The 836,455-nt window shown below is 37.8% G+C and overlaps 1 protein-coding gene, 6 long non-coding RNA genes and 2 other non-coding genes across 19 annotated transcripts; 4 read left to right on the top strand and 5 right to left on the bottom strand.

Annotated features, from left to right (window-relative positions):
• The first annotated feature begins 4,479 nt into the window (after positions 1–4,479).
• TRNAG-CCC (transfer RNA glycine (anticodon CCC)) lies at positions 4,480–4,552 on the top strand. The gene has a single exon. It is a non-coding gene; the product is annotated as a tRNA-Gly (tRNA).
• Positions 4,553–157,507: 152,955 nt separating this feature from the next.
• PPP3CA (protein phosphatase 3 catalytic subunit alpha) lies at positions 157,508–474,226 on the bottom strand. 7 transcript variants are annotated; one of them, XM_081597109.1, is made up of 14 exons: positions 473,383–474,226; positions 310,884–311,084; positions 233,130–233,254; positions 224,945–225,056; positions 221,480–221,625; positions 218,546–218,685; positions 209,024–209,101; positions 206,368–206,462; positions 189,060–189,185; positions 186,395–186,469; positions 168,228–168,309; positions 166,399–166,496; positions 163,301–163,330; positions 157,508–160,151 (listed from the first exon to the last, which is right to left on the bottom strand). In XM_081597109.1, exons 1-14 carry the CDS (start codon positions 473,438–473,440, stop codon positions 159,955–159,957), a joined length of 1,563 nt encoding a protein of 520 aa, XP_081453235.1. In that variant the 5' UTR covers positions 473,441–474,226; the 3' UTR covers positions 157,508–159,954. The 7 variants fall into 7 exon arrangements, with proteins under 7 accessions (XP_081453235.1, XP_081453224.1, XP_081453254.1 ...); XM_081597098.1 differs by having other exon boundaries at positions 168,228–168,312; XM_081597128.1 differs by lacking the exon at positions 163,301–163,330.
• Positions 178,552–178,623, top strand: TRNAC-GCA (transfer RNA cysteine (anticodon GCA)). Its single transcript has one exon. It is a non-coding gene; the product is annotated as a tRNA-Cys (tRNA).
• Positions 292,503–294,518, bottom strand: LOC145503480 (uncharacterized). The gene is made up of 3 exons (XR_014051495.1): positions 294,460–294,518; positions 293,983–294,317; positions 292,503–293,764 (listed from the first exon to the last, which is right to left on the bottom strand). It is a non-coding gene; the product is annotated as an uncharacterized LOC145503480 (long non-coding RNA).
• Positions 354,615–359,587, bottom strand: LOC145503486 (uncharacterized). Its single transcript, XR_014051502.1, has 2 exons — positions 356,924–359,587; positions 354,615–356,696 (listed from the first exon to the last, which is right to left on the bottom strand). It is a non-coding gene; the product is annotated as an uncharacterized LOC145503486 (long non-coding RNA).
• LOC145503476 (uncharacterized) lies at positions 372,775–434,515 on the bottom strand. The gene is made up of 2 exons (XR_014051485.1): positions 434,230–434,515; positions 372,775–376,226 (listed from the first exon to the last, which is right to left on the bottom strand). It is a non-coding gene; the product is annotated as an uncharacterized LOC145503476 (long non-coding RNA).
• Positions 474,227–475,166: 940 nt separating the features above from the next.
• Positions 475,167–530,226, bottom strand: LOC145503464 (uncharacterized). Of its 4 annotated transcripts, none has more exons than XR_014051471.1 (5): positions 529,597–530,226; positions 526,779–526,911; positions 480,547–480,614; positions 476,915–476,964; positions 475,167–476,135 (listed from the first exon to the last, which is right to left on the bottom strand). It is a non-coding gene; the product is annotated as an uncharacterized LOC145503464 (long non-coding RNA). The 4 variants fall into 4 exon arrangements; XR_014051473.1 differs by having other exon boundaries at positions 475,722–475,991; positions 476,911–476,964; XR_014051472.1 differs by having other exon boundaries at positions 475,723–475,991; positions 476,911–476,964; positions 526,739–526,911.
• LOC145503475 (uncharacterized) lies at positions 494,148–496,092 on the top strand. The gene is made up of 3 exons (XR_014051481.1): positions 494,148–494,468; positions 494,614–494,710; positions 494,899–496,092. It is a non-coding gene; the product is annotated as an uncharacterized LOC145503475 (long non-coding RNA).
• A 73-nt stretch (positions 530,227–530,299) lies between the features above and the next one.
• LOC145503465 (uncharacterized) lies at positions 530,300–807,238 on the top strand. Of its 2 annotated transcripts, XR_014051474.1 has the most exons (5): positions 530,300–530,631; positions 532,435–532,605; positions 532,705–532,785; positions 766,214–766,307; positions 807,173–807,238. It is a non-coding gene; the product is annotated as an uncharacterized LOC145503465 (long non-coding RNA). The 2 variants fall into 2 exon arrangements; XR_014051477.1 differs by lacking the exons at positions 530,300–530,631; positions 532,435–532,605; positions 532,705–532,785 and adding exons at positions 533,947–533,986; positions 586,124–586,255.
• The last annotated feature ends 29,217 nt before the right edge of the window (positions 807,239–836,455 follow it).

The following is an 836,455-nucleotide window of genomic DNA, read 5'->3' on the forward strand; positions in this document are numbered from 1 at the left end:
TTTGAAGTTTTCCTAAAGAATTCCACTGGCAATCCACTGAAGGTATAAATCTCAGTGACCTCATAACCCAGTTCTGAACAGAGTAAAAGAAGAGAAGAGGAAGGAAGGAAAGAGGGCGAGGGGATGAGAAGGACAAGGAGAAGCAGAAAGAGAAAAAGCAGCAAAGAAACCAATCATATTTCTGGTACTTTTTAATATTAATGGGGATGCTGTTTGTAATGAAACCAACACTTTCAAATATCCTCTTTCTCATTCCTATCTTAACTTCTATGCTTACTGTGCTTAGTTGTTAAGTCATGTCCCACTCTTTGTGACCCCATGAACTGTAGCCTGCCAGGCTACTCTGTCCATGGGATTCTCCAGGCAGGAATACCGGATTAGGTTGCCACAACTTCACAGTTTCTCCATATCCCAAATCTTTCACCTTCCGTTTCTTCACCAACTCACACAACACTTGTTATTTTCTTCCCCCCAACTTTCCTAGTTGCCCCTCCCACTTTCCTACTTTTCTTCTCCTTCTACCTTTTCCCATTTTCTTCATCCCTCCTCTATCAATCCATCATTTCTCCTTTATGAAGTCTTGAAGTTCCCCAGAAAAGACTGGACTCTCATTACAGCAGAGGCTTATAATGTTTTTTGTGCCATCTTGCCATCAGGTGGGCAGTCCGGTGAAGCCTGTGGACCTCTCTCAGAACAATGCTTCTAAATGCCTAAAACAATACACTAGACTATAAAGGAAATCAAATAGATTGAAATGTAGTGAATAAAACATGACATTAAATAATTATGTCATAGTATATGTCTTTTGGGCTTCGCAAGTGGTGCTAGTGGTAAAGAACCCACCTGCCAATGCAGGAGACGCAAGAGATGCAAGGTTGATCCGTGGGATAGGGAAGATCCCCTGAAGGAGGGCAGGGCAACCCACTCCAGTATTCTTGCCTGGAGAATCCCATGAATAGAGGAGCCTGGTGGGCTGCCGTCTATGGGGCCGCACAGAGTCGGACACAACTGAAGCGACTTGGCACATGGGCTTCCCTGGGGGCTCAGTGAAAAGAATCTGCCTGCCAATGCAGGAGATATGGGCTCAATCTCTGGGTCAGGAACTGCTGCTGCTATCGCTAAGTCGCTTCAGTTGTGTCCGACTCTGTGCGGCCCCATAGACGGCAGCCCACCAGGCTCTGCCACCCCTGGGATTCTCCAGGCAAGAATATTGGAGTGGGTTGCCATTTCCTTCTCCTCTGGGTCAGGAAGGTCCCCTGGAAAATGGAATGGCAGCCCACTCCAGTATTCCTGCCTGGGAAATCCCATGGACAGAGGAGCTTGGTGGGCTACAGTCCATGTAGTTACAAAAGTTTTGGACATGATTTAGCATTTCAACAACAACATATATGTTTTTTATCTAAACATTAAATAACAAGATCTGATGATACAATTAACAGTTGCTATAATTAAAAATAGTGAACAGTGTAAATGACATTTTGAGATATCTACAATTAAATATTATATAAATATATATAATACATGTGTATATATAAATATGTACTTATAGATGTAAATATATTTTTATTGTGGAAAAACTTCAGGTGTCACTAACATTACCTTCATTTGTTGCCACTTAAATTCATAATTGAAAATGTTTAATTTTATTTAGTGGTTAGTGAAAAGAAAGATGGAGTTTTTAGCACCCTCATTAGATAATCTCCTGAAATCTGATTTGAAAACTCCTTCCCTAGAGGATGAATGAGGAGGCACTAAACAAGCAAAGACAAAAGTCCTTTTAACAGGTAGGATAAATGGAAGAAAGCTAGGAAGTCTCACATGAGAACACTTTTTTTAACCACCAAATATTTTAAGTAAGAGGGAAAATTATAGCAATGGGGCTTTTATAAACATTCATTTGACAGCATTCAAAGTTGGGAAAAGGTGATTTAAATAAACTAGTCAGAATACTTTATAACAGTCAGTGCACAAGGTGAACAACATCACTTACATTATATTTGGAAACAATTGGAAAGATCTCACCTGAATTCCAAAAATATTTCATTTATTTAACTGCCACATTTCAATCAGGGATTGTGCTTAGTCGCTAAGTCATGTCCAACGCTTTTGCGACCCCATGGACCGCAGTCTGCCAGGTTCCTCTGTCCATGGGATTTCCCAGGCAAGAATATTGGAGTGTGTAGCCATTCCCTTCTCCAGGAGATCTTCCCAAAACAGGATCGAATTTAGGTCTCCTGAATTGTAGGCAGATTCTTTACAGTCTGAGCCACCAAGGAATCAGGGGTAGATGACAATTAAGCAAACATTTCCTCAAACTGAGTAGTTAGTTTCACAAAGTAGTTTATTCCCCAAATCAGCTACACTTATAAACACAGACACACATTCAGAGCATGTACAACTAGAGAAAGTAGCAAAGTTGTTGGAAATCCAGTGCATTCAAATTGTTCAACAGGAAATTGCTAAATTCTCCCAAAATACAGACATTTTGAACAATGATTTATCTGTATGTCACAGAATAAAAGTTAAGAGTTGTAGTTTAAATTCCCACTCTGCCACTTGTTAACTGTGGCAAATTCCTTTAAGCATCAGTGTTTTTCATCTTGAAAATTAGAACAACGCTAAAGCTCTCTAGCCAAGAGGGCTACAGAGACAATAATTACTCCGTACATGCAAAAGCACTAATCATGGTATTGGATGCACTGCAAGTACTCAATATATGTTGATTGTATTTCAAAATAAGATTGTACTACTAGATCCACAAATTAAGATACTATCATTTAAAATCATCTTCAAATGAAAGGTCTCCAATGCATCCCTTTCCTCTTGACTAAATCATGTGTTTGCTGTCCTAGAAAGAAAGCTATAATTTAGCTCTCCATAAAATTTCCTTGATCCTGAGGCAACACTGAGGCTATAACACTTAAGCATTCAGAGTATTAGAAAGTTGAGTATCTAAATAGGGTACTTTGAAAGAATTTTGATTACATTGTATACTCCCATCTTACTGCCTTGGTACAAAATAATTATACTCTTTTGAACACAAGGTTTCAGTGTACCAACCCAGATTTCTGAAGTTGTGCAGCATCTGGGCAGATGGAGAAAATGTTATGAAATTCAGCTTTGCCTTGTTCTCTTGATAACAAAAACAACAGTTAAAAAAATGGGAATTAAAATCCCATACCCTAGCTGGTAATGTGGCACAGAGGGGGACAGTGGGTATACCTGAACTCTGTAAGTCTACTTAAACCTCCATTAGGTTTTATCTAACAAAAAGCAAGCAAACAAATAGTAGCTTTTATGCTTGCTTTCTTGGAAACAAAGTTAAGTGCTCTCCCATGAGCACATAAAAGAGGATGTATATTTGTGTGTGCATGCTAAGTCACTTCAGTTGTGTCCAACTCTTTGTGAATCTACGGACTGTAGCTGGCCAGGCTTCTCTGTCCATGCGATTCTCCATGCAGGAATATTGGAATGGGTTGCCATGCCCTCAGAGATCTTCCTGACCCAGAAATCAAACCTGGGTCTCCTGCATTGCAAGTGAATTCTTTACCGCTGAGCCACCAGGGAAGCCCCAAGGATGGACATATTAGTATGCAAGATTCCTTCTAGTGAAGATGTATTTTAACAAAGTAATCCTTTTTAAAATGATATCTACATTTTGTCCTAAGAGAAAATGTTAGTATGGCTCCCTTGACTGGCCTGAAACATTTTAAGCCAATATCATGTTTACGTTGGTCTCTCTGTATCTTTCCTCAATCCGGCTAAGTGTCATTTAACCTTCCAGATTTTATAAGCCATCAGCACTTTTCCTGTCCATCACTTCAACTGCACAAGACTGGACCATAAAATTGAAAATTTAAGCCAGGCTGAGAGAAAAATTGTGATTCGTTCTGGCCCTCTCCTAGACATTAGGTTTATCCCCTGGCCTCTTACTCAGTTTGCCCGAGAGGCCTCCAAGCCATAGCTGGTTATTTATGTGACCCCTTTCTCACTAAAACCACAACAAATCTTCTCTGATTTTACCTTTTTTCTGTCCCTCTGTTTACTAAGGTAGATTAAAGGTTGCACTTGACTAAGACCTCATGACCAAAGATTCATCACTTTCTGCATCCTCCTTATGGCTTGCATTTTAAGAGAACCTTAATGTTCTGTCTGTAGCCCACACACTGACAGAGAAACATTATTTTTTCTTCTACTTCCAAAAGTTTGCATAATTTCAGGATCTATGTGTGGGAGCTGTGTAACTATGCTGCTACAAGATGAAAGGCGACGGCAATTTTTGCAGTTCTGCTATGATGTAGAAGCACAGCACTGTAAAACTAGAGAAACAGGATCTCAAAGAAGGTGTAATATAGAGGTCACAAATTCCAATGCATATGGGGTCCAGGTAGGTAAATTGCTATATTTTGTGACCACATATAAGAGTAGTGAATTGACTTCAGTCATTGAAAACAATTAAATACCGAGCTATGCAAAATTTCCCTGGTGGTCCAGTGGCTAAGACTCTGTGTTCCCAATGCAGAGGGCCCAGGTTCAATCCCTGGTCAAGGAACTAGATAGACCCATTTGAATGCAGAGTTCCAAAGAATAGCAAGGAGAGATAAGAAAGCCTTCCTAGTGATCAGTGCAAAGAAATAGAGGAAAACAATAGAATGGGAAAGACAAGAAAATTAGAGATACCAAGGGAACATTTCATGAAAAGATGGGCACAATAAAGGACAGAAATAGCATGGACTTAACAGAAGCAGCGGATATTAAGAAGAGGTGGCAAGAACACACAGAATAACTTTACAAATAAGATCTTAATGGCCCAGATAACCACGATGGTACGATCACTCACCTAGAGCCAGACATCCTGGAATGTGAAGTCAAGTGGGCCTTAGGAAGCATCACTATGAATAAAGCTAGTGGAAGTGATGGAATTCCAGTTGAGCCATCTCAAATCCTAAAAGATGATGCTGTGAAAGTGCTGCACTCAATATGCCAGCAAATTTGGGAAATTCAGCGGTGGCCACAGAACTGGAAAAGGTCAGTTTTCATCCCAATCCCAAAGAAAGGCAATGCCAAAGAATGTTCAAACTACCACACAATTGCACTCATCTCACATGCTAACAAAATAATGCTCAAAATTCTTCAAGCGAGGCTTCAACAGTATGAGAACCAAGAACTTCCAGATGTTCAAGGTAGATTTAGAAAAGGCAGAGAAACCAGAAATCAAATTCCCAACATCCACTGGATCATAGAAAAAGCAAGAGAATTTCAGAAAAACATCTATTTCTGCTTTATTGACGCTGCCAAAGCCTTTGACTGTATAGATCACAACAAGTTGTAGAAAATTCTTGAAGAGATGGGAATACCAGACCACCTGACCTGCCTCCTGACAAATCTGTATGCAGGTCAAGAAGCAACCGTTAGATACTGACAGGGAACAATAGACTGGTTCCAAATTGGGAAAGGAGTACGTCAAGGCTGTATATTGTCACCCTGCTTATTTAACTTATATGCAGAGTACATCATGAGAAATGCTGGGCTGGATGAAGCACAAGCTGAAATCAAGATTGCCAGGAGAAATATCAATAACCTCAGATATGCAGATGACACCACGCTTATGGCAGAAATCAAAGAAGAACTAAAGAGCCTCTTGATGAAAGTGAAAGAAGAGAGTGAAAAAGCTGGCTTAAAACTCAGCATTCAAAAAACTAAGATCTTGGCATCCAGTTCCATCACTTCATGGCAAATAGATGGGGAAACAATAGAAACAGTGACAGACTACTTTCTTGGGCTCCAAAATCACTGCAGCTGGTGACTTCAGCCATGAAATTAAAAGTTGCTTGCTCTTTGGAAGAAAAGTTATGACCAACCTAGACAGCATATTAAAAAGCAGAGACATTACTTTGCCAACAAAGTTCTGTCTAGCCAAAGCTATGGTATTTCCAATAGTCATGTATGTATGTGAGTGTTGGACCATAGTGAAAGCTAAGTGCCGAAGAATTGATGCTTTTGAACTGTGGTGTTGGAGAAGACTCTTGAGAGTCCCTTGGACTAAAATGAGATCCAACCAGTCCATCCTAAAGGAAATCAGTCCTGAATATTCATTAGAAGGACTGATGCTGAAGCTCCAATACTTTGGCCACCTGATGCGAAGAACTGACTCATTTGAAAAGACCCTGATGCTGGGAAAGATTGAAGGCAGGAGGAAAAGGGGATGACGGAGAATGAGATGGTTGGATGGCATCACCAACTCAATGGACATGAGGTTGAGCAAGCTCCAGGAGTTGGTGAAGGACAGGGAGGCCTGGCGTGCTGCAGTCCATGGGGTCACAAAGAGTCAGACACAACTGAGCAACTGAACTGAACTGAACTGTGCTATGCAAACAAATCCTTTAAGTGAGCCAGATTCTACCTTTAGCCTATACCAGTTTTATTATCCATAACTGCTCAAATGGCCCTGGTCTTACCCATTAAACGCTCACTAAAGAATATATTCTATTATTTTTTAAATAACAAAGTGCTGATATTACCTTTTCTGCTTCCCACACCTAGTATCCAGTTCAAGGAATATTTTGGTAGGTGTTTTTTTTTTTCCTATGACACATCTCTAACATAATTATTTCATTTTTAAAAACATAATTACAGTAAAAATTGTGATCACTTTGCATTTTGGTCTACCACCAAAACCTCCTATCTGATATCTCTACCTTTATCAATCTGTTGCGCACACCACCACAGAAACCACCTTCCTTAAATATATTCTAATAATATTGTTTCTCTGCCTAAAAGCCAGCAAGGGGTTCGATCACTCTAAATTCTTGATCACTGTAAGAACTGTAAGAAAACTCCTTATTAGCACATCCATCCTTTTTCCATTAAACTTCATCATCTCTTAGTCCCATTTGAACTCATCTTTTGTGTTAAACAAATTTACTTATTACCAATTGCTGCTATCCCAACCACTCAGTGGTAATTGTTGGTATGCCCACTGATGTTGTCATACCGGAAAATGTTCAAAGCATTTCCATTCCTAGTACAGCATGGAAAGTTTAATTTGCCTAGTCACTAATGTTGTTGCTGCAAGTACCTTATGCTTCCTTAGAAAGGGAGTCCTTGCACTTTTCAGAACTACTGGGTCATTGGTCTCTCCTTTGGAGCCATCTTTGTTGCTGCTCCAATCTTACACATGCAAGTGTGTTCAGTCATGTCTGACTCTTTGCGACCCCACGGACTGTAGCCTGCCAGACTCCTCTGTCCATGGAATTTCCCAGTCCAAGAATACTGTAATGGGTTGCCGTTTCCCCCACCAGAGGCTCTTCTCAACCTCCGGATTGAATCCTCCTCTCTAGCGTATGCTGCAACGGCAGGCAGATTCTTCACCACTGAGCTACCACTTCATCACTGGAGTTGGGAAGCCCAACTCCAATCTTACAGTCACGCTTTTAACCTAATCACATGAGTAAATGGTAAATGTTTCCTTTAAAATGCCAATGATTGGGTGTATGTGGCAAAATTAACCTTCCCTAAAGCAAGTGCAGCAGAATCTCCGGTGCAAAGTGTAGCATGACCGGAAACAAATGGAGCGGGAGTGAGGAAATCTGTCCCAGAAACACTGTTTACTGGCAATTCTGTCTAAATCTGATTTGTTTGAATCTGAATCATAAGAGATCTTGATAGCAAGTAATTACTTCCTTTGAGATCAAGGTAACTAAAGGAAATAGCCTTGGCTTTGAACTACAGAACAAAATTAAAAGCAAACTTGTTTTACAGATAAGTGGCCTAAAGGCAGAGGTAAGATAAGTAATTAATGGATCATTGATGGAGCAAGAAGGTTTACAATTGGCCCCCTTTAAGGCTCTTATGCCAAAGAGCCAACACCATCAGGCAGGAAAGGAACTCTTTATTTTGGGAACTAAAAACTGCCTGAATATAATTTGCACAGAGATTAAATGCTGTTTAAAAAAAAAAAAAAGCCCCTCCTAAACAATTTTAAGAGGACCTTAGGGATCATCCAACTCATTCCCTCTCTGACCCACTTGACTCAGTTTTCATTCACACCAACATGAAAGAACCTAATATTCTCTTATTTCCCACCAAAAAGTCTCAAAAAAATAAGCTCCAGGAAAAACATATTTCTCGGCTAGCAAGCTGGTAAGGCCATAATGCGAATCTTGGTCTGTTGAGCTTCAGAGCCAAGGCCCTGTTGTTGTTGTTAGTTCTGAATACATTAACTACTATGGTTTACAGACTGATGCACAAGTGTGAATGTAGGGGCCTTTTCCATCACCACCACCTCTCTGGGTATGCAGGGCTCTGTGAACTTTTGCTTGAATTCAAGATGGTCATCAGAGGATGTCCCAGTGGTGTTCATGGGGGATAAGTCAGATGTGGGTGGAGGAAAGGTTTCAGATTCTAATGGGCTTGACCTCTGTTAGATGTCACTATTCAAGGTGTAGGTTAGACAAAGGAAAGTGTGGACCAAAGGTGATGATAATTTGAACTACTGTTGGATTTGTTGGGTTTGCTCAGATGACGCTTCATGTCTGCAGAGGATGATTCCACTCACACACAACCCCCATGTGCTCAGTTCTGCCCACATGGCCCTTTCAGGTCCAGCCACTCTCTATGCCATTGTGATTCTAAGCATGCAGCTTTGGTATCACCTGGGTATTTAGTGGAAATGCAGAACTTCTGACTCCACGTCACACCTACTGAGTCAGAGTCTGCATTTTAACCAGATCTCCAGGGTATCTTTATGTCAGAGTTTGCATTACTCCAGTACGTTATTTCTATCCCAAGCTTAAGACAGAAGAAATCTTTGTGAGGCTGTCTGTGGTCTTGTCTGCCTCAGTTTTCCCACTTTCTAATTGCCTCCTTGGAAATCTTCCTGGTGAACAGAACCCAGGGTTCTGTTCCTTGGAAACTATCCACTCCTCTACACTCATCACCTGTTCGTCTGTCTCCTCTTCACAAGTCCCAGGGATTATTTTCCTAGGCTTCCTAGCCTTGGACCCTACCCTCCTCCAACTGTTTGTCCCAGTCATTTTATCTATCTTCACTTACGTCCATTAAGGGCTTAAGTGCTTTTGGAACAGAAGAAGCTGACAAACTAGGAACCTATTTCCGGCATCTACCCTGCCTGCCCTCATTCCTGAGCTGAGGCAATTAAATGGAACCAACTCGGCTGGAATTAGGTCAAATGAAAGGAGTAAATGGAGGTGCGGTGGGGAAGGTTAGGATATGGAGGAAGGTGTTGATTAATTTACAAAAAAAGTAATCTATCACACTTACATGTGATGCTTTTGTACGAAATGTATTCTCAATAATGTGTTTCTGTCCATGTCATTGGTGTTTGTAGATTCCTAGAAACAAAGCTCTATTTCTGCTTTCCACCTTGAATCCAAAGATGTTAGAAATATTTCCAAATAATTATGAGTATCTTCAAGCATCTCTGGCTTGAGATAATCCAGCCAGAAAATGAGCCCACGTCCTTAAATTCATGGGGAGGTCGTCCAGCCTAGCATTTAGTAAGTGGGTACTGATCTCTGACTCTACTACACACTAGCTGAGTGGTTCTGGGTAAGTCCCTTAATATCTCTGACCTTTAACTTCTTGTGAATGAGGATAATAAAATTATACTGACTTCAGAGAGTTTTTACAAGATTAAATAAGAAATTGCAGATAAATGTTAATACATTATCTGGTATATGGCATGCCTAATAAAATTCAGATTCTCTTATTATTTTGGAATTACTATCCATGAAATGTTAATATTCACTCATGGCAACGGAAAATGATGAAGGTTTGAATCTACATTCCTAGTCTTAAAAATTATTATATAAAATTTTTAGTTGGAACCAAGGTCATCATAATACTAATAATATATTTATTGAGCATTAACTACGTGCCACCTTCTCATATGTGGTCATGAAGAACCCTGATAACTCTTTTGAGGCAGTTACTATTTTCATCTTCCTTCCTCACAAATCTGTTTCCTCTTTTCCTGGCACACAGCTGAAGATTGGGTAAAGAGCCTAGATGTGGCCGTGTAACTGAGTAGAGTGGAATGTGTGAGACCAGGATTGTGCTACTTCCAGGCTTGGTCCACTAGGCCCACCTTGTTCCATCCCTCTGCTCTTTCCTCTTTTATGGCAACGATGAAAACTGCATGTTAAAGATGGAGGATCTACAAGAGGGAAGGATCCTGGCTTCTGTACCGCCTCTTAGAGAAAAGCCACCAGCTTATCAAGAAGAACCATTTTGGATTTTATGTAAGTGAGAAATACATTTCTATTATGTTTCATTTCTGGCATGTATTCGTAACAGCAGCTAATCTCATCTTAACTGATTTACTTAGTCTACCTAAAATCACAGAGCATATAATTAGGGATTGGAATTCTAGGCCAGTGGAACCCTAAAGCCTGCACTTTCATTCATTATACTACACTGGCATCAGGCTTCACTTGAGAGCCAAAGAGTGGTTCCATTTTAGCTGCCTACCAAATTATGCCAAATAGTAAATGCTAGAAGGAGACAAATCTGCAATCTAGAAACATCTCAACTGGGTTGTTTTCAGAAGCCAGTGCATGAATCTGCTGATTCATGAGCCCTGGAAATTTCCTACAGCTGTCATCAGATGGTTTCAGACAAGGCCAACTTATCAGGAAAACAATTTTGCCTCAAGAATCCATCACTGATATCTGAAATCTGTTGTCAGTTTTACTTCTCTCTCTATGGGGTACTGAACCAGTGACTTGTATGTCTGGAGCCTCTAATGAGGCTGGTAATGGTCTTATAAATTCCCCAGGGAGCTCTCACACCTCTGATCGAGAATCAGATATGAGACTGGCCAGAGGCCAGGGAATATTCTCAAAGTGCATGCTCATGGTTTACTCAGAAGGCAACTGTTTACTCAGAAGGCTCAAGGAAAAGTCTCCCTAGCAGGGCTCTAAAGAATTAGGGCAGGCACGGCTTGACTTGGTGGGACAAAAGCCCCACAGTGAAATAGAAAAACAGCACTTATGATAACAATAAACACGCAGGGCACATGCAGATAACAAGGTGCTTTCAAGTGTACAGTCTCAGTACCAATAGCCGTTGAGACAATCTCACTTCGTTGTGGAGACTAAATCAGTGAAGCTAAGAGACTTGCCAAGAACATAATAAAATAAGATATAAACATTGGCCTTCTAACTCCAAGTCCATCACGAAACTCTCCCAGCTCTCTGTATCTAAGTTCTCAAAGATCCTAGTAAGGTCACTGCGATGAAAATCAATGGGGCTGATTTTCACATTCTTTCAAATGAGGGAAGCTGACCCATAAGCCAAACAATATGGCCTGTGAGTGAAGGTCTGTTTCAGCACCATCCCTGCCCTCCTCCCTGTCCACACAGGGCCTGGCCTCTGCCTGACTCGAGGCCCTTCAGATCTGCAGGAGCTCCTTTGTCTTAACAATTCTGTGGCTTAGGCAGCAGACAATACAACTAGTGTAATGAATTTTTTGACCTCCAAAGTCAGGAAGCAGAACACTCTCACGAAGGCAGGGTCTGAGCTTCTCCTTTCTACTTAGGCTTCAGCTTGGTTAAAGCCAAGGGAAAGAACCTTAGTAGAAGGCAAGATGATTTGTTCTGCTTGGCAACCCTCTCCCAAGGCAGAGCTCAACAATATTTACACATGCAAAGGGGGAGCATCAGGTTTATTGTGTTCAAAAGGCTCGTTGCCATCAGGTCTGTCTCCTCAGTGCTGAGCTGCAAATCTGTGTTCCCACCTTACCACAGTATATAGTTTAAAAAAAAAAACAAAAAAACTGAAGATGAGCTAAAAATACCTGAGCCAAATTCAGCACTTCTGTAAGAAGGCTGAGCACACTGGTGACATCCATGGTAAAGACAGCGCCAACATTATACACAGCAAGTCACATCCTGATGCGTTAATTGCCCCAAATGAACGTTAAGTGCAGTGGAGGAAAAGGGTATGTTAATACATGAAACTTAACTTTTTCACACAGGAAATAAAACCCCAAATGGAGATTTAACATCTTATGAAAACTTGCGCAAAGATAACTTTTAAGGAGAAAAAGAGCTGTTCAGATTTGTAGATGAAGCTAGCTCATGAATAAAATATCCTCATACTTCATCAGTTTTCAAAGGAAAAATAAGACTATTTAGCACACTTCTGTGTCCTTCCCACTCAGCACATATCAGTGGAAAGAGCAGGTGCCCTAGAATTGAAGATCTGAATTTTAAGTCTCTCTGCCCCGCTCTAGCTGGTTATGCAGTGATGACCGAGTTGATTAACTTCTCCGTCTTGATTTCCATATATATACAACATTGGGGTGATGCCTATTTCTCCCAGACTGTTTTGAAAATTAAATGAAGTGACACAAACCCAAAGGCACAGTGCCTGCAGTACCACCTAGTACATAATAGATGTTCAGTAAGTATCAATTCTCCCTTTACTCTGCACTACAAAGGGCGGGATGAAGAAATGAGTAGAATAAGGAAAACAGCAAATGGAGACCCCAGAACATAGGATAGAAGGGCACTGTGAAATCTAGCCAAAGGTGGATCAGAAATATGCATTATGACATCCAAAATACTGACACAGAAAACAAGAGCAAACTAGATAAAATGTTTCTGTTCATCAAAGTTTCTTGTAAAAAAGGAAAATATTGTAGAATTCATTCTGTTTTTTCATGGGTTGAATTCTGCAGCCCCCTTGAGTGACCTCAAGTTACAGCGAAAGGCAGGAAAAACTAAGTAGCTATGAAACAGTTAGATACTAATTACCTTAACCAAATAAGTGCTTATGTCTCTGAAAAATTAGTAGATATATAATACCAACATTTAAATCATAAATCAGTGATAACAGAAACCCTGAAAACTCTTACTTCAACTGTCATTGCTTAGAAAAACACATCGTCGTTGGCTTTTTGGTCATGCACTAGTGTGTGGTCCTGCACCTCTGCAGGTACTAACACACACAGAGGAAACTCAAGTGCTGGGCATACTTAATGAAGAGACCGGACATAATCGGGGCATTGCTGAAGGCTAAAGGAGAACAGACGGAGAGACCACAATGAGGAGAAAAGGGGGAGATACCAAGTAATGGCTGTGGAGAGCCCAATGGTCAGAGAAAATCTTCTAGAGGTGATGTTGGCTGAGGGATTCTTACGATGTGGGATGTCTTATAATACATGTGAAGTCTTGTGCTGGTGTGCACAGTAATCCTCCTTGATCGTCTGCAACCTTTAGAAAAGGTCTGTTCCAACCCATTGGCTTCTGATAGTGGGTGCTATACAGAAATAATTAACAGAGCACAGAGCTCCATTTGACAATTGGATTTCCTTGGCAGGGGGTGGGCAGGGGTGGGCAGGAAAGGCAGTCCAAGCAGAAAGATGAAGAAATACAGGAAGGAAAACACATCTCTAGAGGAAGCTGGAACCTGGAGCAGGCAGCGACTAGGAGAAAAAGGTGTCCCCTGAGAACTGAATTTTTGCCAACTATGGGCTAGGAACCTATGTCAGGGTATCCAATGCCATCCCTAGGTTCAAGTCTGGCCAGAAGGGCTCACAGGACTCAGCAGCATCCAAGTTCCCAGATGCCAGGCAAGGGCCATCCTCATAAGCAGGCTTTTCTAAGGACAGCAATCGCAGGTCTGCTGTGTTAACTCTTTTCTGCACAGAGCTCAAGGCGGTTTTTAAAATCTCTTCAGAGAAGGATGACCCTCACATCCCGGAGGACTAGAGAAGCCAATTGTCTCGTATTTGAGTTACACTAACACTTTCATAGATGCTACCTGTAGGGTTACACTAACATTTTATAGCACTTTTTACTGTAATAGGCATTTTCATATGTACATTACTTTATTTCATCTTTGCAACAATGCTGGGGAGGAAGCAATATATGCTCACAGATGGGCAACCTGATGTTCATAGAGGTTTGGTAACTTGCTGACAGCCTCACATGCAGGGTGTCATGGAACTGTGCTTCAAACTCAGTTCTTTAGACTCTAAAGTCAGCACACTTTCACTCATTTACCACACCAGCACCACTTCTCAGCTTGTGACAGCAATTCCAGTCCTCACCTCTAATCCACTCCCTCAGGAGATTTGTTTCCACACCTGCCTAAATTCAGTAATGAGATTATGGCAGATTGTACCTCTCAAAAATGGTCACAACAATATTTCCAGCCCCAATTGCCCTTCTAGATGCTCACCACTCTCTCATGCAGATGTGAAGCCTACTTCCCCAACTCTGAACCTGAATAAGCCTTTACGAGAGACTCAGCAAGTAGAATGTGGCAAGTGATGCTGTCGGCTGGCGAGGCTAGACAGTGAAGGGTTATGCAGCCCCCTCCTGAAGCCTGCTCTCTTTCTTATCCTCTCTCCCTCTCCATCCTTCTGGAAACATGCATCTGGTAGCCCAAGGAGACGAGCAAGATGGGCAGCTACCCTGAAGTAATCACGCTAGAAAAACATTAATGCATATATATGGAGTTTAGAAAGACAGTAACAACGACCCATATGCAAGACAGCAAAAGAGACACAGATGTAAAGAACAGACTTTTGGACTCTGTGGGAGAAGGCGAGGGTGGGATGATCTGAGAGAATAGCATTGAAACATGTATATTATCATATGTGAAATAGATGACCAGTGCAAGCTCAGAGCATGAAGCAGGGTGCTCTGGGACAGCCCAGAGGGGTGGGGTGGGGAGAGAAGTGGAAGGGGGGTTCAGGATGGGGGGACACATGTACACCTGTGGCTGATTCATGTCTAAGTATGGCAAAAACCACCACAATGTTGTAAAGTAATTAGTCTCCAATTAAAATAAATAAATTTTTTTTAAAAACCACATGAAAAGACCATGTGCAGATAGATACCCTAGGAGGCCCGCCTCCAGTTGTTTGAAGCTTCCCAATCTGGGAACCTGAAATGCAGGTGAAAAGAACTTCAGCTGATCCCAACCCCCAGCCTTTGAGATACTCAGCTGATACCCAATGAGACAGAAACTAATGATCCCCACCAAGCCCCTGTCCAAAGAGCAGATTCTTGAACAAAGTAAATGTTGTTGGTGTTATGCATCAACAGGTAACTGAAACAGTGACAATGATAGACAGACACATATAGTACATATGTGTCTCATATATGTAAGAGAAAGTAGAAAATCAGATATTAGTTCTAAAAGAAGAAATTCAAGCTAATCTACATTAGCACACACAATGGTTGAGATATTTTATATTTACGTTGTCACTAATCTTTTCAACCTAAATTATCCCTAGTATAATGAACATTAATACCAACTGGCAACACAATAGCAAACCTCAATTTTTTAAAATATGTGTAAATCTTGAACTGTTTGCATTTAATAGGAAATCACTGACTATTTTCAGACAATGAAATTATACTTAAATAGAGTCTTATTAGCCCAGTAATAATGTCCTGTCACCACAAAATTGGGCATATGACCTCATTTAAAGAAGCAGCTTACACTATTCTTGGCAGACATTAGCCCCTATGTCTTCATCTGATATAACTTAAAGAGGTGGGCTTCTTGGGAGGTGAAGCATTCACACACTTTGGAAAGCTGAGTCTGACCCCTGGAGGTTGAGAAGTGCTAGGACCACACCTTTCATCGAGCAGGAAACATGAAACTGACACGCCAGGAATATGGGATTGGAGCCAGCACCGAGGAAAATAAACCCTCCTGACACCTAAGCTGGCAATACCTACCAGTTGGGCTAACTTGAGGGAAAATGGCGTAGAGGCAAATGCACATGAGGTGAGAGACTATGGAAATTATTCATTTGTCATTACAAGGGAGAGAAAATAAAACAGGAGCATGCCACACAACTCAAGATGATATAGCTGCTTCACCCATACCTACCAAGGTAGATTTCAGAGAGACCACACTGACAGGCTTAGATGTAGTTTACCACTACTCAACAGAGTGGTACTGAGGGTAGTTACACTAGGGGATAAAGCTCCAGAACACAGCCACGTACCTTGTCAGCTGCACACGTATAATTACAACTAGTCCTGGGAAACGGGGAGAATCTATTTTGTTTCATATTCACATACGAGACTGCCCTGCTATTTACTTGGACAGAAAGAATACAATCTCAAGACAACCTAGAAGCAGGTACCAGCAGAGAAGAGGCAAAGGGTGCTCTGAAAACAGTTCTCTGGCCACATCTGTACAGAAGAAGCCTTCAGGAGGCTTCTTACATCATGCCTTGCTCCATACTTCAGCCAAGTTGTTTACTAAAATTAAACTTTTAGAGAATTTCATTACCAGCAAAATTCAGGGTCAGACCTTGAATGGGAGATGCAAAGGAGGATGAAGGTTAGAACAGAAAAGGGAATTTTAAGTATGACAATTACAACTGCTCTTCACTTACCCTCTGCCACTAGCAAATCTCCAACCTCACCTCCCACAATAACTTACATCCTCTGAGAATTTATAATGCTTATACACAGAGAAATATTTTTGGTTTCTAGGGAGTTTTGAAAAAACACATCATGCTGTTTTACTAATCTGACCTTTTAATGAAATTTCAATATTTTTCCATACAAAGAATTTTAAGATGGCCCCAAATATTTCTACTATCTGGTATACACGTCCTATATAATAATCCCCTCCCCTGAAGTCTGAACAGAACCTGTGAACATGATGGCTAGTCACTCCCATGATCGTGCCACATTATACCAAGACTCAGTGAGAACAGGCTAGAGAGATTCTTCTACTGATTTTGAAAACGTAAGCTGTCATATTTTGTGAAGGTAACATGACTGGGACCTAAGGGCAACTCCTAGAAACTGAGAGCAACCTCTGGCCAAAAACTAGCAAGAAGGAGGAACCTTAGTCTTATAATCGCAAGGAACTGAATTCAGCGAACAACCTGGATGAGTTTGAAACAGACTCTGACCTCTAAACGAGAACATAGCCCTGCAGACACCTTGATTTCATCGTAGTGAGATCCTGACCAGAGGACCTCCAGCTATGTAGTGACAAAATTTCTGACCTACAGAAAATATGAGATAATAAACAGATATTATTTTGAGCCACTAATTTTGTGGTTATTGTTTTATAGCAATTAAAAAAAAAAAAACTCATACACCTCTCCCTCTGCTGCCTGCACCAAGCTGTGTTTTCAAAGCAGTATCACATAACACTTAGCACAATGGGCATATATTTTATTATTACTATTTTTAAAGTTACACAATTTCTGGAGGGTTGGCACAGCCTCTGAATATTTCATCCTGTTTTTAATCCACTCTGTGCTAGATGCCTATAAGCTGATTCAGTGTGTTTTCAGCTTCTCCCTGTTTCTACTTTGTGTGTCCATGGAAAGAAAATCAAGAACAAGAATGATATTTCTGTTCCTCAGAGCAGTAAAAAGTGTTGTTCATGCTTGACCAAGGGTGGACACCCTTCCTGCTCCATTTCCTGTGCCCTATAATTCTCCATTACACAAACTCATACCCCTTTCTTACTTCACAGCTGTTTGTGGCTGCAAGAATGGCCAAAACTCCTACTCATCCTGGCCCTGGAAGTATTACTAGGAGGAGGCACTCCATCTCCACCTCCATGTCTTCTCTCCAGGGCTTGGACTAGTTCAACTGCTAGCAAAAAAAAAAAAAAAAAAAGTATGATAAAGTCAGCTGTGGGTTAAATTTCCAGTAGCAGGAAAAATCTAAGATTATTGCCATTTGCAACCATGATTGATGTCGTAAAGCAACACAGAAGACAGTAAATTAAAATGGCCAAAAAAATTATTTAGAGCAAGTAAGACAACTCTTTATCTATCTATTTTAATTTATGATATATTCCCCCAGAATATCACAGAATGTGACCTTTTTGGAGACTGAATCACAGAGGTGATCTAGTTACAATGAAATCATTAGAGTGGGCTCCAATCTAAAATGACTGGCATCCTTAAAAAGTGAAAATTTAGTCAGAGAGACAGACATGCATAGAGAAGAGAAAATGTGAAGAGATGTAAAGAGGAGATAGCCATTTACAAGCCAGTTACAGACCTAGAACTCATCCTTCCCTCATAGGTTTCAGATGGAACCCGTCCTGCTGACATCTTGATATTGGACTTCTAGCTTATAGAACTGTGAGACAGTATATTTCCGGGGTTTAAGTCACTCAGTTTGTGGCTCTTGGTTAAGGTAGCCCTGGCAAGCTCATGCAGCCCCCAAACTTTGCTCTCCACTTTCTCTGTCTGACAAGTCACTGTATTCATTCCGCAGGTGAACACTTAGTCGCCATCTCCATTTCTCCCTCAAGTAGTGCACAAGTTTAGCCTTCACTGTACAAGAAATTTTATTCCTTCACTTTATGCTTTTTTAAAGTTCATTTCCTATCTATGCTATCAGTAATGGTTCTATAGCCCTATCACTGGACCTGCTCTAGAAACAACCCCTGAGAACCCTTCTGCACTGCTGGTGGGCGTGTAAATTGGTACAGCCACTATGGAGAATAGTAGAGAACTTCCTTAAAAAGCTAAAAATAGAACTGTCATATGATCCAGCAATCTCACTCCTGGGCATATAGCTGGAAAAAATCATAACCCTAAAAGATACACACATCCCTATGCTCATAGTAGCACTACTTACAATAGCCAAGACATGGTAGCAACCAAAGTGTCCAGGGACAGATGAATGGATAGAGAAGATGTGGTTAGTCTATTCCATGGAATATTAGTCAGTCATAAACAAGAATGAAATAATGCCAATTGCAGCAACATAGATGGACCTAGAAATTATCATACTAAGTGAAGTAAGCCAGACAGAGAAAGACAAATATCATATGATATTACTTATATGTGGAATCTAAAAAAATAATACAAATAAATTTGCTTACAAAATAGAAATAGACTCACATTCATAGAAACTAAACAGTGGTTACCAAAGGGGAAAGTGGTGATGGGGGAAATAAATGAGAAGTTTTGGATTAACAGATACACATTACTATATATAAAATAGATAACCAACAAGGACCTACTCTGTAGCCCAGGGATCTATACTCAATATTTTATACTAAGCTACAAGGGAAAAGAATATGAAAAATAATATAATGTGTATAACTGAAACACTTTGCTGTACACAAGAAACTAATGTAACATTAACACTAATATAACTAACACATAAATCAACTATACATCAATTAAAATATTTTTTTAACAGAAAAGACTCTAAAAATATCCTGATAACCATTTGATGAAGCTAGAGGAAAAGCAACAGGTAAAAATGTACAAATTTTGATGTCTTTTGATGTCTCCCAAAAGACAAATTGCGGAATCAGTAAGCAAATCTGTCTGGATTCATTAGAGAGTTCATGCCCAAAAGAGAAGTCTGAACTTTATCCTCCAGGCATGAGAAATCAATGAAAAGACTTAGTGGTTGTTTTGTTTGCCATGAGTCTTATAAATCTTTCAGGAAGATGCATTTGGTCACTATTTCAGAAGATAGATTAAGAAAAGGATCAGAGTCATGGAGATCAGATGGGAAGATATTAGAAGGTCATGGGTGGAAGAATAAAAAACCTAGATAATAGTAACACAGTAGAAAGGGAAAGAATACACGTGAAAAATCTTATGAAGAATCAACATGTCTTAGTAGAATGTAAAACTACCTTGAGTTCTCCAGTTTGGAAAAGCAAAACTGACAAGACTAAGAAAGGCTCAAAAATAATAAGTACTTAAACTGCATAAAATATGCTATTTGAGCAAATCTTAATAGTGACTAATAAAACAGTAATAGTCACTAAAAAGGCATTTTTGTTTTCCAGGTATATTTTAAAACACCTCTTCTCTAATACAACATTTAATGAGTCCAATAAAATTTGGAATGTTTAAATGTTGTGTTGTTGTTGGTTTTCTAAAATCATATGCAAAGCATTCAATCTCTCTTTTGGGGGACATTGGGGAGATGTTTATTCTTTCCTTCAGAAAATGAAGGACAATGTCATCTTTCTTTGATTCAAGAGAGGAACTTGATTATGTTACTTGGTTTTGACTGAGTAAGTACGCTTCTAGGCAATTCTGCCATGTGAGTGTGTTTTCACATGTACACACACTTCCACTCACATCCAGTTTCCTAGAACTGCATTCCAAATGGCTTCCTTCCTCAGTACTCTTCAGGAGTTGCCTGAGGCTTAGTGAGTGTTAATTTATAACACTAAATAATAGCCAAGAATCCATTCACCTCCATTATTTCTAAAAAAACAAATTTAGTATTAGCTAGACTTGCCTACGAACAAAGCTAGTGGAGGTGATGGAATTCCAATTGAGCTATTTCAAATCCTGAAAGATGATGCTGTGAAAGTGCTGCACGCAATACGCCAGCAAATTTGGAAAACTCAGCAGTGGCCACAGGACTGGAAAAGGTCAGTTTTCTTTCCAATCTCAAAGAAAGGCAATGCCAAAGAATGCTCAAACTACCGCATAATTGCACTCATCTCACATGCTAGTAAAGTAATGCTCAAAATTCTCCAAGCCAAGCTTCAGCAAATATGTGAACCGTGAAATTCCAGATGTTCAAGCTGGTTTTAGAAAAGGCAGAGGAATCAGAGATCAAATTGCCAACATCTGCTGGATCATCAAAAAAGCAAGAGAGTTCCAGAAAAACATCTATTTCTGCTTTATCGACTATGCCAAAGCCTTTGACTGTGTGGATCACAATAAACTGTGGACAATTCTGAAAGAGATGGGAATACCAGACCATCTGACCTGTCTCTTGAGAAACCTGTATGCAGGTCAGGAAGCAACAGTTAGAACTGGACATGGAACAACAGACTGATTCCAAATAGGAAAAGGAGCACATCAAGGCTGTATATTGTCACCCTGCTTATTTAACTTATATGCAGGGTACATCATGAGAAACGCTGGGCTGGAAGAAACACAAGCTGGAGTCAAGATTGCCAGGAAAAATATCGATAACCTCAGATATGCAGATGACACCACCCTTATGGCAGAAAGTGAAGAAGAACTAAAGAGCCTCTTGATGAAAGTGAAAGAGGAGAGTGAAAAAGCTGGCTTCAAACACAACATTCCAAAAACAAAGATCATGGCATCTGGTTCCATCACTTCATAGCAAATAGATGGGGAAACAATGGAAACAGTGACAGACTATTTTCTTGAGCTCTGAAATCACTGTAGATGGTGACTGCTGCCATGAAATTAAAAGACACTTGCTCCTTGGAAGAAAAGTTATAATGAACCTAGACAGCATATTAAAAAGCAGAGACATTACTTAGCCAGCAAAGGTCCATCTAGTCAAAGTTATGGTTTTTTCAGTAGTCGTGTATGATGTGAGAGTCGGACTGTAATTTCTGAGTGCTAAAGAATTGATGCTTTTGAACTGTGGTGTTGAATAAGACTCTTGAGAGCTCCTTGGACTACAAGGAGATCAAACCAATCAATCGTAAAGGAAATCAGTCCTGAATATTCATTGGAAAGACTGATGCTGAAGCTGAAACTCCAATACTTTGGCCACCTGATGCAAAGAACTGACTTGTTGGAAAAGACCCTGATGCTGGGAAAGATTGAAGGCAGGAGGAGAAGGGGATGACAGAGGATGAGACAGTTGGATGGCATCACCAACTCAATGGACATGAATTTGAACAAGCTCCAGGAGTTGGTGATGGACAGGGAAGCCTGGTGTGCTGCAGTCCATGGGGTCACAGAGTCAGACACGACTGAGCAAATGAACTGAACTGAACTGAAGATTGCCTTAATGCAGAATCAGATGAGCATCAGGATCAGTTTTTCAAGAAGACAGCCTTTCCTGATCCTCATATATTTAAATCAGTAACATTAATATCACTAAGGACTCTGTAAGTCTTTATTCATTTTCTCTCTACCACTCTACCTTTGGACTCATGAAGTGCAAATAAAATGCAGAAGACGATAACCAAAGAAAGCAAGAAAATGCTATACAAATATCAGGGGCAACTGACGATGTGGAAAAAAAGAGCAACTTATACCTGGAAAACATTTACTCAAGAAAATGGAAACATCAGGATTATGGACATATTTTGAAAGGTGTCACTACCTGAAGTATGAAAAAGCAGTGTAAACCCCCAAAGCCATAAAGTCATAATCTGTTATTATATGACATTCCTAAACCTCAGATCATTTGGATATTATTTGCCCAGGTAAAAAGTTCCAAGTTTTTTGCAAATGTTTTTGCGCAACTCCATGTTTCAACCTAGGCCAGGCCAGTAGAAAACTTATCACAGTCTAGAAATGAAATTCTTTTCTCTTTAAGGGAAAAAAATACAAAAAGAAACAACTTTGAAAAATGCTGATGAAATGTAACTTTTCTCCACAATAATTTTCTGGCATTTATGACAAAGATCTTCTGTTACTTACAACTTCCAGTGAATTTCATTCTTGGCTTAGTTGCAACCCAAAGAACTGACAGGGGAGAGATATTAATATATCTCTGAGTGGTGAAGGAGCTGTTTTTCAAGTAGATTGAGGCAATGAGTGTTTGGAACACCTCATACTTCAATGAAATCCAATTTTCTCCTACAGGTTTCACCCAGTAGCAAGAAGGCACTCTTATTGAAATGCTTAGATTCCAACAGCATCTATAAAAGAGAAAAGACATTCTGCAGTGATGTTTAGCAGTTTTTTGTTATTTGCAAATGTACTTTCATCTTGTCCAGCTCCAGTGAATTCTAACCACTGAGGCAAGACCTCAGACTTCTAATGATTTGTAGAGAATTATGTTACCAGTAATTTTACATATCTCTCATGCCTGAATCCTCTGGGCTTTGTGGAAGCACACTGCCAGGGATTTGCTGGCAGACTGGAATAATATTTTATAGTAAAGATTAGATGGTAAAGAAAGGATATTTCAAGGGGTTGATATGGTATGTAAGGTTGAAAATAAGTACACTTTCTGATAAGGAGACATTAAAAGATTCAAGAAGATTCACGGATCCAACAGTCCATGTTGTCAGGCCTTGAAATACCTTCTTTCTAATCACAAAGTCACCCCAGGCTATCTGCAGGAATGGGAGCTAGAAAATCTGTAAAAGATTTAACCTTTCTGCTAAATCTTTGAGGTACTGGGAAGAAAATCAAACATTAAGAAGATTTTCTGTAGTCAATGAGGTATTGTGGTGCTCCACTCTGAAAACTGCTACCATCAGCTAGAACCATTGTCAAGGGTTTTCAAATCAGAGAGAGAGTTCACAAAGTCTTCTTCAATTCCTTTGTCATATGTGACAGTTGTTATTGTTTTAGCAACTGACAGAAAGTCAAAACACATTTTAAATAAGAGAAGAGCTTGGGAGAACTTGAATCTCCTCAATAAAGAAAGATCTTCTCTTCAGAAAGAACAACTTTAGCTTTTAGTATGGAGATTAGGTCTCGTTTTAAACCTCAAGTCTAAGAAGGTTGTGAAAGTAGGTCTTAGAAGCAAACGATCCACTTTCCAGAAACTCCGCAGTTAACTATCCACATACATTAAGGTTCTACTGCAGATTTCAACATAACTAAGAGTTAATAAAATCTGAATTAACTTAAGCCCTAAGTAAGGTTTTAACTATTTCTGTATTGTAACCAAATCTTACTTACTCTGATAAGGGGTAAACCTAACATCATTTATTTGGCACTTAAAACTATGTTATACAAAGTTTGACCACTTTATGTATCCTCTGTAAAGTTTCATAATAATTCAGTGAAATACATATTATTAATGTTCCTTTTCTGAAGATACGAGGTCTAAGATCATGGTCAGATAGCTATTTGGTGGTAAGGCTTGAATTTAAACCTTAAGGCTATGTGTTGTCACCCTGCTTATTTAACTTACATGCACAGGACAAAACGTGAAATGCTGGGCTGGATGAAGCTCAAGTTGGAATCAAGATTGTCAGGAGAAGTATCAGTAACCTCAGATATACAGATGACACCACCCTAAGGATAGAAAGGGAAGAGGAACTAACGAGCCACTTGATGAAGTTAAAAGAAGAGAGTGAAAAACCTAGCTGAAAACTTAACGTTCAAAATACTAAGATCACAAATCACTGAACATGGTGACTGCAGCCATGAAATTAAAAGATATTTGCTCCTTGGAAGAATAGCTATGTCAAACGTAGGGAGCATATTAAAAAGCAGAGACAACACTTTTCTGGCAAAGGTCCATTCAGTCAAAGCTGTGGCATTTCCAGTAGTCAGGTACAGATGTGAGAGTTGAACCATAAAGAAGGCTGAGCGCCAAAGAATTGATGCTTTCGAACTGTGGTGCTGGAGAAGACTCATGAGACTGCCTTGGACAGCAAGGAGATCAAACCAGTCAATGCTACAGGAAATAAGTCATGAATATTCATTGGAGGAACTGATGCTGAAGCTAAAGCTCTAATACTTCGGCCACCTGATGCAAAGAGCCACCTCAATGGAAAAGACCCTGATGCTGGGAAAGACTGAAAGCAGGAGGCTGCTTCTGCTGCTAAGTCGTTTCAGTCGTGTCCAACTCTCTGCGACCCCATAGACGGCAGCCCACCAGGCACCCCTGTCCCTGGGATTCTCCAGGCAAGAACACTGGAGTGGGTTGCCATTTCCTTCTCCAATGCATGAAAGTGAAAAGTGAAAGTGAGGTTGCTCAGTTGTGTCCAACTCTTCGAGACCCCATGGACTGCAGCACACCAGGCTCCTCCATCCATGGGATTTTCCAGGCAAGAGTACTGGAGTGGGGTGCCATTGCCTTCTCCGAGAGCAGAAGGACAAGAGGGCAAAAGATGATGAGATGGTTGGATGGCATCATCGACTCAATGGACATGAGTTTGAGCAAACTCCAGGAGACAGTAAAGGACAGGGAAGCCTGTCTTGCTGCAGGGCATGGGGTCACAAACATTTGGCCATGAATGAGTGATTGATCAACAAGAAATGATTGGTTAACCCTTGATTTTCCTTTCCTGATAGAAGACACCTTGCTACTTTACCAGTAGTAGGTTCTTGAACAAATCAGCTACAGTCAAAAGGTAAATTATATAAAGACATTGAAGGCAAGATTACCAATGGCATCTTATTCTCGAAACCAAAGACCACTGAATCAATAGGAGAAGAAGCTTTTCAAGGAATTTGTGAATAACCACAGACCCTTGGCTGAATCAAAAATTACCATTTTTCACTAGCAGTAATCTTGATATTACTTAAAAATAGCTGAGAAAGGAAGAGAAGCTAAAGGCAAAGGAAAAAAGGAAAGACATACCCACTTGAATACAGAGTTCCAAAAAATAGCAAGGAGAGATAAGAAAGCCTTCCTCAGTGATCAGTGCAAAAATATAGAGGAAAACCATAGAATGGGAAAGACTAGAGATCTCTTCAAGAAAATTAGAGATACTAAGGGAACATTTCATGCAATGATGGGCACTATAAAGGACAGAAACGGTATGGACTTAACAGAAGCAGAAGATATTAAGAAGTGGCAAGAATACACAGAACTATACAAAAAAAAAATTTTAGAGACCCAGATAACCACGATGGTGTGATCACTCACCTAGAGCCAGACATCCTGGAATGTGAAGTCAAGTAGGTCTTAGGAAGCATCACTATGAGCAAAGCTAGTGGAGGTGATGGAATTCCAGGTGAGCTATCTCAAATCCTAAAAGATGATGCTGTGAAAGTGCTACACTCAATATGCCAGTAAATTAGGAAAACTCAGCAGTGGCCACAGGACTGGAAAAGGTCAGTTTTCATTCCAATTCCAAAGAAAGGTAATGCCAAAGAATGTTCAAACTACCACATAATTGCACTCATCTCACACGCTAGCGAAGTAATGCTCAAAATTCTCTAAGCCAGGCTTCAGCAATATCTGAACCGTGAACTTCCAGATGTTCAAGCTGGTTTTAGAAAAGGCAGAGGAACCAGAGATCAAATTGCCAACATTCTCTGGATCATCAAAAAAGAAAGAGAGTTCCAGAAAAACATCTACTTCTGCTTTATTGACTATGCCAAAGTCTTTGACTGTGTGGACCACAACAAACTGTGGAAAATTCTTAAAGAGATGGGAATACCACACCCCCTTACCTGCCTTCTGAGAAATCTGTATGCAGGTCAAGAAGCAACAGTTAGAACTGGACATGGAACAATAGACTGGTTCCAAATCAGGAAAGGAATACCTCAAGGCTGTATATTGTCACCCTGCTTATTTAAATTATATGCAGAATACATCATGTGAAATGCAGGGCTGGATGAAGCACAAGCTGGAATCAAGATTGTCGGGAGAAATATCAATAACCTCAGATATGCAGCTGACACCAACCTCATGGCAGAAAGTGAAGAACTGGAGAGCCTCTTGATGAAAGTGAAAGAGGAAAGTGAAAAGCTGGCGTAAAACTCAACATTCAGAAAACTAAAATCATGGCATCCAGTCTTATCACTTCATGGAAAATAGATGGGGAAACAACGAAAACAGTGACAGACTTTATTTTTTGGGGCTCCAAAATCACTGCAGATGGTTACTGCTACCATGAAATTGAAAGACGCTTGCTCCTTACAAGAAAAGCTATGACCAACCTAGACAGCATATTAAAAAGCAGAGATATTACTTTACAGACAAAGTTTGGTCTAGTCAAGGCTATGGTTTTTCCAGTAGTTATGTATGGATGTGAGAACTGGACCATAAAGAAGGCTGAGCACTGAAGAATTGATGCTTTTGAACTGTGGTGTTAGAGAAGACTCTTGAGAGTCCCTTGGTCTGCAAGGAGATAAACCCAGTCCATCCTAAAGGAAATCAGTCCTGAATATCCTTTGGAAGGACTGATGCTGAAGCAGAAACTGCAATACTTTGGCCACCTGATGCAAAGAACTGACTCATTTGAAAGACCCTGATGCTGGGAAAGATTGAAGGCAGGAGAAGGGGAAGACAGAGGATGAGATGGTTGGATGGCATCACTGAAGCGATGGACATGAGTTTGTGCAAGCTCTGGGAGTTGGTGATGGACAGAGAAGCCTGGCGTGATGCAGTCCATGGGGTCACAAAAAGTCGGACAGGACTGAGAGACTGAACTGAATCTTGATATACAGCAGATGATGAAGTAACAATCTCTTCACCCTGACTACTGAGCATCAGAAAAGAAATGAATGTCCGGGGTATAGTTTAGCCTGTATTACTCTATTCAGAGCAATAATAATTACTGTTTAATTTTGCAAAAAGATTTGTATATTCTTTGAGAGAGGATTTGACATTCTTTTTTTTGTTTGTTTTTGGTCTTTTTTGTTTGATTTTGGTTAAGAGAAGCAGATGATATTAGCAAAAATCTGAAGTTTAATCAATAGTAGGATGTGCAGCCCTGTGTGGGATGTGTTTTTTCTTTTTGGCATATCAGCATTTTGTCAGAGGAAACTAAACAGAACTTTCCTCTTCCTACAACTCACTCCAATTCCTTCCCTTCACTTCTTTCCCTCTGCAGCACCATCAAATTGCTGGAAGGAGTGACTGGGCCATTGGATCTACATATTATTCAGCTCTAATCATATTGCATCAGAAATTGTTAGTAAAACTGAGCTATAGCACATTAGAAACATCCAGAGATTTGGTTCTCAAGGAAATCATGTTTTCTCCCCTCTGAATCTCAAGATGCCTGAAGGAGAGTAAAAGAAAATCTGCAAGAGCAGAGACCTGAGGGACTCAATAGAAATGATAATGATTCTTTCTAATTCCTGGGGGAAGAAATATTCCTGAGTTTTCCACCTACAAAACAGAATAGTGTGGGATTCAGGCTGTTGGCTTCATTTTCCTTGACTTCTTCGAGAACTTTGAATTCCTACTAAAGTGTGTGTTACATAAAAGGGGGGTCAGTTGACCTGCCTATAATGGTTACAGAAGTTTGTAACTTTGCTTTACTAACTGGTGTGTGCACTCAGTTGAGGATTAGCAAAAACTGCTAGCTTTATTAGCACTGAAACTGATCTTTCACCATCACTAGGGAACAGCGCAAATCAATGATCACAAAGATGCCTTCATTCTTCCCTCCACATCTACCTCCTCCGGCTCACAAGATCCTCAACAGTTATCATCCTACTGGGAAATGGGAACAGGTGCCCTGGAAACATCTCTTTCTAGACACACACACACACACACCATTTTCTACAACAGCTATCCCACTCCAGAGACCAACAAGAGCTATCAGTTCATTTTTAAAAAGCCCCTTAGAGATGGGAGAGAATGGGAGGTTGTAACTGCTCCACAATTTCTAGAGGAGTCACTAAGAGATGCTATGCTCTTAGCCAATGAGTGAGTAGTCCCATGTTCCTTGTGGCAAGATTCATATTCCAAACTCTATGTCCTTTGTGCTTGACCATGGTAAAGCCAAGTATAGCACTGTTTACCACAGCTGGAAAGTCATTACATGTTTAAATGCTAGATGCAATGGGAGACTTCTTGCTAAAAATTGCATCGACATGGTGTCATCAAAAACTGGCTCTGGTCACTTGCTCTTCTTTTTCATGAATGCATAGAAAACTAGAGATCACACAGGAAACATGGAATGAGGAAAGAGATATGCTGAGGTCGCAATGATTTTGAAGAGAGTTGAGTAGTTGTTCAGCCTTAGCAAGATCTGACTGTTAGCTTGGAAACTCTGATGGGAACTTCACATATAGAGATTTCATCATCAAAGACCTAGTCTGGCAGCCATTCTCATACTCCACCCTCCCTCACATAGACCTCTTGTATTTTAATTGCAAACATTTTTTTGGATCAGTTTGCATTCTCATTTGTTGTAACCACATATTTGCATTTCAAATGCCACAAAATAAATAAATAAATAACATAGAGGTTCTTAGCTCATTCTAAATGAAATTTCTAGGTTTTTACAATGCAAATTTCTCTTGTGGTCTAGCATGCTGGTCAGGAAATGCCAATGTTTCAAAATGATTCCAACATTTTGTGGGGAGGGGGGGAAGTTCATCATATTCTGTTCTCTTTGGACTTGCTGCTGACTTTCTTATCCCCAAGGCTGAATTACATTCAGCTAAGAATGAGGAAATTTTAAAACCAAGCCCATTTGTAAATTGAGAGCTGCCTGCCAATGAAAGCCATATGTAATCTCAAATCCTGATTTCAATCAGTAGTTTCAACTTTTTCACTAAGTAAAGCTTTATGCCAGAATGCTCATGAGACAATCCTCAAGTGTCATTAGCATAATTGTGCAGCCTCAGGGATTAAGAGTAGGACAGATCTGGGCTGAAGTCCAGCTCTGCCACTAACTAGCCTTGTAACCTTGAGCCAGTTGCTTCATTTATATTAACCTCAGGTAGCAGCTCTCTCATTTGGCTTTTGTGAGGATTAAATAAACTAAGGCATGAAGAATACATTGTTTAAGGTCTGAAACATGATGAGTGCTCAGTATGTATTACCTAATGTTATTCTTTCCCCTAAAGCTTTCAAAGGACCTGAATATACATTTTACAAAGAAACAAAATCTAGACTGGCACCAGACTCCTCATCAGAAAGACTGAGGCTAGTAGACAGTAATACTTCCCAAGTTATGTGACAATGAGATATTTTAACCTAAAATTCCATATCCAGCCAAATTAGAAATAAGCTATGTCAATATTCAATAGTAAAAAAACAAACAAAAAAAACCCACCAGAAACATCCCTATAGTTGAATAAGATTGAATGCATTGATTCTGGCTGCAGTAAAGAAGGTTTCACCCCTGGGGAGGTATGGGCATCTGTAAGCAGGTGCTAAGGCAGTACTTATTATAAGATTTAGGCTTGTGCTTAGTGATTTTGGAAAGAATGCCAGGAAGTAGGGTTTCCTTTGATTTGGGTGCTGTCAGGTGGTGGGAAGGATCCTATGAAAAGGTATCTTAATAATTTTTATCTAGGAGTCCATAGAAATGGACCAGGTAGGTCTAAAGATTAAGGGGTACAGAAACAACAATCACTCATGCTAGCTAGGAGAGAGGATGCTGGACATTATTAAAGTTTGCTCTGTGTTCTCGTTGCTATCATATAGCAATGATATTACTAGGCAATCATTTAAAACCCCCTTAAAGAACAAAGAAGTAAATCACGCACAACTTATGGTAAATCAATCATCTCAAATAATAATTCACTAATCCAATCACAACTTACCACATTACACCAGTGGGTTTTAACACTTGAGTTCGAGAATTGCGACTTTAAATGAAGTAGGCAAATATTTAAAAATCATCACTTAAAGCTAATCCTATAGTAGGAAAAAATGAGAGGCAGAACTTAAGCTTTCCACAGCATCATTTGATCTGTAACTGTTTTCCAGTTGGGAGGCAAGACAGTGGTGACAAAATGAACAAGTAAAATAAGCAAACCAGAGGTGCGGGGAGGTACACAAGGCAAGAGTTGCAGAACTGAGAAACAGGTGCATAAAGAGAAAAAGAAATTTTAAATACATTACACAAGGGGAAAGAGTTTAAGATTGAAATTATAAGTGAAGAAAAAATGAAGAGTGACTAAAACCTCTAATGAGGAAATATGATGAAAACAGGAAAGAATGGAGGTGATATTAATAGCAACTTGGCTGGAGTATTTGAAGATGAGGGAGATAGCTAATATTTTCCAAACTATTGATATTTTTTAAAATTATATATCTATGATCTTGTACAATAAAAGGAACAGGAAACAGTGAACCTTAAGTTTAGATGTTATAAAATTTGAGCGGAAAGGTCAAAATTGGGAGAATTTGTTACAATTTATTTTTTTAAATGTTAAGAAGCAATGTTTTCTGAATAATGTAACTAACCAAAATAAATTCTAACCTCAAATAAAACAGACTTAATATAGAGTACAGAAATAAAAACACTATCACTTTTTACAATAGTGTGAATCTGATAAACAGTTTCAAGGATTCTTAAAGATTTGTGATCAACTCACTAAATTGGTTCTCTTTTTTAACTACAAGATGAATTCTGAATTTGGTGGGCAGGTGACAGACTCATAAAGTAACCTTTAAGATTTCATTCAATCTATTTAAATTGGCTTGAAAACTGGCTGGTAAGCTATCAAATGAATGACAACAAAGTGACATTTTGGGTGCCTGATCAGGTTCCCCAGAAACCAACATTAATTCAGAGTCTCACTGAATGTACCAATAGAATAGAACCCTCTGAGGCAATAACTGAATAAAATTCAATATTCTAAGTATTTACTAATCTAAGGCATCAACCTTATTATATGAAAATCAAATGGTTTTCGCATTTTGATAACAATTTATCATCAATTACGGTTAAAAACAAGCTTCAATAGGCAACACTCCAGCAAAAGAGAAGTTAAATTTAACAAGAGAAATTCCTTCTGCCTGACTTATTTTTTTCCATTTACAGGAGGAAAGGAGGAAGGAAAAGAGAAGGCCAAGAAACACCCCCTCCAGCTTCCAGCTTCCAAAGAATTCCCAGGAGGGGGACAATGGAATCCCAGGTGGAGGGCGAGGAGTGAGGGATGGATGCTCAACAGAAAGAAGTGCGCTCAGCCTCCTGGCTCCACTACCCCTTCTTGGGAATTGAAAATCCACTTCCTCTGGCAAATGATGCAGCTGATTAAACGTGAACATCCTTCACACTTGTTCCTGCTTCTAAGGCAATGAGATTTGACACAAGTGAGCAAGATGACCATATAAATCCTAAGTTGCATGGAGAAATTTATTATGTTTTTAGTAAAACCATACCCTAATCACTCAGTGCTTCAACTGCCTCATTTGCAAACACAGAAATCTTTATCTACAGGATCCTCGCACAGATGGCATAATTCATAAAGCTTAGAAAATATACTTTTCCTTAGAGAAAATGAATTGCATGAATCCTGGATGTTTCCTAACATATTAATAAAATTGTGACTTCCCCATAATAGTGTATGGGAATATTATGGTCATCCAGTACACCACCTGCATTCCAAATGAAAATATGATCATCTTATCAATGTTGAAATCACTTGTCTGAAGGAGATCTGGCAATTTTCCTCAATAACTCAGTCTAATATAATTACATATAATTTGTCATAATGTTCAGTATGACAACAAAATGAAAAACAGAGTGCTGAAAAACCACCAATAGAAGACAGGAGTGTAATCTTTTTATTTAGGTTTGGGGTCAGGGAGGGTTGTGGGTAGGGGGGAGGTGGGGCGGGAGAGTTTCGTTTTCTTTGAGGTGAGAGCTTCCTTTGCTTTCTTCTGCTGCCTCTGAGAGCTTTGGGTCTGGAGGGCTGACCCACCAGGCCATGGGCTGCCTGAGGCAGTGTAATATATGTCTCACTAATTGTGATGAAAGATAATTCACTACTTCAGTGATGAGTATTTAGTTGATACCCAGATGAGAAGCTTAAATATTTTAAAAATGAATCAAAGAAGTTCTACTCCCAGATGAGTAATGGTATCATAAAGGCCATATCTGTTTTGCTTTATTATTGACACATATTCAAAATTTTGGATTCAAACACAATGGCTTTTTTTGCAGTGTTGACCTTCCTATGTGAGAGGAAATTCTTTTGTCCTCTCTAACCCTAGCTATCTCCAGTGGCTTTCCTTCCCCCAGCGCTGAACACTGCAGGGAGTTTAGACAAAGAAAAGCAGGGTCAAAAGCCTACTTTCCTTTTTTCTCCTTTATTTGTTAATTTAGTCTGTATTTCTTGGAGAAGGCAATGGCACCCCACTCCAGTACTCTTGCCTGGAAAATCCCATGGACAGGGGAGCCTGGTAGGCTGCAGTCCATGGGGTCGCGAAGAGTCAGACACGACTGAGCGACTTCACTTTCACTTTTCACTTTCATGCATTGGAGAAGGAAATGGCAACCCACTCCAGTGTTCTTGCCTGGAGAATCCCGGGGATGGGGGAGCCTGGTGGGCTGCCATCTATGGGGTCGCACAGAGTCGTACACGACTGAAGTGACTTAGCAGCAGCAGTCTGTATTTCTATAACATTCTGTTTCATAGGAAGAGGAAAGTAAGCTTGAGGTGGTCTGTCTTGAAGAGAAACTTGAGGTATAAGTATGTAAACCTGCAAGAAAAGGGAAAGCTACGATTTAATTTTTTTTTCTTGTTCAGTAACTCATTTTGTTTTCTATTATCAGCAAGAAGCACTAGAACAAGGCAAAGCTATTCATATTTTAAGAGGCAGATCGACTTCTGTTCTCTATTCCCGAGATGAAACTAGTAGAAAAGGAAGAAGACTCCCCTTCCACCCTCCTATCATATGTCTCTTTCCCTGAAGCTGCTTCTGCTGAAACTGCTAAGTCGCTTCAGTCGTGTCCGACTCTGTGCGACCCCATAGACGGCAGCCCACCAGGCTCCCCCGTCCCTGGGATTCTCCAGGCAAGAACACTGGAGTGGGTTGCCATTTCCTTCTCCAATGCATGAAAGTGAAAAGTGAAAGTGAAGTCGCTCAATCTTGTCCGACTCTTAGCGACCCCATGGACTACAGCCTACCAGGCCCCTCTGTCCATGGGATTTTCCAGGCAAAAGTACTGGAGTGGGGTGCCGTTGCCTTCTCCTGAAGCTACTCCTGGATAAATGGGACAATGGCCCTATTGGAATCTATCATCACACACGTACACACACACACACACACGCGCGCGCGCGCACGCGCACACACACACCTTGCCATGTGTTTGTGTTAGTACCGTGTAATAGGTAAGTCAGTCATTCACAAATATCTATTCATTCTCTCTCCATGATGCTTCTACAAGACTGCAAGTCCCTGAGGATTCAGAAGAGAATCAAACAAAGGGCCACTACCCTCATGGAACTTTCACTCTGAACATGGTAGACTTCACCCAAATGATTAAATAATGGAAATGTGCAAAGTGTTATTTTTTTTTTTTATAAATTTATTTATTTTAGTTGGGGGCTAATTACTTTACAATATTGTAATAGTTTTTGCCATACATTGACATGAATCAGCCATGGGTTTACATGTGTTCCCCTTCCTGGACCCCCCACCCACCTCCCTCCCCATCCCATCCCTCTGGGTCATCCCATTGCCCTGGCCCTGAGCCCTTGTCACATGCATCGAACATGGAATGGTGTTCTGTTTCACATATGATAATATACATGTTTCAATGCTATTCTCCCAGAACGTCCCACCCTCACCTTCTCCCTCAGAGTCCATAAAATTGTTCCATGCATCTGTGTCTCTTATTCTGTCTCGCATATAGGGTTATCGTTACCATCTTTCAAATTCCATATATATGCATTAGTATACTGTATTGTTGTTTTTCTTTCTGGCTTACTTCACTCTGTATAATGGGCTCCAGTTTCATCCATCTCAGTAGAACCGATTCAAATGTATTTTTTTTAATGGCTGAGTAATATTCCATTGTGTATATGTACCAAAGCTTCCTTATCCATTCGTCTGCTGATGGACATCTAGGTTGCTTCCATGTCCTGGCTATTGTAAACAGTGCTGCGATGAACATTGGGGTACACGCGTCTCTTTCAATTCTGGTTTCCTCGGTGTATATGCCCAGCAGTGGGATTGCTGGGTCATATGGCAGTTCTATTCCCAGTTTTTTAAGGAATCTCCACACTGTTCTCCATAGTGGCTGTACTAGTTTGCATTCCCACCAAAGTGTTATTTAAGAAAAGCCCCACATGCAGGAAATCAACCCTGAATATTCAATGGAAGGACTAATGCTGAAGCTGAAGCTCCAATACTTTGGCCACCTGAAGTGAAGAGTCAACTCATTGGAAAAGACCTTGATGCTGGGAAAGATTGTAGGCAGAAGGAGAAGGGGACAACAGAGGATGAGATGGTTGGATGGCATCACCGACTCGATGGACATGAGTTTGAGCAAGCTCTGGGAGTTGGTGATGGACAGGGAAGCCTGGTGTACTGCAGTCCATGGGGTTGCAAAGAGTCAGACACGACTGAGCAACTAAACAACAACCACATGAAGGGGATACAATCCATTTCTTCCATTTATGTGTGAGTGACCACAGGCAAAGAGAACAGCACTGAACACAGATTTACTAAGCACTTGTTACGAATAATGTATTAAAGGCCCTTAGAGCAATGCTTGGTGCATACCAAGTATTCAGTAAGTGACAGGAACATGTAAATAGACCCTTGCTAAGGAATTATGTGTTTCTACTCAAATTTTTCTCATGTCACTCAAATTAGACTAGAAATATTTCACTCTTAACATTGTTGGTGTACCATCCCCAAAAGTTGGTGTGCAAAGCACCAAAGGTCTTAATTAGTGGCTGAAATCTCCTCCTTTTTTCCTTTACTACCTATTCTCTTGGGCTTCCCAGGTGGCGCTAGTGGTAACGAACCTGCCTGCCAATGCAGGTAGATGTAAGAGATGTAGGTTCAATCCTTGGGTTAGGAAGATGCCCTGGAGGGTGGCAAGGCAATTCACTTCACTATTCTTGCCTGGAGAATCCCATGGACAGAGGAGCCTGGTGGGCTACAGTACCTAGAATCACAAAGAGTCAGACACAACTGAAGTGACTCAACGCTCATCTACCCTATCCAAGGTCTCTATAGGTTCAATCCCTGGTTGACAACAGATGATGCAATAACAAAAGAATGGGATTTAGAGTTAACTAGACTTAGGTGCAGAGAAGGCAACGGCACCCTACTCCAGTACTCTTGCCTGGAAAATCCCATGGACGGAGGAGCCTGGTAGGCTGCAATCCATGCAGTCCCGAAGAGTCGGACACGACTGAGCGAAGTCACTTTCACTTTTCACTTTCATGCACTGGAGAAGGAAATGGTAACCCACTCCAGTGTTCTTGCCTGGAGAATCCCAGGGACGGCGGAGCCTGGTAGGCTGTCGTCTATGGGGTCACACAGAGTCAGACAGGACTGAAGCAGCTTAGCAGCAGCAGCAGCAGACTTAGGTGAAAGCTGTGCTCTACCCATGATTGGCCAAATAAACTTAAATCATCTGTGAAGTGGAAACTAATATTTGCCACATACAGCTTCTAAGAGCCTGAGATGCAGGCACCTCGAGAAGGACCTGTGATAAGCAGTAACGACTGTGATACCTGAGCTATTCTTTGAGGATTAATGAGATTCAATTCTATATTTAGAGGCCATAAGTGAAAAACCAGCCATGAACTGATATCTTCCAGGGATGATGAAAAGGCATTATTCCTATTTGTCCTAAGCACACACTAAACACTATTGCAAAGCAGTGATTAACTTTCTACTGGCAAAGTGGCTGAAGACTGAAGACTGGGGCCGCCTGTGATGGCACCAATGGAGTTAACGTTCCCACTTAGACCCCAAGTCAAACGCAAGGTCGACCTACTGTCCCTATTTCATCAACAGCCTAATGGCAGATCCCGTTGCTGCCTTACTTAGAGTTTCAGTGCAAACCCTCAACTTGGGCTTCCTTTATAATACCCTGCAGTCTCTAAATTGCTGTGTAGGATTTTCTGAGGACTCGTCTGTGAGAACACCGTGGGCTGTTGGTTGTATGCATGCACTCGCACAAATAAGTGGCAGAAAGCTGGCTCAGGAAGAAGGACTTACATATTTTTTCCTCAAATGACATATTTGAGCATTAAAAACAACGTATTCTGTTCTCCTGCTAGAAAGGAATAATGAAACCAGAGTGTTGCCTTCCCAGTAACTCTCACCTTTGAATCGTGCAAACAGCAATGATCCTCCATTTGTAGGCAGCAACAGCCTCCAGAAGCTACGGGAACATTGCCAAGATCCCTGAAAAACCTCCACAGCTAATTGGGAACCGGCTTATTAGTGACACTTTTGAGAGTCGGGTTGTCATTGAAGAGAAATGAAGGAGAACACGGTGGGCGCCGTAGCCGGAATTAGACTGTGGGAGGGAGGAAGGCTCCTCACAGGAACACAGCTCTGTAATTTTCTCAAATGCTGTGCTCAGCTGCCTTACAAAAGCTCTGGATGTCAGGAGGCTATAAGCAACACCTTACCCTCCGAATCCTCCTTGAAAGCTACCCCATAACCATCTACCTTGGGAGAGAGAGCTCTGTGGCCTTTCAACGTTACCCTGAATTAAAGACAACAGAAAAAAAAAAAAATATTCCCTCTCAGTAGCCTTCTGAACATGTGTCAACATTTTTATGTAGCTGAGTTTGTTTTCTCACAGTTACTAGACAATTTCAGTAACAAATAACCCCCAAGGTTTTGTGTACATAAAATTTCAGTAAAGAGGGAAATGAACTGAAAATTTAATCTTTTAAAAAAATAATATGTCAAAATACCAGTCAGGTCATATTTAGGAAACATCACAAGAAATGAACATGATTAGCGACTGAGATTAAGATTTTTTTTTCCAGGAAGGTGATTGCCAGTGTCAGGTCAACAAGATGCTATGTCCCAAGTGCTGCCTTTGAAGTTCATGGGAAATGCTGCTCTGATAACAAACTGGGTTTCTCAGCTCCCACCCCACTGGAAGGATAGTATGTAATGTGGATAACCTTCCTTGACTTTTGTGCGAAGATTCTGGCCCTCACCCAAGAGAAAAAAATACCAGCAGCATCTGTGTCACTGTGCATTAGCAACGGGAGCCACGCAAGCTGGGTGAGCCCACATCACTGCCACTGGCTATGTTCTCTGCCAGGTAAATTGAATCTCCATGCTACCCTGATAGAAAGAAAGAAGCCTCAGCCTTGGAGTCAACTCCTGGAGTTTTACACTGGGGTGGGAACAAGTGAGGGAACTTTTCTGAAGGTACCAGAAGCCCAACTGAGCATAGCGACTGGAACATGGAAAACAGCTCACAGCACCTGCTTGCTGCCTTCCTCCATTAACCGCCTCTCTCATCTGTTTCAGCAAATTCATTCTTCTCTCCTCATAATAATGATTAGCTTTTGCACATTCCATAATTCAACCCAATCTGTGATGATACATTTCCTGAATCTCAAGATAACTCAGTCTTTCCCTATTTTTTGCTTTTAACATCACACACACACACACACACACACACACACACACACACACACATGCAATTAGTACACAAAATTGGATTGGCTGTCTACCCGATAGTTCCCAATTTTCTCCTCTGTTCTCCTTTGCTAGGATAGTCTGCCTCCCACAAGAACCTAAAATGTCAGTCACCAGTCTTCCTAGCTTCCTTGCTGCTAGACACAGTGATGTGACATAGCTTTAGGGGTGGCAATGTGATGATGTGACATATCCAGAGTGGCCAAGTGAAAAAGTTCTTGGATGGTGAAGTGACACAGTTCTGAGATAGCCATGAGGATATAGTGCTTACGTAGCAATGTGACACAGGACTCTGGTGGCCATAGGACGCAGTCCTGGGTGGCCATGTGACACAGCTCATGAATGGCCATAGAAACATTCCTGGAACGGTCTCGTGACACAGCTCTGTGGTGGCGATGTGACATAGTTCTGGAGGGGTAATATCCCACAGGAGATAACCATGTAAAACGTTTCTAATCAATGAAGCCTAAATGATGTGTGCCCTCCAACAGGAGAGAATCCATAAGAACTTCTAGGAAAGCCTTCTCCTCCATAAAAGAAGGATTAGAAAAAGGCCTTTCTCACCACTAGGACTTTCCTTTGTATTCTCATCTTGGAACAGCTTTTTGTGTTAAGGCACCTCAGTTGTGTTCAACTCTTTGCGACCCCGTGGTCTGTAGTCCTCCACTCTCTTCTGTCCGTGGGATTTTCCAGGCAAAAATACTGGAGTGGAACAGCTTTTACAAGACCATATGATGCGATGATGACAGACATTTCATTGGCTAAGACCAGCAGACAAATGAAAAGTGCCCGGAACTCTGATGGCATTTTGAGCAAGCGCAACAGCCCCTGGCTGGTCTACCCCTCGGTTTCTTCTCAAGTGAGATAATGACTAAACTCCTGATATGTATGTCATACACACATGAGCACACACATGCACTATTTATTTTTATTGCATGTACATATTTTATTGTTGTTTAGTCTCTAAGTTGTGTCTGACTCTTTGCGACCCCATAGACTGTAGCTCACCAGGCTCCTTTGTCCATGGGATTTCTAGTTGTCATTTCCTTCTCCAGGGGATCTTCCTGACCCAGAAATTGAACTCCTGTCACCTACATTGGCAGGTGGGTTCTTTACCACTGACCCACCAGGGGAGACCACGTATTTTATTTCATGTTTACAATTCTGCTAACATAGGAAACTACAAGCATTTCCCCATAGACATTAAAATTATATTTGCAAGCAAAGAAATGAGTTGTTTTTTTTGTAAGAATTTAGAACCAAAAAATCCAATTGAAACTTTGTGAAGAGAAACATGAGTAATCAACTTTGGTTACATAAATATGAGGCAAACAGGCTTCCTGACTTGCAGTAAAGACACACAGGGCTTTTTGATTGACTGAGTTATGTGCTAAACACTCGGTGGTAAGAAGTTCCAGAGAGTGAGTGGTCATTTTGTGTAAGAAGCTCATGGCCTTATGTGAGATTAAAAGTCCCCCAATTCCTGCTACTCAAAGTTTAAAATAAAGGAAACCCATCAATTTTCACTAAGGTAGCCAGAGCTACCTACAGTAATATGACCTTGACCAGAGGGAGACTGAGCTTATGATCTAGAGTTCAGCGGACTTCAAGCTGAAAGCTCTACAGCTTCCATATCAGTGATTTCAATTTACAATAGCACAGTGTGAAATCTAGAAACCTCACTGACTATATGAAGGGATGTGAACAAGCAAGGACACACCAGAGCTAGCAGACAAATAATATCATCTGTCAAACATCCTCTGTACAGGACACAGAAGTGAGGGCAGCAGCGTGATTACTACAGGATAACTCCCAGCTTGTTTTCTGTGTATTTAAGTAGGCTGAATCTCCTACCCCCAACTCACTGTAGTAGTATGAGACAAAGACAAATATCATATGATACCACTTACACGTGGAATCTAAAAAAATTATACTTATTTACAAAACAGCAACAGACTCACAGACATAGAAAGTAAACTTATGATTACCAAAGGGGAAAGATGAGGGGGTGGACAAATTAGGAGTTTGGGGTTAACATATATATATATACTACTATATATAAAATACATAATCAACAAGGACCTATTGCATAGCACAGGGAATGCTACTCAATATTATGTAATAAACCATGATAGAAAAATATAAGAAAAGAATATATATAATTATATATGTGTGTTTAACTGAATCACTTTGCTGTACACCTGAAATGAACCTGATATTGTAAATCAACTATATTCCATTTTAAAATAGCTTCTAATTAAAATGAACAAACAAAAAAATAGTATGAGTTAATGTCTAGTTTCTTGGATAAAGTGGACTGGGGAGATGTGAAGAGAAAATTAACAAAATTACAACTAACAGAATTTATGGAAGTCAGAGTATTAACTAAAAATGAATGAATGAATCCATCAATATCCCCACACTGTTGATGCAGGGTATATAAATATTTGCCTATTTCACACATATGCCCACTTAATATCAAAGTTGAGAGCTAAACGAAAACTTCTGATTATCCCAAAACAAATGAGTAGTTAAGCATGGTAATTCTTCCCTAATGTAATCCTCTGTTCTTTGATAAAATGTGTATTTTTCAGACAGGATTTCCTAACATGTAGGGTTTTTCAAGAAAGTTTTCTAAGGTCAAATAAATGTGAAAAATACTCTTTACACAAATCTGAACCTGTTGCTTTGAGGCAACCTTTCTGAAGCCTTTACTATGCAGCAGGAATATCTGAGAGACTAGAGAGATAGCCCCTCTAAAAATTATGTAACCATTATGTAAGCCTTCCTCACGAAACATCTCGAGAGTAGTTTCTTGCAGAACATAATTTGAGAAACACTGATTTAGGGTTTAAAATCCAACCCAGAAATAATAAATATTTAATTTTTACATGTATTTCCTTTAAATTAAAATATTTAAATTTATTATAATTATTTAGAATTTAACCTTGTATTTGATTGCATTTTCACTCACCAGCAGTCTCTTTTATGATTTCATTACTCTGGAGATGTTAACATTAATGCATGGTTTGGTCTGATAGAGCAGTTTTTTAAATACATTTTCAAGGATGGGTCATGACTAATACATTTTCTGATCTCCCCTCCAAATATGTGAAAATATTTTTTTCTATATCGTCATTGTGTGACATTTATCTTGGCTATGTACAAAATTATTCAGTCCTGGAATCATGCCTCAAAATGGGGGGCAAAATTTGTTATATACTATTGCACAGACCTTAGGGGCAAGCCTGAATTGTTATTTTGTATATGTTTGTCTGGGGATAAGAGAAAGGGGATAAGCATGAAGTTAAACCTGGATACTCATAGGCTGCCTATTTGTTTTGATTCATACTATTGAAATGTTTGAAAGTATATGTAGAGTGTGAGTATACAAACCAATTTTGAATGAAATTTGCAAAACACTTTAAATCTATATGACTCATTTACTATGGAGTCTCAAATTGCTGGGGCATAAACATGAAAAGCATTCTTTTGATCCAGTAATTGGTACCTTCTATGTTCAAAGGTACCTCGTTTCCTACTGGGTACCCAGTTTCCTAATTGGCATCTCAGTTTGACTCAAAATCTCATTTTTCTGGAAGGTCTCATTTTAGTTATTAAAAGACAAACACATTCCTTTTAACTCACAATCTATTAAATTCAAAGTTTATTTCTACTCCTTAGAAGTTCACCCTATCCCCTTCCCTCAGGATATACTTGTGGTTCTAGGGTCTGAAGTGGAGAGGTCTGGAGTGAAGCAGAACTATTAGAAATCCATGTTCACTGTAGATCTTTAATATAATAAAGCAGTTAAAAAAGCAGGGGAAGACAAATTTCAGTTGCTAACACTTAATAGTAACTCATTTTCCCGCATGCTTCCTAAACTTGTTCATTTGACACACACACATACACACACATGTACACAACTGTGTTATTTGCACAGAACACTGGGAAAATGAGGAGGGGGCTGGGGTTTCTATATGACTTTGAGAGAAACGTTTATTATGAAAAACAAAAACCAAAATATTGATATGATATTAAATACTGAATTTGCATAACACTTCCAATAAAATTTTATTAGTCCTTTTTAGTCACTTGATCTTATTTCCAAGAGGAAAATTTTCTTTTAATTAGGTTTGTTTTACAGCTTTATCAAGGTGTAATGAACATTAAGTATTTTGCATTATTCAAAGTACACAATTTGATAAGTTGTTTTTATGATACACATTTCAGGTGTAGAGTATTATTATTCCACATCTATATAAATACAAAATGATCACCATCACATGTCCAGTTACCATCGATCACCACGCAGTTGATCCCCTTTATCTATTTCCCTCACCTCCAACCCCTTTTCCCTCTGGCAACCGCTAATCTGATCTCTCTATCTACGAGTTAATTTTATTTTGTTTGTTCATTTATTTTTGTAGGTTCCACATATGAGTGAAATTATACAGTATTTGTCTTTCTCCAGCTGACTTATTTCACTTACTATAATATATTCAGAGTCCATTCATGTTGTAATCACTTACTATAATATATTCAGAGTCCATTCATGTTGTAAATAGCAAGATTTCTTCCTTTTCTAAGGCTGGATAATATTTCCTCCTGTTGTGATGGGGCCATGGCTAAAGTTGCAGCATGCTAGTGGATGGGGCTTGCCCTCAGACCAGCTTCCATGTCTACCTTCCACTGCTGTCATGTTGGTGTGTGCGATCATTGCTTAGATGGCTGTGGGGGCCAGCCAAAATCAGGGGCGGGCAAGCTCTCAGCAGGGTGCACCCACTTGCATTAACAGGTTAGAAAGAGCATTTTAAAATGCTGCCTGCCAGCACCTGAATTAGCACGGTAGCCTAAAACTGCAAAAGTGGCTCCTGCTAGTGTCTCTGTACCTGGCTAGCATCCCAGACGGGTTTTGCCTCTCTAGCTGATGCTTCAAAGTTAATAAGTGGGTCCACTTCTCCTGTGGTCCAAGTGCTTTTCAATCTAGTGTTTTTGCACTGGTTTGTGGATTGTGTGAGTTTGACTACAGATGCATTAAGAGAGAGTTTTCCACTCCTTGTAGTTCTATAGTTCCCATTGGTTTTCAAAGCCAGGTATTTGGGGGTTCATCTCTCCTGTGCAGGATCTAGGGATTGGGATGCACAGCTCAAACCTCTTGTTCCTCAGGGAAAAGACTGGTACCTTTGTGATCCCTCCTGATGTAGAATATCACAGCTAGGGTGTGTGTGCTTTTTTTTTCCCTTTGGCAAGACCATCCCTCTGCCTCTCCTGTGTCTCAATACTGTCCTTTTAACCTTTGTTGTGGAAGCTCTGTTCATCCAGTTTTCATGTCTCTTTTCTGAGGGAATTATTCCACATATAGTTGTAGATTTATTGAATCAGGAGGAGGAATGAGTTCAGGATCTTCCTATGCCACCATCTTGCACTCTCTTACAATTTGGTGAGCTTTGCCATGTGTATATGACAATGAAACCATCACCTAATCAACATAATAATCATGCCCATTCTGCAAGGGTTTCCTAGAACAGTCCTGTAATCTTTTTTCCCATTCTTTCTTCATGCCATAGACAGGCAATCACTAATTTATTTTCTGTGATTAATATTTACTTGAACTTTCTGGAGTTTTATATAAGTGGAATCATAGGTGTATATTTTCTTTTGTTCAGAGTCTTTTACTCATCTTAATTACTTTAGATTCATCCATGCTGTTGTATGCATAAATATTTGATTTATTTATATTGCTGAGTAATATTTCATTATATGGCTATACCACAACTAATTTAGGCATTAAATTAGGTTGGAAGGTGTCCACTGTGCTACTGGGGAAGAGGGGCCTTTAAGGCCCTTAAAGAAGGCCTTCTTAAATGAACAGTACAAAGAAGTAGAGGAAAACAATAGAATGGGAAAGACTAGTGATACCTCCAAGAAAATTGAAGATATCAAGGGAATTTCATGAAAGGATGGGCACAATAAAGGACAAAAGTGATAAGGACCTAACAGAAGCAGAAGAGATTAAAAAGAGGAGGCAAGGATACACAGAAGAACTACACAAAAACAGTCTTAATAACCCAGATAACCATGATGATGTGGTCACTCACTTAAAGCCTGATATCCTGGAGTCTGAAGCCAAGTGGGCCTTAAGAAGCATTACTATGAACAAGGCTAGTGAAGGTGATAGAATTCCAGCTGCGCTATTTCAAATCCTAAAAGATGATGCTCTTAAAGTGTTGCAAATTCAGCAGTCGGTCACAGGACTGGAAAAGGTCGGTTTTCATTACAATCACAAAGAAGAGCCATGCCAAAGAATGCACAAACTACCATACAATTGACCTCATTTCACATGCTAGTAAGGTTATGCTCAAAATCCTTCAAGCTAGGTTTCAGCAGTACGTGAACTGAGAACTTCCAGATGTTCAAGCTGGGTTTAGAAAAGGCAGAGGAGCCAGAGATCAAATTTCCAACATTCATTGGATCACAGGGAAAGTAAGAGAATTCCAGAAAAATATCTACTTTTGCTTGATTGACTACACTAAAGCCTCAGACTGTGTGTATCACAACAAACTGTGGGAAATTCTTAAAGAGATGGGAGCAATAGACCACCTTATCTGTCTCCTGAGAAACCTGTATGTGGGTCGAGAAGCAACAGTCAGAATCTTACATGGAACAACAGACTGGTTCCAAATTGGGAAAGGAGTATGACGAGGCTGTATACTGTCATCCTGTTTATTTAACTTACATTCAGAGTACATCAGGAGAAGTAGCAGGGAAATGAATTGCAAGCTGGAAACAAGATTGCCAGGAGAAATATCAACAACCTCAGATATGCAGACGATATCACTCTAATGGCAGAAAGTGAAGAGGAACTAAAGAGCCTATTGATGAGAATGAAAGAGGAGAGTTACAAAGCTGGCTTAAAACTCAACATTCAAAAAATTAACATCATAGTTTCCTGTCCCATAACTTCATGGCAAATAGATGGGGAAAATGGGAACAATGACAGTTTTTATTTTCTGGGGCTCCATAATTACTGCAGACTGTGACTTCAGACATGAAATTAAAAGACGCTTGCCCCTTGTTAGAAAACCTATGACAAACCCAGACAGTGTATTAAAAAGCAGAGACATCACTTTGTCGGCAAAGGTCCGTTTAGTTAAAGCTATGGGTTCTCCAGTAGTCATGTATGAATGTGAGACCTGGACCATAAAGAAGGCTGAGCACCGAAGAATTGATGCTTCTGAATTGTGATGCTGGAGGACTCTTGAGAGTTCCTTAGAATGAAAGGAGACCAAAGCAGCCAGTCCTAAAGGAAATCACTCTTGAATATTCATTAGAAGGACTGATGCTGAAGCTGCAGCTCCAATACTTTGGCCACCTGATGCAAAGAGCCGACTCATTGGAAAAGACCCTGATGCTGGGAAAGATTGAAGGCAAAAGAAGGGGGTGGCAGAGGATGAGATGGTTAGATAGCATCACCAATTCCACTGACATGAATCTGAGCATGTCTTCTCAGTCTATCTCTTCACTCCAGGGGATAGTGAAGGACAGGGGAGCCTGACATGCTGCAATGCATGAGGTCACAAAGAGTTGAACATGGCTTATCAACTGAACAACAACAATGAATAATGATGAAAAAGAACTTTTCATGTACTTATTTGACATCTGTATATCCTCTGTGGTGAAGTGTGGGTTCAAATCTTTTGCCCATTTTATTAAGCTTTTTAAACTTACTATTGAGTTGTAAGAGTTTTTAATATTAAAGATTCAAATTTTTCATCATATACATATTTTACAAATATTTTCTGTCAATCTGTGTCTCTGTTTTTCTTTTTCTTTAGAGTGTCTTGAAGAGCAAAGGTTCTTAATTTCAATGAAGTTCAATTATTTAATTTTTATTTTATATATTTCTTGGTTTGTCTGCTGTACTTAAGAAATCTTTGCCAAACCAAAGGTCATGAACATTTTCTCCTAATAGTTTTATATTTTTAGCTCTTACACTAAAGTCTATGATCCATTTCAAGTTATTGTTTTTATATCACATGAGGAAAAGAACAAGCTGCAACTTTCCAAATCCAATTGTTCCAACACTTGTAGAAAACATTATCTTTTCTCTTCCTAGCAGTCTGGTAAAAATCAATTAATGATATATGCGTGGGTCTATTTCTGGACTGTATTCCATTGGTTTATTTTACCCTCTCCTTAACGCTAGTGTTACACTATCCTGTTTACTGTAGCTTTATAATAAGTCTTTAAATTATGTGGTGTAAGAACTCCAATTTTTTCTTCTTTGATAAAGTTGTTTTAAATACTCTTAATCCTATGCATTTTCATGTATTAGAATCAGCTTGTTATACATCAAAAGCCTGCTTTTCATTAGTAATACATTGAATTGATAGCTAAAATGGGGGAAATTTGTCATCTTAATAATATGAATGTTCTGATCCATCAATAGACATATCTCTTTAGTTATCTAGGTTTTTAAATTTCTCTCTGCAGCATTTTGTAGTTAAAATGCAGACACATACCATTTGTCAAATTTATCAACCCTACCTCAATCTAACACTCTCCTTCTAGAATCTAATTCTTTCTTGAAACTACCTTTGAAATTAGCTAATAACTGATGTCATCTTCTGTCCATATTAATCCTCTGCCACCAACTTTGTATCATAGAAGGAAGAATTTCCAGCTGTGCATTAAATATTTCATTAAGTTATTTAAGCATAATCCATTGGGTTTAAAGGTAAACTGTCATCTCAAGCTATCACCATGAACTGTCTACACTTTGTCTTCAGGAGAGCATTAGGGGAAAACATTATGCATAAAAATGATTTAAACAACATCTGTTTCAGTCACTGATTTAATCCTCTGAGACATCTGAAAGCATAATATTTTTGTCACACGAAAACACAGTTTTCTGTTCTAAATGGGTTAAGTTCATGTGATGGCAGAACATAGAGGAAAACCATAATAGGAAAATATGAATAGCAGAGGGTTTAGCTTTAGCCATACAGTCTTAGTTCACAAAAATAACAAATCAGTCACACAGAAACTTTTCTGGCAAGTTGTGTGTCAACCAAGAATGAATCTTAGAGTCAGTTTCCTGGGCTGCCAGACTTTAAAACCAGAAAACAAGTAATAAAAAGACAAGTATAAATCTTTCAATAATCAAGTTAATTGTCAATGGACTGAATGTTCTGATCAAAAGGCATAGGGTGTCTGACTGGATAAAAAATAAGACCCATCTACATAATGCTTATAAGAGACTTCAGAGCTAAAGACACACACAGACTAAAAGTGAAAAGCTGGAAAAATATTTCATGCAAATGAAGTGACAAGAAAACTAGGTTGTACTCATGTCAGACAAAATAAATTATAAAACACGCAAAAATGAAAGACAAAGAAAGGTGTTACATAATGATGAAGGGATCAATACAAAAAGAGGATACAACACTCAATATATATGGTCCTAATAAGCACAGAAATATATAAAACAAATATTACAGACATAAAGGGAGAAATTGACAATAAAACAATAATGGGGGGAACTTTATTTAACACTCCACTGACATCAATGGACAGATCACCCATACAGAAAATCAATAAGGAAAGAATCTTAAATGACACATTAGACCAGTTGGAATTAACAGATATCTAAAGGATATCCTAACCAAAACAACAGAATGCACATTCTTATAAAATGTACATGAAACATTCTCTAGGATGGATCACTACTAGGAAACAAAACAAATCTCAACAAATTTAAGAGGATAGAAACCATATCAAGACTTTCTTCTGATCACAATGGTATGAAACCAGAAATAAATTACAAGAAGAAAAATGGGAAAAACAAACATGTGGACACTAAAAAAAACATTAATGGGCCAATGAAGAAATCAAAATATTTTGAGAGAAATGAAAATAAAACCACAACATTTCAATATCTATGGGATGCAGCAAAAGTATTTAGTTCTAAGAAGGAAGTTTATTGCAATACAGACCTACCTCAAGGAATAAGAAAAATCTCAAAAACCCTAACCTATCATCTAAAAGAATTAGAAAAACAGTGAGATATCACCTAACACCTCTCAGAATAGCTATCATCAAAAAGACCATCAATAATAAATGTTGATGAGGATGTGTAGAAAAGGAAACGCTAGTACACTGTTGGTGGGAATGTAAATTGGTACAGCCACTATGGGAAACAGTTTGGAGGTTCTTCAAAAAACTAAAAATAGAATTACTTATATTCAGTGGAATAAGTAATTCCACTCTTGGGTATATATCTGAAAAAAAAAATGAAAGCTCTAATTTGAAAAGATACATCACCCCAATGTTTACAGCAGTATTATTTACAATAGTGAAGATATGGAACCAAACTAAATGCCCATCAACAGATAAACAAAGAAGATGTGGTATATATACACTACTATATATAAAATAGATATATAATAAAGGCCTACTGTATATCATAGGAACTCTACTCAGTACTCTATAATAACCTATATAGGAGATGAAAGTTGCTCAGTCATGTCTGACTCTTTTGAGACTCCATGGACTATCGACTCTTTGCAACTCCATGGACTATACAGTCCATGGAATTCTCCAGGCCAGAATACTGGAGTGGGTAGCCGTTCCCTTCTTCAGGGGATCTTCCCAACCCAGGGATCCAACCCAGGTCTCCCGCATTGCAGGCAGATTCTTTACCAACTGATCTATGAGGGAAGCCTAACCTATGTAGGAAAAGAATCTAAAAAAAGAGTGGATATATATATATGTATGTATAACTGATTCACTTTGCTATACAGCAAAAAGTAACACAACATTTTACATCAACTATACTCCAATAAAATTTTTTTAAAACCTTTTATCAGGTAAAGATTTGATAGTACCATTAATGCTAAAATATAGGTGACTAATAAATGTTATCTTCCACTGAGAAAAAGAAAAAAAAATTTGATGTGGTATACATACATACATATATTACTCATATGTGGAATGTTACTCATATGTGGAATATTACATAGGTGGAATATATGTATCACATATATGGAATATTACTCAGCCGTTAAAAAAAATTAAATTCTGCCAAATGCAACATCATAGATAAATCTAGAGGATATTATGCCTAGTGAAATAGGCCAGACAGAAGGAGACTAAAACAGCATATTATCTCCTATATGTAGACTCTAAAAAATAAAACAAACGAATGAATAGAACAAAAGAGAAACAGACCCACAAATACAGAGAACGAACTCATGGTTATCAGTGGGGAGAGGGAAGGTGAGAGGGACAAGATATGGGGAGCAGTTTAATAGGCACAAACTACAGTGTATAAAATAAAAGCTACAAGGATATATTGTACAGCACAGGGAATATGCCCAGCATTGTATAACAACTTTAAGTGGAGCATAATCTAAAAAAAAATTGGAATCACTATGCTGTATACCTGAAACTAAACAATATTGTAACTATACTTAAATAAAATAATAATAAATAGAGATGAGTATAGGCAACTTCTTTAAGGAGATTTATTTAACAGTAAGCAGAAAAATGGCTTTAATTGTGGACTGTTAGGGAAAGAAAAGGAAAAGATAAAAGTCTCTAATTTGTTGGATTAAGTGTGTGTTAACACTATTAACCAAGGTTAAAATTAGATATGGAATAATGACACTGGAGATTTGGAAGAGGTAAATGGTGGGTTTACATTGGAGCCTATTAGGTCTGAATACAGAATTACCTAATCAAGGCAAGCCAGAATCAGAGACCAGGGATCTCTGAACAAGGCTAATATCTCAATGGCTAAGATACGAGTAAGGGAAACTGGGGCTTTCCCAGAGCAGCCCGTGGGGTTTGAGGACTGGGAAAAGTTGTCCTTTCTTGAACTGAGTATATTTAGGGAGAAAAAAGAGAGTCCCCAAAGGCTTGGCACAAAAAAAGACAAATTAAGCAAACTGCATTCAGAAACAAAGTAAGAAGCTCCAGTTGATTTGGAAAGCAAAGCTGTGATTATCACTTATGCAGAATGACCCTCAGGAATGCCAGTGACTAGACTATGGAAAGGAATGCTGTTAAAAGCAGAGACTTGGAAATAAATCACATTTCATGCTACACAAAGAAACTATCATTGTCTTCACCTCCTATCAGCTTTTCATTCCTCTTATTAATTTTGGTTTGTTCCAAGTCCAACTTCGACAGCCCTTGGTTTCTTCCATCAGTCTGGTGAACCCAACTGTTCCTTAGAGGCAGAAATAAAATTGGAGTCAGGAGCAGACTGCAGACAACTTGTGGGCTGCTCCTCACATATCTTCTTTGAGGCTCTCAAGGAATGAAAATCTACACAGATCTATGGAAATATGATGAGTTCACTGGATACAATGAATTTGAATACTTGGCCAAATGGAAAGGCAGGCTTAAAACTCAAGAAATGTGTTCAACAGAAGTAGAAAGTACTAATACCTGAATATTCCCTATTTTACTCCTCCTCCCTTCCCTCCTTTAGCACTTGCTCAGTTCTCCTTTAAGTAGAGGAGCTTGGTAATATAATATAATTATATAAAACAGAAGTGAAGTTAACCTACATCACAATGAGCTTGAAGATGAAAAATCAGGTGGGCTGAATGTTGAAGCAAGTTTCTGAGGGTTTGGAGTCAAGAGTGGAAAATGAAGTGCTTCAGGGAGCAACTGCTTTCTACTGCAGGAGCCCCAAAAGATGCAAAAACACAGGTGACATTTTCACCTGAGTTGTGCATAAAAAGTGCTCTCAGTTTATGTATTTAATTGAGAGGCTATTTAAGGAACTGAATGATTTTAATTATCTTTGGGCTGAGTAATTTTTTTATATAAATGGCAATTACAATGCTCTAAAGAAACAGAAATTTTGAAGTGATTTGAAAAGAGAAAACTGGATGAGAAAATGAGTGAGCATACCTCCCACAGTAGAGTAACATCCAATTTAAAGGACTTAGCATCTTCACCATGTTATCATTCAAGCAGAGCTATAGCAGTGTCATCAAAACAATACAATCTACCACATTAAATCAATGCCTCTAATTTAAACATTATATATTTTAGAAGTTTGTTTTTAACTTGTGTGCTGTTTTTAATATACCCATTCATGTCTGAGTACGTTTAAGAAACATTTTCATTAAAATAATATACTTTAATGTGGAAAGAAAGAATTTTGCCTCTACATGTGGTTCACTTTTACTAAATTTGAAAAACGCTTGGAACACAACTTGCCTTATGCAAGGCTTGATGAAAACGTGCTCTGAGACAGGCACAGGCCACAGCGAGCAGCTGGCAAGAAGCAGAACAGATGCCCGAGCAGCTCCAGAGTAAAATACAGTGTTTAGGAACTTTTTATCAAATCTATAGAAATGTTTTCCTCTCAAGCTTTTAAAATTTTTGGATAATCATATCTCAGAGGTACTTTAATAATAGCCATTTATGTTTATGATATCTTTCACCATATTACACATTTATTTAGCTGCCTCAAATTGTAATTTTGTGTTTTCTATGAATGAGCCTTGCATTGACCAACTATAGGCAGCATCTTGGTATTCCTGGCGATCATAATTCAAAATAATGTAGTCATATTCTAAACAATGTCCTGAAAAGTGAGATAATAAAGGTATTATAATTGTTGATATAGCAAATAGACCATTTCAGTTTAAACACACAAGGATCCATAATTTTAAATCACACTTAAACAACCAAGACTGTATTGATAAGTGATCAATCCTTATTCATTCTTTTTCATCATTTCTTTTATCCTTATTCTGTCATTTCTATTCATTGTTGAATACTACTTGCCTCCCTTTAACTCTTAGTTCGACGCTTAACAATGTATATTTTTGAGTAATCACAACTTTCAGTATGGACAGAAGTATAATAAGATTTTGCCCCTTCTCATCCTAACGTTTCTTTTTACTATGCTTCCTCTTGCTCAAACTGAGTTCCAGTCAAATTGAAATTCTTCCATTTTTTGATCAGCATATAATCTCTGTAATCTTAAAAATGCCTCTCAAATGTTCACATTATTGAGTTCATCCAGCCCAGCAGCTTTTCCCCAAGATTGAGGGAAGATGCCAGGTGCAGCAAATAAAAACACAAAATGCCCACTTTAATCTGAATTGCAGATAAACTGTAAGTTTTTTTTTTTACCATAAGTATAGCACCTCTATTACCCAGTACATACTTACACTAAATAACTACTTATCTGAAATTCAAATTTTATCAGATGTGTGTGTGTGTATATGTGTGTGTATGCTCAGCTGTGTCTGACTGTCTGACTCTTCAGCTTTTAAAAATTTCAAATAATTTTGCAATCCATGGACTGTATTCTCCAGGATCCTCTGTCCATTGAATTTTCCGGGCAAGAATACTGGAGTGGGTTACCATTTTCTACTCTATTTTATCAGATACCTATATTTTTATCTGGCAACCCTTTGGCTAGGACTCTCAATTCTATAGCTTCTAATTTGTCACAAAGCATGCCTTCTCCCTCTGGCATGGCTGAAAAAAGTAGAGCCTACTGTACCAAAAAGTAAGATGATGGACCTAGGCCTGGCATGCCAGCCTTTGGTGTGACATCAAGCACTTCCTCTCAGCTGAATCTTGAGCCTCTTTTTCACATTAATTTCACAGCCTGCACTGCCATGTTGCTCTGTATTATTTTCTAGATTCCTTGTTTTTTAACCGGCTCAGGCTCTGATGGATGAGATGTAAATTACATCTGATACTCCTTCTGGGATGCACGTGGGGTAAGAGGGACCCATCTCAAACTCGGGTTCCTGGGGCCAGTACTAGATACAGTAACAAGTGGGGCTGGTTAGTATGGCACAGTGGGTAGCCATGGTCCAAGTCCTGTGTGACAAAGGGCCTTCAAATACACATATGAAGCATCATGTTCAAGAGATCAGGAAGCAAATAAGAACGGGAAAAAAATAAAACAATAAGCAACATAATCTGCAAGATGAGGCAACAGGAGAGAGCTGTTTCTATGGAATATTTACAATCAAACTAATTTTCAAGGAGAAAACTGTTAAGAAGGCCAAGTTTATTTGGACAATTCACTTTCCAGCTTTGGTTGCCCAAAGACAGAGAGGTCCTATCCTCAACCTTAGGAGTGAAAGACATTCTTCTCCTAGGTAGTTCCTTGATCTCAACCCTAATCCTACTAGGACTAATAAAATTCAAAGCCCAGACTTATCTTGAGATTCCTTCCTTATCCCCTACTTAGACGTTCTCATTTTGTATGACTTTCCCAGTGCTGTCTCCCTGCCCCATGTCCACATCTGCTCGGTTCTCACAGCCTAATGGTAAGAAAAGAGATTAGTCATGGTCTTATACTATGTTAAAGATCATCATATCTACTAGGTGACAGCTACCTATATTCAAATTATAGTGCCTAAGGAATCACAGCCGTATTCTAACATAGTATGCATTATAACCGTCATTTAATATCCCTGAACACAAATTTAAAAGCTGTTCACTCACTCCAACAGCCATGCCAGGGCTTCAGTCATGTCCACTCTTTGTGACCCTAGGGATGTAGCCCACCAGGCTTTTCTCCATGGGATTCTCCAGGCAACAATACAGCAGTGGGTGGCCATGCCCTCCTCCAGGGGATCTTCCTGACCCAGGGATTGGACCCGCACCTCTTATGTCTCCTGCATTGACAAGCAGGTTCTTCACCACCAGCGCCACGTGGAAGCCACACTCCCAAAAGCAAGGCATCAGAATAATGACACTGCCTTCTCCGAATCAAATAGGAAAAATGGGGGGGGCGGGGAGTGCAAAGAGTTGATCTAAGTGGTTTCTGTTTCTTGCAATCTCTGATTAAGAATAACAAGAAAACTTGGAAAAAATATAAAAATCATTGGCTTGAAAGCCTTAGGAAACTAGCAAAATATGGAAATTTTTCTAGAGCATGATGTGGTAGAATACAAACTCCAGAGATAAGTAGTAACATTTGGGCTACTTCTGCACATGTGGCACTTGCCAGTTCTGGAGAGATAGCTGAGAAGTCCTTTCGAGAGCTCAAATGGTGAGGGAGATAAAAACTGAAGTCAAAGACCCACCTGGAAAACATCCCCTATATTGGTTTAGGAAACCAAAGAGTTGTATCTGAGGATTAAGGGTAAACTGTAATTAATTAACCAACCTTCAAACAGACTGCAGCCCAATTATCACTTCATCTGCACAGCCCAGAAAATCTGTTTCAGAAATGACCCCAGGTTGCTTGCACCCATGTAAGCTGCAGATGTAAATAAAAATTCTCTCAAATAAAAGACAGAATCATCTATGGTAGAATATGAGTACTTTTCAGTCATATTTCCAATTTCCTTTCAGACAAAGGAAAAGACCGCACATCTTCACGCACTTGAATTTGGGAGCACATATGAGACTTGCCTAGGAAGTGAAATATTTAAAAATGAAGTACAAAATTCTTCAATAATGCTTGCTGGACTTACAGATATGGCCAAGAAAGATAAAGAAGCTCTCGGAGGGCACAGCCACGGATGACCAAAAAAAAAGGGATGGATTGAGGAAGCCTTCCTAGAAGCAGAACTAAGTCCTCAGGATAGGGGGCTGCTGAAATGTATTCTCAGGATACATTAGGTGTTACTACAGCCCAGGAATTTCTGTAGGTCCCTTTCCCTCACTCTTCCTCTTTCAGAATGAAAATGCTTGTCATAATTACTGTCCCTGTTTCACCACTATAAGTCTGTATGGAGCAGATCAACAGCTGCCACATCTGGACATGATATAAAGGCCACTGCACATCACACCTAGTGGAGAAATAATCACACAGCACCAAAAGATCTGGAATTTTCAGGTCAATGGTATTTTGGAGTCACTTTTGGGAAAGACTGGGTGTATTTGGCATGCAGCAGTGACAATGAACCTAACATTTGGTGATGAGAAGATCTGTGTGTGGTAGAAATGAATGCCCCTTCATAGTCCCAGTTTTCCTCTCTTTCTAGGCCCCCATGAGGATTCTATTTCCTTATCTCCTTTCTTCAGCCAACAAAATGTTAATAGAAGTGATATGTACATTTACAGGTAGAATTATTTAAAATATAATTCTCCAATTTTCCTCTATCTTGGCAAGTTTGGAAGCAGTTGTTAATAAGATGATGCAAAAGCAAAGCAAGCTGAAATACTAAATTGATACATGCGAGTAATTGTGACACCAAAGAGTTACAAGGTCTTCTTTAGATGAGAAAAAAACAACTTCTTTGTATTAATACACTGAGATTTTGCGGTTGTTATCATAGCCTAAGAAAGATTTTCCAATACTTTAATCTATACTCTGTAAATTATTTCCTTTGCAAAATATGTCTTAATTGCTATCATTTTTACCTTTTAATCCATGTTTTTTCACAGTTCACCAATTCAGTTTTTATTTTTTTAAAAATTATTTGTATACAGTTTTAAGTTACTTTTCATTTTCAGTTATTACAAAATATTGACTATGTCCCCCACTTTGTACAAAACGTCCTTGAGCCTGTCTTACACCTAAATAGTTTGTGTCTCCCACTTCCCCATCCCAATATTGCCCCTCCCACCTCTCTCTCCACGGAAACCACTAGTTTATTCTCTATACCTGTAAGCATGCTTCTTTTCTGTTATATTCACTGCTGCTGCTGCTGCTGCTGCTAAGTCGCTTCAGTCGTGTCCGACTCTGTGCGACCCCATAGACGGCAGCCCACCAGGCTCCCCCGTCCCTGGGATTCTCCAGGCAAGAACACTGGAGTGGGTTGCCATTTCCTTCTCCAATGCGTGAAAGTGAAGTCGCTCAGTCGTGTCAGACTCTTAGCGACCCCATGGACTGCAGCCTACCAGGCTCCTCTGTCCATGAGATTTTCCAGGCAAGAGTACTGGAGGGGGGTGCCATTGCCTTCTCCGGTTATATTCACTAGATTGTTATATTTTTTAGATTCCACATATAAATGGTATCATACAGTATATGTCATTCTCTGTTCAACATTTCACTTACAGTAATTCCCTTCGAGTCCATCCATGTTGCAATAAATGTCAAATATTTTTATAATAGTTACCTTTGATCTTGTTAGAATGGTAATGTTTGTCCACTGAAAAGAACTTGAGAAATACAAACAGGATAAAAGAGAAAAAAACCAAACAGGAAAAAAGAAAAATTTCCAACTACCGACAGTCATCACTAACAAGTATCTTGTTGATTATTTTAGTCTCATAGCCTAGAGTACCAATGAGTCAATGTTTACAGATGAACAGAAAGGAATAAAAAAAAACTCCGGGTTCAAGGAAGCATTATTGCTAATTAATGGCCACAGATACAAAATATAATCAATTGTAGTAATTAACCATTCCTTCACAAATTTAAATTATCATGAAGCTCAAGAACTACCCTTCAGCCTGCTTTTCTTCAGTGGCCACTCAAAGTTTATTTTTTGTTGTTGTTCAGTCACTAATTTGTGTCCAACTCTGCGACCCCATGGACTGCAGCACACAGGCTTCCCTGTCCTTCACTATCTTCCAGAGTTCAAGTGATTTTCATTTTACATTCATGATTTATGTTATCAGCATCTTCTCTCTCCCAGGCTGCTTTCCACATTAAATAATCAACCTTGACAATATATTAGAGTAGAACAAATGTGTGGTAGATTGACAGGACAAAATTCACTTGAGTTTTAGTTTTCCTAACAACTACAATAACAGTATCAAAAACAGATTAGAAATTTAGAAGGTGTATTGCAATCAGTCAATACTTCTAGACCCTCTCCAGTGACTTACCATTAGAAACTAATCCCTGGGGTTAAATATACAAATTGTATGTTGTAGTACAATGCTTTTAAGTTATATATTCTAAATATATGTATCTTTTGTGCTAAACCTATTTCAAGGGGCTTTACTTATTAACCTAAAGATGTGTGTGACTCCACTGGGGGATGCTTTTTGAGGAACCATGCCGTATCCACCCCTATGCAGTAAGATCTTCGGGGGAAAGGGTGAGTTGCTATGTTATGCTGGGAAGATTCTTAAAAGAAAGATGACACTGCAGACCACATGCTCTTTCAGCTATATCTTACAAGCAGCTGCTTGTACAGTTATTCTAGGGGAGAATGAACAATACATGCACTCTGATTTCCTGTCAGTCAGACTGACATATATGCCAGGCACAGACTGAGTCACGTAGATGTATATGACTGTTCCAAGGGTATTCTTGAACACTGCCCTGGACCTTACATATCTGATCTATCCTTAAACTCAGGGCATCCCCATTTGATCCTCAACTCTTGGCTCCATCGTCTGGGTCTGATCCCACCTCTGGCAGTTTTAATCTGGTGTCTGTAATTGGTCTCACTGGGATTAGTTTCTCCACTCTGCCGGGATTAGTTTCTCCACTCTGCCTAAGAGATTTTGGTCTAAATTCTGATTCTTTCCTTGGCAGGCTGACTCGGATATTATAGCGCATCCTAATCCCAGCCCCTCATGACTTGGTCGATTCTCTAGCCAAACTGGCCCTGGGACTGTAGTAGAACACCGTGCTGCTCTCAGAAATCCTGATTATTGCACAGTGTTCATTTCTCCTTCTGTTCTTCTTTGTGTTCCACACAGGTAAACAAAAGCCTCGTGTGGCTTAGGAAAATACAGTAAAAATAGTGTGCAATGGCTTTAATGAAAAGCTAGTTGGGAAAGTAAGATTCAGAGTTTATTTGGCTATTGAAAACACAGAGCTCATAAACAGCAATTGAGATGACAGCCTTCTGCTTCACATTGCACCGCATTCGCATCACAATACTGAGCAAAGTCTCACTCTTTTCAAACAAAGAAAATAACCAGGCTCTCTGCACTTGATATCAATTTAAATGAGCACATTCAGTGCCATTATTACTTGAAGTAAAGTGAGTTTACTGTTTTTGACAAGGAACTCACCCGTTCTTTAGGTTATATGAGCCTATTAAAGAGCCAGCAAATTGGCCAGCAATTATCAACCTGACTTTTTCTATCGAAATGCTTAGAATAAGACGTCAATTATGAACAGGAGAGTTAACGCATTTCTCAAATCTGTTATTAACCATATGCATTGTCACCAAATATGTAAAATGGGCATTTAGAAGTCATTTCTGTCCTCTCATTGCACTAATAGATTTTAGGCTGAAGAGCTTCTACCGTATTTCCTATAAGGGGTTTCCATGTGTATTGACTTCCATAATAGCCTGTAAAGCTAGTGGTTGGCCCCTTATATTCATCTAAAAATGAGAACACATCATGGATTGGAAGAATTAATATAGTGAAAATGAGTATACTACCCAAAGCAATCTATAGATTCAATGCAATCCCTATCAAGCTACCAATGGTATTTTTCACAGAACTAGAACAAATCATTTCAAAATTTGTATGGAAATATAAGAAACCTCGAATAGCCAAAGCAACCTTTAGAAAGAAGAATGGAACTGGAGGAATCAACCTGCTTGACTTCAGGCTCTACTACAAAGCCACAGTCATCAAGACAGTATGGTACTGGCACAAAGATAGAAATATAGATCAATGGAACAAAATAGAAAGCCCAGAGATAAATCCACACACCTATGGACACTTTATCTTTGACAAAGGAGGCAAGAAAATATAATGGAGAAAAGACAATCTCTTTAACAAGTGGTGCTGGGAAAACTGGTCAACTACTTGTAAAAGAATGAAACTAGAACACTTTCTAACACCATACACAAAAATAAACTCAAAATGGATTAAAGATCTAAACGTAAGACCAGAAACTATAAAACTCCTAGAGGAAAACATAGGCAAAATACTCTCCGATATAAATCACAGCAGGATCCTCCATGACCCACCTCCCAGAATATTGGAAATAAAAGCAAAAATAAACAAATGGGACCTAATTAAAATTAAAAGCTTTTGCACAACAAAGGAAACTATAAGTAAGGTGAAAAGACAGCCTTCAGAATGGGAGAAAATAATAGCAAAGGAGCAACAGACAAACAATTAATCTCAAAAATACACAAGCAACTCCTGCAGCTCAATTCCAGAAAAATAAACGACCCAGTCAAAAAATGGGCCAAAGAACTAAACAGACATCTCTCCAAAGAAGACATACAGATGGATAACAAACACATGAAAAGATGCTCAACATCACTCATTATTAGAGAAATGCAAATCAAAACCACAATGAGGTACCATTTCACACCAGTCAGAATGGCTGCTATCCAAAAGTCTACAAGCAATAAATGCTGGAGAGGGTGTGGAGAAAAGGGAACCCTCTTACACTGTTGGTGGGAATGCAAACTAGTACAGCCACTATGGAGAACAGTGTGGAGATTCCTTAAAAAACTGGGAATAGAACTGCCATATGACCCAGCAATCCCACTGCTGGGCATACACACTGAGGAAACCAGAATTGAAGGAGACATGTGTACCCCAATGTTCATCGCAGCACTGTTTACAATAGCCAGGACATGGAAGCAACCTAGATGTCCATCAGCAGACGAATGGATAAGGAAGCTGTGGTACATATACACAATGGAATATTACTCAGCCATTAAAAAGAATACATTTGAATCAGTTCTATTGAGATGGATGAAACTGGAGCCCATTATACAGAGTGAAGTAAGCCAGAAAGAAATACACCAATACAGTATACTAATGCATATATACGGAATTTGAAAGATGGTAATGATAACCCTATATGCGAGACAAAATAAGAGACACAGATGCATAGTACAGTCTTACGGACTCTGAGGGAGAAGGTGAGGGTGGGACGTTCTGAGAGAATAGCATTGAAACATGTATATTATCATATGTGAAACAGAACACCATTCCAGGTTCAATGCATGAGACAAATGCTCAGGGCTGGGGCAATGGGATGACCCAGAGGGATGGGATGTGGAGGGAGGTGGGAGGGGGGTTCAGGATGGGGAACACATGTAAACCCATGGCTGATTCATGTCAATGTATGGCAAAAACCACTACAATATGGTAAAGTAATTACCTCCAACTAAAATAAATAAATTTATTAAAAAATAAATAAGTAAAACTGAGGACACAGAGGCACAAGCGTATTCAGAAAGGAGGAGGTCACATATGAGAAGAAACAGACAGTTGATTTTGATCTGAACAGTTTATATGACACTGGATATCTAACTCAAACTCACTCAACCACAGTTTCATAAGTAAAATTGGATTTTAAAAACCTATATCATAATATTATTGAGAAATATTGAATAAAACCATGTGGTTAGTATATACTGAGTTATAAATGAATAGTCATTATTTCTGTTGAACTTTATTTTACTAAATTTGTTTAGAGTCAACTCTAGAAACATGAGTCCGTAGACCATTTCAGTAGACCTACTGAAGTGGAGAGAAGACCCTTCCACCAATCAGAGCCTGAGTAATTACAACACAGGAATTTAATGTCACTAGGGCTGTGTTTCAAGACTAAAATTTGGGAGTGGTGGCTGGAAGACTGTGAAGGACAGATGCAAAGATAAGTGCTAGTGGGAAATCTCTGAAAAATGACTTTGTGGTTGTCAGTGGAATCAAAGACACTTCTCTGGAAGAATGACTTATTCTATAAATGCTGCCAATGACTCAATCATCTGGCTCTGAGGAATTTATCAACTTTCTGCTGAGTGGTTCACATGCAGAAACTCATTTAATTTTATCACAATTCTGTGAGGCACTACCTCTTTTATATAGATAAAGGAAGTGAGGCTGTAGGGATTAGACACCCTGTTCATGATGTTATGATTCATAAGTCAGAGGCAACAAAACTCAGGTCCTCGAGTTCTCACCATTCTACTATGTTTCTTCCCAAAGAACCAGGATCTCACCAACAAAAATCATTATCTACATTCTGTTTAAGAAGAAAGTAAGATATTATAAAATGAGTATGTTTCTTCAGGAAATGATGGCCACGTACACACACACACACACAATCAGATATCATAAGATACCACAGTATTTATTCAGATCCTAACAAGAAGTTCTGAAGTGCAATGGAGTTATGTTTCTTGAATCAGTTCAGTTCAGTCACTCAGTCATGTCCGACTCTTTGCAACCCCATGAACCGCAGCACGCCAGGCCTCCCTGCCCATCACCAACTCTCGGAGTTTACCCAAACCCATGTCCATCGAGTCAGTGATGCCATCCAACCATCTCATCCTCTGTCGTCCCCTTCTCCTCCTGCCCCCAATCCTTCCCAGCATCAGGGTCTTTTCCAATGAGTCAACTCTTCACATGAGGTGGCCAAAGTATTAGAGTTTCAGCTTCAACATCAGTCCTTCCAATGAACACCCAGGACTGATCTCCTTTAGGATGGACTGGTTGGATCTCCTTGCAGTCCAAGGGTCTCTCAAGAGTCTTCTCCAACACCACAGTTCAAAAGCATCAATTCTTCGGCACTCAGCTTTCTTCACTGTCCAACTCTCACATCCATACATGACCACTGGAAAAACCATAGCCTTGACTAGACAGACCTTTGTTGGCAAAGTAATGTCTCTGCTTTTAAATATGCTATCTAGGTTGGTCATAACCTTCCTTCCAAGGAGTAAGCGTCTTTTAATTTCTTGAATACTTTTCTATTAACACATTTTCTAATAGCATCATTTATCATGCAATCATGAACTATATAAATATTAATAAAATTTATTCATATCTTCTTTTCCAGAACAAGTTTAAGGATTTAGATTCTCTCTGAGGGGAAAAAAAAGTGGATTATGCAGGTTTCTGTGTCTCTCTATGAAATTCTTTTACTTCTGTAGGGAGAAATGTAATTTATTATATAAGAAACATTTATTGAGCAGCTACTGTTTTCAAGCCACTTTGCTAAATGATAAATAGAAAAGAAAAGGGAGAAGATACATTTCTGGCCTTTACTAAATAGATAATCTTGTTCAAATGCCAATACAAAGGAATCATCTGACTACCAACACCATGGGGCAAACATGTTGCCTTTTCATCCACCAGTGTTTCTAATCCTCTGCCCAGGCTTTCCTTTTCCCACTATGCCTAACAAATGTGACAGAATGTCTTTACAGGATGGTGCAGGAACTTTCACATCTATTATCACATTTATTCGTATAGTGGCTTCATGTTTATACAGTCACTCCCATTTTAGGGTTTCCCTGGTGGCTCAAAGGGTAAAGCGTCTGCGTGCAATGTGGGAGACCCGGGTTTCATCCTCGCGTTGGGAAGATCCCCTGGAGAAAGAAATGGCAACCCAATCCAGTACTCTTGTCTGGAAAATTCCATAGCACAGAAACAACAAATAATAGAAAATTAAGGAAGAGATCTTAAAATAAGTATGCTAAAAGTGGTCAAATAGATAACAACAATAACAGAGATCTTTGATAAGAATAAGATAATATGAAAAATAACAGATTTATTTAAGTAGAACTAAAAGGAAATTCTTGAAATAAAAACATAGAAATCAAAATTAAGAACAGTTCAAATTTAGGCTAATTAGCTTACTAGATACAGTCAGAATTAATGAACTGGAAGACAGATTGGTAGAAATTATTTTGAATGAAATTATTTTGAATGCAGCACAGAATGGTAAAGAGGTAGAAATCATTAAAAAGAAGCTAACAGACAAGGAGAATTGGGACTTCCCCAGTGGTCCAGTAGTTAATACTTTGCCTTCCAGTGCAAGGGTTTAATCCCTGGTTGGGAAGCTAAGATCTCACATGCCTTATGGCCAAAAAACCAAAACATAAAACTGAAAAGCAATAGTGTAACAAATTCAATAAAGACTTTCAAAGTGGTCACATTAAAAAAAAGAAATCTTAAAAACAAAATAGACAAGGAGAATAGAAAAAGAAGTTCCAACTTACAACCAGCATTTTAGAGAAAGTAATAAGGAAGATGGGGGATAAACAATGTTCAAAAAGATAAGCTTTTTTAGATTGGAAGATTGACTCACCTACCAAGTTCCAAGCAGAATTTTTTTTTAAAATCCACATTTATATTTACTGTGGTGAAACTGTAAACCTAGTAAAGAATAGCAGGGATAGTGACGTACACGGAGGAAATGGCATTGCTAGCATGAACAATTGGCATCAGAAAAGTCCAACATAGGAAGAGAAAATGAACTTGTCTGTCACAGTATTTCAGACAAAACTATCTTCTTCTTAAAAAAAAATCAAACTATTCTTTACTCTTTCAAAAGCATGCTAATTTAGAGTCTCAGGAATGCAATGATGTTAGAATATGAATTTCTGGTCTCTATCCCATCACAGTGTCCTAGTCCACAAGTTAACCTCCTAATGGAGAACAACAGTATGTAGCTGCCTTGGGTTATCTGATCCCAATTTTTATTACATACGAGCTAAGGAGGGCCACCATACTGGCTTTCTAAGTTTTTGCTTTAAGGTTCTATTTTAAACAGATACCACTTAATACTAACCAAATCAAATTGATTCAGTGACAAGCAGTTGAAAGAAGAGGTGTAACCTCATATGCAGATTCTGCCATTTCATGATATATTCTGTATATGTCCAACATTTTAAAATTATATTGACCTTCTGGCATACAAACTGCAGTCAGTGAGAGGGAGCTGAATAATGTATTTGATAAAGTTATTCAAAGACCTCAATTTTTCAGCAGAAGTAAAACGGGAGATTGGTCCTCCTCGCAACCCAATCCATTATTATTGTATCCTTTATTAGACTCTTATCAAAACAATGTTAATATTCTTTTAAGGGGAGTAGCCTGACATTTTAAAGCAGTACTACTTTTTAATTATTGGTGTGTAAATATTCTTTAAATAAATAATTTTTCCCGGTACAGGTAATATATAAACAGCTCATCAATTATCCCAACTTTTCCTAAATCCTCTTTCCCTAAAGTTTTAATTCAATTATCTCAGAAATAAATCAATGAAGGTAAGTGAAAAACAGGCAGCTTCTAGAAGTTTTTATAATCCATTGTTTACTACAGTTACACAAATTGTTCTTCATTATCTCAACATTTTTCTTGTCAAGAGTGCAACATTTCTCTGTGCTTTAACATTTAAGCTGCAATCATTCATTTCGAAAGACAGAAATCCTGGCTCTTTAGTCTTACACACAAATTCCTGTAAGAATGGTCTCAAAAGTGATGAATGCAAAACCGATGTGGTACACAAAATGATGCTTGAAGTACAGAAAGAAAATATTAGGACTTTTATTTAAACACGTTTTCCCCAATATCTGAAAACAGAGCATACCTATGAAACCTATGTGAGTCAAACTGTCATAAAGCAAATAAGCAATTGCCTTAGAACACATCTTGCTACAGGATGCACAAAATTAATCGAGATAAAGCACAGATGCTCACACACATTGTTCTAAATTATGGCAGTTTGATGCTGAGATGCTGAGTGTACTTCCTGGGGAAGGAGCTTGGTGGTACTAACGCTGTTTGGGGTGTGCAGTACCTCTATAAAAACTCCCACAAAACCAAAGCCGAGTGCTCTTTTCACTGTTTGCCTCTTATCTTAAAACTGAAAATCCTCTTGGATTTCTTTCAGTTACTAATGCAGGTACTAACTTGGGTGTTTCATGAAAAGCTAAGTGGAGTAAAGCAAAATTTCAAAAAAGGGGAGACACTTGTGTTTAGTTTTATTTCTAAAATAAGGTGTTGTGCATATGTTACTGATGGCACAGCCCCCTCGCTCTGCCCAGAGGACATCTGGAGAAGAAGCAGCGTTAGGGGATAAGCATGACTATTATGCTCTCTTCTGTCAGGCAGTGAGTGCTCAGCAAACATATTTACAGATCTCACCTTTTTAAACTCACCTAACCCTCACACAGGCTTTCCTGGTAGCTCAGTGGTAAAGATTCCGCCTGCCAAAGCAGGAGACATAGGTTCTGTCCCTGATCCTGGAAGATCCTCTGGAGAAGGAAATGGGAACCCACTCCAGTATTCTTGCTTGGGAAATCCCATGGGCAGAGGAGCCTGGAGTCCATGGGGTCACAAAGAATCAGACACAACTGAGAACTAAACAACAAGATCCTCACACAGTAGAGGAATGTTTTAAAAAGATTCTTGCAAAGAAACAGTAGGTTGAATAGGATGCTAATATTACAAACTTCCCTGATGTGAACCATATCTCTACAATTTTTTAGCAGTGCAATACTCAAGCTAGTGATTTATAAATATCCATTAGCCATATGATAAATCTTAAGTACATCTTTTTGGAGTCTCATGCTGATTATCAAAGCATGAAAATCTCCATATTCTGCTGTGGAAGAAATGACCAAAACAATGTAAATAAATCAACATAATGATAAATTAACATTCATTCCACTGTTAGCAAATGATGTTCAAAGATACAGAGAAACATAAAGACCTTAAAAAAACAAGTATTAGAACCAGTTAAACAGTTGTTTAGACAGTTGGGTCCAACTACTGATGTTTCTACTATTCTAGGCTTATGGAATTTGCTAGATTCTCTTCCAGTGACAAAAGACACATAAAACTGCAATTTGTAAGCCATTAAAGGATAGAGGCGCTGCAAAAGATATTTTCTCAGTAGGAAGTGATTTAATTTTCTCTCATCATAATTTACAAGACAAAGAATACTGTATAAACTAACCCCTGAAACGGTGGCCACTCTGGGATTCTAAAAAGAATTCTGGAAGAAGGTCACAGAAATAGCTAAACATCTGTAATTCAGTCACTGCATCATTCATGAGCAACAGAGAAATGAAGCCAAAAATGTACAACACGCCACAGTCTCATTCATCAGGTTAAGTTTTTCCTTTTCAATGACAACTTTAAATTAAAAAGTATCTTTACAATAGATGTAATAAGATGTGTAATGATTACAAAAATCCTTTGTTTCACAGAGAGGTTTGCTTTATATCATGTGACAAAACAGAGTCACAGATGTTTAATACAACTTACAGATTTTTTTGTATCTAAAAAGGAAAAAAAGTGTTCCAAGTTTGCTTTCCTTTAGTGACACAACGCAGATAATCTAAAACAAACCTAAATAAACTGCCCTTTATAGGTAAAGGTGACATCTTTACAATGAATGTAAAAGTAATTGTTCTACGAAGAAAAACTGAGCTACAAAGAGAAAATTTGAAGTGGACATTTGAAATTATTTCCCTCATTATTTCTTTTGCTGAAAACAGAGTCACATAAAAAACCCACCTACATTCTTCAAAAACTTGTTAACAGAACCTTCCAAATGAAATTTGGAAAGATTTCGAACACATTTGTTAAAAAAAAAAGGTAAATGAAACACCTTTTCCAATTAACTAGAAAGAATAACTGATTTACATCTGGGAGATGGAAATTTACTGCAAGAATTTTTTGAAACAACAAAGTTTTGGAAAAACATACAACATTTTGAGTGGAAGCTACTGATTTAGTAAGCACAGCCAATATGCATTCCTTCCCTTTGCACTTATGGATTTTTTCCCCAGTAACATTTTTAGCTATGAAAATAATTTGAATAATTATTAAAATAAAGTAAAATTTATGTCAATAAATTTTAAGTAAACTGAAGCAAATAATCACTTTCATACATCACAATGGGTTAAACTGAGACTTTTTCAATAGTGAAGGATATTCACTCACATTGCTTTCAAAATATTGCTTTGGGCATCATTAATAAAATTAATTATTTTAAAATTAATGTTTATCTTTATATTTAAAATGCATTTTAATACATTTTATAATGTATAGGCTAGTGCTTATACATGATGTAAAAATATACATATAATACAGGTAAAAAGCTTAAACATTTTTGCTGATGAAGGTTTGAAGTCCAAAAACTGAGATGACTTCTGACTGTTCTTTCCATGGAGGGCTCTGCTTCATGTTCCATTTCTGGATGTTTGTGCTCTTGACCACCAGGTGTCAATATCTGGAAATATGGCTGCATTTTTTCCACAAGCATAAACAATGGAAATCTTACCTCCAACAGGAAAACTTCCCTGCTGGTTTAAGAAATATCAATGACCTGAGTCTGTTTCCTTGGTGAAAAGAGAGTAGGGCCTATTTTCATTGGGCAAGGATAGCAACCTGGCAGTGCCTTTGTTGTGTTTATATTTATTTGCTTTTGCTTAGTCGCTAAGTCATATCCAACTCTTGTGCGACCTCATGGACTGTTGCCCACCGGGCTCCTCTATCCATAGGATTTCACAGGCAAGAATACTGGAGTGGGTAGCCATTCCCTTCTCCAAGGGATCTTCCTGACCCACATATCAAATCCACATCTCATGCGCTGGCAGGCAGATTCTTTACCACTGAGCCACCAGGGAAGCCCTCATATTTATTAGATGGGTTGTAAGAAGAACAGAAGTCCTATTGGACTGCAAGAGATGTTCGGGAAAAGGGGACACCAAAACACATAGCCATGAAACTTTTCTGAGATTTGTTTTATGGTACAAATATGATCTATCTTGGTAAATATTCTCTGAACACTTGAAAAGGAATGCATATTCTGTCATTGTTGAGTGGAGTGTTCTGCAGATGTCAATTAGGTTAAGTAGGTTGACAGTGTTATTCAAGTCTCCTATATCTTTTCTGATTTTATCTCTACTTACTCTATAGATTATTGGGACAGGGATGTAGAAATATCCAGTTATCATTGGGATATGTCTATTATTTTTATTTACCATTCTACCAAATTATACTTAATGGATTTAAAAAACTTTTATTAGGCACATAAATGCATAAAATATTTAGGTATTTAGGTCTTCTTTATAAATTGACCCCTTTGTTGTTATGAAATGAGATTCCTTATCACTGGTTATGTCATTTTCTTTGAATCTACTTTGCTATTAACACACTGTGAATTCATTCAGCATTTTTATATCTAAAATGTTTTTATTTAAAGTTAATTTTTAAGAGTGATTCCCCTTGGGTATAGAATTCTAGGTTAGCAGTTCTTTTCTCTCATTACTTCAAAGATCTTACTTCACTATCTTCTTTGATTTGAATTGTTTCTGATGAGAAATTGGTTATGATACTTGTTTTTCTTCCTCTGCATATTAACAGTTTAATCCAATCCCCTACTCCTCTGACTGCTTTTAAGATTTTTGTCTTTATCATTATTTTTGAGCAATTTGATTATGATGTGTCTTGGTGACTTTTATACATATTTCCTTTCTTATTTGGGGATATTTTGGGGGGGGGTTGAGTATGTGTGGTTTTGTGCTTTTTGTTTTTTTAGCTTCATGTACTAGTAGGCTTACAGTTTTCATCAAATATGGACACTTGCAGCCATTATTTTCTCAAGTATTTTTTCTGCTCCCCACCATTAGGAATGTCCAATTACATGTGCATTATTCTACTTGAAGTTGTTCATCTTATTTTTTAGTGCTTTATTTTGGATGGTTTCTATTTCTTCAATTTAACTAATCTTTTCCCGGTGATACCTTGGTAATGCCTTGTGGTTGTTGTTCAGTTGCTAAGTTCTGTCCAACTCTTTGCAACCCCAAGGACTGCAGCACGCCAGGCTTACCTATCCTTCACCACCTCCCAGAGTTGGCTCAAACTCATGTCCATTGAGTCAGTGATGCCATCCAACTATCTCATTCTGTTGCTCCCTTCTCTTCCTGCCCTCAATTTTTCCCAGCATCAGGGTCGTTTCCAATGAGTCAGCTCTTCACATCAGGTGGCCAAAGTACTGGAGCTTCAACTTCAGCATCAGTTCTTCCAATAATATTCAGGGCTGATTTAGGATTAACTAGTTTGATCTCCTTGAGGAACTCTCAAGAGTCTTCTCCAGGACCACAATTCAAAAAATCAATTCTTCAATGCTCAGCCTTCTTTATGGTCCAACTCTCACATCTGTACATAACAACTGGAAAAACCATAGCTTTGACTATACAGACCTTTGTTGACAAAACGATTTCTCTGCTTTTTAATACCTAATGCCTAATCTATAGTAATGCCTAATCTACCATTATTGCCATCAGGGTACAGTCAATTCTCATTAGTAGTGGATTCTGTATTTGAAAACTCACCTACTTACTAATATTTACTTGTAACCTCAAAATCAATATGCACTTGGACATGTGCATAGCAGCAAAAAAAAAAAAAAATCTGTTTCCTGATACATATATTCCCAGCTGAGGTCAAATGAGGAAACATTCTGCTTTCTTATTTCAGCTCTCATATAGTAAATATGTGTCCTTTTTTCAGTATATTTAGTGTTGTATTTTTTTGCATATTTACACTTTTTGTTGGTGATTTCACTGCTCAAAAAGGCCCCCAAGCATAGTACTGAACTGCTCTCTGGCATATCTAAGCACAAAAAGGTTGTGACATTACTTACAAAGAAAATATATGTTAGATTAATTTTGTTCAGGCATGAGATATGGTGCTGTTGGCCTTGAGTTCAATGCCAATGGATCAACCATTGATATTAAATAGGGTGCCTTTGGGTTTCCCAGGTGGTGCGGTTGGTAAAGAATCCTCCTGCCAATGCAGGAGACACAAGAGATCCCTGGGTCAGAAAGATCTCCTAAAGTAGGAAATGGCAACCCATTCCAGTATTCTTGCCTGGAAAATTCCATGGATAGAGAAGCCTGGTGGGTTACAGTCCTTAGGCTCACATAGAGTCGGACACAACTGAGCATGAATAAGGAAGGAAGGGTGTCTTTAAACAGAAACACAAATAAAGTAAGATTATATTGTAATCACTGATGAAAATTTTATGATCAGAGGCTCACAGGGATTTAATGCTATGTTTCTCCCAGGAACAATTGTTCGGTATTCATGAATTCAGTGTTCATAACAACTTTTACAGATTCTAACTACCAAAACAACAAGAATCAACTACATTTTTCAACTCAGCCATAGTTTTATCTATCAGAAGTTTTCATCTCTAATATTTGATTAGGGAATGTTTTGTACCTTCCATTTTTTTATTTGACCTTTCTCCTAGTTTCTTGAACATACATAATCCAGTCATATTACAAGTTTTAATTTTTTTTCTACTAATTCCATCAACTGTGTCATTTCCGGGTCAGTTACTACTGGGTAACTTTTCTCTACATTATGAGTTGTATTTGCCTGCTTCTTCGTGTACCTGGAAAACTTTTATTAGATAACACATTACGAATTTTACTTTTTGGGGTGGTTGATATATTTGTATTTCTATAGATATCCTTGAGCTTCATGCTGGGATGCAGTTAAGTTACAAATGCACCAACCAGTTTTATCCTTCAGAGTCTTCCTTTAAAGCTTTACCTAAGACAGTTTAAAAGCAAAACTTGACAGGAGTAGGCTATTTCCAAGTAACTTAACAGCATCCCAGAACAAAGTTCAATATAACCTATGGGATACTGTAAACTAACAAAATTTCAGTTAATTTTATCTCACTACTAAAACAAATCTCCAGAGTTATCTTTCTGAGTAGCTCTTTTTTCTGGTATTCCTGCAAATTCTAGGTATTTTTGGTCTCCATGGTGTCAGGTTCTATCTCCTCAACTTAGGGAGACTGGGTGGCTCTGCCTGAAGTCTGCTTGCTGTGCTCTGACCCAGAAAGTCAATCAAATTAGTTGAGTGAAAAGAATCACAGCGCTCACTTCACTTGTTCTTTGTCACTCAGGAATCATTCTCCTTTTGTTGCTGACGTCCAGAGCCTATAAAATTGCTCTTTAGTACATCTTATTGAGTTTTTTAGTTGTATCTGGAGTAAGGGTAAATCAGGTCCCTGTTATTCTACCCTTGTCATCTTTTCTGTACACATATTTTCAGTTCTGAAGAAATGCAACTTAATTCCACTTTTCTCAATCAAACTTCTCACATAAAAGTCCACACGGGTTGTGCGTGCATGCCCAGTCACTCAGTTGTTTCCAACTCTGTGACTCCACGGCTCCTCTGTCCATGAAATTCTCCAGGCAAAAAAACTGGAGTAGGTTGCCATTCTCTTCTTCAGGGGATTTTCCTGAACCAGGAATTGAACTCGGGTCTCCTTCATTGCAGGCAGATTCTTTACTGTCTGAGCCACCAGTAAAGCCCACAGGGTTAAAGCAGGTGAAAAACTAAGGGCTTACTTTTTTCCAGACTTCAAACTCTAAGTAACAACATGTAAGCATGAACTAGGACACGTCAGCAAATGTGAACACTCAGAATAATAATATTCTTCATCAAGTGTTTAGTGTCCATGTAATTAAGGTTCAAACTAAATACTGTAAAGGGTATAATAATCCCACCTTTCCATTAAGTTAAATTTTTAAAAAATCCATTTTAACATCTCTATTCAAATTCACGTAACTGAAAATTGAACTAACTAGTCTAATACCATATTTTACATAAAAAGAAAGTGAAACTCATGAAAGTTAAATGACCAAAGTAACATAGCAGTTATTGCCAGAGCTGGGAAAGAATCCTGTTATTAATTTCCAATGTGAGTGGTTTCTCACTCTACAGAAATACTTTTTTCACTCTAATTATATTTATGCTATATACCAGAGTGCTGCACATCTACCTGGGTAAGATGCCGAGCACATATTCAGGGTCCCAAAAGGAAGCAGACAGACTAAAAGAGTTTGATTACAGATAGCCCAACAAAGAGGATATTTTCAGCTATGTAGATAAGGTTCTTGTTTGGAGAATTCTATGGACAGTGGAGAGTGATGAGCAACAGTCCATGGGGTCACAAAGAATCGGACAGGATTGAGTGACTAACACTTATTTTGGGCTTCCCTGGTAGCTCAGAGAGTAAAAAAAAGTCTGCCTGCAATGTCGGACACCTGGGTTCGATCCCTGGGTTGGGAAGATACCCTGGAGAAGGAATAGCTACCCACTTCAGTTTTCTTGCCTAGAGGATTCCATGGGTAGAGGAGCAAGCTACAGTCCATGGGGTAGCAAACAGTTAGACATGACTGAGCAACCAACACTTCACTTCAACCCTACATGTTCCATATTGACAAGGTTACATCTTATTTATTTATTATATAATTTAACTTACATGTACAGGACATCATGCAAAATGCCAGGCTGGATGAATCATATGCTAGAATTAAGACTGCTGGGAGAAATATCAATACCCTCAGACTCAGATATGTAGATGATAATACTCTATTGGCAGAAAGTGAAGTGGAACTAAAGAGCCTTTGATGAGAGTGAAAGAGGACAGTGAAAAAGCTGGGTTAACTCAACATTCAAAAAATTAAGATCATGGCATCCAGTCCCATCACTTCATGGCAGAGAGATGGGGGAAAAGTGGAAATAGTGAAATAGTGGAAATAGATTTTATTTTCTTGCACTCTAAAATCACTGCAGATGTAACCATACCCATGAAATTAAAAGACATTTACTCCTTGGAAGAAAAGCTATGACAAACCTAGACAGTGTATTAAAAAGCAGAGGCATTACTTTGCAAAAACGGTCTGTATAGACAAAACTATGGTTTTTTCAGTAGTCACATAGAGATGTGAGAGTTGGACCATAAAGAAGGCTGAGCACCAAAGAACTGATGCTGGAGAAGACTCTTGAGAGTCCTCTGGACAGCAAAGAGATCAGACCAGTCAATCTTAAAGGAAATAAACCCTGAATATTCATTGGAAGGACTGATGCTGAAGCTCCAATACTTTGGCCATCTGATGCCAAGAGTTGATTCATTGGAAAAGACCCTGATGCTGGGAAAGATTGAGAGCAGGAGGAGAAGGGGGCGACAGAATGAGATGTTTGGATGGCATCACTGACTCAATGGACATGAGTTTGAGCAAACTCTGGGAGATAGTGAATGACAGGCAAGCCTGGTGTGCTGCAGCCCATGGGGTCATCCATAGCACCCATAGGGCTATGAGGCTAAACACAAACAAAAATAAAAAAGAAACACAAATAAACACCAAAGTTCTGCAGCAAGAGTGATAGCCATAAAAGACACACAGTAGCATCTGTGGACGTGGAGGAACACAGTCACTTCCTGTCAAAGAGATAAGGAGAATACATACTCAACTTCTTTCCCCTCTGGATCTTCAATCTTGTCAGTGTTTCTACTGGCCAAACCCAAGGTAAAGGAGTCCAAACAGGCAGCCTCTTGGGGCACTGAATAGAGAAGAGAAAACCCAGACAGTTGATCTGCAGGAGCAAGACGAAGAAATAGTACACCAAATTTTCTATTACATACACATTTGAAAAGAATTTGTGGTCACAGAGATGTCAAGGAGACTGAAGGTACCAATCAATCACTTGGGGACAGTCAGAACTGTTTTAGAAACTATCCCTACTTTGAATATTTTCAAAAGTTCTTCACCTTAATTCTCCTTTTATAATTTTTTTTACTACAAAAGAAATGTCTATGTCAGTAATTTTTCATTAAGAAGATATAACTAATGAAGCAAAATGACAGCAAGAGTCAATATGTATTTGTATTCCTGAGAGACCTAACATTTTTTTACATTCACCAGAAATGACCTTTTATTTATTAAAGAGCATCTTTCTTGATGGAACTAAAAATCAATTCTGAGTGTCACGATTGAGCACTCACAACAACTTAAGGTTTGTCATTGAGATTTACAAATGCCACTGTCATATTGTCTTGAAATCATAGGTTGAGGAAATATAATCTGTACAAATGGCAAAGCAGACTTGTTTACTGTCTTCTCGATCCCAGGGGACTCACTTCATATCTCATAAACTAAGTGTTTTATTAAATCTTTGACTTGCTTTACTCTAATAAAAACCAATTTGTGGCATCAAGAAGGTTGTGGGGTGGGACCATTTACTTGTCCTACCTATTCTCGGGAACACATAAAACTTCATATAAATCTTTTATAGCTCCAGATTACAAAGTAGTACCCTCAGGTTTTTCAAAATACAGTTGTTGCAAAAATTTCACACAAACATCTTCTGTGTTAATTGCTTATTCCTTAGAGGCTTTTTAAAATGGCTGTATCGTGGTGAATTATGCTGGCAACAGAAAGACGGTTCATTTATAAAGTTCATATAAATGATGCATTGGGAAAAGGTTTTTTGTTCCGGTTGATAAAAGTTAATCAAATGCAAGATGGCATACAGCAATTCAGCATAAATCTTCCACAGAGAGCTGCTTATGCCTCCATCTCCCAGGTAGAGAGAACATTTATCTGACTATTTCTAAACTGTCCCAATAAATCTTTGATTAAGAGAACCATATCAAAGTAGCTGACTAATGGCTTGTTTTTCAGAACTCTTCTAGTAAATACATTATAAATGGCAACTCTTCAATAGTCTGAAAGCAGAGACATTTAAAACTTAAGTGAGAACCACAAATGAGTCAAAGGAAGAAGAGGGAAAGGATTGCGACTAATACAGAGATTGAACCTAGTTTTGTCTAAATTTGCAATCCATGTTCTTTCCATTGCTTCTTTCTTATTAAGTTACTAAAGGTTCTAGGTGTTAAGATTTCTGATTCTTCATGTAACAAAATACAGTAATTAAACGTTCTCACCTAGAAGACTGGAATTTAGGGAGCTCAATCAAATATATTTTTTAAAAACTTTAAAGTTTCACAAAGATTATAATATGCTATCAGATCATCTACTTTTTTCCTTAGATTTGATGAAGTAGATTATGTACAGTTACGAATCCCTAATATGGGGGTTTCAACAAGATGGTCCCGGTATATAATTCTCAATCGCACTAAGGTGTTCTTACCCAAGACACAGTTCCATCCAACCATGGCAATCATTTGTTTGTTTAATGTGAAAGTAGAAGTGAACAAAACATTAAATCCTCTTAGCACCTGCACTTCATTTTTTTAAAGCCATCTTTCTTTGCATGTAATTTACTCAATTTAAGAAATGGTGCTTGAGAGGACTAACTACCAAGGAAAGGGGCAAAATGATGATGATAATGAAAAGGAAACACACTTATGTTTGTATTGCATGGTTTTACTGCAGCATAACAAAGCAAATAATGTTACGTATCTATCGTATTTATAGTAGTTCTATGTATCTTTGAAAAGAAGGATAGCATTTTGCCACTTTTCTCTCTCTCACTGAGTTTAATTAAAATGTGATCTCTTCTAAACTGAGTCACTTGGCTCTCCTCTGTTTATTTCAGGCTCCATACATAAATGCTTACCAGATTTCCATTTGGAGAGGATTAACCATTTTGCAATCTAATTTTCTTCCAACAGAATGCTTTTGTTTCTTTATCAATATTCAGGGGGGAAAATGGAGATCTCCAAGAGTCTACTCTCTCCATACAAACAAGCTCTCAAGTTAATTTTCTTGATTATTTCTTCATCCCTCCACCTCCACCAAGAAAGTTTGCAAATGGACAATTTCTCCTCTGATGGCTAAGGACTGCATACTATAACCTCCCAAGAGTTCAGCCTTTGCCACACACGGCTTATTCCAGATTTCATCAGACAAACTCAAACTTCTAGGCCAGAGTTGTAGTCCAAAGGATTTTTCTCTTGGAAAGGTATGCGTTAATGATTTCAAACTTCAGTCTCATTGCTTTCAGATACCTTGGCTATTTGTGTTGGAAAACCTCTAGACGTCATTTAAGTCAATGCTCTCACTCTTCAAACAGTGACACTGAAATTCAGATAGGTAAAATAAAAATGTCATAAGTGATTTAATGGCAAAACCTGGACTACAACTCTTATAAAATATGTTCAGTGAGTTTTCTATAATACATAACTGTGTTGTTTCACACACGTAACTTTTGTCATTAAAATTTTTTGATATTCTCTTTTAATTCACTGAGATATGTGAACTGAACTAATACTCCTATATTTCAATTGCGATAAAAGACATATTTTCCACTTTTTAGCACTTCTAAAACGGGGATGAATCTTAAGAAGCAATGGTATCTTCTGCTGTTAGTCGGGTATCAGTAATGATGCAAGTGTCATTACCTATTCATGTGCAATCTTGGTTGATATTCTGATGGCATAACTGGACAACTACAGCCCCTTCAACATTTGGTTGAAAAGCTCTTTAAGAATTTTTGAGGAATTAATATAAGACTTAGCTGTAGAGTTTCATTGACTTTTTCTGGTAAGATTCAGAAAGATCCAATAAATGTGACTATGAACAGAACTACATCCAACTAAAAAGCTTTTGCATAGCAAAGGAAAAAATCCACAAAATGAAAAAGCAACATGCTGAAAGAAGGAAGATATCCTTCCTTCAGATATCAAATAAGCGGTTAATTCCCCAAATATATAAAGACCTTATACAACTTAATATTTTTTAAAAAAACTGAAAAATGGGCATGGAAGCTGAATAGGTTCCAAAGGAACCTGAGTATTTCCAAAGAAGCATACAGATGGCTAAGGGGCACAGGAAAAGATGCTCAACATCACTAATCATCAGGGATATGCAAAGCAAAACCATAATATCACCTCACACCTGTCAGAATGGTGATTATCAAAAAGATGAGAAAGAAAAAATGTAATATCTAATTCAGAAGATTATCATGAGATTTCCACAAAATAATATCTGTTTCTAAATGTGTAACACAGAACAGTCACATAGTTAGATCTCAATAAACAAATAACAGTGTTGTACTTATTGTCACTGTTGTTCCTATTGCTAAAGGGGAAAAGGCAAACATCCACAAAATTCATAAGAACACAGCAAAGGGAAAATAAAAGCAAAAGTACAGTTAGGAACATAAACAAGCAATATTTAAACAGAAGTGCTGAGAAGACAGTGAAATGATTGATAGGTGTTAAGCAGGATAGAGTCCACCTGGAAAGGTTCCAAGGAGATGAAGCAGATTGAACAGAATTCTGAGGGTGGGAGGAGATGTGATTTGCCAGCAAAGCATGGGAAGAGAATTTTAAAGGTAGGTTGGAATTGCTAAAGATCTAGTGATGCCAACATATCTAAGCCTATTTTCAGTTTCAGACCATGTCAGAGATGAAATGAAGAGACACAGCAAGCAGTGAGAGAGGGCATATATGGCCCTTCCAGGGGAAAAGCACAAGGAAGGTACAGAAATATGGATGCATTTCTAGAGGCTATCATTCTTTCCTAGGTGGCCTGTTAAGAACCAGGCCAGCACTGCGGGAGCTCAGCCAACAGGAGATGAGTGCCTCACCTGCTACAGTACCTTATACAAAATCCCTGGCACTGGGGCTTTAATTTGGAGGTCAAAATATTTCATCCAACTATTTCTCATTTCCATCCTCCTCCTGGGTAGCAACCTGGGCCATGCTGCCTTAAGCCACCTGCTCATCAGGGCTCCAAAAGTGCACCTGTGTGGCCTCACTGCCAGTTCTTTCTGCTTCCTCAGAAAGGCTATTTTGGGCAAGCCTATGTGCTATTATGGACTACATGTTTATATCCATTCAAAATACACATGTAGAAATCCTAACCCCCAATGGGATGGCAATAGGAGATGTGACCTTTGGGAGATAACTGGGTTACGTATTAGAGTTCTCTAAAGAGAAAAAAATGAATAAATTTATTAATTTACAGAGAGGGAAAGAGACTTGTAGGAATTGGTTCACGCAACTGGGGAGGCCATGAAGTTGTCTATAGGATCATGTGAGCCAGAGGTATAATTTAGTCTGAGTTCAAAGGCCCGAGAGTCAGAAGTATCAGTGTCTGAGAATAAAAGATGGATGTCGCAGCTCAGGCAGAGAGTGAAACTGCCCTTTCTCTGTCCTTTTCTATTCAGCCCTCAATGGACTGGATGGTGCCCACCCACACCGGTGATAGCTGTCTTCTTACTCATTCTATCAATTTAAACAATACTTTCTTCCAGAAACATCCTCACTGACAGGTCCAGACATGATCATTACCAGTTATCTAGGCATCCCTTAACCCAATCAAGTTGACACATAAAATCACCCTTCACAGGCCAGGAGGGTAGAACCCTCATGATGAGATTAGTGTTCTTATATGAAGAGGAACAAACCAGTTGTCTCTCTCTCTCCCTCTGCATCTCCCATGTGAGGACACAGTAAGAAACACCCAGTCCTCACCAGATACAGAGTTTGCCTGCTACTTGATGTCTGGACTTCCCTGCCTTCAGAACTGTTAGAAATAAATGTTTGCTATTTCAGCCACTCGGTCTATGGCAACCCGTTACAGCAGCCTGAGCAGACTAAGCCACTGTGGTTGGCATGGATTTCCCCTCCTGATTACCTACAGAGGTCTTTTAGTTTAGACCATCATTCTCAGGACCATGGACAGGGTTTTGGTGACCTATCGGTGACCTATCCCCTATGACAGGAGCTAAATCACTAACAAAGCCAAGGCTCTTGGTTCTCCTAAGCTTGCTCCAATGTACTGCTCCCTTTACTGATGATCAGATGTCCTGATAAGTATGGAGCTCAAGCAGCTTATTCACATTTACTCCCATGGAGCACAGCCTATGCCACAGCCTTCTTGTCCCCAGAATCTACCATCTTACCCTCATGACTTGCTGTTTTACAATTTACGGATCACTGGCAGCTTTTCCCCATTTCAGCACAGTGAGGTTCCTACACAAACTGCATCTCAGGGTTGCCTGTTCAGCCAAAGGATCCACATGGCAGTCACTCATTGCATAGTGCTGGTTATATTCAATACACTGAATTCTTCTGGGCCAACAGCAGGCTAGACTTTGGGAACCCATCCCAGGAGACTTCCCAGTGCTCTTTGAAGCCACACTTTGACTTTTTCTACTTTACTATACCAACTCCCATTGAGCCCTCATCTATGACTTGGAAGAAGATGAGAAGAAATGTGGAAAAACACCTGTGGGAGCAGGGATTCTGTGGTCTCAATCTTAGCTTAAGCAAACCAACGCTCACAGCACAACTCTGCAAAGCAGAGAGATGTCAATGTCAGAACACTCAACCCAGGTTAGTCAGAGCTTCTACAGAATAATAACACAGGGGTCACTGGATGTACCAAGGAGCAACTTACAGAGAAGCCTGGGGCATGAAATTGAGTCCCCATGGGCATAGCTTTGCTGAGAAGGAAAGGTGTTAGGCTTTGATATAATGGTTATGTAACTAATCCTAATTAACAAATTAACAATCAAATGAACATCCTAAATAACAAAAGTTAGTTCAGAAGTTCACTATTCAGCTAACGCAAGTCTGATGCTTAGGACTAAACCATGGGTCCTGTCTGAGTTTGCTCAGGTTGCCATAACAGAATACAACAGGCCAAATGGCTAAAACAACAGAAATTTACCTTCTTAAGTTCTGGAGGCAAGGAGATGGCAATATAACTTTTATTCTGAGGCTTCTGCCCTTCGCTTGTAAGCAGCCACCATTCAGCTATGTGAAACACTGGGCTTTGTTTGATCCATTCATGCAGAAAGAGGAAGAACATGAGGTCTCTGGTGTCTCTTTTAAAAAGGACACTAATTTGGGAATTCCCTGGCAGTGGTTGGGACTCAGCACTTTCACTGCCGGGCACAGGTTGAAATGCCAGTTAGGGGAATTAAAATCCCTCAAGCCATGTGATGCCTCAAAAAAAAAAAAAAAGACACTAATCTTGTTGGACCAGGGCCCCACCTTTATGACCTCACGTAACCTTAATTACTTTAAAGGCTCTGTCTCCAAATGCCACACTGGGAATTAGGGCTTCAACGACTATGAATATGAGGGGGCTGCTAACTGCTAAGTCACTTCAGTCATGTCCGACTCTGTGCAACCCCATAGATGGCAGCCCACCAGGCTCCACCGTCCCTGGGATTCTCCAGGCAAGAATACTGGAGTGGGTTGCCATTTCCTTCTCCAGTGCATGAAAGGGAAAAGTGAAAGTGAAGTCGCTCAGTCATATCCGACTCTTAGCAACCCCATGGACTGTAGCCTACCAGGCTCCTCCGTCCATGGGATTTTCCAGGCAAGAGTACTGGAGTGGGATGCCATTGCCTTCTCTGATGAGGGGGCTGGGACAGGTACAAATATCCAGTCTATAATAGGCTTATAAATAGAATGAGCTTTCTTAGGAACTTAAAGTAATAGTTGAGAATCCCCAAAGGAAATTTAGAACTATGACTTAATTAGTAGCATAATATGCAATACAGTTGACCACTGAACAGTACAGTAGTTAGGGACACAACACTGCACAGATGAAAATTTGCACACAACTTTGGACACCCCCCAAACTTAACTACAGATGACCCTTCAATGACATGGTTTTAACTGTATAGGTCCTTATACATGGGTTTTTTTCAATAAATATATTGACTATTTGGGGGAGACTTGTGATGATTTGAAAAAACTCATGAACTGTACATCTTAGAAATATCAAAAAAAATAAGAAAAAGGTATATCATAAAACTGTAAAATGTATGTAGATGTGAGTCTATTTTATCATTTACTACTAGAAAAGTTATACAAATCTGCTATAAAAAGTTAAAATTTATCAAATCTTATGCACACAAACATAGACTATACATGTCACAATTTGCAATGCAGAGAAATGTAAACAGATGTAAAGATTCAGTATTACATCTCAACTGTAGCATATACTGTGCTACTGTAATAACTCCACAGCCACCACCCATTGTTACTATTTTGTTGTTCAGTCATTCAGTTGTGTACAACTCTTTGCAGCCCCATGGACTGCAGCACACCAGGCTTCCCTATCTTTCATCATCTCCCGGAGCTTGCTCAAACTCATGTCCACTGAGTCCATGATGCCATCCAATCATCTCTTCCTCCGTAGTCCCCTTCTTCTCTTGGCTTCAATCTTTCCCAGCATCAGGGTCTTTTCTAATGAGTTGACTCTTCACATCAAGTGGCCAAAGTATTGGTGCTTCAGCTTCAGCATCAGTCCTTCAAATGAATATTCAGGGTTGATTTCCTTCAGGATTGACTGGTTTGATCGCTCTCTCAAGAGTCTTCTCCAACACCACAGTTCCAGTTCAAAAGCATCAATTCTTTGGCACTCAGCCTTCTTTATAGTCCAACTTTCACACACATACATGACTACCAGAAAAACCATAGCTTTGACTAGACAGACCTTTGTCAGCAAAGTAATGTCTCTGCTTTTAAATACGTTGTCTAGGTTTGTCATAGCTTTTCTTCCAAGGAGCAAGCATCTTTTAACTTCATGGCTGCAGACACCAGTGATTTTGGAGCCCAAGAAAATAAAGTCTGTCACTGTTTCCACTGTTTCCCCATCTATTTGCCATGAAATGATGGGATTAGATGCCATGATCTTAGTTTTTTGAATGTTGAGTTTTAAGCCAACTTTTTCGCTCTCCTCTTTCACTTTCATCAAGAGGCTCTTTAGTTCTTCTTCACTTTCTGCCATAAGGGTGGTGTCATCTGCCTATCTGAGGTTATTGATATTTCTCCCGGCATTCTTGATTCCAGCTTGTGCTTCATCCAGTCCGGCATTTCGCATGATGTCCTCTGCATGGAAGTTAAGAAAGCAAGATGACAATATACAGCCTTGATGTACTCCTTTCTCAAATGGAACCAGTCCATTGTTCCATGTCCAGTTCTAATGGTTGCTTCTTAACCTGCATACAGATTTCTCAGGAGGTGGGTAAAGTGGTCTGATATTCCTATTTCTTTAAGAATTTTCCAGTTTGTTGTGATCCACACAATCAAAGGCTTTAGCGTCGTCAATGAAGCAGAAGTAGATGTTCTTCACCAAATCGATGGACATGAGTTTGAGCAAGCTCCAGGAGTTGGTGATGGACAGGGAACCCTGGAATGTTGCAGTCCATGGGGTTGCAAAGAGTTGGACACAACTGAATGACTGAACTGAACTGAGCTGAACTGATAAGTTCTTCTGGAATTATCTTGCTTATTCTGTGATCAGCGGATGTCGGCAATTTGATCTCTGGTTCCTCTGCCTTTTCTAAATCCAGCTTGAACATCTGGGAGTTCTCAGTTCATGTACTGTAGAAACCTAGCTTGGAGAATTTTGAGCATTACTTTCCTAGCGTGTGAGATAAGTGCAGTTGTGTGGTAGGTGCTATTATGTGTTGCTCTAAAGCGCTGTAATGTGATTCTAATCATCTCCGTGTACATAGTTCATCTCTCCAGTAAGTTACATATTGCAATAAACAGTGATCACTCTTGATTCTCACATATTTTTCATTGTGTACAACACTACATTGTAAACCCTGAATAACACCATGAGACTCAAGAAAAGTGCCACCAGTGATGCTGAAAGTGCTCTCAAGAAGCAAAGAAAAGTTAACATGTTACAAGAAAAACCTGAACTGTTTGAAATACACCATAGTTTGAGGTCTGCAGGTGTGGGTGCCCACCATCTCAGGATAAATGAATACAGCATAAGGATCACTGAGAAAAAAGAAAAGGAAATTCGTGAAGCCATCACTGCAGGTACACCAGCATGCGTGAAACCTTCAACTTTCTGCAAAATATCTTTCCATCTTGTATTAAAAATGCAACTTTCGTGTAGATGCAGGATTGCTATAACAAAGGCATACCTATAGACTCTAATGAGTCAAGAAATGATGAAGTCTTTGTATGACAACTTAAAGTAAAAGGATTATGAAAGATTTAAAGCTGAAGCATTTAATGCCAGTAAAGTATGGTTTGATAATTTTAGAAAGAGCTTTGGATTTTTTTTTAAAAAAAGCTAAGATAATAGGAGAAGTGGTTTCTGCAGACCAAGAGTTCCCAGATGCCATTAAGAAAATCACTGAGAAGAATATCTGCCTGAACAATTTTTGTTGCAGACAAAAGTGTTGTATTCTGGAGGGAAAAAATGTCACAAAGGACATTTATTAGTAAGAAAGAAAAAAAAGCAAGCACCAAAATTTAAGGCAGTAAGGGATAAGCAAACTCTAACATTTTGTATAAATGCAGTTAGCTTTATGACCAGGACTGCCCTCATCTATAAGCTGTTAACACCCAAGACTTGAAGGGAAAAGATAAACACCAGCAGCCTGTCTTTTGGTTGTACAGCAAGAAGACCTGGACAGTGAGAAACCTTTTCAGGATTGGTTCTATCAGTGCATTCTCCCTAAAGTCAGGAAGTACCCTGCTAGTAAGGGACTGCCTTTTAAAGTTCTTTTGATATTGGACAATGCCCCTGCTAATGCAGAACTCTCTAAGTTCAACATTACTGAAGGCATCAGAATGGTCCAAGTGAAAGTGAAAGTTGCTCAGTCATGTCTGAATCTGTGACCCCAGGCACTATACAGTCCATGGAATTCTCCAGGCTGGAATACTGGAGTGGGTAGCCTTTTCCGACTCCAGAGGATCTTCCCAACCCAGGGATCGAACCCAGGTCTCCCGCACTGCAGGTGGAATTTTTACCAGCTGAGCCACCAGGGAAGCCCAAGAATACTGGAGTGGGTAGCCTATCCCTTCTCCAGTGGATCTTCCCAACCCAGGAATCAAACCGGGGTCTCCTGCATTACAAGCAGATTCTTTACCAACTGAGCCCACAACTGAGGCCACTTTGTGCGAAGCCCACAAAGTGGTCAGCTTGGCCCCAAAACCAATATTTCAAATTTAGCCTCTAGATCAGGACTTTTAAGGCTCATTATACATAGCACTTTATGGAGAGGACTGTCAACACTTTGGGCTTCCCAGGTGGCACTAGTAGGAATGCCTAGTGCCTGCCAATGCAGGAGATGTAAAAGACGCGGGTTTGATCTCTGGGTCGGGAAGATCCCTTGGAGGAGGAAATGGCAACCCACTCCAGTATTCTTGCCTGGAGAATCCCATGGGCAGAGAAGCCTCGCAGGCTACAGTCCATAGGGTCGTAAAGAATCAGACAGGACCAAAGTGACTTAGTGCTCACATCAACAGTATGGAAGAGAATCCTGATAGAAAGAACATCATGAAAGTCTGGAAGGATCACACCATTCAAAATGCCATCATTGCCATGACAGCCATCAGCCTAAAACAATAAATTCCTGCTTGAGAAAACTGTGTCTAGATGTGCACAAGTTCACAGGATTGACAACAGTGCCAATCAAAAATATCATGAGACTGTGGATATGACAACAAAGGTGGGGGTGGTGTGAAGAGTCAAAATATGGGTCAAGAAATTCAAGAGCTAATCCACACCAAATCAGAGGAATTAACAGAAGATGTCTTGCTGGAGATGAGTGTTTTCAACCAGTGCCAGAAAATGAGGAAGAAGAGTTAAAAGAAATAGTGCTAGAAAAACAAACTGACATGAGACAATCTGGCAGAAGGGATCTGGTTACTCAAGACTGCTTTTGACTTCTTTCCTGACATGGACCCTGCTATGATATGGGTGCTACAATTGAAGCAAACAGTGGAAGAATTGGAACTATACAAAAACATTGTAAATCAACACATTCCTTGTACTTTGGGGAAGTACATTAGAGATGACCAGGGTGATTCTTTCAGATTCCTATGACACCAGTTAAAAGTAACTTTTGGTAATATAAAGGTCTCCGATATTGGCATAACTCAGGGGTACACAGAAGACTACAAAGAAAAAAAAAACAAAACAGAAGGCAATTTATTGTGACAAAACTATGTGGTCATATATTCATTATGGATGAGGCTGTGTTTACTTTATCAACTAACAGTTCACACATCTACATTTTCCTGAAAGGACTGCTGGGTTAAATTAGCTGCCATGTTCCTGAAACACCAATGGGCTTTAGAGCTAAAGTCTTTCTCAAGGTAGAAAGTTTTCAACACACAGAGGTAGCCTGAAACTTGTTTCTCTACCAATCTGGCCTTCAACTGAATTGTAACTATGTTTTCCTCTAACCTTCAGGACATAGTCCATCTATTTAACAATGCTTGAGCCTGGCAGGCCATGGTCCATAGGGTCGTAGAGAGTCGGACACGACTGAAGTGACTGAGGTTAGCCTGAATAATATGGGTGGGTTGGATGACAAGAAAAGCCAGCAGTATGGTATTGCTGCTGTTTTCATCTTCACAAAGATTAAATATATAGGTCTCAACGTCCCAAATAATTTCAGTTCACAGTATGGAAAATCAATCCTTGCCCAGAGAGAAAATAACTGTGCTTTTTCTTTCTTTTCATGCACCACTGTTCACTTGAAGATTTGGAAAAAGTAACTGAACAGGGTTCTAGCATTGGCTCTGTGTTCACTGACTTCAAGAATGCTGATCAGCTTCTCAAAATCTATTCAGCTTATTAGAGATGCTGCCCTTCAGGGCCAGCTAATTCAGCATGTAGCTTCTAGACAAGGGATTTTTAGACATGTGGGATTACAGCTTCTGGCAACCAGAACTGCAGGCAGAAGAAAGGCTTGCTCCCTCTTTCTGCTTTGATTCCTTGTCGTTTCTGAACTTTCAAAAAGGAAGCCAGTGGAAGTCAAAGATATTTGCTATTTTATTGTACTATTTCCACATCATCTTACTGTTTAAATAAAATGCTCATGTTATGAAAGAGGAACATAAACACAAGTCAACTGCAGTTGTATAGCTACATTTAGAGTCTGAACTGATAACACAGAAGAGGTCCAAACTCAATACTTTCCCATTAAGCAAAAGGCATGATAATTATGTTAATGTCACATTCTCATTCTGGAACTCAAGAATTTTGCTCTTTTGGTCTTGGAATAATTCTTACTTACCCAAGTACCTCAAACACAACCATTAAACACCAGTGTACTTAAAATATGTAATCAGTCTAGGGTTACAAAACAGTAAGCAACCTTTACCATGATTAACATTTATCGAGAATTTACTGTCAGACACAATGTTAAGACACTTCAAATATACTAACTCATAAAATCTTCACAGCAACTCTGTAAGAATATTACTATCATTACCCTTCTTATTTTAAAAATAAGCTACATATGCAAAAGAGAGAACAGAAATTTTTCTCAAGTAACAAAGCTAGCAGGTAGGAGAACTGGTATTTGAACTAAGACTCTTATTTCAGAGTCTGCGCTGTTAACCAGAGTGATAATTTTTCTGGCTGCTTATATATACATATCACACATATAGAAAGAAATTATGAAGACTGTTATTGACATTTTATATCATTTTTCACACAGAATTTCACATGATTTTAATTGCATTTTTAAATTTTTTGAAAATTTTTAAACTTACAGAAATGTTGCCAAAAGACTACAAAGATTTCCCACACACCTTTCACCTTGCTTTCACTAATGTTAATATCCTACACGTTCAGAGTACAATTTTTGAACCAAAGTATTAATATAGGTACATACTACTATCAATTCAAATATAACTACATTCAAATTTCATCAGTTTTTCTCCTGATGTCCCTTTCTATTATAAAATCTAAACCAGGATACCACATTGCATTTAATTATCAGGTCTCCTTAATTTCCTCCAATCTGTGACAGTTACCCAGTCTTTCTTTGTCTTTCATGACCTTTCACAACACTCTTGGAAACAACTGTTCAGTGGTTTTGCAGAAGGGTTTTGCAGTTTTAACTGTTTCTGATCATTAGACTTAGGCTATACATTCTGGGCAAAAATATCACAGAAGTGGTGTCCTCTACATCATATATGGTATACCTGATGTTGATATAACTTAATTATGATGGATTTAACAGTTAAATTTTGTTAAGTTGTGTTTGCTAAGTTTTGCCACACTTTTCCCTTTATATTTAATATATTGTGTGAGATTCTTTGAAATACACACATCACCTCCCAATAAATGCAATAACTCATAAAAATAATGTTAAAATAATAGTCTTCTCTAAAGTTACTGGTAACTGATAACGGTAATTAAATTTCACAAGTCTAATCTGGATTTTCAAATAGGGAAGTCAGTAATACAGAGATATTATTTTCTATTAATCACTACTCACTTGCCTTCAAACCCAGTATGTATTTCTCCTGACATGCTCACTACATCTCCTGATGCCCTACTTCACAGAGACCCCAGCACCTACTCTGTCTACCATCAACTCACGGATGGCCCACATTACTACTTCTGGTGATAAACATGAAGTTTAATCTTTAGGAACTCCCTGAATCTAAATATAGTGACCTGTCTGCATTTCAATTCATCCCAATTTCATTTTCACTCATTTCCACTTCAACTTCATCCCAATGAATTCCTGGAAATCATATTAAAAATAAATCACATTTTGCCTTAGGTATCTGAGGCTTCACAGCTTATACAGAATCCAGATAAATCTTATATACATCCAACAGTACCTCAAAGAAGCAAAAATATAACAATAAACCTTATATCAAAATATACTTGTCAAATAACATTCTAAGTCCTAAAAATCTGTCTTAAGTATATGTTATACATGAGCTCCAACATAGTAAAAACATGCAAATAGAAAATAAAATTTCACTTGTACCATTAAAAAGAAAAAAAACCTAAAACTTGTACATTGATTTTAACACTGCTGCTGCTGCTGCTGCTAAGTCGCTTCAGTCGTGTCCGACTCTTGTGCGACCCCATAGACGGTAGCCCACCAGGCTCTGCCGTCCCTGGGATTCTCCAGGCAAGAACACTGAGTGGGTAATTTTAACACTAGTCACATTCATAATTCATATACTTTTAGTTGATTTAGAATTTTGAGGATGTGGCATAGGAAGGAAGTAGATAAGAAATTATTTAAATTACTCCCCTGTACAAAAAAATCTATTCAGAAAGTTTGAAGTTTCTCTTCTCTTCCTTCTTCTTCCTCACACATTTTTTCATATAAATTATATAGCAATAAGCAAGGTGAAAAGACAGCCTTCAGAATGGGAGAAAATAATAGCAAACGAAGCAACAAACAATTAATCTCAAAAATATACAAGCAACTCCTGCAGCTCAATTCCAGAAAAATAAATGACCCAGTCAAAAAATGGGCCAAAGAACTAAACAGACATCTCTCCAAAGAAGACATACAGATGGCTAACAAACATATGAAAAGATGCTCAACATCACTCATTATTAGAGAAATGCAAATCAAAACCACAATGAGTTACCATTTCACACCAGTCAGAATGGCTGCTATTCAAAAGTCTACAAGCAATAAATGCTGGAGAGGGTGTGGAGAAAAGGGAACCCTCTTACACTGTTGGTGGGAATGCAAACTAGTACAGCCACTATGGAGAACAGTGTGGAGATTCCTTAAAAAACTGGGAGTAGAACTGCCATACCACCCAGCAATCCCACTGCTGGGCATACACACCGAGGAAACCAGAATTGAAAGAGACACGTGTACCCCAATGTTCATCGCAGCACTGTTTACAATAGCCAGGACATGGAAGCAACCTAGATGTCCATCAGCAGACGAATGGATAAGGAAGCTGTGGTACATATACACAATGGAATATTACTCAGCCATTAAAAAGAATACATTTGAATCAGTTCTATTGAGATGGATGAAACTGGAGCCCATTATACAGAGTGAAGTAAGCCAGAAAGAAAAACACCAATACAGTATACTAATGCATATATATGGAATTTGAAAGATGGTAACGATAACCCTATATGCGAGACAGAATAAGAGACACAGATGCATAGAACAGTCTTATGGACTCTGAGGGAGAAGGTGAGGGTGGGACATTCTGAGAGAATAGCATTGAAACATGTATATTATCATATGTGAAACAGAACACCATTCCAGGTTCAATGCATGAGACAGATGCTCAGGGCTGGGGCAATGGGATGACCCATAGGGATGGGATGGGGAGGGGGGTGGGAGGGGGGTCCAGGAAGGGGAACACATGTAAACCCATGGTTGACTCATGTCAATGTATGGCAAAAACCACTACAATATTGTAAAGTAATTAGCCCCCAACTAAAATAAATAAGCTTATTAAAAAAAATTATATAGCAATCAAATTGCTGTTAAAATATTTCCTATTTATTACACAATTGTAGGATCATAATCTTTCAACAAAGAATAATTGAAAACTAATAGATTCCTGTTGAAATTTTGATCCATTAAATACTGACTTATCATTTTATATTGAGAAAACTAAAGCTTAAGAAGACTGAATAACTAACCTAAACTCATCTATTTCTAGTCAATAATAAGTGATACCAAAGTCCTAACTACAAAGACATTGCATAAAGGTTCTCTACTATAAACATATTCCATATTGCTTTTTCCCTAGGTTATTTTTTATTTATATAAGCGCATACCATACAATTATTATTTTAAAGTGTGCATTTCAGTGGGTTTTCATACATTCACAAAGTTAGGCAACCATTACCATTATTTAATTCCAAAACATTTTCATCACCCCAAAAAGAAATCATATATTCATTACAATCACTTTCCATTCTCCTCTGGCAAGCACTAATCTACTTTCTATCAACATAAATTTGCCTATTCCAGATATTTCACGTAAACGGAATTGTATAATATGTGGTCATTTGTGTCTTATTTCTTTCACTTAGCATGCTGTTTTCAAATTTCATCCATGTTATACCACATACCAGTACTTTTCCTTTTTATGGCATTCAGCCATATTACACTGCAAGGATATGCTACTTTTGTTTACCCATTCATCAATTTTTGGACATTTGTTTGTTTATACTTTTGGGCTATTATGAATAGTGCTACTATGACATCATGCATAAGTTTTTGCATGAACGTATCCTCAACTAACTTGTGCATAAATTAAATTTCTGGGCCTTGTGGAAACTTTATATTTAAATTTATGGTAACCGCCAAACTGTTTTCTAAAGCAGCTACACCATTTACATTCTCCTGAACAATATGTGAGTGTGTTCTCATTTCTCCACATCCTCACCAACACTTGCTGTTATCTGACCTTTGAATCCAAGCCATTCTAGGGGATGTGAGTTAGATTTCTTTATGGCTTTCTCTAATGAGTAATGATTATGATCATCTTTTCATGTGTTTATGGGCCATATGCATATCCTTTTTGGAAGTATGTCTATGCAAATCCTTCTTCTATTTTTTAAAATTTGGTAATTTATATCTTTGTTATCAAGTTGTAAAAATTCTTTTCATATTCTGGATACTATCTCCTTGTTAGATATATTTGCTTGAAATATTTTCTCCCATTCTGCAGGTTGTCTTTTACTTTTTTATAGAGTCTTTGAAATGCAAAAGGTTTTAATTTTGATAAAGTCCAATGTATCTATTTTTATTTTGGTTGCTTGTACTTTTTGTGTCAAATCTAAGAAACTATTGCCTCAGTCAAGCTTGCAGTTGTTTTTCTGTTTTATTCCAAGAGCTTTATAGTTTTAGCTCTTACCATTTAGCAATATGATAAATTCTGAGTTAACATTTGAATATGTTATGAAGTAGGTGTCCAAGTTCATTCTTTTGCATGTGGATACCCAGTTGTTCATATTTACTGAAAAGATTACTTTTCCCTCATTGAAATGTCTTGGTATTTATTAATTATATTACACTGCATAATATAATGCAGTGTAATTATATTACACTGCAGAGTTCCACATCTATATAACCCTACTTTGCCCTACTTCATTCTGTACTCCAAGGCCAAATTTGCCTGTTACTCCAGGTGTTTCCTAACTTCCTACTTTTGCATTCCAGTCCGCTATAATAAAAAGGACATCTTTTTTGGGTGTTAGTTCTAGAAGGTCTTGTAGGTCTTCATAGAACTGTTCAACTTCAGCTTCTTCGGTGTTACTGGTCAGGGCATAGACTTGAATTACTGTGATATTGAATGATTTGCCTTGGAAATGAACAGAGATCATTTTGTCGTTTTTGAGATTGCATCCAAGTACTGCATTTCAGACTCTTTTGTTGACTATGATGGCTACTCCATTTCTTCTAAGGGATTCCTGCCCACAGTAATAGATATAATGGTCATCTGAGTTAAATTCACCCATTCCAGTCCATCTTAGTTCGCTGATTCCTAGAATGTCGATGTCCACTCTTGTCACCTCCTGTTTGACCACTTCCAATTTGCCTTGATTCATGGACCTAACATTCCAGGTTCCTATGCAATATTGCTCTTCACAGCATCGAATCTTGCTTCTATCACCAGTCCCATTCACAACATGATGTTGTTTTTGCTTTGGCTCCATCCCTTCATTCTTTCTGTAGTTATTTCTCCACTGATCTCCAGTAGCATATTGGGCACCTACTGACCTGGGGAGTTCCTCTTTCAGTGTCCTATCTCTTTGCCTTTTCATACTGTTCATGGGGTTCTCAAGGCAAGAATACAGAAGTAGTTTGCCATTCCCTTATGGCAGAAAGTGAAGAAGAACTAAAGAGCCTCTTGAAGAAAGTGAAAGAGGAGAGTGAAAAAGTTGGCTTAAAGCTCAACATTCAGAAAACTAAGATCATGGCAAATGGTCCCATCACTTCATGGCAGATAGATGGGGAAACAGTGGAAACAGTGGCTGACTTTATTTTTCTGGTCTCCAAAATCACTGCAGATGGTGACTGCAGCCATGAAATTAAAAGACGCTTCCTCCTTGGAAGGAAAGTTATGACCAACCTAGACAGCATATTAAAAAGCAGAGACATTACTTTGCCAACAAAGATCCGTCTAGTCAAAGCTTTGGTTTTTCCAGTGGTTATGTATGGATGTGAGAGTTGGACTATAAAGAAAGCTGAGGGCCAAAGAATCGATGCTTTTGAACTGTGGTGTTGGAGAAGACTCTTGAGAGTCCCTTGGACTGCAAGGAGATCCAACCAGTCCATCCTAAAGGAGATCAGTCCTAGGTGTTCATTGGAAGGACTGATGTTGAAGCTGAAACTCCAATACTTTGGCCACCTGATGTGAAGAGCTGTCTCATTGTAAAAGACACTGATACTGGGAAACATTGAGGGCAGGAGGAGAAGGGGATGACAGAGGGTGAGATGGCTGGATGGCATTGCCGACTCGATGGACATGGGTTTCGGTGGACTCAGGGAGTTGGTGATGGACAGGGAAGTCTGGTGTGCTGCAGTTCTTGGGGTCGCAAAGAGTCGGACACGACTGAGCGACTGAACTGAACTGATTATCACATACTACTATAGCAGTTTTCTCCTTCTATATGCATTTTCTTTCTTCTCTGGCCTCTGTATTTGAGCTTAACCACAGAAGTCATTCTGGCAATTATTAAGGATGTTTTGAAAGCCACCTCAGAGCATTCAATTGCTCTTATATTTATTGTTCTGTTGCTCTTTCCTACTCACTATTTGTTGATCAAAAGTAGTTGTCAGAAGAGCTGAACAAAGAAAGTGCAGGATGCCTGAACTGAGATGTGATTACCTTCCTTCAAATCTTCCGTTTGCCTCTAAGCCTACATAGAAATCTTGATTTCAAACACCACTCTTTAAAAAATGAGACTGTAATGTCTCTGGACAAGTTGGCTCATACTCTAACACCCAGCAAAAAAGGTAAGTAGAAAAAATCTTAAAGAATCTCTTTAGAATAAGCAATAGCCTTTTCCTAAAAGAATTAAAACAGAAAAAATAAAAAAGGTTTTTAACTTTAACTTTTCCATTTTGATGCAAAGACACATTTTTCCAAATAAAATTACTTGAAAAATGCTAATGAACAAGAGTTTAAGTTGTATAATCATTTGGAATACTGGAATTATAAATTAGAGCTAACCACATGCCTATTCCATGGCTCAAGAATAATTAGTAACGTGATAACCAAAAAGTGTACAAAAATGTTGACAGCAACTTTAGCCATAATGGCTCAAACTGGAAACAACCCACGTGTCCAATAATAAAACAACAGTAAACAAATTGTCTGTGACCATGAAATGAAATACTAAACAGCAATAAAGAGATTATAATCCCAGACATGCAACCATACACTCTCCCAGACATTTCTGTGTGCAAAGAATCTAGATACACACAAAAAATACACACTGTATGATACTATATAACTGAAATTCAAGAGCATATAAAACTAATCCAAGGTATTAGAAATCCAAAAATCAATTCCTTTTGGGGGAAACAATGACTTGAAAATGAGAAACTTTCATGGTATAGGAATAGTCTATGTCGTGAGCTGGGTGTGACTATACAGGTGTATACATAATAAAAATAAATCAATCCATACATTTACAATTAGTGCACCTTATGCATTTTACTCATAGATCTGATAAGCTTCCATTTAAAAATTTTAAACAAGGTGGGGAAATTGATCCCAGGATAATAGACGAATTTTCAAACCTTTTCAACATGAAACAAAGAGCTATAGCTCATCCACCTTTTACACAAAGACAGAACGAAGACGAAGCTAAGTTGCTGGAGCAAAGACATGTAGTTGGACATGAAAAAGAGTTGATTAAAACAGGAAACATCATTAGCATTTTGCTACTGCTCATTTGAGTCCACAAATCCTACTATTTCAACATCAAGAAATAAGATGAAAAATAAGGATTGTCTTCTGCAGAGCCAGTGAGTTCTTAGTTGAAATCACGAACTCTTTAAAAAAAACAGATCCTAAAATCTGTAGTTCATTTCTTTTTCTCTCCCACAAACTCACTTCACATCCAAAAAATCCATCAATATTCAGGTTCAGCCACAATAAACCAAGTCATATGTTAATTCAATTCTACTTGAACGACTTTTACATAATCCCTAGGCAGGAACCTTGTCAAAATCTTTGCTCAGTACAATTCCTGGGACACTGCTGACATTCAGTTGATAGTGTATATTATAATTAATATCATAATAACAGTAACACACAAAGAAAATACAAAGGTCCTGTAGTTTGCAACAACAGTGGGGCTGCAGCTAACACAGAATTTTAACTCAGCATCAACAACAGAAAGAAAGATCAGAAGGCAGCAAGAATAATGGGATTCAATGAATTTGTGAAATTACTTTAAACTGCAGAAAAAACAATACTTATTAGGCAAGGTCTCCTATAGGAGACAACTAAATTAAGCAAGATAATTTCCTACTGCTTGTACTTGACCATAGGGAAGGCTGATGTCTTAGCAGTAACATGAACCCAAAATTCTTTCTGAAGATAAAAGGAATTGTGTGTGTGTGTGTGTACATCTATATGTGTATCTCTTTGTCTATATTTGATAATGTTCAAAAAATGGTGGGTAGGGTGAGAATGGAAAAAACAGTAACAAAATACTTATGTGAGTGAAAAAGATATTTGTCTAATTAATGAAATGAATTACACCTTTAGCTCCTTAGTCCCCCTACAGGAAGAACTGCTGGTATAAGGAGAATTAACAAACACTCCCTAAAGATGCAAAGCTGTAGGTTTTTTTTTTTTCCCCTTTGGAGAGCAGCCAACATCTACTCTCCAGCCCTCAAGCAAGGAGCACACACCTAACTTTGCCAGGAAAAGAAAGGGAAAACAAACAAAAAAAACCTGGCCTGCACTTCAAGGGAACACCTAACACCTGTCAAAAAGCCCCAGGGCAAGAAAGATGTTCCCCAAATCCAGGTTTTATCTGAAAGACTTTTTTTCCAGTCCCTAATCAGTGATGCTGTAAGTGTGGTCCCTGAGCAGTGACATCAGCATCCCAGGAGAAGTTGTTAGAAATGCAAATCCTGCCACTTCACCCAGATTCACTGAATCAGAAACTCGAGGGGTGGGACTAGGTCATCTCTGTCTTCAACAAGCACTGTACATGAGGCTGACACATGCTCAAGTTTAATCTGTTTCTCCTTCGTTCCACCCCCTCCAAAAAAATCCTCTTTCACCCCTCCAAAAAAAATAATATCTGGCCAAGGTGTTTTGAGTAGCTGCTGTGTTTCTCTTGCTGCTCCGTTATTTTTTTAGTTAATTATTCTTCACGGTGGAGTCATATTTCCCACTGGCCACTTTAAACAACCTTATTCAAACAGAATATACTCCCCGACTAGAGATCATTAAATACAGGAAAAGTTTTGTCTACCCAAAAGTCTTGCCAGTATCTATTAAATTGTATCAGGGCCACCGCGAAGCACAACAACTCTTCTACAACCCGATCTTATTCCAGAAATTTCCACCACAGTAACACCTTACCCCCAAAACACAATTCTAAATATTACGTGAATTTGCACTTAAAACTTCTACGGAAAAGACTCTCTGACCATGTTACTGATTTCTAGACAACAAAATGCAAAGGAAATCATACGTGTGTGACATTTTGGGTCCAGATTTTTAAGAAGGTGGTCCTTGTCCCCATCCTCCCGGTGAATGCAGACAACAGGGGCCTGTAGGCCTGGAGTAGTAGCTCTCAAATTTTCCGTGCACCTGGATCACATGGAGGGCTTTTTTACCTTCCCCCCCGCCACACACACACACACACACACACACACACACACTAACCTTTCTCCTCTGGGCTGTCGGCCCCCATTGCTCCCGCTTATTTCCGGGGCCGCCGCCGCCTCCGCTGCTTTGACTCAACTGGAGAGGGTGTGGGTGCAGCGGCGCAGGCGCCACAACGCCGGCCGCAGAAGCCTGGGCAGGCCGGCTAGTCCTTGTGCTGGGCTGCTAGGTTTACACTTAAGCCTGTACCACTCACCCTTCTAGGACACCCTAAGGGGGTTTTTAAAATGCTAATTGCTAGACCACACCCCTAGAGTTTCTAATTCAGTAGGACTTGGGCGGTATCTGAATAACTGCATTTCTAAAGAGAGGCTAGATAAGGCAGTATAACACCTTGGCAATATGGATAACAATTTAAAATTCCGCAGTGACCTTGAAGAAACAATTCTTATTCTTGAAGTTTATGCTACAGAAATACTCGTTCTAGTATGTATAATATGCACACAAAGAATTTTTTTGTAACATTGCTTATAACACTAAAAACAGAAATGACATTAAATGTTCAAAAATAGATTTGTTAAATAAATGACACCTTCAAATGATTGAATTTCATGCACCATTAAAGATACCTGACTTGTAAATACATCCACAATGTAGTATTAAATTTAAAATATGTAGCAAATATGGAGTAATCTATATATGGTCACATTTTTTAGGTATACAAATGTGTTACAGGGGCAAAAAGTTCTGGATAGCACTTAGCAGGTGTTTTTCCTCCCTTTCTTTTTGTATTCCCTCTATCTTCCTGCTCTTGTTGTGTTTTATTAAGATGGAGTGATCTTTGGTGAGATATAGTACAGAAAAAGACTAAACACCCATTGACAGATAAATGGATAAAGAAGATATGGTACATATTGAGATATACAGTGAAATATTTCTCATCCATAAAAAAGAATGAAGCAATGCCATTCACAGCAAAATGGACAGACCTAGAGATTATCATACTAAGTGAAGTAAGTCAACCAGGAAAAGAACAATGTCATGATATTGCTTAAATGCAGAATCTGAAAAAAAAAAAAAGAAAAGATACAGGTGAACTTATTCACAAAACAGAAGTAGACCATGAGACATAGAGATCAAAATTATGGATACCAAAGGGGAAAGGTTTGGTATCATTAAATACATATTTGTATATATAAAATAACCACAAGGACCTACAGTAAGTACAGGGAGCTATACTCAATATTTTGTAATAACCCTATAAAGGAGAAGAATCTTAAAAAGAACCCTATAAGGGGAAAGAATCTTAAAAAGAACATAAAGAACATATATACGTGTTCATATTATACATATATATGTATAATACATATTATATATATATAATAGAAATGACCAGAGGCTAATGGAAGAGGAGTATATCAGATGAGACTGACAGGATCTCTGTGGCTTCATGCAGAGTGGGATCTTTATGAACTGATGAGTGATATGAAGAAAAAGTGAAGAAATGATTTACACCTCCTGAGGACTCCAGAGGTAAATGTTTCAACAGTATTCCACAGTTCCAGGTACTCCTGATGCAACAAAGTGATAAGATCTATATGTTTACATATGTAATTTCATATGCCAAAAAATTTTAGAAATACAAACCAAGCTGTTAGCAGTGATCATTTTTGTGGGGTTTCACAGTGTTTGGAAAGGGGAATCATGGGATACAGATTTCAAAGAAATGATGATAGAGAAAGAGGGAAATTTGTAAACCTCTGCATTGATGCATAGTTTATAGCAATCATATTTCATAATTTCAAAATGAAGAGAGAATTTTTAAAAGAGCTCAGCCAGACTTTACCTTGCTTATACATTTACTAGCCCTGAGCAGGAGAAAGAGGCCCCAGTGTCAGTTTAAGTTTCTGAGGATGATGCATCTACCATTTAGAGTCACCCCCAAATCTGGGGTGAAATTGTTCTGAAATCTTATCACAAAAGCAATTGTTCAGTTTTCTTGGAAATGATCATTTAGCTGTGCAAACGGGTAAAATAGATTTTTTTTCATGATTACTTATACAAAGAGAAAAAGGAGATCACATAAAGTATACTTCCCATACCTATAGATTAACTCTGGTTACTGACACAGCACTAGAATTTATACTTTCTACTACCATCTAATTCGGACAGCTTGAGATCTTTCAAAATGAGAAGAAGACCTCCAGCTAGATAGTGAACAAATTACTCATTTTGCATAAATGATCTCTCAAGGATTTTGATCTTAAAGTCACAAAGATCAACACTTAGTAACTAGCTACAAGACTATATATTCCTATTTCTACACTAGATTGGAAGTTCATAGAAGGCCAGATAGAGTGTGTTTGCTTGTTTGTTTGTTTGTTTTGGCAGTGCCAGGGGGCATGCAGGATCTTAGTTCTCTATCCAGGGATGGAACCCATGCCCCCTGCAGAGGAAGCACAGAATCTTAATCACTAGGAAGTCCCAAGATAGAGATTTGGTTTTGTTTTGTAACTTCCTATAGTACTAAGAAGAGTGTGTTTCCATGAATAGACCCTTGGTTCAATTGGTGAAGACAAAATTCATCACACAGAAGTCACAGGCAACTGCTCTTCCTTGGGCTTTCTGGTCATAATTTTTCAGTTTGTCCACTGATGAAGTAGAATGTTCAGTTCTTCTATTTACCCAGCACCTGCTTTTTGGAAGCCTAATTTATTAGGGCACCTATTGCAATGCGAGAAAAAGGAAAAGACACAAGAACTCAGCCAATATATTTGGTTGTAAAAAACTATATAGGAAGCCTGGCTGGTGATTATGTGTTTAATTCATGACCCATGTGATTGCTGCTCATTAGACCGAGGATAAGCAAGATTCAGCTGTAGTCGGGCTCTTGCTAGCCCCCTTCAGTCCTCTTCCCTGTCTCATCTGAAAATGCCCCTGATGATGACCCAACAAGCAAACAAGTGCCCAGCCACCAAAATCACAGAACGAGCAGCTTATTATCATCTGTTCTTATAGCTATTGAAAAAGCTTTTATCAGATATTTAGCTTTTTACAGTACTTCTAGGAACTTCCCTGGCTGTCCAGTGGTTAAGACCCAGGGCTTCCTCTGCTGTGGGCACAGGTTCAATCTCTGGTCAGGGAATTAAGATCCTGGACACTGCAGTGTGCGGCAAATAAAAAAAATAACTTTTAATGAATTGAAATATATACATTCCTGTTCATTTTGGCATGTATTTGTGCTCCATTTTTTTCCCTATGAACCAGCCACTCCATACTTCAGCCAGAAAGCATGACTCTAAAATGAAAAATTCGTGACTGGGTGTGGGAGGAAAAAGACTAAAATTAGAGGGATCAACAAGCTCTAATATTAGGGATTTATTTTGAAAATGCCACTTCTAATGAGAACTAACAAAAAAATTTTCTGTAAATGAATTTACTTGTTTAGCATGTTGAACTTTTGTCCTATGCTAATAGGAGAAATAGCTGGCCTTTCTGTATTATTTTTGAAGATGTACAGTCAGATTCAGAAAAAAGCAATATTCATCTACTTAATCAGGTACTGAAGAAAAATTAATATTCTGTCTAAAGAGAGAAGAGACTGATCAGGACAGAGGTAGGGTGAAAATAAAGAAGCCTAGAGAGAGACATTTGATCAGTCTGTCTGTGCCTTCTAAGCCCCACCCACCCCCATTTTTCAGCTAAATAGTTAACACACAAACAGAATTAGATATCACATTCTGCATTTAGAAGTGGTTCTGTGTCACCATGGTAACTGGTTTTGCTTAAACATAGCTCTGCATGTACGTACAATCCAAATTAGCCACAGAGAAGAGACATACACACAATATTCCTGGAGCTTATATAAATCTGCCTATATGTTACATTTTTCTGAAATGGGGTATTTGAGTCCACATTTGTAAACACTCTTTCTTTAAAACTTCCCTCTCGAGATAGTGTATCTCTGATCATTTGATTGTTATGATCCTGGAAGCAATATTACAGATCAAATTTCAATTGATAATCAACATGGGAAACAAACAATTTGTCTGTGCTGGCTTTTGTCAATCAGTTCTCAGTGCTTGGAATAGAAATGGCGAAACTGACCCCTTTTGCTTCTTACCTTTCAAATGATCTTTTATTTGGCTCATCCATGTGGACTATTTTGGATCATTTTTCTGAAAGATTATCCCCAAATAGCATTCCACCCCCACTGACTCCTCCTTGTGATAAAATTGCCAAGAAAACAAGCCAATTGAAAGACCTTTTGAAAAGAAAGGAAGTTGCCACAACATGGTATCCAAGCCAAGAAATATCCCCAGCATTCTCCTGGTAATTTTTAGTTGAAGATTTATCTAAAACAAAAGAAAAATAATTTATGGATCGAACTCCATCACATGACAGTGTTTAAGATATGTTATTCTTTATGCTTGTCAAGTCTCTATTTCTTTCTGGGTTTTTTTTTTCTTTATTTTCTAAGAGAATTAAATATGATACACTTTTGGGGGAAATTACATCATTGGCTGTTTTACAGTTTTTAGCATTGATTTTTGTACTAAAATGGCATAATATCCTTCGTGTTAGTGAATATTTGTCTGAAAAGAGGGAAAATTAATCATGATACTTTCCCTACTAAGAACCAGTGAAATTATCCTTCTGCTTTTGACAGCAGGATGTATTTATAAAGTTTGTCCACTGTCTGTAGCTGTGTCCCTTCTATTCAAGGAAAAAAAGCTACCATTTAATTGAGCCCCAAATATGTGTTATGCACTTGACGGGAAATTTAGCATGCTGTGTCATTTAATTCTCACAGAATCTTGCAAGGGAAGTGTTTTCCACTTCAGAAAAAGAAACTAATTCTCAGAGGAATTTTATTTCCTCTATTTCAGACAGCTTACAATTTGGTAAAGCTGAGATACAATGCAGATCCTAAAATACACTTGCTCAGAGGATGCCCAGCCCATTTCTAGTGCTGTCTAAGTCCCAGCAGATAAGTGCTCATCCACATGGGACAAAGTTGCATTGAGTGTATTTTTACATAGAACTCTCATCCCTCTGTTGCTGATTATCACTGTGATCTCCCTGGAGGACCACTGGGAGGCAGTAGTACTCTGAACCCAACACCAGACCTTCAAGTCATCATCATAGCTTGCTTTGAGCTGGGGCCTCCATCTCTACCAGGAAGTGGATGTATAACACTTTCTTTCTTCCCCAAATCATCAAGACTAGATTGTGCTTAAATACTTCCTGGAAACTGTCTAATGACATGCAATGCCCTGGCTTTTATACTCAATGAGAAGAAAGAAGAGAGAAGTTCAGTGGAAGTGTCTTAGAGCAAGTCAGTGACAGCAGTGCCTGGGGAAATAGAGGCAGTAGGCCAGGCCCAGGCCCTGAGCTCCCTGGTGCAGTGGGTGGGAGTGGGAAAGAAGCTGTCATCAGCCATTCCTGGATGGTAGGACCATCGCATGAGTGCACTGGGAGAGATGTAGACCTACAGTCTGTTTCCCACTGAGAAAGGGGCAATAACATCCTTTCATAAAACTGATGTAGCAGAGATATGGTAGGGAGGGAGATCCAGGGTCCTTGAATGTCAGAGCTGGAGAGGATATTCAAGAAAATTTCATCCAGTTGTTGTCATGCTGTGTCTTGGAGAACTTTTTAAGCAGGTGCCCCAAAGGCAATGAAGGAGGTGGATCAGCAGAGATTCCCAGGTGAGGCTTCTCGTTCTCATCCCAACCCTGTTTTTCAACCACAGCATTTCCATTTTTATCAGTTTATATTTTGGAGTTTCTGCACAAGATTTTATTGTTGTAAAAGAGACCTATAGTTTTTAAAAGTTCAAAACTGCTTTATACATTAAGAAACTGAGACTTAAGAAGCAATCTTTTATATCTCCATCTTCAGCAACAAGCAAATTGTTGGAACATATTCCTTTCGCTAGTACAAGTATTTATGCCCATGATGTTTTGCAGTATCACGTCCCAGCTTTGAAAACCTGCTCAGAGGAATGGACATCAGAGGAGGCAACTATCAAAGCAGTAGCCCAAGGTCTATTCCCTGGTCCCATCAGTGTCCTGCTGTCACATGCCTTGAGACAAATCAATGACAAAAAGCCTGGCTTTATTTCCTCTTTCAAATAAAAACTGCAACATCAGCCTCCTTCATCGGAAACAGATTCAAAGGGCAGAGTCAGCTGGGTGCTCTGTGAAGAAAGGGCAAGGGATTAGGGCTCACAGAAACAAAACTATACATTACAGAGAGTAATTCTTTATACTATTAACTCAAAGTGAGTGAGTGTTAGTCCTTCAGTCGTGTCTGACTCTTTGCAACCCCATGGGCTGTTGCCCACCAGGCTCCTCTGTCCATGGGATTCTCCAAGCAAGAATACTGGAGTGGGTTGCCATTCCCTTCTCCAGGGGATCTTCCCGACCCAGGGACTGAACTCTGATCTCCTGCATTGCAGGCAGATTCTTTACCATCTGAGCCACCAGGGAAGCCCATTAACTCAAAGCAGGAAGCCTTAATTCAGCCTGGGGATTGAAAAGATACTTGACTGAGGCTTTAACCAACCTTGTAGTTCTTTATATGGACAGGGAATAAAGATAACCTCTCTTTTGCAAAGTTAGATGCAAAGGTTTCCTAAAAAGCATTCTGTAGAATTTGGAATGACAGAATAGTGTGGAAGAAAGAGCACTAGCTTTGGACCCAGACATTCCTGAGTGCAAATCCAGCTCTGCTCATCCCTAGTACTATGCCCTTGACCACACTGTTCATTCCTCGTGGGCCTCATGTTCCTCTTTGTAAATATCAGCAGGACTATGGTGAGGATTAGAGAGATGTGTGGAATACATCTGGCATGAGGCTAGCATTATTATTACTATTATGATGATGATTGTGCAGTGTTGTTTCCATTGTGATTGGACTTGAAAATGAAGACTCAGAGAGTGAGCTGACTGGAGTGATTTTTCCATAATAAGGATACTATTCTACTCCTATAGCCAGTTTCATCTCACAGGAAAACTCTAACTACCTGGATGTCTAGAGTGCTGTGGGCAGAATTCCGAAGCTTCTCAGTGGGAAAAACATATCACAAGGATAGGAATGCAGATACGACTAGAGTAACAGCACAGATGTCAGGTATAGACTGTCTCTGCTCTAGAGGCCAGGGAGGTTTAGGAAAAGAAAACTCAGGCCTTGAGTCCCAACTTTGTGCTCAATGTCTTCACCATCACAGATAGGAGAGAGTGGAGAAATATATGGTCCCCTTCTTTCCCTGCACATGTTTTACTGGACACAGAACTGGCTGTTTGCAGAGCCTCGTTAACTCATGGGATGAACTGCAGAAGGTGTCAGTTGGGAGGAAGAAAGAGGAGCGGAGAAAGTTCAGGGAAAGGTATGGGAAGAAACACTGTAGGCTGGATTTATTCTGTGTATCTTGACACATGCCTCTTGCCATCCCTTGTGCTAGTCAGCTGTGAAGATTTCATTTCACAGGTGGAGGGTTTTTTGGTGCCCTTGAGAACTCCTGGAATAACCAAAGTGTTGGGACAAAAGTCGATTTGGAATTAAGCTATCCAGAAGAATGTGAGGGGCCCACTTTTCTCAAGAAATCCCAGAGGTCTGGAGTCAGTGGATTTAGGGTAGCAAGAAGCCACAAGGTTCAGATGCTCGAGAAATATTGCTCTGTCATGGAAGCCAGTTACAAGCAGGCTCTTACAGAAAACAAAGGGACATGGTTTGGAAAAGCTTCCCTGAAGTGATCGGGGTCATAAGAGCATGGAATTAGAGGTTTTGCACACTTTGAGGTTTTTCTGGAGCAATGGGCAAAATACAGAAAAAGAGACCTAGTGTGGATGCAATTTTTTCTGTTGAGAATTAAAAATAATAATAATAATAATAATAGCTTTGTTCCCTCCTCCCCCATGTTTGAAATCTACCAGGCTGGCCATCCGTTTCTCATGGGGAAAAATCACAGTTTTCATGGGGGCCGTACTGGGAGCATGAGTTGGCATGGGCTGGCAGTGTGGCCCTCATAGACTAATGGTAGGTACAGTTGGTCCACTTGCTCAAAATATGTCAGCCAGGCCCGCAGGTTCTTCCAGGATGGGCTGCTAATGGAGTCTTTGATGGTTCTGTTCTAAAGCTTCACTTCCTAGGTGCTGCCTTTTCAACAATAATTGTTTGCTAAAGATGATGTTTTTCTTTTGCAAGTAAGTGGCCTAGGATGAGTATGTGAAACCTCCCATTTGAATGAGTGCATCAATTTAGTATCTCGAAGTAAACAAGGTTAATGAATTGATGCATTCTGTGTAGTCCCTGAATGTAATTAAATTCAAACATTACTCAGGAGGGAGTCATGTCGCTGACCGCTTTCCACAAGGACAGCACCAGGGAAAATAGCAGCCTACAGACTAATTATTAAATCTTACCTCTTCACGGGGAGAAAGAATGGATGAGCCATTTTAAATCATGTTGAAAGCTCAGGGCTGCTTTGCACTTCTGTCATAAATACTCATCCAGCACTCCTATTTTGCCATGTTCTTTAGAGTTAAGGTTCGTTTGTCCATGAAACCACACAGAGGAAACCTATTTTCTCTGTTTCTGTGTTTCTCCAGTCTACATTATTGTGACTGGAGATTTTTAAAAATTTTCTAAACAACATTTTTCTTATCCTGGGCTCCTGAGTCAGTTGTGAAATCTCCATTCCCTTTCCCATCTCTCAATCTTTGGAGTCTAATCAGTGTGTCATAAACATACCATTTTTAGCTATCAGACAGAACTCACCATTTTTCTACTCTTTCACTCTGCTTTTAGATTCCTATCTACGTATCGGCTACCAAGGCTATTAACATCTTGAAGGGCCCATGAAGAGAACTCACCTGCTGGCCTGGGCGCTATCTGCAGGCTCCGCACCCAAGTCATGCTGCTCCCGCAGTGCTACGAGCGGAAGCCCTTGTGCCCACTCATCCTCTAAGACCAGGGGTCTCAGATTTAGCAAATAAAATTACAGATAAGCAACCAATAAATGTTTCATGTAAGTATATCTTAAATATTTCATGTGTATACTTATACTAAAAGAATACTTTGTTGTTTATCTGAAATGCAAATTTAGCTGAGTGTTCTGTATTACATCTGGCACCCCTATATAAGAGACATAAACGGTCTCATCCTCACAACAGTACTGTAAACTGGTTATCATTATTGTTGTTGTCATTGTTGCTAGTGTCCCCATTTTATTGAAGAGGAAACTGAAGCTTAACAAGGTTTTCTAATTAGTTTAATGTCACTCCATTAGTATGGGGCTTCCCCTGTGGCTCAGTGGTAAAGATTTTGGAACCTCTATCCATTAGCGCTTTGGTCAATGTGACACAAATTCTACAGCCCGATACCATACTCTTCACCCACTGTCTCACTTGACTGGGAAATTTCCTATCCAAGAAAGCACCTCAAATGCTATTTCTGTCTACCTCTTGGCTGCCTGCTCTTTCTGCCCATTTGTTACGTGCTATCCAAAGATGGTTCTGCTGCTAATAACAGAATTTTCTACCTATCCCTTTCCATAACTAATGGACAGATGAGCTTGTCCTGACCAGCTACTGGTTGTAACCTTTTTTTCAATTAATTTTTATTGGAGTATAATTACTTTACCAGCTGAGCCACAAGGGAAGCAAAGCAATGTGTGTGTTAGTTTCTGCTGTACAACAAAATGAATCAGTATATGTACATAAATATCCCCTCTTTTTTGGATTTCCTTCCCGTTTTTAGGTTACCATAGAGCATTGTGGTTTATGGTCTTTTTGAATGAACCTAGAAGAGCAATGCTTCACACTAAAAAGAGTATTAAAATAATGTCACTCTTTTGAAATCATCCACTTAGAGAAGTTTATATGCCCCTCAGTGAACAGGGACCCATTTCTTCTCATCTGGTTGCATTCTGAGATAGATGCACACGTTAGACCTGCAATGGAACCTCTTCTAAGAAGGCTGGAGCTGAGAAGTCCCTTATCTGTATCTCTGCTATATTTGACACAGTCTTTGTTATTCTGAATCCCTTTGATTAAATCTTTTTTTTGAAAACCAGTGGTGTGCTGACCTGTGTTGCTGTTGTTGTTAAGTAAGTTACTGAGTTATGTGCAACTTTTTCACGATCTCATGGACTATAGGCTACCAGGCTCCTCCGTCTATGGAATTTTCCAGGCAGGAATACTGGAGTGGGTTGTCATTTCCTTCTCCAGGGGATCTTCTCAGCCCAGGGACTGAACCCACATCTCATGCATTGGCAGGCAGATTCCTTACCTCTGAGCCTCCAGGGGAGCCCCTGGTCTGTGTTAATACAAAATATGTCTACTTAGCAACTACAGGCTGAAACAAACTTGCAGTGCCTTAAGTGCTTCAAAATATAATCTGCACGAGTTATTTTAAATGGAGCCTTGGGCTCTGGAAAGACTCTTCCTCCTGCAAGGAATCCCCATTTGTAGATAACAACTACCTTAAACAGATCATCTGGCTAAATAGAGCTTGACTTGGGACATAACTTTTCTTTCGAACAAAGAACCTTATGTTCCCAGATGGCTGGAGCTTATCATATTTTTGTTCCAAAATATATTAGAACAGTGTTGCGAATTAGTTCCTAGTCACTTCCTGGAGCACTGAGTTGAGGAGATCAGTTAGATTACATTCGGGCTCTGGAAACAGTTTGATGATGGATCAGCCATGTTTCCCATGGTTCCATGTTTGGCAAGAAAGACACACACAACTTGTATTTAATATGTCTGTATTAGAAGCATAAACTGATCACTTGAGACTGGGAATCAGCTTCAGATTCCTGGGATGAGAGAGCTGTATTTATACCTAGCAAAGACAGCTTCCACCTAATTGACCAGGACACTTGCTAAGCAGAGGAGCACCCTGCTTCTCCCTATTAACTTACTATCTCCATCCAGATGGACTCGTTAAGCACTTAATTGTGCATGTGTTCGCCCAGAGTTGTGAAAGAACCGTAGCAATCTTCAAACCGCATGCAATCTTAGCTTATGTATATGTATAAGCTCAGTAGCTCAGTTGTGTTCGACTCTCTGTGACCCCATGGACTGCAGCCCGCTAGGCTCCTCTGTCCATGGGATTCTCCAGGCAAGAATACTGGAGTGGGTTGCCATTTCCTACTCCAGGGGAACTCCCTGACCCAGGGATTGAACCTGTGTCTCCTGTGTCTTTTGCATTGGCAGGCAGGTTCTATACCACTAACACCACCTGGGTATTAAAGTATGTGGGGGGCCCAATGTCTTGTCCCTTCCATATCATATTCTATCACAAGAGACCCATCTTTAAATTGCTTGAACCACCATCCCAAATTTATAAGGTTCTTAGTAGAATATTCTTTTAATTTTATTTATCACTCTCTTTTTGCCTGGGAATCAGACATTTTTCCAGGGGCCAGCCCAAGATAGATGTAACTAATACCCAGCAAATCAGACTCAGATCACCACCGCCATCCAGTGATAAGTTCTTCCTAATTTTTTTTTCAAATGGTTCCAAATCCTGCTTAAGATTTTGTTCCCCTCAAGATGAATTTTCCTCAGAAGCTCCTCTGTCCTTATGAACAGGTTTCTCATGAATTGTTCAGACAGGTGTTACTACAATTTAGACCTGTACTGGGATCCTGGGCCAGAATTTCCATAATTAACTGGGTGAGGCTCGAATGCATAATCAGTTGGCTATCTGTTATTCCCATAGTCATCCAGAAAATAGTAGCATTATTATATTAGCCAGGTGACTTCCAAGCAACTTCCCTTTTTGTTGTTGTTGTTGTTTTGTTTTATGGCCAAGATCTTGGTTCCCTAGCCAGGAATTGAACCAGGACCACAGCAGTAAAAGCCTGGAATCCTAACCCTAGGTCACCAGGAAACTCACCCAAGTAATTTCTTCAACATCCTTGAAGAGACCTAGAAATTGGCTTGGGTAATTTCTAGTTCATATGACTCCATGGATAAGACAATGCCAGCACTTCTTCAGTGTTGTGTAGGATGAAGAAAGTACTGTCTACTCTTGACTGACTCTTTGAGATCTAACGACACCAGGGTCTCAGGAAGCAACCTAGCTTAATAATAGGTGCACCTTTCTCCCCTTTGATGCTGCCAAAGGCAGGCTCAGTATTTCTGAGTTGGGCATATCCTGTACAATAGCACTGGGAGAGAGAGTGGGTTCGGGTTGAATGGCATCTCAGACCTCACTCACCAAGCTCTGTTTTCAACCCAAATCTGCCCTGGCCCAGAAGAACAAGAAAAGTGCCATTGGGACTAGAGGCAGCTTAAGTAAGTCATCAGTTCTGTGAATCTTTTTTGTAGTAAATATCTTGTGAGTAAACCCCAAGCCAGGTCAACAACCCTAGATTTTGAACAGTATTGCTTCACCACTTCAGAAACCAAAGGGAGATGAAATGAAAAATTAGGTAATATTTGAAAAACCTTGTATTTCTCCATTTCCAGTGCTTATATCAGAGTCCTTCAGAGTGACAAAAGAAGTCTGAATTTAAAGTACTATTTGCAAGGTTACGCTTTGTTAAGAGCTATTGTGGTACAAAGCAAAACCAACTCAGGACAAAAACACCTGGGCCAGCGTTCCACTCTGTTACCTATTAAGTTCTCTGAGCTTCAGTGTCTTTACCTACAAACCATTAAAATAGAGCCTGCTGTACATACTTTAAGAGATATCTTTAAATAACTTTTGTGTATCAATGTTTCATACATTGTAGTTTTTGATGTTTTGTTTTGTTTTGTGGCTGGGGTGGGTCTTCATTGCTGCGCACGGGCTTTTCTCTAATTGTGGCGAGTAGGAGCTACTCTCTAGCTGTGATGTGCAGGCTCCTCCTTGTAGTCATTGTAGTGGCTTCTCTTGCTGCAGAGCACAGGCTCTAGGCATGCAGGCTTCAGTAGTTGCCACTGTGGACTCAATAGTTGTGGCTCATGGACTCCAAAGCACTGGCTCAGTAGTTGTGGCACATGGGCTTTGTTGCCCCACGGCATGTGGAATCTTCTAGGCCAGGGACTGAACCCGTGTCCCTTGCATTGCAAGGCATATTCTTAACCCCTATACCACCAGGGAGCCCATGTAGCTTTCTAAAAATATAAAAGAGTATGATATACATCATATATCATATAAATCATAACATATCTTTAAGATATGTTAACATTTTTAATGTTTATTTTATTTCAAATAATTGACAACTTTTAAATAGTGCAAACTGTTTTCAAATTTGTTATTGTCAGATGACCCTGCAGCGAGAGGCACTGTCTCCCTCTGACTTCAGCAGACAAAATGGCTTGTTTTCTGTTTCTTAGGACGATTCAGTTAAAATATGTGCAGGATATCAGGTCATTCCAAAGTGAGATCCATTGAGTTCAAATCTAGAAAAACAAAAACTAAACCACAAAACAAAGGAAAATATGTTAAATTTATAGAATGAGAAAAGAATTTTTTCCTTAACTGTAGGCTATCATCAAAGCAAGAATTGAAATAGGATAAAGGTTCTCAAAAAACATCACATTCCAACAAAGTAAGGAAGCTCAACTAACTGTGACTGTCTCCAATAACAGTATTATTTCATGCTGTGTATTTCATTAGTAATAATATGTTCTAATTAATGACACAATATAAACAATTCCAATCCTGAGTGTCTTTCCTAAATAACACAAGCTGTAGCATCTCCCTGCAACCTCACTTTTGTTTGTTTTAGGCAGATGTTTGTATAATGAAACAAATTTTTTATTAATACAATTTACATTGATCTTAAGCTATCCATACCAAGAAGGTAACACCACAGATTAAGGGAGGGAGGGTTTCAAACATGAGAAGTTTTCATTTTCTTTTCAAAGTAATGAAAAGCTGTCCATGGGCTGTGATTTGCAGTAGCTTTAAGAGGATTTCATTGGAAATAGTGTGTAAAGGAGACTGAAGAAAGAGAAGTTGGAGACAGCTAATTATTGCAAAGTAATATATTGATGGGATAGAAAGTCAATAAACAAAAAAGATTATTACAGTGGTCCAAAGTGAAAGAAAGTGAAAGTTTTTCAGTCATGTCAGACTCTTTGTGACCCAATGAATTATACAGTTCAAATACTGGAGTGGTTAGCCTTTCCCTTTTCCAGGGGATCTTTCCAACCCGGGGATCGAACCCAAGTCTCCCATATTGTATCGGATTCTATACCAGCTGAGCCACAAGGGAAGCTCAAGAATACTGGAGTGGATAGCCTATCCCTTCTCCAGCGGATCTTCCCAACCCAGGAATTGAACCAGGGTCTCCTGCATTGCAGGCAGATTCTTTACCAACTGAGCTATCACAGAAGCCCACAATGGTCCAAGGCTCATCTATTCATTTGTAAAATATTTTGAGTTCTTGAAATGTCCCAGTTATGAGCTAGACACATAATGTTGAGCAAAAAACTAGCAGTTCAGTTCAATTCAGTTGCTCAGTCATGTCCAACTTTTTGCGACTCCATGGACTGCAGCATGTCAGGCTTCCCTGTCCATCACCAACTCCTGGAGCTTACTCAAACTTATGTCCATTGAGTCAGTGATGCCATCCAACCACTTCATCCTCTGGCATCCCCTTCTCCTCCCACCTTCGATCATTGCCAGCATCAGGGTCTTTTCAAATGAGTCAGTTCCTCACATCAGGTGGCCAAAGTATTGGAGTTTCAGCTTCAGCATCATTCCTTCCAATGAATATTCAGGACTGATTTCCTTTAGCATGGACTGGTTGGAAATCCTCGCTGTCTAAGGGACTCTCAAGAGTCTTCTCCAACACCACAGTCCAAAAGCATCAATTCTTTGGTGCTCAGCTTTCTTTATAGTCCAATTCTCACATCCGTACATGGCTACTGGAAAAACCAAAGCTTTGACTAGACTTTGTAGGCAAAGAAATATCTCTGCTTTTTATTTTTATTTTATTTATTTATTTATTTTTTAATAAATTTATTTATTTTAGTTGGGGGCTAATTACTTTACAATATTGTAGTGGTTTTTTGCCATACATTGACATGAATTAGCCATGGGTTTACATGTGCTCCCCATCCTGAACCCTCTCTGCTTTTTAATAAGCTGTCTAGGTTGGTCATAAACTTTTCTTCCAAGGAGCAAGCATTTTTTAATTCCATGGCTGCAGTCACCATCTGCAGTGATTTTAGAACCCAATAAATAAAGTCTGACACTGTTTCCACTGTTTCCCCATCTGTTTCCCATGAAGTGAGGGGACCAGATGCCATGATTTTAGTTTTCTGAATGTTGAGTTTTAAGCCAACATTTTCACTCTCCTCTTTCACTTTCATCAAGAGGCGCTTTAGTTCTTCTTCACTTTCTGCCATAAAGGTGGTGTCATCTGCGTATCTGAGGTTATTGATATTTCTCCTAGTAATCTTGATTCCAGCTTGTGTTTCATCCAGTCCAACATTTCTCATGATGTACTCTGCATATAAGTTAAATAAGCAGGGTGACAATATACAGCCTTGATGTACTCCTTTCCTGATTTGGAACCAGTCTGTTGTTCCATGTCCAGTTCTAACTGTTGCTTCTTGAGCTGCATACAGATTCCTCAGGAGGCAGGTAAGGTGGTCTGGTATTTCCATCTCTTTAAAAATTTTCCACAGTTTTGTGATCCACACAGTCAAAGGCTTTGGCATAGCAGGGTGATGGTCAAATAATCAGATATACAATTCAGTGTATAGTAACAGATATAGATGTGTTCTATAAACGTGAGGGAAAAATGTTTTTAGAAAGTCATAGAGAAATAGTTATGACAAGACTTATGAATCAGGCAAAGCATCTCTGATAAAGTAACATCCAAGCCAAAATAAAAATGGTTGAAGAAATTAAATAGATAAAATGGCAGGGAATGGGTGTAGAAAAGAGGTTGAAAAAACCATTTCAAGTAGTGCAAACATCATGTTGCAAGGGCCCTGTGGCAACAGCAAGTGATTAAAATAAGAAAGTATAGCTGACTTAGGAAACCAAAGGACAGAAAACAGATAATGCACATGAAACTTCAGGTGGTGGTGAAGTATTTGGAAGAACAATAAAGAATAAGAGGAAGAGAAAGAGACCAGACAATAAGGTAACATTTGAGCTGAACCCTGACAGGTGGAGATATGTAGATAGCTGTGCACAGAGCTTTCCAAGCAAAACAATCAACTAGTTACCTAAAATGAGAGCCTGCTGGGATATTCCAGGAAAAGGAAAGATATCACTCTAGCTGCTGTGGAGTGAGGAAGAGGGCAGAACACCGGAAATGAGGCCAGAGAAATAGTAGGGGACGTAGACTACTTTTCTGTGTGAAACTGAAAAGTATAGGAAGACTTTTTCAGAAGAATTTCATAATCTGGCTTATATATTTAAAATGCTATTGTGTGAGGAACCTACTGTGAGGGCAGAAGTGGACACAGTCATTGGCTTAAGTCGAGGGAGAGGTTAAGGATGACTCCTAAGCATCTGACCCATCACCTGGGAAGCAGAGATGCTCCTGCAGATGAGCAATACTGGAAGAGGACCAAACTTCCTGAACAGATAGCAGAGGAATCTCTGAAGGGGAGGAGAGCATGAGATAAATTGTGGACATTTGAGGTTAAGGTGCTTTGTGACATTCAAATAGAGATGCAACTTTGGGAGTCAAAAGTGAACAGAGTCGGACATGTGTTTGAGCAGGCTCCGGCAGTTGGTGATGGACAGGAAAGCTTGGTGTGCTGCAGTCCATAGAATCACAAAGAGTCGGACATGGCTGAGCAACTGAACTGAGTGAACAGAGCATAAGTGAAAATGTGTGTGTAGAACAGATCGCTTAAGGAGAAGCCACTGAGAAGACAGAGGGCCTAAGACCAGTCCTGAACAATACCAACGTCCAGTGGTGGAACAGAGGCAGATATAACCAGGGTAACAGGAATAAAACACATAGATGTAGGAAGAGAAGGAGGAAAATCCAAAGCTGTAGCAACTTTTATCAAATGCTTATTATATTTTAGGCACAGATCTTCATGCCTTGCATGTATTAATCTTCACAACAACTCTATCGGAGTTGTTTTTTTCCCTCCACAATTCTTATTTCAATAATTTCAATAATTTGACTAGGGTTTAAATTTCCATTGCCGGCTTGTCTCAATTTACCTCAGTCATCTGTGGTTCGAGTTGTTCTTTATTTCAGGAAATGCCTGCATGATGCATATTTTTAGGCCTTTGTGCTGTTATTCCGTACGTGCTGAGCTCCTCCACTCCCTGTATCTTCTGTCCCCCTTCATCATCTACAGCTATTTCTTTTTCTGAGATTACTGTTGTATCTTTGTGGATTTTTCACTTTCAAATTTGTACGATTCATTTCTTTAAGCCTACTGCAGATGTTCCCACCTACAGCTGCTTTTATTCTAATCGCTTAAATATGGCTTTCGTTTCTGTGACTTCTTTTCTCCTCAGTTTTCTTCTTGAAATTCTTCCTCCTTGAAGCAGGCTCTTCCCTTGACTCTCATGTTATCGCTCACTGTTTATTTTTTTCTTGCTGCATCATTATTCCTGCTCAGGGTTCTTTTCTAGCTCTTTCTCTTCTCCCTGAGCTCTAAATCTTAACCCATTCAGTCTTCTGGAGTTTATTTTCTTTCCCTATTGTCCTTTCCTTCAGCTCCATTGACTCAAAGAACATCTATACTCCTGTGATATCCAGAACTAAATTCTCAGCCCTCTTTCCCAAGGGCTTATCTTCATCCTTTTAACAAATCCATTTCAGTGTCCACTAGCCCCACAAACCCAGGAAGTTTAAAATACAGTTCTAGATTATTCTCTCTGAAATCTGTCTTTTTTCTCATATTTCTTAGTTCTGTAGATGGCACCTCTCTCCACCCAGCTGCTCAAACCAAAAACTTCTTATTGATTATAGGCGCCCACTCCCAAATCCAATCCACCGTTTGGAGGGCTTCGATTTGTCTCTTGTGATCATGAGAAAAATCACTCTGAATGTCAGCTGCTACAGGTCTCATTTCCTAGGCAAATTCTTTGCCCTTTCAAAAGGTAACACCAGTTTGCTTGGAATGAATAACGAATTGCTTGGGGGAAGGAAAAATCATCTAATTAGTGAGTAAAAATGTCTTTAACCTTGGGAAAATTGAGAATTTTTTTAAGGCTAGAAATGATAAAGTAAATTGAATCCATAGAATTAACACTTTTGCATTACACTAACAAATAACCTTCGTATATTTTTTATTTCATACTTTTGTCACATTTCATATAATTTGGCATATTAAAAATTGTGAGTACAACTTAAAATTGTTGTTGTTGTTCAGTCTCTCAGTAAGTGTTCAGTCTGCGACCCCATGGACTGCAGCACACAAGTCTTGCCTGTCCTTCACCATCTCCCAGAGCTTGCTCAAGCTCATGTCCTTTAGGTCAGTGATACCATCCAACTATCTCTTCCTCTGTCATCTGCATCTCCTCCTGTCTTCAATCTTTCCCATCATCAGGGTCTTTTCTAATGAGTCAGATATTTGCATCAGGTAGCCAATGTATTGGAGCTTCTGCTTCATCATGAGTCCTTCCAATGAATATTCAAGACTGATCTCCTTTAGGATTGACTGGTTTGATCTCCTTGCAGTCCAAGGGATTCTAATTTATGTTTATGATTTTAAAGTGAATAGTATAAAAATATTTTACCACAACTTATGATACACTATATTCATGAGTCTACAATATTAGAATTTTAATAAACAACTTCTCAAGGACTTTGTAAGTTTTGGTTAGTCATATAATTGAACTTGTTAAAAGAATTAAATATCTTAAATGTGGAAATTAAATTTAAAATATTAAAGCCTTAAAAATTCTTGCTTTAATTTGAATAGAAAAAAATGAAATTTTAATTTAAAAAAGGTTAGTATTTTCAATCCTATTAATTTAAAGAGGACACCAAAAATAAATACATAAACCCTTGGGCAATAATGATATGTACCTGCCACAAAGTAATTTGCAACAAATATCTACTGAATGAAAGAATGAGACCAGATCAATCTTAAGTGTATAATCCCTGAAGTTATAAGAACACAATAGACCATTTATTTATTGAAAATAGGACAAAGCTTTTGGGGAGGATCTGGTGTACTTTATATTTGATTTATATTTTTGAAAGATTTCTAAATTTAATAGAACTAATGACTTCCATTAGCAGTTCTTTTGAAAATTGTCTCACAAATAGCTTAAATTTAACCTCTATTTGAAAAATTAAATCACTTTTATAAGCATGTTTTTTTAAACAGTACGAGTCAGTTTTATGACAAATCAGTACATTATGAACTGACAGCTATAGTATGGAAATTTTCAAAAACTAAGGCCAAAAAATCACCCACAATTTGATGTACTTTATTAACCTTGTGTGTTCAACTGTCAGTCATATCTGACTCTTTGGAGACCCCAAGGACTATAGCCCGCCAGTCTCCTCTGTCCATGGAATTCTCCAGGCAAGAATATTGAAGTGGGCTGCCATGCCCTCCTCCAAGGGATCTTCCAGACCCAGAATTGAGCACGTCTCAGCACTCCTGCATTGCAGGTGGATTCTTTGCTGCTGAGCCACTGGGGAAGCCTTTATTAACCTTAACAACAACCGTTATTCATATTGATAATTACTACCTGATATTGCTAAAGCCAAAACATCCACCAGTCCCTCCTCACCTTCCCATGTGTGTGCTAAACTTCCCTCCCCTAAGAAGGCAAATGGGTAAAACGTTAGAGCAGTCATATACCTACTCTAAGGAAGCTGCATAACCACCTGGATACCTCAACCCATGAGCCAACACTCAGATCACATTTCTCTGCACTAAAGAGAGAAACTGTGGCCTGCTTAACAAATGTTAGACTCCAGAAACCTTTTTTTAAAGTTAATTTCCGTTTTAGTAACCAATTCAAATTACCGTATTGTTGATTTGATCAACTGCCAGAAAAATTTAACTTTTAAGCTTGATGTAATTTCAAATTAGACCATGCTACCATTATTCAGAAAATCTTACAGAAGCAACCTTTGACTTTTGTCCAATTCAATTTAAAAATAAACATGACTACACCTAAGATTGTAGACCTAAACGTGACATGGCCTGTAGTCAGATGCTCATCCTGTGCCATTTTACAGGAATCTACCCAAAACCCAACCATTGGATCCAAGTCCCTCACTCATACCAATTTTAAACACTGGAAATGTTTGAAGGGTAAAAATAACAAAATCTTCTCCAAGCCAGATCCTGATTCTTTTCCTTCAGTAATCTGTGTTTCTATGTGTAAACTTTGTAGATGCATCTGTTTTGTGTTACATAAATACACCAGAAACGTATTTTGTAGCAGGAAAATTTATGCATTCCATATTCTCACAGCTTAAAAGTGGCCAGATTTATTCTCCTGAATAAATTCTCTGGGTATGGAATCAAAAGAGCAAATCCAAAGCAATATTTTGAGCTTTTTGTCAGCAGCAGTGGAAAAAAAGGTACACAAAAATGGAAGCATGTATATAAGACATATAGTCAAGTATCTGCTATCTATGCTGGGAAAGGGAGCATACTATCAATAATTCCAAATGGTTTGGCCATTCAAAACTTCTTTATTGTTGGCTTGAAATACATTTTCATGCAAAGATTTCTATTTGAATATAGGTGTGTTTAATAATCTTATATTCAATTCAGAGCAAATAAGGGAGTCAAGAGGGTACTGGTTGAGGTCATTTAGAAGAAAGGATTTTATGTAGCATTTATATGAGTCCTGAAAGGTTATCGCATCAAGATCACATAGACATTGAAACTGCCACTTCCCAGAGCTGCAGGCAGAAAAGGCAGAATGAATCTCTATGCCAGCAACTTCCTTTACCTCCTTCCATAGGAAAATGTGTGTGTGGTGTGAAACCCCATCATCCATACTCTATTTTTGCACGCTACTGCAGACAACTGCAGCAGAAAAAGAATTCTAATCAAGATTCAAGAATTGGGAACTTCCTTGGTGGTCCAGTGGTTGAGAATCCACTTTTCAATGCAGGGGACACAGATTCGATCCCTGGTCAAGAAACCAAGATCCAACATACCAGCTAAGCAACTAAGCCCAAGGACAATAACTACTGAGCCCTCAAGCCACAATGAAAGATCCCATCCAGCAAGATGCAACCAAGACCTGACTCAACCAAATACATTAAAAAAAAAAAGATTCAAGAACCGGGACAGGTAGGTAGTGGGTATGAGAGATGAGCCCTTAGAAAGGGCAGCAGGAATGGTTGAATAAGTCCTTGATGCAGAACTTCAGGGACAAGCAATCTCTAACAATATCCCAACTCAAATCCATAATCTTAGCCATTAACTAGTTTCCACTTGTGTTTCATATTACTGGGTGCTCTCTCAGCTCCAACCACGTGATCATATACACTCTTATCTGTAACAGAGAGTCAACTTTGCCCACCCCTACCCCTGTCTCTACGGATATATCATTGACATGATATGATATACCTACAACAGAGGAGCTGGAAAGCTGTTCCATTTCCTGATTTTGTCTTTGTAGAGGGCAACCCTTTTCAAGTTAATAATTAATTTTGAGCTACTAAAGTTTTACGTCTTTAATTTAAAAAATAGTCCTGACTAGGGGAAGTTGTTTCAAAGATTTTCTCCTTGCATAACAAGTAGATAAAAATCTTAAAGTGTCAATGAAGAAGGAAAAAATACAAGCAACATCAATAAAGACATTTATTATCAAGCACTTGGGAAGAGAAGGTAAGGGTTATACATTTGAAAGCAAGGTTTTCCAAGAGTTGACTAAAATATAGATAATTTCTTTGAGACTAATAAAGAGAATTTTGTATAGATGACCATGGACTTTCTGGATTATAAGCATGAAATGTTCACATGAAGAGCTCCTTCTATTCTGTCTCCTTTTCTGGTAAGATTTTGCACTTTCTGGACTCTTGGCCCTATCTATATACATTCTCTCTTTCAGTCATCCCTTAGTAATTTCTTTTCAAAATCTATACTGATTTGTTATGCTGGTGACTTTTGGAAAAAATTACTTATTTTTCCTTTTATTTCTTTCCCATTAGGGAGCCAAGTATCAACTTAACCTTGGCTAGTAAACATGAGGCAGAATTGGATCTCAATCAAGAAGAAAAAAAGACCCAATAATTTTCCCACAAAATTGGAAATAGTAAAGAATTGATGCTCTCAGAATATAACAGTTCTAGAAGTTCCTTAATAAATTCCCACAAAGTATTGCATTACTGTTATTGCTTTTTATTTTTCTCAAGATCTATTTTAATAATAAAAATGAATTAAATTTTGATATTATTTTAAATTTGTTTAACTACTAAAGCAGTAATTATATTTTGTGTACTATCTTTCATAAATATGACTGTGTAAACTTTCAGTCATATTATCAATTAAACAGGTTTTGAGTGCTGATATGGAGCAAGCTGTATACAATATTATAAATATAAAAAGAATACTATAAATGACTAACGTCAAAAACACTTTTCAAACACCTTATATTTTAAGCTAGTTGTGCCTAAACAGATATTTGCAGAATACATAACCATCTATATGTCAAAATACCTTGATGTAATCCAAACTTGTTAAGTTTTCCCTTTTCTTATGTCAGTTGTGGAAACAATAAAAAATGCTGTGAACTCAGAAATTAGTATCGCACAGAAAGTCAAGTTGAGAGTATGAGTGGGGTCCAGTCAAGCTAACATATATGTACCAACTTTCTTGAACATGCAGAGTTCGAATCGAGTGCAAAGCAGCCAACTGTCCTGATTTCAGTACCTGAAAAGAAACCACCGTAAGCTTTGTTAGCCGAAAAAGCAATCCTTTCATTTGACTGAGTTTAAAAATTTCTTACAGCACCTCCTGGTAAAATACAATTTGACCCAGAGATTTTGTAATGAGAATCTACAATTACATATCTTGGTAGCTAATTTTTATGTGCATAAAAATATGTCCCAGAAGTTCTGCCAGTGATTTTTTTCATTGACTGAGCCGAGCTTGCTCCTTCAAATCCCTAGGGATTAAGTGTCCGTATATAGCCCCACAGCAACTGAGCTTTGCCTGCACAGTGTGAAGGTTTTACAGGGTTTAGGAACGGTATGAAGCAGACAGGGTGCTCTTTAATTTTCAACATTTTCAGAATATAGTTTTTATGGCTCATCACTCAAAAATTTAAACAAATTGTGTATTTGGACATCAACATAGTTTTCTTATGGCCTTATAGCAAACTGATTTTCCTCCAATTACCTATACACCAGTGATTTCATCCTTAATTAATATTGTTTCACAAAGAAGAATTTAGGTTTAAATTCCAGATAAATAATTCTGAAATGATTTCCTCCAACTTCAAGTCTCTAAATTCTTTCTTCCAAATTTGAGTTATTCTTTCGAAGTTGTTTATTAAAAACAAAAAACAACTCTCTCTTCATGTGCACATGCATGCTCAGTTGTGTCCGACTCTCTGTGACCCCAGGGACTGTAACCCTCCAGGTTCTACTGTTCATGGAATTTTCCAGGCAAGCATACTAGAGTGAGTTGCCATTTCCTCCTCTAGGGGATCTTCCTGACCCAGGGGTCGAACTCGCCTCTCTCTTGCATCTCTTGCATTGGCAGGCAGATTCTTTACTACTGGTGCCACCTGGGAGGCCCATTTCAGGTAAATTTTTACTCAGTAGTTAATATGATCCATCAACTGAACAAATTTCACCTGAATACCTATTCTTTTGTTCTCTTCCCTGGTGGCTCAGATGCTAAGGACTCTGCCTGCAATGCAGGAGACCAGGGTTCGATGCCCAGGTTGGGAGGATTCCCTGGAGAAGGGAATGGCAACCCACTCCAGTATTTTTGCCTGGAAAATTCCATGGACAGTGACACCTGGTGGGCTACAGTCCATGTGGTCGCAAAGAGTCGGACATGACTGAGTGACTAACACTTTCAATTTCACTATACCTGAATACCTATTTTTTGCCAGATATCTTGTCCAGATAAAGAAACTCACTTGTTACTGAGCCATTGGATTTGATAATATTGAAAACCCAACTCATTTAGCTAATAGAGACTGAATTTTTCTTATGTCCTAAGCACCATGTTGGTCATGGGCTCACAAAGAAATGATTTTAAAACTCTGCCTTTGAAAAGAACACATTCTTGCCAAGAAGACAGAAATAAACAAATAATTACAAAGAGATAAATGTCCCAATAGAGCTGCTGTGAAAATTATTATGAAAATAGAGAAGAGGAAGCATCTAATTTTAATGTGAGGTATAGATGGTTCAGGAAACCTTCCTAGAAGAGGCAGCACTTGAGCAGATTCAAAATGGTAACTAGGGATTTTCCAGAGAGAAATATACTCCTGACAAAAGTCACAATGTATGTGAGTATATGAAAAAGTGAGGAAGAAAGGCAAGTATTTTGGTGAAGCAGAGCATAGGATATATATTGGGGAGCAGTAAGATGTGAAGATTGTCTGGAAATCTGGATCTGCTAAGGATGCTATCCTTAATCTCAGAGTTAATACTTAGAATTGATTTGTAGTAATTTTTTTGTATTTCTTATTTGCAGCTGATGAACTGGCAGGTCCAGAGCTGGTGTACCTATGAGTCAGAGGTTGAGAGTAGGTCTTACTACAGATGAGTTCTAAGTATATATCCTATTCTCTGCTTCACCAGAGTACTTGCCTTTCTTCCTCACTTTTTCATATATTCACATATATTGTGACTGAAAAATAATTGAGAAAAACTAAGGAGGTTTTTTCACCAGAGATTGAGTCTTCACTCATCAGCATCAAAGTTCCACAGGCACTTTGGCAGACTTTAAAAGCCTGAACCAACCTCTAGGAGCATACTGGTTTATCTCCTATTTGTGCAATCATTTCATTCAGTTTTAATTCTCTGTCCATCACAGAAGTATTATAATTTTTAATTGTGTACTAGCGTCTATCTATTAATATTATAATGCCTGTACATCTCCTATAAAATTTGTATTATTATTTTATAGATGATATAAAATTTCAAGATAGGTTTAATTATGCAGAGTTATGCTTCACTCTGGAAGTATGGTTTAAGGAGAGTGAAACAAAGATTGAGACAGAGATATTTACTAGCTGGCCTTTGGTAATAATCTAGGAGTAAAAGATTAGAGCCTGAACTAAAAGTTATGGCACTCAGAATGGAAAGGAAAGGGGAGAGTTAAGAGATACGTAAGTTTCAAAACTTGGTAACTGAATTGATATACAGGATGGGAGAAAAAAAAAATGGTGTCTTCTGGGGACTTTACCTCCAATTAAAAAGATTAGCTAGCATCAAAACAAATTCACATCAAAAATAAGAAAAGCTAGATATTAAAAAAAAATGAAAATATTCATTTGAAAGCATAAGAGTTATCAAAGCAGCCAGGACTTGAGGTGATCAAGGTCCCAGAGGAAAAGAAAATGCATCAAAGTGAGTCAAGTATTCTGGTTAATTTCCCTCTAGATACATTTGCCAGGTATAAGTAGTTGCTGCTGCTGCTGCTAAGTCGCTTCAGTTGTGTCCGACTCTGTGCGACCCCATAGACAGCAGCCCACCAGGCTCCTCTGTCCCTGGGATTCTCCAGGCAAGAACACTGGAGTGGGTTGCCATTTCCTTCTCCAATGCATGAAAGTGAAAAGTGAAAGTGAAGTCGCTCAGTTGTGTCCGACTCTTAGCAACCCCATGGACTGCAGCCTACCAGGCTCCTCCGTCCATGGGATTTTCCAGGCAAGAGTACTGGAGTGGGGTGCCATTGCCTTCTAGGTATAAGTAGACTGGAGCCCAAAATCTCAGAAGCCAAACAGAAAGAGATAGAGAAGCTAAACAAAGTGAATGGCACTCATAAATACTAGAGAAACAAAGAGTTCAAGACCTGCCAAGAAGAAGCAGAACTAGTAAACATCATAAATTTTCTACTGGGACTCCTAAAATATTATGCAATAAAAGTAAAGATGAACTAGTAATAGATCAAAACCTATAGAATAAAATTTATCTTTATTCAGTTTAATCCCAGACTGACTGACAAAATATACCCCTTATCAAGGGCTTCTCCAGCGGCTCATCAGTAAAGAATGTGCCTGCAAGCAGGAGCCACAAGAGATGAGAGTTCAATCCCTGGGTCAGGAAGATCCCTGGAGGAGGGCATAGCAACCCACTCCAGCATTCTTATCTGGAGAATCCCATGGACAGAAGACCCTGGCAGGCTATACAGTCCACAGGGTATCAAAGAGTAGGACAGAACTGAAGAGATTTAGCATGCACACACGCACGCAACCCTTATTAACTACCTGTCAAAAGCAAAATTAAACTATTTGAAGGGAAAATGTTTCCAACTGTTTATACACAATATCTAGCAGTTCATAAAATGTTGCCATGCATACAGAACCAATTGATCAAAAATGAAAAACAGGCAATTAAAACAGATCCATAGGTGATACAGATATTTGCTTTATCAAACATAAACTTTAAAATAACTATGATTGATATATTAGAACTTTTCAGATAAAAAGAACCTGAGTCAGAAAAAATCAAATAAAAATTTAAGAACTATAAAAGAAAATAGCTAAAATAAAGTGTTCAGTACATAGTTTAAATAATATATTAGACAAAACTGAGAAGAAGATGAGTAAATTTTAAATTGTGTTATTAAAAAAGTTCACAAATAAAATGGAGACAAATTTTTAACAAATACAGAAATAATGATAATAAACACATAGGACATGGTGAAACATATGTGTGGTTAGAGTCTCAGAAAGAGAAGGACAGAACAGGGCAGAAGTAACAGTTGAAGAAATAATCCTGATCATTTCCCCAAGGTGATAAGATACATTAAACTACAGATTCAAAAAGTTCTGAATCCCAAGCTTAACAAATACAGACAAAATGGTATTGAGAGCAATCAAAATAAAGCTGCTTAGATCCAAGATAAAGAAAAAAAGCTTCAGAGCAATAAGAAAACAAAGGTTTATTACATTCATAGCAAACAAAAATATGACTGAGAGCTGACTTCTCCACAGAAACTGTAGAAGCCAGATGATAATAGAATATTCTTGAAAATGCTGAAAGAAAATAACTGCCAACCTAGAATTCCATGCCCAAGAAAAATGTCTTTCAAAAACAAAGACAAAATACATTTCAAATAGGTAAATGTTGTAATATCTGAAGTAGTAAAGAAGTAATATAGAGGGAAAAAGTGAAATAATAAAAAAAAATCAACTGACCAAAAAAAATAAGAAATGAGAGGTAAAGGAATATTGAAAACATTGAAAAATTAAAAAAAAATTGTAAGATTATGGAGTAAATACAAATGCATCAGTAATTACATTAAGCATAAAGGCACTAAGCATTCAAATTTAAAGTAAAAGTTATCAAACTCGTGGTAAAAAATAAAATCAAAATTTACATTGTTTATAAAAGAAACATTTTTGTATTAGGATGCAGAAATACTGAGGACAAAAGGATAAAAAAAGGTGTCAAAAAAAACCACTAACAAAATGTAACCAGTTATAACTACAAACACCAGATGAAGTACCCTTGAAGGCAAAAATTTGTAACAAAAGTAAAGAGGGATATTTTATAATGATAAAATATTCATTGCACCATAAGATAAAGCAATTCTAAATTAAAATATATAAAGTAAATCTAAAGTTTACAGGAGGAATCTATCAAAATTATGTATACAAGTTTTTTTTTGTATAGAAATATACACATTTACAATTCTGTGGAAATGTTTAACATACATGTCTTATTAACTGATAGTCTAATCAGACAAAAAAAATACTGGCATTGTTTTATATTTTTGCAAGTTCCTTTAAAGCTTTAAATCTCTTCAAAACTTTGTATAGTAGAAAACAGCTGGATTTGAAGATCTACTTTTGCATTCCATTTGGTATATCGTCACACATCAAGCATGTCTAGAAAATTCCACCATTTACTCATGAAAGAATATGTAAAAGAGGGTCATCTGAATGGAATTTTAGATTTTAGGATCCCGGGGCTCTTTGTATCACTCCTTGAAAATGACTACTTTAGATATTTAATTCTTTATGCTATTACAAATAGTACTTTTTCTAAAATTTCATTCTCTAATTATTTTCTACTTGTATATAAAAATATAATTGATTTGTGCATATTGATTTTTATTCTGTAATTTTGCTAAATTTACTTAATAATCTTAATACTTATAGATAATCTTGGACTTTTTTCTACATATTCAATAGTGTCAATATGAAAAACGACAGTTTTATTTCTTTCTTTCCAAATGTGTTTACCTTTTATTTCATATTCTTCCTTTATTGCAGGTGTGGGACATCTAGCTCAAACTTCTGAGGTTCTGGAAATGTTATATTTCTTTATCTGGTGTCATGTCCTTGTATCTTCATTTTGTGGTAATTCACCAAGCAGAAAACTTGGTGTGGAGTCACTAATTAGTTTTTTCTAGAAGCCAAAGAAAACTCAGCATTATGAAACAGTTCAGTATCATGTTTCCATGGTTCTTCGGTTTTCATACTGCGTTTGATTTTCCTTTGAGATTTCCCTAGCCAATCTGTGTCTTGAGATGCACTTTAATGGGTTAAAATTTGGATAATAATATAATCATTGCTTCTAGAGGAAGCATCAGGCATGCTCATGAATTATTTTGTTTCATAATTTCAGCTTCCTTTGCCTGCATATGTGTGCCAGAAAAAAATACCCATTTAGAATGACGCCGGTTAGATTTCTTTTTTTCAATTCTCACTTGAGAGTGTAGACTACTTTAGCAGGATTTGGATCAATTTACTTTGCAAGTAATTTGAGTGATCCTGCTGACTAGTCCCTTAACCTGGTCTAGGTGAGGTTAAAGATAGAGGAGAGTTGAGGTAACTGATAGATCTCCTTTTGCTGGGCTCCAGGGCTCTTTCATTATTCTTTCTTCCTAATCGCTTCTGATGACATACGAAGAATATCTGGATTCTCCCTGTTAAAATGGAGACTAGCAGGTTGTACATAGTTCCTCATCATCCAATTGAAAAAGTTAAAGTGATGTCATCAGAATAGTAAGAATACATTAAAAAAAAAAGTCATTCTGGAGATTAGCAGATACTGCTTATCATTATTTGGGATCAAAAATACTTCAAAATATATTCATTCAAAATTTATACTTGACACTGTTCTGTTCATGTAGCCCAAATTATCCATAGTAATTTACACACACACACAGGCTTCCCAGGTGGCGCAGTGGTAAAGATTCAGCCTGCCAGTGCAGGACATGCAAGAGAAATGTGTTCAATCCCTGGATCCGGACGATCTCCTGGAGAAGGAAGTAGCAAGCCACTCCAGTATTCTTGCCTTAAAGATTCCATGGACATTGGAACCTGGCAGGCAACAGTCCATGGGGTCATAAAGAGTTGAACACGACTGAGTGTGTGCTCAGCATATATATATATATAATATTTCCCTCAGCAATAAACTTACTTAGGGAAATAAGGGCAGGCCCGGAGCAGACATGCCTGACTCTACTTGGTGAGTTCCTCTTCTCACACTTCTCTTAAGAGCTCTCCTCATTGCCTTTCTCTCAATTTCACAGAGAAATTAAGATGAAGGAAGGCTTAATTTTCTCTCTGGGGAGCACAGTATTAGTGTTTTGTTTTGTCTTTATGTCTTTTTGTCTTTTGTCATGCCAGGCTGCTTGCAGGATCTTAGCTTCCCAATCAGGGATCAAACCTGTGTCCCCTGCAATGGAAGCACAGAGTCCTATCTACTAGACTGCCAGGGAATTCCCTGGTGCTTGTGATTTTTATAAGTGTTGCTGTTGTTGTTGATTAGTCACTCAGTCACGTCTGACTCTTTTGCCACCACATGGACTGTAATCTGCCAGGCTCTTCTGTCCATGGAATTCTCCAGACAAGAATACTGGAGTGGCAGCCATTCCCTTCTCCAAGAGATCTTCCCCATCCAGGAATTGAACCCATGTTCCCTACATTGCAGGCAGATTCTTTACCACTAAGCCACCAGGGAAGCTCTTTTTATAAGGGTACTTCTTACATAACATGCCTAGCGTTTTGCCCTTCAATATAAAGTGCATTTTAAAGAAAACTCCAGGGTCTGCTAAACGTAAGTAAGGAAGCTCTACTTTTTGTCCACAGTCAGTACTGGCAGGGGTGATGCAGGTAAAGAAGAGACACTGAATTCCAGAAAATTGACTCTCCTTTCCCCTTTCCACATTCTGTCTGGGCACCTCTTTTACAGCAGCTCCCTACGACCAGGTGATGAGTGGCATGACGACATAATGAATCCCAACCCCAGAAGCCCAGGTGCCTTCCTCCCTGCTGACAATCCTCAAATCCTCTTTCCAAATTGTAAAGTGTCTTCACAATGTGGGACATCTAACTCCCTCTCTACAGGTCCACCTGACACCTAGGATTAAGGTCAGCTATACCATGGGGCCTCTTGTGTCAAGATAAAATGACTCCTTGAACTGAAATAATGGATTTAAGGGACTGATGCAGAGCACAGCTCCATTGAAATCCCCAGTGACACATTTACAGAACCAGGTCTGGCTGGAAACAAGGTGAAAGAAACAGCAACTCCAATTGCAGCCAGCAAACTGAACAAGCTGATTGGCTGAATGCTGGCCAAACACTTACCATTAAAAATACCACAACACTGCTGCCAAAATGGGGTGTTGGGACCAACTGCCAGAGGTAACCGTTACATAAGCCAGAGCTCGCCCAGCCAATTAGCCAGAAGCCATGACTACATCTCTTCTGGCCATACTTCATCTGATAGGGTACTTGTAAACTCTTTAGCTGTTTAAGGACTGTACCAGAAGAAATAATTTATTCTGTGGGACAAGAGAACTCACCTCCAGGCCAAAGGAAATTATGGGGTTAGCTTCTTGGGATGGTGAATCGGTACATCAGTTGATAGTATAATAATTTCAGCAAGAAAGTAAGAGAATCTCAGAGAACTCAGGCAAATGACCTTTAAAAGATTGCTTCAGGTTATTCAGAAGAGCAAGAGTAGTAAAAGCAAAGAAATGTGCCTTGGCTTGCAAAAAGGAAAGGAAGGAAAGAAAGGCCCATCGAATTACCTCATTTTCTTTATTTAAAGATGCTTACTACTCCGATTAGTTGTGAGCTTAGCTGTGGTTCCCTGAGGACTGTCCTCCACGAGCAAAATGAAGAAAACCATTATCCAGGTAAATTAAAAAAGGCCTTTACTTTATAGTGAAGCCCTGGAAAATATGGATGTATGGATGTAATTACCCAGGTGAGAACTCCTGTGCTCATCACCTGTCACTGCTCAATCCAGCCATAATATTTATGGAGCTGTGACACCACCTTGGTGCTATCCTCATTTCCTTCCTGATTCCCAGCCACAGGCTCCCTCTAAGAAATCTATTTCCTTTCCCCAGGATCGTTGCCTTCCCCTCCACCCCCGCTCACACACATACACGCACAATGTTGCATCCATAATCTATTCAACAGCCACCTATCTAAGTTCTTCTAGTATACAAATTCAATCTTGCCATTCACCTGTACAAAGTTCTTGAGAACCACTCTGTTACCTTTGTTTGAAATCTGAGCTTGATACAGTGAACTCCATCTATTTTATAAGCCTTGCGTGTGTGCTCTATCGCTTCAGTCATGTCTGAGTCTTTGCAACTCTATGGACTGTAACCTGCCAGGCTCCTCTGTCCATGGGATTCTCCAGGCAAGAATCCTGAAGTGGGTTTCCATGCCCTCCTCCAGGGGATCTTCCCAACCCAAGGATCCAACCCATGTCTCCTGTGACCCCTGCATTGCAGGTGGATTATTTACTGCTGCATCTCCTGGGAAGCCCTTTATAAGTTTTATCGCTATTCATCAGCACAACCTCTATAGTCCAGAGAGAACGTAATCAATGACAGTGGTTTTCATCATGAGCAGCACATTCTAATGACAAAGGGAGCTTCTAAAAATCCCAGTGCCCAGATATTGGTAGAATACCATACCAATGAAATCTGTAAGAATGAAACTCAAGGATCATTAATATTTTTTCCTGCCATTACAAGTTTGAGAACCTGTGTATTACACAACTGTTATAGACTGAATGTTTGCATCTGTCTTCCCTCAAATTCATATGTTGAAATCCTAACTCCCCATATGATGGTTCTTAGGAGGTTGGCCTTTGGGAGGTGATTATGTCACGAGCAAGGGCAGAGTCCTCATGGATGGGTTTAGTACCTTATAAAAGAAACACCAGAGGGATCACCAGCTCTCTTTGTGTCAAGTAAGGACACATCAAGATGTCAGCAGTCTGCAAGCTGGGTGAGGGTTCTCACCAGACTCCAACCCTGCTGGCACCGTCTTCTGAGACTTCTAGCCTCCAGAACTGTGAGACATAAATTTCCTCTATAAGGTACTCCCCTATGGGATTTGTGACATAGCAGTCCCAACTAAAGCAACCACCAATTATGCTTTTGCACATGCTTTTTCTTAGGGGGAAGGTGCGCTATTTTACATCTTTGTTCTTTTTTTCCCTGCTGCTCTGGTAGGGCATAGGTAACTGATCTTCTCCTGTAGCTCTATAATAACCTCCTTTAGTTTTCCCATGGCAGCATATGCATGCCTTCATCTTGGTTCTGGAATTCTCTCTTTTCCTTGTGAACTAGATATGGAAATCCTTCCAGACAGGAACTGTGTTTCCTGGATCTTTGGATCTACAGTGTCTGTTGAATAAGGAGAACAGATGTTCATCTATGCCAAGCATGGACTTGGTCCTTCAAGCTCTTCTTCCTGCTTCTAGAAAGCTTACAAAAACCACACAGAGTTCCATATTTTAGGAGGTAATAAAGTGAACGGAGAAGGAAGACATCTGGAAGGTAAGGGGTCGCTGCTCCATCAGGACACTGGTGGCACTTAGGGTGGTTCACTCTCTGTTGTTTTTACAACTTCCTTGTTGAAAGATTTCAAAATGGTATTCTGAAGGATTTGATCCAGAACATGTAGGCTCATAAACAGTTTGATTTCATGGACTTTACTCAATTGGATTTTGCTTTTTAATGCATTTTGGCAAGGTATGCTCCACAATGCATGAGGCAGGAAGGACATTTAGATAAGTGCCAACTGAGGCTTTGGTTTCCATTAAGAGGAGATTCAGAACTCTTCCAAACAAAAAAGGGCTCCTGGACACAGCGCAAGAAGGACGTTGTGAGAAGAGATCCAGTGTTAGCAATAAGGATACAAACATGAAAGTAATTCTTTGCTGGAAAGACATTTTAAAATCCCAAGATCTGCAGGCCAGGGCCTGCCACTGGAATTGGCAAAAGAAGAAGAAACAACTGACTTTCCCTTTGGCTTTTGCCACAAGTACAATCGCTTTGTGATTCTTGCCTGAAGTCTGTAAATGGGATGCTTGGTGTGGATTCCAAAGCTCTTGCCTTCTGATGCTAGTGTGTAAGACCCAACTCACTCTTTTCCTTCTCTTTCCAGTGGAAAGAGTTTTAAAAAATAGGCTTCTTTGAACAATATGTTGAAAATCAAGTTTATTTTCCAACATAGGTGATGACTTGATCGTTCCTGCTTAAGAAAGCCACAGGGACATAGAAAGACCAAGCTTGAGGTACAAAAAGCCATTACAGAGCAATATTTTTCCTTTCTCTTTCCTTTGTCCTTTTTGGAATTCTCCTAATGATTCTTTTGAGAGAATTTTTATACTTTTTATGATATTGAGCTTTTTGATGTTAGATGGCTTCCCTGGTGGCTCAGACAGTGAAGAATTTGCCTACAATGCAGGATACCCAGCTTCTTTCCCTGGGTTGGGAAGATCCCCTAAAGAAAGGAATGGCAACCCATTCCTGTATTCTTGCCTGGAGAATTCCATGGACAGAGGAGCCTCGTGGGCTACAGTCCAGGAGGCCATATTTTTCAGGAGCAAATACAGCAAGGCACAAGATTTGTTCTTAAAGAACTTGTATTCTAATGCAGCCAGCTTTCAGTAATCACCTAGATCTCAAGACAGAGAAGAAAATTGAGAAAATATGTGTGAGTGTAGTAAATGTTTGGCACAGAATCGGCATCTTGTAAAATTCTTAATCATTTAGTTAATCCTTTGTCTCTACTAATTCTTTGGATATGATGATGTTAGATCATAAAGCTGTCATTTATATCAGCTGACAGCTGATATAAAGCTGTCATTTCTATAGGTTAAAACCTGTTAGATACCAGCAATTACATATAGTTCACTCTAATACTAAACCGATTCCAAAGTAATTAGAGAGATGGGGCATCTAATTAGAGAGATGGCACCTCTTTGAATTTCAACTTTAAATTTCAACCTCCGTCTTAACATTAAAAAACTATAGACAGTTAACCTTTAGAGAGTACTTCTTATGGGTTCAGCACTGTATTAAATGACTTGAATGAAGTCTCATTTCGTGCTTAGAACCATTCTGTTAGGTTAGTATTATGATTACCCCCAATTTACAGATAAAAAAAATGAGGCTTATAGAATTTAATTGTCCAAGTGCACCTATCTTGTAAATCACAAGATTTAAACTGGGGCTTAAAACAGTTCTGACACCCAGCTCCTGCTTCAAACCCTATGCAGGAGCCAATTGGACCATTTCCAAGGATCTATTCAGAACGAATACAAAAATGTAAGGAAATGAAATAAAATTATGATAGTTCATCTTGGGATGAGTGCTGTGGGGTTGAGAGAAACACTTTGATTGGCTGCATGGTTTGGGAGAGGGGTTGTGGTAAAAGGCGACAGCCCCCAGGAAATGTGAGTGCTCACAAGATAGCAGTCACTCATGTGGTGTGATGGTACCAGGACAGGATGAGTTTGTCACCGTGGCTACTGGTTCATATGGTCTGAAGTGAGTTATCATTGGGTTATTGTCCTCCAATTCTCAAGTTTTCACAAGTTTCTCCAAATGGATTCCTCAGTTCCCTGACTCACCAAAGGCTTTTGTTTGAACCAATATTAAACCTTGGGGTGTGACAAATGGCCTTGTCAATCCCTTGGTCAGTGTGTATATAGTTCATTATTTTGTGCTCTTTTTATACTGCACGCTCTTCAAATAGTTGGTCGAGTCAGATACTTTATGCAAATACTTCAGTGGGAAAAAAAAAAGGCACATTTTGGAAGGGGGCACATTTGGTGATCAAGTAACTAAAAGCATATTGTGGCAAAAGATCCAAAAGCATTAAAAACATCCCCAAACACTTCTCAGCCAGTTTTATTTTTCCACCACTTGTAAGCCACTAACTCTGCCTCTCGGTTGCATGAGGATTCAAGCAACTTTCTAACTCAGAAACTACCATGGCTTCCCAAAGCACAAACATCCAGACTTTTAACAGGAAGTTGCAGCAAGAGGCAGGCTTGTCTCCAAAACTGTCCGTTATGAACAAGCCTCAGAACCTTTGATCTTCATTAGCTAAACAAGCTCCTAGGGCTTTATTGGCAGTGCCAGCTCGGTTAATTTGACTTAGTCACATTTTTCCCATTTGGTACACAGTTTGGATCATAATATTAACTTAAGAAGATGACAAAGATATTGAAAGATATTTTATCAGGAAAAATAATACTAGAACATATAAACATCATTTCTTGTGACCTACAACTTGAAATGTCCAGTGTGCCTTACCTGGCAAGCTCCAACTCTTATAGCTCATTCGATTCTTATTTCTATGTATTTAACAAATGCGATAACCACACATGAGCACCACCAATCAGAACAGACTTTGTAGTAACTGGCTTCTGCCTACCTCTTTGTACCATTGGAATATGTGCCTTAATATTTAAAGTTGATTTATTGTTGAAGCAGAAGGTATAAACCCATAAGCAAGACAAGTTTAGAGTTTTCTTTTCACCTGTTATTAACTCCTAGAGATTCGATGGATAACAAAATGGATTGAATGCCCAGACATCTGCACACAGCTCTTCCTTTGGTTTCTTCCTTTGTTCAAATCCTGCATTTGCAAAGAAATCACTGTATAGGGCTGTGTGGATAGAACTCCATAAACTCTGTATTGGTTGATTTAGGGGGTTACAATGGTAACTGTTTCCATACTTTGTTTTCACTTTCTGTGTTGATTTTAGAGATCAATCCCCATGATTCCTCTGGAGAGAGGAGCTAATGGATCCTCAAAGGAATTAAAAAGCATTCAGTCTGAACCACAGTGCTAGGCCATAAGCAACTTTTCTTCATAATTAGTCTTTGTTTAGAATATGATGTTCTATCTCCAGATATTTATGTGACAGCCATTTAGACTATTTGTTCCTCTTGAATACAGTGAGGGAAATTCTTTTTTTTATAGCAACTCCTACTCACCCCAACTCCCTCTCATTTTGTGATAGCCTTTTACATGGCAGGCAGCAGAGAAGACTCCTAAGACTTCTCAGTCTGTCTTGGGTAAGGATGTCGAGGTGCTCTTCCTTTTATCTCTTACCTAAATGTGGATTAAAGTAAAGCCAAATGATCTCCAGGGACAGGACTGGCTAGCAACTTCCTCATTTTCTTTCTCCTCCTCATTTATGTACCTGGCCCAATGAAGGTAGGATGTGAAAATGCTATTAGACTGGTAGAAAGGATCCCCACCAGCTCCAAGGAGAAAACAGTACAGTGATGGACCGTGTGCTCTCAGAGAGAATGAACTGGCACCCCAGAGGTCCAGGAATGTCACATGCTATGCAGTATGCTGCAAGCTGGAAAGGTTTGGAATGTTCTAGATTTGATCATTAAAAATGCCATGATTACACTTGTGTTCTACTCCAATATATGTCTGTTTACCTACAAAAATATTTTCTGTTACTTGCATGGAAAAGCATTTATTTACCATGGAGCATAATGTAGTTCACATAAGAAAGGAATGAATGTTGGGAATGAATAAATGGAAAGATAAACCAAAAAAAAAAAAAAATCACTTGTAGGGGAAGGGAGGAAATGGGGTGGAGGATCAGGGATAGTCATAGATTTCTTTGAATGTACTTTGTAAATTTGACTTTTGAATTTTTGCATAATTACAAATAAAATATTGGTCTAAAAATCAAAAGCAATATTGAAACAAACAAATTTAAGCATTTATCAAGTTAATAGGATAACTGCATGGAAGGAGTTATTTCAATCAACTTCACAACAGAGTAAATTGATTGTAAGTTCCTAACAGAATATCATAAGACAAAAAGAATTACAAGAGACAAAATAATAAATCTTAAAATATTTTCAGTAACCACATTGTTGGAAATAGTATTGATATTTTTATTCTAAGATTTTTTGCACATGAGTTGTGTGTGGGATAAATCAAACAAGTAATTACATGTGTTCATCGGGAACCGGGATTTTCTGTGTGGGAGAAAAAAGAAACAGATGGAAGATAAAGCTTAGTGAAAACAGTGTAATCCTGAATTTAAATGAAAATTACCAGCAGAAACTTACAAATAGATTATCTTTGGAAAAGAAGCAACTTTCCTAACCACATACATTGAATAGGCCTGGAAAGAGCTTATCCCAAATCAATGTGCTCCCATATTGCCCATATTCTCAAAATCTCACTGAAGTAAAACAGGGCTTCCTAGATAAAAGGCATATTACAGGCCTATGGCAGGAAAAGTACTGATAAGCCTGGGATATCTTGTCATATAGGACAGCAAAGAAGCACTCAAAGGCCTCAATGATTGTACTAACAGGTCTCAGGCACAATGATGGGTTAGAACCAGGACATATAGGCTCATTAGATCTGATTGTTAAATATCCAGAATTTTCTGACTCTGTTGTTAAAGTGTTAGTTGTTTGAGATCAGCCATGTAGGGAGAATTTACATGAAGGAAATTGGCAGATATTACATATTACAACCTTTTATTCGCCCCTTTCCTTGAGAGCCTCTTTACCGGCAAAATACTATATGGAAGTCAGTTTGAGGAGGCTATGACAGACAAAGGGAAGACATTTTGAGAAGAATTAGTGCAATGGGCTGAAATAGATCAAATATAATTAAATCTATTTGTTCATAACGGTATCACCCCCCTCTCCACACACATATAATTTCATTGGTCACATATGAGGTAATCAAACTTCTAAATTAAAAACTGGTAGAGAAGGGGAAAGGATCAAGCCTTTATCTCATCTTTCCTATACAAAATGTCAGGGGAAACAGAACTGATAGGGAAGGCTTGATTTTCTAAATCTATGCCAGATGATAAATGATAAAAGATTGACAGATTATCACAATTTACAATCCCTAATTAATGAATGAATAATATCTGCTAACAAAGAACAATAATATCTGCTAACATGACCAAATGGAAGAGAATCAGATCTTTGCTTACCTGCAAAACACCGTCCATGAAATCTTCCCTTTCTCATTCCTGACTACTCCACCCCCAAAATAAACCTCTATAGCTAATTACCATTTAAAAGAAATACAAGGAAAAAAAGGAACAAGTTAATGAAAGCCATGCAATTGGCAAAATTAATACTATTAGGAACTGCAGGACACATCTGCAATTTCTTCAAAAAGTTAAAAAGAAATATAAAAGATAGGAAAGAGGATAGAGAGAAAGAATATATATATATGAAGAGACTTATGAAAAATCAGTCAATTGCAATGTATGAAATTTACTTCAATCTCGAGTCCAACAAACTGTGAGGGAGAAAAATAAAACATCTTCAAGTCGACAATCAAGGAAATTTGAACAATGACTGAACATTTAAAGTTATTGAGCAATCATTAAATTTTAAAGTAGAATAAAGGCTTTCCAGGTGGTGCTAGTGGTAACATGCCTGCCAGTGCTGAAGACATGGAGATAAGAGTTTGATCCCTGGCTAGGGAAGATCCCCTGCAGGAGGGCACAGTAACCCACTCCGGTATTCTTGCCTGGAGAATCCCATGGACAGAGGAGCCTGGAGGGCTACAGTCCACAGGGTCACAAAGAGTTGGATGCAACCGAAGCAACTTAGCATGCTTGCACACAATGTAAAATAATGTCATCACGGCTATGTTTTCAAAATGAACTCCTATTTTAGGGATACTTGCTGAAATATTTTATGGATGAAATGACATATCTGGAGTTTGTTGCAATATAACAAGTCTGTGCTTAATCGCTCAGTCGTGTCCTACTCTTCGGCCCTTTGGAATGTAGCCCACCGTGCTCTTCTGTCCATGGACTTTTCCAGGCAAGAATACTGGAATGGGCTGCCATTTCCTACTCCAGGGGATCTTTCTGACTCAGGGATCAAACCCAGGTATTCTGTGTCTCCTGCATTGCAGGTGATTCTTTACCCACTGAGCCATCTGGGAAGCCTCAGACTGACTGAGTGGGTGAGGATAGAGGTAGGTAGGGGTATAGAAGTCAGCTATTTTAAGAGTAATTCACCAGTCACAGAATCTATATCTTCTAGGAATTTATTAGAAATGGAAAATCTCAGACCCAAGCATAAACATTAAAAAAAAAAAAATACATTCGAATGTGCAGGTTGACTCTTATGCTCATTGTATTTTGAGAAGCTCAAGTTTCATGAAAAACAGCTAGTTGTTGTTTAAGATGGGTGAGTGCTACCTTTAAATACTATCCCCTATGTATGTGTATGTAATTGAAATGCATATATGTTATAAAATGTTTCCTGGGGGATAAAAGGCAAATGAGAGAGAAGGGTGATGAGAGTGCCAATAGCTCAAAAGTGGACCTTCTGTTTCCCTTGTCACCTCAGTTTCCCTAACTTAGCTCCCAGGCTGGTCCACACCATATTCCTAACTGGCCTTGAGGTGTCCTCATGGGGCATGCTTCAAACACTGTGAAGTTCAGAGCCCTTTCTATTGAGTTCCAGATACTAAACCCCAACATTTATAGATAGTCCTCATAGGAGGAAAGTTTCTCTGCTTCCAGACCCCAAATTCTTCTCTGCAGACTGCATTTGAGGCTCTCCAGGGGAGCTGAGTGGGTGGCAATACCCTCTGCCAGGTATGATTGGTACAACTCATGAGGAGAGTGAAGTTTTCCAACTGGTTCCTTGTCATGGCCCATTTGCACTTGTTACAAAGATTATGTTATTTCTTCGGTGGTTTTCAAAAATATTTTAGTACCATTATGAAAGCAATATAGGGGAGTGGAGAAGGAAGAACTCTGGACACATGAATGGAGTGTTGCATTTTCTGTTGGTCAAATACAAAATAAGAGTGAGATTTGGGGGATCAGCTGGACTAGAGGAGAGCCTAGGAAAGGATCATTTTGTCTGTGTTTTCCCTCTTCTACTAGGCAAGGTTCTTTTAACACACAGATGCATTTTCACCATGGTTGAAAAAAACCTACACAACTTGCTACGTTTATACATTTCCCCAACTCATTTTCAGTCTCCTTTTGTTTTTTTCTAACTTATACAAATAACAGCCAAGTAATTCAGAATGAAAGGCCTCTTGGGAATCACTCTGCCCCCAAATTTTATAACTAAAGCACTTAGTATTAGGTGAATTCTATTCTGTACTTGAAAATAGCAATAGTGTTCTTTTAAATATTTGGAACAAAGTAAATTTTAGTAGTAATCAAGTATGTGCAAAAGAAAATAATAATATGTCACCTTCACTTCTAGATTGATCAGATGAGGAAAAGCCAGCACACTCCAGTGGTTCTGTTAAGAAAGTAATGGGAGAATCTTACTAGATAAAAATTAGCATTATGGATCAGTAGTAGCTGTATAAGAATTCATGTTTTCAAACTGTGGTGCTGGAGAAGACTCTTGAGAGTCCCTTGAACTGCAAGGATATCAAGTCAGTCAATCCTAAAGGAAATCAACCCTGAATATTCACTGGAAGGACTGATGCTGAAGCTGAAGCTCCAATACTTTGGCCACCTGATGCAAAGAGCCAACTCATTGGAAAAGATCCTGATACTGGGAAAGAGTGAAGGCAGAAGGAGAAGGGGAAGACAGAGGATGAGATGGTTAGATAGCATCACCAATTCAATGGACATGAACTTGAGCAAACTCCAGGTGATAGTGGAGGACCGAAGAGCCTGGCTAGCTACAGTCCATGAGGGTTGTAAAGAAGCAGACCCGACTTAGCGGCTGAACAACAACAGCCATCAGTAGCCTTAAAAAAAACCAACAGATTTATTGAAGTGTAACTAACATAAAATAAACTGCTCATATTTTAAATATACCATTTGTGGCTCAGCTGGTAAAGAATCTGCCTGCAATGCAGGAGACCTGGGTTTGATCCCTGGGTTGGGAAGATCCCCTGGAGAAGGGAAAGGCTACCCACTCCAGTATTATGGCCTGGAGAATTGCACAGACTGTATAGTCCATGGGCTCGCAAAGAGTTGGACATGACTGAGCAACTTTCATATAACATATGTTTATATTGATACCACTGAAACCATCATCTTTCTCAAAATAATAAGCATATTCAGCATGCCTCAAAATCCCTCATACCCCTTAGTAATCTCACTTTGATGATCATCCCTGACACTCCCTATGTCCACAAACATGACTTAGTATATGATTGGAATGAAATTATACAGAATATATTCTTTTGCCTAGCCTCTTTCATTTAGCATGATTACTTTAGTATTTATCTATGTTGTAGCACTTATCTATAGTTCATTCTGTTTGAATGATTACTAACTGCTATGGACTAAGTGTTAAATGTCTCCCCTGTCTACCAATTCACATATTGAAGTCCTAATGTGACTGTGATGGTGTTTGGAGGTGAGGCATTTGGGAGGTAACTGCGCCATGATAGAGGAGCCTTCATGAGGGGATTAGCAGCCTTGTAGGAAGAGGAAGACCCCCAGCCCTCTCTCTCCACCCAGAGAGGATCCAGTGAGAAGACGGTTGTCTGAAAACCAGGGATTGTATCTTCAAGAAGAACACAGCTATGTGGGTGCACTGGCAGCCTCCAGATTTGTGTAAAATAAATATTTGTTAAAGCCCCACCCGTCCCATCTATGGTATTCTCTTATAGCAACCCTAACTAAGACACTAGGATTCCACTGTATGGACAGGCCACAGTGTGCTTATCTATGTGCCTGTAGATAGAAATTGGGTAGTTTCAGGTATTTGGCTATGACAAACACAGCTCTATGAATGTGTGTGTACTAGTCTTTGTGTGGACATATGCTTTTTTCCCCCCTGGGCAAATACCTAGGCTGGATGATATGATAGGAAAAACTTTTTAAGAAATATTGCCAAACTTTTCTGTGATAATTGTACTGTTTACATTCCCACCAACTCCATGTATGAGAATTCTGATTCTTCAACACCCTGGTCATAACTTAGTTTTAACAATCTTTTTATTTTCTGCCATTCTAGTGGATGTATAGTGGTGTTTTGTGGTTTTAGTTTGCATTTCTTTAAATATTTGTGATGTTGAGCCTCTTTCCTTTCATTTGCCATCTTTGTGTCTTTTACTGGTAAATAGACAATTCAAATCTTTTGTCCTCTTTTTAAAATTTTTTGGATTTTTTAATCATTAAGTTTTTACAGATTTTTATATATTCTTGGTATAAGTCCTTCTGTTATATGATTTGCAAATATTTTCTCACAGTCTGCAGCATGTCTTTCATACCTAATAATATCTTACAAAGAGTAGAAGCTTTTAATTTTTATGAAGTCCATTTAATCAATTTGTTCTTTTTTGAATCATTCTTTTTGGTATCTTATCAAAGAAAGAAATTTCAAAGTTTTAGGTATACATTTAAGTCTACAGTCCATTTTAAGTGTGTGTGTGTATGTGTGTGTTTCAAGGTATGGGTCAAGTTCACCTATTATAATAACCATTATATTAGGATAATCTGTGAAAATATTTTTTACCACTGAATTACATTGAGAAAAACAGTTGTTCATATAGCCGTGTATGTGTGGGTCTATTTAAGTACTCTCTCTTCTGTTTCATCATTTTGATTTCTGTAGCTATATGAGTCTTGAAATCAGGTAATGTTAATCCTCCCATTTTGTTCTTTCTCTTCAAAATTGTTTGAACTCTTTTAGGTACTTTGCATTTCCATATGAATTTCATATGAATCAGTTTTTCAATATCTATAGAGAATCAGCAGAAGTTTGATTGGGATTGCATTGAATCTATATGTAGTAATGTGGGGATAATTGGCATCTTATCGATACTGAATCTTCTCCCCATAAACATAGAATGGCTCATGCAGCTTGCTGTATTATGAGGAATAAAGTTCTTTGTCTCTGACTGAGGAATCTTGTATCTTCTGCCAGCAGCCATGAAACTGTGGAAGACTAACTTATTAACTTGCAAATAGAGTAAAAGCTCAAACCAGTCCTAATTCTTGACAACTGTTTCTGAGGCTCTTCATTCCTTTATGTAGATCCAGATTTTCATCTGGTATCATTTTCCTTCTGCCTGAAGGACTTCCTTTAAGATTTCTTGGAGTGTGGGACTATATGTGATAGATTCTTCCAGTGTCTGTATGTTCAAGAAATTATTTTTTTCTGCCTTCCTTTCTGAAGGTTATGTTTCCTGAGTATAGATTCTAGGTATGCAGTTTTCTTTTTTTTTTTAATTTCAGTACTTTAGAAGCATTCTTCCACTGTCCTCTTATCTGTATTGATTCTTATGAGGCATATATTACAGTATTTTTTCTATGTGTAATGTGAATGCTTTTAAGATTTTTCTCTTTATAATTGGTTATGAGCAATTTGATTATGATACTTCCTAATGTTCTTTTAATTATGATTTTTATGCTTTGGATTAAGCTTCTTGCATGCATGCATGCGTGCTCAATCGCTTCAGTAGTGTCCAACTCTGTGACGCTACAGACTGTAGTCTGCTTGTCCATGGGATTCTCCAGGCAAGAATACTGGAGTGGGTTGCCATGCCCTCCTCCAAGGGATCTTCCCAACCCAGAGATCAAACCCAGATTTCCTTCATTGGCAGGTGGGTTCTTTATCCACCAAGCCACTGGGGAAGCTCAGCTTCTTGCATATACAGGTTTATAATTTCCATCAAATTTGGAATTTTTGAATCATTATTTTTCATTTATTCTTACTTTCCTCCACTCCTCTTTCCCTTTCCTATGTGAACTCTAACTATGTATCAATAACCTCAGATATGCAGATGACACCACCCTCATGGCAGAAAGTGAAGAAGAACTAAAAAGCCTCTTGATGAAAGTGAAAGAGGAGAGTGAAAAAGTTGGCTTAAACCTCAATATTCAGAAAACTAAGACCATGGCATCTGGTCCCATCACTTCAAGGCAAATAGATGGGGAAACAGTGGCAGATTTTATTTTCTTGGGCTCCAAAATCACTGCAGATGGTGACTGCAGCCATGAAATTAAAAGATGTTTACTCCTTGGAAGGAAGGTTATGACCAACCTAGATAGCATATTTAAAAGCAGAGACATTACTTTGCCTACAAAGGTCCATCTAGTCAAGGCTATGGTTTTTTCAGTAGTCATGTATGGATGTGAGAGTTGGATGGTGAAGAAAGCTGAGTGCCGAAGAATTGATGCTTTTGAACTGTGGTATTGGAGAAGACTCTTGAGGGTCCCTTGGACTGCAAGAAGATCCAACCAGTCCATCGTAAAAGAGATCAGTCCTGGGTGTTCATTGGAAGGATTGATGTTGAAGCTGAAACTCCAATACTTTGGCCACCTAATGCAAAGAACTGACTCCTTGGAAAATATCCTGATGCTGGGAAAGATTGAAGGCGCGAGGAGAAGGGGACGACAGAGGATGAGATGGTTGGATGGCATCACCAACTCAATGGACATGAGTTTGAGTAAACTCTGGGAGTTGGTTATGGACAGGGAGGCCTGGCGTGCTGCAGTCCATGGGATCGCAAAGAGTTGGACATGACTGAGTGACTGAACTGAACTGAACTGAACTATGTATATATTAATCCTCTAGAGTTAACCCACAGCTCACAGCTTCTCTTTCTGTTTTTCTTTTTCAAATTATTTTATTTTTGTGAATTTCTATTATTATGCCTCCAAGGTAATTAATCTTTTCTTCTGTGGTGTGTAATCTGTCATTAATCTTATTCAGTATTCAGTGTATTTTTTCACCTTATACATTGTAGTTTCCATTTGCAGAGCTTTCAGTCTTTTTTTTTTTTTTAACATCTTCTATGTCTTGATTTAATTTTGGACATCTGGAATTAGGACCAGAACTAGGGTGAGAAGGAAGTGGCAACCCACTCCAGTACTCTTGCCTGGAAAATTCCATGGATGGAGGAACCTCATAGGCTACAGTCCATGGGGTCACAAAGAGTCGGACACGATTGAGCAACTTCACTTTCACTAGGGTGAGACATAAGACATGTCTGGGACACAATTTTAGGAAGGCACTCACCCTCAGGGATAGGCAAGTGTTAAACTCACTCTATTTGGAATACCATCATAATAATTATTTTAATGTCCTAATCTGTGGATTCCCCTATTTGTCTCAGCTCTGTGTCTGTTTTAATTGACTGATTGAATGATTAATCAATTACCTCTTTGTAGGTCATAAAAAAATCTGTAAGGATGTATATCAAAATCTATTTCTCTCTTTTGAGCAGTCACATTTCTTAATCTCATTTGTTTATACTTTCTACCCTTATTTCATCAGTCACATATTTCTTATGTAGTTATATATCATGCAATATTTGTTAAAATTTAATTTTGAAAAAAATGTCTTAAACTTATGGAGAAGTTATAAAAATAATACAATATACTCCAAAATAGCCTTCACTTTAATTTCCAATCCTTAAAATTTTTCCACAGACAGTAAGTTGCAAATGTAATTGTGAACTTATTTTAATCATACTGGCATGTATAAAAAAATTATATATCAAATGTCTATGAACATGGCCTTCAAAGCATGGACTACTGCCCTCATCTAATACCACTTATTAATACTACAAATTCTTGCTACTGACCAAAAAATGTCTAAGGTGAGGTGTGGAATGATGACAGTAACCTCATCACTATTATTCAGGGAAAAACAGCATTAAACTGTGCTGGGATAAGTTAGAGCACACTATTCAAATACAAATGAGAGCATAACTCTTGTAGATAAAAATAGTTCCTGTTTGTTCCTTTGGCAAGGTCTATGTGATCAATCTGTTTGCTTCCATCTGTAACTTCATGTGTTTCCTTTATCATAGTGTTAATTCCTCTTCAAACAACATACGGCCTTGGGGCCGTGGGGTTAAGACAGGGAGAAAAGGACCAAAGGGTCCATAAGGACCAAAATATTTAAACTGGATGTCGTCAGGTTATTTCACCAGTTGGAAATGACTAATGGAGAGAAAAGGTGTGGGGGCTGGAACTCCTCCCCAGTCCAATTTCATAAGAACAATTGAGCAGATTTAGAGTCTTCTGATATTTTTTCCTTGAAGCCTTGAGTCCTGAAGCTTTTGTTAGGCATCAGGAAAGGCAGTCTTGGAATGTCATTTGGAGCCTCTGTCATGTCCCCTCAGCCCTGCTCTTCTGCTTCAGTGCAGCCACAGTGGACAGTCCTCTTGGCTCATCGACTCACCTTAGTGTCAGGCCCCAAGCAAACAGACGTCTTCCTGCATTCTGACCTGTATCCTTCTTGGACACGGCAGGACATGAAAACAACATGAAACAGGACATGGCCAACATGAAAACATGCAGCAAGAATCTGGGAGAGTTCATGTTTCCGGGGAACAACCCTCCATGGGACTGGGAGGATTAACACTCCCATGGCTTAGCTTTCAAGGAGGCATTGTGCACATCAAGTGAGCCTGACCCATGTCAGCAGTCTTTCTGACTCATCTCTGTTCCCTCATTCCTGCTTCCTGGTATAAACTACCAGCATCCTAAGCTTTGTCTCTCACTCTGCTTTTGGAAATCTAAATTAAAACACCATTCACTCCTTTGATACAGTTAATGCCTAATTTACTAAAGGCAACTGGATTTAACTCTGCTTGTTTTACCAAATGCCCACAAGAGCAAGGATGATGGCTATTTCGTCTACCATTTTATCCCCAGAGCCCAGCGTAATCATTTGAACAAAGAAATCCCTGGCTAAAAAATTAAATTAGTTAAAATGAAGCAAAAGAAAATTCATTTTTATTCATAATTTTTAAAGATAACACTAATCCCTCTTAGAATGGCATAAATATCAGTCAAGAATCGAGCTTCTGCTTTGCTGTTGAATATGATCATGAAATAGAAAAAATTTCTGAGTTGAAGAAATGGTTCTTTAAACTGAACCAAGTAGTATCTTTAAGGGTAGGTGACTATATTTGTAAAGACATCTTAATGGACCCTTAATTGCCTCCTTACTTTCCCTACTGCCTGAATATTTAGCATGTAGAGTTAGCATGTTTACACAGACATCTCACATATATTTATAAATATATCTATAGGGATGTCGTTTGTTCTGTCTCCTTTTCACACCATAAAAATATAAAACAAAATGTTTCCACTTTGGTCAAGAGAACATAATTTTGCTAAAGCAATTAGGTAGCTGGTTCATTAGATACTTTTCAAACCTAACATGAAAATAACTATGAGCTAGTTAATGCCCAGCTCAGTTCAGTTCAGTCACTCAGTCGTGTCTAACTCTTCGCGACCCCATGAACCGCAGCACGCCAGGCCTCCCTGTCCATCATCAACTCCCAAAGTCTACCAAAACCCATGTCCATCCAGTCGGTGATGCCATCCAGCCATCTCATCCTCTGTCGTCCCCTTCTCCTCCTGCCCTCAATCCTTCCCAGCATTAGGGTCTTTTCCAATGAGTCAACTCTTCGCATGAGGTGGCCAAAGTATTGGAGTTTCAGCTTCAACATCAGTCCTTCCAATGAACACCCAGGACTGATCTCCTTTAGGATGGACTGGTTGGATCTTCTTGCAGTCCAAGGGACTCTCAAAATTCTTCTCCAACACCACAGTTCAAAAGCATCAATTCTTCGGCACTCAGCTTTCTTCATCGTCCAACTTTCACATCCATACATGACTACTGGAAAATCCATAGCCTTGACTAGATGGACTTTGTAGGCAAAGTAATGTCTCTGCTTTTAAATATGCTATCTAGGTTGGTCATAACCTTTTTTCCAAGGAGTAAGTGTCTTTTAATTTCATGGCTGCAATCACCATCTGCAGTGATTTTGGAGCCCCCCAAAATAAAGTCTGTCATCGTTTCCACTATTTCTCCATCTATTTGCCCTGAAGCAAAAGGACCAGATGACATGATCTTTGTTTTCTGAATATTGAGCTTTAAGCCAACATTTTCACTCTCCTCTTTCACTTTCATCAAGAGGCTCTTTAGTTCTTCTTCACTCTCTGCCATGAGGGTGGTGTCATCTGCATATCTGAGGTTATTGATATTTCTCCCAGCAATCTTGATTCCAGCTTGTGTTTCTTCCAGCCCAGTGTTTCTCATGATGTACTCTGCATATAAGTTAAATAAGCAGGGTGACAATATACAGCCTTGACGTACTCCTTTTCCTATTTGGAACCAGTCTGTTGTTCCATGTCCACGTCTAACTGTTGCTTCCTGATCTGCATATAGGTTTCTCAAGAGGCAGGTCAGGTAGTCTGGTATTCCCATCTCTTTCAGAATTTTCCATAGTTTATTGTGATCCACACAGTCAAAGGCTTTGGCATAGTCAATAAAGCAGAAATAGATGTTTTCCTGGAACTCTCTTGCTTTTTTGATGATCCAGTGGATGTTGGCAATTTGATCGCTGGTTCCTCTGCCTTTTCTAAAACCAGCTTGAACATCTGGAAGTTCACAGTTCATGTATTGCTGAAGCCTGGCTTGGAGAATTTTGAGCATTACTTTGCTGGCGTGTGAGATGAGTGCAATTGTGTGGTAGTTCGAGCATTCTTTGGCATTGCATTTCTTTGGGATTGGAATGAAAACTGACCTTTTCCAGTCCTGTGGCCACTGCTGAGTTTTCCAGATTTGCTGGCATATCGAGTGCAGCACTTTCACAGCATCATCTTTGAGGATTTGAAATAGCTCAACTGGAATTCCATCACCTCCACTAGCTTTGTTCGTAGTGATGCTTCCTAAGGCCCACTTGACTTCACATTCCAGGATGTCTGGAATGTGATGATCTGGGTCGTGAAGATCTTTTTTGTACAGTTCTTCTGTGTATTCTTGCCACCTCTTCTTAATATCTTCTGCTTCTGTTAGGTCCACACCATTTCTGTCCTTTATCGAGCCCATCTTTGCATGAAATGTTCCCTTGGTATCTCTAATTTTCTTGAAGAGATCTCTAGTCTTTCCCAATCTGTTGTTTTCCTCTGTTTCTTTGCATTGATCACTGAGGAAGGCTTTCTTATCTCTCCTTGCTATTCTTTGGAACTCTGCATTCAGATGGGAATATCTTTTAATAAATATCATTTATTTTAATAAATATCATTTATTCAACTTGTATGTATTGAGCGCCTCATTCCGGGAGTAGTCAGATAGTCTTTAAATAGCTTGGAAATTAATGTGCATATTGAACTCTGGCAGTCACCTCAGTTTTGTATGACATCAGCTTGATTAAAGTAAAATTGACTTGGTAGCACAAGGGTTCAATTTGAAAACTCTTAGATAGTGGCTAGATTTTTTAAATCACTTTAAAAAATACTCGGTGCCTATTGGAAAAAGGCACTTTGAGAGAATGATATTAAGAAATCATGAAAATGCCAGGGGAGGGCTGATGATGTAGGTCAGGGTGAGGCAAAATGGTGCAGGGCTTGTGTAGTGATGGTTGAGAGATTGTGAGCAGGATGGGACTGTGAGGCCATAGATACATGTTGGAGAGGAAGCCACGACAAATGCTCCAAAGTGTGTTTGGAATCTGCAATGACTTGTTCATTCAAGGTCCAGGTTAAACAGCATTTATCCAAGAAAAGGGACTGTAGCTTCTGATCATAGATTTTTTTTTGCTAGAAAATGCTAAGAATTCACCACTCTTTCGATCTCTATTTCTGAGGAGATATTCTATTTCCTGGAGAAGGAAATGGCAACCCACTCCAGTACTCTTGCCTGGAAAATCCTATGGACAGAGGAGCCTGGTAGGCCGCAGTCAGTCCATCGGGTCGCTAAGGGTCGGACACGACTGAGCCACGTCACTTTCACTTTTCACTTTCATGCATTGGAGAAGGAAATGGCAACCCACTCCAGTGTTCTTGCCTGGAGAATCCCAGGGACGGGGGAGCCTGGTGGGCTGCCGTCTATGGGGTCGCACAGAGTCGGACACGACTGAAGTGACTTAGCAGCAGCATTCTATTTCCCTGCCGAAATTTGCTTGCTCCAGTTTTTCCACTCGAGAAGTGAGGTTAAAAGGCAATGTCTTCAACCCAGAGTCCCATTTTCATATTGCTCTGAGTGTCTCCAGATACCCGAGATACCAAGCTTTTCTTGTAATTAGAATGGGCTCTGCTCGTACTTGGACATGTGAGCTATTCTGTCTTCTAAGTTATTTATATTTGCCGTTGTACCCAAAATGTTGTGCTATGTTTAATAACAAAAATGTGGGTATGAACATATAAATATTAAGAACAGAAAAACAGGAATGACAAAAGGACAGAATATTGTTTCAACTTAGTGCTATAAATAGGTGACCCATAGAAAGTCTGAGTCCGCAGTGTGAATGACCTGTAGGAACTGGATGGAACAGAGTTGTGGGATGGATGAACTTGGAGCAACTCAAGGAAGGTGACCTCAAAGACCCAAAAGACCATGAAAATGTTTGATTTGGGAGAAGCAATTAGGAGGGCGCATGTGTGTTCAGTTACATCCGACTCTGCAATTCCAGGACTATAATCTCCGGGCTCCTCTGTCCATGGGATTCTCCAAGCAAGGATACTGGAGCAGGTTGCCATGCCCTCCTCCAGGGGATCTTCCAAACCCAGGGATTGAACCTGAATCTCCTGTATTGGCAGGCAGATTCTTCACCACTGTGCCACCTGGAGCAAGAAAAATTAACTCAGTATTTTCAGTGACTTCCTAAATGCAGTAGAAAATTTTTGTTTTCTATTCCTTATTTTGAGAGTCAGCAAACTTGAGGAAATTAATCACTGTGGATGTAAAACAAGTGAGAAGTTAGACTTATGTGCTAAATTAAACAAGCCACATTCCATCATTTTTTTTTTTTTTTTTTAGTTACTGTTTCTTTTGACCTAAGTGGCTTAATTTGCACACAATATCAACTCCTTGCAAAAAGCCTTGGTGTAATAGGAGGTCAAAAACATTTGGTATGAAATTAATTAACTACCTTCTAAGCAAGTTCCCCAAAGCATCAGTTTTGCCTTAGGATAGGGTCTGAGAAGGTTTGAAGTGGAAATGTTCCTTACAAGAGAAAAAGAATATTGGAAAAGAAATTAAAACCAAGGGGGAGTGGAAAGAGTTTCAGCACAGATGGCCTGGTTTGTGATGGGAAAAGAGGTCAGGTGTAATGTAGCATTTCATTTCATTTCTAAAATGAAAATTGCCTACATATTGGCAAGAAAGTCTGGTGTTCTGATTCAGCCAAGGAGGTCATGTCAAAACTTTATCTTTTAAGGAAATAGATCATGTAATTGGTTGCTTGAGAGTAATTGAAAGTTGGCACAATTGGAGAGCCATTTCCCCTGAAGACTTGCTCCTCTTAAATTGAGCAAATGTCAGAAGCAGACATTAAAAGGGTAATGTTTGTCTTCTAATTCTCAAAGACTTTATTGTGTGTGTTTCCTGTGGACTTGTGTACATGAACTTTCCTAGGCTTGTGTAAACGGTTCATACCAGGCTGCCTCTGACCACTGATCCCTTAAATGGAAGCAGCATTTCAGAAATGATTAGTGGACTTGAAATAGAAGGAATGGTTAGAACAGTGATTCGTAACTCTTTCAGACCCAATGCCCTCTTTTCATAACAAGCATGTTTTGTTTATTAGTGTTGGATTTTTCATTAATTTTTTAAAAGCAGAAACATGAAATATAACACAAGTAAAGAACTTAATTGCTTTAAACCTCCCTTTTTCTTTGTGTAAGAAAATTATATGCATTTATAGGTGGCTGAAGTTATCCATTGCAATTCTTTTTTAAAAATAATATTTGCATTGATAGAATTTTGAGCTGTCTAGAAAAATGTCACTATGACTTAACAATGTTTTGGGGAAGGATAAAAGGATTGTTTGGTGATTTTTGGCTTCTGGATTTCTTTTTAAAATATTCAGTTAGAGACTTCTCTGGTGGTCCAGTGGCTAAGACTCTGCGCTTCCAATGCAGGGGCCTGGTTTGATCCTTGGTCCAGGAACTAGATTCCATTTGCCTTAACAAATAGTTGGCATGCTACCACGAAGATTGACAATCCTGGGTGCGGAAACTAAGACTTGGCCCAGGCGAGTAAATAAATAGAAACATTTTAAAAAGTTAAAAATCCAATTAAAACATGTGCAGGGTTTTAAACATTCAAGTACTGCTAAAAGGCTTTCCACATAAGCAAAATTCAGTTCAGTCGCTCAGTTGTGTCAGATTCTTTGCAACCCCATGGACTGCAGTGCACCAGGCCTCCCTGTCCATCACCAACTCCTGGAGCTTGCTCAAACTCATGTCCATTGAATTGGTGATGTCATCCAACCATCTCATCCTCTATCGTCCCCTTCTCCTGCTTTCATCTTTCCCAGCATCAAGGTCTTTTCCAATGAGTTAGTTCTTCACATCAGGTGGCCAAAGTATTGGAGTTTTAGCTTCAACATCAGTTCTTCCCATGAATATTCAGGACTGATTTCCTTTAGGATGGACTGGTTGAACCGCCTTGCTGTCCAAGGGACTCTCAAGAGTCTTCTCCAACACCACACCACAGTTCAAAAGTATCAATTCTTTGACACTCAGCTTTCTTTATAGTCCAACTCTCACATCCATACATGACTACTGGAAAAACCATAGCATTGACCAAATGGACCTTTGTTGGCAAAGTAATGTCTCAGCTTTTTAATATGCTGTCTAGGTTTGTCACAGGTTTTCTTCCAAGGAGCACGTGTCTTTTAATTTCATGGCTGCAGTCACCATCTGCAGTGATTTTGGAGCCCAAGGAAATAAAGTCTCTCACTGTTTCCATTGTTTCCCCATCTATTTGCCATACAGTGATAGGACTGGATGCCATGATCTTAGTTTTTTGAATGTTGAGTTTTAAGCCAACTTTTTCACTCTCCTCTTTCACTTTCATCAAGACGCTCTTTAGTTCCTCTTTGCTTTCTGCCATAAGGGTGGTGCATCTTGTGGTAAGCAGCATTGCCATACTGTATCTTCCAGCCCTCAATACCCGCTTCTTAGAGAGAACTCTCTTCAACTCTCAGCCTCTATAGGTTTAAATAACCAGTTTGCACTGCTTTTTCTTTTCTTAAGTTTTATTGAGATATAGTTGATAATAGCATTATAATAGGTTTAAAGCATACATCATAATGAATTGATATGCCTATATATCGTGAAAGGGTTCCCCCATCTAGTTAATTAACACATCCTTCCCCTCGCATTGGAGAAGAAAATGGCAACCTATTCCAGTATTCTTGCCTGGAAAACCCTGTGGCCAGAGGAGCCTGGGGGGCTACAATCCATGGGGTCACAAAGAGTTGGCCACGACTGAGTGACTAAGCATGCATGCATCCTTCACACAATTACTTTTGTGTGTGTGTGAGAACATTTACATTCTATACTCATAGTGCATTTCTATTATACAACACTGTATTATAGTTATGTAACTCTAGTCATCATATTATATATTAGATTTTCAGAACTTATTCATCTGAAAACCTTATTTATAAAAACATTGCAACTCTGTGTGATAATGGATGTTCATAAAACTTATCGTGGTGATCATTTTGTGATACAGGCACATATCAAATTCTTTTGCTTTATACCTAAAACTAATACAATGTTACATGTCAACTTCAGCCATGTCAATAAAAAAGATGAATAATGTTTTATTAATTTTTAAATATTTTAATTCCCATACAATAAAATTATTAACAGCTTCTGCTTTTGTGTACAGTTCTGACTTGTAATACATGTATTGATTCACAGAAACACATCACAATGAAGTCAAACAGAAGTTCCATCACACCAAAGAATTCCCTTGTCCTGACCAGACCTTAGACCCCAATCTAACCTAACCTAACCTAACCTATCCTAACCTAACCCCCACCCTAACCTAACCTATCTGTAACTTGTCACAACAGTTTTGCCTTTTCCAGAATGTCATATGAATGGGATATGGGACCATACAGCATGCAATCTTTATTGACTGGATTCTGTTGAGGCTCAATTCTCCCCTGCTTTTCCATGGGTCTTGTGACAAACTTTATTCCTGACTCTCTTTGTGAGACTCTGTTATGATAATTTCAAGTTTGTTTGGTAAGATAGAGACTGGGGGAAGATTTATTTTAGACCACTATTTTAAGGATTAAGTCTCTCTAGCAAAAGTTGGGCAGGATTACTTGGAGCCTCCTTTATAAGATTGGGGTTTTCTAAGGTGTCATTCCACAAGTATGACAAAAATCCACTATTTTTGTTTAAATATACATTTGTCTTGCATTTTGCCCATGGGTTAGGGGCTAGGGGAACTTTGTCCAACATGAAACTCATGCTGGCTGCTGCACTGTAAGAAATAAAGTCCTTTGTCTCTGATTCCTGTTTTCTGTCTCCATCTATGAAACTGATAGATTGTTAGCTTGCAAGTTGAGTAAGACCTCAGACCCTTTATGATTCTTGATGCTTCCTCCATTTAGCAAAATGCATTTTAATTTATTATGTTATTGTGTGTATCAGTAGTGTATTCATTTCTTGGGGCTGCAGCAACAAAGTATTGGTTTAAAACAATAGAAATCTATGGTCTTCTAGTTCTCCAGGCTAGAAGTCTGAAATCAAGACATCAACAGGGCCTTTCTCCCTCTGAAACTTGTAGAGGAATTCTTCTCCATTCCTTCCTAGTTTCTGGTAGTTTGCCAATCATCTTTAGTGTTTCTGGCTTGCAGCTTTATTACTGCAATCTCTGCCTTGGTTGTCATGTGGCATTCTCCTTGTGTTTCTCTGTTTTTACATGGTTATCCTGTTATATGGTCACCAATCATATTGGATTAATGGTCCATCCTATTTCAATTTGACCTTATCTTAATTAATTACATCTGCAACAATTCTATTCCCAAAATAGGGTCACATTCTTAGGTATTGAGGATGGAAACGTCAATATATATTTTGGGGGGTATACAATTCAACCCTATAACAAATAGTTTGTTTCCTTTTACTGCTAAGTAGTATTCCATTGGGGCTTCCCTAGTGGCTCAGTCATGAAAAAATCTGCCTGCAATGCAGGAGGCATGGGTTCGATCCCTAGATGGGGAAGATCTTCTGGAGAAGAGAATGGCGACCCACTCTAGTATTCTTGCCTGAAAATCCTATGGCCAGAGGAGCCTGGTGGGCTATAGTCCATGGGATTGCAGAGCTGGACATGACTGAGCGACTAACAAAACAAACCCTTTCACTTTCAGTCCATTGAACTGGATGTACCAGTTTGTTTATCCATTTATCTGTTGAAGGACATTTGGGTTATATAATTTGGGTGCTTATGTATGATGCTGCTATAAACATCTGTGTATAGAGTTTTGTGTGAATATTAATGTTCATTTCTCTAGAGTAAATACCTAGGAGTGGGATTGTTGGTTCATATGTTAACTTTATCTGAAACTGTTTAACTTTATAAGAAACTGTTTTCCTAGTGGCTGTACCAGTTTGGATTTCCACCAGCAATGTATGAGAGTTCCAGTTGCTCTGCATCCTCGCAAACGCTTGATATTGTAATTTAAAAATTTTGCTCTGTGTATGTGTTTTGCCAGTTCCAATAGATGTATAGTGCTTTCTCATTGTAATTTTATATTTCCCAGTGACTAATAATATTGAGCATCTTTTCATTTGCCACCTGTATAATTGTTTGATGTGTTTGTTCAAATCTTTTGCTCATCTTTAAATTGGTTAGTATGTTTGTTGTTGTTTTATTAGGAAAAATTTGTATATATTTTTTGTATATATGGCACTTGATAGGGATGTAAAAACATTTTTAAGTATGATGCAGTTCAATTTATCAATTTTTTTCTTATATAACTTGTGTTTTTGATATTGTGCATGTGAAATCTTTGCCTAATCCAAAGTCACAGAAATATTCTCCTATGCTTTCATCTAAAGATTTTATGCTTTGTGTTTTAAAATTTGAGTCTATGATCCATTTTGAGTTAATTTTTGTATAAGATGTGAGGTTGAATTCACTTTTTTTTTCTTTTCGCCAGTGAAACTCCAGTTGTTCCAGTATCACTTGCTGAAAAAGTTATTCTTTCTCCATTGAACTGCTTTTCACATTTCTCAATTGACCATTTGTGTGTGCTTATTTCTGGACTTTATTCTATTCAAAAGCTTGTAAGTTTGTAATCATGGATGCAAACTATTATATATACAGTGGATAAACAGCAAGGTCCTAGTGTATAGCACAGGGAACTATACTCAATACCTGATGATAAGCCATAATGGAAAAGAATATGAAAAAAATGTATATATATGTATAACTAAATCACTTTGCCGTACAGCAGAAATTAGCAAAACAGTGTAAGTCAGCTATACTTCAATTAGACACATTTTTAAAATAGATAAATCATTGGGAAAAAGTTACTTAAGAGACAAAAAAAATTTTATCCCAATTATTTATTGCTAACTCTTCAAAATTCACTTAGTAACTCTTCCCTTCTTGCTTCTACCAATTTTAAACTATTTTGTTAAATTTTGTCCAATTCTTGTCAGGTTCCTCCATGCAAAGATTCACCTCAGCCCACAAAACCCTCTTACATATTATGCTTTTATTTGCTCCTTCTAGATTTACTATGACCCTGCCAGGGTAGTATTTACATGACCATGGTAAGAAATAAATTAAAAAAATAGTTTAAATTTTGCTTTATTTTCTATTTATTTTTGTGGTGAAAGGAAGTAACACAGGAGCTGTAATAGAATTTTTTATAGCTTATCAATGTTTACTTTTAATTAATTGAAAATACTTCATGAGAATCAACTTTTTAACATTTTCAGGATTCTAGATTTATTTTTAACTTATTTTTCATTGGAGGATAATTACTTTACAATGTTGTGTTGATTTCTGCCATCCAATTCATATATGTGATAGTCTTTTGCAACTGTGAAGGCAGAAGCCAAGAGAAGGAGTGTGAGAAGAAGCATGGAAAGAGCCTAGGTCCTTGATAATATTGAGCCACCAAACTAACCCTGGAGCCATACAGTCCCTTCTGTCCATGTCACAGACTGTAAATGTGTTAACGGCTTGAGCACAGTAAATCAGGTATTTAGTCACTTGTAAGTGAAAAATCTCCTGATACAAATAACTGATTTGGTTCCCCTTTCACCTATCATTCTCCTTTTGTGACCGCCACTCTTATGTTTTAACTATAGAGGTTGCGTGTGTGTTTAGTCACTCAGTTATGTCAGACTCTTTGAGACCCCATGGATTGTAGCCTGCCAGGCTCCTCTATCCTTGGAATTCTCCAGGCGAGAATTCTGGAGTGGATAGCCACTCCCTTCTCCAGGGGGTCTTCCAGACCTAGGAATTGAACTCGGGTCTCCTGCATTGCAGGCAGATTCTTTGCCATCTGAGCCACCAGGGAGACCCTAACCATAGTGGTCGACATATCACTATTTTTCTGGAGCTTCTTATTTGCTCTTACTTTTTCTTCCAGGGCTGATTCCCTCCCCGATCATCCCTCACCTACCAACCCACCCTCATAGTAAAAGTCCCAACCAAATACCATTTCTTCTAGAAGGGTTTTCTGACTACATGAACCTTCCCAACTTCCAACACACTCACACATACCTGCAAGTGCACTCGTACACACACACACACACAAACACACACACACACAATCTTCATCTATAGAATATTTATCTTAAGGACCCATGTGACTCAGTATGCTGCTAAATACCACATCCACAGCTAAAGTTTACTGAGTGATTATTTTGTGCCAGTTACCATGCAAGTACTTTATTTGCACTATGCTTTTTAATCTTTAAGGAAAGTTTATGAATTAATTACTCTTATTGCCTTCATTTTACCAAGAATACAGTGAGGTTTAAAGAAGCTTAGGAAGTTTATCAAGGTCACGCAGGTAACTGGTAAGTAGCAGAGCTATAAAAATTCCAACTCAGGTCTAACTCCAGGCTGGAACTCATATAGAGTACATTGCACAGAAGTGAACATGTGTCGCACAAAATACAGATTTCTTTTCACTGCTATTGTATCTTGTGAGAGGAGAGATTGTGACTTGAACTTCATTGCATGTTCCTCTCTGCTCACACCTGCCTACCACAAAGAGCTATGCAATAAATGGATGGGTTGATCGTATAGGAATCCTTTTCTCTGAGAGCCAGAGTTCCTGCTGCTTATTCAAGTGACATGCTAGGCTCCAGGTGCAGCCTGACTCTTTCTATAAAAACATCTATCTATATTAGTCTTTGGTCAGTCCTGTCAGAACGGGGATGAGTTAATCTCTCTAAGGTGTTAGCAGCTGATAGTGGCTTGTAGTGTTCTTCTCTACTGTGAATCTTTTAATAAAGGACTTTTGGAGAAAGTACTGTTGAAGTCAAAGGAATGCCTTTCTCATGGTAAAACTTCAGGTACACTATGAGATTCTTAAAGATAAACCAGCTGGTGGTGATAGTGAGTGCGATTGTTATCATAGGAGGAGTGATGTGGAGGAAACAGTCATTTCAATATGAAAGCATTTCCTTCACTTTGAGACACATGAGGTTCTTTCATTGATTCTTCACAGAAGAGTATCCGGAGTTACCATCTTGTCTCTGTTTTTTGGTAAGTCTTACAAACTTGAAAAGGCCACCACATCCTCCCCATAACCTGCCTAGTAGTGGATGTTGAGATTTACATAAATACTTTAAGTTTCCATATTTTCATCTAAATTAATATTCATTAAACTGTAAGCAAAAATTAAATTCATTATGCATAATTCTGTGCAGTAGCAAGGCATGCATGCTAAGTTGCTTCATTTGTGTCCGACTTTTTGCAACTCTATGGACTGTGCCTTGCCAAGCTCCTCTGTCCATGGGGTACTCCAGGTAAGAATACTGGAGTGCATTGCCATTTCCTTCTCCAGGGGATCTTCCGGGCCCTGGGAGTGAACCCGCATCTTTTATGTCTCCTGCATTGGCAGGCAGGTTCTTTACCACAAGCATCAGCTGGGAGGCAGTAGCAATGGTGAACAGTAAAGTATTTGTCCATGCCAGATACTCTGTTGAGTTAGAGAGGACTGAACTTTAAATTTTCTATAGAAATAAAGTAGGACACGGTTTCTCAAACTTGTCTGATCATAAGAATTTTGGTGATGCTCATTAAAATATAGATTCCACTCCAGACCTTCAGGTCCAAGGAGAGACTTATATGAGCAAGAGTGGGAAAACTGAGGTAGGGTAAGTTTTTTCACTGTCCTTTAATAAGGGTTGCCACTCTGGGGTAACCCGTATCTTGAGATCATGCTGAAAACATTTTCATTCTCTTTCCCTCCCTGCTATTCTTCCAAGAAATACTATGCCAGGCACTGTTACATGCTGAGAAAACAAAGATAAGCAACAATTCTTGCTGAAGTGTCACACAAAGACAATGAACAAACAGTGTATTAATTGCTAAAATAGAGGCAATACAGGACACTATGCATTTAAGAGAGGAGGAAACGCCTGGTCCGAGTATTTAAGGTAAATTTGACATCCATAAAGGAGAGGTCATTCCACATAGAAGATGTATGAATAAAGACCTAGAGGCTTAAGGAAACCTGGTGTTTTCTGAGCTCTGTTAAATGTCTGGCATGGCTGAAGCTCAAGTTCCAGTTGGGGAAAGTGGGGGTAGAACAGGAAGAGTCAGATTGTGAACAGCCTCACGTGTCGCCTTGAAGATGTTGGACTTAGCGCTGTTGGTAATGTGGAACTGTTTGGGAAGAAACCTACATGTCCCTTGCACTTAATGTAAACTGATTTCCGAATATAACTTGGTAAGAACCTCTTAAGACTGGAGTTTAAGTCAACTTTGCTCTGCACTAACCTTATATAATAGTCTTTGAGCTTTCTAATCTAGTGGAGACTCTTCTCAGTGGACATCTTATATAGAACACAAGGTATAAAACAGATAAACAGGCTGTTTTAGCTGATGCAGAAAGCTCAGCCCCATGACATCCCTGTAAACACGAGGTTCCAAGGAACAGTCTGCAAACCAAAGTTCTGCGCTCCCCAGAGACTGGATAATTAGATGGAATTGGACTCTTCCTGTTGGAAGGTAGCTTCAATATTATCTCTGAAGAGAGTGCCTCTACTGTATCTAGCATGGCTCTTTCCATGAAGCATCATTCAGAAGATGCTTGTGGCACTGAATTGAGTCTGTCTAGGTTTTAATCCTTCCAGCGAAGGGGAGGCCTCCACTTTCTTCTGCAGTTTACTCTCTAGTTAAGCTGCCTCAATTACTAGCAACATCTACAATCAGTAGGCATCATTCTGATTTAAGCAAGGTCATTTGGAATAATCAACTCAATGTTAAGGCTATTATGTCTCTTTCCCTTCACCTTTTAAGTTTCTTTAATCATTCCTTAAAATAGCCCCTCTTCCTTCCTGGGTCCCCATTTTCCCACGATTCCAATTCGCCAGTATTGCCTCTTGAAAATGCCATCACCAGGAATACGACCATTTCTTTGGCCACTTCTTGTCTACCATTGGAGAAGGAAATGGCAACCCACTCCAGTATTCTTGCCTGGAGAATTCCATGGATAGAGGAGCCTGCCTAGCTACAGTTTATAGTGTCGCAGAGTTGGACATGACTGAGTGACTTTCACTTTTCACTTTTGCCTCCCATTACTAGATATGCATTTATAAAAAAAAATAAACTTATCATGAAAGGACCTCACCAGGGGCTTTTGTGGTTGGCATTACCTCAAAATTTATATAAAAGGAATAAAGGTGAAACAGCAAGTAAAAAATGGCATTATAAAGCAGCTCAGCCTTAAGCCAGACACTGTCTTACTGTTTTAGTAACATAGAATGCTAACATTTAACATTATAATGAAAATTGATAGGCTGTCAAGATTGTCTGGCTTCCCTGGTGGCTCAGTGGTACAGAATCCACCTGCCAATGCAGGAGATGTGGGTTCGACCCCTGGGTTGGGAAGATTCCCTGGAAAAGGGAATGGCAACCCATTCCAGTGTTTTTGCTTGGGAAAACAGTCCAAGGGGCTGCAAAAAGTTGGACATGACTTAGCGACTAAATAAAAAGACTGCCAGGCATTTGTGTGTGTGTGTATGTGTGCGGAAAAAATAAGAGCCTAGAACAATCAGAGGAACACAGCAGAGGCTGTTTTCTGTGGCCTGAATAAAATCGAAGGCTCCCTACAATAGGAAAAGGACATACGTTAGTCTGGGTATCGCAGATTTGCCCAGCTCAAGGGGCTTCCAGTCTTGAAACAAATGTAGGCAGGCAGGACAAGCTTCAGGGTCCCTGCTTCTCAGCAGACTGTGACAAGAGGGATCCAGTACACGGGAGACATTGAACTAGTCAAGGACAAGTGTGAGACATTTAAGTCATCCCCATGGTACGGTCCCTCCTGTGGCGCTGGCTTCAAGTTGGGGCCCTAGTTTCTAGGCAGAAAGATGGATGTGTCTTCAGGTTTATAATTTCACATAAATGTGGTGGGGGAGAGAAGGGAGGAAATGAATCAGGACAAGATCCTTCCAGGGAATTCAGCATCAGCACAACACTCTCTAGGCTGTTAGCATAAGATGCTTCCCCTCTGACATGCTGTCCTTGGGAACCCCACAGTCGACGTCCGGAGAGGTTCCTCTCTTCATCACTTTGCTCCTCATACAAGTTTAGTGTCTGAATATTTTTCTTTCTTTTCTTCAAAAAATATTTTAAAAGTCTATGAAAGTGAAGTGAAAGAAGGAGTGAAAGGTGCTCACTCTGACTCTTTGCGACCCCATGGAACATACAGTCCATGGAATTCTCCAGGCCAGAATACTGGAGTGGGTAGCCTTTCCCTTCTCCAGGGGATCTTCCCAGCCCAGTGATCGAACCCAGGTCTCCCACATTGCAGGTGGATTCTTTACCAGCTGAGCCACAAGGGAAGCCCAAGAAAACTGGAGTGGGTAGCCTACCCTTCTCCAGTGGATCTTCCCTACCCAGGAATCAAACCGGAGTCTCCTGCATTGCAGGCGGATTCTTTACTAACTGAGCTATCAGGCAATCCTTTTTAAAGACTGTAAGTAGAGGATATTTTAGGTAAGAAAACTTGCTGACCTAGGGTCAGTCAAATCTAGCTCTTAATCCTTGAAAAGCTAGATAAAAATTCTGCACTGGGTTTGAACCTCATGAGATGTAAAGTCACCTTGGGGGAGGGTGAAGAAGAGCAGAAGACAGGAGGCTGTGTGTGTGTGTTTAGCCAAAGAGTCACTGGAATAAGCAACTTAAGAAACCAACAGTTTCCCCAAAAGCAAAGGAGATAGAGCTAATAACTGATGATCAGGCATGTTATCTCTTTTAGAGAAATAACTTGAGCTCTACATTGATTTCTCTGATAGACTGAATTATTATGCAAAAATATACACTATTACTTTCCTAACTACTGAGCAGAAAGACCAGGCAATACTCACATCAACTGCTTATTTTAATGTCAAATGTTTATTTCTATGCCATAGTTGCCTCAGCACAATTTGTAAAAGAAAGGAATCCAAAGAAAAGATTTTTTTTTGGTTGGGATATTTTCTCTGCAGTTATAAGAAAGAAAATAAACACCTTGGTATCAGAATTACCATTTCTTTCATATCATTGTAATAAATATCGCATCTAAATATTTTCCTTGGGTGTCATTTTTTTAAAGGATGGAAAAATACCCACCGGGGGAAAAAGGCTTGAATTCATCAAAATAAATTTGGGATAGTCTTTGTCAGAGAATATATCTAGAACATCTTTGTTTTGGTACACTATATCACTAATTGCCATATTCTTATTATTTAATATAACAGGCATATTTTATTACATAAAACAAAGTGCACTGAAAATGAACAATGTTAGAAACAAACTAATATTTGGTGTATCTTAAATCTTCAGGTGATTAGATATTAGCTGAAGCGCCGGGATACAAATTTCACTATTGATACAAATGCAATTCTCTTCTGCGGTGAAAATGCACTTAAGTAGCTGAGTTCTTTTTGATTTAGCAGACAGGGCATTCAATACAACTGAAACAACCTGATAACAATTTTTTTTTTCAATAAAAAGGAATGCTCTGGTTCTTAACTGGCTCCCATCTTCAAGGCAGCCAGAAGACAGCATTTGCTCTTTCAATGTTTTTCTCTTGTCTGATTTGACACACAGAGCCACCAAGATTCTTACAGTGGAAGTGGGCACCACACTTGGGAGCACGAGGCTCTCAGACAAGCCAGTCAGAGTCAGTCTATGATGTGTGGGGTGGGCCCAGCACCTAGAGACAGCATGGTGGTTGTGCATGTAAATCCTCTCAGCAGACTCAGGGAAAGGAGGAGAGTTCTTTAAGTTCATGCACATTTTATTGAGTAGTAATATAAAATGCTTTTTTCTTTTTCATTGTTACAAGTGCATGCTTTGATTGCCAACATCTCAGAAGTCAAATTACAAAGGCAAGGCTTTAGGCTGTAGTGAATTACTTGGGCACTTATACAATTTTTAAAAAATATGAATGGACTTTTGTGGTGGTTGTTGTTTTCAGAATGAACCAGTTGTAACCCGTAACTGATATACAAAGGGAAAAAAGTGAAAAAAGTACATATTTTGTGGCACATGACAGAACAGAACAAAATAACTAAACCGTTATGACATTAACAGTTACCATGCATTTAGAGTTCCACATGTAACTACAAACTTATTTAAATTTCACAAGGTTTGCTAAACATGCTAACCATCTATATGTGCACTGACAAGCTTATGTTAAAAACTTTTAAGAATACTCTCCCCTTTAGATTTTTTCAAAGCTTTTTTTTGATTACAAAATTTCAAAGGCATGAAGCATTTTAGAGAATATAAAGTACGCCAGTATACATACATTTCCAGTATATGTCAGACCACTAAGCGCATTACAGTCTCATACAGGCCGATACAGCCATTTTGTTTCTTAAAAAAACATGCATAGGCAGATTTTTTTTTTTTTACAGAATATAGATGCTTTATCACTGTACTTAATATGGTGTCTTGTTTACTATACTTAAAAATGCACCACTCATAAATATTTAATTAAGCAAGCCACAACCAAGACTTGATTTATCAACAAAAACCCCTAAATATAAACAGCAAAAAAAAAAAAAAAAGATAGAAGTAATTATTCCAGTTTTTTAAAACTTAGAGAAAAGAAAAGGAAAGGTATTCATTGCTAAAGTAATGCGTGTTCTACGGAAAGAAAGGCATTCAAAGCACACTCAAGAAACCTGAGGTAAGCATAATCTGTACAAAATTAAACTGTCCTTTTTGGCATTTTAACAAATTTGCAACATTCTTTTTTTTTTTTTTTGCTTTTTCTGTTTTTTTTTTTTTTTTTAAGACTGCCTAATTCATTTTATAGCCATTGTCTGACAAGAGTAGCAAAACATTATCAATAAATAGTCCTTATTTAGTTTGTACATCATTTTGTTAAAAATGGTTGATGTCATCCATTTTTAGTGCTGCAACTGTAAACGTACAATAGAGTAAGAAATTAGACAACGTTTTTGTGTCCAGTAACATAATAAAAGACCTCTCGTTAACCTATCTAGAAGTCCCCCAATGCAGTAGGAAAACATACATTCCCCTAACATTGCAGTATATACTAGCATTAGCTTTCTCTTTAAATTTTTTTTCCCTATAAGCATTTTTTAAAAGGCATACCCAAAAGAGGTGTTTAATCACCACCCCCACCAAAATATAGTTTATTTTCCTCTCTCCCTCTTTTTTAATGATAGTGTAAACTGAATCCAACTCCTGGCCCCAGAGCAAATAAGCTACCATCAGAGGCAAGAACATCCAACTGCTGATATGCAGCCATACCCATCATGCCCTGCAGCTCAAAAAAAAAAAAAAAAAAGTGAACAGGAAGTGGTCACTGGATATTGCTGCTATTACTGCCATTGCTGTCCGTGCCGTTAGTCTCTGAGGCGAGAGCCTTGTTGATGGAGTTAAGGTTGGCGTCGGAGGGCATGGCATCTCTGCGAGGTGGCATCCTCTCGTTAATTCGGTCTAAGCCCTTGGCCTCCTCGAAGCTAGTGATCTTATGTTGTGGTGAAAATCCTTTGATAGCTAAATGGAAAATCATTAAGAAAAGAAAAATCGGGGTTAGCGAGAAGAATGCAAAGGGCACAGCTGTTGCATCAGGTGATGTTAGAAATTTCGCAGTGAGAGAGGGAGTCCTTTAGTAGAGAACAAAGTGACGGGACCTGAACACAACACAACAGACTCCTTACCATACCCGAAGATGACCGAGAGGTTTGGTAACAGCCAATGTCTCTTGCCAACCAAAATGTCCTCTTCAAGTTAGTAAGATGTAAAGGTTTTTCTTGTCTTCATGAATGGTTAGATCCATGAAGTGGTATATAAAAAGGAAGGTTGCTACCAGTAATAGGTCTCTAGGCCCAGCATCAACTGGCTACATCCTTGGCACAATTACTGTATTAAATGCCTTAACCTAGAGAGGCAGGACATGGCCCTACTTTTACTATTCCATTGTGCTAGTAATGGCAAATTCAGTAGAGTCACTGAAGCAGCTAGACCTAAAAATCTAGTAAAGAACTTACAGCATAAACTAAAAGGAGTTACAAAAAGAATGAACTTGGGGCATTTCCATGCCATCTCCGCATCCCAGAGAGATTTTCTTGGCAAACAATTTAACGGTGGCATGAAAAAAAAATGAAATTATCAACACCTGCTTCTCCACTCAACTTTGGAAATACGTGGAGTGGATGGCAAGGTAAAAGAAATTGAGAAAAATCAAGATCAGACCACTAAGCAGAAAAATTTGGTTTTTCCTTCAGCAGCAAACAGGCCAAACTGATGTTCATCTGGTCTACTGCATAAATTAAAGAAAAACCCTTTCCTAGTAGATCAATGTAGATGTAAAGTGATGGTTCACAAATAACAAAGGGAAAACACTATGCAACTTTAAGCAAAAATGAATGGGAATGGTTTGGGCCTTATCCAATGAAAACATGGAATTTTCAAAAGGGGAGCACTGATTCTTGATTTTTTTTCCAGTTATCCTACTATGCTCCAGAGATAGATAAAGCATTTGCACAAGAGACTTAAGGTTTTCTTCAATAGGTGCACCAACCAGTGAGCTGAAAATAAAGTACATAAATGGGGAACCATACATAAATGGAGAACACCAGATTGCTTTACTCCCTGTGAAAACGCAAGCCAGACACTGAAGGGCCAATCACCAGTGTTGAATTGGGCTGCATCTCCATGGCTGATGAAGGACAATTTCATTGTACCTTAAGCCTTCCTACCCTATTTGAGAAAAAAAGGAAAGCAGTTTCAAGCCGAAACTTTGCTAGCCACTCCCACACAAATGTACAGTGCTTTTCATTAGTATGGATGAGATTCTTAAAAGATAGACACAGTTGCTTCCAAACTCGTTAAACGATGAGAAACAGTTCGTTCCCCCTCTGCATTTTAAAGGTTAGCATCATGGTGATTAGTCAACTATGAGAGGAAGAAGATGGGGAAACGGGGAAAGACCAAGGCCCAAAGCAAAGCTTTTTAATTCTTCTCTAATTCAGTCAGAAATCACAAAAATAACAGAGCTGTCTAAGGAGCACCCACCCTGAAAATGAACTCAGTGATTTTCAGGGACAAAAGCAGCATCTACTGTTTTACTGAGCTACTGTGAATATCATTTCATCATAACAAATAAATATAAAAAGTTAGTCATCATAATTGATGATGCGATTTTATGAATTGAAATGGTAAAAGTGGAATCTCTTTTTTAGGTTGTGTAAGGTTTGAAAAGCCAATAGGGTGGGAGCATAGAATTTCAAAATCTAGTGAGAACAAGGGCTATGCCTGGAATAAGGCTCCGTTTCTAATCATTCTGTCTACCCTGGTCTGGAAGAATGTGTGCTCTGCTGTAGTTGCTGGTCAGACAATGGGTATTAGCAATTTACATTGGTAGTATACTTAACACAACACAGAGTCACAGAAACCACAGAAAACAGCCAAACTATCAACGAGAATGCACACTGCAGATTAGAATTTGCCAAGAGGAATAGAGAATTCCCACATAAATAGCAGTTTATTCACTGCTATTTAGGAACCAGTTGTATTTTCTCTTACAGTGCTATCATTTCCCCTACTGTATCCAAATCACATACAAATGAGAGAGTCTAAAGTGGCACATTTTACATCATATCAAAGGCACATATCACACAATTTTGGGAACAATAAAACATTATCTTGCAAGAACAAAATACAACTGAAGAATTTTGTTTTAAAGGGGAACTTCAAATTATTCTTTTTAAAATTTTCAGGGGATATGGTATGTATCAAATTAAAAACTATTTGGATAAGCAGTTCTTTCATAACTTGACATTTAAAGAGCCCAAAAGAAACTGCGAGAGGTCCACTCTGTTGTCTCTGAGCAGGGCTGGGACACAGTCAGTGATGTACATATCTCAATTTTCCTGAGGCTCACAGCACAGTGCATGGTACAAAGTAGACACTCAGTGGACATTAACCAGCTGAGTGATGACAATATTCACTATGCTTGTTACCAGTCACTTCCACAGCCACTAGCTATTTTTGAACTCTTTAGAATATCTTGGTGGTGCTAGCTGTCCTACAAATACCAGTAGGTTAAAATTTCATAAGACTAGCAGAACTGTTTATCTTGAATAAAGCTGTCTCTTGTTGGAATATATTTTAGAGACAAAAATTAACGTTGAACTACAACAAAGCACTATTCAAGTGAACTTTTGTTTTTTGCTAGAAATTTCTGAAGACTAGATTTCATAAAGCTATTTTTATCCTCTCCTTTTCAGTGCTGACTGAAAGTGATTTGAGGGAGGGACATGGTTCAGCTCAAAGAATATTGTTTTATCCATTGTTTATCAAAACGGCTGCCATAACCCCCACCCCACATGTTCAAGATCTGTTATCCTTTTGTTTTCTGTGATTATACTAGGATCATTATATACAAAGTCAAACATAGCTTTAAGGGAAAAAAACAAACAAACAAACCAGAAAAGGACATTTTCCCCTTTAAAGCAAGAACATTTTGGTTAATACTGAGCCACAACTGTTAGCCCAACACCCACACACTCTTTACAAGCTACAGCAAAAAAAAAAAAAAAAGGAAAAAAGGAAAAAAAAAAAGAAAGAAAGAAAGAAATGAATACACCCAGCAGAGCCCTTATCTGTTGCAGGTACAACAGAAAGGGGACTGGCCAATTTACCTTCATCAGCCTCAATAGCCTCAACAGTAGCTGAAGAGAAGAAAGGGGGTGCAAAATGAATGAGAAAAATGAGCAGAGGATTTTTAACTCTAAGAACAAATCAGTGACGATCAAGGGAGCTAAGATGATTAGTGTTCCTGTAAGTGCTGGATTCTGGCACAGACAACAAAACAGAAATGCTAAAAAGAAAGAAAAAAAAAAAAAACCACGAAAATGATGTGTTGTTTTTTTTTTTTAATGAGCTGGATACACATATCTGAGTGAACTGCTTTGGATTTTGCTCACTAAATAAATGACCACATGATTAACCCTTTAGGAAAACACTCAGGAAGGGTTTCTTTGAGTTAGGCTGAGTTTACAAGGGACTAGGTCAATAGAAAATGTGCATCTGACTCACGTGAAGTATGAAAAAATCCACTGCTATGACTGGTGATTTACAGTTTTAAAATGTCCCCCCAAATGGCAAAACTTGAAGCACTGCCATATTGTCAGTGGAATAATTCACACTATTTAATATTAAATAGCACAATTTCCTAGTGGAATGGAAAAGCAGGGGGGCATGCAAGTTAAGAGCTGCCTCCGAGCTGATGACACATGTGACTCGAAAGACAAACACTAAGCATGTTTCAAGTGTGAGGGAGAAAGGGAAAAGGAAGAGGAAGGGGATGGGATAGTCTGGGTGTCTTCCGCCAGGTAAACCAGGTTACAATCAGTTTTCCTCACTGGAATATCATTTTTTGAAACAAAACTCTTGAAATGTTACCATCAAGTGGTAACATTCCAGTAGCAGCAATAATTCCAATAGCATTTTAAAGAAAAGTCAGTCTAAATACTGAAACCTCAGCATATTTCAGAGGCAAAACTTTAAAAGCCCATTGCTTTATCAGCAATTTTTATAATAAGCTTAGGGTCTATATTCTCGTTATACAGGTGCCTGAGTTTTTCTATGTTATCAAGGTTAGAGGATATTTCCCTAATTAAGTGCTAAAATGCAAAACTTCTTTGTAATTCCAAAATGTTTAATATTAAAATTCTACCCCTTGACTTTAATTTGCATGTTTCTAATAATTTAAGGTTTTAAGACTAGAGCAACTGCCAAATGTGCACTATAATTTACTTACAGTGCATTCTAAATTCCTTATGATAAAAATGTATGATAGTTACCACCATGGAGAAAAACCAAACAGTAAAACTTTAGGTAGTTTCCCCCTTTCAGACAAATTTAAGCAAATCAGACAATGAATTTTGAAATTGTATTAGTGTACATCATTTAAAATATACACTGACTTTTCAAATTCTCAGGACTAACAAGGTTATAAAACCTTATGTCTGCTGTGGGTATGTGCTTGTGTGTGTGTAAGTTCAACACCAAATGGCAAACAAATGGATCTAAAATAAAACAACAGAGCAACTAAAAATTTCAGGTTAAAATACAGGTGAAAATCTAAAAACAAAACAAAGAATTGTAAGAACTTAAGTCACTTAAATTTAAAAGTAAAGCAAAAAAATCTGGAGTCGCACCAGCACCAACACATATTAGACATGTGTACTGTCCATTATTAAGTGTATTCTTCTAAAGCAACTGTGGCCCATAGTTTCTGATAATACACTTGCTGTACTGTAAAACTGTGCTTCTCAGAAACTATGCAGATTTTAGTTAATTAGGTAGTTGTGCATTTCGTGCATATAAATGATTATGCATATGATAAATAAATATGCCAGTGTTCTTAGAGAGCATGTTTACTTTGGTGGGAAAATTTTTGTTTTTTTCCTTCAAAGTTACTAAAATATTTTTTTTAGCTATAAATTAAATAGGGGATATATTTATTTATTTACTGTGATATTTTCCTACTTTCATTTAGAAATTTTTTTCTTTTGGTGGAAACTCAAATACATTGATGTTGGAATAAATTCACATGAAAATAAAGAAAATTTTAGTGACGCTGCCAGGAGGTTTAGCAGTACCGTATCCATGAAGCTGGGCGTCACTCTCTATGTAAAAGAACTGTACCTAAATAACATAACCATAGGAATATCAGGATCCTCCAGACTGAGGGACAGGAATAGAAAAGAAAACACACACACACAAAAAAAAGATGCAGGGAGAGATACAGGAAAATAAGCAAGAGGCTGAGACTGTTTTAAAACCTTAGAGCGTATTTTTGTTTTCATTTTTTTCTGTTAGGGTCTAATCTAAAAGCAAAATTTCCATAAAGTGTGCTGAAATGGTACTTTAATTAATGAGAATATTGGTAAAAATAGATAACAAAACTAACAAAAGTAAAAGAGCATATTGACTGGGCTGTCTAATACAGTAGCCACTAACCACATATGGCTATTTAAATCAAAGTAACGACAGCTAGGTAAAATACAGTTTCTCAGTTGTACAAGCTATATTTCAAACACTCAATAGCCAAACGTTGTCAGTGGCTCCTGTACAGATAGAGATATTTCCACCATCACAAAAAGTTCTACTGGATAGCACTTATCCAAAAAACTATAGATTTTAATACAAAAGCTATCTTCAAAGAAATGTTTTCATCCTTTTTAAAACATGAAATATGATTCTAATCACTCTCAAGTTTTGACGAGTAAGTCAGAGGAAAGACCCCTTTGACTTCAACTTCTATTCAAAACAAAATCATCCTTCTTTACTCTTCTTCCATTCTCCACTAAATCCTACACTTACATATGTATTTTTACGTGTGCATGTGTTTATTTCGTCACTCCAATAGATAACCAGCACATTTAATAAACATGTAATTAACAAGTTGTTTTTAGCAACTGCTTGGTTCCAAGTGGTCAAACCTATAGGGCATGTAGGTGAGCTAAATGAGCTGTCTTACAGTGAGGCCTGAAATCGTGGTTAGTGTGCAAATGAGGACATGGGGGTGGTGGGGTAAAGACCATAGTCCAGTGAATGAAGGAGCTACCATTTGGGGCATGACTGGTCAAACTGATGGGGGGAGGTTTCAGCCCTTCTTTCAGCTGAGAAGAACTGAAGACCAAGACTGAGCTTAAATGGATGAGTAAGTCAGGGCTCTAATGACAGAGCAGATTGAGGTGCCAGCACAGGTTGCACCAATGGGCCTGCTTACCGCTTTGCAGGGTTTGTTTCCCTCCAGAAAGCACGCCGCTGGGGAGCATGCCTGTGGGCGTCAGGCCTTTCAGCGTCAGCACACTCTCACTCTCCTCTCTGCAAAGGCACAATGTGGGGGAGGGGGGGACATTACCTTTTATTTTCTTTCAAGAAAGAGATCAGACGTATAGGGAAAAAATGTATATAACAACTCACATTGACCTCTTCCTTGGCTCCCTTGTTTTTTTTTCCCCCTTTTTTATTTAGAACACACTGTGTTTTCACACATTCATATAGAAGGCATGTTATGTAAATGACATGACTGATAAGATAAAGTTGGGAATTAAATAATTGTCAGGGGTTCACACTCTTCTGAATCCTGAAGATATGGAAAACAATTCTGATTTTGTAACCAGGTGTCACAATACAAAGTCTTGCTGGGTATCTTCCATGACACCATAAATAGGTTTCTCAAAAAAAAAAAAAAATGAGCCAGGGAAAGAGCTGTTATAAGTTTTACTGCTGCTGCTAAGGCTCAACAAAATAAGTAGGGCTGATTTGACTTGGGAGAGAAAACCAGACAGTAAAAGGGAGATTTAAAAAATCTGACCTATGGATTATCTTCTTAGTTGCTATGCTTTATTTATTTATTTTTCTTCATGATACATAACTGCCGCTTTAAGTTTTATTACATTGTTTTATTTAATTTTTTTCTTCACGATACATAATTGCTGCTTTAAGTTTTATTACATTTGTTTAGAAGGAATGAATGAGTCCCGCAAGTTCAGTTAGGAATGTAAAGCGTTAGAGCAAAGGTGGCCTCATTCATCAGGCCGCAGGGAGCAACTACGCTCTATTTTCAGCTTTAACATGACTTCAAGATTTGGCTGCTACTGCACAGTTATTACTGACTTTGATCTGGTGTCTTTGGGAAAGGATGATGGTGCTTTTCATCCTGCTCATGGCTCCCTGCTTCAGGTATCAAATCACTAAATTACTCGTTAGTGACTCTACCAGGAGTGAGATAGAAATACCAAGAGGAGAAATCAAAAGAGCCACTGTAGCTACTCCATGAAAAAAAGTTGAAAAAAATTTGGCAAAAATTAGAATATGATATTATACAATGTGGAAATGGCCTTTTCCCCAAGACGGTCCTATTTACCCTTGTTAATAATGTAATTGTGAACTGATTTTATACTCTTCACATATAATCATACTGCAGATTAAAGTAATCTCTTGAAGAGAAATATACTTTGTGTTATCCAAGAATAGATGACCGAATTTAAGTAAAGTGTAGTTAATCCTTTTTAAGAAAAGATTTGTTTTCTTAAGTCCATGCATAATAATAACATGATGCATGATCCATGTAAAAAATAACTAACATATGGGAAATGAAACTCTAAATAACCTTTTCATTCTCAATGATTTATTAGAATAATATAGATTCTCATAAACAAGCTTTATGGTTCATGTTCATTTCCTAGAAATCTAGTGAAATGCACCTGATGGATTCATCTTTTACTACCGGGAGTGAATGAAAAATAGGATTATAATAGCTGTTCTATTTCATAATATGTTGAATCTATTGTGAAATAAATGTTTTAAAGTCCTGCAGCACTCAGAGGGACAAAATGTGAGGCAGTCCACTTAGAGGCTTTCTCTACAGGAATAATTTAGTAGATTTCAATTCAACTAAAATAGTGAGGAACTAACAATTCCATTTAAAATATAATTAAAGAAAAGAAAATAGTTTCTAGTAACATATCTAAATGACCAGACTAAAGTATTAAGACACTATTCAGCGACATATAATCAAAGGCAAAACAGAGCAGAGGACCATGATCTTACCTGAGAACTGAGAACACTCTGGCCATCTTGCCGATGGCTCGGATCTTGTTTCTTATCACCTCCTTCCTGGCTGCAGCCGTTGCTCCTGCATTTTAAAAACATAGTTGAGAAGTCAGGTGACTTTTTATTTAACTCTAACTCGTTGACTAATTTACATATATAACAAACTGCTGTAAGGCAAATCAGGTTTGTTTTTTGTTCTCCTTGGGCTTCCCTGATGGCTCAGTCAGTAAAGAATCCGCCTGCAATGCAGGAGACCCAGGTGGACCCCTGGGTTGGGAAAATGCCCTGGAGAAGGAAATGGCAACCCACTCCAGTATTCTTGCCTGGGCAATCCCACGGACAAAGGAGCCTGGCAGGCTACAGTCCCTGGGGTTGCAAGAGTCAGATATGACTTAGCGATTAAACCAAGGATTTATCTGTGAATCAAATTTAAAAGCTTATGCTTCCAGGCATAAAGGCTTGCCTGTGATACTTTAGAGGTTCTCAAAATGCCAAAGAGCAACTTCTGAGATTTCCAAGGGGAGGGGTAAATGGGTAACTGAAAACTCAATGAGGAGATGAGGCAGGTTCCTGTCCTCTTCTGTTTATACAAAGAACCTGCACTGGCACGAAGAGGAAGTGAGTCACCAGGATCTTCTACTCATTTCTGGTCTCCATGCTTGGAGACTACTTTAGGAAACTTCTTTTGCAAAAGTTGTCCTTTGAAGTGATCAAACTAGGGAGTCTCTTCACCTCTTATGTTCCCTGGGGGCACCCTGGGGATAAATTTATAGTATTTATAATATTTATAGTATTAATGGCCATAGAACATTTGTTTTAGCACTTGATAGTTTTTCATCTACTGGTTACTGCACAAATTATAGAAGAAAAAGCAGAAAACTACTGAACTGGATTTAGTGAGAGAGGGTAGCACATATTTTGTATTTTAGCACTTACGTAGAAAAGTTACACATAAGTCTAAGTTTTACCACTGACTGCATTTTCCAAATTTAAAAAAGTCAATCTACATAGGTTATTGTTATTATAAACATTTTTGGTTTTTTAATATTTTATTTATATAGTTCTAGAATAATGCTATATGATCTTTAGTGAATCTATTTTATTTCTTTTTAAATTTTCAAGGTAATGTTTGAAGAAGTGCAAAACAGAAAATAAAAGTTCTCTTTTTAAGATTTTTTATGTCAAAGCAAAAGGGATGGCATGCATGCTCAATCAGTCATGTCTGACTGTCTGGGACCCTATGGACTGTAGCCTGTCAGGCTTCTCTGTCCATGGGATTTCCCAGGCAAGAATACTGAAGTAGGTTGCCATTTCCTCCTCCAGGGAATCTTCCCAACCTAGGGATCAAACTCGAATCTCCTGTGTCTCCTGCATTGCAGGCAGGCTCTTTACTGCTGAGCCACTGCGGAAGCCAAAAGGGATAAGATATCCTTTTTAAACATATGGGACTTTTTAGAAAGTGTTAACACAAGCAGATTTTCTTTCTAATTCTACTGCCACTAATAGGAATATAACAAAATATTCTTAGCAGACAATATCAGATAATATCAGAAATGTTTGTAATTCAACAGTTTAAGTCACACAGTTTGTTCAGAGACTGGTCTTTAGGTGATAATTGGTATACATTTTGGTCTTTTAATTCATAGTAAGTACAAGCTTTATGACCTTTTTTGGGAAGGAAATATTTTTGCTGTTTCCTATGACTTCTAAGAATTGGATTTGAAACCTTTTTCACTGTTTGATAAGGGTCAAACAATTAATCACTGACCTAACACTTTTATAAGAAAGAAAACTCACAGCAACACTCACACAATTTGGAAATGGCTAGAAAAAGGCCTCTGATTTTCTATTCACCTCAAGGAAGTGAAAATATAATGGGTCACTTTTTTCTTCTGGGTGGGTTAGTTTGTCAGAGGGATGCTAATGCATACCCTTCTGAGGATGTTCCTTAGAAGCTGTGTACCTGGGAGCTGGTTTCCTCTTTTCTCTGACCTAAAAGCCCTCATCCAGCCCCTATTTTTGTCTATTTCTTTTTCTCTAGTGACAATGACACCATAGAAGGTATCCCCCCAACACATCTAACTGGTTTGCATCTATTTTTCCCCAACACTTCCCCACTCCCAATCTGGGCATGGTCACATGTCTTGCTTTGGGTAAAGCAACATTAGCAAAAGTGATGCTAGCAGGATCTTGAAATGCACATAGGCTTGTTCCATCTCTTGCTCCATGGTATTTTTCCAAGAGAGTTGAAAACTTATGTCCACACAAACTCCTGTACACAGATGTCTATACTAATTTTGTTCATAATTGCCAAAATGGAAGCAAGCAAGATATCCTTCAGTAGGTGAATCTACTGTGGTCCATCCAGATAATGGGATTTTTTTTGGTGTTAAAAAATACTGATCTCTCAAATCAGAATTTATGGCTTTCTCCCTTATGGACTTAAACTTATTTCACTCATTTGCAGGCAGAATAGTTTGCAGTACTAAGTTACAATCCTGTATTTCTGATAACCAAGTGGAAGCATGGATTCTCATTTATAATTGGTTCTGTTAATTAAGTCTATTGGTCAAAATTTTGGAGGAGAAAATGGAGTGTGCCTAAAACTTTATTGGCCCTCCTTCAAAGTTTATTCTGAGTTTCTAATAATATTTAGTTATTATCTATGATGTGCAATTGTGATTCTTTATATAAAACCTGTCCTAGAGACCATTTGAAAGTTTAAAGTTTCTGTGCTTGAATTTTAGATGATTTATGATCTACTAAAGGACATTTAAGACTACTAAAGGACATTTGTTAAGGGGGAAAAAATGTGGGGTAGCAATTAGTTGCCTTATAGTGGTTTTCCTACATGTTTTTTTTAGTTGTTCAGTTAAATCCTGCATCAGTCTGACTAACTGGTGTGCTACTACCACTCTATGCTTAATATTCCCCAGTCCGACTGACCCAGTCTGTCAGAAGTCATGATGTGCTAAGTAAGGGGAAAGAGTCTGACCCTTTCCAAAAACAGTATGGCCAGATCATAAAATCAATCCAACAGACACAAGGAATGGAACATGTGGGAGGACTCCAAAACTGGTGACTATATTTAGAAGCACAACAAGAAAAGCAGCAAAGAGTAGTCTAGAGTGTAATTGGATATATTTAAGAGGAATGAGAAGGGGAAAAAAGTAAAGTCAAGTAAGTGAAAAATATCTAAGAAGGCTGATCTCTTAGAAAATTTTCATCAGAGGACTTGTAAAAACCATAACCAGAGCAACGAAAACAAAGAAACTAACAGGAAAGAAAGGGAAACAAATTATGTAGAGTCGTCCTTTTCAGTATGAGCCAGAACTCAGAAAAAATGCTCAAATAAATATGGAATTTTAAATGTAAAAGAACATTCTGACAGTCAGAGCCAGTTTAGTATTTCCTTATTTTTCAGACCTAGTGACTTTCTGTACAATAGAGAGTACAGGGCAGGTATCTTACTTTATGTATTCATAGCTGTGCTCCCAACAAATAGTAATTCACAGCATATGGTAATGATAAGTAATTCATCTTAATGAAGAAATGCTACCTCTCTTTAGAGTTCTCAATGAGCCTGGTAAGTAAGAGGTTGTAGTACATCTTTTGTAAAATTCAAATATATTTACTCAAAAAGTCAGTGAACTTAAGCAAAGAACAGTAAGAAGAGACCTTGAAAGTGAATATCTCAAAGCTTTATCCTGGGGAATTACCTTCACTATTTTCCACATAATCAAAATCAAAACGAATACCACACATTTACAACCCACAAAAATGTAAAATATTCAAATAAAATATCTGAATTAATATGTAATCAAACTTAGAGGAGCTGAACAATAGCAGGATAGAACTAAGTTCAGATATAAAGGTTCTTGCATATTTAGTATTGTTATTCATTGAAACTCTTATTTAAATACTTAGGTTCCATTGCAAACCCTCAACAGTCCATAATTCTATAGAAAGGTCAAGGAAAAATGTACATTTTTCACACTTTTTCTAGCTGTGACATGCAAATACAATGTCATGTTTAACATTCTTGGAACTTAACTCTATTTAGGTTGTGGAAATGTATCACAGTAGCTCAACTTAAAATTCAGAATACTGAATAATGAGAGCACAAAAAATACTTTCTACATTAAACATATGGCATGCCAGATCTTAGTTCCCCAGCCAGGGATCGAACCTGTGCTCCCTGCATTGGGAGCGTGGAGTCTCAACCAGTGGACCACTGTCTCCTGGACTGCAGGCAGATTCTTTATCAATCTGAGCCACCACGGAAGCCCAAGAAGCCCATACATTAAACAATTTTTAATAGGTAACTACTGTTAACAAATTTTCAGAGAAGAATATAATCACTTATTTTAACTCGAAAGTCCAAAACTGAGAGGCAATCTTTCATAAGGTTAAAAACAATTAGCAATTTTAAGTAAAATTTCATTTTGTGTCTCCATTCAAATAATTATCACTTTTTTTGGGGGCCTCTCTCTTGCTTTGCCTTTTAGGTTCTAATCTTCTTTTATGCCTTGGGTATTATGCTACTATTTTCAAAAGCTAGGCACTCTGGCACACTCCATTTTCCTCAAAGGTTAATGTACAGACCAAGGGAATCTTTAAAGATCTGCTTTTACCATGTGTCCTTCCTGACCTTAACTCAGTGCCCTGCTGACTTCTCATGAAGTTTGGAAGGTACCTATGCCAAATGGCCTGCTGAGTGAATGCTGACAGGCTCTGAAGGGAACTGGAAAACTGCAGCAGCATCACAGCGATGAGCGGTCAAGTGCCAGGGCAAAGACAGGTTCTAACACATGGGCAACCGGCCACACATTACAGACCGTAGCTCCCTGTGGCTCACCGTTCCCGTCCATCCATTGAGTGACTACTGTAATTCCTTAGTTTTAACTGAATCAGCAGTGTGTGGAAGGTACTCTATAGAATAGAATTTAGTACCCAAATCATTTATTCATTGTGTTCTTGTGAATCTTTTTTTATCCTATAGCCTGCCATGAGCTAACAGCTAGCAACAGAAATAGGAGTGAAGCATGGTCTCTGCTTTAGGAGACCACCTGATCACCAACAGCACACAGGGACAAGGGTGAGAGAGGAAGAGGCCGTGGGGTGGGGAGCACTGCTGTCAGCTGGAGAGAGTACCCTGAGCACATCTCTTCTTAAACTCAGTAACTAACTTCCTGTCGGTAGCTTGAAGCCAGCGGCAGGAAAGAGAATTTATACCAACAAAATCTGCAAGTCCTACAAACGAGGGCCATTTTCTTTCTGCAGTGATGGGTTGTTAAACATTTAGCACTGGAAGTAGGTGTTAATTGTCTGGAGAAAAATGTTCACCCAAATGGTGACAGTTGAAGGATCCTGAAAGATAAGTAAGAGTTAAAGAGGAGGGAAAAGTCTCCATAGAAGGAAGAGAATTTTCAAACACGTGGACGCTGCAAGAATGCATGTAATATTCAGATGATGGGTAAGAAGTCTGGCACACATCAAGTTTGGGTACACTGGGGTGTGGGTAGGGTGGGAAGAGAAGCAGGACATGCCTGGGGCTAAACTGTGAAGGCTTTAGCATAGTGCTAGGGACAAAGAAAACATTTAGATATAAGCCCCAGTGGCTCAGAAGGTAAAGAATTTGCTGCAGTGCAGGAGACCTGGGTTCAGTCCCTTGATCAGGAAGATCCCCTGGAGAAGGGCATGGCAACCCATTCCAGTATTCTTGCCTGAAGAATTCCATGGACCGAGGAGCCTGGTGGGCTACAGTTCAAGGTGTTCCAAAGAGTTGGACATGACTAAGCAACAAACACTTTCATTTCACTTTTCATACTAATCATAGAGGTATAGAGAACATACTTTGCACTTACCCACCCCTTTTCCAAAGGAAGAAAGAAAGAAAGAAAAAGATAGACTGATGGCTGGGTAGAGAGACAGTGATGTGACAAAGCAAATATACTCAAATGTTAATTGTAAAAAGTAAGTGATGGGGACAGAACTATACAATTCTTTCAACATTCCTTTATGTCTGAAACATTTCATAATAAAATGTGAAAAAAAACCCATGATTTTATATGGAAGAAGCTTGCTTTTGAAGGAAAAGGGAGATAGCAGTTTTAAGAACAGGAGTCTCTCCATCCCTCCCTTTCTTTGTGTCATATGAAGGATGCACGAGCTTGACAAAGGAGGTCAGGAAGACAAGTCCTCAGTGCAGTGACCTCCACCCCTGCTCTTCTCCAACCAGCTCCAGGTGGAATTTGGACTGGTAAGATTTTGTTGTATAAGCCCAATTCAACAGACTCTGATGCCTTTTTGAAACTGTAAGAAGTGAAAATGATGAGCTACATAAAAGTTTTACCCAATTCAACAGAATCTGATACCTTTTTGAAACTGTAAGAAGTGAAAATGATGAGCTACATAAAAGTTTTACACTTAAATATCTTATAAAATAGGAATACTTTCAAATTATTAGAAGGTAAAAAAGCTGTTTTCAAAAAATTGAGTGCTTAATATTTAATTGAGAAAGTACTGGGACAATTCCACTTCATTTTTACACTGGCCTCAAATGTTTTATTATTTAGGATTCTTTCTTTAAAGGACTTTTAACAAGTGTATCCATAGAACATCTTTAAATGAAATACATTATATTAAAAGGAGTGTATATATATTAACATCTCACACTTTTTCAGAAGAAAGATATATTTTAAGAACTATATTCTTGCTGATATGCTTCCAATATCTTAAATCTTTTAATTCAAAATCAGAAAATAATATAGAAAACTCACTTTCTCAAATTTGTTAAAGGATAATGAAGTCCCTCTCTGTAAGAAACGTATGCCACTGGAAAGTAAAATTTTATTATGATTCATTACTTTTAAGCAGAGTTTAGACATGTCTCCAGATTTTATTTTTTGACACATAGGGCAATTACTGAATTTGAATAAAGGTTATTGATGGAACAAACCCTAAGGTGCTGAGATAATAAGATCTTTTGTTGTGCTACATTTAAGACAAAAGATTTTCATCCCAAATCAGCAATTTAGAAATATGATACCATGCAAAGACAGAATATGTCTTCAGAAGCCTCTAAAACCTTTGCATAATTGGTCTTTATAGCTCTTGACAAATCATGATGAAATCATAAGCATATAGACCGTCTTTCATGGGAGAACACAATTTCCAAATCGGCCCCTATAAGGCTTGGAGCCAAACCATATGCCTAAAACTTATCTTCTTGTCTTTTCTTTCTCTGACCTAGTTTAACAATAACAAGTCTTGAGTTTCTATATTCAACAAAGTGATGCTGTACAGAAATTACTTAAAACATTTACTCAGTTTTGCCCTTGGCTGTGGTGAGCTTGACAGGCACTTCACTACATTTTTCTACACCACTGCGCACTTGAGTCCTGGGAGTTAGGGACAATATCATAAGCACTGAGAAACTGTGTCCACTCTGATGGACTGGCTATAATGATGCAGTCTTTACCTTTTTGTACTTATGCATCTACAAAAGACTATCCCCCAAAGAATATTATTCTCACCTCCAAGTGTAAATAATTATGTGGAATATATAATGTTGTAAACACTGCCATTTTAAAACGAACTGACAATACTACTTTTTAAAAAATCAGTGGTATATAAATAACATAGCAATTTCATCCTATCATCATCCTTTCAAAGAAAAAATTCTCATGTGGGTCCTTCTTTCTTTGAAATTGCATTTCCATTTCAATTTTCCTGATTCTACTTTAGTATATTATATACACTATTTTATCACATTATACTTTTCTTCCAAAAAATATGTTTAAAATTTTAAATTTATTTTTAGAAATTTTCTGAGACAATGAGGCCCTATATCTTACAACTTCTTTTGTAATCAAAATCACGATTATTAGTGGTACATAACTGAACCCAGTAGCACAAGTATATGATAAATGTTTATGAATATTTCAAAAAAACATAGAAATATAATTTGATTGAATGTATCCCTTAATGATAAGGATGAAAGGGCAGTATACTGCCTTGATTAAGGAGACTTCCTAGGCACTGAGTTTTCCCATTGTCTCTTTGTTTTAGTACTCTGGGCAGTGTTCACAGTGACTATATAGGGAGGCCCATGCCTTTCTGTTAAAATAAGAGAAAAGCAACTGAGAATGAATGAGGAGGTGGGAAAGGAAAGACTGCAGTGGGCCTTGCATCTGACGCGAGCTCAGATGAGGTCCCAGGCTGATCGTCTTAAGGAATGAAGACACATTTAGGCTGAGGATGTAAAAATGGATTCCCTTACTCCTCTTGAAATCCCTTTGGGTAGTCCCAGGAGTCCAAATACTCTAGCATGAAGATAACTGCTCTATCAAGAATTATATAACCCAATTTCTAGAGGCAATAGGTGTTGGAAGATCTTTGTGACCAGCCATAACTGGAGAATCCTGCATTGCTGATCCACTTAGGGTCAGTGCTGGTTAAACCTAGTTCAATGAGATTGGAGGTGTTGCCCCTCACATAATAGCTGTGTGTATGTTTATGTAGGTTATTCTATTGGAGAAAAACACTTTCAAGATAACAAATTTAAAAATCTCTGTAAAAATTGATCTTTTTGAGGACTACAATCTAAAATATTTGGAATATCTTTCTAATTTTGATTCTAACAATACTATATTACATATCTATAGGTGATAAAATTGGGACATAATGACTACTCATTCAAACCACTCCAAACCACATATTCTGAATTTCTTCCACATGCTTTTTAGCTCAACTAAAATCTCAGCATGTAATAGGCCCTACAATGGTGTGATATTTGGCATAGGGCTAGTCTGTCTTACATGTCATTTTGAAAGCGCCAGAGGATTCTTGAAAATATATATTTTTTACAATAAAAAGACTCTCCTGTGTAGTGGATTTTTAAAAAGGCTAGCACAGCCTAGACTATTTATTCTAATTTCTCTTGTCATAAAACATAACTGGATTCTTTGGATAGGAAGGCTTAAAAATGTACAGACTACTCCTAAGTGTCAAATAATGTCATTATTTGGTTATCTTAAATACATAGTTAAAAGCTACTTTTATTTCCAAGTGTTAATTTGATTCCACGGACTTTTGTTCTCTGAGACACTGTGTTCCATCTGTTCAATGATTCCTTGGTATAGCTGCAGAAATTGGCTATAAGTGTAATTATAATTTGGGTAAAAACTAGACTTGAGAGTAGATTAGGAAGCTTGGTTGATTTTTTGAGAAACTCTCAACATATTCAGCCTATGCCTTACAGAGGACATTTCAGTTTATCTATATTTGCCAAAGTAGAAACGAATAGCATGTGAAATGCCATTTTGGATTGAATTCTTTATCATAACAGACATGCATCAATTTTACAAACTGACAATGAAAATAAAAGCAAAATAAGATAAAATAACAAGTGTCAAGCTAATAATGGAGATATATTGTCTATAGAAGAAACACTCATAATGCCTAGATGTTTAACCTATAAAGGATTATTCTGAATATAGTTGAAAAATATATAACAGTTGAAAAGATATAACAGTTGAAAAATGTATTTATTAAGGACCTAATTGGGCATACATACTAAATGCTGGAAGAATGCATTTAGACTAGTGCCAGGTACCATGCTACATGCTGAAGCACTTAGCACAGATCTTTGATACATGATACTCAAAAATGTTTTCTCTTTATATTAAGAAGCAAATGCTTGTGTAGAGGTGAATAATTCAGTTCTTCTAATAGTTACATTTCTCACTGTAAATTAAAAGGCTGATTGTGTGATCTTCATTAATATCAAACTGCCTAGTTAGGGGCCTCAGTTGTGTTTTGTCCAACCAGGCTAAAGGCTGGACCATAGATGATGTTAGCTCACTAGGGAAGAATAGGAGAAGCCAGGATGCTACTGGCTTTGTTTTGAGTCAAAAAAAAAAAAAAAAAAAGACCATTCCACAAAGATGGGCAACAAAATAAAATCAAGATTTCTGTTTCTTTAAAATTCTGAGAAAAACTGGATGAAATGTCATGGCTTCTCATAAGCTAAGGGTAAAGATGAAGGGGAAAAAATTGATTTTTAGGAGAGCAAAAATAGACTACCCTGATAGAAAAATATTTTTAAACTTTAGATTTTTCTGAGCATTTATTAAACCTTTTCATACAGCCTTTAAACATGCCACTTGAGATCAAACAACTATAAAGAGAATGTTTTACAAACCTTGGACTTATAACAACTCTGCCACTTTTCAATCAAGTAGTAATTATTCTAAGTACAATCTTCAGATTAAGAAATTGGACCCATAAAATGCTTTAGTACAAAGAAAATGGTGCTTCCCTGGTGGCTCAGAGGTTAAAGCGTCTGCCTGCAATGCGGGAGACCCAGGTTCGATCCCTGGGTAGGGAAGATCCCCTGGAGAAGGAAATGGCAACCCACTCCAGTATTCTTGCCTGGAGAATCCCATGGACGGAGGAGCCTGGCAAGCTATATATAGTCTATGGGGTTGCAAAGAGTTGGACATGATCGAGCAACTAACACACTTATTATTAATATGGAGATAGCTGTAAATAATAATTTGTTCATTCTGCAAAGTCTCTACTTTTCTGTAATGTGAAAATTATGCCAACTAATAAACTCATTTGTGCAAAATCATGTAGTACTAAGAAGAGAAAAAAGTACCTTTAATATGTGTTATTATATCATTTAAGGTGGCAACTTAAAAAGATTTGCATTGTTGTAATCAAATATAAGTCCGACTTGATGATACTGACTACAGTATGATGGTTACCCAGGCATCTTGTTTGGTAGTCCAGGCCCCCAAATATTAATAGCCCTATATATGGATGGGAATTTATACCCTAGTATCTAGTAAATATCTGTGTACTTTTTTAGACATGTTTCAGTTTTAATAATACACTGGATATAAAATTTGTTTCCTTTTTATAGCATAATCATGATGAAAAAAGGCAGTTAACTGTACTATGCAGGGAACAAAGTACAAAGGATACATTTATAGTGACCAAAATGATTTAGCCTCTAATTACACACTGAAATATTAATTTAAAAAAATTAACAATAAACTGGAAAGTAATTAACAAAAGTATGACAAGCAACTACAAAGACTTTTACAAAATATTGACTAGTCTTTCTTTTTATTGATGTCTTCCTTTCAACAATTAGCTAGTGCAAATTCAGTTATTTTTAAAAAGATATGAGAACTTAAAACTGATAAGCTGATATCCATCTTTGACATGCAATTTTTTGGAAAAATTACATGGATTTCTCACATGGTCATACTTCTTAAAACAGTAAAATACACAAAGTGTTTTTCTTTTCTTTGTCAGAAGTAGAAAAGAACAAGAAAGATGTCTTTATGTTTCCTCCTTCAACTATCAAATATTTTATCCCAATTTACACTCCTTCCTCCAATCGTCTAAGTCCTCTGTGAAAGCAACCTATTTAAAATTGGTTTCTTATGGTACTACACTCTCAGCTCAATGAAGGCAGAGACCATGTGTTTATTTACCACTGAATATACAGAAAAAGGTATTCTATGAATATTTTATAAAGAAATTTAAAAATAATATAGAAAATAAAATAGAAATATACCATGATATAAAAATTGAGGTGCTTTGAGTTTTATTTTAGTATTTGGCCTTTTAAAAAATAATTTCAATTTTCTTTTCTAGCTATTATAAACATTAAACCAATTTTGCTATTTGCCTCATTCCAATAATCTTTTATCTGACAAAATGACACCCTAATATTTCATTTTCTGGTAAGATTTATATCTCATAGTAATTTTTATGCATTTGGTGCAAATATTTTTATTTTTTTTAGCCCCGCCCTTCTCCCCTGTGCAAATATTTTTAAACAGCTGCTGCTTGAACTGCTCCACAATCCTGGTTCTCATTGTCTTTCCCTCATCACTCTTTTCTCTATTTCATTTGTTTGTCTTTCTTCAGCTTCATAAAGAAGGGATAATTTTCCTGAGCAGTCTTCAATTTTCTGATGTTTCCTTCCCATCAGTAACTTTGGAGGCACATTTGACTCTTAGTAGATTCAATTGTGACTTTTAACACAAAGCCTCAGTCACCTGCTCCAATTTCATTACCAATTTCCAGGGCTCCATTTCAAATCCTGGTTGGATGTTTCCAGAGCCATGTCACTTTTACTCAAACTCATGTCTGTCACTAAACCAGGGGTTCCCAACTTTCAGGATCTAATTCCTGATGACCTGAGGTGGAGCTGATATAATAATAATGGAAATAAAGTGCACAATAAATGTAATGCGCTTGAACCATCCTTAAACCATCCTCTTCCCTCCCCCCCCACCTCCACCCCCTCCACACACATCCCTGGCCCATGGAAAAACTGTCTTCCATGAAACGGGTTTCTGGTGCCAAGAAGGTTGGGGATTGCTACACTAAACTCATCTTTCTCCTGAAATGGATAAAGTTTTTCCATAAATGTTCTCATCCTCCTAGGTACCAAGGTTTGAACCATCCAAACCTGCTTTTGTTTTCTTTGCTCACTGATTCCATAGTTGTAAGTCCTTGGCCAGCTCTTTGGAATAGCTACCTCTTCCTTTTATTATTAAGGCTCTCATTGTTCCAATCTAGTCACCTCAACCTTGAAATACTTTATTCAGTTTCTAAATTATAACCCAACTCATCCTTTGTTCTTTCTCCAAGCATTTTTCCAAGCTTGGAAAAAGTATTTGCTTTTTCTCAAACACAGCTTTTAAGGTGATGGCAGGTTATGCTAAGAGTTGATAGAACAAGAATCATAGGGCCACTGTGCCCTCAGAACTCTTGTTTGGTAGTATGTCTAAACATTTCTTTGAATTTTTTCATATTAAATGTAATACTTTCTCTCCCAAACTACCAATTATTATAGGACATAACTTTTTCTTTTTTTTTTTCAGATTGGGAACGTGAAATGTGAGATGCTGAAATGAGTTGCTCAGAAACGACAATGATTACAGCCACAGGAAGAGCTCTAAGCTAATGGCTCTCAGTATATGTGCTGCCAGACGCAAAAAGCAGACAGGAGTTTTTAAGATGACATTCATCTCAAACACTCATCACAGCAAACAAATACAGCTTCGGTAGAAAATGATTTACCCGCGTCCTTAAAGAGGTATTCCTCAAGGACCAGTAAAATGTCATGTAAGTCCTACTAATTTCCAACTTTGCACTTTAAAAAGTTCTGCATAATTTTTTAAAGTTAGACAAAAAGCAGTGGGGAGACACTCTGGAACCTGTGATATTAGATTTGAAGAATTATCTAATAATTCAAAGCAGATGATGGAAGATAATTTTCTTGTATACAATTTAGATGGTTTCGTAGAGGCATGCAAAAAACTGCTCTGATTCCATATTTGGTGACTTGCCTGTGGTTAACATTAGGATAAGGCAAAAATGTGGATAAAGGATAAGAGTTCCACCATGTGGTTTGCTCCTTTAGATGAAAGCAGAGACATAAATTCTAATTTAATCCTAAGTCTTTCCAGGGCAGCTTGAAACTATACTTGGCTTGAAATGTATTAGTTTTTATTATTTTTTCTTTCTTATTCTACAGGATTTCAGTTTTACCTCCACAGTTCTTTCCTGTTAGCCAGACTTATCACATATCACAGTCTCAAACATAATTTGCTTACATATATGTATATATACATATATATATATAAGATATAAGATATATATATAAGATAGTGATCTCAGAGTCTAAGATTTTAGACAAAAAGAAAGTTCCAAATAAATATTTCTAACTCATGAAACTGTCATTAGGCTTTTAATGCTACTCCAGACTTCCTTATTATAATACTGAACAGTAAAGAAAGCTTTGTGATGGAGATTGCTTGATTTCTGTCAGCTTCTCTGCCCCCCCACTCCACACACTTTGGGATCAGTTACTAATCCGTGCTCTGAAATTAGTCTTCTTCATTAATGAGAATTAACTACTAAATGAGACACATCTACTTGGATTTCGTTCTTCTCTGACATGTACTGGGGAATAACAAACCCAAATTAAAACCAGACTATCCTTTTATCATCCAAAATCAGAAGTGGAAACAGGAATCAAAGACCCCAATACATGTAAACCAGATCCTCAAAAGGCATTCAGTTGGCATTAAACTGCCTCAAAACTTTACAAGATAACAGAAGTTTTGTATTTTATTTTCAACAGAAAAGAACCACAGACCAATTTAAAACAGTGATCTTTTTCTTGACAGGCTATCAAATTCCTTTATTTGTAAGGCAGAAGCTGAGGAGCAGAAATTCACGACATGATTTCTACCCAACAGAAGCCTAGGCAAGCCAGGAGACTTTTTGTCTATTCAGATGCAATAAAATTTTTCTCATTATCAAACACATAACTTCTTGGAGTGAATTAAGGTTAAAGGAGTAAAATAAAACTATTTTATTTGCTCTGACTTTCATGGCCAAATGATTGTGCAAAAAATCTATTTCTTTATTTTACGGCTGTTTAACAGAACAAACTAGAGTATATTGTGTTTCGCTAATAGTGTTGTTTTGCAAAAAAAAAAAAAAAAAAACCCTCATCATGCTGTTAAAAAAAAAAAATTGAAGCACTATAACTATAGCTTGTGGAAAGTTCAAGAGTCTGAGAAACAGGCAGACGTTGGCATGAATTCAGGCTCCATTAGTTCACTAGCTCTCTGACCTTAGGTTTTAACCTCACTGCCCTGAGCTCTGTATGTAAAACTGGGATAATCATAGCACCTATATCAAATGGTTGTCTTGAGGATTAGGGACAATATAAATCACCTAGGAAATTTCCATAAAATAAATCATAGTTAATTGTAAGTTTTTGCTGGTCAAAAGGGTAAGAGTTAATACAGATAAACCACTTGGAATGATGCCTAACATCTAAGCGTTAGCTGTGGCCACCCTCACTGTCAAGTGGTAAAGGAGAGCTGACAGAACCCAAAGGAAAAGAAGCAAAATGAATCCCACACCTAGCACTCCTCAAGGACATGAGGAGAATTTCTATCCGTGACAGACTTTATAAACACTAACAAGTCCCCTTGATAAGGTACTCTGAGAGGCATGGTCTGTAAAGGCACCATTGTTGTTGTTTAGTCACTAGGTCATGTGTGACTCTTTGCAACTCCATGGAGTTGCTCCATGGAGGAGCCTGGTAGCCCACCAGGCTCCTCTGTCAATGGGGTTTCCCAGGCAAGAATACTGAAGTGGGTTGCCATTTTCTTCTCCAGGGAATCTTCCTGACCCAGAAATCAAACCTGCTCTCCTGCTTTGCAACAGGCAGATTCATTACCACTGAGCCACCAGGGGAAGTCACCATTACTACCCTGGATTTTATAGCTGATGTTGGATATTAAGCAAAATATTGAGAAAGGTTTGATAGAGACTCATCAAGAGATGCTTTCTCTTTAGAATAAGCAGCAAGTTAAGGAAGAGCTTTAATTAAGTCCTTTGATGTCTTCTGATTCCTGCTTTCACCTCTGGATCCAACAACAGTGGGAAGCCTGATAGAGCATAGGGCTAGCCCCCAGAGAGAGACACTGCAGGCTGCCTAAAGGAGGAACAGGGTGGGAGAGTGGAACCTTGACCCTCAGGTTGAAAATAACATCATACAAAAAAAAGAAGAAAAAAAAAAAACCTACAAGATATGGTCTCAATAAACTATTGTCCCCAAAAGAGTTAACTAGTTCTGGGAAGATCCTCAAGTTGTTCTCTGAGTAGCTTTGAGTAAACCCATAATTTCTGTGTTGTGTTAAATAAAGCACTAAAGAACATTTCTGATGATTTACTCTGAAATATATACTACCTTAAGTTAAACACATTTTTAATTAAAACTTTACTCCTGTTTTCCTTTTTCTTCCTTAGATGGCACATTTATGAGATATTTGCTAAAAAAAAAAAAAAGTCCCATTTAGAAGTCAGAGCTGTTTCTCTGCAGAAATGACCTAAGATTCAAACATGGTAGTAAGAGTTCACTGGTCTGCTTAGAAAGAAAAGAATTCTTCCAAGTGCCCTGAAAAGGACATGCACATCTATCATTGGCACGAACAGGTTCAAAAACAAGTGCTGATGAGCACAGCACATTGGTTAGAACTAATTATTCTTAAGCAGAGGAAGTTCCAAAATGCATCCTTTCATGTAAGTGACTGAGCAAGTGGGTAAAGACGCTCACTAAAGTGCAGTAAACACTGAGGCAGTCTTGGTGATGCTCAACAGTGCAGGAAACACCAGCACTGCTGAAATGTGCAGGTACTGTGGCTTTAGGATCTGGCAGCACAGAGTAGGTGCTTGATACATATTTACTGAATGAGTGAATTAACATATAATTACAATCATATGCAGGTCTACTTATTTTACACCATGTGCTATATATTTAATAATGATTGGTCGATAAACCTCACTAAAACAGAGATTTGTTAACAGAGGAACACCTCTGTATTAATGCTACTTAATCTTCTTTTTTGAGGAGTAACAGAAACATAGTGAAAGGCATCTATTACAAAATGCTTGTTGATTTTTAAGATTTAGATTCCATCAGGTTAGTATTCTTTCTTGAGGGAAAAAGAATATCTTTCTAATCTTCCATTAGGAAGATTTAATATCTCTTAGATGGTATTATAACTATCTAACTATATATAGATAGTTATATATGGTATATAACCATCTAACTATACCTGGAGAAGTTAACAACGGCAAACTGTGGCTTTAACATATGAAACAGCTAGAATCTGGATAAAGCACAGAACACCCACTGGTTTTCTGAATATTTTAAAATATATCAATATGTTTACTTAAGAATTAATATTTTACTTAATAGCTCTTACCAACTATTTTTTTTAGCTCATTCTCACCTAGCAAAAGTTAAAAAAAATTATTTTCTTCTCTGTATTGTACATTCCCTTGCAATGTGCTATATGACTAAAGAATAGCAACATGGAGACAAGTAATGAAGACAAGAGAAGTTACAGGAAAGCGAAAAACCTTGAGATGGTAGAAATAATTGTACACTTTAAATTTACCTAATTACATAGACTGTATGTATGTGAGTGAATGGACACTTTTATTTTACTTTTGCCTAAGGAGTTAGGTATTCTGCATTTATAGATGCAACTTGTATTAAGCTCAAATAAATATTAAATCATGCCGTTCAGACAGTAACTTTCAGAAAAGGCTACATTCTTCCTTCATTTTACACATGTACAGTTCCAAAAGGTAAAAAATTGTATCAATTTAAACTTGTTACAATATCTAGGTATTAGGCTCAAATAAACATTAAATCATGCCGTTCAGACAGTAACTTTCAGAAAAGGCTACATTCTTCCTTCATTTTACACATGTACAGTTCCAAAAGGTAAAAAATTGTATCAATTTAAACTTGTTACAATATCTAGTTTCCACTGCCACCATCCCCTTTTATTTGGTAATGTCTTATCTTATTCATATTTTATGTATACACATCAGTCTCGCTAATCAGACTGCAACTTCTTCTTAAGTCTTCAATGCATTTTGGAATCCTGAGTGCCCTGTGCAGAGTAGGCACATATCAAACGTTTATGGAAGTGAACTTTGCTCTTGCACTTTCCTCTTCCAACTACATTTTTGTACATTACCATCCCTTTTAGGGCCCTTTTGTAAGAGCCAGAGTAATTTTTCTCTCTATCCACATCAGGAATCTTTGTCTTTTATAGAAAGTGTTCTCTCTGAAGGTAACCGAATCCCAAATAGTATTTTGAAAAAACAATAATAAAAAAACCTAATAACTTATTTAATTATTACAGATATGAAAAGATATTAAGTTGACATAAATATCAATATGCCAATGTGTAAGTTATCTGTTATCATAGACATCAAAATTTGAATAACTGACAGGAACAACTTCACTAAAAGAGCCAAAAAAGTGACTTAGCAATGTGAGCTACTGAAAGATGGTTATTAAAGTACTTTACTGCTTTAACTATGTTTTCAAGGTGATGGGAAAATTCTCTCATGGACTTTGTTTCTTATATTTCTTCAAAGCAACTATAAAGTATCATAACATTGTTCATTCTCAACAGTATATTATTTACACATAATCTAAATCTTAGAAATTTATTCTTAGGGTTACCTGTAAGATGCCAAGTAATTACCTAGCAAACCGAGTTAGCACAAAGGGTCAAGGCTCTTACCATCAAATCCATCTTCTTCTGACCCTAGTTCATCGTCTGAGCAGATGTTGAGGACATTTACCAGCATCTCAGTCACTGAGGAGACAAAGGAAAGAAAGAAAAATAGTCTAAAAAATCTACTGTAATGTTAATTATTACTCTGGCACTGTTAATGAGCAGGCTTGGCAGTAACATCCTTACCTACACTGAAGATGGAATTTCCTGCATAGTAGTTTTTATAAAATTCAGATCATAAAAGATATCAGGCTTTGTGTTTCTATGTAGACTTTATATTATTAAAATTATCAGCTCATGCCTACGAAATCTAATGGAAACATTGACCAGGTATCAGTCAATAGACAGTGGACAAAAGAAAAATGTGCATGTGAATATAGTATATATCTATGAAGGAGAAAATGCTTTTTAATTTTTATTTATTTGTACAGTGATGCTGTTAGATTTAGACAAGATTACAAACATTAGACTCATAGGGACCAAGTGAATGTTGGATCTCTTTTTAAATTTTTTTAGTCCCCTAGAGAACTCAGTTTAGTGATAGAAATGTGGTTTGTGTTTAAGAAAAACTGATGATTGATGAACTAATGTATTTGAGATAGCTTTGAGAATATTGATTTAAAAAATTAATGTGTTGAGATATACGTATCATTAAATTTCATTTTCAAAAAGATTTTACAAATGAAGCTTAGATAAGTCTGATAAGAAATTTACTTGAGTAAATATAAAAGAGGGTTGTATAAAAGCATTATATACAGAAATTAGTACTGCAACACTTTATACTAAGTTACATGTTATTTGTGTTGAACAGTTTTAAAAGTTAGGTTGGGTTCTATCACGAGTGTGAAAAGAAGCTTGTCCAGTATTTCTTCAAGAGTTCATTTTTAAAATCAATGTTCTTCTAGCATTAAAGATATATGTTAAAGAGTGAAACTTCAGTGGGGCCAACATTAACCCAGAGCTTCAGTTTCATTATCAAAAGTAAGTTATGTACACATATATATTAATATATTCTTTTGTTACAGATGTTCAAAAAATCTGAATAATTAATGGAAACAACCTACATGAAGGGTGTTCAAGGGTAGTTGCCAGGATTCTCAGTGCTTTTCTGTCCATGCTGTGATCTGATGGGTGCAAGGAAGTGGTGACATGGAATAGTACTGGGAACATTTATCTATTAAAATTAAAATTTACTGACTCTTAAAATTTACTTTTGACTTGTTTCGGTGTTGAAGGGGAAGACTTCCTTGATGTCGATTCATAACTTCTTGGGTTTAATCATTAAAGGATATTTAAAGAAAACACAAGGATTGTAGGAAAATAAATATTATACATATTAATATTAATATATTACATATATGTATGAATATAAATACACAAATATTTCAGAAAAATGCACAGCTTTTCTCTAAAATCCTCCATAGGACATTATTTTTCTAAAACAAGTGCAAGCTCTTATGTTTATTACAATCCTCATTCCCTTTCTCTGTGATGCTCAAGACTTTGCTTGAGGAATGATCCAGACTATCACCATCATGCCTCCTGAATGGAAAACTCAAGTTCAGTGGGTGCAGGCTTTTCCTCAAAATTTTTGTTGCAGTTTAGGTCAAAATATAAAAAACAAATAAAGGGAGAGTGAAGGAAAGAAAGAAAAGACCAATTCTTCTGAAAAACTGGAGCATGCTAATAAACAACTTTTAAAATATAAATCTTTCTCATCTAATGGTCACAATATTTATCATTGCTCAGTTGTGTCCAACTCTTTGTCACCCATGGTGGCAGGCTCCTCTGTCCATTTTTCAGGCAAGAATACTGGAGTGGGTCACCATTTTCTCCTCCAGGGGATCTTCCCAACCCAGGGATCCAACCCATGTCTCCTAATTGCAGGTGGATTCTTTACTGTCAAGCCATCATTATAATGAACTATGTTTTTTTGTTACTGTACATGCTGTGTTTCAAAATATTGCAGACATTAATCACTTTCATACAATGATTATTATTAACACCAGAAATGTGAGGAAAGCATGGTTATCTCAACATTTTAATTTGACTGGTAGTTTGTAAAATAAAATAGAACTTTTGAATTATAATACAAAGGGGTAAGAAGAGAAGGTAGCCATATAGCTTGAAGCCAGTCAAAACTACGAATCTGTTAATTTTTTTAAGTTGGATTATTCTAATAAGATTATGTCAATTATCCTAATGGTCCTCATTTCTTTTATTTCCCCCTTAATTCTATGCATTACATGTTAATAATATGTACAATGACACACTTTCAAATCACTGCTCCTATGGTGCAGCTTGTGAGTTTTATTGGTTAGACCAAAGGGTTTCTCGTTCTGAATATTTCATGGTAAAGGAGGCCACAAGTTTTCTCCTTGCTTCTCATATCATTTTATGTAATATCAACATATATATACTACCAGGTGTAAGATGGATAGCTGGTGAGAAGTTGCTGTGTAGCAGAGAGAGCCCAGTCTAGTGCCCTGTGATGACCTGGAGGGATGGGATGAAGGGGGAGGAGGGAGGCTAGGAAGGGAGGGGACATATGCATAATAATGGCTGATTTGCATTGTTGTAACAGAAACCAATGCAACACTGAAAAAAAAAATTTTTTTAACATATCTAAAGAAAAAGAAAAAAAAGAACATCCCAGGATTCCACAACACACCTTTTTCCCCAACAAACGGCAGGGACCAGGTGAAAACATCCATGAAATTTGGAAGCCAGTATGGATGAGGAGAACAGTTGAATTGCCTGATATTCATGACATTGTTCTCATACTTCAATACTGCAGCTGAAAAAAACAAAAAGAAGGAAATTAGATTCACAAGCATATATTTCTGCTTCTACACATGGCTTGAGTTGATCAAGAAAATTCAACTGTTTGACTTAAGCTCCAAAATATCAAGGCAAATAGCTTCATCTGTCATGAATGTTTATACTAGTTATGGATTTAATCTTCACCCAGTGTGATATGTAACTGCAAAATATATGAATCCTATATATGAAAATTCATTATAATTTGGCAAATACATATAAAAAATAGTTAATCAAACACCAGGAATTGGATCAAGCTTTTTTGCAGCCAAGAATATTTTAGTCTTATTTAATATTTGATGAGACAAATAAAAGTGGCATAGGTAAGTTAGTGCAATATAATTTAATAATCTCAAATATTTGAACACACTTTATTCCTATTGCTTTTAAACCACACTTTTTTTCCCAGTAGAACTCACAACAGTTGTACAAACACTTTAAATTAGACTGCGATCTCAACTTAATAAAGTAAAATGTTTGGATTGAATTCTGTCTTAAATAATATGCTGGTATCTGACTCCACCCTTGACTTCTGAAAAGGATGCAGCATCCACAGAGAACAGGAAAATAAATCTGCTTGCTTTACTCTGGTTTGTCTGGTGTCTGTAGGCTGGATTGATACTCATATGGAATGTTATGGTTGAAGAAATGCTAAGAGCACAGCTGATCTCCCTTCTAACCAGGTTCAGAACTTCATCTATAGCAATCAGGACACAGCGTGGGCAGGTCTCTATGAATACTTTCAATGAAGCAAAAGCTTTACTACTTACTGATCTTAGTTCCCCCTTCTGAAAAAATACAGAACAAGTACACTTCTGTTTCTTTAAACATTAAGAACAAAACTCTCATATTGCAGACTTTCCACGATGGCATGATTAACATTTGTCATGATTAGCTAAGTCACTTCAGTTGTGTCCAAATCTTTGCAACGCTATGTACTGTAGCCCGCTAGGCTTCTCTGTCCATGGGATTCTTTAGGCATGAATTCTGGAGTGGGTTGCCATTCCCTCCTCCAGGGGATCTTCCTGACCCAGGATTTGAACCAGCGTCTCCTGCGGCTCCTGCATCGCAGGTGGATTCTTAACTGTAGAGCCACCTAGGAAGCCCATGATTAGCATTATCTTAGCAGAAATTACTGAACAGATGCTAGATGCTGTCAAATGAGTTTTTCATGGCTTTGTCTGGGGGTTTAAAATATAGAAAAATTAATCATTTCACTACTTAAAAATTTTTAGGCTGACTTTATATGTGAAAGATTAGTTATAGCATGTGATTCCTATGCATAAACAGTCCTTTAAAATCTCTTTTTTTTGAAAAATTACTGGAAGTTTACTAGGTTTGAGCTTTTGCATCAATGTCCGCACTAACCGTTTTTCTTCTTACTTGATGCTACCTTTAACATAACATTGCTTTCATAGCTCCACATTTTTCTTTCACTTGGAATGTTTTCTCAGAACCTCTGAATTTCCAAATTCTTCCCATACCTTGGTGCCCAGCTCAAACACTATCCCCTCTTTGAAATCTTTTCTGATGTCTTCTGATTAGTGTCTTTCCTCTGAATTCCAAAAGCCCTTGACTTATAGCTCTATTTGCATTTATTATTTAATTTAAATACAGTTATTCTATGTATATATGTATATGTGCAATGTCTCCCTATGTCTGTAAGGAAAAGTATCCTTCAGCAGACTTAATAGTGTTTATGTTTGAGTGTTGAAGAATTGATACTTTTGAATTGTGTTGCTGTAGAAGACTCTTGAGAGTCCCTTGGACTGCAAGGAGATCAAACCAGTCCATCCTAAAGGAAATCAACACTGAATATTCATTGGAAGGACTGATGCTGAAGCTGAAGCTCCAATACTTTGGCCACCTGATGCGAAAAGCCTATTCACTGGAAAAGACCCTGATGCTGGGAAAGATTGAAGGCAACAGGAGAAGGAGGCAGCAGAGAATGAGATGGTTAGATAGCACCACCAACTCAATGGACCTGAATGTAAAACAAGCTCTGGGAGACAGTGAAGGACAGAGAAGCCTGGCGTGCTACAGTCCATGGAGTCACAAACGGTCAGATATGACTTAGTGAATGAACAACAACAATGTTTCACATACTGTCTTCTTAGTATAGGTGCTCAAAAGCTAAGGACATACCTTGATATTTCCCCATAATCTTTTTCAAGAAAGTTCCTCCTAATCCCTTTGACCTTTCCTCACAAGAGACAGCTTTTAGAGCCTTTCCCTCAACCTGCACATCCTATTCTGGATGCTTGCTACATCAGCAATGCGACTGTTAAAGTGTAGCTCAGAACTAATACAATCTTGGTGGGGATGATCAGTGCACAGTATGGGAAGAATATATAGTTTTCTGTGATTTGCAAACTACATACATCATACTGCAGCTGAACAATAAGTGGATGGTTTCAGCAGCTTGCCATTAACAAAAATCATACTTGATAACAGTGAGGTTTATTTCTTTGAATCGTATTTTAGGCTGACCAACCCAATTCCAGAGAACAGAATCACAGATGGTTTGGGGACAAGAATTACAGATGGTACAATCAACAGTGAGTTACTGTCTCCTTCCTATAGAATACTGAATCCTCCATACACTTCTGTAAACCCATTCTTCTTTGCATTATCCTATCATTGATTCGATATGTCATTTGGCCTAAGGACACATTCACACAGTATTAAAAACATGCAAAAATGAAAAAATCATGGCAAATGACAACATCACGTTTGCTAGATGAGAAAGGTGAAGTCTTTTCAGCTTAGCTGCCTGGTCTCTGAGCACCAGCTTCATGGAAATGGTTATTTATACTATTTTTAAATACTGCATATTTGTAGCAGGAATGGATCCTCCTGTCTTCAAAAGAATCTTTTAATGTTCTAAGTTGTCTTTCTGAAGAGTAATTTCTTCTCTAAGTTTTCCCCATTTTTTATTAGCTTAGGGTGGTGCAGCAAGAAGAAATAAATAAGTGTTATAACTGAGAGTACCCAGGAGAAAAGGGAGGCTTTCGATAATATATCATTTAGTCCTTATTACAAATCTGAGAAACAGATGTGACTGCCCTCATGCTATAGACTAAGGATCTGAAGTTGAGAAGTAAAATAACGTTCTCAGGATCATGCAACAAGGAACTAGGAGATTTCACTCCCAATTCAAACTCAGCTTTTACTGACACCAAATCCATCCTCTTTCTAACATCCCTCTGTCTCTCCTAAGTGGTCAATGTTTGAATTCCAGTCCGAGCTATTATACTAATTTAACTTTGAATATGATGTTCATAATTAAAGACGTTTTAGCTTTTTGCCAAAATACATGTTTGAGAAAAATGAAATAGGATGCACATTCACTAGTGTGGATAAAGTTTGTTCAATAGATAAAGCAGAAGTTCTGTTTTGTCACTGGTAAGACAAAACATTTAGTCATTTGACACTGGCTCAACACAATTTATCTGTGTGCCTACTGATAATGCAGATACTGTTTACAGATTTTATTTTTGTTTATTAGCAACAGAAATAATACCATTTAATAGCAGCTACATTTTCTAAGCATCTGCTCTATGTGCTCCTTTGCTTTGGCTTGGTCATTTCAGTCTTGTCTGACTCGCTGTGACCCCATGGACTGTAGCCCACCAAGCTCCACTGTCCATGGGATTCTCTAGGCAAGAATACTGGCATGGGTTGCCATGCCCTCCTCCAGGGGATCTTCCTGACCCAGGGATTGAACCCGTGTCTCTTATGTCTCCTGCATTGGGTAGCAGGTTCTTTACCACTAATGCCACCTGGGAAGCCCATCTTCTCTATAGCAGGCACTATATTTGGGTTTTGATAATCATATACTTCACAATATCTCTCAAAAAAGTGGTTCTTATTTACATTTTCAAAATAAGCAGAGAGGTTATTTGCCCAAGGTCACACATGCAGCAAACCTCAGTTTGGGTTTGAATCTGAAGTCCCTCATCTTTCCAGTATTCCACAATATTCTCACCCTAACTGCATAAATCACTCCAGGTCTACCAAGTGTTGGACACAGATTCTCCTTCCACATTTATTCATTTTTTTAAAAAGGGAGCACTGGACTGGAAGGCCAGGCACCCAGACTGAAAGATGGATGCAGTCATGAATTACTCACAGAACCCAAGAACACTTAATGTCTCTGTGTCTCAGTTACCTCACTTTTTACTGTTGGGTTTATCCAGATAATTTACACAACCTCTTCCAGATCTGAATAATGTTAACAGACTTATGGAATGAAGATTTCATCATTAATGCAAAGATTGATGAATGCTCTCAATAATTCTATAAGCCACTAATAGAACCTTTTCCCTTAATTTTCAATATATTAAAAAAAGAGTAGCTTTCATTTAAAAATGCAAATGCAGCAATATGTATTCTCTTCTTCAGCCATATAAAATACTCATGCAAATACACTTCTCAAATTATCTTACATTAATAACTTACGAATTTTGACTTTTTTGCATAATATATATATCACAAAAATATATTAAAAAATTAAACCAGAACAGTCTCAAATATCCAGTCTCAAAATTCACAGTTAACGTTTCATTTTCCACCTCCCACATCCTCCACCCCTGCCGCCTGCCTCTGTCACTGGAATTACGAAGCTGAACTGGAGCCCTAACAGGATGCTCTCCTCTGAAGTACTTGAAAGACATTTATCTCCACCAGCCACATAAATAATACAAACGGCTGTACTTCAAGAATCACTTGAGACCACCTCCTGAGATCTTGTCTGAGAAATAGAGAGAGGAAAAAAGAATGAAGTCTACCATCAAGGGACTTCTTTATTCCGCTGGCAATTATACATGACCTCGTGTCCTTTAACAACTGTATTAGAGGCCAGGCGACAGAAGATGACACATATACGGGCCTTAGATTACTGACCATAATTCAGAACAAACCAGACAGCATGGCAACAAATGCTCTTCCGTTGCACATGTAGGTGTGAAGAATAGTCATAAGAAATCTGGTATAAGAGAAAGAGTATTAATCTGTTTGGATCTGGAGATCTGACTGCCAGTTCTTTTTCTGATACCAAAATTATGGCAGCAAAGCTAGCCAATTAACTGGTCCCATCTTGCTTATGCAGAAAATAGGTATAAAATCAGCAATAAAGAGACTGCTCCCACTGGGGAATAGGAAGGGGCACTGGAACTCTGTCATATCTAGTGATATAACAAGTCCCTCTAATATAGTGAAATCTGAGGAACAGGATCTAGATTTTAATTCAGTCTTCTCTCTATCAAACCATGCACTAACTTGCTAGACCAAATCCAAATCTGTAAATTAAAGGGGTCTCTCCTACTCGAAAATTGAAATTTTGATGAGACACAAAATCTAGTATTTCACAAAAACTTGGTAACATTTCTCAGCATCTTCTTTACAATTGCCTTCACCAGGGAGGCTGATGACAGGGCAGTAAATGACAAAAACATAAGGTCAAAAGAGAGTTTCTAGTTTAAGAGAAGTTATCTAAATATTTGACTGTGGTGATGAAGACGACACCTAGAGTCCCTTGGACTTCAAGATCAAAGTAGCCAATCCTAAAGGAAATCAACCCTGAATATTCATCGGAAGGACTGATGCTGAAGTTGAAGCTACTATACTTTAGCCACTAGAGGCGAAAAGCTGACTCACCAGAAAAGACCCTGATGATGCGAAAGACTGAAGGTAGGAGGAGAAGGGGGCAACAGAGGATGAGATGGTTGGATGGCATCACCGACTCAATGGACATGAGTTTGCTCCAGGAGAGTGCTGCAGTCCATGCGGTCTCAACGAGTGGGACACAACTGGACAACTGAACAACAACAAGCAAAATACTGCTAACAAGATGCATTTGAGTAGCTCACCAAATCATGGGCCCAACACATTCCAAATGGATTTCAAGAGAAACACAGAGCTCCTTTTCTGAAAGCCTTCAGATTAGTAACTGTAATACTCCCAACATACCTCAGGCATTCTCAACACTACTGCTGCTGCTGCTGCTGGTAAGTCGCTTCAGTCGTGTCCGACTCTGTGCGATCCCATAGACGGCAGCCCACCAGGCTCCGCCATCCCTGGGATTCTCCAGGCAAGAACACTGGAGTGGGTTGCCATTTCCTTCTCCAAGGCATGAAAGTGAAAAGTGAAAGTGAAGTCGCTCAGTCATGTCTGACTCTTCGAGACCCCATGGACTGCAGCCCACTAGGCTCCTCTGTCCATGGGATTTTCCAGGCAAGAGTACTGGAGTGGGGTGCCATTGCCTTCTCCTCTCAACACTACTAGGGCTGTTCAATAGCAGAGAAAGGAAGAGCCCACCAGAAGAGGAATGATTAAGTTTATTCTTTTGACCCTTCTGCTAACATTTTTCATCTCTTTAACTTTAATTGACCATGTGTTCCCCCCTCCAAAAGATAGGACAGAAGGACAGAAAAGAAACAAAGATGAGAGGAAAGCAAATGAGGGCACTTCAGAATCACTGTAAGACATCCAGAAATAGCAAGGAAAAAAGGCATAATAGTCCCAGGATGTTTTTTCCTTTCAATTCGCCTACCCACAGACGCCCTAGTAGAAAAACTAGCATCAGTGTGTTCTTTTGGCAAAGTCCTACCATCACAGAAGGAGGCATGATAGCTTGATGGATAGAATTCTTGAGGTAGGAGTATGTACTCAAAATGTGCTTTGGTGGTGTTTTAAGATTATGTTTGTATGCTTTTCCAAATATATATTTTCCCATAGAGATTACTTTTGGGTGGGGGACAATTTTAATTTAAAAATTTGGGAAGACACATATGTACATTTACCTAAATGCATAATTATCACCCTACATGTTATAGCATCTATGAACACAATCTCTCTGATTCCTTCCATTTAGAAATCTGATTTCTAACTCTTGTTCTCCTTTTTTTTTTCTTTCTCCATGTCCTGTACTTGCCTGATGGATTTTGTTTTAAAATGATTCCTTTTTTATTATTAGTAACCCAGGTAAAAGGCATGACTTAGGTCAAAGGAAATTTACCAGTTCATGAGGGTTGTTATATTTGGTGAGCAAGGGCTATTCTTATAACTCACTCTTACTCTATGGCTCATACGTTTAGGTAAAAGTAAGTATTCAAGTCATTTATTAAGATGGACTTCAAGTCTTCAATTTGTAGGTAATTTTGTCATAATAATAACCTTCAGTGTGTTTTTTGAGAAATTTAATGCTCAAATCACTCAATTCAATACTTAAGATAGGGTATCTCACAGGCAATGGTTAGTGACTTCCACATAATGACTGAATTTCACCAACTTGAAATATTTTAGTATTCCTGGATACAAAGAGTAGGCATATGTAATTATCTTGAAGCTAAGAGCTAATGATTTTGTACTTATTAAAATATACACACGTGTTTCTGTATATATAACTCTTTCATGTCTGCATCTAACCCTTATTCTTCCTCTTACCCTGTACATGCCTCTTTCGTGGCACCTATAACACCTTCTTTAGCTTTGTCACAAGTCTCCTACATAAAATGCAGATGATATCATCTTACACAAAGGAAGGTGACTGTACTAGATGTATTTGTGGAACTGTCTGAGCCAATCTTATGATTATGTCTGTGTGTCACTGAATGACTGTATGTGTGTTATGCATTTTCCTTCTTAACATTGCCTTAGTAAATTGTGAATCTAGTATTATTCAAATACAAAGTTTTGAGGAAAGTAAGTGGAAGGCAGATGATAGAAGGGATGAAGAGGGCACAGATCTCTTTTCTTTTATTGTGCTTTGTACCATACCTGGCACACAGTTAATGTTCAATAGTGTTGGTTGAAGTAAAAGTTTAAGGGAAGAGAGAGAAAAAAGAAGGACAATATTGAAAAAGAGAAGGAAAGAAAGAAGGAAGATAGGTGAAGAAAGAGAAAATAAAGAAAAATTTTAAAACACAAAACATGTAACTTGTCAGGATGTTAAAAATGTAAGCCACCACATATGAATGGAAGTCTGAAGGGTGCTTGAAAGAATTTTGGGAAAAAGTAATACGCCACTTCAGAGGCTGAATTCTGTTTCAAAACTGTAAGAGTGTAAAATAGATAAGAGTAGGAATAATACTGTCTCTATCATATAGTGACTATGTGAACGCGAGCAAATATTTCTCATTATTTATTTGAGTTGCACCATGCTGCATGCTAAGTTGCTCAGTCGTGTCCAACTCTCTGCGACCTCACGGACTGTAGCCCACCAGGCTCCTCTGTCCATGCGGATTCTCCAGGCAAGAATACTGGAGTGGGTTGCCATGTCCTTCTCCAGGGGATCATCCCAAACCAGGGATCAAACCCAGGTCTCCTGCACTGCAGGCAGATTCTATATCACCTGAGCCACCAGGAAAGCCCATAATTATGAGCTGTTCTGTCATATTTAGAGTGTGAAAATCAAATAAAAATATTAATAACATATATGTTAATATTCATAATATATACAATCAGATAAAATCTTTGGCACCTGAAAAATGTAAAGTATCACGACTCAGTTTTAAATTCCTGGAGGAGAGAATGGCTATCTATTTTTAATAATTTTGCCATTTTACAATTCTTACCTCATGTGTTACATCATTATATTAGGATCCAGAGAAATTGAGCCAAAAATTGATCCTTGGAATTAGCTCAAGTCCTGTCAAACACTGTGAATCATTTCTAACATTACAATTTCATCAAGAGAATTTGAATTGCTACCATTATACTTTTTGCTAAGTCAATAAGGAGTCACTGGCAGTTTTGATTTCCCTATCAGTTCGAACTGATAACAGTCCTTTAAGTTCTAATCTATACAATGCTAAAATATCACTTAACCAACCCTGTCTAAATGAGAGAGATTTAGCTGAAGCTTTACACTACTGAAGGAGATGGCATGGACATAGGAAACACTGTGTCCGTTGTTGTTATTTTTCAGTTGCTCAGTTGTGTCCGACTCCTTGCAACCCCATGGACTGTAGCACACCAGCCTTCCCTGTCCTTCACTATCTCCCGGATTTTGCTCAAACTCATGTCCATTGAATAGATGATGCCATCCAACCACCTCATCCTCTGACACCCCCTTCTCCTTGCTCTTATTGTTGATACCCACTATTAATGTATAACAAGGGTTTAAGTGTACCTTGGTACACTTGTACTTTGAAAACTAGTACCTGTGTCTTATCTGTATCTGTTTCTGTATGCGATTATAGAACACTCTTTCACCTTGTACTTGGTGTCAAGCCGTAAGCTGTAGCTTGCAATGGTTCTAGGTTGCTTGGCAATTAGTTAATATTAACTCCTTGGAACTGAGTTAATATTAAGCCCCTATACTTGATATCTACTTTTTTTTTTTGTCATCTACTTTATTCATGGAAGTAAGTCACTGAGTCTCTTGAAGGTCTAGAATCTCTAGATAATGAAAAGGAAGTGATAATCCATTGACTCATGTCTTTAACATGTTACATATCTATGGATCCTGTTTGTCTTTCTGTTAAATGCCTTATTGACAATTAGACTTCTAGAGAAGTTGGTTTTAGCTCAGGCTAAGAATCTTCGAACCATCTGTGAGAAAATGAAACGTAACACCTCAAGATGCAAGCCTTAATGGGTCCTGTACAAGGGACAGCAGAGCACTGACAGTGAGTCTGGAAGCTTCGCTGGAGGCCCTGTCTGCATCCCCAGATAAGGGTTCACGGAGCACTGCCACCTGATTCTACCGGTGGAACTTTGTGAAAAGTGAGGACTGTTGTTCAGTCACTAAGTCATGTCTGACTCTGTGACCCCCATGAACTGCAACACGCCAGGCTCCCCTGTCCTTCACTACTTCCTCCCAGAGTTTGCTCAAGTTCATGTCCATTGAATCCACTGGTGATGCTATTTAACCATCTTATCCTCTGCAGCCCTCTCCTCCTTTTGCCTTCAATATTTCCCAGCTTTCCAAGGTCTTTTCCAATGAGTCAGCTCTTCTCATCAGGTGGCCAAAAGTGAGGATTACCTCACCCACTGCCATATAACACTTTGTTGTGTGCGTGTTAGTTGCTCAGTCATGTCTGACTCTTTGTGACCTCATGGACTGTAGTCCGTCAGGCTCCTCTGTCCATGGGATTCTCCAGGCAAGAATACTGGAGTGGGTTGCCAGTTCCTTCTCCAAGGGATCTACCTGACCCAGGGATCTCCCATATTGCAGGCAGATTTTTTACCATCTGAGCCACCAGGGAAGCCTATACTTATTTTGTTGTAAACTGCTGAAATGAGTAATCCTGTAGTGGTGTTGGTTAAGAAATCCAGGTGGTTTGTTAGAGCAAAGATAGATAGATTATATGTAGCTTAATTTAATTAAAATATATAGTGAGAGTAATTCCTAAATTTTAAATCTTGATTTTCTATTTCACTCCATGGACAGAGGAGCCTGGCGGGCTACAGCCCAAGGGGTCGCAAAGAGTCAGACACAACTAACACCTTCACTTTCACTTCCCATTAATTAAATGTTTAAATGTAAGCAAGGTGACTACTGGACTAAAACTAATCTATTTAGAAAGTGGCCTCCGGCAATGACACTTTCACAGCAGAGTCAAACAAAAGCAAAAGCATGAGTGCTTTTTTTAAGGGGGGAGGGGAGGGTATCTTTTGAAGGGAGAAATTATTTCAGAATAGTATAAAGGATACTCTAACTTTATTCTTTTAATAATGTATATACTTGGATGTATAACACTCATGCAATTTTAAAGTGGTAACAAATGACTCTTCATTTCAAAAGCTTTTCCTTTCTTATTGAAGAATAGTCAGTCACCTAAACACAATAAGCTGAAAGCTGAATAGAGGATCTGTGCAAACACTGCCAGGAAAGCTTTCACATAACAAAGCTGATGCACAAGAGCACAGAAGGAGGTTAACTTGTGGGCGCTGGAGTCAGACGGCTGAATTTCAGTCTCAGTGCTAATCCCTGACCTGCTTGTAAGAACCTTGGCAAAAGTACGTAACTCCTCTGTGTCTCAGTTTCTCATCAATGAACTCAAAATTATAATGTAGTTCATAGAATCATTCAAAGATTAAGTGCATTTATTCATGGTAATGTAGATCACTGTCTGGCAATGGTATATGTTCAATAATATTAGTTATTATTATTGCTATAGGTATAGGAAATCACAACACAGATCAGTTCCACATATTGAAGTCTTGGTTGTATAAGGCAGTGTAAAGGGGCTATTCTATTGAAATCTTTCTGTGGTTAGTTTTATCCATTTATCTCAGAGAAGTGACTTCTCTGAAAACCAATCAAAATCTTCTAACTTCAAATTCTCTTGACCTTTAAATCTCTACCTAAATTTCTTTTTTACCATCTCATTCTGATAGTAAAAGAAGCTAATGCTAAGAGTTTTGTTCATGGTTTCTGCTTTGCTCCTTCATAGACTCTTATATTCCATACTATTTCTTGGTGGACTGTGCTAGGTTTAATAGCCATTATTAAGAAGTTATCTTCTTGGTGTGTGTAATTCTGCAAATACTCATATTTATCAAATAAACAAAGAAATGAATATTTTTGGTGGGAGTGTATCTTACTGTTTTGCTCTAGCATTTGTTAGCAAGTACCAAATAAGAAAATGCTACCATGAATATATATTTACATTTTCTATATTGAAATATGTGAACTGGTCAAACTTGGCCAGTTGCTCAAGGCCAATTAAGAAAATCTTTAGATTTGAGATGACAGCAGGAATAAAGTAAAGGTTATGAAAACTACTGCCATTGGACAAAGTCTCTAGATTAATTTTATCCAATTTGTAAGGCAACTAGGGGTCACAGTTATGGCTGTGGTTGCAAACACTTCAAAGTGTTTCAAAATGTTTAGTCGAGGCTAAAGGTCATGCCCATGCTTAAGGCAGGCCTCAGACTCTACAGAAATGGTCCCTTGTTATAAAATGTGGGGGGGTCTCGGCAGGGAACTAAGCTTTTAAACACGGTGTAGAGAAACAGCAGAGGTGCTACTCAGGTTGCCTGGACAATGACTCTACCACCTTCCAAAAACACCCCTGCGCACCTCCCTCTTCCACTCAGGGTAAGGATCGAATCTAGCTGGTTCTTATTTGACTCCTGAACCAGGCGGGTACCAGCTATCTCTGCTTGTGAAAATTACTCCTGAATGGTGAAAAAAGTTCCCAGTGTGAAAGGACTGTGGTGCAGCAGGGAAAGGCTTCTCAGGCCTGGCAAGGTCACCGTGTGATGCTGGTGGGTCCCTGAGGACTGAGAGCCCCTGCTGGGAGAGCTGCAAGGCAAGTTGCCATCAGATATGCTGCCTTTGCTCCTGGAATTCAAATCATGACTGCCAATCAGACGCCTACCTGGGTTCATTACATTAACAATTCAACCCTCTCTTACAATGATATCTTCCTGCCAAGTATACATTATCTTTTAATTTATAAATGCTTGTCTTCCTGAAGCCCCTGTCTACTTTTTGATTGGAAAATATTCAAGGATGTTGAAATTGCAAGCTCTGGTAAGACTACAATACTTTTCGTTAAGCAATTCTATCAAGCTGTCAAGTTTCAAGTTTCAAATATTATAATATGGTTTTTTTCTAAAAAGGGTAGACTTTTGTGAAAAAAAAAAAAAACCTTTCAAAATTCTAGTGAACAATTCTTTTCTTGTCCATCCTTCCTTCAGCTACTTTAACACTGAATTGACTTTTTTCCTAGTTGTCATTTTAATCTTTGGTCGGATACTACATTAGTTACGTAACCATTTAGATTTTCCTCTCAAATCCAAAATACATTTTATTTAATAAATCTTACTTAACTACCTCATTTTACCATCAGTAATTTTTCTTAGAACTGAGCTGTGTGCTCCTGGTCTATATATCCAAGGCTTCCCTGGTGGCTCCGATGGTAAAGAATCAGCCTGCTGTGCATGAGACCAAGGTTTGATACCTGGGTTAGGAAGATCCCCTGGAGAAGAGAATGGCTACCCACTCCAGTATTCTTGCTTGAAGAATTCCATGGACAGAGGAGCCTGGTGGGCTACAGTCCATGGGGTCATAGAAAGCCAGACATGACTGAGTGACTAACACTTTCATGGCATATATCCGCCCATCGAGCCACTTACTCACCCATATGAAAACTCATCTGAACTATGGAAAACTGGCATCACATGGGAATCTACTACAATTTTGATATTTTTGAAGCACAGGTATAATCACCAGAGACATCAAGGTTTAAAAGACACTTTTTAAAACAGGTTTATTATATTTTTCAGCTAAACTGAACCGTTTACAGCAGAATTCACATCTGCCATTGTACTTTTTAACACTGAGAGATTTCACTCTGAGATTGCTTATGTGTCACTTTCTCAGTTAAGCTTTTTTTTGGCTGCCACCAGCTAATTTCCACTCTCCTTGCATACCACTCTTTTCTTTGTAGGATTTTGTAAATATACTTACATAATTATTGGTGAAATTCTTTACTGAACATCTATCACACTACTAGATTATAAACCCCACTACAGAAAGGACCATGTCTGTCTTGTTTATTTTATATTCCTAGTACCAGGTATGGTAGTTGGTATACAGTTAGTTCTCAATAAAGGTTTGTTGCATGTGGATGAGGTTGAAGTCATTTTCATATGGTGGAAAATTATTTTGAAAAAGAAGAAAAAGAATGAGGAGGAGAAAGAGGGGGAGAAGAAGTAGCTACATGCCATTACTGCATTTTTCTTCTGTTGAGTGTACCTGGATAATTGTGAAATCGCTTTTCCCTTAGAGCAACATCTTCACAGGAGAAAAACAATCCAAAGGTGCTAAGTGCTCTGCACATGTTTAACTCCAACTGAGAAAGGATATCAGTTCAGCACTGGTTACAGCAGTAATTTAAAGAGAGCTAAAGCTCTGAGGGTCAATACTGATAGGATACTTTTGGGCACTATCTGCTATTAGTTCCCAGAAAGAAAATGTTTTGATCAATGCATATATTGGCTGTGTACCAAGCATAAGGCATGCTATTTGACTTTATAATGTGTATCAAAAAGCCTCTGATTCAAACTAATTATAATATGATTGGGAATTTACAGGAATGCATGGAAAAGCTAACAAGAAACACAAGTAAATGCTAAATACAAGGGCAAATGATTGGTACTGCAGGTGTTAAGAGAAGACCAACCAGCAGAAAGACTAGAGGGGGTCTAGTCCATTTTGATGGGAAGAGAAGAGCAAGACAAGTATTCTAGATAGATATGGAAAGAAGTGGGTGGGAAAAAATGTGAACAGGAAAGCCGAAAGTTGTTCAGGACAATGAGCAGAGTAATCTGGCTAAAGTAAAGGGTTCACACAGAGGGAAGCAGAGACATAGGTCACCAAGGCAGACTGACCCATAAAGTAAAATCATAACTATGAAGCTGAAGAGGAGGAGTATGCTGCCAGCTACGGGGAAATCCCACTCAGACACGTAACGTTGTTAGAGCAACATAAAATATTCAGTGATGATAATATCTTAATAGTGCACAACATTCTGTCTCAAAGTAATTTCATCTATTATTCACAAAAGAAATTTTTTTCTCCTTTTACAGAGATGTCACCATTTGTCAATAAATTTAGATGAGTTAGTTGTTTGATGGCAAAGCTGTAATTCAGAGCTACATCTTTGGCCCTGGCTTCTCACAGGAGTAAGCAGGGCTTGTCAGAATGAGGAAACCGAAGAAGGAAGATGGGCGAGCTGTTTGCCTGTGTTAGTGCAGACTGGAAAAGATAAGAGTGGAATGGATTGAAGTGGGCCATGGGATGAAGCAGGGGATGGGACATGTACAGTCCTCACTGAGTTCTAAAAGCCCTTTTTAATCGCAGGCAAGTGTGAACTACTAATCAGAACTATTGGACATTTAAACATAAGGCTGATCATAGGATTATTATCAGTTTTTAGACAGAACAGACTTACAGAGATAGAAAACAAACTTATGGTTACCAAAGAGGGCAGGAGGGGAGGGATAAATTAGGAGAATGGGATTAACAGATACACACTACCATATATAGGATAACCAACAAGGACCTACTGTATAGCACAGGGAACTCTATTCAGTATATTATAATAACCTATATGGGCAAAGAGTCTGAAAAAGAAAAAATATATATATGTATAACTGAATCATTTTGCTGTATACTTGAAACTAACATGACACTGTAAATCAACTATACTTCAATCAAAAAAGAGATGGCAGAATAAACTTAGTTTTTCTTATTCTTTCATTTTTCCAGAGAGCTATTACTGCTGCCTTAATTCACAAGAGTTTTAAAAATCAAACCAAAACTACGAGGTTATAATTCCAGAGGCCTTTATGGTCATCTGTTTCTAAGAATCAAATGGTTAACTCAGAAATTCTTCACCATTCTTTCTTTCCACTGATTGTGTTCTGAAGGTGCTTGCAGCCCAGTTTTACTGCACTGCCTTTTAAAATTCTCGTTAACATTTATTTTATTCAAATCCTCCCTTCAACAGTGAATAACTAACTCCCACTCCCACATACTGTACACAGTGTTAGCATAATAGCTTGAAAGTACTTTAGAGATTTTACACAAAAGTCTTTTGAAACTGTGCTCAAACTGAAGAATATATCTTTCTTCTTCCTATCAGTTTATCTTTTTCTCTCAGGAGACTTTCTTCTTTTATGAAAAGGTTCCCAAAATGAAATGCTTCTATCCCCTCCCTGGGAGATTGTGGTCTGCCCTAAAGGCAAAAGAGAAAGAACCACAGAACCTCAAAGAGAGCAAAGCCCTGATGTCTATTGTTTTTTAGGTTTCTACCTTGTTAAATCAGAACCATAGACAAAGAAGCAATGCATATCTTATTCGAGAAATCGCTATTGGTCTCAAGCAAAACTGCACTGCTTAGCATTTTGATGAATGGATAAAGGCTATGTCTGTTTCCATGGAGTAAAATCCCAGTTTTCTCTCTCTCTCTCTCCTTTTTTGATTTTTTTTTTTAAATTTAATTTTTAGAAAGCTTGTAAGTATAGTACATGCTACTTAGTAATCAATCTCTGTCAAGAAAATTATTCATTTGGGCACTGTCTTCACTAGATGTAACAGAAAAAAAAATGCTTAATGCTATAAAACAATATAAACATAAGTGTTCATATTTTATATACTTTTGGTAAATAATACGATCACAGTGGGTCATGAAGACAACCTACTGAGTTCTTGCATTTCTTATTTGTACCACAAGGGAATTTTTGGTAGAAGATGGAGAAGGCTTTTCCAATCGAAGGGAACTACTTCTTACTGATTTTACACAAGAGGCTTCAAGATTGAGATTTTGGTTTGGAAAACAAAGTGTTTGCTGCTGAAAAAGAAACAAGTTGCAAAAACAGTGGCTTTGACTTTATTTTCTCCTCTTTCTAATCAAACGCTAACCATTCTTCCACGTTCAGATGATATTTTATCTTAAACAAGGCCCTCCCTGATCATTCTAGAAAAATCATCCCTTGTTGAACGGACTTCAGTGTTTGACTGTTGTTGTTGCTCAGTCGTCGTCAGTCCTGTCTGACTCTTGCGATTCTATGGACTGTAGCCCTTCATGCTCCTTTGTCATCCTGTTAAGGTTCATCACTACCTGACTGAGTGACCTTGGGCAAGGCAATTACCATAGAGACTTACTCTGCGGGGGACATGATATTTAAAGTTTAATTCAAATTTTTAAAAAGAAATGACATTTAAGTATTTAAAAGTAATATACTTACCTAGCACAAGATCTGATTAGTGGTAGGGTCTCAATAGATGAAATTTGAATTTGGATTTCAAGCTATAGTTTCTGTTTGCTTATTTTTCTCAATCCTCTACATGTGGCATTCCCATCATTCTTATTTAAATCCCTGTCCTTCTTAAGAAGCATGATTTTGGATTACTTTTCAGTTGTTCTTTCTTTGAAAGCCTATACCTATCAGAACAGTAGCTTCAACCCTCCTATACCTTAGAGTCTCCTAGAGAACAATTAAAAAGTAACAGTGCCTGGGCCCCACTTCTGACCAACTGAATCTGGAGCTCTGAAGATAATCACAACATTTTCATCAGATAATAAATGAAGAAGTAAGGAGAAAAAGAATGACTAAAAATGCTTAATTAAAACCAAACCAAAAGAGAACTTAAGAGTTATAGCACATACTATACAGAGGGATTTGAAAACACTCACCCTTGTTATTGTATACATCTAAGTAATTTGGTGCTGAAAAAATTGTAATGAGAGAAGGGAAGCCTGTTGTTTGGCTTTTCCTGTACATGCGGTACCTAAAAACAATCAAAAGCAAGTCAAAACAAGGCTAAGTATGAAAAAAATATCACATTATAGATTTAGAAATAGAAAATTAAAGTTTTATTATTCAAGAGAATTCAATTATGTAACGTTAAACAAAATTTTCTCACTAAAGTCTGTTACACAGAGATTTCAACTCATTTCAGGGTGACAATGAAAACACACAGTCATATGTACAATTTCCAAATAGGTCTTTTCCAAGGTTAGTAGACCCAGGGAGGCTGGAATTCAGTGAAAAATCATACATTTCTAAATGTTCAATAGAGAGGATAGAGGTCACTTTTTGCACATAGATAACTGACCTACCATGCTTTTCATGCCAATATTTTTAACATAAAAAGACTAAATAAGCAGAATACTATATAAACTTTACCACTAATTACCAAACTGATTATTCTATTTATCTATAATATTCTATTATGGTTATATAAATCCATTATGCCTAGGCTGATTTGCTTTTTAAAAAAATCTGGTTAAACATATGGGTTTTACAAGCTGAAATTGCTTCTGTTTTAGAATTTTATTTATTACCAGTCTCCTCTGGTATCTATCTGTAGGTCAAAGATTATTATCTCAGCAGATAAACATTCAATCAGTAATGAAACATCTTCAAGATCTTTGGAAATAAATCAACAATCCAGTTGTTTTTCTCCCACTGAGACAAAAATAGGACTCTAGTCCTCAAATAATCAAAAAATACAGGAGATTTGGTTCTTTTCCATCAAGGTGAAAAGGTATCTCATGACTTCTACATGACAGATTTCAGGAATATCAATTTAGAAAAATTCCTAAAGTGCAAAACAAAATTTTATCATTCTTTGGTTGTTCTGTGTCAGTAATTTCTGGCAGCCTAATCATGCCTGATTTAGCTGAGTTCTAAATGGGCCTCAAACAGTACCTTTAGATAGATAAATATTTACCTTAAAATTCTAATTCTACAAATATTTTGATACTACTTTCCCCAGGAGACAAAACCCTCTTAAAAATCTTTCGGAATGGCTTCAAAGTATCTATTCTGCTTATGGAACTGAGCTTTGTTGGCAGAAAATCAGAATGTAAAAGATGGTGACACTCTTAATCCTAGTGTCCTGACTTTATAAATTGTGGCTGACTGTGCTTACTTAACAACAAATAAAAACAAAGAACCTGGATGATGCAACCTCAATTTTTCCTAATGAATCAATCAACTGCTCATTTGAAACAAATATATTTGTTGATTTTAACTGACACACTTAACCTATTTTCAAGTAAGCAGATGGATTTCAGGTCTATTGTGGGATTAAGATAAACATGCTATGAACATGTTCAATTGGGACAGTCAGCCAAAAAACAATGGTGACACCATTGCCCCCAAAGTGAAAAAGATTATTTGAGGACTTGATTGGCTGGGTATATCAATAGATTACTGCAAATATCAGCTACAAGAGCACTGAGTGTACAATATTGGATCAGTTCATACTTGTTGATTGATTGCTTGAGAAAAGCTAATTTTGAAAAAAATTTAGGATCTGCCTTGATTCAGAACCTTCACAGGCTTGGGTTTACTTCAGAATGCTGGCATCTAAATTTCTGATTTCAGTACACAGGTTATAAAAATAAATGTTCCTCCTTTTCAGAAAATTTAGAATGTGAAGGAATGAGTTTAAGCATTTAAGGCAAAACAGTGCCTTTCAGTGGAGCTTACTGGGAAGGGTATTGGACTTCAAATCCTAAAGTTAATTATGCTTATTTCCCCCATGCCTGTATCCCAAATGTAGATTTAATGTACCATCAGAATGCATATCTGATATTTTTAAAATTTCTATGTCTTTACAATCTGTTTACATTTTAAAAATTTACCAGCCGTTACAAAATCATGTTATGTACTTGTGAGTTAGAACACAGAAGTTTCCCCATCATTTGAATGTCTCTGTTTTTGCCCTTTAAAACTTAACAGGGATCAGGAATAATATTCTTTAAACAAGAGCATGACAATGCAATCTCTGTTAAATACTAATGTGTAATTCAAACCAACGTGGCTGACTGAAAAGTAGCTGGTAATTTACTCACAGGACAAAGGTAAGAGCAGAAACTGAAAGAAATAGGAAGAGGTGGCCTCACTGTGCTTAAAACACCCAGTTGAAAATTCTACCTGTTCATAAAGTGAAAGTGAAGTCGCTCAGTCGTGTCCGACTCTTCGCGACCCCATGTCCATGGGATTCTCCAGGCAAGAATACTGGAGTGGGTTGCCATTTCCTTCTCCAGAGGATCTTCCCGACACAGGGATCAAAACCAGGTCTCCCACATTGCAGGCAGACTCTTTTCTGTCTGAGCCATCAGGGGCTCCTAAAAAGCTAGCAGAGCACTTAAAAGGGGACTTTACAGCACACCTGCAACCACTTATTCCTCAGGATCCCGCCATACCTATGACACCAGAAGGCAATTTTTAGATCTAATCCTTCAAGGAGAGAGTTTGGCAAAGGGAACTTCCACAGCCAAACACATGAAGGAATGACAAAGCAATGCATGGTTTTCATAAACCCACAAGACCGCTCACCCTGCATCTTGGGCTTCATGAGCTCGGAGGATAGATAACAAGTTATTGTGCTGCAAGAATTCACATACAGCCGGGTAACTGCCAGAGAGAGAGAAAGAAAAGAGAAGCATCTGTTAGAAAATCATCAAGAGCACCTTTTCTATAACATCCAGATCTATGTGATCTGATCAAGCGTAATCAAACATGCAACATTTATGAGAAAAACTTCTTGGTTCTAAGGACAGGTGTTCCCCTGTGGCAGAAAAAATACCTATAGCTATACTTTCATTTTTTTTTTTTATTGAAGTATAGTTGATGTTTTAATTTCTGCTGTACAGCAAAGTGATTCAATTATATATATATATATGCATATATATATATACATTTTTATTTTCTTTTCCATTATGGTTTATAACAGTATATTAAATATAGTATCCTATGCCATACAGTGAGGCCTTGCTGCTCATCCATTCTGTATATAGTAGTTTACATCTGCCTATAGCTGTATTTCTATTTATTTATTTGTTTATTTAGGTTGTGCTAGGAGGCTTGCAGGATCTTAGTTCCCAGACCAACGATCGAACCTGGGCCCCCAGCAGTTGAAGCATGGAGTCCTAACCACCTGGACAGCCAGGGGAGTCCATACAGCTACACTTCTGAAGAGCTGGAGGTGTATAAATTGGAAAAAGTATCCACTCATAGACAAAATCAATATTATCAAGTCTATATCTAACCATAAAGTGAACAGAAGTATAAATATAACATGAGAGTGGAATTTAAAATATAAACCCCCATTTTCTCAAATACTCCCCTATATGTATTTGGGTGCCTGCTTGGGAGCCTGACAGAAAGGACTGAGCTAGGGAATGGCAGAGAGTAAGTCTTCTGAGAAGTCATATTGTCAACATCTTTATGGGTAAGTCAACTGAATATGTCATTCAAAATTTAAACAAAATTATGAAATTCACAAGATTTAAAAATGTGTACTTTAAATATGACCAACAGAATTTTATCTTAAGGCTTATTCTTGATTGTGACTCAATAAAAATATCAAATATACAATAAAGATGATTTTGTCTATTAAGAAAGTCTCAAAACCAAGATGGAAACATAATTAAAAATGAAATTGAAATTATAAACTAAACATGGAAAATCTTTTGCAATCACTTTATCTCTGCTCCAAGAATTTTTAATGAGAAAATGTATATCTTAAAAGAAATACATTTTAGATAATTCAAATCAAGGGATAGCAAACTGATGCTTGTTTAAATATAAACAACTACAGATATTCACTAGAATCTAAACTACTAGAACCTTTCTCAGAAGACAGAGGATGAGATGGTTGGATGGTATCAGTGACTCAATGGACATGAACTTGAGCAAGCTCTGGGACATGGTGAAGGACAGGGAAGCTGGGGTGTGCTGTTGTCTATGGGGTCTCAAATAGTCGGACACGACTGAGTGACTGAACAACAACATATACTATAGTAAACAATTCCCAATTATAAAAGAAGCTCTTTGGGGAAATAATATATGTCACTTAAATAATTTATTGTAAAATAAAAGATGAAAATAGCTTCTATGCTACAGATTTTCTAAGAATTCTCTGATGAATAGGAAAAAAATACCAATGGCATACCATTGCAGAGATACTAATGATAAACAGGATTCTGTTTTTTGACCTGAAATCAAAAACAGTCTTTGTGCCTGTGCACACATATTTGTGTGCATGTGTCTGAGTGTGCATATATGTGTTTTCAAGAATATTCTAGCAATTCACTAGGGAGAGATAAAGAGGAGACATCCATGAGGGCTTCACTTCCCAGTGTTCCAGGTCATCCCAATAAATTAATAAACCATCTAATTGATGAACATTAGCATGATTTACCAACTTGAGGAGATGGTTCCCCAAATGTCTACATGGAAATACATCCACAGGGTACCTAGATTATGAGTTGACCAACATATGTCTTCAAAGACAGCTCTACTTTGGGAGAAGGTGAGTATACCTACCACCTTTCCAGACCAGTGTGTCAACAAAAGACACCTTAATTTCAGAGACACTGGTTGGTCTTCAAAATATAGTACATTTGCTTGTTACATATTAAGCTATAAAATGCCCAGCCAAGGGCACTCAATACATGCTCCTTCCCTATCTCTTTAAGCAGTGTACTTACATCTCATGTGCCCTGACAATGGTTCTTTAGAAAGACACTTTATTGCCTTGTACCACTGTAAGACAAAGGTTGTCTGTCTAGGTTTGTTACTTATTTCCTTTGGGCAAATGGCTTGGCTGCTCTTTTTTTATCTCTTTTTTCCTTTTGGAAGAACTTACCTAGTCTTACGAAAATATAATTTTAATATATTTTCTTCATGCTAAAGTTTGATACCTTACATGTTTAATATAAGTTTCCTCCTATGGAACTATATGTCATTTTTAATGAAAATCTGAAGAAGATAAAATTAACATAGCAGTAATTTGCTAGGTTAATAGCTTTAAGTGAGGAACACTTGCATTATTACTTGGAACAAACTCGTTTTGAAGAAGATATTTCAAAATGCAAAAGCATGTATAATCTCATACTTGAACTTCCTCAGAATTACAAACATTTTTCTAAATAATAATTTCTTTAATCAGAGATAAAAATCTTCTACCATATTTTCATGGAAATATAAATGGGAATAAACCACAAAGTGTTTAGCTGAAAAGCATTTAAAAACATAAATGTAGAGTGGTAGGAAAAGCAGAGTTCAGAACACGTTAAACAACACAGAGAGAGTTGGAAAATCATTAATTCATCAATAATTTATCAAAGACTTATTGGTGATTTTTTCCCCCATTTGTTATGAGACACCAGGAGGGTGGCATGATAAGTGCAAGGAATGGTTTCTGTTCTGAAGATGTAATCCACTAGGTAGGAAAAGAAAACACATAATTTAAATTAAAAAGCTACATTAAAGATACAACAGTAAAGTTTTATAGAGACATTAAAAAGCCAGAAACAAAGCATGTGGGTCTGAGGAAATCTTTTTAGAAAAATCTTTCTCTGGTACGAGATCTTTTTTCTTGTCTTTCCTTCTCTTTTCATTACTAAGGTGATGCTTCTAAGCTCACCAAGAAAGAGTCTCTTCCTCCAGGCTGATGAGTCCAAAAAGGGGCCATGGCTGAGCCTTCTGAGCAGAAGGTGGGCTGGATCTCAGCCCCCCACCATGCACTTCCACACGGGCACATTTTCAGGAACAACCTATCTGCAAGAGTGATTTTGCTGGAAAGGTTTCATCTAACTGTGTCCTGAGCATGTCTTGCAACAACACTTGCTTCAAGGGTTGGTAAAGGCCAGGGATGCTTTCAGCTTTGTGATATTCATTTACCACAATGTGTACCTATATTTGGGAGAAGGAAACGGCAACACACTCCAGTATTCTTACCTGGAGAATCGTGTGGACAGAGGAGCGTGAAGGGCTGCTGTCCATAGAGTCGCACAGAGTCAGACACGACTGAAGCGACTTAGCATGCATGCATGCATTGGAGAAGGAAATGGCAACCCAGTACAGTGTTCTTGCCTGGAGAGTTCTGTGGACAGGGGAGCCTGGAGGGCTGCTGTCCATGGGGTCGCACAGAGTCAGACACGACTGCAGCAACTTAGCAGCAGCAGCAGTAGCTGTATTTGGGGGAAGAAGTTATTGTATTCTTTTATGCTTCTTATTTTTTTTTTTCTATTGGAATGTGAGTACTCCTTAAGCACTAGAAACTGCATCTTCTCTGAGTAGGAAACAAGGTGGAAATTTCCATGGAATAGTGAGGCTCATTCTTACGTTTAGGTTATTTTTCCACTTTTTTGAGCCTGAATTACCAAATGCAGACAGTATTACTTATTTCATAGAACTGAGATGAAGATTAAATGAGGTAGCAATATATGTAGACGTCCTAGACCAGAGCCTGGCCCATAGCAGTAGACATTCAGCAATGTCTCCTATTTGTCTCCCCACCACCATGGTGTGGAGGGAAGAATACACCACAGAATGAATGGTGAGTCAGCAACTCCAGATTCCAGCAGTAGCTGTTCCATTTATTAGTTGTGACTTGTGTTATATCTCAGAGACAATGACTTACAGGGATTAGTAAACAGGTTAAGGTGCTAGAATTCCACCCCAAAAAAAAGAGGAATAGGAAGGAGACTGAGCATGAGCAAAGGTGAAGTAGAAAAGACAAAATCATGAGAAATGATAGAAAAAACTGTTTTGGCATCAGAGCAAATAGCTCTTACTAGACTAGACTCATTCTGCTGATTCTCTTATTTTTGTTTCTGGTTATGTTAAAATATATTTTAGACCCTGAAATAAATCTTGTAGATTTCAGATGCTTTAACCATGCTAACATCCAGCAAGCATTATTAAAATGGCTATTTTATGCTCCTATGCCTTTGCATATCCTTTCCCTGTGCTTGTTTGTTTGTTTCTTCGTGAAGGAACACTTTTCTGTCAAGCCTGAGCTAAATTATCACTTGGGAAACCTTCCCTTCAAACCTACCTCACCCTGAGGTGTACAAAATTGCTGCATCCACCATGTTCCCATAACATATGAATCTAATATATCACTTGTCATGCTGCAGTGTAATTTATGTTTCTACATCTGCTCTCCAGTAACAGTGAATGAATGCCTTAAGAGACAGACACTTTTATTTGTCCTCATATCCTAAATGCTCAGCAGCAATTTGTCAGCTTACTGATGCTCATATGCAATTGTTGTAGTAGCCTCAATATGAACAGTTACATAAGTGAGAGATGCAAAGGGTTTCTCTCCCTCATTGGCTTCAGCAAAGCAGAGGCAGTCAGCCTGCAATCCCTTGCCAGTGGACCAAGAGAAAGCTTCCATTCACCTCCTTGGTGCCTCAGTCACTCTCAGCCCGGTAGGATGGAGGACTCACTCTCCTGCCCAGCTCCCTCTCTGCTCCTTGGGACCTGCCAATGGATTATTAGCCCTGGGATGTCCTGGTGCTGCCTGGATGATGTCAAGACTATCGTTTCCTAGGACATGCTGTGTTTTTCTCTCTGCCCAAGGGTGCTGTAACTAATTTCATTTTGCCCACTAAGGATCAAGTCTGGTAGGGTTCCAACTCTTCCTGCCAGAACTTCACCAGAGTTTAAGCCCTTTCTTGCTCCTGGCTGCCAGGTGCCTGAGGAGCAGTGAGCGAATTTTATTTAAGGCAAACTTTTATTGAAGTACAACACTTTAACAGAAAACTGCTCAAATGAGAAGATGACAAATTGATACACAAAACTGCACAAATCAGTCAATTACAACTGGACACCCTTGTAACTAGCATTCGTATCAAGACAAAGAACATTACCAGAACCCCAGCAACTTTTCACATCTTCTTTGAGTCACCATTACCTCCTCACTAAGGGTAACTACCATCCTGGTTTTTTATGTTATAGATCTGCTTTCTCTAATGCTGAACTCCTATTTCAATGAAATCACCAAGTATACCCCCTTTAGTATCCGGTTTCTTCAGCTCATCATTATACTTGTGACACTCATCCATGTTGTTCTGTGCAGTTTTGGTTAACTCATTCTCATTTGCTGTATTTAGCTGTATAAATATTCTACAATTTATTATTCATTTCAAATAGACATTTGGGTTGTTTCCATTTCTTGCCTATTGAATACTGCTGCTATGAACAATCGTGTATATGTCTTTAAGCGTTTCCAGTTGATAATATAAAAACAGGAGTAGAAGAGCTTAGCTATGAGGGTCCAGCTTTAGTGTATACCAAAGCAGCTACCTATAATTTGGGATTGGAGGTCCAGTGAGACCATTTGGGTAGTCATCTTTCTAGAATTCCCAGAGCATTATTTTCCTCATATTTTTCACCACTTTCCCTGCCTGCGAGAGCCTTCACCACTGATTCTGGTTGGATATATCCTACTCATCCTTTAAAGCTCAGGTCTAACAGTATTTCCACCATGAGGAGTCTCTTAAACACCATCCATCCTTGTTGGGTGTGTGCATATGTGTGTGTGTGTATATGAGAGAGAGAGATAACTTCCACATTTATCACAGAACTACTCATCTTGCAATGTATTTGTCAGTTTATTTTTGATACCCGTGAATCTGGAATAGTTGAATTGAGGTGAGGGGAGGAAAGGATGCTGTGAAAGCAGGTATGATTTCAACAGACTAAATATGGTCTTGAACTCAGAGTGGGAAGGAGGCAAGGCAGGATGGTTATATTTTAAAGAGAGGGCCATTAAGATATGATGACTGGTTGGTGGTGATTTCAATGCAAGAAGAAAAAGAAAAAATATTTGCTACTCTGTATAACTGGGAAAATAAACCGTTAATAGAAACAGAAAAAACCAGGAGAAATCCCCAGTGGAAAGGTAAATAATACACCTCTTCAAGCAAGGTGAGTTCAATAGAAGGTGACAAAGGAAGATCTAAGATGAAAAATTCCAGCAGAAAACTAGAAGTAGAGAATTCAAGCTCAGGAACGATAAACAGATAAATGGACCAGGCACAAATCCGGTAATCTAACCAGAGCTCACAGTTTACGGTGAAGCTAAGGACACAGCTGAGGTTCTTGGGTAAAGTGTGAAGAAAACACTGTCAAGAACAGGAGGAAGACAAAGAAAGACGCAGTGCAAGAGGCAGGGATCTGCCTGATAAGTTGGAGGGCAATCAGGATCTGTGAAAAAGGAGGGACCACAGGATTTCAAGGTGGAAAGGGCTGACAAGAGTGCCAATTGCAAAAGAGCAGTGGGGCAGCTTGGGAACAGAAGAAAGGCTGCTGATCTGTGATTAAGAAACCAACAGTGACTGGAGTGAGCTGCCATTTGCAGCTTCAAAAACACATTTTAAGTGACCCTCAAGACGTTTTTCAAATCTCAGTGCTTAGAGGAATGTAAGAATGCTTAGTTAAACTTACTCCTGGAGCAAGCTAAATCTAGAACACGAAGCTCACAGGATGCATCCAAGGCAAACAACCCAAAGCACCAAGTCTGCCCAACAGTTTCATTTGCTCTAATGAAGATGAAATTTTTACCTCTGACTTGTCACGATCTTCACAGATCTTTACAATCTAACTCGTGGCTGGTTCAAGTACTTCAGTTACTTCAACATTATAGTCATTGAGAGTGTAAACTCTGGTCTAAGGTTCTAAAGGTAACAGTAGCACTGGAGCAAAAAGAGATTCCTTCCTCTGTCACATAGACTGTCTTCTATAACTCGTGAGCAGCATCAGCAAATCCTTCTAGGTGTGTTTGTCCATGCAACTTCATTTTATTTAAACCATTGACCAGACAATACATTAGATCATGGACAGAGTGGAAGAGCAAATTAAATACACAAACTACAGACACATGTGACATAAAACTGGGAGCTGTGGATGAAAGTAACTGCCAATAACTCAAACAGGTAATAACTGCCAATAACTCTACCTGTTTTTATTGTTCTTCTATCAATTTTGTTGTTCCTTTGTACCTGCTCTAGACCAGTTTTATAAACCATGGCCATAGAAGGTGCCCTGACATCTTCAAGATGGCACGAAAGACAAAAGAATCCAAAAGTTCTAGAAGAATGCATGAGCCATTTTTCTCTTCTTCAGATAAGACATAATCCACACTGCTTTACCATTAGTCAGAGGACACAGGCTGTAGATTTTGACAGTCAGCATTTGTCATGGCGAATGATCATTATCTCTTAAGAACCTCTAATGAGATGAGTTTAATAATCATTTTGTTGAGAACAAAGGTGTGAAAGCACACATAATCCTCTAATTATCTAGTTGATGGACTTTATCTCTGATGTAAACACATCTAAGTCTACAGTCACAAAACAAAAATAGCTTTATACAAGTTCAGTACAGGACTTTATGTAGAAGATGACATATTTGAACAGCTAACTCAGCTAATAGAAGAATGTTATACTATGAATTAAAGAAAAATTAATGCTATATGTGTTAATATCAAAATCAAGAGGTTTATATTTTGTTTGATATTGTATTATTGAAGCGCAACTCAGTGGTATCAAGTAGGTAATTAAAACACTCTTGGTATAATTAAGGATTTAACACTAGATCTGAAAAATTGAACACTTGGCAAATACAGTTGTATTTCAACAAAACAATTTTTCACTAAAAGTTAGAAGTCTTTAATAAAAGATTACTCCTCAATTAACTAATTACTGAAAAGAAATCTTCAGGCTTTTCAGAAATACTATACCATGCCTCTATTTTAGCCAAAGTTTCCAAAACTTAGAAATGAATTGCAAACTTTCTGATAAAGAGGTTTGGAACAAAACTCTTAATATTTAAAACAAAGACTATTCTTTGAATGATGCTTTACAGTGAACAAGATTTTCTGTTCACAAACTTCAATTTCTCAATCACAACAACAGATAAGCAAAAGGAAACTTTTTTGCCCCATCAGGGAAACAATGTATGGAACAAAATGTTCAGAATAAACTCTGATCAGTGTTACGCAGGAGGATGATATCTGCTTACTCAAGAGATGAAAGATGTGTAGTTGGATGCAGTTCACAGAGTTCTTCCAGTCTGATCGTTAGCTTAGCTGCCAGGGCAGGAATTAAGTGTAAACTTCAATGACTATTGGGTATGATTTTTCAGTTAAGAGAAAAAAAAACAAAAGAACCACACCGTATTCTAGAACTTAAATTCTCAACTTCTCCATAATCTCTTTTGCATTTTCATTCTGGCCACTTTCATATCCAACTGTACGTCTGATAAGGGAACCTAGTGAAACTGTGGGTAATAAAATGCAGTCGGCTAAAACTGAGGTAAAATAAGATATCAGGAAGATCATGTGGACATCCAAAAATCCTAACTGAGTTGTTGACTTCTTTCTGAAGTGCTCTGAAATGTTACGGGTATGGGGAAATCTCCGTACATTTGCAAACAGAAACATTACTACAAAAATTTTGTCAACATGGCTTGTCAAGTGCTAAAGATAAATTTACGGTAGTACTTATATACTGAGTTGCTGCTAATTAATTAATTATTCAGGAAGTCTGATGAACTTAAGAAAATTTAAGGATAACCTGAAAATAATTTAGTTAACCAATTTAAAATTGTTTTTCTGGTTTAAGATATGAAAACTTGTAAAAAACATTTTTAAGTGATTACATAATTGAATGAAAAAAAAAAAATCGAGGCTGGCACTGGATTTTTTTCCCCATGGTTCTTGAAACAGAACCAACTTTCTCCTAAACTCTACTAACTTCTTCAGCTGCCTTGACGTCATGAAATTACTTGCCTCTTTTATGCTTTTTCTTTTCTTCACGGATAGTGTACCTATATGTCTATATCGATACATCCATTTATTTATCTATCAATTTATTTATTTATATTTTTATTTTTCAGGGGCTAAGAATCTATCTGAACCAGGCTTTCAAAGCGAACCTTCATTTATATTTGTTTGCTAGAAAAGTTACACACATAACAAATAAATCAAATACATGGACTGATCAATGACAACAGTTACGAATGCCACACGCTCCAGGAGGTGGAGCTCTCCGACCTCACCTGTAGAAGTATGAACACCCCCTGACTGTGTTGTGAGTGAAATGTTCCTGAGTCTTCTCATTTCCAAAATCCTCCAGCGGGTCTGACCACAGGATATCACACATAGGTCCATAAGCAGGTGGTTCTTTGAATCGGTCTAACTAAGAAAAATAGAAGACAGAGAGCAAAATACTAATCTTTGGAAAGTTGGAACTTAGAAAATAGAAGAAACCAGCATTTCACAAAAACCATCTTTGCTTCCCAGTCTCTGTGCAGAGTGACCTCCCCAACCTCTCTCCTGTTCTGAGGTCGTTCCTCCCCATTCTTCTCCTCACCTCTTTCTCCCATTTTCCTTCCTTCTTCTTCCTGATACTCATTTATTATCTGCCTTCATTTCACCTTATACCTCCCTCTCGCCTCTCTAGTTCCCACTCTGTTTTCCCTTTCTCCTGATTTCCTCTTTGTCTTTCTCTTCTTCTTCTTTTTTTTTAAATCTAGCCAAGTGTTTTAGTTGTTACCAACTGATGTTCTACCTGTGTTTCATTTCTTGAGAAGCTTTTACTCGATTTGATTTTGGGGGAAATTTTTGTTACTGCCTCCCACTGAAATGTGATTGAGATATCAGGATAGGGAACAACTTATGGTGTTTATATTTAACAATATAATTTTGGGAACCCACAGCTTTCATTTTGAGAGTAAGAAATTGCTGTATGACATTTTGGGTATTCACTCATTAGGGGTTAGGTTTCTAATTAAAACCAAGCTGATAAGAGTTACCTTACATACCAATCCTAACAATAATCAGTAAAATAAACTCCAATTTAGCAGGTCATTTTTCAGTTCACAGTCCTAATTTTCCTAGCTTTACCTGAAGTCCTCATATGAAATCAATTTTCCAATTTTCTAGCTATACATGTTTAGCAAAGCCATATTTCAATTTAAAATGGTGTATTTAGAAGCTATGAGCAATATAATAACTGTAAATGACATTTCACCAACAATTTTATAACATTGCCACTTTCCCATAGTTTATCCTGATTTAACTGCAATGAAAGGATTTAGGGTGAAGTTAGCAGATACTATGGAGTCTCTTGAAGAAAAGCATAACACAGCTATGAAAACTCATTAAGAACCAAAATTCTACATATTCAATACTACAATATTAAAAAAAAAAGCAAGCCATAGGACAGGTGAATATATAAGTCTGACAGCCCATGAAATTCTTTTTCTGAGACATACACGGTAATGTAAATAATGGTCTTGCTACATAGCATTTTATTTTACTAATATCTAAAAAGTACAAAGCAATATTTCACATTTTCAACACCCAATGAAAACCTTCAATAAGACAAGACCCTCTATATTTCAACCATTTTGCTATCCATAAAATATTCATTGCAAACTTAGACTTGTTTAAGAGACTTAAATAATTTATGCTTTGGAACAATTCATATAAGAAAAATAATGCTTGTCCATAAAAATACAGAATTTCTTTCTAAGAAACAAGAACTTATTATTAGGGCTAGAGCCATAAAGGAGGAGACACTTTCTGACAAATGTAGATTCCCAGCTAGAGCTTTGGCAAAGCAACCAGAGTACAGAATTTACTCTGGAAAAGTTATAAAATGCATTCTAAAATTAATATCATCTACAGGTAAACAACTATGAAATTAATTAAATAAAATAAGTGTGGTAGAAACGCTAACTGACATATGGAAAATGCAAACCAAAAATCACTCTACACAAAAGTCTGAAGCATAATGATAATAAGAGAATTGAACATAATATCTGAAACATGCTAGAAACAAAGACCTAGGGATAGCAAAGGCTATTTTAAAAATCCACATAATTTGTGATGAGAAGTGTAGTTACTGATTTCAGGAGTCCATCAGATTGCAGAAGAATAAATTGGTTTCATTCATGCATAAAGTGAACCACACTGTACTTGAACTCAATGACTACATTTCAGTATCCTGTCTCCATAGAACTTGAAATGTAAAGCAAATACTAATCCTCTGTGTGTTACAGAACACCAGAAGCAGATGTGTAATGGCATCTTATAAAAAAGGACACAAACACACAGAGCAGGCTTATTTAATGTACTTTCATTTAATTTTAAAAATAAAACCCATGCATTTCCTTTCTAACAGGAAAGTAAATAAAATCTTATTTTTTGCATTTCAAGACCTGAACTTTAATGATAGAGTATTCAGGTAGAATTCAAATGTTTTACTCATCTAAATATTATTTTCCTTTAAAATGCAATGACATTTTAAAAGGATACTGAGCATAATCAAAGAAATAAAAGATGTCTCTTCCATTAAATAAAAATATCCTATGCTACATTTTCTCATGAAAGAGGTATTTCCACACTCAACCTAACTCATCTTTTTTGCTGGCTAAAACAACACTAATAGCTGGTGTTAAGTTAAGTAGAAAAATATCTCTTGTAAAAAATGAACTCCTTTTCACCTCACCACTCAATACAATCAATAGAATAGCATCATTGCCTTTGTTAGGTTGTTACTTTAAAAGTTTACGCTGTAAAAATAGATTTTTTAAAGAATAATAATATGGACATATTTTAAAAATCCTGTTGTGATATTTCCCCAAGACAAAAACAATGTCTTTTAACTGTAATATATCATGAATATACAATGGGTTGTTTGAAACAAGCCAAAAGGAAATGAAAAGGCATATATGTATATCTTTTTAGTGATCAAATATTTTACATTTCTAATGTCAATTCACATGGCAAAATGAACCTTGAGGTTTTAAAGTATAAATATATCCTTCTTTCTAGATAAAAAATGAAATCAAAGAATACATTCATGACTACTTTAAATCATTTTCATTCAAAAGGATAAAGTTACTGTTAAAGGCAGGGAAATTAATGTCATGCATTTATTACTGAAGGACAAAAAATGGCTAGACCTGGAAAATAACAGAACTTACTTTTCTGATATCATCTAAAGTGTTTATCTCTGGAGACAAACCTCCGTGTACACACAGGAACTGCTGGTTCATAAGGGCAGCCAAGGGCAGGCAGTCAAAGGCATCCATGCAGGCATCATATACGCGTTCTGAATACTTTATTTTACCTTTAAAACATTATCAAAAACCAATTACTTACTCTTATGATTTCAGAAGTAGGATTGGTTCATAAAAATTAATTTTTTTGTCTTCTTGCTGGAATCATATTAGCATATAACTTACACATGCAAAGTTCCAAATATGATTAAAAACTTTTTAAAGTTATATATTAACGTTTATATCTACTGTTTTTTACTTTTGTGGTTCATCCATATTTGACCATTTTTAGTAATTTTTTGTATAATGGAGGAGAGAACTTTTGCATACATACATTTCTGCTATTTATATACAGTGTTAGTCGCTCAGTCGTGTCCACTCCATGTGACCCCATGGACTATAGCCTACCAGGCTCCCTATCCATGGAATTCTCCAGGCAAGAATACTGGAGTGGGTAGCCATTCCCCTCTCCAGGGGATCTTCCTGACCCAGGAATTGAACCTGGATCTCCTGCATTGCAGGCAGATTCTTTACCACGTGAGCCACCAGAGAAGTCCTATTTATCTACAAATGTATATTAAAAACAAAACAGAACACAAAAACTAGGAGATCAATGGAAGAAGATACAAAACTGGATGATTCTCCTGAACCTTCTTATAGAAAAGCAGATAGCAAGAAAGTTTCCAATGTTGCTTCTAATCACTGCACATTGCTTTTCTTTTATTAACTTATAGCAAATCTTGAGAAACGCTGGGCTGCATGAAGCACAAGCTGGAATCAAGATTGCCGGGAGAAATATCAATAACCTCAGATATGCAGATGACACCACCCTTATGGCAGAAAGTGAAGAAGAACTAAAAAGCGTCTTGATGAAAGTGAAAGAGGAGAGTGAAAAAGTTGGCTTAAAGCTCGACATTCAGAAAACTAAAATCATGGCATCCAGTCCCATCACTTCATGACAGATAGATGGGGACACAGTGAAAACAGTGGCTGACTTTATTTTGCTGGGCTCCAAAATCACTGCAGATGGTGATTGCAGCAACGAAATTAAAAGACGCTTCCTCCTTGGAAAGAAAGTTATGACCAACCTAGACAGCATATTAAAAAGCAGAGACATTACTTTGCCAACAAAGGTCCATCTAGTCAAGGCTATGGTTTTTCCAGTGGTCATGTATGGATGTGATAGTTGGGCTGTGAAGAAAGCTGAGTGCAGAAGAATTGATGCTTTTGAACTGTGGTGCTGGAGAAGACCTTTGAGAGTCCCTTGGACTGCAAGGAGATCCAACCAGTCCATCCTAAAGGAGATCAGTCCTGGGTGTTCATTGGAAGGACTGATGTTGAAGCTGAAACGCCAATACTTTGGCCACCTGATGCGAAGAGCTGACTCATTTGAAAAGACCCTAATGCTGGGAAAGATTGAAGGCAGGAGGAGAAGGGGATGACAGAGGATGAGATGGCTGGATGGCATCGCTGACTCGATGGACATGGGTTTGGGTGGACTCCGGGAGTTGGTGATGGACAGGGAGGCCTGGCGTGCTGCGGTTCATGGGGTTGCAGCGTCGGACAAGACTGAGCAACTGAACTGAACTGAATGTTTTTAGAGAAGTTTCGTATTCCATTGAAATAGGACTAAATGAATGACAGAGAGAAATTTAAGTTTCCAAAGACAATGAGGAAAATCAAGAGAGAGGAAAATGACATTTATATGAGGTACTCCTCACCCCTAGTGTTTATTTCTATAAGAAGTTGTCTTTAATTCTGTAAAATCCACTTGAGGCTGGTAAATCCTTTGTGTCTAGAAAGAGAAGCACAAGGTTGAATCTGTCTTCCATTTGATTTTATTGCGTGATTTGAGATTAAAAAGTAGGATTATCCTGAACAGCAGTATTCTGACTACTTTAAAAAATAACTTACTCGCTTGTTGCTTAGGCTTGTTGTTGTTGTTAAGTTGGTAAGTCATGTCCAATTCTTTGCAACCCCATGGACTGCAGCATGCCAGGCTTCCCTGTCCTTCATTATCTCCTGGAGTTTGCTCAAACTCATGTCCATTGAGTCAGTGATGCCATCCAACCATCTCATCTCTGTCACCCCCTTCTCCTCCTGCCTTCAATTTTTCCCAGCATCAAGGTCTTTTCCAATGACTTGGCTCTTTGCATCACGTGGCCAAAGTATTGGAGTTTCAGCTTCAGCATCAGTCCTTCCAATGAATATTAAGGATTGATTTCCTTTAGGATTGACTAGTTTGATCTCCTTGCAGTCCAAGGGACTCTCAAGGGTCTTCTCCAACACCACGGTTCAAAAACATCAATTCTTCAGCACTCAGCTTTCTTTATGGTCCAACTCACATCCATACATGACTACTAGAAAAACATAGCTTTAACCATATGGACCTTTGTCATCCAAGTGATGTCTCTGCTTTTTTAATATGCAGTCTAGGTTTTTCACAGTTTTTCTTCCTAAGAACAATTATCTTTTAACCTGCTGTCTAGGTTTGTCACAACTTTTCTTCCTAGCAGCAAGCATCTTTCAATTTCATAGCTGCAGTCACCATCTACAGTGATTTTGGAGCCCAAGAAAATAAAATCTGTCACTGCTTCTACTTTTCCCCCTTCTATTTGCCATGAAGTGATGGGACTAGATGCCATTATCTTCATTTTTTGAATGTTGAGTTTTAAGCCAGCTCTTTCACTTTCCTCTTTCACCCTCATCAAGAGGCTCTTGAGTGCCTCTTAGCTTTCTGCCATAAGGGTGGTGTCATCTGCATATATGAGATTGTTGATATATCTCCTGGCAATCTTGATTCCAGCTTGTGATTCATGCATTCACGCATCATTCACATGATGTACTCTGCATATAAGTTAAATAAGCAGGGTGACAATATACAGTCTTGATGTACACCTTTACCAATTTGGAATCAGTCAGTTGTTCCATGTCCAGTTCTAACTGTTGCTTCCTGACCTGCATACAGATTTCTCAGGAAGCAGGTAAAGTGATTTGGTATTCACATCTGTTTAAGAATTTTCCACAGTCTGTTGTGATCCACACAGCCAAAGGCTTTCGCTTAGATGTTTTTCTGGAAACCCCTTGCTTTTTCTATGATCCAACAAATGCTGACAATTTGATCTCCGGTTCCTGTGCCTTTTCCAAACCTTAGGCTAAATCACATCAAATGTTAATTCAAATTTTATATCATTTATAAAGAACTTATAAATTTAAAAGAAATTCTTAATTCTCTTAACTCATCATGCTCAGAAAGTAATATGAAATGATATAGACTCATTTTTTGAGCTTTTTACTTTTAAGCAGTGGATCATAATGTAAAACTCTGTATGGATTGAAATGACTATTTAGCATATACGATGTTAAAAGAGAAACCAGAAGTATACTTACATTCTTGTTTAAATGTGAAATACTCTGTTAGATGTCTACATTCATGATTTCCACGAAGTAAAAACAGTGTTTTGGGGTAAAGAATTTTCAAAGCCCACAAATACAGCACACACTGAGAAAAAAAAGAATAATACAAAAATAAATATTTTCCACTATAATTACACATACTTTGGCTCACATACCAGGAAGACATGAACAAAATGTGCTAGTATGGCCAAAAGTCTCCAAATGACTATGTCTTTTCAAAGGAAGATACTGAAAATCAAACAGAAACATTGCTTCGGTACCAAGCCAGATTCATCTATGTGTGCTCAGTTGCTCAATTGTGTCCAAATCTTTCACAAACCCATTGGCTATAGCGTGCCAGGCTCCTCTGTCCGTGGGATTCTCCAGGCAAGAATACTGGAGTGGGTTGCCATTTCCTTCTTCAAACGTTCATCTATACTAAAACATAAACATTGCATTGGGGATCTAGACAACACACTGCAAACAACGGACTATATAGAGTCTATTGGATAAAACTGAAATGAAAATATATTAAAAATGAAAATATACTAGTGTAAAAGTATGAGAAGAAATGTGATGAACAGTTAATAAATAAAACAAAGCCACTTCTCTTTGTAAAGCTAATTATTTTGAATAGAAATGGAAGAATTACCAAGGAAAGGCCTGACAAAATTTGGAAGCAAACATTGACAAGCTCAGGCTAACCTGGATTGTGTCTCTATTTCTGTTATGCTCTTCTCTGCTTCACTTCACTTCACTTCTCTCCCATTATCTTGTCTCTTATTTCAGTGCTTTTGGTATTTAAAGCCTTGAGCTTTCTGTTTTATATATAATTGTAATCAAAATGAAGGCCAAAGAATCTCACTGCACATGCTGTTGACAGCTAGGGGAAACTTTTCATATACCATAAAACTCACAAAATAATTAGTTGTGTATTTCAGTTTGTATAAAAATGAGGCTTGGAATCAACCTACACTGACACAGTCTTCCAGAAGGGTGAATTAAGATAACTAGGATACTCAAGTATTAACATCAATTTCATTATGCTCAAATAGCATTCATTAAAAATCCACAGGGAAGAGAAAATCACACTGAAAACAAGTGTGCTTTTTTATTCTCATGAACTTTATTCTTAAAGTGAAGCTAAAGAACCAGAAGAATATTGAGACAAGTCTGATTCCAGTTACTAAAATCTAAACCCCCAAATAAAGCAATATTTACACTTTAATAATGAGCTTTCTAATATATGGTAGGATGAGGGACAAGCTACTGGCGATTCATCTGTGGTGCTACCTGTGAACAATCATCAGTTCTGTCAGCCCATATGATTATTTATTAAGTCAATGGAAGTAAATGTTTGAATACACAGCCCTAGTTTTAAAGAAAGAAAAAATATGTATTATTGAGTTGTTCAAGCCAGATACTGTCCCCAACTATGTAATTGTAATTGAATAAACCAAAATGATGAGCTAACATCAAATTTTAAATATATATGTTACACTGAATTATTTTACAATGACTAGTTTGTGCTTATAATTATTACCTAAAGTTCATGCGAAAGATGATATTACTATTTCTGAGAAGTTGACCAATTGGCCAAATGGAAAGATTATGATCTTTTAATAAGTGTAAAAATCCCCCATTATCTCAGTGGGTAGTAGGTGGCTCAATGAGTCTCTCTTATGTATCAGGTTTAGAGGAGCACTTACAATGTTCTAGCGAAAGGAATGTGTATTATCAAGCTTGTCTCACATTTCAGAGAAGATATACACTGTTATTAACATCAATGTGAGAGCCATTCTGATTTTAAATTTATACAATTGTATCATACGTATATTTTATTTATATATTATGTATAAATAGTGTAATTTAAAATTATAAATTAAATTATAAATTATATATGTATATACTTTTCCCAAATATATTGTTAACATTGGATGTTTGATTTGGAATAGGAATGGGTATGTGAAATCTTTTAAAAATTACATTCACTTGTTGAAATTGTATTTAAGGCATATACTGGGGGAGAGACTATGTGCTTTGGCTATATTGTAGTTACTTTTTACAAAAATTTTGTTTTTTGTTTTCACTAAAGTATAATTTATATCCAGAGAAATGTACATATCTTAAATGTAGTGGTCAATGAATTTTTCCATATGTATATTCCCATGAAACCACCACCCAGATTCAGCTACATTTCAGCATCAAGATGTCTCCCTGTGCCCCCTCCAGGCAATATCCTTTGGAAAACGTTACCACAGTTCCGAACTCTGTGGATTAGTTTTACCTATAAAAATTTCTTTTAAAGCAAAGCTATAATCTCTCCAACAAAAATCTAAACTGCAATTTAACCCCACTCAGATACTACCAGAGGAATCACAATCTGGAGCCCATATACTCTTTTTCTGCCATCTGTTAAAGATCATGTTTTGACATCAGCACATGGCTTTGTCACCTCTAGTCTTAATTACTGTAGCTCTTTCATAACTGAAACCTCAAAGGTTCTATGGTTTCCTCATCATATCTATTTACCTTTTGAACGATTCAATACACATTTCATATCCCTTATTATGTAACGGACGTAAAGCTCCCTGCATGTAGTAGAAATTTAGGAAATAGTACTCCTTTCCTATAAATAAGAAGGCAGACAGCCAGAAAGGAGGGGGAGCAGAGAGAGAATGGGGGAGAGAAAAGAGAGATGACAGAGAGAAAAAGGAAGGGAGGGAGGAGGAGGGAAGGAGGAAAGAAAACACTAAAGAAAACTCAATTTCCAAATTCTTGGCTCGGAGGACCCTAAAAATAAGAGTCCTCTTTTCACATTTTATTTCCCTCTCCCCTGTGGCAAGAATAAAATATCTTCCCAAACACTGAACAAAACCACAAATGCAGCCAATATGGACTAAGTGGCATGGTAAATGACAGGGCAAGGGTGGATGGAGAGTGGAGCCCCGCCAGCCTTCGCCCTCAACATCTGGTGGGAGAGAGCTGCCAAGCACAACTCTGTCTTGCTCGTAACTATTTTGTCATCTAAAGTTCTAACATTCTGGAGATCTGAAGATCTTAAAATTACAACTTGATATTCTTTAAAAGAAAAAAAAAAAGAAAGAAAGAAACCTCATGTAAAACATTATCACAATTAATAAACAATGAAATAAAAATTAGTTAAATAGCTGGTTTTTGGTTCATGTGGTATCAGATGGCTAATCTGAATAAAATTTTCATTGGATTTACTGAGTAAGGTAGAAACAGAGAGGCAAGTTCAATTGGCTTTTTTTGCATGGTGATATGTAAATCAGTTGCAGTAATCATTTGCAACAAGACTTTGACTATTTTTTCCAGTCTAAGTAATTAAACAGATATTTATAATTTAACTTGGACTTTCCTGGTGGCTGAGATGGTAAAGCGTCTGCCTACAATGCAGGAGACCTGGGTTTGATCCCTGGGCTGGGAAGATCCCCTGGAGAAGGAAACGGCAGCCCACTCCAGTACTCTTGCCTGAAAAATCCCAAGGATGGAGAAGTCTGGTAGGCTACAGTCCATGGGGTTGCAAAGAGTCAGACACGACTGAGCAACTTCACTTTCACTTTACAATTTAAAATTAGCTTGGTTTTGTCAATACAAAAGATTGAGCATCCTCTAATCTTTTTATTAATTATTATCATAGACGTAGTTTTCTCTCATGTATCTATCTTCCTCAGTGAAGCAGCACTAAGGATATAATTTTCTTCATTAGTTTAATTGGCTCGACTACAGCAGTGCAATGATTTACTTTGTGATTTATTCTTAAAAACTTGTATAGGGGAGTCAAGAAGGATATAAAAGAAGAAGCCAGAAAGTAAACATATATGTGTATATATATATATTCAGCTTCAGAAATATATCAAGCAGCTCCCTAAAATAACTATACATACTATGAAACATTCCAATCAAAAATGCTGTCTCTCAGTCACAGGAAGATCAAGCGAGGGATGTGTACTGGCTGGGAAAAGATCCAGGTTTCTGAAACGTCAATGCTGCTCCTCTGAGCCGTCATTTGCCTGGTCTGACAAGCACGCAGAGAAGCAGCGCTGGGACTAGCACTGCACTATAAAGACCATCAGATTCAAGGAGACAGCCAAACAATTTCTTCCTCATGTCTGTGGCATCACTCTGTCACCTAACATCACCTGCTGTACTGTTTGCTTGTTATTCTCAGACAGAAGCACGGAACATCACCTGACGTACTGTGGTTCATTCTAGTCTATGGCTTCACAGCTAGTAAACACAATTCTTCCTACATAAAGGAGTTTGAGGCCCGGGATGAGATCTAGTTATTAGCACTGTGGGAGGGGCTCAAGGCAATGTCTTGCAGTGCAGAATGGCTAGAAAAGGAACCCGATGAAGTGAATAGAAGGAAACAGCTGTGTGTGCCTCTTCTTCCAATTCTGAGTTTTCCCTGCATTCTCAGAGAAACACACTCAGCCATGAACCTATATATACATAAGCTTATATGTGTGTATACACACACACACACACATAGACACAGAGATTAAACAGCATAATGCCATCATCAGAAAGAGGATGGTATTCAGTGTGAGACAAATTATGACCCCCAGGCAAAATTACCTCTCTTATCACTACTCAAAAGCTTGCTTGTTTTATTTGGGCTAACTTTGTGGGGAACAATTTCTAATTTTGGCAGAAGAAGAGTGGAGGAGAGGCAAGCAGGGAGTTCATAAAATGAGCTTCATGTACTGCCCAGAACACATTACCCAGTGCCTGTAAATACTGCCCAGCTGAGACTATATGAAATCTGAACCTACTCTTCAAAGCTAATTTGGTAAAAATTAAACTTAAGTGCTCTTCTTTGCCCAGAGAACAGCTGAAGGAGAAGACTTGCAGTGGAACTCTGAATTATTAAGATGAATCAGGACGTCTGTTAGGAGATACTACACTCTGGAAAACTGAGTTCTCATTTTAGGATTTGTCTTAAATCAACAGGTTTGCCCTTTAGATTATACTGGTGAGGGAGTGGACTATGTGTGCATGTTTGCACACCTGTAAATTAATAAAACAATATGTAACAGTGTCTGTATCACCTACGTGTACATTTTTTTGCGGCTCATTAGTGAATATATGGCCAAGGCATGGGATATTGGAAAGAGCACAGACTTGGAATCTCGGCACTGCCATTTACTGTGTGTGCGAGTCTCTCTGAGCCTTGGTTTCTGCAGACATTCAGATGCTCCTTGCAGAGCTATGAGGAATAAATGAGATCATTTATACTAGGCAAACAATACCATTTCTAACTTGCAAACAATGTCAGTTTCCTTAATCCACAATAAAAACCTCACAGTATCTTTACTAAGTATATTTTATATAAATGACTGTTCTGTTTTAAATAGGCTGATATCATTCAGCCATCCTCAAACCCCTCAAAGATCACAGTCTAATCAAAATGGATCAGTTTTACTTATGAGGCCATCACGTTTTTGTCATTTTGTGTGCATGTGGCAAGTCCCTGGGGCTGTACTCACAGATTTCTAAAGTTTAATTAAAGAGCTGTTTTTAAAGATGGGGACTCTGATACATGCATCTCAGAACTTTTAAATGTCCTCTGATATCCATATTTGGTATTTCCCCAACATTTGTTTTCAGATTTTTATTCTTTGCTTTAATTACATAAGATACTAATATATATTATATAAACTACCATAGTTCAAGTATCTAGATTAATTGTAGACTAAAATTAAAATCTACTGAAAAACCAGTTAGTGACTACTGCTTCTCAACTTCTTTACTTTAAAGAAACAGTTCTTTAAAAGCTCTAATTAGAGAAAGTTTATGAAGTTTCAAGAGGTAAATAGACTGGTAAGGTTAAGAGAAAAAATTCTAACACAACACTCCATCATTTGGCTGATAAAAATTATCAGTCCCTACAGGAGAGTCTTCATCATTCTTTGCTTAGAAGATGAGATTCAAGGAAAGCATATAGTACACCGATTGCATTTATTCTCAGAACCTTTCATAGGAACATATAAATGTCAAATGAATATGATCAACTTGAGTTCCTAAAATAGTTTTTAAAAATATTTACTTAGATTCCACATAACCTTAATTTAAGGGAACTAACAGAAACTCTTTACCTCCCATTGCTGTTTTCTATCTACTGCAGTCTTTCTCAAATCTCTCTGCACATGGAAATCACATTTAGCCATGTCAACAACCTCTGGCCCACAGGAAATAACTATGTCCCTTCTGGAAAACGTCCTCAAAGAGAGGGCATACTCTTTCTTTCTTCTTTTCTTTCAAGCTGCATGTAATGTGAGAACATGAGGGCTGAAGCTGGTGTGACCCAACCTCTTGGGTCATGAGGTTGACTTTGGAAGGAGGTCACACTCATCAGATCAGTAAGGCAGAGAGCCTAGGCCCTGGCGCCAGGCTGAGTCACACCAGCCATGATCCACCCATCTATGGGTTTTCACTTGAGAGAGAAATAAACTTCTGTTCAAAACCACCATTGTTTTTTTCTTTACTCTTGGCAGATAGTAGCCCTAAAGTGATACAAAGGTCTTACAAAATTTGTACTCCATCACACTTCTCTGCCATGTTGGTGAAGTTGGCACATGAATGAAGTTTTACAAGGTTTCTTAATTTCTTCCTCTGTGCTTTTCTCACTTCAGTTTTCCTCTGAGCTAAATCTTACTTGTTCTTTGTTTCTTACCCCAGCCATATACGCTCTCAAAATTCTCCCAAATTTCTATATTCCAGTGGTAATTATTTTCTGTACCTCTTTTATCCCAAGATTTTAATAACCAGTTCAAATAACAATTGAATCTTAGATGACTATCTGTTTTAGACTTCTGATTCTATAGAGCTTTTTATAGTTATCTTTTCCTGTATCAATTTAGGCTTCTAGAGAGCAAGGATGTATATTTCTTTAAATTCTCCCAATTACCATGCATACACATTTTATGTGCGTGATAAAACTTGCTTACTAAATGGTAGAAATACCTAAATGTATTTCCTTTTTTTGAACTTATACAACCCTCCCTCCCTTACCAGCATGAATAATTAAGAAACATGTGATCTTTAAATGTGATTAATATATTGATGGCTATACACATATGTGTATATATATATTATATTTTATATATGTATACATACTACAGACACACATACATATGGTCAATGACTGGAGGTGAACTGAATTGGAATACCACCCCCTTCAAAAGTTGGCATAACAGTATAAAAGTAAATGCTGTCTAAGAGTGATGTTTTTCAACATTAAATATTCCTATAATAAAATATTATGATGAAAATTTAAAAACCTAGAATTTATTTTATAAATGATTACTATGAATGTATTACATTGGTGTGGGTCTTCAGTAAATTTGATTTCTCTCTTTACTGAAGAATAATTGTTTTCCTTTTTAAAGTATTATTTCCAAGAGTACACATAATGTCATCTGCTATAGCGTGAGCTCTTTAAAACTTATTTATAATTATTTCTTTTAATAAGTATCTAGAAGTCATTTCTATGTATGAAACACCACATTAAGCACCAGGAAGAAGAGCAAAGGTGTGAATAAAACAAGACCCTTGCCTTCATTTTGAATGTAACTTCTACTTATATGAAACAGAAGCAGTTGGGAGGCTGAGGAAGAACCTCTACTCAAAGGTTATCTGTTTTGTTTTAATAAATGATTTTGACAAATAACTCTAGTTAGATGACAGGTGCCATATAAGACAAAACACAGCAGCTGTAAGTGTACTCACACATACTCACACATAAATGCAGATAGACATGCACTTGACTATCCAGTTACAAAAATAACTTAGTGCCTCATAAGATATAACCACACAAATCTGCTTATTTAATCAACTTTGATTAGTTCTCTCAACAGGAGATAGAATTATCTAATGTAAAATATGATGAAATTTTTGCAAAGTTGCAAATTTGTAAAAAGTACAAAAGGCAAAATCTTACTATTTGCCAATTCCTTGACATATCTATGCAATAAAAAGTATATGGGAATTAATGAAAAATAGGAATATATAACATCTCCCAAAGTATATGTATTAAAGTTTATTGTTAAAGACTAGGGATTTATTTAACACAATAATATTCACCACTTTTATTTTGCTAAAATAGTGTTACTCCATTACCGAGCAGCTAAAAGGAATCATGAAGACTTACTTCGATACTGAAGTACCCTCTGTCAACATAGTCCCCTAAGAAGAGGTAGCGAGTGTTGGCAGGAGATCCCCCCACTTCAAAGAGTTTCATCAAGTCAAAGAATTGTCCATGGATGTCCCCACAAACTGAAAGAAACAAAGAAAATTCATTTTACGGTTAAACTATACGGTTGCAATTCTGAATTAGATAATAAAATTACAAAATTTTAGAGCCAGAAGGAATTCAGCGGCCATCTTAGCCACAACATTCTTTTGCAAAACAGGAAAGTAAGACAGAGTTTCCAAAGTTAATTTGTGGCAAACCTCGCTTTTGCGTCCAGGTCTCTACCACTTCACAGATTAAATGGAAAAATAACAATAATAATAATAATGATAGCTATTATTGTTGTGGGTTTAACAATTCTGCACCAGACACTATGCTGAGAGTTTTATACACATTTTGTAATTTAATACTAACAATGTCATGGAATAGGTTTTCCTTTTGCAGATGAGTCAAAGAATTTGGCATAACCCGTAAACTGATATCTAAATATATATCTATTACATGTTATTGCCTCCTGAAGAAAGGGAAATGTTGATACGCATTATAAAAATTGTATTTAATTGACTCTAAAATATCAATTATAAAACATATCATTTTTTAGGTACCATTGAGAAAGAAAAAATCAATTAAATTTAAATTGATATCATAAATGAGCATTTTTATAGATGACCCTAGTATCAGATGTCAAACTTTTTTCAAATTTTGAAATGAAATCCTGTAAAACAGTATAAAAAAATCACTGGGAATTGCAATTTCTTAACTGTCTCATCTTCTCTTTCAAACAAAAATTCTTAAAAGCTATGTAGTCTCTCATTTTAAAAACCACTTATTCAGTACTTACTATTTCATTTGTTACTTTCAAATCTCTAGAAAATAAATATTATCTCCATTAGGGTTATGTGGCTGGGCAAGAGCATTGTTAAAAGTGAATGATACAGAGTTTCAATTCAGATTTGTCTAATTCAAAACTTCTGCTGTCAACCACCATGTTACAATATCTTTGACATTTTATAGGGTTTACATGTGTGTATATATTTAATATTTTAAGACAATTTTATGCTTGAATGATGAACATGATTTGGCTATTTCTTTCATGCTAAGAGGTTCAAAGAATGAATGTATCGGTGAATAGGAAATCAAGAGGTCAAAGGATGCTTGCTATCTTAACACATTCTATGCTGCAGTCAAAAGCAAGCTGCAATGTCTTAAACTTTATCCCTTTATCTGATGAAAGTTGATAGAAGGAAGAATAAATCAAAGGAATTCACTGATTTAAAAAAATACTGTAAAACAATGGATGAATAAAAATGTCATATAAATTCCTATTTTTGCCATGTAAAAGACCCTCAGGCTTCAATCCTGAGAGATTCTGGGTAAGTTACTCAACTTCTCTGAGCCTCAATGTATTCATGTATCAAATGGGATGATATTGGTACTTTAACTTACTTGGCTATTGCAAGAATTAAAGGCATCAATAATGCAATGAAATTAGAAGAGCTCCTGAAACCTGACATAAACTTGGAAACTGTGAGATCAAAGTGGCATTTCAAAATAGTTGTATCAAAAATATCAAGGTACCAGAAAGAATGGGATTCTGGTGCTCAGGGTAAAGGAGGAGAGAGGAATGAAAAGCATTCTGGAGCATCTTCTTCACTTTTCTCTTCCCTCCTATCCCCTCTTTCCCTTTCCATTCCTCCATTTCAATTCCTGGCCATGGCTCTAAATTCATGTATCATTATTTTTTATATCGTCATGTCAACAACAAATACTAAGACACTTATAATTCAGGTTGTGGACCATGAGCTTGGAATTACTGACATACAATTGCAGCATAATATGGCAACCAGAATCACACAATTTTATAAATACATGGGCTCTAGGTGATGTAGACATTAAGGACTACTTTTCTTTCATTGGAGTACAGAATTACATCATTGTGAATGCAATTTTATAAAAACTGGAAAGTAAGCTCTTCTTTTTGGCTTAGAGTAACTTCATGATAAGAGAGAGTCTCAATGATTTATCAATACAAGATCAGCACAATTACTGGATCTTGGCTTGATGATATAAAAGAGCAGGGAGCAATGGCTGTAAAGTTGGCATGGGAAACAAGATACCTTGAAATTCAGTTACTAATAGGATAGCCACATTATCACTGACTTTACCTTATACCAGCCACGCAATTCAAATCATGCTTTTACAGTAAGGACCATTTATGATAATCATCAGCAAAGAAAAGCAACTTGCATATACAATCATAAAAAATACTCAAAGCCCACTGAAAGAAAACAGTAGCTCAAATAAAATATACCTGAATAATTGAGATATTTTTACTAAGGTTTAAGGATTTCCCAGATCAGTTTAAGTGAAAACTATGTATCTTTTTTTTTTCAAAATCATTTTCATATCTATTTGGTCACCATCCTATTCCTTTTTCTTATTCAGTAGATGCCAGTCTTCTCTGTCTCAAATAAGCCACGTTTCTTTCCTGTACACCCACAGGCTGACCCCTTTCCGTTCAGTAAGTCTCAGCTATTTGTCAGTATACTTCTTTCCATTAACTTGTTTTACTTTCTTCATAGTACTTATTACTCTCAGGAATAATCTAGCTGATTAATTTGCATGTCTGTTTCTTCCCTGATTCTTCCCACTGGACTATAAGCTGTATAAGAACTATAACCTGTAAGAAGCTGTCAGCTCTTGTTCACTGTAACCTGGACATGGAGAACAGTGCCCATAGAAATGTGCTACCCTAGAATTCTTCACTGGGCCTGTGCTGTGCTGAATTTGGAAACGCATTCATTACAGAAGTCAAGCTTGTGAGTGGCCCCTCAGACCGACACAGATGGACAACAGTGGGAGTTTGCTCTGGTGGAAGCTGAAGGTCCTCAACTTGTCTGAGATGGTACTTGTTTTAGCCTTTTAAGTCACAGCTTTCAAAACAGTGCATGGCAAGACTGGGGGAGAATGCGGGACCTCCATGCAGGTTATGGTGGTTTCTTTACCTGGTTCTACACCAGAAACACTTGTGGAGCTTTTGAAACTACAGATTCCTGGGTCCTGAATCAGAATCTCAAGAGATGCAGACTGATAACAAGCTCTCCAGTGGTTCTTATCTAGCCAGTAAGATGAAAGACCAATGCTTTCCACCCTCTGTCTTAGCAGACTGAGCCCTCATTCTGCACACTTGTGTGGTTCCCTTCACAGAATGCACAGGTTGGAGAGACACACATTGGAAAGGGACTTTTGTTCAATGCTAATCTCAGGTTGGTGTGAGATCGGAAATTCTTTTTACCTGAAAGGATGATATTGAAGTGATTGTTTGATGGAATCTAGGACAGAGGGATGAATCTAAGACAAGTGATAACAAAGAGCACACTTATTCGTGCATTTGAATGTGGCTATTGCTCAGGCCTTGTGCATTTCAGATAAAGAATTCATCCCAAAGTCCTAATATTTGGGAACATTCACTATCTTGATTTCAAAAATCAAGAAGACAGTGACCACCATACTGAGGTATCCATGCTTCAGTACCCAAAAGGATGGAGGGTGGGGTCAGGACATCACACAGAGGGAAGGGTACCATGTCACGTTAAGTGAAAAGCACAGCCCAGTAACCTTCCGTCTATGCAATGCCATAGACCTCACCTTCCATCCTCTTGTGGGTACCTAAAACATTGAGAGAAATAAAGTCCAACAAATTTTAGCTAATGAGGCAAACCATCTGCACGGTTGCTCACAGCCTCTAACTCCCTATGAGGCCAGGTCCTTTCATCTTCAATGTCATTGGTTTTAACAGCACTTCTAGAACAAACAGGCTTTGACAAGTTCTATTATACCTTCAAGGCAAGCTCATTCTTCACCAAATACTCCTGCTTCCCATATTCCCCCAGCTTTCCATTATTTGCTTCTCATTTCCAATGGAACACTGCTGGCAGGCAGGAACTTGACTAGGGACCAGCTTTGAAAGCCCTACTATATTGAAAAAGCACCAAAAAATAGGAACAAAGGACATGTAATGAAAGCACTCCTAATCTCTATGAAATTATCCATCCATCTGAATGAACGTTCAAAAATACATATTATGTTTTCAATAGATTATGACCAGACTTGTACATATTTCCATAAGAAATGTATAGTTACGGTAGTTAATGAAATTAACACATCAAAGAAAAGAAACATATGAGTTTTTTCTGGACCGCTGCTACCCTAATCCATTCCTGATGTGCTACATCATGGTGGTTATTTTTCCTGTGAGATGCAATAAGTCCTCCACTTGTTTTTATACTGGACAAGTAAGAACTACCAGGAACACTGAGCAGTAGAATCCAGTTGTTGAGAAGGTTGTCATTATCTTCTTCTTGGTTCTTTTTCTAAGTCAGGTGACGAAGTGGTTTTGAATGTGGCTGTCCTAACATCCTCAGTACAACCAAATGGTGCAAGGAGGACCAACATCCTGCAATGCTTACATGTTTTTTTACTTTTCTCTCATCTACTATCAGAAAATACATAAATTATGCCTAAATAACCAACTAATAAATAATACCAAAGCAAACAATCACTTTTGAGTAATTGCCTTTTAATACTATTTCCATCCCCTAGTGACTCTTAGCCCACAGTAAATGAAAGTTTATTGAAAATGATCCTCACACAAGTGGGCTCAATAATTTTTGATCTAAGTTTTCTGAAGAAGAGCAAAGAATTTTGAAGGGAGAAACAAAATAACATACAGAAAAGATCTGTCTTTGTTTCTTGGGAAAGGAAACAGCTTTTATTTCTCGTATCATTGCTAGAGAGCTAGTTATTAAACTTTGAAATCACAAACTTAGGAGGTTAATGTATATGTAAACAGAAATATAAATGTGTGTGTGTGTGTGTGTGTGTGTGTGTGTGTGTGTATAAAGGCACCCAACAAAAAGGAGGAATTATTTGGAGATTAGTGGTCAGTGAACCAGTTACGAAGTCATTAAACAAGTTCAAGACATTTCTCACTGTAGATTACAGCAAAGTAGTGCTAAAGAGAAACAGCAATAAACAGCGGGGGCAGGAACAAGAGGCTCTTTGTAGTTAGCTGAGAAAGCTCTTGGGATCTACAAACTGGACAATGAATCAGTCACAGGGCAAGTCTAAGAGTCCCTTGAACTGGCACACTGCTAAGGAGAGAAGATAATGGCCAGCATATTGAGGACAAATGGCCTCTTGAGAAAATAAGCTCAGAGTATGGAGGACAAGTTGGAAAGATAACCAAAATGAAGACCAAGCCTATGCTTTGCATCTCCTGACTAGGAGAAATGCCACTCTCTATCGAAAAGCGATAGTTACTCAAAACAACTACGCATATATGATATGTGTAACCAAGAATCCATGCCTAAATTAATGATTCTTCAAGAAAGTATACCCATATCGTAATTTAACTATTCTTCAAAGAATTCTATTGTTTCTAAATTCACATTGGCAACTAAATAGCTATCTTGGAAAAATGCAAAAAGTAGACCATACGGAACATATGAGGACGAAGTCCCAGTATACTTACTACACAATTGAGTTTATAAAGAACTCTGATACAGATTTCATCCTGAGTGGGAGACATATTAACAGGTGTAAGATAAAATAAAATACATACTTTCTCCTAAAACTACTTTGAAAAACTTTGAATTCATGCTTTGATCCACACATTTGGCCCTGTTTACTTGCCTATATCCAAGGAAATCCTTCAAGGAACATCAATAGGGCAACTTTCTACTGACACTAAGCAAAAATTTTATAATGTCATAGAATTCTATGCTAAAGATTTCCTATAGAAATTAGGATGTCTAGAGACAGAGGAGTTTTTAAAAACAAAAAACAAAAACAGTCAAATAATACAGTGCAGGTGAAAATAGATTTTTCACGGACTGGGATTTCAAAATGGCATCAATATTATGACTTAGAAGTCAAGGGTTTTTAATTCTTGACTCACTATTTATTTTTCTATAAAGATCTTTTAGTTCCTCCAAAATACTGGCTTTTATCATCTTGGAAGATTGTATAAAGTAGAATAACTTCCTCTCCAAGTTTTTCCAGTTCTCACAAAACTTAACAGGTTGTAATTTTTCTTTTAGAGAAGACATTACTGAGTTGCTGAACAATTTCACTCTACTTTCAGCTTCATTTAATCCAACCCAATATTTTTTCCATAATAGCCACTTTTTCCAAGACAATACCCTTTTTAATGTTAAGGAACTAACATTATGTATAATTCTCAGCATGAGGAGATTATCCTATTGAATTTACTGGTTTGGTTTTTGAATCCTCTATCTGCTACAACTTTTTCTGTTCCAAAATCTGCAGTTTCGCAGAGAATGATATTACATTTAGATGCTAAACACAGCAGGTACCACAAGCACATATCTGCTTCCCCCTGTTGACAATCCAGGCTTATGTAACTTTAGTGGATGGTAAGTTCAAATACAAACCAGCCAGCCTGAATATGTGTGGTTCATTAGCAGAATGTGTAAACTTCTTAAATTAAGCAATTACTGAGATAAAAGTGAGTTTCATTAGGGCATTCACTATACATCTAGAAATCTTAACTATAAAATAAACTAAATAAGAAAAAATAACAAGGTTTTAATTCACCAAAGAGGTATACTTCAAAATAATATTTTTGCCATAATGAATACTATTTTTCAAATGTTACACATTTATTAGGTATTTTATAAAACACAAAATATGAATTCTTAACCAGGGCTTATAGTATAAAACAATAATGAAAAGCCTCTAAATCAAATTAAAATTCGCAAAATAGTGACATTTCAAGGATTTTAAAAGAAAAAAATAAAGTTACGAAGCTAAATACAAAACAATAATAGCCCTAGTGTAAATTAACAGCGATAATTTCAAGTATTTTCTTTATATTTTTGACACCATTTTACAAAGATAAACTGTCAGCCAGTGTTAATGAGAAATGTTACAGGACAACTGAAAAACAAGAGTGGGATATACTGTAGATTACAGTAGGTAATAAAATAAAAACAATACAGTACTAAATACGAATATTTCATGAATTCTCTCAATGTCAGTTTATAACTATAATTAGATGGAAAAAAACTAGATGAGTCTATATTTTTAAACTGTTTTACAGAAGAACTAAGCATACCCAGCACCATGGTATATCCACCCCGTATTCTAATCAGCAGAAAAGTTGATTACTGAAATGTATGTTTTGTTTTGTTTTTTTACCTTAAAGATGAGTCTTCTCACTATTGAGATTTTTTCAAATTTTGTTTACTGGAATAACTTAATCTAATGAATAAGAATGAATCTGTTCTATCTGTTATCACTATTTTTCTATTTCAGCCTAAATTTATATTTTAACAACATGCCTGTTATAGATCAATAACAACATTTTGGAATTATTTGAAGTCACAGTCATGGCTGTGGTACTAATAAATAGAAACAATAAGTAAAATGTACAATACTTACAGTGTTATTTAATTAAATTTGGTCATGACTCTGTTCATGTGTCCAAGTTTGATCAGTCCTGAAAACTATAGCTTATTTGATATGTGGATTTATCCACATCATGTAGTTCAATAAACCCTCGATTGTCATCACCAGATGATCAAGAGTACTGGATTATCTGTGAGATGATGTAATTTCATCCAAAAATAATTAAACTTGATAACATATATTTATATATTAATAAGTGAAAGATTGTTCTCTTCACTTTCTGAAATACTGATACTGGGTTTCAGATTCCATGAACTCTCTCCAGGATCCTGAAATATGGGCTCCCATCATAGTAACCAGACCTAGGATTAGGGGTCTATGCCTTAGCATTTCCATCCTGGCTCTTCTAAAGTGGTATATCTGGAAGGTTTTTTGCTTTTTTTAATTGTCTAGGAGCTGTGGCCACATTATACTTTGAATTCTGGCTTTTTCTTGGACATGTTATTTCTTCCTGGGTGAGAAGCAGTAGTGTGTAATGGTTGAAAACAGTCTGTGAAGCTCAGTTTCATAATTGCTGTTCATGAGTTTTGGTTTTGTGTGTATATTCCTTCTGATTAACCTTAATCAATAAGCTGTAACTTTTTTGTTAATCACTTTCTTATTAACTCTCTCTGAATCAGCTTTATCATCGCAAGAAAGCATGGGCTTTCCCAAATCTTCTTATGCAGTTGCACTCTACTCTTTTTTTAAGCTTTTGACTATTTCCCCCTGTAAATTGCTACTGGTGTAACTATTTGTAGGAGGCCTCAGATGCCTCATCTATGTTGTTGGTGGTGTTTAATTACTAAGCCATGTCCAACACTTTTGTGACCCCATGGACTGTGGCTCACTCCATTGTCTCCACTGTCCAGGGGATATCCCAGGCGAGAATATTGGAGTGGGTTGCCGTTTCCTTCTCCAGTGCTGCACCTGTAAGGGGATTCATAATAGACCTTCTTTTTTAAAATAAGTTTTTTTAAAAAATTAAATGATCCAGTATAAATGAATAAAAAAGCTCAGCATGCCGTAGCACATGCAATGTACTGACGCAAGGTGAATGGTAGATGTAGCCACTATTACAGAGGTTGTCTACTAAGAGACATCTCTGCCAGATTTAGACTGATGCAGAAGTACCTGTAGTCAATGCAGCCATAAATAAAACATACACAAAATTGTTCTATTTTCTTTCACTTTTTATCCAAATGTATGCTATCATATGTTGAAAGATGTTAAGGCTGAAATCAAATAGACGAGGTCTCATGTTCCACAATTTCCATTTTCTAAGAGGGGGAATATCTCCAAATGGCTTTAGTGATATTATCCATCTTTCAGCCAGCAACAGCACCATGTTTCCAGTTAGTCTCATGTTCTTTTGTTAGCAGAGCTCATTTACAAGACCACTCTGTTCCTTGGCTGTGTAATGGCAGTAATGTTTTAAAAGCTGAAAGTGACACAGTAAACAGAAAAAATGTAAGGCATTTCACCAAATGGATTTCTTTTTTTTAAAAAAAACTACTTTTCTTTGGTTTCTGGAAAACTCAGTTAAGAAAAACCTGAGTTATGGTATCTGTCAAATTTGGCAATGTAAAAGATTACTCTGTTTTTAATATTTTTAAAACTCAGGGAAAGCAAACTAATGATATTTAATTCTAAAGTCCATATTTTTATCACTAATTTGGCAATTTAGGCAATGGGAATATTCATATAAGGGTTTTTATCTATCACAGACTTTGAAGTAGTCAGCTCTACTTACGTCTACTAGTAAGTAAACAAAGCTAGTAAGTGTTCTTTCTAACAGATAATACTTAAATGACCTGATGGAAAGAAGGATTGATTATATTATATTGATTATACCATTTTGTCAGTAAAAATATGTTTATTTGTTATCTGAGGCATATTTGGAAATGGAACTTTTAAAATTCTTAATTCAGCAATTATTAAAAATATGTGAACCACACAGACATGTTAGAACGCATTCATTTGAAAATTAGTGAATAAAAAACATTACTGGGAAAGTAATTCTGACAAAGGCAATAAGCCTATCTTAATTCTACCTAGTTTTCCTTAATCTAGTTATCATTTCCTTGTTTACCTTTCATTAAGCAAATATTCTAGAATATCTGGGGGAAAATGACTAAAACATTAAAACATGAAACATTTCCTTAAAGTGCTGTATTAAAATGCTAAATAAACAAAATTAAAGGCTGAGTGCTTTTTATTTGTGCTGATTATACTGGAACAATGAAAAAATGCAAGGCATACAAGGAATGTTCTCAAGAAATTTAGAGTACACTTGAGGAGGCACACATATACAAATGGTATGAAAAAGCACTGTCTTCCTGACATCAGAGTATTTCTCTCTCCATCCTGAAACATCTGAGCACTGACTCATGGTCAAGAAATATGGGTTTAACATTTAAGTCTCTCATCTGGGCAAATCATTTCATTACCTGTTTATCATGTCAAATTTCTTAACAGAGGGAGGAACATATACAGTTTTTCTAAAAATAAATAGCCAATTACAAATACTTTCCATTTACTTTTAGTAATGATTTTTTTATTTTGAAATTTCAAATTCATTAAGAAAGGGGATGGGATTGCTTTATTTATTTTCAAAAAGGGCATCAACTGAAAGTTTTGAAAACTTGTACTAGGTTATTTCACATTTCTGTCGGACCTAATCTTCACTCATATTGAAGACTCCTCCTATAGGGTTGATTATATTCCAAAGATACAAGCTGTCAATTTTGTTAATCTTTATGAATATAAATAGAGGTCACAGTTACCTACATTGATGGAAATCATAGAATCCATAGAGCCTTTGCATTATTTTGTAGCTTTAAATATGTGATTGTCTCCAATCTAAGCATGAATTATACCTCATATTTCTCGTTTCTTCCGCATGTGACACGTATCTAATTAAATTATGCAAAAATCATGTCTTCATAACGTTATATATGGCATATAAACCGAGCAATTACCACAAACTAATGCAGGTGTTTGGAAAACAAAAAATAGCTGCTGTAACTCATCATAACTTGTGATTTATTAGTACTCATACTTTAAAATTTAGTTTAATTTTCATCAATTAGAAATGATAAATGTTTGTTATATATTTGAATTGCTAAAAGACCAGTCAGAATTATCAATCAACTCTTTTTCTTTCCTTTGGTAAAATATAAAAAACAAAAATGAAGAACATGTTCATAATGTGTTTGGTGAGTTACTAAACTAGGTGATTTTAACTAGGGAAAAGTTTGCTTTATAGAATCACATAATTTTAGGTTGCATTTCCTTATAGATCTATCTCATTAAATTTCCAGAACTCCTTCCATCTTTTATATACCTGTTTAATGTATTTTAAACAAAATCTTTAAGGTTCTTAACACTTAAGGCTATCTTTTAAAATATGAAATGTCTGTTATTAGTCACGTCACAAATTCAACTACATTTTACAAAAGAACACTTGATTTCTCCTAGGGTGTTTAGGTACTTTATACTGAGAGTTTACATGTCAGATAGGACAAAGTGTTTATAATCCTAAAGAGCAGCTAACTTCAGAAATGAGGATATTTTATTCAGGCCTAAATAGCAGGGAGTTAGTAAGTACCTTCTTTGTGATAGGTTGTTAATGGTGAATTAAAAAACAATCATTATTCTTTCACATTGGTAAGAAGACAAGCTTATATAAATGTAAAATATAAAAATAAAATATAACTTTATACTAAAGGAACATAAATACGATTAATTCCCTTAAGAAATATAAAATACACTTAGGATATAGGACTTACACACATGAGTAGAGACCAGATGGGGCTAAAAATCATATGGTACTCTCTATGTTCTACAGGTGTCTCCTGGGAAGTGGTTAGAAGCCAAAAACATTGGGTTTGAAAGATGTGCTGAGGCAGGTGTAGCATGTATGATCCTTTTCCTGTTTCGGGAATAAGTGATTTCCTTCTCAGCCACGCTGTCATCCAGACCACCTTCAACCTTTCCCTTGCTAGGAGTAAGACTGCACAAAGGCCAGGGTGGCTGAGGTCACATACTGGCTTCAAATGTGTTCTGCAGAGCTGAAGGGGACATGAGGAATGTTATGGGTCACTATTACAATAAGCTCTACTTTTATTGTTTTTATGTCTTGGAGTTTCAGGTAGTGTTTCTTTCTTTCTCACCCTCTTTCTCCCACTCTCTCCCTCCTTGTGTGTGTGTGTGTTGAAGCAGGAGATGGGGTAGATTCTGCTGCTTGAAACTTGTTTATGAGTACTACTAATATAGACAGAAGTCTTATAAAACATCAGAGATTATGGAAATGAAGATTGGCTGATATCATCAAAGAAGACTTAACTGAAGGGAAGTGAAAGAAGTGCTATAACATTTGTAATAAGTTGAGAATGAGAGAATAAGAGAAAGAGATCTTTAGGTAGGAAAGTGAAAATGAACCAGACTAAGTGGATTGCAAAAAAATTTGGATTGATTAGCAGGTATATGTGAAACAGCAGAAGTTAAATTCAAGTAGAAAGGCATCATGAGATTATGAAGGGGCTTGGATTTTCGCGTGTTGTTTGAAGAAGGAGAACAATTCCAGTAATATAAGAAGACAAATCTGGCAGATGTATGGAAAATTCAATGGTGTAGAAAAACTGAAAGAAGGTTGATTCCAATTAGAGGTTCACTGCAATAATACAGGCACAAGACAATGAGGTCTGCTATGATAATGGTGACAGTGTGAAAAGATAAAAGAGGCCAAATAGAAAGTTCTCGTTCTTCTATCAGAACCATTATAAACGACATAATAAGTAAAGTCATTCATCTGTGCCCTGATTTGATAAATATTCAAGCCGGCAACATTTCAACAATATTCCATTGTGTTAGACCCTAAGAGTGCAACAGAACAACTTAGATATAATCAAAGCTCTTGTGCAGCTAATGAATGATATTGAACTAAATAGGTTATTAATAATAACACTAGAGTAAAAGCCATAAAGGAAGAGACCTTTTCCTTCTTTGTTCCCTGTTATATTCCTAGTACCCAGGACAGTGCCTGGTACAAAGGGGATCCTCAAGAAATATCTGCTGAATGAGTTTATGAACAGCACTGAATAGGCACAGTAGACTTGGAGAAGTTTCCTGGAGGATGTGCTATGTTAGCTGAAACCTTAAGAATGAGGAGGACTTAGACACAGAATTGTAAGAACAGGAAGAGGGAATAGGACTCACAGAAGAAGAAACAACTTGTGACAAATTTTAGAAAGTGAAAGGTGGCCTGTAAACCTGGAGTCTAGGTAAGGAATGAAAAGAGATGAAGCTTTAAAGATGAAGGTTCGGAGAAGAAGGGTTTTGTCATCCAAGTCAAGAAGTTGGAACTTCATCCTTAGAGGAGTTACCGAAGGAATCTGGGCAAGAGATATTCTACCTTACCTCTGGTAAGGCACTCTACCTCTCTAAGCCTCAAGTTCCTAATGTGCAGGATAAGGATAATAGCAGCTACCTTGCACTGTGGTTGGGAAGATGAGATCTGATAATGTAGCAATTGATAAAGATTAGTAACTCAAAGAAAGGTAAGTTCTTTTTCTCTATGATAGCTGTTTTTAGCTTCGTTTGATTGAAGCTGCCTCATACCTCTATGACCCAGTGAATGACTACAATGATATTTCAAAGGTAAAATATCACTATCATCAGCCTGGATAAAGAGTTCTGGATATCCTATATTAAAATTTACCTTTTATTTAATGGTAGGTAATGAGTAGCTGGGCTTTCCAGGTGACACTACTGGTAAAGAAGCCACATGCAAATTCAGGGGACATAAGAGACTCAGGTTCAATCCTTAGGTTGGGAAGATACCCTAGAAGAGGGCATGACAACCCACTCCAGTATTCTTGCCTGGAGAATCCCATAGACAGAGGAGCGGGGCGGGCTACAGCCTATGGAGTTGCAAAGAGTCGGACACAACTGAAGTGACTTTGCACACACGCACAATGAGTAGCTGATGGTCCCAACTTTACATCTATAGATGCAAACTACAAGAAGAGGAGTTTGGGGTAGAATGGATACATGTATATGTATGGCTGATTCCCTTTACTGTTCACCTGAAACTATCCCAATACAAAATAAAAAGGTTTTAAAAAGTGCAAGCAGGGGCACATTGCTTTCTTATTCATCTTTTTTCCTACAACATGACTGAATCAAAAAAAAATTTAAAATAGAAATTTCATATATAGAAGTTATACAGAAATGACTACATTGGTGTTGAGTAGCATGTTTTTATTTCCATGCTTTTGAGTTTCCATCATTTATAAAGTCCCTTAACTGGCATTCATTATTCAAGCAAGTAAACATTCACAGGTTTCTGAATTATTAATTGATGCACACAGTGTTTTCCACAGTTTGTAAATACAATGTATTTGAAACAGAGTTTCTACAAGTCTTAAAAACACAGAAAATTAGAATACATCAAAGCTTTGAAGGTAACAATGAAGTCTCAATGCTTGTCAGCACACAGGTGGGAGGGCATGGGAACCTCAGAACCTTTAAGCCACATGAAAGATCTGCTCCCAAGTTCTTGGAAAATTATGCAATTCACAAATATTACTAAGCATATTACTCTCCCGTAAAATACAGTAAAAAATAATCACTGACTTCAGGCATAAATGAATCTGGGCTTAAACAAAGCTGTCCTTTCACTCTCGTATCAGTTTCTCTCTAAACATTAGTCTTAATATCTGCTATTGAAGTTAGGATTCCCTCAAAGCATCTTCCAAATCAGGTCCAGCCAGCATGCTGACTTAAGAGGCAGAGCCACCATTTCCAGCAAAACTGAGCCTTGGATTAACTGACTGGCCCTATTATCTCCTGAATCAAGTGCTCTGTGCAGGGAACGCTGACCGGCCATTCTTGGCTCATGTGACCCTTCTCACTTATTGATGGGAGGGGGGCAAAGTCTATCATCAAAAGGAATGAGAATGAGAGAAATATTCCAGGCAACCACAAACAAGGGGTTGTGCTCTAAAAAGAAAGAAAGAAAAAAAAGATTGAATTTCTTCTACTTTTGTTTAACTCAAAGATCATTTCAGTAGGCATTCTACTGCCATTGCTAGAGTTTTAAGTTCTCATTTAAGCAATGTTGGCAAGATCTGGGAAATTCATTGAAATAATTTAATGTTCACTTTAACTAGTATCTGTCAAGAACTTTTGATGGATTCATTTATAGTATAGACAGAAATCCCTAAAAAAACATGGCATTTTATTCTTTAGTTTATCTAAAGCTTTTCTTTCTGGCTATAAAAAGTCATCACCTCATCACTTCTCACTTCCAAAGGGACTGGCTATCTTTTTATGGAGATTATTTTTCATTGAAAATATACACACACACTAGACACACACACATAGATACACAGGTAAACACATACAGGATACTTAACGAAAGGAAAATGCCGAAATGAAATCAGATACTGAGAGGTCTGTCAGCCTAGTGCATAAGCTAAATTAAAACATGTAATGAACCACTGCAAAAGGTCAAGTCTTAGAATGTAAAAACTGTGCATGCCAAGACTCTCCTCTTCTCCTACTGTATCTTGTGATGCCTAAAATATGGTGAAAACATCTTAAGTACCATGACTCATGTCTCTGAAGATGGCAGCAGTCTTCATACAAAGATCAAATGTGAGAAAGGCATGGAAAACTGGAAACGAAACAGCTATATAAAATCCCACTTAGGGGATGATCTAATCTTCGTTGATTCAAATTCCTGTAAGGATTAGAAAATTCTACGTTAAGTAGACTTTCCATATTTCTCTTTCCACAGTTGTCATTAATATGATATTTACGAAAGACTTTTTGACTAAGATACAAAAAGAGATGAGTTTCTTAATATTTCGGCCATACTGCTTCTTACTTGCAAACAGAATCTTCTATTTGGGAAATCAAGACTGGTTATTCTGGAAATAATGATGGTACAGACACAGACAATCATAAGAAGCCTCTATTTATGATGCACCCTTTATTCACAGTATCATTAAACATTTTACAAATCTAACAAACTCATATTTATCCACCAGTAAAGCTCTCAAGAGCAGACAATACCTAATGGTTATAGTAATGGTTAAAGTAAATTCTTAGCTAAGAGTCTCAACCAGAAAACAAACACATTCTCCTTCCTAGGCGACTTTGGAAGCATCTTGAATAAACAAAATCTAACTGTGTAGGTTGGAAGTTGGCCAGGCAATCAAAATCTACAATGCTGCTTTTATGATGGCTATTAAAACTATATTAACACCATCAAGTTGTCAAGAAGTTATTTATTTCACATTGGAGGAAAGGCACTCCCATGAGTGAACTGGATCCTCAGTGCTAGCTTTGGGTTTACAGCTTATCTCTTGGCAACCCCAGTACTGCAGGCCCTCCAGGATATGGGACCAAATTTGCCCCCAGGAGGACCTGAAATCTTATTTTCCCTTATCTTAGCCCAGAGGTTTAATTTGGACTGCATTATTTATTTATTGAAACCTCTAGTACCTATTCACTGCTTAAATCTCAAAGCATCACCTGTTCTTAGATCACCCATCACACTCCTCTATTGCTATCTTCTACTTGCTTCTGGGACACCCAGGTTTTCTGTTTTGAACTCCTCTGCTACTAGGTATAATGAGGTGAATCGTGTCCCTCCAAAGGTACGTTGATGTTCTCACCCTTGGTACCTAGGAATGCAACTTTCTTTGGAAATAGGGTTTTTGCAGATGTCATGTTAATGTGATGCCATACTCCATTAGGATGAGCACTAATCCAACATGACTGGTGTCCTTATAAGGCGAGGAAAATCTGGTTGTTGCTGTTTAGTCACTCAGTTGTGTCCGACTCTTTGTGACCCCATGAACTGTAGCCCTCCAGACTCCTCTGTCCATGGAATTCTCCAGGAAAGAATACTGGAGTGGGTTGCCATTTCCTATTGCAGGGGATCTTCCTGACCCAGGGATCAAATCCTGCATTGGCAGGCGGATTCTTTACCACCGAGCCACCTGAAGAGTCCTTAAAATATGTCAAAAGTATCTTATATGCTTAAGTTCAATTAATCTTCAAATTATCACAGGAGGTGGGTTCAATTATTACTCTCCATTTTCCAGATAGGGATTGGAGAATGGTTAAGCAACCTGCCCAAGCTAATATGCAGCAGAGCTGAAATTTACACCCAGGCAGTCTCACTATGGGACCTGAGTTACTGAGAAAGGCTCTTCATGCCGGCCGCCACCTCTGCTGTGTCAACAGGACTTCCACCACCACAAGCATCTGAATCTTCATGGTGAACCACCTTCCACACACAGATGTCACAAACTTTCTCCTAGTAAGAGATGGGCTATGTGCCCTGAGAGATGACATGAAAATCCTTCTTAAAAAAACTCAGGAAAAGGGGAGCCTCAGTTTATATCCAAGATCTTGGAAAGGTCCTGGAAGTGTTAGTTGATTGCAGACTTAATGTGTGTCATGTCTATGATGAAACTCCTAATGAAACAGGTCACTCTGAACCCCATATATTAAAAAACACAGAAACAGAATATCTAAAGGGAATATGATAAACATTTATTTTGGGCCTTAAAAATATGTTTTATAAGAAACAGGAGTAATTTGGTCCACGAAGCAAAATAGATAGCAACCAAACTACCGCACAATTGCACTCATCTCACACGCTAGTAAAGTAATGCTCAAAATTCTCCAAGCCAGGCTTCAGCAATACGTGAACCGTGAACTTCCAGATGTTCAACCTGGATTTATAAAAGGCAGAGGAACCAGAGATCAAATTGCCAACATCCGCTGGATCATCAAAAAAGCAAGAGACTTCCAGAAAAACATCTATTTCTGCTTTAGTGACTACGCCAAAGCCTTTGACTGTGTGGATCACAATAAACTGTGGAAAATACTGAAAGAGATGGGAATACCAGACCACCTGACCTGCCTCTTGAGAAACTTGTATGCAGGTCAGGAAGCAATAGTTAGAACTGGACATGGAACAACAGACTGGTTCCAAACAGGAAAAGGAGTACGTCAAGGCTGTATATTGTCACTCTGCTTATTTAACTTATATGCAGAGTACATCATGAGAAACGCTGGATTGGAGGAAGCACAAGCTGGAATCAAGACTGCATGGAGAAATATCAATAACCTCAGATATACAGATGACACCACCCTTATGGAAGAAAGTGAAGAAGAACTAAAGAGCCTCTTGATGAAAGTGAGAGAGGAGAGTGAAAAAGTTGGCTTAAAGCTCAACATTCAGAAAACTAAGATCATGGCATCCAGTCCCATCACTTCACGACAGATAGATGGGGAAACAATGGTAACAGTGGCTGACTTTATTTTTCTGGGCTCCAAAATCACTGCAGATGGTGATTGCACCAATGAAATTAAAAGACGCTTACTCCTTGGAAGGAAAGTTATGAACAACCTAGACAGCATATTAAAAAGCAGAGACATTACTTTGCCAAAAAAGGTCCGTATAGTCAAAGCTTTGGTTTTTCCAGTGGTCATGTATGGATGTGAGAGTTGGGACTGTGAAGAAGCTGAGCGCCGAAGAATTGATGCTTTTGAACTGTGGTGTTGGAGAAGACTCTTGAGAGTCCCTTGGACAGCAAGGAGATCCAACCAGTCCATCCTAAAGGAGATCAGTCCTGGGTGTTCATTGGAAGGACTGATGTTGAAGCTGAAACTCCAATACTTTGGCCACCTGATGCGAAGAGCTAACTCATTGGAAAAGACCCTGATGCTGGGAAAGATTGAGGGCAGGAGGAGAAGGGGACGACAGAGGTTGAGATGGCTGGATGGCATCACTGACTCGATGGACATGGGTTTGGGTGGACTCAGGGAGTTGGTGATGGACAGGGAGGCCTGGCGTGCTGCGGTTCATGGGGTCACAAGGAGTCGGACACGACTGAGCAACTGAACTGAACTGATGAGTACTTTTACGAATGAGACAACTGGTTTATTTTTTCTCTTTTTGGAGGGCAAAATAAAGGTGGATGAGTGAAAGTTAAAAGGAAATGTATTTGTCCAATTAAAAATAAAAAGAAAAGATTCATTTCTAATAAGAAAACCATTTAGAATGGAGTTGCTGGTATTGTGATATACTGTGCTCACCCACTCTAGAAATATTTAAGCCAAGAGTGAAGCAACAAGTGGCTATTGTTTAAAATACTCTATTTTTTATTATTACTTCCTAACAAACCTCTGAGATCTGACTTTGAACACTAGATTTTATTTAATTTTCAATTAATTAATTTCGGCTATGTTGGTCTTAGTTGTAGCATGCAGGATCTTTAGTTGAGGCATGTGAACTCTTAGTTGTAGCAAGTGGGATCTAGTTCCCAGACCAGGGATTGAACCTGGGCCCCCTGCAATGGGTGTGCAGAGTCTTAGCCACTGGACCACCAGGGAAGTCCCCAAGTTGCTATTGTTAATTCTTCACATTCTTGTGTCCTGCCTTTATTCTCTTCTTCTTCTTTTTGGCCACTCTGTGCAGCATGTGAGACCTTAGTTCCTCAACAAAAGACCAAACCCATGGCCCCTATGTTGGAAGTGAGGAGTCTCAACCACTGGACCACAAGGGAAGTCCTTAATTTTCTTCATTTTTGATTAATGATTCTCTTCATTTAGGGTAACTTACTTTGGGTAGGGAGCTTAAACCCTGGTTCAAGTGGCAGCTACCATTAACCAACTATTAGTTTTTCAATCACTACAAATTCTCCTCATCTTATGCCAGGGTTAAGTCCTGATAAACCCATCAGAAGCTGAAAATAATGTCAGCTGAAAATGCATTTAATACACCTAATCTGCTGAACATCAGAGCTTAGCCTTACCTACCTTAAATGTGCTCAGAACACTAACAATAGCCTACAGTTGGGGAAATCATCTAACACAAAGTCTGTTGTGCAATAAACAACACATGAATATTGTGTTGAGTATCTCATGTAATTTACTGAATATCTCATGTAATTTACTGAGTATCTTACATAATTTAGTATCTGAGTATCTCATGTAATTTACTGAATACTGTATGAAAGTGGAAAAAAAAGGAATGGCTGCATTGCTGCAGAATGGTTGTTACTGGATCAACTGTCCACTCATGTGATCAGGTGGCTGACAGGGAATTGTGGTTCACTGCCTAGCATCAAGAGAAGAGTATCATAAACATCAATAATTCAAGAAAAGACCAAATTTCAAAATTGGAAGTATAGTTTCTACCAAACATGTATCACTTTCATTGTAAACAAAAAATTATCATTGTGAGTTGAGAATCGTCTGTATTAGTTTTCTAAGATATTGAGCTAGTCACCTCAATACTCTCATCTCTAAAATGGAAAGAATAAAATCTCACCTCGTAGGGCTGTCTGAAGATTAAAAAGCATACTGCACTGTGATTTCCAGACACTATGACACTTCAATGACCTTAAGATACCACTGATTATAAGAAATACTAGTGTTTTGTGTATTACTAAATGAAACAATTAAAAAATAAAATGTTTCCTTGTCACTTAAACTCTTTGTTCCATACTTTATAAGTGATTAACATATTCCTAAATCTTCCTCCTATTTAGACTGACTCATCAGAAACATTTTTCACATCAGAGTCATTGATGTTTTTCACCAAATATCATCATCTGTGTTTATCAAAAGTGTTCATAATACTGTGTCTCTAACGGAGTGCTCCAGGATTAAAGCCAGGATTGTGTTTCTGGACTGTCTTCCTGGGTGTGTGATGGGCAATCCTCATCTCCAGTGCTGGTAAGAAAATTGGGCTTCAGCGTGTTACGGTAAGCTTTCTTTCTGGGGTCTTATAAAGCATATGATTTGGCTTTGTGTGAAAACAGGAAAGTGCAGACAGTCCTCCAATAGTGAATATTTTCTTCTCTACTTGTTGTTGCTGTTCAGTCGCTCAGTCGTGTCCGACTCTTTGCGACCCCATGGACTGCAGCACACCAGGCCTCCCTGTCCCTCACCATCTCCCGGAGTTCACCAAAGTTTCATGTCCATTGAATTGGTGATGCTATCCAATTAATGGACCTCAATGTCCTGTTTCTGTGCCTTTCTACATGATAGCATTTAGTTTCGATGTCAAATAATATTTTTGAAGACGGTGTAAACAGCAATTCAACTCAACAGACACGGTTCCAACAATGTACGTAGTAACTCAGAGAAAACAATATGAACAGTTCTGACCGAGTCCATACCTGAACAGGTAATGACAACTCTATCATGACTATTGTTTGCCTAGTGATTGAGAGATGGGAGGTAAATTTCAGAGAAGTAAGAATATGAAAAGACTGTATTTTAGAATTGGTGAAATATGGTATTGTTTGATTACTGTACTGTAGTCTTCCTCACTGGTCAGGGAGTGTATGGCTTAACATGTACCCCTGTATTTACATAAAAGAAGGACTCAATAAATGTTTAATGGAGTAGAGGCTGGCAGGCACGTTACAGAAGGGATTTTCTAGTATTATCTAGGGCAGACTACTGCTAAATTACTTTTTGAACTTCCCATAGAAATTAAAAAGGCAAGATGTGAGAAGGGGTGCAGATGTGACTACCATGCCTTGAAACGCAACCAAAAGAACACCTTAAACAAGGAATCACAAAGCAGAGTGGCCCTGAGTCTGAGGAATGGTTTGCAGGCATCTTGGCCAGATGATGTGAGACACACTGAGACGTGTCTGCGATCTCCCGGGTGTGTCATCTCCACAGCTCTTGGTGGACTGACCACCTCAATGACAGCCTCCCTTCCCCACTGAGCCAAAGCAGAGATGAGGGCTCCCCAGAGCAGGGTAGGCAGAAGCCCAGGGGAAGAGCTGAGTCACACTATCTCTGGCTGAGATGCCTGCCTGGGTGCTATTTTTTTCTTTTCATCGTTGCTGATCTTTTTGGAGGCTCATCATCCCACATTAGTTTTAATTAGTTGATGCAGCTCCACACCCCTCTCCCTACTGCTTCTCCTGATCTAAATGTGTCATGAGAATGAGAGCAATTTACTACTCTCCATGGGCTGAGGGGAGGCATGGATAAATTTGGGAAGCTCATTATAACTCACAGCTGTCAGTCCTCAAAGAAAAATAAATAAATAAATAAATAACTCAAACCAGCAAGGACTTTGGCTTCATTATTCTGTGTTATGTAAAACAGATCATTAATAAATGAGCAATTATATTTCCACTTCTGTAAAGTTGAGATCTTAACAGCATTGCTTTCACTGGGTCACGTCTCTGGGCAGAAATAATCAATGGTTGCCTTTTGCCTAAATGACAAAATCCAAATTCCCTATCATGGCACCACCATATCCTCGCTTCTTAATACAATCTGGTTCTGTCTCTCCTCTCCAGCCTCGCCTCCACTCAATTGCATTGAGAAGAAGTTGGCATTATAGTCAAGCATGTGAGCTTTAGCACTGATTACACGATTGGAATCTTGTCTTTACTGCCATTACATTCATAATTTTTGGACAAGTAACCAAACCCCAGTGGATTTCAGAGTTCTCATCTCTAAAATGGGGATGAGACATCTATTCACTAGCTTATTGGATAATACTATATTTAATCACCCTGACCCTATCTGACATATAGTTAATGTATATAAATGGTAACTATTATTATAATAAAAGCATTCTACTCTACATTCTCACTTGTCTTGAGCCTTATCAGGCTTGTTCTTTCTACTACTCATTCTGTATTTGTAATAAATACGTATGTGTTTATATATAGCTACACAGAAGGTTTTGTGTATATATATATATATATATAACTTTATACATAGTTATAAGGTTGTATATCTAATAAGGTTACATATGTAACTTTATATGGTTAATAATTTCATATTATAATGACATAAAAGTAAAATTAAAAGGAATGATAATATGAATGATAGGAAAATGATATGAAAATCTGACCTATGAAAGACATTTTCAAAGAACAGTAAATATTTTTTATAAGTGGAAAGTAATTCTTTGGTTTAAATGACTAGCTAAAGGTGACCTGGATGGTTAGTGACAGAGTCAGGTCCAGGACTCTAAACTCCTAGTACAGTAATGCTCACATACCCAAATTTGATGAGGCAATTAGAGGACAAAGACAGCCTGTCTGAGTCCTCTACAGAATCCAATATTATGCCTTGTATTTGCCTACTGTGGGAGCTCAATAATATTTTGCTTGAACCCTACAAAGTACATGACAAATGTATAACTGCTTTAGGTGTAAACCAAAAAGAAGTGAACCTGAATAGAGTCCTGATGCAAAGTGAAATGGATTCTTACTCAAAGCAGAGCTTTGGAGTTTTGCTTGTATTTGTCTTATAAATACTGAACAAATAAAATAAGGGGCTTTGAGAAATTTCTGTTTTCTACTGCCTTTGAATTAAACTTTGTTTCAACTCCTACTACTTGAAAAGATACACTAACATAAATAGGACTATGCAATTAATTCTGTAGTCTTTAAATTTCCATTTTCTCTTATGGTACTTCCAAGCCTTCTGGCAAAAATGACACTACTACATAATCCTAGGCTTTTGTTACAAATTAATGTCTTCTGCATTGCTTTTCCAGTGAATTTTGTATCGTACTTTCATATTGTACTAACAGCTTTCTGACTAGAAGTGGAAGATGAAAGTAAGAATTCACCATTTCAAGCTGTTCATTTATTTATCTACATAACAGTTTTTAAAAAGGTAATAATTATCCAATACATTCTATCTCAGTTTGCTGAAGGAGATGCCTTATAAAAATGCTCATGTATCTTCAGTGATGTGGATCTCAGTGCTACATTTCTTCTTTGCAATTTAGCTTTCAAACTAGCTAACTTTGACTGCAGTGTATAGCCATGCTGAGTACTAAGTGCAGAATTCAGTACTAATGACTTGATAATATTCTCATTTGCAAAATACTACACTTTCAAGACATAGATCTGAGCAGACAAATACATGCTCCACGCAGACACCCAGTCACGTTAATGACACGTACATGTTGGCCGCTGGGACGAGTCTCCTCGCCGGTTCTTAGGACGTTAATCATGTTATTAGACACTGAGGACGCCTTTCTTTTCCCTCTTCTTCCCCTTTTCAGCACAATCTTCCCTGGATAAGATGCATTAACTACGTGCTTCAGAATAACATGGGAAAATGTGCTTTAATTTGTGCTTTTATTTGGGAAGAAAAAAATTCAAGTGACTTTTCTTTTAAAGTTACTTTGAGTAAAAGATGTACCTGTGACCAGCACATAAACACTTTATTATGGACAAAAAAAGACATGATGCCAGAATTATTATGTAGATGGTCTGCAATTTCCAGAGTGTCCTAGTTAAGAGTCAAGAGCACTGGAGTTATGGGTCTGGCTCTCTATTAACAGACATATTTCCTAAAACATGTGGTTAAATTTAACAGAAATAATATCATCTGTTTCTAGCATTGTACTCTCATGAAATGAATAGAAGTGGGTAGACAGGGATTTGACCTTAACCTATCTATGTCTGATATACCGTTTCCTAGTACAACATTTTCACAGAACAGTGAGCAAATTTTGATTAGTTGCTCATGATTCAGAAAAGAGGCTAAAACATAATGGGGACAGAAAATCTCAAGATGTCTTATAACCAATATTTTACTTCTCTGCTGAAAATCCCGTGGCATCCTATTTGAATTGAACAAAAGCCAAGGCCCTGAATGTTCTGGTCTCCCAGCTCCTCTAACCTCAGCTTCCCTTTCTCTTGGGTACCAACCTGCTTCAGCTATCCCTGCCTTGCTTTCCTAAGGACAGCAAGCCAACTCCCACCACAGGACCTCTGCACTTGCTGTTCTTCTACCTGGAGAATTCTTTCCTAAACAGATGCTCTTCTCTCTTATTTATATCCTGCTGATGTGTCACCTTTCCATAGAAACCTTTCCTTCATATTCCCCGCTGGACACATTCCTTCTTTAGTCTCCTGCACAGCACTTGTCACAACCTTGTATGTTATATATTCTTTAAACTGGTTTGACTAGGAAACAGTTTCTAGAGAACAGAGACTTGGTTTTGTTTACTACTGTATTTCAATATGTTGCTCAAAATGTTCTTGAATGAACAAAGGAATGTAGGAGATGAGTGATACAAAGGCTGGATTTGCAGTTATAATACAAAGTAGCAAATATAATCTCATAGATTTCATAAACTGTGGTACAATGATACTTAACGTTAGCATGCCAATGGAAGATGATATGAAAGAGCAATAAATGTTAATCATTTTAGATGGTGGGGGTGCGTAGGGGTAGGAGAGCCAAAAATTTTAAAAAATAGAAATTACTGGAGTTAGCTACAAATTATCTGGGAAGGTAAAGAAAATGGATATTACATTCAAGATACAAATCATAAAATTAACAGAGAAGCAAAATATACCAGAAATGGGAGGCCTCATCTACCTAATGAAGTACGGGCCTAAATTTGACTTGCTATAAATTTCACTGCAGAGAGTTTGAGGAAATAGTTCGAGTAACTATTACTCTCTAGCTGATATTCACTTACAGTATGGAGGTGGTCAGTGAATTAGAAATGATAGGGAAGAGTGATGTCATCTGAACATTTAAGACAATGAGAAAGGAGAAAACTAAGAATAGTCCGAACACATACGATAGACTTTTATAACGAGTAACAATAGCAATAATGGTAATTATACCTGTCACTCATTGAGCGTCCATCACAGAACCAGCACTGTACAGAGCCACGTACATTCATAACTTCCTTTAAACTTCACAATCCCTCCTTTTAGCCTCTACTTTTAAAAAACTAAGTAAAATACCTTTAAGGAATTGAAGTACAGTTGATTTACAATGTTTCAAGTAGACAGAAAATTGATTCAGTTAAATAGATATATATTTCAGATTGTTTCCATTATAGGTTGTTACAAGATATTGAATATAGCTCCCTATGCTATGCAGTAGATCCTTGCTATTTATCTATTTTATATATAGTAGAGTGTACCTGCTAATCCCAAACTCCTAATTTACACCTCCCCACTCCTTTCCCCTTTGGTAGCCATAGATTTGTGTTCTATGTCTGTGAGTCTGTTTATCTTTTGTAGATAAGTTCATTTGTATCATTTTTTAGATTCCACAGATAAGTGATATCATATGATATTTGTCCTTGTCTGACTTACTTCACTCAATATGATAATCTCTAGGTCCAACTATGTTGCTGCAAATGGCATTATTTTATTCCTTTTTATGAATGGGTAATATTCCATTGTATCAATACATAATATACTACATATTCTTTATACATTCATGTTTATGGACACTTCCATGCCTAGGCTATTGTAAACAGTGCTGCTATGAACACTGGGATGTATGTATCTTTGCAAATTAGTGTTTTCATTTTTTCTGGATATAAGCCCAGGAGTGGAATTACTGGATCATATGGCAACTCTATTTTTAGCTTTTTAAGGAACCTCCATACTGTTCTCCATAGTGTCTGTGCCAATTTATATTTCCACCAACAGTGTAGGGGTGTCCCCTTTTCTCCACACCCTCTTAGTATTTACTTTTTGTGGATTTTTGATGAAAAAACAAAAAAATGAAAACACCTTTAAGAAGAACTTTCATAACACAGTCAGATAAAGAAATTTACACTAGAAAAAACTTCAGTCAGGGTGGCCACAATACACGATTGAGGAGGCATGGAAACCCCTGGAACTGGGCTGTGCAAGATCCCTTTGGCTGCATGTCTTGACCCCAATACTGATCTTGCTGTCCTTTCTTATGTTGCCTCTGGTCACTTCTCTTTCACAGCTACTCCTTCAGGAGGTTTCCATACCATCCTTGAGGCCTAATGTCTCAAGGATCATGCTCTATCATCAATTATTTACTCTGTCTCATATCAGTGGAAAAGAATCTACCTGCCAAAGCAGGAGATGTGGGTTTGATCCCTGGGTTGAAAAGACCCCCCGGAGAAGGAAATGGCAACCCACTTCAATATTCTTGCCTGGGAAATCCCATGGACAGATGAGCCTGATGGGCTACAGTCCACGGGGTCACAACAGAGTAGGACACGACTTAGCGACTACAACAAGGACATATATTTCTGACTTTTCTACTGGTTTCTTCGCCTTTACTTAGAAACACCTGAGTATCTTCCATGATGAAAAACTCTTTGCTTGACTCTGTAATCTTCTCATGCTACTCACATGCTTTTCTTCTCATTCAAGCTACCTGCAAGAGTGATCGACCCTGGGTACCTTCTCTGCCTCTGCCCTCTATCCATCTCAACTCACATTATCAGGAATGTCTTTGTCCGCAGCCATTTTACTCCCTTTCCATGCACAGAAAGCACCAGTTACTTCCTAACTATCAAGCCCTGCAGGCATTCTTCAGTCCCTCTTTCCTCAGCTTCCACTAACACTACCCCCTCTTCTCGGTTTCTGTCTTAGCTCACTTGGGATGCTATAACAGAACACCAAAATCTGACCAACTTATCCAACAGCACTTTATTTCTCACAGTTCTGGAGGATGGCAAGTCCAAAGTCAAGGCACTAGAAGACTCAAGTCACTGCCAGATTTGGTGTCTTGTGAGGGATAAATCTGATAGGCTCCTCACATCTTCCTGCTGTTTCCTCACACAACAGTAGTAGCAAGTGGGCTCTCTGACATCTCTTTTATAAAGAAACTACATTCGTGAGGCCCCTACCTCCCAACAGCTCCACCTCCAAATACCATCACACTGAGGATTAGGTTTCAACTTATGAAATCTGGGCCAGGGGTGGGGGACCCAAACATTCAGTCTGTAGTAATTCTCCACTTACTTTTCTGGCTATAACTTCTCAGTCTTCTCTGTGGTCCTTCTTCCTTTGATTGTTCCTTAAATGGATGAATTTTTCCCAGCTTTGTCATTACCTCTCTACTAGCATTAATTTTCATTTTACCAATGCCAGGGCTTCCCAGGTGACTCCATGGTAAAGATCCACCTGCCAATGCAGGAGACACAGGTTCTATTCCTGGATGGGGAAGATCCCCTGGAGATGAACATGGCAACCCACTACAGTATTCTTGCCTGGAAAACTCCATGGACAGAGGAGACTCGTGTGCTGCAGTCTGTTGGATCACAAAAGAGTTGGACATGACTTAACGACTGAACAACCACAACGACATAATGATAACTCCAGAGCAGCAACTCTAATCTGGGTCTCTCAGCTGAACTCTTGAGAAATGCATACAGGGCAGCTTACTGGGTGAGTCTGCTTAGGTCTTTCAGAAGACACTCACATTCAACCTGTCTAAAATGAATCCACTGTCTCCTCACTGAAACCTGTTCTACAGAGATATTCAGTCTTGGATGGTGGCATCACCATCGATCCAGTCACATAAACCAGAAAGTTGAAAATCATCCTAGATTTCTCTTTCTACCCATAACTTCCTACCTTTAAAAAATATTTTGTTCTTCATGTATTTTTGGCTGCATTGGGTCTTAGTTGTGGCACAAGTCATCTTTCCTGGCCAGGTGTGGCCTTCTCTCTAGCTGTGGTGCATGGGCTTAGCTGCCCTGAGGCATGTGGGATGTTAGTTCCCCAATCAAGGATCAAACCCTTGTCCCCCACATTGGAAGGCAGATTCTTAACCACTGGGCCACCAGGAAGGTCCCTTCAATCACTTCCTTCTTGATATCAAGTCTTAGATATCTAATTAAATCTCATCCTTTCTACCACTGCTGTTGCTGCCTCTGTCTTGACTTAGTTTCTTGTCTGGACCATGTTAATGACATTTTAGTTGGTCTTTCTGCCTTCAACATTTCTCCCTCCAGTCGTAGCTTCAGAGTGATGTCCAGATGAATAAAACATAATAATAACACCACATAGAAGCAAATCTTTTCCTTACAAAACATGCTTTTGAGTGTCTGTACACAATGAAGTTTGAACTACTTATTTGTAGTGTATGAGATGTCTCCCTTCCAAACTCTTTAGTTTCTCTTGATAGCTGCCTTCAGCTCTAGTAGTTTTCCAAACATTCCAGGGTGAAACATGTCTCTGATCCTTGGACCACATTATTCCTATGTATAGAATGCCCTCTCTAAACCTATGTGCCAGATAAGCTATTTGTCTTTTAAAACATACATCAGAATCACTCTCTTGAACTATACCCAGAGTTACTCACTTGGCAGCCTCTAATCTTTGCAAATAGTTTTTATTTTACACTACCATATGTTTCATAATAGATTTATTTCAGTATCTGTAACATCTAGTAGACTATGATACTATTTAGGGCAGAGGCTATATATTTATCAATTCTGTGTCTGTGGATCCTAGAAATTTGAATGTTCAGTAAATATTTCCCGACTGAATAGAAGAATGAATATTCCATTTAGTCCACTTTAATTGACTTCTCTGAGGTTTACTATCATGCTTAAGGAAACCTCTTTCATGGTATTGCCTATGATATATCTCTCTGAATAATGGAAAGTCTGTACAAGATTTTGTGGTGTAGGCAGTGTTTTCAAAAATTCTTTGATCACAAGCCAAAGTTAGAAAATTTACATCATAAGGCATTATAAATATACATATACACAAATAAATAACAATTTTGTAGATATTTCTTATTTAGCATGACAAACTCTGATATGTTCTTTCCTATTCTAGGTTTTTGCATTAAACTTTAAAAATACTGTATTGATAACAATAAACTGCTTTCATGTCTTATGGATTGTGATACATATTTTGAAAAACACTGCTGTATATGCAGTATCTTAGAAAAAAAAATCTTATTTAAGGAATTCAAATTTCTGAATTAGTTAACTATTTCTCTTACCTTAACTGTAAATTAACAATAAATGTTATCAGAAAACATGTATCATTTATACATACTTTAGAAATGTCAATGTAGATAAGTGGAAAAATCATACATTTCAAAAGAAATATCATGCTACTTCTCTGAAATTCACACATTGCTGCAAACCATAAAAAATCTGTGAAGGTCCTGGCTTCAATGACTATACGAAAACACTTTGTTTGCAAGCTATTATGTTAAATATGTCATTCATCTCCTTTTGAACTATCTCACATTTTATTTAGTTGAATAAACACTTCATTCACAGACGTTTTCAAGGTAAATTTCAGCATAGTCCAGATCTAAGTGTCAAGGACCTAAATTTAGGAGAATTCAAATTCATGAAGTTTTTCTTCATTCATGTTTAAAGCTGGAATGTTCTCAACTACCTATATCTATTTCCTGTGTTTTTAGGCACTTGTTGTTTAGTCACTAAGTCATGTCTTCTGGGGCCCCACGGACTGTAGCTCGCCAGGCTTCTCTGTCCATGGGATTCTCCAGGCAAGAATACTGGAGTGAGTTGCAATTTCCATCTCCAAGGGACCCTCCTGACCCAGGGATTGAACCCACATCTCTTACATTACAGGCAGATTCTTTACCACGAAGCCACCTGAGAAGTCCTTTTAGTCAATACCACTCTACAAACTTCCTAAGGGCATAAAATCTGTTTTCTGTGATGTATCCAAAATCACTGCAAAGAGTAACTGAAATTGGGTGGGCGCTCTGCAGTAGTGCTGCCCTCGAGCACGTGTTTCTGCACGTTAGGCAATATGCTAGGTGATTTTTATATCATTCATAATTCTCACAACAATCCTAAAGGTCAGTGTTAACCCTGGTTTACAAAGGATGATCTAAGTAATGTGATTCCAAACATATAGTTAGGAGGTATAGGAATCTGTCAAAATCAGAGGAAAGCCCACAGTTTACAATGTATTTACTATCTACCAGGCACTGTTGCTTTTCATTGAGTATGTTATTTAATTTGGACAACATTCTTCTAAGAAAAAGGTACTATTTTTATGCCCACCTTTCAGATTAGGAGACTAAAGCAGAGAAAAGTTAAGTAATTGGTGCAGGGCACACAGTTCCTAAGTAGCAGAGCTGTGATATAACCCAGATTTCTCCCAAAGTTGAGGCTATTCCCAAGGGATTCTCTGCCTTTAAATAAATGCAGTGAATAGTCAAAAATTGATTTGCTGCTGGATTTAGAGTTTGTAGTTTTTCTGGCCAATAATTTCCCATTTCCTTAATTCTTCATCAGAGCATGCAATTAAATTCTGGCTTAATTTATAGTCTATAAAAAAGTCACAGTATTATTATAATTTAAAATGAATTTGAAGAATACAAGTACTTTTCAAAGATACCATGAGTGAGAGTTTGCTGGCGTGCTACAGTATATGATCAAAGAATTCAGAAGGATGCCTTTTATCTGAGAATATCAAAGGCCACTAACTAAAAAAAGACACAGAGTTCCTATTACACTGAGAAGAAAAAGCTGAGTCCATTGAAATACAATACAAGAATGTTGGCATACAGGTAATTCACAGATATTATTACCTTTGCTACTTGAAATTGGACCAATCTGGATTCTTTCCAAGAGCTTTTCTTTTAAAAGTGTAATACACTTAATTCATTTGTTACAATTGCCGCATTTTTCCCCTCAGTACTCTCCCCCATTTCATGCATACCTTACATAAACACACATATACCCACACAAAGCAATTTATGGGTTCAGATCATGTATCCATATATTATGCTGTTTTTCCACAGTGGTTAATAAAAGTCAATGCCATTAAATAGCTAGTATTTATCCATTTAAAAACTGTAAGATTAAAATTTAATGAATTATCTGTTCAAGCTGTGACAGGTCTCTAGTCACTGTGAAGGCAAAGGGATATTTTCAAAATCTAGTCAATTAAACAACTTGGTGTCTTCTACTATTTTACTAAGGTTTATGTTTCTGCCTGAAATAAACACAAGCAAGTAATTTCACTGCTTTGGGGCATATTGCAGACAATAACAATCCCTTCTTACAATGTTTATCGCAAATTCCTCATCCAAAATATAAATGAAAGAACAACTTTTTTCCCTAGGACACATCATAGGCAGTATTATTACTGAGTTAAATCTCATCATGATATAAAAAAAGAAAGCAGGTCTTAAAGAGTTTTTAAGATTTAACTGGAAAAAATATTCCCTTTGAGCTATATATGACAAAAATAAAGGCTAGGAAGAAAGAATATGTTTTCTGAATTATCTAACTTCAAAAATTAAATGCATACTTCTTAAATAACTATATCAAAGTAAGTATTCCCACGTACAATTTGACTTAGTTGGCATGGGTTTCCCTAACAAATACCATAGACAGAGTGGCTTAAACAACACGTTTATTTCTCACAGTTTCAGTGGCTGGAAGCCTAAGATCATAGTACTAGCTAATGTGTACCTGTCTCTTCTTCTTATAAGGTCACTAATCTCATCACAAGGGTCTCATCCTCATTACCTCCTCTAACCCTAATTATTCTCAAAAGGTACCATCTCCAAATACTGGGTTGGCCAAAAAATTTCCATATCATCATATGGAAAACCCCGAATGGACTTTTTTGCCAATCCAAAAACATTATCTTGGGCATTAGGACTTCAGTGTATAAATTACGGGAAGGGGACATGGGACATAAACATTCATTCTATAACATAATTTGTAAAACTATGTTCCTCAATATGATATTTTTTTCAGGTAGCTGCTGCTGCCGCTGCTGCTAAGTCATGTCAGTCGTGTCTGACTCTGTGCGACCACATAGATGGCAGCCCACCAGGCTCCCCCGTCCCCAGGATTCTCCAGGCAAGAACACCGGAGTGGGTTGCCATTTCCTTCTCCAATGCATTTCATGTAGAATTATTTCTAAATACTTAACTCGTCCTGGTTAGTTGTTGTTGTTGTTTAGTTGCTATATCTGATTTTTTGCAATCCCATGGACTGCAGCACACCAGGATTCTCTGTCCTTCAACATTTCCCAGAGGTTGCTCAATTAACAGACATCCTGGTTAGGCTGTCTATTAATTTATTAAATGTCTTGATTGTGAAAGCTAATTTATCTTTCTAAACACAAGAATTTCTGATATCATGGGAAAAAAACATTGCCATAAGTTATTTTTTATATTTACAAATAATGGATTTCTAATCTCTTGATAACCTGTTCATACAGTAGAATTAGTCACTTAGTTATGTTGACTGAATTCCCAATCAAATTACAACACACATTTTAAAGATAACATGTAAACTGTTTGGATCTTGATGGCACTTTATATGGTCCCGAGGAGCCTGGTGCTTGGGCCTGTCTTTTATCTCAGATAGTAAGAGCATCCATCATCAGACCCATGAAAGGATGAGGAGGAAAGTTCTCTATGACAGGCCAGGGTGGAAGGTTCTCCCAAAATTGTCACTATAACTATTTAAACTTTCTATATTTTATTGTTAAAAGGTGTAATAAAGCTGGTGACTCTTTCAGGATATCAAATTCTAAATCAGAAAAAAAAATTTTTTAGGCACAATAGCATTAGACTTTTAAAAAGAAAAAAACCTATCAAAGTAATGATTCTAATTTTGTTTTGCTAATACAATGCATTACAGATAAAGATACGTCTTAAAAATGTCTCTTGTTGAGGTTTCCTATTATATTTTTAAAAGGGACAGAAAAGTGGACTTTCAGAAATTGGCACTTTAAAAATATTTCTACTGAGAATGCTGTAATTTTATATCTTTGAAACCATGAGCACATATTAGAGAAATTGTTAAATTCTAAATAAGCTATTTAAGGCAAAAAATAGATGAACTTGAATTAGGAATAGGAAGGCATGGCAACCCACTCTAGTATTCTTGCCTGGAGAATCCCCAAGGACAGAGAAGCCTGGGGGGCTACAGTCCATGGGGTTGCAAAGAGTCGGACACTACTGAGTGACTAAGCAGACATATGGAGCAGGACTAAATAGATGTAAAAATGCAAGTAAATACTTGGAAAATACATGTAGTACATAAATGACATACATTAGTGGAGGTCTTTATGGGGCTTTATGAGAAATAGATAATAATTCAGAATTATCAGCATAATTGTTTAGAAGAAGTAAATAATATTTATAATGCTCTTAGCATGAAAAATATCATGAGTTATTGTTAAAAATTGCTCATTCAGACTGTCTAACATCATATTTTTATGTAGTAGGTGCTTGGATGAAGATATTTTATAATATCACAAACTGTTAGAAGGCTATCTACTTATCATTTAAAGTGAGAAAACAGTAATTGTTAACGCAGATTATGTAGCAGAAAATAAAATGCATTGATTTTGTTAGAAAAACAGGTTTCTCAAGCACACAGTAAGTATCTGTGTACTTTTTTCTCTTAATCAATTAACAGATATTTAAGGTAAGTGACCATGGGCCAAGCACAGTGTTACACATTGTGGAGAGAGACTAAGAGAAATTAGTACAGTCTTTTCCTTGCAAGAAATAAAGTTTAGAAGGGAACACAGACAATAGGCCGTGGAAATTTTGATGCAAAGTAAATTTAACTGCATTATTCTCATCAAAAGGAACAGTGTGAAGGCAGATCTCATGTTTCTGTGGATAAGAGAAAATGCCCCACAGGAATGACATTTACGATGAGACCTAAAGGGAAAATAAGACTTGTAGAGGTTAAAGGGGGTGTTTAACAAACTCCATGAAATATCAAGTATCCAGTAAAAGCTAGGGCATAGAGAGTGAAGTGGAAAGGGCTCAGAGGAGCCAGAGAAGAAAGAAGTCCTGTGAGCTATAAGAAATCTGGATTCTCTCCAAAGGGTGACGGGAAGCTATTGAAGGATTTGTGTAGGAGTGGGGACTGACGTGTGTGTGCAGAACTCTGTGCGTGGGTCTGAATGAGGCAGGCGTGACATGAAAGAAAGAACTCAGGCTTCTTCTCAACATGGAATCTAAACAAAGCGTGATATTGTACCAAATAAAGGAGCATCCCTTCATAAGTTCAACTATGAGCAAAGAAATAAAATAAAGACTATGTTTCTTTCTTTCTTTTTAATAACTTTCATGTCAACAGTACACATACCGCAAGAGATTTCTGAAGATATCATACATTAGTGGCAGAAGAGAATTGTACCTTGGGCACACGAAATATAAAATTCTAGTCATTACCCCACATTTGTTTATTTAGCTGCTAAAAGATATCTTGAACAAAGAGTCTGGTCAACAGAGAAGGTGTCAAAACATCAACAGAGAGAGATCTTGTCGGAGCTTAATTAGGGCTTCCAATTAGAAAACCAAACTAAGGATCTTATTAGCACTCAACTAGGCATTCTCCTTGATTTGGAAGAGCCAACCATCACCTACATCTAACTGAGCTAACAAAAAGGATTTTTTTACCTTTATGATGACCTCCTGATGGGCCTAAGTCCACAAAGACAAGCAGCATGCGAGTCTCAGAAGCACAGGGCATACTTCCTGCAGTTCTCCAAGTAACCACTACAACTCACTTTTTAAAAAATACTGGAACAATTTGGACAATATATGGCCTTGTCTACTGCTCTTTGATACAAATTATTACATAAAGACCATGGCTACTACTTTTTTAACTTTACAATATTGTATTTGTTTTGCCATACATTGACATGAATCCACCATGGGTGTACATGTTTTCCCCTTCCAGAACCCCCCTTCCACCTCCCTCCCCATCCCATCCCTCTGGGTCATCCCGGTGCACCAGCCCCAAGCACCCTGTATCATGCATTGAACCTGGACTAGCGATTCTTTCACATATGATAATTTCCATGCTTTCATGCCATTCTCCCATATCATCCCGCCCTCGCCCTCTCCCATAGAGTCCATAATACTGTTCTATTTATCTGTGTCTCTTTTGATGTCTTGCATACATGGTTATCTTTACCGATTGACTAAATACCATTATATATGTGTTAGTATACTGTATTGGTGTTTTTCTTTCTGGCTTACTTCACTTGGTATAATAGGCTCCAGTTTCATCCACCTCATTAGAACTGATTCGAATGTATTCTTTTTAATGGCTGAATAATATTCCATTGTGTATATGTACCACAGCTTCCTTATCCATTTGTCTGCTGATGGGCATCTAGGCTGCTTCCATGTCCTGGCTATTATAAACAGTGCGGCGATGAACATTGGGGTACACGTGTCTCTTTCAAGTCTGGTTTCCTCAGTGTGTATGCCAAGCAGTGGGATTCCTGGGTCATATGGCAGTTCTATTTCCAGTTTTTTGAGGAATCTCCACACTGTTCTCCATAGTGGCTGTACTTGTTTGCATTCCCACCAACAGTGTAAGAGGGTTCCCTTTTCTCCACACGCTCTCCAGCATTTTTGCTTGTAGTCTTTTGGAAAGCAGCCATTATGACGGGCGTGAAATGGTACCTCATTGTGGTTTTGATTTGCATTTCTCTGATAATGAGTGATGTTGAGCATCTTTTCATGTGTTTGTTAGCCATCTGTATGTCTTTTTTGGAGAAGTGTCTGTTTAGTTCTTTGGCCCACTTTTTGATTGGGTCGTTTATTTTTCTGGAATTGAGCTGCAGGAGTTGCTTGTATATTTTTGAGATTAATTGTTTGTTGCTTCCTTTGCTATTATTTTCTCCTATTCTGAGGGCTGTCTTTTCACCTTGCTTATAGTTTCCTTTGTTGTGCAAAAGCTTTTAAGTTTAATTAGGTCCCATTTGTTTATTTTTGCTTTTATTTCCAATATTCTGGGAGGTGGGTCATAGAGGATCCTGCTGTGGTTTATGTCGGAGAGTGTTTTGCCTATGTTTTCCTCTAGGAGTTTTATAGTTTCTGGTCTTACGTTTAGATCTTTAATCCATTTTGAGTTTATTTTTGTGTATGGTGTTAGAAAGTGTTCTAGCTTCATTCTTTTACAAGTGGTTGACCAGTTTTCCCAGCACCACTTGTTAAAGAGATTGTCTTTTCTCCATTGTATATTCTTGCCTCCTTTATCAAAGATAAGGTGTCCATAGGTGCATGGATTTATCTCTGGGCTTTCTATTTTGTTCCATTGATCTATATTTCTATCTTTGTGCCAGTACCATACTGTCTTGATGACTGTGGCTTTGTAGTAGAGCCTGAGGTCAGGCAGGTTGATTCCTCCAGTTCCATTCTTCTTTCTCAAGATTGCTTTGGCTATTTGAGATTTTTCGTATTTCCATACAAACTGTGAAATTATTTGTTCTAGTTCTCTGAAGAATACCGTTGGAAGCTTGATAGGGATTGCATTGAATCTATAGACTGCTTTGGGTAGTATACTCATTTTCACTATATTGATTCTTCTGATGCATGAACATGGTATATTTATCCATCTATTTGTGTCTTCTTTGATTTCTTTCACCAGTGTTTTATAGTTTTCTATGTATAGGTCTTTTGTATAGGTCTCAGAAATTTGCAAACAGTTCTTTTCCCAGGCTGGTGAAATGCTAGGAAAGATACTCTAAAGCTACACTATGGGACAATAAAAATACTTCCTACACATCTAAAAATCATACGGCCTAGTAGTAATTTTGAAACTCCAACATCTTATCACAGAAATATAGAGTGACTCTATCTTAGAAATCGCTGGTTAGATTTCTGGGAATTGATGTCCCAGAGTTACCTAGTCATCATGGGTCCAACTCTGGTTTTCTTCAAGAGATCTCAACAAGAATCTCAAGAGATTTCAACAAGAGATTCTCCAATTGCTTGAGTGCTCTCATTTTGTGATTTTTAAATATGCGTTACATTTGTTCCTCTTGGCATTGAGTTTAGCAAACATAAATCTGTTTCAAAGGTTTTCATTCCCAGGAGAAATGTTTTAATATTTAAATTGGCTTGCTATATGACTTAAATTGACTTGCACACAAACAAACAAACAAAAAAAACATCTCCCTACCTTCAAGGCAGAAAACTTACTCTCATTTTCTTCCACTGAATGTCTAATATCAAATAGTTGATGAATGGAAAAGATAATAAAAGAGTGGATGAATGAATGAGCAGATTCACACACTTAGAGCACCCTCCCTGGGCCTTTTGCTTGAAGAGCTCATGTAGGCATTTCTTCCTGCGTCTTAGGCCTCACACAGGCTTTGCGTGTGTGTGTGCTAAATCGCTTCAGTCGTGCCTGAGTCTTTGAGACCCTATGGACTGTAACCCGCCAAGCTCCTCTGTCTATGGGATTCTCCAGGCAAGAATACTGGAGTGGGTTTCCATGTCCTCCTCCAGGGAATCTTCCTGACTCAGGGATCGAACCTGAGTCTCCTGTGTTTCCTGCATTGCAGGGAAATTCTTTACTGCTGAGCCACCACGGAAGCACCAGACTGGCTTTAAGAAGGATAAAAAGGTCCTTCCTGTTCTTGCTGCCTCATCTACTCTCCTTTCTCAAGGGAGAGAAAGGCATTCTGAGATCAGGGAGGTAGCAATGGATCAGAGAGCAGATAGGCTTTATACTCCAATCTTTGTTCAGCCAGGAGAGAGAGTTTCTTTCTCCTGGGAACAGACCCATTTGGCCCCAGGCTTTCAAGAGAAGGGATAATTACATGACTAATATAAGGAATTGTTAAGCTTAAATGATTCCTTTGTTTTAAGTTCCCACTTTGGGAAACACAGAATCACTTCAGTGTGCTAAATGTCTCATTATTACTTAAAGGTATATTAGATGAATTTTTATCCTAACTGGAAATAGAATTTTTTCTCAAACAGGAAATATCTTTTCACTCAAAATTAAATGTGGTGAAGTAAATGCTGAAAGAAAAAAATACCAAATTCATCAGATAATAGATATAATAATATTCATACTGTTATTAATACTAATGGCAATAGCTAATATTTACCAAACTCTTATGTGCTGGGCACTGTTCTTATCCTCACAACTACACTACCAGGTAGATAGGTACCACTGTTATACTCATTTAGAGACATGGAAACTAGGCCCCATATCAAACAGCAAGGAGTCAGAATGAGGTTTTGTACTCAGACAATCTGCTTCCAGTACTCACTCTAAGCTTCAACTAGCTTTTCTCATGAATGTATGAAGCCTACTTTACTAAAAGCAAATAGAACTATCAAAATAAGCAATTATGGAATGGTCCCAACTATGGAATATTGAACGGTTCTTTTTCAGTGTGTGGTCAACCCTCAGTCGTAATTCAATTAACTTTTTACATCAATAAACATTAATAATTGATGTAATGACATTCACTTATGTCACAGACTTCTTCCACATTTCAACTAGTGTGGCCTTTTCTACCACACAGGTCCTAAGATGGCCTGAACACAGACACGGTGGAGATTAAAGAGAGGGAATCAGACTGGAAAGCTATTTTTAAAGAAAATTTATAATTTACAAAAAGGAAGAGATAGTAAAATGTATACTTCAGAGCCAAAAAAAAATTTTTTTTGGCTAAATTTGCAGGTTTATGAAGGAAAAATAGGAGACAGGTGGGTATGGGCCAAGCGGTGGGAAGCCTGGAACAGGCATCTCTACTAAGGCCTTCGAGTTGATTTCTAAAACTAATATTAGGTGAGTCACTTCAGGTTTTTAAACAGGAGATAAAGAATGCAAAATGGTATTTCAGAAAAATTAATCTAGCAAATAAAAAAAAAAAAAAAGAATTGGAAGAGAGAGAGACGAACTGCAGGCAAAATACCCAGGCAAAATACGCAGGAAATACCACAGCCCCTTAGCAATCAGAGATTGAACATTCATAATTTCAACTTGTCCCAAGTGATCTCCAAATGTTCTCATTTCTAATTTTTCTAGGGCACAGAGTTATGAGGCCAAATTTTGAAAGCAAGTGTTAGCTAGCACTTTTTGCTTCTCAGTGGGGTTTTATCTCCCCTCTACGCTGCAGCAGGGTCCCATACTCAGTCTGTTTCACTAAGTGGAGATGGATGTTCCTTTATGCAAAACGCTTCCAGGTAAACTTCAGCTACAGTGGCTTCTTTGATGGATCGGATGGTAAGGAGTCTGCCTGCAATTTAGGAGACATAAGAGACGCAGGTTTGATCCCTGGGTCAGGAAGATCCCCTGGAGGAAGGCATGGCAACCCACTACAGAATTCTTGCCTGGAGAATCCCATGGACAGAGGAGCCTGGTGGGCTAAGGTCCATAGGGTGGCAAAGCATAGGACACGACTGAAGCGACTTAGCATGCACGCAAATGCACCACGATACAGCAATGAGATTGGTGATGGAATCGTAAAAGTCCGACACATTCACCCCTTGGGAATGTTCAAGCATTCTGTACTTGCCACATTCCAGGTGTCCTGTCAGCAGGAAGGCAACAGACGTTAAGGAGAAAAGGGAAACAAGAAGACATCAGAAAGGACTGGCAAGACATACTGGCTGACTAGTGATGAGAGCAAAGAAATCCAGATGGGATGTCAAGTTTTCAAGCCTAGGAGGCAGGGGGCATGTTAGCGCATAATAAAATAAAACCTGGAGGGTACAGAGCACCTAAGCAAACATGACAGGTGTCTGTGAACACTAAATAAGGATCTTAAAGGCTGATTTAAGCGAACTCTTGTCTAGAGGAAGGGAATCAAATCGGGTAACTTTAGCGTTCTCTGAAATACATCCTACAGGATGTGGAGTTTATCTACCACTCTTTTCTTCTGCTCTTTCAACAATGCAGATTTGGGGCACTCTAATTTCTTGATTTTCCAAATCAAAACTGTACAGTTTTGTCTTTTCTTTCAGAAAACACTGTCTAAATCTTGAACTGTGCCTGACAGGGACCAAACTCCCAGTTTTCTTGACTGGTTTCCAGAGGGCTCTATTTTCAGTCAGGGACAAGTGATTATCTGAGAGGGACAAGTGATTAACTTTTGTGCATCTAAATAATGATACTGATTTCCATCATAATGGTGAGAGAAAAGCCAGGGGTGAAACACCTTTCCGCTGTTAATTTTTCGCCTTTGTTTTCCAGGAAAAGCTTCAGGGTGACAAACATCCTTCGGAATAATTAAAGTTAGATATAAACCAAGAAGGTAAAAAAACAAAAACAAAACAGTAATTGCCGAGAATTCAAACTGAGAGAATTAGTCACAATGACAAAGAATCTCTATCCCCCCTGCCCCCTGGCCAGCTCCTGGTGGATCACTCGCCTCATCTGTATTCCCTGGGGGAAACAGCAGCAGCTCCAGGGAAGATCAGCAGTGAACAGAGAGTGTGCTATTATGTGCAAATAGTTATTTCAGATGGATCACAAATGGAAGCCCGGTAGGAGAGAAAGGGGGGAACATTCTGCAGCAGGTTTACAAAGCAAAACTTAAGACGACAGGGATGTTTTTCAGTTTTAAGATAATGTTGGAGGTTCAGACACAGAATGGATATTGAGATCAACTGTGCTTTAAAGGGAGGGGGCTCTACACTTCCTATCAATATTTGGGGCTTTGGAGCCTCTGCACAATCGGGTCATTAAACAAGATGCCTGAGGACAAACTGTGAGAGTAGTTATGATTTCCCAGAGCAAGTGGTCAATAAATAAAGTCGAAGTGAACCAGGCAAGTGTAATGCTCAATAACTAAACACCCAAATCTGCCTGCCCCATGAATACACTGCAGTTTACTAAACACAGTAAAAGCTTTGTTATTCTTATGTTTGATGCACCTGAGAATGTAAGTTAGTTAAAGCCTTTTAATCAGCTAAAAGTTAATTCACAGCTCAGTAATATTTGCTAAGTAATTTTTACCAGTATTGTCCATTTCTTTTCATCTTCACACTACCCATGATACTTCATTTTATGAATGGAGAAAAATAAAGTGCAAAAATGGTTAAGAAATTTAAACCAGGACAGTCTTATCTGGTTTAGTTTACTCTAAGGATTGGCTCAGTTAATCCTCACAATTGCTTAAGGAAGGTACTATTATTATCTCTCTATGCTGATGAGGAAACTAAGGCTCAGAGTTTCATGTAACTGCTCCACATTCATAAGGCCAACAAGCCCAACAGTCACCAAAATGTGGACCAATCCTATCTATCTGGCCTCACGGTCCACAGAGAATTCATAAGGAGGGGAACGCTGGAACTAGAAAATAGGCATCCAGATTTGGAAGTCTTTGTGACTCAAATGGTAAAGAATCTGCCTGCAATGAGGGAGACCCAGGTTCAATTCCTGGGTTGGGAAGATCCCTTGGAGAAGGGAATGGCTACCCACTCCAGTACTCTTGCCTGGAGAATTCCATAGACAGAGGAGCCTGGCAGGCTACAGCCCATGTGGTTGCAGAGTCAGACATGACTGAGTGACGAACACTTCACTTTTTCACTTTCTTCCAGACATCAAGCTGACCTAAGCAGGTACACCAAGTTTTCCTCCCTCTCTTGCCCACTGACCTGCCTCTCCTGATCTAGGATAAGAACAATGGCCGCCCCAGATTTCATCTGGATTCACATGATCTCAGAGGAAGAGATCAGGGACTTTATAGTAATCCAACTCTTCTACTCCCAAACAGATTTAGTCTTCTGATAGGATTTTAAAAAGAAGTTTTGTTTGTTTGTTTGTTTGTTTTCCATGCAGAGGACTGGCTTTCTTTATAATGTCAATAAAAAGACAGCTTTGTTTACTAATGGTCAATAAAGGTCTAAATGGACACCTGTATTTTTATTGTGTAAAACAGATTCAGGAAACCCCACAACACCTCTAGACTTAAAATGATCCCTATACTATGTGATACTGTCACTATTGTAAAAAGTCACAGAACAAAATTTAGTCTTACTGCAGGATTGCATAATTCCAGAAATAAATCTTTCAAAAATATACATTTTGGGATGTAGGACTAATTCTAAAATAGGTATCAACCAGGACTGCCTTTTTTCTGCATTGCTGCAGATACCTGAAATATATACATCAAAACCATCTGTACACAGAAATGGGGCCACTGCTAGGGGCAGTAATCTTCTTAGAGTTACAAAAATTGTAGCTGTCTATCAAACAGTCTGTCTGGTTCTTGAAGACAGCCCAATAGAAAAAAAATGCATCTTTATAAAATAATCAAGATAGGCTAAGGTAACAGCTACTCTTGCAAAGTAGCAAAGGAAAAAGTAATACAGAAAGTAGAATAGAAAAGTATGACAACATCATAAAGCAACTACATGCCAATAAAAATTAATTAAAAAAAAAGAGAAAAGCATGATTGGTGTATGCCTGCCATATTCTACACTCTATTTGAACTGTTATGCGCCATTTAATTTAATAGTATGGTAACCATAAACCTGCATAGCAACTGCAGTGATTAAGTAGCTTATCAAATTCTGAAGTACCTGCACTTCTCCATGGAAAGCCCATTGGGAAAGATAAATACATCTAATTTTTAAAATAAGGTTTGGCTCACTTCAAAATAAGTTAGGCAAATAACTTACTCCTTCTGCCCCAAGCTTTCTGACTTTTGAGGTTTTTTTCCCCAGTTTTATTGAGGTGTAGTTGCCAAATAAAAATTGTCCAGCTTAAGACATACAAGATGATGTTACCCCAAGTCTTACATCTTAAGAAGCAGGGAGGTGGATGACATGATATATTTATTCTCTTCAAACTGTAATATTCATTAACTAGGTCAAAAACAGTATCTGCAAATTTCTGTGTAAATAAAATATGGGGAAGTCTAGTCATGTTAAACAGAAAAAAGAAAAGCTCACTATAAGTTAGTAATGGTAAATTATTGGGAAGCAAAGTGTATCTTGCAAGATGATTACTGTTCCTCCTTGTTAGTTTCTATGAAAACAGGTTTTTATTGGTTTGCTTAAAATAGGCACATCAACCCTCTCAAGTGGCACACAGCTTTACATGGTGCTGCTGCAGAAAGAGATTGTGGTACACTTTTGATTTGCATAAATCAACAGACATTTCTGTTTTTATATATCCAGAGTGTATTTGTTCTTTAAAACCTTCTTTTAAATCAGAGAAATGAAGGAGTTCTTTAGAATGTATGTCAGTGAAAGTTTCTAAATAGATAATAAGGGAAGAGGTTTTAGGAATATAGAGAAAATAAATTCTGGAAATTTAGATCTGCTACCATCAAGAGAAAATCTGAATCTTTGTCAAAGTTCAGAATAATGACTCCAATTCCAAGGGTTTGTTTTTCTCCCTTACAAAAAGAAATCGTAATATTTTTCTTGATTATTTGAATAAACCACTCAACAGCACCACCACAATGAATTCAATCACCCATGAGTGCTTTCACTAGGTGCTATGATATGGCATAATATTACATACTTTCTCGGGGTATACTTTTGGTAGTTAATGAAACTAAAACAGATTGCTTTAGTGTTGCTATGGGAACAATCAGATGGGATGGGATGGTAGCTATCTGCTGCCCTATGGGAAAGGATTCATTAGCTCTAGAAGACCTGCATTCCAAAGAATTATTTAAATATAGACATTAGGGAAAAATGCTCAATGGACAATTGGGTTACCCAGTTCTAAAATCTCTTTTAACACATAAAGGTGAGAGATATGGGGATCCTGCAATACTTGGTAAAGAATTCTGAACAGATTCAACTACAGTGGCAAATTTCTGAAGAAACTTGGAAAAGGAACAGATGGAGTTGAGATGTAAGAGAAAACTCATTTGCTCCCAAAAGAACAGGGAAGCTGGTGTCTCATCAGTACACCATAATAGGAGTTGCTCTGAAGCAGGCAAGCTGGTTTCTTTCTCACAGGCACAAGTCTGTACCCGACTTGGCTGTACATGCATTCTGCAGGAAGAGTCTACCTTTACAGTCCACATTTCTTTAAAAAGAAAAAGTGAAATATATCATTGAGCTCAACAATGAAAGTCTATTCCTTTGACACTGAAGAAAATACATAAATGGGAAGTCTAAGAATCTGGTATTTGCAAAGCAGACACAATGGCATATGACAATGGCTGTCACCACAGGAAACATGGGAAAACAGTCTGAGAAAAATACATTAAAGGAGTTTCAGAAGTTTCCCTGTTAAGCAGAGTAAGTTCTTTCCCATAGCTCTACTCCATGAAATAAGGAAAACTTAGAAGTCCACGGATATTGACAAACATTTCAAAAATTACTTTTAATTACAAATGTCAGTTAGGGATTACCATGTTTTTACATGCAAAGTGTGAAATAATGCCGGTAGAAGAAGTGATACAGAACTGACAATGAGAAATGGACTCCAAATCAACTACCCACCAGGGAAAAACAACACAAAACAAAAAACTGGAAGCTAGATGATTTTTCTGCTTTCTATACATTGAAACTAGAGGAAGCTGATAAACTTATGAACTTCTCAGCGCCTGACCATTAACTTTTTGCTCAGTCATTAGCCATGTGGCCTTGAGCAAACCATTTAGTCTCAATTTTCTTGCTGACAAAGTGAAGAGACTGAATTTCAGCACTTCCGAGACTGTGTGCAGCCTGTGAAAGAAGCACTGGGTGCAGGTCTGTGTGGGTTCTGATTTCCCAGGGATTTCAGGTCCACACAAAAGGTGCCCAAGGATTCTGCACTTTACTGGACTCTCAGTAGTTCTGAAGCAAGTGATTCTTGAAACCCACTTTTATTCATTCAACAAAAATTATCTGAATGCAAACTATAGGCCAGGCGTGGTGGAAAACACTAGAGCTACAACAAGTGAGTGAAATCAACAAGATCCTTGTCTTTGTCAAACATTCAGTGTTAGGGATCTAGCTCCCCAACATAATGGTTTTATAAATAAACAGGTTGCTTCAACTTAAGAAAGAAAGAAAGATAAATGGGACTTCCCTCCATAACCCTTGAAAATTAATTTCTTAGTTGATCCACTCAAATGATTAGCATTCCAAGGCATAGATGCATGATCATTATTATATGTACAGTTCACAATATCTTGTTCCTGGGATTAAAATTTCTCAGTAGCAAATTTGGTTCATCTTTTCCCTTTAAGAATTTCCACTTAGCTTTCACTTCTTCCTTTAAAATGAACATGCTCTTGACAAAATTTTAATGTCAGCACTCATTACTAATCCCTTCTGTGTGTGCTAAGTCACTTCAGTCAGGTCCAGCGCCTTGTGACCCCATGGACTGTAGCCCACCTGGCTCCTCTGTCCATGGGATTCTCCAGCCAAGAATACTGGAATGGGTTGCCATTCCTTTCTCCAGGGGATCTTCCTGACCCAGGAATCAAACCCAGGTCTCCTGCATTGCAGGCAGATTCTTTACCATCTGAGCCATCAGGGAAGACAATCCCTTCTGTACTCTCCCATACATGACAGGGCTAGAAACTTGAGAACTACATTTCCCAGATTTCCATGATGTTAGGGTTCTGGATAAACTTAGGTTTTGCTGATGAGATGTACTCAAATGATAGTCAAAAATGAAGGAATGTAGAAGTTAACCTTACACCAGCATCTGACAGAGCTGCTGCCTGTGGTTTTTGGTTAACAGCTTTTAGTGACTGGCAACCCCACATTTACTAGTTTAGGGGCTGTGGAGCAATTATAGCTCTGTCAGGATTTTCCTTCCTTTGTGGATGGCAGCAGGAGTTTCATGGACACTTGTTCATAGTTTGCAGTGCAATGAACAATGATAACAATTAAAAAAAAAACCCAAAGAACTCTGATACTCTACTTTTCCCAACCATTTTTGTAGGTACTTAATTCACTGTTTTTAATTCTGTTTCAATTTGAAATACCTAGTATTTTCATTTCCTGTCTTGAATCCTTTCTCCCAAGAAAAACCAGTGATTTAGATCTGTCAAATTTCAAGATGTTTATTTGTTCATGAGTCAAGGCTGTGGAATTTTCAGAGATCCCACAAAAAGGTGTAGCATAAGTTTAGGTGGTCTCAAAATTATCTGGTGGAGGCTTTAAAGAGGGCAGGTCACTACCCGCTTGTCCTTTCTTATTCCACCCTCCAAGGCTCACAGGACCTTCTGAATGGGGCATGTTCGCTCTCTTATTCTCCTTTCTTCTCTCTTGTTACTCCTCACACTTGTGACAGGCCTGGGTTGAGTTACAGAAACACATCTCTAGGTGTGGGAATACACATTTTCTTCCCCATTCTCTTCCATTTCCCAGTTTGTCTCTGAATGGGTTTATCACAGTGTAGAGGTCCTGGTTGAATTTAGGAGTGGAAATAGGTAAAGTAGATCTTACGTTGTTTTTGGTCCACTTCAAGGGACCAGAAAAGACTTCCATGTGGCTCAGCCTAGCTCTTCAAGCACTACCCTGAGGTTTAGGGCCAAAGGCGTAGCTAGCAGCTACTGATCATAAATGGACAGACTTCTCTCATGATCTGAGGTGAGAGCTGGTAGACGAGAGAAGATTGGTATTTACAATTCCACATCCAGGCCAGCAGTCTCTCTGCCGATGAACATCCACTGAAACTCACTTTGAGTTTCAGAAAATATTGATAAAAATGCTGCTTGTTTATATGTAGAACATTAAATAATTTAAACCAGGGTTAATGCATAGTCAAGTTTCCATTTTTACCAAAACAAATTAAAGCAAAGTAACTCAGGATTTCTTTAGGGTAGCAAAATGCTAAGGACAGTACTAGGAGAATCAGTGCTCAGATACACTACCCTCCAGTTCGCTCACTCTGTGGAAGTCATACTTGCCTCCATGCTGCTTCATGGGCACTCAGGCTCTGTCCTGTCTTAGAGGCATGCTCTAGCTGTTCACGGGAAGAAGAGCCCCTTTTCCATGGATCTCCTGGACGACCTCCTCTCTGATTTCAAATCTGCTCAAATCCCAACTCCTCCATGAGGCCTCTTCTGACCACCCTTTTAAACAGTGCCTCCAGCTCTTACCCTGACACTCCTTTATCCCACTTTACTTTCTCTATTTCTGTGCGCTTATCACCTTCAAACCTCCATTATAACTTGCTTATTTATACTTTAGTGTATCTACTGTTTATGTTTTGTCTCCACTAAGAAGGTAGAAAGGAATTTTATGTGGTTTACCGTCACATCCTCTTTTCTCATTCCATAGCCCTCTCTGCACCAGGGTGAAGTCCTTTTCCCAAACATTTCAGGTTTTGGATTCAACCACATTAAATAATGTCATTGGTTAATACAGAATAAATAATTTACCCTATAAAAACAAGAAAATATTTGTTGTGTCTCTTTTTGTCCATATCATCTTTCAGACGGCAGCAGAAACATGAATCCAGTATCAACCGTGTCGCATCCTCAGTGCAGTGCCTGACCCTTCTACCCAGTCAGGTTTAATTCTGAACTTTATAAAATTCGATATTAAACCCTTTTCTCCTATTGCTTTATCCCCAAATAAGAGAAAACACCCTTAAACACCTGAAACTGCTTTCCCAACATGACCCAGCACATTTTCATCAGTCTCAATGAGAAATTCAGTCGCAATACAGACATTCCATGTTTATTTCAGCCAATTTCTTTTGCTCCCTAAGGGTATTTTTTCTTGACTATTCTCTCTCCAGGAAACAGCAAAAGAAAAGAAAAAAGGAAAAAGAAAAGAAAAAAAGAGATTTTCCAAATTCAGCTTCTCATTGCCTAAGTGACACGCTGCATGGCATGCCATGTATTACATCCTAACACCATGAGTCCACATCATGCAGCTCATTTCTGTAGAGACTATCTTCCATTATTTTGGATTTTCATATCCTTTCTACCAAGTTCAATCATCCTTAGTTCCTTTCTACTTAAGTCAATCATCCAAAAGTACCCAGACTACCAAAGATGGATAAAAAGATCTTACCTCTAAGTTTCCTAAGCAATCTTAATAACACAAACACATTTATTGACAGTGTTACATTTTATATTTCCTTAGGCTTCATTAATACATTTTAGTGACTGCTACACTGTCTCGAAGCCAGATCGCTCACTTGACTTATTTACCTTGTACTGTTAATGTTAATAAGAACTAGATTATTAGAGAACAATAAGACAACTTTAAAAACTGAAATAATAACTCACGGACAGTCTCACTTTTTCCTGCCTCTCCTTGTTAATTATGCTTGCAACTGAACATTTTAACCCGAATTCAGGAGAAAATTAAGTGAAAAATTATTTGCCTGAAGTCAAACTTGAAAATTCCATGCTTTCAACTCGATCTGTTATTTAGAGTATCATTAACTGAAGGAAGTGGGACAAAACTAAAGCACATTTATGTAGGAGAGATCATTTGTTAGGCTCTGTGGATGGCTATTATTTAAATAGCCTGAGGAGCCACAGTCTCTACTGGGTAACAGAGATGATGATTCCTGCCAGCACAGCAAGGCCTCTTGGTTAAGGTAACTTAAGAGCAAACTGCTTTCAGATTCTCAGGGACAAGGAAGTCACTGGGGGTAAATCCCAGTCACATGGTTACCAGTCAATTTTGTTCAGCTGGACAGCTCTAGTATAAACCATCAAAAAGGAGCATGGTAAATATGCAAATCATCACTGACTAAACAAGTATTTACAAAGTACCACATATAGTCCAGATACTATTCTAGACACTGGGAACAGAGTCACGAAAAAAAATAAATATTCTTACTTTCCTTCAGGTTACATTTTAGGGAGAAAGAAAGATAATAAACAAAATAAAACAGCTACAAAGAATACCGGGCTTCCCTGATGGCTCAGCAGGTAAAGAACCTGCCTGCAATGCAGGAGACAGGAGAGGCAGGTTCAATTCCCTGGATCTGGAAGATCCCCTGGAGGAGGAAATAGCAATCCACTCCAGTATTCTTGCCTGGAGAATCCCATGGACAGAGAAGCCTGGAGGGCTATGGTCCAAAGGGTCATGAAGAATTGGACACAACTGAGTGACTAAGCACACAGCACAGACAGTATCACTGGAGGATAAATGCAATGGAGGAAAATAAGATTGAAGTGCATGACAGCAAGCACCTGAGAGGTGGTGGGTGGGTGTGGGGGGAAGAGGAGGCACCACGTTGCACAGAATAGTCAGGGAAGGCCTCACTGAGGAGGTGACTTTTGAGCAGGGACATGAAGGTGAGGAATGTATGGATACATGGACTAAGTGTTCTCTAGCAAAGACAGAGCTTATATGAGGAACAGAAAAGAGGCCAGCATGGCTGAGGTGAATGAATGAGGGTGAGGGGAGATGAAGATGTAATTAAAGAGAAATGTGAGCAGAAAAGGCATCCCAGGTGGTGCCAGAGGTAAAGAATCCACCTGTAGAGGCAGGACACAAAAGAGACACAGGTACGGTCCCTGGGTCAGGAAGATCCCCTGGAGTAGAAAATGGCAACCTGCTCCAGTGTTTCTGTCTGGAAAAATTCCATGGACAGAGGAGCCTGGTGGCCTATTGTTCATGGGATCGCAAACAATCAGACACAACTGAGTATGCATGCATGCACCTGGGCAGAAGAGAAGAGAGGTCAGAATCCATAAAACCTTAAAGATGAAGGCAAGCACCCAGGCTCTTAACTTCCACAGTGGAGAGGGACTGAGCAGGAGAGGAGTAGAATCCCACTAATATTTCATCAGGAAAACATGGGCAGATGGGTTGAGAATGTGAGCTAGGGAGAAGTTGGGGACCTTTAGACACGGGCCACTGCAACGATCCAGCCCAGCCCAGCGCAGAGCGGGAGGGGATAGGTCATGATCAAATCCTGGGTGTGTTTTAAAGACAGAGCCGTAAGAATCTTCAGATTCTATACCAGATGTGAAAGAGAGATGTTAAGAATACAGCTGTTGCGTACTAAGAAAAAGGACAGTAGGAAGAGCAAGCTTATAAAGGAAGCAGGCTTATAATGGGGTGTGGTTTGGGACATTTGAGATATCTCTTAACACAGGCAAATGGAGATACTGCTAAGTCGCTTCAGTCGTGTCCGACTCTGTGCGACTCCATAGACGGCAGCCCACCACGCTCCGCCATCCCTAGGATTCTCCAGGCAAGAATAATGGAGTGGGTTGCCATTTCCTTCTCCAGTGCATGAAAGGGAAAAGTGAAAGTGAAGTCGCTCAGTCGTGTCTGACTCTTAGCGACCCCATGGACTGTAGCCTACCAGGCTCCTCCGTCCATGGGATTTTCCAAGCAAGAGTACTGGAGTGGGGTGCCACTGCCTTCTCCAAAACAAGCAGTTAAAAGCATGAGGCTGGACATAGAGAAAAACACTGGATTGGAAACACAGATATTTAGGAATCAACAGACTGAGGATGGTTTTGAAAGCAAGAAAATGGACAGGATGACCAAAGGAAAGACATGCAGACAGAGCAGAGAAGCAATCTAAGGACTAAACTTTGGGATACTCTAAGAGGACACAGAACCATGAAGGGGATTAAGAAAACCTAGTGGCAAATTAAGGGACAAACAGGAGAGCTTTTCCCTTAATTTCCTGAGAAACAAGTGAAGAATGTATTGGAAGAAAGAGGGAGTGTCAACTTGCCAAGCAGTCCAATACAGGAAGGCCTAAAAATTGGCCCATGGCAAAAAAAAAAAAGTTCAAATACTATAAAACAGAATCTTATCTATTAAAAACACAGATACCATTCTTTGGAAACTATTTTTTTAGGAGCTGTATCATCCTATGCAGACAAAGTAAAATCTCAAAATATTCTATTTGACATTTACACTTCCAGGTGTTTTGTATTCACTACATCTGCTTATAAAGATACAATGATCCATCTGCCAAAGCCACCATCTCAGCCTGATAAAGCAGTGGCTAACTCTAGGAGCTAATTCTTGATAATTCTATCTTCTCCTTTACACTTATTTGCTGGGCAATCAATAATATGCATTAAATGAAACAATGATAAAGCTATTTCACAGACTTTAATAACAACTGCAAACAGGTAATTGAGATACTCACTTTTCCACAAGGGCAATTCATTACAATAAAGAACTACAGATAAGCAGCTAAGCAATTACATCTAGAGACAAGAGTCAACCACCAGGCTTGCCTGGTTCACTGAAGATCAAACTGAGTGTCCAGTGTGATAATAGTGTGTAGGCAACTTAGGAAACTGAATATCTGACCTAAATCCCAACGAAGCTGCTGGGTGCAATTCATCACTTGGACCGTCTACATGGATTTGGCACAGTGCCAAGTAAAGATGGTCAGTAAGCAGTGGAGACAAGAAAGAATGGTATGCACACTCAGGGTAGCTGCAAAGGACCATGTAGGTTGTACCCTGTACAGTGCAGAGGATGCTAGTCACCTAGATTGCCATATCATGACATGGGTAGTGCAAACCTGCCAGCCACAGGTGGCAGCACTGGGGAGCATCTACCAGCCTCTGACTTTTATCCTAAAGTTAAAAAGCAATCACAGTAATGGCACCTATATGCTAAATATCCGTAGAGATGGCTATAAACTGAAAACAGGCCTACAAAGATGTGTCATGCAAGAAAAGACAGTTACTAAATGCCTACGGATGGGTTTGACAAATTTTACCTTACTATATGTGAATGCAACATGTTTACAGCATTTGACGATAAACTGCCAGAAGGCAGGGATTGCTCAAGCAAATGCTAACGACCAGAAGCAGTTAACACCTTCTTAATGTTGCCTTTAGTATGTGATGGATGACCTTGCAACATTAAAGCAATCCATGACAAGCACCTTTAAGCAATGCTGATTCAGAAATCATTTAAAAGCTCTCTTTTCAAGATATGCTGGTGACTTTTTTATCCTCTTAAGTTTGGGGAATCAATGTTGATTCTGAAAAGACTGTTCAATTTACAGTGAGTGCCACACAGCAGCATATTTTGAGTAGAGGTACTGAACTACGCCAAAGCCTTTGACTCTGCGGATCACAATACACTGTGGAAAATTCTGGAAGAGATGGGAATACCAGACCACCTAACCTGCCTCCTGAGAAATCTGTATGCAGGTCAAGAAGCAACAGTTGGAACTGGACATGGAACAACAGACTGGTTCCAAATCGGGAAAGGAGTACATCAAGGCTGTATATTGTCACCCTGATTATTTAACTTATATGCAGAGTACATCATGAGAAACCCTGGGCTGGAAGAAACACAAGCTGGAATCAAGATTACTGGGAGAAATATTAATAACCTCAGATATGCAGATGATACCACGCTTATGGCAGAAAGCGAAGAAGAACTAAAGAGCCTCTTGATGAAAGTGAAAGAGGAGAGAGAAAAGGTTGGCTTAAAGCTCAACATCCAGAAAACTAAGATCATGGCATCTGGTCCTATCACTTCATGGCATATAGACAGGGAAACAATGGAAACAGTGACAGACTTTATTTTTTGGGGGCTCCAAAATCACTGCAGATGGTGACTGCAGCCATGAAATGAAAAGATACTTGCTCCTTGGAGAAAAAGCTATGACCAACCTAGACAGCATATTAAAAAGCAGACACATTATTTTACAAACAAGGTCCGTCTAGTCAAAGCTATGGTTTTTCCAGTAGTCATGTATGGATGTGAGAGTTGGACTATAAAGAAAGCTGAGCACCGAAGAATTGATGCTTTTGAACTATGGTGTTGGAGAAGACTCTTGAGAGTCCCTTGGACTTCAAGATCCAACCAGTCCATCCTAAAGGAAATCAATCCTGAATATTCATTGGAAGGACTGATGCTGAAGCTGAAACGCCAATACTCTGGCCACCTGATGTGAAGAACTGACTCATTGTAAAAGACCCTGAAAAAAAAAAAAAAGACCCTGATGCTGGGAAAGATTGAAGATGGGAGGAGAAGGGGACGATAGAGGATGAGATGGTTGCATGACATCACCAACGCAACGGACAGGAGTTTGAGTAGGCTCCGAGAGTTGGTGATGGACAGGGAAGCCTGGCATGAGTTCCATGCAGTCCATGAGTTCACAAAGAGTTGGATACGACTAAGCAACTGAACTGAACTGAACTATCAGGCAGGTCCAAGCTATTTGGCTCATTGTCCCTATTTCAGTAATTTTCCAAGGAAAATACCCTATTTATTTTCTAGCAGTTTCTGCTCTGCATTATCCTCATCTCAATTAAGAACCATAATACATGATACAATAACTTTGTCCCACATACAGTAATTTAAAATTTCTGGAATATCTACTGAAATCACAAAAGAACAGTGGCATTAAAAAATACATATCACTCAGAATTTTAGTTATTTAAGTCTCAAGACATGCTTTTCCCCATAATTACACAAAGCTCCATAGAAAACTGAAATATCCTTCTGTCTCTTACTGAAAATTACAGGAATCAAAAGCCAGAACACACTGCAAAGCACCTGGGCCGTTTGACTTGAATCCCTCTGATTCTCAAGAAGGTAATTCCTCATAATAATTCTCAAGCCACAGTTAACCACATAACAAACACAAACATCAGTCAGATTTGAAATACAAAAGCAATAAACATTTTATATGTTAGCTCAAGTGATTAAATATTAATAGAACTTAACTAGCTGACAAGGAGCTAAGAGCTGGGAAAAAGGACAAGGGGTTGAGGGGAAAGGTGGTGAAAAGATGAGACTTTCACATTTGCATTGTCCACCATGCTCCAATCAACTTCACACTTAATACATATACTCTATGTCTCTGTATCTTTCCTAGATATACCTACATCAGGATTTTACTCAGACATCTAATAGAATAATCAATATGTTTCATCTACCATCACGGGAAAATTCCTGCAGGTCGTAATTCATCCATCTTATCATTTCCAAAAGATCTGAAGGCTTTCAAAATTCACTCGATTCACTTCAACTCATGTTTACTGAGCACCTAATATATATCAATACATCAATGACACTGACAAAAAGCCCTGTTCTCCAAGCACTCATGTTCTAGGGTAGTAAAACTCATTTGGTCAATTAATAAATCATTTTGGAATTCTGAAAGAATTATCTAAACTATACAGAAATTCTTAGATATGCATTTGTTTGCTTACTGATTGCATTGTTCCAAGTACCTGTTAATAGTCACTCAGGGGCAGATACACAGAGCGAGGTCTTGGGATAATTGTCAATGGTTGACATTCCTGCTTTTCCATGTGTGTAACCTCCTCTGTGTGTCATTGTTAAAGTCATCAGTTTTTACCTTGGGGTATAAATTAGTGTTATTGATGATTCCCTAACTTACTGAACCTGCACTTACTGAAAAAGAATCTTCTACAATGGAGTCTGGAAACATGTACTCTTTAAAGCCCTATAGTCGGTCCTGAGGCATACTCCAGTTTAAGAAAACTCCTTTTAATAAACCCTAAGAAGAAGAAATAGCATAGGTGAAGGCTATGGATAAAAGAAAATTTCCTAAAACATAATAGTAGCATGAAAGTGAAAGTGTTAGTTGCTCAGTCACATCTGACTCTTTGCAACCCCGTGACCCCATACCTCCAGCCTCCTCTGTCCATGGCATTTCCCCAGAAAGAATACCAGAGTGGGCAGCCATTCCCTTCTTCAGGGGATCTTCCCAACCCAGGGATCAAACCTAGGTCTCCCGTAATGCAGGTTGATTCTTTACCGTCTGAGCCACCAGTGAAGCCCATGATAGTAGTATAATAACAGCTAAATCTTCTCCTGTACTCATGATATTTCTTGCAGTGTTGTAAACTGTTTTCTGATATTCTTTCACTCCACTATTACAATAACCAGTTTTCTTGTTTTGCAAAACTACATGGGAGGCTGAGAATCTTGCATCAAGTCCCAAAACTCAGTAAGCGGCAGAGCTCAGTTCCAAACCTTGACATGATGATGCTGAAGTCCCTGTGCTCTGTTGCCACTTTGCAGAGGAATTTATCCTAATCATCCATTACTTTTCTAATTTAATTGGAAAATAGGTACAGATATAAGAGAGACAGGTGTGTGTCTATTTTCCTCTGTAATACGTATTATTAATATAAACAATGTGTAATTTATTTAATACCCATCTCTGCTAGGAGGTAAGAATCACATGAAAATAAACAGATCTCTAGTATATGCTGGCACCCCTATATTTAGCCTGATGCATGGAAGCATTCAATAAATATTTGTTGATTGACTGAATGAACAAATGACAAGTTTGCAGACTGCAGACATGCATTTTTTACCAGAGGAGTCATACTTGTAAACAAACTTAGCCCATATGGTTAATGCTCTATCAAAGTGCTCATAGAGATCAGTGGGAGACATAAGAAAGAAACTGCTGCTACTGCTAGTATCAAATCCAAAACATTTCTTGATTCTCACAAGGAGCCAACAGCATAGGCAGCAGAGGTATTATTAACCATATTTTGTAGGCAGCTCAACATGAGTGTGCCTAGCAATTCATGCCTGGAGAAGGAAATGGCAACCCACTCCAGTGTTCTTGCCTGGAGAATCCCAGGGACGGGGGAGCCTGGTGGGCTGCCGTCAATGGGGTCACACAGAGTCGGACATGACTGAAGCGACTTAGCAGCAGCAGCAGCAGCAGCAATTCATGCCATAGACCCAAAACCTGGACTGTGGAACCAGAGACCTGTTTTCAAATATCTTTTCTGACACTCCTATCTTGGGCTTTAAGCAAGCTGCTTAGGATCCTTGAGTTTCAGCCATCTCATCTATAAAGAGAGGTATATATTGATCTTGCTTTTTATTCATGGATATATCCCAAGCACTTAGAATAGTGCTTGGCATCCCATTGGCACTAAGTTTATTACTGAATTGCAGTGCTGTTAAAGACTTTAAATATGAAAATATGTATACAAGCACCTAGCACTGTGACTGAGATGGACTGTTAGTCAGTGTTCCCTTGTGACTAAATGTCTCCAAAATGTTATTCCCACTTCCCCTTCCCTTGAAAATCTTGAATGGGACTCTCTGACTCCTTCCCTATTTCAGATTCCCTCTGAGCCATGTAGCTCCTTCTACAGTGAGTCTTAGTAGGTATAGACCTGTGTCTTCCCATGAAATCACCTGATTCACTTAATGCAAAGGGGGGCAGATTTAATTTTTAAATCAGGACAGACTCTAACTTACACCAGGAATTCATTTGCTTTCTCATTCCCATAAGACATACTAAACATAAATCTCTAAATTGTCCTTCTTTCTAAAAACCATGGTATCACTTTAACACATTCTACAGTGATCCTATTTTTTAAAAAGTTAACAAAATTGCAGCACTGCTTTATTACCACTATTCAGACTAATAAATATCAATTCACTACATAGCTACACCTGAGACTTCCTTGCACTGAGATAGTTACCTGGACACTTAAATTCGGCATCCCCAGACCTGTGGCAACCCACACACACACTGAGGCTCACACGCCTGCATCCTCCTCAGACTCCTCCACGCCGCCATCTTTACCTCTTAGTGTAGGAGCAGAGCCACAGGACCAGGGCAACAACACGGCTAAGAGGCTGAAGACAGATTCTGGGCACTGACAATGGCTTTTAAGAATTAATAGAACAAAGCTTCTGTTTGGCTAGTGGCTTTGTGGGTGTGTATGTATGTGGCTTTTTTGGGGGGCAGGGGGAAACTAAGGAGTTACATGAAAATGTCCTTTAAGCCCAGCAACATTGCTATGAGTAGTCATATTTAGATTCATGGTGGGCAGAGTGTTTATTTAGCCTGTGGTAGGAGGGAGAAGCCAGTGCCTGGATGTACTACAAGATTTTGCAAACCTGGTATACTGAGGGAAAAAAATCCAAACTTTAGTGGGCCTATTTTTTGCAACAGTAAAATAAAACTCTAGGTGATTTCCACACTCATATCCAGCTTTAGTGATCTGCATTTTTATTAACAGCTCAATATCAGTGTTGTTATATTTAAACCACAGGCTTATTCTTCTGCACCAGGAAAGGCAGTGATGTCGGGATTTATATAGATAGAGACACAGATATAAATACATGATGAAAATCTTCTGTGAGCCTAAGTTTTAAATAACAGTATGGCAGGGAGACTTTTTTCATCCAATTTAAAGTTAATTTTAATTTTTTAATCAAAATAATTTCTGATTTAATAGAACTAGCTAACTGGATATAATAATATTAACAATGACCATATCAATGCTAATAATAGATAGCACTTATTGATGTAATAGCATTACCAAAACCCACTGAGGTACATACCATTATTACTATCATACCTGCTTCATAGAAAGGAAAATCTTACCTGTAAGATAAGAAGCAGTGCAGTTAAGCAACAAAATAGGAAAATCCAGAATTTGAACCTAGATCAATCTAACCACATAAATCCAGCTGTGAAACACATGATTTTCCAAATGATTACAGATAACCATAGCAATAATTTCCTGGGACAAAAGTGGAATGGACTACGGAAATCATGCTCCAAGAGGAGTTAAAACAGCTGATATCTTCTCCCAGCTCAGCCATTAACTAGCTGAATATCCTTGGAATGAAACTAACCTCTGTTGAGCCTCAGTCTCTTCAGAGGTAGAAGGGGAAATTTAGCCAGATTTTTCCCACTCTGTCTCTGCATGGTCTTTGATCACAAGGGAGGAAAGCATCACAAATATAAAACAGAGACATAACCAGTCTCTGTTTTATGTTTGGAATTAGGCATAATAATGAAGTTTTACATAACATTACATTAAAAGACCTTGGTTCTGAACAAATAGTTTGGAAATCACTGAATTCAATGAGCTCTAGGGTTTTAAACTCTTTTGATATTCTACGGCTCTACTAAATACTTTAGATTGTCTCCTTTAGTATGACTTGTTGAATATTACCTCTTTTAAAATATGAACCCGAAAGATTTCTTTTCAAGGAAGCAAAACCACCAAACTACTTGGTGGATTAACTTTTTCCATTAAGATATCACAAAATTGGAATTGGGGAAAAAAATCACGAAATGGTAAAGTCTTTGGATGTGATTTATTTTGTTAAGAGACTTAATAAATCCTTTGCATTTATGTATTCTTGTAGTCTGGTTTAAATCTTTTCTAAAACGTTTTCTTAAAGTATGACATTTCTTCTCAACAACATGTGAAGGCCCTAAGTATTGTGAGAATGAGTTCTAGGATTAGAGAAACATAAAATGTTTGTGTTCAGCCGTAAATACGAGATTATACATGATTAGAAGTATTTAAGGGAAATCTGTAGGCATCAGTTTCTATGTACTTCCTGGTCCAAAATAACATAAAAGGATATGCAACCTAAGTCAGAGGAAGATGAGACCCTTGTTTGGCCAAGAATAATAGAGAGAGGGGTAGGGGAAGGATGCCGGTAGTAATACTAAAACAGCCAGCAATCACATACCATGTACCATGTGACAGATGGTGCTTTAAGAGCTTACAGATACCAATTCACTTAATTCCCACAACAATTCTGTGAGAAAGACATTGAACCACAGAGTGTAAGTAACTTGAAGAGTCACAAAGCTGGAGGGTGACAAAGCCGGGATTTGAATCAGACACCATGGGAAGGGGAGTGCTTTGTGAAACAGGGGTGGTAGGGGAGAATCAGAGGATCAGGGTAAGATTTAAAGTCCTGAAAAATCCTGGGAGACATGAAAAAGGTCTAGGAAATCTATAATGATGGAAGAAAAGGAGATGAGAATCCCTTGGAAGCAAATACTAAAACACAGAGACTAAAAGCAAGGAAATAAAGAATTGTTAGAAGCAGCTAGAAGGACACTACCCTTGTTTTTTGAAGCTACAGAAATCAACAGGGGGTGACAGAACAAGACATTTCTGAGAAATGACAGGGAGCTTTCAAGATCATACCTGAAATGGGGACTCAGGAGAGGAGCCATGGCAGATTCCTGGGCAAAGGAACCACCAGTACTAAGTGAATGAAACCAAAGAAATGTGGGGAGCGAGTCATTCTGGTACCAATGCTGTCTGGCTCCTTTTATCAATGAGAAAACTGAGGCCTGGTCAGTTGAAGTGACTTGTTCTAAGTTCATTCAAGCTAATTAGTGACAGTCCCTCACTCCCTTCACTCAATGACTTGAGCTGTTTTCCTCCTTAATGTTTCTCCCAGATGTTGTACTTTTTTTATGGTTCCATTTGAGTGTTTGCTAAAGAAGTATCTCAGGAGGCCAGAGGAAGTTAAAACTATGATATATACATATCAAATGTTCTAGATGAGAAAAAAGAACTGGTAACGTATGGTCTTTGATGTATGAAAAACCTTCTGTTTCCTTTTTTTTCTTCACAAGATTTTTTTTTGATGTGGACCATTTTTAAAGTCTTCATTGAACTTGTTACAACATTGCCTCTGTTTTCTTTCTTTCTTTCTTTTTTTTTTTTTTTGCCAAGAGGCATGTGGGATCCCAGCTCCCTAACCAGGCATCAAACCCACACCCCTGACACTGGAAGGCAAAGTCTCAACCACTGGACCATCAGGGAAGTCCCTACACCTTCTGTTTTCAAATGGAGAAATTTGATGGCCAGGAAGAAACCTCAGCAAGGAGTGGAGCAGAATATTGTTTGCTCTTTAGGCACAAATATCATGAATAAGGTTGACTCTACCACCCAGAGAGGTATGCTTGAGAAACTCAAAAACATTCTATTTTATTCCATTTTCCACAGGAAACAGAAAATGGAGATCTGTGGTAGACTCCCATTAGAATTCTGTGGTCTCCATAAAACCCTACTTTCTCAAGTCTGAAGACATTTAAAGGTAATTATGGGGGAAAATGAAGGAAACTTTCTCGGCAGTTAAATAGGGAGGGTCATGGAATGGACAAACATCACGTCTCACAGGTCATTACCTCTGCCCTGCTGCCAGATATGATGTAAGAAGCAGAAGAAAGCTCCAGATCAATGGCGAAATGAGAAGGACATTGAGAGCTTACTCTATTTAAAAGTTAGTGGGGAAAAGTGAGTTTATGCGAACTACAGTCTAGCGAAGAGTAGAAGGAATAACTTGTAATGCACAAAAAAGTACATAAATATACATTAAATTCCAAGACAGGCAATTAAAAAAAATTAAATTGTTAACGTTAACACTGACATGCTGCAGAAGTGAAATCATCCACGTTCTCCACTATTGTTGAGAAGAAAATAGATGACAGAACACACAAGGGCAGTGGGCCATGGCGGTGGGGACCGCAGTTCTAAATCTAACTCAGCATGAGCCAGCTGTGGGTGATGCTGCCATGCCCAAGCCCTCCCCCATGGAGTATTCTCATTGTGAGGCTAATAACTGGAGGTGGTCTCTAGGTCTCTTTCACAAATAAAATCAGGTGACTGTTACAGCAGGACAATAATCACAGGGAAAAAAATTGAAATATTTTAAAAAGTCAAGAATTTAATAACACTGATATGACCAGTGATCAGCTATATGAGAAATCATGAACCCTTAGAGTAACAATGAAAGTGTTCATTAAATCACAGCTAGTACCAATATACAACTATTATCAAAATCTGCCCCTGCCTGGTGAAAGTGAAGTCGCTCAGTCGTGTCCGACTCTTTGCAACCCCATGGACTGTAGCCTACCATGCTCCTCCATCTATGGGATTTTCCAGGCAAGAGTACTGGAGTGGGTTGCCATTTCCTTCTCCAGGGGATCTTCCCGACCCAGGAATCGAATCCAGGTCTCCCGCATTGTAGGCAGATGCTTTACCACCTGAGCCACCAGGGAAGTCCTGCCTGGTGAGTGCATGCTAAATCGCTTCAGTCATGTCTGACTCCTTGCGACCCTATGGACTGTAGCTTGCCAAGCTCCTCTATGGGATTCTCCAGGCAAGAATACTGGAGTGGGTTGCCGTGGCCTCCTCTAGGGGATCTTCCAGACCCAGGGATCAAACCTGCATCTCTTATGTTTCCTACATGGGCAGGTGAGTTCTTACCATACCCCCCCCAAAATAAAAAAGATTCAATAACATCTGTATGAGAAAAGAAAAACTGCTTCTCTATTCATAACAATTCTGATGCCACACGTGCGGATTTCTTTCCCCCTACCAACCAGTGTTTCAACTCTTCAGACATCAACTGAAAGTCCTGTAATTTAATTCAATTCTGACACTAACTGCCTGGAGTCACTGGAGCCCTTCAGGTACCAGTTGCAAATGACAGGTCCTCAGTGTACTGACACTTTTTTTTTTTTTTTAGGTTTTTTTTTTTTTTTATTATAAATTTATTTATTTTAGTTGGGGGCTAATTACTTTACAATATTGTAATAGTTTTTGCCATACATTGACATGAATCAGCCATGGGTTTACGTGTGTACTGACACTTTTATCAGCCTTGGTTATAAAGTCAAGGGTTCCCATAACTCCCTACCCCTGCTCCTCGTTCAAAAATTTGCTGGAATGACTCACAAAACTCAGAGAAACATTTATGTTTATTTACTGGTTTGTTATCATGGATATTCTAAGGGATACAGATGAACAGCCAGATGAAGAACTACATATGGTGAAGTCAGGAAGGATTCCAAGCACAAGAGCTTCCTTCCCCATGGAGCTGGGGCACATCGGCCTCCCAAGCATGGAGACATGTTCACTAATCTAGACGCTCTCCCAACTTTGTAGTTAAGGAATTTTTATGGAGGCTTCATCACAGAGACGTGATAGATTATTAACTCAGTCTCCGGCCCCTCTTCCCTCCATAGAAGATGAGGGATAAGATTGAAAGTTCCAAACTTCTATTCATGGCTTGGTCTTTCTAGTGACCAACTCACATCCCGGAGCTCTCCAGGAATCCACCAAGAGTCACCTCATTAGAACAAAGGACACTCCTATCATCCAGGAAATTCCAAGGAGTTTAGGAGTGCTATGTAAGATGCTTCTATCTGCCCCACCATTCAGGAAGTTATAAGAGTTTTAGGTACCTGGGGCAGGGACCAAAAATATATTGCTTCTTATATTATAGTGATATATCAGGATATTTTACTTAAAATTCACAAGTCCATCCCATTTTCATAATGCATCTTTTTCACAATAAAATTATTCAAAATAAAAGCAGTCAATTCACTTATATTAGAGGACTAAAAAGAGTATACACTTAAAGAAAAAATGTTTAGGGAAAACTGCCCTTCTCTATTAAAAAAAAAGAAGGAAACACGTGTGGGGAAGGGTGGGGAAGCTCCAGCTATAACAAAAAGGGTTATGCTGTTAATGACAGAGGTCATTCTAGTTATTGAAGAACGCATGGAAATATTTTATTTCAGAACTGGTGGTTCTGAAATGTTCAGGAAACCATCCTATGGGAGAAACGAACTCACACAATAACAAAAACAGGGGTTATCAGTTACTTTGACACAGAGGTGTTTTTAAAGGGTGGCAGGAGAAAATACTGATAAGGTTAATGAAGTATCTCATCAAAGTATTTGTTCTAAAGTCAGGTAATGGGTACTTTGAGTAAGAAACACATTTACAGAATCAAAACTGAAAAGAACATTGAGATCATCTAGAATAATCTTCTCATGAATGGATGATATTGTTGTCAGAATTGGCACTACTTCTCTGGATTCCTGATTCATACTCCTTTACTCTTTCCCTCTGCTGCTAGACAGTGGTTTTCACCAATATCATTATTTTCATTGTCCCTTTTTTGTTATGTTCAGAGAAAGACAATCTTTTAGCATAATAATGACAAGAAGATCCTCCATTAAAACAACTATACTTCCAACAGGAACTAAAACAAATATCAAGTAACTCATACGTGAGTCAGACAACAGGTGGAATTCAGGTGATAAGAAAGTAAACCAAGCAAGACAAGAAGAGAGTCTGTATAAATTCTATGAGTTGTATTTTTGAATTTGTGATCATAAATTACTTTAATGATTTTCAACTTGCAACAAAAGGGCAAATATGAAGTATGTGTTGAATAAATCAGCAAGTGTTTGATGTTTCTTACCAAGAAATGATTGTTAAATTTAGCAGACAAAATAACAAAATCCCTATGACCATGACTAATCATCACTTAGTGTAAGCCACTAGAGAGGGAGATTAATAATTTTTCTTTTCTTACTAAACAGTTACATAGTTATCCATCCCTGTACTTCAGAAGGTTCAGTGGTATGAGTGTGTAAGCACCAATATCAGTGGGAATAAAGGATCATTTTTATTCACTTAGTTCTTACTACGTCTCAGGAATTGTGTGAGGATTTTCTGAACATTGCCTCCTGTCTCGCAGCAGTGTAAGGTAGAAATTATTCCAATCCTCTTTGCTGCTGCTGCTGCTAAGTCATGTCAGTCGTATCCAACTCGGTGCGACCCCATAGAGGGCAGCCCACCAGGCTCCACCGTCCCCGGGATTCTCCAGGCAAGAACACTGGAGTGGGTTGCCATTTCCTTCTCCAATGCATGAAAGTGAAAAGTGAAAGTGAAGTCGCTCAGTCGTGTCCACCTCTTAGCGACCCCATGGACTGCAGCCTATCAGGCTCCTCTGTCCATGGGATTTTCCAGGCAAGAGTACTGGAGTGGGGTGCCATTGCCTTCTCCGCCAATCCTCTCTACGGATGAGTAAATGGAGAGGGATGTGTGAAGTAACCTGTCAGCAACAGGATTAAAACTTACATCTGTTTGATTCTAGAGCCAATGTTCTCTTCACCAGGAGACAGTACCTTACCTGACAACATTCTCATGACATACGGAAAGGAGATGTTACTTGTAAAAGTCTAGAACACAAGACTGAACACATTCATGCTCCATTTAAGTTTTACCTTCTCTAGAGATACTCATTTTATTATTTGCCAATAACACAGTGAATACTTAATGGATTTAGCATTAAGCCTTACTTCAACAGAAAATCAAAATCCTCTCCAAAAGAAACATTGTCTTTACTTTTAAAAAATTTAATTAAAATCATGACCATCGCTGACCCTTAAATAATGTAATCTGATAAATATAGTCACACTCCCATCAGCCTCTGGTAGACAGGCTTTTGGTACTTTGCTCCCTTTCCTAAGGGTTCATCTGACAGTTCCCAGATTCTTTGATCAATCATAACACCCCAAATCTATTCCAGTCTATCCTCGAAAGAGTCATGTCTGTTTCTGTTGTAATTTACCCCTAGTCTGTTTCTTGAAATGAGCATCTGTCATTATATTTACCTAGCCATCACTAAACTCAACATAAAACTCCCAAGCTACTGCAGGTTCCCTAAACATCCATCATATGAATGGAAATGTCCCCATTAGTCCTCCTGACCTAATTCCTCAGACTCAACCCAATCAATGACAATTTTAAAAATATTTGACTCATCTTAATGTGTCAATGCATCTTACGTATCTTATACATAGGACACATCACTGATTTTTTGGCACTACGGTGGCCAGTCAGGGGATGGAAGGAATTACTGGAAATTCCTGTCACATTTTTCTGATTTAAATGTCACTGAGTAATCTACAGTAGCACATTATTTGGGAATGTAAAAATCCAGATGATGGACATTTTGTTGGAAGTTCCATGAACTGTTATTTAAAAAGCCAATCACCCACGGCCACCATCAAAAAGTCTACAAAAAAATAAATGCTGGAAAGAGTGCAGAGAAAAAGGAACCATCCCACACTGTTGGTGGGAATGTAACTTGGTGCAATCACGGTGGGAAAACAGCATGGAGTTTCCTTAAAAAACTAAAAATAGAGCTACCACAGGATCCAGAAATCTCAAAACTGGACACTTATCTGGAAAAAAAAGAAAACTAATTTGACAAGATACACACAACCAAATGTTCAAAGAAGCATTATTTACAATAGTCAAGATATGAAAGCAATCTAAGTGTCCATTAACAGATGAATGAATAAAGAAGAAACAATATATATACACACACACATATATGTATTTATAATGAAATATATATATACACATATATGTATATATACAATGGATTACTACTCAGTCATATGAAAGAATGGAAAAACGCCATTTTGCAGCAACATGGATGGGCCTAGGGGTTATCATAGTGAGTGAAGTAAGTCAAACAAAGAAAGACAAATATTGTATGATATCACTTCTATGTGGAATTTTAAAAAAATAATACAAATGAACATATTTACAAAACAGAAGCAGACTCACAGACATAGAAAAAAAAAACTTATGGTTACCAAAGGGGAAAAGCAAGGGGAGGATAAATTAGGAATATGGGATTGACAGATACACACCACTATATATAAAATACATAAACAACCAGATTTGTTGTATAATACAGGGACCTATATTTTAAAAAGCTCAATCATCCAAATTTGAAATGAAAATGTACTTGCATCAGAATAATTCTAAGCCGTCAAATTCATAGTATTATTACTTTGAAGTGCGACTCTTGGGCAAGGGCCACCTTCCCATATTTGGTTAATTACTTCTAATTTTTAAAGACATCCCAGCCCATATTACACAGGTTTTAAAACATTTTTTTCATTGTCTATTTCTAATTGATATTCTGACAGCATGACCACGAAAACAAAATGTATTTCTCTTTAATTAAAATTAAAAATCACTTGCAATTTACAAAGGATTAGTGGAGAGTTATAGGCATAAGGACCTATCTGTTTCATCTGTCGTTCCACAGCCCTCTCAGTAATCACTTACATCCATCAAAGGTAATATACAGTGTCAGCTATAATATCCACACTGATACAGCTAACGGCTCTCTGCGCTCGTAATCACTGAACAATAGAACAGAACTGATAGTTGCAATATTAGCTGCATGACAGCAATAATAGCCGTGACAAAAATGGTTATAGCCAATGATAACAAAGCAGCTACTATTTGCTGCGCACTTACTCTAGCTAAGTGCTGCGCTGGTAGCATTCACCTTATCTGAGTGACAGGCATGGACTCACACTTCATCTCTTCAAAGATGAGAAAGTTGAGGATTATGGAGGTGAAATATCTTGCCCATTGGCAAACAGCTAGGAACTTGAAGATCCTGAATGCTAATCTAGGGTCCATGATTTTTAACCTGTATACCACACTACCTAGGATGAAAATAAAGTTGCTGTTGCACTGTCATTAGGAGACATACCTCAGCAGGTCATCTGGACAGCAGAGATGAAATCACTCTTCTTCTCACCTCTTTTCACACCATTCCTCTTTTTTTTTTCCCTTCAGATTAAAATGGCTGGACCGGAATTTTGGGTATAACCAGAGAATGTTGAACAGACCACAGAATCTATAAATTGGCCCACTGCCTCTATACCTTACTATACTAATTTAACCAGCCACAAATAATTTTGAAAGGACCTAAAAAAAAAAAAAAAACTCATGTACTTTTTAACATTTCTTTTATTCAGATTCTTAAGTGGAACGGATATTTAATATCAATAATGCAGACAATTTACTTTCTAATTTCTACCTAGCTTTGATATATATCTAATTAAGTATTACCAGCTTATCTCTTGAAGAAAGTGAAAAAAGCAGTACTTAAGATTAAGCTAAGGTCCACCTTTGAAGGAGCTGGTCTTTAATGTTTAAAACACGAGGAAGAGAATTTTCAATGAACAATTTCTGTTTCCTGTGGATGATTATCTGATAATCTCCTATTCATCACATGGTATCCAAATAGCCAATCAAATTTAACCATTTAAAAATGAAATAAAAAACATACATAATTAGTATTTTAAGGGGGATGCTTTATATCTACATATTTCTCTGAACTAAATTGAGTTTCTTAAAATGGGAACTTGATTTTCAAAGTCAATACTGTCTTAAGAAAGACTTAGATTATGTTAATAAAGACCATAGCAAATAAGCATTTTACTTTGAGAAAACAGAAAGCAAGGTACCAAGGATCCTTTGTTTGAAGTGGAAATAAAAGTCTTTGCAAGTCATTTCAAAAATATTCTCCTTCATGAGCAATAAAGGATATGAGACTGATGGTGGTTCAAATTACCACTAGATGTATCAAATGCATACCACCAGATGGCATCTAAAATCAGATAGCATATTCAGAGATGATGAGTTAATGACATTTGTGAAATGGAACCAAATTCATGAATTCCAAATAGAGTTTTAATATTAAAATATCTGACACTAATCATAAAATCCAAACAACCCAACAATGTAGTCTGGAATACAACCAAAACATATGAATCTGAAAAGAAAGTCACTGTAAATAAAATGGTGACCTTGATATATCTTTTTAAATAAATCATTACAAATGGTGCTGTAAGAGAAAAAGAAATTTTGGTTAGTAAGCTTATGTTTCCTTCATTATTACCTACAATCTTTCTTTCCACGAATCCTACTTTTACTCTGTCAGAGGACTTTGTTTATCGTAAACATAAGAAAGACAGTTCAGAGCAGAGAGCATTAAGAGAACTATTAAGAAAAGCTTATAAAAAAATGTTTTCCTTTCACCTTCATATATGACTCTCATGAACTTGAAGTTCAAAAACTTGGTGTCCAAACCTTAAATACCTTCAGAAACAGAACGAAACAATGCTGCTATGTCTAAAACTGCCTGGTACCTGGACCACAATGTCAAATATGAACAGAAATTAATTAGAGGAGCATGTTATACTGGAGTCAAAAACTAACCATGTGATAACAGGAACTGAAATCTTATTCACAATACTAAAATACAATATTGTTTCATAGAAACCTCTGAAATAGACTTGATTATCCCCTGGATGTGGGGTGTGTTGTTTGCTTTTTTCTATCACCACAAAAGCAGTAAAATCCTATTTTAAAAAATACATTTAACTAGAAATGTCATTTTCATATGATAAAAGCAACATAAAGTTATTAACTGCTGTTAACAGTTTGCAATTTATTCTTGGATTGGATTTTTGCATTGATATATATCTGTCAATGTGTGTAGTACATGTGTGTCTATCAGTTTCCTTGGTGGCTCAGTGGTAATGAACCCACCTGCCAATGCAGGAGATGCAGGTTTGATCCCTGGGTCGGGAGGATCCCCTGAAGAAGGAAATGTCAACCCACTCTAGTATTCTTGCCTGGGAAATTCCATGGGCAGAGGAGCCCAGTGGGCTACAGTCCATGGGGTGGCAAAGAGTTGGACACAATTTAGTTGCTTAACAACAACAACTGATTCTATATACACCATCCAGGCTTTAACGTGAGGAAACAACATTGGACTTTTTCGGGTTTTCCTTCTTTTCCTTACTCAACAGCTGAATTGGGTCTCAAACCTGTCTGTGGATTCTGCATGACTTCACGAAGTGATGCCAGCGGAGAGTCTGACATAGTAGAAGGAAAAGTTATGTGACATCCAAGACAAAAGCAACGCCCGGACTGAACTACCTAAAGGCCTTCTCTCAGGGAATGTATTTTAACATTAGCAAGATGTGTACATGAAAATATTTAATTTATATTTTAAAGAACACATTTTATATATGAAGATAGTCATTTTAAATAATGGTAAAGCAGTTGTCTCAAAACTGAAATTTTTCTCATATTAATCTACTAATTAAACCACAGATTCTTCTATAAAAAGCTACGTATGACCAGTTCATGTATTTATCCAGCATCTCATTTATCAAAAATCCTCCACTTCAGCCAGGAGAAAAGAACAGAGTAAAAAGAAAACTGCTATTTAAATGATGCTACTGACAACACAGAAACACACATGTTCACACATATGCATAAATACATACATACTCTGCTTAAAAGGTTCCTGTGTATTTCCATTATACACACATAATTTACTATGTGCAAATCAGCACTGTATTTACACTAAAATCAGTGTGAAACAGAGAAATATTCACATAAAATCCATGGTCTCACATGTTAACATTTAATAGGATAATAGCCTGAAACAACAACAAAAAATTCAGTACAACATACAGTTGATCCTTGAACAACACAGGTTTGAACCTTGAGGACTTTTTCTTTTTCAATAGGAAATAGTACAGTACTGGAGATTGGTTGACTTTGTGGGTGCAAAACCTCATGTATATGGGGGGCCAACTGTAAGTTATATGCACATTTTCAACTCTGTAAAGGATCAGCACCCTTCAACCCCTAGTTAAACAAGGGTGAGCTCTAATTAAATGCCACGCTATATGGTTACTCCCAAGTTTAATCATTTCATGAACCCGTTAAAATTAATTTCTAACCCCAAATAAAATAGGAATAGACGCTGTTGAACTGCCTGGGTTTTAATACCAGTTCTAGGACTTTCTAGATCAAAAACCTCAGATACAATACTCAAGTTCACTGAGATCCAGTTTCCTCATTGTAAAATTGAGCTGATCACAGCACGTCCTTCACAGGATTGTGTGAAAGCTCCAAGTTAAAAAGTACAGTGTTTATAATAGTGAGTGGCATAAAACAAGAACCTAACAAATGTCAGCCTCATAGTAAAAATAACTCATTAACTTCCTACCCCAATGGAATATATAAAAAAACAACTACTACCTATCATCACCATAGTTTCAGGTACATAAAAAAAGCATTCTCACTAAAGTGAAAAAAGACAATTTCACCCTGGACCAGAGAAAACTTGGTTACAGCCCAGTACAAGTCTGTGGCCAGTATGTGGGAATGTCCAGTAAGAGCCCATAAACATTACTGGATCACAAGAAAATAAAATCGTTGGAATCTAAAATTAACAGGGATACTTCAACAAGAAAATGGAATGTTAGATAAACTGGAAACACGGATATAATCTGCATTTCCTGTAGACACAGGGAAGTATATCTACAGTTTTCTTTTAAGGTATCCAAAATGCTCTTTCCTTCCCTGGAAGCCTTTCAGTGTTGTTTGAAACATTACTTCTTACAGACTCACAGAATTAAGAGAACAAATTTATGGTTACCAAAGGGGAAAGGAGGGGAAGAGGGACAGTTAGCGAGTTTGGTATTGACATGTACACACTGTTACATTTAAAATGGATAACCAACAAGGACCTATTGTATAGCACAGGGAACTCTGCTAAGTATTATGTAACAACCTAAATGGGAAAAGAAATTGAAAAAGAATAGGTGCATGTATATGTATCACTGAATCACTTTGCTGTACACCTGAAAGAAACAAAACATTGTTAATCAAATATACTCCCATATAAAATTAAAAGTTAAAAAAATTTAAAAACTTAGAATTTAAAAACTCACTACTTCTCTTAAAGTCACAGTACTATTGATAATAATATATTTCAACCTTCTCCAAAACCATCAGAGTATTATCATTGCAAGTGGTCACTGTCAGATTTTAAGCACAATAGCTTGGGGATTTTTATCTTCCTATGGAAACAACTACAGGCACTGCCTTAACAAACAGTACTTACACAGTTTACTATTTGTGAAATGTACTGACTCATGGCAAATTGAAAACGAACAGGGTGTACTGTGTCTTAAAGCAAAATATCTCTACATGTAATCATGCTGCAATTGTAATAACTATCAAATGCTTCTTCTGGACTTAGCAGCTTCTTCTGGATGGTGTTATATGTTTACTGATGTTAACATTATTACTGACTTGTACAATGCACACAAATGCTGAATTCCTAAGGCTCAACTATTCTTAATATAATACTCTGGTGGCTCAGATGGTAAATAATACTATATTCATTGCCACACAATTCATTTATAGATGCTTTTGATTCCAGTTTTCCTTTATTTTCTTTTAAAAACAGACCCAGCAGTAACTTTCTACAGTCAGCTCTCAAAGAGCTTGTAAAGATAAGCACTACAAAGTTTTTTCACTGGGAAAAACTATATAAACACTGTGCCCCAACCATACTAAGCACTATTGTTTGGTCTTGACCCTTATGTTATTTTAATTTTTAATTTAAAATATAATAAATTATAATTGAGTCAAAATAATGTATTCCTCCTATTTCTTGAGAACCTTGAACAGCAAGCTTAGAATTAATGTTTTCTGCAGTAATGAGCAAGAACAAATTCCACTCAAATGAAATGAAATGCTTGATTTTTTTCAACTTAATACAGAGGTAGAATAGTGTATAGAATAGAGTGTAATAGCTTGGCATGAGTCATGTTGATAGATGCTTGTGCATAGCAAGGTCTTCAGCTTACTAGCTATGAGACTTCAAGCCAATACTTAAACCAGTGGTTCCCACAGAGGGGTCCCAGATCAAGGAGGTCATCATGATCTGGGAACCTGTTAGATATTCAAATTCTCAGGCCCTAATATAGAACTGGCTTCCCAGGAGGCTCAGTGGTACAGAATCTGCCTGCCAATGCAAGAGATGCAGGTTCAATCCCTGGGTTGGGAAGATCCCCTGGAGGATGAAATGGCAACCCACTCCAGTATTCTTGCCTGGGAAATCCCATGAACAGAGGAGCCTGGAGGCTTAGAGCTCATGGGGTCTCAAAAGTATGACACAACTTAGCAACTAAACAACAACAACTCCAGATACTAAATCAGAAAGTCTGGAGGTGGGACTCAGCAATCTGTGTTCTATGAAGCCTTCCAGGAGATTCTGATCCATGCTCAAGTTTAAGAAACTCAGATGTAAACAGACTCCCTTCTCTCATGTGTAAGATGGGTTTCCTAAGACCAACCCTGCAAAACAAGGGAGGAAAACAAGCCAGGGAAAAGGACACACTCATGCAGTGACCGTTTATCCTTTTAACATCATCTTTAAAAAAAAATTTTTTTAAGTCAAGGGCCCGAATTAACGTGAACATCAAAAAACTGAGGTGCTGCTGTCGCAGGCTGGGCCTGAAATGTGCTGACCTGCCAGCAGTGGGCTGGGTACCAAAATAGGCCTCTGGCTGCAGGGCAGGCCCTAAAGATTTGGCCACTGAAATCACAAGTGGGCAAAATGCCCCAGAAGTAATATTTTATCCTAATATAAACTAAGGCCACGTTGCATTGATAGTGACAAATGATAGTATAAAGAAAATAAACACTGATCTTTTAGTTCTCAAAAGACACTGGATTCCTATCCCCTACTTCACTCTCCCCAGAGTAAAGGCAAGGGGAATTCTCCTAATTGACGTCAGCTGCTGTAAGGGAAGGAATGCCATGACCTTAAACTTGGCCACTGGTTCATTCTCACATCCAGGAACAAAGCCAGAGGGTTCTCCTGGCAACTGCCTGACATGCTAAATGGCAGGCACAGCCACGGAGGGAATCCTTTGCTGCCCTAGGGACAAATCCCCCCCTGCAGGAAACAGACAAACCAGAGAGATTAGCAGTTTGCCCAGCTGATGCTGGCTGGTCCCTTCGGCCCAGAGAGCAGAAAATGAGTTCTAAATCATTTTCTTTCAAAGACCCAAGCTCCTGGTCTGCGTCTGCTTTATAAATGAGGGAAATGTCCTCTGCTAAGTCAAAGAGAAAAACAGGAAAATATGAGAACTTGAAGGAGAAATGTAATAAATTGGACTCCTGCGTAAATCATCGTACCATATTAAAGAAGTCTTTAATGGATATTGATTAAGTACAAATTAATCAAACATTTTTAGATCAATGTGAACTATCATTTTTGAAAGGTCCTGTAGTCAAAATCAGATCCAGTTCTCCTAGCCTGCCAAAATCACTGTTGGGACATTATGATCAAGGATGAAAGGTTCTTGATCAACAGCTCTCCCAAGAGATCCTCCCCACTCACTCTACTCATCTCATTCAGGATGCAGTTCTAGCCACAGACCTGACCATGTAACTCCCCTACTCCAAGACCCTCTCCACTCTCCAGTGCCTAAAGAACAGTAACCAGATGTTTAAATGTTGCTCACAAGAGACTAATACCTGACCCTGACCATCCAATCTCAGCTTCACCCCACACCACTACCCCTTACGCCCTTCTGAGACCTTGTCTACCCACAGCAAACCTCCATGATCATGCCCTCCCACTTTACGAAAAATATCAGTGTCTTTAATATGCTGTTGTCCGCTTGGAACACTTTGCTAGCTTTTTCGCATCATAAAATTTCACTTATCACACATGCTCCAGTTCAAACATCATGTCATCTGTCAAGACTTTCTTGGCTTCCCTGCAGTCCTTGTTCTGAGTTCCCATACTAGTTTATAGGCTCCTTAATTATAATCCTTAACAGGTTTTATAGTAATTATTTATGCATCTAACTCCCCAGATAGACCCCTTGAGTCTTCTAGTCAAGGACTACGTACGCCTCATGTGTTTCATCATTCACAGTTCCTAACCTCCTGAAAGAGTTCTCAATCTATATTCAGGACAGATAGGGTCCAACTATTTAACAGTTTCTATAACTCAAAGACATAATATAATAATCAATGGATGCTATCTGAGAAACCTTAGCCATTTAGAAGACAGGAAAACTTTTTGGTTTCAAGTTAGCTCTATCCAGTTGTATATTTCTAAATTTGCTTAAAAAAATCTTGGTCATATCCTTTCATTTAATCAGTAGTTTGAGGTACATATATTTCAGCAAATACCTGCTTCAGTTTTCTTGTTATATTCTGACCACTGGGAGAGCAGAGAACAGGTCTTACTCACCTGTGTCTAGCACACACAACCTGTACCAGGCAAATGTTTGGTAAATTGAATTCCCAAATGGGTTGTATCTTAGTTTGGCTACTATTACAAAATAGTAATAGACTGGGTGGCTGAAACAACAAACACTGATTTCTCACAGTTCTGGAGGCTGGACAGTCCAAGATCAAGGTCCTGGCATATTCAGTGTTTGGTAAGGGTTCTATTCCTGGTTTGCAGATGGCCACCTTTCTATTGCATCCCCACATGGAGGAAAGAGAGAGGGCTCTCTCATGCTTGTCTCATCAGGGCACTAACGCCATCGTGACGGGTCCACCCCCAGAACTCATCTAAACACAATTACTTCCCAAAGATGCCACCTTCAAAAACATCACAAAGAGGATTAGGGCTTCAACATATGATTATTGTGGGGACACAAACATTCAGCTCTTAAGTTGCCACACAGATATTTGGCCACATTTTTTAATGATCCATTTGTATGTTTGCAAGGGAACACAGAAAACTTCAACTCAATTTAAAAAAAAAGAAAGATTCAAAAAGAAGGAAAATACTTTCCTTCACAAAATGCCTCCAATATAGAAACACATACTTCAAATTAAATCTCTGAAACAGCCATCATTCCAATCAAGCAAGTTAGTTTGGAGAAAAGAGCAAAATGTGACTCATATCTCCCTTGTTTTGATTGGGGACCCATAACTAATCCTCATCTCTACTCCCATGGCAATGATTCCTGGCTTATCTAAATCTATGCTTCAGGAGGGTAGGGTACAAGAGGTTTATCTCCTTCCCCAGGGGACACATGGGAGGAGTCAGGTCGGGACTAGGCAGTTTCCTGGTCCTTTTCCAAAATCAAAAGTACAGAATTTTAAAGGAAAAAATTCCTAAATGAACATAAACTTTTTACCACTGTAAAAACACTTGAAGGGGAAGGAGTAAGGGAAGTTGGACAGCTTTGTAAATTTAAACATGAAAAAAATGCTAAAGGAATGAAATAGTGTCCAGATTTCAAATTAACAGGACACTAATATTGGGATTTTTCTTTAAGTGGGAGCAAACCATGCATGGATGTAAGCACAAGTCCTCTTTAAACACCTAAGAGTGAAATGTTTTTATTAATAAAAAATAAGAGGAAAGAAAAGAAGAGGGAAAGCTGGGGAGTGGATTTTGTGCATAATTATAAAATATTTGCCATTTGTTTGTTTTTATAATGTTACATACCTGCTCCAGTTCAAGTTGAATTCCAAACAAGAAAGTTACTGGTCAGTTCCTACCCACACCACTCACCTTACATTTTAGGAATCTGACATACGTAAGTGAGAGACTATTTCTAATACCACTTGAAAACCACCACATGGTCGGGCTTCAGGCTTTTTCTCCCTACATTAGAATCCTTGCTTCTCTGCTAAGTCCTTGATTCTTTCCCTTTAATCTTTTTTCACAGGTTCTCATTTATAAGCTCTAATATTTTCTTTTTTCTCCCTCTCCTCTTCTACTTCTTCCTCCTCTTCTTTCTCTGAATTGTTTCTTAAGGTCTCCATTTTACTTAAGTGTGGAATTCTGAACTATATAAAGAATTCACTACCCTGAAGATTCGGAAGGATAAACTATGCCTTTTTTTGCATAACCTAGTGTCAGTAAAGTATAACTTTATTGATTCAGTTATTCAAATAATAAATATTCTAAATATAAAAATTTAGCTGCATGTTCAGCTGTCCAGATGAAATAAAATCTCAGAATAAAATCATATATCATAAAATGTTACAAATAAATTCTAAGAAGTATCTTGAAATACCAAGGCACAGTAATTTTCTCCAATCAGTATACTCTGATTTTATTTTGCAGTCCTCTGTGTTTCAGCTTGCAAGCTCATGGGTTGGAATGCAAAGCTATGAATTTAGCTTTCTGGTAAATTATATGCAAAGGGGTTTTTTTTTTTTCTTTTAATGGAAATATTAAAATAAATTACCCCTACCACTTTTATTCCATATCCTTATAGAAAATGGGGAAAGATATCACTGCAATGGAATCTTCTAGAGGTTCCTTAGAATCATGACTTCATCAAGAAATAAAACACTTCTCTAGTGAAACGTTTTTCCTGCTTGGGTTATATTTCACTAGTGATACATATTTTGTGAGGTCTCCATAGCTACTTCTGTCACTATTTACAAGACTGTATTTTTTCTCCCCCAGGGAAAGTTATACATCACTGAGTCCTGATTTCTAAAGTCTCTTCATATCTATGTTCTGAAATTTGGCAAAATGACAGCGGCTATCTCTCTAGAAAGAAGGACACCCAACCTCTAATGAACATAAAGGCAGTATAAAGGTTCAGGGATAAAACATTATGATTTTAACTTTTACAGAATGCTGTGTGTTCTCTTAAGACAGAGCCTCATCAAATAGATGAGCTGACTGCATCCAAGGAAATAAATTCCCTTAAATGCTTATTTCACATGTTTTCTTTTAGTTATAATTATCACCTTCATTAACACCTACTGGCTCATTAGTGAGTTTAACATGAATTCTTCATTGGAAGTCACACATTATCATGTGAAATGGAGAAAAAAATCATAATATTATAACATATACTATTTATCATGTTATATCATAATAAAATATTAAGCCGTTCATTGTTACCAAAACCAAATAATCCAAATGATACAGAGAACATTTAAAGCTACTATTTTGCTATCTATTTATTGGTGGAATGTACAGTCAGTTTTTTTAAGGTAGCTTCTTTGCTGACGGATTCCACGCTACTATTCAGATGTTAAAATTTTCTCATATTTTAGTATCTAAGTAAGTAAGGAAGGAAATGGCAATGGAGAAGGAAATGGCAACCCACTCCAGTATTCTTGCCTGGAGAATCCCAGGGACGGCAGAGCCTGGTGGGCTGCCGTCTATGGGGTCGCACAGAGTCGGACACGACTGAAGCGACTTAGCAGCAAGTAAGTAAAGCATATTCATATTTGTTTTGTTCTTATATGTCCACAGTGTCTGTAAGTCAAAGATAATAATGCATGACTGCATTTTAACACATGGAAAACGGGGACCATTGTGATGCACACAAGGTAAGTATATAGCTTGATTTATTCACCAGTGGTCCAACACTGACTTACCACTGGAGTCAATTTCTCCTGCTACCTGGTCCCAAACACATTCATTATTTTTTTGAATTACAAATAAGAGAAATATCATGGCTAACCCAAAACAAAATGTATATGTCAATTTCTTTGGAATAGGAATATTCAGAGGCATTATGATCAAAGAAGGTCTAGTCTGATATTCAAGAAAGTTTATCTTGCTCCAACCAGTCACCTTCAAAAATATATTTCAAGGCCAATAATATTAAAAGTATATGAAGGTTTGGAAGAAAGAAGCGATCAGTAGTATATATGAAATATTTCAAAAGTCCTTTTTATTTATAAAAGAGCAAAATCCTATGTTCAAATTTTTCCTTTTGCCAGAATGATAATAATTAAGAAGAAAATACATGCTTTTAAGCTTATCTAAAAACAAATACCTGAAAATTTAGCAAACTTCACAAAGTATAGTTGAAAAGTCTCTACTAACCGACCCTCTATACCATACTAAACTTTTTGACAAGATTTAATTTTTATGGTCTAAGAGAAGTTCCACTTATGCAAAGTATGAATCTGCTCTTAAGGAGTAAAAGAACAAAAACATTCAAAAAGTAGATGTATTTTCGAGGCACAGAATGCTATAGGAAGGAGAGAAATTTGGTCTTCTTCCTGAAGTTCAGTGGTTCTCAAACTTTAATGTGCATCAGGGTCACCTACATGACTTGATGAAACAGATTGTTAGGTTTCACCCTAGAAAATCTAGAGCAGTATAGTTCTGGGGTTGGGGCTGAGATAATAAGTTTCCAGGTGATGACGATAGTGATGCTAGTCTGAGATGAACTACTGCTCTAACTTAGTCAAGTAACCACTGTGGAAATATTCCTAGGCTTTGTCTGATCTTTCCCAATGAATACCTTGTATTCTTCATGACAGTTAGTGTTCTACTGACAAAATATCACTTAGTTAAGGTTTTACTTCAGAACATCTCCATCACCTCTAAGCTGTACACTACTCTGTAGAGCATCACATTGTATGGATATTTAATACATGAAAATAAAAATATTGTTACATATGTATAAAATCTTTAGTTCCTAACGTACAGATTTGGCGGTAAACAAGCAAGATGATGAAGGTCTTTGAAGACTCAGTGGTATCTAGGACTTCTGATTTGAAGTTATAAACAGCAAGTGTGGGTTCCAGGTGGACAGCCTCCGTCCTCAGGCCTTACCTGTGACTGGAGCATCAATATCCAGCAAGTTTTTTTCCTGTCGAAGAATTGAAGCCCCCTCTGTTATTATTCTCAATGCAACGGTCTCTTCAAGCCTGCCCTCCTTCATGAGATGTGCCTTTAAGATATCCACACGAGGTTTCCCATCGTTATCAAACACTTCTTTTGCCGTAAGCCGGTGACTTGGAGGAAATGGGACAGCTGAAAAAGAAATCAAAGGATCACGTTAGTCAAAACTCAACAACAAAAGATTCAATAATGACTACCAAATATCCATCCCTATCACTAACCACCTAATGGAGCATTTTTAAAGTTCATATTAAAATACGATCCAGGGTTATCAAGAACTAAAGACTGCCTTCCTCAATTCAAGATGTAATGTGACTGCTGAAAGGAAATGTACAGTTCTTATTCATCCAGTACCTATCTCATGCACCTAAAATCTACTGATTGAGTGAACACAACAAGAGTTATTTGTTTGTTAGGTGAAACAGCAGAAGAAAAGCAAAAGAAAAGACTTACTATCCATCCATCCATTCAATTTTGACTCAGGTAAAGATGTTTCTCCACTAAAAAGCAGGCTCCTCCACTGGGTTAAAAGGAATGAGAAACAGCCTGCCAGACCAGATTTCCAACCAGTGGGAGTCACATCCCTGAGTAAACTGACTGACTCACTGTTTAAGGAGAGAGCAAGAATCTGAGACTAAAAAGGCAAAAACGCACCAAATACCAAACACGAAATCAGGACTTGTATGTGCATGTATGAAAGGAAACTCTTGAACAGCAAGAGGACAGTATGACATCGAGAGGAGACACTGACATTTAGGAACAGAGATTGAACCCAGGTCTTCTGCACTGCAGGCAGATTCTTTACCATCCGAGCCACCAGAAAAGCCCTAAGAAAGTGTTAGAGGCATAGTCCTCCAGGCTTCTCTGTCCATAGAATCCTCCACGCAAGAATACTGGAGTGGGTTGCCATTCCCTTCTCCAGGGGATCTTCCCAACCCAGGCATCAAACCTGGGTCTTCCACGTTGACAGCAGATTCTTTACCGTCTCAGCCACCAGAGAAGCCACATGATGTAATGTCAGATCCCATTTATTGCTCAGACTTAGAGCCAAACATACTCTCTTCCAACCATGCACCTGACTTTTTAACAGTAAGACAGTCTCTTGCAGCTACTGTCATTCTTCACATCTCTGAATACATTCATTCACTCATTCAGCCAGAGGATAGTCACTAAATTCCTACAATGTGCCAGGACATCCAAAGGCCCACAATCAGAGATCATATTATAAAGGTTAATAAATGGCAAACAAGCCCTTCACTGGGAGAAACTCATTATTTCTTTATTTTACACAAGGGTTCATTTACAGGATAACTCAGACCTATTAGAAATATCTGGAAGAAGCACAAACACTGTTTCACGTTAACTTTTACCTGCCACGTGCATTATGCCATATGCATAAGAACTCCATATGAAGCTCCTCTCTTAATGTCATGGATTAAACCTAGGCCACTTGCCTCCTAAAAGTGTCTCTCAAAGAAGCAAGATTTATAGTAGACCTATGTCAAGACATTGTGTGCAATCTAACAGCACAGATTTGTTATCCAAGAGAAATTACAACTACTTAAGAGAAAAGAAAAATCAGGAAATGAACACGTACTAATGGATGCAAGCTTGATTTTCCTAACAATCCAAGCATATCTATTGAACTATGCTACCCAGATGAAGTGGCTGTGGCATGAGTAGGGCTTTCATGGTCAGATGAACCTGGGTGCAAACCTTGGCACAAAGCACTCATCAGCTACATGATGCTGGGAAGCTAAATAACCTCCTTTGGCTTCAGTTAAGTCATACCGACTCAGTGGACATGAATTTGAGCAAACTCCGGGAGTTAGTGAAGGACAGGCAAGCCTGGTGTGCTGCAGTCCATGGGGTCACAAAAAGTTGGACACGACTTAGCAACTGAACAACAACAATAACCTCACCTGTAAACTGGGGATTATATCTATCTGAGGACTTTTATAATAACTAAAGTAAATAGTAACAGTAGTAGCTAAAATTTATAGAGTGTTTTATTTTACGCCAGGCATTTTTTGGGTAATAAAGTCAGACACAACAATAAAGCTGTAAGATGAGTAAGACATAAGTACAAATGTTTGTATATAAACTTACTTGGTCCCTATAACATTACTCTGGGGGAGAAACTTGAGACAAAAATCTTAATCACCTTGCCCAAGATAATCACCTAGTGATTTATATGTAGATCCAATGAGCGTAAACTCTGGCAGTCTGATGCCAGAATACTTGTGTTAACAGCTTCGCCACACTGCTTCCCAGAAAGTACTTAAGACAGTGCTTCATAATTAAAAAGTGATGAGTAAACCACTTTCTAGAATAGAAATTCCAATGACTCTTGAGAGATATTTCTTATAAAGATCACTTTTATTTTCAAAAATTATTTGGAATAGCTTATAGTAGAACAGGCATATAATACAAAAGCAAAAGGTGAAATAAAAGACAAACTGCACACAGAAAAGTAATTACAAATCTAGTACACTATTTGGCTGTGCTGTGAATGTCTATATAGTTATGTGTGCTGTGCTTAGTCGCTCAGTCATGTCTGACTCTTTGCAACCCCATGGACTGTAGCCCTCCAGGCTCCTCTGTCCATGCGGATTCCCCAGGTAAGAACAGTGGAGTGTTTTGCCATGCCCTCCTCCAGGGGATCTTCTAGTCATAATGCGGTAAAAACCAATATTGATAACCTTCTTAAATACCCCGTTACTAAAATGTCTGTATTATTTTGGTAAGTGCGGTAAGTCCTGTTGTGTACAGGGTACAAACTATAATCAAAAGAGCAGAGGGCTTTCCCACTATATCTCTTAAGTTGTATGATTTTTTTCTCCAGTGTTTTGTTTTACACAGGTTTTGAATTTCTTTAATATTTATTGTGTGTACTGAATACTGCATATGTACTATTCTGATTGCTTGCTCTAATTTACCACAAATAAAAGACTTGTTAATCACATACCATAAAAAAAGAGTAAAAATTAAAAAAAAAAAAGCATAACATCAAAGCATAGTATAAAAAAAAGAAAGTTCAAGAATTAAATGAAGAGGAGAAAAAAGAAAAAATGAAGTCATTAGACTTCTGGCACTTGGGGAGTATTTTGTTAATTTTGTTTCTTTGCTCTCCCTTCTTTTTTTGCCTAACAAAAAGGGCAAACATTTCAATGGCCACATTTCTTTACCTGGGTCTTTATATTAGGTTTGAAATTAGAAAACACCTTACCTGGTAGCTACTCAAAATTCCCCAGAGGTATCATAGGGGTAGAAATGAGGAAACTTCAAAAGGACACTTGGGGTAAGACCATGAGCTGATTTTTTTTTTTTCCCTAGAGAGTTTCTAATGTATGAACTGGACAACTGTCAAGGTTTAAGTGACTCTGCAAAACTGTCAGGCAAGAATCATAGGAACACAGAAGGGAATGAGGCTGATTTACTGTTAGGCCCTGGGTCTCTGTCACACACGCACTGTGCTATGTGTTCAGTTGCTCAGTGGTGTCTGACTCTTTGCAGCCCTGTGGACTGTAGGCCCCGAGGCTCCTCTGTCAATGGCATTCTCCAGGCAAGAATACTGGAGTGAATTGCCATTTCCTACTCCAGGGGTCTTCCTGACCCAGGGATCAAACCCATATCTCTTGCATCTCCTGCATTGCATGCAGATTCTTTACCATTAGCACCACCACATACTAGTGGCCTTACTGCTGCTGCTGCTGCTGCTACTGCTAAGTCGCTTCAGTCATGTCTGACTCTGTGCGACCCCATGGACTGCAGCCCACCAGGCTCCTCCGTCCACGGGATTCTCCAGGCAAAAGTACTGGAGTGGGTTGCCAGTGCCTTCTCCGACTAGTGGCCTTACTAAACTTTAAATGGATCAAAGGTTAAAAAGAGCTGAAGCATTTACGAAGGCAAGAGGCAAAAGGAGAGCACCCCAGGTAGGGCATGACCTTCACGAATTAGACTTTCTCCAAGTCACTAGACTCTCCCAAGGCCAAGATCACTGCAATAACAGATGCTCCCACCTTTCACTGCATCTCTTACCTGCCAGTAACTGCTATTCCTAAGGTAACTGGCAAAGGTAAAGCCACCTGCATTGAGATACTGGAAATGGTTCCAAATAAACAGCAGTGAGAAAAAAGAGGGAAAAGGCCAATCAGAGGTCTCTATTTCCAACCAAATGATAGAGACACTGATAGGATGGGCTCCTTAACCAGTTAAACAGATGGCAAGGCCTGCAGGGAACCAAGATGCAGTCAGTCAGAGAGAAGTTTTCTAGGACAAAACTAAGAGTGGGCTAATATTTGTGTATTTGTGCACCTTTTGGCTTCATAAAGAAAATATCACCCAAACAAAGGTCACATTTATTTGCTTTCTCTTCTCACCCAGTGTCCTACAAACAGACCTGTGCCAAACACTGAACAAAAACTTTGTGGACCAAAGAGTTCAATGTGCTTAGAAAACATTTCTTCTATTAACTCTTTGTATTTTCTTTGGGCTCCAAAATCACTGCAGACAGTGACAGCAGCCATGAAATTAAAAGACACTTGCTCCTTGGAAGGAAAGCTATGACAAACCTAGACAGCATATTAAAAAGCAGAGGTATCACTTTGCTGACAAAGGTCCTAATAGTCAAAGCTATATTTCCAGTAGTCATGTATGGATGTGAGAGATGGACCACAAAGAAGGCTGAATGCCAAAGAATTGATGCTTTTGAATTGCTGTGCTGAAGAAAACTCTTGAGAGTCCCATGGACAGCAAGAAGATCAAACCAGTGAAGTCTAAAGGAAATCAACCCTGAATATTCATTGGAAGTACGGATGCTGAAGTTGAAGCTCCAATACTTTGGCCCCTGATGCGGAGAGCCTACTCACTGGAAAATACTCTGATGCTGGGAAAGATCAAGGGCTGGAGGAGAAGGGGATGACAGAGAATAAGATGGTTGGGTGGCATCATTCAACCATGACTCAATGGACATGAGTTTGAGCAAGATCTGGGAGATGGTGAAGGACAGGGAAGCCTTTGCAGTCCATGGGGTTGCAAAGATTCAGACATGACTGAGAGACTGAACAACAACAACACTTGATACAATAAAATGGGATTTCCCCTTCCCTCCTTTGCTTTGAGTATGGCCACAAGTTGCTCTCATTGATACATGAGCAGGCCAAGATTGGAAGAATTAAGTTTGCGCATGCTAATAAAAATTCTGAAATAACTGTTGATGTTTGGGCTGACTCCAAAACAATTTTCTCAAAATTGCCTGTTAAGAAGATGGTGTTACCAAAGACTTCTTAGAAGCATCTTAAAAATAACCAGAAACCTTTGCAGCTTTCCCTACTTCATAATTCCCATTCAGTGTCTTTTTTGTCATGGTTGTCAAATAAAAGCAAAGTAGCTAAAATATGGGACATGCAAGTCCTTGACTGATTCCTGCCACAAATTACCAAGTCTTTAAACGCAGACAACATTCTGGACTCGGATTGTGCTCCCATGTCACTGACTGTGGAAATCTGTCAAAGACTGATTTCCAACGGATAGGATACGATATTGTCTCTTTCCTATTAGCTGATGCCACCAGAGTGTCCATCTATCCAATAGAGTATGTGTGCTCTCAGTCATGCTCAACTCGTTGCGACCCCATGGACTGTAGCCTGCCAGGATCCTCTGTCAAAGGCAAGAACACTGGAGCGGGTTGCCACTTCCCAGCCCAGGGATCAAACCCGCGTCTCCTGCATTGGCAGGTAAGATTCTTTATCACTAGTACCACCTGGGAAGACTTGCTATCTGATAGGGAGGAAGGTTAAAAGTCTGGAACCGAAGTCACATGCATCCAATATTGGCATCAATATAACAATTATTGAAGGTATTGTCAATTAGGCATTCACCAGTAGAGAAACTCATTCCAAATCAAAAAAGCCTGTAGCCAGAGTATTCATCTAGTCCTGGGTTCTGGCTGACTATGTGGACCACACCTCAGAGTCAGGGTCCCCTGAGGGTTGGGCTAGAGGTCAGTTTTAAACAGCTATGAGGTTGCCTCAGTAGCCATAGGTGATCCGTATCACTCTGTGGTAGACCCAGGTACCTGACTTTCTGTTTCTCAACTCTGAGCCACTGTGACCGCTACTGAAGGAATGCCTACAATTTGACAAGAAATATTCATGAGTCACTGTCATGGTGACACCTCCCTTCACAGGAAGGAAAAGGAGGATACCTGCTGCCTGGCCTCTTCCTGGAATAGTCCCACAAATGCTGACAAGACAGGGCCACAGGCGTAAGAAAACATTTAACCAAGTGATTCTTCAAATCTTGGTTTGGCTTTAAATTTTTTGTTTGTTTCCTCAAACAAAATGACACCCAGAAATGTAAGGCTATCCAAAGGAAACAAGAGCCTAAAGCCAGCTTGTCTGTTTCCCTTCTTTCCTGTTGAGACAGCCATTTCCTAGGCAGGTTGATAAGAAGTCTAGGGGTCCCCAAAGAAAGAGGGTTCTGGAATTCTGAAGGAGGAAGAAAGGACAAACTTTTTCTTTTCTCTCTACATTCCTTAGGATTATATAACAATAATGTATCCTGCCTGAGGACAGTCACTGGATTAAACTTTCCGGCTAGTTCTGTTATCTTAAAACGTAAATTATGGGAGTAGGTCTGTCTTTACAAGGATTATAACAATAATGTATCCTGCCTGAAGGACAGTCTCTGGATTAAACCTTCTAGCTAATCCTATTATTTTAGAGTATATAACTCCACTGCTAACACTAGCAAGGGAGTACTCTTTCTGCCCCCTTCTGATGCCTATGTCAGAAGCTTTCTCTGTCTCCTTTCTACTTTAATAAAACTTTATTACACAAAAGCTCTGAGCAATCAAGCCTCGTCTCTGGCCCCGGATTGAAAGAATCCCGACGTCTTTCGTGATCCAGCAAACAACCTTTCACTATGATGGCTGTTAAAGTGTGCTCACAAAACCCTGGGGCTCTTTGGAGTAAAATTAGAAAACTCCCAATTTAGACCAACTGCTGACCCCCTCCCAGTAAACATGAAGGAAATGAAGTCCAAAAGAGAGGAATAGCAAACTGTCCAAGGTCACAGGATTAGTCAGTGGCAAAACCAACACTACATTTAGGTCTCCTGGTCTATCTTCCAGCATTTTACCCTCCAGATCTGTTCTGTCCAATATGGAATTGACTGGCCACATGATGGTCAAACACTTGGAGAGTAGTCAGTTCAAACCAAGCAGTGCTATGAAGCTACAAGACACCCTGAATTTAGAACACTTGATACAAGGGGGAAGAGACTATAAAATATCTGTTTTAACATTCCTATGCTGATTACATGTTTTAATAATAAGATCTATTGGGCTACATAATAGGTCCTATTAAAATTATTTCAAACTCTTCCTCTTCTTAATTTCACTACTAGAATATTTAAATTGCATAAATGACTTATATCCCATTATTATTGAACAGTGATGCAGCCTTCTGAACAAGTAAATGAGAACAGGGTGAGTGGTGGAAATTATATTCTTCACTCTTTCTCCTCTTTCTACTTCAGTTCCTGCAAAAACTTCAAACGATCTAAAAAACGACTGCACATTGGAATTGCTTTTAAAAATAAATGATGCCAGGCCCAGCCTCTTGAGCTTCTGATTTAACTTGTCTCGGGTAGGGTCAGGACAGTGGCAGGTTTTTAACAGAAGCCCGGGGATATTAATGTGAAGTCCAGACTGAGATTCACTGACCTATCTATATCATAAGTAAAGACAAACAAAACGCCAGGCAGTTTAATTCCCCCACCTAAACATATGCTCCCCAATGTCAATCAGCAGCAGCAGATACAGTGTCTCTCTCAAGTGCAGACCTCTATTTCATCTCTCTCTGTAATAAGAATGTATCTGGGGGCAACTCTGTCCCATATTTCACATGGCTACTGTCTGCACCAGGCCTGCCTAAGATACTTACGTCAGCACATGCTAAGAGAACAGCTTAAGGAGATCACACGTCACATACAGCTTAAAACACACTCTCACCTGGCCTCCACAGACGGGCACTCCATTTATTCCCTCCCGGACACTGTATATGTCACAAACTACTATTCTAATCTAACCATATCAATCAATCAATCTATTGGCCATCAAGCCTTTTAAGCACCTACTACGCACTGTATTGGGCTTCTCAGGTGGCGCTAGTGGTAAAGAACCTACCTGCCAATGCAGGAGACTGGGGTTCGATCCCTGGGTCCGGAAGATCCGCTGGAGGAGGAAATGGCAACCCACTCTAATATTCTTACCTGGAAAACCCCATGGACAGAGGAGCCTGGCAGGCTACAGTCCATAGGATCCCAAAGAATCAGACACAACTGAAGCGACTTAGCACGCTCACGCACTGTATTCCATGCTAGGCAGTGACAAGGGTCAGGGAGAAGTGAGTGAAGGAAAACAAACACAGCAGAGCCAGACTCTAAAGAGCTTGCTATGCAGTATAATCACTAGTTTCTGCTTTAGATAGATGGCAAGGTGTTAAACTGCAAAACCTAAGAGCAAAATTTAAAGAAAATGAGAGATGATATAAGCAGTAAGAAAAAAAAGTCTTTAAACTTATGCTTGGGTTCCTAGAAACCTTATCTATAGTCACACATTTCTTTTCTCTAAAGTATTAAATAAATATCTAATTCTTTAGATGACTCTGTCTTCAAAGTAAGTAATAAAAAACAGAATATGCTAATTGTAAGATACAGTATTCCAGCTACAATACACAAAAGTAGTTCCATCATCAGTAATTTAATACATGGAGTCTGATCCTACTTCTAAACAGTCATTCAGTAGTGTCTGACTCTTTGCGACCCCATGGACTATATAGTCCATGGAATTCTCCAGGCCAGAATACTGGAGTGGGTAGCCTTTCCCTTCTCCAAGGGATATTCTCAACCCAGGGATCGAACCCATGTCCCCCGCATTACAGCCAGATTCTTCACCAGCTGAGCCACAAGGGAAGCCCAAACAAAGCGATTGGGTACATAAAAGGAAATACTAGTGATTTTTTACTAAATTTTCTTTGGGTTCTAACAATGAGCAATTAGGTTTGCTCTACATTCTTCTAGGTTTAAAAATATTCTATCAGTATGGGGATACATATTTATTATCCATGCACAGAATGTCTATATGCAAAAAACATGCTGTGTGGGAAAGACAGCTTAAAAATTAACCACAGCTGGCCTTTAAGAAAAACTGTAGAAAGGTATTTACTAGGTTCCTACTTATGCTACTCCTGTGTATATTCATCACTTGTTTGTTTGAAAGCCTATGGCTTTCATTATAGACACTGGTGATGGTGGTTGTTTAGTCACTAAATTGTGTCCAATTCTTTGAGACCCCACGGACTGCAGTCTGTCAGGCTCCTCCGTCCATATGGGATTTCCCAGGCCAGACTACTGGAGCTCGTTGCCATTTCTTTCTCCAGGGAATCTTTCAGACCCAGGGATCAAACCCACTTCTCCTGCTTGGCAGGAAGATTCTTCACCAATGAGCTACTAGGAAAGCCCATTATAGATATCAATGCCTGTCAAATTAAAATATGCTTGTCCATCTCAAGTACGGTTGACTATTAATCTTGTAAAGAGAAACATGCGGCCCCACTTAAGCTAAAAAAATTCTTCACTTCGGTTTATAAATAAAACTTCAATTTATTAACTTGTTTTTGTTTTTTCCACTGCTATGACGACCTCGTTTATCTTTATCAGATACCTCTTCACCCATCCTCTCTGAATACTACCACACAGATCCTGAGCTTTAAAATGTATTCAGTGTACATGTAATGATCATTTCACTAGCAAATTGAACACCTCATTTGGTTCTCCTGAATGTTTGCATGCATATAACGTACAACACAATGGTATTTTATGTAACATCCCCAAAATGTTAATAAAAGGGCACTCTCATACTAGAGATATTTATTAAAACAAGAAATTTATTTCTCTGACTTACAAAACATATTATTATACACAGTACTTTCTGAATCTAAATCTGAAATGTACTAAATGCAATTCTTTAATAAAGATCAGATATGAAGTAATGCAAATAATTATTTTTGCAATAACAAGGATTTAGTAATTAATGAAAATGTGGTACTTAATGGTACAATCAGAAGCTCTTTTAACTGTCTAAGTTTCAAAATAATTTTCCTTTAAAAATACTCATTAATATATAGCCACTCCCTATCCTTTCCACATACAGCTTTTCTTATTTTCTGGCCACTACACATTCTTGAATAGGAGGACTCAAAGACATGGTTCACAGCTCACTCCACATGAGGTCCTGGGCTGTTCTATCACAAAACTCCTTTGAAGTTGTGATATTTTGTTTAGCTCATTTAATTACTATAAAAATTGCAAGTGGCTTACATAATAAATTATGCAATAATGATTCAACATAAAAGATTACTTAACAGTCTTATTTTAATTTTCAAAATATCTCAGCATTATGTTAAAGCTAAAATGAAATATTATTTTTTAGTTAAAATTTAAAAGTTCCGTGCACAAGTTCTGTGATTAACATGTGGGTAAGGCCAATAATAAATTATATTATACATGTACAAGATAAAAACAAAATTATATTTAGTGGCACTGATACATGATATTAAATGTTTAAACTAAGAATTTAAATTAAATATTAGATGTTTTAGTTTAGATATTTAAATTAAATTATATATTTTTAATATATAATTGAAGATGCATTGTTTTATAAGGGTTTACTCTATAGTCACTTTTTTTTGTTTGATTAGTTTTGTTTGGTCTTGATTTTAAATAAAGACAGCCATATCATTTACACCAGTAGGTACCCCAGCTATACTGAATTTCAGAACTAGATGAAATGGCTACAGCAATATTTTCACCAAAGGGTATTTATAGTAATCTCTGGACTAGTAAATTTACAGCAATGCATTAAATTCCATTCACTTGGACCCACCTACATAGAGGGCTTTTTACTTATTTTTTTTTTGCCTTGAACATTTTCTTTTTCTCTGGAGATATATGTCACAGGAGGAGATAAAATCAAGAAACAAACAAGACACTTTAAGGCAAGATGAATTTATCTCCCAGCTGAGCATATCCCTATGAACACAATAATTATCCCTTAGGAATGAAGAGTATCCAGGGATTCTAAAACTTTATTTAACCCAAGACATACTTTATCATTCAGAAATTCTCAACTCCATGGCCTAAGACACGAAATATAAGGAAGGATTTAACTTGAACTGGAGTTGAACTACTTGAATAGAAATTTGTTAATAAATGTAAACTTTGGAAATCTGTGCATTTAAAAGAGCAAACCCGAAAAACATAATGTGTGCTTTCTTAATCTTCAATCCTAAACTTGTAAGTTAATATTAAAAAAAAAAAATCAATCTATGCCCACACACAATTCTTCCAAGTTCATTATTCAGCTGTAGATGCCCACACATTTTCTATGCCCATGTGCCCATCCATGGTCCCTATCCCTGGTAGTTATAAGTAGTCTACAGACATCAGAATACTTCTTTTTTAAATGAATAGACTCTCTCATCTTTGAAAGATCTTGATGAAATGGCAAATCTATGACCTAATGATATCAAATGATGTAAATCCTAAGTGGCAATTTAAGGATGTTACCATGTTACCACTTTTGCCTAACTTTTTAAAAAATAATGAATTTGGCATGTAGCCTTATATATGTGTGCCACAGTGAAGCAAAGATTGAAATACTTTACCTCAGAGTCACCCTCCAGAGAGCCAAGGGCAGAAGCTAAATTCCCAGGTTTGCCCTTAATTGCCCAGCTTTCTCGCTCTGCAACCCCTACTCCCCATGGGCTCAGTCGTGAAACATCGGGCCCTCTGGGCCTTCCAGTGTTCTAGTAATGCTCACACTGGTTGCTTCACTCTGAGGACCAGACCTGCTTTCATCCACACTCTCTGGTCTGCCTTTTCTAAGAACCACCCACTCTTATGAATAAAACAGAAGCATACAGGAGGTCCCAATGCTCTGTACCTCAAATATGTACTCCCCAAATCATGATCTTCACACATCTATTTAAAACCTGGAATGCTCTAGTGAATACCACCCACAATTGTACCCTCTCAAACTTCATTTTCATGTATTTCATTTATCCTTAAAATGTACTTGTCAGTTTTTATTTTAAATCAAATATGCATTTCTTAATCTATCCGATGGAGAATGTCTGATTTCATAATAAAGCTGCAACAGACTGCATTCCCTTCCTTAATAAAGAAATACTCTTAAGAAAGATTTTCCACTCTTAAGCAGCGCGTATTTTGTGCATAAAGAAAATCCTCAAATAACTAAAAAAAAAAAATCAGAATAATTAAGGAGAAAGATAACAATCAAGTCCCATTGAAGGTCTAAGTCCAGTGCCCTGGCATTTGATAGATATTCAATCAATATGTTTTGAATGAATGCAAAAATGACTTTTTTTCCTCCTTATTCACTCAGAATTTGGATAAAATTTCTGTGGCACTAGAAGTACAGATAATCCCCAGTTTACAGCAGTTCAGCATAAGATTTTTAATTTTTCAACTTTACCACGACACCAAAGATACGCATTTGGTAAAAACTGAACTTCTCATTTTGAATTTTGACCTTTCCCCAGGTAGAGTTATGCAGTATAATACTCTCTTTGACCCAAGCTCCCAATCAGCCAAGCATTAATGATACTCTAACAACCACTCTGTTTTTCTCCTTCAGTATAGTATTCTATAAATTATATGAGATATTCAATGTTTTATTATAAAAATAGGCTTTATGTTAGATGATTTTGCCCAATGTAGGCTAATGTAAGTGTTCTGACCATGTTTAAGGTAGGCGAGACTAGGCTAGGAGAAGGAAATGGCAACCCACTCCAGTATTCTTGCCTGGAAAATCCCAGGGACAGGAGCCTGGTGGGCTGCCATCTATGGGGTTGTACAAAGTTGGACCCATCTGAAGTGACTAAGGAGCAGCAGCAGCAGCAGATTAGGCTATGATATTTGGTAGATTAGATGTATGTACTAAATAAATTTTCAACTTACAGTATTTTTGACTTAGTATTGATTTATTTGATTTATCAAATAAATGATGGATCTATTCTATCATAAGTCAAAGAAGATCTGTAGTTTAAGAAGAAGAAATAGAAAAACAATGGCTTTGTTTAGATCTAAAAGTATGTACATAATTATAGAAAGGATAATCAATGGCCAAAATAACTCAAACTGAAAACTTTATAAAATGTGTCTTTAAAAGTCATTACAAGATTTCTTGTCATTACAAGAAAATGACCAAGAATCTCAGATGGTGGGGTGAGAGTTAGAGGACAATTCCCAAGATAAAACACATAGACGCGGTCAAAAGGGAGCAACAAAGAAAACTGGAAAGGAAAAGGTTAACAATCACTACAAAAAGTTTGAAGTACTCAATTTTTTGAAGTTATTTCACTTTGAAACTTCATTTTTTTGGCCACATCGCATAGGATTCCCCAATGAGGGACTGAACCACCCTCCCCCCTCTCCTCGCTTCAGCAGCGGCAAAGTACAGAGTCCTGACCACTGGACTGCCAGGGAAGTCCCCAGGACTGAATGTTTTAATACCGCATGTCAGGGTCATATACAAAATCTGTTGCTATCTGTGATGTAAAATTGACCCAATAATAATAAAAACAATACCATATCGGTACAATAGTCCTATGGTGCTTTTAAGCCCATAAAGCACTATCCTCTGGAATTTCAGGAAGCCGTTCAAACATTTCCTTTAAAAAGAACATTTTCTAGTTTATACAAATGCTATTAAGATTATATATATATGTATATATATATATATATATATTTACCGAAGTATGTGTCAGTAAAAAAGACTTTGTTTTCATTGTTAAACTTGAGATATCTGAAACTTAATAGGCTAACACTTCCTCGGCATCTGGAAGTGTCAGAAGTAGCTCAGGACTTCTTTTCCTCTCTTTTTAGTATCTGTTTGACAAGCTATCACTACCAGTCAGAATGAATTCAAACCTTACTTGTAGACACAAATGAAAAATTTATAGTGAAATGCAGCGGTCAAGAATAGCTAAAAACTACGTTATCTAACTATTCTAAGCACATATAGAATGACAAACAGGGCAACACAATTCTCATGATATGTGACTTTGGGTCACGGTTCCCTAAAACATCTCAAAAGCTTCAGTTTCATAAGTTTTTCACTATCCAAGTTAAGGATACTCATTTGGGCATGATGGTGAATCATTTAAGTAGCACGGTTAGTGCTTTTCTTAAAGTCACATGTGCAGAATTCACAACTGGAAGACTTATTTAGAAGCACAGTATTTTTTTTTTATTACCACATCATTTAACATCATGCCTTGCCTTATATCCCTACTCAAGAAATAATCATGATTAAAAGTATAACTACTCACAGGTTAATACAAGTGTAAGATAAAGGATACATCCAGTGAAAAGAAATCATACACACACACACACACATCAAATGGTACACCAGTGTATGTTACTCTAACAACTGAGTTGTGTGTGTATTTTTTAAATTCCATGATACATGATAACGCTCCACTTTTCATTGCTCTGGTTCCCATCATCTTCACCAACCACAGTGCAATTACACACTCAGAAGTTGAGTAATCAAAAGTTGAGCTAGGCTGAGAACACCACAACATCTGTGCCCATTACTCCATAGGAAGGGAATGGAGGCATTCTCAGAATACTAAATAGAAAAGGAAGGTGCCGGGCATGACTAAGCATTCGTGTGTAGAGTTCTATGTTTCACAACAGCTCTAGAGGATAGCAGGACACATCCATGGTATTCATAATGATATACATTCCACACTTCATAAATATCTTATTCTACATTACCAGACACTAAACTGTTATGAACAGAAAAGGTATAATACGATTTTGATACACTTTCATTAAATAGAATTTTAAATAACTTAAGTGTTTAAAAGAGATATGTCTCAGTTCAGTTCAGCTCAGTTCAGTCGCTCAGTCGTGTCCAACTCTTTGCAACCCCATGGACTGTAGCACACCAGGCTTCCCTGTCCATCACCAACTCCGGGAGCTTGCTCAAACTCATATCCATTGGAGTCAGTGATGCCATCCAACCATCTCATTCTCTGTTGTCTCCTTCTCCTCCTGCCTTCGGTCTTTCTCAGTATCAGGGTCTTTTCCACGTCTCAGTTATGTGATAATTTCACTTGCGGTATATCTCCTTCCTTAATCAAAGCACATACATGAAGGTTTACCCCTGTCACTAAGTCTTGTACAACTCTTTGTGACCCCAGGGACTGTAGCCCACCAGGCTCCTCTGTCCATGCACAGGATCTTCCAGGAGGTAATACTGGAGTGGGTTGCCATTTCCTTCTCCAAGGTATCTTCCCAACCCAGTGATCGAACCCCTGTCTTCTGTGTCTCTTGCATTGTAGGCAGATTCTTTACCCACTGAGCCATCACGGAAGCCCCACATGCAGGGATGTATGCATTGTCAATTATTTTTAGGAATATAAAAGGTCCTCATTCCCCAAAATCTGCATTTAGTCATTCATAAGGAAAGTCAAAATAGTCCTTGATTTGCTAATACTCTATAGAATATATTTTTTAAATGATATATAGAGTACACACAAGTAGTGAATAACAAAAAATGTCATAAAGATTTTATCCATTACATAAATGCAAACTGACCAACTAAAAGCAACTTTCTTTTATAAGCCTGAAGTCTGAGAAAATATAGAAATCTCTAATGTTTGTTTTCTAACTTTCTTCTTCAAAACTAACTGGTTAAAATCATGATTTTTGTACATTTGCACAAAGAAATGATTTCTCCTTTTGTAATGGAGACTTTAACAGTGCTAAGTGGAGTAAAAGTTTAGGGGGAAGTTAAAGGAAAAGGAGAAAGAAAGAAAAGAACTAATTTTCCTCACTTCAGGATGGAAGTGAAATTTGAGTTCAGCTCATCAAACTGCCAGGTAAGACTGTATTTTTTAAAAACATTAAAATCCTAAATAGCATGTGAATTTTACTAGAGCAGTTTCCCGTAGGTATCGGCAATGCTTACTCCCCACATAGCCAAGGGGGACCCAATTATTACTCTCACACCAAGTGATAAACAAAACAAATGATAATCAGTCACCCAGCCTCTTCTGATCTCCCTTACCTCTCGTCTCTTAATTACCCTAAGGGTTTCCATGCTCAAGAGACTAAAATGTGTTCTAGAAGCAAAGACAGAAGAATCTTGGATCTGGTTCTCCACAAGAGTGGGTTGTTCTGTGCAGCTGCATTTTGCAAATAGGATTGATTTTTTTTTTAAGGCAAATAATGTTCCCACCCCAGATACAGCTATTTAAATAACAAATTATTTGTGAATTAATACAGAATGCTGTGGGTCAGTAGACACTATCTACTGGCCACAAGGTCCACTAACACTTTTGTATTCAAGCAACAAAGCAAGAAAATTACAGGAATTTCATTGCAATTATTTATTTATATTTATTCATACAGCAAGGACACAAAGTTGATAAAAGTTGGTCAAGAATGTGCCAAAATTATAATTTTGTAAAAATTAGTAAGCAAAGAGCAGGTATCTAAGGAAAGTGAAATATTAAAAATATGATTATTGAAAGAGAACACAGAACACAAAAACACAAAACAAATACAAAGATACACTGTAGACGTCTATGAAAATATTCAGTTATTATAAGGGAGGAAAACCAAGCTGTGTAAAGCATCAAATAAATTAAAGGGTTTATGAAACTTGAAATTTTATGGCAATGTTGAATGTTGCACACATTTCTGGAGAGAAAATCCAGTATTTAATAGATTCTCAAAAGGATCCCTGAGCAAAAGAGGCTAAGATCTCCTCCAACATAATAGCTTCCTCACCATTACTATGGTAACCATTCTAATCAAATTCCAATTACATTCTTACCTAGATTATTAAGATAATGATCAGACTATTTGTTTAAGTCACCATTTGTCTCCCGTTAATACATCTTATCCTCAAACCCTATGATCTGGCCATATTTAATTACACAATATATATTCTAAGTATTCCATGTAATCTCCTGTTTTTCTTGAAGCCTTTCAGAGTGAGGCAAAGGAGCTAAAAGCACAAACTCAGACTTCCCTGGTGGTCCAGTGGTTAAGACCTTGTGCTTCCAATGCAGGGGACACATGTTTGATTCCTAGTCAGGGAATTAAGATCTCACATGCCACAAAGCACAGTCAAAAAATATAATAAAAGCACAAACTCAGAAACCAAAGAGCTCAACTTACACACAGTTCCACCCACTGCATGATCTTGGGTGAGTTATTTAGCTTCTTGAGGATTAAACAGACTAACATTTACAAAGTGCTTGGAACATTATTGGCATAGCAAATACTTCCTAAGTATTCCTGATGCTTAACAAATGCCTTGCTCACCTTCTTAAGCATTCAACTTCCTAACCACTCCTATTCAAATGTCACAATTTTAAAAAGATGCAAAGCCTACTATCTACCTAAAGCTCCATATCCTTGAGAACTAAACACTTAATAAGATGTTCTTCAATTGCCAATCACAGGGTTTTCTTTTTTTTTAACTTTGTGTTTGCTTTGTGTTTATTTTTGCCCTAAAAACAGAAAGCACTTGCAGCTTATATTAATTTTCATACTTTTATAATCATAAAATACCTCACAAAATCATTAGAAGAGCTTTATGTTAAATTCAGTAAATGCGTACAAATCTGAAAGTATGATCTTAAGTAGATGAATTTCACCCCCTAATTTTCTAATTGAAAAAACTGAGGCTTAAAGAGAATAAGAGTAGTAGTGAGAATAACAATTAAAATAATAATAAAATAATCACTAATGCATGGTACCTCCTATATCCTAGACACCATTCTAAACACTTTATACTGCATGTCATTAACTTCATAAAAATCCTATGATGTGGATACCATTAATCTAGTTTTCATATGCAAGAACTCAAGGCACAAAGAAATTAATGACTTTACCAAGTTCACAAAGTTAACAGACTGCAAACACCAGAGCTCACATCAAGACCCCTAACTCTAGAGTTGTGCTTTTAATCCTTGCTACAGTGCTCAGTAGATAAGACGTGAGTCATCCAATAATCCAGAGCTTTCCAGATGGTGCTAGTGGTAAAGAATTCACTTGCTAATGGAGGAAATGCAAGAGAAGCGGGTTCTACCACTGGGTCAGGAAGATCCCTAGAATAGGAAATGGCAACCCATTCCAGTATTCTTGCCTGGAAAATTCCATAGACAGAGGAGCCTGGCAGGCAACAGCCCATGGGGTCGCAATGAGTCAGACGTGACTATAATCCAAAGATAATTAAAGGCCAAGAAACATACTCTTTCATTTTGAGTTCATTATTCCCTATCCAGAATGGATATCCACACAATAAAAAAAAAAAAAAAATCTGTCCAATGATTTGCTGATATACAATTCACATCTCATAACATAATTCTCTAACTCCCAATAACATTCATCCTGAATGCGCAGTATTCTCCTTGAACATCTTACTATGTCTTTCAGTCTTTTTATCTAATTGTTCCCAACTTGAAAGAGACCAAAATACTGCAAGGAACAATTGCTTAAGTATTTAGCTTGTGAAAGGTACAAGGTCTCAGATGTAATTTGGTTCTTGATGGGTTGTTCAAGAGGCAAGAGGTGCCTCCAGTGTTTCCACATAGCACTTAACTTGGGTTCTATCCAAAAGTTTTCCATTAATGACTGTTGGCTGCCTCCCAGTCCAGCCTGTGATTTTGCTAAGGTGTGCCTCCCCAACCTTTACTCCTTAAAGAGACTAGTTAGTATAGTTGCTGTTGACAATTTTCATTAATATGGAGTAGAATCCAAACTCTAAATGTCATTAAGTATAGTAGTGATGAGTTCCGAAGTTCCTAATTACCTATCTTCACATTCTGGCTTTAATGGCTATGTATCCTTAAGACATCCTTGTGAAACCAGTTTCCTCACCTCTAACATGAAGATATTTATATAACTCAAGAGGCCGTTGAAAGGATTAAATGAGACCATACTTGAAAAAGTGCTTCGTACAACACTTAGTGTGAAGTATGAACTCAAATTTAAGTATTTTTTTAAAATTATGTGCTTCAGTGAATTCTCACAGAATTTCTTTACTTCATACATCAGCATTTGGTTGTGTCACCTGATAACTTTAATGTACACTTGGCTTATTTATTTATAAGTCAAAAAAAAAATAATGTGTTTCTATCATATATGTGGTCTAATAGGAAGAAACTTATCTTGGCAAGTTTGGTCCCAGGAGGGTGTCTAGTCAAGAGCTGAAGTCATCATTGGGCATGTATGAAATTCTTATTATGAGTTTAATGAGACTTTAGTGGAAGGTTCAGAGGTGCAATTCACATAAGAATTCCTTATGTGAATTGGGGTTCAAGAACTATTGGGCCTTCCAAGAACATCAGATTTTATGTAAACAGCATCATTTCCCAAAGACAGTTCTTAGATAATAGGTGTTTTGTAAAAGAAAATATTTTTGGAGAAGGAAAAAACTCTGGAATATCCGTTTAACATGGTTAAAAGGGTTTATTCAGGATAGATTTCCTTACAGATTTGGACACACTATTGTGTCTAGTAACTATCTAGCAGGGAGATCAGTCATGCTTCAACTTTCAATTATTTTCCTATAAAACTGTCTTCTTGACACATATGCTTTGTCAAAACCTACTATAAATAACTATTTATAGCTGTTTAACTATTTTGACAAAGTGAGTCAGTTCACACAAACACGAGTATTCAATAATAGAGAAGATCAGGAAAACTGGCCAGAAATTTTAATCAAAATCATAAACATGTTAGCTTAAGCTTAGGATATACAGTATTTATCTAACAATTTCAAAAAAAAGTGTAAAATCTGCTATTTCTGATGTCTACTTACTCATATATGCACCATACTGAACAGTATGACTGTGCAATAAAAGTTAATATCTTTTAGCTTATAATGTACAGTGTTTACTTAACGGTAACAATGACTGTCATATAATAATGATTTAAGTCCAGTATGAGTTGAAGATACTAAATGTTATAAGGTATCTTAAATCAAGAATAGATAAATTCCTAATGCTTTATCTCAGTTCAAAACCAATCTTTTTTATAATTTTATTCATTTATTTACTTTTGGCTGTGCTGGGCTGTCTCTAGTTACACTGTGTGAGAATCGCTTGTTGCAGAGCACCAGCTGTAAGAGAGCTTCACCCGGCTCCAGAGCACAGACTCAAAAGCTGTGGTGCTCTGGCTTAGTTGCTCTGCAGCATGTGGGATCTTCCAGGATCAGGGATCTAACCGGTATCTCCTGCATTGGCAGGCAGATTCTTTACCACCGAACCAGCCAGGAAACCCTAGCTGTCTTAATTTGACTATTCTTAATGTGATAATTTGGAACAAAGAACTATTTATTTATGATTTTCAACTTCAAAGAAGTATCAAACATTAAAACAATGCATAATGCCACTCAGAAAAGTGTATTGATGTAACTGTACTTTCCAGGTGGCGCTGGTGGTAAAGAACCCGTCTGCCAATGCAGGAGACAAAAGAAACTGTGGGTTCGATCCCTGGGTCAGGAAGATTCCCTGGAGGATGGCATGGCAACCCATACCAGTTCTCTTGCCTGGAGAATCCCATGGACAGAGGAGCCTGGCGGGCTACAATCCATGGGGTCGTAAAGAGTCGGACATGACTGAAGCGACTTAGCACACATGCTCACGCTTTAGAGAAGAGAGACTGATGTAACTAGGCAGCAAGATCACCTGAGAAAGCTCACTGAAATAACCAGGGATCAAATGCAAAGAGACAAACTGCTGTGAAAGTTTCATTTTGATAAACCCTGACTTCATAGAAATCCAATTCATTGGCACATGATTAAGTGCATACCTATAATTAGCCAGAGCAAATTTCCTCTTAGATGTTTCCTTCATGTTTGTTCACATTAATATAATTCCTTAGCTAAAATGCAAGAGAAGAATGTTAGTAGAAGTACACAATCTATACACTAATAGCAATAATCAAGTGTTTCCATCCCTCTGTTGTAATAGTATAACCATGTACCTTTTTACTCTCATGTCCTTTCATGAGCTTTTTTTCTTGAAAACACTCAAGAAAGTTTGCATTGAATAAACGTCATTTGGCCCCCAAAGAAAAACTTACATTTGTAATGTTTACAATAATAATATTTACAATTTACAAAATAAATAATAATGTACAAATATTACATTTACCACATGCAATATGTGCCTTTAAGCCAAAAAGAGAAAATTGTTTTGAAAATTTAAAAATAAATGTAAATTACTATGAAATTAAAGGAAAAAATTTTTCAGCTATTCAGAGATAATAAGCAAAATATGAGACTAAAATAGACTTCTCTTTCTAAGGAATACTTGTATGTAACTGAACAAAGGTATTACCAAAATACAAAATGCTTTATTTAATACACATTGTATTGATTTCTTCTGAATTCCTCATTTCTAATATTAGAAAAGGAATCAAAAGTTTTCTATAGATATTTTCTTCTATATTTAATTACCTATTAACTATTCAGTTACTTGTAAGCAAAATATAATTTCTTACTTTGTTACAACACAAGCATTTTCATCCCTTTGGTAAAATAAGATAAAAGTAAAAGGGAAAGAAAGTTCATTTATGTGTTTCAGAAACAAGGACTTGTTCACCGTCCTAACTGTAATGTTCCTTTTAGCTAAATAAAACTAACCTCAGTTGTTTTCATTTAAGCATCTTTACAATTCTTAATTTAATATTGCTAATGCAACTCACTCCAGAAAAAATGCTCATAGTGCTGATATACTGGATTCACTCTAAAGCACTGCTAATCTATTTATTTACAAAAATAACATGATCTGTTTAAGATACAAGTTTTCTAACCAAAGCTCAATAAGATCAGCACCTAAATAGTGAAGTATGATGTATTCAGTAGATGACAGTCTACAGCATCACCAAATTTAGAGACTCTTTTATTAAACAACTATCTGGCTTAATTAAAAGAGAAAATTCCCTATGTCTTGAACTTTTGTGCCAACAATGAATATATTGAATGACTATATTGAATCTAAGAATGGAGATGATCTTTGAGGTGAGTTTTAGGCTGACCTACATAGGAATGCAAAGGAAAGATATTCACCATCAATAAAATGCATAAACATTATATATGATTTCTCAATTGGGAACATTATTTAGCCATTGTACCATGTAAGGAAAATGACAGTAATAAAGTCCTCAAATACACTTCAATTTTATGAACTATTTTCCTCCCATCTGCAGAATAAATGGCACTGTCCAATATTAAGGAACAACTGGTGACAACAAATGAGAGAAATTATACTTTTTTGAATCCCAAATTGTCTTAACTGTTTCCAGTCACAATGCTGTATATTGTATTTCACCAGCTGATCGCCAGATTGGAGGCCCTGCATTCCAAAAACCAGTGAGTCCTTCAGAACTTTCTAGAATTATTCACTTGCTACAAAGAGTCTTGTTGATTATAATAGCCTACCTCATAGAATTAAATAAAATCGCCACATACATCTATGATAAACTACATCACAAAACATTTTGAAAGTGAAACTACTGAAAAACCACTTCCCTAAAGTGTTATCCAAATATAAACAAGATCTTTCAACAATCAGTGAAAAGAAAATGTTCCAAAATTATATGAGTAAAGGATGCCATTTGGAGTACAAATCAATTAAATAGTGCTAGCTCTGAGAAACGCTGCTAAAATTTGTTGAAGAAATGAGCTACACTAGTGGGTAAATTGAGGCCAGACATTCTACATGGATTTCATTTTCCCTGGAGCACTTTACTCTGGTGTCAGGAGTTTTGAATCCTTGGATTTGAGACCTGGTTTTACCATAACCACATAATATGAGTGTTTATTGTCCCCATTTGACAGATTAAGAAAAAGAGGTTAAATACATGGTCCAAGTTCATTCTAATATTAAGTGGCAGAGTTTGGATGCACACCCAGGTACATCTGGTAACGATTCTCTATACTAGATCACACTAAACTACCTAATTTATAAAATAAAATAGGTCTTCTAAGTAACTTTCAGAAACATACTCCATTTTTAGACTATCAAATCTAATTTTGTCTATATGCTGAGTGAGTGAAAGAGCAGGGTATAATGCTAACTGAGCCTCAAGGGTCTCTGGATTTGCAGACCGATTCAGGCAGGTCTCTGCCACTAAACAGCTAGAAAACTTCACTTTTCCATCGTTCAACTGCCTTGTTTGTTAAATGAGGGAACAATACCAGTAGGCTCCAGATCCCTTTACATTTTGAAGATACAAGCCACATAAGGGTTTCAAGTATTCACCTATAACGTAAAATCATAAATCCCAGGGGCATTCCCCAGGGTTACATTTTCAGAAGGAACACATTTAAAAACAGAAATCCGCGTAAGGCGATCTGCTGCATTCCACTGCAGTGTGTGTATTGCACAAAAGGGTACAGAGGAATCAGAACTGAGGACCAAAATCCTGTTCCAACTCAAAGAGGCAAAACCCTCTGCTTTTTCTAATCCTGGCAGTGGGTCAGACAGAGGCCATGAGTGATGCCAAAAGGGTCTACATCTCCAGAAAGGATTTGTTTGTTGAGGTGGGAGAAGAAAGGAAGGCACCAGTTCCACCACTTCTCATCTCTTTCTGGAGTCTGAAGACGAACTACGTGTCTTGAAGAAGAGCCCAGCAAGAAATAAACTCCTAATAAACACTAATGGAAGGAAAAGGGGAAAAAAGAGAAGGAGAAAGTGACAGGTGTTACAGAAAAGAGTAAAGAGGGGAAAAAAGGGAGGAGGAAAAGGAAAATTTATTAAATGGAGTTACGTATAATGTGTCCAAGTTTTCCTTCTCGGTGTTCATGGGAGAATGAAGCCTTCCACAAAAGAAAATGATCTTACCCTCAGCATATCCTGAGTTGAATCAAAGTTGTTTGATCTTTGCCATCAAATATTATTCAGATGATGGAGGTACTCTAAGGAAAATCCCTTAAAAACTGCATTATTTTTTTGAATCACGTTTTTTGGGGGGAGGTAAAATGTGGAAAACTGAAGCATATTCTCCCGCCTTCACTGCTGAATTGTTTTCCCCTTTACTTTTTAAAAAATATTTGCTACACCCAAGTTTTCCCATAGCCCTTCACTGTATGAGGTCAACTTTTGTTTTCACAAACACTAGGAAGATTAAATAATAATTACCCTAGTTTAAATTCCTTTCTAGAAATTCATTTAGAGAAAACAAAGGAAAAAATCACACATAACAATGGAAAATGCAGTTCTTCCATCATCCAGATAAGGACACAAATAAGAATATTTCAGCAGAGGGGATAAACTGCAAAACCAACTACTCCCGAGATGAAACAAAGAACTAATGAATTAAACAGATGTGGAAAAGTAACCGGTTTTGAGGGCTGAAATGAACAGAAATATACTTTTTAAAAAAGTCTCAGATGAGGCATAAGCAATCAACACCAAATGAAGAATGTTCTCTACCACTATTTATCTTCCACAGTTTTTACTGGATATCCAGACACTCATTCGTATCACAAATAAACATATGGTCCCTTTGAGAACCTCTGTTGATTTGAGTTTCTTCATTCATTTAAAAAGCTTTTGTTCATGTCTATTTTGTGTCAGACACTGAGCTAGGTGTTGCGAAATCAATTGTTAAATTCTTACTGTAGGTCATAAGAATGCTGGAAAGATGGAAAGGAGAGATTGGGGTTCTCAGATTCACTGCTAAAGTCTGGTATGCTACGTTTTATCATCTGCTCAAATTTTTCATATTTTGAAATATTTCATCACTGCATCTGGAAAGTATAATATTTAAACAATAATTTCAAAATCCATTAATAGTGTGGAGTCATGGAATATAAAGGAGAAAATAAATTGAGAAAAACGTCACAGTAAGAAATATTTCAAATGTATATGACAATGACAAGTATTCATGTACACAGTCCAGCTCTTTAATATTTAGAAAGGCACAGAAATGCCTAAAACCATAATAAGATACTTAAAGAAAATCTAAAGGTAAAATTAGTGGTTAAAAAAAAATACACAGGATATTGTTGACATTAATTCCTTTAAAAAAAACCTAATATTATTACCTCAATGATGATCATTAGTTATACCTGTGACATCACCAACTCATATGTTCTAATGAAATCAATATTTTATATCCATATTTTTCTACTTACAGAAGAAACTACCCAGCAATGAACAATATATGCATGAAATTTTAATAAAATATTTTCATTCCTTAAAAAGTAGTCTATAACAAAATGAACATTGTAGATAAGTAGAAATATAATTAAAAGTAAAGCTATAATATTTATTTTTAGCTTCTGAATAAACCTTAAGAATAAAATTTAAAACTAACAGAAGGTAAAAACAGACAAGAGAATTTATCTCTTCTTAAAAACATAACTGTAATAATAAAATCTCATCATTAAGTTAAACACATATTTCTCTTTCATCTAGTGAAATTTTAGTATGAGTCTATAAGGAAATGTCATTTATAAGTTACTTCAAATGAGAAAGTAAATCATGTTATTCTGAATCATCCATGGCAAAGAATAAAACTTTTATTTTTAGAAGGTCTATTTTCTTTAAAGAAATTAGTACTTAAAAGTACTCAACACCTAGAAGAAAAGAAATAACAATACACATTACAATCTTGGAAGAGGTCAGTTAACAAATTGTATTTCATATAACAATGCATAATGATTTTCTAAAAGTAATTTCTAAGCTGCAAAATGAAATGAGAAATTCAAACTCGAAATCAGAAGATTTACAAATTCCCTTCATTAGCGAGATACACAAATGCATATCTTTACAGTATTAAGGATGGAACTAACTTTACATAAAATGTGGCCAAATGATTGTTAATGAACATCCGTAATGATCATTTTCCATGCAGTTAAATACTTATAATCATGAGGTTTGATTAACATGCTCTGGTTTCTTGCATGCCATGTTATCATTATAATCAGAAAACTGAAAGAAATTTTCTCCCAATTAAATATAAAACAGATGAACACACTTAGGAAGAAAACATGTATTACTGCCACTTATACATTAAGATTACAAATACATATGCATATTGTCATCATAAAGGAAATCAGATCATTTAGTATCCTAATTTTTATAACAGCCTGATACACTTGAATAATACTGTGTATACCCAATGCTTTGTTTTTTGCAATTACTTGACAGGAAGTTTGGTTTTTATTTTCCTTTTTTTCTCTTTCTTTTGTTTGCTAAAATAATAGTCCAACGAGAGAGGGAAAATTAACCTATCTCTTTTTTCACCAGAAACATTTACACTTCTATTTTAATCCCGTTCTTTATAATCAGTCTAAAATATAATCTTTAAATAGACAATACTGACAGTAAATTTCATTTACCAGAATTACTGATTCTTTTTCAGCTGGGGATTAACAGCTTTGAATTAAAAGATCTAGCTTTTCTGACACTCAAGGAAAAATATACTTGTTTGCAATCAGCACTATGGAAGCAGTTTTTTTGCCTTACTGCACGCAAATGAAATTAAACACTGGTAATTTTCCCTCTTCAGTTTCCCAATTCACATGAGAATGGTGTCTGTTATCTAATGGCCCCTTACACATTATCTATCAATAACTCACATATACACTCATGCATTCAAAGGTTAAACTAGCCATTCATATTAAATAATGGCCTGTATGCTAGTCACTTCAATAAGCTTGATATACTGAGTGTTTTACCTTAAGGACTGCACTGCAAAATGTTAGCTAAACCCAACGGACATCTTTGTCTTAAATTCCTCCTGTAGTTTTACTCAGATTGTCTTGTTTAAATTACACCACGAGAAAGTCCAAGTATTCTATTCCAATCACTCCAAACAAGCCTTGTACCAGAAATTCCAGTGAAGGGGAAATTTTATTATCAAAAATGATGTCAAGTAGAATTCAACAATTCTAAGCTAAAATCATCCATATTACAAATTGATAAGAGAACACCTTCCAAATCCTCCTACAAAATGACTTTCTTGTATAGATTCACAGTTTCATATATATTTTACATTAGTTGCTAAGTGCACTAATTCCAACTGTACATTGTATAAAATGTGAAATGCTATGGATTATCCAAATGTCATTTTAAAAAATCACACTACAGTGCCTTTTATAAAGGACTGACATGGAATTATATGAAATACACAGCTTCCTCTACAGTTGCTATGTATAACAGAACTAAATGTTTGTTCATAGAAACAGGTTTAGTAAAACTTTTTACATCAATGTGAAAGATTTCTCATTTTATCAGATTTGATATATTCAGATCATACCACTTAAAAGTTCATCTCAAGGAAAAATCATATTTTGAGAATTGAAAGAGACTCTAGTCAGCATCCCTTCACAGGTGTGAAAACAAACAAACAAAAAAACCCACAACAATTTCAAGGTGAAATTCTAAGTTCTATGCTTTTTTTTTTTTTTTTGCTAAAAAGCATGAAATGTTTAAAAAGTTATTTAAAGCAGGCTACTTTTTGAAAAACCACATACAAAAATCAAATCCAACATCCTCAACAGGCACATAGAGATGTAAGGGAGAAGTTGCTATGTAACACAGGGAGCTCAGCCTGGTGCTCTGTGATGACCAAAAGGGGTGGGATGGGATGAGGGGTTGGAGGCTCCAGAGGGAGGTGATGTACATGTAGTTACAGCTGATTTGCATTGCTGTATGGCAGAAACCAACACAACATTGTAAAGCAATTTTCCCCCACTTGAAAATAAATTTAAAAAATAAAATGAGTTTATAGAAAGAAAAAATGTAAGACATACTGAGGATTCCCAAGTATCAACCTTTAGAGATGACTGCATTCCATAAGAATAGACACATTGTGGTGTATAGTAACATTTACAACTCCAAACATACTTACTGTATAAAAATAATATATAACATTATCAGCTAGTAACTTTCAAAAATGCTTTAAGGAACAAAACACACTTCTTTCTGAAAGCAAATGCATGTACTCAGTTCAGTTCAGTCGCTCAGTCATGTCCGACTTTTTGCGACCCCATGAATTGCAGCACGCCAGGCCTCCCTGTCCATCACCAACTCCTGCAGTTTACCCAAACCCATGTCCATCGAGTCAGTGATGCCATCCAACCATCTCATCCTCTGTCGTCCCCTTCTCCTCCTGCCCCCAATCCTTCCCAGTATTAGGGTCTTTTCCAATGAGTCAACTCTTCGCATGAGGTGGCCAAAGTATTGGAGTTTCAGCTTCAACATCAGTCCTTTCAATGAACACCCAGGACTGATCTCCTTTAGGATGGACTGGTCGGATCTCCTTGCAGTCCAAGGGACTCTAAAGAGTCTTCTCCAACACCACAGTTCAAAAGCATCAATTCTTCGACGCTCAGCTTTCTTCACCGCCCAACTCTCACATCCATACATGACCACTGGAAAAACCATAGCCTTGACTAGATGGACTTTTGTTGGCAAAGTAATGTCTCTGCTTTTAAATATGCTATCTAGGTTGGTCATAACCTTCCTTCCAAGGAGTAAGCGTCTTTTAATTTCATGGCTGCAATCACCATCAGCAGTGATTTTGGAGCCCAAAAAAATTAAGTCTGACACTGTTTCCACTGTTTCCCCATCTATTTCCCATGAAGTGATGGGACCAGATGCCATGATCTTAATTTTCTGAACATTGAGCTTTAAGCCAACTTTTTCACTCTCCTCTTTCACTTTCATCAAGAGGCTCTTTAGTTCTTCTTCGCTTTCTGCCATAAGGGTGGTGTCATCTGCATAACTGAGGTTATTGATATTTCTCCCGGCAATCTAGATTCCAGCTTGTGCTTCTTCCAGCCCAGCGTTTCTCATGATGTACTCTGCATATAAGTTAAATAAGCAGGGTGACAACATACAGCCTTGACGTGCTCCTTTTCCTATTTGGAACCAGTCTGTTGTTCCATGTCCACTTCTCTTGCTTCCTGACCTGCATACAGGTTTCTCAAGAGACAGGTCAGATGGTCTGGTATGTCCATCTCTTTCAGAATTTTCCACAGTTTATTAGTCACTACCCAATAGCCAAGATGACATAAAGTTCACACGGGCTCTCTCTTTTAGATTGTGTTAACTCTATCGAAACCCATTTAAAAATAGAAGATATCCCACCAGGTGGAGGTACCCTATGAATCCTTAATTCCTTCTTGTTTTCTTTAGAGATCTACCCTGCTGAATTTTTCTCATTCTCCCTCATAGACATAAAATAACCTATATTTAAATTAAGGAGCCCATATTATATGTAAATTCTGAAAATACTTTAAAAAGTTTGATAAATGTTTAGCCTATTTGGTAATCACTGCCCTGTTAATATATATGACATCAGAAGTCATTTGAAGTAACACTGGTCCTTAGAGCAAGCACACTGTTACATAACCATAGGATTTCTACTAGGTATTTTCATTGACAAAAATGAAAGGCACATCCAGTGTTACTGGGCTCACCAGTTAGGAACAATGCTGGTACTTCTACTATGCATTATCTGGCTACATTCTCATGACAGCTTTAATTCTCAGCGCAGATACCTGAAATGCATCTCTACATCTAACAGAGGTCTAGTTTTAGAGGAGCATTTTCTGGATAACACTGGGCAAAAAAGGAAACATCCTTGGAACACTTTCTGTAAAAACGAACATGAGTTAAGAGAATAACATTGCAAATTATTTAAATTTCTATATTTTAAAATATGCAAAATACTTAACATTTTTTACTGTGGTTTTCTCAGTTCAATATACTTTTCAGTCAGTGCTTTCATGCAATCATTTATGTGACTCCATGTCTGCTTGGTTCAATGATATATTAAGGATGAATTGTTAAGAATTAAAGAATCTTAACCTACTGAAATGTTCACTATTAAAACCTGTATTTATTTATTCTGATACTTCATATTTAAAGGTAAATCCATGTTTCTCACAGTCATCACTATCACCACCACCAGAACCAGTAAATCAAAAAAAAAACCTAGAACAAGCTATTAATAAGTCAAAAACCAATCCCAGGGCTTATTCAGAAGCTTCTGTTCACTTGTTTTCTTTCTGTTCTCTTTTCTCCTTCCTTCTTTCTTTTCCTTTTCTTTTACTGCAGGAGAAAAAGCCATTTAATTTTTAAAAATATATATGAGAATTTGAGGAAACTCCAGGTGATAGAGGAGAGCGAAGGAGCCTGGCATGCTATAGACCATGGGGTCACAAAGAGTTAGACACAACTTAGCAACTGAACAACAACAACAATGAGGAAAACATTAAAATGTAAATGGGCAGAACTCATTTCTACACTAAATCAGATATCCCAGCTTCTAAAACTTTCCACCCCAATCACACATTAAAAGTACACTCAATAACAATGGTACACCATAACTGCTCTCTTTACTCATTGTTTTTCCAGTCCTTAAAAATAATATCACACAAAAGATTAACTTCATTTTTCCTTCATTTTTGTGTGTTTGAATAAGTGTGTGCTAGGGAAAGGGTACACCTTATACTCTTTACATTGCCTGGCATCACATATGGAAATCTGATTATTTTTCCCAATTGTTATTTTATCCCAAGGTCACAACTATCTATTGGCAGATATCCAGAAACGGATGATTCATTGCACTAATGAAAATGTAGTTCATAAAAATACCATTTATGTCAAAGATAGGCCAACTATTGGAGGACAGAATGTGGATCTACTCAATCAAACAATAAAAATGTGAATGAACATTATTAAAAAGGGATATGCTTAAGGCTATTTAAACATAGTCATTCTCACTCCAATATCTCCGGTGAAAGATATGTCCTACACTGAAACACAGATATTAAGCTGGATTAGTTGCAGACACAGAGTTAAAATTTAATTATCCATGCCAATCATGCAGGTTGTTGGTGCACATAATCCAAAAAGTATTTGTATGTGAAAGACAGACATTTGGGTATCTCTGACAGTCTATTAATACACATTATTTTCAATGAAATAATGAAGTCATTATGAAAGGTCTGTTTGCCTAGACACCCAAATCTGTTAAACTGTTCACATTCCCGCTATGCAAGGGATGAACTAAGTAGCTCCTAGACTAATGGAAAGATTGGCTTAAATTTGACCTTAGCTTTCTCTTTATAATTAGCTGATTGATTCCCTAGGGGAAAGAGGTAATTAACTTACTGGTTCAGAACTTCCTTAGGAAAGAAATGTAACCATCTCACTTAAAAGAGTTTTCTTTTTTTCTACAGATCTAATGCAATCTCAGATTCAGATAGAAATGATAATTTATAAAATTCTTTCAAATATATTAGGTCCATGGCTCCACACATGCTGGGAAAGATTGAGGGCAGGAGGAGAAGGGGACAACAGAGGATGAGATGGTTGGATGGCATCACCGACATAATGGACTTGAGTTTGGGTGGGCTCCAGGAGTTGGTGTTGGACAGGGAGGCCTGGCGTGCGGCCGTTCATGGGGTCGCAAAGAGTTGGACACGACTAAGCGACTGAACAGAACTGAACTGATGGCTCCACACAATAGACTATGACTTGGTTTAGGCCAGAGAGACAGCCTTAAGGCACAGACTGGATAGATGATATTGGCAAAGTCAGAAAGCCACTTACTAGATAAAACAAAAATAAAATTCAAGTTTCAGACTCTCAATTAAGCTCTCTTCCCTGATACTACAATGCCATGTCTATAAGGACGTTACAAGAATATTTACAGTGCGGTGATGTTTCCAATTGAGAGAATATATTAGCAAAGTGAATGTGGGCACAGATATAAAAGCATTCATTCCAGAAAATTCCATTAAAAATGAAACCTTTATTTTTGTCTTCAGATTCCTTCCACAAACCAAAACTCTTCAATGCTTTTAAATAACACATAAATGGTGGTGGTTTAGCTGCTAAGTTGTGTCCGACTCTTGCAATCTCATGGACTGTAGCATGCCAGACTTCTCTGTCCATGAGATTTTCAGGCAAGAATACTGGAGTGGGTTGCCATTGCCTTCTCCAGGGGATCTTCCAGACCCAGGGATCGAACCCGGGTCTCTTGCACTGCAGGTAGAATCTTTATCAACTGAGCTACCAGGGAATGTTATATTTATGTATATACATCATAATAAACATTCCCTGGGTCTGGAAGATCCCCTGGAGAAGAAAATGGCAATAATAATATCCAAAATCAAGCTAAAATTATGAACACACCAAAAATTAAAATCATTTCAAATAATATAAATGATATTAATATAAATGAAGCATAATAGTAATGGACTCTATGTTGGATAACCACATTAGCTCATTATTGAAATCAGGACACTTCTGGGAATGAAAGGGGGGGTTATTAATAATGACACTGAAAAAGAGGCATAAATTGGGATTTCCTGAGAAATAAACAGGACATATGATCACTCTAATTTTATGTCTTCACCATCTGGATTTTTTCAAGGATTCCCAAGCATTTTGAGTTTGTTTTTTTTTTTTAGGTCAGAATTTTTTTTTTTTCCTTCATTCCATCCTACCCCTACTTCTCTTTTACAATCCAGGAAAATATTAGTCAAGCCACTTAACTCCTTCTTCTCTGCACGTCCTATTCTGTCCATTAACTAGGGCAAGAAAAGTGTAGTAGTCTGAAAATCTCCTTTAAAAGCTATTAACTTCTACAGTCTCAGTTTTATGGCCTCTGTGTTTCCATTTCAAAATGTCATGGCCAGAGCCCTGAAGAGAAAGCTGCGATCTGGTTTCTGCCTGAACTGATACACTGCTCTGTGTCTGGCATCACCTGAAACTGGACTCTGAAAACCTACCATAGCTTATTTGAGGTATGTATATTTGAAATGTAAAGTCTTCCTAAATTCAACATTCAGAATAAAGGAAGAAATTTGGAAGGGAAGGGTAGAAGAACTAGTTATTATAAATAAGAGGTTTCACCATACAATGTATAGTTAGGGTTTCTGAAGATGTTTTCATTAACTCTTCAAGCTTAGACCTTTCAAATGGTTTCCCATCTTCTTTGGAGTAAGGCCAAAGTCCTCACAAAGTGTTATATGATTTTCCCATTCCCTGCACACAATACCTCTTTGGACCTCCTCCTCTGCTACTCTCCCATTTCATTCACTCAGTACCAGTCAACTCCATTCACTGAGTACCAGGCAACCCAAGTCTCCAAGCCTCCCAGACCTCCAGCCATGCTACTGCCTCGGGGACTGAGAATATGCTCTAGTTGGAACACATTCCCCCTGTAAGCACTTAGTCACTCCCGGATCTCCTTTCGTCTTCCTTAAAAGGTCATTTCTGTGAGACCTTTTCTGACCACCCTACTTTAAATTGAATACCCCCAGCACTCCCCATCTGCCTGTCTAACTTTATCTTTTCTCTATAAAGTCACTATTTGATATATCATGTATCTTACTTTTCTGTTATGTTCCCACCAGAATGCAAGCTCCATAAAGACAAAGATGATATTGTTGAATATGCTCACTACTGTAACTCCAGTGCCTAGAAAAGGGACTGTTGCTTTTAAAAAGGTTCAATAAAAATTTGTTGAATAAATAAATTCTTAATAGTAGCTCTTACTTGTGAGCTTAAACGGACTAAGCTCACAAAAATGCCAGGCAATCTGGCAAACTGGTTGCAAATCCTTCTACAAGCATCGGTTGCCTAAAGACAATTTTAAATTTACAAGTAAAATGTTGGCAATTTTGCAAATGTCCTTTTAGATGTCTCTGAAATACAAAATTCTTTGGATTTCAAAGAATTTATTTGTTCCAGACTGCTTTTTTTATCAGTAAAAGGCATAGCAAATAAGACTTTTATTATGTGTTTAAGTATATTTTTAAAACAATATTAAACATATGCATTTTATACCAGTTAAGAGGTATTTAAAATAGAAAAAATAATGATTCCTTTATGAATTTTATATAAAAAATGCTCACAGGAAATTATACATAAAATACTAATAGGAAAACAAAGACTTTTGGTCTCTAAAACATCTGAGATAGATGTAGACTTAACAGTGAGTACTTTGTGTCAAATTACATAAAAATGCAAATTGCAACATCAGAAACACTGACAATCAAGTTTTCAGTTTTCTCCATCAAGACGCACATTGTATATGAGTGTGGGGAATAAGAAGAAATGGTGATGTACAAGTACAAACTATGTATCTGCCTTGAATAAAAAATATTTGAGGATATAAAGTGTGCTGTACACCATACTGTCATGATATTGATGTTGAAACACCTGAAACTGAAATTCTAACATTAAAATAATATTATTTTTTCTACATGGAAAAAAAAACATATAGATATAGAAACTAAGCTCTGAAGGTTTTTAATATAAGTGATGAACAGATTTTTGTGAACTTTCTGAGAATCCAGGCTTCTTGGAGTGACACATGAACACGTGGTCTCCTTCCTTTCTCCATTCTAATTGTTACTACATCCAGCACCTAAGCAACATTTCCCCAAAGAAGTGACAAAATTAAGAACTTAAGAACTCCTGATATCCTGATATGATAGGTGGTCGGCATTTTAACTGCAAAGGTTTCCTTGGGATAAATAGTGTATATTTGTAGCAGAATGACCAAAGTCAGAGACTGCAGACTACTAATATTGGGAAAAGTTTTGCTAAATGAATATCTGTAAAGATCCTTTCAACAGCTGTCAAAATCAAAATGACTCCAACTCAGTAAACCTGCCAGGTTAGAATATCACTAAATTAAAGTTCCAAATGCACAGTCATGTTTCTTGCACTAGAGTTATTAGGAAATAGTAATTATAACCTAGATCTTTTTTTGTATTGAAATAAACACATATATTAAGAAGAAGAAAAAATGTTAGCAAGATTTTTTTTTTTCACACAAATTTTAAGACTCATATTCTACATTATAATTGTTAGAAATACTTTACAGATCATTTAATACTTAGCTTAGGACCTAGCAGATAGAAAGCTACTCAAAAGTACGTAACGAATTACCTAAGTGAATGAATGAATGAATAAATAAATAAATATTTACTTCTAACTTTTCTTCATGTTTTAATCTCAGTAGTGGTCCTTCAAAGATAATGAACAAAATTCCGATCACCATCTAACAGGCCTTTTCAAAAGGATTCTCTATTCAGTGATTGAGTAAATCAGGTGAAGTAGTATGGCAGATAAAACTTAATATGCTAAACAATTTTAAATAAATGGAAGCTCTTTTTCCTGACTAAAAAACAAATATCTCATTCCAACAAACAAAAGCCCAGGACCAGACAGCTTTACTGATAAATTTTACAAAATACTGAAAGAATATTTCATATCTATTCTTCTCAATACTCTTGCAAAACATTGAAGAAGAGAGAGATCTTTAAAACATATTTTATTAAGTCATGATTATCCTTATACCAAAACCAGACAAAGACACCACAAAAAAAGAGAAAATGACAGGTCAATGTCTTTGCTGAATATAATTCAATGCAAAATCCTCAGCAAAATATTAGCACACCAAATTCAACAATACACTAAAAAGATCATATACAACAATCAAGTGAGATTTAGTCTAGGGATGTAAGAATGGTTCAACATTCAATAATCAATTAATGTAATCCATTCATTAAGACAAGAATACCCACTCTCATCACTTTTATGCAATATAAGACTGAAAGTCCTAACCACAGCAATTAAGCAAGAAAAAGAAATAAAAGACATCTAAATTAGAAAGGAAGAATTAAAACTATTTTATATATTACACATATCTAGTTATTATTTTCAGATGGCATGATATTATATACTAAAAAAAAAAAAAACCTAAAAAAGTGAAAGTATTAGTCACTCCGTCGTGTCCCAGTCTTTGCAACCCCATGGACCATAGCCTGCCAGGCTTCTCTGTCCCCGGAATTCTCCAGGCAAGAATACTAGAGTGGGTAGCCATTCCCTTCTCCAGGGGATCTTCCCTAACCAGGGATTGAACCTGGGTCTCCTGTACTGCAGGTAGATTCTATACCATCTGAGCCCCAAAAAGACTCCACAAAAAAATTCTTAGAACTAATAAATGAATTCAGTAAAGTCGTAGATTATAAAATCAATATATAGAAATCTGTTGTGTTTCTATACACTAATAAAAATTTTTCTGAAAAGAAAATTAAGAAAACAATCCTATTTAGAATTTAATCAAAAACAATGAAATACTAGGAATAAATTTAACCAAGGAGGTGAAATAGCTCTACATTGAAAACTATAAAACACTGATGAAGGAAACTGAAGAAAATGGAAAATGGGAAGATACTCTATGCTCATGGATTGGGAGAATAAATATTGCTAAAATGTCCTCCTTAAATGAAGAAATCTACAGATTCAATGCAATTCCTTTCAAAATGCCAAAGATGCATTTCGCAGAACTAGAACAAATTTAAAATTTGTATAGAACACCCCCACACACATACACACAAAGAATATCTAAAACAATCTTAATACGGAAGAACAGAGCTTGAAGGTATCATGATCCCTAATTTAAAACTATATTACAAAGCAACGGTAATCAAAACAGTATGGGACTGGCACAAAGACAGATACATGAAACACATTAGTGGAACAGAATTGAGAACCCAGAAATAAATCCACACATATAAGGACAATTAACCTATAACAAAGGAGCAAAGAACATACAATGTAGAAAGCAGAGACTCTTTAATAAACAGCACCAGGAAAACAAAACAGCTACATGCAAAAGAATGAGACTAGACCACTATCTTATACCATACACAATAATTAACTCAAAATGGATTATAGACTTGAATGTAAGATCTGAAATCATAAAACCCCTAGAAGAAAACATCAGTGGTAACCTCACTGACATTGGTGCTAGCAATGTTTTTGTGGAAAGAAAAGCAAAAATAAACAAGTGAGACTACAACAAACTAAAAAGCTTCTGCACAGCAAAGGAAACCACCATCAAAATGAAAGGGCAACCAACTGAACACAAGATATTTGCAAAACACATAACCTATAAGGGGTTAATATCCAAAATATTAAAGAACTCATATAACTCAACAACAATACAAACCAACCTGATTTAAAAATGGACAGATGATCCAAATAGATTTTTTTTTTCCCCAAAGACATACAGATGGTCAACAGACATATTAGAAGGTGTTCGATATAATTAATTTTCAAGGAAATACAATTTAAAACCACAGTGAGATACTGTCTCACACCTGTTGGAATGACTATTATCAAAAAGACAAGACATAAATATTGGAGAGGATGTGTAGAAAGGGAACTGTTGGCAGGACTGTACATTGGTGTACACACTATGGAAAACAATATGGAGATCACTGAAAAAACTAAGAATAGAATTCCATATGCCCCAGCTCTTCCACTTCTGGGTATTCATCCAAAGAACAAATATATATACATAATTCAAAAAGATATATGCACCCCTATATTCACTAAAGCACTATTTACAATAGCTAAGATATGGAAACAACCTAAGTGACCATAGTTAGATGAATGGATAAATAAGATGTGGTACATACACACAATGGAATATTATTCAGCCATAAAAAAAGAATGAAATCCTGCCATTTGCGGCAACATGAAGGGATCTTGATGGTATTATGCTAAGTGAAGTAAGTCAGATAGAAAAACATAAAAACCACATGATTTCATTGAAATGTGAAATCTAAAAAGAAAAAAAAAGAACAAATGTAATAAAAACAAGCTCACAGATACAGCAAACAAATTAGTTGCTACCAGAGGAGAAGGGAGAAGGTTGTTAACTGTATGGTGATGGAGGGCAACTAGACTGTGAAAGACTATTCTGTAGTATCTACAGATGTTGAACTATAAGGTTATAAACCTGAAACGTATATAAAGAAAACAAGGAACAAATATCTAAAATACTTGTGTTTCAAGGGAGCCAGAACATACAGTTTCTTTTTCATAATGTAAACTCTCTAGTCACCTATATAGGAAAATATCTTTGAAATCACCATGAGATCACTCTTCCCAGAGAGTACCTCCAGAGATCCTGCTACAGAATGATAAAATCTCAAAATGAGTGAAAATTGTTGAAACACTAATATTTGGAAAGTCTTACAGGAATTAAATCAGAATTCAACATTATGAATGGATAACATCCACAATGTCAGCAGAAATCTTTACAAAGTAAAGGAATTTAATTTAAATAAAAAGCGTTTCAGTCTTAGATACAGGAACTTAAAAATGTAACACTTAACATTAAAGACTCTTGATTAAAGACACTACACAACAAGTTTTAAATTGTATCTCTTCAAATTGTTTGAATTTAGGACTCCTTCTTGGTTCATGAGATATCAAAACAAAATTTCTTCATGCATATCTAAAAACAAGAATCCTTCAGGCCAAAGGGCTCTCTTTCAAAAGATACTTTGTGAATTAGAAGTGCTTACTGAAATTCACAAAGGGCCAACTATTAAAGATTTAAACTTTAGAATCAGGACAGGGCCAAGCAACCCTAACAGAAGTGAAATCTATCCATAGTATAATAGTCTCTTTTATTAATTGCCAGGAAACAATAGGCAATGGCAAATAAACTACTATGAAAGAGATCCATTTAATCAGAAAAGACCTGGAAATAGATATAAACACTACAAAGATAATTTTGCCCAAAAGTGCAGTTGGTGCTATCCCATAAGATACTGGTTTTGATTTTCCAATTAAGGTGTGAGTGACTCTCTAGGAAACTTTTTTTGATGGGACATCTAGCATGTTAACTCCTACTACTCCACTTAATAGCACTGAAATAATAAGCCATTTTTACAATAATACTTTACTGGCTTGCAAATGGTTGAAGTATAAAACAGATTATATACTGAATCCAGTAAATAATTCTCTCTCTCCAAATAAGCGCTGCAGAATGGTATAAAACAGAATTCTTTTTTTAGGGACCAAACAAAAAATAATTCAAGAAAAACCTAAGAAATTAACAGAAAAGCAACACCTTAAAATACCAAAAGGGTAATATAATTTTCACAATTAAAATTTATACTCATTATTATACATACATTATTTAAACATAAACAAAAAGAATACATATGAGAGACAATGCCTTACAGCTTTGAATAGAATGGCCAATATCCAGTCCCAAAGAAAAGAGAGCTTGAATTTCTACACTAGTTCTAGGAAGCCAACCATCTTTTTAAGGGTTTTGAGCTGAAGACTTCTCAGTGCTAAGAAACTGACTGTTCTTCAGGATTATTATCATATATAGCGATAAGCATTCTAGCAAAACGGTGTGATTTTGTGATAGCCTCTTCTAACTGGCACTTTTCAAGGACTTTATTTCCTATTTTGATCTATTCATTCACTGCAAAAGTAAATCTTGACTTGAATAAACAACTAGGGAATTTGGTCGTCCTGTGCAATCAGGTGAAGAAAGTGAATCTAAAGGCAGCATTAATATAAATTGAGCCCTTAGGAGTTAGTCACAAGCTACTTAGTCTCTACCTTATCCCTGGGCCAAATGCTGAGTTAATTGCTCCCTTCAGTATTATATATTATTCCCAGTACTGTCCACAAAACAGGGGTAAAAAGGGCAGCAGGAAAAGGGAGAGGAAGAAAAGGAGAGAATTAAAAGGTAAGTAAACAGTGCTTTTGGAGTGACAGTAGTTGTTTTTTTCAGGCAAATAGGACAAGAAAGGAAATTAAGAAGAAAATAAATAGAGAGCTGGGAAAGGATGGAAGGAAAAGTCCAAGGACTGGGAAAAAGAAAGATGTTCAAAAGTAGAGAGGGCTTATATTTGAAACCATTTATCGCTAGTCATATATATATACATGTGTATACATATATATACACACATATATATGTATACACACATATAAATATATATTTTATCTCCATTAAATCTTTTCTCAGTCACAAGAAATAATCCAGCTCCCATAAAAATCATACTGATTTGAGTTTTTCATACTTTTATAAAAAGTATAAAGGTACTTTATTCAAAGTACCTTGACAGGTCTTAAACTTTAAATTTTAACAATCTTTAGAAACTTCTTTTAAAGAAAAAAGAAAGAAAGAAACTTCTTATCATAAGTCAAAGAACAAATTTACTCTATCAGTCAGATTTTTCTTCTCTGGAAATGGATCTTGAATTCTATTTAACCCCCACTTTCAGGTCCTACTTTGAGGACCTCTACCTGAATTATAGTTTTCACTGACTTTAAAATATATCATTATTTTATGTATCTCCAAAAAATAAAAAAATACTGCCATTTAATTTAAAACTTCCATCAACTGTAAGATGCATCTCAATTACAGAATGTGGAGGGAGAAAGTGTTCATTTTATGATGGGTAAAATCTCTCAGCTGGCTGTCTGCCTCCAATCTCATGTCCCAACTTCCTGTCCATCCCTCACTCTGCCATATGAATTATCTTTACATACTAGCACTGTCCAGATAAAAAGTCACTGTGTCTCCCTTCTGCCTGCTTAAGTGAAATCTAAATTAGTATTAATAGCATGCAAATTTTTTCACAAATTGAACCCAATCAGCTCTTTAGTCTTCCTGTCTCTCTCACAATATAACTCCATCCTGAAGTCACAATGAGGATCTCTACTTTCTGTAGACAGCAGGTTCTTTTCAAGACTTTCTATGTATGATATGAATGCTCCCTTTCCACAAACTGACTCTCCTCTCCACCATCCTCATCTAGGAAAATTCTACTCACACTTCTTAACCTGTCATTTACGAAGCATTTTCAAAACACAAAGTCATCCCAAAGTGCACACTACTATGGGTAATTTTATAAGAATCAATTTCCAGATCTGCAATTCTCAAATCTCCTCTTTCTTAAAACCATCTTCTTGAAAACACTCTGGCTCTTCTTTTCCACCAGCTCCCCACCTGCCACCCTTTTCTTTCACAATTATTCTTCTCCACTTCACAAATCTCACAATAATACATTGCTCAGGGCTTAAAAACATCCAGATCACCAAGCAACTGGAAACAACTCAGAGACCTAGTCTGGAGAAAGAGTCCTGGAAGAATCAAGTAAGAAATGAGAAAAACAGACTCTTAGTTCACTGGCCACCAACTCACAGTCAGTCCCCATGCCTTTATCTACTGCAGGGTAGAACTGTTTGCCTATCAGTTCACCTAACTTAGAATTAGCAAGCAGAAATGAGATGCTTTCAGAAGGACATACAGTTTACTTACATTGAAAAGGAAGTCGTCCTTTTTCTTACCAAAAATTAAGTCTGATGTGGCTTATTGGGTTGACAAATGAAGACTAGCTTTATTTATTAGATAATATGGTGAGCATTTTCCAATTTGAACTAAATCCAGTGTTAGAGGCTTTGACCAAAAATATATATACAGATATTTAAAGCACATATAAATAACACACCATAAGCAATAAATGATATCCTTTACCCATGGATTATAATATTTACCAAATCTTGCTTTAAATATCAATACTATCATTACTATCTATTTCACTCCATTGGGCCATGACTTACTTAAAAAACTTAAGCTGTGTGTTAGCTATCTCTTATTCTCTTAAATATCTCATTTATTCTAGGTGTTCAATCAATTTTTGATGGATTATTAGATCAAGCAGAGGTACAATTAAATCTCCTTGTTAAAAATTCCTCCTAAAACACAATAGTAATCACATTGTTGAATAAATAAAAGACCTCCTAACCAGAACTACTCATTTCCTCCTAGATTACCATTTCATATTACTTATAACTCACTCTGCCTACTATGCTAAAAAAAATTACTTCATAAGTCAGAGAAGGAGAAATATCATATGACATCCCTTATACGTGGAATATAAAAAGAAATGATACAAGTGAACTTACGAAACAGAAAGAGACTCACAGACTTAGGAGAATGAAATTATGGTGGTCAGGGGGAAGGGATGGTTAGGGAGTTTAAGAAGGTCATGTACACACTGCTATATTTAAAATGGATAACCAAAAAGGACCTATTGTACAGTACATGGAACTCTGCTAAACATTATGTGCCAGCCCGGATGGGAGGGGGTTTTGGGGAGAATGGATACATGTATATATATGGCTGAGTTCCTTCACTGTTCACCTGAAACTATCACAAGATTGTTAATCAGCTATACCCCAACAGAAAGTAAAAAGTTCAAAAGGAAAAAATAAAATCTTTATATTTTGTTCATCATGAAAAAGATTACTTTAGCATATTTCATATTTTCTATAAGATCAAAAGCTTCCCAAGGTTAAGATCCATATCAGACTGACCTCTGTCATCACCTCAGCATCTAAGGTAAACTTTCTTCAACACTTTTGAGTGAATTACTAATTTAAAATAAACATACTGGCCTTTGCTCTTTGGAATTCTGATACCTAACTTAATCTTACTGCCATGTGCTTTGGCCCAGGGTAGAGAGGGTAATTCCTAAAAAGAAAAAAGTGCTGTCAGTATATGAATATGATGCCACTGACTCACCATGAGCAGAGCAGGCATGCTGAGTTATTTTTTCCAGTAGTAATGATGAATTGTGCTGACTGAGCCATTTGGTTCCTCTTGGGACCAATGGCACACATTTTTTTATATATATAGCCCGCCAGGATTTAAGCTATAATTTTTGCCACTGAGTGGGGAGGGGGCATTTTTTTTTCCTTAAAAAAAAATGCAGCTATTTCACTCAAAGTGACAATACTGAAAGCAAAATGAAATAGCCAAGAGCATATGCAGTAGCCATAAATATTTAATCTCTTGTTAGGAGAATTTCGACCTTCTGATCATCTCCAATTCCTTCATACATGAGTCAGTTCTGGTCTCATTATCTTATGACTGACCACATGTAAACCAAATACTTCCAAGCTGAATTTTACATGCCGTCCTTTCAACTGCTTTCTGGTCCTACTATACATCAGCTACACAGAGAAAGAAATACCCACTGCTTTCCAATTTCTACATAAATCCTCCTTTCTAACACTCTTGAGTTTAAATTAATTTCATGACCTTAAATAAAAAATACTATTTCTTTTGGTTCATTTATTCTGAAAATGTCAATTTTCAAAACTGACGTTACTCTATTTTTTCAACTGAAGTATACTTAATTTGGGCTTTCCTGGTGGCTCAGATGGTAAAGTAATCTGCCTGCAATGCAGGAGACCCAGGCTCAATCCCTGGGTCAGGAAGATCCCCTAGAGAAGGATATGGCTACCCACTCCAGTATTCTTGCCTGGAGAATTCCATGAACAGAGGAGTCTGGTGTACGGTCTATAGGGTTGCAAAAGAGTTGGATATGACTAAGCGATTAACACACACACACACACACACACACAGTTGATTTACAATGTTATTCTATTTTTTAATAGTATATAGCCAAGCATCTCAACAGAAGAAAAGAAATCCTCAGTAATATATAAAGAACACTATACACATTTACTAATGTGTACTAAAATACAGTGCAAGTCATTAAACTGAACAGTGATATAAAATCAGGCTCTTCTCTTCATATTCGTTTAAGGGATTTCAATGCAAACTGGTACTCCTCTTCTAGGCAACATCAACATGAAACATCACAATGACATTAGTCAATTCACTACTTACCAACTCATTATCTCTCAATTTCTTATTTATTCATTTATTTGTCATTTTCACACTTCATGTTGCCCTCTCCCAAAACAAACTCAACATGAACTACAAAAATGAGGCCTGTTTTGTTTTTAATATATACTTACTTTCAAAGGAAAGGCCATGCTTAATAATTAAACTTGAAAACTCTATACCTAGAATATAAATACCTGGAAAGAATTTTAAAATATACAGACATAAACAACGGCTATCAGGAAATCATGAATGGAACAGTAAACAAGAAGGATTTTAAATTTTACATTAGAGTAGCCAACCATCCTGGCTTGCCTGGAATTGAGGAGGATATTTCCCTAATGCAGGTCTTTCTAAGATGCTAAAACCAGAAAAGTCTCCCTACTTGACATAGAAAACTGGGAACTTCAGTTTCTCTTATTATAGCAGTGAACTAAAAGTAAATCATAAACATTTTAGAGAGAAAATGCATGCTTTTATCATTTTTATTTTCTATAACATTTTAGAATAATACTTGTTCTGTTTGTAGATTTTAAGGGAAATATAAATAAACAAGCCCTAAAAAGGCTTTTGAAAATCCACTCTGTAAGTTAAGGAATTTAGTCTTAATGTTTACTTTTTTACTTTCTACTACCAAGTTAGCTGGACTTTATGTCTGAGTTTAAAAGTCAAGAAAAATAAATAAAATGAACTAAACTATTTGCTATTTAACTCAGATAAAAACTTTGGGAAATCTTAATCTAAAAAATTTCAGGTTTTTTTTTAATTAAACACTTTGGTTTAAGTTACCATTAATCAATTTTTACTTTTGTACCATAAAGCGGTACTAAATTGCTTGGCAAGTTATTAAAAGTAATAACATATATAAAGGCAATTAATAGTTAAGACAGTAAGAAATTTACACATTCAAAGTGAAAAATGTACAAAGATAAATATTATGAGTATCTTTCATTTAGTCATAGCTTTTTGCCTAAAAACCAAATTCTCCTCTGGTTTGTTTCTAATCAGGAACTCAGAGTCTAAGCATTATTCCAAAATTACGAAAGAAGCAAAGAATTAATCCACTTAAAAGACATGAAGCTTTCAACAGAGTTATTTACAAATAATTACTGCAAGGAGGTTTTCTTTACAACAAACTTTTCAATCACACATATATTACTAGTGAATGAATCATAGGAATAGCTGACTTTTTAACATATAAATTATTAATGCATGAAAGATACTGTGAGTTATAATCAAAATAATAAAACTTTTAAAAGTATATACCTGAATTTAAACTACCCAAGTTCTACATAATTTATGCAATTTTAAAAACTAAACCCTTTTACAAGTTATCTAACTCATTTGGTGTAGGAGGCTGAATTGCCTTAAAAGAAAATTTAAATTAAAATAGCTTTTTATCACATCTCATTTGGGGCTCAAAGAACAGTACTGAGGTTGACCATTCCCCCTATCAGTCAGCTTCAATCTACATCACTTCAGACTTTTCAATGGGTTGCATAGGCATGCATGTGTGCTCAGAAATATCTGACTCTTTGCAACCCCACGTACGGGTAGCCTGCCAAGCTCCTCTGCCCATGGAATTTTCCAGGCAAGAATACTAGTGCATGCTAAGTCACTTTAGTCATATCCAACTCTTTGTAACCCTATGGACTGCAGCACACTAGGCTCCTCTGTCCATAGGGTTCTCCAGGCAAGAATACTAGAATGGGTTGTCATTTCCTTCTCCAGGGGATTGTCTCAATCCAGGGATCAAACATGAGTTTCTTATGTCTCCTGCATTGGCAGATGGGTTCTTTACCACTAGCACCACTTGTGACTATTTGGTGTTGGCATAGACATGAATGTAAAATCAAGTGATTGGAAGATGACTGTTAATTAAAACATTATCCCCTCATTAGACTATAAGCTTCATGAAGATAGGGGTCACTTATATTTCTCTGCCAAATACTTGAAGCCTATAAAGGTGCCCAGCACATGGTACATGCTCAGTAAACATGCTTAATTAACACAGTATATTATGGTCTTTGAAATCCTGCTTTCGGAACAATCAATTTATCTAACAACTAGATGAAGTAATCAGATTTTTTTGGTAGCAATTTCTCATAGTGAAAGCCACTCAGTCATGTCTGACTCTTTGCAACCCCATGGACTATACGGTTCATGGAATTCTCCAGGCCAGAATACCACAGTGGGTAGCCTTTCCATGCTCCAGGGGATCTTCTGAGCCCAGGGATGCAACCCGGGTCTCCCACGTTGCAGGCAGATTCTTTACCAGCTGAGCCACAAGGGAAGCCCCATATAATTAACATTTACCCTCAAATAAGTAAGAAAGTTCTAGTCACTCAGTCATGTCTGACTCTTTGCAACCCCGTGGACTGTAGCCAGCCAGGCTCCTCTGTCAACGGATTTCTCCAGGCAAGAATACTGGAGTGGGTTGCCGGTCCCTTCTTCAGGGGATCTTCCCATCCCAGGGACAGAACCCAGGTCTCCTGCATTGCAACTGTTTTTTGACAATTAACTTGTCTAAAATTGTTTTAACCTTATATGTAGAAAGGTACCTCTCCCCTGATGTTACTGAAGGTAATAAATAGACTCAACTAAAATGAACATTAACTCTTTTAACATCAATGTACCCTTGGCACTCTGTAGGATCCACAGTTTTCTAATAAAATTGATAATTTTTCTGTATTTAAATTTAAATCTATTCTACCTTGAAAGAACTGAAAAAAAGGACAATAAGTAAAAATGTCAATTCACCATGGCTTGACATCTAAATACCACTATACAGCCATAGCTGATGATTCATTGAAACAACACAGAAAGAACACGGACTTGATCTAGGGTGGCTCAGTCTGCAGTGGCTTGATGCAGGATTTCAGTTCTCTGGCCAGATATGGAAGTCAGCTCACTGTAGTGACAGAGCTGAATCCTAGTTACTAGACCACCAGGGACAGTGGCCAGTGACAAGGCCCCGGCCCATCAGCTTTGTAGAAATGAATTCCACAAAGACACAGACAGAAACAAAACAAGTGTTTATTAAGAGGAAAAAGAGTACATGTGAACAGACACACATGGAAGGACTCAGAGAAAGTGTCTTGCCCTCGTGGCAGTTTGAATCACTTATATAAGGCATTTCTTCTGGGTTTCCTCTGATGAATCAATGAATCATTTTGCTCTGCCTGGCTCTGAGTCCATATATGGCTTATCTCAGGGTCTCCCCTGTGTGCACACACACCTCTTATCCAAGATGGATTCTAGCAGAGAGGCCTGAGTAGGTTGACATCACCTACTATGGGGTGGCACCCCTCCCTTTCTGACCCCCAGGAGCACATGTGTAGTGGGGAAGTTCTCCTTAAACTAGAGAATGAGAAATATATGGTTTCTTAATCTCTTATCTGGGCAGGGCTCAGCTCCTCTCTGCTCTAGCTATTATCTTTGTCATAGAGCATCTGTCTGCAGGGGACAGACTCCAGCTGCTCAGCCCGGGGCCCATCTATCTCCTGCCTCAGACTCTCCCAGGCACTGAAGAAACAAAGGGAATAAGATAGACACCAGCCCTGTACCCAGTGGCTGAATTATAGAGTACCTGAATAACAAACAACCAAAGGGACAAATAATCACAAATGATAGCAAGAACAGTGAATGAAGTGGGATACAAAGAGAGTAAAAGGGGAAATCGACTTTCAGTACTATGGTCAAGGCAGGCTCTGCTGAGGAAATGACATGCCAGTCAAGATCTGAAGGATGAGAAAAACTCAGTCATGTGAAAAGCAGAAGGAAACACATTCTAGACACAGAAAACAGAAAGAGCAAAAGCCTGAGGTGGGAAAGAACTGAGCATTTAGAAGAACCAAAAGAAACCTCGCTGACTTGAGCAAAGTTTAAGGAGGTTGAGGTGGGGATACCATTTACAGCTAAACAAGTAAGCAGCAAAGAACATATACTCAAGTGCAATCAGTTCAGTTCAATCGCTCAGTCGTGTCCGACTCTTTGCGACCCCATGAATCGCAGCACGCCAGGCCTCCCTTTCTATCACCAACTCCTGCAGTTTACCCAAACTCATGTCCATAGAGTCGGTGATGCCATCCAACCATCTCATAATCTGTCATCCCCTTCTCCTCCTGTCCCCAATCCTTCCAAGCATCAGGGTCTTTTCCAATGAGTCAACTCTTCGCATGAGGTGGCCAAAGTATTGAAGTTTTAGCTTCACCATCAGTCCTTCCAATGAACACCCAGGACCGATCTCCTTTAGGATGGACTGGTTGGATCTTCTTGCAGTCCAAGGGACTCTCAAGAGTCTTCTCCAACACCACAGTCCAAAAGTATCAATTCTTCGGCGCTCAGCTCTCTTCACAGTCCAACTCTCACATCCATACATGACCACTGGAAAAACCATAGCCTTGACTAGACGGACTTTGTTAACAAAGTAATGTCTCTGCTTTTTAATATGCTGTCTAGGTTAGTCATAACTTTCCTTACAAGGAGTAAGTGTCTTTTAATTTCATGGCTGCAATCACCATCTGCAGTGATTTTGGAGCCCAAAAAAATAAAGTCTGACACTGTTTCCATTGTTTCCCCATTTATTTGCCATGAAGTGATGGGACCAGATGCCATGATCTTGGTTTTCTGAATGTTGAGCTTTTAGCTCACTTTCACTCTCCTCTTTGACTTTCATCAAAAGGCTTTTTAGTTCCTCTTCACTTTCTGCCATAAGGGTGGTGTCATCTGCATATCTGAGGTTATTGATATTTCTCCCGGCAATCTTGATTCCAGTTTGTGCTTCTTCCAGCCCAGCGTTTCTCATGATGTACTCTGCATATAAGTTAAATAAGCAGGGTGACAATATACAGCATTGACGTACTCCTTTTCCTATTTGGAATCAGTCTGTTGTTCCATGTCCAGTTCTAACAGTTGCTTCCTGACCTGCATACAGGTTTCTCAAGAGGCAGGTCAGGTGGTCTGGTATTCCCATCTCTTTCAGAATTTTCCACAGTTTATTGTGGTTCACACAGTCAAAGGCTTTGGTATAGCCAATAAAGCAGAAGCAGATATTTTTCTGGAACTCTCTTGCTTTTTCTATGATCCAGCAGATGTTGGCAATTTGATCTCTGGTTCCTCTGCCTTTTCTAAAACCAGTTTGAACATCAGTTCACGGTTCACGTACTGCTGAAGCCTGGCTTGGAGAATTTTGAGCATTACTTTACTAGCATGTGAGATGAGTGCAATTATGCAGTAGTTTGAGCATTCTTCGGCATTGCCTTTCTTTGGGATTGGAATGAAAACTGACCTTTTCCAGTCCTGTGGCCACTGCTGAGTTTTCCAAATTTGCTGGCATATCAAGTGCAGGAGTTTCACAGCATCATCTTTCAGGATTTGAAATAGCTCAACTGGAATTCCACCTCTTCCACTAGCTTTGTTCATAGTGATGCTTTCTAAGGCCTACTTGACTTCAACACGAAGTCATTAAAGGTTTTAGGCAGAGGGCTACTAAGATCCAACAGAAGATGTCTCTCCTCGTCACGTGGAGAGTAAGAGTAGAGAGCAGGTATGGGAACTGATGGTGACCAAACCCTTGTCTTGATACATTTAAGTTTCACTAAGTATATAAGGCAAGGGAATACCTTTTTTTGTTCAACTGAAGTATAGTTCCTTTACAATATTATATTAGTTTCACGTGTATGACATAGTTATTCAGTATTTTTACAGATAATACTCCATTAAAAGTTTTTATAAGATAATGGTTCTGTCTCCCTGTTTTGGACAATATATCCTTGTTGCTTATCTATTTTATACATGTGCTAAGTCGCTTCAGTTATGTTCGACTCTGTGTGACCCTGTGGACTGTAGCCTGCCAGGCTTCCCTGTCCATGGGATTCTCCAGGCATGGATACTGCAGTGGGATGTCGTTTCCTCCTCCAGGGGAATCTTGCTGACCCAGGGGTCAAACCCATGTCTCTTTCATCTCCTGCATTGGCACATGCGTTCTTTACTACAGGTGCCACCTGGGAAGCCTATTTTATACACGGTAGTTTGTATCTCTTAATCCCATACTCCTCTTTTGCCCTCCACTCCTTCACTTTCCCACTAGTAACCACTAGCTTGTTTTCTATAAGAAGGAAGCACTTTTTAAAGTTGTTTCTTTTCTTCTGAATTGCTGAACATTTGTTGTTTCAACCATCCCTGATATTTCTGCTACCAACACATTACTTCAAATAGCCATAATCAATATGTCCCTAAAGAAAGCTCTGGACCCAGGATGTCCATTTTAAAAATCTTCACTCGTCTGCTTACTAGTTGTATAAAGACTCTAGTTACCGTAGTTATAATGTCCTTACCTGTAAAGTTGGGATAAGAATAGAACTTATTCCCTAGAGATATTACCATGATTATATCACATAATCTATGTGAACCTCTTAGAACAGTAGACTAATAAGAATTAAATAAGATAATCCATATAAAGCACTTGGCAACTAGATCATTATAATCAGAAGTCACAGTTGTCATTATTTTAGTTATAATTATTATTAAAAGCAGAAGTCTTCCTTCATTGGCTACCCTTTTTCTATTAGTTTGAAAATACAAGTCCTCCTGGAAACTTCACACCCAGTAGAAAATATCACAACTGCAATTGTGGCTTTCCAGTTAAAAAATCTAACACGCATATAATAACACTTTCCTGTGAGTGGATGAATATAGCATTATCATTGTGTCAAGTTGAATCATCTGAATTAGATTTATCCAGCATTCTGGGGAGTGGAGGGTTTGGGCATTAATATGGAGATTCAGTTATGAAGAAGTCAAACGATATCCACACAAAATACCATGAAAAATATAATACAAGATAAGCTCACATGAGAGAAGACAAACCAGTAATAAGCGTGCCTAAAGATTAGGTTGACGACCATCAATATACATAAAAATTTTATCCATAGCATCATAACAGATTCTTAGCTTCTTAATACAGTCCTTCACAATAAGATGTATTAGGTCTGTTAATAACCACAAGTTTGCTTTTGTTTGTGTAGTTTTTTTAATAGACCTCAACTACTGGAAAAAGTGATCATGTCTGCTTCTGCTCAACGTGGTATCCCCAGCGACCAGATCAAAGCGGGATTCTTGGTGAGCAATGGTAGTAGATGCCCAGATCTCCCAGTCAAGGACTCCCTTCTAGACTGGATTTACTCTTCTCCACTGCCCCCCTCAGCTTCCAAGAGTACTAACTGTTGACTACTCACAACTGCACCACTCAAGGCTGCACCACTTCTCTGGCTGAGGCAGGACTGCAAACGCCCATCCCCTCACCTCCATATGGGACAACTCTGCAGGACCATCTAGCTCCACAGCTCATGATAGGCTCGGCTCACACCTCTATCGAAATTGCATCATGAGTCAACTTCTTATTTCCCATCCTCACTCCCTTCACTCCTCCACAGGTATAGATCCACCAGCAGACCTCCTGCACAAAAATTTCAAACTCTGTTCCCCAGCAACTTGCCATATGAACAACACCCAACAAATACCGTAGAATAAATGAATGATTTTGCTACTAGAGCTATACATACCCTTCTTTCAAAAGAAGAACACATCTTTAAAGCATAAGCCAACAGTTCAACTGATAACAAAGTATGTGAATAAGCTTTAAAACCATAGTAATCTTTCCATTGCACTATTTGTTTTACTTCACGTTAATGTGTCAAACAAAAAAATTACTACCTAAGCTGGTTTAATATCTTGTCCTTCACTCCAAGTCCCCAACCCTTTAAAAGGCTGATGATACTAATTCTATAGGTATCTCAAGAAAATTATTCTTATTTTTATAGACAAAAGAACGTGTGGTTAAAATAGACATCTTGGACCAGGTCATTTCTTTAAGATCTCCACACCCAACTACTTTTTTCTTAGGAACAGACCTAATGTTTACTTACAGACAAAAATGATTTAATTCAAGAAATAAAGAATTCAGTTTTGCTAAGACAAGTTAATATCTTATTTTTAATTTAAAAGAGCAGCTTACAAACTCTTAGCATAACACTATAATTTTATATATAAAATGATAAAAATTAAATATATAACAAAAAAGTCTTAAAAAACAAAAATAATTGGGAGATTTGAATTGATACATGCACACTACTTAACATAAAATAGATAACTAAAAAAAAACCTACTCTATAGCACAGCCAACTCTAGTCAGTGCTCTGAAATGACCTATATGGGAATGGAGTCTAGAAAAGAGTGGATATATGTGTATGTATGGCTGATTCACTTTGCAATATGGAAGAAATAACACAACACTGAAAATCAACTGTATTTTAATAAAAAAATAATAAGCAAAATATACTAACTATGGAAGTCAGGGACTATTATTCAAGCTTATTTTCCTCCATATAAAATACTTAACTCTCCTGGGGCTATTTACACTCTTAAAGTGCATAGCTTAAAGATTTAGGATTCAAAAATTAGAGTTCATCTACTTCAAAAATAAATATTTATCTCAGACTACAGGCTAGAATCTTGTTTTGGTGGGAAGCCCTTCAATTTTAATGGATGTAAAAAGAGAATCCACTCTGTTCACCAGAAACTAGAATTACGTTCTCAAATATATCTTATCATCTATCCCTCGACTAGCGTTCTGAGGCTTAATTCTCTCTCTGACCTAAGATGTTTTGAATGTCTTACACAATTATTACTTTATGGGCACTTTGATGACTCATAATTATTTTTAGGATTAAAACTCTAACGTAACCATCCTCCTGTTTGCTGGTACTCCCTAGTATAGCTGAAACATACCCATTTATCGTCAACAATTAAATTAACTTCCTCTATCTACAAACACTATTATTCGAAGAAAGTTTACTAAAGGTCAGGAAACAGATTGTGAGAAGTTATTGACTCTCATAAGCAGAACTTTAAACAAAAGTTTATTTCTGCCAATAACTGTGAAAGGTTACAGATATAACTGAAGTTCTTTGGTCCTCTGTTGCACTTTATTGTATGCAAATACAAGCATCTCACTCTTGTTGGAAGCAAATAAATAAATCATTTTCTTAAAAATTCACAGGTTCACTGAATTCTACTTTCCAACAAAATTTAAACATTTTGTTTACTATCATTCCTGAATACATTAAAGCACTTTGATGTCACTGTTGATTACTCCCTTTCTCTTTCTCAGTAATGTCAAAATCTCAACAGCCCAACTGAAAGCAAGCAAACATCCATGAAGGAAAAAAAAAAATGAATTTAAAATTCTGTCTTTACAGAAAGAAGAAAAGCAATTCCAGAAGAATATAATTCTATCCAGATATAGGAGAGGATCTAGAGAAAGTTAGGATATTTAATTATCACGATTTGGAAACGAGAAGCAGCAGTGGAGAAAAGCAAGTAGATAGTAATCACGAGGGTAATAGTTAAATACAAACTGATGAGTAGAGAGGAAAATGATGATCATTTAGTGATTCCCAATTCTCTGCTTTCCCAATTCTCCTCCAATCATACATTAAGATAAATTGTTGGAATAGACACTCACTACAAAAAGTTGACATTCCAACACAGGCTAAAACTAACTTGTCAAAATTATCACTCCTTGAGGGAATCAAGTGGGGCTTTTCTGGTGGCTCAGCTGGTAGAGAATCTGCCTGCAATGCGGGAGACCTGGGTTCAATCCCTGGGTTGGGAAGATCGCCTGGAGAACAGAATGGCTACCCACTCCAGTATTCTGGCCTGGAGAATTCCATCGACTGTATGTGGAGTCGCAAAGAGTCAGACACAACTGAGTGAATTTCACTTCCCTTAGGGAATCAGTTACAATGGGGATTCTCTGCAGGGCAACCCACGCCAATACTTCACTGTTCAAGCGTAATAACAGTTAAAATGTAGCTCCCCTGTGGTGGTGGGCTCTAGCAGATTTTCCTGTACACTGATCAGCTAGATCTTAAGTGACTGTAACCTAGGACAGTTTGACCAAAGAGGTTTAGGGTAACAGGAGGCTATAGCAACTACTTCTTCAGGTAGCTCCTGGAACATAAGAACAACTGGTTTGAATGTCGTGTTACTCTACAGTTCTACATGTACTTGGATTTAGAAATATAGTGGAGGAAAGCATTTTTAAGAGTGAGAATAGAAGTAGGATCAAAGCAATAGTTAAAATTGGAAATGCTCTGAAAATCTTTCGGCCCTTTAAAGTTTACATACACAATAGAGTTCTCTTCCCTCCAGAGAATGTCACTACACAAAACCAAGGGGGAACACACACTTCAGCAGCAGCTACTGGGAATTACCCAATTACATAAAATTAATGGGATGTGGCTCTTTGCAATGAATAAATTTATGACTAAATGATAAGTGCCTTATGCTTTTTATTCCATCGGGAAATCAATTCAATCAGATCTATTAGAGAGGCCCATTACATATCTGATGGGCAGTTTTACTTTGCCCATCCTATTCAGATTTCTGTCTATGTTGAAGGAAAAATAAGCTGCCTGGTCTTTGAATTTAAATGTGGAAAGGTGGGAAGTCACATATGCAAAATGCTAAAAAATTAAAAAGGAAACCAGGATTTGGTTAAGCCAAAGACACAACAGGATCAAGAGAGACATCAGAAATATTAAAATGTTTTGTGAATAAATCAAATATGTTCAATTTATCGTTTTAAAAATGCAACATTGGTAATATTCAGAAATTTTTTCCTACAAGTTAAAAAACAAAAAACCTAAGTATAGAATTACTGTGGTCCAGCCTTAGAAGAACCCAAATCCACATGGATGGTTGCTCCAGGTCCAGGTGATCCACATGTAAACCTGCAGAGGCAACAAACAGCAGGCTCCAAGGGAATGTAAATAAGCAAGGCTCTTCCTACAATGAGATGGGTATGTTGAAGGAAAAGAAATTACCTAAATTGTACTCCCTGTAATGAAGGAAATCTTTACACCTCAATGAAAATTTACTTCATCCAGAAACTGGCAATATAATTTTTCTTAGCTACCTCATAGTTTTTGGGTTTTTTAAAACTTTTTATTTTATATTGGAGTATGCTGCTGCTGCTGCTGCTGCTAAGTCACTTCAGTATAGTTGATTACCAATGGTGTGACAGTTTCAGGTGTGCAGCAAACTGATTCAGTTACACATATACATGCATCTATTCTTTTTCAAATTCTTTTCCCATTTAGGTTGTTACATAATATTGAGCAGAGTCCTTTGTGCTATACAGTATGTCCTTGTTGGTTATTCATTTTAAATATAGCAGTGTGCACACATCCATTCTAAACTCCCTAACTACCCCGTCTCCCCACCCTTCCCCTTAGGAACTGTAAGTTCATTCTCTAAGTCTGTGAATCTGTTTCCACTTTGTAAATAAGTTCATTTGCATCATCGTTTTTTATATTCCACACGTAAGGAATATCATATTTCTCCTTATCTGTCTGACTTACTTCACCCAGTATAACAATCTTTAGATCCATCCATGTAGCTGTAAATGGCATTATTTCATTCTGTTTAATGGCTGTGTAATATTCCATTGTGTGTGTGTGTGTATATATATATATATATATATATACCACATCCTCTTTATCTGTTCCTCTGTCAATGGACATTTAGGTTGCTATCTCATAGTTTTCACAGGAAAGCCATAAAAGCTAACATTTGGAAAGGCTTTATAAAGGTAAGAACATAAAACAGATAAAAGGTAGCACTGATATCAGAGACAGTATCAGTGCTACTATCTACAGTACAAAGCAAATAAATGCTCAACAAGTAACTGATAAATGAAAGAATGAAAATTTTTAAATAATTTCTAAAACCTAAGACCAAATCACCAAATGATTCCAATAGGTAACATTATATTTAACATTAGATTCTGGGATGTTCTAGTTCTCTACAGTTTATTGCCAATAGGAATTCAGTGTATACCATTTGCTGAGCCCTGTTCTAAAGACTTTAGAAATATTAACTTGACAACAGCTCCATCAGGTAGAATCTACTATTAGAATCCACTTCATCTATAAGCCTTTATTTACAGATAAAGAAAATGATCTGATTCAGAACACAGGGCTAAATAATTCATCAAAAATCAAAGAGTCTATAAATGGAAGAAATCAAATCTAAGAAACTCTGGCTCCACCAACCATGCTTTTAAACTAAAATGAATTTATTAACACAGATACTCAATGGCAAACTGGTAAGCATTATCTCTACAAACATTACAGTATAGGCCGAAGATAGTAGTTGCAGATAAATTCAATTCAGGATCATTGTTAACTGGATTGTACAGTCAAAATTCCTTTCTATTCTGGAGCTGACTCAAAGGGGCATCATGTCAATTATATGGGTCTCCTTGTTTCACTCTTCTCTCTGCTTCAAAATACTTCCTTCCCCAATTTCCAGACATATCTATAATGGCATATATTAAATAAGTTTGTTTAGATGTGAAGATTCTTCAGTGTGAGGAATTTTTAAAGAATCATAGTAGAACCACCTAAATTACATGAATGTCAATAGCCAGACTTTCACTCACTAACAATTTACTACTGACTGCAATTAGCATTATATTAGCCACTGAATGGGGATACGCTAGCACTTAAAGACATAATCAGGATTATTTTAAAAATTGATTAAGTCACAAAACATACTTATGTGAGAGAGCCTGAAAACTACCATTTGTTAAAATAAAAACTATTGAAAATAGGTATGTTACTAGTTGAATTTAAAAAGCTGAACTTCTAAAGAGAAACAGAAATGGTGAAATTTGGCAGATACAAGTGTCACAGAACAGAAGTGAAGTTTAACTACTCCATGTGCTTGACACTGTTCAGTAAGAAAAATTTAAGTTTAGTTAAAAAAAAAATATATAGTAAAGCCGAATTCTCCATCCATTTCTCACATCATGGATTGACATGCTTCTAGGCTATCTATATGTGGCATTATCAGAATTAAATTAAGAAATCTGTTCTTAGAAACATACATTACCATGTGTAAAATAGACAGCCAATGAGAATTTGCTGTATGACTCAGGGAACTCAAAACTGGCGCTCTGTAAAAACCTAGAGGAAAGTGGGAGGGAGGTTCCAGAGAGAAGGGCCATATGTATACCTGTGGCTGATTCATGTTGATGTATGGCAGAAACCAACACAACATTGTAAAGCAATTATCCTTCAATTAAAAATGAATGAATAAAAAAAAAAAGAAATCTGTTTCTGATCCCTTGAACAAGCACTCCTTCTGCCATTGAATCAGTCTTGCATGATCCACTAAACAGAAGCAGCTCATGCAACAGAATATTACAGGGTTGAAGTGGGCAGAAAGGTTGATGGTGGTTCTAAATGAAGACTGGTTCAAAAATTTGCAAAACACATAAAACAATCATTTCCTCTTATATCACAGCCTTCACAACCTACAGACTAGAAGAATCTTCTGATTTTTCCTTCTGCTCATTTTCGTAAAGCTGCCCAAGTCCCACCACTGCTCGTCTGCTTCAGGCACTCTCAGCCTTACACCATACACATGCACACTTGTGCACACACGCCTAAGCATACACATCCGCATAGACACAGCACATGCTCTTATGCAAAGACCAAAAAATATAGAAAATACCATCGATTCTGAAACACTCATAGGAACTCTAGGCTGAGAAACAGCACAGTGAGTTACAGAAGACAGCTGTGGGAATAAAGCGTATGGTTAATAATTCTTGGCCAGGAGCTGGACATCCTGAATCAAATCCCAGTTCCTCCCTTCATGCCTGTGTGGTCTTGGGTGGTTATTTCGTCTTTCTCACCCTTACTTTTCTCATTCACTGAATCTTGGATGAAGAAATAACTGATTCATTTTCCACTCAAAACCCTTAATTCTTGAAAGAAAAAAAATGAATTCAAAGGAAGACAACAATTTTGATTTGCAGGATAAGGTTTCCATTCTTTTGTATAGGATCAAAAATGTTCTATCTCATGATGGTTGGATCACAATCTCTTACTGAGAAATACGTTTGCTTCTCAATGCCTACAGCAAGATTACAACACTTTCCAAATAATGGTAACATTTCAAACATTAGAGGAATACATTAGTCACTCTGCCTTTAAACTATCTGATTTTTAGTTCCAAAGTGTTATTTTAAAACATGCTTCCTGTACACAAGCTTATTTCTTAAAATACCTTTTGGAGAAAAATCAGAAACTTCCAACAATATGCATTTCTTTATTTTCCACCAGACAAAGTCTACTCTACACCACACGAAACTAAGTTAGAGTCTATATACATCTACAGGATCTCCTATTTTTCTTGCTTAATCATTTTTGAAATGTTAATGAGTGAAACAGGGAGGCTATCTAATTAACCTTCCATCTGCAAGTTGAACAACCCAGAAACAGCATACAGAAGAGTCAGGTGTCACTGAGAGCACATAACCTGTTGGCTTTCATCAAGTCCATGGAAAAAGAGGAAGTAAGAAGTCATTTTCTCCCTACAGTGTTAACGGGCACAAGCAAAGAGGACTCCGTCCCGAGGCAAACAGAGGAAACCCTATAGCACACCTACAGGGACACACTAAGGTCACACAGAAAAGCAAGAGAATAGATCCTGTTATTTCATGTGACACATATTTTCTATATGTTAAGAGTTTAAAGGATTTCAGTAGCTGTTCAAGGAACAGCAAGCTGTGTGTGGTGTACCACACACAATCCAGTTAAGTATGGAATTGGTTACTATGGACTTTCCAGCCAAACTGACACCAAGTCAAAACTCTACTCTGCACCCTATACCTGTTCGTAAAATGTTTAGAGATGCCTAATACATTGCTCTGTGAGAGACAGCTTTAAAGGAAACTATTTGAAATCATGTCCAAGCTAGGTCATAACTTTACACAGGACACTGACAAAAGAAAAAAGGGAGAGAAACTGACTCTACCTATGGCTTCCCTGGTGGCTCAGATGGTCAAGAATCTGCCTGCAATGCAAGAGACCCAGCTTCAAACCTTGGGTTAGGAAGATCCCCTGGAAAATGGAATGGCTACCCATTCCAGTATCCTTGCCTGGAAAACTCCACAGACAGAGGAGCCTGGTGGGCTACAGTCCATGGTGTTGCAAAGAGTTGGACACGACTGAGCAACTAACACATGGAACTGGACAACTGGACAATCACAACTCATCGGCCTGAATATATTTCAAAGAAATCTAGTAAAAATGAGATTGGGAATCCTGTCTCTATACTCGTTTGAATGGATTTTTAAAAAATGGATTCCCATCAGGGCTTTTAAAGAGTTTATCTCTTTAAGAGATGCAATTCTAATTACACAAAAGAGAAGACTCACAGACTGACGAGGACAACTTACAACCCTGAGCTCCACAATGCATTCAACCACATTTGCTTCCCTTGTGTTTAATTCACCATCTTCTTCCATGTGGTTCCAGCCCCACGACACTGCCAGCTCAGTCTTAGTAGTGGTGTCATGACAACTGCCATCCCCTCAAAGAGAACACCGAGGACTGGTTTCTGATTTTTCACCCTTTTTCAGTAATAGGGACAAGAGTTACATTTGATATCTATATACCATAAATCTTCACCATCACTTTATTTAATTCTATTTGCTACCACATGCTGTGGGGTTTTTTTTTATTTGTTTGTTTGAAAAAGGTCTTGAGTTTACCTTTTTCCTCCAAAGTCACTGCTGCCTCCTTGGATTAGGATAAATTTATCCAGTTTATCTCTAGAAGATTTACCTTCCTAAAACACTATTGAGTATATCCTAAAACGTGTACTGGTTACATCTGCATTCTATTATAATATTTCCCAAAGCCTACTTGTCACAACAAAAATTTTTAAAAATTAAACTAAAGAGCACCTGTGACCAACTAGGGCTTCCCTGGTAGTTCAGCTGGTAAAGACTCCGCATGAAATGCAGGAGACCCAGGTTCGATCCCTGGATCGGACAGATCCCCTGGAGAAGGGATAAGCTACCCATTCCAGTGTTCTTGGGTTTCCCTGATGGCTCAGCTGGTTAAGAATCCACCTGCAATGCGGGAGACCTGGGTTTAATCCCTGGGTTGGGAACATCCCCTGGAGAAGGGAATGGCTACCCACTCCAGTATTCTGGCCTGGAGAATTCCATGGACTGTATAGTTCATGGGGGTCACAAAGAGTCAGACATGATTGAAGCCACTTAGAATGCACACACACATACACACAGACACACACACACACACATACATACATATATCAAAAAGAGTTGAGTAATACAAGCTACATCCCAAGAGAGTATACGACTAATGGTTCCTGAATGGTATTAGAAAAGGCCTTTGGAAGAACAAACACTAGGAACTAGAAGACTGAAGTTTTAGTCTCTGTTTGTCTCTGGCAAGTTCATGAACCTCTTCGGCCCTTCCAAAGATGTAAAACTGAAGATTCTGAATAGATGGCCCTTAAGGCTCCTTCTGTGGTATTGGAGGAGACTCTTGAGAGTCCCTTGGACTGTGGGGAGATCCAGCCAGACCATCCTAGGGGATATCAGTCCTGGGTGTTCACTGGAAGGACTGATGTTGAAGCTGAAGCTCCAATACTTTGGCCACTTGATGTGAAGAGCTGAATCATTTGACAAGACCCTGATGCTGGGAAGGATTGAGGGCAGGAGGAGAAGGGGATGACAGAGGATGAGATGGTTGGATGGCATCACCGACTGAATGGACGTGAGATTGGGTAGGCTCCGGGAGTTGGTGATGGACAGGGAGGCCTGGCATGCTGCAGTTCATGGGGTCGCAAAGAGTCGGACATGACTGAACAATGGAACTGAACTGAACTGAACTGAACTGAAGGCTCCTTCTCTCTCCCATCCTATGTTATTTTATAATTCAGACTTCAGAAGTCACAGGAAGGCAATACAATGTGAAAAGAACTTGAGTTTAGAGCCAGATAGAAGAAAGTGTGCATTCAGTTACTACATTAGAATTTCTTCCTTGAATTATTCTGGTTATAATTAGAGATGATGCATTTACAGCATGCAAAACATGCTGAAGAAATGACAATTACTGAGTTAAAATGAGACACTGTTCTTCAGAGAGAGTCTGCTATATCACACCATGTAAGATGGATTCTCATCTCTCAATTGTTTAAAAGTACATATTTATCATCACTTTTAGTAAACAGTAAACATCCTATCAAATTCCACTATACATCAAACTGCTCTGGGGCAAGGGTTTTGTCATCACCATTTATGCCGACTGATTGGCATATAAGATCAACTCAATCAACATTTTTGATAACAAAGATATGTGTTGGGTTATCTTTTTGCATTTCAAAGTATCTCTGTTCTTTTTTCCAAAGGCACTAATGATGATCTGGCTGTCCAATGGTTACATACTGACAAAACTGTCAAACTTCTAATTAGTGAAATTCTGCTTATTTTCTTCTGTCTGTCCCTCATTAGCAGGTACTCTGTAATCCAAATGCGAATTAAAATATCCTGAAGATATCAGTCAGTGACCCTTACGTGTTAAGCAACAGTCAACAGGAAAAAATAAATCATTGTTTTGTGGTGAAAGTGAAAGTCACTCAGTAGTGTCCAACTCTTCACAACCCCGTGGACTATACAATCCATGGAATTCTCCAGGCCAGAATATTGGAGTGGGTAGCCTTTACCTTTTCCAGGGGATCTTTCCAACCCAGGGATCAAACTCAGGTCTCCCACATTGCAGGCAATTCTTTACCAGCTGAGCCACCAGGAAAGCCCTTGCTTTGTGGAAGGGGATGTTAACATACTTTAAAAAAATGCACATTACTATAAAGTTAGATGGTTTCAATTTCCTGTTTTATAGACATGTATCTACTTTTGATATAACTTTAAATACACTGTGAGCAAAAATAAGACAAATAAATTTTAGCTTTAAAATTCTACTTTATGTCATATAAAATAACGTCCATGTTATCATTTATCCTTACAGTAAATCATTCATTTAAAAGTATGAAAACTCTTTTGAAATAGGATTGCTAGAAATTTTTCATCCACTTCAAGAGGAAACAGAGTGTTTCATTTTTGTTTGTTTGTTTGTTTACTGCATTTATTCCTCATTAAACATCAAAGTAAAACAGAAAAAAAGAGTAAACATTGGAGTTGAGCTATTATTTTGTGAGGACAATAACATTAACTTTGCAATATCTAGATAAATTCACTTCAAGTTATCAGAACTAATGTAGTTTTAAGAACATGACAAAGAACTTGTAGTATACATTAGCTTTTACTTCATTTTATACAGATAGGCTTTTAAAAAGTTTACATTTATTAAGCTTTATTTTCAATATAGGACAAAGATGACAAATTATCAACTTTCCCTGTTTACTTATATATTAGCAAACACAGCTTAAATATGACAAAGCTAAATTATCATAAAGCAAAATTAGTATGTTTATATCACATTTCAAAGTGTCTTCTCCATACATTTACAACATAATACAAAATATAATCCAACTAATTTTCTAGTAAATTTTTCATAAATTATATAGCAATTCACTGTTTCTCTAATTTTTCTCAGTGCTAAGGTAAACTGAATAGCCTTTTAAAATTCAACTTTGGATGAATATAAATTATGATTCTGAAGTGCTGTGTAAGGTATCAAGGTAATATTTTATTGACTATATTAAATAATATGTAATCTTTGTAAATACTTTATGGTCTAAATATTAAAACAAGGAACGAAACTAAGTTATCAGAATTTGAGAGCAATGAGATTTCTGATATAAATTTCTAAATCTTCTCTTTATATATTAAGAAACTGTTCCCTAAATAAACAAAGCCCACATAGTCAGTGTGGTATAGTGAGAAGGCCTACAATTTAGAGTCAGACAGACCCAGATACTAACCAAGCTCACCCCTTTCTGTGCTATGTTATACTTATTATTGTGTCATTCATGGCCTTAGTTTCTGCATCTGTAAAAAGGACATAATAATAAGCATTTATGTTGTAGTTCAACATAAATTGAATAGAGTATACTCATGGTACATAAAAGATGGTAAACAAATGTGAAGTTCTAGGCTTATTAAAGAAAGAGTCACATACAATCTAAGTTGCTTACTTTCTTGTAAGTCTGTAAGTCACCAAGATATTTTGCCTAAATTGCTACTTACTTTAAACTCAACATATATATTTTTCCATATAGGTTTAAACTCATTTTAAACTGTACATTTGCTATCTACATATCAAATTAGCATAATTGTTAATCTGAAGTAACTTTAACAAAGTTTTCCCTTTCTATTCATTAGCCTCGGCTCCTTTTCCCTGAGTAAGGTTAATATTTTTCCAACTGTAAAATTTTTAATAGGGTTGACGAGTGAGTGTAATGCCCTTTGTAAATACAATGGACTGCTGACCTTAACACTAAATGGAAATAAAACATTTTTAAGTCAAGCAAAATGTCTCAATTGTAATTACCAAGTGGCCTTTATCTTGAACAATTAGTTTAATACAATGGTGTTAATAAAAAAAGTTTCTTTCTTTCAAATAATCTTTAACTACAGTCTATAAGAGAAGAACATTTTCAATTTTATAAGAGAAACTACATTTCCACTTAATCAAGAGAAAATTCTCATATTACTTATCATTTTTATGCATTAACATCAATTTATGAAAAAGAACTATCAATGACTTTTTTAGTTTTCAAAGTATCATAAAATGACATATATATGGAGAAAAACATAGAATAGTGAGAAGAAAATTAAATGGGTGAGTGGAAAAAACTCTGAAGTAGGTTTTTTACCAGAAAAAAATACATAGCAATATTATAATAAAATATACATACACATTTATTTTTCAATATAGTATCATAGTACCTACAAATGAAGGGCCTTAGACATTTTTATTTATTTTTTGCTAACCACAAAACTCAATTCCAGAGATTTTTCTACTATGTGAAAATGGACATGTCCTCAGTTGCTAAAAGTATTAATAGAAGGAAACATCTGCATAAGGTACACAGGACAAAAATTAACTGGATTCAACAATGACCATTCCTTTGGAATACAGTACACTGACATTTTGGGTTTCCCAAGTGGATCAGATGGTAAATAATCTGCCTGCCAATGCAGGAGACCTGGGTTTGATCACTGGGTCAGGAAGATCCCCAGAGAAGGGGATGGCAACACACTCCAATATTGCTGTCTGGAGAATCCCAGGAACAGAGGAGCCTGGTGGGCTACAGACCATGAGGTCGCAAAGAGTCGGGCATGACTGAGTGACTAAGCATGCACTCACATTGACCTTTTATCCTCTAGAATCAAAGATCATTTATTAAATGCCCCATAATTGCCAACCACAGGAATTGTCTAATGTTCTTCCTAATAGAAAACAAAAATGTCATAAAGATTGAAAGCAATGTTCAAGTCCCAGATGAACCAAAGGTGTACAATAAAAATTACCACTGTAATAAATTCTAATACCACCTTCTTTTGCCAAGAGGTTCAAAGATGCAGTACACATCAATTTTAGCCAGCTGTAAGAGGCATTCTGCTGCTACTGCTGCTAAGTCGTGTCAGTCGTGTCCGACTCCGTGCGACCCCATGGACTGCAACATGCCAGGCCTCCCTGTCCATTACCAACTCCCAGAGTTTACCCAAACTCATGTCCATTGAGTCAGTGATGCCATCTAACCATTTCAAACTCTGTCGTCCCCTTCTCCTGCCTTCAATCTTTCCCAGCATCAGGGTCTTTTCCAATGAGTCAGTTCTTCACATCAGGTGGCCAAAGTATTGGAGTTTCAGCTTCAACATCAGTCCTTCCAATGAATACTCAGGACTGATCTCCTTTAGGATGGACTGGTTGGATCTCCTTGCAGTCCAAGGGACTCTCAAGAGTCTTCTCCAACACCACAGTTCAAAAGCATCAGTTGTTCGGCGCTCAGCTTTCTTTACAGTCCAACTCTCACATCCATACATGACTACTGGAAAAACCATAGCCTTGACTAGACGGACCTTTGTTGACAAAGTAATGTCTCTGCTTTTTAATATGCTATCTAGGTTGGTCATAACCTTCCTTCCAAGGAGTAAGTGTCTTTTAATTTCATGGCTGCAATCACCATCTGCAGTGATTTTGGAGCCCCCAAAATAAAGTCTATCACTGTTTTCCCATCTATTTTCCATGAAGTGATGGGACCAGACGCCATGATCTTAGTTTTCTGAATGTTGAGCTTTAAGCCAACTTTTTCACTCTCCTCTGTCACTTTTATCAAGAGGCTTTTTAGTTCCTCTTCACTTTCTGCCATAAGGGTGGTGTCATCTGCATATCTGAGGTTATTGATATTTCTCCTAGCAATCTTGATTCCAGCCTGTGCTTCCTCCAGCCCAGAGTTTCTCATGATGTACTCTGCATATAAGTTAAATAAGCAGGGTGACAATATACAGCCTTGACGTACTCCTTTTCCTATTTGGAACCAGTCTGTTGTTCTATGTCCAGTTCTAACTGTTGCTTCCTGATCTGCATACAGATTTCTCAAGAGGCAGGTCAGGTGGTCTGGTATTCCCATCTCTCAGAATTTTCCACAGTTTATAGTAATCCACACAGTCAAAGGCTTTGGCATAGTCAATAAAGCAGAAAAGAAGATGTTTTTCTGGAACTCTTTTGCTTTTTCAATGATCCAGCGGATGTTGGCAATTTGATCTCTGGTTAGGATCTCAACTTCTGTCTATAAGCAAGCATGCATGTAAATACCAAGAGTTACAAGATAGTCCTAAGTGAATACCTATCTCCTAGATCAAATGTATCCCTTTAGAACTCAGAACCATATTCTCCTGCAAGAAAAGTCCTGATTTCAAAAAGGTCATACCTTGCTGTAAAGGTGTATACCCATAGTCCCCACTGTTCTTCACTGAAACTATGGTTTTAAGACAAGATCGGTTCTGAGGAATAAATATTATTCCCCCTAATTCCAGATAAGCAAACTAACTGCAAGCCCAATTTTGAAGAGCCTTGTCCATTCATCCAAAGACAGTCACTAATGTGCAGTAGAATCTAGTCCCAGACTCCAGACATGGAATCCATGTCCTTAGCCAACATCACCAAGCCAGTCTCCATATTCCCAGTACCCTGAATTTTATATTAGTCTTATTTTTCCTCCTCAGCCTTAAAGGAGGTAAGGTAAACACAAACTATATCTTCATTTGTCTATCATATGACCAAATACAGACTTTGGCAGGGTTGTAAATACAATAGAGAAGTAAACTGAAAGACCATAAACATCCACTCAAAATATAATTATTTCTCACCATCTTTTTCTGATTTATATGTGATTATTTTTTCTCCCTGGCTAGTGATAGCAATGAAAACTAAGACACACCACTGAGGTACTGGTGAAAAAATCCTCTACTCATATTAATAACTCCATCGTAATCATTTTTAACTGTATCCATCTAAACAAAAAAAAAGAAAATGCTGCATGGAAGTTTGGAATTCTCAGATCCTCTGAAGATTACATATCGGCTCCATATTAGGTCCATGTATAGTATAATCCTGCTTTATGGATACTTGAAAATACAAGGCAAATTACAGTCATTATTAATTTATTCTTTATACATTAGCAGCCTGGCGCACAAGCTTAACTCCTTGTCTCTTTTCCCTTCCTTTGAGGCACTTCTCAATGATGTAGCTCTCTAATTTAGCAGAGAATTGCTCTCACATCAGTCTCACTCTGCCATCAAGCCCACACAAGGAGAAGCAGTGGAGGAATGAGGCTATTATCTGCAGCTGACTTTGGAGTTTGCCTCTTACTAAGGCATGTGGCTCACATCGAGAGCAAAGGACTCTGGGATATCTAACAGAGAAGGGCACCCCTCTGAAGGATGGGGAAACCCACCCTGACTGAACAAGTAGGGCGCAAGGGTTAATCTAAGCTCTCTTCATCCATCCACACTTTTCCTATAATAGGATGGATGGCCTGGCTTTGTTCCTGATCAACTCTGAGATAGCTTTGTTCGGAAATCCTGATTGTTCTTTCGCATATTATGTGTAAGAACTGAGTACTGTTTGGCTAAAAGCTTTCTTTCTTTCCATCCCAGTTTAAATTAAACCAGAGGGCAGGGAATGCTTATTACCAGTTTAGGGCAAAGACACTGTTTAACCTGTACAGGCATTTGTCAAACTCAACCAAGCACCAGATACACCCTTCTATGATTTCTGGTCCTATCTCAAGTTTTTATCAAAAGCAACAACAAAATTTCATACATGCAAATAATAGGCAAAACCACATATGGAGTTCTATCATGACAAGTTTCTTTGCTTATGATTATGTAATGACAGTATTCAAGCTGAAATACGACTGTCCCAAATGGTACAGTTTCTCTAACCAACAACCAGTAAATAGCAGATCCCTGCTGTATCATTTTTTAGCATACAAAATTATATATGTAAGAAGCAGATGGTGAATGTCAACTTGGCACCATTTCACCATCTGCTTTTTGTACAGCTAGTCAAGTTCAGAATGTTACTTAAAGATGAAAGAAAGACAACACTATTGTTGAAGCCAACAGCAGCCTTCTTCCTTAAGCTCTCAACATTTGCAATATATATACCAGGTATTCATGTATGATAAATGAAATCTGTTTTAATCTCACTCTATTGAATAAAACCTAAACAAAAGCATTCATTTCTATAGTATCCCACAGATATTTTCTGGACAAGAAAGAAAAAGAGTAACACAGTTCTAAATAGCTAAAGAAGGGCTACAGAAAATAGACTGTATACACCACAAGAGGATACAGAACAAGATAAACAGCAAAGCATAAATATCCGGGCTGAGTTTGTTTTTTGTCTGCTACTAGATAGTATAAAGTATGTTAATGAAGGAAAATCTGCAACATGTTGGCTTCACATCTAAATGCAGTACAAAAGTGGATATATTTTGCATTGGCAAAGAAGTTTTATCTTACAGATATTTTTACAGTTATTGTACTGAAAAATGCAAAACTGAAATCTACGACACTTAACTAGACTTCATATATTAAAAACCAAATGGAAGCCATCTATTATTTTTTAACAATCTATTTCCATCAAGTTGCAATAAATATTATTCGTGACAACATGTACAAGGAAATAATATTAGTTAAATGATCTATTTCATCTAGATGCAATAAAGACTATTCATGACAACATGTACCAGGAAATAATATTAATCATTTATTTTATAAAGTTATTATGTTATGTAAACACATTATATCACATATAATTATCACTTACAAGTATGTGAATATGTCAGATAGCAATAACAGCAATGCTTTCTATATAGTATCTACTGTATTACCGGTATCATTCCAGTTGCTTTAACATCAGTCCTAAAAACACCCTATTCAAGGGCAGTTACATAATTTGCAGGGTTCAATGCAAAATAAAAATGCAGGTTCCCTTATTAAAATTGAAGGATAAAAGCTTTTTTCCTTTCTTCCGTGGTCTTTCTTTCTCAACCTATCATGAGATGCTTGCAGGGTGAAGGCAGATCTTCACAGGTGCTTGGACCATCTCCTGTCCCTGACACTCAGCAGGTGCACCACTAGCTGACCTGACATCCCCAGCGCCCATGCCCAGTCCCCACTGGAGGCCTGGGGAGGCAGAGGGGGCATGAGAAGGGGCATCCCAGAACCTCTCCAGAGAAGTGGGGAGACAGTAGCAGACAGAACCACACATAAGGCAAGGCTGCAAGCCCCCAGTGCAAGGGACACTGTCCCATCTGACATCATTACATACATAAATCCAAAGTAAAACCTGCTAAAAATGTCAAGATGATGACCATGGAGCATTCAACAACAAGCACAGGGCCACATTCTGAGTGCCAGAGCATGGGCTGTGTCACTGGCTGAGTATCTATAAAGCTTCCCCTGACCAGAAAAAGAAATACTATCATCTCCATTTTACAGATGAGGATACTGAAACACAGATATCATTAAATTTCCCCAATCAGCTGAATAAAGAGGTAGAGTAAGGATTCAAACTCAGACAGGACTTAAACACAATCCTGACTGTAGGGTCCACGTTCTACACACTATACTAAAAGGAAATTTAAAGAAATATATTTTTAGTCTCTAATAATCTATTTAATCTATTATTTCCAAACAATTATTTTCTCTATCCAAATCTAGAAGGCACATATACAAGTACTTGCTTATAAAATCACATACAAAGATATTGGAAAAATTCTAAAACATATTCCTTTATATAAATAAGACCTAGATATAGACATTTGATTATTTCATTTCCAGAGAAGAAGGGGGGCTATATTATATGCATTAGCAGTTCTATATGCCTTATATATTGATGCTTGCATTTCAAAGATTTGATAAGTCATATTTAAATGAATATATGTGTCCCAAAACAACATTTTAAGCCTGACTCCAAGATTTTCAGAAACACAAGAACAACCATCGTTATTTGAACCCCAGCAACCATATGGAGTCTCCCTGGCACTCTCACACCTCTTTTCTGCACATCATTCCTCCTTCTTGGCCATCATCTTCTATGAAACCAAATGTCTGGTATAATCATAAAAGAGCTTTCTCTTAATTTCACCATCATTTATACCAATAAAAAAAGCCGATGTCCCAATCTGTTCATTTATTTGTTCAATGAATATTTATTGAACAAATTTGATTTGCTCCATAGACTTTAAATTACAAGTTTGCAGATTATCTGATTAATACATTTATAGATTATGATAGCATTCTGATTGAAATAAGAGCTCTAGAACCTAAACCCACCCCATACTCAGACTATTTCCAATGAATGAATCAGTCTTGTATCATATCACTGTGTAAATGTGAAAAAAAAAGAAGGGAAAAGATATCACCCCTCTCTTTGGATCCACTTTAGAAAACAAGAAATCAATTCCAGTTTTCTTGGTGAGAATAATGCAAAGAACATACTCTAGAAAATGATAAAGTATGGACAGGCACTTTATTGCTGTTGTCACTTTTTTCCATTCCCCCCTCTAATCTGTAACCATTCAACTTAATTTCTACAGTAACTCAGAGTTATAGAGTTGAATCATACCCATGTCAGATAAAATTAGAAGAAGAAATCATTCCACCTGTCAAGATATGTATCCAAACTGATATACTCAGTGTGACTTAAATCTCCTCCAACTCCCAGTAGGGTTTGTTCTTCCAGTTACAACTTAGCCACTTGTATTAGAGATATTAGTTCACATATCTGCCTGAATCACTAAAACTGCCTTGCATTTAAACTCTTAAAACGCAGGAGTCATTGATTTAGTGATGGCTCTATAACTCCCTTCAACTCCCAAACATTAATTATTATAATAGTTAATGTTGATGGTTCTTGGCAAGGTCTCTACAAATAAAGATTAAATAATATAATCTGTATTTAAAAGATAAAGCATGATCTCACACCACTAAAAAACTGTAACAATATTCAATGATTCACACAGAAATGATCAGAGAGAACACTGTCTAAATGGACTCTGAAGACCAACTTCATTTGTGCTTAGTCACTCAGTCATATCCAGCTCTTTGTGACCTCATGGACTGCAGCCCACCGGGCTCCTCTGTCTATGGGGACTCTCCAGGCAAAAATACTGGAGTGGGTTGCCATGCCGTCTTCCCAACCCAGGGATCGAACCCAGGTCTCCTGCATTGCAGGCGGATTCTTTACCAAGTTACCAGGGAAGCCCATTTAGTAAATTTAATAAATCAGTAAGTACTAGTTAACCATTCCTTCAGTTAGGCTAAATGTTAAATTTTTTTCTCTTTTGCTATGTTTGTTAATTTTTTTTTAAGCATAATTGACTATGAGACCCAGCAATCAGACTACTGAACATATACCCAGAGAAAACTGTAATTTAAAAAGACACACACACCTCAGTGTTCATTGTAGCACTGTTTACATTAACCAGGATATGGAAACAACCCCAATGTCCAGCAGCACAAATGTTAAATATTGAGTCTTGTCCTTCACAAATTTCGTTCCTATTGCCACTGTAACTGTCAAAAAATTTTTCATTTAGTCACTCAACATTAATGACCTTAGCTTGTTTCTGTCTCTAACTACACCATTCTTAAAGACAAATTCTGTGTCCAGTTAACCTTTGTATCTTCCATCGTGGGCTTCCCTGGTGGCTCAGTGGTGAAGAATCTGCCTGCCAATGCAGGAGACTCAGGTTCAATCTTCCATCATGCAAATTACAGAGCCTTATCTGTAACTGCAGGAAATAAGCCATTTGAGAATGAAGAAATTCTCCCTCCACAATGCCATAAACATAAAAAGCAGGAGGAAAGTAAAAAAAAAAAAAAAAAAAAAGCATGAGTCCCAGGATCAACATGTAAAGCTATATAGGAATATGTTTCTTCGATTTTTTTCTTTGAGGAACCAGAAACCCTCAAATTTTACAAATTCGAAATCACGGAACGGTAAAGGCCTATCCCTCATGACTTCTAATTCTGTTTCTCCCTATTCCCCACTGACTCTGCTCTAATCCACCACAAATCCACCCTCAGAAGACCATTCCCTAAGATTAGGGCCCCCTCATCTTCCTTTATATCTTTGAGTCAAACTTCCATTTCCACAATATTTAATAACCAATAATCCCAGGTATTTGCACAAATTTCTATAAATCGTGGAGGCAGAACATCTTGCTCTGTTTTTCAAAAAAGGGAGGGGAGAGGCATGTCAAGAATTGAAAGAGATGGCACTTTGGCGCAGAAATCAGAATCAGTACTGCTATTTAATTTCTAACTGGACACCTTTCCTTCTCTCTCTTCCTCTGCCCTCCCCAACTCAGTGAGCTGTGTTGATTCCTATCTCACAAGAATAAAGTTACCTATTGTTAGTTATTTTTAAAAAGGTAAAAATATAATGTTTCCATGTTATGCTGGCTGCTTTAAGTAAACATTATATTTTTCATTTTTCAGTTATTACATTTTTCAGTATAACCTAGCACTGATGCAATGCTAGGCCCTACATGAGAAAGGCAACAATGGAAACAGAAGACAAATTAAGACATATTCTCTTCTTCAATATTTTATCAAATGTGTCAGATTCATAATATCAATTTTATTTGAAAATTAATAAGAAAAGCAAGTCTTATTATCAACTAAAAGTGTCTGAGATCTGGAAATATAAAAGCAGTCTATTCTTTAAATGCTACTCTTCCTAAAGTAAAAGCAAAATTTTTTAAATTTAAATTAAAGGTTTATTTATTCCTGCCCTCCTTTTCATTTCTTACACTTCTGTATGGTGCCACATGTATTTAGATACTTTGTCCAAAACTGTACAGATACAAAATAAGTGTGTTAGCTTGCCCTTTGCTTTGTTACTGCATTCACTGTTGGTACTATGTTAATGTTACTTTTTCATAAGGAAATCATAAAATAACCTTCAAATCTACTCTTACTTATCTTTTTCTTCCTTCTTTTTCAAAAGTAGGATAGTAAATCATAAAATCATTTTCTTCTCTCTTCTGTCTACACAATGGCCATTGAATGGTTAAAATAATTGATGATTTACCAATATGTCTAACAATTTATATTCCTTTCTGCCCGTGGACCTGGCACTGATCTATTCATCACTCTTGTTATGTCAAGACTTTTACTGAAAGCATGTATTAAGAATTTTAACAAAAGTACACATATGGATTCTTAACAGAGATTTGTTTCTAGTCCAATATGGACACTAGATTATTTTGCTATCAAACCAGAGTCAGAATCAATCAAGTTAACTTTCTAAAAATTATCTCATGTCAGAAGAATTTCATACCAACCAGAAAAAAGGATGCTATCTTTCAGGTTACAATGCCAAAGTCAGCAATACACAATCTCAGCTATTGTTCATTCTGGCAAATCACCACTGGCTGGCTGATTTACAACAGGTTGGTAATTATATAATGATACATAAACATTGCTAGAAATTTCAAATGTCCACCTGCTGGAAGTGAAACCATATGTGCTATAAAAGAAGAGCAATCACAATCCCTGGCTGATTCCAAAGGCAAATATTTGGCTAGTAAAGGCTGCCTGTTCACTAGTGTTACTATTCATTGATATCAAATAAACCATATCCACAACAGCAATTTCCATTTAAATGGTTGTTAAGAAGTCTGATGAAGTTAAACTGAGATATGATGACTGCAGAATTTTAATGATGGAAGAAGTCAATAGACCTGTTATGAAACAGCTGTGTGTGTTGGCAAAGCTTGCCAATGGGATTGTCTGGCCCCATGAGTTGCATGGTAGTCTCAGGGTTGTGTGAGTTGCATGGTAGTCTTAGGGTTGTGTGAGTTGCATGGTAGTCTCAGGGTTGTGTGAGTTGCATGGTAGTCTTAGGGTTGTGAGAGTTGCATGGTAGTCTTAGGGTTGCATGAGTTGCATGGTAGTCTTAGGGTTGTGTCCTAGGATAGAAGATTAAGTCATGGACAGTGAGAGAGTGTGGACCAAGGAAAACTGGCATTATCACATAGTTCAGTCATTAAAGAATCTGCCTGTAGTGCAAGAGACCCGGGTTCAATTCCTAGGTCAGGAAGATCCCCTTGAGAAGGAAATGGCAATCCAATCCAGTATTCTTGCCTGGAAAATCCCATGGGCAGAGGAGCCTGGTGGGCTACAGTCCATGGGGTCACAAGAGTCGGATACAACTTAGCGAATAAACCACCAACCACCACCACTAAGAAATAAAGCACTGAACTAGATATTTTTAAGTACTATGTTAATTTGCTTAGTATTCTCATTAAAGCTAAGTTTTATCCTTGCCAAGTTTTTCACAGATGAAAAAACAGAAGCTATGAAGGATTAATTTTTCCAGGACCACTCCAGTGGGAAGGGGTGGGATCTGAATCTAAACACGTGTGATTTCAGAACACATCTGAGCCCCACTGTGTGCCCTTCCACTGATCACTTCATTTTTTCTGACACTCGGTTTCCACATTTTCACAAGTTCCAAAGATACTTCCATGTTACTATTTATTTCTGATTCTTTTAATTTTGCTGTCTTCTTTCTTATGCCTTTATAAATGCATGGTGGAGGGCTGCTTAATAGAGATTAGATGTATTAATGTTCCAAAGAGAAAAACATTAAAGAAATGGGTTGGTTAGCTGCCTTCACCCCAAGTTGGAGAGAAGGAGAACATAGGAGACATTTTGTCAGTGCTCTAGGTTCACTGATTAATGAGAAAACCATCAGCCATTTTCTTTGACATTTAGAATCTGCTAACAGTTTGCTGTGAAGAACATTTATTGCTTCATTTACTGCTTGTGGGCTATACTCCCTCATCTACAGTGTGCAAATCAGGGGCTACTGGTTTGATATAGAAGCAGTATTTATTACATAGGATTGTTCTGATAATTAAATAAATCAATATATGTAAAATATTGTCTGGCATGCAGCAGGATCTATGAAGTACTACTTATTTTTCTTATGTTCATTCACAAAAACTATAGAATACTACATAAATCCTAAAAGACAATATTAATGACTGTGTAAAAGGATTCATGCTTAACCCACAAGCATACCTCTTATTTACTTTTGGTCTAAGAACTTTAATTGCATGTGTGTGTGCTCAGTAGCTTCAGTTGAGTCTGACTCTGCCACCCTGTGGACTGCAGGACACCAGGCTCCTCTGTCCATGGGATTCTCCAGGCAAGAATACTGAAGTGGGGTGCCATTCCCTTCTCCAGGGGATCTTCCCGACCCAGGGATGGAGCTTGAGTTTCCTGGATCCCCTGCATTGCAGGCAGATCCTCCAATGCTAAGCCACCCAGGAAGACCAAGAACTTTAATTACTGAGCATGAATTATTCATATGTAGCATATATTCAGAAACATTTGCAACTTTTCTCCTCTATCTTCTATCTAGAAAGGGCAGAATGTATTATCATTGTTTCTCAATAGCAACCAGTAACAATTCTTTTTAAAACTATGTACACAAACAAAACAGCATTCAAAACAAATTTATTAATATTATGTCCTACTTATAAAAAGGCAGAAAAGCATAAAAAAATGCTTGCAGGCAACTGGTATTTAATATTTTGGTATAAACTCGTATAAATATTTATAATAAGAATCAATAGATATATAAATGAATAATTTTTTAAAAAGAAGGCATGATCCCAGCAGTAGCGAAACATTCAAAACAATACAAAATCAACTAGAAAAGCAAAACCCCAACCTGAATCAAGAAGCACAAATATTAAATTCTCATAAATATAGTGATGGGAAAAAACTGCAGAATATAGTTGCTAAAGGACAATTTCACAAAACTCCACCAAAGAAAGTGGCTATTGTAGAGGATACGTAAGGAACTATCCAAATGAGTTATCACTGAAGTGAAAGAACTATCATCCATACCTCTACAGTCAATTTGCCCAAATTTTGTGATGAACCACTAGCAAAAGAAACAGAAATACATGTCAGAGGCTGCTGCATCGTCCACACAGACATCTTCCTCTTGGACAAGAAAGTAATCTGTATGTTTCCCCAAATCTGTCAGTGTTTAGACAGTAACTTCCCAGATGGAAACAGCTTATACTATCTAAACTTCTTTGCTTTGATGAGAAAGGTGTGATTTTGACACAAAACCATAATCTCTCTCCCTGAGGAACTGTTCGTTGTTTTGAACTCTTCTCTGTTATTCACCTACTGTTGGGCTCAACCATGTCTGTCACCACTCATTTCCATGTCTGCTCTTATCCCTTCCTCTCCCCAGAGAGTCGTTGTGAGCCTTCCTTTGATAAAACTCAGAAAGCAGAAAGCCCAGCTCTTCTCTTGAGCTTAGCAATGAATTCTTCAGTTTCCTTTCTTGAAAGAAATTAAATCTCTGGGAAATGAAGTCTCTTTGAGAACAAACTAGATAAGCATACTGTTCATTCTGGAAACCCAATAAACCACTCTGAATTGAGATTTTCACCCAGGACTTCATAGTGCTAAAGGGAGAACCCAGCAGATTCAGAAGACCTGCTTTCTGAGTCGTCAGCTGACTCCATAAAGAGAGCAGATTATACCTCTTAATCTCTGCTCTGGGTTTCCCCCTCTACCAAAAACAGGAACCCGAGGTTTTCTTCAGTTTATATTTAAATATTTTTATTACTCTTAACACTTCCTTCTCTTGACTCTGGAGAAAGTAACACTACCAGTGCATTTCTTCTCCTCTGTATTATCCTCTCCACCACCCGACATGCCAACCATTTCCTCTCATGTGTTCTTACAATAAATTAAATCTTGGAAACTAGTCAGAACATGGGTCATGAACCCAGTTGTTAGGAACCTTACTGCTGAACATTTTCTTCTTCATTTAATGGTTTCCTCCCTCCTCTCCCAGTTGATAGATACACAATCACAATGAGCATGGATACTGTTCCTAACAGAATCGGCAGGAAGATCAACAAATCCCAGTAATTTTAACCCTCCTCCCCATTCCCACAGACCAGTCCCCACAGCGCAAACCATGCACTTCAAGCTGAGGGATCATTATACTAGGTAAGGATTTTCTTTCATGAGAGCTAAAAATGAAGTATCTGAGTACTAGCTTAACAAATGAACTCACCTGAGTGTATCCAACGTGATATAAAAATAACCTGGTTAGGGTTATAAAGCACTTCATTATATTGCCAGATTTACTCGCAGTGCTACACTGAAATCAGGTTCATAATAACTTATAAATTCTGAAATGTATTTTAGAGTCCTTGGATGAAAAAACAGCCACACCATCCTAAAACATGCTGACTTTTTACTAGGGCAGTAGATCACTGGCAAATTGAAGTGTGTGAATCCTCAGTCCTATGCTCCCTTCTCTGAGATTAGAATAGGCTATATGTGCTACTGTTCGATTAGCCTGGAGTCCTTATGATCTACTATGGAATCCACACAACATGTTTTCAAAAGTATACGCTAATAAAATACTAAGAGCTGTCAAGGCCCAATGCATAAGAAATTTCCTGACCAATTTTAATACTAGTTACTCTTTCCTTTCAAGGTAGAAACTGCTGTTTTCAGCCTCAGTCAATTTAGCTAGATGAGCAGTTTAGAAAACATTACTGTAAAAATGCAAGTTTACCGATGCTACTTTCTCTTAATGACTCATCTTCAGCTGCACAGGCTCCTGAAGACAGGGCAAAGAGAAAGATGCAAAGCTGCTATTCTAATAAAGATCTCAGCACTGTGGGATTTCATGCTGTCTCTAATTTAAACTTTCCCTTGGATAATTCTGAGACAACAAAGAAATTGTGGTATGTATAGGTAGTATTAGAGACACTATAACTTAAAACTTTCTTAGTATGCTGGTATCCTTTCTGGTCTTAAAGAGTATTTCATAATGCAAAGGAGGAGGAAAAGACAGAGAAAGAGAGAATTCAAAGTCTAATACAGAAAGTAAAAGTTAGTTGCACAGCCATGTCTAACTCTTTGCGATCCTATGGGCTGCAGCCTACCCAGCTCCTCTGTCCATGAAATTTTCCAGGCAAGAGTACTGGAGTGGGTTGCTTCACCAGGGGATCTTCGGGACCTGGGAATCAAACCCGGGTCTCCTGCGCTGCAGGCAGATTCTTTACCAACTGAGCCACTAGGGAAGAAAGTAAATGACCTAATAAACCCCATTCCTCAAAACAGCATATTCCATTTTCCTGGAAATCTTTTACTTTTCTAGTAAAGATTTTCCTAGCCCATTTGAGACTACCCAAGATCTTTCTAGAATGATAGATATATCATCTAAATAATCTCTTATATTAAAACTGTCAAATAGTCTTTCATCAATAGAGGCAAGCTCTGCACCAACCATTAGGTACGTCTCTGATCAGCCAAATTATTAACTAAAGCATGAATGCCAGCCGCATACTGTAGCTTTCCACGTCTCTCTAATGTAAGTCCAAACTATCTACCTCTGTTCATCTAAAGTAATCATTCTATAAATTGCCCTCTGACAATCTTAGAATCACTTCTCAATTACTGTCATCAGGTAAATTATCCTCATAAAAGATGTTAATTTCTGTTTCTAATTAACATTGTCACCTACTTTCTGATTATTCCTATCTAGAATGAGCTATAAAGGAAGACCCATTAAAGTAAAGCACTTAATTATTTTTACTGTCCCAAGGATATAAGAGATCTTAAAAGAAAGAAAAAAAAAAAGTTAAAGGTATTACTTTCAAAAAGAAAACATCAAATGATTTTAGCATACAGACAAGAGAACAACAGTATCACCAACTTTCACTATTTACTATAGTGCAGTCTCTAGCTAAACACTTTATACATATTGTTTTAATTAATTTTCATGAAATTCTGTGAGTTAGGTACCCTTAATATCTCCAATTTAGAGGTAAGGAAGCTTGAGGTCTTGTTATTTCACCAAGATCAGAACAGGTACAAGTGTCAGAGTCAGGGTTTCCTTACAGCATATTGGGAAAACTCCTTCAAGAATGACTAAGAGTCTTAAAGTCAGTTTTCAGTCTTATTGAAAGGATATTGTAAAGAATTCCATAAAAAGAGGCAAAAATATTTATCAAGCTACTCTATCTTAATATAACATTATCACTGCACAATTTTTATAACTGTTTCAGACTTATTAAAGGCATGTCTCAAGCAATTGCATTTCTTCCAAAGCATTTGCAAACATCATAAGGTAATTACTTTCAGTAGCACATTCTGAAAAGAAGCATGCTTTATCCTTTTATAAATTCTAATTAAAAAATCAGAATTTTATTTTCTGCAAAAGTGTCAATGATCTCATTGCAAAGCACTGGCCAAGGATTTAAATACTGGTTCAGAAATACTCCCCACTCCAGTACTCTTGCCTGGAAAATCCTATGGACAGAGGAGCCTGGTAGGCTGCAGTCCATGGGATCGCTAAGAGTGGGACATGACTGAGTGATTTCACTTTCACTTTTCAGAAATATTCAATTAACTATGAGGTCTGCAAATTCCCAAATTAATTATATATCATCACAGATTTTCTCATACATTCTTCTAAAGATCATATTTTAAAAACACTTAAACTTTACATGTGTTGCTGACCCCTGCAAAAAAAGCTATCAAAAGAAAAAATCAAGCATTAATGTTTACTCTCCCCAGAATTACTTAATCTACTCTAACTACTTATATATTTCTATAGGATTAAACAAAATATTCAGGAAGATTATTAACCTTGCTACATAGCAACAACAAAAAAATGATTTTGAAAGATTTTTCTAACAATTGTTCAGTGAATTGAATATTGACCACGAGCCAGGGTAAAATATAAATACATTTTTTAACATAACAATTTTTATATTAAATTGTCTTTGTCCTTTAGTCAAAAAAGAAGAATCCACTGATCATCCCCCATTTAACTAATACTCACTTTACAAACAGGCAATCAAAGGCAATATTATCTATATTTTATAGAAGTACTTTAAGTGAAGTCAAAAATAAAGAGTACACCCATGGCCTTCACCCTCACAGATCATAAAAATTTCTAAACTGATGTAGTCTTTTAATGTTAGTTAATTTTTAAAGTATCTTTTATTGGGGTATACTAGCTGTACAATGTTCTCTTCATTTCTACTGTACAGCAAAATGAATCAGTTGTCCATATACATATACCCTTCCCTTTAGGGCTTTCTTCCCATTCAGGTCATCACAGTGCATTAAGTAGAGTTCCCTGTGCTATTAGACTGATGTAGTCTTAATTCATAAGACTAAGACACATTCCAATTAAAATATCCCCATATTAAGGATTTGGTGGTAGTGGTTTAGTCCCTAAGTCATGTCCAACTCTTACAACCCCATGGACTGTAGTCTGCCAGTGTCCTCTGTCCATGGGATTCTCCAGGCAAGAATACTGGAGTGGGTTGCCATTCCATAATTTCATATTATGATTTCCTTAATATCATGTTAAGGGTATATATATGGGCTTTCTAGGTGGTGCTATTGGTAAAGAAATTGCCTGCCAATGCAGGAGATGTAAGAGACACAATTTCGATCCCTGGTTTGAGACGATCATGGAGGAGGGCATGGCAACCCACTCCAGTATTCTTGCCTGGAGAATTCCAAGGACAGGGGAGCCTGATAGGTTACAGTCCACAGGGTCACAAAGAGTCAGACACAATTGAAGCAACTTGGCATGCATGCATCCATGATATTATACAAATTGTTGAAGTCATTAATTTTTATTTTGTTTTTGATTTTAAGATTTTCTTTTTTTAGAGCAGTTTTAGGTTCATAGCAAAATTGAGAAGGAACACAGGTTTTCCATTACCATGGCCCACACAGACACGAATAACCTGCCCCATTACCAACATCATTGACCAGACGGGAACATTTTAGCTGGATTTTTTTTTTTAACGATGAGAAAACAGTGCTTAGCTACACATGAATGCCTATGTTTTCTTAAGCTCATAATAAAAGTAGCATGCTGCATTTTAAAGGCTTGAAGGAACTTTAATGACTGCCTTATTGGAGCGCCTCCTCTTACAGAAAGGAGGCAAAGGCAGGTAAATAAGTTGCTAAATGTCACAATATTAAGGAGATTCGAAGCTTCTGAGACTATGATGCAGGTCTCCTGACTCTCATGGTTTGAATTTTCCAAGACCATAGCATGCTCCATAACTTTCAACTATACATAATGCCTTCTAGGAGTAATTTGAAAAATGCAAATCAGGCTGATGTTAGCTATAACTATCCACATGACCACCTTACTCCCATAGCTAGTGGGCCAAATGAGAAGAAAATTTGCATTGACCTTTATGTTCAGGGTTGACCCAGTGGCCCTGGTATGCTCCCTTAGGCACTGTGGGCTCAGAGGACCCTGAGGGGAAGAGGTGGTGCTGGAAAACAAGAAACCGGAGAAACACAGGCTGAGAACACACCACTATAATCACAGCACACATGAAGTCAATGTACTTACGAAGGGCCACACAAGCGCGGGGGTGTACATTCGTACCTAGGAAATACATTTCAGCTAGAGATTTACATCGCATATTCTCAGGAGTATTTTCATTTTATTCAGCTCCCATATCTTATCAAGAAAAATCCAGGAACAAGTATATATGACTAAGCAATAGCTATTGCAAAACATGTGGGAATAGGCAATCTTTGGTACATCTCAAAAAATCTTGGACTTATAGGACTTATAAATGACTTAATTAGCAGCTCTTCACTCTGATTGAACATTCAAATTATCTGAGGAGCTTATACAAAATGCTAATACCTGGACTCCATCCCAGATCAATTATATCAGAATTTTAAGAGCAAGGTCTAGGCATCAGTGCCTTTCTTGTCCTTGTATTCCCAAAATACATGTTAATCTCATTCAATGATTAAATCAACAAACACGTGTTTTTTTAATATCTCCTTTACACAGGCATGATAGGCATCAAGTATATACACACACACACATATATATATGATAATATGTTTCTTACCTTCAAGGAGGGGAGCTTACTAAAATAATGGTTTCATATTTTCCACTGTAAAAACTTTACATTTCTACTTTGGTTTTTGGTGGTGTCATTGTTGTTGTTTGTTTTTCCCACAATTAATGACAAAATGCCAACACCCTCCCACCCCACCCCCACACACATACATACACAAAGGTCAGAGTTCCTTGCTCACCACAAGAAGCACTTCTCTAGACTGACACTGATACATTAATTAAAATGTCAATTCCTTTGTTCAAACAGGGAAAAATCCATTTAACCACATCATCATCTAACCCACATTAGCTTTACTATTTAGCATGTCCATTAAGGTACCATTCAAGGGTTTTTAAAAAGTGGAGCAGAAATTTAGATATGCTATGCAAACTATATTTGATCACTCTTCTCACTTGACCCAATTATTAACTGAGGTCAGTTGGGTTGACACAGAAAATAAGGAAGAGAGGACTTTAACTGATATGGCACAACAGAAATGCTGGGTAGAGTCCCCATCCAATGCTATCTTTCCACACAATTATCTTAATGTACCGATTCTCTTCAGTTCAGTTCAGTTGAGTCACTCAGTCATGTTGACTCTTTGCGACCCCATGGACTGCAGCACACCAGACTTCCCTGTCCATCACCAACTCCCGCAGTTTACCCAAACTCATATCCATTGAGTCAGTGATGCCATCCAACCATCTCATCCTCTGTCGTCCCCTTCTCCTCCTGCCTTCAATCCTTCCCAGCATCAGGGTCTTTTCCAATGAGTCAACTCTTCGCATGAGGTGGCCAAAGTATTGGAGTTTCAGCTTCAACATCAGCCCTTCCAATGAACACTCAGGACTGATCTCCTTTAGGATGGACTGATTGGATCTCCTTGCAGTCCAAGGGACTCTCAAGAGTCTTCTCCAACACCACAGTTCAAAAGCATCAGTTCTTCAGTGCTCAGCTTTCTTCACAGTCCAACTCTCCCATCCATACACAACCACTGGAAAAACCATAGCCTTCACTAGACAGACCTTTGTTGGCAAAGTAATGTCTCTGCTTTTTAATATGCTGTCTAGGTTGTTCATAACTTTCCTTCCAAGGAGTAAGTGTCTTTTAATTTCATGGCTGCAATCACCATCTGCAGTGATTTTGGAGCCCCCAAAAATAAAGTCTATCATTGTTTCCACTGTTTCCCCATCTATTTCCCATGAAGTGATAGGACTGGATGCCATGATCTTAGTTTTCTGAATGTTGAGCTTTAAGCCAGCTTTTTCACTCTCCTCTTTCACTTTCACCAAGAGGCTCTTTAGTTCTTCATTTTCTGCCATAAAGGTGGTGTCATCTGCATATCTGAAGTTATTGATATTTCTCCCAGCAATCTTGATTCCAGCTCTTGCTTCATGCAGCTCAGCGTTTCTCATGATGTACTCTGTATATAAGTTAAGTAAGCAGGGTGACAATACACAGCCTTGACTTACTCCTTTTCCTATTTGGAACCGATTCTCTAATTAGCAATTCTGCCCGTTAAGTGCAGACTTCAAAACAGGCAAATAGGCAGAAATGTTATATATCTTCATGTAAAGTATTTCATTTACATTAAATAAATCAAATAGAGCATAAATCTCTTTTCATTTCTTTTTGTCCATAAGAAGTTTCTGTAAGGGAAGTACTATTTCTATTTATCTTTCTTTTTTATAAATGATCCAATACTTGATTAGTAAATAAGAAGCTATTACAATTCACAATTATATTTGGAGGTTTTAATGTCAACGGCAATGGATTTTTTTTTAATATTTAAAACAAAAATTGAAATGACTTCTGAGGACTATGAAAGGAAGAAAAAGTTTCCCCTTGAACTTTATTCATGAATAACTTTTTCAAAATCAGTAAGCAATTACTATTTAACACATAGAAAAATGCACAATATACAAATGCACATAAAATCCAATTATTATGCTAACCTTTGTGCCTCAGTCTCAGAGTTAATCTAGATTCTAAATGCCCAACTTCACAGGCTAGCAGGACAATAACTCTCAATTTCTCACAATGGTTTTGCCACATTCAAATAATCATTAAACAAATACCCCATTTAATCACACAAGAAAGAACAGCCAACTCAAATACCTATAAGAAGCAGGTGGACAAAGTAATTGAATGTGTACATGGAGGGAAGAGGAGATGAAGGAGGCAAGGTGGGGTTCTGGTAATAATGCCCTTACTTAAAAAAGGTAGCTATAAAAAGTCAGATTTTATATGAAAGTTATTAATCCTATATGTCAGAAACTAATGCAAACTATTTCTATTTCTTCATAGGCTACTTAATTCTCTCTGAACCAGGAGGCAGCCTTCACTGCTGATCTAGAGGATAAAAAAAAAAGATAATTCAAGAGAAGAATAAAAAATTCACATTACTTCTGTTTTCCATAATAAGCCTTCCACTGAATTTTGCTTTCTTGTAGTCTGCATCTGCCAACCCCTATGCAGTAATGTTTTAGTGTCTGCTTTCTTCAAGATTTCATTTTGAGTTGTTCTAATTTGGTCTGAACCCCTAAGAATGTTCTAACAAACACAGAACACAAGCAAAAAGAAGACTGAATCTTTCTTTTTTATTTTATTGAAGTGCAATAGATTTATGTGTTAATCTCTATTACACAGCAAAGTGATTCAGTTATTTACACACACACACATATAGATACAGACACATCTTACTTTTATATTCTTTTCCATTATGGTTTATTACAGGATATTGAATATACCAGTAATTCCCTCTACTATACAGTAGGACCTTGTTGTTTACCCCCTATTTTTTTTTTTTGATGAATGGTAGTGATTCAGAGAATGGATAACTGAACATGAATCACTTGGAAACATGAATAAATATAAATAGTGAGTTTTTGCTCACTCATGCTCTCTGTTTTTATCAACATTTTGAGGCAGAAGCTGAATGAAAAGTAAGGAGAGGCTACAATCACAGCAGATTAACAACAGTTACACAAACATTGCCTCCAACCAAACATAACCCATTTAACAAGATTCCAAAAGAATAAAACTCAACTATCTGACAAACTTCATTGGTCAACTGCTCATAAGATAGAGATAGACTTAATTATGTAATACAGGTGAATAAATCAAGGGAAGTGACATAGATAAGTGTCCCTATGGTGATACAATTTGCATGTTCTACCTAGGGAAAAAAAACCCTATATTTTTACAAATGTATTTGTGACAGCATACCGGAGGAAATGTGGAATTTACATGTCACCTCTGCCTGTGAATGAATTACTTTTATATATACAAAGTGAAAGTAGAATAATTTTATACTTCAACAAGTCTACTTTTCTTACCAAGTGCCTCAGATAAAAATTGATAATTCTGCACTGTTTTTAAAGCTTATTCCCTCCTTTCATTTACCATACTTTGCAGCAAAATCTTATATTTTCTTTCATAAATCCCCAAACTCTTCTTTCTTTCCTTAAACTGTCAAAATACATAAAATCATTAGTAACTAAAAGGAAGAAAATAATAATAATAGTGACATACATACATCCCTACACTTTTATGGTTTACATGCAATATCAAAAGTATTTTTAAAGCAAATATAAGGTAAATATACTGTTTCAATAAAGTTATTAAATTCAGATATAGCCCTGGCTATGTAACAGTTACTAATATATTTTAAAAATTAGCTTCACTATTAAATTGAGTGACTACCTAATGTCTCTCATTTAAAATCATGTGTTATCAACTCAGTCAAGGGAAACCACAGCCTAAGGACAAAATTAAAAACTTATAACTAAGAACTACCTAATAACAGCAAAAAGTCAAGGTTGGCAATAAAACAAAGAAAATGGCTTTACAGCAACAAACTCAAGAGATAAGATGATGAGAAATAAGTAGGCCCACAACGAAGTCTTCCAACTGAACCTGAGTCGTACCAATGAAAGAATAAAATTAGGGGTAATTTGTATCAAACACAAACACATTCAAAGAAGAAAAGTAAGAGAACAGATATTCTGAAAGGAAAGAAGACATAGCAAATACTCAATAATTGTTGGTTACTGATGTCTTTTCTCATCTATAGACTCTGATCAACTAACCCTTCCCTTCAGATAAGTCAAAGCTGTAAGGACAGGAGACACCATGTACCGCATCACCACCCCTGGCTGCCTTTCCAGGCTACTGATCAGACTACCACGTGAAGTCAGATAAACACCTTACCAATCTGCTTCTGCCCCGGGGCTTCACTGGTTGCCTAGGAATGAAATAATATGTATGCATGTAGATGTCCACACCCACATACTGAGTACAAAGTTTCTAGAAAATAGAACTCAGATGCCTTATAGAAAAAGAAATATTAGTGGATAATTCATGTTGTTGGTGTTCACGTTTAGTCCCTAAGTTGTGTCCAACTCTGCAACGCCATACTGCAGCCTGCCAGGCTCCTCTGTCCATGGGATTTCCCAGGCAAGGACACTGGAGGGAGGTGCCATTTCTGTCTCCAGGGGATCTTCCCAACCGAGGGGGTGAACCCAAGACTCCTATATTGGCAGGAGGATTTTTTACCGCTGAGCCATCAGGGAAGCCAGATAATTCATATACTGCACAGCATATACATTACATATAGAATAAAATTAATGGCACACTGAACAGTTGAATAAAATTCCACCTTTGTTAGATGAAAAGGTTTTCTTAAGTCAATGTAATATATAACATGTACGCTGCTGCTAAGTCACTTCAGTCGTGTCTGACTCTGTGCAACCCCATAGATGGCAGCCCACCAGGCTCCTCCGTCCCTGAGATTCTCCAGGCAAGAATACTGGAGTGGGTTGCCATTTCCTTCTCCATAATATGTATGAGTTACCCATAAATGTGGATATTAAATCCATATGTATTCAGGACCTAGAAATTGCTAGGACTTGTGTTATATACCTGGGATTACAACGCCCCTGTACTTCAGGTGCTCGTAATCTAGAGGGAAAGACAAGTAATCAAACAAGCACAGTGCAGAAACTATGCAATTTTGGGGGGCTCCAAAATCACTGCTGATGGTGATTGCAGCCATGAAATTAAAAGACGCTTACTCCTTGGAAGGAAGGTTATGGCCAACCTAGATAGCATATTTAAAAGCAGAGACGTTACTTTGCCAACAAAAGTCCGTCTAGTCAAGGCTGTGGTTTTTCCAGTAGTCATGTATGGATGTGAGAGTTGGACGGTGAAGAAAGCTGAGCGCCGAAGAATTGATGCTTTTGAACTGTGGTGTTGGAGAAGACTCTTGAGAGTCCCTTGGACTGCAAAGAGATCCAATCGAACCATCCTAAAGGAGATCAATCCTGGGTGTTCATTGGAAGGACTGATGTTGAAGCTGAAGCTCCAATACTTTGGCCACCTCATGCGAAGAGTTGACTCATTGGAAAAGACCCTAATGCTGGGTAGGACTGGGGGTGGGAGGAGAAGGGGACAACAGAGGATGAGATGGTTGGATGGCATCACTGACTCGATGGAGATGGGTTTGGGTAGACTCCAGGAGTTGGTGATGGACAGAGAGGCCTGGCGTGCTGCAATTCATGGGGTCGCAAAGAGTCAGACACAACTGAGCGACTGAACTGAACTGAACTGAGGGTCATAAGTACAAGGTTTAACAATGGAAGTACTTGAAGCCCATGCTACGCTGAGACTGGAGGACAAAGGTATAAGGGGATTTGGTTTCTAAAGGAGGTGACATCTAATCTAGCAATCTGGCAAAGAAGTGAAGGGAAGTGTGCTCCAGGCAGATGAAAGCCCATATTCAAAGATCTGAAGCAACAGTGTTCAGAGGGACAAGCAAATAGGAACGCAGAAATAGAAAGAGCTTGGACTTTATCCTTTAAGTAAAGGGAAACCACCAAAAGACCTTAAGCAAAGGAATAATACTGAACTTCCTCAAGAATACTGGAGTGGGTAGCCATTCCCTTCTCCAGGGGATCTTCCCCACCCATGGACTGAAGCCAGGTCTTCCACATGGCAGGCAGCATCTTGACCATCTGAGCCACCAGGGAAGCCCTTGTATACTAAGGCTTCAGTTAACTAACAGTTAAATCCACATGACATTTAAAATCAAATTCCAATTAATCATTAAAATCTTACCCCATTTCTATTTAAGCAATTAATGGAACCAACAAATACAAATATTTCCTGAAAGTGGAAGTGTGTTTTGAAGAAAAAGCTACTTGAGAATTAGAGTGGGAGTAGACAGTGAGATGTCTTAAATACACACACACATCTTGGACTTTTGGTTCACACATATCTTAGACAGTATGAAGAAGGGCACAGAAGCAGGGATACGGGAAAAAAAAAAAGGCATGCTCTGTAACTGTGGCTCCTCCTAAGAGCAGAATGAATTCAGTCTCAGAAAGAAAAATTATTTTTTAACACAAAGAGTGATAAGATGGAATGGGAGATAAAATGCCTTTAATTTCATTTAGAAGTTAGTGGAGAAGAACTAAAGTACTGAAAACTGAATACATCTCACACAAGATGCATGAAAAAACTGCAGTTACTGTAGGAGAAACCCAAGTCATACAAAAACATTTGAGTTTTTTTTTAACACTTTCAGTTTAAATTAATAATTTCCTCTTTTCAGGGCTACACTAAATGTTCTGGATTAAATCAACATGGAGGAGAAAAAAAATCTATAAATTCTCATCAGTTAGTCTAGATTCAACTAAAGCAAATGAGAAAGGGACATTACCCTTTTTCTGCAAAAAGATCTGCACAGTTAGTTAATTATCAGTGAAAGAAATCTTAGAAAATAAGACTGTCACATTTTAGTGACTATATCCTTCAGGCGGTACATACTGACTACGGAGCCTTCAGCAGCTGTAAGGGGAGAACGCTGAACTCTCGTTCTTACTCTGACTCTAGTGCTACGGGACCACAAGGCTGCCATCCACTCAAACACATTAAACCATCTTCATCTACAGCAGTGCCCTAGATATGCCAGCAACACTACAGAGTGCTGCAAGATAGAATCAGCAAAACACAGAGTAACACTACAGTCATTGGTCTGTTCATGAACTAAAAATAATAAACTACAACCTTATCTCCCCTCCATTCCTGGAAAAACCTAAGGAAGATTCAAATTCCATAGTATCCTAATAGATTCTCATTGATACTAATGTGCTGAGACAACAGGCTTAACATCACACATATCAGTAACCTATCTATGAACCAAAAGTCCAAGGTGTGTGTGTGTGTGTGTGTGTGTGTGTGTGTGCATTTAAGCTGCTGCTAAGTCACTTCAGTCGTGTCCGATTCTGTGTGACCCCATAGACGGCGGCCCACCAGGCTCTCCCATCCCTGGGATTCTCCAGGCAAAAACACTGGAGTGGGTTGCCATTTCCTTCTCCAATGCATGAAAAAAGTGAAAGTGAAGTTGCTCAGTCATGTCCAACTCTTCGCAACCCCATGGACTGCAGTCTACCAGGCTCCTCCATCCATGGGATTTTCCAGGCAAGAGTACTAGTGTATTTAAGACATCTTCCTCAAACAGCTATGGGACAAAAGCCAAGGGCAATATCATGATTTGATTTCTATGTCATGCTCATGAACCCAATCTTGGCACTTGTTTCTTTTAACTGAGTCAGCTTATGGGACTTCCTGCTAAATAGTAGCTTCCCAAAGTTCATAAACATTATTTGTTCAGGAGCAAACTGCTATAAAAATTATAGAAGGCTAGCCACCAAATTCATTTATTATGTCTACTACTACCAAATTAGCATTTTTCATTTTTAGTGTTACCTTGTCAAAATGCTACAGCCTGTCTTCAAAAACTCTGCCTAGAAGATGGAGCCTATATGCTGTAACACTCCATAGCCACCATTAGCCACAATCTGCTCCAACTCAGAATCCCTCTGCTTCCTCAATTCCCTCTCCCCTCCTTTTTCTGAGTTTTGAGCATATTTCCTCTTTGGCAAGGTGACTCCACTCATTTTCTTGAAAGTGCCTCACTGCTCACTCTAATTTTTATTTTTTTTAAATCAATTAAGCAGAATAGTTCCCTTACATTTTCAAAGTCTCCTGATGAACTGACTCCTTTTTGCTTGCTACAAAACTTCTCAAGTCTCCCCATAGGAGGAGGAAGGGAAGGAAAGAAAGAACCTTTCCTCTAATCCTGTTCCTTCTCAACACAATACCACCTCTTCCCCCTATGAATGCCTTAAAAATAAAGACTGCCTCGGCCTGCTAATTCCTCACTTCCCACCCCCACCTCACCCGTGGGTATTCTGGTTATGGCATTTCTACTTTGCTTAAAATGTTCTCCTACACCTCACATTCCTGTTTTTCCACATACCCACTGCTCTATCTGCTGGCAAGTCAGAAACTTAGGGTCATCCAAGACCCATTCAGGTCTGTCACCTATGCCTGCAGTCAGTTACTAAGGTCTAATATTTAGTTGATATTTCTACTGTTTGTCTCAAATATCCCTCTCAGCACCAGTGCATTGCTTTGGGCACTTTTAAATTCCACCTAAAATATGGTGAAACCCTTCTAACTAGCCCATCCACCTTAATCAATCCACTGCCTGCAACATGCTATAACATAATAAATCTTTCCAGACATAAACTTGACCATTCCCTACTTACAATTTACCCTATACCCTGATGGCAGAAAAATCTTCCAGAAGCCCCGCAGCAATCATGTCACTATCTTGCTTTCAATCTTCACTAGCTCCACACTGTCCAGTAAATGAAGTAGTCTTCTTAGTTTGTTATTCAAGGCTTTGTACAGTATGGCACCAAACTATTTTTTTAAATCTGTTTCTAAGTTATATTCAATAATTCAAATAAACAATATTAAATTGTTATTCCCATCCATGAAGACATGGATAAAAATTCACTTTTCCCTTCTCCTAACAAACACAAAAGTGACATTAAACAGAAAGCCTGTTCAATAATCATTCAATGGACAACCCACAGAATCAACAACCCAATCAAAAGAAAAAAGTTTAAGTTCCATGCAAACAGGGAATTTTGTATATATTCATGTTTACTGTCTTTTTTTTTTAACGCTTATTTTTTTTCTTTTTTTAGCTGCTATCTTTCCAGAACCCAGCAAACCTCCTGGTATTAACAAGCACTCATTAGGTTGTATTGTTGGAAAGGCAGGCATGCTGTGGCGCTAATCCACTTTGCTTTACAGCTGGGAAACACAGAAAGTACACCACTGTCATAATGAAGCACTTAAATGTGAACATCATGGGCGATAACATACAAGTATTCGTAAGATAAGTGTCTAAATATGGCAGCACTCCAGGAATGTGATGTCAGCAGAAGGCGGGCCTTTACTTAGCCAGCCTCTATAGTAACTTGGCCATAGGTTTCTTCAAGAACCTGTTAAAAAATTTCATAATTTTTTTTTTTTAATTTTACCATGGTAATCTCCATAGCACAGAGTTAGCTGCTGAGGATTTCATTAAATGTGCTACAAATGGAGTTAAGGGCTCATAATATGTGAGACAGGAAGGAAAATATACTTCATGTGCTTCAGGAAACACTAGACTTTGCAATCAAATTCTCTAAAGAATTCTGTGTAAAGACAGCAATTTTCAAAATAAAAGGTCAAAGTGAAAAGACAAGGAGCTGAATTTATAGTACTTTTATTGTTTAACTCTGTAACTTTTTAAGTAGCTAATAGATACTACAGAATAAGAAGCGTTTTAAGACCTGTGAAGGGCTCAGATCACTCATACAGGAACACATGCACCTATACAAAAATGTGCATTTTAAAAGTAAAAAGTTTGTTAGTTGTGACAAATGTGCATCTCTGTTTATTTCTCTATCACAAAGCATAGAGGGGCATCCACTATCAGATGCTAAGTAAGGATTTTTAAACTGAGCTTTCCTTCAGACTCTGAAATGAAAGGAAAGGCTCACTGCATAATGCTGTAAGTTTCTAAAAGTATGTTCACTGATACAAAGCAATTGCTTGCCAATCATAGGAGATGCACTACGTTAAAAGAGGTTCCAAAAGCTGTTCTCAAGTAAACCTTAATCTAGTTAAATGAACATACTAAAGTATATCTCTTAGAAACAGCACATCGGCATACTGGCAAAAAGGACCTGTCCAACTTCTTTAATTTACTCACTTTGTTTAATTTAGTGTTTATTTCTTAACTTAGAGGTTGGTTGGTCCAGTCTCTGACTTCCTATAACAATTTTAACTATTGGATAAGATCCATTTTTCATTAGCAGTAGCAATGTCATTTGCATTCAAATAAATCATGATTTAAAAGTCCTTTTTTGTAAGTTTTTTCTCCTATATAGATAAATGTAGCAATTCTATGAACTTTTAAGAACAGTTCCAAAAACTACATGTAAAAATTATTCTAATAATTTTTTGTTAGACCCCTACATTATAAAACTGGCTTCCAAAACAGGAAAGACCTGTAGTCCTATCAAATTTACTATAAAATGTACTCATTTTACCTGCAACGAAGCCACACTTCCGTGTAAAAACTGTCTTGTGGCTAAATTTACAAAACGCAATATGCATTCAATTATAAAAACCAGACAAGAAAAACAGAAGGGATTCTGGACTTGACAGGTACACAAATAGAGATGATTCTGTCAGGATTAGTGATGGCAGCTGGTTTTAGCCACTGGCAAATCTACCTGCCACTTCATACATGTGTTCCTCAAGGGCCCTCAGAGAACTAACTTCTCACAAATGCTCTTCTTCAGATATCAGCACTCCCTATCCATCTTGTCAAGACTTCTAGATTTCTCTTTATAAAACTCCATGTGTTTCTAAACCTCAATAATTAAAAAGCAGCATTTAGTCAACATAAACTCACAACAAATATAACAATTCACACATTTAACTAGACAGTTCTCTCTGGTATACATAAAATCCATTCAACAATTCTGTTTCATTCAACCAATAAGAATTTCCTGGTGCCAACGACCACAGGTAAGTTGTAGTTATCTATTTTCCCACATACACCATCTAGATGTTGATGTTAATATTTTATGTGTATAGATGATATTCTCTATTCACCTTTTAATTGGACAAACCAACTATAAATTTAAAAGGTAGTAAGCACTTACAATTGTTTTTTCATGGGCAAGGCAATGGAACAAGAATGAAACACAGATAAAAATGCCATAAATAAGGATAAAAACTTCTGACCTGTGGTTACTTATCTATTGTATACACTGCTTTTTAGTTCTGGCTTAAATTTGTCCCCCTTTGAGGGAAAGGGGTTCTTATCCCTTCCCCTCCCATCTTCAGGCATTATTTGTCTTCCTGTTACTGCATGAGTCAGCACCACTGGAAATGGACAGCTTCCTGCTGTTTATAAAGTGGAAAAGTCTCCCCGTGGAATGACACACTGTAGCTACAGCACAAACATGGGTAAAAGGGGCACCCAAAATGTGGTGGGAAAAATTAAACACATGACAAAAATAAAAAACACAACAAAAATGCTACTGCTAAACAAATGTCACACAATCTACCTTTCTAAAAACAAAAAGTTAAGACACAACATGCTGCTATTATCTTAGTCATTCCTAATAATGATATAATGATATAATAATTATTAACTCAATAATTAGGACATTTTCTTTATTAGCAGTTAAGCCTAATTTGCTTCGAAAAGAGTTCCCTGACATCATACTCATACCTGCAAGTTAGGTTAGGTATCTTGACACGTGCCTGAGGATACTTCACTCTCTGTCCTTAGTCAATAATATGACAATATTGTAACTCTATTTTTTGATTGATCTCCTCCACTGCACAGCTTCCAGTTCTATCTTTCTAATGAAGCACTTAATAAGACTACATATGATTAGTGAATGCCTTTAATAAATATGGCATGTCACATTCATTACCTCACTTAATACTGTAACTAACTTGTGAAGTATTATTAGCTCCATTTTATCTTTGAAGACATTTACCTAGAATCATAAGTAATTATAAGAATTATAACTAAGTGGTATTGAGGATTTAAACCCAGTTCTATTAAGCATCAAAGCCTGAGTACCTTACAGAGACAGACAGCCTCATCCTATAATAAATAAGAAGCATAGGATAATAAGGTAATCATGTCAAGATATATTTATCTGTTCAACACAAGCTTATTCATGAAAAATGTTTTCAACACTATGGACCTTTAGCATACCTCTCTTTGGTACTGATCCTTGTCTTAGGCAAAACAACACAAAGATTATACATTTCAACAATCTGGGTTCCAATCCCAATTCCCCACTTAATTCTGTGTCTTAGTTTCCTTATCTGCATAATGTGGATAATAACACCCTCTACCTCATAAAACTAAGTAACACTAAGTAAACTAAGTCTACTTGAAATGCTACCTGGCAGAATATGAAGGGCCAGGTATTTGTTAAGCAAAAACATTCTCATGGGGAGACTGTATCAAATCTGCTTAATGGCCAACTCTGTTGACAGCACAACATGTACTTTATTTACAGAGAAACACCTTGTAACCCAAATACTTTTAAGCACGCCCTTAGGGCAAAGGAGCTAGGTGAAAGGGTGGACAATGAGCAAACTGTTCCCAGGTACCAATGAAGACCTAACAGCTGTGAGAAGGAAGCAAAAGAGAAACTAAGATGGTTTCAGACCTTTTCCAAAACAGCATTTTCCAAGTTGATTTTAGATCATTTAAAACAGTAGATGTTAAAATCATACTTACTTCAGTAAGTAGATTTTGTAAATATTGATTATGATCCTCCAACTGATGATTTAATTGATTTCAGTTCAGTTCAGTTGCTCAGTCGTATCCAACTCTTTGCAACCCCATGGACTGCAGCACATCAGGCCTCCCTGTCCATTACCAACTCCTGGAGTTTACTCAAACTCCTCTCCATTGAGTTGGTGATGCCATCTAACCATCTCATCCTCTGTCGTCCCCTTCTCCTCCTGCCTTCAATCTTTCCCAGCATCAAGGTCTTTTCAAATGAGTCAGCTCTTCACATCAGGTGGCCAAAGTATTGGAGTTTCAGCTTCAACATCAGTCCTTCAACATCAGCTTTAACGTAAGTCCTTAACTGATTTTGCATGGTATTATTAATCTTTCGAAAATACAAACTGGCATGTGTTACTTTCTAAATCAATATTATATTTTGTAACTCCCCAACATCTCCACAAGGGTTTCTGTTACTCTTAAAGAATTAATAAATCTAACTTCTTCACTCAAAGATTCTATTTTTAATAGAGAAAATAATTAAAATTACTCTTTTTATTATGACAACTCACATTTATGAAATGGAGCCTCAAGTATAAGAAGATTATAAGACATATAAGTAGTTTTATTTCCCCCTTTTTCAAAAACAAGCTTCCAATCTCTAGGATCAGAATGAATGAGGAACAGAATGAAAGAATTCTTTTTTAAAATGGCTAACAATGCTACCACCTCTACAGGAATGATAGCACAAATCAACACTGTAGACTAAGGGGAAAAAAAAGTAATGAAATTTGAACACATCTTGGACCAAGAAGCAATAGGAAGTTGGCTATTATAACTTAAAGCTATTTAAGTTTATTGGAGTAAATTAGCACCTGAAAGAGAGGGAAAAAAAAAAAAGCTTCATGTAATGAGACTGCAGAATAACTCTTTCAATAGAACAGATAAAAGGAGAATCTTACATGAGAAAATGTGCTCAAGTTTCAGTCTGTTTTGCAGTCCTTATTCAATTAGTATTGACGGACATCCCAGCTATTATTTGTCTACAACTTCCAAAATCTTTCATTATTTTATTTCAACTAATCAGATCAAAGATCTGTTGAATTATTCAATAATTTAGGGCATAATTGATTCTGCAGGAATACTCAACCAACATTACTTTCCGATTTCCCAATTTTTTCTTTAGAAATGACATTCTTCCAGAGTTTAAATAGGCCTTTCTTCTTTTTTCTTTAATCCTTCCTTCTGTCTACTATATTCTGGCATGAAAGTCATGGGTGACATAAAAAGGATACTTGATGTATCTTCCATATTAGTAAAATCCTTCAGAGTTTTGGGGCTTTTTTTTTTTTTTTTTGGTCTTAAAGAAAGTCTTTCTTCCCACAAATCCTGTCTATATAACTCAATGTTTCACTTCACAAAACAGTTTAATCAAGCTAAAGTGAAGTTCCATTTAGATTACTACAAATCTAACAGGTAATTTATTATATTTCAAGCCATTTTAAGCAATGAGACAATTTATACCAAACAAGATGTGTGAAAAAAGCATTTAAAAGCCTTTAAAAAAATCATTCATCAACATCTCAGTTTTATTTCTTAATCACAAAATGCTCAAAAGTTCAAAAATAAAACTGAATGGCCTCAAAGGTTAATTACATAACATGGCTTGCAGGTCTTTCATCTAATCCTGTTTCTTCATCAGCCTCATTATTTCCTCATCACCCTCTCACTTAACGGTATATATCCCAGCCACAAAGAACATCTCCCTGTTCTTCAAACTCTCTTCAGGCTTGACTCTAAACTTCTGCACAGACTATGTCTTCATTTGCACACTCCTTCTCTCTTGGCACCTCCTCGTGTAGCTTAATGCCACTCTGGTCCAGTTCAGTTGTCACTTCCCAGTAGGAAACCTTCCCTGACTCCTCAGGGCTGAGGGTAAGCAGCCCCCTTCACTCCTACAGCAGCTTGTTCTCCATAACAGCCTACAGAAGTTATACCTTCTTTCATATCAAATCCTAAGAACCATGGCTGGCAATACATGACAACCTTTCACGACTCATATCCCTATAGACCACTGCCAAGAAGATATAATACTGGGAAAAATACAGTTCCCCCAAAGAGGAATTACTGCAAAGCCATTCTCCACCATTATTTTCAAATACAGTAAAAGTCTTATGTGAGAAAAAGAGCACTACATCTTCCCAGATATTTATACTTAATATTATTGAAAGTTTTCTCCATTATCCAAGGAATAATGGCAATTTGATCTCTGGTTCCTCTGCCTCTTCAAAAGCAAAGAAGTTCCAGAAAAACATCTGCTTCACTCACTATGCTAAAGCCTTTGACTGCACAGATCACAACAAATTGTAGAAAATTCTTAAAGAGTTGAGAATATCAGATCACCTTGCCTGTCTCCTAAAAAACCTGTATGTGGGTCAAGAAGCAACAGTTAGAACCGTACATAGAACAAATGATTGGTTTAAAATTGGGAAAGGCGTACAACAAGGCTGTGTATTGTCACCTTGCTTATTTAACTTCTATGGAGAGTACATCATATGAAATGCTAGACTAGACAAATCACCAGCTGGAATCAAGATTACCAGTAGAAATATCAACAACCTCAGATATGCAGATGATACCACTCTAGGCAGAAAGTGAAAAGGAACTAAAGGGCCCCTTGATGAGGCTGAAAGAGGAGAGTGAAAAAACTGGCTTGAAACTCAACACTGAAGATCTTGAAACAAAGATCATGGAATCCGGTCCCATCACTTGATGGCAAATAGAAAGGGAAAAAGTGGAAACAGTAACAGATTTTACTTTTCTGGGCTCCAAAATCACTGTAGACAACGACTGGACTGGCAACCCTCTCCACTATTGTTGCCTGCTGCTTGGAAGGAAAGCTATGAAAAACCTAGACATCATATTAAAAAGCAGAGACATCACTTTGCTGACAAATGTCTGTAGAGTCACAGCTATGTTCTTTCCAGTAGTCACATATGGATGTGAGAGTTGGACAATAAAGAAGGCTGAGCACTGAAGAAGTGATGCTTTTCAATAGTGGTTCTGGAGAAGACTCTTGAGAGTCCCTTGGACTGCAAGGAGATCAAACTAGTCAATCCGAAAGGAAACCAACCCTGAATATTCATTGGAAGGACTTATCCTGAAGCTGAAGCTCTAATACTTCAGCCACCTGATGCAAAGGGCCAATTCACTGGAAAAGACCCTGATGCTGGAAAGATTGAGGGCAGGAGGAGAAGGGGGTGGCAGAGGATGAGATGGTTAGATAGCATCACCAACTCAATGACATGAACTTGAGCAAACTCCGGGAGACAGTGGAAGACACAGGAGCCTGGCATGTTGTAGTCTACAATTTAGTGACTGAACAACAACTACTGAAAGTAAAACTTAAAAACCAAACTTATTCCAAAATTCATCCAGAATTTAACAAAAGAACCTGTACATTTTCTTCAGTCCAAACACCCCAAACTATTAAATATTATGCACATAATAGTCCACCTGGGCCTTCCCCAATGTCTCAGTGGTAAAGAATCCACCTGCAATGCAGGAGACACAAGAGACGCAACTTCGATCCCTGGGTAGGGAAGATCCACTGGAGGAGAGCAAGGCAACCCTCTCCAGTATTGTTGCCTGCAGAATCCCATGAACAGAGGAGCCTGGTGGGCTACAGTCCATAGGATCACAGAGTCGGACCTGACCGAAGCAACTGAGCACTAGCGTGCACACACACACACCAGTCCACCTATCTATTTCTTTTAATTGCCTTTCAACCTTCTTTGCTGGAAGCTTTTTATGTCAAGAGGTCGCATTTACATTTAACCAAGGTTTTGTATCAATGTTATGGAAACCCACCACATTAAACAACAAAGGAAATAAAAAGAACCTTCAAAGGACCCCCCACACTCTGAAATTTGTAACTTAAACCTCTAGAACACAACAAAATACCTAAGCAGTAATTTGATTCATCAAAGTGAAAGTAAAAGTCTCTCAGTCGTGTTCGAATCTTTGTGATCCCATGGAATAGTCCCTGGAATTCTCCAGGCCAGAACACTGGAGTGAGTAGCTGTTCTCTTCTACAGGGGATCTTCCCAACCCAGGGATAGAACCCAGATCTCCTACATTACAGGAGGTAATTCTTTACCAGCTGAGCCACCAGGGAGGCCCAAGAATACTGGAGGGGGTAGCCTATCCCTTCTCCAGCAGATCTTTCTGACCCAGGAGTCAAACCAGGGTCTCCTGCATTGCAGGCTGATTCTTTTTTTTTTTTTTGAATCCAGAGTATTCTTTATTTTAATACAAATTCAATTTCTTAACATGTTTAATCTTTGATCCAGTTTCTTGAACATATATCGTATAGTTATAATACAGGTTTTTTTTTTTTTATAAATTTATTTATTTTAGTTGGGGGCTAATTACTTTACAATATTGTAATAGTTTTTGCCATACATTGCAGGCTGATTCTTAACCTAATTCACACAATCTGGAAGCATAGTTGTTGACTTGGACGTAATGGAAACAATACTGATTTTTTTTTTTTTCCCTGAAGATCAACCTTTTTAAAATAGCTTCAGTCTTTAATCAAAATTTAAATTCCTCTTATGCCAGCTCAATTTTTTTCACAGTTACACATTTTCATTTTTCTTCATTAGACCTTTTTTTTTTTTTTAATTTTCCCCCCACACATTTGTGAAAAAATGTATGGTACTTTCTCATATATTAAATTCACCATCCCATCTTACATTCATGTACTACATATTAATTAGACATCCACTGTGTACTAGGAAATGGGATTCTCCATTTTTAAGAACATATGAATAGACTTTGTTTTTTTAGAACAATTTTAGATTTAAAGGGAAACAGAATGGAAAGTTACAGACCTCCCTCCGACCCACCTCTCACAGTATTCCCTACTATTAACATCTTATGTGAGTGTGATATATCTGTTACAACTGAGCCAATATTGATACATTACTATTACTTAAATCCACAGTTAAAATTAGTGTTACTTTCCATGTTGTGCAGTTGTGTGAGTTGTGACAAATGCATGTCACGTATCCACCACTATAAACCATACAGAATAGTTTAAATGCCCTAAAAAGCCTCTGTGTCTCACCTATTCTTGCCTCTTGCTCTCCTGTGCTTCTGGAGCCTCTGGTATCACTGATGCTTTTACTCGCTCTATAGTTCTGCCTTTCCCAGAAAATCACATAACTGGAATCATACAGCATGTAACCTTTTCAGATTTCACTTATTTCACTCAGCAATAAAGACTTAAGGTTTTTCCCTTTTTTCCATGGTTTTATAGCTCAATTCTTTTTTATCTCTGCCCCAGTTTGTTTACACTTTCACTTATTGAAGGACATCTTGTTTGTTTTCACATTTTGTCAATTTTGAATAAAGCTGCTATAAACATTCATGTGCAGGGTTTTACATGGACATAAGTTTCCAACTTATTCTGGTTGAGTTGGTATTTTTGTAAATATGAAAAAGCATAGTTCATGTGTTTGTTTTTTCCCTAACAAAACTAACACCTGTTTTGTTTTGTTTTTTCTAATTTCCTAACTCCTGCCGACTCTTTCATTTGCAATTAGTTACCTGTATTTATATAACTAAATATGTAAGAGTTTCTAATGGTTCTTGTCTCTCCTGAGATTCTTTCACACCCAGGATCAAGTGGGGTGCACATTCAATTCAAACATGCACACAATTCCCATTAGACAGAGAAGTCAACCACCACTTCTACAGAGGAGATGTACACAGCCTGGCAACATGCTCACCAAAATTTAAAATAAATCATACATGTATACAAGCTTCATCTTTTTCCACTGATAATCCTTAGTCAAAGCCAATCAATGATATTTATAAGTATTTACTATAGGCAAGTCAGTAGTTGGCTGCAAACAGGGTCTCTACTTTCTGTTGCTCAGTGGTTTGAGTGGTGAGAATCTCTCTATATCGATGACATACAATGTTCTCCTTAAACAGAAATTTCCACAAAAACTGAAGCAATCAGTCATAACTCTAAGATAGTGACTATATTTTAGTTTTATAAGTCCTCTTCGTAATCTCCTGGGATCCACTTTGACTTAACTTAAAGCCTAAATAAATCAGATATTTTTCCCTAGTCACAATGTTGAGCCAGCCTAATATATAAAAATGCATATTTATAATACAGACCCACTTCTCAATTCTTACATGGCAGTAAACAAAAAGGAATAAAAGCTAAAAGATTAAGTACAGATTTTTTTAACTATGACTTTAAAGTTCAATGTTTTGGAATAAATTTAACACTGCATTTACTTTATTCTTTCTATACAACTTTTTTATTGAAGTATAGTTGATTTATAATGCTGTGTTAGTTTCAAGTGCACAGCACAGTGATTCAGGTTTTTAGATGAATATGTATGTTCTTTTTCAGATTCTTTCCTTTTATAGGTCATAACAAAATATTGAGTATAGTTCCCTCTGCCATTCAGTAGGTCCTCGTTGGTTATTTTATATAGCATATATGTCTATACAGTTTTAAAATAACTATAAGCTTATAACTTAGAGTTAAGTTATAACTATATAACATATAAGGACAGCATTTTTCAATGTATTTTATTTAAAAATTATCTTGTTATTAATCTCCCCGTCATTTATCAGCCCTGCACTATTACCTCATTACTCCAAATCTGCCTCTCACTAGCTTTCAGAATTAGGTCCACTAACTATCCAGAGGGAAAAGTAATGCTCTCCTCAACACCCCCTCCATCTCCCGTCTGCTGTGGTTTAGAAATAACACCTGCTCAGAAACAGACCCCTCCATACAGACCTCAGGGCTCCTGAACTGTGTGCTTCCTGAGTCTCTCTGCTACAAAGCAAATCCTGAAACCACATAGCTTCCTTGTGACCTGAGAACCAAAGATCAACCTTCTATCCATACCTCTGACCTGTGCTAGCAATGTCAGAAGTAGGGTTTGTATAAGGCAGTCCTAATATCGACCCATGGCACTTTCACCTTCAAAGTTTTTTTGATTTAGACAATAAATTATGTGGTCCCCATGGTCAAAAGCACCCAGTCACACTCATTCACTTTCCATTTTCCTTACTGTCCCTTTAAATAGCCACCATGCCAATACCCAGCCCCTTCATGCCACCGGCTGTCAAACTTACAGTGCTGCAACTACAAGAGTTCCACAACCACTATTTTTCACTTACACTATATTCTATGAAGGAGTGATTTTAAATTTCTACAAATTTGTTTTCTGAAAACTGAGTGGTTTCCCCTTAAAGCATTTTCCCAACTAAAAAGTGCCATAAAAATGTCTTGCATCAGACTTAGGAGTGTAACATCCTTCTTGAATAGAAAAATCTCAAGCCAATCACCTTCTCACTAAGAAAAGTTTGTCAAATGTTATAAAGTCACAATAGGAACTACCGTAGGAAATTCAAGATTCATAGTAAAGATGAGCACCCGGAATTCAAGTCAGTTTTAAAAAATAAGAAATCATGGCCACAAAACACAATTCATTTTACAGACAGCAAGACCAAAAAAAAAAAAGTGATCCAGGAACAACAGAGGGATGAGTAAGAATATAGTGGGAAATGGGTTTTCAGTAGCTTAATTAAGGGTCTGAGGATTTAGAGAACAGAATGAACTAAGGCAACAAAGATGCTTCAGGAGGTACTGAAGGGGTAGGAGCAGAGAGATGCAGGGAGCAGATGACCGGCAGCATCAGACACCTGATCATGTTTCATCTGTATGGACAGCCGACAATTATTCAGAATTTCCATTAGGGAGCAGTGAAGAAATGCATTCCTGTGACTTGTGTGTGATAACTGCTAGAGGATGAGCACTGTATATAACTTGTCTTGTGTCAGAATTAGCCTGGCCCATCAAAAGATTAACTTGCAGAGCCATTTACCAGCTCAAATGTGCTTGGTCTGAAACTTGATTGAAACCAGCTGAGCCCATGACATCACCACAGACTTTTCACTATAAAAAGGGCAAGCTCTGTGAGGTCAGGAAGCAGAACTAAGCTCTGTGCACAGAAGCTAAGCTGCAAGAGGGAAGAGCCAAGGCAAGTTCAGAGGAGAAGAGGCTCATTCCAAGAAGAAGCGAGGGTGAGCAATCAACTCAGAGAAGCTGCAGAGAAGAAAAAACACAATGGAAATTTTCCTTTAAGGACTGGGGCTGCTGTCTCTAGCAGAGATGTAAATCTACAACAAAGCCTCCAAGGAGAAACTGATGGAAGCTCTTTCAGGTCTTCAGTTCTTGACACTGCATTAAACTGTAGCATCATTATGGGAGGCGCATTCAGGAAGTCATCCACTCAACATGTACTAATTGAGCACCTACTATAGATCAGGCACTGTTGTAGGAACTAGGAATACATTTGTGAATAAAATAGACAAAAGTCACTGGAATGAAAGATAGTTAATAAACAGACAGTGATAAAGCATGTCAAAAAAAAAAGCGCTGCAGGGAAAATTAAGATGAGAAAGTGGTTCAGTGGAGAGTGGTGATATTTGAGCAAAGACTTAGGGAGATGGGGAGATGAGCCATTTGGGTATCTGGGAGAAGAGCAGGGTTGGCAGAGGTAACAGTGAATGCCAAGGCCTTGAGCTGGGAGTGTGTTTTCTGTGGTGAAGGAACATCAGGATGGCCAGTGCTGCTGGTCAGAAGGAACAAAGAGAAGCAGGCATTGGAACAAATTAATTTAATTTAAACAGGCAAGGGTTCTGCTAGTGGCTGGATAAGAACGTTGGCTCAGGAAAGGGTTTGTTATCTCAAGATAGAAAAATTATAGCATGTTTTTCTGCTAATGGGAAAGATTCAGTAAGGAGGGAAAACAATGCTGCAGAAGAGAGAGGAACTTGCCAGGGCAATGCCCCCCAGGTAGTTAAAAGGGGGTGAGATCTAGTGAAGATGGGGGTCTTCCCCCATCTTTCTGTTGAAGTGAAATTGATGTGTACTGGCTACAGGGTGATTTGGTTTGTTTATGTTTTTTAATAAAATTGTCTTGGCTAGGAATGGCAGTGGGTCAGAAGAACTTGCCACACTTTCTGAAATTCTTCAGTTATTTGGGCTATGCATAGCTGGGTTTAAATGAATCAAATGTAATAACGAGAATGTAGTAGAACATGCAACATCCAACTCAGGAAAACAAACTCCTGTTGGTATTTAAATTTCTTTTCCTTTTCCCATCCTTCCAAAATTTTGTTTCAATTTTATATGACAAAATAATAATCAGTGAAAACACTTAACAAAGGCAGCTTCCGAGTTATCATGGGTGTTTCTTCCTGCACTTGGTTCCTAAATGACAAAGCACAAGGAGGGAAACAGGAGGAACGGAATTTGCATTCAACACACACTAAGACCTTAACCCAGAAGCACAGCTTCATGGTCTTTCCATATCTACAAAAATTGAATTTAACTTTGATAGTTCTCTACCACATACCTTTTCCTGGGAAGATCTAGTCCAGATAACAAGAACTTTTCATCATCTTCCCATCAGTGACGAGTTTAAAAGTGCCCTGGAATTATTCTCTACGAGTACAAGTAACCCCACTACCAAAATCACTGAAATATGGCTTAACTGTTAAAACCTATTTTGAATGAGGGTGCTTCTGAGCCCTAGTAACCACTTCATATCTATCTGGTGGCAGCAAAGCCAGAGCTAAGTGGTGACAGAAGAACAATAGTTTTTCTCTCCTATATGTGAAAATCAGAAGATGATAAAGATTAGGACAAGAAGGATTCAATGGACTGACCTCACTGGAATGCAATGGAGGACTACAAGTCTGACGTATGTGTCTAGAGCACTTCCCAGATGACTACTTCAAGTTGGGACAAACCCCCTGGGGCCTATTCTAAAGGTGGGGTACGCAGCACGTTCTCTGCTATCTGATTGACTTCTGGGCTCCTCATGGTCCTCCCATGTGGAGGAAGTGTCTGACTCACACTTGCTCTGGATGCTTCTCATTGACTCTTATTTACTCTCTGACCTGACTGTGGATTTTGTCAGTTCAGTTTAGTTTAGTCGCTCGGTCGTGTCCAACTCTTTGCAACCCCACGGACTGCAGCACACCAGGCTTCCCTGTCCATCACCAACTCCTAAAGCTTGCTCAAACTCATATCCATCCTCTGTCATCCCTTTCTCCTCCTGCCTTCAATTTTTCCCAGCATCAGGGTCTTTTCTACCCTGATCGGCATCAGGTTGACTTTGTACCCCCAAATAATTCTATTGCCAAGGGATGTCCACATAGGGGCTGTAAGTATTTAGCACCTCAGCAAGTTTCCCTTCCTGAACCTGCTGAGGTGCAGGGAGTAAGTCAAGGCTCCCACTCTCCTCACTAGGACTTCCCTGGTGGTCCAGTAGTTAAGAGCCCGACTGTCCACTGCCAAGGGCTCGTGTTCAATCCATGGTCGGGAAACTAAGATACTGCATGGCTCACAACCAAAAAAAAAACAAACAAAAAGAAACATGTCTGGTCCACAGAGAGGACAAACCTGTTCCCAGGGAAGTCCTCAACACACGGATTGTGGGCTTATAAATAGCTACTCAACTTCTGATGTTCACACAATCAGTTGTCATCATGGGTGTCTTTCCTTTCTACTTGTTTTTGACATACCTGGATTAAGTATTATTCAATTCAAATGTATTATGTAAGAAGTGATTTTTATAAGTTTATGTGACACAAATATCATACTTGCCATCAACTCTTTCTTCATGCTTTCAATAATTAAAAAAAAAACAAAAACTTGAAAATCAAAACCTGCACTGCTCAGATTTCACACACATTTTTAGCATTATGATTTTACCAAAAAAAGAATTTTCAAAAAAGACCTGAATTTCAAAGGGATGGTTTTCAAATACCCAGTTTTATCACTGAATTGATCAACAACATAGGTTCAGATAAAAGAAAGTATGTGGCCCTAACAGAGCATCTCATTTTGTGGCTTGAGGTAGCATAACACCTAAGCCTTCCTCTCCTCACCTGTAAAAAGAGCACAGACAAATACACTCACACTGTGGCCTTTAGCTGTAAAATGTTCAATGACTTCCTTCTACATAATATTATAAATTATTAGTCTCCCAGCTTAGGAAATGTTATCAACATATACTGAAACTATTTTAATTTGTAATTTAAAAAAATGTAAGTAGTCAAGTGCAGTATGAGTTAATAAAATTTTGAATTCAGAAAATCAATGCTTGCAGAGAAAAAGATCTAAGTAATGTGGCAGACGATTCTTAAGATCACTGCCACTTCATTTCCCCTGAGCTACTGCCATCAGCATAGCTAAACCTGCACTGTAATTCTTTAACCCAACCTGATTTTTAACCCAAGCTGACTGATTCAAGGGTAGACACACAAGACTGAGGCTAAAACAATCAGAATGTCCCTCCCTGGGAGTTGTCATTTTGATCTGATAAACACAGCCTGGAAGCATCTAAGTCATGATAACAGCAACTATATAGAATCCATCACTCCCGCTTCTAAAGACCCCAAAGCAATACTGAGTCCTTAGGGCCATCCTTGGCTCCTTTCTATCCTCATTAATACTGATGGCTGTTATTCTCAGGATTCCTTTAAGTACTGAACACTTTAATTTAAACTATTTAAAACTAAATAAAATTTAAAATCTAAGTCTTTAGTTGAACTGGCCACATTTCAAGTGCTCACTAGTTACATGTGGCTACCGGCTACCATACTGGATAGGCCAGATTTAGAGAGTGTTTTCATCAAAGCAAGTCCTATTAAAAAACACTGCCCCAGACCCTTCTGATTAACTTCCTTTTATCTTAAGCCACTAAGGATCAGAATTTGTTTTGTTTTATGTCTATGTATTTTATATTTGTGCTCATAAAAGTCTGAGTAGGAGGCAAACTGGTAACTTAATGGAAATTTTTTAAAGGACTTCTGGGCACTCTCAGAGGTCCTAAGTCTTGGAGTTAATGTCACTTCAAAACTTTAAAGTTTACTCACATCATTCCTGGACTTCTCCTGAGTCACAGAATCATGGAATTTAAGAACTTGGGAAAACTTTAGCAAATATCTAATTTGATTTCCTGATTTTATACATGAAGAAATGAAGACCCAGAAAGCTTGTAATTTGCTTTTGTTTCTGAAAGCACTTAAATTTAGCTTAATAGGTTAAAACAAGATTAATAAGAAACCAACTAAACAGTAATACACAACATAACTCTGCAAATCTCATGATTAAACAAGTAACCAGGCATGAAGTTTAAATATTTATTTACTCACCAAGCTATTACTACACCAGTTCCTTCCTGCTCCCCACCCCCATCTCTCACTCTGTCTTTTTTTTCATTTATTTTGTAAGGTACATTCACAACGGTTACCATAGTTTTCAATGTCATAGTTACCCATATCTAAAAGGCCCAGAATATATTCTGTACTTTCAAATCAGAGAGCAGACAAATACATTTTTATTGCAATTTTTATTTTGCACTGGAAACTTTATGTTCAAATCGGCCACATAATTACTCATCTGTACAGACTGAAATCTGGATAGCTGGAGATGTTTTTACTCAGTTGTTTTGAAACAAACAGTAACTGAACATTATTTAAAATATGTGTATTAAAATGTCATACCTACACATCAATAGATTTAAACTTGCTAAAGCAAGTTCTCTCGGCATCTCCACAAAGCATATGTGTTCTTTCTAACAACAACAACAAAAACCACTTCAAATCACACATCTCAATACTGACAGTATATGAGGATTCTGACATTCCATCAGACTCACTTCTCACACCTAACTGTGGGTGGGTTCTGTTATCATCCACTCAGCAGAGAGAATTTACAGGTTACTTTCAGGTAAATACAGAATTCAATAATCATGCAATGTTAATTTTGCCAGAAAGGATTGTTTTTAAACAATTCTTATTGTTTATGACCTCCCAATCACTCTTTCCATTAAAGATAAATGGCTTACATGTTTTCCCATATACCGATTTGTATCTAATATGACCAGTTGATAAAGAAATGGACTAAAATACAACCCCTGCATGTATCAAGTCACTGCAGATACATATTTCTGTATGATTTTTCCTTCTTAAGAGTAAACAAGCAAATGTTTCCCCCGATCATATCACATCACATAAGCCAGTGTTCCAAATTTTCTGAGGCAATGATACACATTTCAAAAAATTAGCCAATGCTACTACATTTTCTCTTCCCTTTCAAACACAAGCAATTTATGTGTACATAAATAAATACTTGTATATAAAATATATACATATATATATATTTATGTACACACATACCTACACACACTTGTTTCACAAAGTTTTCTAACGTGTAGGGTGTTGGCCATTCCTATCTCAGGAAAAGCATTCTCCCAAGATCACGGAACATGACCCAAAAAGTCAACAAAGGGAAGTCCTGCCCTTAATGACTGCTGCTATGAATCATGCGTTAATCAACCGTGGTGTGAATCATCGAAAAAGAGTCCAGGGAGCACAGGCCAAGAACTTGCAGTCTTTCAACAAAGGTTTTAGCAGGTAACTTACACAAGAAAAACCAAAAAGCAAAACCATATAAACTTCAACACCTCAATTGCATGGCTAGTGCATATGTTCTGTAGAGAAAAATGTACAAAAACCAATAAGTATATCCTAAAGAAAATGAACGTCAATACCAACCATTATCTTGGCCTTCACTCAAACACCTGACTCCTTTGAAACACTGCATACACCATGGAGGGGGGGCAGGTCACAAATTAGTCAGGTCATAAAGTTTTGCACCTGGAAATATTTACTACATTAATAAGTTACCAAAAAGGAGGTCAAATCACAGTGTCTTATGAATGGAAATTATGGAGTTGATTATTTCAGTAAAAATCAAACCACTGATTAAAAAACAGAAACTTTCTTACACAATTGAAGGGGCTCTTAAACCAAACTCACAGCATGGGCAGGCCCTCTCTTCATTTCAAAATGGAACTCTGAACACTATTACAGGCTACTCTATCTGTAGAATTTTGCCAAAGGTTTATTTTAACCCTCCCTCCAATACTGATTAGTTACACTAAAGCTATAAAAAATTCAGTATAAGTGATTCAGCTTCAGCAGCCCCAGCTGGTTATGACAAGTCATCAAGAGAGGATCTGGAGACCTACAAAAGGAACCTGCTCCTTTAACAAGGTTTGAGTAAGTGGGTCAGCTGTCACCTGTGACAGGGTTTGGCCTCTCGAAGGAGAATGCCTTAGCTGCAGCAGCCCAGGGTCGGTTTTCAACAGCTGGGACTTGAACCTTTAGGTTGTTAAAAAGTCATTGGTAACATTTTTTCTAGCGGAAGACATATATATTTTCTCCAGCCATGTTAGGCTGCACACAGGAGAAAAAAGGTGTGTGTGTATATAAGAGTGATACATCTTTTCTCATACAATAAGGGGGAAAAGCACTTCAAGACTATATTTACTAAACATTTAATGTTTAAAGATTAAATAAAAGATCATTCTCCAATCTGTATTTCATTTTTCAAGCCCAACTACTTCAGGGGGAGTTGGGAGGAGGCAAATAACAAGGAGCAGAAATACCTAAGCTAATTTATCTTTCTCTAGCAAAGTTTAAAATTTTTGGAATAATCATCTGCTTTATGGCTTTGATTCTTTTAAAGATATTGAAATATATGTGCTTAACTATTAGAAACACAACTGAAGAGTCACATTCATTTTTCTACTCTTTTAATGTACATATTTAGTGCTGAAGCACCAAAAAGCAATAAGGAAAGGAGTCTTTAGAAAGAACTGATGACCTTTTCTACTTGACAGAGATCTTGTTTTGAAAATACTCATCATGAAAACACAACGTTCTGATCAAAATAGTAGCAAAGCAGTTTAATTTTCTTGGATATGTGGTCCAGCCCTCCACATGGGAGGATGAAGTTGAGATGCCCTAGAGAGTCCATCTTCTACTCCTATTCAAGTGTACAGAGTCCTCTGCTTAAAGGACCCATCATTATACACCCAAGGCAAGCGAACAGTTCCCAGTTTCAGTTGGCACCGCGACATAATTATTACTTTTTTTGCTTTTCCAAGATATATGGATCACATGGCATAAAAAAAAATGCATATATAACAGAGCTAGTTAGGTCTCTTAATCTCTTTTAATTGATGTGGGAAAAATGCCTAAATATGTTTTGGTAAATTTTTCCAAAGACACACTTCAAAGTTATCTTGCTAATCAATGGTTGGTAATTTAAGCTCTGTGCAATCTCAAAAAATGCAAGTGAAAACAACAGTTCCAACAGCCCAGTTCCTATCTCCTTGTACCTTTATTTTCCCCTCCTTGCCTAGACTATTGAAGTCAGACAGGTTGAGGAGATAGTCACCTTCGAGAAAGCCCTTTGCCCTGCCAGGTGAAAGTCATGCCAGCAACCAAAGTAGAATCTGATATAAAAATAGGAGCCGAAGGAATCCAGGGAAAGCAAAGGACATTGTGCGGCCAGTTCAGATGGCCAAAAACGCAAAAGAGGTAACAGAAGCTTAAGGCGATATCTGAAGGAGCTCAAGAATTCACTTCTTCTACCCACATTAATGAAGTAAATGAATAAAACACTAAAATGGCCAAGTGGCAGACTGAAAAACCAATGAGTATATTATAAGATGTTGCAGAGCTGCAGGTAAAGGACATTAATCTACTTTTTTTACATGTCTTTGTTTATACACAAAGGCCATTTACTTGACTGAGGTAAAATAATGGTTACTCTCATCCAAATACAAAGAAAAAGACCGCAAAGGTGTCCGTACAAAGTAACTAAGTGTGAAATTAATACCATTCAACATCAGTACATGATACTAAATATGGTATTCATCATTCTTAGGTCACCTCATTTTTAGACACCCTAAGTCAAATAAATTCATGGCTAATACTTTTTTTTTTAGAAAGGAGAAAGAGATTGATATTAAAATAGTGCCACCAAAAGCAGAAATAAAGTTAAGGGGTTTACAGGAGTCAAAAGCAGGTTAGTGACAAAGGCATGATGATGTCTCTGAGGTAGTAAAAATATTATTTGTATATTTAAGAAACTAAAGGAAGCAGCTGTCTAAACATTTTAGCTTTTTTTTCCCCCAAAAAATGTTCATATGCTGTTCTGAGGATGGAAATAACCCAAGCTGAGGCAATGTTCTAACCCATTAGAACACACACACACAACCACAATCACACACAATGAAGCGCCTTGTGTCCCTCCCTCCTTCCTCTTTTCAATTTGAGGCATTTCCTCCTAACTTGACTGCAAGAAGGAAATCCTGAAAGCGAGGGTCAACGACAAATACCTTGGTTTTCAAAAAGCTTAACTGCTTTGTTAGTAACTTTTCTGCTCATGTGAACTGTAAATCTTTGAAAACGGAACTATTTGAGACCACAAAAGGTGTTACTCTTTCTGTCACCCTCTACTACTTTTTAGTCACATTAAGAGGTGATCAAAGAAAAAAAAAAAAAGAGGTGATCAAAGGAAATAAAGAATACTTTCTGCATAACTTGGGCAGTGCAACAGTCTGCACAGTAAGACTAAAAAACATGAAGCTCTAAATTGCTGGTTTCAATTTTAAAAAAGGAAAAGGACATGAGAATGCTATCTTTTACAAACTACCATTATAAACTTAATGCTAATCTAATTTTATTAAAAAGATATATCTACAGTGAAAAAAATTTATAAAGTACAACTGTAACAAAAAACAGCTCAAATCTAGAATATGCATGTTTACTTTCCTATTTCCTTCATCTTTATACATCAAAATACACACTGGTCACATAGATGTAACCATGGTTCCCTTACAGTTTTATATTCTGCATTTTCACTTAACATTAAATTATAATACTTTCCATATGCCCCACATATTTGCAGTTATAATTTCATTAAGAATTCCAAATATTCCACAAATTTAATAAGCTATTTATTTACTTGCTTACTTATTTCTACAATGCCCTCTTACAGAATGGGCTTGACGTGGAATCATTATCATTTGGGGGCACGATCATGATTTCTCTGATTCTATTGTTGGACATACAGAATGTTTCCAATTGTTTTTTCTTCCATTGGAGCTAAACCTGCAATGAGTAACTTCATGTAATATAGCTCCCTTCCTCAGTTGAATAATTTTTTCCTAATGAATCAAAAGTTGTAAGCAATTTTTTAGTAACTATAATGCCTCATTGCTTTACCAAATGTCCCCATTTATAATACCAAGAGTGATAAATTAAAACAAATATCCAATAATTACTTCAATATTGAGACAGTTTGGAATCAATTTTTTAAATGCTCTTAACTTTTTTCACTTTTTAGAATTAAATAAATAATACATGCACATAGATAAATTTCAAACATGTATTTGCCAAAGTCTAAAGTAAAATCAGCGGTCTCTCAACTCCTAAACTCCATTCTCATTGTTAACAATTTGGAGCGTATTTCTTCTTGTACATTTAAGTATGTATGTATATATGTAGGATTAATATTTCTTTCATTTTACAATACTAAATCTCTTCCTATCTTCAAATATGAGCCCATAATAGACCCTCTGTGCCTTCTGTAATATGATTCTGTCTCATTCAAATATCACTCAATTCCAGTTATACACTCAGTATAGCAATATCACTAAGAATTATATCAATACTCAGGGAACCGCCACTCCTGCATAACCTAAAACACAAGATAATCCCCAAACTTTAAACACTGGAATGAGTGTGTATGTATGAGAATTATCTTCCTAACTATGCTTAAGACCTGTAATAAAATGGCCTTGCATGCCTTAAGATCATGTTGCTACTGCAGTACAAGGAAGTGTTTAGGAAGGGAGCAAGCCTGACATCAGAAACGTGTGACCCACATGTAGATAACCAAGACTGTATAATACCAACACTGTACCCAGCAAGAAAAAAGAGTAAACTACAGTTTAAGAGAGATGGGTGACACAGAGTTAAAAGTCAACAAAACTTCATGAGACTTGCCAGGAAATAACCAGCAAAATCTTGGAAACAGTGGTTTCTCTAAAGGGTATAACTTGTATTACTAATTTGATAAAGCCATAAGACCCCAACTGTAAGGAACATCACTTTTGTCATCTGTCAATCTGCCTCTTTCTGTGCAGTCAGGAGAATTTTCTTTGGTGATCCATGCCTCCTGCTGTTAACAACCATTCAAGGTGGACCGGTCACCCCTGTTAAACACCCCTCCTGCATTTGTTGTTCCATCATTATGTTTAATTTTTAACAATACTTATACCTGGAGTTTTCTTGCTTACTTATTTAATATATGTCATCTCCCACATGAAAGTAAGGGCATGTTTCTTTTACCTTCATGCCAATGAATATTTACTGAGGACCTACATATGCTGTACAAAGGAGGAAGAGTAGTGAAAACAGGTAAAAAGTGTTCCCTGGTGAAGCTCACATTCCAACAAGAAGAGAAAGACAATCCACCATGAGTGTAAAATCTATAGTGTATTAGAATGTAATGTGTGCTGTGAGGAAAACTAAAAGAAGGAAGGAATATACAGAGTGCCCAGGGTATTGGAGGTCTGTAGATGTGATTTAAACACCATCTCCAGCACCTAAAAGGAAACGTGAAGACCCTCAATAAATAGTGGCTCATAGAATGGGCCAGACTGGCAAAAATCAAATAGTATATCCCATATTTCGGGGAGACTCCCTGGAAATAGTGATTGGTTTTGAGATGTGCAGGTAACAAGATCAGAGTCATTCGGATGCACAAGATTGGAGCAAGCAAGCTCCACTGTATTTGGTGCTGTGAACATGTTTGATTTGAAGCTATTGTAGCCATTTGGCAATCACGAGAATAAGCCATCATAGGTAGAAAAGCAGAGCCAAACAGAGCAAGAGAACCAGCACTGGTTACATCATGATTGTCTGGTTCAACTGACATCCAAAGATGTGTCCCTTAACTGAGTATGGAGTTGCTTCAGGCAATCAGAGCCTGTAAATCAACTATATCAGCTTTTCTTTGTACAGCAAAATAACTTCCTGCCTTGCTTTCACTAAAAGGAGTACTCTTAGGGGCCATTTCCTCATTTGGAAAAGTCAGAGTCACTGTTATGATGTTGTTTCATCCAGTCTGAGATGAGTTTCCTATTACTTGCAATCTAATGATTCTATACTGACATGCATCTCAATTTACTGTATAAATATAACACAAATTGTCTTCCCAGCACACATCACACTCATTAGTATGACCTTGTTTGAGTTTGGAATATTTCCTCTACTTTCCACTACCAGCCTCAAATCTCTACCAGTCCTACATAGAATATTCACATGCTACTTTCTTACCTGTTCCACAAAGCTTCACTATTAACCCATTCATTATTCATTCAGCTATTAAACAAATGTTTAGCAGGGACTGAGAAGAAGAAGAAAACAAGTAAGGCCAGTCCTGGTTCTTAAGGACATTTCAAAAAGGAAGGGGAATACTCCAATAATAGCTGTAAAAGCAAATGCAGGTCAATGGCTGCTTGCACAGAATGATTCTCAAAAGACAATGGCAGAGTGAAGGATGGGCGATTAAACACATGTTTCAGATGGTCCACAACTTCCCTCACTTCCTCTATGCCCACTGATGGTACTCACTTATTGTCCTATTATACAGCCCCCAACATCCCTTTTTTATAAGAAATATGGACACAATTCCTGCTCTCAATGACCTTAGAATCTTTTCTCCCCTAAAAGGTCCTAAGGTCCTTGAGGGCAGGAATTGGGTCCAATCTTTCTTATAAAAAGATTCTTTTATAAATCCATTATTCTTCTTTCTACCATATAACACAGAATGTCTCCCATAAATGTTTATTAACTTTAAATATGTTTATTTTGTTCTAAAACTTTTGAAAAGGACCATAGATGCTATTTGTAGCCCTAGTTAAATTTCATTGTTTTTTTAAACAGAGTACTAATTTTCCCTTATCTGTTTTGACAGCTGAAAGCTTATCAGAGCTGCTCATCCTAAATGACATCAGTAGATGCTCCTCTTCCCGTGGCATTTCCATGTGGCCTATAAATCAGTCTCTTCTTTGTGTGTCAAAATAACTTCCTGCTCTGCTTTCACTAACAGGAATAACTGGAGTACTCTCAGAAGCCAAAGAGATAATTACTTGAGAGAATTTCACTTCTGAGCACCAGATACAGGGATCACTACGCTGTGGCAATGAATTTCAAAGTGTCTACTGCCACAGTGGGCTTCCCTAGTGGTTTAGTGGTAAAGAATCTGCCTGCAATGCACAAAATGCAGGAGACACAGGTTTGATCTCTGGGTCAGGAAGATCCCCTGGAGGAAAGCATAGCAACCCACTCCAGTATTCTTGCCTGGAGAATCCCATGGACAGAGGGGCCTGGAGAGCTATAGTCCATGGAGTCACACAAGAGTCAAACACGACTTAGCAACTAAACAACTGCCACGATACTCCTTAATCAGGCTGTTTTCAATTTACATAAAAATTTTTAGAATGATGAACTAAGTGGAACTAACTACAGCTTTTAGTTCTCATGATAGAGCAAACAACAATTAATCAAAAAACAAGGAGCAGGGGTGGGCCACACATATTCCTGAACAAAGGTTCATGAATTCTTAAGAGCTGATATAATTCAAAAGGGGGGAAAAAAACATGTTTTCCTCATATGGTGAATAGTGAATCGTGTTTGTATTAAAGTTTGTTTCCATATGATGATCTCATATATCAGATTATAAAATCTGAATATTTTTAAAAAAACCTTTCCCAAACTATGTGGTCATTCATGGGTTACCATTTGTAAGTTTGATAAATCAATTTCCTAACCATACTGCCCAAATCTCATCCACTATTTCAAAATACTAAACTTTTGGTACATGGTACAGTAGACTATAGGAAGCTGGCCAAGAAACAAAGCTCACACTTAGGATGTGGCGTGTGGGCAAGCGCATTCTGAAGCCTGGGGCAGGAAAGTGTAAGCGGCAGAGAAACTGCTCTTGTCTTTGCTCCACTCTAATCCCACTAGCCTTCAGTTTTCTCCTTGCTTACTTCCTGGCTCCACCCCAGGCAATATTATAATTCCCATTTTTCACCTTCCCACACTTCCTCTTTTCCATATGACAATTTGGGCAGCGATTGACTGCCCAGAGCCCAGTCCAAGGGATGAGGCAAGCTCAGGAACTCTTTCTTCATCCTTTAGACCTCCAAGACAGCCCAACCTGCACAGTGACGGCTGTGTCCCCTTAAGAAAGGAAGTGGCTGCTCACTTTCTCTTTGCAGTACCTCCTCCTACTCCAGGACATTCCCTCCCATCTTCCCAGAGCTAGACGATGCTCCTTTGCCAACCTACATGTCCACTAGCATGGCATGGGTGGTCCACGCCCTCCTTTCACCTCCGTCTGGACACATAAACAGGTGCCTTTGGGCATATCACTTCAACTCCTTGGGTCTCAGATGATCCAAATGATGGTTAGATCGCTTGCAGTTCAATATTTTTGTTCCCAATTATTAAATATTCCTACAGCTTTGCTTTTACTGCTTTTGGCTTATTTGTTTCTTCTGTCTCTCTTCTGCTCAGTGAGGGCAGGGATAATGCCCAAGTTCTCAGGGGCTAGCACTGGGCCTGGCAGGCATCTAGGAGACGTTCTATATGTTTATGGAGCATGAATATACATAGATAGAAATATCAGTATTTCAACATCTTTAAAGCAAGTCTATTAAAGCAATAGGGAAAGAAGAAAATAATCTGCTTTTTCAGTTCACCAGTCACTGAACAAAGACTCTTGTTACCTAGAGGATGCCATCATCTTTGACCCTTTATGTCAAATAGGGTAGAAGAGAGCTGCTGCTACTGCTAAGTCGCCTCAGTCGTGTCCGACTCTGTGCGACCCCACAGACGGCAGCCCACCAGGCTCCGCCATCCCTGGGATTCTCCAGGCAAGAATACTGGAGTGGGGTGCCATTGCCTTCTCCAGCGGATGAAAGGGAAAAGTGAAAGTGAAGTTGCTCAGTCGTGTCCAACTCTTAGCGACCCCATGGACTGTAGCCTACCAGGCTCCTCAGTCCATGGGATTTTCCAGGCAAGAGTACTAGAGTGGGGTACCATTGCCTTCTCTGGTAGAAGAGAGCAGTGGTTCTCAAAGAGAAAATAGAATGGGAATGGGATTATAGTTCTCGGAACTATAAAAAGTACTACATGAGAGTGGGATTCTAAGTATTCTTTTTTTGAAGGCGGCATTCATTTCATCAAGTAATTCTGAAGCACTGATGCCTACCAACATATCACCTCAATGAGGAATCATCAAATTAGATGATCATTAAGGCCCTTCCAGCTTTAATCCTAGAACACATACTCAATTTTATCGAATCTCTATTATTTTTTCCAGGAGTACTTTAGTACTCCTAAATACTAAGTACATGTCAACTAGATGCAAAAACTTTATGTCCAATACATAGCTAATTTAATGGTTTATTTCACTAAGGCCTAAATTTTAAGTTTCTAATACCACTACACTTTAAAATTATATTTTGTGAATGTTAATGATGAAAATTAACACTGATGCAAAAACTACATATGGCAAGGAAGAGAGAGAGAGAGTTTTTCCCATCTAGGATAAGTTTTCTTAGTCCTAGCATGATTGAAATTTGGGGGTGGACAATTCCTTGCTGTGGGGGGCTGTCCTGTCCATCGAAGAATGTTTAGCAGCATCCCTGGCCTCTATTCATTAGCACGAGTACCTGACCCCTACCCCTAGTTATGACAATAAAAAATGTCTCCAAACATTACCAACAACCCCCATTCTGACCACACTGGGAACCAGTAGGGGAATAACATTAAAATGATTTAATTATCTAATTATGGGGTGTGTGTGTGTGTGTGCTTGTCACTCAGTCACACCTGATTCTTTGCAACCCATGGATATAGCCCTCCAGGCTCCTCTGTCCATGGAATTTTTCAGGCAAGAATACTAGAGCAAGTTGCCATTTCCCACTCCAGGGGATCCTCCTGACCCAGGGATCGAACCCATGTCTCTTGTGTCTCCTGCACTAGCAGGCAGGTTCTTTACCATTGCACCATCTAGTACTAATAGGCAATTACTTAAGGGAAGGAAGTACTTATCTGAAAGGATATTCACTCATTTGCTAGTTCCTTAAATCCTTTTGTGAATAATAAGAGAAATGAGCTTTATCAAAATAAGCATCAATTTTCTAATTTGTACATAAAGCATACACAGGTGGAAAACCTCAAACATCAGCATACACACACACACAGTCTAAGACTTAAAGAATTCTAAATAACATTTCCTAAAAGAATTCTAAATAACATTTCCTAAACATTTCTGGAAATTTCCTTTTGAAAAACTGGACACCCTCATTCAAAATCTCATTGTGGATCCCGTGATTTAAGACTATGTCTAGACAGAATAAAACAAAAAGGAAATTTGGCAATTCTTTTGATATGATTAGTCTGCTTCAAATTTTTCTCTTTGGGGTCTAAATTACAGCTTTTTGCTGTCAACACTAATAAATTTAACCAGATAATTAGCAAGTCTACAAATAACTTTTGCTATGTAGACATTACCAACCATAATGATTTAAAGATGTTTCCATCTTTTTCCACAAGACCTCTTAACCGGTTCTAAATCCCAGAGGCAAGTGTAAAAAGAAAATCACTCAAATTCAAGTCAAACACTCGAGACTGGGATCTTTTCACTTAGATAAACCAGACTCAACATCTTATGTACTTGAGACGAACTTCTCTACAACTGCAAGGCCTCAAGAATTATTCCTTCTCACTCAGTTTTCCTTTGTAACTGATTTGAAAACAGGCAAAGCTGTGGTTGTTTGTTTTTTTTTAAATTTCTTAAGGAATATTATGTTTTTCAAGCAAAATGTGTCAAGATCAGAGACACACTAACCATTTAACCTTAAAAAAATAAAAGTATGCAATTTAAAGATGTTTTTACATGGTGGCCTGAGAGAAATTTTCAAACTTTGTTAAGAATTCAAGCTTGTTAAAGTAATTTTCTGAGATAAAATTTAATTAATGTCAATGTAACCTTTAGGTCATTTTAAATTCTATTTGTGTCTCATTCTCAGCAGAAGATAGGAGTTAACCATTACATATTGGCTAGTATGTTTGTTTCTACAATTAAACATAGGCATTACATACCTATGCAAATTTTAAAGTTTATCATTCATCTAGAGTCTAACATGGTCCATATGCCTCCCAGTGCCTATTCTTCATCCATTTCACTATTCCTTAATAACTCTATGAGAAAGCTAAGGAAAAATAAAAAGAGGGTGGATAAGCTAGTTTCATTACACTCCAGGTTCTGATAAACCAATTCATTTTTTTTTTTTTTTTTGCTTTAGGTTAACCTCCTCAAAAATAATCATGAAGTAATTAGGAGAGTAGGTACATTTTCTCTTTAAAGATGGAACCTCAGTGTTATTCTTATGGATTCTGATGATTATGTCATTTTATTTAAGCATTTTATTCACAGGCTTATTTTCCCTAGAGTTTCAATTAGATTACTATGTTTCTATTTCCCAATAACTTTTTAAAAAATAAAGGATATCTTTTCTGAAGTTTATTTACTATCATAGAGCAAAAATTTACATTTATGCAAAGGTATGTACCACTGATAAACAGTCATATGCCCAAAGTTAGGAGACTTAAAACCATGTCTAAATTAGTCAGTAACTTGTAGCTAAACACTGCTAAGACATGGAATATGTCCTTCTTAACAATCCCTTCTACAACACAAGTCTGCCGTCAAGCTGCTGTAGAAATGTTTTGAAGTTAAATAAAAACATGTGAAACAGCAATATATTTAAATGCTGAGGGCTTCCTTAGAAAAATTTTAATATCTGCACAACTGGACACAATATCATTCCAGAAACATATAAAGTTCCTGTCAAAATCAATAACGGGTGTGTGTGTGCTTAGTCACTCGGTCATGTCTGACTCTTTGTGACCTGATGGACTATAGCCCGCCAGGCTCCTCTGTCCTTGGGATTCTCTAGGCAAAAATAATGCAGTGGGTTGCCATGCCCTCCTCTGGGGGACCTTCCCAACCCAGGGATCAAATCTGTGTCTCTTGCATCTTCTGCATTGGCAGGCAGATTCTTTACCATCTGAGCCACCAGGGACAAAGCAAGAAATATTTATATACTGCTGCTTTCCTCATTTTCTCTTATGATCTGTTCTTTTTAATAAAGTTTGGTTGCCTTCTGTCAATGATACTAGCAAGTGAAGGTTTCCTGAGCCTCCCTCCTCTTTTCTATTTCTTTTAGAGCTGCAATGAGATTTAGTCTGGATGATACACACTACCTATTTTAGCAAAGTGGCCACCACATGGTAAGTTAAAGAGTAACTAGAAACTTCCATTTCAACAATAAAGAACCCAAGGCATGGAGAAAAAATATCATCACACTTATTAACCATGACCTAAGTGATTACTGTATGGACACCATGAATTAATTTCATAATACAGGTCACTGCTTAACCAGGATAACATCAGCAGATCTATATAAGGTGACTGGAGCTGACCCAAGGTCTTTTAGGAACCCTGTAACTTGAATGTAGAGAGGGTATACTGGCCAATCATGTGGGTTGCCAGGAAGGAGAATCTACTGGTGACCAGCTCTGGGATAGGGTCAAACACTAGCCCCAACCTCTCCCCCCCACATAGCCAGCTATTAGCAGAAAACTCTGAACATAATCTATGGTAACAGAAGCTGCCACAAGCATTTTCCTCTGTTGTTTTGTGCAAAAATACTGGTCTGGGCAATGAGGATTCCCCTGCCCTGCTAAATCTCAGGTACTGAAGGTCTGATGCATACTCTTTTAGCCATTTTTAAGTAAAACATGAAGGTAATTTTTTGGGGACTGGTTTTTCATGCCTTATCATGATGTTTTGATTATAGCTCCTTTTGTTTGAATAGTTCAGCTGTTTTTACTTTTATCGCCACTACTTCAGGAGCCAGAGCACACTGCTGATACTAAGCAACAGGATCAGAAACGAGAGGACCAGCTCTTAAAGGAACAGGCTCTGCTCAGACTGAATTGTGCAAATCTCCACCAGGCTTTCTCAGCAGTGACAGGCCAATTGCAATGAATGATTCCAGAGGTTCCTCTCAGGTCCAAAGATCTAAGGATCTATGATGTGTTTTCCTTGTAGGTCCTGGAATCAGTACAAGCCAGTAGGTCACGCAGCTCCTTCTACACCAGCATCACAGAAAGGTGCTCCCCGTCAGATTCAAGTGTCCCTAAGGTACACCTCAAAGTCATTCAGGACCAGAGTTTCACACTCCCTTTTAAACTGGACTGAGGCAAAGAATGTTCATTCAAGGTCACCTAATAACTGGCAGTCAACACCTACACCTAGCAGGAATCTTTTTTTTTTTTTTTAATAAATGTTACATATCATAATTTTATAGTTTCCATCTTCTAGGTCTCTAAAATGCTGGAGGATAGAAAGTTTGTAACAAACACACAGTAAGCATGGATAAGTGATACTGAGTAAATGCGTTATAATTTCTGTTACAAGGTATCCAACCTATTTTCATCAGATCAGAAGCATTAGTAGGTAAAGACATATTTGTACTACTGTCCCCCTTTATCATCAAAGACTGGTATCCTGCACACCCCTATAGCTACTTTAAAAGGCTTTATCTTAACAAATTTTTATTCAATATCTATATGTGTCCCAGCTCTGTGCTTGGTTATAACTTGGCTTATAAAGTTAATGGTCTTTGCCCTCCAGGAACACAGTCTACTAAGGAAGAGTGGGGAAAAGGAAAGTAAAAAGGCAAATAACAGTCTAACATGCTGACTGCTATTTCAGAGAGACAAATAACTTAAATCACAAGAACAAATAAGCTAAACTATCACCAACTTTATATAACAGAGACAAAGTAAAAAGGTTAGTACACATACATATTAAACATTCCACGCTTTCACATCAAACTACCCATGTAAATACTTTGTATCCAGAAGATATGAGTCATAGAAATATTATAAAACATGTTTAGTCAGAAAACCTGTTTGGATCAAAGATTGGCCAAGTCACACATCTTGGCTTAGGTTTTCCTGACACATAAAGGACAAAGATCACATCAAAACATAAACTGTGATGACAATCTACTAGGGAAAAGGCATTTGTGTTACCATAGTGATAAAACACAGTCATTGCCATTTTTTTTTAGCATAATTGAGTTATAATTTTTGTCATTACTTTTAAGCTAATATTTTAAATCATTTTATGCCACATAATACAGCATTTTATATAAGGTCTTAGATGTTACTCCAGACTACATTGAAAATCCACTCCCCCAAAATCATGTATTTCTGAACAATGCTGAGTTCTCTCCATATCAATAACATCATTGTTCTGATTACTATTCACAGATAATTAGGTAGAAAAAGGAGAAGAAAAAAGGGGGGGTCAATAGTATTACACTGAAAGTACTCAAACTTAGGAAATAATTTCAAAAGTCCTTAACAGAAGTCACCATTATTCATCACAAATAGAATCATCTCAAATACCAACACAATAATCATATTTATACACACCTATATCTACAAATGCACATATATACATATTTACATATAAAATGTTTAATTTACATAACTATATATGTATATACACACACACACACACACACACTGATGACATATAAAGCAAGCATCCATGCCTTCAAATGTCTAAAACTTTGACTACAAAGTTCAATTTACTTACTATCAAAATCAAATTGATATACATCACTGTTTATTACATACTAGGTTCTCCCTACTCAAATATTTCCAGTGAAATTAGTGTACGAATCACCCAACTCTCTTGTCATTCTTCACCCAAGAAATGTAACAACAATGCTCACTTCTAAGAAAAATAGTCTTGCTTAGGTTTTTAAAGGGTGTTTTACCTATTTTAAAAATTATCTTGTACTTTTTTTAATACTTAATGACTGGGCTTACTCCAAATAATAAGATACTATTTTTTAAATTTATATATATATATATATATACACATATATATATGTATTTTAAATCACATGAGCTCAAAGGAAACTACTAGTTAATTAAAATAAAACATACAAGTAAATATTATTCATATCTGTCTTTTGCAGCAACTGGTTCATTGAATACAGTTTGTAGAGTATCCTAAAGAAATTTCAGTTTGAAAGAAAAAAAGTAAAAATGAAAGCAAAACTACCAGCTTCTACAAGGGTATACCTTTTCTTTGAAACAGTAATTAATCTCACTGATAGAGATTACTTGGACTTCTGAATAATATTTATTCCATGTATGAAAATAGGGAAATATTAAGTAAAATGGATAAATGCTGTAGAAAGAGCTCTATATTGAGAGTAAAGAGATGATTTATTAATTCACTTATGGCAGAAATACTTCTCAGCACGTTGCTGGAATGAAGTCCCAGCTCTGTAACCATGGACGGGGAATGCACTTCAGTTTGATCTTTGAAATGTATTTGCAGCCTCATCTTCAAGGTCCCTTCGGGCTCTGATACTATGAGAAGATCTGCTGAAATATTACATTGTTATAAGGATCTTTGTTGTTCAGTTGCTAGGTCATGTCCGACTCTTTGTGACCTCATGGACTGCAGCACACCAGGCTTCCCTGTCCTACACTGTCTCCCAGAATTTGCTCAAACTCACGTCCATTGAGTCAGTGATGCCATCCAACCATCTCATCCTCTGTCATCCACCTCTCCTCCTGTCTTCAATCTTTCCCAGCATCAAGGTCTTCCAATAGAATTATATAATCCCAGGAATAACGACAAAACTTTTCTAAATCAGTATACTGCCACAAAGCAATAAATGACACTTGATCTGTAATGACAATTCATTATAACATCCACCAATAAAAAGATAACACAAGTCATGTCTAAATCAGTCCTTACCATACACTTTTATACAGAGCTCCAAATAATCTAAAAGTACTCACTAGTTAATTCTCAACATTATCATTCCCCTTTGACAAAAGGAGAAATTGAGTCTCAGAGTCAGAAGAGTAATTTGGCCAAATATCAGCAAGACAGAGCCTCGCATGACAAATCAAAAGTTCCTGGCTCTCAGCCACTGTCTTTTAGGAGTATGCAGTAAGTGCCTCCTGAATCACTCCAAGGCAGAGTTATAAACTCAGTGCAAAGTTTAGGGACAAATTTATGTCTCACTTAACAATTGGGAGTGGTCATTAAGTAAAGCCTAAGTGTCATTCAAAGCTGTATCCCACTTCAAAATTCATCTCTTTATTAAGAAACACCAGAGAGATGTTTCATAATCAAGAAGGGCTTCACTCTCCCCCACAACTATGTCAAAATAAGAAGTATAATGCAGAATGTACAGTCTACTAGCATCTGAATTCAGTAATAATTTGTTCATGACACGTGTAATTCTAACTTGCTAAAAATTAACGTCTCCTTAAAGTTAAATGGTCATATTTTCTATTTAAAAAATTTTACCAGTACTTTGAAAATAACAAATGTAATGGGTATTCACATTTTTTTTTTACCTCCAGCTCACCAACAATCTCACATTAACTCACCCCAAGGGAAATTTCCATATTTTCATTATACATAAACAAAAATAGGGGCTTCCCAGGTGGCTCTAGTGGTAAAGAACCCACCTGCCAATGCTGCTGCTGCTGCTGCTGCTGCTAAGTCGCTTCAGTCGTGTCCGACTCCGTGTGACCCCGTAGACGGCAGCCCACCAGGCTCTGCCATCCCTGGGATTCTCCAGGCAAGAATACTGGGGTGGGTTGCCATTTCCTTCTCCAGTGCGTGAAAGGGAAAAGTGAAAGTGAAGTCGCTCAGTCGTGTCCGACCCCATGGACTGTAGCCTACCAGGCTTCTCCATCCATGGGATTTTCCAGGCAAGAGTACTGGAGTGGGGTGCCATTGCCTTCTCCACCTGCCGATGCAGGACGTGTAAAAGATGCAAGTTTGATCCTTTGGTAGGGAAGATCCCCTGGAGGAGGGGATGGCAACCCACTCCAGTATCCTTGCCTGGAGAATCCCACGGACAGAGGAGTCTAGCAGGCTACCGTCTACTGAGTTGCAAAGAGTCGGACACAACTAAAACAACTTAGCATGCATGCCCGCACACAAAAATATAAAAATGTATGCATTGTATGGGATAACTGTTTTTTATTAATAAAAATGATATAAAATACAAATTCATATATCTATGCACACAAGTTTCTGAAATTTATTTTGTTCTCTTAAAAAATACCGTGTACATTTTCCCAAGGGTATAGATATCTACAAATCTATTATTAAAGCTGCACAATATTCCATAGCCTGAATGTACTATATTCGGCTCAAAAAGTTTTCACTGCTTTTTTAATTAATAAAAATACATTTCAATTAACTTATATATAATGTATATAATATAAATTAACATATATAATTAACTTATATTAACAACACATAAGTTATTAACAATAGAAACCTTGTATTCTATCCTTATGTATTATATGCATTGGTATTTTCTGTACAACGGATTCCTAGAAGGACAGGACAACTGAGACAAACTAAAACCCATTACATAATTATATAAATTTTCTACCACATTTTCTGCAAACTTTTTTCTGCTTTTGTCTATGGTATCTTTTGCAAGTGAGAATCTTTACTTTTTACGTAACCAAATCTTTCAATATTTGCTTTATAGATCAAAGTTTTATAGCAAGCTTCCAAAGACCACTTTCATCAGGATATTTTACTAATATTCTCCTATGTTTTCTCCTAACATTTTTATTTCGATTGCTTTTAGTCTTGTGTTGTTAATATATTTAGAATCTATTTTTGTGTACGATATCGAACAAGCCCGTCTGTAAGCTATATGATTTTTTGAATAATCCATGCTTTTCTATTTAACTGAATTTTTATCATTTAGTAACTTTCACTGTGTACTAGAACCTGTTTCTGAATTTTGCCTGATGATGCTCATTTCTGTGCTAGTACTGCCCTGTCATTTCTAAGTTTTCATTCTTGGTATAAGGCAACATTCTACTGTAGTTTCATTTCTACAGGTGATGTTTTTTAAAGTTATTGTAACAAGAATCAAACACAGAATGTTGTATAGAGTTTAAAGCTTGCTCATCCAGATAAGGAAGTCACTGATCAATCTTCTAAATTCTTCATGTTAAGATTTTAGACAGTGTTGTATTTAAAAATGAATGAAAACTTATCTTTACATATCCAATAAGTTTATTTTTTATTGAAATATAGTTGATTTACAATGTTTTGTTAATTTCTGCTGTATCCAGTAGGTTTTAACATAAAATCCACAACTTCCATAGGTTCTAACCTTGATATCCGTGTATTCAATTTACCTACACAAGTAATTAAAGAGTATGAATGAAAAATATTTTTTGACCCTACATTTTTAATAATAAAACAATTTCACAAATCTCTAACAAATGCTCCTTATTTTGATATGTTACAATTTATATGAGACAGTCTAAACAGGCCAATGAGCACGTAAGGCCCAATTTAAGGAAAAACATTGAGGCCTTTGAAAACTAACTGAAATGTCAATCCACTTTAGAAGAAAGCTATTAGTAAAACAAGGATGAAGTTACAAGCACTTGTGAAAAGCACAATAAATAAACAATGAGACTCATTCAAAGATACTGGAGAGATATTCAGGCTTTGCAGAATGAGAACAAGAGTCTGCAGAACCAGTTCCCACATGGGCAAAAGTTTGTTTATTTTATTTTGCTTATCTGAAATCAGAGCAAATGATCCCAGTGGTTTGGAATGGCTCAAAAAGGTTTTGCTGCATCCAGGCGAGAAAAGCTGCTTGGTTTTCAAACAGCTTAACTGGTAACTTTTCTGCTCATGTGAACTGTAAATCTTTGAAAATGGAACTATTTGAGACCATGAAAGGTGTTACTCTTTCTGTCATCCTCTACTACTTTTTAGTCACATCTTTAAGAGGTGATCAAAGGAAATAAAGAATACTTTCTGCATAACTTGGGAAGTACAACAGTCTGAACCCTTGATTCATGGAAACCCATTTACAGAAATGTGTTTCACACTTCAGAAAAAGATGTTAAAATGAAATTAAATGGTCACTTTTAATCATAATTGAAGTTTTCTAGAAAACCAACAAGTATTTAAAATGTGAATCACAATGACCTGTTTCCACGATTTAACTTAGGGCTAAGCTAACTGATGAGAAAGCCTAGACGACACTTCTTTCAGAGTACAAGTGTGAAGGGAAAACGATAACGATCATCCCTTTTTGTAAAAAGTAAAAGGTAACTATATTCTTTGAATAGGATAAAATAAGATTAGTAATATCAAAACTTTCTATTTGAGTGCAATTTCAGAATGAAATCATTCATCACCGTCTTCCTACTTCAAAAGCAGTAAACAGTTGTCAACGGCTTTTTTTGGAGTTGAGGAAAGAGTTTAGGAAAAAATCGATGATAAAGCTTTTAACTTCTACACATATCATTTTCTAGCATCTAAGAGTATAAAAAATATTTTAAGAACGTACACTGCATTATCACTAAAACGTATCTAGCCTAACAACTAAATAGTTTTATAAGAGTATTTCCTGATTTACAAAAATGATCACATATTCAGTGAATCTGAAATGATGGAAATCCATCTATCTCCTGAGAACTCTATTACCAATTACACTAGTTCATTTCAAAGCTTCACAGTGTTTTGAGAGCAGGACTTACTTGGATGGTATGCTTAAGTAAGAGATGTTTTTCCCCCATAAAGAGACATATTCAGGAGAAAGACATTTTAACTCTGCCTCCCAAAAAAAAGAATGCACTTTAGCATCATAAGGGGATGAGGCAGGCCACCACTAATACAGGAGTAAAGCTACAAATTTTTTCATGCAGGAAAATTAGCGCTTTGTCATGTCCTTGGAAGATCTTTCCTTTGGTTAGCTTATTATGGAAGAGGTTTCTATATTGGTTGGCTATCATTAATCTAATTGCATAGTGGGGGAGCTAATTAGAGAGGGTACTTTTCTGTTTCAAAAATACTGCCTCAGGTGAGGCTTGAATTAGCAGCCAACCCCCTCTCCCCCGCCCCCAACCCCCAACTCACTCCAGAATCAGCGCTCTGTTTGGAACATCTACCACTCACTCCCGGTTTGGAACGCAGCCTGCTTTCTCCACCTGACCGTGGAGATTCCCTCTCCGGAAAGCCACAAATTACAGTGCTAGATTTCAGCCAACAGAAGAAGGCATTTGGAGGTAAAGCCAAAGTGAGGGTGAAAGAAAATTTCCAGTAAGAAACCAACAGTAATAACTGATGCGTGAGCTACACAAAAAGTAAAGGAACATGGGCTGTATACAGGGAAGGCTGGTATGCGATCATTGGATGGCAAAGAGTCAGACACAACTTAGCAACTGAACAACAACCACCCACTACCATACTCACTTCTCAGAAAAACAGATGAAGACAAAAAATCTCATATTCTGACCCAAAAGGAAAAAATACTCAGTAGTAGCAAAGCTACAGATTTCATTCATTTTTTTCCTACACTAATTCTGAAGTTGACACATCAAGCATTACAGAATTATTGACTTAAGGACCATATCCAACTCCCTTATTTCATATAGATTGCTTGTTTTGTGAAAATGTCCTCTCATTTCTCTTCTGTTTCATTCAATTTAGTTACTGTCACCTCCTTTAAGATGTGAGAATTATGGCACAGAAAGAAAGACAAAAACAGTGAGTTGCAAGGTTTCCAAGCTGGACCAGGACCATGAGTCAAGGACAGAGCTCTTTCTCTTCCAGGAAGCCTTCTGATCCACAGGCACCTGTTGATGGTCTCCATGGATGCATCACCTCGTCTCTCCTCCTCTGAAGTACCTACGCTGGAGGGTGGCACTGTAAGTGTAACAGCTCTACCAAAATGCAACTCATGTTTCCCAGCAAAACACACTAATCTTAGATCACGGTGTACACTCAAAGAATCTGAAGACGAATTAAAAGATGTCACTTCCCTTTCATTTGAAATCAAAGAACACCAGACTTGACTGGGACAGTGTGCTTACATAAAGGACCCCATGTTCCATGGAAAACAAGAATGTCTGAGGCTAGAACTCCACCCCGTACACTTTTGCCCAAGTCAACGCTGTCGTTACAGCGTCACTTCTCCTGGTCCAAAGGAACTTGAACAGAGAGGACACTGAGATGAGGATGAATAACTGCCATATTTTTAGTGTTTTGGAGCTTTTAACACTGCAAAACAATTCTGAGAATGTAGTTTGGCGGCACAAACCTAGGAAACCAGATAGGTCACCGTGGTTAGCTGACTTCTCAGCTGAAAATGAACCTTCCTTTGCGGAATTCTAAAGTCTTGCAGATGGAGAAACTTACTCCCTAAAAAAGTTTTCTCCTAACAAACGACTTGTCTCAGTTATGTAACAAATGGTTACTCTCTTGATGATAAAATGTAGTTATAACTGTAGTTATAACCAGTTATAACTAGTTTATAATTTAAAAGGTTAAAACATGGTCAACTACATGACATTTTTTGGTTGGAATTTTCTTTTTTCTCTTACATTTCTAAACCTGTCAGTTGTGTCTTGTGGCCGACAGTTGGGCACTAGGTGCTTGGTATGTGGAGCCTTCCTTCAAAGAAAATACTATGCTCAGTACTTTTTCACAAACCAAAGTAACCAGTGAGGCTATAGCTAAAGTATTCACTGCTTTTTTAAAGGATACACTTTTCATTAACAATTTTATGTGGACTCCCATTCTGTGGTGAGTCAGTTTTCAGCAAAAGACTCACACTGCCATTTCACAATATGAATTCTTACCATGAATCTACTGAATCTGTCTATCCCCAAATAATTAATGATAAAGAAAGCACAATGGCAACTGAGTAATCAAGAGAGAATTTCCTAATTACATCTTACACATTTTTTTAGCCTTTTCATCTATTGGGTGTGTCCCAAACAACAACACATCTTGTAATGACTCATGTCTACATGTAACAAGCAGTCCTCTTTGGGCTCTTAAAGATTCACACATTGAAAAGTTGGCCTAGAATGTGAAATTAAAAATAATTTATCAAGATGTTCATATATTTTTCACATTTGAAATTCTTCATGCTATGCAAATGGAAATTTTAAAATTACCTTCTTCCAAGATGACTGTATCAGAAACAAAGTAATCCTAGATTTTAAGGCTGGAAACGAGAAATCACTCTACAAAAGCCTAATAGTTTGTGTTAGTACCACTGCACAATATATGCAGTATACTCATAGTTTTGTTATTACCATACCTGGCATATACATTTTTCACAATGACTTTTAATACAAAATTTAAGTCAAAAATTAATTTATTTTATATTTACAAAACACTTGATTATTCAATTAAAGCATACTTTCCATAATGTGAAACTATATACACATATACACATGAGATGAAAAGTTTTATATTAGTGAAAAAAACTTAATCTCAGAAAAAGGAATCCAGGGTTTTATATAAAGAGCTCTCTCAGCCTCATCTTCCTCTGCCATTCCCTTTCTGTACTTTGAGAGCAAGGCCTTTGTCATCTATGATTTATAAAAGGAAGGAAACAGAAAGAAAAAAAGAAAGATACTGTGCATCAGGTGTTATCTTGGTACTTCCTGTGTCTTCCCATTGTAAGGGGCTTTATTCCTGGGGGTATTATAAAATGACAAAGCTTTCTACTTGACAATAATCCATAAATAACAGAACAGAATGCACGCATAAGATCCTGAGTCAAGGGTCTTCTTCACATTAAATAGAAATAATAGATTTACTTGGCAAGATACATTTATATTAATATATTTGGGATGAAATAGCAGATTACTAGAAATTCATCATCCTAAAGGCATGGGCAGAAAATTCAGTTAACACTAAATGGAAGAGTGAAAAATACCATAATCTTTTCATTTAAGCAAAGAATAAAATCACACAAAAATTAAGCTTAATAAAAAGAGACTAAAGATCAAGAATTAGAGTCAATTCTCATTCACATTAAATAAATCATAGCAGTTTAATAGATAATCCATCATTTTAGGATTTATTTGCCAGTCAACTCAAGTATAGCTAAAATTCTAGGAAGTAAGTGTACATTTTTTAAAAAATTATAAAAACACAGTGCCCTGTGTTCAACTTTGTTTTTCTACTTCTGGTATCTTCCCGCCATTCTTCTCTTCTGTCCTAGTAGAAACAGAATTAAGATTTGTTAAAAGCCTAGTGTGTGACAAGGCATTATGTCTTACTCTTTACATACGCTATTTCATTTGTTCTTTACAACCAATTCTATCAGTTTACTGGTATTACTCCTATTTATCTAGTGAGGAACTTGAAAATATTAAAAAATTAACTATGTTACCTGAAGCCATGCAGCTATTTATTAGGTGTTCTGGTCCCCAACTCTTGCGCCATTACTATACTATAAAATAGCACTAAATTCTGGTGTACCGTCTCTCAGAATAATGCTGCCATTTTTCTATTAGCAAGGCTCATGTTCTGAACAAACGTGCATTTACACCTTGTGTTAGCCAGCCAATGTATTGTTTCTTCTTAAATTTATCTCTTTCCACTCAAGGTAGCTATGGAGATAGGCAGAAAATCCATTCATAAGTTTTCCAGACTCAATCCTCTACCATCTACTGCTATATATCATAATATACATTTAAATATCAAAATTATAATAATAGTTGACATTTAATGAATGCCTACTCTTTGTCAAATGCTGTTCTGGGTGGCTCACACCAATACCTCATTTAATCTATAAGTAGTTGAAAAAGACAATCAGAAGTGAATGAGAAAAATATGTAAAGATTACACATACTTTTAATTTAAACTATACCCTCTTGAACTAAACACTTGATAAAGGAGATACACATATGCAGCATACTTAATGTGTGGTGCAAAATACTGCAATTATATAACATGGATCTTTACAACAAATTCAACTTCATTTTCATTGTAAGTGTATTAACTATAATTTTAATTATGTGATGAGACATACCAAAGAAGGTAGAATTTATCAAATACTATTTTGTGAATAGTTAATAGAACCTTGGAGAAAAAAGTTTATCTAAGAAGAAAATACCAATGTCTGAAATAAAATATTTAGAATCATATTTTTACATTCTTACAGAACATTCATGCATGATTTTTAGCTGTTGGATTGGATGACTGGCCATTCACTTTATTAATGTTCAAAGATCACATGTAAAACAAAATAGTTAAAATAGCTCCTCCTTTAGTAAAATGTTCTTTGAAAAAATATATAATTATTTTCTGAAGAAATTTCAAGTAATTAACTATAATTTGAAAAAGAAAGTGTATAGATTACTGATATGGGGCAAATTGCAAACAAAATTTATAAGACAAAACACAAGTAAGCATAAAAAAGTGCTTTAGAAATGTAAATTAAAATATAAGACAAATATACCAGGATATTCTGAGTCCTAACAGAAACCTATATGTGGAATTAATCTCTAGGCCATACCACTGAGGTTCTGACATCTTAGAAAAGAGGGTTAGCTTCTTTTCTAAGATGTATTATTCTAAAATGAAGAGTCATTTCCTTGAAGGTTCAAATTAGTGTTCTTATTTGTCTAGCTGATATCTCCAAACAAGGTAGACATGAAGATTTTTTTACAGTTTTCTCTTAATTTTCATAGTTAATGTTCTGAGTTGCAAGAAAACATTCCAGCTCTACCTTTCTGAGCCACCCTCTTTAGCAGTCTGTATAGAGATCAGCACTCCATGCTGGTAGCAACTTCCATCTAAAATGGTTTCAGAGTCTAGGGCAATTTAGACAGCACAGCTGTCTACTCAGGAGTCTCATTAAACATACTTTAAAAATTCCTAGAAGAAGGCATGATTTATTATAAGCAAATGGCTACCCTGGATTTTTGGTATATTATAAATTAACAGAATTTTAAATTTAAAAAAATTATTTAATATACACCTTGTTTGAATTATTTAAAACTTAACTTTTAAATGTCTGTGAAAATGAGTGTTGGCATGATCAAATGTGCATCCCAGCTGATTAACAAACACATGAACAATGGAGGAAATGGTCTCCAAAGCTCTTTATTCTAAGGAGTGTTTCCCTTAAGGGACAAACACTAGGAGAACACAGTCCTTACTGTACAACAGGAAACAGTGAGCAGAGGCTCTCAAGTAATTGTGACAGAAAATAGAATGCATCTGCAACTTTTAAGTGCATTTAATGCCCAGTGATTTCATCACCTACCCTACATTTAAAACTGGGAGACAATCCAAAAACTGAAGGAAATCAGATATTTGCAAAAATATGTTTGCACCACACTATCCAACACTTGTACTGGCAACATTACTGTAGGTATTTCAACATATGTTGATTTTAAAGAATAAGTTCTGGAGTTAGGCTTCTAATTTATCATATTTTAACTAAGGAGATATAACCTACCAAGTTAACAAAAGAGTTAATTTTCAAAATAGTAACCCTTAGGTGCTTGTCGTGAAAGCTACAAATAATGGCATTATCTCGCCATTTATCATCTTAAATAATTTAATGAAAAATATCTAACTGGATATATTTTTAAGAGAATAAAAGTAATCCCTACTTTCTACATTTTTTATTTGAACTAGAGAAAGAGACTAAAGTAAAAAACAAAAAATCCTCCAATCTGTTTCTCTGAGTTATCTGAATGGCCATCTTCCTTCATTACAAGAAACCTTACTTACTCTCTTCTTTGATAAAAGATGTTCTGCAGCAGCATAATGTATTTTTTTCATATTTGTTCAAAAAATAATTAGAAACAAATAGCTCTTGATTTGATTTCTCATTTAAGCGTCACAGTCCTACTTACAGAAAGTTTAACTTGCATCACTAAATGTCTGTTCTCTGTGGACAAAGCCCTGAAACTAGCCTTAAAACATAAATATTAGGTCCTGAAATTCCAATTTTCATTTTAGACTGCACAGAATTTTTATAATCACTTTTTGCCTGTAGCCTTCTATGACTGCCCTTTGATGAAGGTCCTCCTATCTCCTATCTGGCATAAGTTTCATGGCTTTTTTTTCTGCCAATAGCTTTAACATGTTGCCATTTTCTGGCTTTATTTCCTCTCCACCATTAGAGTAAAATACCATTTGACAGGACTTTGATCCCATAATATAAAGGAAAAACATGAAGACACAAATGTAAATTCTGAGCTCACTGTGTGCTACACTTTGAGTCAAGCATTTATATTTTATTCAAAAAGAACCTTTGGACAGCACTACAATCCTAGTTTTACAGAAAAGAAAACTGAAAGATTCAATGGGGTTAAATAACTTACATATAATCAGTAGGATTTGAAGTCAAGTTCACATTCTTCTTCCTGTACGTACTTCGCTGCTTCCCATTATTCACTGACATTTACACATGGGAATCAGTTTCTCATTCAGGATGCAGAAATATGTCCATGAGAATAAAGTCAATTAAGCATCCAAAAAAGATCCCATTCACTAGTCTTTTTGTACTTGAATGGAATTATATCTGCTAGAATTAGATTCAGCTACGTACAACAAACCCAAAATTAACCCTGACTTAAATAAGATAGGAGTTTAATTCTCTCTCATGGAAAATAAATCAAGGTAGGCAATCCAGATTTAGTATGGCAATTCCACGAAATCATCAAAGACTCATACTCCTTTTAGCTGACTACTCCATACTCTCTAGTGTGATTTTTATCCTCATGATCCAAAATGGCTGTCAGAGCTGCAGCTATCACATCTGTATTCCAGGAGGCAGAATGAAGGAATCAGGAAAAGAAATGTGTTAATCTTCCTTTTAAAGGAAGTAACACTCGGTACTTCAACTTTTCCCCAATAAACAGAACTTAGTCACATGCACATACTTGGCTGCAAAGAAAGTTAGGGAATGTAGGTTTTCAGACTGGATAGGGTAGCAAGGTGCTGAGATAAAAAAGCAGAGTTTTATTATTACTAAAATGGAAGGTTAGAATGGATATTTGAAGGCTACTAGATGAAACTATCATAGAAAGTTACATATAATCTCTGATATACTTGTAACATTATCAACATCTTTAAGCAGATCAGAGATAATTGAGAATGACAGACCCAATGGCATTTCTTAGGTAAAATACATTACCCCACTGGATTCATCTCATCATAGGCAATCTAATGAATAAATGTGATTTTACATTTTTGCAACTTATTTTCAACATTTACATTATAAAGAACCACTAAGTCAATGAGAAAAATATCAAGTGAGATTTGTTTTATAAATGGTGATCTTTTTCCAGGGTTAGAATACAGGGCACTGGATTAGATGACAAATTTTACCAATGGCAGTGCCACAGACTTTAAATGGTCACTATCTTCTAAAACTTCTAATAACCCAAGGTCATGAACAAGTAACAGGAGAAAATGCAATGTGGATAAGGAATCAAATCTGAAATATGCATCAATAATTAACTTATGCCCAAGTATTTCCTTATATGTCACAGTTACATTAGTATTTAAAGACTTGTAACTTTAATGTAAGTAGATTTTCTTGTTCCGTGATGTCACCTACATGACACAATCTTTTCTACTAGAAGTCAGTCTTTTATGATGAAGCATTTGAAAAAAACACAAACATCATCTCAAAAACAGTAATCAAAAAACTTGATTTTTTCAAGTTTTCTTGGAGGATAGAGAAGGGAGTCATTTCACATACAACAAAGCAAATGTCCTTGAAAATCTCTTTAAATACTTTTCCCCAATGTTTCATTCCTCCTACTCTCCACTCTCATCTCATCTCTATTAAACACCTGCCCAATTTCCCACAATCATTTTCCATAACCCATCTGACTGCATTCAGCTAGACAAAGCTAGACAAACAGTCCTCAGAAAAATAAAACCAAGTCTCATGTTATTTTTTAACACAATCTTGGGGCTCTTTTATCTCAGCACTTCCAACACGTACATGCATACCCACATGTGCACACAAAAAGATGAACCTCTTCAATTTCTCCCTTGGTAACGTGATGTAATTTCCACTAATTCAATCCATAATCAAGACAGAAATTTTCCTTCAGTTTCATGTATTTGTGAAAAGTTATCACACAAATGAATTTCCTTACTGCCCTGCAGTCTTAAATGCTAGGTTCAACATCCCCTGCCATTTCAAACTCTTTATATAGTTCTATTTTGTTGTTTCAGTATATTTTATTATTCTTTAGATTTAGATAATTTCCAAGGATCATGATTAAAACAAGGCTCAAAATTAAACATAAAAATAATGTCATATTAAAATATATGTGCTATAATGGCATGACTTGTCATGCCTAATATCTGAATTAAACAATATTATTTGTCATTTCTTCTAATCAGAGAAGACTATTTAATAAATTGGGTATGTGTAGATTTGAATCAACCTGATGATCTACTTGATAACAGTCTCGGCAATCTTATATCTTTTGGGAGGCATATTGCATAAAAGCAAAAATGGTCTCTGGAATCATAGTCACTGGGTTGAGACTCCAACACCACTTACAAACTGTGTGATCTTGGGCAAGTTATTCGTTCTGTGACTCAATTTCCTCATCTGTAAAATGATGATAAGAGTACCTACCTCTTGAAGTTGTTCTGAATATTAGGGAAATTGTCACATGAAAAATAGGCTGGAACAGTACTGGATACATGTAACCACTCAACAAGTGTTGCCTACTATTATTTCTCACTTTCTAAAACATAGCTTCAGTGTAGTAAATAACACATCAAAGCATTCTGGGATATAAATTACTCACTAAAAATATAGCATACACACATGCTTTAGAATAAATATTGGATTTTTACTTTGTAATGGATTCTGAAATATTTAAACAAATGGTATGAAAAAATTCACTACTGAAAGAACCTCCTAACATTTATGAAATTATTCTTTTTAAGTAAGTTTACAGCATACTTTAGAACTGTAACTTCAACTATATTTTTTTAAGTAAAAATTATTTTCCCATGAAAGGAAACAGAATTATATATTCTTCCTTGAATAATAAAATAGTTTTGAAAGAAATAATAGAAGTGATAGGTAAGTAGGCTTCATTAGTAATGTGTTTAGATTTAGGGCAGATTGATAAGAGGTAAGCATAACCTTACCTAACCAATCTTAAACTATTAATCTAGGAGCCTTATTAAAATTATCGGGCTAATTAAAATTATATTTTTAGGACTGCAATAATTGTTCTGGACCTATACATAGTAGTAACATAAAGATATATAGTAGATATTAAGAGCAGAATATGATAGATGGCGTCTATCAACAGACGATTAAAGTATTCTTTTGTAGTTAAGGTCAGAATAGTTTGGTTAAAGTTGGGATCTAAAACCTTATGCTTGAGTCTAATGTAATAGAGCCAGCATTCTCCAACTATTTTCAAAATGAATATAAAACGCACTATAAATTTAAGAGAGTTCTGATACTACAAAGTTCTGTCCACTACATACTACCACCTGCATGTGACGTTGCACAAAAGGACCTAAATTCTAAGAACTGCATAATGATAACTACTTTGGAGATTCTTTTTCCAAATTGTCTATATTCCACATTTTTCTATACAGGTTTCCAAACATCTTAAAGTAGACTGGGTTCATTTCTGCTCGACAAGCAACTTCTAAACCAAAAAAAAAAAAAATTAACTTGGCAGCAAATGAGAATTATAATGAAGAGGAAAAAATTATTTTAAAAGCAGGCACTCACTCTTATGAGCTACTGAGGTTTTGAAAGCATTCTCTCTCAAAGAGTTTTATCAGATTGAAAAAAGCTGCTTGGCTTACAAAAGGAAGAACAGATGAGAAAGTTATCTGACATTCCTTCAGTAATATGTGGCCCCACAAAAGAATGAGGAACAAATTGCATGATCACTTTTAAAAGCTAGTGATATGCTATTTTTGAAATGATTAAGATTATAGCCTGACTACTGATTTTCAGCTGTTTGGCATACCTCCAAGGAAAGGCTACAAATTAGTGGAGATGCCTCATTTAAGGTTCACTCACACCCATAAACATCTGTTTAGTGTTCATTAAATTTGAATAAATTTCTAGAGCAGCTAGAAGTTGTATGAGTCTTACTCCAAAGTACATGAAAATTTCACACGACAAGCCAGGGTCCTTAATTGAAACAAACTAAATATACTCCTTCAAACGTTAAATCATCAATTTTGAATGGGTGGTAGTAGATTAGATGATAATACAAAATTGACAGTAGTTTTGGAACAGCACTTTGTTTCTTTCAGCTAGGATGGGGCTAAAGAAAAAAATTCTCTCAAATTAGCTGAAATACATGAGTTAAGAATTCATTCAGGGATACTAAGAGGAGGGTTCAGAATGAAACTATAAAGGTATCAACTACTGAATATGTTTAAACATCCAAGAGATAATAATAAACTTATGTTAATACAAAATTAATAGCCTACTAAGTGTGGCAAAGTAGATCCAGTAAAAACTTTCAAGTGAAGTGAAAGTTGCTCAGTCATGTCTGACTGTTTGCAACCCCAGGGACTATCCATTTCATGGAATTCTCCAGGCCAGAATACTGGAGTGGGTAGCCTTTCCCTTCTCCAGGGGATCTTCCCAACCCAGGGATCAGATTCACCAGCTGAGCCACAAGGGAAGCCCAAACTTTTAAGTACACTTGTCTTTATGGTATCATAAAACATAGTGAGTTGGGTGCAATTAGCCCCTTTATATCAATTTTCTCTTCTCAAAAGGAGAAATCTATTTCCCTAGAATAATGGTGAAGAATATATAAGATACTGTGTGTATCTCACATTTCCTCCACTCAATACCCATTTTCTACAGGAGTCAGTGAGTAGAGGAACAGCAGGCCAAAAATTATGAAGAACCATTAAATCTAAGAACAAGATCAGGAAATAATATTTTATCTTATAAAAACTACTATACACACAACTCTTCCAATATATGTGTGTGTGTATACACATATATATATTTATCTATAATCTAGAAATAATCTATCCCAAACTGTGATTAAAATAGTTTACATTTGAAATACGACATTAGCATTAGGGAGGCATTCCCTACAAGCTACCCTAAAATGTAATCAATTAAAACTAAATTATTCACTGACATATGAATATTAAAATAGTAGAGGTGCTGAAGAAAGACTAATATTTAAGAAAAAGATCAGCACAGCCAATGGAATATTTTTTAAAGGTAATCTTTCAATGTGTTCCTTGGAACAAATACACTTCTGATAGAAAAAAAGGAAGTGTTTTAGCTACAAGAGTTTTACCAAACCACGACACAATCACAGCGATTCCCTCATTTTAGAGTTCAACAAGCAGTGTTCTAATTGGTAATTACACTATAAATAATTTGTAAATAATTGCTTGGCCTATGAGACCTTCACAATGACTGATCCAAAAGTGGGCATATGATCCAATAAGAATCTTTTGAGAGAGAGCATATGGATTCTGATAGATGCTGGGTCAGACCCATTCTAAGAACTCTAGTGAAAGGACCAAGTAAGTCTGGATTTCCTGGTAGGTACCTCTGCTCCAACATGGAAAAAGCCTGCATGATTATAAAGCCAACTAAGATGAAAGCATCCCAGAGGGATAAAGAGGAAAACCACACCTCTTTACACCTCTTTACGTGTGTGTTTAAAGCCAAATCTATCCCTTGGACTTCTAGTTGTAAGACAAGCTATTTGGGGTTTTTTTTAATGTTATTTGCTATCAAATGACTCTTATCCAATACCATAGACATAACTTGTGCTTCCATGTCCACCAGTGAGCTATGTGATCCAAACTGTGATTACATTTTCTTACTTATATGTTTCCAGTGATAATTCTTATAAAGCAACTCCAGGACAGCAGCTCCACAGAAGCAAGCATGTCCAGACACATTTATTTTCTATACATCTTAACCAAAATAAAAAGCAAACACACAAGTCCTTCAGGATAAATGATTTAGAGTCACAACTTTTTTAAAAAGTAGACATAGTTCAGAAACCATACACATTTATTTGAAAAAACAAACACAACAGCATTTCATAGGTAAATTATATAGTTTTGGGTGTCACTTGGCATGCACTAGGGCTTCCCAGGTCACACTAGTGATAAAGAACCTGCCTGCCAATGCAGGAGACGTAAGAAACACGGGTTCGATCCCTGGGTTGGGAAGATACCCTGGAGAAGGGAATGGCAAACCAATCCAGCATTCTTGCCTGGAGAACCCCATGGACAGAGGAGCCTGGAGGGCTTCAGTCCACATGGTCCCAAAGAGTTGACATGACTGAAGTAACTTAGCCCGTACACACACATTACTTACATCACTAAGACAAGGAAAAGCAATCCTCATCCTAAAGACTTAAAAATTTTAACAAAGACCAAAGAGTCCATCAATGAGAACAACTATCATTCTATCTTCAGTGTTAAGAGTATAATTTTTTTCAATTTTCTAACTCTAAACTTGGTTCTGCAAAAAGCTAACTATAAAAGAATGAAGGAGCAGGATTCACTTGTTGTTTTCTTCTGGCATGAAATGAGGGAACCCTTCCAAGGATACTGAGTACCAGTGAACGACCCCCCTACCCACCCGCAAGATGGGAACAACACGAAAACAGAGGAGCAGCTTGGTACCAACGTTGCACAAAATTGCAAAGATAAGAGCAAGAAAATTAACCTGCATTCAGGAAATGAGAAAGTTGAAGAGTCAAATGGCAGAGTTCAAGTACCAATAGAAAGGTGTTTTTAGTAGCAGTACTAACAGGCCAAGAGAAAGGCAGCTGTTGCAACAGGGAGTGTCTTGACTGCAAAGACCATTTATAGTCATTTCCCCTGCAGAAGGTTGGCACTTTCCCTCAAGCCTGACTAAGAATAAGGAATTCTTGTTTCATTTGTCCTTTAATACTCTGACCCAGAATCTTGTCAAATGAACTCTTTTGAACACATTCTGACTTTCAGGTGAAATGTTAAATAAATAATAGTTACTCTCTTCACATAGTGATTTTTTTCCTGTGCCAACAAAAACATGCCTAAACTTGCCCATAGAAAATAGACACCATATTTATTCCAAATGCATGTAATCACTGTGATAAAGAAGTAATCTATTTTGTTGATATCACAACTTTAAAGAGATATAAAAATGGGCACAAAAATACTCAGTGTTCCTATTACATTATTTTTGCTGCACTTGATATATATATGTATTTATGTGTATAAAGTGCACTTAATTAATGAGAAAAGTATCCAAAATAAGTAAAAATACAATATGCATTTCTCATTAGAGCATTAAAACCTTCACATTTCAGCCACAATTTTGTCATCTGTAAAACAAAGGGCTTGGGCTAAACCATAACCTTCAGGTCCCTCAGTAGTGTTGTTCGGTTGCTAAGTGGTATCTGACTCTTTGCTACCCCATGAACTGCAGCCTGCCAGGCTCCTCTGACCTTCACTATCTCCCAGAATTTGCTCTGATTCATGTCCATTGAGTCATCCAAAAATCTCATCCTCTGCCACTCTTAGGGCTTCCCTGATAGCTCAGTTGGTAAAGAATCCGCCTGCAATGTGGGAGACCTGGGTTTGATCCCTGGGTTGGGAAGATCTCCTGGAGAAGGGAAAGGTTGCCCACTCTCGTGTTCTTGGGCTTCCCTGGTGGCTCAGCTAGTAAAGAATACGCCTGCAATGCGGTAGACCTGGGTTTGATCCCTGGGTTGGGAAGATCCCCTGGAGAAGGGAAAGGCTGCCCACTCCGGTATTCTGGCCTGGAGAATTCCATGGACTATGTAGTCCATAGGGTCGCAAAGGGTCATACACGACTGAGCGACTTTCACTACTGCCCTTAAAGTATCCATATTTGATGGTCCTAATACTCCAATAACCCAGGCCTACCATGAATGCCTTCTAATCTGTCTACCACATTCCTCTATGTCTAAAGCCATTCCCCAAATGAAACCAAACAATAAAATGCAACTAATGCAGTGAATGGCTATAAAAATATTCAAACATGCAACCACGGGGTTTTTGGAAAATCAATTATTTTAAAGACTAAAATCTGAATTTCATCAGTGCCTCATATTCAAGGCTCAGCTGGTAAAGAATCCGCCTGCAATGCTGGAGACCTGGGTTCGATCCCTGGGTTCAGAAGATCCCCTAGAGAAGGGAAAGGTTAACCCACTCCAGTATTCTGGCCTAGAGAATTGCATGAACTGTATAGTCCATAGGGTTGCAAAGAGTCGGACACGACTGAGCAACTTTCACTCACCTCATATTCAAGGAATATAAAGTACTTCAACAAACTAAGGTTAATGGTATCTATGTGACAAGTGTTACTAACCACACCCCTTCAGTCACAGTTAGACTGATTAACCCACTCACCCAACATAACCAGAATAAATGGAGTCAGAAAATATATATATTTCTGAACACAATGTCCCTGATCTAATCAGGGACCCAATTTCCCCAGAATCTCTCAAATGCTAAAATTATGAGGGTAAGGGTCTGTTGTTGCTATTCAGTGGCTAAGTCGAGTCTGATTCTTTGAGACCTCATGAACTGCAGCACGCCACGCTCCCTGACCTTCACCATATCCTGGAAGGTACTGTACTATAATACATAAGCCACCTTTTCTCTTTGAGGTATGGAAAATGTAATAATCGTAATATTATCAGCAAACATAAAGCACTTCTAGGTGTTTTATACATATATTAATTCATCTACTCGCCACAACAATTCTATAGGTAGATGCTAGCATTATCCTGTTTTACAGATTTAAAAAACCAAAACTGAGCATATAATTAACTTGCCCTGGTCACATAGCAAACAAGCAACAGGGCTAGGATTCCACGAGGGTAGTTGGGCTCCAGATGCTCCAGTACTTTGGCCACCTGATGTGACGAGACAACTCATTGGAAAAGTCCCTGATGCTGGGAAAGACTGAGGGCAGAAGAAGAAGAGGGCATCAGAGGATGAGATATCTGGGGGGCATCACCTATGGAATGGACATGAACTTGGGCAAACTCCAGGAGATGGTGAGGGGCGGGGAGGCCTGGCATGCCGTAGTCCATGGAGTCACAAAGAGTCGAACACGACTGGGCGACTGAACAACAACAACCAGACTCTAAACCACTCCACTATCTGCAATTCAGGGTAAGGAGTGCATAAATACTGCAGTTCTCTGCATTGTTACATTCCCTTCAACTACTTTGTTCATTTGGCTGCATTTACCAAGCACGCAGTAACTGCAGTTGAATGAACAGAATATAGGTCTGGAATTGGAGTCACTGAATTAAAGAAAAGCACATATCCATATACACGCACGGGCAGCAAACTTAGGAGCAAATTAAAATACACAGACTCCTATCCAGTGTAATCTCATAAATTTATTTAATGACTCTTAGCCCAGTTTTTATTCATTTGGTATTCCACAATCCCTGCCTCCCTCTGTCTAATTCTTCACCTGAAGGAAAGGCTGGGGGAAAAAAAGAGATTAAAAAAAACCAATAAATTTTAGCAGCATTTTCATTCCCTAGCACCAAAGAAGGATAAGAACAGAGAGGAAGTTCAGTACTGCATAAAAGGGAATTATTTTCTATAGAATTATCAATGAATTACCGTCGCCAAAAAGATCGAATGTAAACCAAAAATACCTTTCATTTTCAATTCTCATTTATATTGATAGCATCATTTTCTATATATGATTTACAAGATGAAATGTTTTAGAGTTCAGTGGCTGAAACAGAATGGAAAGATACTGTAGTCCTGTTAAACCAGGGCATTCTGAAGCCTGGCCAAACTTAAGAATCACCAGGAGACTCAAACACAGAAACAAAAACACACTGATGCTGGGGCCTCACCTAGAGAAGCTGATTTAATCGGTCGGCGGGAAGACTAGGCTTTGGTAGCTTTAAACACTTTCCAGGGGATTATATGTACATCCACCCACTCCAGTGTTCTTGCCTGGAGAATCCCAGGGACGGGGGAGCCTGGTGGGCTGCCGTCTTACGGGGTCGCACAGAGTCGGACACGACTGAAGCGACTTAGCAGCAGCAGCATATGTACATTCATGCTCAGGAGAGGCATAGTTTTCATGCTCTCTGGGGCTTCTTGAACTTTAATATGCATTTAGATCACTTGAGGATCTATTCAAAATGCAGACTGGTTCAAAAGTTCTGAGGTATGGCCTAAAAGTCTGTATTTCTACTGTGCTTCCAAGTAATGCTGATCCTGCTGCTCTATGGACTTCACACTTTGGGGCAGCAACCTTCTTTCCCTCCATCAATATATTAGTATAGTCAGTGTTAAAAATGAGAAGAAGTGGAAAAGATATTGCAGTTGAAGGTGGTGTAGAATATTTCACTTTTATAAACATTTTTAGAAAGCAATTTGAACCCACATGAAATGATTATAGAACATGGGGTTACTGTGAACTAAACGAGTTAACACGCATGAAGTACAAGGGGCAGTTCCTAGTCCAAGATCAGTACTCAATAATTATTAGCTATTTCATCACCATTTTATTAACAAATGAGTAGCAATGGTGATGTCCCATGTCTTTCATTTGTTCACAGTGTTTACATTAGGACATTCTCTCCTATACTTAGACCATTTGGTATAGAGATAAAACATTTGCCCCAGAGTCAAAATTCCACATTTGATAAAATGACGTCTTGGTAACACTTCAACAAAGAAAAAGTCAAGAAAAAAAGAATTTATATATAAAGCAAATGTAGCAAAGTCAGAATATCTCCACGATTAACTGAGTTAAGTACCTGAGGGTTAAATGCCCTCTTCTCTCAACTTCACATATATTCAAAATTTTTCAAAATAATTTTTATGTGTTCTACTTTTGAATCTCATCTTCACCATTAGCTCTGTGATCATGAACAAATTATTTAACTTCTCTGATCCCAGACTACTCTTTAGCAGAACAGCTTTCCACATTAACCACCTGATAAGCTTTACTACGGGGATTAAAGGAAACGGCATAGAGAAATATGTAATTTTAATCCAAATGGGCCAAATTTAAAGAGAAGCAAAAAGAATGGCAAAGTGTTTCTAAAACAGAAATAGGTGGGTCTATGACAGCTGAAGATGGTGTGCCATCACTTAGTCATTCCATCCTTTATATTATCTCTTTCTCAACATTATGGACCAAATTCCATCATAAAGAGCAACAAGTAACATATAATGAATTCTCTAGAATGCCATATCCTGAAATAAATGCATAAAAAGGTTTCTTACAGATGACATAAATCAACTAAGGATGAACCATAGACAAATATCACGTCTAACTGCTCACTACTGCTCTAACTAGAAGTACCCTGGCTTTTTCTCCCACTCACTACCTTCACTTATGAAAATCTCTGGACAGCAGCTGGGGACAGCAGTTCAGGAGGAAAGTAGTACCTTGAGCACATGCCAAATAATCAAAAGCAAAATATCACTCCTCGTTCTGTCTCTTCACAGGACAGAAGTTCAAATAAGAACAGATGGTGGTACCTTTATTATCTCTAACATAACTGCAACATAATTACATTAACATTTAAAAATATACATTACTGGAGACAATTCCATCATTCCAGAAATAAATCAAATCATTCACAAAATCTCATAGTTAGAAAACTTATAAAGAAGTAAAGTGTGTAACTTGACACTACACAGTTTAACATAAGAGTGAAAGGGAAAATTTATTTAAAATAATGAAGATATAGTAGGTAGGCAATTTATGCACATTTTCATTTTCAAAAGAATATGTAGAAATAATAATACACCAAGTCTCATTCATGTCCATTCCAACTGAATTCTAATCAAATGTTGTCACTAAATGAGACTCCAAGGATCATGCCTCTCTTCCATAAGAAAAAATTCTAAAGCTTGGAATATACTGTAAATGTGCTGGCCTCCTTCCTCAGTTCAAGAAAGAACACAACAGTAAAATGAGTTCTGAAGCTGCACTTTCTAGGGGAATTCTCAAAAGAAGCACTTTATGTTAATCTACTTTATAATTTCACTCTTAAGACACAAGTTAAAGCCATATTTTTTTTAAAAAAGTAACCAAGCACATTTCTTCCATATTTTTCACATTGTTCATATATGGAATGAATGTAATGTTTACTCACTGGTTATTTTACTTAGATATTCCTATCTAGATAGAGACTTACCTGATATTTTTCTTATACTAATAACATTCAAATTATCTATATGTGCAATAATAAACACTAGGCATAATCATATCTCAATATTATTTCCTTAAAAGTAAAACTTATTTCAGGCACGGTCTGGCTCAAGGATTAAAATATACACACACAGCAGGAAAACTGTAATGTATATTCTGGTTTTTAGGACATGAAATAAATATATATATATATATTACACATATATGTGCATATATACATGTATATATATACACATATACACACACATATATGAAACAAGAACTGTCAATTAAACATCCTTGCTATACTCCTCTCTAAGAATTAAGGTTATTTAATTTTTTTCTTCTATGTGTTAACACCTTAAAACAACCACCCCCAAAAAAGTCATATTTGAAGTCCAAGGTTCATAAAAATGTCACAGGGAGAAAAAAAGACAGGAAAGAAAATGTGAAACCAAGTTGATTCCAGCAGGGAAGAAACTTTCCCACATCCAAAGGCATTAGCCATGAATCAAGGGAAACTGAGAGGCCCCAGTATGAAATTAGAGCTCCCCAAATTTACACTTAGGCCATCAGGTAGCCTGCTTCATCTCTGGTTCCAGCTGAGCCTGTGACCTGAACTATTTCACCCGCAGGACTTATCACAGCTGAATCTGGTCCAACCAGATTCAGCTAGATCAGAAATGTGTTCAGCAATCATATGAAAAAGAAATAAATTTCTCTAGTCACTTGTCTCCGAGATGCATTAAAATTCCGAATCTGAATCATCACCCTTTTAAGTAATTGCATTAGTCCCGAGCGTTCGTCATAGTACAGAATGGTAATGAGCAGTAAATGAAAAATTCTGATCTCAAAACAATTCACATTTGCATCTAAAATGCTACGATGAAACCACATGACTCCCTCCTCAAAATGTTTCATGTGACGTATCCTTGAAGTGGCTTTCACTTTAGCTATGTGTGGCTTCCTTTATTTGCTTTAGTGACAAAAATATGAAAATGAATATAAAGAAGCAAAGACTACAATACGGGCCATCAGTAGATACAATAACCAGCACTAAACTTTTTTTTTTTTAATAGTTTTAATCTAGAGAAAAAAAACTCAAGGAAGGTCTAATAAAAATACCTTCTTTATATAATTCACAGTTAGCACTTCTTTTATGTTTTAGATTAATTTGTCTTACAACACCATGATAAGGTCAGTAATAGCCAAGTAAAGCCTGGTTAATACTCCCCATTGTTTGTGAGTATCAGCTGCGTATTTCTAAAAAGGAAGCAGATATATTTGCCCCATAAGACAGCTACATTTTTCTCCCACAGGAAAAGCCAATGATGTTCCACTAAAGTGATTTTCAGCAGTAAACAATATTTTATATAAAAATAAAGCCTTGCTTTTCATCAATTCATTGATACCACCTAATGGATTTGGCCTTGAGTGCATGTCAACTTAGTGTCCTGGTGGGAAAAGCCCAGGATCTGGAGTCTAAAACCCTGCTCTAACCACTGTGACTCACTCCATGACCCTGGAAGAGAACTGAAGCTCCCCTGGCCTCAGAGTGATTACAAGGCTAGAGCTAGCTAATGCACATGTGGGGCATATACAATATTATTCCTAACATTTTCAGAATAGAAAGCTCAAAAGTATATAAAGTCACTTTATTATTTATCTACTTTGAGCAAGATTCTACAGGGAAACAAAGCAGCTAACAGGTTAACAAGGCGTTCTCTTCAAATGTAATCACATGAAATAGTATATTACAAGACATATGCCATGCCATTAATAAACACACCAGCTCTCCAATCATTATCCCAGGGAAATGTATTCCTCCTTCAAATGACAAAGAATTAAAATAAGTCTCAGAGTAGGCAAAGGCATCGGAAAAAAATTTTTTTTTATCATTCTAAAGTACAGTTATAGAAAAATACATCAATTAGGTAACAAAAAGGTCAAGGGCAACAATTACACAAGAATCTCCCTTTTGTTTTTTCTTTTTAATAGAAGCCACAACTTCCTTATTAACACAGGTGGGATTTTTTCCCGTGTTATATATGCAGAACCTAAAATAAATTTGTGAACTCAATCATCCAAACTGATTGGCTCCAAAAATTCATTTGGTTGCCAGGCTTATTAGATAGAGGCCCAGGTAAATTTACTAAGGACATAACTTGGGACAAATAACTAAAAAGAAGAGGTAAAAGAATCCATATGTTTAAATGAAAGATCGAAAAGGTTAGAACCAGAGAACAAGACGAGCAAGATTAAACCAAATCATGGTGTGTTACTTTAAATTCTGTGCTTAGAATTGTATAAAATAATCACAAAATCTAGAGTAAAGGAGACCTGGTGTATATGTTTACAAGAAAATGCCTGAGAAGAGGGATAAGGAAGTCAGGGACTCGGTAAGTCAAGGCTACCAGAAAAAGTAACCCAACTTGGTCTACATTAATTAAAAGTATGAGATTAGGGGCGAAAAAAAAGAAGCCACTAACATCGTTACATTTTAGTGATGATCAGGTATAGCTTTTCCAGTCAATTTGTTTGCTGGAGGGGGAAAAAAAAGATTAATTATGTGCCAGGCATCATGCTAAGCCTAGGGAGATGAAGTGAATAAATTCTTGCCCGTGAAGATTTCACAGTTAAAGAGAAAGTTGTGTTGTGAGTATTTGTGACACCCTTTGAGCACAAAATACAAGAGGCAGCATAGACAGCTATGCCTGAGGGGATCCAAAAAATAGTTTTACACAAAAGAAGGACACAATAATGAGCAACAGGGTTCAGTGCCAAAGTGGAATAAATAGAAAGCCATGGAAGGTATTACTGGGAGTTTTAAAGTCATTCAGTTTAGTTCCATCAACTTTATACAGACCAAACACTGACACACATGCAGAATACACATATGAATACAAAATATTCTCCCTGTTCCCAAGAACTAACACTGTAATAAACTGAAGTGACTTAAAATAAGTTCAATGCAATATGGCATATGCTGTATCACAAACATTTCCAATATTCAGGCAATAAGGGTCAAATTCCATAATATAAACAGTTCTTACAATTCAGTCAAGAAAAGGTCACCAATTAACTATGTGGTTAGCAGGATCAGATATTCATTTTTAATTGATCACTCTAGTGATAATATCAGAGCGAGGACAAGTTTGAAAGCAAAGAGACTAATGTTGGGAATAGCACTGGGTAGAATATTTAAAAGATCTGAACTGAATAACAGATTTAATTAACTGGAGAGATGGTGGTCACACCACCCAGGGTAAAAAACACAGGAGAACAAATAACCCACTTTATTTTCATCCTTACCCATCCATAGCAACTGCTGCATATAAGGTTTGAGAGAAAGATGCAGAAAAAAGACTAGACTGTAAATACAGATGTGTTACTCATCAGCCTAGAAGCCAGAGTAAATCCTATGTGTGTAAGCAGGTAAGACTGCCTGGAAGAACTTTTAAAGGGATAAAAGAACATCAACACTTAGGACTCAATGAAGACGAGCTGATGAACAAGTCAGAGGAGGAAATCCATGACAGACAATGAGGACAATGTTTCAGGAAGAAAGAGGTGACACATTGTGTCAAATATCACAGAGACCAGCAACTGGACAGTCACTGGTGACCTCTGTCAACTGCTTCAGAGGAATGGCAGAGGCCCCCAATCTACAATGGACTTGACCATGGTTAGGAGGCAAGGAAGTCTTTGCTTTAATACAGGCTACTTCTAGAAGAACACCACTGCGCCTTCCAGGGAGCTGTCCAACAATAAAATAACAATACCTAACATCTCCTGAGGGCTCTTTCTAAGCAGGTAGTGGGGAAGGCATTTCACACACAATTCTTCTCACAGTCACTACCACCTTCAAAATCAGTATTACTGTTTCTACTTTTTTAGTAAGAAAAAAAATGGGTTCAGGATGATTGCAAAAATTCCCCATGAACACACAGCTGGCACATGGAGAAAGGAGGATTGAAATGAAGGTTCTGTCAAACCATAAACCTCTTTCCACACTTTGATTATGCCTCCCCATAATTGGAAGTGGGGGGAGGGGATGTGTTAACCATTTAACAGGAAGGTCCTTTTTCCTTTTGGAAGATGGTTGAAGTAGTTGACTTTTAAAGACACTTCCGCCTTCAATAGCCCATGATTCTGTCACATACTTTGCTCACAGGTATAATAGCTATAATAGCTACAGAATTCCAGATCTAAATGCTTATCACTTCTTCAGCAGCACTTTTTATGCCATCTTTATTTTAAAATAAACCCACATCTTAACAATGTTTCCATTATACTACACAGAGAAAATTAATATTAATTTCATTTATTTCGCCAAAAAATGAAAGTACAGTCTATGAAGACAGTTAATCACTCCCTTTTCTGCACTCCACAGCATGCCACATCTTTTGCTATGAAAGTAATTATAACTTAGATTGTGACTTGCTTTCACACCCACTGCTGGACAGTAACCTTCAAAGATGGTCTACTTTATTTTAAGCCCTGAGAACACAACACAGAGCCAGGGGGCACTAAAACTCTGATGTTTGCATGGATAGAATGGAAGGATGGATGAGGAGATGAATTGTTTGGTAAGTGAAGGAAATAATATTTTTTAACAGCCAGTTTACACTCACTAGTGCATTATTTAATCTATTTACCAACTGGGAGATTTAAAATGAGTCATACTTGAAGGAAGCAGTATGGAAAATTGAGTGATACAAGCGGCATGAGATATGGATTTAAAAAGAGAAACGAATGTTCACTCTCAAAAAGGCTCCTGAAATACAGAATTTTTCCTGGATTCAGTATCACCCAAAGGCAAAAAACAAGTCAATTCGCTAAATTATTTTTTAAAGATCAGTTACTTGTGAAACCTCTATCAAAGAAGGCAAATCTTATCCTAAATAAATAATTAATCATGGAATTTCAGGTGTGGCCCACGGGAGATGTTCGAGGAGAGAAAGCTTCACAGGGCACTTTGAAATCACTCCACAAGTGTCCACCTCTATGTTTCAAGACCTATTCAGTCTATAGATCTGTCTAGCAAAGGTCTGTTCTCTAATCTTAAGTCTCAGACTTTTTTCCTACCAAGAGTCATATGACATGACATTCACTTGCACAAAACACTAGCATGAGTGAATCCAGGTTCTAATAAGCTCTGCTCGAAAATGTTCATGGAAACAAAGGCAAACATTGCCACAGCTTACAAGGATGTCTGATCTCCACTGTGATTAAAGGCATATCGGCAGGATCAAGGGGACTGCAAGCTATGCAAATACCCACCGTGACAGCTGCGGCTCCATCCCTTCTTCTCCCGCATGAGGAAACACATCAGAATGCAAGTGAAAGTAACATTTTTAGGTTGAACTTGAATCCACCCTGGTTTATATATAGACGTTTCAAAGTATGTCATTTGCAAACTTCTGTAGGTTATCAGTAGCTGTTAATACCTCACAGCTGAGTGTAACACAGACCTGTGTTGTGACACCACAGTTGGAAGCCACTGGCCTCTTTTAGGCCTCAGTGAAACTTAAACTAGTTATCAAATTACAATCAGACTCCCTGGGTTAGCCAAATTCAATGGCCTTAGGAGCTGTTTATCAACAACTTTGAAAGACTGAGTGCCAGAAGTCAGAGCAGGCAGAAGACGCAGGTTCGGGCTCTGGTCAAGTGGGGTGCTGAGCGACCTTCATGGTGTGATCTGAAAAGTAAACAAGGAACTTGGCCTGTCCTCAATTACCCCACTAAACCACCATGGTGTCAGGCTATCATGCTGTCTTTAGTACCCGCCCATATCCCAAATAAAAGCAAGCAAAATACAAGCAATGCCTCCAGAAAATCACTATTAAAATGCATCTGCTAGCCAGATTTTCTGGAAAGCTCCTACTTCAGAGCAGATTTAGTATATGATAGCTTAACACTGGGGGTACAGCAGGACTGAGAAAAGATGAAAGAAATTTCAGTAGGAAAGGGCAGGAGACGTAAGAGCACTCAGACCATGGTGGTCCTCACCCAGACAAGGACCATCATGGGATGGATGCTAGGCTGGGGCCCCTCAGTGAAGGACCTGAGCTCCAAGAAGTTTAAAGGTTGGCACGAGGGCACAGAGGGCAAGAACAGTGAAGCAACCCAGCCCATGGTGCCGGAGGTTCCACGGGAGGAAGTAAGCCAAGATGAATCTGTGCTCACTTCTCCAGTTTCAAGAGGCCCTGACAACTTGACGTGGTTTTATAAGAAGGTTACTGGGAGGGAGAAAAGCCCAGAAACCAGGCCACGTGGGAAAAAGCTAGAAGACTTAAGAACATGAAAGCTGTTTTTAATGTCAAATAAACTCTTTTGTAAAAGACAGAAAAGGTCCAGTTTATCGAACTCTGTAGGGCAAAGCTAGGAACGACGAACACGTACTTAAGAGCATCAGATCGACGTCAAACATCAGGAAAACATTCTGGTGAGCAGAAACGGCCAAGTTAGAGCAGGAACTCTTAGGAAGTTGGGAGCTCTTTCTCACTAGATGTGTTCACAAGGCAGTGGGAAACAATTCCTCAGGGAGTCTGGAGAGGGGTTCCATACTGGAGAAGGCCTGAGCCAGATTTCTGGGGCATCTTCCAATCCTAAGAGTCTGATTTGTTCATTTTTGTTAGGTTCAGACTTGAGCAAGTATGAGAGAGAAAAGGTCTCCCGTCCCCCTCCCCCATTCACAATCAGAGGACTGGCTCTGGGCCAAAAGGGAGTTTTCCAAGGTTTTTTCTAACTTCAAATATCCATAATTTTAGACTTAGATCTCATTTACACTCAAATAAATGAGGATCATGTAGTCTCTCCATTCAGAAGATCCCCACAATCCATGCCAGTGTTAAATGTCCTTAACCAGTTAAAAAACCAAAAATCACCTGAATCCCCAATGCTTCTGAACAGCATTTTCTCTAATCCACTTGAAAGTGGTGATGGATAACATCTGAGTGTGATGTTAGATGTAGAAACTGTGGAAAGAGACTTTTTAATATGTGAAATCTATAGTTAAATCACCACTCAACCTTTTCTTTTTAAGACTGAAGAAACCCATTTCCTGTCATAATTTAAAATCCTTTAATCACTGGGAGGGGATCTCTTTTATTTTTTTTTCCCCAACATATTCCAAATTTTCCACATCTGTTTCTAGAAGTGTCTGTGCAGTGAGACAGCACCCGTGTAGAATGTGGACCAGAGGTGAAGACAAGAGTGATTCCCTCCTGGCTGCTAAATGCAAATGGGCAAAGGTTGACGATGATGAGATTGTTATGTAGGAAACTATAGTTTCCTTAGTCTGCAACTCCTTGACGGAAAAGTACTTCTATCAGACATTAAGTCCTGGCTCACAAACCAAAGCCTGGAAAGCCCTGGCTGGCCTGCCTTAACGGGGAGCCATATGACCAAGTCTGGGATAGTGTAGATCCACCCGTGGTCCTTCACAAGAGCCCTTGGAGAGCAGGCACCTCCTCACACTGCCGCCCTGTTGACACGGATCCCAAAGCCACACTTTTCTCAAAGGCTTCACCATGCAGAGGTGCCATCAGGACAGCTGACTCATGAAGAGCCTGCATTCCGGGCCTGAAAGAGTCTTTCTTATTATTAACAGACATCTTGTATCTAGGCCTGCAGTACGTTTTACATCTCTGTTCTGACTCCAAAATGTATTAACTTTTATTTATCTCGATTGCACGTTTCTTGAAGTAAGCAATACAACTGTGAAGTGAACCCTGGGCCTCCCCAATGCCTGTCACAATAGTTCACCCCTCAACCTGGCAGCATCACCAATCTTCCCCACAATAAAAACATCGCCTGCCTTTGAGTAAATCAACCTATACACCCTTTGACTGACACTGACTCACTGAACACCAAGCACTCCCTGGGTAAGCCACCCCTGCCTGCAGCTTAACTGCAAGCTGGCTACTGCACAGAAATCATAGGACCCCCATGATGAAACAGAGCATTTCAAAATTCATGTGAAAAACCCCTTCTACAGGACTGGCACTTACAAATCAAGAAACTCCTCGTTTATGAGCCACCCATGATTTAAGATCCACAAAAAAAATTTCAAAATAGAAAAGAACCCTATAATTCAAAATTTTAAATCCCTCTTAACCTTGATCTATCATTTCATTTATTTAACAATCTAGGGTAGACTAACGATACAAAAATAAACGGAACCAAGGCTCTCCGGGCTCTCCACTTCCTTGGGAGGAGAGGCAGACAGATAAACTAACCATCACAGCAACATGCTCTAGTCAAGGTGTGCACTGTGAAAATGAGTGACTGAGTCGCTTCACTACTCCAGCTGAAGGTATCAGGAGATGCGGGTCTCAGAGGAGGTAACATTTGAACTAAAGCTGTAATCATGAGAATTAAATGAGAACTGTTATCATGCCAATAGTTAGACCCACAGACAGAAGGTATGCATGTACTTTATTAGCATTAAGTATACATAGCAGACCAACAATGCCAGGTTTAATAATAAAAAGAAATGTAATTCCTTTGTAAAAAAAAAAAAATTGTAACACAAACATGAAGCCCTGACTCAGGTTCTATTATTTTAAGAGACTATACTGTGCTTTTAATTTAATTTGATAAAATGGTATAGCTCACAAGATGTTTAAATACAAATGTCAAAGGATGGCATAAAGTCCATTTAGGAGAATACAAGAAGTCAGAACAATTAAGTCACCTTTTACCATCTCATAGCCCATATATTTTCCCACTAAACAGCAGCAAGTGACACTACAGGGGCCATAGCAGGGCAGGAAATTATATTGAAGAGGGCTGCATTACTGGATTACAAAAGCTTTAGAGAAAATGATAAATTGAGATGCAAACAAAGGAAGAGGATTTTGCTTTGTTTTGGTTTGGATTTTTTATGTCTTGCTTTTGTTTTGTTTTTGTTGTCATGAAATTTGCCAGGTCATTTTTCTCTTCAAGACCATGCCTGGACAATAATTAAAACATATAAATCACCCAATAAATCAAACACTGAATGATTAACATATCTTTTCTCACTTGTCAGAAATCGGTCAGGCTAAGGAAAAATACAGCAGAAACTGAAAGAAAGCTTTCAAGTTAATATGCTAAGTTGAAAAGGATTTGGCCTTTTAAACTCAGCTGGCATAAAGCCAATCCATATGACCAAACAACAAAACTGCCCTCAATCTAATTGTGTCACCTTAGTAATGCCTTCTTCTCCTAGTCCATTCCCTGATGTGGCTGGAGAAGGAAGCATTCCAATCAACCAGGCAGAACCATTTACAGAGAATCAGAATTTATATAATAAACTCAATATAAACAGATAGTGTGTCTCCACTTATAGCTTCTGGAGGCACCTGATAATTTTGCGTTGCCCAAATCATTAAATAAGAATTTACTCACTGCATAAAAAGCAAGGCATTGAGCTTAGCACTATTGGTTCAATGACCATATTTTTCAAACTAAAACCTTGAATATATATTTTAACAAGTCATTTTATAGAACTTCCATGTAAATGCAACAACTTGGGAGACATAGTTTAGACACTGACATACTATAATTTCCAAAACATCCTAATACTACATGTAGACACCTGAACATTTTAAATCAGAAGCAGTGGCTCCTCCTAAAAAGAAAAATGGGAGCTATACAGTCACCAAAGTCTTTAACCCTTAGAATCCTGGAACTGACAGGAATTGTTTCTAATTTAACTGCATATGAATAAAACATTCTCTCTGAATATCAACCATCATTCTTCTGGTTTCACAACTGTAGCAAGTATCTGAAATTGACAAACACTGAAAGTTAGTATGTCATAATCTCCAGGCAGCTGTTAACATAAATCTCTGATTTCTACTCATTTTTCTCTTTTGCAGAGACATGCAGAAATTCCAGCTGCAAGGGATAAATGTTCATAGAAAGTCAGATAGACCATCTTCTAAAATAGAGTTGACTATATTTTGCTGTCAGGCAAAAGAACAGACTAGGGAAATAAAAAGAAAAACACAAGGTTCTATTCTTTTCTATAATGGTCTCGAAATGAATCCATCCAATTCCATAAACAGCATCTTAATAACTGATAACTAATAAGCTCTGCTTCCTCAGAGCTTATATATATATTTTTAAACACCTGCATATGCATTTGTGAAATGGATTTGAAATTCGGCAATAGGTCTGTCTCTTGAGAAATCTGTATGCAGGCCAGGAAGCAACAGTTAGAACAGGACATGGAACAACAGACTGGTTCCAAACAGGGAAAGGAGTACCTCAAGGCTGTATATTGTCACCCTTCTTATTTAACTTATATGCAGAGTACATCATGAGAAACGCTGGGCTGGATGAAGCACAAGCTGGAATCAAGATTGCCGGGAGAAATATCAATAATCTCAGATATGCAGATGACACCACTCTTATGGCAGAAAGTGAAGAAGAACTAAAGAGCCTCTTGATAAGAGTCAAAGAGGAGAGTGAAAGTGAGCTAAAAGCTCAACATTCAGAAAACCAAGATCATGGCATCTGGTCCCACCACTTCATGGCAAATAAATGGGGAAACAATGGAAACAGTGATAGACTTTATTTTGGGAGGGCTCCAAAATCACCACAGATGGTGATTGCAGCAATGAAATTAAAAGATGCTTACTCCTTGGAAGGAGAAGGCAATGGCACCCCACTCCAGTACTCTTGCCTGGAGAATCCCATGGATGGAGGAGCCTGGTAGGCTACAGCCCATGGGGTCGCTAAGAGTTGGACGACTGAGCGACTTCACTTTCACTTTTCCCTTTCATGCACTGGAGAAGGAAACGGCAACCCACTCCAGTATTCTTGCCTGGAGAATCCCAGGGGTGGCGGAGCCTGGTGGGCTGCCGTCTATGGGGTCACACAGAGTCGGACACGATTGAAGCGACTTAGCAGCAGCAGCAGCAACTCCTTGGAAGAAAAGTTATGACCAACCTAGACAGCATATTAAAAAGCAGAGACATTACTTTGCCAACAAAGGTCCGTCTAGTCAAGGCTATGGTTTTTCCACTAGTCATGTATGGATTTGAGAGTTGGACTATGAAGAAAGCTGAGTGCCGAATAATTGATGCTTTTGAAAGGTGGTGTTGGGGAAGACTCTTGAGAGTCCCTTGGACTGCAAGGAGATACAACCAAACAATCCTAAAGGAAATCAGTCCTGAATATTCATTGGAAGGACTGAGGTTGAAGCTGAAACTCCAGAATTCTGGCCATTTGAAAAAACCCTGAAGCTGGGAAAGACTGAAGGCAGGAGAAGGGGATGACAGAAGATGAGATGGTTGGATGGCCTCACTGACTCAATGGAAATGAGTTTGGGTATGCTCCGGGAGTTGGTGATGGACAGGGAGGCCTGGCATGTTGCAGTCCGTGGGATTGCAAAAAGCCAGACACAACTGACCAACTGAACTGAACTAATAGGTCTAAGTAGTCCAGTTGATAGTCCATCTGTTTGAAGCGATTACTCAGAATCCCACAGCTTCCAACTGTGGTGTCCCAATTCTTATATGAAATATAATTGATAGCTTATCAATGAATACAGCCTGTATTGATACAGGAGATGGAAATATTATAAAATAAAATGGGTTTAAAATGCTGAAAATGCATAGACTATTAAAGACAGTTTACAAACTGAAACACTGTTTCAGTATACATCATTTCCACTTCACTGTATTTTTAAAATGTAGCAGAACACCTAAGAAACAATGGCTCCTATTTTCACTTGAGCTCTCTCTAGAAATTAACAAAATCCTCAAACCAGAATAACAACATGGGTTGTTACCTGTAGTTCAGACAGAGTCTTACAACACTTTTCAAAATAAAAGTATAAAAAAATTCCTTAACAGGAAAGTATGCTATTTCTCTTTCCGAGTACATATTTACATGAATAGAAAACAATGTTTGACAGTTTTCCTTTAGTTAACTTCATGCCAAGATCAAACCAGATTATAATATTTATCATCAAAATTTAAATTTCTGCTAAACATAGAGATCAAAAGTTTCTTCTAATAAAACTATTTTATACAGTCAGTAATTCAGTAAAGAAAACTTTGAAACAAAATGTGACTTCCTAGGTATTGCTAAAAGAAGTGACAGTTTCAAACAGAAGCTCAAGAGAGAAGAGACTCTTTGCTAAAGGGAAGAATTTGCTTACACTTACCTCCATTCTAGTCCCACCTGTGACCAACCATTCTATCTTTTCAGTCTCCATTTCTTCAACTATAAAATGTCACATGAGCTACCATTGTAGACCCAAGGCATTCATGGATTTCAGTATTAATGGTTCTGACTATTCTTGAGTGACCCTGAAAATACATTATTAATACACTGTCATTTGTAACCCCGTGTCAGCAGCATCTGAACTGCGATTTCCAGGTGAGTGGATCAAGGGTAACCTTCCCAGCTCTCTATTCCCATTTCATGATCCTCTGTTCTCACAAGTGACTGAGAAGTACAATTGCTGCCTGTTTACATATAGGACTATCCTGTGACGTTATAACACATAACAGTGGAATTATAGGAAGCTAAAACTCAAAATCTCACTGAATTCCTCTTAAACATCAAGAGAATGCACCTCCAGAAAGTTGCTGAAAAAATTAACAGAATGATTTTCTAGTTTTTATCTAAGTCCAATCTCATGAATCATCATTATTTTTTTACATTTCTAGAAGTGTGCAATATTTACACAAAAGTTTCAAAATGGTAATTTAACTGGATTTGCTAAAAGGAGAGTATGTCTAGAAAAATGCTGTTTTCCAAGGAGGTCACTCTAAGTGGATTCTTTATTTGGTTTCATAATTAGTTTCAACTTTACACATGGCTGCCACAAAAAAAGATAAGGAAAAGCATAAGAGGCCAATTATAAAAGTTACAAATACACACTATATCAAAGTCATATTTCATATCTCTAACATTACAAATAAAAACACATCATAAATAAATAGATTTTACAAGACATAGTTCTAAAGTAATATAAACAAATGTTAGAGTGAACCTGAAACTAGATTCTAAGGTGGTTTTTTTTTTTCACATTTTAACTGGATGTCTTAATATAGATTGTTCTTTAAAGCAGAGGCTCTTCCCACAGTTCCCAAAAAACTATTATTATTTTAAATGTTAATTCTTCTAACTGATGGCCCTTTAGAGTCACTGGAGTTTCCCAGAATCCTGGCTGCAACTGTTGCCTTAAGTCTTAAGTTTACAAAACGTTTTGAAAATAATGCACTTGTGTTATATTTACTTTACAGTAGAAATCCTGAAAGGATTAATGAATAGATCAATCTAATTTGTAATTAACAGCATTAATTTGCATGCTGTTCACTAAGTCCTGATAAGAATTTGTTCTCTATTTATTATCTATGCTCAAATCATGTTGTTTATAGTATTAATTAGATCAGCAGACCCCTTTCTTCACATCCAGTGCCGATGTAAACTCCAGCCACCAAACAAGGAAATTTAGCCAAAGTTTCAATTAGTGACAGTGAATTAATGCAGTTTTCCTAAATTCAAATAGAAAACCAAATACATGGAAAAGCTCAACTGATTTTAACAAACATCAGTAAAATAAATTCACAATGAGCTCTTCCTGACACACAGCAAAGAAATGGCATTATTTAATATTCCAAGAACCAAACATAACAGTTATCACTGATATAGCATATTTTTGTTTTCTTTAATTAAGTAATATTACCAGCCTCTCTCAGCTAGAAACACTAGTGGCATGAATCCCTATTTACTTAATATTCTACTTAGCGACAATCATCTTGCTAACAAGATATTAGATATCTTTCAAGAATTTCTCTACCTGTACTTTATATGCACAAATACTATATAAGCTGACAATACACAGAAAGACAGCTCTGTTTTGGGGGGTTTTTTGGTTGTTGTTTTTTTTCTTGCATTCCCAAGAGTCAGAGGCAATCTGGCAAAAAGCACAAGAGTCTCCAATCTAAGGGTTTTGAGAAATTCCCCAAAATGCTTCCCAGGAATTGACCCCTCAACAACTTGCCACAGTACCTGGAATGTCTACCATTCAAGCAATTTGGATTAAGAGAAAAGGCCCATTACAAAATACCTGAAGATGGGAAGAGAGGAAAGGGCAAGAGATGGAACAAAGCAGCAGACTCAGCACATGCAGGTCAATTTCCTCTGCGTATTTAACAAAGTCCCACAGACCATAGGGAATGTTAGGGCCACAGGAACAAGAGGTAAAGGCAGGACCAGGTAGAGAGACATAAAGGGATGCTAGAGTTTGGAACGAGGCCCATGGAGCACTACTGAAAAGAAAAACCACACTCTGGGGAGTAATAGTTGGGGACAGGGAAACTTATTCTTCTACTTATTGCCCTTGGTCTTTTGCCTTATAATTATACAATGTTTTCTTCTTAAAAATATCAAAAAGTAAATGGATCAAGCTATTCTGATTTCCAACAAATGGCACTACCAAGATGTTTTCTCTGAATTTTTATACTTTGCACTAGTTTTTATTCCAAGAACAGTCAAAATGAAACCACTCCAGTTTAGCTAGATGAAGTAACTTTCTTTCTGATGTTATCTAAATGAGAACATTCCCTCTCCAATGTTGCCATTCCCTTCCATTTTTTAGGTTTACAAACTGACCAGCATGTGTGAACACCATCAAGAAGATGCTGAATATCTGAAAAATTACACAACCGAGACTAAAACTCAGCCTACCTACCTTTCTAAAGTTGTATTTTGGAAACACAAATCAAGAAAGCTGTCACATCATCGCATTACTACAAACAAAACCACAAGCACAGCTTTATTTGTAAATAGCAGTCTAATATACAATAAAAGCCAGATCACAGTAATGAAGATAACTATAAACAAATGCCATGGCCTGCCACAATAATAATGATCCAAGTTCTTATTCCCATGTGTGAGTAAATATTATCCATACTTCTTAAAATGAAAAAAATGCTTACGGAACACAAAAATTTCCGTTGCCTACATTAAAAAAATGAGTCAATCTCAGATCACTGAGATAAAGACTAACAAAATTTAAAGTCATGGCTCCATGGCTTCATGAATTATATCTTATCAAGTATTTGTAAGTGTGAAAAATCTTTTGGTAATTTGCTTTCCATTCTGCAAATATGTACTTTCTACTTGCTAAGTATATACATATATATTCATGTGGAAATGCTATGTCATAGAAGACTAATAATCAAAACAGATTATCATCTCAATTAATTGTAAAATTCACAGGTATGACAAAATGTTAAAGCCAACTTTCAATAATGCCTCTTAAGCCAACAGTAAAAAGTCTATAAGAAAGCATAAGAGAAATAGCAGTAGTAGTTCCACCTTAAAATCAGGATTCATCAGTAAAACTTTTTCAATAAACAAAATTTTCACAAAATTTCACGTCAAGATCCCTATCAAAACACATGGAAAATTAACTTTTCCTATTTTGAGTCTATTATTTATACTCATCCACATTTCAGTTCTGCAAAAATATGCAAACTAAATTTTTTGAATTATGGGTGGTCATGTGTATGTATAGTGAAAAGCCATTTATGATAAAATGTATACAATATATTACTGTAAAAAAGCAAGACAGAGCAACTATGGAGTGGTTAAATGTGCTCTTTCACATAAACTGTTAAAGACACCGAGTCAGAATGTATGAACAATTACTTTCACAATCTTCACTTGATGACAATTTTACAATTACATTAAGAAGCCACACTTTGTGACTTACAACAGAGAACTGATCTTCTGCATGCACATATGAGTGTTTCCTAATTGCTGACACATTTACTGCTGTCATATGAATTGTAAGCTTTATATCAAGTGTGTTGAGAAAAGGTAATCTCAACATACAGACTGGAGTTACACCTGAACTTCACACCCTAGGGAAATAGTTGTTATTCTCTGCTATTTCAGCAAAAGGTCTTAATTTTTTTTTAATGTCAACACAGGCCCTTAACACAAAACATAGTTCTTCTGAATGAATTTGAATTGACTGTTTACATGAGAATCCATGCCTGCAGAAAGAACAGCTGTGCATCTGTAGACCTATTTCAAGTCATTTTGGCAGAGATATTAACTACTTATTTTGATGGGTCTATGAATACTGCACTGAAGCAGGAATGATTCTAATAGAACCAAAACAAGAAAAGACACACACATACACATCACTTTAAAAACAAAAACAAAAAAACTGAGCAAACCTGAGTGGAGCCATGAACATTTCTGAAATCTCAGAAGGACTTAGGCATCATGTGTGGTTTTTAGACTGCTGGGTTAATTCCCCTAAGTGTTCATGGTGCACATGACTTCACTGCCTTGCACTCGAGTTGCATGCTCAGGCCACATTAGATGCTATCTCTGTTCTACACACAACACACAGGCATACACACACTCTCTCTCTCTACCAGCCCAAGCTGTTTCCAATTTCAGAGGCCCGCTCAGCGCGTAGCCCATGCCCATCCCTGCTCTGCTCAGTCCTGACCCCAAGAGTGTAGGGACTCTTACATTAAGTAGGGATACTACCTAAACATGGTATATCTGCTCTGTTGCTTCATCCTTCCAGAATGCATAGCATGGTTTCTTCCCCACTCCACGAGTACAACTGACACGGCGGATTCCCGGGTGCGAGAGAGGAGACCACTACTTGTCCCCTTCCACAGCCCAGGCATCCCGGCTTCTCTCCTCCAAAAACCCCAGAGCCACTGCCGACTGGAGTCTGTGATCCCGGGGCGGGGGAGAAGAACCAATGATAGGAATCAAATAGCCCGTTCAGGAGCGGGTGCCAGGGGCACGGAAGGAGCGAGCCGGGTGAAGTTACCAGCACCGGGGAGGTGTGCTTCGGCGGGGCACCGTTCGAGAGCAATGACAGGTCGGAGGGGGAAGGCTGGGGGCGGCGAGGGAGGCTGGGGTACAGCTTTTCCCGTCTTTCTCAGGGCCTGCCTGGGAATCCCGGGGCTGCGGCGGCGGGGCTCGCGGGTCGTCCCCCGCCTCCCACGCCCCCCGCGCCCCCGGCGCGTGCCCTCCGCCGCCCCCTCAGTGCGGCCGCTCCCGCCCCGCGCGGAAGGAAGCGCCGGGCTCCCCCCACGCTCTCCCGCTCTCTCGCGAGTCCTGTGCAGGCCCTTTTCGGGGAGAGGGGAAGGGGGAGGGGGCGCAGAGGGAATTGCTGCAATAGAGCGCCGAAAGAACCCTGCCCGGGCGAGGCAGGCGGTGGAAAGCCACGGCCACATAAAAATGCCATATTAATTTTTTAAAAGCCATAAATCACCCCTCCCTCTGCAAACGAAAACCATAAACCCGATCCCATGCAAGCCCGCGAGCAGCCACCCACTTCCTATTTCTGTCACAGCAGCTACACCCTGCCAGCAACCACCCCCCCCCCGGGCGCCCCCTCTCGCCACCGCCACCCCCGCCACCGCCTCCCCTCGGCTCAGCCATTTGCCAACTGACGCCCCCGTAAATAAAAATGCCCCAAGTGGGGCTGGGTGGGAAGCGTGGGGGAAGGGCGCGCCAGAGAGGGGGGATTTGAGGGTTGCACAATATCCTAGAAGGTCCGTGGCTGAAGCGAGGAGAGAACCCCAGGCGGGGGGAGGGGAGGCGAGCCTCCCCGCTGCCTGCGGCACACGGTGCACCCAAGCGATCGCAGCGCGCCGCTTACCTTTCACCACCCTGTCGGTCGTCGACAACTTGGGATCAATTGCCTTGGGCTCGGACATCTCCAGCCGCCGGGGGACAGCGACGCGCTGCTCGTCCGTCCTACTGCACACCCCGACCGGACCGGCGGGCCAGACACTCAACGCCGCCGCCGCCGCGCTGCAAACCGCTTGGCTGGAGGTTCTGGGCTCTGAGCTGGCTTTAAAGTTACTGCCTTCTCCGCGCGTCCCTCCTCCTCCGCCGCCGCCGCCGCCTTCACTCCTCCTCCGCCGCCGCCAGCCCTGCCGACTCTGCTCCGGGCTGCGCGTGTGTGATGGTTATTTATTTATTTTCTAAGCACGCCTCTCGGTTCTTCTTTTATTCTTGGGGGAAGGGGGATGGGGTGGGGAAGCGCACACACGAGCACCCACCCTGGCACGGAGATCAGGCACCGCGGAATGGAGCCCCAAGCGCGCACACTGCTGGGATTAAGACCGATCACATGGGGAGGGCCGGGGGCGAGGAAGGAGAGGCAGGGCCGCCGATGTCAGTGCCACTAGCCGCGCCTCGGCGTCCCAGGCGGCGGAGAGGCGGCCGCCGGTGTTGCTGCTGCTGCCGCCGCTGCTTCCCCACACCGAGCGCCGCTGCTGATCGGCGGCCGCCGGAGACGTCCCGCCGCCTCGCTCGCCCGCGCTTGCCTCTGCCTCCCCGCGCCGCTCCTTCACTCACACAGGCACAGCCACGGAGCTCGGCAGACTCAGTCCCCGGCGCAACCTACCCTCCGCCGCCGCCGCCGCCTCGGCCGCCGCCGCCGCCGCCGCCGCCACCGCTCCCGCCTCCGCCTCCTCCCCTTCCTCCTCCCGGCCCCCGCCTCTAGCGCCGGAGCAGCCACCTCCTCCCCGCGGAGCCCGCCCCCTGCTCCCCCAGACGTTGAAGCTATGGGTGCTCATTGGATACCGTGAGCGTCACTCACTGCCAGCGGCACCCTCCCCTCTGGCCCCGCCTCCCGCTCTTCCTCGTCGTCCCCGCCCTCGCTCTGTTTTCTCCGGGCTGCGAGTTCGGCGGGCCTGCTGCCTCCGCCGCCCAGTCCCCCGTTCAGGTGTCACTGTCGCTGGCAGCCCGGGATTAGGGAAGGAGAATGGGCAGGGGGTCGCGGCTGGGAGGAGAGAGGCCCTGCCATGCCATCCCCCACCCCCATTTGGCCTCCTTCCCTCGACCCCGCACACACACCCCGCGCCGCTTTGGCAACCGTGCCTTGCCGGCTGGGTTAAGCCGCAGTGTGAGTAGCCAAGAGCAGAGGGTGTCTCCGGGTGTGTGCGTGCGTGGCCCGCGAGAGGGCAAGAAGGGAGGAGGCGAAGAGAGCAGGGAAGGGGGTGGGGGTGAGAGGCGGCCGAGGAAGGGCGGAGGAAGGAAGAGCGCTAGGAGCTCCGGGGCCGCCTCTCAGCTGCTGTCGCTGCCGCAGCTGTCCGGAGAGAATCGCCGAAACGGCGACGAATCAACAACTTACCTTGGGGAGACGGGCTCCGCTGTGATGGGTGTACTGCCTGTTTTGCTATTGGGGCTTTTGTGGGGGGTTGGGGGGGATGTCGTGATTATTAATGTTTCCCACCCCTGCATCCACACTTTGGTGGAGGGGCCGCTTCGATCGTCTCCGGCCAGGGACGTGGCGGAGCGTGCGGGGCGCGGGAGCGGGCTGCCCACTGCGGATGGGGACGGGAGTCCACGCGACCCCGGGCAACTCTTGAGTTACCTGGGGTAGTAGCCCTGGGGGCGGGGGGGGGGGGTGAGGGAAGGGAGAGAAACATCGGAGAGGGTCGCCTTTTTTACTGATGACACTGCACACCCAGTGACTGGTCGGGACACGACATCCGCCTTCCCAGCTCCAGTCCATCATCCGATACCCACTTGGTGCTCCTAAAACCTGCAGGGCACTGCAGCCCAACGCGGGTCCCCATTCTGGTGTCCTCGCGTTGCAAGGAGTGTGAAGGAGAGAATGGGAAGCTAAAGAGTGACTGTGACCCAAATGTTCCCCTCTGACCTGCTAATGAGGAGAAGGTTTCCCTCAGCAAGAAGGTCACCTCACCACAGCCCATCTCCCCCAACCAACCTCAGCCCCAAGGACTGAAGACCAGCAGAGGTTGGGGACAGGGATTAAAGTTCAAACTCGAAAAGAAGTTTTAAAAATTGGCTGATGACAGGAGTGTGGCTTCAGCAGTGTGGCCTGCAAGGAATAGAAGCTCACAGTTGGAGGTTAGGTGAGCCTCCTGGAGGCCTTTTTAGCCAAAGGAGACTGCCACTGGGTCCAAATTCTTCTGCCCAGTTCACAATTCTAAGATTGTTATGTGGTAATTAGGCAAACAGTACATTCAATCAATATGAATCCTGCTCTTTTTATATGCCAGACACTGATAGGTAATTCGTGTTGGGTGGGGGAAGATTGAAAAGGGCCCTTGCAGGTAATGAAGCCTAGTCCGGTAGAACTGCCATGAAAATATGAGTTCTGAGAGGACAGGGTATTCCCTCAAGGAGTTCTTGTAAACAGCCTCTTGAGCACAGGCAGAGCTAGTTGCTAAGGCAGATTTGGGAAGTTGGCCCCTAGCCAGATGGCACAGAGCAAGGCAAGGATGCCAAGACCTGTAGGTGAAGAAGAGGGCCTTTTTGAGGAAAGATCAGGAAACCATGTCCAGGGATGCTCACTTCTAACTCCGCAATGTTCTTTCCCGCATACTGCAAGCAGAGACACAGTTCCCACCGATATTTGGACTCACTTTTCAGATACTGAAAGAAAAAAAAAAAACTTAGTACCAAGCTCAGAGGCTTAAAATGTCAGCACCATAGAATAGTTTTATGATGCAGATAGGAAATAAAGGCACACCTTTCAGGCACACCCTTCAGTCCGCTACAAGTCTAGAACACCTCCTAGCTGAAATATGTATGGGAAAAAATGTTATGAATCATAATCACTTTACAACACATCTTACTATCATCAGGTGCCTTTAATGCATGTGTCTGGTTCCACACTGTTGCAACACAGACATACCTTCCTAATGAAAATTGGACCCTACACCAAGGAAAACTGCTGCTGCTGCTGCTGCTAAGTCACTTCAGTCGTGTCCGACTCTGTGCAACCCCATAGACAGCAGCCCACCAGGCTCCGCTGTCCCTGGGATTCTCCAGGCAAGAACACTGGAGTGGGTTGCCATTTCCTTCTCCAGTGCATGAAAGTGAAAAGTGAAAGGGAAGCCACTCAGTCGTGTCCGACTCTTCGCGACCCCATGGACCGCAGCCTACCAGGCTCCTCCGTCCATGGGACTTTCCAGGCAAGAGTACTAGAGTGGGGTGCCATTGCCTTCTCCCAAGGAAAACTAGACAGCAGCTTATTAACTAGAGACCAATTATGTCCACATAGCGGGCCTACTGATAGAGCCAAATCAAAGGTATTTTTTTAGATGTCTTACTATCTCCTACTGTCATGTTTCTTTTTATCCTTTTGACTGCCCAGTCTGTCTTTGATTATATTACCATTTGCATCAGCTCACCTTAGACATGGAACTTACATTTTCAAGAAGTTACTGCAATTCCTGGATGCTGAATTCAACAATACCCTCTGTTTATGAAGAAAAAGAGAGAAAAAAAATTTAAAAAAACTTGCCAAAAAAAACTTACCGTCTACCAAAAATTGCATTTTCCCTTCTTTGGTATACTCTCTGCAAAGCGTCTAGCTAGGTAAGGATTCCATTTCCCACCTGTTCCTGCTTGCATCTGAGTGGGTCCATGTGACTGCTGCTGCTGCTGCTGCTGCTAAGTCGCTTCAGTCGTGTCCGACTCTGTGCGACCCCATAGACGGCAGCCCATCAGGCTCCGCCGTCCCTGGGATTCTCCAGGCAAGAATACTAGAGTGGGTTGCCATTTCCTTCTCCAGTGCATGAAAGGGAAAAGTGAAAGTGAAGTCGCTCAGTCGTGTCCGACTCTTAGCGACCCCATGGACTGTAGCCTACCCGGCTCCTCCATCCATGGGATTTTCTAGGCAAGAGTACTGGAGTGGGGTGCCATTGTCTTCTCCGGTCCATGTGACTAGTTCTGGTCAATAAGCTGTGGGCTGAAGTGTTTCATCACTTTTTGACTAGGCAGTTAAGCAGCAGGTATCCATTCTCCAGCCTATGGGCTCCCATCTATAGCTGAATATAGGGACATCTAGGGTCCTAGACAGGGTGTAACCTCACATGGGAAGAGCTGAGTGCCTAAACTACCACATAGAGCAATGCTGCCCACTTACTAGAAATATCACTTTAGCACATAAAAGTTACTATGTTAGTTCAAAAGTAAAACCCAGAATTATTATGTATCTGTTATATAACAGAACTACCAGGAGACTAAAAATATATTTATTTTTTAATACATGAACATAAAACTTTGATTTTTATAAATGAATTATTGATTTGCCAGTTGTATTTTGAACACCTGTTCTGTGCTAGGTAATACATAAATGTATAAAGGATTCAAGATTAATCCTTTCATTCAAATATCTCAAAATCTTGTTATATGTGAGTTACACTTATATTCTCTATGGAAACATTTAGGTATAAGGTGCTACTTCATCAAAACTAATTATGAATGTAAATATATATGGAAAAAAAAGAAAATATTGAGAATTTGGAGTCTCGGTTCCAAATAGGAAAAGGAGTACGTCAAGGCTGTATATTGTCACCCTGCTTATTTAACTTATATGCAGAGTACATCATGAGAAACACTGGGCTGGATGAAGCACAAGCTGGAATCAAGATTGCCAGGAGAAATATCAATAACCTCAGATATGCAGATGACACCACCCTTATGGCAGAAAGCGAAGAAGAACTAAAGAGCCTCTTGATGAAAGAGGAGAGTGAAAAAGTTGACTTAAAGGTCAACATTCAGAAAACTAAGATCATGGCATCTGGTCCCATCACTTCATGGCAGATAGATAGGGAAACAGTGGAAACAGTGGCTGACTTTATTTTTTCTGGGCTCCAAAATTACTGCAGATGGTGACTGCAGCCATGAAATTAAAAGATGCTTCCTCCTTGGAAGGAAAGTTAAGACCAACCTAGACAGCATATTAAAAAGCAGAGACATTACTTTGCCAAAAAAGGTCCATCTAGTCAAGGCTATGGTTTTCCCAGTAGTCATGTATGGATGTGAGAGTTGGACTATAAAGAAAGCTGAGCGCCGAAGAATTCATGCTTTTGAACTGTGGTGCTGGAGAAGACTCTTGAGAGTCCCTTGGACTGCAAGAAGATCCAACTAGTCTATCCTAAAGGTGATCAGTCCTGGGTGTTCATTGGAAGGACTGATGTTGAAGCTGAAACTCCATTACTTTGGCCACCTGATGTGAGGAGCTGACTCATTGGAAAAGACCCTGATGCTGGGAAAGATTGAGGGTAGAAGGAGATGGGGACGACAGAGGATGAGATGTCTGGATGGCATCACCGACTCGATGGACATGGGTTTGGGTGGACTCAGGTAGTTGGTGATGGACAGGGAGGCCTGACGTGCTGTGGTTCACGGGTTCGCAAAGTGTGGGACACAACTGAGCAACTGAACTGAACTGATGCATTCAAATGCTCCAAGTCACAGTTAACCTCCATTGGTACAAGTTATAGTAAATGGATAATATGTTAATTTGCTATTAAGTGTTCTACTGTATCTAGAAACTTTTTTTTTTTTCAGCTCTGAAACAACTTTATTAGAAGGCTGTTTTAAATGACAACTCCCAATTCTTTCTTAATTTGCTTTGTCACCAATTTCAGTTACAACTCTATTTATATATAACTAATTTTTGCATTGATCTTTGCATCCTATTTGAATTGTCCTCATCAGGCCATTCCGGTGAATGGAAGTGTGACCGTGCATCTGCACGGTGACCAGCATTATTGAGCAGGGTGAGCGGGTCGGGGTCGGGGGGAATGGCCCGGACAGAGGGAGCCTGCTTCACGGGGGGGCGAGGGGGCGGGGGGAGCTGGTGGCCTTCTCCTCCGCCCCTCACCCCCAAACTCACAGTGATAGGTACCTCACTGCCCTATCCTTCAAAAAGGGGGGATTAAAGAAATCCCTCCCCAGTCCAAGAAATGATTTGACTTTCATCTTCAATGGGGTGGGAGTTTCCCTCCCTCTTCCCGCCCCCCGATCAAACCCTCAGCTCCTAAGGCTTCCTGGGTGCTGGCCCCCAACCCCGCCCCGCCAAGGGCCCCTCTCTCTGCAGTCAGGGCCCTTCTGCCTTCTTTGCCTTTCTTCCGTCACCAGTTCCAAGAGGAATTTCTTTGGACAGGTATGAGGGGCACACCCATGGCCCCCTGCTTCCTCTCCCCACCCCACCTCACAGGGGCTGGGAAGGTACAATCCACCAGGAACATAAATAGGAATAAAAAATGAACTTGAAAATGACAGGCTATTAATTAAACAAATCTATAAAAATAGTTAGGATGTAACTCTGTTCAAATAAATACAAAATAAATAGGCTCCAAGCAGTGTGACACATTGCATCAGCGGAATGTGAAGTGGTCCCACTTGGCCCCCGTGGGGATCTGACACGAGTCCCCAGGGGGGTCAGAAACAGACTTTAATGTGGTCAGCCAAGCCATCGGCTCTGTCTTCCTTCTGGAAGACCAGAACCTGCACGTTTGTTCAGCTTCTCTTTCTGAACAAAACCCTTCTTCCAACGATACATAATTATTAAGGCCTTGAACACCTTTTCCTTCTCTCGCCAGGGCGTGCAGACGCAGCACAGACACAGCCCTTTCCGCTTCGACACGATGCCCGCTGCCCTCATGCTAGCGGGGCAGAGGGACTTGGTTCTGAGCTGGTGCCAGTCCTGACAGCAACTGAGCAACTGAACTGAACTGATGCATTCAAATGCTCCAAGTCACAGTTAACCTCCATTGGTACAAGTTATAGTAAATGGATAATATGTTAATTTGCTATTAAGTGTTCTACTGTATCTAGAAACTTTTTAAAGAAAAAAAGTAAAGATATTTCATTTTATATCCTGTTTTGAGAATAACTGGCTTTGAAATTTTTTACTTTCCTTTTGGTTCTTGATGAAGTACTATCATTTTGACATTAAGAGTTGAATAGTAACTTCTGGTTTTGACTCTTCTCACACTTCATTCTGAGTAGCTGATGGCAGACAGCAGTATGTCTGTCCTATTCTCACCTGAGTTGATGGAGTGAATTGCTGAAGAACTTGCAGAGTATACAGCCAGTCCTGATGGAGCCATGAATCTGTATGAGAATTAGATTTATTATCTTAAAGCTAATTCCTCTGACACTCACTTTTAGCATGTTCTACCCTATTCACTATAGAATCTCTATGAAAAATATATTCAAAATGGATTTTATTTTGGGTTTATAGTAAAAAGCCTTCTTATTGTTTATCTTTTGGATTGCTCTTAAAATTTTATTGAGCCATGTTTTTTCCAGAAGTTAGTTTTACTCATTTGGGAAAGTTGTTATAACTAATGTATTCAGGAATAAATTTGTTTGTTTTGTTTTGTTTTTCAGTCAGGGACCAAACTATAACTTATGGTATGCTAAGTTCAATATAGAGAGGATATGTTTTATGTAAAATTTGGCAAGACTATGGGCAATCATTATTAATTTGCATTTAATAAATATTTTTATATTTATTTTATTTATATTTGTATCATCATTTCATATCCCAATTCTGGGCACAGAATAAGTGCTCAACAAATTTTGCTAAATGAACTTAAAAATTATATTGGCATCCAGTATATGACAGGTTAAGTACCACAGTGCATACTCAGGGATATTTCAATGTTACTAATATAAGAAATACATATTAATATATTATTAATGTATGTATGTGTATATTTATATATACATACACATACACTGAAAAGAAATCTTATGGCCCTTTATCCTAGATAGTTTTAATTCTATCTTTATTATTAATTTTAAAATTGTGAATAGAATAAGGATGTCATGTCATACATGTTTACATTTAAAATAGCTACATGTATGCTATTATATTGAACATCCAATAACTATTCATGCTGTAGAACTGTATGTATTCTGGCTTTTCTAAACTCAGAATTTCAGAATATTTGACCTGAAATGAGCTGGAGTTTACACTTAAAGTGCTTTGAGAACAACTTCAAGAACTACCACAAACAGCTTAGTAAACAAACTAATGATAACACGTTGTGGAAGACCTGGTAAATCAATTTAGGACAAGCTTTGTCAAGCCCTCTAAAAGCACATTTGCATATACCAAATCAATATAGTAATTAGAAATGAGTTTACTGTTCAAAGTCAGCAGAAATTTAACCTTACTCCAAGTAAGTTTTGCCCATTATTGATGGGAAATTTATGAATTTGTAAGTAAATATTTTATTAAAAAAGAATCTTGTAGTCAGACTAGCCATCTTTCTATTTACTTCTGATTAGTGGTATTTTATTTTGCTAGTATTCATGGTTATTGGAAAGCCTATATTTAATAGGCATTTACTGAACACCTACACATATTAGACACTGGGAATATGACATGAAAATATCAAGTCTCACCGTTCATAAACTTTACATTCCGGTGAGGAAAGACACGCAACACAAAGGAACAATTACACATACAGAACGTGTTGGATGAACTAAGTGGTAAAAAATATGTATACTCATAATAGCACTGAAAGGAGTGGTTGGCAAAGTAGTGTTACTGTTGTAGACAGATTGTTTAGGGAAGACATCTCTGAGAAGATAATATTTCAACAGAGATTCAATGAAGTAAAGACAGTATCTATGCAGCTATCTGGAAAAAGAGTATTATGTGTTAAAGAAATAGCATGTGCAAAGGCCCTGATGTAAGAGCCTCTTTGACCTTTGTAAAGAACAGTCAAAGGAGGCCAGTGTAACTGAAGCACAATGAAGCAGAGAGAGTGGTCCAAGACTAGGTCACAGAGGTGCTATAGAGTCAGATTATACAAGGCCTCATAGACCATAGAAAAGATTCTGAACATTATTCTGGTGAAATAAGCAATATTTTATTAGGAAAGTGATATGATATGATTCAAGCTTAGAAAAAAACCATCAGTCTCTTGTAAGAACTGACTCTGGATACAATGGTTGAAAGGGAGCAAGGACCACAATGGAAGACCACATGACTATTGTCATAATCCAAGCTAGAAATAAGGTGGTTTGGATTACTGAGAAGGAAGAAGTAAAAGGTATCCAATTCCAAATACATTTTAAAAGCAGAGCTAAAAGATTTGTTGATGTATTGGATAGAGTGTGTGGGAAAATAAAAAGGACTCCTTGGAGTCAAGAACGCCAAGGTTTGGGGTGAGGTCTCAACAAAGGAAAGATGGAGCTACCATTTACTGAGAAAAAGATCACTGGAAATGGAGAGCATATATTATGGAGAAGATCTAAAACTAGTTCTAGATATGTTAACTTTGAGATGAACATTTGACGTGGACGTGGAGATGGCATGTAGGTAATTGGATATATGACTCTGGACTTGAGAGGCAAGGGTCAGGCTCATGATGTGTAAAATTGGTAGTCATGACATCTTAGTAGTCCTTTATTTTAGTTGGCAGGTAGGGAGAAGTGGAGGGACCTGCAAATCTGACAGAAAGGAGTAGCTTCTGGGGGAGAAATGTGGTGTCTCTGAGGTCAAGCAAATAAGTGAATTGTGTTAACAATGCTGAAAATTTAAGTAAAATGACAACTGAGAATTGACTATTGGTTTTGACAAAAGGGGAGTTCACTGGTGATCTTCGCACTGCAGTCTTTATACCTATCTAAAATAGCATCTCATCAGTCTCTGCCTCTGTATACAGACTTAGGCTCTTTTTCATGTTTATAATTAGTTGACAGCACATGTGTGTATCTGTGATGCATATGATGTGTTTGTCTATTTTCCTGCAACTATATGATATGACCTTTCAGAGGAGGAGGAAATTTGTCTTGTTCCCATTTGAATCTCTGGTGCTTAATAACTGTTTGTGGAAAGAATGGCTTACAATGCTAACCCAGGTTAGTTTTTCTTATTTTTTAAATAGTTGGAATAAGTATTTTAAGGATGTTGAGGAGGGAGAATTTAGTGGAGGTGGTCAAAAGGTACAGACAATAAAAAAAAAGTTACAGATGTTTATTTACAAGATAAATAACCCCTGGGGATGTAGTGTAAAATATAGTCACTATAGTTAGTAACACTGTATCATAGATTTGAAAGTTGCTTAAACAGTAGTTCTTGAAAGTTTTAATCACAAGGGAAAAAATTATAACTGTGAGGTATCAGATGTTAACTAATCTTAAGGTGGTAATCATTTTGCCATATATGCATGTATCAAATCATGTTGTACACCTTAAACTTATACAATGTTATATGTCAATTATATCTCAATAGAATTAAGAAAGAGAAAGAAACATTGAAATGCATTTGTAGAAAAAAATAAAAATTCACGTTTAGACTTTTTTTTTTCAATTACAAAATCAACTTTCATAGGGTAAAAAGAATTGACTCATGCCTCCAGAATGAGAAACGGGATGGGAATTCGGGAGATCCTTTTTCAAATGAGGTGTGTCTCTCACATGTCCCCACTGTAAGAATAATTACACGTGTAAATCCAGGGGAGGGCTCAGTGTTACTCACAGTTTCTCTTTCTCCAAATACACAAAGGGTTCCATTGTTTGCAACGTCTAAATTATTCCCTGGTGATAAGTTAGGCCAGACATTAGCAATTTTCGAGAGGAAGTGGGCAAAATTTGGGTGGTGGTTGTTTAGAAGCAGTCCCTCAAAAGAGTTTCCTTCTTTCTTTCAGGGTATCCTTGATGTCCAGCCCACAAAAGTATAGACATTCAGGGAAATTGTTCTAGCTGTGCTTTCAGGAGCCCACCCTGCCCACTCCCATTTTGGATAAAGTGCCCCAGCCACAGCATTGGTGATCATCAATTCACAGGTTCAACTGCTGTCATCGCAGAGGATTGAACTAGTGTAGGTGAATGTCTAACTAGGGAACATCTAAGGACCAGTGGCCTTAACTTCCCAAACCTAATTTACAAAGTAAGCTAAGCTGAACAGGTACTTTCTTGGAAGAATATGACTTAAAAATTCAGAGGAAGGTTGGGTGTGGTTGTTTGAATGAAAGGGCTTTCAGGCCGGAACTGATTTGGCCACTAGCAAATGATTCATGTGTAAGGTGGGTAAACAGATAAAACTATTCAGGCCAGAGGGACCGTAGGTCAGAGTCAACAGGGGTGAAGGGAGGAGACAAAGACAGAGACAGAGAGATTCCTAAATCTGTTTTTCTTTTTGTCCTTTCAAAGGCCTGATTGTTTACAACTTTTTCTGGATTTATGAGACCCCTCAATATCTTGACCACAAATCCTGTTTTCTAGAGCTGGTTTGAGATTTATATTTTTACAAACTCAGAAATGCCTCACTGAATCATACAGACGACAGAAAGAGCAGCTAAGATTTTTACTTCATGCCCTCTGTGGGTTTTCAAAAGTTAACACCTTCTAATTGTGACCACTCCTTTTCTTCATTCAAAAAATGACTATAATACATTCCCTCTTTGCCTGTTCTTGTTGTTTCTATAGCATACTCAGTGCCCCAAATCAAAAGAGCAAAACAGATTATACAAGACAGAGACATCGAGACAGAGACTGACTGCTTGAGAGCCCAGGTAAGTTCGTAACTATTTAATTGAATTTGCGCTATGCCTGTTTCCACATCACATTCAGGCAGGTTATAAGCTATGCTGCAGTAAAACGGAAACATCTCAGTAACTTAACACAACTTGAAGTCCTCTGCAGGCTTGGGCCACCCTCCAGGGCAGTCATTCCCCGTGTGCTGGCTCAGCATTCCAGCCGGCTTCAATCAGGCAAGCAGAAGAACCCATATCAGCATTTCACAGTCACCCAGCAGGAGAGGAGAGCCCTGGAGAGCTGAGCTCCAGTAAACAAGTGCCTCTGTCCGGAAGTGACACTCACGAATGACTACCCTCAGAGTTCATTGACCTGAACTCCTCATGGGGCCACACATAATTTCAAGGTAGGCACAGGTATGTGATCCTGCCACATGTTCAAAATTAAAGGGAGACCAAATATTTGTAACGGACAGTAACGCCAATCAGGAGTTCTAAGTAATTCGTCTAACCCATATGGGATTTCCTTGCTGCCTGCCGTATGATAGGCAGTAACTAGAACGTGCATCTTAGTTGTGTTTTACATGCCAGGATACTCCTGCATGCCTGTGGCTGCATGCCTGATCTGCTTCTCCTGTGGAACCTTTGCTAGTCTACCGCATGGCCTCTACTTGACTGGATTGGTTATACTCCGATTGGCCTGATTTTGATCTCACGATATCTTCAGTAGGGCCTGCGGTTCTACACCAATCCTGCTATCACTACCACTCTTGTAAACTTGTTAGATACCTCTTAGGCCAAGGCTTGGTTTCTCCCTCACTCTCAACACTGTAGTGCCAACGCTATCAACACTGTAGTGTTTTATAGATGGGTGCTGTTGGGCAATTGCTGACAGTTGTTAAACTGGACTACAAACAAATGTCCTCTGAGTGTGTCTTAGCTGCAACAAGAAGCGTTAACTTCTTTTCCAATTTTCATTTAGAAATATGAATATATCTATATATAGATATACAGCATATATAGTTTATTTTTGCGAGTCATTGCCTTTTGTATGAAGGTGAATGCTAAGTCGCTTCAGTCATGTCCGACTCTGTGCAACCCCAGAGACGGCCGCCCACCAGGCTCCCCCGTCCCTGGGATTCTCCAGGCAAGAACACTGGAGTGGGTTGCCATTTCCTTCTCCAAGGCAAGAAAATGAAAAGTGAAAGTGGAGTCGCTGAGTCGTGTCCGACTCCTAGCAACCCCATGGACTGCAGCCTACCAGGCTCCTCCATCCATGGGATTTTCCAGGCAAGAGGACTGGAGTGGGTTGCCATTGCCTTCTCCATGAAGGTGAATATGATCAGTTTAATAATATGTGAACTTATTATTACTGCATAAATGCCAAGCAGTTTCTGAGAATGCCATGTTTGTGTGTGCTAATTTGATACAACAAAACTATTTTTTTTCTTCCTTACTTTATTAGTCCTGCAATATGATGAGTAGTCTTTTGTGTCAATCTAACTTTGCCAACAAAGGTCCGTCTAGTCAAGGCTATGGTTTTTCCAGTAGTCATGTATGGATATGAGAGTTGGATGGTGAAGAAAGCTGAGCGCCGAAGAATTGATGCTTTTGAACTGTGGTGTTGGAGAAGACTCTTGAGAGTCCCTTGGACTGCAAGGAGATCCAACCAGTCCATCCTAAAGGAGATCAATCCTGGGTGTTCATTGGAAGGACTGATGTTGAAGCTGAAACTCCAATACTTTGGCCACCTCATGCGAAGAGTTGACTCATTGGAAAAGACCCTAAAGCTGGGAAGGATTGGGGGCAGGAGGAGAAGGGGACGACAGAGGATGACATGGCTGGATGGCATCACTGACATGGGTTTGGGTGGACTCCGGGAGTTGGTGATGGACAGGGAGGCCTGGCATGCTGTGATTCATGGGGTCACAAAGAGTCGGACACAACTGAGTGACTGGACTGAACTGAGCTGAACGGAACTAGGTCATGGGTTTCCTAGGTAGCGCTAGTGGTAGAAAACCTGCCTGCGAATGCTAGATGTAAGAGACCCAGGGTTCAATCCCTGGTCAGAAAGATTCCATGGAGAAGGGCATGGCAACACATGCCACTATCCGTGCCTGGAAAATCCCATGGACTGAGTGGTCCACACAGTCACAAAGAGTCTGATAAGACTGAAGCGACTTAGCACACACACAACTAGGCTACAATACCCAGTTAACCAAACACTAGTCCAGGTTGGGCTGTGAATGTATTTTATGGATATGGTAACATCTACAACCGATTGACTTGAAGCAAGGGAATTACCATTGATGCATGGATGGGCCTCATCCAATTATTAATAGTTGAAGGCCTTACGATCAAAAGATGGTTGGATGGCATCACTGATTTGATGGACATGAGTTTGGGTAAGCTTCGGGAGTTGGTGATGGACAGGGAGGCCTGGCGTGCTGCAGTTCATGGGGACGCAAAGAGTCGGACATGACTGAGCAACTGAACTGAACTGAACTGAAAATTTTTTATTTAATTCTCCAGGGTAAAAATTCACTTTGTTTCTCTTACTCATGGCCTGGATGAAGAATTTTATTCTCCCAAATATACCAACTTCCTAGGTAATTCTAATGGACAGTCAGTATCTAAGATTGGGTCCCCAGATGTAGACCTGTAGATGAAGATTCAAATAAAAGTGATTTGTTAAAACCACAGAGAAGTATGGCACGTGACAGGAAAGGGAAGGAAGCCAGTCAACAGTCTGATGTTAAGCAAACATCCACATGGTAACTTTGGCTCAATCCTATATGTGACTTCTGCAGGCTTGTAAGTCACACCTCTGAGCTGTCCCCATCAGGGACCAGAAAGCTGAATATTTTACTTAGTAGTCTGTGTTGGAGATATAAATTCCTAGGCCCTTTCTGCTCTCTCTACACTGAGGCAAAGGTTAAGGAAGTCTGAGGACATCACTCTGACAGAGATGCAGGTGAAAACACACAGACAGCTGTTTTGTATAAAAGTGGAAAAGGTTTGGAGAGGATACGAGTGGACACTGAGAACGTCTGCTACTTAGGATTGAAAACCACTAGGACAGAGGAGTAGAGCAAGGAAAACAACCACATATCTCATTGAGGGTAAGCAGTTTTTAAAAATTACCTCTTTTCTCATATCACATCAAATTAGTCTTCTCTCCCACCTCCACAATGGACTTACCATCTTAGGAGTAAGTATGATATGATTTCATGGGCAGATGGTCTCATTCCTGTCCCATTTGCAATCCTCAAATAATGTCCCTTCCATTGTATGACATTCTTAAGTCTCAGAATACAGCATTTAGTCCCTTTATGGGCAGACTAATATGAAAATATTCCTAAGACAGGAATTACATTGGCTCAACTCAGAGCTTAGAATTGTCCTAAATGCTTGTGGTTAGATCTTCTGTCCAACCTTGAAGGCATTGGGTGTATGCTGAATGTTTTATCTACTTAGAAGCCTTATTTCAAACCTGATTCAACCATGTGATTTTACATGAATCAACGGGGCATAGTTCCATCGATCAAGATTGAGTATATGATGACATCTTCCTCTATAAGTTTCCTTACTTTGGAGAAGCAGATTTGGTCTTTCTCTGGAAGACAGGTCAAAATTATACTAAAGCATTTTCAGTAGCCACGTTACTCTACCTTATAGATCAGAACAGCAGAGAAAGAGTATCCACAGAAAGAAAGATAGAAATGTGAATCAAACATGCAGAGAAGAGCAGAGATGAAAGACAGAAGAAAGAATGCTAGTGTTCCATTCCCTGATTCCACTGTGTTCCAGAAGTCCTGCTTCATGATGGGTCTTGGGCTCTGTGAGACCCCGATATTCTATAATTCATGCCCATTTGTATGAAGTTGGGTTGAAGTTCAGTTACATGCAACCAAAGAATAATAAATAACAAATGGAAACAAAGAGTAACACATTTTTTAGCTATGGACTCCCCCTGAGAGGAATCCAGCGGATGTCCCTTGTCTCTAGCCATCTGGCTAAGTGTGGGGTGACCAAGAGGCAGGGGTGGTGGCGTGCATAGCCTTGGAGATATAAGAAGGATTTCCAGAGGTTACCCAAGTAGGAATATTTTCAGAGATCGATTTTCACACTTAAGTCTTTCTTAAAACTGATCTGTTAGAGCATTTCCTGGGATGAGCCAGTTCTTTCCCATGTCTCTTCTCACAGACCCTCTGTCTTCCCCTCACTCATCTGAAATTAGTACAGTGTGCTATTCCAAGACACTTCTGGGATACCAAACAAAGAAACGATTTGAGAAGTGACATGGGGGAAATTACAAGCTAGAAAGGCATCAGGAAAAATATTACAGAGGAAAGTGCCCTTTCTTATCTAGGGGAAAGACTGATGGCTAGGCTTCTATAACGTACTCTATCTCCCCCAAGCCATGTATTACTTCTGTATCTTAGAATTCAGAAGTTAAGTGATAGTGAGGATGCATATTTTTATGTTTACTGTGATTGAAAAAAATCAAGTTTTTTTCCCCCCAATAGAAAAGTCTAATTTAGATTATTGGTTTCACAATTAAGAACTGGCTTTGCCAATTAATTCTTTGGCAGCTATTTTTCTTCTAAATTAAATACATTTAATTTGTTGCTCTAATGTTTTGATGAAAAATATTTAACACACAAATGTAATAAAAGATTTGTTGGAACTTATAATTATGTTTAAGTATTAAGCCTTAAATATAAAACTTTAGCTAACAGCTAAAAATACAATTTAAAAAGATATTTTAGGAGATACTTGAACAAAAGCACTGACCGCCTCTAGATTAGCAAAATATATTCACCTGGACTAAACCAGTATGACCAAGAGGGACTGATCAAATCCATCTTTTCTTTTCATATTCTTGAATGTCTCCTGACCTTAAGATTGTAACAGTTTGAATAATTATCCAAAAGACTAAGGAATTAAAGCATAAACTAATTTTTTGTTTTGATATGTGTGAGAGAAAAGAGAATGCAAGTATGCTAGGTCTGAAAGGTGATAGTTTTTAATACTCCAGGGAAAGGTATAAAAGGTATTTGACTTGTTTTATAATTCTGCATAATATTCATATCAAACTTTTATAGTGCTCTACAGTTAAAAGTCATTTGCATATATCTATTTCACCTTGTTCTTATATTATTTTAGTAGATATTTTTGTCTGAGATCATCTAAAAGCTGAAAAAACTACCCACAGGAGAAAGGGGTGTGAGGGAAGCAGGACAGGATGGGAAATAAAAACTAAGCAAAAAGGTTTCCACTGAGCTTCAGGTCATGAGCTTCAGTCTACTCCCACTGAAAAACTGAACACAATCTGCACCCCATTGTTGCCAGAAGTTGACCTTTTGGATCCATCAGGCATTGGTCAAGATCTCCGGGGACATGCAGAAGTTCCTGTTTGACCATTACTCTGGGGGCAATTCTCTGGAGAAGGGGGTTGTTGTGAATCAATACTGATAGCAGAAGGGGAATGGGTGCTCTGGATGATCAAAAGAATCTGGGAGGAGCACCAACATCATCTCCAGTTTTCTATTTTAGAAATAAGGAAACCCTCAGAATGGTTAAGTATCTTCCTCCAGAGTTCTACAAGTAGCAAGTGATGGAGTTAACGGCATAAGTTTAGGCTTTTGACAGTAAAGCCAGATAGTGAAGTTCAGATCATTCCCATGTCACATGGTTTCATGTCCAGGATATACAATCTATGCAGCTGACCAATCTGATATGAAGTCAGACTCTAACATTTACTAGCTATGTCTTGGATATATAGCCTCAGATATATGACCTTAGGAAGGCTACCTAACATTTATGAGTTTCAACTTCTTAATCTGAAAAATGTGAACAGTACTAATTACCATGGTATTCAGATGATTTTTTTGAAATATTTATTAATCATCTGTCATTGTGCCTTACATAATGTATATGCTCTAGAATATCCATTTCCTTTCCTTTTCTCTTTTACCTATGAATATACACACTGAAGTGATATACAAAATGTATTGGATAACACATAAATAGTATATTGAGTAATACACAAATAAATATTAATACACATCACTAAAAGGAAAAATTGACAAACTGATTAGGTTTTCTATCAATATAATTCAGTTTAATTAATAATTAAACTCTTTAAACTTTTGTAATATTCTATAAATTAGATATTAAAATTCTCCTCTTTATAAAAGAGGGCAACTGAGAAGTAGCCAATATGTAAATAAAAGATATACAACCTGAAAATAAAGTTCCCCGTCTTCAGATGAGGGCCTCTTTCCTCAGCACCTCACCTAGAGGCACGATGATGGCCTATATCATCATATCACATACGATACAGTCTTTTCCACAATGATTGTGTGTGCTCAGTTGCTCAGTTGTGTCCAACTCTCTGAGACCCCATGGACTGTAGCCCACCAGGCTCCTCTGTCCATGGAATTCTCCGGGCAAGAATACTGGAGTGGGTTGTCATTTCCTACTCGAGACAATGGTTGTAGTTGTATACTTTCCCCACAGAGTACTCAAAGGGTAAATAATTATTCTTTATTTATAGCACCTCCTACGATGCTGGGCACATAGATGTTCATTATTTCACATAAATGAATGACTGAGAGAACAAATAGGTTCACTCCTGAGAAGAATTCACTTTTGCATTAGTTCAGACTGCTACAACAGAAAACTATAGACTGGGTGGCTTAAACCACAATTTATTTCTCACAGTTTTGGAGGTTGTAAGTCCAAGTTTAAGGTGCAAGCAGATCCAGTGTCTGGGGAGGGCCTGCTTCCTGGTTTGCAAATGGTTGTCTTATTGTATCCTCACATGATAGAGAGCAAAGAGAGGGAGAAAGCTCTACTGAATCACCTTGTAAAGGCAGTAATCTCATTCATGAGGGCTCCACCATCCTGACCTAATTACCCCCAATGGCCCCGCCTTCTAGTGTCATCATGCTGGGGCTTAGAATTTCAGTGTTCAGATTTTGGAGAACACAAACATTCCATTCATAACAGCTGTTTATAAAAATGATATTTGAATTTATTTTTGAGCTTCTGTTGCTCAGCGAATTTGGCAGGAAAATCTCTAGCTTTTTGTTTTTCTCTTTAGAGAGTCACTCTTCTCTAAACTCTGACTTCACATATTCCTATTTGATACTATTGGCTTATTAAAAAAGAAAGAATCAGTAACTGTTAGGACTGAATTAGAATCATAAAAATTTTCTTGTCTAAACTACCAAATTACAAACAGGGAAAGTGAGATGTGTGGAAATCGAATTCACCAAGTCACAAAGTAGCTGGTCAGCAAGCCAGCCTGGGCCTTGTGCAGTGCTGATTCTATTTGTTCAGGTTGCCCCTTTATACAAACAGGGAGATACATATATGTGTGTGTATATCTACACATTTACATGCATATATATTTATATTTATACCTTTGTCATCTGTGATGGCCGTTTTTAGCCTGTATCATCTTAAATGATGCAGAACTAGCAATTATCAAATCTTAGTTTATGTCCAGCGTTATATTGGGAATTCTACACACTTGATCTCATCCAGCCATCCAAACAGCCCTATGAGAAACATACGGTTGTATTTTCTTGTTAGAGATGAAGAAATTGAGGCACAAAGCAGTTGAGCAGTTCACCCAAGTGGTATTTTTTTGTTCTGTTTTTTTAATTTTTGTTGGAGTGTAGTTGATCTACAGTGTTATGTTAGTTTCAGGTGTACAACACAGCGATTCAGTATTTTTGCAGATTATATTTCATTATTGGTTATTACAAGATAATGGCTATAATCTCCTGTGCTGTACTGCCCAGCCTGGTTGCTTGTCTTCACCCATGTAGGTATTTTGAATCACAATTTTGACTCTAGAGCCTTCCACTCTAATACTAAGGAGATTTGTTCTAACTTTTACCATCCATGAAACTTCTGATAGAAGATAAGCTTTTCTATTTCTTAACAAAAGAGTCTTTAAAACCAAGAAATTTCTAGTTCAGCTTTCTCCTCTCATTGAAAACCATCAAGACATAATATAATTTGAGACAGTTCTCATATCAGCAAGGAATTAAAAGAAACAAACATTATATGTAAAACCAAAAATCACTAAAATTTAGTCACTTAGTATCAAGAAAAGAAAATTTTTAGTATAGTACAGGTCTTACTATTTTTAATCAAAGAAATTTTACTTATCTTATTTCTCTAGCATAGTTCTTTTTCTAACATATAATATAAGCACTTTTTAAATTTAAAATAAAGTAGAATAATTTTACTGATTAAATAGTTCATAAGAAACAGAATGAGAAAAAAATAGTTTCAATGAAAATTATCATTGACATACATGCTTAATATTGTTGAAATATTATAATTGTGATGAGTACAAAGTGTTTAATTAAAGAAATCTTCTCAAGTGTTGCATATTTTATTCAGAGTTTTGCCTTGATTAGGAATTATGCAGTATTAACATCTACATTTCCTGAAGAGAGAGGCAAAAGCTTATGTCTAGTTGCCAAAAAGCAACAAGCCATTCTCATTACATATTTAGATGTAAAAATGAAATTAGCATGTGACTATGTCTTTAATTCACATTTTTCTCTGGCAAAATATTACAATTTTTCTTCAGCCAAGCCCTAAGCAGAACATATACAATTAAATGTATTATTTGAATTTGTTTGCTCTGAAGCAACTCTTCTGAAAACAAGCAGTATGTCTCAATTTTATTTACCAACTGTATTAAGGGGGATGGGAACTGTCCAGTCTGTTTTAAATATGTTTTCATGTAATAGGGAGCTCAATAGTGGTGCATCTATCCTTTGGAAAACTGAATAAACATGGCCTGCTTTCTACTTGTCTACTTGTTCAAAGCTGTCTTGAAAATTTGTGTTTATTTGCTGTGTTTTCTTGAAAGTTCTCTGCTTCTAAGCTCCTATACACGCTTCCCTGGTGGCAGATGGTAAAGAATCTGCCTGCAATGTGTGAGACCCAGGTTCGATCCCTGGGTTGGGAAGATGCCCTGGAGAAGGAACTGGCAACCACTCCAGTACTCTTGCCTGGAGAATCCCACGGACAGAGGAGCTTGGTGGGCTACAGTCCACGGGGTCACAAACAGTCGGACACGACTGAGTGACTAACACACACGCAAGCTCCCATGCACGTGTGCTGTTCTAGTTCTCTGCTGTGTCAGACCTTGATGTGAACATTCGCTCTTTCATTCTCTCCTCAAAATTTCAGTCTCAGTTAACATTTTGTGATTTCATGAACATATTGAATATTTGATAGGTTGTGAGGGAGGATGATTTCACACAATCTGGGACATTCCCTCATCTTGCTTCCTGTTTTTGTTTCTTCCCTTCTATTCTATTAGCTTCCAAAGCCTGGATGCCCCTGTTTGTTTCTCCTGTGTCATAGACTGCTCTCTCCAGTGGAGCAGCCCTACCAGATTGCTCTTCCTCCCAGGTCACCGCCTAGAAGCCTGGTGAGCAAATATTCTCAATTTTTTTATAGGGAGTTTGGAGTTGACATGTACATACTGCTATATTTAAAATCAATAGGGAGCGGGGCTAAGATGGCGGAGGAATAGGACGGGGAGACCACTCTCTCCTCCACAAATTTATCAAAAGAACATCTGAACGCTGAGCAACCTTCACAAAACTACTTCTGAACGCTGGCAGAGGACGTCAGGCATCCAGAAAGACAGCACATTATCTTCGAAAGCAGGTAGGAGAAATTATAAAAGATAAAAAGAGAGACAAAAGAGTTAGGGACGGAGACCCGTCCCAGGGAGGGAGTCGTGAAAGAGGAGAAGTTTCCAAACACCAGGAAACCCTCTCACCGGCGGGTTTGGGGGAAGATTTCGAATCTCGGAGGGCAACATAACTGGGAGAAAAAATAAATAAAACCCACAGATTACGTGCCTAAAGGCAACCCAGCAAAGAACCCCAGACGCTCGCATCTGCCACCAGCAAGTGGGGGCTGAACGGAGAGGAGCAGGCGGCACTGCTTAGGGTAAGGACTGGGCCGAATGCCCTGAGGGCAATCTGAGGGAGCTAACCTGAGATAGTAACCTAAACTGTGGGACAGCCAGAGAGAGAGAACTATCCCGCGAAAAGCCCAAATCTAAGGCACTGCCAGCCCGCTCACAGAACAAAGGACTGAGCGTTACCAGAGGAGAGCTAGCCGGCTGTGGACCGCCCCATCCCCCACCGGACACAGCAGGCAGGCGGGGCCAGCCACAGCCGGAAAGGGGCAAACTCGGCCCCAGAGAGGGCACCCCCTACCAAACTGCAAACAGGCTCCCAGTTTCTAAGCAAAGACAGCCTGAGATCCCAGAGGGTCGACAGCCGCCGGGAGGGTCACAGCCAGAGACCAGCTCCCCAGAACCGACACAAAGCACACCCGAGCCGGGCGCGCCCGTAAACCGAGGCGGGGACCAGGGAGGTGAATAGCTGCACCGCCCCAACAGGGGAGAGTGCACTCGCCAAACTCCTGGCTGCCTGAGCTGCTCCGACCAGGAACGGCACAAACCGCGGGCCCAACCGAGTCTGCGCCTTTGTGGAGTACCCGGGAACCTGAACCTGAGCGGCTTAGACCTGGGAAGTGCACGCATCTCAGGGCCCACTCCCCGGCCGAGTAACCTGAAGCCTGAGCAGGGCAGACGGGGAAAGCACACACGCCGTGAGCGGGGGCGAACCCAGTGCGGCCGAGACAGTGCAAGCTCTCCACACACACGCCAGTGATATAGGTTTGCAGTGTTCCTCCCTCCCCGCAGCACAACTGAACAAGCGAACCTAAAGAGACCACCTCCGCCCCTTTGTGGCAGGGCGGAAATTAGATACTGAAGAGACCTCCAAACAGAAGCCAGATAAACAGAGGGAAGCGCGTTGGAAGTGACAGGCCAACAGATTAAAATCCCTGTAGTTAACGCCAACTGCACTGAAAGGGGCCTATAGATTTTGAAAAGTATAAGCAGGAACAAGGATCTATCAGAAACTGAACAGACCCCATACTGCTCACAACAGCTCCAGAGAAAGTCCGGGATATATATTTTTACTATTATCTTTTTTTTTTTTTTTTAAATTTTTTTCTTTCTTTTTTCTTTAAGTCCTCTATTACACCTTTAATTTTCATTTTCATAACCCACTATTACCTTGCAAAAAAGAAAAACTATTTTTAAAGCAAACTGCATACATATATCTTATACCTTTTGTGTTTTCTTTTTTTTTTACTGTTTTTTTCCTGTTTTACTTTTTTTTTTACTGTTTTACTGTTTTTTTCTTTTTACACTGTTTTCTTTTTTCTTTTTTTTATACTGTATGTTTTATAAGAGTCTAACCTCTACTCTAGATTTTTAATATTTGTTTTACATATTTGATATCAATTTTGTACATTTAAGAACCCAATCTTTAGTACCCATTTTTACTCAGGAGTGTGATTACTGGCTTGATTACTCTCTCCCCCTATTGACGCTCTTTCTTCTCCCCCAGGGAACCTCTATCTCCCACTCTCCTCCTTCTCTTCTCAACCCAATTCTGTGAATCTCTGAGGGTGTTCTGGGTACCGGAGAACACTTCGGGAACAGAATACTGCCCAGATCTCTCTCTCCCCTCTTGATTCCTCCCTTTCTACTCATGCTCACCTCTATTACCTTCCTCCCCCCTCTCTTTGTATCTCTGTGAACTGCTCTGAGGGTTCCAGACTGTGGAGAGCACAGAGGGAAGTGCATACTGGCTAGACTGCTCTCTCCACATACGAGTCCCCCTCTTCTCCTCCTGGTCACCTCAAACCCCCCCCCCCCCCAACTTCACCTCTCCATGTAACTCAGTGAACCTTTCTGGGTATCCCTCACTGTGGAGAATCTTTTCACCATTAACCTAAAAGTTTTATTATTGATGCTGTATGGATAGAGACGTCTTGAGGCTACTGCAAGAATAAGACTGAAAGCCAGGGGAAACATTAATTAATAAGAGGTCATCCAATAACCTCCATATATACACTGAAACCAAGCTTCACCCAAGAGCCAATAAGTTCCAGAGCAAGACATACCATGCAAATTCTCCAGCAACGCAGGAACATAGCCCTGAGCATCAATATACAGGCTGCCCAGAGGCACACCAAATCCACAGACATCTCAAAACTCAATACTGGACACTCCATTGCACTCTAGAGAGAAGAAATCCAGCTCCACCCACCAGAACACCGACACAAGCTCCCTCAACCAGGAAACCTTGACAAGCCACTCGTCCAACCCAACCCACAGTGAGGAACCTCCACAATAAAGAGGAACTTCAAACTACCAGAATACAGAAAGGCCACACCTAACGCAGCAATCTAAACAAGATGAAAAGGCAGAGAAATACTCAGCAAGTAAAGGAAAATGAGAAATGCCCACCAAACCAAACAAAAGAGGAGGAGATAGGGAATCTATCTGAAAAAGAATTTAGAATAATGATAATAAAAATGATCCAAAATCTTGAAAGCAAAATGGAGTTACAGATAAATAGCCTGGAGACAAGGATTGAGAAGATGCAAGAAATGTTTATCAAGGACCTAGAAGAAATAAAAAGGAGTCAATATATAATGAATAATGAAATGAAGGAGATAAAAGACACTCTGGAAGGAACCAACAGTAGAATAACAGAGGCAGAAGATAGGATAAGTGAGGTAGAAGATAGAATGGTGGAAATAAACGAAGCAGAGAGGAAAAAAGAAAAAAGAATCAAAAGAAATGAGGAAAACCTCAGGGGCCTCTGGGACAATATGAAACACCCCAACATTCGAATCATAGGAGTCCCAGAAGAGGAAGATAAAAGGAAAGGCCATGAAAAAATACTCGAGGAGATAATAGTTGAAAATTTCCCTAAAATGGAGAAGGAAATAGTCACACAAGTCCAAGAAACCCAGAGAGTCCCAAACAGGATAAACCCAAGGTGAAACACCCCAAGACACCTATTAATCAAATTAACAAAGATCAAACACAAAGAACAAATATTAAAAGCAGCAAGGGAAAAACAACAAATAACACACAAGGGGATCCCCATAAGGATAACAGCTGATCTTTCAATAGAAACTCTTCAGGCTAGAAGGGAATGGCAGGACATACTTAAAATAATGAAAGAGAATAATCTACAACCCAAATTACTGTACCCAGCAAGGATCTCATTCAGATATGAAGAATTCAAAAGCTTTACAGACAAGCAAGAGCTGAGGGAATTCAGCACCACAAAACCAGCTCTCCAACAAATGCTAAAGGATCTTCTCTAAACAGGAAACACAGAAAGGATGTTTAAACACGAACTCAAAACAACAAAGTAAATGGCAACGGGACCATACTTATCACTAATTACCTTAAATGTAAATGGGTTGAATGCCCCAACCAAAAGACAAAGGCTGGCTGAATAGATACAAAAACAAGACCCTTATATATGCTGTCTACAAGAGACCCACCTCAAAACTAGGGACACATACAGACTGAAAGTGAGGGGATGGAAAAACATATTTCACGCAAACGGAGACCAAAAGAAAGCAGGAGTCGCAATACTCATTTCAGATTAAATAGACTTTAAAATAAAGGCTGTGAAAAGGGACAAAGAAGGACACTACATAATGATCAAAGGATCGATCCAAGAAGAAGATGTAACAATTATAAATATATATGCACCCAACATAGGAGCACCACAATATATAAGACAAATACTAACAAGTAGGAAAGGGGAAATTAACAATAACACAATAATAGTGGGAGACTTTAATACTCCACTCACACATATGGATAGATCAACTAAACAGAAAATTAACAAGGAAACACAAACTTTAAATGATACAATAGACAAATTAGATTTAATTGATATTTACAGCACTTTCCACCCCAAAACAATCAATTTCACCTTTTTCTCAAGTGCACACGGAACTGTCTCCAGGATAGATCACATCCTGGGCCATAAATCCAGCCTTGGTAAATTCCAAAAAATTGAAATCATCCCAGCCATCTTCTCTGACCACAATGCAGTAAGATTAGACCTCAATTACAGGAAAAAACCTATTAAAAATTCCAACATATGGAGGCTAAACAACACGCTTCTGAATAACCAACAAATCACAGAAGAAATCAAAAAGGAAATCAAATTATGCATAGGAATGAATGAAAATGAAAACAAAACGACCCAAAACCTATGGGACACTGTAAAAGCAATGTTAGGGGGAAGGTTCATAGCAATACAGGCGTACCTCAAGAAACAAGAAAAAAATCAAATAAATAAACTAACTGTACACCTAAAGCAACTAGAGAAGGAAGAAATAAAGAACCCCAGGGTCAGTAGAAGGAAAGAAATCTTAAAAATTAGGGCAGAAATAAATGCAAAAGAAACAAAAGAGACCATAGCAAAAATCAACAAAACTAAAAGCTGGTTTTCGAGAAGATAAACAAAATTGACAAGCCATTAGCCGGACTCATCAAGAAACAAAGGGAGAAGAATCAGATCAACAAAATTAGAAATGAAAATGGAGAGATCACAACAGACTACACAGAAATACAAAGGATCATAAGAGACTGCTACCAACAGCTACATGCCAATAAAATGGACAACTTGGAAGAAATGGACAAATTCTTAGAAAAGTATAACTTTCCAAAACTGAACCAGGAAGAAATAGAAGATCTTAACAGACCCATCTCAAGCACGGAAATCGAAACTGTAATCAGAAATCTTCCAGCAAACAAAAGCCCAGGACCAGACGGCTTCACAGCAGAATTCTACCAAATATTTAGAGAAGAGCTAACACCTATTCTACTCAAATTCTTCCAGAAAATTGCAGAAGATGGTAAACTTCCAAACTCATTCTATGAGGCCACCATCACCCTAATTCCAAAACCAGACAAAGATGCCACAAAAAAAGAAAACTACAGGCCAATATCACTGATGAACATAGATGCAAAAATCCTTAATAAAATTCTAGCAAACAGAATCCAACATCATATTAAAAAGATCATACATCATGACCAAGTGGGCTTTATCCCAGGAATGCAAGGTTTCTTTAACATCCACAAATCAATCAATGTAATACACCACATTAACAAATTGAAAGATAAAAACCATATGATTATCTCAATAGATGCAGAAAAAGCCTTTGACAAAATTCAACATCCGTTTATGATAAAAACCCTCCAGAAAGCAGGAATAGAAGGAACATACCTCAACATAATAAAAGCTATATATGACAAACCCACAGCAAACATTGTCCTCAATGGTGAAAAATTGAAAGCATTTCCCCTAAAGTCAGGAACAAGGCAAGGATGCCCACTTTCACCACTACTATTCAACATAGTTTTGGAAGTTTTGGCCACAGCAATCAGAGCGGAAAAAGAAATAAAAGGAATACAGATAGGAAAAGAAGAAGTAAAACTCTCACTGTTTGCAGATGACATGATCCTCTACATAGAAAACCCTAAAGACTCTACCAGAAAATTACTAGAGCTAATCAATGAATATAGTAAAGTTGCAGGATATAAAATTAACACACAGAAATCCCTTGCATTCCTATACTCCAATAATGAGAAAACAGAAAGAGAAATTAAGGAAACAATACCATTCACCATTGCAACAAAAAGAATAAAATACTTAGGAATATATCTACCTAAAGAAACAAAAGACTTATATATAGAAAACTATAAAACTCTGATGAAAGAAATCAAAGAGGACACAAACAGATGGAGAAATATACCGTGTTCATGGATTGGAAGAATTAATATAGTGAAAATGAGTATACTACCCAAAGCAATCTATAGATTCAATGCAGCCCCTATCAAGCTACCAGCGGTATTTTTCACAGAACTAGAACAAACCATTTCACAGTTTGTATGGAAATATAAGAAACCTCGAATAGCCAAAGCACTCTTTTTTTTTTTAAATAAATTTATTTATTTTAGTTGGGGGCTAATTACTTTACAATTTTGTAGTAGTTTTTGCCATACATTGACATGAATCAGCCATGTGTTTACATGTGAGAAGAATGGAACTGGAGGAATCAACCTGCCTGACTTCAGGCTCTACTACAAAGCCACAGTCATCAAGACAGTATGGTACTGGCACAAAGATAGAAATATAGATCAATGGAACAAAATGGAAAGCCCAGAGATAAACCCACGCACCTATGGACACCTTATCTTCAACAAAGGACAATGGATAAAAGACAATCTCTTTAACAAGTGGTGCTGGGAAAACTGGTCAACCACTTGTAAAAGAATGAGCCTAGAACACTTCCTAACACCATACACAAAAATAAACTCAAAATGGATTAAAGATCTAAATGTAAGACCAGAAACTATAAAACTCCTAGAGGAAAACATAGGCAAAACACTCTCCGACATAAATCACAGCAGGATCCTCCATGACCCACCTCCCAGAATCTTGGAAATAGAAGCAAAAATAAACAAATGGGACCTAATTAAAATTAAAAGCTTTTGCACAACAAAGGAAACTATAAGCAAGGTGAAAAGACAGTCTTCAGAATGGGAGAAAGTAATAGCAAATGAAGCAACAGACAAACAATTAATCTCAAAAATATACAAGCAACTCCTGCAGCTCAATTCCAGAAAAATAAACGACCCAATCAAAAAATGGGCCAAAGAACTAAACAGACATCTCTCCAAAGAAGACATACAGATGGCTAACAAACACATGAAAAGATGCTCAACATCACTCATTATTAGAGAAATGCAAATCAAAACCACAATGAGGTACCATTTCACGCCAGTCAGAATGGCTGCTATCCAAAAGTCTACAAGCAGTAAATGCTGGAGAGGGTGTGGAGAAAAGGGAACCCTCTTACACTGTTGGTGGGAATGCAAACTAGTACAGCCACTATGGAGAACAGTGTGGAGACTCCTTAAAAAACTGGAAATAGAACTGCCATATTGACCCAGCAATCCCACTGCTGGGCATACACACCGAGGAAACCAGAATTGAAAGAAACGCGTGTACACCAGTGTTTATCGCAGCACTGTTTACAATAGCCAGGACATGGAAGCAACCTAGATGTCCATCAGCAGACGAATGGATAAGGAAGCTGTGGTACATATACACAATGGAATGTTACTCAGCCATTAAAAAGAATACATTTGAATCGGTTCTATTGAAATGGATGAAACTGGAGCCCATTATACAGAGTGAAGTAAGCCAGAAAGAAAAACACCAATACAGTATACTAATGCATATATATGGAATTTGAAAGATGGTAACGATAACCCTATATGCGAGACAGAATAAGAGACACAGATGCATAGAACAGTCTTATGGACTCTGAGGGAGAAGGTGAGGGTGGGACGTTCTGGGAGAATAGCATTGAAACATGTATATTATCATATGTGAAACAGAACACCATTCCAGGTTCAATGCATGAGACAAATGCTCAGGGCTGTGGCAATGGGATGACCCAGAGGGATAGGATGGGGAGGGAGGAGGGAGGGGGGTCCAGGAAGCGGAACACATGTAAACCCATGGCTGATTCATGTCAATGTATGGCAAAAACTACTACAATATTGTAAAGTAATTAGCCCCCAACTAAAATAAATAAATTTATTTAAAAAAAAATAAGTACATCTTGCTAGTTGACACACAGTTATGTTAATGTGGTTAGAGTTGAAGAGTAATTTAAATATAATTAGGGCTTCAAACGTAAATGGCATAGAACATGGAACATGTTTTCCTATTTGTGCAGATTTTTTTTACACAAATGAAAAATAAAAATAAAAGTAATTTGTAAATGAAAAAAGATAAAATAAAATAAAATCAATAACAAGCACCTACTGTATAGCACATGAAACTCTGTTCAATGTTATCTGGCATGATATGAGGAGTTTGGAAGAGAATGAAAACACGTATATGTATGGCTGAGTCCCTATGCTGTCCCCCTGAAACTATCACATCATGATTAATCAGCTGTAATACATTACAAAATAAAAAGTTAAAAGAATCCTCAATTTTTTAACAAAAAGTATAAATTCTCTAAATACTTTTCAGTAAATGCCGCATCCCATTTTAAATCAATTCCAAAAGAAGACACTACCTGCAGAGAGAAAAATGTATCAAACATATCCGCATTTATTTAATAATGTAAAAGTCACAGAGATAGTATTATCAAATTAAAAAAATCAGAGCTCAGCCTTAACCATGCCTTTAAAATATCTAACAACTACAGTTAATTTTATGTAAAGAGAGGGAAAAAACTTTAAATAAACAGGGAAATTAAGGTTTGGAAGATGCTCTGGCTTGTGAAGTGAGTAGGTAAGAATAACTGACAATTTTCAAAGGCAGGTAGGATGAAATATACTTGGTAAGATCAAGTTTCTTTTTTCAACGATTAAGAAATAAATTCGGAGAGAAAATAAGCATTGGGGGAATAAAATACGCATCCATGCAGCCAGCACCAAGCACAAGAAATAAATCATTACAAATACAATTGAAGTCTCTCATGAACTCTCCTTTATTGCATTCCTCTGAATTTCATCTTGTTCTTTGGAATGTTTTATATTTCTACTGCATATGTATGAATTCCATAAATATATGTACTAGTATTATTTTGCATATTTTAAAACATATAGAAATGCTATTACATTCTTTATATTGTGTAGCAGCTTGCTTTTTCAACACTGTTCTTAAGATTTGCTCATGTTCATACAGTTAGTTTTAATTCTTTCAATTTGACTACTCGATAGTCTTTTTGGCATGTGAACAAATAGATATTTATCTATTAGAATCCCACTAAGGGACATTTAATTTGCTTTTTTTTCTGTTAAAACCCATACTGCTGTGAACATTTTGGTAAGCTTCTGTCTGTGTACTTGTGTGATTAGTATATGTCTAGTAGTAAAATCACTGGGTTACAATGGATGCAGATCTTCAATTTTATTTCATATTCCAAATAGATTGTTAATGCGGTTGAACCAATTTACACACTGCCAGGATTATATTATCTTCATTAACACTTTTAATTTTACCCAATGACGTGCTTGTGAAACTGTATCTCATTGTGTTTTCAAGTGGCATTTTCCTGAATAAATGTGAAGTTTAGTTCTTTCAGTATGTATACTGGCTATTTGGTCTGTCCGTGGGTACATTTTTTTTTTTCATATCTTTGCCAGTTTTGTACCATGTCAACTTGTCTATGTTAGAACTATGTTTCCCAGAATTCCTTTCTCTGGATAGTTCCAGTTTAGAGTTGGCCAAATCAAAATTTGTATGAGATTTGGGAGGTAGAGTGAAGGATCTGGTATCTTGCAGGGCTGTCCGTGTTTCCGCCTTGTCCTTTCTTTTCTCCACTACACTTAGATCCTCTTCATGATGGCTAGCCCAGATGACCAGTTGTGATCCTAAGCTCCGCACCAGGTCCAGAAGGACTGGCCCTTTCAGAGGCCTCTCCACTAACACCCCTTTCTGTTCACTCTTCAGGCAGTGGGAGCAGCTGGCTTCAGGGGTGCAAGTTAGTGACTTGTCTCGGATTCTCCAGTTTCTTTCTTTGGAACTTTGTTTGCCAGTTTCTCCTATAGCTGTGTAGGTTCTTATTAATATAAGTTTCTCAGGCAAAACAAAACTTTAAAAACTGGGAGCAATCAGAAAGTCATGAGAGCCTAACAGGCTAACAGATTTGAGAGAGAAGATAGAAACTGAAATTAGCCTAACATCTGGCATGACTTGTTTTGCCAAGTATTAAACATCTATCTAGATTCCAAGAAGATGAATATAACAGAAGCGGGCAAACTGGGTGGAAGGTGACCAAAAGGTCAAGAAACTAAGCAAAGCTTTAGGCAGTCTCATAGTGACCAGGTGGAGAGAAAGGACAAAAGAAAAAAATTAGAGTGTGAAGGTCTCCAAGGAGAAGAAACCTTAGTAGAAACTTTGGCTTTTAATTGGATGACTGAATGGATGCACTTTATGAGTGATAGCTAATAATAGTAGAACAGAATTTACAAAACTGAAGGCCAGCTTCAGTTTGAAACCTAGACTGTATAAAGGTAACCTGTCCCTCATTTCTTAACTGATAGAAGCAAATTAAATTCTTTATAAAGATATTATCATTCTGCTTGTTATTTCTAGAAATTTTCATACAAAATTTCCTGCATTCAATAAAATTATGATATATTCAACTGAAATACTGTATAAAAATAAAATTTATACCATGAGCTGAAACAACAGATTAGGAAAAAAAAAAAGTAGAAACAAACACATGGGAAATACAGGTGTTTTAAAATAACTGTCATTGAAATATTTAGGAAAATAGAAGACAAGATGAATTTTAATAGAAAGTTAAAATTCATAAAAAGAAACCTAAGAAAAATTTAGAAGTAAAGGATACAAAAATCAAATTTGAGGACTCAATGCATGCTGCATACTCAGTCATGTCTGACTCTTTGTGACCCTATGGGCTGTAGACCACCAGGCTTCTCTGTACATGCGATTTTTCAGGCAAGAATACTGGAGTAGGTTGCCATTTTCTCCTCCAGGGGATCTTCCTGACCTAGGGATGGAACCTATGTCTCCTGTGACTCCTGCATTGCCGGCGGATTCTTTACATGCTGAGCCATCAGGGAAGCCTCAGTAAATGAGTTTAAAACTGATTAGCACGGATAAAAGGAGGATTAATAAACTGAAGCATGAAAGAAAAGATGTAAGAACACAGAAAAGAGACATATGGAAACGTAGTGAAAAGTTATAACATCTAACATATGCAATTGATGCTCCCTAAGGAGAAGAGAGAAAATTGAGAAAGAATCAATATTTAAACAGCCAAAGACTGAAATTTTTGCAAAATTGGTGAAACACTTATAGCCACATATTTAAGAATCACAACAGACACAGAGCATGGTAAATATAAAGAATATCACATGTGGAAATATCATAGTAAAACTTCCTGAAAATTAAAGGGAAGAAAATTCTTAAAATCAGCTAATGCCAAAAGATATTTTAAAATGCAATTTAACAAGTTGAGTTTAAAATTTACACAGAAATGCAAAGGACTAAAAATAGCTAAGACATTCTTGAAGGGGAAAAATCTCTTGAGGATTTTGAGTGTAGACAAACATTTTGAAAACAAGATACAAAAAATGTTGATAAGTAGCATCGCGTCAAAATGCTGTTCATAAATAGATGCCTTTAAGAGAGTGACACAAAGAGTGAAGAAGGTATCTGCTAACATATATGTCTGGCAAGAAAAATAAAGACAAATGAACAAATGAAAAATGGATGAGACATTAACTGGCACTTAAAAAATTTAGAATAACTGAGTGGCCATTGCACTTAAGAAAATATTCATTGCATTAATTATAAGGGAAATTCAAATTGTAATTATGAGATTTTTCTATACTGACCAGAATATTCAGACTTATAAAGTATCATAAAACCTTGTAATTGCAAGATGTGAATTAACTGGATTTATTACACATAGTTGGAAAAGGATTTGTATAAGGACTTTGGGAAATAATTTAGCATTATCTCTTCACTGTGAACATATATATTCCTGAAGACCAGCAATTTCACATGTAGGTTCATACTCAATAGAATGCATTAAAGGCTTTTTCAAAGATATTCTTGAGTATTTTATTTTGAATTAGTCAATAAATCAATCCAAGTGTCTATTAAACACAAAATGAACAAGAATTTTTTAAAAATTTATTTTATTGAAGTAGAATCAAGTTTAATGTTGTGTTAATTTCTGCTGGACGGCAAAGTGATTCAGTTTTACATGGAAGTATTTTTTTATATTCTTTTCCAGTATGATTTATCATAGGTTATTGAATACAATTGCCCAGTGCTATGCTATAGAGGAGGAGCCTGTTATTTATCTGTTCTATATATAATAGTTTGCATCTGCCAATCCCAAACTCCCCATCTATTCCTCCCTCATCCCCCTCCCTTTGGCAACCGCAAGTCTGTTTTTTGTTTGCCATAAGTTCATTTGTGTCATATTTTAGATTCCACATATAAACGATATCATACTGTATTTATATTTTGCTGTCTGGCTTGCTTAACTTTGTCACCTAGAGGTGATAATCTCTAGGTCCATCTATATTGCTACAAATGGCATTATGTAATTTTTATGTGTGTGTGTTGTGCTTGGCAGCTCAGTGGTGTCGTCTTTGCTACCCCATGGACTGTAGCCCATCAGGCTCCTCTGTCCCTGGAATTCTCCGGGCCAGAATACTGGAGTGGGTTGCCATGCCCTCCTCCAGGGGATCTTCCCAACCCAGGGATCCAACCCAGGTCTCCCACATTGCTGCTGCCGAGTCGCTTCAGTTGTGTCCGACTCTGTGCGGCCCCATAGACAGCAGCCCACCAGGCTCCCCCGTCCCTGGGATTCTCCAGGCAAGAACACTGGAGTAGGTTGCCATTTCCTTCTCCAATGCATGAAAGTGAAAAGTGAAAGTGAAGTCGCTCAGTCGTGTCCAACTCTTAGCGACCCCATGGACTGCAGCCTACTAGGCTGCTCTGTCCATGGAATTTTCCAGGCAAGAGTACTGGAGTGGGGTGCCATTGCCTTCTCCGACATTACAGGCGGAGCCAAAGCTCAGACTCAGACTTTACCGTCTGAGCCAAGGAGTATTCCTCTCTCACGCACATCTTCTTTATCCAGAATGGGTAAAATTTGATATACAGCAATGAAGATGAATGAACCCTACCTAAATAAGTTAAAAAGAAACTATGGGCTTCTGCTCAGGATGGCTGCAGCATGCAGAGCAGGTTGGGGAGGAGAGGAAAAACAAGCCCTCACAGCCCCCCTCGGCTAGGCAACATAATGTGGCAGCACCATTCAAATACACCCTGAAACTAATAGCGTCTAAACAAGGCTCCTCTAACGCGGTTGGGGGCGAGGCTTCTAATGAGCAGAAGCGGGGACCTGCACGCCCAAAGTTCCTAAGGTCTTCTCACAGCTTCCACGACCCAACGTGGCCAGACACAAGCGCTGCCTCTTCTACTCCGTGGCTCTGAGGGCAGCGCTGAGGAAGCTTCATTTTGATCTCGTAACTGAGGACAATGTAAGAAATGCGATATTAAATTTTAAAAGTATATATTTGTGGGCAGTCTGTCTGCCAGCACCTGAAATCTAACCTTAAGAGGGAGCTGACCCTGCTGGAAGGTGAGCAGGGCTTTGCCAGAGTGGGGTGGGGGTGGCGAAGTTTGCTTCTCTCTGAGGGTGTAGAAAGTGGGAAAGAGGGGTGCTTTTGCCCTAGCAAAATGGTGATGCCCTAACGGGATCATCCCCCAGTGGTTCAGTGGAGCCCTGGCGGGCCTCAGTCCCTAGGGTCGCCAAGAGTCGGACACGACTGAAGTGACAGCACGCATACACGACGGAATCATAATTTTTCTTAAATCCATGGTAGAGCTGAGGCTTTAAGACAGCCAAGTAGCCTGAAATCTGAGGAAGGACAGATCCTTCAACAAGAGACTGTAGATCAATGAGACTGCCGCTTTTCTGATTTAGTTCTAGATGCTCCAGTATTCTTGCCTGGGAAATCCCACGGACAGGGGAACCTGGTAGGCAACAGTCCATGCAGTGGCAGAGAGGCTGACAGGACCGGAGCAATTGAACCCAGCACGACAGCAGCTCCATAGAGACCAATACGGGGTTCCCGCAGGCAGAAAGCCAGCTAAATGCTAACTTGTCCCAGGCAAGATTCCTTCCTTCAAAATTTTAGATCGCTCCAAATTTTTCTGTTTTTCATCTCTGTTCAAAAGATAGTTCAAATCTTTTCCCCCAGAATTTATAATTGTTTTCAGCAGAAGGGTTAGTCCAATGCAAGCAATTACATCATTATTAGAAACTTGCAATTACATTTTTGTCTTGATTTTTATCGAATAACTTTGCTAAGCTTTCTTGTTATCTTAGTGACTTTTTAATATGCATTTAACATTTAAAATGTCCAACGCATAATGTCCGAGAAGAAAATATTAGTTTCTCCACTTTAATCTGTCTGTATACCTTAGTTTTGAATTTCATTTTTATGTTATATTGACAAGAATCTCTGGAAAAAATGTAAAAATCATCACTAAAAGTGGATGTTCTTGTCTTACTCCTGATCTTGAAAAAAATTGTTTTCACTATTAAATATTATGTATGCTGCAAAATTTGATAGATACTATTTACTGAGTTATGCAAATTTCCTTCTATTCCTAGTCTTCTAAGAGTTTATTGTCATATATAAAATATTTAATTTTATTAAATATGTGATCTTCATCTATTGTGATAATATAATTTTTCTTCTTGCAATTATTATCACAGAGAGTTATTATATGAGTAAATGTATAGATTATCTAATCTTACCAGCAACCTTGTATTCTAAGGATAAATCCAGACTTGTCTTATACAAGTGGGTGGGTAGCAGTGTGTGTGTGGGGTGTGTGTGTGTGTGTGTGTAGGTAGTAATATGTTATTTCTGGATTCAAGTGGCTAACAATTTTGTTTTATTATCTTTATTTTCTGATCTTGGTATCAAAATGATCACAGTCTCATAAAATTGGGAATTTCTCCCCTTATTTTTATTACATGAAACTGAGTGCATAGAATAAAGATTTCCTGTTATGTAATTTTTGAAAGAATTCCACTGTAAAATCATGTGACTAGTGTTTAATTTGTAGATTTTTAGCTATTCTTTCAATTACTTTCATTTTAATAGGTCTGTTCTCCTGCTAGTTTATGTTTTCTTGAGACAACCCTAGTGACATACATTTTTTTCTAGTAATTTATCCATTTTGTGTGAATTTGCAATATATCAGCATAAAAATATATGATTATTAAACCTACGGTATGCATAGTTCTGTCTCTTTTAAATGTTTAGTATTTTTTCATCTGTGCCTTTTCTCTCTCTCTTTTTTTCTTATCTTTCTGTGAACAATGGCTTTCCCCATTCTTTTTTTTCTCCTTCTGTAATGCAAGTAGATATATGCTGTTCTTTTCATTTTATGCTTCATGTCACTTTTTTCTCTTTCCCATTCCCTATTTCTTTTTCCTCATGTGTTATATTCTGAATAATTTCTCCAGTATATACTCAGCTTCATTAGGTTCTTCCCAATCTGTTTTTTGTTTTTCTTTTAACCTAATTCTTGCCTCTAAGGGTTTTTTCTTTTTTAATCACCATTACATTTTTTCGTTTCTCACATTTCTTTCTGTATATATTCCAAACTGCTTGGTCTTTCTGGAAATACCTTGTTTGTTTCCCATGTGTTTAGTTTCCTCTATCGCCTCTCTAATTTTAAACAAGATTATATGACATATCTGATACGTCTTTCACCTGAAGGTTTCAAGACTGTGTATCTACCATTTGTTTGGTTTTTTTGACTTTGGCTCCTTACGGATTTTTTTCCTCAGATTTTGTAACTTTGAATTGGGAAATCCTGTTCAGTTGACCTTATCTATTGGAATCCTGGGAGGATGGTCTGATGTTTTCTCTCTAGAGAGTAGATTTTTTGGTATACATCTTCCAGTCTTAGCCATTACCTCTTTAGGAAATACTTTGAAAAAAATTTTTTATTGAAGTATAGTTGATTTACAATATTGTGTTAGTTTCTAGTGTCCAGCAAAGTGATTCAGTTATGCATATATTCTTTTCCACTCTGCTTTATTATAAAATATTGAATATAGTTCCCTGTGATATACAATAGGAGCTTGTTGTTTATCCATTCTATATATAGTAATTTGCATCTGCTAATTGGGGAAGTACTTTTACATTAATTTTCCAGACTATGAAAACTGTGTGACTTTAAATCCTTAAAATTATTAAAGCAAGCCTATGCAAACAATCGGAGAAGGCAATGGCACCCCACTCCAGTACTCTTGCCTGGAAAATCCCATGGATGGAGGAGCTTGGTAGACTATAGTCCATGGGGTCGCTAAGAGTCGGACACGACTGAGCGACTTCACTTTCACTTTTCACTTTCATGCATTGGAGGAGGAAATGGCAACCTACTCCAGTGTTCTTGCCTGGAGAATCCCAGGGACGGGGGAGCCTGGTGGGCTGCTGTCTATGGGGTCGCACGGAGTCGGACACGACTGAAGCGACTTAGCAGCAGCAGCAGCAGCATGCAAACAATGTTTCAGGGGAGCTGTTTTGGTTTGGTTTTTACCCAGAGCCGAGGATGACATAAAATGCCTTTGTCATGTCCATTTTCAAGTGGAGAGATTTTAATGAAGTTCGCACTTTCGTAGTAGATGATGTCCTTCCGGGGTCGTGGTTGCATGAGTCATCTTCATTCCAACTTATCAACTCACAGATGCCCAGGGCTTCATGTGGCCTTTAAAGGCCAAGCCTCTTGATTACTCAGCCTAGCAAAACCTTCAGGGCTGCCAAATTGCCAATGCCTGATTATCACACTGGGTTTCAGTTTCTCCTACTTTAGAAGACAGTAGAGATTTCCTTTAGTTACTTCTGAACTCAAACATTTATGTTAAAGAAGTTTATCCAGGACTTTAACAGATTTTCCTCAAGAGGGCTTTTATTTTTTATTGCCATCAATTCACAAAATTTTTAAAATGAAATATTAACCTCAAAACTCTGCAGTGCAGAACTATAGTCTAGGTTTTTCACCAGTTGATGATCACACCTGAAAACTATAAAGTATTGCCCAGTTAATAAAATGGCTTACTATATCAAACTATACTAAACAAACTATTGCTTTGTTATTTAAAAATAACAAAAAACAATTTATGAAGAAATTAAACTGTTCAAGGTTATTGAGGACTTCAGACATTTTATTTTTCTGGGTAATGGCTATCATTATATGCGATGTTATCAATCAAAATGAATAACTTATAATTTTTGCTTATTAACTTATTTTAGAATAGTCACAATAAATCCATTATATTTTAACATGAGATATTTTCATGAAAATTATGTTTTCCAGAAAAATAATGAGAACAGAGGCATTGTTTTGTATTTTTGCATATCTCCTTAAGGTCTGGCATAATGTGAAAGCGCTGGATTCTCATATGTTTCTGCATTCAGTGTGTTGCAATATTTGGTTGAAATATATGAAGAAAATCCAGTCTCACAGAGACATGGAGTTAGGAAAGGGAGGAGAGTTTTAGTAACTTTTTCAGATCATCATAGGTATTCTTCTTTGATTCACTATCTGTCTAGCTTGTTAAATTCAAAGGAGCATGGCTAACCATGGGCTGCATAGTTGAAATAGTGTGGAATGAGGAAAGTAGAGATAGAATACATTTTTCTGTGTGTTCCTTCGTAGGAACAGGTATCACATATATTTTCAAAGCTCTGCCCTCACCTTAAAACTTCTTTTTATCTGCTTTCCCCAACTTTTCTCCCCCTGAGAATTTCCAAAACATCAAAGGGCAAGAGTTAAAGAAAACTAGAGAAGAGAGTCTAGAACACTGGCAACAGAAGAAGCTATGAATAGGAGAAATGATAGAGTGATAGAAAGAGGACCGGAATGCAAGATTGTAGGACAGAAAATAAAGCATAGTGGGAAGACAACAGAGAAGGAAGGCATGGAGCAGGGAGCAGAGAAACAAGAGGGGTCACAGGCACAAATACCCCAAGGACAGGGGAGGACTGAGGCCAGAAAAAGAGTTACTTTTACAGAACAATAAGAGCAATAAAAAAAGAAAATATTTAGCATAGGACGTCAGTCAGTTTCATCACTCAGTTGTGTCTGACTCTTTGTGAGCCCATGGACTGCAGCACGCCAGGCTTCCCTGTCCATCCCCAGTTCCTTAAGCTTGTTCAAACTCATATCTGTCAAGTCGGTGATGCCATCCAACCATCTCATCCTCTGTTGTCCCCTTCTCCTTCTGCCTTCAATCTTTCCCAGTATGATGGTCTTTTCCAATGAATCAGTTCTTTGCATCAGGTGGCCAAATATTGGAGTTTCAGGTGCAGCATCAGCCCTTCCAATGAACACCCAGGACTGATCTCCTTTAGGATGGACTGGTTGGATCTCCTTGCAGTTCAAGGGACTCTCAAGACTCTTCAACACCACAGTTCAAAAGCATTTGTTTTTCGGCACTCAGCTTTCTTTATGCTCCAGCTCTCACATCCATACATGACCACTGGAAAAACCATAACTTTGACTAGACGGACCTTTGTTGGCAAAGTAATGTCTCTGCTTTTTAATGTGTTGTCTAGGTTTTTCATAGCTTTTCTTCCAAGGAGCAAGCGTCTTTTAATTTCATGGCTGCAGACACTATCTGCAGTGACTTTGAAGCCCAAAAAAAGTCTGTCACTGTTTCCATTTTTTCCCCATCTATTTGCCATGAAGTGATGGGACCAGATGCCATGATCTCAGTTTTCTGAATGTTGAGTTTTAAGCCAGCTTTTTCACTCTCCTCTTTCACTTTCATCAAGAGGCTCTTTAGTTCTTCTTTGCTTTCCCCCATAAGAGTGGTGTCATCTGCATATCTGAGGTTATTGATATTTCTCCTGCAGTCTTGATTCCAGCTTGTGCTTCATCCAGTCTGGTATTTCACATGATGTATTCTGCATATAATTAAAAAAGCACAGTGACAGCATATAGCCTTGGTGTACTCCTTTCCAAATTTGGAACCAGTCCATTGTTCCATGTCCAGTTCAAACTGTTGCTTCTTGACCAGCATACAGATTTCTCAGGAGGCAGGTCAGGTGGTCTGGTATTCCCATCTCTTTAAAAATTTTCCATAGTTTGTGGTGATCCACACATTCAAAGGCTTTAGCATAGTCAATAAAGTAGAAGTAGATGTTTTTCTGAAATTCTCTTGCTTTTTCAATAATTCAGCAGATGTTGGCAATTTGATCCCTGGTTCCTCTGTCTTTTCTAAATCCAGCTTGAACAACTGTAATTCTCGGTTCATGTACTGTTGAAGCCTAGCTTGGAGAATTTTGAGCATCACTTTGCTAGCATGTGACATGAATACAATTGTGCAGTAGTTTGCACATTCTTTGGCATTGCCTTTCTTTGGGACTGGAATGAATACTGACCTTTTCCAGTCCTGTGGCCACTACTGAGTTTTCCAAACTTGCTGGCATATTGAGTGCAGCACTTTAACAGCATCATCTTTTAGGATCTGGAATAGCTCAATTAGAATTCCATCACCTCCACTAGCTTTGTTTGTAGTGATGATGCTTCCTAAGGCCCACTGACTTTGCACTCAAGAATGTCTGGCTCTAGGTGAGTGATTACACCATCATGGTTATCTGGGTCATTAAGATCTTTTTTGTATAGCTTTTCTGTGTATTCTTGCTGCTGCTAAGTCACTTCAGTCGTGTCCGACTTGTGTATTCTTGCCACTTCTTAATATCTTCTGCTTCAATTAGGTCCATACTATTTCTGTCCTTTATTGTGCCCGTCTTTGCATGAAATGTTCCCTTGGTATCTTTAATTTTCTTGAAGACATCTCTAGTCTTTCCCATACTCTTGTTTTCCTCTCCTTCTTTGCATTGATCACCAAGGAAGGTTTTCTTATCTCTCTTTGCTTTTCTTATCTCTCTTTGCTTTTCTTTGGAATTCTGCATTCAGATGGATATATCTTTGCTTTTCTCCTATGCCTTCCCTTCTCTTCTTTTCTCAGCTATTTGTAATGCCTCCTCAGACAACCATTTGGCCTTTTTGCATTTCTTTCTCTTGGGGATGGTTTGATCACCACCTCCTGTAAGTGTTAGGAACCTCTGTCTATAGTTCTTCCGACACTCTATCTATCAGCGCTAATCCCTTGAGTGTATTTGTACTTCCACTGTATAATTGTGAGGGATTTGATTTAGGTCATATCTGAGTGGCCTAGTGGTTTTCCCTACTTTCTTCAATTTAAATCTGAATTTTGCAATAAGGAGTTCATCACCTGAGTCATAATTAGTTTCCGGTCTTGTTTTTGCTGACTGTATAGAGCTTCTCCATCTATGGTTGCAAAGAATATAATCAGTCTGATTTCAGTATTGACCATCTGGTGTCCATGTGTAGAATCGTCTGGTGTGTTGTTGGAAGAGTGTGTTTGTTATGATCAGTGCATTCTCTTAGCAAAACTCAGTTAGCCTTCTCCCTGCTTCATTTTGTACTCCAAGTCCAAACTTGTCTGTTACTCCAGGTATCACTTGGCTTCCTGCTTTTGCATTTCAGTCCCCTATGATGAAGAGGACGTCTTTTTTTTTTATTTTAGTTTTAGAAGGTCATGTAGGTCTTCATAGAATTTTATTCATACATGAGGCTCCAGGAGACTGTAGTGGTCATCCGTGGCTGTCCTCACTCCAGAGATTAATGACCTGTCAGTAAAAATCTGTCCCTCCCTATTTTTCCTTAGTGAGAACATCATTGTAACCACTATGCACAGTGTTATCAAAAAGTTTTCAGAATATTTTCACTTTCTCTTAGCTTATTCTGTCTCAAGACTCAATAGTATTTTATTTCTCTGTTGTGTAAAATAACTCTTTCTTTCGTTTTATATGTTTTCTTTTTTCACATTTCAGACTTCCATCTTACGCCCAGTGTATCATTTTTGCAGATTAAAAAATTTTATCCTTGCGTCCCTATCTAATTAAACCATCCACTTCATGGTCTCAGATTCTGGTTGTTGGGTTTCATTTCTGTTGTGTTCTTATGACTTTGTGCAATATCCAGACAATTATTTTATTTTTTTATTTTCTTTTAAGAAACCAGCTTTTGATTTTTTTTTTCCCCTGAGATGGCACAGTGAACTGAAGTCTCTAGAAAAGGGTATATAATAATTGCCTAGTCCTTTATCTGGATTGTTGCTGGCTTTGAGCTTACCATTTTACCATCCCTTGAGTAAAGTCTGGATTAACCTTCCATAAGCCACTTCTTTCTGGATTTTCTCACATGGAAACTCATTTGCCATTATTATGCCCTCTTATACCAAAAAAGATTTCTGCTGTTTATCTCCTTTAGCTTAGAATTTCACTCCAATAAAGAATTTACACTTTATATTTATAGACTTAGAGATTTGACCATGGACTGCTTTCTCATAATTATCTATAAGGTATAAAAGGAGATTACAGAAACGAGTTAGTTATCCTTATCCTGTAATTCCTGTTCAAGTCCATTGCAAAATCTGCACTTACCACTTGGTGACTCAATGCATTTGAACAGTGTTTGATATAGAAAAATATCTGAAAATCTGAATAGATTTTAAAGCCACTTTTTCTCATTATTCCAAATAAGTCCTAATTCTTTTGAAGAAGCCATGTTAGCTTTTGTATAAACACATATCTGTATGTTTTCAATGTTCCAATCCTTTAAATTCTAACAACCTACATGAAATGCAAGAAAGAGTTAGTAATTGACCATTCTCATTATTCCCCCTGAAACTCTGTTATAAATGATTATCATGTTGGAAAATCACCAGCTGTCTTGCATGGTGGTGGTGGTGGTTTAGTCGCTAAGTCATGTCTGACTCTTGCAACCCCGTAGACTGTAGCCTGCTAGGCTCCTCTGTCCATGGGATTCTCCAGGCAAGAATACTGGAGTGGGTTGCCATTTCCTTTTCCAGGCTGTCTTGTATAAAGCTTGAACATTCTGGGAAATATTCCACAATTGCACACCTTAAATTTTTTCTATTTTATATGTCAGTGATAAACTGATATATATTTATTTTTATGTTTTCTTAGTGATTTGGTATAGAATAACCTATAGTTTTACTTTTATACAATGTAGAAAGTCCAAAATACCAATTTCTAAAATAATTTGGGAATAAGAAGCTCACTAGACATTTGCCCAGTAAAGACCCAAACAGTTTATTATTCTTTGATGTTTTATCTTTTTCAATCCCAAATTCTGCTTTTACATCATGATCCTCCAGCTGTTGGATTTCTTAATGAAATGTCTCTTTATTACATGATTATTAGTTTAGAAACTCCTATAACAGGCTCTTTAACATATATTTTGTCTCATCTTGTTTGTAATTGTGACCATTCAGTTAAATGTGGAAGTCAAATTATCCTATGAAATTACTGTGATAGAAGAGACAATGGTTTAGACATCAGGGTCAGGGCTGGGATTGAAGGCATCCATCCCCACTTTCCCACCCTATACACGTTGGCTCTCATTAGTCCACAACTTCTTCTCAGACAATAGCTCTTATGTCTGAATCACTTAGGGGCCATGTTCCTCCTAACACCATGTAGGGAAAACTTACCACTTTCTAGAGAAGTTTTAAATACGGAAAAGGAGAAAATCCAGGAAGAGTTAAAGCAGTGGTTTTCAAAGTCTGGTCCACAGGTCAGCAGCAGTAGCAGAAACATCTGGGAACTAGTTGAAAAATAATGTTTTGATTCCCCTTCTCCAGATCTACTGAATCAGACACTCTACAAGTGGAAATCCAGAAATCTGTGTTTTAATCTTCAAGTGATTCTAATGCTCACTGAGGTTTAAAAACCTCTGCATTAGAGACATGGGTCTATTTATCAAAAGGCAGCTAATGTAATGGAGCAGTGCTTCTCAAACATGACGTGGATGGGAATTAATCGTAGGTCTCTGATGAGACTATAAAGAAACATTTCTAAGAAACTCCCAGGTAATGTTGCTGCTGCTGTTCTGTAGACTACATTTGATTGCAAGACCCACTGATAAAATCTACGGAGAGATCTTGTTAGGAGATGCCAAGAAAAACAGGCTAAATGGAGTGACCTTGGTGAGTTTGGCCCAACACTGAGGGAGACTGACTAGACTTGGCTTTATTAAGGATCTTGATAGCTTCCACAAAGGAGGGCCTTAGTCTGAATCCAGGATTCTAAGAAAGGTGATCTGGCATGAAAGTTCAGTGAATAAGGAGGAAAGAGAAAAGAATGTGAGTTTTAGACTTACGCCAGATTAGGTTGTATAGTTTGACATTGCATAAAGGGCCTGCTTAGTTGCTCAGTTGTGTCAGACTCTTTGCGACCCCATGGACTTCAGCCTGCCAGGTTCCTCTGTCCATGGGATTTTCCAGGCAAGAATACTGGATTGGGTTGCCATTTACTTATCCAGGGAATCTTCCAAACCCAGGGGTAGAACCCACGTCTCCTGCATTGGCAGGTGGATTCTTTACCACCGAGCCAGCTGGAAAGTCCAATCTCTTCTAGTAAGTTTTGGAAGAAAGAGATACACATTTGAACTTTCCAGAAGCCTTACCAGTGGACAAGTGGAGAAAAGTATACTTATAAAAGACAGGAAGCAGGGGCAAGTCATGTTGGTGGAACCAAGCTTAGAAAGCCCACAGTTTGGGAACTGCTGTGTGACCTTGGGCAAGTTACCGAATGTCCTTAGTTTTCTTTTATCTAAAATGTGATTAAAAATAGAATCTATATTACAAAATTTTTGTGAAGTTTAATTAGTGAAAATGTTCAAAGTACTCAAAAGAGTGACTGGCACAAAATAAAACTCAGTAAACTGTTTCTTCCTCCTTTTCTGTATCTTTGTCTTCACTTTAAACTTATCATCATTGTTACTACATCTGCCACATTTTGGATGATAAAAAGTTAGGTGGTGGAGAAAAAATTATGGTGACTGAGAAAGGGCTCTTTGAGAAAGGGGAGCATTAACCAAAATAAGGAATCCTTTTGTCAAATATTTTTATAAAAAGAAATGGAAAGTCTCTTTATGACTAGTCCCAAACGATATATGTGTGTTTTAGTTGCTTAGTCATGTCCGACTCTGCAACCCCATAGACTGCAGCCCACAAGGTCCCTCCGTCCAGCCCACAAGGCCCCTCCGTCCAGCCCACAAGGCCCCTCCGTCCATGGAACTCTCCAGACAAGAACACCAGAGTGGGTTGCCATTTCCTTCTTCAATAGGAACTATAGAAAGAAAGAAAGTGAAGTCGCTCAGTCGTGTCTGACTCTTTGCGACCCCATGGACTGTAGCCCACCAAGCTTCTCCATCCATGGAATTTTCCAGACAAGAGTACTGGAGTGGGTTGCCATTTCCTTCTCTACAAAGGATATGTACTGAATGCAAAGTTATCATTATTAGATTTACCTTCAGAAGAATAAAGGTAGTAATGTTTTAATGATATTTGAGAGAAATAGCAAGTTAGCGTTAGTTCACTTTCTTTTGGCTTTTCTGAGGTTAATCAGAGGTCAGAGTTCCTGTCCAATTCATCTTTGACATGGTGAGCTACTGCAGAAAATGGAGAGTTCCTTAGGGGAGCATGTTGTTGGGTTTTCTTTCTTCTTGTCATTCTTTGAAGCAAAGTCATCATTATATCAGTCTTCTGTAGGAAAGAATTGGTAAAATAATTTCTGCAATAATAACTGAAAATATGAGAATATTTGGTAAGTTGTGTCTGACTCTTTGCGACCCCATGAACTACAGCACGCCAGGCTTCCCTTCCTTAACTATCTCCCTGAGTTTGCCCAAACTCATGTCCATTGAGTCGATGATGCCATCCAACCATCTTATCCTCTGTTGCCCCCTTCTCCTCCTGCCTTCAATCTTTCCCAGCATCAAGGTCTTTTCTAATGAGTCAGTTCTTTGCATCACGTGGCCAAAGTATTGGAGTTTCAGCTTCAGCATCAGTCCTTCCAATGAATATTCAGGGTTGATTTCCTTTAGGATTGACTGGTTTGACCTCGTTGCTGTCCAAGGGACACTCAGGAGTCTTCTCTAACACCATAGTTCAAAAGCATCAATTCTTGGGTGCTCAGCCTTCATTATGGTCCAACTCTCACATCTGTACATGACTCTGGAAAAACCATAGCTTTGACTAGATGGACCTTTGCTGGTAAAGTGATGTTTCTGCTTTTTAAGCTGTTGTCTAGATTTGTCATAGCTTTTCTTCCAAAGAGTTCTGAGGTAAGAGGCAGAGAAGGAGAGTTTTATCTGAAATTTTATACTGATCTTTTAACATGTCCTCATGATTATATATTTAGTATTGGATTGATTTCATTTCTGAAAACATAGACTTATTACCACAAAATAAAATAGAATTTTTTTTGTTTGTTTGTTTATTGATCTCAACTTATTTCTTCTGTTCAGAAACACTTATGGTCTAAAATGACAAGCTAATTTAAAATACCTCAACACACATACACATGACTCTAGTGTCTCTGTCTTGCTCTCTGTGTCACACACACAAACACACACACATACAATATATTACTGATGATTCTTAGCATTAATTTTTATTTGCATAAAACTTTGTGTTTCAACACGTTACACATTCAAAGCCTCAATAAAAAATGTTTAAAAAAATCCTTGAAAAAAATGAATTAGTTGGAATTTTTTAAGCTTTACTAAGTTTTCCCCAAAATAGGTCTTTAAAATCAATATCTATTGGTAATCTTATGTTTTTAAGAAAAGTACCTTTTTGATGCATTATTAGGCAGAATTTCCTCACAGCCTTCAATGAAAGCAGTGTGAGAGAACAATATACATAAATCTCTTACCCAAGCAGAACTTTTGTCTTACCCAGTGGTTCAAATAACCAGCTATATTTAACTTGTATGGTTCATGTAACAGTAAAACAAACAAATGGCCCTCTCAAAAGTTACATCCCGCATTATATAAATATTCCTCTTTAGTACATTGTAGCCTGCCTGACCACAACATATTATATCCTTTCAGCCACAAAGTAAGTACTCTCCTTACTGAGTCCTAGACCTTGTCATTGACTTACCTCAAATCCCAGTAATACAGTCTGTGCCTATAAATTAACAATATTTAATTAATATCCTGAAAGTATTTTATGATCAATTAATGTCTAACATAGCCAACAATGGCAAATGCAGTGGATCATCCTAAATGAATTAATTATTTTGTACTTCAAAATTTATATGAAGACAGTGATGAAAGACTGCTCTGTTAGATCCACATTTATCCAGCTGATGTGTGAAGTTCCCACAAATTTGGCAGAGAATTTTTGTGACACTCTTGGCAACCTGACTATGTGAAGCAGGATGGATTCTACCTTGTCAGTCATGTTGCAGTATAAGCAGAAGAGCACTCACAAAGCTCAAAACCAAAAAACTGTTGTTGTTGTGTTAGTTGCTCAGTCATGTCCGACTCCTTGCGACCCCATGGACTGTAGTCCACAAGGCTCCTCTGTCCATGGGACTCTCCAGGCAAGAATACTGGAGTGGGTTTCCATTTCCCTCTCCATTTAACAATGGTAATAATTTAATAATAATAAAATAATAATGGTGATAATAAAAATAAATATCCCAAGAATGAGACCCTTCAATACCCTTAACCTCAGTTTACAGGATCCGTTATCATTAGTTTCTCTACCAATTTATGACCTCAATTCTGCCATTATCAATTATCCAAAATAGTCATTCTTGATGAGAGTGAAAGTATTCAGGAGATTCTCCAAGTGCACAATGACAGTGTAACCCAATGACGACAAAACAAAACAAAGAAAAACCCAAAACACAGACACAGACACACACACACACACACAAACCCTTCTATACTGTTGACCTTTTTGCAAGTCACTTTTTAAAATTTTTTTTCAGTTTACTCATGGAGATAAATAGACAAACTTCCTCCCTTTCTGAGAGAAGGTACCAAGTGAACCTTCTCTCTTCCTTCGGTAATTAATAAATAAGGTTTGAACTTCTCAGAATATAGGGGAAAAAACAAGTATGCCTTATCCCTAGAACTGATCTTTGGGTTATAAATTGTTTTGTTCAGACCTGATATAGATGACTTTCAATTTGCAAATAAATAAGGTACTAATTAGAGTAATAACAACATTCTAGAATATCAAGAACTCAACCAATTTTATACACTTAAGGTGGGATCAAATGACCCATGTTTATAGGAATTCACTGAAAATAGAATTAAAGTGTATAGTTATTAAATCCCCAGATTCAGATTGGTTCCAAGTCTTCAACCCTAATACCTACCCATAGGCTGAGGCTCAGCTTTAGTTCCCCAGGCTCAACTGAGTGGTGATGACTACTCTTCCTCCCCATGATAACCTACTTATGTCCTACTCTAGTTCAGAAAATGGGGCTTTTGACTGGTTCCCTGAGTCTCATAATTGCATGACACCTCACCTACGAGCTTCACAGGACAGATGCCACCAGAGGTTGTAAATGTCTTTAGACTATCACTGGCCTCAACGATGGATTCATATTTTTCCTTTCCATCAGCCTCAGAAATGCACTAAATTTTTTTCAATATGTTTTACCCATAATTTTGGGGTGTTTTGTGGATAGATAAAGCTGTGGCAGGCAAACATGTTAGCTTGTAAGGAGACTGGAAGATCTGAGAGCCTTCACAGTTCTTAAAAGTACTTAAATACACTTCATATGATTATTTGCTTTAAACTTTTATTTTTATTTATTTATTTATTTTGATTACCTGACCAGCTACTACTGCTCCTACATTTATCAAATAAGAGTACATTCACTTTACTCACTATGGTAGTTTAAGGCCTTCCCCTCACCCCCACCGCCTTTTCTTTTGCTTTTTTTTTAAAAAAGAAAAAAATACTTTCTCTAGTTGGATTGAGAAGGCATTCAGAGTACTTTAAGTGTCTCAATAAAGTTCCTCTCTACTGATCCCCAATTTGATGATCTACCTTTAGGCTAGAAGATAGCTCATTTAGTTGTTTACTAGTTCCTTTGTGACAGTTTCTACTCAGTTTTCCATTCCAAAACCCCCAACATCAAATATTTCTCCCAAATGAATTATAAAAGCAAACATTGTTGAGTGCCCACAACTCATAGTAATTTATCTTCTTTGGTATTAACTGTGGGTTTTTGTAGATGCTGTCGATAAAGTTCCCCTCTATTTGTAGTTTGCTGAGAATTTTGATCTTGAAGAGACATTTAGTTCAGTCACTCAGCTGTGTCCAACTCTTTGCGACCCCATGGACTGCAGTACACCAGGCTTCCCTGTCCATCATCAGCTCCCGAAGCTTGCTCAGGCTTATATCCATTGAGTGCGTGATGCCATCCAACCATCTCATCCTCTGTCATCCCCTCCTCCTGCTTTCAATCTTTCCCAGCATCAGGGTCTTTTCCAGTGAGTGAGTTCTTTGCATCAGGTGGCCAAAGTATTGGAGCTTCAGCTTCAGCATTAGTCCTTCCAATGACTATTCAGGACTGATTTCCTTTAGGATTGACTGGTTTGGTCTCCTTACTGTCCAAGGGACTCTCAAGAGTCTTCTCCAACACAGCAGTTCAAAAACATCAAATCTTTGGCACTCAGCTTTCTTTATGGTTCCATCTCTCACATCTGCATATGACTACTCTAAAAACCATAACTTTGACTAGACGGACATTTGTTGGCAAAGTAATGTTTCTGCTTTTTAGTATGCTGTCTAGGTTTATCATAGCTTTTCTTCCAAGGAGCAAGGGTCTTTAAACTTCATAGCTACAGTCACCCTGTGCAGTGATTTTGGAGCCCAAGAAAATAATCTGTCACTGTTGCCATTTTTTCTGCATCTATTTGCCATGAACTGGTGGGACTGGATGCCATGATCTTAGTTTTTTGAATGTTGAGATCAATAGATGTTCAGTTAAGTTCACTTCAGTCACTCAGTCGTGTCCGACTCTTTGTGACCCCATGAATCACAGCACGCCAGGCCTCCCTGTCCATAACCAACTCCTGGAGTCTACACAAACCCATGTCCATCGAGTCGGTGATGCCATCCTGCCATTTCATCCTCTGTCATCCCCTTCTCCTCCCGCCCCCAATCCTTCCCAGCCTTAGGGTCTTTTCCAATGAGTCAACTCTTTGCATGAGGTGGCCAAAGTATTGGAGCTTCAGCTTCAACATCAGTCTTTCCAATGAACACCCAGGACTGATCTCCTTTAGGATGGACTGGTTGGATCTCCTTGCAGTCCAAGGGACTCTCAAGAGTCTTCTCCAACACCACAGTTCAAAAGCATCAATTCTGCGGCGCTCAGATTTCTTCACCGTCCAACTCTCACATCCATACATGACTACTGGAAAAACCATAGCCTTGACTAGACAGACCTTTGTCTGCAAAGTAATGTCTCTGCTTTTAAATATGCTATCTAGATTGGTCATAACTTTCCTTCCAAGGAGTAAGCATCTTTTAATTTCATGGCTGCAATCACCATCAGCAGTGATTTTGGAGCCCCCCAAAACAAAGTCTGACACTGTTTCCCCATCTATTTCCCATGAAGTGATGGGACCAGATGCCATGGTCTTAGTTTTCTGAATGTTGAGCTTTAAGTCAACTTTTTCACTCTCCTCTTTCACTTTCATCAAGAGGCTCCTTAGTTCTTCTTCACTTTCCGCCATAAGGGTGGTGTCATCTGCATGTCTGAGGTTATTGATATTTCTCCCGGCAATCTTGATTCCAGCTTGTGCTTCATCCAGCCCAGTGTTTCTCATGGCATACTCTGCATACAAGTTGAATAAGTAGGGTGACAATATACAGCCTTGACGTACTTCTTTTCCTATTTGGAACCAGTCTGTTGTTCCATGTCCAGTTCTAACTGTTACTTCCTGACCTGCATACAGGTTTCTCAAGAAACAGGTCAGATGGTCTGGTATTCCTGTCTCTTTCAGAATTTTCCACAGTTTACTGTGATCCACACAGTCAAAGCTTTGGCATAGTCAATAAAGCAGAAGTAGATGTTTTTCTGGAACTCTCTTGCTTTTTTGATGATCCAGTGGATGTTGGCAATTTGATCTCTGGTTCCTCTGCCTTTTCTAAAACCAGCTGAAACATCTGGAAGTTCATGGTTCATGTATTGCTGAAGCCTGGCTTGTAGAATTTTGAGCATTACTTTACTAGCGTGTGAGATGAGTGCAATTGTGCGGTAGTTAAAGCATTCTTTGGCATCACCTTTCTTTGGGATTGGAATGAAAACTGACCTTTTCCAGTCCTGTGGCCACTGGTGAGTTTTCCAAATTTGCTGGCATATTGAGTGCATCACTTTCACAGCATCATCTTTCAGGATTTGAAATAGCTCAACTGGAATTCCATCACCTCCACTAGCTTTGTTCATAGTGATGCTTTCTAAGCCCACTTGACTTCACATTCCAGAATGTCTGGCTCTAGGTGAGTGATCACACCATCGTGATTATCTGGGTCATGAAGATCTTTTTTGTACAGTTCTTCTGTGTATTCTTGCCACCTCTTCTTAATATCTTCTGCTTCTGTTAGGTCCATACAATTTCTGTCCTTTATCGAGCCCATCTTTGCATAAAATGTTCCCTTGGTATCTCTGATTTTCTTGAAGAGATCTCTAGTATTTCCCATTCTGTTATTTTCCTCTATTTCTTTGCATTGATCACTAAGGAAGGCTTTCTTATCTTTCCTTGTTATTCTTTAGAATTCTGCATTCAGATGGGAGTATCTTTCCTTTTCTCCTTTGCTTTTCGCTTCTCTTCTTTTCACAGCTATTTGTAAGGCCTCCTCAGACAGCCATTTTGCTTTTTTGCATTTCTTTTCCATGGGGATGGTCTTGATCCCTGTCTCTTGTACAATGGCACGAACCTCTGTCCATAGTTCATCAGGCACTCTGTCTATCAGATCTAGTCCCTTAAATCTATTTCTCACTTCCACTGTATAATCATAAGGGATTTGATTTAGGTCATACCTGAATGGTCTAGTGGTTTTCCCTACTTTCTTCAATTTTAGTCTGAATTTGGCAATAAGTAGTTCATGATCTGAGCCACAGTCTGCTCCCCGTCTTGTTTTAGCTGACTGTGTAGAGCTTCTCCATATTTGGCTGCAAAAAATATAATCCATCTGATTTCGGTGTTGGCCATCTAGTGATGTCCATGTGTAGCGTCTTCTCTTGTGTTGTTGAAAGAGGGTGTTTGCTATGACTAGTGCGTTCTCTTGGCAGAACTCTAGTAGCCTTTGCCCTACTTCAGTCTGTACTCCTAGGCCAAATTTGCCTGTTACACCAGGTGTTTCCTGACTTCCTACTTTTGCATTCCAGTCCCCTATAGTGAAAAGGACATCATTTTTGGCTGTTAGTTCTAAAAGGTCTGGTAGGTCTTCATGGAAACGTTCAAATTCAGCTTCTTCAGCATTATGGTTGGGGCATAGACTTGAATATTGAATGGTTTGCCTTGGAAACAAACAGAGATCCTTTTGTCGTTTTTTGAGATTGCATCCAAGTACTGCATTTCGTACACTTGTTGACCTTGATGGCTACTCCATTTCTTCCAAGGGATTCCTGCCCACAGTAGTAGATATAATGGTCTTCTGAGTTAAATTCACCTATTCCAGTCCATCTTAGTTCGCTGATTTCTATAATGTCGATGTTCACTCTTGCCATCTCCTATTTGACCACTTCCAATTTGCCTTGATTCATGGACCTAACATTCCAGGTTCCTTTGCAATATTGCTCTTTACAGCATCGGACTTTGCTTCTATCACCAGTCACATCCACAGCTGGGTATTGTTTTTGCTTTGGCTCCATCCCATCATTATTTCTGGAGTTATTTCTCCAGTCATCTCCAGTAGCATATTGGGCACCTACTGACCTGGGGATTTCCTCTTTCAGTGTGCTATCTCTTTGCCTTTTCATACTGTTCATGGGGTTCTCAAGGCAAGAATATTGAAGTGGTTTGCCATTGCCTTCTCCGGTGGAACACATTCTGTCAGACCTCTCCTCCACGACCCGTCCATTTGGGTGGCCCCACATGGCATGGCTTAGTTTCATTGAGTTAGACGAGGCTGTGGTCTGTGTGATCAGATTGGCTAGTTTTCTGTGATTATAGTTTCAGTGTGTCTGCCCTTTGATGCCCTCTCGCAACACCTACCGTCTTACTTGGGTTTCTCTTACCTCTGATGCGGGGTATCTTTTCACGGCTGCTCCAGCAAAGCACAGCCGCTGCTCCTTACCTTGGACAAGGGGTATCTCCTCACGGCCGCCCCTCCTGACCTTGAATGTAGAGTAGCTCCTCTCAGCCCTCCTGTGCCCGCGCAGCTGCCAGTCCTTGGAATAGATGTTAGATTTTGCCAAATGCTTTTCTTCATCTGTTGCAATGACTGTGTGGTTTTTTTTTCTCATTAGCCTATAGATGGATGGATTACATTAATTGATTATTGAATGTTGAACCAGCTTTGCTTATTTGGAATAAATCCCATTTGGTTATGGTGTATAGTTTTTATCTAAGTAAGTTTCAAGTTGCTGATATTTTGATGAGAATTTTTGCATCTGTGTTCATGAAAGATATTGTACTGGTTGTATTCTTTTTCTTGTTATTAAGGAACTAAGGCTATCCTGGTTTCATGGCATGAGTTAGGAAGTATTTTCTCTGCTTCTATCCTCTGAAAGAGATTGTAGAAGTTGGCATAATTTCATCTTTAAATGTTTGGATAATTCACCAATGAAGCCATCTATGCCTGGTGCTTTTTGTTTTGGAAAGTTATTAATTGTTGATGACATTTCCATAATAGTCATAGGACATTCAGATTGTCTACTTTTTCTCATTTGAGTTCTTTCTTGTATGAAAGATTTAAACTGTATCTTTCAAGGATTGTTTTATTTCTTCTAGGTTATCAAATTTGAGAGCCTAGAGTGGTTCATAATAACCTTTTATTATCCCTTTCTGTCTACTAAGCTTGTAGTGATTTCCCTACTTTTATATCTGTTACTAAAGATGCAGAAGTTTCCTCAGCTGAAGATCTAAGTTGCCCAGCTACATTTCTGATACCAGTAATTGGTGTCTTCCTTCCCTTTTTCTTAATTAACTTGGCTAAAATCTTATCAATTTTATCAATATTTTAAAAAATTAGTTTTTATTTCTGTTGATTATACCTATTGATTTCCTCTTTTAAATTTGATTGATTTCTGCTCTCATTTTTATTATATCTTTATTTCTGCTTACTTTGGATTTAATTTGCTCTTTTTCCAGCATCCTAATATGAAAGTTTAGGTTATTAATTTTTGATTCCTGTTTTTTTTCTAATATGTACATTCAATGCTCTAAAATTTCCTGTAGGCACTGCTTTCACTGTATCCCACAAATTTTAAGTGTTGTTCTCATTTTCATTTAGTGCAAAATACTTTTAAATCTTTTGAAATGTATTCTTTAACCCATGTGTTATGTAGACATGTGTTCCTTAATTTCTATGTATTTTGAGATTTTCAAGCTATCTTAATGTTACTGAGTTCTGGCTTAATTCCCTTGGGTCTGAGAGCAGACATTTTATGATTTCTGTTAATTTAAATATGTTAAGATATGTTTTATGACCTAGAATGTATTCTGTCTTGGTGAATGCTCCATGTGAGCTTGAGATCAATGTATATTTTGCTGTTGTTGGGTGAAGTGGTCTATAGATGCCAATTATATCTAGTCAATTGATAGTGCTATTGAGTTTAACCATGTACTTGGTGATTTTCTGCCTACTGGATCCATCCATTTCTAATAGAGTTGATATCTCCAACTATAATAATGGCTCCTTGAAGTTCTATAAGGTTTTGCTTCAAGTATTTTGACATTCTGTTTTAAGGTATATACACACTGATTATTATTGTCTTCTTGGAGTATTGACCCTTTTATAATTATGTAACACCCTCTCTATTCTTGAACATTTTTCTTGCTCTGAAGTCTGCTTTGCCTGAAATTAATATAGCTATTTTCAGTTTCTTTTGTTTAGCAATAGCAGGGCATATCTTTATTCTTCTCTTTCTTTTAATCTATATGTATCTTTATGTTTAAAGTTGACTTCTTGTTGGGAGAATGAATTAGGAAGTATTTTCTAATACTTCTAATCCTGGTAAAAGTATTGATATAAAATTGGAATGATTTCCTCCTTTTAATGTTGGCAGAATTCATCAGAGAATCTATCTGGGCCTAATGCTTTATATTTTAGAAAGTAACTAATTATTGATTTAATTTCTATAATTGACATAGGTCAGTTTGAATTGTTTATTTCTTACTGTGTGAGTTTTGGCAGATTGTATCTTTCAAGGATTGGTCCATTTCTTCTAGTTTATGAAATTTATGGGCATGAATAGCTTTATTTTAAAGTGGATTCTGTAGACAACTTGTATTTGGGTCTTGTTTTTTGATCCATACTACAATCTCTGTCTTTTATTTGGTTTATTTGACTATTTACCTTTAAAGTGATTATTGATATATTTGAATTAGTATCTATTAATACTTTGTTACAGTTTTCTGTTTATAGCCCTTGTTCTTTTGTTCCTATTTTTGTCTTCTACTGCTGCCTGAATTTTTGTGTCTTTTTGATTTTAATCAAAGATTTTATAATTCCAGTTTCTGTCCTTTTCTAGTGTATCAGTTATGCTTTTTCTCCCCCCATTTTATTGCTCTCGAGTTTGCAGCAAACATTTACAACTAATCCGAGTCTACTTTAAAATAACACTGTACCTCTTCATAGCTAGTGCAAATACCCTATAATAACAACATATTCCTAAATGCTTCCTTCCATTCCTTGTATCACTGTTGTCATTCACTTCACTTATATATAATTACACACACACATATATACATTCACACACAAGGATCTTTGCATAATCAGATACATTGTTGCAATTATTTTGAGCAAACTTGTTTGTGATTAAGAATAAGAAAATTAAAGTTTTTATTTTACTTTCACTTATTCTCTGATGAATGAAGATCTATGATTCTTTATCGAGATCTGAGTTTCTTGCTTATATTATTGTCTTTCTTTCTGAAAAACCTCTTTTTAAAAATTTTTAAAGGGCAGGCATACTGTCATCAAATTCTCACCTTTTGTTTGTGGGAGAAATTCTTCATTTCCTCTTCGCTTCTGTTCACAAGGTATAGAATTCTAGCTTAGTGGTTTTTCTTCCTCTCATTACTTTAAATATTTAATACATTTTTTTTTACTTGCACGATTTCTGAGAAGTCAAGATGTAATCCTTAACTTTGCTCTTCTATAAATAAGATTTTTTTTCCCCTCTAGTTCTTTCAGAATTACTTTTTTATCTTTGATTTTCCAAAATTTGACTATGATATACTCAGATGTAGTTTTGTTTTATTTTGTGTTTTTGGCAGTTGTCCTGTTTGGTGTTTTTTGAGATTCCTGATTCTGTAGTTTGGTGTTGGAGTTAATTTGGAGGAAATTCTTCATCTTGTTGCTTCAAATATTGCTTTTCTTCCTTGCTTCCTCTCTCTCTTCCCTCCCTCCCTTTCTGGTATTCCCATTACACATATTTCACATTTTTTATAGTTGTTCCTCAGTCCTTGAATATTCTGTTCCATTTTTAAAGTCGTTTTTTCTCTTTGCTTTTCAGTCTTGGGAGTTTCTATTGACATATTCTCAAGCTTAGAGATTCTTTCCTCAGCTATGTCAGATCTACCAATGAGCCTTTCAAAGGCACTCCTCATTCCTTCTATGGTGTTTTTCTAGAATTTTTTTCTAGAATTTCGTTTTGATTCTTAGAATTTCTCTCTTGGTTACAGTATTCCTTTGTTCTTGCTTGTTATCTACTTTTTGTGTTAGAGTTGTTAGCATGCTAATCAGTTATTTTAAATTCCTAGTTTGATAATTCCAATATTCTTGCCATATATGACTCTCTTGGTTTTGTCTTTTCAAACTATATTTTTTGACATTTTGTTATGCCGTGTAAAGATTTACTGACAGCTGGGGATCTTCCCAGGTGGCTCAGTGGTAAAGAATCTGAATGCAGGAGATTCAAGAGATGCAGATCTGATTCCTGGGTGGGAAAGATCCCCTGAAGGAGGAAATGGCAACCTACTGTAGTGTTCTTGCCTGGGAAACCCCACGGACAGAGGAACCTGGTGGGTGCAATCCATGGGGTCACAAAGAGTCAGACACAACCGAACAACTGGGGATGGCTCGTCATGGACATGACATAGTGGGTAAAGGAACTGTGATAAGTGCACTTTAGTAAAGTGATAGTAAGGTGTTAGAGGAGGGGAATTTCTGTAGTCCTATGATTATATCTCAGTCCCTGGACTGTGAACTTCACAATTACTTCTCAGTTTTGCCCCAGCTTACCCATATGTAGTGGGACAGAGACCTAGAGTTGAGTACTTGGTTCTCCTTATGGAAGGACAGAGGGAACTGTAGTTGAGATTTCTTTCCCCTCACATAGATCCAGCGAGATTTGGGTATCCCTTCCCCAGGTAGGTTAGGATCTAATATAACCCAGCAGATTAGACTGTGGCAGAGTAATTGTGTCTGAGGGCAGACCTTGTTAGGAAGAACAGAATACTCTGGCATATGTCAAAATGGTACTGTCACTTTCCGACTAGAGGAATCAACAGGGAATTTTCACTATGAGGACCTGGTAAGGTCTGTGGAGATAAAATGCACAAAAGTGGAGTGGGGGCAGCTACTATGACTGGGTTCTCCTGCAGATGAAGGCAATTTTTTTCGAAAGATTTTATAGAGCACTTTTAGACTTGTAGTGAAATTGAGAGGAAGTTATATGTTCCCTGTCCCCACACATGCTTGGCTTCCCTTATCAGCAATATTACCCATTGGCATGATACACTTGCTACAATTGATGCATCTACACTGATGTATCATTATCACCCAAAGTCTGTAGTTTACACTAGTGTTCACTCTCAGTTCACTATGGGTCCTTTGCATTTTTTAACCCTTAGACTTGTCTACAGTGAGCCTCCAGCAATTCATCAATTACAGTTCAGGTTTTCCTACCTGACATAGATTCCCCTTGGAGGGTTCTACTGATGGGTTTCCAAATTATTGTGATTCTTGTACCTACCTGTCTGTCTCTTCAATTTGGGCTTTGCCCTGTGTCCTCCTCACTTCTCTGATGAGCGTAAGAAGAGCTTCTGATTTTTCAGTTTGATCATTGTTTTTAACTTGTTGTTAGGGCAGAGAGTTGACTTCTAATCTCCTAAATTGCTAGATTGGAAACCAGAAGTCACCACAACTTTTTATTGTTTGCCTTTTAACATTTTAGCCATCCTAGTAGGTGTGGGGTGTGTGGCTGTAGTTTTGATTTGCATTCTCTTAGTCACTAATGATATTCAACATGGTACATATAATTTTAAGGAGCACTTACAAGATTTTTTATTGAGCTGAATTTCATTGTTTTATGATAAGCAGATGGAGTCTTTAAGTGATTGGATTATCTCCCATTTAATTTTGCCAGCCAGCTTCCATTTAGATACTTTTGAGAGATCTTTTTCTTACTGGTTTTGATTAGCCTTCTAGATTGAGCTCTTCTTCACAAAACATGTGGGGTAAGGAATGAGCAATAGATTCTTAAGCTTGTGTCTCATTGTCACTAATACGCATTTTAGCCAGGCAAATGTTGATAGAAAGTGATCAGAAAAAAATCTGGATCTAATAGGGAAGGTTGAGATTTTGAGAGTGTCTATTATGTTCTGTTTGGGCCTGCTGTTTCCTGGGGAAAACGCCCTTCCATCAGTTCATGTCATCTTGATGATGCTTACAATCATGCCTGCTCCTCATCCACCTACAGCCTCCATTCCCCAAACTACAGGGATGAACACAGAGCACAGAGCTCTGATGTGGCCAATTGTACTGTATAACACACATCTTTTTAAAAATCATATTGTCCTGACACCATCTCTCCTCCATTTCAGCATATACAGCTTCTTCAAAGTCTTCGAGATCTTTGAGGGAAAAAGTTGGCTCTGTAAGCAAGTGATAAATGCAAAATATTAAATTTGGCATGATTTTAGGAATATCATAACCATGTCTCAGTGAATATACTCGTACATCTCCAATTCAGTCATGCCTTTATTTCTTTCCAGGTGAGTTGTACCTTTTGGTGAAGATGTTGGCTGGAAGCAAACTGCTAAAATATTATTTCACACATGTGATTAATTTGTACTCATCCACTTGTCTTACAGGCAATTCAGATTTCATGGCCTTGTTCAGCCAGCATTGGACATATGTGTCACTTCTTCACTTCTATGTCAAGGTGACAAAAGGTAGTATGAGTTTAAGACTTACTTTAATGTGTATATGTGTAAACTATTGAAAGAAAAAACAAACCATGTCAAATATCTACAAAGTATGTTAGCTGCTCAGTCACTTCTGACTGTTTGCAACCCCATGGACTGTAGTCCACCAGGCTCCTCTGTCCATGGAATTTTCCAGGCAAGAATACTGGAGTATTTCCTCCTCTAGGGGCTCTTCCCAACCCAGGGATCAAACCCTGGTTTCCCGCCTATAAGAAAAGTGGTAATTTCAAAAGTATCAGGAGCTACTCAGATAAGAGGTCTTTGAGAGAAGGGGATATGTGTTTGTTTTTTTTTTGTTTCCTTGATGGCAGATTGAAGAGTTAACCACGCCGGCATGATCTCCCTTGAAATCAGGTTGCTAGTGAGTTGGCTAACAAAGGGCATGGACGTGTGTGGAGCTTCAGTCCCCTATTGAGCACTTAGTGCCTCCAAACACGTGATTTCATTTTGTCTTACAAAGAGCCCTCTGAAGAAAGTATGGTGATACCGTTCTTGTAGGTTAGCAATCTGAGGTTCAGTGATCTTAAATAAATTGATTAATTTTTTTTCCTCTCTACCCATCTCACCCATATGCTACTCTGTGAACAGCTACAGTGCTGGCTGTACAATAATCATCCTGGTGAATTGTTTAAAATGTAAATTCTGGAACTCTCACTCCTGAAGATCCTAACTTGAATAGGTTTAGCTTAGATTCAGGTATTCTTCCTTTATGCCAAATTGATTCCATTTACATAGCCAAGTTCGGAACATCTCTGCTATACCCCACGACCTGAAACTGGTTTAGGGAGTTCATTCGGTTTCATCTCTTACTGGGGATTATTGGAAAAGGCTGTTCAGAGAGTCCTGTGTTGAAAGGGCTCTGAGGCTGATGGGAAAGTATTCTGTGATCCATTAGTGATGGCTGTGATGAGGCCAGATGGAGGGAGCAGAATCCTCCTGCCAAATATCAGCCAACTGTGATCTAGATTGTGACAGTTGGTAGGTGGGTGAGGAGGGGGGGGGGAAGGAAAGTAGGGAATATCAGTTACATTTTGATTAAAAAGTGTCTGGGAACATAATAAATATTTTATCCAGCTCTATGTAACCCTCTCAGCTATATCAGAAACCTGAATGTTGCTCTTGGAAAAATACTAGTGATGACCAAAATACAGACAGCCAAATAAAGGAGGTGAGCCAAAACACTGTCAAATCTCCAAGATCCTGAATTCCTGCACTGCCCCAGTCTCATGGGAATGCCTGCGCCAGGAATACCGGGAACTCTGTGTGAGAGCAGCTGTCATGTGCTCATGTTCTTTCTGTTGCAATCTTTTTTGTGGTAGAAGAATATGTGCCCCTATGCATTTCAGCAATGGATCAAATATTTCTTATTATTTTAAATATTTCAGGAGAAAGTATTTTATATTTTCAAATGTATTTTATAGTTTTGAATTGTGTATGCTTATTTTTCATATTTTATTACTCAATTTTGATTATCAGATATATTGCATTGTTTTTGGAGAAATCAGTTTGGAAGTTGGGTCTGATAAATACATACCTGAGTAGATACGATGGCAGTCCTTTCTTAGATATATTCATGGAAAGATATGGATAAAGCTGTGCCTGTAACTAGAGAAAGGCTTCCTTTTAGGGTTTAATTATCTGTGACAGTATAGTCTTTTTTAAGGGAGAACTCTGTTCTTGGGAGTCACTTAGTCCAGGAGAACTGTGCACACAGCTTCTTCCTGTAACACTAGAAACAGGGGTCCTGCAGTCCTTATTATTTCAGTGACCATCAGCAGGTAAGCTATGCAGAAAGGTTTATTTCTATTCCCATCAGCTAATTCTTAATTTTGCTTTCCTTGTTTACTTTGTTACTTCCTTGTGGACATTGTTACTTCCTTCTGTCCGCTTGGAGTTGGTCATAAGGTCACTTTCCACAGCCGGTGTCAGGGATGACCTTTGAACTGCTTAGTTATCTCACTGCTTTTAGAAAAGTTGTGAAAGACTTTATATAACAAATATAAAGAGAAAGATGTTGCAGTTGACTAGTGATATCTATCATTAGATCTGAACTGGGAAGTTGTAGCACATGATTAGTATATTTACCACCTTTGATTCATGTCAGTAACACTGGCTAGGTGAATGAAAAATAAAATATATCAGTCATGGTGTTGTTAGTATCAGCATGAAGGTGGGAAAAAGAAAAAAAAACTGAACAAGAGGAATAGCATGTAGTGTCTGGATGTTATTTCCACAAAACCCAAACTGAGCCTTCATAAATCTTTACAATGCCAGAATTATTGAAAATTTAAAAATAAAATTAATAAATACTTATAGATATAATTGCTAAATGAATTTTTAAAATATATTTGACTTTGAATTATACATGCATTTTTTTGTCTTTATTAAGAGCAATGTTCCCCATTTCAAAATCCATAAGATGTGAGTTCCTAGAAAAATCAAGTTGGAAAACTAATGTATTACTTTGCCATTCATTCATCAAGACCTGGAAATTGGTCATTACTTTGGTAAACAGTTTGAAGTTCCAACAGAACCCTCGGTTTTATCCTTGTAGTAACTGAGACTCAGTGGTTCTAAAGATAATTACTTTTATTGTACAAGCTAACTGGAAAAGTGCTTAATAATTGTCACTGCTTCAGAGATTGGATTTTGTAGCTACTTTTTTTTTTTTTGCTAGCACTACATTCAGATACTTTTGATGGAGAGAGCTAGAGTAACATTGAAGAATTGTTCACAGTTACTCACACGAGGGATTTTTACATTTGTAAACAAAAATTACCTTTCTCAAAGCAAATACCAAGAGAGTATTTTAACCTGTGTTACACAATATAATGCATTTCTGATATATTCTGGGTGAATGGGAAAACTAATTGACTGAGAGAAAACTTAGTGTTTGGCAGACTAAATAATAAGGAATGAAAAAGTAAGGCCAGACAATAAAAATGTTTTGTGCAATGATGCAGTGGGATTTTTAAATGAAATTTCCCATTTGTCTCAAACTGGAAAACACACTGAACTCTCAGTATTTCCTGAAGGGGTTGGAATGTTTTTTGTTTTTTGTTTTTTGGTCCCTTTGAAAGCATTACATTTAAGGCAATGAGCAAAACAAGGAAACCCTCTAAATGGCTGATTGGGAATCTAAGCTGAAGCCAAGGCACATATTGAAATTAGAACTACCATTGCCTTACCATGGCTTGATTTCTGGTTTTCTCATTAGATGTCATACATGTGTTTCCTGTTGTGCTTACTAAAAAGAATATCTTATATCAGATCACATTTCCCACAAATACCAACCGAGAACTAATCTCCCAGCTTTCAAATTAACTTTTAAATGTGATTGAGCATCACATTGTAAAAGGAGAAGGAATGGTTATTTAATAAATGGTCCTGGGTAATTAATTAACCACTTGGGCTACACTTTACATTGTGGGGAAGAGAAAGAAAGGGAAGGGAGAGGAAGAGAAGGAAGAGAGATAGAGAAAGAAAGAAGGGAAGTAAGGAAAGGAGGAAAGATGGAAGGAGGAATGAGAAAAGGAAGAAGGGAGACAGGAAGGGAGAGAGGGAGAGGTAGGGAAGAAGGAAGGAAGACGAGAAGAAAGGAAGGAAGAGAAAGGTAAGAAATTCCAGAATTGTTAGGGAAGCAAATGTTAAGCATGAAACCACAAGAAAGAGAGGGGAAAATGTTTACTTTAGGACTCCTGATTTCTAAGTAACAAACTAAATCACAAAAAATGACTTCACTACAGAAAAACTGAAAGAACAAATCACTGTCAGAAATTGTCAGTCAAGAAAGAAGCAAATAACAAAGTGAGAAAATATCTATGTCAAATAGAATAAACTAGGGATTCACAGCCTAAACATATAAGGGATTACTAGAATACATAAGAAAAAAGATCCCAACAGCTTGAAGAAAATAGCCATAGAGTTTGTTCATAGTTCTTTCAAATACATATTGCAAATAAGATGAAATATTTCACTTCAGTGGTAAGCAAAGAAATGTAAACTGAAATGTTATTGTGACTAAATACTTAGGAAACATAGATATACTAAGTAACTAGGATTTGTAGAATAAGAACACTCACACACAGTGTCAATTGCCATACATATTGAAGGTATCCAAAAAGTTCATAAGTTTTCCAGTTATTCCCATTATAGGAACCTATCCAGTGAAACTGTCATGTATGCATATTGTTATTCTAATACTATTCATGATAAACAATCCAAATATCCAGTTGTAAGAAATGTTTACATAATCTAATCAACCACTGTGTAACCCCCAAACCAGCACTACCAGCGTCACCAGGCAAATTGTTAGAAATGTACATTCTTGGCTGTATTTGACACCTATTGACTTGAAAATTAGGGTAGACCAAGCATTCACAAAGCCTTCAGGATAATTCTGATGCATACAAAGGCTTGAGAATCACCAGTGTACTGGAATATTAACAGACATTCAAAATGTTTTCAAAGAACATTTAGCATGGAAAAATTTGTAAAACCTAATATTAAATGACCAAAAGGAGAATAAAATTTGTTCACACTTAGTATGATCATAGGAATTATGTATAACATGATTTCTATTTTGTAAATATTAATATATATCTTATATTTAAAAGTAAAATCATTCACATATATGTATATTCACATAAACACACATACTGGCAGATCAAAATGCTAGTCTCAGTATATCAGAGGAGGTAACTTTGAATTACTTCTTCTTTGCATCTTTAGGTACTTTTCCAAATTCTCTTCTATGATGACATGTTATTTTTTACTATCAATAAAAGATCTTGGCCACAAACATTTTCACATGTATGTGTAAATACTCAATACCCCAAGTTTCCCGTAACCCTAAGTGTTTACTCCTCTTTCATAAGGGCATTGGTTTATTGCAAAGAGAGACCCTTTCTTCAGTAGCAGGTGGTGTTTTATCAGTCAGGAAAGCAGTAAGATGTGGTACTTGGGTTGACCTAGCCACAGGCAGGATGTGGCTGCAAGAGCAGAACTATAGGTCTTTGAGCAACAGCCACATCCTCCTCCCACTCGTTCTTTTTTTAGCTGTTGGCAACTCCCAGGATTCTGACGTTTACCAAAAGTTCATGTTGTCTTTGTATCACTGTCATACCCTCTTCTTTCACTAGCGTTCTTAAGATAATCTTATTAAGGAGCACAGGGCATAGAAATTATGGAAATATTAAGCATGGGGAATCTCAAATAACTAAGTTCATTTATCCAGAATGTTCTAGCAGGGTAATACCAAGCAGAAGCGATAATCAAGTAGAAGTGATAATCAAGTAATTTATCTTCCTATGTTAAAAGTTATCTGTCCTTTGTTATCTCAAAATATCATTGGAATTTCTTCTCTAGTTGACTTCAATTTACAGCTCTTTGAGCGCACAGAAGGTTCAACATGTTCTGCTAGTACTTGGACAATGTAGTGGATCTAACATTGTTTACAATGGCCTTAAAAGTTCTTAAGTGTTGGAAACATTTTAACTGTCATAGAAAATAAATATTGTAGCAAGTATGTCCTTACTTGTCCAAATCACTGAAACAAGATAACTTTTTTTTGCTTCCTGCTCATGTTAACACAGCAGAAAGATTAGGGGACAGCCCCAACTTCTCCAGATTAACAGCTGCCTGAAAGTAGCATATGTAGGGACTAAGAAGAGGTATCATTCAGCTTTTATGTCACGATCTGCCTCAGCCTCCATAGTTTTACATTGGAGAATTCTGTGAATAGAAATATAGTTCGAATCCTTAGCTAGGTGCAGGAACTGTTATGATTTGAATGAACAGTGGTGTTAAACAACAGTGAAATTCTAAAAGAAATATCCCCAAGTCTCATAGAAAATCGGAAAGACTGTACTTTTATATAGTGAACTTGAGTGTTAAATACACTTACTAAGCCTGCTTAATGGCAACAGGCTTAGATTTCCTGTTATTCAAAATGCATATTATGAATAGGATCAGAGACTGATTTTGAAAACCTAAAATTCCTCAGATGATGTTTCATGTTTTGTGCATGTAGACATTGCCATCTGAATGTTATGTCTCTGCCCTCATGTTTTATTTCCAAGGTCATTTTCGTAACTTCCTACAAATGTGCTTTGTGTCTCTGAGATATAAATGTTTGACTAAGTTTGGAAATACTCAGAAGGTTTTCAAAAGAAACCTACGTGATGTGTGGAAACTGACTGCGATGTGTAAATGATAAAGATAAGGTGTGTGTACAGAAAATAGAACAAAGGTAAATACAGCGAGGATCAGGATGGGAGGCCCAGTCAAAAACGAGAAACTCCAAACACCTGTGTTTTGTCAACAGTGGCTTGGCAACTAGAATAGGAAGAACAGAGGAAGTTAAACCCATGCTGGTTTCCAGAAGTCAGCTACAAAAAATGAGCTCCTAGGTTTTATGGCTTTGGTAAACAATAGATTTGCATAATGCTTCCTCAATAATTCTGTCAGGAAAAGTGTTGAGCTAGAAAACAATGTACAGTTGTGCCTCTTTTGAAAACCAGCTCTCCAAAAGGCCAGCTGGTAATTAGGGAGAAACTGAAATGTTGGGAAAGACAGAGGATGTAATGAACTATTATCAGACCATCTTGACTACAAGGTAATTGTAAATACCAATATGTTTGGAAGTCTTAGGTCTCCCCTGGTGGCCATATTATAAACTGATTATCTTATAGGAACAAGGGCTTCTCTCATTTCAGGGACTACCTCCCTAGGGTTTCCTTGTTTGTTCTGATTTTGTAGCTTCCTTTGAGTTTTGTTTCTAAGGCTTGGGTGACTGCCATTTGGTTTCTCTTCAAGAAGAATCAACAAACCACTTAACACTGAGTTCTTTTCTAGCTTACGCATGCATCACTACTCCCTATTGATCTCAGGATGTGGGATTCCCCATACACCTTTTGAACAAAATCCTCTATTTCAGCAAATGGATAAGAACCCTCATCTACTTCATTCATTCCACTGATTTCATTGCAACAGTTATTCCCACAGGTGATTTCAACACATGCAAATATAGGTTTCTACTTTTCAACACTTGATTCAGAAAATGGGCCAGTAGAATAATGCACCACTGAAAGCCACCTCTTCTACCCTCCAAATGTTGCAACAATCCCATCCCCACTTTTAGGTTGAACACTAAGATACTGACGTTAAAAGGGCTTGCAAACTCAAAAGCATCTAGTGCTCAGGTGGGTAATATAACTAAACATTGGTGTTGAAAGGAGTGAAGTGAATGTGGATGACTATGGTGAAGTGGCAAGTCTGGCCTAAAAAGGGGTCAGCAGCTATCCAGCTCCTAAAAATTGTTGCCGTGTAGTAAACTAGCCCCGAAAATGTTGGATCTCCTGGATTTTCAATAAAAGTAAAGTTAATTTTTTTTTAAAAAATGTCAGTTTTATGAGCATAGAGATGACTTTTCAAAGGTAGTAATGAAGTGTAAATTTTAATGTTATCATAAGGGACAAACAAAACACTTCCGTGAACAGAATTTATCTTATGAATTACCACATTTGAGCCCTACCTTAGTCTCTAAAGCCATGCTGTCCAAAAGAAATATGAGTTTACATGTGTGACTGAAAATTTTCCACTGGCTCCATTAAAAAGTAAAAAGAAACATACAATTAATTTTTATATTTTATTTAACCTAGTTATCCACACTATTGTCATTTTTCATTATAAAAATTATTAATGAGCTCTTTTGCACTCTTTTTGTGTGTTTAGTCTGAGGTTTAGTATGTATTTTATGCATCCAGCATATTTCACTTTTTACTGGCCACAGTTCAATTGTTTAATAGCCATATGTGGCTGGTGGCTCCATATTGGACAGCACACCCTAAGGCTTAGAGTAACTGCTCTTTCACATGTATAAAGACTGGGCAAGTCCTTGATTAGAAAAAGTATCATGGTCTTTGGGCATCAGAACTCCCTTTGTTCCTGCCCAACAAGCTACTGCTGTCATTTTGGCAACATCCTGTTGTAGCTGCCAGCGTAGTTACAGGAGGCAAACAGAAGGAGGGATATGTTCAAGGGATACATTTCCCAAGGAAACAGTGTAAGGAACTTTGGCTCTTGCTTGACTTAAGGTGAAAAGAAATCATTGGAGTGTCTTGGGAAGTCACTTAACACGTATGACTTTTCACCATACCATAAAAAATGGTAATCCATCCTCTGTTTGTGGCATCTAGTAGGAGCCAACTACCTAAGTTAACCTTTGTTATTACTGGATTCTTTTAGTTTATAGTCTTTTGTCTCAGGTAAAAATGGTTTGACTAAGTCTAAAACAAAATATAAGTGAGGAAAACAATGGGGAGATAAATATTAAATCAAAGTGAAGCAAATAAATCACAACAAAACAAGGAAAAGAAACATCTTTCTAAGTTATTCAAAGATTGAGTGGATTTCCTTGAGTTCCTTATATTGAAAGGAGTCCAAGTAATAATTGTACAAATAATTGGTGAGTTTCTTGTAGCACATATATTGCATGATTGGATAATTTTTGCTGCTCTCAGATCTGTGATAGGTATAATAATAATAACAAAGTATGTAATATGTATACACATATTCTGAAAATTCAGATAAATATTATACATTTGTGTGTGTTATTTTGGAATTTGAAATGTTACTATATTGTTTTGATTGGCATTTTTCTATTACCAATGAAATTGAGCATATTTGCATTTTTTAGCAATTTAGAGTTTCTTTTTTTTGAGTTCTGGTTCATATTCTTTTCTCATTTTCCTGTTAGATGCTTGTCTTTCCTTATTGAGTTTTCAGATACAAGTGACTGTAAGTTGTATGTGTTGTACATATTTTCTCCCTACTTCTGTCTGATAGGGTTTTATCTTTTTAGATCTCTTTGAAGAACAAAGTTCTTTAATTTTAATTTAATTTAAATTATAAATCTTTCTCTTTTATGATTATTTCCTTTATGCTTGTTTAAGAAATCCTTCCCTACTCTGAAGTCGTGAAGCTAGATTTTATTATTTACATTTTGTTCATTTATTTTTCATTTGTTTTTTCGTATTTGTCTGTCATCTACTTAGGATGGATAGTTGTACTGGTGAAGGTAGGACTCCAATTGTGCTCCAGTATTCTTGCCTGGAGAATCCATGGATAGAGGAGCCTGGTGGACTGTGGTCCATAGGGTCACAAAGAGTTGGACGCAACTGAAATGACCAAGCACACATTCTGAGACTGAAGTTATGCACATTAAGATATGGACTGATGAGAACTAACACTGGGAGAGTATTAACTCTTCTTTGTCTTTCACATGACAAAACTGCAATTCTTTATTAAAAACATTTTATTTTGAAATAAATATAGGCTTCCATAAAAATTACAATGATAGAACAAAAAAAATCTTGTATATACTTCACCTAGGTTTAGTTTCACTCATTGTTAAAATATTGCCACAGTAGCATAATCATTCTCTATTTTTTTCTAAAATACTTGAGAATAGTTGCATATATCATGACCTTTTATTCCTAAAAATGACACCACATGTTGCATAAGAAGATCATTTTGTTACATCATGCCTGTGTGCTTAGTCATTCAGTTGTGTCCAACTCTTTGTGATCCCCCTGGACTGTAACCCATCAGGCTCCTCTGTCCATGGAATTTTCCAGGCAAGAATACTGGAACGGATTGCCATTTCCTCCTGCAGGGGATCATTCCAACTCAGGGATTGAACTCATGTCTCCTGCATTGGCAGTCAGATTTTTAACCACTCTTAACCACTGAGCTACCTGGGAAGACTACTTTGTTATATCACTTGAGTGTAGTCAGAAAAATTAGGAAAATTAACATATTTAAAATATTATTGTCTGATTAATTTAGCCAATTATCCCAATATTGTCCTTTATAATATATATATACATATATATATATTTTTTTTCTCTCTTGTTAAGGATTTACTCCAGTGTCATGAATCACATTTAGTTGTTGTTTCCCTTTTGTATTTTTACTCTAGAAGAGTTTCTCAAGATTTTCTTTGTATTTGTGACATTGATAATTTTGTAGGGTTTTCACCAACTGTTTCATAGAATCCCCTATAATTAAAGCAGGAGTTAGTTTTCCCTTGAATGTATGTAGAATTCATTGATGAATATCTAGGGTTTGGAGATCTCTTTGGGGGAAGATTTTCAATGATTGACTTAATTTCTTTAACCAATATCAATATTAAAAGGCAATGAAAGAATTTCTCTGATCTTTACTTTGTTTAAATTTTCTAGGAATTTATCTATTTAAATTGTACCTGTTACTATAAAGGTGCTCATAATATTCTTTTATTATCTTTAATAAAGATAATATTTTTCTTTATTTATATTTATTTATAAAGATAATTTTTTTAATGTCTGTAAAGTATGTAGTTATTATCTTCCTCTGAATAACCAATAATATTTGTGCTTCTCTCCTCTTTTTCTTCTTGAATTCCAAACTTTCCTTTCAGGCATACTTTCCTTTTGTTTGAAATATATCTTTAAGAATTTCCTTTCAAACGAGTTTTCATGTCATCATCATCATCATCATCAACAACCTTAAAAGATATCTTTGCTGGTTATAGAATTCTAGGTTGACAATTATTTTATTTCCTTGAAAAAAACTGCCCAAAGTTGACCCACTTGTTTTTTAGGGAGGAAGGATAATGGGATCTTGAACATGAGCATTACTAACAGACTGGCTATATCACACCTTTGATCCCTCTTGGACTATTAGTCATGCTTCACTACTGTTGAAACTTTTTCAGTTTACCATTCAAGCCATTGTGGCCTATGAAACAAATCTATACCATTTACATCTTGACAGTGGTATGCTTTTATTGCAGAAGCCACTCAACAATGGGCCAATAGTCAAAATATCTGATACGTCTTCCATACTCTCTACCATACACAAGCATTTTGTTTTATTGTCTTGGAAAGACCTTTTCAAAATTTGTTTCAAAAGGTTTTCTAACTATTCTCACCTCTTCTTAGTCTACATCCCTTAGTAAAAAGAGTTTGGCCACTGAGTGAGGCTGTTCCCAGAAAGGGATCATTTTTCTCTTGTCTGCTCCCTGGTGGACAGGGACTTCTGTCTTCACCATTCCTGGGACTGATACTTCTTTTCTTCTCCAAATGATAGCCCTGAAATCATGGTATGCTTGAGTATATAACAATTCAAAAATAATATGGATAAATTACAAGAATTAATAAGTGAATTTTGCAAAGTTTCTTGATATAAGGTGCTACAGAAAATATATTCCATTTCTATGGATTTTTCTTAAGTGTTAAAATTTAAAAGGCAAATAATACTCTGTATTGGCAATGTTTCTGGTGTATGCATAAATTGGATTTTCCTCTTTGGAAAACAACTTGATGTTATCTACCAAATTTGCATACCATACAATTGACAATTGAACTCTCAGGTATATATACCAAAGGGAAATGAATACACATGCATATAAAACGAGATGTATGCATAATATTCATAGTAACATTGTAATAGTCTCAAACTGATAACTTACCTAGTATACATCAATAGTAAAACAAAGAGTGAAATAATAATAAAAAATGGTAAAACTAAAGCTGAAGCTGCTATACTTTGGCCACCTGATGTGAAGAACTGACTCATTGGAAAAGACCCTAATGCTGGGAAAGATTGAAGGCAGGAGAAGAAGGGAATGACGGAGGGTGAGATGGTTGGATGTTACGACTGACTCGATAGACATGAGTTTGAGCAAGCTCCGGGAGTTGGTGAGTATGGGGAAACCAGGCATGCTGCAGTCCATGGCTTGCAAAGAGTCAGACATGACTGAGCAACTGAACTGAACTGATTGAAGTGCAGAGAATGAATATTTCTACAGTGGATAATAGTCAGCAATAAAATTGAATGAAACTGAAGATCTATAGGACATTGATAAATTTCTCAAAAGTAACCACACACATAATAATGTATATTGCATGATTCCATTTATACTTAGTTCAAACAATAGGAAAAACAATAATGTTAGATATCAAGTGATATTAGCCTAGCATCTTTGTTTTGGTCCTGTCCTTAGAGGAACCACAACAAGATGGTGGAGTAGATGGACTTCTCCAAATTTACACTTCAGTGCTGAACAACCATCAACAGGAGAAAGTTGGATCTGACCAAAAGAAGATACCCCACATCCAAGGGCAAAGTAGAAGCCCCAGCAAGATGGTAGGAGGGGCAAAATCATGTTTGGAATCAAACCCCATGCCCACCAGAGACACTCAGCTCAAACAAAACCTTGTGCGCAACAGGAGACCCCACAGAGACTGAGCCAGACCTGCCTTTGAGTGTTTGAGTGTCTCCTGTGGAGGTATGGGTCAGCAGTAGCCTTCCACAGGGGCAGGGGCTCTGGGTGCAGCAGACCTGGGTATGGCATAAGCCCTCTTCAAAACTGGGGAAACAGACTCTTGGAGGGCACAAACAAAACCTTGTGCATACCAGGACCCAGGAAAAAGGAGCAGTGACCCCACAAGAGACTAAACCAGACTTGCCTGTGAGTATCAGGAGTCTCAGGTGGAGATATGGGTTGGCAGTGGCTTGCTGCAGGGTTGAGGGCACTGAGTGCAGCAGTGGGAGCAAGGGACCTTTTGAAGAGGTTGCCATTATCTTCATTACCTCCACCATAGTTTGGCCTCAGGTCAAACAACAGGGAGAGAACACAGCCCCATCCATCAACAGAAAATTGGATTAAAGATTTACTGAGCATAGCCCCACCCATCAGAAAAGACCGAGTTTCCTCCTCAGTCAGTCTCTCCCATCAGGAAGCTTCCACAAGCCTCTTATCCTTCTCCAGAAGAAGGCAGACAGAATGGAAACCACAATCACAGAAGAAAACTAACAAATCTGATCATATGGATCACAGCCTTATCTAACTCAATGAAACTATGAGCCATGCCATGTAGGGCCACCCAAGACGGACTGGTCATGGTGGAGAGTTCTGACAACACATGGTCCTCTGGAGAAGGGAATGGCAAACCACTTCAGTATTCTTGCCTTGAGAACCCCATGAACAGCATGAAAAGGCAAAATGATAGGACACTGAAAGAGGAACTCCCCAGGTAGGTAGGTGGCCAATATGCTACTGGAGATCAGTGAAGAAATAACTCAGGAAAGAAAGAAGAGAGAGCCAAGGCAAAAACAGCACCCGGTTATGGATGCAACTGGTGATGGAAGTAAAATCCAATGCTGTAAAGAACAATATTGCATAGGAACCTGGATGTTAGGTCCATGAATCAAGGCAATTTGGAAGTGGTCAAACAGGAGATGGCAAGAGTGAACGTCGACATTCTAGGAATCAGTGAACTAAAGTGGACTGGAAAGGGTGAATTGAACTCAGGTGACCATTATATCTACTACTGTGTGCAAGAATCCCTTAGAAGAAATGGAGTAACCCTCATAGTCGACAAAAGAGTCCGAAATGCAGTACCTGGATGCAATCTCAAAAACGACAGAATGATTTCTGTTTGTTTCCAAGGCAAGCCATTCAATATCACAGTAATCCAAGTCTATGCCCCAACCAGGAATGCTGAAGAAGCTGAAGTTGAATGGTTCTATGAAGACCAACAAGACCTTCTAGAACTAACACTCAAAAAAGATGTCCTTTTCATTATACGGAACTAGAATGCAAAAGTAGGAAGTCAAGAGATACCAGGAGTAACAGGCAAATTTGGCCTTGGAGTACAAAATGAAGCAGGTCAAAGGCTAACAGAGTTTTGCCAAGAGAACACACTGGTCATAGCAAATACCCTCAACCAACAACACAAGAGAAGACTCTACACATGGACATCACCATATGGTCAATACCAAAATCAGATTGATTATATTCTTTGTAGCCAAAGATGGAGAAGCTCTATACAGTCAGCCAAAACAAGACTGGGAGCTGACTGTGGGTCAGAACATATTCATGTTTGTTCATATTCAACATTCCTTATTGCCAAATTAGACTTAAATTGAAGAAAGTAGGGGAAATCACTAGACCATTCAGGTATGACCTAAATCAAATCCCTTACAATTATACAGAGGAAGTGACAAACAGATCCAAGGGATTAGATCTGATAGACAGAGTGTCTGAAGAAATATGGACACAGGTTTGTGATACTGTACAGGAGGCAGTGATCAAGACCATCCCCAAGAAAAAGAAACGCAAAAAGGCAAAATGGTTGTCTGAGGAGGCCTTACAAATAGCTGAGAAAAGAAGAGAAGCTAAAGATAAGAGAAAAGGCAATTTGAATGCAGAGTTCCAAAGAATAGCAAGGAAAGACAAGAACGGCTTCCTCAGTGATCATTGCAAAGAAATAGAGGAAAACAATAGAATGAGAAAGACTAGAGATCGCTTCAAGAAAATTAGAGATACCAAGGGAACATTTCATGAAAAGATGGGCATAATAAAGGACAGAAATGGTATGGACCTAACAGAAACAGAAGATATTAAAAAGAGGTGGCAACAATACACAGAAGAACGATACAAAAATGATCTTCATGATCCAGATAACCATGATGATGTGATCACTCACCTAGAGCCAGACATCCTGGAGTGGAAAGTCAAGTGGGCCTTAGGAAGCATCACTGCAAACAAAGCTAGTTCAGGTGATGGAATTCCAGTTGAGCTATTTAAAATCCTAAAAGATGATTCTGTGAAACTGCTGAACTCAATATGCCAGCAAATCTGGAAAACTCAGCAGTGGCCATAGGACTGGAAAAGGTCAGTTTTCATTCCAATCCCAAAGAAAGATAATGCTAAAGAATGTTTAGACTACCACATAATTCCACTCATCTCACACACTAGAAAAGTAATGCTCAAAATTCTCCAAGCCAGGCTTCAACAGTACGTGAACTGTGAACTTCCAGATGTTCAAGCTGGTTTTAGAAAAGGCAGAAGAACCAGAGACCAAATTGCCAACATCCGTTGGCTCATCAAAAAAGCAAGAGAGTTCCAGAAAAACATCTACTTCTGCTTGATTGACTACACTAAAGCATTTGTGTGGATCACAACAAACTCTGGAAAATTATTCAAGAGATGGGAATACCAGACCACCTGACATGCCTCCTGAGAAATCTTTATGCATGTCAAGAAGCAACAGTTAGAACTGGACATGGAACAACAGACTGGTTCCAAATCAGGAAAGGAGTACGTCAAGGCTGTATGTTGTCATCCTGCTTATTTAACTTATATACAGTGTACATCATGAGAAACGCTGGGCTGGATGAAGCACAAGCTGGAATCAAGATTGCCGGGAGAAATATCAATAACCTCAGACATGCAGATAACACCACTCTTATGGCAGAAAGCGAAGAAGAACTAAGGAGCCTCTTGATGAAAGTGAAAGAGGAGAATGAAAAAGTTGGCTTAAAACTCAACATTCAGCAAACTAAGATCATGGCATCCAGTTCCATCACTTCGTGGCAAATAGATGAGGAAACAGTGACAGACTTTATTTTATTTGGGCTCCAAAATCACTGCAGATGGTGACTGTAGCCATGGAATTAATAGACGCTTGCTCATTGGAAGAAAAGTTATCAACCGAGACAGCATGTTAAAAAGCAGAGACATTACTCTGCTGACAAAGGTCCGTCTAGTCAAAGCTATGTTTTTTCCTGTAGCCATGTGTGGATGTGAGAGTTTGACCATAAAAAAGTGCTGAATGCTGAAAAATTTATGCTTTTGAAGTGTGGTGTTGGAGAAGACTCTTGAGAGTCCCTTGGACTGCAAGGAGATCCAACCAGTCCATCCTAAAGGAAATCAGTCCTGAATATTCATTGGAAGGACTGATGGTGAAACTGAAACTCCAATACTTTGGCCATGTGATGTGAAGAACTGACTCCTTGGAAAAGCACCTGATGCTTGGAAAGATTGAGGGTGGAAGGAGAAAGTGACGACAGAGAATGAGATGGTTGGATGAGATCATTGACTCAATGGACATGAGTTTGTGTAAGCTCTGGGTGTTGGTGATGGACAGGGAAGCCTGGCATGCTGCAGTCCATGGGGTCGCAAAGAGTAGGACATGACTGAGCAACTGAACTAACTTAGAGGAAAAGCTTCAAGTTTTTACCATTGAGTACGATGTTAGTTTTGGGCTTTTTATTTATGGCCTTTGTTATGTTGAGGTGTGTTCCCTCTATGCCCACTTTGTTGAGAATTTTTGTCATAAATGGATGTTGAATTTTGTCAAAGGATTTTTCTACATCTAAGGAGATGGTCATACAATTTTTATCCTCCAGTTGTTTTTTAATGTGGCGTATCACGTTGATTGATTTGTGAATTGTCCTTGCATCCCTGAGATAAATACCACTTAATCAGAGTGTATGATCCTATTAATTCGTTGTTGAATTTGGTTTGCTAATATTCTGTTGAGAATTTTTGCATGTTAGTATAATTGATACTTTGTGTTTGTTTTTGTCTCTATTTCATTTATTTCTTCTCTGATATTTATGATTTTTTTCCTTCTATTGACTTTGGGTTTTATTTGTTTTTCTTTTGCTAATTCTTTTAGATGTAAGATTAGGTTGTTTATTTGTGATTTTTCTTGTCTCCTGATGTAAGCTTGTATAGCTTTAAACGTCCCACTTGGAACTGCTTTTGTTGTGTCCCATATACTTTGGATCATTGTGTTTCCACTTTTGTTCATCTCTAGGTGTCTTTTTAATTTTTCCCTTTGATTTCTTCAGTGATCCATTGACTATTTAGTAGTGCATATTTTTTAGCCCTGATGTGTTTGTGGCTTTTGCATTTTTTTCCCTTGTAGTTGATTTCTAATCTCATCCTGTTTTGGTTGGCTAGAGATGCTGTTATGATTTTAGTTCACTTTAAATTTATTGTGCTTGTTTTGTGACCAGCATTTGATCCATCCTGGAGAATGTTCCATGGGAACTTGAAAAGACTGTGTATTATGGGGCTGTTAGATAAATGTTCTACATGATCTGTTAAGTCCTTTTGATCTAATATGTTGTTTAAAGCCCTTGATTCCTTATTGATTTTCTATCTGGATGATCTGTCCATTGATGTAAATGGGATATAAATATCCCTTACTGTTATTATATTACTGTCTTTCTAAATGAAATACTTAGCAGCTCAGATCTTTCCTTATTTCCTCATCTTGCTTGTATAATAATTAACACAAATAGATTTACCTAAAATCTCAGTGGTTTAACCACCATGAATTTTTCATTTGGATATGAAGAGAATAATATATATATAGCAGTCATTTGTCCATAGCAACTCTCAAATCCCACCAGACATATATGGTAATATGTTATTTTTCTTTTATTAAAAGTTCATTGTGAAATGAAATGGCTTTCCTTCATATTAAGGGTCAGCATTTTGGAACTTGGGTTTCCTAACACTGCTGCAACAGAGGAAGAGAGAAATGAAGGAGGCACTCACTCCAGTAAGTATTTGGGAGGCATTTGCTTTTCTCATCTGATACAAAACAAAATAGTTTTTTTGTTATTCCGTCTGCATATAGAAATACTCAATCCTTCTCTATGGGATTCAGTCCAAATACTTCATCTTGTCAATGCATGTAGCTCAGAGTCCAAGGTTGTTAGATGATATATAGTAGTCACTGCATCAGGTTCAGATTATCTCCTCTGTGTCTGGAGATCTAAAAATAGAAAAGAGAATTAATCCCCTTCCACACCTTCACACAATCCACAGGGACAGGATACTGTCAATAAACATTTCTGGTAGTTAACTCTTCCAGATCTTGAGTTTTGACATGTCACCTGGGGAGGCTTTCTCTGTTGGTTACTATAAGGATGACTGACTTATTTCCACAATGTGAGGATATTATTTCTTGGAAACATTCTAAACACTTGGAATTCTTTTTTCATATTGCTGTCCTCAAATAATATATTAGTAAATATAATATGGGGCTTCTCAAGTGGCTCAGTGGTAAAAAATATACTTTCCAATGCAGGAGACGTGGGTTTGATTCCTGAGTGGGGAAGACCCCTTGGAAAAGGAAATGGCAACCCACTCCAGTATTCTTGCCTGGGAAATCCCATAGACAGAGGAGCCTGGCTGGGTACAGTCCCTCGGGTTGCAAAAGAACTGGACATAACTTAGTGACTAAACAACAACTATAATCTATTTTTGTTTAATAAAGAGATTGATGTAGAGCCATAATCTCTTAACTACAAATCTAAAATCCAAAATTTCAAAAACAAAAACCTAAGTTCTATGATGTTTAGTGGTAAAAGTTACCTTGGACTGAAAAGAGGATATTTATAGGCCTACATTTATCTCACTTCATTTGAATATTCATGTATTTCACTGATGTGTTGATGTGTTAGATTATGGGCTGTTGCTTTTAATGCCTGGGAATATCTTCTCATATATTCTTTGTGCCCTGTACTGGACTTCTAAAATTGGAAAACATTTAAAATATATACAAAACACATATTCTTCTAAGAATTTAAGGTAAGGGATCATGGATCTGTAGATACCTTTTCTTTTGTTCATTTTTTGACTTGCTAAGTATTTGACACTGGGAAAAAGGATTTACATGCTAGACAGTGCCTTTAAAGTTTCAGTATTGATTTAACCTTTCAGTCTACAAATTTTAGATACTTGCAATTTCTATAAAGTCATTAGTAAGATCCATGACCATTATGTTATACAGCGTTCTCTCTTTGAATAAAAGATATTTATTTCTGGTGTTCAAGTAGGAGAAGCTGTTACTCCTGAATATTTAGCCTTGTGCACATTTCTTTGTTCATTGATAGAAGTTTATAGCCATTATTGGTTCTAAGTATATGGCATACAGTTTTTTACTACTGGTCTCGTTTTGCTCATTTTTGACTTCGTGTTATGTCTTTGTTTTTCCAGTCTGTTTCTCCTGTGAATTTACTTTGTCTTCATTTTGTGCATTTTCCTTACTTTAATCTCAGAAACAAAGCAGGAACATAGATAAATGAAATAAATAGATATATAAAAATTACATGACATTTTAAGAGTAATGTTGTTTAAACAGGGCTAAATTCATACAGAAAGAAACTTTCTGGTATGTGCATGTGTGTGCTTTGATGACTTCATAATATATTGTTCAGATATTATCCACATTTTGTGATTAATCCTTTTATAACAATTCTTAAATTATAATTTTTGTGTTAACTGTTTTCTGCCAGGAGCCTGATTAGTAAAGTAGTTGGTACCAGAAGTGGTCCCAGTAAATAAACTGTCAAAATGGTATCTGAGATTGGGTTGCCCATAAAATTGAAAAATGCAGAGAGAACTTTCTGGTGAGGGAAACACGTGCCACAAATAAATCTATGACATGTAGTGGAGTCAAACTTACTCAAACAGTCATCAGCAGTAGTGCCTGAGGAAGGCATGAAATTAGGACGGTGATTCTGAAATTTTAATGTACATACAAACCACTGCAATTTCTTGTTAAAATCTGTTGCTGATACAATAGATCAATGATGGTGTCTAAGGGGCTGCATTTGTAACAAGCTCCCAGGTGATGCTGGTACAACAGAATAATATCACATATTAAGTAGGAGGAATTAGGAGATCAAGTGGCTGTAGCACTCAGGTTCTATGACAACAGTAGTGATGATAAAGATTGAGGAGTCAGCTGGATCCTTCTTATGTCTCTAGAGATGTAAGTAGACTTACAAGACTGTCGCGTCAGTCGTGTCCAACTCTGTGCGACCCCATAGACAGCAGCCCACCAGGCTCCCCAGTCCCTGGGATTCTCCAGGAAAGAACACTGGAGTGAGTTGCCATTTCCTTCTCCAATACATGAAAGTGAAAAGAGAAAGTGAAGTCGCTCAGTCGTGTCCGACTCTTCGCGACCCCATGGACTGCAGCCCACCAGGCTCCTCCGTCCATGGGATTTTCCAGGCAAGAGTACTGGAGTGAGTTGCCATTGCCTTCTCTGAGTAGGGTAAATAGAGATATTGAAAGCTATGAATACACATTTGAGAAGGAATGTGGAGATTATCAGGTCTCCCTGCAGGTCTGAAGTTATTTGGCATCTGCTGTAGGTGCAGGGAAGATATGGCTCAGGATCACACTTAGGGTCTATCTGACAATCAGGATGACAAAATGGTAGTGACCATTGAATGCTATGTTTTTAAAAGGTAAAGTAAAGGCATGAGTGGGGAAGGAACAGACCTCAGATACAGGAACTTTTTAGCAGACGTGGGTAAGGCTGAGAACTTGGACCCTTTGAATTCTTCCAGAACCTTCAAATTTGTTATTGGCAGAGATGGGGCATCTCTGCCACCTAAGGGAACCAGACTTCCTCAACATAAAAAGTTGCCAATCACTCTCTCTGGCACAGTTTTCTCTCAAGGTGTTGCCTGTTCTCTCCCTGGCTCACCTTCATCTGCTCATTGCCTCCAGGATGAGTGAGACTAAGAGTTGGATTCCAAGATAGCCTAGACTGGCGTTGAGGGTATAAGATCTTCTTTAGGAGAAAACAAAATTAGGAGGAAAAAAAATTAAAAGACATCATTGATTTTATTAGAAAAAGGCTGGGCAATGTATGTGGAAGTGTTACACCAAGGAGGTAGAAATATAAGGCTTGTTCAGGCCAAATTAATTGCCAGGAGTGTACTCACACTGGATTTGGCCTCTGTTGCATTTTTAAATAATCTGGGAATGGTAATCAGGTTACATTATCCAAAACTAAGTTTCTTTCTTATGCTAAAATCACATAAAGTTTACCATTGTGACCATTCTTAGTTGTCACAGTTCAGTAGTGTTAAGTATATACATATCGTTGTAACACAGATCTCCAGAGACTTTTCTTTCATCTTGCAAAACTGAAACTCTCTACCCATTAAATGATTCCTCTTTTCTCCCTCTGCCTTGCCACATAAGTGGAATCAAAATGGTTCAACAACATTCTTGGCATAGCTTCTGCAGAAGAAACAGTACAGCCCCCAGAAAACGTATATGTTGTGTTTGATATAGATGTGCAGTTTGTTCAGCATCCATACCTCCCTCAGCTGAGCCTTTGCCTCTGGACTGTGAACTTCATGAGTCCTGCTTTTTTTTCTTTTCCCCTCAGGTAGGACAGATTGGCCAGAGTACACTGCAATTGTGTATTTTCCTGGATCAATTAGGCTCTGATAATGCTCCAGCAGGTTAGGCTCTCGTTAATAAGTTCCCCCTAAAGACAGGCCTTGTTAAAAAAAAAAAATAAAACTGCTCTGGAGTATTTCAAAGTAGTTCCTTTCCTCCTCCCTCCCATGGAAGCCCAAGGAATTTTTTTCTCTGATTTTACTAGGAGAGGTGAATCCTACTATTCTGTGCAGGCCCCCTTATGACTTGGTTCCCCTGGAGTTCGAAACTTGCAGAGATGTCTCCACTGAGTCTCCAGCAGCTCACCAGTCACAGTTCAGGTTTCCTGTTACGAGTTCCTGAGGGGTTTTCCCTCGCGAGTCTCTGCTCTCTGGCAAGCCCTGACTGCTTCTCTCTGGTGCTTTCTTTCCAGGGTTGGGGCAGCAGTTCAATCTGTTCAGCTTTTCACTCGTCGTTAGGATGGAATGGCTTTGTTACAAGGAGCTGGAAACCTTAAGTTCCTCTCTGATCCTTTTAAACTTCAAACGTTAATTTGTTTTTCTTCATTTTATTGATATGTATGTCCCTCATTGCATATTATAGAGCATTGGTTCTTATATTAGTTCCAATTGTGTCTTCCTGTCTGTTGGTATTGTTTTCTCATCTATGCTTTTCCTCAATTTATCAGCTCACGTTCTGGGGATATATATGTATTCTGTGTTTTAGTTGTAACATTTATTATATCTATTAATTTAAGCTCCATTATGGTGTATTTGGATTTTGTATGTTGTAGATTATTTTTTGTTATTGATGTTTCTTAAATCTGAAGGAGGTGTCAAAATATACTCAGTAATCATTTTGTCAGTTTCTCTTTGTAATTCTAGAAGCATTCCTTTTCTCGGGGTGCAAAGGCTTATGATTGTTATGCCTTATTGGATATATCATTTATCATTAAAATATTTTTTCTAATTAAATACTTTTTTAGTTTAACTTCACTTACTCTTTTTTGACACTTCGATTTAGGAATGCTTCTTATCAGGGGTAAATAGCTGAATTTTCTTCACTTGAAGCAAATTGAAAGTCTCTATATTTTGAAAGGAAAAGTCAAACTATTCAGTTATGTTAACTCATCCAAATGGTTTCTTTTTCCATATTTTCTGTATACAATTAGGCACTTTTATTGTTTGCATCTCTCCTGGTTTCCTTATTTTTTGTTTTTCATTTTGTATTAAATTTCAATTGATTTTTAGGAAGAAGTCAGAACACACATGTTTTTGTTCACATCAATAGTTGGAAAGGTTTAGTAACAATTAAATGTAGCATGAATACTATGATCTAGTTCTTTAATGTATATCTTTATGTATACAAAGAAAAATTATTGGCATTTATCACCGACTCGATGAACATGGGTTTGGGTAGACTCCGGGAGTTGGTGATGGACAGGGAGGCCTGGCGTGCTGCAATTCATGGGGTCACAGAGAGTTGGATACGACTGAGCGACTGAACTGAACTGATAAATCAGAAGCTATTTCTGTTTACAGGAGTTATTTCTGTCAATTGGAATTTTAGGGTAATTTTTACTTTAAAAAAAATATACTTTTAGTCAACTATTTCAGATTTATAGTGATGTTTTATAATTATCAGAAAAGATAAAGCTACATTTTCTCTCTTCTAAAGGTTTGAGTATTCTTATTTAGGAGATATGTTTTGCTTTGGCCCAATGATTCAGACTATTTTCTCAATATATTTCTTGATCATGTACCACATATCCTGAGTTTTTTCTCAACTAGTTTTTTTTTCTACTCTTGGTAATATTATTCTTCGTATATACTATATTAGCCATCTGTGTGTTAAACATAGGAAACTAACTGCTCTCTTAAAATGGTTTTTAGGGTATATATATCCTACATAGGACTTTGCAGGTGGTGCTAGTGGTATAGAACCTACCTGCCAATTTCGGAAACTTAGGAGATGTGTATTTGATCCTTGGGTCAGGAAGATCCCCTGGAGGAGGGCATGGCAACCCATTCCAGTATTCTTACCTGGAGAATCCTATGGACAGAGGAGATTGGTGGACTACAGTGCATAGGGCCACGAAGAGTTGGACACATCCGAAGCAAATTAGCATACACACATACATGTCCTACATATTATATATATTCTGTACATGTGATCTAAACTTTTTTTAGGATCTAGTTTGTCCCTAAGTGAGGAACTTCCTGCAGAATAAATTCATTCAAAAGTCTTTCAGGGCCTTTGTTCCACGTTAAATATTGTTGGCTTGACCTTGAGACTCAACAACTTAGTGGTATTCTGCTAAGCTATTTAGATGCGTAGATTTCTAGTATATTTAATTTAATTCTGTTTTAACATAAAAGTATTATTATTATGATTTGCTGACAACATTTATTAATATTTAGATATGAATGAAGTTTTCCAGTATTTTGGCTCACCATTTGTAATCATGGTTCTCAGTCTTAAGCAGAAAAAAAATTTTCCAAAACTACATCAGAGAGTTTGCCTAATGAGCAAAGTGCCATTTCCCGGCTCCCCAGTGTACATGGATGTAAAAGCAGCCCTTCATGGGCTGCCAGAGACCCTCTGCACCACAATGACCAACTTGCAACTGCTTGAAAGCCACTCTTGCTTTGACTCTCACCACCCAAATACCAGTTGTCTTCTTACTACTCATTCCAGAAAAAGTGGAAGATGCATAAACAGACTACTCCCTTTCTTGACTTGCATGCGTGTATGCGTGCTCAGTCATGTCCGATGCTTTGTGATCCCAAGGACTATAACCTGCCAGGCTCCTCTGTCTATGGGATTCTCCAGGCAAGAATGCTGGATTGGGTTGCCATTTACTTCCCCAGGGGATCTTCCCAACTTAGATATAGAACCCACATCTCCTGCAGCTTCTGCATTGGTAGGTGGATTCTTTACCATTGAGCCACCTGGCAAAGTATATATATATATATATATATACACATATATAACTGAGTCAAAACTTCAAGGGAGTCTAGGAATTTGAGTTCTGAAAGCAGTTGGAGGCGTTCCTACTCCTATATCTTCAGCTCTGTTCTAGATAATTTCTTAAATTCTAGTTTAAATATGCTAACTCTCCATTTAATTTTTGTGAATGTAAATTTTTACTTTGCAAGATTTCCAAAGGCTAGTTTCAGCAATTCTATGTAACCATCTTCATCATTCAATTCAGTCGCTCAGTCGTGTCCGACTCCTTGTGACCCCATGAACTGCAGCACACCAGGCCTCCCTGTACATCACCAACTCCCGGAGTTTACTCAAACTCGTGTCCACTGAGTTGGTGAGCCATCCAACCATCTCATCCTCTGTCATTCCCTTCTCTTCCTGCCCGCAATCTTTCCCAGCATCAGGGTCTTTTCAAATGTATCAGCTCTTCGCACCAGGTGGCCAAAGTATTGGAGTTTCAGCTTCAACATCAGTCCTTCCAATTAATACCCAGGACTGATCTCCTTTAGGATGGACTGGCTGGATCTCCTTGCAGTCCAAGAGACTCTCAGGAGTCTTCTCCAACACCACAGTTTGAAAGCATCAATTCTTCTGCACTCAGCTTTCTTTATGGTTCAACTCTCACATCCATACATGACTACTGGAAAAACTATAGCCTTGATTAGATGGACCTTTGTTGACAAAGTAATGTCTCTGCTTTTTAATATGCTATCGAGGTTGGTCATAACTTTCCTTCCAAGGAGTAAGCATCTCTTAATTTCATGGCTGCAGTCACCATCTGCATTGATTTTGGAGCCCCCCAAAATAAAGTCAGCCACTGTTTCCACTGTTTCCCCATCTGTTTGCCATGAAATGATGGGACCGGATGCCATGATCTTAGTTTTCCGAATGTTGAGCATTAAGCCAACTTTTTCACGCTTCTCTTTCACTTTAATCAAGAGGCACTTTAGTTCTTCACTTTCTGCCATAAGGGTGGTGTCATCTGCATATCTGAGGTTATTGATATTTCTCCCGGCAATCTTGATTCCAGCTTGTGCTTCTTCCAGCCCAGTGTTTCTCATGATGTACTCTGCATATAAGTTAAGTAAGCAGGGTGACAATTTACAGCCTTGACGTACTCCTTTCCCAATTTGGAACCAGTCTGTTGTTCCATGTCCACTTCTAACTGTTGCTTCCTGACCTGCATACAGATTCCTCAAGAGGCATGTCAAGTGGTTGGTATTCCCATCTCTTTAAGAATTTTCCACAGTTTATTGTGATCCACACAGTCAAAGGCTTTGGCATAGTCAATAAGGCAGAAATAGATGTTTTTCTGGAACTCTCTTGCTTTTTCGATGATCCAGCAGATGTTGGAAATTTGTTCTCTGGTTCCGCTGCCTTTTCTAAAACCAGCTTGAACATCTGGAAGTTCACGGTTCATATATTGCTGAAGCCTGGCTTGGAGAATTTTGAGCATTACTTTACTAACGTGTGAGATGAGTCCAATTGTGCAGTAGTTTGTGCATTCTTTGGCATTGTCTTTCTTTGGGATTGGAATGAAAACTGACCTTTTCCAGTCCTGTGGCCACTGCTGAGTTTTCCAGATTTTCTGGCATATTGTGTGCAGCACTTTCACAGCATCATCTTTTAGGATTTGAAATAGCTCAACTGGAATTCCATCACCTCCACTTTGTTCGTAGTGATGCTTCCTAAGGCCCACTTGACTTCACATTCCAGGATGTCTGGCTCTAGGTGAATGATCACAGCATTGTGATTATCTGGGTCATGAAGATCTTTATTGTACATTTTTTCTGTGTATTCTTGCCACCTTTTCTTAATATCTTCTGCTTCTGTTAGGTCTATACCATTTCTGCCCTTTATCGAGCCCATCTTTGCATGAAATGTTCCCTTGCTATCTCTGATTTTCTTGAAGAGATCTCTAGTCTTTCCCATTCTATTGTTTCCTTTTATTTCTTTGCATTGATCGCTCAGGAAGGCTTTCTTGTCTCTCCTTGCTATTTTTTGGAACTCTGCATTCAAATGGGTATGTCTTTCCTTTTTTCCTTTGCTTTTGGCTTCTCTTATTTTCACAGTTATTTGTAAGGCCTCCTCAGACAGCCATTTTGCTTTTTTGCATTTCTTTTTCTTGGGGATGGTCTTGATTCCTGTCTCCTGTACAATGTTATGAACCTCCATCCATAGTTCATCAGGCACTCTATCAGATCTAGTGCCTTAAAACTATTTCTCACTTCCACTGTATAGTCTTAAGGAATTTGATTTAGATCATACCTGATTTGGCTAGTGGTTTTCCCCACTTTCTTCAATTTCAGTCTGAATTTGGCAATAAGGAGTTCATGATCTGAGCCACAGTCAGCTCCTGGTCTTGTTTTTGCTAACTGTATAGAGCTTCTCCATCTTTGGCTACAAAGAATATAATCACTCTGATTTCGGTGTTATCCATCTGGTGATGTCCATGTGTAGAGTCTTCTCTTGTGTTGTTGGAAGAGGGTGTTTGCTATGACCAGTGCGTTCTCTTGGCCAAACTTTATTAGCCTTTGCCCTGCTTCATTCTGTAGTCCAAGGCCAAATTGCCCTGTTACTTGTTTATCACTTGGTTATTGTTAAATGATTGTCATGTGATTACATGTGTGATGCCCACTTACTATACAGTAATCGGAAAGAGTCATCATTTTACGTGAAATCTACATGGGAAGCTTAGTATTGCACCTTGTTGAAGGCAGTTTTTATAACATCTCAGATAATTATGCTGAAGATAACTGATATAGTTAGGAGTGTACAGGCTGTTTATTCCATCTTCTCGGCTTTTGCCACCTGATGAGGATCTCTCACTGAACTGGTAGAACCCTAAACCACTCCCGCAACATCGCGTAACCTGACACTGTTATCTTTTACTTGAGAAGGATATCCTTTCCTTTGTCTTACTGTAGGAAAACTTTAACTTATGAGCTAGAGAAGACTTATGAGCTAAAGATTTATGAGCTAGAGAAGGCTGTTTTTTTCTTCCACAAAGACCCAATTCAAGTTTTCCCAGGACTGCTAGCTTCTCCCCAGAGTTTGTTAGATGAAGATAACTAACATTAGTATCACTGCTCTACTGCCTAGTGAAAGCCTACTCATAATAAATGACTAATAGTTGTGTATAAAATTTTCACTTAACACAAAGTCTAAGAAGTGAGACTGCAAGAATGAATAAACTCTCCATGAATTTTGGCTGAGCTGGAAGTTTAAAATTTTCTCAGTGGCAAGTAGATGAGCATAATTATTGCACCATTATAATAACAGAATATCCAAAGGAGAACAAGATAATGGAGGAGTAGGTAGACATGGAGTACATCTCTCTCCACAGATATATCAGGAATACACCTTCAAACACAGAAGTGCATGCAGAACACCAGCTGAGAGCAGACAGGAGTACCTGACCAGCAGAAAAGAATATATAGAACCATGCAAAACTCAGTAGGACAAAGGAACTAGGGGGAAAAACAGGAGTGTTGGTAGGACTGGACCTGCCCTCCGTGGGTGGGGGAAATGAAGCAGGGATCTGATCCCCACTCTGGGGCAGCTACCTCAGTTAGAGAAGAAACATTTAAGGCTGAGAGTGAAACAGCTGATTTAGCAGCCTAAATGGAATGAGAATCAGACAGTCTTTGCCACAGCATACATACCGCTGACAGGGACGCAGGTCCCCTGGAAGGCATAGCGGCTGGGATATGGAGTTTAGGGATTGTGAAGCAATCCCAGAGCGAGGGCTGCTGTTGACTGTAGAGAGATGGATCAAGGAGATGTGAGAGAGGAGATTGTGGTGGGAAATGTCTGTGGAGGAAAGTCGAATGGCCATGGAAGCAAGGCGATACTGCTGAGTCATGCTATAGCCTCTGCTATAGTGATGGCTCCACCCCCTACGCATGACTCGGCAGTATCGCCTTGCTTCCATGGCCATTCGACTTTCCTCCACAGACATTTCCCACCACAATCTCCTCGATCCATCTCTCTACAGTCAACAGCAGCCCTTGCTCTGGGATTGCTTCACAATCCCTAAACTCCATATCCCAGCCGCTATGCCTTCCAGGGGACCTGCGTCCCTGTCAGCGGTATGTATGCTGTGGCAAAGACTCTCCCCATATGCCAGCATGGGCAGTTGAACAATAGAGAGGCTGGCCCATCAAACGCACCTGACGCACTGAACTACAGATTAGGACCCCAGCCAGGGTGTCTCTTTAAGTGCCTGACACGCTGATCTACAGAGTAGGACCCCAGCCGGGGCGGGGGGGGGTGGGGGGGTGGGGGGGGGCTCTATGTGCCTGAATGGGCAGAGCTACAGAGAAAGACTGGCCAAAGAGGCCTTCTGATCGCCAGCTACAAAAGCCTGGAAAAAAAGACCCTGTTAGGTTCCAAACTCCTGCTGTGGAGGCAGTCCAGTCCCTGCACAGTTGGCACCACCAGGGTCCCTGCAAGCCAAGCAGCTGCACCACCTTCACACTCAACTCTCACTGGGGCAGAGCTGCCACAGGCAAAAAATTTCTGCATATATGCGTGCAGGGTCACTTCGGTCATGTCCAACACTTTGCAATCCTGTAGACTGTGGCCCCCCAGGCTTCTCTGTCAGGGGGGTATCTCCAGGCAAGAATACTGGAGTATATTGGCCAATACTGGTTGCCATATCCTTCTAGAGCACTCTATTTCCTGCTGCCCTAGCTGCCAACTACCCTGTGACAAGCAGCTGCAGCACCTCCACACCTGGTCCTCACAGGGGCAAACCCAAGTCCTCCAGGGCAGCCTCAGGAGCAAACTCCAGTGGATGACTCACATGCAGGTGTTGAAATAAAACCACAATTGAAAGCCAAGGGCAGTGTGGCTAAGGAAGAAGACCCAAAACCTTCCCACCAGCTATACAAGCTGCAGATTAAATCTGCATGATTTCAACTAGGCAGACTCTGTGTCTGTGGAATATACAAAAGGGCATTGAGAGCTCCCACAAAAGAAAACACACCAGTTCTGATAGCTGTGGACATTGGAGGAAAGAACACACAGGAGTAGGACCAGATTAAAATCTGAGCTGCCTCCACAGCAGGTCCAGAGATCAGTACAGTGTTGGAGGGGATCCTAGGGAGGTGAGCTGGACTGTGACTACCAGTGAGGGAAAGGACTCTGACAGCAGTGACTCAAGAAAAACATTTATTATTCTTATGTCTTGATTTGTTCTGTAGATTCTTTTGGATCCCACCCCCCTACCCCCGTTCTAGTTGTTGATATAATTGGCATTATGAAATCTAACTAAGCTTTTGAACTTTTTTTTTTCTTCAGCCACATTTTTTATTCTTGTTATAAACCTCTGCTTCTACACTGGGCTTTTACAGTTCTGTGGAGTTTTCCTTTCCTTTTTTTCTTTTCTCTGTTTTTAATTTTAATTTTTAATTTTTTAAACCTACTATGTTTTTCTACATTTATTCCTTTGTTTGCTTTTTCATTGCTTTATTTCTCACTTGGCACCTTGCTTTAGTTTTGTTTTCCAGTTTGTGTTTAGTTAGTTTTGTTCTTAACTGATAAATATAATTTTTGATTTCCTTTGTTCGCCGGGTCAATCCACTGTACTTTATTTTTGTTAGACTGTTTAGACTTTGGTCATGGGTGTATATAAATATATATATATATATATATATATATGTTTGTGTGTGTGTGTTCCATTATTTTAATTATTATTTGCCTGATTTTGTCACTGCCATTTGTATGGGGTTCATCTTTGGTTTCTCGTTTTTGGGTATTTGTTTTAATCTCACTTAATGCCATAACAAACCACTTGTGAAATCTTTATTCCTGACCAGAGATCAAGCCCTGAGCCTTTGGAGTGGGAGCATTGACTTCAAGACCCTAGACTACCAGAGAATTAGCCCTAGTGAGTATCAAATAGTGAGAACTCACACAAAGGAAACCACTTGAATACAAGACTGGGTATCACCCAACTACCAGTAGCACCCTGTGCAGGATGCCTCATCTAAACAACAAACAAAATAAAAATACGAACCCAATCATCAGCAGACAAGATTATCACCTCACTTAGCCTTGCCCATCAGAGGAAAAACAGACAGACAAAAAAACTCAGCACAAATCTCACCCTATATGAAGCTTACACAAAACACTGGACCAACCTTAGAAGGACAGAAAACAAAAAGAAGAAAGAATTCAACCTTGAAGCCTGGGTAAAGGAGACCTAAAACACAATAAGTTAAAAAAAAGTACTAATGAAAAGGCAGAGAAATACTACACAAATGAAGGAACAAACTAGAAACACCAAAGTCCAAATAAATGAAGAGGAAATAGGCAAACTACCTGAAAAAGAATTCAGAGTAATGATAGTAAAGATGATCAAAAACCTTGAAAACAAAACGGAGAAAATGCAAGAATCAATTAAGAAAGATATAGAAGAATTAAAGAATAAATATACAGAGACAAACAACACAATTACTGAAATTAAAAATACTCTAGAGGGAATCAATATTAGAATATCTGAAGCAGAAGGATGAATCAGTAAGCTGGAAGATAAAATGGTGGAACTAACTTCTGAAGAGCAGAATAAACTAAAAAGAATGAAAAGAACTGAGGATAGCCTCAGAGACCACTGGGACAATATCAAATGCACCAACATTCAAGTTATAGGGGTCCCAGAAGAAGAAGAGAAAAAGAAAGGGTAGGGGAAATGTTTTGAAGAGATTATAGTTGAAAATTTCTTCAACATGGAAAAGGAAATAGTCAATCAAGTCCAAGAGGCACAAAGAGTCCCATACAGGATAAACCCAAGGAGAAACACACCAAGACACATACTAATCAAACAAACAAAGACTAAACACAAAAAAAGAATATTAAAAGCAGCAAGGGAAAAGCAACAAGTAACATACAAGGGAAACCTCATATACTTAACAGCTTATCTTTCAGCAGAAACTCTGCAGGCCAGAAGGGAATGACAGGATATATTTAAAGTACTGAAAGGGAAAAATTTGCAACCATGATTACTGTACCCAGCAAGGATCTCATTCAATATTGATGGAGAAATCAAAAGGTTTTCAATCAAGCAAAAGTTAAGAGAATTCAGTACCACCAAACCAGCTTTACAACAAATGTTAAAGGAACTTACATAGTCAAGAAACACAAGAGAAGAAAAAACATCTATGAAATCAACTCCAAACAGTTAAGAAAATGGCAATACGGACATACATATCAATAACTGCTTTAAATGTAAATGGATTAAATGCTCCAACTAAAAGACACAGGCTGGCTGAATGGATACAAAAACAAGACCTATATATATGCTGTCTAGAAGAAATCCACTTCAGACCCAAAAACACATACAGACTGAAAGTGAGAGGGTGGAAAAATATATTCCATGCAAATGGAAAGCAAAAGAATATTGGAGTGGCAATCCTCTTATCAGACAAAAAGACTTTAAAATAAAGAATATTACAAGAGATTAGGAAGGACACTACATAATGGTCAAGGGATTGATCAAAGAGGAAGACATAACAACTGTGAATATCTATGCACCCAAATAGGAGCGTCTCAATACATAAGACAAACACTAACAGACATAAAAGGAGAAATTGACAGTAACACAATAATCGTAGGAGACTTCAACACCCCACTCACACCGATGGACAGATCATAAAAACAGAAAATTAATAAGGAGGCACAAGTCTTAAATGATATATTAGATGAGTTGGATCTCACTGATATCTTCATTTCATCCAAATGCAGAAGAATACACCTTCTTCTCCAGTGCACATGGAATATTCTCCAGGATAGACCATATCTTGGATCAAAAATCAAACCTCAGTAAATTTAAGAAAATTGAAATTGTACCAAACATCTTCGCCTACCACAATGCCATGAGACCGGATATCAATTACAAGAAAAAGTCTGTAAGAAACACAAACACATGGAGATTAAACAACACGTTTCTAAATAAACAACAGGTTAGTGAAGAAATCACAAGGGAAATAAAAATTTTTCTAGAAACAAATGACAATGAAAATATGACAACTCAAAACCAATGGGATGCAGCAAAAGCAGTTCTAAGAGGGAAGTTTATAGCAATACAATCCTACTTCAAGAAACAAGAAAAACATCGAATAGAGAACCTAACTCTACAACTAAAACAACCAGCAAAAGAAGAAAAAGAGCAACAAAAAACCCTCAAAATTAGTAGAAGGAAAGAAATCATAAGGATTAGAGAAGAAACAATTGAAAGTGAAATTAAAGAAACAATAGTAAAGATTAATAAAACTAAAAGCTGGTTCTTTGAGAAGATATAAAAAATTGACAAACTTTTAGCCAGACTTATCAAGAAAAAAAAGAGGTAATCAAATCAACAAAATTAGAAGTGAAAAAGGAGAGGTTACAACAGACAATGCAGAAATACAAAGGATTATGAGGCTATTATGAGCAACTATATGGTAATGAAATGGATAACCTGGAAGAAATGGACACGTTCTTAGAAAAGTACAATCTTCCAAGACTGAACCAGGAAGAAATAGAAATTATGAACAACCCAATTACAAGCACTGCAATTGAAGCTGTGATAGAAAATCGCCCAAAAAACAAAAGCCCAGGACCAGATGGCTTCACAGGAGAATTCTATCAAACATTTAAAGAAGAGCTAATGCCTATCCTTCTAAAACTCTTTGAAAAAATTGCAGAGGAAGGAATACTTCCAAACTTATTCTACAAGGCCACCATCACCCTGATTCCAAAACCAGACAAAGACAACACACAAAAAGAAAACTACAAGGCAATATCACTGATGAACATAGATGCAAAAATCCTCAACAAAATTTTAGCAACAGAATTCAGCAACACATCAAAAAGCTCATTCACCATGATCAAGTTGGGTTTATTTCAGGGGTTCAAGGATTCTTCAATACATGTGAATCAATCAATGTGATGCACCATATTAACATATTGAAAGATAAAAACCGTATAATAATCTCAATAGATGCAGAAAACACCTTTGACAAAATTCAGCATCCATTTATGATTAAAACTTTTCACAAAATGGGCGTAGAAGGAAACTACCTCAACATAGTAAAGGCCATATATGATAAGCTTACAGCAAACATTATTCTCAATGGTAAAAAACTGAAAGCATCCCCCTAAGATCAGGAACAAGACAAGGGTGTCCACTTTCACCACAGTTATTCAATATAGTTCTGGAAGTCCTAGCTACAGCAATCAGAGAAGAAAAAGAAATGAAAGGAATCCATATTGGAAAAGAAGTAGTAAAGCTCTCACTATCTACAGGTGACATGATACTGTACATAGAAAACCCTAAGGATAGTATCAGAAAATTGCAGGACTAATCAGTGAATTTAGCAAAGTTGCAGGATACAAAATCAATACACGGAAATCACTTGCATTTCTATATACTAACAATGAATGAAAAATCAGAAAGAGAAATAAAGGAATAAATCCCATTCACCATTGCAACAAAAAGAATAAAATATCTAGGAATAAACTTACCTAAGGAGACAAAAGAACTGTACACAGAAAATTATAAGACACTAATGAAAGGAATCAAAGACAACATAAACAGATGAAGAGATATTCCATATTCCTGAGTAGGAAGAATCAATATTGTGAAAATGACTACACTACCAAATGCAATCTACAGAGTCAATGCAATCCCTATAAAATTACCAATGTTTTTTTTCAGAGAACTAGAACAAAAAATTTCACAATTCATATGGAAATACAAAAGACCCTGAATAGCCAAAGCAGTCTTAAGAAAGAAGAATGGAGCTGGAGGAATCAACCTTCCTGACTTCAGATTATACTGCAAAGCTACAGTCATCAAGAGAATATGTTACTGGCACAAAAACAGAAATATAGACCAATGGAACAAGATAGAAAGCCCAGAAATAAACCCCTGCACCTATGAGTACCTTATCTTTGACAAAGGAGGCAAGAATATACAATGGGGCAAAGACAGCCTCTTCAATAAATGGTGCTGGGAAAACTAGACAGCTACTTGTAAAAAAATGAAATTAGAACACTTCCTACACCACAAAGATAAACTCAAATGTATTAAAGACCTAAATGTAAGACCAGAAACTATAAAACTCTTAGAGGAAAACATAGGCAGAACACTTGATGACATAAATCAAAGCAAGATCTCTATGACCCACCTCCTAGAGTAACTGAAATAAAAACAAAAGTAAACAAGTGGGACTTGATTAAACTTAAAAGCTTTTGCACAGCAAAGGAAACTAAAAACAAGGTGTAAAGACAACCCTCAGAATGGGAGAAAATACTGGCAAATGAAACAGCTGGCCGAGGATTAGTTTCGAAAATATACAAGCAGCTTATACAACTCAATACCAGAAACACAAAAAAACCCAGTCAGAAAGTGGGAAAAAGACGTAAATAGATGTTTTTCCAAAGAAGACACACAGATGGCTAACAAACACATGAAAAGATGCTCAATATTGCTCATTATTAGAGAAATACAAATCAAAACTACAATGAGATATCACCTCACACCTGTCAGAATGGCCATCATCAGAAAGTCTACAAACAATAAATGCTGGAGAGGGTGTGGAGAAAAGGGAACGCTTTTGCACTGTTGGTGGAAATGTAAATTGATACAGCCACTATGGAAGACGATATGGAGAGTCCTTTGAAAACTAGGAATAAAACCACCATATGACCCAGTAATCCTACTCCTAGGCATATACCCTGAGGAAACCAAAATTGAGAGACGCATGTATCCAATTGTTCATTGCAGCACTATTTACAATAGCTAGAACATGGAAGCAACCTAGATGTCCATTGACAGATGAATGGATAGAGAAACGTAGTACACATACACGATGGAATATTACTCAGCCATAAAAAGCAACACATTTGAGTCAGTTCTAATGAGGTGGATGAACCTAGAACCTATTATACAGAATGAAGTAAGTCAGAAAGAGAAAGATAAATACCTTATTCTAACGCATATGTATTGGGGAAGGCAATGGCAAGCTACTCCAGTACTCTTGCCTAGAAAATCCCATGGATGGAGGAGCCTGGTAGGCTGCAGTCCATGGGGTTGCGAAGAGTCAGACACGACTGAGCGACTTCACTCTCACTTTTCACTCTTCTGCATTGGAGAAGGAAATGGCAACCCATTCCAGTATTCTTTCCTGGAGAATCCCAGGGACGGTGGAGCCTGGTGGGCTGCTGTCTATGCGGTCGCACAGAGTCGGCCACGACTGAAGTGATTTAGCAGCAGCAGCAGCAACGCATATATATGGACTCCAGAAAAATGTTACTGAAGCTTTTATTTACAGGGAAGCAATGGAGAAACAGACATAGAGAATAGACTTATGGACATGGGGAGAGGGGAGGAGAGGGTGAGAAGTATGGAAAGAGTAACATGGAAACTTACATTTCCATATGTAAAATAGATATCCAATAGGAATTTGCCATATGGCTCAGGAAACTCAAACAGGGGCTCTGTATCAACCTAGAGGGGTGGGATGGGGAAGGAGATGGGAGGCAGGTTCAAAAGGGAGGGGATATATGTATTCATGTTGAGGTTTGACAGAAAAACAACAAAATTCTGTAAAGCAATTATCCATCAATTAAAAAAAAACAATATCCTTTTTATAGACTACTTATAATTTGGTAATTGAATCTAGGGGCATTTGCAGGATAATACCATTTTCTTATAAAAGTGGAATGATTTTGCAAGCACTGCATGTTGTATTTAGAAATAATAATAATGTAAATTGAAATGGAAAGTAAATTGAATCAGATCAAAGTAAAATTAATTCAATAAATAAATTTCTTCTTAAATTAGCATCCTGAAAGTTAAATGCCAAATAATTTATACTCAGCTAAAATTCTCTACAAAGTGAACATGGCCAACATTGTTTTATTATTAGGTATTTACTGTTAGTGAAAGTTCATAAAGTTTACTTCTTGATTGCTCTTTTGTACAGATTCTTCATTTGCGTTGTCAGTGTCATATGTACAATTGGGTCTTTGACCCTTTGCTTTTTCTGTGTAGTGAATAATGAAGAAATAGGATTTTTTAGCTCACATTTACTCCCAACTACAAGTGTGTAATCAATAAGCATGAAAAGATGGGATTGTGTAAAAGAATGTGGCAATGTTTAGATTCTTCAGATTTCTACACTTGAATCTTTAGTTCTTGTTCACAGGCAAAAAACAAAAACAAAAAACCTTCTGATCCCTACTGTAAGCATGTTACTATTCACACACAGAGAGTAATACAAGAGTTGACTTCCTAATAGAGGCAGTAACTGATATGTAGGGATTTGGTAAAGACTAAATAAAATAGATTTGTATTTGATAACTTGAAAAAAAAATGAAAAACTCATTTGTATAAATGCATGAAAGTAACTAAAATATATCTACTTATTTGGAGATCTGTAAAGAGGTCTCTTCTTATTTTTTGAGGGAGGGGACAAAAAGCAGAAGGTGTTTGACTTTGCTTGCTTGTTGTTGCTTCATGATCCTTCTTTATTCTTATTCTGTGCCTGCTGGGAAAGGACAAAGTTCAGTCACTTCTTTTCTTTTTTTTCTTATTTCCATCCCAATTAGTGGCTACTCCTTCTATCTCAGTTGGGTTTAAGGGCAGGGTGGGCATAAAGGAGGTGGAATAGGTAGTTTGGAGCTTCCCTGGTGGCTCAGTGGTAAAGAATCAGCCTGCCAAGCAGGAGACACAGGTTCGATCCCTGGGTTGGGAAGATCCCCTGGAGAAGGAAATGGCAACGTGCTCCAGTATTCTTGCCTGGGAAATCCCATGGACAGAGGAGCCTCACAGGGAGCAGTCCATAGGGTTGCAAAGAGTAACTCATGACTGAGCTACTGAACACACACACAGATAGTTAAAGGGGAGCAGAAAAGTTCTTATTTTGACTGTGTTTACACAACATGGCTCTGTGCTGTCTGTTCCCAGCAAATGTTTGAAGATGATTTTTGTGTGTGTGTGGAACATTTTTATAGGTTATTTGGAAGTCCTCCTCTATTTCTGGATGTCTCTTACTTGCAATACCCTCAAACTTTACTTTTTTATTTAGTTGCTTATTCCCTCTTCAGCATCAAAGTGTTTTATCCGAAAAGTTTCTCACAAATTCTTCATGTAACCTGCCTCTTTCATCACATCAGTGTCGTTGATGAGTCCAAGAATCATGTAACTTTTTTTTTTAAGTTTAACTGCTTTATAAATATGACATTTTGTCTAACACTTCCTTTGGAAAACAGCATTTATCCTCCTTTGGTGCCCCAGCTTAATCATATGCTCCCCCTCATAAAAGTATATTTGAAACCTATATTGAGAAAAGGCTCACTTTACAATTAGCACAGCTTTGAGCCAATGGGGCCCCATAATTTCACTGAAGATTATAAGGTTTCTTTTCTGTTCTATCTTGGGGCCTGCCAGAATCATAAAAAAGATCCACTTCCTGTTAGCAAGAGAGTGATTTAGGTTTCAATTGTGTTTGCTTAATTCATTGGTTCTCCTTTGAGCTGGAGGTGGAGGGTACACAGTGAAAAGGGGTTTAGAAGTTGCCCTTTATTTATATCCTACAAAGATACTTTATTTTCAACTATTGAGAACAAAAACATGCTCACTTCTCCAATACAGTGATAGCTAAAGGCTCCCTGTAATTAAAAAAAAGTCACCAATTAAGAAAATATTTCCTTTAGAGTTAAACATAATTCACCTACAATTTGGTTATTTTTCTTAGAACCTATTCCCTAGATTGTTTCTCGCCTTAATTTTTTTTCAAGTTGTCTGAATAATTGTATTCCCTAAGGATCTTTGGTCATTCAGACTTTATACTGCGTTTTTCTTCATGAGAATATCAGACCATGACAAAAACACAAGCCAACCATAGCTTTTAAAACTTTAGTTTTTAAAAATGTCAAAATGACTTCATTTTCAGACTGAATGTTGAACATAAAATATAAAAGTAATATTCTCATTGGTGTATATTCAGTTTTCTCCTGCTTCCCCAACTGAATGTTGATTTAAATTTGTATGGAATCACTTATCCTTTTCTTTTTGGTTCAGGGTTATTTTATTTATTCACCTGCTATTTTCAGTTTAAGGCATGAAAAAGACTATATAATAATCTCTGAAATAGAATCAAGAGTGTGGTTTGCACAGGATAGTTTCTACCAATACTTTAGGCAGAAACACTGTTGGTCAACTTTTCCATTTGTAGCAACAATGCATTTAGCTATGGGGGAAAAAAAAGGTGTTTATTGGCTTTATACTGCTTGAAGGTTTTTTCCTCCCTGAATGTTTTAAATGTTTCTTACTGAAATATATTGTAAGGAATTTCTTATTCCTGCCTTCTTTTCCCCTTTCCTTCTTTCCTTTTTATTCTTTATGTATTTAAGTTTAAACTTCAGTTCCAATACTTGGTAACATTACCTCAGTTCCCTTACAAAAAAAATTAGATAATATAAAACCCAGGCATAAGCACAGAATGAAGTAACACATGGGAAGGGCTTATGTGGTACAGTACCTCACTTTACGTAGTTTGACAAAGTTATATAAAAAATTAGGAATGCAGTCAAAAACACTGGATAGGGTCAGTCTACCCAATTTAGTTTTTTGTAAGCCTATCGCCTTTTGTTCTTTGACTATCAGGGAAGCCCAGGCAGTGCCCTAACTTTCAATTAGGTTCCTCTTTAGTATTTCTTTTTCATCATATGTGAAGTCTAACATTCTTGACAGGGACCCTGATCAATCTACCCAGCCCCTGTGATTAAATACCCTCATCCAGGGTCTACTTCAAATTGGACAAACCTCCTAGAATCATTGTACCATCAACTTGATGATATGGATGAAGACTACCTGACTGTGACCACAGTTTTCTTACACAAGATACTGACTTAGGTCCAGATCTGATCCACGTTTACATGTTGCTTTTATATATATTTTTTGAAATAGCTTAAAATCACTAGTACTTGAATTATAAAGATGATCAAAAGAGAATAAATGAAAAAATACAAATCATCTACAACCTAGATTTAATGCATGTTAAGATTTGGCTACATGTACTTAAAATTCTTAAAAAGATTGTTAAAAGTACAAATGAAATTTCTCCTTTTCCATCCTCTCCTCTCCTTCCTTACCTAGAAGAAACTTCTCTTCTAAAGTTAGTATGTGTCTATTTTTTTCCCCTTTGGCTGTGTCATGTGACATGTAGGAACTTAGCTTCCCAACCAGGGAACCTCTGCCCCATACAGTGAAAGTATGGGGTTTTAATCACTGGACCACCAGGAACTCTTATTTTATCTATGTTTCATAATTTACCACACAGTTATACTATCTGGTGCTTTTAAAATTTGCATATGTGATATATGTATCTCTCTGAATCATACTTTTGTCTTTAAATAGTAAGATTAATACTTAAGGATCTATTGAGGTCTAGGATATATATTCTATAGTATTCATATGGTAGAATCTTCTTATCCTGTGTGTGTGTGTGTGTGTATGTGTGTGTTGGACATTTGAATTCTTTCTAGCTTTTCTTTATTACAAATAACACTGAGAGGAACATCTTCACACAAGCAAGTTTTGTTGACATATATGCAACATATCCTGCAACATATATGCATATATATCCTGCAACATATATGCAACATATGCATATGCAACATATCCTGCAACATATACGCATATATGCAACATATATGCATATATCCTGAAGTAGAATTGCTATGTTGTATGGTATGTAGACTTAAGATTTCTTTCTACCAATCTAGGCTGCCATGCTTGGTACCATTCCAAACAAAGAGAAATCATTTGGGGTAAGGTGTACCTGGTATGATTTACTGGGCCAACAGCATAGCATGAACCCTGTTCTGGGTCATCATTTCCACAGCGCAGTCATTTCTAAAGTGCCCTGACATTATTAACATCCTGCATGATTAATTTGCTTTGTAAAGGTTTCTATATCTTGGCCTAAAAATAATTCTACTAGATTAAGAATACTGTTGCCCAGCAGGCTTTGAGAAGATAAAACATAATCGGTCATTTTCTTTGAGATTAGAGACCAATGAGTAGCAGGTTGTTATCTAAATAATAAGTTTTGCTAAAGTCCTGAAAGTACATCCTAAAACAAAATTCACTTTATTGGCATTTTTTTATCTAGTTTTGAAATCTAGTTGGTGGTTAATATTTACTGCATGTAGCACAAGTGAATCATAGCTAATCTCACCCATTTGGATCTACATGTTGTTTATTAGTAGACAAAGCTTTCTCAAAATGAAAGAAGTACTTGAAAAAAGCAAGGAAAAAACCAAAACAAAGAAAAAGCCTCACATAAAAGACTTGCATTTGATTTTACAGTAACAGTTGAACTGAACATGATTAAAACATGATTGATCTTGAATTAAGAGGTGACTGAGTCATAGACTCATGAATGTTTTGTTGTTGTTTAGTCGCCAAGTTGTGTCTGACTCTGCGACCCCATGGACTGCAGCTTCCTGCAGACCAGGCTTCTCTGTTCTTCACTATCTCCTGGAGTTTGTTCAAACTCATGTCCATTGAGTCGGTAATGCTATCCAAGTGTCTCATTCTCTGTTATCCCCTTCTCCTCCTGCCCTCACTCTTTCCCAGAATCAAGTAGTCAAAACAATATATGTTTAAAATATTAGATGAATGAATGAATTAATAACATCTTTGAGAGACAAATCCATGTATGATTTTTCTTTGTATCGTGTGGTCTCAAGCACAATACTGTATGCATGGAAAATACTAAAGAGCTATTGCTGAGTGAATGAATTAATAATGGACAAGTGATGCTTGAAGTGATGACAGGAGATGTACTGATTTGTTTGCCTTCTCATTAGGATTAAAATTGGGCAATAGAATATTAAATTAAAATTAATTAACCCTAGTGCCCTATTTTAGTCTAATATTGAGGGTTTTTCTTTTTTTGGTAATTCAAAATTAGAGGGGATATCTATCCTATAATATTTAAAACCCATTCTGCATAGTAATATTTGTTCATTCAACTGAAAATTTTTAGCAAAATGCCTCTGACATTTAAAGCATCATTTAAAAAATATTCTGAAGACTTAATTATAATTCCTTTTTAAGCTTTTAAGACAATTACTCAGTCTCTTGGGTTTTCCTACCATGTGCTAGTACGTGACAGATGTTTGGATAGCTGTGACCAAGCAGACTGGTCACTTCAGGGTTTGTTTGAACCACATGCAAGAAAAAACATAATGTTGAGACAGAATGTTGAAAATTGTGTAAACCAGGCAATTAATATGATGAGTTATGACCAACATTATTTTTAATGATACAAAAATTATCAGAATATGTTTGCACATAGGAAGTATTGTTTCAACAAATTGTATAAATATGTTTTAAAATACAGATTTGTGATTCAAAATATATTTCCTCCCATGGTTACAATAAAAATATTTGGAAGCCAATTTCTTAATGGATCCAAAAGGATAGGTCTCTTAAATAGTGACTATAATAAGTAGAGACAGGCAAAGACCAGGAGAATGTTATAAAAACTGAGGATAGAGGGCATTTTTAAAAAAGAAGGAAAGGGTTACATATCACTTGCCATAGTGAGATCAATAAGATAAGATGCTGCTACTGCTAAGTCGCTTCAGTCGTGTCCGACTCTGTGCGACCCCACAGACGGCAGCCCACCAGGCTCCGCCGTCCCTAGGATTCTCCAGGCAAGAATACTGGAGTGGGTTGCCGTTTCCTTCTCCAGCGCATGAAAGGGAAAAGTGAAAGTGAAGTCACTCTGTCGTGTCCGACTCTTCGCGACCCCATGGACTGTAGCCTACCAGGCTCCTCCATCCATGGGATTTTCCAGGCAAGAGTACTGGAGTGGGGTGCCATTGCCTTCTCCAAAGATAAGATGAAAAAGGGCTAATTTGATTTAGCAATAAGGAGTCCATAAGTGATTGTTTCATTTCGGTGATGAAGTGGGGCTTGATTAGTTTCATGACTCAATGGTATTAAGAAAGTAGAGTCAAGTTAAGAGAGATCACTTTAAAAACTGGACTGAAGGCACCAGAAAGAGGAAGTAGAAAAATTTGTAAAACCTAAATCTTATTTTTCTTATTTATAAAGTAGATATGAGAATACTTACATAAAAGGCTGATGTGTAGCTTGGGCACCATGCATGGACAGCCTGTGGAGCTCATTAAATGTGAGCCAACATCACTGCCACCACCAACACCATCATCATTTCTGGGGGTAGTTAATTTCCAAAGGTTCTTATACTACCCTGACTCCATTATTCTTACCTGCTACTTTAGAATTCTGGTTATAAGACTTAATGATTTTTTGTGTGTAGATAAACAGTAGAGAGGAGGGTGTGGTATAAATTACAAACTCACAAGAGGACCAAGGCTAGACTATGTAGCCTATTAAGCCAAATTCTGTGGAGAGATTTGTAAGCACATATAACATGTGCTGAATATTTACTGTGTGCCTGACACTGTTTAAAGCATTTCACACTCATTAATCCTTGCAGTCACCCTATAGGGTGTGTTCTGAATACATCCTCATGAAATGAGACACAGAGAGGTACTAAGAGTTAAATAAGCATGTTGCACATATTGTTTTATTGTAGCTGTGGTTTGGGTCCTTTGGGGGAAGAAGAAGATTTAAATAACTTAAAACCAAAGAGAGAGGGAATGGAGAGAGTGAGAGAGAGAGACCACATGTATGTTCTTTCCTGTTTCTTTTTCTTTTGTCCATGAAAATAGAGTGAGGTTCATAAGCTAAGTCTTAAGAATAAATTCACTCCTGCAGTGTTTATCAATCATCCTTTTTGAACATTCTTCAGTTAGGGTTTAGAACACTGGGAGAAGACTTTCACAGTTCCCTCTGGGCAAGGGAAAGAGCTTTTGCCGCACTGCTTTTAAATGAGTAAATCAGAAGTGGCTTCTGGACGTACCCTTCACTGTGCACTGTTGATACAAATTGAAGTGACCACTGTAGATGAATAGAGGTAGAAGCTATTGCATGTTTGAGAGAATGGGAAGGAGGTGGTTGGGACAACTATTGGCTGTGGAATTGGAAATACAATTTGACTGTGAAGCATTTCCAAAGATACTGCAGGCTAAAATTTCAAAGTATCTCCAGAGGTTTTAGTTTTATTACTCACACTGATGTCAGTGGGAACGGGGCAGTTATAGCCTTGGCTGCTCTCTGGAACTTTGCCTGACTACTCCTGTTTCAGCCATTAGAAATTATTTGTTTCACAGTCTCTTTCTGCCCTCTCACCCCCCATCCAAATAAACCAGTCTCAAGTAATTGATGTTAAGGTAATACCAGAAAAGTAGTCCCGAAGAACAGCTACCAGCTCTGAACTGTCAGCCAGAGAATACAGATGGCCCTCTCTTTGGGAAACAAAGATTGCCTATGAAAGCAGTTCTCTCCACGTGAAAGCTGATATTCTTGTTGACTTCCGTTATAAAATTGGAGGATTGTTCCCCCAGAAAATCTCTGACAAGGAAAATAGAAATACATTTAAAGGCAGAAATTTAAAAAAATATCTAAAACCAATTAATGCAATATAGATGAACACTTAAACAAGTTTGAAACAGTGAAAGCTAATTTTGTGTTTCTTAAGTTGGCTTTCATTTGAAAAGTAAATCAATCAGTTCAGATAGAAAAAAAAATTAACAATTGGCTCAAAGATTTTTTCAGCTTCTTTCCATCTCCATTCCTTCACATTCTGTAACAGAATGTTGTTTATAGTTCCCTTTGGTTGGACAGACTATACTTCTTGGTAGTTTAAGAAAACTCCTAGTTTATCATTAATGCTTTTTAAAATAATGAACGTGCTTATCTGGTTGAAAGGGATTGAAAGGGGGGTTCTGGAGGCTATCCAGAAGTACAACAGGAATAACAGTTTAAATGATAAGAAACTGAATTAGCCATAGTTCAAAGTTATATTCTCTAAAAAGGCATATTGCTCAATGCTGAATTTTATCCTATAGAGTTTTCATGTACTCTCAACTGATTCCCACTTCCTGGATGAAGTGTTACCTTCCAGGGTCAGATCAGCCTAACACCAGGTTCCCTTGACCTCCTTCTCTAAACTCACTTCATTTTTAAGCACCCATTTCCCTTGACTCCTCTCTATTCTATACACTTCCAGTTGCAAATTCTGATTTATATTTAATCAGTCAGCAGCTGAGCAACGGTCTGCAGTACTTAACTGGTTGACAGTATGGACCAATTAACATTATGTATTGCCACCCAAAGTCACTAGACGGAAGATGCTGGCCTCTAGGGAGACTCATGACTGCTCTCTGTACCACCACCTCATCACTGCCTCTGACTTCATTCTTGGGTGTGCTGAGAGGGATATTTTACTTTCAAGGATTGTAGAGAACTACACTTTGGTTTATTTTCCTTTCTCCTGAATTTGAGCCAGCCCTCTGACTGCTTAACCAACAGAATGACATAGAAGTGACCCAATGTCTGTTCTAGACCTAGACTTTAAACCCTGGCAGCTTCAAATGCATTCTCTAAATGAATGCTGTTGGGATACATTCTCCTGGGCACCAGCTGATCTGCTGGAAGAAGCCCTTAGCCTCCTAGAAAGGATGCATTCAGGTGTTCTAAGCGCCAGTTTTGCTCCCAGCCCACAGCTGGCATCCACTGCCAGCCACCTGAGAGAGCCAGCTTGGAGGCTCCAGCTGAGCCCTGCAGTGCCTGCAGCCCCAGCTAACATCAGGTGAAGGGGAAGAACTACCTAGCTGAGGCTCATCAGCTTGCAGAATTTGGGGAGATAATAAATAGTGTTTTAAGCCATTAGATTTTGGGGTGGCTGGTTACACAGCAATGGAGGACAGAAACAGGACTATTTGTTCAGTTATGATATTGGGGACTGGAAATGAGGTTTCTGTCATGAGACTTTGCCTGGAAGGTTTTTCCCATGTCTAGGGTTTGCTTCTCCTCATCTGGTATGTTATGTCTAGTCTGATGGTGTGAGAGCACTGAGCTCTGCTTTCTTTAGAGAATTGGTAGCTCCCCTGCCTCCCTCACTCTCCTTGAAAATCAATTGTGGGTACCAGGATGAGTCTTAGGCCTGCCTAGGGTAGCCAAAAGATGCCTCATCCTTTCTGGTATGTTTCCAAGGTTCTGTAGTGGGGCTTGCTTGCCAAAGCTTTCAATAAGTTTTTTCCTCATCAGATGTTCTTTTTATTTTTCCCTTTGCATGCTTTATTTTTTAATTTTTTAATAAGTTTTTATGGGAGTATAGTTACTTTATAATGTTGTATCAGAAGTTCTTTGTCCATAAGTCTCCCTCAGGGAACCTGAGGAAGGTGGCTGTGGCTGAATCAGATTTAGATATTCATGATCCTCAACAGTGGCCATTTTCAAACTCTTCCCATCTACAACATGCTTCCCAGGTGGGATACAGTGCATAGGGTTGAAAAGAGTTGGACACCACTGAAGCAACTTAGCTCACACACATCTACAACAAGCATTTTCAGCTGGAATTTTTAGGGAAAAGGATTATGTGTCTATGTGCTTATTTCCCCCACCAAGCCCTGTAGCCTCCTGTACTGGGCTAAGTTGCGTCAGTTGTGTCCGATTCTTTGCAACCCTATGGACTACAGCCCTCCAGGCTCCACTTTATGGAGAGGATTGTCAACACTATGGGCCTCTCAGGTGGCACTAGTGGTAAAGAACCTGCTTGCCAGTGCAGGAGATGTAAGAGACCCGGGTTCGATCCCTGGGCCTGGAAGATCTCCTGGAGAAGGGCATGGCAACCCACTCCAGTACTCTTGCCTGGAGAATCCCCATGAACAGAGGAGCCTGGTGGGCTACAGTCCATAGGGTAGAAAAGAGTCAGACATGACTGAGTGAGCCCACACACACATACATGCCTTGTAAATTGTTTCTTTAGTAAACTATGTATGGTCTTTCGTATTGTGCTATCTCTTTCCTGCCTGGAATCTTCAGGGTTAAAACTACAAGTATTTATAAGCTATCCTCAATTTTTAGATCACAGAGAACTTTGAATTGTATATTTTCTCAGAGCTATGTTGTGTAAATTAATGTAAGATATTGGCCATGTATGCCTGATGTTGTGCTGTGCTTAGTCCCTCAGTCGTGTCCAACTGTGTGCGACACCATCCTCCATGGACAGGCTCCTCTGTCCATGGAGATTCTCCAGGCAAGAATACTAGAGTGGGTTGCCATGCTCTCCTCCAGGGGATCTTTCCTACCCAAGGATCAAACCCTGGTCTCCTACTTTGCAGGCATATTCTTTACCACCTGAGCCACCAGGGAAGCCCATGTATGGCCTGATAGTGAATGTTTAAAAGTCAGTAACTCACTTCTCTCCAAATCAATATAATTGTAACTCAGATAATGCTACTTTTTCAACAAATCACTGTTAAACTTGGTTCATCTGTTACTAACAAAGCTATTATTTCCATATGGCCCCCTGCCAATCATATATACTCCTTCCTTGCATGATATTTTCTCTCTTTACCACTTCATTTACATTTCCCCTGGTTCTGGATGTATTGTTGTTCAAAGCAATCACAGCTTTGAAGAGCTCATATGAGCATGATTAGAAAATGATAAGATTTAGGTTTTCCCCTCTTCCTAAAAAATTCTTAAGACCTGCGGTAGACTCATACTGTAAGTCTCAGCATTATAAGCAGTCATTTGTGCATTTTAATTGTCTAGGACTTTGGACCTTTAGTAGCCAGAATCCAAGTTTGAGGAATTATCCCTCCCCCCCCTTTTCTCAGTTGACATTAGAGATCATCTTCTTTCTCAAAGTTTTAACATGGTTTTATCGTCAGGCTGAACTTTTCTTTGTTTACTCTTTTGAAGAACTTCCTCACCCTTGCTTTTTCCCAGATATTAAGGACCTTGTTACCGACACCTATCAAAAAGCAATGCCTCTATTCCTTTGCTATTTACTTTCAAAGTTCACTGGGTAGGACCTGTAACAACTTTTAACTGGATATACTATAATACACTTTATATAAGTTACTAAATGGCTTGCATCATCCATGGCAGAAGCTAGGCAAGTATGTTAAACCTATATAATCACCAGTGAAATTGATAGAAGAGAATCTTTAAGTCCAGTTTATCTATTTATAAAATAATAAAGTACATATTTATGTATCTGTCTATGGATATGCATATCTCTCTATCTATATCTTGGTCAGTTTGGGGGCCATCTCATCTATTCAGTGGAAACCCCAGATTTCCTTTTTTTTTTTTTTGGCTGTGAACTTAGAAATTCACAGAATGCCCAGAGGAAAATAAAATTTTGATGGAATCCTAGTTCTCCCCGAGTATTACTTTTATTTATCTACTTTTTAAATGACTTAACCCATTTCTCAAGCTTCCTTGATAGCTCAGTTGGTAAAGAATCTCCTGCAAGGCAGGAGACCCCGGTTTGATTCCTGGGTTGGGAAGATCTGCTGGAGAATGGATAGGCTACCCACTCCAGTATTCTTGGGCTTCTCTTATGGCTCAGCTGGGAAAGAATCCACCTGAAATGTGGGAGACCTGGGTTCAATCCCTTGGTTGGGAACATCCCCTGGAGAAGAGAAAGGCTACCCACTCCACTATTCTAGCCTGAGAAATCCATGGACTGTATGGTCCATGGGATCGCAAAGGGTCAGACACGACCGAGTGACTTTCACACACACACACACACACACACACACACACACACACACACACACATTTACTTTTCCTATATTTAAAAGAAAATGGAAACTGGTTTATCTTTAACACAGTTATTTTATTTTATTTTATTAATTTGTAAGACTTGTATTCTTTTTCCTCCTTAGGAAGAAAAAATATTTTGGATATCCTGAGGAAATAGTGAATATTTGATGATGTGCTATCTTTATAGTATTCTAAATTCTTTGTGTAATAGTCATTTATAAATATAAAGAATTAGATTATTATTTCACTAGAATTATAGAAATATTTTTGCCATAAGTAACCATTTTCACAAATACTCTGTTAGAACATGTAGTAATGAAGTGATGGACGTGTATTTAAGTGCCTTAGATCGCTTTAAAACTGATATTTTCTTCAATCTTTGAAACTCCTATTAACACAGCAGGTTTATCATTAGAAATATTCCCAGAAGAAAAGTGATTCTATTTGCAAGTGGAAGAAATCTATTTTATTATTCCAGGACAAAAACATAGTGTCCATAGATTTCCTATTTCAGAAGACTAACAAGTTAATTAGCATACTTATACTCAGAATATCCTTCTTCTTCCTCTTTCTCCTTCATCAAATGAAATGTGTATTCTAACTATAATTCAGAATATAAAAAAGAGATGTTTACAGGTGTTTTTACCCAGCACTTAAAGGCTCTTTGTGGAAATAGCTCTGGACAACAGTTACTGTTACTGCCTTCAGTTGAAAGCTGCATTCCAAACCAAGTTGACTGATTCCAAGATCTGTGCTCTTTGTAGGTCACCCTGGTGGATGTGTAAAGAAAGACTGACTCCGTAAATTTTTCATTTTTCACAGGTTACTCTCCAGAGAATAACTTCCCTAATTAAGGGCAATTTATAACAGAAGCAACCTGGGTGCTGGACAATTGCACTGGGTTTCGTCTTAGTGGTGGGGAGTCGTGCCCTTCTCTCCAAATTATTTTGGCTCTTCCTAGAGGATCGGAGTGCCATAGTATTTTCCTGTGCTTTATTGCCAGGTCATGCTTTTGGTACATAGTGATACTCTGGGAATTCTTGTTAGACCTTGTTGATTTCCTCTTGACTACAGCCTTATGTTATAATATTGTCTAAAGTTGATTTTTTTTCTGCTTCTAAGTGTTTTCTATGCTTTACTATTTACATGGACCTGTATTTTAGAGCTAGAAAGATGTTCAAATATTGTCTCCAGTCTAAAGAGTAATTATGGCTATTTCTTCTGATACTTATTTATAGCAGTTTTCTTTGTCTCACTGAATCTAGCCTTTTCTACTGATTCTTATTTTACTAGTTCTGAATTGTCTCATTATAGTTAATCATAATCTGAGGAAAAATTCACATTTAATAGTAACTATAGGGGACTATAATCCAGACTTCTTTATAAATAAAATTATAAACCTTATATTGAAACATATATTTATATCATGTATCACCATTCATCCATATAACATTATATGCTCTACATACCTGATATTCTAGAATACATGACTTTTATTCTTTAAAACATGGTACTCAGTAGGTTACTAGTCTTCAAGTCCTTTTCTCAGATACTTTACAATTTACCTTTTGAAGGTGATTTCAGCCTTATTCAGTTCAGTTCAATTGCTCAGTCATGTCCGAATTTTTGCAACCCCGTGGACTGCAGCATTCCAGGCTTCCCTGTCCATCACCAACTCCCAGAGCTTGCTCAAACCCATGTCCATCGAGTCGGTGATGCCATCCCTCTCATCCTCTGTCATCCCTTTCTCCTCCTGCCTTCAATTTTTCCCAGCATCAGGGTTTTTTCAAATGGTCAGTTCTTCGCATCAGGTGGCCAAAGTATTGCAGTTTCACCTTCAGCATATCAGTCCTTCCAATGAATATCCAGGACTGATTTCCTTTAGGATTGTCTGGTTGGATCTCCTTGCAGTCCAAGGGACTTTCAAGAGTGTTCTCCAACACCACAGTTCAAAAGCATCAGTTCTTTGGCACTCAGCTCTCTTTACAGTCCAACTCTCATATCCATACATGACTATTGGAAAAAACATAGCTTTGACTAGACAGAACTTTGTTGGCAAAGTAATGTCTCTGCTTTTTAATATGCTGTTTAGGTTGGTCGTAACTATTCTTCTAAGGAGCAAGCATCTTTTATTTCATGGCTGCAGTCATCATCTGCATTGATTCTGGAGCCCAAGAAAAGTCTGTCACTGTTTCCATTGTTTCCCCATCTATTTGCCGTGAAGTGAAAGGACCAGATGCCATGATCTTAGTTTTCTGAATGTGGAGTTTTAAGTCAACTCTTTCACTCTCCTCTTTCACTTTCAACAAGAGGCTCTTTTAGTTCCTCTTCACTTTCTGCCATAAGGGTGGTGTCATCTGCATATCTGAGGTTATTGATATTTCTCCTGGCAATCTTGATTCCAGCTTGTGTTTCTTCCAGCCCAGCGTTTCTCATGATGTACTCTGCATATAAGTTAAATAACCAGGGTTACAATATATAGCCTTGTCATATTTTTTTCCCAATTTGGAACCAGTCTGTTGTTCCATGTCCAGTTCTAACTGCTGCTTCTTGACCTCCATACAGGTTTCTCAGGAGGCAGGTCAGGTAGTGTGGTATTCCCATCTCTTGAAGAATTTTCCACAGTTTGTTGTGATCCACAGAGTCAAAAGCTTTGGCACAGTCCATAAAGCAGATGTTTTGCTGGAACTCTCTTGCTTTTTTGGTGAGCCAACGGACATTGGCAATTTGATCTCTGGTTCCTCTGCCTTTTCTAAAACAAGCTTGAACATTTGGATGTTCATGGTTCACGATACTGTTGAAGCCTGGCTTGGAGAATCTTGAGCATTACTTTGCTAGCGTGTGATATGAGTGCAATTGTGCAGTAGTTTGAGCATTCTTTGGCATTGTATTTCTTTGGGATTGGAATAAAAACTGACCTTTTTCAGTCCTGTGGCCACTGCTAAGTTTACCAAATTTTCTGGCATATTGTGTGCAGCACTTCAACAGCATCATCTTTGAGGATCTGAAATAGCTCAGCTGGAATTCCATCACCTCCACTAGCTTTGTTTGTATTGATGCTTCCTAAGGCCCACTTGACTTTGCATTCCAGGATGTCTGGCTCTAGGTGAGTGATCACACTATCATGGTTTTCTGGGTCATGAAGATCTTTTTTGTATAGTTCTTCTGTGTATTCTTGCCATCTCTTCTTAATATCTTCTGCTTTTGTTATGTCCACACCATTTCTGTCCTTTATTGTGCCCATTTTTGGTTGAAATGTTCCCTTGGTATCTCTAATTTTCTTGAGGAGTTCTCTAGTCTTTCCCATTCTATTGTTTTCCTCTATTTCTTTGCATTGATCATTGAGGAAGGCTTTCTTATCTCGCCTTGCTATTCTTTGGAACTCTGCATTCAAATGGGTATATCTTGCCTTTTCTTCTTTGTCTTTTGCGGCTTTTCTTTTCTCAGCTATTTGTAAGCCCTCCTCAGACAACCATTTTGCCTTTTTGCATTTCTTTTCCTTGGGGATGGTTTTGATCCCTGGCTTCTGTACAGTGTCACAAAGCTCCATCCATAGTTCTTCAGGCACTCTGTCTATCAGATCTAATCCCTTGAATCTATTTGTCACTTCCACTGTATAATCGTAAGGGATTTGATTTAGGTCATACGTGAGTGGTCTAGTGGTTTTCCCTACTTTCTTCAATTTAAGTCTGAATTTGGCAATAAGGAATTCATGATGTGACCTACAGTCAGCTCCCAGTGTTGTTTTTGCTTACTATATAGAGCTTCTCTATCTTTGGCTTCAAAGAATATAATCAATCTGATTTCGGTATTGACCATCTGGTGATGTCCATGTGTAGGGTCTTCTCTTGTGTTGTTGGAAGAAGGTATTTGCTATGACCAGTGTGTTCTCTTGGCAAAACTCTGTTAGCTTTTGACCTGCTTCATTTTGTACTCCAAGGCCAAATTTATCTGTTACTCCTGGTATCTCTTGACTTCCTACTTTTGCATTCCAGTTCCATATAATGAAAAGGACATCTTTTTTGGGTGTTAGTTCTAGAAGGTCTTGTAGGTCTTCATAGAACCGTTCAACTTCAGCTTTTTCAGCATTCCTGGTTGGGGCATAGACTTGGGTTACTGTGATTTTCAATGGTTAGCTCTGAAAATGAACAGGGATCATTCTATCGTTTTTGAGATTGCATCCAGGTACTGCATTTCAGATCTTTTGTTCATTATGATGGCTACTTTATTTCTTTTAAGTGATTCTTGACCACAGTAGAAGATATAATTGTCATCTGAGTTAAATTCACCCATTTCAGTCCATTTTAGTTCACTGATTCCTAAAATGTTGATGTTCACTCTTGTCATCTCCTGTTTGACCACTTCCAATTTGCCTTGATTCATGGACCTAACATTCCAGGTTCCTATGCAATATTGCTCTTTATAGCATTGGACTTTACTTCCATCACCAGTTGCATCCACAACTTGGTGTTGTTTTTGCCTTGGCTCCCTGTCTTCATTATTTCTGGAGTTATTTCTCCACTGATCTCCAGTAGCATATTGGCACCTACCTACCTGGCAAGTTCATCTTTCAGTGTCCTATCTTTTTGCCTTTTCATACTGTTCATGGGGTTCTCAAGGCAAGAATACTGAAGTGGTTTGCTATTCCCTTCTCCAGTGGACCAGGTTTTGTCAGAACTGTCCACGATGGCCAGTCCATCCTCGGTGGCCCTATATGGCATGGCTCATAGTTTCTATTAGTTAGACAAGGCTGTGGTCCATATGATCAGATTTGTTAGTTTTCTTCTGTGATTGTGGTTTTCATTCTGTCTGCTTTCTTCTGGAGAAGGATAAGAGGTTTATGGAAGCTTCCTGATAGGAAGACTGACTGAGGGGGAAACTGGGTGTTTTTCTCATGGGGGCCATGATCAGTAAATCTTTAACCAATTCTGTTGATGGGCGGAGCTGTGTTCTCTCCCTGTTGTTTGACCCGAGGCCAAACTATGGTGGAGATAATGAAGATAATGGCTACCTCCTTCAAAAGGTCCCATGTGTGCACTACTGCACTCGTTGCCCCTAACCCTGCAGGAGGCCACTACTGACCCATGCCTCAGCAGGAGACTCCTGGACACTCATGGGAAAGTCTGGGTCAGTCTCTTGTGGGGTCACTGCTCCTTTGTCCTGGATTTGTTTGTGCCCTCCAAGAGTCTGGTTCCCCAGTTCTGTGTAAGTTCTGGCAGCTCTATGGTGGGGTGAATGGCAACCTCTTCCAAGTGGGCTTATGCCATACCCAGGTCTACTGCAACCAGAGCCCCTGTCCCTGCACAGTCCACTGCTGACCCATACCTCCACAGGAGATAGTCAAACACAGTCCTGGGTCAGTCTCTGTGGGGTCTTATTCAATACTACCTGATTGAATATAGCCTTATTAAATACTAATACTACCTTAAATTTTCCTTTAGAAATATCACATCTACTTCCTGCATGGAGAATTTTAATCCTATGACTTGCCATTGAATTACTAACTGCTTTATTTCTTTGGCACCTCTTATCCTCTAAGAATTTACTTTTCTTTCTAACTCTAGAGAAAAGCAGAATTTCAAAATCAAATGAATGGATAAAGAATATGTGTGTGTGTGTATACAGCCATAAAAGAAAATGAAATAACACCATCTGCAGCAACACAGATGGAGCTTGGAACCATCATACAGACTAAAGTAAGTCAGACAGAGAAAGACTGATATAAGATATTTCTTATATGTGTAATCTAAAAAAAAAGATACAAATGAATTTATTTACAAAACAGAAATAGACTCATAGACATAGAAAACAATCTTTTGGTTACCAAAGGGAAAAGGTTGGGAGGGTAAATTACAAGTTTAGGATTAACAGATACACACATCTCTAGATAAAATAGGCAAACAACAGAGACCTATTGTGTGGACAGGGAACTATATTCAATATCTTATGATAACCTATAATGGCAAATAATCTGAAAAAGAATATCTGTCTGTCTATAATAAATCTATTTGCCTACATCTCAATCACTTTGCTACATACCTGAAATAACACAACATTGCAAATTCAGTATACTTCAGTAAAAGTTATTTCTTTTGAAAAAAAAAAAACTAGTTCTGCTCTTATGACAGAAAGTGAAGAAGAACTAAAGAGCCTTTTGATGAAAATGAAAGAGGAGAGTGGAAAAGTTGGCTTAAAGCTCAACATTCAGAAAACTAAGATCGTGGCATCTGGTCCCATCACTTCACAGCAAATAGATGGGGAAACAGTGGAAACAGTGGCTGAGTTTATTTTTGGGGGCTCCAAAATCACTGCAGATGGTGATTGCAGCCATTAAATTAAAAGATACTTATTCCTTGGAAAAAAAGTTATGACCAACCTAGACAGCATATTAAAAAGCAGAGACATTACTTTGTCAACAAAGGTCCATCTAGTCAAGGCTGTGGTTTTTCTAGTAGTTATGTGTGGATGTGAGAGTTGGACTATAAAGAAAGCTGAGTGCCAAAGAATTGATGCTTTTGAACTATGTTGTTAGAGTAGACTCTTGAGAGTCCCTTGGACTGCAAGGAGATCCAACCAGTCCATCCTAAAGGAAATCAGTCTTGGGTGTTCATTGGAAGGACTGATGTTAAAGCTGAAACTCCAATACTTTGGCCACCTGATGTGAAGAGCTGACTAATTTGAAAAGACCCTTATTCTGGGAAAGATTGAAGACAGGAGGAGAAGGGGATGACAGAGAATGAGATGATTGGATGGCATCACCGACTCAATGGACATGGATTTGGGTAGACTCGAGCAGTTGGTGATGGATAGGGAGGCCTGGCGTGCTGCAGTTCATGGGGTCACAAAGAGTCGGACACAACTGAGCGACTGAACTGAACTGAACCGTACTCCTTGGAAGGAAAGTTATGACCAATCTAGACAGCACATTATAAAGTGGAGGCATTACTTTGCCAACAAAGTTCCATGTAGTCAAAGCTATGGTTTTTCCAGTAGTCATGTATGGATGTGAGAGTTGGACTATAAAGAAAGCTGAGCACCGAATAATTGATGCTTTTGAGCTATGGTGCTGGAGAAGACACTTGAGAGTCCCCTGGACTGCAAGGAGATCCAACCGGTCTATCCTAAAGGAAATCAGTCCTGAGTGTTCATTGGAAGGACTGATGTTGAAGGTGAAACTGCAATTCTTTGGCCACCTGATGCGAAGAAATGACTCATTGGAAAAGACCCTGATGTTGGGAAAGACTGAAGGTGGGAGGAGAAGGGGACGGCAGAGGATGGGATGGTTGGATGGCATCACCAACTCAATGGACATGAGTTTGGGTAAACTCCGGGAGTTGGTGATGGACAGGGAGGCCTGGCGTGCTGCAATCCATGGGGTCACAAAGTCAGACACGACTGAGCAACTAACTGAACTGAGCTCTTAGACATTCTGTTTAGGGATAGAAGTACAGATGCATGTATTTCTACCATATACTCAGTCGCCTAAATTTTGCATATGATTAGAAAATGCAAGATAATTTCTCAGTCCATGAGCTTGGTAGCTGAGTGGCTCTCAGAATGTATTTGGATTTGTCCAGTCCATGATAACAGTAAATAGAAGATCATTTTATTGGTGATGATCTGTTTATTCTGGTGTAGGGAGAATTCCTTTCTTTGGCTCTGTTCCCCATTACCCAGACATTGGTTGTATCCTCATCAGAGTACTTTAACCAAACAACATTCAAACTTGTTCAGAGATTCAAGTATTGATTTTAAAGTATAAAATACATGGTAAAAATCAAAGAAAAGTGATGAAGACATATCCCAGACCTCCCAAAGGTACTGTAGTGTAGGTAATGGGAAGCCTCTGAGGTTTAGTGCATAACTTAAGATTATTAATTAATTAATTAATATAATATGCTCTGCCTGGCATCTCCCATAGTTTTTCACTTATTGGAGACCCAAAGTTAGAAATTCAAGGCAAAACAGAGAAAAGGATTTAAAGTAGTTTTTAGAATGGTCATAATATTCTTAACTGCTCATGAATTATATATATATCTCTACCTATCAATGTATCTATATCTTCTGCATAGTACTAAAAAGGTTACATTTCAAGTCATTGAAAGCAGTCTTTTGGCACATTAAATTATGAGCTGAGTACTGCATAAATAAAAAGAGAAAAGGAAAATGAGAGAGGGTGTTATAGAAAGCATGAGAAAAGCTAAGCTCAACATAACACACAACCCATGTGTTTCTCATCTCTTGTATTGGAGAATTGAACTTGTCAAATATCTCAACTCTCATTTTGATTTTTCAAACTGAGATTTGACTCTTTTTAGTCAAATAGTCAAATATTTGATTGTTTAGTCAAATAGTGAGGTTTTTTTCCCAAGATTTTAGGCAGACTTTTTTTCCAGTTTGGTTTGCCTACAAATTCTGAAAGTTGATTTTTATAATGCTTGAGAGAGAAATTTCCTTATTCAGCAAAGTCCTTTGCTTCCAGCATTAGTAAGAACAATATCCCATGAAATCTCTCCAAGGATCTGTTCTGCCCAGGAGTGTAAGTTTCCTTGGTCTAAAAGAAATTAAGTCCATCTTAAGTATGAACAAGAAGAGAAGACATGTGAAACAGTAAGTGTTATTTAGTTCATAATATTTTAGGGTAGGTTTTGAGTAATGATGTAACATTATTTGTACAAGGAGTACAGTGACCCTGGACAAAACATTTGATGGGCAGACCTACCTTGATATCAAGCCTCGGGTCTTATTCAACATTTAATACCCAGTTCCTTGTATGGAACTTGCCATACTGTAGAAGCTCAGTGAATATTTGTTGATCTAATGCTCTGCCTGCCATGCATCAAGATTATCTAGGACAGGTATTTCATCTTCTATTTCATTTGTATTTCCCATCAAGTCCTATAGATTACAGGGATCCTGTAAATAGTATGGGCTCAAAGAATCTGACTAATGAGAGGACTGATCATTTCTAACTAGCAGAGCCAGTTATAGTCAATGGAATAATCTACAGCCATTACAAGCAGAATTTTGGTCAAATTTTGAATAACTGGGGGCATTCTTGTGGTTTAATGCTAATCTAAATAAAAAGCAAGACATTTGTGTCATGATTTTTCTCACCCACTTTTCTTGAACATTTTCTAATCTTATTAATTATCCATAAATATTTTAAAAAATCATAATAATTATCTCATCTAGGTAAAATAAATTGTATAAGGGAGAAAAGTTGCCCCTCATCTTTTCCAGTTGTTTGAATTTAGCTTAGCAGTGGGTCAAAATATACTCTTTCCAATGTGTACCTTTGAGGACTAATTAGTTTTGGTCATATCCTGATAGTAGTTCTGGCCTGCTTTATACGTAAGAGGTTAGACTGATGGTGTCATATACTTCATGCTTATTTTTTAAGGTATCTGAACTTCTTCTCCCCTAAAATGTTTTTCATTTTCTGGAGTTTTCTTTTGTTTCACAGGATGTTTCAGTTTTATGAAACCTCAGGTATCACTTGACTTAAATTCCTCATAATGTAGATGAAGAAATTAAAATACAGAGTAATAAAGGGGAAATAGAGAATTATCATCTATTGTAAATTAAATATGTGCTGGATATTATTCCCTGCCCTATGCATATATTATCTGTTTTAGAATTTCAAGTTAACCTTCATTTGTAAATGGACATCTAGTTAACCTTTTGCTCCCCTCAGCCAAGAGGAAGCTACTTTAAAACTTACGGTCATATATAATTTGGGAAATTATTTTAATCACCAGAGGGATTAATATACTTATTTTTCAGAAATCACATAAAAATTAATGATGTTTAAAAGCCAATTAAGAGCATATTTTGATTGATATAGTATTCTTTTCTCAGTTTTCTTGATCTACGCTAGGCAATTTTAACATTCCTTTTACTCATAAAACTCAATGACATTTTAAAGTTACTATGCAGAAAGTGATTGCCTAGCATAATTTATTCTCTCCTTCAACAGTAACAGAACTCTTACTTAATTCCAGGTAGAAACACATCCAATTAAAAGATTACATTTCCCAACCTCTTTTGTGTCTAAGGATGAATAAATGAAGTGAATTAGCTCAATCGTGTCTGACTCTTTGTGACCCCATGGACTGGAGCTCGCCAGGCTCCTCTGTCCATGGGATTTTCCAGGCAAGAATACTGGAGTGGGTTGCCATTTGAATACTGAGATGTTAACAGACAATGTTGCATGAGAAAGCACTTTTATCAGAAAGCACTTTTTCCCTTGTCCTTTCTAATAGTTTCCTGTCTGGATCATTCATCTGATGACTAGAACTCCAAAAGACAGAGAGAGCACGGTTTTCTGGTGAGCTGCCACATAGGTCTTAGCTGCCCACTACTGAATTTCTAGAGCAGAGAGTAAATTCATACATGTTTAAATCACTGTTGTCAGATTTCTATGACCAATCACAATTCCCATTGATACACAGCTTATGAGAGATTTGGAAAAGCTCATTAGTGTTTCTAAACTGTGCTCCCTCATTTTGTTGTTTCTTGATGTTGTTCAGGGGTTACCTGGGAAGGTTTGGAAAGCAGGAAGGTGTGATTCTCAACTTCTCTATGCCTGTCCATGAAAACATCTCTAATCTCATCTGTTTTATTATTTGGACATCCAAGTGGCATTTCATTTGTATTGGGGTCCCATAGCATAAAGTAATTTGAAAACTGCTTAGTTCTAGTTCAAAGTTCTCATTATATAATTGCTGAAACAATCACCGTGTTTCAGACCTTCTTCTAAGTGGTTCTAGTCTAGTCTAGTGTTAGTTGCTCAGTCGTGTCTGACTCTTTGTGATCCCAGGGACTATATCCCACCAAGTTCCTTTGCCCATGGGATTCTCCAGGCAGGAATACTGGAGTGGGTTGCCATTTCCTTCTCCAGGGGATCTTCCCGACCTAGGGATTGAACCCAGGTCTCCTGCACTGCAGGCAGATTCTTTACCATCTGAGCCACCATATAATAAATTGTTTGAGTCCCTCAGTAATCCTGTGAAGTTAATGCTGTTAATATTCCCATCTTGCACACAAGGAAATTAAGGCACAGAAATAGTAACTTGTGCAAGGTTACAAATTTTGTGTGCAGCGTAGCTGAGATTCACACTTGCTCTCCAATCCAAGCTTTGAACCACCATCCTGTCTCTGCACATGATTCCTAAATTAATGCTCCTGGAATGTAAGTGATTTCCTCAAATTCAAATAGCAGATTTGTGGGAGAGCTGAAGAAGCTCTCAGGTCACTTAACTTTAATGTTCTTTCCATAATACCGAGCAGGATCCTCCTTCTCTTCTTAACAGTTTTTTTCCACATGACACAATAAATTGTAAGTCACTTTTCTAATTGCTGCAGTTGCAAATGAATGACACCCATCACAGATAAATTCAACTTTCAGCTTCCAGCTTCTTTGTAAAAACTAGTCCTCCTAAATAGTGTAGCAGTGACACAGTACTTGGCTGAAATCTTTTCTACCCTCTAGCTTTCTTTTAAACGTTAACATCATCTCTCTCCATATACTTCGAACCTTCTGTTAACCCCAGACCTTGCACTCCCAGACCTAGAGTGCAAGTTGTCTAGTCTCAAACAGCTGGTAAAATCTGTCTTAATACCTTGCTGCATTATTCCTGCTTAAGCAAGCAACTAAATATGGCTCCACTGCTACCATTTCTTCTGCTGATACATAAAAAAAAACTATATAAAGAAACAAAACCCACCAATCCACAATATTAAGCAGCATATTTTCTATAAGAATTTAGAGTTCTATTAGAAATTATGGCTGTATACAAGAAAAGAATTTGATTATGCTTCTTTTAATTTTAACCCACATAATTTTATGTACTCAATAAAAGTAATCTTCTTGATTCAGTGATTAAGATCTCTCATAGGCCTATCATTCTACTAAATGTTGAGTGTAATTTTCTTACAATATGAAAGTTTCCAAAATAAAGGAAACAATGTACTTTTAGAATAGTATAGATGTCAGCTCTTGGCTATTTTAAGTTATGTCAATTTTCAAAGACACTTCACTTTACAATTTGCCCACAGTTACTAGTATTATTTTTCATAGTATATCATTCAAAGGTGGAACAAGTTCAAAGAATGGAATTAGTAATCACTCAAAGCTGTGTTTTCCTGACCTGGCTTATCTATATCATCAGAGAACTTCTTAGAAGTGCAGGTTTCTAAGTAGACCCCAGAATTGCTGATTTAGAACCTCTATGGGCTTATAATTTACAAAGTTCCTCCAGTAATTCTAATGTGCAGTTAGATTTGAAACCAAGTTTTAGAGAAAAACCTGCCTTAGTCATGTGAAATATTAACTATTCTAAAAGAGGTAAGATTAACAATTATGCTTTAAAATTCATGTTTCATAAATTTCAATGATATGGAAAATGTATAAATATAAATAACTAAAAGTACATACAACAATAACATGAATGTATCATCTCTTTTCCAATGAGTCCTTCCTTTTAAGACTTAGAAATGTATCTTTGAAGTCTTTACAATAGGAAAGAGTAGTTGAGAAGGAAAGGCAATAGAAAGGATGGAATATAGAAAGGGATGATGAAGAAGGGGAAATTTGGAAACCAGTTTTCTTTATGTATAAATTCAATAATTTTTTTCTTAATGGTAAGAGACTATATTTTCCTGTGAAAAGGGTATATGTTGTTGTTGTTTACTTGCTAAGTTGTGTCTGACTTGGTGCAACCCCATGGGCTGTAGCCTGCTAAGCTTCTTTATCCATGGGTTTTCCCAGATGAGAATTTTGGAGTGGGTTGCCATTTCCTTCTCCATAAGGATATATACAATGTAAAAAAAGATGAACTGTGTAACCATTGTTAATATTTTGTAAATATCTTTCTACTAAATATATAAACAAACATAAATTTGAGATCATACTATATAAGCTATGCTATAATTTTATTTTTCCATTTAGCATTATTGAGATCAATTTTTCAAGTTATTGATCATTGTTCTGTGACTTGATTTTTAATGGCAGCATGCTATTCCATTACATTAATGAATATTAATTTGGCCAATCCTTTGTTTAGAACCTTTTTCTTTCATTTTCAACATTATAAGCAATGTTGTTCTAAATATCATTGCATATAACTTTTATATATATATTATTATAAAAATGCCATTTTTAGCATAAAAGAGCCTCTTGATGAAAGTGAAAGAGGAGAGTGAAAAAGCTGGCCTAAAACGCAACATTCAGAAAACTAGGATCATGGCATCCAGTCCTATCACTTCTTGGCAAATAGATGGGGAAACTATGGAAACAGTGACAGACTTTTTTTTATTTGGGCTCCAAAATCACTGCAGATGGTGACTGCGGCCATGAAGTTAAAAGATGCTTGCTCCTTGGAAGAAAAGCTATGACCAACCTAGACAGCATATTAAAAGGTAGAGACATTACTTTGCTGACAAAGGTCTGTCTAGTCAAAGCTATGGTTTTTCCAGTAGTCATGTATGGATGTGAGAGTTGGACTATAAAAAAAGCTGAGTGCTGAAGAATTGATGCTTTTGAACTGTGGTGTTGGAGAAAACTCTAGAGAGTCCCTTGGACTGCAAGGAAATCCAACCTGTCAATCCTAAAGGAAATCAGTCCTGAATATTCATTGGAAGGACTGATGCTGAAGGTGAAACTGCAATACTTTGGCCACCTGATGTGAAGAACTGACTCATTGGAAAAGACCATGATGCTGGGAAAGATTGAAGGCAGGAGGAGAAGGGGATGAGGGAGGATAAGATGATTGGATGGCATCACCAACTCGATGGACATGAGTTTGAGCAAGCTCCGGGAGTTGGTGATGGACAGGGAAGCCTAGCGTGCTGCAGTTCATGGGATCACAAAGAGTCGGACATGACTGAGTGACTGAACTGAACTGAAAAATGCCATTTACCATGTACCCTCACTGAACTCCAAGGACAAATTTCCCTGTTACGCCAGGTGTTTCCTGACTTCCTACTTTTGCATTCCAGTCCCCTATAATGAAAAGGACATCTTTTTTGTGTGTTAGTTCTAAAAGGTCTTGTAGGTCTTCATAGAACCGTTCAACTTCAGCTTCTTCAGCGTTACTGGTCGGGGCATAGACTTGGATTACTGTGATATTGAATGGTTTGCCTTGGAAAGAAACAGAGATCCTTCTGTCGTTTTTGAGATTGCATCCAAGTACTGCATTTTGGACTCTTTTGTTGACCATGATGGCTACTCCATTTCTTCTAAGGGATTCCTGCCCACAGTAGTAGATATAATGGTCATCTGAGTTAAATTCACCTACTCCAGTCCATCTTAGTTCGCTGATTCCTAGAATGTCGATGTTCGCTCTTGCCATCTCCTGTTTGACCACTTCCAACTTGCCTTGATTCATGGACCTAACATTCCAGGTTCCTATGCAATATTGCTCTTTATAGCATCGGACTTTGCTTCTATCACCAGTCATATCCACAGGTGGGTATTGTTTTTGCTTTGGCTCCATCCTATCATTCTTCTGGAGTTATTTCTCCACTGATCTCCAGTAGCATATTGGGCACCTTCTGACCTAAGGAGTTCCTCTTTCAGTGTCCTATCTTTTTGCCTTTTCATACTGTTCATGGGGTTCTCAAGGCAAGAATACTGAAGTGGTTTGCCATGCCCTTCTCCAGTGGACCACGTTCTCTCCACCGTGACCCGTCCATCTTGGGTGGCCCCACACAGCATGGCTTAGTTTCACTGAGTTAGACAAGGCTGTGGTCCGTGTGATCAGATTGCCTAAATTTCTGTGATTATAGGCAAATTTGGCCTTGGAGTACAGAATGAAGCAGGGCAAAGGCTAATAGAGTTTCGCCAAGAGAATGCACTGGTCATAACAAGCACCCTCTTCCAACAACACAAGAGAAGACTCTACACATGGACATCACCGGATGGTCAACACCAAATTCAGATTGATTATATTCTTTGCAGCCAAAGATGGAGAAGCTCTATACAGTCAGGAAAACAAGACCGGGAGCGGACTGTGGCTCAGATCATGAACTCTTTATTGCCAAATTCAGACTGAAATTGAAGAAAGTAGGGAAAACTACTAGACCATTCAGGTATGACCTAAATCAAATCCCTTATGATTATACAGTGGAAGTGAGAAATAGATTTAAGGGACTAGATCTGATAGACAGAGTGCCTGATGAACTATGGACAGAGGTTATGACATTGTACAGGAGACAGGGATCAAGACCATCCCCGTGGAAAAGAAATGCAAAAAAGCAAAATGGCTGTCTGAGGAGGGCTTACAAATAGCTGTGAAAAGGAGAGAAGCGAAAAGCAAAGGAGAAAAGGAAAGATATTCCCATCTGAATGCAGAGTTCCAAAGAATAGCAAGGAGAGATAAGAGAGCCTCCCTCAGCGATCAGTGCAAAGAAATAGATGAAAACAACAGAATGGGAAAGACTAGAGATCTCTTCAAGAAAATTAGAGATACCAAGGGAACATTTCATGCAAAGATGGGCTCGATAAAGGACAGAAATGGTATGGACCTAACAGAAGCAGAAGATATTAAGAAGAGGTGGCAAGAATACACAGAAGAACTGTACAAAAAAGATCTTCATGACCCAGATAATCACGATGGTGTGATCACTCACCTAGAGCCAGACATCCTGGAATGTGAAGTCAAGTGGGCCTTAGGAAGCATCACTACAAACAAAGCTAGTGGAGGTGATGGAATTCCAGTTGAGCTATTTCAAATCCTGGAAGATGATGCTGTGAAAGTGCTGCACACAACATGCCAGCAAATCTGGAAAACTCAGCAGTGGCCACAGGACTGGAAAAGGTCAGTTTTCATTCCAATCCCAAAGAAAGGCAATGCCTTGCTTGAACTACCCCACAATTGGACTCATCTCACATGCTAGTAAAGTAATGCTCAAAATTCTCCAAGCCAGGCTTCAACAGTACATGAACTGTGAACTTCCAGATGTTCAAGCTGGTTTTAGAAAAGGCAGAGGAACCAGAGATCAAATTGCCAACATCCTCTGGGTCATAGAAAAAGCAAGCGAGTTCCAGAAAAACATCTATTTCTGCTTTATTGACTATGCCAACGCCTTTGATTGTGTGGATCACAATAAATTGTGGAAAATTCTGAAAGAGATGGGAATACCAGACCACATGACCTGTCTCTTGAGAAACCTGTATGCAGGTCAGGAAGCAATAGTTAGAACTGGACATGGAACAGACTGGTTCCAAATAGGAAAATTCCTGAGTACGTCAAGGCTGTATATTTTCTCCCTGCTTATTTTTCTTATTTGCAGATTACATCATGAGAAACGCTGGGCTGGAAGAAACACAAGCTGGAATCAAGATTGCTGGGAGAAATATCAATAACCTCAGATGACACCACCCTTATGGCAGAAAGCGAAGAAAAACTAAAGAGTCTCTTGATGAAAGTGAAAGAGGAGAGTGAAAAAGTTGGCTTAAAGCTCACCATTCAGAAAACTAAGATCATGGCATCTGGTCCCATCACTTCATGGGAAATAGATGGGGAAACGGTGGAAACAGTGTCAGATTTTATTTTGGGGGGCTCAAAAATCACTGCTGATGGTGATTGCAGCCATGAAATTAAAAGACGCTTACTCCTTGGAAGGAACGTTATGACCAACCTAGACAGCATATTTAAAAGCAGAGACATTACTTTGCCAACAAAGGTCCGTCTAGTCAAGTCTATGGTTTTTCCAGTGGTCACGTATGGATGTGAGAGTTGGACGGTGAATAAAGCTGAGCGCCAAAGAATTGATGCTTTTGAACTGTGGTGTTGGAGAAGACTCTTGAGAGTCCTTTGGACTGCAAGAAAATCCAACCAGTCCATCCTAAAGGATCAGTTCTGGGTGTTCACTGATGTTGAAGCTGAAACTCTAATACTTTGGCCACCTCTTGTGAAGCGTTGACTCATTGGAAAAGACCCTAATGCTGGGAAGGATTGGGGGCAGGAGGAGAAGGGGACAACAGAGAATGAAATGGCTAGATGGCATCACTGACTCTATGGACATGGGTTTGGGTAGACTCCGGGAGTTGGTGATGGACAGGGAGGCCTGGCGTGCTGCGATTCATGGGGTCACAAAGAGTCGGACACAACTGAACGACTGAACGACTGAACTGAACTGAACTGAACTCACTGAACTTTTAAATAATCAAATTTCACAAGTTGATAGATAACAAGAGTGCCTTACTATTTAATTTGCACTGTTTTGATTGTTATTGAAGATGCATATTTGTCCCTACAGGTTAATGGCCTTGTTTTTCTTTATTTTTTTAAAGTTGCCTATTCATATTGTTTGCCTATTTTTAAAATAGGCATTCTCATCTTTTTTTATAATCGCTTCTAAGAAATTTTTAATCAAGAATGTTAAACCTCTTTCTATATATGATGCAATTATTTTCCTAGTGGTTTAATTTTTACTTTTTAAACATTTTTTTCCTTACTATGTATATTTCATTTTTATGTGGTCATATTTACTATTCTTTATGGCTTCTGCTTTTGCTTCTATTTCCTGTCCATGCCAGGATGAAATATATTCATTATATACATTTTAAACTTTTTGTTGTTGTTGTTCTATATAATATATATATTTAACATTTTAATATACTCAAAATTTATATTGGATTATAGTTTGAGGTATGGCTCTAATCATATTTTGCTCCCAGATAGCTTGCAGTTGACTCAACAGTTTCTGATGAATAATATATATTTTTCCCCACTGATACAATATGAAAACTTTAGAGAAAGTATAAGTCATTAGAAAGCAACTCCAATATGCAGTTGCAACTGTTTTTATTTGCTGTCATTCTGTAATGCCACGTTACAGCATCCACATTCCTATCTCACTGTCCTCTCCTCTGGTGTCTATGGCATCACTCTCATGTCCCCACAACAGACAGCAATTCTTTCTTCAATCCTTTTCCTCCCTGTAACTTAAATCTGTCAGCTACTCTCCTGTGTCACCTCAAATAAGCCCACCAACATTTCTTGCCTAGACTGCTATGCATATCTTCTCAATTGTGTCTGACTTTGTCACCCTGTGGACTATAACCCTCCAGGCTCCTCTGCCCATGGAATTTTTCATGAAGAATACTGAAGCGGGCTGCCATTTCCTTCTCCAGCGGATCTTCCTGACTCAGGGCTCAAACCTGCATCTCTTGTGTCTCCTGCATTGGCATGCGGCTTCTTTACCACTATGCCAAGTGACTACTAGAAAACCTCCTAATTGTCCCTATACCATTAATTGCCTCTCTCTCTGAATCATTCTCTACGTACACTACTACATACACTTACGCAGTATACTTACAAAAGTTTGTACTTTGATTCTACTAGTCACCTTTATACTGCTACTTAAAAAAAAATCCCTGATCCCCTTGGGTTTTTTTTTTTTTTTTCTATTGGTGTCCTACTAAAAGCATTACTGAAGTTAGCTGCTTGTGTGCATGCCAAGTCACTTCAGTTTGTGTCTGACTCTTTGAGATATTTTGGACTGTAGTCTACCAGGTTCCTCTGCCCCTGGGATTTTCCAGGCAAGAATACTGGAGTGGGTTGCCATGTCCTCGTCCAGGGGATCTTCTTGACCCAGGGATTGAACCCACGTCTCCTGTGGCTCCTGCATTGCAAGCGGATTCTTCACTGCTGAGCCACTGGGGAAGCCCCATTGAAGCGCTAGTATCATCTTATTCTCCTCTCAACTTTACCTCACCTAGAATCTGATATGAAGACTCAGTAGTGATAGGTCTTAGACTTCCAAATATTTACTTCCAGAATTAGAGTTATCCCTTTCCAAGTTGACATTTCTGTGGACAGAGTTGGAATAACTTAGGTCACAAGTACTTGGGGAAGCAGAGAATGAGTGAAATGGAAGTCTGTGGAAACATCCTAAAATGGCAGACCTCAGAGAGCATCCCCTTCTAGAAAAAAAGGAATATCTTTGAAAAGAAGTTGTATCCCTTCATAATGTCATCCCAGGAGAGTGTCAGGGAAGCCAGTGATGAGAGAAGGCCTGTGAACTAGGTTAGGTTCTTAGATGTAAAAATTAGCATGACATGACTACACAGGAAACATGTAATCTTCATATGCTCAAAATGTGATATAGCAAACTATGTTTCAAATATATAACAAATATAGTTTTAAAATTAAAGAACCTTTTAATTGTGGCAAAATACACATAGTATTTGCAGTCATAACTGTTTTTTATTTTGAACATGAACCATTCATGAACCATTTTTTATTTGAACAGCATAACCATGTGCTGTTCTGTTGCTCAGTCATGTCCAACTCTTTGCAACCCCATGGACTGCAGTACTCCAGGCTTCCCTGTCCTTCACTGTCTCCTGGAGTTTGCTCAAATTCATTTCCATTGAGTCAGTAGTGTTAGGTGTATTTACACTGCTGCACAAACAATCCTCAGAACTCTTTTCATCTTGTAAAACTGAAGCGCAATACACATTAAAAAACAAGTCCCCATTTTCCACCCCCCACAGACCCAGAGGTATTATAGTTTAAGGAAACAAAAGAGAGATCCCTTAGCCAGTGAAAGGAAACCTAGGCAGGTACCTTGGCCTTGCTCCTCTGTTCTAAGAACTTCCTGATAATAGCTAACTTAAAAGAATTCAACTCCTTTGGAAATGAATTATGTGAAGGGATAAATCCAGTTTCTGTATGATGAAACTATAAACAATTAGTATGTAGAAGCACTTTACATAGGAAAAAAAATGACAGAAAAATATTGCCACAGGTAGGAGAAAATAACCTAATTATAACTTGAATAAGAAAAATGTAATGAAGTCATTGCAGCTATAGAAGGCAGACTGAAAGAAATAATTCAAGAATTTGGTGGATAATATGGCCAGGCAGTGGGAACCAAGACCAGAAAAACAGGAGAAGGAAAAATGGGAAGTGATAGAATTCAGGAAAGAAATAAAAGTAAACGGGATCATTTCAGGAATGGAGACTAAATTACAGGACATAAGAATGAACAGACATTAAAAAAACATGGCAAGAATGAGATGGGTTAATGTTAAAGCAAACAAAATGAGGCAGAAAAAAAGAATGATTTTAAAAGATTAGAGGGGATTATCATCCTTCAGTTCAGTTCAGTTCAGTTCAGTCACTCAGTCGTGTCCGACTCTTTGCAACCCCATGAATCGCAGCACGCCAGGCCATGTCCATCGAGTCAGTGATGCCATCCAGCCATCTCATCCTCTGTCGTCCCCTTCTCCTCCCGCCCCCAATCCTTCCCAGCATTAGGGTCTTTTCCAGTGAGTCAACTCTTCACATGAGGTGGCCAAAGTATTGGAGTTTCAGCTTCAACATCAGTCCTTCCAATGAACACCCAAGACTGATCTCTTTTACAATGGACTGCTTGGATCTCCTTGCAGTCCAAGGGACTCTCAAGAGTCTTCTCCAATGCCACAGTTCAAAAGCATCAATTCTTCAGCACTCAGATTTCTTCACCGTCCAATTCTCACATCCATACATGACTACTGGAAAAACCATAGCCTTGACTAGACGGACCTTTGTTGGCAAAGTAATGTCTCTGCTTTTAAATATGCTATCTAGGTTGGTCATAACCTTCCTTCCAAGGAGTAGGCGTCTTTTAATTTCATGGCTACAGTCACCATCAGCAGTGATTTTTGAGCCCCCCAAAATAAAATCTGACACTGTTTCCACTGTTTCCCCATCTATTTCCCATGAAGTGATGGGACCAGATGCCATGATCTTAGTTTTCTGAATGGTGAGCTATAAGCCAACTTTTTCACTCTCCTCTTTCACTTTCATCAAGAGGCTCTTTAGTTCTTCTTCACTTTCTGCCATAAGGGTGGTATCATCTGCATATCTGAGGTTATTGATATTTCTCCCAGCAATCTTGATTCCAGCTTGTGTTTCTTCCAGCCCAGCGTTTCTCATGATGTACTCTGCATATAAGTTAAATAAGCAGGGTGACAATATACAGCCTTGACGTACTTCTTTTCCTATTTGGAACCAGTCTGTTGTTCCATGTCCAGATCTAACTGTTGCTTCCTGACCTGCATACAGGTTTCTCAAGAGACAGGTCAGGTGGTCTGGTATTCCCATCTCTTTCAGAATTTTCCACAGTTTCTTGTGATCCACACAATCAAAGGCGTTGGCATAGTCAATAAAGCAGAAATAGATGTTTCTCTGGAACTCTCTTGCTTTTTTGATGATCCAGCAAATGTTGGCAATTTGATCTCTGGTTCCTCTGCCTTTTCTAAAACCATCTTGAACATCTAGAAGTTCACAGTTCACGTACTGTTGAAGCCTGGCTTGGAAAATTTTGAGCATTACTTTACTAGCGTGTGAGATGAGTGCAATTGTGCAGTAGTTTGAGCTTTCTTTGCATTGCCTTTCTTTGGGATTGGAATGAAAACTGACCTTTTCCAGATAGACAAAAGAAATTTAATATGAACATATTTGAAATTCCTGAAGAAGAAAGGAAAACATGGACCAGAACAAATATTTTAAAGCATAAATAAAAAAAGTACTTCTGAAATAAGGAAAAATAGCAATTTATATAAAGAAATACTGGAAGAAAACCCAAGAATTAAGGAGAGTGGTAACAGATAGGAATAAATGAGAAGAATGGGGAAGATGGGGAAGGGGTGAGAACAAGATTTCCCTGTTTCTATCTTTTTACCTGGTTTTGATTTTGAAACATTTGAATATACATCTATTAAAAATATGATAAAGTTTAAAATGCCTGTTACAACGTTCGTCCCTTGGGTTATAAGCCATTTTTATAGGCCTCACTTTTTTTTCTTTTTAAAATTTTGATGTAGAGAAAATTCTTTCCAGGCCTGATCTATAAACTTAGTGTGTGGCTTGTCCTTGGCTCCTATCTTCCTCTACCTCGCTCCTGTTATAATTCACTCACTGATTCACCAAATAGTTATTTTCTGCTGTGTGCCAGTCATCATTCTAGCCTTTGGGCTACATCCCTGAAAACATAATACAAATCTCCCATCCTCATGGAATTTATATCCTTGTTGCAGAGGAAGGTGAATGAGAATCAAATATACATCAGTAAAATGTCTCCCATGTTGCTACTGCTCCTGTGCTGCCCTCAGTCATGTCTGACTCTTTGTGACCCCATGGACTATAGCCTGCCAGGCTTCTCTGTCCATGGAATTCTCCAGGCAAGAACACTGGATTGGGTAGCCATCCCCTTCTCCAAGGGATCTCCCCAACCCAGCGGTCAAACCCAGGTCTCCTGCACTGCAAGCAGATTCTTTACCATCTGAGCCACCAGAGAAGCTGCTAGTGGGTTGCCATTTCCTACTCCAGGGGATCTTACTGACACAGGAATTGAACTCACGTCTCCTCCATCTCCTGAATTGTAGGCAGATTCTTTACCACTGCATCACTGAGAAGGCTGTGTAGTATGTTAGATGATGGTAAATGTTCAGGAAAAAAAGTATAGCATGATGGTATAGGGAGTGGGAGAGGTGTGAAGGTGCTTGTAATTTCTGACAAGGTCTTCAGGAAAGACCTGCGGAGAAGAGATTCCTCCTTTATTTTAACTTTAGGGCCTCTAACCAGATTTTTGCTATTCTGTAGGTAACTAATTTGAATATTTGAGACAGAAGGAGGAATTCATGATTTTATTTTGTGAGCTTATTTTAGTTTAAAAACATGTGTAAGCTTTCTGTGATTCTTTCTTTGTTAGAAATGGTGAATTAAAACAAACAAACCCTCTAAACAAACCAAATTATAATTTTTCAAGTCCTTCATTGCATGGATCTTCTTACCCACATGCAAGTACGTTTTAGACTAAGTGCATTACCAGGAAAATTACTTTCAGTATTGGTGCCCAAAAAGTTATTAAAGGAAAGGATGAAGAGGAGGTTATTATTAATAGAAGAGCTGTGATTCTACTAAAAAGCAACTCCCACACCTTAGGTTGGAGGCTTCTCTCTTTCTGATAAGTGAAGGGTATCTGTCCTGTGTTCTCCACTCCTGTATCTCCCCCCCTTGCCACTCCCTGCCCTGAAGGATTCTTCCAAGATTTTACTAATCCCATTGGTATCTGACTTGGTGGAAATTGGGTGGCATTTACAAATTGTACCCACTGCTTTTGAAATTCTGAATCTTAAAAGAAACTGCTTTCATAACTAAATGAGAAGATGAGGGTAGATGAAGTAGATATTGCTTAGATACTGTCAAGAGAACCACCTAAGCCTTCTTTATCTTTTATTTCAAATTTAATTTTATTCAAACTATTTCATTTATATAATTTAAAAAGTCAAATAGTTCTTCAGGGATTTTAACGAGAAATGAGAGCCCTCTGCTTTATTTTTGCCACAATCTGATCATTATGTGGTAAGCCACTTCAGTCGTGTCCAACTCTTTGAGACCTGTTGGACTGTCCCACTAGGCTTCTCTGTCCATGGGATTCTCCAGGCAAGAATACTGGAGTAGGTTGCTGTACCCTCCTCCAGGGGATCTTCCTGACCCAGGGATTGAACCTGAATCTCCTATGTCTCCAGCATTGACAGGTAGATTCTTTACCACCAGCGGCTGCTCTGATGCTTATATCCTAGTGGAAATCATTTTCAACATTTTAGCTCTTTATTTTTGTTTTTGCTTCTACATTTCTAAATGGCATGCTCAGATTGCTGTTTTTGACCTTTGAACTTCAAATACTATTTACCTCCTTTACATCTGCTAGCCACTGCAAAAATGTTTACATTGTTATAACATTATTAATGTCATCTATAATTGACACATCCATTGTACATTTCTTGGCTTGGTCATATTTTTAAGTTGATAAGTGATTCGTTTTACTTTTGCGTTATTTTCTTTTACACACTTGTTATTAATTTACCCCCAGATTCTTACCAGAAATAGGAGTCTTTTCACAAAAAGTCCAGACATTATCAGTTCTATTTTCTTATTGAGCTATCACTTCTGGAAGCCTTCTGGCCTCTCAGTTTGGATTTCTGCTCATTGGCTTTGCAGTAGTGTGGTCCAGAGCTGCCGCTTCATCAACCTCAGTGTGAGGATTTCCTAAGACTTTCATCTGGATCCCATGTTTCTTGGATTTCTTTTCTACTCTGGATTTATTCCCTTGATTTCATGAGGGACATCTTCCAGTAATATAAGAAATCAGTCATTGGAGTAAAATTGTTCAAGACTTTGCACGTCTGAAAATAGCTTTACTTTATTCTCACACTTGGGCGTAGAATTCTAGACTGGAAATCATTTCCCATCAGACTTGTGAAGACTTTTCTAAGTTAGTTCATTGTCTTCTAGCTTTCAGTGTTGTTGAAGTGTCTGATGCGATTCTTAAAACTTTTTATTTTGAAATAATTATTTTCACAAGAAGTTGAAAAGATTGTTGAGTCCTATGTATCCTTCTCCCAGCTAACCCTAATGTTGACAGGTTGATCCATTCCAATGGAAACAACGTTATAGCTGTAGTAAAATATTAAGTGATGCTATTTTTACTCTCATTCTTTTGCAAATGACATACTATTTTCTTTCTGAAAAATTTTGAACTTACAGGTATCAACCTTCAGATATTCTGAAATTTTATGATATGTACCTTGGTACAATTTTTCTCATTCATTGTGCTGTGTATTGAAAAGTGAAAGTGAAAATGTTAGTTGCTCAGTCATGTCTGACTCTTTGAGACCCCATGGACTGTAGGCCACCAGGCTCCTCTGTCCATGGAATTTTCCAGGCAAGAATACTGGAGTGGGTAGCCATGCCCTCCTCCAGGGGATCTTCCCAGCTCAGGGATTGAACCCAGGTCTCCCACATTGCAGGTGGATTCATTTACAGTCTGAGCCACCAAGAAAGCCCAAGAATACTGGAGTGGATAGTCTATCCCTTCTCCAGGGGATCTTCCTGACCCAAGAACTGAACCAGGTCTTCTGCATTGCAAGTGGATTCTTTACCAGCTGAGCTACCGGGGAAGTCCCTGAGCCACAAAGGAAGCCCAATTTTATGATAATGTTCAGTTCAGTTACTGAGTTGTGTTCGACCATTTGCAACTCCATGGACTGCAGCATGCCAGGCTTTCCTCTCCATCACCAACTCCTGGAGCTTGCTCAAACTCAAGTCCATCGAGTTGGTAATGCCATCCAACCATCTCATCCTCTGTCGTCCCCTTTCTTCAATCTTTCCCAGCATCAGGGTCTGGTATGATAATGTACCTCGGTACAATTTTTCTCATTCATTGTGCTGTGTATTAAGTGGATCTTTTCTACCTGGAAATTTTATGTAGTTCCTCATAGTTTTCTCTCTTCCATTTCTATTTTATCTGCTTCCTTTCTCAAATTGTATTGTATATGTCATAGACTTTTTGAAAAATAATCTACTTAAAACTATTTTTCCTTCTACCTTATTTTTATGAGAGCTCTCCTCAAATTTATCTTTCTATTCTTCTATTTAATTTTCATTTATTGTACTTTAACTTTCCATGAGTGTTTTTGAACATTATCCTCTTCATTTTTAAGGATATATTAACTTTCTAAAAAGTTTCTCTGAAGATATTGATATTAATATTTTCTTTGAAAATATCTTTACCTGTCTGCCTCCGCTTTGTTTTCCTGGGTCCATTTTCATATTAAAGCCTGTCTCATGTGCACAGGAGGATGGAGTAGACATACAGGACTTCACCATTTTTTAAATAGAAATTCTGTCAGATCAGTTATCATCTCCCTCAACTTTAGAGGCCCCTGAGGCCTCCAGTTCCTGGCTGACCTTAGGGAGTTTCAGGCCTCATTTCTTGGCTTCTCTTCATAGAAGCACTTTGCTTTTTATCTTTTCTTTACTGAATCATCTGCTCCTTGAGTCTTAAAATTCTGTGGTTTTCTTTGTCTGCTTCCACTTCTCATTAGTCTCATTCCTTTTGTCCTTACAAGTTAATGCCCTAAACTTTTAAATTACTTCCATTTTGAGAGAAGGTGGAGGTAAACAAGTATATTTAACTGTGTGATTTATCTGGGCTTTTTTACCATAATGTTCAATAACTAATTATTGTAGGTGCATAGAAAGTATTTTGGTTTTGTGTATACCTGTTTTATTTCATATCACCTTTTTAAAGTCTCTTTGTAAAAATATTTTTAGCAAATTATCTTGGATTTGCTAGATAGGTAATGATTTTTCTCTTTTATAAATTTGAAAAAAATTATTTTACTTCATTCACTGGTGCTTGTAAAGTATTTATACATAATTTTTGCCAATTATTTTTTGTTATCTCACTTCATTTGCACATACTTTAAAATTATTTAAAAATTATTTAAGCTAATTTCTTAGACTTTCTCAGTAAGTGATAATTTGACTACTTCCAATGTCTATTCAGGTGTTATTCATATGAAAATGTTCATGTTGGTGTGTTAGGAGCCAGTGGACAGCTCAGGAGTCTGCTAGTTGTACAACAGAACATATCTCCATGGTTCATTCTGCCTTAGCCTATGGTGGCTTCTGTCTCTGGGCTCTCTTTATTCTCTGTGAATTGCTCAAATGAGAAAATAGATAGGATATAGGGAGGACAGAAAAAGAAAATACATAGGTCGGAAACTGCTTTGTTTGATATACATTTTCTTTCTCAGTAAGGAAGTATATTCTCCAAACTTCTTTAAATAGAAACATGCAGTTTGAAGAACTCATTTTTTTTTCATTTCTTTCTTTTAATTTTTTTCTTTTGGATGTTGGGCCAGTGAGTTTCCATGACACGTAGGGTTCAGGATTGGACTGGGAAACATACAGGTAGGGAAGAGAGTATAGTTGTAAAGTGGTATTTCTAAAGAGGCTTTGGGATATCCTGCATATTACAGAAGGCATAGGAGAGCCGGCAAATATGGAGTGCATTCTTATATTTAGTGAAACTTCCACCAACACAGAGCAGGATACTTCGACCACTCTAATACTCATATTCGGTAAGTGCCAGTGTACCCTCTGTTTTGAGTATCAGTGTGATCAACAATATATTAAATTAGGATGCTGTGCTCTATGATCAAAAGGAATGTGTCTGTGCAGTCTCTTCCAGCCTTCCACAAAACTGAAGAAAATGTGGGGAAAGAAAATGTGACAGTTCCTTATAGTGCTGAAAAGTACAAATAACTTGAAGATGGAAACTCTGAAAATCTTTCCTTCTTATAAGGCAGGTAGAACCAAAATTAAAAATCCCCAATCTGGCTTGATGTCATAGCACACTTAGATTTTGCCTTGCTACTTAAAAAAAGCAGAAAGATAACTTTCCCACTGTGTCAATGGACTGAGAAGTTCTAGGTCTGAGCCAACTAAAAGAAAGTATTCTTCTTCTTCTGTTCTGCTGCTTTGATCTGTACAGCGTAAATACTTTCTCGCCTCTGCCCTTTGTTTTTTTCCATCTTCTTTTTCACCACTAACACTGACACCACCATCCAGAGATAGTGACTTTCAGAAAACAATCAGGTAAGAAATAGTCAGAGACTTATGGTAGCAGGTTATGTTCCCAGCAAAATCAATGAAAATAAATCTATACTTACATTCACCTTGGGAAACATTTAAACAACAAAGATAAGGAAAAAATACCATAAAACATCTAACAAAATAAAACAAAACCAAAAAAGTTACCTACAGAAGAATAATACCGAGGTCAGTTTCTTGTCTTCCAACAAAAGGTGCTCAACAGTTGTGGCAGAGAATTTACTACTCAACAAATATCTGTGTTCTTCTGCGTGTCTCCCAACCCCCTTGTAATTAGGCATGGGAATGCATTTGGGCTCCAAGTGGACTTGACAGATGTCACTTCTGTGTTGACAATTTTACAAGCTTGATTTCATCTCCCAAAGGGCCCAGTAGGTCTGCAGGCCTTCTCTGTGGTTATCTTCCCAGATGCCAAATGCAGAGTTGGAATTAAGCATTTCTGGCCACTGAAAAATCTCAACATTGCCTCCCTATGTGTGAAATTAGTGTCAGACTTTATTTTTTTTGGGTTCCAGAATCACTGCTGATGGTGACTGCAGCCATGAAATTAAAAGACGCTTACTCCTTGGAAGGAAGGTTATGGCCAACCTAGATAGCATATTTAAAAGCAGAGACATTACTTTGCCAACAAAAGTCCGTCAAGTCAAGGCTATGGTTTTTCCAGTGGTCATGTATGGTTGTGAGAGTTGGACGGTGAAGAAAGCTGAGCGCGGAAGAATTGATGCTTTTGAACTGTGGTGTTCAAACTCTTGAGAGTCCCTTGGACTGCAAGGAGATCCAACCAGTCCATCCTAAAAGAGATAAATCCTGGGTGTTCATTGGAAGGTCAGATGTTGAAGCTGAAGCTCCAATACTTTGGCCACCTCATGCAAAGGGTTGACTCATTGGAAAAGACCCTAATGCTGGGTAGGATTGGGGGCGGGAGGAGAAGGGGACAACAGAGGATGAGATGGTTGGATGGCATCACCGACTCGATGGATGTGGGTTTGGGTAGACTCCGGGAGTTGATGATGGACAGAGAGGCCTGGCGTGCTGCAATTCATGGGGTCGCAAAGAGTCGGACACGACTGAGTGACTGAACTGAACTGAACTGATGATAGGAATGCAGGACAAGAGAAAGCCCTGGAGTTGCCCCTTTCCTCCAAAACAGTAAAACGAAAGGTGATCATAGCCCTTGGTACAATTTTTTATGGCTTCTTCACAAGTCATACTAGAAAGAAAGATTGTGAGAGCATAAGCTTCAAGGCCTCTTTAAGCCAACATCTGGAAGTCTCACAGTATCACTTTATTACATTCTATTGATCTATGCAAGTTACAAGGCCAGTTCAGAACCGAGGGTAGAGAAATAGAGGTTCTTTCACACAAAAACAACAGCAAAGTCCTTTTACCTAGACATATCATACAGGGGTGTGAGAAATTATTGCATCCATGTTTGCAAGAAACCTACCACCTTGTAGGAATTAGCCAGATAATGTGAAGTATTTCATTTTCATCTGACGTGAAGTGCACCTTCACTCTTTAACCTCAAGGTTATGTCATTTCAAATCCGTTTACTCATTTGGCCTACTGGGAAGTGGATTGTAGGGGGAGGCTGTCTCACACACCCTGTCTTTCAACTCCCCCCACCCCCAACTCATCCAAAAGTGGGGTCTCAGCTTGCAATACTTCCCTACCAAGACATAAATAGTCCACCTATCCTGTGTCAAGCTTTTCACCTTGTGTAAGAATATCTTTCCTGTTTTAGGCTCAAAGAATGCTCTTTTGTCTTTTCTTGAAGTCTGTGCTTCATGTGGCACCTGGTCAACCCCAGGTCAACCCCTGGTCAACTGTCATATCTGTCCTCTACCAGGAGGGCACAGGGGTCTTTCTATGATGGCACAAATTGCCCTGCGTTGGCCACAGGGAATGACTAATGCCCACTGCAGAAGCTGATATTTCTTTGTTGTCTGTAAGTAAAACATTGTTCCACTCAGTGCTTGACTGTACTGTGTTCTTCTTGGTGATTTTGATGCCAAGAGGCAATGGGCAGAGTCCTTTCCTGGAATTGGTAACTAGTGCATGGTAACCTACTCCAACACTAATCGTTTCAACATTCAGAGCATCATGCTATGGGGGCACTACATTGATGGCATCGTAAACATTGGAGTGCTGAGAAATAAGTGCAGCCGACACTTTGTGTGTTCAGTTGTGTCCGACTCTTTGTGACCCCATGGACTGTAGCCCACCAGCCTCCTCTATCCATGGGATTCTCCAAGCAAGAATACTGGGGTGGGTTACCATTTCCTCCTCCAGGGGATCTTCCTGAACCAGGGATTGAACCCGAGTCTCCTGCATCTCCTGCATCACAGACAGATTCTTTATCACTGAATCATTGAGGAAGCCACTAGGTACTTTGTCAGAGTTCTCAGTGTGCTTATTCACTCAGTTGTGTCTGACTCTTTGCAGTTCTTTGTTCTGTAGCCTGCCAGACTCCTCTGTCTAGATACTTTAGTATCTAGTAATTCTATGTCTGATAGTCAGTGGAAGCATAGAACAACCCAGTAAAGGTAGGAACACTAAGGACTCAGACACATCAGGAATTAAGACTTATATTATCCACTGTTAAAATTACTGACCATCTGAGGCACTATTGGGAACAAGAGAAGCAAAATAAGAAAAGGAAGGAAAAACTTACGTTTATAGCCTTGAAACTAGATACAAACTCTAGAATTATAGCAACTGTGTATGTAACCTTAAGATATATTTAACTCAACGACTGTCTTCCCTTCTCTGACCACTATTATTTTGTATGAGATGTGATGTTAGCACTTAAATTTATTTAAATTGTCATCTATAAGGCCCCTATGTAGATCTGAGTGGTTAAGAACTGGTTATCCTGGAGATCCTAGACTTGAATTTGATTCAGTGATGAATGGTTCTTTTTTAGGGAGAAGAGGGTGATATTATCTATATTTATACAATGGGTAGGCATTGATATTAGGTGGAAACATGTGGTTATTGAATATGACTAGATGATGAGAGTAGGCCTCCCCAGGTGGTGCTAGTGGTAAAGAACCCATCTGCCAGTGCAGGATACACAGGAGACATGGGTTCAATCCCTGGGTCAGGAAGATCCCGTGGAAAAGGGCATGGCAACCCACCCCAGTAATCTTGCCTGGAGAATCCCATGGACAGAGGAGCTTGGCAGGCTACAGTCCATGTGGTCACAAAGGTCAGACGTGTCTGAAGCGACTTGTACTTAAACTTGTACAGATGATGAGAGTAGATGCTGAGTAATAGGAGGATGTGGACAGTGAATGCCTTGTGCCTTACAGCCCTTCAACCCAATCCTTGCCCTCTCTTTACTCTCCCATATATCATGGGTCTAACTCTTGTCATTACCCCCTTGCTGGTGGGTTTTGCCTGAGATTTAGCCAGTAAGAGGTGCCATGCTATGCTGTGCATAGTTGCTCAGTCGTGTCTGACTCTGCGACCCCATGACTCTAGCCTACCAGGCTCCTCTGTCCATGGGGATTCTCCAGGCAGGAATACTGGAGTGGGTTGCCATGCCCTCCTCCAGGGGATCTTCCCAACTCATGGATTGAACCTAGGTCTCCATCATTGCAGGTAGATTCTTTAATGTCTGAGCCACCAGGAAAGCTCAGTAATAGGTGCTAGTGGAAGATTAAATGAATGAAGGAAAGTAGGGTCCTCTGCAGTATAGCTAGCAGATGCTACATTTCCTTGGTGGCTCCAGCCTTCTGTGGACAGGCCTACCGTTGTTACTGCAGGTGACTTAGGCCAGTGTCACCGCCTCTTCTTTTTGTTCCTCTGGCCTAGGGACAGTAATGGCCCCTTGCTTTTGCTGATCTCTGGATTGTTTCACAGTCTTTTACTTGATTTCTCAACCTGCCCTTAATCTGTGCAGCCAATTCTCTTAAGACATAGTCTTTTTGTTTTCTGTTTTGTAAATAAGTTTATTTGTACTTTTGTTTTGTTTTGTTTTGTTTTAGTTTTCATGTACAAGCAGTATCATATGATATTTGCCATTCTCTGTCTGACATTTCACTTAGAATGGTGCTGTCCATTGACAGAGGAATGGATAAAGAAGATGTACATATACACAATGGAATATTACCTTAAAACAATGAAAATTACCTTAAAAAGAATGAAATAATGCCATTTTCAGCAACACAGATGAACCTGGAGATGGTCATCCTAAGATGCTTTCTTTGTGTCTTAAGGAAAGTGATTTCTACTTTTCTTTGTTGTTGTTGAACTCTGAATGATAAACTAAATATATAAAAATCAAAACTCAGATTGTTATGAATCTTTTTAAAAAATGAAGGGGACAAAATTATTCTCAAAATAAAAACAAGACATGATATAAAAATATGATAAATAGTTACCTGGATTTAAAATGCTAGTTTAGTCTAATGCACATCAAGAGGACGTTAGTGGAAAACTGTTTGGGCACATATGTTCAGACAGAAATTTAGCATGTTAGAAGGAAGGAAACAATATACAAATTATGCTGTTTTACTCTTGACTCTGATTTTAATTGCAGTATAAATTTAATGCACCCTTTCATAGCCTTAAGGTTAATAAAGAATGGAAATGGAATACACACCTCATAGAAACAGAACATAGAGGCAAAAGATACAGATTTGTGTACAAGAAAACTGGCAACAAAAATAACATCAAGCATCATTAAAAACATGTATAAAATATGTCACATATAAGTTTAGGCAAGATGAATTACTTATTTTTTAAAAAATAATTAAGCCAGCATGTGAACGGGAAAAAAGTCTCAATTTGGGTCAAAAGCAAATATACTTCTGGTCACATATATATTTATTAAATACATTCAAATAAAAATAAACCAGAAGATGTAGCAGTGTTATGAGACTAAGATTTTGTGTAAAAAGCAGTGATGGTTTTCAGCACTCCCAGTGTAAATACATATAACCCTCCTGTTTCCTCAACAATACCGACTATTTCTTGGTCTAGAGGCCTTCTACCACACTCTCCTTCAGCCTTTACTGGAGGACCTGATGGGAGAGAAAAGGATGGGAGGCAGGGAGAAGCCAGGGTGTTTACTAGATAAGGGAGCAGTTGGCCACCACCTAGAGCAAAGGAAGAGGTGGTCCAGTCTAACTGTTGTTTCCCAAACTGACTTTAAAACAACCCTTCATTTTTGCTGCATCTTCAGCCTCAGGTCCTGAGCTTCCTTTAGCTATTTTCTTAAGCCTTCTGGAAGGGTTTGCAGCAACAACAGCGATGTGCTTCAATTCCCCCATTGCTCATTGAAGATTCAGTTTACTTAGGAATGCTCTGCCTGTTACCACTGTCCATGGTTCTCCAGCTTTCAAGGCACTGCTAGACTCGTGTCCTCATCCTCTTGCCTTTGTGAGCTGATCCCTTTTCCTCTTTTTTTTTTTTTTTTTAAATCCCTACACTCTAGTTTATTTCATATTGTGGGCAGTAAAGTGGAGACTGGCCAGGCTGCATTTCCAGCCCTCCTAATGTTCTCAGTGTTTTTTTTTTTTTCTTTCTCTTTTTGGGTGTGGAAAACCTTTTCTGTTGTTCTTTAAGTCATTCTCAGACATAGTAGCCATGTGTGTCATTTTATGTTCTGGTATAGGTCTGTCCTTCTATGTGTTTGGGAGGAGACAAGCACAGAATCCTACCCTCCCCCCCATCTTGTCCCCTCCTCAGTTAACCTGAGGCTCTGAAGCCTGAGACGTTGCCTCCAGAAGTGCCTGTTCATTTGTTTTTTTCCCAGAGTCACCTCTTATAATGAGGCTGAGTAGAAATTTGTTGCAAGTATTAAGCAGCTTCCAACGCACACTAATATGTTCTGCTAAAATTATAGAACTCTGTGAGCATATGGCCCATCTTTCAATCTATAGGAGATGACAGTTTATCATAGCACAATAATTATCACCTCTCCATCATTTAATATCTTGCCAACACTATCTACATTATTAGAGTAATAGTTAATCTAATATTCTTCAGTTTACATGTTGACATCGCTGTACTTTCATTACTTATTATGTTACTTAGGGTAGTAGATGAGTAGCTATAACTAAGACAGCCTGAAATACAGTGGCTTATACCTGTGACTCGAGGGAGGCAGAGCTGAAGACAGCTGAGCTGCTTACCTCAGGACTAATGCAACTCTGAGTCTCAAGTTTTCATCCTCTCCCAGCCGGTGGAGTACACAAACATTGAAAGGCTTGATCAGTATGTGATAATAATCTCTTTTATTTTTATTCCATTGGCCAGAACGTGGTTATATGTCCCCATCAACTTGCAGGGAAGACTTTGGAAATGTAGTGTCTACCCAGTAAAAACTATGATTTTTTTTTAAAAAAAGTATTATTAAAGAAGAGGAGTGTGGATATTTGTGACAATTAGCAGGCTCTGCTAAGTGGAGGTCCAGTCATTACCAAATCACCACTGACCTTCTTCTACTTTTACTCATTCCCTTCTGGGGGAGCAACTTCAGTAATTGTTGGTTTGGGGATCCACTGGTCATACCCAGTTCTGACTCTTCTTCCCTTTTTTCATTACTGCCCTTTCTGTAGAAACGGTGTGTGCTCAGTTGCTCATAGATACGTGATGAACTTGGTGGTGAAGAACCTGCTCTTGCAGGGGTGTTTACTGATGCTAGTGATTGATTTGCTATGAGTGTCTTCTAGCAGGATTCACTAGCCTATATGTCCACAGGAAAAATTTGTTTCCCCCAATATCAGCTTTGCCAGTTTAGTCTCATTTGTGTGACTCCTTTTCTATTTCTGAACTGGTTCAGAACATGTAAAGAGAAGAAAGATTCTATCAACTGGGCACTTTTGAACCTCAACAAGTTGGTCCAAAGAGAGCGAGCAGAACTTATGTGTTCTTACTAAAAAAAACAAAAAAAAATTGAGCTGTCCCATACAATGAAATATCATTACTATTTTAGTAGACTACTTATCCACCAATGTACGATTGCTTTCTTGTTTTTGATTACATTTTTAAATTGAATTCTGTTTTGTTAAAACATAACTGTTTATATTTTGTTCTGAATTGAATTGTTTTGTTAAACATACACTGAATTGAATTCTGTTTTGTTAAAACATAAGGGGTCATAACTGCCACTCTTGCTTTCTTTATCTTAGCATTTTTGTGGTAAACCCATTTAAAATTTTTTTTGTCATTTGTTTTAATTAAATCTCTTACAAATCATATAAGAATATATTTCTCCCAGCTTAACATGTGATAACTGGCTTGCTTAAAATCATTAATGTCATATTTTTTTATATTTACTTTTACCTGATTTTTTTTTTTTTTTACTCTTCTCTATTATTTTTTGTTGGATTTATATGTTTGTTTGTTTTTTTCCCTTCCAATCTTGGGGATTTGTAGATTGCTACTTTATTTCTTCTTTAAAAATTAACTCAAAATATTTAATTGTATAACATACATATAAAATGCATAATTCATATTTTGTGTGCTTAGTTGTTCAGTCGTGTCCGACTCTTTGCAACCCCATGGACTGCAGCTCTTGTAGCTCCTCTGTCCATGGGATTCTCCAGGAAAGAATACTGGAGTGGGTTGCCATTTCCTCCTCCATTCATATTTAACTACTCAATACATTTTTAAAAAGTAAATTAAAGCTTACAGCTGTATAATCAATAGGTAGATTGAAAAATAGAATATTATCCTAGAAACTATATTCTTGTATCTTGCTGCTATTGCTGTTCACCCTCACCTCCAAGATATAATGACTATCCAGACTCCTGACATCTGTGTCTGTTTGACACTTGACAACTCATTTCTTTTCATGGCACATTGCCTGACTTATGAAATATTTTTGCTGTTTTTTGTGGGTATATATTTATATTCATTGTAGTTTTACTTAGTATTTCCTTGATCACATGGATGAAGCTTACATGGGTTACATTAAATGAGCTCTAGAATCTGTTTCATATATTCATTGACCAAGGGATTTTGTTTATGAAATATTTGTATCTTGGCTCATTTTTCTGTCAGATTTTTTTGCTATTTCCCCACTGATTCCTTGATCTTCTTTATGTATTGTGGATACCAATCTTTTGTTACTTATATGTATTAGACATATTTTCTTCCATTTTTTAATTTTCTATTTAGTCTGATTATGATGACTTCAGTAAGCAAAAATTTAAGGTGACTGAAATTTTCAGTCTCACCCTATATGACTTCCACTTTGCTATGGAGTGGCTTGTGTCTCATCCAGCCTCAAATTCATTTGCTGAGTTTCTAGTCTCCAATGTGATATTTGGAGAAGGGGCCTTTGGGAGATAATTAGGTTTATGGGGTCACAGGGTGGGGCCCTCATGATGGGATTAGTGCCTCTGTAGAAAGAGGCATCAGAGTTTCTCTCTCTCTCATGCGCTCTGTCATGAGAGGCCACAGTGAGAAGGCATCTGTTTACAAGCTAGAAAGAGAACCCTCACCAGAATCTCACCATAATGATCCCTAATCTCAGACCTACAGCCTCCAGAACTCAGAAAAAATTAATTTTTGTTATTTAAGCCAGTTGGCCTATGGTTATGACAGCCTGAGAAGACTAATAATAGAATTATCTAAAGAATGTCTTGTTAGAGAAAAACCTTCTGTATCCTAAATTCATACAGAGAATCAGCTGTATTTCCTTTTAAATATTTTGAATTTTATCATTTAAATTAAGCTGAAGAAATCTAGGAGTTTTAGGCTCCCTAGGATTGTGGCAGTTACCTATATTGGAATTACCTGAAACCTCCTACTAAAATCCACATTTAGTAAAAATGCTAAAACTAAAACTCGTGTACCTTACTTCCATAGTATAACTGGGAGATTGAGAAGACTATAAAGTTCAATTTGAATGTAATTAGGAAAAACACATAAGATGGGCCGAGTTGTTGCCAGAACCCCTAGTGTTGCATAGAACCCAGAAAAATTCACACAGAAAAGTTTTAAGTACAGAGGCATGCTGGCAGTGGCAGAGGCCACATAACATCAGTACATGTAGGACCTTACTGTATGAAGGAAGGAGTCCCATCCTAAGGGAACTTCTGAAGGCAAAAGTGAGTAGTTCGGAGGACTCACATGGAGGACTTGAATGGAACAGGCTTCAAAGAACATGGACTGGAACTGATAGTTTTAGGGAGGCATCAATTCTTGGGTAGAAAAAGAGAAGCAATCTGGAAATTGGAGATATTCTTTGAAAGCAGCAGTCAGTGATTAAAAAGTAGGCTTTTAATCACATATAGGAATGAAGAACCTGAGAAAGGCTGGCCACAAAAATGTACCATAGAATAAAACAATGTCCTTTTTTTTTGTTACAACAAAAGGAGGAAACCTTGAGCTGAGAAACCAGAGAAGCCACTTCAATCACCTCCTGCATCTCAGTCCATAAATCCCCCTTCTGACTAAAATATTAGGCATATTTAACATCTTTAAAAATAAAAAAAACAAGCCAAAACTAATGTGCAAATTCCCCAGGTATACAATAAGGAAACAATAGATAACAAAGTTCAAATCTGTTTTGCAAATAAATGTATGTAAGAGAAATGCTGCCACAAAGTGTAAGAACATTGAAACAAAAATAAAACAAAGGAAAAAAATGAAGCATTCAAAATGGAAAAATTCATTAACAGAATTGCAAAAACTCAGAAGAAATGGTTTAAACACAAGAAGCTATGAAAGGATATTTGAGAAAACCTGAAAAACATTTTAAAAAAGGACAAAGTCATCTCAGAAATGAGGATGAATTATTGACATGTAGGGATTAACAAATATGACTATACAATACAGGGGCACAGATGACAGAAATGAGGAAGGTCAAGAAAATCATGCAAATATAAGGAAAAAGAGAACCAAAAATCTGAGGAAAATTGAGAACTTTTATAGGTCTCAGGTTATAACTCTCACATAAAGTAAATCTAATAAATAGATAAATAAAGACCCTAAAAAAGAAAAAAGTGAAACAGAACCAATATTTCAAAATGTAATTCAAGGAAATCTTCCCGAAATTATAGAACACTGAATCTGTACACTGAATTGTCAACTTGGAGCTTATTCTGGCATTAGACACTAAAGATAAACTTCTCTGGGCTTCTGACAAAAACACTAAGTTCTTTCAAAGGAAATCAAAGCAGGTTGTCATCTGACCTCTTAGCTGCAATATTTTTTTTTCAGAATAGTTGAGCAATATCTATACAATGTACAAAGAAGTAATGAGCTAATGATATTAACATAATATCTAGCTAAGCTATCCTTCAGGCTTCCCAGGTGGCACTAGTCATAAATTATCCACCTTCAAATCAGATCTGGGCTCGATCCCTGGGTCAGGGAGATCCCCTGGAGAAGGGAAGGCACCCCACTCCAGAATTCTTGCCTGGAGAATTCCATGGACAGAGGAAACTGGCAGGCTACAGTCCATGGGGTCACAAAGCACTGGACGTGCCTGAGCATGCACACATGCACAGAAGCTGTCCTTCAGGGATTGAGATCAGAGAAACACTATTTCGAACATGCAGGATCTAAGGGAATAGTATGCTTCTGAGCTTTTCCTGAGAAATCTACCAGAGTGATAATTGGGAAAAATTTGAAAGAAATGGTGTTGAACATTGAATGTTTAATTAATGGTCTAAACAAGTGTTGGCATAAAATGTGAAGAATAGTATGTTAGTATTATATACTCTGTATAAAAATAACAACTTATAAAGGTAAAGAGAAAGAAAGTGAAAGAGAAAAGTAAGATAAGATAATTGATTGCCTCATAGGTAGAAATTGGAGGTTAATAGATATTATTTAAAACTGACAAATAGAAGAAACCGAAACATATTTCAGAATCCAAAATAAAATACTGAGACAATGCTATTATTTCAAATGGGACGTTGGATGTTGGATGATGGACAAAGAGAAGGTAGATAATAGAAAAATTTCATAAGCTGAAAATTTGTTGCTCATAGCAGAGAACTAATAAATTATTGTGTGAAGAAAAATGGAGCTCAGAATAACGTATGAAGGTATAGTTGCAAAACTAACTTTTCATTATCCATTCTTAGTGGGATATAATCTAAGAACAAAAAATGTTCTAGAAGTTTTCAGCTTTTACAAACAGGTTTATTATTTGCTCCATTGCTCAGTTGTGTCTGACTCTTTGAGACCCCATGGACTGCAGCCTTCCAAGTTTCTCTGCCCATGGAGTTTTCTAGGCAAGGATACTGAAGCAGGTTGCCATTTCCTTCTCCAAGTATCTTCCTGCCCCAGGGATTAAACCTGGGTCTCTTACATCTCCTGCATTGGCAGGCAGATTCTTTACTACTGTGCCACCTGGGAAGCAATAATATTAGTATTATTTTTTGAAATTACTTTATGTGGATAATTACTTTTGTGGGATAATGCAAGAAAGTAGTTATGTTGATATCATTACAAAATAAATAAAACAAAAATTTTTGGTATAAAAATTTTTTTGAAATATAAAAACAAAACAACTGAGTTGAAAATAACAATATAAACTCATGTTTCTAAATATATAGATTATTCAGTTCTGTACATTAAAAAGGCTTAGGGAAATGACATCTCAATATCAGTAAATTCTGTAGGTGCCTAGATTTTGATTGATTTTGATTTCTAAAGGCCATTCCTTGCAAAGGAAGTAGAACATTTTGATAAGGGACTAATTTCAAGTTTGGACTAGGAAATATAGACAAGCCAACTTTTTGGCCAGAAAACAAGGAAACTTTCCAAGATCAAAGGGTTTCCATCAGAAAGAATGCCAGAACAACTTTGAAGAGGTTCTATTTGAATATGAAAATAATACAGACAAAACAACAGACATATAGTAACCTGTTAGTTTACAAGCATACTCAGAAAAGGAACAATTTGAAAACAATAGCAAATAAACAATAAAACTCGAATTAACAAAATTTACTTTAAAAATCATTATAGATTGCTGTTACATTAATTCTGTGGTAAAAATTTATAATTGGAGGGAAATCAACAAGCATCACTTCAGCCTTTCTAATAAGACTTTTATCTTGAACTTATCAAATAAATAACCCTACTTTATGAGAGTAAGCTCTTCTATACAGAAAAAGGTCAGCTAAAAAATGACAGTCAAGCAATCACCATTTATAACCCTTATGTTTTAATGATTTAGGCAAGAATCATCAGGGAATGGAAAGACCATTTGGTGAAGCACTGATAGGGAACTGAATAATTTCATGTTTCCAAAGTAGCAACCTACATATTTTAGCTGGACACATAAGGAAAAGTAATTTTACAGTGGAAGGATTCATCACCACCTTAACTCTGTGATCAAGTGAGATAAGCTGACATTAGGAGTATTATTATGTGATACAAAATGAAGTTCACAGTATCACTGATGAGGTATTTTTGCAAACATGCTTAATCTGAATCAAATTAATCTTTAAATCTAACTTCCATGTTACAGAAAACAAAGACAACAGAGGAAGAAGTTAAAATGATTCATGTTTCAATCAGTCAAATTTTGAATGTGAGAAATCCTACAGGAGTAGAAGCAATGAGATAACATGAGATGGGTTGGGTGACTTTCCAGATAAAACGAGGTTGAAGAGACATAATAGCTGAATTCAATGTGTGACTTATAACTGGATCTTGATTTGAATAAACCAAATATAAACACTAGTTTAAGGCAGTTGGGGAAAATTGAAACTTGACTTGGAATTAGATGTTACATATGAATTATTGACAATTTTGTTAGGTATAATAATGTTTGTGTGGTTATGGAGGAGAATATCCTTAATTTTTGTAAAGTCACACTGAATTATATAGGGTGAAATATCATGATGTCTGTAAATTTACTTTAAAATACTTAAAAAAGAAGTGAAGCAAATATGGCAAAATATTAACAGCTGTTAACTTTAGATTATGGCTACAGGGATGATTAATTTTATATGTCAACTTGCACAGATATTTGGTCAAACATTATCCTGGATGTTTCAGTGAAGATCTTTTTTTTTTTTGGCTGCAATTAACATTTAAATCACAAAGAGTCAAGACTTGACTGAGCGACTGAACTGAACCGAACTTTTAAATCAGTGGACACTGAGAAAAGCAAATTACCCATCATGAAATGGGTGGATCTCATCCAATCAGTTGAAAGCCTTAACAGAATAAAGGCTGACTTTCCCTGAACAACAAGGCCTTCTGCCAGCAGACTCATCCTGGACTCAAGCTGCAACCCTTCAGTCTTCTGGCATCCCCAATCTTATTTTGGACTCACATTATTTCTCTGGAGAACCATCACTAATACAGGGATAAAAGTGATCATTTTGCTATTGAAAATTTTTTCTGTAAGTTTGAACATTTTAATAATAGTTTTAAAATTCAATGTATAGTCATCTGCTACCCTTATTATTGAATAGCGCATCCATTTTCCATTGATCTACAGTGCCAGCTTTGTTCATAAACCAACTTTACATATATACATGACTCTCTTTCTTCCTTATTCTGCCTTTTGGCTTACTATTTGCCATGTTCTAATACTACGCTGTCTAATGTAAAATAATTTGAAGACAGACCCTCATATCTGGAAAGAGAAGTCTCCTCAGACTATCCTTCCTCTTTTAATGACCTTTTCATTCTTATTAGAAATTCTTTTATAGTAATTTTAGTATTTAAAAATTTCAAGTTTATCTGAACCCTGTTGAAATATTAACTGCATCTTTAGATCTATTTGGGAAGAATTGACATTTTTAAACTGCAGAGTTTTTCTATCTTATTGTATGTTATGTAGCTGCGTTTTATAATGCCGTTTCAAATGTGGTTTAACAAAGTTTTATAATGTTTGTAAAGTTTGTTTCCATAACAAGCATAAACATGTTTTTTGTAGATTCATTTCTATTACCTTTTATTTTGTGTTATTTTAAAAATGGCATCTTTGTAAAAGGATATTTTCTAAATGATTTTTAAAGTTATGTAAAAATGTAAGTGGATTTTGTTTGTTGACTTAATGTCTAGGAAACTTATAAATCCTTTTTTATTCAAAGATTTTTCTCGAGTTTCTTTTGAATCTTTACATTACTGGTTATATCTACTGAAAATATTAACTTTTTAAACAATCTTTCAACTATCATTTCTTCCTCTGTTTCTATGTTTCTAGCAGGACTTCCAGGATAGTTATGAAAAGAGCAGTGATATGATAATTGTATTCTTAATATTAAAGATGATTCTTTGTTATTTAAAAATTTTATTTTCAATTACGATATTGACTATGGGAGTTTTATAAATTTACTTCTATATTAGAAAGCTTTTCTTTTGAATTCTCAGTTTATGCAAAGTTTCTATCATGAATATATGTTGAATTTCATCAAACACTTTTTTCCTGCACTGTTGAGATTGCTAAGTTTTTCTCCTCTAATTTGTTAGGGAATTTAATGATTTTCTGATATCAAGCCAGTATTAAAGTGTTGTGATAAAGTTACATTGATCATGACATATTTTTTTTGTATAGAATTTTGGATTCAGTTTAGGATATTTTGGTCAGAATTTTTGTATCTGTTCATCAAAGTCAACTGTATTTATTTTACTTTTTTTTTTTTTTGATGTGCTTTGCTTTCCATATTTGGAGTATCAGTAAAATAGGTTGAGGTGTTTTGCTGTTTTTCTAGTTTCTGGAAAATGTAATAAGATTAGGATTATCTGTTCCTAAAATATTTACTACAGTTTGTTTTGCAAACTTAGGTCTAAGCCTGTTGTTTTCTTTGTGAAACCATTTCGATTACTCATTCAGTTTTTAAATTCCAATTTTTTATTTATTATTGAATCAGTTTACAAGTTTTCTTTTCTTGATGGGGGAATAAAATGTTTTATCTGAGTACCAAAGTAGGCAAAACTGTAGTCTTAGAATCAGGAAATTGATTTCTCTAGGTTGGAGGGGAACTTAGAGGAGCTTCTCTGATGTGGAGAATATTCTCTCTCTTGAGTTGGGTGCTGATTACAAAGTTAATGCAATCTATGGAAAATCATTGAGCTGTACACTTACGAACTGTGCACTTCTAAGTTCACATATTGCACTTTCTTATAAATTTTAAAAATATTTAGTCTAACAACATAAACAAAAATAAGAAATTACAAAGTGAGATTGGTTTTAAGATATGCAAAAATTAATAAATAACAGGATCTGTATTATTATAACTTATTACTTTAATAGGTTCAATAAAAATATATTAGTTTAATATATGCCAAAGACATTAGATAGAATTTAATAGTGATCTCTAATAAGCTCAGTAAAGTAGAATGTTTCTTTAACATGCTAAAGACAAAATCCATAACAGAACAGGTTTACTTGACTACATAAAAGTTTAAAATTCTTTTCATAAAAACTATATCGAAGGGTAAATTATAATTTGTGAAAAGTACATGCTACTGTACTGTCAGATAATGGACTACTATCATTATAATAAATAGACCTTTTACAAGTGAAAAAGAAAAAGTTGTTATGTCTAAGCAATTCAAGAGAAAAATCCAAGAGAAAAAATGATATTTTTCACAGGTTTATTATTACTATTTTTTACCTTTATATTTTATATTGTTTTGATCAAAGATTTCAGGCTTAAAAGTAAAGCGTATTAAAAATTACCATTTTTGAGAAATATTACTTTTACGCACTTTCTGTGAGCATACAGAGCAGCATAAACTTGTTGTGGGATAATTCAGCAATATAAATTTATAAGTTGTTTAAAATGAATTTATTTCTGATTTAGCAATTCTATGAATAAAGCCTAAGTAAATAATCATTAATGTATAGAATTATCTGTCAGTTGCTTTGTTAGATTATCTTTATAATAGCAAAAATTTGGACTCCAACTACCTGTCAGCAACACAGGGTTGATAAAGTTATTCAAATTAGAATTATACATTGGGAATATTATTAGACATTAAGATTATGTTACTGATGAATACTGAATGAGATGAAGTAAATTTTTATTCTACTGTTAAGCGAAAGAACAGGTTAGCAACTAGATTTGTGATGTATACATATACGCATTCATATAGATAGGATATATACATCTATGTGATATATAGATGTGGATATTCATATACATGTAATATGTCATATAAAGATATACACATCCATGGATTTATTCTTATCAAGTTTTTGACAGTATCCGAGTAATAGAATTACAGACTGTGGCTTTTACTCATCTGTAACTTCCACATTTTTAAAAATGAATATGTATTTTTGTCTGTAATGAAAGGAAGCCCAAAGACATAATACTTGCTGCGAGACTATTAAAATTTGCGGAAAGTAACGAGGAGTGAAATCTGTTTCTTTGATTTTTGTGTTGGGCACAGCAGTCCTGGAGCTGCGTGTCTGGTACCTTTCTCTGCCTGACACTGCACCTCACCTCCGGGTCTCAGTGAAGCAGCGCTGTTTCCTGTGCTCACAAATAGGCACTGATTGGACAGGAAATGCAGCTGATCCAAATGTCCTCAGTGCAGGCTTGTGGGAATCCATAACTTGTCCAGGCACAAAGGGCTTTTCCTGAAGTAGATTCCTGGTAATTAGCCATCCCAATCATTGTAGTTCTTGGTGGAATTTACTTGGAATGTGGTGGCTTAATAGCTTTTTTAAAAAATTTTTTTTAATTTTTGGAGATGGATCACATACTCAACAGGAGGAGGAGAGGCTAAGAAATACAGATTAGATGAGAATAAGGGAGAAAGGGAAGAAGGGAGAGAGAGAGGGAGAGACTTGAGTTCATCTCCAGGAACATTTTGCCCTGACAGTTTGCCAATCCTAACGTACATACACCCTCAAGGTGGCTTGTGTAAATCTTAGCATCCTTACAGTCAAGAAATGCCTAGTTGTTATCCACAATGATGAGGATGAAACTTGATAATACAGTCACTGCTCAGATGCTATTAATACATTTACTTCTTTCTTGTTTAGTCACATGTTACTAAACACTGCCTGAGTGTACAATGGCAGAGGAGATTGTCTTTTAGACATTTTACTCTACATTCTTGTGTGTATGTGTGTGTGACCTAAATATTTCACAATAGAAGGTATATTTTGAAAGTGTAGAAATCAAGAGGAATTGGGAGCTTCTAGTATTTTCTGATTCTATATTTTTATCCCTCTTCCAAATAAATAAGCTCAGATTAAAAGCAATCTTGAAAAAATATACATTAAACTCATTCAATATATTGAAAGGAGAGAGACTTGCTAGATAGAGATGTATTGATGCTGTCAGGAAAGTTCTCTAAAATTTGGAAACAGGCAGAAGAGATTGCTAGGTGTACTCTTAGGCCACTACCGAATGGACCAGCTAGAGGCTGGGTTCTCCTACAGCTCTGTGGGACTGAGGTTAACTTGGAGATTTTTGTCTGGTGGAGCTGTAAATCATTTCTTTCCTGTGGAATAGACAACCCCAAAGGGTATGGTTCACTGCACTGTAAGACATAAATTGGTTTTATTTCTAACCTAGCTATTTTATCCTAACAGTTCTTTATTTAATTGCACATATGACTAGCTTCTCAAATGCTCTTTGACCTGGTTATAATAATTTACTGGTCCCCTCATTAATTCATGAAATTGAATAAAATACTTGATGTTTTCATTTCATATTTGCATGAAAATACGGATTTTACCTTTTTATTTTTTAAAATACACCTTTCAGTGCTCTTCTGTAAATCTTTTTTTGTTTTTCTTTTGGAGAAAATATTCAGTATGGTATACTAACTATTGATGTAATTCCTAGGTGGGAGGTTTAAAGGGTTATAAGATTATTTTCCTTTAATAAGTGATGCAAAATAATACATTTTCCAGAATTCTTCCTTAATCACAGGTTTATCAATTTCTTCCTTACTATGACTACTTTTACATTTAAATAGAAATATTCTATAAAACTGTTTTGTTATATTTTACCTGTTATTGTTATAAGTATTTTGTTTGACACAGAGCAGCCAGTTCTTTTGAGCTTTTCACATATGCTTTAAAAACAATAGGTGGTAAATAAACACTTATTAATACAAGTATTTAAGAGCCAATATCTCTTTGATATTTTACTTCTTCAAAGTATCTTTTAAAAATTCAGTATAATCTGTAGGCTGCTCTATATCATCTATTTTTAGTCACTTGCAGTAATAAGTAATTTCATTGAATTTTTCTCATTTTTTGCTTAGAGTTACCACATGAGCAATGGTGACATGTCAGATGAGGTAATTTTCAATATACTATTTTATTTATCTTTCCTGTCAACAAACATTTGTTGAGAACCCTTCTGTGCTATGTTCTAGAAGTTGAATATGTAGATGAATTCAGGAAATCAAATAATAACTAGGAAGGACTATCTCTAAGTATAGATTTGAAGCAAAGGGAATTAGCTATTAAATTCCCCATTTCTATTCTAAGATTATTTTTGTCTTAGAATCATATCTAAGACTTTGGAATAAGAGCATCTTCTTCCTTGAAATGTTCTGTTGAAAAACTAACAAATTCCTTGTAATTCTTCTATTGCATAGATTATGTGGTGATTTATGCCTTATGGTTTTCTATTTCCACTTTGACATATAATAAACTTCCCAGTTCTTCTACTCAAGGTAAATAACCCTGGTTGATTTCCATTGCCACTTCCCAAAGGACTTGCCTCTCCCAGAACTAAATTTTGCTATTCCTAAATAAAATCAACCAAAAAAATTAAAAAGTCATTTTTACTAACTATCATAAAAAAATAGTAAAAATTTAAGCCAAAAACAAACTTGAGGTGAAAACTTGAGGGGAAATGTTTTACTTTACATTATTATTTTGCTGTCAGTAATGGAATTGGTCATTCACTATATATGAAACACAGTGTGAAAAGAATGTAAATAAAAAGTGAAATGAAATCATCCAGTATTATGGTTGACAAACTGATCATTCCTTTCAATCCACAGACTGACAAAGGGGTATTCATATAAATTGATTGGACACAGTGAGTCACGGACCAAGAAGTGTCAATTAACTTGCATGAGTTCATACAGCAGATTAAATTGTGCCTACATACAGCCTCTGACTCAAAGATTTCAGGCAGAAATGACCTTTTGGCAATCATCTAGGAGAGGGTAAAAAATATTTTCAAAGTTAAGCAAATATTGTGGGTGGATCCATCTACATGCCAAAAATATTGAAGTCAGTAGTCATATTTTCATTGGCTTCATGTGATTTCTGGGGCTAACTAGATGGCAGGGGTTAAGGAATATTGCTGGTAGAAAATGACAGGGACTTAGGAAATAAAACCTGGAAAGGAAGCACAGAATATTTCTGATTATTGAGAGAGTATTTCTCTGATAGTAGTTAATCTGGAAGTTGCGCTCTTCCTACTAAAATCCTGAGTGGCCTAAAAAAATTAGTACTCACTGATGTACAAGATACAGAGCGGTTGTGGCAAGCACCTTTGAATAGTTTACATTGATAGAAAATCAGTAATTCAGGCAAATATGATGACTTATGGGATGTGAAATGGTTAGAGCTTTCAAAGTGTTGTTTAATGAAACTTCCTTTTGAAGTCTGAACTTTGAGCAAATAGTGTCAATTTTGGTCTGAGAGAGTAACCATGCTTCCAGGCAGTTGTGTAATGCTAGCCAGATAAAAGTGCACAGGATAGTAATGATGAAGAAAAAGATGACAAAATAAGGGGCTCCAGCATAAAGGGAGAGTCTATTATCACATTTAACCTTTGTAAAAGTCTTTCAAATAGGTATTACATTAGGCCTATTTTCCAGATGAGGAAATTAAGGCTTAAAGAAATTAAAATATTTATTCAAAACTCAAGGACTAAAACAAACAAAAAAAATCAGCTTGAGGACCATTACCATTTTATTTTTTGTGGCTAAATCCCACTTGGTGACTCTCTTCATCACTTGTCTAGTCAGGAGGGACTGTATTTGCCAGCAAAGCTATTCTGTGTTGCAGCTGTACACAGTATCAGAGTACATCTACACATGTATGTGGATACATGGCTCTTGAGAAGTTCTGTTTGCAAGCAACAAAGTGACTCTTACTTAAGGGAACCATGAAATGTATAGGCAGGATGGTAGAATTTGTCCAGAATGGGTGAACAAGCTGGAGAAGCCAGTGGTGGTATTAGGCCTGCTTTGGGGACTTCAACATCAGAGGCTTATGTATTTCTCATTAGATTTTCAGTCACTTGTATTTTCATTTAAATTTTCACATTTCCTAGTGAGAAATTCTTAATAGCTTCAGTCATTGTATGTGAAAGTCAAGCAGATTATGGTATACGTGAGAAGGAGTGTTAGCAACACTGACATGATAACTGAGGGGGTGATTGTTACGTGTACATATGTAAGTATACTTATACCTGTTTATTTACATAGGATATATTTGTATTTAATTTTGGTAAACTATGGAAGCTGAATTACAATGGACAGCTCTGATTATTCTTGGCTTAAGATTTTTTTTTAAGCTAGGATTTATTTCTTTAGATACTGTTAAGATGTATATGATCTATATGGGCTAAAATAATATTTTACAGTAAAGGCTTTTCTTCTCAGAGTGAGCAAATCTAGTCCCTAAAACATGAGCTTGAACCTTAAACCTGAACAAGACCTAATGTTTTACAGGGAATTTATTCTTGACACTTAACTGTACAAAGTTTGCTAGCAGACTGTTAATTTCCTTCATATCAATTCATCAGTTTTTCCTCATAAAATGATCAGAGGAGCTTGGCCCAGGAGAAAACACAGGAGCAGTACTAATGCTTCTGATTTAATAAGGCTGGATTTTCCAGTAAAAAGGTTTTGGGCGTATTAACAACCCCTGGAGACTTTGCTACATGGTTCACTTTTCAAATACTGTAGAGTTATATCATAGGCACACATTTAGTTGCTCTCTCAGCTCTATTAGTGACCCTTATAATCTCTAGAAACAACTTCTCACATTTTCTAGAAAGGAGAATGTAACAGAGTAATTGATGTTGAGAAGATCAATTTGGCTCCCTACTGGGAGGGACCATATTTAGTAATTTCACCATTGTCTGGCCTTCTAGTTGCTTCTTCCTGTAGCTTCTCATAGAAATGATAGGTGCAAAGCCAAACAGCTCTGCTCCTAGTAAACACTGTGAGTTTTTTCACAAACACAAAATTATTCGAAGACAAGGTAGTAGAAATGAGTTAGTGTTCATTAAATTTTGAGAGGTTTAGGGGAGACATGGAATCCTGTGGAAGAATTTATTTTTCCTCATGGGCAAGAGCACATGGCTCTGCTCATCTGAGCTCTGAGAGAAGTAATTAGTAGTTGGTTTCTCGTCATTTACATATGCTCTGCTGATTATCAAAACAACCCTCACAAGGAAGTGAGCAAGAATTATGATCTGTCAATTTCACATTAAGGAACCTGAAAACACAGAATTCTGTGCCCCAGAAACATTTGCCAAGCATATGCCTAGAACTTCAAACCTGCAGGCAGGATTTCCCTAGATACAGCTCCTGCCGCTCTTTCCTACTTGCAGTTCTGGAAAACTGCAAGAAAGTGAGATGCCAATCAAAGAGTAGCTGACCTTTGAGACACCGCATTCCTTGAGGCTCTACTTTACTTTCTAGGATGTGCTTCTGATGAAAGTTACTGCATTTTCTGAGGACTTCTGAGTTGATTACTAGTAAAAAAAAAAAAGTACTAGTAAGGCAAACTTTAGTTGAATACAGTTATTTCTGAGAGCTCTGTGTACAGGGGATAAGGGAGGAGGTGGCCAGCACCCTTAGCCAAGTTTTACAGTTGTCATATGTGGGAGTCTCCAGTATCTTAGAAGGCAGTGAAGGCATCCTCTATGTAAACAGAGTTTTAAGTAGGTGAGGGCTTACATCATCCCTGAAAGGAAAAGGAAGAAAATATTCATCTTCTTTCTATCTCAGTTGAAAAGGCAAAATATCCAGAAGCCCGGGAGCTTCCCACTTGATACATTCTTGCCAAGAACACTGGCCTTAGATTGCATCTTCCTTCCTCAGACAGCATCCCCAGGAGGAGAGCTATTCTTGCAAATGGTCCAACGAGCTGCCTCACCAAAGGGGGAGCAGACAGCATCTCGATTATGCACAGTCCTTTTGTCCTTCCAGATGGATGCAGTTTATGATCTGAGTCCCATATATAAAAATAGTACATTTATGATGGAATTTTATATAATCTGGCTTTTCACCTGCCAAGGGGTGGGAGTGCAAACATTTCCACTCTCAGAAGAACTTCTCCATGGAAATGGACTCTATCCATTGCTTCTCTGCCGGGTGGCCTGAAGAATACAAGGGCGCCTCTGAATGCAGTATACCGTAGTCCCTGTGGCACAGGGAAGAAGTCATGTAAATAAATGCATAATAATAAATGTAGTTGCTCTACAGACTCCAGTCATATAAAGTAGTTGTTTAGAATTCAAACTCGTGCCTCTAAAGGGCTGTCACCTACTAGCTTGCTGTGCAATGCTAGGGAATTAATTTAGCCTCTGAAAATCTTAGTTTCCCTGTATGTAACAATGATATCAGTATTACATAGGTATTTGGGAGGATAAATACATAAAACAAATAACTTTATATTTAGCATAAAATTATATCAGCTAGATTATTGTTGTTGTTACCAGCATGACTGTGCTAAAATTAGAAGATAGAATCTAATGGCTTATTCTATTGGTCACCCTTAATATACCCACATAATGTGGTCTCTATGTGCATTGTACAATGATATTTTCCACTCTCTTAAGTGATTTGTCTAACTGCAATCACTATTGATCCCATTACATATATGTTATTATCTGGTTTCAACTGAGCATATCACTAGTTCAGTTCAGTTCAGTTCAGTCGCTCAGTCGTGTCCGACTCTTTGCAACCCCATGAATTGCAGCACGCCAGGCCTCTCTGTCCATCACCAACTCCCGGAGACCACCCAAACCCATGTCCATCGAGTCGGTGATGCCATCCAACCATCTCATCCTCTGTCGTCCCCTTCTCCTCCCGCCCCCAATCCTACCCAGCATTAGGGTCTTTTCCAATGAGTCAACTCTTCGCATGAGGTGGCCAAAGTATTGGAGTTTCAGCTTCAACATCAGTCCTTCCAATGGACACCCAGGACTGATCTCCTTTAGGATGGATTGATTGGATCTCCTTGCAGTCCAACGGACTCTCAAGAGTCTTCTCCAACACCACAGTTCAAAAGAATGCATTCTTTGGTGCTCAGGTGCTCAGCTTTCTTCACCATCCAACTCTCACATCCATACATGACCACTGGAAAAAACATAGCCTTGACTAGACGGACTTTTGTTGGCAAAGTAATGTCTCTGCTTTTAAATATGCTATCTAGGTTGGCCATAACCTTCCTTCCAAGGAGTAAGCGTCTTTTAATTTCATGGCTGCAATCACCATCAGTAGTGATTTTGGAGCCAAAAAAAATAAAATCTGACACTGTTTCCACTGTTTCCCCATCTATTTCCCATGAAGTGAGGGGACCAGATGCCATGATCTTAGTTTTCTGAACGTTGAGCTTTAAGCCAACTTTTTCACTCTCCTCTTTCACTTTCATCAAGAGGCTCTTTAGTTCTTCTTCACTTTCTGCCATGAGGGTGGTATCATCTGCGTATCTGAGGTTATTGATATTTCTCCCAGTAATCTTGATTCCAGCTTGTGTTTCTTCCAGCCCAGCGTTTCTCATGATGTACCCTGCATATAAGTTAAATAAGCAGGGTGACAATATACAGCCTTGACGTACTCCTTTGCCTATTTGGAACCAGTCTGTTGTTCCATGTCCAGTTCTAACTGTTGCTTCCTGACCTGCACACAGGTGTTAGCATTCTAGTTTCATTCTCTTACAAGTGGTTGACCAGTTTTCCCAGCACCACTTGTTAAAGAGATTGTCTTTTCTCCATTGTATATTCTTGCCTAATATATCTTTGTCGAAGATAAGGTGTCCATAGGTACGTGGATTTATCTCTGGGCTTTCTATTTTGTTCCATTGATCTATATTTCTGTCTTTGTGCCAGTACCATACTGTCTTGATGACTGTGACAGGTCATACTTGAGTGCCTTCAATCACCACCACTCTCCCTCATCCCCACCTCATTAACATATTCATTTTGGCCAAAGACGGTGGTCCCAAAGAAGCAGAAAGAGTTTCTTCAGAGCAAAAAGACAGGGGAGCTTACACATAGATATCTAGCTCAATCCATGGCTACACACACAGGAAGGTAAACGGGAAATCAGAGTCAGGAGTCATATTAAAGTCACATGCCCCAAGTGGGGAAAAAACAGAGAAGAAAAAGGGACAAAGCAATACCAAAAAAAATGAGCTAGGTGATAAAATGTTCTTTTGTTGGAAGTAATCTTTGAAAGGATTTTTCTCATTAAAGTTGACAAGAGTCACTATAATTAGGGCGGAAGTTACGATGCAGTGAGGGCATTGTGAACAATTGTTTGGATAGAAGATATGGCCATGTTGTTCATGAGCAATCAAAACACAGAAATAAAGCACAGTGGCTGCTGTTAGGCATTGGTGGGTAGTAAGAATTGCATTTTGCTGATATTAAGTTAGAATGGTTAAGAGAGTATGTGTTTACTCACTGTTTCCATGTAGAAGACAGCAAAGCATGGTATGAATAGGAGCACTGAGGGGGAAGTCCCAGAAAGAAGACATGTTAAACTCTTCTTAGAGGATACTTCAGCTATTCAGTGTAAGTGATAAAAGTGCAACTTCAGTGGAGAACCAACATTCCACGAACCATAGAGAATTGTGGTCCAAATTTTTGAGGGATTTCTTAGAGGGAATAAGTACTATCACCTGGGTTAGGTTTTAGATAAGGCTGGCAATTTCATTCTTTCTTTTATTCAGATCAAAATACTTGGAGTCTTTTTTAAAAATTTTTTTATTTTTAATTGATGGATAATTACAATGTTTTATTGGTTTCTGCCATACAACATGGATCAGCCATAGGTATACATATGTCCCTTCCCTCTTAAACCTCCCTCTCACTTCCCATTCCATCCCACCCTTCCAGGTTGTCACAGAGCCCCAGTTTGGGTTCCCTGAGTCATACAGCAAATTCCCACTGGCTATCTATTTTACACATGTTATCGTTTATGTTTCCATGCTACTCTTTCCATTCGTCCCACTCTCTTCTTCCTACCACCCCCCACCCCTTGTCCGTAACTCTGTTCTCTATTTCTGCATCTCCATTGCTGCCCTGCAAATAGGTTAATCAGTACCATCTTTCTAGATTCCATACATATGCATTAATATATTATATTTGTTTTTCTGACTTACTTCACTCTGTATAATAGGCTCTAGGTTCATCCACCTCATTAGCACTGTTGGAGTCATTTTTGACTTACAGTTTTTTTCCATTTTACAGTTAAAAAAAAGAGTAAAGTGCATATATTCTTAAAGCTATCATCCTAACCATTTTAAAATGGACAATTCGGGAATCTTAATCACATTCACATTGCTGTGCAACCAATCTCCAGAACTCTTCTCATCTTGTAAAACTAAAACTCTCTATTCCTTAAGTAACAATTCCCTATTTCCCTCTCCCCCAGGCACGGCAATCACTACTCTACTTTCTGTTTCTGTGAAATTTGACTACTGTAGGTACCTCAGATAACTGGAATTAAACACTATTCATCTTTTTGAGCTGGAGAAGGCAATGGCAACCCACTCCAGTATTCTTGCCTGGAGAATCCCAGGGATGTAGGAGCCTGGTGGGCTGCCGTCTATGGGGTTGCACAGAGTTGGACACGGCTGAAGTGACTTAGCAACAGCAGCAGCAGCAACAGCAGCAGCATCTTTTTGGGACTGGATTCTTTCACGTACCATATGGTTTATCCGTGTTGTAGCATATGCCAGAATTCCCTTCATTTCTAAGGCTGCTTGTTTGCTTTCTCTGGGGCTTCTCTTGTAGTCCGCATGCAATTATTATGAAATCCTTTGAATCTGCCTTCAAAGTGACTGCAGAGCTGGCCACTTCTTGCTTCTGCCACTGTGACTGCTGTGGTCCCAGCCACCATCACTTCTCCCCTGCATTTCTGCAACTTGCGCCCTCTCTCCTTTTTTCAACCCAGCCAGCTACAGCAATCTCTTAACAATCAGGTCACTTGTTTGCTCAGAATCTTGCAGTTTCTTCTCATTCTGCTTAGAACAGAAACTAAAATCTCCGCCTCAGCCTGCCAGGCCCAGGAAGTCTCCTAGCTCTGTCACCAGCTCTGCCTCCTGCTGCTCTCCCTGCCCACCCACCCCTCCACCCACATCACGCTTTCATCCCTGTTCTTCCTTGAACTGGCAGGCGGGATCTAACAGCAGCACACTTGTCCTGATATCTCTGCATGCTAACTCTATTATTTTCTTTAAGCATTTTCTCAACTGTAGGCTAAAAGAGCCCTCACCTGACTAAGCTTACTGAAAATACAGTCCTCCCTACCACACACACTCCCTTACCTCTTTACCACTCCTTCCCTCTCCCATACAACTCCTGCTCATCCTTATTCCCTAAGTTGTGTCCCACTCTTTGTGAGCCCATGGATTGTAGTCCACCAGGTTTTTCTGTCCATGGGATTCTCCAGGTAAGAATATTGGAGTGGGTTGCCATTTCCTTCTCCAGGGGAATCTTCCCAACCCAGGGATCGAACCCAGGTCTCCCGCATTGCAGGTGGGTTCTTTACTGTCTGAGCCACCAGGGAAACCCAAGAATACAGGAGTGCATGGCCTATCCCTTCTCCAGGGGATCTTCCCAACTCAGGAATTGAACCTGTGTCTCCTGCGACTTGTGCACTGCATGCAGGTTCTTTACCACTGCACCACCTAGGAAGCTTCCCCTAACAATTAGCAGCTTCTAAATTGTTATAGACCATACCCATGTATGTTTTAATAGTTTATTGTTTGTCTCCCCCTGCTAGATATGTACCTTTGCCTGCTTTGTTTATAGATGTATCTCAAACATTGAGAACCATGCCTGGTGCAGAGTGAGCATTCAACACAAGAATGAGAGGAAAGATTCCCTCCTCTCACCTCTTTGGGCAGGTATTTTAATAGGTTATAACAAGACTGTAACAGTATGTGAGTAAAGAAGGAAGCAACCGAAAGGTTCCTGTTACTAGTTCATCTCCCACCTTCCTCTACATTTTCATACCAACAGAGCTTGTTTCTAAATGTCCACTGGGAAAAGGTGTGGTACAAGGTAGCAAGAAGCCTGGAGTCTAACACACTGTAAATTCACAGCTATTTTTTACTGACTGAATGCCTTGGGGAGAGTTAGTTTTTTATCCTTATTCCTCATCTATTAAATGCGGATACTATTAATTGGATATTCCTCATAAGTTATGAAAATGAAATGAGATAATTCATATAAAGTGCTGGCACTTGATAAATTACTTGTTGGTAAATATAATTATAAAGCATTTAAAGACAACATTTAGGTTGTTATGCATTCTTCTTATTATTTTAATTTTCTTAATAAAATTCTCTGTATATAGGTTGTATAAAGTTTGAGTTCAATACTGAATTAGCAAGAATTGAGATAGTCATATATGAATTATTTTACCATACTGTAAAATCTCAGAGGTCCATATTCAAGTGAAAGTATGAAACATAATATATGATGAAATATAAGAGAATTTTGATTGTCTGTTTAGCTTTTCAATGGTACTGATGATCATGATATGACTCATTGTACCTCTAACTTAATGGTATTTTCTCAAAACATTATTGTAAATGATAATGAGCTATTCATAGCTTCACCTTTCAAATAATACTTTATTACTTGATGCTTATATTCTATTTTTAACAATGCTTTTCTTTTTGCTAGGCTATCTGGAGTATACCAGTTAAAATTTTAAAATTTGGTATTTCCAGTTAGTTTCAATTTATCAGTTACACATCTGAGTTAAGCATTTTTCTTAATTTTAATCACCTTTTGGGACCAAATAGTTGCATAATTGATTAGTAACTCTTGATATGGTGGTAATTTCTTTATGAACATCTTTTCATTAAATGTGGAAGTTTAAGCCAATTGAAAATTACCCTTTTGTTATATAAATCTGGTTTCAATTTTTGAACTCATTACCCTAATGTTCAGTGCTAGTTCCCATTTTTGAAAACTTATTTTGTGTGTGGGTATTTGAAATGATCAGAGATATTACCAAGAAAATGACCAATGAGCCATAAAACTGCTCAACTCATTACTAGTGTAATTTATTTGTTAATGGGAAAGTTTCATTTTAGATTACTTTGGAAGAGTATGAGGGTATGTGTAGCACTTCCCTGGGTATATGGTCTTATTGTCTTGTCCATAATTTATTTAAAATTTCTGCTTCTGCACTTGCTGTTGAATAAGTGTGAAATTAAGGCCATTGTGTTTAAAAATGTAGTATAGGAATCTGAGCTTTCAATGGAATCAGATAGGAAACCTGAGAAATGTGCACAAGAGAGAAATGTTTATTTCATTCTCCCTACTTGCTTAAGAAAGCAATCCACCTTCAAGTGAGACCTTCATATCTACAACTTCACCAGAATGTGCATCAGCAAGGAAAAAGACCTAAAGAAAGCATTCTGCCAACAGGCTTCCCCAAACAGGATATACTCCATCTTTCTACCAAAGAGATTTTACCCAGGGAGATTTTAACTTGAATTTAAACTTTTCATCACACCACTTTTCACCAGAGGTGAAAAGTAAATGTCTTCTGAAATAGACCCAAAATCTTCCGTGATTAGCTGAAGCCTTCAAAAGATTAAGAGATAGGGCCTTTCTTTCCAGCCAACAGAAGGTCATGGAGTTTTTGAATGTTTCTTAAACCTGTCAGAAAACAGTTGCTTTAGAGCTGCTATTAAGATTTGTAAGACTATAGAAGAGCTTAGTTAGTTGTCTTTTATAAACCTTAGAACATCTTTAGATCAAAGGAACATTCATAGAAAACATTTTTAGTTGCTAAAATATGTGTTCATGTTTGGATTTTGCCAAATATGCATTTGTATTTTTATTTTAGTTCATAAAAACTCTTTGTGGTAAATAAGGGAAAAACAGAAGAGAAATGTGAGACGTTCTCTTCCTAGACAGCAAATATTGAGGATGGGGATGGTTTCTAGAAATGAATAAGGTGAGATGGGAGCAATAAGCCTCCGAGTCATTTAAACCCTAAGCTAATGATAGTTGTGATTGTTTCCTGTGAATTCACTGAGCCCATGCTAATAGGATGTGATTCTAGATTATGTTAAAAAAAAGTGTTAATGGATGATAAAAACTCAACTCATCATGCTCACGAAAGAGGACACGAAGTAGTTGTCACTAGGAAAGTTGCACAGTGTTACACAGGGAGTAATAGTGCATCCCAATGTCCCCTAATATGAGAACATACTTTTTTGCCCAATCAGTAAATTATTCTTCCTGACAGAGTTGATGGAATATATTCCCTTCACTCACTGTGGTGCAGATAGAAAGTACAATAGAAAAGATACAGGAAGTAGAAATGCCAATTCACAGTGGAGGGAGAAACTCATAAGCCCACCACCATGGTAGAAACCAAGAGGAAAAGCATTTCCCAGCATACGTTTATTACCTGAAATGTACCTGAAAGTGAAAACCTTTCTATTAGGAAACAACACTGAAGTGTGAACCAGTAAGAGAAAGGAAATGTGTACTGAACAAGAATGTCATCAGATTTAGGAAGAAAAACAACATGGCCTGAACTAGAGACAGGATGAATGACTTTCAGAGCTTTCCTAAAAATTAATGTAAGATTTGTCCTTACTTTGTTGTCAAAATTTATGACAGAATTAACTGCAGAGTAACCTACAGATGGTTCTCTTTCTAAAGTGTGTATTCCTTTATTTTCAGTCCTTCCTTTTCACTTGTCTTGAGTTAATAAAACATCTTCAGTCTGATGATCCATTCTGGTTGGTTTCTGTACACTTGCTACAGTCTAGATTTTAGAGCTTGGAAAGAAGAGCTAAAATGTAAGACTCCCTTGCAGGAGTTTTGCCTTAACAAACCTCTATCCTATCTATCTGGGTTCATGTTATATATGTATATTTTAGTGTGTGGTCTATACTGTGTTCTTGAAAGTGAAAGTGTCACTAGCTCAGTCGTGTCCGACTCTTTGCGACCCCGCATGCTACAGTCCATGGGCTTCCTCTCTCCATGGGATTTCTCAGGCAAGAATATTGGAGTGGGTTGCCATTTCCTCCTCCAGATCTTCCCCATCCAGGGATCGAACCCGGGTCTCGTGCATTGCAGACAGATTCTTTATCATCTGAGCCACCAGGGAAGCCCACTGTGTTCTTAAATATGGCTAAAGATATTATTTCAGATTCTTCATGAACTTTCATTTAATATCATGGGTTTCCAGGGAAGCAAGAGGAAAAAAATCCCTCTTTCTGTTCAGCTCTCATCATCTTCCCAGCCAGAGGAACTGGAGAAAGACTTATTGGTTTTGTTTCTCTCTCTGATTGCTTACTTTTGGGTTCTAGAGCCTCTTTTAAGAGAGGGTTCTTGGATCAGTCAGGCTTGCTTGGGGAAGCAGAAGTCACCTTAGTATATTTAGCTGAAAGCAAATTGATATATGTAAAGTATTTGAGGCTTAGATAATTATTGGAAGAGCTGCAAAAGCAAAGATCCAAAAAGCCCCTTTTAGGAAATCTGGAAGTATAGGATTTCATAGAAGTCACCAGTTGGTTCTAGTTGCCAGCAGAAATGAAATAGGAGCATAGCAGAATGCTCATAATACAGGTGTGGTGACCTCATCTGCTTTCCTCTTCAGATCTTGTCTTCATCTCCCATTCCCTCCTTTTATCCCCAGGAGGCTGGTTTGAATGGAGTGGACTGGGGTCTAGCACTGGTCATCCTCCTTGTCTTCTAGGTTCCAGTTGGGTTTGGCCAGCGAGGAGTGTCGATAGGCAATCAGGGGTGGAGACGAATAAGGTTAGGGTAATTAGCCTCCTGCCTTCCTTCCTCAAGGTTAGTTCAGGAAGTCTGTGTCCCTTGACTGCAGCTGCTTTCAAATTAGCCTCTCTCACAATATACTCTTTCCAGGTTTTGGTAACTGCTTCTTCCTCACTTTTTCAGGCTGAGGGATCCTATCTACATTCTTCCTTGTGGTTCCACATTGTGAAATATTTTGTAAATACTCCTTTAGTAAATAAACACTCCACGAGTTATTCTAACATGAGTGTGCCAACTATTTTGTATTGGAAAGCTGATTGATAAAATAATTTATACCATAAGTGTTTCCAAGAAGTGTACCTTAAAGTTGGGTGTCTGAAATCGAGTGATCCATATTTAAAGGAGGTCGGGATTAACCTGTTTGCCAAGATGACAAGAACATGTGTAATCCATGGCTTGTGGTAGAATAAGATAAGGCACAAGTGACAGGCAAGACATAGATGGATTGGCTGAAGAATTTGGCTATTTTGTAAACAATGACGATTATAAGGACTATAGAATCACCCACTTTTCTCTTTCAGCCTCAGATAACAAAGACAGAAATTAATAACCATAACGTATAATTAAGAACATGAAATTGGAAGGCACCAGGACAGCTTTAAAGGTTTTTCTCTTCTCCAGAGGTTGCAGTCCTCTGGAGTGTGAGGGTGAGGCATGTAGAGTTGTAGTTCCAGTTAAATGTTCAGTCTTCCCCATCCCTCACTCTAAGGCAGAGACACTGATGGGAAGAGGTGAGTCCTTGAGATCGGGGCTGATGACATTTGAGAAAATGGGGGCTAAAGCTGAGATCTTTCACCTTCACTTACCCTGCATTTCCCTTGCTTGTGGAGGGAAAGGTCTCCTCTCTGCATCATTCTCCTCTTAAGTTTTTATGCCACAGGCAGCCGCTTCAAGAGCTAGAACTGATTCTCCTCCAGGTCCACCCTGACTACTTCTCACCAATTTCGCTTTGCCTTAATGATTATATACCAAGAAAGCCCTAAAAGTTTAAAGATTTCCAACAGCTGTTAAGTAAAATATTTTGAGATATTCAATAAAAGTGAAATAAAATTAGTAAAAATGTTTTTGAAAAACTACAAAAATGTCTTTTGTGTTTACACTATCTCTGAGTTTCCCAAAATGGCCATTAGGTAGCTCAAAGGTTTCTTCCTTCACCCTACTGAAGAAAGGAATAACTAGAGTTTGTTTAGAAATTTGGCAAATTTTAATTAACACAAAACTGTTATGACAGGTTTTGTCTACCAAACTTAATGTATATTTTTAAAACCTTGAAAAAAATCAAGGAAAGTTTGTCTTCCAAGTAAATGTATAACATATGTAAATGATCTAATGATTGAGCATTTTCAAATTAAAAAAAAATGTATTCCTATTTTAGGTCAAAGATGGGTACAATAACCTTGAACAAAGTGATTTGTTTCCAGATTCTGGATGGATAAATTTTTTTTTTCATTCACTTAAATTCTGGACAATTAGGGAATGACTTAACATGTAAATTGTCAAAAGCTTACTGATTATTTGAGTCTTTCTTTAGATTCAAAGCCAACGGATATCCCTTGACTTAGAGTGATACAGGAGTAGAAAAACTTATGAAAACTTAAGTTGGTATAGTTATAAAAGAAATCTTAGTGGTTTTTCAGGTTATATAAACTCTTCTGTTGACAAAATAACTTTAGTGCTTTCTGGTCAATTGTCAAACTGTGAAATAGGGTTGCTTTCCCCATTCACATGTAGCTGTCCATCACTGAAGTGCTCTAAAGCCAGCCACCTCTTCCCTTCATGGAAGGAAGGAGAATATAAGGATATATAACTTCCTAAGGGGATTATCCATCCCTTGTAGAGACCTCTTAGTCAGAGACTTCCCTGGAATATTCTGATTTACTTGTGTTTGTGGATGTTTCATTCTTAAAAAGAAAAAATTAAAAATTTCCAAGTAGATTGTGCTATCACAGACATGATTTATCATTAAAATTTCAGCTTTTCACAAAATTCAATCAATTCAGTTGGCTAAATTAATTGCTACTACTCAGACATGCCTTCTGAAAAAAAAAGGTAAAAGACTAAATGTTTATACTGTTGGAGATATATGGTTTGGGGTTAGTCCATGACTTTGAAAAGTTTGTATTATAGAGATTTCCTGACTACTACAGGAACCCCTAGAAAATGGATGACAAGTTAAAGAAATTGGAACTTCTTTGCTGCTGCCTAAGGAGATGACCATAGTAAAAGTGGGATTTACCAAAAGATGTTCATGATATTAACCTCAATAGTGGAAATAAGTTTGCCATGATACTGAGCCAACTTTGTGAATCCATGGCTGATTCATGTCAATGTATGGCAAAAACCACTAAAATATTGTAAAGTACCTAGCCTCCAATTAAAATAAAAAAAATAATTTACAAAAAAAAAAGAATACTGTAGCTTAAAATTGGGCTTCCCTTGTGGCTTAGCTGGTAAAGAATCCGTCTGCAATGTGGGAGACCTGGGTTCAGTCCCTGGGTTGGGAAGATTCCCTGGAGAAGAAAAGGCTACCCACTCTAGTATTACACAGAGTAATCTCCCCAGTCCTCATATTCCCAAATTTCAAGAAAGATAAGAAGCAGGAGGATTCCCAAACTATACAATTAACAAAATTTTCAGGAATCTTGAACTATTGAGGCCCAAAGTACCGCAAAGAGCCTTGAGGACAGTAAGATCAATCCTCTCTAGTATCCGTAAGTTATCTCCTTTTGAATTAATAACAGGAATGGCCAGTAGTTTTGAGAATTACTTTCAGTCCAAGATTCTACTCTGTTAGACGTTGATATGACTAATTATTGCAGGAGACTCAAATGATACCTCCAGCTTTATCACCAACAAGTTAAAAGTGTATTTCCAAAATGCCTACTTAAGCAGTTTGCATGATCTGAAAACTAGAAATCTGAGCTTCAGGAAAAAAAAACAAAACCCTTTGAGCATCAATTAAAAAAACAAAAACTCTTATAAGATACTCTCATAAAAGACACAGCATAAAACTCCAAGGTGTTCATTCTTGGGTTTATGTTTCTCAAAAAAAAAAAAACGCACACACAGGAATTCCTACTGACTGCTGGACATCTATTCCATCAGGACACCTTGAGTTTATGATTTTTAGGAATTCTCCTGAAGCTGCTGACTGTATAAGTGGATACCTTATGCCCAGAATGACAGAACAATATGCTGACTACAGAAGCAGACAACTTCTGCTCAAGATGATAGAGCAAGATAAATTAGATGATTTTTCAGCATTTCCCCCCTTACCACTAATGTTGTCTGTTGTTGTATTTTTGTTATTCTCTCTTAACTAAAAGTTCTCAATATGATCTCCTTTATCTTTCTCCTGTCACTTTGGACCCCCTTTTCTGCCACGTAAGAAAAAGCAAAACTCTCTGGTGTATTTTTCTCAGACTACAGCTGCTGCTCTAACTGATTACCAACAGCATATAGTAACTGTTCCTTTAAACACTTCAGATATAGATTCACTTTTATAGGAACAAACCTCTCGGTAACTTATATTTACTTCATATATCGCAGACTTCACACTCATAAAAATTAGACTTTGACCTCATGTCAATAAACTCTCCAGCTAAGCTTATTACAACACCAACAGTAAAACCTCACTCAGCAGCAGGAGTACCTAATTTGGGGCCATTCTGCTAAAGTTATCAGTTTGTTTTCTTGAAACACCGGTTTTGCGGTAACTGTTTAGTTAAGGAATCTGTCCATTTTGAGGGACAAAATTGGCTTACTCCTGATGCTAAGTGACTCTCCCAATACAGTCCCACTAGACTACTACTTGTCATGTGGCCATCAAACTTTCCTACCTGTCACACACTAAAATTTCCTATGTGTTCAGAATACCCATGAGAGACTTTTAGATGTTTATAGTTGCCAACCTCCAATGGGTCATGTTTCTCTGAAAACAATATTCAGAGACATCTCCAAAGAGGCCAGCACAGACAACTTAAGAAAACTTCTAGGAGGGATCACTTCTATTATTCTGACCCTAGAAGATATAATAAATGACACTAATTACATCTGGAAGCCCCCCCCCCCGAATCATTTAAAATTAAAATTTATTACTCAGCGTTATCATGGTTAATCCCGCAGGCCTTAATTTCTATGTGGGGTGTGTGTGTGTGTGTGTGTGTGTGTGTGTGTGTATGCTAAGTCGCTTTAGTCCTGTCTGACTCTTTGCGATCCTATGGACTGTAGCCCACCAGGCTCCTCTGTCCATGGGATTCTCCAGACAAAAATACTGGAGTGGGTTGCCATGCTCTTCTGAAGGAGATCTTCCAGTCCCAGGGATTGAACCTGTGTCTCTTATGTCTCCTTCATTGGCAGGTGGGTTCTTTTACCACTTGTGCCACCTGGGAAGTCCCAATTTCTATGTAACTATCCAAAGAAAACATTTATTCTATAGAAAACAGTTTTCGTTGCTTTTCTGATGCAGTGGATCAAGGAGAATAGTGCAGGACTACCCTAAAAAAAAGCCACTTGATTCTGTAAAACAGACTCGGCTGAAATCTCAGAAATGCTTTTACTGACAGATTTTATAATCTTTCCTCTGACTTAGAGATTTTTTTTTAAACTAGGAATAGTATTGAATTTAACAGTTTTTTTTTTTAGTGGGGGGAGGTAACCATGATGTAGCTGAAGCTGATGTAGTAAGCCATACCAAATCGAAGTGTATTGAAAAATAAGAAATCATCATGAAGACATTTTAGTTTGATATGATGAGGGCAGAAGCTGAATTGCAGTGGTTTGAGGAGTTATTGAGGAGTTAGAAAATGTAAATCAAGCTGATCTTTTAAAACTCAAAAAATCCAAATCACCGCTTTTTCCAAAAGTGTGATTTTGAAGACATGTGAGACAGACAGACAAATCTAGAGATGTATGGTAGAGATGAAGATGCTATCCCATGCCCACCTGAGGGATGAGCCATCCACAGGAGAGAACCATGTCTGATAACACATGAGGAAAATTGTCTAAAGGATGGCTGATGCTGTAGGCAGGTTGTGGGAAAGATAGAGGGAGGAGAAAGTAGATATTGTATGACATCACTGTTTTCTCTGTAAAGTAGGCATTGAGACTACATGTTGAGACTGAAGATGAAAGTAAAACAAAGATTTGAAGAGTGAATGGAAAACAAATGTTGGAAGAACCAAAAAAGGTAAATGAGGGTACACAGCAGATTTCTCTGAGGAGTCTCAAGTACTCTTATATTGGAAGCTATGAATGTATATGGGAACCAAATTGCAGGATTGTATAATCCTCTCCAATAGGACTTATTTTTAAGTATTGTTTAGAAACAGAAAAAGTGAGCTGTTGGATTGATACAGCTGAGGTTTATTTTTATGCATCTGTGTGGTGACATGACAAAAGACAGGGAAAGTAATCAATTAGACAAGAGTGTATTTAGAGAGATGGGCTGTCGGACCAGAGGCGTCAGTGGCATGGCTCAGAGAAGTTGATGACTCACTTAGGGAGTTATGCTTATCACGGTTAAGCCTTCAGCAGAAATTCCCAGGGACTGAAGGAATGAAAACCTGAAGTGAAGCAGAGTTGAAATATCCTGTATTTGAGAAAGTCAAGGAATTTTGAATCCACTCTTAAAGGCAGCAATGCAGATATAAAGAGCAAAGGAGAGGAGAGGAGGAAAACAGAAATCATGGGAGAGTAACATTTGAGTTAAGGCAAAGAGGTATATTCTATGAGACATAAACATTACAACCAGTTTAGAAAAATTATGAAAAAGCCTAGAAAATAAATTATTTTACCAATATTATTTTTAAGCATCTTGTCCACACCTTGTGACTTTGAAAAAGTTGAATAATTTCTCTAGACCTGTTTTCCTGTTTATAAAGTAGTTACAACAGTACCCACCTTGAAATTTTTAGGGAGAGAATTAACAACAGCTTCCCTGGTGGCTCAGACAGTAAAGAATCCTCCTGCAATGCAGGAGACCCAAGTTCAATCCCTGGGTCAGGAAGATCCCCTGAAGAAGGAAATGTCAATCCACTCCAATATTCTTGCCTCAGAAATCCCATGGACAGAGGAGCCTGGTGGGCTACAGTCCATAGGGTCACAAAGAGTTGGACATGACTGAATGACTAACACTTTACTTTAACAAATATTGTAGGAAAGGTTATATCATAATGACAGGCAGAAAACCAATGTTAAATTTGCTTTGTATTTTCCATTATTAGTACTTCAGTAGTGCTGGTTAGGGTTTCCTTGGTGACTCAGATGGTAAAGAATTTGCCTGCAATGCAGAAGACCTGGGTTCAATCCCTGGGTTGAGAAGATTCCCTGGAGAAGGTAATGGCAACCCACTTCAGGATTCCTGACTAGAGAATCCCATGGACAGAGGAGCCTGGTTGGCTACAATGGGGTTGCAAAGTTGGACACGACTGAATAATTAACTCTTTCTAGTGCTAGTTAAGCATTTTAAAAAGCAGTTGGTCCTAAATTAGAAAATATCCAGGATCATCTTTTAATTTGTGACCATCAAGAGAAACTTAAAGTTTAGCATATGATTGTTGATCTGGAAATTTTGTGATAAAAAATGTAAATCCCAGCAGCAAGAATTATGTGTTTAAAAATGAAACTTTGGCTTTGCCTGTAATGGGCAGGGAGCAAACCACTCCCTGAATCTCCAGAACTCACTTGTACCTCCCTCCACTAGACGAAAAGGTTGTATAATTACGTCAGAGCTTCAGATGGCTGGGGTTGAACTGACATATCATAGGCTGATAATGCCCAAGTCATGTATCCAGAGTCCATGTCACTTTGGAGCTGCCTGTTACATTTCTCCACCTGGATGTGTCTGTACATACATGTGACATTGTCCAGAAATAAACTCAAACCCCTCAAATCCTGAAAATGCTTCTCAGCCGATATTTCCTATAGTTTGGGGTGTAACACCACACCTTTAGGCGCTCCAAGCTAAGAAACCCTCAGTTCATCCCTGAATATTTTTTCTTCCTACACTAAATATCCAATTACCTAGGGCTTCTAAATCTTTCTCAGTCCGATTCCCCCACCTCTTATCTCTAGTACCAATACCTGTCCCTCCCTCAGAATCTCACGTGACTGCTACTCAAGAGGAGCCTCAACTTTTATCCTTTTCTGCCGCTGTGTCCTTCTCCCCCATCATACCATAAACTTCTCTCTGCAGGTCCTAATAAAGTGCCCAGTACATGGTGAACACTCAATGAATATATTTTGAACTAAGAGACTCAAGGGGGTTGAGGAGCCTCTAAGCACTACCACTGCAGATAAAACTCATCTTGCTAGACTAAGCCCAGCCTGTATTCAGCCTTAGCTTTCACTCCTCTCTCATAACTCATTCTAATTGGACTTGTCACCAGTTGTCCTGTCAGACGTTCTCCCCTCTAGTCGAGCAGAATGGAGTGATTACTGCCATTTTTAAGGAATGAGACACACATGGATTGTAAGCCTGCTTGAGCCAATTACTATCTTTGTGCGTAAAAAAAAAAAAAAACCTCTCTGCAAACCAAACTGTTAAGTGAATATGGAGGAAATAACCATCTCATAGTGTGAATGTGAAGACTAAGTGAGATGATGTGTAGAACAACTGGCAAAATTTACGGCTCAATAAATGTTAACCATTATCAGTGTTTACATGGCCCAGCCCTGCTTGCTCTTCTCTGTCTCCAAATCGTGTTTACTCTTTCACTTCTTTCTGGAATTAATTGTCCTCCCTCACTCTTGTAATAATTGCTCCAGTGATGATACCAGCTACTTAATGTATTAAGAATACTTTATATATTATTTTATTTAAAGACGTAGATATCATCAGCTCTATTTGTTACTTAATGAAACTGAGGAGAGAGTATAAAGCTGCTTGCCCAAATTCACATGAGAAGGAAAAGGCAGAGTGATGGTGTGAATTCAATCAATGCTATATTCTTTTCTAAAGCCAAAGAGACTCTATTGCCTGAAACTATTCTGCTTACTTTAAACTTATAAACGCTATAGTTTTGGGTTGGCCAAAAGGTTCATTTGGGTTTTTTCATTACATCTTATGGAAAAATCCAAATGAACCTTTTGGCCAACTCAATATTTTCCATCCTACAGATCAATGGAGTTACACCCTAATAAACCCATCATAAGTCAAAAATATAAGTTGAGGGGAATTCTCTGGTGGTCCAGTAGTTAGGACTCTGTGCTCTCACTGCCAAGGGCGTGGGTTCCTTCCCTGGTCGGGGAACTAAGATCCTGCATACTGCAAGGCACTGCCAAAAAAACAAAAACACAAATAAAAGTTGAACACGCATATAATACACCAAACCTACCAAATATTATAAGATTAGCCTATCCCACCTTGAAGGTGCTCAGACATATTAGCATATAGTTGGGCAAAATCATCTAACACAAAACCTATTTTTAAATAAATTGTGGCAATTTATTGAACACTGTTCTGACAATGAAAAACAGAATGGTGGTGTGGGTACAGAATGGTTGTGAGTGTATCTGCATTTACCCTCTTGATTGCATGGCTGTCTGGGAGCTGTAGCTGCTGGCTCTGTCTAGCATCATGAGACAGTGTCATACCATGTATCACTAGCCGAGGAAAAGATCAGATTTCAAAATCTGGAGTATAACCTCTACTGAACGCATAGCACTTTTGCAACATGGTTGAAGTCGAGAAATCTTAAGTCAAAGATTACCTATACTGTGTGGTAGGTTAGGGCTTCCCTTATGGCTCAGTTGGTAAAGAATCTGCCTGCAATGCAGGAGACCTGGCTTCAGTCCCTGGGTTGGGAAGGTACCCTGGAGAAGGGCAGGACAATCCACTCCAGTATTCTGGTCTGGAAAATTTCATGGATATTCCCTAATGGCAGAAAGTGAAGAACAAAAAAGTCTCTTAATGAAAGTGAAAGAGGAGAGTGAAAAAGTTGGCTTAAAATGCAGCATTCAGAAAACTAAGATCATGGCATCTGGTCCCATCACTTCATGGCAAATAGACAGGGAAACAATGACAGACTTTATTTTCTTTGGCTCCAAAATCACTGCAGGTGGTGACCGCAGCAATGAAATTAAAAGACACTTGCTCCTTGGAAGAAAAGCTATGACCAACTTATTCAGTATATTAAAAAGCAGAGACATTACTTTGCCAACAAATGTCTATCTAGTCAAACCTATGGTTTTTCCAGTAGTCATGTATGGATGTGAGAGTTGGACTATAAAGAAAGCTGAGTGCCAAAGAATTGATGCTTTTGAACTGTGATATTGGAGAAAACTCTTAAGAGTCCCTTGGACTGCAAGGAAATTCAACCTGTCAATCCTAAAGGAAATCAGTCCTGAATATTCATTGGAAGGACTGATGCTGAAGGTGAAAACTGCAATACTTTGGCCACTTGATGCAAAGAACTGACTCCTTGTAAAAGACCCTGATGCTAGGAAAGATTGAAGGCAGGAGGAGAAGGGGATGACAGAGGATGAGATGGTTGGATGGTATCACCAGCTCGATGGATATGAGTTTGAGCAGGCTCTGGGAGTTGGTGATGGACAGTTAAGCCTAGCGTGCTTCAGTCTATGGGGTCTCAAAGAGTAGGACACAACTGATCGACTGAACTGAACTGAACTGAACTGCACTTTGGAAGGTTAAGTAGAGCCACATATTTTTTGCAGCTCCTCCCCCAAGAGTTTATTTCTGTATTGTGTCTCAAATCTGAATTGGCTCTGTGACTTGCTTGGCCAGTAGAGTACAGTGGAAGTAAAGATACACGAGTGTGGAGCCAGGGTTTCAAGAGGCCTTGCAGCTTCAGGCTTTGTTTTCTTGTGCTGCTCCCCCCCACTGTGTGAGGACATCAGGATAGCCTGCTGGATGGTGAGAGACCACATGCAGAGAGTAGTCCAGGTGACAGCCAGCACCAACTCCCAGACCCCTGAGAGAGCCATCATATACCCTCCACTCCAGGCAAGGTACCTGCACAGTCAGTCATATGAGAGCCTGGCAAAGACCCTTCCTCCCACTGATCCATGAATTGTGAGAAATAAGTTGTCATTTTAAGCCTCTAAGCCTTGGGGTAATTTTTTTAATGCATAATAATTAGATGAAGTGAAAAAAAAAGTCAAAATCAAAGTTGCTTAGTCATGTCTGACTCTTTGTGACCTCATGGACTGTAGCCTACCAGGCTCCTCTTGTCCAGGCAAGAATATTGAGACCAAAATTGGCCCTAAAGGTGGATTGCAGCAATAACATAGGCCTGCAAAAGTGACATTGGCTTCAAGCCCAGTGGTAGGTCAGTGAGAGAGAGTGAACCACAGACTTAGAGGAGCCAGAAGGGCAGTGAAGAAATGGCTGTAGGAGACTGGAGAAAGGACTCCTGTGCTATATAAGTCCAGAACAATTAGTAAGACTATTGTCTGTGGTAAATTGGAAGGTAGAGAATATACCTAATGAATTTGTGGATGTGGCAAAAGACATTGAGCTACAGAGTGTTGAAGGGGCCAAGCTTCTTCTCTTAGTAATATGTGATAAGATACATGAAGGAAGATATAATCTAGAAGAGGCTATTCATTTGTAAGAAGTTAGGGGAAATAGAGAAGACCCAGGACTTACTGGGTTGAAATATAAACCACCTCTCATTCCATGTCTCTCAGCTGGTAAAAAAACCTCTCAATCACAAGAGGCCTGTGGATAAATTTCAAGTTGTGTATGTGATTGGACAATCCTTTGCTAAAGGGAATTGCTAAGCTAGTGCCTAATAAATTCTCTCATATGAAAAAAAAAAAAGGGAGGGCGTCTAAGAATCTTAAAAGTGCTTCCCACAGCAGCCACCCATACACACCAAAGTAGTAGCGGGTAGGTAGAATGTCAAGCCACAGAACTGGATGAATTACATAGGGGAAAACATTGAGGAGTCAATGAATAAGAGGAATCAATACCATCAACACATTACTATAGCTGCTAGGATTTTATAATAAGCAGGTAAATAGAAGACGGTAATTAGTATTGACTTGCCATTGAGATTTCAGAGGTGCTACTCTGGTTATTGGTGATGACAATGAAAGTTTGTGGCAAAGGAGGGGTTAGAGGAAAACATGGGTGGGCATGAGAACTCAGAGTGCTTGATGACTTCTCTGTGGCAATTGACATCACCAAGATGAAAGTAGGTTTTGTGGGGAATCCCAAGCTCTTTTGTTTCCACCCCCTGTTATAACAAGATTCAGGTGTTTTGTTTTTGTCTCTTTTCAATGTCTTATATTCTTTAGCAAAATAGAATAGGTAAAAAAAGAAAAAAAAAAAAGCAAGTTCCTAAACTATAGCAGCCCATGTTGGGTTATTTTGGAAGAAAATAAGCCCAGAGGAGATAGGGATCAAAGAGATTTGATTTAAGGAATCATGTGACAGAATCCTCACTTCATCAGCTGTCCCCTTAGAGTATGAGCTCTTCTGAAGAAGGGCGGCAGTGGAGGGGTGATATCTGAAATCAAGCATTGGAAATTATCAACAAATGATTTTATATATGGACCACATTCTCTCTTCCTGATGCATATGTTTTTTTTTACACTTAGTATATTCTCCAGAAAGAGTGGTAGAAAATAAGAAGAGAAGTAAAATAAGGTGTTGTCTATTCAGCTCTTTATCTGTTGCTGGAAAAAAAGTTTTTCTATGATCACTGAGAATTCTTATTTCCCACTGTGATCCTTTAAATTCAGTAGCAGAAGCAGTTCAGGTAGCAGCGTATCTGTGACAGAGTTCCATAACTCAAGTTATTTGGTTCTATAGCTGTATGCTGTTCAGTTCAGTTCAGTTCAGTCGCTCAGTCGTGTACAACTCTTTGCGACCCCATGAATTGCAGCACGCCAGGTCTCCCTGTCCATCACCAACTCCCGGAGTCTACCCAAACCCATGTCCATTGAGTCAGTGATGCCATCCAACCATCTCATCCTCTGTTGTCCCCTTCTCCTCCTGCCCCCAATCCTACCCAGCATTAGGGTCCTTTCCAATGAGTCAACTCTTCGCATGAGGTAGCCAAAGTATTGGAGTTTCAGCTTCAACATCAGTCCTTCCAATGAACACCCAGGATTGATCTCCTTTAGGATGGATTGATTGGATCTCCTTGCAGTCCAAGGGACTCTCAAGAGGCTTCTCCAACACCACAGTTCAAAAGCATCAATTCTGCAGCGCTCAGCTTTCTTCACCGTCCAACTCTCACATCCATACATGACCACTGGAAAAACCATAGCCTTGACTAGATGGACTTTTGCTGGCAAAGTAATGTCTCTGCTTTTAAATATGCTATCTAGGTTGGCCATATCCTTCCCTCTAAGGAGTAAGCATCTTTTAATTTCATGGCTGCAATCACCATCAGCAGTGATTTTGGAGCCCCCAAAAATAAAGTCTGACACTGTTTCCACTGTTTCCCCATCTATTTCCCATGAAGTGATGGGACCAGATGCCATGATCTTAGTTTTCTGAACGTTGAACTTTAAGCCAACTTTTTCACTCTCCTCTCTCACTTTCATCAAGAGGCCTTTTAGTTCCTCTTCACTTTCTGCCATAAGGGTGGTGTCATCTGCATATCTGAGGTTATTGATATTTCTCCCAGTAATCTTGATTCCAGCTTGTGTTTCTTCCAGCCCAGCGTTTCTCATGATGTACTCTGCATATAAGTTAAATAAGCAGGGTGACAATATACAGCCTTGACGTACTTCTTTTCCTGTTTGGAACCAGTCTGTTGTTCCATGTCCAGTTCGAACTGTTGCTTCCTGACCTGCATACAGGTTTCTCAAGAGACAGTTGAGCTATTTCAAATCTTGAAAAATGATGCTGTGAAACTGCTGCACTCGATATGCCAGCAAATTTGGAAGACTCAGCAGTGGCCACAGGACTGGAAAAGGTCAGTTTTCGTTCCAATCCCAAAGAAAGGCAATGCCAAAGAATGCTCAAACTACCGCATAATTGCACTCATCTCACACACTAATAAAGTAATGCTCAAATTTCTCCAAGCCAGGCTTCAGCAATACGTGAACCGTGAACTTCTAGATGTTCAAGCTGGTTTTAGAAAAGGCAGAGGAACCAGAGATCAAATTGCTAATATCTGCTGGATCATCAAAAAAGCAAGAGAGTTCCAGAAAAACATCTATTTCTGCTTTATTTCTGCTTTATTGACTATGCCAAAGCTGTATGCTGAATAAGCATTAAAAAATGATATGCCCTCTATTATGCAAGAAGATGGGAGAAGGCAATGGCACCCCACTCCAGTACTCTTGCCTGGAAAATCCCATGGGTGGAGGAGCCTGGTAGGCTGCAGACCCATGGGGTTGCTAGGAGTTGGACATGACTGAGCGACTTCACTTTCACTTTTCCCTTTCATGCACTGGAGAAGGAAATGGCAACCCACTCCAGTATTCTTGCCTGGAGAATCCCAGGGACGGCGGAGCCTGGTGGGCTGCCGTCTATGGGGTCGCACAGAGTCGGACACAACTGAAGCGACTTAGCAGTAGCAGTAGCATGCAAAAAGATCCATTTTTAACATCTCCTAATTTCAAATATTTCCACAGAATTTCTCCGTTTATTGAGAAAACATAAAATATACAAAAGTTACTTAAAATTTAGTAGTGCTTTCAAATTCAGTTGTATTTAGTAACCATAATAGCAACATATATTTAAATATATACCAAATACTTATAAACAATATATATTATTAGTAGTAATATGCACATATTTATTTACCTGAGTGAAATACTTGCCAATTTGGATTTGAAGAGTTCCCACAAGTTGCCTAGGAAAATTTGGGCCTGTCAAGGAAAATTTGCACAGGTCAGAGTTAAGCAGGCAAGTAAGACTTTATCCAAGCCTATTCAATAGGGAAGAGAGATTGAACTCAAGTCCACAGAAACAAAAGGCAGGAGGAATTTTAGGAGTAGGGGTGAGTTTACAGAAAAGTACTGAAGATGTTGACAGAGAGGTTGCTGTATGGGAGGTGGCAAGCACATTGAATTATTCCTGAATTTGCAAGTGTTTTTTTCTCTGTGAGTTGGGCCATCTGTATTTGCCAATTAATGTCACAATTGGCTCCTACCCTCCCACAGAGATAGAGAGATGGCCTGCTCTCTTTGTTATGATTTTATTTCAAAGAAATGACTGTAGGTCCTTGAGACATTCCTGGGTTGTAAAACTGACAAGAGGCTGGGAGATTTACATACATTTCAAAGGGGCAGAGAAAGAATTTTCAACTACCGATTTTCTAAAGTAACTCATAGAATAAAAGTGAGATCTGAGGCCTGTTGTCAAGAAGAGGCCTATCTAAAGTTGAGTTAAGCTGAGGGGAACTTTGAGGTTATCTTGGTCAGTCCCCAGGTTAGAAAACACCAACTTCAAGACTGCTTGTTAGCCCTGAATGTTAGTCCTGGTTTTTCCATGGTGAGCTGTAAGTCTTGGACAGATCACTCTAACATTAAAACAAAGCCTTTTTTGTTTGTGTGTGTGTGTTTAGGACACTTAAGATCTACTCTTAGGAAATTTCAAATACTGTTAACTAATTTTTTTATTATGTTTACATTGCTGTGTATTGGATCATCAGAACTTATTCATCTTGTATAAATGAAACTTTGTACCCCTTAACCAATATGTACCTGTTAGGTAGTTAGAATAGGAAAGAGGAGTCCAGAATGACAGTGGGTAAAAGACAAAGAAGGGAAAAGCCCAAGAAAATAGAACAAAGGAAGATCCGAGGGCCAGATTGAGAACCACAGGTGAAGCAAACAGCCCTCCCAACTAGCCCAATTTGCATAGGACAGGCTTGAGGGGGAGGAGACAAAAATGTATAAAAAGAGGAAGCCAAGATGGATTGAGGGCTCTCCTTTGGGGTCAGCCTGCCCTCATGCCTCGAGGGTGTACTATCCTTTGTTTGCCAAATAAAACTGAACTGTAACTGAGCTGTAGCACTGCTCTGCTGTTTGAAATCTTCGCTGCAGTAAGACAGAACCAAGGAAATTGCACACTCCCCTGACATACCCACTTGACTACATGGGGGTAGATATGTTGATTAGCTTGACTGTGGCCATAATTTTACAATCTATATGTTACATAACTTAAAAATATTCAAAAAAGAAACCAAAACATCCTATTTAGGCATTGAAATATGAGGCAGCAGAAGGTGGTCTTGGCTGGGTGTCCATGGATCCATGCTCTAATCCCAGTTCTACCACTTGTTTATCCCAAGAAGGTATTGGATAAGATCAAGTAGCTTATCTAATACTGGTTGCATTTGCACCTGGGAATTTTGTGAACCATTTTTCAGAATTCACTCTATTAACTTTCATACCCTTCTCTGCATGAGATGACTTTCTTCTTCTTACTTTACTGGTTATAGTCTACTTGTGACTTTGGCAAGTGGTCACCTAGGATATAGGATGCTCCCATTGTTATTTTATTAACCTTTGCCTCCCTGCTTATGTCTCTCTTTATGTCTATAAAGCCCACCTTCCATGATGCTCACATCTCATTCCTCAGTTGAGTTATTGGTGAAGACTATGGCCCTGGACTTCAGATGAACATAACATCACCTACAATTTTGTTTTTCTATAATTCTAAGTTTTCTATATCCTGATGAATATAAAATACTTTTTTTTCCCTTGGTTGCACATTATGTGAATGAAGAGAGTCTTTGGTACTATAAAAATTCTTCCTATACCCCATGGGTAATGTGCACAAAATTACTGCCTCTTCACTTCTCCTGCTTGACTCTTCTTCAGGCTCTACTTTTTAAAAGTACCCCCCCAAACTTTATCCGATTTGCTTCTCAGTTTTGACTTTAAATAGAAGAAAGCAAAACAAGTTTTTGTAATGTTATAAATAATACAGAAGTCATAGAAGAGACTAGTTTTAAGTGTAAAAATGGGATAGATTGTTGTATATAGAGAAAAGGAGACATTAAGAGGCTTGAAGATATTTCAGCTTTGGTGACACACTTCTGAGGACACTAAACTTCATCTCACTCCAAATGGTCAATGTCACTAAGTTAAAGATGAGTGCTCAGTGGTGACTAGACTGTCATTCTGTATTTCTCCCTTTCCTCCCCCCACCTCCTCCTCCCCTCTTTTCCTTCTTGTATCCTTTTCCTCCTTCTTTTTCTTCTATCATTTTTCTGCACTTTTCTCTCTTTTTTTTCCCCCACTGCTCAAGGTTTATTTGGTGTTTTAGCTGGTATGACACCTGGATACTTGGTTGCATTGTTTTTATGTATGTTTTTTCTTTTTATGTAATGTGGTAAAGTACATTATCTTGATAAATATAGTACACAGAATCAGATCCTTTGGAGCAGTTATGCACAAAACATGCAATGTTGAGTCTCTCTTTCTCCTACACATATATATCTTATACTAGTGTTTTAGAGATTTTAGAGGAAGACTGCTAAGAAAAACATCTGCTGAATAATATCCTCTTTTAGTTAATACTTGAAATAGTACTACTGGAAAATTATTCTTCCATGTTGAGCAACTTTTACTCCAAGTTCTTCCTTTAAACTAACAAAAAAATTTTATGCATTATTATAAGAAAAATACAGTTAGCTAAGTTATTGACATGCTGAGACAACAAATGCTTTCTCTGACAATAAGAGAATTAAATTTGTAATTAACTCGGCATTAACAGATTAGTTTCCTTCTTGAGATAGCCCTAGGAGGCAGAAATTTTTCCTATGTGATGGTGAACATTTCTTATGCTGATGATATTGAATGGTTGCTGCTTTTAAATAAGTCAGTATCTTTTTTAGATTTGGGGGGACCATTTTCCTTATTTTCTAACTTAAAGAAGGCATGAAATACCTCGCATTTCTTTTACAACCACGGTTGAGTGTTCTGCTTTATAAGCAAAATTGATCAAACAGAACTATAGCACCCATCACTGTCATGATGACTTCTGTGAAAATTAGAGAGAGAATATGCTCCTTTTCATATTATCAAATCTTTGACACTCTGTTCAAGTATGTGTATACACATATTTATTTTCCTTGTATTTATCATTTTTTTATTTCTTCATTATTCTTCATGCCTTTAAACGAAAGAGGTCATGTCTGTCTTGGTCATTGCTATATCCCTGTATATCCAGAATTGCAAAATAAAGAAAGAATGATGTAAATTCTTTTGTGCAAATATGTATGTACATATGTAATATACACATGTATAACACATCTTTCCCATAGACATATATTGCACATATACATATATACACACATATATGTACACATATATGTTTGCTTATTCTAATTTCATACTTACCTTTTAGGAATTCCTCTTATGGAGAAGATGATATAGAGTAAATGAATAGAGATGGAAAATAGTTCAGGGCTAAGAAAATTGTTCAGGTTTAATAAAATTTACAGATATTCCCTAAATCTCACTGTAAGCAATAGTTTAAATATCTTTTCATCTCTAAATCTTCTTTTAAAATATTTTTAAAACAGCATATCTTCTAAATATTTTCATACTTTGTCTTTGAGTCTAGGGCAATCAGTTTCCATGTACTATCAGTAAATCAGGGGAGGGGAGCAAGAATAAATAATGGTCTGTGCATACCATATGCTGGATTATCATCCCCCAGTAAACATTAGCCAGGTGGAGAGGAATGAGCCTGGGCTTTGAGGTCAGTAAGACTTAGATTTATATGCTAGTCAAGTCACACTTGCCAGATGAAAAGCCTTGGTCATATCACTCTGAGCTTCACAGACAGTTATTTATTCTTGAAGGATAATAAAAACCCAATTCAAGGGATGTTGCAGGGATTAAACAGGATGAAGTATGAAAAGAACCCAACATATTAATAATGCATAACATATGGTAGAAGGTCAATAATTGTTCCTTTTGTCTTTTCCACTCTTGTCAAGAAGGAAGTGCTTTTACTAAATAGACTCAATTACATTGTTCATATGTCCCTATGTATCTTTGAACACAGAAGGTGACCATATTTAACAGCTTCCTAATATCCTATTTTGTGTGCCACCTTCTGTTGTACCTGTTCACTTAAGACCTACTGCAGGTCTACACTCCAAAGATCTCTAGGGGTCTACCATGTTCTTTCATTTCTATATCCCACGAGCTCCATGTCTAGAACATGGTAGGCACTTGATAAAAGTTCACTAAGCAAATTTATTGTAAAGAGAACATTGGGGATATAATAGGACTGAAATGACAGCATTATGAAATTTACTAAGGTTCCATAGGCAGTGATTCCCGAACTTCGCTTCACATCAAAATGATGTGGAGAACTTGTGAAAAATAGAGGTAACAGTCATATACAATTTCCTATACCCAACCAAGCTAAATAGAATTTAAACCTTGAGGTTATTGAGCAAGAGAATTTGTATCTTAAAAAATATCTGAAGTAATTTTGATGTTTTCCAGATTTGGAAACCACTGTCCAGTAGTTGGTGTTATCAATTCATACACCTCAGATTAGCTACACCAAAGCCATCTGGGGGTGAAGTAACCTAAGTTTCTATCAACAGATGAATGATAAAGAAGATGCTGTGAGTGTGTGTTTGTACACATCATGGAATACTCAGCCATAAAAAGAAATGAAATAATGCCATTTGTAGCAACATGGATGGACCTAGAGATTATCATACTAAGTGAAGCAAGCCAGAAAGAGAAAGACAAATACTATATGATATCACTTATGTGTGGAATCTAAATATGATACAAATGAACTTATTTATGAAACACAAACAGATTCACAGACAAAGAAACCAAATTTATGATTACCAAAGGGGAAAGGAGGTGGGGGAGGAATAAATTAGGATTTGGAGATTAACAGATACAAACTACTAAATGTAATAGGACTTCACATGTGGCCCAGTTGGAAAAGTATCTGCCTGCCAATGCAGGAGTTGCAAAAGACGAGAGTTTGATCCCTGGGTCCAGAAGAGCCCCTGAAGGAGGAAATGGCAACCTACTCCAATATTCTTGCCTGGAAAATTCCATGGACAGAGGAGCCTGAAGGGCTACAGTCGATGGGGTTCCAAAGAATTGCACACAGCTAAGGATGCATATATGCACTATAAGTAAAATAGATAAATAACAATGTCCTAGTGTATAGCAAAGTGAACTATATTCAATATCATATATAAGCCATAACGGAAAAGAGTATTAAAAAAGCATATATGTGTAACTGAATCACTTTGCTGTTTATCAGAAACTAGCATTGTAAATCAAATATACTTCACCTGTAAAAAATTAGTTGGCCATCGTATTCTACTGCTGTTTTGAAAAATCACCACAAATCTAGTGATTTGAAGCAGCACAAAATTTTTATATTACAGTTCTGGAGGTCTTAACACAAAGTGGATCTCACTGGGTATTGTCAGGGCTGCCTTCTTTCTAGAAGCTCTAAGAAAGACTCTTTTTCCTGACTTTTCTAGCTTTTAGAGACCACCTGCATTCATTGGCTCATGGCCCCTTCCTCCATATTCAAAGCCAGCAATAGAGATTCTTCAAGTCCCTTCCTGACTTTAACTCTTCTGCTTTCCTCTTCCATTTATAAAGACCCCCGTGACTACATTGGACTCACGTAGGTAATCCAGGATAATCTCCTCCTCTCAAGGTCCTTAACTTAATCACACCTGCAAAATCTGATTTTGTCATATAACCTAATATAATCACAGTTTTGGAGACTGAATATCTTCTGTATGTGAGGGGGCATTATTCTGCCTACTACAGTTGTACTTGTGTGTGCCTATTCCTGTGTTCTTTGTTCTACAATACCACATAATTACTGTAGCTAGAAATCTTGAAATCAAATAGCCTGATTTTTCCCACTTTATTCTTCTGTTTCAAAATTATTTGAGCTCTTCTGATTCCTCTGACTTCATAAATTTTAGAATCATCTTGTTTATATCTATGAAAAATCTTGCTGAGATTTTAAAACAATTTTGCTGAGCATCTATATCAACTTGAAAAAGAACTGACATTTTAATGTGGTGAGTCTTCTAATCCATGAACAGAGTGTCTCTGTTCATTTAGATTTTCTTTTATTCCTTTCCATCCACATTTTGTAGTTTAGTGTTCAAGGCCTTTATGCATTTTGTTAGTTTTACCTAAGTATTTCAGTCTTTATGAGCAACTGTAAGTGGTATTATATTTTTAATTTTGCTTTTCACATGTACATTGCTTATATTAATTTTTGTAAATCTAATATCCTGCAACCTTGGTGAACTTAGTTATTAGAGAGTTTTTCTTATTAATTCCTTGGAATTTTTATGTCATCTGCAATAACAAAGAGATCTTTCCTGATCTCTACACTCTTTGTTTCCTTTCCTTGCCTTTTTGCACAGACTAGAACTTCTAGTACTCGGCTGAATAAGAGTAGCGAGAGAGGAAATCCATGCCTTCTTCCTGATATTAGGAGGAAATTTCTCCTCCATTCCGTTTTTGAAGAGATTTATCATAAATAGGTGCTGAATCTTGTAAAAGGCTTTTTCTATACCAGTTGATATGGTCATGTGACTTTTCTTTGTAAGCTGTTAATATGACATAATATATTAATCGGCTTCCCTTGTAGCTCAGCCAGTAAAGACTGCCTGCAATGCAGGAGACCTGGGTTCCATTCCTGGGTTGGGAAGATCCCCTGAAGAAAGACATGACAACCCACTCCAATATTTTTGCCTGGAGAACCCCATGAACAGAGGAGCCCTGCAGGCTACAGTCCCATGTGGTTGCAAGAGTCGGACATGACTTAGCGACTAAACTAAATGACTTTTGAGTATTGAACCAGTTTTACTTTTCAAGGACTTGATCCATTTCAACTAGATTGTTTAATTTATGTATGTAGAGTGGTAATCTACATATATGTAGGTGGTAATCCCTTGCATCCTCATTTTACAGAGTTACCTATCACATTTTGTATACTTACTATGAATATATTATTGCATCATAAATATCTCCTTGGAGTACCTGAAGTATGCATAAATATATGATCATTTCCAACCCTTTGTCATGGAGACAAGTGATGAATAGGAAAATAAAAAACACTTTGTTCTATCTTTGGTGTAGACAGTATGATTAGATACAGCAAATCATTTGTTATAAGTCCTGACAGCCAGAAATATCTTGCAAAGACTTTTACTAGATTGCATTCCAATCCTTTATACAAAAGGAAATAAAATTCTTTTTATAATATGTAAAACATTTACCTTTACTTCTTACCTTTGTATTCCAAATATATCAAATAGATGAACCTAATATCTCCCTCCAAAAAGTTACATTCTATCTTATTAAAGATGAAAATATTTTTGTATTAACAATGATTAGATGTAGCTGTATTTTTCAGCTCTATAGAAATTCCATTTCGTAACAAATCACAGAGTGACATAGTTATGTGTTCTGCAGAATTTTGATTTCTTATTATCATTTATGGTTATTTTCAGTGTTGCCTAAGGCAAAATTGTTGCCTTGGTAGCACAAAAAAAATATACACTTTTATTCTAGGCCAGAAAAGCTGAAGTCCTTTTAGTTTTATACCATGCTTATTTCAGAGTACCTCAGGATGAAGATAGCAGATACAGAGCACTCATGCTCCCACTCCACATTTCTATACCCATCAGCACATCGTTAAGCCACCAGGGCAGTTCATTCCAGTGATAGTGGTGGTGGTTTAGTTGCTAAGTCGTATCCAGCTCTTGTCACCCCATGGACCGTAGCCTGCCAGACTCCTCTGTCCTTAGGATTTCCCAGGCAAGAATACTGGAGTGGGTGGCCATTTCTTTCTCCAGGGGATCTTCCCTACCCAGGGATCAAACCCACCTCTCCTGCATTACAGGCAGATTCTTTACTGAGTCCATTTCAGAGAGTAAGACAAAGGATTGCTATCTTTGTAATATAATCTTTCAGGCAACTATTTCCTATGCTGCATCATTACTTACAAGATGAAGCCCGCCACCCTTCCCTATTCTAGATGTTTTATGAAAAAAAATATTTTAAAATAATACTTTAAAAATGCATGATCTATTTATTAGTTTGGGCTTCCCTTGTGGTTCAGCTGTTAAAAAATCCGCCTGCAATGTGGGAGGCCTGGGTTCGATCCCTGGGTTGAGAAGATCCCCTGGAGAAGGGAAAGGCTACCCACTCTAGTATTCTGGCCTGGAGAAGTCCACGGACTGTATAGTCATGGGGTCGCATAGAGTCAGACATGACTGAGAGACTTTCAATTTTTATTAGTTTACTGAAACCCATCGCTGAACACTTATAGGGAGCATTTAAACAAGAGATTATTTGGAAATGAAAGCTTCTTTTAAAGTATATAATAGACTGACAGCATAAAAGTATTATTTCAATGTCATTATTTTTATAGCCATATTGTATAAAATATGCTGAAAATTGAATGTTGCCAACTTTCTGTGGTTCTCTACGGCTCAAAAGTTATTTATTTTTTTCCCTTCTAAATTTTTTAAATAGTTAAAACATTTAAAATAGTGAAAGTGTTTTTTAAATTACACTGTAAATTTATACAGGTTTATTTTAAATTGGACAAGGTAGTAATCACTAGATTCATTTATTCACTTATCCCCCAAATATGTATTAAATGCCTATTAAGTGTCAGTCACTATCCTTAGTTCTAAAGGTAAGTGGGTAACAGAAAAGCCAAAGTTCAGCTCCTACAGAAGGAAGGTGCAGAAAAACAGATAGGAATGTACAAGCATTCTTATATCACTATATGCAGAATACTGAGATTGGATAGTTTGCTAGATAGTACCTGGTGACTAATTTAGATGGATGGGTAAGGGGTGGCTTGTCAAAGAAGCTTATATATTATCAAAGACATGAATTACATGGGAGAGTCAGCATTGTGAAGTTAGGGACAGGGGAAGAACATTCCATGTCAATAGAGCTGACTACAGATTTGCAGGTTCTGAGGCAAAAAGAAAATATATGGTCCCTCGTTCTAAAAGCAGAAAAAATACCTTTAAAAGTACTAAAATACAAAGCTTTCTCATTTTCCTGTAGTATTTCTCTTTACTTACCTTGGTATTTTTTATCTGCTAAGCTAATATTATTAATGTTAAACAGGAAGAATTAAAATGTCAAACTATTTGCACGAATGTTACATTCATCTTTGCATTGTGTGGTACTAGTTTTAAATGCAAAAATAAGAGCATTTCACTCATAGGTGGCATCACCAGAATTACATAGTTTTTAGTTTCATAGCTTGTTCATATGTATATATTTCATTCTAACCAGAAACATTGTACAAAATTGACTCAACTTTTAAAATCTCACTTCTCCATAGGCACACATTCTATCAACTCTCTCTACCTCGAGCTTACTTATGAGAAAGGAAAAACTAAGTGAAAATGTGAAAATGAATTCTGGTTGCCCTTATCATTCTCTTCCTTTCTGAATTGTCATTTTCAGTGTTGGTGGTTAGCTAATACTGAGAAGTTACATGAGCAAGAAGGGTTATGTCAAGGCACTTTGATCATTCATGTTTTTTAGAATAGCATTGCTTCCTTTCTATGTTTGAAGCAAGTTCTGGTTCTCAATAGAAGGTGTGGCCTCTCAGAGCTGTTGGTGCACCTGCTTCCTCAGTTCTGGACTTAATAGGCTCCCTTTGTACTCACTCTGAGTCATGAGGAACTCCTACACATTGTAGGTCCAGCAGAATTCTTTGCTCACAGAGCATTGCAAGCACCATATGCAAATCAAGTGGTGACAAATGATGGAAATGTTGCACATATTTTCTTTGCTCACCCAGGTGCTCCTTTGTCCCGTTGGATTTCACTGATAAACTATTACAATATTGTAAAGTAATTAGCCCCCAACTAAAATAAATAAATTTATTAAAAAAAAAAAAGAAGCAGAAAAAAAAAAAGAAAAAAAAAAACACAAGTTAAAAATTGAAATTATTAAAAACAATTTGAGATGGCAACAGCAGAGCATTAAACCAAATGTGGGGTCCTTCTGCTATTAGGATTCTGTGTGACTGCAGGGGCCATATACCCATGATGCTGACCCTCCGGGCAGACTAAGAATTAGCTGTAGGGGCATTAAAGAAGAATAAACTTGATGCTTTTTGAATGAGAAAGATCACTGAAGCGTGGTTGGGGGTTGGGGAGAAGACGGAGATGAGGTCAGTGAGGAAGGAAGGAATGAGTAAATGACTTAGGGCTTTGAAGGCAATGGTCAGAAGTTTGATGTTTATTCTAATTTTGATGGGAGCAGCATGAGCTGATTTACATTTTTTAAAAACCAGCCTCATGTCGAGTATGAACTAAAATGTGTGGTAGCTGTAATTATTTTGGAAATAGTATAGATGGAGAGATGTACAAGATTCAGGATACATTTTATAAATTGAGTGGCTGTGGCCTCTGTTGGACTGAGTGTATGTTGTGAGAGAAAGAGAGCAAGAAGATATAATTAGGGATTTTTTTCCCCCTTGTTCAATGAAGTGAGGAGGACTTACAGCAGGACAGGTTTGGTGGAGACAGAAAATCGATAGTTCACTTTTGGCCAAGGTGAGTCTCAGTTGCCTTCTAAGCCTCCAAGTGATTTTGCCAAGTTGGCTATTTAGGATTAAAGGCCTAACAGTCTATGAATAAACAAAAGCAAATTGAAGTAAAGAGCAAACTTATGAATTATAGGTCATTTGACATTTTTCTCTGCCTGAGACGGGGCTGGCTCTTCTTGAGAGAGTCAGTTTCAGTGCATAAGCTAACAAGATTAAAAATAACGTCTTTTTTTCCTCCTCTTAATGATGGGTCACTGTACATCCCTAGGAAGGTCTGTAGTTTCATTCATTAAGAAACAGAATCTTGTTAGTAGAAAATTGCATAGATACTTGAATTCATGATGGTGGTATAATATTTTAATAATTACTAGCCTCTCACATGCTAATCGGAGAAGGCAATGGCACCCCACTCCAGTACTCTTGCCTGGAAAATCCCATGGACGGAGGAGCCTGGTAGGCTACAGTCCATGGGGTCGCTAAGAGTCGGACACGACTGAGCGACTTCACTTTCACTTTTCCCTTTCATGCACTGGAGAAGGAAATGGCAACCCACTCCAGAATTCTTGCCTGGAGAATCCTAGGGATGGCGGAGCCTGGTGGGCTGCCGTCTATGGGGTCGCACAGAGTCGGACACGACTGAAGCGACTTAGCAGCAGCAGCACATGCTAATCTGACAGAGATGACCTCGGATGAGGTCAGAAGCACCTTCAAAGGCCCTTTGCTTTTGTTGTTCTTCTGTATTTTCCATTTTATTTCTCTACTTTTTGGTTTCCATTCAAGTGGTCAAAGTCAATGGGTCGAAGCTGAACCTAGGAGATCCCAATCAGAACACTAGTGTCCTGACTTCACCTTTAGCCCCTTGTGTTATGGTTACTCATGTTTAGTAAGTTTGCTTTGGTTGTTTGGAATTCTCAGGAGTGACTTATAGAGCAGTAATGTACCATGCTTTTACTAATATCCATCACTTCTCACCCCATAGCCACTAGGAATTCTTATGTAAAAATACATTTTGCTACTGCAAGTGAAGATATGAAAAAATGAAGGGGATAATGGAGAAGAGTTCTGTGTTATACTCCAGATAGCTACAATTCTTGAGCATCTATTGTATGCTAGCAGTTTCCACAATCTATTTTTAAAGCTTATGACACTATGCAGGATAAATGTTTATTTCTTCATCTTGCAACTGAGGTCAAGATCAAATAGCTAGTAAATCTCAATTTTGGAAATTGAATTCATATTTTTAAGTGACAAAATCAGTGTTCTTTCCACTATACAACACTGCCTGGCCAAAGCAAACTTTGTTGTTTGAAAGTTTTCTTTTCCCATCACAAATATCTGTTTGCTTTTGAGCTCTAATTGGAATCACTAGAATGTTACTTTTATAGACTAATTCAACATCTAATTTTGGGACATCCCTTGTGGCACAGCTGGTAAAGAATCTGCATGCAATGAGGGAGACCTGGGTTCAGTCGCTGGGTTGGGAAGATCCCCTGGAGAAGGGAAAGGCTACCCACTCCAGTATTCTGGCCTAGAGAATTTCATGGACTGTTTAGTCCATGGGGTCGCAAAGAGTCAGACATGACTGAGCAACTTTCACTCACTCACTCAATATTTAATTTTACAGATGAGAAAACCAAAGCACAGAGAGGTTAGCTCACCTGCTCAATATCACACTGTAGACACAATTATAGTGTTATATGCCAGTTATTTAGTGAGGTTTGCAATTTATCAGCTTAGTCATCAGTGACATGTCTTAGAGATGTAAGAAGCGAGCAAAAGTTAAACTTAACTTTTCTCTAAGCCCTGTGTAAAACACAAAGATTTTATTTTGCATCATTTAAGTGAACTGGATAGATAAATGCAATCATAGGAAGGACTGCTGCTGCTGCTGCTAAGTCGCTTCAGTCGTGTCCGACTCTGTGCGACGCCATAGACGGCAGCCCACCAGGCTCCCCCATCCCTGGGATTCTCCAGGCAACAACACTGGAGTGGGTTGCCATTGCCTTGTCTCCAATGCATGAAAGTGAAAAGTGAATGTGAAGACGCTCAGTCATGTCTGACTCTTAGCGACCCCATGGACTGCAGCCTACCAGCCTCCTCTGTCCATGGGATTTTCCAGGCGAGAGTACTGGAGTGGGTTGCCATTGCCTTCTCCAATAGGAAGGACTAGATTATGCTATCTTCTACTTCATCTGATTCTACAAGTACAGTTGTAGAATCTTGGAACAAGTACAGTTTTGTCTTATTACTTCTGAAAATCAGTGCAAATGCAACTCATTATGTTTTTTCTCAAAACGGAAGCAACATCCAATGTGCAAAAGGCATTTTCTTTCTGAACAACAACAACAAAAAAAAAAACAAGAAAAGGAGACCATAGAACTCTACTGCAACACAAATTAAACTGACATAATTTACTTAGGATCATAGCAGGATCCACAAGGATTTGAATATTCTTTAGCACCAGCATTTAGATATAATGTTAGCCACTGGGTGAATGAGGCTAGATAGGAGGGCTTTTCAGATATTACACATCCAGGAATAAAATTAGAAACTGCTTCATTAAGGAAACAGATTAAAAAATTACTTTTTCAGTTTTTTCTAGTCTCCAAAGATTTCTGAGACCTAGATAAGTTAACACTGTTTCAAGGATTTGTAATGCTTAGGTATAAATTCTACAGGATGGGGACTACTTGGTTAGAAAATTAGGAGAAAGAGGCAGTATTCGGCAGTATTATGAAATTCATCCACAGCTAAAAAATGGCCTAATGCAGCTAAACATAGTACCGTTTAAGTGGCTTATGTAAAACGTATTGCTAATTTGTCCAGAGATTAATTGGGAAATTCCACACTTCTCTGAGAAGAATGGTTTTGTGTAAGCCAGAATGCAAGTGGTAGATGGAACATCAAGTGATGACTCCTGTTCTCTATGCCAAGGGAGATGTGAAGACTGAAGAGCAAGTAAAAATTGGAAGAGAAAAATATGCTCATACTGCACTCTTCTGTGAACAAAGGTAATACATATGCTTGCATAAGGAGATCTTGTATAAAGGAGTTGAGACATTCATTGAAAGTCTTTAAATAAGCAGTTAGCCAGCAAATGTATCTCAAGTGTCTGTGTGCTCCTGGTAGGTCCAATGGGGAATACACTGGACCGTGTGTTCTTCCTGCCTTCAGGGAGTGCCCAGTGTCCTCCCAAGCAAAATGCTGCTCTGGTAAGCTGTAAAATGCTCTGCGATGGTCTAGCCAATATGTAAAGTGATATTTTCCCACTAAAGTCCAAATGTGATTTAAAGAGCCCCTTTGTATTCAGCTTGTAATCTCCACATGGTCTCTTTCTTAGAAAATGCTCTGATGAATATCTAGAGCACACTGTATGAACTTGATGGCTGTGTGGTTGGGGCAGATACTTAATCTCTCTGTGCTTCACACATGTAAAATGGGGATTATAACAATACTTGCTTGTTTTGTCATGAGACTGAAAAAAGATATTGAACAAAGAAGACTTAGTCTGGAGGTAATAAATCCTCAGTCAATATTAATTGTTTTCACCATTGTGATTATCATCATCATCATCATCATTGCTGGAACTTTCCAAAGAGATTTGTTGATGGCTAGAGTTGAATGGGAATAAAAATAGACTTTTTTCCTCTTTTTTTTTTTGCAGTAGTATTTCACCAGGGAAACTTGTGACTGTCTATTTTAGTGTCTGCAAGAGAGCACTAGTACTGGACATTACAACTGCATTCACTCCAAATTAAAAAAAAAAAAACCTACAGTTCACTTCAAATAATCACTGAGCATGAGAATATGTTAGGTATACTCAGTGTTAGGCTATTAGGCATAGGCATATGGAGATAAAATACATCCCACTCTCGAAGATTTTAGAGTGTCGATGGGGAGTGCAGCAAGTAAGGATGTTCAATAGCCAGTGACCAGTGCTCTGACAGAGCCATCACAGGATGCTACATGAGCAGATTGGAAGTGGGTCTCTCCCAGTCTGGAGGGGAAGGGAAGCATCTGTGAAGTCTTCTTAGGAGAATTATGCATGAGTTGAGTCCTCAAAGATGAGTTATACTTAGAAAAAGAAGGAGTTGTAAGAACAAAGCAGGGAGGCCTGCGTGGGTATTGTGTTTGGAGGGAACTATAAGTAGTTTTGAGTGTCTGGACTAAAGTATGGTGTGTGGCAGACTTGGAAGGAAAAGATGCTATAAATGTAAACAGGTTCCAGGTCATCAAAGATCTTCAATCAGATTAGGAAGGACCAGCCTTGGTTGGATGATTGATGAGAATCAACACTCAGATCATGTTCAAATTAGCTTTTGCTTCAGTTTACTACCAATATCAGCAAATGATTTGTGCAAAGTGCTCTTGATGGGGAAACAAGTGAGGAACTAGCCTCTGGTCCAAGACCTGTGCAAGATTTGTGGGCTGTGGAGTAAAACATGAGAGTAGCAAAAAAACGATGGAGGCTGCTAGCTTTTATCACGTTGGGCTGGAGGGGAGATGAGGTCCCCACTCAAGCATTTATTTACTCCCGTGTAGAGCAATCCTAACTGAAACCTGATTACATTCGTTAGGTTTCCATTTATTACTGAGTTGTCAGAGTTAAAGACTGGCCAGTGCCTAACACAGCCTACTATGTCAAGTCAAGAAATTTGGACTCAATTTAAAAAATAATTTGGAGTAATCAGCAGTTTTAAGTATAAAAACAGTACGATTCCTTACATTTTAGAAATCGCCCCAGTGTTGGCATGTTTTCCAGACACCATTTTAGTGTACAGAAGGAAGATGCTAAAGGCTACAAGCACAGTGGAAAGACTTTCCTGAGTCTTATAAGAGAAGATGAGAACTTGAACTAGGTTAACTCCAATGGGTGTGGATTGTAGGTGATCCTGAGAAAGATATTTCTGAGATATTATCAGGACTCGTGACTGATGGGCTGTACAGAGAGCAAATGATGAACCCAAGTTTTGGGTTATTTCTAAGCTTTGGAATATACTGGAAATTCCAATCCAAATCAGGTTAATCATTTAGGATCAGCACTACTTTTTGGAAGTACTTTGGAACTAGATCCCATAGCCCTCTTTGGATTGTACCATCTTACTCTTAAGAATGCTCCAGCAGCAGGTCATAGGGGTTATACTGGTTTTACATCTCACTGTCATGGACTGTGAGAAAGAAGTACTATAATACCTGATTACATTCTATATTTTATATTACTCTTTCTCTGTACCAGTCTCCTTTCTTCATTCTCTGCCTTTTATCAATTTCCTTGATTATGAAGCAGAACACATCTTCTTGTGTATATACGTAAATATGTATGTTTGTGAGAATATGACATAAACTCATAACAGAGATTTGAGCACACTTGAAAATCATCAGAGTACAAATAAATATGGAATAATTATATTCCAATATCTATGCTGAAAGAACCTGTCACGCACATAATTATTGATCAACTAGATTCCTTCTTTACACAGTGTTATATGCTTCCATATAATTCATGTTCAGCATGAAATTTCATAACAGAACTTTCAAAATTATTAAACTCTTTTCTTTTCTTATTTTGACATAAATTTTTCTTCTGGTGAGATTCAGAAAGCAATGGGAGCTCAGGCTCAGGTTAAGAAAAAGCAGACCAGCTTTGTCTGTAAATATGCTGATTTTATAGGTCTAGAATAAGACTTAGAAAATTCTGTTAAGAAAACTTCTCAGATCTTTGTAGTGTAGTATTCATCCAGATTTGGAAAGACCTGCTTCCTAGAAAAAGTTCAAATTCCTGTTATGGCATCTGTGGTCCTCTGTCCTCTGGGCTATCCCTGCTTGCCCAGTCCCATTTCCCCACTGAGTCTGCCCTTTAGACTATTTCTCCCAAATAGCCTGCAGTTCTCCAAACACATCAGACTGAGTTGTGCCTACCCATCGTGTCTGCTAGCATAATTCAAGAATCCAGGTTAATAATTATTATTAACCCTTTTGTTTTCTCTTCTCTTCTTTGCTGCTGCTGCTGCTAAGTCGCTTCAGTCGTGTCCGACTCTGTGCGACCCCATAGATGGAAGCCCACCAGGCTCCCCTGTCCCTGAGATTCTCCAGGCAAGAATACTGGAGTGAGTTGCCATTTCCTTCTCCAATGCATGAAAGTGAAAAGTGAAAGTGAAGTCGCTCAGTCGTGTCCAACTCCTAGCGACCCCATGGTCTGCAGCCTACCAGGCTCCTCCATCCATGGGACTCTCCAGGCAAGAGTACTGGAGTGGGGTTCCATTGCCTTCTTTTCTTTAAGGACTTGAATAACAGCATGTGAGCACTTTGTATCAGGATCAGAAATACGCCCGCTGAAAGTTGCCTGCAGGTTGTACCTGTTACACGAAGACTACTGGCAAAATTTAGGGCTCAGGAAAAATGTTTGAGGAGAAACATCTTAGTAGTAAATAAATCAAATATATTTATACAAAGGAAAGATCCAGATCCTACCCCTAAGGGAAAATGTTGAGAAAAAGGGGAGCTAAAAGCCTCAGTGTGATACAGCTGTAAGGACTCTTGGTTTTGGTGGGAAAAGATGTTCTGACAAGTCAAGGGTGACTTCAGACCAACAGAGAGAATACAGAGTCCTGGATGTCAAAGAGCTCCTAGAGGGTCTTGAAACAGCAGACTAAATTCTAGTCCTGGAGCAGAGGCTCTGAGCCCTACCTATAGCTTGTTTCAGGGCTCCCCTGATGGCTCAGAGGGTAAAGAATCTATCTGCAATGCAAGGAGATACAGGAGATTTGGGTTTGATCCCTGGGTTTGAAAGATCCCTGGGAGGAGGAAATGGCAACCCACTTCACTATTTTTCCCTGAAAAAGATCCCAAGGACAGAAGAGGAACCTGGTGAGCTACAGTTCAAAGGGTCGCAAATTGATGAACATGACAGCATACACAAGCACACATAGCTTGTTTGGGTGTCGACTTCCGGGTCTGAGCCCACAGGAGTTTATTTCAGAAGAAATTAGAGACCCCTTGTTTCTTGTGCCATAAGCAGCAGCACCAGAATATGTTCAAATAACCATCCAGGCTCTGAAAAAAATGTTTATTATTAGCTTATCTAAAACATCCTAACATCTCTGAACTGGAAGGTGGAGTAGGATCTGTAACCCCACAACAAATTGGAAATAGAAGCATATCACTGGGTGGGGGGGTTGGTTTGTTAATAACTGATAACCTTTATTGAGTGTTGACTATGCAGACTCAGGGTTTGATGTATTTTGGCTCATACAACCGACAAAACTCTGGAGAAGGAAATGGTAACCCTCTTCAGTACTCTTGCCTGGAAAAATCCCATAGACAGAGGAGCCTCGTAGGCTACAATCCATGGGGTCACAGAGTCGGACACGACTGAGTGACTTCACTTTAACCTATAAAACTAGTCCTATCCCGGAGGGAAGTATGGATGTGGGAATAGATTCACAAAGAATTCAGGGTCAAAACATCTAGCAAATGGCAGACTGAGTTTTGACCCTTGCTCTAAGCCTTGCTAGAGTCCTCTCTTTTAAATGCCATACAACTTAAGACAATGTAGTATCCACAGTGACAAAGACAAGGAAAACCTACTGAAAATGTTCATAATGAATAGAAAGGAAAAGGAAATTAAAATAGAAATTTTACCAAGTATGTACTAAAGTACACCAACGAGACACTAAGAAAGCACAAATGTGACAAAAAACAAAAACAGAAAACTTTTTCAGGGCCTATTTCAAAGTCAGTTCAGGTCAGTGGCTCAGCCGTGTCTGACTCTTTGCAACCCCATGAATCGCAGCACGCCATGCCTCCCTGTCCATCACCAACTCCCGGAGTTCACCCAAACTCATGTCCATCGAGTCGGTGATGCCATCCAGCCATCTCATCCTCTGTCGTCCCCTTCTCCTCCTGCCCCCAATCCTTCCAAGCATCAGGGTCTTTTCCAATGAGTTAACTCTTTGCATGAGGTAGACAAAGTATTGGAGTTTCAGCTTCAACATCAGTCCTTCCAATGAACACCCAGAGCCGATCTCCTTTAGGATGGACTGGTTGGTTCTCCTTGCAGTCCAAAGGACTCTCAAGAGTCTTCTCCAACACCACAGTTCAAAAGCATCAATTCTTCGGTGCTCATCTTTCTTCACAGTCCAACTCTCACATCCATAAATGACTACTGGAAAAATCATAGCCTTGACTAGACGGACGTTTGTTGGCAAAGTAATGTCTCTGCTTTTTAATATGCTATCTAGGTTGGTCAAAACTTTCCTTCCAAGGAGTAAGCGTCTTTTAATTTCATGGCTGCAGTCACCATCTGCAGTGATTTTGGATCCCCCCAAAATAAAGTCAGCCACTGTTTCCACTGTTTCCCCATCTATTTCCCATGAAGTGATGGGACCAGATGCCATGATCTTAATTTCCTGAATGTTGAGCTTTAAGCCAACTTTTTCACTCTCCTCTCTCACTTTCATCAAGAGGCCTTTTAGTTCCTCTTCACTTTCTGCCATAAGGGTGGTGTCATCTGCATATCTGAGGTTATTGATATTTCTCCCTGCAATCTTGATTCCAGCTTGTGCTTCTTCCAGCCCAGCGTTTCTCATGATGTACTCTGCATATAAGTTAAATAAGCAGGGTGACAATATACAGCCTTGATGTACTTGTTTTCCTATTTGGAACCAGTCTGCTGTTCCATGTCCATTTATAACTGTTGCTTCTTGACCTGCATACAGGTTTCTCAAGAGACAGAGAAGGTGGTCTGGTATTCCCATCTCTTTCAGAATTTTCCACAGTTTATTGTGATCCACATAGTCAAAGGCTTTGACATAGTCAATAAAGCAGAAATAGATGTTTTTCTGGAACTCTCTTGCTTTTTCGATGATCCAGCAGATGTTGGCAATTTGATCTCTGGTTCCTCTGCCTTTTCTAAAACCAGCTTGAATATCTGGAAGTTCATGGTTCACATCTTGCTGAAGCCTGGCTTGGAGAATTTTGAGCATTACTTTACTAGCATGTGAGATGAGTGCAACTGTGCAGTAGTTAAAGCATTCTTTGGCATTGCCTTTCTTTGGGATTGGAATGAAAAGTGACCTTTTCCAGTCCTGTGGCCACTGCTAAGTTTTCCAAATTTGTTGGCATATTGAGTGCAGTACTTTCACAGCATCATCTTTCAGGATTTGAAATAGCTCAGTTGGAATTCCATCACCCCTACTTGCTTTGTTTGTGGCAGCATTTTGTTCTCTTTGTAGCTAATTTGTTTTTGCAGTAATAAATTTTTCAATGGAGTCAAATTTCCTAGTACTTTACCTGTATAGATTTGTATTGTGTTGAAATGTATCTTCTTCCCCGTTTCATTTTGTTCCACTTAATGATGTTTTATTGCTTTAATTATGGGAAAAAATCCTCCTCCACCCAGTTAAATCAAACAAGAGAGTTTGCAGAAGAAATCCAAACTCCTCTTTGATCCTAAGTAATTCATTTTTCTATTTTTAGGGAAAGAAACATTTCAGCAACACTGCTGAAAAGAATTGACAATGGGATAGAATTTCTTCTAATTTTAAAAAAAGATAAGTACTTTTCCCACTGAAAATGCAGATTCTTATAAATATGAGATCTACCTGATGGAGCCACATTATATAAAGCCATCTACATAAGTATAGACACCAAACTCGCATTAATATTCCTTTAAGAGATTCTTTTTGTATTTTCATAAGATGACCTAACTGAAGAATCAGGGGCTTTTGCTTTTGGGGTCATATGATTCATATTGAATTTGAGTAGCATCCTATTATGTTTACCCATGAGTTTCAGTAGCTGCCATTAAGTCCATATTCATTTTGACGGAGCAGTACAACTATCGCCTCCACCTAGTGGAGGAAAGCTATTTGGTGAAGAAAAACTATTAGAAGGTACAGTGCTGTCAATGGATTTCAACTGATAAAATCAATAAAAGGTTATTTTTGGCTAACTCAAAACTACTGAAATGGCATGTAGAGTCCTAAGGGGTAGGATAAGGATGAGGGAGTTTTCCTCTTCCTTACAGATCGGAATGTGGGGAAGCATTTCTTTTGCCAGTACAATACTCCAGTTAGCTTTTCGTAATTGAAACCATTCACCCTTATTATGGCTTCCTGGCGGCTCAACTGGTAAAAAAAAAAACATCTGCAATGCGAGAGACCTGAGTTCCATCCCTGGGTTGGGAAGGAGGCTATGGAGGATTCCCTGGTGGCTCAAACAGTAAAGAATCTGCCTGCAGTGCAGGAGACCCAGGTTCAATCCCTGGGTCAGGAAGATTGCCTGGAGAAGGGAATGGCAACCCACTCCAGTATTCTTGCCTGGAGAATTCCATGGACAGAGGAGCCTGGCGGGATACAGCCCATGGGATCGCAAAGAGTTGAACATGACTGAGCAACTATAACATACCACAAGGAGGCTATGTGATCTTATAGAAAACCCTGACAGTCAACATGACTGGTCTTAGTCACAGATTTGTAACTGAGATCTATGCCTTACACCTTGCCTCTGTAAAATGAAGACAATGAAGTTTCCTTCATTATGAGGTGGGAAGGACACCAACAATTCAGTACTGATGATGCCATCATTGCTGTTATTTGACTAGCAGTCAGTGTGAAATGCAAGTGTGTTTGAGTATTTCTTCTGTTTGCTCTAATGCTGGTCTTCCAGTTTTCCCCATGGATACATCATACCTTCAATTAAAAGGTGAAAATTTAAGGCTGATATAAATCAAGTGGATGACTGAAGATAGACTTCAATTCTCAGATCAGTAAATAAGGGATCAGTAAGAAAAAAAAATCTTTTTGTTTACTTATTTATTTCAATTTTTCTTTGAACAGACTTGAAATATTAAATACCCATAAGCCCTAATTAGTGGAAAGAACATTGATTTTTGTAGTCTGACCGATTTGAGTTTGCATCTCAGAGTTTGCTGTTTACTAGCAAGGAGACTCAGACAATCTACACATACTAAATCTCATTCCTGTGACTGGTGAAACAAAGATAATAGAAGGTGGTGAAATTTAATGTTGACATCTGCCCCAAACTTATTTTGTCTTTCTCCTCTCCTAGTATTCTCACCCTCATTCACTCATTCCAGCCACCTGGGCTTTCTTGTTGTTTCACAAAAACATCAGGTATGTTCTCCGTTAGGGATTTTGTGTTGGCTGCTTCATTTGCCTTAGATTCTCATTATTTAGATATCCACGTGGCTTTCACCTTCACTGCCTTCATGTCTTTGTTCTGTTTGGAGTCAGCCTTGATTCAAACCTATTTTACACTTGTAAACCCTGTAACTCTGTTTATACTCCTAAACCTTTCTCTTTAGTACTTCCCATTCTCTTTCTTTTTTTTTCTTCCATTTTTATGGATGTATAATTGATATATAGCACTGAATACTATATATACAGGTGTACAGCATAATGATTTGACTTATGTACATCAGGAAATGATTACTACAATAATTTTAGTGAATGTTCATGTCCACCATATCATGTGGATAGAAAATTAAAGAAAAAAAAATATTTTTCCTTGTGATGAGAAGTCTTAGGATTTACTCTCTTAACAACTCTCATATGTAATGCACAGCAGTGTTAATTATATCTGTCATATTTTACACTGTATTCCAAGTACTTATTTATCTTATAACTAAGTTTGCACCCTTGACTACCTTACTCCAATTCCTTCTCTCCCTACCCCTGCCTCTGGAAACCACAAATCTGACATCTATTTCTATAAGTCTGTTTGTTTGTTTTTGTAGTATAAATAATCTATAAAATTATGTTAGTTCTTGGTACACAAATTACTGATTAGAATTTCTATACATTTCAAAGTGATCACAATAGGTACAGTTACCATCTGTTACCATCAATTCAGTTCAGTCGCTCAGTCGTGTCTGACTCTTTGTGACCCCATGGAATGCAGCACGCCAGGCTTCTCTGTCCATCACCAACTCCTGGAGCTTGCTCAAACTCATATCCATTGATTTGGGCATGCCATCCAACCATCTCATCCTCTGTCGCCCTCTCCTCCTCCCACCTTCAATTTTTCCCAGCATCAGGGTCTTTTCCAATGAGTCAGTTCTTTGCATCAAGTGGCCAAAGTATTGGAGTTTCAGCTTCAACATCAATCCTTCCAATGAATATTCAGGACTGATTTCCTTGAGGATTGACTGGTTGGATCTCCTTGCAGTCCAAGGGACTCTCAAGAGTCTTCTCCAACACCACAGTTCAAAAGCATCAATTTTTCGGTGCTCAGCTTTCTTTTGGTCCAACTCTCACATCCATACATGACTACTGGAAAACCATAGCTTTGACTAGATGGACATTTGTTGGCAAAGTAATGTCTCTGCTTTTTAATATGCTGTCTAGTTTAGTTATAGCTTTTCTTCCAAGGAGCAAGCATCTTTTAATTTCATGGCTGCAGTCACCATCTGCAGTGATTTTGGAGCCCCCTAAAATAAGATCTCTCACTGTTTCCATTGTTTCCCCATCTATTGGCCATGATCTGTCACCGTAGATATTACATAATTATTAATATTGACTATATTCTTCACATTCTACACTTAATATCTGTGACTCATTTATTTTTTAACTGTAAGTTTGTATCTTTTAATCTCCCTCACATATTTCCTCCTCCCTGGCAATAACCTGTTTGTTCTCTTTAGTATGATTCTGTTTCTGTGTAGATATATTTATTCATTTGTTTTGTTTTTTCAGATTCCACAAATAGCTGAAAACATACAGTTTTTGTCCTTCTCTGTATGACTTACTTCAGTTAGCATAATACCCTCTAGATCTACCTATGAAGACACAAATGGCAAGATTTCATTCTTTTTGCGGATGAGTGGTAGTCCATTGTATACATGTATCTTCTTCATACATTCATCTGTTGATAAGCACCGAGGTTTCTTCTGTACATTGGCTATTGTAAATAATGCTGCAGTGAATGCAAGAGTTCATGTACCTTTTTGAATTAGTGCTTTTGCTCTCTTCAGACAAATACTCAGGAGTAGAATTGCTGGATGATATAGTAGTTCTATTTCTAATTTTTTGAGGCATATCCATACTGTTTTACATAGTGACAGTACCAATTTACATTCCCAGCAACAGTGCATGAGGGTTCCCTTTTCTCCACACCCTTGTCAACACTTGCTGTTTGTTACCTTTTGAGAACGCTATTCTGACAGGTGTAAGGTGATAGATATCTCATTGTGCTTTTGATTTGCATTTCCCTGACTGTGAATAATGTTGAGCATCTTTTCATGTGCCTGTTGGCCTTATGTATATCTGCTTTGGAAAACTGTCTACTCAGTTCCTCTGAAAATTTTCATTTGGATTGCTTGTTTTGTTTTTTTTGATGTTGAATGATGTGAGTTCTTTGTATATTTTGTATGTTAGCCCCTTATCAGGTATATCATTTGCAAATATGTTCTCTCACTCAGTAGGCTTCTTTTTCAAATTGTTGTTACTTCCCTTAACTGTGGAAAGGCTTTTTAGTTTGATGTAGTCCCATTTATTTATTTTTGCATTTGATCCTCTTGACTGAGGAAGGAAAATATCCAAAAGAAAAATATTTCTAAGACGAGTGTCAAAGAGAATAATATTGTGTTTTCTTCTAGAAGTTTTAAATTTGGGGGTATTACATTTAAGTCTTCAATCTATATAGAGTTTATTTTTGTATATGTTATGATGAAGTCCAGTTTGATTCTTTTGCATGTAGCTGGCCAGTATTCCCAACACCATTTATTGAAGAGGCTGACTTTTCCCCATTATACATTCTTGTCTCCTTTGTTGTAGATTAATGGCCCATGAAAGTTTATTTCTAAGCTCTCTTTTCAGTTCCACTGATCTCTGTATTTGTTTTTGAGCCAGTGTGTTACTGTTCTGATAATTGTAGTTGTGTAGTATAGTTTAAATTAGGTCACATGATATCTCCAGCTTTGTTCTACTTTCTTGAGATTTCTTGTTCTACTTCCTATTATTATGTTTCCATACAAATTTTTAAAATTATTTGTTCTAGTTTTGTGAAAAATGCCATTGATGTTTTGATAGGGATTGCATTGACTCTATAGTCTGCCTGTAGTCTCTGTGTACTGACCAGATAAGTGTATAGAGAGGGTGTCTGTGGCCATAGTAGGTGGCAGGTGGGAAATTAAAAGACTTTGGAATGTTGCTTATCTTTTTATTATTTTCTACTGCAAATACTTTCCCTGCTTTTTTCACTAAAACTTATAGAGAGGCATAGGGATAGAAATGGAGAAGATGACTGGGTTGAACATTGGGAATCATTGAAAAATATGGTCTGTAGATGACAATCAGATTTTTAAAAAAGCTTGTATTCGATACAGGTGTTGTATGAATCAGGGAAACATGTTTAGAAGAAGGAAAAGAATACAGTATAATAATGTTTTAAGAAGACTAATCTGGCAGCCAGTGGCATTTGTTTTAGCACTCATGATTTCAGTAAAATTAAACAGAATAGATGGTGTTACTTCGATCTAATTTGTCTTAAATACCTTTCTGGTAACTCTTTTAGATCAAATTCAAGGAGAAAAATTCAAAGAAAATAAAAAGTCAATCTTTTACTTTCAACATAAATCTTTTCTCATAAAATATCATGAATTCATTTTATATCACATTGTAGTTTAATTTTTTGGCAATACTTTCATGCAGACAACTCAGGTTGTATATCTAGAAAAGAGGTAAGGTGTATTTCAGATGATTATGGAGTTTATGTAGTGCACAAAGTAACTTCTTCAAATAATAATTGTATATGTGTGTGTGGGAAGGGTGAGAGAGAGAGAGAGAGATTGGAGATATAGAGGGAGAGAAGGAAAAAATGCATCACTGTTTCTTCTGAAAATTCAACGATGGTTAATGACTTAACGGGGAATAGAGTTTCAGACTTGAGAAAACCAATATAACTCACCCAATATATCCTTTTATATGCATTTAGTAAACATCTATATAACTGAATTTTAGAATCTTTGTTCATATTTTGCAACATATTCAGTGCAAAGTAGAGAGAAGAGTTTGTTAAATGACTTAGCAAATCTAATTGCATTAAAATTTGTAGTTGATATCAAAAGATAATTCTCCTTTCACAGGTGGTATTTAACAAATGTATTCATCGCCATATCAGAAACAACCCAGATAGCTTTCTTTATAAATGTGATCTGGCGATACTGTTATAAAAAGGAACTTTAAATTCTTTAATCATTAGTTGATTTTCAGATATTAAATTGCTGCTCTGAGCTTTTAGGCTCTTGGCACTCAAAATACTAAGTGCAAACAATAGCATTCTCTGTGCCCAGAACTACCTAGCAACTATTCCATACTGAGAAGAGTACTGAAGACTCATTTATCAGTATTACCGGTCAGGTTGAGTTAGGTAAAAACATTTTAATGATACTAGCGATTGTATTGCAATAGGAATTTCTTGAAAAACCTGAAGTTAGGTGTGGTATAAGGCCTGTTGAAAAGTAAATAGAACTGCTGTAATATCATCTGAATTTTACTTTTACTTCAATATTTATGCTACACATTTTTGGGAACTTGTGATCAATAGAACTAGGTTTAAACTAAACCTTCTCACCTTCTAGCAGTGTGAACCCTGATTATATTACCTCCCCTTTTTGAATTTGTTTGTTCCTTAAGAGTAAGACCTATAGCCCAGGGCAATGATAAGCATAAAATAAAGCATTGTTTTAAGTACTAAAATAGTATCTGTTACATAATAGCATCTTAGTAAGTGAATTAAATAGAATAAATAACAGAAACATCTGAATAAAAGAATGAATCAGTAAAATAAGCCTCTTGTAATGAAGATTGATAAAGTATCAGGTTCCCTTATTTCATGACTGTGCTTCTTACACCACTAAAGAGCCTCACAGAGAGTTTAAAAGAGCACAGTCTTTTAGGAAGACCTCCTGGATTCTCCAAAGTTCTTAATCCCAATTTTGTGATCTCATTGAATCTATTTGCATTTATATAATTTATCAATTGTTGTATATATTTGTTTATGTTATTTACCTCTTCCATTAAAATACCAAGCAAAAGTGTTACTAGATATTTGTGGAGTAAAATATCTTATGGGTCTAATCATTGAGCATGGTTTGAATCATACGGTGGGAAATAACTGAACATTTGCTGGAGTACCAGCTCACAGGCAAATAGTAATTAATTGAATGAATAAAGATTTTTGTGCCTTTAACTCAAGTATATTAGAATATGAACAACAAAAATATCCAGCTTTGTCTAATGAAAATATATAGAAACTTAAATCTGCAGAGTATATGGAACTTCTGCAAAATTATCTCATTAATTTCAAATGATTGAGAGCATTCAAGCCGCATTATGTGACCACATTGAAATTAGTTAAAAAATAACAACACAAAGTAACCAGAAAAAAAAGCAGTTATTTTCAAATTAAAAAAAAGCTTTATCTTATGAGTAAAAATAATAATGTAAATTAGAAAATATTTACAATAATAATGCAAAAGCTATATATACACAAGTGTTTGTTATACAACCAAAGTAATACTCAGAGTTTAAGCCTTATTATTCTTATTATAAAAGAAGAAAGTTTGAAATGAATTAGGTAAGCATGTTACCTAAGGAGTTTAAAAATGACAGAAAAAAGAAATAATAAATGTAAGATCTAATATTTATTTCCTCTGTCTGAATTATTTATAAACTTTAAAGAAGTTAAATCTTTGGTTAAAAATCTTCACCCATAGCAAATTTAAGCACAAGTTTAGTTTTAATGGCGAGTTCTACTAAACTTTCAAAAAAAATATTTTTAACGTTAAACACTCAAAAGTGAAAAAGAAGGAATTTTGCCAAATATTATAATAGTTGATAAATGCAAAATAGTGTGTATAATTTATATATTATATGGCATAGTAATAGTAAACATTTTTGAACATATCTTTGGATATAAAAACCTTTAAATATTCCAGTACTGTTGCCACTGACTGCTCCTTCTATATCCTGTCCTGCTGCCTCTCCCAGAGGTAAATAATACCCTGAATTTTGTAGTTTTTATAATAGAGTTTTAAAAAATTGAGGCATTTAATAAAATGCACAGACATTTTGACAAGTAATTACAAATATGTAAATAGGATAAAGTATCATTCCATTGTGCCAAATAATTATACCAAGTGTATCAAATACTCTCCTTCCACCAGGATAACCTCTTGTTTTCTAATTGCTATTACTACAGGTTAGTTTTGTCTGCTCTTGACCTTTATATCGATGGACTTTGATAGCATGTATTTATGTGTGTGTATGTTTCTTTTGAGATTCATGCATGGTATCATAGTAGTTCATTCCTTTTTCTTGCTAAGCAGTATCCCAGTGTATAAATACATCACTACTTGTTCATCCATTATCCTGTTGATGGAATCCCAGACTATTCTTAGTTTGGGGTTTTTATGACTAAAAATGATATGAACATCCTTATACACAGCTTTTTATGGACATATTTTAGCATTACTTGTGTAAAAATATAGAAGTCTAGTTACTGTACCTATGGGTATGTGTATCTTCTTTGCAAGAAGCATTCAAACTGTTTTCCAAAGTACTTGCGCCATTTTACATTCACATTAGTAATTTATGAGCATTTCAGTTACTCTGCTTGCAATGGAATTTTGCATGTTGCCAGTCTTCTGAATTTCAGCCATTCAAGTGTGTGTGAAGTGGTATCCCATTGGAGTTTTAATTTGTGTTTCCCTGGTAAACAATAAGTTGAACAGCTTTTCAAGTACTTGAATGATTTTCAAAAGAATTTCTGAAAGATAATTTTGCTTACTTTTTATGGAAATTAAAAAAATTAATCCTGAGTGTTTTTGTACTAAAAAGATGGCTTCTAGTTTGTCTTCATTACTTTCTTAGTTATCAACAGATTTCTGAGTATATGAAGATTCTTTCTCCTCTCTTAAAAATGAGGAAATTTCACAGAAATATATACATGATTCAGGTCAAAATGTGAGGAAAACTTCACATGCAAACAAAAGGTGTTAATAAAATTTAAATTCTGACTCCCTGATCTGACCAAACAAATACTGCCCCAAACAATACTTAATGTATGTGGAAAAATAAAATGATAAATTCCAACGTAGGTCCAAACTATCATATAGATCCAACAGAAGTTGGAATTTATAGATCCAAACTAGCCTGCCAAGAGCTTTATGACAACACCCCATTATGTGATTTGAAATATTTTGTAAACAAACAGAATGCCATATAACTGCTTATCTCCAAATACAAAATGATGAGTTAGATTATAAATTCAGTTAAATTGAATAGAGCTCTTGTTTCTATTGGGTTATTGACATGAGAAAGGCCTACATAAAGTTAAAATGCAAGAATTTATAAATTTCCAGAAGCAGAAAAAACAAAACAACTTGAAATACTTGTTGGACTATAACTCAAGGGAGGAAAAAGAAAACTTTCAAATATACTGACCTTGATTTCTAGGTTAAAAGATAAGAAGAAGCACAGTAAGGTCATTGATATCAGAAAACTAACCAGGAAAAAAAAAAACCCTAAGAACTCTTTTACTTCTAAATGTACTTTAAAGGTGAAATCTGAACAAAGTTTACAATTAATATAATTCGTCAACGTTAACTACTTAATATTGATAATTGAACCAAGGCTGTATAAGTTGTTACTTTAGGGGAAGATGAAGGAAAGGTGTCAGTACTGGAACTCTGAACAATACTAGTTGCACCTTTTCTGTAACTAGTCCAAAATTATAAGTTTATTTAAAATTATGTATTTAAAGATAGATAAAGGAAATGTGGCAAAATATTAGTAATTGATAAATCTAGGTAACAGTTATTATGGATGCTTATTGGCCAGCTTTTTAAACTTTTCTGTAGGTTTAAAAATTATCAAAATAAAATATTAAAAGAAAAAAATCATATTAGGAAAAGCAAAGCAAAAAAGTTAAAATTTTTTATTTAAATGTAGTAAATCTTGAAAACAGTTAAGACTATTTCTGATTCAGATGAATCTTTGGACAATTTATATTGGTTTTAATAATTTTGATTTAAAACAATATATGCCATCTGATTTTATCATAATACAAGAAAAATGACATTGACATGCTTTATTTTATTTAGCAGTGTTTTGGTTTATAAACGACATAAAAATTCTTCATAAAAAAGCTTAATTCTGGAATTTTTAATTCCCTAAACTGATTTTTGGGGTAAATAACATTGTTTCCACAGAATGGTTAGGTAAAATTTGAATATATGACTAAATTATAATAATAGTATTATCTAAAAAAATTATTTAAACTGTTTATCATACTATAAATCAGTAAGACTAATAATTCCAAATACACTATCCGGATAAAAAAATTTTGTACAATAAAAATTGGCTAGGGTTTCCCACGTGATTCAGTGGTAAAGAATCTGCGAGCTAATGCAGAACAGAAGAGATACGAGTTCGATCCCTGGGTTGGAAAGATCCCCTGGAGTAGGAAATGGCAACCCACTCCAGTATTCTTGCCTGGAGAATCCTATGAACAGGGGAGCCTAGCGGCCTACATTTCATGGGGTTGCAAACAGTAGGACACAACTGAGCATGCATCAGTTAGTAAGCTGAAAAAGATATAAAATACCATATCTTAGTGTACATGTTTACTATTCGCCTTCACAAAGGTAAAAGCAACAGCAATAATAGCTGTTTCTTGATTCAGTCAGATGTGGCCATAATAATGCTGCTTATCTAACTATCTCCAGACCTGGTGGATTAAAGGAATATTTTATTTCATTGCTCATATGTCTGCAGGTAGTCTGTACATTAGTTAGGTTAGGATGGACCCGCAGTTCTGTGATTCAGGCCCCAGGTTCCAGACTTCCTGAAACACCTGTATTTGTTCTAAGGTATAGAGTGTTGGGTGTCAGCTACCTGGGACATGATTCTCCGATGTGTGATCTCTGGAGTGTAAGAATTCATGTCCCATCATGAAAGGACATTTCCAGCCAAAGTTCCCCTCGTAGGGCTTCCCAGGTGGTAAAGAACACACCTGTTAATGCAGGAATAAAAAGATGCAGGTTTGATCTCTGGGTTGGGAAGATCCCCTGGAGAAGACAATGGCTACCCACTGCAGTATTCTTGCCTGGAGAATCCCAGGTACAGAGGAGCCTGGCAGGCTACAGTCTGTGGGGCTGCACAGAGGCGGACACGACTGAAGCAACTTAGCACACACACACGCTCCCCTCAGGTACTCTGACATTCCAACAGTTAAAGCCAGGGATGTGGCCATTCCCAAGTCAAAGGGCAGAGAAATACACTTCACTCACCACGAGGCCATGGCAAATGTGTGGAAAACAATCACAACAAGTCATTGAATAATTGGAAACAGTAATTCAGTCTACTTTATGCAGATTTGTATGATGGAGTACAGCTATTTCTGGAACACTGCTACTCTAGTGTGCTTGTATGTAATGGACAGTGTTCAGTTTATTCACTAGTACTTTTTGGCACATGGCAAGAGTTAGTAGTTGTAGATAACAGTCGAAACTAATATTGGTGGTTGAAGGTGCTAATAAATTCAAAAGTTAGAAAGAAATATGTTTGTACAGAAGATAATGGGTTAGACTTTTGTCCATGAAGGGAAAAGAGGGTAAGGAAGTAAAATGGTAGAAAAAATGTGAAAGAAAATAGAAAAATGGACGATCTACAGTGAAACTGAGAATATCTGAGGTAAGTTCAGTTCAGTTCAGTCGCTCAGTCATGTCCGACTCTTTGCGACCCCATGAATCGCAGCACGCCAAGCCTCCCTGGACAGGGAGTTACTCCCGGAGTCCACTCAAACTCACGTCCATCGAGTCGGTGATGCCATCCTGCGATCTCATCTTCTGTCGTCCCCTTCTCTTCCTGTCCCCAATCCTTCCCAGCATCAGGGTCTTTCCCAATGAGTCTACTCTTCACATGAGGTGGCCAAAATGTTGGCGTTTCAGCTTCAGCATCAATCCTCCCAGTGAACACCCAGGACTGATCTCCTTTAGGAAGGACTGGTTGGATCTCCTTGCAGTCCAAGGGACTCTCAAGAGTCTTCTCCAACACCACAGTTCAAAAGAATTAATTCTTTGGTTCTCAGCTTTCTTCACAGTCCAACTCTCACATCCATACATGACTACTGGAAAAACCATAGCAATGAAAGATGACTTCCCAGGTCGGTAGGTGCCCAATATGCTACTGGAGATCAGTGGAGAAATAACTACAGAAAGAAGGAAGGGGTGGAGCCAAAACAAAAACAACACCCAGTTGTGGATGGAACTGGTGATAGAAGCAAGGTATGATGTTGTAAAGAGCAATATTGCATAGGAACCTGGAATGTTAGGTCCATGAATCAAGGCAAATTGGAAGTGGTCAAACAGGAAATGACAAGAGTGAACATCGACATTCTAGAAATCAGTGAACTAAGATGGACTGGAATGGGTGAATTTAACTCAGATGACCATTATATCTACTACTGTGGGCAGGAATCCCTTAGAAGAAATAGAGTAACTATCATGGTCAACAAAAGAGTCCGAATGCAGTATTTGGATGCAATCTCAAAAACGACAGAATGAACTCTGTTCGTTTCCAAGGCAAACCATTCAATATCATGGTAATCCAAGTCTATGCCCTAACCAGTAACACTGAAGAAGGTGAGGTTGAACAGTTCTATGAAGACCTACAAGACCTTTTAGAACTAACACCCAAAAAAGATGCCCTTTTCATTATAGGGGACTAGAATGCAAAAGTAGGAAGTCAAGAAACACCTGGAGTAACAGGCAAGATGCAATCTCAAAAACAACAGAATGAACTCTGTTCGTTTCCAAGGCAAACCATTCAATATCATGGTAATCCAAGTCTATGCCCTAACCAGTAACACTGAAGAAGGTGAGGTTGAACAGTTCTATGAAGACCTACAAGACCTTTTAGAACTAACACCCAAAAAAGATGCCCTTTTCAATTTAGGGGACTAGAATGCAAAAGTAGGAAGTCAAGAAACACCTGGAGTAACAGGCAAATTTGGCCTTGGAGTATAGAATGAAGCAGGGCAAAGGCTAATAGAGTTCTGCCAAGAGAACGCACTGGTCATAGCAAATACTCTCTTCCAACAACACAAGAGAAGACTCTACACATGGACATCACCAGATGGTCAACACCAAAATCAGATTGATTATATTCTTTGTAGCCAAAGATGGAGAAGCTCTATACAGTCAGCAAAAACAAGACTGGGAGCTGACTGTGGCTCAGATCATGAACTCTTTATTGGCAAATTCAGACTTAAATTGAAAAAAGTGGGGAAAACCACTAGACCATTCAGGTATGACCTAAATCAAATCCCTTATGATTATAAAGTGGAAGTGACAAATAGATTTAAGGGACTAGATCTGATAGACAGAGTGCCTGATGAACAATGGACAGAGGTTCGTGACATTGTATACGAGACAGGGATCAAGACCATCCCCATGGAAAAGAAATGCAAAAAAGCAAAATGGCTCTCTGAGGAGGCCTTACAAATAGCTGTGAAAAGAAGAAAAGTGAAAAGCAAAGGAGAAAAGGAAAGATATTCCCATTTGAATGCAGAGTTCCAAAGAATAGCAAGGAGAGATAAGAAAGCCTTCCTCAGCGATCAGTGCAAAGAAATAGAGGAAAATAACAGAATGGGGAAGACTAGAGATCTCTTCAAGTAAATTAGAGCTACCAAGGGAACATTTCATGCAAAGATGGGCTCGATAAAGGATAGAAATGGTAGGGACCTAACAGAAGAAGATATTAAGAAGACGTGGCAAGAATATACAGAAGAACTGTACAAAAAAGATCTACACGACCCAGATAATCACGATGGTGTGATCACTCACCTAGAGCCAGAGATCCTGGAATGTGAAGTCAAGTGGGCCTTAGAAAGCATCACTACGAACAAAGCTAGTGGAGGTGAGGGAATTCCAGTTGAGCTATTTCAAATCCTGAAAGATGATGCTGTGAAGGTGCTGCACTCAATATGCCAGCAAATCTGGAGAACTCAGCAGTGGCCACAAGACTGGAAAAGGTCAGTTTTCATTCCAATCCCAAAGAAAGGCAATGCCAAAGAATCCTCAAACTACTACACAATTGCACCCATCTCACATGTTAGTTAAGTAATGCTCAAAATTCTCCGAGCCAGGCTTCAGCAATATGTGAACCATGAACTTCCAGATGTTCAAGCTGGTTTTAGAAAAGGCAGAGGAACCAGCGATCAAATTGCCAACATCTGCTGGATCATCGAAAAAGCAAGAGAGTTCCAGAAAAACATCTTATTTTTGCTTTATTGACTATGCCAAAGCCTTTGACTATGTGGATCACAATAAACTGTGGAAAATTCTGAAAGTGATGGGAATACCAGACCACCTGACCTGCCTCGTGAGAAACCTGTATGCAGGTCAGGAAGCAACAGTTATAACTGAACATGGAACAACTGACTGGCTCCGAATAGGAAAAGGAGTACGTCAAGGCTATATATTGTCACCCTGCTTATTTAACTTATATGCAGAGTACATCATGAGAAATGCTGGGCTGGAAGAAGCACAAGCTGGAATCAAGATTGCCGGGAGAAATATCAATAACCTCAGATATGCAGATGACACCACCCTTATGGCAGAAAGTGAAGAGGAACTAAAAAGCCTCTTGATGAAAGTGAAAGAGGAGAGTGAAAAAGTTGGCTTAAAGCACAACATTCAGAAAACTAAGATCTGAGTTAAAATCAACCTTATTTATCTTTAGTATCTGCTAGAGTGTTTTAAAAAGTGAACAATAAACTTTAGTTTTGACAAAGTTGGCCAGTGCTATGAGTTTATTTTAAAGAAAGTTTTGGTTTCCACACACAACCGTTGTCGTTGTTCACTACCTTTATCGTTTTTCCTCCTGTTGTCTGCCTCTGGTTGACTTATCATCCCTATTGATTCCTTTAATCCCGACTACACCTCAACATATGGTCCCCTCATTTAATTCTTTACAATTTAAATCCTTGGAGGGTAACATCTGTTTCCTGCTGGGACCTTGACAGTTATATATGTATCTCTTTGTTTTGTTTTAGTTTTGCCACATTTTAACATTTAGATTTTGCTTTGTATCCATCTTTGATAGTCGTTTAGAGTAAGGGGAAAAGCTCAAGTGTAATCTTATGATGTCATCTTTAAATAAAAAAACGACGTCCTCAGTGATTACTTTGGAACACATATCTATTTAATCAAATGTTTCTCTATGGCTTTTTTCCATCTGCCATTCAGAAGTCTGAAGTTGAAATCAAAATACACGTATTAAAAATGATTTACTTTTTTTTTTTAGAAGAAACAAAACAGCAAAACTCCTCAATTTCCTTGCAACTTAGGATCCTGTAGAGAATGTTCTACCTTACCTTATCCATTTCTTCGACACCCACTGCTTCCCTCTACTCTGGTACAACCTGGTATCTGATAAGAGGATCCATGGAAATACTCTGAGCTGGGATGAAAAGAGAGATCACACTTAGGTTTGCAAATTTAGATATTTTGTGATGGGTTCAGACCTAAAACTAGACTGATCTTAGGCATCAGTGTCTGTGGTGAAGGAAATATTTCTGCATTTGATAGAAGACGCTTTGATAGCCCTTCATCTCTTTGCCTTGAAGCAAGAAAAAAGAAATCCTCAAAGTAAAGGGACTATTTATCAGGATCATTCCTATTTGTCAATCAGAAGTATGAAGGACTAATGAACAATCACTAGTTTTGACAAATTAATAAAGTGGGGCATACAAAAAGTCGTGCCTTTAACCCTGGGTGCAAATCCAACCTGAACAAGGAAGTTATAGAGAGGATGTGACTGCGGGTTGACCTGTGACCTGGATCCAGGTAATGAGGAGCTCTCGCCCCCGCCCCATCCTTGGAATGGATGTTCTGCCCATGATTCCCATAATGGGAGTGGGTTTTAAGGACTCAGCCTTGAGAGAGCAACATGTGCTGGAACCATCTGGAGGAATATATGACTGAATCCAGTTAAGGCTGCTGTATAAACTTTTAAGATTCTGGCAGATGGATGTAGAGGTCTATTTGTCTTGTGGCAGAGACAAGCCTGGTAAGTAAGTTTCCTTTGCTTATTAGAACCAATGCCTCCCACCTGGGCTGCCTCTTTCTTCCCTCACTCCTTGTCCTCTGTGTTCGAGGGCCAGCTTGAGAACAGCATTATTACACCTTTCCTCATCTCTTTTTTTTCAGGGTAATGCCTGCTTTCCCCTGCTATGTCACGTAGGAAGGGATTACTAAAGAACATTTTGGCTAACCCTGTTGTCTACAGAAGACTTTTATGAAGCTAGGCTGAATAGAGCTTAAGAATGTGCTGTATCCTAACTACCTTCAGCCCACCCTCATTCCCTGCTACCTGGTAACCTTGAACAAGGGCTTAAACTTGCGTGGTTTCAGTTTCCTCATCATCAAAGGGAGTTTACATGTGCCACGTACCTAGCTCATTGCCTGGCTCATATGAGGTACTCAGTAAGTATTATCACTCTTTTCTTATTAGAGAAATCACATTTTTGAGTGATATTATCAAAACAAAGTAAAGAGTCCTTAAAAGATAATATTGAGAACTCCTAAATAAAATAACCTGAAGAAGAAATATTTAGGGAATAAGAAGATATTGCATTTTGGCTTTAATGTAATTATTTTTTTCTCATTTAAGATTTCATTGTGCTAGTTTAAAACTAAGCTCACCTTGATTAAATGCTTACAAAGTGATTTACTTGTCCCCCCAACGCCTAGGCATAAGCCTGCACAGGATAGTCAACATGAGGGGAAGACCATTTTACTTTAGTAAAATACTTGCATTCTTATGTTTACTATTCTAGTCCTCTGGGTAATAGAATTATAATATTTATCCACCTCATTGAGATGTGGACAAAATTATTAACTTATTTCTTCTTAGAAACACATATTAAAATGTAACTTCTTAAAATTATTTATTATAAGAAAATCAATCTCTCCTGCTGCAAACAGACAAAAGGATAGATTTTCCTGCATCTCTTGACAGTGATTTTGGGGTTTTCATGAATTTTGAAAGCTTATGGATAAAGTGAAGGGTGTAATCCCAGCAGTGAGTAGGACGTTTATGATGAAGGATGACATCTGAATGGATGGCAGTAAGTATCAAGAATATTCCTGCAGAGGTGAGGAAGAACATTGTGTGGGAGGAGCCAGCTCAGCTGTCTCAGGGTGCCATGGATAGACCATTTTGAGTATCACCGAAGTTCTGGATTCTACCATATATATTTCATATATTAACCATGATAAAAAGTCCCTTGGGGACTTTAATTTATAAGTCTGATAAATTAAATCTCCCCCCTTCAAGTAGAACAGTTTTAGTACTATTCTGTGATGCTCAGTTACTTCAGTCATGTCTGACTCTTTGCAACCCTATGGACTGTAGCCAGCCAGACTTCTCTGTACATGGGATTTCCCAGGCAAGAATAATGGAGTGGGTTGCCATGCCCTCCTCCAGGAGATCTTCCTGACCCCAGGACTGAACCCGCATCTCCTGTGTCTCCTGCATTGCAGGTGGATCCTTTACCCACTGAACCACATGGGAAGCCGCTAGTAATACTATGAATAATAATACAACTAACAGCAGCAAAAATAACTAGTAAAGGTAATAACAGCTTAATTCATTGCCCTTCTTGCCAAGAAATTTGTTGTAATCAGTGTATTTGTTCCCTGATCTTGTGTAATTGAATTTCTACTTCTTCAGAGGCATTATCCATATACAACAGGTAATATTTGCTATTGCATAAATGGCTCCTTTTTCAGCAAGTAATCAAGGGCTATGCAATTGTCCAAAACTATTTTAGCCAGTGGGGCTTCCCAGGTTGCTCAGTGGGTAAAGAATCTGCCTGAGATGAGATGATGTGGGTTCAGTTTTCTGCTCAGGAAGATCCCCAGGAGGACGGCATGCCAACCTACTCTGGTATTCTTGCCTGGAGAATTCCACGGACAGAGGAGCCTAGAGGGCCACAGTCCATGGAGTTGCAAAGAATCATATATAACTGAAGTGAGTGAGCACACACGCATGTATTTTAGCCAGTGAATCAAGTGACTGTTGTTGAACTGCTGTTGTTTTGGCTGTGGCATCAGCTAGCTTTCTTAACGTTAGGGAAAGATTCCCAATTATGTGTTCTTGGTACTTACTTTGACCCAAGGGAGAAAGGTTCTGTCAATGGAGTCAGATCTAGAGTCATGTATGTCTCTGGGTTGTTTTTGTCTGATTTTGTGGCTCAAGACTGGAAAGGTAACAGACATGGAGGCCAGTAAAGTTTTAAGGGTCTGTAGATCACACAGGGCTTCCCAGGTGGTGCCAGTGGTAAAGAACACTTCTGCCAATACAGGAGACATAAGAGGCATGGACTTGATCCCTGAGTCGGGAAGATCCGCTGAAGAAGGTCATGGCAACCCACTCCAGTATTCTTGTTTGGAGAATCCCATGGACAGAGGAACTTGGCAGGCTACAGTCCATGGAGTCGCAGAGTCATACATGACTGAAGCGACTTAGCATACACACATACACGTGGATCACACAAGCAATTTTATTCTGGTTAACCTCCCTTGAGTCCCTTTCTTTACACGAAGCTGGAGATAGAGTTCCTCAAGGTTGAATATTAACCAGACAGATAAATGAACCAGAGAGTCTCTAACATCATGAACAAATCAGTTTTTAACATTACATCCAACAATCTGAAAGGTTATCCCCTACCCACCAATCTCTCACCATCCCCACCCCACCCCCACCCCCCGCTTAGCAATGGCCTGAGAGACACAGGTGATGCCATCTTTCCAGGTCAATGCCAGAGTAAAGGAACGAAAGGGAAGAATAAGAGTTTTATGTTTAGCCAAAGTATGAAGTCTTGATCCGGAATCTTGGAAGGAAGTAGTCAACCTCAGTATCAAATAGATCTATTCCTACTCAACTTTGTCTGGAAATGTCTACCTTCTTACAACACCCAATGACAGATGGAGCCTTTTTCAGCTGTGAGATGTGTATCTAAGGTCCAAGTCCCTAAAGCTTGGTTACTATCTGAGTAGTGAGGAGGACCCAATATAGTCCCCTCTAAGGAAATTCAAGAGCAATCTCTGTTCTTAGTGATTGAAATGTTTGGAGATTTATAGCTAGATATTTGGGAAACTAGAATAATTCAGGTAGACAATAGACCCTCAAGCACAATTAACAGGGTTAGAATCTAATACAGAGAAAGGTGTGATTATAATTTCTCTTTTCAAAACTGCGCCCATTTTTATCAAAGATAATGACAGCCAAAGTAATTTATTTGCATTAAATGTATTTGTATAAGTGCAGCAAGAATAGTGATTGACCACATAAGCTCTTTTAAGACTGCTTTAAGAACTTTTCATGAGGAATCTCAAATTTAGCTCTTAACAACCTTTCAAGACCAGGAAGCCAAGTCCAAGTAGTTTCTTAAAGCTGCCTGATCATATCTGAGTCTACGCATGTCTCTGTCATATGTGATATTCCAGTCAAAGCATTGTTAACATAGGCAATATTTCTAATTGCCCTGATGTAAGAACAGATTTTTATTGAATTCATGTAAATAAATAACTATACTGTTGTGAAAAGAATGCTCAAAATTTCCAAGTTTTGGAGGGATCAGGTAGAGGAATAAAAACAAATATTTTATCTTAGTCTAGAAAGAAACAAAGTGAAAGTCTCTCAGTCTGTCAGACTCTTTGTGACCCCATGGACAGCAACTCACCAGGCTCCTTTGTCCATGGAATTCTCCAAGCAAGAATACTGGAGTGGATTGCCATTCCCTTCTCCTGGAACTCTTCCCAATCCATGGATCAAACCTGTGTCTCCTGTATTGCAGGAAGATTTGTTATCAACTGAGCCACAAGGGAAGCTCTTTATCTTTGTCTACATAATGTATATTTTACCAAATTGCTGTAAGTCATAAATAGCGTAAAAGAAAAGTTTTCCTTAAGCATTAAATATGAAAAAATAAAACGTTAAGGAACCAGCATGGTTTCAAACAAAAAGTCATAAAAATTATAATCATCCTCCTCAGTTAATTTAGTCCCATGTAATTAATACTTGTTCCGCTCGAATTCAGTTTTTCCATTAGTTCTGGAAGTTCTTAGTTCAGTTTTATGATCTGAAAGTTATCAAAAGCCTATTCTTGTCAAAAGTCCTTTCCTTAAATTTCCTTGACAATGAAGTACTTTTGCAGGAATGTTTTTGTAAAAGCACCAGAATAAAACAATACCTGTCTATAAATGACAAAAGACTAAAAATGGCAATGGTTAAAGATCTGATGAGAGTTCATTATATTGCAAATGGCAAGGGAATTTCGTTATTTCTGTGATACACATTTAAGATAGTAACTAGAATTATGACTGATAACATCACACCAGGACTTATCAGAATTTTAAGAATTTTTATACAGGTTATAGAAGATGTATATTAATAACATTCCCTCATTCACCAAGGCTTTTTCATAGAAAAATTTCTTGGGATGGCATAAAATCTTTACTAACACAATCAAATATCTCTCATTTCTCTGTAAAAGTAGCGAAAAGTGGATAAACCTGTGTTCAATATTGAACACAGTATTTAACCTATTGGAAATTATTTAGATATTCAATGAATTGAGCTTAAGATTTAACTTGGACTTAAAACATCAAAATGCACTGTTATTTATTATTATGATAAAAGCCTCATGTTTAAAACATTCTATTTCTACTTCTGTGTACTCTACAGTGTGCTCATCACCAAAATTTAGTTTCCATTTGTTACCATTCAGTTGACCCAATTACCTGGCCCCCAACTCTCCCCATCTGGTATCCACTACTTTGTTCTCTATATCGAGGTGTTTGCCATGGTTTCATTTGGTTTGTTCATTTATTTTGTTTGTTTCTCTGCTTTTTATATTCCACGTAAGTGAAAGTCAACAGTGTTTGTCTTTCTTTGTCTGACTTATTTCTCTTAGCATCTATATTGTTGCAAATGGCAAGACTCCATCCTTTTAATGACTAACTAGTATAGATAAGAAAGCCTTCTTAAGTGACCAATGCAAAGAAATAGAGGCAGACAATAGAATAGAAAAGACTAGAGGTCTCTTCAAGAGAACTGGATTTACCAAGGGAATATTTCATGCAAAGATAGGCACAATAAAGGTCAAAAATGGCAAGGACTTAACAGAAGCAGAAGAGATTAAGAACATGTGGCAAAAATACACAGAAGTGTACAAAAAAGCTCTTAATGACCCAGTTAATCACGATAATGTGGACACTCACCTAGAGCCAGACATCCTTGAGTGTGAAGTCAAGTGGGCCTTAACAAGCATTACTACGAACACAGCTGGTGGAGGTGATGAATTCCAGTTGAGCTATTTCAAGTCTTCAAAGATGATGCTGTTAAAATGCTGCACTCAACATGCCAGGAAATTTAGAAAACTCAGGACTGGAAGAAATCAGTTTTCATTCCAATCCCAAAGAAAACCAATGACAAAGAATATTCAAATTAACATACAATTGTACTCATTTACCATACCATCAAGATTTTGCTCAAAATCCTTCAAACTAGGCTTCAGCAGTATGTGAACCAAGAACTTCCAGGTCTACAATCTGGAAAAGGCAGGGATTTAGAAAAGGCAGGGAACCAGAGATCAGATTGTCAACATGTGCTAGATCATAGAAAAAGCAAGGGAATTCCAAAAGAAAAAAGAAAAAAACCCCATCTACTTTGGCTTCATTGACTATGCTAAAGTCCTATACTGTGTGGATCACAACAAACTGTGTAATATTCTTAAAGAGATGGGCATACCAGACCACCTTGCCTGCCTCCTGAGAAACCTGTATGCAAGTCAAGAAGCAACAGCTAGAACTGGACATAATATAATGGACTGAATCACAATTGGGAAGGAGTATGTCAAGGCTGTATATTGTCACCCTGCTTATTTAACTTACATGTAGAGTACATGTGAAATGCTGGGCTAGATGAATCACAAGCTGGAATCAGGATTGCCAGGAGAAATATCAACAACCTCAGATATACAGATGATACCACTTTAATGGCAGAAAATTAGGAATTAAAGAGCCTCTTGATGAAGGAGAAAGAGGAGAGTGAAAAAGTTGGTTTAAAATTCAACTTTCAAAATTAAGATCATGGCATCTGGTCCTATCACTTCATGGCAAATAGATCAGGGAAATGTGCAACAGTGTCAAATTTAATTTTCTTGGGCTCTAAAATCAATGCTGATGGTGACTGCAACCACAAAGTTAAAAGACACTTTCTTTTTGGAAGAATAGCTGTGTCAAAACTAGGCAGTGTTTTAAAAAGCAGAGACGTCACTTTGCTGACAAAGTTCCATTATAGTCAAAGCTATGGTTTTTCCAGTAGTCATGTATAGATGTGAGAGTTGGGCCATAAAGAAGGCTGAACACCAAAGAATTTATGCTTTTCAACTGTGGTGCTGGAGAAGACTCTTGAAAGTCCCTTGGACAGCAAGGAGATCAAACTAGACAATCCTAAAGAAAATCACTCCTGAATATTCATTGGAAGGGCTGATGCTGAAGCTGAAGTTCCAGTACTTTGGCCACCTGATGCAAAGAACTGACTTTTCAGGAAAAGACCCTGAAGCTTGGAAAAATTGAGGGCAAGAGGAGAAGGGGGCGACAGAAGGATGAGATGGTTGGATGGCATCACTGAGTCAATGGACATGAGTTTGAGGAAATAGAGATAATGATGGACAGAGAAGCCTGATGTGCTGCAGTTTATGGAGTCACAAGGAGTCAGACACTACTAAGCAACTGAATAACAAGTATTCCATTGTATATATACCACATCATCTTTATCTGTTCATCTGTTAGTGGTGACTTGGGCTTTTCCCCCTATTTTGGCTGTTGTAAATCATGCCATGATGAACATAGGGGTCCATATATCTTTTTGAATTAATGTTTTTGCCTTCTTCATATAAATACCTGGAAGTGGAATAGATGGGTCATATGGTCATTTTTTCTACTGACAATTTTTTGAGGACCCTCCATACTGTTTTCCATAGTGACTCACCCAATTTATAATCCCACCAACAGTGTATAGGGCTCCCTTTAACCACATCCTCTCCAGCATTCGTTATTTGTTGTCTTTTCAATAAAAACCATTCTAACAAGTGTGAGTTTATATTCATAGTGGTTTTGATTTACATTTCACTAATGTTAGTGATATTGAATATCTTTTCAAGTGCCTGTTGGCCATCTGTAAATCTTCTTTAGAAAAATGTCTATTTAGATTCTCTGCCATTTTTTTAAAATCAAGTTGACTTTTTTGTTTAATTGTATGAGTTTAAAGAAAGCATTTTGGATATTAGCCAAAAATTATTGAATACATAGTTTGCAAACATCTTCACAAATTCAGTAAGTGGCCTTTTTGTTTTGATGACAGTTTCCTTCACTGTGCAAAAAACTGTAAGTTTGATGTAGTCCCACTTTATTTTTGCTTTTGTTTCCCTTGCCTTTGGAGTCAGAGCTACAAAACATTGCTAAAATTGAAATCATGAGGTTACTTCTTATGTTTTCTTCTGTAAGTTTTATTGTTTTAGATCTTTCATTCAAATCTTTAATCTATTTTTATTTAATTTTTGTGTATGGTGTAAGATAGTGGTCTGGTTTCATTATTCTGCATTTGGCTGTCCAGTTTCCCCAATACCTATTTATTGGAGAGACTGTCCATTTCTCTTTGTATGTTCTTTGCTCCTTTGTTGTTGAATAATTGTCCGTATACATGCGGGTTTATTTCTGGGCTCTCAGTTCTGTTCCATTGATCTATGTGTCCCATTTTGTACCAGGACCATAAGGTTTTGACTATTGTAACTGTTAGTATACTTTCGGAGAAGGCAATGGCACCGCACTCCAGTACTTTTGCCTGGAGAATCTCAGGGATGGCGAAGCCTGGTGGGCTGCCGTCTATGGGGTCTCACAGAGTCGGACACGACTGAAGCGACTTAGCAGCAGCAGCAGCAGTAGTATACTTTGGAATTGGGGACTCTGATACCTGCAGCTTTGTCCTTCTTTCTCAAGATTGTTTTGGCTATTTAGGGGTTTTGGTGAGTCCATAGAAATTTTGGAATCATTTATTTTAGTTCTGTGAAATATACCTTCAGCATCGATAGTGATAAAGATTGCATCGGGTCTGTACATTGCTTTGGGTAGTATGGACTTTTTTTAAAAGTAAGATTCATTTAAAAAATAGTTCATTTATTTATTTATTTTTAGCTGTGCTGGATCTTCATTGTTACATGGGCTTTTTTCTAGTTTCAGCAAATGGGAGTTACTCTCTAGTTGCAGTGTGTGGACTTCTTGTGGTGGCTTCTCCTGTTGTGGAGCACGGGCTCTAGGATGTGCAGGCTTCCGTAGTTAGAGCATGTGGCCTCAGCAGTTGCAGAGCAGAGGTTTTGGAGCACAGACTCAATAGTTGTGGTGCATGGGCTTAGTTGCCATGCAGCATGTGGGATCTTCCTGACCCAGGGTTTGAACCTCTGTATCCTGCATTGGCAGATGAAGTATTTACCACTGAGCCACTAGGGAAGCCCCAGTGTGGATATTTTAAACAATATCAATTCTTTGAATCCATAAGCACGGACTATCTTTCCATTTTTGTGTATCTTCTTCAATTTCTCAGGTGGGTACCCCAATAGTTCTAGGGATTGTTTATTCCTTAGGGATTTATCTCCTTTGGGTCTTACTTCAGACTCAAAACATTAAAGTAATGTTAATATTTAAAACAAAAAGGCAAGTGATTTAACTAGAAAAGTTGAGTTTATTCAGAAAGAACAGAGAAATTACAAATTGGGACATGCAAACTATGGCAAAGCATAAGCAGGTCCATAGAACAGAGGAAGGACACATTCTTTTACAGAGGAAAGGAGAAAGTTGAGAGGGACTGTTTTAAATGAAAATTCATTGGAGGAGAGCAAGAGTTTGGGGTTGTGGTTACTTATTGACTGAGTTCTGTCAACTTATTATTGACTGGGCTTTTGTTGGGCAAGGAAAAAATGTCTTCTTCTTGCTGGAATATGTAAAGTAAGCTGCAATGGATGGTACATATGTGAGAGCTCCCTCTTCAAGGCTTCCTGGCTTTATCTTAAATGAAATTTTAAATCTTAGTCTGGTAAGATATTTTAATACAGAAGATATTTTTGAGTGATGCATTTAGGAAAGGAAGAATTCTCTTCTGTAGATTTGTGAATGTGTTCAGTCAAATTATTCGCATGAGACTTTTTCAACTTTAAGTTGTTCCTCACCTTTATCATGTGTAAATGTAGCACTTTAAGAGATATTTCTAGCCTAAGACACAAAAGACCCTGAATAGCCAAAAGCAATCTTGAGAAAGAAAATCGGAGCTGGAGGAATCAGAATTCCTGGCTTTAAACTATAGTACAAAGCTACAGTCATCAAAATAGTATGTTACTGGCACAAAAATAGAAATACAGATCGTAGGAACAGGATAGAAAATTCATAAATAAACCCATGTACCTATGGCCAATTAATTTGTGGCAGAGGAGGCATGATCATAAAACATTGGAAAGACAGTCTCTTCAACAAATGGTGCTGGGAAAACTGAACAGCTACATGTAAAAAAAAATGAAATTAGATCATTCTTCAAGACCATACACAAAAATAAACTCAAAATGTATTAAAGATCTGGATGTGAGTCCAGACACTATAAAAACTCCTAGAGGACAACATAGGCAGAACATCCTCTGACATAAATTGCAGCAATACCTTTTTGAACTATCTCCCAGAATAATGGAAACAAAAACAAATGGAACCTACTTAAATTCAAAAGCTTTCTCACAGCAAAAGAAACAATAAACAAAATGAAAAGACAACTCATAGATTGGGAGAAAATATCTGTAATTAATGTGACTGACAAGGGTTTAGTCTCCAAAATTTACAAACAGTTCACGATGCTTAACAGCATCAAAACAAACAACCCACTCAAAAAATGGTCAGAAGACCGAAAGAAACATTTCTCCAAAGAAGACATACAGATGGCCGAGAAGCACATGAAAAGATGTTCAACATTGTTAATTATTAGAGAAATACAAATCAAAACTACAATGAGATACCACCTCACATCTACCAGAATGGCTATTATCAAAAAATTAACAAACAGTAAATGCTGGAGAAGGTGTGGAGAGAAGGGAACCCACCAACACTGTTGATGGGAATGTAAATTGGTATGGTCCCTATGGAGAACAGTATGGAGGTTCCTTAAAAAACTAAAAATAGAGCTACTATATGACCCTGCAATCCCACTCCTGGGCATGTATCTGGAGAAAAGCATGGTTCTAAAGGATAAATGCACCCCACTGTTTACAATAGCCAAGACATGGAAGCAACCTGAATGTCCATCAACAGAGGAACGGATAAAGAAGATGCTGCTGCTGCTGCTGCTGCTAAGTCGCTTCAGTCGTGTCCGACTCTTTGCGACCCTATAGACGGCAGCCCAACAGGCTCTGCCGTCCCTAGGATTCTCCAGGCAAGAATACTGGAGTGGGTTGCCATTTCCTTCTCCAGTGCATGAAAGGGAAAAGTAAAAGTGAAGTCGCTCAGTCGTGTCCGACTCGTAGCGACCCCATGGACTGCTGCCTACACCAGGCTCCTCCATCCACAGGATTTTCCAGGCAAGAGTACTGGAGTGGGGTGCCATTGCCTTCTCCATAAAGAAGATGTGTTACAGGTATATAATGGAATATTACGCAGCAAATAAAAAGAATGAAATAATGCCATTTGTAGCAACATGGATGGACCTAGAAAGTGTCACAATGAGTGAAGTAAGTTAGACAGAGAAGGAGAAATACCATATGACATCCTTATATGTGGAATGTAAAACGAAATGATAGAAATCAACTTATAAAGCAGAAAGAGATTCTCAGACTTAGAGAACAAACTTGGTGCTATAGGGAAGGATGGGGGGGAAGAGATAGTTCGGGAGTTTGGGATGAACATATACACACTGCTATGTTTAAAATGGAAAGCCAACAGGAACCTACTGTACAGCACATGAAAGTCTACTCAGTGTTGTGTGGTGACCTGGACTGGAGGGGAAGTTTAGGGGAGAATTGATACATGTGTATGTGTGACTGTCTCTTAGCTGTTCACCTGAAACTGTCACAACACTGTTTGTAATTTTCTATACCCCAACACAAAATAGAAAGTTTAAAAAAGAGAAGAAAATTTTAAACTGAAAAAGAAGAGAGATTTCCAGCCTATATGAATGAAAGGTCTCACTTGAGCTGTGTTAAATGAGAATTTGCAAACTTGCAACCTACTTTGGCTTTAAACAAAACTGAGATGTGTTTTGTGTGTGTCACTGAAGAATATTAACTTGTACTTTTATTTCCCCAAGGCCAGAACAAATGCATACTGTGTATCTTCTCATCCAAATAGGAAAATTTTCCTCAGGAAAGTTTTGGTTTGCTTTGTTATTAAGGCATCATTTTAAAGCGATCATGGATATTTGTCATCTAAAGCTTGAGACTAGCTTTAGATCAGGAGAATGTAGTCATATGTGTGCTGGAACCTGCTTGTACCAGATCCTGAGAGCTAGATATGCCCAGATCTTCCCAACTTTGTATCTAGTGACATTGCATAGACAGCTTGAAATTGGCAAAGGTGGGAACAGTTACACCATGGAAATCAGTGAATGCTGTAAATCAGAACTTTCCTCATCTCTTTACCACTCAGTTTATCAGACCATTACTGATAAAATCAGCTAAAAGGCACACAATACACTGTGACAGTCACCTTCAGCTTACTTCCTCCAACCTTCATCTTACAGAGCTTCCTACACATAAGAACCATAATTTTGACAGAAAAGGGAATTAAGACCTTCTTTAAAACATTCTCGCTTTACAGGTGAGAGAATGGATGTTTAGAAAGTTTAGTCGATTTACTCAGCATCACACAATTGGTTTCAAGGTTGGAGCTAGAATCATCCTTATGACTCTATTTGGTGCATGTGTGTGCGTGTACTCAGTAGTGTCTGACTGTGGGTGACCCCATGAACTGTAGACCGCCAGGCCACTCTTCTAGGCAAGAATTCTGGAGTGGGTTGCCATTTCTTATTCCAGGGGGTCTTCCCGACCTAGGGATCAAACCCACATCTCTTGCATCTCCTGATTGGTAGATGTGCCAATCCACCGTTCCACCTGGAAAGCCCTAACTACTTGGCAGGAAAACAATGTTCTAATTATTCAGGTTTGCAAGGTAACCCTAAAGGTGTGTGGACTCAACTTGACTGTAGGATCCCAACCAAAGCTTCAAATATATTTGGGTCCAAAATCTATATTCAAGCTATTTTCTATGGAAAATTGTAAACAAGCTGTTGAGATTTTTTGTTTGTTTGTTTCATTGGCAATTTTAAGTCTTTTGAGAGCTGAAGAGCTCCAAGTTAATTTTTTATCAGTACTTGTGTACGCATACAGACTCAAATGTTCCTAAATGTTCCCTAAATGTCTCTTGGATTTCTTTGTTTTTTAAACTCACGTGATTTATTGAATCTAATGATAAAAGAGAGCAATGAAGTTGATCTGATTGTTGAACATCTTAATGTTTAAATGAATTATTTGAAAGATATAAAATATCTAAGATCAGAAAGACACATTTGTAAGTATATATAAAAATAAAGACAAAATATAAACAAAGTACTCTCAGAATCTTGGACTCAGTACTAAAAATAATTTTGATAATAACATCAGTACAACTTAATTAGTAATTTGCAAATTGGTAATTATTGGATTTAATTGAGTGTCAGGACAGTCTATAACTTAATGTACCAACATTGTTAGCACACTTCAGTGTTTCTGAGTGTTTTACAGATTATGGAGGCTCCTTTCAGCTTGATATGAGAATGTTAATTTTCATAACAGGGATAGGGAAAGCATAGCATTAGTTGGGGGAAGGCTTCCTGAAGAGAGTTTGTTCTTATCTCTGGATGAATTTGGGAAACCGGTGTCTCCTACCCTTCCACAGTGAAGTTTCGAGATGTAAATGCTTCTAAGTATGTATCAGGAAAAACATTCGCGTTGTTCGCTGGCTTTACAAAGAATTCTATGAGTCCCCTGAAGGTAAAGGTAAAGGAAAACTCAATTAATTTTGATATGGTATCTTTTATGTGCAGCATTGTACCAGGCATTTAAATATCTGGTTGCATTTATTTAGTCTTCACAGTTTGAAAAAATACTTTTAATATTACCTGCCTCTGATCTGTCTGACTTACCTTTGTGATCTGATCCAGCAAGTTCTTAACCTCTTAAGCCTCAGTGTTATTGCTAGTGGATTCTGTAGTTAATTAGGTAAGTCAATATATGAAATGATAAATTGTTAATTTTATTTATTTTGCAAATCCTTATTATTCAGTTTGCTTCCTTAGATTTATCATTGTTTACCCACAGTGTTCTGTAGAATATTGACATCTTCTATTAGAAGCTTCCTCAGGCAAAAACTTATAAATAAGAGAAGCATTTATGTGTATATGAGGATAAAATATTATGTAAACTTTTTGCAACTGGCCTATGAAATGAACATGTAGAATTCTATATGTAAAAGGCCAGTTTTCCCTTTGAGTGTTCAAATTTTGAGTTTCTTTCTTTCTTTTTTTTTTTTTTTTTTGTGGGTGAAACATGTGGCTGTAGTTTTCCAACATTCATTTGAAGGCTTTTGTCTGGACACAAAAATCAGTAAAAACATATATTGTAGTTTGACTTGAAGTTTTCATCAAGTGAGCTGATGAGAAGGCAGGTGGTTACAATGAAGCAAGACAAGCCTTAGATTGCTGCAAGCATGACTCACTATGAAATACAAGTGAGCAATATATGAAAGCAGCAGAGGATTGAAAGGAGGGAACAATTTCATATTTCAACACAAAAGATTGCCTGGGATTTTTCCTATTCAAAAGGCGAAATATGACCTTCTGTCCTGGCTCATAAACAAATCTATTCAACATTTTTCAGCATGCCTGCTCTTTCCTACATTGTTGAAAATATATCCCACAGACTCCAGAGAACACAGCAAGCTTAAGCCTGACAAATACCCTAATCCCTCCCCATCCATTTGAGAAGAACCTGAGATCCCAAAGTTCTACTCTTGTTACTGAAGCAGTTTTCAAAACCCAACTGAAAACAACTGGATTTTTTTTACAAGAAAAATAGCAGTTGAACTTAGTGAGATATGGGCACAGAAGTGAATTTTCATGCTCTATGCCTGAGAAACTGTGAGGCAGAGAGTAGGAATATAATTACCTGTAGTGAATTGAGTTACATTTTAGAATGTCAAGCCATTGAATTCTTTGTGTGCTTAAAACCTTCTATAATGAATAAGTTAGGTGATTAGGGAAATATGCTCTCTTAATGATCTTTATAATCTTATTGACCTTTGGAGATTTATGGGTGCATCATCTTTGTTCTTCTCAAGTGCTCAGTGGTAAAGAATTTGCCTGTCAATGCAGGAGAATCGGGAGACGCAGGTTCTATTCCTGGGTTGAAAAGATCTCCTGGAGTAAGAAATGGCAACCCATTCCAGTATTCTTGCCTGGAAAATTCTATGAACAGAAGAGCCTAACAGGCTAGTCCATGGAGTTGCAAAGGGTCAGACAAGACCGAGTGACTCAGAATGCACCTTTGTTCTGTAGAAATTCTCATGTGATATGGCATAGGATAGTGTTTCAAGGCAAGGGCTTTGAAGCTAGAAAACCTGAACTCACATGTGGCTTTATCACTTAGTTGTGACACCTTGGGAAAATTTGGTAATTTGTAATTTGCTTGTGTCCTGGTTTCTTCATGGATAAAATTAGAATCATAAGAGCAACTGCCTTTATAAGGTTATTGGCCAGGACTGCATGAAGTAATGGATTTAAAGTTCGCAGCACAGGCCATTGCATCTAGGAAGCACTCTGCCTGTTAGTTCTTGTTACAAAGCTGTTCTGTTAGGTACAGGAAGAAACCGGTACTGAGACATGTCCTGGCATCCTGGTTCTGCCAGATGCTGTCCAAATTGTCAAGGCAATTAACCTCTTTGGGTTTAGAATTCTCATCTGGCATAATGAAAGGATTTACTGGATATAGCTTATATGACCAATATGATTGTAGGGTGATAATCATTAATATTTATTGGTTACTATTATAAGCAATTCACACACACTAATTTATTTAATTTTCATAACAATCCTATGAGATAAGGGTTAGTTTCTAATGCCTATTTTATAGATGAAGAAATTCAAATGTAGAGAAATTAGGCAATTTAGCACATAGCTAGTAAGTGGCAGAGCTGGGATTAAGTGGTTTAACAAGTAGAATATATAATATGATCCCATTATGGGGAAAAGAAACATACATATATATATATGTAGTTGCATTTTACATATCTAAACTGATATATATATATATATATATATATATATATATACACAAATACACACACACATGTACACAGTGTCCAAAAGAAAATTTAAAGAGCTTCACTTGAGTTAAATATTTTATTGAGTGAGAAACATATTCCTGGTGAACAGGGAGACTTCAAACTTGAAAGTGGTATGAAGCTCAAAGGCATGATATTATAGGATGGCTTATAAAGAGAATAGTGAACAGAGATCATTGAAACAGGCCTTGGAAACAGAGATCCTTCTGTCTTCTTTGAGGTTGCACCCAAGTACTGCATTTCAGACTCTTCTGTTGACTATGAGGGCTACTCTATTTCTTCTACAGTAGTAGATATAATGGTCTTCTGAATTAAATTCACCCATTCTCGTCCATTTTAGTTTGCTGATTCCTAAAATGTCGATGTTCACTCTTGCCATCTCCTGTTTGACCACTTCCTATTTACCTTGATTCATGGGACTAGCATTCCAGGTTCCCATGCAATATTGTTCTTTACAGCATCAGACTTTACTTCCATCACCAGTCACATCCACAACTGGGTGTTGTTTTTGCTTTGACTCAGCCTCTTCATTCTTTCTGGAGCTATCTCTCCACTCTTCTCCAGCATATCAGGCACCTACCAACCTAGGGAGTTCATCTTTCAGTGTCCTATCTTTTTGCCTTTTCATACTGTTCATGGGGTTCTCAAGACAAGAATACTGATGTGGTTTGCCATTCCCTTCTCCAGTGGACCATGTTTTGCCAGAACTCGCCACTGTGACCCATCCATCTTGGGTGACTCTACACAGCATGGCTCATAGTTTCACTGAGTTAGACAAGTCTGTGATCCTTGTGATCGGTTTGGTTAGTTTTCTGTGATTGTGGTTTTCATTCTGTCTGTCCTCTGATGGATGAGGATAAGAAGCTTGTGAAAGATTCCTGATGGGAGGGACTGGCTGTGGGGGAATCTAGATGTTGCCCTGATGGGCAGGGCCAAGCTCAGTAAATCTTTAATCCAGTTTTCTGTTGATGCGTAGGACTGTGTTCTCTCCCTGTAGTTTGGTCTGAGACCAAACTATGGTAGGGGTAAAGGCAGTAATGGCGACCTCCATCCAAAGGACTTATGCTAGCATGCCATGGCTCCCAGGACGGTTGCATTCAGTGCCTGTGATCCCTCGGCAGGCCACTGTCGACACATGACTCTGCAGGAGACCCTTGGACACTCACAGGCAAGTCTGGCTCAGTCTCTTGTGGGGTCACTGCTCCTTTCTCCTGGGTTCTGGTGCACCCAAGGTTTTGTTTGAGCCCTCCAAGGGTCTCTGACAAGTATGGGGTTTGATTCTAAATGTGATTTTGTCCCTCCTACCATCTTCTTGGTGCTTCTTCTTTTCTTTGCTCTTGGATGTAAGGTATCTATTTTTGGTGGGATCCAACATTGTCCTGTCCATGGCTGTTCAGCAACTAGTTGTGGTTTTGGAGTTCCCACAAGAGACCTGATGTGAAGAGCCAACTCATTAGAAAAGACCCTGATGCTGGGAAAGATTGAAGGCAGGAGGAGAAAGGGATGAGAGAGGACAAGATGATTGGATGGCATCACTGACTCAATGGACATGAGTTTGAGCAAGCTCCAGGAGTTGGTGAGGGACAGGGAAGCCTGGCGTGTTGCAGTCTGTGGGGTCATGAAGAGTCGGACATGGCTGAGTGACTGAACAGATAATGAGAAAGAGGAAGTTGTTTACCTTTTTCAATGATTTATTATTTCAATGGGGGTTTCAAGATAGCAGGGAATTGGTTAAAAGAGATTATTTTACATCATGTTAGGAAGACAATTTAGGTTTTATTTATGACTATCAGGGGGCATAACCATATAAGGAATAACCTAAGTTAAATTTTACTTACACTCATGGAATAAGCAAGATTAAATTTTGTTTATGTGGCTTAACTCGTTTTGTCTTCTCAGGGGTCTTAAAGCTTGTTCTCCATTTTAACAATTCCCTCCTTTTGGTCATTCTTTCAGTGAGCTGCTACTGTTGAATACGACTGTTCAGGTAGTTGCTAGGACGGAGGGTCGTATAGTCACTATTACCAAGGGGTGTTCTCCAGATTGTCAAAATGTTAAAAGGAAATATATCCAGGAGGTGAAATCCAGGGCAACCTTACATTTCCTCATTTTGCTTGATGACATTTCTAACCCCTGCCATATTATAAACATATTACTTGAATGATAAACACATTTTATGCATTAATAAATATGTGGGTTGGACCAGATGAAATTTCAGATCCTACTTTTCAATAAAGTTCTGTGATTCTTCATACTACATAAACACAGCAGGAAGGAGATTTTGTGTAGTGAGGTGGACAGTGCCTTCCCCACAGTTTGTCTCTGAGAAATTTCAGGGACGCACACATTTGTGGGGAGTGTCACCATTGCCTGTGCTTCCAGCATCAGGGGAACTGCTGATACATTTGGAAGCTCTGCTACCCCTATTGTGATTAGTGCAGCCCAGGGCTCACTCTGTCTCCTTTGTACTGGTTTCCAAAGCAGCAGTGGAGTGCCAGAAAGGCCTAAGGGATGCAGTTTGCATGGTGTGTTTGGGACCATCATTATTCAGTGGCACACAATTCCTTTCCATGTGAATAGCAAGATATGATTACATTTAGATAATTTTTTTTTTTAATAAATTTATTTATTTTAGTTGGGGGCTAATTACTTTACAATATTGTAATAGCTTTTGCCATACATTGACATGTTTAGATAATTTGAATGTTTCTATTAAAATGATTGCTAATTAAAGTATTCAAGAAGATGGGGAGAGAGGCAACAGAGATTAACTGCTAAAGTCTGGTGCTATTAGAGTTAATGTTTGAGATGTTGTCACTCTGAAACACCCAACAGACAAGTCAAGATTGTGTGTAGGGCTCAGCAAACAAGAATACCAAATCTGTTCTCAAAATAATTGTATATGTGATATTAAAAAAATCAAAGTAACTATGGGAAAAATCAGAAACTTCTTGCAATCTTTAAGATTTATTTTATAGTTTAGTACTAGACTTGGTTTAAATGTGTATGAGGTAATGTTCTCTTTATAGTATTTAGGGTTTCTAGAGGCCTTAAACTAGCCCTTAGCATCATTATACCAAGTGATTAAAATGACTCTTGGAAACAGAAAATACAGAATAGTGACTGGATGAGCAGCAAATGGGGTGTTGTATATAAGTTGAAGGCTGAGATGTTTACTTAAGTAAAAATCACTAATTATTGATCACTACATATAGCTCTTTACCAAAAGGCCCTTTACCTTTTCTTATAGGCCCCATTCCTTGTTTCTGGGATGGGAAAAATAAATGTAGCTGAAAGTAAGGTTTTTGTATCTATAACTAAAGAAACCTTGAAGTTGTTCTCCTTCAGAACTGAGCGAAGAGGGAAGACATTTCTTATCTGGATTAAAGTTATTTTACTATTCAGTTATCATTTTAAGTGGTCCTATGACTCTCTTCTTTTCCATCAGAGGATAATCTAACCTAGAAGAGGCAAAGGGGGTTGACTCAGATTGTTTTAGAGAAAAAAGTATGCATCCTAATTATATACTTGAAACGCAAAGTATTCCTCTTTATTAGTTAAATGCGTTAATTTTAAATTTGTGTATGCAAAAATTAAGTTTTTTCCCATCTGAATGATGGTTGGTCTTTGCATATTATGTATCATCTGCTCCAGTCCTTTAACAAAAGAAGCATGTGATATCTATTTCTTTTTTAGAAGAAAAAGAAGAGGTAAGAGTCAAGAGACCTTTTGAAGCAGGATTCTAAGGAAGAAAAGAATGCTTAGGTTAGAAGGACAGGAGTTGGATTCAGTTTTCCTCTTTCCTTCCTCTTGCCTAATATGTAGGAAGCCAAAAATCAAGGAACAAGTCACAGCAGTAAATTGTCATTTTAAAAGATGAAAGGAGTATGTGCTAGGAGAAACAGGCTTGATCTAGAAGATCTAGATTGTGAAAAGAGCTGGTGAAACACTCAACAAATGTTTAAGGGTTAAAAAATAATGACAGAAATGGACTCAGTTAACGTTGTTTTAATTTGTGCCTTGATGAATGATTTGCATACATGTTGGAAGAAGAGATCCTGCTCAGCACTCCCCTGGTGTGCTCCCAGGCCCCTGAGCTCCACTGATTTTCACTCCTCGGAAGAGCAGCTGAGTCAGTCAGGAAGCGTGAGAGTCTTGCTTGCTAGAGAGAGTGTCCTCTAGTCGCTGCATCCTAACCCCACCAGGAGTTAGAAAGAATCAATTAAAGACTGCTTTAGAGGGAGATTTAAAGAATTGAAAGAACAAAGCCAGTTAAGGTAAATGGACTTGCTCTGTCAGTGATGCTGGTGATTGTTTGTTTATTTCATAAAGGAACTAAGCCCTAGCATGGCAGTATCAAAGCCCCAAATCTTGACGTTGTAGATAAGAGTGTTGAGGTCTCAGTCCTTGGTTGTTAGGAAATCTTTGACACTCCCCCGGTAAAAACACAGTTTCTGAAAATTTTGAAAAAACATCAGCAAATAACTCATTCATTCAATAAGTATTTGTGGGTACTTTCTACATGCCAGGTAAACCAGTTTTCTCTAATAAAAGATAAGGAAAAATAAGTGAGATTACTCTGTCTCCAAATATGGGGGGTGTGCATTGTTCCTTCTCTCTAATTTTGAGAAGCATCTCTGACTGGACTTTTTAAAATGTGCTCAATCGATGCCTTCCTGATTAAAGCATAAAGATAGGACAATTTTTCTCAATTCTTGACTTTGATATAACATGGGAATCTCTAAGCCTCAAGTTTTTTCAAGTATATGTTATTTATTGTGAATATATTTGTGATTTTCTTCTAAGAAACTGAAAAATTCAGTGAATAAGTAAGTGTACCACAAATGGGATGCTCTGCAGTTGGTTCACAAAGTAAGATTAATGACACCATGTAGTTGGTGATGACAAGGCCATGTGGAGCAGTCATGGGAGATTAGGTTGTAACCATCTGTTTTCCATGTGATGTCTTAATAAACACTGCCACCTACACTGAGGTGTTATTACAGTCAGCCTCCAGGGTATTTGTAGATCAGGGCATTGGGCACGAGAAAGGAATTGTTGCATCTCCTTGAGTCACCACACGGAACGTTTGTGGCCTGTATTAAAACAGTAATCCCGTTTTAAGGTTTGTATTTTTGCTTTTAATTGCAAAGAACATTTGGTGAAGGGACACTAGGAATGGAAAGTTAGGATGAAAAGATAGCTTAGAAAGAAGTAGAAGTGAGAATTCAGAAAAAATAAGGCAGAAAAAATATCTCCAATCTTTGACAAAGAATTGAATAGAGAAAATCCTGGTTATGTATTATACTTAACATGAATGCTACAATAAAAATAATAAGGAGCTTCTATGATTATTTTCTAGTTAAAACTGTCTACTTATGACAAGCAATATATATATAAAGTATTATCGTATCATGTATTTATTCAATAAATATTCATGATATTTATGGGAACTTACCATATGCCAGGTAAACCAGTTTTTTCTAGTAAGAGATATCTTATTTCCTCTAAAAAACAAGTCATATATATATGTATATACATATATATATATATACACTTCTCAGCTCTTCATTCATATCATATGATTTTGTTTTCATTGCTATTAATTTTATTATTTTTTAAATTGAAGTATAATTGATTTATGTTTCAGGGGTACAGCAAATAGACTCAGTTTTGTAGATACACACAGACGCTTTACCATCTGAGCCACCAGGGAAGTCCATACACACACATACACACACAAATATATATGTCCTCTTCAGATTCTTTTCCATTATAGGTTATTATAAGATATTGGATATAATTTCCTGTGCTATACAGTAGATCCTTATTTTTTTTTTTACTCTATTTTACTTGTAATAGTGTGTATCTGTTAATCTCAAATTCCTAATTTATGCATCCCCTCGTTTCCCCTTTGGTAACCACAAATTTATTGTCTGTATCTATGAGTCTATTTCTGTTTTATAAATAAGTTAATACATATCATTTTTTTAGATTCCATGTATAAGTGATATCATATGATATTCGTCTTTCTCTGACTTGACTTAGCACTACAATGTCTAGGTCCATTCCTGTTTCCACAAATGATGTTTTCTTAAATACAGAGAACGTTGTGACAGCTTTGATTTAGCTGCAGATTAGAAGGGAAAAGCTCAGCAGGAAGAAAAGGAAGGGAGCTTACTAGAGGGAGAGCAGTAAGTGAGAGCAATAGACTGACAAAAGGGAGAGAAAAACAATTAAAATAGTCACAATAAAGAAAAAGAAGTCAATCTTGACCCATTTAGTTGAGGGGTAATGATCTTGCATACTTCAAGGGTAGTAGTATTTTTTCAGTGCCCGGATTATAACTGCAGCTTTTAACAATGACTTTTAAGTACCAGAGATATTATTATCTTTGTTTAGTAAGACAGGAAATGTTTAATCATTTTAGCAATATTTCCCGCTAAAATTGTGAAGAAAAATTAAAAGCTTGAATCAGACTATTTGTGAAATTTTCTTTTTGAGAAAAATGTTATCTTCGTGCAAGATAAGTGATTTTTTGGTTATATAATAATTAATTATTGAAACAAACTCAAAAACTGTTCTTTTGTAGCCTGTCATTCTTCCAGATTAAATGACTTTTAGATGCCATAAATTCAGATATGATTTTCCTAGGACACAAAGGGCAGGTCTCTTTCTGGAGCTTATTTTAGGAAAATTCTGTGCTTGTTAGATCCTTGTGAGGACAAAAAATATTACCTGTCATCCAGTAAATAAAGATTGTTACCTGCCATCAAGCCATCAGCCATTGCAGCTGCCCCTAGGGGGAATTCAGGATTGAGAAAAACAAGATACTGGCCCTGGATGGTTAAGATGCATATCAAAGGAATACATTCAGTAAGCCCAGACTCTTGCATCTTCCCATACAGAGAAAAGCACGCAAATTATTAACTTGAGATGTCAGGTTTTGTGTGTGTGTGTGTGTGATAAGCAGTAATCTTTTGATATTTGACTACTTTTTTTTCTTTCAAAAACTTCTATATATTCTGGCTCCTTCCTTTCCTCTTTGGAACAGTTAGAGCTATCTGAGAGAATGTCTCTCAGGCTATAGTCCTCGGTAAGTTTCCCAATAAAAACATAACTCACACTTTTAGATTGTGCGTTGTTGGTTTTTTCCCCAGTCAACACTGGATTTGGAGATGCGGCAGTTTCATGCAAGTGGCCAGTGGCATTTATCTCTTTCTGTTCTAAAAGTCCATTTCAAATGGGGAGTGCAGGGCAAGGCCAGTGAGAAGCAGAAATTTTGCGATACCATTTCCGGTGTTTAGCTGTGTGTGTGCTTAGTCACTCAGTCGTTTCCGACTCTGCGACCCCAAAGACTGTAGCCCGCCAGGCTCCTCTGTCCCTGGGGATTCTCCAAGCAAGAATACTGGAGTGGGTTGCCGTTTCCTCTTTCAGGGGATCTTCCCAACCCAGGGACTGAACCCAGGTCTCCTGCATTGCAGGCAGATTCTTTAGTCTGAGCCACCAGGGAAGCCCAAAGATGTTTATAGACATCCTGTATTAAAAAACACAGACGTTACTTTGCCAACAAAGGTCCGTCTAGTCAAGGCTATGGTTTTTCCAGTGGTCATGTATGGATATGAGAGTTGGACTATAAAGAAAGCTGAGCGCCGAAGAATTGATGCTTTTGAACTGTGGTGTTGGAGAAGACTCTTGAGAGTCCCTTGGACTGCAAGGAGATCCAACCAGTCCATCCTAAAGGAGATCAGTCCTGGGTGTTCATTGGAAAGACTGATGTTGAAGCTGACATTCCAATACTTTGGCCACCTCATGCGAAGGGTTTACTCATTGGAAAAGACCCTGATGCTGGGAAGGATTGGGGGCAGGAGGAGAAGGGGACGACAGAGGTTGAGATGGCTGGATGGCATCACTGACTCAATGGACATGGGTTTGGGTGGACTCGGGGAGTTGGTGATGGACAGGGAGGCCTGGTGTGCTGCGGTTCGTGGGGTCGCAAAGAGTCGGACACGACTAAGCGACTGAACTGAACTGAACTGTATTCCTTGTAAGCCACTTTGCTTTTAGCAACTTCATATTTATGCATCTCCCTGTCATTTTTCTACTCAATTGAATATCTTTTGGTCTTTGCTCTAATTTGATACAGTGCTCTTACAATGCTTCAAATTCATTGTTTTAAAGGACACACAAAAGTAACTCATGTCCCAGTAAGAAAATGTTAAATTCTTTGCTGCCTCTCTGGGCCTTGTGTTCTACATTTCTTTACAGGCAAGAAAACAGAGCCTGAAGCACAAAGCTCATTTAGGAGACTGAGAATGAAGCCTCTTTCTTGATTAACAGTTGACTAATAATGAGTTACTGTTATGCCTGGAGGGAAATAACCACTGCTTTAGCTTCCATAAACTCTGAAGTGTATAAGTGCCTTTTTGAAAAACCTCATCCAAATTCCAATGAAATCTCCTCCTGTATTAGTCACTGCCCAGATTTTTCAAGTGGGAAAAGGCAAAAGCAAACCATCTGGAAAAAGTTCAGTGAGTGCCCTGAGGCTTTGAGATAAGCTGGAAATAGATCCACACCCTGCTATCCTTGTGCAACACAAAGACCCTGCTGCTGGGAAAGACTGAAAGCAGGAGGAGAAGGGGACGACAGAGGATGGCATCACCGACTCCATGGACATGAGTTTGGGTAAACTCCGGGAGTTGGTGATGGACAGGGAGGCCTGGCCTGGTACAGTCCATGGGGTTGCAAAGAGTCGGACACGACTGAGCGACTGAACTGAACTGAACTGAACTGATCCTTGTGCATGATACACAGGGGAAAATAGGAACCATTAAAATATTTTGAGCATTTTTCTGTTGAAAATTCAACTTGTATTCTGAGTTCATAAGGCACAATTAATACTAGGAACTTCTGTGTGTGTTTTCTTTCCCCACGTAGTTTCTTGAAGGACTCTGGAAGTAAACTAGCTTCCTCTGCTGTTTGTGTTGTCACAGCTACTTTTGTAGAAAGATAAGCTACAGGTCCTTTTGAGAAATGGGTAGCCACCTTATTGGCATTTACACAGAGGCTTCTGTAAGGATATTGGCAACCTCAGCTGAAAATCTGACTTTGGTGCTGAAAGTGGTGCTACCAAGATCTATGGAATTGCTGTAGCTTTTGCTATGATTTTAGATCCTTCTGTTTATTATTTTCACATTTTTCTTTTAGAATACAATTCATAGTACTTGTAGTGAAAGTGAAAGGCGCTTAGTCCTGTCCGACTCTTTCCGACTCCATGGACTATACAGTCCATGGAATTCTCCAGGCCAGAATACTGGAGTGGGTAGCTGCTGAGCCACAAGGGAAGCCCAAGAATACTGGAGTGGGTAGCCTATCCCTTCTCCAGCGGATCTTCCCAACCGAGGAATTGAACTGGGGTCTCCTGCATTGCAGGTGGATTCTTTACCAACTGAGCTATCAGGGAGGCCTATAGTACTTGTAGAGCATTATAATATTAACCCTCTCTAAAAATACAGACCCGATCCTATTAAAAATAGTTCTCAAATTCAAAATGTCAGGAAAGCCTGCTTGTCATTCTCTGTAAAAAACTTATTTCAGTAAACAAAAATCATTGTGCTTTCCTATATATAATTCAAAGTACCTCATTTATGGTATTTTTAAAAACCATGTTTGGGCATATTGTGAAGGAAAGATGCTAATGCTTTAGCATCCCTAGAATCTGAAATAATTTCCAAAAAAAGGTTGAAATATTCTTATTGGTTTGGTGTTCTAAGGAATAGCAAATGAGAGCTACAATTTCAATTTTATTTTAAAATTATTGGAAATACTTGTGTGATGTTGAGTACCAAAAACTACAAAAACATCTTGATTACTTTCATTACAACAATTTGTAATAAAAGACCATGAGTTTTATCTTTCAATGCACTGTATGGTTTTCAATTCTGAAAGGTTAAAAGATATAATTCAATAGCGAGTAATACAAGCAGGCCATTTTAACAACTGTTTCAAACAAATTATTTACTTTCAAAAAGTGATTGGGCCTAAAATGTTCTTCCTTCAATCTTACAAACATAAAATGCAGATAGAACTTCATATTTTTAAAAAGTGAGCAAAAGTGAATCAATAGTGATGAAAATCATGAAAAATAAGATATTTGGATTTATTGTGTTATTCCATATTTTAGGGAATATCCTTAGCTCTGAGTCAATTGTTTATTAAAACAATTATAATTGTCATGAAGTGTTTAAGTACATATTAGCTGCATGTGTATGTGTATGTATGTGTATGACCTATAATAGAAACTTCATATCTGTGCCTCTGAGCTCACATTGTAACAGAAGTTAAGAACAAATTCAAGATGATCATTTATTTGCCCCCCAATATTATATTTAAGCCAGTCCTGTAAACTGTTAAAGGTTATAAAAATAAAGAGTTCTGTGGTAAAACACATTTTGGAAATGCTGTGTAAAATTTAAACTTGTCCTTTAAAGGTTCTTGGTTCTATTGGTGTGTTAATGTGAACTCTGGATCTACAACAGAATGATCATTTATCAAATTCATTTGACAATTTTATTAGTCAGGGGTCTCCAGAGTAACAGAACCAATAGGAGATATCTATCTATCAGATTATTTTGAAAGATTGATTCACACAAGTATGAAGACTGAGAAGTCCCACCAGCCACTGCTTGCAAGTTGGAGGTGCAGGAAAACTGATGATGTAGTTCTGGTCCAAACCCAAAGACCTGAGAACCAGGGGAGCCAAGAGTGGAAATCATTAAAAATAATTGTGGAGTATCCCAGGGCCCATGAACCAGGGGGTATAAATACTGATCTAAATTGGAAGGCCTGAGAACCAGAAGTGCCAGTGTCTGAGGGCGAGAGAAATTGGGTGTTCAGCTCAAGTAGAGAGTGAATTTGCCCTTCCTGTTTCATTTTGTTCTATTCGGCCTCTCTTTGGGGTGGATGATGCTCACCTGTGTTGGTGATTGGAGGTCTTCTTTACTCAGATTGCTGTTTCAAATGCTGATCTCTTCTCCAAACACCCTTACAAACATACCCAGAAAAATAATATTTTACCAGCTATCTGGTGTTTCTCAGCCCAGTTGAGCTGACACATAAAATTTAACCATCACAACCTTAGAATTCTCTTCTCATGACATATTCATGGGATTCCCTGGATGTTCTTTATAGGTTGCTGGCATATCAATATATATATACACTTGATCCTTGAACAATGCAGAGATTAGGGACAACAGCCCTCACACAGTTGAAAGTCTGAGTATAAATTTATAGTCAGGTTTCCATATTTTCTGTTCCACAGTGGTGAATTCAACTGTGGAATATATAGTAATATAGTATGCATTTATTGAAAAAAATTTATGTGTAACTAGACTTGCACAGTTCAAACATGGATTGTTCAGGGGTCAACTGTATGAAGGAGCTAAACTTTGCCATTAAAATGGTAGAAGTATTTCAATGATTACATCTTTAGATAATGAACTTTAAAAATATATAGCTCCCTCATTTTTAATATGGTATTTTTGTTTTATTTTATGTCATAAGATGCCTTTTCTTTTAACAATTGTTGGTCACTTATTTAAATTTTGATCATTTAAACTTGACTTAGGTGTCAAAGTGTGTTTCCCTATGAATTAATAGTATAACTCATGATGACTATTAATTACTCCAAGACCAAAAGAATAATGTATTGAGCTAGCGAAAGACCTATTGCTGTTAGGAAGAATACCAATTTGACTGAGTCTTAGTGAGAAATGGGAACTTCTACAGCAACAAAACATAGCTATTAGCTCTAAGAACTGAGATGATGTGTGCCAACCTGACTTCATTCCAATAAATATTTGCTCTGAAAAGATAAGATTGCAAATGAGTAGATATTTTTTTACTGTTTGCTTTAGGAAATTCACGTAAATTATTTTTTTCTGAGATAACAATCTGCTTATCTGGGTAAATAGCTCATTTATCAAATGGCAGTTTACTTATAAAGACTTACTTAAAGAATTTCATCTCACGGCATCCACCAGCTCCAAACTATTACAAACTTTGTCCATTCCCATTTTATTCCTCTCTCTGGAAAACCTTGAAAGACCCACCTTAAAATCACTTAAGCTCAGAAAACAAAACTCTATGAGTCTGTCCTTCTATCTCCTCTCTCGTGAGACACAGCTAACATGGGATTATGCTTTTCTATAGTGAGTTCTAATAACTTTGTTGTTGTTGTTGTTGTTTAGTCAGAGTTGTATCCTATTCTTTTGCAACCTCAAGGACTGTAGCCCACCAGACTCCTCTGTCCATGGGATTTCCCAGGCAAAAATACTGGAGTCGGTTACCATTTTCTTCTCCACAGGACCTTCCTGACCCAGGGATTGAACCCACACCTCCTGCATAACCAGGAAGATTCTCTACCTCTGAGCCACCAGGGAAGCCCTCTGATATCTTTAGCTTTCGTAATTATTTGCTTGGTGATATTTTGAAGAATTCAACAGTAAGACCTCAAAATATGGGAAATTAAGACTATTTTGAGGATTTTTAGATCCTGAGTAGGGTGATTTTAGGGGTTGGGCAGTTTATATAGTAATAATTATATATTAGGCTTCCTAGGTGATGTAGTGTTAAATAATCTGCCTGCCAATACAGGAGCTGCAGGTTTGATTCCTGGGTCAGGAAGATCCCAGGGAGAAGGAAATGGCAACCCACTCCAGTATTCTTGCCTGGAAAATCCCATGAACAAAGGAGCCTGGTGGGCTACAGTCCAGGGGGGTCACAAAATAATTGGATATGACTCAGCGACTGAGGACACACACACACACACATACACAGCTTTATTTTGGTGAGAACAGCACAGCAAGGTTTTGAAGCAAATCTTGAGACGCAAACTACTAGTCTTAATGCATATGCTTTTTTCATTAGCATATAGTCATATCTTTTAAGAGCAAATGCATTTCACTGAGCAGGCAGGTAATTATTTTTAACTTGACCCCGGTGTTCATATAGTGACAGAAAAGTATTCATATAGGGACAGAAAAGTATTTTCATCCTTGTATTTAAAAAAGGACTGAAAATTATGTTGGTTTTAGGTCTCACTGATGCAGATAGAGAATGCACATGTATTTGTTCATTGAAATAACTCATCACAAGAGCATTTAAAAAAGGTTGAATTAAAATAAAATAGCTAACTTAGCTATATCCTATGTGACAATAATACTGTAACTTTGAGACTGCCTTCTACTGAACAGAAATTGTGTAACTTCTGTCAACTGAAAGAAAAGTGCACAATATAAGAGCTGTAAATTGTCTTACTGAGGCTGTGAGACTGCCTTTCAGATAGCTTTGAGAAGCTTCTCTGAAAAGGTGAGGGGTGGCCAGTATATTTGTGATTTTGGCTAAAGGGTATGTGCCATCTGGCCTACACTGTAGTAGAAGGTTACTGATAGTTAACACAGCAGATATCTCAGTTAATGAGTTTGTTTAATGATTTTTTTCTAATAGGAAGATGCAATAATCTGGATTCATAAAGAAATTTTTTTTCTGAGATATAACTATCTGAGATATAACAAGCTCCGGGAGTTGGTGATGGACAAGGAAGCCTAGTGTGCTGCAGTCCACAGGGTCTCAAAGAGTCGAACACGACTAAGCGACTGAACTGAGCTGAACTGAACTATCTGAGGCTCTGTTTTACCTGTTTACCAAAGCACAGAGTGTGTCATTTTGATCTCCACCCTGAATTCCTTTCGAGTGTACTGTAGGTCAGCGACTGCAGTGGCTAATGACTTAATCCTTGTAGAACTGGATATCAGCAGCGTTCTTTGTTTTACACGTCACGATAACTGATTTTTTCATCCATATATAAATAGCAATTCAAACAAAGATACATTAGCTCAGATAACCTGATAGTCCTTGTTGGGCCCTTTTAACAAGTGTTCTGCTGCTGCTGCTAAGTCGCTTCAGTCGTGTCCGACTCTGTGCGACCCCATAGACGGCAGCCCATCAGGCTCCACCGTCCCTGGGATTCTCCAGGCAAGCACACAGGAGTGGGTTGCCATTTCCTTCTCCAATGCATGCAAGTGAAAAGTGAAAGTGAAAGTGAAGTCGCTCAGTCGGGTCGTAGAACATTAAAAGGGTATGCCATCTACTTGATTTATTTCAAGTTTTAGACAATTTCTAAAATACTAATGATATGTCATTGCAAAAGAAATAAATCCTCTCATTTAACTATCCATGCCACAAAGCCAAGTGCTCTGTCTCATTAAAAGTTTTAGACTACTGTGCATAGTACACACTTAAAAAATTCCTGCTGAATTGCCTTCCATTCAGCCTCTAAAATTCTGTGTTCCTATGTATTTAAATGTGGCCCTGTTAAGTCTGAAGTTTGACTCAAGGTATTTACTATATACTACCTCATTTCATGCTTTGCTTTTCCTCTTCCTAGTGACTACCATTATAGTTAATCAGAAAGCTTTAGCTCAGCAAGTTAAAGGGAGATGAATGAATACTATTGGTGCCTAAATGAGATAATCTTCATAATTTTATCTGAATAACTAAAATAACTAAAATTAAAATATAATTTTAAATAAGGATGACTATAATTTAAGGGAACAATCATATAAATATTTTAAATTGAGAAGATACACTCATAGTTGGTTTTTTTTTTCAGGGGTTATCCATCCCCGAGATGTATACAAAGTATATGATATGGCTAACAACAATTAAACAAATTAAAAAGGAGATTAAGCAATAGAGGTAAAAATGACTTGAAGCAGGAGAAATTTGTCTTGGATAGGACTTTGATGTATGATATCAGTCTGAAGAAAACAAATATAAAAAACTTGAGAATGACATTGAGCATGGGATGTCTGTGTATGATGGTGGTAGGAGGGGAGTACTGGGCAAAAATTGGAGAAAGTGGTGAGAAAACATACCTGGAGAGAATTTTATGTTTAAAACCAATGAAAGTTTGGAGAAGTAAGTGAAACTGCTTTTTCATGGAATGAAAAAGCCAGAATGAGAAAGTTGATCTGATTTTATGAGTATTGAAAATAGGACTGTCATATATTAGAAAACTAAACTGAACACAGTGTTCAGGACACAGAAGAAAGAGAGCCTGAATTTAAATCGACCAGTTGAAAAGTCACTGTAATAACTCAGACAAGAAGCTATGAGAGTTTGGATTAAAATGAAAGGATGCATCTTAGACAGTTTGATGGATGCATCTTAGACAGTTTATAGAATTTGATGACTGATTGGGTATAAAAAATGAAAAGAATATAAGAATCAAAGATAACACTAGGACTTTTAATGTTCATCTCTGAAATGAGCAGTTTGGACTGTGGAATGAGGACAGCACTGTAGATCTAGTTTAGACATAGTAGTTTCATACTTTGAAGCATTCAGATTGTGAGATGGATGCTGAGGTGGAGAGAGAGAAGGCTCAAATTTGACAAAGGAATCAGAGCTTAAGATAGAGATTTCAGAATCAGGCATCATTCAACCTGTGGATGTGGGTGGTGTTTCTCATGGATAGCACAGAAAAATAAGAGCAAATGGTAAAGTTTGAGGCCACCAGAAAGATGGAGGATCAAGTGTAGATATTAGTTTATTATAAGGAAGAACACAAGAAAAAGTACCAAGGAAAGAATATTAGATTTTGTTAAAATAAAGCCTTTCTTGGCCTTAGAAGTTTCACTTAGGAAAAGTAGATTGCAAATGAGTTAATAAGAAATGGAAAGGTGAGAGAAAACAGCACTATGTATAGATAGAAGCAATGCATTCAAGAAATCTGACAGAGAAATCATGCTAGAGCATGGATATGCATGTGGGAGATGATTTTAAATGCAAGCCTTGGAAAAGATGCAAACAAGGAAACTGCAAACAAGGAAAAGATGATTGAAGGAGTGCATTAAATTAGAGAAAGAAAGAGTGAGTTCCCTCAGCAATAAGGAAAGAATAAGACCTGGATAGTAGAGTTAATTTGAGATACAAAGTATTATTTCTTAAACTATTGGAAAGGTAAGAGGATCAATACAAATTTATATGTTGATGATATAAACTATTTGTATGGTATCCGAGAAAAAAATTATGTAGATTGCACTTAGGTAAGACTGGATATGTACTTCAGAGTGATGCAATATTTGGGGGATAAAAGGAGGTGTGGAAGAAAAGAGGGTTCTTTTTACATATATTTGAATATATTTAGTAAATATATTTAGCAAATCAGTGTGGAGAAGTGACCTGATGCCCTTTCTTCCTGCTCACTGCTATAGGGAGCTGGCAATTCTTGGTGAAAAGCTACAAAGCTTTGTTTTATGAGCATAAAGTTCTTTGGGACAGGAAGGGGTCAAGACCTGGAGTATTGATACTTTGCTGTAAAGTGAAAAGTTATCCAATAGGTTTGAATAGATCAGGAATCTTTTAACAAGGTTGTATGGTGAAGAAAGTATGAGACAGAAAGAGGAACAGTGGGCTGGTGCCTAAACTGAAAGTTGGAAGACTGAAGGTCTCTTAGGTGGTTACACTGGAACCTGCTTTTACCCAGCTGTCCTGATGGCCACCTTATGTCCTAAGAAGGAACCATGCAAATAAGGAAGTAGAAATCCAAGTTACAAAGACCTATGACACTGGGCTAGATCTATGGGACACTTGTTGAGCATAAGATTGAAGACAAGTGTATCCTCCTTAGCACCTGAGAGAACACTGCAAGACCAGCAATTGAACTGAAAGGGCCTTGCACCAAACTGCTGGACTGTCCTAGACTTAGCAGCGATACCCAGCCCTACTCTTCACAAGGGTTAGAGCTCCATTGTGAGCTGAGGTAGGCCAGCAGGGGGCACTGCTCAAATGTCAGGTCTGACAGAGATGGGTGGCAATGGGTACCTCGGATTTAGTAAAATGGGTAATAAGCCCTAGAAGAATATGTTCATATGGTTAATTTGGGGGGATGTTTTTATGCATCCTTGGATAGGAACTCAGCAAAAGATTGTTCCTCCTGCCAGTTTGGACATACGAAGCTGAGTTTCTATAAATGAAACATCAGAACACTTGTGACTTGCTTTCCTATCTCATCTTGGAGAAATGGAATAGCTATACAAGAGTTTGTGCTGCTACAATAAAAGCCTTGTTATGTATGCCTAACGTTTAGAACACAAGCTTTGTTTTGACAGATTATACTTAGATTCTGGCTCTAGTATAAACTAAAAAGCTGTGTGATGTTTTGTGAATTATTTAAACTCCACGAGAGACTACATGAGAAAAATAATACCTGCTCTGAGATATTTCAGTAAGTAATACAGATAGAGGATTTAGGCCAGTGCCTGACTCAATGTATGGAAGTGTGCTTGTCATGATGGCGATTATTGTTATGGTTAATTCTAACCATGTCAGTCATCTACCATACTAGGTAAATTTCTGTTTCAGAGAGCTTGCAAATTTGGGAGTTGAACAGGTAATTTTTGTCTATGTTCATTAACTAAAAAACATGTCCCAATCAGGGGTTAGTGCATTAGTCAATGTTGAGTGAGGGAGTCCTTCTTTCCCACACTTGATGGTCTCCTTTCATGTGGAGAGATCTTCAACAGTGGAATTCTGGCCTCTCTCCACTCTCTTTCTTTATAGAGGATGATTTGGTGAATTAATTTGATGGGTGAGTTTGGTATGCATATCTCCCCCATTTGTGTTCACTGGGATGTGAGCTGTGGGCAAGGATCACACATTTCCATCTCCTCATCCATGCTGTATGTACTCTCTGCAGGGAGCCCTGAAAGTGAGGCTGTCAGTCAGGATCAGAGCCAGAGGCCTGAGTGAACAGGTCTATCTTGTTCTGGACATAACTTACTGGTTAATACATTTAAACCACATTTTTCACTTTTTCTTGCTCATAGATATTTTAATTTCCTCTTGGAAATATTCAAGTGGTTAGTTATCAAAGATTCATATATTTTGGAAATAGGGAAATTTTGAAAAAGCTACCAGGGAGAGAGAAGCCTAGGATTATGAAAATATCCCAGCCATCCATGTTTCTCCTGAGGGAAAGCACTTTATACCTAATCGTGTGTCTCATGTGATAGCAGCTCCAGCTACAGCCAAGGGCAATATTAACACTGATGATTGCCAGCATTTTAGAATTTGTAAAGTAGGTCCATACCAGGTTATGTCTTTAGACAGTTAACCATATTTGTTTTGAAGAGGCACAAGTAAGGAAAATGATGTTGTGAGTTAATTAGCTATTGTTTTACATGCAGCATCTCCAATTTCTGTAACAATCCTGCAGATTAAATACTATGGATCACATTTTGCACATGTGAAAGTTAAGACTTTGAAAGGTTAAATAACTTAAGCAGATTGGTAGGTTTTAAAATTAAGATTTTTTTCAACTCAGACCAAACTTGTATTCCAAAGTTCATGTTCTTTCTATTGTATCATACTTTCTCTTTAAGACTAATATATTGTGAATTCAAGTCCTATCTTACTTTTATTATTTTCCTTAAAATACTGAATTGGTTTGCATGTTAGTGACATCTGTTTACTTTAATCTGATAGCACCTACAGAGTTATTGCAGTTCCATTTCTAATTTTAACCTCAAAGAATGGAAACATAGGATGCTTAAATATCTTCCTTTCCTCAGCTATTAACTCTGCACTGCATAGACCACTCTGCTGAGCACACCAAGTCTGAGGACTGAAAGAACTTTAAATCCTATATCCTGGAAAAGCTTATTTTATTTTAACCTGCTAGTGTCATTCATGTAGTTAGCAGCATGACTAAGTGCAGAGGACTGTTTTAATGGATACAGTTGGTGCTTAATAAGGGGGCACATGTGTGCAAGAGAGAGGAATTATTTTCTAAGAGAATTATCAAGAGAGGTTTGTGAACTAATGTCCCACAAATAAAATTTAGGATGAATCTGGGTCTGCATGGGGTTAGTTTCTTGAAAGGAGTGAACACTATACACAACATTGTTCTCAGAGCTAAATGTAACTGAAGGGAATTATTATCAAAAATAATTTAAACAGTTTTTAAGACCACAGATGACATGGTAATGATTCAGAGCATGTTGGATATGATAGTGGGTGTTGTCTGCACTGTTCAACATTACAGTTGAAACTATGTTATAATTTATCAAGCTTTTAAAGAAAACCAAAAAAACTGGATATCTCTCAAAGTAATGATAAACATTTACCAATTTATCAAGATTGCCATTCTTATGCAAAAATCCTTGGTTAGAATTTACTTTCTTAAATTCTATTTTTTTTTGGATATATAGTTAATTTACAATACTGTGTTAGTTTCAGATGCCCAGCACAGCGATTCAGTTATACATACGTGTGTGTATATATATAGATAGATATACGTGTGTGTGTATATATATCGATAGATAGATATACGTGTGTGTGTGTATATATATTCTTTTTTAAATTCTTTTCCCTTACAGGACATTACAAAATATTGAATATAGCTCCCTGTGCTATATAATAGGTCCTTGTTATATATCTCATATATAATAGTGGATATATGTTACTCCTAACCTCCTAATTTATTCCTTCTCACACCCCTCTTTGGTAACCACTTGTTTGTTTCCTAAGTCTGTGAGTCTGTTTATGTTTAGTAAATAAGTCCGTTTGTACCTTTTTTTTATATTCCACACATAAGTGAGTTCGGATGGTGTTTGTCTTTCTCTGTCTGATTTACTTCACTTAGTATGATAATCTCTAGGTCTGTCCATGTGCTGGAAACACCTTGTTTCATTCTTTTTATGACTGAGTAATATTCGCTTGTATACATGTACTACATCTTTTTTATCCATTCATCTGTGGGTGGACATTTAGGTTGCTTCCATGTCTTGGCTATTTTAAACAGTGCTGCAGTGAACATCAGGGTACATGTATCTTTTCCAATTATAGTTTTCTGTGGATTTAGGCCCTGGAGGGGATTGATAGATCATATGGTAGCTCTAGTTTTAGCTTTTTAAGAAACTTCCATACTGTTCTCGGGGCTTCCCTGGTAGCTCAGCTGGTAAAGAATCCGCCTGCAATGCAGGAGACCCTTGTTCAATTCCTGGGTTGGGAAGACCCCCTGGAGGAGGGCATGGCATCCCACTTCAGTATTCTGGCCTGGAGAATCCCCATGGACACAGAGCCTGGCAGGCTACAGTCCATGGGGTCACAAAGGGCTGGACATGCCAGAGCAACTAAGCATAGCATGAAGTGAAGTGAAGTGAAGTCATTCAGTCGTGTCCTACTCTTTGCGACCCCCATGGACTATATAATCCATGGAATTCTCCAGGCCAGAATACTGGAGTGGGTAGCCTTTCCCTTCTCCAGGGGATCTTCCCAACCCAGGTATCGAATCCAGGTGTCCCACATTGCAGGCGGATTCTTTACCAGCTGAGCCACAAGGGAAACCTTACTGTTCTCCATAGTGAGAGAACACTATGTGCTAATTTACATTCTCACCAACAGCGTAGGAAGCTTCCCTTTTCTCCACTCCCTCTCTAACATTTATTGTTTATAGACTTTTTGATGATGGCCATTCTGGCCAGTGTGAGGAGTTACCTCATTGTAGTTTTGATTTATATTTCTCTAATAATTAGCAATATTTAACATCTTTTCATGTGCTTTTTGGTGATCTGTATGTCTTTGGAGAGATGTCTATTTAGATCATGTCATGTCCATGCCAATTTTTTGATTGAGTTTTTTTTTTTTTGAGTTGTATGAGTTATTTGTATATTTTGGAGATCAATCCCTTGTCAGTTGCATCATTTGCAAATATTTTCTCCCAATCTGAGGGTTGTTTTCATTTTGTTTACAGTTTCCTTTGCTATGCAAATGCTTTTATGTTTAATTAGGCTCCACTTGTTTATTTTTGTCTTCATTTCCATTATTCTAGGAGATGGATCCAAAAATATATTGCTGTGATTTATGTCAAAGAGTGTATGGTGCCTGAGTTTTCCTCTGAGTTTTATAGTATCCAGTCTTACATTTAGATCTTTAATTCATTTTGAGTTAATTTTTGTGTATGGTGTTAGAGAATGTTCTAATTTCATTCTATTACAATAGAATTTACTTTTATTAACCACAAATATACCTGGTATTTGGCTGTTTCTACCTAACAGAAGGAACTAATTTCATTTGAATCAAAATCACAGCTTTCTGCTTTTTTCTTTCCCAAATGTATAATAGACCTTATGGTGGAATATAGTGATGCTACTAAAAAGAAAAATTCTAGGACCATTTTCTCTAACACAGGTTTCTTGGCTCCTTTACTTGTTGGAAGATGAGTGAGAGACAGTGCTGTTTTCCCACCTTAGCTTTGTCATCTTTAGCTTGAAATTTGCAATGGAGAAACTCACTGGAACCCACTCATTTGTACTGCCCTCAATGTCTGGATCTGAATGAAACAGTGGGGCTCTGAGAGGCTTTGCCAAGTTCACACAGTCCACTGGGGCAGAGCTGAGGTTGGGGCATAGCCCTCCTGACTCAATCTAGTGTTTGTGCGTGCACGCCTGCTCATTTTCTCAGTTGTGTCTGACTCTGCAATCCTGCGGCCCATAGCCCTCTGGGCTCCTTTGTCTGTGAAATTTTCCAGGTAAGAATACTGGAGTGGGTTGCCATTTCCTCCTCCAGGGGATCTTCCCTGACCCAAGGATTGAACCCATATGTCTTGCCAGTGCATGCAGGTTCTTTACCAATGAGCCACCTGGGAAGCCCACTAATTACCTGGAAGACAGCTGTCATTCTGCTTCCAGATTTGGCCTAGGTACTAACTTTTCTGTTAAAATGAAACAAGCCAAAACCAAATCTTTTTTGCAAAGAGTATTTTTCCTCCCATCCCCTCTTTCTTTATACCATTGTTTCCTGGATGAGAATGTGAGTGGAGATGTAGGTCTTGAAAGTAGAGCTACTAGCTGCTTTTCCAAAAATCTGTAAGTTAGGAATTTTAGGGACGCTAGTATAAGTGTGTGCTATGGCTCTGAGAAAGTTGTTGCATAGATTTAGGTTCTTCTCGGTTTCTGATAAGATCCTTTAGAATATTGGTTTTCATCCATTCTTTTCCTTTGCTACAGCAATCTTTTAAATTCTTAATCATTAGAAATTCTCCCAGCCCAGTCTAATTAATTAAGAGAAGTTTGTGTGCATATGTTTGAAAGGAAAGGAAAGTTTAATGCGCAGATAATACATCTGGGGCCTTTGGATCCAAATGTACTTTTATAGGAAAAGTATTTTATGAAAAGGACCTCTGGTCATCCTAGCCTTAATCATTTTTATTTTGGAAACGTTAGTTTTTTACAGTCCATGAAAAAATGAATTGGCAAAAGCACATTACTCCAAGTTAATGAAAATATGGAACTCAACTTTGAAACACTGGGACAGTTAGTTGAATTTCCTCAGCAACACTCTGAGTCAAAGCTGAAGGGCATCATTTGCTAGTTCTGGTTTATAAAGTCTCTTCCTCATAATGTCTTCCCTCAAGAAGGGAAGCTACTCAAAATGAAAAGGAGAGAGGAGTATTGAGTGGAAATGATGATTCATTGCCACAACTCCCAGCAATAGAATAATCCATTCACAGGGTTCACAGTCATCTGTTTTTCTATGCCATTATGCTAATGAATCACTGCTGTTTACTGCCTGGGGAGTAGGGCCTTTCAACACCTATAAGAAAGAAACGCTGTTTGAAAGCTGGCTTCTTGGTTAGAATGCCAAAATGTTTTGTGACATGCTCTATTTCCCCAAACTTAGTAGTAGAAAGGGCTGCATTCATATTCTAAACTTTAAGAAAGTGTGCTTCTCTTAGGGAGGGACCGTGTCCTTCCTGGGAGTGTGTCACTGGGATGAGATCTGAAGGTGCTTGCATCACTGTCACTGTCAGGCAAAACAGACTTGATCAGTAATTTGTCCATGTTGACTCTGGCTCATTTAAAATAGACAAGTACAAATAAGCAGATATAATGCTGTTTTTGCATCTTAAAGAGAATTTATTATGTTTTGAATTCACTCTCTTGGCTTCAAACTTTCCAAGAAGCTTTGGGTCAAGATAGTAACTACCTCTTCTCTCAGTTATTTTTGGTCTGCAAATTCAGACTTTTGAAATTAATTCTAAAAGCAGTCGATTTAAAACACATGTTGGAAAATAAAATAATCTCTGGGGATTTCACATTTAACTGTACTAATGTAGGATTGTCTTGCTTAGATGTTTTGTTCAATCATTTTATTTCTAATGCTGGTATGATAGAGAGTAACATAGTCTATGTTCTGGTCCTTTGGAGTTGATAGATGAGGTACTTGGCCTCACTACTTTGAATGTTTATGACTATGGTAATTCATTTTTTGTTTCTCTAATAATGTATATTATTATTGCCACAGCTGAGCTTCCTAGTAAGAAATCAATCTATTGTCATTGAGATATTTGAAAATTTCATCTACATGAGTGATGGGATTCACTTTCAGAGTACGATGCAATCTTTCCAAAAGAAATAAAGAGGATTAGAATACAAAATAAGAGACCAGAGCAAACATTGTGTTTCTCAGACCATGCTGGTGATAGCTGAGCAGTCACAGAATTCTGGCTTTCCGAGTTCCAAACCAGCAGAAACAATTCCCCAGAGAGAGTCACTATCTCGTCAGAACTAAAAAAGAGTAACTAATACAATGAAATCATTAGGGATTAAATGGTAGCTCAACTAATCTCTTTCCTTTTAGGCTGAGTACATTCATTTTCTAGCGAATGGAAAATGGGTCCTAAAAATAGTATTTTAGTGTGGTATTTTTCACTTAAAATCATGTTAAGCCTAGTCATAGTCCAGATGGTCAAAATGAAAATCACACAACACACGACGGAGGTTATACTTAAATTGATAGCTGGGAATTTACCAGGATTGTGTTGTGTTCTGGAAATTCAGAATGTTTAAGGACCTCTAATATGCCTGAATATGATACAGAGATATAGTAAATAGACCTGATATAACTATACTATGACAAAAGCAATTTTATACAAGGCATTCATTGTCAAGCAGCACAAGTATGAAAGATGTCCGCCACATCAACACTTGGTCACCCATAATTCAAGTGGATTATATGGCAGCATAATAATTTTTTCATTCATGCCTTCTGCGGTAGATTCATTCTTTCAGAAACTATTTGTAACAAAGTAACAAAAGATACCCCACGTCCAAGGTGAGAGAAACCCAACTAAGATGGTTGGTGTTGCGAGAGGGCATCAGAGGGCAGACACACTGAAACCATAATCACAGGAAACTAGCCAATGTGATCACACAGACCACAGCCTTGTCTAACTCAATGAAACTAAGCCATGCCATGTGGGGCCACCCAAGACAGACGGGTCATGGTGGAGAGGTCTGAGAGAATGTGGTCCACTGGAGAAGGGAATGGCAAACCACTTCAGTATTCTTGCCTTGAGAACCCCATGAACAGTATGAAAAGGCAAAAGGATAAGATACCGAAAGAGGAACTCCCCAGGTCGGTAGGTGCCAAATATGCTACTGGAGATCAGTGGAGAAATAACTCCAGAAAGAATAATGGGATGGAGCCAAAGCAAAAACAATACCCAGCTGTGGATGTGACTGGTGATAGAAGCAAAGTCCGATGCTGTAAAGAGCAATATTGCATAGGAACCTGGAATGTTAGGTCCATGAATCAAGGCAAATTGGAAGTGGTCAAACAGGAAATGGCAAGAGTGAACGTCAACATTCTAGGAATCAGCGAACTAAGATGGACTGGAATGGGTGAATTTAACTCAGATGACCATTATATCTACTACTGTGGGCAGGAATCCCTTAGAAGAAATGGAGTACCCATCATGATCAACAACAGAGTCCGAAATACAGTACTTGGATGCAATCTCAAAAACGACAGAATGATTTCTGTTCATTTCCAAGGCAAACCATTCACTATCACACTAATTCAAGCATCTGCCCCAACCAGTAATGCTGAAGAAGCTGAAGTTGAACTGTTCTATAAAGACCTACAAGATCTTTTAGAACTAACACCCCAAAAAGATGCCCTTTTCATTATAGGGAACTGGAATGCAAAAGTTTCCAGGTGTCAAGAAACCCCTGGAGTAACCGGCAAATTTGGCCTTGGAGTACAGAATGAAGCGGGGCAAAGGCTAATAGAGTTCTGCCAAGAGAACGCACTGGTCATAGCAAACACCCTCTTCCAACAACATAAGAGAAGACTCTACACATGGACATCACCAGATGGTCAACACTGAAATCAGATGGATTATATTCTTTGCAGCCAAAGATGGAGAAACTCTATACAGTCAGCAAAAACAAGACTGGGAGCTGAATGTGGCTCAGATTGTGAACTCCTTATTGCCAAATTCAGATTGAAATTGAGGAAAGTGGGGAAAACCACTAGACCATTCAAGTATGACCTAAATCAAATCCCTTATGATTATACAGTGGAAGTGAGAAATAGATTTAAGGGACTAGATCTGATAGACAGAGTGCCTGATGAACTATGGACGGAGGTTTGTGACATTGTACAGGAGACAGGGATCAAGACCATCCCCGTGGAAAAGAAATGCAAAAAAGCAAGATCGCTGTCTGAGGAGGCCTTACAAAATAGCTGTGAAAAGAAGAGAAACGAAAAGCAAAGGAGAAAAGGAAAGATATTCCCATTAGAATGCAGAGTTCCAAAGAATAGCAAGGAGAGATAAGAAAGCCTTCCTCAGCAATCAATGCAAAGAAATAGAGGAAAATAACAGAATGGGAAAGACTAGAGATCTCTTCAAGAAAATTAGAGATACCAAGGGAATATTTCAAGCAAATATGGGCTCGATAAAGGACAGAAATGGTATGGACTTAACAGAAGCAGAAGATATTAAGAAGAGGTGGCAAGAATACACAGAAGAACTGTACAAAAAAGATCTTCATGACCCAGATAATCACGATGGTGTGATCACTCACCTAGAGCCAGACATCCTGGAATGTGAAGTCAAGTGGGCCTTAGAAAGCATCACTGCAAACAAAGCTTGTGGAGGTGATGGAATTCCAGTTGAGCTATTTCAAATCCTCAAAGATGATGCTGTGAAAGTGCTGCAGTCAATATGCCAGCAAATTTGGAAAACTCAGCAGTGGCCACAGGACTGGAAAAGGTCAGTTTTCATTCCAATCCCAAAGAAAGGCAATGCCAAAGAATGCTCAAACTACCGCACAACTGCACTCATCTCACATGCTAGTAAAGTAATGCTCAAAATTCTCCAAGCCAGGCTTCAGCAATACATGAACCGTGAACTTCCAGATGTTCAAGCTGGACTTAGAAAAGGCAGAGGAACCAGAGATCAAATTGCCAACATCCGCTGGATCATCGAAAAAGCATGAGAGTTCCAGAAAAACATCTATTTCTGCTTTATTGACTAGCCAAAGCCTTTGACTGTGTGGATCACAATAAACTGTGGAAAATTCTGAAAGAGATGGGAATACCAGACCACCTTCCCTGTCTCTTGAGAACCCTGTATGCAGGTCAGGAAGCAACAGTTAGAACTGGACATGGAACAACATACTGGTTCCAAATAGGAAAAGGAGTACGTCAAGGCTGTATATTGTCACCCTGCTTATTTAACTTATATGCAGAGTACATCATGAGAAACGCTGGGCTGGAAGAAGCACAAGCTGGAATCAAGATTGCCGGGAGAAATATCAATAACCTCAGATATGCAGATGACACCACCCTTATGGCAGAAAGTGAAGAGGAACTAAAAAGCCTCGATAAAAGTGAAAGAGGAGAGTGAAAAAGTTGGCTTAAAGCTCAACATTCAGAAAACTAAGATCATGACATCTGGTCCCATCACTTCATGACATATAGATGGGGAAACAGTGGAAACAGTGTCAGACTTTACTTTTTGGGCTCCAAAATCACTGAAGATGGTGATTGCAGCCATGAAATTAAAAGATGCTTACTCCTTGGAAGGAAGGTTATGACCAACCTAGATAGCATATTAAAAAGCAGAGACATTACTTTGCCAACATAGGTCCATCTAGTCAAGGCAATGGTTTTTCCAGTAGTCATGTATGGATGTGAGAGTTGGACTGTGAAGAAAGCTGAGCACTGAAGAATTGATGCTTTCGAACTGTGGTATTGGAGAAGACTCTTAAGAGTCCCTTGGACTGCAAGGAGATCCAACCAGTCCATCGTAAAGGAGATCCGTCCTGGGTGTCCATTGGAAGGACTGATATTGAAACTGAAACTCCAATAGCTTGCCCACCTCATGTGAAGAGTTGACTCATTGGAAAAGACCCTGATGCTGGGAAGGATTGGGGGCAGGAGGAGAAGGGGACAACAGAGGATAAGATGGCTGGATGGCATCACCGACTCGATGGACATGAGTTTGGGTAAACTCTGGGAGTTGGTGATGGACAGGGAGGCCTGGCGTGCTGTGGTTCAAGGGGTTGCAAGGAGTCGGACACGACTGAGTGACTGAACTGAACAAAAGATAGAAATGTTGACCATGTCCATGGGGATATTACTTCTTAGTCTATTTCTATGCACTTTTGCTCCAGGGCTGATTAAAATACATGGAATTTTGTGGTTCTTCCTACCTGCTGAAAATCAGTATGACATAGTGGTGCATCTCAAATTGTAATAGGTTTTTTTGTTGTTTTGTTTTTAAACTTTTTATTTTGTATTGGGATATAGTGAAATAACAATGTTGTTATAGTTTTCAGGTGAAAAGTGAAAGGACTCAGCTAAACATACACATGTGTCCTTTCTCCCCGAGACCCTTCTCCTCTCCAAGCTGCCACATAACATTGAGCAGAGTTCCCTGTGCTACACAGTAGGTCCTTGTTGGTTATCCATTTTAAATACATCAGAGTGTACAAATTGCAGTAGTTTACCTAATCTTTCTTTAGGACTTTCTTGGGGACTGACATGGTATCTAAATTTCCCATAATTACTTATCATTCCAAGACATATAAAGGCAGCCAGTGAATTACTTTGTTGATTGCTTTCAGTCAAAATATAATTTTCCTGCACAGGAAGAAGTTTGATTTCATTATACTAAGTAAATATTTATACAGAAGTAAATGCATGGCAGGTATTTTCAGATGCTGAAGACAACACCTAGGTGTCAGTAGTCCTTGTGAACTTACTAGAGTATAGAAATGTGGGGGTTACAAAAGGCTTTTGTGTCTCAGAATAGATGTCTTTGTGGAGTTTGCAGAGGCTCACAAAGTCTCCGAGATATCTTTGAACTATGGGATTTCTAGCTTTGTAAACTATGGGATATTATGTTCCCCTTCTGAGCCTCACGTCTATGTGCAAAGTGGAGATAACACTTAATGTTAAATGGTGGTGAGGATTAAACTGTACATATAAAGCTCTCAGTGCAGTAAATGGCAAAAAAGATGCTCTATGAAAAGTGTTTATTCCTGTTATTACTCTAATGTTCTTAGGAGGACCATGTTCATCTAGAAACACTTGGAATTTAGAAAAAAAGCATGATAATTTTGATTCACTTGAAAGTCTTCAGGCTTACTGAGATCATGAAAGATCTGGGGGGCAGAAAGGACCCTGGCACCAGACAAAATCCCTTACAAGAAGAAATGAAGGTGAAGGTTGCCTAAACTCTTTTGGAGAGTGAATCACTGAATAGGGAGACCCATATTGAGTCAGAGAAGATGCAAAGCACTGTATTTCCCTTAGGGAGATTCAGTGAAGAAGCTCTGCTGATACCAAATGGAAGAGTGCATCCTTTGCTTCTCAGCCACATCCTAGGGACTCATGCATCAAGGATTAATTTTGCAAATACATATTTACTGTATGAGTACTATGTACTGGGTTTCCCAAGTGGTGCAGTGGTAAATAATCTGCCTGCCAAGCCAGGAGATGAAAGAGAGGCAGGTTTGACTCTCTTGGGCCTGGAAGATCCCCTGGAGTAGGAAATGGTACCCCACTCCAGTATTCTTACCTGAGAAATCCCATGGACAGAGGAAACTGGCGTGTTCAGTCCTTGGAGTCATAAAGAGTTGACTCAGTACATGACTGAGGTACTGAGTATGCGTGTGCGTGCATGCACACACACACACAGTGAGTATTGGGCTTGGTTTTGAATGCTGAAAATAAAGAAGTGAAAAAGTAATTGATAAAGATCACTGTTCTCATGGAACTTACATTGTTGTAGAGGGAAAAAGACAATAAATGTGTTCTCTAAATAATGTATGAGGCAGGTAGTTAGTGCTCACTGAAAGTTGGTCAGTCGTATCTGACTCTTTGCAACCCCATGGACTAAACAGTCCAGGGAATTCTCCAGGCCAGAACACTGGAGTGGGTAGCCTTTCCCTTCTCTGGGGGATCTTCCCAACCCACGGATCAAACCCAGGTGTCCCGCATTGCAGGTGGATTCTTTACCAGCTGAGCCACCAGGGAAGCCCAAGAATACTGGAGTGGTTAGCCTAACCCTTCTCCAGAAGATCTTCCTGACCCAGGAATGGAACCAGGGTCTCCTGCATTGCAGGCGGATTCTTTACCAACTGAGCTATCAGGGAAGCCATGAGGCATGTAAGAAGATGATAAGTGCTAGTGAGGAGAATAAATCTAAGAAGGGGATAAGAAGTGCTATTGATTGTAGCTTTCAATGGAGTGGCCAGGGTAAGCTTCAGTGAAGATGTCTCCTGCGAGCAAATATTTGGAGGAAATACAGGAGTGAACAAGGCAAAAAATCAAAGTGAAGAGGATTGGAGGGAAGGGAGGCATGCCTGGTGTGAAGACTCTAAGTTGTGAGCATGTTAGTGTGTTTGAGAAATGGGGTTGAAGATAAAGAGGCTAGAGCATCCACTACAGTGGCCAGGCTATCTTGTCGATCAGTATCCTATAGATCAGGCGCTTCAAGGTCAGCAGGAAACCTGTTCTGCTGGAGCTAGGGAGTTGTGACCTGCAGGCAGCATGGCAGCCATCCTGTTTGGAGTTCTGGTGGGCCACCCTGAACAATGATGTGGCAGTGTTTCCAGCACTAAACGGCCACTGTCCAGTTGGCACTGGGGAGCAAAGCAGCCATCGCTGCGGTGCGCAGAAGCACTGATACACACCCCCACTAGCAGGAAGGTGGGGGTGACAGCTGTAGGAAAGCATGACTAGGAGTGTGCACTGGGTAGCCTCAGTACTAGGGTAGCCTCACATTTGCATGTATCAGTATGGAGCGTTTTAGAGTGATGGGAACAGACACTGTGGCAGGATGATCTTTTGTAATATTAACCAGTGATTTAAGCATCTAGGCTTTGCAGCATCAATTGCCTCAGGGAAGGAATGTTGCAGCAGAAGCTCAGTAAAATTTCAAAAGTTCTCTCCCCCAGGAGAACTCAGGGTACAGAGAATGATGCATCAAAACAAGTCTTCCAGCTTCCTGGGGCTTCAGGTTTGGGGGAGGATGAGGAGAAGAGGCAAAGACACAGCAAGAAGGGCAGTCACTGTGAGTGTCTGGGAGAGGGGAGACCTCTACCCTGCTCGAGCAAGCTGAGATGCAGCGGTGAGGAGCAAACCCTGGAGAAGTCTGGGGGGATACGATAGCAGGAGGTACTAGTGTCTTTTTGGCCAGGTAGACTCAAGGAGAGGACAAGAACCCTGAGAGGAAAGGCCTGCATGGTTTGTGGAGATTTGTGCACCAGAGTTACCAGGGCATTTGCACTTGGATGGACCTGAGATCGACACCTATTAGGTTCTCAATAAATAATTATTAGTAGCAGTTTTAACAGGTTTTTAGGCCCTCTCCTGAGGCCAGTTCTTGTGCAGAAGGCGCAGAGATGAAGGGGAGGAATAGGAATTGGGTGTTGTATACTTAGCTGTCTGGGTACCACTCTGTGACTACTAGGACATATCACATGCCAGCCACTCTTCCTGTAGGCAGGAAGGTAAATGCATTAGATAGAGCTGTCAGGTGAGAAAGGTGGGTGGATGCTCAGATCAATGCTAGGTAAAATAATGAAAAAAGCAGCTTATTATTGATAGATTTTTGCCACAGCAAAACCTCTCTGTCAAAAAAAGGAAAATATTTTTATCCTCAACCACTCTTCTGTTGATGCCTTCACTCCATACATGGATACACATGGGATCCATACACTCTTGCCTTTCTCTTCTTCCATTTCTAGCCAAGCTAATTTAACAGCAACGAAGATTCTGTCATAGTAGCATATTAACAGGTAACAACAGCCTGTAGTTTGGACTGCTTTCCTTCCTCACCTTGCCCAGCACATAGCTTTTGTTTCCAGGGCTTCATTTAGGAGAATTTGGCTTATCTTTACCCATGGTTTTAAAGATAAAGGAAGAGAGATTTAATACTATTTTATGACCTTCTTCTTTGAATCATATTTACTGTAGTCAGATAGGAAGTTGGCCTTGAAGGTTGATTTCTTTTTAAACTTTTTATTTTGTATTGGTATATAGACTATTAACAAACAATGTTGTGATAGTTTCAGGTGAACAGCAAAGGGACTCAGCCATACATATACATGTATCCATTCTCCCCCAAGGACTTCCCTGGTGGCTCAGTGATTAAGAGTCCGCCTGCCAGTGCAGGAGACATGGATATTCCTGGGTCAGGAATATCCCCTGGAGGAGGAAATGGCAACCCTCTCCAGCATTCTTGTCTGGAGAATCCCACAGACAGAGGAGCCATGGGGTTGCAAAAGAGTCGGACATGACTTAGCAACTAAACAACATTCTTCCCCAAACTCCCCTCCCATCCAGGCTGCCACATAACATTGAGCAGAGTTCCATGTGCTATACAGTAGGTCCTTGTTGGTTATCCATTTTAAATATAGCAGTGTGTACATGTCCATTCAAAAGTCCCTAACTACCCCTTCTTCCCAGCCTTCCTCCTGACAACCGTAAATTCGTTCGCTAAGTCTGTGAGTTTATTTCTGTTTTGTAAGCAAGTTCATTTGTATAATTTCTTTTTAGATTCCACACATAAGGAAAGTCACATGATATTTCTCCTTCTCTGTCTGACTTACTTCATTCGTATGACATTCTCTATGTCCATCCATGCCATTGCTATGGCATTATTTCATTCTTTTTAATCTCTGAGTAATATTCCATTGTTTATATGTACCACATCTTATCTATATTTAAAAAAGAAACAATGATTGAAGTGGTAAGATTGTTGATACAATTGTTCAATTTTTCTTTGAATATTATATTTATAAAATAAATTTAAAATTAATTGGTTGGATGACATCATTATCAAAACCCTCTATATGCTTTATAACATCACCCTTTTCTCCACCAAAGCTGTTTTTATCCTTTTTATCCTGTTTTTATCTTCTTTAGCACTAGAAAAGCAGATCCAAGCACTGGAAATGTGAAAGTTGTTCAGCTGATGGGCAAAATACCACATATATGTTACTGCATCCTCAAACTCAATATTGGCCAGTAGGATGGCCTAGTTAAGGGATTATGTGATATGTTTCAAAAGAATTTTGGTCCCCCAAATACCGGTAATTTAATATTAAGGCCTAAGTAGTATAGATGTGTTCCATTATTTAAGGAGTGGCCTCACATGAATGTAAATATCTGGAAAAATAATACTTAAAGAATTTTTGGTCATTTGAATGTTAGTATAAGTCATTTGGGTAAAGAAGAGAAAGAACACTTGAGGATTCCTGGGGTGGAAGTGGATTTAGGGGAGGATGTGTTTAGGAGAAAGTGACAAGAAGGGGAGAGGAGAGAAGACTAAGTGCTATTAATACTTCTCACGTTCTCCCTGGAGTTCACTCTGCTTCCAAGAGTGAGTTTTCTGTCTGGGTTGCAGCTGGGACCTGGAAAGGTGCTCCCACCATCCTCATTTGGTGAGAATGTGGTCGGGAATTTAAGGCATGGATACAGCTGTGATCAGGGGTGAAGACTGTCATGTCCAAGCTGCCTCATGGTCTCTGGGATTCCTGAGCCAGTCATGAGTCTATTGAGGGATTAGGACTTCACATTTCAGATGGCATTTGCAGTCATAATAGGAAGCTAGGATCACAGCACAGTGGTTAAGAGAATACTTCAGTTCAGTTTCAGTTCAGTCGCTCAGTCGTGTCTGACTTTTTGTGACCCCATGGACTGCAACACGCCATGCCTCCCTGTCCATCACGAACTTCCGGAGACTACTCAAACTCTTGTTCATTGAGTCGGTGATGCCATCCAACCATCTCATCCTCAGCGACAGAGGATAAGAGAATACTAGGAGAATATTAAGATCAAATGTTGATGTTAATATTTTGTTGATCTTAAGATCAAATGTTTGATCAAATATTAAGATCGAAAGATTAGGGCTTTTAATACTGTTTTCTGCTATAGATTATGAATCTACAAATCTCAGCACTTCGTTCTCAATAACAGAAGAAATATCTTAGGTATTAATTACAAGGTTTTGACTGTGCATTACTACCCAGTCTCAAAACAGTCCAAATGGTTTTCTTCTGGTGATAGTTAATCTGTTGCTGCTTCTAAGTCGCGTCAGTCGTGCCCGACTCTGTGCGACCCCATAGACGGCAGCCCACCAGGCTCCTCCGTCCCTGGGATTCTCCAGGCAAGAATACTGGAGTGGATTGCCATTTCCTTCTCCAGTGCATGAAAGTGAAAAGTGAAAGGGAAGTCGCTCAGTCGTGTCCGACTCTTCGCGACCCCATGGGCTGCAGCCTACCAGGCTCCTCCATCCATGGGGTTTCCCAGGCAAGAGTACTGGAGTGGGGTGCCATCTGTACTTTCTTCTAAATGATGAACATTTTACTATTAAACAGAAGCAACATGTTTTATTTACTTGGAAGGAGTTGATGCTTACCTGCTTAGTTAATTTTCTAACTGACTCTTGTTTGAAGTAATCAAAAATGAGACTCAGGCAGAACTCTCATAGCAATGAGGCTTAATAGTTGTGTTCCTTGTTTAGAGAAAGTGAGTGAGTGAGTTTGTGTAAGAGAGAGAGCATGCACACACACATGCATGCCTAAGTGTGGCTACTAGGGAGAGAAAACAAGATAGATAAAATATGTAGTAACAGTTTTAAGTGTTTACCATGTGCCAGACATTGTTAGGTAAGTACCATTGTTTTTCCTGTTTCATAGTTTATGAAACTGAACAGTTAAATTATGAGTATTTCTTTTTAACTATATACAAGGAGAGACTAAAATAGGGAAATTAGAAGGGAAAGGAAGCAGCAATTCTGTCATTTTTTATTCTTTCCAGAGTGGTATTTAAGCATGACAAAATGAAAGCAGATTTTCTGGGAGCAGTAAGCCTTTCCATGGCCAATATTGCAAAATTAGGTGAGCAATAGCCTTATCAGGTGGTAAAAAATCCACATGCCAGTACAGGAGAAGCAAGAGGTGTGGATTTAATCCCTGGGTCAGGAGGATCCCCTGAAGTCGAAAATGGCAGCCCATTACAGTGTTGCCTGGAAAATTCCATGGACAGTGGAACCTGGCAGACTATAGCCCATGGAGTCGCAAAGAGTTGGAGATGACTGAGCACATACAGGTGAGCTATATAAGAATTTTGAATTGCAAGTTGACTACTTTATTTTATTTGAATGTCACTGAAAATAGTTTGATAGTTGTTTATTTCCTTTGTAGTAGATGGTGTTGTTGTGAGATGACATTGAAATCTGTACCAACTGAGAATGTTGTTTATATTCATGATATTTTTAATAGAAATAGACCAGAAAGGGTCTGAAATAAGTGACATTACTTTTATAGGCAAAAGAGCACCTTGTATTAATGTAGAGCTACACTAAAAAACTATATCCCCAGACTTTGTTCAAGGTCCAAAAATGGGATGTTTGGTGAATAAATTTTGCTATTTATTACCAAAGAAGCAAGTACCTAATCAGTTTGATTCCATTTCACGTATACAACACATAGCATACAAACATACACGCATCTGTGAAAAAGACTATACCACAAAAATATTATACTAAGCGGTTATTGCTGAGTGGTGTATTGATTTTTTTCTTCTTTTTGATTGACTTTTTAAAACAGCCCACAAAAAAAGCAGGCCCCCATTTGCAGTAAGAAAATGTATCGAAGTCAATCTAACCAATGTTTATTACACTGCTATCGAGTAAATGCTTCTGTATGAGGATCTTTGTAAAAGATACAATCATATTTTAGGGAGGCTCCTGCTCTTTAGAAATTATTTACTGAGGAAATAGACACAAAATGTGAAGGCACTACTCTAGTGTCTCAGATACTGACTTCTTAATAAGAAAGCAATCTCTAAGAATAGTATTGTTCAGGGGAGACTACAAAGAGAAAAGAGAGATCAGACTGGCATTAAAAGATACATCCAATCCAAAGGGACATGTGAAGAGACAAGAAATTTCTGTTGGATGTAATGGCTTCCATAAAAACATAGAGGTCACAAAGTATTATATTTATTTGAAGCTCAGGATGGGATTAGTGGTGAAGAGAAACAGTAATATTATTCCCCAGTATGGCAGTCTTTGACTATCAGATTAGTATCTTCCCAGAGCAGCTTCTAACTGACCCTTTTAAAGGTGCACAGAAACCAGATAAAGCAATCCCAAAGTTTCAGAAGAGACATTCCAGGCCCCATTTTCCCATTTGTTTTGAAATTTGTCCTTCATCCTGTCATTTTGTTATGCCTGTTTGGTTTTAGTGTCTTGATTTCAAATTTTCTGCTTTGTTCTCATCTATAATTTCCTCAAGATACTGTTCCTTGAAACCACTTTTAGGCACCACAGATTAACAGTGCCACGCCCTCAGGACTATAACTTACACATACCAGCTGAAGCTTCATTTTGTCCTAGCATGCGTTTGCCAAATGAAGCAGATAAGAAAATACGTTTGTTAGGTTTTTGTTGTTGTTGTTATGTAACAAAATACCCCAGGGCTTTGTTGTTCAGTCACTAAATTGTGTCCGACTCTCTGGGACCCCATGGACTGCAGCACACTAGGCTTCCCTGTCCTGTACTATCTCCCAGAGTTTGCTCAAACTCATGTCCACTGAGTCGGTGATGCTATCTAACCATCTCATTCTCTGTCGTTCCCTTCTCCTCCCGCCTTCAATCTTTCCCAGTATCAGGGTCTTTTTCAATTCATAGCTCTTCCTATCAGGTGGCCAGAGTATTGGAGATTCAGCTTCAGCATCTGTCCTTCCAGTGAACATTCAGGGTTGATTTCCTTTAGGATATACTGGTTTGATCTCCTTGCTGCTTGAAACAACAAATATTTATTATGACACCAGTTTCTGGGAATTAGGAATCTGGAGTACCTTAGCTACCTAGGTGGGTATGGCTCAGGTCTCTTAGGCTACAGGTGTTGGCTTACATCTCCAAGGACTTTGATGAGAGCTGGAGGATCTGCTTTTAAACTCATTAAAGTGGTCATTGCCAGGGGCTTCAGTTCCTTGCTGTCTTCATAAGGCTGCTCACAAGTTGACTTTATCCCAAACAAAAGTCTGTTCAATTATAAATAACCAATAAGTTATTTCCAGTGAATTTTTGAAAGATTAGGATCCACTTGTGCAACAATATATATTTTTGATTATAGTTCCCATAAGAAATAATGGTGTCATAATTATTTCTACCACATATTTATGGCCTAGAACTCTTTGATCAATATGAGTCACCATATGAAGTCAAATTTTCCCTTAATATTTGTAAAAGTACTGTTCAGGGTCCTATTCCATACCTCATTGGAAGGCAGATATCATTTCTATGGCTTTTGGAAATTTTCAAGGTCTTCCACATTGCAGGTGAAGAATCCGCCTGCAATGCGGAAGACCTAGGTTTGATTCCTGGGTTGGGATAATCCTCCGGAGAAGGGAAAGTCTACCCACTCCAGTATTCTAGCCTGGAGAATTCCATGGACTGTATAGTTCATGGGGTTGTAAAGAGTCGGACATGACTGAGCGACTTTCACTTTCACTTTTCATGCATCCCAGTGAAATTCCTAATTCCCACCTCAATCTGATTAGCATATCCTTCTGTGATTGGGTTGATCCCTCCATCCAAGATTAGCACAAACATGAACCACAAGTTGTTTTCAGTGACTCCCCCAGAGCATATAGGATAAGCAAAGTGCAACAAGTAGTTTTCAGGAGCTTGTTTAGTGGGGGCAGGTAAAGAGGTGCTCCTGGAGAGGTTTGATACCATCCATCACTTAGCTGAGAAAACAACTTAAGATGTAAAATTTCTCATAAAAGATTCCGCAGGGATTTGTACTACTAGGAATCCTCTGACCACAGCATCCTATCATGTTGCTGGGCCTATTTTCTTTCCAACTGTGGCACCATTCCCAATTCTGCCTTACCTATTGTTATTTTTTTATGTTTTCTTGACATTCATCCCCCCCACACACACACTCCATATTCATTTTTCTTCTGTTCTATATTCTCCTTCAAGACAATGCAAAGAAGACTTCTTTTATACCCAAAGCAGCCACCAAGTTGTTTTTCTAAACAAAAGGCTGTTTTTTTTTCTCATATGAACAGCATTCACTAGTATGCTGAAACCTCGTACAATCTACATTTGTATTACAGATCAAATTTTCTTCATTCTCAAATGGAATATAAAAACATAAAATACTAAAATAAATATGCCAATTGCTCCATTATGTCTGACACCAGTACTTAAATGCTGTTATTTTATTTTATTAATAATTATGTATTTAAACTACTCAAGTTCATTCAAGTATAACACTTTACACATTGTACCTGGTCTATTTGATAAGAATAAGCCTTTCTAACAGTTGTCAACTCACGTAATTGCAAGTACCTATCTACTTACTCCTATTTTGAATAATCATGTATTATTACTTTAAATATAGTGTAAGTCATACAAAAGAAGGTGACTTGCAGGAAAATGTCATAGAACATTTATTATTTGTTTAAGTAATTCTTTTAAATATGCAGTCACCTGCTAATATATAGCATTTATTCATATATTTCCTTTTCAAAATACTTCACCCATATGAATTAATTTATTTCCATAAGCACCTCAGTGAAACAAATGAGAAATATCCTCTTTTCCAGAAGGGAGTATGAAACAGAGATAAACTGCCTAATATCATACAGAGGGAGAAGTAAGACTAAGATATAAGCAAGACTTTCTGCTCTATTCTACCCTTGCTTTTATAATATCTATATAGTTTTCTTTTGAAGTAAAAGAGAAGTTGCATCTAGAGAATACAGTTTTTCCCCAAGACAGCAATGTTGGCTTCACTCTGTGGTCCTTACTTGAATCTTTTTGGTGGTATTGCTTATTCCTAACCTTCACTTTACCTGTATTTTATTAATGTGAAAGAGAGTGACAGTTTTAGATTCTCATGCCAAGATATCTGTGCAGATAAGCATAAAATAGCAAAAGACAAATTTATTTATATCTTAAAGCTTTCAAAAGCATCATGGGGGACTCCCCATGCATTAAGAGTTCATCAAACCAGAGGAACCCCAAACGAAGGAAGCCCTAAGGGCCAGGCTTTCATAGCTATGCTGCTGCAGAGTATGTTTAGTGTCACTGAAAATTCTTTCTTATTCAAGTTTAGATAATTTTCTAACCATCAAAATTTAATTTTTATTGTGTAAGTGACTTAAGTGAGGAAAGCTTATAATCCTTTTACTCTGGTAGCTAATAATTGATGATTGTTTTGAACGTTTGGTATACTTTTTATATTGTAGTTCGGGTTGCCTCACTCTTCTCTTCAGAATCCTCTAATGACTCTTCATTCCACTCAGAATGAAATGTATGCTGTTATCACAGCCTGTGGAGCCCCCCTACAGCTCTTCCTCTGCCTCCTTTATTCCAGCCACACAGGCCTCTCTGACTTTCCTTAGAAATGGGGCACGCCTGTTCTCTGCATCTCGCTTTGGGCCTGCGTACTTGTTTTCCCCTCTGCTGTGATTTTCCAGAGACTGGCTGGCTTTTCTTTACTCTGAACTCTCCAAAGTAAGCCTGCTTTAAATACATCCTGCCATGTTTCTTGACAGAAAACTTCTGTTAAGTAGTCCTTACTTGATCATTTACTCTCATGTCTGAATGTCTAATTGTAAGGCTATATGTTCTTAGCATGAACATTCATCTGGAAAGGATAGCATTCCCATCTACCATGGAAAATTATATTGTTCTTAAGATGCAAAAAGGCATCCAAATTCTATGAACTATTTTCTCTGTAAGACATCTTTTGACATTTTTGTCATAAAAGTACTGTAAGGGATTTTCTAGTTTGTCTCCAAATTTCACGAAACATTTGCTACTGGATCAATCAGTCTTCACTTACAAATCAGAGTGTTTATTGAGCTACTAGTTGTGTTTGAGTGAAGAAATAAAAGCCACAAGTCTGCCTTCAATGTCTGTTCTTTCAAGTTACTGTCTCTTTGGAGACATAACATAATAAAATTAAACAGTCAAGCAACTTGCTGCCTTTCTCCGTGGATCCCAGCATCAGTGATAAATAATGTCCCAGTATTCTTAAAGGTTGACTTTATCTCTGAACATCTATTAGGAATAAAATTTACCTATGCTTAGGCATTCAAGTGTTTGGGGCTAAAACTTTCTGGTACATATTTAATGACCTTTAATAAAAATTTATTAATCTGAATGTTTACTTCCAGATACTGTGGTGCAATTCCATCAGTATATGATATTTTGAGAATGGGAATTCAACATGGTAAAAATAGGAATATCAATTACCACATGCTCTAACGATACTACACATGGTATGTGGGCAAATGACTAGCACAGATACACAATTTGAGTTTGCAGTAGTGATACCTTCTTATTTATTCTTACACATCCCTAGGGAAACTGTAGCTGAAAACCATTTCAAGTAATGTGATGCTGCTCTGCCCTTTTCCTGAAATGACTGCTGCAATAGACCCATTAGCACCACAGGTATTTATATTCTGCTTTTCAAAGGACAGGCTCAGGAAATGTGTGCCAAGAGTGCACTGAATGAAATTCTACTGAGCAGCATCTTCAGCTTGTTTGAGAATGTCAATTACAATGTGACAGATTTAATTGTTCAGCAAAGTGGAAATGCTTGCTTGGTTAATGATGTCTCTTTAAAGCAGGATCAGATTATTGTGGAATATTTCCAGGAAATGCACCCTTAGAAACAGAAGGGAAATTCTGATGCTATTAATTAATTAGAGACGGAGTTATCACCTTTAATATCTTGAGGAATTAATCCATCGCTGTTATTATAGATTCTCAACTTTTGTTTTTCCCATTGGAACCTTTAATCAGATCCTAGATATATCAGTAAACTGAGATTAAGAAGATGGGCTCAGACAGCCAGACTCAGTGATAACTCTATTATGGTTTTCTCTGAAGAGCTGAAAAGTGGAAATATTGGTATTTATTGGGTCATGCAGATAATGATGCCAGGAATCTATTCTATAATTCATAGGTTACAAATTAAATAAAGCTATATCTGAAACAGTAGAGCAGAGCATTAGAAAAGATGGCAGTGGTAACCAAATTCCTCTTCTTTGGGAACCTGGGAATCTCACTGTCTTAGACTTTTCTTTTGGACAGACTTTTCCTCTAAAATCAAAGAAATGATTCTTTCTCTAGCAAATAGTCATAGTTGATTTTAATAGTGCTGCCTATATTTACTTTATTTAAAACCATTTGCTTAATACATTAAAATGTAATTGACTTAAAAATGAGTTTTGAATTGAAGACTTGCACCCAATAGGAGTTCTGTTACTTCAAAATATAGTAAAACATCTGTCTGTGATTTGATATGACCCTGGAGTGAGAATATTGCAGAGATTTTGGAGGTCTTATGATTGTGCTGAATGGCCAAGCAGAAGGTATGATCGTTAGGTAACCGAATGGCAAATCCAACTGGACAAACATCTATATCGCAGTTTCACCATCATCCCTAGGATTGAGTTGGTGCACAGCATGAGTGAAGTTTAGCAATGTGATGACAGAGATGGGAGGGTGAAATGAAGGACTCAAGGAAAATCCTGGAGCTATTTCCGTGAAATTTTATCATTTGCTCAAGGGTTTCATTTATGTGGTCCTCATGTCATTGATTGAATTAAGGCTTTTAAAGAGATTGGCCAACTCCATATCTTGTGGAGGCATCTCATTCAATCTGCTGCTGCTGCTGCAAAGTCGCATCAGTCGTGTCTGACTCTGTGCGACCCCATAGATGGCAGCCCACCAGGCTCCCGCATCCCTAGGATTCTCCAGGCAAGAACACTGGAATGGGTTGCCATTTCCTTCTCCAGTGCATGAAAGTGAAAAGTGAAAGTGAAGTCGTTCTGTCGTGTCTGCCTCTTCATGACCCCATGGACACCTCCATCCATGGGATTTCCCAGGCAGGAGTACTGGAGTGGGGTGCCGTTGCCTTCTCTGTCATTCAATCTAAGAAAGTAAAAAGTTTCCTAGATTTGCCTAGTGGGACGCACTGCGGTAACTCAGGATCCCAACTGATGTTCAACCCGTAGCTGTCTCTCAACCAGATATTCCATTTGAATTCACAATACTAAGAAAATGAATAATATTTAGTATTACAACTTTGTTTCCTCAAAAGACAGGATGGGCTATAGATATGTTTTAGGATGCTTTCAGCTGCAAGTAACAGAAAATATATGTAATGATAAGGAAACTATAAGGAAAATCTATTATAATATGGAAGGTTTTGAATATGGCATTTTTAACGTTGTTTAAGCTAGCATGTAATGACAGTATCAAGATCCAGGGTTTTCCTCCCAGTTTTTCTTTTCTCTATCATTGTTAGCATGTTACGTTCTTCCTTCATGGTTGCAAAGCAGCTGCATCAGCTCAGGGATGACATCCTGCACAATATTTAAAGGACAGAAGAAAAGACAGTGCATCCTGTTTTGTTTTGTTTTTTAAAGAGCAAGGGAGGTTTCCCCAGAAGCCTCTCAGCATTTATACTGACATACCTCATTGGACAGAATTACCCTTTTCTTCTAGTCTTAAACTAGAGCTAGAGGGGGAAAAAATGGGCATAACTGGCTTAGATTAACCAAGGGGCCCAGAATCCACTGATGCTGACCTCATCCTTTAGAAAGTGAAGATTGTTTTGGCAGAAATATGGGATGAATGGATTTTGTATAGACTTACAGGTGGCATTTTCCTTTGTACTCAGCTTAACAAGAATACAGTGAAAGCGATGGCACTTATTGACAATTAGGTCAGATCATTCTTTATTTTGAGAGCTGTCCTATGCATTGTAGGATATTTAGCAGTCAGTACCCCTGCCCTCTATTCAATTGATGCTGATAGCAACCTTCAGCTTTTAATACCATGTTGTGTCCTCATATGGGTGAGGACACCCATATGAGGTGGGGATCAAAAATCACCTCCCACTGAGAATGTAAGTTGGTGCAGCCACGATGGAGAACAGTATGGAGAGTCCTTCAAAAACTAAAAGTAGAGCTACCATGTGATCAGCAATCCTACTCCTGGGCATATATCTGGAAGAGATTAAGACTCTAATGTGAAAAACTACATATACCTCAGTGATCACAGCAGCATTACTTACAATGGCCAAGACATGGAAGGAACCTAAATGTCTATTGGAGAAAATGTACTGTATATAAACAATGGAATATTACTAAGCCATAAAAAGAATGAAATAATGCCATTTTCAGTGACATGGATGCAACTAGAGATTGTCATACTAAGTGAAGTAAGTCAGAGAAAGACAAATATCATTTGATATCACTTATTTGTGGAATCTAAAAAAATGATAAAAGTGAACTTTCTTATGAAACAGAAATAGGCTCACAAACATAGAAAACAAACTGTTATTAAAGGGGGAAGAGTAAATTAGGCTGGAATTAACAGCTACAAACTAACATATGTAAAGTAAACAACAAGGACCTATTGTGAACTTAATTATATGCTGGGCTAGTTTCGCTTGAGAGATTTGAGGCCAAGTATGCCTTATGTCTCCTCCTGAAGGCTTCTACAAAATGTAAGGGCCTTGCTGGTCACAGATTTGCAGCTTTCTTTGACTCTCCATCAGATGAACTGTGTGTGGAAATCCTCCTGGCAGTGGTCAAAGTCAGGGAAGGTGCTGATTCAGGGTTTAGCGGGGGAAAAGCAGAGGCTGAAATCACTATTTTGGTGAGAAAACCATACTTTGTGTGGGAATGTGAAGTGAGTTGTTTTGATGGAATTTCATTTGGCCTGCTTACCTTGCAGATGTCCTAGTACTTGGTGAATTCTCCTAGTAAATGGTTTAAATGTTGTGGAAGGGCTAAGAACCTTGAACTAAAGACCTTGAAGAATGGTCCTCAGAAATCAGGGCACAACCTAAGGCCCTTGGTCTGAGAGCCACTAACTGGAATTGGTAGAGTTTAAAAGTTCACATTTCTTGAGCTGAAGGTGAAAATAGTCTCTGTATCAGACAAATTGAATAGCTAAAATTTCCAGTTATTTAAAGAGTGTTACTTCAAACTAAAGTAATTCTGACTACTTAGGATCCTCTCTCTCTTCATTATATTTTCTCTCACATTTCAAGAGAAGAAAGCAATTTAAACTTTACAAGATTATGGCAAACTTGAAAGAGAGACAGTTGGGGGAGAGAAATAAGCAAAGATATCCCTGGAGGGGAAATAAAATGGAGAAAAGGAAGTGAGGTGCCAAAAAAATGAATAGTCAGAAGGAAGCAGGGAAGACATATTGATAGAGAGAGAAACAACTAAATATCAGTAGTACCATCCTGTGCATAATTTATTCAGTTAATTCACAGATTTTTTAAATGTTGGTATTTATATTTTACAGATGATAAGCCACTACATGTTTTGTGCATCGACAGTTGAGTTGATTGCTCTGGATCTTAACATTCAATTCCGTATGGCATAGTGGATAGGAGTAGGAGTGTGAAGCAGTCTCATCATCACTTGACAGCTGTGTGACATTGAGAAATTATTAAATTACATGACAACTCTGTGCCTCAAATCCTGTTAAGTGAGGCTGCTAATAGAACCTAGTCCACTGGGCAGCTGTGGGCATTTTCTGAGTTATACCAGAGTAAATTACTCATCATTTTGGCTGGCATAGAGAGAATATTTAACAACTGTTGTTTCTATTTAATTTTTTTTTCTTGATTTCCTTCTATCTAGTTTTCTAAATTGAACCTTGTAGAGTTGTCAGCATTTTCCCCACTAAATGGACACATTACTTAGTGCTTCTCAGTCTAATTCAAAGCAGTGGAGAGCAATATTGTAGTGAAAAAGTCTAGATGGTGAACACTGAAAAGTTGCAGGATCCACAAAGATTACGCTTTGGTATAGTCAGATGACTAAATACCAGTTTGTGAAGAGCTCACAGAAGCTCAAGAAGAGAAAACAAAATTCTGCTAATTATTTTGATAATTGAAACTTTGACTTTGTTCAATTATGGAAGAGTTCATTTATACAAAATTATATAATGATGGAATATATATGTCTGTATGCTGCTGCTGCTGCTAAGTCGCTTCAGTCGTGTCCAACTCTGTGCGACCCCATAGACGGCAGCCCACCAGGCTCCGCCGTCCCTGGGATTCTCCAGGCAAGAACACTGGAGTGGGTTGCCATTTCCTTCTCGAGTGCATGAAAGGGAAAAGTGAAAGTGAAGTCGCTCAGTCGTGTCCGACTCTTAGCGACCCCATGGACTGTAGCCCACCAGGCTTCTCCGTCCATGGGATTTTCCAGGCAAGAGTACTGGAGTGGGGTGCCATTGCCTTCTCTGTATATGTCTGTATATATATTCATAAAACCTAGTAAAACAGGCATCCATGCACTCACAATACCTTTTTGAAACACAAAACATGCACTACTGTTCAAGACCCCTCTGTGCTTCTTATTACATTTTGTGTCTATCATTCTGTTGTTTTTCTTTGGGATTCCCAGGTGGCTTAATGGTAAAGAATCCACCTGCCAATGCACAAGACACAGGAGACATGGGTTCAATCCCTGGGTTAGGAAAATCCCCTGGAGGAAAAAATGGCAACCCACTCCAGTATTCTTGCTGGGAAAATCCCATGGAAATATACAATACATTGATAATCTCTAAGCAACACAATTTTTTGGTTGTACTTTTATTTGAACTTCATATAATAGTATCTAGATGCCCTCTATATGTTTCTGAAACTTTCTTTTTATTAAAAATCAACATTATGAACATTATGTTTTTGATATTCATCCATGTGGGCATATAGAGATGTAGTTCATTTATAATCTCTGCCATAAATATTTATTGACTATGCCAAAGCCTTTGACTGTGTGGATCACAATAAACTGTGGAAAATTCTGAAAGAGATGGGAATACCAGACCATCCGACCTGTCTCTTGAAAAACCTGTATGCAGGTCAGGAAGCAACAGTTAGAACTGGACATGGAACAACAGACTGGTTCCAAATAGGAAAAGGAGTATGTCAAGGCTGTATATTGTCACCCTGCTTATTTAACTTATATGCAGAGTACATCATGAGAAACGCTGGGCTGGAAGAAGCACAAGCTGGAATCAAGATTGCCGGGAGAAATATCAATAACCTCAGATATGCAGATGACACCACCCTTATGGCAGAAAGCGAAGAAGAACTAAAGAGCCTCTTGATGAAAGTGAAAGAGGAGAGTGAAAAAGTTGACTTAAAGCTCAACATTCAGAAAACTAAGATCATGACATCTGGTCCCATCACTTCGTGGGAAATAGATGGGGAAACAGTGGAAACAGTGTCAGACTTTATTTTTTTGGGCTCCAAAATCACTGCTGATGGTGATTGCAGCCATGAAATTAAAAGATGCTTACTCCTTGGAAGGAAGGTTATGGCCAACTTAGCATATTTAAAAGCAGAGACATTACTCTGCCAACAAAAGTCTGTCTATTCAAGGCTATGGTTTTCCCAGTGGTCATGTATGGATGTGAGAGTTGAACGGTGAAGAAAGCTGAGCGCCGCAGAATTGATGCTTTTGAACTGTGGTGTTGGAGAAGACTCTTGAGAGTCCTTTGGACTGCAAGAAGATCCAACCAGTCCATCCTAAAGGATCAGTTCTGGGTGTTCACTGGTGTTGAAGCTGAAACTCTAATACTTTGGCCACCTCATGCGAAGAGTTGACTCATTGGAAAAGACCCTAATGCTGGGAAGGATTGGGGGCAGGAGGAGAAGGGGACAACAGAGGATGAGATGGTTGGATGGCATCACTGACTCGATGGACTTTAGTTTGGGTAGACTCCGGGAGTTAGTGTTGGACAGAGAGGCCTGGCGTGCTGCAATTCATGGGGTCGTAAAGAGTCGGACACGACCAAGCGACTGAACTGAACTGATAAATATTTGTTTAACTTACCATTTCCTATTTATTTACCATTCAATGGACATTTCAATTGTTTCTAGCTGTTTGCTTTTACAAAGATGCTGCAATGCAGGTGTCTTTTGGAGCAAATGGGCAAAAATTTTTGGAGGAGAATTACTGGGTCAAAGTAATCTTGTGGTTACAAGATAACGTCAGTTGTTTTCCAAAGTGAAATGCTAATTTATACTCCCACTAGTAGTATATAAAAGTTTCACTTACTTTATATTTTTGCCAACCCTTGATATTGTGAGACTTTTTAAGTTTTACAAATATGAGGTATGACATGCTGTCTTATTTGGAGTTTCTCTGCAGTAAATTTGAGCATTTATTTTAAAATTGTACTTCATTTTCCCCCTGTAAAATGCCTCTTTCTGTATTCCCCCATTTTAAATCACATTGTTAATCTTCTTATTGGTTTGTATGATGTCTTTACATTTGGAAAGGTAATGCATTGCCAGTTATACGTGTGGTAGTTATCTTCATCCAAATTTTGACTTCCTTTTGATATGGCTTAAGATATCTATGGTTGATAGGTATATTGGTGCCAATTTTTCACTCTGCGAAAATAGGGTGATAGGTTCACAGCCTTTGTCCAGTAGCCATGGTTCCTCACTCCAGTGGGAGTATGACACCCAGTGAGATATGAGCAGATTTAATGCAAGTAGAAGCATTAACTGTGCAAGTAGAGGTCCAGTTTCTTGCCATCTTGTGTTCCTGCCATACTCAATAAGAATAGTGTGCCCTGGTTTAGCTTCTGGTCCAAAGAAGGTAGCTGGAGCAACTGCAACCCAATCTTAAGTCTGGAACCAAGCCCAACTGACATGAAGCTTATACCTGCAGACACAGGCACAAGAAAAAGAATGCTTATAGTTATAAGACATTTGATTTGACATGATTTATTACACCTCATTATTACAACAGCTGAGTCAGAACTAATGGGCAAGGTCCTTAATTTAACATGATTGATCATTCTTTTCCTCTAGAGTTTGCAAATTTTGTCTTGTTTAAATTTCATTTCTTTCAAAATCATAAACATGTTCTTTGCATGTTGTTCAAAAACATATTTCCTGTCCCAAAGTTATCAAGATAATCTACTACATGTGCATTTAAGCCTGTTTGTAACTAGGAATTGATTTTGTGTTGTGTGTGAAATAGGGTTCAATTTCACTTATTTTTTCACCTGAGTACTGCAGTCGCTTCAGCACAATGTATCCATTCTCTGGTGATTTACAATGCTGTCTTGTTTCCACATAGAGTTTTTATACCTATGCCAGTGTCACATTGTCTTAATTCCTGGAGCTCTTCAGTATGTCTTGGCATTGGATAAGGCAAGTCTTACCTTCTTCCTATTACAGAAAGTTTTTAGCTATATTTCTGCCTTTGTTTATCATATGCATATTATAATTAGCTTGTAAAATTCTTGAAAACCCAAATTACTACTGGATCTATAGATTAATTTGGAAATGTTGGAGAACTTTGCAACATTGTTTCATTATCCAAAATAATCATCTTTTTTTGTCTATGTTTTATTTAATGCCTCTTATAAAGTTTTCTAATTTAATTCATCATGGTCTTGCATTTTTTTAAAAAGAATTATTCTTGGTTACTTTTAACGTCACTATTTTGCAGGTATTTTTTAAAAATGACATTTTCTAAGTGTTTGTAGATATTGTATAGAAATGCAACCGAGTTGTGTATTATATGAAGGATTTGTTTCTCAGCAACCAGATTAAAATCCATGATTGAATCTAATAATTTATCTGAATAATATTTTGAGTTTTCTAGTTAGAAAATTACGGGCTTTCCAGGTGACGCTAGTGGTAAAGAACCCGCCTACCAATATTGTATCAGATAATGATTGGATTTTTAAAAATTCCTTTACAATACGTATGTTTCTTTCTTTTTATTTTTCTCCATTATTGCCTTCAAAGGGTCCTCTAGTATAATGTTGAACAACAGTAAGAGAGTGGACTTATTCTTTATTCATTAATTTAAATGAAATGGTTTTAATCTTTTGCCACTGAACTATGATGTATGCTTAGGGTTATGTTTTTGTATTTCTACCAGATTAAAGAAGGCTCCCTACATGGTTGATGAATTTTGTTAAATGCTTTTTCTGCATCTATTGAGATGAATATGTAGTTTTTCTCTTTCTGTTCATTAATGTGGTAAAGTAGATTAATAGATTTTTTTCTAATGTTAATCCAAACTTTCATTCCTGGAATAAATGCAGTTTGGTCATGACATAGTGCGTAATGTGTGTGTGTGTGTGTGTGTGTGTGTGTGTGTGTGTGTGTGTGTGTGTGTGTGTGTGTGTGTGTGTGTGTGTGTGTGTGTGTGTGTGTGTGTGTGTGTGTATACATGCACATGCATCCAGATATATGGCCGAGTTTATTTTATCTTGTTTGCACTACTGGTTTATGTTTTCTTCCTTATACTGTCCTCTAGCTTTTTAATCACAAATTTTTAATGTTAGCCTAACCAAATAAGTAGGGTGTTTTTCCTCTTTCATATTTCAAGAAGAATTGGTATAAAATCAGGATTATTTGTTCCTTGAGTGAGTGGCAAAATACATTTTCAAAAGTCATTTGGACATGCTGTTTTTATGAAAATATTTTAAAATATTGACTTAATATCTTTAAGTGTTACTGTATTACTCATATTTTCTGTTTTGTTCTTTTAATAAATCATAATTTTCTGAGCATCTGTCAGTATCATGCTAGTTTTAAAATCAGCTACCTTAAAGCATTTTTAAAAAACTCAATTATATCCTCAGTTTGTTGTACAGATTTTTTTGGTTTTTATAACTGTAGTGTTTCCTCTAGAATGACTTTTGACTTATTTGATTTTGTAATTTTTATATTTTTTATGTATTTTATATTTGCTTTCTCTCTCATTAATTTCCCCTAGGAATTGTTTTTACATATGTGTGCTATAAATATCATTTAACTGATGTTTATAGTTCATGCAAAAGTATGAAAATCTTAATTCCTTATCTGAAATATTCAGACCATTCACATTTAATTGTGATCCTTTATGTGTTTGGACTTATTTCTATTATCTCATCTTAGACTTCCTATTTTTACTGCATGTTATATTTTTTCTTACTAAACTCATTTTGCATTAATGATATTTTTCCCATCATTAAAATTTTCTTTCTATTTGCTTGAAAGTTACACAGTATCTCAAATATTTTTATGGATTATAGGAATTATGATGCTCAAACTTAATTTGTAAAGGAATAACAGACCATCTTATCTGCCTTCTGAGAAACCTGTATGCAGGTCAAGAAGTAACAGAACCAGAAATAGAACAATGGACTGGTTCAAAATTGGTAAAGAAATAAATACATCAAGGCTATATATTGTCACCCTGTTTATTTAACTTCTATGCAGAGTACATCATGCGAAATGCCAGGCTGGATGAAGCACAAGCTGGAATCAAGATTACCAGGAGAAATATCAATGACCTCAGATATGATGATACCACTCTTATGCCAGAAAGCGAAGAGGAACTAAAGAGCCTCTTGAGGAAAGTGAAAGAGGACCGTCAAAAAGCTGGCTTAAAATTCAACATTCAAAAAACAAAGATCATGGCATCCTGCCCCATCACTTGATGGCAAATAGATGGGGGAAAAGTGGAAACAGTGGCAGATTTTATTTTCTTGATATCCAAAATCACTGTGGAGAGTGACTGCAGCTATGAAATTAAAAGACACTTGCCCCTTGGAAGAAAACCCATGACAAACCTAGATAGCATATTAAAAAGCAGAGAAATCACTTTGCCAAAAAAAGTCCATGTAGTCAAAGCTATGGTTTTTACAGTAGTTATGTGTGGATGTGAGAGTTGGACCATAAAGAAGGCTGAGTGCCGAAAAACTGATGCTTCCAAATTGTGATGCTGGAGAAGACTCTTGAGAGTCCCTTGGAGAGCAACTATATAAAACCAGTCAATCCCAAAGGAAATCAACTTTGCATATATATTGGAAAGATTGATACTGAAGCTCCAATACTTTGGCCACCTGATTGGAAAAGACCTTGATGCTGGGAAAGATTGAGGGCAAAAGGAGAAAGGGACGACAGAGGATGAGATGGTTGGATGGCATCACTGACTCAGTGGACATGAGTTTGAGCAAACTCAGGGAGACAGCGAAGGACAGGGAAGCCTGGCACGCTCAGTCCATGGAGTCGCAAGGAGCCTGACACAACTTAGCAACTGAACAGCAGCAACAATTTTCAGTTCATTTGGGTAAATACCAAGGAGTGTGATTACTGGATCGTATGCTTAGCTTTATCAGAAACTACCAAACTGTCTTCCAAAGTGCCTCACTATTTTGCATTCCTACCAGCAATGAATGGAAGGTCTTGTTGCTCTACATGCTCACCAGCATTTGATATTCTAAGTGTTTTGGATTTTGGCCATTCTGATAGCATGTACTGTTATCTTATTGTGTTTTTTTTAATTAATTTTTTTATTGAAGGATAATTGCTTTACAGAATTCTGTTGTTTTCTGTCGAACCTCAACATGAATCAGCCATAGGTATACATATATCCCCTCCCTTTTGAACCTGCCTCCCCATCCCACACCTCTAGGTTGATACAGAGACCCTGTTTGAGTTTCCTGAGCTATACAGCAATTCCTGTTGGCTATCTATTTTACATATGGTAGTTTAAGTTTCCATGTTACTCTTTCCATACATCTCACCCTCTCTAACCCTCTCCCCATGTCCATAAGTCTATTCTCTATGTTTGTTTCTCTGTTGCTGCCCTGGAAATAAAGTCTTCAGTACCATTTTTCTAGATTTCGTATATATGCATTAGAATATGATATTTATCTTTCTCTTTCTGACTTACTTCACTCTGTATAATAGGTTCTAGGTTCATCCAGCTCATTAGAACTGACTCAAATGTGGTCATTTTTATGGCTGAGTAATATTCCACTGTGTATATGTACCACAACTTCTTTATCCATTTATCTGTTGATGGACATCTAGATTGCTTCCATATTCTAGCTATTGTAAATAGTGCTGCAATGAACAATGGGATACATGTGTCTTTTTCAATTTTGGTTTCCTCAGTGTATATGCCTAGGAGTGGGATTGCTGGGTCATATGGTGGTTTTGTTCCTAGTTTTTTAAGGAATCTCCATACTGTCTTCCATAGTGGCTATATCAATTTACATTCCCACCAACAGTGCAAGAGTGTTCCCTTTTCTCCACATCCTCTCCAGCATTTATTGTTTGTAGACTTTTCTGATGATGGCCATTCTGACAGGTGTGAGGTGATATCTCATTGTAGTTTTGATTTGCATTTCTCTAATAATGAGTGATGTTGAGCATCTTTTCATGTGTTTCTTAGCCATCTGCATGTCTTCTTTGGAGAAATGTCTGTTTAGATCTTTTTCCCACTTTTCGATTGGGTTGTTTGTTTTTCTGGTATTAGTTGTATGAGCTGCTTGTATATTTTGAAAATTAATCCTTTGTCAGCTGTTTCATTTGCCATTATTTTCTCCCATTCTGATGGTTGTCTTTTCACCTTGCTTATAGTTTCTTTTGCTATGCAAAAGATTTTAAGTTTAATCAGGTCCTGCTTGCTTACTTTTGGTTTTATTTCCATTACTCTAGGAGGTGGGTCATAGAAGATCTTGTTTTGATTTATGTCATCGAGAGCTCTGCCTATGTTTTCCTCTAAGAGTTTTATAGTTTCTGATCTTACATTTAGGTCTTTAATCCATTTGAGTTTATCTTTGTGTATGGTGTTAGGAAGTGTTCTAATTTCATTCTTTTACATGTAGCTGTCCAGTTTTCCCAGCACCATTTATTGAAGAGGCTGTGTTTGCCCCATTGTATATTCTTGCCTCCTTTGTCAAAGATAAGGTACCCATAGGTGAATGGGTTTATTTCTGGGCTTTCTATCTTGTACCATTGGTCTATATTTCTGTTTTTGTGCCAGTACCATACATTCTTGATGACTGTATCTTTGTAGTATAATCTGAAGTCAGGAAAGTTGATTCCTCCAGCTCCATTCTTCTTTCTCAAGACTGCTTTGGCTTTTGGGATCTTTTGTTTTTCCTTAGGAATTGTGAAATTTTTTGTTCTAGTTCTGTGAAAAATGTCATTGGTAATTTGATAGGGATCACACTGAATCTGTAGATTGCATTTGGTAGTATAATCATTTTCACAATATTGATTCTTCCTACCCAGAAACATGGAATATCTCTCCATCTTTTTATGTCATTTTTTATTTCTTTCATTAGTGCCTTATAATTTTCTGTGTACAGTTCTTTTGTCTCCTTAGGTAAGTTTTTTCATAGATATTTAATTCTTTTTGTTGCAATGGTGAATGGGATTGATTCCTTAATTTCTTTTTCTCATTTTTCATTGTTAGTATATAGAAATGAAGGTGATTTCTGTGTATTGATTTTGTATCCTGCAACTTTGCTAAATTCACTGATTAGCTCTAGTAATTTTCTGATACCATCTTTAGGGTTTTCTATGCACAGTATCATGTCATCTGCAAACAGTGAGAGCTTTACTTATTCTTTTCCGATATGGATTCCTTTTATTTATTTATTTATTTTCCTCTTATTGCAATAGCTAGGACTTCCAGAACTATTCTGAATAATAGTGGGGAAAATGAACACCCTTGTCTTGTTCCTGGTCTTAGGGAGAATGCTGTCATTTTTTCACAATTGAGCGTAATGTTTGCTCTAGGCTTATATTTTGCCTTTACTATGCTGTGGTATGTTCTTTCTATACCCATTTTTTTAAGAGTTTTAATCATAAATGAGTGCTAAATTTTGTCAAAGGCATTTTCTGCATCTGTGGAGATTATCATACAGTTTTTGTCTTTCAATTTGTTAACACGGTGTGTCACATTGATTGATATACGTATATTGAACAATCCTTGCATACCTGGAATAAACCCAACTTGATCATGGTGTATGAGTTTTTAATGTGTTGCTGAATTCTGTTTGCTAAAATTTTGTTGAGGATTTTTGCATCTATTTTCATCAGTGATATTGCTCTGTAGTTTTCTTTTTTTGTGTTTTCTTTGTCTGGTTTTGGTATCAGGGTGATGGTGACCTCGTAGTATGAGTTTGGAAGTGTTCCTTCCTCTGCAAATTTTTGAAAGAGTTTTAGAAGGATAGGCATTAGCTCTTTTCTAAATGTTTGATAAAATTCTCCTGTGAAGCCACCTGGTCCTAGGCTTTTATTTTTGGAGAGATTTTTGATCACAGCTTCAATTTCAGTGCTTGTAATTGGATTGTTCATAATTTCTATTTATTCCTGGTTCAGTCTTGGAAGATTGAACTTTTCTAGGAATCTGTCCATTTCTTCCAGGTTATCCATTTTATTGCCATATAGTTGCTCATAATAGTCTCTTATAATCCTTTGCAGTTCTGCATTGTCTGTTGTAACCTCTCCTTTTTCATTTATAATTTTGTTGATTTGATTCTTCTCTCTTTTTTTCTTGATGAGTCTGGCTAAAGGTTTGTCAACTTTGTATATCTTTGCAAAGAACCAGCTTTTAGTTTTATTAATCTTTACTACTGTTTCTTTAAATTCTTTTTCATTTATTTCTGCTCAGATCTTTATGATTTATTTCCTTCTTCTACTAATCTTGGGGGTTTTCTTTGTTCTTTTTCCAGTTGTTTTAGGTGTAAAGTTAGACTGTCTATTCGATGTTTTTCTTATTTCTTGATGTAGAATTGTATTCATAAAAACTTCCCTCTTAAAACTGCTTTTGCTGTATCCCATAGGTTTTGAGTTGTGTTTTCATTGTCATTTCTTTCAAGAAATTTTTTGATTTCAACTTTGATTTCTTCAGTAACCTGTTGGTTATTTAGAAATGTGTTGTTTAATGTCCATGTGTTTGTGTTTCTTACAGTTCTTTTTTTTCTTGTAATTAATATCTATTCTCATAGCATTGTGCTAGGAGAAGATGCTTCGTATGATTTCAATTTTCTTAAATTTACTGAGGTGTGATTTGTGACCCAAAATGTGGTCTATCCAGGGGAATGTTCCATGTGCACTTGAGAAGAAGGTGTATTCTCCTGCATTTGGATGGAATGTCCTAAAGATATCAATGAGATACATCTCATCTAATGTATCATTTAAGACTTGTGCTTCCTTATTAATTTTCTGTCTTGATGATCTGTCCATTGGTGTAAATGGGGTGTTCAAGTCTCCTACTATTATTGTGTTACTATCAGTTTCTCCTTTTATGTCTGTTAGTGTTTGTCTTATGTATTGAGATGCTCTTGTGTTGGGTGTATAGATATTTACAGTTGTTATGTCTTCCTCTTGGATTGATCTCTTGATCATTATGTAGTGTTCTTCCTTATCTCTTGTAATCTTCTTTATTTTAAGGTCTATTTTGTCTGATATGAGGATTGCTACTCCAGCTTTCTTTTGCTTCCCATTTGCATGGAATATATTTTTCCATCCTCTCACTTTCAGTCTATATGTGTCTTTAGGTCTGAAGTGGATTTCTTGTAGACAGGATATATATGGATCTTGTTTTTGTATCCATTCAGCCAGCCTGTGTCTTTTGGTTGGAGCATTTAATCCATTTACATTTAAAGTAATTACTGATATATGTGATCCTATTGCCATTTTCTTAATTGCTTGGGGTTGATTTTGTAGATTTTTTTCTTCTCTTCTATTTCTTGTCTATATAAGTCCCTTTAACATTTGTTGTAAAGCTGGTTTGGTGGCACTGAATTCTTTTAACTTTTGCTTGTCTGAAAAGCATTTTATTTCTCCATCAATATTGAATGAGATCCTTGCTGGGTACAGTAATCATGGTTGCAAATTTTTCCCTTTTGGTACTTTAAATATATCCTGCCATTCCCCTCTGGTGTGCAGAGTTTCTGCTGAATGATCAGCTGTTAAGCATATGGGGTTTCCCTTGTATGTTACTTCTTGCTTTTCCCTTGTTGCTTTTAATATTCTTTCTTTGTGTTTAGTCTTTGTTAGCTTGATTAGTATGTGTCTTGGTGTGTTTCTCCTTGGGTTTATCCTGTATGGGACTCTTTGTGACTCTTGAACTTGATTGACTATTTCCTTTTCCATATTGGGGAAATTTTCAACTATAATCTCTTCAAAAAATTTCTCATACCCTTTCTTTTTCTCTTCTTATTCTGAGACCCCTATAATTCGAATGTTGGCATGTTTGATATACTCACAGAAGTCTGAGACTGTCCCCAGTTCCTTTCATTCTTTCTATCTTACTCTGCTCTTCAGAAGTTATTTACACCATTTTATCTTCCAGCTCACTGATTCATCCTTCTGTTTCAAATATTCTGCTATTGATTCCTTCTAGAGTATTCTTAATTTGAGTAATTGTGTTGTTTGTCTCTGTATTTTTATTTGTTAATTCTTCTAGGTGTTTGCTAATTGATTCTTGCATTTTCTCCATTTTGTTCTCTAGGTTTTTGGTCATCTTTACTATCATTATTCTGAGTTCTTTTTCAGGTAGTTTGCCTATTTCCTTTTCATTTATTTGGACTTTGGTGTTTCTAGTTTGTTCCTTCACTTGTGTATTATTTATCTGCCTTTTCATTAGTACTTTTTTAAACTTATTGTGTTTGAGGTTTCCTTTTCCCAGACTTCAAGGTTAAATTCTCTTCCTTTTGGTTTCTTCCCTCTTAAGGTTGGTCCAGTGGTTTGTGTAAGCTTTGTATAGGGTGAGATTTGTGCTCAGTTTTTTGTTTGTTTGTTTTCCCTCTGATGGGCAAGGCTGAGTGAGATGGTAATCCTGTCTGCTGATGATCGGGTTCGTACTTTGTTTTGTTTGTTGTTTAGATGAGGCATCCTGCACAGGGTGCTACTGGTAGTTGGGTGATACCCAGTCTTGTATTCAAGTGGTTTCCTTTGTGTGAGTTCTCACTATTTGATACTCCCTAGGGCTAGGTCTCTGGTAGTCTAGGATCTTGGAGTCAGTGCTCCCACTCCAAAGGCTCAGGGCTTGATCTCTGGTCAGGAACAAAAATTCCACAAGTGGTTTGTTATGGCATTAAGTGAGAGTAAAACAAATACTCAAAAATGAGAAACCAGAGATGAACCCCAGAGAAATGTCAGTTACAAAATTAGGCAAATAATCAACATAATGGAATATACACATATACATATACACGCATAAGTAAAATCAAAATAGTCCAACAAAAATAAAGTAGAGTAGATTGACCCAGTGAACAAAGGAAACCAAAAATTGTATCTACCAGTTAAGAACAAAACTAATGAAAGTACAAACTGAAAAACAAAACTAAAGCAAGGTGACAAGTGGGGAATAAAGCAATGAAAACAAAACTAACAAATATTTTGAAAGGAAAGAAAGAAAAGAAATAAAGGATATGCAAAGTTAAGTAGAGGTAGATAAAGAAGGTTTAAATACATTAAAGATTAACTGCAAGGGGGGAAGAACAGTAGGGAAAGCAAACAAAGGAATAAATGTAGAAAAAATAATAATAGATTTAAAAAATTAAAAATTAATATTAAAAAAGAGAAAAACAAAAAACAAAAAAGGAAAACTCCACAGAACTGTAAAAGCCCAACGTAGAGGCAGAGGTTTATAACAACAATAAAAAAATGTGACTGAGAAAAAAAAAAAGCTCAAAAGCTTTATTAGATTTCATTGTGCCAATAGAATTGACAACTACAACAGAGGGGAAAAAATAAAGGAAAAAAGAATCCAAAAGAATCTACAGAACAAGTCAAAACATAACAATAATAAATGTTTTTCTTGAGTCACTGCTGTCAGAATCCTTTCCTTTGCTTGGAGTCACAGTCTACCTCACCTCCCTAGGATGCCCTCCAACACTCTGTTGGTCTCTGGACCCGCTGTGGGAGCAGCTCAGATTCTAATATGGTCCTGCTCTTGTGTGTTCTTGCCTCCATTGTCCACAGCTATCAGAACTAGTGTGCTTTTTGGAGGGGGAGCTCTCAATGTCCTTTTATATATTCCATAGACACAGAGTCTGCCTAGTTGATCATGTGGATTTAATCTGCAGCTTGTACAGCTGGTGGGAAGGTTTTGGGTCTTCTTTCTTAGCCACACTGCCCCTGGGTTTCAATTGTGGTTTTATTTCCACCTCTGCATATGGGTCATCCACTAGAGTTTGCTCCTGAGGCTGCCCTGGAGGACTTGGGTTTGCCCCTGTGAGGGCCAAGTGTGGAGGTGGTGCAGCTGCTTGTGTTGCAGGGGTTTTGGCAGCACCAGGCAATCAGGGAAGTTGGCAGCTAGGGCAGCAGGAAATATAGAGCTCTAGAAAGGTATGGCAACCAGTATTGGCCAATACGCTTCAGTATTCTTGCCTGGAGACCCCCTGCTGATGAGAAACCTGGCAGGCCACAGTCTACAGTTGCAAAGAGTTGGACACGACTGAAGTGACCCTGTGTGCATAGACGCAAGACTTTTTTGCCTGTGGCAACTCTGCCCCAGTGAGAGTTGAGCGTGAATGTGGCACAGCTGCTTGGCTTGCAGGGACCCTGGCAGTTCCAAGTGTGCAGGGACACGGACTGCTTTCACCACAGGAGTTATGGCCCTAACAGAGTCTTTTTTCGAGACTCTTGTAGCTGGTGATCAGAAGGCCTCTTTGGCCAGCCTTTCTTTGTAGCTCCACCCATTCAGGCACTTAGAGGGCTCCCTTACCTGGTGTCTTTCTCTATTGTTCGGCACATCAGGCACATAGAGGGGCACCCCTGGCTGGGGTCCTATTCTGTAGATTGGCATGTCAGGTACTTAAAGAGGCACCCTGGGTGGGGTCCTACTCTGTAGTTCAGTGTGTCAAGCGTTTAATGCGCCAGCCTCTCTATTGTTCAGCTGCAGGTGCTGGCATGTGGGAAGAGAGAGGCTATGGTGATGGCTCCACCCCTCCATGTGTGACTCAGCAGTATCGCCTTGCTTCCATGGCTGCCCGGCTTTCTTACACAGGCATTTCCCACCACAGTCTCCTCCCTCACATCTCCTTGGTCTGTCTCTCCTCAGTCAACAGCAGTCCTCACCCTGGGATTGCTTCACAATCCCTAAACTCCAGCTCCCAGCCCCTGCACCTTCCAGGGGACCTGCATCCCTGTCTGGGGTATGTATGGCTGCGGCAAGGACTAGCCATATAGGCTGCCAACGATCAGCTGTTTCACTCTCAGCCTTAAATGTTTCTTCTCTGCCTCAGAGAATTGCCTTGATGTGGGAACTGGATCCCTGCTTCAGGTCTCCCACCCGCTGAGGGCAGGTCCAGTCCTACTAACACTCCTGTTTTTCCCCCTAGTTCCTTCATCCTACCAAGTTTTGCATGGTTCTATATATTGTTTTCCGCTGGTCAGGTACTCCTGTCCGTTCTCAGCTAGTGTTCTGTATGCACTTCTGTGTCTGAAGGTGTATTCCTGATGTAGCCGTGGAGAGAGATGTACTCCACGTGCACCTACTCCTCCGCCATCTTGTTCTCTCCCCTTCTTGTGTTTTAATTTCTATTTTTCTGATGACATAGAATGTGAACCATCTTTTCATATGCTTATTTACCATCTGTATATCTTCTTTTATGAGGTGTCCATTCAGGTCTTTAGCCCATTTTTAAAATTAATCCTGCAGTACAGAATTGGTATTTTATTTTTATGTCTCTAGAAACCAGTGCAGCATCCAGCATAGAGTAAGTTCTTAAGGAATATGTCAAAAGAATAAGAATGAGCAATAAAAACTCATTTAACAGTTAAATATATTTTATAATAATTGTACCCCCATAATGGAAGCACATCCTAATTAAAGTATATAGTTAACAAAACACTGTTCCTCAGTTGCCCAATATGTAAAACAAGGAGGTTAGATGAGTATTTATCTACTGTTTGCAGTTCTTACATTGTACCATTTTCTAACTACTCTTCAATGAGAAACTACCAATAATACCATCAAAGGAACAGGTTAAACAACAATCCAGAAGGATGGTTGCCTCTTGGCTGAGTCAACAAATGCTATCTTCCTACATACTAAATGTACAATAACTGTCTAATTCCACATTTTCAAGGGTACCTTCAAGTCGAAGATCACTAAGGAACATTCAGAAGTCTAGACCATTCTAAAAACCCAGGACCATGTTCATTTTTGAATCCTGTTTTCATAATATTAGTAGTTTAATGCTGAGCCAATATTATAAGTTTTGTGTCTTTGCTTGAAAGTTGCAACAAATGTAACCCACAGCATAAAGCAGTGACTTGGAGTCGTATTGCCTGGATGCAAATCACTGCTCCTCCAGTTACTCACCGTGCTGTGCTGTGTGGTGCTTAGTCGCTCAGTTGTGTCTGACTCTGCGACCCCATGGACTGCAGCCCACCAGGCTCCTCTGTCACTGGGGATTCTCCAGGCCAGAATACTGGAGTGGGTTGCCATGCCCTCCTCCAGGGGATCTTCCCAACCCAGGGATCAAACCCAGGTCTCCCGCATTGCACGTGGATTCTTTACTGTCTGAGCCACCAGGGAAGCCATATTATTGATTTACCATTATTTAAGTTATTTTCTTGTTTGCTTAACTTTCAGTTAAGGGGATTTTCAAGATGAGAGGGTCTTCTACCATTTGGGATCTACTTCCATCTGCCTTCACAGAGCAACCCCCTCACTGGACCACCAGATGTCACTGTTTCTGACAGTTTTCAATTTCTTGACCGTCTTAAGATGACATGCTGTTTCAAAGGAAAGATGTGTGAAGTTTCAAGGAGAGGAAATGTTTTAATACTATGGAATTTTCAATAAAATTTCCCGAAAGCAATATACAACCATTTTAAAAATATTTTTTCATGTATTACTCAAGGAGTTCATGTTACACTTGCCACTTCTGAGATGAAGTTGATGATAATGAAGATCTGAGAATGACTTCTAAATGGATCACTTTGGATTTGTTCATTAGTTAAACCATTCAACAAAAGACACTTTCATCAGTGGCTATGTTTAAAATACTTAATAGAACACTAAATTAAATTGAAGGTGGATATTACCACTAAATGGGCTTCCCTGGTGGCACAGACGGTAAAGAATCTGCCTGCAATGGGGGAGACCTGGGTTCGATCCCTTGGTTGGGAAGATCCCCTGAAGGAGGACATGGGAACCCACTCCAGTATTCTTGCCTGGGAGAATCCCCATGGACAGAGGTGCCTGGCGGGCTACAGTCCATGGGTCACAAAAAGTAACAACTGAGTAACTAACCACAGCACAGCACAGTACCACCACTAGATAGAGGCTAATGACAGACAAGAGTTACAAATGGCTCAAACCTATTTAAGAATGACAAATGTTATTTAAACAAGGAGAAATATTATCTTATGAAAGGACAGCAAAGGAAAAGATGTCTGTTGATTGGGGATTAGGAAGAATAATGTGGAGGAGAAATATTCGCATGAGATCTTAAAGAACAATTATTATTTGACATAGGAAAACAGGCTGGGTGATTTTTGTGTGCAAAGATATTTTTACTTAAAATAGTAAGAGGTTCATTTAATCTCATGTAGGACATATAATAGAAAGTGATAAGAAAAAAAAAATAGTGAAACTATACATTGGGATTTGATTGAGTACCAAGGAATAAGCTTTAGAAGAGTAGCAAAAATAAAGTGAACACTAGAGATTTGTATAGAGTGTTTGAATCCTGGTTTAGGCTTTTAACTATTAAACTTAGACAAAACACCTCCTACCCCTTTCTGAAAAAGAGAGCTAGACAGAGACAGAGAAGTAGCGAAAGGCAGTGGTGGTGGGTTTCTTGAGCTGCAGTCAGTTTTATGATTGATAAACCTGGGCAAATAGCACTGTTGGGAAGTTGAAAAGGTTGAGGATAATTCACTGTATGGCACTCAGAACCTGTAAGGTATTACTCTACTTTAATCTGTATATGATAGTTCTTCTGTTATCAGAAATCATATTTTTATTTTGAGTGGCAAGTGAGAGGCAAATCAGAGGTGTGTAAGAACAGATTCTCTCTTTTTCCCTGAAAGCATGTGGAGACCTGCCTTGGGACAGACACCTTGTGTCTGTGGTTGAACCAGGCATTTGTATAAGTGGAGCAAGCGGCCCTGTAAACTCCTGATACATTCTCAGAGGTGCTTAAGTATTTGTTGAGATGCTTAACATGCAATGGTCAGTCTTAAGCCATAGGTACCCCTTTCATGTCTCCACAGAAGGTTCTCCAGTAGAGAACACTCCCATTATAGTAATTACGCTCTTTACCACTTTCACAAACTCAGAAAATGTTCCCTGTTTTGAGAATTTTCAGAAGCCTGCTCTTTTTGCTTTCAAGAATGAAAACCAATTCATTATTGCTTGCTCTTTAGGGAGATCTTATGGTTACGTGTTTTGTCATTTCAATTAAAAAAAATAAGTATAGATCATGTGAACCAAATAGTCCTAACAGAGGCCGGAAAAGAGAAAATCTTCACACTCCTTTTGGAAGAGTATGGCTGCTCTCATATTGCCTTTAGTGTCTTGCAATGATTCACTTTTCCTTTGTCCCGAAAGACAGAGTTTTGCCTTCTTTTCAGAGACTATTCTGGAATATTGTAACCGAACTACTAACTCATTTTTTCTCTCTCTGGGATATTTCTCCTGACAGACTAAATTTTCTTTTCTGAATTTCATATCTACCTCTATTCCCTTGAACCAAGCTAAATAATTCGTTTCATCCCCATTTCAGCTTTTCATAACACATAACCTGTTATTCTACTCCCAATTTGCTCTGCTTTAACCAAACTGCCCACCTTTAGGAGTTTGAATTTTCCTTTATTTCCCTCATCATTTTACTCTTAATTTTGTTACTTGTGCCATTGTAATATCTACAGTAAAAAAGGCACAAAGAGCTTCCAAGTTTGAAAATTACTTTTGTGGCTATTGTTGCTAAGGCAACCACTTCACTGTATCCTTGTTTTATTTAGCACATAGAGTCCTTTATGAGCTAGATTTTGAAGAATCACTGTTAGATTTCTTGTCTCCTTATCTTTTTCTTTTAGAAAGCTGGACATCAGTCTCAAGAAGAAGTTAAGGAAAACAGTAACTTCCCTGAGCATCAACTCTGAATATGCAGAGCTTATGAAACACCCAGAGGTAAGTGAAGACACTTGGTAGTGAAATATTTGGAATAAGAGCTGGGGAACTCATATATTTCTCACTGAATTTTTGCATGAGCCTAAAGGAGCTAACCTTTATGAATATTATCTAAGCTTCATTTTTCAACTTAAAAAGTGGTGGTGGCCTATCTCACCAAATTATTCTCTATAACCGTATCCATTCTTTGGCATGATAGCAGAATATTCTTCCCCATAAATATGCTTATGTTACTATACTTTAGGAAATGTTACACAATTATGAAAATGCTATACAATTATATATTTGTATACTTATATTAACATGCTACACACATTCATTTAAAATTTACCTTGCATGGTTTTCAGTTACTTCAGTTAACTGGTCAGATGCTGGTTTGGTTTTTTTTCCTGTCAAATTCTTTCAGAGAAAACCACAGAAATCTAAGAACATGTATCTAACATTTGAAAAAAAATAGGTGTTTGTTGATTGCAACTTCTTATGAAACAAATCACTACTTTCAGCCTTTAGCTGCCCAGATTTTTATATATCTGCTTCAAAGAGCCAGAGGCAGAGAAGATTTAAGACAAATGCAATAAGTCTTCTTCAGTTATCCCGAAGCATGTGAAAGTGTTCCCCACGGGCAGGTGGCTACTTGCGGTGCGGAAGTTCCTTCTGGCATCTTCATCGCACGTCCCGCCCTCTATTACTCCCCTTCATCGGTTTGCATGCTCAGTGGGCGGGGGTGGGGGGTATTTCTGCTCACTGCATCTATCTGATTTTGCACAGATGAATATTTAGATTAGCTGGCAGGTCCATGTTAAAACTACATGCTCAGCCGCTCAGTAATGTCCGACTCTTTGTGTCCCCGTGGACTGTAGCCTGCCAGGTTCCACTGTCAATGGGATTTTCCCAGAAAGAATACTAGAGTGAGTTGCCATTTCCTTCTCCCGGGGATCTTCCTGATCCAGGGATCAAACCGACTCTCCTGTGTCTCCTGCATTGCAGACGGATTCTTGGCTGCTGAGCCACCTGGAAAGCCCATTAAAACTGCAAAGGAGTTGATATTGGTCCATTCTAACCCTTCTTCAATTCATCTGTGGCACACCTGTCCACCCTCTTTACACCGCCTACTGCCGACCTCTCTCCCACCACCCACAAAACAGGGACCCACATACTTCACTTGTCATACGGTCAAATATCCTATACTACAATTACAATAGCGTATTTGCCTTCATTTAAATTTTTACTTTTCAATTCCAGAAAAATTCCATTTCACTTGCTACTTTGAACTTGGTCCTGTATGAGCCTTTCATATCCATTAACATATCAGTGAGATTGTGAAAAATGGTTTATCTACATTTTTAGAAAGATCCCTTTTCTGAAATCTTTTTTAGAGGCTAGCATATGTATGCACCCACACAAACAGTTTTCCCCTTCCCTTCCCACCCCCACTCTGAAATTTGAGAATCTATTATGTTTGGGTGGTTTGTGGGAAAAGGCAGCTTCTAATTACTTTTGCTTTAGTTTTCTTTGAAGTTGCACAGGGATGGGTAATGTTCTCTGAGTGCCTTCCCACTCCTGATCCCCAACCATTCCCAGGGAGTGATAAACCCCAGATATGGTTGTGCATAGCTCATTTCCCAGAGCTGATAGATACATAAGGATGTGTCTCAGCATCTAGTCTTTAAGGGTTTTACCTGACTTTGCCTTTCTGTTACCTCTTAACCTCCTTGTTCCTTGATGTACACCCGTTCCCCTTCTTTCCATCCTCTGTGGAGACATCTAGCAGCATTTACTATGGTTGTGCCTCAGGCACTGTGCTGAACATTGGCATGATGACAGAAAAGAAAATTTGGTCCCAGGCTGAATGAACCTGACAGTATAATTGGAGACAGGGACATAAATAGGTATTTGCAATGTGTTGTACAACAATAGGGCTAAGTTCAGAGGATTATAGAGGCTGCCTAATTCATGGAAAGTGAATTAGAGCTAACCAGGAAACATGGGGACTTGGTCAGAAATGACATGTGAAGAGGGGACAGCAGGTGCAAAGGTCCAGGGGTGAGCTGATGGGAGCCAGTGGGCAAATTGGTGGGAGTAAGAGGTATTTCTCTATGCCAGGCTTTCATTTTCACTATGAGAAATGCTTATTAGTAGTTGGTTTCAGTATAATTTTAATACAGTTATAAATTCTACATGCAAAATTATTTTCAAGGTGGAGTATTCATGGGGCATAGTTACTTCTTCACCCTCAATAACTCCTTTTCTCCAATTGAAGTTGTTATAAAATAACCATCAACTAGAGAGCCTCTTTTGTTTTGAGTTGTTCTTATTCCAATGCTGTGGGTGTAAATTGGATAGCTGAAATAATGTAATGAGATGCATACTATGAGTTATCAAATTGAATCCGTAAAGTATAGCGAGAATTCATAAAATGCAATTCTGAAATTAATCAGTCCATTGGAGGGCTTTATAATGATAAAAGCCAGCATTTGCATTATTTAAGCATTATTATTGGCAGATGGACCACACTGTGCTTCAAACAGGACTCACCCTAATAGAGAATAAGATTAACCACTTATTGAAATAGTAAGGATTGCACTAGGGCAGAGCAAATGAAAATAAATCTCAAGAGAGAACAAATGGGTATTATATGGGCCAATACCATAAGTTAATCCTCCCCCTTTTCAATCCTCAAATGCAAATGGCAAGTTGTTTTAAGGCAGAGTCTAATCTCTTTTGCATCTGTTCTCTAAAGCCTTGTGTTAGACAGATATTTTGCTGCAGAACTGGCACTCAAATAGGTTCAGGAAAATGAAAATCTAGCAGTGAAATTGAGTCAAAGAATTATGAAATTTGATAATCATTTTCCCCCATTTTTGTATTTTTTATGTCAATTTCCTGACTTTGAGGAAGAACAACAGCAGTAAAGCCACACAGTTGGCATTAATGGAAAATGTTACATTCTTTCAAGGCCTTTTTCTCAATAATAGTGTATTGGAAACCTATGAAAAAGGAACACAGATCCTAAAAAACAGAGTACCTGAGTGCCAGATCCCTATCCTTGACTAAGCACAGACCACAGTGTGCAGTCCCAAAGGCAAAAACTATGTACACAAGATGAAGTAAGATGGGATTAACATTTAACACTCCATTGCTAGATGGAACGTTACTCCAAACCCCAATTTAGTTTCCTAGAAAGCTAGGCTGAACCATGTGAAAACTTCTTGTTGCTTTGACATAGATGCCTTTTACTTAAAACCAAATTTCTTCAAAGGAACTTTGTGTCTCACTTAAGCTCCTTCTGAATCTTGACTCTTTACATTGTAACTGTGAGGCAGCTGGTCTAGAAAGATGAAATCAGCAGCAAGAGGAAGCCTGAAAAATGCAAAGGAGCTGGGACAGAGATGCTACAACTTATCTCAAATATTACTTTCTTATAAAATACTGGCACTCTACCCTTCTGGAAGGAAGAGCATTCAAAGACCAGAAAGACACATTTATCCTCATCCAGGTTTGTTTTTATCTATAGTACCTTTGTCAACAAAGTACCTTCAGTTCCTAACTGTGACCACCCTCAGGGCAAGAAGCAAAGCAAATCCTTGTCTCTGTTCCTTCAAGACTATTGGAGTATAAGGTGAGGATTTAGGAATTAGTGGCTATCAAAATTTCTGTGACCTGTTTCAGTTTAGTTCAGTTCAGTCGCTCAGTCGTGTCTGACTCTTTGCGACCCCATGAATCACAGCACGCCAGGACTCCCTATCCGTCACCAACTCCCGGAGTCTACCCAAACTAAAGTCCATTGAGTCAGTGATGCCATTCAGCCATCTCATCCTCTGTCATCCCCTTCTCCTCCTGCCCCCAATCCTTCCCAGCATCAGGGTCTTTTCCAATGAGTCAACTCTTCGCATGAAGTGGCCAAAGTATTGGAGTTTCAGCTTCAACATCAGTCCTTCCAATGGACACCCAGGACTGATCCCCTTTAGGATGGACTGGTTGTATCTCCTTGCAGTCCAAGGGACTCTCAAGAGTCTTCTCCAACACCACAGTTCAAAAGCATCAATTCTTCGGCGCTCAGCTTTCTTCACCGTCCAACTCTCACATCCATATACGACTACTGGAAAAACCATAGCCTTGACTAGACAGACCTTTGTTGGCAAAGTAATGTCTCTGATTTTTAATATGCTTGTGTAGGTTGGTCATAACTTTCCTTCCAAGGAGTAAGCAAGCGTCTTTTAATTTCATAGCTGCAATCACCATCTGCAGTGATTTTGGAGCCCCCCAAAATAAAGTCTGACACTGTTTCCACTGTTTCCCCATCTATTTGCCATGAAGTGATGGGGCCAGATGCCATGATTTTAGTTTTCTGAATGTTGAGCTTTAAGCCAACTTTTTCATTCTCCTCTTTCACTTTCATCAAGAGGCTTTTTCGTTTCTCTTCACTTTCTGTCATAAAGGTGGTGTCATCTGCATATCTGAGGTTGTTGATATTTCTCCTGGCAATCTTGATTCCAGCTTGTACTTCTTCCAGACCAGCATTTCTCATGATGTACTCTGCATATAAGTTAAATAAGGAGGGTGACAATATACAGCCTTGACATACTCCTTTTCCTATTTGGAACCAGTCTGTTGTTCCATGTCCAGTTCCAACTGTTGCTTCCTGACCTGCATACAGGTTTCTCAAGAGGCAGGTCAGGTGGTCTGGTATTCCCATCTCTTGAAGAATTTTCCACAGTTTATTGTGATCCACACCGTCAATGGCTTTGGCATAGTCAATAAAGCAGAAATAGATGTTTTTCTGGAACTCTCTTGCTTTTTCAATGACCTGTTCAGGTTTGCATAAAAACTAGCACTGACTCAGCATCTCATGTGGGGGCCTATGCACCAGACTTCCCCACCTCCTTACTTCTGGTTCACAACCCATCAGAATTGGAAGGGACATGAAAAGGTATAAAGGTTGTCTAGCTAATGAAATGCTTAGATCTTTTTTACTGCATACTTGCAAGGTGGTTACCATTTCTCCTTAAATACTTCTTGAAGAGTGAATGAAGAGAGGAAAGATGAAAGAGAAGGGACATTTTCTGGTACTATATAGCAGGCTTTGTGCTGAATGATGTATGTATTCTCCATTTAAAACTTGAATAAGTTCTGTGAGTCCCTGTTGCAGTCAATAAAAATTAACATATAAGAAAAGTTCAGTTTGCTGAGAGGTACAAGTATTAACAGTCATACTGGGATTAGATATCCAGTCTTTCTAGACCCCAAAGCTCATTCTTTTACACAGCAACTTTTACATTTTAATCTATGGAACACTCATACTTGACATATTTAAAGGTATTATTGAAAAGGGGATGATGAAGCAATTTAGGGAAACACTGGGTTGAATGATGTGAATATATTCTTTTTACTGCACATGAAGTTCAGAGTGTTTAATGTGTTGATGTTCTCTGTTTCTTTCACATGTGATAAAAACTTTCCAGATTTATTGACATTTTATGCAACCTTCACAATGGCCCTATCATCATGTGCTGTTACCCCATTTTACATATGCAGGAACAAGGGTGGGTTGTTTTGCTTTTAGTCACCCAGTTGGTGATGGTAAAGCTGTGATTTTGAATCTGGAGCGTGAGAGTCAAAAGTCTGAACTCTTACCCAGTACACAGTACTGGTCCTCTCTATGGCATTTGATGTGTCCTTAGCTTACCTGTCACAAGCAACCTGAGGAACTACTGCCCCTTAAGCCAACTCCAGTGCCCAGTGCAACTCCAGAGAAATCTTCAAGGATAGGAAATGTACCAATGTCTCCAATAAAATCCATATAGGCTAACAGCGACTGTGAGGTAGATACTCATTAATATTTCATCAAGCAACTGACCATTCTGGCCATAAATTGCACTAATAGCTATATTTTCAGGAGTTAAAACTATTATGGTAAACATTAAAGAGAGAAAATTTAATGTAATTATTATTTAAGGAAACAAAATTTTCACTAGTAGCTTATTCTTTGTGATTAAGAATTTTTTAATAAAAGTGGAGGCAAGCCCTGATTTGTTTGAAACTTTTAAAACTTTATTTTTTGGTTAAAAAAGTGATAGTTCATTTGATAAAGTTAAAGCAAGCCATTCCTAGTTCTACAATCTAAAGATAGCCATTTCAAATCTACTTTTATTTAAAACATAATTACATTATTAGAGCAGTAATTATATATAAATATATATAATTACATGCCAATTATTATTGATCTCATGCTAGGTACAAAGCACAATGGAAGCAATTTTCAGAAAATCTCTATGAATTTGATATTTTATGTTTGTTTTGCAAATGAGGTGCCAGGCTGAAGATTTCTTTGTTTTGCTTTTAAAAATGAGAAAGAGGAAGAGCTGGAATTGAACCTAGATATTGTTGAGAGAATCCTTAAATTTGTCTACCTAAGGAAAATTCATGACCTAAATGAAGTCATAATAGTGGATGAAGTGTGTGTGTGTGTGTGTGTGTGTGTGTGTGTGTGTATAACATGTATGTATATGTACACATATATATATACATGTCTATGTACACACATATATAAAAGAATAGACATATACACGTACATAAAATATTTATGTATACATATAAATATATAGACATGTATATGTACACACACATATATAAAAGAATACATATATATATATGTATACATAAAATAACAGCTTACAGGATCATTACTAGGACCTATTAAAATATCTGGTGCTGGTGATGAGAAGAGAAAGGAGTTGAACTTAACTGAGGATAAGGGAGTAGATTTATGAATGGAAAATACTAAATTTAGTTCTAAATACAGTATGTTTGTGTTTGTGGCTTCTATGAAATTTACTGATGGAGATATTTGGTGGCCAATTAAAATGTAAATCTGGATTTAGAGGTTTCTTGGGAAGTTCTCAGGATATAGACAGTAGGTAAGACCATAAATTTAATTGCATCATGAGAAATTAGGGAAGAGGAATGAATGTTGGACTGTAGCAATAAAAAAGTCATTAGATATTATCCTTTCTTAAAGATTTATTGACATATAGTTCTATAGACAGATAGTGCACAGAGATCTTTGTTACAAGTATGCAGTTCATGCTACATAATTATGCTACATACTTCTTTATTCACAAAAATATGCTAAGGAAAGAAATCATATGTTGTTTTTATCCTCATATCAAATAAAACTTCAATGAAAGCATAAAAGACAGAACCTCTTTAATTTATTTACAACAAAATATATATAATCAAAGTAAAAACTTAGGTCTAGTTACAGCAACCATGAAAAGGAAATATGACTTTTTAAAAAATTTTCCACCAACACTGGAGTGAGATGAACCGAAAGAAAGAGGAACCTAACATACAATATTTTTAGTGTGAAATGCAAATGATAAAACAGTTGCATAACCTCTGCTTGAGTGTAGCCTAATCTCAACACAGTAGCCAAGAGTGATGCATTTAAAGCTTAAGTAAGATCTTCTCACTCATCTTAAATCCTTTAGTGGCTCTTCTGGCTCTATCCAGAGTAAAAGCCAAAGTCTTTGCATCCACCTCTAAAGCCTCACCTGAACAGGCACCAATCAATCCACTACCTTCCTTTCTACTTCTCCTTGCTAAGTGTGCTCTAGCTACCGGCTGGTGGGCTACTGTGGAAAATGCCAGGCATGTTTCTCTCTCAGGACCTCTCCCCAGCTGTTCCCTCTGGCTGCAATGCTCTTCATTTAGAGTATCTGCTTAGCTACCTCCCTCACAGCCTTGGAGGTATCACTTTTTGTTTTTTTTTTTTGTTTTAAAGTTAGGGCAAGGTCTACCCAGACCATCCTATTCAATATTGCCATCTGCTGCCACCCAACTGCACCAGCCTGAATCCCCCTTACCTGACTCAACTTTTTAATCCCTAAACTGTATCTTCTAATATACTAGGTAATTTATGTAATCAGCAAATCAAAGAATCAGCAACTTTAAAATATACCAGTATTTTATGTAGGAAAAAAAAGCTACCAATCAAATCATGATATGCCATCAACTGTTATATGTACTCAGATATTGCAGTCATTAAAAATGTGAAAAAATTTCTATCTCAGACTTAATAAAATGCATATTTATTATTATTTATTATGCCTAGCATTTTTTTCCATCTCCCTATGCTGGAAAACAAGATTATAGGAGCAAAGATCTTTATATGTTCTCTTTACTGAAAAACTCCAGGTGCTTAGAACAGTGCTTGGCAAGTAATAAGTTCTCAATAAGTGTTTGTAAAATCAATTGTTAAGTTTGTCATTTAGAGAGAGATCATCCTGGACTAAGTCAAGATTAATTAGAAGTATAATGGAAGTCATCCAGGGATTATAAACTGGTAACAAAGTGGCTCAAATACATATATTACCTCTGGATGAAGAATCAGTTCATGAGTATAAGACTGGGGAGGAGCATATTTGCAGTTGTAGACAGGATAAGTAGAGCATGTTATGTGCATTAGTTATTACTGTGTACCAAGTTGCTCTCAAACTTAACTTAAAATAATGCACATTTATTGTCTCATAACTTCTGTGAGTTAGGAATGTGAGCACAGCTTAGCTGGCCCTTGGTTTGGGGATTTCTCACGTGCTGCAGTTAAGGTATTGCCTGACCACGTTGCTGTTGCTGCTAAGTCAGACAATGTCTCTTCAGTTGGGTCCGACTCTTTGTGACCCTATGGACCATAGCCCTCCACCAGGCTCCTCTATCCATGGGGTTCTCCAGGCAAGAATACAGGAGTGTGTTGCTATGCCCTCCTCCAGGGGATCTTCCCAATCCAGGGGTTGAACCTGTGTCTCATGTCTCCTACATTGGCAGGCAGATGGGAAGCCCTTGCCTGACCATAGTCATCTCAAACTTTGACTGGGGAGGAATGTGCTCTCAAGATTATGTGACTGTTGGCAGGATTCAGTTTTTCATGGGTCACTGGACTGATAACCTTAATACCTTGCTGGTTATTGGCCAGAAGTTATCCCTCAAGTGGGCCTCTATGGTATAGCACCTTGCTTTATTGAAGTGTACAAATCAAGAAGACAATAGAATCTACTGACAATCCTGAAGTTACAATCTTCAGTAATATAATCATAGAAATGACATATAGTCACCTTTGCCATATTTTCTTGGTTAGAATAGAGTCTTTACACTCAAGGGGGAGGATTATACAAGGACATGAGTATTAGGAGGTGAAAATCATTGGGGACCATCTTAGAAGTCTGCCTACAACATTATGTGAAAGCATCTGGAATTGTATGTTTAAGAAGGGTATGTTTGTCTATGGAGGACCTGAGAAGTATGCTTTAGTAGACACATCCCAGAGTGTATATTAAGTGACGTTCTTAAGTGGGAACTCTCATCTCTTGCTTTCTTTCATAATGGTGGGTTTCTGATAATAATACCTCTCTGACCACAGCTGATCTGACTCAAGACAGTTAAATTCTACTCCATAATTTTTGACTTTGGACTAACAGACTCTAGTTCAGTATTGCTTGGAGAGATGCTATAATCTTGGGAACTGTGACTAGATTTCATCTGCCACACAAAATGGGAAGCCAGAAAAAAAGATTTGCAGAGAAGAAAGGACAAAGATGTTTAGAGAACCACCAAAACAAAAATAGAATGTCTGATGGATATTCAGTTCACATTTCCAGGCATTCTATAATAAGCTTTCACAAACCCCTTCTATTTTGTTATAAACTTCCACTTCCTTTTTAACTAAAACAAGCTCAAGTTGGTTTTGCAACTTGCAGCCAGAGTTCTTACTAATTATCTCTTTTTGAAGACCTTCAAAGTACACTTGTTACTATGACTATGAATATGACACATTATGGTGATGTTTTCTAATAAAGATGTAAGGAAAGCTTGAAGAAAAGCAAAGAAGGCCTTGAGCCTTCCGTCCAAATTACAGCATGATTTAAATTTTTGGCAAAGTGGCTTTTATTTCACTCCTTCAATCTTTATAAGATTTTAAAAGAAAACATGTCATGTAGGGATACGTTTATAACACCCCTTGTGTAACTAAAGAGGCAGGAGTTTGAATGGTGAGAGTTGTCTCAAAGCACATCTAAAGCACAATGGCATCTGTCTAGTCATCTCTTATTCATGGTAATGCAATTGTTTACTCAAAAACCTGAAACAAAAGGAAAATAGCAAGCTATAACCCTAGACTCTTAAAAAATGGGCTAAAACTAACAAAATAATATTATTATGGTTGAATACTATTTGTAACAATGCTTTTGTAGAGCTTTTTTTCTGTTTTGCTGCAATGAAGAAGAAAAAAATCACAGCATAGTCTAGGAATCTGGCAATACCTAGACTATAAAAGAATGAGTAATAAATGAAGCGTTGTCTGCATTGCACTTCCTCCATTTAAGTTGTTTAATCAGCCTCTAATCTTATTCCGAGATACTATTAGACACCCAGTCACCTCTTATTGCAGTACTGAGCCAAGGGCTGAGTTTAGACCCTTTTTGGTGAAATGTCGGTTCTCTTTCCTTTCTTTCTTGTCTTGGCTTGAACAGGATTTATATATGCGGCTCCTGTTTCATGCTCACTTTATGTAATGCACAGTGATACCTCACTCCACATGCAGTAATCTTAGTGACTTCTTAGTGTATGGTCACTGCATAGAACTGACTTGCTTTCTTATTGTTGACTCGAAAGAGACCTCCTCAACAGGTGAGAATACATGCCAAGCTAAAGTAAAATATTAAAATAGGGATAAAACCCCCATGTAGAATACCTTCAGAACTCAGGGAGTTAGTTATGTTAGAGAACTTTCCCCTTTGTTCATGTTCTCATCTAGGACAAAAGCATTGTCCTTGTTTGCTGGAGGAACTCTGCCAAGCCAAGACTGATAGTTTCAGGTAACAGATCTTTCACTAACTGTATGTTCCTGAGCAAGTCACTTCAGGACAAAGGTTTCATAAGAAAAATCTCTGGGCTTGATTCACTGATGATTGATGTAATCACGCTTGTGGGGAAAACTGGCCATCTGTGAGTGGCATCCACTGGGCTGCGTAGGTGTGAGTGGGTTGCCCACAAGCCTCCTGGGCAAATTCTGCCAATCTGTCTTCAGCTCAGAGACTAAATAAAGATGAGAAACATCCATGCGACATTGAGATAGAGCCATTGCAAGACCAGAAAATATTGTCAGTTTCATCACAAATCAGAATTGTTATGAAACATGGCAATACCTCTGTAATACAGTAATGCCTTGAAGCATATGATGGAAGTCTGTAAATTCACAATTTTCTCTCAACCTTCAGTGCTGCCACCTTAGTTTCAGATAATTTCATGTACCCACCACTGTAGATGTTCATGAGTCCACCACTGTAGACATTCGTGTGTCCATTGCTACAGACGTTCTCATGGTTGTGCCTAACTGCGGTTTCCAGGATTTCTCACTCAGATTGCAAGGTTCTGCCAGATTAGTCACCATTTATCAGAACTGTTTCACAATTCAGGGCCACAATTTACTTGCAAAGAATGTTGATGGCATCAGACACAAGGCTCTTCTTGTGTCAACCCCCACCCTTTCCCCCTCCTTTTGCTTCACTTTCTTTTTCTTCACTTGTTCATTTCTCCCTTCCCTTCCCCAGTGTAGATGAACACACTCTATTACCTTTATAAAATCTGGAAAAAATCTGAGTTCTAAAAGACATCTGGTCTGGAGGGTTTTAGATGATAGATTTAGGACCTGTACACATTTTACTATAAATTACTACTATTTCTAAAGCTGTCACTGCTTTCTCTTCTCCATTAACATGTTACATTTTTGTCCAAATGTCCTTCTCAAAAACTCTTCGTACTTTCTTTTCAGAAAAATTTATTTGAAAATTAATAGCATCCCCCCCAAACTTAAACTATAATTCTACAATGTTCTAACAAAGTAAGAAACAAAAATTAAAACCTCTGGCCCCTCTACCCAGTCCTATTCACCAGAATAATTACTATAAGGATTTGGGGTTTAGCATTTTCTTTGTATTTGCACAAGTAATATGTGTTCATGCATTATGTATGCTCTAAAATATCCATATATTTATGAAAGTGAAATCATAACTTTGAAAATACCTTTTTTGATTTGACATTCTATTATAATCATCTTGGGGCTTCCCAGGTGGCTCAGATGGTAAAGAATCCACATGCTAATGCAGGAGATGCAGGTTCGATCCCTGGGTCAGGAAGATCCCCTGGAGGAGGAAATGGCAGCCCACTCCAGTATTCTTGCCTGGAAAATTCCATTGACAGAGGAGCCTGGCAGGCTATAGTCCATGGGGTCACAAAGAGTCAGCCATGACTGAACAACTAAACAGCAGTAGCAGCAGTGTGATCATCTTTTTAGCTTACTACCAGCAGATCTACTCAGTTCTTTTTCAAGACAGCCCAGTATTCCAATACTGCATTTGTGGCATAATTTATTTCATTGTTTTCCCATGGATAAATAAAATAAACTGCATAAACAACCTTAAACATATATATTTTTACTGATGAGGATAGATTTATAAATGTAAACCTGCTTAGTCAGAGATACTTAAATTTTAAATGTTAAGTAAATGCTAATTTTAAATTGAATTTCAAAAGATTATATCAATTTACATGCTCACAAACAGTATATTAGAGGACCTACCACTTTGCTAGAGCTTAATGTTATAACACTTTTCATCTCTTGCCAATCTGATAAGTGGAAGGTGCCTCATCCTTATTTATATTTGCATTTTCATGATTAGTGCTCTGGTAGACCATATATAAATATGTATATTTTTTTCTGCCCCTGTCTTCTTCCTCTTCTTCATTTTTCTTGAATTTCTGGTTTCTTTTTCAGGGACTTCCTTTTTCACTTCTTTTTCTTATTAATTTTAAAGAATACATTGTAAAGCACAAATATCAACTCTTATCTATCATTTACGAAGTAAAATTCCTGTAGATTTTCTATGACCTCTTAACATTCTTTATGTTCATCATGGATACTTTCTTGTGACTAACACAGTCAAACCTCTCTATTTTCCACTCTTTGTGGTATATGGGTATCTTGTTCTATTTAGAAATGCCATTTCTGTTCAAAGTATATGTAGTTTTTCTCCTATATTTTTTTGAGTACTTTTAATTTTATTTTTTAATTTATATTTTAAATTTTTCTTGACTTTGATTTTTTCAAATAGTATGAGGATTTAGTTTTTAAAACAGCAAATGTGCCTGCTCAGTCACTTCAGTTGTATCTGACTCTTTGTGACCCTATGGACTGTAGTCCTCCAGGCTCCTCTGTCCATGGGATTCTCCAGGGAGAAATATTGGAGTAGGTTGCCATGCCCTCCTCCAGGGGATCTTCCCAACTCAGAGACTGAACCTACATCTTCATCTCCTGTATTGCAAGCAGATTCTTTACCACTGCTGCTGCTGCTGCTAAGTCGCGTCAGTTGTGTCCGACTCTGTGCGACCCCATAGATGGCAGCCAACCAGGCTCCCCCGTCCCTGGGATTCTCCAGGCAAGAACACTGGAGTGGGTTGCCATTTCCTTCTCCAATGCATGAAAGTGAAAAAAAGTGAAGTCGCTCAGTCCTGTCCGACTCTTTGCGATCCCATGGACTGTAGCCTACGAGGCTCCTCCGTCCATAGGATTTTCCAGGCAAGAGTACTGGAGTGGGCTGCCATTGACTTCTCTGTCTTTACCACTGAGCCACTGTTAAACAATTGGACTCCCACAGGTGAACTGATCTAGACACAGACCTTACACTCTTCACAAAAATTAACTCAAAATGAGTCATAGACCTAAATGTAAAACGCAAAACTATAAAACTCCTAGAATGTACCACTGGAGAAAATCTAGATGACTTTGAATGTCGTAATGACTTCTTACCAACCTAGACAGCATATTAAAAAGCAGAGATATTACTTTGCCTACAAAGGTCCATCTAGTCAAACCTATGATTTCTCCAGTAGTCATATATGGATGTGAGAGCTGGACCATAAAGAAAGCTGAACACCAAAGAATTGACGCTTTTTAACTGTGGTGTTGGAGAAGATTCTTGAGAGTTCCTTGGACTGCAAGGAGATCCAACCAGTCCATCCTAAAGGAAATCAGTCCCTAATATTCACTGGAAGTACTGATGCTGAAGCTGAAACATGAATACTTTGGGCACCTGAAGTGAAGAACTGACTCATTTGAAAAGACCCTGATGCTGGGAAAGATTGAAGGCTGGAGGAAAAGGAGACAACAGAGGATGAGATGGTTGGATGGCATCACCAACTCAATGGACATGAGTTTGAGTAAACTCTGGGAGTTGGTGATGGACAGGGAGGCCTGCAGTCCACGGGTTTGCAAAGAGTTGGACACGACTGAGTGAGTGAACTGACTGAACTGAATGACTTCTTAGATATGCCATCAAGATAGAACCCATGAAATAAATATTGATAAGCTGAAATTTATTAAAATTAAAAAACTTTTGATCTGTGAAAGACAATGTCAAAAGAATGGGAAGATAAGTCACATACTAGGAGACCATATCTGCAAAAGATATATCTAATAAAGGATTGCTATCAAAAATATACTAAGAGCTGTTAAAACTCAACATAAAACAGCCCAATTAAAATACAGAAAAAAATGATATGAACAGACACCTTACCAAAGAAGATACAGAGATAGTCAATAAGCATATGGAAAAGATACTTTACATTCTGTGTCATCAGGAAAGTGAAAATTAAAGCAACAGTGAGATACCACTACACACATATTGCTGCTACTGCTAAGTCGCTTCAGTTGTGTTCGACTCTGTGTGATCCCATAGATGGCAGCCCACCAGGCTCCCCCGTCCCTGGGATTCTCCAGGCAAGAACACTGGAGTGGGTTGCCATTTCCTTCTCCAATGCATGAAAGTGAAAAGTGAAAATGAAGTCACTCAGTCATGTCCGACTCTTCGCAACCCCATGGACTGCAGCCTACCAGGCTCCTCTGTCCATGGGATTTTCCAGGCAAGAGTACTGGAGTGGGCTGCCATTGCCTTCTCTGACACACATATTAGAATGGCCAAAATTGAAAATACTTAAAATACCAAATTCTGGCGAGGATGTGGAACAATAGAAACCCTCATTCCTGGTGGGAATGCAAAATTGTACAGCCATTTTGGGAGATAGTTTAGCAGATTCTTAACAAAACTGAACATTAACCAAATGATCCAGCAATCTCATGCCTTGGTATGTGTTCGAAGGAGTCAAAAATCCTATGCTCACACAAAACCTACCATGAATGTTTATGGCAGCTTTAGTCATAATTACCAAAACTTGGAAGCAACAAAGATGTCCTTCAGTAGGTAAATGGACAAATTCCAGACAAGGGAATATTGTTCAGTAGTAACAAGAAATGAGCTGTTAAGTAATGAAAAGACATGGATGAATCTTAAATGCATATTGCTAAGTGAAAGAAGCCAGTCTGAAAAGACCACATTACTGTATGATATCAACTATGTGACATTCTGGAAAATGCAAAACTATAGAGACAGGAAAAATGTCAGTGGCTGTCAGAGGTTAGAGGAGGGATAAATAGATGCATCACAAAGGATTTTTAAGGCAGTGAAAATACTCTGTATGATACCATAATGAAGACACATGTCATTTTAGATCATTCAAAATCATGGAATGTATACACCAAAAATGAACCTTCATGTAAACTGTAGCCTTTGGGTGATTATGGTGTGTCAATGTAGGTTCATCAATTGTAACAAACGTATCAGTCTTGAGGGGAATATTGATAATGCAAGAGGTAATGCTTATATGGGAACAGGAAGTATATGGGAAATTTCTGTACTTTTCTCTTAATTTTGCTGTGAATCTAAAGCAACTCTTTGTTTTTTTAAAAAAATCTTAATAAAAACAAGTATGCTATGAAAGGAGAACCTGGGGCATTCATTCATTTATTCAGCATGCAAGTATTAGATGAATGAGTACTGTGTGTCAGACACAGAGAATGAAGTGTATAATAACAATCTTTGCTATAAAACATCTTACTGTCTAGCAAGGTTTGGAAAATTAGTGCACAAAAATAAAGTAGTATGATTCAACACATATACAGAACTCCTATAGTCCAATGAGTGCTACTCCATCAAAGGTGAAGTCTGGGGAAATTACCAATTTATTTGTGAGATGCTGCTATTTCCTTAAACCATTTTGAGAAATTTTCTTCTGAAACTTCCCTTAGAGCCTTTGACACATTGTAAACATTTTAGTGGGATAGATTTACAGTTTTAGAATGAACGAATGAAATTACTTTTCAAAATAGTCAGCTACTTCTCTATTAATTCTCTTTTAGACAGGATTAAATTATTATGCTCTGACTGTAGATTTGTTCATGTTTTCTGTTTATTTTCCCTTTATATTTTCCCAGACTGTGTTATTGGTATCATGCAACTTCATATTTACTACAAATTCTTGAAGAGTTAAATCATCTTATGAAACTTACACAGTGTTATATGTCAGTTATATCTCAATAAGGCTTTAAAAAATATGGATGGATTGTCTCCTTTTTTGGTGTGAAATATCCCTCTCTCTCCCTTTTAAGGCTGAACTTGTTTTGTGCATATTATTTATTATCGTATGCCAACAACCATGGATTCAAACAAAGGCCAATAAATATTTGGAAAAAAATTCTCCAGAAAGTTCCAAAAAGCAAAACTTGAATTTACTGAGTTCCAGCAACTATTTATGTACCATTTACATTGTATTTGGTGTTCAGTGATCTAGAGATGACTTAAAATATATGAAATGAACAAGGTAGAGACTGTTGTCTTAAAAATACTGCCTAGATAATAGGGGCAACTTGGGAAAGGAATATATGGGAACTTTCTATATTATCTTTGCAAGTTTTTGTCAATGTGAAACTATCCTAAAATTAATGTTTGTTTAATAAAACAGAAAAAAATAAAGTATATGGGAGGATGTATATAAGTTATATGCAAATACTATACCATTTTATATAAAGGACTTGACCATCCACAGATTTTGATATCTGTGGGGGGATTCTGGAACAAGTTCCCGAAGGATGTTGAGGGATGACTCAATATAGTATAATTTATTGTTTTATACTTGTTTTAAAAATAGCCATAGCTGACCTTTACACTTTTTAGTTAGCTATAGAGTTGCCATCTTTTAATTGGAGGTTTTAGCTCACGGGGATTTTTTAATCTATATATCTATTGAGATTGTTATCTGCAGTTTTATTTTGTGCTTTATATTTGATGTATTTTCTCTTGTATCTTTTCTTTTTTCCCTTTGTTTCTTCTCTTGCAAGCATGCTAAGTCGCTTCAGTCATGTCTGACTCTTCATGACACTATGGACTATAGCCCTCCAGGCTCCACTGTCTATGGATTCTCCAGGTAAGAAAACTGGAGTAGGTTGCCATGCCCTCTGCCAGGGGATCTTCCCAACCCAGGGATCGAAACCTGTGTCTCATGTCTCCTGCATAGGCAGGCAGATTCTTTACCACCAGCACCACTGGGAAAACCTTTTCCTCTTACAGTTGGATTAAATTTACAAAATATTTTCATTCTTTTACTGGTTACCTCTAACCTTTATAATATAAATATTTAAATTGATATTTTCCTACCCAAATCCAAAGTTTAGAAATATCTATATTCTCTTCCTGAATGAGATACCTTAGCAATAAAGTTTGGGGACTTTAAATTGAGACACCTCTGAAGAAACATCTCAGCTTCCAGGTTTTTTTTGACATTGACTGCAATTGGGTGACTGTTGCAGCTGCATCTCAGTCCAGCTTCTCCCTCTGCCCAATTCCACTTTCCTTGCTTCCTCGTAGCAGTCTGCAGAAAGTTTCCTGAACACAAATCATAGCAACTCAGAATGTGCTCCTGGAGAAGCCAACCTACAACACTCAGGTTGTCCTCTGAGGAGTTGTATATTGTTTATAATGGTTTTAAAACAGTGAGCAGAGGATGAGATGGTTAGCTCATATCACTGACTCAATGGACATGAATCTGAGCAAACTCCAGGAGAGAGTGAAGGACGGGGAAGCCTGGTGTGCTGCAGTCCATGGGGTCACAAAGAATTGGACACAACTTACCGACTGAACAACAAATAATGGTTTTCACCTATTTGAGCATTCAAGTGGAGTCTTTACATAATTGACTGTCCCTCAGTTTAATTTGACATAAATTCTCCCTTCGGACTTGATGGTCTTACGGCATGAACAAAAAACAGTAAAAGTCCAATTTAAATGGCCAGATTTCTAAGAGATTGTTTAAAGATTAAGTTCATTTTTGTGTTTAACATTATTTACAGAGATTTCATGTTCTGCAAAAGTACACATAACAAGGGCAAAACAGCAATGATACAAAGTGAAATAATTTGATTTACAATAATAACAGATGGTGGCCACCTGCAGTTTGTGTTAAATAAGGATCATATTCAGTAATGCCATCATTAACGAAATGAGAGATAGTTCCCTATTTTCCACAATATGCAGAATAAACATAAATGAATAAAGATATGACAAGTTTGGTGATTAAAGGAATGGCAAAGTTCCAAATTCACTACCTTAGTGAGTTCATTATAGTTGTTGCTTTGCAGCCTAGTGGTACAGGGACAGTCAGTATAGATTAAACATAGCTCTTTATAGTTACTGTCCTTCCGACATAAGGACTACCTAGTGGGACAACACCTGCTTGACTTTACTAAAGAAAATGTAAAAGAATAGGCATAAAAACATACTGAAAATTAAAAAGTAGATTAAATATTATTTTACTACATTACTTAGTCCAGCACCAGGGGGTGATTATTGTAACTAAGATGTCAGAATAATGGATGCTGAATTCTCCATAATCTAAAAATGTTTGCTAAACCTAAGTAAATTATTTCTGAAATAAACCTGAATTATTATGCAAATATAATGTGAATCTGAATTAATTCCAAAGGAAGCTATGAATTGAGTGACAAGAACACTGGACTTTGAGATTCTGTTTACCAAGGATATAGTACTGTTCCCCATAGGCAAGTTACTTAACATCCCTGACACTGAATTTCTTCACTGTAAAATATGTAACACCTAAATTACGGTGTTCTTTTAGTGGATCTAGTAAAATTTAGTAAAAATCTTTCTTCCTAGAACAAACTGAGTGCCTAGCAAATACTTGTTTAAATAGCAACATTATTTAAAATAAGGAAATATTTATTTATTACCAACTTTCTTCCAAAACAAGAGTGTACTTTTTAGTGATGCATAAAATATGACAAAAGAGAATATAGTGGGACAGAGGCGATAGAAATTTTAAACAACCAGGTAGAAAAAAGAGAAGTCAAGATAAGACTACAGTGATAACTACAAGGACCTATTGGAGACCTCAAATTTAGCTCTTCCTGGAACTCACATGCAAAAGTAGATAATCATTCGGTACACAGATCTTTGCTCAGTAACAGTAATGATCACCTGTTCTTGGTATTAAGAGCTGGCAAAGATTTCTCTTGAGGTTCTTCATAAAGAGAACAATGTTGAAAGTAATAAACAGCCTCCTCCATGGTATCCTTAAAATAGATGCAGTGACAACAACTTTATAGAACAGTTTCTAGGTAGGTTCCTTTCATTATTCCAAGGAGTAACTCAGTAAACACACTTCTGTGGATGACAAGGCAAGGGCAAGGCTATTAAGTCTTGCTTATTTTCTGAAGGGTACTGAGAAATATAGGGGCAAAAGAAGCAACTGCATTCTAGGTAACTGGCTTAACATGGGGATGTGTTTTAGGATATCTGAAAGCAGGAAGGGCCTGTGCTCTTCATGTCAGTTATCTTGAGCACTGTTTCTCTCACAAAGAAAATTTAAATAGGTGAAAAGAGAAGTCAGCTTAAATTGTAATCCTTGGAAAAGGCAACAGAAGCTATTCTTTGTTACTTGTTCTGCTCATTTAGCAAATGTTTGAGCACTGATTAAGAGCCACACATTGTACTCGGGATACACACTTCAGTATTGTAGTTTTGAAAGCTATGTTAATGTGTATGTATATGTATATCTCTACATCTGTCTCGACATCTACATTTATGCCTGTGCCTATTTGTATATCTATACATCTCCCCCAACACATAGATACCCAGAAATATCAAGTGTTGGTGTCTGTCATCATCAAATTTAATATAGATAAAGAGGTCATAGCAATTGAGTTTCATAAATTTATGAAATTATCAATCGGCACTGTATTAACATTCTTATAAGGACCTGTAAATAGTGTGACTGGCTTCTCAGGGGGCTCAGTGGTAAAGAACTGCCTGCCAGTGCAGGGGTCATAGGAGACACAGGTTTGATCCCTGAGTAGGAAAGATCCCTTGGAGAAGGAAATGGCAACCACTCGAGTATTCTTGCCTGGGAAATCCCATGGACAGAGGAGCCTGGAGGGCTACAGTCCATAGGATCGCAAAGAGTCGAACACAACTGAGTGATTGAGCACAAAACATTTTGACAGAATTTGTGCATCAATGGAAAGTTATTGTATTTGATACAAAGAAAAGAGATGGCTACTGTTTCTTTCCCTTGCATATTATCAAAATTCACCCCACCATTCTAGACAGATAGCTCCTTTCAGGTCAATTAAACATGCAATATTTTAAGAAGTGACCTTCTAGGAAGTCAAGCTTATCCCTTTAATTTATAAGGAAAATGAATCCCCTTAGATGTAAACCTTTATAAAATGGAATAGATGTGTTAGGTGGACAACATTAAACATGTGAAAATGTCTGATGACTTGTTTCAGCAATATCTGCCAAGACCACTGAGGTGAGTTGATGTTTTGTCCTCGTCTGTGTTGTGCAAAAATGATGAAATTTTGTATACTTTGTCTACCTTAAGTCTGTTGTCTTATTTTTAACTCCTATCATATGAGTCTAATTATAGCCCCTACTAGTTGGGAAATCAGTCCAGCCTTTTAAAAACCATACAAAATGGGTTAAGAAGATCTGAGAGAGTATGGAAGAGGCTTCCTTATGAGGGCTGCATGTGTTTAGTGCATAGATTCAATTGCATCAATTTTAACTGTTCAAAATAAAATTCTGTATTTTTTCACTTGATGGGCTTCACACAGATAGTTGAATGTATTGGTTAAAGGACATTTGGATAAAGTAAGCTCTATCGTAGTTGTACTTGCAATTTTTTCTTATTGAACTTAGAGTCTTGGTACTTATTTTGCCAAGGAATAAAACAAGTTAATAGAACTTTTTAAGGAATAGAAGTTACTAAGGGAGATAAAGATTCTTAAGATAGTAATAATAATGATAATAATAATAGTTACTATAATTATATTGAAGTCAATAATGGTAGCTTGGTGGCTAGCCAAGTACCAGGCTAGCATGTACCAGGCACAATGTTAAGCACTTTATCAATAAAAGTTCATTTTCAGTTCAGTTCATTTGCTCAGTCATGTCCGACTCTTTGCAACCCCATGGAGTGCAGCACACCAGGCTTCCCTGTCCATCATCAACTCCCAGAGCTTGCTCAAACTCATGTCCATCGAGTCAGTGATGCCATCCAACCATCTTATCCTCTGTCGTCCCCTTCTCCTCCTGCCTTCAATCTTTCCCAGCATCAGGGTCTGTAATCCTCCACAAATACACAGGGTTGAAACCATTTGTCTAAAAATGTCTGTAGAGTGCCCTCATTTTAAAAAATGAGAACATTTCATTCAGTATAAAATTCTAGGGGCAAGTTGTACAGTTTTATTGACTGTAAATATGTAAATATCACTTTAAAGACGGTTGATGTGTCTATTGTCCATTTAAAAGAATGTATACACCTGGCTTCTTTCATTTGGTGTAATGTGAGATTCATCTATCTTTCCACATGTATCAGTAATTTACTTTTATTGATGAATAATGTTTCATAATAAGAATATGCCACAAATAGTTTGCTTTATCATTCATTCTCTTGCTTGATAGGCATTCGAGAAGGATATTAGCATCTAGCTAATATGAGTAAAATTTCTATGAACATTCTCATGCAATTCTGTTAATGGATATAGGTTTTCATTTCTCTTGTGCCAATACCTAGTAATACAGTTGATGAGTTCTAGAGTAGGTGTGGGCTTCCCTGCTGGCTCAGTGGTGAAGAATCCACCTGTCAATGCAGGAGACGTGGGTTCAATCCTTGGGTCAGGAGATCCCCTGAAGAAGGAAATGGCGACCCACTCCAGTATTCTTGCCTGGAAAATCACATGGACAGAGGAGCCTGACAGGCTACAGTCCATGGGGTCACAAAAGAGTCAGACACGACTTAGTGACTAAATAACAATAAGGGTGGGTTTATGTTTTACATTAAGAAACTGTTAATACTTTTCCCAAATAGATCGTACCCTTTTGCACTCCTATCAATGTATAAGTTTCAACTGCCATATATCCTCACCAATATTTAGATCCATCAATCTTTTTTTTTCTCTTTTTTAAAAAATTTTTTTATTAGTTTATTTTCAATTTTTAATTTTAGCCACTCTACTGAATATGTATTGATGTTTCATTGTTTTTAATTTGCCTTTATCTGATGGCTTACAATGTAGATATACTTTCATGTGCTTATGCTGTGCTGTGCTCAGTCACTTCAGTTGTATCTGACTCTTTGCGACCTGTGGACTATAGCCTGCCAGGCTCCTCTGTCCATTGGATTGCATGGTATTTTTAGATAAAAATTGAGGGAACTTATTGCCAGCATATATTCTTTATTCTTAGAATGTCAAGGAAATTTACTGACTTTTTAATATCACTTTTGGGATGTTTGTTTGAATATCTTGCCCTCTTTTAGTTTTGTTGATTGTTTCTTTTTTATTATTGAATGGTGAGAATTTTTTTCTTAATGGTTTCTATTGATTGGCTGAATTTTTAACTTGGATGAAATTATTTATCATTTTCTTCCTTTAGGATTGGAGCTTTCTGTGTCCCTTTTAAGAATTTGCCTAAGCTCAGGTCATGAAGATATTCTATGATTCCTGTCTTCTAGTAGGTTTACAGTTTGGTCTTTATGTTCAGATTTTTTTTAGATCTAGGCCCATAATCCATTTCAAATCATTTTTTTGTAAAATGTAAGGTAAACATTGAAGTTCATTTATTTCCCATACAGATACCCAAATGTATCAGCAACATTTATTGAGACCTCTCTTTCCATTGCGTTGGTTTCTGTCAAACGTCAATTGACTATATAAATGAGGGTCAATTTCTGGAGTCTCTTTTCTGTTTCATTGATCAGATTTTCTGTTCTCATGCCAATATCATCATGCAGTTTTGATTATTATAAATTTATACTAAGCAGCATTTTACCTAGAGTCAGAAGCCATTTCACATAACATGTAAGACTCTTTCAACAATAAAATTCCAGTTACCTCTTTCTTTTGTGCTACTCTTATCATTTCCTCTAAGGGATTCTTGCCCACAGTAGTAGATATAATGCTTATCTGAGTTAAGTTCACCCATTCCAGTCCATTTTAGTTCACTGATTCCTAAAATGTTGTTGTTCACTCTTGCCATTTTCTGTTTAACCACTTCCAATTTACCTTGACTCATGGACCTAAATTCCAGGTTCCTATGCAATATTGTTATTTACACCCTCAGACTTTAGTTCCATCACCAGTCACATCTTGGGTGCAATCTCATAAATGACAGAATGATCTCCACTTATTTCCAAGGCAATCCATTCAATATCACAGTAATCCAAGTCTACGACCCAACTAGTAATGCTGAAGATGCTGAAGTTGAATGGTTCTAAGAAGACCTACAAGACTTTCTAGAACTAACACTCCAAAAAAGACATCCTTGCATTATTGGGGCCTGGAATGCAAAGGTAGGAAGTCAAGAGATACCTGGAGTAACAGGTAAATTTGGCCTTGGAGTACAAAATGAAGCAGGGCAAAGGCTAACAGAGTTTTGCCAAGAGAACACACTGGTCATAGCAAACACCCTCTTCCAACAACACAAGAGAAAATTCTACACATGGACATCAGCAGACAGTCAATACCAAAATGAGATTGATTATTTTCTTTGCAGCCAAAGATGGAGAAGCTCTATACAGTCAGCAAAAACAAGACCAGGAGCTGACTGTGGGACAGATCATGAACTCCTTATTGCCAAACTCAGACTTAAATTCAAGAAAGTAGCAGAAACCACCAGACCATTCATGTATGACCTATATCAAATCCCTTACAATTATACAGTGGAGGTGAGGGATTAGATCTGATAGACAGAGTGCCTGAAGAACTATGGACAGAATCATGACATTGGAAAGGAGGCAGTGATCAAGACCATCCTTAAGAAAAAGAAATGCAAAAAGGCAAAACGTTTGTCTGAGGAGGCCTTACAAATAGCTGAGAAAAGAGGAGAAGCTAAAGGCAAAGGAGAAAAGGAAAGATATACCCACTTGAATGTAGAGTTCCAAAGAATAGCAAGGAGAGAAAAGAAAGCCTTCCTCAGTGGTCAATGCAAAGAAATAGAGGGAAACAATTGAATGGGAAAGACTAGAGAACTCCTCAAGAAAATTAGAGATACCATGGGAACATTTGATGCAAAGATGGGCACAGTAAAGGACAGAAATGGTATGGACGTAACAGAAGCAAAAGATATTAAGAAGAGGTGGCAAGAACACACCGAAAAACTATACAAAAAATATCTTCACGACCCAGGTAACTATGATGGTATGATCACTCACCTAGAGCCAGACATCCTGGAGTCCAAAGGCAAGTGGGCCTTAAGAAGCATCACTATGAACAAAGCTAGTGAAGATGACGGAATTCCAGTTGAGCTATTTCAAATCCTATAAGATGATGCTGTGAAAGTGCTGCACTCAATATGCCAGCAAATTTGGAAAACTCAGCAGTGGCCACAGAACTGAAAAAGATCAGTTTTCATTCCAATCCCAAAGAAAGGCAATGCCAAAGAATGTTCAAACTACCGCACAATTGCACTCATCTCACATGCTAGTAAAGTAATGCTCCAAATTCTCCAAGCCAGGCTTCAAAAGTATGGGAACCATGAACTTCCAGATGTTCAAGTTGGATTTAGAAAAGGCAGAGGATCCAGACATCAAATTGCCAACATCGTTGGATCATCGAAAAAGCAAGAGAGTTCCAGAAAAAATATCTACTTCTGCTTTACTGACTACGCCAAAGCCTTTGACTGTGTGGATCACAAAAAACTGGAAAACTCTTTAGGAGATGAGAATACCAGACCACCTTACCTGCCTCCTGAGAAATCTGTATGCAGGTCAAGAAGCAACAGTTAGAAGTGGACATGGAACAACAGACTGGTTCCAAACAGGAAAGGAGTACGTCAAGGCTGTATATTGTCACTGTGCTTATTTAATTATATGCAGAGTACATCATGCAAAATTCCGGGCTGGATGAAGCACAAGCTGGATTCCGGGTTGCCGGGAGAAATATCAATAACCTCAGATATGCAGATGACACCACTCTTATGGCTGAAAGCTAAGAACAAAAGAGCCTCTTGATGAAAGTGAAAGGAGAGAGTGAAAAAGTTGGCTTAAAGCTCAACATTCAGAAAACTAAGATCATGGCATCCGATCCTATCACTTCATGGCAAACAGAAGGGGAAACAATGGAAACAGTGGCAGACTTTATTTTGGGGGGCTCCAAAATCACTGCAGATGGTGACTGCAGCAATGAAATTAAAAGATGCTTGCTCCTTGGAAGAAATGCTATGATCAACCCAGACAGTGTATTAAAAAGCACAGACGTTAATTACTATGTCAGCAAAGATCTCTCTAGTCAAAGCTATAGCTTTTTCAGTAGTCATGTATGGATGTGAGAGTTGGACTGTAAAAAATGCTGAGCACTGAAGAATTGATGCTTTTGAACTGTGGTGTTGAGAAGACTCTTGAGAGTCCCTTGAACTGCAAGGAGATCCAACCAGTCAATCCTAAAGGAATCAGTCCTGAGTATTAGTTGGAAGGACTGATACTGTAGATGAAACTCCAATACTTTGGCCACCTGATGCAAAGAACTGACTTCTTGGAAAAGACCCTGATGCTGAGAAAGAGTGAAGGCAGGAGGAGGGGATGACAGAGGATGAGATGCTTGGATGGCATCACTGACTCGATGGACATGAGTTTGAGCAAGCTCCAGGAGCTGGTGATGGACAGGGAAGCCTGGCATGCTGCAGTCTGTGGGGTTGCAAAGAGTCAGACACGACTGAGCGACTGAACTGAACCGAACTGTTTTCGTATATATTACATCATTATGTTTAAGCCCCACAATTCAGTGATAATTTTATTTTTAAAATGCATGTATTCTGTAATGAATAAGGAAATTAAAAAATAGTTTCAGTTCAGTTCAGTTGCTCAGTCGTGTCCGACTCTTTGCGACCCCTTGAATAGCAGCACGCCAGGCCTCCCTGTCCATCACCAACTCCCGGAGTTTACCCAAACCCATGTCCATCGAGTCGGTGATGCCATCCAACCATCTCATCCTCTGTCGTCCCCTTCTCCTCCTGCCCCCAATCCTTCCCAGCATCAGGGGCTTTTCCAATGAGTCAACTCTTCTCATGAGGTGGCCAAAGTATTGGAGTTTCAGCTTCAACATCAGTCCTTCAATGAACACTCAGGACTGATCTCCTTTAGGATGGACTGCTTGGATCTCTTTGCAGTTCAAGGGACTCTCAAAAGTCTTCTCCAACACCACAGTTCAAAAGCATCAATTCTTCGGTGCTCAGCTTTCTTCATCGTCCAACTCTCACATCCATACATGACTACTGGAAAAACCATAGCCTTGACTAGACGGACCTTTGTTGGCAAAGTAATGTCTCTGCTTTTAAATATGCTATCTAGGTTGGTCATAACCTTCCTTCCAAGGAGTAAGTGTCTTTTAATTTCATGGCTGCAATCACCATCAGCAGTGATTTTGGAGCCCCCCAAAATAAATTCTGACACTGTTTCCACTGTTTCCCCATCTATTTCCTATGAAGTGATGGGACCAGATGTCACGATCTTAGTTTTCTGAATGTTGAGTTTCTTTCTCTCTATTTTCTCAGGTACCATCTCATGTGCTCTTTATTGCTTCCTACAGATGTGACTTGCAGTCTTGCTTCATTTTCTTTCAGGCTGAAGAATTTTTCTTGACATTTTAGAGAATACATGCTGGCAATAATTCCCTTAATTTTTATCTAAAATTACCTTTATTTTGCCAATGTTTTTGAAATATATTTTGCTAGATATATAATCCTGGCACAACAGCTCTTTTTTTCTTTAAACATATAAAATTATTCCATTATTAGCCCTGTTCTCTCTTATGAAATGTGTCATTATTTGCTGCTACTATCATAATTATTTTTTGTCTGGTTTTTAGTAGTTCTGTTGTGTTCTACCCACATATGATTAGTTTTTTTTTACTTATTCTGGAGTTTACTTTGTTTCTTGGGTATTTAAGATTATATTTCTTGGACTAAATATGAAGAATTTAGATCATTATTTCTTTGATATTATTTCTATGCTATTTTCTATCTCTTCTTTTTCTCTGAGATTCTAATTATACATAAATTAGTGTGCTTGATATTACTAATATTAGGATCTGTTATTTTTGGTTTGAATATTTTTCTCTGAGTTCTTTAGATTGAATATTTTCTTGATCAGTCCTCGGATGATTTACTATGTCATCTTTAATCTGCCAGTAAGTCATCCATTATATTTTTTTATTTTGATGTTGTACATTTTAATTCTTTAATTTTCACTTGGTTTTTTTTTATAGTTTTTATTTTCTGCTAATATTTCTCATTCATTCTTTTTATTTCAAAATTATTTTCTTGAACATATAATGCCTGCTAATTCCAACACCTGCATAATCTCTAGGTTGTTTTCTAGTGACTATTTTAATTTTAATTACATGTCTTGTTTTCCTCTTTTATTCACATTTCTCTGAAGAAAATTTAACTTACATTCTAGAAATTGAGGATCTTCTATACAGACAACTGGATTTTGTTATCCTCCACTTAGGAGTGTTTATTTTTGTTCTAGCAGGTAACTATCTTTACTGGACTTGAATTCTAAACTGAATCTCTTCTGTAGTGGGCAATAGAAGAAATTTCTACTGTTCTTTCAACCTTCTAGATGACACTTTTTCCTGTGATCTCTGGATTCTTTCTGTCTCCCTCAAGTGCATTCCAGGTGTCAGCCAAGGATTTTGCAAAAGTGTACTTACAGAGTTTGGGTCTTCCCCTTCTGTGGTTTATTCATTTTGAACATTTTTCTCTAACAATTCTGAATTCCATCCTCTGACTCTCTGAGATAGTAAAGCTATGGTTCTCTGCTCTTGTATTCTAGCTACCCCATGCCACACTCTCATGAGAAAAAGATTTTTAAAAATGTATATATAATATATATTCCAGAGAGGATAATTGTTACTGTGAGAGTTTCCATCCAATACAACATCTTTATCTTATTTGAAGCAGAAATTCTCACTTTGTTTGTGGCCTCTGAATACATTTATTTATTTATTCTTTGCCTATTCAGAAATACATTTTTAAAATACTCATTTTTATATTGGCAGAAGTTTTATAATGTCCAGAATATTCTGAAAATAAAAGTTTCTATACTTTTAGCTTGATAATATGGTATGGCAGTATTATAATGTATTTATCTCAGGAAAAAATAAAATTTCTATAAAGCATTCCTATAACTTCATTTGAACATTACTATGTTCTAGAGTGAGCACCAAGATAACCTATTTGTGAAGCAGACATCCAACTAAATGTTGAAGGTGTTTCAGAGTAAGTTCTCCCTAACATTGCAGTTCCTCCTTATAGCCCCTTCATGATCTAGAGACAAAACCTTTCCATAAATACTGACTAACAGTAACAATGGAAACCTTAAACTTGTAAAATGGTAGACATCTGTGGAAATGTATGCCTTCTACTTACTTTTAGATGTAAGAACAAAATATAATGTGATTATTCACAGCAAACGAATTTAACATTGAATTTCTGAAACCTGGGCCCAGTTTTATTTTAAAGCAGATTGTAGCAACAAATCTAAGAGGTATCAGCAGTTAAAAATTGAAAAGACCAAATCCTTTGAGTGCCACTTTAATCCCAGATCAAACGAGGACTGCTGGTCCAAGAACTAAAATCGATTTCATTTAAACACATCAGAGCAGTCTCGTGATTATTTCCGTACTTTGCTGAAGGAGGAGGAAATGTGTAGAAAATAAATGTTCTTCTTAGAGCTAATCGTACCATGCCCAGATTGAATCAGCATTTCCAACAATTTCTGTATTTCTTTCTCACTTTTTTAAATACTCTTTATCCCCCAGGGCTAGAGTTATCCAGCATAATTCGTCTTAACTTTACTGCAAGAATACATCTACTGTTGCATAGGAAAAGATGTCTCCTCACAACAGTACTACTCATGTACATGCTCCCTTGTTCTGGGAAGAGTTGTGTGGCAGCTTGGTGTGAAGGGGACATTGCAGCCATGTAACAGGAGCCTAGGTGTAGTGACACAATCTGGGTTGCAGAGGGTGGGAGGGTGCTGAGTAATGGCAGATCAACACTGAAAAGGGACAGGATACCTCCTCCCATTCGCCTTTTCCTGACCCTTCAAGAGCAACAGTGGGGCTGTCAAAGTCAAGGTACTGTTCACCAGTCTGAGAAAGGAGCACCAGTGCCGTGTTGTCAGGAAAACCAGGCTGTTTCTTCTGGAGCTGACTCAGATACTGTAAGCTCCTTTAGAAAATGAGAGCTTAACTCTCACCTGTCATTCAGGGAGAATGATTTCTTCAAATTCTGTCAGTCAGGAGTGATGTCAGGAATGCCAACTCAGCCCTTTCTCTGCCCCGTATGGTTATGAGACAGATGTGGAGGGATGTCTGTGAACGAGGCGGCTCTGTGCAGAGGTGTGAATTAGAAGCTCATCTTCAGAACAGTTTCCTCAAGCTCCTAACACTGTGTGTTCCAGTGTTTTCCCTGGCAAAGCCCAACTCAGGCCTATTTCCCACCCTGTCAAAACTGACCTTGATCATTTCCCAATTCCTGGAGCCCCTCTCCCTTCCCTGTTCTCTACATAAGGCCCATAGCAGCACTATTTATAATAACAAAGACATAGAAATAATCCAAGTGCCCATCAACACATGACTAGCTTAAGAAGATGTGATATATATAATATACATATTTATATTATAGAATATCACTCAGCCATAGCAAAGAATGAAATATTGTCATTTGCAGCAACACGGATGAACCTAGAGAATATCATACTAGGTTTAAGTAAGTCAGAGAGAGAAAGACAAATATGTGATATCACTTACATGTAGAATCTAAAAAATAATACCGATGAATCTATATGCAAAACAGAAACAGACTTATAGACATAGAAAACTAACATGGTTACCAAAGGGGACAGGCAGTAGAGGAGGGATAAATTAGGAGTGTGAGATTAACAAATTACTACACATAAAACAAGTAAATAACAAACATTTACTGTATAGTTCAGTGAACTATAGTCAATATCTTATAAAAACCCATAATGAAAAATAATCTGAAAAAGTATATATATAACTGAATCACCTGCTCTATATCCAAAATTAACACAGCATTGTAAGTCAATCACATCTCAATTAAAAATTGTTAGTTTAGCAACCATCATTATCATTTTAATTCTCATGAGTTAAATATCATGTATATTTGCAAAAAAGTATTTTGAGCCTGTCATTTTTGGTATCTTAACCTTAAGTCTTGTGTGTGTTTGGGGTCCAATGTAAATTGTTCATGGCCCTAAAGGGACATAGTCCTCCCTCCCTTTCTCCTAACCCCTCTTTTTTTTTTAAATTGAATTAAAGCTGATTTAGTGTTGTGTTAACTTCTGCCGTGAGCAAAGTGATTCAATTATACATACATTTTGTTTTTCGTATTCTTTCCCACTGTGGTTTATCACAGACTCTGCAGTATAGTTGTTTAGAAAATTATTAATAAAGATTTATATTCATGGTTATGTAAGCACTGGAAGGGAACTTAGAGCCTTTTTAGGTTCACAGTCTCATTTTACAGATTAGAGACCTTGTCTGCACGTGACCATGTAATTACATGAGAGGGGAGGGCAAAAAGTTATGTTTATTACAATTACTATGAAATCATATGTAATTAAACAATTTGTTGAAATTGAAAAATGGCAGGTAGTGAGTTATTACTAGGGAAGATTGATAGAATAGCTACCTAGAGACTTCTCTCATACCTGATATATTTTTTTAAATTATTATGGCAATACAGACTGTTCTCAGCTTGCAGAATCTCATTGCTGCAAGTGTCAAACAGTTAACTAAATTCAGGGATTCTGGCTTACATGCATCCAAATTACAGGAGACTCAAGTGGAAAGCTGAGTGTCAGTGTATTAATTAATAAAGAGAAACATAACTGTCAAGAGAATGAGAAGAATCACTGATGTTGTAAAGAATATGATATAGCTGAAATTAATAACAGTAATAATAAAATTTAAAAATTAATCAAACATTATATGCCAGGCACTGATTGATATACTTTACAAAACATGTCATCTAAGCTTCTCAACAATGTTATAAGTAGATACTATCATTGTTCCCATTCCAGGAATAAGGAAGTCAAGAAACTTGACCATGACCATATAGCTAGTAAATGGTATAGTTGGGTTGTGAACCCAGGTAATCTGGTTTTACCCACTCTTCAATAGTGCCTTAGTAATGGTTCAGTAAACACAAAAGCAGAACATATGTTTAGATACCTGATTTACATTTTTGTTGGTTGGGATAAGGAACCAACCAACCCTAGTCTGTTCTCCACCTGGAGAGATTTTTCCATGCTCCCAGGAAAGGGGGCATTTGCCAACATCTGCAGGCATTTTGTGTTGTCATGACTGGAAGATAGGCTACTACTGGAATCTAGTAGGGAGAGTGCTGGAATGGTGTTAAACACCCTGCAAAGCACAGGATATCTGCCAACAACAAAGAATTACCCAGTCTAAAATATCAGTAGTCCTGGAGCTGAGAAACCTAGTATAAGGCAGTGGGAGCTGTATCCAACTCCACAATGGAAATCGTGCCCCATTGGGTCATTCTTGAGGGGTTCTTGGGTCCAGGTGCTCTGTTATTTATAGCACTATGCTTGGATGTGCATTTCAAATTTGCCTTTCTGACTTGCATTTTTCCGCGTGCTAAAATGGTTAATTCCCAATATACTCAATAATTTGTCTCATTAGATGTGATAAAAAAATTGTGTGCCCTTTCCATTCCCTCCCAAAGTTATTTGCAACTCTAATACTGAAACTATCAAAATTAGTTACAAATACTGAATCCATCTACATGTTCCACGTGATTTAAGCCTGAGTTCTGTTTTTTCATAGGCAAAGGTCACATTTTTTTCACCAGGATTTAAAACAAAACTGAGAACGATCATGAGCACCTTACTAATGTTGAACCTAGGATATTTCACTCAGGTAATGTATTCCATGCTACTTTTTCTCATCCAGACTGCAGATAAGCCTTTCTGATTAACTCAGAGACAAATCCCAGAGTGTTTCTGAATATCATGTCTTGAAATTAGAAGAGTCACTAGTGTGGAGCAGAGCTATCATGGTCTCAGGATTTCTGCCTCTGACCCAGAACTGTGACATGAAAAAGAAATATGCAGATTTGTGTTTTTTTTTAAATCCTTTTAGCTACCAAAGTATGAATTCTTCTGATGAAATTTGCTAACTTTCACTTCTATTGTGTTGTTGAAAGAGGGTGTTTATGACCAGTGCATTTTCTTGGCAAAACTCTGTTAGCCTTTGCCCTGCTTCATTTTGTACTCCAAGGCCAAATTTGCCTGTTACTCCAGATATCTCTTGACTTCCTACCTTTGCATTCCAGACCCCTATAATGAAAAGGACACCTTTTTTTGGAGTGTTAGTTCTAGAAGGTCTTGTAGGTCTTCATAGAACCGTTCAACTTCAGCGTCTTCAGCATTACTGGTTGGGGCATAGACTTGGATTACTGTGATATTGAATGGATTCCCTTGGAAATGAACAGAGATTATTCTGTCGTTTTTGAGATTGTATCCAGTACCGCATTTCGAACTCTTTTGTTGACTATGATGGCTACTCATTTCTTCTAAGGGATTCTTACCCACAGTAGTAGATATAATGTTCATCTGAGTTAAATTCACCCATTCCAATACATTTTCTCCTCTCTTCAACAACACAAGAGAAGACTCTACACATGAACATCACCAGATGTCAATACCAAATCAGATTGATTTTATTCTTTGCAGGCAAAGATGGAGAAGCCCTGTACATTCAGCAAAAACAAGACTGGGAGCTGACTGTGGGTCAGATCATGAACTCCTTATTTCCAAATTCAGACTTAAATTCAAGAAAGTAGCAGAAACCACTAGACCATTCGGGTATGACCTAAATCAAATCCCTTATGATTATACAGTGGAAGTGACAAATAGATTCAAGGGATTAGATCTGATAGAGTGCTTGAAGAACTATGGATGGAGGTTCATGACATTGTACAGGAGGCAGTGATCAAGACCATCCCCAAGAAAAAGAAATGCAAAAAGGCAAATGGTTGTCTGAGGAGGCCTTACAAATAGCTGAGAAAAGAAGAGAAGCCAAAGGCAAAGGAGAAAAGGAAAGATATACCCATTTGAATGCAGAGTACCAAAGAATAGCAAGGAGAGATAAGAAAGCCTTCTTCAGTGATCAGTGCAAAGAAATAAAGGAAAATAATAGAATGGGAAAGACTGGAGATCTCTTCAAAAAAATTAGTGATACCAAGGGAACGCTTCATGCAAGTTCAGTTCAGTTCAGTAACTTAGTCATATCTGAGTATTCAGTCCCATGGACTGCAGCACACCAGACTTCCCTGTCCATCACCAACTCCCACAGCTTACTCAAACTCATGTCCATCTAGTCAGCGATGCCATCCAACCATCTCTCCCTCTGTCGTCCCCTTCTCCTCCCACCTTCAGTCTTTCCCAGCATCATGCAAAGATGGACACAATAAAGGACAGAAATCATATGGACCTAACAGAAGCAGAAGATATTAAGAAGAGGTGGCAAGAATACACAGAAGAACTATACAAATTAAGATCTTCATGACTCAGATAACAATGATGATATGATCACTTACCTAGAGCCAGACATCCTGAAGTCCAAAGGCAAGTGGGCCTTAGGAAGCATCACTATGAACAAAGCTAGTGGAGGTGATGGAATGCCAGTTGAGCTATTTCAAATCCTAGAAGATGATGCTGTGAAAGTGCTGCACTCAATATGCCAGCAAATTTGGAAAACTCAGCAGTGGCCACAGAACTGAAAAAGCCAGTTTTCATTCCAATCCCAAAGAAAGGCAATGCCAAAGAATGTTCAAACTACCACACAGTTGCACTCATCTCACACGCTAGTAAAGTAATGCTCAAAATTCTCCAAGCCAGGCTTCAACAGTATGGGAACTATGAACTTCCAGATGTTCAAGTTGGATTTAGAAAAGGCAGAGGAACCAGAGATCAAATTGCCAACATCCGTTGGATCATAGAAAAAGCAAGAGATTTCCAGAAAAAAACATCTACTTCTGCTTTACTGATTACACCAAAGCCTTTGACTGTGTGGATCACAAAAAACTGTGGAAAATTCTTAAAGAGACGAGAATACCAGACCACCTTACCTGCCTCCTGAGAAATCTGTATGCAGGTCAGGAAGCAACAGTTAGAAGTGGACAGCAAGAACAGACTGGTTCCAAACCGTAAAAGGAGTACATTAAGGCTGTATATTGTCACCCTGCTTATTTAACTTATATGCAGAGTACATCATGCGAAATGCCGGGCTGGATGCAGCACAAGCTGGAATCCAGATTGCCGGGAGAAATATCAATAACCTCAGATATGCAGATGACACCACCCTTATGGCTGAAAGCAAAGAAGAACTAAAGAGCCTCTTGATGAAAGTGGAAGAGGAGAGTGAAAAAGTTGGCTTAAAACTCAACACTCAGAAAACTAAGATCATGGCATCCAGTCCTATCACTTCATGGCAAATAGATGGGGAAACAATGGAAACAGTGGCAGACTTTATATTTGGGGGTTCCAAAATCACTGCAGATGGTGACTGCAGTGATGAAATTAAAAGACACTTGCTCCTTGGAAGGAAAGCTATGACCAACCTAGACTGCATATTAAAAAGCAGGGACATGACTGCCAGCAAAGGTCTGTATAGTCAATGCTATGGTTTTTCCAGTAGTGTTGTATGGATGTGAGAGTTGGACTATACAGAAAGCTGAGCACCGAAGAACTGATGCTTTTGAACTGTGGTGTTGGAGAAGACTCTTGAAAGTCCCTTGGGCTGCGAAGAGATCAAACCAGTCAATCCTAAAGGAAATCAGTCCTGAATACTCATTGGAAGGACTGATGCTGAAACTCCAATACTTTGGCCACCTGATGCAAAGAACTGACTCATTGGAAAAGATCCTGATGCTGGGAAATATTGAAGGCAGGGGGAGAAGGGGATGACAGAGGATGAAATGGTTGGATGACATCACTGACTCAATGGACATGAGTTTTTGCAAGCCCCGGGTGTTGGTGATGGACAGTGAAGCCTGGCATACTGCAGTGCATGGGGGTGCAAAGAGTCAGACACAACTGAGTGCCTGAACTGAACTTTCCTAGCAAATACAAGCTTGTTACAAAGTTTATTATGGGTTGTGTTTAAGTGGAACTCGGGTGTCAAGGCTGTTTGGCTTATATACTGGTTTACAATATCATAGCCTTATGTTTGTATAATATGCTTATGTTTCTTAAGTTCTATTTTGTTTAATTTCTATCATAATCCTTGGAAATAGATATGAATTATCCTGTGTATTTTAATATGTTTTCCTTATAAGCATATTTAAAAACTCAGAAATACAAGAGTAAAACATAGCACCAATCACAGATATCACATTAGGTACTGGTTACATATGCAATGTGTGTGACAGTGTGTTAGTTGCTTAGTCGTGTCTGACTCGTTGCGATCCAATGAATTGTAACCCACCAGGCTTCCCTGGGCTTTTCTGGTGGCTCAGATAGCAAAGAATCTGCCTGCAATGCAGGAGGGAAAGGGAAGTCGCTCAGTCCTGTCGGACTCTTTGCGACCCCGTGGACTGTAACCTACCAGGCTCCTCCGTCCATGGGATTCTCCAGGCAAGAATACTGGAGTGGTTTGCCATTTCCTTCTCCAGGGGATCTTCCCGACCCAGGGATCGAACCCAGGTCTCCCGCATTGGAGGCAGACGCTTTACCCTCTGAGCCACCAGGGAAGTCCGCGCAATGCAGGAGACCCAGGTTCAATCCCTGGGTCGGGATAATCCCCTGGAGAAGGGAATGGCAACACACTGCAGTATTCTTGCCTGGAGAATTCCATGGACAGGGGAGCCTGGCGGACTACAGTCCATGTGGTCGCAAAGAGTTGGACATGACTGAGCGATCAACACACACATACACACAGGGTCCTCTGCCCATGGACTTCTCTGGGCAAGATACTGGAGTGGCTGGCATTCCCCTCTCCAGGGGCTTCCTTCCATTCCCTTCTCCAGTGGCTTCCAGCAACTAACTTTTTTACTTTTTCACGTATGTAATACTTTGTATTTTTAGCAAAAGTGAAGTCAAATGCATACAATTAATTGTAGCATATCTTTACTTAATAATATACAGTCTCTTTCCTATGTCAATATTAATTTCTATTCAATTTATTGAATAGATGTTTAGCATCCTATTGTAGGGACTTACTTAAATTGAATTAGCCAATCCCTTAATGAAGAACAGTCGATTTTTGGTACAGCTTGTCTTTCATTTAAAGAAATGTAATTATGAACCAATACTTTATGCATACACTTTTATATATTTGCCTTGTTTCTTTGATTTCTTATGTTTAAAATTAAGGTCATATTACCAAATTGCAATGAGAAAGGCCCTAATCAAGAGTCTTAGCTGTATTTGGTTCATTTCTTTATTCCCTTTCTAATACTAGAAATTATTAATCATGTAAATATTGGCCGACTGATATTTCTTATTACTTATCTTTTCCTTAATAATGTTGAACATCACTTCTTTTTTTATATGCAGTCTACACTTACACTTTTTGAAATTAACTTCCTAATAATTCCCAAATTTCTTCAGATTTTTCTTTCCTATTAATTTGATTTGTTTTCTTGACTGGTTTACAGGAGTTTTTTGTATCTTGCTGTGCTGTGCTTAGTTGCTCAGTCATGTCCAACTCTTTGTGACCCCACGGACTATAGTCCGCCAGGCTCTTCTCTCATGGGGATTCTCCAGGCAAGAATACTGGGGTGGGTTTCCATTCCTCCTGCAGGGTATCTTCCCAACCCAGGGATCGAACCCAGGTCTCCTGCATTGCAGGCAAATTTTTATTGTCTGAGCCACCAGAGAAACTCAAGAATACTGGATTGGATAGCCTATGCCTTCTCCAGGGGAATCTTCCTGACCCAGGAATTGAACTGAGATCTCTAGCATCGCAGGAGGATTCTTTACCAGCTGAGCTACCAGGGAAGCCACTTTATATCTTAGGGATAGTAAAATCTTTCTTATTACATGTTGTTAATGACATCTTTGTCTTATAGAAAGCAAGAAAGTAAAGTTTAAGGGGGTTAACTTACGTGTCCAAGGTACAAGTGTCAAAATCACGACTAAATGCTAGATCTGACGACTTGTTTTTTAAATTCACCTTTGTCATTGCCTTTCTTAAATGAAGCAATTAGAAATCCAACAATAGATGCAAGAATAATTGCATTTTGAGGGTGAATTCCTCCTGAGATATTTTTGGAGTGATTACTAGAATAATTGTATGCTGCTCTATGGGAAACTAATATTTCTTGCATTCTCCTAAAGACCATGTGTCTGATATAATTCCTGGCACATAGTAGACTATAAATATTTGTGAATGGATGAATTAGTATGCTGTATCCTATGGTTTGAGTGATAAAAGACACAGTCGCAGCATTCAAAGAACTCCCAGTCTTGCGGAGGTGACAGATGAAAGATAGACAAAATGATCCAATATGGGATGAATGTTATCATGGAAATGAACATAGAGTCAATATGATACCTAAGTGAATGTTAGAAATAATTGACAGTGACTCTCAAATCCCCTTCTGCAAATATATTAGCTAGGAGCACACTGTCTTACAATGTGACATTTTTCTTTAGAGAAAAGTAATGAAGTAATGAAAAGCACAGAGTCTTTAGAGTCAGATACAGCTGAACTTAAGGTCCAGCTGTACTACTTTCTATCTGAATAAGATCCCTTCTGTGAATCTGAACATTTTTACCTATTGATAGCAATTTGTGTTTAGTCGCTAAGTCGTGTCTGACTCTTTTGCCACCCATGGACTGTAGCACACTAGGCTCCTCTGTCCGTGGGATTTCCCAGGCAAGAATACCAGAGAGGGTTGCCATTTCCTTTTCCAGAGAATCTTCCTGACCCAGGGACTGAATCAGTGTCTCCTGCATTGGTAGGCAGCTTCTTTACCACTGATCCACCAGGGAAGCCCTTGATATCAATAGTAATGTCAATATCCTAGGTTATTAGAAGGACTAAATGATAATATATTCAAATGTCTTAGCTCTTAGAAGATGCTCTAGAGACACTAATTCTGATTCTTTTACCTGTTCCTCAAACAAATTGTCTTAAAAATCACCCATTTGAAAGATTACCTGCTGCTTTATGTCAACGTTTATGCCTTTTAGAAAACTGTTAATAGTTCATTATCTTATATTGGTCTCTCTTTTTAGCAGAACTTTGGACAGTCTGCAACAGACTTTTACCATGCATGAGACTTCTGTCTTGCACAGAACAATTTAGAGACATAAAGTTATGTACTGAGTTTAAATTCTTCAAAAATATAAATAGTCTGTGACTCTGATGTTCCCAAGAATGTAGAAAGCATCAAATAATAGTATAAAATACTGAAATGTTGTTTCATGAAAGCTATGCTAATGCTGAAGAGATGGATTTCAATAAAGGTTACTTGATATTACATTTCATGCAAAGATGGGCTCGATAAAGGACAGAAATGGTATGGACGTAATAGAACCAGAAGAGATTAAGAAGAGGTGGCAAGAATACACAGAAGAACTGTACAAAAAAAGATCGTCATGACCCAGATAATCACAATGGTGTGATCACTCACCTAGAGCTAGACATATTGGAATGTGAAGTCAAGTGGGCCTTAGAAAGCATCACTACGAACAAACCTAGTGGAGGTGATGGAATTCCAGTTGAGCGATTTCAAATCCTCAAAGATGATGCTGTGAAAGTGATGCACTCAATATGCCAGCAAATCTGGAAAACTCACCAGTGGCCACAGGACTGAAAAGGTCAGTTTTCATTCCAATCCCAGAGAAAGGCAATGCCAAAGAATGTTCAAACTACCACACAATTGCACTCATCTCACACGCTAGTAAACTAATGCTCAAAATTCTCCAAGCCAGGCTTCAGCAATACATGAACTGTGAAATTCCAGATGTTCAAGTTGGTTTTAGAAAAGGCAGAGGAACCAGAGATCAAATTCCCAACATCCGCTGGATCATTGAAAAAGCATGAGAGTTCCAGAAAAACATCTATTTCTGCTCTATTGACTATGCCAAAGCCTTTGACTGTGTGGATCACAGTAAACTGTGGAAAATTCTTCAGGGGATGAGAATACCAGACCACCTGACCTGTCTCTTGAGAAACCTGTATGCAGATCAGGAAGCAACAGTTAGAACTGGACATGGAACAACAGACTGGTTCCAAATAGGAAAAGGAGTACATCAAGGCTGTATATTGTCACCCTGCTTATTTAACTTATCTGCAGAGTACACTATGAGAAACGCTGGGCTGGATGAAGCTCAAGCTGGAATCAAGATTGCCAGGAGAAATATCAATAACCTCAGACATGCAGATGACACCACCCTTATGGCAGAAAGTGAAAAGGAACTAAAAACCCTCTTGATGAAAGTGAGGGAGGAGAGTGAAAGAGTTGGCTTAAAGCTCAACATTCAGAAAACTAAGATCGTGGCATCTGGTCCCATCACTTCATGGAAAATAGATGGGGCAACAGTGTCCGTCCTTATTTTTTTGGGCTCCAAAATCACTGCAAATGGTGACTGCAGCCATGAAATTAAAAGACGCTTACTCCTTGGAAGGAAAGTTTTGACCAACCTAGATAGCATTTTAAAAAGCAGAGACATTACTTTGCAAACAAAGGTCCATCTAGCAAGGCTATGGTTTTTCCAGTAGTCGTGTATGGATGTGAGAGTTGGATGGTGAAGAAAGCTGAGCGCCGAAGAACTGATGCTTTTGAACTGTGGTGTTGGAGAAGACTCTTGAGAGTCCCTTGAACTTCAAGGAGATCCAACCAGTCCATCCTAAAGGAGATCAGTCCTGGGTGTTCATTGAAAGGACTGATGTTGAAGCTGAAACTCCAATACTTTGGTCACCTCATGCGAAGAGTTGACTCATTGGAAAAGACCTTGATGCTGGGAAGGATTGGGGGCAGGAGGAGAAGGGGGCGACAGAAGATGGGATGGCTGAATGGCATCACCAACTCGATGGACATGAGTTTGAGTAAACTCCGGGAGTTGGTGATGGACAGGGGGGCCTGGCCTGCTGCGATTCATGGGATCAGGGAGAGTCGGACATGACTGAGCAACTGAACTGAACTGAACTGAACTGATATTACATTGCCTGTTCTTAAAAATCATAACCTGACTTTCTAAGTGGGTGATTGAGATATATTCTTTTTTTAAAAAAAATGCAACTTTAAAATTGGTACATTTATTTCTAAAACATCAGTGCATTTCTGTAGGCAGCAAACAAACATTATTAATGTAGTGATTCTTTTCCCCTTCATCTCTAGGGAAAGGAGAATTACAAAGCCTTCTGTCTCTGACCCACTGCTTGCTGAACACAGTATGCAATTAAGGTACAAATGGATCCAAAAAAAGTATGCTCTTTATTGTCTATGCTTCTCATTCCAGACAAGATTTTAGACAGCTTACTGTTTATTATGATAGAGAATGCCTAGGAACAATTCGATCTTAGTTTGTGCAGCCTGTTTAGAATGTGAGCTCTGGGGGGAAGGGGCCATCCTCCTGAGGTGCCATGTATATGCTAGTGGATGCCCAAGAGTAAGATTTTCATCAGCAAAGATTAGGAATGTTTGAGTGTTAGTCACTCAGTCATGTCTGACTCTTTGCAACCCCCTGGGCTGTCCATGGAATTCTCCAGACAAGAATACTGGAGTGGATGGCCATTCCAGAAATATTGGGTGAGAGAAGCAGAAATTTAGAGTAAAAACAAATATCTTTGATATTCAAGAGTTGTGTGAACTTTAAAATTTTATTCTTGTAAGAGCCATGGCACACTCCACCCTCTGCTAATTGACATTATATGTTCCTGCTTCCTTCTCAAGCAGGTATTAGGCATGTTGTATTGGGTTCAGATGTGGTTGTCCTTTTGACTCTGGTATAATGAGCTACCTTCTGGTGGAGGGTGCTGCTACTGCTAAGTCACTTCAGTCGAGTCCGACTCTCTGCGACCCCATAGACGGCAGCCCATCAGGCTCCCTCATCCCTGGGATTCTCCAGACAAGAACACTGGAGTGGGTTGCCATTTCCTTCTCCAATGCGTGAAAATGAAAAGTGAAAGTGAAGTCGCTCAGTCATGTCCGACTCTTCGCGACCCCATGGACTGTAGCCTACCAAGCTCCTCTGTCCATGGGATTTTCCAGGCAAGAGGACTGGAGTGGGTTGCCATTGCCTTCTCCAGGTGGAGGGTGAGGCCCTCTGAAAAAAAATAGAGGATTTTATTATCAATCACTGAAGAAAGAGGCCAGCTTCAGAACTTGGATGACTAACCTAGACAGGAGGGAGCAGAGACAGGTGACACTAGTCACCCTCTGTTGTGGATCACTCCCTCAGGGTCTAGATGACAGGAGAGTGGAGGGCCAGGCTGGACATAGATCATGATGGGCTCTTGGAACCTCAGGTCATAAACTTACAGACAAATCCTATTTACTTGTATGCTAGTCTCTCAGTTTCTTTCTTCCCTCTTTATTTTTTCTAAGATGAATCTTCTTGATTTGGGTACACTATGCAGAATACTTAACCACTGGCAATTCACAGAAGCTTCTTTGTATTGAAATCTCATGTATATCCTGCCATGAGAATGTGCCCTTCGAGGCCTATATTCACATTTTCCAATTATTCTAACTTCACAAGGAGCTTGTATCCTTCCTCCTTTGGTACTTGATAGCAACTGATATTTAACTAATAAGGTCTCTTAATATCTCTGTCACTTTTCCAGGAAAATTTGGACAACTCTTATCTATTTTATCAATTACATATGCTTCATGCTGTGAATCAAAAGAGAAATTTCAATAATGTTACTTTTAGCAAGTATACTGAGTGTTTCTAAAATCACTAGTTGACTAATTAAATGGTAGAATAAAGATGATTTTAAGGAAAAACTATCCTTGGAAGAAAAGCTATGACCAACCTAGACAGCATATTAAAAAGCAGAGACATTACTTTGCCAGTAAAGGTCCATGTAGTCAAAGCTATGGTTTTTCCAGTAGTCATGTATGGATGTGAGAGTTGGACCATAAAGAAAGTTGAGTGCTGAAGAATTGATGCTTTTGAACTGTGGTGTTGGAGAAGACTCTTGAGAGTCCCTTGGACTGCAAGAAGATCCAACCAGTCCATCCTAAAGGAGATCAGTCCTGAATATTCATTGGAAGGACTGATGCTGAAGCTGAAACTCCAATACTTCAGCCACCTGATGTGAAGAACTGACTCATTGGAAAAGACCCTGATGCTGGGAAAGATTGAAGGCAGGAGGAGAAGGGGATGACAGAGGAAGAGATGGTTGGATGGCATCACTGACTCGATGGACATGAGTTTGAGCAAGCTCCAGGAATTGATGATGGACAGGGAAGCCTGGAATGCTGCAGTCTATGGGGTCGCAAAGAGTCAGACATGACTGAGTGACTGAACTAAACTGATAATCTTTTAATTTTAACTGAACTAGTCTAATCAAATATTCCATATTCAATATTTTGATAAGTTTCAGAAGCCTGAATCTTCAGATTATCTTCTTCTTTACTAGAGGAGAATTGTTTTGGATTTCTTTCCCTAATACGGTGTGATTAAAGAGCAACAACAGGATCTAGAGCTAAAGATATATTTCTACAATTGTATTTACACATATGAAAATATGGCAGGCTATTTTTTCTTACCTCTGAAATATTTTTCCTCAGGAAATTCCATTTTATGGTTCAGACTAATTTAATTGACAATTGCCTCAACACCTCAAATTTGTGAAGACTGTGCTGATATTTATGAAATAAGATAATATTATGAAACTTTCCTTTAAAAAAAAGTTAGAAACTTCTTATGATTCTTTTATTTGAAGGCAACAAAATGCATTCCTCTCATGATATAAAATGAAAAAACTCAATTACTGAAGCAAATGACAAGGTTTTCTCTATAATTCTGATAAAGAGTTTCAAAAGTAGAAATAGAATATAATATTTCTTTTTCTTGAACTATTACCAACAAACAGTACAAAGAAATATAAAAAAGTAATAAATCATAATGCAATCATTCAAAATGGTGCAGAGACCATTTATCCATATGTAAATTTTCCTGTCTTATTCAAAATCAAAAGCCCATCCAATTTTCTCTGCAGTATGAGAATTATCTTTTCCTCATATTTTATTTGTTTTTCTTGCATCTCACCTTGAATCCCTTTTTCATGAATTAAAAAGGGTAGATAAGAATGGAAAGGGGGCTTCCCTTGTGTCTCAGCAGTAAAGAATCTTCCTGCAATGCAGGAGACCCGTGTTCCATCCCTGCATGGGGAATATACCCTGGAGAAAAAATGGCAGCCCACTCCAGTATTCTTGCCTAGGAAATCCCATGAACAGAGGAGCCTGGAAGGCTTCAGTCCACGGGGTCACAAAAGAGTCAGACATGACTTAGTGACTAAACAAACTAAAGAATGGAAAAGAGCCAAATTTCAATACATAGCATTTGTCTTATCCCATGTACTAACAAGAGATGTTGCAAAAACTTCTGAAAACTTTGCAAGAGGAACTCTCAAAAGTCAAGTATGAAAAGAAATATATCCCAAAATTAAGAGCTCAGTGACCTGGAGGACAGTATCAAGTTGTCTGCATATATGCAATTTGAGTCCCAGGAGAAGAAGTGGGAGAAAAGGAGTCAGAAAAATGTATCTGTAGAAATACTGAAAAGCTGGAACTAAATTTCTAAATTTTATGAAATCTATAAACCCACAAATCCAAGAAACTCACCAAACATCAAGAAGAGGGTATAAAACAAAAATTACACAAAACAAATTGTAATCAAATTCACTTTATCTTTTAGTGATAAAAAGAAAAAAATTAAAACATCCAGAAAAAAACAGTATATTACATGTAGAAGCATAAAGGAAATAATGACAACAGACTTCACATCAGAAACCATGCAAACCAGAAACATAATGATATCATTCAAGCCCTGAAGGAAACTGTCAAATCATAATTCTATTCCTACAGTTTCTTACAAAGCTTAATCGTTTTACCATCTGATCCATCAATCATGATGCTAGATATAAATGTTTGACTCAATCCAGTTGAATCAAACATTTGTATCAACATAAAAACCTGCTCACCAGTACTTATAGCAGCTTTATTCCTAAGCACCCAAGCCTGGAAGAAACCAAGATGCTCTTTAATAACCAAACTGTGATTCATCCAGTGGAATGCTATTTAGTGCTACTTATTTAGATGAAAATAAATAATTTATCAAGCCATAGAAGAAACTTAAATGCATATTGTCAAGTGAAAAAACCCAATCTTAAAGGCTACATACTGAATTATTGCAACTACATGATATTCTGAAAAAGGCGGAACTATAAAGACAGTGAAATGATCAGTATTTGCTAGGTGTTTTATGAGTAGGGGAGGGTAGATTAAGGATGGATTTTCAGGATGAGGAAACCGTTCAGTCAGTGTGACACTATAACGGAAGATACAAAACATTATACACTTGTTAAAACCCATAAAACTGTACAACACAGAAGTTGGCCCTTTACGTAAATTATGGACTTTGGTAGTGATAGCATGTCAGTTCAGTTCAGTTCAGTTCAGTCGCTCAGTCATGTCCGACTCCTTGCGACCCCATGAATCGCAGCACGCCAGGCCTCTCTGTCCATCACCAACTCCCGGAGTCTACCCAAACCCATGTCCATCGAGTCGGTGATGCCATCCAACCATCTCATCCTCTGTCGTCCCCTTCTCCTTCTGCCCCCAATCCTACCCAGCATTAGGGTCTTTTCCAATGAGTCAACCCTTCGCATGAGGTGGCCAAAGTATTGGAGTTTCAGCTTCAACATCAGACCTTCCAATGAACACCCAGGACTGATCCCCTTTAGGATGGACTGGTTGGATCTCCTTGCAGTCCAAGGGACTCTCAAGAGTCTTCTCCAACACCACAGTTCAAAAGCATCAATTCTTCGGCGCTCAGCTTTCTTCACCGTCCAACTCTCACATCCATACATGACCACTGGAAAAAAACCATAGCCTTGACTAGACGGACTTTTGTTGGCAAAGTAATGTCTCTGCTTTTAAATATGCTATCTAGGTTGGCCATAACCTTCCTTCCAAGGAGTAAGCATCTTTTAATTTCATGGCTGCATATCAATATAGCTTTATTAGTTGTAATAAATGTACCGCTAATGCAAACTGTTAATATTAAGGACAGCTGTATATTTTGGGGGGTATATATGAGAATTCTCCATACAATATGTTTTTACTTTAAATACATTTCAAACTACATGGAAATGAAACTTCTAGGTTCACTAAATTAGAATAGAGAAGATAAGGATAATGACTCCCTTTAAATTTTAATTGTACTTTTCCATAAACCCACTAGAGTTTGATTTCTATGTATAATTTGATTATAGACCCCAAATCTTTTTTTTTAAGTTTTTTTATTTTTTATTTTATTTTTTTAAATAAATGTATTTATTTTAGTTGGGGGCTAATTACTTTACAATATTGTAGTGGTTTTTGCCATACATTGACATGAATCAGCCATGGGTTTACATGTGTTTTCCTTCCTGAACCCCCCTCCCACCTCCCTCCCCATCCCATCCCTCTGGGTCATCCCATTGCCCCAGCCCTGAGCATTTGTCTCATGCATTGAACCTGGAATGGTGTTCTGTGTCACATATGATAATATACATGTTTCAATGCTATTCTCCCAGAACGTCCCACCCTCACCTTCTCCCTCACAGTCCATAAGACTGTTCTACACATCTGTGTCTCTTATTCTGTCTCACATATAGGGATATCGTTACCTTCTTTCAAATTCCATATATATGCATTAGTATACTCTATTGGTGTTTTTCTTTCTGGCTGACTTCACTCTGTATAATGGGCTCCAGTTTCATCCATCTCAATAGAACCGATTCAAATGTATTTTTTTTAATGGCTGAGTAATATTCCATTGTGTATATGTACCACAGCTTCCTTATCCATTTGTCTGTTGATGGACATCTAGGTTGCTTCCATGTCCTGGCTATTGTAAACAGTGCTGCAATGAACATTGGGGTACACGTGTCTCTTTCAATTCTGGTTTCCTCGGTGTGTATGCCAAGCAGTGGGATTGCTGGGTTGTATGGTAGTTCTATTCCCAGTTTTTTGAGGAACCTCCACACTGTTCTCCAAAGTGGCTGTACTAGTTTGCATTCCCACCAATAGTGTAAGAGGGTTCCCTTTTCTCCACACCCTCTCCAGCATTTATTGCTTGTAGACTTTTGGATAGCAGCCATTCTGACTGGCGTGAAATGGTACCTCATTGTGGTTTTGGTTTGCATTTCTCTAATAATGAGTGATGTTGAGCATCTTTTCATGTGTTTGTTAGCCATCTGTATGTCTTCTTTGGAGAAATGTCTGTTTAGTTCTTTTGCCCATTTTTTGATTGGGTCGTTTATTTTTCTGGAATTGAGCTGCAGGAGTTGCTCGTATATTTTTGAGATTAATTGTTTGTCTATTGCTTCATTTGCTATTATTTTCTCCCATTCTGAGGGCTGTCTTTTCACCTTGCTTATAGTTTCCTTTGTTGTGCAAAAGCTTTTAATTTTAGACCCCAAATCTTTGAAAATCACTTATCTGTTAGATTTTTCTATGATAAAAATTTTTGGTGATCTATACTTTTCAAAACATAAAAAAGCAGCACAAAACAAGAAACTTCTATTCTTTGAAAGATTCTATAAAGAAAATGAAAAGAAAATTTTAAAAGATTTTTTAATCTGATAAGAATATAAGAAAAACTGAGGAGTAGTCTCAGACTTAAAAGTAATGGCTGGATAAAAACATGAAGCCCAGTACATGGAGCTTTAACCTTCAAGTCTGGAAAGCAAGGGCACTCTAGCTATTAGAAAGTGTGATGATTTATACAAATATAGACAAAGACCTAGGAAAACAACTATCCAGTACTCCATCACCCTTTTGATTAAACTGAGTTCTGGATTTTTATAAATAATAATAGTAAATTCAACAATATAAATCATAAACAATAAATAATAGCTGACCCATATGGTTACTTGAAACAGGTACTAGTCTAACAATTTAAATGCATGCTTGCCTTAACCAATTTTATTCCTATAATTTTATAAAATATCCACTATATTTTTGTACCTGTTTTGTGGATGAGAAATGGAACTTTATTTTAAATGAGAATAGCAGGTTTGAATTAACATGTACACACTACTGTATATAAAAGAGATAACCAACAAGACCTACTGTACAGTGTAGGGAACTATACTCAGTATTTTGTAATAAACTATAATGGAAAAGAATTTGAATCACTGTGTTGTACACCTAAAACTACCTTTATACTATAAATCATCTATACTTCAATTAAAAAAAGAAGTGGAGCTTTAGAGATGTTCCATAATGTGTCTAAGAAACACATTTATAAAAGTAGTAGAGCTGTCTTTCAAGACTAGGATGGCTGAGCCTGAACCCAGTGTCTCTAAATGACAGTTCATTGCTACCATTTCTTATCTAAAATGATCAGGCTTGCTCACTTGAGACACTAATTGGTTGAAATAGAGAGTTTATTTTTAAATTTTTATTTTATAGTGGAGTAGAGTTGATTTACAATGCTGTGTTAATTTCAGGTGTACAACAAAACAATTCACTTACATGTTTCAGTTCAGTTCAGTTCAGTTCAGTTCAGTTCAGTTACTCAGTCCTGTCCGACTCTTTATGACCCCATGGACTGCAGCATGCCAGGCCTCCCTGTCCATCACCAACTCCAGGAGCTTGATAAAACTCATGTCCATCGAGTCAGTGATGCCATCCAACCATCTCGTCCTCTGTCGTCCCCTTCTCCTCCTGCCTTCAATCTTTCTCAGCATCAAGGTCTTTTCCAGTGAGTCAGTTCTTCACATCAGATGGCCAAAGTATTGGAGTTTCAGCTTCAGCATCAGTCCTTCCAATGAATATTCAGGCAGGACTGATCTCCTTTACGATGGACTGGTTGGATCTCCTTGCAGTCCAAGGGACTCGCAAGAGTCTTCTCCAACACCACAGTTCACAAGCATCAAATCTTCGGTGCTCAGCTTTTTTTATGGTCCAACTCTCACATCCATACATGACTATTGGAAAAACCATAGCTTTGACTAGACGGACCTTTGTTGGCAAAGTAATGTCTCTGTTTTTAATATACTGTCTAGGTTGGTCATAGCTTTTCTTCCAAGGAGCAAGTGTCTTTTAATTTCATGACTGCAGTCACCATCTGCAGTGATTTTGGAGCCCCCCAAAAATAGTCTGTTACTGTTTCCATTGTTTCCCAATATATTTGCCATGAAGTGATGGGACCAGATGCCGTGATCTTCATTTTCTGAATGCTGAGTTTTACACCAGCTTTTTCACTCTCCTCTCTCACTTGCATCAAGAGGCTCTTCAGTTCCTCTTCACTTTCTGCCATAAGGGTGGTGTCATCTGCATATCTGAGGTTATTGATATTTGTCCCAGCAATCTTGATTCCAGCTTGTGCTTCATCCAGCCCAACATTTCGCATGATGTATTCTGCATATAAGTTAAATAAGCAGGGTGACAATATACAGCCTTGACTTACTCCTTTCGCAATTTGGAACCAGTCTGTTCCACGTCCAGTTCTAACTGTTGCTTCTTGACCTGCACACAGATTTCTCAGGAGGCAGGTAAGGTGATCTGGTATTCTCATCCCCTGAAGAATTTTCCTCAGTTTGTTGGGATCCACACACTCAAAGGCTTTGGGGTAGTCAGTAAAGCAAAAGTAGATATTTTTCTGAATCTCTTGCTTTTTCTGTGATCCAACGGATGTTGGCAATTTGATCTTGGTTCCTCTGCCTTTTCTAAATCCAGCTTGAATATCTGGCAGTTATACATTTACATGTATCTATTCTTTTTCAAGTTATTTTCCCATTTAGGTTATTACAGAGTATTGAACAGAGTTCTCTGTGCTATACAGTAGTCCTTGCTGGTTATATATTTTAAGTGCATCAGTCTGTACTATCCTAAATCCCAATTTATCCCTTCCCCTACTCTTCCCACTGGCAACCATAAATTAGTCCTTTAAGTTTGCGAGTCTGTTTCTGTTTTGTAAATAAGTTTATCTGTATCATTTTTTAAGATTCTCCATATAACCAGTATCATGTGATGTTTGTCTTCTCTGACCTTACTTCACTTATGATGATAATCTCCAGGTCCATCCATATTGTTGGAAATGGCATTATTTCATTCTTTTAATGGCTCAGTAATATTCTATTGTGTATATGTACCACATCTTCTTTAGCCATTCATCTTTCATGTATGTGTACATGTACATCTTTCATTCATGTACACTTAGGCTGCTTCCATGTCTTGTCTATTGTAAGCAGCACTGCAATGAACATATGGGGCCATGTATCTTTTAGAAAAGTGTTTTTCTCCAAATATATGCCCAGGAGTATTATTGCTGGATCATATGCTAGCTCTATTTTCAGTTTCTTAAGGAACCTCCATACTATTCACCATAGCGGCTGTACCAGTTTACATTTGCACCAACAGTGTAGGAGGGTAACCTTTCCTCCACACCACCAGTATTTATTGTTGGTAGATTTTTTTGATGATGGCCATTCTAACTGGTGTGAGGTTATAGCTCATTGTAATTTTGATTTGCATTTCTTTAATAATTTGTGATGTTGAGTATATTTCATGTGCCTCTTGGCCATCTGTATGTCTTCTTTGGAAAATTGCCCATTTAGATCTTCTGCCAGTTTTTGATTAGGTTTTTTGTTTTTTTAATATTGAACCACATGAGCTGTTTGTATTTTTTGGAGACTATCCCTCATCAGTTTCTTCACTTGCAAATATTCCCACCATTCTGTGGTTTGTCTTCCCGTTTTGTTTACGGTTTCCTTTGCTATGCAAAAATTTTTGAGTTTAATTAGGCCCAATTTATTTTTGTTTTTTTTACAATCCACTCTAGGAGACGGATTGAAAAAGATGTTACTTCAATTTATGTCGAAGAGTATTTCTGCCTATATTTTCCTCTCAGAGTTTATAGTGTCTGGTCTTGCATTTAGCGAGGTCTCTCTTTAACTCATTTTGAGTTTATTCTTGTGTTGTAAAAAGAATGTTCTAAAGTCATTTTTTACATGTAGCTGTCCAGTTTTTCTAGGATCATTTATTGAAGAGACTGTCTTTTCTCCACTGTATAGTCTTGCCTCTTTTGTAGTAGATTAATTGACGATAGGTGCACAGGTTTATTTCTGGGCTTTCTGTCATATTCCATTGATCTATATTTCTGTTTTTGTCTCAATACCATACTGTCTTGATGACTGCATCTTTGTAGTATGACTGTAGCTTTTAAGTCAGGGAGCCTGATTCCTCCAGCTCTGTTTTTCTTTCTCAAGATTGCTTTGACTGCTCGGGGTCTTCGGTTTTGCCACACAAATTTTAAAATATTTTTGCTCTAGTTCTGTGAAAAATGCCATTGGTAATTTGATAGGGACACAACAAACACACATTAATTGTTTTGGGAAATTGTGTTCAGGATTGCTTTTGGTTTTCCTTCTTAATGTTCTTAAGCCAGGATTTCCTCTAACTTGTCATTATTAAAAAGTGTTAACTGCTTGAGCAGTTTTCTCACATGCAAACAATGAGCAATATGCAGTGAAGACTTGGGGACTTGTTGCAGAATCCTGGAATTGTTTTTCTGTGCAACTCTCTCCGCTTCAGTATTCCACTCTGCAAATGTGACCACACTGGCCACTGTGGACTGAAGTTCAATTTCTGAATATCATTCTTTCCTATATTTTGTCTAGTTTGTTGTTGCAGGTGGAAGTGTAAATCTATTTGCAGCCCAGAACCACTAATATTTTTATTTTGTTTTGTCTGAATGCCTTAGCATATTCCATTGACTACTACAAATTGGGAAGGGCATTGTTTTATTATAAATGCTACACTGTAGTAAGCAAAGAACATTGTGGAATCTGGATTAGAAGAGTATGTGTGGGGCTAGGTGGAAAAGGGATTAGAGATAGATAGACTAGTTAGATAGATAGATAGATAGGTGAGATACTTTCACAATGGAGAATATTTCTTTAGCGATTAAAATTTCTTTCCCATCTAGATTAGGTCTGATAGTGTTAGAAAAACAATAAACAACAAATCTTGGTAAACATATAGCACATTAGGAGAGAAATCAGGGAAAGGAGATCAGTAATGCAGAGGGCAGGTAGAGTGGTAGACACGTTATAATTTAAACAGAATGACCAAAGACATCAATGAAATAACATTTGAGTGATGTCTTGGAAAAGGTGAATGTGGTGCATTTTGCCATGCAGTAGCATTTTAATTTTTATGAAGTCAAAATTATCAGTCTGGTTTCATTTCATCTTTAAAAAGGTCTTCTCTACTCTGAAATTGAAAAAAAAAGTCTTCCATAACATTTTCTAAGAATTTGATGACATTTTCTATCCCAGTCTTTGAAAGGGTAAACATTTAACTTATCTGAAATTAATACTGAAGAAACCTGTGGAGACACGATGCAACAGTTTTATTTCCCCAAATATTCAATTAGTTTATTCAGCACCAAAATTTCATGTATGAAACAACCCTAATTTCCTTATTGGCAAGTTATTTTTTTCATAAAATCCATGATGACTTAGATCTACTTCTGATTTTCCTTTAATAGCTCATTTATCTGCCCATGATATGAGTGTGCATGTTTAGGCATCGCCTCAGCTTACTATTCCTAACTACTTAACATTTTTTTCACAGATATACTTGCTGATTTTTCCAAATATAACACAATAAATGGCATATAAATAAACCAAAAAAAAGTGTTAACTGATACTTCTAGATGACACTCTAGATCCAAAGGTATAAAACTAGTTAGCTTTATCAGATTAATAAAATAAAATTTAATATTGACACATATATAAACACATTGTATTTAAGGTCTATTTCAATTATCTTTGATTGTTCTGGCTTTGTAAATTTCCATCATCTACAATTTTATGGTATATCGTGATAATTCATAACACAAAGGATCTCAAAGTTGATAGTAATTGGTTTGCCACTAATGAAGATTTAATATATTTGCTTGTTTTTCTCCAGACTGATAATAAAAAGTAGAATAATAACTACTGTGAATAAGATCCTAATAAACAAGAGACTTGGCAACTTTCTGTGCAAGTAGCTGAATTTTAAAATTTTTTTTTGCAGTGCTTAGCAAATAGTTAGATTTTATTAGATTCATCAAAATCTTGATTGCCAAGAAGGATTATTGGACAAACTTGCACATTATTTACTTTGTAAAGAATATTTTATCTGTTTTCTAACTAGAAAAAGTAACAATTTCAACAAAATTTTCTGTTCAGAGGTAATAATTCATTTAAAAATCCTTTAATTAAAAAAAATGCTATATATCTTCCATAACAATTACTTTTCCCTTAACTTTCATTGTTTCTAATTATGCTGAAAATGAAATTTTTCATTTATCCTGCCTTCATTTGCTTGCTCAGTAGCTCCGTTGTGTTCAACTCTTTAAGGGCCCATGGACTGTAGCCTGCCAGGCTCCTGTGTCCATGGAATTTTCCTGCAAGGATACTGGAGTGGGTTGCCATTTCCTCCACCAGGGGATCTTCCCAGACCAGAGATCGAACCTGCATCTCTTGTGCCTCTTGGTAAAGAAAGGCAGATTCTTTACCACTGTGCCACCTGGAAAGCTTCACACCTTCACTAAGAGTCATCTTTTAAGGTTCAGTCAGATAACATCTTCAGGTAGCTTAGATATCAAATAATATTCATGAAATACTGATATAATCAAGGTGTCAGAAAACCTAAGCAAATGTAACCTGTATAATTTTAATCATTTGGAAACTGTTATATTTCTGGATTCTTAAGAGCCCTGGCCTTAACTTCCTCTCTCTTATTTGCTGCCCTCTGTCCAAGAGCAGATACATGAGGTGAAACCCAAATCCATCCATTTTTTTCAGGATTTTCTTTTTCTTACCATTTCATTGTCTTTTCCAGCCATGTTACCTACTTTTGTCTGTAAACCCTGGGTAGTTAATTTCTGAAAGAAAGTACATTATCTTCACTGAGTTTGTATCACCATGGATTTTTTTGTCTGTCCTGATTTCATGCCTTCATTCTGATATCTGGTAGCCTCAGCCTGGATTTACTCTTCTTTTCGACTCCTACTTCCTGTATTTCTGTCTACAGCTTGACTTTCCCCCTTCTTCCGCCTCTTCTGTTGGATGCTCATAGTAATTGACTACATGCTTATGACTTTTTCTATTCCTCTGCACATAGTATCTGTGTTTGCCCAAATTCTGAACCTTTGCTTCTGTTTCAACGATTGAGCTTCTGACTCTTTCTTGCTGGTTTCCTTTCTTGGATGTTCCCTTTGCTGTTACTCACTGTCTCTTTGCTCTTAGAAATTACATTTTTTGAGAGATCCTAGCAAAATATTTAATGGGATAAAAGGAGGGTTGAAAGTAAGAGTTATCACAGATAAAAGAACTGTCTGATTTTGAAAAGTGAAACTTTGTGACTTTGGAAGACAATGATGCCAGTTGAAATTATACTCATTTCCACCCCACCTGGAAGCCCTAGATTCCTGATCATGTCCCATGGTAGCAAGACACATAATTGGGAAATACAAGAACTTATGAGGAAAATCAACAGTAAATGATCAGACATCATATATGAAAGCTTTCAGAATATTAAAGTATTTATATTCATTAAAAGATAACCTGCTAAATTAAATAATGTTGGTGACATTTTATGCATATAAGATGACAAAAACTGCAAAATTACTTTCCACTCATCTTCTCTTACCTTCTAGAAAATCCAAGGATTTATTCTCCTGAAGTCTACATGTGCTCATCATAAAATTCTATTTTTATATTGTTCTCATCTTCTTATGTTGAAAGACTCCATTATTTTTTCCTGTATCTTTTATCTAGATATTCAGTGCTTGTGCCAGCCCTGATCAACATAAATTGCCATTATCAATAGTCCAGTGATTCAGTCTTCAAGCCAGTTTTACTGTTTCTTATTATGAATTTATCCTCCAATTCAACAATACAATCCTCACCTTAATTTTGTGATCATACCCTCAAATAAAATTCTGACTAGATGGATTAACTTCCTACCTTATTACACTTTTGCACAATTCTGGACTGTAATAACCTACTTGTAGACTGTTATTTTCAAAATGTGATTTATCTTGCTTTCTCTAAACTCTTCCAAGGGCTTCTCTCTGCTGTCACATGTCCCATTTGCCACTGCCTCCGTGACTGCTGAGACATTCACACGTCTTCTCTACCAAGACTCCACAACCACCTTCCTTCCTCATTGTTATCTCTTACCCTGTTGCAAGACTTTTCCCAGCGAATGCTTAAGCACCGCCCAGTGTCTTCAGATCACCCTAGACACAGCCTGTGGCCATGAAGGAACACAGGCTCCACCCAGAGAGAAGACAGAATGAAAAATGAGTCACCCTCTCAGATTTCCAACATGCCCCAGATCCTCAGATAGGAGCTGAGGCTGGCTTTCATCATATTTCAGTGATGTGGTAGTGGCGATGAGAGAAGAGGACAAATTCACCTTTATTTAACAGGGTCATCTGACAGAATTTAGTGACAGTTTCAGTGGGGCAGAGGGGGAAGTTGAGGATGGCTCGAGTTTCTGGTTTGGGGAAGTGGGTGGCTCATCATTTTTCATATGGACTGTTGCAATGACTTCCTAATTAGTTTTGCCCTCTTCTAGCTTTATATTACCTTTCTATATTGTTATGTCCTCTCTCTGGATTGACCCTTTCCATGACTTCATATTAACTGCAGGATAAGGTCTATCAATTTTGCAGTGTGAGTTTCCCACAGTCCTATCCTCAACTCAGTGTCCTATCACACATGCAGTATCATGCTCTGACCAGCCCTGTGCTAACTGTACACTCGTATCTCTTCTGTCTTTGAAGGTGACATTCTGTCTGTCTGGAATGTCCTTACCACTATCACTGCCTCGAAAAGTCCTGATCATCTTTCAAGGTCTAGCTGATGCACCACCTTTCATATAGAAGTGGAGTCTTCACTGTGCTCTAAAATCACTATGTGTAAGCAACATATATTTCCACCATTAAGATGCAATGTAATTCATGCAATAAATTTCTAATCTTATTCTACAAAGGAAATTGTGGACAAATTTTAGGTCTACTAGTGAGGTGCCATCCTTTACTAATGATTTCAAGTATATACTTTTATGACTGGTCCAAAATCCTCACAAATTAAGCAATGTATAATTTAATGTACCAATAAAATTTATAGACTTATTTATTGTCCTAAAATAATTGTGTTTTGGATGTTTTCTAAAGAGCACAGGAATAGAGACACTGATGTGGGGGAGGGGATATTCTCTGGATATTTTAAAGAGAAGCCTCCAGAGGAGACTGGTGGAACACTGACTTTGTTTTGTGTGGCTGGATTCTGAGAAGTAATTGGATTAATTTACTCTTGCACAATGTGAAGTAAAGCAAAAAATTCATGTCCAAGAAAGACATGAAGCAAAAATTTATGTCCAAGAAAAACAAAGAATTAAGAAGAACAATGAAGGGCAAAGTTTGCAACTGAGATGAAAATTGGAGCAAATGGCTTTAAAAGTGAAAGTGAAAGTCGCTCAGTCATGCCAACCCTTTGTGACTTCCAGGCCAGAATACTGGAGTGGATAGCCTTTCCCTTCTCCAGGGGATCTTTCCAACCCAGGGATGGAACCCAGGTCTCCTGCATTGCAGGAGGATTCTTAACCAGCTGAGCCACAAGGGAAGCCCAAGAATACTGGAGTGGGTAGCCTATCCCTTCTCCAGCGGATCATCCCGACCCAGAAATCAAACCAGGGCCTCCTGAATTGCAGGTGGATTCTTTACCAACTGAGCTATCAGAGAAGCCCTTTAAAAATATAAAAACCTGAGTTTGTGCTGTGAGAGACTCCCTGGAACTTTTGGTAAAGGAGACCCATTTATGGCCAGTCTGTGGCCCTGTTCATGGATGCAACAGATTAGGCTATTATGTGATCCTGTAGTTAGTATCAGGTCAAGGTGACACTTCTCTGGATCTTGTTGCAGTTAGTAGGCTTCATTTTTAATGGCAAAGTGTGCTCTGCCCGCTATGATTTTCAGTCAATTTTACGTATGTGTACATATAAGTACAGAGGGAGCGAGAGACGGACACAGGCAGAGACTGACTGATTGAAAGGAATCGGCTCATGCAGTTAACAAGAGCTGGCAAGTCTGGAATCTGTAGGGCAGGCCCACAAGGTAGAAGCTCTCCAGCTTCAGTTGCTGCTAGAGTCTTGAGACAGAATTTCTTCTTTTCTGGGAAACCTCAGTGTTTGCCTGTAAAGTCTGCCAACTAATTGGATGAGATCCACCCACATAGTTGAGGATAATTTCCTTTTCTTAAATTCAGTTAATGTAAATGTCAGCAGCATATATGGAATACCTTCACCAGCACCTATATTAGTATTCAATTAGACAATTGGTAGCCTACCTAAGTTGACACATTAAACCATCACAGTTCACCCTTCCTCAATTTTGTACCCATACACATATCCTTAAACCAATACAATCTCCAATTAGCATAACACAGTATACACCTGCCTGACATAAAAAAGTTCAGTTCAGTCGCTCAGTTGTGTCCAGCTCTTTGTGACTCCATGGACTGAAACACACCAGGCCTCCCTGTGCATCACCTGGAGTTTACTCAAACTCATGCCCATTGAGTCAGTGATGCCATTCAACCTTCTCATCCTCTGTCATCCCCTTTTCTTCCCGCCTTCAATTTTTCCCAGCACCAGGATCTTTTCAAATGAGTCAGCTCTTCGCATCAGGTGGCAAACATGAAAAAACTATCCTACATATAGCCCCAAACAAATGCTTTTTCTCTATAAAATGATATAAAGTCCTTGGGTGAGGTTTCTTTTTCTCAATATCTTGTAACTTAAGGCTATGATTAATACATCTTACATTATATGATAAGGGTCAATAGAGGAAAGAAAACAGCCTAATATATATGTATCAATACTGGGTAAGATCTCAGATTCATTAAGTCTGATGTACCAATCCAATGCTTTGTGTGAGCTCAAATATTAATCTTAATCTGTGGTCAGACATGTTATTTCTTTTCCTCGTTAGTTAGGTAAGTAAATAAGACATAAGACTCTATTGTCAGGTTTCTTTCGAGAGTAGTTTGCATTATTACACATCAAACAGAAAATTGCAGTCAATTAAAATGTGTAGCAGTAAATAGTAAGTCTGTCTCCAGAAATTAAACAGAACTCAGCCTCATGAGATGTGAAAAAGAAACAAACAATAACGACCAAGGATACAACAGTGGGCAAGACAGATTTGGTCTTGTGAAGTTTTGCCAAGAGGATGGGAGTAGACAGCTTTTTGGAGCTCATACAGACAAAGAAAAGGCTGGTGAGTCTTGGAGGCAAATTAAATTTTGTTGGTATCACAACCATTGTTTGTAAGTCTGACTCTTACTGGTTGTATTTTTTCTTTGGTAATCCCTTGGAGTTTATAGAGCTACTCAGAATACTCCAGAATTTTTCAGAGATGCAGAATATAAGAGTTTATTCACACTGAGACTGGAGATGTTCAGAGAACATCACTTACCGTGAGACTCAGAGTGACAGGGCCAGTGACTGTCACAGTAAGAAACTACCCATATTCAGAAATAGAATTAAATTAGGTTATGCTCTTAGCATGCAGTGGACACATTCGGGTGAGACTTATTCGAGGAATGTTACCAGAAAGAGTGAATTCTGAGGCCAGTTTTTAAAGAGGTATATGTATTCCTGAAAGGAAGGGAATATTCAAAGGCCTGAAGCCATCATGAATGTGATAAAGGGTCATTTCATTGCCTGTAAAATGTAATCCCCACTGTTAAGACACATTATAGCCTAGATACCAAGATGTATTTTTCAATGTAGATCTGATCTTTATTTTTTAATTAATAATATATGGTAGCAATGCTGGAGAGCTGATCTATTATTTATGTATCTCTTTCAAAGAGTGATTCATGCATTATATATTCAGACAGAAAAGTCCTTTTATTTTATCTGAAGTTAGTTTTCAGTAGAAAATATACTAAGATGTTATTGTATAGCCTGCAAAGGAAAATAGGTATGCTAAAATTCACAGTTCTCCCAGATACATGCATGCTCTGCATACTAATTTTTCAACCATGCATACTGACAGTTAATGGCAGTTTAGTGGCCTAGATTGAACTTTTTCTCAGTGTTAAAGATTTTTATTTAAAGAGAAGAGGCTGTTCCATGTGTTAATTTATATCTAGAAACAAAAATTAAGGAAGAAATAAAGACAGGTTTTAAAAAAGCTTATTTCCCTAAGTTCCTTGTGTACTTTTCCAGCAAAGGCTAATATGATTACCCAAACACTGTGCACTTGTAAAAAATGTTGTAACAAGATATTCTATAAAAGTTCAACTCAAATTATGTTTTCTAGCACTTAAAATGTGAACTACTTCTCCCAATTTTGTCAATACACAAAGAAAGCATCTGCCGGGCTCTTCAATAACTTATAACTTTCTTTTAAACAATCATGTAGCACTATTATTAACTTCTCTTTTTATCAAGTCTCCTCAGTAACAATAGAAGTTAAATTAAATTGAGAACAAACATAAAACTTAAAATTGGAGTAAAACAGTGGGGAAAGTATGCTGAGAGAGAGAGAGAAACTTAGCAATCTTCATGAGCCTGAAACTACATCATTCAGTCAACATTTATGTAGCCCTAATCGTGGGCAAATTATTATTCTAGGCACTCAGGATACATCCTTGAACAAAACAACATCTACCTGTCTCAGAGCTTTCATTCTATTTCCATATAACTGGAACTTTTAATAACAATGAAAACCAAAAGAAAATCGGGAAATCTTTAGTTCTAATATAAGTAGTAGGACAATGTTGAGTGTCTTTGTATTCACTGTAATCACTTTTCAAAAGGTTATTGAACAGAGGCTTTTCAGAAAGTGTTATATAGTAAATATCCTGAATTTCCCTTACAAAATGAAGAAACCTTATTTTGGTTGATATTTCCAGTGAGTAAGCTCTTCTTTTAACACTGTGTCACGGACATGAGTTTGAGTAAACTCCGGGAGTTGGTGATGGTCAGGGAGGCCTGGCGTGCTGCGATTCATGGGGTCGCAAAGAGTCGGACACGACTGAGCAACTGAGCTGAACTGAACTACAATACCAAATATCAAATCGAAAATTGAAGTATTCAATCAGTTATTGAGACATTTCTTAGACTCAAACTAAATACAAGAGAAATAGTTTCCTTCATTATTTTAAGCTAGAGTGGAGCAGCTGGTAAATTACTATTTGGGTTGTTGAAGAAGCCCTAAATGACATTTGAACAAAATAAATATTTTTTTCACAAATATATTTCCTTTTTTATTTATTTATTTTCCCATATGATCAGAGAGTGAGTTAGCCTTCTGATGTTTCATAGGGAAAAAATGTCTCTTTAAAAAATATCTTTATATTTAAGATTTGTGCCATTTCATCCTTTGAACAGGTCTTAATCTGTATCTAAATTATCCAATCAAAATAACATTTACCCTTAATTACTGAAGTAATATATGCTCAAATCAGAAAATTTAGAAAATGCTGAAAAGCAGAGAAGAGAAAACTCTGAATGCTCGGAGTTTTGGTGTTTTTTTCCTATCATATATATATATATATATATATCATATATAATTTCATATTATATCATATAGCACATATAGTTTCAAACTCTAATTTACTTTCTTCCTTTTTCCTTAGCAGTCACCTATGTCAATAAATATTCATCTGTTTGTGGCATTTAGATTTTTCCAGAAGTATAAAAATGCATTGAAAAGTGTAAAAATGCTGTAGATACTTCTGTTTATTTTCTAAGGGTAAATGACTGAAATTGAGAGATTGCAGATGAGTGGTTTGCTCAGTGGCAAAGGATTCATGTGTGTGTGTGTACATGTGTATGTTCCCATTTTATTCTCCAGAAAATCATCCATTGCTTCACCCGCCTCTGCATCCCCCCAGGACTATGACTCTCCAATGTCTTTCTATACCTTCAAAACTTAGGTCAAGTTTTTTTCTACTCACTTCATTTAACATTATCCTGCTTTCCCTCTCTCAGAGGAAAAAGAAGCCATTAGAAAAACTCCCTTAACTTCACTTCCTCATCTGCAAAGTTATTTATTTATTTGCCTATCAATTTTCCTGCTTGCTGAGAAGAGTTTTCACTGTGAGTGATTTTTCCGTATGTTCTAAACCCTATCACCATGGTATCATATCTGAGTCCATGTGTCAGCATTTATCAAGGAATTTGTTTCTTTATCCTGATTGCATTTCTTGGCAAAATGTTTTTCTCATAATGTTTTTACTGTTATTAAATATTGACTCAATTTCTACTGAATTTCCATTTAAATTTCTGAAATTAGTAATTTATGTTCTCTAATTTTTTTCTTTATCACTTATGCTAATTATTTATCTATTTTACTGGTTTTTGATTAAACTAATGTTTGGTTTGGAAAGCTTTCCTTTCATAATTTTGTATTTTGCTTTGATTGATTTCTGTTCTTATCATTGTTATTTTCTGTTTTAAGTATTCTTTGAATTTAATTTGCTGTTTTGTTTCTTGAAATAGATGTTTGAATTACTAAATTTCAGTTTTTGTTTATTTCTAATATTTAGAAATAAAAGTTTTAGCTGCATCCTATAAGTTTTGATATATCATATTATCATTTTCTTTCCATTTAAAATATTTTCTAATTACTTTTGTGGTTCTTTGCTTACCCATGTGTTACTTGTATGTGCGTTGCTAAATTTCTCCCAAATTTGGGGAGTTTACTCTACTTACTACCTCTCATTCATTTTATAGCTCAACTCCACTGTTGTCAGAGAAAAGCCTCTGAATTATGTAAATCCATTGATAATTTTTAGAATTTGTTTTGTGGCCAGCACATGCTCCATTTTGGAAAATGATCCATGTGGGTTTGAAAAGACAGTGTGTTCTGCAGCTCCTTGGTTTATATTGGATTTATGTAAATTAGGTCAAAATTGTGTTTCTGTTCATTGCATTTTTCAAAAATTTTATATTCTTAGTAATTTTTGATTTGCTTGTGCCATCAGTAACAAGAGATTGTGCTCAAATTTCTTGTGTTTGTGGATTTGACAATGTCTCCTGCCTATTTTGCTTTATATTTTTCTCTTTGAAGCTAGAAAACTCCATGCAAACAAATTAAAGATTATTATATCTTCTGGCTCAACTGATCCTATTATCAATATGAAATATCTTTATTGATCTTGTATAGTGCTTCTTCCTTTAAAGCCAACTTTGCTAGATAGTGCATCCATGATCAGTCACTCAGTCGTGTCCAACTCTTTGTGACCCCATGATGATAGCCTGCCAGGCTCCCCTGTCTATGGGATTCTCTAGGCAAGAATACTGGACTGGGTTGCCATGTCCTCCTCCAGGGAATCTTCCCAACCCAGAGATCGAACCAGCATCTCCTGCATCTCCTTCATTGCAGAAGGATTCTTTACCAGTGAGCCACCAGGGAAGCCTGTTAGACAATAGTACTATAGATTAAGTATTTTCCTTTTGTTAGTGTTTGCATGGTATTTATATTTCCATCTTTTTATTTTCAATCTGCCTGTGTCCTCAAACATAAGGTAAATTTGTTGTAATTAGCAAAATGTTATTTTGAGATCCTTCTGTGTTAGTCATTCAGTCTTGTCCAACTCTTTGCCACCCCATGGGCTGTAGCCAGTCAGGCTCCTCTGTCCACGGGATTTCCTAGGCAAGAATACTGGAGTGGGTTGTCAGTCTCTTATCCAGGGGATCTTGACAACCCAGGGATCAAACCCAGGTCTCCCACAATGCAGGCAGATTCTTTTCCATCTGAACCACCCAGGAAGCAGTCTAACTGTTTCATTGGGCTATTATGCAATTTACATTTAGCTACTATTTAAAGCATATTCATTTGTGTTTAAGTCTAAATTTTTATTTCTTACTTTTTGCATGTTTTTAAAATTAATTTTTAAAAATATTCTATTTCCTCCCCTTATTTGGTTTACAGCTAAGCATGCTACACAATTTTTGCTATTTTATTAGTGCAATCTGGGGTAATCAAACTATGGCACATGGCTGAAGTCTATGTGAAGTCCATATTCATCATAGTCCATCATAAATTAGTATTATCACTCCATGGACAAGGCAAGATTATCAGAACATTTTAATCCTACTTATCTTCTCTTGTTTCTTGTATTTATGTTTTATTTCCATACATATTTGAAACTTCAAAAGATATTACAACTACTATTTTACATATTCATTTAGGTTTACATAAATAATTATACTCTCTGATCATCTTTATTTACCTTCTTTCATTGCTGTAGTTTTATCTAGGATAATTTTATTTCTCCCTACAGAACACTCTTTGCACATATATTTATTGTGAGTCTGCCGGTGAGAAAACTAGGGTTTTTTTTTCCCTTTTTTACCTGAAAATATATTTATTTACCTTTATTTTGAATGATATTTTTGTTGATTATATTGTTCTGGACTGACAAAAATGTTCTATTAGCATTTAAAAAATGATATTTCATTATCATGAAGCTTCCATATTTTCTGTTATATAATCAGCTGTTGAAATACAGTTGTTCTTTTGAAAGTGTTGTGTCTTTTTTTCCCCTCAGGTGCTTTTGTATTTTGTTTCAAGCAGTTTTTCCCATGATGTGGCTCTTAGTAATTTTTTCTTTGTTTTTCATGATTGATTTATAGAAGTTCTTGAATTTCTGGTTTGATATTTTTCATTTGTTTGGGGAAATTCTCAACCATCATTATCTCTTCAAATATTGTTTCTTCTTTCCTCTCTTTTGTCATTTCCTGGGACTCCAATGACTTTTAGGAAGTATTATTATCCCTCTGTCGCCTCTGCTCCCTTATTCCGCTTATATTTCAATCAGTTTCCTAATAATCTTTCTTATTCCTTTTTGCAGAAACCATAATAGTTAAATCTATTTATTAATTTCAGATAATTTTGAATTTTAGGATTTACTATTTTTCAGCTTTAACATTTTTAAAGATTATTTTATAGACATTTGGCTTTTCTGAGGAAAATTTTTATTTATTAATTTTTAAAACATATTAATTACAGGTATTTAATGATCCAAGTCTACAAGTCAAAAAAGAGATTAATCATTCATGTTTTCATATTGCCTCATGTGTATTGTCTATGTGTGTTTTCTCTTGGTTTTGGACATTCATTCCTATTTCTTGATAAGATTGTCAAACTTTATTAAATACATGGCATTATTTACAAAAAATTGTAGAGATTCTGGTTGACACTATCTTCCAATGGATGGAATTTAGTATTTTTTTTAATAGTCAAACTGAGTAAAGTCAGTTTACCTTGAGATTCTTTTCTTCTTCAGAGCCTGAACTCTAATTTTTGACTCCTCAGCACTTGAAGACCACAAGAATTACTGCTTAGAGTTTTGCCACTTAGTAGCCAAAGCTCAACATTCAGAAAACTAAGATCATGGCATCCAGTCCCATCACTTCATGGCAAATAGATGGGGAAACAGTGGAAACAGTGGCTGACTTTATTTTTTGGGGCTCCAAAATCACTTCAAATGGTGACTGCAGCCATGAAATTAAAAGACATTTACTCCTTGGAAGGAAAGTTATGACCAACCTAGACAGCATATTAAAAAGCAGAGACATTACTTTACCAACAAAGGTCCATCTGGTGAAGGCTATGGTTTTACCAGTAGTCATATATGGATGTGAGAATTGGACTATAAAGAAAGTTGAGCACAGAAGAATTGATGCTTTTGAACTGTGGTGTTGGAGAAGACTCTTGAGAGTCCCTTGGACTGCAAGGAGATACAAACAGTCCATCCTAAAGGAGATCAGTCCTGAGTGTTCATTGGGAGGACTGATGTTGAAGCTGAAACTCCAATACTTTGGCCACCTGATGTGAAGAGCTGACTCATTGGAAAAGACCCTGATGCTGGGAAGGATTGAAGGCAGGAGGAGAAGGGGATGACAGAGGATGAGATTGTTGGATGGCATCACTGACTCAATGGACATGAGTTTGGGTAGGCTCTGAGAGTTGGTGATGGACAGGGAGGCCTGGCATGCTGCAGTCCATGGGGTCGCAAAGAGTTGGACACAACTGAACGACTGAACTGAGCTGAACTGAGCCACTTTCTGCTTGATTTCCGAACATTAAGTTCTGGGCATTCACAGTTCAGGAATTTGCAAATGTATCTAGGAAAAATTGTGATCTGTCTGTTGGATTCATTTTTCTGTGATTTGATTTTTCTGCACTTTTGGCCAGCAATCTTAGTGATCTTGATAAGCTTGAATTTTGAATTCTGTTTCCCAAGCCAAGTGAGACTGAGCTGCAAGCCCTAACCTACTTCCTGCTCTTCTCCACCTATACTGTAGGGTGAAAATAAGCAATTCCCCAAGAGAGCATGCATCTTGGCATCTAATATAGAGCTTATTGCTCTCATGCTTTTCCATTCTCCTAAGGATTTGGCTTCCCCGTCCATATAATGTTATTTTTCGATATCTTGGGGAAGGGAAAAAGGAAAAAAACCTCAGCTTTTAAAATACTTAATTAAATTTGCAGTTGTAATTAGTCAGGGGTGGGGGTTAGTTTTATTCAGCTACTGTGACATGGCCAGAGGTGGTATTCCTATTTCAGTAATTTTTACTTTAAAACTTCATCACTTCTGCTTTCTTGAGGTCCGTTTTCTTGCTCTTTTTCTTACTCATTACCTTGAAAGTTCTCTTCACCAATTTGCATTCTTTCTTGTATGTTTTTTAAGGCTGTGCATTTCTTCTGAGCTTCACTTTAGCTATATTCCACAGGTTGTGGTTTCTAGTTTGTATCACCGGCTTCTACCTGCCCTGAAACCACCTACCTGAGTGTTTTGGAATTTCCCTTTAGGTTTCTTATTTAAAGTAAGATTTTGTAAGAAAAGTTGTATTGTTTCAAAATTTCTAGATGCTAGAGAATTTCGATTTCTGGTTTTGCTAATAATTTTCAATCCCAGGTAATAAATATATTATTTACATTTTGGAATTTCTTGAGGTTTTTTTTTTAGCCTAAGATATGAATTTTAATGAATGTTTTCATGGCACTTGAAAAGAAACTGCATTCTCTGTTTTCAGATTACTAACCTGCACCTCCCAGCCTATCTCTCTGTCTCTCTTTATTTCTCTGTCTGTCTCGTTAACTGGTTTCTGGCCTGAGTTCAACATTATTATGATCCTTAGTTTCATTTTGTTTGTCCTTGTATTTTGCCCAATATTTTATTTTTAATCTTTCCAAATCAGATTTTTTTTCATTGCTTCTCATAAGTAGCTCACAATTTTGTTTTTCATTGTGTTCTTTTGCTGTAAATAAGTTAGGCCACTTACTATCATTGATATTTTAGAGAAATTTGAGTTTAATTTGGCATATTATTTTATGCTATGCTTTCTGCTTATATAACTTTGTGTTTTAAAACTCTTTCACTCTGCAGTGATTTGCACTGTTTCCTCTGAAAAAAGATTTGTTATTTTATCTATAAGTTTATATATTACTTCTATACACTACATATTTAGACTGCATTACCGCTGTATTATTAACAATGGCAACATTTCCATGTCCTCTCTTCTTGATTCTCTCACAATCTAACAAATTGAGTTTACTATATTATTTTTGGTTTTATCTACCTTTGTGTTACATATTTATGTTTTTAAAATCAACAGTAAATGACAGTATTGACTTCCAGGTACTATAAATTAGGATATACATGTACATACATGCTAAGAACAAACACATGTTACTCCCTGCCTCTGGACTTTTTCTGATCTCTTGGCAAACTCTGGCTGCCAGAAGTGAGTGCTTTTATTTCGAAAAATATTTGTTTATTGCACTTATATTCAAGGACAGTTTTTCTGTATATAGAATTCTTGGGTCAAAATTAAATACATAACACCTTTGTATTCTTGTGTTTAATATTGCTGAGGAAAAATGTAAAGGCAGCCTAATATTTCTACTTCTTCTTTTACATGTATTAAACATTAAAGGAGTACTTCTATCTTTGAAGTTTATAAACTTTATTGCAATGTATCTAACAGTTTTTTTAATTGAAATATAGTTGATTTACAGAGTTTTATACATTTCTACTGTACAGTAAAAATGATTCTGTTTTTTTAATATATATACATTATCTTTATACTTTTCCATCATGATTTGTCATAGGATACTGAATATAGTTATCTGTGCTATGCAGTGGCCTCTGGTGTTAATCCATCCCATATATAATAGCTTAGCCTCCCACTTCATCCCTCCTCCAGCCGTCCCCCCACCCCTGCTTGGCAACCACAAATCTGTTCTCTATGTCTGTGAGTCTGCTTCTGTTCTGTAGATAGGTTCATTTGTGTTATATTTTAGATTCCACATATAGGTGATATCATATGATATTTGTCCTTCTCTTTCTGACTTACTTCACTTAGTATGATGATAAACAAATGGGACATAATGAAACTTACAAGCTTTTGCACAGCAAAGGAAACCACAGATAAAAAGAAAAGATAGCCTGCAGAATGGGAGAAAATATTTGCAAATGATGTGACCAACAAGGGCATAATTTCCAAAATATGTGAATGGCTCATGCAACTTAACAACGAAACAAACAACCCACTGAAAACTGGCAGAAGAAATAGACATTTCTCCGAAGAAGAAATGTAAATGACCAATAGGCACATAAAAAGATGCTTGACATCACTAATTATTAAAGAAATGCAAATCAAAGCTATAATGAAATATCACCTCATACCAGTCAGAAAGGCTACCATTAAGAAGTCTACAAACAATAAGTGCTGGAGAGGGTGTGGAGAAAAGGGAACCCTCCTACACTGTTGATGGGGATGTAAATTGGTACAACCACTATGGAGACCAGCATGGAGGTTCCTTAAGAAACTAAAAGTAGAGCTACCATATGATCCAGCAGTCCTATTCCTAGGCATATATATGGGGAAAAAACATGGTTCAAAAGGATACAAAGAAGACATACAGATGGCTAACAAACACATGAAAAGATGCTCAACATCACTCATTATTAGAGAAATGTAAATCAAAACCACAATGAGGTACCATTTCACGCCAGTCAGAATGGCTGCTATCCAAAAGTCTACAAGCAATAAATGCTGGAGAGGGTGTGGAGAAAAGGGAACCCTCTTACACTGTTGGTGGGAATGCAAACTAGTACAGCCACTATGGAGAACAGTGTGGAGATTCCTTAAAAAACTGGGAATAGAACTGCCATATGACCCAGCAATCCCACTGCTGGGCATATACACCGAGGAAACCAGAATTGAAAGAGACGCGTGTACCCCAATGTTCATCGCAGCACTGTTTACAATAGCCAGGACATGGAAGCAACCTAGATGTCCATCAGCAGACGAATGGATAAGGAAGCTGTGGTACATATACACAATGGAATATTACTCAGCCATTAAAAAAAATACATTTGAATCGGTTCTACTGAGATGGATGAAACTGGAGCCCATTATACAGAGTGAAGTAAGCCAGAAAGAAAAACAACAATACAGTATACTAATGCATATATATGGAATTTGAAAGATGGTAACAATAACCCTATATGCGAGACAGAATAAGAGACACAGATGCATGGAACAATTTTATGGACTCTGAGGGAGAAGGTGAGGGTGGGACGTTCTGGGAGAATAGCATTGAAACATGTATATTCTCATATGTGAAACAGAACACCATTCCATGTTCGATGCATGTGACAAGGGCTCAGGGCCGGGGCAATGGGATGATCCAGAAGGATGGGATGGGGAGGGAGGTGGATGGGGGGTCCAGGAAGCGGAACACATGTAAACCCATGGCTGATTCATGTCAATGTATGGCAAAAACTATTACAATATTGTAAAGTAATTAGCCCCCAACTAAAATAAATAAATTTATTAAAAAAAAAAAAAATAAAATAAAATAAAAAAATACATTTGAATCGGTTCTATTGAGATGGATGAAACTGGAACCCATTATACAGAGTGAAGTCAGCCAGAAAGAAAAACACCAATAGAGTATACTAATGCATATATATGGAATTTGAAAGATGGTAACAATAACTCTATATGCGAGACAGAATAAGAGACACAGATGTATAGAACAGTCTTATGGACTCTGAGAGAGAAGGTAAGGGTGGGACGTTCTGAGAGAATAGCATTGAAACATGTATATTATCATATGTGAAACAGAACACCATTCCAGGTTCAATGCATGAGACACATGCTCAGGGCCGGGGCAATGGGATGACCCAGAGGGATGGGATGGGGAGGGAGGTGGGAGGGGGGTTCAGGATGGGGAACACATGTAAACCCATGGCTGATTCATGTCAATGTATGGCAAAAACCACTACAATATTGTAATTAGTCCTCAACTAAAATAAATAAGTTTATTAAAAAAAATTAAAAAATTAAAAAAAAAAGGATACATGTACCCCAATGCATGTATGTGTGTTGTTCATTGCAACATGATTCACATTAGTGAATGTGAATCGTGTTGCAACAGTATTCACATTGCAGCATGATTCACATTCACTATTCATATATACCACATTTTCTTTAGCCATTCATCTGTTGATGGACATTTAGGTTGTTTCCATGTCTTGCCGTATGTGTGTGTGTGTGTGTGTGTGTGTGTGTGTGTGTGTGTGATGGACTATAACTTAGCCATTAAATTAACAAATTAATGCCATTTACAGCAACATGGATGAATACAACTACAATATATCTAGTTTTAATTATTCTTACCTATGGTATGCCATTTCAACATTAGCTCCAATATTTCTTTGATACCGGAAATTTTTCTTCAGTGGAATCTATTTCTTTTTTTATTTACTTTGGAACTGAATATTTTTGTTCTGGCTTTCCTAGCTAAATGTTTCCTTCTGTATTTTAACCCTTCCTTTCCATTTTTTTCAGTTTCTTTTTACTTATTTCTATTCACTGTGTACCTTACATATATTCAGTTTTCATTTTTTATAGTGCTTCTAATTTTACTTTTATTTCAATTATGGTTTAGTTTTTTCCTTTTACTTCTTTCCTTAGCTTTGATAATCTATGTTTTATTTTTTGCTTATTTGTTAGTATCTTTTCTGAGGTCTTGTGTCCATATTTTATATTCCTAATTAATAGGAGAGTAACTACATTGAGATTCTGGAATAGTAATTCCAAGATATTTTGTTTCAATTTTCATTGTTTCTTGGCAATATTTTTCTGATGAGTTTTCATTATCTGTCTTGTTTTCTGTTCCTTTCCTCCTGTTTTGCTCATTATTTTTGTATGTATGCATCCTTATATGAGGTGATTTCTCTCATTCATATATTTGAGGAATTTCACCTGGGAAATGACCTGTGGTTGATGCAGATTAATGGTTACCTTACATATGATTTAAAAGTAACCTTTATTTTTCCCAATCCAATACATAGG

The sequence above is a fragment of the Giraffa tippelskirchi genome, chromosome 1, assembly GCF_054371585.1.
Source record: "Giraffa tippelskirchi isolate mGirTip1 chromosome 1, T2T-mGirTip1v1.2.pri, whole genome shotgun sequence".
Lineage (NCBI taxonomy): Eukaryota > Metazoa > Chordata > Mammalia > Artiodactyla > Giraffidae > Giraffa > Giraffa tippelskirchi.

What these genes read in the sequence shown, in the direction of transcription:
- PPP3CA (XM_081597098.1), bottom strand. Translation starts at nt 473,440, where the DNA reads ATGTCCGAGCCCAAGGCAATTGATCCCAAGTTGTCGACGACCGACAGG. An exon ending in GACCGACAGGGTGGTGAAAG is followed by an intron (nt 311,085 to 473,382) that starts GTAAGCGGCGCG and finishes TTTCTTTTTCAG; the next exon opens with CTGTCCCATTTCCTCCAAGT. An exon ending in TTTCACATTTAAACAAGAAT is followed by an intron (nt 221,626 to 224,944) that starts GTAAGTATACTT and finishes AATGTTTTAAAG; the next exon opens with GTAAAATAAAGTATTCAGAA.